This window comes from Camelus dromedarius, chromosome 33, assembly GCF_036321535.1.
Source record: "Camelus dromedarius isolate mCamDro1 chromosome 33, mCamDro1.pat, whole genome shotgun sequence".
In the NCBI taxonomy this organism is placed as follows: Eukaryota; Metazoa; Chordata; class Mammalia; order Artiodactyla; family Camelidae; genus Camelus; species Camelus dromedarius.
Window position 1 is genome coordinate 8,135,840 of NC_087468.1, and position 988,761 is coordinate 9,124,600.

Consider the following 988,761-nt stretch of genomic DNA (forward strand, 5'->3'; position numbering starts at 1 on the left):
AACCTGCAGCACGAGGACAGAAATGGCCAAAACTACTGTGGCATCGAAGGCCCTCCCGCAGCTGCCTCTGAGTACCTTTCCACCTGGTCCCCTCTGCCCTTTAGAAGAACCCTCCGTGCCAACCCAGATGGGCCACCGCTGACCCCAGAAGACCATATCCAACCTGTGCTTGCACGTGCTCTGCAGACAGCCTCCTGCCACGAGCTCCCCTTATCCTCTTAAATGTGATGCCGTCACATGCACAACACTCCCCTCCTCTCTGTCCCCTCCCACACTTCCGGTCTTCACCACGTCCGCCTGAGCATACCCCCTCCTGCATCCTGGGGTGATGCTCCCTGCTCTGAACCCTCATCTTCTCTCGGTAATAATAGAGTGGGCACTTCTGGTGTGTCAGGCCCTTTCCTAGGAAATTTAAATTATTTAAACCCATTTTACAGATGAGGCAATTGAGGCAGGAAAAAGGCAAGTACTTTCCCCCAGATCCCTTAGCCAAGCAGGGTGGAGCCGGGTGGACCCAATGTGGCATTGCTCTGGAGTCTTTCCAGGGACCCATGCTGTTTACTTGGGAACAGGAATTATGCACGCAGGGAGCGAGCAATTTCCTCGCACACCTCGTTATCCTTTCCAGAGAGTGTCCCAGAATGCCTTCCCATTTCAGACAATTACCAAATCGCCGTGATTAACTGACAGATTAATGAGCTTTAATTGAGAGACCAAATGTTCCACTCGAGCCATGGACAGGGATTTCAACATTAGGAATAAGCAGAATGGTTTTGAGGTTAAGGCGACACCATTCCCGTAGAGGCTTCACTGACATTTTTAATATACCTATAACAGGAGTGTTCAGGCCGAGACCATCTGGTGGGTCAGCAGATTGCTAACGACACAACCTCACTGAAGCAGCTGGGGGAACTTTCCACCCCTCCTCCAATGTGGAGCAGCCATGAGGCTCGGGGGGACCAACTCCACCCTCAGATCCAGGGGCAGCCTCACTGGTCTGAGCCAACCAGGGTCACCCCACCCCTCCTTCCAAAGAGATTGAGGACGGGGGCACCCCCGGGCAGCACACAGCATCCTCTGGACTCGCAGAGAGCACAGAGGTGGGCCAGTCAGAGAAAGGCTCAGGGCTTCTGCCTGCACTGGCCTCAGGATGGCTGCCACAGGTACTCCTTTTAAGACAAGGAGGCAAACAAGCTTGAGGATGAACCCCACACACAAGGGAGGGGTTTCCAGAGAAAGTGCTAGAAACTGATCCAACCCATATCATCTCTGGATGGTTCAGGCACGAGAGCCAAAGTATCCTTTTTGGTGTTTTTAAGCCATGTCAGTCGAGCTGGGTTTTCTGTTACCTGGGACCAAAAGTGTCCTGAAAAACACAGGCTCCCGCAGCAGAGATCGGGGCGGGTAGCCAGAGGGAGGCACATCTTGGGGAGGAGTCTGCCCTCCTTTTCCTCTGCCCAGGCCGCTCCTCCTGCCCCTTTCCCCACCCCACCCCGACCCTCTTCCCCTCCTCCCTTCTCTCACTTCAGTCTCCATCCCTGATTCTCTCCCTTCTCCTGCTCTTCCTCTTGTCATTCACCCTCATTTGATCTTTCCTGGAAAACCAGCAGAGAGCTCTGAGTGGAGAAGAGGCGGGAAAGGAGACCGGAGAGGCCGCTGTGGGGGGCTGCAGCTCTCAGGCCAAAGCCCTCCCCTGAGCCTTCCTCCTGCCCTTAGACACACACCAGCGCCTCCGGGCTGCCCGCCAGGTGCTAGTCACGTTGCTCGGTGAATGACATGTCGCTGAAGAGATGCTTCTGGCCTCCCATGGGGTGCAAGACTCTCTCTGCGCTCTTTGGAAAAACCAAAAAAGAGTCAGGAAGACCCAGCTTTTGGCCCCAAGAAGGTTACTGCCCAGTAGATGGGGAAGCTGTGCACAAGACCCTAATGGGCTCAACTCACCATCGGTGTTTGCCTCCCAAAACAGGAGTTTGTGACTCCATTGTTTTCTAATCAGTTTAGCTTAATTATTATCATTACTGAGCATCTAGGGGAGAGGAAAGATTTCATTTCCAGGATTTTTCTCTCTTTTCCACTCTAGACGACTTCTTCCTTCCTGCTGCCTGCTTGCAGCAAGGAGAAACACAGACACACAGACACACACACACACACACACACACACACACACACACACACTCTCCTGGCTGCGTTTTGCAAGTTGCTTAGTCCCCCACAGAGTTCAGGAAAAACAAACAGTCAAAGCAGGCAGTGGAATCTCAATACCAGAAGTTAATGGAAAATCTCCAAACTCCAGGGTGCCTGAGGAAGGCTGGAGCACAGAACTCACTGAGCCAAGCCCAGGGCTTTTACTGTCAACACTCTCAGAAGTTGCAATTATGACACGATTTTATCAGCGACATGGGCTTTGCAGAATTACAGAATGTCTGTATTTACACTTCAGAAGTCAGAAATAGCTCAAATATTTTCCCCGGGAATATTTTTATGGAAAAGTTTAGAATGGATCCGCACTGAAGAATATCTTTAATGTGGTTGTAACCTGTGTGTTCCCTGTGTTTCCTTAGTCCACATGGAGTCCGGGGGTTCCCTACACATCACAGCTGATGAGAAGGGAGAATGGGAAGAAGCATGTAAAATACGTGTGTGCACGTGTGTGCCTGTGTGCAAGCGTGTCCAGTCCTGGAATCTGAGCTTGCCTCTCCTTAAGGGTGGTAAACCTCTGTTTTCCTAGGTCCAGCAATTTTGCAATTAATTTTGTAATTAAACAGACACCCCTGGGTCCCAGGAGACCTGGGTGAAAAAGCCTGCTGGCTTTTAGTATGTGGCTTTGGGGAAATCATTTCCCCTCTCTGGAATGCAGCTTCTACATCTGGAAAAAAAAACATACAGTATAGTCTAAATCCTTGCAACACAACGTGTGGCTGTGGGCCAAAGGCATCACCAGGGAACATGCTAGAATTGCAGAATCTCAGGCCCAGAACGACTGAATCAGAATCAGCATTTTAACAAGATTCCCCGCACGACTCCGTGCACTTTGAAGTTTGCGGAGCCCTGGTCTAAATGATCTCCAGCGGCACGTCCTGTTAGTTTCACTCTTGTCCCTTTCGGCTGGAGAGTTAACACGCCGCGCCCAGTGGCTGCCTTATGACCTTGTGGTTGTGCCCTGGGAGAATCCGGCCCGATCCTTGCAGGCTGATTTCACTCCTGTTCCGGGCAATGACACATAAACAAATCAGATCATCTCCATGATTCGCCCAGAACTCGAAGTCACACTGTGTCTTCCAACTTCCTTCCAAGCCTCTCAGGAGAATGCCATCCCTTCATGCTTCATACCTCCAGGCTGCTCCCACAGCCATCACTGGGCTTGAGGCGTTTTGCAAACACAAATTAGTGAACAGGAAAGACTCTGGATGAATTCTTACAGTGACAGTCTTTTGGCGCTTAACGAAGCCACGATTGCTAAGAAAAAGCATGAACTGACTAAGAATGAACCAAGTCTGGTGAAGCTCACTTAATCATCTGCTGGATGGGGTTGGAGGTGGGGAGATTAGGCAGAATCCTGAGAAGTTAATGAGTCAGGAGCTCACGAAAGCATTTTAAACCTCTTTCTTGTGAGAAAGTTGAAGAATGAAGTTCGTAAAGATGGATATGTTCATAGACACCCATCCTCCGTGACAAATGGGTTAATCTGAAGAGCAGTCAGCAGTGGAAAACCTCGGGCACCCCACTTGGTCCCTCCCAGGAAAGTGGCAGCCAGGCTGGGGGTGGACAAGGTCGCGGTCACTCTCCAGGTGTAGCAAGTCAAGAGCAGAGGAGGTGGGGTGGTTGGAAGGGATACACTTTCCCACCAAAAAAAGCAAATTCAAGATTAGAAAGCAAAACTGAAATCTGAAGCCAAAATAATTACCAACTGAGCCTTAGCAAAAAGAACCAGAGAGTGTGAAGGTGGATCCTGGTAACATTCCCCGGGGGCCATGCATGCAGGGAGGACGGGGCCACGAAGCCAAGCGAGAGGCTGGGAAGGGAGCTGGGAGCTGCAGGGAGACTTCCTACAGCAATGAGGGCACAGCTGACCCCAGGATGGGGGCCTGGAGTCAGAATGGACTGTGAATCCACTGAGTGAGCTAATCAGGACCCCAGCAGGTCCCGCTGTGATGGAACCACAGGCCAAGTCTAACAATACGACATTTAACAGAGACAAAGCTAAAACCCGACGCTGACTTCCCAAAACTAATTGGGTAAGCACAGAACAAGGCACACGAAAAGCAAAGCCCACTGGTGGAAGACAAAACCAGACAGAAGCCAGGTTCTTGACTGACTGAGGTGTGCTCTGTGGACCCTAAGTGTCATCAGAGACTGCACGTATAAGCCTGATCTCCACTGCCAGGGAGGGCAGTCACTCCTGAGAGGGTCCTCCCGCACAGGGTTTTCCATAAGTTCCCCCATCATGATGCTCAGAGAAAATGCTGGCAAGGACTGCTCGTGGCCAGAGAAGGCCAGCCAGGCCGGCCCGCCCGCCCATAGGCCGAGGGGATTGGTATCTGCACACCCGGAAGCCATCAGGGGCCAAGGGACCCCGCCCCGAAGATGGAACCAGGACCCTGGGTTAGACAGTTCCGGAGGACTGCTTAAGAAAGATCTTTGTAGCAACAGAGCTGCCAGCAACGGAACACGCCCCATCCACAGAGGGTGTGTTTGCCGCATCCCGGAAGTGCTCCGACCAAGGCCACCTGGGTGGGCGTGTGCATCCACCAGGACTCCCTCCCCCGTCTCTGCTTGTTCCTCTGAGTCGGGGCTCAGCTTGTGGGTTGTCTTGTGTTGTTTTTGTCTTGCTCTCATGGCACATCCGTGTGCTAAGAAGGGCACTTTCTCATTGCTATTCATGTGTTGAAATAGGGGGCTAGGGCCAGCAGGGACAGATCCAAGACCGGAGTTCAGATCTACAAATTTCAGCGCCCTTCCTGGTTTATGCTACCCCAGGGCCTAGCCGTGGGTTTCTGTGAACTTTGGGTGCAGGTTTTAGTTCTTCCAGTGAATGAGGAAGTCATTGTTTTTAATAAGGTAAGATGATATATTTATTAAGTGTCAGGTTCTAAATATGAGTCATGCCCCAATAAATGTGCCCAACTCACTGTGTCGCTAAACTTTAGGTGAAAACATTGTCTTCAGCGGTTCTCTGACCGAGTTAACTATGTCAATAAATTTGTAGGACGGTTCAAAAGTTTCTGATTAGTATAGATTTTTAAAAATATTTTCTTATAAAAAATATAACCATAACACAGAAGATAGGGAAAAAGAGAAGATTTAAACATTCTTCCTGATCTTGGCATTTTGGAATATTTCCATCTACTCTTTTTTTTCTATGCACACACATCTTTGTAATCTCTTTCGATTTGACATTACATCACAAGTGGATTTTTTAAGCTATTACGTGACTTTTGTAGGTACCATGCAGTATGTATCACCTCCTATTCTGACCCATGATGCCTTCTTCACACTTAACTCCTTCTGTGGTTTTTATTTGACATTTAAAAAGAAAAAAAAGGTTTTATCCACACACTACATTTTAAAAGTCTAGATGGATACCACCTCCACGACACTCACAGTGGCTGTTTGGGGAGGAAGGACTTGTTCATAATATAGGCTTGATTTCATCTTTCTGTTCTTCCAAAAATACTATAGACATTTTATCAGAAGTATATGCATTCTTTTGAATAGAAACTTGTAAAAATACCTATAGAATATGACACAGAAGACTCAGAGACTACAAACTGAACACTCGTGTGTTCCTGCCCCTTTTGTAGCTGATACACAAAGGGCCCCCAAGCACCACCACGTCCAGGCCAAGGACATCAACAGGTCATGTTGATTCGCGTAACTTGAACAGCCGTTATCATCAAATGCGTGGGGAGAGGTGTGTGTGTGTGTGGTTGCGTGTGTGTGTGTATGAGGGAACAGTCTGCTACCACTCTGCTAAATAAAATACTTATCCTAGGAAATATGCTTCCGCGTGTCTCCACTGCTGGGCCTTATAGCTGTCTCTTTGGAAATCAATCAAGTATAAAGATTGTGTCACCTCTATCCTTTTTAGTACAAATGCAGCATCTTCTCACACACAGACACAGTGACCTACATTCACAGGGCCAAGTCACATATTCTTACCTCTGATGAACAAACGCAGTCATTTCCGAGATTCAGTATCCAGTAACACGGAACCTCCTCGAATGTTGGTGGTGACCAGTTAATAAATAGCTTTTTTCTGGGTAACCGAAATTGATCAGTCACCCCATCACAGAGCATACATTATCTTGCGCAAGGGTTTAAACGTGTGTTTGTTTTATCCAGTTGTCATTTTGTTTTGTTGCACCAGAGTTTTACAGGGTTTTGCTAGCTTTCTCGAAAAGATGAGCCGGATTGGTGGCATTTTCTTTTCTGTCTCTTAAAATGACGGTTCTTTTATTTTATTTTTTAATTTAACATTTCACTCACTACCCCTCCTTCACCACCTGCAACCATCACCCACCCTAGGAAGTCTGAGCCACAGGAATCTAAATCCAGACAAATGTTCTACAATGAGTTACTTGAATTGCCAACAAGTCCATCACACCAAATATTATTTTCTCATCAACCTCTTAGTGAATGAAAGGTGGGAACCAGTTCATATTCTGCCTCTCACTTCAAAATGCTCTCACTCTAGGCAGCATTTGTATGGAGCTTTGGTTTATGTATAGAGTTGTCTCCCTTTCTGGGCTGACTTTCCTTTTCTAAGTGCATCTTAGCAAGGGGGAGGGTAGAGCTCGGTGGGAAAGCATGTGCCTAGCAGGCAGGATATCCGGGGCTCAATCCCCCGTCCTCTCATTAAAAAAGTAAATAAATAACCTAATTACCTCCCCCTCCAAAAAATAAAAGAATATGTCCAAGCGCATCTCAGCAAAATTTCACTTGATCCTGAATGAATAGCCTATTGACAAGAGACGTTACTCTTTTACTACAAAAGAAAAAAGCATCGTCTTGGGGCTGGGGCATGGAAAACCACCTTGGAAACCCCCTCTCTCCACCCTTTCAGTCTCAGGCATTAGCTGGGACTTCAGCGTCCTCTGGCTTCCCTCTCGTCCACCCTGATGTGCAGAAAAACCCCTCCTCTAATGAGCAAAGGCCCCACTGCTAAGGGGGTTACTAGCACTGCAAACGGGCTTCCTGGTGCTCTGTCCTCTGAGTATGTAGCGAGCAAAGTACAATTCTCAGTGTTATTTTTAGCACAGACCAAAATGTTATGTATCTCACTCATGAGGAAATGAATTAGGAAAACCAAAAAAAAAATTTTTTTTTGGTTTAAAGTACCCTGAGAAACATGGGTTTATAACCAACTGGGAAATGGAGATCAAGATAAGGCTGCTAAGAATGTCTGCTTCTGGGGAGGGTGTCCCAGATAAAAGATATGCCCAGTCTTGCCATAATCACTGGACAAGTATGAATCCATTTAAGAAGCTGTATTTTTAAAAGCATCAGAGAGCTGTGAAAGCAGTAAGGAGTTGGAACATTGTTTTCAGAGAAGAGAGAATAATTAGAATGGGGACTAACGATTGCCAGCTATTTTGTCTAAAGACATTCCTGAATTGTGGCTGCAAGCTGTGACATGAGCTTGGCTCAGACAGAGGACCCTGCTGGGAAGATAGAAACCAGCTAAGTTTTTAGGGGTCGGTGTGGCACAGCTCTGATAGATTAGAAACTTGAGGGAACTCAAAACACGTAACAGGCTGCAAAATAAGACATTAGGGTAGGTAGCTGGGGAAGAAGGCTGAAAGCTTTTCAAATGCAGTGAAATCTCCTAAAGCCTTGAAGTAATTACAAGTCAAAGCCTCCTAGAAGGACAGGGTCAGCCTCAGACACGTGACCTGTTTTCCCCTCAAGACATTTGTGAGATTTTTTTCGTCCTGAGGGACTGAACACTGGAGAGCAGGGCTGTGACTCTCCAGGGAGCACACCTGGATCTTCCACAATTTTTCAGGACTTGGAAGACAGAGACTCGTAAGACTATCTATGAAGAGCCCAGGAAGACCTCACCAGTGGCACGGGGCCGACCAGCATCCAGCGTGCATCTAAAACTGTGAGTCTGACCAAATAGAGCTTCTCAACACCGCATTTCACCTGCTCTCAGAAGAAGAGAGAATGCTCTTGATAAATGATAACATTATCTGAGCCTCTTATGCACACTTTCTGGCAAAATCTAAAACTAAGAAAACATGGCCAACGCCTTATCAACTAAGTTTATTCCAATCCTTTGTTGTCATTTCAGCAATCTTCACAGCATCTTCACCAGGAGTAAGTTCCATCTCAAGAAACCACTTTCTTTGCTCATCCATAAAAAGCAACTTCATGCATTCGAGTTTCATCCTGAGATGCAGCGACTTCATCCCAGCTTTGGGCTCCACTTTTAATTCTAGTTCTCTTGCTATTCTCACCACGTCTGCGGTGACATCCTCCACGAGGCCGTAAACCCTTCAGAGTCATCCATGAGGGCTGGAATCGACTTCTTCCGAACTCTTGTGAATGCTGATCTGTTGACCTCTTCCCATGAATCATAAATATTCTGAATGGTGCCTAGAATGGCGAATCCGTTCCAGAAACTTTTCAATTGACTTTGCGCAGCTACCTCGGGGAAAGCACAGTGGCAGCTCGAGCCGTATGAAACGCAGTTCTTCAATAAGAAGACTTGAAAGTCAAAATTGCTCCTTGATCTGTGGGCCAGAGAATGGGTGTTGTGTTAGCCCGCATGAAAACAATAACAACTCTTTGTACAACTCCATCAGAGCCTCAGGGACCAGATACATTGTCAATAAGCGGTAATATTTTGAAAGAAATCTTTTTTTTTTGGATCAGTAGGTCTCAACAGTGGACTTAAAACATTTAGCAAACCATGTGGGAAACGGATGTGAGGTCATCCAGGCTTTGTTTTTCCATTTACAGAATGCAGGCAGAGAAGCATTAGCATCATTCTTAAGGGCCCGAGGATTTTCGGAATGGTTAATGAGCATTGGCTTCAATTTAAAGTCATCAGCTACAGAGCCTCCTAGCAAGAGGGTCAGCCTTTGAAGCTTTGAAGCCAGGCGTTGACTTCTCTTCCCCAGCTAAGAAAGCCCCAGGTGGCTTCCTCTTCCCATCGAAGGCTGTTTAACTCGCACTGAAAACCTGCTGTTTAGCAGCACGTTCCTTCGTGATCTGAGCTACGTCTGCTGGAGAACTCGCTGCAGCTTCTCCATCAGCACCTGCTGCTTCACCTGCACTTTTACGTGTCGGAGACGGCTTCTCTCCTGAATCTGCATGAACCAACCTCTGCTGGCCTCACAGTTCTCCTGTGCAGCTTCCTCACCTCCCTCCGCCTTCGTAGAATTAAGGAGAGTCAGGGCCTTGCTCTGGATTAGGCTTTGGCTTAAGGGAAGGTCGTGGCTGGCTTGATCTTCTCTCCGGACCACCGCAACTTTCTCCGGATCAGTATTAAGGCCGTGTCGCTTTCTTATCATTTGTGTGTTCGCTGGAGTAACACTTCTCATTTACTTCAATAACTTTTCCTTTACATTCACAACCTGGCTGGCCTTTTGGTGTAAGTAGCCTAGCTTTCGGACATGGTCTTCCTTGTAAAGCTTAATCATTCTTAGCTTTTGATTTTAAGTGAGAGATGTCTAAATAGGTTTGGAAAGAATATGTTAATTCTTTAAGTTCAATGGAATCCTGGTGAAAATCTCTGTAGGGTATTTGTAGGAGTTGACAGGTGATTCTAAACACTTAGAGGCCGCTGCAGGGTTATTAACTGGCCTAATTTCAATATTGTTGTGTCTCAGGGAATGGGGGTGGGGGGCCTGAGTAGAGGCAGAGAGATGGGGGACCAGTCAGTGGGTGGAGCAGTCAGAACACACACAACATTATCAATTAAGTTCATTGTCTAAATCGGGCGCGGTTAGTGGCGCCCGAAAACAATTACAATAGTAACATCAAAGATCCCTGATCACAGATCACCAGAACAAACCTAATAATAAGGAAAACATTTGAAATGTTGTGAGAATTACCAAAATGTGACCCAGAGACACGAAGTGAGCAAATGCTGCTGGGAAAATGGTGCCAATAGACTTGCTCAATGCAGGACTGACACAAAACTTCAATTTGTAAAAAAACATAATATCTGAAAAGCACAATAAAATAAGGTCTGCCTGTGCTGTAAATATGTCCATTCTTTCCAAACTTATTTATAAATACAGTGTAATCCCAGTCAAAATCTCGGTAGGGTTTTTGAACGAGTTGACAGGTGATTCTAAAATTTATATCAAAATATAAAGTGTAAGAGGTAGCCATGATGATCTTAAAGAGGAATAAATCTGGAGGGCTTACCCTCCCAGCTATCAAGTCTTGTTTTCACGCTGTGATGATCAGGGCAGTACTGTGTCAGCACAAGTCTAAACAAGCTGACCAGTGATAACACCAAATAAAAAAATTTAAATTTAAATTAAAAAAAAAAAAAAGAAAGCTGACCAGTGCAACAGAGAGAAGAGCCCAGAAAGAGACTCCTTCACACACAGTTACTAAATTATGCCAAACATGACACTGAAGCCAAGTGGGGAAAAGGGCTTTCTTTTCTGTAAATGAATCACGTCAACCATCAAATGGAAAAATTAAAATCTGACCGCGAACCACCTGGTACTGTAGGCAAACACCAACTGTAGATGGACCACTGACCTAAATGTGAAAGATAAAATGACAAAGGCTTTTAAGGAAAACATAGAACAAAATCTCCATGACTTTGGAGAAGGCAAAGATTTATTAAACAGAACAGAAAATATTCTAACCATAAAAGAAGCAATATTGACAAATCAAGATCTTCTCATTCAAAGACACTATTAAGAAAGTGAAAAGTCAGCCCACAGGGCTGAAGAAGACATTTACAATAGATGTATCTGACAGGGGGTTCTTACCCAGAACTTATCCAGAAGAATCAAAAACTTCCACAAGTCCGTAAGAAACATACAAATGACTCAATAGAAATATGAACAAAGGTTGAACAGATACTTCACAAAAGAGAATATTTAAATGACCAATAAATAGTTTTTAGAATGTTCGACTTCATTAGCCATCAGGGAAATGCAACTAAAACCACAAGGAGATACTAGGACTCACCTAACAGAGTGGCAGAAAAGAGAGAAAATACGAAACATTGTGAAGACCTTGAGCAAATGGAGCGCCGAGACGACACAATGAGCAAAGGCATTTTGAGAACCTGTATGACACTGTCTCCTACTGCCCACACCCAGGAACATATGCGCACCCTCCAACCAGGAATTTTATCTCGCATTTATGACCAACATCAAGACAGGATATTCATAGCAGCTCTGTATGCAAAAGCCAAAAACCAGAAACTACCCAAGTTTCCCTCAGCAGTATGCCAGAAAAATAAATCAGTGCATTCATAAAACTTGATTTTGTGAAAACTCATTGAGTTGTCCGTGATTATGTTCACTTTAATAGTCTGTGTTTAATTTAACTGGGCTTCATTTAAATGGATTTTTCAGATCAGGTTCTTACGAGGCCTTTCTCAATTGAGCCTCATGTTACAGCAGCCAAATCTCAGTTTTTCCAACAAGGAAAAGGCCCCAGAGCTAAGCAGCAAGGCCAAAACCAAGTATTCACTTATATGCATTGATATTATTAATATTATATTAATTTAAGGGATTAATATTTGTCTAAAGTATATATTCATATTTCCATCTTCACAAAACACTAGCCTATATTGTTGTTTTTAAATAACTGGCAACTATAGTTTTAGGTACTTGAGGAAAGGGCTTAAGTGAGTCATCAGCTGTGCTCAGAGCTGATCTGTTCTGGTATTTCCAACAGACACTGGACCAGAGCAGCCTGGGATGGAGGAGCCCAGATCTCCCCGTGTCGAGATTCGTTCAGGGGTTACTCGTGACCACTCAGAACTTCCACCTCTTTTATAAAAAAGGAACTAGTCAGATTACACACAAGAAACGATACCACTCCAGCCAGGTTTATCCCCAGCACTTCGGGAAACAAAGCCTCTCTTTGGGGAAAAAAAGAGGATTCTATTCTGGGCACTGTCGGTCGGTACAAGGCCAGCTGACAGGTAGGAAACTTGAACCCATTTGCAGTTTCTTTCCAAACACCCACTCAAAGAAAGTGTTCTCAAAAGTGTAGAAATGAGTCAGCGCATGAGGCTTCCTCCCCTGATGCAGCAGCAGAACTTCTTGGAGTCCAGAGCAGGACGAGATGTCCTCAGAAACAGTCAGCGATTGTCACTCGGTGCCGTTCCGGGCCAGCCCTGCAGTAGCTCACTGTCCCAGGGGAGGGGCCCCCACTAGGCCTCAGGACGCCTCCGGCATCATTCCTGGCCTCTCACAAAACCGGCCGAGGTCCACACCCTGGCCTAGCTAGAGTTCCTGGAAGGAAGTCACTCGTCACATGCAAAGCCCGCTTTCATCACACGGTTAGTTGTTAGAAAACACTGACAAACTCGAACAATCTCTGAAGGTGCCCAGGCAGCCTTCCAGCCTGGGCTGTCAGCTCTCATGTGCACTGACCAGGTAAGTCTCTTCAGCATCTCCCAGCACCGAATCTCTGTGAAGGCGGCCTCGTTGATGGGACGCTCGCTTGATGCATTTAAAGACCAAAAAGCACGCCCTGCATGAGTCTGCAAGGAAGGCTGGGACTCCCTCCCAGCGGCTCTATTTGTCAGAGCCGTTTGAACAGGAAAAGGCAGGGAAACCAACACCTCTGTTGTCGCCTGCCCCTAGCTGAGTGTGTGGAATAATCACGACACCATTTCCAAGAAGCTGCTTTTGCTTTACTTTGATCCCAAAGTTTTTATATGAAGTCAATAAATGATGTCTGGAAACAAAAAGAACAGACTTTGATTGCAAAGCATCCCGAGATGCACTGTGCATCCTTGGCTTCAGGACACATAGGACAATCATTTTTGAGAAGATATGATTAACATTTTCCTCTCTTGTGGGCAAAAACGGACCCCAGAAAAAGACATTTTCCAGAAGTCGTATTTAAGTGAAAGGAAGGACTACATTTAAAATGTCATGATGGTCACAGGGGTAAAAAAAAAAAAATGTGACAATGAATGTATGTATGTTCATGTATAACTGAAAAATTGTGCTGTACACTGGAATTTGACACAACATTGTAAAATGACTATAACTCAATAATAAATAAATAAATAAAAATAAAATGCCATGAAGGGCAATGCACTGGATGGGAAAATGGAGACAAAGATCATTATACAGCCGAAAAGAAATGGGAGAAAATTTAACGAAGAAAAAGAAGGAGAAGGGAAAGAGGAAAGGATGGAAGAGGCTGGAGGGGTACTGGGGTGTCTGGTCCACATCCACTGATGCTAAAAGCCCAGAGGCGGGACCTAGCAGACTCCAGTGATTCTAAGAAACACTCACTGATGCTTCTGGGACCCATATCTCGGCTTCTTTAAAGGTGGGACTGCATTTTCTCTGTTTGAAAGACTCCCAGGGTCGCAGGCAAATGGACCCATAGTAATGATGAGTGTTTGACAGGGCAGTCGTGTTACAGCCACTGAGATACCAAGAGAGGAGCCCCCAGGCTACCCCAGCCAGTGAGCCCAAATCCACGAGCACCCGAGGCATTAGGACCCCAGGGCAGCACACCCAGCATGCCCACCCGTGAGAACTGAGTTGCCATCCGTGTCTGATAAGCCCTGGGCTTCTAATCAGGGGCGGCAAGATCTCTGACTGTCTTCCTAGACAGGAAGCTGGGTTACTCACTGGCAGCGGAGGTGCTTCCCAAACCCCTGGCCCGAGAATGGGGACAGAGCTGTTACTTCCTGTCTCTGGGTGCAACTGGTCTAACTCCATCCTCATTCTTAGGCTGTTATCCCTGCTTGACCGTCTGTAGGGAAATGGCTGAAATCATAGAGGAGCCAGACTGAGGATGCTCTGGTGGGTTGCAGGTTAGATTTTATCTCCAAGTCTTGGCAGAGTGCCAGATCGGATGTGGTCCCAACTCCTCCAACCTCAGCCAGTTTCAGCTCATTCAGCACATTTCTACAGGATTTTTTTTTTAAACCACTGCATTTCGAAATGGGTACTCTCATACAGTCTAATTTTTGCAAAAGCTTTACTGAGATATAATTCACACATCATAACATTCTTCCTTTTAAAAGTGTACATTGCAGCAACATGGATGGACCTTGAGACTGTCATTCTAAATAAAATAAGCCAGAAAGAGAAAATAAAATACCATGTGGCATCACTTATATGTGGAATCTAAAAAAAGAGAAAAAGACACAAATGAACTTATTTACAAAACAGAGGCTCACAGACATAGAAGACAAACTTATGGTTACCGGGGAGAAGGGGAGAGGGATAAATTTGGAGTTTGGGATTATATACTACTGTATATAAAATAGATAAACAACAAGGTCCTACTGTATAGCACAGGGAACTATATTCAATACCCTGTAATGGCCTGTAATGAAAAGGAATATATATGTAACTGAATCACTATGCTGTACACCAGAAACTAACACAACATTGTAAATCAACTATGCTTCAATTAAAAAAAAAGAAAGTGTACAGTTCAGTGGGTTTTCGTATAGTCACAGAACTGGGCATCCACCAACACTATCTAATTTCAGAATGTCTCATCACCCCAAAAAAGAACCTCATGTGCACTAACCATCACTCTCCATTCCTCTTTCCTCCAGCCCGTCAGCACCTGGCTACCACTAAACTACTTTCTGTTTCTATGGATTTGCTAATTGTAGACATTCCATATAAACTCCATGCATTATATAGCCTTTTGTGACTGACTTCTTTTACTGAGCATAATGATTTCAAAGTTCATCAGTGCCGTAATATGTGTCAGTAGCACTTCATTCCTTTGTGGATGTGAGGTGGTAGCTCATTATATTTTTATTTACATTCCCTAATGACTAATAATGTTGAGCATCTTTTCATGTACTTATTGGCCATTTGTGCACCTTCTTTGGAGAAATGGCTGTTCAAATCCTGTGCCCATTGTTTAACTGGATTATATTTTATGTTTACTTTTGAGTTCTTAAATATATGATGGGTACAAGTTTCTTATCAGAGATATAACTATATTTTCTTCTAGGAGATTTATTTATTATGTCCCAGTACCATTTGTTGAGAAGGTTTATTCCCCTGTTGAATTGTCTTGGCACTCTTGTAGAAATCAACTGACCATGTATTTCAGTGGTTATTTCTGTACTCAATTCTGTTTCATTGATTTTTATGTTTAGACTTTACATTAGCACCACACTGTCTTGAATACAGTAGCTTTGTATTAACTTTTGAAATTGGGAAGTGTAAGTCATTAAAATTTGTGTTTTTGCTCCAAGATTGTGTTGGGTGTTCTGGATGTCTTGAATTTCCATATGGATTTTATGATCAATGTCTCAATTTCTGCAATAAATGCAACTTGGATTTTCATAGGGACTATGATGAATTTGTAGATCGATTGCCATGTTAAAAATATTAGGTCTTCTGATCCATGAATATGGAATGCCTTTCAATTTACTTAGGTCTTCATACATTTCTTTTAACAATGTTTTACATTTTAGTGTACAGATCTTGCTCTTCTTTTAAATGTTAGCATTTCATTCTCTTTGATGCTATTGTCAATGGAATTGTTTCTTAATTTCATATTTACATTTTTCATTGCTAACGTATAAAAGTACAATTAATTTTGTATAATGATCTTGTCTCTTGAAACCTTGCTGAAGTTGCTTATTAATTCTAATAGTTTTTTTTGTGAATTCTTTAAATAATTTTATGTACAAAATCGTGTAATCCGTTAATACATAGTTTTACTTTTTCTTTCCAGTATGGATGCCTTTTATTTCTTTTTCTGATCTAATTGCTCTGGCTAGCACCTCCAGTACAATGTTGAATACAAGTGGTAAGAACAGACATCCTTCTCTTATTGCTGACCTTAGGGAGGAAACTATCTTTTGCCATCAAGTATAAGGTTACTTGTGCACATTATCATGTTAAAGACATTCCCTTCTACTTGTAGTCTGTTGCTTTTCCTTTTATCATGAAAGGATGTTGGATTTTGTCACATGCTTTGTCTTCAACTGCTGAGATGATTGTGTGGTTTTATCCTTCATTCTACTAACATGTTATGTTATATTGATTGATTTTTTGGATATTAAAACAATCTTGCATTCTTTGGATAAATCCTACTTGATCACGGGACATAATCCTTTTATATGTTGTTCTATTTAGTTTTTCCATATTTTGCTGAGGATTTGGGGGTCTATATTTACAAGGGATATTAGTCTTTATTTTACTTTTCTTATCATATCTCTGCCAGGTTTTGGTATCAGGGTAATATTGGCTTCATAGAATGAGCTGTCAAGCATTCCTTACTTTTCTAATTTTTGGAAAATTTTTTTAAAGATTGCTATTAATTCTTTTTTTTTAATATTTGCTAGAAGTGAATATTTGCTAGACGTGGAACACCAGTAAGGCCATCGGGGCCTGGGCTTTTCTTCACAGGATTTTTTTTTCACTAATGCAATTTCTTTACTTGCTCTAGGCCTATTCACATTGTCTATTACTTTTTGAGTCAGTTATGGTAATGTCTTTCTAGGAATTTACCCATTTCATCAAATGGCAATTGTATACCATTGTTGGCATATAATTGTTCATGGTATTTTCTTTAATACTTTTTATGTCTGTGAGGTCACCAGTAAAGTTCCCTTTTTATTTCAGTAATTTAAGTCTTTTCTCTCTCATCTTTTGGTCAACTGAACTAAAGATTTGCCTGTTTTGTTTAGCTTTGCAGGACACTAACTTTTGCTTTTGTTGATTTTTTTTCTATTTTATTTTCTGTTTTCCACTTCACCTATTTCCATGAGAATCTTTATTATGTACCTCCTTCTGCTTGCTTTAGAGCTAGTTTTCTCTTCTTTTTTTTTAGTCTCTTATTCATTAGGGGTCTTTTAAAATATACTCATTTACTGTGCTGTATTTTTAAAAATTATTCAAGGAGTTAAAATTTCTTAAGTTACCTTTGAGAAATCAATTTTCAATAAATAAAAAAATAAAATAAAATATAGTCATTTACATCTCTAACTTTCCCTCCACATATGGCTTTCCTTGCATCCCGTAAGTTTGGTATATTGTGTTTTCATTTTCTTTTAAGGTATCTTCTAACTTCTCCTTTAATTTCTTCTTCAATTCATTTGTTATTTAGGAGTGTGTTGTTTAACTTCCACACATTTATGAGTTTCCTAAATTTCTTTCTTTTATTGATTTTTAATTTTAACGTACTTTGTTAATTTTAACATACTTTGTATAATTTCAGTCCTTTTAAATGAATTGAGGATTGTTTTATAACCTAACATATGATCTATCCTGGAGAATGTTCTATGTGCTGTTGAGAAGAATGTGTATTTTGGTATTTTGGGGTAGAGTATTTTGTATATGTTTATTAGGTCTAACCAGCAATGTAAAATTCCCAATGTCTCACAACTAATCAAAAACTATCAAAGAAGTGGGAGAAGATAGCCCCAAATAAAGAGAAAACTCAATCAGTTAAACTGATCCAGAAATAACAACAGATTATAGAAATGATGAACAAGGACATTTTAAAGTCATTATGACTGTATTGCGCGTGTTCAATATGCAAAAGATCAAACATCTTGAGTAGAGACATGAAAGAGATTCTTTAAGGATCCAAATCATACATAATAAGATTAAAAACTACTATATCTGAGATTATTTTAATGGATGGGATTAATGACACATTCAACACTGCAAAAGAAAAAATTAGTAAACTATAAGATATAGCAGTAGAAACTGTCCAAAATGAAACAGGGAGGAAAAGATGGATTAAAACTGATGAACTGTCAAACCGCTTAAAGCATTGAAGTACACATGTAATTGTAGTCCGCAAAATGGGAAGGCAGGAAGCGGAAGGGAGGTGGGGGGAGGTGATAGAAAAAATATTTGAAGAAATTGTGGCCAAAAATTTCCCAAATATGATGGGAACAATAAACCCACAGATGCAAACTTCAAGCACAAGAAACATGAAAAAGACCACACCAAGGCACATCATAAGAAAACTGTTTAAAATCTGTAATAAAGAGGAAACGTTAAACGCTGCCAGAGAACAGTGGAACAAAGGTAAGGATGTCAACAGATTTCTTATCAGAAATGATTCCAGGTAGAAGGCTGTGGATCTGTATTTGTAAAGCACTAAAAGAAATTACTGTCAACCTAAAATTCTTTATTCATCAAAAATATCTTTCAAAAATGAAGGGGCAATGAAGTGATCTTCAGACATACAGAAGCTGAAAGATTTCATTACCGGCTGACCTACTGACCATGAAATGTTAAAGGAAGTGCTCCAGACAAAAGGAAAATTATACCAAATAAAACCCTGAAACTACTCAAAGGAATGAAAAGGAGCAGAAATGGCAACTCCATAGGCATACTGATACAATTTTTTTAATTATTTAAATCTCTTTAAAAGACCATTGTTTGAAGCCAAAATACTAACAATGTGTTGTGAGGCTTTATAACATGTGAGGAAAAAAACGTGTGACACAAGAGTCAAGCGAGGAGAAATTAAAGTGCTGTTAAGGCCCTTATACTACACAGGAAGTAGGATAAATCACTTTTAGTCACTTGAAATTACATTTGACCCTCACCTCTGCATTTTTGCAACATTTAAGCTTGCATCTCCCTTTGTAGGGGTGCTTTTTAACATCCGTTAAAATTTTGTGCATCACGGCACCCCCTCTACCAGCCCACAGTCTCCTAAGGAGAGGGTCCCTGTACCAAGACCCTCTCAGGGCCAACCACGTCCAGAACAAAGCCGCTGTCATGACCTGCTCATCCCACGGATTTGTTGAATGAATACATACTTTCTTGTGCAAACTGATGAACAGAGAGGATTTTGTAAAGACGCTTCTGTCTGAATCAGATGAGGTCAAAGAGCTGAAGCTATGCCCATTGGGAGGGTGGTTAGAGGTCACATAGCCAAACGCATGCTGCTGCCAGCGTGTTGTACCTGCAAGTCGTGGGGAGGCTGGGGACTTAAGCAAGGTCACGTGCCTGGCCAAGGACATCACAAGGTAACCCAGGCTGACCACCGACTTTGCCAAGGTCCAAATCAAAAAAGAAGTTAAAAAAAAATGTATGAAGGACATATATATCATGTACATATATTCATATAAACACATATATATAATAGCAAATGGCATTTTCTGATTATATGAAATGCAGAAATGTTTAAAAAAGAAGGAAATAAAAATCAACAATTCCACCATCTGGAGCAGGTCGTGTTTGAAAAGACAACAGTCCCTTCCCTTATTGCTCTGAGTGCCACTGCGAAAAACTTCCTCACCTTTTCCCCTGGCAGAATGTCAATGGAAAACTGGGCATCCCTGGTGAGACATTGCAGTGGATTAAACAAGGCTGCAAATTCTTCGTCACTCGCCCCTTTGAGAGGGTGGGCTGTGATCCTGCCCCTTGAATCTGGCCTGACTGTTCACTCCTAGGAGGCAGAGCCAGCTCTGGGCCAGAGCCTCGCAAACACCCAGCAGCTTCCACGGCTGCACTTCTGAGAGTTCTGCCATCAGAGCCCCACTTTCCAGCTGTCCTCACTAAGACGCCAGCCGTGGGGGGGGGGGGCCCTATGGAGCCTTGCCAGCCCAAGTTAAGCCGCTGCATGACTGTAGCCCCAGCTGGCCTCACATGGCCCCTGAGAACTGCCCGCCTGATCCCAGCCAACCCACAGAGCCATAAGAGAAGATAACATGGTTGTGGTTTTACTGGATTTCAGGGCTTGGCAGGGTGAGGTGGGCAGGATCACAAAGCAATAGATAACAAAACTAGCAAAAATCTTAAAACATGAACTTCTTTGAGAAGGACCAAAATTCAGTCCAGAAACTAAATCCCAAGCGAAGTTGCAAAGCTGGAGACCATGTGCTGATCATCACTGCGGAAATGAAAAGAACACGGGGTGTCAGGCGGCACAGGGTTGAGGGCTAACTGAGCTACTTAGGGGATGTTTAACCTCGAATAAGTCCCTGCACCTGTTTGCTCCTCCGTCCTCTCATTGTAAAATAGGGGCACTGCGGGTGTCAGTTTCCAGGGGTTGTGAGAAAGGGCAGATGAAATCTTGTGAAGGAAGATGCTTTTTGCTGGCCAGTAGGCTTGTCTTTTGCCTCTTCTCTTTTCTTTGAGCTTAGAGATTTGTTGATCATGAACAGGGATCTCCTTTCTTAAAAGAGAACACTATTGTCTCCTACCTTGCAAAGACAAGAGGATGCCAGACCCAGGTTATTTAAGAGGAAACATTTTATCCCTCTGGTTCTCACGTGCTCAGTATTTTAAGCCATTTCCCTGAGGTTCCATGCAAGAGGCGGGACCTCCGTGGGGCCTCACTTATATGAGCATTAATCCTATTCAAGAAGACTGCACCTCGTGACCTAATCGTCTCCCTAATTCCCCACCCACTAATATCATCGTCTCTGGGAGTTAGGATGTGGCATATGAATGGGTGGCGGGCGCGGCTGGGGAACCACAGCAAGGAATAAACGCAGAACCTCTATGCTTTGGCCCCAGACCTATTGCACCAGGAATGGGGCCCTCGGAACTTGCGTCTTACTAACTTTTCCAAGTGGTTGACTTTCATGCACTCTTAAGACAGAGAACCATCAGACCTTGCCTGGATCAAACAGGAACATTCAGAAAAAACAATGAGAGGAAAAAGGGATCGTGATATTCCAGACTCAAGGACAAAGGAAATTTTACACCTACAGCCCCAGGAGTTGTTTCCAAACAGACCGATCAGCTCGCTTGTCTCAAGCTCAGGATTGGCCCGGAAGGCAGCTCTGTAGACCCCGTGCTGTGAAAACTTTGCCTCCCAGCGGCTCCTTGGCATTGTTTCTGGGCACATCGGGGGCCTGGATGACAAGCCCTGTCCTGGCATGTAAAGCCCTGGGGTGAGTGTGTGTGTGTCTGTGTGTGTGTGTCTGTGTCTGTGTGTGTGTCTGTGTGTGTGTGTGTGTGTGTGTGTCTGGGGTTCCCCCCTGCTGAGGAGGGAGGGAGGCAGGAGGAATCCATGTCGGAGGAGGCAGGGTCGGGATGGAAGTGTTGCTGGAGGGTCAGACAGACCAGGATTCCAACCCATGTCTTCATCTCACTCTTCACAACAGACGCATTTTATACAGATCAGGGATGGAAATGAAAAGAAGAAGAAACTATAGAAGACATTTTTATAATCTTCGACAGAAGAACTTCCCAGCATGACATAAAACTCAGAGGCTGTAAAGGAAAACAGTTTAAAATATCAGCTACAGGAAACTGAAATCCTTTTGTAGGAAAAAAGACACTGTGGGGTGAGGGGAAGTTTAACAAATGAAAACTTAGGGGAAGTGTCTGCAACATATACTACCAACAAAGGGTTAATGTTCATACTAAATTAACAACTCCTACGAATCCAAGCGAACACTGGGCCAAGGATATGAATAAACAGTCCACAGGAGAAGAAGAAAAAGAGCCAAGAAACATGAAAAATATGTTCAAGATTATGAATAACGAAAAAAAACAAAAAGAGCCTAAGAGGACAATACCATGTTTTGGCAGAAACTAAAAGGTCTCTGACATCCAAGGAAGTGAGGGATAAGGAACCAGGCCCAGCTAATGAGAGTGTGAACTGTCAACATCTTTTTTTGGAGGATAAAGTGTCAATATCAAGCAAAATTTAAAACCTGTACCCCGTTTGTCCCAAGAATTTTATTTCTGGGAGTTTATCCCAAACTGGTCATTTCACGAATAAACGACTCCATGTGTACCATACAAGGCTGTTTTTTTCACAGAGCATTTGCAATTTTGAAGAATGTGGATGGAATGACTCTAGGGGCACATCGCAGAGGACAGACGACCTAGATGCTTCCATGGAAGATGACCCTTGACCAGCCGTTGGTTTGTGGGGGAACACGTGCACCAAGGAGTCCACCAGGGTGAATCACAGGACTCTGTAAGGCCAGCATTTCTCTCTCTTCCTCAGTAGCCCTGATGTGAGATTGTAAAGCCTGATGCGGCTGCAACGGGGAAACAATGTTCCAAAAGAAAAAACCCAACACACAGAGGAAGGCACATCAGATGGGAACAAACACCAAAGGTAACAGAGTAACAACTAGTGGAGCTAGAACCCCTGGATCGAGCCCAACCTGAAGCCGTCCTTTCTATGAACTTCAGTTACACAGGCCAATACATTTCTTTATGATGCCAGTTTGAGTCACTTCCTGATGCCTGCAGCTCAAGGCCTCCTGATCTAGCCATCAGCAGGGAACTGGTTAAACTATGACACAGCCACGTAACAAAATGCTGTGCACAGCTTAAAAAGGGTAGGTCACTGCAGCACCAGTGCTGTGCACAGACCTCCATGAGGTGTTGTGAATCAGGAAAATGCTGGTATCCCCCCATTTAGTTAAAAAAGTAAATTGCGCTGTAGACAGAGATATAAACTAGAATCAGAGGGGAAGAGGAAGCTTTCATTTCTGCCTTTACACAGTCTGATTTGTTTAAGGTTTTAGCAATAAATATGTGTTACTTTTAATATATACATATAAGCATAAACATATATTTTAGTTTTGGAACTCTGAGTGCTCTCGGTAACATTTTTAAAATTACGATATTAAAAACATATTTAAACAGGTACTTAAAGAACAGATATGATGGCATCATTTCCAAATATCTCAGTTTTTTACGTAAGATCAATTTGCCTAAACCTTACGTCCATTTAGCCTTTCATCTCTTCCTCCAGTTCCTTGTCTGTCTTGAAATAGAATGTGCATCTTGATTGCTAAAAGTAATAAAAATAAGTAAAAACCACCAGGCCTGGCACACAATGGCTAGTCAGTGGTTGTTTGTGTTGTAATTCAACTTTCTTAGCATGAAGGGAGCCCTTCCTGAAATTTATTTTTGCTTAGAGGTCAGAGAACCTTCCTGTGACATCACATGCTGCAAATGCCCTGGAAGCAGCAACCACTCCCTTGAGTCCAGCCCAGAGGCCAGGCTGGGCCTCCTGACCCTGGGAATGATGCGGCCACGGATGCAGCCCCGGGGAAACCAGGAAGGCCCTTTCAGGGAAACTTGGTCTCGTTACTCAGCCAGCTGATGGGAGCCTTGGAGAAATCATCTCGCCGCCCGACACTTTCTTCAGATGATTAGTGAAGACAAATCTCTTGGAATTGTCCTTGAACTGGACATCACCTCCCATGTTCAATGTGGAAAAATACAAGCCAAGAGTTTCCAATGAGTGGAGCCTTGGGCAGAGTCCCCGGGATGCTCTGGGCCAGGATCTCTTCTCCGGCTGGGACTGCAGTCTCCGCGGACATCAGCAGCTCGCAGTTCTGCAGGGGTGACTGTTACACACACACATACACACACAGGCACACATGCACACTTTGATTTCTTGAAGCATATTTGATATGCAATATTATATGTTACTGGTGTTCAACATAGTGATTCACAATTTTTAAAGGTTATACTTTATTTATAGTTACTATAGAATATTGACTATGTTTCCTGTGCTGTACAATACATCATTGTAGCTTATTTGATACCTAATAGTTTGGACCTCTTAGTCCCCTACCCCAATATTGCCCCTCCTCTGCTCCCTGGCCCCACTGGTAACCACTAGTCTGTTCTCTGTATCTGTGAGTCTACTTCTGTTTTGTTATATTCACTAGTTGGTTGTATTTTTTAGATTCCACATATAAGTGATGTCATACAGTATTTGTCTTTCTCTGTCTGACTTATTTTACTGAGCATAATGTCCTCCAAGTCCATCCAGGTTGCTGCAAATGGCAAAATTTCGTTCTTTTTTATGGCTGAGTAGTATTCCAGCATGTGTTTGTGTGTATACACACACATATATATACCACAACTTCTTTATCCATTCATCTGTTGATGGACACTTAAGTTGCTTCCATATCTTGGTAGTTGTAAATAATGCTGCTGTGAACATTGGGGTATATTTCTCTTTTCAAATACACTTTCATGTTTTTAAGAGTCTTCAATAAAGTTTGAAATTATTGTCAATTTTGGTTGGCAGTTTTTGGCCTTTAATTCTTCTAGATTAAATGCAAATAAGACTAGGCTTTGAAGCTGCCCCTCCCCAGGTATATGCGTATCTGGGTACATATGAGCAGTTTGAGAAATATTCCTCTGCGTGTTGTGCGTGACTTAGGACAGATCTCAAACTCCTTAGAGATTTTCAGTGGAGCAGGCAATTTTCTTGGTGTTATTTGAAAATTTCATCAAGTACCAAAGAAACAGGAATTTGTGGCGCTCCTATCTTCTGCACAGAGCCCACACACACTTGCGGGCTGACCAGGGGACTTTGCCCTGGGGCCTGACGCCAATGACTTGCCTTTGTTGGGCCCCAGTTTCCTCTCTGCAAATGGAGATAATCACACCTACTCCACAGGATGGTGTGAAGGCGGAGATGAAATGTTTTGTTAAGGAAAGGCGCACTGTGAATATCAGACACCCGGAGGGGAGGGGGTTCCCACCTTGGCACCCAGCTGGGCCCATCAGAAACCCTGACCCGAAGCCAACTTTCCAAGGAACTGCACAACCGCCCTTCACTCTTATCTCCCCTGGAACCCACACCCTCCCCTGCCGGCAGGCTGCCTGATCAGCCTTCCCACACCCCAGGCCCAGCCAGCTTCTCCCTTTGCTTGATGCCAGAATCCCCTGGAATGCGTGTCCAGGCCCTCCACACCCTTACCCTGTCTTTAAAGTCCAATCTCCAGTCTCATCTTTCCAAGAAGCCCTCACACCACCCTCCAGAGCTGCCCCTCCCCGTCCCCACTATGCCCACCGTCCTCCCTCTAAGACAGTAGGCGGCTTCCCCAGGGCGCCCCCTAACAGAGCTGGCAGGGACGGGGTTGAACCAGAAGCCAGTGTATCCACCAGGTTGATTTTCAAAACACTCCTCTTAAAAGCCTTGACTTTCACGTCTGACCCTTGAGCTAGAAGAGGGCTTTTGTCTTTACATTTGCTTTTATTTGTTAGAATTCGAGAAACATACCCTTAAGTATTAAGAGCACAAAGCTTAAAAGCCTGGGGCATAGAGTTCATGCCATAAACCAAAGAGCAACTGCTCAGTGATGCACCCGTTTGAAACAGCACACAGTACGAGAAGTTTTGAGGGACTGTGCCTGGGTTTGGGGCTGCAGGGGATGTGAGGATAGGAGGGACCCAAAGCCAGGAGGCATCTGTGTCTGGATTCCCAGGCCAACCTCATGTTGAAATCTCGCCTCCAACATGGCGCCTGTAAGTGGGCGGCAAGGGGCTGTGGTGAAGGGGAGGGGTGCCAGGGAGGATGGCCGGAGGGTTCCAGTGGCCCCAGTGAGTTCCAGATGTGCCCCAGAAAGTTCCCGGGCTACCTCCACAAAACACAGGCATCATGAGACCAGGGGCAGAGCAGCAACCCGGTGCCCAGTGAGCAGGTCAACAGACATCGCAAGGCAGCTCCGATCCCCGAGAAAAGGGGAGAAGGGCAGGAGGAGAGTCTTCAACTAGTTTAAATCCTTGAATAAATGTAGGTAAGACCGAAAGGACCTGAGTTACCTTGAACTGGAAAGACTGAATTTTTCCACCATCAACAGAAGTAGGGGTTCACGAACCAAGCTAAGGTCGCTTATACAGAAAGGTCCGTTTTGGTGTAATTGTGACTAAATGTCACACCTGCTGTCAGCTACCTATACCCCTTGGACAACCATCCAAACCTGTTTGCCCAGAATGGTCCTCCAGGTAACTCTGAAAGTCCCTTGACCCAAGAACTTCCTAAGTCCCAGGCAAACCAGGACAGGTGGTGACCCTAGCTGGTACTAATGCCGCATCTTCCTAGGATGACCCAGCTTGATTTAAAGCGAACGAGGGCAGGGGCTGGGGTGGTATTCAAACTGTGTTCATTCAGCCAGCAAAGGTGAACAGAGCTAAAAGTCTGATGGAGGAGAACTACTCTTAAATGAATAATTAAAATACAGTGTGAGAAGGGGAAATGTAAGTTAATGCAACGAGATAGAACAGAATGGCTAAAATCTGAAAGACTGACAAAGACAATGTTGACCAAGACACGGAGCCTCCGGAACCCTCATCCACAGCTGACGGGAATGGAAAATGGTGCAGCCACTTTGGGGGAAATGCTGTTCCTTTCCTATAAAACTAAATACACACCTACCCTTTGACCCAGCAATTCCAATCCTAAATATTTTCTCAAGAGACATAAAGACATACCTCCACATAAGACCTGTACTTCATAGCAGCCTTAGTCATCACAGCCAAAAATTGGGAAAAGCTCAGATGCAAGAAAACTGGTAAACCAATCATGGCACATTTGTACATTGGAAAAAGGAATGGCTTGTGCACACACTTGGATAAATCCCCAAAACCTCAAGCGGAGTGAGAAGAACGAGACACAAGAGCACAGACTCTGAGCGCCGTTTATATGAAACTCCAGGAAAGACAGAGCTGATCTATTACAATTGCAATCACAGTGAAGGTTTCCTAGACCGGGGTGAGGGGGTTTGGCCAGGCAGGGGCACAGGGGGACTTTTTGAGATGCAGGAAATATCCTGTATCTTGACTGCAGGGGTGGTTACGTGGGTTGATAAATTTGTCAGATCCTATCAAACTGCACCCTTATAATGAGTGCATTTTCTCATTTGTAAATTATACCTAAAGAAGTTGATTTTTAAAAATCAGAACAGACTCACAGACATAGATGACAAACTTACGGTTACCAAAGGGGAATGGTTGGGGAGGGACAAATTAGGAGTTTGGGATTCACAGATACACACTACTGTATTTAAAATAGATAAACAACAAGGTCTTACTGTACAGCACAGGGAACTATATTCAATATCTTGTACTGAGCTGTAATGGAAAAGAATCTGAAAATTTTTATATGTAGATATATGTATAACTGAATTGCTTTGCTGTACACCTGAAATTAACATTGTAAATTGACTACACTTCAATAAAAAAAAAATAAGAATTTTAAAATAAAAAAGAAATCCAACTAAAAGTACCCTCTCAGTGACGGGCAAGAAGCAAACAGCTCTGCAGGGCACTGAACCATATGGCTCTTTGCTCCGGAGTGTGTTTAGATAAAACCTGGCAGACTGGGGTGTATGTAACCAGATTCTCCCAGCGCTGAGATTCCTGGAAGTGAGTTCAGAGTCCCGACAGTTGCAAGGCTGTTTCTCCGTCATGATAAGCCAGCCTTCCTCTCAGGGATGTTAAGAACTGATACAGAACTCTGGGACATGGAGGATTTTAGTGGTGTATTTACAATGGAACTGAGTTCTTTTCTCCAAGAGGTCAGCAGTGGCAGATGCACACGGTTCCCAGTCACAGTCCCGAGAGTTCTGGGGTTAGCACGTTGCTTTCGTTTGGGGAACGAACGTGCAACCTGTGCCTGTGGTAAGTGATTCCTGAAGAAGGGGTGGGATTGGGAGCAGGAGCCCCTGAGTGCGGCTGGCATCCTGAGCCCCAGAGCCCAGGGCTGGTGGAGCGTGTCAGCTGGGGTGGGATGTGCGGTGACTCAGTCCACCCAGGCTTCTCAGAAAGACATGTTTCTTTCCCCCTTGACTCAACATCTTCCTCCCTGCACGCTCCTGGCCTCGCTGTCCTCAGACGCCCTCCTCCACGGCCGGCGGGGAGGCCCCCACTCCCTGAGAGCCTGTCTGCAGCTTGTCAGGGCCCCGCCCTGGACAGATTCCTGCCAGGAGCGAGGGCAGCCGCCCCTCTCTGGGGGCCTAACTCTGCCCCTGGGGTGTTTCTATGTCCTTCCATCTTTCCCTGGGGCCAAATAAGATGGAGCCAGGGGCAACCAGACTCCCAAGGGCAGATGTCTCTGCTGTGGATGTCTGGACAGCAACAGGGCTGGGGATGGGGCTGGGAAACAAGAAAAGAGGAAACTTCCAACTTACTGAGCTAGCAATTTCATCTGTTGAAAAATAATCACTGGGCTTCCACTGTCAGGAAGAGGAGAGGAAATAGCACTTCTTAGGAATTCAAGGCTGATTTACTTAACACAAAATTCTTATTCAAAAGTGATTAGTGGCTTCCTGGACAGAACCGCCCATGTGGAGCCAGAAAGTCTCTGGGCAGCGGGAGTGATGAAGCCAGGAGGCTGCAAGTGCCTTGACCTGGGACCCAGGCCGGAGCTGCCGCTTCCTGGGGACCTTAGGCCAGTTATGTAGCCTTTCTGTGCCTCAGTTTCCTCGTCTATAAAAGAGGAAGATGCATAATGATGGATTCTGAGGCTCGGGGCTCCTGTGGGGGCTGTTGGCTCATGCATCTGTGAGTACCTGCTGTATGCGGGCCCAGTTCAAGGTGATGGTGCCACAGCAGTGAACAAAACAGATACAGATTCCAGACCTTGTGAAGGAAGATGAAGGAAAAAATAGAAGGGTGGTCAGTGGGGTGGGACCAACAGGTGCCCGGGGTCCAAAACTGAAGGTGGTAGGCACACCTCGGGCACCTGCAGGGCCCTGAGAGCCAGTGCCTCCCCAAGGGTGCTCCCCGGGAGGCCCAGGGCCAGGTGGGGAGCAGGTGGAAGGGTGGGTCCAGGCAGGTGTCATGCCAGGAAAGCTCTTAATAAATACTACTTGCTCTTAGGAGCAACAGGAAGAAGAAGCAAAAAACCCTAAAATGAAAATATAAGTTCCCAAAAGTTTCAGCAGAAAGGGGCCCCTAGTCTTGGAGCAAATAGCAGGACACACCTAGAAGCGTTGGTTCTCGGCTCCAGCTGCATCTGGGAAAGATCAGCAGGAGAGGGGCAGATGTAGATCAAAACAAATCAAAACAAAAGCCAGAGAGAGAAAGAAAAATACCATGTGATATCACTCATACACTGAATCAAAAAAAAAAAAAAAAAGAAAAGAAAAAAAGAGGACACTAATGAACTCATCTACAAAACAGGAACAGACTCAGACATAGTAAACAATCTTATGGTTACTGGGGAAAAGGGGTGGGAAGGGATCAATTTGGGAGTTTTAGATTTGTAAATGTCAGCCACTATATATAGAAATAGATTTTTAAAAAACAGATTTCTTCTGTACAGCACAGGGAACTATATTCAATAACTTGTAACAACCTTTAATGAAAAAGAATATGAAAATGAATATATGTATGTATATGCATGACTAGGGCATTGTGCTGTGCACCAGAAATGGACACTTTGTAACTAACTGTACTTCAAATTTTTTTTTAAAAATTAATAATTAAAAATAAAATTTCAATGCTAGAGCAGGAGCAGCCCAGAGATTTTGATGTCATCCCAGAGATTTTGATGCCATCAATCTTGCGTGGGGTCCCGGCATCAGAATTTCAAAGCTCCTCCAGGGGCCTCTGAGGCACAGTCAGGGTTGAGAACTGCTCCTGGAAGATGGGAGGAGGCTTGACTCACAACATCCATCACCTAGGGAGAGCACAGCATGTGCCGATCACTGTGCCAAAGCCTTTAGGAGAATTCTCTCATTTCCCTGCCGAACCTGAGTCCATAAATACTATCATCCTCATTTCACAGATGAGGAAAGGGAAACTTCAAGATTTTTTTTTTTTAATTTTTATTTTTTTAATTGAAGTACAGTCAGTTACAATGTGTCTATTTCTGGTGTACAGCATAATGTCCCAGTTATGCATATGCATACATACACTGGTTTTCATATTGTCTTTCATTAAAGGTTATTATAAGATATTGAATATAGTTCCCTGTGCTATACAGAAGAAATTTTTATATCTATTTTTATATATAGTGGCTAACATTGCAAATCTCAAACTCCCAAATTTGTCCCTTCCCACCCGCTCCCCTCTGCCGTAACCATAAGATTGTTTACTATGTCTGCAAGTCTAGGAAACTTCAAGATTTTATGTAAATTTCTCAAAGTCTTACAGTTCACCACCACCTTATGCTGCCTTTCTTCCACAGCCCAGGCAATAACTAATGTTTTTAATGGATTTACTAAGTTATCAGGGTTAGATGTGGGCACTGGGGTCTGCTTAAGAACACAAGGCATGGTGTAATTTATTTTATGAAGATTAAAGTGCAGAATAGTTACAAATTTCCAAAGCTGGGTGTTCAGAGCAGTGAGCTTTGATTCCTGGAAAATCCACTTCACAGCACATTCCTGAGTGATGCCCAGTAAGTGAGATGAGTCTGCACCCTAAGAATGAGTCAGGGACGAGCAAGAAGCAGGGGGCTTGCTAACTCTGACTCTGACGCACCAGAAATTAAACTCGGCAGCCTTAAAAACAGTGGTTGTCTCCCTGAACCACAAGGTGAAGTTTAAGAGGAAACCTAAGTTTCCGGAGGGAAATTAGCCAAGTCACAAAGGAACCACCAAATCAGGGAGGCCACACAGGAAAGAAAATGCCGGAAAGATAGAAATTTCTGGCCACGGTGTCCTGATGTGGGACCATGATAATTTAAACTGAACCTTGGCAGCTGCCCCAGAGCGAGCTCATGAGAAGCAATGGGGCATAGAGCAGCCAGCAGTTCTGGGATGAGGAGATGCCCTGGAGAAGCTGAAGTGGGGGGCCACATGTGGTCAGCATGGCAGGAAACCACATCTATTCTTCACTCTCTTCTCCTGCCAAACTGTTACTGCAAAATTCCACTCTGCCACTTACTAGCTGTGTGACCTTAGGCAAGTTACTTAACCTCTCTGAGCCTCAATAAGTGTTAGTTAATAATATTGTTTATTGTTATTAAAAGTGGTGAGTCTTTATAGGATTATGTAATTCACAGTCCATTTATCATATAGCACCAGGGTAGGCAAACTTTTCCTGTAAAATATCAGATAGTAAATATTTTAGGCATCATGGGCCAAGAAGCAAACATATATTTGGCCTGGGTGGTGGGCACACTTTTGGCCCAGATACATCAGCTGAAGACAGACTCAAGGGGAAGAGCAGCCTCCTGGAGGGAGGGGCCTGGCGGGCCAGACCCGCAGGGTCGGGGAACTGACAGGGACTCGGCCCCCACAGTCAATTTCTCTTTGCCAGTGACACCCAGACCTGCTCCTCCTGGAGAGGGCAGCTGACTCCCCTTGGCAACTGATTGGAAGTGAGTTTCCCGCTCCAGACTGGGAGCTAGAAACACAGAGCTCAGCAGGTGCTGGAGCAGAGTAGGGTGCAGGCGTGGAGGGGACACCCCAGCTTGGGCTCACCGTGTTTGCCTGGTGCCCCCTGGCCACACAGAAACAGGGGAGAGGTGGTACTCGGCCTGTGGACCGCAGCTGGCTGATTTTGGATGTAGCAGGAGAAACCCAGTGAGAGTCCAGGGCTGGGGACGGGGGTGGGAAGGGGGTACGGTGGGCTGGGGCGGGGTGCCCAGTGGGCACCTCCACCAGCCTTCTCTGGTGCATAACCTACCAATGGGCTATGAAAACACTCAGTGGGTCACTACCAGAATTTTTTAAAAAATGAAACAGAATGGAATCAATCCAGGTTTGCAACTGTGTCCACAGATACATGAACCTATGCTCTGGGTACCACGTCAGATGTCTCTCTCACTGTGCACCGGGCTCCAGGCACGCTTTTTGGCTTCTGCAAATCTCAGAAGAGATTTTTTTTCATCTATTCAAGTACTCCTGGAGCACTTTCTATGAAGGTTTAGGGATAAATTCTTGGAGGAAAACGGTCAGGTCATCACCTTCTGTTTATCCCAAAACCTGTCACCTTAGGTGGGAGATGAAGGGAGAAGGGAGTATGCTGGCCTGCAGCCAATGTGTGTTCCCAGGAAGACCCTGGGGAGGGTGGGTCTTTGCAACCACATCCCTTCCTCCAGTGTGTCACACACCCACTCAGCCAGGACATCTTACAGGGCCTCCATTCTGGTGGTTCTCAGACTGGGCCCCGAGGAACCCTAGGGTTCCTTAATGTGCCTGGGGTAGGGGGCTGGGGGTGGAGAGGTTCTCGGCTCCCCTCCCTGAGGAAATCAGAATAGCTTTCCATCTTCTTTTCTATATGTTGAGACGACCAAAGGGCTCCAATTCTAAGACATCAAGCAACAAAAAGGCATGAAACTGATTTTGTCCAACTCATGTTGTACCTGGGAAAACCTGAAGGAACCAGGAAAAGGTAACAACAGAGAAGAAAGACCGTCCCTCAGACCTCTGCCCCCACCCCATTCAGAGGTCCTTTTGTCCCACCGGGATGCAGCCCCGGAGGGTCCCAGCCTGCTCTGGGAGTGACTCCCAGTGGCCATGCCACAGTCCAACCAGACAACATTATCACACTGAGCTCAAACTCAAGGGAAAGCCAGAAGGCACACATAGTTTCAAGCATTCATTGAGTGGTGTCACTGTTTGTCCCCCACTGTTATTTATCACAGCTCAGGCACAGGGTGTTGGACAAGTCACTTCACTTCTCTGGACTTTGGTTCTTAAGCTCTCTCTCCGTTCATAGCGCTGCTGTGAACACTAGGGTGCATGTACTTTTTTTGAGTTAGAGTTCCCTCCAGATACATGCCCAGGAGTGGGTCATAGAGTAAGTCAGTCTATTTTTAGTTTCTTGAGGAATCTCCACACTGTTTTCCATAACAGCTGCTCCAACTGTGTGGACTTTTGACCACTTGGATTTTGTTCTCAAATAATCTGTTTGTGGTTAGTAGAAAGTCCTGAGTCCAAAGCCATCCCTGGGTGTGCGTGAGGAGGTGTGGCTGAACCAGGTCGTGTGACATCTGTCAGCCCAGGGCAGGCAAAGGGCAGCCCAAGAAAGCAGTGTCCTCAAAGATGGGGCTTGAATAGGGCCAGTTCGGGTGTGCAGGTGCTGGGGGACATTGTAACAGCCGCAGCAGCCAGCTTCTAAGATGACCCTCCCATCCTTTGCCAAATTTTACTGGAACACGACTCTGTCCACTTGTCTACATATTGTCTATGGCTGCTTTGGGGCTGTAACAGTGGAATCACGTAATCGTGATACAGATGGTGTAGCCTGGAATAATTCACTATCTGGTCCTCTACAGAAAAGGCTCGCCGCCCTCTGCTCTGAAAGAGGAGGAGGAAGGTAAGGAACACCCCCAGCGCATCCTGTGTACCAAGTCCTGTTCTGCCTGCCGAACGCGGAGCAGCCCCTTCAATCCTCACCCCTAACCTGGACATCATCTGATGAAATTGTATCAGTGCCATAGATAAGGAAGAGAGACAGAGAAAGAAAGGTTTAGGAAACTTCTCCGAAGTCACCGATATAACAAGGGTTGGGTCTCAGTCTGGGGTCAGGGACCACACTCTTCATTGGCCACCCTCCCCATGGCAATCAGCTTCTTGCTCCCCAAGCTGCCCTCAGATCCCAAGTTCAGCCCCCCAGTTACCTCTATAAGTCACTGAGAAGGGACACACCTACTGTAATTAACAAATCCATGTTCTGGAATTCATCCACTTCCTGACGTTGGTGAGAATGAGCCTGCCCCTGGGAGCCTGAACGACTCTGGACACCAACAAAAGGGAGTTTGCAGCCTCCACAGGAGCCTCCCCAAAGACTCCAGTAGCTTCATGCACGCACAGGCAACAGCCCCAAGTGAAGTCCTCCCTGAGCCGCCAGCCAGGGCCTCCAGGGTGCGCCAGCTGCCAGCCGGGCCCTGCAGGGTGTGCTGAGCAGCTCATCCTGGGGCTCTTGAAACCACAATCCTGGGAAAACCAAGCTGTACCTCAATGGGCACAGCCCTTCCCATAATCAACCCCATGTTATCAGCTTGGCTCAAATAGGTGTTAACAAGAACCTCCAGCCTGTTAACTTCCACCCAGGGAAGAAATGACTACTTAGTTAAGCTACCTGACTTTGGAAGAGCATGGATATTTCCATTTTGCAAGTAGGTTTTGAAGAATGAAAGCCAGCAGTAGCTCTCAAAACACTGGTTGTTACCAAAGGCCAGCAAGAGGAGAGCTTCTGAAAATAAGGCCATTTGATGGGAGATCCCAGAAGACTTCATGCCTCTTGATCAAAGAAGCTGCTGGCTTCCTTCAGCTGTTGGCCTGAATCCCAGTGTTTTGCTTGACTTGAAAGGATTTAAATGGTCCCACCACCCACACAGACAGGAAGATTTGTTGCATCTATTGGATCTACTGGAAGTGATTAAGTTGCTTGATCTGCCCTTGAAATTCATCCCCTAAATCACCTACAGGGCTGAGTCAACAGTCTTGTGATCTGAGGACCCGGGGGAATTCTCTCTCTCCTGACCGGGCCATGTTGTCTAAAATGCTACCAACCCATCACTGGAGACACCTGTTTAGAGGTAAATGCTCTCTGCTGTGGCAGCTGGTAGAGCCTCAGCACACCTCAAGAGGGAACTCACAGTAAAATGAGAAGAAACAGCAAGAGCTGGAGATCTCGGCTCCCCCAGACTATTTAAACATCAATTTAACAGGAACAGTAAGAACTGTATGCCGTTCCTGCCGATTGTTACAAGGATGGACTGAGTTCAGTATAAACTATGTAAAAATATGAGCTCACTGCTCTCGTGCCCACAGCCAGACTACAGGAGAGAAGAGAAGGAAGGACCAAGAATAAGGGGGGCTCACCAGCTGGACCAGGGTTCCAAGAGGAAGGGGATGCTCAGAGACCAGGTGAGAGAGCCAGGAGCAGGTCCCTGCACACAGCTGTGAGACACTGTGCTGACTGTTTTCGTGGAGGGCAACCCACAGCTTCAGGGTGTTCCCAATGATCGCTGAGCACACATTGCCCCAGCTTCCAGATCCTTGACAAAACCCCCCTCTTGGGTTTGGGTTACCTCTGGGGACAACGTGTTCCATGAGTTTACTCCCTGCTCTGTGGGTTCCTGTATCCTTTTAAAATCTTCCATGCATCATGGGGTGTGGCCTGCTCCTCTTGCTCCAGAAACAGGTAGGCAAAGTCCATTGGCACTCCAAAAACATCTTTTTTAATAGTTTTACAGATCTGTATTCGCCAGGCTGTATCTGCCCTCAGGCACCCTCTCTGATCTTGAAACACAAAAAAACCACTACTGGTCTGCAAAGTAACTGAGGTTACTGCCAGCAAGGCTCGGGTCTGGGTACCACACATCGCGTCTGCTGGGAGGGGCACTGTGCCTGGCAGGGGGCTTCAGGCCAAGCAGGCTGTGGGGGACTCAAGGGGAATGAAAACTCCCCAGAAGTCTGGGAAATCAACCAGCAAATCGAGACATCATTGGATCCCAAACATTCCCAGAACCTTAGGCTCATAGAGGCCTGGAGTTGGAAACCAACGATGTCGCCTAATAAAAACAATGATTTAAGAAGCATCGTTCCCTGATAGACATGCACCATGTAGCGCATCACCTAATTTAATCCCCAAATCAACCTTACGAAACAGGCACTATTCTCCTAGTATGGAGACTGTAAGGAAGATTTACACTGTCACACAGGCAGCAGGAGGCTGAGCTGGGATTTGAACCCAGGCTAGCGTGGTACTTAAATAGTCCCCACCATCCTGCATCATCTGTCTCCCTGGTCTGGTGCATGCAGGGAAAGTCCAGGAAAGACATGGGACAGCTGGTGGTGAAGGACAATTTTGAGGCTAAAAATCACTGCCCGATTTTTTTAAATATAAAATGAATTGAGGCAGAAGGAAGAGCAGAGAAAACAGATCTCAGAGCAAAGGGCATTGTGGAGAAGTGAAGAAAATCTCACCTCGGTTTCTCTAACATGCCTTCTCACAAACACTCTGGTCAACCGCTCTCGGTAAATGTTTGGTATAGAAACTGCTACCAAGAATAATTTTTGAGTTAACGTTTGAATTGAGATCAATAATCTGCACTCAGGTTCTTCCAGGGTCTGGGGGGCCCCTGGTCAGGTACGAATGTGCTGTTTAGCTGCCTCTTTGTTGCTAAGAACCTAAAAAGTTGGCCCGGAAATGACCTGCCTGCCCAACCCGGACTGCCCTGGGCAGGCAAGGCTCACAGACCCCCAGGCAGCATCCACTCAGAGCCTGCTCCCAGGCCCCCCTCAGCCAAGTGGAACCCAGTCCTAAACTTGCAGACTGAGGATTCCCCGGGGCTTGGCAGCACCCAGAGGCATCACAGCCACAGGCATTAAACAGCTGGTCCCAAACGCTGGATACATTCCATTCATATATTCAATGTGAGAAAGCAAACACCAGAAACTGGGAAGAAATTAGGATGTTATCCCCTTCTTGGCCAGGATGTGCATTCTGAAAAGCACTTACTGAGTGAATTCCACTTCCCGGGCTTAGTGGCTCATTGACCTTGAATTTCTCTAGAAGAAAACTGTCTCCTTAGCAACGTGATGAATATGGAGAGCTGGGCACCTGCATCATGGCTGGTGGAAATGTAAATATGGAGGACCCTTGAGGGATTTTATTTAAAAGGCACATCTCTTGGACTCAGCATGTTCATTCCTGGGCATTTGCCGTAAGGAAATAATTAGATAGGTGTCAGAAGACACAAGAATACTTGTTGTGGTGGTGTTTATAATAATAAAAAGCTAGAAGCAACTTAATGCCTTATGCTACAGACTGGTTAAATAATTTTTAGTATAGTGACATGGAGGAATATCATTCACACCATTGAAAGTTATCTTGTAGGTATGTATTTACTGACATGGAAAGATTATTTCAGATCCTGCCTGAAACGTCGGTATTTCAGTAGGTGCCACCTCTTCATGGATGACTCCCAGACATTTCCTTCATGATATTTAAATACCCATTTCTTTGTCTTTGTCCCTCGTCAAACATCAAGTGGCACTCTGTTCTGGTATGTTCTGGTATGTTCCGGTATGTTCTGGTATGTTCTGATATGTTGAGTAAATCTGACTTAAATTACCTCGTGATTGCATATGCTTCTTCTGCCCATTCTTGACTTGCCTGAGTGGAAATCCCAGGTTTGATAAACTACCTGGTCTGGAAGTCATCTCCCCCACCCTCGGCTTCTGGTCCTACTTGAGACCTGCCCCAGATCTCACCAGGTGACTTCAAAATACAGTCAGTAAAAGAGTAGGCTGTTAGCAAGTCTAGACAGGAAACCTGGGGGCCAACACCAGCTTTCAAGATAAATGGTCCCTTCTACCTGGTCTCAAAGGAAGGGAGTGCACAGAGAAATCTCCAGCTTCGCAGATGACTCTGAATTCTTCCCGATCATCAAATGGCAAGCAGATAAACTTCAAGAAGAGCCAGCAGAGTAATGAGGAGTAGGCAGGAAATGATAGCTGTCCTCCTCTGGGAGCATTTCATGATTATACTTCTCCCTAAAATGACTTCCAGAAAAGTCACCTATGCTATTTTTATAAGATACACATGCCCAACCGATCCATTATAACCACGAGAAGAAAAGCGATCATTCAGTGTCACCATGTCTTGGCAACATCCAGCCATCATCCCGCTGAGTCAAAGGACAACAGAGCCACTCTGTCAAGAGGCACTATCACCCTGTGTTTACACAGAACTGAGTTTCAGCCGTATTTGTCAGTTTGGGTTACCACACCTTTAAAAAGAGTCCCAGAATGAGACTCAAGGGCATTCTCAGAAGCACAAATGATTGATTGTGGAGACGTGTGCATGGTGTGGCAAATAAACACCCCAGACGGAGGACCAGGGTGCAGTCCCAGTGAAGACGCAGACCGTGGGTGTGGTCAGGGCAGATTTTTCCCTTCTCAGCCTCTGTTCCGTCCAGAGTCAAGAGGATCTGATTAGGTAAGTTCATGAAGGGGCAGGACCTGCAAGCATTCAATACTCAAGACGGCTGGAACTTAGCAAGGGCTCAGGGGGAGCCGTGCTTTCCTTTCAGTGGGAGGCGTGCCCTGGGAAGGTAGTCGCAGCCGTCACAGAGCGTCTTCAACCAGGAAAGGTCAAGGCATTGGGATATTAAATCAGGGCAGTGTGCAGACTGAGGCTGCCGCCCCAGGGCCCGTGAGAAATCAGCCAGCATCCCTCCTCCCCCACCTCCGGAGCCGGCACTTGGTGGAGATCACCCAAAGGACCCTAGGCCAGTGCAGGGCAAGATGGAACAGTGGCAAAGACCAGAAGAAAGGGACAGCCCCCTGGCCAGAGGCAGCCCACCCAGAGCCCTGCAGGGCCTCCCTTCCCTCCTGTCAGCCCCAGGCAGCCCAGAGGACCGAGTCCTGGGGAAAGGAACAGGGTGTGAGATGACAGATTCGGCCATCTACACAAGCACACAATATACACACACAACACACACATATACACACACACATACAAACATGCATACACACATACATGCACACACAACACACAAACACAGAACACATATACATACACACAACACATACACAACATACAAATAACACATACAACACACAACGCATATACAACACATACAAACATGCATACACACAACACACATACACACAAACATGCACACACAACACACACATACATACAAACAACACACTCACAACACATACACACACTCATACTCACAACAGTGGGTAGAAAGAAGAAATAGGTCGTGAGATTAAAATTTTTAAGAACAAGACGAGGTCTTAGATGTCAGAACCAGACTGGTCCAATAACCCAGCGTCACTGGGAAGTCGTAGGAATGGACGGCAAAGCCATCGGGGGACCCCCACCCGGTGGGGAAGGAGCAGTCAGGGTGCTGCTGGTGGTGGCACTGAAAAAACAAATGAGACCATGTTATGCCTTGGCCCCCAGAGGTGAGAGCCTCGCTAAACTAGTTACACAATTAGTGAAAGAAGTTGTCTTTTTTGCAACAATACATACATGACTGAGGTCACCGCGAGCTGTGAGGAGGGTATCTGAGGGCCAGGAGGCTGGCAGCCTTATCTGCACCCCAGCCTCCTGGACCTCTCTGTGGCATGGGACCCAGTGCTTCCTGCTGGCATCCCCCTCTGGCTGTGACATGAACTCTGCGAGTCATCTCCCAGCTGGGGCTCCTCTGACTCCTGGCCTCTCCCTGTGGGCATCCCCCCCACCCGAGTTTTTGTTCTACTTTCTGCATGCTTTCTCCCAGAAAATGCACCCATACCCATTGCCCAGAGAAGCCTCCTCACAACGTGCAGTTTCTGCCGCCTGCCTGCTCATGTTTACAGACTGACTCTCAAGGCTTACATCCGCGTCTACCGCTCAGTGCTGAGAACAGAACGTGAACGTGTTTCACCTCCTTGGGGCAAGTTCTCCAGGTGTCAAAAGTCCACACATTGGTGGGGAGGGTGTAGCTCAGTGGTAGAGCCCGTGCTTAGCATGCACAAGGTCCTGGGTTCAGTCCCCAGTACCTCCATTAAAATAAATAAATAAACCTAATTACCTCCACCCCCAAAAACCAAACAAACAAAAAATTCCACACCTGGATCACAGAAGGAAAGAGATGTACAAATTCCCCATCGACTTCTGCATGTGTGTAGATTAGAACTAAGTCCAAAAAGCTGAATTTTAACCCTCTGGGCATAAATTTAAAGACGGTACATGTCCTTCTAAGAAGATGAAGACTGCAGTGAGTACAGGAAATAGAAATAGAGGTCATGTTCCAGTTATCTCCTGCTGAGTAACGAAAACTTAAAATACCGAGTATGTTGCTTTATCTTAGTTTTGCAGGTTAGGAGAATGAGCCCCTGGGTGACTCTTCTGTTCCATGTGGTGTCAGCAGAGGTGACCTGGTGGTACCAGCTGGAAGATGGGCTGGTCTGGTGGGTCTCTACCACGTTGGGCACCTTGGCAGAGACATTGGAAGGCTGGACTGAGCCTCTCCATCTTACCGGGACTGCTCACCTGGGGCCCCTCCATCTCACCTGGACCGCTCACCCAGGGCCCCTCTATCTCACCAGGACCGCTCACCTGGGGCCCCTCTATCTCACCAGGACCACTCACCTGGGGCCTCCCAGCATGGCAGCCTCAGGGTAGTTAGACGGCTCATAGGCAGCCCAGGGCTCCAAGCCCAAGTGCCCCATTCAAACAGCCCAGCTGCATGTGGCAGGGATCCCCACAAGCAAATCTTGGGGCTCCTAGAAAGTCACTTCTGCCTCATTCTATTGGTCAAGCCAGTCACTGAGGTCATACCAGGTTTAGGAGAGATGATTTAAATGCCTCCTCTTGATGGGAGAATAGCAAAGAATTTTCGACCATCTTTATTTGACCACAGACCCTATTGAAACCCCTTTCATGATTTTTTGCTGGGGTTAAATCTTCACGGGCCAGTTAGCTTGCTCTGCGGATTCCGCACCGCCACCCCCACTACCACCAGGGAGGGGGTGCCCCTTCTGCAGGTGCAAAAGCAGCACCAGAGAGTCAGCGTCACTTCCGGGCCTGGAGGGATGGGTGACTGTCAGGAAAACACCGCAGCAGCCCTGACCTGAACACCTACTTCAATCCACCACATTCTTGATAATTATGTGCTTTAGTGTATAGTGAAAAGGACAGCTGGTGGTGACGGTAAGACAGCGAGCTTTGCAGGCACAACCCACCTCGGTTCAAAGCCTGCTCTGTCATTTACCAGCAGTGAAAATTCGGGCCAGAGGCTAACACTTTCTGATCTGCATCTTTAAAATGCATAGAACACCTGGAGCAGGAGTCTCAGGGTTCCTCCCTCCTGATCTGTGTCCGTTCCTTCAAGCAAAAAATTGTGGGAGACCCTCTATACCCCTCTCTGGAGGTCCTGGTGGACAGGAGCCCCTCTGGCCCCAGGAGGTGATGTCCGTAAATTCCCTGGTTCTGTCTTCATTCCTGCCTCGCTCTCTGGGCTCCCTCACTCCTGCTTCCTGGAATCACCTCCCCCCAAAACTACCTGCATCCAAGGCTTTGTCTCAGAATCTACTTTCAGGGGAACCAAGACTAAGGGGCTTCTCACCTTATGGGGTGGTTCAAAGCATAAACTGAAGTTCAGAACACGAAGAATGTCTGGCAAAGAGCCTGGAATAAAGTGTCCCAATCCCAGCTCATCCTCTAGATCGTGGTCCAGACCACTCACCCTCCCCCGGCCCGTCCTTTCCAATTGCCCACCGGTTTCTCTAACGGGATGCCTGCCCCTCTGCCCTTGTTGAAATCTCACTCACTTTGAACATCCTTCTCCGACCCCCCCGATTATATCCCCTCAGCTCCCTCTTCCTTACACGCCCCACAGCATCACATTTTATCTGACTCACTGTGTGACCTTCATCTTCTTCAGGAGGGAGGCTTAAGCTCCTGCAGGGCAAGGAATGTATTACGGAAGGAAAAGTTCACCTCTGTTGAATGAATGAATAAATGGACGAATGAACTAAATGTTCTTTCTTCTATGATGCAGGAACCATCCTCACTGACCTTGAAGGCTTTCACCAACCAACACACACAGCACCCGGAGGTCATTTCGCCCCTTCTGTTCCCACAGCCTGCAGTCCTGAAGAGCATCCACCATGCTCCTCTGCAGTGCAGGGTAGTTTTGCTTGATTCCTTCTTTCTTTCCTTCTTTCCTTCCTTCCTTTTTCTTTCTTTCTTTTCTTCCTCTCTCTCTTTCTTTCTTTCCTACTTTCCTTCCTTCTTCCCTCCTTCCTTCCATGAGAGCCCCAGCATAAATGCCTAGACCTCATGTTCACACTCACTGGAACCTCAGGCCTGTCTCGTCGGTCCAGCCTGGGACTTGCCTGGATGGGCTCCCTGGATTCTGGCACTGCATGTAGATGCTAACATCTACCCCAGATCCACACCTTCCCAAATCAGGGACAACTAGCTGCCCCTCCAAAATAACAGTCCCACTGGGGAAAGGAATTGCCCCAGTGCAAGGGAGGCTGGGCACAGGATCCAGGTCTGGGGACACCTGCAGAGGGCTGGGAGCAGAGGGACGAGAAGGCACACACTGCTTTGCCACTCCAGCCTCCTTCCAGTCCAGCCCCCAGAGACACTGTGTCAGCTTCTTAGGACCCTGGGCTGCAGTCAGTGAAAGAAGAAAGCCTGCTGGCAGGGCTGAACTACCACACAGTAGTAAACTGAGTGCATAAGGCCAGGGCTCAGCGTTCCCAGCCTCCCTCGGGGCCAGAGAAACCCATGGGGCCGTTTGATCAATGAGACACAGCACAAGTCTGCAGGGAGCTCCGGAGAGGGCTTCCAGATAAAGGTAAAAGGTAAAAAGACAGGACTGAGATCTCCCTTCCCTTCTTCCTTCCTTGAATGTAGGCATTATGTCTGGCACTCCAGCAGTCATCTTGTGACCATGAGGAAAGATCAAAAACTCAAGAGTCACTGATCCTGACATTGAGCTGCCAAATCTCTATACTTCTCATAATGTGGAAGAAAGTAAACACCAATTTTTGTTTAAACCACTAGCTATTGGTTTTTCTGTTACTTGCAGCCAAATGCATCCCTACCTGAGACAATGTAGAGCTAAAGAAGACTTTTAGTTGCTGTTCACATGGCCCCATGCACCAGTGGCACGCAGGGCTGGCGTGACTGGCAGGAACAGGCACAAACTATGAAAATGTCGTCCTCTCTCTTGTTCCAGAAGCTCCTAGAGGGCAAGGAAATGCTGTCTCACCCCTGGGTGTGTCTCCCCCCAAACCCTCACTGGACACAGAATCTCACACATGGTGGGTGTTTAATAGATCTTTCTTTCAATAAATTGCTTCTAAGCAGGGAGAAATAGAGAATCTGCTCTGGGCTACTGGAGAAAATTTGTAAGTTAAGAAATATTGGAGTCAATGTTGACAGTGAGTATGGGGAGGTCAAGGGGCTCATGGTCCCCCGATACACCCCCATTCACCCCCTCTCTGCCACCAGAGGCTCTGTGTGCAGGGGATGGGGGGACAGAGACAGGGAGGCTGAGGGCAACCTCCTGATAAATGTTCTCCCCTGAAGGGTTGTAATTCCAAGTGCATTAGAGGAAATTGTTATTTAAAGAGAGGAGAAAGAATGAACAAAAACAAAAAGCACTGCCCATGAGATATCTCACCAGGCTCCCTTATCTTCAGGAGGTGTCTGAAATCAACCCAGGCTTTGACTCTGAAGATAAGTCTCCTGAATTTCCTCAGGATGGGCACTGCGGAGCCCAGGCTGACTCAGAAAGACACGGCCCATTCAGCTGTTTACCAAGAACTGTGCACTCAGCACTTCACAGAACTCCCAAAGGACATCCTACTAAAAATATTTTTATTAGCGTCTGAAATCATTTACTCACAGGATTCTATTAGTCAGAGGCCAGCAAGTACCCCCAGGCCCGACAGCAATGGCCTCTCAGACCTTAAAACAGGAAGCTCTGAGTCCACAGAACAGAAAACACCCAGAACCGTGCCAGGGGCTCGGAAAGTCACCTTCCCCGCTCACACAGAGCTCCCGGCGTCCCCGCTGTGTCACTGGAAGATACGTGACATCTACAACTAAAGTAGGGATCTGAGGGTTCTTTCCACAGTGAAACAAAGGAGCTCGGGCTGAAGGTGCAGCTGACCGAGGCTGGAAGCTTTAGCTTTTCCCGAAAGAGCAGCTCTGACCTGAGTGCGGGAGGGCATGACTCCTGGAATAGGGTTTTCTCTTGTGATCAGAGACAAACCTCCTTGTTAGCCCTCAGAACGTGCCACCCCCCGCCCCATACCAATACCAAGCATCCAGCATAGTTCGTTCAGTCAATATTTGATGTCCTGGACGTTAGGAAATCTGTAGACCTCTGCTTTCCAAGGAGTATTTATGAGAATGGATCTGTTTGAGGCATCCGGCTACACACAGGGATAGACAGACGGGCCCCGGGGGGAGAGCGGATTCCTGGACACTCCAGGAGGAGGCAGTGAGCTTCCTGGATGGACGTGGAGGTGGAGGATGAGGACTTCACGCGCCCGGAACTCCGGCGCTGTCCACTCATTCACTCACCAGGTATCTGGTAGGTGCTTAACGTATGCTCTCAGTTAATGCGTGCTAAGCATGAGTCAGCAGGACAAAGCCAAGGTGAACGAGGTAAATTCCCTACCCCAGAGGAGCTTAGACTCCATTGGAGAACACAGACAAGGACACAGGCAACTCCGGTGCCCTCAGAACGAGCCGCAGGGCCCAGGATGTGGTATCTGGAGCTGGACCGTGGCTCAAATCCTGCCTCTGCCCCTATGACCTTTGGAACGGAGGCAAGTTCCATAAGCTGGCCAAGCCTCAGTTTCCCCAGATGTAAAGGAGGGGGATTCGTAGCAGTTTTGGGGACAGTGAAAGAAAAATTCCTGAGAAAGGGCCGGGCCTGTTGTCTCAATTAATAACAACTGTTGCACATGACAGCAGCCTGGTGCTTGGGGCACATGGGGAGGCATGTGGCCAGGTTCAGGGGTCAGAAAAGGCTTCCCGGGGAGATCTGAACAGGATGGGATGGGGTTTCCAGACCCAGGAAGCAGCACAGTCCAAGGCCCTGACCCAAGAGAGAACAGGGACCTGAGCAGAAAGGTGGGTGGTTCAGCCTAGCCGGCACGAGGCAGAGGGTGGTGGAGAGGGATGATGGTGACGAGGCCAGAGGGCTAAACATCCATCCGTCCACTCAATAAATACTTGCTAGGAATCTGCTGTGTGGTGTGTCTGGCTCTCTCCTCGAAGCTGCATACACAGCAGCAAACAAAACTGACACAACACTGTAAACTGACTGTACTTAAATAAAAATATATTAAAAATAATAATAAAATTATATTAAATTTAAAAAGTAGACACAAACCGCTGCCCTCAGGGAGCTTACATTCCAGGGAAAGGAGACAGAAGGAAACAAAACGAACGTGATACGAGAGCAGGTTGGAAAAGGTCACTCCTCTTGGACCCTAGCATGTGGGCAAATGGCCATCCTGCAAAAGCATGAAGCAGAGGGTGACCCGGTCAGGCTGCCCAGTGGGAGGTGAGCTGGTGGGGAGGGCAGCCCGGGGTCAGGGGATCACGTCCTTGCTAGGAAACAGTCAAGCTGGCGAAATACAAACTTGGGTGGAACCACGGCCTAAGGAAGCCGTGAGGCTGCGGCACGTGTGACAGTGGTAGAGGAGGGTACCGCACAGGTGTGACATCGCATAGGGGACCATGGGGACAATGTATTGAGGGGGGCCCAGACTGAGAGCACAAGTGGGATTGTTTAGTTTGACAGAGAAGGTGAGCAGGGGGCTTCTGGCAAGACCTTGCTTACTGATTTAATAGCTCTCACTGTGAACCACCCAAATGGGCCAAAATCTAAAGGAGTTTGCTAAGATGATGAGTGAGTGAGTGAATGAATGAATGAATGAATGAATGCCAGGTCTGGAAAGCAAAGGAAAGTTAAATGAAGGAAGGCGTTCAGGGCCTTTTTATTTTCTGTTTCTTGTTCTAGAAAAAAAAAAAAAAAAAAAAAAAAACTTCATCTAGGGAAAAAAAAGGCACTAGAAACAAAGAGCTTAAACCAGCGCCCAGCCAGACCCTCCTTCAAATCACCTGCGGGGCCTTGGCAGCTCCCTGCGCCCAGACCACCGGCTGCAGAAGCTTGAGGTGCGGCCCGAGGGCACCGTCTGCCCCCATCCTCCAGGCGACCCGTGCGCAGCCAAGGCTGGAGCCGCCCGCTTACCTGGCACACACCTGCTCCAAGGGCTTCAGAATCACAGTCACGTGCGAGAAATGCCGCCCGGGTCCTGACGGCGGCGCAAACGCTGAGGGGAAGCAGAGCACTGGGGAGGGCGTGGTCAGGGGCGGTCCTCACGGCCCCGGAGGCACAGGCAGGGCCCGGGATTGGCTGAGGGTGATTCAGCCGCCGAGGTGGGGCCGGGAGAGAGACCTTCCATTGGGCGAGGTGTCGAGGCCTAGAAAGCTCCGCCCAGGTGGCCGTGGTCTCCGCGCTCTGGCCCAGGAGCCTCCGCGCTCTGGCCCAGGAGCCCCCGCGCCTGCTGACAGCACATTGGGGCCCTCTGTCACGAGACAGAGGGCCCAAAACACACAACTCGGGAGAAAAGACTCTGTAAGAAGTTCCCAACGTTCTAGGTGGGGAAGAAAAGCACCAAAAAATGGCCCGGGGCCTGGGAGACCTTGTTCCCACTAGAGATGACTACATTGCTCAGGAAAATAGGAAAATAGGGCTCAAGCGCTGAGCTAAGATGGCGGGGAGGGGGCGCACGGCTTCCCGGACACGGTCACCGCGGTGCCGTCACTCACCCCTGTGGGAGTCATCGGCCCAACAGAGTTTACCTTCCCAGGCCGCGGATGCTAGACAAACCTCCGTGGGGCTCAAACTTGGAGCAAGCCTCGGGACCACCTGGACGGCTTGTTAAGCCAGGGGCCCTGGGCCCACCCTGTCTCCTTCAGCAGCTGTCATTTCCGGTTAGTCTGCCGGGACGCTGATGCTACTGGTCTGGGGTCCACGCTCGGAGACCCAGATGCCTGTGCCGGCATCCACCTTCCCTCCCTCCCCCAGGTACCCCTGAGGCTCTGCTGTGGTCCCTGCTGACACTCAGTGCTGGTTCTGGGAGCCACATTGGCCTGGGAATCTGTTTTTTTTTAATTCGGAGCAAGAAGGATCAGGGCTATGATGATTTTATGCTAACACCTGGGGCTTTTAAAAGGGGACGTGTGAGAGGCCAAGATCCAGTTAAGTTTCTGGTGTACATCACAATGTTTCAGTCACCCATATACATACATATATTCCTTTTCATATTCTTTTTCATTATAGGTTACTATAAGATACTGAATATAGTTCCCTGTGCTGTACAGTATGAACTTGTTTATCTATTTTATATGTAGTAGTTAGTATCTGCAAATCCCAAACTCTCAATTTATCCCTTCCCACCCCTCTTCCCCCCTGGTAACCATATGTTTGTTTTCTATGTCTGTGAGTCTCTTTCTATTTTGCAAATAAATTCATTTGTGTCTTTTCTTTTTTCAGATTCCACATATAAGTGATATCATATGGTATTTGTCTTTCTCTGTCTGACTTACTTCATTTAGTATGATGATCTCCAGGTCCATATGTGTTGCAGCAAGTGGCATTACTTTATTCTTTTTTATGGCTGAGTAGTATTCCATTGTGTGTGTGTGTGTGTGTGTGTGTGTGTGTGTAACACAACTTCTTTATCCAGTCCTCTGCTGTTGGACATTTAGGTTGCTTCCATGTCTTGGCTATTGTACATAGTGCTGCTATGAACATTGGGGAGTCTTTTCAAATTATAGTTTCCTCCAGATATATACCCAGAAGTGGGGTTGCTGGATCATATGGTAAGTCTATTTTCAATTTTTTAAGGAATTTCCATACTGTTCTCCATAGTGGCTGCACGAAACTACATTCCCACCAGCAGTGTAGGAGGGTTCCCTTTTCTCCACACCCTACTTCTGCTGCCCCCCTGTTCCTTCCAAAGAAACTGCAGTAAAGGCCCGTGTTTGCCCCCTCCCTCTGCCTCTGCCCCACCCTGGTACTTCTCCAGCATTTATCATTTGTGGACTTTTTAATGATGGCCATTCTGACTGGTGTGAGGTGACACCTCATTGTGGTTTCGACTGGTATTTCTCTGATAATTAGCAATACTGAGCATCTTTTCATGTGCCTGTTGGCCATCTGTGTATCTTCATTGGAGAAATGTGTTTAGGTCTTCTGCCCATTTTTTGATTGGGTTGTTTCTTTGTAATTGAGTTGTATGAGCTGTTTATATATTCTGGAAGTTAAGCCCTTGTCAGTGACATCATTTGCCAATACTTTCTCCCAGTCCATAGGTTGTCTTTCCATTTTGTTTATGGTTTCCTTTACTGTGCTAAAGCTTTTGAGTTTAATTAGGTCCCATTTGTTCATTTTTGCTTATATTTCTATTGTCTTGGTGGACTGCCCTAGGAGAACATTGCTACAATTTATGTCAGAGAACGTTTTGCCTGTGTTCTCTTCTAGGAGATATATGGTGTCATGTCTTATGGTTAAGTCTTTAAGCCATTTTGAGTCTTTTTGTATATGGTGTGAGGGAGTGTTCTAACTTCATTGATTTACAGGTGGCTGTCCAGCTTTCCCAACATCACATGCTGAAGAGATTGTCTTTTCTCCATTGTCTATTCTTGCCTCCTTTGTTGAAGATTAATTGACCGTAGGTGTATGGGTTTATTTCTGGGCTCTCTGTTCTGTTCCATCCAGCCATATGTCTGTTTTTGTCAGTGCCACACTGATTACCGTAACTCTGTAGTATTGTCTGAAGTCGGAGAGGGTTATGCCTCCAGCTTCATTCCTTTTCCTTCAGTATCGCTTTGGCCAGTTCTGGGTCTTTTGTGATTCCATATGAATTTTAGGATTATTTGTTCTACTTATGTGAAAAATGCCCTGGGTGATTTGGTAGGGATCACATCAAGTCTGTGGATTGCTCTGGGCGGTACAGCCATTGTAACAATATTGATTCTTCCAGTCCGAGAGCACGGGATGTCTTTCCATTTCTTTGTGTCAGCTTTAATTTCCTTAATCCATGCTTTATAGTTCTCCGTGTCTAAGTCTTCCACCTCTTTGGTCAGGTTTATTCCTAAGGGTTTTTTTGTTTTGTTTGGGAGGGGAGGTTTGATGCAGTTCTGATGCTTTGACATTCAGGCCTTGCTGGCCTTGAAGGGGCTTCCTCTCCCAGGCTAGCCAGTTCAGGGAGCCCACTTTTCAAATGCAAACGAACCAATCTGAAGTCCACACCCAGACCACCTCCTTTTCACATTCCAGGCCACTATGAACCTACCCAAATCCAGGCACCCATCAACCAGGGACAGCCCCATGCCCTGTAGCCCAGTGAAATTATTCAAATTAGCCAGTGGTAAACCTACTTCCGCTGCCCTCCCATTCCTTCCAAAGAAACCGCAGTAAAGGCCCGTGTTTGCCCCCTCCCTCTGCCCCTACCCCACCCTGGTACTTCCCCATGCGACCCTGCATAGCATGGCCTGTCCCTTCTCTTGGGAGCTCTGAGTAACAAACCATCTTTCCAATGACAGTCATCTCCTGATCGGTTGGCCTCACCATACCTGAATCATAATAAAACCTACATTTTAAAATGGTAATTTGGGGCAGGAAATACAATAGAGTGAATTTCCAGCCTTGAGTAGAGCATGGTTTTGCAGCTAATTTAATTCACGTATTGTTCTTAATCATTTCTGAGCCTTCAGGAGGCTAAATCTCTGTTGCCCAACACCAGGCTCAGAAAGATCTGGAAAGTGCACCTGTATTTCCTAGGCAAGCAGCCTCAGAAAGGTTGAATGGGACTGTGCTGATGGGCCACTCAGCCCCATCCCTGTGGGACACAGCAGTGCCCTGGCCGGGGTCCCAGCGGCCGAGAGAACAAACCGTGGGAAGTACTGCAGGGATCGGGGTCACTTGGGTTCCCTCTCTGGTACTTCCTTCCATGGGGTGGGACCCCCATTAGTCACTCTGGTCCCCTCACGGATTCCAGATGCATCTTTGGTCAGTCTGGAGAGGAACTCGACAGGGCAGCTCACCTCTTCTTGGTAGCCAGGCTGCCCCCCAGAAAGCAAATATTTGCTCTGTTCCTCCTTCCTGTGTCCTTGGGGCCAGCTGTTCCCCAGCTGTGTTGAGTTCTGGGATCCAGTATTAGGAAACCCTCTGTGGCTGAACGTCTAAGCCACCGTCTCTGTGAGGTAATATTTAAACTCAGAGAGCCCCGGTCTTGTCAGCTCTCAAATGTGACTTACAACACTCACCTTGTGGATTTCTTTTTTTTTTTTTTTTTTTTTTTTTTTTGGAGGATTAAATTGGGTAAGACACAGAAAATCTTGCACATTGTAGAGACTAAATGCTAATTTCCTCTTCTTCATTCTTGCTTTTTTTTCTCTCTCTCCCCCACATCTAAAGTTTCTCTCCTCTGGTCCCTACCCCAACTCCCAGGCCCCCCCTCCCGGGTCCTGGAATTTGTAAACTGTGCTGGTTTCTGAAGAACCAGCTGCTTCTGGGAGTTTCTTTGCAGGAGGGTTTGTTTGGCTTTGCTTTGTCTGCAGAGGAATGAGTAAGTGGTTTCCACGGACACAGGGAGGAGGTGGAGGGCAGGTCGGTGGCCAGCCTGGAGGAGAGGGCCCGCAGGTCCACCACCAGCACTGTGCGGGCCAGCTGCCCATGTGAGCCACACAGGGGGGGATTTCTGCGAGGGACAAGGAGGCTCCTGGCACCCTAGCTGACCGAGGCCACAGCCTAGGGGGGCAGCTGGATTCCTTGTCCTCCAGACACCCCAGAACACTCTATGGGGTGACAGGGCTCCCTCAGAGGCCAGTGGCTGTAATGAGGTGGCAGACAGGTGGGGACGAGGTGCCAAGGGGTGGGGACGACAACAGAAAAACAGTGACAGAAGCACAAGGCCCGTTTACATGGCTGACTGAGCCACGGGCAGGAGTCATGGAAATGACCAGTGTGAGTTTGGGGACGGGCAGGAGCGGGGAAGTTCAGTCCCGCGGAGGGCATCCATTTGTTCACAGAGGCCGGAGAGTCGCCGGAAAACCCAGGTCAAAAATGTATCCATCCCCTCGGCAGATACTTCCTCAGTGCCTACGAGGTGGCAGGGCACCTGGATGCATCAATGAACAAGAATGCTCCTGCCCTGAAGGGCCTCACAGTAGGTTTACGACCCCGCTTTCTCCAAAAAGCCCCGTCTGTTCCCATAGCGCATAGAGGACTCGAGACATCAAATTTAGTTTTTCATGCAAAAGTGGTTGCTGGTGGCTGTCGCTGGTGTGCACTGTCGTCCTCACCAGTTCCGGGGGAGGCGGCAGGTGATGGCATCTGGCTTGCTTTTCCTATATCCGCATAGACAGGTGCAGCTGTCCCATGCTACTGACTGCCTGTCGCCCCCAGTTTTGTAGGGGGAGGTGAAAACGTGCCCCTCCCGGAAGTTAAGCCAACAGAATCAACATAAAATGGATGAGATCAGTCACCTTAAGCAAAGAAACCATCTAGTTTCTTTTTTGTTGTTCAATTTGGACTCAGGTGCACAGAATAAGATGGGTCAGAATCCTCGGTTCAAGACACACATGCTTCACTGGTTCATGAGTGGCCTGTTCCTTAATCTGTTTGATAAAAATAGTAATAATTCACCCCTCAAACTGAGGTCTAGAACTTGAGGCAACTTACATCTTCCTCCCTGGTCTCAACCTTGGTCCCACCTGTCACTATCCTGAAACCTGGCTTTTTCATTGTCTTGCTTTCTTAAAATATAGACCATTTTAAACCCATAAAATCACCTAGGTGCTCTTTAAATAGAGATATGTTGCCAGTCATTAGGTTCTTGGCTCGTCGCAGAAAGAATTCAGAGACAAGACGCGGAGGTCAAGAAAGCAAAGTGGGGGTTTATTAAGAGGTGGACAGGACGCTCTCAAGGGGAGAGCGGGCAGGCTCAGGTGGGCAGCTGCCCTGAGTTTCTTTGGCAATTCGGTTACACAGGGTGTAAAAGTAAACGGGTGGAATATTCATTGGGGAGGGAAGGGTTTGGGGGCCTATTCCCTGAGTTCCATCCCAGCTCCACCTTTCCGAGGAGAGGAGGGATTTCTGTCCTTATTTAGTCTGGATCTGAAGTGTCCTGGCCTTGGTGCATGATGGGTACTTCTCATCTGCAAGGCTAATTTTATTGAAATGAGGGCACAACGAGCAAACGATTACATTCAGACACTGGAGATTCCTGCCTATCCTTACCTTTCTTTGTCAGCCTCCAGGGCACTTGTCACCCCCAAGTGTGTGATTTCTTACCAACCTAGAGGTTCCTGCTTTTCTCTGCCCAAGGACCTCCGTCGTTCACATAATGTGTGGTTTCCTGACATTTGGCCTGTGCCCCGCTTTCTCTGCTCCTATCTAGCTGTCTGCCTATCTAATGGGTACATACCTCCGTGTACATTTAAAATATAGTTTTATACGTGTTCTTAAGTATAAATATATGTTAATATATGTAAGTATGTGTATGTGTTTAGAGAGTTAAGTGTTAGTCATTTTTCACTTTATTTAAAAGGATATCAGGCTATAAATATATGTTTCTGGGACTTACGATTTACTCAATAATGTATTTCTAAGACTCATCCACATTATTGCATGTCGCAGTAGTTTATTCATTTCCACCGCTGTAGAAGATTCCACTGTGCTGTGACATCTCAATGTGTGTACTCCTTGTTTTATCTGGCGGGTATTTTGGGGTTGTTTCTGTGTTGGTTTTTTCCCTCTGTATTATGGAAATTTTTAAACACACATAAAAACAGAGAGAAAGGTGTAAGGAACGACCCATGTGCCATGACCAAGCGTTAACAGTTATCAGCAGGCGGCCAAACATACGTCAGCCATCCTCCCACCCGGCACTGGATTACTGTGATGCAGATCTAACTACATCCATAAATATTTCAGTATGTCTCCTAAAAAGATAACGACTCTACTTTCAAAATGTAACCATGCCAATAGCACACTTCTTCCCTGATATTATCATCAATCAGTGCCCTCAATTCCCCTATCGTCCCCTACTTTTTCTGACAGCGTGACCCACACTCCAAATAGCGAATAGCCGGGGAGGAAGTGCGTAACGGAAAAGTCAAGGTGGAGTCTGAAGCCTCTTCTGGCTGAGGTCAGCTTCTTTTCTGGGTCATAGCTGAAGCTGCCCAAATCTGAAGGGGGGGGGGGTGTCCCCAGGAAGGGGACAGGGAGCACTGCATGGCACCCAAGCCTGAAGGCCCGGGAAAGACAGGGAAATTTTCAGTTATGCTTCAATAAATGGAAGAAAGTGATACTTTTATTGTAACGGTGTGTGACCTCAGTGCTCTCTGAGATCCAGAGAACAGTGGCCCCCTAATGGCTCTGCTGTTGCATCCCAGCGGGCCTTTTACAGTTGCTCTGGCTTTTACCTCGGGCGTGTGAGTGTGAATGTCCCGCGACCTTTGTCCAAATCTTGCTCTCTCTCCCTGTTTTGCTGAAAGCGAGGCAAGTGAATGTAAGCGAATGACAGATACAGTATTTTGTCTATTACTGTTATTTCTTTAGACTGAAGTGAATATTTGGGACCTGGAAAAAAAAAAATCCCTGAAAATAGCCAAGATGCTTGGGTTTTGTATAAGCAGTTAGAAGAGAAATTTACATTTCTCTTCCTGTGCCTTTGAGATGTAAATGATCTACCTGGGCTATTAAGGTAAAAAAATAAATAAAAATTACTTTAGCTCACTAGGAAAAACAGATCTCTGGTTATGTCTTAATGTAAAAATTTACTTGTAAAAGGGCTCCATTTAATTGACTTAAAAGTAAGCACTTACAAATTAAATACTTCTGTAAGTGTAAAAGAAGCTAGACAGAACAAGTTTCAGGTTCATGTGATCTAGGAAATAATCAACATGAAATTAATATCTGATATTAAGCTAACTTAAGGTTGTTGGTATAATCAATAAGACCTGTCTTTTATTGGACCTAGGTTTACTGAAAGTCAATAAGTTTATGTTATCTCTGTTGCAGAGGTTGTCAACAGAAAGAAATAAAATTAATTGGTATGATGAAATTCTTTTTTTCCTAACACCTTTATTATGGTATGATTCTTGTACAGTAAACTGCACATATTTGAGATAAACAAACTGATGAGTTTTGATAGATGTAGACTCCAATGAAACCACCACCACTATCAAGATAGCTAACATTTCTGTCACTCCCCAAGAGGTGCCAGTTTCAGATTCCCAATTTATCCCTTCCCATCCCCTTTCCTGCCTGATAGCCATAAGTTTGTTTTCTATATCTGCAAGTCTGTTTCTGTTTTGTAAATAAGTTCATGGTGTCTTTTGTTTTTTTAGATTCCACATATAAGTGATATCATATGGTATATTTATTTCTCTTTCTGGCTTACTTCACCTAGCATAACAATCTCCAAGTCCATCCATGTTGCTGCAAATGGGATTATTTTATTCTTTTTTATGGCTGAGTAGTATTCCATTGTATAAATATACCATAACTTCTTTATCCAGTCATCTGTCAATGGACATTTGGGTTGTTTCCATGCCTTGACTATTGTAAATAGTGCTGCTGTGAACATTGGGGCGCAGGTGTCTTTTTGAATTGTATTTTCCTCTGGTTATATGCCCAGGAGTGGGATTGCTAGGTCATATGGTAAGTCTACTTTTAGTTTTTTGAGGAATTTCCATTCTGTCCTCCATAGTGGCTGCACCAATTTACATTCCCACCAATGGTGTAGGAGGGTTCCTTTTTCTCCACACCCTCTCCCGTATTTATTACTTGTGGACTTCTTAATGATGGCCATTCTGACTGGTGTGGATTTGCATTTCTCTAACAGTTAGTGATATTGAGCATCTTTTCATGTCCTTGTTGGCCATCTGGATGTCTTCTTCAGAGAAATGTCATACTTAGGTCTTCTGCCTATTTTTTGATTGGTTGCTTGCTTTTTTGATATTAAGGTGTATGAGCTGTTTGTATATTTTGGAAGTTAGTCCCTTGTTAGTTGCATCATTTGCAAATATTTTCTCCCAGTCCATAGGTTGTCTTTTCATTTTGTTTATGGTTTCCTTTGCTGTGCAAAAGCATCTAAGTTACTAGTTCCCAGTTGTTGATTTTTGCTTATATTTCTTTTGCCTTGGTAGACTGCCTTAGGAGAACATTGCTACGATTTATGTCAGAGAATGTTTTGCCTTTGTTCTCTTCTAGAAGGTTTATGGTTTCTTGTCTTATGTTTAAGTCTTTTAGCCATTCTGAGTTTATTTTTGTGTATGGCTTGAGAGAGTGTCCTAATTTCATTGATTTACATGTGGCTGTCCAGATTTCCCAACCAGAAATCCATCCAGATTTGTCCAGACCACTTGTCGAAGAGACTGTTTTCTCCATTGTATATTTTGCCTCCTTGGTTGAAGATTAATTGACTGTAGGTGTGTGGCTTTATTTCTGGGCTCTCTATTCTGTTCCATTGATCCATATGTCTGGTTTCTTGCCAATACCATGCTGTTTTGATTACTGTAGCTCTGTAGTATTGTCTGAAGTCTGGGAGGGCTATGCCTCCAGCTTCATTCTTTTTCTTCAGTATTGCTTTGGCAATTCTGGATCTTTTGTGATTCCAAATGATTTCAGGATGTCTCTTGTAGGCAGCATATTGAAGGCTCTTGTTTCATTACCCAACTTGCCACTCTGTCTTTTGAATGAGCATTTAGTCCATTGATATTTATAGTAATTATTGATGTGTATTTATTGCCATTTTAAACCTGTTTTCCAGTTGATTTTGTATTTCTTCTTTGTTCTTTTTTCTTTTTCCTTTTGTGATTTAATGATTTTCTCTTATATTATGCTGATTTCTTTTCTTTTTGGTTTCTGTGACTGTATGTTTTTGATTTGTGGTTATCCTGTTTTTCAAGTATATTAACCCATTACTATATATCTACTTGCTTTAGACTGGCAATATAAGCTCAAATATATTCTAAAAAACTCAAAGACATTCTAAAAAGAAAGAAAAAAATATACATTTTCCCGCCCTCCTGTCCCCATTTTGATTTTGTTGTCCTCTTTTACATCTTCCCGTTTATTCTCTTGCTGTTGATTGTAATCACGTTTCTGCTTCTGAGTTTCTCTTTTGTATAGATTTTTGCTTTTCTATTTAGAGATGACTTTGCAATATTTCTCTTGGGATAGGTTTAGTATTGCTGTGTTCTTTTAGTTTTTGCTTGAGAAATTCTTTTTCTTTCTATCCTAGATGATAATCTTGCTGGGTAGGGCATTCTGGGTTGCAGCTTTTTCTCTTTCAAGCAGTGTTTCTGTAGAGAAGTCACCAGGTAGCCTTATGGCTGGTTCCTTTGTTCTTTGATTTTTTAATTCAACTCATTAATTCAGCTAGAATTTATTTTTAGCATATTACATAAGAGGCTCTGATTATTTTTCCCCAACATGGATGCAATTATCTTGACACTCTCCCTTTCTCTTCATTCTCAGAAGTTTTGTTATGAAGTCAAATCTATTTCTCAGTTCACTAATATGTTCTAACATGTATTTTTCTGACTAACTTAACATGTATTTTTCTGACTTGTCTATTGAATTGTTATTTTTTGGATCATCCTTTTGGGAAAAAAAAACTTAAAAATGCTTGCTGATTCTTCTTCCGTATTTCTAAATCATCCTTTCCAGTTCCAAAATGAAATTCAATCTTCCCAAAAGGCAAATTATGACTTAACTATCTTTGTAACTCTAAGACCTGCCATAGAGCATAACCCAAATAGACTTTTGACACATTTTTGTGAAATGAATGAATGAGTGAATGAAATTTAAAACTCATTCAGGTGCTTTCAGCTCTCATCCAGGCTGAAGGGCGCCTCATGCCCACGCACATGCACACTGGCTCCAGTAACTTGGTTTCAGAATAAACTTTGCACGAACCCTTCAGTCTTTTACTACAAACCCACTATAAACACAGCAGTTCTGTTAAACAACCAAAGAAAAGAACAGAGTCCCTCAAAAAGCAGAACCACTTCTGTACGAAATGATATTGTTTATTGTTACTGTTTGATTTGAACTATTTTATTTCCTTTAATTTACATGGAGCGGATTCTTGATGGCCAGTCTTTAACTCCAACAAACCACAGGCTTTTCTTGTTCTGTGCTTACACCGTCTGTGCATCCATATTCCCCCCAAAACCAAGATTATGAGGGACAGGGGGGCCAGCGCAATTCCCCAGGAGAACGTGGCAGCTGCTGGAAGAACAGAGACACATGATGGGTGAACACTCTCCCACCACCAAGTCACTGCAGCTCAATTTACAGAGAAGAAAGAATTGGAGAGGTTTTGGGTTTTGTTTTTTTTTTTCCTAATATGTATTGATTTTTCAGAAAGTATGGCCCACACACCAAGATCAAGGATGCTTGAGAATGGTATCTGTGGCGTTGGGGAAAAAGCAACGTAGAACAGAAGTCCATCTGACAGAAGCCACACAGAGCAGAGAGCAGGGATCGAGGGTCCAGCTTTGCTCCACCCACTGGGTCACGTCTGTCGGGGCCCCCGCCAGCAGCTGTGGCGTGACCACGTGCCCTTTCCCGGTAAGCGTGGGTGTCATCAGGATCCAATCAAGTAACAAAGGAGAAGAAAAACATTGACTAAAGGAGCTTTCGTTTTCAAGATTGTTTCTACTCTTTGTCACGTCTGTGTTCTGAAAATATAAGAAGCGACTGTGGATAAAAAGCTAACAAGTAAACACAAGAACACGGGTGTTACCAGAACACGGACGACAAGGAGGCCAGAATTCTACCTTTTTAAGCTACTATTTACCCTAGTCTGTGCAGGCATCCAGGAATCAACACAACCTCAGACCGTTTCTCCAGATGATTTTTACACCTTAAAATCCCACACGGCTTCAAAGCGAGTGAAGCTTTAATATTTTCTGAGCAGCCCTTTGGAGGCCCCTCTCAGTCCTGGCAAAAGACTTTCCAGCTGTGCCCGCTCATAAGTCACAGCCAAGCCGGGGAAGGACACGCAGGGACAGAGCCCTGGTCCTAGAAATGCTTGAAGGTTCCCAGCATCAGGACCAGACCAGCCACAGCTTCCTTTGGGTCACTCATCTGAAGCCCAGCGGTGCACTCAGCTTTCCGTGGAATCCTCCACTTCCAAGCCTGTGGCACCACCGACTCACTCAGGGAACTGACCTGGGACATCAGCCTTTGCCCGAGTGTCCTAGGACAACAGCTCTCCAACTTTAATATGAAAGGAGCTTGCTAAATTGCAGTCTTTGGCCTCACCCCAGAGAATCTAGGTAGATCTGGGCTGAGCCCAGGGATCTGCTCAGCTGGGGGATGCTGGTGACGCACAGACCACAGGCGGAGAGAGGTGGTGCTGTGCTGTCCTCCCTGCCCCGAGGCTTACCCAAACCCTCAGCTTCCCAGTTAAAAGCTTGTCTGCAGCTGCCTTCCCTGCAAATACGGAGAATGCGGAGCAATTTGTGTTTACAGGGGGTGCAGACTGCCCAGAAGTCCTGCCGGGCAATTTGTGTTTACAGGGGGTGCAGACTGCCCAGAAGTCCTGCCAGGCAATTTGTGTTTACAGGGGGTGCAGACTGCCCAGAAGTCCTGCCGGGCAATTTGTGTTTACAGGGGGTGCAGACTGCCCAGAAGGCAGGGTGAGCTTCCCACCGGGCATGGCTTTGGCTCTTCCCTTCTTATCCTTCCTTTGGGCTCAGCAGACTGCATTCCCCTGAGTCGGTGTTTCAACACTGAGAAGAGACGACTTTGCCGGGGAGGGGGTGTAGCTTAGTGGTAGGGTGCCTGCTTAGCATGCACGAGGTCCTGAGTTCAAGCCCCACTACCTCCAACAATGTACATAAGTAGACTTAATTACCTGCCCTCTGACCCCGCAAAAAAAGACAAAGCTAAATAGCATTCATTTTTTAAAAATCAATGTGTCAAAATGATAAATCAGGTTTTTCTCCTCTTTTTCAAACGTCCTTCAACGAGCACTGGATTGATGTGGCTCCAGCGTTGCTCCTCACTCCCTGATGACAATGGCTTTACCCCTAAAGCTGCCTGGGCCCCGGGCACCTCCCAGTCCCCAGCTCTTGAAGGATGAGGGTTTTCAACCTCGGGATGGGAAATACCCCACCGTCCTCGAGGCATCAGGGAAGCACAGCTGGTCCTGCTGGTCCAGGCAAAACCACATTTTTTTTTTCAAGTCTGTCACTGAACCGCTTTCTTTTTTCCAAAAAAAAAATCAGCTTCCTCCATAAAATTCTTGAGTATAATCTCCCAAAGCCAGCCTCCGCCCTACCAAAGAAATCATTTAAAAAAGGAGGGGGGGTTGCTCTCTAACAGGAAACGCAGGGCCCTCCTAAGTCATCATCTGGAGAACCAGTGGCTCTGTTCAGCATCCTAGAACACCTTACATCTTCTTTTCCCCTTCAGTGTCCCCAAAACACGTACCTTCTTTGACTGTGGTGCGTAGCGTCTGGAAATGCGCCGTATTAGAGACAACACATTTATAATTGGTGTGCAAATCCTCTCTGATGACTGGGTCAAAAATCAGTGGCACTTCAATGTAGTTCTCATTATTCTGTGAGTACTCCCTGAGTGAGAAAACATTTAAAGCGTCAAAGGCCAGCTTGTGTTTGCAGCGCAGACACCCGCACGTTCTCAATAAGGCAGCGCCTCTGTTTCTTGCACTGATTTCGAGATTCACCAGGTTAGCAGCTCCTGCCATTACAGCTGTTACTCATCTGGGAGAATGTCTAACCAGTTCCTGAAGCCTGGAGTGACACTGACGGTGTCAGTCACTGTGACCGGACACTTGTTACAAGGAGGACGCCAGCTGACATTGGATTATGGGGAAAAAAAAAATCACTTGCTAAGGCCTTTGATGAACAAAGAACCAGTAGTGGGAATCAAAATGTCTAGTTTTGGGAAACTGGACAGTATCACCAAGAAATCATTTGCATGTTGGAGGGTAGGGAGTTTCCAGGAATCCTGTACTTCACCGTGTCTCCTCGCCTCCCCGCTCGCTGCCAGTCCTCACTCCCAAGTTCAGGGCGGGCGGCTGCAGACGGGCCGGGGGGAGGGGGGGCGGGGGGGTGTCTTACAGCACGACTGCCGTGTGTAATGTCACAGGAATCTGAGGTTGCTTCATGGCTATCTATTAGTATGACTAAAAATATCATTGATGTGAAGCCACCAGGACTATTTCTTTTTTTAAATTTATGGGGGAGAAATAGGGTCCTTGACGCCAACAGAAGGTACAAGCGAGCCGACACGGGGCATGCGCGTTCTGCCCAGGCTTCTCACAACGAGGATTTGCGAGCACACATTCATGCGCACCACACATCATTTCTATCCACTCACTTGCATCCAGAAAGGCCTTTTGTGATAGGTCTTTCAAAAAAAAAAAAAAAAAGACCAAAATTTGGCAAGCAAAAAGTTCAGGCAAATTCAGAATACTGAAGCTATCATTTTAAAAATACTTTATAATTGGGAACATTGGATGGTCGGCCTTCCTCGCACACAAGTGGTTCCCATTTACAAAGTCTGCATGTTCTGCTTTCACAGTGAGAAAACATTTTCCAGAGATGAATGCTTCTGAGGACAGAATTCTCTCTTTCACAGGAAACTTCCTTAAAGACTGCGGACAGCCCACAGCTACCCGAGAAACGGGGGGCGGGGGGGGGCTCTCAGCAGCTGTGGCTGTTTCAGAGTCCTTCTAAGGGCTGCGAAAATGTTTGACACTCAGGTTGCAGAGCTGGGAATGAAAATATCTTAAGGTTTTTTTTTTTTAATACTGCAAAAATTTAAGAAAGAAATGTTCAAACAGCTAGAAAAAGCAACCCCAATGCCAAGCATTGGATGCAACACGTACAGTTACGTAGGAAGTCTGGCTCTCAAGTACAGTTGGCACTTCTTGGCAAAATTCGTTGTTTAAGATTCAAAAACATTCAACAGTTTGGAATCAGAAATACTATTTGCAATGTGGTATGTGCATCGTGGATCGGTGGGTTAGGACACTGTCTCTACGAGGAAGGGTGAAGCCGACAGGTGTCTCACAGCAGCTCTGTCCAGAAGAAGGGAGATCTCCGCCCACTTACTTGCGCGGCCCCTCGGTCACACGGCCCCCCTGGTAGGCATCCTTGACTTGGGTGCTGTTGGCCATCCACCACAGCATGGTGGTCACAGGCATGCCAGCCCCCAGAAACACCACGCACGGGATTGTCAGTCTCGACCCTGTGGCAGCAAGACGCAGTGCATCAAACGTCAGAACCCAGGCCCAGAGAGAGAGTGAAGTCTGCAGCCAGAGTGTCCTCACCCAGCACGACTCCTGCAGAGCCATTCGACAGAAATACACAAGCAAACGCGTCCAGCCTCACAGACACACAGGCCTGAGTCTGAACCCCAGCCCAACCTGCCGGTGACTTTTACACAGACACAGAGCCATGGTGATGCCCTGGGCAGCTTTTCCTTCTGGAAAACGGGAGAAGACCTCCCCACAGGGTCCATGTCAGGGTTGAATGGCATCTTATTCAACTTAGCAATGTTCAATAAGAAAGCGCGTGCTGGCCGGGACGGCGGAAGAAAACAGTGAAAAATGGAAAACCCCATTGACCATTTCATGCTGTCCCTTGACCCGCTGACCAGCTGCTGTGACAAGAACTGTCTTCCGGGGTGGGGGCCAGCGGGGGCTGTTTGGCTCACTTTACGATCGGGGTCTTAGAGAGGTGCTGAGTGTTGGTAGATTATTTTAAACACACTGCAGGAGCTGACTTCGTAGGGGACTCCACACTGTTTAGTCCTTTCATACCACTAATCACTGCTACCAGAACGTTCTGATTTTACACTGAGACTTTTGAAGGTAGGGCATCCATGGAGCAAATTGTACTTGTTTTCAATCAGTGCCATGTCTAACAGTATCTGGTAAAGGGAAACGTTCCCTCACGTTTGTCATTTCAGCCTCTCACCCTGGGGTGGGGTCTTCACCCAGGATCCGCACGCCACAGGGCAGGCACAGTGACACAGGGGTCCCGGGGATGGCGGGCCCCCCCTCAGGTGACACAGTCCTTACCCAGCGAAGCTGATATGGTCTCTTGGGGGGAGATGATCACAGGAATTGCCTCTTCTCTTTCTGAGAAAGATATGAGGGAAAGAGATTCAATTAGGAAACGCCTTCATGTCCAGTTGAGGGTCAAGTTCTATTGTTGAGCTAATTAACGAAAGTACCCCTTACAGGAGGGCCAGCCTTTGTGAGCCTCGGCCTTTGCCTGGCAGAGGAAACCGGCTCTCCACAAAACTGAGCCCCTTTGGCCAGTGCTTTTCCCAGAAGAGAGATTACTGGAAGACGCCAGAGTTAAACACACATCCCACTAACAGATGCTCTTTGCTCTGTGATAACAATTAACCATTCCCCTCCCTGGCTTCCTGAGTGCATTCTTCATAGGAACATTCACAACGTCCACAGGAGAGGGTTTAGCCCCCTGTCTCCTTGCCCCGAAACCTTGCTCTCCACACCATCCCACTGCCCCGCGTGCCTGCCACAGAACACTGGGGTCACTTCCCAAAACATAAAAAATGAAAAAAACAAGGGGCTCGGGAAGCTCCTGCTGGCAATGCTAACCCCACACTGAGTGGTAAACGGAGTGCCCCCCCCCCCCCCGGGCGGCTAGGTCTGGTTCCCTGAAGAGATGGACTCCTTCCGGAGGAATCAGAACCCAGCTTCCCAGAGAGGCGGGTCTCCCAGCAGCTTGAAGAAACTGGGCACCTGAACTGGACCGAAAAGGACAGCTTGGGGGTGGATGAAGGGCCTCTGTCTCCACCCCTGCTCCATCCTCACCTCTTCCCCTAAAGAGCATTTGAAGCCCTAACAGGAGTGGGCATGAGGCTGCATCACAAGAGAGCCCAAGGAGTAGCTGGCTTCTCCACTGTGACCGGGAGCCTTTCCGTCCCCTCATAGCCACCAGGCTGCCACCCCGGAGGCTGGAGAACCAAGAGGGGAGGAGCCCTCAAGGGCGAGATAAGCCCCTGGGTCGCAGACTCTAGGATCCAGCGGCATCACCTGGGGTGGGGGGGAAGGGGGCGCTGCCAAACCCAGATCACTGATTGTTTTTGATTCAGTAGGTCTGGGATGAAGGTCTGGGATGAGGGTCTGAGATCTTGCGCGCTTAATGACACCCAGGTGACGCCTCTGCGGCGGGGGCGGGGGACCACCCTTGGGACTCGCTGAGACAGAGCACGGGCATCACACAAGATAACGCGGAGGTTGGCGCCCCCTCGTGTTCCCAGGCGGTATCAGAGGAACAGGATAATTCGAGGCCCCTTCCAAGTCATGCAAGTGTCCGCGATCCCCACTAATGGGGAACAAGGAGTTGATACGAATGAATCCTGACAAGACAGTCCCAGAAAATAATCTAAAGGTTTCCATTCATGGGAGACAAGATTTTCCCTGTGATCAGACTGACTCTCTGGGAGAAAAAAAAAGTCTTTTCCCCTCATAGACCAATTATTTAACTTTGAGAGGGTTCCCAAGGGCTCTGAAATGCCCTTAAAAGACTCCAGTTGTGTAGTTATTCAGTGTATAAAATAAAGGGGGGGGGGAGGGTGTAGCTCAGGGGTAGAGCACATGTTTAGCATGCACAAGGTCCTGGGTTTGATCCCCAGCACCTCCCCCCAAAATAAATAAACCTAATTACCTCCCCCAAACCCCACCAAAATAAAATAATTAAATAAGACAATAACAAGTAAATATTTTTCAAAAAGAAAGAAAAATAAAAGCGGTGTCCTCTCCAGGGTGGGGGCCGGGACTTCGGCCCCTGTGGGGCCCTTTCCCCAAACCTGACGTCTAGCATGCAGGCAGCATGGAAGAATCGAGAGCACCTTTGACGGCTCAGCAGGGCTGCTCACAGCATTGTTCTCAGGTAGAACTCACTTAAACCAACGAGAGCCCTCACTAGCGAAAATCCTGCTTTCAAGGGCAACTTGACATGCTTGGGGAAGACCCAAAAAAGGGGCAGTTTTCACCAGATATGCCAAGGCATAGCCTTCTAACTAAAGAATCCAATAAAAATCCTAGAATAACACACCATCATGGCAGCCGTGTTCTGATGCCTGGTCCTGCCTTCCAAAGGGACTTTCCAAAGGGACCTGACCAGTGAACCACTGTCTGGCCCCCTCTAGGGGTGTGTGTCTTAGCCTCAGACTCAGAACCCTGCCAGCTACCCAGGGACTCACCCGTCCTCATGATAACCCCCTGCTGCCCACCTGTCCATGTGCCACACACGTCTCACAAGCCTGATGCTCTGAGAGAAGCTGTATCTGTTTTCCTCTCACACCAAGGAACTCCGCGTGAACCCCAGCTCCTCCCTCGCATGCTTGTCACTGATCCAGGCTGGACAGGTACCCTGAGGAAGAGTACTCACTGTTGACGCGGACTTTGATGTTCCTGGTGATGCTGTATTGCTTGCCTCCATGGGCGAACGTCATGACGCAGCTGTAATAGCCCGCATCCTCCTCAGACACACTGTTCATGAGTAACGAAGTTACCTTCACACTTAGAAACTTCTTGTTGTCTTGTTCCAACGGGACGGAATCCTTAAGGGAAAACAGTTTCCAAAATTACACTGTGTCCTAATTTACAACTCCAAAGCTGCCTGCAGCATCAGTATTATCAGTCACTCTTGAATTTGCAGCCCAAGAACTGCCCTGGTATTTACTTTGCAAATACTGTCCTTTTGCATATACTTTTAACTGCATTTTTAGGAGTGGGAATTTGTTAGCATATAAGACAAAATGGCCCGGTTTGGTTAACCACGATGTTTAAGATACATTTGCTTGGGCACGATGGGAAAAAAAAAAAGCTATCTTCTTTGACAAAGTAGCCTGTTTAAAATACAGATATATTATACATCTCATCAAAATTCATCAAATTGGACCTCTGAAGTATGTGTAGTTCACTGTACAGGAATCATACTACAATAAAGATGTTAAAAATTAAAAAAAAAATTTATATAGCAAATATATGTATAGCCTTAGCAGCTGCCTATAGACCTTGGGAGATACCCAGGAAAGGGTGCAACCACGCAGTCACAGTGACCTGGAGAGCAGGGTTCAGAAGCCTTTGTGATGCAGAGATCACTCTAAAAGCATTTCAGTTCTCTCAGTCAGGAGAGACGGAGAAAAAAAAATTGTAAGACAAAACCAAGTGTGAGAAATGAGGCCACACTTCTCATCTGGACCAAAGGTACTGCGGGTTCTACAGAATAGAACACTCTGGAGCCCGACCTCCAAGAACAGGAGAAGCTGAGCGGATCTGAGAAGACATCCCCGCCGAGCACAAAGTGTTCTCAGGAACATCTCTTTCAAAACAGTGATGATTGCAAGAGTCAAATAGAACCTTGAGTCATGTCAGAGCCTCCCTCTGAATGGGAACAGGCATAACTGAAATAATTTGTCAGCCACGTGGCTCGGAGCATACAATCGTACAGTGTATTTAATTAAAAGGAGAGAATTCGTTGTTCCTAACGTGAGTGGTCAAACATGAAAAAATCAATGAGGGCCCAGCCCCGCAGCCCTTCCGGCACGCGGCCTGGCACAGGTATGTGGGTCTGGCCTCCTGGGTTAGAGGTTTGGCTTCACCGTCTCCCAGCTGCGTAACCTTGGGCAAGTTCCTTGTGTTTCTATGTCTGTTTCCTAATCTGAAAGACGGAGATGTGAGCAGCCCCTGGTACACTGGGTTCCAAACCAGGGAGTTTAGAGCAGACTTGGGCACAGCACGTCCTCAGTAATAATTAGCCTTATCAGGGAGGGAACAAATATTCTCACACACCGCCATGATTTCCTTGTGCACCTGTTGTACTGAGGACCACTTACACTTCAGGTCCTGCACAGGGGGCTTCACTCACGCCCTGTGCTCCGTTTCATCTCCAGACCATCCCAGGAGCGGGAGTGACTGACTAACTGCCATCTTGCAGAGGGAACAGGTGTAAGAGGTAAAATAATTGACCGAGGCTTCACCACAGGTCAGTGAGGAAACAGGGTTTCAAACCCAGCCTAGTCAGTTCCAGAACCTGTCCTTCCTCTAAGGTGAAACCCCTCGCTTGCCCTTTTCTTGCTCTAGAACCGAGAGCACCTGTTCCGTAACCGGGTAGGAGCTGGCTACTTACGTTGCTCGGAAAATCATTTAGAAGTTTCCAATATTACATTGATATATCCTATATATGATAGTCAATATATATATATCTTGTAGTTACAATGCCAGTCAACTGGTTAACCTATTTTTTGATGACAGGGTAAACTTCTACCCATTTTTAAACAAATAACTGTACTTTTCAGTTCTCGTTCTATGGTCTGTATCAGGGGTCAGCAAACTTTTTCTGGGAAAGTCCAGATTGTGAATATTTGAGGCCTGCGGTCTACGTGGCCTCTGTCCAACTGCTCAACTCTGCCGTTGCAGCATGAAAACACAGAAACCAGTGAGTAAAACGTGACTTATGGACACCAAGATTTGAGTTTTATATCATTTTTACGTGTCATGAATATTAGTCTTTTAATTTTTTTTTTTTTACCATTTAAAAAAGTGAAAGCCATCCTTAGCTGGCATGCGTCCAAAAACAGGTGGCAGCTCCGTTTGGGCTCTGCCCCCGCCCCTGTTGTTTCCCACACCTGGTCTACGCCAGGGAGCTGGAGCTGAGGATGGTCCTTATTCAGCCAGGCAAGAGGGGAAAATGTGTTTATATTTACTCTCTTAACCCAAGGGTTAATTATCATGCACTTTTAAAAAAAAAGTCTATGAATATGTGTATAAAGTTGTTTAGCATTTGTCTCTAAATGTCTATAGACAAATGACAGAATAAAAAGTTATTTTCTTCAGCTGTTATCCTGCATTCATTTCACACTATCTTCTCAAACCATGATCTAAAGACCCTTACCCAAGCCACATAAAGACTAACAGAATGTATTAATCATGGCCCTTTTTAAAATTAGTGGTTAAAAAAATAGCAATATTAAACCAATCGGATTGTCTCCAGGATGGTTCTCTTCCATCTTTCCTATGACTAGTCTAACGCAATTTCATTAAACGGTAGTTTGTAAAGATGTACCTTGTACCATTGAATCTTCACGTCAGTTTTGTTTCGGATGAATTCACTCAGATCAGGGCAAACCAGCATCCCAGAGGATGACAGGGGCAGGATCTGCGGGTAGGAGATGAGGGGCCGGGAAACCTCCGTCTTCTCAAGAACCCTGAGCTCCACAGACATTTCATCACAGTAAGAGGCATTTCTGATTTAAAAGGGGGGGAAAGATAATAAATGTCAAGGTAAAAGGAAACTAAAACTAAATGCAGTTAAGAGTAATTTCCCCGATCCCACTGAATTCTGCGTTTTCCTAGTGTAATACTTCCATCCCTGGTGCTTTTGAATCCTTGGGGCACAAAAAAATAAGTGTACTGCATCATAATGGTCATATAGAAATGGTGACATAGTCTGCGTTTTTCCCAAAGGACCCTCCACAAGCCTGATTTCAACGCCAGTGAGAACCAGTGAGAAACTCCCCAGGCCCCTTCAAAGGGGCCCAAACCCTTCCAGCTTCTGGTGGGTCCTCGAGCACAGACCCAACATGGGCCGACTTCCTGGTCCGGGAAACCTTATCCAGGTGGAGAGCTGGTTTCCTAAGAGCCGCTGTTTCCATATAAAGAAAACCCTCTTTACTTCTCTTGGAAATCATTTATCAGCTGAAGTCAGATTCCAGAAAACTCCTGAGAACTTCATATAAGATCTAGAGAAGATTTTTGCACTAGACATGAACTCAGTAAAATTTTTTTTGGTGGTTTTTTTGTTTTGTTTTTGGTTGGTCTAACTATAATCTCAATATCATAATTTTATTAAGACACTATGAACTCATCTACAAAGCAGAAACAGACTCACAGACATAGTAAATAATCTTATAGTTACTAGGGAAAGGGGGTGGGAAGGGATAAATTTGGGAGTTTGAGATTTACAAATGTTAAGCACTATATATATAGTTTTTTTTAAAGTTTCTTTTGTATAGCACAGGGAACTTTGTTCAATATCTTGTAATCACCTTTAATGAAAAATAATATGAAAATGAATATATGTATGGATATGCGTGACTGGGACATTGTGCTGTGCACCAGAAATGGACACGTTGTAACTGACTATACTTCAATAAAAAATGAGAGACAACCAGAAAAAAAAAAAAGTACATATAATGAAATAATATTCAGCCTTAAAAAGGAAGGAAATTCTAAACATAAAAAATAATAATAAATAATTTTTAAAAAAAATTTTTTTTACTTTTAAAAAAAGGAAGGAAATTGTGACACCTGCTACAACATGGACGAAACTTGAAGACATTATGCTGAGTGGAATCAGCCAGTCACAGAAGAAGAAATACGTATAACTCCACTCATATGAGGTATTGCAGAGACAGAGGCAGAATAGGGGCTGCCAGGAGCTGGGGGCAGGGGAGCAGGGGGTTATTGTTTAACCGGGACAGAGTTTCAGTCTGGGAAGATGGAAAGGGTTCTGGGGCTGGATGGCGGTGACGGTAATACAACACTGTGAAGGTAGTTAACACAACTGAATTGTACGCTTAAAAGGGGTTAAAATTACATTTTATGTTATGCTTTTGTTACTGCAATTAAAGGGGAAAAAAGTAATAGGACAAAGAGGAGGGGGACTAGACCCCAGATCAGGAGCTGTGGGTTCCAGCCTCAGTGCCACACCCACCACCTGGGAGAACTTTGTACATGAGCTTGGGTCCCCCACATGTGCAATAAATGGGATTAACTTCTTCCTAAAGCCTCCCCCAGGGCTGATTCCACTCCATGCTGCACATCTATTTCTTGGGTCCTGGTGGATTCAGCAGTGAACAAAACAGACCAAGTCCCTGTGCCCTGGAGTTGCTGTTCTAACCAGGTAGACAAACCTTCAGTACATAAAGGCATTATGTGTGTCGGATGCAGAAAACGAACAGGGTAGGGAGAGAGAGTGATGGGAGTCCTGCTTTAGACAGTGGCCAGGGACGTCTTCTCTAAAGAGGTGACACTGAACAAAGACTTCAGTGAGAGGAGAGAGGGTGCCCTGAAGACATCTGGGGACAAGCTCTCGGGCAGGAGGTAGTTCGGGACCAGGGAAGAGGACGTAAGGTGGATTCCCACCTCTGCACTGGATTTTGTAACCCAGGTCGTCATGGAAACGCCATGCAAGCATCCGTTCTGCAAGGGCCCCCCTTCCCCACGCTGGTCCCAGGGGGCTGACCTGAGAGTGCAGGTGTAGGTGCCGGAGTCCCCCCGCGAGGCCGGCACGATCCAGAGGACACCGTCCTGGACCCACACTCGCGCCTCTTCTTCCCCCGGGACTGTCACAGCGGACTCGTTTTTCCTCCACGTCATGTTGATGTGGGCGCTGGCATCGTCCCAGTACAGCAGCTGGGGACACCTTATGGCCACAGGCTCCCCTTCCAACATGACTCTGGTTTTGACATGCTTGCCACGAAATTGGCAGTTTCCCGCAGCCACTGCAGGACAGAGAACCCACCGTCAGGCTTTGGGTCCCTCTGAGGAAGCCACGTGGCCCTGATAAAGCGGCCTGCCACCGGGGGGCCCCGTTAACCCCTCCTTTCATGATGATCTGAAAACTCCCAGATTACAACGTTAGGTAGGGCTGCTATCAATTCTGATCTACATTTTGTGGGAAAAGTTAAATCAGGTTCACACGGTGACCAAAAAACAAAACAAAAAATAGTTTGGTCTTTATTTTTGACTTTTTGATGCCTTATCATTAAAAGTCTATCTTGACTGGGTTCAGATAGAAAAAGAGCTTAGTTCCGACAGGATGTGTGGTTAAAATCCAAAGCCACCTCTGATCAGGGGTAAAAGCTACGACCTCACTGGTTTGCTCCTTTGGCAGGAATAACCAGTGCCCAGAGCAGGCTCGCGAATCCGAGGAGGCAGGCAGGGGAAGACTCCATCCCTTACCAAAGCGCGGATGTCCACACCACGCTTTAGGAGAACAACGAAACCTCCCAGATAAGGACGCCTTCCCCAGAGGAGCTGCGGGCGGCCCCTTCCGGCCTATCCCCTTCTTACCTGTGCGTTCCTCCGGCTGAATGATGAAGGCAGAAACACCGGTTACCAACATGCACAAGATGAACACCGCCCCCAAAAACTTCTGGAGGACACAGGAAGTGGAGCCCTCAGGTCCAGCACCCCACACCCTAAAGGAGGAGACGGAGGGGTCACCAGGAGCCACCGACGCCCAGAGAGCCCCTGGAGGGCGCTCCCAGGGGCAGATTCCAGAGGTTTCAACTGATGATGGAAACATTTTTGCCTAGATTTTTTTTAACCAGAAAACTCAAAATCTGGGGGATGGGCGGGTGCAAGTTCAGTGGGAGAGTGCGTGCTTAGCATGCACGAGGTCCCGGGTTCAATCCCCAGGACCTCCATTAAAATAAATTACCTCCATTCCTCCAAAAAAATTACGATCAAAAAAAATTGAAAAACAAAGAAAGAAAATTCAAAATTTTGGAACTTGTTCCTCTACAGCAATGTTCATGTGGCATATGAGTTCCCTGCCCTAGGTGTCTCTCTCTCTCTCCTGAAGTGACTTGCCCCTTGGCCTGAGATGCTCGTTCCTCAGCTAAGCCACTGCAAGCATCTTTGCTCAAACGTTACTCTTGCTGAGGTCTTCCCTGACCTTCCTGTGACATTGCACCACCCTTCCGCCCCAGTCCTCCACCTTTTCCCTTTCTGGGGCTTTGTCATCAACTGTTCACTTCTCCAGAACTGAAGCGCCACGTGCACAGGGTTCTCCTGTATTTTATTCACAGCTTTACCCAATTTGTCGAAGGGATGAGTGAGAGAGTGAATCACCAGGAGTCAAAAGGTCCTCATATTTCACTTGTCAGAGAACTTTTCCTGTAGTCCTTGTGGGTTAACTCTTACTTGACATATAGTTCTGACATAAACACTGAAGGACTCCATGTATCTCTGGTTCAGAGCATCCCAGAGGAAAAAGCAAAATGAGGACCCACAAGTGAATCATTTACACAAGTTCCTGAAGCCTTCCTCCCCCCACACCTCCCCCCGGCTGGATTCTCAGATGCCTCAGCACCTCCCCTCGGTCCCTTTCCTGCCTTGTCCCACCTGCCTGTTGTAACAGCCAGCATCTGCCACCACGGGACCGCTAACACACATGCCCGAAACTGCACGTCAGACAGCAGTGGCTTGTTCGCAGTCACGGGTCTGCGGGTGAGACGGAGGGTGGCTGCCCTAGATTGGGCTGGGTTAGGCTTGGACCTGAGCTTTCAGTGGGGTCCACGTCAGCTCCCTGGGTCTGTCACCCTCCTTGGATCAGTGACTCCCCGGAGGGGATCTTCTCACATGATGGCAAGAGGCGAACGGCGTGGGCAAATGCAGCTGAGCGAGGCCTCGCTCAGAGCCAGCTCGCCCTTGTCTGCCCACATTCCGCTGCCCAAAGCAGACATGTGGCCAAACCTGCTGCCGTGGGGGGCGGGGAAGCACCCACCGGAGTGGGAGGGGCTGCAAAGATCCAGCAGGAGGGGAATGAAGTGGGAGGAAGCGATCCGCCAAACACACCTGAGTCTGGTCTGGCTCCCGTGGGTGGGGACGGCCATGAGGACAGAGGCCCCGTCTTACTCACGGCCCTCGTGGACAACACGTGCCCAGTCCCAGAAAGTACCAGGGAATCCCTACAGTCGAAAGTCTACCAGAGAGCTGGGAGTGATGCGTGAATCCAGGAAAACATCCTACCAGCACCCCTCCTCCACATCCTCAAGGGGGTTTTAACTTGTTCCCTGTTCCTGGAACTGATTTCATGTTGAACAGATAAACCCAGATGGCTCTTAACTGGCCAGGGCAGGGCTGGCAGATGGAGGAAGTGACCTGCTCTCATCGGCGGGGAACCATCAGAATGCAAGGGCTCAGAGCTGCACCCTGAACCCCCCCACTGATGATGAGAAGACGGGGTGACATAAAGGACTTGAGATTTTCCCCGTAGCTAAGTGTCTGCCCCAGGCTGTCTCCCCAGCCCTTCTTACTTCTGCAGGGCTCTCTCCTTCATGCGTTTCTGAAATGCAAGCACTTCCTGTAACTTCACCTGTATGTAACCCCACCCTTGGGTTTGCCAGACCACTTGGTTAGCATCAAACTCCCACTGACGTTGACCACAGTGCTCTGTCCTCTTTGGACAGGCATTAGCTTCTCACGTCTCTAACTGCACTGGTCCCAGCCAAACTCCCTAGTTCCCTAGTAAGGATATGAAAGACTTAGGAGTTAAACACACCACGTGTAATGCCACATATCCAAATAAATGAATGAGGTCAAACATGCTGCTACAGGGGGCTCCTGTAACCATGGCGGCCACTGTGCTAAATACTGAGCATTTGCTCTTGCATTTTACCCCCAGGATGTGAATATCACGCCAAATCTACATATGATATAAAAAAAGAGATAAAAGAAGTTAAGTAGTCTGGCTGATATCTCACAACTGGTTCGCAGGGGATGAAGTTTAAACCCGAGATTAGTGGTCCCAAAGCCCTTACTCTTCAAAAACACAGTTTCTATGTCAGGGAAACTGCTAACGTCCTCCAATGTCTGTCCTCCCCGCTACCCCAGCGACAGAACCCCCGGCTCAACTGGGCACGGCAGCATCCCGCACAAAGACTACATTTCCCGTCCTCCCTTGCGACTAGGGGTGGCCACGTGACAAAAGTTGAGCCAAGGAAATGTAAGTGGAAATGAGGCTCCCGTGAAGCCTACTTAAAAGTCTCCTCAAAAGAATTAAAAGCCTCCACTTCAAAGTCTGCCTCGCTGCTGGCTCCACGTGGACCTGGGGGCCGCACGGGGCCACGTGCAGCCCACGTGCTCAAAGTGGGGGGGCAACAAGGAGCCTGAGCCCCCGGTGGCTGTGTGGAGCTGCCCCCACCCCACCCCACCCCACCCCGACTGCCCTCTTTTGTACGTTCAGGCCTGCTGTCTCCTCATCCTGAATCCCTAATCTCAACTGCACCGTTCCGGAGTTTGGGAACAGGACCCGGGGGAGATGCCCGCCAGGTCCTGTCACGTGCTGTGTGCTCACTGGTCCCTTTCCTGAGACTCGACTCTTGCAAATAAACAGTATCTGCTGATTGACCCTAAGACGTCATCTCAACTGTCCGCGGGTGAAAGCAGCCCAGGCTTAGCCTCGGATTGTGAGGTTTGTAACCACATTTAAAATCACTTTGACACCAAGGAGTCAGGCTGTGTCCACTGAGTGTGGTTGCTGGCTGAAGCGCCCCAGAGCCACGGAGCTGGGAGAGCCTCAGAGAAGCCTCATCCAGCCCTTTCTTTCCAGGTGATGAGAGTGAGATGTAATTAACCCTCTCCTCAACATCACTCACCTGGTCGGGGTGAGGAGAGGGGCTGATTCAACAAGGACCCTATTCCAGTGGAACAAAACCCTAAAGTACCGTTCTCCTCCAGGACCAGACCTCCCCCCATCCATCCCTGACCCCCACCTGGACCCCCAAACCCTGCCCGGACCCCCTGCCCCGCCTGGACCCCCAGCCAAGGCAGTCACCTCCGTTCCTCTCTGTGGACTTTGGCAAAAGAGCTGCTTCACTGTAACCTCTCCAGGAAGTGGCTTCAGACAATTAAACCACAAACACACAGTGGTGATCATTTTCAATAATCAAAACCTCAGAAGGCGGCTGGAGCCAGCACGGCTGGAGTGTGGGAAACGGTCGGTCTTTGGCAGGCCCAGAGGAAAAAAAGAATTCGTTTTGCAGAGGTTTGCAGCAAAACACTACTTTGCTGCCCTACTTTCTTTGAATGTGTCTTTAAATTACAGGCAATTTGACATTTCCGCTGGAATCAGAGGTGACCTTCTTACGGGAAGAAAGACATTTTAAAGGCAGCTCGTTCCAACCATTTGAGTTACAATTCCAGCTTTTTTATTTTTGTCTTTTGTCGAATAACCAAATTTCACTGTACTCAATGTAAGAACACAGAGGAATGGGGGGGGCAAAGCAGGGCTGGCATAGGAAAATGACCAAGAAGATGTGTGAAAAGAGTTGAAGGGAAGAAAAAGAATGGATGAGGCAGAAAGAGCTGACGGCCCAGCCTGGGGGGCCGGGAGGGGGTGGCCCGAGCAGTGTCCCCTGCTGTCCTCGCTAAGGCCCAGGTGCCCATCCCAGCCCGTGACCCCGGCTCTGCCTCCTGCTCGCAGGTGGCACGTGTAGCCTAAGAGGAAGCAGGTGTTTATTCCCCTTTTAGTTTAATTTTGAAAATTTTCCAACAGGCTACAAAGTTGAAGGAATAATGTAACAACAGCTTGTCACCTACAGTCACCAGTTTTGAACATTTGGTTTTATTCTCATTTTGTCTCTGTGTCTCTGTCTCTCTCTGTCTCTGTGTACACACACACAACACACACAACACACACACACAGACACATTTTCCCCTGAACACCTGAAAGTTGCACACATCCTCAAACTTCACCCCTAAGTACTTCAGAACACATTTTTTTAGCAGATTGAGAATAAACAAGTCCATAAGAGCTCCAGAGATCAGTCTCCAGGCACTTAAGTAAAAATTTTATTCTATGGTATATTTGAGTTTATCTCTTCATTCACCTAGAAGATGAAACATTTTCTTTATTTCTACCTTCACATTATTCCAGGAAGGTTTTAGGCAACCGTCCACCTCTGAGTCAGGCGGTACAGTCATCCAAAACACAAAAACAAGGTGACAGATCTTGACTATTAATGAAGATAGATAGCTACCCGGCCCTACACATACCACTGAGTCACGTTTGCAAAATAAGATTCCTAAAAATCCAAACGTGCTGTTTCAGGCATGTGGTAGAAAACCTTCTGAAACCTACGGGGAAATAAGATATTGATATCAAAATGAAGCTTGGAAATTTTTTTAAATCTAAAACTGAAGCAAAATTTAAAGTAATTTGATCAAAGTCTCCAGGAAGCACAGATGTTTAGGCTTTTGAGGGAAGAAACTCTGGCTTCAGATGCAGGGAAGTAGACGGCCAGGTTTGAGGCAGCTTTTGTTAAAAATGTACTGACTCACAGCAGAAACTTTGATGGATGTCCCCAGACTATTTTTGCTCCATGGAAAAGCTAATGTTTTCCCCTCCAGAATGAAGGGAATGCAGAGAACATGGGTGGACTTCTTCTGGTCTACGTGGCCATGCCTTTTTTTTTTTAATTGAAGCATAGTTGGTTACAATGTGTCAATTCCTGTATCAATTCCTCCATGTCCTTGACCCCAGTGGGGTCTGAGGGGACAGATTCACTTCCTGGAACCCATGGCACAGGAAGACCCAGCCTTGGCAGAACCAGGCATCGGGCCATGTTGGGCTGAATCTCAAAGGGGAGAATCTGGTGAGGCCAAGGCCCAGCCCCACCAAGGGCTACACACTCTCCTTATGTTTTACTTCCTGCCAACAAGGATTCCTTTCCTCTAAAACCACCTGCTTCGACTCAGCCAACTTCTGCCCCCAAGAACCATCAACCGAGAGATTCGGCAAATCAGCCCAACTCATCTTCCCACTCATCCACACGTGGCGTTCCCAGGGAGCCCGAGTCGTTCAGAACCCACCGCAGGCTGGACCACCAAGCCAAGACACTCTCTGCACCTTCCTCCTGCATCAGCCCCTCCCGCGGGCTAACCCCCAGCAAGACCACTCCTCGAGCTCAGAATAATTGCCACCCCCTCCAAAGTGAGACATGGAAGCTCTGCCCACGAAGCCCTCAGCCCCCACAGTACGACTCCACCAAGCTTCAAGTTCTCCCAGGCCGATGCTTGTGTAAGAGGGATTCGTGGCTCTGAACAACTCCAGAGGGCAGAACTCGTGAGTCTGGTAGAGCGTGACACCCCCATTATAAACAGGAAGTGATGGAAATAGACTCAGATGCATTAAGAAAGTTACCCAAGGGCACAGAGCTAATGGGAAAATAGAGAAGGATGTAAACCTGAGTCCATACAATCCTCAGTCCCGGTCCTGGTTCTCTGCCCTGTGGAAGCATCAGAACAGGGAGCCAGAGGGCGAGCCAGAGGCCACTGAGCTTAGCAGCTCATTCAAACAGTCTTCCCAAACCCAGTGTCCTCCACAGATGGCCAGGCTTGCCTCTTGTAATTGGACCCTTCCAGCCTTGGAAAGTACTCGTGATCAGAAACTTCTGTCATTTCAGAATGCAAGTCTGCCTCTCCCTAAGCCCTGCTCACTGGCCAGATTCCACCCTGGGGGCAGCTCAGAAGAAGACTTCCTGCATCTTCCAGGAGTCCTGAGGGGCAGGGAGTCGGTACAGGGCTGCGCTGTGGGAAGCACGCAGACTTTGGAGCCTGACAGAGGGAATGTGAATCCAGCTGGATGGTTTGGTGCCAGCAGGCAGGTTATTTGGCTTCTGTGAGACTCAGTCTGCTTGTCTGCCAAGTGGCCACAGCCTGGCAGGCATCACAGGAGGGTAGGTGGCACGTGGGATGTAAAGAGGTCAGCGCCGTGCTGGCACAGAGACAGCCCCCCACAAGTGGTCACTCTCGTCAGCATCTCAGGGAGGTAAGTAAGTTACTCAAGAACACACATCCAGCAAACCTGAGTGAGAAATCAGAGCTTCCACTGTCTGCATTCTGCCTAACTCCTGCTAAAGGTCCAGCACACAGGTGGAGAACATTCTGGTATCACGGTCAACAGCCAGAAAGGTGTTCAGCTTTACCTGAAGGGATCAATAAACCTGTGTGCCTACATCTATATTGTAGAAGTGTGTTGAACATGCAAACACACAATCACAAACACACGCACATGTTCAAGGGCTGTTGTGGAGTTCTAAAGCTTTCATTCAGACTGACGTCTTAGAGGAAGAGTCTGCCGGCACACAGAGCAGCAGACTGAGGCTGGACTCCTGTCTCCACTTCACCAGTAACTTGCTAGGTGATCTGAGGTAAGCCACCAGGCTGTTTACCCAATCTGGGTCACAGTTTCTTCATCTCAAAAATAAAAGGTGGGGTTGCCCAGAGGTCCCAGGTCCCTCCCAGGTGTGAAACCCCAGGGTCTGAGTCAGTCTGGGTTTGAGTTGAGACTTCAGTCCTGGGCATAGGTTCGAGTTCTAAAGCACCAAGTCAGGGGATGAATCAGATAACCACTGCAGCAGGTCAACTCACAAACTGAACGTCCCAGAGCCAGCCAGGGGTAGGGCCAGGACTCAAGACTCCTGAGCCCCCCCCCCCAGGTACTGGAGTTTCAGCCTGTGGGGCTACTCCCCGGGTAATGGTATGTCCCATCCCACACGGTCTTCTGTTACATGACCATGCCACTCTACCATCAAAAGTGAGAGTCCAACTTGTCAAGGAGTCAGGCCAACCTGTGGCTTGAATCTTATCAGCAGAATGATGCTGGGTGAACACTGAGGCCAAGTCAGAGCAGCCACGCAGCTGCCATCTGGCTTCCTTGAGACACTTGCTCTGGGAGAAGCCAGCCACCATGTTAACTGTCCCACTGCCCCAAGATCCCCTTGGAGGGAGGCCACAGGTATGGGGTCAGTTGACTGTCCCAGCTGTGCCCAACTTCACAGGACTCCCCTCAAAGGAACCAGCCGAGTGAGTAAAGCATGTTAGACACCCCAGACCAGTCCACTCGCCAGCTGAGTACCACTGATTGAACCCAGTCCAACCACATGGAGCAGAAGAACCACCTAGCTGAGCCCTTCTCAAATCCACGACTTATGGAACATGTGAGTTACAATGAAGTGTTTGTCTAAAGCCATTCAGTTCTGGGGTGGCTTGCTGTGTAGCGCGACGTGACCAGCATGTTCAGTCAAAAGCAGAGCAGAGCTGGCACATCGGGAGGCAGGAGAGGGCTGATGGAGGAAAACACGGCCACAAAGAAGCGGCAGCCAATTGCCCATAACAGAGGAGACAAGAAAACTACTAAGACAAAATAAATAAATGAAAGCAGACATTGTAAAAAGAGAGGGCGTAACTCAGGGGTAGCGCGCATGCCTACCACACACGAGGTCCTGGGTTTAATCTCCAGTACCTCCATCAAAAAAATGAACAAGCAAGTAAACCTGGAAAATAAATAAATAAAAATTAACTTTAAAAAAGAAAGAAACACTATAAGAAAGATGCAAGGAACCAAAGAGTACAGCAATCAGAGGCCTTTAAGAGCAGACACAGACGGTCCCTTCCGCCTCTCTGTGCCCTGCCGATGGTACCCATGTGTTACAGCACAGAACAGTTGGCGCCCATAATGACTTCCCCGAATCATGACGAACCATTTAAGTTTCGCTCAGGACCCTCTTTCTCAAGGTTGGGACTGTGCCTAACATACCTGATAAGAATGATATGCTAATTGCCTTCCAAAGCATTTACTTCTCCTTCCCTCTGATTCTTCAGCCACCATGGCCCCAAGAAAGGGGAAGAGCCAAATCCTCCTCGGAAAGGAGGGAAGGAAGTGGACATGACGTAGGGGATGTCCACGCAGGGAGAGCAGATTCTGCCCCTGCTTCCAGGTTCAGAACCTGAGTGCAAAGGGACAAAGGGTAGAAGAGAGGGGAAGCTGAAAGCTGAGGGGCCCAGAGGAATCCCACCGTGGTCGAGAAAGGAGCCCCTCCCAAGATGCAGGTGCTCCGGAAGGATGGAGCTGATGGCGTGGCGTGTTTCGGTAGAGGGGTGCGGGGGTAGATAACTCCTTAACCGCTGGTCAACAGCCACTTACTCAGGCCCTGAGCTCTCCACCCTCCGCCTTTCCTGGTGATCCCCTGAGAGCCTCACGGTCCAGCAACGCAGTACAGCGCCTGTTCTGACGGGTGCTCATGACCTGCTGTTTGGTAAATATTTTGAGTATCACCTGCACAGGTGGCCAGTCCCAGTTAGGGGAGGAATGAGGCCATGGCCAAAATGCAGAGGACCGTGGAGCCAGCGAGGGGCACTGACTGCCCTGAAAGACCAGACCCCAGGCTTCCGAGCCACGGGACTTTGTCAGCAATAGATATAGCAGGACCCTCCGGGACCAGCCAGGTCCAGGGACATCTCCATGGAAGCCAGAACAGACCCCACAGGCCAGCAGGTGCGGACCAGCCCCCCCATCACGCTTGGGGCACACAGCTTCCCCTGCTCTCAGACCCTGTCCTGGCTGGCTGGTGAGGTCAGAATCTACTCTAAAACACTGATCATCTACCCAAAAGAGACTGAATAAACCCAAGAGAGACAGAGTTGGCCAGCCTAGACAGGGACATGTCTGAGCAGGTTAAATTTGTCTTTGCTAATAAAAAGGAGTTTCCTTTTTATTAGCCAAATGAGATTCTTATTAGAAAAGCTATTGAAGGCACATTTTTGTGACATTGATTTGCAGCGAGTTTTCACCACAACACGTATGTTTTAGAGATATTTCCTTCCAAAACTGTTCAGTTGTCAGAATTGATGAAACTTCCCTTTTATGCCTTGAAAGATCATCTTCCTCCCTCTGGAAAATGTGCCCACCTAGGATGGCTTGTCCTCTGAGGGTCACAGTGGGCGGCAGCTGTCCCCAGCCCTGGGTCCAGCATGGCCATGACCACAGATAAAAGTCAAGCCCAAAATACTAGCCACGATAGAAAACCCAAGTGATTTTTATCTAGACGGTGTGGGGAAATCCTTTGGCACACGAAACCCCAGTCATCAGCCTGAAGACAGCCCAGACTGACTGGATTTTCCACGGACCCAGAAAGTCCCACCAAGAAACCCTCCACTCTCCTCTAGGACTGGGGGGAGCGTTCCCCGCACACAGGGCTCCCCCTGGCTTCTCCCAGCTGGTTCCCTGGCCTGAGGACAGCTCCCTGAAGCTGGGCAATCTGCAATCCTGCCTCCTCCCCCTCCTGCCGCTCCAACAGCCTCACCAACAACACTGTGTGGCAGACTGACTCGAGCTGCCAGCATCTGGAGCTGGGCTACTTTGGGGCGTACAAAGGATTTCACTTCTCTGCATCCTGGAAATTAGACATGGCCACGTGACTGGTGAAAGCGGGAAGGAAGCAGGAAGGATGTGGGTCACCTCCAGGCATTTCGTTTCTGGTGCCCCACCCCCCAGCCCTCTCTTCTCCTGCCACCATGAACCCTGAGCCCTTGTTGAGGGATGGTGGCCACATGGACAGTCAGGTCCCCCTGATGGGAGGCTGAGGTCTACCAGCATCCATGGGCCCACGCCCTTGTTCCTGAACGTCTGTTTCTCCTTCTGTTAAATCGGAGGAACACCAATTTCCCACCCCAGCACTTGAGTCAAAACAATCTGAGGCCAACAGGTTGTCTCCAAAACTTCCCTTTTGAAAATGGCCCCACGTGGCAGTGAGGGGCCATCACCTGTCAGGGTGACATGGCACCAGCCAGAAACAAATGGGTGCTGGCTTAAGCTATGTTTTAGGTTCTGGACGCAGTGTGGCCTGGACGGAACACACAGCAAAGGGAAGCGTTAGCACACTGTATTCGTTTTCTGTTGCCGTGGAGCCAACAACCTCAAACTCAGGGACATGAAACCACTCCCCGAGGCTAGTTCACATCGCTGTGGGTGGGATGTTGGCCTCAGCTTGGGTGGACTCTGCTGAGGGTCTCACAGGGAGAGAGCAAAGCTTGGGGTCCTGCCCCAAGTGCACGTGGCTGTCGGTAAAATTTGACTCCTAGGGTTGTACAGCTGAGGGCTCCACCTTCTTGCTGGCTGTCAGCCAAGGCCGCTCTAAGCAATCAGAGGCCACCACTGGTTTTGGCCCCATAACTCGCTCCACAATAAGACAATTTGTTTCCTCAGGGCCAATGGAACATCTCAGTGCTACTTCACATGACCTCTTGACTCTGCCTCCAGACCTTCTTTTAAAGAGCCCACCTGTTTAAGCCAGGCACACTCCAGATGGCCTTCCTTTTAACTTTAGGTCAGTTAACCGTGGACCTAAAATACATCTGAAAACTTCCCTCCCCTTTGCCATATAAGGTAACCTAATCGTGGGAATGCCAACCCAGCACGTTCAGGCATCCCGCCCACCCTCATTCAAGGGGAGGGGGTCATATAAGGCATGGTCCGTGGGGGTCATCTGAAAATTCTGCCAACCACAGACAGTTAAGAACATATTCTGATGAATATTAGCTCTAGAAAATTTTGGACACATCCAAAGCTATCCATCAAATTCTTCTTTGCTCCCAAATAAAATAACCTTGTCCCGAATATTGTAAAGACTTCCTACTCAAAGTGTGGTCCATGAACCAGCAGCATGGACATCATCACTTGTGAGAAATGCAAAATCTCAGGCCCCACCCCGGACATAGGGAATCAGAATGATCTGCATTTTACCGGGACCCCCAGTGATTTGAGAATCATTGATCTTTAGGACTGGCTCATCCTTAAGTAAAGTAGGCAGATACTCGGATTGAGAGCAAAGACAAATTAAATCCCTGTGCCTGATCACCCCAGCCCTCTCAGAGTGGTTTCTGAAATTTTGACGTCAGAAACTCGTAATCTGATGATAATGACGACGATGATGATGATGATGATGATATTGAGGATGGTGATGATGGTGATGTTGAAGATGATGATAAGGATACTGAGGATGGTGATGATGGGGATACTGAGGATTGTGATGATGGGATTACTGAAGATGGTGATGAAGAGGATATTGAGGATGGTGATGATGGGGATACTGAGGATGGTGATGATGTTGATACTGAGGATGGGGATATTGAGGATGGTGATGAGGAGGATATTAAGGGTGGTGATGATGGGGATGCTGAGGATGGTGATGATGATGATACTGAGGATGGTGATGACAGCTAACACTGAACACCCACCATGTGCCAGGCACTGGGCAAAGCCTTGACATGCACAATTTCTTTTAATTTTCCCAGTACTGTATAAATGAGATAGTATTATTTTCATTTTAGAGATGGAGACATTGAGGCTTATAGACGTTAAATAACTCCTTTAAGGAAATACAAGTGGGGCCAAGTGGTGGGGCCAAGATTCGGCCCTCATCCTTTTTACTTAGGGGTGACATGATCAGATTGTCACAAGTTGTCAAAGCTAGTCTGGGAATCACAAACTGGGGGTCACAGGCCAGTTCAACTTGTGGGTATGCATTTTTCAGCCAAGGTAGTGGTGTCATTTTTCACTGAATGTCTTTCCTGAGGGACAAACTCATCCCAGTGGGTCCCAGTCCCTGTCACGCACAGCCTCACAGATTTGACTTACTGCCTGGCCCCTGACTACACTGAGGCTAGCAATCCCCAGTTAAGACCAAGTATTCTTAAATTTCTTCTTTACAGTGCCTGGAAATTTTGAGTGTTATGAATAGTTTCCAGAGATTCTTTAAAATAGCAAAGAGCCCTCGATCTCCCATCCATCCCTTTCACCTGATGAATGAAACTAACGTCCAGAAACAAAGTTATGTGTTTAAGCCACAAAGCAAGATAATATCCAGGTTTTCAATTGGGCTCTTCCGGCCCATAATCCAATGCCACAACCACTGACCTCCTTGGGTTTAGAAATCATTTATCCTCAATGTGAAACAGGTTCTTAACTAAAGTATGCTCCAGAAACATTTAGGTGGAATTTAATACAGATTCTCAGATGTCTCTCCTGTTCGTGTTACTGGTGAGTCACATGCTTGTTTACCTGATGAGGATTATCAGATAAGGGACAGGTTCAGAATACAGGCTCAGCAGGGAGAAAGAAGTCCCTGGAGAGCTGATAAAGGTGGGACAGTGAGGCGCACGAGAGACAGAAAGCAGTGGGTGCAGTGGAACTCAGCCTTGCTGTACAACAGAACTGCCTGGGAAGATTTAAAACCTGCTGATGCCTGTTGGAGCAGGCAGACAGCTAGATATGAGCAGAGAAATGGGGGCACGGGCCAAGGGGCAGGAAACCACACATCATGTGAACAATGGAGGTCCTTGGGCAGACAGAGAAAAGCAGGAACCTCTGGACTGATGAGAGATCACACATTTGGGGGTGACAAGCATCCTGGAGGCCGATAAAGAAAGGTGGGAAAAGGCAGGAATCTCTGGCATCCCTGTGTAACCATTTGCTCATTATGCCCTTATTACAATAAAATTAGCCTTGCAGATCAGAGGTACCCATCATGCACCGAGGCCATGACACTTCTGATCCAGAATAAATAAGAACAAAAATCTCTCCTCCTCTAGCGAAGGTGGAGCTGGGATGAAAATCAGGGAACATGACCCCAAACCCTTCCCTCCCCAATGAATATTCCGCCCATCCACTTTTACACCCTGTGTAATCAACTTGCGCAAGAAACTCAGGGCAGCTGCTCACCTGAGCCTACCCGCTCTCCTCTTGAGAGCGTCCTGTCCACCTCTTAATAAACCCCCACTCTACTTTCTTGACCTCCGTGTCTCATCTCTGAATTCTTTCTGTGACGAGAAAAGAACCTACACCTGGACCCCAACCCCCGAAGTTCCTGATATAATTGGTCCCGGGTATGGAGGCTTTTTAAGCTCTCCGGGTGGTTCTCCAGCTCAGCCAGGGCTGAGAATCTCCTGGAGAGGGGATTCTGAGATGCCAGGGGGTCGACACCAGCACTGCTTTCCTCGTGACTCCCCTGGGCTTGGCCCGTCAACTGACTACCGAAGCGCCCACATTCCTTTCGTCTTTTCCCTGCCCTCTTCCTTTCTCCTTTAAGTAAGACGCCTTCGTGGGTGGAGAACAAAAATGATAGGAAACCGAGGTCTCGTTTCAGACACTGATGTGTTCACTTGTTCCCGCTGATCTGCCTCTGGCCGTGAAGCCTTCTCTTATCTCCTAAGGACGTGGTTCTCAGCATCAGCATCACCCGGGGAACTCGCTGGATCACCCGGGCCTACACTGTATATCGTGCTGCTCCGGCCGTGTGGTCACGAGAGGCCGACTCTGCTGTCCTGGGGAAGGGAGGAGGGACGGGGTCTGTGCGTCCTGATCACTCAGGTGTTGGTTGTCAAACAGCTGGGCTTTGAGGGTGCGGTGGGAGTGGGACTGTTGGGAGGAAGGCCTGCTGGCAGGTGTGGAGAGGAGGGGACCCAGGCCAGCTGAGAACAAATAGGGCGGGGACCATCCCCACAGCCCCCGTGAGGCCAACCAAGCTCCCTTCTTGCCTGTTAGGATGATCAAGAGGCTAAAAAGTGGAGCATGCAGTTAGAATGGACAGGACTGAAATGAGATTTGACGGAGGGTACCCCTTCTATCATGCATGTGGGAGCCCCCCCACCCCACCCCAAGCTGGTGCGGAGGGACCCCTGGCCCCTTGGGAGGGCGAAGCTCAGGGAAGGGTGAGCTGGCGGAGCAGGATGGGCGGCCAGGAGGGACCACCCGGCACCCCCGCCACTGACACTGAGCTGCCGGGGGGACTGGGGGGTCAGGTCCCTCAACGGCTCAGTTTACAGGAGAGGAAGCTGCAAGCGGACGAGCCCTGACCAGGATCACAGCGCGTCAGAGGCAGAGCTGGGGCCGGGGCTCCCGAGGGAGCTGGGTGCCCGGAAGAGGAAAGCCACCCGAGGGGAGTGGGGTTCCAGCGAGAGGCTGTCTAACAGAGAGAGCAAACATTTAGGCTGCGCCACCTTTGCCCCCAGGGCGGTGCTAAAGCACTATGTGACATTCTGATTCCCTGACTCCCCCCACCACCTGTGATCCTCGCCATCGATTTCGCAATGTACACATGTGGACACGGAGGTGTCCGGAGGCTGGAAAGAAACTGCGTGATTTATTTCATTATAATCAAGGGTAAAATGATCTTTTTTTAAAGAATCATGCCCAGTTTTAGCATTACTTCCCAGGAATGAAGCAAGGGATAAAGGTAAGTTAACACGTCCTGTTGATTACGGGTGAGCTGCTGGCCGCCGGGTGGGCGATCTCTGTCCAGTGGTACTCCTCCGCTGGAGTACAGAATTTTGAAAAGATGGTTACCATGAGAACACGTGCATGACATCACACAGAAACAGGCACAGTCAGGACATGAACTTGGACCCTTCAGCCTCCAGGACTCACTTAACCTCACTCTGCCTGCCTCTCCTCCAAGACGGCAGCGCGGGTGGAAGCTTCACCAGCACTAACAGCCCGGACGTTAGGAAAGTTACATGTGCCTCAGAAGAGAAAGCATGCCATCTCAGAGTGCCCCATGTCCTTCCAAAGAGAAGCCTCTGATCTCAGTGCACATCCCGGAGGTGGAGACAGACCCTCTGACTCGCTCCTTTCCTCTTACTCGATTCCACATCTGCTCTGCCTGTCACCTCCGATCACAGAAGATTCTTAGACACCCTCTGACTCAGCCCCCTTTTTTGGCAGAGAAACCAAAACCCCAAAATGTCAAAGTCACCTTTACATAGGCAGAGAAGGTCACAGAGATGAGGAAAGTCCCCTGGAGGAGGCACCTAAGGTCCAGAGACATCAGGAAAGCCTCCTGAGGTTCCTTCCAGAAAAGACGGCGCCCAGGTGTCCTGACTCCCAGTCCCCTGCTCCCTCCCCTCTTACCTGCAGCTCCGCATCCTTCACCTGGTGCTTCTCCCCTGGGAGGGCTGCCAGGCCTGTCACCTTCAGTGGAAGCTTAGCAGACGGGCAGGAATTTATATCTTCGTTGTCCAGGGATTTCCCAATCGGTTCTGTGTCACTCCTCCAACTGGCTGGCTGTGAACACACCTTTTCCCTCCTCGCTGGAGTGCCCTCCGGGCTGCCGTGCTGGGTACGTGATCACTCAGATGGGGAAGTGGCCAAGGAAACTCTGTGTAAGTTTCCCTATTTTTTGTGACTCGCTGAAACTTACGTACTTCCAGCTGAGAGGTGGTTTTAAAGTGATGTGGCCTTTGCCCGACGCCGTGAAAGAGAAAAGGAGGTCTTGGGGCTTTACTGGGTGAGAGTTGATGTTTCCCCCACAGAACCCCACTCCCAGTCTTACAGGAATTTTAATTGTCAGTGAAGGAGGGGGCTCCTTCTCCAAATCTGTATTCCAGTTTGTGGAATGTGGCTAACTCAATCATTCGCACCCTGGAGATGGAAACTCAGTCCTAAGCCATGTCTGTATAAAACGAATGTCTCCCAACTGCGCAACAGACCCAAAGGCAACATCGAAATTGCCTCTCCCCCCTCACCAGCAGCCCGGGGAGCCAGAGAGGACAGAGCCCGGAGCGGGTGAGCCTGGCCTGCGGGCGCCGTGGGAGATTGCATGGACTTCTGTTGGGGGATGGAGAACACTTCTCCAAATGTGCTGAAAAAAATCCATGTTACTAACCCTAATGACATGTTCCATCTGATTTATTCAGAGATTGAGGCTCTTACCAGTGAAAAGGCAGATACAGAAGCTCTTAGAGAAATCAGGAATTTCATCCCCAGAGCAAATGACTCATAGTCAAAAGGACCCAATGACCCTGGTTTTATCCCTCTGCTAACAAGGAAGGTAACTCTCAGGGGCCACAACTCAGATGGGTAAAGAAAATCTGAGAAAGATTCAATGTTGGCGCTAGATGGAAACTTAGAGCTGGTCAAATCCATCCTGCAGTTTAAAGGAGAGCAAACTGACGTCCAGGCGCGTCAGGGAGGGGGGCACAGGTGCGTTTGCTGGATTAATTTAGTGCGTGTATAGCTTCGTGATGGGGCATGTTTTTATAAAGGCTGGGAATATCTCCAAAACAGAGCGTGTTGGGCAAAGCGTAAATGTTACATTGTATCCATGTTTATTCTTTTCCCAGGGGCCAACTGAAGTGGAATATTTGTTTCTGTTCCATAATTTTGACACAGTAAGATTAAAGAGTGAGCTGCACATTTGGGGTCAAGCCAAGTAAGTTTCAAGGGTGTGAATTCACCCAAAGCAGGTGGATCTCACCAAATACTATCATCATCCCAGGATGAGGGGCATGCAAATACTGAGTGGCCCTAAATAGCACAGGGCAGCCCACATTAATAGAGCCAAGGAGAGGAAGTGAAACCACGCAATCCGCCTTTGGCCACTCTGCAGGGTAACTGCTCATCTTGTGATCCAGCCAGAGGAATTTACATAACCTCACTTTTTTCGATGGGAAAACTGGATCTGAAAGCTTCAAGCACTGTTTGAATAGTCTTTTCAAAAATGACTCCTCCAAAAGTAAGTCCCCAGACCTGCGGCCACACGGACAGACCTCGTTTTACTCCGATTTGTATTATTACACTTCGCAGCCACTGCATTGATTACGAATTGAAGACGTGGGGCGGTTTTGCTGGGAGCAAGTCTATTGGCGCCATTTTTCCAAGAGCGTTTGCTCTCTTGGTGTCTGTTTCACATTTCGGTAATTCTCACAGTATGTCAAATCTTTTTATTATTACTATATTTGTGATGATGAACTGTGATCTTTGACGTTACCATTGCAAGAAGCTCATGACACACTGAAGACTCAGATGATGGTTAGCGTTTCTTAGCAATAAAGTATTTTTTCAATTAAGGTATGTACATTTTTTTAGACATAATGCTATTATTGCACACTTAACAGTGTAAGCATGACTTTTTGGAAACAAAAATATTAGTGTGACTCACTTCATTGCTCTATCCGCTTTATCGCGCTGGTCCAGAACCGAACCTGCAGTAGCCCCAAGGCAATGTTCCCTGCGTCCCTCCGTCCCCTGCAGGGCCTCCACGGACCTGCTCCCACTATCACCCCAGCATCAGTTCAATTTCTCCACCAACTGATGGGAAATAAACAAGGCACAGAATGTTCTGTGGTATCTCGAAATCCTCTGAGGTTTGAGGTGAAAGTCACCCAGGATGTTTATTGCAAGGGTGGAAGCAATGAGTCTTCGTTTTTCAGACCCAGGAGGCCTTTTTCAAACTCTGGTCTGATTCAGACATGAACAGCATCCTCTGAAAACCCTGTGATGGGTTCCTTCCCTGTGATGTGGAGGAGAGGGTACGGGGAGGTGAGGAAGGCGCTGGAGGTGAGGACAGGGTGCATCAACGCAGGCTACTTGTCCCTGGTTTCACGGGACAGCCTGACAGGTTATCCCCAGAAATTCACCCCTTCTTATCAGATCAGAGTTCTTCCATTTTGATTCAAGAAAATATGGTTATAGAACCTAGAGGATCAATTTAGCAATCAGACCCCATGACACTGAAAATGCTAAGCCTGCTCCAGGCATCGGGACCAGAACAGGAAAAACTCTGCCTGATGCATAGAGTCAGGAAGAAAGCCATTCCCTTCCCAGAAATTACTTACAAACGAACACTCTAGAGAGGGAAACAGCTGTGCAAGTGGGCTCCGGTCTCCTCCTCTGTGACAAGAGGGCACTGAGGTCGGTGAGCTCTGTATCTGTGTTGCCTTTTGCTGCTGTAACAAGTTACCACCAGCAGTGACCTAAAACACCACCACTGCGCTCCTTGTGAAGGCTCCCGGGGAAAATCCTTTTCTCAACTTTTCCACCTCCTACAGGCTGTCCTCATCCCTGGCCCGCGGCCCCCGGCACACTGCCCCTTTCTCCCCTGCTCCCATCAGCACGTGGCTTTTCCCCTTTAACCCTCTTGCCTCCCCGGATGAGGACTCCCGTGACTCTATCTGGGGCCCACCTGAATAATCCATGATAATCTCCCCACCTGAAAATCCACAGCTTAATCACAGCCTGCAAACTCCCTTTCGCCATCTAAGGTACCAGGATCACGGCTTCCAGGGATCAGGACATTGGCATGTTTAGGGGACCATGACTCAGCCTCCCATAAGCTCGAAGTTTCCTTCCAGTTCTCAGAGTCCGCACCTTAATGACGCTGGGGTTACAGGAGAGACTTTATTCAATTCAGAGAAAATCAATCCTCCTTGTGGAAAGGCCTGTTCTTTCCAGCCCCTCCTTGGCTTCCTTCCCCTCCCCTTGGTTTCACTGAGACACCGGAAGGGATGAGAACTCTAAGGTCCACCAGGGGACCCAGAGCATGGACAAGGCTGGCTGAACGCTCATCCCATGTCATGCTTACGCATGGGACCCCCACCTCCCCGACTCCCCGCCCCACTGCCATTGGATGCCCCAGAGCTCCTCGCCCCACATCGTCCTCCCAGACCACCAGGCCCTCCTCTGCCGAGGGCTAAGGGGGCTCCAGCAGGCCCTGCCCACTCTGATCCCAGGCCCACTGTCCCCCCTGCCCCTACCTCCCTCTGCCCTGCCCTCCGCCTCTGGGTGGGGGCCACGCCAGCGCCAGCAACATGGCCTGTCCTAGAAGCCACCTCCCAAGGCACTGCCAGGCCACTCTCTGACGTGGAGCCAAGCTCTCTACTCTGGGGTGGGGAGGGGGGTGCAGAGACATTCCTTTCCCTTAGAGTCAGAAAGAGGAGGTTTTCTTGTCACAGATATTTGATTGCTGTAATAAGCAATGCGATGATTATTCACCGTGCCATTAGCCTGCTGCTGAGAACCAGCCCGCGTGTCCGCTCACCAAGGGTGGTGGGAAGACGCCACTTCCCAAAGCCTCCCAGTCTGTTCCTAATGGAAAGAGACGTTCCCAAATCTGGCCACGCCTCACTAAGCATCTCACCACCTCCCACCCTGGTACCCCTCAACCCGGCTTCCGCAAACCCTCCAGCCTCCAGGCACCTCTTCCCTTGAGTCATGGGACCTCACTCTGCTTTCTAATAACCGCTCAGTGACACACAGAACATTCTGCGCCACTGACATCTGAGCGCCGCGCTTCTGGGAAGCGGTGATGGTGCCTGAATCTTCCTGCAGGGCCCAGACGCACCCGCGGCCTTCTCATCCGCCTGTCAGGTTACATAAGCCGCCCAGAAACCCCGTCTGGCATGGTCACCCGCCAGCTCTCCCGACAGGTGTGCAAACTGAATGCTGGGCCCAACTCTGACTTGTCGTCTTCCAGACACTCAGGGCCCCAGGGCAGGCGGTCACAGGCGGGCTGAGCGGGCTTGGCAGCGGGAAGGAGGGCCTCAGGCAAAGTGAGTCTCAAAGAAGATCGCTGTTCCTCATCGCCCTTTCACAGGAGATGCCGCTCCGTGTGTTCACCCGGTCACCCCACCTCGCCCGGCACTGTCAGCATTAGTATATTTGCCCCTGGGGCTTATGGGGGGTCAGTGACCACAGGCTGCTGCCGCCAGCCCTGGTCCACGATCCGTGAGCAGTGGACCCCCAGAGAGGAAGAGGAAGGGGCCAGTCACCCCTAACCTGGTCTGGGAGACACTAGCTGAGCTTGGAGGACGGAGGCAGTTACACATCAACACGCAGTTTGTGGACTGGATGGTGCTTTTAGGAAAGAGACCTTAATCCACAGCTCAGTGCCAACAACTCCCCATTTCTCTGCAAACCACCCTGGATTAACCAAGTCTTTCATTAACCAGGTCTGTGTTCTAGCTTTGCCATCTGGGGCCCCCTTGGGCCCCTCCAAGGGCTAGCCAGTTCCTAGAGACACCAAAAGACTCGCCTGCAAGCGTGCCTCTCAAAATACAAAGCAGCCCAGAGCCCACACCCCAGCCACCCCCAAATGTGTCCACGTGTCTAGTTCCCCACTTGGGGGGTCCATCCCTCCTCAGACAGAACACCTTTGGAAGCATTCTTACCTCCTTTGGGTTGAGAAAAGAAGATAAAAATCTTTTTTTTTTTTTTATCCCATCCCGACCAGCCTCTCCCAGAGCTGGGCAAGGGGCAGACCAGTACAACAGGAAAACCAATTCCCTGGCTGGAGAAACGGTCCAAGGGCAGCAGGGCAGGGAACAGAGGATGCCGGTTGGGGAGGACTAGGGCCAGCCATGACCCCGCCCCGGGGCCACAGTTCTCAAAGTGGCCTGGACCAGAGCAGCCCATCCTGGGAACTTGTTAGGAACACAGACTCTGAGCCCCCACCTCAGAGCACTGAGTCAGAAACGAGAGTAGGGGCCAAACAACGGGGTTTTGCGAGCCCCCCCAGATGACTCTGATGTGGACAAAATCTGAGAGAAGCTCTTGTGGTGGTCCTCACCCCCGACTGCCCATGACACGGATGCCAGGCCCACTCTTACACATGGAGACCTGAGTGGGTGGGGCTGGACCAGGCAGTGCCCTGAGCTGCCCCGTGGTCTCTGAGCTGCCCGACAGCGCTGAGAGCCGCTGCCTGAGGACTCACATCCTCCACAGCCCCGTCTTTGGCTCCTGCAGGGAGAAACAGCAAACGAGCAAGAAAGTTCCTAGGCTGACTCCCAGAGGACGGCTCCTAGGAGACAGAGGCCAGGCTGAGGCTGCCAGGCTTCAGCAGGAAGGGCCTCACAGGCAGCTGAGCATCCAGATCTAATGCCCAGCATCTAATTAGGTCCATCAGGAAAGCAGACTCCAACCCACAGCCAGCATGCTGAGAAAAGACCGAGGTCAGGTCCGCGCCCCCATTCCCTCGTGTTCATTTCTCTAACACGTTTTTGAGCACCTGCCCCAAGCCCAGCATTGTTCTTGGCCCTGAGATCTCACTGGTGGAGGAAAATGACAAAAATCAAGACAAATAAATGACTGTCAATGTACATAACAGGCGAGATGCTGGCTGACCAGTAATGGATGCTAGGGTCCTCTGCTCAGGTCAGTTCCCTCCACACCACGGAGACGCTCAAACGTCAGTTCTCGCTGGATTTGGTCGGGCAGTCGGCACCCATCTGTTCCCACCCAGGGAGCCTGCGGTCCTCACATTGGGACGTCTCGGGCTTGGGTTGGCTCCACTAACCCAGTAAAAGCAGAGGTATCAAAAGTGTTGACACTTGAAGCAGGACTAGGGTGCGATTTCTTCTGATTCCTTCTGTATCAAAAAGGGTTGCTAAGTGAAAAATGGACAAACAAAATTTTTTTTGGTACACATTCCATACTTAGGAAAAATAGTCACATACCATAACATGAGGATGTGTCGACAGCAAATCATAATTATTTCTCTATTCAGTACATTGTGTTAGCCTGGCTCCGTTTCCAGAGTGTACTTGATAGACTTCCAAAGGCTTTAAGGAGATGCATTTCCCCTCGACTTCAAGCTGATCGGCTTCTCAAAACAATGACTGAGATGCAAACAGGCCGGTAAATGGTCTCCTGCCTGTCTTTCCAGCATCGGGATGCAGAAGCGAGAGCCCCTCCCTAACGCTCCAAGGAAGTGCCCTCCCCACATCACTGGCTCAAGAGGATAATGACTGGCGCTCATCCCGGTCGCTCTCCCAGTGACCAGGAAGACACAGTTCGGGTCACACGTGGGCAGACATGCCCTCCAGTTGTGCACCCAGAGGAGTCAGCCCCAGGAAGGGGTCCTGAGGAATCCACCTCCAGACTTCATCACAGCCCCAGACGAGGGGTGGGGAGGAACCAGCCAGGATCACAGGATCCAGCCAACCAGCTATTAACCCTCTGGGGATCTCAGAATGTGTGAGGCTCCCCAGCCCCAAGCTCTGGCTCCTCCGGATCCTGAAAGACAGAAAGAGCCAGCTAGGCCCCCTCTGACAAGCCCCAAGGAGTCGTCCAAGCTTTTTGGCCATCTTGGGCCAAATTTTAGTGGAACTAAGCAAACGGTTAGCTGGGGCTTGTTTGGTCAGAGCACTGTGGGTTTTGTTTTTGTGCTTGAAGACCGCAGACCCACAGGGTGTCGGAGTAGGAAGAGGCTCGGGACCACCCCAGGGCACCCCGGCTCTTTGTAGAGGAGGGAGCCGTGGGTGGTGGGACTTCACCCGCTTAAAGACTGAGGGCTGAAGCCCTCCCCTGCTCACCGATGAGTTTTCGAGCCTTGCCGGCTTTGGAACACTTCTTTGAAAAAGCAAAAGGAGAAAATCATTTTCCAGACCAGGCTCTGTCCTCTCTGGCTGCGGTGAGCCACACAGGGCGCTGCTGGTCTCAGCCGCAGCCTCTCCCAGAGCCACCTCTGGGTCCAGCCCAACTTGGGTTCCTAATCCAACCTCACACCCTCGGCAGGCATCGAACCCCCCGCATCTCTGCAGCTGGGAAAAGGGGGTCACGGCGGGAGCTGCTCTCACTCCCAGGACACTGACTCTGTTCCAAGCACTTGGTTTCCATCGCCACTTATTTCATCGTCCCAACGGCCCTTCGCAGTGAGCATTACAGTGTAGTCACAGCCCCATTCTGCAGGTAAAGTAACCAAGCTATGCAGACGTCAAGTCACTTGTCGAAAGTAACACGGGTTGAACTGTCCTTTTCCAAAAAGACATGTTGGAGTCCCAACCCTCTGAAACCTCAGAACGTGACCTTTGGTGGAAATCGGGTCTTGACTGAGGCAACCAAGTCAAAGCAAGGTCCTTAGGGTGGGCTCTAAACCAATATGATTGGCATCTTTATGAAAAGGAGAAATTTGGACACAGACAGACACTCAAAGGAGAAGACAGCTGTATGAGGAGAGACAGCCACAAGTCAAAGGACACCGAGGATGGCTGGTGACACCAGGAGAGGCAAAGCAGGGTCCTCCCCTTGAGCCACCGGAGGGAGCCTGGGCCTGCGGACTACTTGAACTGCGATGTCCAGCCCCCAGAATGGTGAGTCAGCTCACTACTGCTGCCCTCAGCCGCCCAGGAGCAGCAGCCCGGGCTGGAGCACAGCGTCCCCCTGGGCCCTCTGGGTCCAGAGCCCATGCTCCTCATCCCCACCGCTGGGGGCGGCTGTGAGGACAGAGGCCCGCTCAGCGCCAGGACACTGCATAACTCTGGAGGGCTGAGGGTGGAGGGGGCAGCTGAGACGTTCACCCAGAGAGGGGACGGACAGCACGGATCAGGTGAGCATCCACCTTCTCAGGAGATTAAAATCCAGCCAGAAGGATGGCAGCCATCTCCGGCAAGACCGAAGCCGTCCCCTAACGCCCGGCATGTAGCAGCAGAGCCGTTCAGTACGGAACGTGTGTGCCCCGCAGACATGGGGTGGGTTTGTTTACCGTGTTATTGTTCCAGCCCATGCATCACTCTGACAGCCCAGCGATCACATTCCACCAAGAAGCCAATTTCTTTGCGGCTCTTGCCAGGTGGAAAGGGGCCAAAGGCAAAACGCCTTCCGAGGTCAGGTAGGCGAGAGGCCCTTCCCAAACAGCCCCCATCTGGCCTGATCGCTGCCCCCCAGGGTCGGTGTCGCATCGGTGTCGGGTCCCAGGCTCCGCGCAGCACGGCCCCCGCTCACCGCGACCCCGGGTGGCGGGCACCAGGCGACGCGCAGCCCGCCGGGCCCTGGGAGTGGCGTCTGCGCACTGACACTGAGCAGCCCCCAGATGCAGGCTCCCGAGGCGAGCCCTGGCGTAGCGGCGGTCATTGGGTCCACCCAGCCTGATGGACGTTCCCGAAGCGCCCCCGGAGGTCAACGCGCTGAAGGCAGAGGTGACCACAAGTCCCCACCAGGCGGTGGCCCCGGGCACGACTCCCGAGCTCTCTGTGCCTGCTTCCTCCCCCGTCCATCGGGACAGTAACAATTCCCAGGGTTGTTTTAGGATTAAACGGGCACCTGGAAGAGCGCTGGGCAAGATGAAAGAACTTGGTAAATGTCGGCAACGACACCAAAACCAACTGCGACTCACAGGCGCACGGGACACGAGGAACCAGCCTGAGGTGGGGCGACGCGAGGTGTCAGGAGACACGGCCGGTGGGAGGTGAGACCCCTGCAAACAGCGCTGCGTCTCCCCGCCGGAGGAGGGGCCTGCCTGCTCCCAGCCTTGGCCGCCAGGGCCCTGGGCCTCGCCCAGGTGCACAGCACCCCACCCCCCAGGGGCTGGGACCAGCCTCCCACGGTTGGAGGGGATTTATGGAGCCCCAGGCGACTGGCTCAGGGTCAAGTCAGCCCTGCCAGGCCTCCGACCCGGTTCCTTCCAGGCCCCTCTCCCTGCTCAGGCTGGGACCTGCGGGAGCTGCTTCCTGGCTGCGCACAGGCATCTGGGGAGGAGAGGCAGAGAGGCCAGGAAACCGGTCCAGGTGTTCCAAAGGCCGTGACCTCGGCGGGAGGCGAGGGGGTGGGAAACAGGCTTGAAGTCAGAGTTGGTGACTTGGGCCCGTTTGCCTTTCCGCAGATATCCCCACGCACCTGCCAGAGTGATCCTGGGGCCTGGCCTGGCCTTGGGGGACGGGGCCTTGCAGAGGCAGGGTGGCCCCACGGACCCCTTTTTCTGATGACTCACATTCAGCCCCATCGTGCACCCCGGTTCCCATGAAAGGAGATAGAGAACTGATGCCTGCGAAGCCCGTCCGGTGGCAGGACTGAGCTGGCGGATGACAGGAGACTCTGAAGACGGTGACGCCGGCTGCTCCACAACCACACTGGCCACCAGGTTCCAGTGAAAGCAAGTCTAAAGCCAGCCTTTGCCTTAGACACATACAGAATAAACTGATTTATTAGCAAGTGAGGACAAAAAATGTTCATCACCCAATACGTAGGTTCCAGAAAGTTCCAGAGGGCTCCGGACCACACCTGGCATGGAACATCCATTCGAGCCAAAGCCAAGCCAGCATCAGGCCACTGGAGTCCACCTGTGACCTGGGCTGGAGGCAGGATGAGCAGGGCACCGTCCCTGAGGGAAGTCCTGACGTCCCAGTTACTCAGGGTAGAGAATGTTTTCCACAACACGGGCCTCTCATCTCAGCCGTGAGGACCCAGGGCTCAGCCACATCACGCACATCAACAGGTCACTGGTATCAGCCCCCAAAAGCCCATCGATTGCGACAGAGATGGCAGGACGTCTCCTCTGCCGTCCGGGCTCTTTACTAGACGGCCCGCTGACCCCTGGCCTGCGGCCCCTGGGGCACAGCTTCATCTCAGAACCACATACAAAGCCCCGTGTAGACGCCCACATGGCTTCAAAGTCAGTTTACCTGAGGCTGAGAGGAGGTCAGCTGGTCCCCGCGGTCTTGCCGAACAGACAAACCTGGGTCTCATCAAAGCGGCACCAGAACCCCCCACCCACACCCTCCTGAAGTGTCAGCATTATAAAACACAGGGAAAGATGGTGACTTGGTCCCGATGGCTGGGGACTGGACTGAGAACAAGCAAATGCCACAATGACCTTCAGCTCCAATGGGCAGCATGGGGACGAACGGGACAATCTGTGTAAGGTCTGTAATTAGATGACAGTGTCCTTGTGAAGGGCTTGGTTTTGATCACCATGCTGTGGTTACGTAAGAGAATTCTTTGCTTCCAGGAGATACACCCCGAAGCATTTAGGAATAAAGAGATGTGCCTTCAACCTAAGTGATTAAATAATACAAACACACACACACACACACACACACACACACACACAGGGGAGACAGTGAAAGACAAAATAAACATAACAAAATGTTAGCATTTGGGGAATCTGGGTGAATGATTTGGAAATTCTTTTTAATATTCTTGCCACCTTTCTCTGAATGGAAAATTATGTCCAATAATTTTTTTAAGTTAAAACTTAACACCTGTCACACCGCCAACACCTGGCTGGTTATCTGACCTGCTCGTGGGCCTGGGTCTCCTTCTCCAGTCCTGGACCTTCTGCACATACCCAGGGCCACCTCACTGCCGGCAGCCACGAAGTTCTGTTTGTGAGGTTCAGGGGACCCCTGACTCAGCAGCTGGCTCTCAGGGGTTCCCAGCTTTCCAAAGTTCCCAGGAGCCTAAAGCAGCAGTCAGGACCCCCACTCTTGCAACACCTCCTCCTGTCTCCCTGGCATCAGGCCCCAGGAAGGAGCCACTAAAACTGTCCCCCAAGCCTCGTGTCCCCCCCACCCCCAATCTGGCTCCAACCCCAGGAGTTTCAGGAATTGGGAGGATCTCTGAGCCAGGAGCCCTCTGAGCGGACCCTGCCCTCTTTGTTTTAGGTTTCATCATAGGTCAGAGCCATGCTTTTGTGGAAATAAACAAAGGCCACTCAAATGAGAACCAGCAAAGGCAATGTATGCAGAGCTGGCTGTGGCAAGGGAGTGAGCCACCATCACTTGGTCTTGGCAGAGACCCAAAGGCAGGTGGAGGAGTGGGAAAGCTGTATCATGGGAAACAGAAGGCCCCAGGGATGCCCTGACGAGCCTGTTGCTGGCTTAACTCGAAGCTGGGCACCTTGTGTGACTGGTCAGGGACGTGTAGTTGGCTTTCTCTGGATGGTCCTAAGTTGGAAGCAAGGACAGAAATTAGGGCGTTCGTCAGTTATTAATCAAGTTCTGGCCATCTGGGACCAATTGTTTCAGGGGTTATCGTTTGTTTGGCCATTGTCCATTTGTATATCCAGTCTCTCAATTTCCAAGACCAAAGACCTCCTTCCAGCACCGAGGGATCTCAGGTCCCAAACCTCAACCCACACCTGGAAGGTCTTCAAGGAGATAGAATGGCCGGTTCTCTGATAGGTGCCCACAGACGCCTTTTGTGTGTTTCCAAGTCCTCGGTCTTTCAGCCAAAGTCACTGGAGCACGTGCACCGGGAGCAACGTCATTCCTTCACCTCCCTGAGCTGCCATGGTCCCAGCGTCTCAGCTGAGCCATCCAGCCAAGGTTCCAGCCCTCCTGCCCAACGGTGGCTCATTGCCTGCCCCTCACCCCCCCCCACCCCAGTTCCTGGTAACTCATCATTTTCATCATCGTCCGCCTGGCGGGTCCCACTCCCTGCCAATCACATTGGCTCAGGTCTCAGGCCCAGGCTTGGGCAGGAAGGATGACCGCATCCTCACTCACGACACTGCCTTGCACACCCTTCTTTCTCCAGAAAGGGTTTCGGGAACACAGAGTTCGATTTGGGGATTATTTGGGGAAGTTTTTATGTTGTGATGTTTATAGCTGCCACTTTTAGTCATTCGGCGTCTGAAACACGATCCTTAAACTCACCTTCTGTGCCCCTCCCTTTCTTAGCACTGCCTTGGGCACCACTTCTCCAGACCCACCAGAGCTGCAGTGTGTCTACAGCGCAGGTGCACGGCTGCACGATTGTTCCCAGCAAGCCCAGACCAACCTCCGAGATCCAGCAGCCAGGATACTGGCCCCAGCATCTTGGATGCAGGGAACTTCACATTTCTGGATTTTTCCACACCAAGTGAAATCTGGCCCTCAGCCCGCCCCTTCCCAATCACAGACGCACACTTAGTCAGAGCTGGTGAGACATTTAATCTTCATCAAGTCCAGGGTCAAACAAGAATCCACAGGAAGGACCTCGCCACCATTTTCTTTGCTCTGCCCAGGAGCCACATGAAAAAGCTTCTCTTGACAGATAAGCTCAACCCCAAAGGCCTTCATTTCTCTCAAGGCCACGCTGCTTTGTATCTGGTGTCCAGGGACGCCTGCCACCATCCATCTACACACACACACACACAGCGTTTAAAGATACCTTTGAGAAAAAGGTAAAATCATGACTGTCGCACAGATACAAAAATAAACACGTATTTTAAAGATAAGAGGGATGCATGCAGGTGTTTTAACCGGATCAAAGGAAAAGGCAAAACAGCACAGATTTGGGTGGAAAAGGGATTGTTGGGGTGAATTACAAACGGTGACAAAAGTGGTTTTTCCAAGAGGGAAGCCAGTCAAAGCACGACCTGACTGGACACAATCCACATGCCTGTCAGTTTCTCGCAAAGAGGTAATGAACCTGGCTGCACTAGTAACCCAGCCCTGAAGCGTGTACTGCAGGGGGTTCATAGTTTTCCACTGAAACACAACTTGCTTCTCATCAGCCAGTGAGGTCCAGCCTTGCCAGGCCCTCCCTCATCCGGGTCCACCCAAGCTAATCCCCTGCAGGGGGCTCGGATCACCTGGAGTGGGGAGGGGGCGAGGGACTGAATGGACACACAGACAATGGCCAGACCATAGTCACAGACAGAATTCTGACCCACTATCTGCAGCAACCAGCCCAGGAGGCCCACTCTCTATCCAGAGTAACCAGGACAGGAAGCCGAACAATAATCCCAGTAACAACCGGCCCCAAAGAGCCGGGCTGTGGTTAGTAACTGACAGCTCCCCTAATGTCTGTCCCCCTCTCCCGTGCTCTTCTGCCTTAGGACCAGCCAGAGGAAGCCAAATACACAGTCTGGCCAGTCACACGGGACGCCCGGCTTCTAGTGAGCCGGCCTGCAGCCTCCCCACATCAACCACCTCTAATCAGGGCCCCCCTGAAACTTCCCCTTTTCTGCTGTCAGGCTCTGCCACTCTGCCTGCCTTTGAGTCTCTGCCATAACCAAGGGATGGTGGCCCCTCCGTCACTACCGCCTGCTCTCTATAGGTAGCCCTTGCTCTTCTCCTGTGGGTGGTTTTCCCTTATTTTCACAAGGGCCTCTTCTGTACAACAGCCTCTAAGGTACTGGGGTAGCCCCTACAAGGGAGGCCAGAATTCAAAACCCAAAGGTGCAGCCTGCCCCCCCCCCCATACTGAAGGGGAGAGAAGACTTCCCTCGCGCAGTCTCTACAGAGGCAAGAATAAGGCAGTCACCCTCCACCACCACCCTGTCCCCTGGGAAGGGCGCAGGTACACAGGGGATCAGCCCTGTGGGTCCCCGCCCCGTCCCGGGCACTGAAGTCTGCAGAAGGGAGAGCTGAAACATGCCTCTTATAAAAAGCACGTGGATACCTCAGTGCCTCCCAAACCGACCCGCACCCTGCACGACACCCCATCGCCTGAGCATTTCCTCCTGATGACTCGGGAGCACAGAACCACCTCCCCAGACCTTGTCGCCTCCCTGCTCTGGTGCTGGTCCCATTACAGAACTTGCCCTTTGGGGGTTGATTCCGAGAGGCCCTTCTTCAGGGTGGTCCAAACTCTCATCTTAGACCCCAGAAGACCCTCATCTCCAACAGGTGGCCCCGAAATGAGTCTCCCTCTGGAGTTTTTCTTACAAACCTGGCGTGGGGGTTGGGGAGCAAGGGCAGAGGTGCACAGGGGTGGAGAATGGGGAAAACAGGAATTACAAGAGGCCCTAAAATCCCCATCCAACACAACCCCACCCCAGGAGGTCTCTGGAGAGTAAATTAATTATCTTCCCACGTGCATAATTTACCATTTACCATGGGTATAGAGATTCTGTTATTAATCTATAAAATAAAAATTCATTGAAAGCATTGGTGACTCCATTGTGGCTTTTTGTATTTGTATATTTTCTCCATTAACAAATATTCCAAACACGACTACTCTTACCAAGTGGGAGACTGAAGCCTTTTTAACAGACTTGAAGCTACTATCCGCCTCCGAGCCCCCAGCCCAAGATCAGGAGACCCCGAGGAACGTAGGCAGTCCCAAGGACCCCGGGCACTGAGACCTCGACGGCGCCCCTAGTGGAGGAAGCGGACGCAGCTCCTCCTACCTGGGCAAGGTGCAGATGACGTCACTGGCTCCCCGTGCGAGCATGCGCAGACGAGGGCGGGTCATGCACTCACCCAGAGAAGGCTGGTCCTGGAATTCCCTTTGGAGTCTCCTGTGAACATCCTTAAAAGGAAGACTGGCAGTGGGCCCAGCCAATGGGGAAAGAGAGCTTGGTGCTGTAGAGGACTCAGTATTTTCCAAACATCAGGATGATTAAGGGCAGATTCCCAGGCAGCACTTGTTCTACACTTTGGCCCTTTGAATACGTTTTCTCACGTCGCCCTCTCCAACTGCCGTGCAGTGCTCCCTCTCTGACACAGGGAGTCCAGGTGGCTTGCCCAAGGTCACCCACCCAGAAAGTGGCAGATTCAGAGGACAGCACCCCTTCCCCAAGCAGGCCATCTCTTTCTCGAGCTCCTGCACAGGGGAGGCTGGTTTCCCTGGGCCACCCCAGCGTGTGCAATGCTGGAAGTGCACAGGGCCCAAGGACCTGCCTTTTTAACCTGCTGACGTGGATCCGAAGTAGATCCTGGACCATCTGTGAGAAAAAAACATAAAACTGTCCTGGATTTCCAGGAAAACCATTGGATGAGTCTATCTCTCTCCTGTTCTGTGTGTGTCAGTCTCTGTTTCTCTCTCATGTCTGAGGAGAAGGAACTAAAAACCCATGTGAGAGGGAACTCTAATTCAAAAAGATACATGCACCCCAGTGTTCATAGCAACGCTATATACAACAGCCAAGACATGGGAGCAACCTAAATGTCCACTGACAGATGACTGGATAAAGAAGTTGTGATATATTTATACAATGGAATACTACTCAGCAATAAAAAAGAATAAAATAATACAATTCGCAGCAACATGGATGGACCTGGAGATTGTCATTCTAAGTGAAGTAAGCCAGAAAGAGAAGAAAAATACCATATGAGATCACTTACATGTGGAATCTAAAAAAAAAAAAAAGACACTATGAACTCATCTACAGAACAGAAACAGACTCATAGACTTAGTAAATTTATGGCTACCAGGGGAAGGGGTGGGAAGGGATAAATTTGGGAGTTTAAGATTTGCAAATGTTAGCCACTATATATAAAAATAGATTTACAAAAAAATGTGAAAGGAGCGGGACCCGGGACAACAGTCTGAACAGTGGGTGTGTTCTTTCTAGAAGGAAGCAGGGATGGGGCCTGAGGGCAGAGGAAGAGGAGGCAGCAGAGGGGATTAGAGAATAAAAGCGAGCAGCCTTCTTCCTGCTGCTCCCAGGTTCCAGCCAGGCCCTGAGCACCTGCCCTGCCCAGCCCAAGGAAACCAGAGGACCTGAGGCCACTGGGCTGGGCCAGGGCCTGCTGGGTCCTTGAATGAAAGACTCGGGCTGGGGGAGCCGGGTTCCCCGGCTGCTCGCTGGGCTGTGAGCTCTGTCTTCCCAGGTGGATCTGAGAGTGAGCCCTGAGCACCCAGTCAGTTTCAGCTTTGCCCAAATCCTTTTTTCTGGGGAGTTTCCACCTGTGACATGTGGGCTTAAACTGGAGAGTAGGGCTGTCTGAGCTTGGCCAGGTGAGCTCTCTGCTTGTAGGACATTAATCCTGAGTTTTCAGAAACCCTCTCCAGCCTCAGCTTCATCAGCACAGACACCCACGTGACACCGGAGCCCACCCTGGCACCCTTCCGCACAGCCCTGCCTGACGCTGGCCATCCACTCTCACTCTAATCTAAACTACACCCTGCATCCCCTCAGTCTGCAAGGGACAGCCCAGCTACCGGGACAGCGGTGACCCTCCCCTCCGAACTTGCTGTTCATTTCCCACGTAGGGGCTGTCAGGGTGATTACAGGTGAAAAACAAGAGGCCGAATTCCTTGTTGAAAATGAGGGAAGAGACTCTTCTCTCCCCCTTAGAACATTTACTTTAGAAAACTTGTCAGTTCTTTCTCAGTCTCTTTGAAGTGTATGTAAATCCGTTTTAGAACCTAAAGAAGCCACCTGCCAGCTTTATGCCCCAGAGGCCTCTTTCTCAAGGACCTGGGAGCCGTCTCTCTGCCCATCTCCCAGTTTCTGTGGAAGGACAGGAACCTAACTTGAGCAGGTGTCAGGCTTCAAGATGCAAAACCCCTTCCTAGCAGGAAGACAAGTTTATCTTTCCTTTGCATAATATCAGTGAAATAACCCAGACGGTGACCCCAGTTACCAGGTAAATTTGAGACGTGGGACAGGAGGTGCTGGCCGGGCCTCCTGAGCACCGTGTGTGAGTTGGGGGCTGCCTCTGCCCGGCTACGCGAGCGGTGGGCTTCCTTCCTGCCTGTGTGGCCTCTCAGTGGACGGCCTGTGACGCACCTCGCACCCTGGTTGATGCTTATTTGAAACTAAAATTCTTTTCTTTCTCTTCTACTTTTGGGGAGAGATTTTTCCTGGGATTTTGGCTGGGAGCTTTTGTTTTTAATTCTGTTTCCGCAGGAGGGCAAGCGAGCTTCACCTCCATCTTTCCCTGCAATCTGGACCCCTGAGTATCAGCCCCACCACTGCCCCCCTCACCGCGTCGCAGGGATGGAAGTCACTGAAGCTGACACCTGCGGGTCCCCTGAGAGCTACTGCCCCCCTCTGACCTGGATCAGCGTGGGGGAGGGGCTTGCTCGTGCTCACCTGTGTGGCCCAGCAGGGTGCGATGGCTGCTCAGAGCGCCCCTTCCTGGGACAGGACCATCAGCCGGGCTTCTAGATTGTGGCTCCTGCTGGGCGGGGCCACTCTTTCTGGAGAAGCCCTAGGTTGGGGGGGACATGGCAGGGGACACAAAACCACAAGCTCAATCTGCTTTATTCCCCCAGAGTCAAAAGGACTCAACTGATCAGTAATTTAAAATACTATCTGTAATGAAAACTAATGGGGTTGAATTATGCAGTTGGAGTCAAATCTGCACACTAATGTCTAAGCGAACGTGGGAGAAAGATAGGTTTCCTGCTTCGCTCTTAGGAGTCTGCACTGCCCTCGGCACCCCTACACCCCCTCAATCCTTCCCGCACCTCAGTCAACCCGTAAGTGTCCCCCGTGGGGACCTGGGGGCTCCCTTGCTTTGGGAGGGGAAGTTGGAAAGGGACGCAGAGTGAGGAGCTCTGAAGACATTATTCATTTCGTTCTCGTATTCAGCAGGCTGTGTGCTTTGAGTCCCATTTTAAAGACGTGGAGACTGAGGCTCAGACAGTGTGAGGAGACCTGACCAAGCCCCCCGGCCTCCTCCGTTCTCTCTCCTCACCATCCCTGGGCCGTCAGTGCCTTCACTGTCTGCGCTGACCAACCGTGAAGGGCTAAAGCTTCGGGACAAAAGCCAAAACCCCCAGGTTTGCTTTAGAAGCTGCACTGTGTTTCAACACAGGGGTTGCCTAACAGTACTGTGCTCACAGAGAAGCGAAGCCAGAACTTCTCTGCCCGGTTGAGAAACAGCGTGCGGTTTACTCTGTGCAGAAGAGAAACGCGTTATGAAACACGCAAGTCACAGCCCAGGTGGCCGAGATTAGCTCCCCGCTCCAGGGAAGGGGCTGTCAGACGGGACCTGGGGCATGTGGCTTTGGGCCAAGCCATTGCATGACCGTTGGTCCAGAAGCCTCTAAATTCCTTAGACTCTGAGGTCAGCTCACAGGCCCCCAGGGCGCTGAGATGAAGGGCAGAGGTCCGGGGTTTCCAAAGCAAACACCAGCTGTCTTTCAGGAAGCCGTGTGCTCCAATGGCAAGTGAGGAGGCACCACAACAGGGAGAGGAGGCCACAGCCCAGAGGCTGTGCACCAACCGGTCCTGCTTTACTCTGTCCTCAGGCGAATCATTCAGCCTCCCTGGATGCTCACCTCCTCGTCTGCACAGCCAGCGACTCCTGCCGCCCCAGCTGTCAAGGGGCCAGTGTCTGGGTGGATCTGTACCACCTTGGGGCACCAAACCCCAAGATCGGGGCGTCTGCTTTTCCAAATTGGCTTTCAAAATAAAAAAAGCCATCGCCCTTGCAACCTCACCAGCTAAAACAAGATGCGCTTAGTCCTTGCTTTGTGGGGGAAGTAGGAAGGATCAGAAGCCTTGGGTTCTAGCTTTTGCTCTGCAGAACTGAACACACAAGTCTGGGCATAAGTCACAGCCTCTCTGTGCCTCGGTTTTTCCTTCTGTCAAGGGAGGGACATGGGACGTATCACCTTGAGATGACCTTGAAGGTGGCTCTCCATTTCTCAAAGTTCCCTGGAGGCCCCCACCACCCTGCTGGCCTGCCTGCCCGAGGGCAGCCAGTCCTCCAGCAAATTCAGGGCTGGGCCAGGTGATCCGTCTCCTGTCCTTTCCCTAGTGGCTGAGCCAACTGGAGACCATCTCAGAAACACCATCCCCCTCGAGGGGAACCCACCGTTACCCCTGATAATGCTGACCTCCCGCCGTTCAAGGTGGGCAAGGGAGGAAAACAGGAAGCGGCTGCTGGATCAGGCAAACCACAGCTCCTGTTTGCTTTGCCAAGGCTCACCTTCCCGATGGGGTGCTTGGTCTTTCCAAGCAAGCTGAGTTTTAAAGAGCAGGGAGTTAGGTACAAATGGAAGGGAGCTGCTGTCCAGGCAGAGGGGGTAGCGTGGGTGTTGGAGAGGCCGTGACTTATGTCCTGACTTGTGCGTGCTCCCAGCCAAGAACGGCAGGTCCTTGCTCCATCCCCAACAGAGAGGTGATCACCCTACCTCCACACTCCCGTCCCCACCCCCAAGCCAGCCCGTAACAGGAAGAGGCACACTCGCTGAGCAAATTGAACCACGGAGGCGCCAGACTCCAGGATGCTAAGAGGATGCTAACAAATTCAGGGCCAAAGACAGGAGAAATAAATTTTAATCTGATCCAGACAAAATTCTGTCTCCAGAATTCCCTAAGCCAGGTCTGTATCATCTCCACCACAAGAAGTCAGAGGGTTGGTGAGAAATTCAGCACATCTCGAATCCCCAGAGAAAACATCTCTAGATCTGGGGACCCTCCCAGGGAAAGTTCCACCAGCCACCTGCTCACCCCTGCAAAGCCCCAGCCCGTGAGAGCCGCACAGGACACGAAGCTTTGAATTGCCATTTCATGCCACCTTCTTAAACATGAATGGATAGTGATGAGTCACCAGACATTTCAGGAAAGTGCCCCACGTGAAAGAGAGGAAACAAGAGAGACAAACACATTCACAGACCAAAAAAGCCAGCCTCCCCAAGCAGGGGAGAACTCCCCAGCTGACTGCTTCAGCCTGCATCTCCACCGCCGGCTCTCCTGGGCCTCCAGCCTGCTGGCCCACACTGCAGATTTGGGCTTGCTGATCTCCACACTCACATGGGCCAATTCTTTAGACTAAATCTCTCTCTCTCTCTTTTTTTTTTTTTTTTTTTTTTTTTTTACTTTTTTAGGAAAAATTTATTGGGATTTTTTTTAATATTGAATTTCTTTTTTTTTTTTAATGAAGTATAGTCAATTTACAATGTTGTTAATTTCTGGTGTTCAGCGTAATGACACACATAGTGTGTGTGTATATATATATCCTTTCATATTCTTTCTCATGATAGGCTGTTACGAGGCATTGAATATAGTTCCCCGTGGTATGCAGTAAGACTTCGTTGTTTATCTGTTTTATATAGAGTGGTCAATATCTTCAAATTCCAAACTCCCAATTTATCCCCCCTCCCACCTCTTTCTCCCCGGTAACCATAGTTTGTTTACTTTGTCTGTGAGTAGGTTAGAATGAATCTCTTTCTCTGTAATATGCACATCCCATTGTTTCTTGTTTCTCGGGAGAACCCTAACACAATGGTTTTCATCATAGAATGACCACATGATCCAGCAATTCTGCTCTTTGGTATGTACCCAAGACAAATGAAAATACATATCTACACAAAAACTTGCATGCATTTTTAGAGCAGCATTATTGATGTGAGCCAAAAAGTGGAAATAACTCGATTTCCATGGATGAGTGGATAATAAGATGGATCGTGATTAAGCAAGACGTGACAGATCCGTGCGATGGAATATTATTCAGAAAGCAAAGGAAGGAGGTATCAACACATGAGACAACGTGGACGGGACAATATTACGCTCGCCAGACACACAAGGGACCACATGTTGTAGGATTTTGTTTACGTGAAACGTCCAGAATAAGCCAATCTGTAGAGACAGAAAGTAGATTCGTGGCTGCCCAGAGATGAAGGCATGGTGATTTGGGGACAGACTAATGAGTACGAGGTTTCTTATTAGGGAACATTTGATGAAAATGTTTTGAAATTAGATAGCAACAATGATTGTACAACTTTGTGGATGTACTTTTAAAACCCACAAAATTAATACATCAGGGCTCTCAGCTCTCGTCCCCAGACTCTCGTCCTGCCCGATGGGGCGGACTCCTGCAGAATCCAGGCCTGGTCCCGCTCCCAGCTGCACCCGCCAGCCCCGCGGCTGCTCCGCGTGGAAGAGGAAGCAGGTGGCTGGTGGGGTTTGTGAGAACGGCTTGGGAGCATCCTCCAAATTCCCCTTTCCTCCTAAAGCTCCTCCGCTCTTTCCTGGTTAAAAGGCCAAATGGCCCGGCAACAAGCAGGCTGAGTAAGTCACCGGAGGCCTTGAACTGGGCGCCTGTCTCCTCTGTGTTCGTGGACAAGGCCGTGTGCGCGTGGACGAGGCGAGTGTGCACGTACACCCAGGCTCCCTCGTGCGCGGTCGACCCCTGAACCGGGCCTTGCCGCGTCCAGCGCAGCTCGGGACTGTATCTGAGGACGGACGACACAAGACTTAAGAAACAAGGAGACAAAGTAAAGAGCAAAGATGGGACCAGGGGACTCAAAGATCTCGTGGATCTAGAGTGCCGAAAGCCAGGTCGACATCGTATTTATTAGTTTACAGCCCAGAAAAAAATGCGATCAAAGAGGTGGGGCTTTAGATATTCCACGGGGTAAGCACGAAGTTCTGCTTGCTGGTTAACTGATTAATGTCAGGCCTCTCCCTTCCAGGAACAATCACCCTCCTCGGGTACGGGTACGCAAAATTTCTAAGTCTATCCTGTTATTGCCTCCGGGAGGTCTCGAGTTAGCAAATATTTCCCTTGGGTCAAACCGCATGCTTTCATGCCAGAACAAAGTTCTGTTAATGGCCGACCTGGCTTTCCAGGACCGCCCATTGTTTTACCCTAAGGAAATACCTGCCTCCTTTGTGTCCTTACGGTCAATCTCAGGATTTCTCCTTACAAACTGTCTTTAGCATAATACATGCTATAGGTCATCTACTGCCTGAAACATTAAAACAAGGCAAGCATGTGCATTTTAAGCAAGTAAGTGTGAATATAGTATTTTAAGCTCATGGAAATGTAGGTGTGGCTTGTCTTCTAGCTGCTTGTCGTCCAGCGGCTTGTTTTCCAGCAGGGCCTGAAGGCTGTCGTAGCTTAAAAAGGATCCGTTTATGGGATTAAAGTTGGAAATGAACTAAATACAGTCCTCGTCAGTATCTGTACATTCATTTAAGTAAAACCGCCCTGCTGGGGTGGGGTCACAGCGACCTCCCGTTTCCAGGTCAAGGACTCCTGCTCCAGAAGTAGACGTGCCACCCACACTCCAGCTCCGCAGAGGAGGAGGTACGTCACTGGGAGGGGGGCACCAGTGGCACACGGCCCTGACGGCGAGCAGGGAATCTGAGAGCTGGTTTGAGCCCTGGAAATCTATGTTCCCACCTTCTCACCCTGGTTGAGCGCCAGAAAGCCATCCTGGGTAATTGGGTCCACTCTGCAGATGCCAACTTCTTCTCAGATAGCTAGAGCCGGAAGCTGAGGTGAGGGAAGGGGGTTACTGTCGTCCATGCAGAGCTGGGGGGCCGGAATGAGCTACAGAAAGGAAGAGGGCCCAGCACACCCGCCTCCTGCCTCCGTCCAGGCTTCCCGCTCACGGTGCCCAACAGGCCAGAAAGATGCTCACGCTCACAAGCTCGGAGGGAGCCTGGCCGTTCTCACCTCTGACTTCGCACAGCAGTTACCCAACAACTGCACTCAACTCAGGCAAGCACGTTGTTTTAAGCCATGTCAGGGCTGGGAAAGCCTGGGCTGGACAAGCTTTCCAAGAGCCTCATGCTCAGACCACCCAGAAAGGGGTTGCCCTCTCCTGGTGAAGGTCCAGAGAAAGAGACGGTTTCTTGCAACCTGCCTCCCGATGCCCTGTGGTGGGTCCTCATCTCTACCGCGGGGCACTCTGCCATCTGGCTGCTGGGACTTGCAGGGAGAGGGTGGCCCTTTGACCCTCTCCCCGTTTGCTTCCTGGCCACTGAGTTGGGCTCCATCCTGAGTGATCCTGGTGAGGGTCCCTGCCATCTCCTGCAGCCCACAGATGCACACGGAATCCTGCCTTCTTGACCGTCCAGGAAAACGGTTCCCTGTGAGTTGCAAATGGTCCCATGGGTGACACCAGCCATGACCCTGCCCTGCCTCCGCTCGTCGACAGCTTCCCCTGCACCTGCAGGTGTGAGGCTGGCGGCTCTGGCTCACCCAGGGGCTCATCCTGCAGAACCAGCTCCAAGGTCATGTCAGGTGCCCACTGAGGACATCCCAGGCTCCCTGGCACTGCCCTTGGACACCTGCTTTGCACGAGCCCTGAGGGTTTTGCCCACAGTGGTCTAGCTAGCTGTTCCTTCCTCCTCTGGCTCCGCTCCCCAGACACCAAAGGCTGGTGCACGCAGGGAATCCCCTTCCCCGCCAGGGGTGGCGGCCGGGGGAGGAGCTCTGGGGCACCGGCTGAAAACAAAGACAAATCTCACATCGTAAAAGTGCATTTGTCAGTAAGCATGACCCAACAGTTCTGAGAAGCCGAGATATTTCAAGACTTGTCTTTCCTTCCTGGAGAGAGAGTGGAAGAAATATTTCACCCCCAAACTCAATTTCCTGGATTCACAGAGTACCTTCCACTCACTGGGGACTCTGTGGGGAGGAGCTCATTTAATCTGAACTCCTCATCTCCCTACAAGGGCCGGGTACCCGGTACTTGTCAATTTTGCTCCCCACGGAGGTCACTTGGAACCTCTCCTTGAAAACTAGACCAAGAAGTGACACAATGACTCATCACCACGTGCTCCTCGAGGCCCAGAGCTAGGACACGGAAAGTGGTCCCCTCAGGAAGGTAATCCAGCATCGCAATTTTCCAAACGGTTTCTCTGGTTCGAATTAAACCATCAAGCACCCGGATGGGCTAGGCCTTCTGCTGATCTCAGGCCCTTTCAGGATTTGGTGGCAAAAGCAAATTCCCTAAGATGCTAGAAAGTTTCCAGAATTGGACTCTATTGCAAACCGCAGTACTTAACTCACCAGCTGCACCCGGGGTGGAAGCTTCCCCCTGCGGACAGCGATGCCAGGAGTGAGAAGTGAGGGCCAGAAGAGGGAAGGGAAACGGAGCGCTGGTGACAGCCAGCAGAGAAGGGCCCACTGAGGCCAGTGGTGGGATTCAGAGGGCCACGATCAGCGTGGATGTGTGCTCTTCTGCACCCATGGTCCCATGCAAGGTGCAGGGGGGGAGAGTTTCGTTATCAGCAGAGTCGTGATTTTGTAAAGCAAATTAAAGAAATAAGAGTGATCAGGGATGCAAGGAGGGTGTGATTCCTCACAGGAGTCATGGAACTTCAAGGAGAGTGAAGACAAGTAAGGCCAAAGGACAGCCAGGGTTGAGGAGGCGGAGGGTGCCAGCTGGAAAGACAGAGAAACAGCCTCGATGTCCATCAACAGGAAAATAAATAAGAAAATTGTATTTTATTCAGACATTGGCATATTCTACAGAGATAAGGAGGAACCAGAACTCTGTACAGCAGCGTGGAGGGAATCACACACAGACGGCAGGGGGCATCACTATAGTGCCTGTGATTCCCCTTGTATAAAGTTGGGGGAAGAAGGCAAAACTAATATGTGGTGCTAGGAAGAGGATAGTGGTTATCTGGGGGAGCAAGGATGGTTCCCAGAAGGGGCACAAAGAGACCTCTGGGGGGCTGGCAAGTTCAGATCTCTTGGCCTAAGTGCCGGTTGCATGGATGTGTTCTGTTTGGGAGATTTTATCAAGCCGTAGCCATAAGATTCGGCACATTTCTCTATGTTATATGTCAATTGAAGTTTACATAAAAAGTGTAGGAGATTTGGCTGGACTTGGAGGGCACGATGCTAAATGAAATTAGTCAGACAGAGAAAGAGAAACACTGTATGATCACACTGTCATGTGTAATCTAAGGAATAAAACAAGCTAGTGAATATAACAAAAGAGAAACAAATACAGAGAACAAACTAGTGTTACAGGGGAAGAGAGAAGGACGGAGGAGCAAAATACGGGTGGGGGATTAAGAGACACAAGCCACTATGGATAAAATAAATAAGCTACAGGGACATATTATGCCGTACAGGGAATGTAGCCAATATTTTATAATAACTGTAAATGTAGGATAACCTTTAAAAATTGTGAATCACTATGTTATACACCTGAAACTTATATAATATTATAAAGCAACTGTACCTTGATTTAAAAAAAATTTTTTTAAGCACTGTGAACTAGCCACCTCTGAGGTCCCCACTGGCTCTGAAATGCTAATGTTCTAATTAAACCCAATAATCAGTGCTGAAGGGATCCAAACTTGGGTGACAGTGTAACAATACGTTGTGTGATTAAATACACAAGCAAGGCTTTAAAAAAATAAAAAAAGGTATAGGGGAACTTAATGAGAGGAGAATTATATTGCATTTGGGGACAAAATGGCACAGACCCCTTTTCCCTGCTCCTTCCATCTAAATACAACTAAAGTCTCCACAGACAAATCAGCAATCACAGAAGAGTTCTGAAACCTGGAAAGAAATGGAGTGAATAGGGGCTTTGGGAACACGACCACCGTGAGAGCCCTGAGTGTCCTTTTTTTATCTTCCATGTACCTTCCACTGGGGCACCGGGGAGGCCGGCCACCCAGCACAGCCGACAGGCATGGACGAAAAATGCATGAAAATAAGAAAGTCTTGTGCTCTCTGCCAGACGACAGGGAAAGGAGCAGCCAGGACGAGGTGTGGTGGGGACACCCACAAGCAGTGGCAGTGGCACTGACATGCTGCGGGGACAACCACGCAGCCCTGGCCGGGGGACCGTCCCCCACCGCAGGTGGCAGACGGAGGCCCCTCTACCTGTACCAGCGGCACCAGAGGGCCCTGTGTCTCCCAGAGTTCCACCTACGGGCTGATTCCATGGCTCTCGCCCTCCACCCAGTGGTAGGAGGCTGCCCAAGAGAGGCGTCCCTGGCCAGCAGCACCGGCAGAGACAGAGTGCAAAGCCCACCAGCTCCAGGCAGCCTGGGCAGAGGCCAAGGGTCACGCTGACCTCGGTCTGGGAGGACCAGCATCCCCCACCCCTGCCTAGCAATGCAAGGAGGCCCCCGGGAAGCGCCGTCCGCCCCGGCGGGCAGCTTGAGTGGAGCCCCAAAATTGAGACAGACCAGAACAGCATTTAGAAGCTCTGCAACAAAGTCGTCACTGGATGACTTTAAAGTCCAAAAAAGTGGACCCGAACCTTCATGTTAAACCAAAACACAGTGACTGCCTGTTAGAATAAAAGCTGAGGAGGTGGGGTATAGCTCAGTGGTGGAGTGTGTGCTTAGCATACACAAGGTACTGGGTTCAATCCCCAGCACCTCCATTAAAAATAAATAAACCTAATTACACATACAAAACCCCAAAAATAATAATAATAAAAATTTGAAGTAGGATCAAGACTCTCCTAACACAGTAGGCAAACGTCCAGAATTGAAAATCACTCATCATACCAAAAAACCAGGTAAGACATCAACTGAGGGGAAAAAGAAAATCAGGCTTGAAGCCAGGGCTGGGGTAGATCAGATGTTGGACCCACCTGGCGAGGATGGAAAGTGGTTGTTGTAAAATCACCTCAATCAGTAATCACGCGTTCATTTGAAACAAAGGGAGACAGATAAAATCTCAGCAAAATAAGAGTTATAAACATAATGAAATGGAAATGTTAGACATGAAAAATAAAAGAACTGAAATTTAAAATGCTCTGGTTGTCTCCACAGTAGAGTAGGGTCACAAAAAATAGAGTCAGTGAACTTGAGGGCAGGTCAACAGAATTCATTCATTCCGAACAACAGAGAGAAAAATAGGCCAAAAAAATGAAATGAACAAAGCCTCAGGGATCAGAGGGATGGTAATGAAAGATCCAATATTTGTGTTATCAGAATCCTAGACAGAGAGGAGCAGGAATGTGGGATTTTAAGTATTTGAAGAAATAACAGCTGAAAAATGCCCAGATTTGGTGAAAGACAAATGTCTTAGAGATCTAGGAAGCTGAGTGAATACAAAATGGGATAAACCTAATGAAATCCATGCCAAGACAAATTATAATGAAACATTCGAAAATTAAAAGAAAAAAAGTTAAAGCAACGAGAGAAAGTCAACACATCAGATTACCTAGAGGGACACAGTGATTTGAATGACAGCAGATTGCTCATCTGAAGCCATGGAGACCAGGAGAAGAAACAGAATGACATTTTACAAGTGTCCAAAGAGAACAACTGTCAACCAAGAACTCTGTGCATCAAAACCACCCTTCCAGGATGCAGGGGGCATAAAGCCATCCTCAGACAAAGGAAAAGTACCAGGGTTTCCCGCTAGGAGAATTACCCTCAGAGAATGGCTAAAGAAAGATAGCACTTTGTGGTTTTAATGGAATTTCCTTAATGACGAATGATGTGGAAAACCACCTTTTCCTGTGCTTTTTTAATGTAACTGTTGTTCAATAGTTTTATATAAGTCAGTTTTGTTACTTTTGTAATATTCCACCGCAATTTATTGAACTAGCATCATATTACCCAATGCATAGTTCCCCGCCCCACTCTGCCCCCATAGCCTGGGGGAAGAGGTTTAATTGTAACTCCGTGTGAGTTCCAGGGAGAGGACTGTCTCCGGTTGTGACTGAAGACCTCAGCGCCCAATCGTCTTCCTCCTCCCTGCTTCCCCTCCCCCACTTTCCAGGACGGGGCGTTGTCCCTTTAAAGCTAACTGCAGATATTTCCTAAGAAACAGCACGATGTGTGTGCTGTGTGTGGTAATACGTTTAAGAGAGACCCAGAGAAACAGTCTCCCCTCCCCCGGGATGAATTTCCACTTTGAAATATAATGAGTCTGAATGATTCACTTAGTTAAATGTCACCCACATTCCCCCATGAAATGGAAATATAAAACTATCGCTTCCCTGGGGTTTTTCTTTTTGGCATCAAATACCTCACCAGGACACAAGAACATGGTAGTTATTTTCTGAAGCCAAATATTTTCTTACAGTTGAGACCCACATAAAAGCTGAAGCCTGAGTGACGTGTCACGATGTGTGATCAAACTATGATCGAAAACTTGGATCTGTATCTGATCACAGATGTTCGTTATCATACATCAACGAAATGTCAGTTTGGTCAGGTGACCTTGACTGTTCCTAAAACGTTTTCTGAGAGGGTTTCCCAAAGGACGTAGTAACAGGGTTAAATAAAATCAAAACAATGAGAATATGGAAAGAGGAAGGAAGTATGCTAATCACAGAGGCGGATCACTTCACGAAGACTAAATACCAAGTTTGACTCAGAGTTTCCTTGAGCAAAAACGGGGAACAAAATTACACAGCTCTGTTCATCAGGAAGAAAAAAGCACCCGCTCCCACCCACCCCTCTCCAAAATTCAGAACTCTGCTTGCTCGGGGAGCGTCTTGGACAGTCAGTGTCATAGATGATTTTTTTCCAGCAGCATGTGTAACAAATGGAGAAGTGATTTCTTACATGTGCTTCTGGTAAAACCCTCCAGGGAAGGACCCAGAGTCAAACACTGCGGGGAAAGGCTGGTTCAAACCAAGTTACACAGGCTGGTTCCCGTGAGACTTTCCTTTGCAGACTGTCCCGTGGGCAGCCGTGCCTTTGGTGGATCGTGGAACTTCTGTCCCCGAAGACCTAACATCTGGCAGAACCAGTGTCCCGCAGAACAGTGTCTGGGAAACACACTGTAGACCATCTTCCTTAAGATTTTCTTCCCCCACCTGCACTTCGATCTGAGGGGCAAAGCTGACAGTCTGAGATTCGATTCTTTGAGGAGAACTGAGGGTTCTGCTTTTCCATGTGGCTGAAGGCAGGACAGACAGACAGAAGTCATGGGTTGCCTAGGTGAGCCGGCGAGCTTTTGTTGACAGTTCTGCAGGCTAACCAGCCTTCTTGCCCAAAAGAGAACTGAGTACCAGCGGACAGAATGCGGGTTCTCCTTGAAGCAGTGTTGGACTCGCTTTACCACCTGGGAAAACACTCAGTGATGAAGAGTTCACACCCTGGAGCCTGTGCACACGAGGACACTTTCACTGTGTTACTGACACACGTAGGACAATCAAAAAGCCCACAGGTCGGGAGGCCATCACAGGAACTTTTATTCTCCTAATCAGATTGATCAGCCTTGCCATGCTCTGCTCACCTCTCTCTATAATACTGTTTCTAAACTCCATGTGGATGTTAGTAAGATACTGTATCCACGTCACTGTGGCAAACACTAGGTTAAGCTCATTAAAGGAAGGGTAAGTTAGGTTCCAGTTTAAGAGGGTAGACTGAAAACATGTTTTCTCCACGTGCCACCATTTAATAACAATAGTAAAAGAGAGAAATGGGGGAAGGGTCTTCAGTGGGTGGGCAATTTTAACATATTTCTGGGAGAAGAAAAGAGGATGGCGGTGTGATGCTGAAAGAAGCTGAGTGGAGGAAGCCAGAGGCAAGGCTACATGGGGGCCAGGAAAGAGATGCTTTCTGCAGAAACTCAGGGGGCTTCAGACCCAGAGATGGTGAGGTTCCCAGAGGCTGGCAGTCCGGTGTTTAGCACCAGGCAAAGAAGCCAGGAAGCTTTTCTTTAGAGAAATGGACCTGGTTGGGTGGGGATGGGCTAGTGGTTTAGAAATCCTAGAGTTTCTGAGATTCTCAGCCAAAGAGCTGTCCATCCAGCCATATGCCCAGACCTCCCCATCACCTTCCCACCCAGACCTAAAGAGGAAGCAGACCTCCTTACACAACAGCAGAGGAAACTTACATCAGTCACCTAAAAGCAATCGAGCCCTAGGAAAAGTTAGAATCATCAGACACACGTGAACACCAGGAATGTGAAAAAGTAAACAAGCAAAAACAGTGAATTTGGAAAATCGAGGTTTTCAAAGATTCTCTTTTATATCACCATGGAGAAGTATGCATCCTTAAAACACGAAGGTGCTGTGAAAAGGGGATAAAGATCCATACAGAGCCCGAGGGAATAACACAGAATACTTTCTGTATCTCGTGGGAGAATCCCCTTGCCCCATGCCCAGAAGTCCCCCACATCACTCTGCAGAAACGTTAGCTTTACCTTCCACAGGAAGAGCGACGGTCTAGAATCGCTCTACAAAACCTAGAGCTGACTTCGTGTGCTGGGTGAGGGCAGCCTGAGTGTCTATTTCCACATGCGGATGTAAAAATGTCCAAGTTCTGTTCACTGAGGTGAACTCTCTTTCCCACCTACTCTGGACTGTCGTAAATGTAAGTGTCCAGTTTATTTCAGAACTTTTACTTCTTCAGTTTATTTGCCGATTCTTCTTGCATCAATACCACAGGGTCAGTCTGTAATAAGTCTAGACATCAGGAGTGGAAAATGCTCCAGCTTTTCTCCTTCCATCATCACCTTGGACATATCTGCCACTTGTATGTCAGTATACGTTTTAGAGTCATTTTGTTACTTCCACACCAAAAAAAGAAAAAACCTGCTGGGACTTTGAGACTGTATTAAATCCACATAGATTAATCTGGGATGAACTGACATCTTTTTCATTCTTTGATTGATATACATAGCTTATTACTTCATTTGTGTAGTTTACTAAAATTCTTTAAAAAGTTCTCTGTGTGGAGGACTTGCATGGTTTTTCATTAGAGTTACTTTTAGGACTTTAATTTTTTTAAGCTATTGTACATAGTATATTAAAGCTTTCTCTTAGTTTGGAATTTTTGCTGAATAGAAATATAATTGATCTTTAAAACCATTTTACTTTGAAATAATTGTAGTACTAAGTGTAGTACTTTCATAAAAAGTTATGAAAATAGTAGAAGAGGTTCCAGGTAACTTCACGTCAGTTTTTTCCAATGGTTAACACCTTGCCTACATAGAATACAAGGTCGAGACTGGGGATTCCACAGAATCTACTTAGATTTCACAGTTTTACATGCATTTATATGTGTTTTTGTAGTTCTAGGAATTTCATCACATGAGCAGATTCATGTAATCACCACCACAATCAAGACACGAGCACTGTGCTGTCACCACAAAGATGTCCCTCGAGCTGTCCCTCTGTAGTCCCGTGTGCCCACCTCCCACCTCCCTCAACAGCGGAAACTACACTTCTCTCCATTTCTACAGTTCTGTCGTGTTAAATAAGTGAAATCAAACAGTATATAATCTTTTGAGATGACCTTCTTTTCACCTGGTGTAACCTGCTCACAAATGTTTATAGAAACTTTATTTGTAATTGACAAAAATTGGAAGCAATTTTGGAACCCAAATGTTGTTCAATAGGTGAATGGATAAAGAGACTGCGGTACGTCCATACAATGGAAAATTTTCAAGCAAAAAAAAAAAAGTCATCAAGCCACAAAAAGACATGGAGGAATCTTACCTTGCTGAGTGAAAGAAGTCAGGCTTAAAAGGGTACTTACTCCGTGATTCCAACTCTGTCTAAGATTCTGCAAAAGGCAGTACTTGTAGTGACAATAAAAAGATCAGTGGTTGCAAGAGATTCACGGAGTGTTGGGGCAACTTGTCTTTTTTCCCTCGCTGTTCTGTGCATGTCTGTGAAAGCACCATGAGGATTCATTTTTAAGGTTACAATGAATTTTAGCAGTAGGCAATCTCAGAGATACGGAAACTGACGATAATGAGAATGGGCTGTAATTTACTTTCTGGCTGCTTTTAAGGTTTCTTTTTTGTCTGGTTTTCAGCAGGTTTATAATCATATACCTAGGTGTGTTTTTCTTCCTGTTTGAGGGTTACAGAGCTTTCAGTTCACCACTGAATGTCTTTTAGCAATTTGAAAATATTGCCTGCAATCTCTTCAAATGCTGCTTATGCCACAATTTTACTTTTCTCTTCTTCTGGGACTCCAGTCTCTATGTTAAGACTTTCACACCACATTTCGTATGTCTGTTACGCTCTTTTCTGTATTTCCATGCTTTTTCTCTCTGATTCATTCTGGACATTTCCTATCGACCTACTTTCCAGATCACTAGTCGTGTACTTGGCTGTACCTAACCTGCTGGTAAACTCATCTGTGGAGGTTTTTAAGTTTATTTAAAGTATTTTATTTAAAAAAATAAAATTTACCACGTTAACCATTTTTAAGTGTTCAGTTCAGTAAAGCACATTCACGTTGTTGTGCGGTCAATCTCCATAACTCTGAGCTTGACTCAGCTAGATACCTCACATCAGTAAAATCATATACTATATGTCGTATTGTGACTGGCTTATTTCACTGAGCACAATGTCCTTAAGGTTCATCGATGTTGTAGCATGTGTCAGAATTTCTCCCTTTTCAAGGCTGTGTAATATTCCACTGAAAGCACATATTTGCTTACTGATTCATTGATCAATGGACACTGGGTTGCTTCCACATCTTGTTGCTATGAACATGGGTATATAAATATCTCTGAAAACTTGCTTTCAATTTTTTTGGGTGTATACTCAGGAGTGGAATTGCTGAATCGTACAGTAATTCAAGTTTTAATTTTGGGGAGGAATTGTCATACTATTTTCCATAGGCACTGCATCATTTTATATTCTCAACAGTGCACAGGGTTCCAGTTTCTTGACATCTCTGCAACACTTGTTATTTTGTTTCTGTTTTTGTTTTTTAATTAATCACCATCTTAATGGGTGTGTAGTGATATCTCATTGTGGTTTGACTTGCATTTCCCTGATGAATAGTGATGTTGACCCCCTTTTCATGTGCTTGTTGGCCATTTGTGTATATTCTTTGGAGAAGTATCTTTATGTTTTAGCCCACTTAAAAAAAATGGGAAGGGGGTAATTAGGTCTAATTAGGAGGTGCTGGGGATTGGACCCAGGACCTTGTGCATGCTAAGCATGCACCCTACGACTTAAGCTATACCCTCCCCAAGCCCACTTTTTAATTGAGGTTTTTTGTTTTAATCAAAAATTGTTAAGTTATATAAGTTCTTTTTATATTCTGGATATTAGTCCCTTATCAGATAGATGATTTGCAAATATTTTCTCACATTCTGTAGGTTGTCTATTCACATCCATGGAGTTTTTAACAGTGGTTTCTGCTATTGAGTTTTTATTTGATTCTATTCTATTGATTCTAGTTCTCTTTAGACATTTTCAATCTTTTCATTTATTTTATTGAACACAATAATTAAATGATCCAAAGTAACCCCAGTATCTGCATCATCTGTTCTTTCTATAATAGATTTTTTCCCTGGTTTGGTTAACTTTTTGCTATTTCTTGGAATGCCTGGTAATTTTTTACTGCACACTGGACATCATGTAAAAACTTGTAGGCAAGCTCTGAGGTTCACTAATAGTACCTTCCTCCACAGAAGATGTATCTTGCTTTCTGGCAGACAGGTGGAGTCGGGACACATCACCTTATCCCATCTGGGATGGAATGATTCCAAGTCAGGTTTCAGTCTTTTGGGAAGGCCGGTCTTCTTCTGGTTTGCTCTTCATCCGAGCGTAGCCTGCCCGTGGTATCAGTAGGAGTGTTTGCCAGGCTCTCTCCTACTCTGTGGGCCATTAACTGAAATTTTTGCCTCTCCAGAGACTGCCAGAAACTCTGCTTAGTGCCTCAGGGTTTTAGCTTCTTGCATCCACACTGCTTGTGAATCAGCAAATGTCTGAAGGGGAAAGTGGAACACAATGTTGACTTCATCTCCATGCAGCTTTTTTCACTGGGATTTTAGATTCTTAAGTCTTGGCTACCCTGACATCTACATTTTGCCTCTCCAGTTACTCTGAGATTGCTGAAAGTTCAACTCAATTTCCCAGCCTCTTAGCTTTTAAATTAGCAAATCCCGAGGGAAGCAGCACTGAAGGACACGGGCTCACCTGTACGCAATCCCTTCTCTATAGCATCGTGGCCCCTTAAGTCCTGTCTGCATTAATAACTCTCCAGTGCTTTCAAACTGATTTGACTCGTAATTTTTATAGCATCTTAGTTGTTGTCAGGGGTCTGGAACATGCTGTTCTATCATTACCTGATGCCCTGACATGCACTTGAAAATAATAATATATGATTGCAAAAATGAAAAAACAAACCAGGCTGAAAGCCATTGTCAAGAAAAATCAGCAAGCAAGCAGAAAGACAATGCCAAAAACTTTAATAAAAAAGAAAAAGAAAAAAATGAGACAGAGTCAATCTACTAGGTAGAACATCCAACTAACAGACATTCCTGTGATGTCAGAGTGAAGTGGGTGAAAATAGAGAAGGAAAAAAAAGTCCCAGAGTCAAATAAAGTCACCAGACTTCAGTTTGAAAGAGACCACTGAAGGGATAATTGGGGGGGGGGGCCTAAAAATGAAAGAAGACTCACGAGTATTCAGAATACCAAAGATAAGGGGAAAAAATCCTAAATGCTTCCAGAAGGGGAACTTAGGGAGGAGCCGGGAGCTGGGAGCCGAGGGCCACGGCCTGCTCCATGGAGGGAGGGCCCTCATAGGAAGGAGACATTCTGAAGGAACGGAATATATTTGAAACTCATGCCACATAATATAGGTGTCATTTTTACTTTATTTAAGGAGAGACATGGGGAGAAGAGGGACAACAGTAATTTTCACAACATACAGAGGACAAGCGAGCGCTGGGGAGAGGAGGCTGTGGGGCTTCTTGCCGCCAGTCTGCCCTGCAGCCCTGGTTAGTAAGCTCAATGCGGCTTGTCATCTGCATGACTGTTCAGCAAATTCGTAACTGGCAAAATTAGGGATTATGAATGACCGTAAGTGGACTACAACTAAGACAAAAACCTAAATGACCCATAAAAAGTCACTTAAAAATAAACCATAAATAGGTAATGCATGTTAGTGTTAACAACCATTTTTTGTAAACATTTTCTTTGACGTAACATGTGCATGAGAAAAAGCAAAAACGCTGCACTCGATACAGAGAGACTCTGACTTAAATACAGAAAGATACCATTTACCAAAGCTCTGACCAAACCCAGGGGTGCCCTGGGGTTCTGCTTTGAAGGGCATTGCTGAAATGGCCTTCAATGCTCCGTATTTAATGATGTCATCATAATACTTTTCTTTTGTAATTTTGCCATCCTGGCACTTCTGTGAAGTCACTACCCTGTTAGAGGGGGAAAAAAAAAAAAAACGACCATCCCTTTCTCTAGAAGAATGAAACCACAACAGCTCACAGCCCTCCGTGGGGAAACCTAATTGCGTGCTGGCTTCCAGCCGGAGCAACGCAATCAGGTTTCCCAGGCTGTGGGGCCGAGGGGGACACTGCGGCCCAGGAAGCCATCCCAGCAGGACGAGCCGTCTGACCTCAGGCAGGGGAGCCGAGTGACGGGTTCCATTACGTTCAACCCCGCCGCCGACAGAGCGCCAGGAAGGGCGGCCACCCCGAGGACCCAGCACCTCCAGCCAAGCACCACTCGCCTGGTCTGTGTCACAGCCTGACGGGCAGACACCGAGCTTCAAATCTATGGACAGTTCAGACCTCACCCTTTCCAGTTCTGCCACGTTGGTATCAGAAGTTGAGTATTTTCACAGAGAGTCTGGCCTATCTCAGAAGTCCCTGCCGAGGGTGCAATGAACTCCCCAACCTTCTCTACGTTAAGTACAAATGAGTAGAAAAGAACTAGCTCTTTCTGCTTGGGACATCAGTGCCACTTCCAAAGTTACACAGACAGGAAAACCATCTCCACCGCCTTCTCCTTCCAAAACGGAGGAGGGCTTTCTCAGCGGGCCCGTCCCCGGGGGTGGGCGCCAGCAACCCACCGCTGCTTCTGCAGCCGTGAGCGGATGTACTTGGCACCAGTTTCTGTGACTGCAAGGAGAGCCTTTGGCAAAAATGCTGACCCAGGAGGATGAGAAAGATGGGTCAAAACGGGCCGAGAGCACTGGGCCAAGCCACGGCCAACAGGTGCAAGGGACTGTTGCGTTTCTGGGGGGGAACCTCCACTTCCGTGTTATAGAAGAAAACCCGCCACGGAGGAGGATTATGCCTAGGAAACCCCACACTCTTGTTCGGCAAACAACATTTCCACCAGAACTCACCGCGAGGAAGGCGGACGGCAGAGCCCGGCTCCACCACCGAGATGGACGCCCTCAGAGGAAACAGATGGACCAGGAGCCGTGAAACCAATTATTTCCCAAGACATTTATTACAAATGTCATGAACATACTCAAAAAGTAAAACTGGTTTAAAAAACAGAGAGAGAACAAGAGAGCAAGGGAGAGAACGAGGAAAGCCAGGGCTCCGATGTCACACCCAAACACAGGGAGATGCTACCTCACGAATGAGCAGTATTAACTACATTCTTAAAATAGTTTTAGTGCATTGCGTTTTTTAGAAAAGGGGAATCTCCCCGCCCCAAGGAAAGGTTCCTGCAACACTGGTGACAGCTTGCGGGGCTGCCCCACATGACTGCCTGTCTGCAAGCCCCGGGCTGGGAACAGTCAGGGCCCCGGGCTGGCAGCCGGGCCGCCCGGCAACCACTGCAGGTGAGCCCGGCGGGAGCTGAGCGCCTGCTCTCAACTCGGAAAGCAGATGCCCGCCGCAGCACGACAAGCCTGAGGGCTGTTTCCCATCTTCAGGGACAATGTCTCTGGTGCCTACTGAGACCTGGGACGAGATTAACAGTCCAACTTCAATTAGATAGTTTTGGTATTAAGATTAAATTAATGTTTTCCTCCCAAAACGTAAAAACAAAACCACCTCTTAATGCATTAAAAACAATGAGGTAGGCAAAAAAAAAAAAAAGTGGTTGAAAAATTTTTTTCCTCCGCAAGTGCAGACTGTGGTGAAACTGCTGCTGCTACACTTCTAGGTTTAAACAGAAATTAAACCTTTGACTGAGGCAGTGCTAATACTGTCACACAACAAGGTTCTGGCCATGACACAAATGCACACCCTTTCTTTTTCCTTTTTTTTTTTTTGTTTTTTTAAAAGAATCATCTGCACGATTTAGGCAAAACTTGGTACACAGAAAAACAACTCAGTTCTTGGCCAAAAAAAAAATTCCCATGAAACAAAATGGGACCCTAACCCGCCCACCCCGCCTCCTAAGCCCCACCCACAAAAAAGTCCTCCTAGTAACTGTGTCTTTCACATTTTATAAATATTAACTTCTTTAACCTGCACCCTCTTCTCTGTCCACATATCATCACATTACAAAAAAGAAATGTCAATTAAATACATTGTTACTGTTACTATATTAGATCTGCTCGCGGCTTCCGCAGACTGCTCCTCAGAGCACCCTGACACCTCCTGTGCCCCCTGCCAACCTCCCACCGGCGTGTTCACGTCTCCACCTGCATCACCCAAGACAGAGTCACCGAGACAAGGAATTCTGGAGCTGAAGGAAAGGCGTTTGCGTTCTGTCTGATGCTCGATCCCAACACTGATAGCACCTAACGGTGAGTCTCAACAGCACCAGCTGCATTGCAGCCTTGATTTATTTTGAAAAGGAAAAGAAGAGAACGGGGAGAAACTGGTAAGAGCAAGTGGGCGGGCGGGAGACCCCCAGGCGGGGTCCGTGCACGCGCCGTCCCGGGCAGCCGGGCAGCTCCGAGCTCCAGTTGCAAGGAATTCCAAGTTCTCCATCTCAAAGACTCCGGTGCAGCCCTCCTCGCCCCGCTGCTACCAGCTCAGAAGAGAGGTCCTGCCCAGCGTCATGAAGTAAACCTGGCTGCTGCCCCCGGACCGGACGGAGGCGAAGAACACCTGCGGGGGGAGAGGAGGCGTCAGCAGCCTGGAAGACCTGCCAGCTCCATGAGCCAGAAACGACCCCCCCCTACCCCCAAGAGCACCCGGGAGGAGGCCCTCTGGTCTGCAAGAAGCCATCGCCGGGGCCAGTCTGCCTCAGCTGGGCCGGCTAGTCAGCCAGACGCCCTCAAATGCTGCGCCTTATGGTGAGAGCGCGAGAGAAAAGGGTCACACTTCTGAAACTGGCTTATCTGGTTCTGCCTCCAATGCTGACACCTTCCGGAAGATGAGCATGTCTGGAAAACTCAGCAGTGGGGAGGGAGGCTTCTCAGCCATCTCACTTTTCTCTTAAAAACTGTAGCTAAGATGTATGAGTTATTTCACATGACTCTATAGTCAAAGTCAGATGATTTACTTCTGTGCCTTTTATTAGTAAAGCTTGATGGACATGACATCGTGGACGATAAAAACATTCAAATGCCTCAAGTTCAAAGAATATTATAGTTATGGCTCCACTGAACATACTTGGGAAAATATAAGCCAAAAAGCTGGCAAAATCCTGGGTTAGGTCTGAGGTGGTATGGATTTTCAAGGTAAGAGGTCTGGGAGAGAGACGTAGGTCAACTGCACTGGCAGACGGGCTACAGGATGGCAGGGGGCTGGGGGCAAAGCGGCTTCTGGGCAGGAGGCCCGGCTGCCAGGGTCCAGGGTTTTACCTTAACCTGACAGGTCAGCCTGAGGTCAGGCTGCTGGATGCTGAATATATCAACGTGAAGCAAAAGGGGGAAATGAGGGACGCTTCCGAGGCTGCAGTGCGCTGCCCCAGGGCGTCAGATACATTTTTACCCAAGTGACAGAAGAGAGAGAAACTGGGCTTAGAAAAGACTGGCTCCACCTTCTCAAAACAGGCCCAGGGTGTCAGCATCCCAGCCAGCTGTCCGCTCCACTCCAGAGCTGGCCGTGGGCGGGAGGGAGCAGGTCCCGGGGAGGACAAGGATATGGTCAGGATGGGAAAACGAAGGTGTTAATTGGGGCTTCGATGCCCTCGGGCCCCACCTGCAGAAGTGCTCTTGCTGCTGCACAGAAATGATTTACACTGTTAGGCGCTGATGCCACGCAGACTAGGGAGTTGTTTCCCTACTCAAAAGGCAGACTAACGCGTGGAGGATTTGAGATACACTGCAGGGGAGAGGAAGCTTTTACCCTGCTACCCAGATCTGCATGAGGGTTCCTTCTGATCACAGAATTACATCCATAAATCGGTAGCTTTAACATTCTCTACCCTAAACCAAATGCAGCCCAGATAGGACACCTAACGGGGAAAAAAAATAAAAATAAAACAAAAAAAAACAGAACAAAACAAACCCCTCCAAAACCCAAACAAAAAAAGAAACCCCACCAAAAAACAAACCAAAAAACCCAAAACAAAAAACTCCCCAAGCAAAAACTCAACATAGGATGGCTTCTGCAGAGTTAAACATCTCCATCCCCTCACAGCAAACACAAAATAAAATATATCCCAACCTCCATAAACAGGTCTAAAAAGTCACTACTAAAAAGTTCCTTGATCAATTTATTCTAATCTTATCAAAACCCCAAAGAAAGTCTTCACCACACTCCACGGGAAATAAACCACCCACCGAAGGCTCGTGTGTAAGGAGGGTGTTACCTTGTCATTGCGCTCACACAAGAACTTCAGCCTCTGAGCCCTTTTATGCATGAACACGCCGTCCAAGTGGCCAGTTTCCACAGACCGGATCTCTATGGCCTTTTCTCCCCAGCCCATTGTCTGGTTGGATCGAATGTATGCTTTTTGAGAGGGGAAAACACATATTGAGAAAGGCAAGGAAACAGCCGTGGACAAGCTGCTTACATCACACACACACTCACACTCACGCACACACATTCTGTCACACATATACACACTCACTCCCCCACCCCCTCCCCCACATGGCTAGCATGTGGGGACTTCTGCTTTTCAGGAGCTCTGCCTGTGCGGCCTGGTGGTCCCCCCTGGGGGTGTGTTCTGAATCGAGTCTGTGAGGCCCCCTGAGGCATTTCATCCTGAGCAGCACCTCCCACCTACAGTTCAGCTCGAGAGTTCTCATCACACCAGTTACGAGGAGGCAGGGATCTCAGGAAAGGCAGGTGGACAGAGCCAGTGACATGACCGCGATAAACCAGACTGGTATGGGGACGTAAACTCGGAGCCAGGAGAGCTCCGGACGTCAGCCTACACTCCCGAGGGGATGGGAAGGTCAGGAGGCTGTGTCCACCGTGGCTCGGCCGCCAGAGCGCAAGACTCACTGGTCTCTCCGCTTCCCTCCCCTCCCACAGCTCAGTCACCCACTGCCTCCGTCCCACCTTCCCCGGATGGCTCTTAAGGGTTCAATGAAGGATTGAGTATGACAGAGTTTTTAAAAATAATCACTTAGGTTGTGTTCTAGCATAAGACCACCACGTGTCTCATGGTCTACCATCTAACCTTCCACCGTCTACTGCCAACTGCTCTGTTAACTGCCCCAAAGGTCTGAACAACACATAAAATCAGCATCAAAAATATATGCATTTTCAGGGAAGGCTCCATTTTTACAATCGCTGCCTTCTCCCCCGAGGGCGACGTACCCACGGACGTGGGCATCTCGCCCCACTGTAGGACCACGTCCTTGGTGATCCTCCCGTAGGTGTTCACGTACACCCCCTCGTCCTCGTAGCACACCAGGAGCTCCATGCCGTCCGTGTTGGGGAGGATGATGATCGCGTGGGGTTTGATGCTGCACTGGATCTGGAGGAGGGGACAGAGCACAGAGGAGCATGTTTGTGGCTGTTTCTGTCCCGGCAGGAGTGCTCAATACGACTGCCCCGGGGAAGGCGCAGGTCACAGTCCTGGGGACAGTACAGCCACTGGGTAACATTTTGGAAAAACCATGCGATGCATATACAGCTTTTACAGGTCATATACTCTGCTCGTCCACATTTTCTGAGGCCCCTGGTACATATCTGGATTGTGGACTCCATTTAAGGAACTATGTTCCTCAAACCACTCCCAACCCCTAGATGTCCTGACCTGCCAGCAGCTGCCCCCAGCCAACCCATGTTAGTCAAGCCGGGCTCAGAGGTCCTCGGGAGGCCCTCAGAGCAGGAGAGCGGCTCTCCACGCGTCTCCGAGCACAGAGCGGGTGGGCGTGGCATGGCACCCACACACTCACCCCCACACCACAAGGTAAGCAAGGGGTCCCTGCTCGTGTTAGTTCACTAAGCAGAGTAAAGGGAGAAGTCAAAACAAAATGAAGCCAGTCAACCAACCATAGAGTGTGGGTTCTTTCTTACGTGTGTTGGTAGATAAATGTCATAGACAGATCCCGAGTCCACATCCACAGCATGGAACCCTGCACAGGACCCGTAGATCACTTTCAGCCTCTGGCCTTCCTCCACAGTGAGATCCACCAGCAATGGCTTATGCACCAGCTCTCCGAACGACTACAGAGGAAGCGAGAGGGCAGCGGTGAGAGGCGCAGGGTGCACGCCGAGGGCTCAAGGCACCCAGTTGCTCACTGTGGACCCAAGCCAGCAAACAGCCATAAGCAGATTTACTCTATGACCTAAGTCTTTTATTCGTTTTTGTCTGTTAGCCAGCATCTGGAAGGTACTTTTTCCCAGTACATGTCCCCAGTCCCCACTGAGCCCAAGAACTCTGCTCTGTCCTTTACTACTCTGCTGTTTGTCCCGGTGAGGAAGACATCTAATATGAAATAATCAGGACTTCCTACCATACGCTACCCAACTAATCTAACGCGGACAATGGAGAGAGAGGTTGATGCAGGAGTCTCACATGGAGAACCGTGTTGGTGTGGCTGTCACAGTCACACTGAGCCCCTCACACCCCCCACTTCAGCTTCCCCACTGGAGTGCAAGTGGTGACGAGACGCTATGATGTGCTGGATGGCTTGCAACACACTGGGCGGCCTCAGCTCTTCATTCATGTCAGCATCTGCAGCTCGTAAGGCAGGTCTGAATAAAGGAGCTATAAAGGCGGCTAGCACAGTGCCTGGTGCATCAGGGCTGTTCAGACCGGGTCTCAGAAGAGAACCGTAACTTTACAATCAATCACTTCTGGTCAATAACACGTGGCTTTACTTTTTAAGCAAATATGATAACCTTGTTTATCCTGCTTAACTGGGGACTCAAGCAATAAGCAATCTAAATACACCGATTTTCCAAACAATTGAAGCCTACTCTTAATAAAATATGTTAAAACTATTTTTGAAAATAAGTAAATAGAATCATTTTGGATAACAAATTCTTAATGTCTTGCCCTGCACTAAAACAGTCCTGGGGGCAGTGCTTAAGATTTTGTGTCTAATACCAGAAATGATGTTATTAAGTGATTTATAATATCTGATATCACAGTCGTATCATTTTTAATCAATTTTATAAGTTTGCATCTAGTGCAAATGCTAGAATTATACAAAAGAAATATTAAAAGCAATCACATAAAATAATACCTAATATTTTTCTACAGTATTTTTCTTCAAACAAAAATGGTAATTTACATATTTTTAATACTTTTCCTATTTGATGTAATGTATACTCTTTGGGCCATGAAGAATTTCTGTCATTTTATTTTTACTTAATACTGCATTGAATAGAGAGAGAGAGAGACACCTTAAAGCTGCCTATTGTTGGATAATTATCAAAAACCTCGGTTAGAAGGTCACGGTCTGCTTTCTAAACGGAGGTGGTGCTACTCTGTCTCCTGTTACCACACTGGCGCACGGAGCAAGGTGTCTGCTCCCCTGCTCACACCCCAAGGACCCCGAAAGCAGACAGGTCGACTTACTCCATTAGAAGTGGTCTCTCTCGTGATGAAGTGATACACTAATAAATGATCAGTTTTAACCGTTCAGGGTTTTTAAACTTATTCCCAGCCCTCGGGCACCGTGTGTGTGGCTGACGCTACTTTTCAGAGCATGTGATGGCGTTACCTTAAAGGCCATAAATTTGTGGTATGGCTTGGGTGCCCATGCATACACTTCCACAGAACTCTTCAGAGCAATTACCAGAAACTTGATTCTTTCGTATTTTACTGAAATAACAAATAAGAGAAGCACGGGTCAGTATCAACGTGGAACCCCAAATTCCTTTTGCTGTCTTCTGCGAACGTTATGAATACACCTTCTGTTGAGTCATCCAAACCGACACGAGAGAAATGGCAGGAGAGACCAAGCCTCAGAGCCCCCCTCTTCCAGTTCGGTAACTAATGCACAGCTCGGGCTGCTCCCACCTTCCTGGACGCTGCACTGGACTCGGCACCAGCGCTCTGTTACTGCCAACGAGCACTTCCACTCCTGCTCCTGGTCTCCTTGGACTGAAAGTATTTAATAACAAGGACGGCGCCGGGCACCCCACCCTGCAGGCTCAAGGGCTCAGTGTTACTTCAAAAGGTGACGATGTGGTCAGTCAGCCAAGAGCTTTGCTCCTCAGTCACAGGAAGGTCGAATCTCCCGTGTGGCTTCTCCTGAGTCCTCCGTGGGGCTTACAGACGGAGAACACAGAAGGCTACAACAAAATACTCATCAGCTGAGTATGGATTCTGCGCACAAGACCAATTACTCTTCAAACCACCTGCTGACCAAGACAGAGAGTAGTGGTCGCTGGGGCTCCACCTAACGCTCTGTACCAGGGAGCAGCAGTGAGGACAACCTCTCTGAACTTTCTGTGTAGATGAAGAGGCCCCCTCCACCCGGCTGTGTCAGCTCTCTGACAGGTGGCGACTCTGCTTAAAACCAAGGCCTCCGCCGGGCCTGGCCACACCTGACTCACTGACTGTCAGACCATCGGCTTCTTCGCACGCTCCCTAAATCACAGTGTGGCTTGATTCTCCCTTTGACCATGAGACATGGCCACTGACTTGGCACCTCTCCTTGTTAAACTCCATATATTGTCACTACTCAAGTAAATCCCATGAATGTTACGACATAAAAGATTATGAGAGGTCGTCTAAACCAGTGCTGACAGAATTTTCTGTGATCATGGGAAGGTTTTGTATCAACCCTACTAATATGACGGCCACTAGTTGCACAGCACTACTGGGCACCTGGAATGTACCAGTGCCACTAAGGAGCTAAATTTTAAAGTTTATCTCCTGTTAATTAATTTTAATATAAATTTAAATAGCAGCCCCCCCCCCATTCTTGATGGCAACCACACTGCACAGCACAGGACTTGATAAACTGAATATAGTTTCCTAAAAGTATGAAGAGAACAAATGAAGGCTTGTGAGTCATTCTATAGGAATGACCGGCCTGAGTGAGGCCGGACGTGCTGTCCCGGGGAAAACCCCGGTTGAGTCTAACACAGCTGCCCCAAACTTCCCGGTAGGATAATCTTCTCACGGACACTTCAGCTGTCATGAGCCACCTCATTACACTGAGCCTTAGGTGATTTTAGTTACATCTTAACAAATAAATAGATAATTCACATAAACACAATACAGAAGCCCCTAATCCCAAATCTAGACCGAGCATGATAGCACCACTCAGAACCGACCCGATGGAGGTGAGGCACCTGCACGCATCACTAACTACACGACAGGAAGACACCGCCGGGGGTGGTCCCAGCCCTGGAGGCGGAGGGGCTGACCACAGCACCCACTCTCACAGACAGAACAAGAAAACGCGCGGCAGAAGCCGACATCCCAGACACCCCTCCTGTCCCGCAGTCTCAGGCGCATAGAGACCACCTGCCCGTCTTCTCAGCCTCCCACGTCAAATTCAACTAGAATACGTCATCTCATCCATAAAACTTTAATTTGGCTAAGCTCCATTGTTTCCCCTTTATTTCCAACGTTAGTATCAGTATTTTTATTTTTCTCCCCAACACAAAAAAATTTATTTTGGTTTTTGTTCTTGTGAGATCTCATTTTATAAGAATGAAACGCCGGCCGGCCAGCGAGGTTCATTACTAGTGGCGAGCACAGCTCCACACGCGCACCTGACTCACAGCAAGGCCTGGCTCCTCGGGCAAATGCTCACTCGTCCATCAGTGACCGCTGGGACCCACAGCCCACTAAGGGAGAACAGGCCTGGGTACAGAGGACTCCAGGCCGGCTGGCTTTCCTTAAAGAGGTCCCCTGGAACCACATCTCACCAGGTGGGCTGAGCAGGGAGCCTGGCCAAGGACGGCAGGTGTGGACTGTGTTACGATCAAAGGTGCATTTTAAGTCTCACTGAGACACGGGATTAGAAGGTGCCTCTGAAATGAGCCACACATATTAGGAACAAGTTTATGACTAAAACACATTTTAAATGGGCAATTAATTAAATCCTGGAAAAACAAAACCCTTATGATCGTCTTGGAACTTACCAACTTTATAGTGCACACATCCTTCCAAATCCCCTACGGTTGTCCAGCCCTGCTTCTTCTCGACTTCCGGGTCGTTGTGAAGTATTTTATTTCTTAACCAGGACAAATAGTAGACACGCAACTTATCCTTTTTGCCTAGCAAAACAAACATAAGTGCTTTACGGCACGTTCAAAAGTAGATGTCATCACTCACAGTAACAGTAACTGAAAGAAATGTCAATGAACAGTAAACACGCCCCAAGGGAACCATTCTGTACCAGTTTCATCACAAGCTCAATCCGAGCTATTCAGGAGGACTTTGGAAAACCTGCAGAACTGTCACTGGTACAGGCCTGAGTTAGAAGAAAAGGTTTCAAAAGAATAAGCAGCTCACACTTGTGCAGACGGACAATAATAAACCACAGGGTAACACAGACACTGCACAGCAAGGCAACCAGCAGAACTTATTAAGATGCTTTTGTATATATTATGTCATCTGATTCTCAAAAAACCCTCTAGAGTAACTTATTTCCCATATGACAGCACAAGAGGGTTACGCAAATCAACCAACGCAGGGACCTAGATCCAGCAAAAAGCAAGCCATGAGCTGGAGACGGGCAGGACTTCCAGAGCTAATGGAAGACCAACATCCAGAACATGAAAGGAGTGCCTACGAGTCAATGAGAAGAGAGATGACCTAACAGAAAAACTGAGCAAGCAACCGGAGCAGGCAAAAGAAGTTACAGCACAGACTCGTAATTACAGAGGTACCTGCTCAATGGTGAATGCATATTAAAACCATACTGAGATACAATTTCATACAATTCATACAATTTCAGATATACATCAAGGTGTTAACATTATCAGTGTCTAGAATTAAACAGAGTGATAATACTGAAAGTAGGGAAGTGTGCAGTAACTAGAAACTTCAGAAACTAATGTAAACTGTCGGGACCACCTTGAAAAGCCTGACATTTTGTCTATTAAAGCAGGATGTACGTACACCCTACTTAAGATCCAGCAATTTCTGCCCCATATATAAACATCTATGAGCAACAACAACAAAATGATTTGAGCAAAAGAAGTGCCCGTCAGCAAGCTGAAGGAGAAAAATCATACGATCATAGCAATAGATGCAAAAAAAGAACCTGACAACGCCCAACACACATTTCATGATAAAAACTCTCAGCAAACAGGAATAGAGGAGAACTGGCTCAATTTGATTAAAAAAAAAAATCTACAAAAGAACTTACAGCCAATATCATACCTAATGGCGAGAAAACAGACACTTTCCCCCTGAGACTGGAAACAAGGGACAAATGTTCCCTGCCCCCACTCCTTCTAAACGTCACACTGGATGTCCCAGCTAATGCAGTAAGAAAAGGAAATAAAAGGTATGCAGATTGCAAAGGAAGAAATAAAACTATCTTTGTTTGCAGAAAACATAATTGTCTAGGTAGAGGATGCCACAAAGAATTGGCAAAAAAAAAAAAAAATTCCTGGAACTAGTAAGGGATTATAGCAAGGCTGCAAGACACAGGTTAATATACAAACGTCCATCGCTTTTCTACATACTTGCAAAAAGCAACTGGGGATTTGAAATTAAAAATGAAGCACCATCCACAGCAGCACTAAAAAAATTAAAATGGTGTAATTATTAACAAAATAGGCCTATACAAAATCTCTATGAGGAAAACTACAAAACTCTGAACAAAGAAATCAAAGGAGATCTAAGTAGACATTCAATGGTCACGGATAAGACTTGACACTGTGAAGAAGGCAGTTCTGGCCAACGTGACAGATTCAATGCAATCTCAACCAAAACCCTAGCAAGTTATTTTGTGCCCACCGAAAAACTCATTCTCAAATTTATGTGGAATGGCAAAAGAGCCAGAAGGGCAACACAATATTAAAAAAGAACAAATTTGGAGGACTGATGCCATCCAACTTCAAGATCTGCTATAAAGTAATCAAGATAGTGTGGTATCAGCAAAAGAACTGACAGATGTGTCAATGTAACAAAACAGAGAATCCAGAAACAGACCCACACAAATGTAACAAACTAGTCTTTGACAAAAAAAAAAAGGTAATTCAAAGGAGAAAGGATAGCCTTTTCAACAAACATTGCTAGAACTGGAGATCCACATGCAAAAGAAAATGAATTTATACAGACTTTGAAACTCACAAAAAAATCAACTCAAAATGCATTAAAGACCTAAAGATGAAATGCAAAGCTATAAAGCCTCTAACAGGAGAAAATCTAGATACAATCTCCTTGGATTTGGCAATGACTTTTTAGACATAACACCAAAAGCATGACCCATGAGAGAAAACTGGTAAGTCTGACGTCATTAAAATTAAACACATCTATTCTGCAAAAGCCACTGCAAATTTATTTTTCGTCTGATTTTAAAACCCATTTTTCATCTAACTACTATATATAAAAATAGATTAAAAAATTTCTACTGTATAGCACAGGGAACTGTATTCAGTATCTTATAATAACCTTCAGTGAAAAAGAATCTAAAAACAAATGTGTGTGTGTGTGTACAACTGGGATGTTATATTGTACACCAGAAACTGACACATTATAACTATATGTCAATTAAAAAAAATTTTTAAATGATCAATTAAAAAAAACTACTTTTCATCAACACTCAAGTTTTAAATGGTTGTCTTCTTATTTAAGTATGAGACAGATGGTGAAATTTTTGCATTTCAACAAACATCTTTACTTAAACCCAAAGCCTATCAGAAGACTAAAATAACTGCAAAAAATGTTACATATAAATAAATATGTAAGTTTGCATTAGCAGATAATTAAATCAAATCACTGCTGGTTATTGTAAGACGAGCCTTACAATTCTGCACACTCTCTGACCCCAGCAGTAATACAGATAGATTATTAGGAAAGTATGGTCTTATGCAACACGGATACATATGCCCAATGGTTAAGTGAGCTACAAAGATACTAGTGAAAAATGTTTCCATGAGAGGGAAAAAAAAAAGAATAAACGCAAAGACTTTCAACATAAGATGAGTACATTTTAGTATATCTATGCAGAGAAACATCCTGCAGCCACGCAGAATGGGTCTCGGGAAGGAATGTTAGTGACACGGGGACAACAGCCTACAAGGCTGGACAAACAAGAATGGACGAGACACACATAACCCCAGGACGGGGTGTCACCAGGGTGAGCAGACCCCAAGTGTATGCACAACAGCGACCCTAATGTCTGTTTCACAATCTCGTCAGTACACGGGGGCCCACTACTATCTCATTATCATTCTCTGCAGGTTCTCTGAAATATTGCATAACCATTTTTGTGCAGATTTCCCCCCTAAGTGTGTACTTTGAGTGTGCATATGCTTCAAAGATTGGAAGTTAAAAGCTGAAGTTAATAGATATTATTTTTGGACGATTTTACTATTTATTTCTCCCATTTGCTTTTCTGCAATAGTTGCTTACTTTCTATAATGAACAAATATTATAGAATTTATACTAAGAAAAATGTTCTTTCTAAAAACAGAGAGTAAGTGTTGAATGACATCAAAAAAAAAAAAAAAAAAAAGAGGTCTAACAGGATCCTTTTACCATCAATGGCAAAGAACACTTCTTTTGCACGAAAGAGTCCTGTGGAAGGGGACGGACATCCAGACGTTGAACCCCACAGGCCGCTGAGGGCGGGAAGTGGGGGGCAGGGGCAACAGGGAGTGGGAAGTGCGGGCTTCTGAGCTAGCTCGGCGGAGCTCCGGTCAAGTGTGGAGATGCGGCCCGTCCCGTTACTGTAAAATCACGCCACAGCTCGGTCTCATTTAGCTCTTACTTCACAAACTGAACTCACTCAAGTTCCGCGTGGGGAAGGACTCTGTTTTTAAGCAGTGCCGCAAGCCTGCTTTCCCAAACACACTCACCAGATATTGTCACCAAGACATTCAAGCCTTCCAGGACGTCCATCTGTTGAAATCGTCTTCTGTTAATCAGAGGATACACCTTCCCTTGGCCACTTCTGTCCAGCAGCATCAGGCCACTCTCTGTACCCACCAACAAATTCACTCCTATTTCAAGGACACAGAAAAGCCACAATTTGATGCTGTGCTTGGCAAACAGGCTGGCTACGTAGAAAGGGTATCATGACCTATCTGGAAATGAGACATCCTTGTGAACCTGCCCCACCTGCTCTTCCACCAAAGCACAGGGGCTATCCACCCAGAGTTACTCTAACAAGACAGTTTTAGATGTGAACATACTATGTCATTCTGTACAGCTTCAGAAAATACGATGGAAGCCTCTGGAATTTGGGGGAAAAGGTAAAAACCTGAGTATTTATTACCCATCTGTAGTGAGCTTTAACATAAAAGTATATATACATAACTCCCAAAACATGATCAGCATCCCAAAACACGTACAGCCTGAGGAAGAAGGTTAATAAACCACGTGGCTTCTTCCATTGCTTGTAGCTGAGATCTTAGAATGCACCATACAGACGAGCCTGCCCAAAGAACATTTCACTGCGATGTCCACTGTTAGGCAATGGCCACAGGTGGCTACTGAGCATGTAAAACGTGGCCAGTGCAGCTAGGCATCTGAAATTTCTATTGTAGTTCACTGAAATGTGAACAGCCCCATGAGGCCAGAGGCAACCATGACAGCCAGTGCGGCTACGGACGACACTGACGTTTTGCTGACTAGGTGACGCCGTGCCTTTGAATCAGCACTCGTGGGACCTTCCACTTTAGGTCTTCCAGCAAGCCATTATATTTTTACAAAAAAAAGAAGCTCTCTTTAACAGAAACATCATGCACATCGGCTATCGACTTCATTCTACGAAAAAAGCTGTCCAACTTAAAAATTGGCTATCATCATCAAAAAAAAAAAAACAAACGCTTAAGCGACGCTCCATTCATTTTCATATAATTTTACTTTTGAAGTTGGCCTGTAACTAACTCCCTATCAATGTAGGATTTATTTGGACATTATTTTAGTGTTTCCCCCCAACATACGTAGGTCGGGTCATTCTAAATAGCTTAGAAAAGAAAGGACAGAACACTGACAGAGGTGTAGCTGAAGGGCCCGCCCAAAGCCGCAGTTCATGTAACACGTCAGTATTTTTCTGGTCACTCTTCAATACTGAGAAACTGAAAAAGTCTGTATCAACTATCCAATGTGTAATAACTACCCAAAATACGAGTCTTGCAAAATCTACTATTTGTCGTTTCCAAAAATAAACAGCATTCAAACATCAATCAAGATTTTACAGTAAGAATGAGTAAAGATTCAGAAGAGCTGGAAAACCCTCTTCGTATACACAGAAATTGCCAGTGTTTTGGCTTACATCTCGCTCACGTCTTACCCTCTAATTCTCATTATATATTTCTAAAAACTGTGTCATTCTGTGAAGGAAAGCAATTCAACAAATCTCCTCATTCTCCCTGTAAATGTGGACCACATCAAAGGCCTTCCTCCTCCTTTCGCACTTCCTCTGCGCATGAAAGGATGGAGACAAGTCATTCTCTCCAACGCCTAACAGCTGAAGCAAGGGCGGGCCCGGGTGCGTGCCTGCCCGATGCCATGGGGGGCGGGGCAGGGGACCTTCCAGCACACCCGCAGCAACGCTTCCCCACCCCCCGACTGTCCAGAACCGTACATCTCTAGAGGCCAGTCCACCCTTTAGAACAACAACGGAAGGGTCAGGGCAGTAGGAAGGTACCTACCCCACAGGGCAGCACAGAGAATCTCGGAGTTAAATCTCTTCTTGTACTTGCGGATCTCCGGGGTGTCGCTCTGTGGCCTAGTGTTGGTGGGGTTCACATTGACCACTGAGCCCTTCCGGGTAGGATCTTGCCTTATGGCCTCTGGTCTCATTCCATCACAGGAAAATCCCACTGAAACACACCACACCTGGAATGACGCTCTGTCCACGCGGGCAGCGGGCAGCTCCCTCCCCTACCACGCCTAAGTAAATATTCACGTCATAACCAACTGCCAAGGAAAAGAGATTTGTAAGAAATGCACATGGAAAAAGGAAAGCGACTGTGTAGCTCACTGCAGAGAAGGCAATGTAAGCGGGGTGGGGGTCTGGTCCTGAGTCTGCACCCGTGGACCACCACCGTGCGCACCTAAGCCGCTGGCAAGTGGTGCGCGGTGCCCCAGCTGCGTGTGGCGACCTTACTTACCCACAGAGGTCACTGTAGTCCCACTCGATGGAGAAATCTGTAGTAATCTGGGGTCTATAAAAGGTGTAAAGGAGGAGGAAGATTTGTGTTTCTGGAGTGTGCTACTAGCGGACTGAGTCTGCAATGTAAATTTCAGTTGTATTAATACAATGACAGCAAAAGGACGAACACAAAACCACCCACTTCTGCACCGCTCTGCTTCCTGGTACAGAGCCCCACCCCGCAACCCCCCGCAACGCTCTGCAGGTGCCCCTGCGTGTGCACATCACACCACCAACACAGGCCATTTAACCGGGACCACAGAGAGCGCCACCCCTTTCAGAAATATACTGCTGCTCTCAGACGGAATGTGCACGCCACCACCCAAATCTCTACTCCACACTCCTCAGCTGTTTAGTAAATACTTATAATGAAAACTGCTAAAGGAGGTTTGAAATGTCTTGACCTCAATTCACCAATTTCTGAGTTTACTCTCCTGCCCCCTAAAAGTCCAATTAATCTATGTTGGAATACTGGCAAATCTGAATTTTATATAGTTTAATTTTAAAGTGAGCCCCCTGACAGAAAGCTACAGAAGCTTTGGCCACTGTCGCTTCGGGTGCGTCACCATTAAATCCATAGCAAACGGGCTCAGTGGTGACAAGGGCAGATACAGAGTAAGGCTAATCCTTTTGCTCTTCTAGGAACAGGAGTATTTTGGTTAATAATGTAACTTAAGACCCACCCCCCCAAAAAAACCCCCACAAAGAAAGTGAAACAAATTGTTAAGTGGAAATGTAATGACAATTAAAAACAAAACAAACAGGAAAATAAACTTGCCAGTTTAGTGAGTTAGAGGTTATTGTAAATACTGTACATCAGAGCAAAACGGAGCCAAGTGTAAACATGAGGAAGGTGAGTGTGGGTGGGACCTGTCACTGGAGGAGAAAGCACACACCTGACCAGGTGCTTCTGTCCTGGACCGTGTCACCCCCCGGGGCAGCCTCCCCACACCCCTCCGAGATCCCTCCTCCTAGCCCACCTGGGAGCGGGCTTCCCACCCGGGGCCCGCAGCCTGAGGCCCCTCCAGCCGACAGAGGCCAACCTGATGCCTGAGCCTGCCCTGGACGCAGGTGATTCGCGCCTGCTCCTCGCAGGAAGAGGAGTATTCTGATTCTTTCTAACGAGGGAGCCAGAACAGGAGCTGGTGGGCAGGCAGCAGCTCAGCGTCTACGCTGACGGGTGGAAGCGGCATGCCCCCGGTAGCCGCCCCCCTCCAACCGTTAGACAAATGCATTTAAACCAAATCTCCCAGGAAATCAGATCACTTGTTTAATTAAGGACAGGGTGCTCACAGTGGACTGTCACTGCACTTGGGGCAAAACCCTGTCCCCCCAACCAGCACCCAGACTGAGACCAGAGCCAAGCCTTCAAACATATACACGGATTTCCCACGCAAAATCTGAAATTAAAAGCATGCCCAGACCTTTGTCCTTCTTGTTTAACAACCTAATTTCCTAGGTTTCCCCAAAAAGCATTTGGCCTCTTAAACTGAGTGATTATCAATTTCAAGGAGAGACGTCCTTTTAACAAGGTTGGCAAAAACAAGTAAGAGTAACCAACCAGGAAGCCCCCCACCCACAGCAAAAACCAAAACCCCCACACAGTCCTTTCTGAAGGAGGTGCCTGTCTGTCCAGATAAGGCCAAGTCTGCTTAAGCACACTTTTCTCTATTTTATATATTGGATAAATAGAATGAAAAAGGCAGATTCTGCAGATGACCACCAGAATTTCATGCCAAATACATATTGGATCTGAGAACACAGCAACCGTTTCATTTAGACTTTTTGAAAAATAAACTGAGTAAGGAAAGCCATGCAACTACATTTATCTAGAGAAAAGTAAACAGTGAACTGGCAAGTTTGTAGGGAATTTGATCCAGGGTTAGGGTCTGTATGCAGATCTGAAACATGTTACTTGGGGGTGGGGGGAGGGGGGTGACAGAAGAAGGCGGGCGGGCAGGGGAGGTGAGGGCGTGGGGAGGTCTCTGCAAACTAGCTACCAGGCCGTGCTGGTCCTACCCTGGGAGAGCAGCCAGCTGTGGTGCAAGACATACCTCATTAGTAGTGAGCTTGTCCTGGGGTGTCTGTGGGGACATGGTGGGTGTCGGCTGGCTGGAGGATGGGGAGGAGGAGGTGGAGGAAGTGGAGGAGGAATGGCTTTGCTGTAAGAGATCTGGCAAGAGGTGAATGCGACCGGCAAAGCCATTGCTCTCATGATGGCTGGCGCGCTTTTGGTCAACTGTACTCTGCAGAGAAAACAGGCACACTGGGCTCGCTCAGGCACTGCCGACCCTGCCTACCGCCCTGCTGACACCTGACCCTTCACGGTGCTGTGCGACTCCTCTACTCTGTTACGTCACCAAAGAAAAGCCTGGAGGAAATCGGCCGGAGTGGCTGCCGCCTCCCCGCCGGGTGCCTAAGCTCAGCCAGCAGCACTGAGTACCTCCCCTGGCAGCCATCGTGCTCAAGGCACTGGCTGTCGGGTCTGGTGCATGTGCCACACTAGCGGCTCCTATCAAAACGCTGGCGGGCTTCCCCCCCCCCCACCGCTTTTCTTCTTAAATCTTTCTGTCTAAAGCTCTAGAAAGTACCCTGTCTCTTCTTTGAATCCTGGTCTTTTCCAGACCAGATCCTTCCCACTCTCTATCCGAAGGCAAGGCCACAGCATGAAAGACACTCAGGGAAAAGTCCAAAGGACTAGACAGGTGCCCTGTTCTACATGAATGAGAAGCGAATCACTTTTCTTCCATCTAAGCTAAGAAATGAACAGACAGTTGTAAAACTTGATAACCCAAACTGAGCACATCTGGGTGGGACACATATAATACTCAACAAGGGGGAGACTGACATTTGAGCACAGAAGGGGGACCTCCCCACCCTTTGGCTCCAGGACGGCCCCTGCCTGACTCAAGAGCCGGGAGCTGCGTGCGGAGCCGCTGGCTGCCCCGCCCAGGCCGGGCTCTCCCTCAGTGCTTCCCTGCACTAGGACACAGCTGCGGGCTCGGCGCCGTGCGGGCCATGCAGAGGAGCAGGATGGGCACACTGCCGGCTGCCTCCGGGACACGCAGCACACCTGCCTCCCTCGCCCCGGACACGCTGCCCTCGGGTCTGGTTAACATGACAACAGATGACGATGTAGGAACAGCGTGAGTGAGTGAATGAGCAGTGGGTTAATGACTACAGGAGCAGCTCAGCCTCTGACAGCGAGGACACGTGGGTACCTGGCGGACGATCAGGGTGCCCTCCTTGGATGGGGTCATGGCTGGTTCGCTTTCCACGTCGTCGTGGACAATCATGGTTTTCACGGACTCCGTTTCCCCGTTGCTCAAATTCAGAGATGACCTATTGAGACAAAGTCCGGAAGTGAAGGCCATAACCCACGAGTTGAAGATACACCGTTTAGATTGTTCACCTTCTCAGAGTCCTAAGATGAGATCAGGCTGCAGATATAAACCTTCCTCGAGGTAACTGAGTTGCAATTTCCCTTTTATAGTGAAGAAATGAAAACAGACACACAGAGGGTGGTGGACAGAGGCACAGACACGCACACCAGGGCAGAGAAGGGGACATAAGGCCATCTCCTGGCTCCAGTGGAACGTTAGGTGTTCACAGGTCCTAGGAGAGGCTTGGAAAACCCCGCTTCCACGTGGAAAGAGGGCTGAGGGGGACACGCATCCTCGCAAACACAGCGGGACTGACGCTGCTCGGGGGTCCTCCGGTCCAGAGCCCGGCTCCTCCGCGCCCTCCTGCTCCACGTCGTCGTCCTCCTCATCCGTCGTCCCCGACTCCTCGCTGGAGGAGGAGTAGTCTGTCACCTTGTGTGGTGGCCGCACGTCTTCCACTGCCCGCAGCTCTTTGGCCAGCGCCGTCAGATCCTAGCGAGGGGGACAGACAGAGCCAGGTGAGGGAGGCAGGAGCAGACGGCACGGGTAAGAGGTGCTCCCACTCAACTGCGGATGGAGCGGCTGCGCTGGGTTTGGGAGACTGTCCTGCACAGTGTTTACTGGGGTCGTGTGAAAGGGAGCTCTTCAAGCTTTGGACAGAAAAAGACCCCCAAAAGTCACAAGATGAACAAAAACTAGAAAACATTTTAAAAAGTTAAAGATGGTGCATGTAGTTCAAACTTACAGCCAATAAAAAAAAAAAACGAAGAAAAACATCCACTTATGAGCTGACAGCATTTTTTTTCCAATTATAAGGTGAGGTTCGAGATCAACGAATGTGTGCAGAGCCTTGTAGTTTGTTATAAAGACACCGGCCCCCATGACAAAGTTTTTTTTAAAGGAGGCTTTCCAGAAATCAAGATTCTAGTTCAACAGGGGTGATTTAAAGTATTTGTTTTTATTTTTAACTGCAACTTTTATTTTTAAGAATCTCCAAGTGAACTTAATTTAAATTCCTTTACAATGTTAAGAGTGAAGTCACGCTGTATTCAGCTCTCAGCAGCTTCACTGACCATCCATATCCTGCCACCCTCATGAGCCAGGCCCTTGGTGTGGAGACTGAGGAAGGTCAGCGCGTGCGGCTGCAGGCAGGCGGCTCCCCCGTGAACACGCACGTCGGCCGGAGGAGCCCCAGAGTGAAACCCATCATCTTCCCTGTTCTTCTGTACTGAGATCTTTTAAGACTCAATTATTCAACTATAACTTCCAAGCGTGATTACTATCTATATTCTACATTTTCATACAGCAACCAAAGTATCTATCTTTCCACTCAAAAATTTTCAAAGTAAAGAGTTGAGAGCAAGCTTTTCTCTGTGCCTGAGCCTCCGAGGTAATGGTGATGGAGGACCAGCCTGGAGGCCTGCCAACAGCCTCACGAGTACAGCAGTGGCTTTTTAAAAAGTGGTTTTAAAAGGCTATATTTCGTAATAAAAAACGCATGCAGCAAATTCTGAGTGTTAAAAAAGATGAAGCGAAAGTCTAGGGTGTTTTACTTCTAGAAAAGAACAAAGCAGCAGCTGAGGAAGCAGGAGGAATGACGTGGGGCAGGTGTCACGTTTATGAAGTGGCAGTGGAAGCAGAGTTCAGAGACGGGCTTACCACTTCGCCCTGCAGTCACAGCGGGTCCATCGGGCCAGAGAGCCACCATCGACGGAGACACAGCACAGGAAGCGCGGCAGAGAGAGGGAGGGGGCACAGAAATCAGTTCAGCGGGAAATCAAACTCCAGCAGGCCTAACCCACAGTGTGCACAGACGGGTCGGCCACGGCAACGAGGGCCAAGAAGCACGGGAACCGGTCACCTCGGCCGCTCCACGTGCCCCAGGGCAGATGTAAATCACAGGGGAGCTTAAGAAGATGATGTTAAAAAACTTATCCTAAAAGCCAGTATTTTAAACGCCCAACTCATCAAGAACACATAAAGACTGATGCTAATAAGCAAAGAGACAGAAAAGATTGTCTTTCTTTTGTATTTTTTACACAAATAGAGGGGCTGTGGGTGTGTGAGAGACAACGGCCTTCCTTGTAACCCCTCAAATCTGCGAGGCCCCGTTACTAACAGCTTTAAAAGAAAGTTCTCACAAGTTTGAAAGAAGTAAAACTGATTTTGTGCAATTCTTACAGCAGGCTTGAGAGGCCTGAAAACTTCTTTTTTGTCTTCAGGCTTTTTTGCTGCATTTTCAAGGCGCTGAGATGGAGAGCCCTCAGATTTGGACGATGCTGTGAAGTTCAGAGACAAGAGGCAGACACGTCAACACCTGAGTGTGTGCTACGAAGCAACCCCGCCCACCTGGCCCTGCCCCCCACTGCCCACTAGTCAGCCCCACTCAGGGCAAGGTCCCCACATGCAAGTCTGAACCCCAGGATTTCTGACGCCTTCCTAAGAATCCTCCAGCGTCACCCTTCACTAACTCGTGCCCACAATGCCTTGTTATGCTACAGTGACACAGCAGAAGAAATATTCACTAATCTATTATTACGATAGGTTAAAATAACCAATGTTGATGACAACACTGGTGGAGTTTATACTGAAAAGAGTGGGTGCAAGTCTCAGCCTGGACATTTAGCTGATCACCTTGGGCAAGTTACCTAATCTCACTGACCTGCAGTTACGTGAATCTACAGAATGGAGACACCACACACACACACACACACACACACACACACACATATCTGCACATGAAGTGCTCTGCATGTCAAGCTCTCTAACCTTAACTCTTTATTATTAAAGTTATGATGACTGTCAGTGTCATCAGAACCTCACTGGGACGCTGTGACACACGGCCCTGACCCCCATGTTGTTCCAGGGTCAACTGTGCTGACCACAGCCCGACACGATGCACAGGGAAGGCAGAAGGAAAGGCCTCCTACATCTCACTCTGAAGCGCTCCCCGGAGCCGCTCTGGGACCCGGGGTGGGAGCCGGGCTGGGATCCTGAGTTGCTGGACCCCGAGGAGCTGCCGCTGCCAGGCCTGGGCACCAGCTTCTCCACTCTCTCCCACAGCAGCCGGGGCTCGATGCTGCTGTTGGACAAAAGGAGAGAACAGCCGACGCGTTATCCCAAGATGCAGCGTCAAGTCACAAGCACGCACGGTGTGCACTGGGGGCTTTGAAATGTAGGAAAAAATGACAAAATCCACCTGCAAACAGCACTGATCGTTAAATGCACCACAAGTTACAGTGATGTTATTCACTCAATCTCAGGTATCTTAACGAACCAGCAACGCTGAAAGATATTCCACCACTAGCTGACCTTCATCAGCTGTGAGAAGAAATGCTACTGTTCGGTCTAGAAGTGCCATTATTTCTCTCATAGCTACAAACTCAGTTTACTATAAAAAAAAACCCACCTATATAATAACGCACAAAATCACACCATTCACGGCACCAATCCATCACTGCTCTCAGCAACTGACACTCATGCAGTCCCCTCCCTTGTCCAAGAGCTGGGCTGGAGACGCGACAGAGAACACGGGCCATGGTGCAGCCCCAACTCGGACACACCACCACACGGGTTTCCTAGGTAAGAATGAAGGCGCAGACGCAGGCACGGGAGAAGCCCGCTGTCCACCCCTGCAGCGTCTGGGCTGTCATCCACCTCACTGCGAATGGTACATGCGGCACCACGGACACAAGGCTGCCTTCGGAGGTTCCACGCTCATCAAGGCGGGAACAAGCCTCACGACCTCGTCCTCCTCTGAGGCCCTGGGCCCTGGAACTCACTGAGATGATGGGAACGTTCCACGCTGAGCCGGGCAACAGGGCTGCCACCAGCTGCACGTGCTTACCAAGCACCCGAAATGGGGCTAGTGCAGCTAAGGAAATTCAGTTTATCTTTACTCAATTTCAATTAAGTTAAATTCAAATTTAAGTAGTCTCGTGTGGCTCATAGCCATTGTATACAACAGAACAGCTCTGGCACCTGAAAATATTACCATTATGTGGTTAAGTCACGAGTCTACTGCAGACTGTAAGTCAGCCCCTGCCTTCTCCATGGCCTGTGCGTGGTTTCTGCGCCACTCCCAAGGCCCGGGACCGCCCTCTAGAGAACAAGCTCTCTCGGGCTACAGCTCTCCAGGACCTCCCTTCCCCGTTGCTCCTTCGACTCACAGAGACAGGTGGCCTTCCCTTTAGAACGGCCACAACGACCGAGCTGAGCCCCTCTTCTCACTGCGGGTCAGCTCGATGTTATTCACGAGAGTGGACTTCACAGCGTTTTCTCTGACAAGCTACTCCTCTCTCTGTCCCAGAACTCCCAGGTCTGTGAGCATCTCTATGAGAGCAGGGGACACGGACTGCAGGAGACTGTCCCCAGGCGCCCCTCCTCTCTCACCTGGTGGAGTTCCTTTGACCTGCTTGGCTGTTCTGCTGTCCACTGCCCTGCAGCGGGGAGTCCCGACGGGACAGGACAGGGGACCGAGACGTTGTTCTCACAGGGACCTTTGGGTACAAAACACAGTGGTTAAATTACCGAAAACATGAGGGGGAGAAGACAACAGATTTCCTACCAAAACATCTCCCTGAGGCAGTCTTCATCACTCTGGCCTGACAGTCACCGGCCTACCCCACCCCACCCTTCTCTGCCCTGCGCTGATTCAACAGAGACAGGAAATGCAGTCAAAGGCGTAAAGGAGCCAGGAACACCTTTCTGTGCTTCTGTGACACTTAAGTGGTGCTGGCACTGAAGCTGCGGCAGGGGACATAGAGTATTTTGCTGAGATAATGTGAGAATTGGGAAAATAAGCTCAGAGAAACCAAATAATGGGCTGCAAATGGATCAGCAGGAAACAAAGACTGCAGGAAGCAAGAAAATATTCAGAGGAAGCAAATTCCAAGTGGAGGAAAATTAAATTGAAATGTGCCTTTTTGTTCAATTTCAGCATTAAGTAATTACAAAACCAAAAATAAAAACAGAAACAAAATTAAAACAAAACCCATCCAAATAAAAACAAAAATCCTCAATTAAAAAAAAAATCATTCTTTGAAACGTATGTTAATTTTTTTCCCTTTTAAGACCTCTTCAGAAAATTTTGACTTCGATAATGGGATGAAGTCTACTTTCGTAGCTTCTGTATAAATTTAAACGAGACAGCTGCTGAAATGTACTTTTGATTCTATTTGCTCTAGCAGCACACTCTTTATAGGGGTGTTCTTAAATTATCTCGTTCCCTTGTGCTGAAATACAGTTAGCAACAACAGTGAAATGCTCATTGGCCCAGCGGGATAAAGCTGCCTCATTACGGAATTTTCTCCCCAGCATAAAAAGTTCCTTTGCAATTTCATTGCCCCTTAATTCTGGTGACATCACCACACCCTTAACGGAAATAAATACTTAAAAAAAAAAAAATAACAAAAAGGAAAAAGAAGCACACGTCTGTCTTTCTGCTTCTTACCCTTGGAGGCACCTCGTCACTGTCTGATCTAGACCAAGCCTTTTGGGTGGGCTCAGGTACCTCCGACTTAGAGTCAGAACTCTGACTGAGCACCTCACTGCGGGAAGGTGGACATGGGTCCTGAGAGCGAAGATGGTGGTGTGCAAATTTGGGAGGAGAAGGGTCACTGAAGGAATGGGATCGCGAGACAGGGGAAACATTGTTCTTGAGAGACGCCAGGTGGGACCACTGTACCTTACAAGAAAACAAAACACACAACATTCAATGCGTTCTGCAGAAAACGCTTTTCTGGTCAATACCAAATCCAAGCAGGAGCCGGGGCAGAGCACAGGGGCGGCTCAGAATTAGGTCGGCCAAGCAGGGAAACAGTTACACTCTAAGCGGAGAGGTCTGGGGAGCACACTATGCGGAAAAGAACAAATGCACGTTTATAAGGAAAACTCTCAATATCCAGACAGATGTTACATACAGGTAGCAGTAAACATAAAGATTTAAAAAAAAAAAAAAAAAAAAAAGAAAAGAAAAGAAAGAAAAAACCTCCTACAGCGCCCTGAGGGGGTCAACCTGCTACGTGCACTTCCATGTCAAAGCGGACTGGATGGACAGAGGAAGGAAACCACAGGACGGACACGGCCAGGCGTGCAGACCTCTCTACCATCCGCACGTTAGCGGGCAGGGCAAGCTTTCAGACCCAGTGACAACAGAGCCACACATTTACTATGCAAAGACACCCCCCCCCTGCATTCTGACAGACTGTACAGTATAACTTAAAAGCCGCCAACTTTTCAAATACAGCAACAATTTTCCTTCTTTCTTCTCCCAAGTCTTAAAACACTCAAACCCTTAATAACTCCATATGTCTTCATACTAGTTAGGAAAAAAAGAACTTTATTTCTTTAGAAATATACAGCACTCTGATGGATGGGGGAGTCCATCTACTTGACAACTGAAGAAATAAGACAATTACTTGTCAATGGAGTTTCTCTGGTTGCTTTTAAATTGAAAAAGCAATCTCTGGAATAACCCGCAATTTCTTTAAATTATAATTTTTGTTTTAAAATAATTGTTCAATATCACAATTTACATAATTCTAGCTATACACCTATTATACCACTGCTATGAAAACCTTAAATACCAAATCACGGATGGCTCTACCCTGCCGAACGTGAGATTCGGAATTAGTTCCAGGCCTGTGGTTTCTAGGTGAGAGTCACATAATCCCAGACTTCTAAAATGCTGAAGATTTTCAGCGGGAAGCCATGTAACTGAAAATATTACCTGTAGCTATAATTTAAAAAATGAGTTTTAAAATGAAGTCCTACACGAGAAAAAGTTTTCTCTAAAGTATGTTTCTGTAAGCATAGATTTCAGCCAAAAGCAATTTTAGATAGAAAAGGGGACAGGGACACTCTTTCTAGGCACTGCGCTAATTAATCATTAGTATGAAAAGCAGTCTTCATAATTCAGGAACTCCTGTTTTCTAAACTGTTACTGGCCACAGAGGTAAGATTTTCTCTCTTTGGTGAGTTTAACCTTCATCAGACCTCTTCCACTGGCCCCTCTCCCCTCCCTTCCCACATCCTGCTTCCCTCTGAGTCCCTGTCTGTTCCCCCTTCACTCCCCGGAGTTGCCCGCCTGCTTGTGGGCAACTCTTCTGTGAATCAGGAGCTGCTGGTTCCACGTAAACACCGCCCTCCCACACCCGCCCCGCCAGGCGTAATCCTGGGTCTTCTTTTTCACTGTAAAACTGTTCCATACCAAGGATGTTTACCGTAAAGTACATTCAAATCCTCATCTGGGTTTTGTTTTTCAGAACTTCTGTCCCACAACACATGCAAACATCAATGACAGGTAAACTCGGGCTCAAGAACTGTTCCCAATATTCTAGACTACATAGCTGCACAGGGCAAAACGCCCAAGAGTCCACTATTTTCAGCAGGAGTGGGAACCAGTGTTTTAAGGACCCCTAAGACCTCTGACATGGGTCACCTCTGCTATCTGCTCTCTCCTCCCCACCCAGACAAGGCAGAACCTGGGACTGACCCAACACCTTCACCCTGACCCCCTTCAGGGAAATCCACCCCGACCCACTGGATCGTAACCTTTTTTTTGATATTGAATCTTTTGAGAATCTAATAAAAGGCCCTTTTCCCAGAAAAATATATACATTTGGACAAATCAAAATTTTCTACATGGAATTTCAGAGCCGCCCACTCGTGGAACTGGCCAGCAGCCAAGGATCTCAGGTTAAAAAAAGGTCCAGGGTCTCCCCCTACGTACTTACGGCACTAACTTTCTTAAAAAATCTCAACCGAAAAGGCTGCGTTCGAATAAGGAGGCACTGGTTTACAAATATGAGTCAGAGAAGGCAAAACGTTAAGACTAAGGGAAGAAATCACTGACTGCAGATACTCTTAATAAGCACAACCACCATCTTGAGAAAGAAAACCCCGCTCTTCCCTTTCAGCTGAGGCTACACCCTCTTCGGCCTTCAGCTCACTCCTGCTAATCGCTTCTCTTTCCAAATGTGCTAACAAACCAAACTGAGTATTTCAGGCAGGCTGGTGGCTCCGTGCACTGTCCCGTGAGCCTCCGCAACCCACAGCCAACTGGCCGTCGCTACCTGTGGCTCGGCTGGTCTCTGCAGGGCAGGGTGCACACACTCGGAGTTGCCATTGGAAAAAGACTCTGATCTGGAAGGCACTGGTGGCTCCAATACTCTGCCTGTCTGCTTAGACTGGGCTTCAGGGGAGCTGTGGTTAGTTTTCCTAAATCTATCTTCCACCTGCATCAGAGAATTAGAAGACATAACAACTCAGGGTTAGTAGGGGAAAAGCAGAGACACCAAAGAAAGCCTGAAAGCACCGGGACCCTAAAGAGACATCTTCTGTTTTCTTCAATTACAAGAATAACACTGGGCTAGGATTTGATTCAGAATAAAAAATACTTATGGAGATAAAAATTAAGAGGCAGCCTTGACAATCTCCCCCTGGCAAGAGTTCTAGGAGTGCACATGACGATACACCAGAGAACAAAAATTAACCTGCCGCAGCCAACGAAACAACTTACTGAAAGAGTATCGTCAGGAACTAAAACGCCTTTCATTCCACCAAAAACAAAGGCATTCCGGACCCAGCAGAACACCGGTTCCAAGAATCTGCTGTCCCACCTCCAGGCCCGGGTTCTGCGCACTGGGGGCACCAACCAGCACATGTTCCTGGCGGCCCCCAAGGCCCTGCTTTGCCGCACCTGCTCCCAGAGGCTCAGGCGGCCCGAGTGCCCCACTCAGGAACAAGCCCTGACAGCCAGGAGCCAGTGAACCGGGCAGGGGCCGCCCCATCTCGTGGGGGCTCTGCAGACACAGGCACCCCCGGCCACCACCCCCTCATTCCAATGAAGACAGACTCCGCCACACACTCCTCTCCCCCCGCCTGGCTCAGTGCTCACCCCCTGGTTCTCTAGGCAGAAACACTGACCAGCGAGGAGCAAGCAACTCGGCCCCCGCACCCCCCAGCTTGGCCGTCGCCCGGCTGTACCTCCCGGGCCCGCTCGGCCGGCTCGTGGTGGGCCTTGGGCTCGGCGGCGTGGAAGCTGGGCTTGGTCCTCTCTTGCGGCGGCGGCGGCTGCGGGGGCTGCGGGTGCGGCCTCCGGTGGTCGTGCTGTAGAGACAGGAGATAGGCTTGTTCTTGCTGCAGCTGCCGCTGGAGCCGCTCGGCCTGCCGGTGCTCCTCCATCTCCCGCCAGCGGCACTCCTTGGGGGGGAGAGGACACACTTAGTGCGTGGCTCCGGGGGTGCGCCCAGCCCGCCCGCAGTGTGGCTTCCTGGAAGACAGGCGCCTCCGCTCCTCTCCTTGGACAGAGCCACGCGGCTGGGCCTACCTGGCACTTCGCCTGCGGGGAACCCTGCCCACGGGCGCTAACCACAGTACCCCTGCACGGGGTGAGAGACCGCAATTACACGCCGCCTTCGGTGGCTTCGAAGGGTACTTCGAGGGTTCTAGGTAAAAGCCCTACGGCAAGGTGCTTTGAACCTTCTGCCCTCAGTGTTCTAGCTTGTTCACCGAGTGCCAGGTTCTGCTCAAAACCCTGTCTGTCGACCCAACAAGAACAGTTCACCAAGTCACAGGAAACAGACAGATGAACAGAGGCCACCTCAAGATGTGCCCAAAGCGGTGAGACCACGGGGACGTCTCCCCGTGAGCCCGCTGCCCACGGTGCTCTGGTGGTGGGCACAGCCACGCCCCGCTCGGGGACCCCCCGCTGCAGCCCGGGACGCGCGCGGGGCGTTACCAGTAGCACGGCCTGCTCCTGGAGCAGCTGCTGCTGAAGGAGTTCCAGATGCCGCTGCTCCTCTTCCAGCTGCCGCCGGATATACTCCTGTCACACAGAAATCACCCGGCAGGCAAGTCACCCGCAGGGAAGCACCAGGGCCGCCCCAACGGAGCGCCCCAAACCGCCGGCCCCGGCGTCTCGGCCCCTCACTGATCCCTTTGGCGGTCAGTAGCTATAAATCCTTCAGCTGAGGGCTTTCCCAAGAACTTCAACTCAGCCTCAGAGATCTAAAGCATGTAATACGTGATGGTATGGACCGCCGAGACACCACACGGGGGTGCAAGGCGCCGCACTCCTCCCCGCCAGGACGGCCAGCCCCACGGCGACCGGAGCTGACTCAGAAGCCAGGCGCTCTCATCCCTCAGTGTCTGCTTGACGGTCACTTGTAAGCAGCGTGAAATGCCAAGTTTTTAAAAACCCAAACCCAAATCCTGCTTAATACTGAACAAAACAAACATGATCTGTGTTTTCTCTGACAACAGAGAAGGTACCTAGAGTGACTACACACTGGGAATGCAGACAGACTCCTCCCAAGTGAACGGGCCCAGACTTAGTGTGTGTGTGTGTGTGTGTGTGTGTGTGTGTGTGTGTGTGTGTGTGTTCATGAGAGGAGAGAGAGGAGGGCTGGGGTGATGTGTATAAATCTCTGTAACAATGCAAACAGATAAACACATTCAACACACATTACGTAAAGAGGAAAGATCCATCCTCCAAGTCTGACAGACTGGGGCATCAGGAGACACTGACCTATGACAGCAGACTAGTCTCCAACAAGCCCTCGACCCCCATGTTCTCAGTCTCCTCATCTGAGAGGTGAGAACCAAGAACATTCTCTCCTAACTCTCCAGACTGTGAGGCTCAAGTGTGAAATACATACAAAAAGTGTGAACACTTTACAAACAAAAGACATTTCATTTCTTTTCAACAAGGGGAGACACACTGCTCTGGAAAGGGAGCAGACTGAAGGGTCTGTTGGGGAAATTTCATTTTGAAGTTCAGATGGTTTCTTCACAGTGTCCACGGCTGATCACCCACTTGGACCACAGTGGACACCTTAAAATAAAGTAGCCAGACACCTGGGCTAGGCAGGAGTTCTAGGCGACCACTTGTTCTGGCTGAGAATGCTGGAGAGCAGACATCACGACATACATGTCCATAGAAACTCTTACTTACAAAGAAAATTTAGCCCAAAAAAGCCAATCGGGGCAGAGGGGAAGTGCATAGCTCATTGACAGAGCATGTGCTTAACATGCATGAGGTCCTGGGTTCAATCCCCAGGCCCTCCACTAAAAAAATAAGTAAGTAAATAAATAAACCTAATTACCCCCCTACCCAAAAAATGAAGAGGAAGAGCTATTTAAAAAAAAAAAAGCCAGTCTGGATAAACTGTTACATGCAAGGCCACTGGCAGGGGCACCGTGATCCCAAGCCAGACTCCAGGCCCACTGTGTAAGCCTAACCCGCCAACACAGCGGCCACGGCAGAGAGGACCTTGACTCCCACCTCGCCCCTTCCCCGCACCAGGCAGGATGCTTCTCTGCCTTCACATCACAGGGACACCTGGACAGCTCACCCCAGCCCAGATCACAGGGTCCGGGCACAGAGACCACAGTGTCACAAGTGCACAGAGGCCCCCACAGCACTGACGCGGGGAGCACCTGGGAATAAAGCGGACTTCTGACGCTATTTTTGTAAAAGAAGGGGTGAGAACACTGGCTGTACACAAAAGCCACCGATTCCACTAGAGCACTGAAGATTAGAACTACATTCACACTCTCTTCTCCCAGACAAATTTCAAGAATTGTCCCTTGGTGACTTAGTTTTTTAAAGTTTTATGTCTTCTCCTCTTTGTAGTCCCTAAGTATAAATCACAGTATGAGAAGCAAAACACACCACAGGCAACTGGCCAGTAATGTCAGTAAAGTTACAGAAAGAGAATCACTTAAATTCCAACAAACAGTGGTATGCAGACCCAACGCTCGGAAAACCTGAGGCAAATGATCAGTATTAAGGACAGTGGCTGAATAACCCAATGTGGACGTTAACACCATCGTTTGTAAGCGCTGTTAAGTATGAATGTCAGGTATTACTTAAATTGGTCCCTATTCATATTTTTTTTCCTTTATTCGAAGCTCTTAAGAGAGTAATCGATTCAAAGACATGAAAGGCAGAGAGCCTGTGACTGGATTCACGAGACGACACAGACGACAAAAAGCACAATTTCTGTTTGCACAGGTGGGTCAGGAAGCACAGCCCTGAAGACAACAGTACCTGACACTGATAACATGCCGTCAGGTGTCACTGAGACCTCATCTTTTGTGGGCCAATGTTATCAGCTGTTGTAACGTTACATACGTACATAATGAATTGTATGCAAACACTTACTACAATATCCAATTAGTCACTGGATACTTCAAACATTTCTCATAGGAAATGTCTCACAGTTGGTTTTAAATTTCACTTTTAAAAAAGGTTAATTATCATCCAGATATTTGAGGTTCAAAGCATTTACGCCAGACCCAAGAAGACACATTCAGAAATCATCATGCTAGTGGAAGACCACGCAGCTGGTTTCCAGAGATTTGAGTGCAGTGAGCTACGGGGCTGTGTGTAAAGACAAGAGTCCACGTGCGGGCCTGCTTCCAACTGCACTCCTGCGTTTTCAAATCTCTGAGTCCTGAACACATGTGTGCGTGTGTGTGCGTTTTCTAGCCCAGACTCCCGCAGTCTGCAAGGACAGACCCCACAGGGTCCCGCCTGGAGCACTGACCTGCTCTCTCTCCACCCTCCGCTTCTCCTCCTCGGCCCGTCTCCGCTCCGCATCCTCCAGACGCCTCTTCTCCTCCTGCTCTCGTCGCCGCTGCTCTCGGTCCTGCTGCCGCCGGGCCTCCCGCTCTCTCCTTTGTTGCTACGTGAGCAAAGGTACCCGGTCAGCAGGCCTCCCACCGCGCTCTCAGGACGCTGCGCTGACGAGGCCGCGTCTGTGGACCCCACTCCACGGGCCAGATCTCCCCACGCTGCCCTCGGCCTAAGTACTGGTCAGAGCCCGGCTCTGTTTTGGTGGCAGTTATTCCCCACGGAACGTGGAGACAGGGGATTTCTTACCCTTGAGCATCACTAACCGTCACCCAGGACCCTTAGGCCAGAAGAAAAAGCAATGACTAGAGGAGAACAGAAGCAGCGCAGGAAGGAGAGGAGCATCTAAAAGGGGGAGAAAGGAAGCACCAACCAGGGAGGGAGGTGCTGCCGTCGATGCGGACAAGGGGCCCGCCATCCTCACCACGGACACAAAGCTGCCACCGAGCACGCACTCCCCGCAGGTCTCGCAGGCCAGGCCAAGCACCCACGATTCCTTCGCCTAATGTGAGTCTCACAGCCACCCCAGGACGCAGGCACGTCACTCCCGCGCCACAAAGGAGCGAATGGACTCAGAAGAGTGGCGTACCCAGTGTCGCCCAGCTACTAAGCCCCAGGTCACGGCCTCTGCCTCCACGCTGACCCAGCACCACCTGCACCCCGTCCCCAGGTGAGCCCCGGGCTCGCTCTCACAGCCTCTCCTCTCCCACAGCGCAGAGTGACGTGTCTCACCTGGCCTCGGACGCCCGTCGGTCAGCAAAGCACGTCCACCGCGCGGGGCGTAAAATCAGCCGAGTCCCCCCGCGACTGAAAAGCACTGGCCTCAGACCCCCGGTACGGGTCCCCCCTCACCCCACGTCGCTCCTGAGCCCCTGAGCCGGGGCGGCTTTTCACATCTGGGGGGGAACTGAGCTCTCGGTTCTATTTCACTGACGTTCACTTAAATTTCAACCGTCCTGCGTGGCCAGCACAGCTCTGGGGAAGCCACGGCACCAGACTTCTCAAGACCCAGGAAGCAATCAGCACCACGGGCCTTTGTGACAGATGTCGGCCAGTAAACCAGCAGTCTGGGGGAAGGCTACGGGGACATCCGACACCAGCACTGACAAGGGGACTACAGTGGAGGTGGTCACTGCACGTGACTGTTCCTCCTGGGTCTCCCCGCTCTCAGCCAGCCTATTCTCTGAGGGCAGACACTTTACAGTGATTTCCTGAGAGACGTAAACAAACGTCTTCCACGTGGAACAGCGGGTTGGAACCCGGCCCCTCGGGTGAGAATTCCAGCACCACTGTTCTCAGTGACATCTGGAGTCAGCTTCTGGCCCCACCTCCTCTCTTATTCCACAAAATTCTCATTGTGCCCCCCGCCATCGTCTGTTCTTAGAATTCAATGCACAGAACTCCCCCATGTTCCATGGGTGGGGTTGGGTTGTAAAAAGAACCGAGTTCCCATCCTGGTGATTAGAAACTACAACCTGAATGGCTAAGACACCTCTAGTAAATTCTACCTCCTCCCACTGCCCTGGCCCAGCGCTGCTGGTCACCTGCCAGCTTAACGCCTTTAGCTTTTCCTATTTCCGCACCCACCCCGTCCTGCCCTGACGCTGCACAGCCTGCACTCGGGGCCTGTGTGCTGCCCCGCACCCCTCAGACGGATGACCTCTGCCCTCTAAACACCAGCTCCCAGAAAGTCAGACCCACAAAACCACCCCGCCCCAGGACACCACGAACAATATGACCCAGAACTTGAGAGTCACATCCAGGAAGTGCTCTGGGGCCTTTCCTCTTCCAGGCAGACAAAGCTACGATCTCTTATTTTACACCTTTTGCTTCTTCAATACAGGAGCAAAAAGAACAGATTGGTTTTCACCACTACACCACTTACAATAAACACACAGTTGCTAAGAACACAACCCCATCGGTACAATATTTAAGTACTAGGTGTATCTATCCAATACACGTGCTCGATTTTTTTTACTGATGGGATGCATGATTAAAACTCTTTTCAGGCCACCGTGTGGTGCTAACCAAGGCCACGTGACCACAGACACCCCCCCCTCCACCACAACGGCCTTAGAGACAAGCCCCGCTGCCCTACATATCATGCAGGCCACCGAAAGTCCTTTCAGTTTTAGGAATGATGCTGGAGTGAAGGTGTTGCTTAGCCCCGTGGCATCACACAACAAAAGGAAATCCATGGTTGCGCATGCGTTTTCCTCTCTTGCGATTTACAAAATCTTGAAAAATTCTTTAGTTAAAAGCAAAGCCAATGCCTTGGCCGTTACCGGCAAGGACTCTCCCAGAGAGAGCCAGACAAGAGAAGAGTCTCCAGCTAGAGTCCTGGTTGCTGCCGTCTGGAAGCCCGGCTGGGTGGCCGCACACCCTGGCAGTCCAGATGCGGGCAAGTATCCCACTCAATCGGCCATTTCCAGAGAAGAAATAGGGAAGTTGCAGAGGAAAAGCAGAGCAGAGGGAACCAGCCCCAGAGCTGGCATCCGTGTGCCGGCCCCACCCATGAACCACGGCCACCCCGGCCACTGCGGGCAGGTCTGCCCTCCTCATCCCTCTCCTGCTTCCCACGCCGGGCTGTCGTCACCCGGAGTCTTGGCGAGCAACAGAATTCCGTGTGCATCCTCTGGTCTCGTGGGCCCGGACCCTGACTGAAAGCCTGCATTCTCCTGCGAGGCAGTCAGCTCCAACGTGGTGGGACGTGCAGAATCCATTTCTGGGGGTTATTTCCAACTGCATGGAAGGCAGGGCTCCCAGCCCAGTGGGAAATCCTGACTCCATCTAGGTAAATGCTACTAAGAACTTTAAATTTAAATTTTAAATGCTTTTATGAGTAGCTTTTTCAATTTAATTTGTTTTAAATGTTTTAATCAAAGTTCTAGATACTTTAAGAAGTCAAAAAGGATACAAGGCTTCTGTCAAACTTCACTCCCAGCTCTTCCTTCCAAGGCAAAACCACTTTCAATGCTTTCAGCTTTTCCCACAGTATTTACATCCCTATTTTTAAATAATGTACTTACAGAGCTATTTAGATTTCTTTCCACTTTAGACACCATCTATTGACTTCTCCCAAAGAACAGTCATTGCACCTCACCACCCTACGCCCCCAGTCTAGCCACGTGATAATATCTGGTTAAACGAAAACCACAATGAAGGCTGAGTCACATACGAGTTAAAACCAAATGTTACTAATTGCCTTACTTTTGTGTGTTTGGCTGGTCTTCTATGGGCCTGTCACTCCATCATCTGTCAAGTCCCTTACACCCCCATCCGTGCAGAGTCCCTCAAGTCCTTCTCTTGTCTTCACACTTGCTCAGGAGACTCCTGGAGGATGTGCTCCAGCAAATAAGGGCGAAGCTGTCAGGAGCACTGGGAAACCAGGATCCCACTTCACACGGAACAAAATTTTTCTCTTGCTTTACTTTGTTTTTAATTTCTTCTATGTCCTCCCACCTCGCTAAAACTGTGGGCCCTTTGGCATCTGCAGGCATGAATGTGACTGTGGGTCCTCTTGGTGGGGGAGGTGCTGACGGGTGACACCCACATGTAACCCCACACTGCACAAGTGGGCCCCACGGCCCAGCAACACGTGCCACTCCAGGGCTGAAAACCTGGGCAGCCCCTCAAGATGAGAGATGATTTTTAAAAAAATACCTACAGAAAAAGTCCTGAAGATCCCATCAGCAAGTCAACAACTAAAAGGGAGAAGCAAGTAGCAGGGAAAGTGACTCAGAGCCATAAGGGAAGTCCTTGGCCGGGTCCACCCGCCAGCGTTAAAAGTCTACAGAGCAGAGTCGTCTTTGCAACGGGTAAGATGGGGACACACAGGGAACTGGAGTTTTCCCTTTTTTCTTTTGAAGAAAAGAACCTCAATGCAAAGTCAGACGTCGTCTCCTATGTATAACTAAAAGGTCATTCACACAGTGATTTTAAATGCGCTGCTGTTGTAACGGCACCAGATGTTTGCTAAAAACAAATCTTCCTTAAGAAATGTTCTTTTTTTTTTTTTAAAAATAAAGTAGCAAGCCAAACCATAGACAAATGTCTCTTGCTTACTTTAACCAATAACCTGACAGTCTCCGTGAGGCCAAAACGAAGTACAGATTGGGAGACAGGAATCTTAGATACGCAGCAGGTTCAAATCCATGTCCGAAGTACAGCAGCCACCGTGGTGATCTTAACTTAGAAACGGATGGGTCTTCCCTCTAGGACGTCTTGTGTCATGTTTCTGTCAAACTTAGACAAAGAATGAGAAGGCGCTGACCACATCAGTGGATGTCACGAGGCATGGGAGGGGCAGTTAGTAGGTGCCAAGGCAAGATCCAATGGAAAAAGAGCACAAAACCATTCAGATAAAACGACAATCTGACTGAACAATCTTCATTTTTGCTTCAAAAAAAGGGAGTAAGAATAGACTGGGAGAAAAAGCTGGCCGGGGTGAGGAATTCCTAGCTAGAGGCGAAGCACTGTGTGAGCCGAAGGACAACTTCTGGCGGAGGGAGGTCACCGCCCCGCGAGGCCCTGAGCCTGGGTGAGAGCAGGCTGAGAAAGCACTGGGCGTGTCCGGCAGAGGAGCGCCGGGAGGCCTGCCGCACACCTGAGGAGCGTGGGAGGGAAGACGAAACCGCTGGGGTGAACCCGGCTGTGGGGCCTCTGCCCTCCCCCCTTTCCTCCCAGGACCGTCCATGGGCGACACGGGAAGCGGGAAACAGAAGCACCATCTTCAGCAAAACCGGGAGACAGACCCAACAGTATCTGCAAGGACTTCCCCCAGTTTACAGGTGTCAAGGAAGAGGAAGCAGAGGAAACAAAGGAGCACCAAGGAAGAGGGGAGGGCACCCGTGCGCAGGTGACCTGTCCCAGGCGAAGGGCCCGCGACGCGCAGGGCACTCACCCTCACCGGCAGAGGCTCTGAATCAGGAGTGGGGCGCAGAGGCGGTCCCGACTGCGCGGCACTTTCCGAGGAAGGAGCGCCTGCCCGGCTTCCCACAGCCTCGGCTCGGCGACCTGTCCTCGCCCACCACTGACAGAGAGCTGTCACAGCCTTTTGGGTGGAAGCACCACTTACCCCGTGAGCGTGGCTGACCACTCTTACCTTTGTGAATAACAAAAGGAATCCCTATTCCCCAAAACTTTAGTGCCAGTAAAGGGCGACAAATCATCCATGGCTCAGATATTCCCAAATTACCTCCTGGGACCTAGAGTGCAGACAATGCTTAGTAACCAGGCCAGTAAAAGGCGCTGGGTCACCACGAATCCAGGCCCATGGACTCTGTTCGTGCAACGCCACAATTTCAGGACCTGGCTCCATCCTCACTGACTAGGAGGTAAAAAGGTGACTTCTGAGTTTGAACTTTTATTGAGAAGCTGGAATTAAAGGGCTGACTGAAGAGAGTCAAGTGCCAAGATCTCACTTAGCTGATGACCCTGATTCTCGCCTGTCCTGAGATGACAGGACAAATGGCTTTAACCTCAGTTCCTTTCCTTGAGCCATCACTGGCCTAACTCTGGAATCCTCACCGCCTCCCACCGCTGCCTGCCTGTGTCCAGAGCCTGGATGATGGACACATGCCCCACGGTCACTTGGCCTGCAAACAGCTTCCAGGACCTACGTTACAAAGCTCCAGCTGACCCGGCCCTTCAAGCTGTAAGTCACCAAACTAACTGCATCAGGAGACTAAGGAAAGTACAGCCCAGGGTTAGACAGGATGGTGGGAAATACCACATAAAGCAGCAACCAAGGAAAAAAGAAAGTGAAAAAAACAAACAAACGGGGGGAAAAGGCAACTAGAAACAGCCGAAGCCTCAAAACTCAAGCAGCCTCATGTACTAAGTCCAAGTGGTCCACGGACAGCCTGACAAACCCTGGAACCATTCAGGGATTCTGCTATGTTGAAGATCACTGAAAACAGCCCTTAAAATATTACAGAAGAGTTTGTAAATAAACTGCAAAGAGGGTTACACACACAGCAGCGCTGCCCTTCCTCGGGGCAGGCTGTGCCCTACGCTCTCCGCCACCAGCACCGCTGGGCACTTCCAGTCTCCTTGCTGGACGGACAGATACGGTTTCCTAAACTAGGGGCAAGGGGTGAAGCTGTCAGAATTCAGTGTAAACACACAAAAACAAAGACTCTCCCCACAAAAGGTGCCCTTAAGTAGCCTGGGGAAAAGCACTGTACCAGTAACACAACTGCCTTTGCTGTTGTTCGGGGTCTTTTTCTGGCATTAAAGACAAAGGTGAAACAGTAAGACGCATGAATTAAATAGAAACAAACTATTACGAGTGAGAAACCTGGAGCTGTGAAACACACAGTAAAAGGCAGTCAGGAAAAGAAAATCAAAAGAAAACTTTTGAGCCCCAAGTGAACTACAGGGAAATAATGCCGCTGTGAATTAAAAACGAAAAAGCTGTGGGTAACCACGCTACCAATGTCTTTAGTGTTACAAACTGTGCTGCCCCCACACAGATAACTAATCCCACATTAATAACCAGACCACAGAGCAGCATCTGTATTACACCCAACGTCGTTCTTTTCTTCAACCCTTCCTCTTGCATGTACCTAAAGTTATCTGCAGAAAAATGGTTTTCCTGTGAAAAAGTCTGAAGTTCCAGAAAAATATGGACACACACACTTGGGCGCAGAGGCCGAGAGCAGAAGGGAAGGAGGCTGGGCCTGGGCCGGCCACCTCCGACCCCTGCGGGCAGGGCCTCCGCCGGGCGGGGGGCCGCAGCCTCCAGGCCCCCACCAGCGATGGGAGCCACTGGGGGGCTGGTCCGGGGCGTTTTCACAAGCAAGGAGGACGCTCCCAAGGCCTCCTGCACTGTGAAGCCCTGTCGGTGCCGGGGCGCAGGCGTCCCTCCGGGAGTGACCCGGACAACTGAGCCTCGGGAGCCCACAGAAGTCGGCCTTTGGGTGTCCGGCCCCCCGTGCGGAGAGAGAGCGAGGACCCACCCGGACGCCCCCGCTACCTCCTCCAGCCGCCGCCTCTGCTCCTTCTGCTGCTCGATGCGCTTCTGCCTCTCGGCCAGCAGCTGCCGCTTGTACTCCTCCTGCTCCCGGAGCTGCTGCTCCTGTAGGAGCTGCTGCCTCCGCAGGGCCTCCGAGCGCTCCTTGTTCTCCTGCTGCAGCCGCAGGAAGTCCCGACGGAGCGTGGACTCACCGGGCACGTTGACGATGGAGCTGCAGGGGGAAGGGGCTGTCAGGGGTGTGGGGCCGGTGCCCCCTTTCCTACTGTCACCCTCCTGACGAGCTCCCCCTATAAATCCACGGGGATGACCGTCTCGACAATTCAACAGCATCACATCTTGTCTTATCTGTTTCATAAATACCTCAACCCTGTCCTGGATGTTTGACAAGACATCGCTAGTGAGGATTCTCACATCAGCTCACACTGTGGACGAGGAAGAGCTGAGATCGCCTCCTTCTGCGTGTCATCGGTCCCTCTCCGACCACCTGACCTCCCATCAGTAAAAGCAGCACCAAGTTCCAGGTCGGCCGGGACCAATATCAGAGGAACCTGTCCCTCATCATCTTCGTCTGGTCCACCAAGTCCTGTCACGTTTTCCCTCCCACTCTCCTTTCCAGGGTCAGCGGCTGAGCCCAACTGGGTCCCAGGTATGAGTTGCCGCACAGATAAATTAATCAGCATCGCCCTGAGCAGAAAGCTGCTTCTGCGCTCCCCAAACACGCAGAACAACACAGCAAATAAGTCTCCCCAAGTTGCCTCTTCCATTACATCACACTCCTAATCCCAAACAACGACACCACTCATGAAGTCAGCTCAAACTACGGTAAAACTTTAGTCCCAGGTGGGTTCAAATCTTGTACATAAGAAGAGAACACAGAGTTTTTTTTCAATAAATTCTCTTCATTCTTGACACACTTTCTCCAAACTCCCTGCACAGGGTCCCCCTCATTCTTCCCCTGTCCAGCAGGTCCGTTGCGTGCAAGATCGTCATTAAGTGTTAGATCTTCTCTTCCCTGATTAATGAGTCACTGTGAGGTTCGTGCTATCCAACTGGGCCTTGGGGAGCCAGAGATGACCAGAACATGGACTATAAAATGGGTCAGGACAGAATGCACCCCAACAGAGGACGTGAGATGCTAGAGCTGCACTGGAGGGGGAGCCAGACAAGCCCAGAGACAAATGTGTTTGGGGAAGGACTGAGGCGGTGTCAGCCGAGGCCCTGCTGGCCTGGGAGCAGGACAGCTGTGCGTGCAGGGCTGTTCACGCGTCACCAGACACTTCCTGGGGCAATGCCAGGGGCAAGCCCCCTTCCCCGGGGCCAGACACAGCCTCAGTGTTTCCAAATGCCTGGGGGAGAGGAGGCAGTGCGGTCTCGGTACAGAGCCACTGGGGCAGAGGCTCAAGAAAGAAAGTGTTTACAGGGATCTTTCAAAGAGTAGAAGAACGGGAGATACTGATACTAAGACACTTTCAAAGTCATTTATGGCTCCTTCATTCTCCACGGGCATCACCGTGCGACAGTCTCTCTGGGAAGCAGGGGGCGGGTGGCGGCGGCGGCCTTACCTGGGCTCCCCCTCCTGCTCCGGCACCTCCTCCTCCTCCTCCTCACTCCCGCTGTACTCGTACTCAGTCTCATCTGTGAACAAGACAACAAGACAACTGGGGCACAAACCAACTCCTGCACAGACAGGAGCATCCCCGAGGGCACAGCCGCCGACAATAAACCAGATATCCTTCGAGAAAATAAAATGCGTGCAGAGGACTTGGGGGGAGGAAAGCGTGACACCAGGTTCCCGCCGTGGCGGCGGGCACGCCCTGGGCCAGCCTCACTCCCCCCGGGAAAGCAGACTCCGCTGTGCTCCGGACGAGCCCTGGTGGGGCGAAGGCGGGGGGGGGGGGGGGGGCCGCAGGGCCCCGGACACACAAGGACAGTGGTCCGGCGTGGCAGCCAACAGTCCACTCTGACGCCCGCACTCGAGAGAGAGATGTAACGGCCCGTGCTAAGGCAATGAAAGAATGTATTTGGTTATTTTCAGCTCTCAGGGCTCGCCTTAGAGGACAGCAGAGACAAAAGCCTCTGGGCTGAGACAGGGTGAAGCCCTGGGTAGGTACTCAGGGCAGGAAAACCTAACTCCACGTTCCCACAAATCATAAAGGAGGAACCAGGGAAAACCTGATTAAACAGCATAGCTAAAGGAGGAGCCAAAAGCCGCTCTTAGACCAGAACTAAGCAAAGTTTCAGCGTGAATAACGTACTTCCACTTCAACAGGTTTTATAACGTCTCCCCAAGAGCAGCAGTCCGTTTCACTGGGCCCTGCCCTCAATGCGAGTACCTGACTCACAGCGAGCCCTTTCACTCCAGACAGCAATCAGAGCCGAACAGGCTGAAGGGACTTACCAATTCATAAACAAAGCACACATCTCTAACTTTTTTCAGAGATATGTAAGTCTTCAGAGATGTATAAGGAAAATCAGTTTTCTGGTAAGAAAAACGGGCCTGAGAACTTAAAAGATGGCTCAGTCTATACTGTATACAGCTGGCAATATCTGTTACGTGTATTTACGTCTCTACGCCCGACATCAGTTCTTTTCTATGCTAGAAAATCAAAACTATGTAATTTTAAAGAACTCAAGAATAGGCTAGTTTCCCAGGGAAATTCCAACCTAAATAATCTCAGGAGTCCTTTAAGTAGGTACTCATATATTTAAACTTCTGTACTATAAACTCAGTGATTGGCAAGACGTACGGGGAAGGTGAACGAAGGCGAAGAGGCTCTTCTGTCACCATGACCTGAAGACAGGGAAGGAAGGTGGAGGGCTCCCCTGCCCGCACCTGCGGCGGTCGTGGGTGATGGGGATACGCGAGGTGCTATGAGCCCGACTGGAGCCAGCGCTCCAGGGCTGTCTGCTATTATTAAAAAAGTAGTGGGAAAATGATCCAATATGAAATAACCTTTTCCCAAAAAAGCTTTCTTTCGTTCTCAAACTTTAGTTCACTTTGTTACAAGTGCATAGCTTAGTGTATGAAGCTTAATTACTTTCATGGTCAAATGTATCAGACAGCAAAGAAGTTCTGATGACCATCAGTGATGAGTTAACTCTGAGTACCGCACTTGTGTCTAGTTGGAAACGACTCTGGGAAAAAGCTCAGCACAGGCCTCCAAAGGTGCCTCTGACCAACTATTTACTCCCTTGAACTTGTTCTTTTTAGTTTCTTCTTTGGCCTTGAAATTTGACTGTCCAATAAAGTTCATTAGTGGGACACCAGTTCTCCAATGTTGTTCTGTAAAGTTACAGTGAGAATTCAAGGGACAAGAAGGTCGATGTGAGCCCGGGGCTCTGAGAAGAGGCTCAGGGAAGATGGTGGTGAAGCTGGGCCGGCACCTCACTGGGCAGAAGGCACCGCCGAACCCACAGAACACGTCAGGACAGAGCACTCGGAGCCTTAAGCAAAGGGCACAAGCACACACTTGTGCTGCAGGGGAAGAAGAGAAAGCCGCCGGGCTGCACGTGGGGCCTGGGCCCCCCACACCACGGGGGCCGTGTGAAGCTGGGCACCCTGGGGCTCTGAGCAGGAGAGGAAGGGGGGTGAACACACCATGGCAATGCTCACGGCTGGCGCGCGAGGCCCTGTGTGACGTGCACAGAACGCGAGGTCCACAGTGAAGTAAAAGGCGCAGCAGAACAGACCACTCCTGATGAGGAGCCAGAGAGCAGCCACCAGCTGCCTGGCCGCGGGGCCGGCGGCACGCCATGCGCTCGGGTCACCTCGGCTGGAGCCCGGCTGGCCCCTCGGCCCACCCCTGCGTGCAGAGCAGAGACTGACGGCTCAGGCCTCGGCCAGGTGAGCACACACTCACAGGTGGGAAAGGAGTAATGCATGCTGGCCAGCAAGAACGTCAAAAAATCTTTCATGTTTTAAGACGTAAATAAAAACCGGTTTAATACCTTTCTCTCCCCTCTTCTTTCTGGTCCGGTCTATGTGGTCCTTAAGCTGGATTCTAACTTGCCTTTCATTCGGCTGGTCCCTTATGAAAGGATGTTTCAAAAGCTGCTCAGTGGAGGGCCGCTGCAGGTAATTCTTCACCAGACACCCTTCTATAAAACTAAAAAACTTCTTTGACCTAGAAGAGGAAGTACAAAAGACCATCAAATTTCTACCACCAAGAGCAAAGCTCCAAAATATCAATGACTTACAAGCTTGAAAACAAAGAAGGGCTTCAGAATCCACTGTGAACGACACTCCGCAAAAGCACAGGAATAAAACACAAACAGAAGCAGGACCATGGCCAGGAGTGTCCCTGAAACACGGCTGAAGAGCTGCACGCACACCGGGGGCCACGGAGGCAGCTGACATCACGGGAGGGGGCGACAAGGGAGCAGAGAGGGGTTTTGCTAATATGAAGCGGACAGAGGATAGACGTCTGGACCTAGACGACGAGGGCACACGTAGATAAGAAAGGGAGCCAAGGCAGCGACCAAACACGGGGCTTGAACCTGCAACATGACGTTTCCATCAGCTTGGAACCAGTTCCCCTATCAGTCTTCTCTGCTGAACGCGGAGGTAGAAACAACAGTGGGGGGGGGGGGGGGGGGGCGATGGCTCTACTGTCACACTGACCCTGCAGCCCCCTGACTCCCGTTTCCCCATCTCTGGCTCATGTTGACCCTTCACTAGCCTTGGCCACGACACCGTTCCTCACCTGATCTCCCGAGACTCAGCTCAGGCATCTTCTCTCTGGGAGCCTCCCCCTGGGGCTGCCTGCCCGAAACACCCTGCACGTTGCACACTCACGTGTCTGTCTCCCCCCGGACTGAACGGTACAGGTCAGGCCTGGTTCCTCCTTTTCAGCTTGTCGGCAATGCCCAGCTCTGAGCAGGCAGACTACAATAGTTAGGTGTGGAATAAATTTTTGTTGAATGAATGACTTATTTGGTCTTTAAAAATGTGATTGAGAAAATTAGCTCAGTTCTTTCCAGTTATCTCACTGCTCTGAGGAATCGCTTCTATTGTCTTCTATTTCATTCAAACTTACTATTTCTGTTCTACTCAACAGACATTTATGCATCAACGACTAACATGTACGCTTGGCTCCGTAAGAGACAGCACGCAGGAGATAAAGGGAGGAAATGCACACACACACAACAGCGGACGTGCAGTCACACTTAGAGAGGAAGAAGGAACCACAGCGACAGTGGAGGGGGCGAGACGTCAAGGAAAAGGAGGGCACGAGACGTTCCAAGACGGGGGAGAGAAGCCATCACCCCGGAGTGACAGGGACATCACGGACGAGGCAGCGGAGCACTAGGGAATAATGAATCGTTTCCTGACGTGAGTGTGAAAAGCAGACAGAATACAAAAAGAGGTTGGGGTCAGCTCAGAAAAGGGCCCACACAGCCACTCACACAGGCTGCTACTTACTCTGTGGTTAAAGAGGAACGTGGAAGATTTCACACAGTTGTGGCAGAATGCTCTAACACAGAGACCCCCACACCCCACTGCCCACAAGGATGATCTGGGAGTTTATTAAAACTATAAATGCCCACGTCACTCCTCAGACCAAACAAACCAGTAACTAAGGTTGGAGCCCTGAGTTTAAAAAACTCCAGACGGCTTCTCGTGTGCCGTGTGCACAGACTGACACCTGAGAATTGGGGATCCACAATATAGTCTTTAAAACCAACAACCATATTCTGCTGGAAGAGAGTTCACTGATCATCTTTCAAAAGCCCCCTCTCCAAAAACAGTGGTAAAAACTACATCGGGTGAACAGGACAGGACTGCCGTCGTAAAGGAAAAAGGACTCTGTGCCTGTAACCCTCGCAACCCTTTAGGATGCTTAGGTAAAATGAGGCAATGACGTAAACTGGTGAGGATGCGCTAATCCAGCAGAGTCAGAGCCAGTTTGGTGGAAGAAGACGGGAAGGGTCTACCGTCATCGTGTCCGTCTCCCTGCTTCATGTACCGTACACACAGCGAATCCAAAACAGTAATGGACAGAATCATCAGAGTGGGCCAACGGACTAGATGTGTAAGTTGCAAAATACCCTGAAGGTGGAGCATAATAAAATCCAACAGAGAGAGAAAGGGGGAAGCGAGTGCTGTTTAATAAAGCGCCCCCCAGCCCTGCACGGACTCCCTGGCAATACCCACTACCCAGCCCACGTCTGGTTTCCAGGGCCGGCCACCCAGGGAAGCCCATCATTTACCACGTTTTAATACAGGAGACCAGCTGGGGCTAAAATCACTGCAACTGTAAAGCCTTAAAGAACCTCTCCAAGGACTGGCAGAACCAGACAACCTCAGCTACCTGAAGCTGAGTGTGGTCAGACAGGATAAAGGAGGGAGAGAATCCTGCCAGCAGACAAAGGCGGGGAAGGATGGAGAGTGGTGCTCAGGAGAGGACAGGGAGGAGCGTGAAGGAAACAGGAGTGACACCACGGTGGGCACGTCCACACCCACAGACAGGAAGGACACCAGAACATCAGAAGGTGAGCCACCAAGTGGAACAGAGCAGATGAACAGCTAGAAGACCGCGTCCAGGAGAGAAGGAGGCCCGAAGTGGAGGTCCTGTGCCAATTTCAGAATTAGAGGCAGGAATCTCAGAGGAGACAACACTAACTGGAAAACTGGTGAGAACAGTGAGAATAGTTTCAGAAAGGGAAAAAGTCCACAGCAGGTAAGACAGACAGACAGCCGAGCGCAGGAAGCAGGGACAGGCAAGGAGGGAGGAGAGCCCGCGTGCACACAGGGACCGACAGGAAGGGACCAGAAAAGCTCACAGGGGGCAGCAAGTGGGTGAAACTCTTAGGCAAAAAACAAAGCACTGCCTCTCCCTCCAAGGTGTTAAAACCAGACCAAAGCAGCACCTCCCCACGCTGCTGCAAGTTTTCCCGCCCTCGCCAGGGGCGGCACCACCATCTCCCTCTGCCGGGATCAGCTCCTGTTTAGCAAACGCACGAGGAAGGGGCAGCCCGGGAAGAGGGCCCCTCCCCCGATGCGGTCTGCTGGGATGAAAACAGGCACCTAGAATTCAGTGTCCTGCAATGATTACAGCGAACGCCTCCGTGAATTTTAAAATGCTATTTCCACCGAGGAACTGCAAGTCGAGACAGCGCTGCTGTTTAAAGGAAACATGTTTAGAAATACACGACACTGAAAGTGTGCTTAAATATTACAACAGAACTTTCTTCTTGAACCACGTTCTGGTGTTTCATACAGTCACTTGTTACCATTTTATAATTCAAGGACAATTTATCAAGAAAAAAATACATTAAAAAAATAAACCAATACTCTTTTTAACTGGCGTCTTGGAGCCGGCTCGTGGTCCTGGGCAATCAGAGTGGCAAGGATTTTGTCTTGAAGTAAAACTAAAAAGGAACATTTTTTTTTTAAAGGAAAAGAACAAGAACGACAAGAAAGCACACACAGCTTACCATTTTTTGGACTTCAGCCGGGGAGGAGGGTTTCTGGGGATGAGAAACAGCGCTCTCATTGGATGCATGTCACAGAGAGCTGGGGAGAGGAGACGCGTGTCAGTGCGGCACTCCCGTGACTTGCCCCGGTTCCCGGCTCACCCGTGACACCACACGCTCTGCCCATCGTGACTGACCCGCTTTACCTCAAGCAGTCCAGACACTTGGTTATGAGGCCTCGACACGGCCCGAACCCCCCGCTTAAACACAGCAAAACGTAAGGTGGACAAGAGCAACAAGAATACCGCTTCAGATGGACACGGGAAGGCCTCATAAATCAGAGCTAAATGCTGATTCAAAGCCCTAAAGGGGTGAACAGCTTAGGTTCCTACTCCATCTATAAGACGACAATGAAAATCATTTTATTTTCATGCGGTTGCTTTGAGCAGTAAATTGGACGCTGCTTAAAGGCCATCGTCACACGATGCCTGGAACACAGTGAGCCCTGAGCCCTCCAGGAATGTTCTCTGTTCGCTGTTACAGCTAGCATTACCGCGGAAAAGCAGAAACGTGGGAGTGAAACGGAACTGTTCAATTCTGCGCAGTTACTGTCTGTACTGTGATCACCTGCCCAGTGAAGGGGTGTCAGGGGCACGTGCGCCCGTGAGTCTGTCACAACGGGCATTTCCGTGTTTATTTACCTTCACGGGAATCTTACAAGGCAGCTGGGGCATGGGGCCAGAGGAAAAGAGAGGACTAGTCCCACCGGGAAATAAAACTGAGACACAGGGTTGGGCAGTGCTGCCCTGTCTCAGGTCCTCGGGGGACACGGTGACCAAGACAGACGGCCGCTTCTGCAAGGCAAACTAGCTCTTAGCTGTGGGCAGTCTTCCTTCATTCACTCAACAAATGCTTATTCAGCAGCAACTACGCACCAGACAGTCAGGCATTCTTCGTGATCTCTGCAATTCTACCTGCCCCTGATTAAGAATCAGTTCTGGGGGAGGTTACAGCTCAGGGGTAGAGCGCGTGCTTAGCATGCACGAGGTCCTGGGTTCAATCCCCAGTCCCTCCCTCTAAAAAAAAGATAAGTAAATAAATTACCTCCCCCCGCCAAAAAAAATTTAATAAAAATGAGTCAATTACAAAAGAAAAATCTAAGCTATTAAAAAAATTAATTTTATGAAGCTGTCACTGATTTAACCCAAAGCAGAAGCAAAATTTCACAGGTAATCCAAAAAAAAAAAAAATTACAGGTGAAAAACTATGCCTCTGTTTGTAAAGTCAAAACATAATACTGACAGTTCCTGTGTTAGAACCAGTTTCACTGAGTATCAGATTTAAACTGGAAAAAGAAGTACTGCTTGTTACCTGCTGTCAGAATAATTTCAGGTCACACGTCTGATTACAAGTTAAATAAAGGATAACGTAGCCTACAGACCTCAGGGAGATGTTCAAAAGGAACAATGCCTGCCAAGAATTGCTTTTACACCTAAACTCCACTGCACTTAGGATTCCTTCATCTAAACGCCCTTCAAGGAAAAGTTCCTCCACAAAGTGTTCTTTCTGAAGCCATGAAACCAGGTTTAAGTCACAGACCACAACCAGGTTCAAAAAGAGGCTACTTACGGGGAGCGCCTTCTGCCATCTCGATGGCGGTGATGCCGCAAGACCACAGGTCACTCTGCAGAACAAAGCAGGACGTGAGGCCATGAACTCTCCACCGCTGGCCAACCACACAGACAACATACATGCACTCGTGGGTGTATAAACTGAGACGAAGCTCGCCAGGAAATGAAAAGCACATACACATCTGGAAGAGTACCTTCCAAATGAATGAGCAGATGATACAATGAAGACAAAGCTGGCTGTTAACCAGAACCACCCCGGCCTACGGGGAACTAGACGCGGTCCACGCGACAGCTTCTCCGACGGCCGCAGCAGGCTCTGCACACCAGTGTCCCTTCGGGTCTTTACAAGCAGTAGGTAGCTTAGACTCCCAGCCCTGACTGCTGTTGGTAATCTTATGTTTTACGACAGTATCTCACACTTAATTAAGATGTCAAAAGTTTTAAGGCTAGAAGTACGCTTTATAAAAGGTCTGCAGCTGAATTAATAAGACCTACCCTAGCTCACTAAACTCCATCAGGCCGCTGCGTCTCTCCCTTCAAACTCAGGAAGGGATGTGTGGTAAGCTAAGTGCTTGCAATCTTCTGATTCCCCTGAAATACCAATTTAAAAATTCGAACTTTATTCTCTACTCAAATGTAAGTTCCACAAGGGCGGGCACTTTCATTGTTTCATTCACCTTTGCGCCTCCAGAACTATGACTACCATGGGGCAGACGCTCAGTATACACTAGATGAAGTTTTATCAGCCAACTTCTTAAAACCCAAATGAGATTTTCTTAAAGCAGGTAACAGATGGTTATCATCATGAGCCTTCTTTTGTTTATATGCTATACTAACAAAGAAACTGCTTAAAGTTGCTCAGCTTAAGGGTTTTCCTAAATAACCTATAACATATATTTTATCACAAGAGGTAAGGACAGGCCTGTGGGTTGCCCCTTTATTGTTATGGGGTTTTCTACACTATCAGGTACGAAGGGTGGTTCACGACCTGAACCCGGTGACTGGCCTCGGCAGCAGCAGTGGTGGGGCAGTGGTCCACGCCCCTGGAGGGATGCGTCACACACCACACCCATCTCCTCTGAGGGCACCCTAAGGCCTTCCTGGATACTAACTGAGCCTTTCAAGTTTACAGGAAAACAAGCTAAATGACATTACAAAGATTGCAGAGCTAACATTCAGAAATGGTAAGATAAATCTAAAAGGTGGAACACTGCCTCTTCAGCAAGTCAGGGACAAGGAGTGGGGTGGGGTGAGGGATATTCTCAATTAGAAGGTATCCAACAGCCAAACAACCAAATCCAGCGTCTCGTCCTGCACTGAACACTGGTCTGGACAGACCAGCTGTAAGCCAGCTGGTCTAACTATGGACTCTATTAAGAAATCATTCTTAAGCAAAACTATGATAATATTTTGGATGTCAGAAAACGTTTTGAGATTCTGGAGACACATAATGAAGTGTCTCCAGAATCTCAAAATGATGATGAAACAAAGAGTGACAAGCTGTAAAGTCTTATCACCTATTTTAAAATGCTTCAACATATAAAAAGATAAAATAAATATTCCTCTCCATAGACTTAAATTGAGTTTCCTTAACTGGGTATTTATCGTAAATACTGAAATACACTGGGGACTGTTAAGATACGAATTCATTTTTGAATATCATTAACAGGTACATCGACAACTCTAACTCATTTAAGGCAAGAGAATTTTTTAAAAACATATTCAACCTGAGTCTGATGATCAAATATGGGTTTTACATCAGGATCAAAAAGTGCATTATCAATCTAAGTCCCTAGAGGTCACTCTAACAGTTTAAATCCACTTGTGCACCAAAGCGAAGCTCTGTAACGATGCTCTCAGGCTTCACGGAGACGAAGCTACTGCTATACAGTCTGACAATACTTTAAAAATAATAAACATCTGATTATAATATACTCTTCAAGGTAAAAAGGATAGCAAACAGGGCAGAAGCATTTACTCACTCAGGGCAAACAACAGTGACCGCCCCCTGCCTGGAAAGCAGCATCCCACTTAGTAACAGAACAGAGGTGACACAGAATGGACCAAAGCAAGCCTCCCAATACTGTCCCAGCAGAGGTGCACCTGCCGCAGGTGCCATGCGGTCCTCACGGGGCAGGCAGGGAGGGAGGGAGGAGGGGGCAGAGCCCACTCTCAGGGCTGTCGGGCCCCACGGAAGCCGGGCAGGAGCCTTACTCTGTAATCGTAGGTGGCATCCGGGTTCTCGTCGCAGGCGATGACCTCGGGAGCCATCCAGTAGGGGGTCCCAATGAACGTGTTTCTCCTCCCGACAGTCCTGTCCAGCTGAGCACTCACCCCAAAATCGACTGCGGCAGGAAGAGGACAATTAACAAACATGTAAAATACAGGCAAAGAAAGGTGAGAGCAGGGGGTCTTCAGAGTAAACCAGACAGAAATCCGGCACGGATGTGCAACCTCTGGGCACCATCTGCAGAGCAAACCCACCAGGGGCAAGATGCTCGACCAGCCCAGAGGCTCCCGGGAGGCCGGGCCTGCCACCGCCCTGAGCTTCCTGACAGCAGCCACCAGACGGACATCCGGGTGGACCAGATCTCCAGTGCTCTCAGGGAGCGAGCCTGCTGCGGACGAGATCATGTCCCAGAAAACCCGAGTCAGGAGAGCTGCCAGAGACCCACGTGACATTCGCAGCACAAACCACAGACAGAGAAGGTTTTCTGGAAAGAACAGCACTTTACATAGGAGATGCTGAATTAAACAACGACAATCAAGCCAAGACACTGAGAAACCGCTCCCCAAGTAGCTGGGCCTCCGACGTCCCACCCAACTGGCTGATGAGGCAATCTACAGGGAAGCTCAAGGACGGAGGCAGACATGGCAGGAAGACCTCAACTCTAATGGAACGTCCGCCAACGCTGACCCCGCGCACACAGCCACTACCCCGCAGGAGCGCATGCCGGAGGGCCGGGGGTACTGTGCACAGGACCACTCAGGAAACTACCTGGCCAGGAGGTGGGCTCACGTGCTGGACGTGCTTCTGAGACAGACACAGAGGCCAGGCGGTGAGTGCAGGTCACAGTCACCAAGGGGGTGTCGAGGGACTGTCCCAGGCCCAGCACCACGGGGACAGCGCAGGGAGCACAGAGCCTGCTGGGCCATTAGCAGGGAGGTCAAACTGAGCGCCTCCTGTCTTCGCTTAGAGGGGCAGACTGTCCCTCCACAGTTGACCAGTAAATGCGGCGTCAGGCAAGAAGGCAGTGAGGGAGATGGTAAGTCTACAACCATGCCTGAGATTTCAAAGGGACTTAACACTCATTCTGTTTAAAAATTTGACAGATGCCTTCGATGAACGCACGATGGGAACGAGCTGAGATCCAGGTAAGGGAAACAGGACACAGAAAAGAACCACTGTAAGAGCATCTCCAGGAAGACACCATGGGCCCCATGTACACATTTACTGAGCACCTACTACATTCAAGGCCCTATGCTGGGTGCTGGGTAAGAATACTCCAGGTCAGACAATCCTAGCCACTGACTGCTGATAAGGCAGAAACATAAGCAAACAAACAGCTATATAATCATAAACTGTGCTCAGCATTATGGACGAAACAAGCAGTAGGACCCAACACAGAACAGAGGGTCAGGGAGGACCTCTGAGAATGAGGAAAATAGACGGAAACGTGGGAGCTGGGGCAAGTGTTCCCCAGGAGTGTTCCCGGGAACATATGTGGGAAAGACTGAGGCAAGTGCCAAGGAAGCTATAAAATGAGTGACTGAGGAAGAGAGGCAAGGAGGCTCACAGGCTGAGGCCGGAGAGCAGCAGGGGCCATGGTAAGATGTGGGGGTTTCATTCCAAGTGAAACAGGAAGTCATTAATGGTCTCCACGCAGGACAGTGATACAAGGCCTGATTCAAATGTCTGTGTACCATTCAGGGGAAGGAGTCTGGAGCAGGCTGAGCAATAAGCCCTGTTCCCAACACTCAGACAGACAGAAGCGGAGAGCGTGGGTGAGGAGAGCGCTGGCAGCTAATGGCACCCAGGCAGAGAGGGCCACCAGTGTGCGCGCATCACGTGACACGCCCGTCACATACCAAGTTTCACCTCTGCGTTCTCCGTCAGCAGCACATTCTGGCCCTTGATGTCCCGGTGAATCACGTGATGGATGTGGAGATGTGCCAGGCCCTGAACAGGAAAGACAGATCTGGATTCAGCACTTTGTCACTGTAAGTAAACAGCCAGGAACACACAACACCTTTTATAGCAAAGCGCACACACAAGCCAAACGTTTCTGGGACCCGCAGTGAAACCTACAGGTCAGTCTCGGGACATTTCCAGCCAGACATCACCAATTACACCAAGGAGACAGACGGAGGCACCCAATCCAGTGGGTCAGGGCCCCGTGGGGGCAGCGCTGCCACCTGCTGGCTGCTCCCTGAAGGCGCCTCAGATTACCATCTGCAGTGTCTCAGCTGTAATTTGTGCTATTTGCAAGCAGGGCGGTTCCTTTCCCACGCTGCTGCAAGCCTGTCCTGCTGTGGGGGAGGCCGGGGGTTTATCTGAACCCACGCAGCCCAGAGGAAAAGTGATGGGCAAGTGGGCTTTAAGGCTTGAACCCTGCCTGGTATACCCACCGAAGAGCAGCAGACCGCTGTTAATCGACCCCCGCACCTCCACCCATGTTAAACAATTCTGCCACAAAAAAGCTTTATGCTCAAATAAAATATCTCCCTTTCCCAAGGAAAGAATCCTACTGGGCACACAGCACTTGTTGATGACCCTGTATCTGGACGAAGCCCGGGGGTGCGCCTCCAATGGGGTGGGGGAGGGGGCAGCATCCAAATATGGTCAGAAAGACACAAAGGCATCATTCTCACAACTCCTTTCCCTGTTCTGTCTGCAGCTAGAGGCCAAACCTACAGCCTGCCTCCTTAAGACCCAAGAAATCTATTAACTCCAAAATGTCTCGGCTCAAAGAAGGGAGATAAGAAGGGTTTATCCGATTTTCCCTTAATTTTTTGTGGGGTTTTATTGTCATCACTCCTTTGTAGGATAAGAATTAAACACAACATCTGCCTTAGAACACTAATTTTTCTAACACAGGGTTTTTTTTAAAATCACTTACTAGTCTGCCTGTGAGACAGCTGTCTGTCTGTTTTCCCGGCACACAGGGTGTGTAGTGTTACCACAAAGCACTGACCGGGGGACAAAGCACTAAAAATACACGGGATCTTCGTGCTGTAGTTAGGAAGGCAGGCCCTCCTCTCAGCATGGTCTAACTTTGAACAGCAAAAGAAGAGATGACAAATCAGAGCTTCCCAAATTCTTTCATAATTCCTACTTGTACTACTTCAGTTCATTTTTCCATCCTGACTTTCACAAACCTCATTCTTATACTTTTACAGGATTATCTTTTAGCAACAAACGTTAAGTATCCGCGTCTTCTCAAACAAACATGGCCTGTGTGTGCTCTGGTTCCCTTCCAGCAATTCCCCTGTCCTCCGGCTTCAGGCCAGCAGCTGCTGGAGTGCTGACCAGCCCTTCAACCACGTGGGCCTGAGCTGTGCCCACCCTGAACGAGGGACACGGCCTTCCTGCATGAAGGGGCTGGGAGGGAGGAGGGTGCGTGCTCTACCCTCCACACCAAAAGCAAAGCCCCAGCTGGCTTCCCAGCAGCGATGGCAAGTCCAGGACACAGCGAACACCCGTCGAGGAGCAAACAGACCAATGCTCAAAACTAGGAAACATCTTCCTGCAATTCATCTCATTCGCAGAACAAAGAAGTGGTCAGCGGTGTCCTTCGGTGCTGGTTGTGAAACTCGAAGCTGCCATGTGGGTGGCCAACGTGGAAATGGGCTGGAAGGAACATGCTGGCTCTGACGGTGAGCCTTGGGGTCTCACGGCTTTCAGGGGGCTGGCTGTTCTACTGATGCCCGAGGCTGACACGCCCAGGACTCTCAGCCTTCTGAGAGCTTGACTTAACAGCACCTGAACCTAATATCACCAAGGAAAGAGGACGCCTGGGCTCTTCAGGAGTCGGCGCCTCCACTGCATCTGTGCGAAGCAGGTGAGCTGCCCTCCTTCCCCGAGGCTTACCTCCTCACCAGACTGCTCTCCCTTCACCAGAACTCTCAGTAACGCCTGCGATAAATGCACGCTAGCACATGACACTGACTCTTCCAGAAGCTTTGCTTGTGTTTGGTTCATCTAACTTTTCATAGGAAAAATTCCCATTCTAGATCAAGGGCAGATGAAGGAAACTCGTTTCATGTGCCCAGAGACGTGGAAAACATCTGCTTCATCTCAAGAAGATGTCTACCACTATATTCAGGTTGCTGGGGCCTCAAACAAGCCGGGCTTCCTGCAGTGTCATCTGAGAGCAACGGTGGTAAATCACACACTGACTCAGCGACGCACCCGCGCGCTACCTTAGATGATTCACGTGCACCAGGCCTCACTTAACAAGCTCATAGTAACGGTCCTTCCTTCACAGGCTGGGATCCCAATTCTACGGATGAAGGAAGTAGTTCCGAAAGCTGACTGCGGGGCACGTGCAGAGGATAAGCAGCAGGTCTCAGACCCCCGCCTGCTTCCTCCAGCGTCCGCGCTCCTCACCGCCGGGTACCCTCCAGCTGCCCTGCTAGGAGACTGAGCCATCAAGACGATAAACCCATCCGCTCAGTGTCTGCTCGTCCTCATGGCCGCGCAGGGCAGGACACTTAGCTTCCCACATTAGGGCTCCTACAGTAACCATTAAGGAGTCCTGGTATTTTAATAATGAAATCTGAATGTGACTGCAAAAGTTGGGTCTCCCACCTCACCCGCTACACCTGGTTTTCTTAAGGGAACTGTCTACTTTCAAGGGGTCTGTAAAATACCTAAATAAAAAGAATTCAAACTGTCTGTAGGAATTCTAGATGGCATTTTTTGTAAACCTGCAGTCCTCCATGAAACTTAAACATAAAACGTGGAATAAAATTTATCTATAAATAAAGTTTATCTATTAATAAAAAATAAATTAATTCTCTTTAATTAGTGAAAGAAACATAAGAATTAGATTCCAGTTCAACTGCAGAGGCTTTATCTTTAAAATGTGGTGGGTAAATGAAAACCCAACCAAGCAACTTTACTGTGTAGTTTAGGGGTAAAGCGGAAAGAAAAACCACGGGAAAGAGGTCCGCTGGCAGCTCACATGTGCTTCTCAAATTCGAAATTTTAAAGCGCTCTCTCTTGCCGTCAGGACGGCTCCACTGCTGAAAGGGCTCATTGAGAAGCTGCTAAAACAGTGGTTCAGACCCTTGCTCTAAGATCGTAAACCAGCTTTCCAATTGGCTGTAAATAACACTAAACATTAGAACTTTCCCTCATAAATACTGCAGCAGATTCTAACAGCTAATGCCAGAGTCCGCAGGCTGATTCTGAAAGCCAGCATTTAGCACCATTAACACTGATTTATAAGCTTACACGCAGGATTCCCATAAACACAAGAGTCAGAGATTACTTCTCCTCCCCTCCACTCTGATTTTCTTTTTATTAACTGCAGGATGAATTCGGGGAAATACAAAAAGCAAACCATTTGAAATCTAGTTTCTTTAGATGCTTGCCAACGTCAAAACCATGATGCAGCTTAAACTATCACAGCCAGCTCGTGACGCCCAGCCGTGGGCTGTCACGAGGAGAAGCACCTGCGTGGTGGCAGCCCGTGCAAAGGAACCCCGGGGGCTGGAAGGTGGAGACGGAGACCCGAGCCCCGCCCCCCAGCGCTGCCGACCCCACTCACCCTCAGGATCTCCCTGGAGATGTAGGCGATCCAGTCCTCCTTGAGCGCATTGCCCTTGGTGTTCTTCACGAGATCAGTGATGGACCCAGCCCCGCAGAACTCCATGACGAGCTGCAGGCAGACGAGGCACGCTTCGGCTCACGCGTCCTGCCCGCAGTCAGGGCAGCGCGGGTCTCAGCACAGCCCAGGTGGGTCCAGGGGTCAGTCTAACCCCCAACACCCCACCCTTCCTAAAGGTCTGGGCGCTCGGCCGGTGTGGAGGCACCACATCACCGGGAGCTCATTTCACCACCCAGCTTACTGGGCACAGACGTGGGGCCCAGGAGATCGGGGTCCCTGACACTGCACAGCACGGCCCCAGGGGGGGCCCTGAACCGCTCCTGGCCGTAAGCACAGCCACGCACGGACCCCCCGCTCTCGGTCAACGCTCAGTCATCAGACACCTCCTCCAAATATTCCCTAACGTACGCCAGAGTCAAAAATGTTCTATTTTTCACACATTGTGATCCTCAACTATTTTATATTACTTGGGTTTAGCACGAAAGGAAATACTATTTTTAAGCAGCACGCAATTTTAAAAACCATTATTTAACAACACCTAAATGTATGAACAATATGAACAAGTGTTATTTTTAAAGTACTTAGAAAATGAACTGAACTATTTATTCTAAAATGTTAGCTATACTTGGATATGGGAAATGGGAATAAAAGTAACTGTTTCCCTTTTACTTTCTTACTTGTACAAATTTACTGTATCTCACTGCTCCTCAAGTCCAGCACCTCTGGCACAGCTCACGCGGTAACCAGAGACCTGACACTATCTCAGTGTCATCATCATGAATGTAAATGTGTTCAATGAGAGATAAGGTGGATGTGCATAGATTCTATTAATTTCCCTGGAATTCAGTGCTCTTAAATGACTATTATCATTAATGTTATTAATACTGTGCTGAACTAAGTTTGTTTTTTGCAATTTGTTTCTCATTCCCACATAAAGACGTATTCAGTTGAGATGCACACTAATTAATTTCTATAAATAAAGTTCTTATATTGATTTTATTTTCAAGTTCCTAATTACCTTGTTACTTCATTACACTTGGCGGGGGGCAGGGGTGGGTTAGGTTTATTTAATTATTTTTTTAACGGAGGGACTGGGGATTTAACCCAGGACCTCAGGCGCGCTATGCATGCGCTCCACTTGAGCTACACCCTCCTCTGGTCTCGTGACACTTTTTTTAATGTGCTGTTTTATTCCTGAAACAAAGTTACCTCTTTTCTATGCAAAATCAACATCAAAATAAACATTCAGAACACCTTCCACCCAGAAGGCCAAGAAGATAGCAGAGCTTACCCCTTTTTCTTTGCTAGTCTCTCCCCTCCCTCCGGAAGGCTCTTCATGCCCTTTGAATACAACCAAAGAGGAAACCCCCCGAAGTGCTCAGGAAATATTTGCCTACCCACAGCTGGTCATCATGTCCTGGGGGGCTCTTTTTAATGAAAGCACCGTAATACGTTGCAATATTTCTATGGTGAGAATATTTCTTCAGCATATTTATCTCCAGTTTGATTTCTTCCTCTTCATCCTTAAGAAAAAATAAAAATAAAATGTGTGGTTTGAATGATAAGCGTGATTTTTACTTTCTCCACCCACAGGTGATCAGAGGCTCCCAGTCCCTCCAGCGAGAGGGAGAGGGAGAGGGAGAGGGAGAGACACTTCACTCTCGAGCCAAGACTCGGGCACTTTAAGGGGACTCGATCTCTGACGTGTGACCACAAGTCGCACAAGGAATACCTGAGCACCACAGGTAAAGAAGCACCAAGAGGCGCAGAGGCTCTTCCACTAGCACATGGCCTCAGGCAATTCTCCCCGCTGCTCTGGGCCTCAAAAACGGGAGGGAAAAGAGACCTGGCTGATACCATTTCAACTAATTACTAGGGAAGGCTGTTTCTTTTCTAGGGAAACTTTGTGACTGTAAATCGGCAGCAGGGCCCTCGGGGGGCCCGCAGTCCTGGATGGAGGTGCGCTTGGTGGAACTGGCTGCTCCCCATGACCCCCGAGATTCGGGCGGGTCCAGGAACCCTGACGCTGAGCCGTGCTTAGTGGCAGCAGGCTGTCCGAGCCTGGGCTCATCCCCTGCCTCTGCCTCTTGCTTCATTAAAATAAGGCAAGTAGACAGAGAAAGGAAGGGTGCAAGTGACATGAGAGGGAGCAGAGGAGACCAGTGACACAGGTCTGGAAAACACAGCAAGCTGCTCTCGTGAGCGTGCAGGGGGCCGGGCTCTGCCCTCTTCCCACACGCCAGCCTGGGCGCGCCGACACGGCGGCGGGGGGGAGGGCAGACCACCTGCACAGAGTCCTCCTAAGGAAGGTTTACAGGGGGCACAAGAGTGAGAGGAAAGCAGAATTAAAGTGAGAAACACAGGAGGAATGTGCAGGAAAAGAGATCATCAGCCTTGGTTAGAAAAGAGGTGTCTGAGGGAACAAAGATCTTTGACAAAAACCTTATCACCGGATCTCTAGGATTCACTCTATTTCATGTATTTTCAACAGGAAATGGGGACTGGTTCCCTACACCCCCGACTTTCCTACGCCGACACACGCACTCCACTGTAACTGATGCCCTGCCCTCCAGTCTCCAGGGGAGACTCTGGGACACTGGCAGTGCACGCTTGTGCAGGTACGAGAAAGACGGTGCATGGCAGAGTGTGTGTGTGCACGTGCACACACACCACACACGTGCACACACACACAGAACTGAGTCCAAACGACTCTGTCCTCTACCCTCCTCTTGAGGAGGCCACAGTCATGTCCGGACCAAAAAAAAAAAAAAAAAAAAAAAAAAAAAAACCCTCAAGGGTCACTGGAGAGCAGGCACTTGGGTAAGAAAGGGAAGTCTCCCTCGGGTCTTCTCCAGGGAGGCAGCCGCCACCCCACCCAGTGATTTAGTGCAGCTGATGCCAGTCAGCGTTTTGCACACCCACCACGGGAGTAATGCCGCAGAAAAGGTCTCGTCTCAGGCTGGGCTATGGCTGGGGAGGGGCTTCAGCTGCATCCCTGGTGCCAGAGGAGGGGGTGCGGGGAGGACTCTGAGTCGTGGTCCTCTCCAAAAGCAGCTCTGGTCTGAGTCACAGGACAAGCCCCGTGCACTCCTCAGGGGGGTTTTATTTTTTAGTGACTCCTGTTACTTGAATTCTCTCCTTCCACTGATGGGGGTAAAACTGTGAAGAGAGACTGGGAGGAGCCCGGAGGGCCAGAAATGTTCCAAGATAACCACCTCTCTCCCAGCAAACCCTTCCCTCCCTACAGAACAAGCCTCCTCTGATAGCTGAACCCAAGGAGGGCAATTCACCCCCCACTCGGTCTAGGCTGGATGGGGAGAAGACTAACAAAATGAGACGCGCAGACGTCTCTGGCAGATCTCACCACGTCGTGCAACTAAATACACACCTAGAATTAACACAGTCACTAAGAAAGACAGTTGACATGCTTACCTGTTTTAGTTAACCACTGCCGAGCCCTTCCTTATGTGACTGAACTGGCAGAAAAATGACAATAGACCCCCTTTGACTTGGCCCATCCTGGTGACATGTGAGAGCATTATTGAGACCACAGCACGATGAACTAACCAAAATTAAATTTCTCTGACTCAAACAGACACATGAGTAGTTACACAACTTAAAATTCACCGACAATTCAACCAAAGAGAGGTGAACACCACTCTGCAGGAAAGATCTTGAGCAAAATGACAGCCACAGGGTCTGGGAAGGAACAGCGTGTTCTCTGAAACCAGTCAGCGCCCATCTCACCAGACCCAACAGAAACCCAACAGAAAAATTATAAAATTAGCGTAACCACAATGGAAATCAGGCACCTGTGACAGCTTACTCAAGGGAAAAAAAACCTGCTCTGAACACATTTCAGACAAAAAGACAAGCTCTCTAGTTTCACCACTGAGTCACTGGACACCTTCTGGGCTTCCAAAGACTAAGAACAATGCCCTGAGACAGGCGCCGCCACACAGGACTTTCACTAGACTCCAAGCCCTCAGAGGGCCCTCTAGCTCCTCCACAAAGTCTTCCACGAAACCCGCTGTTTCAGTGAGGCTGTATCACTCAGCTGGCATCTGAGGGGAACACAGTAAAGAAGAAAACTGACAGCAGCACCACGCACCTGCGTGGACATGAGGTGCGGGGGGTGCAGGGAGGTGAGGAACTCACCCGTCTTCCTCAACATCACTCCGCCCCGGGAGACTCGCGCTTCTGTGACTCGTGCCAAGGAGTGAGGAGGCCAAACACATCTCCGGGATAACCCCCGACCAAAAAGCACAACGCAATCAAGCAAACGAGTGGTGAGCTCACTCGAGCAATGAAGTCAAGTAAGATGGACCACTACCTTCTCTAGGCTCTAAATGAGACTGTCAGAACTTCCCGAAGTTCCAAGCCCCAATACCACGGGTACAAGTGGCCTCAGTGGTCTAACTTGAAATAGTTCACTTTAGTCCTTGATTTTAGAATCCATGCATCTTCCTCCTCCATTAGGGAACCAGTGACACAGACAAGCATCTGGACTGAGGACCCAAAACAGAACCTGAAATCTGGGTCCTGACTGAGTCAGAAGGAGCCACCAGGTAAGGCCAGAGTGACCAAGGTCAAGTTCTCCACCAAAACACTTGGTTGTACCTGAAGGAAACCAGAATACGTGACCCTTCTTTGACATGAGAATTATTTTAAGCTAGGGGCATTTGAAAAATAGCAGGTGTGAGAAGGGTGCCCTGACCTCCCCTTTCTTCCTGAAAGCGAGAGATAAAGCTCCCCCATGAAAGGCGTCCTTCCTACACCGACTGGGAAAAACATTCTTATCACCAGAGCCAGAGAGCTGAGGCCAAGAGAATTCTGTACAAGCAGACCTCTTATCTTCCGTTAGCTGCCCGGTATGTCCTGGCCACTTGTCCACAACCGCCCCTCTCTGCCCAGCCTGGTGCAGACATGGGCCTTCCCCGAGGCTTCATTTTGCTTGTGAAGGCGCCCGTGCACACATGAGACAGACGACTTAACACACTTCTGTTAGTTTTTCTCTTGTGTATCGTTCTTTTACTACATGGTCAAGATTCTAGAAGGGCAGAAGGGAAGATTTTTTTTCCTCCCCTCCATAATCAAACTGGCAATTGTATCCTGAGACCAGAAAGAGCTCCGTAATCCAAAGTGCTCAGAGGATAGCAAAGTACTATGTTCTTGACACCAACATTCTGCCACTCGCAACGCAAGTGTGCAAGTGTATCTAGGAACCTGCACACGTGTTTTAATGAGTACACAGAAAGAAGAAGAAGAAAGGTTACCAAAGGTTATCTCTGGATTACAGACATTTCCTTCTTTAACTTAACTGAATTTTCAACAACTGACACACATTATTTTCCTAATTAGGAGAATAAAAAAAAACCTAACAGTTTAGAAGAGTAATTTAAGAATTTAAAATGAGTTTCTTTCTGGCGACTCACAGTGCAGGTCCTCTGCCTCACCCCTGGACTGAGGTCCTCACGCCCCCGTGCTGTCCCAGAGTCACCGCCCATCCCCCCGTTGTGGCTGCTCGCACCAGCGGTCAGCTGTAAGGGGACGCTGAGGGGAGTCTGAAGAACTGGAACCTTCTACTGGGTCAGCGTTGCCTAGCACTCTGACCTCCCCGGCCACTTCTTCCTGTTGGCTACAGTGACACCAATCTAGACCCATGACTTCTTGAGATCAGAAATGCCTGAGTTTAGGTTTTTCCTGGAGCAAAGGGGAGGTAAAAGGAGCCCAAGATCAGCCATCAGGCCATCTTCACCCTGCTGACCTGCCCGGGGGGTCGGGAAGAGAATCCCGCCTCCGTCCATTCGCAGTCTTCCCTGAGCCCGTGGCAAACTCCACGAAGCCTCCCCAGCGCAAGCAGGGCCAAGAACGCTGCGCATACGAAGAGTCTCACTTAAAACCCTAAAAGCAGGCCCTAGTAAGGGATGGCCAGAAGGGCACAGCTCTGAAGGAGGGACCAGTGTGAGCAGCACTACCCGCCGTGCACTTCCTACCGGACGCACCGTGTGCGCGTGTGTGCACACGAGCCCCAGTGTACACATCTGACGCTGCCAGGCAGACAAAGGCTGGCCTCTGAAAAAGTCTTCAAGTGAAAAAGATGAAGAGAACTTCCACTCCTGGCCAAGAAGGAGCATCAAGGACTAGAATTACTCCCACTTAAACAACTAAAAGTAGACAAAACAGGTAAAAAAGTTTTAGGACACTGGACACCAGGGATGAAGGACAGTGAGCTGTCCTCTGAGAGACGGGAACAGGAGGAAAGCCCTACCACCGCCCAGCGCTGCCCTGAGAGCCCAGGCTGCAGCAAAGGGAGGGGACAGCCCGTCAGAGCCCAAACGGTCCTGAGCTGAGGGCATAGAGCTGAGGCTGGGAGGGCACGGTGGCTGGAGTGCGGGACAGAGGCCAGGGAGGGGGCGCCGAGTCTGGACAGAGCACCGGACCTCGTGACATCGCGGGGGACCCTCAAAGGATCGGGGAGCAGCACCTGCTGCCACTGGCTAGACTGGAAAAACCGTATCATTCACAGGAGTTTGGGTAGAGCTCAGGAGGCTCCTGCCGCAACAGTGGGGTGAACTAGACTAAATGCTGATCTGATCCCAAGGGACCCATCTATAAAGGATCAGACAGATTTTCCTAAAAGGCCAGCCATCTTGCCTTCTGAGACGGCCAGCCTTCTGTCTACGGAGTGAGTGTCTATCTCCTAGGGCCACTCTCCCTTCTGAGACGGACCATGTTCTGCCTATGGAATGTGTATCTTCCTGAATAAATCTGCTTTCACTTAAAAGAAAAACAATATAAAATGTCCACTACCCAATAAGGTAAAAATCACATGTCTGGCATCCATTTAAAAATTACCAGGCAGGCAAAGAAACAGGAACAAATACCCACTGGGTGAGGGGGGAAGGAGGAGGTTGGGAATAGGTGGGGAATCAACCAAAATGAACCCAAGGGATGGAATTACATAAAAACACTGAACCGCCTGCTGCCTACGTCCCTGTGGGTAGTCACCACTGTGCCTTTTGGGCTTGGGCTTCTGCCTGTGAAGCAATCTGAGACTCAGTCTGTCTTATATGGTCCATTAAAGCAGAACCCAGCACCTTTAGAAGGCAACAACTTGGATTTACAGGTGTTGCAATTCCTCAACTGGGCTGGAAGAGTAAAGCCCCCCACACACACACACACACAAAACAGAGACCATCTGTTCCCACCTCCCCATCACTAGGAGCGTATCAGCATAACTTTAAAAACTTTTAAGTCACACACAGGAGAATTGAACAAAATTAATGGGCAAAATCACCCTGCTTTTGACAAGATCATTAAAACAATTTTCGTTTGATCTCAATTGCTATGAGCAAGCTATTTAGTTTATGCCTGAATCAAAAGTATAGAAATTGCCAGAATTAAGCAACTACTCTGTCCCTGGGAAAGGTGGTGACTAGGGGCAGAGGGTGCTGACAGCCAGGGTCAGCACAGTGCAGTGATTTTCCAGTTCTGACTCGGGGGGTGTTAGTCCAAGCAAAGATTTCCAGTATGTTTCAGGATTTTACTTGAATCTTTCCCTACCTCCCCACCTCACGAGCTACCCTAATTCCTGTTTCTATGACCATATGATACACCACAATAGGTGAAAAAGGAAAAAGCAGAAACCAAATTATGATCACCCAGAGAGAAAAGCAATAAAACCTTCCTTTGGTAAATAAGCTATCTTTCAAATGCTGTGGTGTTGGGCAAGAATCAGTGGTAAATACCTCCAGCCTGGCTCTTGGCGCTTCCTGGACAACAGAACCTGCAACCGTGTGCCAGTTACGTGGGTGAAGCATGCAAATGCCCTCGTGGTGCCGGGCACATAGTAGGTACTCAAGTAGGATGATCAGAAGAAAATGAACTATAACTGTCTCTTGCTTTGTGAACTGAGCATTTCCTACAATTCTGAACGCAAAGCATTCCAGTAGCAGCCTGGAAAGGACGCGCTCCGGTGGACTCGGCCAGTGACCGTCGGGTCCCCTCCCTCTGGGCAGCAGGGGCACACCTGGGGTGACAGCTGAGAGGCCAAGCGAGGGCGCCGGCCACCAACGAGACTAACGGCCAGCCACCAAAACGGCTACTGGCTGCAAACTGTTTTCTTCCTGACTGCGTGGTTGGCTCAGGTCTGCTGCTGAAGGATGGTTAGCAACGTGTGTCCCCAAGTCCGGGTGCTGTCACCTCTGCTCACACAAGGACCCAGCGATACATGGCAGCTGCTCCTCCTGGGGAAACGCGAGAAGACGCCACAAATCCAGGTACCAGAAAGACTGGAGGAGACAGGTGGCCCGCCATCCTCTATATGTGATTCAACAAGAAATAAGATGGTTCGTTGCTGAGATTGGTTTAATCAACTGTATTTAAAGCCTTAAGGAACATCACAGGCACCATGCGGACTAACTTACCCCACGACAGCCTTGTTTCCAGTATTTCCATACTGAGACATGTTCTGGTCACAATGCATAGTGCTGCTGACCGTGGGTACTGCTTGTATTGCATCAGCACATAATTTTCCTTTTAAATGTGATTTTAAAAGATACATGGGATGACTGTTTAAAATGTGAATTTTATTGCACACAGGAATAAAAAGTGTTTTCCAGAAAGTAAATCTTTAATTTTCAGAGTGGAAGGCAATAATATAGGATTAAGTTTATCCAATTTAAACAAACAAAAAAAGCTTTCACAAATTGGAATATGTAAGTTCAATATCCCAACTTAACCTCACTCCTTTTACCTCCTAGAGTCCCTCATCACCCCAACCAGCAATACAGCAAGTATTTAAAGCAAAAGAAAGCTGTAGAGTCCACTTTTTAAGTCACCAGAAAGATAAACGATTAACAAACCTTTTGTCGTTCATCACTTTATATAGAACTTCAGGGCAGGGTCTACATTCACAGCTCACAAAACTGTAATAAGTCATTTTGGTCTAAAAATAGCTCCTAACTTGAGATCATGTTCCTTGGTCCATTGTTCCTCCTCCTGTGAGTGCGCGCGCGCGCACACACACACACACACACACACACACACACACACACGAGTGAAGCGCAGGCCGGGGCTGCTGGGAGAGTGCTCCGGAAGGGTGGCGGGGGCCCAGATACAACAAACAGTGCCACTCCCTACAGAACAAGCAGCTCTCCCTCCCTGGGGTCACTGCCTCCCCAGGTTCTGCGTGACTGTGAAGCAAAACACATGGTGAGAGTCTGTGTGGCGCCCAGAGTCAGGCTGGCCAGGGTGGAGCGGGCGCTCTGCAACGGAGCCCTCAGGGAGGAGAGAAGCAAAGGGCTGACCTGGAGCTTGCTGTTCAGAGCTAAGATCCTCACTGGTTAATTTTAACTGAAGACAACGACATTCTTAATTACTTCAGGGAAGAAAAATCGTGCAATCTTAGAGATATACAATAAATCACAAATTCTGGAGACCTGTGTGTTTTTTAAACGGTATTTTGAACTTTTTCAAATATTATAAAAACAAGTGTCAATCCAAAGGAAAGACTTCCCCATAAGTGATTAAATATTATGTATATAAGTGACAGTATGTATAAATTCATAACATGTAATATAAACACAATTAAGGTAACATACACACATTAAACATCTATATAAACAAAAACCCCACTGGTACTATGGGATCTTCCCTAAACATTCCCTCGAAAAACACACAGGAGCTGCTGAGACATGCATCCCAGACAGAGCAGACCTCGTGAGATTTGAATGAAACTAACTTCACTCTGATTGTTTGGCCACACTTTACAATGACGTTTCTGCTACCTGTTTTAGCAAAATGACCATTTCTTAAACTTAAAATGAAGAAAATCAGCTCATATCCATCAGCATTGGAGGACGTGACTTACAGGTAAAAATTCAGTAAGACAATGATACTTTCAGTTCACTGAAACCTTCACGTCTGCACAGAAGATCACCTTGGGCTCCTGAATCACCTGTGTCTTCTGTACCAAGTAAGTCCCCTTGGCATCGCTCCATTATATACCAAATAACGTTCACGTCCTTGCAGGAGAAGACACCGACATTCTCAGACCAGATGTTTTCGGTGTGGGTGCTGCCAACCCCCCAGCGGGTCCAGATTCAACAGTTACTGATGGTGGCCTACCCCTCCCCCCGTCCACCACTGTCTGCGACTGTTTTATCCCAAACTGATGCTGTCTGAAAGTGGCACTAACAAGGTTTCCTAACGGACAAGTAAGACAGCAAGGGAGCAGCCACAGGACTCCAAGGCTTTGTGGCCGGAGCAGAAAGCGGGAGCTTCCAACGACAGAGAGAGGCCAAGGCCGTGGGTGGGACAGGTTCACGGCAAAGACGAGGAACTCAGTGAGCCGTGTGAGCTCCGGCTCCCAGACACCGATTAGATGCTGAACAGACAGGTGACACATGAACACAGAGCTCAGAGCCAAGGCCGGTCCCCAGGCCCGGGACGGCTTCCCCTTTGTAAACACTTGTTTGCAAAGCAGCCCTCAGCTGGCACCTGGGACTGGGACTTGGGAGGGTTTTTGCCATTCCCAGAACTGGTAAGAGTGCCTCACTGTTCCTAGACTGGACAACATGGTTTCTGCTGAACGCCTACTTTCCTGCCATGAGTGTGAAATTTCTGGTACGTGCCAGGCAGAGGTTACTGTGACCATCTCCAAATAAAACCCCTGGCACTGAGTCTCTGATGAGCTTCCCTGGGGAACAGCCCTGCACACATGCTGCGACAGCTCACTGCTGGAGGAATTAAGCACGTCCTATGTGACTCCACTGGGACAGGACTCCTGGAAGATTGAGCCTGGATTCCTCGGGACTTCATCCCACGTGCCCTTCCCTTTTGCAGATTCTGCTTTGTGTCCTTCCCCGGTTAGATCACAGCTGAGGGCGCAGCTGGATGGGTCCTGCCAGTGAATCATCAAGCCTGAGGATGGTCCTGAAGACCTCCAAGATACATCCTTGACAATCATTCCGCTAGGAATGGAAGCAAGAAGGGAGGTGTCAAGATGAAAAACAAAATTTTGCATTTATAAACCCCCCCAAAACAAGCTGGGGGCAGAGGATGGAATTATTAAAGAACAGTGTCCATATTTTTAAAAACAGCAATTTAAGATATATAAAATTTGCTGGGTGTTTTTTTTTTAATTCAACTATTTGTTTTACTTAGAAAAACGGCTTTGATTCATGAAGTGCCAGGATTAAACTAAGAAACTGCGGAAGCCCTTTCTGCCAGAGAGCCCTCATCAGCAGTTACGGGCTCGCGTTCACAGCGAGCTGTATCTTACAGAGCTCAAGAATAGCTCCTTCTGGAGCATAATTAATCTCTCCACTCCACCCTGGGTGTGGGAATAGTATGCATTTAGAACGCTGAGTGTTTAGTAATTGTTTAAATGCATGAATTAGTGCAGCAGCATGAACAGCATTTTAGAAAACAAAAACAAAAGCCTGCAGCCCACGGCTGGCATTTGCCAGGCCCAGTCCCGGTGAACCAAACACACTGCGTTGGATCCACTCGCTCGGTACTCGTTCTTATTTCCAGTAAGAACGGGTCAGACTTTTCTCTATTCCTTTTTTATACTTAAAACTAACCCACAAAACAATATGAAAATGCATACGTATTACAATAAGGTCTGTCTCTAATGCGATAAAAGGGAACCTACGTACGTACTTTTTGCCAATTCTTAAAACACTTGTGGAAGTTCTCCTTTAGACCCGCCATTAGAAGCAGCAGATGGAAGCTGAGCGCCTCCCCTGTGCAGGGCTCTGCCACAGGCCTGGAGAGGCTCCGAGCATCCTAGCCAAGTTTGCTCCCCACCAAGTGTGTCTCACCTGGTACAGAATGGCACGTGGGTATGATGAACAACGAACACGGGAAATGTTCTCTAGGGAGGCACTGAAACCGCACTCCCAGGGCAGGACCAAGCCGGTGGCCAAGGCCCAGGCAGGGGCGACTACACCAGAGAGACAAAGGAGCCATGGGAGGGATGAAGTCTCAGTGGGGGGGGCCACCTGGAGGGGTCAGGAGAACAGCAGCTCAGGGCGCAGGTGCGTGTGGTAATGTCCTCAGCAGAAGTGATGAGTTCTGTTATTTTAGTAACTTTAATGAGAAGGGAATAGGGAACCCTCTTTTACCACATGCTAGACACTTTACATCTATTATGTAATCTTGATTCTGACCAAATCCTGTGAGGTAGGAAGTATTATTCCATTTACAGGTGAGGAAATGGAAGCTTTATTTAAATTTAACTCTAATTTAACTCCAGTCTAACACAGGAGGTTAATACTGTCTTGGAGTAAAAGCCAGGATGAGACTATTAAATAATGAAGCCAACTTTCAATGAGGCTCATAAACCATAAATTCACCTTGAAAAGTATTTACAAGCCTTAAATTTATGTTCATAGGAAAATGGAGAAAAAAAAATAAATCATTTTTATTAGTTCAGTGACAAGTCTAAAAACAAAAGCCAGAAATGTACTCACTCTTTCTAACCACTAGTAAGTTTAAAAGACCCCTTTAGTTTTCCTTTCTTAGAGGAATAAAATTCAAGCGTAAAGTTTAGGTCCTAACACTATTACTTATTCACAATTAATGTATGACATCTATGGTTATTTTTAATACTTTTGATTACAAAGAAGCTGAGAACACTATAAAACATGATCATATCTTACAGCATACCCTCTACTGCAACAACGTATCAGTAGAATTTTCAAGACAATGATACGGATACTGCCTGTCTATTCCATGTGTCTCCAAGTGCCCACCAAGAACAGAACATCCTGCTCAATTCATCCAAGACTTGAGTGCCTACAGCCTCCCGGGCATGTGCACTCCAGGCGGGTCAGTCACCTGTCCACACATCCATACATCTGCTGTCATCCCTGCATGAAGTGAGGGCTTCTCAGCGTGGAAAACAGAAAGCTACACACTTTCCTCTATGCAGTTACTTGCTAAATAGACAAGAATAGGAGGATTTTCGTGTTCTGTCTGATCTAGGTTAAAAGTGACTTAAAAGATAAAATAACCAAATGTAATGCACAACCCTCCACTGGACTATGACTGGGGAAAAATGGTGATAAAAACATCCTTGGCACAAAGGAGGACACTTGGAACAGACAACCTTAGGTGAAAGTCTGGAATTATCAATCCTCTCAGGTGGTATTAGGATTCTGTAGACTGTACCTTAAGAAAAGTGTGTTCCAGTGTTTACAGGGAAGCATGTTGGTATTACAACAACACACACGTGCCACACACACAGATGAAGTGCTTGCAGTTGTTGAATCTAACGGAAGAGTAGTGTTCATTTTCTGAACAGCTCTATAGTTATGAACATTTTCATGACAAAAAGTTTGGGAGAAACTATTACAATGAAAATATAAAATTTAATTCTCAAAGAGAAATCTTACACAAAGACCCCCAGTTGAGAATTACTGATTTAGAGAATTTTTTTTTTTGTTTACCTTCCAGCGTGTTAAAAAAAAATAACAGGATACCCCAACTGCAGGAAACAAGCTATCAGTCCTTCAACCATAATGACTGGGAATCACTGCAAGTTTGGCATTAACACACAAGGATTGAAAGGAAAGGTCTAGCAAGAATTCAAACACCAATTCAAGTATCTCTCATGTCTCTCTCTCTCTCTCTCACACACACACACACACACGTCTCACTGTGGAAATCTGAACGAGCTCCGTGGGCTCCACCGATGCCAGTTTCCCGCGCCCTGCCTTGGGCCTGAGCCCTGTGGGTAGACACGGAAACAGCGCAGCCTCGCCTGCTATAATCAACCCCAGATTCAGGTCAGATCCTTAGCTTGCTCAGCTTTGTGCAGACTTCAGCTACAACACTGTGCCACAGTCGTGCAAGATGTTACCACTGGGGAAACCTGGGTGGGGGGTATGTGGGGCCTCCCTGTACACTTCTCTGCAAATTCTTGTAAATCTGTAATTATCTCAAAAACAAAAACAACACGTTATAGACCTCAAGTCCTGGTCTTGGCCAGTTTGAACATGTCCTTAAACCCTTCCCACAAAAGCAATCAGATAAATGACAAGCTTTCTTTAAAAAGAACCCTTCAAAACCCTAAAGATAATCAATTCTTGAAATAGTCCAAGCCCAAGAAGAAACATAAAGATGTTTGCACACCTTGAGCAAATAAGTGCCTGCCTCCCAGACCCCGTAGGTCCCTGGAGGTCAAACGTGCACCCCAGACTGCCTGTGTCCCAGGGTCACCTAGCCACGTGAAGCAGGCGGAACAGCAGCTTACTGATGGCCGGGGGGGGGGGGGCGGCCTCGCACGTCCCTCCCACACCTGCCACTCTTCTGGCCCCTGAGCCTCAGGAATAACCAGTAGCCTCGATCTCACCTAAGGGATCTCACCTAAGGAATAGGCTCGAGAGGCAGGGCGAGTCCGTGCTTCTTCGTAAGAACAAGCAGCCCTACCCTCCTGCCCCCGAGAGGGCGCTGAGGGAGTCAGAGCGCACGCAGAGCCCTCTCACAGCCCCTTCTGCCAGCGCTGAAGCCAGAAACATCAGATGCAGTTCGGTCCCTGCCAGCCTGCACCCTCCTGCTCCCCGGTCCCGCCCAGGCCGAGGCCTCCAACTTTGTAAGAAGAGCTGAGAGGCCTTGGGGCGGGGGGCAGGGAGTGAGGGGCCTGTTTTGCAGGGTGCCGGCTACACAAGTCCTCCACCCACAATCACACCTGCTTGGGGCGCTGGCTGCGCCCCGAGTTACAGCACTGAGGTCACGGTAGGAAAACAGCACCAGAAACATAGCTGACAGCCCAGTGTGGGAAGTGGCTGGTGTGTTTGTATCTGTTCTGGAGACTCACCATCTCATTCTCATTTTAGCTGAACACAGGTTTTACATAATTATTTTTAATGGAGTCTTGAAAATGCATTTGTCCCACATTGCCTGATTTTTCAGGCAAGGAAACACCTTTTGTATGCAACTCACCGGAAGCGTCTACGACACACACGAGTGTGTGTTTTACAGCCAGGCTCACAGAGACATGACTGGGAGGAAACGCACCAGAGCCCCAGCGACAGTGACTGTATGTGGTGGAGGATGAGGAGTGAACCTGCCTTTAAACTCTCCTCTGTTTTACACGTTTTCCTACACAGACTGTATATTATCGCAGACTTACAGTCAGAGCTGGGCTCAGACAAAGAGGGTGTCCACAGAGTTGAGAGCCTCACTCAGATGCCCCGGCAGCGCCAGCCAGGGCAGCACAGGCTGAAGTGAGGGGGAGACCTCGACTCTCGGGACATGCGGATGCTTCACAGAATTCCCAAAGATCCCGTTTAAAATGGTACCGTAAGTCCGCCCGTAACCCAGTCAGGAAGGGTGCTGATAAAGGCCGCACCACCAGCAACCTGCACAGTGGCGTGCACGGAGGACTGGCGGGAAGGGCCACGGACCAGCCCATTCACAGAGCACTTCAGCACAGTCAGAATTTGCAGCCCCTCCACCACTCTGTAAAGTAATCTTAAAATTCACATTTAACTGGAAAGAATCCAACTTCCCAAGGAGCTGCAGATCAAGGCAGGATCACAAGAACGCAAGAGAATCATACCGGATGTTACAAGGATCTTGGGGCCCGCTCAACAACGGTACCTTCTCGTTGTAAAACATGACAGACAAAAGAGGGCATCAGAGCGGTCGCCTCAAAAAACGTCACGTCTTCAAACACTGGCTGCCCCATGGTCCAGAGACGACGTTTTCTAATTCTTACTTAAAACACACGTATACTGGAGACGGGCGTGTTACTGGAGAGCGAGGGAGAAGAGGGCGGAGAAGGAGCCCGCCCAGATCACTCAAGATCACCCCGAGATCAGTGTGGCCATGTTCTCCCTCGACAGCCCCCAGGCTTGGGGAGACTGTGCTTGATTTAAAGAGACCCCAAATCCCCAAGATTACTGTTAGCTCTCCCTGGAGTCTGTGATACCTGATGTAAATCCTATAATTAGGCACGTTAGAAGCAATCCTAAGAGTGTAAAGTAAAATTTCAGATGACAATAATTTAAAATTAGATGGATTTAGTTCATCATAACCTATGGCTATTTTTTTAAACTGAATGTGGACGCAGGCATAAATGCGTACCTGCACACACACACACAGGCACACACACACTGACTTTTCGTCAGACTTCAAATTTCTCCTTTTTCCCATCTAATGCTGCACAGTGAATCCTCATGTGACCATGTCAAGAACTATTTTTTGCTACTAAATTTTGCCAACAATCTGCTCAGCATTCTAGCAGATGTTTCTGCTCTCAAACCTCTGGGAACTTGGCTGGATCTGTTTTCTTTCCCCATGTTAAAAATAAAAGAAATGGCCCAAATGTGGCCTAATACCCTAGAGAAGCTGTTCCCCGCCCACCCCCTTAACCCCCCTATTCATGTGACCCCCATGATCCCTCCTCAAGTCTCCTCTCCTCCATTAGAGATGTTTCCAATTACGGTCCATTATGTTGCCAAGGATGACATCACTCAGATGTGCTTTAAAAAAAAAAAAAAAGAAAGAAAGAAAGAAAATGCTACTGATTCTTAGTTACTTGGGGACCATCTGCAACAACTTAAGCCAGCTAGTCTGCTGGACCTTGTGAACCCACACTGCCACACGAGGGCAGTTTGTTCAACATCGATTCTCCAAACAGAACAATAACTCTTAAATTGGGGGCTGGAGGGACAGGGGGATCCCTGTCTTTTATCTAACGATTTCTTTAAAAACATTTGTGTTTTTAACCCAGCCTTTCCCAGTGTTTAAACCCAGCCTTACCTCAGTGACATCCATAACTTTGATGGCTGCCAGCTGACCTGTTTTAACATGTCGACCCTGAAAAACAGAAGAAAGGAAGAGGATCAGCACCGCTGTTGTGCACAGTCATCAGAGGGAGGGCGAGGACGCAGCACATCGTCTCTTCTACACTTTCTCCCACAAGGGATGGAACTGTCCCGTGCTCTCCGACGGGACAACATGGTTCTGCTGGTTTGTAAGACCTGTGAACCACACTTAATAAACCAAACAATTAACAGAGCAAGTGAGTTTTGACAAAGAATCAGTTCCCTCTTTCTTTTCTAGGTTTAATTTATGCATCATGACCTCTCAATCTGAACAACTTAGTGTTTCCTTCTGTACATCAGGTTGACTGGTCTTCCCTCCTCAATGCTCCATGTGAAGGAAATGACAAAAAAAAAAAGGGTAGACACTGTCAAGAATGGGTAACAGTCCTGTTTCCCTAGTGTACTCCCAATACCCATTACTTGATTTTACAAGACTTATACTCAGAGTCCTCTTTGATGCTTTCTTGTGGTCCCCATGTAGGGAGGCTGGCATGTACTTACTTGGAATGAAGGGGGTGCACGGAGAGATGGGGTTGGGGGGCACAGAGAGAGCCTGGCCTAGGACCTAAAAGTTATAAAGTTATCCCTTTATTATCACTAGTTATTTCTAACAAATGTGACGTCGTCATCCTCTGGCCCAGATGCGGAGCTCTGGACTTCGTTACTAACAGTCTGTTTCTGTGTCTGCCCCCTGCAGTGCTCGTCTGGCCCCCTGGTCCCTTCTCAGACGGGCACCAGCCACCCAGATAGCATGAGCACGATCTCCTTAAGGCCTCCGTGGAAAACCATCTTTCTGCAACAAATGTCAAACAGAAAGACCAGCCCCACGGTTTCTGACAGCCCGCCTGTTGCGGCCCCATGATGAAAAGCATTAGGAACCTCAAAACCTGAAATCTGAGGAGAACGCTCCATTTATTCAGGAAAGCTGTTACGGAAGGACAACTGGGGCAAAACAACTGCACGAAAATGACCCTGAATCACAACCACGTCTCAACTCTGTGTGGTCATGGCGGGATGGAATCCAGCAACGCCAGCAGCTCGCCCACAGGGCTGTGCAACAGCCTGATACAGGGAAGCAGGACAAATAAAACCCACAGGCCGGGAACTTCGTTCCCACCTCGCCCAACTGCAGACACCTGCGCCCCACAACGCGCCCCTATGAGCCACCCTCCTCGTCTTCGGACGTGCGGCCGCATCACGCACACCTGTGGTCAGTCAACCTGAAGAAGTGATGCTTCCGTGGCAGGGAGGGCGACCCCAGTGGGCCGTGTCCAGGGAAGCTCACCCTCCTTCCCTGTCCCCAGGCTCCACGTGTGCCCTCCCAGCACGCCCCGCATCAACAGACCGGACAGGCGCCTCCACCGCCCCCTCCTGCCCCCTCATCACATGTCCAGCACCCCGCACGGCCCCGGAGAGCAGTGTGCACTGCCCCTGCATTCACTGCTGCATGACCCACAGCCCTGAGAGAGTGCGCTGTCCCGCCTGCCGCCCCCCAGCACCCAGCACGGCTGTCTGACACGTGGAGCAGCCCCAGCTCACAGACATGCAGAAAAGGGACCCAGCTCTGTGTAGGGGCAGCAGCGACGCACCGACATCACACGGCTCCCGTGTTTCCGGCCCTTACTGCCTGTCTTACTACCTGTATATCCGAGACTCGGTATCTTCTGATAGTGTCCGCCTCCGACTTGCTCATTTCAAGTTTCCACCCATGTGTGTTACCGGCCCTGAAACCTCAGCTCCTCCTGAGCTTGGTCCCCACAGGCCACCCAGGGGGCTGACACCCCCCTTGTCTGGGCCCGTGCCGGTCCCTCGACTAGGCTCATCCGCCTGGCGTCTCCCCTACTCAGTGTGGGGGTGACAGCACTGCCCTCGTCACAGGGGCAAGGACCAGTGCAGGGGACAGGGTCCAGTGCAGCCCTGGTAATAAAAAAACAGATGAACCGTGTTTCCCTCCACTGGCGACAGAGGATGAATTTATGAGCGCAGAATCGAGCAACCAGATGACCGAGCCTGGCAAGCAACACAATTGTGAAGCCAAATTATAATTTCCTTAGAATTCAAGAAGGAGGAGCAGAACTTAAGAGGACAGAGGAACCCTCCGGTACTTTCCACGTAAGGGACACCCAGGGCAGCTCCTGGGCACCCAGCCCACCCTCAAGTCTGGACACACACACCTGTTACTCCCCCTGCGGTGGGGTTACCTCCGAATTACGACAGCAGATGTCTCGCCCACAGAACCAAGGGATGAGAGAAAATGTCAGGAGCGCCACCCCGGCTCCCTCCCCTTTCAAGAGGGCAGTAGTGCTGGGAGCAGTCGGTGAGATGGGGGCCCGAGTATCTGATAGGCTAGCCCTTACCATCCTTCCAGATCAAGAGAACCCACAGGCCAGTGGAAAAACCTGCACAGACATTTACGTAACAGAGGAAGCTTCCTTCTGTCCCTCTGTCCACGCCTGAACTCAAGGCCACAGGTGCGCTCTGGAGACCCAGCAGCTGGCTGGCGGCGTGAAGGCGGAGGGCCGTGGACTATCAGTGCACACAGAACACGAGTCTCCCTCACTGAAGGGGGCAGAATGGGAGCCAACAGCCAGTCATGATCTCCGTGCAGGAGGACAGCCATGCCAGGGCACTGTCTCCTTGAATGCCAGCATATCAGGTCTTCCAGAATCCGGTCAGTTTAAGTTTAAATTTAAAACAGGAAGCTGCCTAAGAAGTCACACACAGTCGCCACCAACCGCACTGGGCTCCAGACTCAGGCTACAGGCCCAGGCATTGTCCATGCAAGTCTGGTGACTACACACACCCTGTGCCACCCCGTCCTGACGCCACCCGTCCCCAACGGTGCTTCACGACACAGGGTGGCAGGACCACTCTCGTCCCCGACCCTGAACCCAGCAGCCCGTGTCATCAAGACTCCTGGCTGCACACAGAGAAACCAGAGACTCAGTCTTCACAGGAATGTTCTTTCCACTGTGTCATCCACTTGAAAGTAAATGGCCTGGTCAGTATTAAATATACATACCCGACTTCCACTTGTGAACTCGACCCTCTTGTCCTGCTGTCGGCCTGGTCAGTATTAAATATACATACCCGACTTCCACTTGTGAACTCGACCCTCTTGTCCTGCTGTCTGCGCTTCCCAGGGTTCTGAAATGCCACCAGGCAGAGACTGCAGGCCCACAGCTGGCTTTATTCATGAGGATCCCAGCAAACATCAGTGTACTTAGGAGACATCCAACGACGAAAACCCCCCAAATACCACCCACAGCTATTTCCTCAAGAGGTCCTCAAAGGTCCTACAAGGGCAACGAGGCAGGTCACAGTCCTGCTCCCCACACGGAGAAGCTGCATCGGACTGTGTGAAGCCACCCACCCTAGCTGCCAGGGCCGCGGGATCGCCCCCCACAATTTACAGTCATGTAAAATACAAGAGATGAGCTCCCACTGTTTCCACAAACTGGTCAAATGCCTGCCACTGAAGTTCTGAAGAACCGCCCAAATTACTTCCCCTCGACGATCTCCAAGGGTGAGCAGACAAAGCAAGACCTCATACTGAGACTTGGGGCAGTCAGGTTACTTCTGGTGAAGTCAGACTCGCACCACACTGCCCGGCACCGTCACTTCAGCGGAGCAAACTTCAGGGGAGCAAACTTCGTGGCGCCTGACTCCTTTTTAGTCTTTAAATGAGGAAAATGCATGTTTCCCTTTTTAAAAGGAAAATGCAAACTATCCTTGGCAGACGTCCAGGCTAAGAAAACGCCCTAGTTTTCAACTCTCCCTCATGTTTCTGAGTCAAAATTGCCCACTTGAGTTTGCAAATATGCATTCATTACATTCAGGACACAAGTTCCAAGGAGGGGAAAAAAATCACACCACATGGTTTTTAAATGCAGGGCATTGTGGTTGCCTGTCTGTCTGTCTGCATCTAATGAAGTCTGTCCCTGAGCCACAAAAAGGAGCCTAACAGCAGAAGAAACAGCATCAAAGGCAGCTTTCAAATCCCTAGAGAAAAAGACGGCGAGGGTCCTAACTTTCTACTACCGCCAAGTACTAGGGAGCTGGGTCACGTGGCATTATCTTTACCCAGAGCCCCCACAACTCCATCAAAATGCACCTGATGAATAAGAACACCCAGCGAGAAGCCAATTCTGGGGGTCTCACTCACAAGAGGAAATTTAAGAGGGGGTACAAATAAATCAAAGAAACAAAGGTTAGAGCCCTTAATTTAGGCTCCAGTCCTAAGAGAGGGTCAAATCACCAGCTATTTGATCAAAAACGTCCAGCCCCACCTCTGCCGCCCAGTCTCATTAGGGCTGGGGGCCCTGAGAGCAGGTGCACGCGGTGGGAGAGCGCCGTCCCCATCCAGCCTGAGGAAGAATGGACAGAAGGTCAGGGCAGGGGATCTGGAGTCTGTGACACTCGGTGTGGCAGGTAAACACGACTACGGAGTAACAGGTGTTTTCTTCCCTCCACAAGGCAAGGGGTGCACGCTGACAGCCTGAACACCAGCAAGCATGGCCCTGGTGACACCAGGGAAGCACTCTAGGCCTGAAGACGTGCTGTGAGAACAGGGAACAGGGCACTGTGATGTCCTCACTACTGGGACATTTAGTGAACAAAGCATTCTGTATGCATTATCTTTTACTCCGCACACAACCCAGTATGTGAACGAATGTCCCCATTTTATAGGTGGAGAAACTGACGCTTTGAGCACGTGAAGTCAACCGGCTCAAGATTCACACACAGACCTGTTCCCTGTACCAGGCTATGGCCCTTCAGAGAGGAATGACCACTAATGTCCTAGCTAATCAACTTAAGAGAGACTGCGAAGCATACTGTTCTACAACTTAAGTATTTTAAGTGATTATAATCAAACATGGCAATACAGTAACCAATAATAAAAACTTATTTCCAATCCCTGGCCTTTGCTCTCCCACAAGAAATCAGAAAAGTCAATGACAGAACACCCCGAAGGAGGAGTTCTCCAGGGTAGGCATGTGACAGGAGTCAGCCCCACACCCATGGCTCTTGGAAACTCAAAGTAGCTTTTGTTTGTTCCTTCCTTTATTTCAGATTCCTTCCAATAAATATTGGAAATCAGAATGCTTTTGCTTTCTGCTGAGTTTAACAGTTTTTTTTTAAATGGAGGTACTGGGGATTGAACCCAGGACCTCATGCATGCTAAGCATGTGCGCTACCACTGAGTTACTTCCTTCCCCGCCTGCTGAATTTAATCTGAAACAAAACTTTTAACTGCCTGAAACTGGCTTTCTATCTACTTAAGAGCAAAACTCATCAATGCCCTCAGTAAACTGAAGGCTGACTGCACTTAACCAGTGGCTGGGACCGATCCTACACCGCTGGGGGGAGCCCACACACATACACCTGCCTTCGGGGAGCCTGTGACTTAGAGGGGTGTAAAGCAATTCACAAGAAGCAGCATTACCTGGTGACAGAGAAAAACTGTACTCTGTAGCAAAAACACTTAGGAAACAGGACAGTGTGAAGCCAGCTTCTCTGAGTAACACAAAGTGCTTTTGAAGGTGCAGTTAGAGGGGACATCACTGTGGGGCCAGTGGTAAAGACTCCTGTGAAGGCTGCAGCCGGACCTGCAAGGACTGCCCAAAAGACCCGAGGACATCAAAGGACAGGACGCCGATGCCTTGAGCTGTAAGTCATCCCTACCAAATTCCAAAAGGGACAGGTGTGCAGGCCTCAACAGCCAGGGCAAAAGGGGAGGACTCAATAATTCAGACCCAAATATGTGAATTCTCTAAGTGGGGTGCAAGAATCCATGACTTTTTAACCCAGTCTCTAGTGGTTTTTATGCATTTTGAATGTTGAAAAATCACTCTCCACACTTGTACGAAAAAGCCCAAATTCAAGTCCTCGTGTCCTTTCTGGACTACACAGTCCACAGAGGATTTGGGGGGCAGTGAAAGTACTCTGTACGACACTATACTGACGGATTTATGTCACCAGATATTTGTCCAAACTCATAAAATGTATGACACCAAGAGTGAGCCCTCATGTAAGGTGAGCGACTATGATGTGCCAACGCACGTCCATCAGTTTAAACAACTGAACCACTCTGACTGGGGGTGGGGGGTGGATAAGGGGGGCATTTATGTGGCTTTGTGATGAACAGGGGTACATGGGAAATCTCTGTACTGCTCCCTCTTGATTTTGCTGTGAACCTAAAACTACTCTAAATAAAATTAAGTCTTTAAAAATAATTTTTAATTCCAATTCCCCCTTATATTCCCTTATTTTAAAAAGCAAATATGGAACCGGCATGACCACTGGATGAATGGCATGAGCCCAGCACCGGGCAATGCACCAATGGCTATTCCTCAGGCTCGATGTCCATCCACCCCAAAGATGGAGACCAGGTTAACTAGCTTCGCCCTGCAGACCCCAAACCAGACCCCACTCTTTTTCAGGAGGTGACTGCAAAAACTCCAAAACGCAACCAGACAGAGAGGGCGTGTCACCCAGGCAGCAAACCGTGAGCCACTTACGGCAGAAACCACATCATTAACTTGGGAGAGAGATGCTCAGAGCACTTCAGGAGGGGACTCAGTCTTCTAAGCACCTCCTTCCAAAGGAGTCAGGGAGACACAGCGCCCCTGCCCCACTCCTCCAAGGCCCATACCACTGTGAGGCGGGCAGGCCCGGGTCCTTGCATCTCCAGCCCTGTAACTACTGATTTTCATTATGATAGAGGCCTGCTCATCCACCTGCCCCTCCATTCCATGGCCAGGGCTGCGGATGAGCAAGAAGACAGAGAAAGCACGGGAACACGTCCAAGTGTTATAAGATCCGTCAAGACTCGCCGTTTCGTAAGAAGGCAGAGCTTCTGTTCCCTGAGGAGTTTAAAATTAAGGGCCTCCATACAGAATCAGGCCTTTCTTAGGCTGGAGTTTCCTGATCTAGAACAACTCTCCCTTTCAAGAAATCCATGCCTCAACAGCAGAGAGCACGCAGACTCTAACCCTTACCAGGAATGGAACAGCCCAGGCAGACAGCGCCCGCCCCCACGGGTGAGCCGCTCTGCGAGCCCAGGGAGCAGAGCAGGCAGCAAAAGGTAAATAATTTATGCACCACGTCTTCTTCCTTTAAGAGACCAATCTGGATGGAAATCTCTCTAAAGCCTGAGATCTTGAGGACATTAAAGATGCTTTTCTTAATGGCTCAGGGAAATCATTATGAACATCAATTACCCCGTCCCTGCAGTTAAGTGACAGCCTCAGGGAACATTACATCAGGCAGTAATATTCTGACTCCACAAAGAAAGGGCCCAGTCATCTGGGCTCTGCACGCCAGTTCTGTCATTTTTGTCTGTGTTCTGGAACGGGTTGGGGCGAGGGGGTGGGTTTGGCCAGACAGCAGGCGAAGTTGCCGTCAGGTGAGCTGTGACTGCAGCAAACATCCCCTTTGTGATGACAAGCGGAGACAGTCTGAGCACATGAAGGAAGAAATGGCCACGAGAGCTAGGGAGGGGTTCCTTCAAGGTGTGTGTGTGCGTGCACGCGCGCGCAAGTGGCTGGGCAGTGGTCAGGTGGGAAGAGAGGGCAGCTGCTTTTCAAAGACGCTGGGTGACACTGCACTAAAAAGGACAGTGGCCCCCACCCTCCCACCCCGCACTGAGGAGGCAGCAGCCCTCATGAGAGCCAGTGTCTGGGAGGCAGCGTCAAGCGTGAGGACTTATGCTGTAAGAGGGAGACTGGCCAGTTAAAAAGCACCAATAGTAAAGAGTCTATAAAACATAAGGAAGGACAAAACTCAGCACATTCTTTGTTGTATCAGTGGTGAAAGGAAAGGCACTGGCAAGTATCCCTATCAAAGCACCTAAAGCAGTGCAGAGTTGGACCCTGCGGGCACTTAATACACATTTGCAATTGTCCTTTCCTCTCCTCGCTGGAAAAACCCAACTGACTTCAGATAACCATTTTAGTTTAAAAATAGCAAAAGAAGTTTTAATGATGTGAAAACACTACTCCAAATCTTCACTAGAGGCAACACAGACATGACGTTATTTCTCCCCCTCTGCCGCTAGGAGATAAGGCACCACACTCAACAGCTGGGTAGTCAAGTCCGGTGGCGCTAGACCTGAAGTCCAACACGTGCCTTGGACGGGGGAAGTAACGTGAGTCAGCGGTGGGTGAAAGAAAGCTGGCCAACGGAGACACACGCACGACCCACAAAACACACATCCCCTGTTTACAGGCTCTCCCAGCACGAGCTGCGCATGAAATACGAATTTTCCTACCTCCTGATGGTCCGAGCTGCTAAAAATAATGAGCTCACCTTTCTCTACTTTTCTACAGTATCAGTATTTTTCTGATTAAAATTCATTGATACTCTAAAGGAGAAACATTAAAAAAAACACTATTTTTTCATGAGTTCCTTTAATTCCCCTATTAAGATACTTAAATACTGTGTAACGGTGCCCAGAGAGGGCACTGGAGTCAGGAGTCAGGAGTCAGGAGCCAGGAGGGAAGCCCCACTCCACCACGCAATGAGGGTGCCCTTGGGCCCCTTCCTCAACCTTTTCTGGACACCACATTCCTCCTCTGTAAAACAGGGGTAAAAATGACCCTCTGCAATAGGGCCAGTTAACTATAACAAATAATGAACACCTGGGTAGCAGGCCTGGTCCTGGCAGACAGCATCACGACTGGGTGGAGGGGGTGCAGTGGTACCAGCAGAAGGGACTGGCATCACTTGTCACAGTATCTGAGAGACCATCTTAATTAAAATCAGGACAGAGTCCTCTAAAATACCACAGGTCGCTAGGTGTTTCCCTCCAGCATGAGATACCATGGGGGAGGGAGAAAGACAAACCTAGTTATACACACTCTATCACAAAATACTAAATATTTATTCATTCAGATTTCAAGCAAAATATATAACCAGAATGTTTTTCTTCAGACCCATTCAAGTACCTGCTACTATTGGATACTGGTATCTTTTCTTACTCACTTAAGACCAAGTCATATACCACATTTTGTTATTTTAATTATTGCCAGATTCATGATCCGTGTTTATCTGTAATTCTCAGTCTGAACTCCTCTCTCTTCAGCCTTCCCCTGGCAACGTGTAGGGTGACCACAGTCCCCTATGTCAAAGCAGGGAATCCTGTCTCTACTTTTTTTTTCCACAGAGTTCTAGTTTTTGAATTTCTCAAATGAAGAGGTAAGAAAGAATCGGGGGAAGGGAGCTGGGCCTCAGAGCTAATGGGTTGGGGAACCCAGTGTCACATAGCAACATAACCAACAGGGGCTAAACTCAACAACCACTGCGAGGACAGATGAGACAAAGCACCAGACTCCAGCAGGCATCGCATACAAGACAGTATTTTAATAAAAAGTCTGTTCGTTCTCATGGCTGGCCGTGAACTCAGAGCAAAAGATGAAACACAGAAACCCGCGGGCCCCTTCTTCATCCTCCCATCTCTAATCCCCTCTCCCTTGCAGAGGTTTTCTTACATTTCTCCCCAGTAACTTCACCGCACAGAGTAATTTCAATATTGAAACGTCACTTTAAGCATCATTAAAGCATGCATACTGAGCTCTTCTCGCTGGCGTAGAGCAGGAAGTTAAAAGTTTCAGACCCAAATCAAAAGGCAAGAGACTACGTGACGCAAAGGATCCTGTTCCATTCTGGGTTCCTGATCCACCCGTGGTCCTTCCTACTCACCACAAACCCAACCTTCAGTTGAGGTTTTCAAATTGTTCCTTACGTTTTCTTGGTCCTTCAAGAAGTTGACTCTAAAATAACACTGCCCTTGAATCTGGGTATTTTTCCAGTATTTATATAGAGTCAGACTGTATGCAGCTCTGCATCCGCTGAATGATCTCTAAGTACGAATACAATCTGGTTTTGGAACCTGGACCACTTCTGTGGCTGTGTCCTCGGCACTGGCCCAGTGAGAGGGCTTCTTTCTTCCTCGGCCTCCCAGTGCAGTGTCTGTCTTCATTTTGGTTTTCAAAGTCTGTATGCAACTCTTAATTTGCCTGTGCTAAGTCACTTCATTCATTATTCATAGTTCCACCATTCTTCCTAAAAAGAGGTAAAAGCTTTGTTCTACATACAACTCCTAATTTGTCTATACTGAATATTCATTTGCTATTTCATTCGTTACTCACAATTCCCCTACTCCTCCTTAAAAAAAAAAAAAAAGGAGGTAAAAGAGAAAATTCACTTTTAGAAAGTTTCCTTCTGAGGTTCCATTTGACGGTTATCCCTCACCAGAAATGATGTGTCCATGCCATCAACTCAAGTTTTCAAAGTCAAAGTATCCTCACACAGACTCATACCATGTCCACCTACAGTTCAACTTGGTCAAAATGAAAACAAGCAACTGATGCCTTAGAAGACGCTTCTACGGAAAACAGAGAGAGCTTGTCTCAGCATTTGAAAAAGAAATTCTCCCCTCAATGCATCTTTTGTTAAAAATCATGATTTACTACAAAGAACCATATTATATAAATGGATGAGTTTTCCTTGGTGTTAATAACCGTTTCTTTTTAAGTTGTACACACCCACTGCAGCTTTCTCAGAGTAAGAACCACGATGAAAGACTGTGAATAAGTAAATAAAATAAAAGAGCAGTTTTATAACTTTACTAAGGCTTAAGTAAACCTAGCGGGGTCACTGCAGTGAGCCGCCACCTGCCCTAACCAGTCCGCATGATGCAGCCATGCACTGAGCACATTACAATCCAAATGAACAAAGTCAAACAGGGATGAAATTCCCTGCTTTTCTTTCTGTCTCCTTCTTTCCTGCTCTTCCCTACCAATAAACGAACCTCCTCTGCCACTCTAGGAATAAAAGGATAAAGGGGCGTCCACTGTGCGTTTATTCTTTCAGTGTCTTTTAATATTTATTTTTGTGCCCGGCACATACAAGTGTCCAAAAACTCGAACGTATCATAGTGCAGAATGCTGTGCTCACAACAACCTCGCAAAGAATAAAGTCAGCCCTATTTTACAGAAAGGAAGTGGGGTTCCATGAGATCAGAAACTAGCCCAGGTCCCACAGCTGGAAAGAGGGCAGATGGAACCCACACTCAGGGGACTCTGGCTTCAGAGCAGCACATTTCCTTTCAGGCCATAGTGACTTAAAAGCTAAAGGTTCTTCCACTCCCATCCCACTCAGTAAGTGACAACAGCGGGTGGGCAGGCGGGGTACGGATGTAGAATCTGAGCAAGAAGCATGTGGTCAGTCAGGGGCTGGCACGTCCCTTCACACACATCCATCTGCCCCCCCTGCCTGCCCTCCAGGTACAGGGATCATTCCAGCGGGCTGTCGTAGGGAAGCCCTTCCCTCGGCCTCCTCCTAGCCCTGCCTCCTCTCTTCAGTCAACCCCACTCGTGCCACAGCCTCAGGGGTCACACCTTGAGAAACTGACACTGGTCAAGTCATCACCTCAAAGTGCTGCTGCCACCCCAGTGAGACGCCTCCTACCTGGTGCCCACCCTGCAGAGCTCCTAAGACCACCATCAGGCCTGAGTGATCAGAACATGACACACAAGCGGAGCAGGAAGATTTCGCCACTGTCTGGGGCACCAGCAGCCGTGGCCCCACGCAGTGTGCTGGTCACACAAACTGGGGCAGGCACTCACAAATACACGCAGTGCCTGATGAGCTCTGGCTTCAGGTGGCAGGAGCTGTGCCCAGTGCCAATCTTCTTCCGGGGACACAGAGCTCTGCCACTAGTTCAGCCCAAACCCTCCCTTCATTGACCCCTTGATGAGACAAATCTGTCAACAGACTGGCTGCTGGAGGGAAGTTGCCCTCTCCAACCTGCACCACAAGCATCTAAAATTACCCTACCAACTCTAAGCAGGAAGGGAACACTGAATTGAAACTCTCTGAGCCACAAATACACCACACTTTACCTTCCTAAGATAAAGCCATGACATTAAAAGTAGAAAGAAATTCTGACAAACTGCTCACTCGGCCACCAAACAGATTTATGACCTTGAATGAGTCCCTTAACTTCACAGAAGCATGGCCACCTCGCCATGAAATGTCGACGGCTCTGAGCTACTCCCCAGGCTGGAACCGTGATTCAGCAGGTACTGGTCTACACACCAGAGACGCCCGGCGTACCAAGCAGCTGGGGTCTGCGCTCTCATGCGAAGAGGGGGGCACAAGCCGTACACAATGAATCTGCTCATGGTTTACCAAAAACCTCCAGGGGAAAACCTAGCAGAGGGCAGAGAGGGAGTGCCAGGGACAGGGAGGCTGCTATTCTGCACTGGGTGGTCAGGGAGGCCTCCCAGTACCCTGTCATTTGGGCAGAGCCCGGGGAGGTGATGAGTGACTCGCCCTCAGGACTTGGAGAGCAGAACAAATCCACACAGAAGAATGCGCAGGTGCTCAGCCTGGGCCACTAACCCTCCCTCGGCCGGGGCATCATCCTCCCTGGCTTGTAGGCAACACGGAGGTCCTGATCCAGGTCCACACTGGTGGCATGCTCTGCTCCCGCTTGTCACCAACAGACACAGCCCCAAGGACGTCCCAGTGCAGTGTGTCTGGGAAACAGGCCCACCCAGCACACACGAGGGCAGGTCCCTTCTCTGGGCAGGCCAAGCCAGTCCCAACTGACCACTGCCTCCCACGAAGCTCTGGCTCAGATTAGAGAGAGAGGGCGGCCAGAGGCAGGACCAGAGGCTCTGGCCAAAAGAAGCTTCAAGATTTCTCCACTGACCACCTGCCCACATCACCTCTTGTCAGCAAAACTCACCCTCAAGGTTGAGGTCTGAGGACTCTACTGGCTGAGCCTGGATGTGATTCTCCAACACAGCAGTGAAAGCAAAGACTCCCTTCTTTCTCTAAAGACAGCAGTCAGAGGAGAAATGCTTCTGATTGAAAAATAAATCCCTAAATTTATGGTGCACATCATGGCACATTAACATTTTGTATGTGGCTACCTGGTCGTGAAGTCACAAAACTCCCAACAACAAAAAACTCCAACTGCCCTATTAAAAACAGCCCGTGTGTGTCTTGTTAAGGTTGCATGTCTACCGTTCCCGATTACCCTGGCATCTTACTAAGGCAATTCTTTTGAGCTCTCCAGCCAGAACCACTCTCTAGATGCTAACAGATTCTCCCCGGTAATTCACTGACTAAATTGGACATCATATTTCCTATAGTGAGTTTTTTGGGGGGACAGTTATTGGAGATAATGATTGCTTTTTGTCTTTTTTTTAAGGGAACATTCCAAAAATTAAGACACTGCAAACCTCTAAAACCCAGATTTTTAGTTTCTCTTGAAAAAACAGGTTTGTTAAAGCTGGTTTCCTAGCCCCGGGAAAACAATGTGTTAGAGCTCAGCTGAGCAAAGGTTGCCCCTTGCGCCGGCAGGAGCCCTCCGCGCCCCCCCCAGTCCTCACCACCCAGAACACCCGTGCATGTTGAGACTACATGGAGCCGGTGTCCTCGAGCACATGCTACAGCAGTGCTTCTGCAACCCTCACTGACAACTGGAGAAGAGTTTTGCTGTTGCTGCTGGGTGTTTTTTGTTTATAATTATACATGCTTGGGCCTCATCCAGATCAAAATCCCTAAGCAGGGGGGCTGAGCATCCGTATCTTCCGGTCTCCCCTAAATAACTCAAGAGCAGCTGCACCACAGCCCTGTGAGGAATGACCTCAGGGAGACTCCGGCAGGCAACACCAAAACCCACTTTCTCAATAAAAAATTGAAAGGCCCCCAAAACACCGCCACCCTGGCTCACACGCCACGAGAGGTTCACCCTCATGCTGATAAACACAGCTAATAAATGTGTGGTCGTTCCCTCCCGGCCATGGGAAACCAACAGGTGTGGCCCCGGCGGCGCGGGAGAAGCCAGGCCCAGATGCCCCACACCAGTCAGTCCAACAGAAACACCGCCCGGTGGACGACCCGACAGGCCCGCCTCCCGCCCCTTCCACCAGGTGAGCACGTTAATTCACCACCGGACAGGACACTGGAGGTGGAGCGAGGCCCTGCCAGCACAGCAGGTGGAAACAGGCCTGCCCTGGGCCAACAGAAGGCCCACTCACCCTTCCCTCACCGTGCTTTAAGAATTTTTGTTTTAATGGGGAAATAAAAGCCACCCAGATGGTGAATCACTAATTATTTGGCTCTAAGTTCGAGGCCAGGGAAATAACACCCCAGCACCTCGCCCGGTACCTGCACACTGCAGGCCCAGCAGACGGCTGTGAGTAAGTAATCAGGAGGCCAATGAAGAGCCGTAGATGCTTCTGTGATGAATCATTCAGTGATTTGCAGAGAGAACCTTTACAAACCACGATGGGCGTACATCCTCCAAGTCCCGCAGGTGACAGCCCCTCAAGCTTCCCGGCAAGTCCACCACAGTAGTCCCCAGGTCAACAGACCCTCCAGGGGTGAACCGTGAGATACAAGCCCTTCACAGGAAATGCAGTCGGGGGCGGGGGGCAAGTGTGCTCACAAGCGGACTGGCTCTGGGTAGACAGTCAAGGCTCTCCTCTCTCGGGCAGGGAAACAGCCACATCCCACAGTGGTCCTAAAGGTCAGAAGCCGGCTGCCCCCAGGGACCTCCCCTCCTAACCTGTACCGGCCAGGGCCCCCAGAAGCCGCTCACATGGGGAACGTGCAGGGAGCCGGAGGGGTAAGACCGATGTAGGAGGTTCTGAAAGCCTGAGTGCCAACAACCATGCTCCAGGCACAAAGGGGGAAAGGGAACCTGGGTCCACTAGGAGAACACGCAAAACTGAAGTGTGAGAAAACGAGCGAGGAAGCCTGGGAGGGACACGCCAGCATCAGGGCCCCGAGGGAGGCGCCCATGTTCCGCCACACCTGCACCCCACACCCTCGTCCTGTCCACCAACGGGCCTGCCCGGGAACAGTGCAGCCTCTTCGGCACCAGGCAGCCCTCCAAACTGGGCCCACAGGAGCAGAGAGAGGAGCCTGGTGACGGGGCAGTGTAGTGCTCTGACCACGGTTACACGGATCTACTCAGTGCCGCGCACCTGGGCTGCCAGAAGAGAAAAGTCAATTTTACTTTATGACAATTTTTGAAGTAAAATTTAAATACTAAAGGGAAGCAGGAATGATTCAAAACCTAGGACACCTCTGGGGCCACGGGCCTCTTTCCTGTTTGCTCAAGGGGCGCCGCAGATAGACAGACACATCCGCTGAGGGGGTTCTGCTTTGTTGGCACTGTCTGCACTCCCTCCCCCTCCCAGCCCTCACTTTTCCTGTTCTTATGACCTCGCCATGAAGCCAGGACGGGTCTAACTCCTCCCCCAGTGGCCCTGCAGGACCCAGATACAGTGCAGCATTTACTGAGCACTGCCCGACCCTCATCTGACATGTACTCGCTTGGTGAAAACCCAACGCCAAGAACGTTGCCAACCGGGTGCAGCTGTGCGGTCCCCTCATGGGCACCTATACCTCCAAGGATGTGTGTGGACAGCCCGGCACAGGCCAGGATACAAGAACGTTCATCCGTGACTGCAAGAGTGACCTTCCCCGCGCGTGAAACTGATGAAACACCCTGCGACACGAATGCCGAGGAGGACTTCAGTCACCAAGCTCCGCTTTCTGCACTGCTTTTTCAGTCCAGCGCTACCTCTCCAGACTGGGGGTAACTGAGGAAACTCAGCGGCAGTTTTTCTTTCTCAGCCTTTCTTGGACAAAGTAACCTCATCCAGATCTTTGGAAGGGGAGTCACAACAACCCACCATTTACAAGGAACAAAATTCATACAGAGACAAGTATTTCTACAGTTATGCCTCTTCTCAATTAGTAGGTGTATTCCCTGAAGTGGATACTGAAATCACCAAGTCTGAAGAAACGTTGGGGAGTGTGCTTTTTCACATGTGTGAACTACAACTTCAGATACAGGGTTTACTTGTTTAAGGGTGACACATGACCGTACACCCTGGGGAGGCAATTTGCCGTTTCAAGGGATAAAAAACAAGCAACTTGTTTCTGAGTGATTTTCAGGTGGTTGACGTGCTGAGTACAAACTGCGGGGCTCTTCCCCAGCCCTCTCCATCAGGGGCCACACCCAAGTAGAGGCTAAGGGCAGCAATATTATGAGGACAATGTCCATTCAGCACACACTTAGCCAACAGAATTGTGAACCCTAGCGGAGCGATCACAAAGCCCAGGGATGGCAGGTCAGACCACAGGAGGGAGACCTGAGGGACCCAGAGGGAGCCCTGCGATCCCCCGCCACGGACCACAGTGTCAGGACAGATTCCGAAACCATCAGTTACGAGACATTCAGCTACTGCGCTTCGTGCTTAGGACTCCAGTAAATCATGGAGGGGGTCTGCTTCTTGTTAAGAACGACAGAAGTGGGTCAATCTGACATCTTCTCACTCTAGTGTCCAATCCCTCCAGTGGAGGAATCCGTCCTGGAGCACAGGGCATCAGACTGTCAGGTGAACAAGGACCCAGTCTCGCTGACTGGAGCCCCCGCACAACTCCACTGCTCGCCCGCCACCTGCACAGCCTCCGAGCAGTTACAGGTGTAGCGGTGGCAATGACGTTCAGCTGGGGAGGGCTAGGAACAATGTCAAGTGGGAGGATGTTCCCCTGTCTTCCAGCAGACACCTGGCACTCAGTGGAGACAGGCTGTAGGCTCAGAGGAAGACAGGAAAGAGATGGGCAACACACTGGATAGGCCAGAAAGGGGGGGGGGGGTGCTGAGAGTAAGTGACACAGCACAGGGGAGGGGACTCACTAGTGGCCAGGCCATCCCCCATCTCACTGCGCACCCATGCGGTCTGGGAGATTCTCCCCACCAGGTATCACGCCCGCGGGGAGGTGAAAGAAGGTCTGCTCTGCTCCAGCCCCTGTCCTGCTCACTCCATTTAAGTAGCAGCCCCCTCTCCCCGGGGCGGAGAAGGGGCAAGCTGTGCAATCTCCACATTGGATCCTGCCATGATCTGGCACCACCTGATGGCAGCTGTCTGCCCGGGCCTCAGTGTCCGCTGGGACAGCTGTGGGTCCTGTGGCTGGGCGCCACGCAAGGCGGCAGCTGCAATTCCAAGAAGCGCAGGCCAGGCTTCTTAGTCCGATCCATGGAGACGGGGCAAGGAGAACACCGGGGACGGGAAGGCCCGCCCTGCACTTCAGAAACAAGGCCAGACGGAAGGCGAGCTACTGCTAATCAAATTGAATCTGCATTACCACGCAGTTTAACGGTATAATATTTTTATTCTACAAAAATTAGAACAAAAATATAATGTTTTGCAAAATTTAGACCTAAAACTTATTTTTAAAAGATCTTCTTTGAGGATTCCGACTACACTATGTTAACATCTTTTTACTGAGAAATTAACTACCAGCAACTTTCTAAAGAACAGAACTGATCTATCGAAAGACAACAAGCGATATGTTAAATCCACAGGAACTAAGAGATGTGACTGAAACTGGCCCATCCTCCTAGGAAATTTGTTTATGAAATACAATTTTGCTTATAACAAATTAATAAAAGCCTGAAAACTTCATCTCACAGACATCAATCATCTGTTAGGGTTGTCAGTACCCCCTACTTCCTTCAGATACTCTTTTCAAATATACAACCCCCAACAAATGGCTCAAAATCACAACTCAAAATCTCAGGACATCACTGGATGAGCATCACAAAGCCACAATCTTCTTAAGTTATTAACATGCAAACACGAGAACTCAGTTCATTTCTAATATAATGCAGAAGCACAAAAACCCCACTCCCCTTAACTTATCATTATTTCTTCTCAAAATTCCATCCACCATGACCCCCCTTCCCCTCCATTTAGGAACAAACTCACATGTCTGTAAGCACACTAAGTAGGGCAAGGACCACGGCCTACTGACTTTTCACTGTTACATCACTGGCACCTAGCTGATAGTAAATATTTGCTAAGGAGTTGAAACTCACTCTACTTTTTTGCTTAAATGAGAACACAAGAGCAAATGAGACTACAATAATCAAGCAGCTAATTTTCCCATTAAAAGAAAGCCAAGTCACATAACACCACTTAAGATTCAGTAAATTACAGTTATTTCCAAGAAGCCATGTATCAAACACAGGCACGAGATTTTGGCAAAAGCAAAAAGCAAAGATTTCCTTTTTCATCTAAAATGACAAAACCAGCACATAATAAGTAAGATCCCAGCTGCTTCTCCTTTTAGCTTTATAACCAAACCCCACTACTGTTTTCAACGGTAAGGGTCTGAGCAGGCTTAGTCCGACTATGGCACTGACGCCCTGTGCCTCCTGCAAACTCGCATTTTTCTCCACAAAGCAAACAAAAGGCTTTTGTGTCCTCTGCTGAAGAGGAGCAGCAGCAGCGCTGACAGGCCAGAAGGGGGGGTTTCTCATCAACCGAGCAGCTCCTAAAACCCTCAGTGAGGCTGCCCACGCAGCGCTGGCACCACTGACGCTGGCTGGAGACATCTGCTCCACCCGCCACCTGGCCCTCGCAACGCCTCTGCCCGTTGTGGGGACACCACAAACACATGGTTTCCGGGAGGGGTGGGCGACAGGCGTCACTGCCCTATCTCTAGGAAAAAACACATAGGAAAAGGTGCACTTTTCTGTGATTTACACAGACACTAATGTTAAGGAAAAGCCTAAAATGTGGGAATTTAACCAGAAGTTAAAGCTGAGCCAGAGCCCGCCCAGGGAAGACTGCAGGTCAGAAGAGAATGAAGCACATTTTTTTTTTTTTTTTTTTTTGCTTGAGACACAAACTTTGTCCTTTCCAATCCAACACTTCATTCTTTGGTAAAAGCACTTACAACTACTAAAAGCAAAGCAACATATATTAAATGTAGTAATGTTCTCCATCTCCCAAGCCCACTGGTCAATGACAGAGGAAACAGATGGAAATCCTATGGAAAAGGACAAAGTACACCCCCTAACTGGATGTGGAAATGCAAACAGAAAGTTACTTTAGCGCCCCCAAATCATTATGATATTACAATACTACTATGATTGTGATGCAAGATAATCACATACTTGAGGGGCAGCTTAAGTGACTGCAGGAATAAGTCACATGCAAAGAGGAATCACACAAAAAGTAACAATTCAGGAAAAAAAGAAGAAAAATCTGTTCCAATTAGCTACTCCAAAAATTTGTGAAACCAAATCCCTGACTGGGACAACAGTACCGCTTCATAGTAAGCCACCAAATCCAGAAGCCGGTTTTATTTGAGGGAAAGTAAGAAAAAGGAAAAAAATAACCGGTCTGAGTACAAACAACAGAATATTACAGCTCATTCTAACCCAGTCATTAGTGAGCCACGCTGTCACAGCAATTATTAAAGCACATTTCCTGCCTAACAAGAGGCTAGGACAACAGAGACCCCACCTACAGCCAGTGCCACTTAGAGGGGACATCTCTGTCTGGGAGACCTGTCTAGGAGCCAGCAGCCCGAGAACTCTGCCCGAGAGGATTGGTTTGGATAAAAACAGGCAGAAGCATCTCCAAAGGTGGGACGTTTGCTCACACCAAATGCTCTTTCCTGAGGTCTGAGAGTTCAAGGACAGGGCCATTCTGGAGACAACAGATTTCAGCACAACCAAAGCCAAAGTCACACCAAACAAGGGGCCACGAGGAGAATCCCCCTGAATTCCAAACTGAAGAGCTACTGAAAAGCCATACTTGTGGGGGAAGCGAGATGCTCTTTACAATTTAAAAATTTCTAGTAAAAACCAGGTTAAACTACAGGGCCTCTCCAGCCAACCTTCAGTGAAGGTTCACGTTTATCACGGGATGTGTGGCTGTTGGCTTATTCGTCCTAAAGAAGCATCTCAAAATGTGCCTGAGGTTTTCTAGACGGGATCCTGTACCCACAGGTCCACCTCACCAGCCCCTTCTATCACCAACCAATCTCTCCAGTGGGAACAAGTCGCCTCGACCTATACACCCCGACAGAGCTGGAAAGAATTCCCTCCTAGCACAGGAAACACAAAGGGAAATGAGCCTGGAGATCCTGAGGCCGGAAACAAGTTAGGAAAAAACATGCGATGTTTAAGTTTTAAGAAAACTTTGGAAAAAAAAAAAAAAACACCCAGCTCTTAAGACAATAAAGCTCTAAATCTGATTGCGGCTGGAGATCGGAGGTTTAGGATTAATCCCCTTCAAAGCTACCCAATCAGCTCAAATGCCTGCTTATTTACACTGCTGGAAGCGGCCCCATAGCGACTGAGAGCCGGCGGCCGGGGTGGGGGCCCCTAGAGGTCCCCACAGTCCACCTTCGAGAGACTGATGGTTCTGCCTGCTCACCAGAACACCATCCACCTGACCCCCAAACCGACCACAACTCCACTCCCACTGCACCCGTGTGACCACTGCCAGCTCCCCCAACCCGTTCACTTGGAAAAAGGAACCATCAGTCCAATAAACCTCATTTTTCTGTCATTTCAAAGACTTTTATAGCAGAGAGGCTGGGTCCTCACATTAGTTTATTTATGAGGCAAGGGAGGAAGTTTTCCAGCAGGTGGAGGGTACGCAGGGCCCGTGGCCCCAGGGGAAGGCGGGTCTGAAAGGGGTGGGGGCTACCAAGAGCACCCCCCCACACACACACACACACCCTGGAGCAGAGGGTGTGGTCTTTCATTGTTAAAGATTAAACAAGCAAGCTGAAAAGACACCAAAAGTCGCTATGGCAAAGAAATGCCTTTAAAGGAATTCACGTGAGTCTGCATTTTAAAATACAACCTGCAGAGTAACTGCCTCAAAATGGAAATACCACTTAACTTTTAATTGTGAAATTTCTAAATATAGAGAAAAAGTGGGAAAGAATGATCCTAAATATAATGAATATCTAATTATTCAAATTAGCTACATCTCTTAATAAGATAGATTTCCCTACTGAACCATTTCAAACTAAGTCCTAAGCATGAAGAGACCTCAATGCTAAATACAGGTAAGAGTGTCCCTCGCCAGCTTCACCGCAGCTGAGAAAACAATTATGCCCATATTACCCAACACCGGGTCCACATTCCAGTGGTCCTCATGCCCCCACCCCATTTTTGGCTTGCTTCCATAACAATCCCTCCAGCATCTTTGATTTTTTGAAGAAACCGGGCCAGTGGCCTAGTAGAAGGGCTCACATTTTGGATTTATCTGATTATTCCTTTGTACTACTTGTATTGTTAACTTGTTCCTCCAGCCCTAATTTCACTTTAGTTAGGATTCCTTGTTAACACTTTTGGAACCGTATTTCAAGGATAAACACTTCACATTTCTACAGCGTATCAAGGTACCCAACAATGAGTGATATGAAATTTGGTCACTTAAGCAGTGAAATAAACATTTTAATCTGATATTATTTCACTTAAAAGCATTTAGGATTTCCAGGGATGTTTATAAATAAGGGAGAATGAAGGAGAAAGAAAAGGGAAATGATTAAAATAAGGGAAGAAAACGAGCCACAATATGGAGGAAGTCAGGGTCCTGATTTACTTCAACTAAATTAGCCTGAGCTATAAGCAACAAGTGCGACCGGCAAGTGAGGGGTTCGCAGTACTCAGGAGTAAGCTGCTTTAGAAAAACCACAGGGCTTCAGCACAGACACAACTGCTAAGTGGTTAACAACACCGCAAAACTACCCACGTAACTAACTCCCAGGGAGCATTAGCATCTGTTTAAAATGCAGTATGTCTGGCCCACCCGTCTTCTAAGTCACTGCATACTCTGCAGGCATGCCTTTCCTTCTGCGTCCTCACACAGCGGATCATCTCAACAGTCCTAGGGGTTTGACCAATAGGAATTTGAGCTGGAATGCAGATTCAGCCAAGATCACAGCCTCAAACGAAGGTTAGATTCCAATTCGCCCGACACTCGGTGTAACGACCTTCCTAATAAAATAAGTCGCATTTAACAGAAAGGTTCGACGTGGGTACAATTTCCCCAAAACACCCTTGTGTGTGATACTGTGGTGCAATGCGTCCCAGCCTCACTCGTGAAAGGTGCAGTTTCATGCACACACATCCATACGTGCAGTACGGGGTTCTCTCAATCTCAGTGCTCCTTCATTTCAGTAAACAATACTTACAAGTGTGTTCAATAAATCCTCTAAGGAGTACCAAGCCCACACAGACTTCCCACACAGTGACGCTGCGGGGATAACACCATGACGGCACGGCTGCTCTCAGTTCCCGTGTCCTCGGGGCAGCAGAGCCCCCCAGCCACACTGCACGCGGGCCTCCTGGGCCCGCTCCCCCCCAGCCCTCTCCCAGCCGCCCACGGCCGTGCCCAGGCACCAGTGCCTGGCACTGACCTGCTCACGGCAGGTTACGTTTGAAATACATAGAAGGAGTCTTTTTAAGTTAGAGGGGATTTCAAAATCAGAAAATAACCCTATTTTACAGAAACATCCAAATTCTATTAATTCCCTTCCTTTGCTTCCCAAAGCAATTGCGAGGAGACGGTTTCCCAGTTACTCATCCCACTGAGCTGCTGTGGAGTCGCAAGTCCACAAACTCTGAGGCCTGCTTTACAAGAGGGCTGGAGGATTAAAATCTGAAAGTCACTACTTTATTCAGTTTATTTAGCTAGAAGACACATAGAAGGACTTGTGCCCCTTTTTGCCACTCTCGTAACAACTATGGTCATTCTCCAATCAAGAAGAAATTAATTGAAAATTTTTTATAAGCCCACCAACCTGGCCACCAAAACCGTAGGAGAGTCACAATTATAGACAGCAAGTGCAGAGAAAATGATATAAATGCAGTATCCAACGGCACTCAACCCAGTCGAGGCTGTAAAGAGGTAATACTAATCACCAGGTGGTGCTTCCTACTCTGCAAGGTGGCTCCGCCGGGAGCCGCTCCACAGCAGCCTCAGAGCAGAGCCTTTATGGGCTGGTGGAGGAGGAAGGTAAGAGTGAGGGTAACTGAGGACGCCTTCTCCAGTCCCTGCGCACATGGGCCTCGCCCCGGACCTCTGCCCCCGACACTGCAGGTGGCCCCCGGGATGCAGTAGGCCAGTGATGGAGCAGGGCTCCAACCCCACCTTGGGGCCCTCAGCCCCCACCCTACTCGGGGCCCCAGGAGCCATCCATTAAGTGTCAATCAGACGTCACATTTCCACAAACACACAGCACGAAACTCCAGCCCTCACTGGCCCAAAACAGCTGCTGGTAACTAGCAGAAAGCAGACCACTGCTTTCCCTAATCCTTTCTTCTCCCATCCAATCACTCAATCACTCCACTCGGGAGGGCCAGGCACCGAAAAGGTGGGGGCGGGGGGGCATCAAGCCCCCAGCAGACAACAGAGCAGCTTTGTCGGCACATGCTCGGGGGTTTCTTTGCAGCAATCCGGAATGCGGAAACGCCGTCCACGGCCGAACTTTGGTTAAAGGGCTCCCATTTAGATGGCCGTGCCCCTAATAACCCTCCCCTGCTCCACTTCAGCCCTTTTACCTCCACAAGAGCTGACAACTCAGCAGATGGTATCAAAAGTACTTCTGTATTCGGGCCTGAATGGAGAGAGAGGGCTGGGGCGGACAGAGGCTCTATTCAGAAGGACCTCCTCTGACAGCACCCCGGGCACTCCAAACCCCAGGAACTCCCACCACCCCCAAGGAGAGCCTCCAGTGCCAGAGGGGGCAGGGATACACCCCACTGTGCCATGGACTCCCCGCCACAGCCAAGCCAGGGAGACTCAGCCCAGATGCCACCTTCTCTCCGTGGGGATTTCTTCCAGATTTTTTTTAAACAAAGCACCTCAAAATGTGGAATACACAGTTCCTGATGCCAAAGAGATGACTACTCAATGCTGAAGTCAGTTCACTCTCCATACACCTTCTAATCCTGAAAGCAACCCTGCTCGGCAGGGACCCCTGGCCCTATTTTTTCAGACAGGGACACAGATGGAGAGGGATTCATTAACTCGCCCAAGCTTACAGACCTAACCTACTGAGGGTCAATCCAGGAGTCTGGCCCCTACCTCTGACTGCATGGGTGCAGCCCAGGGAAGTTACGGCTAAGAGGGGGTCAAGGGCCCCTTTCTCCTCCAACCTCCCTTCCTCCCCGTGATTTAACCACCTGCCTACAAAGTAAGAAAATCTCAAGAGATACGAACTGACTATCCTGCTCACTCCTACAGGCTGGCACTGTGCATGACAGCCACACAAAGACATTGAGCAATGCTGGCTGGATGACAGCCCAGGCAAATCTCTGGCAAATCACTGGAAAGGGTCCAGTATCACTGTCTCCATAAGCTACACAACCACACAAAAGTATGGGAAAAAAGTCTAATGATAGCAAGCCCCCAAAACCTCATTTTACATAATCCTAAAGCACTTCATTTACACCAAAACCAAGTAAAAAGAGAACCATATCCCCATAAAAGCACCTTATCTTCTATCTAGCAAGCTCATAAAACTCAAATGCTTTACTTATTTAAAACGCTAGTTACTAGTGCTTAAACATTACTTTCTTCCCAGAGTTCTTACAATTCCTAAGATAAAAAGTTGGTTCTTTGGATTCAATCCAGTCTTTATTTATCTAAGTGCCAACAAGTTAAAAGTCTTGGTTCCGAGCTTTAAAAAACAAAAACAACTCTGTATTACTCTAACAAACAGCATTTGACAGCTGCCTTCCCACTGGTTTTGGGGGTTTTCTGTTTTAGTTTTTTTTTTAAGTAGACCATCTTATCTATATCTAGTTGGTATACAGATGTCTCAGTGTCTGGGAGCCAGCTCTTTAAAGACGCAGACAGCATGAAAAGCCAGAAATATTTTAAAGGCTTAAGCGAAACAGAGTCTAAATTTTTAAAAAAGGAATTCAAGAAAAAGCTCAGTTAGCTTTCTCTGAGTGTTACAGCTCCCCTTCACACACAAACCCCCTTCCTCTCGGCTGGAGAATTCCGGACAGCAATCTAGGAGGAAATGCCGGGGAGATGGTGTCATGCAAGACTCCTTACAGAAAAGGGAAACAGATAAGACCTCTTTCTAGGAGAAAAATGCCCAAGGAAACCCAAGGAAGCAAACTTCACTCAAAAAGAGGAAAGTCTAGCCTAACTTAATGAGCCTTTGCAGTCTAATGAAAACTAAAACAAGAACTCTACAAGAACTCGAGTTAAAATGACAATCCTTTTTCAGTGTCCAACTCCCGAGAGATCAATTTAACTCGCAGAGAACAATGCCGCCTGAGGCGAGTGTGATTATCTCTGACTGCTGCCCAATTTCTCGAGTGTTTCCCTTCCTTCCTTCACAGCACAGGTTTCCTCCTCGAGGATGAGCGTGTGCAGCGAAGCCACGGCGTCGGGCAGGGTGAAGCCTATCAGGGCAGAGTGGCTGGAAAACCTAGTCCTGGGAGAGTTTCAGTACATAATGCCCCTTCTTGCCCTCGACACTAACTTGATCTGAATCGTTAAGTAAATGCAGAACAGGACACGCCTGACGAAGCCCAGTGTGTCCTCAGACCCCTCTGCAGCAGCCCTTTCCAGATAAAGGACGCAAAATCGCCACTGTTGTAACGACTTGCACACACAGGTAGCTCTGATTATCATCTTCCAAGAATAGAGAGTTCCATGACTCTATTCATTACTGTGAAAACTATTTTTAAAGTTCTGCTCTTCTATGGGGTCTGTATTAAATGACCTACCACTACTAAGTCTGTTTACTGAAGAAAGAAATTTGGACTGCGTTCAAGTCTTGATTGCCACCACTTGCAAGCTACAGACTGCTTTTCTATAGATCTGATCTATTCACTTACTAGTAAGTATTCTCTACCAGGAAGGTGTTCTCAAATTTTAAAGAAAGAGAGACAAATAGACAGAAACAGATTATACATAGTACTTTTTAAAGCCTTACAAAGTATTGAGGTTACCAAGAGAGGCTGATCTAAAAAAATAAATATATCATTGTTTCCAAAAGCACTTGTCAAACTGTAATTATTTTGATGTGCTCCTAGTGGCACTGTAACTGTATAAAGCAAAGTCCCAAGGCTCTTTACACGCTAAGCTTTCCACGTGAAAGAAGTTACCCTCATGTTGCCCCTTATCCCAAAGGGACACACAGATAATTTTTTAAAAAGCCCAACAAGCCCACTGCACTCGGCACAGAGTAAACTGCAAGGATAAACACCACCAGCACTAAGGATCTCACCCAAAATCAACCCACCAAGTAAACAGCAAGGTGCACGTTTTCCAGAGCAGAGTAGGAAGGTCTGTCGGTAAGTGAGGAGGCCACGTGACCACCAAACACGCTGCGGTCAAGATGGGCTGGGCCCCGGCAGACACACCAGTGACCCCTTTACCACTGACTGTCAACGGTCCTTGTCGAGGGCTCTGAGGCCGGGGCTATACCCACCCTCAACCCCTGCTGTAAACCAACAAGAGGCTGGACTCTGCAGCACGTACTCAGCACCCAGATTCCCTCTTAGCGTGACGAGATTTTCATTAAGACTTACACTAAAATCTCACAGGAAGCCTAAGCAGCAGCACTTGGGACCCCATGGTTTCATTATGGTCAAGGTGTCTTCATGACTTCCCGAAACACAGCTGAGCCAGAAATAGGTAGAGACGCACATTATTCCGCTTTTAACTTAAACTGAAAGTGAGCAGACCTTTCTACTCGAAATTATTACTGTCAACCTCTCAGCACAACACAATTACCTCTCCTTGCCCCATCCCAACCAAAAACAAAATGACACAAAACCTCCAAGGCAAGCAGAGCCCAGGAAATTACTTTTATGTGCCCAGAAAGCCTGGTCACAAAACCCAGCCCAGCAAATCCCCACCCACCCCTCATCACGTGTAGGTCGAGCACTGAAACCAAGAGAGCACACAGCCGCTCCGTCCACCACCGGGAGGAGGTCGGCCAACCAGGACAGGGGCCCAGAACGGGTACCTCTCTGCATCTGCCTACGGCTCAAAGTGTTCACAAGGGCAAAGATTTTCCCTTCCAACAGAAAAGGCTGAGCTGTATTTTAACACCTCTTTCCTCTTAAAGCAAAGGGGGCTGGGTGAAGAAGGGGCTGCACTCAAATGCTTCGCACAGACCAGTGACAAGGCTCAGAGAGGTACTCTCTGACTGAAGGGACACGGCTCAGTTTTAAGTCCTGTCATAGCATTCTCATGATAAATTTAAACATTCCCCCCTCAGGAAAATACAAACTGATCTACAGCAAGATCTAAATTAGAAATAAACACTTTCTCTCTTATTTAGAAGTAAGCACTTCAAACCTGCTGAGAAGGAAAAGGAGGAGGATGACACAGAGAATCCCGAGGCTGAGATCCCTGGTCCCTGAGCCACAGGCTTTGCTAATCTACAACTTAGACACATTGATCAGAAGGGCCAACAGAAAAAGGAAACCAACTTAGAGAACCTGCAATGTGAGAATTCACGCTATGAATAAAGCTGCCCCACCGAGCACAGAACCAGGAGGAAGGTTATACAGACAGGCGTGCACTGAGGGTCACAGAGAGAGGAGAAGCCAAGGGGAACCACCCTGTCCAGCAACCCCGGGAGCAGGGCCCTCCCTTCCCAGGAAGACCGCCCTGCGGCTCTCTGCCTGAACCCGGGGTGTCCTCCACTCAGCAGGCAACTCTGTTTAATTAAGAAATGTTGAGAGGCAGGTGAGAAGGAGCGTGAGAGCAGGCAGAGAACAACAGGGCTAAATCTTGCCATCTGTGCAGACACAGGGACGACACGCAGAGTGTCATCTTCTGGGGTCCCTGCTCCTTGGACAGCTGTCTCGGGTGCCCAGATTCTGAGTAAGGTTTCTCTTCCAGAAGCGTCTCCCGTGGGGACGGGGATAATGGGAGAGATGTGCGCCCGGCGCAGGCTAGAGCAAACAAGCATGAAAGGCGCAGGGGCAGCCTCTCCCTTCCCCGCCTCTGAGGGCCATTTGTCCCCAGCACCGGTCATGTGGCCCCAGAGTCCGCGTGACACACAGACACACAAAGCGCCTTTACTAACAAGTCCACAAGGGAACCTTTAAGAATGTTAATTGAGTTTTTCACTCTGCTTTAAAAAAAAAAAAGACATCAAAACAACAAATTAAATTTATAAAAAGCATTTGACAAATCTTGTCACTCTCTTACTCACTAGTGATTCCCAAATTGAGCCAATAAGGTTAACGCCTCGTCAGCAATTCTCAGCTAACATAATATTTCAAAGGGAGCAGCTGCGCATACCCACAGACGTTTCACTACCTCAACAGGTTCCCTGGGCAGTGAACAGTCACCTTCAATTCCTTCTGGAGCGAGGCATAAATAAACAAAAACAACACATTCTACCGCACCAGGTTAGCTCACTGAGTCGGCACCCAGTCCCCAGGTCTCTGCAGCCCTTCAGACACCATCCTGGACCCCTGCCCCTCGTCCTCCCTCCCCATCCTTCTCCATCCCTCTGCCTCGTCGAACGTCATTAACCAAGCCATCAGGCTGGCCTGTCCAACAAGGGGCTGCTGAGGACTGAGAGGCTGCTGCCACTTTTAGGACCTGTCACTAGGCCACTACACATTCTAAGGCTTTGCTCATTCCGCTCAGTGAAAACTTAGATCAACAACGCTTTCCCCCAACTCAGCGCCTCCAATGTACTGAAGGATGTCAGAACCCACAGTTGAAAGTGATTTTCCATAGAACTGGGCAGCAACCAGCTCCTGAATCTGAGAGGACCTACAGACAGACGCTCCCTTCCCCTGAAAGCATCTCACACTCCCAAAGCAGACGCAGACAGTGCCGGATGTTAACCCAACACCGGAAAACAAAAGCAATGAACTCTGAGTGAGCCTTTCCAATTCACAGAAAGAAAACAAAGTGCCATACACACCTGGCTGGTCAAACAACCCTCCTGGTCTCAGTGGAAACAGGAACTAACAATAAAGCGCCCCCACCTCGCCCCACCCTGGCTGTCCCCCTTCTGGGGGCAGTGCTTCAGTGGCTCCTGCGAGGCCCACAGAGAACGCCCCGAGCAGCAGGAGCTAAGATCCCCGCAAGACCTTTTGCCTCATCCTTTTGTGGTTTAAAGAGTTAAACCATCTTGGTGTGACTGACCCTTAACTCTGATCCCAAACATTGAGGTAACTGTCTAAAAGGTACATAACTGATCAAATCCAAAGCAATCACCAAAATCCCTTGGTGTGTTGGCAATTTCTACAATGAGTACTGCTTGAAACAAACAGATTGCCTTTTAGACTGGACCTCTGAAATGTTTTCACTGGGTGTCCTACAGTCACGCATTTGGATTGAACAAAACTAGGCGGATCCTAGCAGACGAAACTGTCTGGAAGGCTAACACATTAAAATGCTGAAAGTGGTCCCCTTGTTAAAATCCACATCCCTGCTTCATAAAGCCCCGGAAGCCAATGGCTTACTTCTGAGACTCCAGGACCTCAACCAAAAAAATGGGTATCTACCCTCTTCAGCTAAATCCTCGGGGGACGTCGGGGGGACGTATTTCCAGTCTCCTGAAGCAGCACAATGAGAATGTTTATGTTTAAAATGCCAAAGGCACATTTCAAAAACTTTTATTTCAAAGACTTTCTTTGAAAAGGCACAGGCTGCTGGGGGGAGTGTGCCCTGCAGAAACTGACTTAACTGTTTTAATCGAAGGCCCATTTGGGAAGGTGTTTAACCTTAACAAGGAAGTCCAACCGTAGCTCTGCTACTGACAAGCTCTAGACAATCTCAGGTAAACTGCAAAAACATTTCTAAACCTCAGTTTCACCACTTGAAAAATGGAGATAGTAACAGTGTTCACCTCCTGGCATTAACTGGAAGGATTCAATGAGATGGTGTGTGTGCGAGTACACCCCACTTCTAAGTAACTCCTGGCATGTGTAAAACAAGCCACAAACGCTGGCCACTGGGCTCACCACCATTCACTCTGTGACAGGCACAGAGCTGGCACTGTCCTGTCGTGTGCTGCTGCCCTCGCCTACCAGGACTCTTTGTGAGGCTGCCGGTGAACTCTGCAGCTGGAGCCTGGTGCCCAGAGAGGGCCGGGACTCTCGAGACTGGCACGGTTTCATCACAGTGGGACAGCGATAATGATGTGAACATGGCTGTTAAACTCTTGGTGCGGTTTAGGGGATGAACTTGAATTCCAACTCTGAAACTTCAAGCTACACGACCATACACCAGTAACTTAACCATGCTAACCCAGTCTCCGGTCTTCCCTTTCCCCATTATCTAAGTTACACCTCACCGCTGACAGCACGAGCATGTCACCTTGACATCACGGTCAAGTGCACCTTGAATGTCGTTCCGTCTTTCCCTCCTCCTCCTCCCAGTAACTTCCTAATGCTAAGCACCTCCAGCATAAGGCGGGAGCTTGTCAGCTATGATCATCAGAGAATGGGCTGGGTGTTATAGGAAAAGAACCAGAGAAAATGCAGGTGGATGCAGGGAGTGGCATTCCCTCCTGTGCCAAGAACTTGAATCAACATGCGGTCAGACTAACGAGATAAAGCCACCTTTCAGATAAGAACACAGCCTAAGAACTTTAAACCTGTGTGGCCATGTGGTCCCTATGCTGTTTCATTATCACTGACATTCAAGTAATCTTTCATTCACAGGCCAGGCTTTCAATATCTTGGGGTGACCTCATTCACCTTTGGGCATGTCATGAAATTTTCTGTTCCAATAGAAAATTAATTTTAATCCACTTTACAACCCTGGTAGGAAGTGGGGTTCAGAAGAAAAAGACAACAAAACACAAAAAGGGAGCTGCGCCCTCGCATTTTGGGAAGTGCAGTCCTCAGGGAACACTCACAGGCCAGCTCTCCAGACCCAGAGGCCGCCAGCCCTGGTCAGGAAGCCGGTGTGACAGCTGGCACCTCCTCTGGCTCTGGCGGGACCACAAAGGGAGAGAACCCAGCCTACATGGAAAGTGTGTAAGTGATTCAAACACCTGAGGGGGTGCGAGGTTCAAAGAGTTCAGTGCATGAAAGGCAGTGTACTTAAAGGGTACGTGCTGAATCTGCTACACGCGTGCCCACCCCTCTCCCTCCACTATACCCCCCATTGCCCGAAGTTCACCCGACTCCCTCCTAACCCATTCTGGGGAACCTAGGTAGGTAAGAAGGTTTAAAAAAAAAAAAAAAGAAAAAGACTGGGAAGAAAGAGATGGCTTGCCTAGCCCACTGACCATTTCTCCCCAAGTAGGGACACGAGGCGGAAAGACAGGTGCCTTGAAAGTGCTCACTGTGGAAGCACCAGCGACAGAGCTGGTCTTGGCGGACAGGAGTCAGAGGGACCGCGCTTCTGGTGATGTCCCCACCACAGTCCACTCGAGCCGGACAAACGGTATCCACCCCTCAAGCCCGCCACATGGTGGGTTATTCCTCAGAAATATGCTCTGAGCCTGTGCCAATTAAAGGCTTAGAGTCAGTCACACGTGCACACACCCAGGATGTGTCACTGCTGCCCTCGCAGGACCCATAGCCGGCAGAACACAGCTGTGCTTCTGTGCCCAGCAGAATGACCAGGACATCTGGACACACGGACAGCAAAGACGCTGCTGACACAGTCCTTCCCAGAGGCCACGGGCTGTGGGCCTTTATCTTCACTGTGTCCCATGCAGAAACCTACCAGGTGGTCACGACCAAAGACTCCCCAGACAAGCCCCGGGCCCAGCCCAGTCCCACTGCGGGGCTGCCCACAGGCCACCCGAGCACACACGTCACACAACTATCTGCAGACCTGAGACCAGAAACCCTCTAACCTGTATGGATTGAGAGATGCACCATTTTCACTGCAGAGCAAATTTCAACACAAGCACCTCCACTTTCATGACTCCAGGTAATTCTCTCCAGATACAACTATCCTTGAAGCTGTGAATGTTTCTCCCCAAGCTGTACGTCAAGCTTCAAATTAAAAACAAAACAAAAACAAACACACAAGCAAAAGCCTCCATCAGCTAAAAACTAACAGTCCTGCCACTCAGGAAAGGAGAAGCTGGATAGATGTGCCAGGCTGGCCAGGGCTGACCAACCCTGGGATCCCACCAACACCTCTGCTGTGACAGCAGCTTCCACAGAAACTTCAGATGCCAGCAAACCCTGGGCCCCAACCAGGATCGCACAAGTTCAAAGGGAATCGGTGCTCCTCAAATCCAGACTCTGCTTCTGGTTGGCTCCACCTCCACCTGCAGCCACCTGCGGTCAGGCCCCTCCCTAACCTAGCACCAGCCACCTGTCTCCCAGTGCAGGCCTATATCGGGCAGTTTCAGTGTCTCCCTGCAGCCCCTCAACGACCCGGCCAGCATCACTGCCTCAGGGGCTGTCTGTTTAATGCCCCTTCCCCCACCACCTGCGCCATCTGCCCCCTCAGATTTGAACACCTGGAGACGCACTGCCTTACACTCAGTAGGTACCCAAGAAATTCCTGCCGAGGGATAGAAGGGACCTTAAGGAATCACCCAGGCTGGTCTTTCATCTGAGCCCCATTTTTGGAGCTGAGACATGGTGGACTTGGGATAAGCTATTTGCTTTCATGATCACCAAGCTGGGACTGAGAAGACGGAGAGAATCAGCCTCTAGCCTGAGTATTCTGCCTCTCAGTTTATTTATAAAAACAAAAGAGGGGAGCGTTTCTACAAAGCTGGTGTTCTTTTTAATATATTCTACCCAAAGTTTACCAATTTCTGAAGCCTGTTTTCTCTTTTCCTTTTCCAGCTGACTTCATGCTCCTTCATCTGGTAAGAATGGGATGTGTCCCCCTGAGGTAGACTGAATTCCTTAATAGAAATGCGAATTCACAACTGAAAAGCTGTCATTAAAACCTTGCCATACTTTCCAACACACCAACAGGGAGGCAGACATGGCACAGAGACACAAGACAGGCCGCCCCCCTCCCAGGAGCAGGTACCAAGCTGAGGGCCCTGAGTGAGTGATACGAAAAGGTAAAGGGGGAGGGGGCTCTGGCAGATCCCCCCGCCCTTTGTGAGGTCATCCTGAGGACCCTGGACGGGTCTCTTCAGTCCTTATTTCTAAAAGCAGTCTCCAATGTGGAGTCCAAGTTCAGCATCAAGAAACAGTAAGCATAAATTAAGTGGACACGGGAACGCTCTTCCATCATCTGACAACTCTGACTTCAATCCCGAAGCAGGACAGTGGCGACCATTTTTAGTTGTCACGCGCGCTGGCTTGTGTGCCTTTAAAAGGCAAAGGCCAGGGCCCGTGTCACTCCATGCACACAAACGCACTCCTACGCACACAGGCGTTTTCAGGAGGGTGTGCAAATAGCAATCTACTCCGCGGGCTGCCCTGCTCTGAAGAGCTTCGCTCTGTGGACTCTAGACTCTTCCTCGGAAGCCAAAAGCAAGATGCATGTGTTATTTACATACAGTGCCACCAGCTTTCTCCGGAAAACCCCACAGAACAACAAGATGCTCTGTTATACACCAAAGGCTCGGGCTGTGGCTGCTCCTTTGACCTACACGATCTAGAAGACAGACCACAACACACTCAACCTATCAACGTGCTGAAGAGACATTAAAAGTCCCTTGGTTTCTCCAAAGGAAGTAACCCCACCCCGAGCTTTAACAGAGCTAAATCACACTCCAGCTCCCGGTGCCTCCAAAGCATTTTCCACTAGAACCACAAGATGAGGGGCCACCGTGACTGCACGTCACCCCCTTAGTGTCTCCAGTCATTTCCAAAGACTGCTGCAAAGAGTAACCAAACCCCCGCTTGTACCAGCTCGGGCACAGCTAGTACTGACATGACACTTCGGGGCTTTCTCGTGGTTCATCTGTTCACTTCCTCAGCCAGCTTTTCTAACCCCTTATCGAGGCCTGGAAAGGAAGTAAATGCCGCTGGAGGGAAGAGATGGATCAGGCTGGTGGAAGCCGGCATCCACCCTTCTGTCCCAACTGAGCCGTGTTCACCCGTGGTCCCCGGCAGTGCAGACCTTCTCTAATTAGAAGGTGGGAATATCAGCTCCTTTAAAGAAGCCTTTAATTAGGCCACCCCTGAAATGCCTGCTCTGCTGTGAGCACCCAACTCCTCACTCTCCCTTCTCCAACCCAGCAGCACACACAGTCTCGACCGAGGGTGTGGGCACAGAAGCAGCCCCAGGACGAGCCTTCAGACTTCTCCCTCAGCCTCACCCTAAACTCTCACAGTGACTCTACCTTTAGATGCCAACCTCAAAATGTGTTTGAGGGGAAAGGGTGGGGAGATAAGGACATAATGTTTGGGTACAAAGGTAGTTGTTGCTAACAATCCTCTGAGTAAAACCTGGGGTCTCCAATATTGCCCATATTTTAGCAACAATACATCCCATGCCAGAAATCTCAGACTTGTATGAATAACTGGGGAAAGGAAAAAAATTTAAAACAAGATGGGATGGATCTAAAAATCGAAACTACCTAGGTTAAGGGAAGGGGGGAAATGTCAAGGAAACAGGTCCACATTTGGCCTAACAAAATTTTTCCCAAAGGTCTGTACTGTTCTCAGAAATGAAATGTAGTTTAAATTTCCTTAAATAAACATTTATAATTAAAGGCACAGTCTAAAATGTACAAGATCCCCAAAACAGTATTTTTATAGCAAGTTCTCATCTTGCAATAAGTTATCCCACAGAATTAAATTCCAGGGACAGAATGTAGAAATCAGCCCCTTGCCTGTGATTTAGTTGTGAGAAGCAGTCGATTCTCCTGAATATAACATACATTATCGTGGCAGATCCCAACGAATCAAGCCACAAATAAAGCCACTTCTTAAACCTAGAAAATAGGAACTAAGTTTCTCACAAGTGCTCTGAAACAGTGAAAACCGTATTTATTCATCCTATCAACAATAAAAATACCAGCATACACTTATATTTTTAAAAAAAACCCATTCAAAAGACACATGAAAATGTGACTGAGTGAATGAGTGAGTGAGTGAGTGAGTGAGTGAGTGAGTGTGTGTGTGTGTGTGTGTGTGTCTGGCATTTCAGATTTAGACACAGCAGAGAGCTATATACACAGTGGCCCAAAGGTGGCTACGTAACACAGCAGAAATTCAGGATTCATAGTCAGATGTGGGTTCCATAACTTTTGTTTTCACCCCAGGGGCAAATGTCACTACACTAAGCATCGTATGCAAGAAACAAGAAACCACCACAGGGCAACTACGCTACTTAAGCAGCATTATTTGGGAGAGAAGGGGGGAGGGGTGGTCTTATTGGGGCTAGGGGATCTGTTTTCACTTTTTTCCATCTTCTACTATTTCCCTAATTCAACCTATTTTATAACATGAAATCTTAACAGAAGACCTTACAGGCTGCATATGCTACATTTCCTATTTGAAAAAGATGCCAAGAACTGAAGGAACACACCACCAAAAACTTCTTCCACAAATCAAATCCTGCTATTGAAATCTACTATACTAGCTAGTGGTGAAACAGTAGAACATTTAAAAAGTTGTGTTACACTAGCAATAAAATGAAATTAAAATTTCCTACACCATTATAGATGACAAAAGAACCCAGAATTCTTCCCACCGTGAAAGTTACTAGATAAACTGCTGCTGCTCTCTGGGAAACAGACTACTCAGAATAACTCACTTCCTGCCTTTTTCAAATAACAGAGGTCTCAGGTGTTCGGAACCAGTTGCTAACCGCACTGCAGCTTCCAGCCACCCAACTCTGTCCTTAGAGCAAGAGATCAGCCAAGAGCAGCAGCCAGGGGTCTGCAGGTGAGGCAGAGCCTGCGGGGCCAGGCCGGGCGGCAAGGTGCACCGGGCCCAGGGGAAAGGCCGCTGGCCAGCTCGGGCCTCCTCGCTTCCTCACAGAGAGCTCAGGACGTCAGAACCCCACAGTGCTGGTCAAGGGAGAGGCCCTGCAAAGCTAGCGTCTACAGTCCAGTAAGTAGAGGAAAAGGAGACTAAGTTTCACTAGGCGGTAACTAGACCAAAATCTCTAAATCTGCTCTGTCCAATTTCAGGAGGCACTTCAAGACCTCCACGTTCTCTGCAGACAGATCCCCCTGGTAAGCCTCACACCGTCTTTACAGCCAGACTCCTCACTGCTTTCAGAGCGGCCAAGTGCCAGAAGCTCCCAAAGGAAAACAGGCAGCTAGCCCCTTGCCCCGCATAGTGTTCTCTCTGGGAGTGGTTTACAGCGCAGGGTGCCCCCAATCCCCAGTGAAGACAGTGCTGGGGGGGGGGGGAGCAGAGAGAGATAAAGGGAAACAGCACCCTGTTGGGAGTTCCCTGAGACGACGCATCCTCTGAAAGGATCAGGGTCACTCAGAGCGGGGCCTTAACACTCACTCTATCCAGAAATGACCCAATCAGCGCTCCTCCTCATTACGAGTCACTTCCTGAGACAGTTCATACTTCTACAAAGAACTGATACTTTCACCACATTAGGAACATGGTTGACCAAGAGTAAACCCAAGAGAAGCCTCTCAGATCAGTACCATATACATTTCAGAAGCACCTGATGTTACAGCCAGAAAATCAAGGCCCCCCACCCCCACCCCAGCCTCCCCCAAGACCCCTGAACACCACTCTTGCCCGGCCCGAGGACTCCTCTGACTTCTGAGAGACTGAGTTTCCTTGCTCTAGGCTCACCAGCCTCCTGGAGCAGAAAACCTGAAACCAAGTTAGAACTGAATGTAAACAGATTTCTATTTTTAAGAATCTGTTTAAGCCAGTAAAACCTCTTTTTAAAAAGTGGGGGTGGGTATTGGGCCAGATGAAAGCATCTCATTTCACTTCAGATTTAAAATCTGGAGAGAAACGGGTTTCAGGCTAGTCCTCCCCACCCCGTTCCTGGGGAAAGTAATACTTCACAAGTCTCCTCTCAGCCTGTGCCCCGGGGGCCAGAGCCCCTCTTAGTCGCCAAGCCCCAGCACCCCAGCGTCAGTCAGAGCCCTTCAGGGAGACGCGGGGTGGGGGTGGGGACTGCAGACCACAACTCTCTCCATAAAAACCAGGCCAGGCGGGGAGCGGGGAAGGAGGGCACAGGGGCTGGGCCTCACTCCTTCCATTCAGGCCCAAGTTAGTGCTGAAGTGAAGGAGGCTTCAGTCTCCCTGGTGCACACTTTTCATCATCAACATCCCAGAGCAGGGGGCAGGCATACACAGAGGCAGAGAGAGCAGAGCAGAGGGTAGGGACCAGAGCCCCAAAGGGACCCCCTCAATCACCCGCAGCTCCATGACCTTGGGCTGCAGCCTCCTCCACCGGCCCAGACCAGACAAGGTCAGGACCTGCGGGCGGCGGCCTGGGATGCATGCTGACCACATCTGGGTGCTGTGCCCAGCCCAGCGTGCGGGATCTGGAAGGGTCCTTCACCATCTCCCTCCGGCCACACGGAGGACGCCCTGGACAGCAAGGCTGCGGCCACCATCTCTTCCCAGACAAAAACCAGCACAAACAGCCCACCCTGCCCTGAGAGCCACCACCCTCCCACCGACACACACAGTCACTTTCCCCCCGAACATGGTAAAGCCCCCCAAGACAGACGCCCACCTGCGCCCCACCAGCAGCACCGGAGGAACACCCGAGCATCCAGCCCTGGGACCCACAGGGCAGGCCCTACTTCACAGACCAGCTCACTACTGGTACTGCTAGTGCTACCACAGGCCCATCTTTCCACTGAGGACACTGAGATCAGAAAAACAACTTCCCACCAGCCCACGGCAAGTAAATGCTAGAACAGGGGCAGCTGACCCCAAAGCCTACACCTCACCACGAGGCCAGTGGTTCCCAAACTTTTTAGTCTCAGGATCTCCTTAACTCAAAAAAATGTAAAACTCCAAAGAGCTTTTGTTCAGATAGGTTATATCAATATATACCACATCAGAAATTAAAAACAAGTAATTGGGGGGGGGGCAATGTAAAACTCCCTAAATAAGGAATCCCTACCAACATGAGTCTGTGACATACTCAAGGGCAAAGCTCTATTGCCCTCCACACCCCCCATGTAAAATGAAAGAAGTTTACACTAAGTGTTAGAGTCCTCCAGCATCACACAGTTGCATCTAATTCTCAGACCCTTCTTTTTTTCCTTAAACTCTTTATGGTCTTAGTTGAGAGCAACGATCTCCACAGGCCTCAGTCTCCTCACCTGTACAATGGGAGTAACAGCTAACGGGGCATTTTCAGGGCAGAACCCAGTACAATGTCCGGCTCTCAGACACCGCAATGCTGACTGTAATCACTGTTGTTATTATCGGCCATAGGCAAGGAGAGAGGGACTAGGGAGAGAATTTTCCACTTCCACAAAACAGCAAGGTTTTCTGAACAGACACGTTTCCTTCCCTTACTCTAAAAATAAGGTTATTTTCAAAGCGAGTAAGGGACGGACGGCGCTTTGCTTCTGCTGACAGTGCAAAGTGAGAAAACCAACCTCTATCTGCACTTATTTGTTTTCCCATTTGAATGCCGACACCCCCTCTGTCTTGCAGCAAGCCTGAAAAGAGCCTTTCCTGCAGACATCAAGGTCAAGGAGCAGCACTTCCAGCCCTGACGCTGCTGGAAACAGCAAACGACCTGAATGTGTGGAGCTCTGGTCTGGGGAATGAATCAGAGGCTGAAGACAATCAAGTCGGCTTAGGTGAGAATGGTAGAGGACAATAAATCAAGGTGATACGTACATCCTGAAGCCAAAGACACGGGAGGTGTCCTGCAGAAGGCTCCACAGTCAGGCTACTCCACGCCCTGGGGCCGGCACCCCGGACAGAGCACGGGAAGAGCCAGGCTCAGACAGACGAGGGAGAGACCCTTCCTCACGAAAGCTTTCCAGGGCCCTCTTCACTTACACGGTAAGGGCAGAAGCTGCTCTGTCCCAAGGCTGGTTCCCCAATGCTTCTACAGCTGACTTCTCAAATAAAGCTGGCCAAACCAGGCAGTGACGAGCAGCTCCCGCCTATCTGAGGGAATTCTGGATTCACTTCTGGAGTTTAATTTAGAGATTCACTGGAAATTCTCCTACCTGCCATGCTGTAAAGGAAACAAGTTTCCAGAGACGGGCTTATTTATTTTTTTAACCTCTAGTCAACAAAGTTTATGAAAAGTAAATCTATATAATAAACCCCGATTCAATAAGGCACAGAGTGTTCGGACGGAGAAAGTAGCAGGCATCCTCTGGGAACTTAAAATTACAGCTACTAAGGCCCCAAAGCACAGCGCGCCAAGTGTTACAGAAGTACCCCCTGCTTTCTGTTTCCTCAATTGTACTGAATTATTACAAAAGTAAATAGCAAAACACAAAAAAATCCCTTAGAATCAAATGATATTTCAGGGGGAAAAACTTCAGGACTTCTATCCATGAAGATAAATGTTTTCATTGATATCCCATATAAAATGTCTTCATCAATGTGTTTCTTTTTGGTCATCTGTACTGTAAACTGAAGGCGACAGAAACAACCCCTTCCCTACAGAGCAAGCAGAACTGAGAGCCACGGGGACAGAGTCCTGGGGGCCGGAGCACAAGCAAAGCAGGTCTGCTGCCACCGGAAACCTCCTCCCTCAGAGTCCTGCCGCCCTGGTTCCACGGGTCGGTTTATCTACTATCCACGGGCAAGGAAGGAAATATCCTGCTGATGGTCAGCTTTGCTGCAAGCCCACTGCAGAGACTGGTAGACTCCGTCAGGGGCGACTGTCTCCCCCTAGGCCACAACCCCACCCCCAGCCCTGAGTCTGCCCTCCACACTGACACACGACACACGTGAGCACGACCTCATCTACTCCGACCTGCACTCAGGCTCCCCTGAGCCCTCTTCTCAACGAGGCCTTAAAAGATCTGGACAAACACTAGCATGGTTCCTACCTGCACCCCTAGGATGACCCTCATCCCAAAAAGTGCCTGCCTGAGAAAACTCAAGCTGCCAGAAGAACCGAATGCCTGGAGATCCGGCCCATGTCCATGTCAGGGTGGGAGACAAGCTCAGAAAGAACGCGCTAGTCAGCAAACCCAGGTGGGTTCCCCAGGCCCGCTCAGCCCTCACCCCTCTCCTCCTCCCTGTCACACGCCCCCGCACCTCTGTGCAAATTCAAGTTTTCCTTGTGGTTTCAACAGTCATTACAGATTAGAGTCTGTCCTGACCACCTCAGTGTCCTCTTCGCTCATCTCGGACAATCCTCCCCCGCCCCGTGGAACAGGCCCTGTGGTGCTCAACTCGAATTTACAGATGAAAGACAGGCTCTTAGGTTCAGTCACTTTCCCAGGTCACTGCCTTCCTGGTGGCAGCCCAGGCAGTGGGTGATCTTCGGCCCAAGGACAGGACAACCTGGCAAGCAGGGCACAGCGACAGGGGCCAAGAAAGGAAAGGCAGTCATCGGACACAGAGAAAGACACCAGCCGCTGGGTCTGGGTCCAAGCGCTCCCAGGAGAATGTGGGATAAGACAGATTCAAGACTCTAGAAAAAAATCACTGAACCGGAAAAACCTTCTGCAGATCATTATCCTATTTCTTTCATCCGACAAATCTCAAAGCACTAAATCGCCTCCCAGAGGCAACTACTATCAATGTTGTTCAGTTGAAATGGACTTTAATTGCCCTGCATAAAAAAAGACATAGACATCACACTGCTCTTTTTAAATCTGCATATAAGTTCTGTCTAGTCCCGACTGAAGGCATTTCTTTCTCGTCTACTGTGCCCTGGGTGGCCCTGTGTGCACCAGGAGGAATCCAAGCCAGCTTTTGGTCAGAAGGATGTCCTCATTTCTTTGGTTCAGTGGATTAAGAAAGAATCCAGGTTTACTCAGATATTCCTTGGTGTTTGAAGTATCTCCGCCTTTACCTAGGAATGCACGTCAGTGAAGCAGTAAAGAGGAGCGGGGCAGGCAATGGTCACCGCCCACTCAGGTGGGTCTTCCCTGGTGCTGAGCAGGGAGGAGAGGCAGATGGTCCAGAGCTGAGCCCACCCCAGTCCAGGCGAGCCCCTCTGCCACCTAAGAGCTGTGTGGCACTGGCATGATGGGGAACCTCTCTGAATTTCACCTATTTCCAGAGCCTAACACAGAGCAGGGCATCAACACATACTGATCCACAGCATTCCTTTCCATTTCCATTCATTCCTGGCAGATGTTTTAAACGTGCAGAGAAGGTAACAGGATACTAAATACAGGAGAGAGGAGAGAACAGGCAGGACTTGGGCCTGAATGATTGTGAGTAACCAGAAAATGACAGCTTTTTTCTTTCAAACTTTCTTTCATCTGAGTCACCTGTTCCAGACACCAGGACCTGGCCTTGAGCAACTCCAAGGAGTGGCAGAGGGAGGAGGAGAAACGCCACCACCTCTCACTGCACACGCACTGCCCATCTCACAGAACACTCAGCAGCCCAACCTGCAGACTCCTCCACGCCTGTCCTTTTCCAGCTCTTTCTTCTGCACATTTCCCAATCTTCTACTCAGATCAGAGAGACATTAGTAATAGGAAATACAGAAAATATGAGTAATGGGGGGAAAGCTCACATTAAATAAGTGTAACTAACAAGTAATTTGAAGTGATAACATATATTCATTACTTCTTTGGAACCATGAAACCAACTTAATTTAATCCAAGAATTAAAAAGAGGACACAGTCCTCTTCACCCCAGTAAAGGAAGCAGCGTAACCCCACTGCAGTAAAGCTACCAACCTGGCCCCACTTCATCCCCCAAGACACGAACACTGTTCACAGCCACCAGGCACACACCCTGGCTGAAAGAAAAGGCACTGAATATCTTCCAGGTGACACATACTCTCACACAAGATTAAATTTTATTAGGAGCTTTATCATCTGTGTTTCACAGGTTTGTCATAATGACTAACTTCTCATAATCAAACCTCCAAATTGCCCAATAGCCTCTTCTTCCTGTGTGTGGACAGCTCAAGACAGCTCAGCCAAGCACACGGACTTGTGATAGTAAAAATGAGGTGTCACAAGAGAGGAAGGAAGGAAGTGAGGGAGGGGAAGAGGGGCTGATTAACATTTTTGATGCCAGAGCGCTCCTTACTTTTATCTTAATGGCTATCTTTCCAAAGTGTTCTTCCAATCAACAAATTTTTATTAAGTATCCCCCCGGGACCAACTACTGTAAGTGTCCAGCACCAACTCGGAGGCCCTGGAAGCACTTAGGACACACCCTTGCAGGAGGGCTCAACAGTTCATCTCAGTAAAGCACAAATGTGACCACGTTAGAACAGGTACCAGGGGACACACTGCAAAGGAGTCTCAATCAGAAAAAAATGTACTTAATATAATCTTTTTGAATGACTGAGGGTCTGCAATGAACAGAATGGGTCACTCTAATGCATGCACCAGAGTCTAATTCAGTGTAAGGACCCGTATGTGACCGGCACTCCGATAAGCCGGGGACGCAGGGGTGACCCCGCTCAAACTCTGAGCAATGACTACACGAACAAATAGAAAACCACGACTGGCAGCAAGAGCAGTGCTAAATGTGCCATGTTTGTACCCACGACCCAGCTGGGGACATCGGGGAGCGAACTTCAGCACAAAGATGAAGGGGACCATGGCACCTGGCTGGGCCTGGACCAGCTGGGCCCAGAGGCCTATTAGAGTTTGGCCCTTATCCAATGAGCAGGGCGACACGATCCGACGCTTGTTTCCAACAGGTCTCCATAGCTGAACTGTGGAGAGCTGATCAGATGCGAAGAGGCCAGTCAGGATGAAGGCTACTGCCAGGGACCGTGCCAAAACAAGCAGGAGGAGATCCTGACCTCGTCAGCAGCGGAGGGTCTAGAATTTCTAGCTGTGAAAGTATTTGATACCAACTTGCTTTTGGTGGAATCAAACACCTGCAGACAGTAGACGTCCACTAAGTGTAAGAGGGAGACCAGCATTTAAGTGGGAGGGTGGAGAAGTGGACTTCCCTGCAGAAAAAGCATCACTTAACCCGAAAGCATCTGTCTCCAACCACTGAAAGCCGTTCTGAGCATTCAGTATCACTCTCACAATCTAACCTGTCAGCCAGAACTCACTCATCACCTTCATGCAACTCTCTAATGTACACCCCTCCGTCTGCCTCCACCTCGGTCCCTTTCTGGCTCCTACCCCCAGAGCACCCAGATGGGTCTCCCTGCCTTCAGCCACACTCCGCTCCACGCTGCCCTCCCCACTGCTGATGGAGCACTCCTTCCAAGTACAGAGCTGACTGTCTCTCCGCTTCAAACCCTTCATCCTGTGACTTCAGGACGAAGCCTGAATTCCCTGCCTGATGCGTAAGGCCTCCTACGGGCCAGCCGGGCCCTGCTGCCTTTTGTCTGTGGCCCTGCCCCACCCTCAACAAATGACTAAGGAGAGTGACTTAGGGTATTCTGGGAAGTGTTTGCTCCACAACCTAGATTTTTCATTTGATCTCTGCAGGAAACCCAAGTACAGAAATAAATCAGGTGGTGCCTCGTTGGTACCCTGGCCGGGCTATTCAAGAAACCTCCTTCTCAGACACTGTTCAAAAAAATCCTTTGCCCGCTGACAACTTGCTAGTACAGGGCTAGCACAAAGATGAAGATAAACAGGGCTGGCCTTGGCAGGGAAAGTTAGCCTGGAGGTCTGCCATCGGTGAGCCCACTCTTCCCTGCAAGAACGACCCCCACAACCTCTCCGCTCCCCTTTTCTGCCCTAGAACTGCCCTGCTTCCAGCCCAACCCCTCCATGCCATCTTGACAGGGATCTCACTGATACAGCAACCAAAACTCAGTCACTATGCTGTACATTTGCATGGTAAGCCTTTTACCCGACATAAAGGGAAAACAGAAGACTTTGGTGCTGGACAAGTAAGTTCTGGTTCTGGGCAGGGAGAGGAGAGGTGGTGTTCTAGTCCAGTGCTCTGTCTCTGAACAACACTCTGGCCAGAAACACAAGTCAAAACCTAAGCTGACCGGGCCTGGCCCACTCTGACCCCCGCGTCTTTCCTGTGGGCCCATAGACACTGAACTCTCACCAGCAACACTCTAGAAGTCTGGGATGCTGAGGACCTCTGACCTCCCCAGTTCTCAGGAGCGTTCTCTCCTCTACAGCCTCCCAGGGCTTCACTCAGCTCCAGCCAGATGCAGTGTGCGGACCACACTGCTCTCTGGACAGAATGACCAGTGCACAGACCCAAAAGCCCTCTCTCCCTGAGAGGCACCGCAAGGCAGGCAGGGAAGCAGGGAAGCAGAGTGCAGAGTCCGAGCGGCCGGCCCTCTGCAGAGGAGGCCCCGGGAGTGCAGGAGGGCAGGCCAGTTCTGAGAGCAACACTGGGGCCCCTCAGGTCACCACACCCTGTCCGTCTGGCAAACTTGTGATGGCTAAACTGGTGCATGATTACAGATACAACAGAATGGAAATGGGGTGGGGGGGGAGATACACACACATTTACAAATTCTGCTTTGTTATAAATAGGGCTAACCACAATCTTTTAAGGAAACGACTTGCTAGTCACAGTAAATCACCACTCAGCACAGACATCATACAGACAATCATGTGCCTCAGACTGATCTTGCGAGTTTTCAGTAGTTTTCTCTGTTTTAACACAATAGTAAATTTTGTGAATATCACAATCAGGGGCTACAACAGCAAAGAACAAATAAGGGGTTGGGGTGGGCACAATATTTACCAGTCAGTGTTTTCTTTTTATTTTCATAATACTGATTTTGTACAGATTTTCAGACAAAGGTAACTTCAAAACTTCCATCTTCTCTATTATTAAAGAGACTGCAGTATGAGTCCCTGCGCAACGGATCATGAATCAATTCATTCATGGGATCTCTTCTCTATTAAGAGTCCCAAGAAAAACAGAAGGAAAAAAGATAAAAGAAATTCCTTCCAGACTCTCTTCGGGGCAAGCTCAGTTAAATCTATGAAATGCCACCACGAGCCCCACGCTGGGCTGGATCCATCCTCCTGCCCTGAGGTCACTGTCATGTTCACAGGCAGCAGAGCAGGGAGCAGCGGCTCCAGGAAGTTACGTGATTTCTTCAAGGTCACAGCCAGCAAGTGTGAAAGACTTGAAGTGGCTCAGAAACACCCCTCCAGATCTCTGCTCTTCCTACAAACAGTGCCCAGTGAGGACACCACATGCTGACCACCCACCACGGCTGGCAGTGAGCCAGGCCACTACACTCAGGGCGTGTCATCTGCAGAGCAAAGCTTGACAGGCAGGTGATATTACCGTATTTCTCACGTCTAAGAAAAACTAAAGCTCACAGTGAGTACATGTTAACCTGTCCAAGGTTTGCAAGGTAGTAAGGGCTGGAAAGTGGAAAGGATGTTTATATCTCAGTCTGTCTTGGCTCCAATCTTCCCAATGCCCCGCGCATTCCCCACACATCCCACCCCCCCCCGACTCCGCCTCCTCCCTCAACATCAGAGTCCCTGCTGCTACTCCAGCATCAACCCCACACCTGATGCCCACCGCTCACCTCCCACAGAAGGCCTTCAGAGACCCAAGTTCTAATTTCTAGACTTGACACCAACTGGCTAGGTGACCATGTGAAAGGAGCTGACCCTCTCTGGGCCCTCCGAGGCCAATGGACCAGATAACCAGGAGGATCCTCTACAAGCTCTACGCTCAGTGAGTGGTTCCTGACATCCCTTTCATCCTTCCCCTGAAGAATCGGCCCCTCCGGACCATCCCTGACCATCACTTCCTCAATCATGGAGGGTCAGGTACAACTTCCAGGTCCGCTGTCTCGTGCTCCTGCAGACCCAAGACCCGGCCAGTGCCCAGGGCGTAGGAAAGCCTGGAAGCTGCGGCTGGCTTCTAGACCACGGGGCGGAGTCTCTCGTCAAGTCAGTACCATATAAATTTCAAGTCAGGGTCCCCAAAAGCCGCCCAAAGGCTGGAACTCTGGCTCAGAGGCCAGTGACACAGGGCCCCAGGCTGGAGAGTGGCAGCTCCCTCCACGTCCACCAGCACTTCAGTGGGGTCAGACCTGGAGCCGACCAACTCACTTCCCTTTCTCCCACCCAGCTGAGCAGCAGAGGGACGCGCTTCCCTGAAGCCTGTGACCTCTCATCTCCAAGCAGTTAAACCTCAAACAGGACAATCCTAGGACGGGATTTCTGAGATGCTGCAGCCGCCTCTCTCTTCAGCCACCCCCTGCCCAGGTTATTACACCCCTGAGGGTAACCATTTCTCAGATGAATACAATCAACGTGAAATAAGGAAGTCCTGGAGAGTTTACAAAGGCAGGGTGTGCGGATTACTCCGCCCAGGACCACAGTAAATTACACGGCAGCTACTTCTGTGGGTCTTCTGAGCCCAATTCATCTCCCACTGACTCTAAAATAAGTAATAAATTATACTGAAATCTGCACCTCCTCCTGCAGGGCTGGTCCTCACAGAAGCGTGCAGAACCAGCTTCCCCTCGCAATTCTGGAGAACAGCTCAGAATCCACAGAAGAGTCAGTACACTGGTAAGTCCACGCGACCACGGGACATTTAATAATTATCCTAGTCATTTCTGGAGGATGGGTAGAAAAGGTAAAGCCCACCCACAGGAACCAAAACTTCATTTAAAAGGTCTCTCGAGTGAATGAAAAGCAAAACAGGGTGTGACGTGCGGCTCATCCTCAAAATCCTCTCCTCTCCCAGGTTCCACACACACATCATTTCATCTCATTTCATGAGACCCTTGGAGCGACACCTGCCACTGGAACGTGGGTGAGGAGCAGCTCAACAGGCAGGTGAGAGGGAGCAACTTGGTAGGTGGCCACCCGAGGCCGGGGTGGACAAAGCAAAATGAGGACCGCGGCACAGAGAACAGTGGGCCACGCGGCTGGTTTCATTTCAAAAGAAATGCCTATCAGTTATTAAGCCTGGATTCTTTTGAACCATTCCTCCCATTTGCTGAAAGAAACCTAGCATCCCCAGGTCCACTTGCTTTCAAACTACCTTGATCACAACCTACAATAAAAAGTACATTTCAAACCACCATCCAACACACGTGCGACACACATTTTTCACCAAAGCACACGTTTCTGAAGGTGGTACGAAACACTCGCCCTGGGTACATCTAAACACTCCGGTCTGTACTCAGTTAAAGGAATGGTGATAGTTTTCACCAACCAGCCGGGTGCACTCCCCACTAATGGACTGCACCCCAAACCAGGGAAACATGGTCCTACTTTGTTATTTTATGAAAAGCAAGGCAAACACTGAGGACAAGGGATTATAAGCCTAATATTAAACCCAAAGTGTATTTTCTGATTACAGTGTCTCCCGCAGTGTCAGGCAGACTATTTTCAGGAAATCCTAGAGACAAAAGGAGGGGAGGAGGGCTGCAGCACACAAGCAGCCCATCACTTTCTGAGCCGTAACTCTTGGTTGCTTCTGCCTTCATCTGTTATTTCGTTTTTAGCACCCTCCCAGATTCCTGAAAGCTGAACATTTGTGTAACACTTAGCAGTTTGCTTCATGTCACAGACTGATTTCTTAATTTTGCCAATTTCCAAATATAAATTAATTTATTTCACATACCCCAAGAAATAAAAGAATCCAGAGCAATGGTCTCCAAACACGGCTGCACATTTAAATCAACAGGTAGATTTGTTTGTAAAAATATCCTGGGGCCCAACTCAGATTAATCAGGGGGCCCTAGAGACAGCTAAGTTTTTGAAGGATTCTGGGGTGACAGTCATGCTCTATTTGCTGACAGAGGGGTGCGTTAAACTGCTGTTTGCACCGTCTTCTACAAACTCAAAACTCATTAAGATTTGTTCTTTTCATTACATATAAGTTCTCCCCAAAAGAAAAAAAAATGTAAACAGACACCAAACTCCACATAATACACAAGCTGAAACGTTCGCTTCAGAGTAAAGCTACTGATTTCAGCAACTTATTTCAAAATGCCCTTTTAAAAATAGCTCATACTGTATATGATTCCAACTATATGACATTCTGGAAAAGGCAAAACCTTTTTTAAAAAAGTGAAAAGATCGGTGGCTGTCAGGGGTTGGGGGTGGGGAGAAAAGATGAGGTGGAGGGTGGGAGGCCGCTCAGGGCGGTGAGGCTGCTCTGTGGGACACCACAGTGGTGCGTGCACGTCTTATCCATCTGCCCAAACCCAGAGAGTGCACACCACCAAGAGTGAACCCTAACATAAACCACAGACTCAGGGTGGTGATGATGTCACTGCAGGTCCGCCAGCTGTCACCCATGTACCACCTGGGGGAGGAGCTGACAATATGGGAGGTATGGATGTGTGGGAGCAGGAGCTATATGGGAAATCTCTGCACCTTCTTTTAATTTCGCTGTGAACCTGAAACTGCTCTAAGAAAATAAAGTCTTTAAAAAGAAAAACAGGATAGACTGATGGACAGACAGGTGGATAACTGTGCAAAAGCAAATATAATAGAATATTAATTATAAAACCTAGGAGGTAGATATATACGGGTATTCCTTTTCTAGTTCTTTTAACTCTTCTGTAGGTTTAAATTTTTTTCCTTAATAAAATGTTAAGAGGAAAGCTCCCCAGACGATTATACAGACACCTCCTCTAAGTGTCGTCCCCAGATGGCACCCAGTGACGCGTCAGAAGACTCTCAGTCGCACAACAGGCTGACTGGACCAGAAGCTGGGGGGTGGGGCCAGCACCCGGGGAGGAGGACGCTGGCGGAGCCCTGCCGGGATGCTGCGATACCACAGAGACCGGGCTACAACAACCCAGCGATGTCTAGGCTGGGGAGTCAGAAGACTGTTTCTCAGTTATTTCATGAGACCAAGGGGAACCTGATCATGTCCCAGCTCTCCAGTTCCACACATTTCCTGCGTGGAGTCCTACACGCGCTCCTCACGCGGGCTCCCCACCCCTCTCTGTTCCACAATGTTTAACACAGCACCTAACTGCCAAATCAACAAACAAGTAAGTGCTCCTTACTCCTCTTTCATTTTATACTAATCCATACTTGCAAAAACATTTATCGAGTCTAAAACAGAGGCCATTTATTTGGTAACAAGCTATGTCTGACAAAAACAGTTTTTATTTTGATAAAATAAAATTGGCTTTATCGTAAGGAGTTTCGCAATTACAATCAAAAGCCAATCTCACTGTCTCTACAAGGTTCTTTATACTTCTGGGTATTTTGAGATAACAGTACTTGGTAAAATAACATTATTTTTATTTTTCTAAACTCTCACAGGACCTTTAAAATACACTCCACTGAGTTTTACAGAAATAAATCCTTTCCTTTTTGAAAATGGCAGCTACATGAGTAAATGCTAAGTGTTCTGTTTGTGTTTCTATAGATCTGTAGACTATGAAAACATTTATCATCAGACAGTTATGAGAGGGTGGAACTGAATTCCTCCTCTATCTCGTGTAAGACAATCAGGCCAAACAAATCACAAGAACATCCTTTCCTATTTAGTTTAAGGAGCATGTTTTATAATCCTGTCCACAAAGGCCTTTTAATCCCAGAATAAAGTTATTTATGTTCAAAGTAAAACTGAAGCCTTGAGGATGGCCTGTGGAAGTCTCAGCCAGGCCAGCTGCAAATGAGGGAACTGAGCAGAACACCTTTTACCAACAGCCATTAAAGACCCACAGTTAACTCCAAGATGATTAGCTGGTATTAGCTGATATTTAACTAAAGCTAATGGGTTTTCAGTCAACAATAAAATAAAAACTAAAACACCCAAGGGGAATAGCTCATAAATTAGCTAATCACTGGCAGCTCTCTGTGGCACAGCACCCGGTCTACCTGCCCACCTAACCCGGACCCCATGACCTGTGATGACAAAGCGATGGTGACAGCAGGTTTCAAACCTGCTCCGACTCAAAGGCAACCTTCATGACCATTCCTCCCAAGTCCTTGAATCACCAGAAACACAAGCCCCAAAGGCCCTCTGTAATTCTGAATCCTCACTCGAAGATAATAAAGCTGTTTCAAAACTCTTACGTTTGCAATTCTGTCACTTCTAAGAGGATCTGCTTGGCTTATCTCCACAAAGCGGAAGAGGTGCAGCGGCTCCGTGAGCCCCCTGAGCCAGGGTCCAAGGTAAGTCTGGCAGCAACACCTAAAACTGAGAAAGCTGAGGCTAAAACCCAGCAGGGCGAGGGCTCCCGACACGGGTCACTAGACACGCATGGGCTCAGGGAGACACTGATCTTTTATCCCGATTTCCACCGAGAGAAATATGACATGGTGGCCACAAAGAAACGGGCTGTAAGGAGAAGACAAGCTTTAAAGAGATGACACCCACAGCATAAACTACAGCGTTAAGTCCCACGGAATGCTGAGTGCCCGCACGTGAATGTCACGTGACCACGGGTGTCCCAGCTCCTCCACAAACCATCAACCACAATCGCAATGCACCCGTTTTCCTTTCACATCCAGCAGTGCTGATGCTGGCACAGGAGACCCATATGACAGAATGTCTCTCTTCTTACCTTGGAGACCTGGCGCCAACACTGACAGTGACGAGCTTACCCAGCTTTGCACTGATTAACACGTCCAGTGTGTGCGTGCAGAGGCGGAGGGAAAGGCTTGGGCCCAGATCGAGTCAATCTCAGATGAGATGAGCCCAGTGCCTACCTTACCATTTACCTTTTGTGACTACAGAACAAACACAACAAGCAAGGGGAAATGGTTTCAAAAAGTGGAAAAAGAAAAAAAATTTTTTTTTTGCTTACCTTTTGGTCTGGGAAACTTCAAACACACCACAAAAGTAGAGAGAGTCAGAGAACAAAGCCCGTGCGCACCACCAGCTTTAATGATTATGGCCGCGCAGCCAAGCCCGCTCCCTCTCCACCCCTGCCCACCTTCCTCGCACGGGGCTATTCAGAACTAAATCCCAGACAGGTATCGTTTCATATGCACGCACTTCCCCACTCAGAAGAGGTAAATGCTTCTGAAACTAGTGTTTCCCAAGCCTAGCTGTGCAGTCACTGACAGAGCTTCACAAAAAATACAAATTTTTCTATACCCCAGTACCACACCCCAGTAGGTCTGGGCACAGTGCTGGAGTCTGCTCTGTCATCTCTCACCAAAAACCTCCCCAGCTGGCAGAGAACTGCTCCTTAAGTTCTAGACCCAAAGCTGACTGTCGCTCCATTCCCTCCACAGAAAGAATATTTAAACGCAGAAAACACGGCAAAAATATCAAACAAAAAACCAACTGAGACCCAAAACACTGTCGAGACCCCCTGCAAGAGGAACCAGGCGCCCTACAACTCTCAGTCACCTCCTAATAACCCCTGGACTAGAGGTTTCAAAGGGCTGCCTTCTGAAAGCGCCCCAAATTCTAGGGATAAACGGGCCACACGGGCCCAGCCCTTCCTGTTGAAGAAAACGAGTAAGAGGCCCAACGAGATGACCCAAGCAGCTCAAGGCAGCTGGCCCCGCCCCCACACTGCAGGGAAGCCCCCCGACGGAGGCTCCGTCACGCACTGGCCTCACGGCTCTGCCTGTCAGCCGAGTCCTCCAGGGCTGTTCCAGCATCCGCAGCCCAGCAGGCAGGTTAACCCCGCCCTGCACACTAGAGGGACAGCACCACACGGTCCCTTCCTAAGCCCCACCACGGATACTTAGATCGTTGTCACCTGGAACACATCTGTGGGACTCATCCCAAACACAAGGACATGTCTGACACAAAAAGAACTTCAGAAGGACTGAGGATGCTCGGCCTAAAGCGAAGGAGCCTCGGGGAACAGGAGTGAGGCCTTCAGGACCCACTGGTCATCACTTCTGGCAGAAGACGCCAGAAGAAAACGTCAGCCAACATCCCCAACCACGAGTGATATCAACGATGGGGGCCATGACTCCAGGACAAGGACAAGGGGCTGGCCAGAGGCGCCGTCGGGGGAGGGCTTCCTGACCGCGGCAGGCAGGAGCAAGGCCTGGTGCACCCTAAGCTCCTCCTCCAGCCCCACCACGAAGAGCTCATGGGTCCCCCAGGCCAGCCTGTGGTTCCTTCTCCATCTCTCTCCGCAAAGTTGAGAGAGCGAAACCAAGAATTCAAAACTAAGCAAGCAGGTAATGCTTTGACCCTTCAGAGGATCACGTCTGAGTTCTTCGTGTGAAACCTCCAGCCTCTCCATGCCGGGGGAAAACCAGAAATTCAGCAATACCTGCACTTGCTTTTCAAATCAAAGCCTAAGACAGACAAACCTAGTCATTGTTTTCATATTAAGAAAACAGTAACAAAAGATCACTGAATTAAAACTAGCTTGAATATCTGAATTTTCAGGAAGCAGAATCTAAAAGTCAAAGGAAAATGACAAGAAGAACAACGCCTGTCACAGTGCCTGCACGGACTGGACACGCAGCACTGCTCACTTTTTAAACGAGTGGGATGAGAGAAAGCGAGCGTCAACAAGCCATTTCAGGCAAAAACGTGGAAGTCCTCCTGGCATCTCCTACACGGCTGGTCCGCAGCGCAAGCCGCTGTTCCCTGCACCTCCCTGGGCCCTTCGGGGTTTTTCTAGGCAAACGGGGGAGGGTGAACTGAAGACCCTTCTCAAGTTCCTTACAGAACTATCTTTCTATGATTGTAACACATCAACATAAAAATCACTGACCTCACCCACCAGACCCACAAAAGACACACTTAACGACGACTGTGCCACACATCCCTCCGCCCAGACCAATTTTTCCTTTGTGTCTCTCCACAGCACTTGAAATCATCAGGCTCTGCCTCCCTTCCACCCATCAGATCTCCTGTTAGAACTTCCCTATGCTCACAGCCAGGCTTCAGAATTTCCTGTCCCAGCAATGACACTTTCCCAATTTGCAAGGGGCATGCACTGAAGAACCAAAAAGCACATCTAAAAGTCTTCCCTGAGTTCTCCATTTGATTATATTTACACCTCTGCCCCCTGCCCCTGCCCAACTCAAAACACAGCTGCCCGATGGGCTGGCACGTGGGCTCTGCAGCCTGCCCCAGGACACCACAGCAGCTATTTTCACTGGAAACTTGCTCCCTGGCTCAGATACCGTCCACAGCCCCTGGGCCACTCCATGACCATCTCACCCAGAAACCTGGCTCTCTCCTTCATTCCTTCACTCTCTGAAACACTTACTTTTGTGCCACAAAACGCACCACAAACTGAAATGGAACATGACAATCATAATCAGTTTCCTATCATGTCACCAGATCACCAAACAGGGTGAGCGGGCTGGCACCTCACTGCACTGCCTTCAACTCTGACAGAGAGAAAGCACCCGAGGGTGAGGGTACGGGAGACCCCAGATCTCTGTGACCCTCGTACCAGACCACAAGGTCCCTCACTACACATCTATAACCTCTGGGGCTACATAATCTCTAGCAGCCTTCCCTACACACACCTCCCGTGATGCTCAGAGACTGGGATCCCAACTGCAAGTTACAGTCCGCTCACAAAATCATCGACACGAGACACCTGACACCACTCAGATCAGACATAATCCTAGCCCAGCTAAGCCGCCGTAACAGCTGTGTTCCAACGAAACGTCTGACCAGCTGCTAACCCCCACCCCTTCCTCCTGTCCTTACTCAGTCCTTAGTATTCAAAGTGTGAAACTGCCGCAGCATCACCTGGAAGCCTCCCAGGCCCCATCCCAGCCCCAATGAGTGGGAGTGCACACCGTCCATTTCCATTAATTTACACAATCACTTTACTGTATCAAAGGCTAATGAGTCCTCACTGAGCTTAACACATCCTGACTCTTTTCTAAACCCACCAAAATCACAATCTGCAGAATGCTCTCAACTCTACAAGACTACAGACATTCCCCACGTGCTGGTCCCACTGAAATGAAATGAAAAATCAGTTCACCCAGTAACGGAGCCCAGGCCAACTTTTCCCTCTTATCAGAGAAGGCTATGAATTTTTACAATAACTGATTAATGCAAGCCAAGAGTTTGTCTTTTCCCTACACATAAAGAAATCAAGCACAATCGTAAGAGAGCCTTAACCTCAAGACTTAAGCCTCAAACCCCACCACAGTTTTATTCTTCCTAAGAACTGGAACTCAGATTCAGTCTGGTTAGTTCACCTGCAGAGAGATCTCATTTCCCCTTCATATTAGCATTTTGGGGAAGGAAGTAAACTTCACTTACTCTCCTGAACAGCCAACGAGAAGCCGGCAAACTAAAAGCCGAGGCTGCAAGACTTCCCCTCCAGGCCCGTCTCTCATTTCCTGCTGAGCTAAGACAAGCAGGTCTGGTGTCCCCGACAAGAATCGAGGCGTTGGACCGCCTAAAACCAAAGCAACAAACAGCTTATCACCCTTTTACTATTATCAACCCATCCCAATACAGGGATGAAAAACGCTAACTCCCCGCTGTAAAACAGGACATGTGGTAACACTGTAATTAAAGGCTGATTACACTTTTTTGTAAAATGAAGATAATTAAGAAAGTCAGCATTGTATCTCCACCTCAGTGCCGAAAAATGGAGTCTTCCACAATATCCAAAACCTTCTGAATGTTCCTCGAAGAACAACAAAAGGAAGAGAACGAGAGAACTGACATATGACAGAGAAAACGGGAATGTACTTAAGTCCGCCAGCCCTGGTCTCACACTCCACAGCCCGGCGAGCTGACCACAGCTGCCCGAGGAGCCCAGAGGGGCTGGTGAAGACCCACCCAACAGGGAACAGGGCCTGGCCCGGCCCAGGGTGCTGACCCTGAGGATCAAGAGCACATAAAATGATGGCTTTTTTAGGCCATTAAGTTTCGGGGGTGACTTGTTACCCAGTAAAGGTCAACTGAAAGAGGCATTCTTCACCGCCTGATACATTAATTTTCTGTCTTCTTAAACTCCATGAAAGCACAGGCTGTGTCTTTTTTGCCAATTCTGTATCTCCACGATCTAGAAGAGAGTCTGCAGTAATTTGGGACTGGATAAATATGCTATGTATCTGAACAGAAAGCCACATGTGTTTCTTAGTTTAAAAAAAAAATGAAAACCTTAATTTATTACTTACTAAAGCATTCGTACTTCAGAGCACAAAGTTTCCGTGCCTTTACTGTGAGCACACTTCATGACATTGTTATATACTGACCTGTGTCGTTCCCCCTACCAAACGTGCATGTCGAATCCGTAACCCCCCACATCTCAGAACATGACTGTGCTCGGACACAAGACCTTTAAAGAGGTGAGCAGGTTAAAATGAGGCCATAGAGCTGACTGGTGTCCCTATAAGGAAATCTGGACACAAAAGGGCACCAGGGATGCCCCCGCACAGAGGAAAGTCCATGTGAGGGCAGAGCAAGACAGCAGAAACCAAAGCTACCAACACCATGACCTTGGACTTTCAGCCGCCAGAACCATGAGAAAACGTTGTGTACACCCCCCAGCCGGTGGCACCTTGCACCTCAAGCAAACTAGGACAGGTATGCAGCTCCCTTACATTTGTTCTGGCGGCTTCGTGTTTCTACCACATTCTCTGAAAAGTGAAAAAAATTACTGACGGATTCATAAAAGAAGTACTGGGTGGCAAGTAATTTTTTAAATCGACATTTAACTAGGAGGAGCTCTAGACCCATCTCTGTGACTGAGCCCTGGGACTTTTGGAAGACGTCTGCAGCCTATTTAGAACAAATCTTAGATCTGCTGTTTCACCAAAGCTTGAACTAGATAATCTTCAAGCCTCCTCCCAGCCCTAACATTCAACGAGCGTAAGTGGAAATAATTCTCAGAATGGCCCAATAATTTTAAAAGGGGTCTTCGTGTCCCTTCTTACTCAGGGCTGGTGGGTATCACCAATGAACTTCAAGAAAAGGAAGGCTAGTTCCCCCACAGCTGGTTCTTGCAATTAGCTACAGAAGATAGTTGCACAATGTATTTCTCATACTCTTTTAGGGGGAGAGGGGCTTAACTGATGCTTCCTTCAAAGAAGTTACTTCAAAACATAAGACAATTATGTCCCTTAAGTACAAATATGGTGCACAGAGATGATGTAATTTTCTCAGAGTTAAAGTTCATTTCTCAACGAAGTTTCTTCACAAGTAGAGGAAACGCATTTTGGAAAAAATCTTCCTTCCCTGTAACGTGGTCTGAACAGGTTGCCTGGGTGAAATCTGTGTTCTGAGTGGTTCCTCTTTTGCTAATATTGATAAAGTTTTAAAAAGTTAAATAAAAACTATGTTTTGAGCATATAAGTGTTAAACTAAACCTGACAAAATGATTATGTAGCGTTTATGTAGCATCATCAGATTTCCAAAGTGTCTTTAAGTCACTATTGTTTCTAAAAGCAACATATAAGGTTGGATTTAAGAGTTATCCGTATGGCATGAGGGAAGCGCTGTCACAAGGCCGGCTGAGTGTCAGGATGGCAACTGCAGTGGAAATCTCCCTGGGTGTTTGTTACTTCTGGTGAGGTCAGACGGGAGTCAGGAATTTTCTCACTTATCTCTGTCAAACTGGAATACTGGGTTAGCAAAGCACATTTTTTCCTCTGAGATGAAATATTTTAAGCATAACAAAGATTTTGGTTTCACAGAAATATTTGATTAATCAACCCTTGAAGTTCAAGGTAAACTATTTCTTGGTGGTTCAGGGCCAGAGTCTTTAAGAAGAAACACATTTCTCTATACTTTTCTGATCCTGATAGGTATGTTATCTAGGTATGCAGTTTGTACATATTCTGGAGCAGACTTTTCACTAGGTATGTGAAACTTTCATAAGAAATGATAAAGTAATCTGGGTAGACTTATTTCACATCTGGGTATGTTGGCTTGCGTCCAATTCTTCACATCTCTTATTTTTCCCTCTTCTGTGCTACAGGGTGCTTACTGTATCGGGTCACTAAGATTCTGAAAAAATCAGTGACATTATCCAATTATTTCTTAATTCATCTGCAGGAGGAAGAAGCCTCGAGAATACCTCTAGATAACTCTCTCACAAATACATGGGGGCGGGGGGAGTCTACTGTCTTTGTGACACGGACACATGTATGAAAGGACATTAGTCTGCAAAACAACAATCCTCTCACCACGAGAGGAGCAAGTCCCAACTCACAAAACTTCTGTCAACTACCAAAAAGCTTCTTGAAAGTATGTGCTAGGGTCAGTCATTAGTAAAAAGATTAGCAAAATCAGTAGGTTTTTTTGAGGAGCAAATTTGGAGAATTCACTCTTCCCACTTTCAAAACTTTCCACAAAGCTACAGAAATCAAATCAGAGTGGTACTGGCATAGATAAATATAGAGATCAATGGAACAGAATTGAGAGTCCAGAAATTTAAAAAAAAAAAAAAAAGAGTTCAGAAAACCTCACATTTGAGGTCAACTGGTTGACAAACAGACCAAAACAACTGAATGGGAAAGAACACACTTACAACGAAGAGTGCTGGGCATCCGGACGTCCCCAAGCAGAGAAAGGAGCTGCACACCCACTTAATTCAAAGTGGATCAAAGAACTAAACATAAGAGCTAAAACTATAAAATTTAAAAGAAAAACACAAGAGTAAATACAATCTTGGCTTAGGAGTTTCTTAGATCATGACGCCAAAAGCACACACACAAGAAAGAAATAGATAAATTGAACTTTATCAAAATTAAAAACTTCTGTGCTTCAAAGTATACCACCAAGAAAGTGAAAAGTCAACCCAAAGAATGGGAGGGAAATTTTGCAAGTCATGTATCTGACAAAGGACTTGTATCTAGACAACAGGTAACTCCTACAACTTAAAAACTTAAAAAAAAAAAAAACACAATTTAAAAATGCACAAAGCATCTGAATACCATTTCTCCAAAGATATTCAAATGACCAACAAGCACATGAAAAGATGCTTGAGAAAGAGCCAGAAAGAAATAAAAGAGAACAAAGGCCAAGAAGAAAAAAATCAACACCTTATATAAAATTTAGCATTTTAAATCACTTTTTTCATATAATAAGTAAAAAGGAGAATACATATTTTCAGCTAATTTCATCAGTAGCAAATTAATGAAATGTCTAATTCAATCTTAGGGTTGATGACTGGCAGAAGCCTTGTTTAAACAAAATAAAACAAAAAAAATTCACATTTTGATGTCTAGCATCAGTAATTAAAAAGGCCTTTTTCCCAGTGTGATTAGAGAAAGATTAGAAACATACTCAATATTAAATTTTTTCAAAAAAGTCCACAAGACCATTTCACTCAGAAAACTCAGGAAAGAAAATTATCTTTTGTCTGTATTATCAAAAAGCAAATACATAGTACCCGAACAGAAATGTAAAATTTCATCTTTTAAATCATTTCCTTGTATGACCTGAACTCCAGAAACTTACTGAGAACTATCTGACTATCACAAAGCTATCTGCGCAGCAGCGTTCCCACTTTACAGAGGCCGCTTCCGGCCCTAAGGTGGGAGGACCTGCAGCGGGCCATCCCCTGCCTCGTGTGCAGTGTACACCCAGGGCCCTCCAGCCACAACTAAAAGCACCAAAAGTGGCTCACAGGAAACCCTGAGGTCTGACAAGAGCACCCTCCCACCCCACCTCTCTGCGGCAATGCTGGGGTGAGAGCTGATAACTGCTAACTGATGCAGGAGATTCAGAACAGCCCCAGATGTAGGCTGCAAGGGGGCTCCCAGGAGACATAAACTCAAGGCAAACTGGAAGGCGCTGGCAATTACCATCATCCACGGACCACACCCTCCTGTCTCTATGCAAAGCTCTATTAGCCAAGACGATGGCTAGTTTTAACTACAAGCCGATGGTTCACTGCTCCTCGCCGAGCTCTGCCACACCCGGAGACACTGGATTTAAGGTGTGTACCCCCGACCCCATCTACTTTCTCAGATCCAGCTTAACCGTGTGCTCCCACAGGCCCTGCTCTTCCCATCTGCAGTATCCCCCTCCTGAAACTGCCCACTGTGGGGTCCAAGGGGGCACGTGCAGACCCCACCTCCGTTCACCGCCAGGTGCCCGGCACACGCCACATGTGCAGTGAGTACTGGGGTAACAGAGGACTGAAAGGAATCCTGCTGAGCAGAGCAGACTCAAAACATCTCACAAACAGCGAAACGCAACAGATACTAAGCCCTCAACTCACTAAGCAGTAAAGAGCTGAACATCCACAAGTTTCTTCTGGGAACTAAGGGAAGGAGCAGCAAGAACGGACGAGGAGCGCGCGGACATACGGAGAGAGAACAGACACCCAAGCTCAAGCAGGAAAGGCCCGAGAACGGCAGGCGCACTCGAGCGGCGTGAATTACACCCAGTGAGTCGTGCATCCAGAACACACATCCTCAACCCCAGGCCACACTCGGGGCCCGACCTGGGAGCCCCAGTAACTCGTACAATCCCTGGAGGCACAACCTTGACTCAGGCAGTGCTCGGGCTTGGACTTGAGGTCTCCGAATGGAAGAGCCCTAAGACTACACAGCAACGACACACAGAGGGTCTCAGAAAAACTGAAGCGGGGAGGGCTCTGGTAGTCAACAGTACTCTGTCATTATCGTAAGCAGGTAAGAATGAAGGTTGTAAGAACAAGAAATTTCAAAGTCTATATATTAGTGTTTAATTAATTTGATCTGAATACAGTGAAGCCCTTAATAAAGGATATAAAAATACTTTAGGACGAAAGATGAAAAAATTACTCTAAATGTACATTTGAAGCAAATCAAATGAGTAACTGTATTCCCCCATATAACACAACAAACCATTTATTTAACTTGCTGTACAGCCTTCTGACCAAAGATAACAGATTTTTGTTTTATTTTTTTTTTAACCCTGGTGAGTCAACAGCTTCTGCCTCAGATTAAGGAAAACTCTAGTCTTTAGCCATCACATGGCAAATGGCTGGCTATTTCCAATGGAATCCCCCAACAAAATGTAAGAAGGAAAAACCAGTTTGGTCTAGTTCTCAACATCAGTGACCTCACTGATAAGTGAACAGTTTGTCTTTACAGCGATAAGAAAGAAACTGTTTTCATGAGTAAAGAGATGACCTAAACTCAGTGATGACTAATAAGGAGAGTCGGGAAGGCAGAAGTTTCAGGGAGGCAGGCAGGCCAGCCGCATCCTCAGAACCAGGGGGGCATGGTGCCACTGACAGAGAGGGGGACAGATTCCCACTCTCTCCCCTCCTCGACGTGAGGCTCCAAGGTGCAGTTCCACCAGGAAGCTCTTCTGAAAGAGCCTGGGGTGCCAGGCCCAAACCCCTGCTGAATGCATTCCTCACAACAGCCAAACCTGCAACTGCACCATCCATCAGCTGGCAAACTGCAGACAAAACACAGCACATTCACAGCCTGGGACGCCATTCAACAATAAAAAGGAACAAGCTAGCACACTCCGGAGCGTGGACAAACCTCAGAAACATGATGCACAGCGAAAGGAACCAGACACCGGAGACCACACACTGTGTGATTTTATTTATATAAAATGTTCAAAAAAGGCAAATTTAGAGAGACGGAAAATAGATCAGTGGTCGTCTGGGGCTCTGGGCTGGAACAAGGGCTGTAAAAGGGTAGGAGGCATCGTGCTGGGGTGATCAAAGTGTCCAACACTAATTGGTGGTGACGGTTACACCGCTCAGTAAACTTACTAAAATCACTGAAATGCAAGCTAGAAACAGGTGAATTCCGTGATACGTTAAAGCATACGTCAATAAAGCTATTTTTAAAATAATTTTTAAACCTGCCGAACAGACCTGCCTGTCTCTTGGGGCTTGTGGGGAGCAGCAGCGGGCCTGGTGAGACACCCACCGCACCGCTCTGCATCCTGCCTGCCTGCCCTCCTCATCCTCCCATCCTGGACGTGCATCCCCCAAATGAGGTTATCAGCACAGAGACCGCGCACTAAGGCGCTGCGTGACTCCTGTTTTCGTTTTGGTTGCTGGCGTTGCTGTTTTTGTTGTTACTGCTGTGGATGAAAAGCAGCCAAGACCCAAACAAAACCAGAGGTTTGAAATCAAAGATATAACTTCTGGCTAACTCCTAGTCTGGTGGACTGATCCCACAAGTCACGGGGGTTAGTTCCCATACGAATGATTATAAGGTAAATAGAAGAATAAAGAGAGAAAGAGGCGATGATAGCAGAGATCCTTCTATCAGATTCTGACAGCTAAAAAGTGAGCAGTAATTCACTTAGGAAAGAGGAAAAACTGTTAAGTGCCAAATGAGGAGGACAACAAAAGTGAGGCAATGTGCCCCAGAGAACCCTGAGAAAAACACCATTTGGAATCAAGTGATACCAAGTGAAGTAATAGGCTAAAATCAGAGATGGCACTCAGTGACTGAACGCCCCAGGTCCCTGGCCCCATCCCACACAGTCTAGTGACCACAGCACATCACTCCACCCCCCAGAAACCAGAGGTTTAGTCCCTGAAGAAACCGAAGGAGAAACGTTCCAGACAAGAGGACATGAGAGAAGATGGTGGGACCCAGGCTGCAAGGCTAAGATACTAGACTGTAGATCCCCAGCCTCCTTCCTCCACTCTGATCCCCAGGACCCCCCACAAACAGATGTACTATCAGGAGGCGGGTTCTTCTTAGAGAAACCCCAAAGACAAGCCCTGCAGACACTCAGCAGTGGGGTTCCCCACCCACCAGTGCTCCCATGTTAAAGAGTCAGCAGTCAGCAGCCTCCAAGTCACTCCTAGTGCCTCACTCTTAAATATGAGCCCTCCCACATCTCCAAGCATTTAAGGGAAATCTTCAGCATTAAAGATAAAGACCCAAGTAAACAAAAATGAAAAATGAAATCTGCAGGAAACGGGATGCAGGAGCACAAGAAAACCAATAAAACAAGAATATCTACACTCAATATTCTCAGAGAGATAAGACATCCATGAAAGAAGAGATGTAGTTTTTAAAAAAAGGTAAATGTGAAAGAGGGCTTCTCTTATAAATTAAAAACATGACAAAGTTGAAAATTCAATAGAAGTATTGAAGTGGAAAGTCAATGACATCTCATAATAATAGAACAAAACAAAAAAAACATAACAATAGGGGAAATGATAAGAAAATAAATCAAAGAGGTGACTAATAGGACTCTTGGAAAGAGAAAGCAGGGAATTTGGAGGGGAAGATAAAAAAAATTTCCCAGAACAAAAGGGCAGCTCCTGATAAAAGAAATGACCAAGCACTTAGAACAGTGAGCGACAACACAAGGCGCTCACAAAACGTGGGAACACAGGAATAAAGAGAAGATCCTAAAAGCTTTCCAAAAGAAGTTTTAAATAGGTCCCACTCAAATAAAAGAGCAATGTCTTCAAAATTCCAAGAAAAAAATGGATATCCAACCTAGAAAAGTCTCCACCAGCTAACATAAAAATCCCACGTGAAGGAAGAAATCAAAGCATTTTCGGCCATCCAAAGACTTAAAACCTTTACACCCCAGGCAACCCTGCCTATAAAGCTGTGGCAGGATGTCCTTCAGGAAAGCAAGGCAGTAAACCAGAGGGGGAAAAAGACTGTGGCATCCAGGAAACAGATGTTCCAGGACTAGTGCTACGCACCAGGGCAGGACAAGCCGACCTGGCCAGCTGTGCGGTACCTCCAGGGAGAAAAAAAGTGGCACCTATCGGTTATCTGAAACAATCAATCATCTGACATGCTTCAGTGTTTAGAAAAACCACTGATAGGGGCGTAACTTTCCTAGGCATTCGATGCATCTTTTAGGGCATTTGTAGGGGTAAACTAATGACAGGTACACAGAAAACCAAGCCAACAAAAAAGATGATGTGAGGAAGAAGGAGTTTTTGCAAAAGAAAATGTAACCGTATTAGACTGCTTGGCTCAGAGATAAATGGTGTAACATAAACAACTATCATTTTAACCCCAAATTATGATATCCTCATTTAAGGGAGGGGGCAAACTAATCCTTCAACTACAGAGGACCACACTGGTAGTTCAACAACTGGAACTGCTGCTGCAAGAAGTCAGTAAATGCATAAAACTGATAAATCAAGAAAAAGCCACAGAAGCATCTAAGTCAGAAACACGGCAGTAAGTTTCAGAGGGTGAAACTAACCGCACTGAAAACGGATGCCTCTTGGGAACAGGACGGCTCCCAGCTATGATACGAGAACTTCAGTTTGTCCCACGATTGTAATTATGAGCCTATCTAACCCGGGTAAGTGCTTTAAGGCCCTATTTGTCATAGAATGAAAATAAAGTTTTTAGGTCATAACATGTAAGTGGCGGGGGGTTTCCTTTTCAATAATCGAAACTGAACAGTTCCAACACTCGGCCACATCTGAGATACGAGCACTGCTCCCGGGATGGAGGCCCAATTCAGCAGAAAGCAAGAAGCAGCTCCCCACTCCGGGTGGACAGGGCTCCGCCATTCTCCAGCTCACTAATGCAGGTAATCGACCCAAGGGCTCCCGGGGAGCCCTGCACACAATCCATCCTGCCAGCCCAGTGCTCCTCCAGGCATGTCCTGCTGACTGGGGTACCACAAGGTAACTTCAGAAACTGAGAAGGACGGCATAGCAAGTTGACAGGGTGATATTATGTCCTTTGATTCTGCTAATAACAAGCTTGAGGCTGGCATATTGTATGTTCACTTTCTCACCTCCCTTCTCTAGTCACGTGTCTATAGTCCAGTTTCCGGCACAGAGAAGCCCCTGGAAGCTGAGAGCCCCATGAAGTCAGAGCCAGTGCCTCGTGCTGGCGCATGCGCCGTGTCTACACGCAGCTCTGTGGTAGAGCTGAGGTCATACATCTGGCACCTGGCACCCAGCCCATCTTCCCTGGGCTCCTTGAGAGTAGCCGTACTGCCTGCCTCTGGAAGTGACATGTAACCAGCCCTGAACAGCTCACCTGTCTCCCCACATCAGTTCTATATTCCTCATGATGCTACACAGATGTCAGTTTCTAAGATTCCGGTTTTTAAAACTTGCAAAGTCCTAAAACTTATCATTCCGTCCTTCCTTTTGAAATCCTTACAGAAAAAAAGTGCCTCCCGAGTCATTGCCTGCCAACACATCACTTCTCTTCTGAATAATGCCAGCAGACTTTTATTACTGACCCAGCCTCATAACAGAATACCATAAAAACCTGAGGCCACAAGGCTGCCACGCTGGTCACTGGTAACATAACATCACCCAGGTCTTCTCCATTCTCTTCCTGGCCACCCCTCTACAAATCCAAAAAATGTATCCTGAGTCAATTCTTGCGTTATCATATTATAAGAGCAAAATAACTGTGCACCAAATCTTCCAAAGGTACTTGGGCATCTCTGCCCCTGATAATCATATAATTGCTCCAAATTAAATATTAAATTGCTCCAAATTAAATATTAAGTATATCTTAATATTTTACAACTGGTAATTGAGAGTAGTATTAAAACCAACTTGAATTCATGAAAAATCTGTCTATAGTAAATATTCAAAGCAATCATTTACAAATACTTGACAGGATGATCTGTGATCCACTAGCTACACATTTAGCTACTTGTAGGAGGAACAAAGTCTTTAAAACACTGATTTTTAAAAGGTAAGGTGGTCACCTGAAATTGTTTCAACCCTTAAAATTATCACAAATCCTAACCAGGCAGTGCTTGATTTTGAGAGCTTACTGTGGATTAAGTCTTTGACTCCAATACAGTCAACGTCTACGTGGTCTGCACTTTCTGTGCATTTTACTTTTCACAATGGGAAGTGAAGATTCCAGGTTGTCACATGTCAGTGTTGCCCTCAGGGCAACAGTTCTGCTTCAGTATCTGGACCACCTGAGTCTGAAAGCAGTGACTTGGGCAATCATTTATATTCTACTGCCCTCTGCCAATTTCTTTAAATTATTAGGATACAGAAAAATGAAAGCACTGATACTAAGAAGCACAAGCATTATAAACCGAATGCAACTGAGAGATGAAAAACATCTGATGCTCTGAGGGTAGGCACCTCTTGGCTCAAGCAGCTGTTCACAACCAAGTGAAAGTGTTTATTTACCAAGAAAGCAACGTAACAAAAGACCACGTTTGAAATTCAAGTGTCAAAACACTCATCTCTAGATTAAAATGTATTTAGTTTATATTATTTTTAGTTCCCTGGGAATGAGACTCCTTAGATTATTCCTTGGTTTAGCACATCTATTCTGGGATTTATTATTTCAAAAGTAGGATGTATTTTTTGAAAAATCACCTTTGCTTTTCCAGGCCAGTTCATAAAAATCTATGAACACACATACTACACCAGAAGTGCCCCCAAATAATACTTCTGGATAATGTCAAGATGTAGAAATACACCTATATCCAAAATTGGTTAATAAGAAAAAAGGCAAAAAGTTTGGAGCCATGCAAATAAATACTGTCACTACAAAGTTTCAAGCAACAAGGAATTAAAAAGCCATCCTCAGCAGCGTTTTATCTGGTGGGTGATTTTTCTGCAAAGCTTTTGATGTTCCTCATTTAGTTTATTTCCAAAACAGTTTTTGGAAGTTTGAGGTCGATATTTGTTTAAGAGAGCCACACACCACCACTGTGTACTCAACAGGGCCGGCTTCCCCTCTCCCTTAACCCAAGCCCAGAATCCATCTGGCAGGAAGGAACTCTAGTCTCAGGACAAGTCTGTACATGCCACTAAGTGGCAGACCAACGCTCCTCCTATTGAAAACATCTAGCTCTACCAAATTCATGTTGCCCCAGTGGATGTCTGTATCTCCAGTTAAGAACAAGAGATGCTACCCTTACCAGGTGTCATTTACAGAGCCTCCTCACACAAGAGCTTGTTCCAAAACGTTACACTGATGATTTTTAAAAGCTACACAATTTACAGGGCACTTCACTGCAGAGCAATGGAAAGTAATTTTAGCACTCTTCCAAATCCCAAGGTTTCTCCTAATCCAGTAGGTACACACTGAATCCATTTAAAGGGCCACACCAAAACCTGCAGGAGAGTGAACTCAGCAGATTAAATCAATTTTGCAAAGAGGAGAGCCCAAGAATTTATCACTCCTCTCCCTACCACCACTGCCACTACCCTGCCATGGCCTTCATCTCCTCTCTCTGGACCACTGTCCAGGCCAGCCATCTGACCTGCTCCTTCCCAAAACCTCATCTGACCAAGTAAGTCTCCTACTCCCAGGGACTCCCAATCCCTACGAAGCTTTCTGTGGCTCCTCAAAGTGAAGAATGATGGCACTCCTCAACTCCTGAGCAAATAAGCCCTCCTCGAGATGCCCACTATTCCCCAGCCCTCCTGCCATTCCCAAAGGTCACCCTCTGCCCTTGGGCCACACCGCCCCCTTTCTCCAATAGAAGAGGAGGACAGCACTAGCACAGTGCCTAGTGGGTGGCGACCTCTCAGGCTGGCTCTGCTTACCGTCCCCGGGCCTCAACCTCCAAGGCCTCCAGCTTACCCTTCCTCCAAGGACAGGGTCAGACAGGGTCAAGATGCTCCATCCACCCTTCCTGTAAGTGAGCCCTGACTCCAGGCACTGCACCTGTTGGATTCTAAACCCCCTAACTCACTCCCCCTCTCGCTCCCTACCCGTGCCTTTCCAGATGCAGGGTTTTCCTGCCTCTGGCCAAGACATTTTGGAACACCTGCCACTGAATGCTCACAAAATGCAAAATAACAGTAGCTATCACAAAAGGAAAAAAAAAAAGGTCAACTATATATTAAAAATAATAAAATCCAATAACACAGAAACAAACTTTGATTTGTCATTCCTGGTTTGGATTTTTTTACGCTATCATTGTCCTGCTTCGATGAAAATAATTAAAATTCACTATATTTCCTTGACATGCACAGATCATTTCAGAGACATTTTTATAAAAATACAGTATTCTGAATGAAACCTTGTGAAAAGAAGTTCACCATTTTTTTAACACTTTAATTTAGGGTAGCCTTCCCTCTGATCCCTCAAAAACCTAAAACAAAAAATAGATTTCTCTAAAAAGAATATAGCTTGTGTTTCAACTCCTTTTATAAAGACAAAGTTACATAAATGTTCAACTATACCCAGACTATTTATCATTTTCGTCAGAGAGAGAAAATTATAGACTACCCCCAAGAAAGCCCCATTTTCATAGAACTTATCAAAACTCAGAAAATTCCCTCTTTCTACTCATTCATTTCATGTAAATATAGTTGTCTAAAAATAAGCAACCACCATCACTAAAAAAGTTCATAGGAAAAAACATAAACTATAACAAAATAATTAGGACTATAGGTTTTTCAGCTTACAGGTGTTTTACCTGAAATTATGTTTTTAAAAAAGCTTCTTTATAAATAACAAATCAGACACAAGTACTTTCCAAACTCTCATGCTATTCACACCAGCGGATGTTCAGCAACAGTAAACAAAGCCAGTGTTAATAATCTAATCCCAAAACCACCATATGCAAATCATGCCAACAAAAATCCCAAACAAACTCCTAAGCGTGACATAAACAATTCTAGAAACTGCACATTTAAAGGCAGAAGAAAATGGAAACGTTAACTGTTTCTGCTATTCCCATCATCTCGAAGACTAAATTTCCCAGTATCAGTTCATAAATATGAAAAAACTTCTCTTGATAGTAAGAAAACAACATGTATGAGATAATCAGGGAAATGTTTAACACTGAACATTTGATAGTTAAGGAATTAATTTTTTTAGTGTGAGAATAGCATTGTGACTATCTAAAAAATGAAAAAGATACATACTGAAGTATTTATGGGTGAACTGGTATCTGGGCTTTATGTTAAGATAGTGGAGGAGGGGGAAGAAGACAAAACCAGATTAGTCATGTGCTGGGAACTGTGAAACTGCTATCTACCCTCCCTCCCTGTGTGTTTCAAATTCCCCATAACAATAAAACAACTGCGGGCCAGCAAAATCTCAAGCACTATTTTGCTCAGGACTGTATGCCACCTTTGCAGATTTCTTAATTCCTCAGGTTTGCACAATTTTAGAATTCCTCCTCAACTGTACTGACTTTGTAGTGAGAGCCAAGTCACTGCCAGTATCCCCAATACTTCTCAAAAGTGGTGCTCAGCTAATCTACGGCAAAAGCCTGGGGGAAGAGAGCACAACCCAAAGAGGGAAAGAGGGTAAACACTTGGCAGCGAACCTGTCCCAGCTGCTCCCATAAAGAACTCCCAGCTCCTAAGCCAATAAAGACACTTTCAGGTTTCACTCTTCCTTTACTCTTATGGTTTAAAAGGGGGGGGGGGGCCTTCAAGTTGACTTCATCAGCATTTGCATCCATGCTGACCAAAGAAGACACAAAGAATCCAACTACTGTATAAGCAGGTCAAAAAACAAGCTTTGGCTAACTCACTTGGAAGAGTACACTCACCACTCAGATTTGGCCAGAAAAACTGGGTTAGAAAAAAACTGGTGCTTAAACAAACACCGGAGCTTGGGAGGACGTCTTTAAGGCAGTCAGCAGACCACTCAGGGAGTTGCAACACAATCTTTTCCAAAATTTTCCGAAGGCGTCCAAATTCAGTTGAGCCCAGCAGGCTGCGTTAACAGGGCTCCCTTTCAAATTCAAAAATCTGGCCCCAGCCCCAACAGTTAACCAACAAAACACATGCTAATTCACTTGAAATCACTGAAGAATACTGACTCAAGCTCAGGCCACAGGCCGGTACACAGCCCCAGCCAGGGGAAGTTGGGGCTGGGCAGAGGCGTTCAAGAGATAGATAAACCTTATTCACAAAGCAGAAGAGAGACAATGGGATCCACACTTAATTTGGCCTAACAAAACGTCTACAGTCAGCTTCCAACCCTCCCCCCCATCTTTAATGAGACAATGACAATTCTTCACAGCGAACCACAAAGCCCTGCTTCATGAGATTTTTCTATCCCAATCTTGTACTCAGCTAGAAAACACTGACAGCTACAAAATACCCCCAGTGGCGATAACTTTTAGAAAGCGTTCAGTAATAAGAAACAAATCAGGACAGGGAGAATGTTAACATTCTGTTTCAAACGTTCAAGGTCTGCACCTCCATCACCCACAGCTCGCATGGTCTCCAGCATGTGCCCTGGATAAAAGGAATAGCCCTGCTAGTCACATTGGGTGTCAGCTACTCAGAGCAGAGACAGAGACTCCAGATATGTTCGTTTCATTGGGGGGGGGGGTGCTCGCTTAAAAAAAAAAAAGAGAAAGACCTGGGGTGGGTGTGAGATCTGGGCATCCTCTCCCCTGCTCGGCTCTGCCTCTTTTCTGTTTCAATTACACACCTGTCAAACAGGTTATTCCTGGAATCCAGACTATATAATCCTCACACTGTAATTCTTTCTGCTCCTGCTGCCCAAGCGCACACCCCTCCCTGGTTCCCCAAAATATGCACCCATCCGTAGACTGTACGCTAGTTACAAAGTAGTCCCAGGTAACAGCAAACTCCGCTCCCTGAGCGCCTGGCAAGCATTCAAACGAGGAAACTCGAAGACAGTTCTCCAGGAGGCCAAGGCAGTGGGTTAGGATAATCACAGGCCAGGCCTGCCTATCATGAATTTTAATTAACACGCCAGCTCCGAAGGCCAGATTCGGGAAAGACGGAAAAATCTAGGTTATCGGATGAAAAAGAAAAAATACTTTCCTATTTTATTAAAGAAAAGTGCATGCCGGAGAGTGGAGCTGATCTCCTCATCCGAGAGCCAGGGCGTGAGGTCTTCTAAGGCCAGTCGGAATATAAACTCTGCTTAAAATCAGAGGGACGGCGAGGCGAGACCCCTCGCCCAACTCCGGGCAGCGGCGTGTATCCATCACCCTCCCGGCGCCCCTGGACCCGAAGTTTCAACCCGTACCCGGGAAACAAAGGAGGCGCCCGCACCGACCTTATAGACTTGTCCGTAGGTGCCATTTCCCACCACTTCCACCAGCTCGAAAATCCCAGCCGGGTCCTGGAGAAGGAGGGGAGGGGTGAGCGGTCAAAGCGGCACAACAATGAACCGAAGGAGCGGGGCAGCGGGAGGGAAAGGGCGGGGACGAGAGCCGCGGGTTTAGCCCGGCGCGGTCGCCGGCGCCCGGGGGACGGTGATAGGGGTCGGGGGGCCCGGGGCGCGCAGGGCTCGGGGTCCGGGCGGCAGCCGAGGGTCGCGCCCGGGCCCCGCACACGCCGACGCCGCCAGACAAAGGGGCCGCCGCGCCCGCCGCTCCGCCCGCGGCGGCGCCCGAGCGCCCGGCCCGCCAGGGCGCGGCCCCGGCCCCCCGCGCCCCGCGGCGGCCGCTCACCCGCAGGGAGGAGAGGTCGATGTCCACCAGACTCTTCGCCGGGGAGTCGTTCGCCATCTTCCCTTTCTGCCGCCCCACGACGGGCCGCAGTCGAGAGCGCTCCGCTGTGCTCCTCGGAGTCGGAGGCCCGGCTGGGGCGGCGCGGGCCGGCGGGCGAGGCCGGGGGCGGCGGGCGGGCGGAGCGAGAGCGGGCGGCGGGCGGCGCTCACTCCATGGCCGGGGCGGCCGGCAGGCCCCCGGGCGTCGGCCGCGCCTCAGGCCCCGGCCCCGCGCCCCGCCGCGCGCCTGGACGAGCGGCCCGGAGCAGGGGCCGCGGCGGCGCCGAGAGTGGAGCCCGGAGCGCGAGGCCGCCAGACAAAGATGACCGGGAGGCGGCGGCGAGGAGGCGGGAGCGAGGCGGGGGGCGGGGGGCGGCGGCGGCGCGGGAGGAGGAGAAACGGGACACCGAAAATATATTCTGAGGAGAGCAAACAGCTCCCCCTTTCCTCCTCCGGCAGGAAAAGCGGGCGGAAGCGCGCTCGCGCCCTGAGCCGGGCTGGGGGCGGGGCGGGCCGGGGGGCGCGGGGCGCGGCACCGCCTGAATATTCAGCAGGGGTGGGGCCCGGACAATAGCCGAGGCGGAGCCAGGCCTCCGGGCCAGGTGCGGGGTGGAGGGGAGCACGCCCTCCTCCCCTGGCGACAAAGGGAGACGGGCCGGGAACCCCCGGCAGAGGGGCGCGCCCACCCTGCCCCCCTCGGCCTCGCCCGCGGCGTCCGGCCCACCCCTACTCCGGGTCCCGCAGGAGGAGGATCCTCCCGTCCCCGCGCTCCCCATCCCCTCCCCCACCACCGCATTCGTCCCCTTAAGACCCTCATTTCCGGTTTCCCCACCTGGTTTTCTTGTCCTTTCTTTTCTTTTCCAGGCTAAACTGGTGACCTGGTTATAGTTGGGGATTCGCTGAGCCTCGCTTGGCTGCTCGGTCCCGAGACTTTCGGTGGAAACCGAATCCAGAACAGGTCTCCCAGTGCCTTGGGCTGAGCAGCTCACTCACCAGGTGAGCACTGTGTTGGGAACCAGAAGGACTAACCCAAGTTTTGTGCCCAGAGATCACTGAGCATCAATAAACCGGCTTCTTCGGCAACTCTGGAAGCGACTCAGCAGTTACGCAATTTCATCCTATTAAACAAGATACCCTGTGCACAATAGTCTGTGTCACTCACTATGCTGACCAAAAATTTTCAGCGGCTCCCTATTACTTCCCAGCAGGTTCTCAAATGTGATAGCTTGGGAACCTCCAAGAGGGGTTGTAAAAGCACCGACTGCCGACCCCACCTCCAGAGTTGTGATTCTGCAAGTGTGGGATAGGCCCCGGAACTTGCATTTCTAACAAGTTCTCAGATGATGCTAACTTGCTGTTACAGGGCTCACACTTGGAGAACAGGAGCGTTGGGAAATCCAAGACCCTTGATAACCGGTCTTCACAAACACCATCATCACGATCTGTCAATTCTTGGTTTATACACAGTATCAGTTTAATCCCTCCTATAGCCCTAGAGTGATATTATCCTCATTTTAGGGGTGAGAAAACCAAAGTACTGAAGGAAATTGCCCAAATTCCTTAGAGGCCTAGCCTGGAAGAGGAGCAGGGATTCTCACCAGGCCGGCCTATTCCCAAAATCCAAGTCTGATCCAGCCAAGTGAGTCTTTGACACAGAATCTGTCTAGCCCTCTCCTGCCTCCCAGCAGTTTGGTTTCCAAGATTTTGACTGTGAGAATCCCTCCCAAGGCTAAAATATATTCAGGGATTCATGGAACCTATTGATGAGGAAAATCATAGTAAACAAAGTGTTCCTATGAATTTAGTCATGCTTTTGAGTGATTTTTGGTTTTTAATGTACCAACAACAGTGGCATTATCTCTGAGTGTAAACTGACTCAGAGAGTTAGACTGGTGCACATGTGAACCTTCAGACCACAGTACTAGTAATAATAGTTTAGTAGTTTTTATTATTAATACTAGGTAACACGTATTGGATCCAGACAACATGCTAAATCCTTTACATGTACCATCTTATTATTCTTCACATTAGCCCCAAATGGTAGATACTCTTACTTTTCCCACTTTACACATTAGGAAACCAGCATCTAAAGAAACTGACTTGCTCAGTGTTCACAACTGAACCTGATGCAGAAACGCCAGGGTCCACCAAGCCCAGCCTCCCAACACAAGTTCACAGCCTCAGCTAGAACCGCAGGACGCTGAGGCCCACCTCAGACCCCCCACTTCTTTCCTTAGCCAAATTCTCTGTATCTCAAGCTCCATTCGGAAACAGACTCTTCTTTCTGCAAGATTTCTCAAAATCTCTCTCCTAAGCTGCTGCTTCCCATATCACCTTCATGATAAGTATTTCCCACTCTCAGTTCAGTACCTTTTCTTAAGTGGCTGCCCAGTGCAAGGCACTGGCTTAGCCATCACCTGACATCTAAGGAAGCTCAAGACAGCTTACCCTCAAAGAGCTTACAGTCTGCTGATGGATGGGAGACAGTTCCACAGATAGCTATAGTTAAAGGCATAACATTATAAACCCTAGCACTAAACAGGTCTAGTGGAAAGTATGCCAGATTAGGGGTAAAACTGAACTGTGTTAGAACCTAGCTCTGTTATTTATCAGTTATGCAAGCTGGCACGTGTTTAACTTCTGAGCCTCCATCGTTTCCTCTTCTGTGAACGAGATAAAGACAGAGTAAGAACAGTTAAGAGGCCATCCCAAGAGCACAGGCCAGGGTAATAAGGCCTGGAGAAAGGAGATGTGAACCGTGTTAGGCCAGGAGACTCTCCTAAGACTTGACATCTGGTGAGATGCCCTGAGGCAGTGTAGACAAAGAGGTAAAAGATTTGCTTGTGTTTCAGAGCCCTGCTCACACTTGGGAGGATGCTGTCCCAACAGAGGAAAAGGTGGGAGTTCCTAAATGGTGGTGCCAAAGGAAGGTTTGGTTTGGGACTCTGCACAGTTTGCTAATTTTCCATGCAGAAGCGGTGTATGTCTGCCTACCTCCAAGGCAGGGGAACCATGTTCTCACTCAACAGCTGTGTGTTAGCTCAGGCTGCCAGAACAATCCCACAAACTGAAGTGGGGCTCAAATATCAGAAATCTCTTTTCTCACAGTTCTGGAGGCTGGAAGTCCAAGACCAAGGTTCCAGCTAATTTGGTTCCTGGTGAGAGCTCTTCCCAGCTTGCGGACAGCTGCCCTCTGACTATGTCCTCACGTGGGCTTTGCTCAGGGTTAGTTTCACACAGAGAGCAAGCTCTCTGGTGTCTCTTCTCATAAGGACACCTGTCCTGTCGGATCAGGGCCCCACCCTTACGATCTTATGAATTCAACCTTAATTATTGCCTTAGGGGCCCTATCTCCAAATACAGCCACACTAGGGGTTAGGGTTTCATCATATGAGGGGGGAGACACAAACATTCAGTCCATAACAAGCCACGTGCAGTACCTGTTGCCAGAAAGTAGGGTTAAATTGGGGCCTTGTCCTCAAGCATCTATTTGAGAACACAAATAAACCCACTCAAAAAGATAATAATTCAGAAAATAAATAATAATTGGGCATTTTAGGCTGGAGGAAAAGATAGCTCTCTTGGACAAAGAATGAGAAATTAAAAGGATGAGGAAACTGGCCATACTGGGCAAGAGGATTCAGTTCGGAGAAGCTTGAGAGACAGCCAGGCAGGTTAGGTGGGACCAGAGGACAAAACCAAGGCCTGGGCACTGTGAGGGTTAAAAACAGAACCCAGGGTATAATCATATCAAGGGAGAAACAGCCTAGTCTTGGGTTTCGAGAGCTTGGGTAGCAGGTGATGCTCTGGAGTTCAGCAGGCCATGGGTAAACACGCATCTTCCCAGGGTACCATGGGCTGGACTGGCAATCATCTCCTGTCCAGTCACAGGCATTCCAGGGGGAGCTTAATTATGCCAGAGGTCGACGCTGATGACCCCCTGGACATCACTTTACTTATTTCCTAGATTTTTCTTTGTTGCAAAAATATTGGTAGAAATTGACTTTCAACCTCAGAAGGGGGCAGGGCCAGGGAGGTAGCAGAGCCGTGAAGCTGGACCACATGAATGTAATTCAAGGGGTCGGGGTTGTGGCAGACTTGGATCCACTGGAAATAAACGACGGACATAGTGGTAAGCAAGGGGAATTGGGTAGAACAAGGGAACCGGGGGTGGGATATGTTCACAAGCTCCGAAAGGGAAAAGCATAGGTTGAAAGGTGTGAGATCTGAGTTCTGATTCGCTGGTGGACACGGTGTCACAAATGCTTCTCCTCCCTGCCCCTCAGTTTTCTAACATGTGGGATTGGATGGAAATGATTGAAAGGTCCTCGTGGGGCCTTGGCGACTCTGATTTATATAACCCTGGCCTCAGCCCTGTAACTGTTTACACCTCCTGGCCAAGTGGAAGAGGATTGACTGGAGTAATAGAAGTTCATATGAAGAACACGTGGGAGGCCGTGGGTTCGGCAGTGAAGCTCAGCCCTTTCCAAGCCATCTCTGAGCACCGGGAGAGGAAGCAGCCACTGTAGTGCACAACAGGATGGAAGGCACAGGATGCAGAAGCAGATTAAAGGGCAGCAAAAGAAGAAGCAGACCAGAGGCAAGACAGACATGGTACCTCCGCAACCAGGGCTGAGTAGTTGCCACTTCGGTGATGGAGAAGCTATGTGAGCTCAGATCTCCCCAAAGCAGATTCTGAGACAAGGGTTTGGGTGCCGGTAATTTACTGGGTGATGATCCCGGGAAGCACACGTGAAAGGAAAGGGAAACATGGGAGGGAGACAAGCCAAGGAGAGGTGTGTTCATGACCAGGGCATCACTGGGCAGGTGGGCTGGGGGTACCTCACTGGTTGGGAAATGAGAAGATGCAGGTGTACCTTCCTTTATGTGTACCTGTGATCACTGAGGTTTTGGTAAACTTTTTTTTTTTTAAATTTGGGGGGTGGGAATTAGGTTTGTTTGTTTGTTTAATAGAGGTCCTGGGGATTGAGCCCAGGACCTTGTGCATGCTAAGCACGCGCTCCACCACTGACTTATACCCTCCCCTCCTAAACGTTTTTTTTTCCAATTTTTTTAACATTTTTTATTGATTTATAGTCATTTTACAATGTTGTGTCAAATTCCAGTGTCGACCACAATTTTTCAGTTATACATGAACATACGTGTATTCATTGTCACATTCTCTTTCGCTGTGAGCCACCACAAGATCCTGTATATATTTCCCTGTGCTACACAGTACAATCTTGTTTTTCTAGTCTACATTTTGAAATCCCAGTCTGTCCCTTCCCCCACCCAGCCCCCCTAAACATTTTTTTAATCAACAGTGTTTTAAATGCAGAGGAACTTGCTATTTAGAGAGGACTCACTTGAAGTCTTTAATAAAGAGAATTACTATCCCTTAATTTATCCTTTTTGTAAATTTCTATTTCATGTATCAGGATTGCTTAAATCAAGTTCACCCTTGAAAAGTCTTTGACCTGCAAAAACCCCAAGAGGCCTCAGAAATGAGCTAAGAGGGAGCCCTAGCTTTAGAAATGAAGACGGAAGTTGCAGGACGAGGTTGGGAGGAGCTGGACGGGGCTGTTAAGCTGCTGTCACATGTGTCTGGTTTGGATGGGTGGCTGGGCCGTGGGAACCGGGGGCTCTGCCCAGGGACGGCCAAGCCCGGCCTGCGAGCTTAAGAGCCAACAAGTTAGTTTATACTTGACACATCTCTGTCCTGAGCTTTTTCAGCTAAATCTCAGAAAGTGACCCGACCTGCGGGCCCCTCTTCTGCCCAGCCGTTTAATACATCACAACTGAAAGAGAACCTTGAGTTTGAATATGATGCGTCAGATTCTGGCCGAGGTGCCTCGGAAGAACCGCCATTGAAGAGGAAGGTGTTCAGTCATGATCAAGTTTATCCCTTTAAAAATGAATGAACCACAAGGCTCCATTAGTGACCCTGCAGGCTGGCCTGTCCTATTGATTTGTAGTTCTCAGTGAATTATCGTGACTCTGGTCTCAAAATCTTCTAAAATATGCCCTATGATAAAAGATTAAGTGGTGACATACCAGTGATAAACTATGAGCTATAAATGCCATATATGAATTACAAAATGGGAGGCCTTTTCTGTTCTCTTGAATAAACATTAAGTATCATCTTCATCTTCTTTTCACCATCTTTATTCCATATTTGGTGGCCAACTAGTTTGGAAAATGTAGTCAGGACCAGGTCAAGAGGCCAGCCACAACTAACTGACATGAATCCCCAGGATTTGTCCTAACTCCTGGCTCCAGACAGCTCCATGAGGTTTAGGGGGGCGGGGGTTGGCAGGGAGGGAAAGAGTGGGCCAAGAAAGTGTGTCTGGATCAACATGAAGTCTTTACCTCTCCTGGAAATGCACCTCAGAGTCACAAAAAGGAAAGACCACTTATCTTTCCAGAATTGCGTCTTTTATTGCTTTAGAACTTATTGCTATTAGCCTCCTGTCTTGTAAACAACATATTCAGAGTTAAAATAGTATCTGTGGGGAAGTGCTACCCAAAAATGGCCTTTAGAATCACAGCTTAGCTGTTTAGCTCTGCAGAGGAGGTGGGATGCCAGGCAATGGCAAGAGAGGTTGAGAAGGGAGTCATCCAGAGATGAACACAACATACACCAGCTGGGACCTGTCACCCCCATTTCCCAGGAAGGGGAACAAGACATCACTCAGAAAAAAACGAGCCAGTGGCCTCGGAAGCATTGAAAAGCAACGTTTGGTAACTATTAATTCTTTACACACATTGGACGTTAAGAAAGTCCCATTCCGCACAGCCATTCTACATAGAGTGGATGAAGCCCATGTTCCCAGGGACTTTAGCGTTCCCCAGAGATGGTTCTCCCAAGGGAGACGGAGGGAGTTAGTAATGGGACTGCTAAGCCCGCAGCCTGGCCCTCCTCCTTCCACCACACAAGTTCTGCTTTTATATATTTTATACATGGGGAATATGAGTAATAGTTTATTAAGACAAGATTTCCACTGCTAAGAAAAGTTTGCACATCACAAGCTAAAGTATACTGACAGCCCAGATTTCCAGGATCACCCGATACATACATAGCTATTAGATACATTTCTACTGGGTTCACAACTAAGCATTTAGGCATTTTTTCAATCATTGCCATGACCTGAGTAGAGAAGCAGAAAAGATACCAGAGTAGGAATTGGGAACCTAGGCCCTGGCTTCAGTTCTGCTGGAATCTACACGGTCACCGTGGTTAGATCACCCAGCCTGGTGTCACGGGAACAAGTATTCACTGACTGCTGGTTCGTGAATTAGCAAAAGCTGCACTGTAAGGTACTCCCTCTCATACACAGATCTGAGGGTCAGCTGTGTCCCCGTTCCTATCTGAGTGTGACCATGGCTTGTTGGGGTCTATTTGATGGCCTGTTTTTTTCACAAAATTACCTACCTCCTGTTTCTCACGTAGCACACTTTAGAGAGAATTGACAAGATAATCAAAGACATTTTTAATTCCTTAGCGCCAAAAGACTGACTAAAATAATGAAAATAGAATTATAAAATCGAGTTGCCCAACTGGGCAACGTTGCTTATGTTGAAAAACTTAAAGGATCCTGACAAAAAGTGTGTCATAACAGAGAAATGTATGTTGTCATTTTAATTAGAAATGGTATGAGCTGTAATTAGAACTGGTATGAGATTATTGTCATAGCTACATCAAAACTAATCATAGGAAAAACTGGGAAGAAATATATCAAATTTTAGTAGTCTGTGACTGATGAAAACTGTTTTTTTCCTTCTTTCAGGACATGTGATCCTACAAATGTCCTCTTATGAGCATGTCTTATTTTATGACATAAAGAACATAAAGAAATTTTAAAATAAAATGAAATAAAGTAATGACATTAGTTTCCTAGAACTGACCTAACAAAGCACCACAATCTGGGTGACTTAAAACAGCAGAAATGTCTTGTCTTACAGTTTTGAAGGCCAGAAGTCTGCAGATGAGGTGTTGGCAGGCCACGCTTTTTTCCAAACCAGCAGGGGAGTCCGGCCTTCATCAGTGGTGGCGGCCAGTCTTCGGTGGGCCCTGGCTGACAGCTACATGTCTCCAGTCACACGGCATCCTCCTCGGGTATCAGAGTCTTCACGTAGCCGTCTTCTTGAAAGGACCCCAGTCACACTGGATTAAGGGCCCAGCTACTCCACTATGGCTACCCTTAACTAATGACATCTGCAATGACCTTATTTCCAAATAAAGACACATTCTGAGATACTGAGGGTTAGGAATTTGACATACCTTTTTTTAGGTGGGAGCACAGTTCAATCTATAACAGTAATTTCACAATTTTGATGTATTTACGGAACTTGAAGACCATTATTCTTTCTTATTTTGATGGAGCAGTTTCCACATTTTAGCATGTGGGTAAGTTTAGGAAAGTGGTCCTTAAACTAACACTTCACCCTTTCTCTTGCCACCACTCTCATTTTTTTTTCTTTTTTTTTTCTTTTTTTTGACTGGGGAAAGGTAATTAGGTTTGTTTGTTTGTTTTTTATTTTTTTATTGGAGGTGCTGGGGATTGAACCCAGGAACTAAGCATGTTTTCTGCCACTGAGCTATGCCATACCCACCCCTCCACTTTCTAATGTGTGTTTATTGGGCACATACTGAGTTCATAGCACTGTGTTAATCCACCCAAATTAAAAAAAAAAAATCACACAAAACTCTCTTCTAACCATTAGCTACAAGTTACTTTTATTTACACTGTAATTTTCAAACGGACTGAGTTCTGTAATGAATGGCTTCAGTCTGCAAAACACTATGAAGAATTACCTTAGATTGTAAAAAAATGTCTCAGGCCTTCTTACAAATATGTAAAAAGATGACAGGGAAAAAAGAAGAAAACTAAAGTAGAAATACGTCCAAATAGAAATTAATTTTGCTTGTTGTAAAGACAGAGGAATATTTTTTTCAGCATTGAGTAATCTTGGGTTTGGTTAGGCTATTTACGAATGAGCCAAACATTTTTAAATAGTGTCTTACAGGCTTTGAACTATTCTTTGTGACTTTTATCCCCAGCGTTGCTAGAAATACTATCATTTTTTTAAAAACTGAAACGTAAGAATGTTTAATTTTTCGAAAGAATGCTGTCTTTTGCTAAGTTTGGTAGAATGGCTTGACATAAAAATATAAATAAAGGAACACAGTGTGGCACAGGTAAAGCAAGCATGGCTTTACATTTTCTAAGTACGATTACATTGCTGCTGGGTGCCTTTGGAAGCAAAAATAGGTATTTCACTTGTTACACGCATGCATTTATATAATGAGTACTTATGAGACACTCAGTGACATCTTCAGATCCGCATGTGTATCCCATTGTGTGGTTTTCCCCTTTATTTCCATTTTTTTTGTGGGGAACGCTTTGTGCCTAACAAGCTAAGGAAATGAACTGCAAAGCTGCATCAGGACAATGAAACTTCACGACACACAAGTCAGGAAATGAGGATGTGTTGTTCTCCCAGCAGCTGGCGTTTGGCTACTCTGAACATTACAGGTCAGAAAAGTTGAAGTGGGGCAGTTTTCCTCTCAAGATTTCTGTGGGGACACAAAGAAGGTTATTTCTCCCCACTTTGTGTGCAGGACTGTGGGCCAGGCGGGCCCCCCCACCAGCTCTGCATCTCCTGGGTCCTCAGCCTCCACCATTCCTGACTCCTCTGCTCTGCAAGAAGATGCCACAGTTGCAGGGACAAACTACCTGCATGCTGATGGGACAAGGGTCACTGCGGCAGAATGCGGCGGCTCTCCCATCCCAGCATCACTATCACTACTACTGGCCACCCCCACTTGGGAGTTGACAGGTGACAGACACACTGCTCAGCACCGAACCTGCCTGGTTTCACTTAAGCCTCACACAACCCCGTAGAGCAAACTCCCCTTATCCCAATTTCACAGACCAGAAAACAGAGAGCGAGACACATGAAGTCAATTTAGCCACAACTGCACCTTTAGAAAGTAGCAAGTCCAGGATCAGAAAACAGATTCATGAGGACAACCGCTGCTTCTGACCAGTAAGTTCTAGGTAATTTATGCATTTTAACCAAGTCTTAGAAGATCCAATTCCCTAACACAACAGAGGAACTTTAAAAAAAATATTCTTCTGATTATAAATATAATGCATATTCATTGAAGAAAAGACAGAAGTACAAAAAAAGTATACAGAGTATAAAGAAAATGCATGGAAACAACCTAAACGTCCACTGACGGATGAGTGGATGAAGAATTTGTGAGATACACACACACACACAATGGAATACTACTCAGCCATAAAAAAGAATAAAAATGCCATTTGCAGCAACATGGATGGACCTAGAGATCATCATTCTAAGTAAAGTTAGCCAGAAAAAGAAAGAAAAATACCATGTGATATCACTCATATATGGAATCTAAAAAAAAAGGCAAACTTATTTACAAAATAGAAACGGACTCACAGACATAGAAAACAAACTTATGGTTACCAGTGAGAAAGGGAGGGATAAATTAGGAGTTTGAGATTTGCAGATACTAACTACTGTATATAAAATAGATAAACAACGTTTCTTCTGTATAGCACAGGGAACTACATTCAATAATTTGTAGTAACCTATAGTGAAAAATAATATGAAAATGAATATGTGTATGTATATGGATGACTGAAACATTATGCTGTACACCAGAAATTGACACAACATTGTAAACTGACTATAGTTTAATTAAAAAAAAAAAAAGAAAATACAGAATAGAAAAAATAAAACTCACCTATAATCCTTACCAACAACCATTAATACTTTTTTTTTATTGAGGTATAGTCAGTTTACAATGTTGTGTCAATTTCTGGTGTACGGCACAATACTTCAGTCATATCGGAACATACCTATATTCGTTTTCATAATCTTTTTCACCATAAATTACTACCAGATATTGAATATAGTTCCCTGTGCTACACAACAACAATCATTAATACTTAATCTATCTCCTTTGTGTTTTGTCCTATGCCTCCGTGTGTGTGTTTTAATGTAATTGGAATTGTATTGTTACCTACTTCTTTTCACTTCACATATTATGACAATTTCCACGTCATTAAATACCCTGTTACAAGCTAATTTTTAATGGCTGTATTGACTATAATTGTAATTTATTTAACCAACCTTATGGTGTTGGGTAGTTAGGCTGTTTCTAATCAGTCACTGTTTTAAATACCACGTATGCTCGTAATTTCATTAAGGATAAGTTCCTAGAGGGGGACTTGCGAAGTCAAAGACTAGGAGCACCTGTAAGGTTCTTGGGATATTTTGCCCAGCTCCCTCCAAAAAGGCTCACTTCACATGTATTTAATATGTGACACACACACATACAGACACAATCTAAACTTTATCAAATATCTAGGAGGGGAGAGAGCCTGTCGACCCCTGACTCTTTGACTCTGACTCGGGGATGAGTAATAAAGTATGGCTAACACTGAGGCTGTAATGGTTTGCGTTTTCATGTATAGATAATAAAGCATGTTAAATTAACATTAAAAATATTTTTGTCATGGTGTTCCTGCAGAGGTGGCTCAAGCAAGAGCAGGCAAAGTTAGTAATATTACAGCAACTCTGAGTTTTTCCTGACTTTTCTAATTCTAAGCAGTGGCAGAATTCTGCAACTTTCACCTCATGTGACACTACTGTGGTGTCTTACTCATTCTAAACTTAATAATAGTACAACCATTGGGTGGGCCCATCGTGGCTGCTGTTCCATGACTTGCTGTGGCTGGTGGGTCATAAACAAATGTGAAAATTCATCATGAGGCACACTTTACGATTAGTGCATGTGACTGTGTGTTATACCTCAGTTAAAAACAAACACTGATATTTTTGGCAGGAATCAAAACGGTAAAGTAGGAAGAACCTCGAATGAGGGGAGGAGACGACAGAGTTCTCTCGTTCAGGATCACCGAAGTACTTAAGTGAAAATGAAGGGAGTTGTTCAAAATTCCAAAGTGGCAGGAAAGGCTTAGAATCAGGACGAGATATTAAGGTACTTGCCACCCAATGTGAAGGGAGCCAATAATTGGGGAGAATTATCCAAAGTAATTGACCTGTTTCATGTGCACAGCTCAGCGAGTGATGCTGCCGGGTAGACTGACCACTTCTGCGTGATTGAACCATCCCAGCCCCAGGTGTGCAGAATGGGCTCATCTCCTTCTAGGAGAATTCCTGTGAGGACAGATAACAAAGCAAGGAGTGGGGCTTGTGTGTCATTTCTGGAGAAAAGTCAGAAGAAATTGAAGTAAAAATGAAATCCCTCCTTTGTCCACCCACCCACCATGCCCTCCACCCTCTCAAAGGTGCCCATTTATAACTAACTGCAGGTCACTCCAACAAATATCCAGGGGGCCACACTGACTTTTTTTCTGAAATAGTAATAGTTCAGCATTATTATCTTTGACTACAAAGGAATAAAGAGAGAAAATAAATGAGCGTCAACAGTTCGCATTGCAGACTTGATCAGAGCTGCTGGTGGGGCCCATTTGTAGGAGGCAGGGCTATCTTTATGAACAGGCAAAGCAGCAGTGGTCTGAAAATTGTGCACTGAAAATCTCTTCCTCTAAGTACCTGAAGTGCCACTATTACCTACTGACCCCTGGCCTAGCTTGGCTGCTATAGCCAAACATCATAGACTGGGTAACTTATAACCAACAGAAATGTATTTCTTACAGTGCTGGAGGCTGGAAGTCAAATCAAAGTGTGAGCAGTCAGGTCCTCTTTTTAGATTGCAGGCTGCTGGCTTCTCACTGTGTCCTAAAGGCAGAAAGAGCAGACAGAGGAGAAGCAAGTATTCTCACATCTTCTTTTTTTTTAATTGAACTATAGTCAGTTACAATGTGTCCATTTCTGGTAGACAGCATAATGTCCTGGTCATCCATATACATCCATATATTCCTTTTCATAGTCTTTCTCATTAAAGATTACTACAAGATATGGAATATAGTTTCCTGTGCTATACAGAAGAAATTCAGTTTTTTATCTATGTTTATATATAGTAGTTAATATTTGCAAATCTCAAACTCTCACATCTTTTTATTAGGGCGCTAATCCCATTCATCAGGCACCACCCTTGTGACCTAGGTGCCTTCCAAAGGTGCCTTCTCCTAATACTATCACACTGGCATTAGGATTTCAACATATGAATTTTGCAGGGAGCACAAGCATTCAGTCCACAGCAACCCCTTAGGGTGAGCATGGCTTTCCTTCATTCGTCATTTTCAAAGTATACGTTTTACTGGAAGGGAAGATATATTAAATTCCTAACATTTTAATGCAAATTAGTGTCTTGGATGATTTTCTGTATAGGAGAAAGTAGGCTACTTGAAACTTTGACCATTTAAGTTAACTGAAAGGCAGGTTGAAGGAGAGCAGCAAGTGGAAAGTTCAAACCGAAAGGGAGAGTGTACTCAGAGATCAAAAAGCTGGGTAACTGGTCTGAGCAGGCGTCAGTCTTCACTGGGTGTGGACCATGAGACTGATGATAAAGGCCCCTCAGTTAAGCCTGTTGGGAGTGGCTGTGAGGAGGCAATTTGCCCAAAATGTACCCTCTTTCCTCTTCCCTCCTTGCCATGTTTCAGAAGCAAAGAACGTGTTTCAAAAGTGAAGTAGAGAGTACTGAATCAAGTAAACTGAAGGAGAGAAGACATCTTTTATCCCTCTCTCCATTAAAGAAATAACTAAAACAGAACAACACACATTTAAACACACACATACACAAGAATAATTTTCATGGTCCAAAAATTTTGGGAATTCCTAGAAGACAAAGAGTGAATAGGACTGCATTGGTGGCAAAACAAAAACAGGCAAATCTTGTTTAAAATTCAGGGCCACTATCCCATGCTTTTGGATTGGAAGAATCAATATCACTTAAATGGTCATACTGCCCAAGGCGATCTACAGATTTAATGAGATCCCTATCAAATTACCAGGACATTTTTCACAGAACTAGAACAAACAATCCTAAAATGTATATGGAATCACAAAAGACCCAGAATTGCCGAAGAAATAATGAAGAAAAAGAACGAAGCTGAGGAGAAACCCTCTCAGGCTTCAGACAATACTACAGAGCTATAGTAATCAAAACAGCAGGGTACTGGCATAAAAGCAGACATACAGATCAATGAAACAGAATAGAGAACCCAGAAATAAACCCACAGACCTATGGTCAATTAATCTTTGACAAAGGAGACAAGAATATACAATGGAGAAAAGACAGTCTCTTCAGCAAGTGGTGTTCAGAAAACCAGACAGCTGCATGTAAATCAATGAAGTTAGAACACTCCCCAACTCCATACACAAAAATAAACTCAAAATGGCTTAATGACTTAAAGACAAGACATAATAAATCTAGAAGAAAACATAGGCAAATTATTCTCTGACATAAATCTTTGCTATGTATATATATATATAATATATACACACACACACACACACACACACACACACATACACGTACATATATTATTCACATATATTTCTTTTCAGTTGATCTCAGAACACTCATAAAAGCCACTATGAATTAGTTTACACAGAAAATGTCTACATAGCTCTAAAAATACAAACCATACAATCAGATACATTCTCTGGCCATAAGGGCAGTAAAATTAGAAATAAGCAGCAACAAAAAGGTAGCAAAGAAGAAATCAATTTGTTTGCAGATTTTAAACAATATTTAACCCCCAGGATAAAAAATAATAAATAGCTAAAATTGTGAGTTATTTTGAAAGGACAGTGAGGGGACTGTACAACAACAGGAAGCTAAAAAAGATGAGGAAATAACTCCTAAAAGAAGAAATTTGTAAAGATAATAAGAAGAATTAATTGAAAAGAAAAAAGAACATACTTTAATCAATAAAACCAAAATCTATTTCCTTGGGGGGGAAGGGAGAGTCAATATAATAGACAAGCTTTTGGCAAACCCGAATAGCAAAGAAGGAAAGACATAGAAATAAATAAAATTAAGGAAATGAACAAAACTATAAATTCATACTAATACATATAAACATCTAGAGGAAATGGAAAATATTCTAGGGAAATAAATATAAATTCCCCCAAATAAACTTTTTTAAACAAAAAGCACTTTATGTGGGATTAAGAAAATTTTCATTGTGATAAAATATGTGTGACATAAAATATATCACTTTAACCATTTTCAGTGTACAATTCAGTTGTGTTGATTTCATTCACACTGTTGTGTAACCATCATTAATCTCTATTTCCTCATCTTTTCCATCATCCAAACAGAAACTGTAACCATAAAAGCAATGTCTCCCATACCTTCTTCTTCCAGCCCCTGGGAACCTCTACTTTACTTTTTGTCTCTATTGGATCTGCCTATTCTAAATATTTCATACAATGTTTATCTTTTTGTAACTGGCTTATTTCACATAGCATGTTTTTAAGGCTCATCCATGTTGTAGCATATATCACAAATTTATTCTTTTTTATGGGTGAATAATATCCTATTGTATGTATAGACCACATTTTGTTTATCCATTCATATTCTTTTTTTAAAACAACTTTATTTATTTATTAAATTGTTTTTCCTTCCAGTTTTACTGAGATGTAGTTGACACACAGCACTGTATAATTTGGGGGGGGTAGGGAGGGGGAGGTAGTTAAATTTTATTAACTTATTTATTTTTTAAATGGAGGCACTGAGGATTGAACCTAGGACCTTGGGCTTAGCTAGGCAAGCCCTCTACCACTGAGCTATTCCCTCCCCTGATCCAGTCATTTGTTGATGGACATGAGTTGTTTCCACATTTTGGCCACTGCGTATAATGATGGAAAGAACATCAGAGTTAAAGAGACTTTTAAAGAGGCAGGAAAACAGAATAGACCAATTGCTCTAGAAGAAGTTAAAGTTGTGAACATTTTACCTCTAAAAAGCTATTTATCTCAATTACTGCAAATTTCTCCCAGACCTGTAGGACAGATAAACGTTCTAGAGTCTAGAAAAAGATGGAAGCTTTCCCAGATCATCCTACAAGGCTAACATAAACCCAGCTGGACAAAACTCAAAGAAACTTAGTGTACTTAAAGGCTCGTATCAACGTGACTGACCAAATAGGGTTTATTCCGGAAATAGAAGTCTAGTTCAATATCAAAAAATCTGTTATTACAATTCAATGCTTATAATTTAAAGGAGGAAAAAAACAATATAATCATCTCAAATATAAAACAACATTTTGGTTAGATTTCAACATCTCTTTCTGAGCAAACGAGAACAGGAACGAAATTGTCTTTACTAAACATTACACTTAACGGTGAGATTATAGAAATATTTCAATAGGAAAGCCAGCGGTTACAGAGATACCAGCAGTTACCACTACTGTTCACAGTGTGCGGGACATTCCAGTGAGTTAGGCCAAGAGAAAGAAGTAAGAGATAAACACACCAGCGGTAAAAGAGGAAAAACTGTCTTGGTTTATAGGTAATACGATAGTGTATCTAAAAAATCTCAAAGAATCAGCAGAAAGACTATTAAAACAGAAAGAGAGTTCAGCAAGGGAGCCAAGCACAAAATCAGCAGTCCTACATACTGATACTAAGCAATTTAAAAATCCATGGGGGAATAAAACCTTTTCACATTAGCAACAACTAATGCCTTTTGACTGCTCACGAGTGCATTATAAGTTGACTTACAGTGAAATGAAGACACGTGTAAAACCTTAAAGAAGTGCAAAATTAAACACCTAAATAAACAAACAGCCGATCTTGTTCTTCAGTCAAGAGACTCCGTTTTGGTTTTTGTTTTTTTTTTTTAAGATGTCAATGATCTTATTAATCTAAATCCAAAATAATCCTAACAAAATATTACCTGGATATTTAGGTGACCCTTGGCCAACTGCTTCTGAAGTGCATCAGGAAGAGGAAACAAAAGAACAAATAAAATACTGAAACACAAGGGCAAGCGGACGGGAATCCCCTGTTAGACGGCAAAATAAACTGCAAAGCTGTAACAAGTGAAGGTGGGTCAAAACAGTCGTGCAGAACTAGATAAATAGAAAAACATCTGTTTCTACGTGGGAATTTATTACAAGACCCAAGTGGCATTTCCAATTAGTGGGGGGAAAATGATAAGACATTTGCTATCCATGGAAGAAAATAACTTAGATCACTATCTCACATGATACACAAAAATAAATTTTGGATGTATTAAAGGAAGTTTTAAAGTAAAATGAGCTTATTAGAAGAAAATAGCAAAGAATGTTTTTATCATTTAACTCTGAGGACAGACTTCCGTAGCAATTCGAAAAACCAGATGTGCTCTCTGGAGTCAAAGGGCCGACCTGTGGCCAAGACCCAGGACTGGGGGCTGCCCTGGAGGGACCTCCCTGGCTTTGCTCAAGACCTCCTCTCCCCCGACTCCAACAGTGGGGTTGGGTGAATGGGCTTTGAGCATCCCAGGATGCACACTTACCCAGGTGTGTTCACTTCAGCCACTTTTAAGCCCTGTTTTCCTGGCTTAGAAGGTCCCCCAAGAGACTTACACCATTTACCGCATAGCCCAGTGGGGTAAAGGTAAAACCAGATCGATTAAAGGGTTCAGTAGCTTATAAAAACTACTGGTGCATAGCATACCTCTAAAACCAGCACTGTCCCGTAGAACTTGCCGTGGTGATGGAGTTATTCTGTGTCTTCACTGTCCAGTTCAACAGCCACTAGCACGGGTAGCTCTTAAACACTTAAAAATGTGGCTAGGATAGCAAAGGCACTGAATGTTTTATTTTACATGAGTTAAATATAAATAGCCACATGGGACTCGTGGTTCATGTATTGGACCAGAGCAGGTCTTAACCAACATCAGTCTCAGCATAAGCCTGCCGGGACCTCACAAAGGGCCCTCGGAGAGGTGAGTGCAGGCTAGGACGATTAGGGCTGGACCCAGGACAGCCTGCCGAGGTTGTATCAGGTTCCTGTGGATGCCGAACAGATGACCAAAAGAGTGGCCTAAAACAACACAGCATTATTCTCTTACGGTTCTGGAGGTCCAAGTCCACATCAATCTTCCCAGGCTAAAGTTAAGGTGGAGGCAAGCTTGGTTCCTCCTGGAAGATCTAGGGAACAATCGATTCCTTATCTTTTCCAGCTTCTAGAAGCTGCCTCCATCCCTTGGCTCTTGGTTCCTTCCTTTCATCGTCAAAGCCAACATCTCTCTTTCTCTCCAACCTCTGCCTCCATCATCACATCCTCTTCTCCAACTCCGACCTTCCTGACTCCCTCTTATAAAGACCCGTGTGATTACATTGGGCCCACCTGGGTTAACCCAGGATCCTCTCCGCTTCCTAAGACCCTTAGCTCAGTCACACCTGCAAAGTCTCTTTTGCCGTGTAATGTAACATAGTCACGGGTTCCGGGAATTAGGACATCTCTGGGAGGCCATTACTGAGACTACCAATGAGGCTGACCCACATTTTCCATCACATGAGATCTGGGTTAATGGCATCACCCCTGGAAGTGGGCCTGGAGGTGGGCTCAGCCGCAGAACCTCTGTGTTGGAGGAATCCTTGTCTTCTTGTGGACGTGGCATGTTGGATTCAGTTCACAATAGACAGACTGACATCCAGACTTCCTGGGGAGAAGGCTGTTGGGCCCATCAGAGAAAATCGGGGACCCTGCCAAACGCTCTGAGGTGGGAGACGGAGCTCCATCCGGTTCTTGGGGAGGAGAGCCTGGCTGCAGCCTGGGGAGATGGGGGATCCACAATGAGGGGCAGGGTGGGAAAGTGGGGGTGTCGGTGAGCACGCCTGGACACTGGAGAAGTAGCGACTGCTTTTTGAGCTGGGAAGTTACATAAACAGAGCCATGTTTAAAGAAGATTAAGCCAGCAGTTGTGTGCAAGGGGGGCCCAGGGGTGGGGTTGTGGGGAGGTGGAAACCTGGTGGAAAACACAGGCATGTAATGATTCGTTTCAGAGAGACCAGTGAGAAGGGAAGAGAAGAACGTATATGCAAGAAACATCCTGTTAAACAAACAATGCGCTAAAAATACCGCTGCTGAGCTCCATCAAAAATGGCAGCAACACCTTAAATCATGTTGAAAAAAAAAAATTGTGCCGGTTTTAACTGGTTTCTATCTTCAAATAATTTGTGTAATTGTAGTCTGTTAAATGGTTTTATTAATGTCAACAGCTGTCTCCATGCAGTATATGTTTAGCAGGTAGACACTGAAATCTTATTCTGTTCCCCAAGTGTGTTTTTTTTTTAAACAGAGCTAATCATTCAGTTATTTGAAAGCGCGTGCCGTGACACATACTTAAATTAGCACATGTAGGATGTGCGGCTCAGGGTAGCTTCCTCTAGTAGTAGAAACAGATATATTTCCACCATCAGAAGTTTTGACATTCACTACTTTTCACCTTTAAGAAAAAATGAGCCCTGCTGTAACTTAGCAGATGGCCCCCTCTCTATGGCTTGCCTGCCATCTGGAATTTGTTTTGATAAATCCAGACATTAGGGATATGTTATCTTCCCAGCTAAATATAACATTTAGTTCATTCGCTGGTAACCTACGCATTTCTTTCTCGTGCTAAAAAAGAGAGTCCTATAGCTGGAGCATACATTCTGGTCACTGCATATAAACCTCCAAAGAGAAATCATCTGCCTTTAGTGAAACAGAATCTTGGAAGGAAGCACCAGAGGCAGGTCTGGATAGGCTGGGATGCCCCCCGGGGACTGGTGGGTGGCTGAGTCCTATGTGATCAGGATTTTGAAATATGTCAGATCCTGCATCATTCAACGTGCTCGTGTCTCTAGACACCTAAGGATACCTATCTTTCTCCTTCTCTTTAGAAAATTCTAATTTTTAAAGTTATACACATACGTTCGACAGTGAAATTGTTTTATGAGCTTGTAACAAAAGCAGCAGCCCCCGTGCAGCCTGCGCACCAGTGATTCCTATTTCAAGAGGTTCCCAGTTTCACTAGTTTAATTGTTTATTTTGATTTTTGCCTCCATATTTTTAATAACTTGCTTATGCTGCTATTTCTTTTTTTTTTTTCTGCTTTGATATTATCCTTTGTCTCCCTTCTGTAGGAGAAAACAATGAGGTCACCTACATTATACTTCCCTCCTGATGTAAATAAATATATTCTATGATGCAGAAATCAGTACCCAGTATATGTATTACTATGGTTATGGAAACATTACTCAAAGCTTAGCCATGTGGTGTACTATAAGTACATTTTCTTTCTTGTTCAACGTTTTATTTTTCTTCCCTAAAAGAATAATAGCAGTCTTTATTTTTCTATTTAGATTTTGGTACACCAATCACTAATTTATCTCAATTCTTATAAATCTCCCGATATGTCGATCGCCTCTCAGTCTGATCAAACATAGTAGGCCACATATCAGTTTCATTTTTTTCCCTTGGGGCCAGCCCTTCTGCAACCCTCTGTCCTCCTGTTTCAGCTTGCCCTGGTGGTACGCCAGGCCTGATGCTCTGCGGTCCCCACGGGACCCTGACGGCTGGGGACGCCCTTCCCTCTCACCTGGGTTGGAGAATCTATTCCTGGGTCCTGTGTTTGCTTGGCTCACTCCCTCATTTTGGTAGAGCACAGCATTCCTTAAGAAAACACATGGAAGGTGAAAGGTAAGGTTAAGGTTGAGAGATTTCCCTCTACCCTCACCCTCGACGGATGGTTGGTAGAATTTTGGTTTAGAAATAATTTCCCCTGGAATTTTGAAGGTGCATAATCACCATCTTCTAGTTTTGAATGTCCCTTTGAGTCTGATCTACTCTGATTGCCTCTCTTTTCCTATAGCTTTGACTGTGTCTTTTTTTTTTTTTTTTAATGGAATTCCTGGGTATTGAACCCAGGATCTTGTGCATCTTTTTCTTCTTTTTTTGTTCTGAAATTTCACATGAACTTGAGACCATAACACTGCTCAGGAAGCAGCAGAGTAGTTAAAATGGGGTGGGGAGCAGGCAGCTAAAAACTTCCTTGGGTTGTGAATTGTAAAACATTATTTCCAAAACTTCTTGCAAATAATTTCATCCAAGTTCACCAAAACTCATTATAAATAAGACAAAGTACATCAAATCATTGATTTTTCTTGTCTTATTTGTATGGATGGGTCTGAACATAAAGGCTTCCATGTGTGTAATGACTCCAACAGGAAAGGGGCTTCAACTCCCCACCTTTTGGCATCTATGAAAGGATGTCATCTGAATTCTCAGAAAATAAAAGAGAGGGGAAAAAAAAGAAGAAAATGGATTTTAAAATGCTATTAGGGGAAAACAACCATGTTCATAGCAACACCATTCACCGTAGCCCCAAACTGGAGTCAACCCAAATGTCCATCAACAAAGAAGTAATGAAAAAACAAAATATCCATACAATGGAATACCACTCAGAAATAAAAATAAGTGAACTGCTAATACGTGTAACAGCATGAACTAATCGCAAAAGTGTTATGCAACGCAAAAGAAGTCAGACACAAAATAACGCAGACTATATGACTCTTTTCATTTAAGTTTTAATCTATGGAAATAGAAATCAGAACAATGGTTGCCTGTTCAGGGTTGGAGCGAGTAGCAGGGATTAACTAAGGGTGGGGAGGAAGGAACTTTCTAGGGTAACAAATATTCTATATTTCGATTGGAGTGGAGATTACACAAGTATACATACTTTTATCAAAATCATTGATTTTAAACTTAAAATCTATGCATTTCACTCCACGTAAATTTTACACTGATAGTTTTTGTCACTGAAAAAGAAGAAAAATAAATTAGCAAGACTTTTGAAATATCCTCAGAATGCTCATGCTGTGAGCAAAAACTTCAGAAGTACCAAGATTCTAGTCCTTGCTTTCTCCGAAGGAGGGAAGGTCACTGTGGACATCTTTCCTGTTAGAACGTATATAACCCCGCCTCGGTTCCTATCTAATTTCTTCTCATTCCTCCAAGACCAATTCCGAGACCTGCCCACCTCCCCCTCCCAACCTCCCACAGAGTAACACCCCATCTGTAAGCCGCCAGCCCTTCTTTTCATGCCTTTCATTAGCTTTTTATTGCCTCGTAATAGTGTTGGTTATCTCCTTGTGTGACTCTGCTCTTCCAGGTTTTAAGCTCCCCACTTTCTTGAATTCCTCCACAACAGCGTGTGACTGTTCAGATCGAAGGTTCAGGAAGTGTTGGTTGGCTGAAAGAGAGGAAGGTTCCGTGAGATGGCAGCAAGTGCTTGGGTCCTAGAGCTGGAAAAGCAAGGGGGAGTCCTGGGCATGTACACCTGGGCAAGTGAACCTCGCTGAGCTTGTCTTCCTCATGTCCAAACATCAGATATTAAAACCTATGTCACAAGGCAGCGGGTAGAAAAGAGAAAGAGTGTCTGTAGCCTTTGCTGCAGTAGTTAGCTCTTACTATTTAATACCTGTAATGATTTTTAATGGATATTTTAAAAGAAGGAGTTTCCTGAAATCAGGTTAGGGACCCCCAAGTGTCGGTACTGAGACAGGCTGGGACCTGGGACCCTGGGCTGCAAGGTTTGCACTCGGACAAATGTCTCCTCTAGCAACAAAATACAAGGAAACTATCTGGGACTAAAAATAACCGTGTGCATGTGACATCGGGGCAAATTGTAAACAAGAAGATACAAAAAGACCAAAACCCCAGCTGCCACTTCTGGGGTGTCCGGAGCAAAAGCAGGGCAGTACACATGATCCCTGCACACAGCACCACTAAGGGGGCGGAGGACCACCTAAGCCACCCCTCCAGCCCAAGCCCTGGACCCGCCCCTACCCTCACCCCATTTAAGGGACCAGCTTGCCCCCCCTTAGAGAGCGAGCTAGGGCACCTGTTACTTGTTTTGGCTTCCTCGTGCTGGGCACGGGTCCCAGTAAAGCCTGGCCTGAATTTCTCGTCTGGCCTCTTATCAAGATCTATTGATTACAGAGTCCAGGGACCCAGGTTGGTGTCGGTATCACCTTCACAAGGTTTCCACCTTGGCTTGCTGCCCCCTCTCTTCCCAGGGCCCTGACATTTGTGAAGGGCTAACAGGAGTGGCCGTGGAGACAGCAAGGGATGAGGGGAGCTACCTGCCGTGGCCAGTACCTCTGGCCATCCCCACCAGGGTGACATGGGACACCATTACACCTGTCCTGTCTTGGTTCTGGGTGCCTCCCTTCACCTTGCCTAAGACACGAATTCACACCTCCAAACTTCCCGCTTTGCATTTAATTCTTTCTCTTCTAGACTCCTTAGTCATGTTCTGAAAATGGGGCTTCGGTTCATCATTCCTCTAGCATGGCCCAGCTGGACGGAGTTACTGAGTCAGCCAATAAAGGTCATCTTTTAAAAAGAGTCCCGAGACACTTAATAAACATCAGTCAAATATAATGGTGTTGTCTTCTTACGTGTCGCCTAAAGGTCCCAGGGAGAGACCACTCCTTCCCAGGTAGTGCACACGGGAGTTAGTCATCGTCGATGCGCAAAAACTTCCTGTTGAATTACTCAGCTAATGTTACCTGAGAATAAATAATTTCCCGTCCCACACATGATGCCCCCAAACCTGGGCCCTCCTCTACTCTGAGGCCCTGTGTTAACGGGCTCCATGCTCCCTTGGCACGCTTGCTTCCACCCCAAACTTAGAAAGTAGTGTCCTGGACTAAACAGAAGGGGAGTGAGTTAGATACAGTGTGGATATGATGATTTTAATTGCATGCTTTAGTTTAAACCTTTTGTTTTGGTTTGGTTTTTGGAGGGGAGGCAATTAAGGTTTTTTTCCTTTTTTTAGTGGAGGAACTGGGGATTGAACCCAGGACCTTGTGCACGCTAAGCACGTGCTCTACCACTGAGTTATACCTTCCCCAACTTAAGTTTAAACTTTACGTTGTTTTAATGATTTTGACACAAGGTCTCCAGGTTTTGGCTCTACATTTGCTTCTCTGCCATCACTGCAGCCTAGAGCATCATGTACTGGTGGGAGCAACATTGGCTGGGCTTTGGAACCAGGCATAACTGACTTTAAACCCGGGCTCTGCCATTTCCTGGCTGTGTGACCTTGGGGAAGTTACCTAACTTTTCTGAGCATCAGTTTACTCATGTGCAAACATCTAGGTTACTGAGTCCTGCACATTGGAGGGTCTATAGATAAGAGCACAGCCTGGGACACGTGGGAGGCCTTGAGTAAACAGTAGCTCTTATAAGATAACAGAATCATAATTTCCACCATTTTAATCGAGATGACAACAGACCAGTCGTCAGTGGCTCATCTGCACATCCTATGCCCAGGGAAGCCATGCAGGGTTTAAAGTCACTTCACTGGAACATGAGGGATCTGCTGGCACTCTACAGAGGTAGGTAATGTGTAAACTTACCTTTTTCTTGTGGAACCTTGCTGGATACAGCTTAACATCCATATCTGGGTCCTGTTGGTTCTAGCCTGCTTCTCATACAAGAGGAGGTTGCCTCTTAAGCCTTATCTTTGAGGTCAGAGCCCTTTCCTGGGGGCATCCTTTAGAACGAGGTGAGATCTGCCCTCCGTCTCGCCCCAGACTCCAGTTCCAGTGGGGACGGCCCCTCTTCCTCTTCAAAGTTCTCTTTCCTGGGGCTTTGAGTTTGCTCCCTCTCCCGTGACCTCAGGTCAGTCACCTCCCCTCCCCTGGTCTGTTTCCTCATCCGTAAATGCCATGCTTGAGGCACCCAGATGACCCCGAGGTGAGCAATGTGAGAAGTGCCATGAACTCCAGCAGTCTCTGCCCCCGGGGCTTGCTTTCCCGTAGGAGGAGATAGGTTTACACAGTGACCTTCTATCTTTCCTCTAAAGTTCTCCAATACTGCTCACAATTGCTCTCTCCCTTATCCTCAGGTGGAATCATATCCCCTTTTCTTCAGTTCTCGTTTTGTCAGCAGGCTTTCCCCGATTTTCCTGGGTCCTGGCCCACAATTGCCCACATTCAGCCATAACACTTTTCCTCTTCTCTGCCGGCCAAATTTTGGCCCATCAAGAATTTAACGCTGGAAATGCTATTCCTAACATACACTCATCTAGTTTCTTATCTTTCCAAACACTCTTTTATATCCATCATCTTATTTGATCCTTGCAACCACTCTCCAAGGTAAGATGCTTTCCTATAACTGATGGACCTAGAAACTGGGGTTCAGGCAAAGTGGGTCCAAAGCTCAGTGGCCAGCAGGTGACAGAACCTAGATTAAAACCTGCCTTCTCTGACGCCAGCTACTTTTAAAATCTCCTTCTCGGGCTTAGAACCCCTTTTCCCCCCTAAGTTTAACAATGTGCTTGGGGTTTAGGATACCTCTTTTCATGTGTGAAATTTGATTATTGCAATAAAAATAGCTGACCAAACAGGAGTGAAGAGGTGTGAGAACTCATCTTGCTTCTCAAAATGCTGACGGAGGCTTGTGGATGTTGACGGCAGGGAGGGACCTGGGAAATCACTGAGTCCAACCCTGAACACTGTACAGATGAGTCAACACGATTCTACAGGAAGTATGTCTTGCCTAATGTCACAGATCGAGTTCCACTACTACCAGCAGCGCTTTGGGGAAATGGGGGAAAAGGTAAATAAACTTCCGGGATCCGTGCAAATTCGACCAGCCCACGGGCCCACTCCCCACTGTGGAGACTCTGGTCTGTGGCAGACACACCCTGCGCTCTGCTTGATAAGACGTGACGCAGCCAGGTGACTCCCAGGGGAGCACTGCCCTCCCAGGAAAGTGGGTTAGCGGTGCTCCCCTCCATCTCTCTTGTGTTCGCCCTCCTGAGCCTTCAGGATGGCTGACCGAGGTAAGCGGGCTACCAAGGGGCAGAGGGTTCTTGGATGAAGGAAGACCGAGCTCAAGCCATCTCCACTCTGGGAGCAAAACCCTTGCATGTCTCCTGGTCACAAGCGCTGCCCTTTCTGCCCCGCCGGGCTCATGGATTTGGGCCAGGTATGCCAGCCTTTTCAGATCACCTGTGGGTCGGATCCCCCCCCAGCCTCCACCTGCCGCTCGTGTGCTCTGCTCACCTGTCTGTGCTCCTGAGCCCTCTGCTCCTTCCTCTGCGGAAAGAAGCTGACAAATCCTACCTTGCAGGGCTTTGGAGAAGGACTGAAACCATCCTGGCGCAAAGCCCGACCCAGAGGAGGCCCAGATAACGGCAGCTATTAATACGATTTGCCGTCATGTCTCCCCCACTGGACTGCCGTCGCCTGGAGGTGAAGGACCAGCTCAGTGGTTTCTGTATCCCCGTGCCCGGGACGTCAGGGCTTAATCACTGTCTACGGCACGGGGTGGGAGAGGAGCATCCTGGCTAACTGTGTCTGTGAACATCTGCGCTCACAGTATCAGTGCGTCCCAAACCCTTTGCTAGAATGTTTTACTCAATCAAAGCCTCCCGCCGCGTGACTTGGCTCCTCTTGGTGTCAGGAAAGGAAAGGGTGACCTTCATGCAAGTTTCCATAAACCGCAGTGAGAAGAAAATAAGAAGGAGAAAATGAACATCTTCAGCGAGGGACATTCTAGAATGTTGAAATACGGACTGAGGAGGAAATGGTTCTAGTCGCTGTTTCATGGAGGGCTGTTTGCTCACGGGCTGGGTTCCCTGGCGCACGAGGCAGGCAGTGGGGGCTGCGCCTGCCACTCACACTGCGGGGTGTCAGGGTGCGGGGTGTCAGGGCCCCAGGAGTCGAGCGTGGGCTTCATACACACGTGACTCGACTCAGTTCAGAGATCATGTGGGCTGAGAGGTTTCCAATTACCAGAAAAATCTATATACGAGCTGTTTTTGATTTGTTTGTTTTTGCTTTTAAGTGGAGGTACCGGGGATTGAACCCAGGACTTTGTCCCTGCTAAGCATGTGCTCTACCACTGAGCTATACACTGCACTATCCAAGAGCTGCTTTTATGGGATGAGGGGTGGTAGCCCAAAGCAGCACTGCCAAAACCCAGCCACAGCTGCTCCTGGGAGCCCCACCCCAGGCTCACGCTCCTGCAGGAGGGAGAGTGCAGACCAGCAGAGGCATCAAATCCACGTGCTCCCACTTGGGTTCAATATACAAAGGAGTGAGCACCAGCAGGGAGGCTGGTTCAGACGCTGGAAATAAAAACAGCAGCAGGAAGTTTCAGCTACTATACGTTTCTCAGCTCATCCCCAAATTTGGAGAGTGATGTTTACTTTTGCAAACCCCCGCACTCCTGCACACCACAGTCCAGCATCCCCTTTCACAAAGCCTTGGTCACACTCCTGCCTGTGACAGCCCCGGGGACAGCCTCTCTGAAGCCCTGGAATCCTTGATCTGGCTCATCCCTTTGGTGCTTAGCTCATTCTCTGCCTTGCATTGCTATTCGTTATACAGATCTGTTTCCCGTCAGACTGCAAACTCCCCAAGGGCAGAAGAGGAAACTGTGTGGTTCCCTGTAGCACACGGCGCAGTGCCTTGGCCTGCACTGGGCTGTGGGGTGTAGCATGAATATTTCCTGAATGAACCAAGGGAAGAGTGAGGTAAAACATACCTTGTGACTTAAAAAGCCACAAAAAGCTTTAAAAATGGCGGGAGGAAGGTCTCATGGAATCATCCGAAAATAAAATCTACAAAGTGATTTGGAAAACCGGGATATTATTTTGGAAGGCAAGGAAGCGCTCTTTTCTTTAACCATGTCTGGCTAATTTGTGAACCCCTCAGGGAAATGGACCATAGTTTAAAATCATTTCAAATCCTCCCACGTGGGGCATTTTTGGCATAATTTTTTCTCTTTCATTATTATTTTTTTTTAACAGTGGGAACATCGTCTCTTGATTTGCTTATTCAGAAGAGGCATATACATAATATTTTAGCAATTTTAGAAACAAAAAGTAAAAAATGAAAGGTCCAGCTAGGTCCATCTCCTAAGAGGTTATATGCTGATGTGGTCCATAATTTCAGTGCAATATGAAGAATATATTATTCATTCTATCTCTAATCTGCTTTTATAAACCATCATAATGTTATGGCCTCATTTCACATAACACATGGGTCTCCGTCCTTCCCTAGCAGCTGCATAGTTTTCCTTATTAACTCTTTTACAGTCAGAAATCCAGGCAGGTTTTAATTTGTGCTATTACAAACCACGCTGCAGTAAAATCCTTGTATGTACATCTTGTTCAACACAAGTGAGCATTTCTCTGGTTACTCGTAGACGTGGGATTATGGTTCCAAGGGTATAACATTTTGGTAGATACTGACAAATTTCCCTCCAAAAAGTTGTTTTTCCAATTTATAGCCCCAACAGGTGCCATCAATGACTCCATCTGGGACAGGTGCAGTGTCCACCTCTTTGGATGCTCGGGGCTGGCTTTCACTGTGTTCATGCCTTCTTTCCCCACTTCTTTTATCTGGCGCTGGGGAGTGTGGCAGCGGGGGAGGCAATGGTCTTTGAAGTGATCTCCCTTCTGTTCTCTTCGGCTGGATTTCCAGCAAGGGGTGGGAGAGGGCAGGACTTAAGAAAAGATCACTGTCTAAGCAGAGGTGCCACGAATCAGGGCAGAGCACGGACAGTGAGAAGATCCAGTCAGGCAGCCAGCATTTCTAGAACATGTACTGGCTCCCAGTGGGCAGATGGCAGTGGCCAACAGGTCAGGAGCAGGGCAGCTGGTGGACTTTTGGGGTAGGGGAGCAAGAGGGCCAGAAAGGGGGCATTGGCTGGCAGGGAGGAGGGTTCCCCTCTGAGCCATCCTTCCCTGTCCCTACCTCCCATGATCCCAGCAAGGGAACCACCAGGGAGCCCTGGGCAGACACTGAGCCCCAAGTGTGGCAAAGGGCCACCTCAACAAGCAGAGCGCTGCGGTGGCAACACCAGACGGTGAATCAGGACTGTTCTGCTCAATTCCCTTTTCCTCCGGGCTGGTCACACCCTCACAGGTCAAATCACTTCACCACCTCAGCCCTGGAATTCCCTCAGAAAGGGGAAGTGGTGCACTGCTGACTCAGCCCCTGGCCCCCGAAGGCAATCACATGCCTGCAGACCGCAGGCCCAGGCCGTTTGGTGGCACCTCGTTCCTCCCATTTCTCCCAGCAGCATCAGGGGAGAAACTGTGAGAGGTAAGGGGTCGGACACTGGGGAAGGAGCCTGCGGGTCGAATACAGATTTGCTTGTAAGCTTCCAACTCAATGCAAAACACACATGCCAAAGGAATTCACCTGAACCGTAGGACATTTAAAAAAAAAAAGTTTAAAAAAGAAAGACAATTTCATCCAAAATTTGCTACCCAGATACTGAAAACATTTTGGTGAATCTCTTTGGAAAGTATGTTTTCCTTTTTATAATAAGTATTTTCTCAGATGTCCACGGGTAAAGTATAACACACACATTTACAGAAATATAAAAATATAAGAGTGGGATTCTATTACACACACTGCTTTCTCTGATAGGCCCTTCTTCTTCTATTTTTTTTTTTTTTTTCCAAATGGAGGGACTGGGGATCGAACCCAGGACCTCGTGCATGCTAAGCAAGCACTCTGCCACTGAGCTACACCCTCCCCCTTACACATATGACTTTGTAATCCATTTCCCCCTCAGTCAATATATGATACATTTTCCATGTCGTTAAATATAACTTTACAGTATTTTTAATATTAGCACATCTTCTAGCTTTCTGTCGGCCACATGCCGCTCTGTTGAACCACCCTCAGTTTTCACCTGCATCGCTGGTTTGAGGGCAGGAAAGGGACTAGGAGGGGAGATGAGAACCATTCGCATCTGGGCCCCACAGAAGTTCTGGAAGAAGCTGGCTCTCCCAGTGCCAGTGGGGAGAAAAGAAGTATCGGGGAGATTAAGAAATGTGGCTTCCTCCCTTACCTTTGATAGACTAGCCTGGGGCGAGGGGGACTTGGAGGTGGAGACAATGGTTAACACAAAACCCAACAAAAAGGTCAGTGTGGGGGAGCTGGACCACCTCCCTCCCATCAGCGGTCCCCCCGGAGGGGGCTCAGTCGGAAGGAAGGAAGCACAGAGTTGAATCTACCAATTCATCAGTCAAGTGTGATTGAGAAAGTCACATTCCCTTAATGTTCCCCAAAGGACATTGCTCTTGAAAGGGGCTGTTGTCACACCAAAGAATCCTGAGTTGGTTGAGTTGTTGGAAATGTAAGGTAATCTGTTTGGTCACTGCATCTTCCTGGACTAACCCTATGTTTCAAAACTTCCTGCTCCATCTCATAAACGGTCTGGGCTGAATGCAGAGACAAAGCAAGCGCCTCAAGGAAAACGAAGATGAAAAAGAGCTGTTTTCTTCAAAGGGCTCATTGTCTAGTGTGGGTATAGGAGAAACGCCGGAGGACCAGCCACACGGGCCCAAGACAGGCCCGGACTCTGAGCCAGATGGTTGGGGGTGAGCCCTGCCAACGCCACCCCTCACCAAGGCAAGTAACTTCGTGCAAGGCCCCCAGCTCCGCTAAGCCCCCAGGGGACGGAGAGCAAGTCTGCTTCTGGGAGTTTGGGAGGTTCAGAGGATGAAATCACACAAGCCCTTGCAGGATGCGTGGGGCTGACCGGAAAGAAGCCATCAGACCCAGGTCAGAGGCCAGGAAACACTTGAAGAGGTAGGCCTCGGTCTTTGGAGAGGTTGCACCGGCCCAGATGGAGAGGATCGGGTTTCAGAGAGACAAGGCTTGGAGGGCGAGCTGCTCGGAGGACACTCGGGGAGAGTGACTAGGACGTTGGCCTCAAGCTTTGTGTCCGGTGGAGGCATGAGCAGGAGTCAGGTCAGGAAATCAGGGCCTAAGGTGCTGCCCTGCAGAGGCCGTGCCCAGCTGATAGGAAAGGAGGAAATGCCAAGGGCGTTGAGCCGAGGACACCAGGTGCGGACGGTGATGGTAGGAGTCACCGGGCGGATGGGTGGGAGGGAGACGGCGGAAGGATGTGGAATCACAGGGGGCTGTGGTGGAAACCCAGGGCAAGGATGGGGGCCAGGATATCAGAGAGGGGCTGGGCTGGCTCTAGGCCTGCAACCTTCCCACGTCTGACGGGCCCCAGTCTTGGTTTAACGCTCTGCTGTCACTGCCTTGAAATTCCTAATAGATTTTGAACAAAGAGCCCCACCAATTTTGAACTGGGTCTCACAAAATATGCTTGAGAGCAGGGAGTTGAGGGCCAATGAAATGTTTGGCCAGGGCGTGGGGCAGAGAAGAGAAGTTATGGGAAGAGTCGTGGGGGATTTAGGGGAACAGATGAGGCACAGGGAGAAAGGTGGGGTTTGTAGAGAGAACAGTCTGTGTGCTGGTCCCGCCATGGTGGGCAGGTGCCTGAAAACAGGTGGGGAATTTGCTCTTAGAGCTCGGAAAGGACCTGGGAGATACAGTTACTTACTTGGCAGTCATATCCTCTCGTTCACCTTTTCTTCAAACACTGAAAGATTGTTCCACTTTATTTTCATGAGATTCATTACTTTTGTCATTTAAAAAATTAAACAGACAGAAGCACTAATTCAGTGCTAATACACGAAGCTTTAAAAATGGGTGTAAGAAGTAAAAAAGGTCGCAGGCTGACTCTGCCAGACCACATGGGCTTCCCCCAAATTCATATGTTGAAGGTCTAACTCCCAGAACCTCAGACTGTGACTGTTTTTGGAGATAAGGCCCTTTCAGAGGTAATTAAGTTAAAATGAGGTCATTAGGGTGGGACTGAATCCATTAACAGACGCGCACAGAGGCAAGACAATGTGAAGACATCTCTACAAGCCAAGGAGGGAGGCCTCAGGAGAGATCCCCCTCCTGGCCTTGTGATGACAGATTTCCAGGCACCCAAGACTGAGAAAATAAACCTTGGTTGTTGAAGCCCCCAGTCTGTGTTGCCTTGTTCCAGCCGCCCTGGCAAACACAGCCGTCTTCCTTGAGAAGCACCAGAAGAGGCAGGAGACTCCTCGGAGGCAGGCTAGAGGTGGTCCAGGAGGTGGAGGGGCAAACAGGAGGTCAAGATGCAAAAGCAAAGAGTATCTCCAGGATGGGGGTGGGTCTTGGTTGTCAGTGAGGATGCACGGCTTACAGAAAGCTGCTGGGTTTTCACACCGGGAAGTCACTGGTGACCTTTGAGAATGACGTCACGGGTGCAGCAGGGGAAAACCAGGTGCAGTGAGGTTGGGAGGGGTGACATGTGGTCTAGGAGTGGAGAATCCTTATTTTCAAGAAGTTTCAGTCTGAAGGGCAGAGATCAGATAGGACAACAGCTTGAGGGGAAACCAGACCCGAGGGAAGGATTTTTTTAGGGTGATATTTAGTGAGTCCTGGGTAAGCATGGCTGTGGAAATCCCAGGGAGGGGACCAGGCATCACGGGTTGTACCCAATCTCCATATATATATATATTTTTTTTTAATTGAAGGATAATCAGTTTACAATGTTGTGTCAATTTCTGGTGTACAGCACCATGCTTCAGTCATATAGGAACACACATATATTCATTTTCATATTTTTTCACTGTAAGTTACTATAAGATACTGAATATGATTCCCTGTGCTATAGAGTATAAACTTGTTGTTTTATTTACTTTATATATATTAGTTAGTATCTGCAAATCTCAAACTCCCAATTTCTCCCTTCCCACTCCCTTTCCCCCCCTGGTAACCATAAGTTTGTTTTCTGTCTGTGAGTCTGTTTCTATTTTGTAAATAAGTTTGCTTTTTTTTGTTTGTTTGTTTAGATTCCACATATAAGTGAGATCATATGGTATTTTTCTTTCTCTTTCTGGCTTCACTTAGAATAACAATCATCCATGTTGCTGCAAATGGCATTACTTTATTATTTTTATGGCTGAGTAGTATTCCACTTGTTAACTGAGAAGGACACTCCCCAGGGTGGGGGTGGGGACCCAAGCCTGGGTCTACAGCTAACCCTCAGCACCCACAACGTCCCAGAGGAGGAGGAGGGAGGGATCTTTGTGCTGCCCCCTGATTCTGGCAGCCACCGGACTGCCTCTCCACTGAGCTCCACCACGTTCTGGTAAAGAGTCTGGGGCCTGGATCCCTCTAGCCTCTGTCCCTTGGGAACTCCTCTTGCAGATCTGGAGGGACAAGAACCGTCCACCCCTTGGGTAACAGGTGGGCTGTGAGCACCTATTCCTCCGGCGCTCCTCCCACCAGAGCAGAAGCTGCCTTGAAGCCGGGGATGGAACAACCCACAGACCTCTGAGACTAGGGACGCTGGAGATTAGAGACCCTCGCCCCCAGAGGGGGCACAGAGCTGCTCCCTGCTCTTCCCTAGTCCTTGCAGAACCGGATGCACCCTGCCAGTTCCTGCAGCTCCTGCACGGCCCTCCCCACCCAGCTTCCCGGGCAGTTGCCTCGTTTCCTTGGAAACTGGATGCTGAATCTTGGGGCAGCCTCAGCCTCAGAACCTTGCAGCTCCTTGGCCAGCACTTTTCAAACTTTTTTTTTTAAAGTGACTAAGCCCATCTTTCAAATGATGTTTTAGAGGAATCCCAAAACTACCAAGGGGCTACCTTTCCATTCTAATGTCAAACCAGTGGTGCTCACACATTGTGAAGCCACCCAATGGGAATTACAGGCTGTTTGAATAAATAGAAAAAACAGAAACTGTGGTTATGGGAAACCATCGCAATCTGATGCCAGCCTCAGGGTCTAGTTTATTTCCTCCATTTGCTTTGGTCACATTGTAATAAGAAATTCCTATTTCATTCATGTAAACGGCTGTAAACTGGAACAGTTTTTAAAAAAATAACTAGCCTTAGAACCTTGGGATTTAAGGAACCAGCAAATGATAGATTTATTCAGAGTCTTTACAAAAATAATTTTTCTCTGCAACACACTTAGCTTGCTGATCTGCCATGTGTCAGGTTTGTAAATAACATATTCTAATCTATGACATTACAATATGCAAAATAATTGAACAATCTTTTAAAAATGAAAGTTGAACCAAATATCTGTGGAAACCTGAATGGAGCTTTCTGTGGAATATAGATGGAAGTCCAGTACCCTAAGAATCACCTTGAACCCCAACCCCGTCACAGTGAACAAGCATCAGATCAGGCTGGCAGTTGAGAATCGGCACCATGAACATTAAGTCCAGAGGAAGGATCAGAAGCCAGCCCCAGCCCAAGTGAGAGTCAGTCAGTCTCATGAAAGTTTTGGTAGTTTTCCTTACAATTTCTGGCTGAGGATGAATGAGCAAAGGAATCGGGTTGGGGTGAATTCGTCGATGAGATGAGTCAGTCCAACCAAAGGTCAGATTTCCACAAAGAACACACTTGCAAAATCGAGTTGCTTTCCTTTTAAACAACACAGTCCACACATCATCACATCAATGCAAAGGCAAACGTATTTCCTTCTGGGTTCTGGTCATGGGGCAATAAATAACACATTTTCCAGACAGGTCCTGATTGCAGTGAAATGAATGGTGGAAATACTGAATGGAAGACTTTAAGAGCAGGGGAAAGTAACAATAGGGACTCTGCCTTAGTGGGCCTGCGGTCCTATGCGTCCCATGCATTTCACAGAGCTTGGTAACCTTTGATGTAAAGCCGCAGTGGAAATGGGAAAGAAAGATACAACGTAACCAGATTGCTGAAGCGTTGGAAGGGGAACGGGTGGGGAGTTTATGTGGTTTTGAAAATGGGAAGTTCTACCCAAAATGTGTCATTTCTGAAGTGAGGGACATTCTGATAGGCTATTAGAAGAGCTTGCACAATAGCAATTTGATGTTTTTAACGCATTTGTATTTTATGATAACAAATGCACGGCTTTTCACCAAATCACAGTGTCACTTGGGTACAAGGTGACTAAAATATATCCTAAGGTTGGCTGTTCTGGGATTTGAGGAAGCCAAAGAGAAACTCCTGTTGAGTCTGGTGAAAGGCAAGATTGCTTGCACATCAAGACTTTTTTTCATTTAAAATGCAGGTTTTCCTAATTATGGTTACCAAATGGGAAAGGGGGAGGAGGAGAGGAGGGATAAATTAGAAGTTCAAGATTAACAGATACACACTAGTATGTATAAAATAGGTAAACAAAAAAGGACCTACTGTACAGCACAGGGAACTATATTCAATAGTTTGTAATAACCTATAATGGAAAAGAATCTGAAAAAGAATATGTATGTGTATATAGCGATCCCTTTCCTGTACGCTTGAAACTAACACAACATTGTAAATCAACTACACTTCAATTTAAAAATTAATTTAAAAGTAAAATGCAAATTTTCAAACTTTAAAAGAGACTCTTGAAATTGTGATGAGATCCTGAGCATATATCCAGAGAAAACTCTAACTCAGAAAGATACATGCAACCCAATGTTCATAGCAGCACTATTTACAATAGCTAAGACATGGAAACAACTTAAATGTCCATCAGCAGATGATTGGATAAAGAAGTTGTGGTATATATGTACAACGGGATATTACTCAGCCATAAAAAAGAATAAAATGCCTTTTGCAGCAACATGGATGGACCCAGAGATGATCATACTAAGAGAAGTAAATAAGACAGAGAAAGACAAATATCCTATGATATCACTTATATGTGGAATCTTAAAAAAAAAATGACACAAATGAACTTATCTACAAAATAGAAATAGACTCACAGACATAGAAAACAAACTTATGGTTACCAGAGGAGAAAAGTGGGGAGGGATAAGTTAGGAGTTTGGGATTAGCAGACACAAACTATTATATATAAAATAGATAAACAACAACGTCCTACTATATAGCACAGGGAACTATATTCAATAGCTCGTAAGAGTCTATAATGAAAAAGAATATATATGTATAAATGAATCACTATGCTGTACACCAGAAATTAACACAACATTGTAAATCAACTACATTTCAATTAAAATAAAAAGAAATTGTGAGGAGAGTGGCAGCAAAGAGGTACTGGTCATCAGCAATAGAGGAGAGGAGAGAGGTTTAAAGGCTGCTGAAAGATAGCTTGTTAAGAAAAGGAATCGTCAAGGTTATACAAAACCACTAAGGTGTCCTCTAAGTTAGCCTTCTCACTCAGGTCATAACTGAAACAAGCCCGAAGGAGACTGGTCAGGACGCCCAGCTGCTGTGTGCAGGGACAGCTGCACAGACACCCCAGGGGGTGCAGGCCGCCCGGGAGGCTGATTTCACCGTGAATGGCGCCAGTGGGTGTGGCTCTGGTGTTCCTTCCACCACCTGGGAAGGAGGGGGGCCCTGAGGGGCCTGCCATCGTGATACAGGGATCCTGACCTCAGAAGCATCTCTGAAGCCTCTCAGAGCTTGGGAACCATCCCAGACGGTGACAAAGCAATTAAAAAAAAAAAAAAAGACCCAAGATGGCATCACTGTCTTAACCAAATGCTTAAAAGGAGATTGACTCATACCTTGTGTTTACATTCAGAGTTGCTTTTATTCCCGAAGTCTCAGTTTGGCAGTTGCAAATTGTCTGATACTGTATCAGCCCAGTCAAAACGGGAACTGCAGAAAGCAGGGGGGTTGGTTCGGGTGTGTGGTGATAAAGACTGCAGACCCGTGGCCAACAGCTCTTCCTGCACTGGACAGTCGTCTACTGTTTCTGGGTTTGCCCGAGCTTGTTTGCAAAATGGGTGTGATGATCTGTGCCTGATCTCTCTCAAGCTGGGATAAAATAAGTAGCTTTGAGGACCGGGAAACACTATCCCTGAATCAGTGTGAAGTATTGTTGTGACTGGGGCTGGGATTCCAACCTCAGACTCACGGCCGGCCGGTGGGGAAACCAGCTGAGCTGGAGTGACATTGCCGCCTGATTCCAGAGCACTTGCTGTTTCTCCGCTGCAGCCTCTTACAGGCTGGGGCTGCCCCCCTCACACACCCCCTGGGCTGCAAAGCTCAGTGAGGCATCTCCAGGCCTGGTGGAAATGGGCGCTCAGCTGGAGCCGTGATAGAGACGTTAATTTAGACACCAGGACCTCAAAGCATCATTGCACTGCCTGCCATTTATTTCCAAAGATGATACTGTCTTGTGTGCAAAGTCCAAACTTGTCATCACCACTTACAACGGAAATGAAGGGCTATCTTGGAGCCAGGATATCAGGGCCCATACAGAGAAGCTAAATTCTGAGGCCTTAGGCCTCGTTCTGTTAACATAGCGAGGAGGTCCAGTGGCTAAGAAGGTGGGTTTGTCTGGACAGGCGAGAATATTCCAAGATGCAAATAATTACAGGGGCTTTCCTCGTGGTAACCAGAGTCTGATAGGCACAGAGTGAAGTCAAGCAGCACAGAAAGGCGGATGCTCCAGGCACGGCCCTCTCCCCTCCAATCCTACCATGTGCTCTCTCCAGAGCAGCCTCGTCTCCGCCCCACCGCCTCCTGCTCTGGGCTGGCACCAATGCAGTCTTCTCACATATGTGCTTTTGCATTTTCAAAAGGAGCACGCAGTCCATCTGACTGTCCTCCAGTCCTACCTCGGAGCGCCTGGTTCTGCGTTCTCTGTCCCACCTAAATCATGGCACCTGTGTGCTGCGGGAGCGCAGAGCATTTGATCGGCCTCTGTTCAGTGTTCCCTGTACTTCCTTCCACCTGCCGTGTCTCTCTGACCCTGAGGCCCTGTAAGGGTGTGGTTATCACCTCCTTTTTATAGATGAGAAGCAGAACTTTACGGAAATTTGGGCAGCCTCCCCTGGGCGGCCCTGGGTTGGGGAAGCCATCCCAGCGCCCCCAGGGAAGAGTTAAGCTAGTGATTGGGTTTATGAAGAATCTTGGCTTTTTGCCCTGATTTTAAACTTATAACCCATTGAGAGGAGCTGGTTCAGTTCGGTTCTCGGCAGCATGTCCCCTCCTGGTTTATACTGTCTTGCACTTCCCTGGCGGGCTCCGGTCCTTGTTCAGGAACTGTTAGACTGTATCCCGTTTCAATAAGATAAGTTGCCTTATTATCTCCAATCCCAATTCCCGTGGCCAGCTGCTCAAGTCTGTGATAATGCAAACAATGCTTACTTCAGTTCTCAGTTGCTGGTCTTTTTTTTGTCACTTTTTTCATGAAAACAAGAGGCAGTTCTCACAGGTGGAGAGCCGCGGCCTTTCTCTTCCAAGGTCCGCATCTGCCAGCAGAAAGACCCGACTGCTAATGCCATCCGGGCTCGGGGCCGGTGCTGTTCCGAGCGGCCCCACGAAGCAGCTGGCCCTTTCTAACAGCCCCCAGTTGGAAGCCACCCAAATGCCCATCCACTGTAGAATGGAGAAATAAATTGCGGTGTATTCACACAATGGAATCCCCGCCAACAAAGAGAGGGAACCGTCTCTAACTCCATGCGGCAAAATGCATGCATCTCGCAGACACGACACGTGTGAAAGAAGGCAGGCACAAAAGAGAACAGTCTGTCGGATTCCATTTATAGGAGGCACAATCACAGGCGAAACGAATCCATGGTGCTAGAATCAGGATGCTGGTTACCCCTGGGGGTGGGAGAAGGAGGGGCTTCTGGTTGTGTTCTGTTTCCATAACCCACGTGCTGGCGAAACAGGTGTGTTCAGTTTGTGAAAATTCAATCAGCTGGACACCTACTGTATGGGTATTTTTCTGTATGTATCTTACACTCAATGGAAAAAAAATTTTTTTTTTTCTAAGCCCGAACGGATGGGGCTGGCTTTTTCCAGGTGTGTTACAATGCCTTCGTTTCTTAGCTCTGTTTAACCTGTGAAGAAGCACAGGCATTTCTGCTAAGACAGAGTAATCCCTGGAGAAAGAACCTGTGAATTATTTTATCCTTTTCTTTTTTATTTTTAAAATGTTAGACTCACGTAGGGATCTCACCGTGATCATACCTCAAGCATCCCGTGAATGTTACCTGACAGTTTTAGCCTGTAATTGAACTCACCTTCGGAACTCAAAAGAGCATCCTATCTATTTGCCTGATTGCTGGCACCACCAGCACTATCTCAGGTGCTTTTTTCTTGTGACAAGATTTTGAAATTTAGAAATGCATTTTCCACTCCCTGGGGAAAATGAAGAAAAAAAAAAAAGGTGGAGATCCTGCAGTAAGCTCTCCCTCAAATATTCATAGCACTTCTTTATAAAATGTGTCAGTTTTTTTTTCAAAACAGAAAAGGACCTTTCAGTGTCCTCCAGGAGTAGCTTATTGGCAGCAGCTTCGAGTGAAAAATAAATCAGGTTAAAACCCACACACTCTCCTCACCGGCTCTGACGATACCATCTCGGTCTCTGAGATGCAATTTCATTCTTCTTCAGTAGCATGTACCATTGAGGTGACTGAATGGAAGTCAAATCCTCAAATCTGTGATTTTAAAATAGTTTTCCTGAAATGGAACTCTTATTCAAGATATATAGGATGAGTCATTGCAATTGTTAGTAGCAAGAAGCTTGAACTGCATTTTCACTCTACTATTGATGTTACCGTGTTTAGTTCCTATATGCTAATAATGTGCCTCCACGGTTTTCCTTGACACATTACTGGGAAAATGGCATTTTCCCCTTCAGAAACCACCCTTTAAGGCTACGAGGACCTAGCTCCCATTTACAGAGGAAAGTTTCAAATGACTCTTTTTTTAATTGAAGTATAGTTAATTTATAATGTATTAATTTCTGTTATACAGCATAGTGATTCAGTCATACATATGTATATTCTTTTCCATTATAGGTTGTTACAGGCTATTGAATGTAGTTCCCTGTGCTGTACAGTAGGACCCTGTTATTTATCTATTTTATATATAGTAACTCATATTTGCTAGTCTCAAACTCCTAATTTTTTCCTCCCTCCTCCCTTCCCCTTTGGTAAGCACAAGTTTTTCTGTCTGTGAGTCTGCTTCCATTTTTTAAAAATAAGTTCAGTTGTGTCATTTTATTTTAGATTCCACACATAAGTGATATCATATGATATTTGACTTTCTCTATCTGCCTTACTTCACTTAGGATGAAAATTTCCAGGTGCATCCACATTGCTGCAAATGGCATTATTTAATTCTTTTTTTATGGCTGAGTAGTATTCCGTTGTGTAAATATACCACAACTTCTTTATCCATTCACCTGTCAATGGATATTTAAGTTGCTTCCATGTCTTGGCTATTGTAAATAGTGCTTCTGTGAACATTGGGGTGCATGTATCCTTTTTAATTAGAGTTTTCTCCAGATATATGCCCAGGAGTGGGATTGCTGGATCATATAGTAAGTCTGTTTTCTCTATTTTTAGTTTTTAAAGGAATCTCCATTGTGTTCTCCATAGTAGCTGTACCAATTTACATTCCCACCGACAGTGCAAGAGGACTCCCTTTTCTCCACACCCTCTCCAGCGTCAAATGACTGTTGCTAGAGCCAAAACTCACCTGCCTTTTGTTCCATTCAAGTCCCAAGCCAGTGGGCCTGAGTTAAGACTTGCCCGTCTTTCTCTTTGAAATGCAATGTTAACCTGTCAGAACGTACTCCTGACAAAGCTGTACCGCACTGACTGCAAAAAGCCCTTGCCCTTGGCCTCTGCGAAGCTCTCCTGTCAACGATGGGCTGCCTTTCAGGAGCAAGTCCTTGATGAAGTGGCCGCGAGGTTGTTCTTCGTTAACATCAGAGCTTCCTGATGAAGAAAGGACGAAGACCACCAGCTCAGACCACCACGTTCTGGAGCCGAGACCAACCTGGAAACCTGATTATCAGTTTTAGGCCACGACGGGAAGAGCTGCAGGAGGTGCGGGGAAGACCGACCCCCGGGCCTCTGGGAGCGCAGCCTGGGCGTGGCGGCTACATCCAGAGACGCCGGCCCTTCTCCGTCTTTTCTAACAATACACACTTGGGCCCAAACACCGTGAGGCCTCCCGAATGCCTGTGTCCTATTTCTAGATTTGCCTTCTCTGAGAATGGGCAACGTAAAGTCCTAGGTGGTTTCATAGCAGAGGTTTCCCACCGGTTTGAGAGGACGCGACCAGTGGTAGCTAGAAAAAGGCCTCTGGGAGGAAGGGTAAACGATTCATTGCTGATGGTTAAGCGTCGCTGAGGGCTCAGAGTTGGGAAGATCTGGTTTCTGTTTTCACTATGTCACTCCATTAGGAACTGATACATTGCTAATCCTGTGAAAGACGGACCTGTGGGCAGTGTTGGCTGCGGACACTGGGATGGCTTATTGGGGTTCTGGCAGTGTATGTTTGGGGCCCTCGACTGATGGGACCCAGGCCCAACCTGGGGTGAGGTGGTTCCAACGGTGACCACCACAGACTGGCCCACCAGCTATGGACCCGGACCTGGGTGACCTGGGGCCTCTGTGACCATCCCACAAGGGAGGAATGGCAGAGACCAGATTGGGTGTCCGGAATTGGGGGACCCGGGCAGGAATCTCCAGGAGGGCAGGGTCCCAGGTGGCACTAGTCTGAGGGGATCACGTATAATCATATAGGCAAATGGCCATGGGATGAGAGGCCGGTTCCTCACCCTGGTCACACCTTAGAGTCAACTGGTACCCAGGCTGATACCACCTCATGAGAAATCCACCAAATTTAGTGGGAAACAGCCAGCATTTTGTTACAGCCACGGAGCCTGTGGGTCAGGAGCTGGGCAGGGCTCGGCTGGTGTTCTTTTGGCTCCTGCGGCTACTCCTCAGTGACAGTCAGGGGGGCGTGGGCTGTTCTGGAGGGTCCAAGAAGGCCTCAGCCCCCGTGCGGTGTCTCGGTGGGGATGAGCCGGGCCTGGTGACCTGAGCACCTGCACGTGGCATCTCCAGCAGGGCAGGCAGAGCCCCAGGAAAAGCTGGCGCAAGTGCATGGCCTCGATGACCCAGCCTTAGAAGCCCCTAGGCTTCCCTTGGCCACACTCTCTTGGTTGAAGCCCATGCCCAACCCGGGTGGAAGCAGAGGGGAAGAGACTCTCCCATAAAGGAGATCACTGGCCAGGATGTAGTGTAGAGGAGCGTAGGGCCAGGAGGAGGGCTCCCCCCATCTTTAGAGACACAGTCAGCTGTGCCTGGGGAGCTCTTTAAACAGTGTCCAGGTCATTCTGTTTCAGGGGGTCTCGGGCAGTGGTTCCTGGCCTGGCAGGGTGCTAGATCACCTGGGAGCTTTTAAAAATACCTTCAGGTCACACCCGAACAAGCAAATCAGAGCCTGCGGGAGGGCAGTTTAGCCCCAGTAAGGTAGCCAACCATGTTCCCAAAACACTGGAGAAGAAGACCCAGGAAACTGGTATCACCCATGTGCACACACGCATGCATAAACTCTCCAGGTGCTTCTAACGTGCATTTGGGGTTGAGAACCACTGGGCTAGATAGAGCCCTGACCCTGGTCCATGAGTAGAGCTGCAGTCGGACCAGAAGTGCTTCTCTCCAAGCTCGGATGCTTTATGCTTCGTGTATTTCCTTCGTCTATTTGTCTTCTTAGTCTCTCCTACTAGTTAATGTATGAAGTGATTTTTTTAAAGAATTTAGCTGGAGGGGATAGGAAGGGATAAATTGGGTGTTAGGAGATTTTCAGATACTAACTAATATGTATAAAATAGATAAACAAGTTTCTTCTGAAGAGCGCAGGGAACTATATTCAATCTCTTGCAGTAACCTATAATGAAAAAGACTATGAAAAGGAATACATGTACATATATGGGTGACTGAAAGATGAGGCTGGACATCAGAAACTGACACAGCATTGTAAACTGACTCTACTTCAATAAACAAAACAAAACAAAACAAACAAAAAGGAATCTAAGAGGAACCCGGAGCGTCGTGGGGCTTCAAGGCAGCACAAGACCCGTCTAATCTCTTCTGCAGTTTGAAGAGCCAGCTGTAAAGTCCTCGGTTTCCTGGGAAGGCCCTTTCAAAAAATGGCAGGGCATCCATCACAGCTTTTAATACAAATTCTTGTAGTTAAACTACTGATCGCCACCAGGAATCGTGAAGGTAAATAGTGCAGCTTTCGAGTATGGATTCTTTTATTATTTAGTCCAGAAAACTTGCGTTTTTCAACTGCTAAGTGAAACAATTATTTATCTTTGCTGCAAAACCCAGAATCTGGCACATAAATGGGTGCTAAACACATACTTGCTTGGTAAGCAAAGAGGTATATTCTATATAATATATATCCTATAATATGTTATAATATAACAATATAGCATATATAATCGCATATGATATATAATATAATTATATAACATAATAATATAACAGAATATAATTCTGCTTCCTTCCTGATACTTCTTTTCCCCCCGATATCTCTTTAAGTTTGCACTGAGATCAATTTTTTAAAAAGAAAGAAAAAAGGCAAAAGCTTAGAAAAACTAAGTTACTTGTTCTAAAAACTCAGAAGGAAAATGGGAGCTTCCCCAGGGGCCTGGCTTATCCGATGCACCAACCACAGCAACCAGAGGGGCCGGGGCTGGAAGGGGGTCCGTGACGATGCTGGCTCTGCGGCTGTGTTCATTTTTAATGCGTGGCTGTAACATTTGCACTTGGCATCTCAAGTGGGGAGACGTGAATCTGGGATTGTCTCCCAGCCACTCTTGGCTCCCTGTGAGTAATACCCTTCACATCTCATTAGACCTGCCGGCCGCCATCTGGACCCCGTCGACTTGGATCCCGAGTGGGCAGGAGGGAGCAGGTGCGCAGAGGGCAGGGTGTAATGCTCTGGAAGCAGCGGGCCTGCCTGTGCCCCAAGACCAAAGCAGGTAAGGGCTTGGGTTTAAATGAAATGAAATTAAACGGGCCTGGATTCAGGTCACAGCTTCGCTACTTCCTGTGCCGTTTTTGGCAAGTCACTTAACCTCTCTGTACCCTGGTTTCCTCATTCATTAAATGGGGGGTGTCACTAAAACTTATTTCAAGATTGGCTGTGAGGATGCAAGCACGTAGCCAGTACCTGGCACTCAGTATGGCCTCAGCAAAAGATAACTTTAAAAAAAAAAACCCAAACCTCAATGCTGCCCACTGTGCGCCCCTGGAGGGCGGCTGTGTCACTGCTTCAGTGTTTTCTAATGTGAAAATAAGTTGCTTGAGCATCACCAGAGCTTGACATTGGAAGAGGTTTTGGGATCAGACTGTCCCCCAACACGCCTGACTTCAGACCCCCCTCCTGCCTCACGGGTGGGTGGCCATCATCCCCACTGGACTCTTCTGGGAAAGGGGAGCCTGCCACTTTGTGAGCACCCTTTCTGCCGCCCTCCCTTCGATGAGGGTTTTTCCTGGCCTTGGGCTGAAATCTGCCTCTTTTGTAACTCCCACGTGTAATTTTGACTCTTTCCAGTCCGCTCTCACCCCTGGCGGTCTAGTGGTTACGATTCGGCGCTCTCTTCAGTCCACTCACTCTTTTACCTGACAGTCTTCCAGGTTTTTGAAACAGCACTTTTCCCCTTTTTATTAAGTTGTCACTTAAGCACCTTGTAGAAGCCAGCCTAATGTGGTCCTAGATGAATGTTTTATGTGTTTACTTTTTCTCTTCCTGGCACGTCTCCGAGGAATCAATCCTCTGCATTCTCAGTGGCTTAGATGGGGCCAAGTGCCCCATCCCAGTTTTCAGTCCCAGAGGTGGGCACCTGGCCCAGAGCCCTCTGCCATCCCGGCTACATGACTGATTTGGAAATTAGCAGGCGACCCCAGCTGGACCATTCAGGGCCTCCCTTGGAATTTTACTGTAACTCTGGGAAAAGAGACATGTTCTTTTCTTTGGAATCACTGTCTCTACGGCTAATAAATCCGTGCCATCTTTGCTAACACACTAGGAGAGCTTGCCTAAGAATAGGTCCCAACACAGGGAAGCAGAGTCTCCAGTAAGAGAAAAAGAGGCAGATTCCAAATGGCAGAATTTGAACCCAGGATCAAACTGTACCTGAAACCATCGTGTGTTAGACATCCCAGTTACATAGGCCTAAGTGCACGTGCCGCAACCCCCTGCCACCCTTTGCTGTTTTTTTTTTTTTGTTTACTATTTTTTTTGTTGTTGAAGTATAGTCAGTTTACAATGTTGTGTCAATTTCTGGTGTATAGCATAATGCATCAGTCAAACATGAATATACATATATTCATATTCTTTTTCACTGTAAGCTACTACAAGATACAGAATATAGTTTCCTGTGCTATACAGTATAAACTTGTTAATTTATTTTATATGTACCAGTCAGTATCTGCAAATCTCAAACTCCCAATTTCGCCGTTTTAAGTGGCTTTGTGTTGGTTTTCTGTCACCTGCAATCAAAGATATCCTGACTTATTCAGATAGGAAGTTCCCCCAACAGGACCCGTGGGGCTAACTTTGGGGCTCCCTCCACACTCCAGCTGCCTCTCCTCTTGTGAATCCCAAGCACTTGGTCGGCGTTGGCATATGGAACAACCGCTCATTCTCAGCATCCTTGAACCGCAGGGGCAAAGTCACTCCTCAGGGCCTCCTGAACCTTCTTTCCGAACTGTCTAAGTGGACTGCTCTGCCAGGCTACCTTCAACCAAACGTGAAATGCAAAGGAGGAACAACGACCCAGAGACGCTCTGTCTGCTGAGGTCAAGGGATGGCGCTGCCTTAGGGCTAAAGGGACAGACACCTTTGGTCACAGCAGAGGCCAGAGAACCCCACTGCCTCGGGGAGGGGAGGACCGGGGGGGTCTCTCTCCTCCCTCTGACTCTGGCCCACAAGTTCCTGTTGAACTGAAACCTTCAAGATATGCTCAGAGGAAGGGCCTGGGTTTCTTAATTTTCATTTTATAAAAGAAAAAAATACTTGAAGCAGGGAGTGAAAAATATAACAAAGTGTCCATAAAAATTGCAGCATCTGGCACGTAGTGAGGACTCGATAAATATCCATTGGGTAAATGAATGAATGATTCGTTGGAGAGATGATCTGAGAGGAGATTTTGGAGCTGGACAGTCTGGGCTGAACCCCAACTCTGCCACTTGCCACCTGGTGACCAAGATAGTCACGGTTCCTAAGACTGGATTTCGTCCTGTGGAAAATGGGGTAGACATGGGGCCTGACTTGAGATTGCTGGAAGAGAAAAAGAGGTGTTCCATGTGAAGTGTTCCATAGGTGCTTAATAAACGTCTATGACAGTGATGGTGCTTAGCTAGTCCCCTCCTTCGTTAAGGCAAACAGAGCAAAGGCGGCCCCAGGGCATGAGGGATGGGGGGGGGGGACCTGAAGGGGGAAGAGAGAGAAGTGGGAAGATGGGCAAAGAAAGTTCCCCGGAGGCAAGGAGCCAGGGCGGGCCACGCTCTCGGGAGTCCCAGGACCGACGTGCCGAAGCAGCAGCAGGTTTGGTGAATAAAGACTGGTGAACCTGGAGAGAGAACCAGCTCTCAGAAGGAAGCCTGTAGCTCGGAGGACCAGAAACTGGATCCTGAAGGTGAGAGAGAGGCCTGGAAAGTTCCAACGGGTGCCCTGCCCCAGACGCACGCTCTGTCTTTCACGTGAATGTCTCTCCCGAACGAGCGCTCGGGTCAGCAGTGTCTTCCTGGGATGACCTGCTGTTCAGAGGACAGAGACCCTTGTTCCCCTCCCCTCAGTGCACTTTCTCACTCAGGAAGAGAGGTTTCAGCTCAGGCCTGACTAGATGTAAAGATGCCTTTAAACCTGTTATTATCTATGGTGACTAGGAGAACAGATGAGCAGCGCTCCCCCCAAATCCCCAGGTGTCTCCCTGTCTTTGACTTTGTTTCAATTACTGAAGAGAGGTGGCATGGTACCAGCAACAACCTGCTTCTCTCTCCAAATTCAGAGGCCTGGTGCAAAATGTGTTTAGCAAGTACTGTGGTCCCGAGTTCTAATTTAATACAACTCTGCAGAACATAAAAATGTGGACATCCAAAGACAACATTTAGGGAGGGACTGCTTACACTATTAAAGCTTTTTTTTTTCCCCTAAAAAAATTTGGAGCAGTATGTCTTTAAATAGTTAGGTTTCCCTGGTCTGTGCGTTTAAAATGCATCTTACAAAATCTCAGCTTAGAATTATTGGGAACGTGCTGCTTATAAAGCAAGATCGGTCACGGGAGGTGCAGAGGAAACAGCTTTAATTCCCGGCTCGGTGGGAGGGGCCTGCGTGTCCCCATGGCAACAGAAGAAGGGGCTCCCTTCTGCTCTGCGTTCCTGTCCAATCCCAGCGCTCTCTGGGGTTGGGAGTTTTGGGTGATGAGGTCAGTCTGGACCAGTATCCCTGAATCCCCTGAGGTTTCTTTTAGGGAGAGCTCCACTAATGGATAGAAGAAACTCTTCTTCTGATCATCTTTGAAGTTTTTCTGGATGCTGGTTTAACTCTGTGGATGAATAGCACAGTTAACAGAAGGGCACAGCCGGTTCCTGAAGGCGGGCAGCAGATTGTCCCAGAGCAGATCTGTGGAGAGAGCTGCTGCTTGTAGAAGGCCAGCCTGTGCCTGGAGCCTGTCCTTTCCATGCCAGCCAGCTGGGTCTGTGACAGCCACCTTGCCCGACTTCTGTGCCCCAGGCTCCAAGCCTTTTGCTCACATCACACCCTTGTGCTGGGGCCGGGAGCCCAGAAGAGGGCTCTTTCTGCCATGACTCATTCTTGGCTTGGTGCCCTGTGACCTCTCAAGGACCCACGGCAATATTTCAGAACTGGAAAAAATGTTTTGGCTCCCAAACATGAACATAAAACATTGAAGTGGAAATAAAATATTTAATTAGGAGTCTGTGAAACATAACGCGGTATCGGTGAGTCAGCGGCTATCAACTCAAACCCTAGGTGAGTACCTGAAAAGGTAACCGTTTGAATCACAAGGAAACATTTACAAGTTATAGGAAAACTCCAAATTGGAATTATAAAAATTATACAGGAAAAATTTATACATTCTGGAGGATGTGACTCTGTTGCAATATGTTTACTATCGAGTGGGACAGAGCTGGACCCTGAGGTCCTAGGCTTGGGCCAGACTTCACGGCTTACTAACTTGGCCATCTTAGGCAGCCCAGAAAGCTCACGGAGCAGTGTTTGCTTGTTTGCAAAAATGAGATCAGGGTCATTAAAGGAATTGGCAATTGTAGGCGTGCCAGTGAAATCCTCTATTTGAGGAGACTCTCAAGCAAATATGTAGAAGTAAAAGGAGAGACTTTCTCATGTGATGACAAACCTACTGGCTCTGTTCGGTTCTCCTTTAGTGAGGGGCGGACAGGTAGGGGCAGGGGTCTCTCTAAACAGCTCAGGGAAGTTAAGGTGGGTCTGGGGTCTTCTGTGGAACAGCAGAGACGTCTTCTTTTCTAGACATCTGCTGAAAATAGTATTTGTATTTTCCTTATGTTCCTAACGCTCACCTAGAAGAAAGGTGATCGTGAGAGTGAAGACTAAACAGCACGGGAGACGCGATCCAGCTGGTGGAGGTCAGTTCTCCTCGTCCACTCAGTCTGCTTTGCAGAGACATCCCCTCAGTAACCCAAACCCAGTGACATGTATTTTCCAGGCCCTCCAAAAAGAAGCCACAAGAAGTCCTCCCCAGGTCCCTCTAAGAAGTGCCCCTTTCGTATGGCCAGTGCCCCCTTTCTTGGCTGGAGCCTGCCTACGGCAGGACTGTTGGTACCACAACGACGTGCTCTTGGCTTTGGCTTGAGGGGCGTCACATGGGCACCATGTGGGTCGCACACTGGGCCCTGATTGATGGCAACAGCTCAGAGCCTGGTTGCAGTAAAATCTCCACACCCTGATACTGATTTCTTTAACACAGTGCCTAATTCAGAGCAGTTCCAACCCTGCAGTTAATTGTGCACCATATTTTCCAATAAAAACTAGCAAAAAAAAAAATCTAAAGCTGATTAAACTGGCATCTCAGGTCTCTTGTACGTAGACATATTCCAGTTTTCTGGATTTACTTAAGGAGCAGAGCTTTTTGATGGTTCCCGGGGTAGGCATTTGTGCTGAGAGTTGGATATTCTCACCTCCTGAACCCTGACGGCTTTGCCTGCGGCCTCTGCTCTGGCGGATTTGGTCTGAGAACCAGCCTCCGGAGACACCTGTGCGCTGGAGCCTCCAGGCCCATGCACACGCCTTTCCCGCCTCAGCCACACTCTGTTATGCGTGTTTTGCTCACCCTTTAAGGTTCAGAAGCCTTCTCTGAGCTACCTCACTCTGCAGGGGCCTCTCTTTCTTCTAATTTTCATGATGATCAATATCGACAACACTCTTTGAGGACGTAGATGCCTCTTCAATCCAAATCCACATCTCCAGTGGCCTCAGGGGTGACAGATTCTGGAGAGGACCTATAGACAAACAAGTCAGAGTTTCTGTCCCTCAAGGACATGGTAGGAGTTAGGAGAGGCCCATGAAAGACCAAGGTGGGGCCTGACCCTGAGGAGGCCACGGAAGGCCACACAGGAAGGCAGCCTTCCAGCTGGGCTTAGAGAGATGAATAGATTTCTCTCCATGGAGAGGAAGCCAACAGGGAGCCGTCCAAAGGCACAGCGAGATGAAAGGGTTTGGACCCGTCAGGGAAGAGGAAGACGGCTGCAGTTCAGTCGTGATGGTTAAGAGCTCGTCCACTGGAGCCAGACTCCCAGGTTGGCGTCCCGGCCCCAGCACCTACAGGCTGTGTGAATGTGAACAGCTTACTTAACCTCTCTGGGCCTGTTACGTAACTCAGACAGTGAATTACAACAGTACTTACCTCCCAAGGTGAGATGAATCGAAGTAAAGTGCAGAGAACCGTGCCTGCCAGGTGGTCACAGGACCAGCGAGAATGAAGTGCTCTGGGGAAGGGCGGACGCCCAGGGGGAGATACTGAGAGACCGGGAATGGGACCCAGGACCCTCTACCGGAGGGCTTGAGCCTGGACAAATGAGTCCTCCAGCAACGGAATACAAAGAAACCACAAGGAGCTAAAAATAACTGCAGACATGTGCAGCACCAGCAATGATAAACAATAAGACACAAAAAGACTGCAAACCAGCTGCCCTTTCTGAGATGCTGAGCGCCAGACATGCACTAAGCATGATGCCTGCACACAGCACCACCGCGGGGGCGGGCAGACCACTAAGCCACGCTTCCTGCCTGACCCACCCATCTGCCCCCACCCCACCCCATTTAAGGAACCGGCTGGTCCTCAAGGAGGGAGTAAGGGCAGCTCTTTCTTGTTTTCGCCCCCTCCTGCTGTAGCACGAGCCCCAGTGAAACCTTGCCTGAGTTTCTCGTCTGCCTTCTTGCCCATTTCATTGATTGAAGAGTCCAGGGGCCTAGGTTGGTAACAATACCCTGGCATGGGGTCCAACTGCGGTGGCGTTTGTATACTGTGGGTGGGGGTGAGGTTGGGTTTTATCCTTTGGACAATGGAAACTTGAATTATTGCTAAAATGTTCATGAGGGTATGTTTTATCTTAGTTAAAACAAAAAAGAGTTGTCTTACACTTTTTTGTATTCTGTACAGCACCCAGAACAGTTCCTGAGTGAATCCTAGGACCAGAGATGCTTGTTCCATGTACATGGCATTATCAGTACACAGCGTGCCACTGGCGTGTTTCCTGATGCTCTCCTTGGTGTGTAACACCCCTTACTTCCTCTGGACTCACGTCCATGAGCCCACTCTTCTTGCTCACTGTGGGTTTTGGTCCTTCAGTCTTCTGCCTTCCTAGGGCGTTTGATTAATTGAGTTTATGTCTCCCTGAGTGTCTGGCTCAGGGTCTGCAATTTCAAGTCATGTGATTTCCTCTCCCCCCCTCCCCGCCTGCTGTCCAGGGAGCTCACAGACCCATCCCCATCCGGGTCTTTGCCATCCTCCCCCTCCGCCTGTCGGCTCACACCCAGACTCCTACACATGCAAGAGGAGTCACTAGATTCAGGATTTACTGAAATGTGATACTATCTGTCTTCTGCTGGGTCCTGCAGGCTGCCTGGCAATCATTTGTCCTTTTAACCTTTTTAAAAAATGAAATATTACAGACATCCACAAAAAGCATACAGCTCAGTGAATTCTCACAGAGCTAACGCCCAAGTGATCACCACCTGGGTCAAAAAAGAGAGAGTTCCACACTCCTGCTACCCTCTTCACGCCCCCTCCTGATCACTACTGCTTTGTCTTTTCCTAAAGTAACCACTAACCTGAAGGTTTTATAATAATTTCCTTGTTTTTTTTTTAAATACTTTTACCACTTAAACATGCACCATTAAACACTGTAATTTAGTTCTGCCCATTGTCTGAACCTCACATAGAGGGAACGGTACAGTATATACACATATTGTGTGTGTGTGTCTGCCTTCTTTGACTTACTACATTCATGAAAATCATCTATGTCATCGCACGAAGCTGTAGGACATTCATTCTCAATGTTGTATATTATTCCATTATACAAACACACCATCATTTCTTTTTCAAATTATTTTAAATTATTACTTAATTATCATTATTTTAAATTGAGATATAATTGGCTAATTGATATATAACACTGTATCAGTTTCAGGTGGACAACATAATGATTTGATATTTGTATACATTGCAAAATGATCTCCACAGTAAGTCTAGTTAACATTCATCACCACACAGTCACAACAATTTTTTTTCTTTTTTTTCTTGTGATAAAGACTTTTAAGATGTATTCTCTCAGCAGCTTTCAAATATGCAGTACCTTCTTATTAACCATAGTCACCATGCTCTGCATTACATCCTCATGACATTTTTTTTCATTTTTATTGAAGTATTTACAATATTTCACGTGTACAGCAAAGCGATTCAGTTATACATATACATGTCTATTCTTTTTCAGATTCCTTTCCGTTATAGGTTATTACAAAGTATTGAATATAGTTCCCTGTGCTGTACAGTTGGCCCTTGTTGGTTATCTATTTTATATACATTAAGCTCAGACTCCTAATTTATCCCTCCCCATTTTCCCCATTGGTAACCATAAGTTTGTTTTCTATGTCTATGAGACTATTTCTGTTTTATAAATAAGCTCATTTGTAGCATTTTTTAGATCCCACATATAAGAGATATCATGTGATATTCGTCTTTCTCTGACTTACTTCACTTAGTATGATAATCTCTGGGTCCGTCCATGTTGCTGTGATAGCATTATTTCATTCTTTTTCGTGGCTGAGTAATATTCCATCCTCATGCCATTTACTTCATAACTGGAAGTTTGCACCTTTGGCCCCCTTCACCCACTTCACGCCCTGTACCACAATCATTTCTTTATCCTTTCTGCGACTGTTGGATACTTGGATGTTTCCAGTTTGGAAACTTTGAACAGTGCCTCTGTGAACACTTCTGGGCGTGGCCCTTGGTGCCCACGTGCAGGTATTTTTGTTGGGGATTCTACCAAGGAATGGAATTTCTGAGTCACAGAGCATGAGAGGCAGAACCAACTAGTTTCCAGTTTTGTTACTGGCATTTACACCCACCCCACCGCCAGCAGTGTATGGGGTTCCAGGGCTTCACATCCTGACTTACATTTGGTGTCATCAGCGTTTATCTCATCGCAGTTTTAGTTTGTATTCAGTGGTATCTCACCGTCATTTTAGTTTTCATTTCTCTGATTACTAGTGAGGTGGAGCCCCATTTCATGTTTCTGGGCCACTGGATATTAAGTTCTTGTCTTTGTCTTTTGCTCATTTTCCTGTGGGGTTGTCTAGCTTTTGTTTTTGGATTTCCAGGAGTCTTTGGGGGTACAAGCAGTTGAGTAGCATCTCTTGATAAACAGAAGTCTTTAATTTTGATGTAATCTTTGTATCAGTCTTCTCCTTTGGTTAGTGCTTTATGTAGCTTGTGTGAGAAATATTACCCTACCCTGCAGTCATGAAGATATTTTTTAGTATTTCTTTGAGAAGTGTTCTTATTATGAAATATGAGATCTTTATTTCTTCTTACAGCTTCAAGTAACTGTCTAGTTTCCTTTCATTTCAACCCGAAGGATCCTCCTTGGTCGTGGTGAGAATGGACATGGGAAGAAGAGGGATGTGGTTCTTTCAGGCAAAGTTGCCCTTTCAGTGAAGCAAAAATATGAACATCTGTGGTGGTCGTGCCTTGCAGATTACCAACTACGGGGGGTGTGCTTGATCAAGGACCCCAGCTGCTCCACCGAAGTCCATCATCCATTTGCATCAGGACAGTGTGTCCCACAGCGGGCTGCTCTCCGTCCGTGACTGAGCTGGGCGGGGTCTGTTCCTGGGACTCCTCCGGTTTAGCTGGAGCATCCTCACTGCCTGGCGACCCAGCAGACTCTCCCCCAACCCTCCCCCCACCCTCCTTCTCTCCGAGTCAGGAAAGCATCACGTTCTGATGGCTCTCCCAGCTTTTCTCAGCTTCTTTCCTATTTTCTCTCACTTAGGCACTTCCCCCTGTATATCCTTGCCCATTTAATCCCATCTGTTTCCCCAGTGACCTGGATTAACACAGCATCCTACGGGGTGCAAACTTCTGCGACACACTTGCTAAACCTCTGCCAGTGGGACTGCAAGAACGGCGCGCCTGCTCCCTTGCTTCTCCCTCACGGAGAGCTGAGCTGTGGGTCCGTGGCGGTGGGGCAGTGGGCCCTTTTCCTGATACTCAGCATGAATCCAACAGATACTTGTTGGCATCCCTCATTTATTCAATCAACTATCCCTTCAGCTGGGAAATGGCACACACTTCACTCAGGCATCTTAATAAGCAGGAAGAACATCTGTACGCCATGCCTTGTTTGGATGGCGAGTGCAATTTAACTGCATGGTTTTCAGGAATAACTACGACATACCAAAAACGGGGCTTCCGAACAGGCAGTAAACGTTTCGGCTTCTACTCGGGAAGAATGTGTAACCTAATCAGGAAGACAAGATTTACGATCACAAAACCATACTCAGTAATGTAAGACAGTATACAGTTCAGGGTGTGATATGGAACTGATGGAACTGGCTGCACATAGAGAAAGGGTATGGAGGCCAAAGTGTTTCTACGTTTATGGGGTCAAACCCCAAATTCCCATCGGAAAAAAAATATTGCCTCCAGATTCTGTTTGTCATGTGAAGGAAGTGGCTGGCTCTCTTCAGTCTCTACTCGCAGTTTCTGGAGGAGAGGATCTGCCTGGGCCACTGGGGGGGCCAGTTGTCCAACTGAGTCAAATTAGCTGTTGCTGACGGGCAGGGGCCTCCTACTGTAGAAACGTGGCTGCCTGTGGTGATGGGTGATGCGTTGGGGGAGGGAACAGGACACCAAAAGGGCAGAACTCTGCTGAGCTGTGCGGACACCCCCTGGCATCGGCTGTAAAGGTTGTACGCTGAGAACGTGGCAGACACGGGAACAGGGGGACATTTTCTCATTCCTGAACTTCTATGACTCTCTAGCACCTTGGGCCTAGGGCAGTGCAAAACACACATGCATAACCCACATGTGTGTGCAGAACTGTATAAAAATGCACACGCAGACACGCATGCAAACATATACACACGGCCACGGTGTTTGTCAGGTGGTGGTGAGGGCCGGAGGACAGATAACGTAATCCTTCTGTGTCAGGCTTTGCAGACTGTTCTTCCTTTGATATATATATATTTTTTAATCCTGAAAAATAATTTGCAATTTTATCACTTTCAAGATAAAAAAACTAGAATCATAGATCTATGTTTCATGATCCATCTAGCTGGTTCTCTGATGTTTCAACAGGTCTACTCCGTTTATGAAAGTCTCGAGAAATGTTTCTCTGGGATATTGAGGCACTTTGTCTCTCCTTCAGTTTCTCAGTCTTAGGACTGGCAAATAAGTTAGTTGCACAACTTTGTGAAAATCCTAAATGCCACAAAATTATATACTTTACTGTGGTTAATTATCAGGACAACGGGTATGTAAGATGAACTACTCACCACCCCAGATTTAACTTCTCCTGCGTGGCTATAAAATGATGTTCTAGGTCGATATACTTTTAGGTTAAAATTGATCGTTTATCTAACCAATACCCCATTCTTGAGCATCTGGAGTGATTCCTGTTTTTCACAATTGTAAATAAATGATTTTTATGCACTATAATTCCCAGGGTAGAGTGTTGGATGAGAAGTCATAAAACAAATTTGTAGCTTTGACTACATGTTGCCACAGTGCTGTCCAAAGAGATCAAACTGATTTAGAGTCTGAACAAGCTGGGTAGTTACGTTCTTATTTATTCGTGAGCTTTACAGGTGCCACGTGCTCTCACAGAGTTGTATACTTAAATTTCTAAAATTGCTTCTGTGCATTGATTCATTGTACTTGTGTTACCGAACACGTGTGCATGTGCCCAACGCAGTGAGGCTGAACAAACTGAAACGTCCGAGGTGTGGAGCAGAGAAAGAGTTACCGCTGGGCTGAGCAAGGAGAACGTGTGGCTTGTGCCCAAACCACCCCCCGACCCCTAAGCTCCCCAAAGGGTTTTAAATGCTAGCTGAGGGCGGGGCATCCCAGGGCATGTGATCAGCTGTGCACTATTCTCTGGCTGATGGTGATCAATCCCTAGGCGCCGGAACATCTGGGGGCCACGTGCTCATGATCATCAAGTAGTTAATTTCTTCCCTTCGGTGGTGGTTTTGAGCATTGGAAAAGCTCAGGAAAGATGCATCGGATCTAGGCCCTTCAGAGAGGAGCTGCAGCAGAGGGTGGGGGGAGGGGTCTGTCCAGGGAGGCCTCATAGCGTCCTGCTCAGCTACGTCTGCTTGTGTGTGAGCTGTCTGCTTTGATCCCATAAGATGGAGTCTGTATCGAGCTGCCAGATCTGCATTCGCTCTGACCCCCGGAGGGCATCTTATCAGTGATGTTTGCTCTCTCCTCTGCACACAGATTGTTGGCTCGCCCTTGGTGCGCGGGGGCGAGGGGTCCGGTCATCAAAGGGGAAGCTGCCAGGGCACGGCTGCACCGTCCTTGAGCCTCTTTGAAGTTTAGACAGAAAGCATTTCAGTGCTTACTTAGCGCTAAGTTAGTGCTTTCAGTGCCGTCTGTAAGCAGGTTAACTCCTGCCCTTTGGGTTTTATTAGACCTCCTTCTGGGGACCTATTGAAGCCATGTTCCAAGTCTGAGAGCTTCCTTTTTCACCAGAAAAGAGGACTATTGTACAAATGCTCAGCACCTATGAATTCTCATCACCGGCTCACCTACAGACTTCTGTTTTTGTGGGGTCTTTCCCGTCATCCAATCAGCACTCCTTGTGTGGACTCAAAAGTTAGAAAATGTGCACCCTACACCTCCTCCAGGTCAAAAACCGGCCATCATCCGTTCAACCTGCTCAGGATCAAGCCCCTGGATTTCCTCATTTTTGTCTCATTTATCATTGTATTAGGGTTCTCCAGGGAGGCAGAACCATTGGATATGTGTGGAGAGAGAGACAGAGAGAGATTTACTATTATAAAGAACTGGTTCACCCTGTTATGGAGGCAAGCCCCAAGAGCTGGAGGCCCTGGTGGTGTAGTTCTAGTTCGAGGCCGAAGGCCTGTGAACTCAGAGAACCAACGATGCAAATTCTGGTCCAAAGGCTGGTAGCCTCCAGACACAGAAAGAGCAATTTTTCAGATCAAGTCTGAAGGCAGGAAGAAGCTGATGTCCTAGTTGGAAAGCAGCCAGGCAGGAGAATCCTCTCTGACTTGGGAAGGGGTCAGCCTTTTGTCCTCTTCAGGCCCTCACCTGATGGGACGAGGCCCACCCACCTGCGGAGGACAATCTACTTGACCCTGGCAAACGGACTTAAAAGTTAATATCTAGAAACCCCCTCACAGGTACCTCTAGAATAATGTTTGGCCAAAACTGGGCTCAGGAGGTGCAGGGAACTTGTCAAGGCCTTGGGACCCCTGAGGGGGCAGACACAGGAAGGAGCTCGGCTTCACACAGTTGCGTGGCGGGAAGTGAGCTCTGTGGCTGTGTGTGGTGATGGCATGCCTTTCCCGAGACGGCAGAGGTGATTCTAGCTGGAAGGCAGCAGGGTCTCTAAACCTCACACATCTTGGGGGCGCCCTGTGCTGTGGGCTGGCAGCAGTGTGCTCAGTAGCTCCCCTGTGGCCATGGGGGTCCCCACTCCAGGCCTTGCTAAGGGGAGATGAGGACAAACATGGGTCCCCAGGACTGGGAGTCACTGAGAGGCAGGGACCAGCGTTCCTCTCAAACGAGGCAGGTATTTGGTCTGTTGCCGGAAAGCGTGGAGGCGTTTGCACTTGCCTTGCATTATTTTGATAATCATATCAAGAAACGAATCAGGGGCAGCCTGGCAGCAGCAGCCATCACAGGAGGACGTGGACATCACGGCCCCACGCGGGCAGGAGGTGCGGGCTCTCCTCCTCCGGGTGTTTCCTGGCCCCACAGTTGAGAGCCAGGACTTTGACTTCTGGGTTCTCCTCGTGAGACTGATGTGGCCGTGAAATGTCTTTACAAGCCAGAAAGACACTAAAGAGATGGTAACTGAAAACCCTCAGAGGACAGATGAAATTTTTGTCTTTGAGGAGAATGATTTTACTACGCGGGGAAGTTTTATTTTTCCTTCTTTGCTGGTTAAGAGCTTAAAAGGCCAGTAAAGAGGGTTCTTTCTTTTCTCTGCTCGTTAGCATCCTTTTGTTAATGCATCAGCTTTCTTTCCAGATCTCTTGACACAAGCCACCCCCTCTGGTTGTCCGGAAAAGGGGAAACGGAAATGATTTATCCGAGGTCAGATACCAGCCATTAGGCACCAAGTGATTGCAGAGGACTGTCTCACCAGGGACGGGTGGTTTGGGGTGGAGGGGACACAGCTAGCAAGCACCAGGTTGTCATGTAAATAGAGGAGTCAATTTCCCCTTCCCTTCCAAAGAGGAAATAACCCTTCCGGCCGAAAGGAGTTCTGACATCCCCTCCCAGAATAGTGTTTCAGGTAAAACTGTGGACACAGAACTCTTGCAGGGACGGGGCATCCAGCCGCCCACAGCCACAGCCAGGAGTTGGCAGAGGACTTTGGAGGGAAGCAAATGTCTGTAGAAATAAACCAACAGATTCACTTTGCAGAAAAGACACAGGTTGTGGAGACATGTAGTCCAGGGCTGTAATGAGGGCTCGACACCAGGGTCCAACAGCCCACGGTCCACTGGACAGCAGGGGGCACACAGCCCAAGAGTGTCAGGGCTGGACCAGAGCTAGCCCTGGTCCCAGGGGCTCCAGGTTGGGGGCCAGGTGCCTGAGGAGTGTGCTTTAGATAATTAAGGTTTATGTTAGATGGCCACCACTTAAAAAGTCTACAACCCATAACTGCTGGAGAGGGTGCAGAGAAAAGGAAGCCCTCCTACACTGCTGGTGGGAATGTGGTTTGATGCAGGCACTGTGGAAAACAGTATGGAGATTCCTCAAAAGACTGAAAATAGACTTACCCTCTGATCCATCAATCCCACTCCTGGGCATATATTTGGATGGAACTCTAATTTGAAAAGACACCTGCACCCCAATGTTCACAGCAGCACTATTTACAATATCCAAGACATGGAAATAACCTAAATGTCCATGGCAGATGACTGGATAAAGAAGATGTGGTATATATACAATGGAATACTACTCAGCCATGAAAGGGAATGAAATAATGCCATTTGCAGCAACATGGGTGGACCTAGAGATGATCATACTAAGTGAAGTAAGTCAGACTAAGACAAATATTATGTGATATCACTTATATGTAGAATCTAAAAAAGGACACAAATGAACTTATTTACAAAACGGAAACAGACTCACAGACATAGAGAACAAACTTATGGTTACCAAAGGGGAAAGGGTGGGGAGGGGTAAATTAGGAGTTTGGGATTAGCAGATACAAAGTCTATATACAGAATAGATAAACAACAAGGTCCCACTGTATAGCACAGGGAACTATATTCAATGGCTTATAATAACCTATAATGAACGTCATTCTTAACAAAGCAACTCTCTTGGTTCCCTGGCAACACCAGAAACTTCCAACCATCCCATCCACCAAAGGCCCCCTTCCTAAACTGAGTTCACAGAGGGAGATGGGGCTAGTGGACAGGGACTAGCAAACAGGTGGCCTGCGTGCAGCTCCCTTCTCCTGTGCCCTGGGAGACATCACTGATTGATCACAGCCCTCCCCACCGGCCTAGACGTGACCCTGGACTCCTGGAACCATCAGCGCTACTACAGCCACGTGAACCACCAAGGCTGGCACTCCAGTGGAATCGTGTCTGACTTGCCAGCAATAGACCTGGTGCTGGCTTTCCTTTGAGGACACTGATCAGTTTAGAGTCTTCTCTGCTATGCACAGAACACATCAGCTAATCGAGAACGAAGTAAGAATGTCCATCCTCCTGGGATGATGATAATCCAGAGGGGAAGGTGGAGGCTGACCCCTGGGTTCTAGATAAATGCATGGGTGTGGGTACTGCAATCCGAGGGCACACAGGGAGGGGACGGAGGCGTAACCTGAAATGGGCAGTGGAGATGGTAAATTTTTCAGGTGTTTCATGGAAGTGAAGAGCCGGACTGGGGGAAAGACGGTGTATGGCATGTAGACCGCATGGTGGGAGTGAGCCCCGCGCCATCGTGGGCGGCAAGTCTGGGATGACCTGATTGTAAGAGAACAGGGCAGTGCTCTGAACAGCAGGCAGGGAATCTGCAGGTCTCAGGCGCAGGTTGAGCTACAGGCTCAGTCAGGATGGAGCAAACAGACCCTGGAGGTCCAAACACGCAGGGGTATGGAATTAGGACGTTTAAGGGATTTAAGACATGATCAAGAAGGAAAATATGGAAGTGGCTTGGATCCTAAGGGCGGTGGGGGCGGGGGTTGCATTATCTTCTGTTACATTTATGCCTTTGACTGGTGTGGCACCTGGGGGAGATGCCCAGGGGAGCAGAGACCTAAGCCTTGCGCTGATAGGAAGCATCTTAGCGCAAAGGTGTGTGTGTGGAGGGGGAAGGGAAGGGTGGCTAGGCAGTGGGGCTCGTCTCCAGGTGAGCTGGGCTCAGATGGCAGGCTGAGTGAGAGACGGAGGCCAGTGCTGATGGGCTGCAGGGTCAGGCTCCAAAGTCACGTTTGGCTGTTGCAGTAACACATGTGGCGAAGTCACGGGCAGCCTTCCCATGTTTACATACTTTCTTCTCACATAACTGCTGAAACCTCTCGGAGCTGAGGTGGAGGGTCAGGTTGCTACCATTTGAATGATGACAGTGAGGGCCACACCCAACCCTGCTTTCCAGTGGGGTCGCTGAGAGCAGGTGCTTGAGGCTGTGGAGCCAAGAAGTAGGTTCATTCATTCATTTGCTCATCCAGTCACCTACTGGTCCATTTCTTTATTCACGTGTTCCACAAATATTATCATAAGCTAGGTTCCACCGATTGGGTGGTTTGATACAGCCCATTGGTGCTGATTGATGGCATTGCCATGAGCTCCAAACTTAGACACATTTTTCTTTTTCTCAAGCACAACAGCCAGCAGGAAGGTGGGGGTGAAGGCGGGCAGAGGCAGGCGAGGAAGCAGACGGGGCACGTGGACCGGAAGGCTGCCAGGCTGTGGGGTCTCGCCGACGTCCGTCTTGTTTTATAATGTGGCCCCACCACCACCTCCTCCTGCTCCTGGTGCTCCAGTCAGCCCTGACTCCTCGCTGGGCTTGCCCTCACCTCTCCGTGAACTGGCAATGATGTCACCACCACCGTCTACCGGGAACTTTCAGCATGCAGAGGGCAGATCTTGATGGCTGAAATCATTTCCTTCCTCGATTTGTTCTTTCTCTCTTCCTAAGGAAAATGCCACGTTTTTAGGCACAATAATGGTCTTCAATGGTGTCACCCCACCAGCCCCATGAATATGGTAAAAGGGATTTTGCAGCAGTGGTTAAGGTTAAGGGCTCTGAGGTGCGAAAGATTCTGGATGGACAGAATGGGCCTAATTCCAGCATCTGAGTCCCTGAGGTGGGAGAACATCCCTGGCTGTGAGAATGGAGAGAGGGCCATGAGGGAAGCACTTGGTTCTGAGGATGGAAGAAGGAGCCACAAGCCAAGGAACGCAGGTGCCCCAAGATGCGGGGAAAGGCAAGGACACCTTGTCCCCAAGAGCTTCCAGAAAGAACAGCCCTGCTGATAATTTGATGAACCCAGTGAGTCCCGGGCCGGACTTCTGACAACCAGAACTGCAAGAGAACAAATCTGGGTTGTGTTCAGCCACTAAGTGTGCGGTAACTTGTTGCCGCAGCAGCAGGAACGAATACATTCATCTGTGGTGCCTCTGGAAGCCGAGAGGCAGGCAGGGCAGCCGGGACCTTAGGACGTGCCTGGCTCCAACCCACCCCTCTCTGGCTCCAGTGTGGCCCCCGGGCCCTGAGAGCAGCCGGCTGGGAACCGGGGGTGCGGGCTGGGACGCCGGAGGTCCTGGTGCATCCAGCAGGGCTCTGTCCTCCGCGGCCCTCCTCACATGGGACTGTTTTAGGTGGGAATCAGCCATCAAACAGCAGGTCCACGGTATCAGGTTAAAATGTAGCCCTTTCTAGCTTCCCCGTGGAAATCAGCTCTGTCCATTGCTCCCTCTGTCCTAAAAATAAGAGAACATAAGAGTTTTTTATTTAAAAAAAAAAGAATAAAGATAAGAGAGAGACAAGAGAGCCCCATCCAGACACTGAAAGAAATCCAACAAAAGGACCAGGATGGAGAAGCAGAAGGCATATGGAACGTGGGGCCTGCTGCCTGGTGGCCTTTGGATGCAGGGCACCTAGCGGCTTTCTTTCCCGGGGTCCGTAGACAGCGGGTCAGATAGACTGGCCCCTCGGCAGGGGGCCGACTCCGCTCCACGGCGTGAACCACCTGCGGAAGACTTGAGGGGAGGGGGCCGCCCTACTTTGTCCTTTCCCGCTTCGTAACTGTGCTGTAACCAGATCTAAAGTCACTGCTCCTCTTTAAAAGATGGCTGGATGAGGTGGATAATAAAAAAAAAGAAAAAGAAAAGACCTCGCTTTCACAGCTGCCTCGTTCAAATAGGGAAAGCAATCTTATTTAAAAGAAATGATGTAGGCAACGACTCTGTGTATTTACAAACACGGGACAGCCAGGTTTCCAAGTCTCAGCTGACAATAAGCTTGTGCATCGCTGCCAGCTAACCAGGATGTTTACTGACAGCAATGGAGACAGAGGTGTCTTACTAACAGGGTCCTCGCCGGGGCCAGAAGGCACCAACAGCCTCTCTCTGCCTCTCCCACTTCCCTCCGAACATCCAAACCTCCCCGAGGCTACAGCTCTCTCTTTCTTTCATAGTTGCTTCCTTTTCACTGCTCTCACCAGCGTGTGAGACATTTCACAAGGTCCTGTCATAAAATTTTACAGCAGTGCAGGAATTAGGTCACATACACACCGAATGCACTTCCAAACGAAGCTGATCAGGAGATTTATTGCTTTGGCATTTCAAAAAATCCTGTGTATTCCTCACTCCATTTTGGTTTTTTGTTTTTTGCCAGAGTAGTGAATGGGGAAAAACTAAAAATTTTTTTTCATGAATGGAGAGGAAAAGATGGTGAACATTTTATTTAGTCAAGAGACCAGCTGACATCCTTGGAAGCACAGAATTTTAAAAGCCAGGAATCTAGAAAAAATCTTCCAGAATAAACATCACTTATGAAGTAACCTTTCCAAAATAAATGAACTGGGAATGAATCAAGCCTCTAGAACCAATTACCCGTTTGCAGAAAATACAGAAAACAGAGGAACAGGTCAAATGGTCACCTGGATTTGCCATCCACAAAATCCAGACCAGGGGAAGCTCTGTAGGACAAATGACCTGGTTTCTTCAATAAACAGAGTAGAAGGAAGAGAGAGAAAGAGATAATATTAGAGGGGCCTCTTGGAGGTTAATAGACTTAAGACACATCCACTCCTGGCAATGTGTGGACCTTGGCATGGAGAATTGGAAATCTGAAGATCAACTGGATATTTGATAATTTTGAGGAATTATTGTTAACTTTCAAAGTGGTATAACAGTGTTGTGGTTATACCTTTTCAAAACAACTTCTTATCTTTTAGAAATACATGTGGAAATATTTGCAGAGAGATCCTGGGTTTGCATTCAAAAATGGAGGAGAAAGAAGATGGGGGTGAGGGGCAGAGATGAAACAAGATGGTCAGGAGTTGATCGGCGTGGGAGCAGGGACTTAGGTCCACAGGGACTCGTTAGATTGTCCTGCCTACTTATGTGTTTGCAATTTTCCATAAAATATTTTTACAAGAGTAGCATTGCTTTAAACAAAAAAAATATAGAATCCAGTGATGTCCCTAAAACTTGCCACATTAAAGGAAAAATCAGACGTGACACAGGTGTAAGTTTCTGGGCGTCGTTAAGTCCGCTTTGCCAGACTGTCACCTTGCCCAACGACCTGTCTCACTCTGTCTCTGAAGTCTCCCAGGCCTGGCTGTGTCTGGAAAACCTCCATGGAAGTGTGTGTGGTGTCCGTAGCGTGTGTGTGTGGTGTCCGTAGCGTGTGTGTGTGTGTGTGTGTGTGTGTGTGTGTGTGTGTGTGCCCCTCCCTGTCCTCCCCAGCTCTCTCACCTCCTGGGCACCAATGAAAATTTTAAAACTTTTTTTGGATGTTTTTATTCAAAAGTCTCTTTGCTCATTCCGAGTCAATCCTACCAATTCTCTGAGGACTCCCTTCCTGATTCTATACAAAGCACACAGCTCTTTCCTGGAAGAACACTGCCTGGGTTTTTTAAATCGGGGCAAAGGGTTGCACACGTGGCCGCAGTGTCTGCAGCTCTGTCCATCAGAAGGTGAAGGCTACTTCCTGCCCCTTGAATCTGGGACAATCTCGTGACTTGTGACCAGTCGGCTGGCTGGCTGGATGCCATGAAGAGTCCCATGTGGAGCAGAGATGAGCTGCCCCGTGAGGCCTGAGATCACCCAGCTCCCAGCTGACCACAGATGCACAAGTGACCCCAGGCTGGACCAGCCAGGCCAGCACATCCAGGACCAGCCTGCTTAACCATGGGGTTACAAGCCAGCTAGATGGTGGTTGTTTTTAGGTATTTAACTTGGGGATTTTCTTAAAACCGGCTCATTGATGTAGCCATTTACTCTTTCCTATTGTTACTGAGTGCAAGTTCGTGTGCCCAACGCACAGTGAGGCCGAAAATTACCGAAATGTGCATTTGGAGCAGAGAAAGGTTTATTGCTGGGCTGAGCAAGGAGAACGCGTGGCTCATACCTAAAAAACCCAAACTCTCTGAAGGGTTTCAGCTGAGCCTTTTTAAATGCCAGCTGAGGGCGGGGCAGCCCAGGGCGTGTGATCAGCCGTGCACAATCCTCTGACTGATGGTGATCAAGCCTTAGGCACAGGAATGTCTTGGGGCCGCACGCTCATGATCATCAAGTAGTTAATTTCTTCCCTTTGGTGGTGGTTTTTAGCATCTAAAAAACCCAGGAAAGATGCATGAGATACTATTACCTGGGCACGTCAGGGAGGAGCTGCAGCAGAGGAGACGGGGAAGGGGTCTGGCCCGCGATGGCACATGGACGGTTCCAAGGAGCTCTGGGTGCTTGCTAAGTAAAGCCGAGAGGGTCGTGGAGAAGGGAGCTGGCCAACATTTAGAGGTCGGGGAGGACATCCCAGAATGTGAGGCACCAAAACTGAGGTGTGAAAGTGAATAGGCATTCACCAGGGGAAAGGATGGGAAAAGGTTTCCAGGGACAGAGACGCTCAAAGATGCAACTGAAATGAACCTCTCTTAGTTTCCCTCTGAACTGTCCTTGGGAATTTTGTCTTTTAGAGCCTGAAGTCTCACCCACTCAAGAAGGGAAACTGAGGCCCTAATTATGGGCTGCTGAGAACTGTAGATATTCAAGCCTGTCTTCTATCTCCTGTGAGAGATATGCGCCTCAGGCGACCATGGATTATTTATTTCAGTCTTCCGAGACCTACCAGCTGCCTGGCACCAAGGGGGTGAGTAAATGAACCCTGCGTTACTCAGGAGGCTTTAGGGTCCTTGAAATGTGCAGATCTCCAGGGAAAATGTCACCATTCTTTTATTAATGTCCTAAGCCCTGCTCCACCCGCAGCCTCTGCCAAGACCAGGGTATCTAGGCATTTTTAATCTAACGCCTTTGGTTTTGTCAGCTTTAAACACGTCCCTGCTATGTCCATTTTGATCATCTCTTGCACAGTTTTAAATCAGCACCTCTCTGGCCCCTCCCTGGGAGATGACTGACCCCCATCCCCGGGGGCTTTCCTGTTTTAGAGGATGATTTGAGCCTCCGTTACAGGCGGTCTGGTTTGAAGGAGGGCAGTGCTTCACAAAGGTTCAAAGGGATGTTTGTGATGCAGAAACTTAAATAGAAACATGACAGTTTTCAGCAATGAGCAACCAATTTATAAACCTTTCTGATATGCGGGAGAAAGCAGTCAAGAGCCTCGTATTTTAATTAAAGAGAAAAAACCCTATGAAATATTAAAGAATCCAATTTAACCCAGAGGTTCCATCTGTGGATTTTATATCCAGAGATGAGCTCACGTATATCCATTCCTAACATCTGATAGAACAATGAACCAGGAAAGGACAGCATTTAGAGGCATATGGAATATTAACGATCATCTGACTTCGCACACCTGGTCTTTTCCTGCCCTCATTTTACAGAAAAGAAACTGAGTCCAGGGGAAGTTAAGTGTGTGCCCAAGTTCAGAGTGAAATGTATCTGGGGGTGACAGGTACACTTGTTATCTTGATTGTGGCGATGGTTTCAAAGCACATGCATATGTCAAAACCTACCAAATTCCCTACATAAACGTGTGTGCTTTATTGTACAAATCAGTCTCAATAAAATTTCCTTTTAAAACAGTGAAGGCACAATAAGAACGTTTTCAGGGGGAAAACCACTCCTGGATTGTAATCTTGAAAAGTCCAGAATGTGAGGCACGTGCTTCAGTGAATTAATTATTTTTTCAATCAATGAATTATTAAGAAAAACAAAGAGGGAAGGAGAAGCCCCAAACTGAATGTAAAGGATCTACCTTTCTCAAGCAACTCAACTGTAAAATAATATTTATGAAACCCTCTGGAAAAAGTACATGCCGACTGAATATCTGATGATATTGATGGATCAATGTTTTTTTAAAGTGTGATAACAACATTGTGGTTTTGCTTCGGAAAAAAACACAGTGTTTATTTTTTAGGTGTACAGACAACTAGAGATGAAGTGTTAGGGTGCCTGTTGCTTGCTTCAAAATGATCTAGTGGAGGTGTTTGAAATGTTAAGGAGTGATTAAGATTCGGGGTGTGAAAATGGTATTCTGGGTACTTTTTAAAAGGGTCTTGGTATTTTCAAGAGGCACGATGAAGTATTTACAGATGAGGTGAGGTGGTTTCTGGGATTTGCTTAAACACAAACTGGGCCGTGGGGTGGAGGTAGAGATGCCGTCGTTCTTGAGGCTGGGGATGGACATGTGGACGCTCAGCAGAAGTCCTCCTCTACTGTGATATGAATTTAGCATCCTCCAAAGTGCAAAGCTTGGAAACCAATGTTGTGAAGTTGTTGATGCAAGTCTGGGTTATGAATTGGGGTCAACCCACCACGTGAATGGTTTGTGAGGAACTGGGCATGCCTGCACACAGATTCCCAGCCGAAAGGGGAGGACCCCACCTGTCTTTAGGAGTGCATGAGACTCTGGAGAGTCAGATACACAGACAGCAGTCAAGAAGACAATCAAAAAAGAAACCCAGAGTCTCTGATGACAGACTAAAGCCATGTGACCTCCATTATCATCAGAAACCTTCATGTGCTGATGTTTAAAATGAAATAAATGTGCTGGTATTTAAAAACAAAAAAGACTCCACCAAAATATGCAGCAAAAGTTCTAAGAAACTCATAAATACTTTGTTTCTGTCTTTTCTACCTGAGGGTGATCGTTTTCTCAAAACAGCCCTTGAGTTTGGATTTTCCAGTTTCACCTCACATCCTGCTTTAGGCTGCCCTAAACACAAAACCAGAAACAAACAACAAAAATACCACACCTCCAGCAGGCTCTCCTAGGTCTGCAGAACGAAGGCAGTCATTTTTTCCCTTGGCTAGATTTTTATGTTTGTGTCTCCTTTGTCAATATGTTTCTCTTCCTCACTTTCAAACTGCATTTCCTTCCAGAAACACTGCATCAAGCGTTATATTTAGCTTTTCACATAGAATTCCTCCTGTTGCATCGGGAAACAGAGCCCTGTAAGTGGAGGGTGGGATCACAGGGTCAAGGTGTTTCCTGGATAACAGCTCCATCAGTGCTCGGTCCAAACTTCCAGCTCCCCCGCCATCCTCTGTACTCTCCTCAGTGTCAGAGCGTGTGTGACAGTGAACAGCCACTAGCAAATGAAGTGCTAATTTCCTGGGAGAGTTTCTACCTCCTGGTGTCAGGGGAAATGGATTTTGTTCACCTCTATTCATATTCTTGGAGACCAGGCCTCTAGGCATGTCACCCAAGTACGTGATCCTTCTCTGTACAGCTTCTCAGCCAGTCACTGCTGTTTATCAGTTGTCTAACTTAGGCAGGGTGCCAGAAGTGATGACTTCTTCCCCTCTTGAGTATAGACCCAGAGGGATGGGAGATGCAGCGGTCAGGGAGGTGGTGATCAGAACATCAGCTTGGTTACCAATAAAAGCCAGATTGGAAAAGGAGCCCTCCTACACTGCTGGTGGGAATGTAAATAGGTGCAGCCACTATGGAGGACAGTATGAAAGTTTCTTTAAAAACTGAAAACAGACTTACCATATGATCTAGCAATCCCACTCCTGGGCATCTATTCAGAGGGAACTCTAATTTGAAAAGATACATGCACCCCAATGTTCATAGCAGCACTAATATACAATAGCCAAGACATGGAAACAACCTACATGTCCATGGACAGATGACTGGATAAAGAAGTTGTGAGATACACACACACACACACACACACACACACATACACACACACAATGGAATACTACTCAGCCATAAAAAATGAAATAATGCTGTTTGCAGCAACATGGATGGACCTGTAGATCATCACTCTAAGTGAAGTAAGACAGAAAGAGAAAGAAAAATACCACATCACCTATATGTGGAATCCAAAATTTAAAAAAAAAAGACACAAAAGAACTTATTTACAAAACAGAAACAGACTCACAGACACAGAGAACAAACTCATGTTTACCAGGGAGTAAGGATACTAACTACTATATATAAAATAAATAAACAGTGAGTTTCTACTGTATAGCACAGGGAACTATATTCAATATCTTGTAGTAACCTGTAATGAAAAAGAATATGAAAACGAAAATATATATGTATGTGTATGACTAAAACATTATGCTGTACAGCAGAAAAAAATAATTTTTTTTAAAAAAAGCTAGGTTGGAGGATGTGGTGTGGGGGAAGAGCCCCTCTTGTGTTCCTAACACACTGTCTGTCTCACGTTCACACGTGTCCTCCTGCCTCTCAACCCTGGTCAGGGAAGCCTCACGTGAGGGAAAGCCTGGGTTTGCAAGCACACCCTCTCAGCCAGGACTGTGCCCCTCCCTGGTCTGAGGCAGAGAGGGAAGAAGACAGATTGGTGCCTCGGTGCTTGGAGCCTTGTAATGGATCAGATCCTCCCAGTGGAGAGTGTGGACCAATGGCTGTCACCCATGAACCCAGAAACCCGCAGAGGCGTGAGTAAGGGAGAGGGTAACAGGCCAGGAGGGACACTCACGAGGGAGATGTCACCTCACAGGTACTGGGAGGAATGGGGATGAATGTTACTTTCTAGCAGATGGATGTGAACTTGGCCGGGAGGGGTAGGTGGGAGGCGGCAGTGAGGGTTCAGGTTAAGGTAATGAAAAAGATGAAAACTGAGCATCAGACTCCCTGTCCTGGGGACCACAGGCTTAATGAAGGGAAGAGACCAAGAAATGGCTGGTGTCAAATGAGTTATTATTTGTTCAATTAACTGACTAAAGTAATGGCTTTTCATGTTCTAACTTTGCTGAGTTTATGCCGAAATGGATCCTGAGTGGTGAAATGGAGGCTTAGTGCAATTTTTTTTTTTTACATGGAGCCAGATGAGAGAAAGGAAACCCGGTTTCTTGTTCAGGACTTATGAGCAAAACTGGATAACTGACCCTATGATGGTCTTGGCAGTAAGCCAACCCACAGCGGAAATGACATGGCTTTGAGCAACCTCTAAAGTTAACTTAAATGTTCGTGGTCTCACTCGGACAGAGGGTACCACATAACGGAGGAAGGAAGTGAAGTGCTTATGTACTAAAATCACTGTCATTATACCTAGAATCAGATGAGGCCAAATGTGTAAACTTCAATGTTTATTGATCGTCATGGTCGGAAAATATCTGGAATAAAGCCATGCAAGCAGGGGCAGGGGCAGTTTTTGCTTACAGTTATATTCCTGATACCTGGAGAGCCCCCGGTACACAAGAGGCCCCCTGCAGACACTTGTTGAATGAAAGAAAGGATGAATGAACGAATGTCAAGTTAGTGGGTGTTGATAGAATATATATTGTTGGGTGGGGAGTTGGGAACTGGTTTTATCAGGGGATCTTCTGCTCTCTAGGAGGACAAGGAAGGAGCGAAAGAATTGTGGTTGCCAGAGGTTAGGGCAAAATGCAGACAAAAGCCAAACAAGTTAGTCTGGGGCTGGAGGAACAGGCCACTCACTGCGGTTAGCAGGAAACCAGAGAACAGGCTTCCAGGCTTGGTGATGCCGGATTCCCGGACCCTGCTCAGCAAGGGGCATGGAGGCTCAGAGCCTTCTCTGTTTCTCACCCAAAAGACCCAGCCTGATGGATGGAAAACATTCAGAAACACAGATGGAATCCTGCTTCTGGCCCCGGTGAGGTGACCAGAGCTGGATTTATCCTCCTTCTGGAAGCAACTAAAACACGGAAGAAAAGAAATGTTTTCAGGACATTGGACATCAGGCGCTGAAGGACAGGGGTCCCCGAGAGGAGAAAACAAACAAGCAATATTTGCCCCAGCTACTGCCTGTGGGCAGTGTCCGGGCTGTAGCACGGGAGGGGGAGACTGAGTGGAACACCACAACCTCCGTATGCTGGTTAGATGGAGCAGGGAAGCCACGGTGACTGAGTTCTCAGGCCAGGGAACTGAAGACCTGGGAGCTGTGCAAAGACAGATCTTGAGATATGCAGGGGGTCCCCCTCCAGTCGGCCTCCACACGCATGTGAGCGAACTGTCTGGTCAGGGAAATGGTCACCCAAAAGGATTGCAGAGAACAATCCCCCAGGCTCGCTCAGCGCCAGGAGAGTGCCTGTCCCCACCAGCCAAAGGGGAAAACCTCACAATCCACAGAGCATCAGGTAGAGAATTCAGAAGAGTTTTGCTTCAGTAGCAGAACAAAATTACTACTAGACAACATTACTCACCTCACCTAGCGAAGCTTAAAAGCCAGATCTGAGAGGACCAAACTGTTTCCAAGTAACTTAAGTGCATCCCCAAACAAGGCTGAAGTGTATTTACAGGCGTGCGAACATATCCCACGCTCATAAGTTGAAGCACATGGTCTGGCGTTCAGTTAAAAATGACCAGGTGGACAAGGAAGCAAGAAAGATGATCTTATAATGAAGAGGAGAAAAAGTAATTAATAGAAGCCTCCCCAGAAATAACACAGCTGATAGACTCAGTGGTTGAGGGCATGAAAACAGTTTTAACTATACTCCCTACGTTTGAGACCCTGGAGGAAAGATGGAACATGATAAATAGATCCATGGAAGACGTAAAAATAACCTAACTCCAGCTGTTCGAGGCAGAGAAGACTCCAGACAGTGGCCTGCCTGCTCTCAACAAGTACTGTTAACTTTGAAAAGTAATTCTGGAGAAGATGTTGTGTTACCACACAAGTGAGGGAACGAGGGCACAGGCAGAACGCAGGGAGGATGGTTTCACCCAGGAACTCGGGACGTCCTCCTAAGTGATGCACAGCGCCCACACCCCGCCCATGAGTGACGTCAGGCATGAGGGCCGACCAAGGAGTATGGCACCAATGAGAGATGGAGCCGAGCTCACTTTTTATCCGTGTGCCGGACAGTCTACAATGATGCAAAATGCCAGCTGCAGACTGTACTAGCAGCTGGCCACTGCAGGTCCCCTTGCTGTCCCCTTGGTTCAGAAAACGGTACAAATTGTGAATGAACTATACACATGCACAGATTCATCATTACTGAGTCTGTAGCATCAGACATGACCACTGCAGGACTTCTCCTAGCCTGGCAAGGGGAGTGGAGCATAGAAAACGAAGTTCTTTACTTTCAGAGGCTCTTCTCCATCCCTCCCCATCAGCACATTAGGTTACGAAATATAGAAGAAGCGAGAAAGAAAGGGATGAACTGAGGAGCATTAGCCACCCCACCTAACCATGTATAGCTGGACAGCCTGATCCGGATTCCCTGCTCTTCAGGGAATTTTACTTAACAGATTCCTGTGGTCTCTAGTTCCCAGGATCCCTGACATTTGAGTAGGGCTTCCCATGATGTGTTTGTCTGCCCAGTCTCGATTTGGAGACCCAGTGAGGAGGAGAAGGGCTGGGAAAGGAAAAGTTCCCTCCTTCCAATGCCACAGGGAGAGGAGGCCCCATTAGGGGAAGCCTTTATTTTATCCCACAGTCCTATTTGTTTCTATTTCCCAAGCTGGAGAAAGAGAGAGGGAGAAAGGAGGAACTCTATATGACCGTGGGAGTGGAGGATGAGGCCACTCTTGGGAGGCTCTGTGTTTGAGATTTTCCCCCAGAAATAGGACAGTCTGCCCCACTGTCTTCGCCCCTGTGTGCAGGAGGTAGGGGGGCTGTTCTCTGGGCAAAGGGAACTGCCCAGTTTGGGCTCTAGGCTGTGCCTTGGCTCCCACTTCCCCATGAGAATCAAACCACTCAGCAGCCAGAACAGGGTTCCCTGGATGAAGCATACCGACCACACCAAAGGAATTCAGAGACTGGAGAGCAGTAAGGACTGGTGTCCTTAGAAGGAAGGCTTCAGGGAAGGGGGAGTGCTTGAACTAGGCCCTCTGGGTCTTTGCTTCCTTAAAATGAGGAAACTGGATGGCCCTCAAATTCCTTATTAGCTTGACTCATTGAGAAGAGAAGGGCTTTCCCAGGAAGGGATGTCCAGCCCACCCAGAGGAGAGAGTCCTTTAGAGAGGATGCCCTTCCCCAGCCCCTCCGTCACAGTCGCTGTGGGCCACTTGGGGACTGGGCCTGTTTATCATCTGTCACGAGGGACTACTGTCAAGCACACCTGGGGAAGAATGAGCTACACCAAGACAGCTACGCTCTGCGTGTCCAACCCGGGCATGAAAGTGTCTCCTCGTCCTGTCTTTAGCGTTGAAAGAGGTTACAGCTCACCGCCTTTCCCTTGATTAGTCCCTCTCAGGCCCGTAACTTTCAAGAGCGGTCCCAAAGCTACGGAGGACAGTAAACAAGGACTCAGGCCCCGGTGCTTCGACCGCCTGGCTTCAGAGCCCAGTTATTAGCTGGTGGCTCCCGGTAGGGTACCTTCCCAACTATAAAATGTGGCTTGTGGTAGTTGAGGTAGGTGAAACAGTACAGTGGCAGGTACCCAGGCATTCGCCAAGTGTTACTGTTAGTCACCTTTTAAAGACATAGCCATGCCAGTTATAAAATGGTCATGAAAAATCTTACCTTCTCTCTCCCACTGGGGGTTGCTGTAAAGCTTGAAGTTGTGAGAAGTAAAATACACAAACATCTATCTACTAATACATTGGAGCGCCATCTATCTAGTAATACATCGGAGCGCCATCTACAAGTCTCTGTTGAGGATGGCTACATTGGGAAAAATACCCTCTGGCGAAGGTGTTTTTTTTCACCTTTTCATTAACTAAACTCTCTTAGATTTGGAAGGCCACATAAGCCCGGTGTCAGGCAGCTCTGGTCCCTAATAAGGGAGGGAGGAGCTGGCTTCAGGATCCAAGAGGCAATATGCAAACTGAAACTTCCAGTTGCCCCAAAGGAAATAGGTTTCAGTGCTGCTGCCCTTGTGAGTGGGATTTCTGGCCATGGCCAAATAAGGAAATCAGTAAATCCCCTCCTCAAAAAGCAACCATAAAGCTGGGAAAATTTGACAAAAGTAATGATTTCAGCGCCCTGGAAACTGACCAAAAGCATACAAAAAAATCTAAGAAACATTTATGCATGAGAAACTATTAAGAACAGTGGGAGTCTGGCATACTTGCTTGGGAATGCTCCACACCCCGCTCCCCAGGTCTGTGGAGGAGAATGTCCTGCCAGGGCAGCTGAGGCCGTGAGGACCTACAGCTTCACAGCTGCAGTCAAAAGGCCTTGTTTGATTTGGAGCAGTGGGCAACACCCACATCCAGCTGCATAGTCTGGAAATGACAATCCTGGCAGAGGGTGAGTTGGTGGTTCTATGAGACTGAGGCTGCATTTGTGGTTGGGGCCAGCATATTAATGGCTGAGTCTACATGCATGCACAGCAGACCGAAGAGAGCCCGAGTTAGCCACACACTACTGGCCGACCGTGAGGTTATTTATAAGACACAGAAGGAAAGTGAAAAGGCCAGGTGGGGAGGAAAAGCTTGGGGAAGACTTGAAAATGGCCCAAACCTTACATTTACCCCTCCCCCATCCGCTCACAAACCCATCAGTAGAGGACAGACGCCTAATTGGCTCCAGGTGCTTGAGCAAAACTTGTGTCAGATCTAAACATGCCAGTCAAAAGGCAAAGATGGTCACACTGAATTAAAAACCAAGATCCACCTAGATATTGTCTGCAAGAGATAAAAGACACAAAGATTCAAAGATACAAAGAGATTGAAAGTTAAAAGGATGGAAAAAGATATCCAAAATAGTATCCATAAGAGAGTTCAAGTGGACATATTCGTATCAGACACACTAGACTAGAATACAAGGATAACTGGAGACATAAGGGAATATTCTATAATTAAAGGGTCAATACATCAGGACATAAAACAATTACAAATGTACACGTGCTGAAAAACAGCTCCAAAATGCACAAAACCAAAATTGACAGAATTGAAGTTGAAATAACAAATTCCACCCTAACCGCTGGATATTTCAATACCCCCTTCAATAATTGATAACAAAACTAGATAGAAAATCAACAAGGATATAGAAGAGTTGAACAACACTATCAACCAGTTTGCTCTGACATATACAGAACACTGACTGCAGAATAAACATTCTTTTCAAGTGCATAGGGAACATTCCCTAGGGAAGACCATATGTTAGGCCATAAAACAAGTCCCAGTGTATTTAAGCAGATTAATTCTATAAAATATGTTCTCTGACTACAATGGAATTAAATTAGAAATCAACAAAAGAAAGAAATCTGGGAAATCTCATAATATTTGAAAATTAAATAACATACTTCTAAATAGCCCATGGGTCAAAGAAGAAATCACAAGGGAAATTAGAAAATATATTCAGCTGAATGTAAATGAAAGCACAACATGTAAAAATATGCGAGATGCAAATAAAGCAGCATTTAAATGGAGTTTTATAGCATTAAATGCTTATCCCAGAAAAAAAAGATCTCAAATCAATAGCCTAAGATTCCATATTAAGAAAATAGAAAAAGTAGACCAAACTAAATACAAAGCACATAGAAGAAAGTAATGAAGATTAAAGTGAAGTCAATGAAATAGAAAACAGAAGAACAACAGAGAAAAATCAGTGAAACCCAAATTGGTCCTTTGAGAAGATCAATAAAATGGAAACGTGTTAGCTGGACTGATATAGGGAAAAAGAGAGAACACACAAATTTCCAAAATCAAGAATGAAAGAAAGGATTATTACTGATCCTACCAAGATGAAAAGGATTATAAGGAACTATTATGAACAAATTTATGCCAAAATACTTAGACAAAATGGACAAATCCTTAGAAAGACAAAAATTACTAATACTTACTCATGAAGAAATAAAAAATCTGAATAGCACTCTAAGCAGTAGAGAAATTGACTTAATTTACAACTTCCCACAAAGAGGTCTCAGAATCTGATGGCTTCAAATAATTAAAGAAGATATAATATCAGATAATTAAAGAAGATATTTCAATCCTTCATAAACTCTTTCAGAAAATGGAGAAGGGTATACTTTTCCACTCATTCTGGGAGTCCAGTATTACCCTGATATCAAATCCAAACAAAGCCATCTCCAGGAGAAAAGAAACTATAGACCGATAGCCCTAATGTACATTGATGCAATCATCTTCAACAAGATATTAGCAAACTGAATCCAGCAATTATATGAAAAGGACGATATAGCATGACCAAGTGGAATTTACCCCAGGAATACAAGGTTGGTTTAATATCTGAAAAGCAGTAACTATAATACAGTATATTAACAGAATAAAGGACAAAATCCACACAATCATCTGAAAAGATGCAGAAAAAGCATTCAACAAGTTCCAACACCCATTTGTAATAAAAACTCTCAATGTATTGAGAGTAAGAGGGATCATCCACAACTGATAAAGGGCTTCTGGGAAAAACTTACAGCTAACATCATACTTACTGGTGAAAAAGTGAATATTTTTCCCATAAAATCAAAAACAAGGCAGCAGTGTCCACTCTCATCACTTCTTTTCAACACTGTATTGAAAATTTTAATAAAATAGGCAAAAACAAAGCAACAACAACTAAAAGTAAACCCATCCAGGCTGGAAAGGAATAAATAAAATTGTATTCTCAGAATATAAGATTCTGTATATAGAAAATGCCAGAGAAACCATGTAACATTAATAAGAACAAAAATTAATGAGTTTAGCAAGGTTGCCTGACACAAGATCAATATTAGATTATCAACTGTATTGTCATATGCTAGCAATGAAAAATCCAAAAATGAAATTAAGAAAATGATTCAATTTACATTAGTATCACAGAGAATAAAATACCTAGGAATACATTAACAAAAGAAATATAAGACTTGTACATTGAAGACTACAAAACATGAGAAAAAGTAAAGAAGATCTAAATAAATGGAGAGATACTCCAGGCTTCTGGATTTGAAGTCTTACTGTTGTTAAGAGGGAAATTCTCTCCAAATTGACGTTAAACTCCCAATGAGCTTTTTTGTAAAAATTGATAACTGGAGTAAAACCAAAGAAACAAACAAGCAAAAAAACCTATGTGAAAATGCAAAACACTTAGAGTGGCCAAAACAATATTTTAAAAGAACAAATTAAGGACATACATTACTTAATTTAAAACTTACTATAAAACCACACTAATCAAAGCTGTGTGGTATTAACACAAGGACAGGAACACAGATCAGTTGCACAGAATTAAATGTCCAGAAATAGACTGTCACTTTTATAGCCAATTGATTTTCTATGAAGTTTCCAAACAATTCAATTCAGTGATGAAAGGGTAATTTTTAAAAATGGAATGTTGTTGAAGTACAATATTATTTTAGTTTAGTTTTGGTATAGTACATAGTTATGTGACAATTGTATACATTTTGAAAAGGTCACCACAGTAAGTCTAGTAGCCATCTTTTCCCATACAAAATTGTTACAGTATCATTGATCATATTCAAAAGGATGATACTTTCAACAATGCTGCTGGGACAATTGAATAGCCATATGCCAGGGGGAAAAAAAAAAGGAGAACTTAGACCTTCATCTCACAATATAAACAAAAAATTAGCCCACAATGGATCATAGGCATAAATGTAAAAGCTAAAACTATTGAACTTATAGAAGAAAACATTGGAAGAAAATCTTTGCGACCTTAGACTGGGCTACGCATTTTTATAAATGACACCAAAAGCAAGATCTAAAAAAGAAAAATATTGATAAATTGAACTTTAAAATTTAAAACATTTGGGCTTCAAAAGACACCATTAAGAAAATGAAAAGACAAGCTATAGACTGGGATAAAAGATTTGCAAGTCACACATTTCATAAAGGATTTATATCTAAACTATATAAAGAAATTTCTGAACGTGTTGATTAAAAAACCAAATCACGTAATATAAAAATGGTCAAAAATTTGAACAGACATCTCACCAAAGAAGTTATACAAATAGTTAATAAGCTCATGAAAGATGTTCAACATCATTAGTTATTAGAAAAATGCAAATTAAAATCACAGTGAGATATGGCTGCACACTCAGTAGGATGGCTGCAATGAAAGAGACAAAACTAAGAAAGACAAGGATGTGGAGAAACTCTAGCCCCCCTATACTGCCTGTGGGAATTTAAAATTTCTATGTCTTTGGAAAACAGTCTGGGGCTTTCTTAGAAAGTTAAACTTACCACTTGATCCAGCAGTTCTACTCCTAGGAATCTGCCCAAGAGAAATGAAAACACACGTCCCCACAGAGATGTATATGCAGATGTTTAGAGAAGTATTATAAGAACCAAAAACTAGGAAAAATCCAAATGTCCATTAATAAATGGATAAACACAGTGTGTCCTATGCCTGCAATCGGATATTCAGCAATAAAAGGGGGGAATAAAAGACCTGCTGATACATCCCGTGACATCGATGAACCTCAGAAGCACTGCTAAACCAGAGTGGAAGAAGCCAGAAACAAAAGGCTCATGAGTATATGATTTCATTTCTATTAAATATCCAGAAAAGGCAAATTTATAGAGGCAGCAAGCAGCTGAGTGGTTACCTAATTAACCTGAATTACTGCAAACAGACATGAGGGAACTTTCTGGGCTTATGGAAATGGAAACTGGATGTGGTGATCATCACACAACTCCATACATTTGCTAAAGATCATTAAATTGTACCTTTATGATGAATGAATTTAAAGGTATGTAGATTATGCCTTGACAAAACTGTTTAAACACTTGAAAACGTGAAATGTAGAGATCTAAAAATCCAGCTGCAGTCCAGTTGGCTCTGCTTTGCTATGAATCATTTCTGCTGCTGAAGTTAAGCTGGAATTTGGAATGATTATGCGAATGTAACTGCTGGATCTCCAAGAAGATTGGTTTCGGGTACATAATGATATTTAGAAATAAACACTCGGTCAGTTTGGTTGTCTCTACAGCAATTTACTATTTGCTATGCTTTCTGCAGTGCAGGTTGCTTCTCAGGGGATATTACTGCTCAGTGTAAGTAGTAATTAATTAAGAGCTCAGCTCCTGCCCTAGAAGCAAGCAGAAAGGCAAAGAAAGCCAAACAGATGTCCCCAAAGTGATGTCCGGGTCTTCTAGCAAGCTTCCTAATTACCACTAACACAAACGTGCCCTGGGTTGGAAAATACTCACTTCCTGTCAAGAATAGCAGTGAAATAATTGGCCAGAAAAAGGAAAAACCCCTTAATTCTTACGTACTGGCAGTTGAAATGTATAAGTATAAAATCAGCTCATACAGTGAGTCAACCTTGATCATCATGACCAAGTAGGGAGGTTGCTTGGTTGCTGGGGATTAAAGAAGAATATGAGCTGGGGACAGATCTGCCCTGTCAAATATCAAGACTTATTCTGGAACACTAGTAAATTGGCGCCATGATAGATGGATAGGCAATGAGACCAGAGAACTGAAACAGAGCCACAGAATTAGTCTATCATATTATGATAAACAAGCAATACATTATATGACTATGTTGAAATTAAGTATATAAAAACTAACTTAGAAAACAATTGGAAGTCAGTTCAGGAAACATTTTCTGTAAACATCCAGATAGTAAATATTTTACACTTTGTAGACCATCCATCTCTGTTCGTTCTCCTCCTCTGCTTCCTCCTCCTCCTCTTCCTCCTTCATCTTTTTTTTCTACCAACCTTTAAGAATGTAAAAACCATTCTTAGTTCAGGGGCCTATAAAAACAGACCATGGGCAAGGGCCGTAGGTTGCCAACCCTTGATCTATAGTATCAGAGAAGATAATTTCAATGAACATAAAAAAACAAAGGCTTAGTAATCGCAAAACAGTCTGCATACAAATCAGTAAGAATACACACAGCCCAACAAGAAGGTGAACAAATGATATGAACAGGAAATTGAATAGCTAATAAACATACAAAGACAAACTTGTGCGTGGAGAGCGGGAACTACAAATGAATGCATAATGTTATGAGATAACATTGCACACCCTTCAGTTTGCAATACAAAAAAAGTGAGTCTAAGTCTTTCAAAAGATGCAGGTCAACTGAAATTCTTACACCGCTGATGGAGTGTAAATTGGTTAATCACTTTGGAGAGCAATTTTGCACTTTAAGTAAATTTGAGGACGCACATACCCTGTAACAACGCTGCTAGGAGTACTAAGGGGAAAAATGGGAAACCACTTAATGTCCACTGCTCAGGCAATGAATAATGAAGGTCCTGCCAACAGCCATCCCTGGGCTTCCCCGGCCGGAGCAAATCCCACACGGTGCCCAGAATGAATTTCTTTATGGGCAGCTCTGCAGGTCTGAGCGACATTCTGCTCCCCAGTTACATCTGCTGACCTCTCCTGGGGGGATCTCCTCGCTCAGTCTGGTTAGAATCGGAGGGGCAGCGTCCACTGACCGATTGCGTTAAGGCTGCTACTCAGATTGAGCTCTTAGAACTTGGATCAGGGCCCAGATCTTGGATTATGACCATGCGTCACCCAGGAAAAATGGTCTTAAATGCATCCTGGGCTTCCTTCAGATGGACGGAGCCGGCAGGGGAGAACAGGGAAAGTGCAGGACCTCAGGTCCACGCGCATGTGGATTATCTGGAGTTTCGGAAAGAGTCCTCACCAAGTGCAGGGGGCCAAACTCTCCCTCCGACAGCACCGAGAGAGGCAAAACGAGCTCCACTTTTATTCTACGGGGTCCCAGTTCCTCCAGGCCCCAACGCAGACATCAGCCTGGGGTCGGGGTAAGGCTGTGTCTTTGTGCCCAAGCCCGCTCACTCAGTCTCTGGCATCCAGCCTGGAACCCACATTCCACCTGGGCACCCCATAACCTGCTGCCGTGCCCAACCTGGCCACACTACCTGATCAGAATCCATTCAGAAGAATATGTAAATTAGGGGCTGAGGGCTTAATGAATTCCGTAGCCCGGAACTTCACTGGAGCTTTGCAGTAGTGAGTTTCCTGGCCACTGGAGCGTGAGAGCAGAGGGTGGACGCCCACTGGTCAGGGGTGCGGAGATTTGAGCGCTGTGCGGAGTATGGGGCCGGATGGCCTCGAGGGCCCTTGCTAACTCTGAAATGTGGTGCATCTGTGACACCGGATGTCTTAACCTCCCAGAAAGAGGCTGTGATAGGGAGGAAGGTAGATATTGGGCAGACTGACGGACCAGGGTTCTGCAACCTGCAGGTCACTGCCAGAGCTCTCTCTGCCTCCTGAGTTTACTTAAGTACTTGACCAAGGGCTTCTTGGAAGGAGAGACGAGGGCCCCCATCCCTGTATTAGACAATTAAAGCTTTGTTCTCTGTGTTACTGACCTGCAACAGTTAATGCTCTTCCCAAAGAGGCCCAGCTTAGGCACTGGAAGGATTAGGGGAAAACCCGCTTTCAGAAACCAACAAGAGCTGACATATAAATAGACTTTCTCTATAACATTATGAACATCCGTGGACTGTTTGAAAATCAGAAAAAACAAAACAGAACAAAATCGTGTGTTGTGGGTAGCAGACAGGATTATGGTTCAGTTGCTTTTTCTCTTTTATTTCAGATTTCTGTGACTCTTTTTATAAAGTTTCTTTATAAAGACTTCAGAAAGAGAAATCACTTCTCTGGACTCAAAGGGCATTTCATCAATCACTATGTTGGGGAGATGAGGACATGTTTCTATATTTATCTCATTTTGGCTTTGGTGGCTCGGGGCCATGGGTGGTTCTCAAGGCCTTGGGTCTGTCCAGTTCCAGAACTGAGCTGACCGAGTTTCCTGTCTGTGTGTTTTTGTTTTGCTTAGTTTGGTTTGATGCAGCCAAGTGGGCAGGTCTGAGGTGTCGGTATCCACACAGCAGCAGAGGAACAAGAGCTTCTGGGGCCTTCTCCTTTCTTACAAAAGCATAAGTATTCCTTGACAGCTCTGGGGTGCTGACTTCCGGGGAAAGATGGTGGCATGAACACCTGCCCCCCATCCTGGTCTCTCCTGAAACCCCCCAAACTTTACTAGAGAGAACAGGGGCAGAGACAACTGGGTTTTGGAAGCTGGAAGGCAGAGCAAAGCCAAATCTGGCAGTGCAGAAGCCTGAAAGTCCACACAATTCACACTGCAACACCCTCACGAAGCCCAGGAGAAGGCTGTCCAGATGCACCTGGGACTGGGGGAAAGGGAGGAAGGCTGAAAAATACTGGAGAAGTTATATCTGCAGGTGCCCCCACCTCCCACAACTGCCTCTCCCCAGCCTTGTTAGGAGACTGGAGATTCAGTCTGTGGAGAAAGCCGAGCGGACCATCATACACAACCGAGGATGGGGTCCTGCTCCACAGGGCAGGAAAAGCTGGCACCCTGATTGTGGGCTTCCAGCCTCCTTCACTGTGAGGAATACGTTTCTGTTAAGCCGCCCAGTCGATGGTGTTTTGTTATAGCAGCTCTAGCTGACAGATACACTCAGCTAACCTCTATCCTCAGATCTCTGTTTAAACCATATCTACTTAAAAAAACTGTCTCTGATTCCCCTCTCCTGTGCCACACTCCCATTTGGATGGGACCCCTGGTACTGAACGTCATGGCAGTCGTGGTCCCTTTTTCACGACAGCATTAATTAATTGTGTAGCTATGGGTGTTTCTCCGCCAGCCTGTGCTCAGTAGAGGCGGGGACGGCACCTGTGCTGTTCAGTGACGTAACCTGGTATTCAGCACAGGGCCGGAACATGGTGGGTGCTCTGTCAAGATTTTTAATATGTGATCATGAAAGCTGGCCCTGAATGTGAGGAAATCTTTTGGAGCAGTTTCAAAAATTTGGTTTTCAACTCTGCAATCTTACCGGAGAAAGGCTGCCAACCTTGTAGTTTGTGTCACCCTTCTTAACGTGCAGTGCTTGACATCATCAGTGCTCACACATGCCTTCTACCTTGTGGGAGTCTCTGCTGCTTTATAGTCTGCCACTTTCACTGCATGGAAAGGATGCCAGACAAATCCCCCTTGTGGGACCTGAGCATCCAGTAGATGCTGCCTTATCTCTTGGTTTCTTCCCTGTGGTCACCAGACTGTCCCTTAAAGTAGTTCAAGCCTGTGGGCCCTGTGTAGTATCCAGAATGGTGCAGCATGTGACTGTGCGGTAGTGTGAATGAAGGCCAAATGCGAGGTCTGAGTGACAAGCCTGTGACTGAGCGTCAGTGAAGCAATCCGAGCAGACGGTGGTTCATCTGTGCATGTGCGGGCTCGCCGCTGAGCGCCTGGCCCCTCTCCACCGGAGCTGCGACGACACCCAGCTAATCCCACAGCTCTTGGGTCTTCCCCTGGCCCGGGCTGTTTTTGTGCCCTGCCTAACACCTGTAGGTGGAACTGTCCTCTCTTGTGAGCTAAATGTTTGTGCCACCTCAAAATTCATATGCTGAAGCCCTCAGCACCAGTGCAGTGGTGTTGGGAGGTGGGGCCTCTGGATGGAGGGCATGAGGATGGGGCCCCCAATGGTGGGATTAGTGCCCTTATAAAAAGCACAGACCAGAGCCCCCTCTTTCTGTTCTCGGAGGACATAGCAAGAAAGTGGCTGTCTGCAGGCCAGGAAGAGGGCCCTGATGAGGAAGTGAACCTGCTGGCACCTTGGTCTTGGACATTCCATCTCTAGAACTGAGAGACATAAATTCCTGCTGTTGTAGCTGCTCAACCTGAGGATTTTGTTATCGCAGCTCAAATGGACTAAGACCTTCCCCAGCACCCTCTCCTCGTAGGTCTGCATGGTATCGTCTCCCACCTGGAGGTGGCCCACATGCTCCAGTGTCTCAGTGGAAGACAGCTTTTGAGTTTACTTTTTTCCTTTTCTTTTTACTATTGAAGTAGAGTCAATTTACAATGTTGTGTTAGTCTCTGGTGTACAGCACAGTGATTCAGTTACACACATATATATATTCTTTTCATTATAGGTGACTGCAAGGTATTGAATATAGTTTCCTGTGCTCTACGGTAGGACTTTGTTGTTTATCTATTTTATACATAGTAGTTTGTATCTGCAAATCCCAAACTCTCAATTTATCGCTCCCCCCTTCCCCCACCTCCGCCTGTAACCATGTTTGCTTTCTATGTCTGTGAGTCTATTTCTGTTTTGTTAATAAGTTTGGCCAATTAGAATCAGAATATCGAGTTCACTTTTGTTGAACACCTACCTGGTGACACTTTGCTGTCTGTGTGAGGGCTCATTTTGAGGACAGTAACCTGCTCTTAATCTCACTCTCCAAACTAGAAAATTCGTCTTTACGGAGAGAATACTTCACTTAACAGACTTCCCAGGCACGGATACAGGCAGAGTTCACACCTTCCCACCATTTTTAATGTCCACGTGTTCTGTTGATTCCTCCTGGTTGACGGAGTCATTCCGTATAGTTGATCCAGGTTTTCTGATCTGAACATTTATATACTGGTCGCTTTTTTCTAACTTTGAGATTTTTCCTCAGAGGAAGGTTTCCTGGCGAAAGAGTCTGAGTTTTTTTTACGGCACTGACATAAAGCCACATTGCTTCACAAAAGCCGCGACTGTACGCAGGGCTCCAGCCCTGCACGAGGGAGCCCACGCCATCCCCACCGCCCCACCAGGTCTTACATCTTTGTTTTAACTAGTTTATTAGGTACCTAATGGGCCCTTCGCTTTATTTTACTGTTCATTCCTTCCTATGCAGAATTCTGCTGCAATGAACAAAATGCTAGCGCTCCTAAAGTCTGTTATCTTTCCGCCAACAAGCAGAACTCTCTGCTTGAGTGTCCATAGGTTTGACTCTGACACCGCACTGTCCGCATTCTGTAATCTACAATCTATTCATTTTTAATATTAGTGCTGCTCCTAGAGATGTACGGGGGGAAACGCGGTGAAAGAGAAAGCAAACAAATGCGCAGACGAGCAAGGACGTTTTTCCTTTGCCAACAAGGGCCTCCCCGCAGTCACAGCGTTCGTCGCAGGCCACCTAGTGGGCCCACGTGGGAAAAATGCTGGGGGAGGGGAGGGGGACCTTTCCCGGGAGCACAGAGAGGGGCGCAGGCCCTTCACGAGGGACGCTGGCTCTGAGTCCTGTTTCCTCCCCGGGAAGGGGGGGGGTGGGGAGAATTGTAGGCACCCCCCCCCAACTCCCATCAGCTCCCCTGCACCACCACCATTTCACATTTCCCGGGAGAGGTGATGGGCCGGCCTCTTCCTGGTGTAGGTGTAGGGGAACCAGGAGGGAGCAAAACACAGCTGTTACATCAGCTAAACTGCACCAAGTCGGGGACTCCGTTAGAGGAATGAATTTCTAGCGCACGCACGCGCACACACACACGCACACAAGCCAACCACGATTCCCGGGAACAGAGATGCCAACATTAGGGGGTTTTATTCTCTTACCTAGTGTTACTTGAGTTCCCAGGGCGCGCAATGCCTCGCTCGCTTGCCTTACACCTGGCCCTCGCTGGGACCCGGTGTCTAAAGGAAGGGGACTCAGCGGTGGGCCGGTAGTAACGGAGATGCAGTGAGACTTGAGCCTGAGGTCTCTCTGCAGGAGGGCATCAGAAAAGAAGCTTCCGCGGGGAGGTGGGATTTTTTTCCCTCGTGGCTTTAATTTTTGGTTATATTTAAACAAAATCTGTGGGGAGGGTGTAGCTCAGGGGTAGAGTGTGTGCTTACCATGCATGAGGTCCTGGGTTCAATCCCCAGTACCTCCATTAAGGAAATAACAAAACAGAAAAAAAAAATTTTTTAACGCCCATTTTAAACAATATCATATACATTTATAAAAACTTGGGGGAAAAAAACAAAAGTGAACGTTCCTCTCCCTCCTCCTGCACGTCCGTTCTCAGCAGGGAGCCGCTGTTGGGTTTGCTTTGTGTAATTCCTGGAGACTTTAAACCAGGACTCAAAAGATGAAAAGGTTTGGTCGGGGGAGGGGAGGGGAGAGTGACGAGATGGTGGGACTGTCGGGAACGGGAAGAGTTAACTCTAGGTGGGCACCCAGCCCTGTGACCCTGGTCCTATTTGAATTTTCTGATAGTCTCAGCTCCCTTGGGTTTCTGATAGTACTTATAATTTAAAAAAAAAAAAAAAGAAAAGAAAGAAAAGAAAGAGAGGAAAAAAGAACTAGTTAATTCATTCCAGATATCTTGCTTTCTTCAAATTCCCCAGATTTTTTTTTCCTTCTTTGGTCTGACCACGAAATGAACCCAAGAGTATGAATCATAAGCCTTCACCTCATGAATGTTTTATTCCAAGAACTTTGACTTTCCGAACTTTTTATACTGCATTCAAATCCTCCGGCAACTTGGCATTTTCCTGCTCTCGCTGGCCCTTGGAAGGAGGGCTGGGGGAAGTCTGCTCGGCAGCGGCAGGTACCTAACTCCCAATGTAGTTAGTAGCAGCCTCAGTCTTCGCAGGCCTCCGGGCTAGCTAGTCTACGGGCCTTTCCTCTGGGCAACCTGTGCTTACCTCTGTCAGAGGACTTCACAGTCCACAGTAAGCTGCTGTTAATTATGGGGCTGTATGCAGCCGGTGACATCCGTGAAGCCTGTCTGCTCCCTGGGATAGGCGCAGTGCCCAGGACCTCCAGTATCTGCAGCATGAATGTAAGAGTCATGACCAGTCATAACCACCGTCGAAATTCTCTGTTCAAGAGGTGGTGGCCACAGAGCTCATTGCATCAGCCACAAGCCATGTGTGACAAAAATGCTAGCTCACCCGCAGCCAGGCACAGTCCCCACACCGGAAGTCTGACGGAGCCTCCTTTGTGGATTTCCCAGCACTCTCTCTCATCTTTGAGAGTTAGAACTTTCCAGGCTCCAGCTGCCCAGTGCGTGACACCCACGCTCCCTGACTCAATCCCAGCCACCACTTTTCCAGTCAGTGGTGACCCATGCTCAGCCTGTGCCACAAAATCCTTCTGAGTGGTGTCACCCTACACCCCATGCTCACCTTCCCCATCCAGGACCTTCAGCGGGAGCCAGCCAGCTGCACAGAGCATGTGCCACTCAGCTTCCGTGTCCTCCCAGGCCCCCTTGCCACTTGACCTCTTGGTCCACATTGCCTGTCTCTTTTCCTCAACTCTTCACCTGCCTCCTTTCTGCCTCAGGTTCTGTGTGTTACTTAGGAGAGGCAAGGTGCTGCTCCAGGAACAATCTCCCTAAAAATCTTACAGACCTAATACAATTAGAGCTGATTTCTTGCTCAGGGGCTCACTCTGGGTTGGGGGATGATTTCTGCTCACTACAGTCATTTAGGGACCCAGGTGGATGGAGGTTCCATCTGCAGGTCACGTGGCCACGCCTCATTTCATTGCATGCGGGGGATGGTCCTGCCAGGCACCAGAAGCGGAGATCTGTGCATGGCTTTGGAGACTGACTTCCAGACTCTCCTTTCACTGACAGTGCGGTTGGACTTGTTTGTCAGCCAGACTGACCTTGGCCGTCCTGCCTGACTCCCAGCCTCGCTTGCTCCTGCCATTTTAATCCACCCACAGTTGTGAGGAATAAATCTCTCTGGCTGAGGAACCCGGACCACTACTTCCTGCCAGAGGAAGGAAATGATCATCATTCATGGGAGATCAGTCGTGTTATAAAGCAATATTCCCAGAGAGTTTCCAAACACCTTCTCAGCCAGTAGTTTTCATTCAGTTAGCCAAGGAATTTCCACCAACTGGGTTTCTTAAGCCCATATTCTGTGCCAGGGACCTGCCAACCACACACGGTCCCTGCTGTGAAAGAACTAACATGTAGGCGAGCAGATTCAAAACTCTCCGAAGCAACTCTTGCCTCGTCTACTGTCCCAGAAGCGCAGAGGCTAGTGATGGGCAGGAAAAGGCATCCAAGGGGAGCAAGTTGGGAAACCCAGCACCAGTGGGGTCAGCTGCGCTGGGGGACAAAGCTGCCAATAGTGCGGAGGGCTCCACCCACTCTGTTGTCTCATGGCATGGAGACAGGACAAACAGAACATCAAATTGTTGCCTCCAGCAAAACCAGGCTTTCCTACAAGCTGTCAGTGTTGTGTCTAATGGTCTTAGCATGGGTTTGAGTCTCAGCTTCTCCAATTCCAGGCGTGCCACCCTCTGGGCTGTTTCATCATCTGTAAAGTGGAGTTTTGGGGAAGATTAAATGAGATGCTATATACAAAGCAGTTAACAGTGCCAGAAAAATCTCAGCCTCTGCTGATGTTTTGGAAGCACATCCAAGCACCTGCAGTGGGCACACAGTGCACGGACTAGGTTTTATCTCCCACTTCCTTTACAACAAAATGTTTTTCAGTAATCATTGTGAAATGGAGTAAATAATAATAATGGCCAGAAACATGCAGTAAATTTTCCCTTTTATTGAACTTTCCATATAACGATGATAGCAAAACAGAAAATATAAACACCCTGTGCAACAAAGGAAACAAATTTCCAGTACAACAAGGAAGCAGTGGATTGGTTTTTTAAATTACATTAATGTATTTTTTTTAATAAAGGAGGAAAAGGTATACCTAAAAACTAGTCCGCCATGGTAATGAACAATACTACATACAATTTAATAGCAATTGACTAAAAAGTAAGATAAACAGAAAAAATAATTTTGAATTTTCAATACTAACATTTTCAAATATTACTCAAGTGTAATCACATCTTTCATGGATGGAAAATTTGCACATAGCAAAAATATCGTACCTTGAAGTTTATATGGCTTCACAGTTTTAAATTTTAAAAATAAAAACTCCAAGCAATCATCTAGAATATGCCAGAATAGAAGAAGCAACTCCGTTTCTTCATCTCTAAACTGTTCTGCTGTCATTGTTTATTTCAGATCTGTGGTCTAAATGCAGGAATATGCAAGTTCCGCAGAGGATTAGATGTGAACTCGAAGTGAACTCACTCAAAAGGAGCACAAGGCCAGTCAGCTCTCAGAGGGATGGGTGTAGCCAAGTCCAGGCTAATCCGGGGCCAACTGCATGACTGGAAGTTCTCTGATGAACTTTCCCGCAGCACACAAAGTTTATCCAGCACTGGGGGGAGAAGGGCAGAATTCTGACATGGCCCCGAGATTTCCAGCCCCTGGGAACAGGCACCATCTCCCATCAGTCAGTCAAACACTCATCTAGGCACTGTGGTGAGGGACTTTGCAGATGGAATTCAGGGTTCAAATCAGTTGGCCTCTTGGGGATATTAAGCAGGTAGGCATGACCTAATCACATGAGCCCTCTCAACCTAGGTGTAGAGTCGGAGACCCAGGAAATCAGAGATTCAAAGCAGGAGAAAGATTTGATGCACTGTTGCTGGCTTGAGGATGAAGGGGGCCTCACAGCAAGGAATGTGGTGAGTGGCCTTAGAAGCCAAGAGCAGCCCCTGGCGGACTGTCAGCAAGGACCCGGGAGCCTCAGTCCTGTCACAAAGAGGAACTGAATTCTGCCACAAGAGTGAGCTTGGAAATGGATTATTTACCACCCCCAACCCAGAGCCTCCAAGTGAGGACTGAGGCTGCCCAACACCTTGACTCCAGTCCTGTGGCCGGAGCAGAGGTCAGGCTGAGTATCCCTGTGCTTGACTCCTGACCTGCACAGCTGTGAGCTAACGAGTGGGTGGGCACTGGGGTTGGCTTGATTGCTTGGTTTTGAGCTTTACCGAGATGTAATTGATGATTGAAAATGGTCTATTGAAGATGTACAACTCGATATTTTGATACATGTGTACTTTTGATGTGACCACCACAATCAAGCTAACTAACCTGTCCATCACCTTGTTGAAGCAAAGCATGTTACAGCTCAGTGTTAGAGCTCAGTTGTGACAGCAACCTGGATCCAGGCAAGAGACCAAGCAGCACTCGGAGGGTTGGAGAACTCAGGTTTATTACGCCAGCAGGCCCAGAGGAGTTGACACTCCAAGCTCTGGACCCTGTCTGTAGGTTTACACAGGCTTTTATAGGCTACAAGTCTAGACTTGGCAACATTTTGCAACATCATATGCAAATAAGGTATAACAAAGGTGACTAATTAGGAACAAGCTTTGTAGAAATGGACCAAGCAGGAGTTAGCTCAGGGAACCAATAGAATCTTAGGGGTAAGTTCTGCTTTCCTAGAAGTAAGCCTTTTCAGAGTTTAAAAAGCGAGATAATGCTGCTGGGCCAGGGAACCAAATGGTGCTGGCAGAAGGGTGGTGACCCTGCCTGGGAGTCCTGCTGTCTTTTTTTTCATGGGGCTTCCCACCACAACCTCACAGATTTCCTTTCTGTGTGTGTTCATAGCAGCACTGTATGTAATAGGCAAGACATGGAAACAGCCTAAAAGTCCACGGACAGATGACTGGGTAAAGAAGCTGTGGTATATTTATACAATGGAATACTACTCAGCCATAAAAAAGAATAAGATAATGCCATTTGCAGCAACATGGATGGACCTAGAGATCATCATTCTAAGTGAAGTAAGCCAGAAAGAGAAAGAAAAACACCATATGATGTCACTTGTATGTGGAACCTTAAAAAAAGAGGACATTAATGAATTCATCTACAAAACAGAAACAGACTCACAAACATAGTAAACAATCTTATGTTTACTAGGGAAGGGGGGTGGGAAGGGATAAATTTGGAAGTTTGAGATTTGCAAATGTTAGCCATTGTATGTAAAAATAGGTTTAAAAAAATTCTTCTGTATAGCACAGGGAACTATATTCAACATCTTATAATAACCTTTGATGAAAAAGAATATGAAAACAAATATATGTATGTATATGCATGACTGGGGCAATTGTGCTATACCCCAGTTACACATTGTAACTGACTCTACTTCAATAAAAATGTAAAAAATTTAAAAAAGAGATTTACCCTGTTAGCAAATTTCAAGTGTGTAATACAGTACTGTTCACCAATTTAGACTGAGATTGAAAAGTCACAACTAAACTCATGCTCAGTTCATTAAGTGAATCGTGGGTTTAAATTAAACCATTGCACTGTGGAAAAAAATGGATTTGAGAAACTAATATTAATTTTTTCCATAGATTCTTAAATTTACTTTATAAGAGCTATTTTCACATGAATAATTAACGTATCTATTACAAACGATCCTATCGTAAATGACAGTATGTCCAACAGGACTTCCACTCCATAGCACTTTTCTTAGCTGTTAACACCACGCTGGTTTAAATTGACCTTTGCCTTATTTTAATGTTTGACAGACATTCCCAGCACCCCTCACCTCCAGGTTCCCCAAATTACGTCAAGTGAAGGAGGCCTGACTGCTTCTGTCTATGGAATGTGAATAAAGAATATTCTACTCATTTTTGCAAAACTTCAATCACATACTTTATTTCCCCTTCAATAATAACAGTTTTATTGTTGTGATTTAATAGGCAATATTTTTTGTCATTAAACAAACAGGAAATCTCATCCCTTCCCCTCATTTTAAACAGTTGAGCAAAGAATAAAATTCTACAGAGTTCTCTCTGCAGTGGGGGACTCTTTTCTTAGTATATTTTCCTAGACATGGAATTGTTGGGTTAAGAAGCATGTTTAAATTTTTAACAGATGCCATCAAATTGCTCTTTGGAAAAGTTGTTTCTGCTTTTCCTGCCAAACACAGTGCTTGTGAAAGCTCACCCATTTCTCCACATCCTGGTCAAAGTCTGATGTTTGTGGTTTGTCTTTTAAGCCCATTTTAAAAAAAAATTAGTTCACCTAAGCAGCAATTTTTTTTTTCATTTCCATTTTAATTTTTATTTCTTTGATTATTACTGAAGTTGTTTTCCTTTTTCACAGTTCATGCCTTTTGAATTTCTTTTGTGGAAAGAGTAACCATAATCTTTACCACTTTTCTACTAGGATATTTGTTTTTTTCTTACTGATTATTAAAAATCTCTTCCTATAGTAAGGATGTAATTTGGATGTTAATCATTTCAGGTGGATATTTTGCATTTCCTGTGCCTTTGTTTTGTTACATATAATTTATTTATTTATTGTTTGGGTGAATTTTTGCCAGTAACAAGTCATATTTAATACAGTTAATCTTTAAAAATATAACTTGTGATCCTAGATCAAGATAAAATAATATATACACTTTTACAGCTTAGAAGCTGCAAAACACATTTGTTAGAAATATAATTTCTTAGACAGTTGGGTCTGATGTTACATCCTTATCTATACTCTGGATATTGCGGAAGTCGGGTAATTACAAAGCATCGACAAATTGAGGTATGCAAGGAAAATTTAATTGCATAGTCATAAACAATGGCACTCTAAGAAGAAGATGGCCTGACTAGAAAAACAACAGACTGAACAATTTCCAAGAATGTATTTAAAGGAGAAGTTAAAAGTTCACATTGATGCAGTGAGTAATGGAGCAACAGTTAGTAACATTCTGGAATTTTTTTCAAATGTAATTGATTGTTAAAAAGTTGGAGCCTCTGAAAAACAGAAATGAAAGGCTCTGGGAAGCATGGCCATTTTGTTTAAAAATGCATGAAGCTCTTTGATAACACAGTGTGGCTGGGGAAATGCCAGGAACAGAGATGGTGCCACAAGAACAAAGCTCAAGTATTTTATGTCATGAAATGAAATAAAAATTTTAAAAGAATCATTTCAGCAATGTTACGGCTATTTTCCAGGAGATCACTTACAACTGCAGATCTGCAGCTGTGACCAGAAATTATCTGGGTTCCCCTGGCCTGGGATGAGAAAACAGAGGAGAGCTCCGAGTCCATGCAAATCTAAGTCTATTGCCAAGAATAATTTAAGAACCTCAGCTCAGCCTGCCTTTAGAAGAGTGTGAAATAGAGTGTATTTGTAGTCTTAAAAAAAGATCAAATAGATTGTCCCTGTTGTTGCCTTAATTCCCCAAGAGCCATGTGGAAATCGTTTGGGCACCTCCAGTGTCAGGTTTTCTGATGCCGTCCCCACTCCCTTCCAAGCCTACCCCCCAGGGCGTGGTTAGTTTGTATCCCCTTTCCCAATATCCAAGCTAAAAGCCTCAAGATATTTTGGGTTCCTCCTTTCTCCTTTCCCTGCCTTATATCCAAACAGTGGACAGAAGACATTTCTTCCCAGGAGTCTTCCCAAACCCCTGGTGAAAATTAGTCACTCCCTCCACTGTCCTTCTAGAAGGAAAGTATCTTTTTTTCAGGGATAGAATGTATCTATGTGCTGCTTTGTTTTTAAGGCCCCTGTACCTCCCTGGCACATCCTAAGTGCTCACGATGTTTCCTGAGTCAAAGTTAAATCCAGGATGGCCAGTCACCTCTATGATGTGTTTCCTGCAGCTGAAATCAGTGTTGCTGCTGTTCCATCATTGCTGCTCCTTAATCCTGGCAGGTTCCACTGCTACAATTTTTATGATGATTCTTCTCTGCCCCAGGATTCATGGGGTTTTTTGCAGCTGTTAGTAACTGCCTACAAAATTCTAGACTGTATCGCCAGGCTTGAATTAGTCTCTGTAAGTTAATAGGCTACGGTGATCACTTTTTATTACCAAATCAAAGACTCGCCTATGATGCAAAGCATTTTGTAATCTTTGGGGAAAATATTTCTGAAAGTCATTCTTGGGCATTCTGTGAGTGGCAAATGAGAATATATATTGCTTTCTAGAAAAAAAAAAGAATTCTTTTGAGTCTATTTGCAGAAGTAGCTTTCACATAATTCTACAAAGGGCACTTTATAAACACTTCTGTGCTACACATATCAAAATCATGCTACTTGAGTAAGTTGAAAAGTTACTCGCTGGCGCTGGGAACCTGAACTGTCTGCCACCTCTGAAGAAAGCCTGTCTGACTCAGTCATCAGAACTAAACAGTCAGGCAGGTGGGAAGCTGGCCTGACAGTCATAAAGATGGAAAAGCTGGGTAGACTGTGGTCATGAGAGACACGTGGCCCAGCTCCTGAGGGTCCTGAGCACAGGGACTTGAGCCTAGTCCCTATTTTATTCCAGAATATCACCCACAGAAGGCCCTTGAAGCAATTCACTGTTTCTGGGATATGCACAGACTTCAAACACAGACTGTTCTGTGTACGCTTCCTTGGGGATGTACTTGATCGGTCAGCAGGGGACAGAGGGGTTTCCCAGCTTAAAGCACAGATGAAATATTTAGGAGAAGTAGCAGGGATGAGGGCAGGTTCCACTGCCCGGCAGCTGGAGAAGGTGCTCCAGGTCTGAGAGGCACAGAGCTCGGCGGACGCAGCGGGGATGTGAGGTTGACTCCGCCAGTCCCCTCCCAGCCCTCTGCAATCTGGTAAGTGTTAACCAGTTTAAAACTACAGTAAATGTATTTAATAACTAAAACATTGAAATCTTTCCCCTTGAGATGGGAATAAGACAAGGATACTTGCTAACACCTCTTTTATTCAACACTGCACAGCAGTTAACAGTGGTGTAAGGCAGGAAATAAATATACAAAGGCAGTAAAGAAAGAAACAAAAACTGTCATTAGCCTTCATATAGATTTTATCATAGAAAATACAAAATAATCTATAGAGGAAATCTTACAATTATAAATCAAGTTTAGCCATGTTGCTGAATAGAAAGTCAGCAGGCAGCATGACCTCTGGGTAAATACCCAAGAGAAATAAAAACATGTCCATACAAACACTTGCACATGAATACCCACAGCAGAATCATTCATAACAGCCCAGAGGTAGAAACAACCCAAATGTCCGTCGAGTAGTGAATGAGTAGATAAGATGTGGTATAGCCATGCAATGGAATATTACTCAGCAACAAAAAGGGATGAGGTACTGATACACGTGACAATATGGATGATCCTTGAAAACACTGAGCTAAGTGAAAGAAGCCAGATGCAAAGAAGAATATACTGTATGATTCCATTCATATATGACATATAAAGTCTGGGTAAATTCGTAGAGACAGACAGTAGGTGAGTGGTTGCCTGGGGTCAGGGAGGATGGGGAAGATGCGAGGGGACTACTAAGGTGTGCAAGTTTTCTTTTGCGGGTGATAAAAACGTTCCAAAGTTAATTGTGGTGATGGGTACACAACTCTGTTTATGTTCTGAGAGCCATTGAGTTTTACACTTTACGCTCTCTGCTGGGTTGAATTTCCTGCCCAAGAGAGGGTAAGGGAAGTGTCTACTCAGCCTACAATCATTTCTTTAACAACATGGAGCAGCAGAAACTCTCCTACTGCTGATGGCAGTGACCATGGCCACAACCCCTTTGAAAATAACAGCATGGTGAATAAAAGTGAAGAAATGCATACCTTGTGACCTAGCTAGACATTCCACGTGGAACAGAAGTGCCTGCACATGTGCCTAAAGACACTTCATCATTCAAAATAGTCCCAGGCTGGAAACAACCCAAATATCCATGAATAGTAAAATTGATAGATAAACTGTAAAATTGTTGTACCACCATTTGGAATGCTATACAGCAAAGAAGATGAACTCACTACAGCTAAATGCTGCAACATGGATGAATCCTAAAATAAAGTTAAAAATGTCCTGATGCATGAAAAAGAATATGAAAATGAATATATATGTGTATTCATGTATGACTGAAAAATTGTGCTGTACACCAGAAATTGACACATTGTAAACTGACTATAACTCAATAAAATTAAAAAAATATATATTTGTGCATCAAAATCAAATGTGGCCATTATATGACTATGTTGGAAACACAATTCCTTTCTTGTTTTAAATTTATCAGAGAGAAAGCACACTATATGATGACAATCATAAAATGACCAATTCCAATTCCTAAATAATAATATGTCATCTGAATTTATAATTGAAAGAAGAAATAAACTAGAAATGTTTTTTAAAAATGTCCTGATGCAACAAAATTAAGTGATTTCGTAGATAATATTCAAAACAGGAGAAACTGTGTTGTTCAAGGATGCATACTTAGATGGTAAAACTCTAAAGAAAAGCAAAGATGAGGTGATCATGAAGGTCATATAGTGGTTTTGTTGGTGGGGAGGAATTAGGATTGAGAAAGGCCAAGAAGGCTGTATTCCATTTCTTCACTTGGTTGATGGTTACAGGAATGTTGACCTAGTAGTGTAAATTACTACAGAGTCAGCAAACCAGGACCTGAGGGCTAAACCCCGCCTGGCACCTGCTCTTGTAGATAAAGTGTTGTTGGAACACAGCCGCACTCGTTTGTTTACATCTTGTAAACAGACGGCTGCTTTTGAACTACAGTGGCCGAGTTGAGGAGTTGTGTCTTAGATCATTTAACCACAAAGCCTAAGATATTTACTATCTTACCTTTTACAGAAAACATTTGCCAACTCCTATTGTAGACTAATTTGTTAGCTGTATTTTACAAATAATGTATTTTTTGTAGGTGAGTTGTATCTCACAGTAAAAAAAAAAAGAGGGGGGTAGTTAAAAAAGAATGCAGGGTGATCAGTACAATGATGGCTGTGTCCACACGTGGACAGGCTCTGGGCTCATGTGGGCAGGGCTTGGGGGTCTCATGAGAAGGGCTGGCAGCGTAAGGAAATATTTTCTGGAGTTGATGCCTAGATGTGTCTTAATGGATGAATAAGGATCAGTCTTATGAAAATGACATAGGAACTTCTAATTCCTGGGAATGTGGTGGGCTCGGTTACTCGGAACAATACTCCTGCTATTAATCAGTGAAAAATAATGTATGAAATATTTTAAAATTTATTAAAAGTACCCAAAAGCTGACCAGATAATAAGGAGTTACCAAGGCAAACATCTAAGTAGAATCCTAGACAGTCAAGAGAAGCTCCAATGCTCCTTCCATCCTGGGAGCACCTGCCCATCTGGTCAAAACTGAGCTTCAGTTTTCTTGGCTTCATAGGACAATGCAGAAAAATCCACACAGAGGGCGTGATGAGGCTGGAGCTGGTCTTACGGGAGACCCTCCCTCCATAAAGGTGGGATCAACAAAAGGCTAAAGGATAATCTTTTAGTAGAAGTAAAGTGACCCTGGAGAGTAAGGTGATAAAAGAAGGATGAAAACAAGCAGCAACCGGAAATGGAGAATGTTTGGGTAAACCAGACAAGCATTGCTTGTGTAAAACAGAATGTTAGCACTGGGGAGTGGCAAAAAAGTAGAATTTAAGTAAATGACAACATTTATATATAAGTAGGTAGAAAGGTAAATGGAGTTAAGCCTTTTTAAAGTTTTTTTTTTAATTGTCCAGGATCAGGCTAAATGTACTGATTGGTTTAGACTGTGAGAAGTTAAATGTTCATGTTGTAATTTCCAGAGTAATTATTAAAAAAAAAATAGACAAAGGATATGACTTCCTAAGTACTAAAGAATAAAAAATGGAATGACAGAAATACTAAATTAATCCAAAAAGAAGGCAAGAAAGAAGAGAATTGATTTTTAAACTCATCACGATGTCAGATGGTGCTCAAGAAATAATGAAACTAGTAACAGACAGGATGGTAGGAGGTCACTAATAAGTGATGAAGGCAGGCATTCTTTCTTGGCCAGTCATCAGAGGAGGGCACCAGTTGAGAACAGGAACAAAGTCTCTGTTTTGCTGTCTACACAACCACGTGGGAATCAATGGTTCCTAGCTTCCTCTAAGACATTTGATGATTTCATGGTGTGTTTTAAAATGTGTATCGTCCAAAGATGCTCTAGTCCATTGTTGCTGTCCATTCCCTCCTTAAAACTAAGTGAATCCACCCTCCAGGGGGACCCTGACAGCTCCTCTTCCCTTGACCGGTTGCAGTCATTTGACCAGCAACCTGTATTGTGCATGTTCCTCTCATTCCTGGCAAAGCTGCTTTATCCAGGAAGAAGAGTTGCCGTTCTTGGATTTGAGGCACTCTCTTCCTTGCATAAGACAAATAGTTTTTTTCAGCTGCATGAGAGCTGAGTTTGGGGGCCATTGTTTCAGGTTTCCTGTGCTGGATTTTGTGATAAATTGAGACTTTTGTTTTGTTTTGTTTTGTTTTTCTTCCTTGCAGAGGAAATCAAATGCAGCAGCCTCTTTAGGGTGGGCTGTATCTGATGTGGTAAAGGCAACAAACTCAGGAAATTCAAGGGATGGGTCCAAACAAAACCACCACCCCCACCTAAAAACACAGAAAAGGTTATACTGGAGCAAAAGATGCAAGAAACGGTCCTTTTAAGAAACACAAAACTCAGGTTTGTATCACCTCTTCTTAGAGGTCATGTCTCATTGCATTAGTCATTCAACAAACATTTATTCAGCATTCAACAGTGTCCGTCCAGCACTGTGCTAGGTAGTTCTTATCTTATCTCCTTATAGAGGAAGGACAGCCAAGGATGCAGATTGTTAGCCCAGGGTGAGCAATGCTGGGCTGCAGTGGAGCCCAGGCGGGAATGGGAGGGCCCTGGGAACCCCCACTTAAACGAGCTGAAGAAGAGGGGGTCTGGGAAGGTTTCCAGGACAAGGGGAGATGAAGCAGAAATAGGCTGGACACCAGTTAGCCAGGAGAAGATGAGAAGTCGAGCGATTCCAGGCAGCCAGAGCAGATTGTGCAAAGGCCCTGAGCCATGCAAATCTGCAGCTCCTCGAGGAACTGCAAGTTCTGCTGCTCCAGGGAGGTGAGATGAGGCTAGAGAAGCCGTTCTTCAAATCTAAATAATTTCTGCATGAATATTTGAAACTACAGGCTTCTATCTGTGGAGAAGAAAAGAACTCGGGTGTGTGGTCATGGACTGTCGTTATTTGGGGTAAACCGAGGATCCAGGGAATGACAGAAATGTGGACAATAATAAGCAGGTAGGCAGGGCACAGGGCTCAGACCATCACAATGTGTCCTTACTGAGGTCTCACCACCCTGACCATGCGTATGTCTCATGTAGATGCTTCATAAATATTTGCTGAGTGATGGCTCAGATCTAGCCCTCCATCCGCTCAGCCGCGATGCACCAAGTACACTTCAGAACGGTTGCCTCCATGTTGGTGTGGGAACCTCCTCCCACTTCTCCTCCCAGCATCCTCCCGGAGAAGATACTTGACAAGGATCAGAAAAGCATCCATTTGTTACATGGAAGTTCTGCTCAAATTAGCTCAAGTGAAAAGGCAGTTTGTTGGAGAACACTGTGGGATCCAGGGGAACTGAACTTCGGGACGGACATCAGAGCCACCTGGGGACCAGAAGGTTATCAGGCGTCTGCCCTCTCCAGCTCCCCCCACCTGGGTCCGTGGCCTCTTGCCCCAGCTTCTCTCAGCTCCTCCGCCTCCTGGGTAAGGTTCTAAGAAGTCCTGCTAAGCTAAGCGGTCTGGCCGGGGAACTATCAGAGGCAGGCGGGGGGTGGAGCTCCCTGGACCACTCAGCTGCACGTAGGTGTAGAGTGAGCAGCACTGGATGAGCTTCTAGGTGTCTGGAACAGCGATGGCACATGAAAATTATATTTGCGAATGATAATCTTGACAAACTGCATCTTGGGCGGCCTCTTTGGGGTCTTAATGTTAGCGTCTTTTTTTTTTTTTTAAATGGAGGTACTGAGGATTGAACCTAGGACCTTGTGCATGCTAAGCATGCGCTCTACCACTGAGCTATACCCTCCCCCCAATGTTAGCGGTTTTTAGTCCAGGTGAAGACATGCTTTTTTTCATAAAACAGACTTTAACCATCTTTAGGCATCTGTTGGGATGGGTTTGCTTTTGTTCAGCAGCAAAGCACACAGCAGATGTTCTCTGTAAAGCATCTTCTCGCCTCTCTCTGCTGGGGAATTCCAATTGTTAATTAGCAGAAGGGGGTCGTGCAGCAAATGGAAAGGCGTCGACTGTCCTTCAGCTGCCTTCAGCTGCCTTCAGAAAGATGTGTCAAACATCTACTTTGTTTGGGGATGCTTTAGTGAAATTCCTTTTATGGTGAGGAGATCAAGAGATAATTCCATGCCGAACAGCAGGGAGCAAGCAGCTGTTGGAGTATGTTTTCACCAAAGAATAATATGAACTGTGAGAAAAGATGCTTTGTCACGCCAGAGTCAGCTAACGCTGCCATTTGAAAACTGCTTTTAAAAAATAATTTCTCCACGCTCGTGAAAACCTATAAAATAGTATTTACTGAAGCCCAAAGTAATTGCTTAGTGTGCCTTTGCCCATTCTCTTGGAATATTATTAAATGAATTCGGGGATAATTTATGATTTTGCACACAGACGTGATTTGGACAAATGCCTTTTGAGGTTATATGACAGCTCTAAAAAGATGACTTACTTAATTCCCACCATTCCTTTGCAAACAAGAAAGCCACTTTTCATTTTGTTTTTGCTTGGTTTTCTAGCAGACTTCCAGAAAAAAATCCCACTTTTTAATGTAACCAAAGAGTTCAAATGTGTTACTCTGCAAATTACAAATTATAAGTATTCAGTGATGAACGAAGGCTGCTTCTCATTCCATGCATTTTCTGAGTTCCCTGCCGGTAATTCTGTTGGTTACACCGCATGTGGCACGCCTTTCACGTGACCTCTTCGAAAGAGGAGAAAGGAAAACTGGGAGTCAGTGGAAAACAGTCTGTACAGAAAGGAGATCTCCCCACAATGCTTCAGATCATGGATTTCAGATCAAGAAATGGCAGAGATGTGCTTGATGCGAAGTTGGATTTCCCCCTCACCCACATGCCTGCGAATATGCCGTTCCCACCAATTTCAACTAGAGCGTGGCCCAGACACTCAGAAGGCAGATCTGGACCAAGGAAAATTGTAACATAGGATCATGATTTGGAATCTCTCCAGTGAGACTGTTATGCTCCAGGACCGTCTGAAAGTCTCCATGGCTTGTTAGTTTAGAGCCCAGTGATCTTAAAGAGTCTCTCCCAGGCAAAAATGGGACACACAGTTGTCTGTTCTTGATCATGCTGTCCGTGCAGACACTAACTACATTCTGCATCCCCAGCTGAATGCATTATACTCATTAGCTTTATTTAAAAATACATCTGGTGCCTGGGGACACCTGGTACAGCCATAGAAAGTGAATAATTGTGAGAATTGAGTGAAATTAAGCACCCCGGATCAGAGATGGTTTTGTGCGAGGATAAGGCACAGTGGGTGCCCTTGCAGAAGGTGAAATGAGACTGACTGGATAATCTGGAAACCAGTTAGCCTGGAGTAGGCAAACGAAGTCACTGTTCAGCTAAAAAAGACACATTCTCTGGCAGAGGGAGAAAAAGCTTTGTGCGCACAAAATGTAACATAAGGAATTGGAATTCTTTTGAGACAAACTTCAAGATTTCTTTTCCCTTCTAACGATACAGGACATTGAAGGGAATGTGCCGAGTTGGAGGCTGGGGCTTTCGGGTTCAACAGCGTGCGTGCACGAGTCTGGCTCTCCCATCAGTGAACACCACAGAGTGAAAATTTTTGTTCTGTCAGTTGCAATAAAACATTCTTTGACAAGAAAATAGATTTTATACCTAATTCTACTCAGCAATCTATGTGGCTACATTCCCAACCCAAATGAAAGCCCCAATCACAGTGCTAGTGAGAGAGTCATGGGCAGAGGTAAATGTCCTTTGCACACGTAGCACATTAGGAAGGCATAGCTGTGAATAAATCTGAGTGCTGCTGTGAATGAATCTGAGTGCTACTGTGTTAGCATGAACTTACTCAGAGTCTGCTTTTGTAAGAGGGCTGGTCAGACTAGGGACACCAGCTGTCACCTGCTGTGGATGAAATTAACTGGTCCTTCGCGGGGAGGGTGTGAATTTGACCCCTGGCCTCATGTCTCTGGTCCTCTAACTGCCAGACCTCAACAGCTCTGGAGCAAGGTGAGGTGATATTTGCATTTCATAGCATCTTACATTTGATGCAGTAAACAGCAAGGAGACCACGGATTCACCAGAGGGTTACGATATCTCATTGTATTTTCAGGGTCTGTCCCAGTGCTGGGTGCTGAATGGGGCTCAGGAAATATGCAAATATTATACAATCAGCAGTGATGTAATAGGACCTCAACTTGGCCTTAAATAACAGTCAGCTCTTCTCTTGGTTATTTCCAATCTCTGTGGAAATAGCTGGGCATCTTGGGGAGTTTCTTGGGTGGCAGGCAGCTGCTGCAGGACCAGCTTGAGGATGGAAGGAGCCATGCTCTCAGCTTCCACAGGTCAGAGAAGGATGCCCAATACTGGGGACCCAGGATATGAATACTTAGTCCAAAGCAAAGCCCATGAAGGGACCTCGCAGGGCTCCCGCCCAAGGCACTGAGGGACCTGCCACTTCTTCTAGAAACAGCCAGAGGAGAAGGGCTGACCTCGAGAGAACTGCCTTGGAGGACCTGCTGTATCACTTGCCTTTGTAGCTTCCTCTCTCCTGCTGGTCCTCCATCAACGTTGCCTTTCCACCTTCCCCGTCAGGAGTCTCCTGGCGCTGTCTGAGGCCCGCTGCTGCCAACCTGTTTCTCACTCACAGAGCTGGCCTCTCATCCTTGTCAGGTCATGAGGGAGTCTCTCCAGACCCAGTTCCCCTCAGTTCCCGGCCTGAGAGGGGCTGATGTGGGGTCAACTCTCCCCTCCTGGATGTCTATTTAAAGCAGCCAATCCTAAACAAGGAAATTCGGCTGAGAAGGTAGAGCTAACAGTGGCCCCCATCACTTGTTAAAGGCAAGTCCTTCCCACTTACCTGCCCACCCCATTCCTACATCCTCCTCCCCACCAAAAAAACAAACAAACAAACAAACAAAAAAAAAAACCAAAACTCCCCAAGCTTCAGGACTAGGCTAATCCCAGGCACAGTTCCCCAGAGGAAAGCCAGATGCTATCTGAGGTTGGCTTCAGTGACCTGCTCAAACCTCAGGGCTGAGGCTTGGCAATGAATGTCCTGCGATGTCTCCTCTGGGACTGCCCATTCTTTCCTCTCCCCGAACCCCCATTCTTTCTGTCTCTCTGAGTTTGACAGTCCTGGGTACCACATATAAGTGGAGTCATTCTTTCGTATCTGGCTTGCTTCATTGGGCCTTCTTGGACCTCAGAACCTCTGGGGGTGGCGTTTGGGCGGCGACATTTTTGAAATCTGCCCAAGTAATTCCAAAGTGCAGCCAGGGTTGAGGACCATCGCTGATCAAACACGGTGACCTGACTTGAAATACGTGCGGATATTGGGTTTTGCCGGATGCTTCCTTGTTTGATTGATTGATTGATTGATTGGAAGGTGGGAGGACCCCCACGTGTGCTTCTGTCCTGGGATCTTTTGATCTCAGAAGGGGCGACACCGCCCCCAAACCCTCAAAGCAGGGGCAGGGCTTGGCCTGAGCGCCGTCCTGCGCCCCCAGAGCCCAGCAGGCCCCCGGCCCTAGCTCCCTGTGCCCCCACTTCCCGCGGGCTTCCCGCGAGTCCCCGCCCTCCTCTGCCCCCGCGCGCTTCCCGCGCGCCCCCAGGCCCCGCCCCGTCCCCGGGCTCCCGGCGCCCACCGCGTGCCCCGCGTACCCCGCAGTTCCCTCGTCCCGCGCTCCCCTTGCTCCCCGCGCTCCCCTTGCTCCCCGCGCCCCCCTGCTCCGCGCGCCCCGCTCTAAAGTAAACACCGAGGAGCGGCGGCGGCCGGACAGTGCGTCGCCGCCGCCCGCTAGCTCGCTGCCTCGGTGCTGCGGACCGGTCTGAGCCATGGCCGAGGTTGTGCCGGCCTCCCTGTCGGGGAGCGCGGGCGGCCGGAGCCTGCACAGCGGCATCATTCAGTGGTGAGCGGCCTGGGGTCGGGCTGGGGCCCATGGGTGGGAGAGGGGGGCCAGGGAGGGGACGCGTCGCTCCCTCCGCTGCGCCCCCCGGGACCTGGGGCCAAGTGCCGGGGGGGCGACCGCCTGCGCCCTGGGGCCCTGAGAAAAGGCCTGAGGGACAGCTGTTCTCCCGCAGGACTGGCGCCTTTTCGTGCTGGTTGGGATGGGACTGGACACACACCCTCTCACACGCGATGGGGCAGGGTGGGTTTCCCACCTGGGGGTCGCCTGTGGGCCCCACTTCCCGTGGGAAGCAATCCAGCCTGCCCCGCACCGGGGGGCTTGTTGGGACGGGCGCTTACGACTATGTGTGGAAGCACGCGCGGAGTCCGCCAGGGGAGGAAATGTTTTCTCTGTGCTCCATCCAGAATAGATGTTTCCCCCACTTAAAGCAGAGCCGTTTTTAGCTCCAACAATGCATTCCACATTGTTTGTGAAATTCGCTTCTGGCCATTTAAATAGAGGAAGAAACAACGGGAAAGAAAAATACTCTTAGCCCTTGGGACTGATGAACTCATGGGCTTGTAGCTCTTCGTAAATAGGAAGATAATTGAAACCAGTCCTAAAACCTTTGTTTTATAAGATGAATAACTAGTAGATACCTGATTACCTTTTTTTTTTTTTTAAGTTTTAAGGAATATTTCTCAGGAAAGACTCTCTGACAAAGTTGTATGAGTGAATTAGAAAAATGAAAGGTGTGTTTGTGATTATAACCCAAAAAGTCCTACGTGGTCACGGCTTTCCTCCAAGAGAAAGTAAGAGGGAAAAAAATCAAAAGAATAAACATTGAAGGGCACACATCGCGTGGCGTGTTACACAGCAGGGCCCTCATTCCTTCACACTCACCCGGACCTCTCAGGTATCAGTGCAAGGGCGCACGATGCCGCTGTCAGCTTCTGGGCAACTGTTTAGTAAGTTAGAGCTTCTAGGGCATGAAGAAGTCCAGAGACTTGGAAGAATGATTAGCGATTCAAAAAACCACCTGGACATTCTCCTCGGGTCATTTGTGAACTGACAGGATGCAGGTGCCCTAGGTCTCTTAGGATGGTGTTCAAGTCCTGTGCGTCAAGTTCCTATCCATGCAGTCCTCTGACCCAGGTAGTGGGGGAGTGTCATGCTCTTCAGGTTTGGGGAGGGGAGGGGCAATGACAGAACTAGGGCAGAGTTTCCCCTGGAGGACTCACTCTGTAGGCATCCAGTCTAGGAGGTGCAGTGCTCAACAGATCCTTGTGCTACCTACCCAAAGTTCAATAACAGAAATTGATTAACAGGCCAGATGAGAAATTCAGGCATGGGTTTATCGAGGGGAGTGAAAACAAGTGACAGGTGCCCTTGCTCGCTCCCAGAGGGGGTGAGCTGATTCCTGAAATGGGGTGAGGGTGAGGGCAGATCCATGGGTGGGGATGTGGCTTAGGTGGGCCACCCACTCTCTTGGTGGTGCTGTGTGCAGGGGTCATGACCAGTTCCCTGATTTTACTCTGGGCACCTCAGAAGTGGCAGCTGGGTTTTGGCCTTTTTGTATCTTATGGTTCACAATTTGCCCCAACTGTGCATCCGTGCCGTTATTTTTAGTCCCTTATAGTTTCTCTGTGTTCTGTTGGTCAAAGAGACGTTTGTCCAGGTGCCAGCACTGAAGTAAAGGGTCCCAGGTCCCAGCCTATCTGAATTGCAAGGGGGTTTTGACACTGGCATTAAAAATGCAGCCCAGACCACTTGTCACTCACTGGGGTGGCCATTATCAAACAAGCGAAGTGGAAAATAATAAATATTGGTGAGGATGTGAAGCAGTTAGAACCCACGTGCACTGTTGCTGGGAATGTAAACTGGTGCAGCCACCTTGGAAAATAGTATGGCGATTCCTCAACAGATTGAAAACAGAACATTGCTGTATGATCCAGAGGTTCCCCCTTCTGGGCATGCACCCCAAAGAACTGAGAGCAGGGACTTGAGCAGGTACCGCTACCCCCATGTGCAGAGCGGCATGATGCACAGTAGCCAAAGGTGGCGGTACCCGGAGTGTACAGGACGGACAAACGAGAGCCCCTCCACCTGCCACTCTTCCAGTAGATGTGTGCTGGCCCCTCCCACAGGCCGTCCCTGAGATCTGGCTGCAAACTTTAGGGGAAAGACCAAAGGGACGTGGTCAGAACTAGGGTGAATCCCTTGGAACCGCAGCAGAGTCACCAAGTAGCAGTACAGGGCTCAGAACCAGGAGGCAGCCCCTCCCCTGTGTGTGCAGAGAAAAGACTCGGGCCGTGGACCTTTATTGGTACATTATTAATAGTGTATTTGGCCTTAACCGTCCACCCAGACGGCAATCAGACTCTGCAATGTCATTCTGAAATAGGACAAAAGAGACTCGGAGCAAATGAATTTCAGTGACAAGGAAGAACAACTTGCAAAAGTTTAAACGAGAGTTCTTTTTCAGGAGTGATTGATTACTTTATATGTTTATTTTTTAAGGCGGTGGTTCCGTGACTCTATCAGTCCTAGCTCTGAATAAACCAAAGTGAGTTTGAACTTGATGTCAGTCACACTACCCTGCAGCTCCCCAAGTGAACCAGCATTTTTCTGATTCTTCAGGTATAGGTTTTGCATATATCAGCAAGTGGCATCTTACCAAAAGAAATATAAATGTCACCTAGGTGTGCGAATTTGCCATTTGCCACTGGTGCCCCATGCCACCAGTGACATCACCCCGTATTCAACCTTGAGCCATGTAATTGGCCCCACAGCTGCTATAATTGAGGCATTGTGATGTATCCAGAGTGCCAGGTTCCCACCCTGATGCTGTGGGAGACCTTCAGAAAATCCCCTCCTTGGACCCAGACTGGGTTGAACGGTGCCTGACCCCCCAAAACACATGTCCATCTGGAATCTCAGAATGTGACCTTGTTTGGAAATAGGGTCTTCACAGATGTAACCAGTTAAGAGGAGATCCCCCAGGATTGGGGTGGGCCCTAAATCAAATCATGGGCATCTTTGTAAGAAGAGGCGAGTCCCCTGGGAGAGGAGACGGCAGGTGAAGGCAGAGGCAGACTTGAGTGATGCGTCCAGGAGCCCAGGGTTTCTGACAGTCGCCAGAAGCAAGGAGGAAATCATGGAAGAGATGCTCCCTCAGGACCTCTGGAAGGGATCAACCCAACAGACACCTTGATTTTGGACTTTCAGCCTCCGGAACTGTGACAGAATACATTCCTGTTGTTTTAAGCCACCTGGCCTATGGTCATTTGTTACCTGAGGAAACCAATACAGGGCCCAAGACTTCCCCCGCCCCCCGTATGTTGGCTTTTCCTCCTTCTGGGAAGCAGACGGGGTTAACAGTGTGGCCCTCAACTCTCAAGGAAAGGAACTTTAGGCCTCGGCATGCCTCATCCCAGAAAATACACTCTATGTCCTCAGTAAGAAGGGAGATGTGTTGTTGCTAAATTCCCTGCTAAAAAAATGCTGTGTTTAAAAATTAGGCTGGCTTGCTTTTTTAAAGGATGAGGAGAAACCTGCCAGTCTGTCCCCAGCAAGTTAAGGGAAGGCTGTGATGGGATGCCACTTCAGACACCGGCCACCCTCACTCCTTGCCCCACTCACTCCCATACGTGTTGCTGGAACAGGCACCCGGCTGTGCCCTCCGGGCCCGACTGTGGGCCACAGTAGACCCCCTGTGGCCAGGGGACCCCACCTGCCCTAGGGCCCAGGAGCATTTGGGGCAGTTGAAGCTCCCGCCTTGAGCAGAGGCCTGGTGCTGCGGGTCACATCTGAACGCTACTGGGCTCTGTAAAATCAATCAATCAATCAATCAATCAAATTACCCACCACCAAAGAAAGTCTAAAAAGTTAAAATAAAAAATAAAATAAACTATATAAAAAAAAAGAATCAAAATGTAGTGGCCCACCCTAAATCACTCGGGTTTAAACACATGCAGACGACCGCTTCAGGGGGTGGGAGGGGTTGTGCACACCTGTCCCGGGTCACAGGTGCTCAGACACTGGGAGCCGCGCTGGCCCCAGCAGCCACCTGCGCGGGGATTGGCCCTATGAGTGTGGGGGAGGTAATGTTTTGTGTCTCAGCAGGTAAATCATTCTCTGCTTCACAGATACAGAGATCTTGGCTGCAACCTTTATAAAGTTACGTGAAATAGTGTCCACTGAGTTCAGTATTTTGGGCTTCTTTTCAATATGCCCACACACCAAAAATATTTAAAACAACCACCGCAGACCCACCACGGTGATCCTGTGAAGGCCCACAGTCGGTGCACTTAACTGTGGGCTGCGCACAAAAGGGTGCATTTTGGATGCTGAGGGGTGGGCTTTCGCATTTGGTAAATCAAATATAATTCGTTTCGTTGGCTCCCACACTTGTGTCCGGCCGCTGATCCTTATCCAGGCTGTAGAAAACCCGATGCCAGTCTCCTCTTCCTGGTCTTCCTCGCCCGCAGGTTGGTGGACAATTTCTGCGTCTGCGAAGGGTGCAGTGTGCCTCGCTGCCTCATGTACGAGATGTACGTGGAGACCTACGGGCAGGATGCTCAGAACCAAGTTAACCCCGCCATGTTCGGGAAGGTAGGCCTGTGAATCTCAAAATGCAGTGTTCTCTGAGTCAAAAAAAATATGCAAGTGAAATGATGAGGAAATGCTGGGATTTACTGGGGCCTAGTGGGTTCACTGGGTATAATTGGCTTCCCTCTGGGAACCAACCAGATGGCTAGCATCCATTTTCGTCTCCATTGGAAAGCCGTTCCATCCTTCGTCCACACGTCATAGTGAGGGGCCAGGATGGGTATGGAGTGGGGTTGCTTCTGTCTAAGAGAATGCATCCTTGGCAGCCCCAGGTACTCCAGATGCTCAGCCAGGTTGGGCCATTATTCCTTGTGTAGAAATGCCGCAGCTCAGCACCACGCAAGCTCTGAGAGCAACTTTGCAGTGTCAGCTGGTCCTCCCCACAATCTGGTGGTACCTGCAGAACTCCTGGGCTCTCAGAGGTTTCCTCTGGAGGGTGAGAGCTCCATATGATATACAGCACGCACTAGCACAAGGATGGCCTGAGACCCTCCACATTCAACAGAGATTTATGGAGCAGCTGCTGTGTGCCAGCACTGTTTCAGATGCTGAGGGTACAGCAATGAACGGAACAGAGAAAAGTTCCTCCCTTTACTACACTTATTATATCCACTTACTATATTATAGTTGAGGGAGACAGATATAAGATAACGTATGTAGTATATTAGAGGTATAGAGCAGGAAGAGGAAAGGAGGTGTGTGCATATGTGTGGGTGTGGGTGTGTGTGTGGGTGTGTGTGTGTATTTGGGAAAGACTTGCAATTGGAGGGAAGGCCTTCCTGAGAAGTAACATTTGAGTCTAGACTTCGAACAGGTGAGGCAGTGAGTATGTGGATATGTGAGCAATGAGCAGTGTAGGCAGAGCCAGTGCAAAGGCCCTGAGGCAGGTGAGCACCCAAGCAACAAGGAGGCTGCAATGGCTGCAGTGGGGAGACCAGGGAGAGACAACCAGGGGGTCAACTCAGGGAGGTGGGAGGAGCCCAAGTGTGCAAGGATTAGACGGATTTAGCAGGGGCTGTTGGGAGGAGGGGTCCAATTCTGGGTGAATTTGGAAGCCAGAGCCAATAAGATTTGTTGATGAAAGAATTAATAGAATCAAGGGACCTAATTGTTATTAAATTAACAATAATAACTTTCAACCATATATTGCATCATATTTCTTTTCAGTCGGGTTTTTAGGAATAGACAGGCATCTACTCAAAACAAGTTAAAGGGAGAATTTTTTTTTTAATTGAAGTACAGTCAGTTACAATGTGTCAATTTCTGGTGTACAGCACCATGTCCCAGTCATGCATATACATACATATATTCATTTTCATAATTTTTTCATTAAAGTTTATTACAAGATATTGAACATCATTCCCTGTGCTATAACAGAAGAAACTTTTTTTTAAAATCTATTTTTATATATAGTGGCTAACATTTGTAAATCTCAAACTCCACCTGACTCCTCGCAGGCCTGGTGCAGCTCACAGCCTGCAAGATCGGACCCCTTGGGGCTGCCACCTGGCTTGGGCTGAAATGGTCCAGGGACAAGGAGCCTGCTCACCAGGCTGCAGAGATGCTAATTCAACTTCCCACACCTTCTTTCCTTCTTCTTTTCCTTCCTGCTCCCTCGTTCTCAGTGGTCCTCAGTGGATAGAAGCAAATTGGTTCCTGACACGCTCTCATCATTCCCTGATTCCCTCTGGTTATCTGTTCTTTTTGTCAATGTGACAAACATCTGTGAATCCGCCGCCGTGTGGGAGCCATGTCACCAGTGCCCCATTCCGTCTCCCTGCCCTCCTCACTGTGGGAGTCATCAACGCCTCATCGTGATCTTGCCTTTTTGAAAAGAGCTTTAGTGCATTTATGTCTTTTTTTTTTTAACTTTTGACCACCCTCACCCATCTTGCCTACCCTCACCTGCCGCCACCCCCTGCCTCTGGCAACCACCAATCTGTTCCCTGCGTCGCTGAGTTTGGCGTTTTTGTTTTTGTTTGGTTTTGTTGTTCTTGTTTTTAGATTCCACAAGTGAGATCATAACGTATTTGGCTTTCTCTGACTTTTTTCATATTCATGTATTTCTTTTAAAAAGCGTATTATTAATTTTTGTGGCTTAACTTTTTGAAAAGGAGTATCATGTTATTTGCCATCTTCGGGGATTTTTTCCATATTGGAAGAATCTTCCAATATGGCAGCTGCTGAAATATTTGAAACAATCATTTACACCTCCCTGTCTCCCCTTCTCCACTGAGTACTCCTGGCTCCCCAATTTTTACTTTCCCGCCCACTTGTTTCTTTATGATCTCAATTGATGGGTGTTTCTCTCAGAGGGTAACTGGTTCCCCAGGGAGTACGACCCGCTGTCTCAGGAGTGCTCAGAGGACGGGGCTCTTATTTTTATTTTGTAATTTTGGGGGTTGCTTTCCTCCTTCCATGTCACTCTGCTGATTTCATCTGAAGCTTGCAGTCAACAAAAATAACCCTTACGTTGTGGGGGTAAGGTATAACTCAGTGGTAGAGTATGTGTTTAGTGTGCACAAAGTCCTGGGTTCAATAAATAAATAAATACACATAATTACCCCACCCTACCCAACAAAAATCATTTAAAAATTTAAAAAATAGACAAAAAAATTTTTTAAATAAAAAGTGATGGTTTAAAAAAAACCCTCAAGTGTTTTTTCACACACATTATAGTGAAGCCAGCCCTCCCAAACCTGCTTTGCAAACTGTGACCTGCTCCACGCAAATACCAAATACTGATGTCCTGGTTATCGGATTGTTGTCACCATGCAGGTGACTGCTGGAACCAAGGGTGGCTGTTCCCTGTGGTCAGGCTTCTGCGTATGGACCTGGAGCACCGTCTAGACTCTTCTCAGCCTGCTGACCTCGCACGTTTGATTAGCATGTCTGCTATCCGTCACTCAGTAAATCAAAGGCAGGCTGGACACGTGCGAGGCGTTCGGCACAGGCTGGAGCTGGCTGGGTGTCTCTGGGGAAGGTTTCTGACCAGCCAGGAATTCCCCCGCTGCCTTATCATTCGGCCCATGCTCTGCTGTTGCGTCACCCCGCGTACTGGGACGCTTCCTCAAGGACTTGGCTGGGTCCTGGCTACCCCGGCACCGTGGCGTTTTCCTCATCTGGCCGCCTTATCAGATGGAAGTGGGGTGACTTTGGCTTGGCATGTCTGGGCTCTGTGTGATCCCTATTTCCTTCTTTTAAGAAATCAAAGGCTCTTTTTCAAAGCCTCTTTTTCATTTTCTTACAAGTGGTTTCCCCTCAGGGCAGTCCCATCAAGGGGTATTCCAGAGAGATCAAAAGAGCCTCCAGTGTGTGACAATGGGCACTTGTTTCACATTTTCCGTCTTCAGACTTCCCTTAGAATCCATCCCCGAGACACTGAGGTCCTGACTCTCAGTTCTTATTGGGAATTTGCCCAAAGAATGAGCCCATTGGGTGGCGCTGGTGTTGGGAACGGACCCTGTGCTGCCCACTGTGTGACTAAACGGAGGAGGGAGAGGAAGAGGAAAAGGATGTGACCCCAGAGCATGTTTACAAGAGAAACAACGAAATCCCCAATTCTCATTTCCTCCCCCGTCCCCTGGGAGTGGAGCGGAGTCCAGACTCCACACCGAGTTCCTGTGCAGATGCGGGGTGTTTCTCGCGCTCCCGGGCAGCCCCGGGCACGTGGTGGCTCAGCTCAGTCCCCGCGCACGTGACCTCTTACCTGGATTAGGGGGTTTCCGTAACACTTCCTTTTTAAAAGTCACATTTACTGTTGTTTCTGTGATTGTAAAAGTAACGCACTGCCTTTATAGAAAATGTGGGAGTTGGAGAAAAGGGTGTAAAAGAAGAAAATTAATGCCGGCTACGGCCTCACTGTCCAGGGATGCAACCACACATGCGGCTCGTTTCCAAGCCCGTGCACACAGGCACACAGTGGGGCCAGCAGGGGTGGGGGAGTGACCACCGTGGCCTCTCTGTTCCCCATGTCCCTTGGGGCCTGCTCACTGCGTGGTTCTTCCTTGATTCTGACTGAACATCTGAGCATCTCTCTAGAAATCCCAGGGTGGAACAAAGCCCCGTTTTCATCCCAGTTTATCAGATGCCTAGAGCGTCCAGCCCCATCCAAACTGAGCTGGGTTTAAAGTGGAATCTTTTCCCCAGTCCTCCGCGAGGTTTCTTGCCAGCAGAGAATGAGATGTGGGGCTTCCTCCCTCCCCTTTCCCCTCTCCATCGCTGGGCGTTGGTTGGGCCCCTGTGGGAGGGGGGAGGCGAACGTGGCTGGAAAGTTTCTGCTGCACGGCTTCACGCTTTGGGGAACTAGGCAGATTCTTGTCTCCCGGTCCCTTTGGTGGCTTCTTCAGGGCAGCCTTGGGAAGATTCTAGCATGCACCGCTTGCTTTGGCAAATAACTCTTTCCGGAGCCAGGCCGCCCATCCCAGGGGCCTTGCTGGGCAGAGTCCAGGCTCTCCCCCGTGTCAGCTCTTTATCACGGAAACTACCCTGCCGTATGTGGCCTGGACGGACTGGATGTGCTGGCCACTTTCCTCTGCCTGTCTGCCAAGGACACCGACCAGCCGCCCCTCGTCAGCCTGGAGTCCTGTGCCCTCCCCAGACCTCACTGCAGGGGCCTCATGATAAACCCTTCAAGTGAACCCCTGAGTCCCCTTCCGCTGGGACCGGCGTGACCGGACCACCCGTCCTGCACACCCTTCAAAGGTAACGGGGTGGTCTTGCAACAAGGAATCCCCTTACAGGTCCTCCTCCCTCTACCTCATGGTGGATGATTTGAGTTGAGGGCTTTCTAGGGTTTTAAAGCCAAATTTCAGCTGTATGCCTGAGGGTGTGACTCCCCTGGGGGACGTGGCCCCAGTTCACATTGGTGACAGGTCTCTGTTTTGTCTTCGCCCCATCCTCTTGTGTAAACACTACGTGGATGGATGGGTGGATGGAGAGATGGATGGGCAGCAGGTGGACAGTGTGCAATACGGTAGACGTTTTAACAGCACTAAGCCTGGAATCGGACTGATTAGGTTATGACCCTGGGCAAGCTGTTTAGCCTTTTTGTGCCTCAAGTACGTCATCTGTGAAATGAGAATATTCATAATGTTAATAATAGTACCTCCTCTGTGAGAGGTTTTGAGGGAACTAATGAGAAAACATGTGTGAAGAGAATTGAGCAGTGCTGGCACATAGCATCTGAGAGCCGTTAACTTTTATAATTACATAAATGCCCGTTTTTACTTAGAATATCGTAAATACTTTCACATTAAAATCTTTCTAAATGCATGTTGTACAATGGCTGTAAAATATTTTTTGGGTGTTCCAGGATTCATTTAACCATTTTCCCCATTGGAAATTTAGGACGTTTATAATTTTTCTCGAAGTAACATAGGTGTCCATCTGTATCTGGTAAATTTTTTCTCAGAGACTATTGTTACCTGTCCCGAGAGTTCTTGACATTCTTACCCAAATCCATAATATTCTTAACCTAGGAAATTTGTTGGGTAAGAACTATATTTGACTGTTTCAATTTGCACTTGTTATGTAATTAGGGAAGATGAGTCTTGACATGTGTTTTGGTCATATATGTCATGTGTGTACACGTGTTATCAGCAGATCAGTTTCTATTAGGGCATTAGTGTTTTTCTAATTGATTTTTTTTTAATTTTGTTAAGTCTTTTTTTGGGGGTGGGGGTAATTAGGTTTTTATTGATTTATTTATAATAAAGGCACTGGGACTTGAACCCAGGGCCTGGGGCATGCTAAGCATACGCTCTACCCCTGCGCTCTACCTACCCCCACCCCCTGTGATTTGTATGCGCTGTGTATGCTAAGTAAGTGTGTATGTTTGTTTTCCTTATTATTTCCATCTTTTGGAAAGAATCATCTCAGTTGGTTTTTAAATTTAAACTGTGCGGTTTCCGATCATAAAGTGAAATCACAGGACAGTCTGGGGTTGGAGTGACTCAGTCAAATAAGACGTGCAGATTACTGGGCCGCCAGGCAGCTGGGCAGTTTCTCTCGGCTTCTCCCTCCAAAACGCCAGATGATCTGCCAGGGCGTTGGACCTGAGCCTGCTGCATACTTTGTAATGATTCTTCTAGGTGCCTGTTATTTTACAACTAGACAAAGAGGAAAGGTTTTAAGTGACTTTCTTGAGAGGAGATGAACATGTCAGAAGCTGCTGTTGTGAGTAGGAGCTCCTGGCTCCTCATTCTGCACTTAGACTTCGCTGACTTTTTCTTTCATTTCCTGTCATTTATTTCGTCATCTACATCGATTTTCATTGTAGATTTTGGTTCTCTCTGAAGGAACTTCTTGATTTGGCCTCACAACCTTGATGGCGTTTTTATTTTTAAATGTATGTGTTTCTTCTCCTCCTCCTCCCCCTTCCCTCCCCCTCCTCCCCTCCCTCCTCCTGCTCTCTTCCCCCTCCCCCTCCTCTTCCTCCTTCCCCTCCCCCCCTTCTCCTCCTCCTCCTCCTTCTTTTTTGGTGGGGGGAGGTAATTAAGTTTATTCATTTTAATTTTATTGATTTATTTTTAATGGAGGTACTGGAGATGGAACCCAGGACCTCGTGCATGCTAAGTATGCGCTCTACCACTGAGCTATACACACCCCACATTCGATGTTTAATCGTGCCAGATTGGCACCCCCACCCGCACCCCCTCCCCATCCCTTCCTTGTGCCTCCACACCCCAGCATGACTGGCTTCCCGTGGGAAGAGGTAGGTCCTGGAGCCAGAAGACAGAAATGTCTCAAGACGCTGTCAAATCCTGCTGCTTGGAAGCTAAGAGAAAAAGAGAGAAGGCGGCAGGCGTGGAGGCGGAATGATTACAGAGAGGACTGTAGAAAAATCACAGAAATCAGTGCATGGCTGCTGGGAGCACCCTGCCTTCCTGCTCCATATTTTTGTGACTTTACCATGGTCCAGGATTTCCTCTCTCAACAGACATGCACTTGGATGCCATCCTTGTCATGGACCTTTGCTAATTAGGAAAATGGAACAGACTTCTTTTTTTTTTTTTTTAGGGCTTTTTGTTTTTATTTCATATACTTTTTATGCTTTTTATTTTTTTATGTTTTTAACTTTTTTATTGAGTTATAGTCATTTTACAATGTTGTGTCAAATTCCAGTGTAGAGCACAATTTTTCAGTTATACATGAACATACATATATTCATTGTCACATTTTTTTCGCTGTGAGCTACCACAAGATCTTGTATATATTTCCCTGTGCTATACAGTATAATCTTGTTTATCTATTCTTCATGCACCTCTCAGTGCCTACAAATTTTGAAATCCCAGGCTGTCCCTTCCCACCCCTTGCCCCCTTGGCAACCATAAATTTGTATTCTATATCTATGAGTCTGTTTCTGTTTTGTATTTATGTTCTTTTTTTTTTAATTCCACATATGAGCAATCTCATATGGTATTTTTCTTTCTCTTTCTGGCTTACTTCACTTAGAATGACATTCTCCAGGGACATCCATGTTGCTGCAAATGGTGTTACATTGTCATTTTTATGGCTGAATAGTATTCCATTGTATAAATATACCACAGCTTCTTTATCCAGTCATCTGTTGATGGACATTTAGGCTGTTTCCATGTCTTGGCTATTGTAAATAGTGCTGCTATGAACATTGGGGTGCAGGTGACAGACTTCGTTCTTTTTAATGTAACTGATCATAAACGTAGTCCCTATCAGTGCCCTCTAACAAAACGTACATCAGAAAGATCACTGGCGGATGAGAAGTGGAGTCAGAAGTAGCCCTGTTAATCAGTATTTAATAGCGTTTGCCAACAAAGCCTTTAAACATAGAAAACAAACTATGGTTACCAAGGAGAAAAGGAGTGGGAGGAGGGATAAATTAGGAGTTTGGAATTGGCAGATACACACTGCTATATATAAAATAGATAAACAACGAGGACTTACTGTACAGCGCAGGAAACTATATTCATGTAGTTGGAATAAACTATAATGGAAAAGAAACTGAAAAAGAACGTGTATATATGTATGTATATGTATAACTAAATCACGTTGCTGTACACCCGAAACTAATGCAATGTCATAAACGAGCTATACTTCAGTTTTAAAAAAAATTAGGGGAACAAATGCACAGTAAAAAACTGAGGTGACAATCCCACTGGAAAAGGGAAAACAGCAAAATGGTGAGGCACTCACATGATGGGCTTCTACCCAGTATTAGGGGTCCCCTGTTTTCAGAGGATTTTTAATGACGGGGGGTGGGGAATGTTTCCGGTACACGGCGTTGGGAAGAAAGTGGAAATCAGAGCTGCAAACGTGCTAACTGCGAGGCCAGCTGTTTGCTGTGTAGACCCACAGAATCCACACAGCGCGAGGCTTTGGCAAAAAGACGGGAAGGAACTGTGTGGAGGTTTACGTGGCGGATTCCCCCGAGGAGTATGTTTCCTTCTTTATACTTGTCTGATTTTTCCAAATTTCATTTACATACGTTTTCTTAATTGTCAGAAAAGAGGAAACGCAGTCGAAACATTGTAAGGGAGGAAGTTGGAAGTTCTACTTGTAAATTTTCAAACTGCAGCTTTAAATCTGGCTGCTTCTTCTTCTAGCTTGTGCACTTGGTTTTTCCTGAGCTTGGTACCCGAAGGCTGGGCACGAGAGGAAGTGCCAGGTAGGTTTATCATTTTTGTTTTATTTTCATTTTTTTTTAATGGAGGCGCTGGGGATCGAACCCAGGACCTCGTGCATGCCAAGCACACACTCTACCACTGAACTATACCCCCAACCCCTTATTGTTTATTTTCAATCAAGAAAAGTCTGTACCCACCTCCTCCCATTTATTTTCAATGTTAAAAACAAACATTTTGAAAAATAGCAAGATGGGTGACCAAAACCACACAGAACTAAAGAAATGATAAATATCAACTCTTACAAAAGAGTTCCCATACAACAAAGGGAATTCCTAGTGCCTGCTGTGAATCAGGTGATGCCAGAGCCCAATGTTAGCTTCTGTTTTCTTGAGAGATTTTGTTAAAACACAAGAGTCATAATGTGTTTTTCTCTTTCATCACTTCAGTCGTCTAGACATGTCAGTGTCTAATTGTTGAACTAGTTAAGTAATTACACATATAGAAGAATAAAACTGTCTTAATTATTCTTTGAAGTAAAATTTCTAAAGCATTCATCTAATTCGTGTACTGAATTATATTCAGGAGACTAGGTACCTGGCTATATTTTTCATGTAAAGGGGAAGTCCAGTGTTAGCAGGTGCATCCAGTTACTCAATTATTAACTAATTAATATATATAATGTATAATGTGTAATTAACTAAATAATTAACTGCCACTCAATTGTTATTTGTTGCTTATGTCTTAATTTTTCCCCCTTCATGGGGGGCACTGGGGATTGAACCCAGGATCTCGTGCACACCAAGCACACGCTCTATCACTGAGCTATACCCCCACCCCCTTGTTTATTTTCAATCAAGAAAAGTCAGGAGAAATCAGTGAGATTAGGCAATCGGTAAGAGGGATGGAAGCCAAGTTAGGGAAGGAGCCTGCCACCCAGGAAGGAGTTGAAGGCATGGAAGAGTTTGCCAAGCTAAACACGGGGCAAGAGTTAATTGGAAAAAATTTTGCTCTGCTGCTGTGAGTCTATATGAACCACTGCGGTTCCCGGGCTCAGCAGAGGAGGAGCCGCCTTCCTACTGGGGGACCGAGAACCCAAGTCCAGTTCAGCAGCGGGAGCACTGGCATCGTCCCACGTCACTCTGAGAAGGTCAGCGGCAGAAGCAGCAGGAGGCTTCCCTGTGGCCTCTCTGAGATTAGAGGGAAGTTGTAAGTCAGGAAAGCAGAAACATCCAAGTAGACTGATTGGCTTTTCCTAATAAATGGCCACTGATGGAACCCAGAGAACTCCAGGTCTCCATGGGCTGACCTGTCCTGTGTCTTCTCTGAAGCATGGCAGTGGTTGGACATCATCTTTCAGACAACCTGTATTTTCCAGGTATCACTATGATGGAATCTGTATCAAGAAAAGCTCGTTCTTCTATGCCCAGTATTGCTACCTTCTGGGTGAAAAACGGTATCACAGGTTAGTACCTGTCATTATGTATTGGGGTCATAAGTCACAGGTTGGTTAATGTTAGGACCGTTTGTATTTCAGGTGAACCTAACTGGTTTTCTGGCTGGTCTGCCATTTATCCCTTTTAAAGATGGAGACACACACGTCATGTCAACACTCTTGACATGGGCGCTTGGACGTGGGGAGCGTCAGTCTCGGGCAACATCATTGGCCAGAGAAATGCGTATCCCGTTTGTTTCCTTGGATGTTTGTTCATCATCATCTCAGTTGCCAAAGCTGTTTTTCCGTTGAGAAAGTTTATTCTTCTCAACCGCTCTGTAAAATTTGACAGAATTGGCCCCTTCTCTCTTGAGCCCGCAGAACTCTGCCTCATCCGGTTGCTTCCCCAGAAGGCCCCCTTCTGCTTCTCTCTCCCTCCCCATCAGGTGCAGGCATTTCCCTGAGAGCCAGCCTGTTCTAATCAGTGGTGTTCTTCCCACCCTCTGGCCCCAAGACATCGTGTCCTTTTTTATCCTTCACCTCTGGCTCCCTCGGGGGTGACTCTCCTTCTAGATTGTTCTCACTGGTCCTCACATCTCCCACGTCTTCGGCCCTTGTCTCTGGCTTTCTACCAGACATTTCTGTCTAGATGACCCACGGGTGCCTGGCTCCAAGGAGGTGGAAATTTATCATCTCCCTCCAGCTCCTCTATGACCCTCGACTTCCTTGTTTCCATCTATAACCCCAAGAGATAAACTCTGCAGGGTCACCTCAAAGCTACCCTGGACACCCTGGGTCACAAGTCCTGTTAACTTCCTTTTCAGGTTCCGCTGGCCCCCTTTTTGGTTACTGATGTTTCCTTTAAGCCCTGGTTATATCAGGACTGTTTCCATGGGTCTCGGGTGGCCTCCCTCTCCTCCACCTCACCTCTCTCTAAACACAGCCACGAGACTCATCTCCCCCAGATTCTGCCTTTTCTTTGTCTCTTTCTTGCTCAGAAACACTCAGGTGCTAACTCTTACCTCCTGCATAAGAACTGCGCACCCCCTTCCCAGACTGGTGTCGGTGCCCCAGTTCCTCCCTTCTCCGCTCTCCGACCGTGTGGCTCACTCCTTCCCAGTATAAACCACCAGTCTCAGCCATATTCACCGTCCTCTGAGTATGTCAAGTATGGCTCTGTCTCTGCTCCCATCATCCTGTCCTTCCGTGAAGTCATTCTGTCTTCTCTCTGTCTAACTGAACCTCCCTGAATCCTGTCCCTTTCCTCGGACATGCCTCAGGGACCACCTGCTTCGTGGACCCACCCCCAGCAGCTCCAGCTCCAGTGAATGCCCCTCCTCCGCTCTCCCACGCCATTCCCTGGCTGTCTACACATCAGTGTTTCCTCTTCATTCGTAAACTCTCCATTGAGCCTTCATTTGGCATAAATAGAGGACCGTGTATCCCAAGGAGCCAAAGCCAATCTTGGCCTCACTTCTGTAATTATGAGGAGCGCGCCTGTCACCCTCAGAGGTGTTCTGGTTTGGACAATAAGTTATAACAAACGGTACGGTCACCTTTTATGTAAGGTTCCCTGGGTTGTAAGGCACCTGCCCAGCGGAGCCATGAGAAGCCACCCACATAGCCAAGATGTGGACCCTTCTCTCCGATAGTGTCATAGGGGAGGTGGATGTACATTATGTTGATGCCAGGTGTACTGGGATGGATGTCAGAAGTGTGGAAAAGGTCCCATGAGGACTTGGAGACAGAGAGCACCATCCTGGGCAGGCGATCATGGGGCACCCGGGAGAGGGGCGTGCCTTGAGCTAAGCGGTGCAGGACAGATTGGAATGTGGACAGACGGAGAGGGTGGCGAGAGGGGACGTCCAGGCTCAGGGAGGACCGTGAGCAAGGACAGAGGCTTGCAGCTGTGAGGAAGCATGGTGATGGAGGGGAGGACAGCCTTGAATTGGATGCTGGGGCGGGGGGTGTCCGTGAGCCTTCGGAGACCTCCTCCGGGAAGCAGGGTGGTCCCATCACAGGAACTTCTGCAAGACCAGGAACCGCGGAGCTGGCTTTGTCCCCAGCGCTGCCTGGAGGCACAGTGTCGGTCCTGAAATAGCTGCTCAGGGATGGAAAACTTGGCGTTAGGGCTCAAGGGGACCAGACCGGGAGGAGCGAGTGGCGCCGGGCGGGAGGCGGTCCCGAGGCTGCGCAGTCCGTCCGCTGAGCGCCTGAGCCAGAAAGGAGGCGGGGCGGCAAGCGCGGTGGAAGCAGGGTCTTCAGATGGTTGAGTTGTGTCAACAGGAGCCGCAGAGCCAACGCAGCCTGTCCCGCCGACACCTCTCAGGCGTCACTGTTGTCTGCTGCCAGCCAGCTCTTCCTCTTATGTCTCCTATTCATGCCTTAGTCACGAAGATGGAAAAATCAGAGCAGCAAAAATGGGGAAGTTGGGGAACGGGGAGTAGAAGGGGGAGAGACTGGATTCAGCTGGAGCTGGAACTTTCCGGGTGCACCTGCGTCCTCTAACTTGCTCAAAGTCTGGACCCAGAACATATCTGTTTGCCCAGAGTACCCAGCAGGCGGTGTGGAGAGCCCTGCACACACACACACACACACATATGTGCGCGCGCGCACACACACACATAAGCTCAGCTTTTCCGACTTAGCATGTCACAGGCCTTTAAAGAACCTCTAAACCCTGGCCTTCCCCAGTCGGCGTCTTTGTTCCTTCTGCCTCTGACCCTGTGCCAGCTGTTAGCTCAGGGGCTGCCTGGGCGGCCTCGGCCCACCACGTCCTGGGCAGTGGGTCCACAGCCCTAAGAGCAAAGCAGAAAAGGCCCGGGTTTGTCTTTCAGACATAGCACCCCTAGGGGGGCGAGTGGGTGGTTGTGGACACCGCAGACCTGAGATGTCAGAGCCCCCGGGGGTCCCTTGGAGCCTCCCTCCTCCAGCCTGAGCTTCTCCTCCCGTCTGTACCCCTGTCCCCCGGAGGCCAGGCCCCCTGCCCACAGGGCTTGCTGAGCCCCCGCCTCAGTTTCAGGTAATCAGGTCTCCAAGCTGCAACCCGCTTTTTGGTCTTGTCCACTCTGCTCTGCAAGGCTGGTCAGAGCTTGTCAGGGTGAAAAAAACAGGCATTGCCTAGTTGTTGATAAACAGCTCAAAAAACAGGCATGGAGGATTCCGCCCTAGGCTGTGCCCTCTCTTGGGAAGGTTTTAAAAGCAAGTGATGCTCCCCACCTCGGGAACGTGGGTGCTTTCTCGTCTGCCCAGAGCATCCCTCACATGCCCGCCTCCAGCTGAGACGCCCATACGATGCCACATGCTGTTCGCTGAGAAAGCCCGGCTCCCAGGGGCTGTCACCTCAGGACGGTGAGTGGGAACCAGCTAGACCCTCGAGGCATCCCGCCAGGTCACTGTGTTGCAATCAAGTCGTTCGTAGGATCTAATGGGTCAGGACAGAGTTAAGGCGTATGAAACCATCAGCCCCCAAGGTGGAAAAGGATGAATCCACGCCGCTCAGCTAAGCTGTTTTAAAAATGGTTGTTCTTTCCCACTATAAGTTTCAAAGCCCCCGCGGCTCCCTGTGTCCTTGTCTGCATCCATTGTTGTCACACGTGTCTCTTACAGGGCGGAGTAGCAGACACGGTGATGGCTTTAGCTCTCTGAACTTTTCTTGTTTCCCACATGTAAAATGGGGGTGATAATGAATTCTCAGCCACTCCCTCACGGATCGCTGTGAGAACTAAGGTGGTACAGGTGAGGCACGTCGCAGCGGGTAAATGCTCGGTACATGTTAGTGATTCGTAGCATTGGGATAATCAAAATTACATTAAAGCTTTTTGCAACCATTATGACACCTGTCCTGATGTGAATACACGTATTTACTATTTAACTTTAGAAGCAAAAATATTCATCAAGTTGAGGGTATGTTCTCATCAAAACCCAAATAATTAATTCATACGCTTTGAAGGTAAAAAAAATTGAAGTCAGATCCTTCCTTGACCGGAAGATGAAGCACCTTCCCGCTGCAGTCGGACCCTAAACAAGTCCGGGACAAGAATTAGGTTTTATTGCATTTTTATCCTCTTACCTTTGTAATTGCTTCAAGTCGTTTTACTGCTGTTAGAATCATTTGCGAGGGCAAGTTAGGATGCCAAGATGATGTAAACAAAAGTCTGGATCAATGACAAATGATGTCAGAACCTGAGAGTGTGAACGCAAAGGGGGCTTGGATGAAAGGAAGTTAAAGGCCAAAAAGCAGATTCAGTGAACACGACGTTTGAAAGACTTTATGGGAAAAAAATAATGGATGTGTTGTGTGCCTTGTAACTGTGTCTCAGTTCTCTTTACGGTGGACCCGCTCTCAGCCAAATTGATCGTAAAAACTAACTGAAGTGAAATGTGGTTTCTGTGCTGTGTCTGCGCTACACTGAGTGAAGGGGGCAGCTTGCAGGGCCCGGAAGAGACCTCCCTCCGTCTCCTGGCGCGAGGCCCAGGGAGAGTCCTCTACCCTTCATGCACGCCCTGGGGGCTTTGCAGCCACTGTTAGGGAAGGTTATAGGCCCTGGGAGCTGGAAAAGGTCTTGGGGGGTTATCAGACCCCATCGTCCTCGTTTGTAGGGTGGAAATGAAGGCTTTCAAGCTCAAGAAGCCCACAGAGCGAGACAAGAATGCCCGTTCTCCTGTGGGGCCCTGCACGGCCTTCTTCCCCAGCTGGCCCTGCCCTTTCCCCCCGGGTTAAATCCTGACCTCCAGGGCCCGGCCTGGCTGGAGCCCCTAGAGCTGGAGCTGAGGGGGCAGCGCACAGGGAACCCAGGTGGCCTCCCCGGGCCAGCTCACCTCAGGGTCCTTCCCGCGCCCGGGGCTCCAGACTTTTTCTGTGTCGTCATGACTGGGCACCTGAGCACCTCAGGCCTCGGAGGACGGAGGAGGGAGGCCCCCTCCACAGCCAGGACGGCCCTGGGTGTTTGATGTGGTTTTCTTGGAGCCCTGTTTGCACAGTGATTGTGCTCTTGGTCACAGTCTGATAAACGTCCCAGAGGACTGACTCAGAACTGCACGTGACACGGGGCAGAGACCCCCAGAACACAAGGCCGTCCTGGCTGGACCCTGAGGGCTGAAACTGTCACCTCCGGTGCTGGCGTGGCCTCCCCACCCTGACTGCCCCTCCCCTCGGCGGGGAGACCCCGTGGGCGAGCCCCAGCCTACCGCAGTCTCCCCTTCCCGCCTGGCCGAGGCCTGCAGAGCTCATCCCGCCCAGCCGGCCTGGTCCTCGGGCGCCGACGCCCTGGACCGGGACCTCCGCGGCCCTCCCCCCGCCGCCGGCCCGTCTCCAGCAGCGATGCTCTGCTGAACTGCCCTGCAGCCCCACTCCGACAGGCCACCCTCTTCTCCCGTCCATATTTTCACACATCTTTGCTTGCAAGGGGCCCTGAGACTAGGTGGTTTTTACAATAAATAATTAGACTCTTCTTCACCCCACATGTTGACCGTGTTGCGAGCCGCTGACTGGAACTCGGGCAGTCCCGAGCTGGGGAGAGCCAGCCTCTCCGGTCCTGGGAGCGAGCCAGCGGTCGTCTAACAGATGACCGAATCTCTGCAAAGTTGACACATTTTCTGTCTCCCGTGATTGTTGTTTCAATGGGTAAAATCCCCCAATCAAAGGCCACAAAATCGCGGTCTCCCCAGTGAGGATGGCGCCTTGTGTCCCCTCGTCTGCCACACACAGGCCTCCGAAGGTCAGGAAGGCCTTTGTCGGTCTTCCTTGTAACAGCGGGGAGGGTGACACCACCTCCTTTCAACGGCTGTTCAACTAAACTCATACCGTGCGTTGGACACATGGCAGAAACTTGGGAGTTTCCCTTACGAATCCCAAATAATCATCACTCTCAGTGGGTTGACCTCCGAAGCTACAGAGTCAGGGTTAGTGGGGGGAGGGCACGTGATACGTCGAGGGATTCCGTTGTCCTTTAAGTCAGAAGCCAGACCTTCCAGCTTCCAGATTCCTGTTTCTGAGTGTCCAAAGGAATGTCCCCGAAGACTGCCATCCTCATCCAAAGAGTTTAGTAAGTCCTGTCCAAGTACGAGGTTGTGACAAGTGCCACCCAAAGCAGGCTGGCTCTTCAAAGGGCAGCTCTTGTGAGCTGCTCAAGCTGCCAGCGTATAAGGCCTGACAACTGTTGAGCTAACACGAGAGTAGGGTGGGCCCCCGACATAGTTCCCCCAACACCCACACCCCCTCCTTCAGCCAGAGCAATGTCTTTGCAGTTATCTATGTAACAGCTTCTGTCCTCTGTGACAGACAGACGTCGGCTGTCACGATCACAGCTCCATCCACCAGGACCTAGCGCCGTGCCTGACACACGAGTAGACACATGATGAATATTTGACGCATGAATGAGGAATGGGTGGCCGGGAGGATGGATGGATGAAGCAGAAGAGATTCATGGTCTTGCATCCATTTTCCAAAGGAGACGTGTCAGGAGCAACAGGTGAACAGGACACGAGGTCGTAGAGAAACTGGTCTCCCTCCAGTTTAGTTGCAGAAAGCCTCACTGGTGACTTTTCAAACATCTCTTACAGGCTGGGGAGCACATTTTTCTACTTAAGTTCCATTTCTATTAGCCTTTGATTCCAGGAACTTTCGTTTCTGTCATCTTCTTGTCTTCTTTCATTTTTTTTATGATTTGTTATTTTTGTTGATATAATGCCTCGGAATCTTTGTGGCAATGGGCTGTTCATGAATTTCACCTGGAGAAACTCCATCATTGTCCACACCCACCCAAGATGTCACTGAGACGGGACAAGCAGATCTCCTAAGACATTTCAGTTCTGCCTTTAGCTTTCCTTGTATCATCCATCCATCCATCCATCCATCCATCATCTTCTGTCTCCTCCAGGTTGAACAGATCGCACGTCCTGAAACCCTTTTGCCATCAAGCAGCCCAAAGTACCATTCCCGTTGTGAGAACAACTCTTCCTGAAAGATGAAGAGGGTGGCTTTTTTGTGGGTGTGTAGCCAGATCCTGTTTTGAAATAGAATATTATGCAGAAACATTGATCAGATGGGTATCAAGTATTCTGCCCACATTTCCATGACTTGGGTTGGAGAATGGACTGACCCAAACCTTCAGAAGAGAGCTCCTGGGGCTTTCGGGAGGCTGGGAGTAGATGGAGGCTCTTCCTGTGTGAGATGAAAACTGTTTGCCTCCAATCCCACCCCATCCTTGGCCATCCCTGCCTTGCTTCCAGAAGCAGAGCGTTAGTCCGCTACCTTCCTCTCTGTGTGTTTGCATGGGGTTGAAACAGTCAGCTGTGAGGACACGTTTTGGAGTGGATGGAGCTCTGGGGATGGTGGGGAAACTAGGCAGCAGACGGCACCACCTCTGGCATCTGGAAGATGCACGTTTCCTGTGCACGGTGGGGGTCCCTGAGCTCTCAGTGTCCCAAGTGTCCACAGTTAAAGGGGAAATGCACCACACCGCACGGATAGCACTGAATCTGTTCTCCAGAACACAGATGTCTCCAGTACGCTCTGTGAATCCAGGAGGCGTGGTGAGATGAACGTACATCTTAACCGTGGACTCTCAGGCTCCTTGTTCCGCGAAGGTGCCATGCTACCGCCGTCCACTCAGAGGATGTCACCATTTCTGAGTTGATTGTTTTAAAAGCCCCCAAATCGGAAAACATAAGACTTCATTTCCATGATTATTCTTTTCTCACCGGAGCAAGTTCTACCCAGAATGACATCGTATTCTTATTTCTGAAGGGAATAAACCTTAAAAATAAATACATGGTTGTCCCAGTTATAGATTTTTTTAAACTCTAAGCAGGTGATAATCACCAGTTGTGGAGAGAAACTTGGGGAGGGGGGCTCTCAAATAAAAATTGTCCCCCCCACCAATAAACCTCCCTGGAAAAGAAACTCTATTCTTGTGCTCAGAAACAGGTGTCTTACTAAAATTATTTCTCTGTTGTCTGTTATGTCACAGTGGAGACATCGCTGCCTTTGAAAAATCTACTAATTATAACAGCATCCTCCAAGAAGAAGGAGCAGTGAGTGTTGAAAAAAATAGATTTACTATAATAGACCCTGGAATATTCAGTAATTGCTTAGTTAGATGCAACAGTTTTCCTGTGTGTGACATTCTTTTTTTCTTTTAATTACAGTATAGTCAGTTTATAAATGAACTTATTTACAAAGCAGTAATATTTTTGGTGGGGGGAGATCATTAGGTTTACTTATTTATTTTTAGAGGAGATACTGGGCACTGAACCCTCAGATGTTCTTATTAAGTGCAGCGCTTAGCCACTCGCCCTCCCACCAGGACTGTTGCGTGCCCACTGTGCCTACGCACTCTGCTGGGACAGAGGAGGTCCCTGTCCTCGGGAGCCCACTGCTTAGCTGCACATCAGCTGTGAAACTGTGTTTCTTTTGCTCTGATTAAAAAAGGATGCGTAGATTATTAGCAAGAAATCGGAGAAAGTGTCTCTAATGACATTTATAGCTCTTTGATGGGGACAGCAGAGCTGTGAACGGCTAATCTGTGACATCACGGGGTGAACTGTACTTTGGTGGCCAAGACAACATGATAGCACTTGGAAGCAGTCTTGGTGACCAGTGTCACTGAGGGGCCCACCTTTTAAAGGCCCACCTCTTGAGGGCTGAGTGGGATGTGAAAGAAAACAAACAGAAAACATCCCCTCGGTACTTGAAAACAAGACAGGTTCATAGCTGGGAAGCTCAGACAGACATGAAGGCTACCCGCGTGCTGTTGGGCGAGCCGTGCCCGCGGGAGGTGGTCTGGGAACTCCGAGGTGGGGGAGAGAGAGAGGTTGTGGGCCAGAGTAATCAGGGAAGACTTCATGGAAGAGGTGGCCTGTGTTTTGTCTCCTGTTGCTGCTGTAACAAACCAACACAAATTTTATGACTTAAAACAACACAGACTCATGATCTGACACTTCTGGAGGCCACAAGTCTGACTAGTTCTCACCAGGCTAAGACCAAAGGGTCAACAGAGCTCTCTTCCTTCTGGAGGACCTGGGGGAGAATCTCCTTGCCTTTCCTGAGGCTGCCGTCATCCTTGGCTGGGGCCCCTTCCTCAGCCAGCAAAGGCAGCCAAGGCAGGCTGGGTCTGTCTCATGCCACCCTCGCTCAGGTTTTCTGCAGCTGGGAAAGGCTCTCTGCTTTTAACAACCCTTGTGATTACCCTGGGGCCAGCGGGAGCATCCAGGATAAAGTCTCCCCGGCTCCAAATCCTTAACCTTCATCACATCTGCAGAGTCACTTTTGCTATGTAAGGTTCCAAGGATTCCAGGATGTGGGCATTTTTTCCTGCACATATATTTTTATTTTAACTTAAAAAATTTTTTTCATTGACGTATAGTTGATTTACAATGTTGTGTGTGTTTCAGGCATACAGAGAAGTGATTCAGGATTTTTTGTTTGTTTGTTTTTACTTGTTTAATAAATATTCATTAGGCATCTATTTGATGCCAGGGACAGGGCTAAGTACTCATGATACCACCGCAATGCACAGGTCACAGATACGGTGCAGACATGTGCAGGCGGAGCAGGCATGAGTCTCCCACAAACTTAAGTAGCATGAAATGTGTTCTCTGTAGGTTTAAGCCTGACTCTGAGCCTCTGTACTGCAAAGGGGGTGGGAAATTCAATTCTTGTCATCACTGTGGCTTAATCTTCAAATGCAAAAATGTCCACTCATTTTTGCATCAGTCTGCACTAGTTACCAATGAGATGGTCCCCTTAGCTCAGGAGACTGCAGGTTCCATCTGCACCTGAAGCTGTGCAGTCTTCTGCAAGACAAGGAATCCTTGTGTCCAAGTCTTTTTTATGATTATAGGACTGTGTAGAAACTCATGCCTTTTCTGAGATAATTTTTTTAGACATTTAAGATAATTGGTAGTTTGACTAGAAATATATATTAATAACAAATACTAAAATATGGCATAATGTGGTCATGTGATTCACTTATTGAAATTACCTTTATCATCTCAGTAAAAGATACCTCTATTTTTTTCAAGTAACAATTCTTTCTTGGTTGGTAAAAAAAATTTATATTCTATCAGTATATATATATATATATATACACACACACACACACATATATGTATAAATATACTTTTTCAGATTATTTCTCATCATAGGTTACTATAAGATATTGAATATAGCTCCCTGTGCTGTACAGTGGGTCCTTGTCATTTATCTATTTAATATATAGTAGTGTGTATCTGTTAATCCCAAACTCCTAATTTATTTCTCCCCCCAGCTTTCCCCTTTGGTAACCATAGTTACCAAAACTATGTGAGTCTATTTCTGGTTTGTAAATAAGTTTATTTGTATCATTTTTTTTTTTTAGATTCTACATGTAAGTGATACAATATGATACTTGTCTTTCTTTGACTGACTTAATATGATAATCTCTAGGTCCATCCATGTTGCTGCAAATGGCATTATTTCATTCTCTCTTTTTTTTTTTTTTTTTTTGGCTGAGTCACATTCCATTGTGTGTACACACACACACACACACACACACACACACTCACACACACACAGCTTCTTAATCCAGGCATCTGTCAGTGGACATTTAGATTGTTTCCATGCCTTGGCTTTTGTAAATTGTGCCACTATGAACATTGGGGTGCATGGATCTTTTCAAATTAGAGTTCTCTCCAGATACATGCCCAAGAGTGGGACTGCTGAATCATATGGTAACTCTATTTTCAGTCTTTTTGAGGACTCTCCATACTGTTCTCCGTAGTGGCTGCACCAGTTTACATCCCCACCAGTGGTGTAGGAGGGGTTCCCTTTTCAGGATGTGGACATATTTGAGGGGCTGTTATTCTGCCTGTCACACTGCCCTTGAGCTGGTCCTGGAGGGGTCACTGAGATCTTGAAGGTGCAGCATGCATTCATGCTGGGAGGTGTGTGGCCAGTGAGGACCAGAAGTGAGGATGTCGGGGAGCAGTAGGCTATGTGTGAGGTCCAGATGGTGGACAGCTTGTCAGTGCCTGGCTGAAGAATTTGGATGTCACCCAAGAGGCTGTAGGAAACCACTGAGGCATATTCATAAGGAGAATGGCAGGATATGTTTGCTTTGGGGGTGATAATTCTGGGAACGGCGTCTTCAAGAATGCAGGAAGGAGAATTGATGGAGTAACTCAAGGGAGGCAGATGGTGCCTGGAAGGGCAGGTGAAGACAGGAAGGGTCCTCCATCATTTCTCCAGGGGCTGACACTCAGTATGTGCTCACTGAAGGTTGCTGGAATAAATGAATGATAGTAACTCCAGTGATATTTCTTGGATCTGCTGAAAATCCCCAGCTGCATTTAATACACTCCAAAAATCTAAGTAGGATTTCTCACTTTTTTCTTCCTCACTTTGCTGAATTTTCTCTCTAGAATGATGGGAATGCCCCTAATTCTTTCCTAAAGGCCTCCTCCTGCAGGGACGCAAGCTTTAGCAGTTCTGTCCCACGTGCTCGCTTACTTTAGATTTCTGGTGGGTTTTATTATAAAGAAAAGATTTCAGTTTGTGATTTTCTTTTTTTTTTTTTTTTTTAGATGAATCTACCCTTTATTTTGGTGGGGAGGGGTGGGTAATTAGGTTTGTTTGTTTATTTATTTATTTATTTCTAAATTTATTTATTTTTAAATGGAGTACTGGGGACTGAACCCAGGACCTCATGCATGCTAAGCACACACTCTATCACTGAGCTATACCCTTCCCCAATTCACAATTTTCAGTTTTTTGGGTTTTCTTTTTTTCTGAAAGATTAGTGTTTTTCACAGGAAGGCGTGGACTTCAGGAGCACATGAATTTGCTTATCGTCATTTGTCATAATAGCTTACTTTTACGTTCTTACAATGCTACGTTTTCAGATGACTTCTGAACAGGTGAAACTGTGATGTATCTGAAATCAGAATTCTGAAAGTTGCCAGATTGGAATGGTGGGATTTCGGCAGAGTTAGGCCGGATCAGTCTGCCCGGAGCTGCAGTTTCAACTCGAGGTGGCTAAGCCTCACTTGGGAAGCTGGTTGAAATGATAGATTTCTGGCCTCCTGTGACGTGGGAGGGCCCTGGCGATGTGAACATCGAGTGCCCCCAGAAACGCTGACGTGGTTGGTTTCAGGACCACACTTGAGAAACACTGGCTGCGGTAACGGCAGCATCCACATCACGAGAACGCTGATGATCGCGGGAGGTCAGGCCGTGCTGCGGGGAGGATGGGCGGAGGTGGACCGGGCTGTGTAAGAGGGCAGCCCAGGGCTGGAAATGGGGATGCCTCGGTTCTGCTCCAGTAGACGCCTTGGTGGTGCGGCCAGGGAACTCCATGAAACAGCCCCATCCTTCCTGACCACCAGCCTGAGCATCACTCCCCTCACCCCACTCATACTGGACGTGTCCCCATCAGACGACCTCAAATGAAGCCAGCGTTCTAAAGTCGTAGGAATGAGGGTGGAAGCCCCCAGTGGAAACCAAACAGCCCCCAGTGGAAGGACCCCCTTTGAGCTGTCACCTTTCTGTGCCACTGTTTGTGTGTTTATTTAGACATCTGCACTCTGCTTCCTTCTAAAGATACTAGGTATTATTGACTTGGCATCTTCACAGTATTTGGTGTGTAACGTGCATCTTTCCAGGGAGAGGGCCAGCTGCTTTCCTCAAACGCTCAAAGGGGTTCAGTACCACAAAAGAGTTAAGAAGTACAGATTTTAGGTCACTAAGAAGACTTTTGACTGTGACCCTAAATTCCTCTGACCCTCAGCTGATCAGAGAAGGTGGAAGCCGCCGGGGGCTGTTCTCGAGTGCGTGCAGTGCTCTGAGGATGGCAGCCGAGTGCACCCCTGGCCCAGGGTGGGCGCAGGCGGGTCAGAAGGCAGCGCAGCGTGGCAGCCTGCACAGTTCAACCTCCAACTCTGAGGGGTGGTTTTTACCTACTCTATTAAAATGGAAATTATTCAAAAGAAGTCCAGGGAAATCCTGAAGAAATCATTTAAAATAAAATCGATGGCCATCATTCAAGCCAGGAGTGGCCATGTCTTCCCTTGTCCGGAGGGGACAGCAGCACAGATGACACGTGGCAGGAATGTTGAGTTTACTTTCTGCCACACTGCCTTTTTCTGTCCTTGGTGGACACGTTTTGCCATTCTATTATCTGTTCTTCTAGAGGAAGGTCTGTGCCGCACATCTTCCTTGTTAGTTAGACCCTGAGATTTTTTATATGACAAACCATTTCTACAACACAGGTATGGTGATCCATGTAGGATATGGTTTTAGTTCAAGGAGGGACAACTACACAGACAAGAGCTGTAGAATGTATTTATGGCGTTAAATTTTCTGTAGGTAAGATTTTTATTGTACGGTACTATGCAACAATTTTCATACACGACCCCAAGAGTGTAATGTATGGAATCCTACCTCCTCCCTGCTGACTGCAGTACAGAGACAGAGAGGAAGGTTAGTGTCATTTACAATGAAATAAGAGGGAGAAGTTGCTGGGGTCAGTAATGCGTCCAGAGGCTTAGATAAAAGGTTAACCTAGAGTAGTAACATAATGATTACACGGTTTAAAGAAATAATCCCCGTGTTTTTAGTGTGACAGTCGTTCACCGATAAAGACAGACCCCGCTGGACCACCTCTGTCTGAGTTCAGGAGATGCCCATTCTGGGAGCAGGAGCTGGCCAAGAAGTACTCCTGCACAACGGTGGGTCCGCACGCCCCGGGGAGACGCAGCTGTGGTGCCGTGGGTGGCGGGGGCAGGGAGTGTCCTCTTGTTTTGCCTGTGATCGTGCTTGTAGCAGGTGGAGTGATAATGGCTTCTCCCAGACCCGTGAGGACCAACAGTCCCTCCCGGGCTGGGTGGCGGTCAGGAAATTCAGGTCCTCCCCTCCCATCCCCGGGACCACGGACCCTTCTAGGGTGAGGGCCTCCCCGTGACGGAGCAGGGGCAGATTCGTGGATTTCCTCAAAACTGAGACTTGGGGGATTTGGAGCAGGGAAATCGGGGTTTGGAGAGAAAGAGGTCAGCGATCGCTGGCCTTTAGAGTGGTCGGTGCAGACCCTGGCCACACATGAGTTATGACACTAAAAATGAAGCTGCATCAGTCTTAGGCCTGTGACTAACGCCACGCGGCCCTGGGAAAGCGCTCGGCCGCTATCACGTCCGAGTTGCACCACAGACCACGGCACGGGGCTCAGAAAGGCCTTTGAGGAGCAGGTCATTCTGGAAGGGGGCTGCAAACCGAAAGACTCTCCGTGTCCTTCCCAGCTGGCCTTTCTTGCTGACAAATACTGCGGCTACTGCCAAGACGTTTTACAAAATGTGAGGAACCAAGACCTCGAGAAGGTAGGCTTGTGTCTCCAAGCTCCGAGCAGGTATGACTCATTACTAACCTTTCTACTTGAAAAGACCCCTCAGGGGGCGTCTGGTGGGAATTCACTGCCCCGCAGTGCTCACAATGCAGCTACTTTACAGCCGGTGAACTCTGGAAGGTGGTATTTTTATTCCGTTTAGCCATTTGGAAATTTTCCAAGGTGCTCATGTGGATAACTTTATGCTTTAAATATAAACTCAGCTTTTTTTTAGACCCTAATTCCAGCTGATCGTGAATAAAGGAGTGGTAACACGATTTACCCTGGAATTTTCAGGGGTGCTGTGGACACGTGCTAACTGAAAGGGAAGTAGGACTCGGCAGCCGGGGCCTCTGACGTGGGTATCACAGTGATTGGATTTTATTCTAGAATCAGGTGTGGAAAACAGGAATAAATTTTTTTAGTGTCCTGAATTCTGTCTTCTGCCATATAAAATGAAAATCCACGGAAATAAGCATGCATTTTGGGGTTGTTTTTTTTTCGGTTGTGGGGAGGTAATTAGGTTTATTGATTGATTTGCTCTTAGAGGAGATACTGGAGATTGAGCCCAGGATCTCATGCATGCTAAACACACGCTCTACCACTGGAGCTACACCCTCCCCGCTAAGTGTGCATTTGAACGAAAGGTTTTCTGAGGCTTCAGAGTTCTAAGCACTTCAGCTTTGTGAGATAACTCATCAGCGCGAGAACACCCTGAACCTAGCATCAAGCACTGGCGTGAGGGAGGGACCGTGCTGTCTTCGGGGTGGCCCCTGGCCGATGGATGCAGTGTTATGAATGTCCGCTGTGTCCTTCTCCCTTCATTTCCTCGTCCAGTCCTGACTCCATCCCCCCCTGTGACCAGCTCTGTTTCTGGAACTAGGAAGCTGTTCCCCAGGAGGCTTGAGCAGCATATAGTCTGGGGCTGAAAGGCACAGGATGAGCCAGTGAACATGATACAGTGTGGCACGTCCTCGAGCAGCAGTGTGATTGACTGGACTGTCCTGGGTGCCAGGGGAAGAGTACTGGGGATGGCTGGAGGGCGCTCCCCAGACGAGGCCGTGTCCCCCCGACCCTCACAGAAAAGCAGAAGTTCAGTGGCCTCAAGATGGGGTGGGAAAGGGGTTCCAGGTAGAAACAATGGTGCAGACAGAGGCGGCAGGAAGTTCCCGGGCGTGACATGACAGGCGGGTCGCCAGGACCAGATTTTATTCTCTCCAAAGGAGAGAAGCCAGAGGGGAGGTGGCAAGGTAGGCTGGCACTGGAAAGGGCCTCCCCTGCCCTGGGAAGCACTCTGATTCATTGAGAAGACGTGGGTTTGCCTTGACATGAGGTCACTGGGAGGGTGGTGGGAAGGGGGGAGGAGGTGGGGAGGAGGGAGGGCTGGCTCTGGAGCAGTGACAGTGACTTCAGAGAGAAAGCGGGATAAATTAGAGAAATATTTCTGAAGCAGACGCCTCGGAATAAGATGATGGTGAGGGAGTGAGCAGAGGAAATTCATTCTGAACAGTGGCCTGTGCCCCTGTGGCCCAGTCCTCATCCTGGTACAGACAACAGGAGCCCCTTGTGGTCAGAGATAGCCTTCCTTCCCGAAAACTGCCTCAAAAGACGTTCCACGTCATCCCACCCACCTGGCAGGCGCTCTGTGATGGTTGCAGAACTGCTTCTAAAACACTAGACACAGCTTCACGTGGACTGGAACAGAGTCATCCCGTTGCCACTGGGGGCTGATCAGGTGTGCATGCAGGGCTGCTCTCCGCAGGCACACGCGTTCTCAGAGACACGCTCTTCTCCATCAGGTGGAGGACTCACTCACTTCCTTCTGGAAGTCCCTGCAGCAGGACACGGTCATGCTTCTGTCACTGCCCGACGTGTGCCAGCTCTTCAAGTGCTATGATGTGCAGCTGTACAAGGTGAGAGGACGTTGCTTTGGGTTGCTGGTCTGTATCCTTCCCAGAAATCAGTACCTGAGGCTGGGGTCCCAGCGGCCACCCGCTCTCCCTGCGGTGTCCCTGGACCCAGGCCTTCTGAGGAGTAAAGGATGGGGCCGGTGGACTGTGAGCCTCAGATGTTTCCCTGAAAGTTCACTTTCCTCTCTGAATTCAGTGAGAGCGTGGGTTTCCTCATGCAGAGAAAAAGCCAGGACACATGGTGACCTGTGGCTCCAGTGACCTGTGGACCCTGAGTGGAGCCAGAGTTCTTCCACTGGTATTTCAACAAAAGGGGACTTTTTAAAACGAGTAATTGAAACAGTCGCTTTGGATTATACTTCACTGCCCAGTTTGGTAGGTTTTTTAAGCTCTGTCTCTAGAGTGACTGTTGCAGTTTAGGGGTCAATTATACATAATTTCTGTGGTGGAAACATGCTCTCCCTTAGCTAGTCATGAACCTTTACCTTTTTTTTTATTGTTTGTTTTGGAGGAAGATAATTAGGTTTATTTATTTATTTTTAACAGAGGGCTTGGGGATTGAACCCAGGACCTCGTGTGTGCTAAGCACATGCTCCACCACTGAGCTGTACCCTCCCCGCTACCTTTTTATTTGATTATTTTTTAGGAAAAAAAAAAATCTGGTGCTTCCAGATTTTTAACGTAAAGATTGAAAACCGGAGGCTGGATTCCACCTTTAAATATTTTGATTTTACACCTATTGCCCCCTGACCCCCAGTACTGGCCGTCATTAGCATTTTTTAAACTTTTAAATCAGTTATCAGTATTTTAAAATCTTTGAAAGAAGACCAGTTCCGGCCACTCCAGCCTGTGTCCGGCACAGTGGGCCGTGGCCGGGGCTGCGTGGTGGCCGTGCCCTCAGCGAGTGGGGTCCTTTCTGTCTCCGCTGTGGCTCCTGTGACCTTTAGCCCCTTGTGAGCAGGGCCACCTGCTCTGGCCGCCGTTACGCGTGTGGGCACTTCTGTTGTAGGGGATTGAGGACGTGCTCCTGCGTGACTTTCTGGAAGATGTGTCCCTTCAGTACCTAAAATCTGTCCGGTTATTTAGCAAGAAGTTTAAGCTGTGGCTTCTCACGGCTCTGGAAGGTTTCCCAGCCCTCTTACAGATCTCCAAACTCAAAGGTAGGTTTCCATGAAAAACCTAAAATCTGTGAGAGCAGGTGGCATGAGTGTCCTCTCCCGTCTGCCTTCCCTGACGCCTGGCCTCTTCACGTCTCCCGGCTCTCCCTGTGGTGCCGGCAAGAATGCTGGTCCATCCACACCCCTTACCCTTCCCCGTGCGAGTCACAGCAGGGCCCAGGGGATGGAAGGTGGGGATAGGCGAGGGGAGGCTGGTGGGGATGGGAGGGGCAGTCGGAGTCCTGGGGTCCCCGCCCGCTCATGCAGGGTCGACGGGGCCCCGCCATCCTCCCGCCTCTCCGTGCTCCATGTGGGCTCCCGTGAGGCTCAGAGAGTATCACTCCCTCCGTAGAAATTCCTCCGTAACCTGACTTGCTCACGCCGGGGGTCCACACCCACGTGGTCCCAGTGTCCCCGCTGACTTTCCAGATCACTTTCCCCCTCCACCTGGATGCCGGGGCGGCATCCTTGAACACACCTGCTGTAGGCGTTGGCTGTTCGTCTGCTCGAAGCCTGCAGCGGCCTCTTGGTGGGAACCTGAGCCCTTCTGTGGGCTGTCCCAGTGTCTCCCTGAATCTGACCCCTTCATGTCGCCCCACGTCCGTGGCCCTTGTAAACTCCAGCCCACACCTGTTATGTGGACAGCATGTTCCATGGTCCTGGAAGTGCCCATTTCCTCCCTCCTGCCTTTGTGAGGTTTTCCCTCTTTGCCTGTAGTGCTCCCCACCTGGCCCTCCACTTCTTGGGCAGCTCAGGGCCCCTCCCGTCCCCAAGCCCTCCCAGGGACCCCCCTTCACCTCTGCAGGTAAGTCTTCCCTCCTGGACCACTGCCCATCGTCTCCCCAGCATGCCCACAGCCCAAGACCACGTCTGACCCTTGCCCCCCACCCTCGGCACCCCCAGCACCCCCTGCCATGTTCAGCACTCCCCCCAGGAGCCTCCATCCCTCTGTGACCCACTTGGAAACTTCCACCTGCCCAGGCCAGGCCTGCAGGCCCGTGTGATTGCCAGCCAAGAAGGCAGCAGGGAGGGTCCTGCAGAGAGAAAGTGAGGTCCTGTGCTTGCTGGGCAAGGGGGTCCGTGAAAGGGGGAGAGAAGCCCCGCTCCAGTTTTCCCGTGCTTCTGCTCCTTGACCGCCTGCCCTGATCCCAGCCCTCGGCCCTCGGTCACACGCCCAGGCTCCTTCACCGCTTCCTGGTTGATGGTCCTGCCTCCAGCCTCACCCCGCTCAGTCACACTCCCCTCGGTACCCGGCAGTTCTAAGACAGTCATTCGATCAGTTCACAACCATCTCCGGCCCCCGTTGCCTGGATGGTCCACTCTCCTTCACTGCTTGGCCTCTGTCCCCAGCCCTGTCCCCCTGCCCCAAGGGACCCCCGTGACCCACTGGGGATCCTCAACAACACAAGACTGATTGACCCCCCAAAGGTCCTGTCTGTGCCTAGTCTGCCTCCCCCACCCCCAGCCCCCTGCAAACTCCTACCTGTGCGTTAAGACCCAGGCTGAATCTCACCTTCCAAGTGAAGCCATCCTTGATACCTTCTTCCAAACAGGCCTCTCCCCTCCCTGAACCCCTCAGTCTCTTCTCCCTGCACCTCACAAGGCTGGGAGCACTCCTCCTGCTGTTGGAATGCGGTGTGTGTCTCTGAGGTCTCCCTCCCCCATCCAACCACGTAGCAAACACCCAGCAGACACAGCACGAGTGTCCCTGATGCTTGAGTCAGGAGAGCTCCTCCTCTCTTACATTCTCTCATTTCTGATCGTCTTTCTCAGGAGAGCACATAGAAGTGAGAAAGTTAGGGGAGCTCAGCGTTCCTGGGCAAAAATTCTAAACTCCCTTGAGCACGCGTGGCCGAGGCTGGATTGCATCATTTTTCTGGCACATTTGGGTATTGTCGTCAGAGCACCCCTACCGGGGTCTCAGAGCCATTTGGGGAGAAGGGGCGAGTGGGTGAGGGGGGCGAGGGTGCTGGGGCCCGGCCGTGCAGGCGGGTGGGTGTGCAGCAGTGCCCTCCTGCGTGACTGCCTCATCCCTGCTGTCATGCGTGTGGATTTGACGTTTTTGTATCAGTAACGTCCACGTGTATTGTTCTTAACAGATGTTACCGTGTTTGTCAAAAGACTGGGAAGAAAGATCTATCTTTCCAACATGGCTAAGGTAGGTTTCAGGCAACCACGCAGGAGGCAGCAAATCCGTTTCCCCAAGTGCAAAGTGAAGACTGCGAGTGCAAGGGGACTGAGGGCAGAGGGCAGAGGGCAAAGGGCAGGCTGTGGGCTGGGAGGGCCTGCTGGGCCCCAGGTGCTCTGCTGGAAGCTGCCCCTCCCTTCCCTCCTTGGAAAGGCCCCCCCACCATTCAGGAGAGGGGGTGGGACCAGCAGGTCAAGGTTCTGAAGTTCCAGAGGGAGGCCCCGCGAGGTGGCAGCCAGGGCCAGCCAGGATCACAGGTGATGGGGCATCATAGCAGAGCCTAGGACAGATGGACGGATAGAACTGTGTGTGGCCCCATGGACTGAAATTTTGTGGCCCCAGATCAGGATGGGGCCTGGGACCATCCCTCTGCTCCAAACCAGTCCTAGACAGGGGTTGGTGCCCAGCCAGGCCTGCCCTCCACCATCTCCATCCTCCCAGCACGGGGGTCTCCCCAGACACTGGCCCTCTGGTTCGTTTCCCCCTCACGCACTTGTGACCTGTCCTGTGCTGCGCCCTGTCACAGCCCTGACCGGGCTGGCTGGCCACGGGCCTCAGCACGGCCTTCATCGTGAGCCACCTGCAGCGGCCAGCCCAGGGAGCCAAAGCCGGCCCAGCCCTCAGGCGGGTTTAGGAACAGCCAGGGGCCGTTCTCTCGGCTGTAGTGCCTGCTGCCAGGGCCGGTGTGAGGAGGCCCATAGCTTGCCTGCAGACTCCAAATGGTCAGGGGCTGGACTGTCCAGTGGTGCAGCTGAGGCTCAGTGCAGCGCCCGAGGCTCCGCAGGGGCGAGGACAGACAGCTCCCAATCCCCCCAGCCACCCTGTAGTGCCACCCACACTGTCACTTCTCCAGAGCCACGTTCCCAGCCGGCCCCTCGTCGCCCACTGTTGCCCTCTCTGTGGAATTCAGGCTGGTTGAGGGGGCGCCGAGACTCAGGAGCAGGGAGAGGAGGAGCCACGGGCCCTGAGCCCCTGCAGCACCTGGCCGTGAGCAGAGCGGTTCCGGATGCTGACTTTCAGAAGGGTGGTTCTAGGATGTGTGAAATCCAGACACTGTCATTATCATTTAGGATTTGGCTTTAGTGGGCCACAGCCAAACCCACTTCTCTTTCTCTTCCACAGCCATGAGAGCTTGGGAATTTGGGGGGCGGAGATGAGGCCGGAGCGACGAGAGTCCACGAAGTGCTGTGCTCCCCTCTTGTCTTTTTTTTTAAATTGAAGTCTAATCAGTTTACAGTGTGTCAATTTCTGGTGCCCAGCATCATGTTTCAGTCATACATACACATACATATATTCGTTTTCATATTTTTTCATTATAGATTACTACAGGATATTAAATATAGTTCCCTGTGCTAGACAGAAGAAACATGTTGTTTATCTATTTTAGAAGTAGTATTTGGTATCTTCTAATACCAAACTCCCAATTTATCCCTTCCCACCCCCTACCCCCCCAGTAACCATAAGATTGTTTACTAAGTCTGCTAGTCTGTTTCTGTTTTATAGTTCATTAGTGTCTTTTTTTTCCACATATGAGTGATATCATATGGTATTTTTCTTTCTCTTTCTGTTTTACTTCACTTAGAATGACCATCTCCAGGTTCACCCTTGTTGCTGCAAATGGCATTATTTCGTTCTTTTTTTATGGCTGAGTAGTATTCCATTGTATAAATATACCACAACTTCTTTATCCAGTCATCTGTCAATGGACATTTAGGTTGTTTCTATGTCTTGGCTACTGTAAACAGTGCTGCTGTGTACATTGGGGTGCATGTGTCTTTTCAAATTAGAGTCCCCTCCAGATATGTGCTCAGGAGTGGGATTGCTGGATCATAGGGTAAGTCTATTGTCAGTCTTTTAAGGAATCTCCATACAGTTTTCCCCTCCCCATTGTCTTTAGACCATGAGAATAGTGCTGAAAAGCAGCTGGCGGGCCAGCACCCTGAAGTCGGACCTCCATGCCATCATCTGTCAGGGCACTTGGGATGTTCTCGAGACGGCCCCGCAGGGGAGCTGGAGCAGCGCGGATGATCCGGAGGAGAACACGGAGATGAAATGTAATCCTTCTTCCGCAGCCGCTTGGCTACAGTGTTTGGTGTATTTTCGGGGCTGGTGTGGCCACTGCTAATTTACAAATTTATTGAAAGAACTAGAACTTCCCTCTTTGGTATAATGTATCTGCTCAGTCTTCTTGCGGGCAGTGAGGAGTGCCCCAGGGAACGCTCTTCCAGGGCCTGGCCTGGGGTTCATGGTGCCGGGACGTGGTTGCTGGGAGATCAGACAGATGACTGCGGTTGCTGCTTGACAGGATTTCTTGTCTCCTTTGGGAAGCCCTTCTGCGTCCCTCTTGTCCGTGCACAGGTTGCCTCTTCGGGCCTTGCCTGGATGGGCTTCACGCTCAGCCTTGCGGTCAGCACTGGGAGCATCCTCGAGGGCCGTTTGTAACAGCGTGAAGCGTAACCCCGGCGCTTTTACCCACGACAGGTGCTGTTAGGCACGTGAACATCTGCGACTGTCGGGGGAGGAGGAGGAATTTCCCTCTACTCATCATGAGTGGTCGTGCTGGACTTAGAATAAAATTGACATAATTAACAGGAAAAAGAGAAACGAATTTTAAATCATGCACGCAGAGATCTCGTAGGAAATAGAACCTAAGAAGTGGCCAAAGCAGGCAGCCGTTACACTTTTTAGACAAAGAAACAATACACTTGTGACTTAACTGACAGAACAAAGGAACTTCGGTTTGGATGCCCAGTTAGTGAAGAATCTCAGAATCTGCCTTGAGGTAGTAAATTAAAGAAGTAAGAGGTGCGTGTACGCGGACTTCTCCGCCTCAATTCCCGTCTCTGGCAACAAGGGTGTCTCTTTAGGTCCCGGTGCAGGGAGGGCGCCTTTCACCTGGGAGATTTATTTCCTGTTTCCAGGGAGACCGAGGAGGGAGTCGGAGTGTCCCTCCTCTGTCGGCCGTTTCTTAAGTAACTTTAATTCAAATTAACCAGTATGCCATCAAGGCACTTTTTGGGGCCTCCTTCTCTGGGCCCCAACACTATCTGACAATTGTAGTTCCTCTTAAGGGGAAAAGTCTCCCTTCCACAGGCAGCTGGCTGACAGCGCTGTTACATCTCTGGGGAGCATCAGCAGTGAGAGCCGTTGTGTCCCCACGGGGGGAACTGGAGCCCTTCAGGAGGGGCTGCAGCCTCCCTCCCACGCCCTCCCCAGCCCAAGGGCCAGTCTCTAGGCCTTGATCTGAGCTGCTGGGAGGGGTCAGCTGTGCATAAAGCTGCCCTCCAGGGCCTGGAGCTCCTGCAGGTGTGGGCTGGGGGCTTTGTCTTGCCCCCCCCCAGCGTGGGGCTGGCACCCGGCAGCACCTCAGGACCGGATGGATACGTGGGTTCAGCACAGGAGTATCGCAGATAATCCGGTTTCCTTGACCTTCAAGTGGGACGGACTTGGTAGGATTGTACCAGTTATTAAGGTAGTGAAATCAGTCCTTGTTGATAAATAGCTTCTCCCCTTTTCCCCCTGCTCTCTGTCCTTCGATGGTGTCCCAGGCCCCTACTGCCTGGCTGTTTCAAATCCCAGATGCACCACCCTTACCCCCACCCCCAGGAAACTCCCCTCCAGCCCAACCTGCAACTGGAAGGTGAACACCTAACCCAGCAGGCCTCAGGGCGATGGAAACCCCCTCTCCCAGCTACTGGCTCCCCTAGAAATCCCAGGTGGCCACCCAAGCCTTGTTCTCACCCCCAGCCCGAGCCCACGGAGCCCAGGAGGACATGAGGCCTCTCCTCCCGGGTGCTACCCGCCTGCCCAGGGTCCCTGGGCTCCTGCTGGCATCCTCATGTGTCCTTCTGAGAACGCTCAGAGCTGGCAGGGAGGTTGCATGCCGTCAGCCACCACCGACACCTGGCAGGATGCTTGAGATAGACCTGGACTGTCTTCCAGATGAAGGCTGACCAAACCGCAGCCGGGGCCACGGCCACCCCCTGGGTGTTCTAAACTCTGTCTGGCACGTGGCAGCACCCAGACGGGTGGGGAGGCCAAAGGCTGTCCTTCCGCTGTTGGTGCTGCCTGTGCAGGTGGGGACTCGGCGTCACGCGCGCCGGGGCTCCACCCTCAGGTCTGTACTGACTGAGTGTAACCCCAGGCAAGGCACCAAGCCTCCGTCAGCAGCTTTGATGTCCACCATCAGTCAAAGGATCTTAACAAACTACCCCTTTTATAAAACTGGCAGGGAGGGGTGAGGTCACGTCTGTATCAAGCGATGAGCTCACCTGAAGGCGGGTCCTGTCTAATTACAAAGGTGTAGTTATTATTTCAAAACATTTCTTCCCATTTCAACAAGGGGCAGAGGTGGTTGCTAAAAGGCAAAAGCATATGGCGCTGAACAAGACAGCCTGGGGGTGACGAATCCGGCCTTAGAAGGCAGCCTTTGTGTTGAAAATGAGTGTGAGGCCGCGGAGAATTCATCTGAACTGTTGCTCGGATCTGGTCCCCCAGGTTACCAGGTATACAAATACCTGCAGAGAAATTCCGTTACACTGCTCCCAGTGTTTCTGTTTGTTTTATCTCTTTATAGGTTTGAGCAGTTTAATTTCTTTGCTGGGGACGTCAACAGACCTCAGCGTGTTCCTGAATTGTCTGTCTGCAAATCTCCAAGCACGGGTCTTCCAGGTAGAAAACCATGGTTTTTTTCTAAAGGCAAGAAGTGGCTGTTGGTTATTCTAGCTATGTTTTAGCCCTGAGTGCCCATGACCTGGTAGAAAGGTTTTTTTCTAGAGCTTTGGACAGGAACTGTGTCAAGGCTGGCATGGGGGTTAAGGATGGGGAAATGGTATCTCAGGGACTGAGCCGTCATGTAGGGGGTTGTGTGTGTGTGTGTGTGCAGGTGAGCATTGTGTATGTGTGTGTAGGTGAGCATATGTATATGGTATGTGTGTATGTGTGTGCAGGTGAGCATAAATGTGTGGTGTGTGTGTGTGCAGGTGAGCATTGTGTGTGTGTGTGCAGGTGAGCATGTGTGCGTGGTGTGTGTGTACAGGTGAGCATATGTGTGCCTGGGTGAGCATGTGTTGAGTGTGTCCAGGTGAGCGTGAGTGTACAGGTGAGTATGTGTACAAGGGAGCAGGAGTGAGTGTGTTTGCACCCAGCAGGTGTGTTTACAAGGAAGACGGGTTTGTCTGTCTGAGGAGGACAGTGCTTGTCTGGGTGTTTTTTTTTTCAGAAAGTCCCTGTAAAGCCTCAGGCTTGATTTCACAAAAGCAAAGATGAGTTGGCTTTGGATGTGGGTGGATTGGGTCCTTCTGGGCGACGTGTCACTGGGACTGACCTCAGTAGGCCTGTTGGCTCCGTTGTCATCACCTGCGTCAGCAGTTGCCCTGCAGGAGCTGAGAATGCTGTCCGGGAAGACACAGCATCCTTGCCTTGAACACCAGGCCTCCCGCCCTCGAGGCGTCATCCTCTGAAGGCTGAGGCCGGTGGGAAAGGCCTTGGTGAGGGGGGCGGGCTACACTGGGTGGTGAAGAGTGGACAGGATTCAGGTAAGTTGAAGGGAGACACCGTTCATGAGAGAGGCAGCAGGGGTGGCGGGGACGGCGGGAAAGTGGAGGACCTGTTTAGGAAGAGGAAGGACATCTCTGCGGCAGAGAGCGAGCGAGGAGGACCTGGGGGCTGGTTCCGGAACGTGACCCTCTTACACCGGGGCCACATTCCTTTCCCGCCCCCTTCCCATCCCCGAAAACTCAGGAAGGAGCTGGAAAGCTGGTTCCAATCCTCAGCAGGTGTCTGTTTCCATTCTCGGCTCCTCGGACATACCATTCCAGGTCCTGTGTGGTTCGGATTCCTCCCCCTGGGTCCTGGGCATGGCGCGCTCGTCCAGTGGTGACGTGGGCAGCTGTGTGACTGCAGAGGCGCAGAGCCATTCGATAGGAGGAAGCTTCCCATCCTGTTCCTTTCTTTGGACACTCACGCAGCCTCAGCCTGACCCAAGATCAGCCCACTGTGACCATTGGTACCTGTCCTGCCTTGAAGAGCACAGGCGGGCCCTGCATCCGAGACCACGTAACACAGTGTTTCCATCCTCGCCCCTGTAGCCTTCACGAATGAGGCATCTCAGAAAAACGGTGCTTTTGTAACTGCCTGCCTTTTTTTAAGAAAATCCTCATTTTTTATTGAAGTATAGCTGATGTATGACATTAGTTTCAGGGATATAGCACAGAAATTCAGTTATATATTCAGGTTCTTTTCCATTACAACTCATTACAAAACATTAAGTACAGTTCCCTGTGCTATACAGTAGGACCTTGTTGTTTATCTAGTTTATATAGGGTAGTGTATGTAGGAGTCTGGGATTAACTGTAACTACCTGCCTTTGAAGGGCTTGTTTTTGTGCAACAGCTTGGCTGATAAAAAGCAGACTGTTGTCAGTGAAATGCTCAGGCTGTTCAAATGTGAAGCCCTGGGCTTGTCCGAGGTGCCTGGTGGCCTCTGTCATTAGCATCCGGCGGCATCAGCAGCGGGAGGCACTCAGCTGTGTCGTTTCATTTTCCCTTGGTCCTCGTGCAGTTTGGGCCCAAGAATCATTTCCAAGCATAGGAACTAGTGGTACCACCCTGATGGCAGGCGGAGGAGGGCTTGATAACGTTTATGGTGTAAACGTCTGTGCAGAGACCGCTCACTGCTGCTTCTCTGGATGGTTTTAGGAGGCGTCTGTGTCTGTGTGTGTGTGTGTGTTGACCGCCAGGAGAGTTCCTCCCGGGAGCCCCGCTCCAGGTGGTCTGAAGTCGTGGAGGAGGATGCTTCTACCGAGGGGGGTTCATAGCCACCTGGAGCCCAGGGTGTCCTTTGGGGGCTGAGGAGAAACAAAGAGAGAAAGGACATTTCCTCGTTTCTAGCCAGTCTGCAGCTCTTCCTGGGAGACTTGAGGTTGACCCCGTAGGTGGTCTTCATGCAAGAGACCCCAGAGAGGCCAATGTGTGCTGGGAAATTCGTGTGACTCCGTTGGTTTGTGACGCATGTGACGCGTGGTCCAAGGCTGCTGTCAATCTGCTGGGGAGTTTCTTAGTCTGCACGCGGAGGCATCTCCCTGGTCCCCAGTTTAGTGCCACTCAGGCCGTCCGATGACCTTGGCCCCGCTGGACACCCAGGTGGACCTTCCGGGCCTCAGCTAACTCACAGTGGCCAGCTTTGTGCTCTCCCGTGGCTGGGGGTGCTGCACCCCTGTATCGCAGTGTCAGATGTGGCAACAGTAAATTAGCCACTGACACCAACGGCAACCACCACTGGGGCTTCAACGAGGCCGCCCCGCAGGGCTCCTCTGTCTCTCTTCAAAAGTGACCTCTTTTTAAAAATCGTGTGCTATTGAAAAAGGAATTAGGTCGCTTTCCCACCTCCTGCCTTCTCTCCGCCAACTTCAAGGGGTTCTGCCTGGAATCCTGTCCACGAATGACAGGGACCAGAAGCAGGCTCCAGCCTCCTCTCCCGCATCTCTCTTGCATTCCTCTCCCCACCCGGCCCCTGGAGAGTGTCTGGGCCCCACCCAGGTGTGCACTTGAGAGCCTGCTCTTCTGGGTTTTTATCATAAACCTTGACATTTAAAAAATTTCTTCCAAAAAATGTAATAGCCAAGCAGAAGCAGAGAGGAGTTTATGAGACTGGCTGCCACTTTCCAGCTGAGATGGAATTTCCTCCTCACGGCCGTGAGCAAAGCCATGACCCTCTGCCACAGGGACAGCTTCGGTGAGTCTGGGGATGCACAGCATTTTGGATTCTACCTTTTACAGGTGTTTTCCACCAGAAGTGTTTTCCATGTTGCTGTGGGGAACCCAGTCCTCATCTTTTTGCCTTTTTATTAAAACACAACACAGACAAAACCACGATGATCTTTTCGTAACGGCAGCGTGACAGTCCCTTAAACAGCGGGACCGCGCCCCACTCCCCCTCCCATTGTCCAACTCACAGGAAGCCTCCCGGGCTTACAGTCAATTTACCATGTGGTGTCAGTTTCTGGTGTGCAGCACAATTCTTCCATCATACATGAATATACATATATTCATTTTCTCTGGGGTTTTGAATTGTTTGCTTCAGGACATTTTGAGAAAAGCACCAAGCGCTTTCTTTTTCTCCATCTCCTGAGTGAGATGGAGGGGAAAAAAATGAGTTCTTTGGGGCACCTGGATTTAACTTCCCCGCGTAACAACGGGTAGAGGCCCCAGGGTGGGCAGATGTTGGAGTCAAGCAGCGGCTGTTTTGCAAACTTTCTGGTCCAGTGGATGGTCTTTCTCTGCAGGGGCTGTTACCGGGGAGTGGGTTCTTCTCTCACACAGGAAAGAATTCAAGAGCAAGCCGTGGTGAAGGGAAAGCCAGCTCAGAGAGACACATTCCATAGACAGAGCGCCGTCTGTCTCGGGAGGGGGAGCGGCCCGAGGTGCGGGGGAGGTTAATTTTTATGGGCTGGGTGATTTCGTAGCCTGAGAGGTGGGAGGATTATTTCAGCTATTCCAACTGTTTTGGGGAAGGGGCGGGGATTTACAGGAATCGGGCCCGCACCTACTTTTTGGCCTTTTATGCTCAGCCTGGGAACTGTCACCGAGCCCGCGGGAGTGTCACTAAGCCCCTAATACAACACAGTGAGCATGCAAAGAGGCTCAGGGTCTGCCTAAAGCCTAATCTGCCATCTTGGGCCTCGTTGGTTCTAGCCAGTGTATGTCGTGTGCCCAGTGGCTGTGTCATTCTTTTCATGGTTGTGCCCTGCCCCCTCCCTCCTGTCTCAGGGCAGGTCACATCTGTCACATCTGTGATGCAGACGTAGGAGAGCTGTGGGAGGGGGAGTTCACCACGGAACCCTCCAGCCCCATGGAAGGGATCCCTCATTTCAGCAGATATTAGCATGACCCTTCAAAGTCCCAGGCACCTTCCTGGGCACTGGGCACCGGGCACTCGGCTGACAGCCTTGGAAAGAGAGACAGAGCCTCCACCCCATGAGCTCACACGCCAGTCAGGGTGCGGAATCCCTGCCAGACACCCTCCCAGTGGGGACGTGGAAGAGGAGGGGAAGACAAGCCCTCCTCTAGACCATTTTGCAAACACTGGAGCTCCTTGGGGTTGCTGCTGTAAGCAGCCTTGCAGCCCACCCCCGTTAGTAATGAGGCTCCCCCTTAACTGAAGATCAAAGTGATTGCTTTATGCTCACGCTCTTCCAGAGCAGAGTTCCCGGGCAGCCACAGACCGACACCCAGCCCTGTGGCTGGTGCTTCCCCCTCTTCCTTCTTGGCCCTCCGTGTGAAGTCAGAGTGTTCACACCACGCGTCTTCCCTCTTCATGTGGACCATGGTGTCACAGAGTTAAACAAGCCAGGTGTTGTGTTTTGGTTAGGCTTATTCCAGACCAGGTCATGCCGTCTCCCAGAGACAGCATCTCTCACCGAAGATCTGTCAGTAATGAACGTGGTGTAAATCTTTGAAATGGACAGAAAGGTTCAACACCCTTCGGAGGCTGTTGCCACCTCTCCTTGTCTTTGCCCTGTTGTACGGCTCTGTAAATTGTGCCAAACGGGTAACAGTGCAAATGATTCTCCCCCAGAAATGCAGACTCGTGTGTCAGGTGGGTACAGTTGATGACTGCCCTGGGGGCAGATCTGTTTGGCATCTGCTTGTAAATTAATGTCAGCAGCATGCTTTACTGTACATTTAGCACTTTGAGTCCTCTTTTGAATCAGTTGCAATGGCTTACTAGTACCCAAGTTGAGTTCCACGAAATCTCTCATACACGTTCATTTCATATCTGTATGAGTCGTGGTTTTACCTTCATTAAATTATCTTTTAACAGTTGTAATATGCCGGAGCCCCTCTCTACTCCCACCCCCATTTCTCAGCTGAACATTTATTACCCTTTTCTTTCCTGGAACCAAAGTCCTTGGGATTCGGAGCACTCAGCTGAGCCACACATCCTCTTGTACTCCCGCCCCCAAACTCCCTGATGACAGCCCATGCAGGCCTAGGTCAGAGGATGCTTCCCTTCCCCACCTCCCACCAGGAGATGCAGCCATGCCAGCTGCAACACGTCCCTCCCGCCTCCTCCCTTCCTCTCCCTCGTGTCAGCTGCAGGAGGCGGAGGGACAGGTCCTCCAGCTCTGGGAAGGGCACCCATTTTTTCTGCCGGGTTGCTCTCCTCCCATCCCACACTAGCTGGGTTTTATGTTCCCTTTCATGGCTCAGGCCATGCAATAGGCTCCCTGTGCTTTCTGTCCAGTAGCCGCCTTGCTGGGGTCCTCTGTGTGTGGGATGCTGGCAGGTGATGGACCCTGTCCAGGACTCTCAGGATCAGCCGTGGGCGTGAAGCTCCAGCACACAGGACTTAAAAGCCCCAGGAAAGATGTTGGTTTCACGGGGGTCTGCTCACCTGTCCATCTATTGAATTATTCATTTCTGGTTGTTTTTTAAAATGTAGGCTCCTGGCACCTGTTTCATTTGCTGCTTTTGGAATACATGATTCACATAATTCAGTCGTGCCTAGAAAAGGAAGAGGAGGACAAGGACATGGGAAATCTGAAGGACATGCTACCGGATGACCAGCCTCCTGTCCCACCAGACCAGGAGCCCTTCCACCGTCCAGATGGCTCACCTGCTCAGGAGCCTGAAGTCCTGGGTGCGGACCTCCCCCGGGTGACGCTGAGACACAGGAGCCAGGACGGATGTGACCCGGCTGGGAACAGTGTGGTGGTCAGGGTCCCGGGCTTCCTGGTGGACACCACCACCAGCAATAAGGTACAGACGCCAGGGCCCCAGCTTGCGCACAGTGTTTGCGGGGAGCTAAGAACTATCAGGTGGTTAAGAAACTCAGGGAGGTCACATCGTCCAAACAAGGATACAGGATTCTAGATCCGCCTTTGCTTTAGCTGGTTTTGCCCGGGGGGTGATGACAAAGCGTATCTGTCGCTCACTGGCAGCTCAGGTCCCTGGGGCACTGGCTCGTTGTAGGTGTGGAATGTGTGGATGGCCTGTGCTTTGCCTTCCCAGGGCCTGCCTGGCACGGTTAGACTCACGGGGCGACAGGTCACCACTCCCGCCAAGCTGAGTGACAAGCACTGAAATTCTTCCAGTCTGATTACTTGGGGAAGCAAGTGGGCAGTTCTGGTACCTAACTTCCTGGGTTCGAGTTCTCCATCTTTCACTTATGAGCTGAGAACCTTGGGCAAGTTGCTTAATTTATCTGTTCCTCGGTTCCTTCATCTACAAAATGGGAATCAATAGATCTAATTCCATAGGGCTCCCATGAGGTCTAAATAAGTTAATTATTATAAAATTCTTAGACCATAGTAAGTAACCTTAACCCTAGTCATCATTACTGTTTCTCCAAAAAACCTCCTGGTCTGAACACCTTTCCAGAACACTCTCTACCCCATCCCCCAGCAATTCCGAAGTTCATTACAGTGAGGTTTGACCTATATTTAATTGGCGGAAACAAGAGAGAAGACATTACATATTTAATTAAACTACATAATAAAGCAGTACAAGCAGATGAATGTCAGATAATCCAAGGGAATATGCATCCGAGATTAATTAAACCTGCTTCTGCTCATGTGCGTCTGCTGAATTGGCTATAATGACTTAAACCATCTAACACCAAAAAGTTACGCTCGCCTCATTTTCGTGGCATTCATTATTCAGCGTTTGCACCCATCATCAGCAAAGAAGCCCGTCCTCTGTGTCCTGTCTGCATTCACCTGCCAGGCATCAACGTCCATTCTGCTGCACACCTGGGGCAGCCTCCTCCTCTGAACAGTGTAGCACTGCCCTACACCTACCATGACCACCGGGGTCATCGCATCCAGTTGTCACATCCATCTGTCCCTCTTCTCTGTCTTAGCAAAGCTCAAAATAGTAAGATGCCAAATGTGTTTATGAATAAAGGGGGAAATTTTACTGATATTAAATAAACGGTATTCTTCTTAAAAACCTACTACACAGTTTTCAATTTAGGTCGTGTGCTCAGGGATTAAAGCCTGGCAAAAATGTTTTAAAACAGGTGACTTCAGCTATAGGGTAAAGTTGAAGACAGTGTTGTTTCATTTTGCTATGAGAGGGGAAGAAAAACATCTTTCCATTGGTTGGTGATGGTTATTATTGAATTTAGAGAGATTAGGCGGTAACTGTACTTCCATTATTAACCTTGTGTTCGAAGTTATCTTGGGCACATCTTTGTCAAAATATGTTAGCTTATGGGGAAGGGGTGGGTAATTTAAAAAGTCAGATAGAAAAATACATATCTATCCATTTGAAAGTACTCACGTCCAGTGATCTGCCCCTCTTCCGAGTACCCTCGGAGCTAAGGGCAGGGAGGCATGTTTTCCTGCAAGACTTGCTCAGGCAACTGGGTGCCTGAGAGCTTGCTCGTAAGGCAGCATCAGCGAATCTCCCAAGTCTGTTGCTACCCAGTCGAGCATTAATTTAACCAATGACAGGTTTCATTGGCCTTCCCCCTAAGCTATGGGTACATTTGACGGGTGGTGGAGGAAGGGTCTGTGTGGGAATTTGAGCCAACTCTGTCAGCTCAGAGCTGCTGAGAGCACGGGGCTCGGTGTCTGTCTGGAAGACAGCCGAAGTGATGAGCGTTGTAGCCCGAGGACCTGGGGGTGTTTCATGGGTTCCCTCCTGACTTTCAGAACCGACCCTTCTGTGTCTTTAATGGCAGTGCTGTTTAGCTCTGAGCCCTCACAAACAACTACAGGCCCACATTCCTTTTCCTAAAAGAGCCCCCCTGCTCCCACTACCTGGGCCCCCTCTTTCTCCCATCATCCTGGGTCTGAGATTCCTTCCACGAAGTCCTCACCAGCTGCTGGGCATTCCCCTGAGAACTCAGAGTCTCCTGGAGTAGGTCCCAGGGTGGGGGCGAGGTGTGGGAGGAGAATTCAATCAGTGGGTCCTGAAATGGGGAATAGTATAACTTCCTCTTTTTGTCTTTTCCTTATAACTATTTCCCCCCCGGCAGCTCATCCAGATATTGTTGGAAGATAAGGCCACGGAAAGCACCATCAAACTCAGCCTTCCTCTGGGACAGGAAACCCTCATCACCCTGAATGATGGACAGAAATTTGTGATCCACATATCAGATGTGTCCTAGTATGTGAAAATATTTATTTTAGGGAAAGTGATGCTAATGTGTAAGATTAGTTATTTCACTAGGACACAAGGAAACAGATTTTCTATTCTTAAAAATGTATTAAGTGCTGAAGCTTTTGTATTGATGAGAAAGAAGATTTTAGGTGCGTAATAGATGTAGCACTATTTTATGCTTATATGTGTTTCAAGGAGTTGGTTTTGATGAATCATACATAAACTGATTCAGAGAATAATTTTTCCCTCTGTTGTTTTTCTTCGGGTCGTTCCCAGTACTTCTATGAGAAATTTGAGAAATTGTGTTGGTGGTAAACTCATGGATCATTCTCCAGAGAAAGATAAAGTTTGCAGAATGCAGACTGGTACAAGCAAAGGCTGATGGTGACATGTTGCCTTCCTCTTGGCAGTGCCCCAATCAGAATGCAATTTGTAGAAAGATCCACTCAGGCAGTGAGGCAGAGAAAAACAACTCAATCACTTTTTTTGTTTTGTTTTTTACTGAAGTATACTCAGTTACAATGTGTCGATTTCTGGTGTACAGCATAATGTCTCTGTCATATGAATACATAAATATATTCGTTTTCATATTCTTTTCATTATAGGTTACTGCAAGATACTGAATAGAGTTCCCTGTGCTCTACAGGAGAAACTTGTTTATCTATTTTATATATAGTAGTTAGTATTTGCAAATCTCAAACTCCCAATTTATCCCTTCCCCATTCCCACCCCTTTCCGCCTTGGTAACCATATGTTTGTTTACTACATCTGTGAGTCTGTTTCTGTTTTTGTAGATAAGTTCACTAGTGTCTTCTTTTATTCTTTTTTTAGATTACATGTATGAGTGATATCATATGGTATTTTTCTTTCTCTTTCTGGTTTACTTCACTTAGAAAGACGATCTCCAGATCTATCCATGTTGCTGCAAATGGCATTATTTTATTCTTTTTTATAGCTGAGTAGTATTCCATTGTATAAATATACCACAGCTTCTTTTTCCAGACCTCTGTTGATGGGCATTTAGGTTGCTTCCATGTCTTGGCTATTGTGAATAGTGCTGCTATGAACATTGGGGTTCATGTGTCTTTTCGAGTTAGAGTTCCCTCCAGATATATGCCCAGGATTGGGGTTGCTGAATCATGTGGTAAGTCTAATTTTAATTTTTTGAGGAGTGTCCATACTGTTTTCCATAATGGCTGCACCAAACCAAATTCCCACCAGCAGTGTAGGAGGGCTCCTTTTTCCCCACACCCTCTCCAGCATGTATTATTTATAGACTTTTTGATGATGGTCATTCTGACCCATGTGAGGTAATACATCATTGTAGATTGCTTTGGGTAATCTGGCCATTTTAACAATATTAATTCTTCCAATCCAAGAGCATAGGATATCTTTCCATTCTTTAAGTCATCTTTAATTTCCTTAATCAGTGTTTGGTAGTTCTCTGCCTGTAAGTCTTTAACCTCCTCAGTCAGATTTATTCCTAAGTGTTTTATTTTGTTATATGCAATTTTATTTTTATTTATTTATTTATTTATTTATTTATTTATTTATTTATTTATTTATTTATTTAGTGGAGGGAGGTAATTAGGTTTACTTATTTATTTTTAAAGGAGGTATTAGGGATTGAACCCAGGACCTAGCGCATGCTAAGCATGGGCTCTGCCACTGAGCTATACACTCCCCCCGGATGTAATTTTAAAAGAGATTGTTTCTTTGCTTTCTTTTTCTGATATTTCATTGTTAGTGTAAAGAAATACTACTGATTTCTGTGTGTTAATCTTGTAACCTGCTTCCTTGTCAAATTCTTTTATCATACGGAGTTTTCATAGGGAGCTTTTAGGGTTTTCTGTATATAGTATCATGTCATCCACCTATAGTGACAGTTTTCCTCTTCTCTTACGATTTGGAACCCTTTTATTTCTTTTTCTTGCCTCATTGCTGCGGCTAGGACTTCCAATACTATGTTAAATAGAAGTGGTAAGAGTGGGCATCCTTGTCTTGTTCCAGATTTCAGCGGGAAGGCTTTAAGCTTTTCACCATTGAGTACTGTGCTGGCTGTGGGTTTGTCATAAATAGCTTTTATTATATTGAGATATGTTACTTTTATACCCACTTTGGTAAGAATTTTTATCATAAATGGATGTTGAATTATATCAAATGCTTTTTCTGCATCTGTTGAGATGATCATATGGTTTTTGTCCTTTCTTTTGTGGATGTGGTGTATCACATTGACTGATTTGCATGTAGAACCATCCTTCTGTCCTTGGGATGAACCCAACTTGATCATGGTGTATGATCTTTTTTATGTGCTTTTGGATTCTGTTTACTAATACTTTGTTGAGTACTTTTGCATCTGTGTTCATCAGTGATATTGGCCTATAAATTTGTTTTTTTGTAGAGTCTTTGTCTGGTTTTGGTATCAGGGTGATGGTGGCTTCATAGAATGAGTTTGTGAGTACCCCCTCCTCTTCAGTCTTCTGGAAGAGTTTGAGAAAGATTGGTGTATGTTCTTCTTTGTATGTTTGATAGAATTCCCCAGTGAAGCCATCTGGTCCTGGGCTTTTGTATGCAGGGAGGTAAAAAACTCAATAATTTGATAGCACTGTTAGACCTACTCATTGGCCCTTTAAAGCATCCCAACTTCTTTTGGTTATATTACATTTTTCTTTTCTTTTTCTTTTTTTTTTTTTTTTGGAGGGGGAGGTAATTAGGTTTACTTATGTATTCATTTTTTTAATGGAGGCACTGGGGATTGAACCCAGAACCTCATGCATGCTAGGGATGCACTCTGCTGCTGAGCTATACCCTCCCCTGCACTTTTCTTAAAGTGGGGTAGAATTATGACTCCAACAATGGCTGCTACAAATGAGGATATCCCGCTGATGCAGTGTTCCCCTCTTTGTAGCAAAATCCTAAAAAATGTTGAAATGAAGCATAGATCATTGGTAAAGCAATCCATTTTTATGTAACTGATTATGGTATTTAAAAGGAATGGAACAATTCACGTTTAACATGATATCAGGTATCAGTGGAAATGAGAAAATATTTTACTGATCTCATGTTACGTAAGAAATGAATTAAATGTGGATTTGTGTAACCGTCACCATAGTCAAGATGAACAGAACTGTTTATCACCACAAAGATCTCCCTCCTGCCGCTGCTTGATAGCCACTCACACCAAAACACACACACATACACCATCACTAACCCTTAGCAACCACTGATCTGTTTTCCATCTTTGTAATTTTGTCACTTTGATAATGTTATACAAATGAAATCATACCATATGTGACCTATGAGACTAGCTGTATTTCACTCAGCATGGTGCTCTGAAGATCCACCCGAATTGCTGCATTTATTAATAGTTTTTTTTTAGTGCTGAGGAGTATTTGATGCTATGGCTGCACCACCATTGATTTAACCATTCACATATTGAGGGACATTTGGGTTGTTTCCAGGTTGAGGCTATTACAGATAAAGCTGCTATGAGCAATGGTGCATATATAGGTTTTTGTGCAGGACATGTGTTTTTATTTCTCTGGGATAAATGCCCAAGAGTGCAGTTGCCGAAAAGTACCGTAAATGTATGTTTAGATTTTTTTTAACTACCATCATTTTTATGCTTTTTGATGCTTAAATTCTATCTTTTCCCAGTGGAAGATCTTTCAAGTTGGCTCTTTTGACATGATCCATTGGTCTTGTCTACTTTTTTTTTTTTTTTTGACTCAAGGAGACATCTCAGGCTCCTTTTGGACATTTCCAGGCCCCCAATTTTAAATAGTGCTTTGTTACCTTTGACTATGTGCCTCTCGTTGTCCTTGACAAAGTATTTGTTAATGAGAAGTAATGCTTAAGCAGCGGATCTGAAATCTGTTTTCCCCCGTCCCTAGTCAGATCTGCTTATAAATATATCAGTGATCAATTTCCTGCAGCCAAACCTGATAGTATTTGCTAGTTGGGGTAGGGGAGGGGTCCTTTTCTGGAACTGCATATACATGACAGCTCAGGACTGCTTACAATAAACCAATCTGAAATCTATGGAAAATGTTACTAAGCCAAGTAACTGAGCTCCAATTTGAAATAGCTCGTGTGTAAGAGGAGCCATTTGGAGACCCCTTGTAGTTCTCATATATTGCTAGTAGCACTATAAAGAGGTTAAAAAAATGATTTTGGAAAACAGTTTGACAATGTTTCTGTCGGCTTGAGTTGTCGTAACAAGCTGTCGTAGACTGGGTGGCTGAAACAACATACATGTATACAATCTGAAGGTACAGTCATTTTGGAAATCAGTGTGACATGATGTAACTAAATGAAACATTCTTCCCCCCAGAACCCACAACTCCACTACAAGGTATGTACTCTAGAGAGCCCTTGTGTGTGCACCTGTCCTTGAGCTCAGCTTCTTCCCAGGAACTGAGCCTAAGAGGACTTGCACGTAGGTAGTCCCTTCGGGACATGGTCCTACAGAACAAAGGTAGGGGGACTAGAATGACTGGCTCACGGAGGAAGGTAAGCCACTCTCAGGGAGCGTCACTGAGTTGGTTACCACTGTGAGCAGTGTGGCTCAGTTCTGTTGGGTACCCTCTGAGGAAATGTGTAGCATGGCTTTCAAAAGTATCCACTGGTGATTTGGAAGTGGGAGTATTTATCCCACTGGCTCCTGTACCCATGGGTCAAAAGTTGTCCTGATGGGTGTTAATGTTCCATGTGCCTGGGTGGTCACGTTGCTCAGTGGAACCCTACCAGTGTCCCACACCACAGGTGGCACAGAGGCCCTGAGGCAGAAAGGACATAGGACAGCTGTGGTGAGCTGCTGCGGTTGCACCGCCAGTAGTCACTTATCCCAGCAACAGCTGGAGAAAACAGAGACGCTGAGAGGAAGTGAGACTGAGCGGATGAGAGGCCAACACACCAGAACATAAGACTGTTCATAGCAGTGATGTTCGTAAGGCAATAACCTTGACCCACCTTGTGATGGACAACCCAACCTGATGCCGTGGTGAGCCGTGGCCTCTGCCTCCCTCCTCATCCCGCTCCTCAGGTGGGCTCGGCCCAGGGATGCAGTTTTGAAACACAAGCCAACCTATCCAGCGCCCACACCCTGTCACCTTCTCCATCAGGCTCCCACACTCTGGGCCACCATCCACCTGTCCGAATCACCCCAGGGCCAGGTGTCAGATAGCCAGAGACAACCCCTGTGCCCCAGAGCCCTGCAGTTCGTCAAACCAACCAATCCTAAGCCTGCTTGCCTTGCCTCTCCAGTTCCTTCCCACAGACACCACAATAAATGCTCTTGCTCACAGATCCCCCCTGCCAACCCCCACCTCGTGTTAGAAACAGGTCATCCGGGAAAGGGGACGGGGTGTCGGAGGGCACTGAGGAGATTCATGGACTTTCTTAAGAAAAATGGCTTTGAACAGAAGAGGACAGGAAAAGGAAAATGGAGTGGGGGACAAGGTTAACAATGGATCGTCTAGTTACACAGTGTAACATTTACCAAAATCATTTTAAAATATTCGAGTGCTAGTCCAAGTTATTTTTAACTTTTTATTGAAGTGTGGTTGCTATGCAATATTATATAAGTTACAGGTATACAATATAGTGGTTCACAATTTTAAAGGTTATACTCCATTTAGAGCTATTATAAAATGTTGGCTATATTTTCCATGCTGTACAATGTATCCTTGTAGCTTATCTCAAGTTGTTTTCATCCTTAACAAATTTGAATCAGGACTATCAGATGCTATATAGAAAACATGTGAGTATGTCTCCTAGTGGGCCAGGTTATGGCTACTGTAAGCAGAGGTTTAAATGTGCTGTCATTTAAAATTATCTTGCTGTCCATAAAACTTTATTATTGGGAACAAGCAAGATTTCCATCCTTAAGAGAATGTTTTAAAATGATGGTCCATTCATCAGTCCTCTGCTATACCATCCCGGCTACATTCTCTCTGGATGTGGGCACCCCTTGATTTTTTAAAAACAATTTTTCATTCTTTTATTTATTTATTTATTTGTATTGAAGTATAGTCGGTTTACAACGTTGTGTTAATTTCTGGTGTGCAGCATAGTGATTCAGTTATACATAGATATTATTTTTCATAATAGGCTGTTACAAGTTATTGAATACAGTTCCCTGTGCTATCAGTAGGAACCTGCTGTTTGTTTTATATATAGTAGTTAGTATCTGCAAATCCAGAACTCCTAAATTACCCCCCCCCTTTTCCCCCCCGGTAACCATAAGTTTGTTTTCTATGTCTGTGACTCTCTCTCTGTTTTGTAAATAAGTTGATTTGTGTCCCCTTTATTTTAGTTTACATGTAGTGAATGACATGATTCTGCTTTAGATGAACTGGCGACAATGCCCTGTCTCGGCAAAGTTTAAGACGATCTCGATTCTTGAGGAGCGAGAGGTTGGAGCTTTGGCCCCAGACGGACTTGGTGCTAATTTAACCTTCATTGTTTGCTCAGCTTCCTTGTCTATAAAATGATAACCAGCCCCACCTTGTAGCTATCTAACAGCACATAACGCTTGCTCCACGCCACGCACTGTTCCAAGCCTCTCCAAATATCAACCCGTTTCATCTTCCTATCCCTCACCCCCATGATGTAAATACTGCTTTCTTTGTTTCCTAATGAAGGAACTGGGCACAGAGAGGTTATGTGACTTGGCAGAGCCACCCAGCTGGGGAGTGGAGGAGTGCACTGAGCCGGGACTTGAACGCCCCCCACCCCCAGTCTGGCTGCAGAACCCACGCCATCCTGCAGGAAAGAAGCGCATCCCCGAACCGGGCGCGCGGTGAGGACTGCGCACGGGGCTGCAGTGCGCGCGGCGTTCGAGCGCAGCCTGGTCCTGCGGGAGCCCCACCTCTCCACGCGGGCGCGGCGGGGAGGGCGCCCCGGGGCCAGGCCGCACCCGCGCACCTGCGGCGGGGGAAGCGGCTCCTCTCCGGGTCCGCCGCCGGGGGGCGCTGCCGGGGGTTGGGTCTCCGGGCCGAGCGCGCTCCGCAAGATGTCCGGGCCCGGCGGCCGGCGGCCCGGGCCCCGCCTCTCCTGGCTGCTGTGCTGCGGCGCCCTGCTATCTCCGGCCGCGGGCTACGTGATCGTGAGCTCGGTGTCCTGGGCTGTCACCAACGAGGTGGACGAGGAGCTGGACAGCGCCTCCACCGAGGACGCGCTGCCCGCGCTGCTGGAGGACTCGGGCAGCATCTGGCAACGGAGCTTCCCGGCCTCCGCGCACAAGGAGGACCCGCACCTGCCGCCCCCGGCGGGCGCCGCCCGCGCCAGGCCGCCCCCCGCGCCGCCTGGGATGTTCTCCTACCCGCGCGAGAGCGGAGCGAGGCTGCGCCCAGGCACCGCCCGTTTCCTGGCCCACGCCAGCGCCTGGGGCTGTCTGGCCACCCTGTCCGCCCACGAGAAGGTAAGCCACCCGGCCTGGAACGGCGTGCAGGTGCGTGCCCTGTAGTGGCCTGGCACAGCCAGGGGACAAGGAGTGGCTCGGGCCACTCCAGCACTCGGATCCAGGTCTGGCAGACATGCTCCAGGGGCTGGATCCGCCGTGGACACCCAGTGCATAATGGAACCATATTGTGCTTCGGTTAGCCTGGCAAAGGTGGCGGTCGGGGGTGGGGAGTGGCAACAACCAGGCTTCCTGCCCGGAGGATGGGGACCGAAGTGCAGTCTTGAGAAGCGCAATCTTGAGATGGCCAAAGAGGCGTGCAGATAACCAGCGCCTGACCAGAGACCTGGACTGGAGAAGGCAGAGCCGCCTTTGGCCTCACTAAGCAGCGCGTACAGCCCCTCCCCGCCCACAGACCCGAATTGCCCCGTCACCTACTGACCCTGAACCCCAGCCGGGACTGGGCCAAAGACATTACCGGGGCTTTGGTGGAAATTTACATTTTAAAAAATGGAATTCGAGAATTGTTCTGGAAAGGAGGCCGCGGTGTGTAAATGTTGGAGTGACAGCGCTGTCATCATTGCACCTTTCATCTTTCAGTTCACAGATGTCTCACTCACCCGTTAGACATGATTCCAGCTTAAGCCGAAATGACATGGGTACAGGATGAGGCTGTAACATCCATAAGTGTACACCCTCCAGAAAGCTTTTAGGGCTGTCAAGATAGATGCGAAGTTTCTGTTACAGGGCAGTAATTTGAACTCCTATTTACTTCATGTCAAAAAAGAAATTACTGTTTTATGGAATGTGTAGGTCGTTGGTGCAGCGGTGGGGGGTGGGCTGGGGTTGGGGTCAGTTTCTGGGCCCAGCTCTTGGGTTTCACCAGCTCTGAGACCATGGCCAAGTCACTGAGTTCTCCACTTTGCTTTCTTCATTTATGAAATTAAGTGGTAGACTAGGTAGTTTTGAAGGTCCTTTTTGGCTTTAAAAAAATTATTTAAATGACAACTTTAATCAGATAATGGCAATGATTTTAACCTCTTACACAGCTTCCAAATGGCTTTTCACAGTTGTGCTCCAAAGTCACACCCGTAGAAGGTACGAGCTTAAATATGATGCTGATCTTGGTTTAAAACACAGATCGCGTCAAGCAATTAAGTCTAGTGCCAATTTATCCAAGTCATTTTGGCTTTCAACATCCCTTTTCTTGGCTTTGCTAGTAGTTCCCTTTTCCAATATTGACACTTAATCCAAGTTCAATAAATCCAGAGGACATTTACTACGTGCCTGGCATGTGTGCAAAGCGTGACTCTCCCCAGTTTACGACCAACTGAAGAACAGGATCCAAGAGTGAACTTCTGTTACCATTTTGGAGGACTTCTTAACACCGGGTTTTCTTTAAAGATTAAAGCCATCCCTCGTCACAGTTGTCCACACACAGTTGTCATGCAGCACTTCAAAGGCAAAGGCAGCCCCGTGAGTTCTGAGCTAAGTAATGATGAGGAACACTCCTGTAAAGGGCAACGGTCGTGAAGACAGGATGCTTGACCCAGTAGGGCTTGGAAAAAAACAAAGAAATTTTTGTGTATGTGCTGAGAATTTCACCCACTCTGTTGGATAATCATGAGCAAAAAATTGGTTTAGCATGTTTCTGGGTCTCCCTTGAGTCTAAAAGGGTAAGAAACCAATTTCCCATAAGTTGCTGAATTATATGATGAAGTATTATTGATTATAACTTTTAAAATGTGACTAATAAATAAGAAAATGGTGTGGCCCTAAAGGAAATAATAACAGAAAGTTCCTGGAGTCCAGAGACCAGGTAAGATATTGGGTTAAGACTTAAATTCTATCTCCAAAGATGCCAAAAATTACGGGGAGGTGGTGAAGGCAGTGGGGCTTCCAGGGGCAGCTTGTGGGAAAGGATTTAGTGCCCCTCCACCCCTCTGTAAGTATCACTGGCTCTCCCCCAAGTAACTTTCAATTTAATAAAGTATTATGTACCTGCAGCTTTAAGAATAATCCGCTAACCATCCTTCCTCTACAGAAAGCCACTGCTGAGCTCTTCTATAGAAGATCTGGAGCATCACTGGGTGAAGTGGGTATATTAGAAATCACTTTGCCTTAATTTATGACCTGTCAAAACCACAGTGATTGCACACTGCCTTTGCATTCCCAATATTCTGTTTCCTGGTCAGAGACACAGACTAATAAGCTCCCAGCTCAAGTCAATCCACAACCCTGCACTGAAAGGCCTTTCTGGTGTTTGTTAGATCCCAGGACTGCCGTTTGGGAGCTGTCTGCCCATCAGTGATGGCCCCTTGGACAACAGCACTGGAATCCCCTTCTTCTATGTGACACCCAAGGACCCCGTGGTGGCCGATCTGATGAAGAACCCCATGGCCTCGCTCCTGCTGCCGGAATCAGAAGGAGAGTTCTGCAGGTAGACGAGGGTTTGGCCTCCCCCATACGGGTCCTCTGCACCAAGCAGAGAGGCGATGGCTTTAACTGAGCCCTGGGGTGCAGTGATGTCTTCACCACGTGGCTGGGGGCAGGTTCTGGGCCCAGCTCTGGGTCTCACCAGCTCTGAGACTGTGGCCAAGTCACTGGGTTCTCCACTTTGCTTTCCTCATCTATGAAATTAAGTGGTGGACTAGGTAGTTCTGAAGGTCCTTTTGGGCTTTAAGAAAAATTATTTAAACGACAGATGTACTCAGATGATGGCATTGATCTCACACAGCTTCCAAACAGGTTTTCACAGTTATACCTTATGCTCCTAAGACACACCTGTAAAAGGTATGTAGCTTAAGTATGAAGCTGATCTCAGTTTAAAACACAGATCGTCTCAAGCAGCTAAAAATCTAGTATAAGTATATTCAAGATGCACTGGCAGTCTGTGCTGTGGAAATGTATCATCAAGTGGAAAGAGTGTAGCCATGGAATCAGACAGATAGAATTCTACCACTGTCCCAGCTGTGTGATTTGGGGCAAGCCATGGAACCTTTGGGAGCCTCAGTTTCCTCTTCTTAAAATGGAAATAGCAATTTCTACCTCATAGAGTTAGGGGAAGGGTTGGACATACTTGCAGAGTGTCTTGCACAGCAGCAGTGGGCAGGTGGAAGCTCTTGTTACAGCAAAGGTGGGACTGGGGGAGGGGAGGTCATTTGTCCCCAAGTCACATTCGGCATTGAGTCTATTTATTATTTTTCAAATTAATTTCTATCCGCTCCAGTGAGGTGTGTGCCATAAAGACCAGGAATCCTTTAATACACTTTCTCAAAAACTCTCTACAAGAAATGACAGCTCAGCAAAAATGGAACACCGACCCATCACCTTTGTCTGAATTCAAAATGTAGAGCTTGAGATCCGGTCCTGCTGGGGTGATGTCTGCATCGAGCTTCTGGGCTGCGATGATCGCTCATGAGGGGCCCCCACCCCCACCCTCGCCCCAGGAGCAGCAAATACAGCGGGTGACCTCGAGTGAGTTCCTTCACCCTCGGGGCCTCAGTTGCCTCACTTGTAATGTAGTGACACTTTAGGAACTCAGATAAGATTCATCCCAGCTCCGAAGTGTTATTATTCTTTATGCAAAGCCCAGAAAACTTATTAAGCAAACAAATGCATAGTTCTTGGAGGCAAGGAGGTGGTAATAATCAAAGCAACAATACGCCATAAAATGCAGCCTGGAGGAGACCCCGTCGCTCTCCCTGGCTTGGGAGCTGACAGTGAGAGAACCATCGGGCTAGAGGCAGAGAAGCTGGGAAAGGAATGCCTCGTTTTTCATGGAATGTTCTCCCTGCTCTTGGCCACTCAAGCTTGCTGTTACTAGAAATATATTCCCAGGGACCTTTCTAAACATCTGAGCTGTTCCTAATTCAGGCATCCTAAAAGCAACCATTGTGCAGAGCAGGATGACCTCAGACCCCAGGGCACACCTGCTCCTGGAGGCAGGCACAGAGTACAAAGCAGAGAACGAAGCCACCAGAGCATGCGGATGTGGAGGGAATTGTCCACTGGAAGGTCCAAGGCAGACGTCAGCAGGTGCGGAAAGCTGAGGGTCCTGAGAATCTGGCTCAAAGAGGTCCTCCCCCGGGGAACCTCAGCTCCGTTAGAGGTAGGCATGCTTGTCTGCACAGCCTGGGAACACGTGTGTGGATCCTCTTCACTGCAGGCTAAGCAGAGAAAGGCCAGACTCTGGAGCACGATGGGGTACCGGGATGAGGCAGCCTGTGGCTGGACGTAGCCACCCAGACCCCGCCCAATCCCCCCCAGGGTCGAGGGCATCAGTATGTCAGACGCTTGTGGCTTGGGCCCGGAGGACGGGGGCAAGCCGCCACCCACTGGTACCCCTAAGTCTAGACCCTCGTGGTAAACTCCACCCCCTCGCACTGTCAGCTTCTGAAACATTAAAATGTAACGTAGGTAAATATCTACAAAATTAATTTAGCCTTAGTAAGCATCACACCTCAAAGCAAAGGTTACCAGGCAGTGAGGCTTGTTATCACCCCACGGTCCACGTCCCAGGACCTGCATCCATCTGGGTGGGGCTCACATTCCAAGTTCAGCCTGACCTTATAGGTTTTGCCTCCAGAATCTTGGGATGGTTGACCCCAGAGACTTAAATCAGAGACGGGCAAACCACTGAGTCCTGCATGAACAATGCTCCTCTGGCCACCGGAGCATAATGAGGCATCAGGTGGAAATGTCCGCGGCAGAGAGCTTCTCGGACAAGCCCCTGCCTGAAGCTCAAGGGGCAGCCTGGCCAGGCAGCAGCAAGCCGTCCCTCCCGCCCGATCCCGGCCCGGAGAGACGGTCCGTGAGCCCAGGGCTCATTGTCACTGTATTGCAAGCGCTCAAGACCTGGCCGGTGCACCCAGATTCGGGCAGACTGAAGGACGAACACTCGCAGAGCCGTGGGGGTCTCTGACACGCCTTTATGGCGGGAAGGACTACACGGGCTTCAGTGGCAGCCGCGGGGGAAAGTCCCCTCCGCCTCATATACCAAGGCTAGCAAAGCCGGCACCTCTCCGGCTCGGACCTCCGGGCTGCCCTCTGCGCTTGCGCAGCGCGCCTCACGCGTATATAACGACACGTGGGGACTGCGCATGCGGGATAACGCAGCTGGGTCCCTGGGCAGCGGAGGTCCGCGAGGGAGGCTGACTCCGCTGTCCCTACGGTCAGGCGCTCCGGAGCATTTCCCCCAGAGCTGGGGGATTGAGGAAGATGCCCATTTCTTCAGAAAGCGTGAGCCTTGCCTCCACTCCGTGAAGCAGGTGTCTGCCTGTTGCACACTGGCCGCCGCGTTTCTACCACGGTTTGCTGCGTTGTGCGCGCTCGCGTCCCCCTGCCGGTCCGGGCAGCTGGGGAGGAGGTGGATTTTCCGTAAGCGGGAAGACAGGGGCAGGAGCAGGCCTTTTTGGGTGTGCGTCCAGGGCCCCTGGGGGACTGGAGGGCCGTGCTGGGGCTGAGGAGCCCGCAGAGCATGAACCATAAACCAGGGTCGGACAGAGAGGAAGCCACATGGCCGCTGACGCTCTGAGAGGAGGAGAGGGGGCCTTCCCCTCCGTTTCCTGTACCGCCCTCCCGCCGGGCGTCTCAGCCGAGGCCTGCCTCTGCATTCATCTGGGTCAGCCCTGGTTCCTGCCGAGTCTAGACCGGAGCAGGCTGGGGAGCTCTGCCTCCGTCCACGGGGCACAGCTTGGGAAGGACACCGGCCCACAAACAGGAGCGAGAGAAATGTAAGTCTGATTCCAGTGCGAGGGGAGGCTGGACTGGCCCTCTGCACTTTGGTGGACAACACAATTGGCTATATAATGTGTACGTGTTTAATAAGCAGATGGGTACATTAGATAGGGGTGTGTGTGTGTGTGTGTTTACATATGCAACTGTTATCTATTCTAAGAACGCATGCTACAGTTGCCCCCAACTGGTCTCCCCACTTCAAGCCCTGTCTCCTTGAATTCACCCCCAATCCAACAGCTGAAGTAATCTTTCAAAACCCAGGTAAAATCCTGGGATTGCCCTGCTTAACCGCCCTCTTTAGGAAAAGTAACAAAACCCTGAATATGACCTAGGAGGCCCATGTGGAGGGCACCTGCTTCTCCTGCAGAATAGATAACAGCGCCTGATCCTTTCCTGATTGACTTACTATTTTATTTACACCCTAGTTTTATTAAGTTGAGGGCTTTAACCTGAAAGCTTGTTGTGATCAAAGCTGATGTGTGTGTTCAGCTAAAGCTTTTTTTTTTTAGATTGAGGTATGATTGGCGTTCGCATTGTGCCTTGTGTTGCTGTGCTGCGTGTGTGTACTGCAGTCTGGTTACCTCTGCCGTCTTAGCTAACATCTCTATCGCATCCCATAATTATCATTTCTTTTTGGTGGTGAGAACATGTAAGGTCTAGTCTCTTAGCAGCTTTGAAGTTTATAACACAGTGTTGTTGACTGTAATCACTATGGGGAGCTTTCGCTCTCCAGGACTTACTCACCTTCTAACTGCAATTCCTCAACCTCCAGGCCCTGGTAACCACTGTGTAATCTCTGTGTCTGTGAGTCAGGCTCTTTTAGATTCCACATGTAAGTGAGATCATACACTGTTTGTCTTTCTCTGTCCATCCATGTTGTCACAAATGGCAGGATTTCCTGCTTTCTCGTGGCTGAATAGTATTCCATTCCATAGATAAGTGCTTTCAGTCACCCCCACATGTATGTCTACACATATCATGCCTCCCCAAAAATGATACTAAGGTCCACTAACTGGCCTGTGTAAGAAAGATAAAGTTATATCTAGACTGAAAAGGGTGGAGGACGTTGAGTATCCAAAAGCTCAGGAAGTTTAATGATGGAGAAAATACCCAGCAGATGTCATTGCTTTTAACTGAAGCTGGGAGAGGCCAGTATCTTAAGAGTAATGAAAGGAACAAATATTTCTTCATATTTTATGGGTATGTGGGGAGCTTACAGAGCTTTTTTAATGCATCTATGAAATTCAGCCCGGGATAGTGCATCTCATCTAGTTATGGAATTTTCTCAGAGCATTTCATCACTCTGATCATCTGGTCCCTGAACTTCCCCGAGAATGTCACAATAAAGTTACTACATTTAATTGGGCACATTCTGTTTTGTTTTGTTTTGTTTACTATACTTTTATTTTTTTTAATCGATGTGGTCGATTTACAATAATGTGTCAGGTGTACAGCAAAGTGATTCAGTTATACATATTTTTTTCAGATTCTTTTCCATTCTAGGTTATTGTAAGATACTGAATATAGTTCCCTGTGTTGTATAGTCAATCCTCGTTGTTTATCTGTTTTATATATAGTAGCGTGTATCTGTTAATCCCAAACTCCTAATTTATCCTTCCCCACCCCCTTTCCCCTTTGGTAACCCTAAGTTTTCTATGTCTGTGGGTCTGTTTCTGTTTTATAAATAAATCCATTTGTATAACTTTTTAGATTTCACATAAAAGTGATATCATATCATATTTGTCTGACTTACTTCACTTAGTATGATCATCTCTAGGTCCATCCATGTTGCTGCAAACAGCAATTATGTCATTCTCTTTTACGGCTGAGTAATATTCTGTTGTGTATACACCACCTCTTCTGTATCCAGTCGTCTGTTGATGGACACTTAGGTTGCTTCCACGTTTTGACTATTGTAAATAGTGCTGCTAGAACTTGGGGTAGATGTGTCTTTTCGAATTAGAGTTCTCATTTTTCCGAATATAGGCCTAGGAGTGGGATTGCTAGATCACATGGTAACTATTTTTAGTTTTGTAAGGAGCGTCCATACTGTTTTCCATGATGGTTGCACCAACTTACAGCCCCCTCAACAGTGTAGGAGGGCTCTTTTTTCCTCACACCCTCTCCAGCATCTATTATTTATAGACTTTTTGATGATGCCATTCTAACCCGTGTGAGGTGATACCTCATCGTAATTTTGATTTGCATCTCTCTAGTAGTTAGCAGTGTTAAGAATCTTTTCATGTGCCTATTGGCCATCTGTATGTTATCTTTGGAAAAATGACTATTCAGGTCTTTTGCCCATTTTTTGATTGAGTTGTTTGTTTTTTTGATACTGAGTTGTATGAGCTGTTTGTATATTTTGGATATCAACCCCTTGTAAGCTGCATCATCATTCACACATATTTTCTCCTCATCCATAGGTTGTCTTTTTGTTTTGTTAATGGTTTCCTTTGCTGTGAAAAAGCTTTTAAGTTTGATTAGGTCCCATTTGTTTATTTTTGCTTTTATTTCTTTTGCCTTGGGAGAGACTGATCTAAGAAAATACTGCTGTGATTTATGTCCAGGAATGTTTTGCCTGTGTTCTCTTCTAGGAGTTTTAAGGTGTCATGTCTTATATTTAGGTCTTCAAACCCTTTTGAGTTTATTTTTGTGTGTGGTGTGAGGGAGTGTTCCAGCTTCACTGATCTACATGCAGCTGTCCAGCTTTCCTAACACCACTTGTTGAAGAGACTGTCTTTTCTCCATTGTATATTCTTGCCTTCTTTGTCACAGATTAATTGATCGTAGGTCTGTGGGTTTATTTCTGGGCTCTCTCTTCCATTTCCATTGATCTGTGTCTGTTTTGGGGGCACAATTGTCTTGACTCCCAACTCCGGGCATACTGAATCGCTTGCTGTTACCCTGCCCTTCTTCCCGGAGGAGAAAATTTGGAAAATGAATCAGACAGGATAGTAAGTAGAAAGTGACTTTCAGGACTGAAAAAAAGGACTAGATTGGAGGTTTCCATGGGACAAAGTAACCAAGAAGAGTTTCTGGAATAGGAGGAAGTGTCTTCCCTAGTCAGCACCTGGCTTTGTGCTGGAGAGGGAAGGGGAAGACACCTGAGGGCCTTTGTCTCCATGGCTTGTTGGAGGCAGGATGCTCCGAGAGTGATGAAGACAGAACAGGTGGGAACAGCGTCTTGATTGCTACAGAAATGTGACGTCCAAAATCCCGCAAGTTAAGGGTTGTAGAGTGACTTCCGGTTGCACGGAGACAGGGTGAGGGGGACGTAATCATAATGGCCCGGACAGCCTTGCCCCTCCTCCAGCACTTAGGGGACATAGGTTCACAGTTCAAAGGAGTTCCAGGGTGGTTCTGACCCTGCTTTAGGATAACAAGACACGCAGTGGGTCTGATGTGCGTTTCCTGGGTTTCCAGGGAAGACCTGCCGAGAACTGTGGTTTAGCCCCTAGGAGGACTCATGGCCTTTGTGAAATGAAGTCAGGATTACAGTCTGAGAAACCTAGGAAGGGAAGTGGCTTTTCCACCTCGTCAAACATTGCATCCATCCAAACCAGAACGTACCAACTTGTCTTGCCTAAAGATTGTTAGCTTGTTTAAAGTTTGTTTTATTCAATTATTCTGTTTAGTCCTTGGCGCGGTGATCTCTTCATTTAATTAATTACATGGGTTAGGGCTGTGAATCTGTTTCCTAGCTCAGGTTAAGACGACAAGTTGAGAATAAGACTCCAGTCTGCAAGATTCACCCGCAATCGGCAGCCCCTCCTTTCTTCATTCCTCTCCCTTGGACACATCCCCTGGTACAGTTGCTTCTGGGACTCAGCGAATTTCTGCTCAGACCAGAGACCCAGTTGGATGAAAAGTCAATACAAATTGTTTGGCAAAGAAAGCCCACCTGAGACATTTCTCTTCCATTAAAACGTCTTTCCTTACAGAGCACGCAGGCCCGAAGGCTGTGGGGCTAGGTTTTGCATCTTCTTAGCAAGCCAAGACAGAGCAAGCCCTTGGGACCAGAGCAAACCACATTCTGCTAGTAAAGGATCATCTTTCATTTTGAAGATCCGGAAATAAATGGAACCCAGAAGTTTCTCCTGAAATGAAGAAAAACATTTCAGGGGGAGGGTATAGCTCAGTGGTAGAGCATATGCTTAGCATGCATGAGGTCCTGGGTTCAATCCCCAGAACCTCCATTTAAATAAATAAATAAATAAATAAATAAACAAACAAACCTAATTACCTCCTCCCCCCCAAAAAAAACCCCCCAAAATTAAAAAAAATTTTTCATTTGATAGTTTGGAAAAATGCTAGGTTTCTAGATAAAGCTGATTATCAAGGAAGGAGTGTCTGAAACACTTTTTTCCTTCTCCCCAAAAGGCTTTTAATGAAAGGTGGTTGTGGACGTGGCCATGGGACCCAGCCCCTTTCATTGTCCCAGGCCAAAGGCGTCCCTGCCCACACAATGGATAGCGCTCTGGTTCAGAGCTGTAATTGACCAGGCCGTGGTGGTTTGGCACCAGAGGAGATGCTAAGATTCTAGTTTGCAAAGGTATCTAGTTTCTGAAGGAGGGGTGGTGCCAGACCATGGATGAATTGAAGCCCCGTGGGGCATGTAAGATAGATGATGGAAGCCTTGCAGAATGATGACCTATCAGGGGTGCCTATTACAAAGGCAATTCAGCGCTGGAAAACCACACATCAAAAGGTGTTGCTCACGTAGAGTTTGGGGCAATGTGCTTGAACTTAGATTCCTGCCCTGTCCTATGGGCAGCCCCCCACATTTTACAGGCAGGTTGACAGGAGGAGAAATTGCTTTGGGGAAACAGGATAAGTAAGAGGAGGGTGTTGGTGGTGGGGGTTGGTTTGCCTTTATGTACCGTGAGTACCGGCTAAACACTTAGCACAAACAAGCAAATTAGTATTCACTGAGTTAAAACATTTCTTCTGTGTGGAAAATAAAAAGAGATTCCAGAAATCTAAAGGCCCCTTATCCATTCGCCTCCCCATCTCCATCTCTTTAACTGTTCTTGTCAGAAGAAAAGATGCTGTTGAATGGTAGATAAAAACCTCAGCCAGCGTTACTCTGGAATTTGCTCCCCTAGGACTGCGTACAGAGGACGCTCTTGTCATCGTTCCCTAGATGGACTCCATCAAGTGCACACCAGAATAAGCCTGTGCTTGCAGCAGCTTGCTTGCTAATAGCCAAGATGTATCTCTGTCTGCAGTCTGCCCACCAGGGATGTGACGTGCATTGCAAAGTACAGGGTCCAGCCCTAATCAGATAAAGAAGCTGAATTCAATTTCTCTTCACTGAATTTTGTTCATTCCCCTTGAAGGCAACATATAAATCTTCTAAATGAATTGCCCTTTGTCCAGACTCATGTTACCTCTTCTCCTTTGCCCACACATTCCTGTAATCCGAAAGCTAACATTAACCCAAGTAGCTTTTAAAAGAGCTGTCTGGGAAGAGTCAGAGAACTCTGCAGAGAGAAAGCTTAGCGAGCAGGTGTTCGAGTACTCACTCACATCTTCTACTCATTTTTCTGGCCAGCTCGCCAAGTAACCTGCAGCCCCTTCTCTCGCCCTCATTTTGTTTTCTGCTCCGTGAAGTTTTGTCCTTGTGATTCCCAGGGGATCCATGTCATGACTCCACTGATGATTCCAGCTCCTCTTTCTGCATCTCCTGTCTGCTTCTCCCCAGCCAGTTCACAAATGTTCTACTCATCTGTTAGACACGATTCTAGTCTGAACTGAAACGACATGAATTAATGATGATTTTGTAACTTCCATAAACATATACCCACCAGAAAGCTTTTAGAGTTGTTAAGAGAGAGGTAAGGGTTGTGTTACAACACCCCTAGCCCTTGGCAATCTCCAGTTTATCTTCTGTCTCTATGGATTTGCCTGTTCTGGACATTTCGTATAAATGGAATCGTACAACATATGCCTTTTGTGACTGGTTTCTTTTACTTAGCACAATGTTTCTTAGGGTCCATCATGTTGTAACATGTTTTAATACTTTATTCCTTTTTCTATAGCGAAATACTATCCTGTTGTATGAATATACTGTGTTTTATTTATCCACTCATCAGTTGATGGAAATTTCTTTCTGTGTTTTGGCTATTATAATGCTGCTGTGAATATTTATGTGTAAGTTTTTCCTTGGATTCGTGCTTTCAGTTCTCTTTGGTATATACATAGGAATGGAATTGCTGGATCATATGGCAATTATATGTTTAACTTTTTGAGGAACTGTTTTCTTCAGTGGCTGCACCATTTTATATTCCCATTAGTAATGCGGGAGGGGTCCAGTTCCTCCAGATCCTCACCAACACTTGCTATTGTCTGCCTTTTTTGTGATAGCCATCCTAACGGGTGCGAAGTGGTGTCTCATCCTGGTTTTGATATGCATTTCCCTGATGATGAATGATGTTGAGCCTCCTTTCAGGTGTTCATCTGCTATTTGTGTATCTTCTTTTGAGAGCTGTCTATTCAAAGCCTTTACCTATTTTTAAATTGGGTTATTTGTCTCTTTATATTAAGTTGTAAGAGTTCTTTATATATTCTGGATAGGAATCTTTATGTGTTCTCGATATGAACCCTGGCATATAATTTGCAAATATTTTCCTAATGCATTTTAATCTAATTTTCTCTTCTCTTGTCGCTGGGAGAAACAGAAAAACTAAGAATTCAGTATGGCATTCCTATTGCTCATATACTTGGTTAATGTTCTTTTGCTTCTGTAAGCTGGGCCTTCCCCATGAGTAAAACACCCAGTTGGAGTAACTTCCCTGAGATAATACAGAAGTGTACCTAAATTACCTAGTGTGTAGAAATGGTAAGAAAATGTCTGACCAAGGACAAAGATTTTAATTAATTGGCTTACAAAGGGATTCGAGAGGGAAATCTGATACTTTAATAGTGTAAAGTCAAGGTGGGAGCTGAATAAATTCGATTTAACATTGATTGAATTAAGCACACTGTGAACAAAGGGACACACTAAATGTTGCGTTAAGGATAAGAAATTTTTTTCTTTCAAGTGTTATTTATTGAGCACTTACTAATGCCAGGTAAGATTTAAAGACACAGGCTCCTCCCTGCTTACTGTCTCCAGCCATTCGGATCTAGACAGTGAGATCTAACATATGACCATGTGTATAACGACCCCCCACTCTTTGTTAAAACCATATCCCTCCATAACAGGGGGGAGGAGTCAAATTCCACATTATAGCTGTGATTTCCACCTCTCAGCATCTTTACTTCCCATCTTTCTATCCATCCACCCTTCCATCATGTCAGTCTCCTCCAACGCAACCTGACTTGGCCTTAAAATGTAAGATAGTAACCTCCTGAAAGTTCCTTCCTTTCTCTACCGCTCTCTTCCCACCTGAAGGCTGTGTTCAAATCTTCCACTCCCAGTCATTACCTGTTTGCTTCCCAGGATGCGTCTCATTTTCTGTCTGACTTTCTTTCTTTCTTTTTTAACTTTTTTTTTTTTTTGAAGTACAGTCAGTTACAATGTGTCAATTTCTGGTGTATAGCACAATGTCCCAGTCATGCATATACATACATATATTCATTTTCACAATTCTTTCTTTCTTTTTACTCATGAAGAGTGGCTGGCTCTCAGCCGCTGGGACCGTCCAGTCCCAGACCCCTCCCTCTGAGGAGCCCGCTCGGCCCCCCAGGCTGCCAGGACAGCGGGCGTTTGCTCGCAAGGGGGGTCTTGCTGATCCTGGTTCACTCACTTCCTTTCTGCCTTTTTCCCCTTGAGGCCAACTGGGCTGCAGGCAGATGTGATTTGTGAAGCAGCAAAGCTTGCCCTATAAAATGGGACAAGACCCCAGTGTGCTTAGAAGAACTTATGGCCTCGCAGGGCCCTTACCATCACTCTCACCTTCCATTTTCCAGATTAGGAAACCGAGGGCCTGAGAACTATAAGGCAGAAAAATGGCTAATACCGTATTGAGTCTCATAACATCCACTCCCTCCACCGCGTGGTCCCTGCAGGCGACTCTTCCCGGGTGCAGCCCCACCCCTCTGGCTTCTGTGGGCCTTGCGTGCCTCTGCCGGGAGTTGCTGTCCTGTTTCTGACACACACCATCCAGGTGGAGGCGGGTAGTGGCAGGCCGGAGGGCATGGCGGATCTAAGATGCTCAGGTGGCTGGAACTTGTACCCTGCTGCCCAGGTCAGGGTCTCGGGCAGCCGGCAGATGGCAGAGGGAGCTTGGAGGGGATGTGGAAGTGGTTTCAGGGCAGCATCTGGTCAAGAGGCCAGCACTGCTGGGGGAGGTGGGGTAGGGGAGCTGCCAGGGCACCCCAGCCCCTGCCCCAGAAGATCATCAGATGGTGGGATGAGGAGCCCAGGGGCCCCCAGAGCAACCCTGTGGTCCCACAGCATCAGTGTACCTACTAAGTCTGGGCCAGGGAACACAGCCAGGTTCAAGTCTGGAGCCCTCTGGTCCAGGAACACAACTGGGGTTTGATTCTGGAACCTCTGATCTGGGCACATGGTCAGGTTTGATTCGGGAATGCTCTGGTGGGCCACTGTGTAAACAAGCCATGCTTGGGGAGCAGCTTGAGACCAGGAGAGACACCAGGTTTGCTTGTACGATGCAGACCCCTGGGCCCTCTGAAGATGGGGGCTCAGAACCTGCATTTCAAGGAACAACCCTGGAATTCTTAACGCACTTTAAACTTGGAAACTGCGACATTAGAGGAAAGACCTTCTGACCTGATGTTCATCAGTTTGACTCCTACGCCCACCGGTTCATATCCGCCTGGCCCGAGCGGCTTGTTTGTCTAAGCCTCAGTTTTCTTGACCCACGAATGGGAGTAACAGCCCTCCCCCGTGCTGCGGGGGTGAGACGTCTCGGTGTGTGAAGCTCCCGGCCACGGTCTGTGCTGGTGAATGGTGGCCGTTGTCGCTAACAGCCGTCTCCCCTGTGCAGGAGGCGGGGAAAGGAGGCGGAAACTGACAGTGGCCAGTCCGCACTGCCGCCCTCAGAAGCATCGTAGTAATCGTATTTTAATGGGTTCTCATTTTTTTAACTTTTTTTTTGAAGTGTAGTTGATTTACAGTGTTGTGTTATTTTCTGGTGTATAGCATAGCGATTCAGTTATACATATAGTCCTTTTCATATTCTTTCTCTTTATAAGTTACTACAAGTTATTGAATATCGTTCCCTGTGCTACACAGTAGAACCTTGTTGTTTATTTCTTTTATATATGGTAGTAGTCTGTGTCTGTTCATCCCAATCTAATTTATCCCTCCCCCTCCTTTCCCCTTTGCTCACCGTAAGTTTGTCTCAATGCATTTGCAAGTATAGATAGAAATATCATAATTTATTCTAATGTATGCTAAGGCTCTCTATGGTATTTTAGAAGAGTCATGATTGTACTTATTTATAATATATATTTTTAAAAAATTTTAATGGAGGTGCTGGGGATTGAACCCAGGACCTCGTGCATGCTAAGCATGCACTCTACCTCTGAGCTATACCCACCCCTCCATGTTTTTTAAAGTAGATACTAGATGAGGGGAAATCCATTCTCTGTCCTTTTCTACCTTCTAGAGGCTGTCTGCACCCCTGGGCTCAGACCCCCCTCCCATACTCAAAGCCACATAGGTCCTGGTGAGCCTTTCTCCCATCACATTGGTCCAACACTCTCTTTTACCTCCCTTTTCCACCTTTAAGGACCCTTGCGATTGAACTGGGCCCAGCTGGATAATCCAGGACAGCTGATCAGCAACCTTAATTCCCCTTGGCCATGAAAGGTACCATAGTCACAGATTCCAGAGATTAGCACATGGACATCTTTGGAGGGGGCCGTTGTCCTGCCTACCACCGGTGGGAGGGAAGTTACGCTGTGTTTGGCTGGGTTGCCCACTGTGTAAATGGAAAGTTTTCTATTTACCTATTTAAATATGTAATCCCCTTTCTAGTCTATGTAGTCATCACCAGTGGAGAAGCAAAATGCTCCCTACTTAAATGCAATGTGTTCTTCTATCATGACTTACTTATGAATCCTAATTTGATTGCTTTCATGATGAAGCAATTTTGTGGGAAAAAAAGTTTTATCATGAACAAGTAAATTGGGTACAGCTAATGACAGTCTCATCCAGTAGATATAAATTTAGTTCCTATTTAATATTTTTACTTATTTTCTCCTATCCATCTCAGGTTTTTTAAAAATAAAATTCAATGTAGATTTAGTTTTAATAGTTACTACGGAGATTGCTTCCCGTCATTCTTTCATCTTAGAAAAATTCACAATTCAGCAGCTACATTTTTGCAGTGTCAAAACCACGGCAGATTATAACACTTTCAAGTGGTACACGGTGTTCTCACATGAGACAGTTTGCCTGAATATGTGGGCATGTCCACTCTTTCTCTTGTTATGACTCAACAGGATGTGTAAGAAAGAAAATTCTAAGCAGGTGAAAACAAGTTCCTTAACAAACATACCTTTCTCAAGAGTTTAATGTTATGATGGGTGAGAAAGAGTTCCAGTGAGTCATGCCTCAGAGCAGCAATTTGCGATACACAGCATCTGTGAAAAGAGCATTCTCAGAGTCTGCTTGGCCAGCTGTGCCAGGGGTCCCAAGACCACCCTCAGGCTCAGTGATTCTCTGGAAGGACTCCCTGGACTCAAGAACTTGTGGTTTATTCCAGTGAGAGGACAGAGACGGAGGCCATCGAGGGCAAAAGGCACGTGGGGCGAAGTCCAAGAAAAACCAGACCCAAGCTTCCAGGAGTTCCCTCCTCCCAGTGGACTCAAAGTGGGGCACACTTAATTCTCCCAGCAACAACGTGTGATGATGACAGGTGCAAAGTACTGGCAAGCAGAGAAGCTCACCCGAGCCTTGGTATCCAGGTTTCTACTGGAGTCGCATGGAACTGCAATGTCCGCATGACCAATCTTAGCTACTCAGGCTCAGGTCCGAAGAGAGCAAACTGATCCAGCGTGGCCCAGGGCCTCAGGCATACAAAAACACTCTAATAAAGCAGGAAGTTTCCATGGCTTAGAGATAAATTCCAGGGGCCAGTCACGGGCCAGTCCTCCTGAAGACACACCTTTCTTTGAAACATGTGGGGTTTGGACAACTCAGGTCTGCAGAGTTACCCCCTTCACCGCCCAGTAGGAGGTAGTGGCATGTGACCTACATCACATGGGTGTTATGAGAATTAAATAGTCAAGTGCCTTAAAACATGAGAAGATATGTAAATGTTCCACAATGACACCTGATTTCAAAAAGAAAAAAGAAATTACATCATTCTCTCAAGCAGTAACCAAATTATGAAACTAAACAATTGAATAGGTAGCTGGGTAGGTAGATGGGTGGCGATTTGCACAGCCCACCCAGAAGCCGTCAAGGTCTGCTGACAACGGGGCCAGCTTTGCCGTGATGCTGGTGGGCATCATATTATTAGGACAGTAAAACTGACACTTCCAGGAACCAGATGGAGCATGTCTTTCCCATATTCTTCTGGGCTCCTTAGATGCTGGGGCTTCTGATACAGGCAGAGAATTTGCCGCAAGCATGGCCAGTCTCCATTTAAGCCTGAAAAAGGATATTTTCAAGATGTTGTAAGTTAACCCCCACCCAGGTTATACATTACACACTACCCTCCTGATCTGATCCCTTCCACCCAGCTCTGCAACAAGTTCAGCAAGAGAGGAAGAGGAAGAGGCTTTTGATGCTGACCATCTGATGCTCAAAGAATCACCGTTCAGTCCTTACCATCTTTGTGTTAGCTCAGGCGCTGTAAAATACCCCAGACTGGGTGGCCAAAACAACAGAATTTGTTTTCTCACAGCTTTGGAGGCTGGACATCCAAGACTGAGGTGTTGGCACAGCTGGTTTCTCAGGAGGCCTCCCTCCTTGGTCCCAGATGGATGCTTTCTCGCTGGGTCCTCACGTGGCCTTCCTGTGTGCCCCTCTCTGGTGTCTCTCTCCTCCTGAGGACCCCAGTCCTACTGGACTAGGATACCACTCTTATGACCTCATTAACCTTAATTAATAAATGAACGTTAATCACTTCTTTAAGGTCCTTATCTCCAAATACACTCACATTGGGGGTAAGTGCTTCAGTGTTTCAATTTGAGGGGCACACACTTCCGTGCAGAACAGTCTTCTTGATATTTCATGATCAACACCACCACCAGTTAAACCACAGAATCCCAGAACTCTCCAATCACTCCACCCTTTCAGGCCCCTGATGACAACTCAGTAGCAAAAGCATCACTGTGTGGGCGAGGGCTTACTGCATGCCAGGCGCTACCCTAATCACGTTATGTTACTTCATGCATTTAACCCTCACAGAAGGATGCCAGAGGGCCAGAGGAACCGCACCCCTCTTCCAGCCCCATGGTCTAAACCAGAAGTTGGCATATTTTTACTGTAAAGGACAGATAGTAAAATTTCAGGATGTTACAGGCCATCTAGTTTCTCTTTTTTTAATTGGGATATAATTGACATGTGTAACGTCATATTCGTTTCAGGTGCACAACATATTGATTCAATATTTGTGTACATTGTGAATGATCACTGCAGTAAGTCTGATTAACATCCAGCACCACACGTAGTTGCAGAACTTTTTTTTCTTGTGATGAGAACTTTCAAGGTCTACTCTCTTAGCAACTTTCAAATATGCAACACAGTATTATTAACTGTAGTCACCATGGTGTTCATGACATGCCCAGGACTTGTTTGTTTTATAACTGGAAGTTAGTTCCTTTTGACCCCCTTCACACATTTCGCCCACTCCACCCTCACCTCTGGCAACCTGATCTGTTCTCTGTATCTGTGAGTTCATTTTTTGTTGTTGTTGCTTTGGGGTTTTCTAGATTATCACAGATAAGTGAGATCGTGCAGTATTTGTCTTTCTCCATCTGGCTTATTTCACTTAGCATGATGCCCTACAAATCCATCCACATTGCCACAAATGGCAAATTTTCATTAATTTTTATGGCTGAGTAATATTCCATTGTGTATATATGTATATCGTATCTTCTTTACCCGTTCATCTGTTGATGGGCACTTAGCTCACCTTGTTCTGATGGTGATGTCTGAACGCCTTTACCTTGGCCACCTCTGGATCTAGGCAGATGCACTGCATTACTCCAGGGGCAGCATTCATCATATCTTAAGTGAGTGACGCCCCTTGGAGTTGTGCAGAGTAGCAACACGACTGTGGACAGTGGCTCCTGGTGGCAGTCTTGCAGAGCCTAGCCCTGGCCTGGGCATTCTTCACTGGGGTACCTCCGATGTTATCTACCACCCCAGGGATGCAGACTGGACGTCCAGCCTACACAGACACACCTGTCACACTGCCTGTGCCAAGGCATTTTAAAGTAATGACAGAAAATGTAGAAGTCTGAAGGATAGAACCAGCAATGTGAACTCTATTTTCTATTTTTAATAAAATCCTTAGTATTTCCAGCCAATGTCCTACCATTGTTTTAATATCTAAAAAAATGTTCTTCAAATGCAGAAAAAATATCGTTGACCCGGAAGACCCCCGCTGTGCCCGGTTGACGCTCACTGGCCAGATGATCGCAGTGTCTCCAGAAGAAGTAGAGTTTGCCAAGCAAGCCATGTTTTCAAGGTTGGTGTGTGCTTTAAGATTGGTTATGGTTACCAGAGGGTAAACGGGGTGGGAAGGGATACACTGAGAATTCAAAACCAGCACATCTGGGGGAGTGATGGAAATGTTAGCTGTCCTGACTGTGGTGGTGGTGGTTTCCCGGGTGTCTACATCTATCAAAATTCATCACATTGTACATCTGAAGTATGTGTCGTTTACTGTACAGGAACCAGGCCACAATAAAGGTGTTTTTAAAAAAAAAAAGAAGATTGTTTTGCCCAGAAACATGCAATAATAAAAAGCAGGGGTCAGAGCTGTGCCACTGACACGTCAAAGGTGATGACAGTAGTGGCCTGAGCTGTAGGTCCTGGTTGCCCAAGGTGGCAGTAGATGCCAGGCAAGTGGCCTTGCGGTGGCTGTCCCCGTCTTCGGAGAGTGCCTCGCGCTGAGGGGTTCCAGACACGATTCCCTGCATACTTCCAGCATTTTACAATGTCCCACCTAGAAATGAAAGTAACAGGTTTTGGAGTCTGGTCATCACACCAGATCTTTCCAAATGTCCACCCTAAGCAAAACTCGCTGCCAGAAGTGACAACAGTGTTTCTCTGTGCGGGCCCCTCGCCCCTTACATCCAAGTCACTTAGGGTGCAGCTTTCCACCCCAACCCACTTCCCGAATCAGGTTCTCTAGGGGTTAGACACATCGCAGGAAATAGCATGCAGGCTAAAGTTTAAGGAGCACTGCTGTTGGGGTCAAAACGAGTGCGGGGGCAGCCCAGTGTGGGTGAGCGGGAGGAGAGCAGAGTTTGCAAAAGGTGAGAAGGGTGGCCCCTCAGGGGTGCTGGCGTCTGTCTCCGTGGGTGAGGAGGGGGCCCGTGCAGGGGGAGACCTGGGGGGAAGGTCAGAGCTGGGGCAGGGTGTGGCGGGCATGCACACAGGGGTGCGGGCAACGGAAACGGTAGATGAGCCCTTATTCAAGTTGGTGGAAGCGCAACAGGAAAGCAGGTGGTGACTCAGACAGGCCATCGGCAGCCCCACGGAGAGGGGCGTTGTACCCACGGGGGACCATCAAACAAGTAAGCAGTGCTAAATCCACATAGGGAGAGGAAGCCTGGTGTCTCACCGCTGTGGAAGAGAGTTTCCAACGCACACGGGAGGACTCAGTGACTCTGGAGTTGGACTGAGGCTGGATTCATCAGCAGAGATGCGTGGTTTCCAGTAACAGAGAGAGAGACAGACACAGACGGCTGTGTCTGTGCGCGTGTGGGCTGCGTTTTCCATCTCAGCTTCACTCTCTAGTTCCGGTCTCTCCTCTCACATGTTAGGATGGGTAGTGAGACGAGGCCAAAATCTCAGGAGGCGCTTGGGTTCCTTAAATTCATTGCCTATTTCCCAAGTCACTGCAGGCAACAGTGTTGCCAAAGTTTCCACCACTAGGTAGCCTGGGGTCGCCTTACCACCTACGTCCACCCACCTTATCTTGACCTTTTATTTATTTATTTTACTTTTTCGTGGGGAGTGATTAGATTGATTTATTATTTTTGGTGGAGGTACCGGGGTTTGAACCCAGGACCTTGTGCATGCTAAGCACGCGCTCTACCACTGAGCTGAACCTTCCTCCCCACCGTCTTGACCTTCTTTTAAACCCTCATGGTCAGTCTTCTCAAGGTCCTTCCAGCTTCCACTCACCACCCTGGACCCCAAGGCAGGGCCTCAGAGATTAAGGTTTGCTGCACCTCCCACCCCTTTTGCAGGTGCCAAAAATTTGTTGCAGTTATAAATACAAAACTTACCTGCTTACAGTAACCACAGTCAGGTTACTCTCTCGGCTGCATGAGTATTTGGACTGCTGAGGCCTCCGATCAGCAACTTACTTTCAGATGGTTTAGGAAAAAAATAATCATTCTTTACCCTGTACTTTCAACTTCTCTGTAAATTTACAATTAAACCAAAAAAATTTTTTTGAAGGTCATCAACCTGTCATTGCGTCTGCATTATTGCACATGTCTTTCCCAGATTGCACTTGGCCTTTCAATTTTGTTAGATGTAAATCAGATTTTTATTTTTTTGAGGTTTAAAAAAAAGTCAGCCACAGCCCCTGCCCTCAAGGATAACGCACGTGTTTAAGGCCAAGTCCGAAACAGAAGGTGGAATGTTCGTGACGTGCCCTGTCCACTCGGGCTGGCTCTCAGCTTGGCCCAGCCGTTCTCAGCCTCTGCAAGGATGGAAATCGTCCCGTGAACACGCGTGTTTCCTGGGCTCACACTTCTTTCAACATTCCCTACAGAGATGCTGAAAGCCCTTTTGTTTTTGGCTTCGTGGTAACAATGACCTGCTTTCTGTGCCTAATGTTTGCTCCCCACGCAGCCCTAGGATCTGAGCCGCAGCCCTCTCATCCCACACAACCTGTAAGGAGACCAGGCTCGGGGAGCAATCAGCCCAACTAGGGCTCAAACCAAGTTGCCGGGTTCAAGACTTGAACTGTTTGCCACTCTGTGGAGGCGACAGTTTCCCGCCCTCCTGAGGCTGTCCCAGATCCCGACCCTGGCTCCCAGGCTTCTGCCTCTGGCTGGTCTGAGCAGGTCTCAGCCCAGCCAAGGCCTGGAGTCTGGAGGGCGCTCTGACCCGGCCAAGGATACACAGAGTCTGGCCCTGTGTTCTGGAGGGTGCACCCTCTGATAAGAACAGCTTTACTGTGATCTCTTTATTTCTGCAGACACCCAGTTATGAGGAAGTGGCCTCGTCAGTACGAATGGTTCTTTATGAAGATGAAGATAGAACACATCTGGCTTCAGAAATGGTACGGAGGAGCAACCGACATTTCCAGGGAGGAATATTTCAAAGCGGTTCCAAGAAAGGCCTGATGGAGCGCGAAGGCAGTCCTTGATGCTTGCATCAAACGAGAGCCTTTTAAGTGATGCTGCCAGACAGGAATTGACTGCTGTCTCTTTGTCAAAGGGTTCACAGCAGAGCGAGAGCAAGTCACCAGTGTCCCCTGTGCTAGACTGGAGATCGAAGTGGTCATTTGCAAATGCCCAGTTCACATGGGTATTTCACATAGTCTGTCTACAGGTGTTCAGTCCAGACTCACCTGGAATCATTGTCAAAGTGACCCACTGAGACAGTTGCTGTTCCATTCTTTAAAAAAAAAAAAAACAGTATGCCTGTACGTACGATGTGACTGCTTTGTATTGTGAGAGTATCTTTGTTGCTTCTTGTGCCAAATGCCGCGTCCTGGTTCTAAGCTCATTGCAACCACTGAGGAACCGAGGATTGGCCACTGCTGTTTACAAAAAAAAAAAAAAATTCTCTGAAATTTCATTCTTACTACAGATTTTAAATTCTCTACAAATTATATGCAGGAGCTCCAGGTGTTTGCAAGAAACTACATTGTACCATGTACGCATCTGAGGCCTACAAGGACCTACGTGTACACATCCCAGACCTCTTATATTGAAACAAAGGATCTAGCATTACTCAGTTTTCTGCCTCTTTACAATGGCTCTAAACCCTCTTCAGTGGGTCAGGTATGTTGCATAACATAAAAACACAACACTATATATAGGAAATGTACATTTAAAAAATAACTAATCATGTTATTAATGATTATACTTTTGTTTAAAAAATTAAGATATGAAGAGACTTTGAGTTGTCAAAATATTTTTAAGGGTCTGGTCCTAAAAGCATAGTAAGATGCACAGAATTCTTTATTTATCAAAAGTCAAATCTCAGAAGAGTTCCTAACACTAGCAATTTCTAATATGTGAGAACAAGGTAACTTTGAAGATCTTTCATATTTTCAGAGTTTAAAATGATTGCTACCCCCATTTAGAGGTAAGAGGGGAAAACTGGAAGGAAGCCACATGCTCCATTAGCCAACCTCAGATCTTGATTCTTTGAGCGTCTCTGTCTTCAGGTCCCATCTGAAGGATAATGTCCCTAATGCTAGCTTTGCTTTTGCAATCAGGTTCCACTTAGCTCATTAGAGCTCACTCTGCTGCTTCAAGGAGTTTTGCAGTGTGGGTAAATTTGTGTGTGCCATTTGTAACCCCAGATGAATGTTATCAATAATTTCTCCAAATTACAGGGAATGCAATCTGAACAGGTTGGATGATATGAGTGATACAGAGTATTGAAAAGGCATCTGTTTGAGAATGATGGGTCCCACTCAGGCCAGTTAGTTTCAGCAAATCTCTAGAAATTTACATTGATTAAAATGTAAAAGGCTGTACTGGAAATCCTGGACAAGGCAATAAGGCAAGAAAAAAAATAAAATGCATATGATTGGAAAGAAAGTAATAAAATATCCTTGGTAACAGGTGACGTGATTGCCTACATAGAAAATTCCAAATAATCTATTAAAAAAAAAAAACTCCTAGAACTAGTGAGTTCAGCAAGGTCTGAGGATACAAGATCAGCACACACAGTTTAATCACATTTCTATATATTAACAATGAACAAAATGGAAACCAAAATTAAAAACAAAAACAATACCATTTATAATCACTGCAAAGGAAAAAAATACTTAGGTACAATTTTAACAAAATATGTAAAGTATATATATGCTGAAAATTAAAAGATGTTAATGAAAGAGATCAAAGCCCTAAATAAATGGAGAGACATACCATGTTCATGAATGAGAGGACGCAAAATAGTAAAAATGGCAGTTCTTCCCAGATTGAGCTATAGGTTTAATGCAGTTTCTATCAGAAATCCCAGCAAGTTTTTTGTAGACATAGTCAAGCTTATTCTAAAAGTTCCAAGGCACAAGCCTTGAAATAGCTAAAACAATCTTGTAAAAGAAGACTAAGTAAGAGAAATCACTCTACTCAGTATAAAGATTTATTATGTGGCTACAGTAATCTAGACAGCGTGATGTCAGTGGAGGCACAGACACATAGACCAATGGAACAGAATGGAAAATCTAGAAACAGACCCATATAAATTTGCTCAATTGATTTTTTTAAAGGGACAAAAGTCCCTTTAAAAATTCAGTGGAGGGAGGATAGTCTTTTCAATGAAAATGCTGGAGCAATCAGGTATCAAATAAAAAGAGCCTCAACTTAAATCTCATGTCTTATACAAAAATTAACTCAAAGCAGATCAAACCCTAAACATAAACTGTCAAACCACAAGACTTCAAAAAAAGAAAAGAAAGAAAATCTTTGGGACCAAGGGCTAAGCAAAGAGTTCTTAGACTTGATGGCAAAAGCATAAAATCCGTAAAAGGAAAGTTTGATAAATCGGACTTGATCAAAATTGTAAACTTCTGTTCTGCAAAAGACCATGTGAAGAGAATGAAAAGACAGGGTATATAGTGTGAGAAGTACCTGCAAACAGCATGTTCAACAAAGCACCTCTGTCTATACTACTATATACGGAGAACTCTTAAAACAAAACAGTTAAAAAAAATCCAATTAGAATGTGGAGAACGTGAGCAAAAGTTTCTCAGAAGAGTCTGCACCAATGGCGGATTAGCACACGAACAGACCCTCAACATCATTAGTCACTAGGGAGCCGCAAATTAAAACCCCGATGAGGCACCGACTAAAATTGCTAAAATATAGTAACAACACCAAGTGTCATCAAGGAGGCAGAGCAGCAGGACCCACTGTCGCTGGTGAGAAAGTAAAATGGTGCAACCACTCTGGAGACCCATCTGGCAGTTTCTCATAAAACTAGACAAGCAGCTGCCAGGCCACTCAGCACTTGTTCTCCTGGGCACTTATCCCAGAGAGAGAAAAACTCATGTTCCCACAAAAACTAATGCCTGAATGTTCACAGCAGCTTTATTCATGATATTCAAAATCTGTCCACAAGCAGATGTCCTCTGACAGGTGGGTGGTGAGACAGATTGTGAAACAGCCACGCCGTGGAATACTACTCAGCAAGAAAAACAGTTTCTGATACAAGCAACAACTTGGATGAATCTTCAGATAATTAAGCTGAGTGGAAAAGCCCACCCCCGAAGGTTCCGTACTGTACAATTCCATTTATATAACACCTTGAAATGCAAAATTCTAGAAATGGAGGGACAGATGAGGGGTCTCCAGAGAGGAGGGGAGAGAAGGGGAGAGGTGGGTGTGTCTATAAAAGGGATGGTTACTGGGATGGAAATGTTCCCTGTCTTGGCCGGATCAGTGTCAAAATCCTGGCTATGACATTACATAGTTTTGTAAGATGTCCCCACTGGAGAAAAATGGGTAAATGATCTCTGTATTATTTCTTACAACTGCATGTGAATCTACAATTACCAGTAGCGATCTCAGAATCTACAATTCTCTCAGAGTAAAAAGTTTACTATCAACAAAATTGAAGGCTTAGTTTAAATAAGGCACTTATGCTCTCTCTTGTGGGTTCCTAATGAAATGAAAACTGATCTGTGTGCTGAAACCGAGCAGAAAAGACCACATTTGTTTTCTTTAACCAGTAATGTGTGCATTGGTAGAAGAGAAAGAAGATTTCTTTAAAAGACTTCAAAATATATTCAATTTAATCTTGAATACAAATTAAGAAGAATTCGACAAACCTGCTGTAGAGGTGTTATGTGGGACCCTTAGGGGAGGGTAGCTCCCAGTTTCTGACATAAACAGTTCGAGTAAGCTAGCGGTGTACACGGCTATCCATATCTGTATGTAGTGATTCTCCACTGATGTTTATAACAGAAAACAAAATAAAACAAAAAAAAAAAACCCCTATATTTCTAGTAATCTTTCTCTAAATATTCTGGGAGAGAATTCTTTTGTTTCTGTGAATAAGCTGTCTCCTGACCCCCACTTTTTTATTTACCGTGATTGCACGTGTCCGTGATGTTGACAGAGTGTAATTTGGCGTCACCTGTTGCAGTTTGCCTTGTATATATATTGACTTGTTATAAAAGAGTTGTTTTTCGGTTGAAATGTATTTCTACAATCTTTCCAAAAAGTCTGTATTTCACTGTTAATCATTTAACCAGCAAACACCGTTCTGAAAATAAAACTTCTCTAGAATAATTATTGATGCTTATTTGATTGCTTGTAACAAGTCAGTTGTTATAAAATTTGAATTGTAACGAAGCCGTGGTTTGCGCTTTGTAATGCATGCAGAGTGTAAAATCTATTTTCAAAACTAGGTGTGTCTGTTCAACCAAAGACTGTTTCACTCCTGATACGATTTCCATGCTCGATTAAAGAAATTTATAAGATTTCTACATAGTCCTTTCATGTAATATTACAAGTTGACATTATTAGATTTGTAAAAAAAAAAAAAAAAAGAGAGAGAGAGATGCTATTACAGTAAATCAGCAGTTAAATTTCCAATAGAAAGAAAAGAACTCGCTGGGTGACTTTTGTGGATATGATTTGTTAAGGCCCTGAGTGCAAGGCACTTAATTTGCAGTCTTTGAAAATGCTGATTGTGGCCACACTTTGGTGCTCCCACTCCTGGGAGTGTTTGCCATTATTAGCATAGTTGTGATTCGTGGAGTTCAGGGCTACACAAGTTTTCTCTTGCTGATGTGGAGATGTGCCAAGGGGGCCACACAGAGACTGTGACAAAAAATGGCAGATGCCCACCACCCACGGGAGTGACCAGTCCTGCCACTTCCACAGACCACCCACCAACACTTCAGCTTCTCAGAGATCTTGTCTTAGGGACAAGCCAGACAGTGACAGTCAGCCCAAATTACTCAGGACTGAGGGTTCCTGGGACACAGGATTTTCAGTGGTAAAATCAGAAAGTCCAGGGCAAGCGGAGATGGATTGGTCACCCGACCTCCACTCCACCCTGGCCCCAGGTCCTGAGCGGGTTCTCTTCAGAACCGGCCGCCTTGGAAACTGGGCGTTCAGACATTCCAGCCCCTCCTCCAACCTCACCCACCCTCCTCTCTGCCCTGCCTCCTGCTCCAGAGCGCCCAACTTCTCCTCTATCATCATCTGACTCACTCCCCCAAGAAGGTGACTGACAACGTGGTGGGACTCCAGTGGAGAATAAGGCCCAGCCCTTAGGAAGCTTATGTCTTGTAAATAAGTAAACGAGCAGATTTGGAAGCCAGGTGAGCTAGCGATGCCTGTAGATTCTGCTCCATCTTGTCAGCCAGTATCCGCAGCATCCCCACTGTTTTCTGTCAGAACCACAGGGCCAGCCCCGCCCTGGAGAAATTCAGTGATCATCTCTGCAGCTGAATTTTTACAGAGAAGGGCCACGACCACAAGAATTGGTCCCACCTTAAGTCAGGGGTCCTCATCCTCAACTGGGCCCTCCAGCTGCGCGGGGACCCCAGCATGGTTCTCCCTCTAACTCTCTTGTAAGCGGCTGTTTCCAGACTCTCCAGCCCCTGGAGCTCACACCTTCCATCCTCTCACTCTCAGCCAAAAAACAAAAAACAAAAAACAGCTTCCTTGAGAACCTTAAAGACTTCAAATGAGCACTCCCTCAATTACAGAATTTTCTATGCCTCTGTTCCTCCTGCTCTCCTAACACTCTCCTGTTGGGTGGCTTTCTGGCACTGCTGCCCAGTTGCAGATGTGAGCAAGACTAGGCTTATAGGAGGTAGAAGCCAGTGCTGTGGGGGAGGGGAAGGCAAGGGGGAGTTTAGGGTGTTTTTAAGAGTTGCTAATGTTCACTATTTAAAACAGCCAAGACAAGGAAGCAACCTAAATATCCATTGACAGATGACTGGATGAAGGAGATGTGGAATATTTACACAATGGAATACTACTCAGCCATAAAAAAGAATAAAATAATGTCATCTGCAGCAACATGGATTGACCTGGAGATCATCATTCTAAGTGAAGTAAACCAGAAAGAGAAAGAAAAATACTGTATGGTATCACTCATATGTGGTATCTTAAGAAAAAAGACACAGATGAACTTATTTACAAAACAGAAACAGATTCACAGACATAGAAAACAAACTTCCGGTTACCAAGAGGGAAAGGTGGAGGGAGGGATAAATTAGGAGTTTGGGATTAGCAGCACATTACTATATATAAAACAAATAAACAACAAGGTCCTACTGTATAGCATGGAACTATAGTTAATAGCTTGTAATAACCTATAATGGAAAAGAATCTGAAAAAGAATATATATGCATGTATATATGTATAAAACTGAGTCACTATGCTGTACACCAGAGACTAACACAATATTGTAAGTCAACTATACTTCAATTAAAAAAAGTATGTGTGTGTGTGTGTGTGTGTATATATATATATATATATATATGTATATATATACAGTGAAAAATTTAAAACCTTCCCAGCTTCCAAAACTGGGTATTTGTCACAACCACTGCGGCAAAGACCCGCTGCGCCACCTGTTGGCTACACCTGGGAACTTCACCTTGTTCAGACCTGAATCCCGGGGAGAAAGAACCCCGGGGTCCAGAAGGCGGACTCCAGGCCAGGATGTAACTGCGGGCCAGAGCCACGGTCAGCGAAGTATCCGTGGTGGACACACATGCACACCTAGCGCTGTCCTTTGAAAACACAGCGTTTTCCCACCCATGATGATTGTTTCTAAGCCAAACATAAATCCTTTATGACATTTTGCTAGTGATATTTTCATTGCATATTTACTTATTTCCATTATCTTAAATTATTTATTTATTTTCATTATTTATCCTTTAGTTATGTATAAGTAATTGTTTAATTACAGTAGGCACTGGAGTAGAACTCGTCCTATGAGCTAGGTATTTTACATACTTAAAAAAAGAATCTCATGCTGTTTTTACATCCACTCTGCAAGGAAGAAAAAGCTTCCATTCTCAACGTGGGAGCCCTGCAGCCCAGCACACTCTTGAGACCAGTGTTCCAGGGCCCAGGATCAGGTAGAAGCCCAAGTGGTTCTAAGCCCAGGACTGACTCCAGCCTCCTCGCCCTCTTCTCAATGCCTGGGGGGATTGGAGGCGGACCTCTGTGGTGTTTCTTCTCTGCCTTCTGTCCTTGGCCCTGGGTGAGTGGCTGTCCCTGGCGTGGCCTCAGGCTGGGGCAGGAGCAGCTGGGACCGTATATCAGTGGAGAATTCACTGAGTGCCCTGGGTTAGCGCTTCACAAGCTGTACCTTATTAGCCCTCACACCACCCGTGGGAGGTGGAGAATTCGCTCTAATTGTCAAGTGAGAACACCTGACCAGAGTCCCCTCCCCAACCCCAGCTAGTAAACAGGTGGTGTAAAACTTACCAAGCAGAAACCTCCACTACATGGAGTCAGGAGACCAGAAGGGGGCGCTCTCACGCTGCACGAGGAATGCAGGGCCCAACGGGAGGACGATTCTTCCGTTGTGGCCACAATCCAGCCAATGAAAAGCCATGGGCCCTTTGCTTCCGACTGCCCTCCCAAATTCCTCTCCCCCTGTAGGAAAGAGTTCTCCTTCCTTTGACCGGGGCACTTGCACTTGGCTCACCTGGCTGCAGACCAAGTTGCAATTCTCTGCTGATTCCTAATAAACCCGGGTTTTTTGGGGTGGGGGGGGTTGTTAGGTTTTTGTTCTGTTTTGTTTTGCAGGAGAAGTAACTGGCAGTCCCTTTGATTTAGGTCAGCAGTGGCACCCATGCTCTGACCCACCACCCCACAGACCTACCAGGTTTCTTTGTGTCTTTTTCACTATCAAGTTGTGACTCAAATTTTGATTTTGATTCAGTCATACCTCCAAGAACAGTTAAGTCAAGCGCGGGCTCACAGCCTCCAGCTGGGCAGTAGGAGCTTTTGCCACCCTCCCCGCCCCCAGCCCTCCTCTTGGGTCCCCCTCCACGGCCCCCCACCTCCTCTTGGGTCTTTGGCTCTTACAGCCCTCCCAGCGTCTTCGTAGCTAAGTCCCCGCAGTAAACCCTTCTTTACTGGGACTGTTTGGAGTGATTCTGCTTTCCCAACTGAACGCTGACCAATGTGCCTTTCAACACAAATCTCTTAGTTCCTCGTGGAAGGAAAAGGCATTTGTTCTCTCTTTTTCCAAGTGTCGACCAAAAAAAAACAAAAACAAACAAAACCACAGCATAAAAGTTGAGAACTATGTTTTATTCGGTGGATTTTCTGAGCACTTCAAGCCCAGGAGACAGTTCCTCCAACAGCTCTACGCACCTGCTCTGATGAGGTAAGGGGAGGAGCCAGGATATACAGGAGTTTTGGCAACAAAGACCAGGTAGTCAGAACATCAAAAGGTCACTACTGTTAATTAAGGAAAACCAGACATCTCAGGTTAAGGAATTTAGCGCTTTTCTGTGTGTGGGAAGATGCAAGAATCTGGGCTCATGGAAATCATTCCTTTGATGTGCACCTTAGCTCTCTAGGGCTGCTGTCCTGTGTCCAGCCTGAGTCCCCTGAGGGTACACCATCCCGGGTGGCTGCAGTGGCCGAGGACTGCAGCATTCTTGTTCACTAATATGGCAGGCAACATTTTTCATTCACACAAGTCATCGTGCAATATTTTAATAAGACCATGCTCTGGATCTATCTTATAAAAATGCCATTTTTTTATAGATAGTTTTGAAAGGATTGTGTGGTTGACCTAAAATTGTCTGTAAACAGTAAAACAAGGGTTTTTATTTGCTTTTTAACATGTATTTGTGTTATATTCATCCATGGTGTGCTACATTCTACAAAGTAGCTAGTGATTTTTTTAAAATAATGACTCAAGTAATTCTCTCTCCAGATACTGATACAGGAAAAAATGGGCCCAAGACAATGGCCGTGTCCCAGATCTCAGTCGAGTCCCTGGGATGCACCCCATCAAGTCAGGGTCCTTGGCTTTGTGCAGGGAAGAATTCAAGAGTGAGCCATGGTAGAGTGAAGGTAGATGTATTCAGAGAGATACGTACTCTGTAGACAGAGCGCAGGCCATCTCAGAGGACAGAGAGGCCATGAGGCGCGGGGGTGGTCAAAGCAAAAGTAGATTTACACACTCAGTAGACAGCGCGGGCCATCTCAAAAGGCAAGAGAAAGGCCTCGAGGTGCAGGGTTGTTAGTTTTTATGGGCTCGACAACTTCTTATGATGACTAGTGGGATTATTCCAACTACTTTGGAGAAGGGGCTGGGATTCCCAGGAACTGGGCCATCACCCGCTTTTTGACCTTCTGTGGTCAGCCTTGAAACTGTCCTGGCACCTGTGGGAGTGCCATTTAGCAGTTACTAAATTTCAATGAGTGTATCTTGAAGTTCAAGGTCTACTGGGGGATGAATCCTCCACCGTCTTGGTGCTAATTGCCGTCTCCTCCTTTTAATGGTTGTGCCCTGCCCCCTGCCCTCCTATCTCAATACTGTATTGAGGAAGGAAAACTCTGCCCTGCCACGAATCTGGCTGGCACAGTACTCACAGACAGAGCCAGCTGCAAGGTTAACTGGAAACAGCATTTCTCCCAAGGTCATGCTACAGCTGTAAAATGTCCTAACAGCCCTCACCGGCCCCCACCCCCGCCTTTGAGTGACTTCTGCTTCCTTAATGAGAAACCATGTTCTGAAACCCGCAGCTGTCAAAAACGTGGCTATTTGAAATCTAATCAGTGATGTTACCCCAGAACTGGGTTTTCCTCTTGGTGGGTGTTCAGCCAAAAGGCGCAACCAAGCCAGAGACCCAGAGAAGGAAGGGTTTATTACTTGCAGGAAGTAAGGGAAACACTGGGATCTTTCCCAAAGCAGTGTCTCCCCGAACAGCAAAATTGAGAAAAGTTTTAAATGAAGGGTCTACATGTGTTCATGAAGGGGCTTGGACAGAGGAGAATTCAGCACAAAATTGGGACAAAAGAGCCCTCGCTTTAGCTGACTGAAGTCACAAGGATCAGAGAAGGCCACCGTCATCCGCCCTTAGGTTCCAGTTGATCTGGTGGTTGAGCAGCTCAAATGGGGCTCAAATTCTGTACAACAGCTCAGGAAAGAGCTTCAGGCTTATCTTTACCATTGAGACAGAACTGGGAGTGTTTACAATTGATTTATTTTTTTTTAACTTTTTTTTAATTGAGTTATAGTCATTTTACAATGTTGTGTCAAATTCCAGTGTAGAGCACAATTTTTCAGTTACACATAAACATACATACAATTGATTTCTTACCTTTCCTATTGTTGCCTCATTGCCTGATAACTGTTCTTTGTTCTTCTGTTTCCTTAATATTATTGTTACTGAGCCTTTTAACTTGTTGCATCCGAGAAAGCGAGGGGGGTCACTGACAGCTCTACTGGAGAAATCTGAGAAAATTCAGCCAAGGTTTCCTGTATCAAAGGTTCTCACTTCTGATACAGGAAAAAATGGGGGGCGCGAGAGGATGGCTGCGTCCCAGGGATTCCCTTGGGACACGCCCCGCCAACTGAGGGTCTTTGTCTTCATGCAGGAAAGAATTCAAGAGCGAGCCACAGCTGAGCAAAAGTGCATTTATTTAGAGAGAGGCACACCACACATTTATTTAGAGAGAGGCACACCACACATAGACAGGGTGCAGGCCATCTCAGAAGTTTCCACAAAGAACGTTGGCTTCATTAATTTGGACTTAGTGAACTTCCTTGACCGGGTCATCGAGGACATCTGCCCTATGTAGAAACAATGCTAGCTCTCTGTATATAAAACTAAAATTTAAAAACTTCCATAAACTCGACAATGGTTTAAGCAACATTTATTGCTCGGCTACTTGACCAAAGTCACATGGCTGATCTGCAGCGCACCTGCTGCACTGCAGGTACGGTCTTCCTGCAGGGCAGCTTGGAAACATACCAACAGCTAAAAGATGTTCATCCTCTTTCACCTAGTAATTCTACATGTAGGAATCCATCCTGAGAAAACCACCAGAGCTGAGACGTTTTGTTTTCTGCAGCACTCGTGACATGCCAGCACATCCGTTATGACGTTGGCTACGGTGGCGTCATACGTTTAGTACATGGACTGACCGTGGACGCTAGCTTATAACGCTAAGAGGCACAAAAATGTGTACATCGTGTATACACACATCCTAATAGACCGTGATTTCCGTGGGTGGCTGCATTGTGATTTTTAATATCATCATTGTCCTTTCTTCTGTTGTTGACGGTCAGCACTTACTAATTTTATAATCAGAAACAAAAGCTAAGTCTCTTTCAGTGTTGGGTGTGTGCGATGCTGAGTTCCCAGTATGAGTAGGCCTGGGGGTGGGGGGGTGGGCACCGAGGCACGTGGGCTCCGCTCCCCGAGGGAGGCCAACTGCCGGCCCCCTCGCCTGGGAGCGACCGTTGGGCCCCAAGGCCAGGTCCGCAGCGCCAGCAGGAACTCCATGTGGGCCGTGAAGAAAGTCCCCCGGAAGGCCACCCACAGCGACTTGTTGGCCCAGGGGCCCAGATGCACAGGAAGCAGCTCGCTGAGTCAAGTGGATGAATGCGACCGGAGGATGATCGGGAGCTCCTCCGGGCTGTTCGCACCTCCCTGGGCAACCTGGAATGGCTGCGGACGTGTCTAAATCAGGACCGCAGAGAAATCCGGGCGGATGACAAGGGTTTCACTGCCATCCACTTTGCAGCCCAGAGCGGCAGGCTTGCATGCCTGCAGGTCTTGGTAGAGGAGTACAAGTTTCCCGTGGACCTGCCCACCAACAGTGGCCAGACACCCCTGCACCCTGTCATCCACCGTAACAACGAGGCCATGGCCCTCCCCTGCATTCACTATCTGATCACGCAAGGGGCGGCCCTCAATACTCAGACATGTGACGGCTCCACACCCCTACGCCTGGCAGCCCACCAGGGCCTGCTGAGCTGTGTGAAGCAGCTGGTACAGGATGGCACCAGTGTCCACACCCCAGACGCCATGGGCTGCAAGCCCATTGACTACTGCAAAATATGGAACCACCGCACCTGTATCCGGTTCTTGAAGGATGCCATGTGGAAAAAGGACAAGAAAGACTGCCCGTGAGATGGGGAAACTGAAGAGGCTCAAGGACCAGCTGACCCTCACGAAGCAGGACTTCCTGGCTGAGAATCAAAAAAAGAAGCAAATTTTGAGAGAAGCTAATTTCGAGAAGTGGCTCTATCGCAAGCAGCAGCCCCAAGGCCAACCCCTGGTCCACAACACTCAGCAAGAGCCCCATACCCCACCCCGGGCCACCGCCCTCTCCAAGACCCCCACGGGTGGGGACCCCCAAGGGCTTCCACCTCTCCCCGAAGGAACGCCTGATACAGATGGGGCCCAAGCAGCCCTCAGTGACGCCTGCTGCCATCAGCAAGCAGCTCACCGGCAGGCGGCCTAAGATGTGGAATCCCAGCAACAAACTTTCAAGGCCCCCCACCACCCAGATCGGCTACCCACAGGGCGTCCGCCTGGGCGTGCATCCAGACCCCAGCCCTGAGCATGACTTCAGCAACTTCCTAAAGGTGAGGGCCGATGGACCCGGACCAGGCGGCGCCCGTGCCTCGGCTGCCTTCAGAGGTGATCATCCGTGAGCTGTTCCCTTCCGTGCAGCCACACAGGATGAAGGTGCCCCAGGACTTTTCCTCTGTCACCTTGAGAGACATCCCCCAGAAGCGGCGCTCGGGTCCAGAAGGTGGCGATGGCACCTTCTGGACCGACACTGTGACCATGTGCCTGCGAGAGACATGAGGAAGCCTTCCTGGCAGCTGTGCGAGCCCATCAAGGGCTCCCCACTCTGCCCTCCCCCAGACCACCTCCCACTTACACTTATTTCGGTACCCTCTGGACCCCAGTGAAAAAAAATAAATATAAAAACTCCCCCCCCACCAAAAGATGATGATGATTGCTGAGACCTGTTCACGGGCAAGTGTTGTGGCCAGGCTTAGTGCACAAAATGGCTTAGGCCAAGATGGCTTCTCTTGTGCCAGAAAGCTACGCCTGGTTGTTTTCCTCCGGGACCCCTACCCTGTCCGCTTATGGTAAGAATGAAGCATTGCACTTTGCCTGGAGGATCTATATCTTTGACATAGAGAAGCAGCCTTGATTTCCAACCCAGATGCAGGCTCCAAAGGGCTTTCTAGAAAAGACACTGTATTTTAAACTTGAACTTGTCAGGGCCCTGAGTCCGCTTTGCAGTTTAGACCCAAAGCTGACCCTTGTCTGCCTTGAGGCTATCCAAACATTGCTTCATTTATATCTTACTTAAGCTCCCTTCCCCCAAATCCTGTAATAGCCTTATCTCTTTCTTTGGTGAAATGCCCACAGCTCTGCTGGAATGCAGCCTCCCTTTCCTGGAGCCAGTAAACCTGACTTTGTTGGACTTGGGGTTTGTGCTCATGGCCTTTGGCTGAGTGAGCTAGGACGGTATCCGAAGCCCCAAATGTTTCCACTGCACGACCAGGGGGCTCCCCAGCCTCCCCCCAGCCACCAGGGAAGCCGAATTATTATTCAGAGTTGTTTCATGGGCATTCAGATAGACCAAAAGAGTAGAATGGATTGGAAGGAGTTACCTGAATTCAGAGACAGGCAAACAAGATCAAATTTATTCTCCAGCAGAGAATGCAGCTAACTCCCTACACCCAGATTTAGCGGCTCCCTCCCTAGGGGGCAGTGATGAGTAAATGCTTCATATCACTGACGAAGCTGTATTTCAAGGCACTGTTCTATAAGCCATGAGACCTTCTGTCTCTGGCCATTTATTATCTGTTGACTTAATCAGAACTACTTGGTAAGTTTCGGGCTGCCCTGGCATGGCGATCAACCATTTCCATACAGTCTGCTTAGTTGATTAAGATTGTATCTGTGATTAAGATTGTGACTGTGTAACAAATTTCCCCCAAACTTGGCAGCTTAGCATAATGCTTATTACCCCACACAGTTGCTAAGGCCTGACATTCTCATTATATGCATTGCTAGAATTTTTAGGGAATTAAATCCAGATAAAAATAAAGTCGATACTATTCCTATGTGAATGGAGATATTACCTATTTAAATTAATATGATTACAAGCTTGTCAACGCTCGTTGCTGTGTATGTTTTAGCATCAGCTTATTCATAACCCTCAGGTCTAGGATACAAATGCGATTTATCCTGGGAGCCATCACCCATGAAAATTGTACGGTTCAGAAGTAGAGCCAGTTTATAACAACATCAAATTGTTTTAGGGAAACATATCAACTACCTGCTCATTATGTGCCCAAAGAAAAACTAGATGGGAGATATACAGAGAGAGAAATATAGATATGTACATATAAAGTAGTGGTCTCATTAGTTTAGGGTCCTAAAGTAACTGTTTGCTTTATATAATAACCTCTGTTGCAATGGTTGGTTAATGTAAATCAGCCTCTTTCTTCTGATAGGTTGTCTTTAGTAACAATAGAAAAGGTAAAGAGGAAAGACCTTTTGAAGTCTTTTCTAAGGTGAATGGTATTTTATTTGTTCCAATTGGTATATTTCTGTATTTGACATAAAACTTAATGTGCATTCTGTCAGTATTTTTCAGACATCTCATCAGGACCTAATAAAAAAATAAGGCAGCGTGGAGTATGTACTGGCTGAGTCCAGGGCAATGGACTCAGACAGACTTGAGCTTAAAGACTGGCTACACCACTTACTAGCGTGTGACCTTGGATGACCTAGGCTCTCCAACCCTTCATTTTATCAAGAGTAAAGTGGGAATAATAATACATATGTGCCATAGGGTTGTTTTGAAGACTAAATGAGATGTGTAAGTAAAACCCTCTTAGCACTGTGCCTGGCATATCAGAACCATTCTTTGAGTAGTAGCTCTAATTATTATACTCAGTCAACCCATGAAAAAGGCAGTGTGGCCATACACAAATCTAAAGCAGCTTTATACGCCCATTGGTTGACTTGAAAAGCTCAAAATACCGTTAATACAAAATAAGTAACTGTAAGAATAGCACTCAGTCTTGATCCTTTGCACATCTTTTTTTCTTTTATTTTTCCGTTCGTGTGATACACCTTTGTCTATCTTTCATTTTTAGAAAAACTTAAAATATGTATGAGTAGGTTTCTTGTTTGTATGAGGGAAGCTGAATTATTACTTTGGGCCTAGTTTTGTTACCCAAAGTCAAAGTCTTGTTCTTTTAGCTAGTGAGTTAAGCTCATTCGTGTTTATTGATGTAGCTGATATGTATAATCTTAACTCATTATAATGTTTTATAATGATGTGTATTTTATTTGCTGTGCTTTTTTTTTCCTACAAGATGTGCATTCTTTACTCTTGTTTAAATATTTTGGGGATTTAGAAAGGTTCATATTTTTGTGCCAGTGGTCACCTTTGTACTTAACGCCTTTTTTCTTCTGCAATGCCTAATCTGCTGTTAATTCCACCCAGTGTACTGTTCATCTCTAGAATTCCCGCTTGTCTCTTTTTTATATCTCCCTTGTCTCTGTGTAACAGATTCAATCTTTTCCTTCTCGGACATTTTAAACAGTTATATGAACTGTTTGCTTCATCAACTAATTCTATCATCTTGTCATTTCTGGGTCTGTTTCTGTTGATTGATTTATATCCTCACTACACGTCGTGTTTTCATCCTCCTTGGCATGCTTGGCAGTTTTTGGTTGAATAAGAGAATACCAGCATTTTGAATTGAATGTTGGATTGAATATTGTATCTTGTTGGATGCTAGATGTTTTTGTATTCCTGTAAATATCTGTGAGCTTTGTTTGGGGATGAAGTTCAGTTATTTAGAAACAGTTTGATTCTTCCATATCTTTTTTTTTTTTTTTTGAGATTGGTTAGATGGAACCAGGGCAGCCTTTAGTCTAAAGTTAATATTGCCCCATGACTGAGGCAATAACCTCCTGAGTACTCTGTTCAATGTGCCATGAATTATGAAGCTCTGCCCTCTGGCTAGTGCACACAGGGACAGTTACTAGCCCTGTGTGAGTTCCCAGGTTGAGTCCCTTTAATTCTTTCAAGTGATTCTTTTCACAGCCTTGAGCAGTTTCTTCATATAGACACATTCATCAATACTTGGCTGAAAATTGCAAACACACCCTTTGCAGATCTCCAGAGCTGTGTGTGTGTATGCACGCATGCACATGCATGTGTGTCTGCACAGCTCTCTCCTCTCTGGTACTTTGCCCTGCAAACTCTAGCCATCTTGGCCTCTCAGTACTTCCAGTCCCATCTCTTCAATTCAGGAAGATCACTGGGCTCCACCTGGGTTCCCCTTCCTTGCACCATGACCTGGAAACTCTCTCCAGACAATAAGCTGTGTTTTCACTCTGTCAGGAATCATTTCATTATCTGATGGGCAACATCTGAAAACCATTGTTTCACATATTTCATCTTTTAGTCATTTCAAGCTGGAGAATAAACCCAGTCTTTGCCACTCAGTCACGCTAGTCACCATTGGATCCCTATTTTCTTACTTATATTTTATTATCTGGTTTATTTTTAAAAATTGGTCTTTAAAGCCCACCTATTGTCTACACCAATCAATGAGCTTATTCTGTTTTCCTCTTTTTCATTCCCTTCTCCAGTATTTTAGTTGCCTAACTTCTATTTTGTCACAGCGTGTGACATTTGTACATTTGTCTTCCACTTTTGTTCCCATTTTTGTTTTAATTTTAATGTACATTTTATGTTTCAAAATACTCACCATCAGTCTGTTTGCTGACGTTTTTCCCATCCATCATTCAGTTAGATAATACTCATTTTCCAGTAGATCCTCAAGAAAGGTTGACGGACACAGATTTCCCTGCATTATTATATGCTGAAAACTATATACATATATTTAGCCTTGATATTTGAAGGACAGTTTGGCTGGGTATAAAATTTTTGGATCATGTTCTCTTTCATTAGTTGTTTTTGTTTTTGTTTTTGAAATGATGTCCATTATTGCTTTCTCAGTATATAGGCTTTGAAAATGTTGATGCCACATTAATTCTTTTGTTTTTGTAATTTGACATTTTTGCCTGAGGATGCAAGTGTTCTTTGTCGGTCCAAGTCCTCCAAGAAGACAATTCTAGGATGAGATGAATGGTGCAAGGATTTTATTATGCCTGTGAGGTAACAAGGAGGGAGCTGGTAAATGCTGGGAGCAACATTAGACCCCATGCAAGTTTCACCCTGAGTAAAGGAGACAGGGAAGAAAGACCGGCTGGAGATTTTCTAGGCTTCCATATGGTGTAAGGTTCCTTGAGCCAAGCCATCCATTAGAAGAGGTCCGTGTCTTCTGGGAATTGCCTTAGCATCCCTCACCAAAACACCCAGTCTTGGCTGTGAACAGGCCAACAGTGGTGGCCAATTATACCCCCATAGTCTGAGATCTCTGAGAGGCATTCTATGGCCACAGCAAGTCCACAGTCATCTCTGCCTAAAGGAGTGTACTGCCCAGAAATAAGAAATTCTGAGAATTTAGGTCTGTACACTACAAAGTTCATACAATGTCTAAATGATTATTTATTTTGTCTAGTACCTTCCTTTTGGGAGTCCTGATTCTTTTAATTGAAAAAAACCCCACATCCTTAGCTAAAATATTAGACACTTTTAATCAAAGAGAGCTCTAAATTCTATATTTCTCTTTTTCCCCCCCTGTGCTGTACATTGCATCTTGGTAACTCATCTATTTTCTAATTGAAGTCTAGTTGCTGTACAATATTATAAAAGTTACAGGCATACAATATAGTGATTCACAATTTTTAAGTATTATACTCCACTTATAGTTATTATAAAATATTGGCTATTTTCAATGTATTGTACAATATATCCTTGTAGGTTGTTTTACACCTGTTAGTTTGTACCTCTTAATCCCTACCCCTACCCCTTAAGACCCTCCCCACTTCCCTCTCCCCACAGGAAACCACTAGTTTGTTCTCTCTATCTGTAAGTCTGCTTCTTTTTTGTTGTAATCAATGGTTTGTTGTATCTTGTAAATTCCATGTATAGGTGATTTCATAGTGTTTGTCTTTCTCTGCCTGACTTATTTCACTTAACATAATGCCCTCCAAGTCCATCCATGTTGCTGCAAAATGGCAAAATTTCATTCTTTTTTATGGCTGAGTAATATTCTGTTGTATACGTATACCACATCTTCTTTATCCAGTCATCTGTTGATGGACATTTAGGTTGTTTCCATGTCTTGGCTATTGTAAATGCTGCTGCTGTGAACATGGGGGTGCAGGTGTCTTTTTGAATTACAGTTTTCTCTGGATATATACCCAGGAGTGGGATTGCTGGCTCATAGGGTAAGTCTATTTTTAGTTTTTAATGAACCTCTATACTGACCTCCATAGTGGCTGCACCATTTTACGTCCCCACCAACAGTGTAGGAGGGTTCCTTTTTCTCCACACCCTCTCCAGCACAAAAAAATGCCCTTGGTATTTTGATAGGGACTACACTGAATCTATGGATTGCCTTGGTTAGTACGGTCATTTTAACAATACTGATTCTTCCAAACCAAGAACACAATATTTCTTTCCATCTATTTGTGTCATCTTCAATTTCTTTCATCAATATTTAATAGTTTTCTGAGTACAGATCTTTTGCTTCCTTGGGTATTTTATTCTTTTTGATGTGATGGTAAATGGGATTGTTTCCTTAATTCTTCTTTCTGATATTTTTGTTTTTAGTGTATAGAAATGCAACAGATCTCTGTATATTAATTCTGTATCCTGCAACTTGACTGAATTCATTAATGAGGGTCCAGTCTCTTTCATCAGTGGTTGTTCTGCAGATAGTTCTGGTTTTGTTGTGCTTGTGAGAGAAGGTGAGTTCAGGGTCTTTCTACTCCACCATCCTGGCCAATCTTCACTTAAATTCTACATTTCTTGACTTCAGCCTCAGCAGTGTAAAATGTTGTTTCTAGAAGTATAATTACAGTAAATTGCCTCTGGTACGGATACTGATGCCCAGCTTTGCAGCTTTAGAACTTGTTTTATTAACTCATTCATGAATTAACATGTTCCCCATCACTTGAACTCTCACAAGTCTGGTTTATTAGCCATCATGCCAATTTATTAATATTAAAAGAAGATAAAATATGTGTAGTAAACTATGATTGTGGCTGTGTTATTAGAACTGTTAGATCTGAGGAAGCCAAATTCTAGAGCCACACTGCAAGGCAAGCCTGATAACAAAGGAAAGGAGGGCGGGGACTCTTTTGGATCCCTGCCATGCCGCAGGCAGACATGGGGAGCTTCTGCAGGGGAGAGGGAGCCGAGCTTCTGTCATCAGATAGGGCAACTGCTGACAGAGCACTGACTCAGCCTTCGTCACAACACTGCTTCTCTCCTGAAAATGGTAGCCAGTTAATGAGAATTTTGATCTTGTCACGCACTTCATTTATTTGTTCAATAAACATTTATTAGCTATGAGCGTGGTAATTGTCCTGGGTATTGTGATTACAGTGCTGAGTAGGGGATGAACCTGCTCTTCACTCGCAGTGAGAATGTAAAATACATAGAGAACTGGCCAGGTTACATCTCTTCTGCTTTCTTCACTTTGCCCTGCAGGGGCCCCTCACGGATGGTCATGCTAACTGGTTCTACCACACATTCTTGGACTTAGATGCAGTTGGGCTCCCAGTGGTCCTCAGAATCTACTTGCCCATCTACTCTGTGTCTCATTCCCCAGCAACTGCTTCAGTCTTGTCCCTTATTGTCAAAACCCACTACCTGTCCCATTCCAGTCTCTTGGGACCTCACTTTCTATTCTCTTGAGAAATGTGATGGCCCGCTGAGAATGCTGTCCTGGCTCTCTGCATCAAAATGTCTCTGTATCCACGCTTGCCATTTCATCCTTCTTCCCTGTGTCAAAGAAAGGCATACACCTCCTTCCTTCTAATGTGGCCTCCTCTACCTAAATCCAACCCTTTTAGCGACTTTTTGCAGACATGATCCATCAACCACTCCCTCTAACCTCCATCCACAATCTCTCCTTATCCCTGGTTCCTTCTCCTCAACCTACAAACATTCGCGTCTCCCTCACCCCAAGGAAGAAAGCACGTCCCTCAACCCTATGCCTTGGAATTATCAAACTTCCTTCTCCTCCGATGACTTAAAGTGCTGTGTACGTAGAGCCCCCAGTATTACAGTCAGTATAATCCTGGGAGTCTTCTTCCTTCAGAAAATTTACCTGCCATTTGCAATGTCTCTTCTTCATTCTCCTGCCCTTCCCGACTGCTACTCTTCTTCTCCCAAGGGTCTCGACCTTCTCATTCAAATAGTTTCCCTTGCTGAGCATCTCAGTCCTCATGACTCCCTAATCATCTTTGTGCTGTCACGTCTCAGATTAGGATCGCTAGACCTCACCTCTCTCTCTAGCTGCTGACCTGCGTTGTCAGTGCACCTTTTTACTTGGCTGGCTTGCCAAGCACCTCGAACTCAATCCAAGCCAATTCATCAACTTCTCACCAAACCAGTTTCTCCGGCTGCCTTCTCTCCCTTGATTTGGCACCGTCACCCTTCTAAGCACTCTTTCTTTCCCTTGCAATTTACAACTGAGCAGTTTTTAAGACTTGTAAATGCTGCCTCAATCATAGCCCTTTATACACTATCATTCCTCTCAGATCCCACCGCCACCGCCCTGGCTCAGTCCCTCATTATTCGTCTCTTCCTATTTAAATAGCATCCTAATTAGTCTCCCTCACTCCTGTCTCTTCCTCTGTAGATGCCTGCTCCTCAAAGACACGAGGTTAATTTTTTAAATCAAAGAATCATGTCATTTCCTGGTCCAAGAAATGTCAAGGGGTCCCTATTGTCCACCAAGTGAAAGATAAACTCCATGGTATGAAATCCAACTATTCCTCTCTACTATGGCCTCACATACTTTCTGACCTTACTTCACTCTAACTTCAATACCCTATTTTCCATTCAAATTGACTACTTAGTGGTCCTACCTCAGATGCATTATCTTTTCACCCTACCTCCCCATCAAAATCTTAGCCATTATTCACAACCCAATTAAAGGGTAGAGAACCCAAAAAGGCATTTTTTCCAAAAAGACATACAAGTGATCAGCAAGTATAGGAAAAGGTTAATCAGCAGGGAAATGTAAATCAAAAACACAGTGAGACATCACCTCACACGTGTTAGAATGACTGTTTTCAAAAAGACGAGATAACAAGTGTTGGTGAAGGTGTGAAAAAAGAGAGCACCGAAAGACAAACACTGTATAGCATCACTTAGATGTGAAATCTAAAAAAGTTGAACTCATACAAACAGAGTAGAATGGTGGTTGCCAGGGGCTCAGGGATGGCGGATGTAGAGAGATGCTGGTTAAGAGTTCGAGCTCTCAGTTATAAGATGAATCCGTTCTGGGCATCTAATGTATTACACGGTGAAAATAGCTAACAATACTGTATGGTATACTTGAAATTTGCTTTTAAGACGGTAATTACGTTAGGTGTTGATGTGTGAAACTGATTGTGGTAATCATTTTACAGGGTATATCACATCATTGTATGTCGATTTTGATTTGTCAATTATGCCTCCAAAATGCTAGAAAAATTATTTTTCTTCCTGAAAAAAAGCTTCACATCATTCAAATTTTAGTTTATAGTCACTGCTTCCTTGAAGCATTGCCAGATTTTTCGACTTGGAAGCTCTCTTCATATTGTCTGGATCTTCTCAGGGTACCTACTACAATTTAACTAGTAAGGAGACATTCTCTTTGCATCCAACTCATACAGGCACCTCATGCAAAATATGGTCCACATCACTAAGCACACTGCTCAGTTCAGCTGAATTGTTTTCTTTTTATATCAAGACAATTTTCTTTGATAAAAGAAACAGATTGATTTACCCTCTGGCACAAACTCCTTGTCCCAGGGCAGACCATTAACAAACAGTTCACTGACTGGCACCAGACCACAGACCACACTTTGGTAGCACTGCCCTAGGACACAGTAACTTCCAGTACATAGTTTTAAGAATAAGTCCTCTGGTCATTGGGCAGGCTTACTCTTCTCTATTAAAGGTTATTACCAATAATCTTATTGACCAGCTAATTTTCACTTAGTGTCACCTGCTAGTCCCTATCAGTAATTCCCTACCTGTCTGTGTTAGTTTCCTGTAATTTTTTTCATTGCTTCTTGATATAGACTTTTCATCTTGGCAAGTTAACATGAAGATAAGTATATCAAACATACTACACAGAGAAAAAAACACTTCTAGAATAGCAGATTAAGGACCTCTGAAAACCTACATCTCCACAAAAGCAACAAAAACACCACCAGAGAATGGTCAAAATCAATTTTTTACATCCCTAGAAGTTAGCCAAATGCTTACAACAATCCAAGGAGCATTAATTCAAGAAAAATGGCTGACTCTCGGTGAGAACAGCAAGTTTTGTGGTACTTTAACATGCCCTACCTCCATCCATCTCTCCCCAGCCCCCCAGTCGCCTTTAAAACCCACAGCCTTGCAGCTATGATAGCCATGAAAAACAGTAGTCTAGCAGCCAACCCAGCCTAGCATAATGGGCTCAGAGCTCCCAGTAATACCCCATTCCCAGAGAACTGCATTATTTGACCTGCCTGGAAGTTCCCTGGAAACACTCACAATAGAGTTTATCTTTATTTGACCTCATTCAGAGCTTGTTCAGTGGGAACAGCCTTTTCCCAGGAGCGTTTATTGAAAATAACTGGCAGCAAGGTTTTAATTTCTCAGCTGCCTGGAGTGGTGCTAACAGTTGAGGCAAATGAAAAGCCGACCAAAAAACTTGAAGAGCTGAGGAATGAAATGTCCACAGAGACTTTGAAAACCTCCAACAAATCCTTAGGATTCTAAAGACACATGCTTGTGCAGAATTTTGCGCATGCTCAGGAAAGAGGAGGCCCTAATCTCTCACCTTCACATGACCTTGAGGCTCTGCATAATCCAGAAGGGAACACTAAGGCAGAATTGTAAATGTTTCTGGAACATTGAAAACATGCCCCCACATGCACACAGAGCCCTTAAGCAAAGACAAGGAAACTTAATGGCTCAAGGCACTTAAGAAAATCTCAGATCAGTCATTAATAGATCATGAAGCTAACGGAACAAAGAATGCAATGGACACAAATAGCAAATACAGACTTTACAGAATCAGTTCAGTAAAGTTGCTAAAGAAACACATGTCAATAATAGCAGACTCTGGGGAGGGAGGATCTGATTTCCAGAGTTGTCACATTATATTATTTTTAAGTCCAGTTTTTGACCAAAAATATATGAGACAAAGAAACAGGAGAGTATGGCCCATATACAGGAGAAAAAAAGCAGTCACTAGAAACTGTCCCCAAGGAAACCCACACATTGGGCTTACTAGACAAGGTTTAAAATAAGCTATGATAAATATGTTCGAAGAGCTCAAGGAAACTATGTCTAAAGAACTAAAGAAAAGTGTGAGAATGATGTCTCACCGAATAGACAATACCAATTCAGAGATATAAGTTATTTTTGAAGGGAAGAAAAGAAAAAAAGGAACCAAATAGAAATTCTGAAGTTGAAACTACAAGAACTGAAATGAAAAATTCAGTAGAGGGCCTCACCAACAGATATGAGCTGGTGGAAGAAATAATGACGACACTTGAAGGCAGTTTATCTTAGATCACCCAGTCTGAGAAACAGAAAAAAAGACTCAAGCAAAATGCAGAAGGCCTCAAACACCTGTGGGGCACCACAGGTTTCAGTATATGCATTATGGGAGTCCCAGAGGAGATGAGAAAGGGAAAGAAAGAATGCTTGAAGAAGTAATGGCTGAAAACTTCTCACATTTGAAGAAAAACATTTCTGTACACATCCAAGAAGCTCAATAAATTCCAACTAGGGTAAACTCAAAGAGATTAACGTCTAGATACATCACAATCAGACTGTTGAAAGACAGAATCTTGCAAGCAGCAAGAAAGCAATGACTCATCATATATGAACAATCCTCAGTAAGATTAACATCTGATTTCTCGTCAGAAGCCATAGAGGCCAGAAGGCAGTGGGATGACATATTCAAAATGCTGAAATTAAAAGACTGTCAACCAAGGATTCTATATTCAGAAAAACTATACTTCAAAAAATGTAGGAGCAATTAAGACAGTCTGAGATAAACAAACAAACAAAAAATTAGGAGTATGCCTTTGCCAGCAAATCTGCCCTGCAAGAAATTTCAAAAGGATCCTTTAGACTGAAATGAAAGAACACTGGACAATAACTTGAATCCACACAAATAAATAATGAAACTAGTAAAGGTAATTACATGAGTAAATATAGACAGTTTAATTGTGGAGTTTTTTTTTTTGTAACTCTTTTATTTTCCTATCTGATTTAAAACACAACTTCATAAAGCAGTGATTATTAAACTGGGTTGATAGCTTATAATGTATGAAGATATAATTTGTATGAGAATAATTACAAAAAGGGAGGAAGAGAGAACAAGGCCATATAGAAGCAAAGTTTATCTATATTTTTGAAATTTAGTTGATATTCATCACAACTAGATTATTATAAGTTAAGTGGTTATTTATCATCCCTAGGGCCGCCAGTAAGAAAATAACTTTTAAAAATTAAAAAATAAGTCACAAATTAATTAAAGTGATAAAGTAGAAAATATCTACTTAACACGAAGGCAGAACCAAAGAAAATGAAAAACAAAAAAGACAAAATATATAAAGAAAAATAGCAATTTGGCAAATGTAAATCCTATTTCATCAGAAATTACAATACTATAAATGGAATAAATAGTCCAGTAAGAAGGCAGAGATTGACAGGATTAAAAAAACAGTCAGGATCCAACCATGTACTTCTACAAGAGATACATTTCTGAATCAAAGACACAAATAAAGTGAAATTAAAAGAATGGCAAGAGGTAGCTCACAGAGAAAAAGATGTGACAATGAATATATGTCTGTTCATGTATAACTGAAAAATTGTGCTCTACGCTGGAATTTGACACAACATTTTAAAATGATTATAAATCAATAAAAAATGTTAAAAAAAAAAAAAAAGAATGGCAAAAGATATCATATGCAAACTGAAAAAAGTAACCAAAAGAAAGCTGCAGTGGCTATATTCATATCAGACATAGTATACTTTAATACAAAAATTATTACAAGAAAAAGACATTTTATAATGATAAAAGGATCAATCCATCAGAAAGATATGAGTTATAAACATCTGTGCACCTCAAACAGAGCCCCGGAATACGTGAAGCAAAATCTGACAGAGCTAATGAGAGAAACAAACAGCTCAAGTATAATAATTGCAGACCTCAGTACCCTACATTAAATAACACAAAGAAAACCTAAACAGAAGATTAATGAGAAAATAGAAAACTTGAATAACACTATAAACCAGCTAGCCCTAAGGGCCATCTGTAGAAGACTCTAACCAGTGATAGCAGAACACACATTCCTCTGAAGAGCACCTGTAACATCCCCTAAAATAGACCATATCTTAGCCTACAAAACAATTCTCAATGAATTTAAAATAATTGAAATCATATAAAGTATATTCTCTAACTACAATGGAATTAAATTAGGAATTGTAACAGAAGGAAATTTGGGAAATTGACAAAATATGTGGAAATTAGACAACTCACTCCTGAATAACCTATGGGTCAAAGAATTTAAAAGGGCAAAAATTAGGAAATACTTTGAAATGAATCAAAATGAAAAACAAAACACACCAAAACTTATGGTATGCAGCTAAAGCAGTGCCTACAGGGAAGTTTATAGCTGTAAATGCCTTTAGTTCAAAAAGAAGAAAGATCTCAAATTAATAACCTAAACTTTCACCTTAAGATAGTAGAAAAAATGAGCAAGCTAAACCCGAAGCAAGCAGAAAGAAGTATGTAATAGAGCCTAGAGCAGAAATAAATGAGATAGAGAAGAGAAAAAGCAATAGAGAAAATCAGTGCAACCAAAAATTGGCTCTTTGAAAAGACAAACCAAATTGACAAACCTTTAGTTAGACTGACAAAGAAAAAGAGCTCAAATTACTAGCTCGGGAATGAAAGAGGGGACATTATGCTGACCTTGCAGAAACAATTATAAGAGACTGTTGTGAACACCTATATGCCAACATAGGTAGCTAGACAAAACAGAAAAAATTCTTAGAAAGATAAATACAATGCAGTTATCCACAAAAGGGAGCTATATTTATTTGCCTGTCCATAAACACATATTTCCAAAGACTAATTGAAAAAAAATTTTTAAATGGAGAAAAAAATAAAGACTAACTGAAAATTAAAGAAGGAGAGAGACCATTTTGAGTATTGGCAGATGAGTCTGTCATATACCTTCTTTTATTTCTTTATTCTGTTCTTAGGTCCCCCTTTAAAGGTACAGCTGATTATCTAAATAGGATCAATGAGGGTGGTGCGGTTTGCTGTTGAAGTTGCCTTTCGCGAGCCATGGAGAGTGACTTCTATCTACGTTACTACGTGGGTCACAAGGGCAAGTTCGGCCACGAATTCCTGGAGTTTGAGTTCCGACCCAACGGGAAATTGAGATATGCCAAAAACAGCAATTATAAAAATGATGTCATGATCAGAAAAGAGGCTTATGTACATAAAAGCGTGATGGAGGAACTGAAGAGAATAATTGATGACAGTGAAATTACCAAAGAGGATGATGCTCTGTGGCCTCCTCCTGACCGAGTGGGCCGGCAGGAGCTTGAAATCGTCATTGGAGATGAACACATTTCTTTCACAACATCAAAAATTGGTTCCCTTATTGATGTCAATCAATCCAAGGATCCAGAAGGCTTACGAGTTTTTTATTATCTTGTCCAGGACCTGAAGTGTTTGGTCTTCAGTCTTATTGGATTACACTTCAAGATTAAGCCAATCTAAATTGAATATTGGTGTGTGGACACAAGGAGGGGTGGGAGTAGCTGCTTTTAATTACCATTATGAGGACATTTTTGTGTATATCAGGGCAATTTTTTAATGAACTATAAGTGAATATCTTTAATAAAAACATAACAAAAGCAGTTTTTATTGTATTTAAAGACCTGAACATGTAAACTCTTCTCAATTACTTTTTAACACTAACATCCTATGTGAGGTATTGCCAAAAATTGAATCAACTCCGTACACATAACCAGTTTATAGGAAATAAGAAAATAGAGAAACATGCTAAAAAATACAGTGAAAATTCAATCAGTATCCAGAGGAAACTCCAGAACAACGAATCTGATTTCTTCAATAAATAAGCTGCAAACATAAAATAAATGGAGGTGGAGTGGGAACCTGTACATTAGAGGAGATTTGAGAGACATAATCAGTACAATGTTTGGACCCTATTTGGATCATGATTTAGGAAATGTAAAATGACATCATTAAGGAAATTTGAACACTGGATGTTTGGTATTAATGAAGTATTGTTAATTTTTTAGATGTGAAATGGTATTGTGGTTAGTCTTTCTTTTTCATCCAGTTTTATAGAGATATAATTGAGGTTGGGTTTTTTAATCACCTTTATAGCTACATCTGTAGCTACTTCTGTATGGGGGAAAATACTTTGGTTTATTACGCTGTAAGCAATAAAACGCCTGGTCTCAGAAAAATAAATAAATAAATAAATAAATAAATAGGATCAATGAAGCACAGTTGAAGAACCTGGCCTCTTCTTTTAAATGTCCTCAGAAGAGTCCCTGGCTACATGAGTATAAGTGAATCAATGTATTACTTGTTTCCCAAAGAGCAGTGCAATCCTCAAGCTTGAGGAAATGGAAGACTCTCTCCCCTTGGTGAACTGTGACATTGTTTAACAGGCTTTGCTAACACAAGCTGTAATCTCTGGATGACCCAGTGCTAGGAATGCACTTAAGAACTAAAAAATTACAGCCTGGTACACACCCCTGTTTATGGGCCTTTAGCAATCATTTACACATGTGTGTGTTTATGGGGTTTGTAGGATGTCATAGCCTGCTTATTTCACCAAGATAAAGAAGCTTTTATACAGTTGTTTTGGTAAATATCCGACTTCATAATTTTTCATCATCTGTTAAGTTAATTGTTTCATATACTGGAGCTCAATTTTCAGATGACAGTAAGGCAGTTTCCATGGATCCATTTAGCAATATTCATTAGAGAATCATATTTTGAAAACAGGAGCTACTAGGTACATAAAAATCCTGAGAACTAAGGTCTTTGGTACTTGAGAAATAGCTTGATTGAGCAAATGTCAGGAAAGCTCCTTTAAGACCCTGTGAGAATACTAAGTGATAAAAAAGAATAAAATAATGCCATTTGCAGCAACATGGATGGACCTGGAGATAATCATTCTAAGTGAAGTAAGCCAGAGGAGAAAGAAAAACACCATATGATATCACTCATCTGTGGAATCTAAAACAAAAAAAGAAAAAAGAGGACACTGATGAACTCATCTACAAAACAGCAACAGACTCACAGACATAGTAAACAATCTTATGGTTACCGGTGGGAAAGTGGGTGGGAAGGGATAAATTTTGGAGTTTGAGATTTGCAAATGTTTACCACTATATATAAAAATAGATTTAAAAAACAGATTTCTTCTGTATAGCACAGGGAACTATATTCAGTATCTTGTAATAACCTTTAATGAAAAAGAATATGAAAGCGATTATATGTGTATATATATATATGCATGACTGGGACATTGTGCTATACACCAGAAATTGACACATTGGAACTGATTATACTTCAATTAAAAAAAAAAAAACAGACCCTGTGGGTGACATTAAGACAGTTGTATTTGAAATCCATTACCAAATACCAGGTTCTTGCTAGACAAACAGCAGTGTCAGGAGACCTACTTCTGTTCACCTGGTCCTACACTGACCAATAAAATAGCCACTAGCCACATTTGGCTACTGAGCACTTGAAATGTGGCTAGTCCTAATTAAGATGTGATGGAAGTATACAACACCCACTGTATTCCAAAATAAATGTAAACAATCTCAGTTATTTTAATATTGATTGTATGTTGAAATATTTGGAGTGTATTCAGCTGAGTAAAATGTATTATTAAAATTAATTTCACCTGTTTCCTTTTTACTTTGCTAATGTGGCTACAGACAAAAATTTAAATTTGAACGTGTGGTTCACATGACGTTTCTCTTGGACAGCGGCGACCTAGCATATTACAGACAGCTTGACGCAGGGCATCACAGGCAGGGGAGCACCGGGAATGCCTGCAGGAATCTTCTTCCTGAAAATTCATCCCGGAAAATTTTTGGAGAATGGAGTCAGGTTTTATCCACCTTGTGGATAAATACTGGCAGTGTTCAGAAAATTGAAGAGGGAGTTAATAAGTTAAAAAATAAACACACAGCAAACAGACCAACCAGGCTACTGTGTAAAGGATGCTGAGGGCTGGATCTAATTATAGTTTGAGTCACCCCCCTCTCTCTGGAAGGGATGTTTGATAATGTTCCAACTTACAGCCTAATGACCAGCTTTGCCAAATGACCCCCCTCAATGCTCTGGTGCCATATTTATAGGCTCCTTCATTAACATTTATTTCAAATAGTGATTGAAAAGTAGAGAAAGGCCCCAAGGCACCTCTGAGCTATATAAGGTCTGTTCCAGAGCAACTGTGGCCTAGATTCAGACTCAGACGAGGCAGGAGAGATTTCTTCTCAGGAGCCGCCATGGATTTTCTGTTTTGAATCGAGTCCAGCCGAAGTTCACCCTGAGGCAGGCCAGTCAAGCACCTGTGAGGCCGGTCAGGCAAAGCCTTTGACACCCGCCCCAGGGAGCCTACAGTTGTCCTGTGCCCTGTGCTCCTCATTGTGTTCCTACACACCCTAGACTGAAGCCGGAGGACTCTGTAGACCTGGCAAACCCAGGTTTTATTTAAGCTTATAATATTTATTTCACTGTCAATAAAGTCATACAAGTGCATTCAAGAAAATGTCTAAAATAGGGGATGGAGTTCTTTGAATTCATGGGGAAATAAAGCTAAATTCAGAAAATGCTTATTCAGAGTATACCAACAACAAAAACAACCACTGTCAGCAAGTCCGTGATTTCCATTCAAGTCCTTTTTTAGACAGCCTTGCGTTGCGTGTAGGTGAATATGTATTTTGAAATAATTCTTCTTCTTCTCCTCCTCCTCCTCCTTCTCCCCCTCCCCTCCTCCTCCCCCTCCCCCTCCCTCCCCTCTTCCTCCTCCCCCTCCTGCCCCTCCTCCTCCCCTCCCCCCTCCTCCTCCTGCCCCTCCTCCTTCCCCTCCTGCTCCCCTCCTTCTCCTTCCCCTCCCCCTCCTCCCCCTCCTCCGCCCCCTCCCTCTCTCCGTCCTCCTCCTCCTCCTCCTACTTCTCCTCCTTCTTCTTCTTCTTTTCTGATATATTATTCATTCATTCATTCATTCATCGTGCTTCTCTGGGTACACAAATCTGAAAGCCACAGCGCCTGCCATCAGGAAGGTCCTTTGTCTAGGAAAAGGGGTTTTTAGCTTCTTTAGAAACTTTTTTTTTCCAGTCTCAACAGAATCCCAATATCCATGTAGTCCACATATAAATCAGATAAAGTGATGTTTTAGTAGCAGATCTAATTTCATAACTTCATATTGGTAATATTTATTGATTTATTTTTAATGGCCTTTTTAAATTTGAAGTACAGTTGATTTACAATGTTGTGTCAGTTTCTGGTGTACAGCAAAGTGATTCATTTATATATATGTATATATAAAAAAATATATATTTCTTTTCATATTCTTTTTCATTATAGGCCATTACAAGGTATTGAATATAGTTCCCTGTGTTATGCTGTAGGACCTTGTTTATTTTGTAAATAGTATCTGCAAATCTCAAACTCCCAACTTATCCGTCCCCACACCCTTCCCGCTCTAGTAACCATAAATTTGTCTTCTGTGTCTGTGAGTCTGTCTATGCTTTGTAAATAAGTTCATTTGTGTCTTTTTTTTTTTTTTAGATTCCACACGTAAGTGATATCATATGGTATTTTTCTTTCTCTTTCTGGCTTACTTAGTATGACAATCTCCAGGTCCATCCATATTGCTGCAAGTGGCATTATTTTATTTATTTCTTATTTTATTTTATTATTTTTTATGGCTGAGTAGTAGTCCAGTGTGTGTGTGTGTGTGTGTGTGTGTGTGTGTGTGAGAGTGAGTACCACAATTTCATTATCCAGTCATCTGTCAGTGGACATTTAGGTTGTTTCTATGTCTTGGCTATTGTAAACAGTGCTGCCCTGAACACTGGGGTGCGTGTCTCTTTTTGAATTAGAGTTCCCTCCAGATGTATGCCCAGGAGTGGGATTACCGGATCACATGGTAAGTCTGCTTTCAGTTTTGTAAGAACTCTCCATACTGTTTTCCATAACGGCTGCCCCAAGTTACACAAGTTGGTAATATTTATTTTGAAATCCTAATTTGCTTGTTCTCCTCTCTACACCCCCGTCATCCCACACCCCTCCCCAACTCCAGCGGGTCCAGGGCTTGGTTTCCCTTTGCGTCAGGAAGCTTTGCAGAGTGGACAACAGAAGCTGTTCTAAGGCTCTTCCCCCAATGACGGGGTCCTAGCCAGTGTTACAGAAAAAGTGGGCCCTAGGTTGGGGGCTGCAAAAGAAAAAAAGAGAAACACTGGTCCTCTGAGGAGCAGTGGGCTTTTTAAAAATGTGAATTCACGGGTCCCACCAGATCTCTGGAGACAGAATCTCTGAGAGTGAGGCTCAGGAAACTCTTTCCTCAGGCTCTTCAGGTGATGAGCACACACATTGAGGTGAGAGAACCACGCGGTTAGAGGCAGGGGCGGGGGGCCGAGGGGAGCCAGGCTCCAGGGAAGTGCTGAGGCCTCCGGCTTCTGTTTCTTTTAAATTGGTATCAGATTTCAACAGTTCACCAAGAGTCATATAAAGGAGTTACCGCTTATGTTTTCTTCTAGGAGTTCTATAGTTTCAGGTCTCATATTCAAGTCTTCAAACCATTTTGAATTAATTTTTGTGTGTGGTATAAGACAGTGGTCCAGTTTCACTTTATTGTATGTGTCTGTCCAGTTTTCCGAGCACCACTTATATTGAAGAGACTGTCCTTTCTCCATCGTATATTCTTGCCTTCTTTGTTGTAGATTAATTGACCATAAGTGTGTAGGTTTATTCCTGGACACTCTGTTCTGTTCCATTGATCTGTGTGTTTCCAACCCAGTGCCTTACCATTACTGCAGCTTTGTAATACAGGCTGAAGTCAGGGAGCGTGGTACTTCCAGCTTTGTTCTTCCTTCTCGAGATCTCTTTGGCTGTGTGAGGTCTTTTGTGGTTCCATGCAAATTTTAGAATTATTTGTTCTATTTCTATGAAAAATGCCATTGGTATTTTGATAGAGATTGCGTTGAGCCTGTAGATTGCTTTGGATATTTTAGCAATATTAATTTTTCCAGGTCATGAGCATGGAATATTTTTTCCATTTATTTATATCCTCTTCAATTTCTTTCCTTAATGTCTTATAGTTTTCAGTATACAAGTGTTTCATCTCCTTGGTTAAATTTATTCCTAGGTACGTTATTCTTTTTGATGCAATTGTAAATGAAATTACTTTCTTAATTCCTCTTTCTGATAGTTTCTTATTAATGTATAGAAATGCACTGATTTTTGTGCATTGATTTTTGTATCCCATATTACTGAATTTATTTATTAGTTGTAACAGTTTTTTGATGGCGTCTTTAGGGTTTTCTATGAAAGAAAAAGTATTACAGCTGCTACCACAGAAATACAAAGGGTCATAAAGACCACTGTAAACAGTAAAACACCCACAAATTGGACAGCCTAGAATAAATGGATACATTCCTAAAAACATACAACCTACCAAGACTGAATCACGAAGAAATAAAAAATCTGAACAGATCAATTATTACTAATGTTACCAAACAAAAGTTACTGTGCCCAGTGCACAGTGAGGCCAAACAAACCCAAAGGTTGGAGTTTGGAGTAGAGAAAGGTTTACTGCAGGGCTGAGCAAGGAGGCCGGGGGAGTTGGCGGGGGGGGGGGGGGGGGGGGGGCGCTCACACTCAAAAACCCGGAACTCCTCAATGGTTTGGGTGGAAAAGTTTTTATAGGCAAAATTTGGGGTGAGGACAGCAGGACGTGTGACCTTCTTCTGATTGGTTGGTGATGAGGTAACAGGGTGGTGCTCAGGAACCCTGTGCTTGGCCTGAAGTCACCATCCTCCACCTGGGTGGGGCCTTAGCTCCTGCAGAAGGACTCAAAGGTATTGTTATTTATATTCCTCAAGGAGGAACCAGGACCCTGCAGCAAGGCTTAACGGCTCCTCCTTGTCTCTGCACTCCCTCCCTTCCCTGATAAGCAAATGTTTGAGTCTGCCCTTTGGAATTCAGGGAAGGTCAAGGAGGCTGAATGAAGCCTATTTCTTACAAACAAGAAACGGGGGACACAGAAAGGATTTGTACCAGGGAGGACCCCACAGGTTCCTGGTCTATTTCACTAAGGAGATTGAATCAGTAATCAAAACTCTCCCAGCAAATGAAAGTCCAGGACCAGACAGCTTCACTGGTGAATTCATCCCAACACTTAAAGAAGAATTAATACCAACACTTCTCAACCTCTTCCAAGAAACAGAAGAGGAGGGAAGTCTTCCAAACTCATTTTACAAGGCCAGCATTACCCTGAAATCCCTGGGGCCTTCTCAGGACAGACTCCTCCCCCCATTCTCTGCTGTAGCTCCTCTCTGAAGTACCCAGATAATAGTATCTGATGCACGTCCTGAGTTGTTTAATAGATGCTAAAACCACCACCAAATGGAAGAAATTAACTACTTGATGATCATGAGCATGTAGCCCCCAGATCTACTGATGCCTAAGGGTTGATAACATTAACTCTGGTGACACCACCTTGTTACCTCACCATCAACCAATTAGAATTGTGCATGAGCTGATCATGTACTCTGGGACTCCCCTCCCTCAGTTTGCCTTTAAAAAGGCTTTCCTGAAACCCCTCAAGGAGTTCGGGCTTTTTGAGCACTAGCTGTCCCAGACTCCTTGCTTGGTCCCCTACAATAAAGCCAACACTTTGTTTCAGCACAACTCCATGTCCATAGATTGGCTTTACTAGGTGTAGGCAAGCAGACCCAAGTTTGGTTTGGTAACAAACCCACACAAGGACTCCACAAGAGAAGAAAACTACAAGCCAATATCCCTGATGAACATAGATGTAAAACTCCTCAACAACTATTATCAAACCAAAGCAACACAGTAAAAGGATCGTACACCATGACCAAGTGGGATTTATTCCAGGAATGCAAGCCTGGTTCAACATCCACAAATCCGTCAGCGTGACGCACCACATTAACAAGATGAAGTGTAACAACCAGGTAATCGTCTTAATAGATGAAAAGAAAGCGCGTGACAGAATCCAACATTCATTGATGATAACAGCTCTCAACAAAGCAAGACAGAGACAGAAAATACTCAACATATTAAAGGCCGTATATGACAAGCCCACGGCTAACATCACACTCAAAATGAAAAGCTGAAAGCTCTTCCTCTGATATCAGGAACAAGATAAGGATGCCCACTCTTATCACTTCTATTCCACTTTTTATTTCACGTATTTAAAGTCCTTGCTAGAGCAATTAGGCAAGCAATGACTTGGTCTAATTGTTTAAAGAACAAAGAACTGAAGAATTCTTGCATACCTGAGATTGTAAACTTGTAAACTGAGATTCCTCACTGCTACATATATTATAAAGTCAAGAAATGAGACAAAGAACCATTTCAATGAATACAATGTTCTTTAATGGGTGTAAATGAATGACACTTTGTATTATCAACCTCACCCTCTAAGGTATTTCTTTATTAGAGACTTTTTAATGAAGAAGAAAGCCTTCAATCACACGGGTAGGTTGTGCTTCGTTCATTTATGCAGTGTTCTTTGAGTGAGCCTTTGCAGAATTACAATTTTCCTGATTAATACCATTTTGAAAAAGTTAAAGTATCTGTAGAAGTGAAAAAATCTTTATCCAGACATGGGGAAAAGAGAGATAGAAAAAAAAAATGCTGTCTTGGAGGCACAATGAAAATCTCTGTTATGAATAAAATTAAGTTTGGTATATTACACATTTAAGTAAGTGTTTCCTAATTACAGCTTTGAAGTTGGAACTCTATTAAGAACAATAATATATTACAGCTAACATGGGGACTCTTGCAAAGGAAGTCCTATAGTACAAGCATAATGCTACGGTTTATCGTGTCTCAAGGGGCAAGGTACAAATCCAGATACCAGAAAGAACTGTTTTATGAGTTTAGAGCAGGGGTTCTCCAGTGTGGGTGTGGATCAAAGTCACCTGGAGGGCTTGTGAAGACACAGACAGCTGGCCCCTCCCCAGTTTAGGATTCAGTAGGTGGGCCTCAAGAATGCATTTCTAACAGACTCTCAGGTGATGCCAACAATACTGGTGCAGGGACCACCTTTGAGAACCATGAGAACCAACTGTGGCTGTCCTCCTTTGCTTGCCTTGACCGGATGTATTTGCAAGGAGGAAGCACAGGCCCGGCTCAAAGGTCTTCTGGGCTCAGACCAGGGTTGAACCATTGTCCACCTGCTTTCAGACTAGGACTGACTGCACATTACAAATCACACAGGACCTCTGTGTAAACCGAGGATGCCTCGGTCCCATTTCTGGAGAATCTGATTTAACTGTCTGGGCTGGGACCCGGATAAAAGCCTATTGGAGATTCAATTACCATTTTAAGGCAGTGGCTCAGTGCTGGGAACACATTTGCAACACCTGAGCTTTTTTTTGAACGATTACCTAGGCCTGGCTCCACTCCAGACCAATGATTAGCATCTCTAAGGGAGGTGCGCCTGGGGTTGTTTTGGTTTTGGTTTTAATTAGTAGCACTTTTATGTTTACAGAAAAATTGAACAGAAAGTACAAAGAGTTTCCATATACTCCCCCCCTCCATCCCCCAGCTTTCCCCTAAAGTATTAATATATTGCATTGGTGTGGTGTGTTTGTAACAACTGATAAACTCTGATGAATTGATAAATACTGGCATGTCATTTTTTAAAAAGTTTTTAATAGACTTTATTCTTTTAGAGCAGTTTCAGGTTCACAACAGAATTGAGCAGAAAATACAGAGTTCCCACATAGCCCTCCCTATCCACACATATATACTCCCCGACCCTCAACATCCCTCATCAGTGTGGCATATTTGGTACAATTGATGAACCAACATGGGCACATTATTATCAACCAAAGTCCATAGTTTACATTAGGGTTCACTCTTGATGTTGTACATTCTATGGGTTTTGACAAATGCATAATAACATGTAGCCACTATAGTATGCAGAATAATTTCATTGCCCTAAAAATCCTGTGGCACGTCACTATTAACTAAAGCCATAGTGTACATGGGTTCACTCTTCATGTTGTACATTCTGTGGTTTTGCCCATTGTATCATGTCACGTCCCTGCCATCACACACAATGGTTTCAGCCTTGGCATTTTTTAAAAAGACCCCAGGAGATTCTTAGGTATAATTAAGTTGAGAACCACTGATTTAACAGCTTTCACGAATCAGGAACAAAATAACTGAGAAGTTTCCCATGATTGTATTTTCTTTAATTCCTCATCTGTTTCCCAGTAATGATCCACAGCAAAATAAAAAAGGACCAGGGGGTTAATTTGAATAAAAAGCAGTAAAAAGACCCATACCCAAATACAACCATTCTGTCATTATTTACCAGTCATACTGGCAAAGTTCAAAACGTGTGCTAACACACTACATCCGAAGGATGCTCTTGGACACTGCTGGTGGAATGGAGTTTGGTACAACTTCTGTGGGGAAGCATATACCAAAATCGCAAATGTATTAACCTCTGCACCCACTGATTCTACTTCTAGAAATTGATCCTACAGATAAATGTGTAAACAGGCATATGTGCAAGATTGTTTGTAATGGCAAAAATTGGATGATCACCTAAATGTCTATTATTTGGGGACCGGTTAAATAGATAATGGAACCTTCATACAACAAAACATTATATAGCCCCAGAAAGGATGAGGATGCTATTTTTTTCCTCTTTTTTGGGGGGCGGAGAGGGTAGTAATTAGGTTTATTTGTGTTACTTATTTTATTGGAGGTACTGGGGATTGAACCCAGGACCTTGTGCGTGCCAAGCGCGCACTCTACCACTGAGCCCCCGAGGATACTCTTTATGAACTAGTATGGAAAGCTCTTCAACAAATAGACAGAGAAAAATACAAGGTGCAAAACAGTTTATAACCTACCATTTGTGGGAAAAAGGACGGATGGAAAGTAAATACCATTTAAATTAATTTGTTGTATAAGAATCGAGTTTCCTAATTTCCTGATAGGGAAAGGAGACCCAACTTCAAGGAAAACTTATGGGTTGTGGGCTACATTTGGAGCAGTTTAATTTTTTTTTTTAATTTTATTTATTTTTAACGGAGGTACTGGAGATTGAACCTAGGGCCTCATGCATGCTAAGCAAGCACGCAAGCACTCTACCACTGAGCTATACCCTCCCTCCAGAGTTTTAAAATGCAGTCCAAGAAACACTGATAACAAGAAGCAAACAGAGGGTGTAAGGCTCAACAAAACGCCCAGTGTGAATGGCAGCAACCTACTTCCTGCAATTACAGGTCCTTGGGCAAGAAGGAAGATGAGTCAATCAGAAATCAGAGTTCTGAACTGCTGCAGCAGTAAGGGCAGTTTCATACTCAGTTTTATTTCCAAAACGCAAATAATTTATTTACCTATTGCTGTACAATTTAAGTGCTCATCGAAACAGGTAGTTTGATGCAGTTACTTCAAAACCACCGGTTACACATAAAAGACCAAAATCAATTGGCATCACAAAATCGCTAAGAAAAGGTATCTGGAAAATATGTGACGGTTTGGACTTCTTAAACTATTTTAAAATGTTTCAGGCAAGCAAGGCCTCTGCCATGTGCTTTGCAGTAAATTCTTCATAAACATCCGTTCAGTGATCTTACAAACCGCGCTCCCACGCCTCTCGGCCGGTTTGCCGAGAAGCTTCCCGTTTCTCCAGCGTTCACTTCCCCTGGCTTTGGGGCGCTGGAGGTCCTGTTGCACAAGACTGGTCCATGGTCACGGGGACCCAGAGTGGCGCAAGCCGTCGCGTGACCTGCCCACACTCACGCCTGGGTCAGCGGGCTTCTGGGTCCTCGACCGCCGAACGGAGAGTAAGCCGCGATCCCGGGAACCCGAGGGTCTGGAGCCCTCACGCTCCGCGCGGGAGTCTGCGTGGGGGAGGGGCCAGGGTAGGCCCCGCCCCCCGACGCCCCCAGCACCCCGACGCCCCGCCCCGCCCGCCGTTCCGCCAGGTGCGCGTGCGCCGCGGCCCCGCCCGCCGCCCAGACTCGCTCTTCCCGGGTCCCGCAGCGGCTGCCGGCTTCTCCGCGCGCCCTCTGGCCCCGTCCTGGCGAGGACGGCGGCGGCGGGGTCATGGTGTGGCGACGGCGGCGGCCTGAGGCCTGCGGCGGGGCCGGCGGCGCGCTGGCGCTGCTGGCGCTGGCCCTGTGCGCGCCCGGGGCCCGGGGCCTGGCTCTCGAGTGGTACTCGGCCGTGGTGAGCACCGAGTACGTGGACCCGCAGACGAACCGGACCGTGCGGAGCGTCTCGGAGAGCGGCCGCTTCGGCGACAGCTCGCCCAGGGAGGGCGCGCACGGCCTGGTGGGCATCCCGCGCTCGGAGGACCGCGACCCCGAGGGCTGCGCGCCCGACACGCGCTTCCTCGTTCCCGGCGGCCGGGGAGCCGCACCCTGGGTCGCGCTGGTGGCGCGCGGAGGCTGCACCTTCAGGGACAAGGTGTTGGCGGCGGCGCGGAGGAACGCCTCGGCCGTGGTCCTGTACAACGAGGAGCGCCACGGGAACCTCACCGCCCCCATGTCGCACGCGGGTGAGCCAGCCGGGCGCCGGGACGCGGGGACAGCTGTGCGCCGCCGTCATGGCTCACCGCCCGGTCCTCCGACGAAACCCCGGGGGCGCGGCGGTGCTGGGCTCTGGCGGTCCGGAACTAGGAGGGAAGCGCTAGGTTTGCTAAGTGTGACCCCCCCCCCAACACAGGTGCTATTTAGGAGGGAGGCAGGCGTGCGAACAAGATTAGATCTTCGCCTTGGGTCGTTCAGGTGAAGGGAGGTGCCCTCTGCAGGAGGGCAGTGGTGGGGGAATGGCAGAAATTAAAACCCGCAGGAGGAGGGTTATGGTTCTCACCGGTGGAAAGTCTCATTATTCCTAATCATGGGTCCCTGGCCATTCGGCGTTTCCCAAAGTCAGGTGGAGCAGAAGTGGAAGCTCTTTCCCAGGGCGTCCCAGGGTCTGACTTAGTGGCACTCTGGTTTCTTCACTTTCATAAAACTCTTTTTTTTTTTTTTTCACTTTCTGAGTATTCTAAACTTTGAGTCAGAAAGCTTGGACTTAAGTTCGGGTATGTTTTTTCACTTGCTAAATATAATGCTGGCTCTACTGACAGATTCCTGGAGTCTTGCGTTTAGATGAGAGTTTTAAAGTTGTGATTGTCTAGGTGACCTTCCCCACACGATTACCCAGGGCAACAGGTTGCATCTTAAAGCAGTTATGATAGCTTAAAAGGCGTAATTTGCAAGGTGTCATCCTCAGAACTGAATTCCAAGTGATATCCGACCCGCACAGGACAGAGTGAATGTATTTCTGTTAGGCCTTCTAAGATCGTGACTCATTCTGACCTTCCTGTGAGTGAATTCTTTTTTTTTTTTTTTTTTTAAGTTTCTGCTGCTACGTCCTTTTTTCTGTGCTTTTGTGTCGTTCTGTTTTGGCTTCTTGAATGCAGGTTCAGAATCCACCTGTAAAATGAAGACAGAAAAGTGACTTTGGATTTGGCCTATTTTAGTAGAATGATAGGAGCAGAACTCGGTTGAGAGGTGAGGATGTGGAGGCTGTTAGAACAACTCTTTCACGATGGTCGACTGCGAGGGTTTGGGTGATGCTGAGAAATAGGCAGAAACCGAAGGGCAGGGGTGGGTAGGATGGACGGCTGGGAGGCACATTGAAACTGGATAGAGTGATCTGATAGCCGTCCAAGCTGGGAAGAGGTAACTAAAAGAGGGAGGTCTTTGAGAAGAAAGGATGCTTGTGGTGGGAATCTACCTCAGAAAGCAGAGGGGAAATTACTCCATTGCAAGAGAGAGGAAGTAGGTTTGGAGAGGAAACAGGAGCAGATGTCCATGTGGTGGCCTTGGGTGAGGCACCACCACCTTTGGTGCAGTTATTTCAGTTGTCACCACCCAAGTCATGTTTCCACCAGACTCTAACGAGAGGTCCTGTCAGATTTCACACAGCATTCCAGATGCATCCTGTCGACAGTTCTGTCGAAGACAAGAGGGCAGCGTGTGAGGAGGATTCTCTGATGCTGGCTCCTCGCCTTCATTTCTGAGTCTCCCGCGTCTTCACGTGGACTTTTTCTTTTGCGTGGCATGCTCGCTGGCCCACAGTTTTCTAAATCTGTTTGCTACATTTTTTGGTAACGACATGAACATTCTTCCAGGCTAATCGCACCTGTTTTAAGCATGGTTCAGCAATCTTGCTTGCTTATATTATTGACAGATAATTTATCCTGGCCCAGAAAACACCTTGTAGATGTCAGTTTTAAATCCTCTTCTTGTGAGCTTCTGTTGGTGTCATCAGTGTCCGTTGGAGCCTTTCCACTGTGAGAATAATTTTGAGAAAAGACAAAAGTAACAGTGTTAGCTTTTTTTTTAATGTGAAATTTCACAGTGCAGAGTCAGTGTTCCCCACACAGCAGCTCATTTAGTCCTCCTGACAGCCCTTTGAAGTAGGCACTTTAACCCCATTTTACAGATGAGGAAACCAAGGCCCAAAGAATTTAAATGACTGGCCCACAGTAACAAGGCAGTCTATGGCCAGATCAGTTGAGACAACCAGAACAGTCTCCAGACATTGTCAGTCGTCCTGGGGCAGAAGGGATGGCAATAGCATTCAGCATTTTGAACCACTGACTTAACAGGAGACTGTTTGGTAGCAGTGTGACCAATGGGTTAAACAAATGAAAAGCTGGAAACAGGGAAGCCACTTAGATGGTTGTCTAGTCCAAGCAGAAAGACCAGGGCCAGTCCTGTAGGGATGACTGTGGAAATGGAAAAGAATGACCCTCTCAGAATGGCCCAACTGGGACAAGTTCATGACTTTTTGAAAATGGACTAGAATTAAGAAGGGAGTGAGTGAATTAAGTCAGAATAGGAATGAGCTTCGGTGGACTTGAATTTGAAATGTTATACGGAACCTCAGGCTTAGGGTCCTTGTGTTTCTTGAGATCAGAATGTGGCCAGAGCCAGTAAGAAGCACTGACGAGTGGCTCTCAGTGTTCTGTGTGACACGGGGCCTCTACAAAATAGGTGGAGGCGGCTGCTGGTAAACGCCAATCATGATCGTCAACTTCCCAGGTTTCAGAGAGTTGCAACAGTTTTTCTTAAACCTCTTGCTTGACTGCTAGAATCCAGTCCAAGATGTTTTTGGATTTGTCAGCATTTTTGGTGTGTGTTTCTAAAATAAATCATGACTTTAAGCTAATATTCCAACAGGATAACTGTAAGGACTGTTCCTCTAATGCCCCAGGTCCGTGCCCTTTGGTAGACGGATGTGGAGCGGCTGCTCTGGGTGGGCCGAGTGTGGTGCCCACTTGGGGGCAGAAATGCCTAAGACACAAGCTGGCCTTGGAGGAGCTCATGGCCTAGTGGGAGCAGTAAACAGACCTTTCCAGGCAGTAGTTTGGACCTGGACAGAATTACATGCACATGTGCTTGGAAAGCGTCAAGGAGCTGCTGTGGGTCGTGCAAAGATAAGTTAGCCTGAGCAAGAAGAGTAAAACTTGATAAAAGTCAAACGATTGAAATGAAAGCTTTTTTAGAGGATTGGCCTTGACGTGGTGACTGGCAGTTAATACACAAGATGCTCCTTTAGCTGGCATTACCATAAGAGAGATCTGGGTTTTGTGTTTGCAGAGCACAGTAAATAGCCTTTGATGAGGGAATAATAACTTGATGGTCTTTAATGCTGTGCTGTCACAAATGATCCTAACATTCAGGTTTGAGTTTAGAATGTATTTCGGTGCCCCAGGAAGGGGTGGTACCTCACGGCCTCATAGAAGGTGGGAGTAACCAGGACAGTCCCCAGACAGTGTTGAACATCAGCAGAAGTTGCTGGAGAAGGTATCTGGGTGAGTGGTGTGCAGGAGGGGTAGGGGGGCCCACAGGATATTCTTTGGGGGGCTGGAGCAGCGTTGCAAAGGCCTGAAGGCCTGAGACGAAGTAATGTGCTTAGGAAAACTGTAAAGAGTTCTCCGTAAGATTGTTGAGCACTGTACTCAGTAGATTCAAACTGTTCTTGAGCAAGCCACATTATCCCCAGAACAAAATTTAAAATTCTGAGAAGAGAATTGCATATATTTTTTGAGTCCTCCTAACTCATCCTAGCCAACCATAGAGACATTTCTGTTTCACATAATAGCTTCAGATTTTGGAGACGTTGACGTTCATATTTGATGTCGTGTTTCCCCTGCAAATGAGTCTGATATTCTTTTTATTGGGTCCCTACAAGGGTAATACTGGAAGATAAACCAGTTTTTCAGGTTGATTCGTTCATACAGAAACCATCCTGTGGGCAATCACTGGGGTGCGGGGGCTCCAAGAACTAGTAAGAACAGGAATGCTTGTCTAGTGGCGGGGGGACCCCACAAAGACATTATAGCAGATGGATAAAACTAGGTGTACTTATGAGGCGGTGCTGCATCGTATACACAAAGGCGTGGGAGGTGCTACAAAGCAGAGTTGAGCCTGTGCTGAATTTTGAAAGATTTGGCCAGAATTCTCTAGGTTGGGATGGGGGGTGGTGGTGAGAGAATATGGAAGCTAAGTTATTGAAAAAAAAAAAAAAAAAAAAGAAAAAACCTGAAAGATCATAGGATTCTCTTGCTGGTTCTTTGAAGTGTAAGTTCTTGCTGCCGGAATCAGTTTTCTGGAACAGAAATCTAATCCACCCCTCTAAATATTGTAATAGTTCCCATCTCCTTCAAGAGAATGTTGGCATCTACTTGAAATAGTTTCCTTGGGAAGAGAAGTGGCCCATAGACTCAAATGGGCCCCTCCAGGATTTTGGAGTTTATTGACCAAGACAGTTTCTTTTTTTTGGTACATTTTTGTTTGATTTTGACCAGGTGGTGAGGGGAACTATTATTTGACAGGTAGGTTAATGATCACGTGCAGAGTGCAATTCCTTGTGCTGAGTGTAAGGTGTAAGTGATAATAGACTGCCTTCAGGGAGTTGTCTGGTTCGTTAGTGGTGAGGTCTGTAGGTTCTTCTGGGTAGGGTGGGAATTGCACAGAATGACCTTTTTTTGGTCCAGCGTGATTGGTAGCCATGTGAGGCCGAGGGAAGTAAAACATTCAAAGGACTTTTTCTCCCCCTGTCCCAGGACTTGGAGCGTCTGTGCCTTCTGTGAAGAAATATGGTAGTTTAGTTTGGAAATCAGCTGTGATTTGCTCTGGTGTCTCCACGGCTCTGTGGGACCGGTAGTGGGAGTGATGAGCCAGGAGGGAAGGGCAGGGCCAGACGGGGGGCCTGTGCTTGGCAGCCCTTGGGGTGGTGCACCCAGTAACCCTGAGCTAGTATGTTTTTGCTGAACTGCCCTGCCTCCGGTTCATCCCCAGAAAGCCAGTCACGTGGTAGACGTCTTCATTCTGAGTTTTATTAATTTAAAGTAGTTCCCTAGAAGCAATCTTGCTGTTGTAATTAGAGTATAACAAATGATTTAGCCCTCAGCCTAGGCACAGTTGTTTTTTATTTTTAAATTTCTCATACTTAGTGAGCTAAGAATTTCCTAGGTGAAAAAATTCAGATTGATATTGAAAGTGTTTTCAGGTCAGGGTATCCTTCTGATAATCATGGTGTGTCTGCAGCCCCTCCCGGGAGGTTTCCGGGGTTCTCAGCTCACCTCCCATCTCTTACTCATTCAGTCAACAAAGATTTATTGAACACTGCCGGGTTCTGTGTGAGGCACTGGGAATAATGAGATAAACAGGATGCTTTTGTGTATATTTAGTCACTAACCAAACTGGACCAGTCATCCTCCCTAATAGGCTTAATTTTTTCTTTTTCTGTATTTTAAATTTTATTTTTAGATTCCCCTTATAAGTGAGATCATGCAGATCATCGTGTCTTTCTCTGACTTCTTTCACTTGGCATAATGTCCTCGAGGTCCATCCATGTTGTTGCACATGGCAGGATTTCATCCTTTTTATGGCTGAATAATATTTCACTGTGTGTGTGTGTATCTCACTACTTTTTTTAATACATATTTTTACTGAAGTATAGTCAGTTTACAGTATTGTGTCACTTTCTGGTGTACAGTCATACACGAACATACATATATTCATTTTCATATTCTTTTTCACCATAAGTTACTACAAGATATTGGCTATAGTTCCCTGTACTATACAGTATGAACTTGTTTATCTATTTTATATATATTAGTATCTGCAGTTCTCAAACTCCTGATTTATCCCTCCCCTTGTAACCATAAGTTTGTTTTCTATGTCTGTGCGTCTGTTTCTGTTTGGTAAATAAGTTTGTTTGCTTTTTTTTTTTTTAGATTTCACATATAAATGATATCATATGGTATTTTTCTTTCTCCTTCTGGCTTACTTCACTTAGAATGACAATCTCCAGCTCCATCCATGTTGCTGCAGGTGGCATTATTTTATTATTTTTTATGGCTGAGTAGTATTTATCACTACTTCTCTATCCAGTCATCTGTTGACAGACCCTCAGGTTGCTTCCGTGTCTGGGCTGTTGGAAATAGTGCTGTTGTGGATGTGGGGGTGCAGCTCTCTCTTCAACACAGTCCAGGTATGCTTTTGGGATGATGGTCTCACAGCCAGGAAGACCTCCCTTCTTTTGCTGGGTGAGCTCTGCCTGTCTGTCCAGATGCACTTCCTGGGGAGAGACTTCCCTCCTACCCTAGACAAAACGGTCTCTTCATTTCTGTGGCTCTTTGTTAGACCCCGTTCTTGTTAAGTCCAACTCAGAGAAATGCTCATCCCGAAGAAGTCTTCCCCAAGGACCCAGACAGTGGTGGTCAGAGGGATACTGAGCCCCTCCAGTGTGGTCCTGACACCTGCATTCCCCTCCCCCCAGCGAGGGGGCAGGGCAGAGATCGGTGGTAGGAGCTGGGGCCTTACACCCCTGCACTGGCTTTCCCAGGTGGGGCGTGACATTGGGCAACTCTCAAGATTTCTCAGCCCTCATCTGTAAAATGACAGTCCGCCCCCAAGTGAGACACAGCTGCGAAAGTGCTTCAGAGCTGGTTTTCCCCATTAGCACGAAAGATCATTCTGTGGGTACCGGAAATTGTCACTGCTAGCGGAGCATGGAGACCGTTGTGTTTTCTGTGCAGAAGTGAGTCAGGTAAGAGGGGTTCCTTCTGCTGTTCTCTCTGGTCTTGTAGGTGCTTGAGATTTTCCACAAGAGGAAATGTTTTTAATCTATAAACAGGGCTTTCAGCTTCTAAAGTACCATCCCATCTGACGTGGTGTAACTGTCCTAATTGCTGCTGTATTTGCCTTTCTCCGTTACGAGATGTTGATTTTCCTGAAGGCAGGAAATGCCTCCTTCCTTACTGGGTCTCCCCAGAGATGGCATAGTCCACTGTGCGAGTGCCTGGACAGCGACACTGCCTGCTCGGTGACCCTCCTGGGGCTGGCTAACACCATCGGCCTCCATGCAGAAGCCACCTTAGAAGGGTGCCCTTCTGGTGTTGCAGTAACTAAATCCCGATGGCTGAGGGCCATGGAGGATTTGTTGCAGATTAAATTCCTCTCTGCAATAAAACAGTGTTAAAGTGAGGTTTCAGTGTCAAGCCAGAGAACAGTCTTTATTTTTAAGTTGGTTTTTGGCTAGGAAGCACATACACATGGTAGAGAATTTTTAGCTATGTCCAGGTCTCCCCTCAGAGAGGTGGTCAGGGTCCCCGATCTGAGGTCGCCTTCAGAGGTCATCTGTACTGACAAGACCGTGTGGCTCTCTTTTTCCTCTCTGTCTTGAGTACCATCTGTACTTGAGTACCATTCAGAGTCTGTGTTCCCGCACTGTAGCTGATATAACCATTTTCTTATAGAAGGACATTTAGATCGTGATAGCCAAAGCTTCAGAACAACATTGGCAGTAAATATCTTTATAGATTCCCTGTGTGTACCTACGTAAGTGTATCTGTGGAACTAAGTTCTTGGACGCAGAATTGCTGGGTCACTGAGACGGGCATTTAAAAACTCCTGAGAGCCGTGGCGCTCCGTACCAGGTTGTGATAACTCACTCTCCCAGCGAGACTGTAGATTTGTGCTTTCTCTTGCCAGCATGGGGTATCAGACTTTCTGATGTTGGCTGGTCTTTTGGGTATAATGTTTTCATTTGTGCCATGACCTTTTATATGTTTAAAATCCATTTGTTTGGGAGTGACCACTAATGTGTACGAGATTTCTTTCTTTAGCTGGTAAAAGTGTTATGGAATTAGATAGTGGCGATGGTTGCGCAGTCTTTGTGAATACGCTAAAAACGATTCAGTTGTACACTTTAAAAGGGAGAATTTTATGGCATGTGAATTGTACCTCACTAAAGCTGCTGTTTTTAAAAAAAAAGCCCATTTGTGTTTTCTTTTCTGCAAACGGACTTCATTTCCTTTGTTTTTCTGTTGCCCTTTTTCTTATAGGGAAATCAAGTTTTTGTCTTAGTTGCGTTACGTTTATTTTTCCCGTTGGCCATTTGCTCTTCTGATCTTGATTCTTTGATTTTGCTCTCATTTAGCCAATGCAGAAAAAAAAAATTTTTTTATAGTTGGTTAGTTAATTAGATCTTTTTTTTTTTAAGAGACCCTGAGGTGATTTTTCACACTTGGAAAGGTTTTTCTTCAGTATTACTTATTTTTTTAACTTCCTTGTTTCTTCTGACTCTTTTATGTTTTATCTTTTTTTATGTATTTAAATCCGTGATTTGGTTGGAATGTAGTTTGGCATAAGTTGCGAGAAAGGCATGCAGCTTTTTTACTCTCTGGTGATACTTAGCTGCACCCACACTATTTAAAAAAAAAAAATCTATTTTACCCCATTGGTTTTACCCCACTTTTATCATTTGCTGAGTTCTCTTATGTATTTGGATTTAGTTCCCTTTTTTTTTTTAGGCTTTCTTTAACTTTTTAAAATACTTTTTGTGGTCTAAGCGTATGGTCTTTTGTTTTTTTAATTGAAGTATAGTCTGTTTACAATGTTGTGTCAGTTTCTGGTGTACAGCACCATGTCTCATACATGTGCATACATATATTCCTTTTCATATTCTTTTTCATGAAAAGTTACTACAAGATATTGAATATAGTTCCCTGTGTATATATACAGGATATTGAATATATATCACTGTGCTATATATAGAAACTTATTTATTTTATATATAGTAGTTAGTATCTGCAAATCCAGAACTGATTTATCCCTCCACGCCCCCTCCCCCACCCCAGTCTAGTTTCTGGGCTTACTCTGCCCCATTCTGGCTGTCTTCATACGCTACTACCACGCTGTTTTAATTACTTTGACAGTAAAGGCTAGTCCAAGTTCTACTGTTTACAGAGTTTTCCTGATTGCTCTTGATTATTTTTTCCCTAATTGAACTTGAGAAGAATTTTTAAGGGTTTTAAGATTCTATTGATACTTAAAAAAATTAATTTATAGATAGATTCCTATAAAATTGGCCATTGTATTCCTTCTTTTTCATTTCTCTCTTTTTTTTTTTTTTTTTTTTTTTTTGTCTCATGTCCCTCATGCCCTCAGAGCAACATGAAACAATGGAGATCATGGTGGAAACTCTCAGACTGCCTCCCTGAGTTCACGGGCAGGCTTTAGGCATGCGTATTGATAGTCACAGGTGAAATTGGTCTGTGTGGTTCTTGGGGTTTTTTTGTTACCATGTTTGGTTTTATTATCTCAGAGATAATATTTCAAAAAATATTTTTATTGAAGTATAGTCAGTTTACAGTGTTGTGTCAATTTCTGGTGTGCAGCATAATGCTTGTCATATAGGAACATAGATGTATTTGTTTTCATATGCTTTTTAACCGTAAGTTACTAAAAGATATTGAATATAGTTCCCTGTGCTATACAATATAAACTTGTTATTTATCTATTTTATTTTATTTTTGTTTGTTTGTTTTTCTTTGGGGTGGGGGGAGGTAATTAGGTTTATTTCTTTCTTTATTTTTAGAGGAGGCACTGGGGACTGAACCCAGGACCTCATGCATGCTAAACATGCACTCTACCACTTGAGCTACACCCTCCCCCCTGTTTATCTATTTTATATGTAGTAGTATCTGCAGATCTTAAACTCCTAATTTATCGCTTTCCCCCTTGGTAACCGTAAGTTTGTTTTCTGTGTCTGTGAGTCTGTTTCTGTTTTGTAAATAAATTTGTTTACCTTTTTTTTTTAATATATATATATCTTAGGGATACTTTTAAAACTTCCTTTTAATTTTTAAAATATCTGCTCTGGAACACTTCAGATGTTATTGGTGTTACTTGCTCTTTAAAGGTTTGAGGGTAGAACTCACCTGTGAAACGGAGCGGGGGCTCTTGCTTTCTGAGGGGCAGTTCTCAGTGATTTACTCTCCTTCTTACGCAATCAGCCTGCTTCCTCTTTGGAGACCAGTGTCGGTGACCTGGGTTTTCCCCGGAAAGCCTCCGTTTCATCAGGGTTGTCAGCCGTGTGTGTACGGGGCTGTCTTTCCCTGGGTTGCATCTCGTGTCCTTCACGCTGAGTGCTCTGTTCTCTCCTACAGGCACAGGGAATGTCGTGGTCATTATGATTAGCTACCTGAAAGGAAGAGAGATTCTGGATCTGGTGCGTGAAGGCATCCCCGTTAGAGTGGGCGTGGCGGTGGGCACCCGCCACGTGCAGGAGTTAATCAGTGGCCAGTCCGTGGTGTTCGTGGCCATCGCCTTCATCAGCATGATGATCATCTCACTGGCCTGGCTCATATTTTACTACGTACAGCGCTTCCTGTACACCGGCTCCCGCCTGGGCAGTCAGGTGAGTGCAGCCGACTCCTGCTTTTCAAAAGACAGTTCGTAAGTATTTCCCATCGATGCCACTTGACGTTATATTGGACAGTATTCTTCATTTCATGGTCACTCATCATTTTTAAGTATGAATGGGATTTTCTTTGAAATAAATTTTGTTTATTTATTGTTATTGTCCCATGGGAAATCAGATCCCTCTAAATCCGGGTCACTTTTTGCTCCTGTGGGGACCCTCTGTCTTCTCCAGAAATAAAGGAGTGACAAAAAGGCATGAGCTGGAGGGGCCCCGGCTCTGTGAAAGAGAAACCGGGCATCGCCATCTCCAATGCGGAGCAGAAACCCTGTCCCAGTAACAGCAGAGAGGAGGGCAGGTGAGGGGCCGGGGCTTCCAGAGGCGGGCCCTTTGGGTTCCACGCTCACCTGGTCGTCCTGAGAATCGCCCCTCCTGGCTCTGCAGGCAGGTACATGATCATTGCTGGGTCACCGCCTACCTCCGACTAGGAAGCCTCTTTCCTTTCCAGGGACATTAGCAGGTGAGGGTGCGATGCCCCCTCCTCAGCTGACTTTTTGACTTAAACGTAAGATGGTTAAATACTTAAACATAAAATTGGTTTCTTGCCAACATTGAGACATAAGATGAAGTTTTTCTTCAGACCTGGAATTGAAAATAAGTATTCTTGATCAAACAGCTCTTTAAGTTATATGTGTCTGTTCTGTACATTAGGGCTTAAGTGGTAATTTTTTTCAAGGTATTTTTACTGTAGTCATGTAACTTTGCTTTTTAAATGAAATCTTCTTCGATAAGCTTGCTTATATTATGTGAATTTTTAAAAACAGTGACTTACATTGTTTAATAATAACAATAATAATATTTTTCCTACCTAAGAGCCAGAGAAAAGAAACAAAGAAAGTTATTGGCCAGCTCCCTGTTCATACTGTAAAGCAAGGAGAAAAGGTAATGTTTTCATGGTTTTCTTTTCATTTGTTTGTTTAAACTAAAATATAAATCTATTTATATGTCTAAACTCACACTATCAATCATGTGGAGTTCTGGCTGGTTTCAGTTAGTGGTAACTTTCCCAGATGTGTATTTTAAAGAAGAGTTGGCAGAAGCACTCTTGGATACGTGAAGAAACTTCTAGACTCGTGCTGTCCGGGAGGGTGGCCACTGGCTTACACATGGCTTCCTGAATTTGTGTGAATTAAATTGAACTTAAAATTCAGTTCCTCCATCACACTAGCTACCTGTCAGATGCTCGGGTGGCCACATTAGCTGCTTGCTGCTGGACTGGACGGTGCCACATGTCCATCTGCCACCCGTCAGTTGGACCCAGGGACTCTGAGGAAGTTACGGTCTCCCCTAGAGACCCTGAGGCTTAAATTCATCTCCATTAAATCTCACACCCTCTGTGCATTCTGTCTAACTCCCTTAATTATAGGGAGAAAATACCAGGGTTTGTGGAGAAAGGAAGAAAAGATGTTTTTAAAACAGAAACATTTTGCATGGCCAGCGTGAGACTTAAAAGGCCAAAATCATACCAGAGTTTGGAAGCATTTTTGGAGTAGGACAGATCCTAAATCTCAGAGCCTTAGGTTCTTAGAGGGTAGATTCCTTAAAAGGAGAGCAGTTGCTAATACAGAAATAGTTATTCTTTCAGTGGCCTGCCTTCTGTGCTGTGAGGGGTTGATGGCTGTGTTGCCGCAGTTATGAACGGGTTCAGTTGTTTGGGTTTTCACTTTGTGTTGCTGAGTTGTTGAGATGTGATCTGTGCCTCCCTCTAGTCTCCACTCCCCCTGAAGTGCACGTAGGTGCGCAGCCCCTCCTCTGACCCACTTAAAGGATCAAAGCAAACTAGCTGTCATTAAATTTATAGACCTTTGATGTCAAAACTCTGGAATCTGGTGTTAACAGTTTATGTGATGTGTTCAATATTCAGAGACTCAGGTTTGTTGCAGTCCTTCCCGGATGCCTTTGCACTGTAATAGCGTGAATTTTAACAGTTGGTACAGGGTCCTGGTTTCTTTCCACGTGGGTGTACTGAACAGGAAAAGTTAAAAAAAAAAAATTCCATCTCACGGGAAGATGAACATCTGATGTACAAATCCCGAGGGTCCCAGGGGAGAGAGTCTCTGGCAGACGCCTGGGGCAAGTGTGCGCTCGGCACAGCGGTCCCTGAACAAGCGTGGAGTTTCACGTCCTCCCGGGAACGTGTCTCCTGCTGTCCGTGGTGGGGAAATCTCAGTCCTTAAACGTGAGAAGACGTGGATTCCTGTGCGCAGTGTGCCGAGTGGGGTCTTTGGATGTCATCCTCTTCATGTACAGAACATTTTTTGAAAATTTGCTTCTATGAAGTGCTCTTTAAAAGTTGTCACACTAACAGTTAAAAAACAAGGATCCATAAATGCTCCGTGAGGGACATACGGGAGTTTTCTGGCAATTTTACATTTTAAACTTGTACAGAAAAATACTGTGTTTTGTTTTTTTCTGTAAATCTACATCTTGTCCACTTCTGGAAACTGTTTCCTGATTTTTCTTCTCTCATGGACTGGATCACAGTAGTGTATAAGGTTGCAAACCATTAGGGAGGTAAAAATCATTTCATCGTTCTCACATGGCTCATGGGAAAAAGGTGACAATGTTGACTTTAGTTGCCACATACCTTTTTAAGTGCTCTTATAAAGTTAATTTCAGTACAGTTTTTGGTAGCTGTATCTACGTATAAAATCAGTTTTTACTGCTTGTTAACAAGTGACGCAGATGGCTAAATGTATTTTGAGATAGTTACGGAGACGATTGTGTAGCTGTGTTCTGTAAAGTTAATTTGCTGAAGTTGCAGACACTGGTGGGTAGTTCCTGAACCCCCACCCCGGAATCCTGGGGGAGAGTCTCATTGGCCTGCCTGGGGTCACTGGCTGCCCATGCCTACTTTGGTTGATGGGATGAAGCCAGGTGGGCAGATCCCTGGGGGTACCCGGGGAAGTGGGGGAGGCTGACACCCCCAAAAAGGTCTGTGATCCACAGATTGTTAGAAGTTGAAATTTTGTCACAAAGATTGCTTCTTCCCCAGCAATTTTTGTTTATTTTTACATTTGTTAATTTGATACATGAAATGAAGTAACTTGTTTAATTTGTAATTCTTTTATCCCTAGTGAGGTGAGTATTTTCAGTTATTTAATGCTTTGCACTTTCTCATTTGCAAGTTATAACTGTTCTCTTAGCAAATTCTAATGAAAGTACTTTGGTTTTTTTGTTTTTTTGATGATTCCAGAAAACAAGTAGCTAATTAGATATTTATTCTCTTTATAAGCTTTATATTTGAAAAATAATTTATTTTATTATAATAAAGCAGGCACTGACATTTCTATAGCCTTTAAAATATGACCACTTTAAAAAAAAAGGAATACTAGCCTAGTATTTAAATATTATTTATGTCTGATTAGGTAGATAATGAAATTTTTTCCTTTTCAGCCACATTCTTTAAAAAAAAAATCTCTTGATAGTGGTAAAAGTAAACACTAGGTAGAAATTATATGTATTTAATTTCAGTATGTAGCAATGTGGTAGAATAGAACTGTGTTACCCAGGTGGTAGTGAGTTTTACCAAAACTACACTGTGTACTTAGGATGTAGTGAACTCTTTCCTCTTCTTTTTTCAGGGAATTGATGTTGATGCTGAAAATTGTGCAGTCTGTATTGAAAACTTTAAAGTCAAGGATGTTATCAGAATTCTGCCATGCAAGTATGTACTTCTACTTCCTGACACGTTAAAAGTTACTAGACAAGTTTCAGGTTTCTGACAAGAGAGTCAACATGTCTTTTATGATATGAAGAACTTGTCACCAGGTGGTATCTCGTGATCATCTCACCTTTTAGAAAAGAAGCTCGAAGTCTTCAAGGCTCCTCTTGTGTCGTTTTACTTAAAAACTGCCTTACTTGGAGCCTTTAGGTGACCACGAAGACCTAGTATATAATTTTATCATAGATTGGCTTTTAGTCTGACAAGCAGGCCTTCCTTAGGAACCTGGAAGCTCATTATGTGCAGAAAGTGTGCTGCGTGGGGAGAGAGGAGACCAAGCACGGCAGGTGCAGGCCCGGGGTGGGGGGCCGGAGCAGCAGCAGACACGGCTCGGGCTGTGCTGTTATTTGCACCCCAGGTTTGGTTTCTCTTTGGGGTTGTGTGAAATAAATATTCCTCCCTTTTTTTTTGTTTTTTTTTTTAGTATCAGGAAGTTACATTTCCTTTTTAACAATGGATACTTTAACTTTTTTTAAAAAACTGCTTTGTTAGCAGAAAGGTGTACAAAAATTGTTTTAAAACCCATCAGTTTTAATCGTACTTCCCCGCCTGTTAGAAGCAGGTCACACGGTTGTATATGGCTGAGTTTTGCCTTGCGCTGGCAGAATGTTTTTGTACATATGCCAGTACTTTATAGCAGGTGACGTTCTCAGTAGGTCCGTAGAGGAAATGAAGGAGTGAGGGTCAGAGTAAACAAAGTACATTCTCCTGAGTGGAGAGAGCTGGCTGGAACCTACACAGGTGTGGGTCGGTGTGGTGGGTGCTTAGTGAATTGGGGTCAGCGTCAGTTGATTGTGTCCTGTAGAAAATTATTAAAATAGAAAAGCATTTTTACTCTAGGCCAGTTTAGGGCAAGTCCTCCCGACTTGGGTGCTGTGCAGTGAGCCGCCTGAGGCCGATTTCCTTTTGTAGGGAATCCAGTACTGAGGCCGCGCTGGGGTTTGCACAGGAGCCTCCTGAGCAGACAAGTTACCTGCACACATTTCCCCGTCTCCTTAGTGGGGTGTTTTTTACCCCGCCCCCACCGCCCCATTTCCTCCTGTGCTTTATTTAAACAAATTTCCCAGTAAAGCCACCATGTTTCTTCTGTTCTGTTTCTCTTCAAAATGATTCCTGTGGGCCAGTCAGTCAGTTGCAGTTTGGGGATGGCAAGGTCACAAGACAGCCTGGACCAGACTGTGCTGTGTAACAACCTGCTGTTATTTTTAACTGCAAAGGTCTTCAGACAACAAGGGCAGTAATAATAATGAGAAACTACTGAGTACTGGTGGCGCCCACACTCTAGTAAGCACGAGACTCGTCCACTCCTCAGGACGGCGTGCGGGGCAGGTGCAGAGAGGCCCGGGGACACAGACATGGCGTCACGTCACACAGCTGGAACCCGAGCTGATCTGTGTGGCTCTGGTGCCCTCACCCTTAACTCCTTATCTGCGGCACCTGGAGAAAACATAGATTCACCCCCAGGAGGGAATTTCAGCCAGCTAAGATCAGTAAAAGGACAAAATCCATATGTGATTTTTCTTTCTTTGATTCTGAAAGTGATAGGTGTTCATTCTAGAAAAATGTAGACTGTACAAAAATACGTAAGACAAAAAAATGTGGTTTTTTTAGCTGCCACCCAGAGATGATTTGTTAATACTTCGCTGTATTTCCATTTGAGTCATTTTATAAACTTAAATAAGGTGGTACCAGGTTAGTATCAGTTTTCCTGTTTGTTTCCTGTTGGGTTACTTGGGCCACATTTATTACAGGGATGCATAAAAACACATCCTAGCGTGATGTGCAGAGAAACTGTGCTATTTCTGTGGCGTGAATGGGAAGTTTCCCCGTAGATGCCAGATTCTGTATAACATGGAAAATAGGGTAGATGGTTACCGAGGGTGAGCAGAGAGACGGGAGCGTTGATGGCATTTAACCTGTGATGAGAAGATGAGTGGGTACAATGTATTGTTTCCTTGATAAGATATAAACATTTATTTTAAAACATTAACACATACTTAATTTTTTTAGGCATATTTTTCATAGAATATGCATTGACCCATGGCTTTTGGATCACCGCACGTGTCCAATGTGTAAACTTGATGTCATCAAAGCCCTGGGATATTGGGTTTGTTGCATTTTTGTTTATATTCAACCTCTGCCCCGGTTCCCCCCCGAGTGATTCGATTCTGTTTCTGACCCCCGGCAGGAGGAGTGAGCTGAATGCCCCTTCTTGCGTCCTGTTTGTTTCTGAAGAAATTTTTCTCTTTATTAAAAATTTCCCAAAAATCAGTGAACTAAACTTGTGATGACAGAACCCTCCGCTAGGTGTTTCCTCAGAGCCTGTCATTGCTTAGAACGCTGTCTTCGATAGATTTCGTGCGGTGACACACCGCACGGTGTATAGAAGCTAGTCCATTTCATATAGACAAGAATTACTATAAAATGTCTGAGGAGGGCGGAGCTGCGCACGTTTCCCGGCTCCAGGTGCGCAGCTCTCACGCGAGGAAACTCAAGCCAACACTCCTTGACACCAGCTCTCCCAGTACCTGGGCTGCAGAATCAGATACCGCGGGCAAGTTCATCCTGCACTGTGTCCGGCACTTTGTGATGCTGAAATGGTCAAAGGCCCTTCCTGAGAAAACAGACACAGGAGGCCAGTGAGGGGACACATAATCGTAGTGGGCGCTGGGGGCCTGACACGCATGATGACGTGTGCCCCTCCGGCCGCCCTGGGAGGGCAGTGCTGACTGTGACTGTCCCTGTTTTACTAAGTAGGAACCTGAGCTTAGGTCGCACAGCTCAGTAATAGGGAATCAGCTTCCAGACGCAAGTGTGCTTCACTCCAGGGTCCGCGCACCTAACCAAATATGGGGAGGGGCGTAGAGGGAGAGAAACATTGTTCTAGATTGTTACACTTTTTATTGTTTTTAGAGCCTTCGTATAATCTGTGAATGTCTCAAGGTATTCTTAATTACATGTAAATAGTTTTGAAATGAAGATCTTTGGAAGAAGTAATTTAAACAGCTAATAATATTCTTCTGGTTGCTAAACATAGAGGTGTTGGTAGCGTTTACTATAGACCTGGAAACTACAGAGAGGTTTTTTATGGTAATGATTTTACGTGACTTGAATCCTTCACGGCCCTCAAGGCTGCAGGCTGCTTTGGAGTGTATTTTTACCTTTAAGCTCAGCATGTCTTCAAAAGATAGATGAGGGACCCCTCACTGCCTTCATAACCAGTGTCATTTTCTGTGAATTATGTCTTTCTGGTGTGAGTTTCCAAGGCCTCACCATGGGTACCAGGGAGGGGTTGGGGGCAGCAGACCTGTCTTCCTGGAAACACATTTGCCTGGATATCTGGAAAAGGTGTCTTTGCTCTAGAATTTCTAACACTCGTTTAATCTTGCTTTTGAATAACGAGGAGGATGGAGCTTTCTCAGTGTCCGGGGCTCATCGCTGCCCCGCGCCTTCCTGGGGCTGCATTTTAAACAGCAGAGTCCAGGGAGCGCAGCAGGTGTGTTCTTGGCAAAGTCCTCCATCCTTTCCTCCTTAGATCAGCTCTGAAGTTGTTTTAAGTCTTTTTAAGTTGTTTCCTTTATTCATCAATAATTTTAAACACTGCTTTTCGTTTCTGAACATTTGTGTAAGGTGCTTTTCACTGACCTCTGCGTTGAGACTCCAGTCCTCCTGAGTTTTGGTTTTGGAAGTGTATCTACGTGTCTCTTTCACGTGTTAAAAACCAAGACTCTTTGTTTGACGTCAGGTGGGTTTGCTTTCAGAGCGTTAATTTCAGAAAGCTACAATATGGGTCCCCAGAAAGCTTACATTCTTTTTTGAAGAAACCTATAGTAACTTTAAATCAAACTAAGAGATGAACTTGTCTTGCCTTTTGTTTTGTTGTAATCCTTCGACAAAAATGACATCTTCGTCAGACTTGTTGGCCCCTCCTGCATTGGGTTGGACTATGATAGTCGTGACCCTGTCGTATGGTGACTAGTTCTCATTTCTAAGAAAATGGCCGTGGTGAGAGCGGCCCACGGGCCTCCGCAGGCAGCCCTTTGCTTTGCAGCTGTGACCGCTTTGATGTGGCCTCTGTCCCTGTTCTGCTGACTCAGTGGGCATTAGTGAGAGGGGTGCTGGGTCAGTGCTGGGTCTGAACTTGGCTCTGGGGAGACGAAGATGGGTCAGACTCCGCCCCTCTGCTCATGGGCTCTCGGGGACCCCACCGTCTGGGCTGGTGGGCCAGGCAGGCGCCGCACACCGCGGAGCCGAGGAGGTCGGCGTGCAGCGTCTGGGGCCCGGAGGAAGGAGGGTTTACCCTGCCTGGTGCACATGGGACGGTAAAGGGAGTGGTTTCTAGGGGAGCGTCTGAGCCGCGTGTCCACAGGTTGATGCCATGGCACAGGGCACGAGACTGGCAGGTGGTGAAGTTCGGCGGGTATTCAGGCAAAGACATGGATGAACAGAGCAGGGAGGGCTGAGCAGGAGCTCGGGCGCTGCTTAGTGTGAAGACTTGTTCTAAGGCTGTTTGGTTGCCTGTGAGAAGGCAGTGAACCCCACGGCATCCCGGAGTGGGGAGAGGGTTCTAGAGCGCAGGAGGAGCTGCAGAGGGAGCGGCAGTGCCCTCGGCCCTGGGAGCCCCGGGGAGCAGGTGGCTTGGCTGTGCAGGGTTCTGAGTCTCAGCTGAGGTCCGTTAGTTGGTCATTTATCAGGAGTCTCATCCCAGCACAGCTTTGACTCCAGCATTAATCAAAACCCGTTTCCAGATGGCTCCCCCACTTTGAGACTTGATGTGGTAATGCTTACAGAGTCTCCTGCCCTCGCTTTCATGATCTTACTTTCTTCTTTAGAGCAGCCAGTGGGGACACGGAGGCAAATGGGCAGCTGGTAGACACCCTTTCCATGAGGAAGGAGCCGGAACCAGCTGTCTCAGTGAACCCAGATGCATCCTGCAGCTCTCCGCTGTGCAGGAGCCTGGTTCGTCCCTGAGGCGCTGGTGCCTGGCTGTGAACCAGCACAGCAGCTCCAGGCAGTCTTTGGAGCTCAGGGCTCAGCCATCAGTGATGAGCAGACAGCCAGGCTGTCCAGGAAGGCAGGAAGGACTTTCTGTCAATAAATAGTTTAAAAGGTGGCATTGCTTGTATCGATGGGGGAAAACGGTTTTTAGAGGAAAAAGCATTTAGGCCTTGAAAAGCTGCTTATTAAGAAGTAACTCATTTTCTGCTGATGCTAAAGAAAGAAGACTTTGATGTGCTTTTTGCCACATTTGTGTATAAAAGTAAATATTTTGTATGAATTCTGAGCAAAAGAGGATAGATAAGCTTGATCGTGTTACTGAGAAAAGGTGTTTTCTCTGCTCTGACTCTCAAGGGAGAGCTTGAGGATGCACAGGAGATGCCCACTCCAGAATCTCCTCCCGGGGTTGTCCTGGCTCCAGAACTGAGTCTTACTTTACCAGATGGGGACAGAAGTGTCGGGGACAACTCAGCATCGTCCCCCACCAGCCACGCTGTGCTGCAGGGTGATGCCACTTTTAAAGAAGATGCCAGTGAAAACACAGTCTTACTGGGTGAGTAGCTTGCAGATTATAAAACAAAGTGATGTTATCGGTGGTTGAAAGGAGATGAAGAAATGCATCAAGTGCAGAAAAACATGAAGGAAATATGAGAACCATAATCCCATACCTGGAAATACCATTGTAACATTTGGTAAATACATTTTCAGATGTTCGGCGTTTAAGGCGAATATCATGTATGCACTGTTAGGTTACCTTCTCTTAACGTACGAAGTTCTTTCTGTATCAGCAGACAAGGCGTGCGACTCTGTACAGCTGCGTGGTATCACATTTTGGATTTACTGTAATTTCTTTAAACCGCACTCTGCTGATGGACTTTTACCATCAGCGACACTTTGAAATTACTGTGTGTGTGTATCTCCCACTGTCTGCCCTCTTCCGTTCTGATAGATAAAGGGGACTGAACTGCATTTTTGGGGTTACCTACTTTTCATTTTGTTGGTTATTTGTATTTCTTCTCTTTGAGTTGCCTGTTTCATCCTTAGCTTATTTTTCTATGGAGAAGCTGATTTTTTTCATATTGATTCTAGGAGCTCTTTGGTCTTTGTCACATGTGTTGTATGTTTCCCCCCAGGTTCTGTATCCTTTGACTTTTTTTTTTCTAGTTTATTCACTTTTATTGTTCTGCTTCACATATTAGTTACAATACTAGTATCCTTCGACTTTTTGATGTGTTTTGCTGTATAGAAATTTTTGATATTTATCTTGTCCAGCTTCCCCGTTTTTCATGATTCTGCCTTTGAGAACATGCTAACTTAGGAGAGTCTTTCTCATCTCAGGATTATTGACTTATACTTTGCTAATACCTGTGGTTTTATACTTTGTATTTTAATCTTTAATCCACACAGTTTAAAGGAAGATTTAACTAACCTATTTTTTCCAAATGTTTAACCATTTGTCCATTGTTTAGTGAATAGTTACTTGTGAATAATATGTACTTGGAAGGCGAGGCCAATTCCTTCATCTTTATTTAAAAAAAATTCTGAACCATTTTTCATGTTTTAAGATTAACCTTAAAATCATCTTGCCATGTACAAGAAAATCTGATGAGATTTTAAAATTATAATTGAATTAATTTATAGATTATTTTAACTGGGAAGAACTGACACTTCGGAGTTTGAATTTTGCCATCCTGGAAGAGGAAGCATATTTTTCCCAAGTCAGTAATATTCAAACTGAGTCATTTAGTCATTTTTCACACTGTTTAGAATCTGGGAGGCAACAATAGAAATATTAGAACTTAAAGTTTTAAACCAGTACCAGAGGGAGAAAGAGTCTGCTGTGTAAGAAAAAGCGAGAATAGAGTTCAGAGAATGAGGAAGTAGGACAATCCTGTGTGTGTCCTGACCAGCTGCCCGGCCTCCTGCTGGGGCTAAACCACCTTTCAGGGTGGGGTTCCCTCCACAAACTCTTATTTTTAGGAATTCCATCGCTTTGAGTCTGAGTGCTTACCGTTGTATTTTCTGCCATTGCCTTTGGTCTCCAGAAAAAAACCAAAATTTGTTCTCTGTAGTCTTCCACGACCCTTGAGATATTTCAAGATAGATAAAACTCTTACTCTTAACTAACTGTCCTTCAGAAGCGGTCTCCAGATTTTCCTGCGTTCTGGTTGCCTGTCGGGCACTGGTTTGTCCCCGTCTCTCCTCCCCTCTTAGAAGTAAGATAATATGTAACTGGAAGTAGTGGGTGGAAGTAAAAGTGGAAGAAGGACCTGTGTCATGAAACAACAGGACGCTGGGCGCGGTCTGCAGAAGCGGGGCCCCTTCTCCCCCCTGCCTTTTTGGCTCGTTTTCTGTTTTCTCTGTCTCTTTTTAAAATTTGCAAGTAAATGTGACCAGTAACTTTTATGTTAATATTCTTCTGTCTTTTAACTGTAACAGTATAATTTAAGAAATATTAAGTTGGAAAAATCAGTTCTTGGGGGTGGAGGATACAGCTCAGTGGTAGAGCGCGTGCTTAGCATGCATGAGGTCCAGGACCTTTTTGTTAATGGAGTCCCCGGCACCTCCATTAACAAAACACACATGCACACACACAAAAAAAAGTGAAAAAAAGAGAAAGATCAGTTCTTTTAGGCTGACACTAGTGCTTCAGAATATAATGTCACTTCACTTAGAGTTGAGAAGACAGACTCTCAGAAGCATCTAGGAAATAAATGTGGGCTTTGCTAGTGGCTGTCCGCTCCCGGAGAATGTGTCTCCCTGGGGACGCACCTCCTCCTGTCCGGTTATCTCCGCTCTGCTTGTCCGTGCGTTCACAGTATTTGGCTCTCCTGACTGTGAGGAAGTGTCCTACCACTGTAAGACACCTTTCATGCTGACAGTTTTTGCAGTCCTCTTCCTAGTAACATCAGACTGGGTTCAAATGCCAGGTTGAACCTCCCTGGGCCTCAGTTTCCTCATCTCTAAGTTGGGGACAATAACATACTAGGAAATACAGGCTCCTGTTTTCCTGCGTGGCAACACCACTGCTGCTTGCTTTCCTCCTGGGAACACACTCTGACTGCGCTGATCACACTCCTGCTGGTTAGGCTGATGCTGGCAGACCTCTCACGCAGTGTGTGAGGAAGGTGTTGATGTATTTTTCTTGACTGTCTCTGGAATTCGGGTTGCCTTTTTCACGTGTAAGTTTTATTTAAAATTGTCTGTAATTTTGTTTGAATTATGATCTCCAAATGAGTAACGATGTTTATATAATTGAAGTTCAGAAGATGCCAGCCGACTAACGTTGGCTTTTGTTACTTTGTTCTAGAAACAGGCAGGAGCGACCTGGAGCGCGGAGGACCCGTCTGCTAGCGCACATCTGTCGACGGTGTCGCGGACAGAGCATGGCGGAGATTAAAGGACACTATTTTTTTTAACTTTAGCACATAGTTTGTATATGTGAAAATAATGTACATTCTTTTACCTTTCAGGTTCTGATTTGATACACAAAGGGCTGTGATATTTTATTCTTAAAGAGACTTTTTGATTAGTCTTCATATATTTATCTGCTAAAATATGGCATTTACAATGAACAACGCATCGTTTCAGGCTATTACCTAGGAGATGGCTGGGGAGGGCCTTGTACTGTGAAGGACGAGGGTGTGTTTCTAAGTACTAGGCTGCCTACCATGTTACGTTACTGTTAAAAAAAAGTAAGATTAATTCTGTTTCCTCAAGGGTGGTTCTAGGCTAAGCACATTGAGTTTAGACTAGTTGACATGGAGTTGTGAGATTATGTTCAGTAACTAGTCACGTGAGTTTCCCCGGAGGAAGAAAGACTTTGAGAACGTTAAATTGTAAATGTGACGAGAGAAACCTGTCACTTTGTTGCACCTCTGTACTGCAGAGATTTCTAAACCTGAGAGCACTTTCATTGTTGTTTTTTATTTGAAATTATGAGAAAAGCATTAAGCTGACGTTAGGATTTGCGATTTCTCTCTTTTGTGACTAATTTCTAACAACCTTTGTTGGGGAGGGAAGTCTGTCCGTTTTTTCTGTAAATAAAAAAGCTAAAATTCTGTGTTGCACACAAGCATGAAGTTCTTCATTGCTTGTTAAGGAAATGGAGTGGATAGAATGTGATTTGGGGATTTGGGGGTATATGATGAATATACTAGTTCCAACTGTAGTTTAATCTTTGCAGTTAAAAGGCAAGCAGTTAAGTCAGGGTTCGGGGGGCTGCTCTTTAAGTTTATACAGTAATTAAATAAACCCAGGTCTGTTCTCACTTCTTAGAGGTGTAAGTGGAGGATGAGGAAAAGTTCTTTTTTTAGAACTTGAAACCATAGTCCTTTGTTGGTTTCAAACTGGTTAATGTATATGTCTTTATCTTGTGGGTAAAAATAAATGTTTATTGAGAAAAATGTAATTTTAAAAATTTAAAGAATTTATTGTTTTAGCTGTATCTAAGTCACAAAATTTAGATAGTTTATTTTTTCAAACTACTTACGCACTTTGATTCTAGTCACTCAGTGAGTCAGCAGTGTTACTGAAGTAAACTGAGGCCAGGATCCACTCGAGGAGTTACTGGAATAGAAATTGTCTAACTCGGAGCTCTCGTGGTGGCAGGGAGCCTCAGTAGGTGTCCACAATAGCTATTATCTTTGAAATCTGCTTTCTGTGGCTCATCGCGGATAGGAAAACACGTCCTTGATTCTCTCCCAGGTGGACTGTTTGCTCTCTGTATTTTAAGACACACGTGAGGGAAAAATGCTGTAACCCCTCCTGGGATCCAGTGAGGCTGACTTTTATAAAGAATACTTTGGCAGATAAGGTAAATTGTTTTGATAATTATGGAATTGTGATTTCTTAATCACCGACTGTCAGCTAGATCTTTCCTTAATTCAGAAGTTTGAACCCTAAGTTATAAATAGAAGAGATTGAAAAATTATGGTAGTCTCACCTCTAGAAACACATCTTTAACAGCAGAGAAAGAAATTAGCAAAACAGAAAACTCTTCAGTACTTCGAAAGGAGAAAGTTTACTTTGATAGGCTTTTCTTAGAGGGAAGTATATGTGATGAAGGGTCAAAAATATTAGAATTTTTAAGTATAAAGTGGATAAAATGCTGGGAGTGTAGGGAATGTAAGTGAAGAAAGACGAGTGAACCAGATTTCATTAAGGTTGTATTATTTATGGCAATGATCACTTTCCGTCTCACGATTGTTGCAAAAACCATTTGTTCACAAATAATGTAGGAACAGCACTTTTTTGTGTGACTTTGGAAGCCCCAGGCAGCGTGTGCAGGAGGGGAGGGGACCGTGACCATGGGCACCGTGCAGCCCGCCGCCTGCCTGCTGCCGGGTTCCCGTCGGGAGGCCGTGAAGTCCGGGCAGAGGTGTGCACACGGCCCCCGCGGCAGGTAATCACCCCTTGCGTGTTCTCTCTCCCTTTAGGGGTGTTGAACGTACAGAGCTTGTCCTGAAGGACTGCTCCCTGGGGTTACTGAGGAGTGATGACACGAAAAGGCCGAATTGCAGTGTGTCCCGCAGCAGTTGACTCTCTTTGTGGGCGCACGATGACAGGACCTCCTGAAGCGAACCTCTGGTCTGACCTCAGTGCTGTCCGGGCAGGACTTCCAAGACAGGCCTTCCCAGCGAGCTCTGAGACTTTTCAGAAAAAGTCATCAGTGGACGCTGGACAGCCTTGGGGCTTAAGCATGTCATAAGTAACTCCATACCTTGTGGTATACTAGCCGAGTCAAAGCCGGCTACAACCATGGAAACAAATCATAGTAACAGGCCTCCAGGAACCAGGTGTGTTTCCGTTTGGAGGAATTGCCCCGTGTGACCAGATTCCCCAGTAAGCTTGGCAATACCCTCTTCTGAGCACATTGAAGTTTATTTGATCAGTGACGGCTGAGGTTAAATCAGCACGTGTATATCCCTGACTAGAACTTGAGGCGAGGATACGCTATAGTCACAGGCATTTCTTTGGGCTCAGTGTAAATCCTGCTTTGCAGTTTTCAAAGCACAGGATGTTTGGCCTGAACCAGAGCTCGTCCCGCGATGAAGCACATGCCGTGCTCCTGTGACGCAGCAACCACTTAGAAAAGCCACCCACACTTTTCCCAGTTAGATTAGTTTTTGAAGTTAAAAACACAAACATTTCATTTTCAAAGACACTATTAAACACATATCACTGGTTGTAAAAGTGAAGGTCTGCGGTGTCCCATCAGCCCTGCAGCTGGAGACCTGCCCTCATTCCAACAGCCAAGTGTAAAACAAGCTGTAAAGTGAAAAAAGCATTTGCATTACATTGGTTTTAAATGAAGGAAAGTCAGTCCATTCTTTTTTGAGGAGTTGGGTATTAAGGGTTACGGAGTAAGGCTTGTGTATTCAGGACTGGAGAGGGACCTGGGACACCACTGCTTTCTGTGGGCCGATTAGTTATCGAATCCCAGGACTATGGAAGTCCTTTTCATAAGGATTTTCCTGATAAAAACAGTCGTGATTGCACAAAAAGGAAAGATAGACCAGGTATAAAATAGCAAAATTAGCAAAATGTCTCAGTAGACGGGGCAAGAATTCTAATGAATACACAGGAAGTTATTCCCATGCATTGTTTCCATTTTAACCCTTAAAACATTAAAGGGATTATTGCTCAAAAGATCACTGAAAATAGACCCATTATTCACCATGGGGATACGAATCATTACAGAATGTGCAACACAGTGGTCTATGCTACTTAAAATTTATGAAAGTCTGTGTATTCTGTAAGAATAAAAGTCGAGAGAGAACTGTTTCCAAAAGTTATTTAATAAGAAGTACTGTTAAAGAGAATTACTTGAAATAGTTATGTTATAGGGTCACAAATATTTTCTTTCTGAAGTAACTTCTTTCTACCCTGAGAGGTGACTTAGTGCTGTTTCTTTCTAACAGGTGATCTGATGAAGATATTAAAGCCAGAAACTGGAGCTGAAAGTCCAGAACTCAAGATGTGGTTTTTTAAAAACATGAATTAAAATTGAACTCACCTGATTACACTTAAAAATTGATTTCAGTTACTGAATCCCAGGATTATAGTTTCTTTTATTTCAGGTAAACTTTCTTCCACTTTTAAACGTGTTTAATGAAGAACCTTTCTGCTGGTGGTGTAAATGTGTATCTTGACTCAGTGTTTTCTGTTTGTTTGACAAAATGTTCTCTGAATATAACTGCTGTTCTTTATAAGCTGCTTATTTAAAATAAATTTGGAAGTCTTTTGTCTTTCAAGAAAACACCTGTACTGTAATACTGAAACGAGTAGCGGTCATCAGTCTTAATTCGCAGGCCGTGATTGCCCACGAAAATGCACCTGTAGCCGCAGGCCGGTGTGTGCGGTGCATCTGCAGACGTGCACAGACGCCCACGTCGCAGAGAGGATGCTGTGGCTGACCTAGAGGCCCCATCTTCTAGTTTCAGCTCAGACTATCAACAGGTGTCCTTTTTCAGTGGCCTTTTAGTGCCACATTTCCGTACTTTTTGTTGATTTCCTAGTTTAGCACAGCCCAAGCAGAGTGCTGAAGTGCTGACGACGGTCCTGAGCCCGAGGGGCCTGTGAGGTGCCCCCCCCCCCCCCCCAGAGGAGGGCAAGCTCTGTTCACGCCACCAGCCAGGTCAGTGTCACAGGGAGTCAGCAGGTTCTGGAGCCTCGGGGTGGGAGGCTTCCAGCAGTGGCAGGAACTTCGCCATTCCAGAAAGTATTTGAATAATGAACTGTTCCCTTCCCTGGTGCTGACATGCAGGGCAGCACCCACAGCTGGGTGTGCAGAGAAATCAAGTTGCCATCACTTGGATGTTGGAAGGCACTCCTGTTACGTCAGCTAGGGTCCTTTGTTTCCTTTAAGCAATTATATGTATAAATCCCTTACCTTCCTAAGCATACGTAAGGTAGTTTCTCATCCATCTAGGAGTACTGTTCTGTTATTTCAAGGCTGGAACTTGCACCCATCTTAAAACACCTGTGGGCGTGGTATCCTGTAACTTTTGCTAAGGGCTGGACTGGAAGGTGATTCCTGTTCTTATAAAGAATATGCTTTGAACGTACCTCAGGAAAGGAGGAATTTCTTCAAATAAAACATACATCAGATAATAGAGGTCATAAAAAACTTTAATGTAAGGCACTGTTGTCCAAAGTGAAATGAGGGGGTGACAGCATACACGATGCGGGCAGGGCCACAGACCCCACTCGGTGACCAGCCTACGTGACAGTCCCCAGGGACGACACTTCCTCCACGGCACTGACAACCTAGACTAGTAACAGAAGAACGAACGAACATCTCAAGAGATAAAGCCCAGAAAACGATACCAGCTAGCCTAGTCTCAAAAAACGATTCTGAAGAGTTCCAGTGTTTACAGAAAGCCCAAGAAATGACGGATGCGGTTGTTTAAGTCCCTGCAACAAGAAAGGACAAATTACGGGTGTGTCTGTGGTTCACAAAGTGAAGAGCCACGCGCCTGAATGGGCTCAAGGGCCAGAAGCCCCTGACTCATGTTTTAAGCAAAAACAGGCACCCTGGTCTCTGCTGCTAAAGACCTCGTCTGCTTTTTGCAGTAACTTCTGGATGACGTTCCTCCCGTGGTTTATCATCATCAGCAAGACGCCAAGACACATTTTTCCCAAGTTCTTACCAAAAATACATCTAAAGGAAAAGTCATCCAGGAAAGCAAAACTTTGCTTTAAGTAGATAAAGTGGTGTTTATGTGCAGTAACCAAGCAATCCATTCAGGGCTTTAACAGGTTTGAAACTTAAATCAGTACAGCTGAGCAATGAATGGGGCGGCTGCAGTGAGGTGTCACTTTGACATCTTGGTCTCAGAAGGCGCCTCCCCGGTATCCAGGGTCTTCAACAGCCGGAAGAGGCCGGCGGCCTCGCGTATCCTGCTGAACTCAATGCAGAAGGCCTGCACTTCTATAAACAAGTCCTGCACGTTGATGATTTTGTTACGGATCAGGGACTGGAGAAAGACGCACACGAGCCGCACCAGACGATTCTGGAAAAGAATCAAGTTTTAGTGTGTCTGTTTTCTTGGCGGGTATTTATAAAGTTTACAAAAATTTCTATTACTTACCTGCATGTATTTATCCTTAATTTGTTCACAGGTAGAAATGCAATTTGATATATAAAGGTGGATAAATTCAGGAGGTAGATCAACAGCTGTAGTCAGTCTGTTTCATAAAGTTAGAAAAGTTAGGGCTGTTAATGTTACTTGCTAATAACATCTAAAAACACTGTTAACCATAAAATAGTTTCTTTTGGTCATTTAGTGAAAATTTCTGCTATGTGATCCAATTAACTTTAAATAAGCATATGCAAGTAAACCTGAGAGCCACATCCCTTAATAAGTGTCCATTTTTTAGGTCTACGCTTAGCATCACACGTGTACACACTCACTGAGCACCATGTCCGTGTGTGTTCTTGGCTGGCCAAGTCATAACTCAGTTACCATCCAGGCTCTAATAACCCTGGCAGTTCTTCTGTTCATTTAAGTAACATTTATTGAACCCTGGTTACGACATGGAACTAAATGCTAACATGAGGCGTTTGCACAAAGAACAGGGTCGGGAAAAGTCCTAACAGGGCAAGCGACTTAAACTGAAACTCAAGAAGAGAAGTGTTCCTTCTGACTCAGGAAATATCTGAGTCAAGTCTGGAATCGGGGACCCATGTGGCGCAGGGAGAGACCCGGCCGGGATGTAGCAGAAGGCACGGTGGCCTCTCCGGGAGTTTTGAGTCTTGGAAGGTATTTTCCAAAGGATCCTGTGGAATGTTTTAAGGGGGGGAATTCTATGTTCAGCTAAAGATAGGCTACGCAAACTACACAGTATGAACTTCCAAAAGAAATTGTGAACTGTTTGACAACAGGACTTTGCCCCGTAAGGCCCGGAGGAACCAGGGCTCCAAGGAAACATGACCACACGCTGCCGCGGGAGCTTGATTTCGTGCTGGCAACACACGCGGGGTCGATGCGCTGTGAAGGGGGTGGGAGGGCAGGCAAAGCAGACCTCGTCCTTGACGTCACTCCTGTTCTGCCGAGAACAAGATGCAGTCGCTTAGTCCAGGAATAACGACACTAAGTGTGGACTTGGAGCCTGGTCACCCCAGAGCATCTGAACAGAGGGCAGCCCCCTAAAAAGTGAGTCTTGACGACAGGAAAGGTGTGAATGAGGCGGCAGCAGAAATGAAGCAGCATGTTTTCAGCAAGCAGCTAACAAGTTGTATCCGAGACAGAAAACCTCCTGCCCGCTCTCCAGCCCCACAAGAAAGAGCTCCTGCGCACACTCACCGTCACTGGGCCTCCAGCCAGGCTTTCCCCACCAGCTGATCAACTTAAAAGGACGTGTTCTTTAGAACAGCTTTAAAAAAAGAATCCTCCCCAACTCGCAAACAAGTGTTCAAAGGATGCGCTCTGCCTGGAGCAGTTCAGCTATGTGGCACTCCCCTCGGAGCAGAATGGCCACACCCGTGTGGGGGGCCGTGGACGAGGAGCCCGAACTGGGACCACATCAGGCAGACCTGCACGCGTGGCTGCCCTCTACATTAACAGCTCGGTGACACAGCGGGCTCCCAAGCTAACCCCCACACCTGTGACGTCTGTCATTCACCTACAACATCCATCAGGAAAATGACGAAGTGGGAAGTCACTGTACGGAGCAGATCAAGAAGGGAACGTGTGTTGTATTTCTCTAATGGTCAATCCCAGCAGAGAGAGGTTCGGAGGACAGTGTGAGGAATTCTAGGAAGGCATTTCCAGAATTTTCTCAGCTCACAGGCCCATACTTTCCCGTGATATAGCTGTTCATCACTAACAAGAAATAATGTAGTATCTGTAATTTGTGTGAATATACAGCTATATATAGGGAATTAAGTTTCAGCAATGAAGTTTGATTGATGCTTTTAATGCTAAATACCTGAAACCCTCCCCCCCCGAGTTCTCACTCATGGATGCTGTTGTTCACGTGCAGTGAACACTAAGGCTCAGGTTTATTTAATAACGGGTTTTCTCAGGCTAACAAAGTCAGAAGGAAAAAAAAACAACTGTTGCTCGTTTCTCCCTCCTAGCTACTTAATCAGGACCTGTATCCCCCCACATCTGACTGAATACAGAAACTTACCGATTTACAACTTCCATTGAATGTAATGACATGTCCATGTTGACCAGAACTGAAAAGTACTCCGTGATCTGGCTTGACTGCATTAGCTTCAGCAACATTTCTATAGCCACTAGAGGGTTGTTCTCCACCAGGTCAGGGAGTTTGGCCGGCGTGAGGCCAATATGATAAACAAGTTTGGGGTCTTTTTCCAACTCTCCAAGGAGCTAAATACAATCCAGTTTTTAAAAACAGAAAGAGGTCCGTGAGACAAATTAGAGATTATCTTTCCTACATACAAAAAGTAGGTACTTTATACAAAAGGCTCTAAAATGATCTGCACTGAACCAGCTTCATAAACGTCTCCCCTCAATCCCGTGGTCACGCTTTGACATTTTAAAGTTTACATCTGAATTGCCAGATATTAAAATCAGGCACCTTCACAACAGTTTATAAATAAGCTTCCTGGGCATTAAACCAGAATTGTCTGACTGGACAGGATACCGTCTAGATGGGAAAAACATAGTCCTTAAGTTCTCTCAGGGTCTTTCCATCATTTGTTAAACAATCAAAAATAACCCTTTTCCAGTAGTACTGCAGGAATGCCCGGGCCCGGAGAGCAGGGAACGGGAGAAACGAGCCCCACCCGGCGCTGGGGCGGACAGCCACCTGAGGAGGGGCCGGGCTCGGGGGAGGGAGGTCTGCCTGCCGGACTTCACCGTGCAAGTCACACACGCTGTCATTCAAAAGGTATCCTTAAAAACAAATTTTTCTGCCAAATTAGTACTTTCTTTTAAAATTTCTATCCCCTTCCCTGTCTACTGGTATGTACCACGGTGTACTGTTTCAGGATGTCTAGTAAGCAAAGTGAACTGCAAACGTAGCTCTTACTGACTTTGAAAGGGGTATTTTTGGTGCTGAACTGGGCTGGAGATGTATCTCCTGACAGGTTCTAATGTGAAAATGCACAAACTGAATAAAATCCACCAAGCGGAACCACCCAGTGTCCCGCTGTTCCCGAGGGAAGGCATGTAGTTGGGCACCGGGCTATTCTGAATCTCAGCTCCCCCCCAACCAGCTGTGTGATGGGGGCTGGCTGACCTTCCTGGTAAAACGTTCACGATTCCACTTCCCTCCACAGAGTCCTGCACCCTCAGTAACCACGTACATCAAGTGCCCAGCAGCACAGAGCGAGGGGCCCAAAGTGATCACCATCCTCCACTCCTCCCAGCGTCAAACAGACCCCAAACAAAAGTCAGGAGGCATCTGGTCACCAGACTTCTTGCCCCAGCAGAGACTGAGGGCAGAAGAAAGCTTCAGGGGCCCAAAACACTTCCTACCGCTGCCTCATGCTAGCAACATCATATTATTGGTCATTTAGCACTTAAGGAAAAACAAAAAACGCTTGGTGAATTAAAGAGAGGAAGATGTTTACAATAAATGCTCACCTGTGTTTGCTGAGGAGAAGACAGGGGGCTTTTGAAGGCTTTGGCCATTATCCGCTTGATCTCTACACCAGTGCTGTTCTTCACGCACATGGACTTGTCCCACTGGACGGCGTGGTCAGGCTCGGTGGGATTGAGCCACGCCAGCTCGTCCTCGCAGACGTGCAGTGGAGGCGGTGGGCGGATGAACTCCGGCCGAAAGTGGCCTGTAACATCCAAGCAGTGTGTATGACTGATCTGTCAGCGGACACCGTGAACGTGTGTGCACACCCCAGACCCCCCACCCCGTAAAGCAGGACACAATGCCTCCCTCAGTGAGGACAACGCACACAACTCAGACTTCAAAGTCAGAAGCAGAAACGACATAAAGTCAGGGTCTTACTCAGAATCCAAATGAGAAAATGAAACACTGACATAACATTATTACGCCCGAGACCAAGTCTGTATTTCGGAGGGGCAGCAGAGCGTTACCGGGCCCGACAACTTCTCGTTCGAGCACGACCACCACTCGGCAGCAGGACACAACTGACACTACTGGTCAGCCTTGACGGGAAAAATGAGAAACTTCATCCCGCCTCACTCATCCTGTTCTCAGCACTGTTCTATTCAGGGACCACATGCTGTGTACGTTTCACTTCTGCCTCCTACACCCCTGAAGTAGCAGATTCTGCACAGATGAAATGGCAGGAAAAGCACGGCTGACCTGGGACGTTCTCAGGTGAACCTGGAGGTGTGCATAATTCCCTACACTCTCAGAGGCCGCATCGTCTTCATAAGACAATGAAAATACAACAGACAGTGAAGTGACTCAATTTAATACCTCAATTATTTTGTAAAACAAGATTGATCCCTAAGTTATAAACCCACTAAAATAAACGCTGGCTGGGACCTCGGAACCAATTTCACCCCTCGCTTTGGTTCCCACGTGGGGCCCAAGACGCTTAGTCCTGTCCCAGGCCCAGCCCCTGCCGAATTTGGGACTATATATACACTCTCACTTACTGAAAATGTCTGTTTCTGGCTAAGAGTCACCCCTTTATCTTAAACCACACTGTCCCTTCACTTACATCACCAGAACTAGCACCGCATCCCTGCAGACCAATCACAGAAAGAAACATGAGAAGCACCACTTACACGATAAGAGCAAGTCCCAGAGAGGTCAGGATGCCTGGTGCTCAGCTAGGCTCACTGAATACCTCACTGACTGGCTGCTTCCGTACCTTCCTGGTGGCCCATCCAAGTCAAGGCTGTGCCCGAGCAAATATTAAATAAAACCCATCTGGGCCGTGGACCCCCCGCAGGCTGCGACCAGCTGAGACCTCAGTACAGTCCCATTTATTCCAAAGAGCTACCGTAAATGGCAGTAAGAGTCACAGTCTAAGTTTTAAACTTGAGGTGACAGGACGATCTGGAGAACGTTCTTATCTCTAAGCAGAAAGCACGCCTTCATCATCAAAACCACAAAGAAACCAAAAAACAGGAAAAGCCTGCGTAGAAGCCTATAAAGCCCAAAACGCAGCTGTTGTTTCAAGTTCAATAGATGTTTTCTTTGAATTAAAGTAAATTAAAAGCCATAAGATCAGTAAAACAGGGCAGGTCCCGATAAGATTAGTAAAAATACATAAAATGTAATAAGTGAGAAAAATAAACTTATTTCAATAAAAATCAGAGAATGCATATTTGCATTTACAAGTCTTTAGGTATACTAACGACAGGTATATAATAAAAAACCTTGGTATTTTTATTGAAGAAGAAACTAACCTTTGCTGAGCATCTCCAGACACTCCACTAGCAAGTTTCTCATTAAATTCACATTTTAAGCATCAACGAAAAAAGCACGGTGTTTCACAAAAGCAGAAAGTCTCAGGAGGGCACAGGTGAGATAAAACCAAGAAAACAAAACGAGATATACCTACTTTCAATGGGTGGCTTGGGTCCACTGACCAAAGCTTCCGTGATCTGAGAGGCAACCGAGCTGTCAAATCCAGAATTGGAAGAGTCCGGGTCTGGGTCGCTGAGAATGCTGGGGAAGCTGGCCTTACTCTGCGTGGGCAATTCTGACTGGCGTTCTGGAAAAGGTTAAAAGAGGAGACGTTTTAAAATCAAGGGCACCACAAGGAGAAGGAAAAGATGAGCTACTAATTGGAGAAAGTTATCTACAACACGTAAAGGGACAGATTCAGAGTGTATTTTTTTTTTCAAAAGTCCTACAGATCAATGTTTAAAAATAGGGGGGGAAAATGAGCTAATGACATCAACAAGCATTTTATTTTGAAAAAGCTTGAACGGCCAATAAACATCTGAAAAGATGTTCAATCCCATTTGGAACCAGGGGAAAAAATCAACAAGTAAAACACGATATTCTTACACCTCCATCAGACTGGCCCACAGGAACAAGCGTGGGTTACCAAGTGCAGAGGAGGCGGCGGTTCACACAGCACAACAGCTCTGAAGACAGTCTGCCAGTACTGAGAAAAGTTTTACACGTGCTTATCTTTCCACCTAGAAGAAACTCTTTCACATGTACTCCAGGAGAATGTCCAAAAGAACGTTCACAGCAACATTCTGTCCACCAGGGGCAGCAGGCACAAGGACCTGGTACTCCACTGTACCAATACAGCACGGCAGTGACGTAACAGCCACCACAGCTACGTGTCGTCAACACGGATTTATCTCCCCAGTAACACCCGACAGAAGAAAAGTACAAAAAAATAAACATGGCATGATTCCACTTATATAAAGTTCAGGAACGTGCATGGTTAAACTACAGGCATGCACAGGAGGGAAGGCTGTGTAGTAAACAGTGAATGATTATCACGAAAATCAGGTTTGTGATGGGGGGTGGGGACCAGTAATTGGGAGAAATAACACAGAGAGCCTCCAGGTCCTGAAACTATCCCACTTCTTCACCTGGATGGTGGTTGCTCCAGGTCCACTTTATTATAATTCCTTTAAATGCATATGCATATTTTATGGAGTAAGTTCCATATTTTGGATTTTGTATTTTAAAAACAGAGGGCTAATTCCTGATGACTTAAAGGGCTACCGAAGTCAATAAAAAACCATCAATCCAATGAAAAAATGGCTAGACATACGACAAGATGTTCAACCTCACTGTCTGAAGAGGAAAAATGCTAACTAAAATTACTCAAAAAGGGGTGCCAAGACGGTGGAGCAGAAGGACGCTCTTAGCTCCCCCTCTCCCAGGAATCCACTGAGACGTCTATCTATGGACCCACGCATTCACTCAGAACACCTGCTGAGCGTTGACAGAACATCGCCCACTTCAAAAGACAAAATTCCCCCCAAAATCTGGTAGGAGAAAAAAAAATGAAAAAGGAAGTTAGTGTGGGACCTGTCCCGTGGGGAGGGAGCAGCAAAGGAGAAAAAGCGCTGACGCTGGGACGTCCCCTCTTCAGTGGAGGTCGGTGGGGACGGAGGGGGATCCTCGAGGCTCGGATCTGTGCACAGCAGCCCCTTGGCCGGCAGAACTGAGAAACCAGCACGAAGGGTCCCAGCACAGTGCTCAGCGGTGCAAAGCTGAGAGCCTTCCCACCAACATTCGGAGCAAGACAAGGCTGCCCACCCTCACCACTTCTGTCCAACAGTCTTGGCAGTCCCAGCCATGTCAGTCAGGCAAGACAAAGAAATAAAAGGGATCCACATTGAAAGAGAAGAGGTAAAATTGTCACTGTATGCAGATGACACGATATTATATGTAGAAAACCCTAAAAGCTCCACACAAAAACTACTACAGCTGATAAAAGAATTCCACAAGGTAGCAGGATACAAGATTAGAGTAGAAATGACATCAGAAGAATCTTCAACAGACCAACTGTTATCCAGCATTCTTTTTTTTTTTTTTAATTTTTTTCAATGGGCGTACTGGGGATTGAACCCAGGACCTCGTGCATGCTAAGCACGCGCTCTACCACTGAGCTCCACCCTTCCCCCCAACCCAGCATTCTTCTTAAGTTGGAAAAGCAACCAATTCAAGTGAAAACTCAAACTTGAGTTCATCTGCCGTAAAAGCAAGGCTCCAGTGCTGATGCCATGTTTCTCGTGGAAAATACTCCCCTTTCAACACAAAGACCTTCATGCCAGGTGGAGGGCCTCGAGAGAAAAGGCTTAATGCCACGAGCCGAGGAAGCCTGAGGCAGCGCCCCCCCCCCCTTACCTGCCAGGGCCAGCTGAAGCCCACTGATGTCCACGGACTGGCCCGTGTTCCCCGCATCCATTAGCGCGATCTGTCGAGGCGTCTTTTTGAAGAGTTCCCTTGGGGGTGCCAGCATCAGCTGGGACAGGAAAAACCTTTCCGGTGGAGTTATAGGAGGTAAAAACCCTGTAAACAAAAACGTGGAACAGTTTCTCTAATGGTTATTTGTAAACATTACCTTGAGTCTCGTAAAACTAGCAACTGCTAATTACCACCTCAACTCACGCATCTTTAAAGACAAAATTATAATTAAAGATTCATTTAGCCAAATAGATACATTTATGGATGTATAATTAAATAGTTGTCATCTGAGGGGGACTGGTTTCAGGGACCCCTGCAAGGACTAAAATCCAAGGGTCCCTTATATAAAAGGCTGCAGTATTTGTATATAACCTACATACATCGTCCCTTATACCTTAAAGAATCTCTAGATTCCTTACAATACCTAATACAATGTAAATGCTATGCAAATGTCACCAGAATTCAAGTTTCGCCTTTTGGAAATTTCTGGAATTTTTTTCCCCAAATATTTTCTATCAGTGGCTGGTTGAACCCTTGGAGGCACAACCCGAGGAGGATACAGAAGACCAACCGTATGTCAATGGAAATTCTATGATTTGTGGCAACAGCACTGAAACTTATTAAGAACTTTGTTTTTTAACATGCCTCAATTCCTGCAAAGGCTAAAGCTTCCATATGCAGGCAGAAACAAATGAAAAAAACCTGCAGTGGTCAGAAATGCTTTTCTTCTCTGCTTCTCTTACCAGTGACCGTGTAAAAGTTGAAGAGACCAAGAAGCAACCACTAGCTCGGCACACACACCTCACATATACCTGTTTCAACACACAGGGCAGCTAAGATTCCCAGAGCACGGAACGCTGCCTCCTTTCGCCCCATGGTCACCTGCTCGCCCTGCTGCGTCCATCTGACTGCAGCACTGTGGCCGGACTCTCTCGCACTCACCACCCACAGTCCACACTACCACTTACCATTTAGTTATACTTCCAAGGACAAATTTGCTCACATCATTTAACCTGTTTATACAGAATTAACCCCAAACTTCTGCACCAGACAAGACCTTCCTAATCTGGTCCTGACCCACTTTCCTAATCTCATCTCCTGAACTCCCCTCCAGTCCAGGTGTTGGACACTCCAGCTGCACGAAAGCTCTCAGCTTCTCTGACTCCTGATTTCAAAACATCCAGTGCACTCAGCTCTTTAAGAATCCCTGACAGGGCCAGCCCCCTCTGTCCCCACCATCTCTAATCAATATCCCGCAAAAACATCGCTCCCTCTGAAAGTCTCTCCAGCTACACAGGGAGGAGTTTCTGTGCTACTAGGCATCTTGTCTGACATCTGGTACAGCCCTTAACCACCTGGGTTACAATTACGTTTATGTCTCCACAGCCAAACCACAAGCTTCTTGAGTGCAAGGAAGCCATCCTACCTACCTCCAGATACACCCTCACCCTTGGCTCTGCATCAGAATCATGTGAAAACCCTGCAATAATAAGACCCACTAGGTACTCCCCCGACCTACAATGTAAGACTTGGTACTGATATTTCCTCTGTTGTGTATTTAAGCACCATACCTAACTAGTAATAACAATAATGCTAGTACTTTTCGTAGATACCTTTATAATAACTCACAATAACTCTACCAGCTAGGAATTATTATCTGTAATTTACAGACGGGGAAACAGGCACAGAAAGGCAAAATAAGCAATCTACGTATTCCTTCCCTGGTAAATTTGTGTTTACAATGCAGTCTACAGCCTAGATCTAGGTTTAAACTAATCGCATTGGACAATGACCTACGTCATGGTTCCTTTGCCTGCCCTGTCCTTCACAATGCAAAGGGGCCTCCGACCCAAATCCCGCACTGTCCCCGTCCATCTCGGATGGTGGGTTTGACCCCCCTCCAACACACACACTGCGTTCACTTTCTGGGCATTCTCAAACTTCCTGAAAACCAGGTTCGGTTCCTGGCTCCGGGAGGGAGGCCCCCCTCGGCGTACCTGAGAGCGGCGGCCGGTCGGGCTCCTGGCCGCCGCGGGCGGGCGGCGCGGGGTTGAGCAGGTGCGCGAAGCTGGCGGCGAAGGGGTTGGCGGCAAGCGGCTCGGTGCGGTACATCTCCCAGAGCAGGTAGAGCGCCGTGAGGCGCTGCGCCGCGCTGGGCAGCAGGTCTGGCTGCTGCAGCAGCATGACGAGCACGGAGCCCAGGCGGAAGTGGTCAGCCTTGCTGAAGTAGTGGTGGAAGGCGGTGGACAGGCCCTCGAAGGTGCTGCCGCCGCCCGCCTCCTCCGAGATGATGCTCAGCAGGCTCGAGAGCTCCTTCGGGGTCAGGCTCATCCTGCCCGCGGGGCCCCCCGGGCCTCCACTCCCCGGCCCGGGGCCGCCCGCTCCGCCTCTGCCGCCGCCGCTGCTGGAACTGGAGACCCCTGGGCCACTCCTGGACGCCGACCCCACCGCTTCCCGGGTTCCCCTCTGCTCCGCGGCGGTGAGAAGCCGGCCAGACGCCGCGCTCGCCCCACCGCCGGGCATCAACCTCGCTCGCCCGTCCTGCTTCCCGGCCGGAGCGGCCCTGGCGCCGGCTCGCCCCGTCCCTGCGGCCGTAAAGCGCGCTGGTGCACGACAGCGTCGCAAACAAAACACGCTGGGAAGCTAGTCCGCCGCGGCGGCGAAGGCAGCGCGGAGCGAGAACGAGGCTGCTGGCGCGAAGCCAACAAGAGAATCCCGGGACGCTGGGTGGGCGGAGCGACACGCCGGAAGTGGGGGCGGGGCGACATGGGTGGCGGGGTCGAGCCGGCGGGCGGGGCACTGGCTTACCGCTGCTGCGATTTGCGTGTCCGCGAGCGAATTCCGAGTTCCGAGGAGCCCCCCGGACAGTGCCCGGCACCAGACGTTCCCAGTGAACATGGGCTACGGTATTGTCCGGAATGCATCTTATATTCTAATAAGCTTTCTTAATGTGGCATTCATGGCTGTTCGTGGTAAAACATTTTTAAGTGCAAATAACTAAAGACCATGCGTTTCTCATAACCGAAGTTAACTTCCAATCTTACACCTTTTTGAAGAAATGGAATAATACTACATATGAGCTTTTTTGTACACGGTTATTTTAACAAGATTTCCGTAAATGTCACCAATAAACATTTTTGCAACTTTTTATTTAGCTTGCCGTAGGGCGCTGATTCTGGGCCTTGGCTGAGCTTCGCAAGTCCCCGGGGAGCCTTTAAAAGTCGAGCTCCTGACCCCAGCGCCCAGGTATTAAAAAACGAAAATCAAAAGCACCTGCCCAGGTGACTCTAGTGTGCATTCCGGGCTGGGAACCACTGAGTGGCATGTCCCTGACTTGCCTGGTTCCTGCCTACACCTACAAAAACTTACAGGAATTTCACCGGTGCTTCCCACCAGGCAAGTTTGGGAAATCCAGTCTAAATAAAGCTAGCGGCGAGAATTACCTAGTTGAGCGTCGCCTTACTTCTAAAGTAAGACTGAAGGAAGAGAAATTGCTTGGTCTTCGGGGATTCTTATTCTGAAACCTTCTTCAATTTACGGACTGATTTCCCTCTAGAAACGTCCTGCCAATTAACTAACAGCAGCAAATACAATTTGCTAACGCTTGGACTCTTGGCAAACTGATTACAATTATCTTGAAAGTGCTCTTTCTTTTAATATAGAAAATACATTTTATTGTGCCTGAGCCGTTTAAAATTGTGAGGTCTACTTGTTACAGCAATTAGCAATGCTATTTCAAAATATTTGAACAACATTATGTGCTCCCCCTCCCCCCAAAAAAAACCTAAATATTTTTCTTTCTGTAAAAGTATTTCCAAAATGTAGGATGGTGTTAAAAAGAAAACCGCAGACCCCAGATGGAGACAATCAAGTCAGAATCTCTGGGGGTGGGGCCCAGGTATCTATTTTTTCTAAAGCTCTTGGGGTTGTTTCCAAGGCTGTGTGAGCGCTTTTCCCAAAGGTTGTACATGTCATTTACACTAGATGGCATCAGAAACCATTCACATGTCACCAACCAAGCCCTAAAGCCCATCTCCTTAGCGAGATGAACCCATTATTTCACTTCCTTTTATTTTAAAATGAAGCAACACAGAAGATCAGCTATAATTCAGAGTTATGTAACTACTTCCAATATGAACACCAACCTCCACCTGATAAAACAGATATAGATCTATGGTATGTGAAATTATTTTTCTGAATGAATTTTAACTATTTTTAATCACTTTCCCTTAAAAAAAAAAAACATTCTAGGCATACACAAGTTTACACACATTGCCATAAGTATCTATATGCCAGTCACCCAAGAGATCAAAAATAAACATGGTTGTAATATAGTTGTAATCCCCTAAGCATGCTTCTTTTTTCCCTACTCTGTCTCTCCTATTCGAAAAAGGCTGAATTGATGGGTATGCTCATAAACATAGAATCTCTCTGTGCCAGGCACACCGAAAAAATGTAAGCCTATATCTGGATTTTAAAAGAATCTCTCTTCTCTTTTTATTAACCTGACTTGATTTTTTAAAAAAAACTTTTTATTGAAGTATAGTTGATGTACAATATTATATGTTACAGGTGTACAATATAGTGATTCACAATTTTTAAAAGTTATGCTCCATTTATAGTTATTATACAATATTGGCTATATTCCCTGTGTTGTACCATAAATCCTTGTAGCTTATTTCATATCTAATAGTTTGTGCCTCTTACTCCCTCTCCCCATATTGCCCCTCCCCTTTCCCTCTCTCCGCTGACAACCACTAGTTTATTCTCTGTATCTGTGAGTCTGCTTCTTTTTCGTCATTTTCACTAGTTTGTTGTATTTTTTTAGATTCCACATGTGATATCATACAGTATTTGTCCTTCTCTGACTTATTTCACTTAGCATAATACCCTCCAAGTCCATCCATGTTGCTGCAAATGGCAAAATTTCATTCTTTTTTATGGCTGAGTAGTATTTCATTGTATATATATACCACAACTTCTTTATTCATTCGTCTGTTGAGGGACTCTTAGGCTGCTTTCATATCTTGGCAATTGTAAATAATGCTGCTATGAACATTGGGGTGCCTGTATCTTTTTGAATTAGCATTTCTGTACTTTTCAGGTATACGCCCAGGAATAGGATTACTGGATCATATGGTATTCTTAGTTTCTGGAGAAACCTCCATACTGTTTTCCACAGTGACTGCACCAATTTACATTCCCACCAGCGATGTACAAGTGACCTGATTTGATTTGACCCCAACGCCCCAGCTCAGCTCCCAGGGCAACACAGAGATGGCCAGGTCACCCCTAGACCACAGTGCAGGAGAAGGCCCCAGGGCTCGTGGAAGCCACATCTTTTGTGACAGACAACAGAGCACATCTGACCTTTGTTACAGAGAGGGACAGCTTCGTCCCACCTGCCCTTTCCCCAGGCTGTTCATTTTACTCAGATTCTTGCAAAGATGACCAAAGACAAAGGTAGTCAGTGCCTTGCTCTATAGGATTCAGGGAGAACTGTCATACTTCAGCTGGTGAAAGACTGTTCTCCATTATTAGTTCTGAATGATGTGCATTTTAAATTAAATGGGGTCCTTAGGAAAACGTATCTGACATAAAATTCAACTCCTCTGTATTTCCTTACTAGGCTATTTAGCCTCGAAGCCAAGTAAAATCAAAATTTCACTTTAGACAGTCTGAGATTATTTTCTTCAGGTGGGGGACTTATGGGAGAGAAGTAGTAAGTGAATTACAATTCCTTAACCAGACAGGAGACTTTCATTTCTTTTATCTTGGCTACTAGAAAGGAGGAAAATGAATCTTAGCAAATATGCTTAATATAAAAGTGATTAAAGATGAATTATAATTTCCTTGTAACTAGGAAAACATAACCCCTTGATTAATTTCTTTCCTGCCTTCCTCTGGGTGGAGCCTAAGGTAGAAGCTTTGTTTTTCTGAGCAGGATTGTGGATGGGACTAAAAGGAGCAGAGGGTAGAGAGAGCCTGGGGGTGAAGGGGTACAAGGAGTGTGCAGAAAGGAAGAGGGAGGCTGAAGAGGCTGGGAGAGCGGAGGAGGCAGGGCTGGACAAAAAGAGATACAAGACCACCTTAGGAAGTGCAACTTTGGGTGAGAGATGTTATAGCGGATTTTTCTGATGTTTTCTAGTATAGTGTAAGTGGAACTTTTTCCTTATCCTCTGCTCGAAACTTTATCCACATTATTTGGGGATGCTTTTCAGTGGGTTTGGGATTTTTAAAAAATACGGCAGTAAAACCTTGGCCTCAGGGTGTAGAGTGACAGCTGAGTCACTGAGATTGGACCACAATATTTTTTTGAGTTGAAGTACAGTCAATTACAATGTGTCAATCTCTGGTGTACCGCACAATGTCTTAGGCATATGTATACATACATATATTCATTTTCAGATTTTTTCCATTAAGATTTATTAAAAGATATTGAACATAGTTCCCTGTGCTATACAAAAGGAACTTAAAAAAATCTATATATAGTGGCTAACATTTGTAAATCTCAAACTCCCAAATTTATCCTCTCCCACCCCCTTTCCCTGGTAACCATAAGATTGTTTACTAAGTCTACAAGTCTGTTTCTATTTTGTAGATGAGTTCATAGTATCCTTTTTTTTTTTTTGATTCCCCTATGAGTGATATCATATGGTATTTTTCTTTCTCTTTCTGGCTTAATTCACTTAAAATGACAATCTCGAGGTCCATCCATGTTGCTGCAAATGGCATTATTTTATTCTTTTTATGGCAGAGTAGTATTCCATTGTATACATATACCACAACTTCTTTATCCAGTCATCTGTCGATGGATTTTGTTTTGTTTTATGGTGTGGAGGTAATTAGGTTTGTTTATTTATTTGTTTATTTTGAGGGGGAGGTAATTAGGTTTATTTATTTACTTAATGGAGGTACTGGAGATTGAACCCAAGACCTCGTGCATGCTAAGGAATAACCAACTGAGCTGTACCCTCCTCCCTACAGTATTAATTTTTGAACCTCTAAAGTATCATACTGGTTTACCTACACAGTGCTAGGGAAATAGCAGGTCACTGAGCAGACACTCTGGAAAAGACCGCGCAGCCTCTGGCAGAGAAACATGATCTTTGGCAAAATACAAGGGGCTATTGGGGAAATAGTTGTAGGAGAAAGAAGCATCTGGAAGGCCCGCCTTCTGTCCGCAAGCTGCCCTCTGCTGTGGAAAGAATGCCTCCCGCACTAACCAGCGCTGTGGGGTACGTGCTTTCCCGCCTTTCTCATAACCCTGAACACGCTCGGTACAGATCACCAGCTCTTGAAGCTCCCTCTTCTATTAGCTCTGGGACCACCGGCCACATGAGTAGTGAACAACAGTCACTGTTTTGTGTGTGCGCTTGTGGCCTGCAGTGTATTCACACATACGTGCATTCCAGTACTTCATCCTCGGAACCGCTCCCCTGGAGGCAGGAGATGCTTCTCATTCCGGGTGAGCGGGCTGAGCCTCGGGGACGGGAGCGGCTGCTCAGGAGCTCCGAGGTGGAGCCAGGAGAGAAACCGCGCGGCCTCTGATGCCGGGCTGGAGCGCCGGGTGACAAGGGCCGCGGGGCAGGTTGTGGATGCTCGGAGGACGGGCAGACAGACAGCAACGCGGTGGCGACCACGCGGAAGCCCCCACTGTGCCCGGGGCTCAGCAGCGCTATGTCAGGCTGCACCACAGTCCAGGGCGGGGCGGGGGTGGATGACCGGCACAGGGCCACAGGGTGGCAAAGCCAGGTGTTGGGCCTCCAAGTAGGTGCCCTTTACGGGGTACCACACTGCATCCAAAACAAGCTTTGCCTCCCATCTGGATGCTGAGGGCCGGCCCTGCCTTGGTCCTCCCTCCACAGCCCCCTCTGTTGGGCAGAACCTAGGATGGTCTTGGCCGCCGCTCGGGCCACCCGGAGGCCCACCCGCCTCGGATTGGCTGCGCCAGGCCTGCTCCCCACCCGGGAGGCTGTCTCCAGCACCGGACGCACCTTTCTAAACCATTTTATCACCTCTTCCTGGCTTGCTTTTTCATCGCCTCACACCAAGCTCCTTTTTTCACTCTGCTTTGCAATAATGCTCAATGTTGAAAAGGCTTTAAATACACTTAAATAAAGCATAATAGCATCATATGTGCTCACGAGGGAGTTACTGATTTTTTGGTGTAAAGTATTAATGTGTCTTCCAGGCTATTTATGTCCTTAGAACCGCAGAGCTTAGGATGTCTCCTGACGGGGCATCCACACCAAGACCTACTTCTCTTTCTGGGAAAACATCAAATATTTACCACTAGCATTACCTTTCCCCCTCCCCTCTTCCTCATTTTTATCGCATGTCCAGACTCTGAATGCTAACCGGCTATAGGTGGGCCGTGTCATCGCACAGCCTGTGTCTGTTTTTCCGGACCGGTCTGGTCTGTTCATAAACCAGGTGCTCGTCTGTATCCCGCTGACCTGATTCTCCGTGGAGCAATCTAAAAGCATTGACTCGACGGCTCCTGTCAAATCTTGTCTCTGATGAAATGAAAATATAAAATGTTTATGGTGTGTGAGCTTCCCAGTGTTCCTCTGTGTTTTGTAAAAGTGCACATGGTGGATGGCAATGCAGGGGCAGGGTGGGAAGAGGGGCTGTTCTTCCTGGTTCTGCAGAGAGGGCGGGTCTCGGAGGCAGGATGGAGCTGGTCCAGGAGTGAAGGTCGAAGTGCCTTCAGGGCTTCTGCATCTCTGTGCCCTCAACTGACAGAGAAGTCTATTCTGAGGCTACATAAGCCAGTCAAGAAGTGTTTCCAAAAGCACGTGTGACTAGTACCACATGATATGTCCCCAAACCTTTCCTTTTAGGTGTGCAGAGAGACCCCGCTGCATCTTGAGAAACAATGCTATTCTGGCCAAGGGAGTGTGGGTGACATCGAGGTGCAGCCCATAAAAATCTCCCACCCACATTCCTACATTCTCTCTCTCTCTCTGCCCCACTATTTTGGAGGCCATGTGTTCCAGGCAGCATGGTCAGAGGAGGGAGGGGGCCCTGGGACCCACACTGCCCTCTGATATGAGTGCTAATAGACTTCCATTGTGTTAGGTCCCTAGAACTTCCCTCCGACAGCCGACAGCCGTTCAAATGTGTATGCATTCAAAAACATGTTAAGGTCCTTGGCTGTAATCGTTTGCTCAAATGATTTGAGAACTGTTGGTTTAGAATTGTTTATTCATTGCAGACCTTCTCAGAGACTTTATTCTCCTAACATGTATTGTGAATCTTCTAGAGAGGCTTGGCAGGCCCTCTTGGACCTTGGGGCCCTTTCTTTCTGCAAGTGTCTCATGGGAAGAACATTCCAAAAAATTTGCTTGGGGGAAATACTGCATCAGAGACTTGAAAATGGTAAAGTTCTTTTGAAACTTCAAACAGGAAGCAGTGGTGTCTGTTGGCCCCCACGGAGCATGTCTTTGGAGGTGTCTGAGCTAGGGTTTGGGGACTTGGATGCTGTGGTGATTGCCATCTTTGAAGATAAAGACTGTAACTACACCAATATACACTGCCTAATGCTGTTTTCCAAAGTTTTCAAGCCGTAGCTTGGAGCCAATCAAGGCAGCCAGCTGCCTGGGGCAAGAAACTCTTAAGTGGCAGTAAAATATCACTTGAAGCACAGGCAACAAAAGCAAAAAAGAGATACACTGAAATTCATCAAAATGGAAAATTATCATGCTTCAAAGAACACTGTCAAGAAGGTGAAAAAACAAGCCACAGCAGGAGAGAACATACTGGCAATACATGGATAGGTATCCAGAATACATAAAGAACTCTTACCTCTCAGTAATCAAAAGGCGAATAACCCAATGAGGAAGTGAGAATTGTCTTTCTTTCTCCATAGAACATATACAAATGGCCACGAGGCACCGGAAAAGATGCTCAAGTCATTAGTCATTAGGGAAATGCAAATCAAAACCACAGTGAGAGGCTACTTCACACCCACCAGGAAGGCTGTCCTAAAGAGGACGGACAGTAACAAGTGTCAGCAAGGAGGTGGAGAAATCAGAACCCTCACACATTGCTGGTGGAAATGCAAAACAGTACAGCTGCTTTGGCAAACAGATTGGCAGTTCCTCAAAAGGCTAAACATAGAATTCAGAAGTTTTAATATGACTCAGAAGTTTTAATCCTAGGTACATACCCAAGAGAAATGAAAACATATGTCTATGCAAACATTTGTACAGAAATGGTCATAATAGTATATTCATAATAGCCCAAAATTGGAAACAATCCAAATGTCCATCAACCAATGAATGGATAAATAAGCTGTGGTATATCCATACAATGGAATATTATTTGGCAATAAAAAGGAATGAAGTACTGATGTGCTATAACACAGATGACACTTGAAATGCTATGCTAAGTGAAAGAAGCCAAACACACACAAAAATAAGTTATATATTATGTGCTTCTGTTTCTATAAAATGTCCAAAACAGGCAAATCTATAGAGACAGAAAATAGATTTTAAAAAATATTTTTTAATTTGTGTTTTAAAAAAAATTTATTAAAGTGTAATTGATTTACCATGTTAGTTTCAGGTGTACAGCAAAGTGATTCAGTTATACATATACATAAGTATATATTTTATTTTCAGATTCTTTTCCATTATAGGTTATTACAAGAAACTGAATATAGTTCCCTGTGCCATACAGTAGGTCCTTGTTGTTTATCTATTTTATATCCCTAATTATTCCTCCCTGCCCTTTCCCCTTTGGTAACCATAGTTTGTTTTCTACGCCTATGTCTGTTTTTGGTTTGTAAATAGAATTTGTACCATTTTTTTTTAGATTCCACATATAAATGATATCGTATGATATTTGTTTTTCTTGAGAAATATTTCAAAATATGTGTGCCAGGAGCTGGGGAGAGGGGGCAGTGGCAAATGACTGTAAATGGGCAGGGGTTTCTTCCTGAGGTGATTGAGAATGTTCTGCAATTAGATGGTAGTGGTGGTTGCACAACCTTGTGGGTATATGAAAAATCATTGAGTTACCCACTTCAAAAGGCTGAATTTTATGATTGGTGAATTATATCTCAATAATAATTTAAGGATTAATTAGAATAAATGGGAAGTAGAGTATCCATCCATGCCAGCTTATACACAATACTCTTCATACACCTGGCAAAGTGTAAAATGCCCTCATTGGGGGAAAAAGTGAAAAAACCCTAATCAACCAGCTGCCTTTCCCCAGCAAAGCCTACACATTTCTATAGAGCACTGTTGCACTGCACATCCGGACAACCGTCCTGAACGGACCCACACAGACCCAGCCCTGAACCTCAGACCACCCAGCTGATGGTCACCCAAGACAATGCCTGGATCAGTGCTGATAACTTGACAGTGAGGGATTCCTTTCATTACCTACATTGTAAACAGTTTAATAGTTTTGCCACACAACTGTCAGATTCAGAAAATAGCAAAAGAAAACTGGGGAACAAGAAGTACAGAAGAGATGGGGGAAGGGTATAGCTCAGTGGTAGAGTGTGTGCTCAGCATGCACGAGGTCCTGGGTTCAATCCTTCGGACCTCCATTAAAAAAAATTAAGCAAATAAACCTAATTACCCCCCCCCCGATACAGAAAAGTAGGGCAGGGTTGGCCACATACAAGCCCGAAAATAGAACATAGGAAGATGATTTGAGCAGGTCTTTGTGAGTGTGAGTGACTTATGCTGTCCAGTAATAAACGTCACTGGAAAATGGTGGCATGAAAGACGATTCTATAAAAATTCAAATGTCGTTTAGGGTATGGCAGTGTTGAGCTTGACCTGAGCCCTGTGCTCCTGGGAAAAAAGCCATGGTTAAGAAGTACCCCCACCTCTTTGCATCCCCAGGTCCCCCCACTTTTTGTGCTCTGAGAAACAGCTGACCCTAATTGCAAAGAACCTCTCTTCTGCATTAGACTTAGATAAGACTCGCCGTCCACTCTGTACGGCTTGGTGGATGACTTGCCTCTGTAAAACCAAGCCCCCTTCCTTTACATCAATGCATTCCTCATCAATAATGTTCTTTTCTCTTACAATAGTCCAGATAAAATCCTCTCCTTAATTATATGATACATTTTTGTCTTTCACGGGCATATAATAAATCTTTTATTCTGAACATAAAGAGGTACACAGTTTTTACTAGCAGACAATCTGTTCTTTCTACTCCTACTAAGAAAATGTTGAAAAAATATTTAAAGCATGTCAGTTTGAAGCAATGCCAAATTACTCTCCAGGCGAGGGTACCCACAGCTAGCGTGTCTTGACCAACTATCTCAGATAACAGGGTCAGTGGAACAGACTTCAGTGAAAGAAAATTCACCCTCTTGTCTGGACAATTTAAGGAAGTTTTTGTTTTTTAAAGCAAAACCACTCCAAGGGTACCACAGGTATATACTTCTAGAGTAACCACGCATCTCCCAGCGTCTGGGGGTGGTTCTTCTCCATTCTCAGAGGTCTAGTGCCAAGCAGCTAGCTTCTCCCAGGTTTTGCCTATTAAGAAAAAAAAAAAAAGCTGGTGTGGAACTAATTTTATGCCAGATTATCAGATTTTTTCATCTTATTGTGACCTCTTATTGCTAACTTGTTTTTATACCTTGACCACCATATGTACATTGCTATGCTCAGAGCTATTATAAATCATGGGTGAGAAATAAAATGGAAATACTCTGAAAAGATCACAATTCAGCAGGACAATGAACGTTCTCGCTGGAGCCTTGGTGAATAGCGTAACTCTTGGGTCTGTTAATGAGACACGTTGCTGAATTGTCCTGATACATTCACCCAGCTGCTCCCTTCCTGGATTCTTCCCAGTGCTCAGTGATCTGCTAAGCAGCTTCAGAAGGTAGACACACACCACCAGCGTTCCCTGGATTGGTTTTTATTTTCCCTGATAGATAAACCACAGGGGTTTCAGGAAATCCCTGAATTTCAGGACTCCCCGAATGCTACTGAATATTTATGCTCATTTCTTCTGCTCTCTGTCAAAAAAGGAGTCTGATTTTGTCCTGGGCATTATCTTGCTGGCCAGGGCAAAGCAGTTTGGAGGTTGATTGCTTCATCAGAGAAGCTGTTGCATCTGGAAAAATCACAGCTCAGGAAAACGGCACGAATCATCTTGGAAACCGCCTGGGCTGCCCTTTGTCTTGGATTCGGGATACAACTTCAGGCTGGTCCAGTAACACCTGGTCTAACCATCAGAGGGGAAAGGAAACGATTGCCACAGTGCCTGGGGCTGCAGGTGCTGTTTCGCTGTGCTTTGGGGGCAGGAAAGCTGAACCCTCCGCCATCCAGTTTCCTGTGCCTGCCGTGGCTCGTTTGTGTCCTTGGGAAGCGGAGGGAAAAGCAGTGTCTCGCCCACAAGGACTAAAAATGAGAGGTAATCTGCTGCGGCAGAGAGATACCCAAGCTGGAGACCCCAGCTCTAATCCCGGCTGTCACCCTGTGCTGGTGAGACTTGGAACAAGTCATGTTTCTTCTTTGGGCCTGTTTTCCTTCATCTATAAAATGAAGAGACTGGACCAAATGACCTGTGAAGCCGCTTCTAAGTCTGCTTTTTTTCCTCAGTCACTTCGGAGGTAAGGTAAGAAGTTGAATTGATGGTGATCTGGTAGGATTCTTTCTTTCCCTCCCTTCCTCCCTCCCTCCCTTCTGTCCTTCCTTCCTTCTGTCCTTCCTTGAAGCATAGTTGATTTACAATGTTATGTTAATTTCTGGTGTACAGCATAGTGATTCAGTTGTACGCACACGTATATATACTTTTTCATATTCTTTCTCATGATAGGTTATTACAAGATATTGACTATAGTTTTCTGTGCTATACGGTAGGACCTTGTTGTTTATCTATTTTATATATACTAGTTAGTATCTGCAAATTCCAAACTCCTAATTTATTTTTCCCTCCACCCCTTTCCCCGTTGGTAACCATGAGTTTATTTGCTATGTCTATGAGTCTATTTCTGTTTTGTAGATAAGATCATTTGTGTCATTTTTTAGATTCCACATATAAGTGATATCACATGTTTGTCTTTGTCTGACTTATTTCACTTAGTATGATAATCTCTGGGTCCATCCATGTTGCTGCAAATGGTATTATTTTATCCTTTTTTATGGCTGAGTAGTATTTCACTATATAAATATATATATATTTATTCCACAACTTCTTTATCCAGTCATCTGTCCATGGATATTTAGGTTGCTTCCATGTCTTGTCTGTTGTAAACAGTGCTGCTGTGAACATTGGGGTGTATGTGTCTTTGAGAAATAGTGTTGTCTACAGATATATGCCAGGGAGTGGGATTGCTGGATCATATAGTAACTTTATTTTTAATTTTTTAAGGAATCTCCATACTGTCCTCCATAGTGGCTGCACTAAACTACATTCCCACCAACAGTGTAGGAGGGTTCCCTTTTCTCCACACCTTCTCTGGCATTTATGGTTTGTGGACTTTTGAATGATGGCCATTCTGACTAGTGTGAGGTGAGATCTCGCTGTGGTCTTGGTTTGCATTTCTCTGATGATTAGCAATACTGAGCATCTTCTCACCTGCCTATTCTGCCTTAAGAATTTTGTTTACAAGTAACAAAACCAATTCAAGCTGGATTAAGCAAAAGGGGAGACTTTATGCCAAGGATCCGGGGGTGTGTCACAGAGCCCCAGGCTGACCCAAGACTGAGATTAGGGTGCCTAGAGTGCACACGTGCAGGAGGCACCCAGGTTCACCCGAGGGCAGGGCCACGCCCAAGAGGAGGACCTTGGTCAAGTGTGAGGGTGCTGGGTGTCTCGCCTGTAACTCCCTAGTCCAGCCTGGCTGGGCCACCTCCAGGGGCCAAAGACCCCAGGACACACCCCAGGCCCAGGCCCCCTCAGCCACACCACATCAGGAATATTCATCCAAGTAGCCAATATTCCACATTTAATGCGCGTTCCTATAAAGCATGTTAAAGATTTTATAATTTGGTGTTAGAAATAAATATTCATTTGATTCTGCCATTTTCTCTTCCTATTTTGGAGCTTTCTTTCCAGGACTCAAACATTTTCAAGGGCCCTGGGGATGCATTCTGGGCCCAGGGCGGCTGCCCTCCCAGCTCACCTTAAACCCTCAGCCAACCGTTCTGATTGCTTCCGCAGCCCAAGGGCCCCAGGTGAAACCAATCCAATGGTATCGGATGGCCAGATTGGATACAGGGGCCAGGGAAGAACCCAAGCCGCCCTGGGGACAGGCGGGGAACCTCAAGGCAGACACAGTCTCCATTAGCTGCCTCCTCTGAGGAGGCCAATTTCAGCAGAATCATTAAAATTTGATGATTCTGCAAATAAATGTCTTTTACCTGCTATGTGGTGTGTGGTGGGGGAAGCAGAGAAGGGTACTTTTCCTCCGAAACCGGATTAAGCACCAGCCAGAGAAAGGCGGTAAAATAATCCTGCAGGTAACCTTCAACTGACCATGAAATTCAACATCTAAGACTTTTCAGAAAGAGGTGGGAGGGAGGGAGAGCTGAGGAAACCACTGAAATACTTAGTCAGGAGGTGGGCAAAGGAGGTGAGGAAACACTTTCATAATAAATCAGAGAGAGCGCAAAGACCAGGTCTTAGCACTATTTCCCCCCAAAGAGTTTAACCCTGTTGGGTTTTGACGGTAATTAAAGACACCGGACAGCATGAATGGGCGTGTCCTTCTGCACCCAGCCCCTAACTGGGTTGGGGTCTTACATCTCCTGCAAGGCTGCAGAACTCAAAGGGCCCTAGATAAATAGAGAAGCAAACAGCGTGACCCAGGACATACGGTCCCTGTAATCAGAACTGGTGGCAGAGCTGAGCTGAGCTTGAACCAATGATGTTTCTGGATTCCCAGCCCCGAGCTGACCCTTCTCACCCTTCACATAAACATAAGCTGACTCACTAGGGGAAACTATAGGTCATCTCTACAACCTGGATAATATTTGTAAGTGACTCGCTAACACTGAGAGTGTAGAAAGTTAGTCCTTAAATGTTGCTGTTACTCCTTTTCCATAAAGGAAGAGTTTATGTTCAGGGAGTTTTATTTGTTGAACTGCTTCTTTCTGGTCATTTGTCGCAAACCCACAAGTGATCAGCATAACCACGGGATCTGGGAAAAACAGCCTATGGGCAGTTTCACATCATAAAAACTTCTTGTTATTATAGAACAGGAGGAAAAAAACACACATGAGCTTAAAGAAGGAGAGGGAACGCCCCTCTCGATGTCACTGGAGGGGCGTTTCTGAGAAGTAGGTCGTAGCCATGTGGAACGTCTCCCTTCCCTGCTTCTCTCCACTGTTTTCCTGGGCAGTTCAGATCATGTGACTGCCTCTTCCAGATGAACCACGGCTGAGCATCCTCCCCTGAGCGCAGACTTGGGGTCAGGAGTTTCTCAGTTCAGCCTGGGGGATGCTGTCAGAATCGGGTGGTTCTTGTCCTTGCTCAGCCCCAGCTGCCTGTCACTGTAGCCTCCCTTATGGATGCTGAGGGGGGGACCCCTGTACTCATCCCAGACACTGAGTCCCCTTGGCTGCCCCTCAGCCCACACTCCTGTGACCTCCACAGAGGCTGGAGGCAGAGCTGGGGAGCTGCCTGCTTCATGTGCGCCTGCTGGCCAGAGGGGCTGGGCAGAGGGACAGTCTGATGGTTGATGGCTTCCCATGGAGGGAGACCACCACCCCAACAGCCTGGAAAGTCCCCCATGTTTCAGACCTTCTGTGCGGCCAGGCTGCCTTCCCTCCCCTTCTGTTTCTCCAAGCGTCGGAGAAGCCAAGGGAACTGAGACCAGAGGGGGGAAGTGAGGAGGACCCTGAGGAGGAACTTCAGTGTTTTGATAGCTCTGCCCACAAAGCTCTCCTAACTTGTCTCTTGTCCGTGCCTCAGTGTCTGGGCACTGGAAGTGACAGAAGAAACTTCTCGTATTGGAGCAAAAACAGAGGGGCAGGGGCCAAAGCCAGTGGGGTAGGCTTGGAGGGAAAGACCCCTAGGTTTTCAAATGACAGCATCAAGTAAGGGGGGAGAGAGGGCCCGAGGGTGCTTAGCAACGGTCACTCATTCATTGGTTCACTCGTCAGACACCTGCAGTGGGTGGCCACCGGGAGAGAAGTGACCAGCACACAGACCTGCCTCCTGGAGCCACACAGGAGAGTTACAGGACACCTGGGGAGGCGTCCCAGAAACAGCCCCACACGGGGTCAGCGGGGGCTCTGCTCCGCACAGTCACTCCAAGGCTGCTGGTGGTCACTGGCCACTTCTGCCTGGCTTCCAAAAAGACCTTGGTTGGTACCATCCAGCTAGAGGTCAGGGGGCAGAGGGCACGGAGAAACGCTCACGGCGGCTTTGCAGACCTGGCCCGGGCAGCCCCCAGCAGTTCTCACTTCTGTGGGTGAGCACCTGCCTCACCGCCACGCCAGGCCACACGGGAGGCTGAGAAAGGTCCCCTGGTCTTGAGTCCAGGAGGAAGGGAGGACTGGATTTTGGCCAGCAGTCTCTGCCCCTGCAGATAATGATGGCTTTCATCAAAACGGGCATGGGGGAGGGAGGGTATAGCACAGTGGTAGAGCGCGTGCTCAGCACGCAGGAGGACCTGGGTTCAATCCCCAGTACCTCCTCCAAAAATAAATAAATAAATACATCTAATCCACCCCCCCCCAAAAAAACCCCAAAAAACAAAAACGGGGCATGTGAAAGGAAAACCAGGTCCCAGAGTTCCGCTCTGATGACCTTACCCTCTGAGGACGTCCCTCCCTCATCCCCCAGGGGCGGGGGAGCAGTTAATCAGCAGCCCTGGGGCCAGGTTTGAAGTTCAATTCTTTGGATCAAGCGGGAGGTTCCTGCAGCTTTGCTTTTATAACCACTTCTGTGAGAGGGTTGTGATCAGTCCTGCGAGAGGTCTAGTTAGAGAAAGTACGCCCAAGAAATGTTAGCTGTCTTAACTGTGGTGGTGGTTTCACGGGTGTCTACATCTATCAGAATTCATCACATCGTACATCTGAAATATGTGTCGTTTACTGTACGGGAACCAGGCCACAGTAAAGGTGTCAAAAATAAAGATATGTGCATTATGTAAAATAATTGTTCTTATTTTCAAGTAATAAGACTAATTTATCATAAAAATTAAGCTAAGAAAAATTAAGAAAGAAAGAAAAGAAATGGCTTTCTCATTAGCAATAGGAAAAATGTTCGTTTGCAAGAGTCAGTGAAAAGGACGCCCAACCTCGTGGGAATGACAATGACAAATATGCTCGCTCAAGGAGAGTTCTCAGGACCGTCCTGGCCAGGACACTCCTTAGATGGACGGTCAGTGGACAAGACCCTCATGTATATCTCATCTGAGGTAGCGCTGAAAAAAACTGACAATTCAAGACTAGGATATTCTTTTAGGGAGTTTCTGCTTTTTCCTTACCTATAAGCTTTTTCCTGAAGTTGTATTAGAGTCAGGGATAAATTTTGAGTGTAGGAATTTTGGTGAATGTAGGGGAAGAATGACACCTTGTACACGTGGGGGGGGTACATCTAAGATGTTATTTCCAAATTGCACATTATTTAGGGGGCCTGTGACCTTTTGGTTTATAATGTGGGTAGGAGATGGCGCCATTTATAGGACACCACACCTGGGTTCCAGCATAGAACTCCAGTAAATCCAGTCTGGGCTCTTGATAATTAGTCAGCCCTCACTCGTCAGGAGACAGCTAGCCCAGGTTGTGGACTGTCTTGACTTTGCTTCTCTTCTCCTTGTGAGGCCGTTTTGTGATTTCTTTGTAGTGAACCCGCACGGGTTTGGGGTGGCGGCCAAGGGAGGCCAGGCTGCAGACACACAGTTCTGGCTGGAAGTGTTGCTTGTCAGCAGTGAAACAGGAGGACGAGGAGGCTGGGTGCAGGGATTAAATCGAGTCCTTGCACTGCCCTCTGTACCGTGAGCGTGATCTGACACGTGAATTCCAGCCAAGATCAGACCAGGTGTTTCAGAGAAATCGAGGGCATTGGCTCAGTCGTGGTGCTCTTTGTGCCCAGCTCACTATCCGGCACCTCCCATCCATCTCCCCATCCGATCACACCCTGGAGACCTGAGCTGAGGGGTAAGTGCAGAAAGCACTTCCAGGACATATGACCTGACCCATCCCAGAGCTAACTGCTGCTTTTGAACCCTAATGTCTCAGGCCAAAGGAATCAGCCTCTAATTCCAGAAGTTGGGGTGTGTCTGGAGCAGGTTCTGTGGGGCAAAGGGTATATAAATTACTGAGCAGGAAGTTCCTTAAATCCAGGAAAATGGGTACACGGATGGACGACAGCCCTCTCTCCTATGCCCCAGGTCCTCCTCAGCCATTAATGCAGGACAAGCCAGCATTAATGCAAATCCCAGAAGGTCCTTGACTTCTGCAAGCATGTTTCTCAGTCTAGTCGATATTTTTCCATGATTTTTTCTTTCAAGGAAGAAGCCCGGGATGTAATGTCATAGATGGTGCAGTTTGTGTGCACTGGTCACAGTTAGGCAACCAGACAGCTGGTCTCCTGCTTCTTTATTCCACTTTCCTTGTCTTTTGTTCACCTTCGAGAGGCTGGTCTGAGCTTGTTCATACGTGTCTTAAGAGAGTGTATTCAGGCAAAGGTGTGGGCAGAAAAGAAGATGAGAGCCAAATGAGGACATACTAATGAGGAGGTTTTTAGGGAAGTTTTCATGGTCATTACTAGAAAGGAACTATTTTTTTTTCCTTGGAAAACTGTAATTCTGTTTCCTGTAAACATTCAGCAATATGCCTCCATTAAAACTATTTATGCAAATTCCATTTAGGATAGCATCTAAAACAATGAAATACCTAGGAGTAAGTTTCACAGAAGAATTGCAAGATTTGTATACTGAAAACTACAAACATTGATTTTTCTTTTTTTTTAATTGAAGTGTAGTTGATTTATAGTGTTCCAGGTGTATAACCAAGTGATTCTGTTCTATACACACACACACATATATATATATAGTTTCTTCTTTTTCAGATTCTTTTCTATTGTGGGTTATTGCAAGATATTGAATATAGTTCCCTGTTTTATATAGTAGTTCCTTGCTGTTTATTTTATATATAGTAATGTATATCTTTTAATCACAAACTCTTAATTTATCCCTACCTCCACTTTTCCCCTTTGGTAACCATAAGTTTGTTTTCCATGTTGTGAGTCTATTACTGATTTGTAAATAAGTTCATTTGTATCTTTCTTTTTTTAGATTCCACATATAAGGGATATCATATGATATTTGTCTTTCTCTATCTGATTTACTTCACTTAGTATGACCATCTCTAGGTCCGTCCATGTTGCTGCAAATGTCATTATTTTATCTTTTTTATGGCTGAGTAGTATTCCATTGTATATATATGCCACAACTTTTTTATCCAGTCATCTGTCAATGGACATTTAGGTTGCTTCCATGTCTTTGCTATTGTAAATAGTGCTGCTATGAACACTGGGGTGTCTTTTCAAATTATAGTTTCCTCCAGATGTATGCCCAGGAGTGGGGTTGCTGGATCATATGGTAACTCTATTTTTAGTTTTTTAAGGAACCTCCTAGTGACTTATAAAACAATGAAATGCCAAGCCTAGTGCGCTGAAATAAAGGAACACCTGGTAATCCCTTGCTCATTTCCAAGCATCTAAAACAACACCCAGTCCCTTAGGATGGGGTCTACGGGTATAATGAACTAAGAAGTGGGAGTCAGTGCTGCCAGAAGCACTTCTTGTAGGTATTAGGTGATGGGGAGGAATCTGTGGATTTGGGTTATTTACTTTCCCATGTGCTCAGCAACAGAATTAGATAATTTAAGTTTGGCTATGTGTCTTCTTATGAGTAAATTAAGGAAATAATTGGCCTCAGCCATCAGGAATTAATCATTCCCATCCTTTTTAAATTTTTTTCATTAACTGAAGTTTAGTCTGTTTACACTGTTGTGTTAATTTCTGGTGTAAAGCATAGTGATTCAGTTATACACACACATATATTCCTTTTCATACTCTTTTTCATTATAGGCTATTACAAGGTATTGAATATAGTTCCCTGTGTATACGGTAGGATCTTGTTGTTTATCTATTTTATATAGAGTAGTTAGTATCTTCAAATCCTGAACTCCCAGTTTCTCTCTCTCTACCTCCCCCCTTCCCCACCCCCTGATAACCATGGGTTTGTTCGCAATGTCTGTGAGTCTGTTTCTGTTTTATCAATGTTCATTTGTGTCATTTTTTTAGATTCCACATGTAAGTGATATCATATGGTAATCATTCCCATCTCGAAATGTGATTTTCCTAAATGCATTCTACCTGATTCTCCAATTCCTGTTTACTCTTTAACATTAAACAAAAAATTATACTTATAAAAGTACATACTTTTACAAGACGTTATCTTTCTTTAAACTTGTAATCACAACAGCCCCTGGTTCCATCCTCTCCTCTCCTCACCTCTCATGCCTGCTCTCCACAGACAACCTCTTTCAACAATTTTTGCACTTTCTTCTGCTATTTGCCTCCCTGTTTCTAAATAATAGTATTATACTACAAATTCTTGATTTTTAATATATAACATTATCAATTAACTTCCTGTTATGCAAGATGAGAAGTTTTTTCTAACTTCCCTTTGCACAAAACTATACACGGGCTCCACATTCTCCCATGACAATCATATTATAATATTTAGTTAAAACTGATATCCAGGGATTATGTTATTTTGATTAAATTAATACTGTCCACAGCCAAGCCATGTTTATGTATGACTACATCTCTCTCCTTGTAAAACTTAATCCTGCACTTGTTAAACATTTCCTCATTTAAACAACTGGCTTAGTTGTTTTTGTATTCAATGTGAATTCTTTCTCAAATTCTCTGCCAGCGCAATCAACTTCTTCTCAACCCAGTTCCTCTCAATCAGGTCATCTCTTGGGTTCACTGGTCTCCTGTGCCTCGGACTAGCCGCACCAGGCAGGACCACTGTGCTGGGACCGCCTTGACTCTTGTTGGGAGAGTCCCTTTGACTCTCCTCTGTTGAGTCCTCTACTTCCTGGCTCTCATTTCCTCTCCCTTTTTCTTAATTTCCTCCCTCTATTCACAATCCTCAGTATTTCCTGAGAAAGTGTATTTGGCAAGCAAAGTTTCTGAAGTATCTGAGAATGTCTTTACTGGATTAACAGATCACACTTGATGAATAGTTTGGCTTCGTGTGGAATTCCTAGTCTCTTTCCAAACACGTTAACATGCTTTATGTGAGTACAGACGTAGGGGAAAAATGCACCCAGAGGTTAGGTGAACTGCTCCAGGGTACAGAAGGGTCTGTGCACTGTGTACACAGGGGATGCCAGGACCTTCCTGCTGCACCAGTCCCTGAAGAAGTTCTTTTAATGACTGTATTTTAAGCCACAGATCCGTGGAGTCTTGTGACTTCTGGAGGGCAGACAGTGGTTGTGGTGTTGGCAGTAATTTACCTTGAAAAATATATACATATAAGTTTTAATCCTTACCCTAGATACAGTATCAGACACCCTAATCCTAGTCATGAATAGACACTCCAGGGGTGGTCAGGGAGCATATGATCAAATGCCCACACTCCAGCTGTCTTTCTCTCTAATCCACGACAGAGAATTTGTTAATTGGCCCAAAGCGTGTTAGAGAAGTGATTTTATTGGTGAAATTTGTTCTGAGAGGTGGGTTGGCTAAAATTTAGTGAGCCCTTTACCTCTCACCCCCTGGAATGGTGTCTAAGCGTGAACTGAATGGTCCAGTGTCCAACTTCCAACTCAGAGGACTCTGATTGCCTGATGCCAACCACAAGATTAATTCTAGGATATGGTTGTAGTTTTATCTTGATATTAACACATAATATCAGGTGTGGTGAGACCCGAGACGTCAGGAGCTTAGAGAGCGGGGTGTGGGGCTATATTGAGCTTTCTTTCTAATACATGTTCAATACATGTTGAATTTTTTCTGTGACTTGTTTCCATTTAAACAAATTACCTTTTTTAAGTGTATGGGGTTGGTGGGTGGGGGAACCCACAGTCCTCATTTATCTCAAACCACTGGAGGCTACTCACATTTGCCAAAAAGAACCGACTCGTTATGTGTGACTGAGGTCTGTTTTCAATGGTGGTTCATGTGACTTGGCCATCACCTGTGACTTACTAACCTCCTTTCCTGGGTTTAAAAGTGAAAACTTAGTCCAGCAGCCCCTGCTCTTGTGTGCTTTCAAGGATGCTGGGGCAGGTCCCCGAGTCTTCTCCATCTGGAAGCAACTTCAGAACTGCAGGTAGAGGAAAGAGATGTCGCAGGTGTGCCCAGGGCCAGGGCTGGATGAACTCAGAGGTAACTGTAACAGTTGGCATTTGGAAGATGTCCACGGGGCAAGCCCCATGGTAGGTGCAAGTCACAGCTCACCTCATTTACACTTTGTAACATCCCAGTGAGACGCCCACATTACAGCAAAGAAACAGAAATTGTAAGAGGTTAAGGAAGTGGCCTATGGTCTCACGACTGCGAAAGCAGAATTTGGAATCCAAGTCTGACTTCTTTGAAGCCCATGGAATTTGGTAGATGGGTCTAATCTTCATTAAAAGTAACATCAAGGGAAAAAAGCGATGTCACTCTGCTTCCGTGAATCAGACTGAAACCCACTTAAAGTGTGCATTAATGGAAACAGTATAGACTTGTGAGGCAGAAAAGTCCAGGAACAAACTCTGGATTCTGCCACCACCTATCAGATGTGTGATGCTGGCAAATCCTCAGCTTTTCTGTGGGCCTGAGTTTTCTCATCTGTAAAATGGGACTAATTTTACTTTCCTTTTAAATGTATTGTGAGAAATGAGGGATATTCCTTTTGGAAACACAGCGAACCCTGTGCTTAAGGCAGAGTGGTCCTCTCTCAGTGTTCTTTTTCCCTTGGGGGAAGGTTCCCTTGGTAAGACATGAAGGCAGATAGAAAATGTATTCATCTTTGCATCCCAGGAATTTCACACAGTGCTTGCTTGTTGATCATTCTCAATAAATGTGTTTTTTTTTTAATTGAAGTAGAGTCAGTTACAATGTGTCAGTTTCTGGTGTACAGCATAATGTCCCAATCATGCATATATATACATATATTCATTTTCATATTCTTTTTCATTAAAGGTTATTACAAGATATTGAATATAGTTCCCTGTGCTATACAGAATAAATTTGTTTTTTTAATCTATTTTTATATATAGTGGCTAACATTTATAAATCTCAAACTGCCAAATTTATCCGCTCCCACCCCCTGCCCCCGATAACTAGAAGATTGTTTACTATGTCTGCGAGTCTGTCTCTGTTTTGTAGACGAGTTCATTAGTGTCCTCTTTTTTCTTTTTCTTTTCCTTTTTTTTAAGATTCTACATATGACTGATCTCATATGGTATTTTTCATTCTCTTTCTGGCTTACTTCACTTAGAATGATGATCTCCAGGTCCATCCATGTTGCTGCAAATGGCATTATTTTATTGTTTTTTATCGCTGAGTGTCAGTGAATGTTTTCTGACTTAAGTGATTTCCCAGAACTTGTTGGGTGACTGACTTTGAGTAGGGTTTTGAGCCCACAGGGTGCAGGCAGGGCTGCAGGGATGTCTGAATAAGCACAGACGGGACTCGCGCTGCACGTCAAGTTCAAGTGAACAGCCAGGAGCGGGGCTTGCACTCACGCCCTGTGGGACGGGTGCGCCTGTCACAGCATTTGTGTTGTAAGAGGAAACAAAGATACAGTTTGGAGAAGTCCTGAAGCCAGAAAGGTGAGCCGGCAATGAAGCCAACTAGGAGGACTTGAAAGTTGCATTCAAGAGAAAATCAGTCATTTGACAATTGTATATTGTTTTAGGATTCAGAAAAGCAAATCAATGAAAAATTGAAAACTGTTACATTTAATAACTAACTGGTAATGAATGGAGGTTGACTGATAACACAGAGATTCTATTAAGAATAGAAGCGCACCAGTTGTGAACAGAAACCAAAACTGTTCTCTTAGCATTTCTTTATTGCTTCAGGTCTAAGTCTTAAAACATTCAGTTCTGTGTTTGCATTTCCTCTCTCATTTTCATTTGGTGTCTGTTGCGTGTGTGAAGGGGAGGTCAGGGGCAGGCGAGGCGGTCATGAGAGGCTGACGTGGCAGGGCTGGGGTGCTTGGAGGGACATAGGAGTCAGGGCAGTGGCTCTAGGAGTGAAAGTCATGTCCAGTGACAACCCCAAGTGGAAGCAGTGGTGACCTGGACCGACCTGTACACCCAGCTTCCCTCCATGCCCGCAGAGGAGACTTTTCGTGTTTTTTTACCAAACCCATGGCTAGTTTGGCAGGCATCACCCCATTTTCCAAAACATTTTCATCATGCCAAAGGAAACCCTGTACCCATTAAGCAGTTACTTTTCATGTCTCCCATTCATCCTTCCCCTCAGCCCATGGCAGCCACTAATCTACCTTTCATCTCAATGGATTTGCCCATTTTGGACATTTCCTATAAACAGAGTCATATGACATGTGGCTCTTTGGGTCTGGTTTCTTTCATTCTGCATGGTGGTTGTCAAGGTTCATCCACGTTGCATTGTGGCATATGCCAGGGCTTCACTGCTTTTAATGGCTGAGTAATATTCTGCTGTATGGATATAATGTGTTTTGTTTACCCATCCATTAGTCGTTGGACATTTGGGTTGCTTCTACTCCTTATTACAAATAATGCTGCTATGAACAGTCATATAAAGTTTTTGTGTGAACAGAGGTTTTCAGTGGCTTCATGCTCTTGGGTGTATACCTAGGAGTAGAATTGCTGGGTCAGAGAGTAAATTTATGTTTCACTTTTTGAGGAACTTTCAAAAAACTTACTTTTTTTAAATTATTGAGATATAATTAACATAAAACACCGTATAAGTTTAAGGTATACAACATACTGATTTGATACATTTATACTGCAATGTGCTTGCCACTGTAGCTAATACCTCTCTGTCATCACATAATTATTCCTTTGTCTGTGTCCACCCAAATATCCCCACCACAGTCTACCGTACGGCTCCTTCCCTGACAGTGTCCTGATCTCAGCAAGGGAACTCGTGAGCTGGCGCACTTAACCTTCGCAACAATTCTGTAACCCGAACAACTACATTTAGGATCTGAAGATGACCCCTGCCTGTCCTGCAGCTATACCAGATAAAGGATTCTTCGATGAGAATTTAAAACTTCATGCTTATTAAAAAAACAAAAACAAAAACAACAGAAACCAAACCCTTCTGGGCAGTCAGAAATAGTCATCTCACTTGACACTCTTTGTAATTATCATCGTTGCCATAACAACCAATTGCAACAGCAGCAAGAAACCCCCCCCCCCCCAAGCCTTGTCCCTTCAAATTACTGCCAGTGCTAATTTGAGTCATCCTGTGGCCGCTGTATGCCGGAGGTGAACACATCCCTTTTGCTCCCTGCTTGCACACAGATAGATGAGTAACCCAGCCAGAATGCCATATTGAGGAACTGTGTTTGCCGGGGCCATTCCTGACACTAGTTAAGATCCTGGCAGGAAGGGAAGGGACATAGCTCAGTGGTAGAGCGCGTGCTTAGCATGTACGAGGTCCTGGGTTCAATCCCCATTATCTCCCTTTAAAAAAAAAAGATCCTGGCAGGAAACAGAACCCAACCCAGAATGGTTCAAGAGACTTGCTATGGAACAGGAGTGGGCAAGATTAGGGAGTCAGCTGTCTTCGTTTGCTAGGATGGCGTAAGGAAGTACCAGAAACTATGTGACTGCACAACAGAAATTGTCTCACTTCCAGAAATCTGAGATCAAGGTGTTCATAGGGTTGGTTCCTTCTGAGGGTGGCTGGGAAGGACTGGTTGCAGGCCTCTCTCGTAGCTTCTGGTCGTTCTTTGGCTTGTGACAATCCAACTCCAGTCCTCACATGGTGTTCTCCATGCCTGCCTGCCTGTGTCCAAACTTCCTGTTTTATAAGGGACACCAGTCATACTGGATTAGGGACCACTGTAATGACCTCACTGTGACTTAATTACATCTGCAGTGACCCTGTGTCCAAATAAGGTCACCTTCTGAGGTACTGGGGATTAGCACTTCAACACATGAATTCCGGGGTACACAATTCAACCTGAAACACCAGCCACGAGCACCCAGATGTGAGTGACCATGGGAAGCTGTGACCACCTGTGCTGGGTGGTCTCTCCTGGCCCCTCCAGATCCCTCTCCAGCCTTCTCCGTGCGCAGCAGCCTGATCTGTGCAGACATCCCGTGGGCTCCATTGCCTTCCGGCTCCTACCCGACTTGGCTAATGGGAGGCAGAGGCAGGGGCCCCAGGGGTGGGAGGAGAGAGAGGTCAGGGCACAGATCCCCATGGGACCCTCCCCACCCCCTCCCAGTTGCTTTCATATGTGGCTTTCCAAGATTTCATATTCTATAGTTTATCTTTACTATTTGGCACATAGTAAAAGCTTAATAATGTTCAAAATACAGGTGAGTGTGTATGAATATGGATCGTTTCATTTCCAGGACCTTCTGTACATTTAGTAATAATAACTGACATTTATTGAGGGTTTACGTGTGTTCTAAGCACTTGAATATATTATACACTGGACAATAGCTATAAAAGAGGTGCTGTGATTATCCCAGCTTTATGGCTGAGTAGGCTGTCTCCCTGAGACGCTTGCCTTGCCCAAGGTCGCGGTTGCACGGTGAACTAGGATGAGGAATGGGATTTGATCTAGGGCATTCTGCCCCTAGAGGCGTGCCCCAAACCACAAGGACATACGTGCTGATCCACTTGCCAGACCAGCCCTCCCTACTTGACCTCGTGGCAGACACATTCACTTTCCAAGCCCGGGTCAAACCACAGCTGTTCTGTGGGGCTTTCTCAGTCCCCTCCCTGAGGAACTGATCCTTCAGTCTGTGCACCCCCACTGTCCTCTGCCTGACCCTCATGACACTTGGGGTTTGCTCTTCTGCCTGTGAGTCCTTTGGGGCATGGCTCATGTTCCACTCATCTCTGCAATTTCATGGCCTGGCCCCGTGTCTGAGAGTGGGGGGTGCCAGTGAGTATTTCTGGAAGATTCTTCAGCCATCCATGCCCACTCTGTGTGCTCCCAGGCACCCCAATCCCCCCGAGTACAGCTGACTTCCTTCCTCAGCTGTGCTCAGAGGGTTTTTGACCAGGGCCTGCAGTCTGGACCACAGATGCCCCTGCCCCTGGGTGGGCGGTCCTGTTTGGGGCACAGGGCTCCTACCTGGCTTCTTACCTGCCGCACCAGGTCCAGGTTTTTAGGCTTCCAGTAAAGAGGCTCACTGACTTGACTTGTACTTCTCAGTTTTGTCCTAATTAACAGTCACATTTTGTCCGGGATCCCTTTGACAAAACCCAAGGGTCATGCTCTAGGGTCATGTTGATGGAGTTTCCTTTCCTGTCTCTCTGCCCCCAGGTGGAGACTGCTCAGAGGGCCCCCAGCCTGTTCAAGGCCAACTACCAGCTACCAGGTGTCTATTTCTTTCTTGGGGGGCGGGGGTGGGGGAGGTAATTAGGATTACTTATTTTTAGAGGAAGTACTGGGGATTGAACCCAGGACCTGGTGTATGCTAAGCATGCGCTCTACCACTTGAGCTATACCCTCCCCCCACCACGTGTCTACTTCTGCCACGCTTTGGGGAAATACTAATTTTTAAAACCCTACCTCGGCATTCCCTGTAGTTTTTCTTTACTATCACCTACTCCACATTCCCCAGCTTTTCAATTTTCTGAGAACCAACGTGACTGGTTTCATCCCTGGGTAGGCTACCCACAGTGGGGGGCCCTAATGTCCTTATCTTCTGTGCCCACAAGGGGCGTCCCGCGTTGAGTTTGGTCGGAAACTTGCCTCAGGGTCCTACAACGTCGCTGCCCCTTCTGCTGTTCCGTGGGGGAACACTCGTCAGAGCATCGAAACGTACGCTCAGCATTTAAAAAATCGAAAAATAATCGGTTTTAATTTTTAATGCTTTTTTTTGTTACTTGTAAAAATGTTTCTTGTTATTTTAAATGCTGTGTGATTCCACACACCCCGGTTTCCTGGCGTGCGTTCTGTCCCCCGAAAGATAAATGCTCTAGGTCGGCAACCTGCAGCTGTGACAAGAGGTCCTCTCCCCATCTCCTCCTCCTCCTGCTCCCCGGGCGGCCTCCTCGTCGGGGCGGAGGAGGGGAGAGGGGCCGCGGCGCCCCCCGCGGGCGCAGGGGGAGAGGCAGGGAGCCTGGCGGCCGGGATCGGACTTCCTCCCTCCACTCCGGAACTGCGCTGGAGCCGCCGGGACTCGGAAACCGGGCGGTGTCCCGGGAGCCGGCGGGGCGGCCGGGGGGCGGGGCCCGGGACCCGGGGGCGGGGCGAGGGGCGGGCCTCGGCGGCTGGGGGCGGGGCGGGAGCGCGGGCTGCGCGGGCCGCAAGGGGCGAGCTGCGCCCGCCGCGCTCTACGGACTCCCGAGCGCAGGGCGCCGGCTGGCTGGGCTCTCGCTGCCGCCGCCGCCGCCTCCTCCCGAGCGGGCTCGGCCCGGCGGCCGGGGCGATGTGAGCCGGGGCCCGCGGGCGCGGCCGGACCGCTGCAATGTGGCTCAAGCCCGAGGAGGTGCTGCTGAAGAACGCCCTGAAGCTCTGGGTGACTCAGAAGAGCAGCTGCTACTTCATCCTGCAGCGGCGCCGCGGGCACGGCGAGGGGGGCGGCCGGCTCACGGGTAAGAGCGCGCCGGGGCGGGCTCCGCGGCCGGGCCCGGACCGCGCTTCCCTCCGGGCCCGCGGCCCCGACCCCGGGTTGCCGCGCAGGTGGTGGTTTCTGGGAGACGCCGGGCCGGGTCGGCCCTTCCTCGGGCTTGTTTTCCTTTCTCCTGCATTTCTCTGGCCAGCCCCATCGAGGATGGTGGCACCAGGGACTTGCGAGCTCGTGCGTTTTCCCGGGAGACGCAGGTGCCTTCGCCGCCTGGCCCAGCGACCGCCTGGAAGCCGGACTTGGCTCGGGAGTCCAAGGAGAAACAGCGGCTGGAGCGAGGGCCGCCGCGGGAGGAGCGGGGCCGCGGTGCGGGGCCAGGTGACATGGCCCGACCTGGCCATCTGGACGCACCCGAGGCTCCAGGTGGTGTCGCGGCCGGGGACACGGCCAGCCCACGGCGGGGCGCAGCTCGGGAGGCCCAGGCAATCCGGGACTGTGGGGCGGGAGGGCCGGGCGGGCTGGGCCGGCCGGGCTCGGTCTCCACGCCTTGAGGAGAAACCCAGGTGGTGCGAATCCCGAGCTCTTAATCTTGGCAGCAAAACTAAGCCCCCATCCCTTCACTTTCTTCCAAGAAGTGATAGGAAGGAGGAAAAAACTCAGGCTTGTAAAATTCATAAAACAAACAAAGCTTTTTTCCCCCTTAAAGTTATAGTTCAAAACTCTTTGTCCAAATGCTCGATTTTCAGCTTGCATTAGCGGGAACACCTGTTCAAACAGGCCAGTGCAGGAGCAATATTAGCCTTTTCCTGTTGTATCTAGGGAACCCATAAGGACTTTTCAAATTTTGAAATCTGAAACAAGACCTTCCCATTACGTCCCTTCTTTTACCGTGGAGGAAACCAAGGCCAACAGAGCAGGGTCAAGGGCCAGAGGTTGGGTCCCCGGGCTTACTGTTGGTGACTTGTCTGCATATTCTGGGGGAGGCCCTCCTGGAGTAAAGTCTACAGGGAAATGTGATGAATAAATCCTGGAAGGTCAGAAGCTAGGGGAATTACCCTTCCCAGACGTTAGACTGGGAAGGTCAGAAAGCTGACAGTTGGATTCCTCGTGAAGCGAAGACTTCACTGAGCCAGCCCCAGGGAGTCAATAGGAGTTGGCAGGATTTCTGGATGGAAGGGGTGGTGGGGTGACCTGTGGTCTTGGCAAGCAGTGGGGACAGGTGGGTAGCAGGTGGGCCTGCTCTGGGAGCTGTTTTAAGTGGGGGAGTTAGTAAGGGAATAGCACAGTGAGACTTAGTGCCGCCCAGGCTCTTGGGACATGGAGGTTGATGGCATCCTGTGGGTCCCATCACAGGCAGAGAAGCCAGAGGAGGGATTTGCCCCCCACCCCAATACTTTGAGGGCAACGAATCTTAATTTTTGGTGTGTTAAGCACAGTATCTGGCCTGTAAATGGTCTCCTTTAACGGAAGGTGAGGAAAGGGCTTGAAGATTTGTGAAACAGGAAACACAAGGAGCGTTGGTCCCGCAAACGTTTATTGACTGAATTCACCACACACTGCATATGGGATGCACCTGCGGCTGCTTTGGGAAAGACTTCAGGTTGTTCAGCGTCCTGCAGGAGAGACGGGTCCAGACACGGAGGGGAAAAGCTTCAGAGGCGATGCCCGGTGGAGGCTCAGGCTGGCTTCCTTTCCGGAGAGCCTGCTTTGCTGTCCAGTCTGTCTGAGATGAACTGAGTGATGCGCCCCTCCTACTGCGTCCCAGCATCAAGCTGTCATCGCTCCTGTGCCTTTGACCTTACTCGGGCTTTACTTTGGTTTGGGGTACTGTGAATAGGCACAATTTTCTTTTCCTTAAAGGTAGTATAATCAGCCAGAAAAGGGAGGAAAATACCCCACAAAAAGACCCCAGACACTTTGCTTTATTTCCTGGAGACTTAGAACTTTCTGATGATTGTGAAAGGATGACATCCCCTCGGCAGCTGGCTACTTGGGGCGTTTAGCCGGGGGCCCAGTTACATGCTGTGTGGATTAAGCAACCCTGTTACCACATCCACCAATGGGCTGGTCTTACTGGGGGCCCCTAACGAATGTTGTAAAATCAAGACTGATGTGATACAGAGGCCGGCTCCTGGGTGGCGATTTCCAGAAAACAGAGAATTCTAATCTGGCAGACTTTTTAGTAATTTATTTCAAAGACTTAAAGCTTAGGCTGAGTTTATCTGTGAAATGAATGGGTGTGAATTGTGACTGGTTTTAGGCTTTTCTTAGGAGAAAAGCGAGTGGAGGTGGTTAAGAGGGGTTGGGGATAAAATGTAAAGGAGCAGTAAAAGGAAGCGCCTCTTCTTTTGTTGTGATGCTGAATTTGCTGTTAGGTAGTAGGCGCTTGAACACATGAGGGCTCCTTTGGTGTTTAAAGTAATCTGACATGTTTAAAACTTGCCCACCCTCAGAAAGATAAGGTTTGGTTTTATTGAAGATGGTAATTCATCCTCTTACACACACACACACACACACACACACACACACACACACACACACACTCTCTCTCTCTCTCTCTCTCTCTCTCTCTCTCTCTCTCTCTTCTCTCTCTCTCTCTCTGTCTCCATCTCCAGTTTTATTTTCTCCATCACTTTCTCACTTTCTAATATAGACAATGTTTATTTTGTTCATTGTTGCCCCTGTGAAGTTGTCTGTTCTGCGAGGGCAGGTTATTTGACCCATGGTGGTGCCCAGCACATAGCATGTGCTCAGTAAACATTTGTAGGATGAAAGGATGGACTAGTATGTGCGTTCCTGGATCCGTTTTTCTTCAAGGTTGAGTGGGCGCGGAGGTCCAGCTTACAGACAGGCTGAGCTGCTCACCTGGGACAGGAACATCCCCTCTGTCCTTGGCCTCCTGTGGAGCTGCTGGCTGACCCCTGTGGAAAGCTGGAGAGGGTGGATGGGAATCAGAGACCTCCTCATCCCCCTCTTCCCCACTCCACCTCCCCCCCCATCTTTTTTTGTAGCTCCCTCCTTTGATGGAAACTGAGCACAGGGCACCAGCCTCTCAGGTGGCTCCCATGACCAGCTCCCGGGACCCGCCTAGGGGAGGAGATCCTGGGCTGGGGAGGGGTCAGAGGGGGCCGTAGGGGAAGGCAATGACCTTTCCCTCCACTTAGAACATGGTATGGCTGAACACAGTATTGGAAGATGTTCCTGAAACTCCCCAGTAGAGTGATTTTGTTGCCCTGGAAGGGAGGAAGTCAAGTTATACAGTGTTGCATTGGGTGGAGTCTCCAGCCTGTGGGCATATTTCGTCTAAAAGGTCAGTCAGCTCTGGGAGAACAGAGTGGGAGAAGTTAGGCTTTGGAGGGCGGTGGACAGAACACTGAGCATCACTGCCCTCTCCCCCGCGTTCTCTGACGCACTTAAAATGAGCAGCAGACACACACCACTGTATATTAAATAGATAAACAAGGACCTACTGTAGAGCACAGGGACCTGTATTCAATATCTTGTAGTAACCTATAATGAAAAAGAATCTGAAAAATAATATATATGTGAATGTGTAACTGAATCACTTTGCTGTGCACCTGAAACTAACAACATTGTAAATCACCTCTATATTAGTAGGATTTGGCAGGGAAAGAAAAAATAAGCAGCATAAACGTAACTTTAAAGACCAAATATCACCACCCAGATGTGCCCCTCTGAAGGATTTTATTTATGTTTCAGTGTTTTGTTATGTACATTCCTGTATAATCTTAGCCAGTTCTTTTCCCAAAGAGGCTGGCAGTTTAAAAGTTGTGATTTGAATCAAATACTGATATTTTCTGCTTTTCAGAGTGTCTCCCTTTGGCCCGTGTTCCTGCCCCAGCGTTTGTAGCCATTATGGGCTGACTGATTTCCTAACAGTTAGGGTCAAGGGAGGAAGTGTGGTGTTGAAGTGGACAATGCAGGCTTCGGAGTCAAGATAAGTCTGTTGGTGACGGATCGGGGCTGGTTTATTCAGTTTCTCTGAGTCCTTGCTACAACGCTGCCTCCAGCCAGGGGCAGGAACTTACTTTAGAGGGTGAGAGACTGTTTTGCACTATGGCTTTCCCCATCTTGCATTCCCATCAGCAGTGCGCAAGTCTTCCAATTATAATAAAGGTTAGAACGAAAACAAAGAGTATACATCAAGGGCTTAGCTGTGTTTGTCACCTAGTAGGTTTGAAAAAAGGAGAAGCAAAGTAACAGTTTAAAAACTGAGTAACAAGAGGGCTTCTTAGAACGTAAGTGTTGGAGAGAAGTTTGCGTTGCAGTGAAGAATGTAAGGAACATTCATTTATGTACTAGTGCTGGATTTAATGCATGTAATTAGAAGGTCAAATATTTAAATAGAGATCTATGCCAGCAGGATTTGGGTACAGGGGGGTCTTTGACCACATTGAATCCTAGTAAATAAAGGGCACTGGGTGCTAGTGGCCAGCCCTGCCCAGGATGAATTGTCTCCTGCCTTTGGAACAGTGTCCCAGCGACTGGGGGAGCTTCATCCAGGGATTCACATGGGGGCCCCAGGCTTGCTCAGAATGGCTGTGTTGAATGGTTGGAATGTGGCGAAGCCCAGCCCCGGCGTTGACTTTCTTGGCCAGTCCGTCTCACCTTGGCTGGAGCCCTGCTCAGGTGGCTGAAGCTGGTGGTGGACTTCACCTCCGCCATGACCACCACCAAACCCCCTTTGGCTCAGCAGGGCGGCGGTTGCCCTGGGCAGACTTCCCCCATATTGGTCTTGTTTTCCAAACGCACAATAAGGAAGAAATCACAAATAAAGGAAGTACTTTGATTTCAGGAGCAGAAATCGGAAGATTTCCATAAGCAGAATAACCAGTACATCTCTAAGGGCTGATAAGCCATTAACAGAAGCTTTGGGGTTTGCAACAGCTGCATTTAACGAGGACATAAGGGCCGTGTATTTGTAATTAGATAATCAAACAAGGCAGGGCTGTGCCTCTGCAGGAAATAATAGGAGGTATGAGTGTGTGGGTGGCCGGGTAGCCGAGGCCGTTGCAGCCTAATTGGGGCTCTTTAGGAAGCACTGGAAATGAGAGGCATGTAGGGCTTAAAAAATTCATTGACTAGCTGTGAAGGGATAAGATTTTATGATCTTGACGCCACATTCTGGCAGCATTGGATAGAAGGGGGATTTATTTAAAATGAAAATGGGGGTAAGTAGAGCTCAGTGTTAGAGCACGTGCTTAGCGTGCACGAGATCCTGGGTTCCACCTCCTGACCCTCCATTAGAATAAAAATAAATAAATAAAATGAAAGTAGCAAATCTGATCATATTTCTGGCATAGATGTTCCCCCCTCTATTTTGTCAAACTGTAATCAACTGTACTGAAAAGCAGCCCTGGGCGTATTTTGACGGCTTGTTGGGTGTGGCATGAGCTGCCCCTGCTCCTCCTCTTAGGTTCTTTCTCCTCCTCCTTCTGTTCTTGAGCACAGGGCCTCCCAGGGCCTTGGCGGGCTGTCCCCTGTGCCTGGGGTGCTCTCCCCTCCCCCGCTGCCCAGCTAGTTCTTCTCACCCTTCAGTCTCAGCCGGAGCGCCACTGCCTGGAGATGTACCTCCCCCGACCCCGCCAGTCCTCTGTACTTTCCCTTTACAGCGCTGACCCCGGTTTGTCATGTGGTGGCTCTCTGTGGCTTTATCTGTTCCTAGCAGACCAGACCTAGGGCTCCAGAAGGGAGGTCCCAGGTCTGGATACATATTCAGTGGACATGTGGATGCCCAAGTGGAATCGATCGATGTGAGCCTTTGAGGTTGAGACATGTTTTGCATCACCCTGAAAATGGAAATGATGCAGAAAAAGGAATAAGTAATAATGGAGGGTTGTGATGGTGATTCCTCACGCCGGCCCTGCATGCTTGGAAGGGTTAGTGGAAGTTTGGCAGCTGCTGCACCAGGCTAGCCGTTAGAGCCACCCGTTGGTAACCTTTATAGCATGCACGAGATCCTGGGTTCCACCCCCTGTCCCTCCATTAAAATATGGTACTGTACAGACCCAGCATGATTTCCCCTGCACATCACCAGTCGGCTGACACGGCTCTCCGAATCTGAGTCATTAATATTCTTGAACTTTTGGTGGGTGTGTTGTAACCACCAGATTTTATTATTTTTCTGCTTCCTCTTTTGTTAACTTAAAAAAAAAGAGAAAGAGAAATCAGCAAAAACAAGAAAAACAGCCCCCAATAAGATCTCCTTAGGAAAAGGTACTGTATTTTGTGATTAGTTTTATTCTGAATAAATAAATACTCAGAGAGAATGGACATTCAAAAAGAATAGGATGATAGTTTGCTTGAAGTTTTGAAATATGAAGTCTTCTGTGTGCAAAGGCGTATATAATGTAAACATCAAATTTAAGTTATGTGATACCCACCAGCTATTACTAAAAACAGAATATTTCCAATGCTTGAGAGTTCTTGTGTGTTTCCCTGATTGTATTCCCCTCCCATGTGGGCACTACCAGCCTGAGTTATGTGTTAGAGTTATGTCCCTTGCTTTTTAGTTTTGATACATTTATGTGTATCTCTGATCAATACATTGTTAAGTTTTGTGTGTATGTTTTTAAACTCTTTACCAGGGGAGTCATACTCTATGTATTTTTCTGAAGCTTGTGTTTCCACTCCCAGTTACATAGTTTTGTATGTATGTTATATTTCCCTAGCATTGAACCATGGTGATACATGCAGCCAAGTTCATTCATTTTCGTTGATGGGGAGTAATCCATTAAATAAATATACCATTATTTATTTATTCATTCTCCTATCAGTTGATATTTGGGTTTCTAGTTATTGTTGTTCTGCTGTTACAGATAATGCTGCTACAAACATTCTTGTATAATGTTCACACATGGGAAAGCTCTAGAGGGTAAACCTATAACTGACCTTGTTGGGTGTATCAGCCAGGATGGGCTAGGGTATGCTGTGGTAACAAACACCCCCTAAATCTCTGTGGACTCATGTTGATTTCTCCCTCATGCTGAATGTCCAGTGTGGGTCTGCAGGGGTCTCTTCTCATTGTAGGCCCTCAAAGAGGGCTGATGGAAGCTCATCTCTTCTGTTTCCATGATCACCACGGCAGTCGAGAAAGCAACTTGGTCAGTCTCACACTGGCTCTTAAGAGTTTCCACGCGTATGTGACACCTGTCCCTTTCACTCATTTTACATTGACGGAAGCAAGTCACATGGCTGTGTGTGACCTCAGAGCCATGGGAGATGCCGTCCTACTATGTGCCTGCAAGGAGAGGAGAGCTGGAATGTCTGTGAACAGCCCTAATATGGGGGCCCAGGGTTGTGCATTTTCAACTTTTCTGGATAATTCCAAGTTGCTTTCCAAAGTGATTGTGCTAATTTATAGTTCTGGCCTCAGTGTGCAAAAGTTCCCATGGTGATAATCCTTGCCAACACTTGGTGTTGCCAGAGATGTTACTTTTTGCCAATCTGGTAGGTATTAAAATCGTACCCGAGGACCGCTGAGGTGATGTTTCCTTTTATCACTCTGAGTGTTAAGAATCTTTTTATGTGTTTATTAAGTATTTGTTTTGCCTTTTGAGAAGTGTTTGTGACTTTTTCCTATTTCAGAGCTCATTGTGTGTGTGCATGGACATGTGTCTGTGTTCTGTGTTCTTTTTCAACTGTAATGTATTGAAAAATCTCTCGCTGTATGCCTGGCCTTTTTGTTTTTGTTATGGTTCTTTTGAAGAACCAACATTCTTAATTTTCATGCAGTCAGATGCACCATTCTTTTCCCCTAGTAGTTTGTGCTTTTTGTTTCTTGTTTAAGAAGAAATCCTTAGAAGGGAATCTCCAGGATGATGGTGATAGGAGACCCTGAGATGAGGGTCTCATCCGCAGCCCGGCCTGGAGCATGGAAGAGGCCCCAGGACAGCTCCTGGGAGAAGAGGAGCGGAGTATTGATACTGAAGGAAGATGCACACACCAGAGGAGAGCTTGTGGGCAGATTACTGGTACCCAAAAAGCTAGATCAGCCAAGAATTCCAGGGCAGGTGTCAACTCCAGGGAAAATAAAAAGCTGGGTAGGTTAGGAAGAAGGCTTCCACCTTTTACTAAAAGCTCAGCTCTCAGCAATGTTTGTGTAATTATAATAACGTAATTATGGACCAGTGATCTAACCCAAACAGTTGCCTAAGTGAGGTGTGAGTGGCCGGTGGTGGTGGTGAGTGAACTGGGAGCTACGTTCTCTGCTTCTGAAAGTTGCCAGCCAGTGTCTACATGGAAAATTGAAGTAGTTGGCCCAGCGCGTTCGTTGGAGAAGCGGAGGTAAATGGGAAGAGAACCAGTTGAGAACTGGGGGTGGTTGCCCTCGGAGAGCTGAGGAGTGGGAGCAGGGAGGGGTGAGAGGGTTTCCCATGAGCCTTGTGGAATCACACGCTTCTTTCTCGGCACATGTAAACTTGATAAAATATATACAGAATCTGCAGGTTGGGAGAGCTTGGTATATTTTCTGGGTGATGAGGATCGTGTGGGTAGCGGCGAGCAGGAGAGGCACTGCAGCGGGGTCGCGTTATTGCCTTGTGCACCATGGTTCCTGGACCTCCCGTGCTTCAGATATTTCTCCTTTCAGGAGGCTATATTTAGCCTTCAAAGTGTCTTGCCTGTGTGGGGGTGTGTTAGTTTCGCAGAGGCTTAGAAACTGTTTTCAGAAATGAATCTAATCCAGTCAGGTGCTTCTACTTGAAATCAGAATATATGTATTCTGGATTTTTTTTTTCCCCTCCAGAGAAGAAATCAGTGTAGAGTTACACGTTTATGATTTTTGTCCCTTCCCTAGCCTCAGAGATAACGTTCCTGCAAAACAGTGATAGCAATTATAATAACTAAAACAGTTTTTGCTTTGTGGAAGTGTTTATACTTCAGACTGTTACATTTTGCAGATGTGTTGGCAAAATCCGTTTAATTATTTGTCTTTAAAAAAGAGGAGAAAGCCAAGAGAGCATCGCATCCAGCAGCGTCAGGCTGTGTTCTCGTGAAGCATGTAGTTGAGGGGTGGAGGGGCAAAACCACGAAATGCAGAATTATCGATGGTGGTAAGTACAGAGGGAGTGAGAGGGAGTAACGGGAATTAACTGAGGTTGGGGTGTCAGGCAGCATTTCTCCGAGTACCCGTGATCTCAGCTGAGACCTGCAGGGCATGGAGGGTGGTTTGCCTGCTGCAGAGCGGGAGAAAGATCCTTCTGAGCAGGGGGAAGTGAATGTGCAAAAGCCCTGTGGCCTCTGAGGGCCTGTTCTGGACAAGTCCAGCTTGCCTGCCTATGAGCTGTCCAGTAAAGCCTATGGAGGAGGAGACCACCGAGGGGATGAAGGGGTGGGGGTGGGGGAAGGGAGGAAATCAGCAGGGTGGATTTTTCCAGAATTCAAGAGAAGAGTGTGTGTAAGGAGGAGGGAGGGAAGAGGGATCAGCTCTGCAGCAGCGTGTGGGACAAGCTTATAAGATGTTGGGGACTTAAGAGCAGTTTGGGTGCAGGTAGGGGTGGGGTAGAGTGGGGTGGGGTAGAGTGGGCTGGGGGCTGTGGTTGGGGGGTGAGGAGGCTGGGTGGCAGGTGAGGGCGGCTTTGCCCAGGGGAAATTTGGTGGGGTTTTTTTTGTTGTTGCTGTTGTTACAAATTTATGATTTGCTAACAAGCAGAGCATCTGTTGAATGGTGGATCTGTCGGGATTGTGGGCTTGGGGCAGGGCTGTGGGACCTTGAGATGGAAACTGGGTAGGATTTGAATAGATCAAAGAACTAGGTACGGCATCCAGGGCATGGAGGCCTTGGGAGCGTTTCCCAAGGAATTTTGTTTTGAAAGTGGGGTTAAGTACTCAGGCCTGAAAAAACAAAATTGCCTCAAAGAATCTGTAACTGATCACCCGAGGAGTTAACTCACGTAAATGGAAGCCAGGGATATTGGCTTAGCACTGGACAGTGACCGCGTCACCTGGCAAAAGAAATTCCTTGAGGAGACCGAGGCAGCTTAAACATTGGATACTGTTACTTGTGTGGCGCTGGGTGTCACACCCCTTTGTACCGCCTTGTCTGGGGTGAGTGCCACTGGGAATCCGATCTGGCCTCACTAAGTGTTTTGATTAGATTTCGTTTCTCAGCTTTGTAAATGTAAACCATCTTTTGTTATGGATAATGTTCTCAGGATTCAAAAAATTACAGTTTATTTCTAGAAGGAAAATAACAGATGGGATATTTCAGTGAATTACCAAGGTAGACCAGGAAGTTTGGCTGCTCTGAATGAGTGAGTCCATTTAATAGGGTTTTAAATCGTGGCCCAGTGTTGGGAATGTAGGGATGTGCTGATGCGGAAACGGGGCAACATTATTAAAATGGGATTGGCCTAGCGAGGAAAGGTTTGGAAGGAGCTTCTGGAGTTTCTTGAGAAGCAGTACGTGCATGACAGAAACATTTTTAAAAAAAGAAGCAGAAGATTAGGTATTTCATTTACCACAGGCACAGAGAGAGCCAAAGTGGGTTCTGAGTTTCTATTACGCTGGTGTTTTGTGGTTATAATTAAAAATAAGGGGAGAGGGTATAGCTCAGTGGTAGAGCGCATGCCTAGCATGCACGAGGTCCTGGGTTCAATCCCCAGTACCTCCATTAAATAACTAAATAACCTAATTACCCACCCCCTCAACAACAACAAAAAATTTAAAAAGATAAAATAACAAAGAAAAAAAGATAAAATTAAAAAAATTTTTTAATGTAAAATTTGAGCAAGTCATTAAGACTGCTTGCAGGATGTAAAGCTCATGGTCTTGCGTCTGCCACTGATTCAGTCACAGCAAAGGATTTGGCTGGAGAGACTAGATGTCAGCAAACCCAGTGTTCCAAAACCATTTTTGTGTGTGTGTGTGTGTGTTTAATGGCATGCTCTTCCATTCCAGACAGTGGAGCTGTCTCTCAATGTGGGAATTAGGTTCCAAAATCAACAAGAAGGACAAAACTTCCTTGAGGTAAAAATTACCCTTGAAATCTGCAGGGTCACCTGACTCGGTCATCTCATGGGATGAAGGGTTCCTGCCAAGGGGGAGCCTCGGTGGAGCTGGGAGATTCCAGCCAGGCCGTGAGCTCCCTCCAGGGCATGCGCCTCTGGAGTCGTGGGCTGTCTGTGTGAACTGCTGTCCCCTTGCCATTCTGGCCAGTGCACGTGGTTGAATTTGCTAAGTTGCACATGAGGTGCGCTGCCACTGTCCCACCACCTGCCAGTTGAAGTAAAGTGCCCGAGGTGGCTTCCCAACCGGGTGCGGCCAACAGAGACCCTCCTGCACCTTGGGAATTGCCGTTGGGTGAGGTTGACGGTGGCCTGTTCCAGACCTGCAGTCTGGGATCCGCTGCCCAGGTGGCTTGCCATAAAAAGATCGGCACTAAGTGGCTGTTATTTTGTCTTTCAACCTCCTGCTTGGCTTCATTTATCCAAATACGACATTTAGATTTGAGAAGAGGAGGTGGGTGGCCTCTCGTGGAACTGGAAGGTTCTCTTTGGTAGGATATGTGTCCCCACTATAAGAGCTGCTTTCCTTGTTTGATTTTAACTTCCTGTACCTGGAAGGCTGGATTCGAGCATTGTCTACTAAGAGCCAAAAGTTAAGTCAGAGTCTTGCAATAGTTAACGTATTAACTTTCTTAAATGAAAATCGACAGAAACCCAAACTCTAGGCAAAGCCAGAGATTTGATTGTGTTGATGGTGCCTGAAATCTTAGTAAGAGTCAATCAAGACCAGAGTCTCTGTAGGTGAACATTTCCTTTATAGCAGAAAGATCTTGAGAAAATCTGTGTGTGGAGGGGAGGAAGGGAAGAAGGGAGAGGAGGAGAGGGAGAGAGAGACTCAGAGACTCGAGTGGCTGATGGCAGAGGCTTTGGGAAGATGTGCTCTGATATTGTACATGTATAATGCTGCAGTTTGCATTGCTGAAAAGTTTTATTTAGAATCAGAACTATAGAAATCAGATAGTTTTCCCATTACTTCCAACCTCAGAGAGATCTACATTTTAAGTACAGAGCAAATGATTAAATATGCATAGAAAAATCTACCCATCTAAATAAGATCATAGCATTTCAGGTGTACGGATATTTTTATTCAACTGAAGTCAACTTTTTGGATCAAAACTGGCAAAAATAAAAAAAAAAAAAGGGAGATGGGGACTACTGTCTTTAAAATGTCAGTCATACAAGAAAGGCTGTGGATTAAAGGAAACTGAGCAGACATGATAACTAAACGTGATACCCAACCCTAGGGTGGGTTCCCTGCTGGAGGGGAAACTGCTGTAATGGGTGTTTGTTATTGGATCATAACACAACCAGACTATACATGGTAGCTAAAAGCACAGCATGTGTTAAATTGAGTGACTTTGATAACTAGGCTATTGTGTTAAGAGAATATCCCTATTCAATGTCACATCACATCACATATCACGTCACATATCACATCACATATCACATCACATATCACGTCACATATCACATCACATATCACATCACATATCACGTCACATATCACATCACGTCACATATCACATCACATATCACATCACGTCACATATCACATCACATATCACGTCACATCACATCACATATCACGTCACATATCACATCACATCACATCCTGAGAAGGGATGAAAGAGCAGTGTTGGAGCAGACAGGGTGAGCTGTTTCTAGGCAAAGGGTCTATCAGTGTTCTTGATTCTGTTTTAATTCTTGAAGCTTTTCTTGAGCGTAAAATGACTTCCAAATAAAAATTCCAATAAATAAATTTTGAAGCCCTTGTCCACTTTGACGGGGTATTTTTAGCCTGTAATCACAAAATATAAAATATAACTTAATGTAACCCCTTTATTTAGGAAAGTTTTGCAGGAAAAATAACTTGATTGTGAGTCTGCACTAACCACCCTCTGCCTTTCTTCTTGAAACAACCGTTTTTTGTAACCTGGTTGTTAAAGCGTTGCGGGTTCTTGGGGTCCGGGTTGCCACACGCAGCAGGACAGGTGGTGGACTTAGCAAGGATTGCCCACCCCTCTAAGCTAGATGCGGCTTCGGCATAGGACCTTTGACGCCGTGTGTGCCCTTTGCAGTGCTAGGTTAGGCCCTGCCTGTGGTCAGTAAATGGCTGAATTTTGGGAGAATGAAACTCTTGGTAAAGAAGTTCACTTGGTAGGTACTTCCTGTGTGTCTGTGTGCCTAGTTCTCTTCCAGGCAGTGAACACAAGGCCCTGCCCCCTTTACTCTAGTAGTGAACCTAGAGTAACGCTATTCCAGTGATTGTTTACTGACTCCAGCAGTTACTCCGGTAACTGATCTAGAACAGCTCTCCGGGAGTTATTCCTTATTCCAGCAATGAATCCAGAGCAACTCAACTCCAGCACTTACTGCGGTGATCAGTCCAGGGTAGCTCTGTCCCAGTGCTGACTGACTCGCTCGAGTAGTTAACCTGGGACTGGAATTCTCGAGTGAGCTCGCTCATCTCCTTAACCATGTCGCCTTGGGCAGAGTTTTAAACTCACTTCATTAAAACACTGCGTGATGTTTTTACTGCGCCGTGAGAAGTTGGCTTTTGTAGCCCTTAAGGACTGAACGATTTTGTCGTGGACGCTGGGGCCTTGGAGCCACACCTTTGAGGTTCTCCCTGCTTTAGGTATGTTGTCTGGAAGCTCTGTGGTGGGGCCACCTGCCCCTGGGGGTCTCTCCGCCTCCTGTTCCTCACCAGGGACCAGGCATGGGGACACGATGCTCCAAGCACAGCGTGGCCCTGGGCCTCAGCTGTGGATGTGCCCGGGGCCCAGCGTCCTCTGCTCTGTAAAGTGTGGGCACGGCCAGCCGCTCTGGTTCTTCCGGGCACCCCCTAATCCCTCTCCCTTTTGTGAAACAGCTCCGGAGGTGACCGGCATGGAGTGGACTCATTTTCCTATCTAAAAATAACCACAACATGGAACAGAACAGAGAGCCCAGAAATAAACCCACACACTTACGGTCAGTTAATCCTCGACAAAGGAAGCTGGAATATACAATGGAGAAAAGACAGTCTCTTCGGCAAGTGGTGCTGGGATGTAAGTCAGTGAAGTTAGAACACTCCCTCACACCATACACAAAAATAGATGCAAAATGGCTTAAAGACTTAAACATAAGACAGGACATCATAAATCTCCTAGAAGAGAACACAGGCAAATGTTCTCTGACATGAATCCTAGCACTGTTCTCCTAGGGCAGTCTCCCAAGGCAACAGAAATAAAAGCAAAAATAAACGAACGGGACCTAATTACACTTAGAAGCTTTTGCATAGCAAAGGAAACCATAAACAAAACAAAAAGAAAAACTATGGATGGGAGAAAATGTTTGCAAATGATACGACTGACAAGGGCTTAATTTCCAGAATGTACAAACAACTCGTACAACTCAATAACAAAATAAATCCCAATCCAAAAATGGGCAGAAGACCTAAACAATTAATTCTCTAGTGAAGACATAGAAATGGCCAAGAGGCACATGAAAAAATGCTCAATATTGCTAATTATCAGAGAAATGCAAGTCAAAACTACAATGAGGGATCACCTCACACCAGTCAGAATGGCCATCATTCAAAAGTCCACAAAGGATAAGTGCTGGAGAGGGTGTTGAGAAAAGGGAACCCTCCTACACTGCGGGTGGGAATATAGTTTGGTGCAGCCATTATGGAAAACAATATGGAGATTCCTCAAAAAACTAAAAACAGACTTACCAAATGATCCAGCAATCCTACTCCTGGGCATATATCCGGAGGGGACTCTAATTCAAAAAGATACATACATGCCAATGTTAACAGCAGTACTATTTACAATAGCCAAGACATGGAAACAACCTAAATGTCCATCGACAGATGACTGGATAAAGAAGTTGTCATATATTTACACAATGGAGTACTACTTAGCCATAAAAATTAATGCCATTTGCTGCAACATGGATGGACCTGGAGATCGTCATTTTAAGTGAAGTAAGCCAGAAAGAGAAATGATATCACCCATGTGGAATCTAAAAAAAAAAAAAAAAAAAAAAAAAAAGACAAATGAACTCATTTACAAAACAGAAAGACTCACAGACATAGAAAACAAACTTATAGTTACCAGGGGGAAAGAGGGTAGGAAGGGATAAACTGGGGGTTTGGGATTTGTAGATACTAACTACTATGTATAAAATAGGTTTCTACTCTGTAGCACAGGAAACGACATTCAATAGCTTGTGGTAACCTGTAATGAAAAAGAGTATGAAAAGGAAGGTATGTATGTACATGGATGACTGAAACATTATGCTGTAGACCAGAAATTGACACATTGTAAACTAACTACACTTGAACTAAACAATAAGTAAATAAATACAAATAAGAAAAACCACCTCAGCAGCTGTGGGATCAGGTGTTCTGACCATAAGGATGACCTCGTCCCTCTGCTGGGACTCCTGCTTTAGTCTGGCCTTGGAGGGTCACAACACAGTGAGGTTCGGGCTTGGGTTTTGGAGACCACCAGCCCATGTTCCTTCGTCACAGGTCAGGAGCTGTCTGATCAGGGGCAGAGATGCTCTCGCTCTGTGGTCACTGAGTTTAGCCCTTTCTAGAACGACAAAGGGGCTCCTGAACCATGAGTTCCCACGCTGCTTCCCCTAGCCCAGCTCTTGCAGACCTGCTCCCCTCCTCTTGGGCTGGGCTGGCGCCTGTTGAAGACTCCTCTTGCTTTATTTCTTTAAAAATGGTTGAAGTAACAGATTAAAAAAAAAAGATTAAAATATACATAAGTAACAGATTAAAAAATATATGGTTAAAATATACATAAATAAAACTTATCATTTCATGACTAAGTGTACAGTTAAGTGGCCTTAAGTATGTTCACATCGTGCAGCCGTCACCTCTGTCCTTCTCTAGAACTTTCTCCATCTTCCCAGACTGCAGCTGTGTCCCCATTAAACACCAGCTCCCCATTCCTCCCTTCCCAACCCCTTGGCACCCACCACTCTACTTTCTGCCTCTGGGAATGTGACTCCCCTAGGTCCCTTGTGGAAATGAAATCAGTGTTTGCCTTTTCATGACTGGCTTATTTCACTGAGCATAATGTCCTCAAGTTTCATCCACATTCTAGTCTGTGTCAGAATATCCTTCCCTTTTAAGGCTGCATAATATTCCGCTGTGTGTATAGACCATGTTTTGTTTACCTCTTCATCCATCCAAGGACACTGAGCTGCTTTGTTCGTATCTTTTGGCTGTTGTGAGTAATGCTGCTATGAACATAGGTGTGCAAATATTCGTTTAAGTTGCCATTTCAGTTTTTCTGGGTCTGTACCCAGAAGTGGCATTACTAGATCTTATGGTAATTCTATATTTAATATTTTGAGGAGGCACTTGATTTTTGCATCTGACTCTCAGACTCCCCTGGCCTCTGCAGACTTGACTGTACGGCTGGGACCATACTCAATTTGCTGGGGTCCCCAGCTTCCGAGGCTCGTCAGCCTGACTCCTGAGACCCTCGCTTGTCTTCCTATTAAGGATGAGGGGAGAATTGAGGAGACCTGCCTCTTCTAGTCTAGGGGAGCCCGACAGCTCATTGCAGATGAAGAGGAAGAGTTCGGATTTGACTTGGGGGCATTTTCAGGTTTATTGTTACATTGTTTATTTTGGATTTCGTCTAGTTTTGTTTTTTATAACTAAGCTGTGGAGTGGAATCCTTAAAGTTAATTCGGTTTTGGTGGATTGTTCTGCCATGTCCTCAATGACATCTACTTCTGATTTCCTTAATCATTGTTGGGGGTAAAAATAGGACTGCTAGGAGGGAGAAAAGAAAAGGAATCCTGTTCGTATTACTTTTATGACTTTGGGCCTTAGTTTCTTCTTCTGTAAAATGGGCTGATCCTACCTACCTAACACAAATTGTTGTCATTATAATGGAGACTGGAAAAAAATGGATCAGAAGGACTAGGACAGAGCTTGACAGTCACAGTGCTTAGTTAATATTAGTCCTCCCCTGCTTGTCATGGAATAATTAGAAGTTGTACATAGGGGTGTGTGGTGGCCCTCAACTTTTGAAAGGTGGGAGAAGCCTGGAGGAGAACTCAGAACCTGGGTTCCCCTCTCACACATATAATGAAGTCCTGGTGCCCTGTGACCCCGAGTCACCCCCCAGCTTCCCCCAGACTCAGACTCCTCACCTGCCAAGTGAGGTTGCTGGACCCTTTACTCTGCGGTTCCCTGTGCCTCTAAAAGTTCAGTGATTCCCAAGGGTTCTGTTTATGCCTGGTCTTCTGTTTAAAACGAGATGAAATTGACATGTCACGTGTTACTAGTTTCAGGCTTACACAGTAACGATTTGATATTTGTACCTACTGTGGAACAATCACCGCGGTAAGTCTAGTTGATATCCATCACTCACAGAGTTAACTTTTTTTTTCCTTGTGATGAGAACTTTTCAGATCTACTCTCTTGGCAACTTTCAAATATGCAACACAGTATTATTAACTATAGGTGCCATGCTGTGGGTGACACCCCCAATACTTGGTTATTTTGTAACTGGAAGCTTGTATCTTTTGACCCCCTTCACTCATGCTACCCCCTCCTCCCACCCCACTGTATTGCACTCCACTGCCTGATCTTCCCCTGACCACAGGGTTGTTTCTTTTCTTCAAACACAAGTCTGTTCCCTGTAGGTGGTGGATATATCCCCTTAGGGCTGTGTGGAGTGAGCTGAGAACTTCTGGCATTTCAAGATCTGCTGCTTCAGGGCCAGGTGGGATCCAGAATTTTCTGTTACCTGCTTGAATGCTAAGTTGCTGGCTCTAGCCCAGAATTCCAAATACCTGTGAAGAATAAACCTCTGGGCCTCTGTGTCCCTGGGGATGGCCGTGTCTAGCAAGGGAATGGGAGGGTCCTTCCCAGCAGGGAGGGGAGAGAAAGAGGGGAGAAATGGGGAGGAGGAGGAAGGGGCGGTGGTGTAATTTCACGTCTCAGAAATAGAGTGAAGCTGTCTTCAAGGGACTGGACAGGGACGCTCTCTTGCTTCGCCCGTGTCAAGACTTGGCCACTGTCTGCGTTTGTGTCTTTATTACTTCCAGTTATCAGTTTTCGTTTTCTCCAAGAAAGAACAGCCAGCTTGTGCCTTTTTCTTCCCGTCTTCCTGTGTAAAAATGTGCTGATGAACTCTGTAACAATGCTACGGTATTTTTGCATACTGTATTGCACTTTTCATGGCACCTGTCACCCACTTTACCTCGTCTAACGTTTACATGAAAATCTGCCCAGGCCACTTGGTATCCTCATTTTGCAGACTGAGGTGGGCATGGCCGTCCGATTTGCCAGGCTGTTGGTAGCAGAGCCCTGATACTTCTTGTTACTTTGTCTCTTCTTTTTACAAAGCTTGAGCAGTCGGAAACACTCCAGAAGTATTTATGGAAAGTCTGTCTGTGTCCAGCAGAGAGGCTTCTGGTAGGGAATGCTTACCTTCAAGGCATTAGAACCTGACAGGGCCTTAAGGGGAAGAGGATGGAGTTCCAGTGTGCTACCTGTAATTAATGTAGTTATTCAATTAATGTAATTAAGGCCAGTAATTAAAACGGCTGATGGATGAAGGAAGACCTATGAGTTCATGAGGCTTGGGGATGTCTCTGAATTAAACGTATGCATACTGGTTCTTGCATTCAGGTACCGTTAAACGTCTGGGCTCTGTGTTGTGTTCCTACATCATAAAAGCTACAGCTCATCCCTGGAGCCATTTCACACTATTATTAGGTGTGAAGATGGGAAACATGGCCTAATGTAGCTTATTTGTAATCTTTTTTTTCTTCATTTTTTTCTATTGAAATCTAGTTGATTTACAATGTTTCAGGTGTACAGCAACGTGATTCAGTTATGCAGATACATATATATATATATACTTTTTCAGATTCTTTTCCATTATAGGTTATTACAAGATATTGAATATAGTTTCCTGTGCTCTAGAGTAGGTCCTTGTTGTTTATCTAGAAACTTATTTCTAATCTTGAGGGCTTGTGGTTTGGGGGTTGATCCCTGGAAGTAAAGGCATAGGCTGACCCAGGACTTTCCTTGGAACAGAAGTGAGGATTTTTAAAATAATGGAATTCTCACAGATTAGAATCTGCTATGACATAGGACATATGGAAAGAAAACTTCTGGCAGGAAGCTTTTGTTTTTCTTCTTCTTTGCATGCCTGTGTGTATATTTTCTCACGTTCCTGACTTAGCTAGTGTTTAATCAGTCTGTAAAAATGGTGGCGTTCAGGTCTGGCTGCACAGAGCACGGGAAAGGGGATGTTTTCTACAGTTTTCTCCAACGGCTTCTCTTGTCTGTTCCTCGAAGGGCGTGGCTGTGAATAGCAGGTTCAGGAATGTGGGACTGTGTTTTCAGAATCTGAACTCTGGCCCCAGGCGCTCGGGGGCTCGGAGGCACTGCGCTGCCAGCTGCACTCGTTGGCTGGGAGAGATGCTGGTGGAGGAGTGGCCGGAAGGCTACTGGGTTGTTTGGATGATGAATGCATCTGTCTTGGGAGATGGCTTGTTTTTTCAACAGGCATAAAAATATCATTTGCTCAGGGGAAATCAATTTGCACACAAATGTCACGAACCTACCCCTGGGTGATCTTGTATTTCTTTGTCCGTGAGATGGTTTGTGTATTGAAGAGCTTGGTTCTCAGGTGCTGGAGGTGAGGGCTCTGAGCCTCTGCTCGCAAGCCCATTTGGGGGAGGACTTGTCCTGTCTCGCCTTGGTTGGGGAGCCCTACCACGCCTCCAAGTGCTTTGAAGAGGATTCTTGCCCACCCGGCCCTTCATGACGCTCTGATTGTAGAATTTTTTCCGACAGCTTCCTGAGTAATCATCTGTACTTCTGGCAGCTGGTAGATCTGGGCTGGGTACCAAAAAAGAGACCATGTCCTCAGGAAGGCTGGGGAAAAAAGTTGTGTTAAGGCTGGGCTTCAGATTCAGGCTTGCCTTTGGTGAGTTCTCTTGGGGACTAACCCTAGCTCACCTTATATCAACCGGTTACATAAAACCCTCGCCAAATCTATTTACTCACTTCTGCCAACTGAATGTGTATAAAATTAACGTGATGTTTTTCCTTACCTTTAGAGAGTTGTTTCTTAGTGTGAGTATTTTTAGATTTGGGGAATAGAAATGTGGTCGTTCTCACCTTGGTTAGGCTGCAGACAACCCTTCCAGGACTCTCTAGAAATAATTTTTAGGAAATTTGAAAGCATTTCTCATGGAGTCTGGAACTATCAAATGAACTTTTCTTAGACACATAGCACTTAAAATGCTGCATTTTTGTAATGATGAAACTACCTTCTTAAAAAGGTCAAGGGGGAGAAATGATATAGCTCAGTGGTACAGCATGTGCTTAGCATGCACAAGGTCCTGGGTTCAGTCCCCAGTCCCTCCGTTAAACAAGCAGACAAAAAAAATTAAAAATAAATTAGTTAATTTGAAAAAAAAAAAGGAAGAATGTCTGAATTGTTCTTCTCTGGCTGGAGATTACAGTGCATCCTCCCCTTCCTCGCTCCTGCTGTTTCTGGCAGCCTCTGAAGGTGCATTTGGAAGGTCCTGGAAAGAGATGGGGGAGGTCCCTGGGCTGTGGGAGGAAGGGGTTCTCTGACTTACTCCTCGAGCACCTTGCTGAATCTAAACAGCCCACTGTCAGTTAAGCTAACGAATCCTCCTCTCTCGTGTAAGGTCGAGCGGCCGCGGGGACGGTGTCATACCTCCCAAGAGGGGCAGACTGTCCTCTCTTAGGAATAGTGGTTAGGATCACAGCATGAAACACAGCTCCAGCCCGCAGAGCGCTCACAGGCTGTAGCAGGGCAAGCTGAGGACGAGGTTGGTGACGTACCAGGCTTGGTTGCTGGTTTGGGGCACACTCGAGATACCGCATCCAGACCGGTGGCTCCCCGGCATCTCTGGGGGCATGCCGACTTCGAACATTGCCAGAAAGTAGCTTGGCACGTTCGCAGCAGGTACAGCTGGGTCCCCGCTGCGGGGTCACAGAGCATCACACGGTGTCTGACTCTCCTGCTCTGCTGTACGGATCCCCAAAGCCTTGCCCTCGTGTGCTAGTGGGCACAGGTGCGACCTTGACCCTCTGCGGAGCCCCTGACCTTTCACCTCTGGCAGTCACCCCCCAGGTCACAGCGCCGCGTGATCTGCTCGGCCTGATGATTTGCCACCACGTGTGGATGTGTATGACATATTCCTGGTTGTGGCAAAACCCATGACACGTCGACCAGCTTTTGGCGCCACTGTGGAGGGCTTGTGACAGGCCAGTGTGAATGGCACATGGGCAGAAAACACAGGTGGACCCAGCTTCAAAAATTTGGGGGGGTCCTATTTTATTTTAAAGCCTTTCACCATGAGAATCTTGACTGGTCTGGAAGTTCATCTTGGTTCTTCTTGATTCTACAAGTGGGCTTGTGTGATACGCTGTCAGAAGAGCTGGCTGTCCTTGGAAGGAGAGCTGCACAAACCAGTCAGTATAGTAGCATTACAAAGATCATTTCCAGGCAGAGCTCAGTTCTTTAAGGTAAAACAGAGCATGAGAAACATCCTTTTGTAGTGAAGCTTTCTCCCGTGATCTGACAAATAAATGCTAATGGTAGAGAATTGGGAAAATAGAGGAGAAGGAAGAAAAAGCCCTTGATTCCACAGCTCACCCTTTCGTATTGATTTTCCAGCTTTCTCTGTGAGCTTTATTTATGTTAGCAAGTTCGTGCTGCATATGCAGTTTTGTGTCTGGTTTCCTACTTAACGGAACAGTGGCATCGGGAAGCGTGCCGCACGCGTGTTGTGTGTGTTTGTGCCGTGGGTTAGAGCCTCTCGCCTGACTTCTGCATCGGCACGGCTTCCGGTGTGTGCCCTGAGCCCCGGGGACCCCGACGCAGTGGTGGTTTGAGAAACATGCTCGTTCTAGAGCCTGAGCTAAGGCCTGGCTGTGCGCGGGGGAGACCTCGTGTTTTGGATGAGAAGCTCAAGACAGGGAAGTGGTCTCTGTAACTCGGCTTTTCTCGCCCCGGAGCATCAGAATGTGCCAACCTATGAAAACCTTGCTCGCGCTTGTCCGGTTAGTGAGCAGACCCCAGTCTGTGCTTCCACCAGGCTGTCAGCCCTTAGCAGGGGCTGCTGGGGAGAGGCCTGTTTGGAGTCTTACGAAGGGCCAGTGCTTTAAAGTGCGGATATCTTGATGAATTTGGGCCCCTGTTCCTGTTGAATGGTCCTGGGCATACATACCACCTGTCTACTGGGATGGTTTTCTCCATCTTCTGGGACCTGAGTGATGTCGAGTGTAGCTTTGTTAAGTGCACGTGATCATCTGCTTGGCGGTGACAGTCCCAGGCGATGCCGAGAACTTTTCCAGGCTGCAGGTGGCTTGATGTCATCATGAGTAGCCCTGTAGGCAACGGTACGCCTGGTCAGGACAGTAGTCATGTCTTCTATGATTTCTCGTGAGGTATGGAGTGAACTCCTGCAGAGACATCCTGAACTCGGCAGGTCTGCTTGGTTGAATAAGAGAGGGGTGAGTTCATGGGTCAGACGCAGAGATTCAGCCTCAGTCCTCCTGGCCCAGTGGACCAGTGGATGCTCAGTACCGGGTGTGGGCTCCCCTCAGACCCGGGAGTGCAGGCCATGGCTCCCCAGGGGCTCTCCCTGGGTCCTAGAAGCCCAGGGATCGCCTGGCCTTTGCGGGTGGACCTTTTCTGAGGACGCCTTCCCTCCTCTGGGGAAGTGACTGCCCCAGGGCTGTGCCGGAGTGGATTCTTCAGGGCCCGCCTCATTCTTACCAGGACACCTGCCGGGGCTGAGCTACAGCTCTGCTCTCCCTGCTGGGAACACGAGTCTGTCCACGTAGCACCCCAGGCTGCCAGTCTAAGTGTGGTGGGTAAGGGAGGCTGGTTTGGGGATGGCTTCCCTGGCTGTGAGTCCCAGCTCCTTCCCTAGTCATTTGCTGTGTGACCTTGTATTGGCGACATAACCTCTCTGAGCCTTGGGGATAAAACTATGCCCACTTCCAGGAGAGTGAGCCTTAAATAGAGGTAATGAGAGGGTTGAGCTTGTGATCTGTGCCGCCTGATGACAACAGTAACTGTGTCCACAGCTGCGGGGGAGACAGGGTCTTGAAGTGGCTTGTGTTCAGATACGCACAGCTGATAACAGTGTTATACAGGCCAGAATACTATTGAACGCTTCTGGACTGCTGCATTTCAAAAGGTCCAAGAAGTTAAAAAAAAAAAAAAAACCACCTGTCAATGGATTGCTGACATTTAGCTGTAATGGTAGGGTTTAGCTTCTAAGCTTTAAGGCCTAACTGTCCCACGTGGAAGTTCTCCAGGCGTGTGTAAGTGTGTGCACACACCCTCTGAACGCCTTCTTCCTAAGGCTGTGTGCCCTCAGCCCGTGCCCTGGCGGGTGGCTGTGAGCTCACTCTTGTTAGGGTCACATTTAAATCAGCCATGCTTGTGTCCTTGGCTCCATCCAGAGCTTCCCCGGGGCTTTGCTTCTTACCCAGGCTGACCCTGAGACTGGCGTCTTGCATGGGCCTCCTGTGCTCTGTGTTGAGTTATTTTACCAAGCAGACTGGCAGGTGATCTCCTAAATGTGGCTTGGTTTATTCTTTTTTTTATTAAGATATAATTGACACAGGACATTGTGTAAGTTGAAGGTTACAACGTGCGCTGATTTGATACATTTATGTATTGCAGTGTGATTGCCACCGTGGTCTTAGCTGACACCTCTGTCACGTCGCATAATTACCCTTTCTTTTTTGTGGTGAGAACAATGAAGGTCTATTCTCTTAGCAACTTCCAAGTTTGTAATACAGTATTGTTGACTGTAGTCACCGTGCTGCGCGTTAGATCTCCAGAGCTTCTTTATCTGCTGGATGCAGATTTGTACCCTTAAACAGCTTCTCCCTGATTCCTCCACCTCCAGCCCCTGGTCACCACCATTCTGCTCTGTTTTTATGAGTTTGGCTTTTTTAGATCCCACTTATAAGTGACACCCTATAGCACGTATCTTTCTCTGACTTATCACAGCATCATGCCCAAGGTCCATGCATGTCCCAAGTGACAGACTTTCCTTCTTTCCTGAATAATATTCTGCTGTGTGTGTATGTACCCCTCCCATCTTCTTTACCCACTCGTCTGTGGATGGACACTCAGGCTGCTTCTGTGTCCTGGCTCTTGTGGGTGGGTTTACCTCCACCTGACCTCTTGTCCTCTTAGGCAGGTTTTAGTGGGCAGCTCTATAACGAAGGTCTCTGCTTAATTATCCTGCAAATAACAGGATAGGACCAGTGATTCGAGATCCCTGGGGGCCCCCAGGGACCCCCTGTCCCAGGCCATGCCACGGATTCCTTGTGTTTCTGGCTTAGGATTTTGAAAGCTCCCCAGGTGATTCCTGTGCTCAGGCAGGATGGAGAACCGGTGGAGTGACCCACGGCTCTTCTGAGACGTGCAGGGCAGAGGGACAGATGCGGATCAGAGACCAGGAAGTCCTGTCCCTGGGGATGCATGAGAGATGGTTTGAGTTGAGCGCAGAGGCTGCTAAGCGTCAGGGTGACCCTCAGGTGTGTGGGTGAGACCGTGAACATGGGTTTCTGTGTCACTGGTCGGACGAGCGGGCTGTCGGATGATAGCATCCTTGCTGCTGCCCCCACCCTTGGCCTCTGACCTCGGTGTTGGCTGTGGCAGGAGTCAGGGACCCTCCCTGAACAGTGGGGACGGACCCCTGAATGAAGGCGCAGGGAGGCCCAGAACAGCCAGGAGGACCGGAGGCTGGGATTCCACAGCCGTCCTTAGCTCTTGTGGGTTATCTGGCCTGTTCCATGGGGAGGGACGTCTTCAGTGTGTCACTTTGTTTTATCGGGTCCTTACCAGGACCAGAGAGAGGAGGATTATCCTCATTTTACAGGTAAGAAAACGAAGGCTCCAGTGGAATGAGTGCTGTGTCCAGAGAAACAGTCCGTGTCCTTCAGGGCCCCGCTGTAGAGGAGCCGTCCGGATGGAGGCCGGGCGGGGTGGGTGGAGAAGAAAGGGGCGGCAGGAGTGTCCTGCTTTTCTGTAATTGTCCATGTGAGCATAACCACAGGCATGAAATAGCAGCTCCAGGCAAATGGGCAGGAGCCTCAGGGAGGAGGGAGCCAGGGAAGGTCCTAGAGAGATGGGTCGCAGCCTCGCCTGCACAGTGGACTCGCCAGGGGGCTTGCAACCGTGTGGGGGCCCAGGCAGCACCCTGGACCAGTCCCCCCAGACTCGGGGGCGGGGGTGCAGGCTTCGGCATTTTGGAAGCTCCCCGGGCGACTCTGCACTGTAGCGAGATGAGGAAGGAACTCCTGTCTTACAGGGAGATTAAAGGAGTCATTAGTGTGACCAGGTGCAGGAGGAAAGGGGTCAGGACCATGAATGGAGGGGCTCACATGTCTTCTGAGGCTGGCAGGCAGGGAGGAGGTGGGGACGGGACGTGGGGTGGAGCAGACACCTGAGCCCCTCAGTCATCAGGGAGGCGGGCACCGGGGGATGGGTGTGAAGTGACCTGAGGCTGGAGTAGTTTGCACCCCCTCTTCCGGGCTCCTCTGTCCCTTCGGGCTGTGCGGAGAGCCAGGGGGATCCGCAGGTTTGTGCCGAGTGGCAGGCTGTTTCCATGGTGAGTGATGGATGGCCTTAGAGACGGGGCAGGCCACCATGTCTCCTGCTCTCCCTCTCTTCCTGTTTCTGCTGTGGACCCGCTCATGCCCTGCACGTGGCTGAGCCCTGGTCCACGCCTTTCTTAGGATGTGAAGACGGCAGTAGGTTCCTGGAGACACGCTGACAGCCTGTTACAGGCCAGGTCTGCAGAAATGTCACCCTTTGGGGGAGGCTGACTGGTGGCTGGGGACAGACCCACTTGTGTATTTCCGTGGGGTGGAACAGCTGTTCTTCGGGAGGAAGTGTGTTCTCCGTACCCTCCAGCTCGCCCTGCTCTCTCCTCCTTTTCCTGAGTTAATGGTGAATTGATCGGAGCCTGACCCGATAGAGTGGAAGGCTTGGCGTTTAAGTACATGCTTCTACGTGCTGTGCTGTGTGCTGTCCTCCAACAACAAAACCAAACAGAAAACAAGAAAACCTACTCAATCCCCGTGATAAATGTAGTTACTCAAACACTTCTCTTCTGCCGAGCCCAAGATAAGATTAGTGGAGTTCTGTAACAGAACGCCGCAACTGTTGAGTCACTGAAAGCGAGGGACAGATGGCTGGCTTTGAGTAATCGGATTTCAAGATCAGAATCCACAGTGAACAAAACTCTGGCTACCTGTGCTATGTAGGGAAAGACCGTTTCCTTCAAGGGAACTTAAAGAACTGTATGCTTTGATGTTATTTTATTCAGAGGATTCATTAAGTAAATGTTTATTAAGGGCACACGAGGTGCCAGGTACGCCAGGTGCTGGGGACTGATGAAGGGTCCCTGCCCTGCCCCTCGCTCCCCTTAGATATGCACTTGTAGTAAGAGGGCTTCTGTCAGTTGTAAACATCTAAGGTTCAGTTGGAGCAAATTATATATAATTTAATGCCGGAAAAGACTCTGTTATTATCAAAGACGGAAGTGTTAAAAGTGAGAAATAAGCATGGGCTTTATTGTGAAGGTAGTGAGGGGTTTTGTAAAACAGTCGTGCCGAACACTGATGCGCTAATAAGCCTGACCTCTTCTGGGACACCTGCCCCCTTCCCTTCCAAGCGAATGGAGTCCACTGCGGCCTCCCTGGCTGCCATTTAGAAATGAAGACAACACTTTCTGGGGAAGGACTGATCAAACTACGGTGCCTGGCACATGCCAGGTGTTCAGTGAAAGTGTGTTTTTTAAAAATTGCACACCAAGGGGGAGGGTACAGCTCAGTCGTAGAGCGCGTTGCTTAGGATGCACGAGGTCCTGGATTCAATTCCCAGTCCCTCTATTACAGAATAAATAAATAAGTAAACCTATTTACCCCCCCTCCCCAACGCAAAAACAAAGGAAAAAACTCTCACAGCCCTGCTCTGGGGCACAAACATCCCCCCCCAAAAATAAGGAAAATTGCACGGGAGCTGCTGTGTTTGTCAGCCTCATGAAACAGGCGGCCTCATCCCTTTCGAAGACTTGTTTGCATGTCTTACAGGCTCCATGGGGCTCTTTCCACGTGAGGAGCTGGAATCCACCGGTACTGTCCTTCACTTTGAACGTGAGGAGCTGGAATCCACCGGTACTGTCCTTCACTTTGAACTTGAGCTGATGGAACCGCCCGGCTTCACTGACCCTCTGACCCTCCTCTTGATTTCCATTTTGCAAAGGAGGCACATGGTTGCTTTATCTTATTTATTTTTCTGCGCACTCCCTGAATGCCTCCAAGCCCCATTTCCTGCCTTTAATTATGCACAAGGCCATTAAGCAGAAGTGCAGTTTGCAAGGTGGAGGTGGGATTGTGGCGGTCACTGCCCGGGACACTAGCCAGCAGGCTGTGGGCTGCGTGCACCTAGGATGAGGTTTGGCTGGTAAACTGGTTTGTGTCCTGCTGAACAAGTTTACCAGCCTTCCTGCCACGGTCTCCAAGCATGAAAGGAGAATTCATTGTGTTTCATGTTCAGTCTTGTGTCTTATCTTGTTTCTTTCTTTTAACTTCCAAACCTCAATATCCCCAGTGTGGGAACTTCATAGTCTAAATCTGTGACTAGTTAGAAACGAGGCAGTGACGACAAGCACCAGGGGTTATTATCATGTGGCAACATGTGAGCTAAGTTTAATATTCTTCTTTGTGCTTTTATGTATTTCCCCAGATTTCTACAACAAAAGTGTCTTCATTTTGTAGTCAAGAAAACAAAACCCCCAAAACAGATTGCTTTAGGAGGACAATTTGAGACTGGATCGTATTTTTTTTAGGGAAGATTTTTGGAAAAAATGTTCTTTGTAACCAGTTCTCGTCATGTGATTTTGGGGGTACAGGTAACACCTGTTGGGCTTGTTTAACATGGGACATCAAAAGAGATAAATTATTCCATCTCAGTGGAAAGCCTGCAGTTCCAGGCTACAGGTACCAGCTGCGTCAGGCTATAGAAATATGCTAGACCCAGGGCAGATAGTTTCTCAGCGGAATTGAGGGATCAGAAATGTTTTGCCAGAGGATTTTGGTGGTTTTGAGGTTGCAGAGACTGGCAAGGGAACAGGCCTCTGCTGTTACATTGGACCGCAGCAGATCAGTATGATGTCATTTTGCGCCTTGTTTTTCCAGGCTTCATGGACTAGGGGTGCTCTAGTCTTCACGGGTTAGAGGATCTCCATGGGCTAGGGAATATAAGGAGGGACCTTTCGGGATTAAAATGGGCGACGGCGCCTTAAAAAAGAAGGCAGTCCTGTGATTTGTGACAACATGGATTAAACCTTGGGGACGATGTGCTCAGTGAAGTGAGCCAGTCACAGAAGGACAAATGCTATTACATGATACCACTTATGTGATGAATCTAAAGTAGTCAGACTCATAGAAGCAGAGAGTGAACTGGTGGTTGCCAGGGGCTGGGGGAGGGAAATTGGGGCGGTATTCGTCAAAGAGCAGGAAGTTTCTGTTACACGAGGTGGGTGCGTCCTAGAGGTCTTCTGTACGGCCTGGTGCCTGCAGTGAGCCACACTGTGCACTTCAGCGTTTGTTAAGTTCTTATCATGTTATATATATACTCTTTTTATCACATATATATATACATGAATCTCACATTACATATATCACCTATATATTAATAAAAGGCAGGGATGGAGAGTGTAGCTCAGTGGTAGAGTGCATGCTTAGCATGCATGAGGCCCTGGGTTCAATTCCCAGGACCTCCATTTAAAAAATAAATAAATAAATAAATAAATAAACAAACCTAATTACCTCCCCCACTCAAAAAACTTTTTTAACAAAGGCTAAGAAGAAACTTTAGGAGGCGATGGACATGTTGTGGCACAGATTATGGTGATTGCCTCATGGTGATGGCCAAAATGTATACTTATTTTCAAAATCATTTAGTTTTATACGTTAATGATGTGCAGCTCTTTGTATGTTTTTTTTTAAAAAAAAAAGGTGACAGTGAGGTTTCTGGAAAGACCCAAGTAGAACAGGAGAGGCCGATTAGCATGGGGGTGGAACCACACGGCTGGTGAGCGAGCAGCCTTGGAGCTGCCGGGCGCCGTCTCCTAGAGCTGCATCTCATAGTCAGGGTCCAGGGAAGAGCCATGGGTGCCCCCGGGTTGTGCTGGGCTGGGCAGTGGAGGTGGGGCAGGTATCCATGCCCCCATCCCAGGTGCCCCGGCGGCTGGCATATCAGTGGACGATTGTATCAGATCTCAGAGCCACGCTCTTTGTTGAGTCTTGACTTTCCCTCTTTCACACTATCCTGGGCCCTCTCGTTCTATATCCTTGAATCATCCCTGTCCTACCAGAATTTACATCTAGCTGCTGTGCATAGGATGATATCGTCCTGGAAGACCAGGTAAACGGACGGCCGAGTGGATGGGAATGCCGGGGATTGCGAGAATCGCCTTCCATCATTGTCACATCCACAGCACCACGTGTCTGTAAGGCAGGGCAGTCCCCGTGTTGGAACTGGCTATCACGATGACATTTCAGCACAGGATTCTTGCTGTCACTGAGTATTTTGAGCATTACGTCACCCTACTTGGATGTTCAAGATGGCAGGGTCTGTACGTTAGATCTGAGCCAAAGCAGACGACTTGGTCCCCATCCAAGGATTATTTATGGAGCAGCTAGAAGAACGTGTTGGAGTTCAGCTGTGTGGACGTCTGTGTTCAGATGCATTTGTGATTCATCACTTGGGGAATGGGCTTAGGAAAAGTTGGTTTTGCATTAACTTGAGGAACCCAACTGCAGAAATTTCTGACCATTAGAATTTTCATAATTTAAAAAATTATGGTAAAAAACACATGCCATAAAAGTGACCATCCTAACTGTTTTTAAGTGTACAGTTCAGTGGTATTAAGTACATTCATATTGTTTTGCAACCATCACCACTGCCCCATCTCCAGAGTTCTTTTCATCTTGGAAAACTGAAACTTTGTACCCAGGAAAGAATTTTCAGTTTTTGAGGGAAGACAGGGGGGATAAAATTCTCTCCATTAATTCCATTGTGAACAGGACAGCCAGTCTGGCAGGGTAACTCCCCTGGCTGATCAGAGCTAACAGTGGTACTGTACCATCCTCCCTTGTCTCGGTTTCCTGAGAAAGCCAAGGGTCACTGTGTGACTGTCCTTGTGCCCATGTATCTGGGACGCAGCGTGCAGGTGAAGGCTTGGGGGCTACGTGTCCTGTTCTCGAGAACCAGGGCTGGACTCCTTTCTTGCGATGCCCTTGAAGTCCTCTCTTGACCAGCCCTTGCTCACAGACTCATGTGGCTGAGGCAGGCTCGTCCTGTCCTGTGATGGGCAGGCGGCTACCCGTGTTGTCACAAAGATGAGCTTCTCCGTGATTGGTTACCTGGTGGCTTCACTCCCTGAAACTAGCAACATCAGCCCTGGGTGTGGTGCAGATTTGTGGGACTCAAACGGAATTCACGAGAAGGTATACCGAATTATATAAAATGCTTTCTTAAAAAAAAAAAACTCGAGATGTAGTAATATGGATTATGGGTTATGAATAGATAAATTCTCACTGTGCTCGTGTCGCAGATGCAAGTATCCCCAACATTTGTCTTCTCTTTTTGATAGTCAGGAACGATGTCACGTGATCCTTTTGGATAGTTGTTACTTTTCACAAAGAAAAGTTTTCCCCTTCATTCAGGCTCTTTATTTGCCTTTTCCCCTAAGCCTCCAGAACAAGGACAACAGCCAAACCGAACAGCCCCTAATGTGAAGTGAGAGATGGAGCCCAAACCAGTTTCCCGATGCGGGTTGCGGTGCTGGGCTGCGGTGCTCTGTGGGTGTGCTGTCTCTGATGCCTCGTGTACAAGGATGAGGAGCTCTTTACTGGAGTAATGGAATTTTTTGACATGAGGCTACTTAGGTAATTGTTTCTAAGCCCAAAGCCATTGGAAGGATCTGCTTTCTTTAATGCAGAGGGAGAAAAAGACTTTAGGTTTTCTGACATACATTAAAATGCTTTTCGTGGGGGATGGGTGTTGCTGGTTTTTTTGTTTTTAAAAAATAGGTTTTTTCATGCTATGGTGCTGTTACTGGTAAGAACAGCCAGGAGGCAGCGGGAAGGCGGCTCCAAGCATCCTTACTCACCTTCAACTCGATCCCATCCACGTGCATGAAATCCAGCCAGAATGAAAGGACTGCAGCGTTATCACTTAGAAGCAGACTGTTTGTAGCCCCCTATTTGGGGCCTGATGATAACACTTGTCGCTTGACCTCTGTCTCAGCCGGAGTTGTTCCTCTAATCGTCTAAAAATAGGAGTATCCCGTGCACCGCGACACCAGGAGGGTTTTTCCCGGAGCGCCGGGGAGGGAAACCAGAAAACTCCATGCCTGCTGCCCTGCCTTTGGGGGCGTCTGTTCCTGGAGGTGCAGGGACGTCTTCGCCCACGAGGGCCCGTGGGACAAAGGCAGAAGGTCAGTCTGAGTGTGGATGGAGGTGCAGCTTTGTGGCTGTCGGGGCATTTCCACGAGGATTTTGTGATGATTAATGAGAAAACAGGCACAGTCTGTGTATCTTCAGTGTGTGTGTTTTTTGATGAGCCTAAGCCTGGCTGATGAGTATTGCCTGAAAGACGTCCACGTGAGTTATCTTCAGCTTCCTCAGAAAAGGGCAGGATGAGTGGGGCTGTTACCGGGCTGTTGGAAGCCATGCCTTAACATTTCCCCCAGATATTTGTATATATATATTTTTTTTTGTCTTTGACCCATTTAAAATTTGCCAGCATTTTACCATGTTTTCTAATAACTTTGAAGGATTTTTTTTTTTTTTACCATGCTAGCCTTTAAAAAAAAAGTGAGGGGGCAGGAAATTCAGTTTATTTATTTAGTGGAGGTGCTGTGGATTGAACCGGAGGGGGGAATTCAATCCTAAACACAGATTTAGGGGATTGCATCCTAAGCACAGGCTCTACCGCTGAGCTCCACCTTCCCCTGCAGGTGCAGGCCTCTTTAATTCACTTCTTCAGCAGCAGAAATTTAGGCATAGGTTTTTTTTCTGCCTGAATTTTGATTTCTCACTTTGGTTTTCAGGCTGAGAACTCTCGATGCCCTGCCTCTCAGGTTTGCTTCTCCTCTGGCCCCTAGTTCTTTTGTCTTTTGTCTTTGGTTGGCTCCACCCTGCCTGCTCCGGATCACGCCCCCCCCCCATTCGGTGCCCGCCCCCTCGTGGGGCTCCTGCAGGAGAGTTTGCGTTTGCACTTGTCTGCAGGTGGGCACTGACTGGCCTGACTCTCCTGGTCATTTTCTTTTTACTAAACTTTGCTTTTAGTACAGTTTTACTTTTACAGAAAAGTCGTGACAGTAATAGAGTTCTCTCGTACCCCCACCTAGTGTCTCGCATTACTGATGTATTAGTAGAGTGTATTTGTTGCAGTTAACAAGCTGATGTGGATAAATTGTGATAGGATAATGCCTCGATCCTGAGACATGTCAGGTTCCCATGGCAAAGGGCGTTAAGAGTGCAGGTGCAATTAAGCTTGCTCATCGGGGACCTTTAACCAGGAGGATTATCCAGGTGGGCCCAGTGGAATCACAAGCATTCTGAAAGTGGGGGTGGGGAGGGGGACAGGATGGGGTGGGGAGGGGGACAGGATGGTGGGGGAGACGGAAGGTAGGGGACGGGGTGATGGGGGAGACGGGGAGGAGGTCTCCAAAGAGAGAACCTGAGGGATGGCAGCGTGGGAAAGCTTGTCCTGGGGTTTCTGGCTTCTAAGACAGAGGAAGGGGTCAGGATCCAAGTGGAGTGAGCGGCTTCTTGAAGCTGCACCAGGCAGGCAGCCGGATTGTCGCCCAGAGCCTCCAGGTTGACATCGTGATTTCCACTCAGTCAGACTGTATCAGATTTCTGGTCTACAGAACTGTAAGGTAATACGTTAGTTTTGTAAACTGCTGTGTTTGTGGTAACTTGTCACAGAAGCAGGAGAAAACTACTTCATTGAATATTAACCAAAGTCCATCTTTTTTTTTTTTAACCATAACTCTTTCTTTTTTGGGGGGTGGTTGGGTGGAATTAGGTTTGCTTATTTATTTATTTTAATAGAGGGACTGGGGGTTGAACCCAGGACCTCGTACTTGCTAAGCACACACTCTACCACTGAGTTATCCCCTTCCCCACCAAAGTCCATCTTTTGTTTGGATTTCCTTGGTCTTTTTCTGCCCCAGGACCCCGTTCAGGATACGACATCACATTTAGTTGTCATTTTGGCTGCGACGGTTTCTCAGACTTTCCTTATTTTTAAAGACCTTGGCAGTTTTGAGATGTACTGGTCAGGTATTTTGTAGAATGTCCCTCCATTGGAATTTGAAGTTTTTCTCATGATTAGCGTGGGGTTAAGGGTGTTTGGGAGGAAGGACGGGGGTGAAGTGCTATTCTAATCGCATCCCATCCAGAGTGCATGCTGTTAACCTGATTTATGGGCTGGTGTAGCCCTTGATCACCTGGCCCAGGCAGTGCCTGTCAGGTTTCTCCATTGAAAAGTTACTCCCCCCTCTTCCCAGACTGTGGGATTTTTTTGGTTGGTTTCTTGGAGCACGCTCTTACTTTTCAGCCTCTATAAGATGCTCCTGGCTCGTCTTGTATATTTCCTGCTCCAGCTCTGCAATCAACCATTTTTTTCCAAAGAGCCCTGGTTCCTTTTATTGGAGTTGCTATTAGAAACCAAAATCTGGGCTCTGGCTGTGCTCCTGGCTTCTGGGCGCTCTCAGCTGACAGGGCAAGGAAATAAATGTATGCATACTACCCTTGTGTGTACACGCATCCGTGAGTATTTCTCTGTGCAGCCGTTTGTATCTGTAGTGGACTAAACACGAGTTCATGCCTGTGCCTGATGCTAGCTCATTACTGTGTAGATCATTCTTGCCTCTCTGCCTTGCCTACCTGGAAACTCCCACTCCAGTTAGGAACCTGGCTCTCGCCTTCCACCACCTTTTTTCTTAGTTGTCCATTTCTGCTACACCAGCAATGTATCAGAGCTGTTAACCTAGACCCCATGGAGTACAAATACTTAGGTGCATTTCTTTGGCCTTTCTCCTAAAGACTCTACTCATTTCCAAAGTTACTTAAGCCACACCCTCTCCTCTCCCCTCTTCACTCTCTTGTTTCATACATTTGTAATACAGTTAGTTTTTTTTTTTTTTTTTTTTTGGTCATACTTAATTTCGCTTGAGAATCCCTGGACCTTCTAAATGCTAATTTTTTTTTTTTTAAATTTGCAAACATTCGAGTTCACTCTTTATGATGGAAGCGTCTGTGGATCTCGACAAAGGCACAGACAGTGTCGTGTATCCACAATTACAGTGTCATACAGAATAGTTTCACCACCCTGACATTCCCCTGTGTTTGACTAATTCAGCCCCTTCCTCTTGGCGTTCTCTGATCTTTCCACCCTAGCTGTGGCTTTCGCTTTTCATTTGTCCAGAATAATTGGAGTCATACAGAGTGTAGCCTTTTCAGGAGGGCGTCTTTCACTTAGCAATATGCATTTACAGCCTCTCTGTGTCTTTTCACGGCTTGATAGTTCGCGTCTTTTTAATCACCATACTCCATTCAGTGGATGTACCGCAGTCTGATAATCTGTTCACCTGTTGAAGGACATCTTGGTTGCTTCCAGTTCTGGGCTGTTATGAGTGCAGCTTCTATAAATGTTCATGTACAGGGTTTTGCGTGGTCATGAGTTTTCAAACCAGTTAGGTGAATACTTAAGAGTGATTGCTGGATGGTGTCAGACTGTGTTTAGCTCAGCAGGAACTACTCAGCTGTCTTCCAAAGTGACCCGTGTCCTCAGCAGTCCCATCAGTAGTGAATGAGTCTGTGTTGCTATCATCCTTGTCAGCAATTGGTAGTCGTTTTTTTTTTGATGCTGGCTCTTCTAATAGGTGTATAATAGTATCTTAATTTGCAATTCCCAGTGACAAATGATGCTGAGCATCATTTCATATGCTTATTTGTCATCTGTCTATCTTCTGTGGTGAGGTTTCTGTTCAATCTTTTGCCCCTTTTCAGTAGGGTTTTTTGTTCTCTTATTGTTGAGTTTTAGGAATTCTTTGTATATTTTGGATACACGTCCTTTATCAGATATATGTTTGCAGATAGGTTCTTCTAGTCAGTGGCTTATCTTTTCATTCTCTTAAATGTCTTTTGCAGCGCAAAAGGTTTTAATTTTAATAAAGTCCAACTTAATTTTTTTTTTCTTGGGTCTTTCTTTTGGTGGTGACCCTAAAGCATCATCACCAAACCCAACATCATCTAGATTTCCTCTAGCATTTTCTTCTACAAGTTTTACAGTTTTGCATTTTACATTTAGGTCTGTGATCCATTTTGAGTGAATATTTGTGAAAGGTGTAAGGTTTATTTCTTAGGTTTACTTTTTTTCCATGTGGATGTCCAGTGATTCCAGACTCATTTGTTTGAAAAGAATATCCTTCATTGAATTACCTTTGCTCCTTTGTCAGAGATTGGTTGGCTGTATTTGTAGGCTGCATTTCTGAGCTCTCTATTCTGTTCCATTGACCTTTGTGTCTTATTGCCAATCCCACATTGTCTTAATGACTGTAGCTTTGTAGTTAAGTCTTGAAATTGAATAGCATGAGTCCTCCAACTTTATTCTTCTTCAGTATTGTTTTTGTCTCTTTTGGGTTCTTGCCTTTTAAATAAACTTTATAATTGATTTGTTAATATCTACAAAATAGGTTGCTGGGCTTTTTATTGTATTGTATTGAATCTACAAATCAAACTGGGATGAACTGACATCTTAACAATATTGAATATTACAGACCATAAACATGGAATATCTCTCCGTTTGTTTAGATCTTTGAGTTCTTTCATCAGAGTTTTGTAGTTTTCTGCATAGAGATCCTGTGCATATTTTGTTAGGATTTCTGCCTGATAAAAACACCATTTGCTATTGTCAATGGTATTTAAATTTTTCAAATTCCGATTGTTTATTTCTGGTATTTAGGAAAGCACTTGCCGTATTAACCTTGTGTCGTGTGTCCTGCAAGCTTTCTATATTGGCTTACTAGTTCCATAAGTATATTTTTTGGGGGGTTGTTACTGATTCTTTAGCATTTTTCTACAAAGACAAGCATGTTGTTTGTGAACAGAGACCGTTTCATTTCTTCCTCCCCTGTCTGTGTACCTTTTATTTCGTCTTCCTGTCTTATCACACTGGCTAGAACTTCCAGTGTGAGGTTAGAGTGGGAGGGGTAAGAGGAGACATCGTTGCCTCGTTCCTCGTCTTTGCAGGAAAGGGTCCAGCTTCTCACCGTTAAGTATGATGCTCACTGTGCATTTTTTGGTAGATGTTCTCAATCAAACTAAGGAAGTTCTTGATTCTCAGTTTGCCCAGAGATGGGTTGGTTGGTCGGTTTTTCATTAGGGATGGTTGTTGGATTTAGTCACATCCTTTTCTGCGTCGGTTGATACGATCACATGATTTTTCTTCTTGAGCCGGTTGACGTGGTGTGTTACACGGATTGACCTGCAGGTGTTGAGCCAGCCTCGTGTTCCTGGTGTACATCCCACTTGTTAGTGGTGTCTGATTCTTTCCATACCTTGTTGGATTTGATTCGCTAATATTTTGCTGAGGATTTCTGCATGGGAGATACTGGTTTGTAGTTTTCCTGTTTTGTAAAACCTTTCTCTGGTTTTGGAATTAGGATAATGCTGGCCTCAGAGAATGAGGTAGCATGCTAACACTAATGAAAAGAAAGCTGGAATAGCTATATTAATTAATTACTCTATTATGCATTTAATATCCAAGAAATCAGTAGTGATAACCTCTCTTTCATTTCTGATATTGGCAATTTGTATCTTCCCTCCTTTTTCCTTCCTTAGCCTAGCTGGAGGCCTGGCACTTTTATTGATCTTTCAAAGAACCAGCTTTTGGTTTTATTGATTTTTTTTCACTGTTTTTCTACTTTCAATTTAGTTGATATAATTTTTATTATTTTCTCCTTTTTTTTTTCCTTCTGTCTTTAGGATTAAGTTGCCCTTTTTTCTGTAGCTTTTAAAAGGAGAAGCTTAGATTCCTGATACTCAGTTTTTTAATCTTTTCTAATTTACACCCTTATTGCTATAAATTTCCCTCTTGACACTGCTTTTGTTGCATCACACAGTTTTTTCTAAGTTGTGTGTTCATTTTCATTTAGTTCAAATACTTAATAATTTCTCTTAAGACTTCTTTTTTGACCCACGTGTTATGTGGAAGTGTGTTTAATCTCCGTGTATTTGGGGATTTTCCAGCTCTCTTCCTGTTACTGATTTCTAGTTTAGTTCCATCGTAATCTGAGAATGTCCTGTATGTGATTTATATTTGATTTAAATTTGTTAAGGTACGTTTTATGGGCCAGAGCATGTTCCGTCTTGGTGAATAGTCCATGCAAGCTTGAGCAGAATGAGTCTTCTGCTGTAGTTGGATGCAGTGTTCCGTCCATGTCATTTAGATCCAGGTGATGGATCGTGCTCTCAGGCCATCTGTATTCCTTTTGATTTTCTACCTGCTTGATCTGTCAATTACTGAAATATGGGTACTGAGCTCCCCAGCTATAGTAGTATATTAGTCTTTTTCTCCTTGTAGTTCTCTCAGTTTTTGCTACCTGTCTTTTCCTGCTCTGTTAGATGCACCCCAGGATTGCTGTGTCTTCTTGCAGAATTTACCCCTTTATCACTCTGTAATGCCCCTCTTTTTCCCTGATCATTTTTCTTGTCCTGAAGTCTACTTTGTCTGAAATTTATATAGCTAGTCGAGCTTTCTTTTCATATGTGTTAGCATGGTATATCTTTCTCCATTCCTTTACTGCCCCCTCCATTGCCCATCTCTTTTCTTTTAACCTGAATCTTAATAAAATGGATTTCTTGTGAATAGCAACTGAGCTTTTTTTTTTTTAAACATTTTAATCCACTTGGAGATCTCTTTTCATTAGCGTATTTAGACCATTCACATTTAAAGTGATTATTAATAAACAGTTGACCCTTGTGCAATAAAAATTCTGTGTATAAGTTACAGTTAGCCCTCCATATAGACGCTTCCTCCACGTCTGTGGTTCCCCTGTATCCGTGGATTCAGATAACCAGGGATTCATGTAGTGGTATAGTGTTTACTATTGGAAAAAAACCCTGCGTATTACATGGAGCCGTGCAGTTCAAGCCTGTATTGATCGAGGGTGAATTGTAGTTGTGTTAATATCTACCATATTTTCTATTCATTGCATTAAAAAAAAAAACAAAAACCTCTCTGCCTTGTGTGGTTTCAGTGGGATATTTTATGATTTCATTTTCTCTTCTCTTTTGGGATATCAGTTACACTTTAAAAAATTTTTGTGGGAGTTGCCCTAGAGTTTGAACTATACGTTTTAAACTATGCATTTTAAACCAGTCTACCTTCAAATAACGCTACATGAAGGGAGGTATCTTAGAGTGTTTTCAAGGCTCCCCTGTCATCCTGTGGTGTTTCTGCCGTTCACCTCCTCCGTGTGCTGTGGTCATTTTCACTATTACTACTTTAACATTTATCTTTCAGATCAGTTAAGAATAGGAAAAATAAAAAAAAAATTTTATTTTGTTTCTGTTTATTTTTTCCCCAGCACACCGCTTGCTTTCTTTATGTAGGTCTTAGTTCTAAACTATATCATTTTTCTTCCTCTCTGAAGAACTTCTTTGAACATTTATTACTGGTTAGGGAATAACCTGGAAATGTATTTTGTCAGTTTTTGTTTGTCTAATAAAGTCTTTATTTCTCCTTTATTTTTGAAGAATAATTTCACTAGATATAGAATTCTAGGATGGTATTTTTTTTCTTTCAATACTTTAAATGTCTTATTCCATATTCTTGCTTTTTGGTTTCTAACAAGCAGTCTGCTCTAATTCTTTATTCTTCTAGAGGGAAGCTGTTTTATCCCTTTTTGATTTTCCCTTTGCCTGTGGTTTCTGTAGTTTGAACACGATATGCCTGCATTCATAATCTTTGGTATTTAACTGGCGTGATGTTGTCTGAGCTTCCTGTATCTGTAGGTTGGTGTCGGTAATTACTTCTAGAAAATTCTCAGCCATTATAACTTCAAATAATTTTTTCTTTCTTCTTCTGGTATTCCAATTATTAACGTCTTAGAGCTTTTGGAATTGTTCCACAGTTCTTGGATGTGCTTTTTTGTTTGTTCATCCTTTTTCCAGTTTGGGAGATTGCTCTTGACTTACCTTCAAGCTCCTCTTGGCTGGGTCCAGTCTACTGAGGAGCCCACCAGAGGCAGTCTTCATTTCTGTTACTGTGTTTTTGATTTCTAGCATTTCTTTTTGACCTGTTCTTGGAGTTTCCATTTCTCTGATACATTACCTATCTGTTCTTGCATATTGTCTACCTTTTCGTTAGAGCCCTTAACCTATTCATCACAGTTACTTTAAATTCCCTGTCTGATCATTCCAAGATCAGCACCGTGTATGAGGCTTTTACTGATGCTTGCTTTGCTCTTCAGATTGTGTTTTTTCTTGCCTTTCAGCATTCTTTGTAATTTCTTTGTGGAAAGCCAGACATGATGTATCAGCTAATAAGAACTGAAGAAGTAGTTCTTTAGTGTGAATTTTACATTATTCTGACTGTGACTTGGGCTGTGTTTAACGTTTGTTGTAGCCGTAGGTGCCAGAGGGCTCAGGTTCCTCAGGTGTCCTGGTTTTGATTTCTCCTTTTTGTCTTTGCGCTTCTGGAGGAAGCTTTCTCAGAGTCTCTTTCTGCTGTCATCCACTGTCACACTGGAGCTGTTGATGCGGTGGTGAAGTCCGGGGAGGGGAAGTATCCTGAAATCTCATCAGTGAATCTGAGTCTTTCAGGAGCCTCTGCCTCTGCGCTGTGCCCTTTACAGTGTTTCTTAGCTCCCCGCTTCCCTCCCCTTAAGTGAGACAGCGAGGCTGGGGGGATGGAGTCTGAGAGAGTAGGCCTTTGTTACACACACAGAGAATGCTCTGAGCTTTATGCCCCCAGCAGTTTGTCAAAACCACCGTCTAAAGGTTCCTACCAGTTTCTGGCTCTCGTGGACAGAGCTGGAGACCGTGTGTCTGTAAGTGTATGTGTGTATCTGTGCATGTACATATGTGTGTTCACATATTTATATACATATATTCACCGACAGTTTTATACACATCTACATACATGAAAACTGAGTTCATGCCAAAATTTCCAGTTATGATCTGTGAATTGCCAGCCCTGTCAGTAAACAGAGGATGCTGCGGCCATCAAGTCAGCTACTACCACCGCCCCCAGGGAACTCATGATGCTGGCAAGCAGGCAGCCCGGCCTCTGCAGCCGCCCCCAAAGGTGCCCTCTGAGGGGATTCAGGATGGGAAAGGACAGCATTACCACTTAAAAAAAAAAAAGAAAAGAATTATTTGTGAAGTAAGGTGAGAGGCTTAATCCTCTCAACCACTTTGAGTCCTGGCCACAGAAGACCCGGAGAAAGTAGCTACTGCCGCTTTCCCTCTGCTGTTGATTCACAGTGCTTTTTTGCAGCAGGGAGGGAGACCTTCCTGTTGGGCGCTGTACGGTCCGTGAAGCACTTGGGTACGTTTTCCTGATTGCTTCTCACGATTCCCTTCTGGGTCATTCTTCCATCTTTGAGATGATGATACAATAATTATAATAACGGGCGAGACTGCGGTGGTCCTTCTCCCAGCCAGCTGATAGTCCATGCCGCGGTATTAACTCATTTAATTCTCGTGGTTACCCGATGAGGAAGGTACACTGTGATTATTCCCTTTGACAAATGGTGAAACCGGGGCACAGAGAAGTTAAGTAACTTGCCCAAGGTCACACAGCTGGAAAATGGTGGAGCCCAAATTCAAGTCAGGCATTCGGATTCTGGATCCCCAGCCTTTATTTACTGTGTTGTGTGGCCTCCTGTACTGAGATGCCAGGGGATGCAGACCCTCAGCCAGGGCAGGGGGCTTGTTTGGTCCCCTTGTTCGCTTTCTCATTGACTCTGCCAATCAGTGCCGAGTGGCTGCAAACATCAGGCCCTGTTCCCGATGCCAGGAGACGGGATAAGGCAGTCGGAGCCCTGGGCCTCGTGAGATGGAGACCCCAGGCCTGCTGCCCGGGGGGGTCAAGATCAGACGCAGGGCCCGAGCGCGGGGTGCGGCCGGTTAGCCCCTGTGCTCACGCATGTGCTTTGTCCTCCTTTTTTTTTTTGAAGGTCGCCTGGTGGGTGCCTTGGATGCGGTGCTGGATTCCAACGCCCGGGTCGCCCCGTTTCGGATCCTGCTGCAGGTGCCCGGCTCCCAGGTGTATTCCCCCATAGCATGTGGTGAGTTACTGAGTGGATCGGACGTTTACTGGGCCGTAGCCGCTGGTGAGTTTTGTTCCAGGTGGAATATTCCAAACCTTAAGGTCTGAGCATGCTGAGTATCTGCATGTTGGTGACGCTTGAAGGTAACTCTTTTAGAACCGCATCTGCTGTTATGAGCTCTTTTTTCCTCCTTCCTTCCGTCCTCCCCCGAATCAAAAGCACAGGGAGGCTCAAAGCTTGGGCAGCCAGGCTTTGGAGTGGCGTGTTGTTCCGGGGTCGGTGCACCATTGTGTATGCGTTGAGCCGTTTTCTTCTTAATCCTGTGTCTTACTTAAGACCCGTGTCCTGGGTGCGCACACATCCTGAAGCGGTGCCGGGGAGCCGTCTGAGGCTGGCTCTCACTCTGGCCAGTCTTCACCCCTTGCTCCACATCTGCACTGAACCTCTGGGCGGCTGTCCCTGCGGGAATTCAGAAATCATCTTCCCACCCTCTCCATCTGAGTTTCGGTTCCTCCTGTGCACACCGTCCAACACTCTGCCTTGCTGCTCACACGCCTCTAGGGCTGGGAATCGTTGCATCCTGCAAAGCCCATTCTAGTGAAAAAGCAAACCAAGATGTATCTTTTCAATTACACAAGTAATCAATGTTCACCTTCCAGAAATTAATAAAAATAGGTAAGAAAGAAGGAAAAAGAAACCCTCTGTAACTTTTTATCCAGTGCTGATCACTCTTCTGTCTACGTATGTGCTTCTATGCAGAGGTTTTCAGTTGTGGGGTTTTTTTCCTCTTAGTAGTTTACCAGCTGCCGTGAGCTTTCCATGTCACCTCTCATTCCATAACAACGTTAGGTTACTTTGTTTTTTTTTTTCCTGGAAAACAATAAAGGAAAGTATAAAGAAGAAAATTGTCGTCTGTATCCACCATCCATTCCTAACCACTGTTAACATCTTGGCATGTTTTTTTTTTTCCAGTTTGTTTTGTTTTTTTTGGACAGATTGTTCTGTATTTGCATAAAATGATAAAATGATGCGTGCTCAGTATAATCAATTAACACTGAAAAGTACGAAGAAGAAATAAATCTCACTCCACATCCTAGCCACCCCAGGTGACCTCCGGCGACGCTGGGCTCCCATCATTCAGACAACTTCCTAGTGCATTTCGACAAGCCCAGGGATAGCTCTGAAGGATGGATGCATCTTACAAAAGTGCAGCTGGTCTGACGGTGCTATTTTATAACAAGCATATGGTTTTTCATTGATTTCAATAAAAGGAGAGGAGTTGAAGTGAAACCAAAGAGCTGTTAAACTTCAAAGGAATGTCTCTTTTAACACGGAGTGCTTCCCGTCTAAAAGGTTCATTGAAGGTCAAGGGGAGCGATGTTTGAAAGCATGACAAGGTCAGAATGGTGGCTTTTTAAATCAGTATTTCTGTTGCGACAGCGTTCACTGACTCCCTCCCGGAGGACGAGGATGCCAGTTTTCCTCCCTCCCCTGCTTCCCTGGGCTTTCGTTTTAAAAAGTCCTATTATTTCATTTACACGGTGGTTCCCGTTCTGTTCTGTAATCATGCTTGCCACCACGATTCGGCGCAGTTCCCTGTTTAAGCTGATTGAAAGCTTCTCACTCAGGTATATCTTTCCCAACACAGAATCTTTAATTTTGGCTCATCTCTTAATTGGCTGTATTCCCTGTTTCTTCCCCTAATAATGTCTCCCATTTGTAAATGTCTGTCCCTTCCTTGCCCTTGGACTTGAACGACCCGTTGGCTGGGGGTGTGATGGTCTCTGGCTGTGTTCCTGAGCTCGGGGGCCGTCGCTCCAGGGTCTTTCAGTACTTAAGTGACGGGGGAAGAAATCTAACGCTGGTTTGATTTTTTTACCCCCTTTTGTGGGTGATGTGCTTTTTTATCGCTGAATTCTAGTAATGTTATAATCTGGTAGTGCCTTGAGCACATGGCGTTACACTTTCCTGGAACTCCAGTGCTCTTCCAGGACACAGATTGATTTCTTTAATCATTTCGGGAAGTTTTCTTGTATCATTCTGTGTATATACTACATTTTTTAAAAACGCATATTACGTTTCATTGATTGGCTTCCCCACTTCAAGGACACTGAATGTTGCATAGCTGTTGTCTGGTTTCCATTTCCATCTGTTTTCTTTTTTTTTTTTTTTTGTAAAAATGGACTGATCCTTAATAGAAGAATTGACTAAACAAGTGTATTGTTCCTTCACAGTTTTCGTTTTTACTTCGTATCCGTGTTACTGGTTATGCTGTAGGATTTAACTGTGAAATCACTCAAAGGCAACTATTTAGGGAAGAGGCAGAAAAAGGAATGTGTGTAAGTCAGTATCTCTTTTCATGATAGTGGTTTAGGAAGACTATCTGTTTTGTTTTATGTCTTGTCTTTTTCGACTGCCTTCTCCCCGCTGGTTACATAGCCCTCTTCTTCCAAGTTAATTCTGTTTTCAGCAGCGTGTTCCACACTTTGCTGCCTTTAACTGATCTACTAATTTTGTTGTCGTGTGGTTTTGAGCCCCAGTTCATTTTCTCAGGCCTCCAGCCTCCCATTCCATCCCTGTGATTTCACCGGCTCCTCTTCGAGCTCTTGTTTCATCGAACACATGCTTCTCTGACATCATTTTGGAGCGTGAAGCCTTGTGGGCATTCCTGTTTCCTAAAGGACAGCGTCTCTGTCCCGTGAGCACCTCCTTCCCGTCTCTGCATCCTCTCACTGCTGACTCCTTTGCTTGGTTGCTTTGCTGTCTCTCCCCATCTTGCTCGTGGGGGGACACCATGACCAGACCAACAGTCTGTTATTTGTGTTAACACAGTGAGTGTGACTTTTTGACTTGTATTTTGGGGACAGAGCAGAGGGGGCTGGTGTGCTGCTGGCCGGGACGCCGGGTGGGAGGGAGCAGGACCCCGTCCCCTCTCCGGTTTCTCCCTGTTCCTCTCCTGTCCTCTGCCCCAGGCAAGGGAGGTGCTCTTGCTCTGGATTTGAGGCTTTTGATGGGAATATTTGTCTCCTCACTGGAGCGGCTTCTGGGGAGTTGGCAGCAGGGGACTTGGTGCCCAAGCCTACTCAGTTCCTGAGTCCGGGTAGCCTGGCAGGTCCACGGTAGCCAGTCCGGCTCCACAGCGACACCGTGTCATGCTGAAGGGCTACACAGTGTTCAGCCTTGTGGCTGTCACCTGATGTATGCATCCAGCCCTTGCTCAGGCACTTAATTGGTTCTGATTTTCAAGTATGTTATAAACCTGAATGAAGCTCTGTATACTTAAATATTTCAGGGCACTCAACAATCCTCTAAAACCTTTCATTTGAAATGTCTGATGCCTGCCTCATCCCAGACGCACACCTGGTGTCAGGGATTCCTGGGTGTGTGTGTAGGTGGCAGCCTCCCTCTCCCTGGCCTCCCAGGGCCGTGGGGAATGCAGACAGCAGTCTGGAAACGGCAGGTCCAGGTGGAGCAAAGATCAGGACAGCGAGAGAGGCTGGGACCCTGGAAGGACACGTGCAAATACACCTGGTTTTCTTGTACCTGACTGTGCCTCGCAGATGTTAGGTTTTTCACAAATTGAAGTTTTGTGGCCAGCCCTACATGAGCAGATCTCTCAGCGCCATGTTTCCAATAGCATTTGTTTACTTTGTGTCTCTGTGTTACATTTTGGTAATTCTCTCGATATTTCACCCTTTTCCATATTGTATCTGATACTGTGGTCTGTCACCAGTGTTGTTTGACGTGACTGTTGCAAAAAGATTACCGACTTGTGAAGGCTCAGATGATGGTTAGCTTTTTTTTCTTTTTTAGCTGTAAAGTCTTTTTAAAATTAAGGTAGGTTCCTTGTGTATTTAGACATACGCTGTTGCACACTTAATAGACTGTAGTGTAAACGTAACTTTTATAGGCCCTGGAAAAGCGAAAACTGGTGTGACTGGCTTCGTGGAGATGTTGGCTTTATTGCAGTGCTCTGGAACCAAACCCACAACATCTCTGGGGTGTGCCTACGATAAGGAATTGCTGCCTTAAGTGGATGTGCGTTTATAAGGCCACTGATGTATTTATTGCCAGATTGCCTTCCATCAAGGCTGCCCAGCCCCCGGCCACGTAGCTGTCCTGAGCAGCTGTAATTCCTAGACTGTTCTTTCTGTTGAACCAAGACATGCTTCCTCGAGTTTCCACCTGACCGGGCACTCGCCTTGGACCTGACCCCGGGCGGGTCTGCGGATGCTTCGCTCTCTTTCTTGGGTCATCTTGCCCACAGAAGGGCCCTGAGTAAGCAGTTGTGTTGCTGTTCTTGGGTCAGGGAAGAGAAAACGGGGAGGGCATTTGTGTCTTGGGCGTGTGGTATCGATCGAGGTACTTAAGCCTCTTCTGGGAGTTACTTGGGCATCTTGCGCTGTGATATTGACTCACCGTGTTTAATATTTTATCATGTCCTGAGCACTGAGGAAGGCTCCCTGCCCAGGGTCTCAGATAAAAGCACAAACAAGAGCCATAGGAAGGGCCTGGGCGGCAGCAGGCCGTGGCAGGGACAGGAAGGGTGGCCTGCAGGAGTGATTTATATCTCACGTGGCAGCCTGGGGGCACGGAGAGCTTTGGAGGAGAACTTCTGTTTCTTTTTAGCAGAGGTGGGAGAGCTGGGTGGAAGGTCATTTCCTGGGTGACAGTCATCATTATTATTGCAGAAGGCTGCGGTGGGAGGGAGAGAGGAGTTGTATGACTGTGATTTTGTTGACTTACGGGGACCAAAAGAATACCCTGCTTTATAAATGTGACTGGTTTCAGTGGATAGGAGAGAAGATAGATTGTCAGAGTGTAGTTATGAGTTCTTTTTATTTTATTAGAAACATTTTTTTAAACGTTTTACATTTTGGGGGGGGCAGGTTATTTTATTTCTTTTAACAGAGGCACTGGGGGTTGAACCCAGGACCTCGTGCCCGCTAAGCACATGCTGCACCCCTGAGCTACACCCACCCCGCTGGCTGTGAGCTCTTTAGAGGGCGGTGGGCAGGGGACCTGTCCTGTCATTGGGATCAGAGCCTAGATGTCCCCCCAGAGAGGCCTTCCTGGACCCCATTCTGGCCCTGGAATCCCTCCAGCGCTTAGCACTGCTGTTGTTTCATTTTCCTTTTTTAATGCCTGCCTCCCTGATGAAAAGTTTGCTCAGTTGTGCCCACCGCTGACCCTCCAGTGCCCAGGATGGAGGCCGGCATGAGTCTGCTCAGTGCAGAGTGACGGCGAGTGAGGGCAGGAGCCTGGAGGGTCCGGGCTCGGCAGGAGGGGAGGGAGGTGGCGTGTGTGATCACAGATAAGGCTTCCCGGACCCTTTCTGGGAAGCCAGGGCAGGGACCTTCCAGGGCTGTGTGGGGCCCCAGTCTGAGCTCTTTAACCAGCTGTCCGGACCCCTGAGCAGTAGAATTGTAAAACAGAAGTCTTGATTGCTTTCTTTAAAAAAATTTTTTTTTATTGTGGTAAAATGCATATAACAGAAAATTGACATCTTTACCATTTTTAAGTTTTTTAAAATTGAATTATAGTTGATTTGCAGTGTTTCAGATGGACAGCAGAGTGGTGCAGTCATGCACAGACGTGAATTTATTCTTCATCATACTCTTCTCCATTCTAGGTTATTACACGCTATTGAATGTCGTTCCCTGGGGGATACAGTAGGACCTTGTTGTTTATCTTTTATGTACAGTAGTGTGTATCTTCTAATCCCAAACTCCTAATTTATCCCTCCCCTCCCTTTCTCCTTTGGTAACCATACATTTGTCTTCCATGCTGGTGAGTCTGTTTCTGTTTCGTAAATAAGTTCATTTGTGTCATTTTTTTTAGATTCCACATATAAGCGATACCATATATTTGTCTTTCTCTGTCTGACTTCACTTAGTATGGTCATCTCTAGGTTCCTCCGTGTTGCTGCAAATGGCATTATGTCAAACATTGTTTCATTCTTTTTTATGGCTGAGTAACAGAACCACTTGTAAGTGTGCAGCTCAGGGGCACCCTCACACTGTTGTGCCGTGACCACTGCGCATCTCTAGAAATTTCACCTTCACAAACTGAAACTCTGTACCCATGAAACACTAACTCCCGCCCCTCCATCCCCCGGCCCCTGGAAGCCACCGTGCTGCTTCCTGCCTCTCTGAGTCTGACGTCAGGAACCTCACGTCAGTGGAATCCTGCCGTATTTGTCCTTTGGCGACTGGCTTATTTCGGTATAGTGTCCTTACGGTTCATCCAGATTGTAGCAGGTGCCAGAATTTCCTTCCTTTGAAGGCTGAATAATGTGTATCTGTTCTCTTTTTTAAAATCAGATGCATCGTGATTGGCAAATGAGTAGAAACCAAGGACGTGGTGGGTAGAAGCAGGTTCTCTGTGTCTGTGCGTCTCCTTCCCTCCGCTCTGTCTGTCTTTCATCACGAAGTACCCGAGTTTATCCAGCCTGTCTTCTATGATGGACATTCGTGTTGTTTTCCACCTTTACCAGGACAGATGCCACACAGATAACTGGGTAGAGTCCTGGAAGAGCAGTTGTTGCGTCAAAGGGTAAAGGTTAGGTATTGCTAAATTCCCTTCTCCCCTCTGGGGCTGTGTTACTCTTTTTTAAAATTCCAATCAGCAGTGGATGAAAGTGCCTGTTTTCCCAGACTTGTCATCAGATCTCGTGTCAGACCTTTGGATTTTTGCCAACCTGATGGGTAAGACGTGGTGTTTTCCCACAGTTTTAATTTGCATTCCTTAGTTATGTCATGTTCAAGGGCCATTGTCAGCAACATTGTTACTATCATTTGCCTGATTTTTTATTGGGTGGTTCTTCCCCCACCCCGAATTTTAGGCACTATCTGTGTTTTAGGAATTTTAGCCTTTTATTTGAGACGGGAAATTACAAAATCTTTTTCCAGTTTGCCTTGTTAGTGGGATTTAGAACTCATTTCTTTTATACTTTCTGATTTTTGAGTTGTGGTTAGGAAGGTTTTCTCATTCCCAAGTTATTCAGGAATCCACTCATGTTTTTCTTCAGTGGCTTGTAAATTGATGTTTTCTTTTTCTTTCTTTAATTGTAAATTAACTTTAAAGCTGTCGCTCCATGTCTTCTGGTTTGCATGTTTCTGATAGGAAGTCTACTACCATTCTTATCTTTGTTCCTCTGTAAATATTGTGATATCCCCCCCTTATCACTGGTTTTCACAGTTCAATTATGATGTGCATTTCTGTAATTTTTCTTGAATGATTTTTCTGCTTGGGGTTTGTTGAGAATCTTGAATCTGTGTGTTCATCAAACGTGAAAAAAATTTCAACCATTATTTCTGCAAAAATTTTTTTTCTGTTCTCTGGTTCTCCCTCCCCATCCCCACCCCCTTTTCCCGAGACCCCAGTTAGGATTTCAGGCTGCTGGTGGTGGTTCTGCAGCTCAGATGCTCTGTCCTTTCTGTTTTGTTCATCCTTGTCCCTCTGTTTTTCATCTTAGATAATTTTTATCACTATCTTCAAGTGTCCTGTTTACTTTTAACCTCACCTGGTGTTTTCCTGACTTCAGGTAGTGTTTTTCATCCCTAAAAGTTCGATGTGGGCCTTTTTTTATGCCTTGCACTTAGTTTCTCCCCATCTTCCTGCTTTCCTCTACTTTTTAAACACGTGGAGTATGTTTATAGCAGCTATTTTATGTCTCTGCTGATTCTTGTATCTGTCATTTCTGCTTCTGTTTTTATTGATTGATTTTTCTTTTGTGTATGTAGGTCAAAATTTCCTACCTCTTTCCTACTATCTCTGCTTCTGTTTCTGAGAACTGTTACTAGTAAAACTTGTACTAGGACATTTTCACGACCATTTTGATTATAAATTTAAACTGTATTTTAATTTCAGGGTCAAAGTAGTTGAGTTTGTTTTTCACCTAACATGAATAATTTTAGGGGCTCATTCTAATTTGAAGGCAAAAAAGGGTAAGGAAATTGTGTAAACTGAAAGGTTTAAAACTTACTTTCTTAAACTTCTTAAAATTTAAAAATTTTTTTCTTAAATTAAAAATAGAAAAGAACACAAGTTTATAAAAAAGTCATGAGGATGTAATGTTCCTGTAAAGAGAGATACTGCTTCAGACGATATAGATTAGATGTTCAAGTATCCACTTGAAGAATGTGAGGTTTCTGAAAATTAAACTTTCTCTCTTGTCGTTTGTGACTTTTACTAGATTCTTTGCCCGTGAGTTTCTCTGTGTAGGAGTGGAATTTAGGAATGACACTGCTTTGACTGTTACCCTCTTAATTAGTCCTTTCGTGGTCTGTGTGGCTTTCAGCCCAGGCATTTAGATAGAAGACTTTTAGTGTTTGGGTCGTAGAGAAATATTTTACTTTTGCAGAGGGACAGATGTGAACAATGCATATTCAGTGCCCGTTTCATTGTAAATTAGGATCTAGGTAGTTGGAGAGGATGCTTATTTCAACTGAATATTTACTCTGCAGAGAGAAACAGTAGCTTTTTAAAACTGAAGCTGGAATCCAGTTATTTATGGCTGTGTTTGTGCAGAAGCTGTAGGTATAGACAATGAGATGCTTGTTTTATTTCCTGAAAATACCTCTGGGGAAAACCTACAAGGATAAGCACTGTGTGTGAGTTTCAAAGTGACGCAGCTGTTGGGAACTGCCCCCCGCCCCCTGCCCTCTCTCCTGTCTCCACTTCCTTACAGAAAGAGCCAGAAGAATAGGCCTCGAGGCTGGCTCTTGTCTGCCCTTCACACTTCTCACCTAGAAACCAGAAATGACATTATCTACCTTGTGACGTTTTTATGAAGATAAACCAGGCTGAGTGTACGACTTACCTAACAAAAACGCCTGGCTCTCGCTGGGCGTTCAGAACGTGTCCTGTGTCTGCACCGCCGGCTGCTCCTTCTTAGAGCATCAAGGTAGTTGCTTATAAATCCATCAGTGTGGTTTGTTTGTGGTCATAATCAAATTGTCTAATACCATATTTTAGTTTCACATAGCTATTTATAAATCTGATTTTTTTGACTTCTTGTGTGGGTTATATTTAAGATCCAGGGACCCTGAATTTTCTTAAAAATTAGAATACTCTTTTTCTGCAAAATTAAGGGGCTTAATGAAACAAGGTATAATTTTGCTAATTGGACTTGTGTGTGACAAGCCACAATACTCCTATACATTTTTGGTCTCGGAAAGCTCTATTAACCTGCTAGGGCTGCCATAATAAAATACCACAGATGGGGTGGCTCTGTTGCAGGAAAATGGGGCATGAGAGGACGGTCAGATCACAGGTCTCAGGTGAGTCCCTGGGACATGCCCTGCCAAGTGAGGGTCCGTGGCCTCACGCAGGAAAGAATTCAAGAGTGAGCCATAGCTGAGTAAAAGTAGATTGATTCAGGGAGATGCACACTGCAGAGACAGAGTATAGGCTGTCTCAGAAGGTGAGGGGCCGCAGGACATGGGGTTGTTAGTTCTTACGGGCTGGGTGATTCCATATGCTCACAAGTGGGAGGATTACCCAGCTACTTTGGGGGAAGGGTGGGGATTTCCTGGAATTGGGCCACCGCCCACTTTTTGACCTTTTATGGTCAGCTTTGGAGCTGCCATGGTGCCTGTGGGTGTGTCATTTAGCAGCTGATGTGTTACGATGAGCTTTTAATGAGACTCGGGGGCTTCTGGACGTGGAATCTTCTGCCATCTTGGACTAATCAGTTTTTGTCGTGTCCTCGATGGCAGCACCATTCTTTTAATGGTTGTGCCCTGCCCCTTTAAGCTGGTCTCAGCTTAAACAAACAGAAATTTATTTTCTCGCTGTTCCAGAGGCTGGAAGTCCAAGGTCAAGGTGTTGGCAGGGTTGCTTCCTGCTGAGGCCTCTCTCCTTGGCATGGACAGCTGCCTTCTTGCTGTGTGTTCATGTGGTGCATTCCTGGTGTCTTCTTCTCTTCTTATGGGGACACCAGTCCTGTGCATCAGGGCCCCACCCTTACAACCTCATTTAACCTTAATTATCTCCTTTAAAGGCTCTAATCTTCAAATATGGTCACCTTAGGAGTTAAGGCTTCATGATGTAAATTTGGGGGGACACAATTCAGGCCGTAACAACAGCTCTCCTCCATCTTGGCTTTGTAAGGTCCAGAGCAGGAGCAGTGGGTGTCTTGCTATAGTGTTGAGTCAATTTGTAGCCTTTTAATCATTCTGTCTCATCAATGGACAACAAATTCTCACTTTCTTATTTTTTCTTCTTAACATTTCCCATCACTTATATGTCTGTAATGTGCTGGCTTTCAAACTTTTTGAACCATGACCTACATACAGATAGAAATATATTTGTGTGTGGGCATAACGCCAACAAATATTTCACAAGTCACTAGTTGCCTTTTCTAGAGTGGCATGTGTCCTGTTTTCTATTTCAAAAAACAGCTATTTTAATAGCTTGTTTGAAAAAACAAGCTATTTTCTGATGGGCTACTTCAGGTCGCTGAAAAACACAGCTACTGTGTGGGTTCAGGCTTTGACGTGCGATATATGTGAAGTGGCTTTCCTTTCTGGTCCGCTGAGATCAGGGCGGTGCCATCGGCTGGCCCTGATGTGCAGGAGTTTTGAAGCCACCATAAGACTTCCCTGCGGAGGAAATAATAGTTGGGAGGATTTCCCTGCCGTTTGGCAGCTTCCATCAGGTCTGACGTCAAGACTGTCAAGAAGACAGTCGAGTCGGAAAGTCCCACGGTGGTGATTGTCTTTGCTGGGAGAGGCGCGCGCACAGCTGTCGTCAGACTGAGCACAGGGTGACGGCTGTCACTGCGCCCGCCACCAACTGTGGCTCAGTGATGGATGTTACATGTGTGGTTATTTTCTCTCTCAAGGCCTGAGCTTAGTTTTGTTCTAGAATGATTTTCCCCTATTATAAGGCTCCTCCCCAGTAGGCAGAAGAATTTTCTTTTCTTCTTTTTATTGAAGTATAGTTGCTGTGCAATATTATATAAGCTACTGGTGTACAATATAGTGATTCAGTTTTTAAAGGTTATACTCCATTTATAGTTATTATAAAATGTTGGCTCTATTCCCCGTGTTGTACAGTATATCCTTGTAGCTTATTTTATACCTAATAGTTTATTCTCTTAATCCTCCACCTCCACCTCCATCCTCACCAGGTAGAAGAATTTTTTTAAGGAATAAAAGTTTAAAATTTTTTTAATAAAAGTTTCTTTTTTTAAAATAGCTTTATGTTTTTTTAAAAATTTATTATTTAATTATTTTATTTTGGTGGGGGGGAGGTAACTAGGTTTATTTATTTTTTGAGGAGGTACTGGGGATTGAACCCAGGACCTCATGCATGCTAAGCAAGTACTCTACCCCTTGAGCTATACTCTCTCCCCTAGTTTAATTGTTTTGATGATGTGGTCTCAAATCTTAATTCCACCCAAGAGGTTCAGTTGTAAGTTTATTCACGGCGTCTGTGGTTACCAGGTGAGGAAGACATGCGTGGCTTGATGGCTAACTTGTGAGCTCAGGAACAGGGTATGTGAAGGTCTGTTTCGTGTCATCCAGGCAGGTACACTCAGGAAAATGGGATTCGGGGTTAGAGAGCTCACTCCATGTGAAGCTGAGTAGATGTTTTAAGGTCAGGTCATAGGAAGTCCTGGACCTAAGGAGTATGTGATTGTTACTGAAAAAGAAATGCAGCTTCTTATGGGAGGACCCCAGGGCACTTCAAGGATGTGGAGAATGACCTCACACCCTGGTTTGCCTTTCCTTGGAGACACATGACCTTGGAGAAGTATCTGAGCCTCCGTTCCCCACCCAGCCCTCATTCCACATCAGGGAGGCTGAGCTTGGCACAGAAAGGCCTCCGAGTCATCCCCTCCCTCTCTCTTCCTCCTCAGTCCTCTGAGTCTCTCTTTGCTTGTTTGCTTGCTTGTTTTTGGCAAACTAGGAAGTTCATGAAAACGTACGGTGAAAAATTGAAGGCTGATATGGATACCCACGTTTCCATGTATTCCTTGCCTTTTTTTTTTTAAATAGTCTGACCAGTTGGTTTTATTATGATGGATAATAAAAGATAAAGATCTAGAAAGAGAGAACCTTAAAGTGCCAGAGAAGAGCAGAGGGCTGGCAGCCCCATAGGGTTCATTGGCTTGAGGGGCCTAGAGACTCTCTCCTGAGATGAACTGTGTGATGTGCTGTCCCCCCGCCACCCAGACACCGGCGCTGAGCCACCAGATTTCAGGGGTGTTCTGGTGACTGACGCCTACGTAGCTGCCACTCGAAGATACGGACCAGGCAGGGAGATTTAACTCAGAGGCAGGTGACTTAGACGTCGTCCACCGAAGCCATGTCAGCACTGGACGTGAGGAGCCAGGCAGGCCACATGGGTCCTGAGTTCAGGTGGATGGTGCTCGGAGGCTTCAGGAGTCCTGCTGTGGAGCCTGGACATGGTTGGTTTGAGGCTTTTGCTTCCAAATAATCTTGTCTCATAAGAGGGAGCCTGAAGGGCCAGGGGTTTCCTGAGACTGCAGGGGCCTTCCAGATGGGAGGTAGGGGTCACGAGCACTCAGCTCGGAGCTGGCTCTGCTAAACCCCAAGTGGGCTGCTGCTTGGGTTTATGATCCTGGAAGGGAAAGACGGGGGAGGTGGGGAGGGAGGTGAGACTGATGGACAGCTGGGCAGGGTCACTGGTTGTGATGGACTGACTGGTGTCCTCCCAAACGTCTGTAGACGAAAAATTAATCTGTTGATCTAAGAAAGAAATGGAATTTTATTCGAGCGAAATTTGAGGATGATAACCTTGGAAGAGCATCTCAGAAAGCTCTGAGAACTGTTCTGCTGGTTAGAAACCAAAGCACAGGTTTATAAGTTGTCTGAGATAGAGGGCTAGATGCCAAATGACATATTATTGACAGTTTACATCATCCAGAGCTCAGTCTCATCCTGGTGGGTATTAGGACCCTTCATAAAATGAAGAAGGAATGTTACCTTTTAAGGAGTTGCTGTGCTGGAACCAGAAGAATGCTGCTCCTTGATGGAGCAGGTGTTCCTGCCGATGGGCGGGGTGCTTGGTGGATGCCCTAGTGCAGGTACAGGATGCATGGTGGAGGGAGATGAGGTCAGAGGGCAGAGAACTTTTTACATTTTAAATTTTTCTTGTCTTGCCACAGAAGATGAATTTTATTTTATACCCCTGATTCAAATGTTGCAGCTCTAACCCCCAATGGTATTTGGAGGTGGGACCTTTGGGAGGTGGTGCAGTTTAGATGAAGTCATGAGGGTGGGGCCCCCTTGATGAGATTAGTGTCTTTATAGGAAGGGGAGACAGACCAGGGCTCACTCTCTCTGCCTTGTGGGGACACAGGGAGAAGGTGGCCACCTCTAAGCCAGGAAGGGTCCTTCCTCGCCAGGAACTGAATTTGACAGCCCCTTGATGTGGGCCTCCCAGCCTCCAGAACTATGAGAAGTCAAGTCTGTTGTCTAAGCCACAGAGCCCTCCCGAGACAAGGAGGCTGCATTAGTGATGACCAAAGGACGTCGTGTTGGCAGTGACATGCCTAAAGATTGGAGAACACAGGGAAATAAACACCATTATTTTAAATTCTCATTTTTCCTTATGAAGTGGACTCTCAGAGTCTTCCATTGCTCCTTCCAGACTGCCCCTTAGAACAACGGCCCTTGTACAGACGGCCTCCGTTCTCAGTGACCCCAGGCCCGTGGGTCCGGGGTAAGTTCTCTGGCGTTTTTATGCAGAGGGTACAGATTCTCACATGCGTTCCCACTCTGGAGCGAGGAAGGCCGAGATGACAGAGAAAAAGGCCAGGGTTCGCACGATGCGTATCTGGCTCCTGTGCGTGTGGGGTGTGGCTCTGTTGATCATTATGCCTCTTACATCAGCTCAATGATTCTGCACGGCTGTTTATCAGGAGCCCTTCCTTCCTTTGAGGTTGGAGTATCTCCTGCTTCCCTGTTGGAAACCTAGTCCTCCCGGCCAGGCTCGCAGACCTGATGCACACGTGCCCCTTCTTGTCTAGAAGTCGTGGGCTTGATCGGACCTCTGGCCCAGCCCCCATCCAAGGTGCTGGCTGTCCGCTGAGGAGGATGGAGAGGTTCCTTGAGAGGAAATAAAGACTTGGAGACACCTAAGCTTTCTGGTAACAGTGTTGCTTAATGCTTCAGTAATAGACTGATTGCTTTTTCAGTTGCCTCTGCAAGAAATTAATTTACTAGACAGCATTTGGATGTTTTTGTGGTTTTAACATGTGCAATAAAATCTCTTTTAATGTATGTTTATAAGGGATTTTGTTTTAAGGGATTTTGCTGTAAAGGACATGAAGTACAGTTTGTAAACCTGGAAATTTCCTAGTGGCAGTGCCTCCGGGCCACCAGCAGAGCTGTCCCAAGAGGCTCTTCTCTCTGTGAACCTGGGCTGAGGGCCCTCTCGAGGGACTGTGTTCTCAGGGAAATTCTGCGAGATTGAGAGTCGGTCACCTCGGGGCTTGTTTCCCCTGGGATAGCCGTGTAATTCTAGATGTTTCTGTCACTTGGGTGGAGGTGGTGGGGATTCCGCGCATGAGCGAGGCTGGCAGGATGCCCACGGAGCAGCCCCAGGGATGACTTGACTGGCCAGCTGGCCCATCCGTGTGGCAGTGGGACCCGGTGCTGTGGTGAGGGGACCGCACCCCAGTGGAGGGTGCCTTCCTCGTCCGCCGGCAACCTGGGTCCCAGGACATAAGACACTGGAATGTCTTAATAATGTGAACACAGGATTCGTGCTTGGAAAGTGAGTTCATATTCTAGGAATTGCTTTTGTCTCTTAATCTCTGCATCCTTTTCTCTTCTGATCCAGGTGCCACGTTGGAGGAAATAAACCAGCATTGGGACTGGCTGGAGCAAAATCTCCTCCACACCTTGTCCGTCTTTGATAACAAAGACGACATTGCCAGCTTTGTCAAAGGGAAGGTGAAGGTAGGTGTCATGATTGTGATGTTTCTCCCCCTTCCCCATCTTTCTTATAACTTGCATATAATATTTTGAACACTGTAGCATTTTTTAAAAAAAATTCTAGTATAACTATATTCTATAACTTCTAGTCAGTTATAGTGTGTCAATTTCCGGTATATAGCACAGTGTCCCAGCCACGCATATACATACATATATTCATTTTCATGTTCTTTTTCATTAAAGGCTATTATAAGATATTGAACATAGTTCCCTGTGCTATACGGAAGAAACTTTTAAAAAATTTATTTTTATATGTAGTGGTTAACATTCACAGCAGCATTTTTATCATATTCCTTTTTCTTGAACATTGGCTGAAGTTCTTGCCTTAATGTCGAAAGCCAAATGAGTTCAACTCGCCACCCGTCAAATTTTGCAGAGTCGGTCTGACAAAATTCACCTGAAATTAAAACCAACCAACCAACCTTCATTCTCAGGCCTAAGGTTTTGTTACCCTTTACAGAAGTGAAGGTCCTTTTTTATCTCAGGAAAAGGAAAATAGAATGTTAAGATTCATGTTCTGCACAGCAGCAATGTTACTTGACTCTTGAAATTAGTTTTTCCCCAACTTTTTTGCAGCTGTGACGTCTCATCGCTCTTTATTTCTTGCACCTAGCACGTTCCACTTTCAGGAGGAGGAAAGAATAGAAAAAAATTCGTCTTTCCTAATGATAACTTTGGTAATGTCTTGTTAAATACAGGTTGGAAAACAAAGAAAAACATCAGAAGGAAAATGAAAATCACTTGAAATTTCACCAGCCTTCAGATTTGTTTTCTAACTGATTTTGAATTCCATTTTGTGTTAATGGTAAAGCCCAGGATATTTCCAAAAATCGCTTGTGCAGCCATGCAGGCTCGGGTAGCAATCTCCCGCGAGCGGCCTTGTTTTAGCCTTTCACAGCCTTTCATGAAACATCCTTACAAGAATAGAAAGGAAGGGAAAGGCTAATAAAAATACAGATTTACAAGTATATTTTAAAAATCCAGTAGCATATGTGATGCCCGGGGACTTGGAGTTCTCCAACAGAGCAAATTCTCAGTGAAAATGCGTGCAGTGAGCTGTCAGGAGTGGGGAGTCGGAGTTCTGATATTGTCAGTGCCTTGTCACCCTTAGGGACAGGCCACAAGCTGACATCCTGGGCCCTTTGACCACCTCACCCCAGCTTTAGAAAGCATCCTTACTATTGTTTGTTGTCAGCAAAACGATTGTAGATTCAGATTCTTGTTTCCCGCCTTGCTGCCCTGTGTACCCCAGTGCTTTGGAGGAATTTACACCCTCAGAGTCCTCAGCCAGACTGTGCCTTTTCCACCTTCGAGGACCAGAGGGTATATTGTGGTGAAATGGACCAGGGGTCACAGAATCGGGCAGTTGTTGGCTTCACACCCAAAGTTTTGAACCCAATGAGGAAGACGTTAATGGTTTTTCTTTAAAAAGACCAGCTTTAACTCCAGCGTGGGTGGTTCTTCAGGGTTGATGCATTGAGTTCACACTCCTGAGACCATCATTTTGTCTTCATATCTCTGGAGGGAAGAGCGGGAGGGATTTAGAACAGTGATTTGTTGGAGAACCGGGGCTTAAGATTCACACAGAGCCTCCTGGTTGGTGAGTGGCCAAGAGACAGGTTCTAAGAGTCCCCCAGCTCCCATCTGCCCCGGGGCCTGCTTCTGGGTGGTGGACCATGGGATGAGCAGGCCCCACCCATCCCGCGTGCTCTCCCGACCGGGGACCATTCTCTGTGCACCAGGCTCTCATTGCCGAGGAGACGAGCAGCAGGCTGGCCGAGCAGGAGGAGGAGCCCGAGAAGTTCCGCGAGGCCCTGGTGAAGTTCGAGGCCAGGTTCAACTTCCCGGAGGCCGAGAAGCTGGTCACCTACTATTCCTGCTGCTGCTGGAAGGGCCGGGTGCCCCGCCAGGGCTGGCTGTACCTCAGCACCAACCACCTCTGCTTCTACTCCTTCTTCCTGGGCAAGGAGCGTAAGTGAGGGGTGGGGCGGGCCTTCCCAGGTGGAGCCGGCCCCGGGATGCTTAGCGCTGGTCCTGAGACAAAGCATCACATGAACAGTTAGACAACAAAAGATTTAACAAGTGGTTGAGATGAGAACAGGTAATACATGATTAATTTCCAAATGGCTTGTGCACAGAGTCATGTCATATTGCATGTGCCACTGCCGTGAGGTTTGACTTTCTGAGAATTCACTCTTCCCTCCTGCCTTAAGGGACATTTCTTTGTAGCTCCCTTCACACAGCTGTTGAAAGGTTTTTGCTACTCTGTATCGCTTTGAAAAGTGTCGGACCAATGGCCCAGTAGTTCTAAAGGAATAGGACAGGTTGCTGCCTTGGAACCCAGCGGGGGCTGTTTAAAGAATTCCCAGGCCTGAAGGTCACGCCTGCTCCTGGAAGGAGATTCCTCACCTGGGTCCACCTGAGATCCACCTCTCCCACATTTATGTACCTACAGTCATTGTACTAGGAATAGGAGTCCAAAGTGAAACAGGAAAGCTCAGTTGTATTTGATTTTTTTTTAAGATCTAATATGTTTTTTTATTGTCCCCCCCCCCACCTTTTTTTTTTTAATGGAGGTACTGGGGATAGAACCCAGGACCTAGTGCTTGCTAAGCATGCGCTCTACCACTGAGCTATACCTTCCCCTCTGAAATTCTAAAAGTCATTCCCATTGAAACTTCTTCTGGAACAAACATTGTTTGAAGTGCCCACCCAGGGCGGTGTATATGCTGTATTTGTGTATATATACATACATAGTTTTTTTCCTTCCTGGATGTATGTTTATATTTCAAGTTGAACCAGTGGGTGGGGATCCTTGAACTCTGCTGTGCCCAGCGTCCCGCAGGTGGTCATCCCTTGTTGTTCCCTGCGCCACCAGCCTGGTCCTCACGCTCCAGGACACACGTCCTGTTTGCACAGCCTTCCCCACCCTTGGGATGTGCTCTCACCTAACGGCCGTCCTCGCTTCTCCGCTTTCTGAAATGCTTCTCAAAATTTACATCCTGTTTTTCCTTCCCTTCCCCATTCATAAGGCATCTGGAAACTCTTGTTCCTCTTTGAAAATTCAGTTCAGATTTTCTTACCTCCGGGAAGCCTCCCCTGGTCCCAGGGTACTTTGTGGTGTGTTTGCATCTCTGTTTTGGGTCAAGCTTGTGGCTGTTTATTTGTTTACATGTCTGTTTTTCCTGTTTGAATGGGTTTCTTAAGTGCAGGGCTGGTAGTGTAGGGGGAGTGTATGTGTGTGTATGTGTGTAAAAGATTATATAGAAGCAGCTGAAGAAGCTTATTCTCATGCCTGGTGTAGAAACGTGGCCTTGAAAACATTACTGCAAAACAAATGGAGAGGAATGATGGACATAGCACGTCATCACCCCCTCCTCCATTTGAAAAGGAAAAATGAGTTATTTTCCGAAAGTGAACAAAAACTAGGGGTAGTGAGAATGATTGATAAGTTAATAAAATCTGGAAGAAAGTGATTCCTAATATTTGATAACATATTTATCATTTGAAGTTGTTGTCTGTGTCCCTCCCCTCTGGCTGTGTGTCAGCACGACCCTAACTACCCCTGGTTGGAAACGTTCCTGGGAACAGAATGCTCATTTATGAAACGTGCTGTTAGTCCTGTGTTACTTTAAAATGAGTTCCATAAAAACTACTTGTATGCTGTCTTGTAAGACTTGAACAACTGTCATTTGACATCATCTAAATGTTAAGCCCCTTCCTCTAAACCAGATCACAAACCCTCTTTCACTCTGGTTTTTCATGGCTTATGCTATGAATGCTGCTTTTGGAACCAGAATTTATGTGGATCGAGAACCTTCTGCATACTTTGCAAGTACTTAAGGTTAAATATTTGGGGGATAGTTTTCCTGTTGTCAGCTTGGTGTTTTGGAATGATGTCCCTTGTACGACTTGCGAAGTTTTGCTTATGCCTTTAAGAAAATTACTGGCGCATGAGTTGGGTTCTGCCACGTGGCTGCCAGGAAGCCCTGTGCTCCCTCCTTCCTGCTCCGGTAGAAAAGGTATTCGCATTTCAGGGAAGGAAAAGGTTTGCACGGTCAGTGTTGCTGAAGCATTCGAGTTTGGGTTCAACTGGTTTTAGGGTAAAATCTGTATTTACCTTTCCTCCTCTTCCAGTGAAACTCGTAGTCCCTTGGGTTGACATCCAGAAGTTGGAGAGGACGTCCAACGTCTTTCTGACGGACACCATCCGCATCACTACGCAGAATAAAGAGCGGGACTTCTCCATGTTTCTGAACCTGGACGAGGTGTTCAAGATCATGGAGCAGCTGGCCGACGTGGCGCTCCGCAGGCTGCTGGATAATGAGGGCTTTGACCTCGACCCGGGGCTGCAGGAGCCCAGCCAGATCACCAAGAGGTAGGAGCTCCTGTCCCCAGCACCCCTCACCTCCCAGGGGACCGCGGTCGGTGCGCCACCTTCCCAGACACGGGCTTTGTTAGCCTTGTTGTGCGCGATGTACATTTCCCTTGTGGCACAATCTGATTTTCCTACGTCATTAATCATGACAGAGACATGGCCACTGGCGATGATTGTTACTCATTTCCTTTATGCAGGAGGCTTTGATTTCGGGATTCAATTTCTCCTTTTTTTTCAGATATTATTTCAAAATTGCCTTCCATAAAAAGTACTTCTCGCAAATGTAATATGAATAGCCTCATGATAGAATTCTTTCCAGCATTGGGCTATTACTGCACATTAAGAAACGTTTTTTCCTATTAAACTGCTTTGTAGAAGAAGTTTTCGGGGCAGCTGGATTTATTTTCGGTACCAGTTTGTCGTCAGAAATGTGCTTACTAGTAGTGTAAGTCAACGTTCTTTGTTACTTGTTTGCCCCCAATCGATACTAGTCATGAGGACTCGGGAGGTAATTGCTTGAATTATTGCTTGAATTACCTGAGTTGTTTGTCTCTTTCAAGAAATTCGACTTTATTACCTAAAATTCAGACTGTGGTGTTTGAGTTTGACTGTGATTTCTGGCTTCGTAGTTCAAACTGGGTCACTGCAGAGTTGATGCCTTTATAAAAGGTCACCTTTGTATCCTTTGAAGAACAAGTTACCCATAAAGTGCTGTCCTCGCTGGATGTTTCTGATGTAGTCACAGAGTCACCACTGCTATCTGAGTACTACTAGTCATTAAAATTTTTTTATTGTGGTAAAATACACACGCGTAAAATTTGCCACCTGCACCATTTTTAAGTGCGTGGGCCCGTGGTATTAAGTACGTTCGTGTTTAACCATTACCACGATCCATCTCTACGACTTTTATCTTTCAAAACTGAAAGTCTGTCCACATTAAACACGGACTCCCCATTCCTCCCCCCGCCCCTGGCAACTGCCATTCATTCTGCTTCCTGCCTGATTCTTACTAGTCTAGGTCCCTCGTATGAGGGAACTCATGAAGTGTTTGTCCTTGTGTGACTGGCTCATTTTGCTTCGCCTGACGTCCTCAAGGTTCATCCATGTTGCAGCCTGTGTCAGAATTTCCTTTTAAGACTGAATGATAATTCCACTGTCTGTATCGACCTCATGTTGCCCACCTGCTATCTGTCGGTGGGCACGGAGCTCCTTCTGCCTTTTGGCCATTGTGAATAATGCTGCTCTGAACAGGAGTCTGCAAATATCTCTTTAAGACTCTGCTTTTGGGGAATATGCCCAGAAGTGGGATTGCTGGGTCACATGGTGATTCTAGTTTAATTTAGGGGGAACCACTAGTCATTAAATTTTTTTTTAATCCAAGATGATTAAATCTTGACCAAAGTTTTGTTTATTATTCATCCCTTTTAACATTCCTATTATTCCTTAAACATGTGTACTGTCTTCTCTGAACATTTGGGGGGATGTGTCCTTCTAATTAGTGGTCCCCAAAGGGAAGTGTCCAGAATTTTCGTGTATTCGGAAAGAATTCAGTGACCCTTCCTGCTGTGTGCATACATTTAAAATTGATCGTGGATGGTCCCAAGTAAGGCAGAAATCCAAAGGAAACGCTCTGATTTGGGGGTAAAACTCCAGTGAAGTTCCCTTGGTCTTGTGTCCTCTCTGATCATCGGCTAGTTCTGTGTGGGCTGGGAGGATGCTCCCCACCCTTAGGAAAGGGCACCCTGGGGCCAGCGCTGTCCCGTGCTCTTCTGACTCCCAGGCCCGAGCTCCTCTGCCTCCCTCCCGGCCCCAGGCTCCTGCAAGTGTCTCGGGCTCCGCTTTAGGACCAGAGGAGACAAGCTGGTTCAGTGGCGGCCGCTTTCTGCTATATTTCCTGCAGTATCTCTGTACAGTTTGTTGTCTGAGTGCATTTAGTCCAGCTTATCGGGCTCTGTTACAAGAGGAGAAACACATCTCAGCTGTGCGCATTGTTCAAGGGCTCGTATAAACCACCAGCGAAGGCTGTTACCTCCTTCAGCGTGTTTGCGCGCAGATAGGTACGCGTGGGAACCGCTTGGTTTTCGGGTCGGGAGGCCGGCTGGTAGCGCATGTGTGCTGGTCAGTCCCGTGGGCGCTGGGATTTGAGGTGATCCTCCCCAAATCTCCTGATGTTCTGTCACGGCTCTACTTGCAGTTGGGGCATTTGTAATTTGGGGGCAGAGATGAGGAAAGAAGGGGAAGACGGAAGGTTGGGAAAGTCATCTGTCGGGGGCGGGAACTCATCAGCATTGAGTCTTCCAGAAAGAGGCGAATTCCACAAGGGAGTCTGCCCCCTCGCCCCCAAACCCTGGGAACTTTTAGAAACAGGAGGAGAGAAAGGGCAGAAAGGACCCCAGTGTTGGCCGGTGGTGGAGCTGCCTGGCCCGCGGGTGCCTGGGGCCCTGGATGCACGGCCGGGCCCGGTCCCCAGCATGTTTCACTCGTCACTGCCCTTTGAGTGAATTCCTCCAAGAGTGAAAGGCATGTCATTCCTGCTGGTTCCTGGCGGGTCCTCCCTGCAGCTTTCTGTCATGGCGACGGAGGCCTGTGGACATAAACAGGTAATGACTCAGTCAGCTTGACATCCTGCCAAGACAGCCCAGGTTTAGAGTTTAGGAAAACAGCTCTTCAGGCCGAGGGCACAGTCACAAGTGCTGGACTGCTCCCCCGGACCCCTTTTGTTGATAGATTTTTACTTCCCTTCCCAGACAAGGGCTTCAGAAAGGTGCCCTTGGGGTCTGATTACAGATGAGTCATGACTCCTGCTCTCGTGGGACTTAGGGACACGGAGCAGAGTGGGGCTGTCACCTCCAAGGGCAGCAGGGAGGAGGGGACGGGGTGCTGTCACTGGATCCGTCAGACAAATCAGGGCTGGTGGGACTTCACAGAGGACGCCTGGACCAGGAATTCTTCAGGGGGGGCAGCTCCAGAATCCAGGACGGCACAGGGGCCGAGGCCGGGGATGGGGCTTCTGGAGAGAATGGAGGGAGGGGACGAGGGACGAGATTGATTGGCTCTGACACTTCACACAGAAAACACCGATTGTGAGTCGTGAAGGATGGGGTGAGAAAAGTGTACGCAGCTATTTTAGGGGGGAGAGGGCGGAGAGGGATGGGCTTCACTGAGTCAAAATGAAATAATAGCTTCATTTTTTGGCTGGCTGAAAACGCAGGAGGAGACCAGCGCATGCAGTGCAGTGAGTGGACTGTTTCCCACGCTGTCAGTGACTTCTGTCAGTGTCTGGTCAGTGTCTAGAGGGGAGCGTGGTGGCCCCGGGGGCTGACATCCTCAGGGATGACCCCTGCTCCCCGTCGCCCGGCTGATCCCTAACTCTCCGGGCAGGCCTTTCCTGTTCTCTTTGTGCCCCCGCTGGGATGGCCAGGCTGGCGTATATGGTGTTTTCGGACTTCGCCTGCTGGTTCCAGCGCAGAGCCCTCTCCTGGGGCACAGGCAGCCCCAAAGAGCCCAGCCCGCCTTCCAAGGGAAGGCCACGCCTCCCACCCTGCAGGCCCCCATGCTCCATGGTTGTGAGGGCTGCTGGCTCTCTCGGTGGGGGGGATGGAGAGCAGAGGACAGAGGCGGGGGCCTCTTCTCGGGTGGAAAAGCCTCATGCATGCGCACGGTGGTTGAGTCCTGGTCTGTCACGGTCCTGTGGTTGGATTTGCAAAGGAAATGGGAGGGCTGCCGAGTCCCCCTCGCACCCGGCTGCCTGTTGCCTGCAGACCGGGCTGGCCTCACGTTCCCCTGAGGTCCTGGGCTGCCGAGTGTTCTGTGCAGGGTGCCACGTGGTCGTGTCATCCTTCATTTCCTTCGTGCTCTTAGGGGATCACAGGGGAAGATGTTTTGCATAAACGCACATTGAGAAATGAATGCAGTGTTGTCTGTGCAGACTTGAGTGTGGGGGAACGGCATGTGTCTGTCCTGTTTCTAGAGCGCTGGCTCCTGGAAGTCCCCTGGGTTGGGAACGTGTGGGCGGGCACAGGACTGAGAGCCTCTGGAATCCCTGTGAATTTCTTCACGAGGCAGCCTGGCTGTGGAGACCCGAGGTCTTCTAGTAGGGCAGGAGAGGGGGCTCCAGGATGGGAAGTCTGCGCAGGCCGCCCCAGCCATCACTCAGCCTGAATCCGGGGAAGCACGTGGCCTCAGATCACTTTAAGTCTCCTGACTCACAGTAGGTTTGTCTTTGTGGGACGAATGACACAGGGAGGGAGAGTTGGCGTGTGAGGCCCGACGTGGTTCTTCCCCAGAAGGTCTATGGGGGGGAAGAGAAAGCACGACCCCTGTTTTGGATCCGTCTTTACCTAATCCAGGAGAGAGAAATCTCATTCTAGGTTTGCCGAGAAACAAAAGAACAACCTACCGCTTAATTTCTTGGGTCTGAGGTCTTAGGACCTAAATCTGAATTTTTAAAAGGTGTGCAGATGGCCTCGAATTTCCTGCGTGGTTGTCATGTGTGTTTGCACATGTTAATTTCAGCTTCAGTAACAACCTTGATGTCTGCTGCTCCGCAGGCTGGTCAGCCTGCATGGTTCCAGGTTCCTAAAATGGCACGTGTCCCAGTATGATGCTTGGTGGCCCCTCCCCCGCTGCTCTGAGACATCACTGCCCCTGGGGCCCGGGCTCCGGCCCGTGCACCCCGGCAGTGTGTGCGCTGCGGGTGGGAAGTGTTGATGGGGCTCCCGGATTTGTCTCCATCCTCGTGGGCTTCTTCCGCTGTGGCCTCAGGCCTGGGATTAGCTGCCGCTTTCTGGATGTCGGGTTATGACCTGCGTCTGGCGTTATCAGGATGGAGGAAAAGCGGAGGTATTTACTGAGTGTTGGAAGGTCTGAAAGGCCAGTGGTGATCTGCGGGCTTTGTTTCTGATGCAGTTTAGAAAAAGGAGTTGGTATATTCACCATCAAAGCCACCACCTGCTGGGAAACAGACCTCAAGGCTGGGGGTGGGGGGTTATGCGCCCCATTTCTCAAGTCCTATATTCATCTCTTTTACATTAGAAAGTTAAACATCGTCTTCGACTCACATTTAAAGGTGGAGCTGGAAGAGGGCTTTCTAGTAGGGAGGAAGGAAGATAATTTGGAAAGTCCCGCCCGAAGCTTGCCTTTTGGTAACTAGAGGTCACTGGTCTCTGGCTACTGAATGTAGACAGACTCTCAGGGAAGGGACAGCAGCCCAGAAAGGAGAATGGACACTTTGTGCGGGGCTCACCCCGGCTGTGCCGAAGTCATGGAGAAGGGGGTTGAACTGGGCTGATGGCCAAGGCAGCCTGTGCACTCAATAGAGAAACATCTGCCTCAGACAACCAGACACCTTATCCTTAGTTTGCAGGGTCAGGCGGTGTAAATAGAAATGTAAATCCTCCCACCCTCCCTGCAGCCCTACACAAGCTGTTGCCGTTCGTGTGACGTGCCCCGTGCCCCCCCTGGAATGGCTTCAGCCGTCTCCCCAGGACGCAGGGCTGGGCTTCCCAGAGGGAAAAGACACCGGTTGAATTCAGTGACAGCTGGAACCACGTCTGTTAGATGCATACGGCGAGGAAACTGGCCTTCTTACTTCCACCAAAGGCAGAGTGACTGCATTCTTGGGGACAAGGGGTCCGGTTTTGCAGTGTAAATGGATGTAGGTCAGTCCTTGGGACTGGGGTGACCTTGAGGGACTTTGCCCTCCGTTCTCGTGGTGCACAAACTTCTAGGGTATTCAACGGCCCTTCCCCGTGTCCTCCCCGCTCCTCTCTGGAAGCAGCTCAGGCCCCTTTGGAAACAGCCGTCTATGTTTTGTATCAGGTATTTGAGGACCTGCAGCTTTTGGCCACAGTCACTGGCCACACCTCGACCTATAGAAGTTGTCTAATTTCTGTGCCCAGAGAGCTTTCTGGACAGGTATGTGCCTTCTCTTCGTGAAGGTTTGATAGTAAATTCCAGGGACTACCGTGTCGCTGAATGATGTTGTTTGTGTGATGGCAGAACGTGTGAACCAGGGCGAACGGGCCTCGGGGTGGAAAGGACGCTTGGACCTGGTGCCAGGCTCCCATCACAGGGGCTCCACGGCCAGATCACATCTGAAGGGTCAGTTGGGCTGCGGGGCAGAGACCTGAGTGCAGAGTTTAATATCTTGCATGAATCAACATTTGAAAAGTTGTCCTTTACCTCAAAGAAAATAGCTTAATGTTTTCTTAAATCTAATATATGGTCAGGCAGAAAATTTAAGCAGAATACAAGTGCAGAGCAGAAACCCCACTGTGCAGAAATAACTGCCGTGAACATTCAGGGAAAGTCTTGCTCTGTATCAGCTTTCTGCAAGTTTTATAGAATTTATATAAATGGGATCATACCATAGATACTATTTCTAACCTGCATTTTCTCTTTTACAATCTTGTGGACATCATCTTACATTCACCAGGATTCCCTGAAGCAGAAAGCTGAGTTCTTGTTTCCATTTTACAGAGGTCAGCATGAGACGCCAAGTCTGGTCCAGGGTCACTTCCTGTGACCCTGGAAGCCGTGAGTTCGTATTTTTTCTGACTTTGAGCAAAGTCTAATTCTATCGGATAAACCTAGAATTCTTATTTAGTATGACAAAGACAAGTGTTTACTTTTGTTCATTGGAGTTTTCCCTCTGCCAGAATTGTGGGGTGTGACATAAATCCATCAATATTTTTTAATGTGATTTGGCTGCCTTGTTGCTGTATTGGGTTTTAGAGCCAAGAATCAGGGTACGGAGGGAGGGTCCCCTGGGGATGGTCTCCCCCCGCTCACCACCGTGCTCAGTTGTCAGTGCTGATGTGACCAATGGGGCTTCTCTCCAGGAATTCTTTACTCGGATTCTTTTTTAAGATAACACAACTGGTGTTCACTGAGCACTCATAAATTTCTTAACCGCTTTTTTGAGATATAATTCACATACCATACAGCTCATCCTGAGGATACCAGTCAGTGGTTTTATGCTGACAGAGTTGTGCAGTCACCATGCAATCTCTTTTAGAACATTTTCATCACCCTGAGAAGAAACGTGGTTCTCGTGAGCGGTCACTCCTCATTTCCCCCCTTCCCCCGGCACTAAGCCATCACTAATCTGTTTTCTGTCTTCACAGATTTGCCTGTTCTGGGAAGTGCATATAAATGGAATTAGGCAATAGGTAGTCTTCTGTATCTGGGTTCTTTGATTTAGTGTAACGTTTCAAGGTTCATCCACATTGTAATGTGAATTAGGACTTCATTCCTTTTTCTGGCTGAATGATGTCCCACTGGATGGGCACATCACATTTTGTTTATCCATTTATCAGGTGATGGACGTCTGAGTTGTCTCTGATTTTTGACAATTACGAGTAACACTGCCATGAACACGCACATGCAGGTTTTTGAGTGGACGTATGTTTTCTGTTCTCGTGGGTAAATACCTGGGGGTGGACTCGCTGGGTCCTGTGTAGCTTCGTGGTTCACCTTTTGAGGACCCTCCAGCCTGGCTTCTTAAGTGGCCCCACACATTCTGTATCACCACCGGCTGTGTGAAGGTTCCAGTTCTTCCGCATCCTCACCACCACTTGCTATTAGTTGACTTTTGGATACTAGATTCTTCTGCAGTTGTTTTGTGGTAATTCGCAGTGTTAAACCAGGAAGGAGGGCTAACACTGGTCCGTGAGGCCGCTGCATCACCTCTGTGCAGAGGCAGCCCATGCCGCTCTGAGTTCTCGCCCCAAAGTTGGCCATGGAGTGGGGAGGGAGCCGCAGGGGTGCAGGCATGGGAAGTGGGGGTCAGCACTTTCCCGTGTCCCCTTCAATATCAGGTTGTACCAGGGCGCTGAAAGCGTCTTCCTCTGTGATCTAGTGTGCTCAGTCACGTACCTGCATCTCTCTGTCTCCGCTCTGCACCAGGGACCTGGAAGCCAGGGCACAGAACGAGTTCTTCCGGGCCTTCTTCAGGCTGCCGAGGCGGGAGAAGCTGCATGCCGTCCTGGACTGCTCCCTCTGGACGCCCTTCAGTCGCTGTCACACCGCCGGGCGGATGTTCACCTCTGACAGTTACATCTGCTTTGCCAGCAAGGAGGATGGCTGCTGCAAAGTCATCCTCCCGCTCAGAGAGGTATTTGAGCTGAGGTTGCTAAGCGACGGGACGCTGGAGGGGCTGCTCACACAGCGTCCGGCTGAGGATGGGCGGGCATCCAGAGGGAGGCACGGCCTGAATCGGCCCATTGGGCCACGGCTTTTTCTCCTGTTGCTATGGCAACCAGGGATTTGCATAGAAGTGAATGGTGAGAGCAGTGCACTCTGGCCTCCGCATTATTGATAAAGCTGTTATTAAGAAGCAACATGCCTAGTGGTGAAAGCTTTGCCAGCAGCTCTTGGGAAGGAATCTTCCTTTTTCACCCACAAAAAGGGAAAAGGAAAAGGGCCCCCTACAAAAAGCATCATTTTTTGGAAAGAAGTGTCAACTTGCTTGGTTTTTATACCCCCTGGAACTTGAGGTAAAAATTTAAAAAATACTCTTTATTGTATGGATCAGGTCCCTTCCAACTATAAAATTCCATAATGTTCTTCTTGGAAATGGAGTCTGCTTCCAGACCTGCCAAGGTCATCCTGTGGTTTTGGGCATGCCCGCTGTGACAGGACCCCAGCTCTGTTACACATCAGGACTTCCAGCTTCTTGCTAAGCACGATTCAGAGAAACTCAGAGTTGTTGCATTTATGTGATCTCCTTACCTCTGTCTTCCTGCAGTAGGTGTCTTCATTTTACAAGTATCCTTCTTATGAATGGAGCAAGAAAGCCTGTAGTTGTCTTATATAATTATTATTATTTAAAGTTGTGGTAACATATACATAATAGAACATTTACCGTTTTAACCATTTTTAAGTGTATAGTTCCAGTGGCATGAAGTACATTCATATTCTTGTGCAGCCATCACCAGAATTTTTCATCATCCCAAACTGAAACTGTCCCTGTTAAACAGCAGCTTCCCATCCCCCCAGCCCGACAACCATCATGTACTTTCCGTCTTTTTGAATCTGACTCCTCTACGTCTCTCGTGTATGTGAAATCTTACAGTATTTGCGCTTTTGTGACTGGCTTATTTCACTGAGCATAACATCCCCAAGGTGAATCCATACTGTAGCATCTGTCCAAATATCCATCCCTCTTAAGGCTGAATCATATTCCATTGTACGCGTAGACCAGGTTTTGTTTATCCCGTCATCCATCAAGGATGAATAGATAAAGCACTTGAGTTACTCCCACTTCGGGCTGTTGTGAGTATGCTGCATTACATACTTTTTAACTTTGCACCAGCTCCTTATGCAGTTCTTTGGTTTTGCCCTCTCTCGGGATATTTCCTGAATGTGCAGTTAAATGCCTGCCTCTCTGCTCTCTCACTGTACCTCTGCATGTGTGATTTTTTTTTTGCAACAGGTAGTGAGCATCGAGAAGATGGAGGACACGAGTCTGCTGCCCAACCCCATCATCGTCAGCATCCGGAGCAAGATGGCCTTCCAGTTCATCGAGCTCAGGGACCGAGACAGCCTGGTGGAGAACCTGCTCACGAGGCTGAAGCAGGTGCACGCCGACCACCCCGTGCGCTATGACACCTCGCGGGATGAAGACATGGTATGGTCCTTGGGAACAGTGGGAGTCTGTTCCCTGAAAATCCCTTTTATTTAGCACCTCTAGGGCAGGGGTCTCCAAACGGGAGTGCACTTAACAATGAGCCACTTGGCTATGAGAAAAATATGTCAGCAATGATTGGACCTGTGTGGCAGACAGTCTGGTATCATCTCTGATACACTGGGTGTCCTGAGTGCATGTAGCAGGGCTGGAGGGGTGAATTGAGCACACCCCTGTGTCAGAGGGACTGACCGGCCACCCCCGATAGGTTGGAGGGTTTGATGGGGAATCAACCCACAGGTGAGCAGACAGACGTGCTCTTTACTAGTTAGAGAGGTCAGACCCCCCGCCCCACGCCCCTCCCCAGGGGTGGAGTGGATGATGTCATTTGGGGCAGATGCATATTGCAGAAAGAGTTTTCACTGTCTTTAAGGTTGGACAGCTGTGAAATTAGACCTGCATCTGCTGGGCTAGTCCCTGTTATTTCACACCAGTCCCCTCCTTCTATCCCCTCCTTCTAGACCTGTTTCCACTGAAGTAGTGATGGGGACGAAAGGAGATGGTCTCTCAGTACTGGAGACCTATTGTCTTGTGATGGTCAGTCCTCAGTTCTGGAAGCTGAGGGGGTGATAGGCCCATCCCCGCCTCCACTTAGGGCCCTGCTCTGCCCTGTGAGCAGCCTGGGATGGGGGGGCGGGGGGTGGACCATCTTCCTTCCTGAGGATCAAATCTGTTGGGTCTGACGTTAGTCTGATTTTTCCATGAGTCACAAACAGGCATCTTTAAGTTACACTCATGCATCCAGAGGCAAAGCCAAGACTGTCCTGTAACGACAGAAGTGATCTCTCTCTCTCGCTCACTTTCTGGGTTTTTTTTTCCTCCCCATGCAGACTTCGCCTGTGTTTCATTCAACAAGCATGTGCAGCGACCACAGGTTTGGGGGCCTTGAAATGGTGTCTTCTCAGAATAGCGAGGAAAGGGAGAAAGAGACGAGCCCGCGGCTGCACCCCGAAGCCCTGGTCACTGCCCCGCGGCAGTCGGGCAGCCAGAGCCCGGACTCCAGAATGGTGGGTGGCTGGGCTCTGCCCTGGGGGCGTGGGCGTGGCTTCCCGCAGTCCTGGGGGAGGGGGTGGGCGGGCGGGTGGGCGTGGCGCAGGTTACCAGGCAACCCTGGGCGGGAGTGATGCGCCCTCTTTTCCTCCCTCTTTTTCTCATTGGCAAAAAGCGGAAGAGGTCGGCGGGGCCAGTTTGCTGAGCGCATCGGGGTGGGTGGAACGTCTCAGGGCGATGGCTCTCCCCACCTGCCACTGAGTGGCAGCCGTCAGTGCTGTCCCTTGTGGAGTTTCGGGGTGTAGAACAAGTCTTCCTCCTTTTATCCAGTGGTGTCTGTGTGGCTTCCTGGTACAGAATTTCTCTTTTGGCCCCTGGCTGCCGTCTAGTCTGACCAAACTCAAGATACTTCTGTTGCATCTACTGATAGTTTTCCCCTTGGTAGCGAGAGTCTGAGGGCAATGCATGCACGTAAATAGACTGGAAATTGTGCTTTGAAACGGTGCCCTCGCAGGAGAAGCTGTGTGGCGACCACGAGTACCAGGGTGGCCGTGAATGGTATTACTGCCCCTTGGCTGCTTAATGGCTTATGTATCACGGATCATTAGCTTTATTCATTCAGAACCGAGCCTTCTCACATGCTTTACAGAGATGCCCAATTAACGCTTGTTGACTGAGCACGTAAGAATACTGAACTTATGTGTAAATGTCTCCCATTCCTGGAGGTACAGATAATTAAAAGCATATATTCCTAGTACCTCCATTAAAAAGTAATAAAAGAAAATAGAACCAAAATACTTTTTAAAAGCATATATAAACATGATTTAAAAGGCACGAAAAAATTCCTGCCATCTTAAGAATTTTAAAAATCCATAATTTTCAAGGATTTTCAGTTGCCTAGAGAAGTTGTATCTTTTTCAACTCTGCAGATGAGGACAATGTAATATTTTCGGGTTTCAGTTTTTCCCTGGCTGTCAGGAAGTTCAAGGGAAGTCATGAGAGCCCCTGCTCCCCTCTGCCCTCTGAGCTGACCTGTGTTTCAGCAGTTAACTCGGTGTCAGCATCCTGAGACGCTTCCCCCAGTGTTCCCACTCCCACCCCGCCTGCCCACCTGCTTTGGGCTACGTTAGTGTTTGGACGAACTTATCCTCACTGTCATCTTTGCCAAGGAAATAGCATTTTATTTGTGTAAACGCTCCCACTGGTCTCTGAACTCCTGAAGGGCTGGCACTCTTTACATCCTCTGTGCCTGGCAGATATTCAGAAAGACTTGTGAGTGAATTGCCCATCACAGCAGGCTCCTCTGTCTGCGGAGGGGACATCCCCCCATTATGGGCTATGGGTGGGTGTTGGTGGAAGGTGCGGACAAGCTTCTTTGTACATAAACGTGTTTCTATTTCCAGTCCAGGGAACAGATCAAAATCAGCCTGTGGAACGATCACTTTGTGGAATACGGCAGGACCGTCTGCATGTTTCGCACGGAGAAGATCCGGAAGTTGGTGGCCATGGGGATCCCCGAATCTCTACGGGGCAAACTCTGGCTCCTTTTCTCAGGTGAGTGTTATTCCAGTGTCTTCAGGCTAACTCTTACTTCTGGAGCAGACACAGGACAGGGGCCCCTGTCCAGGCAGGGTGTGTGTGTGTGTGTGTGTGCACGCAGACAAGTCATCTCTGCCTGTGACTACCCAGCTGAGGACCTCAGGCCCTTCATGTGTTCGCTTTGGGGCCCTGGGCAGGTTGCCTGAGGCCTCTGGGCTGCAGTGTCCTTGGTTGGTGTCAGGTCTGGCTGAAGCGATCGCCTCTCCTTGAGTAGTGACTCGAGGCATCTCTACGTGGTTCTCAGAATGCTGTTCGGGATGCCCTGGACATGAAGGGTCTTTCTAGGACATGAATTCTGAAAAAGACCAAACAAAAAATGTTTTAAAAAGTTGTTTCCTTGCAGTTTGTTGAAATTAAGTCCCACCAGAGCACACCATCGAAACACTTCCTTTGTCAAAGATGCCCTCGGTGTTTTTGTATTTAATAAAAACAGTCCGAAGTCATATGGAGGAGGAAGCAGAGAAGGTGACACGACTCATAATCCCACCACCTGACGGTGACACCTGTTAGCGCCACTGGTGTGTGGTCCTCCAGGTCTCTTTAATGAACATGTATACACGTACACACACACACTCACACACTTTCTATTAAAAAAAAAACCTGCTGAGTCAGTTCACATAGGGCCATGGTTTCACTCAAGTGGCAGAACGTTTCCTTTGCTGACTGGAAGATTGCTGTGGTGTTTAAGGTGCTGCTGCGTGAGTGACAGCCATCGGTGTGGGTGCTGCCTATGACACATGGATGCCACCGTGATGCGTATCGGAGATGATGGGAATCACAGTCACAGGAGAGTGGGGGTGGGTGTTACACGGAACCCGATCAGATTGAAACACCCGGACTAGTGGGCAGAGACGCAGCTGGGCCTCTCCCTCTCCCCTCTGCTCTCCTGGGATCTCCCTGCGTGGGGCCCGCATCGATCTGGAGCCCCACCTGCCCAGCCCCAGGAGGGGACAGTGGCTGGACCACAGGTGCCCCATGGCTGGCCGGCGGGTGAATAGACTGCCACGTGGACTCACTCATCCCTCGCCCGGCAGAGGCCGGGGCAGTGGCTTGGCGGTGGGTGGGCTGAACTCGGCTTCCCGCACATGAGGAACCCAGCCTTCAGGGTTTCCTGTTGGCAGCTTGTTGGCTCCTTGGTAACTGCCAGCATCACTTAATCATGACTGTGCCTTCTCTTGCGCTCCACACATAGTGCTCCAGTTTCTTGTTTAAGAAATGCATGAAAATTGTGTGTGTAAGTATGCATGTCAGAATACAGACGGAAACGTGTGTACGTGTGTGTATATGTACACACACGCGGGTACTTCTGTCACTAGGGAATACGACTTATTAACAGCATATTAATAAAGCTATTTCCAGTATGAAACCCTTTCCCCTCCCTGTAGAAGGTTAGTCTTAGAAAAGCCATGTTCTGTAGCTTTTTGGTTTGTTTTTAGCAGAAATGAAGTTCCTTTTGGCTGTGTGTGGTCTCAGTATTTTATGTCCCTCAAGTAACAAGACCTCACTGGGGTCCTGTGACAGGACAGGCCCCGCCCCACGTCGTCACTCTCCGGGTGATCAGTCCCCCTTGAAGCGTTACTTTTAATCATCAGATGCCGTCACCGACCTGGCTGCGCATCCCGGTTACTATGGTAACCTGGTGGAGGAGTCCATGGGAAGGTGCTGCCTGGTGACAGAGGAGATCGAGCGGGACCTGCACCGCTCCTTGCCGGAGCACCCCGCCTTCCAGAACGAGACAGGAATCGCTGCTTTGAGGAGAGTCCTGACGGCCTACGCCCACCGGAACCCCAAGATCGGGTACTGCCAGGTGAGCTGGGCACTGCAGGGTGGAGGCCACGGCCCCTGTCCCGGCCGCTGTCCCAGGCCGACCACGCCGACTTTGGGGGCTGAGTTCCCGGCTGTCGGTACCAGGGACGGTCGGTGAGGGAGATGAGCCTCGTGTAGTCAGACAGGCTGATGGGGTGGGAGGAGCCGCGGTGCCGGCACCCGGAGCCCAGGTCGGGCCTCTGTCCGCAGGAGGCCGTTCAGCCTTCACAGCCTCTGGCCTCCACTGCAGTGCATCTTTAGATAAAGCTGCCATGGCGCTTTCTCCCTCCAGACTGCACCCAAGTCATAGGGGTCATTTTAAAAATGGCAGTGCTGTTGGGGGAGGAGAAGGATGCCCGGGGCAGATCACTGCCCTTCAGGAAACACGAGTGGAGGAAAGGCCTCCCCCCAGGGTCCCTGAGTCACTGAGGAGGGCTGCTCGGGCTGCTCAGGGACCAGGCACAGAATCAGTCCTCAACACGAAACTGGGCCAGAGAAGCTCCTGACATTTAAAGCCGTAAGATATTAAGCTTTGTTTCCTGTGAATGAGCAAAGTCAATGGGTGCATGAAGCTGTGTGTGTGTCTGTCTGAACATGGAAACAGAGATCACTGGGTCGGATCCGAGCCTACGTTTGCCCTGCAGCTCAGCCCAGCGTTGCTCCATGGGGACAGGGACAGATTGGTGGCAGATGGCTCAGCCAGGGGTGTCTGGCGAGGACCATGTGGGTACCGTGGTCACTGCAGCTAAGGGTGGGTGTGGTCGGATCGCTCCTCTGCACAGTTGGGACTTCTGGGGATCACTCGGGCTTGCGTGTTCTTTAGTGTCTCTGTGGCACTGCACACGCGGTCTGGTCAGTGGCCATCCCCGCCCTGTGACCCCTCGCAGTCCATGAACATCCTGACCTCCGTGCTGCTGCTGTACGCCAAGGAGGAGGAGGCCTTCTGGTTGCTGGTTGCCGTGTGTGAGCGGATGCTGCCCGACTACTTCAACCACCGGGTCATCGGTAACTGCCTCCTTCCGCCTGCTCGGGCCCCGGGGGTGGTGACGGGCCGAGGCAAAGACATTTATCTCCAGTCCTGGTTGCGAAGTCCCCTGTGCCCTCTCAGCTAGTCTCTGCATGAACACCTCTGGCTTTGAATTTGTAAAACTAGCTGGTGTGATTCTTTGCGCAGTTTCGGCAGGAGGTGGAATGTGGTAACCTGACTGCTCTCTTGCCGCAAACACTTAGAGATTTTGGCTAAAGAACAAATGATTTTACGTGGAGAGCTGAACTTAAAGGAGGGAAGGAAAATTCCTAGGCTCACAAAGCAAGTCGAAAAGGGAAAACCAAACAGGTTTCTCACTGATGCTGAGGCCTGGAAAGGGAGGGGCTCTTGCTTGTGGCACCCAGGGATTCGGGCAGACAGGAGAGGCTGCGCAAGAGCCGTGCTGGAGGCTCCCGAGGCCCCATGTAAGGGGCAGGCGTGGAAAACCGCTCACTCACTCGGGTTGGTGGGGGCGGCCCGGGCTCTGGGCAGACCTGTGTGTGACCCTCAGTGCTCCAGCGCTCAGGGCCGCTGTCCTTCGTGGGGTTGAGATTTGAATTTGCACCATCTCTGTGGTTCAGCAACCTCCTCGTGGAGAAAATGACACAAAAATTGCTTTGACCTGGTGATACTCTTAGGGACACTGTTTAGCAATCCAGAATGACAGATGGAGGCGGCTGAAAATTAGGCTGGAAGTAGTGGGAAAAGAAACAAAAGAGCCTATTTGAGACCGAATTTGGCAGAGGACTGGATGTAGGGGCAAGGCGGGAGGAGCTGCTTGAGGGCTGAGATGTAAGAAGCGAGGGGGTGTGATGCCCACTGGGAGTGAGGGGGTGGGGAGGGCACTGGCTGGGAAGGAGGTGGCCTTTTGGTGGCCTGTATCTTCCCTGGCCCCTTTCATGTGCCTAGGGGCTTACTTGGTTTGCTTCCTTTTTCACTTCATACTGTGGGAGGCATTTAACGTTGTACAGAGCAGCACGGAAGAACCAGAACCTCGTGGCCACCGGGAGGTATGCTGTCCAGGCCATCGTTGGGTGATGAGTGTCACTGTGGGACAGCTGGTACTCAGCAGTGACCAGCAGACCCTCCATGATAATGTGACCACCACCCCCATACAGGGTGAACATTTGGACCATATCCATAAATGACAAAGTTCCCTTCTGCCTCTTCCCTGCCACACACAACACTTAGTACTGACTTCTGTCACCACAGATGAATTTGGCCTGGCTTCCTTAGCTCCACACCATGTTGTTGGTGCATCACTCATTTGTCCCTTTTTAATGGCTGAGTAGTATTTCACTGTTCATACCGTGATTCATTCATCTAGTCCCCTGTTGATAGACATTTGAGTTGTTTCCAGTTTCTTATTCTTCTAAGTGAAGTTGCAGTGAACATTCATGTGTAAGTCTTCTTGGAATATACGTTGTCAGTTTTTGTAGTATTTACCCAGGAGTAGAATTGCTGCATCAAAGTTAGATGTGTGTTTAACTTTATAAGAAACGGTCAGTTTTCCAAAGTGGATGGGAATGTAATCACGAAATCTCACACGAGCAGTGAACGGGAGTTCCAGTTGCTCCACATCCCTGGACACACTTGGAATTGTCTGTCTGTTTAATTTTAGCCATTCTAGTGGGGAAGAGATGGTATGTCATGATGGTTTTAATTTGTATTTCTCTGATGGTTGTTAAGGATGTTGAATGTATTTTTCCATGTTTACTGGCCACTTGTTTATCATTACTTGTGAAGTGTCTATTCAGATCTTCTGCCTATTTTTTAAAAAAATTTGGTTATTGACCTCTTATTACTAATTTGCATCAGTTCTTTGTTTTGATTACAAAACCTTTGTCAGGTGAACGTACGGCAAATATTTTCTCTTGAGTTTGTGTTTTCATTTTGTTAATGGGGTCTTTTGAATGACACGTCTTTAACTTCGGTTTAGTCCAATTAGTCTTTTCAATGGCTAGTGCTTTTTGTGCCCTAAGAAATTTTGCTTTTTTTCCTATATTGTCTTTTAGATGTTTTATAGCATTAGCTTTTATTTATTTTTTATTTCAGTGGAGGTACTGGGGATTGAACCCAGGATGTCCTGCATGCTAAACACGTGTTCTGCCACTGAGCTATACCCTCCCTCCGTGTTAGCTTTTGTAGTTAAGTCCATGGCACATGCAAATGTATTTTTCTGTACAGTGTGAGGTAGGAGTCAAGGTTCTTTTTCTTTCCGCCACATAGATATCCACTCGATTCAGCACCATTTTTTGCAAATGTTATTCTTTCCCCACCAAAGTACCTTGGTCAGAACCTCAGATATCAATGAACTGAGTGTGAGTCAAATTCCGTTGCGGTGTCCCACTTATCTCAGACTTGAGAGAGCGTGAGCCGCCCCCCCCAGCACGTCTCCGTGGCCTCCCTTCCCCAGGGGCCCAGGTGGACCAGTCTGTCTTCGAGGAGCTGATCAGGGAGCAGCTCCCCGAGCTGGCGGAGCACATGAAGGACCTCTCGGCCCTGGCGTCCATCTCCCTGTCCTGGTTCCTGACCCTGTTCCTCAGCATCATGCCCCTGGAGAGTGCGGTGAACGTGGTCGACTGCTTCTTCTACGACGGCATTAAGGCCATCTTCCAGCTGGGGCTGGCCGTGCTGGAGGCCAACGCCCAGGGCCTGTGCGGCAGCAGGGACGACGGCCAGGCCTTGATGGTCCTCAGCAGGTGGGTGAAGGGGCCGCAGCCAGGCTCGGGCAGACAGATGGCAGGACGAGGCAGCAAGGCTGTCCTGGTGGGAGTTTCATTCTGCTCTGCTACTGTCACCCCTTGGTCCCCCTGTTGCTCGTGTGTGGTGAGGGGTGCTGTCTTCCCTGGCTCTTCTCGGCCAGGGGAGAGGGGGACAGAAAGGCATGGGCATCAGTGCCTCCCTCTGAGCAGATTCAAGTGTCTTGAATCACTATGGACTCATCATGGCCTTGAATGGGGACGGGCAGGTGGGTGCCAGGCAGTGGTGGCCTCAGGAAGCCAGCTGGAAGTTTCAGATGTTCTGTGTGTAGGGCTGGTGTGTTGCAGTGAAAGCAGGTCCCCCTAGGCTGAGGACTGGAGCCTGAGTCTCTTGGAGCTGAGGGCAAGTTGGATGACAGATGACAAGTTCCTTTTCAGAATATGGTGGAAGCTTAAAAGTGCAGTGTGCTCAGAACTTTGTATTTATGTCCCTGGAGAGTCACAGAGCCTTGGACACCTCTCCATGGTGCCCAGATCGCCAAGTCTGGCTGGACAGATGTCTCTCCTTTTCTCTAAAATGAGCATCGTGGTTGCAGCCTGGCCCTCTGCCCAGTGTTTGGGGCCAGATGGGCTGGTTTGAAGGGGGTGCCACGTGTCCAGGGGCCCCCGAGCAGGTGGCATTGCTGTGTTGGGCCCGAGGAGGGTAACCCTGTGCTCTTCTGGCGGGTGTGCCCAGGTTTCTGGATCACATTAAGAACGAGGACAGCCCTGGACCCCCAGTCAGCAGCCACCATGCCTTTTTCTCCGATGACCAGGAGCCCTGTCCTGTGACTGACATCGCTGACCTGATCCGGGACTCCTACGAGGTACTTGGGCCCCATCCCTGCTCCTTGCCCTGCTCCTGAAGCATCTTGGGAGATGGACTTCCAGGGAGGGGTCCCCAGGCTCCTCCGTGTTTCCTGTGTCTGGATGCAAAAAGGGGCTCTGTGAGTGACAGATCCCTTCCGTCCCTGCAGAAGTTCGGAGACCAGTCTGTGGCTCAGATCGAGCACATGCGCTGCAGACATCGGATCAGGGTTCTCCAGGGCCACGAAGAGACCACGAAGCAGAATGTGGTGAGTAGAGGCCGCCTCCGAACCACTGCCCATGGCAGTGAGGTGCTGACCTGGGCTGGGCCCCCTGCTGGTCTCCTGACAGGGGAGTGCCAGCTTTTTTTTTTTTTTTTTTTTTTTTTTTTTGCATCGCATTAACAACTTGACAGGGGTGACCTGCTGTAGAAAGAGCATGGGTTTAGTTTCAGTCAGATGATGAGCCTCTGGACCTGGGTCTCCCCAGTTGTACAGTGAGGATCGCCATCCCCACCGGATGGGGGATGGTTCTCCGGGAGAAACTCCCTGCCCGAGCTCTCGCTGTGCCTGCGTCTGCTTCCATTAGGAGTCAGACGTTAGTCCTGAGTCAGGATGTGTGCATCAGAAAGGCTGAGGATGCACACCTGAGAAAGCTGCCAGAAGGCGATCTTTGTGCCAGGAACAGACTCTGCTCTGGGCGGTAGGAGCCCCTCACCCCAGGAGGGAAGCTGGAGGCCAGGCCCCACACCAGCAGGAAGCGTTCCGGGCCCTCTGATCCTGGCACGGGGGGGGGCGGAGAATTCACCCCCTGCTGCTTGTTCTCTCCTCCAGCTCCGTGTTGTCATCCCAGAGGTCTCAGTTCTTCCAGAAGACCTAGAGGAACTCTACGATTTATTCAAGGTAGGAAGGCTGGGGGGCTGGGGAGCTGGGGGAGTGCCGGGCCCCAGGCCTGGCCTGCCGGGGCGCTCGGTGCTGGCCACCCGCCCTTCGCTGCTCTGCGCCGAGTCCCCAGTCGACAGTGGACGGATCAGTGACCCTGACTGAAACCCACCTAATTACTCATAACCCCACCCCGTATCACGTGTATATGTAGTCTTGCACTTGTGTGGCTGGTGTGCGTGCTGGTTTATGTTCTCTTTTCCCTTGATGCTGTTACTGACATTTTTTCATGTTGCCATATGATCTTACTCATTTTTAAATAACTTTAAAACCTGTCCTGTTGGTAATAGCTAATGTGCTCAGCTGTGTTTCTAATATTCAGATATTCAGGTGGATAACCAGGCCTTGCTACTTATAAATCACCCTGGCAAGAACATTTCACAAGTGCCTTCCTAGAAACTGTCTTGCTTGAAACAGTAAACAAACCTGGGGAAGAGAGGCAGCCAGTTAACCCTCTCCTGACAGCCCGGCAGGGGAGGGGGAGGACGCCCAGTTGCAGAGCAAAGTCCCACGCGCCACGGAGGAGTCCGGCCTCCAGGGCTCTTCTGAGCTCAGATTGCCACCAACTTGGAACAGTCCTGAGCAGCACTTAGGTTCTGCGCGGAGCCTCAGATGTTGTCCGAACCCTTCGTGCGGCGGCGTGGTCCCTCCCCCTGCGGTCACTGACATGGGTCCCTGGCTTAGTCGATCCCAGGCACACTCCTCACTCCTAACAAGCAGGATGCGAGGGGAGGGTTCCTCAGGCCGTGCCTGCTGTAAACGTCACCTGTTTTCAAGTTTTATAGTTTCCTCTGCCGCATGGAGAGAAAATACAAAGTCAAAGGTGACTTGGGGTCCCACGCCGCTACCTCTCTGACTTTCCATGAGGAAAAACAGGGAGAGCTAGAAACACGGAAGCAGGTTAAACAGATGTGCTGCTCAGCACAGAAAGGCTGTCACCTCCTGAGGGCTGGCTGTTCTCAATTTGAGAGGATGAGATACGTCACAGATCTGAATTTATATAACTTAAGTTAATAATAAAAATAAACTTCATTAAGCACTGACCCTCTCGTTAATCTTTCACGCAGAGAGCATTTAAAGAAGACCGCCAGAGCTATTTCCTGTTTCCTGTTTCTATCCAGTGAATGATGTGAGCGAAAGTGATTCTCACATTTGTAGTTAGCCTTTCCTTTGTGTAGGGGTAACTACAAACACAAACTTAAACTATAAATACAAGGCAGCTTTTGAAGTATACTTCCAAAGAAAATTCCAGTAAGAGAGCACCGCAATCATGGTGTCTAATTCCATCGTACAACCCGGGGCGCCTCCTCTACGCCCCGAGTCACCCTCACATCCCACAGGATGGCCCCTCGGACTGCCCTCCCTCCCCCGCGCTCCAGACCTTCTCTGAGTTTGCTTGGCTCTCACAGCCTGACGTCATATGTTGGAAAGCTTGTGTACTGTGGGCTGCCGTCTTCCTGCATTGGGTTCTGCACGCACCTCTTGTCTTTTGAAGCCGAAGTTCATTTTCTCAAGGGAAAGGGCCACAGAGAGATGCCTTTACGCTGTTTTATAACTCTGTGATAGGTTCTTAATAAGGAGTCCGTTCCTTAGCTTCACTGCATCCTTCCCTAAGCGGGGACTGCACCAGCATGACCCTCCTCTATGAGAACAAGAGAAGTCGGCTCTGCCTGTCCTCTTTACATACTTCTTCCTATGAAAGGTGAACAGTGTGTACTTAGTGAAGTTGACATGATTGTTAATTTAAAGCAATCTTCCATCAGCTTTATTGAGATATAACTGATCTTCAGCACTAAGTTGAAGGTGTACAGCGTAATGACTTCACTTACATTTACTGCAAAACCATCCACAGCAAGTTTAGTTAACATCCCTTATGTCACAGAGATACCAAAAAAAAGCGGGGGCGGGGGATGGTTTTTTTCCTTGTGATGAGCACTTAATTTAGGATCTGCTTTCTTAGCAGCTTTCAAATAGACCACACAGCAGTGTTCACTAACTCTGGTCGTGTTGTACCTGACACCCCAGTACTTCTTTATTTTGTAACTGGGAGTTTGTACCTTCTGAGCACCTTCATCCAATTCTACAAAACACCCCCACCTCCAGCCTCTGGTAACCCCTCTCTCCCCCCACCTCCAGCCTCTGGTAACCACAAATCTGATCTCTTTTTCTATGGCCTTAGGTTGGTTGGTTTGCTGTTATTTTTTTAGGTTCCACATGTAAGTGAGATCATATTAGATTTTTCTTTTTCTGACCGACTTCTTTCACTTAGCACAGTGCCCTCAAGGTCCATCCTGGTTATAAAGCAGTCTTTTAAATTACGTAAATCAGATTTGTGACGTCTGTCCCTTATTCTCCCAAATTGGAAACAGCTTCATTGATGCCACCTCTCCAAATAAGATAGGAACAATATGATACATCCTTGGTGCCAGAGGCTACTGCTAGAGACACCTGAAAAACCCAGGATGTGAAACAGGGTCTTACAGATCCCGTAAGTGCGTTCTTGTTAATGATCAGCTAAACGCATTCACCATTGTTGGATTATCAGGCCCTAGAAAGCATTTGGTTTCTTTTAATATTACTTTGCTTGCTTCCATGCTCTGGTTAAGACTTTTATTTTCAAAATTTAATTAAAAAACACAAAACAAAACAAATATAAAATTATACCTATTTGCACCCTTAAAAAATAACTTAGAAGCAAAATTGAAAGGGCCTTATCTTGTCTGCACCTACAGTCCCACCTTGTGCAGTAGTTGCTGTTAACAATATGGGGAGTCTCTCTCCTGATTTTTTCCTCTTACACGATGTCTCTCTGTGCACACACACGTGCAACATGCTCTTACTCTTTTTTTCCACAGTAAGAGTGAGGCTGTGCTATGCGTAATGGCCTGAAATTGTTGTCATGGACATTTTTCTAGACTGAATGTCTACAGACTTTTCTCACTCTTTTTTAGTGGCTGCACAGTTTGATTGTAGGGCTGAACCATAATTTTTAAATTATTTACCTGTTGAGGGACATTTATCTTGTTTCCGATTTTTTTTGCTGCTTTATAAATGGTGCTGTCCTGAGCATCCTTGGGCCTTTATCTGGACACCTGGGCTGCTGTGTAGGAACCAGATTTCAGTCACTATTGCTAACGTGTTTTAGACTTTTCAGATTTCATTTCCACTGGTGATGTCTAAGAGTGTTTGTGTCCTGTATTGCACACTCACCCAGCATTTCATATTATGGATCTTTAAAATTTTTGCTAGTCTTGTAGAAAATTGTATTTCATTTTAACTTAAATTCGTTTCCTCATTAGAGAGGTTGAGTACCCTGTTGTGAGTTTACTGGCTAATTGTGTATTTCCTTGTATCACCTCTTCATGTCCTTTGCCTCTTTTTTACACTGGTTTGTTTTTCTGTCGGATTCTGTGTAAACTGGGTGTATTAGTTCTCGGACTTTATAACTGTTTTCTTCTGGGCAGGATCCTAAGGGCCTCTCGCTTCCCAGGATGTACAAATATACATGGAAATTCACAGGGTGTCTCAGGTTTTGAGGAATGGGAATTTATTAGACCTTTGTTTCACCCTTAGAAGTTTTTGTGGTACTTTTCATGATTCTGCAAAGGCTATTTAAAGAACGTGGCCGCATATAATATGCAGTAAAATTATAAATGGCATTTTGGTTTCCATCCAAGGATAGGCACTTGCATTTTGCAGCATCTGCACTGTGTCTGTGCCATTCTTATGGGCAGAGGGCACTGAAATTGTGAAGAGCCTGCAGTCACTGGGAGCCATTGCAGTGAGCTGAGATGTGCCAAGAGGTGATCTAGTACAAGCCTGAAAGATCCAGCCTAAGGAGGCTAGCCTGGTCCTCAGTGACAGGGCCGGTTTTGATTGCTTTAGTTTTCAGTCTGTTCCCAAGACTTCAAATTGCCTTTGTTTGTTTACTTTTAATTTTTTGAATTGTTATTAATATATCCAAAACATATAAAAAAAAGCACGCAATAAATAAGGCCTGCTTCCTCATCTGGGTCCCGGCCCCCATTTTCCATCCTCTCAGGTGGCCAGGGTTAACTGGTTCCTTCTGTATCCTGTAGATTTACCCAGTACTTTTTGACTTTCAAACAGTATGAATTTAAGAGAAACTCTCAGAATAAAAACTGTATGACTTCTATAAACCTATGGCAGCTGAGCTGTACCTTTAAAAATTGTTAAAATGGTAAATTTTTAATGTGTATTTTGCTACAACAACAAAAAGAATCCTTGATTTTAAAAACATCGAAATTATATATTCATGTGGGCAAGGACTACAGGGAAACAAAGAAAAACTTTCAGTATGTCTGGTTGGAGTGGTGAGATGAGTTAATTTTTTCATTTTTGTGTAGTAATGTTGCTGCTTTAATACGTAACGATTTTATGAGGGCAGAGCAAGCAAGAAGGCCGCGTTGGCTTCGGCCGTGCCCGTGGCCTCCCCCGGGTGCCGCCGGCCCTCACGGCCCCTCTCCCTCCCGCGTTAGAGAGAACACATGATGAGCTGCTACTGGGAGCAGCCCAGGCCGGTGGCCCCGCGCCACGACCCCAGCCGGCCCTACGCGGAGCAGTACCGCATAGACGCCCGGCAGTTCGCGCGCCTGTTCCAGCTCGTCTCGCCATGGACCTGTGGGGCCCACACGGACATCCTCGCCGAGAGGACTTTCAGGCTCCTGGACGACAACATGGACCATCTTATCGAGTTCAAAGCCTTTGTGAGCTGTCTCGGTATGACTCTGCGGGCCTTGGCTGCCGTGAGTTCACTGGGGATGGGGGTCTGTGAACACAAGACAAGTGGGTCGTGACGCAGGCAGATCCACTCAGTGAAATGTATCCGCGACTGGCCTGGTGCGATTTTGTGATTTTAAAGTCACTCTGCAGACTCCTCGTGAGCTAAACGTTTATGCTTCCCAAGGGGGCTCTCGGCATACAGGGTCATCAGCCTTGTTCTCCCGGCATCCAGGGTGTGGCGGTGGCTTGTCGGAGACACGTTCCTAACTCTTGCACCTAAAATTATAATCTTGCAGAAGGTGTGAGGCCAGGTTATCCCGTAGCTCAGCCGTCGGCAGTCACCACCGCTCACGTTTTCCTTTCAAGCGCCGTGTGTCTGGGGCGGCGGCAGGTGAACAAGCACTGGCCTCGTTACTTCCTTCTCTCCGTGGTGACTGTGTCGTGACGCGTGTACCTCAACCATGTGCGTCTACTCAGTCCTGCTTTTTTTTTTTTTCATTTTGCAGATATTATGTACAATGGAGAAATGAATGAGAAAATCAAACTGTTATATAGGCTTCACATCCCTCCAGGTAAGAAATTCCAACAGAAAAGCGAGGCTCTGCTCTGCCTTGACGTAAATCAGCTTTGTGCACGACACTGAAGTTCTTCTCTTTTTATATTTATTTAGACTTGAGGCAATAGATGTTTCCAGTTTGGGGTGGCTGATGACAGATTTTAAGTAGCACGTTGTGTGGCCTGTGGCAGGGGTTCCCAGCCTTCAGTGTGCGTCAGAATCATCCAGACGGCTTGTTGAAACACAGGTTACCGGGCCCACCCCACCGTTTCTGATTCATTAGGTCTGAGGACTACACTTTGAGAACCACTGGCCTCTGGAATGTGGGGGGGGGGTAGACAAACCCTTAATAATTAAGATGGTTATCTTAGCTTACTGTTGTGTTTTTTAAATTGAAGTAAAACTAGTATATAATATATTAGTTTCAGGTGTAAAACATAGTTCAGTCTTTGTATACACTACAAAGTGATGACCATGGTAAACTGAGTTACCATTTGTCACCATAAAATTGACCCCCTTCACCTATTTTTGCCAATGCCCCCAACCCATTTCCTCTCTAGAAACCAACAGTCTGTTCTCTGTCTCGATGAGTTTTGGGGGTTTGTGTTTTAGAGGCTGCAGGAGAGACGGCTGAGGGCAGGGCACACCTGCAGCTGTAGTGATGCAGGGGGGAGCCCTGGGGGCGGGGCGCACCTGTGACTTGAGCGAGACGTGTGCCTGTGTGCCCACCTGCACTAGCGAGGTATCGGAGACTGGGAAATGGTGCTTCGTCCCCGGAAGGAAGTCTCAGCTGCCCCTGCCCTTCCAGCAGATGCTTTAATTAACATTAGTAGATGTCTCCTCCACACACAGTCCAGGCACTTCTCCAACTGCTGCCTTTGGGCTGGGTCCTGGGACCAGTGAGACCCTCAAAGGAGCATCTCTGGTTCCCCCAGCCCCCGGGTCGCCTGTACATGAGCCCCTTTGGTTTCCGAAGCCAGACATTTTGGGGTCTCGTCTCTCCAATGCTGATTCCAAGGGTGGGGCACCTGAAGTGAGGCCAGACCTCTCGCTCCTCAGGGAGAAGCTCTGGACCTGTGAGACCCTCCCTGCTTTGGGTCCCCAGGCAGGGGGTGGGGACTGGGAGAGACTCTGTCCCTGCCTCTCCTACCAACTCGATGTGGTTCTTGTCTCTTGTTGCAGAGGAGCTGCTCAGCTAGTTGTCCATTCTTTTTCAGCTTAAATTGTTCCGTATGTAGCTGTAGATGTGTGTGTCGGTGGGAGGAGGTGGGTTCACGAACGCTGCCGTCCTGGACCGCCCTCTGTATCCGAGGAAGTCTGAGCTCCGGCCCTGGCTTTGTGCTGCCGTGGTCCAGTTTCTGGCTCCTTGGCACCCCCTGCTACTGTTTTTGAAGGAACAGTTCACTTTCCCAGCATGCAAGACCATGCTTCCTTCAAATGTGAGCAGCGGTAACCAGGAACAAAGAAAGCAGTTGTGAAACCTGTGAGATCAGACTTGGTGTTTACCTTAAGACATGTCTTGGATCTTTGAAACTGGTAGAGGCGCACCGAGGAGTCCCAGAGGGTCTCTGGACCCCAGTGCCATGGTCCTGGTGTGGCATGGGTTCTGCGACACAACTTTCTAACGGGGGAGCCTGGGGAGGCTGGCGGGCTGTGAGGTTTCCAGGGCTATGAGATCCTGGTGGCTTTTACAATGAATACCTATACAGAAGTTGAAAATGCACATGGGCGTTATCTGTGGGCTTCTGCGTGCACTTCCTGAGTTCAGCCGTGACTGAACTGGCATGTGTTCTGCCCGTGATGCATACGGGAGCATCTCTCGCAGCTGCACACAAGATGTGTGCTTTCTTGTGGACTCGTTACTTGAGTACAAATCGTTCAGCATCAGTGAAGTTCCTTGCCTTTTACTGAGTTTTGTTTTTCATTTACTTTGCCCTTATTTTTCAGATATTCTGTTAACATGAAACATGCATAATTACTCCTTTATCATCGTCGTCGTCCTTACTGCCTTTTCATGGTCATCACTGTCTAGGTCTGGTACTGTGCTATTTTGCTCACTTGTTTTATATTGATTTTAAATAAACTTTTTATTGTGGGATAATTTTAGATTTATAAACAGTTGCAAAGATAGTACAGGTAGGTAGAGTGCTCATTCTTGATGTGTCTTTACATTGATTGGTTTTTGATATCATTTGAGATTGATAGGTGGTTCTTGATCTAACCTCATGTTGAATTATTTGTTTCCAAATTACAACTTTATTTCTAAAAGACATTTTAATTAGTTCATTAAAGGTATTTGAAATCTTCATGGCTTCAGAAAATCAAATTTTAAAAAAACTTCTGAACATATGTGATTGTAATGTTTATCTTGTGTGACTGAATTTGAATGGTTAAACTTAAGTAGAAATTAAGATTTGATAAATTAATTTGCTTCCCTATATTTAATATTTGAATTTTTGATGCAGTTAAAAAAAATCTTAAGAATGAAGACCACCTAAAACCTTTCTTTCAATGCAGCAGTTTGCCAGGGCCATGAGGATCCACACTATATGTAGGTATTTTTCATTTAAATAGATTGAATTTTAATAGATACTTACTTTCTACACCAGTCGGCAAAGAAGTTAAACTCACTAATTGAAGATGACAAGTTTGAATTTGTGTGCCCGAAGAGTGATGTCTCACTTGCCTGATGGGAGATGGAGAGCCAAACAAAGCCCATCAGCGACTGGCCTCAAACACCCGCCTTGTGCGGGAGCCTCGGAACTCTCCGAGCGTCAGACGGGAGGCCGAGGATGCAACTAGGGAAGCAAGGAAGCCCTGAGCCCCACCTCACAGTTCTGGCAGAGCTCCCTTCACTGGCTGGCTCCATGGTGACTGCAACACTGTTTCGCAGAGGAAACAGATGAGAGAGATTCCAGATGATCTGATACCGTTATCAGGTGATGCAGGGAGACACAGTATTCCAGAAGATTACTGAATCAGGACTTTACATTGCAAATCGATAAATCTATAGATATTGGTCATTTTACTCAGTTGATTGCACTAATTGGACTGCCAGAAGACAATTTCCTGGAAGAACATCAGATTCATTAGAAGGAAGGATCAAAGCAAGCTACTGAGAGTGACATATCGGAGTTGGTAAATGAACGCAAACAACTGGGATGTAGGCAGCTTCCTGTAAGAGGGTACAGAAGAGTGGAGCTGACAGCCTGGGTTCTGCTCCTCTTGGAAGCCCTGGAGTCCAGGGAATACACAGTTGTAGGTGCAGAGTAGCTCCCCAAAAGGTGTCCCTGCTGGTATCCACATTAAATGATGGTCTTAAAATGCTGAAACCAATTAAATTCGAGCTGCTGCCTTCTTTGTGGTCAGCTCTCCATAAAGAAGAGATTTCTTTCTGAGGTCATATACGTGCCACAGTGCATTTGCTGTCCAAAGGAAGAGTGAATTAAAAGGAAAAATCTAATGAATAATTCCAACTTGTAGTTTGGTTAAAGATAGTTATTTTTAAAAGGACTTAAAATGTTGAAAACCTGAATGAACTTAATGGAAAATTGAAGGAGCACATGAAAACATTAACATGTACTGGAGAAGTACAGATTCAAAGCAAGCATTCAACTTAGAAGAAAATGAGGTTATGAAAACTTCATTAGTGATGTTTAGCCAGTGTTATAATTTGAATCCTGAAACATGATTATAGTCTAATACAGCCATGTCTGTGTATAAATGAGAAGTGTTATTTTGAAATACTTGATATGAAAAAATGTTGATTGGATTCAGAATTCAGTCATATTTGCCAAAACGATGTCAACATTCCATTTTGGGAGAAGCTGTTTGATATGCAGAATCATCGTACACTTGAAACAAAAATATCTGAACGATTCAAATTCTCGGTAATGAGAAGAAATGAGTCCTCCAGCAAGGAGAGAAAAATGCTATTTGCTTCCACCTTCTTGGTTTCTCACTGATGGTGATAGTCTGTTTTGAAGAGGTTATTATTTAAAAGTCCCAATCAGGAATTGCATGTAGCCATTTCAATATTAATATTAGTATAAAAACTAATATTAAAAAGTCTGGAGTGTGCTAAGAGTTCAGTACCATTTGATCTGTTATTTGACAAAAATCTATTTTGTTCCATTCCCATGATGAAAGACTGTATCCTGGAAGTTTAAGTCCATTTACTTAGAATGGCTCCACTTTCTAAACCTCTGCAGTACAATTGGAAATATACCAGAACTTTGCATGATGTTGTCTGCTTTGTCAAGAGTAGCTGCAGATAAGATGATAAGTACTGACAGATAAAATCATAGATTTCCCGTAGTCGTCACTGCGGATGAAAACCTTAGCAGTATTACGGAATGGGATATCGTGTATTTGAAATTAGTACCAACAGGACCAGGGATAACGGGGTATGTGACAGCTAGTTTGCCTAAGAGAAATGTGGGCATTCAGGTTCTATCCATCATCAGGTTCTTCACTTTTGAGTTGGCCTTTTCTTACACTAAGAAACAATACTGAAGATAAACTACCATCTTCTGCTTTTGAGAATATGCCAATATGTCAGAATGCCTACTGGAATCCAGGAAACTGATGGATCGCTACACTGCTCTGAGGACCAGGTTATTAGTGGGCAAGGCCCAAATGGTGCACGTGAAGAAGTCTCGTCCAGTGAAGTGAAAAGAGAGGAGCGAAATGACGACTCCAGCCAGGACTGAGAATGGGGCCAGCCAGTCTGGAGGCTCAGCTGGAGGAGACAGTGATCCTGAAAACGGATGCTGTACCGAGGAAACCTGCAAAGGCCGACTTCTCCCAGGACACAGAAAGTGAGAGCTCACGTTCTAAGAACTTAGGCAGTACTGATGCCCGCTGCTTCAGAAATGATACCAGGCACATTTGATTTGGTCACAAAAGGTCTGTTCTTTGCATTGGGATTCTGAGTTGAAAATGCCACTTGAGGGTTTTGAAAAATAAGAGAAGTGTAGAATATAAACTTCCTAAAAAACTTTTGTGAAATTAAAAGATTGCAGTGAACTTTTTAAAAGAGAAAAGCTAGGTACTTAAGACCCTTAGTATCATCGATTGTCAGGAAGTCATGATTGGATTTAGGGTCCTGGTGTCCAGTATTTGTCACATCTTAAGTTATCTTCTCATAGTAGATGTCAGACACAAGTTGAATACTTTACTTGATTTTCCTCTCAGTGACTTGGATATATTGGAATTCCTAATTAATCCGATTCCAGGCCCTTGCTGTTATAATTTGCTGTTTTTAGTTAGCATGGACAGGGTAGAAGAGGGGCACCGTATTGCTTTTTCCAAGAAGAAACTATGATGAAAAATGGTATTATTTTGATGACTGTTGTGTTAACTGCACCTGAAGGCCAAATTTTGTTGAAAGTAGTAAATGTACTGTTTTGCCAGAGATAAGCAACTTTTCTAGTGGAACTGGCTTTCTTCCTTTGCAAGCATCCCATTTAGTAAGTGATGAAGGTAGCAGTGGTGGTGACAGGGATACAGAGTGAAAAGTATGCACACCAACTAATGAAAGTCCTTGAAGCCACAGAGAGACTTTCGTGCCGGTGGTGTCTGTGAAGCAGTGCACTTAACCACCCGTCACACAAAAATCTGAAATAGGGACCTTCAGATAACCAGATGCAAATCCTTCATCAGATACAACTTGTGCAGTACTTGAACTGAGAGACAGTGAAAGCTTTAACAGAAACGTCTCTTGTATTATGAGTTACACATATATCAGAACGTAAAAAATAAGGTAACATTTATGAAAGCTCAAATATCTCATTTTAAAAGGCTGAAAGTACATTTAAGGATGATGTACTGGGTGTTTACTGATTTTCCTAATGCACTGTGTCCGACGTCGGATAGGAATAGGTAACAGGATGAGTTGTTCTCAGGGAGCTCCAAGGCTCCCCCAGGGTCCCCTCGTGTCCAGTCAGGGTGCTGGTGTTTTCTCTGTGCCAGGACTGGAGGGGGTGGGAAGCACTGCTCTGAGACGGACTGGCCTTTCCGGCTAGTCACTGTTGACTCTTCACGTGCCTGCTTTCTGGACACTCGCCTACCCCCTGAATGAATTGTTCCTCTGCGCTCCTGTGACATTTGTGCGTATTGGTTCTTCTGTTAGGTCACTTTCTTTGTGACTTGTGCACGTCTTTCCTGTCTGATACACTGAGCTCTTGGAGGGCAGGAAGCCATTTCCATAACTGCCTCAAGTGTCATCGGTTTGTAATTTTCCTTCTATTGAGTGGATTCTCACGTGTACCACTGCATAGAACTTGTTTTGGGCAAAGTAGGGGGGAAAAATGACTCAATACTTTTATTACAGGAAAAAAACCCCAGAAAAACAAGAACAACCGTAAACAACCCCTCCACCCCCTAAACCCCAGAAACCTGCCTCCCAATTAGGGAGGAGGGTGGTTCACCAAGGCTTTGGTGCCATCTCGTGGACATTTGCTGGATCACAACTGAACTTTTAGTCTGTGAGTGGCTTACTATTGTTTAAACCTTTTTAAAACTGTGAGGATCCTTTGTAATAGCCCCCACCCCTTTTTTGGTAACAGCTTTATGGGTCTGTAACTTACATAGCGTACAGTGCATTCACTTGAAATACACAGGCCAGTGGGTTTTAGTATTTCAGTTACGCAACCACCAGTCACAGCGGTAGAGCATTGTCATCGCACCAAAAAGCAAGCCGGTGCTCCTTAGCTGTTGTCCCCAAACCACGCATTTCCCGCTTTCTCTTTGTAGGTTTTGCCTCTTCTGGACTTTTCACATAAATGTGTCGTGCAGTATGTGTGCCCTTTTGTGTCTGGCTGCTGTCACTAGGATGTTTTCTGGGTCCACCCGTGCTGTGGCATCTGTCAGCGCTCACTTTTCCTGCTGAACTTGATACTCCGATTATTCATCAGTTGATGAACATTTGGGTTTATTTGCACCTTTTGGGAACAAATGGTGCTACGAACACTTGTGCACAAGTTTTCGAGTGGATACGTGTTTTCATTTCCTTTTGGTATACACCTAGGAGTGAATTTCTGGGTAAAAATGGCAAATTTATTATTTAACTTTTCGAGGAACGACCAGGAACCATCTCCAAGATGGCTGTGCCACTTTATATTCCCATTAGCAGTGTTTGAGGGTTCCAATATAATTTCATTTTTGTGTATTTCTAGAACTCATTATAGCACCCTGCCTTGAATTCAGTAAAGCTTTTTTCAATTTTTGTTAGAAAGTACCTAAACATTGCAGTATGAGCTAATAATAGAAAAAATACGAGAAACTCAAAGCATTTACCTATTATAACATTACCCAGCGACCTAAGTGTATTTACTTCTAGAATTGATGTATGTATATACACGCATATATTTGTTTTGACAAAATGGGATTTTACTGTATGTGTTTTTCTAGGTCAGTATCAGCAATGAACTTGTTGTATCCTATGTATCTTGTTGATCCAGTGTATCCTATGAACTTGCTGATCACTGATTACAACGGCACCTACAGATGTTCAGAAAAACATTACTGGTGTTAGATGCTTTGACTTTGTGTAGCCGGTGCTTGGTGTACATGGAGTTTGTTGACCCTGGGAAGGCCCTGCAGGCTGGGAGCTGCTGGCTTAACCTTTCATTCTTACCTAGAAAGCTGAATTACTGTCAGTTTTGGTTAAGAGACAACACTTTGTTCAACGTTAACTTTTTTTTTTTTTAAAGCACTCACTGAAAATGACCGAGACAGCCAGTCACCACTGAAGAATCCTCTGTTGTCGACGTCAAGACCCCTGGTTCTCGGGAAGTCCAATGGCACGTACCTCTTTGCGTTCTCTTCCGTCAGGCACACCACCGCAGTGGACCCCACGCCTCTTCTTACAAGCAGACTAATTGTCCCCTCCCTCCTGTGAGTTAACACAGAGGCCAGAAACCGTCCAGGCTGCAGTGTGCTGGATGACTGCCCCTCACCCCTGCCACCACGTGTACCCCTTTTCATGTTTCAGGGGTCCTCTTGTGTCAAGGTCACTCAGCTACCATAACCTGTGGCCACTTTTTTTTTTTGTAAAACAGACCATCTCTCCAATTAACCTCTGCCTCTCAAGTTTATAGGAACTCATCCCCTCACCACCCCTCTCCCTTTTTGCTTTCATGGAATTTATTCAGACTAAAGTATGTTGTTTCCTTTGTCTCAAGGTGATACAATTGATTATCAGAAACAGCTAAAGCAGATGATTAAAGATTTAGCCAAAGAAAAAGACAAAACTGAGAAGGAGTTGCCTAAAATGAGCCAGGTATGGACTTTATTCTTCACAGAAAATTAACTGTTTTGCCACATTAAGAGGTAATCTTTTTAATTAAGCTGTGGTCCCCTTTATTTCAAAGCTATAATCAAAGGATCTTCTAACTTCTAGGAACTAAACATTGTGACAAATAAGAACTATTTAAATTGTGACCAGTTCAGATATTCCAAATATTCAAAGCTCTACAGAACAGGCGGCTGCCGCACATTTCCTGTCTTTGAAAAGTTTTTACATCAAATTCACCACCCACGTTGTGATGCAGATTCATTCCTTAGAGCAACAGAAGCTCTTTCCTGGCACTGTGGTTACAGCGTTCTTCACATAAAAAAATATTAATGTGCTTTCTCCAGTTTCCTGAAAATCAGACTACATAATGCACTGTACTGGTAAGGCTTCAAGTTGAAAACTTCCCTTTATTACAGAACTGAACCCCTGTGGTGCTCAGGTGTGCTGTGAGCCTTCAGGAGCGGGGTTTAGCACTCTTTTTTGGCCACAGAGCATCTGTGGGATTCTTATTTCTTGGCCTATTTGAGGAGTGTTGCTCCACTGTTACGGAGATGCTTTCAAATATTCTTTTTGCCTATAAAGTCAGTTAAATCTCAACGTTGTATGGTAATCACACCTCATTTAACAACCAGTGGGAATGCCTCCAGCCAACCGTCTCATCTTCCTAGAGGAACTGTGTGGCTACGTCCCACCTGAAGCGTCTCTGTCACATGACAATTCTCAGGTGGGGCAGGAGCATGTTTGTAGTTTGAAAAGCATCAGGCATCACCATTTTACTTCCTTTTATGGCCTTTAGGTGCTGCATGGCATTCCCAATGGATGATCAAATCATAATTTTTATTCAGCCCTAATATTTTAAGCTGTTTCCAACCTTCTATAATAAACCCCAGCCTATAAACAAATCTCTGCAGAGCTTTTGAATGCATTTTGGCAAGCTGTCTTGCTGGGTTAAAGGGTGTAACATTTCTTAGTGGCTGCTGTGTAGACAAAGAGCACTCTTCTCCACGTGTGCTGAAATCCCCTGGAGCCACTGTGAACAGTGTCTTCAGAGTGGAAGGGTAGAGAATACCTCGTGTTCTGCTCCCACTATGTTTTTTCCCAAGAACTAAGTACAAAGTTAAAAAAAAATTATGCTTCTGTTCTTATGCTGCTATAATATGTACTTTTTTTTCTCAATTTCCAGAGAGAATTTATCCAATTCTGTAAAACTTTGTACAGTATGTTCCATGAAGACCCAGAAGAAAATGACCTGTATCAAGCCATCGCCACAGTGACTACTTTGCTGCTGCAGATCGGGGAGGTGGGGCAGCGGGGCAGCAGCTCTGGAAGCTGCTCCCAGGAAGGCGGGGAGGAGCTGCAGGCTTCGGCTCCTTCTCCCGAGCAGGACTCGGTTTTCGCCGACGCTGACACAGGGAAGGGTCCCCAGGAGCCCCCGGCATTTCCTGAAGAGGCCCAAGGGGGCTGGACTGTCTCCCTTGAACATATTTTAGCTTCACTTCTGACTGAACAGTCGTTAGTGAACTTTTTTGAAAAGCCACTGGACATTAAATCCAAACTTGAAAATGCCAAGATCAATCAGTACAGCCTCAAAACCACTGAAATGAGCCGCCAATCACAGCCCGAACTCAAGCTGAGCGATCTGTAGCCGGACAGCAGTGTGCCGAGCCCAGCCCACCATACCAAAGCACAGACCAGGTTCGTGGGTCGTCAGCCCATAAATCCAGATTTGTCTAATTCATTGAGTACACTTTACAAGCTGGGTGTCTGGGTAAGCAACCCGCCAGCACAACTGTGGCCAGGTAAGTGATGCAACCCTCCAGCGCTCGAGTGCAGCTGGATACTGTCAGCGCTAGAGGGCGCCCAACATCGTTTCCCTCGATGCCGTGACTTGCAGTCAGATTTGCTGAAATGGGTACTTCTGCTGTGACGCTGGCATGAATTTTGTTCTCGGATGGAATACAAGAAAGTCAGATGTATGATACTGACCCAGAGACCAGCCCAAGCTCTCAGTTTTCACTTGAATGGGAGGGATCAAGAATCAAGTTCACTTTCAAGATTTAAGAGCCACTATCTGTGCAATTGTATTTGGCTTTTTTTGCACTAATTTCGTTTCAATGCTGGTAATTGAAACCATTTTAATATATTTGGTTGTATTCACTTTGTGTCCTTCCAAAAATGTGTACACAAACCATGCTTTCAATGTTGGCCTGAGTTTTTTAATAAGAAATTTTTGTATTGACTTGGTCTGTTTATATCTTACTTCCGTGTCTAAGGTCTGGACTGTGCCAGTGACCAGATAAGCTGGAGCCGTACCCCCCACCCCATGTTCTGGGCGAAGAGCACACTACCGCCATCAACGGGGCTTCAAAAAGGGACCGCTTTATGTCTCTTCATTCACGCCAGGGGTGTGAACGCTGATGAAACCTGTGCGTTCAGGCGGGAACTGAATTTAGCAGATTTTGTTAGCGACCTTTAAGAAGGGTTACCCCTGAGCTTTAGCTCCATGTAAACCAGGACTAAAACTACCTCACTGGGCCACGACAAGTAAGTGAGCTGAACAGTACAGTACAGAAGTTACAAGCATAACCTGGTTACCCCGGCAAAAGCCAGTTAATTTACATGACTGTCCTATACCCTCTGACAAGTACACTCCACACAGAGGCAGAATCGTCAGGACACACTACCAACTAGGTTTGTTAACTAAATATCAAAAATGGCAATTAAACTATTTTCCATAAACTTACATATAGAACTTACCTTAGGACTAACAAAACACGCACATAAAACTTCAGGGGCTGCAGAAAAGGGGCACGGTATTTAGGATTTGGGAACTACTTTAAGACATACTAACTAGAAAAGGACAATCAAGGTGCAAAGGTGGTTCTAGAGCTTTATTTATGACACTCAGCAGTTAGTTCTCATCCACATTAACTGTCTGTAGATCTGCAAGAGAAGTGACACCCAGTCAACTTCCATGTCCAAGTCCACCCTTTCACACCCAGGGGGGACCCGGTGTGCCCCCCTCCCCCGGGCCGCGGCACAACCTACAGAGGGCTTACTGATTACACCTGTTACGCCCCCGCTGGAAAGATGCCAGGTGTATGGGTGCACAGTATTTGTTGAACAGATGGATTCAGGTTATAAAAGGGCTAAAGATGTTTTTCTAATCTAAACAGCTTTGTGGGATGAAGTAAAACTTACTTTTGAACGTGGTGACAGGTACATAGGTAACCAATGTATAGAGCTTGTTTGGTGAATCTTCGTCTTCATTCCGTTTTCTGGACAATCGCACACGGATACGGTATGGGACGTTCCTGAAAGACAGAAAAGCGTCACCAGCTGTGCCCACACACCCTGCCCCTACGCCTGGAACCCACTTCCTACTCTTCCCTTTGTTCTAATCCGACCAACCAGCCACTTCAAGTGCGTATCAGTCCCTGGAAAATAAGCACACGCCCAGGTGGACAGTCAGTGCTGCCGTCTCAGGATGCACCTGTCTCAACAGGCAGCCCCACAGACAGGCAACCTCTGCAGAAACGTAGGCACAGCACGCGCAATCTCCTCCTGCCATCACCAACCTGCAAGTCTTGCTTATGGCATTTGTTAAATTTAAATTTGGAGCAACACCAGAAACTGCAGGCTACGTGGAACGTGTTAAAACGTTCCAGTTACCCACCTGGTGCACACAGGCCTCCTCCTAGCTCCCCCCGACCCCTCAGCAGCACTACAGCTGGCTGCTTCTTGCATGATCCGAGGACAGGGATGCCCCGAAACTTCTCCCAACTCATGCGACACCACTCCTCCCCTATCTCACCTGCAGCTCTGTTAGACACGTCTCCCCTACATGCCCGCCCACTGCAGGGTCGAATCTCAGGTTCCTGTCACCCCATCTAACTCCAATATTAAAATCCCACCCAGATGCAGACAGCCTCCTACCCCTCACATCATCGAGTCCCCACCAGTGCCACCCTCTTTAATTGGTCCCCACTTCCACACTGGCTGCTCACAAGTTGGGTTTCTCAACCTTGGCGCTACTGGACAATTCTGCGTGAGGGCGCCTTGTGCACTGCACAGTGTTTTTAGCAGAATCTTTGGCCTGTACCCACCCCCAACTAGTGACGACCAAAAATGCCCCCTACAACTCTGCACGTAAAATTGCCTACGGTTGAAAACCACTGCTACAATGGCTTCCCTGCAAGTCTACAGATCAACCCAACTTTCCTGCCATTACCTACAGGACCCTGCACAGCTCTCCCTCCCCACTCACACTCTACTCCACCACCACCAGCAGCCTGTTCCCAGGTCACCCCGAGTTTGTTCTGTGTGACACTCTTACTAGACCCTCACACTGTGGCATCTTCATCTTGGGTCTCAGTTCAAACACCAGGTCACAGGGCGCCCTGCAGCTGCTAGCCCACCCTGAGTCACTGTCACAGTTAATACTTCCACGGGCATTAGCCAACTACTGAGCTTATACAGACTGTGCCGAGTGAGCTGGCTGAGTGAATGACACTGTAACACGGATAACCCGAGTACCTTATTCCTTTGGCCCAGACAGCTTTGTTGAGCCTGGTGTCAATGCGCACATCTGGAGTTCCCATCTCCTTCATGGCAAATTTCCGGATTTCTTTGAGCGCCCGAGGCGCACGCTTCTTGAAACCCCTGAGATTCAAGCATAAATAGATGAATACAAAATTAAATGAAATACACAACACAGTATGTCCTATCTTCATAAAACAAATCTAAACTAAACCTTGACCAAGGCAGTAACAATCTCTTTTCCCACCAATATATAATGCACAGCAACTGATACAATATGGGGCACCGAAGATGCACAATCTGCTTTCAGTAACAGAACAAGGACTCTGTGTATGATCCTTAAGAACTGCTAATATACACACTGGCCAGCCCTTTCATAAAACAAAAACATGCCCAAGCTATAATATCATTGGCCTAGGACAGTATAATCAAAAGATCAATGTTAGAATAAGCTTGACAATAAAGTACACAATACCAAAGTAAATACTCTGTCCTCAGATCAAAATAGAATTAGATTATTTGCTACATCTTAAGACACAGGCATGTTTTTGGCAATCATTCAATATTAAAGCTTCATCATTAACTTGGTCTATGCTTAATGAGCAGGAGCCTGAAATGTACCAATTTCCTCTCAAGAAACAGGATGAGAACTGTTAATTCTACGGCCCTTTTGGCCTGTGTCAGGCAATATCACTAATTTCAAGTCTGTTCCAAATCTGAGTCAGGTAATATTAACCTGCTGTTTAGATGAGGATACGTAAATCCTTTGAATTTCATGCTTTCTATTAAATACTAAATGTGGAAAAAAAAACCCCACCTTACTACAGGCTGAAATGGTCAAACATTTGGATAAGTGAAAATCGTTCCAAGTGGAGCAGAGACCAAAGTTTAAAAAGGTGTCCCACCACCCCAAGACTCTGTGGGTGAAGGGGCCACACCGATAATCCACCGGTGGACCCAGCCCACAGTGCCTGGCACACAACAGGTGCTCCATGCTTTTTGTTAGAAGCAAACCTCGTGAAATCCAATAAAAGTAACACCCAGAGCCCGCCAGTTGGTCCTGCTCTAAAACCCTCAGTGGCCTCCACACCCTCTACCCCACCCCGCAGCCCAGCTCATTTTGCCCCTTCTGTTACCATGTCTCCTTCTGCTCTACCCTCACCAGCCTCCTGGAACCCATCAAGCAAGCGTGCCTGGTTCACCTATTTAACCATCTAGAAAGAAAAGGCTGTAAACTGCAGTTGGCATAACGGAGAAAATCCCATTTCCCACATAGTTCACATGGGTCACACAGGAACACATGGATGGTATCGAGAGCTACAGAGAAAAAGGAACCAGGGAAGAGACAGCATCAGGGAAGGGGCCGCAGGGTTAACTGAGATGCTCAGAGCCAAAGGTGACAAGGAAGTGCTGAGCTACCTACAAGAACAGCACTAATGCGGGGGAATTAAAAAAAAAACAAACCGCTACCTGAATCAGGTACACACCCTGTATGATTAAAAAGTTAAGTGGTCGAGCCACCTTTAAGCACAGCAGGAACTAGGGCTTCTAAATTGAGTAAGATGAGAGACCCATGGAGGAGGTGAGAAAAGACCAGGTGTTCGGGGGTGGAGGAGGGAACCAGGAGCAGGAGCTGCTACCTGGAAGCATTCAGGAGAACCGGGCAGGACCAGGGCAGTAAGACGCTGAAGGCAGAGTCCAGAAGACACGCTCATTTGCCATATTTTCCAAAACTGGCTCCCCCAGAAGCCTCATTATTCCATCTCACGTTTCTAGGCACTAATCTCTGAGCATTACATTTTAAACCCTTGTGAATGAAAAATACTGCAAACCATGTAAGTAAACAAAAAATGCTGAAACCATCAAGCCGTCAGCAGCTGCCGCCAACCCCCAGTGAAGACAAGCCTGCAGCCCAGCCTTTGCAGGCAGACACAATGGTGCACCCCGAGTAAGAAAGGACAGGACACTGGCCCTAGATAGTTAGGTGCTTGTCAAAGGAATGAATTCAATGAGCCCAAATGCTTGTCTCCTCCCATACATAGAAAAAGTGCTAAATTCTTTTACTTGAGATGCCTGGGTTTTCTTGGTTAACAAGTAATCTTTTAATGTTCCAACTACCTGGTCTTTGTTGTAAAGCTCCTATGTATCCTAGCCCCTCCCCTACCTCTTCGGAGCAGTCCCTCAGAGCGATCTGAGAGGCTGTCATCCCGGCTCGAGTCCTCCCACCAAATAAAACGTAACTCAACTTTTAGGCTGTGCATTTCAGTCGACACTCTGTAAACCTTTCTATAGGGCCCTTGGAATACAGACTCGAGCTCTTAAGGAAAAAATGCCTAATTTCTAGATAGCTAGCCTCTAGACGACCAGAAAGACATCAGAGTGACAACCAGACCCACGGTTTCGGGAGCGCCACCAGGGAGGCAAAGGCCGACCGCAGGGATACTCACACTCCGTGGATGCGCTTGTGAATGTTGATAGTGTATTCTCTGGTCACCACCTCGTTGATGGCGGACCGGCCCTTCTTCTTCTCACCACCCTTCTTTGCGGGAGCCATCTACACCGAACGACACGGACGCTCAGAGCGCAGCGGGCAAACCCAAGGTAAGTCCTCCCTCCTGGGCCTCACACAGCCGCTCTCGGGATGCTTCCGGGGGCAGAGGATCCGGCCAGGCCGCTGAAGCTCTAGGTGTTGGCAAAGCCAAGACGGCCACTCCGCGGCCCAAGCGTCCGCGCCCCTTGGCCGCCCCCACCCCGGAACCCCCGCAGCCCCGGCTCCCCTCAGCCTGGCCACTCTCCCTCCCCGGCTCCCGGAGCCCTTAAACGCAGCGCAGATTCGCGTGCTCCCGGAACGTGGAGCCCCGGGCCGGCTCAGGAGAGAGCCCCCTACCCCGGTTAGCACAACCCGCAGCTAGGATGGAGCCAGATTCCTCTAGCCGGGAGCCAGCACCCATACTTACTCTGCCGGGCCCAAGTTGGAAAGGAAGGGTGCAAAGGATTGTGGGAGGAGGAAAGCAGCGTCGCAACTACAAATTCCGGGTCGCCTGTAGGCGGGCGGAAGGGGCGGGGCAGAGGAAAAGAGGCGAGGCTGTGACGTAACTGGCGCGCGCCGGGGGAAAAGGGAGCGGCCTCGGGGGCGGGGCCTGGGCGGTCAGCGGCCGCGCGCTTCGTCGGCGCTGTTGGCGCTCTCGGCGCCCGGCGTCCCGCGCGCGAACGAGGTGCGGAGGGACTTGCGGTCTGAGGAAATCCGAACCCAGGTGGATGGAAGCAGGAGCGGGGAGAGAAGATGCTCTTGCTTTTCCCATCCGCTCCTTGATTCGGTCAACGCTGACATCACCTGTGCGCCCGGCTGCGGTCCCGAGATGACGGACAGCTTCGCTGGAGACGCTCACGTCGGGCAGGGCGTTGTCACTGCCCCAACCGTGGAGCCTCCCGAGGGGGCTGTGATCCAGCCCCGGGGCTGGGGTGGCGGGTTAGGGGTCTGCGGGTGCTGGGCTCGGGGCGAAGACGGGGGCAGAGGAGAGGTCTGGCATGAGGATTTTGAACTTAAAATCGACAGTTGATAACTAACTGCATTAGATAATTTAGGAGACAGTCGACAAAATCACATTAGGAAAGTACTGTATACAATGTATTCTATTGAAGAAATCAGTGTAATTTAATGATCTTAAAGAAATACATGTTTTCTGTGCTATATAGTAGCACAGGGAACTATATTCAATGGCTTGTACTAACTTGTAATGAAAAAGAATATGTATATATGTGTAACAATCACTATGCTCTACACCAGAAACTAATACAACATTGTAAATCAAAAAGTTTTTTTTTAAAGGAATGCATGTTTTTAGCTTTATCAACAAAGTGGCCCAATTGTAGCAATAGAAGCAGCACTTTTACCCAATACGTGGTTGTAACATAACTTGTAAATGAACAGGGAGGAATCTGATGCCAGCAGGTCGGGTGTGAGTAGACAGACCATGTGGCCAAGTCCCGGATCCCTGTGCCAAATCCACGGGTTAACAACTCTGGACCTTTAGTCTACCAGTCAGAAACCGCGTTCTATTTTGGAGGCAGCATAGGTCTGGTAAGATCCTTAAACCTAGGGTGGTGTGAAGTGTTTATTTGGTGAATTATTGAAACCCTAGGATGGTATGTTAAAACTGGAACACGGAGGTGTGAGAATGAGCTGGAGTAAAATACAAAACAAAGTGAAATCTGTGATGTTCACATCTTACAGCCAGTTTTGATGTAAAGATAATCCAGTTTTCTAATTATATTTTGTGGGTCCTTTTAGAACTTTTAAGAAAGCTTCTGTATTGAGACTTTAAATTCTTACAAATATTATTTGTAATCTCTTCGTTGGGGAAATTTTTTTGTCAATTCCTAAATAGTGACTCATTTGTTGTTTAAGTAGTAGATGATTAATAAGGGAAATGCAGACTAATGGTTAAAAGAATGCTAATTGATACATTTATAAGATTAATAAATTGGATATTAAATGACTTACAGTTAGTGGTGACTGTGTCTTTCCATGTACAAAATCCCCTCTGACAGAAGTGAATTTACCAGCATGGAGGATAAAGATTTTCAGTTTGTGTTGATGGTCACGACTCCACTGAAATAAATTGGGAAGTACAGATGGTTTTAAAGGAAACTGAGTTACATACTGAATTAAATAGAGGACCTTTTAAGTGTGCATAACTGGATACTGGCTATTTAGGCAAAAATCCTAAAAGGAGATTTTCTTTTTTTCTTTCTAATGAGCTTCCCCCCCACCCCCGCCCCAGAAAACTAAAGCTTTTTCATAGATACCATAAAGCTGTATATTTCAGCTCCTTAATCTTATGCTTACAGAAATACGCTAAAGTTTATACTGGTGCATATACACAATGTATGAAGTTCATATGTGTGTGTCCAAAAAAGCCACATATGGCATTTATCTGGAGGATCCAAATTAGTTATTTCTCTAGGTTATTAATGACTGATTTTAAAACCTTCAGGCGTCACATAAAGAGAGAAAATTTTGTACCGAACACCCACATCAGATTATCTAGGCAAGAATACAACATGTCATGGCTTAGAATAACCTCATAGTTGACCAGTTCACCATGTTGCCTGTGTAAAACAAAAATTTTAAATTAATTTAGTGGCTATTAGTTGCCATTAGAGACAGAAGATTCTACATTTTAGCCGAATTAAAATATTCCAAAAACTTGGTGTATTCCAGAGTTCACCTTTCAGTCACTTCTTGTGAGCCAAGACTTTATAGTTTTCCAAGTAGAAAGGTCATGTTTTTCCTGGAAACAGAACAGGGTTGCAAAACAGTCTTTTAATGAGCAAAATTAAATGAATCAAAAGCTTAGGGATTAAACTTCCCCTGATGTTATGTGGGTTTAAAGAAATATTACCAATAAGTTTTCTGAGTTTATTCAGACTCTGAGTGTGTGTCAGATTTAAGCAATACTAAAATTAGCAGCATGACACATTCCACCCTCTTCTAATGGCTTTCAGCTAGAAAATTCTACAACTATGCTGTTTCCATTAAAAAAATCGTTCTACTTAGAAGTGCAGGTTCTGACAGCTGATTAAAGTACAATTTCTTTTACAGAAAAGTCAGATCTGTAAGCCTTTGAATTTTCAAACGAGTTAAGTTACAAAATAGTTAATCCAGCTTTATGCAGACTTTTTATTTTGAAAAGAGGGTTCATTTCTGTTTCCTTTAAAGAGTAAATGATTGTAACACATGTCAAATAGTTAGACTTACCTTTTTTTTCCCCAGGAATATAGCAATTGTGTGAAAAAGAAAACTCCTTTGATGTATTTAGGACAGCCTCTTAGGCCATCCAAAACGGATGCTGGCCAGAGTATGGAGAGGAGAGGAGCCTTCCCTGTTTTACAAGGAGGCAGGTAGAAGCGCGGAGCTACAGCGATGGAGCAAGGAAAGGAACTTCATTCTCTCGAGCCAACGCTTGCAGAAAGGAATTTGCTGAGCATGGCCATCTCAGTGATGCTCAATCCATGTGCTGGGGCACCCTCACAGCAGCGTGCCGAAGCCTCATGGGGAGGGGGCATGTCTGCAGGTGGCAGATGCTGCTGCCTTATCTCACCCTTCACGGACTCTGAATGCTTCGGTGGACAATGCCTTAGTCACCTCCACAGATTACCTTTGTCTCTAAGGTGGCACTGTTTCCAGGAACCTTGTAAGTTTGTCTTCCTGTCATTTCTACAGTGAACCATTGGTTTTTTTCTGGCAGGAAACCCAGTAGGCTGATGTACATGGTGCAGTTCAAACCACCAAAAGGTTGCTTGCTCCACCTTTTCCATGTCTTTGATTATCCTTAGAAGCGTCTTGGAATTTAAACAAAAAAGTTTACTGATGAAAAGCTGTGTGCATGTGTATATAACAAGGGACAGAAATTACCTCCAGAAGAAATCGTACAAATTTGTTAATTTATTACAAAATGTCCACTCACAGAAATACACAAGAAAACTTTTGTACTTTTATATTTGGGAAAGGAATGGGTGTCTCAGATACAAAATAATTTACACATAATCCATACAATTTTTATTTTATATAGAAATAGGTCATTATTACAACAGCTGTACAGGTCACTACACTTCATCTTATAATTACATAAAATCTTTTCTTTAGAAACATCTCAACATAACAAAACATACAAAAGAAGCAAAGTGCATTTTGAAAAGGAAAATCCAATCCTCGGTCTTATCAGGAAAGATATGTAGAAAGATGCAGCATTCTCACTCAAAGGGCCAGCACGTGGTGGGTGCTCTCGGGGGACCTGCCGAATCCACAGACCTGTCTGGCTCTAAAAATCTCCCCCCTTTACTGTCCTTGAGTCCTCAACAGAATTCGGGAACGTCGGCTGCGTGATTGTGCTTTGCTCTGAGTCCGCCTTTGTAGTTGCAATCACCGAAGTAAACAGGAAACAGTCCAGTGTCATATTCAGAGGGCAAAAATCACCAGAACAGTGTGGGGTGAAGAGCCTCATTCCACTGGGGTTTAGTCGGAGGGGGTGGGGCTGCAGCCTAGTTAACAGACCAGCTTTGCTATCTGGTGAGCTGTTTTCGTTACTGGGGTCTCCAAATGAAGTCCTGAGACCTTCTTAGTTTTAAAAATGGAAAGTGCCTAAGTTATCTCTTTGTGCAGCTGTGCAAATTAAAACAAAAACAATCATTTAAAAATAATGGAAAATCCTCTCTACTCTCTCCCTTCAACTGATCTCTGACCCAGTGCTTCTCGAACGCAAAGGAAAGAGGATGAAGAGAGTGAAGGCCGACGAGCACGCGCGGACGGGCCACAGAGGCTGGACCAGCGCGCTCGCGGCGGACGCAGGAGACGCGCCACCGCTAAGGGGAACCGGGTCACGCGCTCCCACGGGGCACTCGGGTCCCGTCCAGCTATGGCTGTAGTGTGGCCGCGAAGCCAGGGCCAAGGGAGACACGGCCAGTGCTCCTGATCACTCCCCACTTGCCGGCCGCTGTGCCTGGAGACGGTCACCGTCCCGGAGCTCTGAAATGCACGCGGTTTGCACAAAAGCCCAGGCTGTCCTTTCAACTCCTCTCCCAACTCCGTGGCCACCTCCCCCTCGTCCGTCCATTGGTTAAAGCTGATGTGACCCGACTGACACTACCGGGGTGGCTGCTGGAGGCCTGAGGACTCAGACAGGCTGCTGACCCTTCGGGGAGGGCGCGCGGGCGGGGGCGGCTGGTAGCCCAGGGTCCCCGGCTGTTGCGAGTAGGTGGAGAGGAGGAGCGAGTCCTGCTGTTCGCTGTGCAGAGAGGTTGGCGCCTGCACCTGGAGGGAAAGGAGAGGGCTCCCGTGGAGGTTCTGCGCTTCAGCCACTCCTCACCTGAACGGCTGGGGCGCTGATGCAGGTGTGCGCAGATTAAAGGACCATCCTCCACCAGGGACGGGGGTCTGGGGAGGGCCTTGTGGAGGGGCAGGGGGAGGCAGCTGAGGCTCTGTCAGGTGGGTGTGATTCTGAAGCCCATCTCTCGGCCTGCACTAGGGGTTCCTCCTCGCCAAGCGGGTGGGGACTAGGCTGCGGGAAGCGGTTTTCCGAACACATGCACGCGATCTCCAGGCAGCCTGCATGTTTTTGGATGTTGGAACCTGAGGCCACAGGTTCCATAGCACACACCATATGAGACATTACTCACACTATATATACATAGACTTTATAAACTTGGAGCATTCGAAACTTTAGAAACTAGAAAGATTCAAATGCGAGTCTGTCTGGGGCTTATTTCGATCCCAAAGGCTGGAACCCGGTTGCGGGCCGGGGAGCATGCGCAGTCAGGCCGGGGCCGGGGGCCGGCCCTGCCTCCCCCTCCCCGCCCGCGGGCCCGCGCCCACCTGCAGGAAGTGCGGCGGCTGCTGCTGGGCCTGGGCGGGCTTCAGGGGCGACGGCTGGGAGGTGGGGAAGGTGGGGTGAAGCACGGCCTGCCTCATCAGCAGGACGGGGGTCGAGGCGCTGCTGCTGGTGGTGTGCACGTCGGGGTTCTGAAACACAGCCTGGCTCTGTGCATATCTGGTTCCAAGTGGAAGAAGAAAGCAGACCCTTATCAATGAGCTATTGACATGACACCAACAGCACGGGCAACAGAAGGAAAAACTGTCTAGACTTCACCACAATGAAACACTGCTGTGCATCAGAGGACACTGTTCGTGCCGTGAAAAGGCTGCCTGCAAAGTATTTGCAAATCATGTCTCCACTAAGGGACTGCTATCCAGAATATAATTACAATTCCTACAACTCAGCAACCACAACTAATTCAAACAACCTGAGTCAGACATGGGCAAAGGGCTCGAACTGACATTTCTGTAAAGAAAAGATACAAATGGCCAAGAAGCACAGCAAGCGATGCTCAGCATCACTAGATGAGGGAAACGGAAATCAAGCAAAAGGAGGAACACTTTACACCCATGACAACGCTCTTACGGAAACCCCAGAATGTAACAAGTGCTGGTGAGGATGTGGAGAAACTGTAACTCTTGTGCACCGTTGGTGGGAATGTAAAATGGTACAGCCGCTGTGCAAAACAGGATGGGGGCTCCTCAAAAGAATTAAACTCAGCATTACCATACGATCCAGCAATTCCAATTCTGGGTACATGCCCCAAAGAGGTAAAAGAAGAGACTAAAACAGGTATTTATACATCCATGATAATGGGCGAATTATTTACAACAGCCAAAAAGTGTAAGCAACCCAAGTGTCTGTCGATGGATGATGGATAAACAAAATGCAATCTATACACACAGTGGAATATTATGCAGCCTTAGAAAGGAAGGAAATTCTGACACAGGCTACATTGTGGGTGAACCTTATACTGGGTGAAATAAGCCAGTCACAACATACAGATACTGTATGATTCCACTTAGATGAGATTCCCTAGAGGAGTCAAATTCAGAGAGACAGAAAGTAGAAGCGTGGTTGCCAGGGGCTGGGGGCAGAGGGAACAGGGAATTAGTGTTTAACGGGGACAGTCTGAGATGAAAAAGTTCTGGAGATGGACAGTGGTGATGGTTGCACAACGATGTGAATGTATCTAGTGCCACCGAACCATACACTTCAAAGTAGTTAAAATGGCAAATTTTATGTCACGTATAGTCTACCACAATAATTTTTTTTTTAAAAGAAAGAGTAGTTGGTGGTAACGGTCCAATAACAAGGGGCAGAGAAAGGCCATTTGGGGAAGCTCTAGAGGAACACAGACCAGAAACAGATATTTAAAGACACTACAGAGAAGTCCATACTTTTTAGAAATGTTTTATCTCTATTTGGGTCATTTGTAACAGGCACTGGGGGATTCCAGAATTCCCCTGACGGGGCCTCTGTGTATGTGGGAGGCAGGGTCTGACACACCCTGGAAGATGGAGGGTTAGGTCATGTCTGGAAGAGATGGTGGGGAGACAGATTGACCGAAAATAGCAATTTAGAGTTCGCAGAGGAAAGAATTTCCATTTGTGCCTAGTTCACTGCATTTTAAGCATCTCTGGAAAGTGATGTAACAAGATTCTTTGTTTCCACTTATTTGGATCACTTAGAACAGTCTAAAACCCAGACCAACACCCCTCCCACTCCCCCACCCACCCCTCGCTTGATTGAGTAGCCTCAGAATTTAACGGTGGTTTCCCACAATGCACAGCACCCCCCTCAAAATCATAGGGTTTTCACCGATGTAGGTACAGACCCTGACTCTCAGAGATGCTCAGGAACCATGCCCGGTTACTATTATTACTGGCTGAAGGAGGAAGGGGACAGCCCCGGGGTGGGAGGGCTGTGAGCCCTCTGCACGAGGCACCCAGGCCTCATTAGCTACACTGTCCGTGAACTTCTGACACAATGTGAACCAGTGAAAACGGGAAAACGATGTCTGCTTCATCACAGAGGGCTAGAAAGTATTTTCCAGTAGCTTTTCATGTATTCACTCCCATGTCTCCAGTAACCTTTGTCACTAGTAATTAAACAGCTAAGCCAAGCTGCTTCTTCACCTGCGGGTTGAAGGTGAAGAGTCGGGAGAGGAGAGAAGGGGGTGTGTCTGGGAGGCGGGAAGGCCCCACATCCCAGAGTGTCAGAGCCACAGGCAAAGCACCAGAACCACAGAGCAGGTGGGGAGGGTGTAGCTCAGTGGTAAAGCATGTGCTTCACACGCACGGGGTCCTGGGTTCAGTCCCTCGTACCTCCATTAAAAAAAAAGAAAAAGAAAAGAAAAAAAAAGAAAAAGAAAAGAAAAGAAAAAAAAAAAAGAAAGAAAGAAAAAAAGGAAAACAAAAAAGAAAGTAAAAGAAAAAAAAAGAAAATACTAGAATTGAGAACCGCAGAGCAGGCGAGTTCAGTGTGTCTGTGGAATCTGCCAGCATCTGCTGGTCACCTGGACTGTGGGAGGGTCCTCAGGGAGAGGGACAAGACTCCACTGACCTGGGATATCCCCAGTGACATCAGAAGATGGTGACAAACTTGGGATGTAATGAATTGCTTCCCTCGGGTCCTGTCCTAAGCATGGGATGCTGACACAGAGCTTTCTCTTCTTCCATGAGAAATGGAGAAAGAAAAGCTAAGAGGAGTCCTTTCAAAGGGTGTGGGCACACTCGGACCCTGCCTACAGTGCCAGGCTCACAGGTGCGCCATTGGTCCAAGCAGGTCCTGCTGCCTGAGACCACTCAGTGTGGCACTCTGCCTCCCCTCTGCCCCCCGGGCCACCTACTTGACTGGCCGTCCAGTCCTGCCGGCCTCTGAGGGCTGCCTCGCGTCACAGGACCCCGGCATCATGGGCTGGATGGGCTGACTCAGCAGTAGCCTTTGAGCGGAGGAAGAGAACATGGGAAACTTGGATCAGTACCACGGCTGCAGACCTGCCGGCTGACGGCAGCCTCTGCCCAGCTGGCTGAGCCCTTTCTGGCTGACCCTAATCCCCACGGGACCTGCCCTGTTCTCAGAGGGCCCTGAATGCACCAGGCCACGTCCTCCGGCCACCAGGACCCCGGCCCTCTCCTGCTGCTGCGTTAGGTGAGATCAGCTGCAGACACTTTGGAGTCTAAGGGTCTGAACTCTGCCTCCACCTACAGCAGAGCGGAGAGCCAAGCTGAATGGTGTTAAGACGACGGCTCGGTTATCTGTTCAACGAGGACAGTCTCCAGACCTGAGCTGCCGGTCGTGGCTGAAGTCCGGGCTAGGCTGGCACTGGCTGGCGTCCTGGGAGGCGGAAGCAGGCGTGGTCAGGCTCAGAGCTGGCGGGAGTGCGGCGGTGGCGCTGCTGAAGGGGGGCGTCAGGCTGGTCCCTGCGGGGCCGCTTCCCTGCACCATCTGCGAGCTCCTCATTGGCTTCGGACCCTGCGGCAACCATTGGAACAAGAAAGGTAAACCTTTGACTCAACTCGGCTGTCCCCTCTTCGGAACCTCTTTCTTTTACCCGTCTTGGCCTTCTCACTAACTTCGGACCCACTGGCTGTTGACTGAGTTATTTTGATCTTGTGACTGTCTTTCCCTTTGGATTGTAAGCATCTCAAGGCTTCTGTAAATCCCCTGGGGGTAGGGCAGTGCCAGGCAAATGTGCATTGAACAGAACTTCTTTCGTCTTCACAAATTCCACTCCTGACAGGTGGATCTCCCTGCTGTCTCTCTAACTCACCAGGCCTACTCCTGCCTCAGGGCCTTTGCACTTACTCTAAGTGGAATGCTTTTCCCCCTGGTACTATTCTCTCATCTGCTCAGTTCTTTGCTCAGATACTGCCTTGGCCCACTGGAAACTCCAGCCCTCCCCCAGCGTCAGAAATCATAAGTGAATAGGCTTATATTTGCTTCTTTTTTAAAAGTCCTTATTTCATCTTTGTTTTTTTGGGGGGGGACGAATATTTATTTTTATTTATTTTATGTATTATTATTTTCAATGGAGGTACTGGGGATTGAACCCAGGACCTCATGCTAGGCATGCACTCTACCACTGAGCTATACCCTCCCCCTGTATTTGCTTTTGCTTTTTGGGTTTTCCACTCTGTTTCACTGACTCCATTCACTCGATGGCACCACCTCGTTTTAATTCTCAGAGCTTTTACAAACTCTTTCAACACAGAGAGTGTAAATCCTTCCTCAGCTTTTTCTTTTCCAAAATGTTCTTGGCTAGTCTCCTCCAATAATTTTCCTATTGACCTTGAGACCCAAAAGGCTTGCATTTTAAAGTCAAACCCTTAAATCTGGGTGATGACGGGTAAATTCTCTTACATACGGACTTCTCCACATTTTATTGCATGTTATCTGTTACAGCCCCTGCTAGACTAGAAGCTTCTTGGGGCCAAGGACAGTGCTTATCCATCTGTGCTCCCCTGGGGGCTGGGGAGTAACAGGAGACCAGTGGATATGACTGAATCTATGATTATGCGTGTGAATATAAGGGGCTTCAGAAGAGGCTGCATCTAGACTTCCAGTCTGTGATTGTCCAGAAGTGGGGTCTCAGGACTTCTCAACTGCATTGGATTCAAGTGCCATTGACGGGCAGATGACCCTGTCAGACCATAGGGTCACTGCTGGCTTGGAGTAAGTGGTAACGGCTATGAGGGAAGGGCTGGACAGGGAATCTGGGGGACCAGGAGGAGCTTGGTGACCCTGGGGAAAGGGACAATGAACAGAAGTGGGTAAGCATGTTCTTATGCTGATAATTGTTAAAACCAGGAGTCAGTGATGGGGACTGAGGACTCAAATGTGGGGACATAATGCTGTGAGCGTGAGTGTCTGGGATGGCCAAGTCCACCTCCAGCTCAGTTCAGGATCAAAGCTGAAGGTTTCAGCTGCATGATGCCTTTCAGGTATTTTCACATATGGACAAAAGAAGAAAAGCAATAGAACTTGGGGCTTTGAAGTGACATAAAGAAAGGATCCCCTCCCCTCATCACATCATCTGGCCCTGAGGGGTCTCCAATTCATGAAGACAGGTCTGCTGGAGGCGAGAACTGAGTCTGGCGATAAGCACCTTTACCTGGGTTGATATCACACTGGATTCTCTGAGCAAGTGCTGGCTTGTGACCTGGGCAGAGGCCATCTGCCCTGGAAGCTGAGGGCTGGCCGCGAGCTGGGGCTGGGGGCCTGGGCCCGGCCTCTGCTGGAGCTGCCGCTGAGCCTCTGGCCGCTGGGCGCCGCTGAAGCTCAGGGACACAGCTGGCTGCTGCAGAAACATCTGGGAACAGAAGAGGAATGCCTCTAAGGCTAGGATCACGGTGCCTTCCCAGGTCTGTACCTTCTCTTGTACGCCCCGTCCATCCATAGCAAGAGGTCGGCTTTCTCACTCTAACCTGCCTAGGAAGGTTCATGCACATGACATGGGGACTCTGAGCCCCAGAGATGCTGCCAGCACAGGGCCAGGCCCTGAGAGGGGCAGGAGGTCGGAGAGACACCGACCCCACCCTCAAGAAGCTTCTGGTCTGGCGCCTGAGGTCTCATGGTGTGGAAGGTGCTGAGACCCGGACCGTCTATATGTGCCTTGATGTGCTGGTTCAGCCTGGGCTGACCTGTTTATGGCTCCTAGCGTAATTTGCACTTTTGCAAAAAAATCATTACTCAAACTAAATAACATTTATTTTTCTGGTAGGATACAATTTACCTTCTGATGAGAGTTCAAATAAATGCAACCTTTGTTTATGACAGTCAGTAAAACCTAGCTGAAATCAGACACACTTTAGTTCAGATTCCAGCCCCACCACATCCTAGTGGTATGACCTCGGGCAATCATCATAACTTCTCAAAGCCGTAGTTTCCTCACTAATAAAACAGTGACATTAGCAGCCATACCTTATCAAGGATTAAATGGGGCTTATGCTGAGATATAACACTAAGTGCTCAACACGTGTTAGGTAGTAACAATAATGCTTAAAATGAAAAAAAGGGAGATTTTTGCTCTCTGGCCTCTCTGGGCATATAAAAACTATCTGAGAAATGAATGAATGAATGGATAAATACATGAGTGAATAAACACATAAATGAAGCTTTTGCTCAATGAAGGGAAACTTTCCCCTCGTGGTATGTCAGACACTGCTTGGTCTGCTACTCTGTCCCATGGATGTATGCTCTCTGAGGGTAGAAACACGCCCTGTTTATCTCTGCATCTTCACAGTGCCTAACCAAGTGCCTTGTACATAACGGGTGTCTGCCAGATGGGTGGATGGATGGAAGGATGGGTGGATGGGATGGATGGGTGGGTGGACAGATGGGTGGATAGATGGATGGAGGGAAGGGTGGAAGGATGGGTGAGTAGGTGGGTGGGTGAATGGATGGAGAGAAAGATGGATGAAAGAACCAATCAATAGCGTTTGCCATTGCCGCAGGTGTTCTTCTAGGTATTTCTCTGAGTTACCAGCAGAGGGCGTGGATGCTTGCAAAAATAAATGAAGAGGCAGCCTCCCATGGACTGCAGGGTGTGACAGCTTTATGACTGCATCTGGGTGCAAACACAACACCCTGAGAACCTCTTTCTTATAACCCAATATTTTTTGGGAAAAAAAAATATACATAGCAAGCATCTCAGGCACACATAGTCTCAGTGAAAGCTCCCAGTCAGTCGGTCAATGGAGCAGGTAGGAAAGGCTATACTGAAGTGGGGATAAAGGACTTTGGGGGCAGGGGATGTGCTGTCCTGCACATCCACGTCTCTGCTTTGGCAACAGTAACGTAAAATTGTAGGGCTTAAGAAGATGACTTAACAGGGCTCTGGGATCAGTTTTCTAGAAAGCATGAGAAAAACAGTTCATTAATTCAAGTGGAAAAAGTGCACGTGAGGGGGGAGGGTGTAGCTCAGTGGTAGAGTGCATGCTTAGCATGCACAAGGTCCTGGGTTCAATCCCCAGCACCTCCTCTAAAAATAAATAAGCCTAATTACCCCCCCTCCGCCAAAATTAAATAATTTTAAAAAAGGTTTTTTAAGAGTTTAAAAAAAAAAAGAAAGAAAAAGTCATCAGAGAAAACAACACTTCTTAATTTTCCAGAACCAACAACTCTATACTCATGCGTGGTTTTTCATGATTCTTATACGCTCAGCTTCACACATGCTTGTTATTACAGAGCATTTCAGAAGCACACAAAACAGACATTGTATAATCTGTGAAACCTGCGTAGGCTTCAGCAATTACCCACATTTCAGTCTTCTCATTTAATCCATCTCCCCCACTTTTTGTGGGGGGGCTGAGTGGAGTAACTTTTACTTGCTTATTCTTCATGCTTGAATCACAAATGTTTTTTCAAACATCACATTTGGCCTAATCATTTTACACTTGATCTTAGCCAAAAGGCCGAGAAGTGATGGCCTAATCATTTTAGAATGTATTTCTTTCAATCTTTAAACTTGCAAAAACGCACGAAGAAAGACTCCTTGAGGGATCATTCTCCAATGTGACTATCTGTGGATCTCCACGTTCTTTGGAAAATTCCACTGCAAAGATAAGGTCACAGGGATGAAAACAGGGGAGGACCGCACTGGAGGCCTCGTTCCCGTGCCGTCCCTTACAAAACTCAGGCACTAAACTTGGGGGTTAACAAAATGCACTGTCACGAGAGAGAGAATTAATAACCCTTCACGCCAAAGAGTGAAAGAGATAGCCTCATGTCCCTGTTGTTTTAATTCTGCTTTAATGTTGAAAATAGAGAAGACCGGGCTCTGAGGAGGATGTTCAGCCGCCTACCTTGCTTTTAGCAGTTTCTGGCTCAATTCCCCCTTCCTGTTAGTATAAAAATTCCATTCAAGTAATTGGAGTCAGGAGTTCCCCCGACCGGACACTGGATCAGTGAGAAAATATTACCACTGGGAAAGAATAAGTAACAAGGGACTGCCACCTTGATGACTCCAAGTCTTTTCACATAAACGCTGCCCTCTTCTTCCTCGGCAATTTGGGGGTGTCGCTAAGGCTAAGGGGGAGCGCAGGCTGTGGGCATGGCCGGGACGGTCCCAGCGGCACCGCGCAGGTGCACCTGTGATGCTGGCGGGAGGTGTGGTGGCCTGGCTGGGCTCGTCCACCTTAAGGGAGGGGAGGGACCCCACTGAGAGGGCTCTGCAGGGCGTGAGCGCCTGGAAAGCCCACCAGGAGCACCTGTGGGGGCCTAGGGAGGCTGGATGGCCGGCTCCAGGGCACCCAACACCCCCACACCATCTTTGTTCAGGGCTCAGGGCTGCGTGTCTCCCCTGCAGGGGATTGGAATGTTAACCACTCTCAGGGTGAACTCCAAGGTTGGCTACATTTACCATCAAAGACTGGGTCAAAAAAACACCCTTTGGAAGAAAAATTGTCCTGGACTGATTTAAGCAAAACTTGGTAAAAATAATTTATCCTTGAAAGATAGATATATAAATATTTTATATAATATATAAAGTCCTCCAAAAAGAATCTCTCTAAAGGATTCAAAGAAGTGACATCTGGGGGTGGGGGTCATGTTAAAACCTGCTGCTGTCCGCACGCAGAGTGCTGAAATGGGTATGTTGCGGTGGGGGGTGGCCTGGAGTTGCCAGGGTGCTGACCTCCAGCCCCAGCTCCTCCACCACCCCCGTGAGGTTCAGGGTGCACATATCATTTCCCACATCTCCCTCCTCCCTCCACGCATGCTTTGGAGGAGAGGAAAGAGCAGAGCTGCTTCCCTCTCGCTGTCAGCATCCTGGGCTAGGTGTTCAGGTGCCGGGGAGCTTATAACCCCATAGGAGGGAGGCTGGGGTCAGTGCAGGGCGACCAGACACATGAATGAAGGAGCAGGTGATACAGGAAACACGTGCCCAACAAAGTGAGGGGTGAGGGAAGAGGATGTCATGCGAATTTCACATTTGGCCTGGAGCTGCGGATGGGGGAGGTGGGATTCACTCCTCACACTTCATTGGTGGAGGTTTCGACATGTTTAGTAGGCAGGGCTCAGTAAGGCAGCACAGAGAGACTCTGGAGGAAGTCCTGCCTGCCCTGAAAGGATGGATGAGGACACATCAGAGAGACAGAGAGTGACGGGGAGGACAGAGCCTGGGGGCCACTGGCCCGGGAGGGGGCATCACCTGGACGTTGGAGTCCTGGACCAGGCAGAGCTGCTCCTGGATCTTGTGGAGTTCTTCCTGCTGCCACCGGATGTTGGCTTGCAGGATCCGGGTCCGCTGCTCCAGCTGGTCTTTGATGGTCTGGAACATGCTGAGCTGTGCTGAAAACTTGAAGGGGGGGTGGTCAAAAAACATAAGCAGGTGAGAGAGTTATTTCAGCCTTGCAGACAGATGTTGCTGCTGTTCTGAGCCGCCCTGCCCGCTTTCATTTCCGGTCCCTTACCCACCATTTTCAGCTTCCCTAATGAGTGACCCACTGCTGGGAGCTTGCCAGGGAGCAGGGGCTCTGGATGAGAGCTGGGTGTCCCTGGGGTCCCCCTGTGAGCTTTACTCAGGCCCACGGGAATCTGCAGGTCTAATTAATTGCACTGTAGTCTGGGAAGGCCACAGAATCGGGACATGATTTTGTAAGCAGTGCAGTGCTTACCAACTGATATTCCAAATTTGGTTAGACGTAGATGGACACATGGCTTTGGAGAGGAATATCAAAAGCAGGGTATCAGAGAGCCCCCCCTCCCTATTTTTCCCTCTCATCTAGGGCATGACAATTTGCATGTGACAGCTTCACATGGGATTTTGGATGCTATCATTATCCTAAATCTGCTCCTGGCAAGCAGGGTTCTTCTGGAACAATTCACAAACAAGCTTAAATTAAATGTATTCTAAACCCTCCTGGGACTGCAGAACCCTTATCAACTATCCTACACTCTCCCCCAGGCGCATTTGCGGCTATGGACTTGGAAATCTGTACAAAAAAGAACTAAGAAGACCAGTACTCAGCTAACACTTGCCCCAAGGGTAATGCTGGCAGAGGTGACCTGCATGAGGGGCACCGATATCTGTTGTGCACTGGAGCACACGAGTCCCTTCCTTCCACCACGTAACGCCTTCCTTGGACGCAGGGTGGAGGCTGGCTTTAGGACAGTCTCCCAGGTGATCTCTGCCCTGGGTCACCTGTCTAACTCGCCAAGGGACTTTTCTGGCAGGAAACGTGTGGCGAGTGGGGAGCATGAGAGGGGAGGTAAGGCTGGCACTCTTGCTCTGGGCAATTTGGGGGACTGTTGATGACTCCCGTTTATTGAGGAAAGGAAGTTGGCTGGACTGGGATTTTTGCTCTTTTCTCCTCCCCCTCATCCTCCTCCCTCTCTCTCTCTCTTTTTTTTTAAAACAGTGACTTAACCTGCACTCCCTCCCTCTCTATTCCAACAATCTCCCTAGACTGGTTCTTGCCCCTTGTCTTTTGCAAACACTTCCAGAGATGGTCTCTTTCCCTCTGCCCTGTGACCTCCCATCCATGGAAATGCAGGGAGACTGGGAGAGTTTAGAAAACAGACAGGATAAACTGGAGGATGGAATAGCTGATGGCATTTTTGGAGCAGCAAAAGCAGCAGCAGCACCAGTGAGAACCACAGGGGCAGATGCAGCCGCCTGTGGGGACCCATCCACACTCGGCAGTCACCGCCCCAGGCCCGCAGAGGCGGGACGCGCGACTCAGAGAGGCTGTGACTCGCTCCCGGGCCGTGGCTGGGTGGCGGTGGGGCCACAACACGAACCAAGTATCTCAGGAGGTGGGTGACGCCAAGAGGTTTGTGAGCAGCACCTCCCTGCCCCTCCAAATTCCACCCCGATCAGAGCGGCTTTGACATCAGACTTCATTTAAAATTTCTGCTGCTAAACATGAGCTTAGAAATACCTGCGCTATACCAGTTTGCATCACAGAGGTCTCAGTCAGGATCTCCCGAATCAAAGCACTCAGCTGGGATTTTGAGAGAGAATTTGATTGAGAGAAAATAGCTCTATCAGGTATTAAATTATAATAACAGAACCCAGAAGTTTCTGTGGCGGGTTCTACAAAGTCAGGAAATGTTCAAGCTACGACGTCCACGTCCAGGACAGGATGCGCTGGGCTGCCCACTGGCTCCCAAGGGGAACAGCGATGGGGCTGGGCGGTCAGCAAGGGGCCAGCGTCGCGCTTCGTAAGTGTTGGTGACTTCTAGTATTATTCTGGTTTTCTCAAAGCATTCCAGGTCCCCCACATTTGGTCTCTGTATTCTTAATCAAGGCCTTTTTGATGAAGAGTTTTACCTCAACACACCAGGAAGCAGAGCCACCAGGTATACCCCAGATGTCAGATTTTATTTTTCCCCCCTTTCTTTGGCAGGATGCTACAGGAATAACCTTGGTGAGAAGAAAGAGAGAAAACTGTAGATTCTCATCATTTCACAGGAGTAGGTATGAAACAAACTGTCTGATTTGAAAGGCCAGCGTTACACAAGAAGGTCTTAAAGAATATGGTTATCAGTAAGTATAGTATGCCTAATGGGCCAAGAACTGTTACTGCTAATTAAAATGAGGTTCAATAAATGAAAAATCCAAAAGGGCCATAATCACAGCATGACTTAGTATAAAGCAAAGAAATTCTTTGCTAGGCAAGACCCGAAAGTTGAAGGAATTCTTAATTCACGTGCCTTGGATTGAAGAAGTTATTCATTTCATGCCAAAACTGCCCTGGAAATTTGGAGAGAAAAAAAAATTCTTCTTCTTCTTTTTTTTTTTCTAATGAGGGTAAATATAGATTATTTTAATTAATCGACTCTGGATGGATAGCTTTTGTATCCTTACTCAATCCTAACTCTATCAAGAAGCACGTGCTAGCCTGTGTCTTTCTTATTAATGCGAGGTCGTTGTTAATGGGATGTGTTTTCCAAGAGTTTTCATCAGAGGTGACAGAATTTGTACCAAGACAGAAGTCCACACTTTGGCAAGAGTGGCACCTGTTGGTGAACTGCCCCTGGTGGCCAGAGAGGGGGCAAAGTTCAATATCCCATAAAGGAACTGATATCAGAGCTCTGGCCAGTCAGCTCAACTGCTCTATGTGACCACAGACTGGCCACTATTTCATTCAGCCACTGGCCAGGCCTCGACTTGTCAGAAGTTTTCAAAACTCCCTGCTGAAGCACATACCCAGATCCCTCTTCCCTGCTGCTCCCCACCTCTCCATCTGGCAACCTCCTACCCATTCCTCCAGGCCCAGCTCAGCTGTCACCTCCTCCAGGAAGTCATTCTGGATTTCCATAGGCAGAATATTTTCTTACTGGTTCTATAAAAACACGCACCCTGCCAGGGTGGTTTCTCTGTTTATATACCCATCTCTTCCTTGAAACCTGAGTCCAAAAGTGAGGCCACTCTCTCTGCAGTCCTCACACTCACTCACTGGCTGACCCAGACAGTAACTGGCTGAATGTTGTTGAAACAAGGAAAGAATTACTCACCAAAGCCCTGATCCTTAAAAAAAAACCATGATATTTACAGTACTGGATTCCCAGCTTTTAGACCCTTGCAGGGTCTTTCCGAGACATTAGGCCTAAACCAGACCTTTTCTAAAATATCACAGCCTATTAGGACTCGTGAGAAATGAGATGAACACAGGAGAATGGCAGAGAGAGGAACAAAGACTGTCAAAAGGACTGAGAAACAGACACCGAGAAGGGAAGTGGGAGGATGTATTCAGGTGGGGACGGCAGAGAGGACAGGTGTAGGGGTGACATCCACAGCTTGATACCCCCTGCCCCTGCACGTGGGGAGAAGCAGTCCCCGTCTGGGGGCCTCGGTCTGGAACCTGCATATTGGCACCAGTGCCCTCCAGGGGACGCCAACATCCTGTCTTGGGGAAGCGCTGCCCCAGGTTTCCCTTCCCCCGAGTCCCAGACTCACGTGTGTCATGGGGGCAGGTGGGCTCTGCAAAATGGTCTGAGGCAGGAGCTGCTGTGCCAGGTCACAGGACGAAGGGGCCGGCAGGGGAGCCTGGGGAAGAGACAGGGGCTTTGAGAACAGATGCAGCTTCTGGGCTGGGACAGAGGTCCAGGGCGCTGTCTCTCAGCCGGCTGGTTCTCTGGCTCCCAGAAGGCCCTCTGCCCAGGAGTGGATTGCTCACTCCTGGAAGGTATGGTTCCCTGGAAAAGGTAGCTGGCGCGCTGCTGCCCTGGCCAGGTACAGAGTCAGAGCCAACCGGTGGAGGGTGCAGGGTCCTGGTGCCACTCAGGGTGCAGTGCGCTCTGCGGAGTGGGACAGCTCTGCCCACCCTCCCCTACTTCCTGTCCTCGGCTCCATTCCTGGCAGATTTGGTGCCTCTTCTCCCAAATCGATAAATTCTTAGGGGTGTTGTCGAGCAGTGAGAATGGGAACCAATAACCAGTGGTGGCTTTGCGAGGTCTTCCTGCTCAGCTCTAACACAGATGGACAGAGGTGCCATGCACGTCTCTGTCCCTGACTCACTCAACCAGTGACCATCGCTGTGGTTTCCCCAGACTCTGCCTGGGATCTGGCAGAGAGTGTCCTGGAGGCTCAGCTGAGTCCCAGACCTTGTTCCCTGATCATGCAGGTGGGCAGGGGGGCCGGGGATTGGTGGCGGGGGGACCATGTGTAGAAAGAAGAAATGCAACCCTCGGCTTCACGAGGCTCTTTAGAAGAAAAGCAAAAAGATTCTTCTGAAGTTCTCCCCGAACTGCCCCAGGCCTGAGGGACTACGAAAAGCAGCCTGGATGAGAAGCTGTCCCCAGGATGACGTCGGGAGCCGAAGCCCCGGGAGACCTTGTTTTGAGGGAGAAATTCCGGGGACGGGGTTTGGTTCCCCCAATTTTGTTTCCCTCCACAGCCAGGTCAGAAGACCTGTGCCACCAACAGGCGGAAGGAGTTGGACCGGACAGTCAGCATTGGGAGAACGGCCGTCCGAGCTTACAAGCACGTCTAAAGGTGGCTGGAGTCAGAGAAAGTGGCCTCTGTCAGGTTCTATCGGAAAATAAGACGTGTTGCCCAAGCTTTTCAGCAGGGTGTGAGTAACTTCTGAGGTGACAGCAAGAAGGATGGGGACACTTTCCCTCCCATCTCCCAGATACCAGTGAGGGATGGAGAGGAGGTACTTGGCAACTACCTGGATGTGGCCCCTAAAATTTTTGGACACGTCTCCCACAGAGAACGAGGTCTGTGTCCCTCTCTCCGGGTGAGCTTGTGACTGCTTTGACCGAGAGGTGTGGCGGAGGTGACCCTGTGGGACTTCCAAGGCAAGGTCATCAAAAGCCATGCAGCTTCTGCCTGCCTCTCCTAGAAAGCTTCCTCTCCAGACGTTTCCTCTTGGAACCCAGTCGTTGTGCAGGAGAAACGAACGGCATGGCGCGGCCACGCCAGTCAACAGAGGGTGTTCTCAGCCGGCCCAGCCCAGGTGCTGGATGAGGAAATGCCGACACACCTGGGACATGGACCTCGCAGCCCTCACCTTCCAGGCAGGAGCCACCCCCAACACAGCCTGCTGTGCCCTTTCTGAATGTCTGACCTGGAGTCCGTGAACATGAAAAACGGTTGTTGCTTTGTACGACTGAGTTTGGCGTGGCTTGTTACATGGAGTGGGTAACAGGAGTGCTGTGATCAGGGATTCTGCGGACAGCCGGCGTGTTTCTAAGAGGGCTGGCATGTAACAGGGACATTGCCTGATATTCGCAGAGGGACATTTTTGTTGACATCAAGCCTCTCAAACACTTCGACTGGAATGAAAGGGGGTCCAAAACATAAGAATTCTAATCACGTACACCCACAGTCTCGAGGGAGTTGGGGGTGACCCCAGGGCTGCAGTTTTGAGCTTTATATTTAAAACTCCTTTGGATCTTGCATTCTGTGGATACACATCCATGTTAATTTTGGAATACAAATTTTCAGATTGGTTGCCAATTAAACTACCTAGCTTCCACCCCAGCCGCCACCCACACCAAGTGCAGTGGGTTCTCTGGGAAGATGCCACATGCTGTCCCTGGGGCCTCACACATACCGGCATCGTGGCTGCCTGGCTGAGTCCCGGCACGGGGAGTTCTTGGGCTGATCTTGGCAAAGCCGTGGTGCTGGCCTCTGCCCGCAGCTTGCTTGGATTGGCTGTAAGAGAGGAACCCGTCACCTTCCGGACCCGCACATCCTTAGATTTCTTATCCAAAGTGAGGAATAGTAACAACAGTGTGCATGAAACAAGGGCTTGGCTGGAATCTGATAAAGGAAGCCCAGCAGGGATGGAGGTGGATTCGAGAGCCCCAGACATCCTGCCAGCCTCCAACCTCATCTGGGAACAGGTGAATGACCACAGAGCATCCCCAAGACCCATCACTTGGTTCAACCACCTGCCTGATCGCGCACCTCACCAGAGCCACTAAAGTGCGGCCAAGAGATCTGATGGGGCATCAAGTGTGTCGTCTGCTTGATGTGGACTTCGTGTGGCAGCGGAGGAACTGGAGGGTGGAGAGGTGGGCAGCAGGGAGCAGTGGGAGAAAAGGCAGACGTGGGGACAGGATGGCAACCTCTGCTTCACAGCCCAGACTGCCCTGCTCATCCTCAGGCACGGCCCCCCACCGTGGGACTTTATATACACCCACCACTGCCTCGCCTGCCAGGTGCCCATCCTCTCCCTCCCGCGGAGTCATACTCACAGGCAGGCTCGGACATGGCTGTGTGGGAGGATTTGTGGGAACTTCTTGAGGACGCGGATGGTGAGTGACTGGTGTTAAGGCCCGAGGTGCCCATGTCGAGTGCACTGAAGTTCTGCTGAGGGTCCAGGCTGGAGCTCTTGTCCTGAAACACACACACACACGCACACAGAGTCCATGTTTCATCATGAAAAGCGTGGCAACACTGAGTTGTCCTCTAAATACGTAGAAAGCTTTGGAGGGTATGGAGAGAAATCCTGCAACTTCAGAGAGAATTCTAAACACGTTCGGGCAGAACATTTACACAAATATGTAACCTAGCATCTTTGAGAGGCTTGTAGCCTCTGAGTGGAATTGATTACACTTTCTCACCTTGTAGTTTAAATTTTTTAGATTTTCATAATTGACTTGGCATTTTATTGTTTCCTTAAAACAGGGGTTTAAGACCCCCAGGGGACAGAGACCAGCCTGCCCTAGCAGCCCAGTGGATGCCAGGAACCTCGCCATCCTTCTGAGCTAGGTAGGAGCATGGCTCAGGGGAGTAATCCTTCAGTTCTTTCTTCTGTAGATTAAAAAACTGTCAACTTAGACCCCCAGACACAGAAATGGAAAGTACACCCTGCCACTGACACCACAGAGGGTGTGCGAGGAGCAGTGTGCCTGTGGGATGCTCGTCCAGAGGCAGAGCAACAGGGCTTAGGCAAAGAAGACAGGGCACTCAGACAATCCCCACCTCAACGAGATGATGGAATAGCCCCCAGCTTTGCATCTGTGGGGAGACGCCACGTGGACTTACTACAGGCAGACCTCATGTTTCACCTTACCACACTTCTTGGAGAGTGTGATTTATTTATTTTTTTTTACAAACAAGGTTTGCATCAACCCTGCATTGTCAGATGATGGTTAGCATCTTTTGGCAATAAAGTACTTGTAAATTAAGGCACATGCATTTTTAAAAAACGTAATGCTCTTGCACACTTAACAGACTAAAGTATAATATGAACATAACTTTAATATGCACCGGGAAACCAAAAAATTTGTGTGACTCGATTTATTGCGATAGTCACTTCGTTGTGATACTTGCTTTGCTGTGATGATCTGGAACCGAACTCACAGCATCTCCGAGGTCTGCCTGTACAGCCACGCTCATGAGGCTGGAAAGTCGCCAACCAGGGCTTTGAATCCAGATGCTGTTTCTTGCCCAGCTCTGGGTGTCCCCAGCCTCGGTGGCCCAGGGTACGTTAGCTACATCCTCTGTGCCCTGTGTCTCATCTGAAGAAGGACCATGATACTATACTGCCTGCCTCACATGGACGTCCCGAGGGGTAATTAAGCGGGTGCCCAAAAATCACATTGAATGGTTCAGGGAACAGAGAGAGCGCTCAGTACATAGGATCTGCCGTTTTTTTTGTATTATTATCTTTACGATCACCACTCATGGAAGAGTCTTCTTGGCCAAACTTTGCCCTTATCCTCTGGTGGGGATCAGAATACCTTGAGGGCTGAAGGGTGGACGGCCTCCAGCGGTGGGTCCTCCAGGGCCAGCTCCTGTCTCCTCTCCACCCGGACCTCCGCGTAACTGATCAGGAAACCAAGAGAGCACCGCTGGAGGTGGCGTTCCTGGACCACAACAGCCAAGGGGGCTTGTGTGATATGTCGAGGGTCCCTTCATAAGACCCCCTCCCAGAACAGCCACCGCCAAGAAAATCAGCCCTGTTACTTGTTTAAAAATGGAGTTTCTCTCTGTGCCTGAATTCCACTGGAATGACACCGAATGGGATATTCAGAATATTTTCCCTGCCAGGATGTTTGGACTCCCTTTTCCTTTACTTATGTCTACCCACTCCCCACCCTGAAACCTCCAAACATAACTGTCTTTATTTATTTACTTATTTAGGGGGCGGGTAATTAGGTTTATTTATTTATTTCTTAGTGGAGGGACTGGGGATTGAACCCAGGGCCTCATGCGTGCTAAGCATGTGCTCTACCACTGAGCTGTACCCTCCCCCGCAAACATAACTGTCTTTAAAAACATATTTTCGTCTATCAGATGAGCCTCAGCCTTCAAGTAACTTGAAACTTTTCTTAAAATGGACTCAGTGGACTGAGCGCATGGGGAAGTGACACAAAACGGTCTTAGTAATTCCAGACTACGATTACAGACAACAAAACTTAAGGAAGTTTTCTCCCGACCACACCTAGAACTAGCCAGACCCAGACTGCCGATGAGTCTGTGGATGCACTTTTCGAAGAGCATGTGTAAGTCATTCCACGTGGTCACAGCTGAGGGACCCAGCCCTGGCTGTGGCTCATGCGTGGAGATGCAGGATGCGTGAGGGCCCTTGGGCATGGGTGGTGGCTCTTGGGTCCAGAATGCCTGTTACTTCATTTACTCACTAGGTCACGCCCCACTTCCTCTGAGAATCTCCGTCCTGGGTTTGGGAGGTGGGGGTGGAGTGCCCAGGAGCGGGCTGGCCAGGCTCAGGTCCCTGTGGGTGGGCATGCAGCTCCGCGGTCAGTCCCTGGCCAGAAAAGACTAGCATTTCGAATGTCTCCTCTTTCCCCGCTAACTAGAGAAGAGGGCTTGGCTTGTTGACTAAATACATGCATGTGTGAATGGCTCGTACCTGTCCATCTGTCTCCCCACCCACCCACCTGCCTGCCCATTATCCACCTGTCAGTCATGTATGTCTTATGCACACGCATACAATGCAGCACGACATGTCTGTGTCTCTCCATCTATCTGTTGTGGACACATAGAAAACGCAGTCATTCTAACTTTCTTTTCTGGCTTTCCTCAAATGTTCTGCTCTCAACCAGTTCAAAAATGTTTTATTACAACAGCCAAGATGTGGAAGCAACCTAAATATCCATCAACAGATGACTGGATAAAGAAGATGTGGGGTGTGTGTGTGTGTGTGTGCGTGTATATATATATGTGTGTGTGTATGTATATATACACACACATATATATGAATACTACTCAGCCATAAAAAAGAATGAAATCATGCCATTTGCAGCAACATGGCTGGACCTGGAGATTATCATACTAAGTGAAATAAGACAGACAAAGAAAGATAACATATGGTGTCACTCATATGTGGAATCTAAAAAAATGACACAAATGAACTTATTTACAAAACAGAAAGACTCACAGACATAGAAAACAAACTTACGGTTACCAGAGGGGAAAGTGTCAGGCAGAGGGATAAATTAGGAGTTGGGGATTAGCAGATACACACTACTGTATATAAAACAGATAAACAACAAAGCCCTGATGTATATAGCACAAGGAACTATATTCAATACCCTGTAATAATCTATAATGAAAAAGAACATGAAAAGTATACATATACTACATATAACTGAATCATGATGCTGTATACCAGAAACGAACACAACATTGTAAATCAACAATTAGTTAATAAACTCCCCCAAAAAACTGATTTATGTTCTTAAAAATTTTTGTAGTTGGGGAAAAAAAACAAACGAATGACAATTCTCCTTTACTTTGGGAACGGTGACCCTACACTTGCAGCATCTCTGAAATGCGCAGCGTGCTGCCTCCCTCGGAAGCCCTGCTCACCCACACTGGGCTGGGGGCGCCCCGGGGCCACAGGAACTGCCAGGAACCCTCTCCCACAGGCAGCCTGGCTCTTGGACCAACCCGGTTTCAGTTGCCAGTGGGGGTTTTTAAAGTGTTTGAAAGAAAGGGAACTATGTCTTAGAGTTATTTAGAGGCAACTTTTTAATTTTTTTCTCAAAATAGCAACAAGGGAAGACTGGGGGATGGATGGAGATGGGGGGAGAACATGTAAGTAGGTCACTGAAGCTGTAACTTACTAAGTAACATCCGGGCGGCCTGGAAGTGCTCAATGAGGCTTTCAGAAGGGAGGACGGGACACAGGGAGGAAGTCTCAGCCCTGGGAGAACAGGGCTGGGTGTGGACCTGGGAGGCAGCTGACCTCTGCGGATCATCCTGTTTACTCCACAGCACAGAATTCAAGCCCGGGGTTCGGTCCTCAGAAACGGGACCCCTGAGGCTGCTGGGCGCTGACCCAGCTGCCAGGGGCCTGGCCCGCCCGCCCAGTCCCCGGCCCGCACCTGACCACCGAGTGTGTGCACACGATAAACTCGGGCTTGGAGTTCCACTGGTGGTAGGTGATGTAGTAATGGGTCTGCAGCCAAATCCACTGCTGGCCTTTGGTCAGAAACCGGTAGCAACACGACTTCCCTTTGCCAAACTGCATCACTGTTAACAGAAGATGGAGTCTGCATATAACAAAGGTTAAGACAAAAATGATATTTTTCCCCCAAAGTCACTGTTAAAAACACAAGCTTTCAAAGAGACAATGCCACACATGGGTTATGTCCCCCGTGGTGATGGATTTTAAGGGACTCTCAAGATCACGGTCAACGGTGATGAATTCTGAAACCACAGAGGAGGGACCTGCCTGCTTTCCCAAGTGATCAGAAGCTTAAGAGACCCTTAAACAGGGCAGAGTCTTCAACTGGAGTTTAATTAAAAAGAGGCCCCAGCTTTCCTGGTGCCGTCTTCCTGCTGCAGGTGGAGCTGTCTTTGGAGCTGCGGGAGCCCAGCGCAGGAGACACTGCCAGGCGTCAAGGGGAGAACTGGACCCAAAATAGAGCTGCCAGCCAGCAGCCTCTGGATGGATCGTGTGGCCACCAGTTGGCCATCCATCCTCTAAATAGAGGTTCTAAATAGAGAGTCAGCTACAGGTGCCTTCTATCCTGGACCCCACTGTGCAGGGCTGCATGGACCCCTGACAGTTACGTCTGTTGTGGGCTTCTCTGGGGGTGCCCGGCACACGTGGATGCTGCTGGTTTAAGCGGCAGGGCAGAAAGCTGGACCACACGTCCAAGGAAGAACAGTTGGGTTTCAGTGCCTCCATGCCTGGTATTTAGCTCCTCTTTATGGAAACGATCAAGAGGAATCCTAACTAGGAAACCCAAGCGACAAAAGGAGGCACTGACTTGGAGAGTGTGATACTCGAGTGGGGCGTGGCCCGTGAGTCAGGGGGCGTGGCCCGTGAGTCAGGGCGGGGCTCGCAGAGGGAGAATGTCCTGCCCAGGTACAGGCGTGAGTCTTGCAGACCATGAAGGTAGCTTTACAACCACGGTGGCTTTTCTCCGTCAGAAGAGTCAGAAACAGCCAGAGGCTTGAAGCAGCCATGCTTCTCACATCTCCTGGGCCCCCGGAGCACTAGGGGGCCCTGTTAAAATGGATGCTCTGATTCTGTAGGCTTGGGGTGGGGGGCGGGGGCGGAGGGTCTACACGTCTAGCCTACTCCTCATGACCCTCGTGCTGCTGCTCAAAGATAGCCTTTGAGGAGCAAGGGGTTAACGTTTTAAAGATCAGCCTTTAAACCTAAAGGCGGACCCTGATGGAACTCAAGCTGTTCCTGTGTCTACAGGGAGGAGACAAGGTTATAGTGGGTTCTACCACGGGGTATCCATCAAAGCACAGTGCTGGTGGTCAAACCACACGTCAGGATCCACAGGTCAATGTTACCACAGATGTTCCTCAGGTAGAACCTGGCACCAAAAATACGGCTTTCAGTGGATAATTCTTGACTCCTCTTGCAAAGTGAGAACCCGGACGTGCTTGTGGTTCTCTCCCTGCCAGGACCACGAGTCCCACCTGCCACACCTTTGCCGGCGTGTCCCCTCTTCTGTGGCTGAGAGCCTTCCCCGGCCCCCCCACCCCAGTTGGGTGAAGGACCCTTCTCTGAGCCCCTCAATACCCCGTGCACATCCCTGCAAGGCATCAACATCTGATAAAGTCCCCGTTTGTGTCTTTCCATCAAACCTTGCTCCTGCAGGGCAGCAAGGAGATGCAGGTCATGTTTATGTCTCAGCCTAGCTCGGTATCTGTGCCCTGTGACCGCTACACGTCTGCTGACTAGAGGACAGTTAGGTGAATTCGGTGTGTTGTCTCTGAAATGTACTGCATAACTCAGAAGACAAAAACAAAAACAAAAGACACAAAGTGACAATGAATATATGTATGTTCATGTATAACTGAAAAATTATGCTCTACACTGGAATTTGACACAACATTGTAAAATGACTATAACTCAATAAAAAAAGTTAAAAAAAACCCCCAAAACCACCAAAAACAAAACAAAAAACCTAGCAGTGTCACCTTTGTTTCATAAACGAGAGCAAATAGCTTGCCCATCTGAGGGCGGCTGGGGAGATGCTGGGGTGGAGGAGGCAGAGCAAAGTCAGCTCCGGGTAAAAGCAAAACATGGGGGAATTGGCACCAGAAACACTGTAAATCACTATACTTCAATTTGAAAAATGAAAAAAAAAAAAGTGGGAGAATCCAGTCAAGGACCTCCACCGACTCCTAGATCATCTCAGAGAAGACGAAGTCCTCTGCCTCAGAAGAAACCAAGTGATACGCTGACTTCTGGAACCTACGATCCCTGACGTCAGGCCCCATGGAGAGGGCCGGGGCCCTTCCGCTGGGGCGGTCGTGGTACTCACAGTGCTGGTGGCACCTGGCCAGGAGCTCCAGGTCATCGACGTGGTAGTAGTCATAGCCGGAGGTTCCCAGAACTTCAAAAGGCAGGTATCCTATGATTGGAGGGGCTCTGCCAAGACCAACAGGGGTCATTCAGAGAAGCAGCACCCAGGGCTCGCCGTGGCGGCCGAAGGTGTGGTCTGCAAGTTTCCCGATCCACCTGGACCTCATTTCTCAAGAATAAGGGCAGGAAAACAATTTTGCAATGGTCATAACAGGAGAGGCTGTGTTTTCCAAAGTGCTCAAATTTGGGGGCATTTAGATACTGGTTCCCTTGCCATAACCTGGCCCTGATCATTGTAAGCGTTATCACTCCCGAGTGATGCGGAACAGCTAGAGATTGGGTCAGCCTAGCTGCAAAGTGTAATAAAAATGTTAAAGGGTGGGGAGGGGAGAGCTCTATTCTTAAACTGTGAATAATGTTACAAAACAAAGAAGACTGGGCTAAAGGGACAAAAGTGTGTTGAAAGAAATAAGATGAGAGTTTCCTCTCACATCTGCTCCTGCCTGATGGGAGCTGGAGATGGTCCCAAGTCAGGGAGAGGGTGGGGGTGTCCCAAGGAGGTCCGGGGCTGTGGAGCCTGGCTCTCCTGAGATGCTCTGACCCACACCCAAAACACATCCACGGATGGGGCAAATGCAGTCAAGGGAACCCTCCTGCCCCTTGGCTGGGTACCACTTTTCCCACTGCCAGAGCACCCTTCTCCTCAAAGGGACCAGGCTCTGACTTTCTTCCCTCAAGAAGAACCTGGCTCACACAAACAAGCACTCGAGAAGGGCCCAACGCAAATGTTTTTCGTTTCACAAACCTGTGATCCAGAAATAAAAATTTCCATTCCAAGCTGTGCCTTGAAGTGAATTCCTCTAAAGGTTCGTCAACTATGCACATTTCCTGTATCAGAAGGAGAAAAAAGATGGCTTGGGATGCCAGATGCTCACCCCCGGTTTGCTGAAGGATGCATGGTCGGTGACAGAAGTGAAAATCATTTAGAGCAAGTCTCCAAATTGTGCTGGACTGAAACTCACCATCTGCGGCTAATTTCAGTATTAGCTGAGGCTAAATTTATTTCACGAGCTGGGGAAAAATAACTAAGAGCCAAAATGTCACACCACTCCCTTCCCAGTATCTAGACGTGTGGTAAACATGTGGAAAATGGCTTTTCATCTGAGTCTGAATGACGAATTTAAGTCAACACTCCTGCCATCAATGTTAAAGCAATCACAGATGAGAGACTCCAGACCAGCCCTCTCACGTCTGCCTGCCGAGTGGTACCCACGTTGGCATGCAGGGTAGGGAGGTTTACAGAGTTCTCAAAGAGCATCTCTGTGGGCTGAACGGCAATTGATGCTGCCTGCAAACAAACCAGCTCGCGGGAAGCCGAAGTCAGAGGTAAGAGCCCGTGGGCTGTCATGGTCCAGGCACCAGGCGTTTAGCATATTCAAAGTCGGTGACTACCTCCTTGTAATCTTGCGCTTTCCCATAAAGGAGATGAATTGAATATAACTAAATGTGACTCAGCCGTGATCATTCCGCATGATAAATTCTCTCCAGGTACTTGCCTTTAAGAACTGTGGTGTAGCCAGACGAACAGTAGCGATGAAGCAGACCTCTTTTCCCAGAGACACTCGGCAAGGCCTGGAAAGGGCGCTGTCGAAGCCATTACAGGAGGGGCTGGGCACTGGGCGGAGAGGAGGAGACACAGGTTAGCGCCAAGCCCTCCGGGCCCTCCTGAGCCAGTCTGTGTGCAGGCACTATGTCATTCTCACGGCAACCTGGGGAGGAAGGTGCTACCTCATCCCATCACAGAGCAAACTGAGCCTCAGGCTGTGAAGCAACTCGCCCAAAGCCAAACAGAGCTGGAATTCGAGTAAGAACTCCTCTGTCTCTCACTTCCCCTAGTCCTGCAGCCACCTGGATGACGGTGCTGGGAAAAATCTGCTGCAAAACAAGCAGACAGCCCTGTTCTGCAGAAGGGCCTGGAAACACACTTCAGCCAGCATTTTAAGGGTGAGTTCCACAGTCAGATGGTGTTACTGATGCTCATGAGCTCAGGGAAAGCAGTGGTGTCTCGAAATACGGTGACCACCCCCTGCTCCCGCCCTGGAGCGGCACACCTGGGATTTGATGGCTCCTGCCCCGAAACTCCCCCTCCGAGCCCAGGCTGATGCAGGGGCCTGGCTGGGGCTACTGAGGCCGTGGCCTCAGGATTCAGGGTGATCCCCACAGGTACACAGTGTCCAGAGCTAAACTCGCTAGCTCTGTGGCGCTGCACAGGTGACAAAGCCTGCTCATGGTGTCCCGTGCAGTCTCAGAAATCTTGGTGACTTTCCTGGTGCTCTGGGCTCCCGCCCTCTGGGATGCTGAGACCAGGCCCCCAGAGGCTGGCTGCGGAGGTACCACCTGGGATCAGCAGCAGTTTCCCTGGGAGCCATACACCTATCTTCAGGGTGACTGTGAAAAACTGCTTTACCTTCTGGGTCAGAGAAACATCCTGCCATGTTAAGTGGAGTTTGCTGAGGGTGGGAGACAGAAGGGGGTGAAGAGCCCTGGTAAATATGAGAAAAGTCAACTTACTGTGTGCATGGAATTCTCACCAGATTCCCCAGGACCTTCCACAGGGTCGCTCAGGGCCCATCCCAGATCCGCTCATTCAGAAACTCGGGGTGAAGCCCAGGCACCAGCACTTTGAAAAGCTGCCCAGAATTACTAACATGCGGCGGGGGCTGAGGTTCACTATTCTAGATGATCTGCACAACTGCTTGCTCTGTTTAAAATGTAGTTGATTATATCCCCGGTGCAGTTCTGAACGTGTAGACCAAAACGCAGTTATGTTTTCCAGTCTGAGAACACACCAAGCACCGGAAAACTAACTGCATTCTGAAAGGAAGTCTGCACGATTTTTCCTTGGATTTGGGCTTTCCAGTCGTTTTTTATTTTATGTGTTTGTAAGTTTCTAAGTGATTCTTTCTGGACTGAGTCTTCTCTCTATGGTGGCCTTCCACCCACTACCATGAATAAATTCATTTCTACCAAACGCACTCTCCAAAAGCATTCACAGAAATACCAATAAACATTTCCAAACAAGAATATAATGTGGGTTAAGAGAAAAAAAACAAACAAACAGTGGGCCCAGGAGAGTTTACATCTGTCAGTCACTGGCTTAGATCATTGTGGATTCATCTGCAGGGTGAGCCAAGGAACTTATCAAGGGAGAGGAAACAACTCCACATCAGGGGAGGGTCTGCAGCTGTGAACATCTGTGTAATTAAAAAAAAGACATTAAAAAATTCCCCAGATGTGAAATATCCTCTTTGCTTGAACCTAAGAGACATCACCCGCCCGATAACAACCTAACAAAATCCTCCCTTCTCCTTCCGGGTATCGAGAGCCACCAAGTGAACTTCCGAGGGCTTCCTAGAAATTTAAGAGAAAGTCTCTTTAAACTGTCTCTAAGCCATGAGCCTCGTTTTGAGTGGTCCTTTGGCCGCTAAATTCACATGATCTGTCAGTGAGTGCCCTTCCTGGGTGATTTACCGTGAGGAGGTGGGACAGAAAGAGCTCCGAGTGGGAAACACCAGCCCACGACAACTTCTCCAAGGGGCAGAGGCTCGGATCATGGAAATTTAAGTGGGTGTTTTGCAGACCTTACTGTTGGCCTGGCTGCCTCCCAAGGTGGTTTTATCAGCCCTTTTATAACGTGGAAGATGAACCTTTTACAACTTAAAGATGAATGTGCACCCCAGGAGGGAGATTTCGTTATTGCTTACAGTCTGCACTTGATAAGCGAGGTAGTTTACAGGGGGGCCCGACACGGAGCAAACTCCTCTTCTAAACCAGCTTGCCCCCCAGCCGGAAGCAGCTGAGGGCTTGATCAGAGGTGGAAGTCAATCAGGGATGAAAGCTGTGACAGAGGGCAAGGGGGAAGCCAAGAGGGAGACACTTCACGCGTTTCGCCGGTTGTGTCTGAAATGACTCGTACTCACAGCGTGAGCCTTCGCGCACATTCTAGAGTCGACGTGCCTGCTGCGCCCTGGGACCCCCGAGTAATATGGAGCACTTAGAGGAATTTCTCTGGCACGTCTCTCCCAAGGTAGTTTAAAAACATTAATTAAGGATTTAATTAGTTGTTTTGATTTAAGTTAATAGAAAAAAAATAGATCTAATTACAGCTGGCTTCCCAAGCCTCTCAGAAGGATTAACCACTCAGTGTCTTGGTTTTATCAGATCTCTGCTTCCAGGCTTCTCCTCCCCCCAGCCCCGTCCTCTACACACACACACACACAGCATGCGTGACAGGGAGAAAGTGATTACCGCTCATGACAGACCCCCCAACCCCAAAGTCATCATACTCAACAGTGATCTTACTCTGGCCCAAAGCTAAAGATAGGCTTCCCCACAATGGGAGCCAGGCGGAATTTTCTCCGTCTGCAGCTCCGAGCAGGCGTCTTGGCCCCAGCATCAGGTGCTCAACATGGATTTACTGAACAACTTTCTCATGAGATGACCTTTCATCTCACATCCATATCACAGCTTACAGCCCAGGTCAGGAAGAGACCTTCTGATCCTCGCCAGTAACCAATGCACAGACCTTGAGACCCCAAGGTGGCTTCCCTTCCATAGCCCAGCCTGGTGCCGCTGGGGGCGGGCTCGCTGTGGGAGTGTGGCCCACGGACTGTGGACATGGTTTTGGTGCCAATGGTGCCCAGGCTAGCTCTCTGCCATCTGATGCATTCACACTGGTCAGGAGGACACCGGGGCAAGCTTTGCTGCAAACCAGTACACAGCCATCACCACTCCGTGAAAAACAGTGCAAGTGCCCGATGTGAGCCTCATGCTCGGAGAGATGCAGGATGGGGCTCTAGGTCTTCCTAGTCAAAGGGTCTACGGGGTTATCAAGTCCCTTCTTTGTTCCTGCACCTTTCAACACTGAAGACTGACTTCAGAAAACCTGAAAGAATTTTGCCTTGGGCTGGAGTTCTTAGGATTCCAAAAAACAAAACAAAACAAAACAGAGCCCCAAGGTTCTCCCCGAGGATAAGAATGATAATGTCTGTCTCACTTGGCACCTGGGGTTGGCTTCCAAGGCTGCCTGGTGACAAAAGGGAGCTCCCAAATCAGCCACGACAAGGGCACAAGGAGATTGAGGGGCAGGGAGACCGAACAGGGCATGGGGACATGTTTCCCAAGGGCTTAGGAAAGATGGAGGAGGAGGAGGCAGGGATGGCGACAGAAGAAATGGAGAAAGATGGACTGACACCCTTCCTCAGCACCGGCTCAGCCATCAGGCCCACATGATGAACTGTTCCGATCAGAGCCGGCTCGGGATAAGTGAGTAGGAACAGCTGTAGAAAAACACACGAAGGGTCCACAAGGAGTGTGACAAACAGCTTTCTCAGCACTTTTGGGAACAAACCAGAAACAAAACCGGTAGGCGCCTGGGAAGACGGGAAACAGTCAATGAGGATACTCACTAAAGGAAGAAGAAATTCCTAAATCTCGTTTGTGATAAACATCCAAAATGTTTGGGCTGGAGAGCTGGACTGTCGAGGGAAAATTAATGTCCTACACCTTCATGAGAAATCATCTCCCACTAATTCTGCACTCTTTTCAGACTCTTTTTTTTTTTTCCTTTTTTTACAGCATGTTTTCCCGATGTCTTGCGAAGAACCAGCCAGGTGACAGGGCTCTTGGGAGAGCGGTAACAGAGGGCTGCTTTGTGGTTCCTGGCCCGGGCCCCCACCCGGCTTGCTGGGGTCATATGGGTTCTTCACTCCTTGCTGCCAGTTCGTTTTGGTATTTGGAAAAAAGATCGACATCGGAGGGAGGCTGAGAGCCACACGAGGGAGCTGGGGGTTTGCAATGTGCTGGATTGAAAAAAAAAAAAATTACCCTAATGGGAAAATACATGTCTGTCTTAGATTTCTTCTTTCCCCTGGCACTCATCAATTCAAATGAGGTTTTTTTTTCAGGGCCAGAAGCTTGTAATGGCATATGGATAAGATCTCCACCAGATGGCTGATGTGGACCGGGCCAGATTATGGGAGGCTCAGGAAGTGAACTTCCTCCAGGCCCTCGGACCCTGTCCTCCAAGGGGATATCTTGTGCACATTTTTAGCACAATTATTGGACAACCTGTACAAAAGTTCCCACTCCCGGGCTGACACAAGCAGAAAGATGTGGCTGATAAAGGTCTGACCATCCCTCACTGTTCCGTTTTATTTTTTTTTTATTTTAATTTTTTTGGGGGGTGCAGAGGAGGGAGGTAATTAGATTTATGTATTTATTTTAGAAGAGATACTGGGGATTGTACCCAGGACCTCATGCACGCTAAGCATGCGCTCTACCACTTGAGCTGTACCCTCCCCCTCTGCTGCTCCGTTTTAATAATGAAGATGCTCACGCAGGGCAATGCCCTTGGGTAACAATTTGTTCTTGATCATGATTCCTCTGCAATCTAATCTGGCAGCAATGACCCCGCTGCAGAAGGACGCGGTGCCTCCTTGTCCGGGTACAGGGGACGCTCTGCTTCTTATTCTTGGGAGCCTGGGATGGGATAGATCAGACTTTTCTCCACGAAGCTGTCCCTCCGTGCAGAACTCATGATCCCATCCCCAGTGAGGTCTGGGGGGTACTCGGTTAGTTCCTTTAAGTGAGAGCTCTCAATTCAGCTCAGGGGAAAAAACAAAACCCAACACCCACCCCGTCTCCACCTCCTCAAAGCCGCAAAGTGAGGCAGCCTCCAGAAATCCCATGGAACGCACGGAATCAAGTGCTGAAAGCTGGAAAGCATCCACTTCTGCCAGCTTCTCAAATCTGCTCGTGTGGTTTGAGGCGAGTAGGTAAAATGAGGGCAGGGAAACTTTTATCCTCTGGTGTGTGGTTTCTGGAAAGCCCAGAGTGGAGTGTTTGCTGAGGGTGACCTATTTGGAACCACACCAACCACTTTTGAAATACTGCTTTCTGGATTTCAGTCAGAGGCACACTGAAATCCAAGTCTGGGGGAGGAGGTCAGACTCCCAGAGAGGACGGCCTTCCCGGCACAAGGTTCTTTCAGGACTTGGGGTCTGCTTATCAGGACCCCTTCAAGCCAAGACTATTCATCACGCCTTTGAAAACCACCTGCTCGGGTCCCTCCCCATAACAGTAGTGTGGCTGGATCTGCAGGACTTGGGTGGAGGTCGGGAAAGCCCCATGGGCTCCTCTATTCAATCGGAGAAGTAAAAAGATGGAAGGGCGAAAGCATTTTAAAAAATCTGCTACTGGACAAACAGCCCCGAAATGGTAATTTTGTTTCAACTCTATCCTGGAAACAATGTGCAGATAGGAGGCGGCCCAGGGGCTGTTCTGACGGGTGGTCCATCCACCCCAGGGCTCCGGCCACACAGCCAGGGTCAGAGAGTTGGCTTTTCATGGGGAGAGGATGAGACCCGTGGTTCCAGGTCCCAGTTCAGACTCCTTCAGGGAGCTTTTTTTTGCAATTCGAAGAAAACGACTTTCTTGTCCAGTTTCTGATACACATGTCTTCACATTGATTAAAAATCTAGCATAAAGCTGTGATGTCCTGTCTGAGCTCCCCTAGAACGTCCTCAGCAAGGGATGGCATCCTGAGGGCAGACCAAGAGGTGCAGACATAGGGGGAGGGAGGTTCCAGTTTGCTCAAGTACTGGGGCCATGGTTGCTGTGTTGGCAAAGGGACCGGGGCTGGGGGACAGGGGGTGGCACAACTGAAGAATGAATCAGGAAACGTCCATTTAGAGAGTTTAATCTCTTCAACAAGGGCGAAGGCGCTTTGTCCCCGCCCCCGCTTCCCCCGGTCACAGAGCCACATGGACCCTGAGCACGCAAGCAGATGGCATTGTCATCTACATGACTTAAGGGTCTCCTCTCTGGCTTGGCCTCACTCTCTCTTCCCTGCCCCGAAGCCTCCACATTTCACTCTGGGCCTTTTAGCTTAAGGCCCAAGGGTTCCTACAGATGTGAGTCTGGGTAGCAGCTAGCACCTGTCGGCCTTGGTTCCATCTACCTGAGACAGGAGGGAAGGGGCAGGGCACAGCCATTCAAGGAATGTCGCAGCAGTTAACACTGAGGCGGCAGAAAATTCAACTCCCAACAGGCCTTGAGGCCCAAGACAGCGGAAGATTTGGCTTCCAGTCGACCTTGAGCTTCACTGTACGCTCACTGAAATATATTAGCATGGTGACTGGCACTCCCACAGGTGACAGGACGGTTCTGAGGCTGTCAAAAGAGTGGGTGGTGGCCCAGATCCTGGGAATCCCCATCCCTTCCTCAAAGTACTTGGACTAATCCTCCCACTTGTTAGCATATGAAGCCGATAAAAACTCACAACCCCACACCTTGTGGCCGCTCTCCCTTCTGAGTGAGATGGACCCCCCTCACTCTTGAATTCCTTCCTGCGCGAAGCCAAGGACCCACACTTGCATCCCAGGGACTCGGTGGAGACCTGGGACACAGCCATCCTCTTGTGCCCTGTTTTCCTGTAACAGATTTGTAAAATGGGCTGGTAAGACGTCGGGAAGGGGCTGCTGGCCTCTGAATGCCCAGAGAGCCCAGGTGGGAGGGGATCTTGACGGAGGCTGAGTTGGAGGCCAGAGACCAACTTCCCTGACCACTCAGTGCTGCTAAGGAGGCCTGCCAGCGTCGACCACTCACAGGGCACCAGAAGGGACACACACTCCAGTTTACCCAGCATGACAGACGTGGATTTAATCCTCACTTTGGATTTAAGGCCAAAGAAGTCGGGGGGGGGCCCCTCCAGGGAGTTGCTGCTCCATCCTGGCATGTCCTTCCGGCTCCGTCCAGGAGAGCTGGTCCTCAGCTCCCAGGGAAGAGTGTTACTTTCCCATGAGTCAGAAGTCTTTGACCTGAATCCTGACTCAGCCCACCACCTGTGCGTCCGGGGCCAAGGACGCGGAGCCTCGGTCTAGGTCAACCTACTTCTGTCAGGCCCTCATTTACATGCCAGGCATGGACTGTGTGGGCCCAGCAAGGGGTGTGGTGAGTCCACAGATGAATAAAGGTCCCTGTCCTTTCCAATTCATTATTTCCTCTCGACAGCCAACAAATAAGAATGCACCAGCCATAGGGGGAGGGTACAGCTCAGTGACAGAGTGTGTGCTTAGCATGCACGTAAGGTCCTGGGTTCAATCCCCAATACCTCCATTAAACAAACAAACAAACAAACAAAAGCCTAATTACCTGCCTCCCCCAATAATACATAAATATTAAAAAAAAATGTACTATACAATTCTCCTCAAAGTAATCAGCCCAACAGAAATGTTAGGACTTTTCATGGTACTGGACCAAAGCAGGGTCTCCTGCCTCGTTCTGTGAAGTCGGAGCAGGTATTCTATTAAAACAAAACCATGGGGGAGGGTGTAGCTCAGTGGTAGAGCGCGTGCTTAGCATACACAAGGTCCTGGGTTCAATCCCCAGCACCTCCTCAAAAAAAAAAAAAAATTAACAAATAAGTAAACCTAATTACCTTCCCCCACAAAATAAAAAAAGAAAAACAAAAACAAAACCGATGTTCATGGTCATATTCCTTCCATTCTTAACCTGTGCCTGCCCGGGACCTCAGGGAAGGTGCGAGAGGTGGCTTGTGTAATAATCTTGTTTCTAGTTTCTGTGTCGGATGCTTTGACATTTGGGGCCTTGCTGACCCAGAGGAACTGCGCCTCCCAGGGCCAGCCAGCTCCTAGAGATAGCAGACAACTCACTTCTGGTGTTCCTTTCACATGTAAACCAACCCATCCAGCACTCACGCCCCCAACCATCTCCTCCACCAACCATCTCCTCCACAATCTGGGCCACCATCCACCTACCATAATCACCCCAGGGCCAGACAACTCAGGGCAGCTCCTACACCCAAGACCCTGCTCTAAATAGTCAAACCAGCTGACCCCAAGCCTGCTGACCATGCCTCTTCTGCTCTTTTCCACAGAAACCTTGATAGAGGCCCTTGCCCATGTCTCCTCCTGCTGCCTCTGTTCCTGGCCTGCCCTGGTGCTTCCCCAGTGGCCTTCCGCGGCAAGCTGTGCCTGTTTCCAGGGAATCTGTGAGCGTCCACCTCTTCCTTCATCTCAGTCATTTCCACATCTGTGTGTCTTACCATGCTTGGTTTAAAACAGATCTCGGGTACCCTTAAAAACAGCCTGGTCCATGGATGCAGGATACCTGATCAGCACAGTACAGGCATCGCGTACCAGCAGAACGCCAGGCAGCAGGGAGAGGCCTGCGTTCGCATCTGCCTGTGTCATTTCAACCTAGATTTGCAGGAGGCAGCAAAGCACTGAAGTTAAGGGTATGGCTCAGGTTTAGAATGGCTACGAAGGTGGGCCCCCACTTCCCACCTGCGCACGTTAGACTTAACTCTTTAATGCAACAGTTTCCTCCTCTGTTGAGATTGTTATCCCACTGTTCAATGTTTACGGAGGAGTCAACCTACAGAACCAAATCTGAATGATTTCTTACGTCAAACCACACTTAGAGGTCAAAACGGGTTGACTGCTGCTGACGTCACAGCGTTCCGTCTTAGAATTCATTTGTCTGACTTTTTATTTTGCTGTTTGAATCCAAGTGAGAATGATATCTCAGTTTCTCCACGATTATATTTGGAGACTCTTATCTCAAGAAAGCACCCCTGACTGGTTTGTTTAATAGGCTCTGGGGAGACACTCTGGTTTTAAACTCTCGGTTTTAAATTTTCCACTTTCAAGGCGGTGTGTTTATAGCAGTAACAGTTTCAAAAAAAAAAATCACACATAATTTCCACACATTCTTTCAGGCAAACAAACATTGTCTCAACCTGATGTGAAAATAAAGCCTTGCTAGTTAAAAAACAAAACAAAACAAAAAAACCTCAGGTATTCACAAAGAAGCCTGGTTGGTTCCTTGAAATCCGCTAAAATGGGACAAAGGGCAGGAAACTTCTAAGTGATGCTCAGCAGCAATTTTTTTTTTTTTTAAGAACTCAGGTGTTCCTGCAGCAGCCTCTTCATGAACGCCGTGGAGGTGTGAATTCACAAAGGATAACGCCGCTCACCAGCCAATCACAGGTGGGTTCCCTTCACCAAATGCAGGCGCTGCTGCCACAGGGACACAGCATCCCATGACTCCCGCAGCCCTGGCCCTCTGGGGGCCTTCCTTGCATGCAACCAACAGGGATAAGCTGCCCTCCTGACCGCTGGCATTATGGTCACAGCACACATTTTAAGCAAATTCCAAACCCCGGCTTATGTTTAAGTCAAGGGTATGGTCGTCTGGAAGAGCTCCGTCAGCGAGCCTATGGGGTGGCATTTAGTATTACAAGGAGGCAGTGTTTCTCGACATCCACGACCCTTTGCATCTGAACCCCAAGGTTTTCCAACCACATGGTCCCAGCCCCACCCTCAGAGCCCCCGAGCTGGAATCTTTTAGTGACGCCTGGAGAACATGCATTGTAATGAGCTGCCTCCCCCGCCCCCAGGAACCATGACACCGGGGCTGGCACCATGTTGGGTTTCCCATGAAGCACCTCTTACGTCAGTTTATTTACCGGTGTGGTTCGTTAGACATCTGTCTCACAAGGGTCAGGAAAGTCTTTCAGATGAGTGGGATTAGACACGGGCAGGCCTTGGCTTCACCTGCTTTGCCCAGCTTTAGGGGCCCCCTTGGGTGGGCTGACCTGCCCCCACTTCCAGCCACTCGGGCACACTGAGCCGTTGGTGGGGAGCTTTCCAGGAGGGCCCCCAGTTGGCCATGGAGCCCATCAACCAGGCATGAGTCCTGAACACTGGGCCCAAAGGACCATGCTGTTTAGCAGAGAGTTGGAGCCTTTTAGGCAAAGCATGTCTATTCACGTAGATCACATACAACAGGGATCAGCTAAAGGCTGGAGGAAAACTCCCGGGTAGCCTGAGCATCAGGACTCGGTGCTGTCACATTGGCTGCTTCTAATGGAAACTCCAAACTCGACGTAGGTCCAGGGTTAAATCACAGCAACCAAAGCAGCGCAAGTCACCTGCCACCGTCAGCTCCCTGGTGTCGCCTCCCTGCCCACCCGCCATCTCCGGAGCTCATCTTTGTCACCTTTGCTATTTCTCTCCTTTCGTCTTGTCCTCTTCCACCAATCCCTGTCTATTCCTTCTGTTTTTACCCCATCTCTGCTACTTTATGAAATGTTAGCGCCTTCAAAGTTCCATGTTTTGCATTGCATTTTGAAGAGTGGAGCAAACAGAATGCAGGCTGCCCTGGGCTAGGCTCCACCAGGGAGCTGTGAGCCGGGACCCACCCGTGTTTCTGAAGTTCTGGCATCGGGCCTGTATTCCCATTTGGCCTGGGTCAAAAGTGTAACAGAGCATTTTTAAGTCTAGTTTAGAGTTGCAGCCAGAGCTGGGACCATGAGTTATCTGGGGGAGATTTTACTGCTCATCTACTGGACATGGTCAGTGTCTCATGAAATGACCATGCACTGTGCATTAGGGCCAGACTGAGCAGAAGGCTGATATGCTGGGTCTGTTAAAACCTGCTCCAGCAGTTCTGTAAGAAGGGGGAGAAAAATGCAGAAGCCAAGATGATAGCTCTTCAAATCACAGTGAAGCCCTGTCTGGCTGAGCCTGCCTGGTCTTTATTAACTGTAAGTGGTTTCTCACAGCACAGAACTCTTCCATTAGCCTGAAACTAAATCAACAACTAATGCGCATTTCGGGGGGACTTTGTGCCCCCACATAAACAGGTGTGGGATGCTTCCCAAACGGGAGATAACGTTTCCAGGCACAAAAACATCTCGGGAACACAAGAATCTGAATGCAAACATGGAAAGCACAGTCTCCCTCCTCCTCCCTCCCTCCGTGATTCCCAGGCCCCCGGGGTACATTTGCATGACAAAAGACACTCGCCACAATTAGGGGACAATTAAAGCTTACCATTGTTGTAAGAGCGAAAATTTCCTACAAATTTTATGTATTCATAAGTTGGAAATTCCTTGGGGTTCAAGCTGCCTCTGAGAAGATGGCAATAAAACTCTAAATCGTTGTCAGCTGGGCCGTTCAAGAAAAAAGGAGAGAAAGAGAAGATGAGCATCGTACTGACTCAAGACTCAACCAACCGCATCCGGGTGAGACTCCCAGGGCCGGGGCAACATGCAGAGCAGCTAGTTCTCACGTGAGGACTGGCTTTCGGACACGGTTTTTCAACCTTTGCCGCATAGGTGTTTCCCCTCCGTAGTTTGTAGCTATTCTGCATTCCAGACTTGGACCCAATTAGCCCTAATTTGCTCACAGATGTCTGTGGTTGGTTCTGTCGGCACTGATTAGTTCCGGCTGTTTTCTCACCGTATAGTAAAATGAAGCTGCTGACATAGAGCGGCTGTCTTTAATCTTTTCACTTTGCTTTGAAGTAAAATCAGGTGTACAGCAGGACACATTATTCCTGGAAAATGGTCTAGGGGCTTGAACAAGCACAAGGCACCTTGGTCTCGCCAGCCACATACATGCTTCACTCAGTGACATGTGGCTCAGCTTTATCAAGGGACCAAGGCCAGCCTTCTATCCAGCTTGCCAATTTTGAGACTTTAAAATTCCATAAATTCTGCAAATGTAGATAAATAACCAGATGACAGCCTCAGAAGAGAATTTGGATTTTTGATCTAATTACTCAGTTTTCAGTTGGTCACTTACTGTCACACACGTCTAGCATTATAGTGTCCTCCAAAAGAAGCCGACTGTTCACGGATCTTTCTTTGTACCATTTGACCATTTGTGACTTAAAGACTCTCATGTTAAAAAAAAAAAAGGGATCTCTTGTATTACAAGCGAAGCAAGTTATTATGCTTAAGCTCTGTGCTCTCAAATTTTCCACATAAAAGTTAAATGGCTTACATATTCCAAATGCCAGTTTTAGCTTTAAACTTAAAATATACCTCTAAGGATCTTGGAAATGCTCTGAGTCACAAGGAAAATTATTCTTAAAATTAGTCCTGCCTTCTTAATTCATTCTAACCTTCTTTCAAAAGTAGAATTCTTATCTTTCTAGCTTGTCAAACGAGTGAAGTCAAACTCACATTTTAAGTATTCTGGGGAGGGGGAATCCGTCAGGAGCATATGGGAAGAAAGCATTTTATAAACTTCTGAATGTTCTTGCTCTGGAAGGAAATTTAACAAATTCTGATCCATGACATCCGACTGAAAAAGAAAAGAAAGAACAAAGGTCCACACTTAACGAAGATGAAAAACAGAAGCAAAAGCAAAAACTGAACCTTTGTGACAATTTAGAATTGGTTTCTGAAATGAGAAGTTCAGGATATGATTTTCTGTGAAGACTCTGAATCTGTCACTCTGTAATTCTGAGTTGTAAATCTAAAAGGCTTTTTTTTTTTAAATTAAAACATTGTTTTAAAATTTTTATTGACGTCTAGTTGATTCACAATGTTGTGTTAGTTTCAGGTGTTCCGCAAAGTGATTCTAAAAGGGTTGACGTTTTCAAATGCATCTATTCTATTGCCCGCGGGCCCAAGAAAGAAGCAAGACTGAAGTTAAGCTGGATAATCACGCAGGGTCCTCTCTCGCTGGAGAGCCCATGCGCGGACACTCCTGCGTTCTGGCCGGGGCATGTGGGGATGGTGGTGTGGGCAGCATGGGGCCCTAGCGTGGGGCCAATGACTCATCCAAAGGCCCCTAAAGAATGGATGGGTTCCTTTTCTGATCTTTAGGCCAGCAAATGGCTGCCTGTTTACTTCCTAAAGGTGTCTCATTGAAGGAATTCCACCTTTTTTTTTCTGAGGGCCTGGGCACCATGGATACAAAATAAATACAACCCTTAGTCTAGATCCAATGGTGTCCAGCAGACTGGTCTGTGATCATGGAAATGGTCTGTAATCTGCATGGTCCATTAGGGAAGACACCAGCCACGTGGTTTCTGAGCACTTGAAATGGGGCTGGTAGGACTGAAGGCAGAATTTTTCATTGTATTTCATATTAATCATTTTCATTAAAATTTAAATAGCCACATGTGGCCAGGTGGCCAGTGGCTCCCAGACGGGACAGTGCAGGTGGGTGACCACACTGCAGAGAGAGAGGAGACAGGCAGGTCTTCATCAGTTTCTCTGTCTCCTTCAGTAAACTCATCCCCTCTGACAGCTTCAAACACAGTCTGTGTATGACCTTAAATTTGTATATCCAGGCAACTCGCTCTGGGTGCCCTGGCTGAACCTTCTGACTGCCACTCAGATGGTCCTAGGGACCCCAGATCCGCACACACCCCCGATGTCATCACTGTTTTTCTCCTTCCCTTGTGTTCTTGGTGCCACGTCATGTTGCCTAGCAGCCCCTTGCCCACGCTAGCCACCCGCGTGGCAACCTGTCCTCCCCCACCCACCCCGATCTTCACATCCAAACTGTCCAAGCGCTGGGACATTTCCCTCCCTTGAATTCTCTTAGATCCACTCACTTCTCTTTTTCTCTACCCTCATCCAGATCATCATCTCTTCTGGGGAATGAATTGGCCAAACAAGTCTTCCCATGTCAACTTTTGTCTCCATCTTATTTGCTCTCCACCAACGGCCAGGAGCCTCGTATCAGATCGTCACCACCTGACGCTGGCTTCCGACAGCTCCAGGAACAAAGCCTCAACCTCTCCATCCACACGTCGGGCTCTGTGCCCCCACCCGGCCCTTCTCCAGCACCCAAACTCCCTTTTCTCCGGTTTGCCAGGTTTGCTCCTTCCTCTGGGGCCTTGTCCCAGACTGCACCCTCAGCTGGGACACTCTGCATCCTCTCCTGTTCAGTGACTCTTGAGCATCGTCCAGGTCTCGGCTTTGAAGTCACTTTATCTGAGAAAGCACCTTGCCCAGAATGGTGCCCTTCCCCCTGCTGCTCCGGCCCCTGTGCCCCTCCACTGCACTTGTCCTGCTGTCTGTACCCGCTGGGGGAGGGCGCATCTTTGCCTGGTGGTCCAGCCCGGGAGGGACTGGCCAGGCAGGTGAGAGCCCCGGAGGCTGGGTGTGACAGCCGCCTCTGCCCTCCAAGCCACATTTTTCTCGACCTTAAGATGAGGGGCTATGAGGGCGACACGAGCAGATACAAGGTCACACAGCGAGCGCTCAGTAAATGCCCGGCATGGCGAGTGTTTCATAACCAAGTACGGAACGACTTGAAGTTGTCTTGTTCCTTCATGTGATGACGTGGGCCCTTGCCCGCCTCACCCTGTACCCCTGACATCGGATGGTGTTTGGCCATCAAGAAAAATGTGCTGACGATCTGAATGAACGACTTGGCATGTGCTGTGATGGAAGTAAAAACAAGGCACCCGAGGACACTGAGCAGGGGCTGCCGAATCCAAGACTGAGGGGCAGGAGAGCCTCCCAGAGACAGCTCCCAGAGGGAGGGGCCCTCAAGGGGGCTCTGGGGACCAGACAATGTCCGCCAGGTGGGCTGGGTGCTCCAGGCAGGGGCACAGCCTGCACAAAAGTAGGTATGGGGTGGGCGTGGGAGCCTTGACAGCGCTGTGGGGGAGGGGCGAGCGGCGTGGGAGGGGCAGGGAAGGGCAGTGGGGCCAGGGCTTAGCAGACTGCAAAGGAATCAGGGATAAGCCTGTGAGCCAAGTGGATCCCCTGGGTCATGGAGGAAGGTGAGGGCAGGACTGTGATTGTATTTCAGACCCTCTAGTGGCCTGAGCAGCGAGGGACCACGAGGAGCCAGGTTAGAGGTGGTCCAAGTCCAAACAGGCCCAGGGAAGGGGAGACGCAGAGGAAGTTGGCCCAGATGACTCGACCAGCATCATCATCCAACCAAAGATGCTGTGGGCCAGCCACTGCTTCCCACACCCACAAGAAGCCCGACAAAGCAGGCCCAGCCCCTCGCCTCCTGCAGTCAGCATCCAGGGGTGTGAGGAAGGTGGACGCTGTGTGGCCGCTGGTGAAGGGAGGGGGGAGGCCGGCAGCTCCCCGGCTCCCGGCATGGATGCCCCGTTTGGATCTCTGTGGACAAAGACCCTGCCACCCCCACCCACCCCCAAACAGCCGTGCTATCGTTTTCTCATTCTGGCTTTCTCCAAGTTCCTTCTGATGTTCTCAATTTTATTTTAAGCCCAATCCCTTGGGTTTTTTAGAACATGACTAATGCTCACAGATGACAGCAGTCTTTCTTCTTGAAGACATTTCAGATACTTGAAAATGACAACGAAGTCACCCCCTGGTCTTTTCTTGGAGGGCTCGTCCAAGCCCACTTCCCTGATGGCAGGGGTGGGGGAGGTCATGGTGGGGGGCCGCCTGGCCTCGCTGCTCCCGTGGAAGGCGGTTGGCAGGCCAGAGGGCGGAGGGGCAGGGAACCTTGGCTACAGGTTCTGCACAGAATAAAGACAAAAGTTGGAGGGAGGTGGGGGAGGTGCGCTCTGGGAGGAGGGGCTTGTGAGGATCATGAGTCAACACACAGAGAGGGCTCAGAACCACCCCTGGCGCAGAGAAAGCTCTGTATACGTATTGGCCATCACATTACTATTATGCCACTTCCATGTGCTGGAAACCAACGCAAACAATGGTAATTTGAAAATTTCAACCCTAGCACTTACAGGAGAGGAAATCATTGTACCTGCAGCTGAACGGTCCCTTGAATGCGCTGAGCTCTGTTTATTAAAATAACAGCAGTTATGGAGAATGGCGGGGGGCATGGCACCTTCCCCACAGCCGAATCACATTTTCAGGAACACTGTTTACCTGCCGGAGATGGACGGTTCTCGATCCCAACTGACTGCTGTGCCCTTGGCTGCTTTATCAAGACTTTGGCCCTTTTCTGAGTTTCACTCTACTATTTATCCATCTATTTCCTTTTATTCCTTTTATGGAAGCACAGTTGGTTTACCGTGTTGTGTAAATTTCTGCTGTACAGCACAGTGATTCAGTTATATATATATATTATCTTTCACATTCTTTTCCATTATAGGCTATTACAAGGTATTGAATATAGTTCCCGTGCTGAACAGTAGGACTCCATTGTCTATTTTAGGTATAGTGGTTAGTATCTGCAAATCCAGACTCCCAATTTCTTTTTTGAGTTTCAGTCTAAACGCCTGTCCTAAATTCCCAATTGCACTTCTCCCTTGTTTTCTCTGAAGGCCCCATGAGAGACTGGGGCTGCTCGGAAAGGGCTCCAGGAGACAGGAAGCGTATTCCTCCCGCTGTCTTTGAACTAGCAGCACCCAAAGCTGAGCGAGCCTGCACAGGAGCAGATCCGCTGGCCGGTGGTGCTGGATGGGGCTGTGTGGACATTTAGTGCACGATATCCCCAGGGGCCCTGGTGGTTCCAGCTGGAGATCTGTGTCGGGCGTGGTTAAACACGGGGTTGGTAGAAAGCCTCATGTTGAGAAGAGGCAGGAGTGGGCTGGGGAAGCTGTCAGGGCTGGGTGCCCCGGCGGACCGGGGAGTGGGAGGCCTATGTGACATGCTTTGATTCAGTTTAGATTCAGAATCAAACTGATGGCCAAACAGAAGCACTTTCCGAAGATAGTACAGAGAGGAGCTTCGACCCTGGAGGAGTGATGAATTAATTCAGATATAAAAAGTACCAACTCAAAAGATGCTCTCTGTTCATCAAAAGACCCTACAGAGAGGGAAAGGCAGGTCACAAAGCGAGATTGGATATTGTGGTGTCAGACCAGGAAGCAAGGTGCTCAGTAACTATTAGCTACCATTAGTCTCTAATGGTTTAATGTTGTTGAAATCTCTCGACAAAACTGCAAACCCTTAAGGTTTAAAGAATCTCACGTGGGCCGTCTGAATCACCGCCTCATCTGTGAACAGGTCTTAGACTTGTCCTGAGTGATGAGCAAGCCCGACTTGAAGTGGACTAAACTGAAAGCAGGATTCCTCAGTCGCACCCAGAATTCTCGGCCTCAGGAGAACACCAGAGCAGAGGGGTGACAAGCCTGGGCCCCACGGTCAGTGGCGCGTGGCCTGAGCCCTGCTCTGCCCCTCACTGGCCGGGCCCCCTAAAGTCTCAACCTCTGTCAGGTGGAGGTGATGGCGCAACCATATGCTGATCGGCACCAGGGAAGTCTCTTGTCTACCCGCTAGCAAGGATGCTAAGTAAAAAGGGGAAAGAAGGTGCCAATTTTGGTAAAAACTGGGCAGTGTAAGCTAAAAGTAAATAGAAGTTAAATGTGGGTATTGGCCATTCTGGGCTCAGCTCCGCTGGGGAGCTTAAGGGCTGCTATGGCGTGTGTCTGGGCTTGGGTCCATAGACAGGCACTTAACAAGCATTCACATGGGCCCGGTGTTGATGAATTAGAGTCGGGGTCATTTCTACCCCTTCCAGAGTGAGAAAATAATTGAAAAGGTGACCCTAAATTGCTCCATAATTTTCAATCAGAACAATTCTCAATTTACTTTCTATGTCCCCTCTGCTACGTGTGGCAACTGGGTTATCAGATCACCCCAAGAGCAGAAAGCAGAACAGGGCAAATCCTGTTTCCCCAGACAGCTCTGGGCTCCCACGTCTTACTCCCGGTCACTCAGGAAGCTACAGGTCTCTGCAGTCCACCCGTGCCTCACACCGCCCAGCCCTGTCCATTCAATACAAAACCCAAACCTCCAAAGAAGCACCCCATCTCCCCAGGTCAGAAGTTGGGCTGATTTGATGGGGTCACCTGTGTATCCCTCACATCGGCCTCATCGCTGCTTTAGCCCAAGATGGGAATCAGGATAGAACTGTGTTCCCAACTCCTGAGGGCCAAGTGAGGACCCACCTCCTCCGATGGCTCTGGGAGGAGAGAACCCCCGACCTCCCGCACCCTGGAAATGGGCTGAACCACAAAAGTCAGACGGGTTCGGAGCAGTGTAAAGGAATCTGCCTCGCAGAGTTACAAAATGCTCTTCTGGGCTGCAACACATGGTGATTGGTGAAGGAAAACCATGGACAGTGACCTGATCTCCGCACAGCATCCTTTGCAGAAGTGACGGGAGCAGGGAGTGGCTTCTGAGGAAAAGTAAGGCCTGGGATGATGTGGAATCCTGGGCCATTAGCAAAGCTGGGCTTGTTGCCAGAAGAGGAGTAAGCTGCCCACAGAGCAAGGCCACGCTGCTCCTGGGCAGGTGCGGCTAAGGAGAGGCCACCAGAATCCTCCTGGCCCAAGATCTCCTATGGACAGGAGGCTAGGGCAGGCTGGGACCCTCCTCTTCACTGACTGCTCATCCAGTGATGTGTGTGGGGTGGAGTGGTGAGGGTTTAGCAGTTGGGCAGGGCTTGTTGGGAGGAAAGAGAAGAGAGGACATTTTATTCCAGTCGGTCCACAGGGATGCTCCTGGCAGAGGTGGAGTTCAAGGTCAGGCTCTGTGGGAATGAACAGTGGTGTGGTGGGAAATGGAAGGCTGGCCAAATGCCTTGGAGGGGCCTGCAAAGGCGGACCCTCCACCAGCCAGGGGCTGCTCTGTGAGTCAGTGCCTCCTGATGTAGGGTACCAGAGAGCCAGCAAGGCTCACGCTGATAGGAGGAAGTGTTAGGGAAGACGGGAGGGAGAGGGAGTGAGAGAAGGAGGGAGGGAGGGAAGAGGAGTAGGGAGGAGGGCTGGTGACCACCCTCCTCCACGCCCCGCCTGACTCCCCGGGGACAGCAGAGCTTGCCCTCCTGCCCAAAACTTCCTCCCTCCCCAAGGTCTTCCTGGTCCAGCAACATCTTCCCAGAGTAGTTCAGCCTCCCAGGATCATCCGTGTCACTGAACCCTTCCCACCAGCAAGTGTCACAAAGTCCTGTCCCCCGTGATGCCCAGACCCTGTGCCGTCTCCAGCCTCTGCTGCACCAGCTGGCAGGGGGCCGTTCTTTCTTTGCAGGTGGCTATCAGCCTCCACGCAGGCTCTGACTTCCGCTAGCTGTGCCGTGGGCCCACGGCTCCTTGGCGGCATCTGGGGCACTGAAAGGGCACGATCTGCGCCACGGCTCCCACGCCAGGCCCTGCCTTGCTGAGGTCACGGCTCCTTGCTCGTTCCAGGATGACACAGGCCTTCCCCTGCCCTCCCTCGGGACCCTGGCCTTGGCCTGGTAGAGGGCACTCCCTAAACCTCCTCACACACAGACCCCCTGGGCACACCTGCAGGACCTCCACCCTGAGATCTGAATGGTTCTTGAGGAGAGATGGTGCCGCGGACTGGCAAAGGCTGTCGGAGCAGATACTCACCGGCAAATGCCCCAGGAGGGGCGTGATGCTGTCAGAAACATAGAGGATGCTGCCGCCCGTCGCCACCGCGATGATGAAGCCGTCCAGAGCCTGCAAAAGATGCCACAGTTGAAGGCCCCTGAGTCATGCTTCCACGGAGGAGGAGGCCACTAAGGCCAGGGACCCCGCGTCATGACACCGACTCTGTCGGAACCTTTCGCAAATTTCCACGATTAATCTCACAGCACTTTTCTGTCTCACACACAGGGTGGTTTCTTACACAGACTTTGTCCAGCCCAGGCAAGGTGCTTGCAAAACACAAAAAGATGGGGTGAAAAATCTGACCTACAGTTACCGTGAAACAAAATTCAGCCACGGAAATTACCCAAGCAGTCTTAATGATAAGCGTACATTTGGGCTAAATCAGAAATACTACAATTACCATTAAAAGATGTCAGTGGTATTTTACGTTCCCTGTCTCCCTACCCCCAAGACCACTTTGAGTTCAGAAGTAAACATTTACTAAAGAATAGCAGACCTCACAGAGGCATTAGAAATAGAAAGCTTGCCTACAGGTCAGGATGGGCCTCTGCCTACATTCACTGGCACAGAAATAAATATCTCCTGGAGGAGCTGTTTATAAGGAACGTTCACATTAATCCACCAAAGTAAAAAGTACAGTCGTTCCTCGTCTTCATGGGGCGTTGGTTCCAGGACCCCTGCAGGTACCCAAATCCAAGGATGCTCATGTCTCTGAGAGTCGCCCCTGGCTCTGCGCAAGCTGGATTCAGCCAACAGTGGACGTGAAACCCGCAGACACACAGGGCTGACTGCATTTCAGACATTTCAGAATGTCTGAAAAATCCATTCGTTTAGAGGTTTTTCCTGAGCGCCTGCTGGATGCGAAACACACTGCTCTAGGTGCCCGTGGTATAAATGAAAAGATACAGACCATCAGTGATTTCTCACAGACATGCTGGCTGTTTTGTTTCCAGATTCCTTATCAGATGCTTGAAACACTTTCCTGTTGATGGGTGGCGGAGCTGCCTGTACCTTCCCTGTGATGGTCCCCACGGAGTGATGATGTCATGTTCCACTATGCAACTTCTCCATAGTGTATCCCAGGCCAGCCATGCATCCCCCTCCTTTGCTCAGAGCCAATTCAGGGAATATGAGGATGCCAGGTCTTCATAACCAGGAGTTTCCCTTTTTAAATGAGGACAGAGCCCAGGACAGAAGCCGTCAGGCCCCAGGGAACTGCCCTGCTGGTCCCTTCTGGATGCGAAGCCCTCCTTCTTCCCTGTTCTCTGACCAAGATGGTGGCTACAAGCACTGGAACCACTGGAACCACTTTTAAGACACATGTGAAGGTTGATGTCTAAAATTCAGACTATTCAGCAGAGAGTGGGGTCATACTGGCAACTGGCTATCCAGGTGCACAGATGAGATGGGAGAGATAAAACACAGAGCCCATCTCACAAGATCAAATCTTTGAGGGCAGAATATGCTCAGGCTGACCGTCACTGTTAACTACCACTGTTGTTTCACTGACTGTGTCATTGAAATACCATCTTCACCAAGAGTGGGAAGTTTTCCACTTTAGGGAAGAGAAATCCTCAAACTGAAATATGTGCTTAGAAAGTTCTGGAGACATTTTACATGCACTCAGTTAGATCCCCCCAGGCATGACTGAGCATCTGTGCAGCCAAAAGGGCACGGATTCTTCCAGGTGAGGATGGTGTGGCTAAGCGGACAGCAGCAGGAGCCACAGTGCCCCACGTGGGCCAGAGCAGCACCGTTACCCCTGTGCCAAAGTGGGAGAGAGTTCATTTCACCAGGAAACTAACACAGGTCACCTATTACTTAACACTTATGTATTGCAGGATGAAGACTGAAAAAAATCTATTAAAGCACATTTCTTAAGCAGACCTCATCTTCTTGGATTATACCCATGTTTTTCAACTGGGGGCAATTTTGCCCCACCTGGCGACACCTGGCAATGTCTGGAGACACTTTTGGTTGTCACTTCTGGGTGGATGCTGCTGGCATCTAGTGGCCAGAGGCCGAGGATGCTTTGAAACATCCCACCTCTAGAACAAAGGATACCCCTAAAACAAAGAATTATCAGGTCCAAAACGCCAGGAGTGCCGAGATGGAGAAATTCTGGATGAGATTCATGGCTCATGGTGAGCACAGAGGTACATCCTAGTGACTTTTGTTTCTTTACCCCTCGAGTATTTTTCTAAAATTAAAAAAAAAATCGTATTTGCAGTGCTCCTGAAGGTGAATTTTTTTGAAGAGGTGGGAGCACTCTTGATGATGCTAGCTGGGCCATTTTGGGAAAAGCAGATTAGAATATCGGGAAAAGGAGAAGCAATACAAACGATCTTCTTGCACAGTGAGCCCATGCCCCTGTCGAATGTGTAAGGCAAGTGGGTGTTAAAAAGCTGAAGGTTATTTATAGATGGAAGATAACGCGCACCAGCTCACTGGCATTTTCCATCAAATGCACGAGAACTGCACTGAGTCACTGCTTTAAGAACGCTCGCTGCAGTTTCAGAAGTCCCATTGGCAGCAATTGAGAATGACTCAATAGAACATGATGGAAAAGTGATGTGCGCCTCTCAGTGCAACCGGGACTTCGGCAGGAGCTTCAGGGACACCAGAGACACCATAACAGGCTGAATTTCACATCTGCCATGCCCCAGAGGGCAATGAAACCACCCCTTCCTGCCAATTCCTGGTTCTTATGGAATGTTTTCTTGTCTTCTCTGGGACAACTTCTGGGCTAAGAGAAAGGACAGCTGCAGCTTTTCTAAATGAAATTCAGAAATACCACACACTCCCCAACTGCCCGTCGACAAGAGCTTCCCCCCGTTGAGCTGACTGGTTCCAGTGCTTGTAGCCACCATCTTCGTCAGAGAACAGGGAAGGAGGAGGGCTTCCCATCCAGACGGCACCAGCAGGGCAGTTCCCTGGGGCCTGGCGGCTTCTGTCCTGGGCTCTGTCCTCATTCAAAAAGGGAAGCTCCTAGTTACAAAGACCTGGCATCCTCATGTTCCCTGAACTGGCTCTGAGCAAAGGAAGGGCTCGCGCGGCTGGCCTGGGATACACTATGGAGAAGTTGCATGGTGGAACACGACAGCATCACTCCGTGGGGACCATCACAGGGAAGCTACAGGTGGCTCCAGCCGCCCATCACCAGGTCTGTGTCTACTGAAGACCAACAGGTTGGAACAAAAGCCTAAAAGAGTCCGAGATAAATCAAAAGTACTAGTTGGTGGGTTTCCCAGATGCCTCAAAGCTGCAATTCACCCAGAAGGCCTGCTTGTTACACAGGCTTAATGTGGGGTCCAATTCACTCATCTAGCATGATTTCCTCTAGATTCGAGTTAAGAAGTCCACACCAGGAGCAGGAAACAGTGCATAAAGCATCTCTGTACAAATCTAAAATCTTTTTCTAGAAATTCTAGTCTCCTAAGACTCAGTTTTGTCTGTCTGCCCAAACTTTTATACATTTTTTTAACTTTATAAAAGTCTTGTTTCCTCAAATACTTTGTATACCCTGAAACTCATTGGGGGGAAGAAAAAGGTTGGGCTCCAGGCTCTTACAAAGAGGCTGGGTGCTACAGAATCCTGCATTTTAACTACTTTTCCCTAAGAATTAAGAGATAAAACAATTTATGTGAAGTAGCATAATGATGCATGAATTCAACATTACATTTCACAAGCTGCTCTAAATTTAACATACTTAAAATGCATTGCTTCTGGAGAATGTTCTGTATTTCCTTTAAATATAGTTCACGTGCAGATTTAAGTATCTTTCATTTCATGCAAATGTTCATTAATGCGTTTATATTTCATAATATTTGGACATCTTCATTCTGGCATTTTCTTACTCCAGGACTTTCTGTTTTCTGCATAGTTAATCTATGTAAATTAAAGTTTACATCAGTCTTATATAGGCACATAAGATGAGATACAGAAAGACAGGTCCCAAGGAGCCTCTCTCTAAAGCCCTGCCAGGAACCACTGACATAGCCAGTGCCTAATTTCCCTTCGCTGAACTCATCTGTCCCAGTTTTCTTCTTCTAATTCCAGGGCTCAGACACGACATGTCTGGAGATTTCTCTCCGTCCACCGACATGTCTGTTCACTCCTGGCCTCATCCCCGGTTTGGACTTCAGCACCAGCCCAATGTTTTTTTTTTTGCAGAAACTTAGCCTCATCTATACCGAGAGGTTTCACTCATATAGAAACATGACGTCGGGGAAGGCCATGCACCCAGATCAGCCAGATTTCCTCAAATACAGGCCAGCAGATGGGCGCGGGCACCTAACTTTCTGGAGGAAGACATGTGAGCATCCTTCTCGGCACAGAGAGAGCACGTGCTGGGTGGTGGGGCACGGGCACTTATGGCTGATACCCACATGTCATGTCGATGGAATACGAGCTCAAGTTGAAAGCATAATTTTAAAAGAAGACTTTTGCTTTCAAAATGTGTCCTACTAAGGGAAAAAATAGAATCATGGCATTATAGCCTCCACAATGCAGGGCAGAGATGGAATCTTCCTCCCTCCTCCCTTCTCTCTCCCCACCTGCAACTCTGCCCCTGCCTGGCTCTCTGACTCCACTTGGTGTCCTGCGGTTGGGCCCGCCTCTGCGGTCGCCATGGCAACAGTACACCCTCCCATTAAGTCCAGGGATTCTCGCTTCTACCGCCCAATTCTGTAGCCAAAAACATAAGCAACTGCAGGCAGAGTTTCAACAGCCTATCTCTTCCCACCCCCCTCTTTCCAGGATCAAGAAGCACTGTTTACTCTGGGCACAGGGCCTTACCCGGAACAAGCAACTATTTTTTAATTTGCAACCCATTAAGCTAATTTGAAGAGTGCATTTCACCTCCAACATCAGCTGGGTGAATTCTTCATTACTGAGGAAGGAAGGCTTCCAGTCCTGCTGAATGTCACAGATTTCCGTTTGCGCTGAGACTTCTAGAAAAAAAAAAAAAACCATAAATAAGCTTTTAGATTCAAAGGTACCTAGAAATTGGAATTAATAAACAAAGTGCATGTTATTTCTATGTAATTTTGTGTAAATGGGTAATTTACTTAAAAGAAGCCCAGAGAAGGAAATCTGCTACTCCGATTTCCAAGGACTGGGAATTTTGGATATAATGGGCCTAAAAACATCTCGTGATGTTTTCACACCCGTTTAATGAGGCTTCTGGGAGGAGAGTGCCCCACCCTGTGCACTGGGTGCCTGCTATTAGCAGTCACTCCATGCCCTTGAACTCCTACATGACACAGCCCATCAGCGGTGGCTGGAGTCAGGTAGAAGCCACCCATCAAAGCAACAGGAGCAAGCACAGGGGCGGAGGGGCCACGCTTAAGCTGCTTCTTTGTGGTCGAGGTGAAACAAAACGCTTTAAAGATCTGGGATTTTCAAAATTTCAGAATCATCTTAGGCGTGTGGTACCTAACCTACCGTATCCATGCAGATTGTCATGTATCTTTCAGCATCTCTAGTTACGGAAGGAAACCATACAAATACATGTTACTTAGTTGCTTTTAAGGCCAGCATATACTCTACCCAAAACTTTTTGGGGTTCATCTATACTTTGCCTGTTTCATTAACTACCTTGTTCCAAAAACATTATTCCTTTTGTAAATTCAATCGTCATGGATCTACACAGGGCTCCTTAAATACCCCAGTGCTTCTGCCTTTCTGAAAGAGTGTTTTATTACTAAAATATCTCTGATGGGATCATTACAGGTAGCACAAGTGCTCTATTTGAACATATTTGTTTTTTCTCCAGTTTATCCTCCATCTAACTACCTAACCGTTTTGCTCCACTTTATGGAGTAAGAGGTTTTTTAGGGAATATTTTCTTGGTGCTAGGAAGAACCTAAGTACTTATGATTTCTCTCTTGTCTCAGAGTGAATCATATTCTGTTCAACAACTTCTTAGAAGAGGTGAATTGTTCAGGCAGATCATCTATAAACTCTAAACCGGAGAGATATTTAAAGCCTTTCTCCTTTGACCGTGTTGTAGTTTCTCGGCATGGAGATTGGAGAACGTGTCCTGACATTGGAGTGGAGGAATCGGAATGACTTCAGTGGTTACTCGTGAATGAGGATGCTGTGAAGGGCTAAGTACCACGTGTGACTCTGTAAACCTGCCTGAGGTCAGTCACCCGATGTTCCCTGCAATGCTCAGCTCTGCGGGGAAGGGTTCCTCCTTCTCGATTTCAGAAAGAACAATTGTTGCTGCCATACAGAACTGGATTTTTGTCTTTGGTAATTTTAAAGGAGCACACAAGAGCTGCTGACAGCTCTTGGTCACGGAACACAGGAAGAAACTCAGGAAAGAAACTGTGTCCGGCAGGCGGTCAGCCAACAGCACTGATGAGGGCCACCAGCCAGGCCCAGTGTGGGGACCCCTCGCAGCTGGGGCCACTGTGGCCAGAGGCTGCACACAGTGAAAGGCATCCTGGGAAGCAGAGGCAGGGCGCTGCACACAAATCTGACCAGTGTTCCTTGCGGGTATGGGGTAGGGGGGCGAGGCAAGGAGGAGAGGGTGAAATTCCCAGATCCTCAGACAAATGGGTGCCACCATGTGACCACTTAGGAAGGAGATGAACCGAAGCCATGCTCATCAGTTAAGCCCATAAATGCCCTCTCCCTTTTCCCAATACAGATGCTCATGGTAAAATTGTTTTGACTATGAGGATCAAACTAGGTTGTCCAGGAGAAGAATCTTTCTGGCAGCCCAAATCTGATTTAGACAAGGTTCATCCAACTCCATGGTGAAGGAAAATGAAAGATCTATTTCTTTTACAGAAGTAACTTTTGGGTCTTTTGATGTGACTGGATCCTTTTCTAAACAGCAGCATAACAATCCTGCAAGCTGCCATTTCATTCACTTTGATTTTCTTTCTTTTTTTCTTTTTTATTTTTTTGTGAGTTTTCCGTTCACTTTGGCTTTCAACGATTTGATTATGGCCCTTGCAAGTTAAGGCTCCATTCACAGCATATTTTTAAAAAATTACGTTAGATATAATGTCTCAAAGCAAGTTAAACTGGAGAATAGATTTCAGTGTTATAATCACATCTCCCCTGGCACCTGATGGGACCAAGACCATAAGCTGCAGGTGACAGGGCAGGACTAGCAAAGAAATGTGGTCCAAGTGGTTTCTCAACAGAAAGGGAAACACAGCAACCTGGGAGCAATCTTTCAGGGAAATAGGGCAATTAACAGCTGAACCCCAAAGTCTACTATCCTATAGTGTAAGTCGTAGTTGTGCCTTAGATGCTCACCTCCCAACAGCTCCTGCGATGCATGAGTAAGCAGTCTGACTCTGGGCTATACGTGGTCAAGGAAGAGTCTGGAAAATGAGGCAGAAACTCTGCTGGGCGGGGTAACTATAACTCTGTCCCACAGGGACACTTCTCCTGGTTCTGCAGCTGTCTCCACCCCACCCTAACCCACAGAGGCAGACATACTGAAGGGGCTTGGATGAGGAATGGGATGTGACATTGGGAGAAGATGACATTAAATCAGCTTGAGACTCGCACGGGAGGAAGAGAGCACACAGGTCAGCCTGGTCCTAGAGAAGTGACATTTAGAAGGATGTGGATACAGCTGTCCAATATGCCTGCTATTCACATCATTGAGGGGTTCCTCCTCATCACAGAAACTGACAACACAACGCTTCTCTACAGAGAAACATGGTCAGAGTCTCCTTTAGCTTTGGATTACTTCAAAGAGAAAAAGCATGCATTGCAGGGTCAAGGTTGATCTCCCAAGCTGAGAAAATAAGGATGCTTGAAAGATTATTGAGAAAAGAGCTAAATAATTAAAGCGATCCCCCTGGACCTAATCACTGTGCCTGACGTACCATGTGGTCTTCCTGCAGCGTTAAGGCACAAAGCCTGTCTAAATCCACAGTTCCTCACCCTGGGTGCACACTGCAATCACCTGGGCAGCTTGAAGAATACTGATGCCTAGGTCTGACCCAGGGGTGTGCTGGTCAGGGCTCTCCACCCCTGCAACAAGCAGTGTTTGCCCGTCTCTATGGTGTAAAACACTCAGACCATGGCTGATTTTCAAGCTGCCAACTTGATGTCAACTGGCTTGCAAAAACTCCTGGAAATTTAATAATCATCTTTTGCAAGCTGGTATCAGCCGGTTCCAGCTCACAAGCTGGGTTCCACCCCTGGAAAGTCTCATGTGTGGATCTGTGAGGTGTCATCCAGTAATGTGCATTTTTAAATGTATTTATTTAATTTATTTATTTTATGGAAGTATAGTTGGTTTACAATGTTGTGTTAGTTTCTGGTGTACAGCATAGTGATTCAGTTATATATTGTATATATTCCTTTTCATATTCTTTTCCATTATAGATTATTACAAGCTATTGAATGTAGTTCCCTGTGCTATAGAGTAGGATCTTGTTGTTTATCTATTTTATATACAGTATTTTGTATCTGCTAATCCCAAACTCCTAATTTATCCCTCCTCTCCCTTTCCCCTTTGGTAACCATAAGTTTGTTTTCTATGTCTGTGAGTCTTTCTGTTTTGTAAATGAGTTCATGTGTCTCATTTTTTTAGATTCCACATATAAGTGATATCATGTGATATTTGCCTTTCTCTGCCTGACTTGCTTCATTTACTATGATCATCTCTAGGTCCATCCATGTTGCTGCAAATGGCATTATTTTATTCTTTTTCATGGCTGAGTAGTATTCCATTGTGTGTGTGTGTGTGTGTGTGTGTGTACACACACCCCCACACACAACTTCTTTATCCAAATATCTGTCGATGGACATTTAGGTTGCTTCCACGTCTTGGCTATTGTAAATAGTGCTGCTATAGTTATATGCATTTTAAAAAGCTCCTCAGACAATTCTAAGGGGCCACCAAAGGTGAGAACCCATAGCCTATAGACTAAAGGACAGCTGCAGTGTAGCTGTGACATCAGGATCTGGAAGACCCCCATGAATCACCTCTTGTGGAGAAGCAGTATGGTGTCATGTTAACTTGGGCTCTGGAGACAGAAGGTCTGGTTAGGTTCTGCACCATCCTGGCTGTCTGATGCTAGAGGTCCTACACCTCTGTGCCTCAGTTGCCTCATTTGAGAAGTGGTACTAACTCAAAGGGCTGCTGTGAGGCTCAGATGAGTTACGCTCTGAGGAGTTACTCTCTAGGGCCCTTAGAACAACGCCTTCCTGGCTCAAGGGAAGCCTGGAATGAACACTGACTGAGCTACCCTCCACCCCATGGCAGGTGCCTATGGACTTCATGTCCATTTGGATTATAAGAAAAGTTATTGTTTGTTTTTGTTTTTTGCTTTAATCCAAATGTTGGTCCAATCACTATCTTTCTCCATAAAATCTGTCATGGGTTTTCTATTTTCTTTTGCATATAGAATCTTCTCAGTGTGGGATAAGGATGGGTGCGATCTGGATGCCTTTAAGTGGACTCTGTGCAGTAGGCCTTAGTCTTACAGCAAAGACGAGATGGATACAGGGGCTCCCGGTGTTAGGAGGAGGCTGCATTTCTGCTGACTGATCCTTCCCAGGTCTCAGATTTGACAGTTCAGTAATTCCACAGTGGACAGAACCCAGCATAAATGTCACACTGATGAACTTGATCCCAGCTGCCCTATTTAACAGCTGCCCTGCTTCTCAGTGGCACTGACCTAATTTGAGTCATTTGCGCACAATATCTTGGTAATCAAACCAACCTGCTATTTCATTTGGCTAAATCATTATTTAGGAAATATAACCATTCTGATTGAATTATTGGGGCAATCAAATACTGCTGCAATACTTTATTTCAATTCTGCTTGATTGTTCTTCCCTGACTTTTAACAAAAGCAATTAACATATTCTTTACTCTCCCCTGGGCAGCTTCAGGGAAAAAAAAGACGATATATCATTACTGTCATATATTAATAGGTATATACAATTATTAAATAGTAAAAGAATAACAAGTATAATGAAACTTTAGAAAGTGTCCCAGCTGTGCCCTCTTCCATGAAATCATCTTGTCTAGGAAAATGTTCAGTGACAGAGAAGCATCACTGTAAGCACAGAAGAACTGTAATTATCTCCTCAATAACTGACATTTCTGACTTTAATATGTTTGGTGTCATGGTTAAGGCAAAAAATAATTTCAGTTCCTCTTGCTTGTTAATAGTTCCTAAACCCTTTTAAATATTTTTCATTTTTTTTGTACCATCCACAGGGTAGTACAGGATGGGCAGTGCTAAAATGTAAAAAGGTTTGAAGGACAGTAAAATGGAGACAGGATGATTTGAGAAAGACACAAATTCAAGGATAGTTTCAAGTGGTAAATTCATAGAATGGAATATTAGATACCAATGAAAAGGAGCTAGCCAGAGCACTGGAAGGACACGGATTAGTCACACAAACATCATGTTCACAATGTATGATTTCATCTGAATAAGGTCTCAACAGACAAAACCGGTTTCCGGTATTAGAAGCCAGAACAGAGATTACCTTGGGGGAAAAGCCGAGGTAAGTTAGAAGGGGCAAGCTTCTATTAAGTTGGGGAAACTTCTATTTCTTGATCTGGGTGTTGGTTTCCTGGCTCTATTCACTTTGAGATAACTAATTCAACCACACTGTTATGATTTGTGTATTTTCTGTTTGTGTGTTACATCTTTATAAAGTACTGAAAAATTAAAAAAAAAAAAGAGTAGCTGGGATAACTGAATGTTCACATATAAAAGGGATGAATTTTGACTCCCTACCTCACTCCATATACAAAAAAATTAAAACAAAATGGATCAAATCTCCAAATGTTCAACCTATAGCTTGTATCTAAATGCTTAATTTATAGCTTAAAATGATCAAACTCTTAGAAGACACAGAAGTACATCTTCATGACCTTCATAGACAGTGGTTTCTTGATATGATACCTAAAGCATAAGAAACCACCACCAACAACAAAATGGTACGTTGGATTTCATCAAACTTAAAACTTCTGTGTTTAAGAACCATTAAGAATGGGGAATATATTTGCAAATTATGTATCTGATAAAGGTTTAGTATCCAGAATGTCTGAAGAACTCTCATAATTCAACAGCAAAAAGATAAATAATCCAATTAGAAATAGGCAAAGGATTTGAGTAGACATTCTCTAAAGAAGATACACAAATGGCCAATAAGCCCAGGAAAGGTCACCACCATCACACATTAGGGGAAAGCACATCAAAACCACAATGAGATATCGTTTCTTGCCAACTAGGAAGGCTATAATAAACACACACACACACAATTAGACACACAATGAATACTACTCAGCCATTAAAAAGAATAAAATAATGCCATTTGCAGCAACATAGTTGGAACTGGAGATCGTCATTCTAAGTGAAGTAAGTCAGAAAAAGAAAGAAAAATATCATATGACATCATTCACATGTGGAATCTAAAAAAAGAGACACAAATGAACTTATTTACAAAACAGAAATAGACTCACAGACATACAAAACACACTTATGGTTACCAAGGAGTAAAGGGGGTTGAAAGGGATAAATTGGGAGTTTGAGATTTGCAGATACACACTACTATATATAAAATGGATAAACAACAAGTTTCTTTTGTATAGCACAGGGAACTATATTCAATATCTTGTAGTAACCTATAATGAAAAAGACTATGAAAAGGAATATATATACATATATGGATGACTGAAACATTATGCTGTACACCTGAAATTGACACAAGATTGTAAACTGACTCTACTTTAATTTTAAAAAAAGACATTCCCATTGTTAGTGCCAGTTACTTGGGCTGGGTGCCCCCTGTGAGCCTGCTCTGGATCCCCTCCTCTGGCTAATAAGGCAATTTGGGAGGTGAGTGTCCTGTCCCAAACCTACAGGAGATGGGGTTTTATAGAGGACGGAGTGCCTTGGAAAGAGGAAAACTATGACCAAGGAGATAGGGTTTGCTGTGGAGACAGAACCAATTAGGAAGACCAATGTGATGAAGTTGTCACCAAGTGGAAAGGGCAGGAATGGGAGAAAAATGGAGAGAAGTGTAATCTTTACCATTGTGTTTCTGCAGAAATCCGATGACCTTTTCCAGCACGGTGGTTTTGTCCATTTTCCGCGTGTTGCCAGGGAGCATGGAGCTGAGCTCTTTGATGAGAACATTGAACTGGTCCCGACGCTTCTTCTCAGACTTGTTTCTAGACGCTCTGGAAACACCAAATGCACAGGTTACTGGAACAGTCCACCGGGAAAAGGCTTTAGGACAGAATGGAGGTACTTTCTATCAGAGTGTGTTCAGCTGAGGTCATCTTAGCAAAACTTTTTCAGGGAAAGTCACGTTTGCACATTTCTGAGCTGAGTAACTGGGACAGAAAAATGTTATGCTGGATTCTTGGCCACAACAAGAGACAGCATTGGTAAATCCTGACTCAGATGCAAAAGCGTACAGTTCAGCTCTGGACCTAGATTCTGCTCCCTCTGACTCCAAAGAGCTGGAACGTTCGGAGAAAAATGGACATGCTGTTTATCAAGATAAACAGCCCAGAGGGGTTTGCTCTTACCCGTCCTCAGATCCAAGCCATGTCCCTTCAACCTGGAGCACCCAGTCTCTGGTGCCAAGTCACAATGGACAGCCAGGTGTCCTGAGTGTTCGGTAGAAAGCCAGTGCCACCCAGGACATATGTCCTCGCTGCTGGCCCAGAGCTCATCATTCTGTTGGCGAGTCCAGGCACACCCCACAAAACCATATACAAGCCCTACATGGTCTAGGACCAACATGACAGGGACTGCAAGCTGCTAAATGCAGCTGAACCCTTCACAAAATGACATGGAGGAAACTTCAATGCATGTTACGAAGTGACAGAGCCAATGTGAAAACCCTTAGACTGTAGGATTCCAACTCTATGATGTTCTGGAAAAGACGAAGCTACAGGAACAGTAGAGTGATCAGCGGCGGCCAGGGGCTGAGGCGGGGAGGGGTGAAGGCGGAGCACAGAGGACTTTTAGGATCAGGAAACCACTCTGTGTGATACTGCCACGGTCGGTGCACGCCACACGTTCGCCCAAACCCACAGCATGTGCAACACCAAGAGGGAACCCTAATGTAGACCCTGGACTTTGCAGGAACCGGGATGTGTCAATGCACTTCATCAGCTGCACGATGGACCACTCTGTGATAACAGGGGAGGCTGTGTGTGTGCAGGGATACACAGAAAATCTTTGTACGTTCCACTCAATTTTGCAGTGAACTTAAAACTGCTCTAAAAAGAGTTTTTTGGTTTTTGTTTTAAAAAGGCATACTATACCGCACACCTACAGAATAGAAGAAAGTGGAGCTGCTGGGTTCGAGGGGAGGAGATCTCTTCCTGAGCCACTGAGGCTCTGAGGAACCCCAGGATCCTGGGAACTCGGATAGGAAATAGTAGCTATTAGGGCTGCTCTACGAGACAAGGAGCCCCCCAGGCTCCTGCACCCCCCGCCCGGGAAGTCTGGAACGCAGCACCGCCCAGAGGCCTTGGTCCTTAATGACGCAGCACAGGCCAGCCCCTCCCCCACAGCCAGAGAATCCAAAGGTGACCCAGGGCTGGGAAAGCTGACCCCCAGCCTCCCAAATTCACCCCAGATGGACTTGTTCCAGAAAGTCAGCTCACTGAGAGAGAACAGGGGCCACAGCTGCAGGGCCCCTCAAACATGGTCTGCCTGCTGGCCCAGGCACCCGGGGGCCCGGAAGTCGGGGGCCCGGAAGTCAGTTGCTCAGGGCTGCTAACCACCCACTGGGAGGCCACCGGCCAGTGTGTGATGGGAACAGGATGGGATGCTGGTGGCTGGTGACAACTCAACAGGTTCTCCGCAGAGGGTCTCACCTCCCTTGGGGATGGTACCAATACCCACAGGGGTCAGTACCAACACAGACTCTGCTTCCCCAAACAGTCCCTGGAGACATCAGCACATGTCCCAGATGCCCTTTCCCTGGACACCATGGCGGCCATGACCGTCCTGTTTGTGCTGCCTAATTTCACACAACCTGTCTTTATCTCAGCACACCCGTTTACAAGCCCTCTTTTGCTGACTGCATCCCAGTTTGGGCTGTTTCCTGATAATATCTGAGGCGCTTCTTCAAAGCTCACCCACAGTGCGTGGCTATCCCCCTTACCTAAGGGTCTCTTCCTTTCCCTGACTTTTCCCTCCTTCCTACCTCTCCTTGGATTTTCGGGAGGATCTGAAGTCCTTTGGGGCTTCTACAAAGGCCTCACGCCTCGCCCAGTCACCATCCTCACACACGCTCCCTCAGTCCCCGACTGACTGCTGGTGGAGCAGGAAGATGCTGAGATGACTTTTTGCAAGTCCAAGGTAAAAAGCATGGTGTTCAAACACAGGGGAGAGAAGAAAGGAACCTTTTAACTTTCTCAGTGACTGTCTATGCATTATAAATAATTTTTTGGCCTAGATTTGAAGAGTGACATGCAACCTCCTTAGCCAAAAAAAGCTCTGTTCCTGTCCTAGTTTGCCCATTATGAATTATTTGTGAGCCCGTAACAACCGGCTCGTTATGACTCTGTTCTCCTCTTCAATGGGTGTGATGACAGCGAACACGGCCTGGCAGAGACAACGATGATGAAGGCTTATATCATTAGTGACAGGAACACAAGCTGGTTTCCGTCAGCCTCCGCCTGGGACACACTATGGTGCCCACTGGAAATCGGTCAGTGTCAGCTGGGGCCGCAGCTCTGAGGCAAGAGAGAAAAAAAGAGCCTTGAATGACCTTATTTCCAAGAAGGAGGGCTGCTTGGCAGGTCCCAGATACCACCACATAAGGCATGGGGAAAACAGGTTGAGAGACACTTAAACAAACAGCCTATGGGTTTGTTTTTTCCTTTAAGGCATTGTTTATGTTCAATAAAATCCATCTATTTTAAGTAGGCGGTTTGATGAATTTTGGTAATTGTGTAACCACCACCAAAACTCAGATGTAAAACAGTTCTTTCATCCTCAAAGGTTTTCCCCTGTGTCTTTGGTGTTGACCTCCCCTGGACCACGGCCACAGGTGACCACCGGTCTGCTGTCCCCATAGTTTCGCCTTTTCTAGAATGTGACTTGAATGGAATCAGATAGCACAGAGTCTTTGACTTTTATTTAGCACAAGGTTTTTGTGATTCATTCATGTTGTTGCATTTATTAATATTTCATTCCTTTTGACTGCTGACTAGTATTCCATTGGGTTGTTTTCAGTTTGAGGGTATTAAGAATAATGCTGCTCTGATGACTATATAAAGAAGTTGTGGTGTACACACAGACAAAATGGAATACTACTCAGCCATAAAAAAGAATGAACTCATGCTATTTGCAGCAACATGGATGGGCCTAGAGATGATAATACTAAGTGAAATAAGTTAGAGAAAGACAAATATCACATGATATCACTTATATGTGGACTCTAAAAAAATGGCACAAATGAACTTATTTATCCCAAGTTATTTTTCCTGATGTCCTTCATGGGACACTGGTTACACACATAACACTTGCTGAACATTAAATTTGTAATAGTACGTTTTAAGTCCTTATATGTATTCATTCCTTTGATCCTTGCAACCGTCCTCTAAGGTAGGTACTGTTATCATTCCCATTTCACAGGTGAAGCTGAGGTACTGAGAGGTTGTATAACCAGCTGATGTCACATGATTAGGAAGTGGTGGAGCAGGCTGGCTCCCATGCTGGGAAGCAGTGTGCTCTCCCACCTCCTTCTACAGCTCCTTCCAAAACCCCTGTGACAGGATCCACAGGGAGCTAGGCACAGTGTTCTGGGAGCACAGAACCGAGCGTGATGAATTCTAGCTGCTTGAGTTTATAGCACAGAAACTAAACACACTGCAGAAAAATGGCATTGCATGCTACCAGGGTGACAGTCTTGGCATTCAGGGAGGGATGCTATGGAAAATCAAGGGAAGACTGAGACCTCAGCTCCAGCTCCTGGGAGGAGCAGCCCTTCCCACTGCCAGGGTCATCTGTGGTTGTCGGTTTCCTTCTAGACAGGGTAGGATCGCACTTCCTTGCCCCCCTGGAGCTGAAGCCAGGCCTTATGACTTGCTTTGGGCAAGGAAGTGTAGGTTAAAAGGCATTGCATTTTCCAGGGAGAAGCATGAAGAGCCAGAGTAAAAGCTGTCACATTCTTCCCTCTACGCTGGCAATGTCAGAGAGGAAGTCTCTCAGCCCGGGTCCCTGAGGGAGGACACCTTCCAGCTCAGGCCCAGCCAACCTGTGATGAACATGTAGGTTTGCTGAGACTTGGGGGTTGACTGCTACCACAGCACAACGCAGCCTACCCGGATGGACATCGTGGGGACTGAGGCAGAAAGTCACCCACAGGGGAGAATTCAAGGATCCTTTTGTTGAGTGTAATATGGACAGACCTCCAGGGAAGAGGGCAGGTCAGCTTCTAGGCCCCACACTCGGCAATGCAGGGGCTTCTAACAGTGCCAACTTGAAGGTTCCCCGGATTGTGGCAATTACAAAAAGGAAAGAATGGCCTTTGATATTCTTTCTACACCCTTCCATTAGCATTTTCTTGTGCACAAGGCATTCCATCAAGTAACAGGGAGGAGGCAAAAATGACCAGGTCTCGGCACAATTCAAAGAAGCTAGAGTCGAGAGGAAGAGATGGAATGTCTACAGCTAGAGCTGTGACACAAGGTACAATGTGACATGTGTGAGGTGGGGGGGGCATTTAGACAAATGGCCAAGGGAGTTCACAGAGGAAGGGGATCAGCTCCACAAGGTGGTCAGGGAAACCCTCCAGGAGGGGCTGCACCCAAGATGGACTGGGGGTGCATGGGCAGGGTGGGGAGGACAGTCCACAGAAGAGTTGAGTGGGCGAGTTTGACAGGAGAGTCCGGGACACATGGGGAAGTAAAGTGAGAGGAGAGTGGACAACGTGAGTGAGGCCATCCTCCGTGTCTGACATGCCAGACCGGGCAACCTGGTCCCAGCTTTTGGGTGAGTCTGGGACATCAGGAGATGGGGGAGCGGGATCCAACCTAGGGGGAAGTGAGCCGAGACAGGAAGGAGGAGGTAGGATGTTCAGCAACAGTAACACAGCACCCTGCCCAGTAGGGGCTCTGCTCCCCAAGTCAGCACTAACCACACCTGCTACAAGGAATCACCAGGGAGATGATGGGGTTCAGAGGCAAGAGTCTCACCCTAATTCCATTTGCCTAGAAAAATTAATGCTGATGATACATAAAACTTAATTTTTTTTTTTTTACTCTTAAAATGAGCATACAGTAAACTTCATGTTTTCTTTTGGGCACAGTTCTAGAAATTTCAGCACGTATATAAATTCACCTAACCATCATCACAGTCAAGAGACAGAACAGTTCCCTCTAAAAACAGCCTCATTCTCTCCACATCCGTAACCCCGGGAAGCCCCTGTTCTGTTCTCCAGCACCATGTTCTCTTCCCAAGAATGCCACATAAATCCAATCACACAGCAGGAAACCTTCTGAGCTGCCTTTCACCCAGCAAGATGTCTCTGAGGTTTGTCCAAGTTGCCACCCCTATCAATACCTCCCCTTCTTTCTCACTGCTGAGGAGTTTTCTATTGCTTGGATGTAACACAGCTGGTTTATCCATTTATCTCCTGAGGGAGATTCAGATTGTATCATCAGTGATCATAAATAGAGCTGCTGTAATGTAAGTGTACTGGTTTTGGGGTGAACATAAGTTTTCAGTCTCCGAAGTAAGTAACCTGGGAATAGGATGGCTGGATCCTATGGCAAGTGTATGTTTAACTTTCTAAGTAACTGCCAAACTGTTTTCCAGGGTGGCCGTACCATATTACCTCTTTCTAGCAACGTAGGAGTGATCCAGATGTCCCATACCTTCAAGGGGAGCTGGTATTGTCGGCACTTTTTTTGGCTCTTGTAAGAGATGTGCAGTGCTATCTCACTGGGTTTTCATTTGCATGTTTCTAATGGCTAATGATGTTAAACATCTTTTCATGTATTTTTCTGCCATCTGGATATCCTCTTTGGTGAAGCATTCGTTCATCTCTTGTGCCATTTTTAAATTGGGTTGTTTGTTTCCTTCTTGTTGAGTTTTGAGAGTTCGTCATATATTCTGATACAAGTCCTCTGTCAGACATGCGATTTGTCGATATTTTGCCTTTTAATTCTCCTGATAGTGTCTTTCACAGACTAAAAGTTTTTGATTTTGATGAAGCCCAAGTTAACCATTATTTTTCTTTCTTCTATGGATTGTGCTTTTGGAGTCAGATTGAAGAACCCTTTGCCTAACTTCAAGCCATGAAGATTTTCTCCTGTGCTTTCTTCTAAGAGTTTTACACATTTTATTTTTAGACTTATGATCCATTTTGAGTTATTTTAGTAACATGTAAGGTTTAGGCTCAAGTTTATTTGTTTGCATATGGTTGTCCAATTGTTCCAACTCTACTTTTTAAATTAATTTATTTATTTATTTAACATTTTTTATTGATTTATAATCATTTTAGTGTTGTGTCAAATTCCAGTGTAGAGCACAATTTTTCAATTATACATGAACATATATATATATATTCACTGTCACATTCCTTTCTCTGAGCTACCATAAGATCTTGTATATATTTCCCTGTGCTATATAGTATAATCTTGTGACATTTCTACATTGAGTTACCTTTGCACCTTTGTACAACATCAACTGGCCAAATTTATGTGATTTTATTTCTGTGTTCTCTATTCTCTATTCTGTTCCATTGATTTCTGGACAAGACTGTAAAATTGATATTTCTTCTTGTAACAACTGGCAGAATTCATCAGTGGAACTACTTGGTTCTGAAGATTTCTTTTTCAGAAGATTTTTAAAAATTCAATTTACTTATTAGTTATAAACTCTTTAGGGTTTCTATTTTATCTTGTATGAGTTTTGGTAGCTTATAGTTTTTGAGTAATTGGTTCATACCACCTAGGTTGTTGAATTTATATAGGTGCCCTTGTTCATAGAATTCCCTTATGGTCCTTTTGATGTCTAAAAGGTGTGTAGTGGTATCTAATTTTTAAAATTCCCTTTTCTGGTAATTTATGACCTCTTTTTTTGTCATTCTTGCACTAGGCATACCAATTTTATTGATTTTTTAAAAAATCATATTTTAGTTTCATTGATTTTTTTCTATTATTTTTGTTTTCAATCTTATTGATTTCTGCTCTTATATCTATAATTTTCATTCTTCTTGGTTTCAGTTTATTTTGTTCTTTTATTTTTAGTTTCTTAAGATGGAAGCTTAAGGTGTTGATTTAAGACCTCTTCTCTTTTCTACTATGAGCATTTAATGCTATAGCTTTCCCTCTAGGCACTACTTTAGTGGCAACCCATACATTTTGATATGTTATAATTTTACTTTTGTTCAGTTCAAAATATTTTCTAATATTTCTTGAGACTTCCTCATCAACTCTTGGAATACTTAGAAATGTATTGTGAAAAAAATGCTATCTCCCCCCCCCCCCCCCCGCCACTATCTGTTTCTAATTTAAGTTCATTTGGACTTTTTTGCATTTTTTTGTGAAGCAGGATTTGATTTATCTTAGTGAATGTTCAATGTGTACTTGAAAATAATGTGTATTCTGCTACTGTTGGGTGGAGTTCTCTACAAATGCCAAGCAGATCCTGTTGGTTGAGTGTGTTTCTCAGTTCTACATCCTTGCTGAATTTCTACCTACTAGTTCTATTACTGAGATAAGCATATTAAATATTTGTCATGGTTCCTTAGGTTGTGTTTTATGTATTTTGAAGCTCTGTTGCTAGGTGTATACACATTTAGAATTGTTAACGCGTTCTTGGTAAGTTGATTCTTTACGATTATGTAATGTCACTCTTTATTCCTGGTAATTTTCTTTGCCAGAAGTATACTTTATTTTATAGTAATATAGCCACTCTGGCTTTTTACAATTATTTTATGTAGTATACCATTTACCATAGTCTTACTTTTAACCTATATATATCATCATATATGAAGTGAATGTCTTGTGGACAGCATAATAGTAATATCATTAAAAAAATCCATTCTGAAGATCTCTGTCTTTTAATTGGCATGTTTAGGTCATTATATTTAATATAATTATATGTTTGGATTTAGGTACACCATTTTACCACTCGTTTTCTTTTTTTTTTTGAATTTTTGTTTGTTCATTTCTTTTATTGTTCTTTTTTTGTTTCTATTTCTGCTTTCCTGCCTTCTTTTGGGTTTATTTCCTGCCTTCTTTATTGTGTTTTTATTTGCTGTATTTCTTATATAGTTTTTAGCAATTAACTTAGGGATTATAGTATAAAAACATCCTTTCAGAGACTACTTGGAATATTTTACCATCTCAAGTGGAAAGTGGAAACTTTACTCCCCATAGTTCCCTTTACCTTTCCTCCCTTTTTGTTGTAGGTATTTTACAAACACTGAACCAGGTCTACATACACTGAATCAAGTTAAATTATGTTTTTTTCCCCCAAGTGTCAGATATCTATTGTATTTAGGCAAATATTTACCTTTTCTGTTACTATTTCTTTATATCTCATATCCCAAGTTTCCATCTGGTATCATTTCCTTTCTGTTGAAAAAACTCCCTTTAGTAATTCTTTCAGAACAGGTCTTTCGAGAAGAAGCTTTCTAAGTTTTCCTTCATTTGAGAATATCTTCATTTACCTTCATTTCTGAGTGATGTTTTCACTGGATATAGAATTCTGGGCTAACAGTTCTTCTCTTTTGACATTTAAAACATATCCTGCCCTTACCAGAATGCTTCCATGGTTTCTGACGAGAAATCCATGGTGCTATTTAAATTTGTCCCATGTAGCCAGTCTTGGACCTTGGGTGGCGGTCTACCCTGAAGCTCAGATCTGAAAGTCTATGGGACACTTTAAGGTCAGATCCACGCGTGATCAGCTTAGTGTCAAGCTCAGGAACTCACAACCTTCCTTACAGGGTCACTTTCCTGACTCCTCCTCACCCTACCCCCCGGGGAGAGCTCCCCCAGGAAGGAATGGGGAGTCTGTGAGCCAGATCAGGAATGAGGTTAAAATCCATGAAAAGAGGGAAAATGAACTATTATCACGAGGGGGTTCTCCCTTTTACTCTACTTGGCATGCAGACCAGTCAGGCTGGCAATGCTTTGGCTCAAGCCTCTCCAGCATCCCATGGGAAACCGTCCATGATCCCTTACAGATGTCCACACTGGCATATTTTCCTGATGTTTAATCCCAAGGCTGCCATCTTTTAATTGGCCCCCAGAACTCTAGTTTGGTTAAGGAGTAAATAGAACATGCTGATGGGGAAAACAGAAGATGCTCTCTGAATCCAATGCACTTAGTTAAATGGAGTAGAAGCTGATAAAATCAAATAATTCCCAATAAAGCTGGAAAGCAATGGCCAGAGCGGGTTATGGATGCACCAGCAGGCTCTCCTGGCTGCTAAGAGCAGCTGGGGTTTTGGATAATTGGTGTCATAATGAGTCTGTAAGTATGCAATTCCACAAAAAGTGGCTGTTTATCCACAGAGGGTCTCTGTGGGGAGGAGCTAAGGGCATCTTATGAGGCATATTCTTTTCACATTTACAGTCGCCACTGGAAGCTGAAGACTGGTTGGGGTAGCAGGAGAATCGGGACAGCACAGCTTAGCTGAAGGAGCATCAGACATGTTACCAGAAGATGCAGGTTCTCATCCCGGTCCTGCCACCTATGCCAGAGTGGGCAAGCAGTCCTGCCTCCACAGGCCTCGGTTTCCTCTTATGAAATAGCGAGGACATTGATATGGTCATTTTAAACCAGAGAATTCAAAATTCTCTGAAACGCCCCCCATCAAAAGATGAGCTCAGGATTTGCAGATACATAGTATTGTATATAAAACAGATAAACAACATGGCCCTACTGTACAGCACAGGGAATTAGATTGAATACCTGAAAATAGCCCATACTGAAAGAGAGTATGAAAAGGAATATATATATATCTATAACTGAATCACTATGCTACATACCAGAAATTAACACGACACAAAAAACAATTTTTTTTAAAGGATGAATTCTAATTCCCCTCCCTTTGAGAATGGCTGGTTGGCCTTAGCAACATGCTTCTGGTGAGTACAGGTGACCTGGCCTGACACTCAAGACCAGGCACTAACTGGACACACAGCTCCCTCCCCCCAGGTCTCTCTCATAATGCTCACCCTCTAGCCCCGTCCCATATTACGAGCAGGCCACACCTCCACGTGTCAGCCACAGTCCCAGCTGATGGCTAACATCCACTGCCAGCTACAGGATTGAGTATGTCTTCAGATGACTTCGCATATCATCTTTGAGCCGCTCTAGCTGAGACCACACGGAACAGGCATTCCCTGCCAAGCCCCACCCAACCTGAAGACCTATGAGCAACATAAATGCCTTTGCATCAATCCCATAAATCTTGGAGTGGTTTGTTACACAGCAACAGATACCCAGGAGGGTTAATGCCTAAAATAAGTTCTCAATGGGGCCCAAGTTCCTTCCAGATTGGGAATTCCAGCATGTCTTAATCGGGTTCACGGGTTCCACATTATAGAATGCAATGGGAACTGACCAGGGTGCAGACCAGGCCTCTCCAATCTGAGTATTTATTATAAACCGAGCAGAATGAACCTGTCTGAGAAGGTTGTCGGGTTAGGTCTTAACACTTCTTTTATAGCTGCCACAAAAGTCTTTTTTAGTACCTGAAGCAGAGGTTGGGGTTGTAGAAGGAATTCTAATTATATGTGGAACTGAAATATGCCCAGTAGGGTCTCACTGCCAACGTCCAGAGAGGTAGCTGTGAGGTGCAACGCTCAAACATAACATCAGTTTTAAGCATCCTCTACATTAAGACAGTCCTGTCCGTGAAAGTGAACTTCCATGAAGAATAAATTAGAGTCACTATGTATAAAAGAGATAAATGACAAGGACCTTCTGTATAGCACAGGGAACTATATTCAATATCTTGTAATAACCTATAACGGAATAAAATCTGAAAAAGAATATATATATCTATATACATATATCTTAATCACTTTGCTGTACACCTGAAACTAACACAACATGTAGATATAGTTGTAAATCAACCATATTTCAATGAAAAAATATAAAAAATAAATTAGAGTCTGATCAGTTACATTAACAAAGAGCTTATAAGAGTATTCCTATTAAAATGTGATGGAAATATAGAAAAATGTGATGGAAAATATGTCAAAATATTAACAGTGTCTATCTCTAGGTGGTATGATTATAAGTCATCTGTTTACTTGTTTAAACGTTTCAGTATTTTCAAACGTTCTTTCGCTATTTTTTTTACGTATAAGAAGATGTACCAAAAATGATGAGAATAAAGTTGACACACCTACTGCCTAAGACAGTATTGGGCTGAGGGTCTTCCATGGAAAAACAGGAAGAATTATTTGGAAAAAATCAGAAGGACCGTAGCCAGAGGTTATTTCGTTGCCACTTTTGTTTGTATTTTTTCAATGAAGGGTGACATAAAATGGAACAGATTCTTGTCTGTTTACGTGCTAATTGCAGCCGTAGCACCTTTAATGTGCTAAGAAGCCCTGAAACCCTCCAAAAGGGAGAAAGAATGAACAGCACGGCTCCAATGTGTTAGTGTTTCCCAGCATACGTTTTGGGAAACGCTGGCTGCTGGCTTGTAAAGCAAGGTCCGTTTAAGGTCAGTGCAGTGCCCTCCCGCACCCAGGCCTGGGCCCCTCCTCCTCACTTCCACACCCCGCAGCATCCCTGCACACCAGGGCAGTGGAGTTGGGGGCCATCGCCCAGCAACTCAGTTCAAGAAGAGAATGTCAGCTGTATGTGTTTGGGGGAGGGGGAAAGTCACTCAGCATGGAACAAGACGCATCCGGCTGGTATCACCCTCATCTCCTGGAGAACTTTGGAAACTCACACAGAAACTTTAGAAACCACAAGGACCTGGAGAAGCATTTGGGACATGACTGGGAGCTCCTGAGATGTAATACGGACATCTTCACTCTTAATCAAAGTTATCAGGAGTGCTGAGACTTAAACGGAAAGGTGGCCTAATTTCCTAGTGATTCTTACTTAACGGTTATGTGGGGAGGATTTTCCCGGAGCACAATCCTTAGGAACTTGTCACTGAAATTCTAAAAGGAGAGGCTGCATTTTCAAGATGGTAGACTTCTGAGCATACTTCTGCAATTTAAAATATATTGAAATGATGGAAAGGGATTTTAGAAACGTGCCCTTTGCCTCAGATGCCCCTGGAAAGGTGCTGGGTCTCCCTGAGCTGAGATGTTCCCAAGTTTCTAGGCCTACCAGGAACACATTTCTCCTTCTGACGAATCTTCCTAACCAACCAAGGGACCCCACCAGGGTGAAAGCCAAAAGACCCCCACAGAGGGAGGCGCCTCTCCAGTGTGTGTTTACTGGGCCACGGTAAGAATTAGCATTCTGCCTGCAAGCACACTTCTACTCTCCCCTTTGTTTTGAGCACAGAGTCACTCATCTGGAAATTCCAGGGTAACAGAAAGGAATCGCGTGTCCTGATACCTCTATGGTCTAGCAAAGCCTGGTGCTGTCTTAATCACCTAATAAAACAGAAAGGCAGCCTCAACATCTTTTTACTGCCATTTTTGCCCTGTGTCGGGACTCAGGACGCTGCACCTAACACCCAGCGAAGAGCCTATGAAAGAAAAGTGCCACAGAATTAGCACGAAAGGTGGGCTCCCGCTGGGACAGCAGTCTACACTGCCCTGGGGCCGGGCTTTTTCATCCTGCATGGAGACCGTGCCCAGGGCCATCGGCAAGTGTGCGTGGGGCAGACGTCCTCCGACCTGGGTACCACCTTCATGAGCAGGCCGGCCTTTCCTTTTAGATGGACAGGATTTACATCCAGAGAAATGGAACAAGGAAGTCAGTCTCTCCTCTTCACCATGTTCCTCTCCACGAACGGGCACCCGGCTGAGAAAGCACAGCCCACACGTTCTGATCATCACCCCGGCTCTGCCTCACATAAGGGTTTCAAGGATGCCCCCGAGTTGCCTGCAAGCTCGTGGAGGGCGGGGTAATGCTATGCATCCTCTTCTATGCCTCCCACTTGCTCACTACTTAGTTCACAAATTGTGCCAGGAGGGCAGTGGGATGACTGCGGTCATTGGCCCGCGTCAACAGACGCCCCCAGGAGGGACCAGAAAAAACTACCAGCCTCCCAGAGCTGAAGCTTTTCCTTCTGCAAAAGTGCAGGTATAAGCTTCTTCTTTGTTGTGTTTTCACTTCTCCCTCTTGTCTGAATCACTTCCCTGGTGGGGAGACTAAGGATAAGGGTCAAAGAATAATAAAACCGTTTCACTTGTGTTTCAGAACCAGCATTCACGCTGTCGAGAACCCCGAGAATCAGCGACTCTTGCCTGACACACTTCACCCTTATCAACAAAAGGCCATAAAACAGAATGAAATCATGCCATTTGCAGCAAAAGGGATGGACCTAGAGATGATCATACTAAGTGAAATAAGGCAGAGACAAATATCGTATATCATTTATATGTGGAATTTTAAAAAATGAGACAAATGAACTTATTTACAAAACAGAAATAGACTCATAGACATATGGAAAAAAAAACTTATAGTTACCAAAGGGGAAAGGGTGGGGGAGGGATAAATTAGGAGCATGGGACTAATAGATACACACAACTATATATAAAATAGATAAACAACAAGGTCCTTCCTGCTGTAGAGCACAGGGAAGCATATTCAATATCTTGTAATAACATATAATGGAAAATAATCTGAAAAAGAACATACATATATATAAAACACACACATACAACTGAGTCACTATGCTGTACACCTGAAGCTAACACAACATTGTAAATCATCTATACTTAAAAAAAAATGGCAACGTGGTCAGCAGACATTTGGTTCCATCCAAAATGTCCGTAAAATATTTGGTCTATAGGACATTTGCTCCATAAGACGTTTGGTCCACACCAAAAGGCCTTTGATATATGGTTGGATTTGATCCTGTCCAAAATGCCCAGAGACATTTGGCCCATAAGATATTTGGTCCACAACAAAAGGTCCTTGAAATTCGGTCCTATCCAAAACATCCATGGGGACGTTTGGTCCATGCCACCTGATTTTGGACAGGACCGAAATATCAAAGACCTTTTGGCACGGACCGAAGGTTTTGTGGCCCAAGTGTCTCATGGACAGTTTGGACAGGGCCAGGTGTCCCACCAGGGGCAGCACAATTCTACACTCGCCACCCCCCACTCAGTGAAAACGCACAAGGTTATGGAGATGGCCCTTCACTGCTGATAGGAGACAGTGTAACTTTAATTCATGCTGATGAACGGACCATTTAATATTGGAAGAAAGGAGGCGGCTCCATGAAAGTTTCTTCTTAGTGTTCACTTCCATCAAGAAATGGAGTAAGCCTTTCCACAATACTGCCAAGTTACAGAAACTTGCTTTCTTTGGGAGGTGATGATTTCTCCCAGCGCTTTCTGTCCCTCCTCCTCGGAACCATGACTCAAAAGGAAGAGCTTCCATTTACCAGGTGTCCGAGAAGTTGTTAGGAGCCCAGATGTTAGAAATTGATGCCTGAGTTAAAATCCCCACCTGCCCCTGCATGTGTGATCCTCAGCCTTGGGTTTCTCCACTGTAAAATGGAGCTAAAAATTACGTATGTCAAGGGGCGCTGTGAGGATGAGAGTTAAGGCGTGCAAAATGCTGTAGGCACATGGTGCCCTGTAGCTTTTCTTATCAGCACTGTGCACCCTGCACCGTGCTGGGGCTAACCCAGAGCTCCATTTACTTCCTGCAATAACTCTAGGAAGGGAGTGCTACTATTAACGCCCCCATTTTACAGAAGAGGAGACTGAGGCCAAAAGGGGGTTAGTAGGTCATCTGAGGACAGAAAGTAAAAGTGGCAGGAATCAAAGCTGTGCCTGTCTGATTCTAAGCCTGGGAACTTCCTGCCACACATCAGCACTTTCTGGATGAAACACACACACACACCACAAAATGCCGTGTCACACACCAGAAATTAGCACAACACTGCAAACTGACTCTACTTCAATAAAAAAAGAATGCCAAAAAAAAGAAAAACCAAAAAACTGTGTCACAGAATTAAAAACATATGCTTATGACTGGAACACAACATGGTAAACTGTGCCTCATTATCTAGGGATCCAAATGTCTCTCCATCAAACCCTTTCTTTTTTGAGTCCAAGGACCACATTTTTACACTTCCCCTGAAGAAAACAGCACCAAGTTCCGAACACACAAAAGGCACCCAATGAATACTCAGTGGGCTTACATGGAAATTCACAGAAGACATGTGCATCCATGTCCTGGTTTAGAACACATGATCAAACAATCCAGATAAACCGTGAATTCCCTAAAGCTTTGAAAACCTTGCCAAATAGAGCTCCTGTCTTCTGGAGACAATGAGAGTTTTGATCGGAAGTTAAACATTTCTAATCTCATCAAAAATACCCCGAGTGAAAACAATTCTCATGAGACCTCCAGGTGGGATTGGGGAAGGGCCTCCCGTGTTGCTGCTATAAAACCCGCTCAGCTAGAGGCGTTGGAAGTGATTCCGGTTTTGGACTGTGTTTGTTCTGTCCTTGTTTTTTCATCCCAAGTGCTGTGAAGAGCACCGCACTATTGCTGCTAGTCTGGCCAAGAGATCTGGGTATTCCCAGACGTTCTGAAACCCGTTTCCCCAACTGAGAATAAGAAGGGAGGGACAGCCAGCATCCTCCCTGCCCGGCACCTGTGATGGAGGTTTTCAAATAGGCCATTTGGGGGTGTGGGTGCCCACGGCTCAAAGCCAATGGGGATGGGAATAAGTGGGAAAAAACTGCATACAACTGGATTTATTTCTAAGACTTTTTAGCCAAGATTTTACTGGAATGTCTCTACTTGATGATCTCTGAGTATGGCAGAGCCTCCTTAAGCTCGCATTTTATCTCTTCTTGATTTCGAGGTAAGCCGGGTGTTAGAGAGACAGGGCTGAGATGGGAGGTGGGAGGTGCTAGGGTGACATTAGAGATGATGATGGCCAAGGCAAACTGCATGTGGACTCCAACTCCAAAGTCACTTCAGGACACACCTCTCAGTCCGGGCCTGCCGGAGAGGCTGGACTAGCTCTCACGGGAAGAGAACTGCATGCGGTCTGGGGAATGAGAACAGAGTCTGAGGTTTAGGAAGCCAGGATTTAACTTCCCCTTCTGCCACTTATTAGAGCTGTGTGATGTTTGACAAGTTACTTAACTTTGCTGAGCCTTCGTTTCCTCATCTGTAAAATGGGAGTAACACTGGTACGCACCTCAGGGACGTGGAGGAGAGGATATGAGATGAGACACACAGAAGTAAATGCAGGTGGAAGTACTTAGCCTGGCCATGTGCTGCCTACACTTCCTAGGGCAACAGGTGAATGCGGGCCTCTTCATTACTGCTGATGGAGACACCTTGTACGTGTATGATGCAAAGTGTCCCACACCTTCACATACCTGTTGCGATGAACACTTTTTTAAAAAAGGGTTTCTTGGCATATTTTGTGGCTGATCCCTAAATAGCCCGAGAGGAGGGCAGGGCAGGGATGACGACGCCTGTGCTGCAGCTGAGAAAGTGGAGGCTTAGAGACGTGAAGGGGCTCATTGGGACTGCTGACAGGGGACAGGCCAGCCCGGGTCTCCTCCTCCAGCCAGCCCTCCATCCACAGTGGCCTGCGAGGCAACCCAATGGAAGACGCCCCCAGAGCAAAGAGCGGGCAGCCTGCCCTGAGGGAGGGCATGAGGACTCTGTTTCAGTCAGGCCAGGTCTGGTCTATTCATTTACGCGCTGCGTGGGACCACGTGGACTTGACTAGCCTTCGGATTGGTGGCCTCAGGGAGTCAGGGTCCCCAGTGCCAAGTGAAGGGCCTGTTAGATCAGAATAAGCTGGGGAGTTTTCTGTACTGTTGCTCCTTTAAATTTTTCTATACAACATTTGCAAACGCGCGGAAAAGGAGAAATAACAGTATGACGAATCCCCAGGGCGGACCCTCCAAGTCCGACAATCCTCACTCCACACCAACCCAGGCTGGTCTCCACCTCTGGCCATGCTCCTGCTCCCTGGTTTTTTGGAAGGAAATGCTTGGGAAATTAACAAGCAACACAGCCCCACCCTGTGCCCTGCAGATTCGGGTCCAGCAGGTCTGAGCGGCTGGGGATGCACTGAAGGATGCTGGAAGTGACAACTGGGCAGTGACTCCAGTCACCATGCAGCCTAATGATCCGTGGTCACCTACCAATCTCCTCCCTTCACCTGGGCCCTCCTCATGGGCAGGAAGCCTTTTATTCATCCTCATTTCCCCAGAGCCTAGCGCAGTAACTGCCAGGTCGGGCTGATCGTGTGAGATTGATAACATCCAACTGGTTTTTACCTTCAAAATGCCTACTTTATGACTCCATCGCATATACAGGAGGTATCCAACACATGTCCAGTGAAGAAACAAGCCTGGACAAAGTTATTACAGCCCTGACATGGCCAGCTACAGAGCTAGGATTTCTGGTCAACCTGACAACAGTGCAGAGTGGCTGGGTATCTCCACCTGCTGAGGAGGAAGATGGGATCACGTGTACAGAAGTGTTCAGCCCAGTGAGGATGACTATTGGGTGCTCGATGTGTGGTAATGATTCGTAGGGTTATTGTCCAGAGCCAGGCAGCTCCCCTGACTGCAGAGCCAGGATCTGAACCCCAGCCAGCATGGCTCCTAGCAGGCTCCCTTGCTAAGCAGTATCTATCCTGGAAATGCAGAGATCAGAAGCCTCTGAAAGGAGACCCGGGTCAACAGGGTCCCCAATTGCCCATATGAAAAATATGAACCCCTTGGCAAGTCCCAGAGAATGAGTAATTCACACTGAGGGAGTGGGTGTGAATTTCCTTAGCGGAGTTCTGCAGTATCCCAAGGAGGGCACGTGCCCGGCTGCCTGTCTTGCTGTGTTTTCATCTGCAGGGCAAGGACAAGTGAGATTCGGAGGGCGGACCACGCGACACCAAGGGGGCAGGGAAGACGCCCCTTCTTACCTCTTGGCCCTGTCTTTCTCATCTTCATCCATTAGATTTTCTCTGCAGTTTTTCCTGCAAAAAAGAACAGAAGATTATTATCTGATTCTCGACCTTTCTTACAGGACTTTCTGGTTGTATCTGAATCACAGAGGTTCTCCGACTTTGCAGCGAACCTTATCACTCTCAAAAATTACTGATGACTCTGAAGAGCTTGAGTGTGTGGGTGAAGACTGAGAAATCTTAAATACACAAACACTCCTTCATAAGGCATCAGCGAGATGCAATCCACAGATGTCAAGGAGCTTCTGGGAAAGTCTGCTGTATACTCATGAGAATAAACAGGCAAATGATGTGTTAATATTAGTAAAATTGTTTTGATCTCTCGGACCTCCTGGAGGTCCCCAGATCACACTCGAAGAATTTACTTTCCAGACCCAGCTCAACGAAGTATCTGTTTATCTCACGTCTTAAACCTGCAAACTGCCCACAACATTCTAAAGGAGAGCTTTTATCTGTTTCTCTGTTCATTCAAATACACAAACTCATATACTCCCCTGAAGGGATCAGGGCCCCAAAGGAGTATAATACACTGTCCTTCCTTTAAGGCACATACACCCCCGCAGAAGGTCCAGGCACACAGATGTGAAAAATGAAGTAACAATCCGGGAATGTTCCTCTGGCCCCAGATCACCAGCAACGACCTTACCACCTTGGCCTCTCCTCTCCCGGGCTGCTAGCTCGAAGCCTCTCAGGGCCACTCACATACCTGAGGTCCTTCACCCCTCACAGCCACATCCCTGACTTCTTCTTTACACATTTCCCAGAATCCCACTTGTCTGGGGTGCTCCTCCTCCAGGCAGCCCTCCAGGCAGAAAGACCTTCAGGGTGTCCCTGAGGCCGGAGTTGGGGGCAGAGGCCACCCCCTCCTGCAAGGAATTCTCAGCACATTCCCGCACACCCTGCAACTTGGAAAAGGCACGGTCAACAACGGGTCCACCATTCCCTGAAGCCACTCCTGCACATCCTCCAGCTGCAGCGCCTCCCAGGCTGGCCAGGGCCCCAGGGAGCGGGACTCCCAGGAGAAACCAAGAGAAGACTCCCTTCCCCCAATTCAGCAAGCTTCCGCAACCCTATGAGAATTATCCTTCCAGCTTCTCTAAGGTCAGCGCTGAGGCTTGATCTGCCTGCTTTGATCAGGATTCCCCCTTCATGCTTTCCTTTTTCCAAGGGTCTGATGATTCATTATTCAGGAAAACAGTGACATCAACCAGGAAGAAATGGAAGCAGAAAGTTAGAAAATTCGTTATGAAGTAAATTTGCAATGGCATTGTACAGTCAACAAAGAATTTCCAAAAGAGAAATCATCGCGCTATCTCGATGGATCGAAAGGTCACCCTAACATGACGTATAATTCTTGCAGCCTGTAAAACTTATATTCCAATCACTTAAGATTCCTTTTAGGGGCCCCTTTCTAAAGAGTTTGGACTGCACAGTGCAAACCCAGGTCAACTAGAGACTCCGATGGGTGATGGTGTATGGTCAGGGTGTGGACGATAAACGCCTATAAAAATCAGCAAGAGGGGACAAGGAGATTTATGAGTCATGCTCGGAGCTGAGTCAGTGAACGGCTTTGTTGGGAGCCACTGTTCAGCAGCCACAGACAAACCGAAATCAATCCATAAAACGCGGCTGTCGCCCAGCTCCTCGTCTACCTAACTGCTTGTCCTCCCGCTCCTTTGGGCCCAGGAGCGTTCATCGTAATTGCGCTTAAGTTTGCAAGGAGCACACAAGACCAAGATGTCCTGGAAACAAGAAGCCAGGTTTGTTTCGGACACACCCAGGCTGTGGAATTGACGGTTTCATATCAGAGCTTCAAATAACGTTGAATAAAACAGTGGGATGTTTCTGTAACTAGCTGCTCACCGTGGGAGGCAGCCACGTTCGTTTGGGAGCTCACAAGAGCTAGGTTTCTGTGTCCTCCAGCCTGGTTCCTCTGCTCAGTGCGGTGGCCCAGACAGAGCCTGGGGAATGACGACCCCATCTGTAAGTGTAAACTCCCACTTTCCACCATCCTCCTGAGACCCCATCAGGACAGCTCATCTGTGTAAAGCACTTGGCAGAGGATGGGTGAGGGAGAAAGGTGAACCATCTCCTTTCCAAGGTGCAGCGGGCAGAGACTGTGACTCTGGAACGAGAGCCGGCCCGCATCTGCAGAGCCCCAGGTAACTTACACCTCGTTGGTACCAAACAGCCTTACTTTGCATTGTTTTCCAGAGGCCCAGCCCACCTGGCGGGAAGCAGCCCCTGATGAGGGAGGGAGTGCCATCCCCGGGTCATGGCCACATTCATGAGAGGTAAAGACCGGCCACAGGAAGGCCCTGTGGCAAGGGTCACATTTCGGGATGCCCCATCGGCTTTTGTTAGAGAATGATTTCCAAAAAAGACAGTGTTGTCTGCCTTCCCACTGGACACCTGCCCTCAAAGCATCCCCAAAGTGAGGACATTGATGGCTTGAGTCTCTCTGGGGCTTCCCAGCAGCATTCTCTACGTTTTGTCTCCATTCTCTGCCACCAGTATGAAATTCACGCTGAGCTCTGCGGGATGGGGGGGGGGGTTGTGGGCAGGGCCCCAAACATCCTGGAAGCTGGAGTTTCTCCTCAAGAAACACTCTCAGGCCCTTCGCACACAAAGTCTGAAGAAAACCCTGCCCTCTAGACATGATAGGACCAGCGGGAGGACAAGACACAGAACTGACACCAACAGCATGTCGGGCAGGAAGCCCCAGCACACTGGGCAGAGGGGACGTGACGCATCTCCCCCAGGAAGACCTGGCCGCAGCCAAGACCTGGTCGTGTTCATCTAGCAAGCAGAGCGACAGTAAGTCCAGAAATGTCTGGTTTTTACACTTTAAAGGTCAACCCGGCAGGACTAGAAATGTCCAGTTTCCCCACTTTGTTCCTTCAGATGTTCATGGTGTAAATGAAAAATGTCTTAGAAGATCTGCCTCCCTGCAACCCCCCCTGGACAACACAGCAGAAACTGCCAGGGAAGCCAGAAGGATAGTTTTTTCCTTTTAAAAAAGAGCCTGAGCTCTGTCCTTTCAAAAATGTCTCACGATGTGACCCCAATCAACGCATAACTCACCCACTGGCTGATGCCCCAGCCCTGAAGCCCGGGGTGGAGGCGTCAGTGTGTCAGAGAGAGTGCAAGACACGGCCCCCTTGTCTGGATGTTCAGCCTGAGCTTTGGGATGACGAAGTGCAGAACCAGAATGCCTCCCGGGAGGCGGCGGGCGTGCTGGGCACACGGTGCACGGGTTAGTGAAACACACTACAGGTCAAGCTCAGCTTCTGGCTTTCTCTTGCCAGCTATTCGATCGTGACTATCTGATCCTCTGTTTCTTCCCTAGGCGGCTCTGACACCATCCTGTGGCCGCAACACTGTGACATTCCAGCAAAGAATAGAAGTGTGTGTAATGTGTACACCTATTGGTGTCACACCCAAATCCCTAAGCACAGTGTCCACAGCCTTTGATGACAGGTTGCCAGTTTGTGACTTCAGCTCCAAGACACGTTGTCCCATCCCTGACCCCTGACATCTGCACTGTGGTAACATCCTCCTCTCTTATCACCACCACCACCACTCTTCATTCCTCCAGCCCTCCCCACGCCATCTGAGGTCAGGGAAGCACTGTACCCCCGCCCCACCTCCTGCATCCTCGCCTCCTTACGACACCGATCTGTGTCTGCCGCCCTGGCCTAAGCTGTCCACACACACCCCTGACTCAGTGGCGACCCTCTCGAAGGCAAGCCCAGCTTCCATCCTCTGCATCTCAGCGGGCAGCAGATGCTCCAGGCTCAGGACGGTGTCCCAGCAGAGGAGGCGCATGAGATTCTGTTTAGGAATCTGTTTTCCAAGTTTGGAGAGAAGGCTAGTTCCTGGCAGTAATTCGCCCTAACGCAGGATCCGCAGGATCTCCGGCGGCGAGGCTGAGCTGGGACGTGAGAAGCCCCTGTGCTTGGACGCTGTCCCTGGGTCACCTCGGGTGCCGGGTCCTAACTATTTAGACTAATGGAAAACGGGGCAACCAGATTAAATCCTGTTCACCCAGAAGACTGCCATCTGCATGACTCGGAAAGCTCCTTGCTCTGCCCGGCCCCTCTGGACAATGCTAAACAGGCTTAGCCTGCTGTGGGCAAAGAGGGAAAAGTAGGTCAGCTTAGCAACACGCTCTTCCACGGCCATGAACTAACGATGTGAACGAGGGGCCGGCACTGAGAGGGGCAGGGCTGCTCCTGGAGGGGCCCCAGGCTGCTCTGGGTCCAGCCAGGGTGGCTCGGGCAGCCTTCCGGGGGCAGACTGGGGACCCAAGGAATGAGGAAAAACTCAAAGAAAGAGAAGCTGCAGGAAGAGAACAGTGTAGACGCCCAGTGTCGTTCAGTTAGTGTCTTCACGGCGGTGAAATAACCTGCTTCTCTCGCACAGTCGTGCTGCCAGTTGGCATGAACACAGCCGGCCACCCTGTGCTGCCCCCCGGCTGCCGGCTCCCTCCACCTGACTCATCGCACCTCTCTCCTCGACTCCTGGTAATAACGGGGCGCTTGCCCGGGGCAAGGATGGGCTTGAGCCGGTGGTGTGGGGACCAGCGGGCCCAGGCTGGAGAGTGGGACACTGTGCTGTCCCCACAGTGCCTGTGTTCAGTGTCGCTGCAGCTGTCCGGACGGAAAGGCCACCCCCTCAGGCCTCCTGGGTTCGCAAGTTGGACAAAGCACCAGATGCTCTGAGGGAAACTCCCCCAAGGCCCAGGTGATCTAACCTACTTCCAGGAGCTGAAGTCTGAAACCAGGTCGTCTCAGGAGGGACCGGCACAAACCTGGAAGCTGATGCTGGGGGCCCCAGGGGCCAGGTCCTGCTTCCCAGGGTCCCCAGGAGGGACAGGGCCCCTTGCTCAATCCCTCCAGTAGCTCACTGGTGCCCCAGCAGCAGGAGCAGACCCAAGTTTTCACCCGGCGGCCCCCCGAAGCTTCCCGACAGACCAGTGGCTACGTGGCCCAGGCCAGGTCGGGGTGACCGAATCTGTCAATGTAGATACGCACAGTGCCAGACGTCATTTCCTCTTTCTTTCATTTCTGTAACAAAGGTACCCAAAGGTTTTGTCAATAAACCATTTTAGGTACATTCAGATCTAGAAACTCATGACTTTGGGAATACTCACCCAATCTCTTTCAACGACAACCTTCTCTTAAAAGCTTTCTCTTTGGCATTTTGAAGAAAAGGCAGAGGCCAGAGCATCCTGAGGCCTTTTCAATGGTCTGTCTGTCCGTCCATCCTTCCCTTCCTTCCTTCCTTCCAGCCCTCGGGCCTTTGTTCACAGGCTTCTTTGGCATGTATGTCGTGCCCTGGGGGCATCTGACAGAAGATCAGAGAGACCTCAGGCAAGCTACTAAAACTCTCTCTGCCCGGTTTCTCACCTTCACAGGGCAGCTCTGAGATGTGAGGACGTTTAATACCCACAGAGCGCCTAGACTGAGCCACAGGGGGCAAAAAACTCAAGGAGTGTTAGCTCAGGTGCTTGGGATTATGATCCCAACCGAGGAACCACTCAAAAGGTGCTAGTCCACATTTAAATAACAGATGCTAATGATGGACGTCAGTTAGCCTCACTTGTAAATTCCAGAGATAACTTACCCGCTCCCAGGGACCGTGCAAGGCCAGCCTTTTAAAATGTCCCTTGCAACCTAAAAAGTTCCTGTACGGGGATATTAGCTTGCATAACAGTAGTTTCCCGAAGAGCTGGGGATAAACATTTCTGTGAACTGAATCATACTTTAAGTGTGCGGGTGGCTCACAGCCCACTCGTGGGAGGACAGAACCCCACCCTCACTCTCCATCCTTCTGTCAGGCAAGCTCATCACCACCACCGAGTCTGCTTGACAGAGCATCACACACCTGGTTTCCATGAGGCCACAACTAACTGCCACTTTTTTTTTTTTTTTAACATCGAAGCTCTGGGTAAAATGGGAGGCAGTTTAGATTTTTTTTCTTGATTTTAAATAATTAGTTTTACATGTTTAGCCAAATCTAGCAAAGTTGAAAGTCAGCTGCTGTTAAAATAAAGTAACTGTGTTGTCCAATCTACTCTTCAACGCATTTATTAATTAACGCAGCATTGTCTCAAAGCATGGTCCACTTAGTTCCTGGATGACTTCACTAAGCAATTCAGTATATTTAATGGTGTTATATCCTTATCTTTACCTAAATAAAGTCATGAAGTTTTCAATCTTCAGGATATGCTAAATCCTTGAGTCTATGAAAAACGATCAGATTCTTTAGAACAGAACGAAATCATCATTCCAAGGCCACGCTCACATTTTTTGGATGTTATGAACATAAACAGAAGTAAATTTCATTTTTGCAAACTTGTTTGAAAGAAAAGGAAACCAACCAACAAACGGAACAAAAGGAGATGTCTGGCTTAAATGGAAACATTAAAAAGTTATCTCATTTTCAGAGGGAGAAGCAATACGTATTTATTGTGATTCTTTCCTTCTCTCATTAAGAATGAAAAAGTCAAGAGGCTTGGGTCATTTTTCATTAGACTAAGTCAATTTCTCCATTATATATATGTATATATAATATGATTATGAATATGTATATTATTGTAAAAAATAAAAAGGCAGTACCTTCCTGTTTCTCCTGGAAATATTTTCTCTTTTCTCTCATTGAATTGCTCAATTGTGAGTCCTTCCTCCTTCATGTGGTTTAAACTGTTTGTTCTGCCTTGCTCCCTCCCAGGTAGAAGCCAAGTTCATGTCTATGTCGTAATGACCCCAGGCCAGCTCCCTCTGAGGACTGGTCCTTCTCTGGCCCTATGCTTGCAAACATTTTGAGGTCATGAAAAATTAAATTAACCACCGCTACAACAAAGCCTTTCTTAGCTATGATCACAAGTGAGGTTTTAGCATGAATGGTTGTGCGTGTACGTGTGTGTCCACGCTCATATGTGTCACATGGCGACACGGTGGGATGTGTACCACCGTGAGGCCAAGAATCCCAGGGGCAGGAAGAAGGTGTCACATCAGAGTGGGGTTGTGGTGAGCCGCACAAAGCATATGCTTTCCTCTTTCTGTTGCCTCTTATCTTGGTTGAAAAACAGATGCAATGAATTTTCTATCTTCCAAAGGTACTGTTTGCGTTCTGATAAGCTCCTAAGTGCCCTCCTATGGCCAGAAGGAGAAGCCGAGAGCGTGACTCGGATTTCGACAAAGAGGAAGGAACTGAATTCAGGAAGAATAACCTCACAGAAAACTTGAAAATCCTGGAAAATGCTGTGGTTTTACTCAAAAGCAGGCATCCTGAAAGATGCCCCACGGAGCTGCAGCCAGAGCTGGGCCTGGAAGCCAGAAGCCAGAACCAGCATCAAGCTCCCTCAAGCACCTGCCAGCCCCTGGGGGACGTGGGAGGGGCAGGGAGAGGAGAGGGGTCCAGAGCTGGGCTCCCAAAGAACCCGGGACGCTTCTCTTCCTCCCACAAACTCCCAACATGCTCTAGGGCTGCGTGCCGGCCTCCGGGGCAAATGGGAAGCCTGCTCCATGTGTGACGGGCCTCAATCAGTGGGAACGTGTGATCAGAGGGTCCCCTGGACTGTGGTGTCGGCTCCATCACTGACTGGCTGAATGACCTCGGGGAGTCGCCTATTTTTGGGGGGCTATGATTTCTTCCTTTGGTATAATGAGAAATAACTTTGTAAACTATTAAATGTCGAATAAAAATGAGGTCTTCTAATTATTTGAAGGTGGTCACCTAGCCCATAGACTATGCTGGGTGAGAATGACCTGTCCAAGTGTCCACACAGGTGACAAGGAGGCAGGATGAGGAATGCCTGGCTATGACAGAGCTCCATCCCTGACTGCACTGTGGGGACAAATCACGGCCACTCGTGCTTGTCTGCTCCCCTCTTAACAGTGGGCACGGAAATCCTTAGTATCCTGGAGCACGGGGTACCTGAAGTTCAGGTTTACGCTCTGCCACTTGTGGCTCTGCTGTGCTTCTCTGCAAATGAGCCCGATGTAGGTCAGGACCTGCCTTGCAGTCTCCTGTCAGGTGGTGTGTCAGTGGGAATGATTAGGCCACGAGCCCATTCTGACCCTGGGACCTCGTCCTTACCACCCGCGACCGAGTTTGCCGGTGGTCTGGCACAGACTCGGTCACTGAGGCCAAAGCACCTGGCCCCAGGGGGTCCCACCCAGCAAGGCCGTCGTGTTTTGAACACAGGTTAAAAAAAAAAATTAACCCTTCTAGCCAAAGTGTAATGTTACAGAAGTAAAATGGCAGTATTCGTGGGCGATCTGCACTGTGGTTTTTGGATGCAAATTCTGCCCCCAGTTTAGATCCCAATTCATTGTAGACCCCTTCAGGGGCACAACTGTGTTTGCAAGTGTAGGACACAAATGGTTCCAAGTAATCTCACACTGCTGGGTCACTTTCCGCTCCTTACACACATAAAGCAACTTGCGCGTCTCAGGCTATCTGACCTCATGCTGACGTCTCCTCTAAAAAGGAACACAGGTAAACAGAGAGGGCTCCCCCCTTCCCCAGCCAAGGAGGGGAAAGGCCTTAGGAACAGTCTACCAAACACACCCACATCTTCCACAGAGAAAGCACACATCTGTGTGTGTGTGTGTGTGTGTGTGTGTGTGTGCGCGCGCGCGCGCGCACGAGGGACTGCACGTAGGCGAGCCAGGGGGCCCTAAGCCACAGCACTAGAATACAACGTGAACCATGTCTCCTTTGTCTGAGATGCATGTAGCTCCTTCCCGCCACCAGGAAAGTACCAGGAAATCAGTCTTTATGGTGTTTGTGAGAGTCCCACTACTATTCTTTAAAAAAAAAAAATCAAGGGCACAGGGCGGTGATCACACAAAGCTACACACGCGGTAAAATGAGAACTGTACACACATGGTGTTGATGCGTAGTGATGCAGGATGTAACCACCGAGGGAAACCGCATGACGGGCACGTGGAACATGGACTTCCCTGCGACATCCTTTGAACCTGTCATCATTTTCAAATTAAAAAGTTTAGGGGGGAAAAAAGCCAAAGAAAGAAACAGCAAAGGAGAGTAGAAGCCCTGAGCAGTGAGGACCTGCACAGCTTCGAGCCCCAAGGCTGGGATGGGCTCCCCCTCTTCCTGCAGGTTTGGCCCCCGGAAGAATCCTGCAGCATCTAGAGGCACCAACATCTCTGTACATGGTGGACGGGGACGCCCGATCCAGCCCTCTGCTCATTTATGCCGGACGCCAGGAACGCCAGGAACGCCAGGACGAGGAAGCCTGTATTCCGAGATCTGGGACTCTGCCTGTTCTTTACTTCCTGTTCCACTGACCGATCTTCCAGCTCCTGGTTCATTTACTTTTTTAAACTGAAGTATAGTTGATTGACAATGTTGTGTTAGTTTCTGGTGCACAGCAAAGTGATTCAATGACACACATATATGTACCTATATACATATGTATATATTCCTTTTCATATTATTTTCCATTATATTCAAACTCCTGGGTTCACTGAGCATGGCAAGACTCCCAGAGCCCTGCTGCAAATTCACATGCTTAGGGCAAAGCACTTAAACTGTAAGAAGTTCACACAAGAACCTGGTGACCACCAGGGCCTCCTCCCTGGCCTCCCCTCTTCCCATTACACTTTGTTTCCCACTGCCCTGAAGCCTGGCCTGCAGGGCTGCCGTGATTCTTCAGTGAGTCTGCAGGAAAAGGAACTGATCTGATGTTGGGGCACCGGGCTGGCCCTACCCAGGCCTCCTCCTCTTGCATTTTGGGCCCCAGGGGCCTGAAGTGGAATTCTCGCCGTTTTACCAATGGAGGAGCCAAAATAGAGAGAGGGTGAGAAGTCACACACCGTGAAGATGTTTTGCAGGCGTTAGCTAGCCGTGCTGGTAACAATACTTCCCAAACCAGGAGTGTTAGAACCTGGACGAGGGCCTTCCCTCTTCATTCCAGAACAGACGTAAGAGCTCCTCGGGCCCTGACCAAGGGTTTCTTCCCTTGGGCAGCCCTCCCCACCTCTGGGGGAGCCCCTGTGTGTGTCCACCCCCTCACCCTCACCAGGACCCTCGGCTTGGCCCTCACGTCGCAGCCCAGAACCTGGAGCACAAAATAATTGAGACCAGGAAACAAGCAGCTCAGCTCTGGGTAAGCTCAGGTGCGTGTGGCCTGAGAACTTGAGACAGAAGGGCCTCCTGGAGGGAGGAGATAGCTCAGTGGTAGATGTTTAGCAAGCACAGGGTCCTGGGTTCAGTTCCCAGTACCTCCATTAAAAAATTGAAAATAAATACATAGATAAAAACCTAATTATCCCCTCCCCCCCAAAAAAACCCTCCAAAAGACAAACCAAAAAAAAAGGAAAAAAAAGGGGGGCCTCTGCATTTCCTCCACCCTTTGTCTGTCCCTCCTCAGCACATCAAATATTTGCTCAGCCTGGGCTGTGGGCAGGGCATCCTGGGGTTGGGCCCGGATTAGGCATCACCAGACTGGTACCTCTCAGCATGCAGAGGGAGGGAAGCCCTCTGGGCCTCGACTTCCTCACCCGGCCAACCGATCTGGTACCGTGACAGTGTCCCCTGTCCAGGCGGCTACTCGGCGATTGCTCAGGAGAGAATTCGAGAAATAGCAGTTCACCGTGTTTTGGACATAAAGGTCTACAGCAGCGTTTCTCAAGCTCAAGTGGAGACATGCATCACCTCGGGCTCTTGTTAAGGAGCACTTCCGGTCTGGCGGGGCGGGGGCGGGGCTGAGATGCTGCATTTCTAACCCCCGGGCTGGTGACCGAAGCTGCAGGTGCGTGCGTGGCTCAAGCTGCGAGCACGCAGACCTACCTGAGCGCTAGGCGTGGGAGGCCTCGCTGCCGTGAAAACAGGAGTACTGGTGGGGGGGAGGGGTGCGGGGGAGACGCGAAGGGTCACCGACTGCCACCTAAAGCAGATGGACACTGGGGTGCCTTTGTCTGGAAGCCGGGGCTGCGCCCTAGACCAATGGCATTAGCAGCTCCAGGGGTGGGGCCCAAGACTGATTCTTTACGCCCCCACCCCCGCACCATGATTCCCGTGCACCCAGAGCCATGCGGGTGGAGACCCTGCTCTGGAGCCTGAGTGCCACCCGGTCTGCACAGGGGGGCACGCACCCATCTCTCTGGCAGCCCCTTCTGGTTCCTGTTACTGAACTGACTAGAAAATTCTTCCTATCAAGCCAAAATACCACTGTCCCCCATCCCTCCCCTCGGGGCTCCTCTTCATTCCTTTCTGTGTCCAAGGGCTGCATAGAATGACAGCCCTCAGATTTGATGATTATTTTTAAAACTGAGGTGAAATGCATTTCACTTCCCTTAAAAGAAAATGTGATCCATCACATTTCAAACATTTAAATGTCGTCAATGAAGCAGATTATTCCTGTCTACCAACATGTGCCCCAGAGATTTTTTTTCTACTGACTTTCATGCAAAGGTTTAGAAGGCATTTTCTTCTAAATAATTTACAGTACCTTTCTTAAAAAAAAAATCAGTGGTGAACATTTAAAATCCAGGTTATGTTATTTGAACTCGGATAAATGCCAAACACGTAAGCATCACTCCCTTCCAGCTGGGTACCAATGAGAACCTACATAATTAACACCAACAAAATTAGCAAACATCTCTCACAAATAAAACAAGGAAGCTACCTGGATATTGGCAGGTAACTGAAGGTGTCTCTTCTTACAGAGCCTAACAGACCACACGGGAACGTTTCTGATGATGGCTAAAGCCAGGTGTTCATCTTCAAGAACAAACGAAGCAGCCATTGTCTCTGTGCCTTTCTCCTTTCTTCGGTTTTAGAGGTAGCTGTTTTCCTCAAGCTATGGCTATGGATCCTTGTGTTTTCTCCCAATGTTGGAAAGATGAGCTGCCGGTTTTCTGGGTTCTCAGCTGTTTCCAAAGCATGCCCTCCGGGAGGGGGCTCCACAGCCCCCAGGCCTTCACCCAGACTCTCATTTGGGAGCATCCGTGGGTGCCGTCCCATCATTTCACGTGGCCCTGCACCATACTTTTCTTGAGCTTTTGCCCTCTGTGGTCATTGGTCCAGCCTTCCGCGGTGACTTCCGTATGACGTCAGTCTTGTCCACCACTCTTCCCAGCACTCTTCTCAGGGGGTGCCATCATTTTACTAAAATGCAGTTTTATCTCCCATTGGCAAAATCTCCTGACTTTATTCCTTGAGCCACCTTATAAGAACCGTACAATACCAGGGACCAAGGAGAACGGAATTACCCAACGTGGCTGAAACACGGTGGAATGGTTAAAAACCTCTCGCAGCCGGGGGACTTCAGAATTTGTAAATCGCTACATAGGTGCCGTGGCAGCGCCAAGCCCAGCATGCTGTGTGTCCGTCAGCCCCAGGGCTCCTACTTCGATTGCAAAAAGTGGTGACAAGTCAGAGTTACCCAACATCCACGGAAGATTCTTTGGCAGCGGCTGAGGTGGGCTGCCGGCAGCAGAAGACGGCCCCCGGGAACCAGGCCAGAGCAAGTGGCATTGCGGCGTTCAGTGGCTACCCAGTCCCGGATGCTGAGGAAGGCTGGGCAGGAGGAAGAAGAATCTGGGGGGCTGTCCCAGGAGCTCAGCAAGGATACAGGAGCAGCAGGGGCGGTATTCACTGATGTTTATGCCTCATCAAGGTTCTATGGGCTGAGAGGAGATGGGGGTCCCACGGGGAGGGAGGTTGATGGACTTCTCAGATGTGCTGCGGGCCAGTCTTCACGAGGCTCAGCTGTGTCGGAGAACAAAGCCTTCTCTCAGAGCCAAACTGGTCTAGAAAGCTCTCTTACTTTATCCATTTTGGACACAGCAAGTCCCCGAGAGGTCTTGCCTCTCCCCGTCTGCCTCCATGGAGTGAAGCTGTCACCTCTGCCCGGTAGCTCAGGGTCATCAAGATGGAGATGATCGTGGTGAGTGACATTGGGGGAGGGGCTCCTGACGGGTGACTGTGTACAAAGTCAAATGCGCCTGGAGCGCCAGCCTCTTATTCCTCCATCAGCTTTAAAGGTCACTGGGGCCACCTGCCCCCACTTCACAGCCCTTCCTCCCTGAGCACCTGAGAGCAGGTGACCACCTCCTCCTCCAGTGCCTGAGGTTTCTTCCTTAGGAGCTCACCCCGGGTGGCCCTGTGACCTGTTCTGCTGTGTTTCCCAGACAGGTGAGATGGCTGAGGAGATGGACGTCAGCCCCGTGAAACTCTCCTACAAGACCTGAGCTGTGCCACCAGCACGCACACCCCCTCCGCCCACGGAAACCACGTCCCGCCCCCAACTGCTCTCCTCCCCACCCACCACGCACCAGCTTCCCAATTAAGCTCCTTATTTGTTACCACTGATGTAAAGGACTGATTAAGACTGTTTCCCAAAGCTGGCTGGGTAGCAGAACCACCTGGAGACCCACTAAAATAGAGTCCTGGGTCCCTGAGAGATTCGGATGCACAGCCTCCTGGGGAAGCCAGGTCCAGAAGGAAGAGGTTGATGCTTGATTTCGTGTGCCCTGAGGGCCAAGCGGAGGTGAAGGCAGCAGGACACTCACTGACCGAGTGTCCAGAGCAGTGGAGGCACCTGGAGAGGCCAGCCTGGGACCGCGCATTTCTCCATGCAGGGCATTCTGGTCCTGCAGGATGGTACCAGCCATGTGCTTTGGTCCAAGAATTTCAATCGTTCTGCCCACCCTAAAGAAATGCTGAAAACTGCATTTGTGGCTCCAGAGTGTCACAACAAGGGCCAGATGATACTTGGATGATATAAATGGAACCAGTGATGCCCAGGTGACCCCAAAGGAGTCCTTCCCTTCTGAGGTCAGCACCTCTCAGGCAGGCCTGCTCTGACTTCATCAAACACAACAATGAGTGGGGTAAACGCAGAGAAAGGCAAATCATTCGATTCACTGGGGTGTAAGGGAAACACGGGATCTATAGCATTGTGGATACTAAAAATAGATTAAGAGCCCTCACTCCCAAACAATCTGCACTTCACACAGTTTTAACCTTTCTCTGTCTCCCTTCTGCACTAACATCATGTGGTTTGAAATCTGCTTTCTACCGTACTGGATTCCACAGGGGTGTTTTTTCCTCATTTGTCTTCCTTTTTGTTGCTTCAAGGGAAAAACAGCCCTGGGAAAGCTTTTTATGCCGTCTGCTATTGTTCTGCATTTAAGTAAAAAAGTACATGCTGCTTAATCAGGGCCTTAGGACCAGGCCGACTTGGCAGATTCTGTTAGCTTTAAGTCTTTGTTAAAAATGCCAGAGTAAATGATCTCTGGCCCCCAAAACCAAAAGAGCGCAGCCCTGCCCACAGCCTCAGGTTTCAACAAGTGTACACCCCAGGGTCCACACAGGCCTGAGTCTCTTCCGCCTCAGGAAAGGAGCTGTCCTTTCCCTCCCTTCTGAGAGCCCAGGTAATGAGGCTCTGTAACCGCATTGATCCCCAGCGTCCTGTGTGCGTGCACACGCCTCTTTTTTTTCAGTTGTGAAATATACATAATGTGAAACTTACCATCTTAACCTTTTTCAAGTGTACGCTTCAGTGCTATTAAGCACATCCACGATGTTGTGTGACCATCACCACTGATAATTCATCTCCAGAATTTTTTCAACATCCCAACCTGAAACCGTCCCAGTTTAAACACTAACTCTCTACCCTTCCCCACCACCAGCCACTGGCAACCCCCACTGTACTTTCTGTCTCTATGACTCTGACGACTGTAGGAATCTCCTATAAGTAATCAAGGAGTACTGTCTGTGTGTGGCTACTTTCACTCAGCACAATGTCTTTATGGTTTATCCATGCTGCAGCTTGCACCAGAATTTCCTTCCTTTTCATGGCTGAATAATATTCCTGTGGATGTATAGGTCACATGTGCTTAAGCTTTTGATTCTATAAATGATGAAAACAATTCTTTTCAACCTGCTAACATGTCCAGGATTCCATACTCAGTTTCAATAAATGCAAACTTGTGGAAAGACATCCCATGCTTTTGGATTGGAAGAATTAATATTGTTAAAATGGCCATATTACCCAAAGCAATCTATAGATTTAATGTGACCCCTATCACATTACCCAGGACATTTTTCACAGACCGAGAACAAATAATCCTAAAATTTATATGGAATCACAAAAGACCTAGAATAACCAAAGCAATACTGAAGAAAAACAATGAAGCTGGAGGAATAACCCTCCCAGACTTCAGAAGATACTACAGAGCTACCGTAATCAAAACAGTGTGGTATTGGCACAAAAACAGACATACAGATCAGTGGAACAGAATAGAGAGCCTAGAAATAAACCCACACACCTACGGCCAATTACTCTTTGACAAAGAAGCAAGAATATACAATGGGGGAAAGACAGCATCTTTGGCAAGTGGTGTTGGGAAAACAGGACAGCAGCATGTAAATCAATGAAGTTAGAACACTCCCTCACACCATACACAAAAATAAACTCACAATGGCCTAAAGACTTAAACATAAGACAAGATACCATAAACCTAGAAGAAAACACAGGCAAAAAATTTTCTGACATAAATCTTAACAACATTCTCCTGGTGAGGCTGTAAGTGCAGGTAATGTGATGGGTGGGTTGGGGGGGGCACCGGGATACAGGATGCTCTGGGAGGAGCTGAAGTGGAGGTGAGCAGCTCAGTGAAGGCCTCAAAGCTGGCCAGCAAACACTTTTTATAAAGGGACAGAAGGCAAATATTTTCCATTTTGTTGGGGGACAATATGGTGTGAAACAAATGGCCATGGATGTGTCCCAATAAAACTTTATTTACAGGGACAGGTTCTGGGTGAGATGCAGGCTGCATGCCAGCTCCTGCCTTAGCGCCTGGGGCTGAGAGGAGGGAGCAGGATGCCGGGGCGGTGTGGCAGGACACAAGCCTCGCCTGGGATAAGGCTGCCACAGCAGCAGTGACAGAGCCAAAGGTCACTGACCCTGGGCCTGAATGATACAGGACCTGACTCTTCCAAAGTCCAAGGTGCACTAAGGGTCCTACAGCTCAGTCCAGAGGCAAAAAGGGAAGAATCTTACAGGAATCGTCACCTGGAGGGTCTGCAGTATCAGCCTTTGTCACAACGACATCACGGTGTCTGCATAGCTCCTCACACTACAGCACTGATGGTGGTGGTGGTGGGGGGGTGTTGGACGACAAAGGATGTGGAAGAAGATGGGGCCCACCCACGCCATCCTTGGGCTGAGAAACTGGACAGAGGTGGCATCTGCTGGAGGCTAACTGTATAGGGTTCTACTTCTAGATACCTTGGTCCACCCTCTGCTGAAGTCATCTAAAAATGAAGGATGACAGTCTCCAAATCACTGCAGGAGTCTGTACAGGCCAAACATAGAGTGGAGGTAGGGGTCCCGGGAGTAAATGAGGCTGGAGCTACGTTCTCCCGGGACGCGAACCCTGGTGAACTTGAGCTTTGATACGATGCTGTGAAGGATGAGGCAGAAGGAAAGAGACAAACCCTGTCCAGGTTGGGGAATCCACTAGGAGACCCTTGTATAAAGTCTGATCTCAACAGAGGGCTATGTGCTGTGTGGATGGGAGTGAGGGGCAAACCTGCTCACACAGGAGGGACAGGAAGGAATTTGACTTTTTCAACCCAAAGGAGAAAATAATCTCCTCCAAACAATCATAACCTCAAGATGGTCTTCACACAAGTTTCACGCCCAAATTTCATCCATGTGGTTTGAAAATCTGTAAGAGAGGATTTAAAGTGGTTTCAGGTTGACAGTACTCAGGTGCAGAGCAGAGCAAACACAGATCCTCTTTAAAGGAACGTAATTTTAACTCAAGCTTCAAAAAATTTTCACAGATCAGGTTCCAGGGAATATGATCCCAGTCGAAATTCACAGAATGTGCAAGGAAAAAGGACACCATGAACAAGATCCTGCAGAAACAATAAAGAGCAAAATCAGGTTCACAATGATTCCAGATATTGGAAGAATGACACCTAAACTATAAAATGTTTGTTTAATATGTTTAGAGGTATAAACATGAGGCTTAAAAAGTAAAGCAAGGAATAAGGAATTATTTTCAAAAGAGACCAAACAACTGAAATTTTGACAAAGGAAAAAAGAATAGGAATATAATTATTCAAATGAAAAAAAAAAAAACAATAGACTGGTTAAAATTAGGCTGAGGCACAGATTGAGCAAGAATTGGCAAAGTTTAAGACATATCTGAAGAAATTATCCAGATTGCAGAACAGAGAGACGAAAAGATGGAAAATATAAAAAGGAGTTTAAGAGACAGAGGACAATGAGGTCGAATGGACAGAGATCTAATACATGTCAAACTGGAGTTCTAGAAAGAGATATTGGAGAGAATGGGGAACAGGAAATAGTCAAAAGAAAAATTTCCAAAATGTATGAAAAACATGAATCTTTAGATTCAGGAAGCCCAAAATTCCTAAGTGGAATGAATAAAAATGTGACTACTCCTAGAAAATCACCATGGAAATGGAGATTACCAAAGACAAAGAGATGACCTTACATGCAGCCAGACGGAGAAACACTGATCACCTAAAAAAGGAACAGCAGCTGGATTGGTGCCAGGCTTTGCAAGTACAACACTGGACGTCAGATGACAGGAAAATATTAACTTCAATGAGCTGAGAGAACACAGCCATCATCCTAGAACTGTTTACCTCACAAAAATGTCTTTCAAGAATGGTGATAAAATTGAGATATTTCAGATGCAGGAAGAAAAGGAATTTCCACTAACAAACTTCCACTAAACTAAATTCTAAATGATATCCTTCAGACAAAGGGACATTATCCCAGGTGGGAATTCCAAGGGGCAAGAAGAAAGAGATATTGTGCTTTACAAAACAGTTATAATAATGACCAGTTTAGGGTGCAAAAAGATGGAACTAAAATGCTGGATAACCATAGCATGTAAGTAATAAATCATTCTAAGGTCCTTGTGTTTGGGGGAAAAAGAAAAACATTATTAATTATTAATATTGAATATTAATATTGAACTCTGTTAAGTATTCATGTGAAAATACTAGGGTAATCATTAAAGTCAGAGGCATAGACATTATAAATTCAAATTATAGGAAAAAATGTAATGAAGAGAAAAACAAAAATCCAAAAGGAGGCAGAAAAAGAGGAAAAAAAAGAAGTAGAAAAAGTGGGCTAAATATCAAGTATACTATAAAATGGTTAAAAATAAATTAGATATCTCAGTAATCATAATAAAGTTACAGACTAATCTCTCCAGTTTAAAAAAGTTATCATCAGTCACACTTTAAAAAAAAACAGCAATGTTGTTTATAAGAAACACTCTGAAATGTAAGGACAGAGAACTAAAGAGTGAAAGGGAAAAAAAAATACCAGGTAAATACTAACAAAGGAAATATAGTTCACCTCTATTAATACCAGACAGATAGACTTTAAGGCAATAAGCCTAACTAGAAATAAAAGAGGTTCACAAAATATAATAAAAGTTTCAATTCACCTGGAAGAGAAAATAACCCTAAACTTTATGCACCTAACAATGTAGCATCAAAATATATAAAGTAAAAAGTACTGCACCATGAAGAGAAACTGACAACTCCTCCATCACAGTCACAGATTTCTGACATATTTCATAAATGATATATCAGGCAATACAACAATTAGTTAGGGTATATAAAATTGAACAGCACAGATCTAATGGACATATATGAAAAACTGCATCCAAAAATGAGAGAATAAACACTCTTTTCAAGCAAACAGAAAACAAATATTGACCATCTAGAAAGTTGCTTTTTTTAGGTCAGAGTACACTATTTTCACTGCTCCTAACAGAGGATTTGGAGCATTTCAAATTCAACTAGTTGTGACCATTGGTTATAAAGTAAGTAATCTATAAATGATTTTCTTTAGAATGATGTGCCTTATGTCACCAAAGAGGACAAGCACTGTTTTCCTCACTCAGCCTCAGCTCCCTGGACACCTCTTCCACAGCAAACAAGGAACAGCATAGAAGCTACAACAACCAAAAGGACCACTAAGACTCTGGAGAAAAGATTTATTTCATCCAGCATCTAGGACAGATGATGACTCGTTACTGTCTAGAATGTAAGTACAATGAAAGCAAGAATCTTTGTTCTGTTTACAGATGTATTAATGTCTGGCACTTTACAGCAAAATCAATATTTTTGAATAATGGGATGCATACATGGACAAAAATGATACACTAAGTGCCCTCTTGCGTTCCCTTGTGGCCCTGTAATAATTCTGGACATTTTGTGGTGTATGTGCCATTTGGCAAGTGAGTAGCCTAATCATTCTGCATTCAGGCTCAGCCATATTTCAAAAAGAAAGCAAACAGCATGTGCTAACTTTAATGTGCCAGGTTAATTCTGAGACCGTTGGACCAAGAGATGTCTCGATGGAAATATCTGGGCTTGCTGACAGGGGTAAAGCCTGCTGGGAAAAGCGGAAAGGGTGCTGGATAAAAGGGAAATGAACTCAGCTTGACTTCCCTAGTATTTTTCTTACAGGGAGGGGAATGACATCGCGCTGTAAACAAGTGACTCATGAGTGGCCTGCTCTTGACAAACTGTGTCAGGAGCATCCAAGGAGAGAAGCAGAAGATGGACAGGAATCCTTTGCATGGATCAATTGTTCTCTTTTATCCTTTCTGGCCTCAACTCCTTTGTCACACTGCTCACTTTAATTCCAACCTGCCAGCCCTAATGGACGGCACAGCCAGGTTCCAGCTGAGCGTGTGGTTAGGGAGCAGGGAGTAGACACGCCAGGCAGTGAGGAGAGAAACTGTCCATTCATAAGGGGAAGAGTTAAATGTGAACACTGGTGAGGGCGTGGAGGGGACACCGGGGAGTCAGGCTGGGGGTTGGGGCACTGGTGGGAGTCAAAGACAGGGAAGAGGCAGGAGTAAGCAGTTCTCAGGGCCAGAGTCTAGGTAAGCACGTAGGAATTCTAGCTGGAGGCAGCTCGAGGTCTCCCTCTGCAGCACTGCTCCAGGTCTGTCCTTCTAAAACTTGCATAGCCTTGGTCCAACCAGGAGAACCCTTGTGGCCAAAGTGCCAGTTGTCCTTCCTGGACAGAGCGCCCTTGGTTGCTAAGTCAAGTGGAAGCAAGGCCTCATGCAGACCGGTTGAAGATTCAGTCAACAACACCAAGCTCCTGGAACTGACCCTTTTCTAAAGTCTTCTTTGAGACAGGGTCAAAGGGTTGGGTTTTTGACTAGGGTTCTGTTGGTTCAAGAGCTCATCTTTTTTTTTCTTTTTTTTTTTTTATTGAGTTATAGTCATTTTACAATGTTGTATCAAATTCCAATGTAGAGCACAATTTTTCAGTTATACATGTACATACATTCATTCACTGTCACATTCTCTTTCGCAGTGAGCCACCACAAGATCCCTGTGCTACACAGTACAATCTTGTCTTTCTATACTACATTTTGAAATCCCAGTCTGTCCCTTCCCACCCCCCGTCCCTCTGGCAACCACAAGTTTATATTCTATGTCTATGATTCTGTTTCTGTTTTGTATTTATTTATTTATTTTTTTAGATTCCGCATATGAGCAATCTCATATAGTATTTTTCTTTCTCTTTCTGGCTTACTTCACTTAGAATGACATTCTCCAGGAACATCCATGTTGCTGCAAATGGCATTATGTTGTCAGTTTTTATGGCTGAATAGTATTCCATTGTATAAATATACCACATCTTCTTTATCCACTCATCTGTTGATGGACATTTAGGCTGTTTCCATGTCTTGGCTATTGTAAATAGTGCTGCTATGAACATTGGGATGCAGGTGTCATTTTGAAGTAGGGTTCCTTCTGGATATATGCCCAGGAGTGGGATTCCTAGGTCATATGGTAAGTCTATTCCTAGTCTTTTGAGGAATCTCCATACTGTTTTCCACAGCGGCTGCACCAAACTGCATTCCCACCAGCAGTGTAGGAGGGTTCCCCTTTCTCCACAGCCTCTCCAGCATTTGTCATTCGTGGACTTTTGAATGATGGCCATTCTGACTGGTGTGAGGTGATACCTCATTGTAGTTTTGATTTGCATTTCTCTGATAATTAGTGATATTGAGCATTTTTTAATGTGCCTATTGATCATTTGTATTTCTTCCTTGGAGAATTGCTTGTTTAGGTCTTCTGCCAATTTTTGGATTGGGTTGTTTGTTTTTTTCTTATTAAGTCGTATGAGCTGCTTATATATTCTGGAGATCAAGCCTTTGTTGGTTTCATTTGCAAAAATTTTCCCCAAGAGCTCACCTTCTTACTTGAATTAGTGTCGTGGTGGCCATCTGTGTGGCCAGATGTCTGAGCTGAACAGAGGTGTCATACACAGTAGACCATGGTAGTGGCCACTGGTCAGGGAACCAGGTAAGTCATTGTGTGAGCTGCTCAGAGGACCAGAGCAGGTAAGTAGAGCCTTCACATCACCCTAAGCAGACAGGAACCCAGGCTGTGTCCCCAGGACAGAGGGAAGGGTGGACATGCCCAGAGGATCACACTGGCTTGGACAGGCACAACAGCACACTTCCTCACAGGGACTGCCAACATCTTGGCATGGAGAACAGATTTTTGGTTGAGTTCAGGGTTCTTATGTCCAAGAATATCCTGGTTCAACTAACTACTCTATATTAGCAGTTTTCAAAGAGTGGACCAGTGACCCCTGGGGTGCTCATGACCTTTTCAGGGGGTCCACAGAGTCAAAACTATCTTCATCATAATACCAAGACATTGTCTTTTTCAATCTCATTTTCTCAAGAGTGTGTGGTGGACCAATGTTCACAGCAGCAGTTTACAATAGCCAAGACGTAGAAACAACATAAATGTTCATTGACAGATGACTGGTAAAGAAGATGTGGCAAACACACACACACACACAACAGACTATTACTCAGCCATAAAAAAGAATGAAATAATGCCATTTGCAGCAACATAGGTGGACCCAGAGATGATCATACAAAGTGAAGTAAGTCAGACAAAGGCAAATATCATATATCACTTGTATGCGGAATCTAAAAAAAATACAAATTTTATTTACAAACCAGAAATAGACTCATAGACATAGAAAACAAACTATGGTCATTGAGGGGAATGGAGCGGAGGGATAGATTAGGAGTTTGGGATTAATAGATACACATCACAATATATAAAACAGATAAACAAGGACCTATGATATAGCACAGGGAACTACATTCAATTTCTAGTAATGAATTGTAATGGAAAAGAATCTGTAAAGAAATATATATGTATACATATAACTTAATTGCTTTACTGTACACCTGAAACATATTGTAAAATGACTACACTTCAATAAAAAATGAGTTTAAGAAAGTGTGGTGGAGGCCCCCAGAGGATATTAATGTGTGATACCTCCCTTGTAGTAAGCTGGACAATAAAAGATTTGCAAAAATTCAAACAATGCCACTCTTCACTAAAGCATATTGTTTGGGGAAACATAATTATTATTTTTCTGTTAGAATGCAATGCGATTACTACTGCTACTTTAAAATGAATAATTAGTTTAAAATTTTCTGGGTTTTCATTTCTGAGATGGTAACTATCCACAGATACAAGGCACAAAAACAAAAACTGAGATGCGCAACCATTTTTAAGAATGTAAAGGAGTCTGAAGATCAATAAATCTGAGAACGGCTGCTCTGTCCCCTGACCGTCAGTCCTGGTCACCAGCCCTGCAGTTACCTGAGACACCTAGCAGTCTGTTTACAGAATAACTTAGCACTGTGCTGCATTTTTTGGTTACATAGATGAACGAACAATATAAATGACTCGGCAATCATTTTTCAATGTCATTTTCCTTCTGCCTCAGAAATGGCTCTGTAATTTTAAAGCGAGACACTTCATATCTACGTTCTAAAGCAGGGTTCCCGTGGAATTATTTATTCCAGGGAGCTGCTGGCTGCTCCTATGGGAACTTAATTCTCAGCTCATCACCACTATATGCTGTAGAGGCTTTATTTATATCTTCTTAGGAAGCAGAGAATCTTACTAGCTCACAATATTTTGGAAAATATCAAGGAAATTTATGAGCAACTCAGATATCCTCCAAATATTTTATCTTGATGGGCTCCTGGCTCTAGGATTTAAGGTACCTTGATAATGACTAAAACAATAACCACAAAAATGTTAAGCTGACATTCAGATGAGCCATCATTCCTCTTTTCGTATTTTATTAAGCATCGTAACTACCCACAAATCAACAAGCCCGAAGAGGTAAAAGGTATCCCAGTGTGCTCTGAATTATTTATAACTTCCAAAGAAATATGATGCTAAAATCATAATAATCGAAGTCGACCAAATTCCCACTAAGCATCTAGCGTCTGATGTTTCAAGTGCAATGCACATCCCATCTTGACAACACGCCAGCACAGCGTTTTCACAACTGGACCAGCCTTAACGTAGTAGAAATGCTTTCATTCATTCATTTCAGGCAGCTCCTCAGGGCTGAGTTGTGTTCAGCTCCGATTAGAGCGTGTAACAAATTAAGATGTGCTTTAGGCACAAAGCTTGCCCTCAGGGAGGGTAGACTCTATGAGAGAGAGCTGAACGGCAACGATCACACTGCGAAGTGGGATCTGGGCAGCTCTGTGTGAATTCTATACTCAACAGGAGCTATCAGAGCTCTTGGACAGAAGAGACTAAAATAAGAACCGTCAAAATGGCAAAGATATAAAAAGATATAAAATATTTGCCCAAAAGCGTTTCTTCACCGTTGAATGAAAGTGGTCCAGTTGTATTTAAATATTCAACAGACTAGTAGGAGGAAGGTAGAAAAGTTATGTAGAGTCCTTCCCACGCCACTTTGAGCCATTAGATGCGCTTCCCCTTTGAGAAGCTGAAGCTGGGCTCCCCATCCCTTTGAGGATGTTGGAAAAAAGCAAACAACCCGCTGAACCCGGGGTACGGGTGTGCACACCAGGTCAGCCTTGATGTAAGCTCTTTCTACCCGCCAGTCTCTCCCCCTGAGACAGTCAGTAACCAGGAAGGGACTGGTGGGTAACCACGTGGGGCTGTCACCAAACCAACCCACCCATCCACCAACCCACCCACCCACCGACCAGCTGTGCTCCCCTCCTGCATGAATAAGACTAGGACGGCTGACCAGCAAAGCCGCACTACCTGTATTCTTTGTGCTAAGTGTCTGCAAGCTGCAAACGAGTTCCTTCGGCTCTCCCTCCCGTTTTGAGGGTGTGTGTGCTATTTCAAAGCAGGCTTTCAGAGGCATCAGAACAACCAGACAGTTAGTTATCACACTGCTCTGTGTGAGCCATGGTCCCTGATGGAGAAGTGAGTGCCCCCTTTCTCCCTGGAGAAGATGCCACCCCGTAACAGGCCGGGCTCACTCCCTCGTGACCCAGCAACACCATTTCACTAATAACTCGACAAGCAGCTGTTACTCATGCTGTAAAAAGGTGGTGTAAGGAGAGAGTCATGTGGGTCCCAGACAGCTGCCTTTTCTCAGATGGTGAGGGCACAAAATGGGATCTGTACACGGTGACGCCCAGAAAGTGGGGGGGTCTCGTTAAACGTAAGCTGAGCACTGCCTGAACCTTTCTCTGTAGATCTTCCAGCCAAACTGGCCAGATGCAGGAACCAGACCCTATGGACGGTTCAGGTGTTCTGTGCTGACTTGCTGGAAAAAAGTATGCCTGGGGAGAATGTAAAAAAGCTAAGCAAAATCTGAAAACCTCCCTTCTAGTCTACCGAGGAGTCAAGAGGGTGACATCAGGAAGCGCTGGGACAGTGACTGTTGGGCCATGGACTCAATCACCAGACCCGCTCCACCACCAGAAATTCTACACAGACCACCGTCTGGCCACAGCACCAGCCCCGGTGTGGCGTGAGCTTTCCAGTCGGCCTCCCAGGTTGCCAGCCTACAGTGAATGCCCCTTCTTGATTTAAAATTTATTTAAAATCAAGAGGCACTGAAGGTGGGTGAGGGTAGAGCTCAGAGCGCACGCTTAGCATGCACGAGGTCCTCAGTTCATTTAAAAAATAAAATAAACCTAATTACCCCCGGAAAAAACCACCAACAAAAAAAGAGGCACTGAAAGTTCTCAATCTTGCTCTTCAGACAAAAGCAAAAGTTAAAAGCGGCCCCATGAACGCCAGTAAAACCAGCTGTTTCTGATTGAGAGGCAAAAATAACTCCGTAACCGACAGCAAAAAAAGCCAACACAAACAACACCCACATCAACCGGGGTGCCTGACCTCCCTGCAGGAAAGCCGGGACCCCCCTCACGGGCTGTCGGAGGAGCGAGTCTTGGGTGACAAAGTGACTGCGTGTTTGTGAACTAAGCATCCACGTGCCAACAGCTCTGACGCTGGCCTTCCTTGATTGGCATGCGTCCTGCTCCCAAATTTTTCCTTTTACCATCTGATGGGTTGCGGGAAAGCCATGATTATAGTCTCCCTATTACAGATTCTTTATCTATGTTCTGTTTTTAGTCATCCCTTGTCAGTCTTAATTTTGAGATAAGGTATTTTTGGACAGCAATCATTTTAAGTAGGACATGTATACACATATATGTGCATGTATGTATACACACACATATTCTTTTTTTTTTTTTTCCTTAACACACAGTTTCCTACAGAACTCTTAACGCACGAAAATGTGACAATTACTGTCGATGTCTTCCCTGGTCTCTTGGGGTCGGGGAGTCACGAGTCGCGCAGGGAGGAAATCTGTTAACATTCTTCCTTCGTGACAAATGAAACAGGAAAAAGGAAAAGAAAATGGGTCCCCAACTATGTTGTGAAAATGCCAAGCATTTGCCAAGCAGGTTGCAAGTGTGAGGGACCAGCTACTCCAGCGGGAAGGCCTGATGCACAGCCTGTCGACGAGGCTCTCACAGGTGGGGCCCAAACCTCACCCGAGGCTCAGATCTGCGACTCCAGCTCCGGCCTCTCCTCTGAGTTCCAGGCTCCCGCGTCCATGTCCACCTGTCCCTCCCCACGCTGCCTGGCCGCCCAGAGCTCTTAAGGTTCACAGACCCAAACAGGAGCTGTGATTTTCCCTGCCCAAGGCAGCTCCTCTCCTCCCCCAACTTTATCTCAGGAAAGGACACATCCATTCTCCTCATCGTGTCCCACACCCCACCATCACCTGTCAGTTCTAGCTTCCAAGTCTTCCTTAAAACTGTCCCCATTTTCCACCTGCACTGTCACCATCTCGCCCAAGTCTCCAGATTGAGCAACAACCGAGAGTTTCCAAGTGGCCTCCCCGATTCAGCTCTTGCCTGTCCCTTCCCTGCGCTCCTCAAAGGCAGCCACAGTAATATTTTAAAGGTGCTCATCTGATCAGGCCACTCTCCAGCTCAGAGCCCATCAGTGTATACTCTTCACGAAAAGGAAGCAGGCTGATTCCAGGGCTGGAGCAGGAAAAGGACTGGGTGGGCCTGAAGCATCTTATTGTGCCAGAAAGTAGGACGCACTCACAGGTTGATGGGGACCCGTCAGAAACCAGCTCAGTGTAATATGATACAACTTATCTGTGGAATCTAAGGAAATGACACAAATGAACTTATTTACAAAACAGAAACAGACTCACAGACATAGAAACCAAATTTATGGTTACCCAAGGGGAAAGTAGGGGAGGGATATATTAAGAGTTTAGGATTTGCAGATACACACTACTATACATAAAATAGATAAACAACAAGATCCTACTGTATAGCACAGGAACTATATTCAATAACTTAAAAATAGCTATTATGAAAAAGAATTTATACATATGCATAACTGAATCACTATGCTGTACGCCAGAAACTAACACAATGTTGTAAATCAAATGTACTTCAATAAACAAGCAAACAAAAACAGCTCAAAAGGGTTCTCACTGACCAAACTGGGGTAATCCGAGCATCCAAATTGTAATTTATTGAACAAAGCAGGAATCCATGAAACCATACTGATACAAGGGAGTGAATGAATGAACAGGGGAGGAGGAATGCTCCTCCTTCAAGCAGACTGGCAACTAACACATGCAGGAGGGATGAAGGAATTTTTGAAACTTACCATTTGGCAACCACCATGATAATGACTGTTTCAAGCAAGAGGCATTGATGGCTACTAAAACGAGTGAGTAAATGCTTGATGAGAAAAAGTATATTTATCTCATCTCAAGATACCTTTTAATACTTATTAATTCAAAGGGAAAAAAAATAGTGCAGTGGAGAAACCTGGCAACGCCGCCTTAACTGAGCGATCAAAGTTAATGTCACTGGGAACAGGACTGATCGCCGGCCCAGCCTTTTGATAGGTTGCATCACTCTGTGTGTTCCTGCCAAAAATACATAATCTGCCTCAGATCATTAGGACACATCAGACAAACCCAAATTGAGGGTCATTTTATAAAGTCAATGACCTGTAATCTTCCCAAATGCCTGGGCCATAAAAAAACAAGCGAAGACTTAGGAACTGGCCCAGATGGAAGAGACAAGTAAATGCAGATGAGACTTTGGATTGGCCACTAGACCATCGGGGATGTGGGTGGGACAGTCTGCAAAATTTCAGTGGGGTCTGAGGATCAGAAGGAAATATGGTATCAGTGTGAACTGCCTAAATTTGATGACCATGCGATGAATATATAGGAATGCATCATTCAGCATCGGATCAGCAGCTCACCTTCAAATGGTTTAGTAAAAAATAGCCGTACGTGTATACACAAATAGCGTGGAAGGCAAGTGAGATAAACCTTAGCAGGAATTCTTGACGATGGCTATGAGGAAGCTACCTGCGTTCCTGCAACTTTTCTCTGAGTTTGAAATGATTCACAATAAAAAGGTAAATCAAAGTTGCGTTAGTTTCTGGTGTACAGCATAGTGATTCAGCCATACGTATATATATATATACATATTCTTTTACATTATAAATCAACTGTATAACTTTATATACTTAAAAAATAAATAAAAGAACTTGTACTAGCAAAACTTTTCCCTAAAAACCAACCAACCAATCAACCTTCGTTTCCCGATAACACTTAGGACAAAATGCTAAAAAATAAACACAAGGCTGTTGGTGACCTCGCACCTAACCACCCCATAAATCACTTCCAGTCTCCCTCAGCTCCAGGCCTTCATATATGCTGTTCTTTCTGCTTTGAAATGCTGCCCTCTCTGCGTCACTGCCCTGTTCAGGTCTCGGTTTAAATGTCATTTCCTCAGAAGGGCCATCCCTGTCCTTAGACTGGATCAAATTCTCCATCATGACATGATATCCTATGTTTTTTTTTTAAATTTATTGAAGTGTAGTTGATTTACAGTGTTAGTTTCAGGTGTGCAGCAAAGTGATTCAGTCACACACATACATATTCTATGTATTTTCTTTTCAGGTTCTTTTCCATTATCTGTTATTACAAGAAACTGAATATAGTTCCCTGGGCCATACAGTAGGTCCTTGCCCTTTATCTGTTTTATATATAGTAGTGTGCATCTGTTAATCCCAAACTCCTAATTTATCCCTCTCCACCCTTTCCCCTTTGGTAACCATATTCTGTTTCCCTGGGAGAGTGTAGCTCAGTAGGGGAGCACGTGCTCAGCATGCATGAGGCCCTGGGTTCAATCCCCAGCACCTCAATTAAAAAAAACAAAAACAATATCCTATGTTGATTTAGGTAACGGCCCATTTGATAGCCATCTCCTACCCCTCAACCCCCCCACAACTAGGCGGTAAGTTCCGGGTTCTACTCTTTTCCTCACCTTCAGTGCCCAGGGCTGTAGCGGAGTCTCTGGAGAAAAGGAGCTATTCAGTAACAAATGAATGGATTTTTATTATTTTACTCCAATACCTTATTTTCTTGAGACCTCAATCGTGCCGACCTTACTTTGTTTTACCAAACAGGGTACTGCCCAGGAAGACCAGCCCATGGAGGCAAAGGGGCTGCTGCATTTATAGGACTGAATGAGGACACTGACATGTAAAATGATGCCCCTTAATGACTTAAAACAACTGATGTCAGTAATTAGGACTCTCTTCATAGTATGGAGAAGGTGATAGAAAAAAAGTTAAGTAAGGACTAATTAATTTCACATAAGAGTCACCCTGGGACCCGCTGCGCGAGCTGATGTTAATGATGTGTTTTTCTATAATTAATTTTTATGTGCCGTCCTGGGGGCTCCCACCGCCTTCTCCGGAATTGCTCCTTGATCCTCGCACCTAATCCTTCCACCCCACCTACACCGTCAGGCCAGGCTTCCCCGTCAACAAAGGCAGACCAGAGAGAACTGGAAATTGATACCCACGCAGCAAAAGCTTAATGTGACAACGCGTTCTTTGCTCAGAGAGGAAATTAAGTCATTAACACACGCAAGGGTGTATTTTGGAAATAGCATGTTTTTCTCTGCATTTTTAAAAAGTCTAAAGTGGAGGACAAAAGGGAGAAAGACAGTATTCAATAAATAGAAGGGCAAGAGATCCAAGTTCAAGTTTAACTCCTACCACCACCTGGTTGCCTGGAAAATCATGTACTTTCTCTAGGTCTCGGTGCTCAAAGGTGACAGCACCCTGGGCCCTTGAAGGCAGAGGCCGAGTCAGATGACCCTTGGATTTGACAGTGAGAAGTACTGTCAGCTACAGCAAAAGCTTTGACAGACAGCAGAGGAGAATAAACCAGCCCCTGGTCCCCATGACTTAACCCCCGCTTGCCCATTGGGTAAACGCCGATTAACACCAAGCAAATCACGTGCTCTTAAAAATGACATCAGCTTGTGCTTGGATGCCCTGCTCTTTCTACCGCGTGCCATGCCATCTTAATTCCAGCGACCACACTCCCCACCCCTCACCAGCACCTGCCTGCTTATTTACCAAGGTGTCTTCTTACTTGCAGCACTGAAATTTTTAAATGACTCATAAGTAAACCAAAAAGATCAGGGTGCCGTGGTCCAGCTGCCAGGCAGAGTGGACCCGTCTGCCTCTCCTTGGTCCACCCCTGATGGCTCAGAGGTTTCCTCCTGATTCAAAGTAATTGTGATTCTGAACACCCCTCCCCACGTGCATACACACGTTCTTTCTACGTTGCTTCCGAGTTTCTAGTGTTTAAACAGCACAATACACTCGGTCGCACTCAGAGCATGCTAAATGGGCTTGGTTCTGCTGAGCATTATTACTGTCTATTTTTTTTTTCTTTAAAAGCATCACATTTGAAAAATCAACTTCAGAGAGTTCTAAAGGGGAAGAAAGGGGAAAATGTTTTCTTTCCTTTTTTTATCATCACCCCCAAGTCACCACGAATTTAGTTTCATTCAGGTCTAAATGGGGTATCTTTAAATGCTCATCAAAGGATGTCCCTTCCACCAGCAGGTGGAAAGGGTGTCCTGGGAACGGATCTGCCCAGCTGATCCGGGCTCGTGAGAAAGGCAGGAAGAACACGCAGCACTGGGAGCTTTGGCTCAGGAACTGGGCAACAGCTTATTGAAGCAGTTTTCATCACCCAAGCAAATTAGCTATGTGTTTAATACAGGAAAGAAAGATTAGTCATTAGCCAGCCAAAAAAACGTGTGTCACTTAAAAGGAATCCTAACTTACAGTCTTGCCTGATTTTTATTGGGTGTTTACATGCCATAGGGAGAATTACACGAAACCTACTGCCTGTCCTAGATAAAACATTCTTGAGAACCCAGACTGCCCTAGATTCATTTTTGGGGTTTTGTTTTGTTTGGGGATGTGTTTCCCTCAATATGTCAATTTCAGGAAAGCTCTTTAATTTTGTTTGATTAAGTAGGGATCTTAGCTTTAATCCATCTAATCAAAATGTATTATGGGAAGACATCATAACTAAAACATGCCTGGAGAGAGAAGCTCAATATAGAACAGGGGTTTTCAGAGGAGCCCTTTCGGAGAGGAGCAGCCCGGACCCCTGCCCCCATCTTCACCTTCTCCATTCAAGCTGAGCTTCCCAGGACCCTCCATAAGAGGTATGGTACATTCTACTACCAGCAGCCAGACCCATCAGTGCGGGGAACGGCCCGGTGGCAAGCTCACTGCTGTATTCCCAGCACCTCGCCCAGCACCTGGGACACACCAGGGGTGTAGCCACTTGTGAATGAAGACATGGATGGAGGAAGGATGGGAGGATGGATGGAGGGAGGGAGGCAAGAATGAGACCTACAAGCGGGCAAACAGCTCCCACCGTGATCAAGCTCAGAAACATTTTCTCACATCTGGATTGCAGACGGCATGCACGATGACTCAACAAAGGAGGTTAAGGAAACAGAATCCGTAGGAGTGAAAACAAAGCAACTGAGAATGCTGGTGGTTTTCAAGGAGACGCAATCCTTCGCTGATGGGATCCCAGAAGGAGATTCAGCACAGAGGTTATGACATCTGTCCGTCACTGTGATCCTCTCGAATCAGACACGGTTCCAGCTCCTCCCAACCCAGTCTGGGCCTTGGTGAGACAGACTAAACAATTTGGGAGACGTCTGTCTATAACTTGTGAAGGGCAAACGATGACTTACTCACTAAAATCGCCAAACATTCAAACAGGGAGCACACACTGCAGTTTCAAGAGATAATCTCAAGGAAAACAAAAGGACATGACCCAGTGGGTAGTGAACTTGAGGATGAACTCCACTTTCCTGCATGAATCCCCCCCAAGATAGAAATATGAACACAATCTGGAACAATGCTGTCAAGAGAAATACACCGTGAGCCACCTTGGTGATTCAGAATGTCTAGAAGCCACATTAAAAAAGTAAAAGGAATACAACAACTTAGTGAATATAACAAAAAAGCAGCAGACTGTGGGGACCAGCAGAGGGTATGGCTCAGTGGTAGAGTGTGTGTTCAGTATGCATGAGGTCGTGGGTTCAATTCCCAGTACCTCCATAAAAAAAAAAAAAAAGAATCAAACGAAGCAAACAAAAAACAAAATAGAAGCAGACTCACAGATACAGAGAACAAACTAGTGGTTACCAGTGGGGAGAGGGAGGGGAGTAAGAGATATAAACTATTTATGTATAAAATAAGCTACAAGAACATACTGTACAACACAGGAACATAGCCAGTATTTTATTATAACTATAAATGGAGTATAACCTTTAAAAGTCATGAGACACTATATTGTCCACCTGTAACTTACATACCATTGTACAACTATACATCAATTTAAGAAAAAAGTAAAATGAGAGAGGTGATTTTGAGAATATACATTGTTTAACCCAACATATACAAAATATTATCATTTCAACCTGTAACAAACTTTAAAAGTTATTCATAGGATAGTTTAAATTCTCTTTTTCCTATGAAATCTTTGGCATCCAGGATGTAGTTCACAGTTACCGCATGCCCCAGGCTGGATTCATCATATTCCACGGTCTCAGCAGCCACCTGTGGCCAGTGGCGGTGCACCGTCAGCACTGGTCTAGCAGGACAGATGGATGAACGAACGTACCTCCAGCGAGCGTCACCCGAGGAAGCAGCTGTGGAGTGCACCCCTTCATGGGTCTCAGTCATTCTGGCCTGCTCTTACTTCCTGTGGGTTCCTGCCATCTGGTTTTGATGAGGGTCACTCACAGGACCTGTCACCTGACTCCCAGAGTGAGCCCACGACCCTGACCTTCCAATCATAATTCATGCCTCTGCAGTCGTCCAAGAGGAGGGTGTGGGACCAAGCGAGGCCATTCAGAGTCCCTGTCTGGGACTGGTCTGCAGGAGCCAGGGGAAAAGTCCCCTGGGGCTGCTCGGGTGGGATGTGGGGGCTCCCCATCACAGGGGAAGGCTGACTCAGGATGGGACCATGAAAGCCAGCCCGAGGCAACGTTCGGGTCCCTCTTCCGAAGACTCTGCCTCTGCTCCATAGCCCTCTGTACTTGCTCTCATCAATTTAAGCTAATTTGAGTTGTGCTGCAGCCGCAGGGTCGTGATCCAGGCCAGCCACGGCTCATGTTCTCCCACTACACGCCATGGGCTGCCTGGGGTGGCGTGCCAGGCCACAGAGGGGCCCCCAGTCAGGCTCAGGACTTGCATCTTTTAAACGTCATCAGGGCGTTGTTGCTCCTGTTCCCTCCCCGGTCACCACCTGCCAGAAACCAAAGCTGCTGCACCGTGCAGCAGAAGCCTGTGCCCCTCTGTTCTCCTCCACATGTCTGCTCTCTGACCTCATGTCCCCCTCCCTGTGTCCTGGGTTGAGAAGCGGAGTGGTACCATGCGTTTGTCTTTCCACTAGGATCTCACTGGCCTCCTTGTGAACTGCATGAAAGGCCTATTCTGAAGCCCTGACCTTTCAGAATCAACCGAGCACAAAAGGAGACTGTTCCTGGCCCGAGGTTATAAATGCAAAGATGACAGCCCTGTCCTCCGCGTGTGCATGGGGCATGCACAAATACTCCCAGCGTGATGGCAAGTATGATCACCAGGAAGCAGCCACTCGGGGTCCTAGTGAGCAGCCCCTTGTGGGGCTGTGGGAATAAGGCCCAGCCTGGCCTCGACCCCACCATGGAGGATGACTTACTGAGGGAATTCTAATAAATGTAAATTTCAGCTTACCTACTAGGCGATTTTGGAAGCAACGGATTGAAGATTTAACATTAGGCCAAGTACTATCCACTGTCCCTCCAGACTGGGTCTTGTTCTTTCCCAAGCAAGTTTCGGAGACAGCTGAGGGTCTTCCCTCGTGTGCTGGGTCATTCTATTCCCATGATGATGGTCACTCACTGCGGTTAACACCATTGTCTTAGGAGATCTGAACCAGCCCCATTCAAAGTCCACGGAGAAGCAGGTGGGGTCTCTTCCCTCCACCCGGCACAACAGAAAGCGTTCACAGGACAGGTGATTACAATTCCAGGCTCAAAATTTTCTTGCTCCTCTCTGAAGTTCGGCACACTTCTTACTGCTTCGTTAGTGTGCTCAATGTTTTAAGTGATATGGAAAAATAAATGAGTGAAATTCATATCAAGCCGTGAGTGTTTTTTTTTTTTCCATCACTGAACCCCCCCGCCGAGGAGCTAGCGCTAACCCGCGGGTCTGAGGTTTCTGGAAAGTGCAGACCACAAAGGTTCACTCTTTCTCTTTTGCTCATTATCCTCCTTTGGACATGAACAGTCGGGGAGACCCGGGCGGGGAACAGCCCTCCCACCTCTGCAATTTGGGAGCATGAACGTCCTCCTCGCCTGGTCCCGTCACAGGCTCCCTTCTGCCTGACTTGAGCGAGAGGACAGGTTTGTAGAGCTGATGGGTGACCCTGCGCTGCCCCAAGATCTCAGAAGAGGCAAACTTCTGTCCAATTAGGGTCTGTTCTCACACTGGTGGGGAGAGACCCATGGGGAGAATTCTCGCCTCCAAACGGCCAGGACACCCATTTCTGGGGGTTCCCAAAGCTCTTTCTTGCTGAGGAACCGAAGGTCTACCCTGCCTGAACCTGTTTCTCGTCTTCAAAGTGGGAGCACATCACACCTCCCTGGTTCAGCAGCCACAAGGACCACCCGAGACAACACGAGACCCCCTGGACCATCAGCTCCACTGGTCTGCGGGCTGCTTCACTGTTCCTCACTGAAGGTCATTCCTGAGGGTGTTCCCACCTCCTCCCATACAAACAAGAACTCTCATTCCAAAACCCAGAGGACCCAGAGAAGAGAAGCAGAGAAATAAAAACTTCAGCTCTTCCATGGACTCATGACCCACGATAACCTGTATTAACAAGTCTCATTTCCTTTCCTAAGTCAGCACGGGTCCATTTTATGTAGTTGAAATCATGCTGCGGATATAACTTTACACAGTCCTTTTTTCATTTAACATGAGACGTGTTTTCCCATGCGACGCTGTCATCCCCAGAAATACTTGTAATAGCTGCATTTTATTCCACCCACTGGTTGCTCAGTGGTGATTTAACCACACCAAGCTTCCCAGACGTCTCGGTTGCCAACTTCTTGCTAACACAACATCACAGTGCGGGGCACGGCCTCTTCTTCAGTTGGGCTGATTCCCTGAGGAGAGGTCCTGGGAGAGCTGTGGGGCTCAAGGTGTGATGATGTCAGGGGCTCCTCACAGCTCCTGCAGGTGGCTTTCCTTGCATTCACTGCCATAAGTGATGCTGCGAAAAGCCTTTTCACATCCCCAGGAATCACCTTTTAGTACCTTTTTTATAACTTGTTTGATGAAAAATCATCGTTATTATTTGTACTTCCTCGAGTGTCAGGAGACTGACCATTTTCCTGTTAACCATCTGTCACTCCTCATTTTGCCTCTTTTTGTGTAGGGCGATGGACCCCTTCAGTGTGCTGGGAATTGGCGGAAGACTTTGGCAGACAATGGAAATCTACATTTCTAACGCATGCTGATGCAAGCGCTTTTTGGGCCAGAACTGGAAAATTTCTGAATTAGAGCGGGAGTTTTAAAACCTGTTCCTAGGGTTTTCCTCATACTGAAGATTGCATTCTTTTCTACAAATGTCCTCTCTAGGTTAACCGTCTTTACATTTTGATTACTTTTTTTTTTTAATGAAGTATAGGCATTTAAGTCAAATCTGTCAATATTTTCTTGTGCAATTTGTTTTTGTTCTTCTAATCTAAGGAATTCTTCACTTTTGGAATTTTACAAATGTTCCTTTTTCTAGTCTCTACTGCTTTTTAAAAAAGTTTCACTGTTTATCTGGAATTTAAGTCGGCTATGTAGGGCAAAGGGAGGATGTAAACTTTTAGATTTTGTTTTTCAAAACGTCTGACCACTTTCTCCACCCCTCAGCCCCATGGAATGATCTCTTCCTCCCTCAAAGTCTCTTTTAGCCTCCATCAAATTCTTAGAGACACTTGGGTCTCTGATGGGGGCAGAACTGTGCCAGGCTTTACCCCTTCTCCTTTTTGTCGACCCCTTGCCAGGTTTTCAAAACCTCTTTTGCCCCAAACTTTAGCCTTGAGAAAACTCCTGGTACCTGAAGCATTCTGCAACCTTTCTCCAGAGCAAACTTAAGAATTTAACAACTTTAATTTCTTCCTAGAGATGATTAGGGAATGCACTAATATACGTAATTGTGCTTTATATATATATTAGGTCAGCTACTACAAAGTCACGTTTATCACTTTATAAGAATCTCATGGTTTGAATTACTGTGGAGGCAGAGGTTTTAGAGCTGAAGAGACCCCAGATCATCGCCTGTCGTTCAGTCACTATGGGGAAACTGATGCCCAGAGACAGAAAATCAGCTGCTCAAATTCCTGCTGCTAAGGGGACCCAGGGCTGGAGTGCACAGCTGGTCTCTGCTTATAACTGTGTTTCTCCCACTGACTTGCGGCCACCAGCCTCTCCTTTCCAGGACTTACTGGTGGTCACAATTAAGCAGGGAGGTTAACAGTTTATTTAAAGACACTATTTATGGTCTCTTAATTGTTTTTATTCACATTCTCAGCTACACGAAACCAAAACACTGGGAAATCCCTATTCCTGAGACAAATGCCCAGGGAAGGGTGTAAGATGACCCAGCACTGCTGGCCCCGTGTGTTGACCATCTGCCCGGCCCATGGACTTGTGGCAAAGTGACTCAAGGCAGAGAACTGGTGTCAGGGCAATTGAGGACAAACAACAACAAGCTTTTCCCGAAACAGAGTTAGTTTTGCCAGTATCCAGCCTACAGTTCAGCAGAGACAGTCTTATTGGACATGTGGGCAAGTTTCTTGACTGTGTGAATATCAAACTAAACGAATTTCCAGCTCCAGGCCTGTGTGTTCACGGAGTAGAAAGAACTGTCCTCTCCAGGTGTCTCTAGCACTACAGTCTCTGATTATGTGAGTAACGCTCTCAAGTACCCACATATTTAAGCAAAAGATCACTTCTTCAACACATGATGGCATGAGTGTATTTCTGTCATTCAACAGGATGCTTTCGAGAGACAGCATATGCTCTAGATGGAAGTGACCTGCTAAGGTGACCTGGCTTAGCTCTTTGCCAAATTGTGTGGGGCATTTAAGGCTCTGTAAATTCTCTTTTCACTGACCATTGAATTCCCCCAGAGCCCAGAATGGTTAACAACACAAACTCCGATTCAGATCTTGATTTTCCCTGTTACTACAAGAACTTTTCATGACCATACGCTCCCCACGATGCAGATGTTTCTTCTAGAACATGACTGATGTGATCCTGAAACACTGCACCCTAAGAAAAACCAGGGCTGATGAAAAACATAAGGTTGGGGCAGACCACTGAGGACTCATGATACTTTGTAACCAGAATCTTGCAAAATCGACAAAAATCCTCCCCAACTACACCAGGAACTGAACTGGCCCTTGAAGCCAGTAGATCAGCCAGTAGATTTTGCTCCAAAAGAAGTTACTTACACACTATTCTTGGCTTTTTTCTAAAGGCATTCATAGCCTACTAAGGTTTTCTCTTCCTTGTGACATCGAAGCAGAACACGAACCTGGAAAACTTGAGGAAAAAAAATCTCACTTTGGCCAACCCAACCTGCAAGACCTACAGACGTCATGCCTGCTGGGGAGTCACCCACGAGTTCACTGGATTAAAAAAATTTTAAACCTACTTATTTATTTATTGTGATAAAAATATATATAACATAAACCTGACCATTTTTAAGTGCACAGTTCGGTGGCATTAACTATTTTGCCACAATAAAAAAGAAAGCAAGCCTGCTAAAAACCTATTTTAAAAAAAGAATTCCAAGATAAGAAGATGATCATACATTATGCTCTCCCACCATCATCCTCCCTGGTGTTTCACTTGTCTGTTCTCCGACTGAGCTCCACAAACAGCAGATCAGCAGCAGCAACCAGACCTGCAACGGCCCAATTCCAGGAGGGGCTCTAACAATGATTATTTCTTACACTCCAAAGGCTTGAAGGGTTCTGAGCTAAACACATGAATAGTCAATGCTGCTTTCTTTTCCAAGTTTATGTTTTGGGAGGAAACAAGAGAAACTATGTGCCTTGATAGAATGTGGTTGGAAGCTTCTAGGGCCAACATAGGTTTAAGGTGGATGTCTGATGGCCCAGGTCCAAGTTGTGGCTGTGTGACCTCAGGCAAGTGGCTGAACCTTTCTGGGCCTCAGTGTGCAAGCTATAAAGTGAGGGTAATATGAGAAGTAGAGGAGTTAATATGTTCAAAGCATTTCCGACCGTGTACGTCACGTACTGGTCCTCCCTAAAGAGCTATTATTATTAAGAGACTCACCAACCTAAATGTTTCAGGTGAAGGCCCTGAATATTTAAAGCATTTTTATTTTGTATGGCTGAACGTCAAGATGAAGTTCAGAATTCTCATTCTCAGCATTTACAAAAATACTTTAAATAACTAAAGGACATGAATAATCGCTGTTCTTTCAGGGACAAAAATACATACTCTTTTTCAACTTAAGAAAAGGCTTATTGTTATTCTTGGGCGTCAATGGCACAAGAGTTGTTCTCAGAAGGGAAGCAAATCTTGACAGCTTTGACTTAACTTCCACACCCAGAGGACGTCAGGTAATTTGAAAGCGCAAACACACACACAGGCAGGAGACAAGATGCCTTTTTAATTGTCCCCTCTTCAGAACTTTGTGGGTGTCTTTCAAAACCCTATATAACCTTCTTAGGGTTTCTCTACAAACTTAAATACTTTAGGCACATCTGATGTAAAACTTAACGCTATAAACTCTGAACACTTTTTTTTCTTAAATTCTAGAGAAGTCAAATATTCCAGGATCGTCTTTGGCTATCCATGATGTTGGCATCCAGGAATTTTCTGTAAATGCCAGAGCAAAACGCACAACAAACATAGAAACAAAAAAACTAGGAGGTGGGTGGGGAGCCACCTCAGAAGTCCCCACGTGGCCTGCCAGGACAGGAGCGGTGGCACTGAAGGCTGGCACGGCCCCATCCATTTTCCTCCAGCCAGACACGGTGCCCAGAGCAGGGAGGCTTCAGCACCAAACTTCCAGGAGTGGCAAGAAAATGACTGAAGAAGGAGGAGATTATGACAGAAATTCCAGAACTGTCTGGAAAATTCCAGAACTGTCTGCAATACTCCATTCCTGGCCAGAAACCCCTCTGCAGGTCGGGGCTGAGAGCAGGGGTGAAATGACATATAAGAGAAGCTTTCATTGTCAGGGGAGTCCTTGGATGATTCAAGACAGCCAGTCACTAACAAAAGTGGACTAAAAACCAGGATGGGGCAGTCCCTGCCCGAGGGACAGTGTGCCCCTCAGAGAAGCAACTGGCCAGAGTCAATCTCAAGTTTAAGGAAGGCGGGAAGGAGCTCATGGCGTGTGAACACTGCAGTGTCGGCAGCCTCATGATCAAGTCCAGAGCTGTCGACAGGCTGCCGTTGGATGGTCACGGCGTGGTCCTGCCCAGCGAAGACCGCAGAGGCCTGGATGCTGTTATCTGATTGGTGCTGGCCAGCCTGAGACCACCCCCCCAGGCCAATAGGCGTGCTGAGTCTCTTGTTTATTCTTAGCCAGTGCTAGGTTGGTGCTGAGATACTAAATATACAAACGAACAATGGCCAGGCAACATGTAGAAACAGAACCCTCACCCACAACCTGCAGCAATCTGCCCAGGAAACCAACCCACGATCGACAGTAACCAGCCAGGAAGCCAGCCTGCGGTCTCTAAGTCAGACTTGTAGGCGGTCAGACCACTACCTTCAGCAACAATCCCAAAAGTCAAATAACCCCTGTGATAACCAGCCCCGAGTGGCTAGGACTTGATTTGTAACTGACAGTGCCCCAAATTTCCAAACCCTCACTTCCAATTTAGGAACGACCAGAGAAAGCTGAATACTCACCTCAAACAATCATACAGGACGCCCGGCTTCTCGTGGGTCCAACCTCCCCACGCGGACAGCCTCCCATCAGGGCACCCAGGAGCCCTGCCTTTTTTCCACCATAAATCTTTCCCACTCCTCTGCTGGCCCTTGAGTCGCTGCCAAGACACAGGTGATGGTGGCTGACTCTCTTGCTTTACTGGCTCTGAGTGAATAGCCTTTGTTGATTCTCACCTGGTTGGTCTTCATTTACTTCCGCAATCCAGTGTCTCTCGTTCCTTCCTCATCCTTGTCTCCCTGTCCCCTTCCCTAACCAAAGTGGCACACGGTGAATTAATCAATTTCAACAGCAGGGCCAACCATTGCTCTGGCAGAGGGGCACCTACTCAGAACCAGGGCACACGCTCACAAGGCAGCCTCTTCTGACCGTCAGGCCGCACGGGTGACGTGCCCAGACGCAATGCACGACGCTGGTGCTCATGGATCTGGAACTGGAATAACTGACAGGTCTTCTAACTCATCAAGTAGAAGAGCTAAATGAAAAGGAACTATATTAAGGATCTGTTTCAAAATGCACCTTCGGGCCTATGTGTATCCGCACCGCACCCCACATCTTCTGCCTGTAGAGCTAATGGGGAACCGTGTGGAACATGGTTCATAACCACTGGCCCCTCAGCCCTGCTGGGGACTGGCTGAGCAAAGGAAGGTGAACTTTTCAGCAGAGTTTATGTATACCTGTCGCTTCTAATTCTCTGAAAACTGGTGCTCGGAGTATGAAGTATGTGGTTGAAGAGAATTATCAAAATACTTGCTGATCTGAGCCCCCGAGTCTCCAAACATCCTGGGTGAAAGGGCCTGCGGGCTCCTCCGAGCGCCAAGACCCCCATCCCAGCCCCCGGCGCCCACCCTCAGGGACATCCCAGCCCCAGCCCTGCGCCTGGCACAGTTTGGGACCCGGTAACGCCGGGCGAGTTGGGCAGTTAAACTACTTTACTGATCCGGACCTCGCAACACAAGCCACACATCAGGGCAGCACTGAAGAAAACACGAGTTGGCAAGTCTCCAGATGCCAGCAGACGGGGAGGCTGACCCGACCTTCTGTGTGAGTCTCCCGGGCCGGATCAGGCCGGACTGGACCAGGCAGGTTGCCGCAGTTTCTCTTTTCTTTTCTGGGGTCTCAAACCTCCTGAATCACCCACTTCCGTTCCTCCCTGGGGAAGACGTCGGGGCAGGACCCGCTCAGTCCTGGTGCGGGTTATCGGGGACCCCTCTTCCCATTTTGCCACCTGTCTGAGCAACTCACTGATGGGTGAGATAAAGGAAGACGTCCCTTCACACAGGAGTCCTTGATAAACTCATCTACTTTCCAGATCCTTCAGACATCTTTATAGGTCATCTACTTTCTTAAACAAACATTGTTTTTTTCTTAAATAGAGATTCAAGTTAATATTGGAATTTGAAGAGCATTTGAATTTAAATTATTTTCCTTCTTCTTCTTGACATAAGCATCAAAAAAATAACAGAAAACATGACTTAGGGCCATTTCAACAATTAACAGAATTCAGTATGTAGAATAAAATCTCTCAAATATACCAAAAACGTACATTGAAGAAACTATTACCATTTACCTGAACTGTCCAAGCACCTTCCCCTAAGGAAGGCACTGAACACCTCTTTATCTAGATACGTGTTCCTGACCCACCCTCTCCATCCCCCAAAATAAAATCGCTGTTTGGCTGTAACCTGATTTGAATGTATGTCTGCAAGAAAAGGGAGGCTTTATAGCCAAAGATTAAAGCCGGAGCAAAGCAGAGACTTTGGACTTTGATCAGAAAATGTATTAAATTCCCAGATGAGGCTGATCAAAAATGGAAACACCAGGAGACGCCAGCCTTTTTCCACTCCTTTCAGGAACAGCTGGGGACAGAGTCATTTCATTAGAACTGTACTTTACTGTAAAAGAATCCAGCTACAACTCATAAAAAATGGCTGTTTTCTGATGTACGGGGGGTGTCTTTGGTTAAAGGAGGAATGCCGGTGAGGCCACCTGGAGCCACCTGGTCCTGCGGACATACCTTGGATGCTGTGCTGGCCTAACTTCCTTGGTCCCCAGACACGTCCGCAGACAGGGACCCGGGTTTCTTTGGACCAGCAAAGTGCCCAGGCATATGGATTATGAAACCACACAGGGTCCAAGATGCCGCCCACCTATAGTTAAGTATTTTCTACAGGCAAAGCAGCCGGGTCAGGGAAGGGGCTCCACCGATGCTCACACCCAGAGTGACCCTGCAGTGTCGGCCCCCAGACCCAGGCCCAGACCCACAGGCACGGTGACAAGAGCCGATGGAGGCTTCCTCCATGTGCAGGTTACACCCCAGAGATGAGGGATGGAAAACAAAAGGATCCTCTCTGCTCATGTGCAGCAGAGAGCAGCTACCTCCCTCCATGTCTAGAAAGGAGAGAGAGAGAAACCTTTGCTCCTTTGAGATGGGAGGGAAAGGACTCTGGGTTTTTAACCTTGACCTTTAGGAATGTAAATAAAATATCTGCAGGAGTCAGAAAGTCTCATGTGTCTGGGCTTTTATGACCTTGAGATGCTTCCAAGGCTCCTTGACTTTGGACACATAAATACCTAGGGAGACAGTACTCCAGTCTTCCTGGCACCCGGGGGCTTAACTCTGTGTGTGTATGCGTGCGTGTGCGTGTGCATGTGTGCGTGTGCAGGTGAAGTCTACAGGGTCAGTCTGGCTACTGACTGTTTCATCCCTTAGTCACTGGACACAAGAACTGGTCACTGGTCCAGCCCATCCCTACACAACCCTACAGCAAATCCAGCCGCACAGATAGGGAGTATGCTTGCTTGCTCTCTCCAAACTTTCCCCAAAATGTTCATAGGTATAATCGGGCTGAGCATACATGTTCACTGCAGAGAATTTAATAGTGGCACCTCCTGGTGGCTGTGTGCCAGCACATCTTAGGGGCTTTGCATATATTAGCTCAGTTAATCCTCAGAACGATGGCAAGGAGCAGGCACCACCACATCCCTATTTGATGGAGGAAGAAAGGCAGGTACTGGGTTTAAGCAGCCTCCCTAAGTTGCCCAGCTGGTCAGGAGAGGAGCTGGGTTTGAACCCAGGCAGCCTAAACGCCAACCCCCTGACTTGTAAGCACTGCGTTCCCCCCACCTCCCCACGCTTCTGTTTGACAGACAGATCATACCTGTCATTTTTCTTTTAAGGAAAACGGAATCAGACCATCATCTGTCATGTGCTCTTTTCATTTAGCCTGTGTGACCTTCTCTGATGGATGTGGCTGGCGGTGTCCCTTGCCCCAGCGCTAAGGGACATGTGATTTCTCAGCACCTGATGATCTCTGAGATATCGGATCTGGGATTCCAGGTTCTGAACCTAAAGCCTCAGGAATGTTGGGCTGTAAAGGATTCAGACGAGAAGAAAGGCTGTAGAGGCATGATTGTCTGGGGTGTGAGGTGGCCACCAGATGGTAGCTCACTTCGTTTTGAGGGAGAAGGGCCTGTGAACACAAGGGGATTTGCCCTTGGCTAAGAAGAACATCACAGTAGCTCAAGGACCTAAAATGACTGACTGATGTAACTTTATAAGAGTAAGTCCCAGTTCCAATGAACAGAGGCTTCCTGTCCTTTGGTTCAGTTCCATAAACACTGATGGAGCATGTCTACTATACAGCAGGTGCTGAAAGACAAAGGGGAAAATCTGATCTCTGTTCCAGGGACCTACAGTCTAGTGGGTCAACAGCCACAGCAGTCGGTAACTTCAAAACTATAAAATCCAGATACTTCCATGAAAAAGATCTGCAAGAGGTTCTGTAGGATCCCAGAGGACAGACATTAGAACCTCTCAGGGGAGGGAGGCCAGAGCTGAGTCTAAAAGGGTGAACAGGAGGGAGCAGAAATGGAAGGCAGGAAGGGTGTTCCAGGCAGGGGGAACAGCATGAGCAAAAGCCCAGGGGTCCGGAGAGCTGAACAAAATAATGCCACTAACATTTGTTTTCCATGTAAAATATCAAAATATAGACTCCCCAGATATAGATGAGAACAGTCTGCCTTAACATACTTTGTATCTACTAACAGTTTGCTGTTTTTAATATATCCTAAATTCCGTCAAAGAGAAAAAGTATGGTTTAAACATTCAACAGCTGTTTTAAATCTGTTCAAAGATTGTCTTCCGGTCGGAAGGTGGGCCTCGTATACTCAATGTCTCAGAGGCTGGGGAGAAAGAACGTCCTTCCCACGGCTAAATGGGGCTGGACCCAGGGTTGGGGGTATCTACTGGCCCTGGTGATGTCTCATTTCAACTCATTGACTATGCAAATTCAGCATCAAGGAAGAGAAATGAAATCCGTGCATGCAATCATGAAAAGCAAATTTTAAATTGTTATTGTTATCCATCCCACTTCTGGGAAATTCTAAAAATGAGCTAAACCGATGGTGGCAATCTGGGGACGTAAAACAGGCAGGATTCGTCTTTTCGTTCACAGCTGTAATCCTGTTCCGCTGTGTTTGTAAAACGAGCCGCAAGTATATTGGACAGCCAGTGGGTGAGAATAGGGGGAGGTGAAGGGAAGCTGAGACTGGCTTCCAAGCTGGATTAGGCCATCGCCGAGCCTCAGTTTCCCCTTCTGTGAGGTGACGGTTCTGGCGGCCTGACCTCTGAGGTCCCCTCCACTCAATGGTCCCCTGACTCTCCTTTTCAGAGGACAAACTCCTGGGGGGACTCTGCAACAAGAATCAAAGTCGAGGATAAGGGTGTCTCTACCAGAGTCTTCTCCACATGGCCAATTTCCCCTCACTTCGGCTCAAAGAGGAGGAAAAAAACCAGTCTCAAGAAAATTCAGTTTATCTCCACTCAGATTGGAGGCAAACCCCAAATATTTCCCAGAAGTTTCTTGATAACTCCCAAAAGAGGAAATTGCAAAAGTGAACTGTCAACTGTTTGTCTTAAAAGATGGAAATCTGTGGTTAGGTGTGACAAAGAGATTAGGACAATAAGATAAATGTGGCATTTTACAACCTAACTTTGACACAGAATATAAAACAGACCCTACTATAAATAAAACAGATAAAAAACAAATTTCTTCTGTCTAGCACAGGGGACTATATTCAACATCTTGTAGTAACCTATATTGAAAAAGCATATGAAAATGAATACATGTACACTGTGCTGTACACCAGAAATTGATACATTGTAACTGACTGTATTTCAATTTTAAAAGAAACAGCATCTGGTAATTGTCTAAAAAATAAAATAAATAAAATAAAATAAATCCACTGTGAGTCTCAAGTTATCTGAATGAACTCTCTATTCTGTCTGACTTCAGGTGAATTCAGGCTTCTTTGGCTGGAAAAAAAAAATCTCCTTGGGACACTAGGTTTGCCCTAGAACGTTAATTAGTTCTGGAAGGATGGGGACTCAGTGTTGAATGACTCAGGTGTCTGGCAGTGTCATAATTCACTGGAAATAGCAAGGCAAGGGCTCCTGCCAGGTAAGATACATCAGCACGCTCGAAGTTATTCTTGCTTTTAATTCTGGATCCTGAAAAGTCTGCCCCAGAACTAAGAGAAGCACCACATTCCACAATTTACAGAACTTATCTTATGCTCTTTCCAAAGTTCTTTCATATTTTGGATTAAACTTATCCCCTCTGGGAAAGCTGGGGTGAATCATTCCTTCCAAACCCTGTAAACCTCTTTCCCCTGACGCCATGCGTGTGGTGGGGCTCCCCTTCACGAGAGGAACAAAATGCAGCACCAGAGAAGCAGGGAGGCATCAAAACCAAGATGTCAAAAATTCTGTGGGAACTGATGAAAGAGGGAATGTACTGGTAGAGCCTACCCTTAGCATACTTGGAACTCAGTCCCCCTTGAATCATAATTAGCTCCTGGCCAGATCGGTTCACGGTTGGTCCCGACAGCAAGTGATCCCAACCCCCGCACCCCATCCCATATCATCATCGTCCAAGGCTCAAGTCTGGCTTGCCATCAGAAAAACACCTTCCTAAATCAGCTTGTTCTCAGAGCCCTCTAAAATGATGCACAGCCCAGGATAATTCAGATGGACGTTATTAAAGGATCATGGAGAAAAAAATGTTTGTTTTGGGGTTTGCTTCTGTTTCCATCAAGGCTGGGGACAGGAGGACAGGAAAGGACAGAACTGACCCAACAGGGCCCCTAGTGCCACCCCCACAAGGTGAGCCCAGCCCTCTCCACAGCCGCCCCCAAAGTTGGTGAAGGGAGGCGGGCTTGGGGTGCTCCGAACCGCCCTTCATAAGTTAAGTGAGCAGCTTTATAGACACTTCCCTTGGAGTCAAACCGAGAAGCACCAACTCAGAGAAGCCTGTTACTCAAAAATCTTTAACACCTTGCCTACACCGATTTTCCTTCACATCTGCTGAGCGCTGAGATTCGTGCTTGTGTGTGGAGGGGAGGGGACGGAGGGACGCCCTTCTGGTTAACCCAGGTGACTTCCAGGAGGCTCCTGCATAACAAAGTTCAGCTCCTGGTTTTCTAGGCCTGAGCTGACGAGACTCAGGCGAAACAGTGTTTGCGCAAACGTGGTACCAGGTAGCCCAGCCTTTCTGCGGTAGTGCCTCTGCAGGGCTCAGCCAAAGAAAGATGTACCTGACTCCAGACAAAACGCAGAGAGATGTAAGGGGTGTCCTGATTTAGCAATCCTTGTTACAGCAAAAGAAACAATTTTGAAAAGCAGGTTAGCTACTAAAAGATGGCAAGGAACAGAATAATGATTTTGCCCTAAAAATGATTTTTCTGCCAGCCTTCTCTTCCGAGCCCTTTTCCCTGTAGCCTCCTCCTAGAGCTGCATTGAAAACGGGCCCCAAATTAGAGTTTTCTACCCCAGCAGCCGCACAATAACCTCGTATTCAAGAAAACCTGCTTAAGCTAAAAAAAAAAGTCCTGTTTAAGATGCTTAATTCATTTTATACACGTCCTATCTTCTCGGAAGTGGCGTTTCAGAAAAAGTAAATAAAAACCGGCTGTTCTATTTTCGGTCTTTCTTTAAAGGGCTCCATTCAAGTTCCTGCTCTGAACATCCTTACACAAGTCTCTTAACTTCTCTGAGCCTTGGCATCTTGTCTGTAAAATAAGGATAAAATAGTGCTTCCCTGCAGAGACTGAATCCAAGGAGTGTGTGATAGTGACAGCGGAGCACAGCCCGACCTCAGACCTAGGTATCTTTTCCTTTGCCTGATTTATCAAGGGTACATGGTAAAGAGAGGCCCGAGCAGAGGAGGCAACACAGGGATAAAAGATGTCAGTGGGGAAGTCCTACCGTTGATCCTGCCCCCCATACGTGCGAACCACTAGAAGTTGTTAAAATAAAGAGAGATTTCAGCCTTCATCAGGGACGTGAGCGAGTTCTGTGCTTTGATTCTGTTTATCTGGAAGGAATTCGGAGGTCAGCGCCTCCAAGAGCAAGCGGCTTCCAGAAGTGAAAGTGGACGGTCTGTGTCCTGCCTGTGATCGTCCCTCCCTGTTCCTGCAGCCCCGGGACTCTGATTCCCTTATCTCCCTGTAGTCACGTCCGAGAGCAGACTGCGCGCGCACAGAGAGATAAGATGATCTGGGGTGAAGCTGGCTGTTCAGGCTGCAGCCTTCCCCCCCAGTACATCCGGGTGGTGAGTGTGCTGAGGCCGGGGAAAGCCTTGTTCTTGCAGGCTGGCTGGATTTCAGCTGAGCAGCAGCATCCTCAGGTCTCAGCACGAAAGGGAAGCACAGAACCTCCTGGAAGGGTCAGCAGGACTGCCTGGCTGCAGGGAAAGGCCCCTTTGCTTCCTGAACCTCTCATTTTCATCTGGAAAAGGTGAGCCCCCTTGTGCCAGATGAGCATTGGGTCCTGGCCTGTCCATGCCCATTCAGGCAGCTGTAACAAATGACCAGAGACTGAGTGGCTTAAACAACAGAACTGACTTCTCACGGTTCTGGAGACTGAAAGTCTGAGATGAGGGTGCCAGCCTGGTCACTTCTGGTGAGGATCTGCTTCCTGCTTGCTGGTGGGGGCCATCTCGTGTTCTCACATGGCTAGCTCTCTGGCATCTTCTTATAGGGCACTAACCCCATCCATGAAGACCCCACCCTTATGACCTAATCACCTCCCAAAGTCTCACCTCCAAATACCATCACATTGGGGTTAGAGTTTCAACATGTGAATTCTGGGGAGAGGGGGCACAAACATTCAGTCCTTTCCTTCCATCTCAAAACCAGCTTATTCACCAGTGTATGCATGTGTGTCCAATCCAAAGACTAAACTCCTGGTCCCACTAAAAATCAGATGATCCTTTCTCTGGAGGGAACTGTGACACAAGAGGAAAGTCACAGGGGTCTTCCAGGGTGATCGGAGCTGAGCCCCAATTCCGCAGGCCAACCCTCTTTAGAAAAAAACAAAAAGTCCCAAGGAACAGCACCTGTCACCTTTGTCATGGGGAAATGCCTCATACAGCCCATCAAATCATAGGATGGGAATATGCTGAGTCTACTGATTTAGACTGAATTTTCAGACACCAGAGGTGGTCAGGCTACTTTGCTCTTATAAATGGCAGAAGCTTTCGAAAGCAAACTGCAGTCCCCAGTGACTGCCAAGAACTTCTAAGCCTTTGTCTTCTTCGGATGAAGGATTTTACTTTTTTCCATGACGTTAGCTTTCAAGAGAACAGTGGCATATATTGTGGTTTTAATTGTTAGCATGTATCTTGACCGAAAAAAGCAAGCACTCCATTCAAAAAGTAATCACCTCAAGGCTGGAATTTACCCAGCTGGATGCGGGGGAGTTTGAGTGACAAGCTGGTCACCGCAGCAAGGAATAAGAAGGGCATTGCCACATTGCATGTTTATGGAACTCTTTCACAAACACTCTCACCTCTTGGTAGTCACCCTTCGGTATCAATACCTCCCTCTTACAGATGAAGAGACTGAGTTTTGGGGTGTCTGTGACTCGTTGAGGTCACTTGGCCACAGTGACCGTGTCGGGGTGCCAAGGCTTTCTGCCACAGGTCACAGCCGTGGAAAAATGCTGTTGGTGGGGAAGGGTGTAGCTCAAGTGGTAGAGCGCGTGCCCAGCACGCACAGGTCTGGGTTCAATCCCCGGTTCCGCCTCTAAAATAAAATAAACAAGTAAACCTAATTACCTGCCGCCACCCACCCCCACCCCACAAAGGATGCCTGGAATCCCAGACTCTTAAAAAACAAACAACAACAATAAAAGCAAACACTATTGGCCCACACGACAATGGCCACTCAGATGCTGTGGTTTACAATCAGGTCACAAGAGGGGAGCTCAAGGGTAGAGCGTGTGCTTAGCATGCATGAGGTCCTGGGTTCAACAACCCCAGTCCCTCCATTAAAAATAAATAAACCTAATTAGCTCCCCCTAAAAAGAACAAACAAAAAACCCTGCTGCTCCCCAAGACCAAATGTGGAAATAAAACATTCAGATAAAAACAAACGAACAATCAAAAAAAAAAAAAATCGGGTCATAGGCCAACGCTGCCCAGGGGTAAAAGCTGAGGGCTCGTGTAGGTACCTCGCACAAACAGGCTGTAATATGTGCCAGAGCTGCCAACCTGAGCTGTTGGAAAACACAAAACACAGCCTCAAGTGAGCTCATGCTAGCGGTACCTCCCCACAACCTGGGGATGAGATTGTGCTGCTCGGTAACTGGTCAGACAGGGAAGGGGGAGCCCCAAGGTTTTGTCTGTAAAGCAGAGGCCACTCTGAACAGCTAACTCGTGTAAACACAGCACAGCTCCATAGACACTGGGCACATGACAGGAACTACTCTCTTAAAAAATTTAGACATCCTCACAATTTCCCAGGCCTTTGTCAGAAGGGGCCAATCCAAGCCTCTGAGGCTGGTCAGCTGCAACGTCTCCCGTGTGCTGGGAGGGTGCCACGAGTCGGGCCCGGGGAGATGAGAGAGAGGAGAAATGGGCTGCTTCCACCGTGCAACTCCATGCACCAGCAGACAGGTCCGGCTAAGTGGGCACAAACTGGGCTGGCCACCTCGCAGCCCAGACGTGCCTGTTTTTGCAGAGGACAGGGGGACAGCAGCCCTGGCTGAGAAGGAGGAGCACCTGCCAGGGCAGATCTATTGGGAAAACCTCCCAGGTAGGTGCTTGGAGCGGGTTTCTAAGGACATGTGGGAGGAGGATGAGTGAGGAGCTGCCCGCAGGTGGGAAGGTGACCTGAGGGGCAGGAGGCCCTGGTGCGGGAAGCTGGGGGATGCTGCACTTCCCTGGACACGACCGAGTGGAGCCCATCTGCTGTGTGGCAGCCAGCAACCATGCCCAGAAGGTCTGCTCTCGTTCCTTCCACAGAGCGCTCTGTCTGCCTACCTGCTGGCCCTGTGTGAGGCGTGGGGTGCAGGGGGCTCGCAGACCAGCCAGAGCCCAGGCCTGGTCATGAAAATGAAACGCGCACACATTGACAGGGCATTAATTCGGGCAGCCGTGTCCAAACCCAAGTGTTAGAGCATGGCGCCTGCGGCCCTGCCAGGAAGCATCCTGACACTTACTCGAGAGCAGGCGAAGGACTCGGGCTCGGGAAGCCGAGAGGCAGCCTGCTGCGGGGCGGGTGATGGCAAAGAAGGCGAGAGTAAGCATCGCACTAGCGGAGAGGTCAGGACCGCGAAGGGCGACACAGGAGAGGGATCTGTTTTCACCAAGGCCGCCTTTATTTAACTCCCAAAATTGAGGGGTCCTGTGCCTCCCTGGACACAACCTCTTCAGTGGAGCCTTTCCAGATCCAACAGAAGTAAAGGAGACAGTCAAAGGGTGGAGGTTTTTTTCTGAGCTGCCACCCGCTGTTGGCAGCCCTGCTGGGTGGGAGTGAGTTACAGATTCCCAAGGAGGGAGTGTGGCAGGTGACGGGCTTCCAGGACCCCAGGACCAGGAGGAACGAGGCCGCCTCACCCTCTCTGGGCAGGGAGCTGAGACAGAGACCAGGAGTGGAAACACTGCGGGCAGGTCCCAAAGCAACTCAAAAATAAGCAGCTCTCTTCCCTCAAATGAAATCAGTTTGTCTTGAGCCATAAATTCAAGAGATTATTATCAGCCAAGGGCTACATAAGATTGGAAATAGAAGAAAGTTCTCTAACTGGAGAGATCATAAAACCGCTACAAAGTACCATGCAAATTTGCTGTGAATGAATTTCTCTCTCCCACATTCGTTGTAAAGGCGAAGGGAGGGAAGACTATAAAAATAAAATCCTCCCTGACCATTAAGAAAGCCTTGGGGAGAAGGAGAAGGAAAAAGAAAAAAGAAAGCCTTGGTGAGGCGAGGAGTCATCTGTGCTTTGGGTCTTCAGGGGAACGGATATTCCAGAGCTCCAGGGCAATCATTCTTGGCAACATCCCACCCTGACCACAAGCACACACCAGCACCAGGGGTTTACAGTTTTCTTCATAGTTTTACTAGAACACGATCGCCAGGGAAACAGGCATCTTATGTAGTAACAGATGACGTCACCGTGGGCCATGTCTTTCGTGGACCACGTAAATGGAAGTGCTGATGTGGCCAATCCACGATCTGTTAGATCAACACAGCAGTCTGGTGGGCTCTTCCCTTCCTCACTCCAACCCACCTCCTCCCCAAAACTTCTCAGGCCACAAGCAATGTCTCTCCCCTCCTGCACTCCGACAACATGCAGGTGGACCGTTTGCACTGCAACACGTACCCGTCATTCTATTCCTAAACCAGCCTTAACCTTGCAAAACATAACAATGGAAAGTCAAAGCCACCTACTTCTGAAATGGAAAAAATACCGGAATTTTCCATAAAGGACAAAAGATAAATCTGAATTTCACTGATACGGACTATTGGTGAAACTGCCTCAAAAGGCCCACAGGAGGCCCGATGATTAGGCACCAGACTCGAAATGGAATTATCCTGTCCCTGGGAACCTCCTCGAAACATTAGATTTTCTTCTTTGAATTAAGTAGGAAGAATGCGATTAACATATTTTATGAGTTTCATCCATCCCATTTGCCTTCCTGTCTTCTCTAGCAGAATTGGAAAATTTCAAAGACTAGAACAAACTCACATTTCAGCCATGCTTCACGCCAGGCACAAAGTATTTGTTTTAAGGGACTCTTGCCTATTCAGAGAAAGAACGTCTATCAGAGTTAAAACTCTGCAGATGCTGGAAACAACAAAGCTTCTTAGAGATGCTTGGGCGGCCCAATGTCTAGCTGGATTGAGAAGGGTCTGGAAGGCTATCTCCTTAGAGTTTTCTTGGAAACAGATCACTGGAGGGCTATGTCTCCTGACACCGGTTCACGACTCTTCTGAGATTACTGCAAGGTTGATGATGTCTAGTTAGTTTTCATGGAGAGCCTCCATTTCAAATATTCTCTTGTGTGTCTTCACAAACCACCAAAACACTCCAAAAACAATGATTATGGACTATTATGTGCCTGCCTGAGAAAAATCTGAAATGTACCCAAAGACACATAGATAAGGAAGTTAATACAAACACTGTTTAAAATAGTCAAGAAGTGAAAACGAACAAACAAACAAAAGAAGTGGTAACAAAGCACAGTAAATGTTTAACAACAGAGAACGAGTTAAATAAATTATGTGTCAGCAGTACTTCTGAATATTACTACGTAACCTTTTTTATATGTATTTATATCCCTTTATATTTCAGTGTATATAGAATATTTACACAAACGGGAACATATGACACATTATTTGGCATCTTGCTTTTTTTCATATAATTATATCTAGATCATTTTTGTATTAATATCTTGTGTCTGGTATCTTGTAGTTTTTTTTAAAGAGTTGTTTCTTTTCTTAGTATTTTTTAAATTTATTATTGTATTATGTAATTATTTTATTTGGGGGGAGGTAATTAGATTTCTTTACTTTTAGAGGATGTACTGGGGATTGAACCCAGGAGCTCATGCATGCTAAGAATGCACTACCGCTTGAGCTATACCCTCCTCACTGATATTGTATAGTTTTAATTTGCATTTCTGTTGTTTAGTGACTTCGGACATCTTAAAGCTATTCCTTTTTTTTTCTTTTGTAGTGTCACTTTTTTTTAATTGAAGTATAGTCAGTTTACAATGTTGTGTCAATTTCTGGTACACAGCATAATGCTTCAGTCACAATGTACATACATATATTCCTTTTCATACTCTTTTTCATTATAGGTTACTGTAAGATACTGAATATACTTCTCTGTGCTATACAGTACAAACTTATTGTCCATCTATTTTATACATAGTGAATATTACTATGTAACCTCTAAAAAGAATAAAGTAGACATAAGAAATGACCCCCCAAAATCTCATGCCACACCAACCAAAAAAAATCCTGCTAAATAAAATGCATAGAATGAATTCTGTCTGCTTAAAAAGAAAACGTGCACATAAATGCAGGGAAAATGACTAGCAGAATACACGCATGGTTAACAGCAATCACCTTCTGAAAAGGGTGGGGTGCGGTGGGCTGCATCAGTTAGGATGCTTTTGGCCACGATTAACAAACAAACCCAACTTGCCCTGCTTTAAGTGATCAGGAAGGTTTCAGGATCTCCCAAACATCCTAACTCAGAGACTCCTCTTTGGTGATTCAGAAGGTCAAGGGTACTGTGGAGGCCACATTCTTCACCTTTGCGTTCCTTGGCAGGTCAGCTGGGACCTGGCCTAGCCTGCTCTGGTGGCTGACGGCTGCCCCACTTACAGGCATCATGTCCAGGAGAAAAAAAGCGCTCCTTCCTCCCTTGCCTCTTTCCAAGGGCCAGGGAAGCCTCTCAGGAACGCACGCAGCCAATCACATTCAGTTGGCCAGGACAAAGTCCACATGCTCACCGGAGCCAATCACTGGCAAGGACAGCAGGTCCACCAGGGCTGCTTGGCCAATCAGGATTTACCCCTGAGACATGTGGAGGAAGGAAGGCTCCCAAGCAAAATCAGGTTTCCACCAGGTAGAAAAAAGGGGGTGACTCTTAAGTAGGATCAGGGGATAAAGGGGATCTTCCCCCTAGAAGTAGTTCTGGATTATTTGAAAATTTTACAAGATTATATTAATTTTTAAAAATCTAACATAAAAAAAATTTTAATGCATAGAAAAAAGACTGAAGGGAAATACCTTCGAGATTGTGGGTAATCTCCATTTTCTTCAATCTTTTCTATATTTGCCAAGAAATAAGTATACTGTCATAACAGAAAGATAATAACTTTTAAAATGTTCTCCAGTTCTCAATATTTTGACTTTCAAGGGGGGCAGATATCCCCTGGAAAATTACGCAGTGCCTGTTTTGGTTCAGAAGAGTCTGGAAGGGTCACGCTGCTCGGCTCTGTCACCTGCCTTCCTTGGGGAGGGCTTGTGTCCACTGGAAGCCCGGGCGATTTTCAGTGACCCGGGACATAATCCTCCATGGATTCAGCAAAGCAGCAGGTCCCTGGGTCCCACCTCCTACTGTCTGGCCCTGCCTCTGCTATGATCTCCATCTTGGGTGCTCGGATGCTCCCTGCACCCACTTCCCTTCCTTGTTAACCAGTCCCCCGTCCCCTGCCCAGATCTGCCTTGGCTCCTACCCCTGCTCTACTGCGTCCTTCCCTCACACATGTCCCAGGCTGTTGCTATTCTCCTACACCTGGTTTTCAAGGTTTATTTTGGCGGAGCATGGAGTGGGAGTGGTAGCGGAGAAATCGCTTTTGCAAATAATCAGTGGCGCTCTAAAACATACACACTAGAGCAACAGGGGTTGAAGTATTTTGAGAGCCACCCAGACCACCCTTCCTAAAACCAGGGCGAAAGTGACCGCTCCCTTGTATATTCATCTTCCCCAGACGTCAAGAGGAAGCAATCATCTCAGAGCATGAAGTATAAAACATCAGGTGGTGAATTCCAACCCATCCTGCACTGCCTTCAGGTAATTCATACTCAACTGAAGAGGACTGATTGTTGGCTCTGACCCTTAAAAGTGCCCGGCCAGGGATGCACCAATGCCCTTCCCTCTGGAACATATTTTTAAGCAGTGCCTCACTGCCACAAACACCAGTTGGTCCTCATCAACAGAACCTACAGGGTTAAGTACCAGGAACAGCCTCAGGTAAATGTCTTGCTAGCAGGGTACCACCAAGGCTCACCAGAAGCCAGGGCACTGCAGGTGAAGAGTGGAAATGTGTGTGTTCCCCATCATTCCATTTTGCATCCGATTATCTTCCATGGTTGCCCACCTTCCAGCCCCAGGCACAGTTCTCTATTGTCAGCCTGGGGTTTGTTGATTAACCAACCTGAATCTCTAATTGGTGACCTACACGGAAAAATATTTTAGGAACCTCTCCTTCCTCCTTGCCTACCAGCCCCTCTCTCCCATCAATGGTAATAAAAGGGTCACTTTTGTGACACCTAACATGTGTCCTTCACCAATCATCCTACCTACTTGATGGTAAGCGTTATTTCCACTCTTTTCTGACCAGGACACTAAGGCTCAGTGAGGTTAAGAAAGTTGCTTCAAGTCACACAGTAGCTGAGCAGGGAGGTGACCCCAGATCTGTCTGATTTCAATATCTGCATTTTATTTCCTGCCAAGTCACAAGGCTTTCCATTCAAAGAAGACCAGAGGTCAAGATCGGTAGCATGGGAAAATTCCATTTCCTGGGGCCCTCTCTGGCCCCTACACTGGACAGTGGTGTCCTGCAGCCTCATTTCAGTCTAGAAAGAAGCTCCCTCAACTTGTAAGCTCCTTGAGGGCAGAGAGGACCCATGTTCTTTCTTTTTCTATCTCCTGGGCCTACTGCACAGTAGATGCTTGGTATCACAGGCTGAATTGAACTAAGAAAATTCCCGAAACTTCCTAGTGAGTGTCACAGCATCCAGAGCACCTGGGAGCTGGTAAGAAATGCAGATTCCCAGGTCCCAGTCCTGAGTCAGTGCCTGCATCTCACAGGTCCCCAGGAACTCGGCGCCACTTGTTGTAAAGTTTGAGACATGATGTTCTAAACCCTCCACCTTCTTAATACAATGTTTTTTTCCCCTCACACCATGGTAGAAGATAAGCTCTCCCATTTCTGTTCTGAATCATCAGATGGAAACCACACAGTCTTATGACCCACAGAAGCTCAAGTGATCTCTGGGGGAACTTTACCTAAGAGATTACTTTGCTTCAAATGCCAAGTGGTCCCCAGTCTCAAGGCATTCAGTGAGAAACAGTAGTGCCTTAGATAAAGGCTGCATTCAAAAACATTCCCCTTTTAAACATATGTTCACATTTAATAAGTGTTTATTTAGTGCTCAAAGGCGCTATTAATCATCTTCAGATTTAAATGAGAATTACTCAGAGTTAAGTACCCCATTAGCATTCAGAAACTTGTAACCTTTGGATAACTATCACCGACAAGTCAGCTCATTTCCTAACCTACTTAGTGAGCATCTAAGATGAACAAGGCCTCACAGGGATGAGCTGCTGTGGGGAATATGAATGTGGCAGTCCCTGACCTCCTATCTTTGCTACAGATAGAATGGAGACCGGGAACGTGCTAATCACACATTTCTGTAAGCAAATAAGGCATCAAGTACCATTTCCACTATTTAAATGCAAAACTCAATTAGATGCTTCTTTGATGATGCGGCCAAGGCCAATTAGACCTTGGTGTAAAAAGCCAACAATACTGAGTCACTGGGCTATTTTCAACACCTCACAATCCGACCTCCCTTGGGGAAGAGATGCCGCCTCCTGCCTGGGATCAGCATGGGTCAATCAGTGTCTGGATCACAATGGAAAAACTGACTTTTCATGTAAAGAACAAAATACATACTTGTTTTAAACATTAAGAAAAAGGCCTTAGCCTTTTGGATGTTTAAGGTTCCAAAGCCAGACTTATGAAAAACCATATAAAAGTGGTGACATAAAAAGCATATGTATGCATTATTATCTCAATCTGATAAGAATCATTAATTTTGAATCTGTAACCTAAAAATTAGTGGCAGTGTTTAGAGCCAGCTTTAAAGACTATCAAGGGTTAAGAAAGATCGTTAAAAAAAATAAGATGAATTCAACTTAATAACGATACCCATCAAGTGATGTGGGTCATTTTTAACTACTTTTTTTTTTTATCATTTTCATTATTAAATACCTAGAAATAGTAAAAAGGGCCCAAACTCTTAAAAAAAACCAAATGAGCTTAAAAATCATTGTCATTTTCTACAGAAAGAAATTTAGTCACCATCTGAGCGCTCTCTCCTCCTATCAGGGAATTTTTTTTCCATCATACTAATTAGTGAAGCCTCACTTGGTTCTTTTCTTGGCACGTTTAACTCTTTGGGGGGTAGCGTTTTATTAATAACATATTTCCTCTAGAATATATTCCCTTCTCTGGCCTCCACGGGAGTCACTCTGGGGAGCAGTGAGAATAAAATCAACCCTACATCTGCCGCAGTGGGACAGATCAGCAAATAAACAGAGGCATCGATTCCTAAGAAGAAAATGGCTAAAAGCAGCACATTTACAATTCTTCTAAGCCACACTCCACATCTCTCTGTGAGATGGAAGACAATTACTGAGAGTCTCTATGTTGCATACTTTATTTTTAACTAAATCTTTCAGTAGACTGCTGAGAAATGCCCACACGTCTACCCGACCTGGTTTAGCTGTTCAATGAGACAGATTTTTGTTTTTGAAAAATAGTGGCCCAAGTCTGAAGAGCTCTTTTAAACACTATATTTGGGAGTCATTTAAAATACGTTTGGGGGTTATTTTTGGCAAACGCTTCCTTTAAGAAATCTTAGGGGCAGAAAGATAGAGCTACTACTTGAATTTTGAACTGGCACCTCCCAAGGAAAAGCAATTAAAACTTGCTGTGTTTTAAATGCAAGCCATAATGAGTTGGTCAATTCACTGATCAGGGACCAAGTCAGTTTGAGACAGACACCTCGCCAGGAACTGCTTTAGAGCTAATTATCTAGAAAGTCCAAACCAGGAAAACCCTCCTACCAAAGAAAAGAAGGTCTGGGCTCTAAATGATCAAGAATGACCAGTTCATCTCTGCTGATTAAGTTAATTTAATAACTATTCAATATTTTACCGTAAAGAAACAGGCCAATTTAATGACTCAAAGGAACAGGGACTAAAGACAAAAACTCACCGAGCTCTCCCCTTTCCGACCCCTTCTGAACACCTGTTGAACTCCCCCCGCTTTCAACTTTCTGAGCTAAAGCCTACCGGATACAACCATGGGAGCTTTTAGACTTTCTGGAAGTGCGTGTGTATTTTGAAGGTTTCCATCTTGCTTAATCAACAAAACTGGTTACTAATTATTTATGAATCGCAGGGCTGAAAACAAACTTTCTTACCTTGAGCACTTAAGGAGTGGCAGGCAGAGGAGCGGGGTTGGGTTTTCATTTGGCCCCTCGGTCCCTGTCCCTAGCCTCTGGTTACCGACCCTGCGCGGCTCTACAGAAAGGTCAAAGGTAAGCCTCCCGCCTCGGCTCGGGGAGGGGGCACACCTCCCAACAAAACACCACGCTGGCATCCAACCTGGGGAGCTCCCGGTGGCGAGGCGACGCGAAGGGCCGGGCTACGCGCTCTCTAGGCGTCCAGGGGTCAGGCTCCGCACCCATTCCGGCCCGGAACCAATTCCTATCCCGATCCAGGGACCCGGAGAGACCTCGGGCCCGGGGCGCGCACGCTGCCCTCTCCAGGGGTCCCTGGCGGCCCACTCTCCGGAGGGCGCGCGATGGGACTCTGAGAGGCCAATGGGCGACCCTCAAGGCTGCTAACCGGGCACGGCGTCCACCCACCCCGACGGTACTCTCTGAGCACCCCAAATCCGGAGGTTCGGGGTGTCTTGTTCTCTGCCTCCTTCGGCAAGACGCACACTGAGCCTACCACCCGGGCCGCCGCTGTGGCCCCGCAGGACTTGACGTCCGGGCCGCGGGACCGGGGGCTGACGGTGGGGATCCAGCGCCCCGCGCCCCCGACCCCCACGCCGCGCAGTCCCGGGCCCGAGCGCCGCTCCGGGCCCCGCGCGTCCACCGCGCCGGCGAGCAGGTGACCGAGTCCCGCGACCCCGCGCGCACGTCCTCCCACCGGGCCCCCTGCGTCCCTGGGCGCGGCCCTTACCTCGGAGCGGGCCGGGGCGGCCCCGCGGGGCCGGGCGCGGACTGGGCCGGGGAGACGCGCCTCCCGCCGCCGCCGCCGCCGCCGCCGCCGCTGGGAGCCGAAGCGGCGAGCGGGCGCGGCGAGCTCCTCCCGGGCGGCGGCGGGAGGCGCTGCTCTCGCTGTTGCCGCCGCCGCCGCCGCCGCGGCTGCAGGTCTCGGAGCTACGCGGCCGCCGCTCCCGGGCCGCTGCCGCCGGTTCTTTGGCTCCTGCGGGAGGCCGGCTGCTCGGGCGGCAAACTCTTCCGCACGCAGAGCCGGCGGGGAGAGCCGCCGCCGCCGCCTCTTCCTCCTCCCCCTCCCTCCTCCCGCCTCCTCTGAGTCCTCCTCCTCCTCCACCTCCTCCTCCTTCCCTCCGCTCCCGCTGCCGCCGCCGGCCGGGTCCCTCCTGGCCGCACGCCGGGCCCTGGCCGCGACCCAGCCTGGGACACGCACCCTGCGCGCTGCACGGGCAGAAGGACCCCCGGATCCCCGGCTTCCCTGGGCGGCGCAGACACCCGCGCCCTAGGCCGCCACCGCCTCTGCTGGGCTGCCAGGGACGGTCGGCGGGGTCCGGCCAGGGGCGCGGGGTCGCGGCTAGGCGCGGGGCGGGGGCAGGGGTGTGCTTAGAGGGGAACTGGCCGGAGGGGAGGCCAGAGGAGGCGGGGCTGCCCGCTGAGGTCCCGTTCAAGTTGTCAATGGGGATGGTAGAGAATCTTCCTCCCCTGCCTGGTGCCGACCCTCGCCCTGCCCGCTGCCACCCCGCCGTCCCGTCCGTTGAGGGGCGAGCACACCACCGTGGTCCCCTGCACGCGGTCCTCGCGGGGTAGGCCTGCACGCGGAGCCCGAGCCAGCGCATCGGGCGCGTCTCTGCGCGCGGACCACTGCGCTTTCTCAATGAACGGCGGCGGCGGGGGTCGGGGAGACGCCGGCGAGCGCTGTTCCCGGGGGACCGCAGCGCCTGCTGGGGAGGAGCGATCAGGGGTTTCTTCCAAGGCGAATGTAGCCGGTCCGGAAAATGGGTCAAGGATGGAAAGGAGCCGGCTCATTGCCCGCCTCCTAGGCAGAGGCACTTGGGGAGGGGGGATGTGGCCAGGAGCGCGCACCCAGAGCTCCACGCTGCTGCTCCCTCCCCTCCCCCGCTGCCCTCCTCTCCTTTTGCACCAGTGCAGGAAATGTTCCACTGACCTACATATTTTTCCAAACATACGTGACCTTTTTTTTTTCCCTCTGTGGGAGGAGACAGGCGAGAATCCAAGAAAAGGAGAAGCTGGAGTGGCGCGCGCAAAACAGGGAGGCTTTCAGCAAGGCTCCCGCAAACGCCCAGCAGAGACAAATGCACGTCAATAGCCCCTAGGAGCTAGGAGCTGCTGTCCGATCTCTGCGCGGCTCCGAGACGGAGTCGTGTGGGAAAGGGAGACCAGGCGCCCCGCCGAGGCCCGGAGCGCTGACCAGGTTCCCTAGACCCGCAGCCCGGACTCCATCCCGGGCGGCGGCATTCCCCACGTGGAGGCGCCTCGGGAGAAGCCCAAAGGAGGGGAGAGGTCTGCAGCCCCCGGGAGGTCACCCTTCCCAGACATCACAGAGGTACAGTGCCTGGCGCAGCGTTCTGGCTCCAGCAGCCCTTTTTCGAATGTCCCTGGGTCCTTCTCACATTCCGACAAGTAGCCCAGGGGAGGAAGGCGCCCCCACCAGCCCTTTTCTATCAGACTCAGTTTTGTGGCCAGAAAGAATCTCTTAGGGCCTTTCCTCTGTCCTCCAGTCGGGGAGGTGGACTGGAGTCACCCCCCCCCCCCCAACTCGGTTCCAGGGCCCTTACTTTATCCTCTCCCCCTTCAAGTTCAAGACAAACCCTCTCCCGCGCAGACCCGACCCACAGCGCCTTATTTGGGCATAACCTCAGCACCGTCAATTAGATCAAAACGCTCACACAGAGCTCCTTTTTCCCCCCTGTAAAGTAGGTCATTCTCTTTATTTCCCACTTGTATTATTTTTGTCTAATTCTCCTCCTGAAAAATAATCAGCTGCAGGAGGTTTGCTCATCCTAAGAGGAGCTGTTATTCTCAGGCTTGCTTCTGACTTGGAGGGCTTTTCAAGGAGGAGGAGGAGGCATTTGGCACATGGTGGTTTTGAAGTCGCTCCCTTTACAAAAGCAGAACATTTAAAAATTTTATATTATTTTGCTTTGTTTTTCTACCCCCTCCCTTTCCTTCAGGCCAGGAGGTTTTGCCCTGCCCTGAAAGCGTGGCCATGACTAATATCTGCTAAAGGATAAAGTTGTGTGCTTTTAACCGGATTTAATGCAGAATTGAAAGCCACCTCCCTTCCTTTCTTGCTTTGAAAGAGATTCCAGCTCCCTCCTCCTCCTCCCTTTTGGGAACTAGTTGAACGATCATTAAGGGATCTCTTAGGAAACAAATGGCCTACAGAAATAATACATCAAGTTATTCTATAGTGCAACAAGTATTTTTGCTCTGGTCTGTTTGTACCTGTTGCCTGGTAAAAGGATAGCCTATTAAATGTGTGGTTTCTTCCTTTTGATCATGGAGATGTATGTGTGGTTGTACTAATTCCAGACTGCATTGAAACTCCTAGTGTTAATCCCACTGGGGCAGGACACCTGTCTGACCATAAGGGGAGAATGGAGTCTGCAGCACAGAACCCATTTGGGACCAGATCACAACATGCCCTGTCCCCAAAAATGTCAAGGACCTTTGAAGAGGAAAGTTTACCTCCTGTTGATTCTATGCATTTGGCACTTTAGTTCCTTTTATTGGCATTTGTTGAAGGCTTGTCTTGAATCAGGTTGGGCTTGGCCTGTGAGGGATGGAGGGAAACTTTCTAGCAGTTTATGTCTGTACCAGGAGGGTTTACAATGTAGAGGCCAGGATACAAATGAGGCCAAAGAGGGCACATGCCGGAAGACAAAGTACCACATGGGTTCAAAGGAAAGAATCAGGGTGGGCTTCATGGAGGAGATGACATTGGTGCTTGGATTTTTCATCAACCGGATAATAAAGTCAAGGTGGATCATAATCTAGCCACTATTGAAAATGTGCAGCACAGAGCAAAGGAACCATCTCAAAACCACATTGCCAATTGGAGGAATTTCTCAAATCTTATGTGGTTCATCCTTTTAAAAAACATGGCTTTATTAATTGAATGCTGCAGTGGTATATCCAGGAACCCCAGCTAGTTTTCAAAGAATCTGAATTTACGAAGGGGAGGATCAAAATGTTTCACTGTTGTCAGTTACATCAGTCTTTGAGGAAAGCAGAGAAACCATTCAAAGTTTTTGCAGTCTAATCAGATGTTCTTTTCTTTCATAGAAGTTGGGGCAGATTCTAATTTAAAATATTTATGCAATTAAATTCTCAAAATATGTACACTAGAGGTGTCCATCTATCCAGCTATAGACAGGAAAAAATGTCTGGGTGATTATAAGGACTACAGCAGTAGCTCAGGCCTGGGGACCCCATTAGGCATGTATGGTTGGTCAAGGAAACCCAGGAACGACATGCCGATGTCCTGTGTTCTATGCATCGTGGCTTTAATGACAAGATAGAAGGGCCTTCATATATATACATCCCTATCTATCTATCTATCTATCTATCTACACACACACACACACACACACACACACACATATATGAATGTCCAGAAGCTCTTTTATGGATTCTTACCTCTGAGTATCAGTTTTCACTTAAAGTTGAAAAAAGATAAAACACACTACCATGCATCATTAAGTAAAATAACATCACGCGAGGGAGGAAAATTGTTGCAACCAAGGCAAGAGGGAGAGTATCCGGATGAAGAAGAGGCCTCAGTAGCCAGAGACTGAATACTCAGAGGGCAAGGCTTAAGAGCAGCGACAGAAGAAAGATTCAACGATGTCCACCTGCATGTGAAATATCAAGGTGAGAATTTGGAGGCCTTGGTTGTGCAGAAGCATCATAGGGACAGAAAAGTGCAGGGCAGGGATGTGTTCCCGGCAGCAGGCTCTCTCGTGGGCCTGAGGATGCTACCAGGGGAAAATCGAGGCCTTGTGCAGCTTGCCTGGGAGAGTGAGGACTTGACTTGGCACTGGTTCCTGTTAGATCAGGTGGTTGGCAAGCTAAAGAATGAAGTAAGATTTTCTTACCAAGCTGGCATGGAGAGCTCAGAGAGAAATCTGGGTTGGCAGAGTCTGGAGGTGACAAAGCCTCAAAGCTTCAGCTAATCCCCACCTGTTAAATGCAGTGCTTCCGAGGACCACAGGAGGAAATGGTACACACGTGTGAGTGTGTGCAAACACCACTCACACACAGACATACGTGCGCTGGAAAAAGAGGTGGTAAAACTATTGAAAATACAAGACCACTTGAGAGTAATCTTTTCTTACACTTAAGCTCCTTGAGGAAGTCCCTTCAAGCATGTTGTCTCTAGTAAAGTTTGATTTTAGATCCCATTGTTTTCTCTTCTAAGATGATCTTTAAAAAAAAAGAAAATTCTTTAATTTTAGAGCAGTTTTAGGTGAACAACAGAATTGATGAGAAAGTAGAGTTCCCATTTACTCCCTGACTCCCCTCCCCCCAACCTCCCTGCCATCGACAACCCCCACCAGAGAGGTCCATCCTTACAATCAGTGGACCTCCATTGACATGTCATTGTCACCCAAATTTTACAGTTTACATGAGGGTTGACTCTTGGTGTTGTACTGTGATGGGTTTGGATAAATGTATAATGACTCGCATCTGCCGTTAGAGGGTCACACAGAGTATTTGCACTGCCCCTCAAATCCTCTGTGCTCTATTTCCCTCCCCACAAAACCCTGGCAATCACTGATCGTTTTACTGTTTCCATAGTTTTGCTTTTTCCAGAATGTCAGATAATTGGAATCACACAGTATCTAGCCTTTCAGATTGGCTTCTTTCACTTCCTAAAATGCATTTAAGCTTTCTCCGTGTCTTTTCATGGCGTGAGAGCTCATTTCTTTTTAGCACTGAATAATACTCCGGTGTCTGGATAAGAGGGTTTTTTAACTGATATTTTAGCAAATGATGTTTTCAGTAAGAAGAGGTAACATGCCAGGTATTCATTACCTCATTTCATCTTCAGAAGGCCCTGTAAAAAAGGGGCTTATGATTTCCAGGTGACAGATAAGGAATCCGACTCAGGCTCAGGGTGCCCGCAGACCCTTGGCAAACACACGGCAGGGCAGGGTTTGATCTGGGCTGTAAGACGTCAGCTCCCGGTCCTCCCTCCTTCCCTCCCACCCGATCCAGCACTCAGCTGTGTCGGATGCCAACACAGAGATATTCGTGGCATCGTTCACTTCCCATGAGATCTTGCTGGATAATGAACTGGTGCCAAAGCAGGCATGTGCTGCTCCGCGGATCCACATTCCTCATCTCCGTCTTCTCTTGTTCTCCTCTCAATACATCGGTTATTAATATCTTTACTCTGTTCTGGAAGCAGCTATCTTCCAAGCGCCTGAAATAGAATTGCAGCATGCAGGCTTGGGGTGGGCAAAAGAGCAATGCTGGGTCCTGATAAACTGTAGAAGGAAATAAGGTCCCTGGGTCAATACATGTGTTATTGGCATAGTGGCATCTCGCCAAGTTGTGGACTGTGGTGATGGCCTGGATGGGAGTGTCCTTTTGTAAACAGATGTATCTTCAAACCAGCTCTAGGTCACAGGCTGGAAAAGAAAGGTCTCCTGTGAAAGAGAAAATTGGGGGGACAGTCAAGCTCCTCATGGCCCGTGAGAGCGAGACCAGTGCAGGCCGGCCCAAGGGGGGCGTCTTGCGCAGCTGTTAGGTCTGGTTGTCCTTCCATGTGGTGGCCAGGGATATGGCCCTTCTTCCAAGAAATAGTTTGTCTCCTTGGGGAAGTGCTCAGCTCAGACTGTGAGTAGCTCCAAGGAAGTATACAAACCACCCTGCCTTTCACAGCCTGTAGAACATGGTGAGCTCGTGGCCTAGGGAAGGAACACTGGCTTCAAAGCAGGCAGAAAACTGAATGGGAGAGGTCTTTTGCATGCAGGGTGCCTGCAGCTGGGGGAAGGAAGGGCCTAGGATCACAAGGAGGGGTGAGCTGTGGTTGTGCCAGAAGGAGGAGGGGTGTTTCTTGGCTCCTGCAATTAGCTGAGGGGGTTTCAGAGTCCAAGCTACGGCGCAACTCTGGCAGAAGGCATCACTTTGACTCTATAAGGCCTTTGCGCCTGGCCTGCCTTCTGTAGGCTTGTGTTCCAAAATACTTTCTCTCAATTGCATTGCAAACAGCCTAAGTGAAAATAAGGAATTAGTCTAAAGCCAACTGATTATTATTTGTGATATTTGATATATAAAATAAAACATTTAAGTACGAAAAAGAAAAAAGGCCCGGATAAGTTGCTGAGACATGCGCTTTTCCAACCAGTGCAAGAAACACCCTTTAAACACAGGGCAGAGAGACAGCTGTGTTGACACACAAGTCCCCGTTGTCTTTTGCTTTTCTCAGTTCATGTCCCATTTAACTCATCTAAGAGGTAATTTAATGCATTTTCGTGTGTCTATCTGGAAGAGCCCCTAGACCTTAAGTGGGCATTTTCAATTCATTTCCTAGAGTGGTTTCTGTCTCATTTAAAAATTCTCTGACTTCTGGGCAACGCTGTTCAAATAGTTAAATTTCTATACTAACCGATGCATAATCTACCATTTACTTGCCCAGGAAGAATGTTTAGTGATACAAAATTCATCACACACAGTTCACTTGAAATGAAAAGCTAATTATAGAAAAATGTTCTCCCAGGAGCTATTTATAGCCCCTCCAAAGTAGGCAGAAGAGACGCTTCTCCCGTGTGGACGAGCATTATTTCATCCGTCTGCTCTGTGACAAGGTTTTGGTGAGAAAGAAGCTTTTCTCAATGGCTTCAGTCTAACACTTGCACTGATGGTGAGCATGATCCTATGGTAAAGGCAGCCTCATTGGATGTCTTGAGCGCACACGTGCTGTAGCATGTCTCTCTGGATTTCTTCTTTTCAAGGCAAATGAGGGTTTGCCCCGCAATAAAAGATGCTTTTTATTATGGCAACAGGACTAGGCTCTGTTTTTGCATTCCAGAAATTTCTCATGAAAGTCACTTTTCCTTTTTATGATATTAGCGAGGTTCAATCCCAGTGTCTACGTCTGGGATTGACTGAGTTCTAGGGCTTTTATTTAAGGACTTTTCACTTAAGAATTTAGGATGCCAGTGGGTGGCATTCTGGTTTTTGACCCTTATGATTCAGGCCGGTGTTTCTCAAAGTGTGTTCCTCCAGCCAACAGCAACAGCATCACCTGTGAACTTGTCAGAAGGATAAATTCTGAAGCCCCACCCTGACCTGCTGAATCAGAAACCCCAGGGATGGGTCCCAGCAAACTGCATTAAGAAGCCATCTGGGAGATTCTGATGTATATAAAATTGGAGAACTACTGATTTAGGCAGTTGGTGATGATTCAGGGAGGGGACAGTTCAGTTCTCATACAGTTTGAGCTAATTTGATTGTGTGTCCTGGGCCAGACCGTGGGCCAAGGACAAACAGGCATTAATTTATTTAATCTTCACAACCATACATTACTTGCAGAGGTGACATGCTAGCGGGGAGTAGCATCAGGTTGGGGACAGGGGTCTGTCTGCTGCCCAGGCTGATGCTAGGACCTCCTTGCACTGTTGCTGGCTGTGGGCACACTCGGCCAGGTGATTGTTAAGAATTTTAATCAGCTCCTTTTCTCAGTTTTTCTCCCCGTTTTCCTATTTCTTTTTTCTTTCCCTTTCTCCTCTAGTCATTTCTTCTCCTGCTCTCCCTCACTCCCTCCTCCCTCTTCAGGGAAATGAACTGCCTTAAACTGTTACATCCTGTCTCTTACCTTGTGCTGTTCGACTCTTCATCAGAGTCCAGTTTGGCCAAGTCTAAGGCATAGAGCTGAGCCAATGCCTGGTGACCTCAGGCTGTGTTGAGAGCCTACTGGCTTGACTGTGGGCTTCAGAGAAAGTGAAGCCAGCAGGGAGGGACACTGAGTTAAAAGGCACATTACCCGGGGGCAAGCTGTGCCTGAACTGTACGAGGTGGGTTCTGTGGGCATTGTTTGCTCTCACGGGGAGCTAGAGGTCTAAGGGGACTGACACTGACTTGGGCCAGCAAATCAAGAAATAGACATTTGTACTCTAAACTCACATAAAAATACAAATATTAGAATAGTACATGGATGGCAAGTATAAAACATTAAGGAAATAGAATTGAGAGCTTAGAGAGAAACCCTCACAATTATGGTCAACTGATTTTGACAAGGATGCCAAGGCCAGCCAGTCAATGGGAATAGAATAGTCTTTTACAACAAATCATGCTGGGACAATGGGATAGCAATACCCAAAAGAATGAAGTTGGACCCCTACCTCACACCATATAAAAAATTGACCTGAAATGGATCAAATGCATAAATGTGAGAGTTAAACTATGCAACTCTTAGAAGAAAACACAGGGGTAAATCTTCATGACCTTGGATTTGTCAAAGGATCCTCAGATATGACACCAAAAGTACAAGCAACCAAAGGGAGGGAAATAGACAAGTTGGACTTCATCAAAAGTAAACACTTATGGTGATACTATCACGAAAGTAAAAGGGCAACCCACAGAATGGGAGAAAATATATGCAAATCATAGATCTGGTAAGGGACTTGTATCGGAATTTATTTTTTAAAAAGCTTTTACAATTCAATAATAAAAGACAAATACCCAGTTTTTTAAGTGGGCAAAGGATCAGAATAGATTTTTCTTCAAAGAAGATAAATGCATGGCCAATAATCACATGAAAAGGCATTCAACATCCAGAGTCATTGAGGAAATGCAAATTAAAGCCACGAGGAGATACCACTTCACACACGCTAGGTTGGCTGTTATTTTTAAGACAAAACAAAAAATGAAAACAAACAAGTGTCGGTGAGAATGAGGAAAAACTGGAACCCTCACATGCTCACTGCTGGTGGGAATGTAAAATGATGCAGCCACTTGGAAAACAGACCAAACATAGAGTTACCATGTAATCCAGCAACTCTACTCCTAAAGGTATATCCAAGAGAAATGAACACAAATGTGCACACAAAACCTTGTACACGAATGTCTATAGCAGGATTATTCATAATAGCCCCAGACAGGAAACAACCCAAATGTGCATCCACTGATGAATGACTTCACAAAATGTGGTCTATCCGTACAATGGAATATATATGGCCGTAACAAGGAATGAAGTGCTAATACATACCACATGGTTGAACTTTGAAAAGATTATGCTTAATGAAAGAAGGCAGTCACCAAAGACTAATCACTGAGGATTCCATTTATACGAAACCCCAGATGAGGCAAATTTTAGAGATGGAAAGTAGATAATAGTTGCCTATTGCTGGGGGTATGTGGGTTTGGGATGTGTTGGCTAAAGGCTATAGGTTTTGGGGGGCAATGAAGTGTTCTAAAATGGATTGTGGTGATGACTGTGTAACTGTGAATACACTAAAAAGCACTGAACTGTACACTATAAATGGGTAAATTGTATTATATGTGAGTTGCAGCTGAATAAAATTGTTACCAAAATTGAAAAAGTTCATTAAGAGTATTAAATCTGTCGGGTTCTTTGTTCTCGAAGCCTCATCCATTCATTCAGCATCATGTCTCCTTCACACCAAGGCCCTGACCTACCTCCTCCTCCCCACCACACCCCTCCCTCTTCCTTCTTCCTTTGTTCTTCCTGCTGTCCCAGCAATGAGGGGGTCCCCAAGGTTCTATCTTGGCCATTTTGCTCTTTCCTTCCCAGGAGAATCCATTCCCGTGGTTCTTACTCCAAAGTCTGTCAAGTCTTTATCTCTGGTCCTGACAGTTTCTCCCAGCTCTTCCCCCCCAGGGCCAACGGCCCGCCGATACTTCCATTTGGATGCCTCCCACTTAAGCCAGTTAGATTTCTCTTTTCCCCTGTTTCCCTACCGCAGCTCATTCCCCCAACTTCCCTAGTCCTATTAATGGAGCTTTTCTGCCGGTTACCTATGCTGAGAGCTGAAATCTGTCTTTCAGTGCTTTCTCTCTTGTCTTCCCGTGTCATTCAATAACCAACCACGAGGAGATGCTTGTCTCCTGGGGTTTTGTTCACTCCTGTCTTCCTGCTCGTGCCCCTTGTCTCTCTCTTCTGCAGTCCAGCCCTAATCAGAAACGTACGCTAGCATTCTAACTGGCTGGAAGCAACTACAGAACATGACTTGTGAGGCAAAGAGTTGTAACCCAAGGAAGGGCTTCAAAACTCCATGCCCTGAACTCCATGCAGGAGATTTCGCAAGAGGGCTATACAAAAGAAGATGAAACCCAAAGTTCTGCAAAGACACCCAATAATCAGTGAAGCAGGTCATCTTGGGGAAATTGACACATATGCCCCAGGGTGTGGGTTTAGAGAGCCTGTGACAGGCCTGATATCCAGCCAGTGCTCATGGGTACAGCCACTTCCCTGAGCCCTCCACTGCCCCCCATCTCCCGGCTGCTCCCCCAAGACTGCCTGCAACTCCCCGCCACCCAGCGAGGATTAGACAGCCCGTTGGTGGCTATGCCGTCACACTATAACCACCTGGTCTCCACGTCAGCACTTTTCCGGGGGCCGCCAAACCAAGTCCATGCTCCTTGGCCTTCTCAGGACCCATCTTAACCCAACTGCAACCTAGCTCTTTGGTCTGTTTTCCATATTCCCTCCATGGCATTCCATGGACGTGACCTGCGCTATCCTCACACCACATTCTGCTTTTGCCTTTCCCTCCCCGCTTCCCTGAAACCCTCCCTGTCCCCTGAGGTCTTGCTTGTTATGCTACCAAGAGGTTGTCCCAGGGTCCTCTGGCCAGAAGGGACTTTTCCTTCCTCATTGATACTAGCATGTATGTAAAAAAAATTTACAAGTATGCATGTATATTTCATACATGTGTTGTTATATATGTATTTTATTTTTATTTTATATGCATATATATTTTATGTATAGATATATACATATATTTGTACATTTTATATACATATATTTAATATATGAATACATATTTATATATTTTTAATATATATAATTGAGTATATGATACTCAATTTTTATAGCCCAGTGCCTTAGAGTTGTATCAATTAAGGTTATTTTGGATGTAGGACCAGAAACCAACTATGTCTCCCCAGCCTGGGCCCCACGTCTCCCCTCTATCTACCTCCCAGCCTTGTGGCTGGGGTCCTGTCCATTCCATGGGCCAATGGCTCCCAGGTGGGTGGCTCCCAGGTGGGTAAGTCCAGCCTTCTACATCCCCTTCACCTACTTGGCAAAGGAAACTTCCTGAGTCCTAACTGAGGCAGTGGGAGGGTGACATCCAACATGTGCAGAATTCACAGCCTTTCTCTGCTGCACCTCATACTTAAATGTCTCGTCTTAAATTAAACCTCATGTGCTTTGGGCTGTAAGCTGTACTGTGTCTGAGAGAAAACATTTTATTTTAACAGCTTGCTTGCTTGCTTTTCTTCCTTTTTTTTTTTTTTTTTTTTTTTTAAGGTAAGGACTGTTCTAGCTTTCCTGAACTGGTTAGCAGAAAGGACGTTTCAGGGAGAAGTTAATACCCTATTGGAAGAAGAGGGAAAAAAAAAAAATCCCACACTCTCTCAAGGGTTTCTGAGTGAACTAGAGCTCACATTTTGCATCCCAGACACTGAACCGAGGATTCTGGTTTGCTCAGTGCCCTGTTTCAGCATCTCAGGGTCAGGGTGTCATGGGCTGACTTCCTCTCCTCCCAGCCCACAGGCAGTACAGGGCCGTAAGCAACACACACCTGGCTGCTGGTTGTGGGAGAGGGACAGCGTTTTAAGAACTCGAGTTCTTCCCACGTGCTGGGTGTTCTGTCCACGCTCACTGAACACTCGCAACAGCCTCCTGAGGTAGGTGTTTCGCCTTTTGTTGATGCGGAAACGGAGGCCCGGAGAGGTGGAGTGATTTCCCAATCTCACCTCCCACGTCCGCAGCAGACGAGGATGGGTCAGGAGTTGTACGTGACTAATGCACTCAGCCTCCCCGAGTTCTGGTCCCCGATTCCCTTGGGGACGGCTGCCCCCGCCCACCCAGGCTACTTACCCATCACCTACCTCCCTCCCCGTTGAGCCCCTGGGACTAGGGGGGACTTGGCGGCATCAGCCCATCTGACCTTCCCAGCCCATGAATCTCCAGAGTGTCTATCTCCTTATTGATAGACAGGGAGGTTTGTTCCCCTTTTAAGAGGAGCTGTGGTCCAGCCATGGCCCCTTCCCATCTGGTTCCACCCATGTCACCATCAGAATCATCTGGGGTCATCAGGGCAGCCCAGGTTCAGATTTGCTAATGCTCAGATTTTGGCAGATCGTGAACTTTTGGAAATTGTGTTGAAAGCAAATGAATGAATTGAGAAATCCCTGAAGCAGCACATCCATCCAGCTTTTGTTATTATTGAGTCAAACAAAAGCAAGTGGGGGTGGGAGGAGAGCCAAGGGGCACCAGGGGCCCCTTGGGGTGTTTCGTGTGGGATCTAAAAGCAGGCACTGATGTCTCTGAGCCTCCCATTTAAGGCGAGCCCTGTTTTCTACCAGAGGAGAGATCTCTGCAGTAAAAGAATCCTGTTAACATGTTGGGTAGCTATTGCGTTACTTTTTTTAAGTAACACAGAGTTGAGGAGGGCTCTGGCATTCAGCTGAGCAGGTTGTGGACTGCAGAACTTGGGGCCTATAGTCACACAGACTAGTGATTCAGTCACAAGGCACTTGAGCTCAGGAAGCCCTTAAGGAGATGATGCCAATGGTGGGAAGTGGGTCCCTCTGCAAGAGGATTCCGGGGTGGGGGGGGGGGCAGTGATATATTTTGCAGGAGGGGACAAATACAGCCCATGGCAAGATCAAGAGCTTCTGAAGCAGACCAACCTGGCTTCACTTAATACCTAGGTCACTGGGCAGGTTCCTTAACTTCTCTGAGTCTGTAAAAAGGATGGTGGGAGGTTATGCCTTTCTGTTCTGTGCTGGATGGGCCCCTTGGCTCACCGTCAGGCCTGTGACATCCTGCACCCTTCTGCTCCTCCTTAGCCGGGAAAGGGAATGAACCGGGGGTCAGTGACCCAGCTAAAGGATTCCTTCCAAATCCAGATGCAAAGGGTTTTCAGGCCATTGCATATACATACATACATACATACATACATACATACATACATACATATATATATAAAATTTAAAATATACCATTTTAACCATTTTAAAGTGTGCAGTTCAGTGGCACTAGGTACATTCACATTGTTGTACAACCATCACCACAGTCTACCTCCAGAACTTTCCTCATCTTCTCAAACTGAAACTGTATCCTCACTAAACAAGAGCTATTGGGTTGCCCCCAACTTGGCCACTGGTAACCACCATTCTGTATTCTGCTCTATGAGTCTGAGGGTTCTAGGTGTCTCATATTTGTCTTTTTATGACAGGCTTATTTCACTTAGCATAATGTCTTTAAGGTTCATCCAAGTTGCAGCATGTGTCAGAATTTCCTTCCTTTTTAAGGCTGAAAAATATTCCATGGCATGAATATTCATTAAAAGGTCTACAAATAATAAATGCTGGAGAGGGTGTGGAGAAAAAAGAACCCTCCTACACTGTTGGTGGGAATATAAATTGGTACAGCCACTATGGAAAACAGCATAGACTTTCGCCATATGATCCAGCAATCCCATTCATGGGCATAGATCCAGAAAAGATGAAAACTGTAATTCTAAAAGATACGTGCACCCCAATGTGCACAGCAGTGCTGTATACAATAGCCAAGACACAGAAGCAACCTAAATGTCCATCGACAGATGAATGGATAAAGAAGATGTGGTATATTTATACAATGGAATATTACTCAGCCATAAAAAAGAATGAAATAATGCCATTTGCAGCAACATGGATGGACCTAGAGATGATTACACTAAGTGAAGTAAGTCAGACAGAGAAAGACAATATCATATGATGTCACTATATGTGGTATCTAAAAAAAAGATACAAATTTTATTTACAAACCAGAAATAGACTCTTGGACATAGAAAACAAACTGTGGTTACTGGGGGTGGGGGGAATGGATTAGGAGTTTGGGATTAACAGATACACATTACTATATATAAAATAGATAAACAACAAGGACTTACTGTATAGCACAGGGAACTATATTCAATTTCTTGTAATAAGCCATAATGGAAAAGAAACTGAAAAAATATATATGTATGTACATATATATGTATAACTGAATCACTTTGCTGAACACCTGAAACTAACATTGTAAAATAACTACACTTCAATAAAAAAATGAAAAAAAAATTTCCATTGCATGGATAGACCTGTTCCTCATCAGTGGACAGTTGGGTTGCTTCCACATTTGGCTATTGTGAAGAGTGTTGCTGGAAACGTGGGTGTACAGATATCTCTTGGAGACCTTTTTTTACTCCTTTTGCATCCATACCCAGAAGTGGAATTGCTGGATCATGTGTTCATTCTACAGTTAAGTTTTTGAGGAACCACCAGCAACAGTACCACCTCACACTCCCACCAGCAACGCACAAGGGTTCTAGTTTCTCCACATTCTCATCAATGCTACTCATTATTATTATTATTTTAATAACAGCCATCCTAATGGGTGTTGCACATATATTTTTAAAAATCAATGCCGAACGCCTTAGTTTCCTTCATTTCTTTGTGGCAGCTTCCTGAGATTGCGGTGGGCAGAGATGGAAATTCCTGCATCTGCTCAGAAGTGTCAGGACCAGAGGAGTCCCCGCTGGTCTATCATCAAGGTGACTTAACTTGTCCTGAAGGCAGGGGACAGGTGCTGGTGGCAAAAGGAAGCAATATTGGTCCTTTCTCTTCCTTCCTGTCCCCTTCCCTCCCCACACTTCTCTTCTTTTTTTTTTTTTTAAATATATTTTTATTGAAGTATAGTCAGTTTACAATGCTGTGTCAATTTCTGGTGTACAGCACAATACTTCAGTCATATCAGAACATACATATATTCATTTTCATATTCTTTTTCACCATAAGTTACTACAAGTTATTGAATATAGTTCCCTATGTACCCTTCTCTTCTTAAAATTTTATTTTTTCATAAAATGCTTGCTGAATTCTCAACAAAGAAATAAAGGGACTGAGAGCAGCCTGTATTCAGCTCGGAAGATCTTTCTGCATGGCGATTACGGAATCACTGACATAGGATGTCAGGTTTGTTTGGGAAGCCTGGAAGCCTGCGGTGCCTGGCCCCAGGAAGAGGCATTTGGGACTGAATTGTGGCCCAGGCTCTGTTCTTGGTTCCAAGCACAGCATCCCCAGCTGGTACCTGGGGTTGGGACGCTGGCTTTCGGGGCAGGACTTGGCCATCAGACATCAATTACCTGCTGTCTGTTCTGAGCTACAGCTGGGGGACGTTTCCACTTGGAACCCCGCTATGGGTCCTCTCCTGTTTCTGCTCCCCAGATTTCTCCCAGCTGCATTTGGAGCCTCATGGGGGAAAGAACAGGGAAATTTCACACACATTCTAATTCAGTTCATTTGACTAGAACTGAGGAGCAGAGCGCACCATTCCCCCAGCAACCCCGCCCCGCCCTTGTGCTCCTCTGGCGGGGATGGAGCAGGCTCGGGTGTGTGCCTTCATCCCCCGCTTCTCACCCCCAGGAGCCTCTCTCCTTTGACTGATGCCCCATTAAGCAATTACTAAGTATCGCACCTTGACCCTTCACCTACGATTGTTGAAAAGATACATCAAAGCCATCCACTGCACACTGTAGCCAGAGAAAGAAAATAAGAAAAGGTCCATTTTGAAAAATGAAGTTGGACTTCAGTCCTGACACGACACCCCCCCCCCCCCATAACTGCCTGCATCTCCCACTCCTGAACAGTCGGACCTAGGAGAAGGTTACACTAACTGCTGGGAAATTATACGTGTGGGGCCTGGCTACCCACTGAGGCTTCTGGAATAAAGAAGTAATGCTTCCATCTGAGTGCCTGAACCAATAGGAACAGGCTGGCGCAGGCGTGGGAGCTGGGCCTGGGTTCTTGAGCCGAATTTACATCCTTCATCTGCAATTAGCCCTCTGCCCCTTCTGAGAACATGTATAGTTTACCCTGTTGCTCATGGGGATGCTGTCTCACCCCAACGGGAGGAAAAATGCCCAGAAACATGTTTAATGGATTTTTTTTTTAATGCTTAAAAATATTGCTGTGATTTCCTGCTTCCAAAAAAGGACACGTTGATAACTTTTCCATATGGTAATTTTCTGTTAGGATTGTTAGTGGCGAGGCCGTTTTTAATATTAAATTCCTAACCGTAAGCAGAATTTCGTCCAGTTTTCAATCGGTCGGACCAGTTAAGTTTGCAGAGAGGAAGTCATTATTTCTTCTCTCTTGATTCATTCTGAATAGACAGCTCTCTGTCCCCAATCCCACAGTTGCCTCCTCTTTTCTTTTTTCAGTTTTATTTTTTATTGAAGTGTAGTTGATTTATAATGTTAGTTTCAGGTGTACAGCAAAGTGTTCAGTTATACATATACATACATACGTATTTTTTTCAGATTTTTCCATTATAGCTTATTACAAAAAACTGAATATAGTTTCCTGTGCCATACAGTAGGTCCTTGTTGTTTATCTATTTTATATAGAGTAGTGTGTATCTGTTAGTCCCAAACTCCTAATTTATCCTTTCTCCCCAACTCCTTTCCCTTTTGGTAACCATAGTTTGTTTCCTATGTCTGTGAGTCTATCTCTGGTTTGTAAATAAAATTTGTATCATTTTCTTTTTTTTAGATTCCACATAATGAGTGATATCATATGGTATTTGTCTTTCGCTGCCTGACTGACTTCACTTAGTGTGATCATCTCTAGGTCCATCCATGTTGCTGCGAATGGCATTATTTCATTCTTTTTTATTTGCCTCATCTTCTCATCTGTGACATCACGTTCATCAAAGACAGAGGGTTACAGACGGAAAGGCTCTCCAGGGCGCATGTCATCCTTGTGGTTCAGAGACCCAAGTGCTGAGTTTACTCAGGTTACCTTTTCCAACAACACTCTGTGCGTCAGCGTTGCCAGGGCTGATGCAGGCAGCCTGAGGATAGAACCCTTTTTTCCACGCCGAGATGGCTCTCAGGTGAGCAGGCTCCCTTCCCTGCCCGACAGCAGACTGTCTTACACAACTTCAAAATTCAAATGCCTTTTCCTAAAAATATCAAGGAAGAATCTTACAAAACTGATTTCAGATCACTTGTTTTACTCCTGTGGGTAGTGTTGCCAGCAGAAGAAACTGTGTGCACATTCTTAATAGAAATAATAACAGATGATGGTAAACGTGGTATTAGCTCTGGAGATAACACAAATGTGGATGTCTGATGTGAGAGCCTAAATAATTTGCAGCTCTCTCCCATTAGAATAGTGAATTTTCATCTGTGAAAGGCGATGGATATCTACGTGTCCAGCCTGAATGCCCACGTCACACAAAAGGTAAATGAAAACCAGCCTTTTCAGATGCCGTTTTGCGCAACCTTTCACTTCTGTGACTTTTTTTCTTTCCTACTCGCCTCTGTAAACTAAATTATTTTCAACTTGAGGGCTGAGGCAAATGATGCTTTTTTGAAGTCTTGGTTATATTTATTCACACTGGGTGCTAGACATGTCATAATGTATCAACCTGCTGATGCCACATTATGTTTTTTAAAGAAAATCATGACCAAGATCTTCCCTGGCACACTGAAGGGGGTGTTTTGTCTCAGGGGTCTGCAGAATGTAACTGACAGTATTGGTCCACGCTGTTTGTTGCAGGTAACAGAATTTGCTCTGTCTAAGCAGGGGGAGATTTATGTCTAGATAGAGCTAGCCTTCAGAATCGTTGGGGTGGAGGGAAAAAAGGCTGTGCAATAAATGAACAGGAAGAACATATAAAATACACAGAGAGGCTGATGCTTCTCTCCTGAGCAGCTGCTGTCCAGGGACCATGTCTCTTTTGCCTCAACTGGTACTTGCAAGCAGCTGAGCCCTCTCTCCATGTAACTCTGTTCAGAATCCGAGTTGCCTGTGCCTCTGTCTGATCCGTAGGTCCCCAGTTTCCGCTGAAGCTGCACCCCTGTGTGAGCCACGTCAGGGTCCGAACTTCAACGAACAAGATCAGACTTGCTTGTTTCCATGTGTGGCCTGAGAAAGCCACGTCGTGATAGTACAGTCCTCCCTTTTATATTTTCTTTGCCACTTCTTCTTTGGCTTTCATAAAAATCCCCAGGTTTTAAGAGAATTATGGATCTGTTTGAAAGAGGCAGGCACTAGCAATGGTATCATCATGTTTTTACTCTGCTGGTGTATCCGTCATATGTCCATTACCACCCTGTGGGCTAGGTTAATTATCCTCAGTTTAGAGATGGGGAAACTGACGTTCAGAGAGGTTAAGTGACTTGCTTAAAGTAACACAGCAGCTCCAGAGTCCAAGTCTGGTCTGGTGACTCTTGAGGAAGAGATTCTTTTTCCCACATATCTTATTCTCTGGGCATAAAGATATGAACAAGAGTAGATGAAGGTGGGAGGTTTGGTATTGGGAGGGGTGTGTGTGTGTGTGTGTGTGGAGGGCTCATGCAGATTTTTATGAATTTTCACATAAATGTATATGTGTCAATGACAGTGCATAGCAGAGAAGATGTTGCATTTTTCAACTGAGGTCTTACAGCTTGGCAACCGATACCATCATTATCCTGTGTTCTGCCTTAACAAAGCCAGGGTAGCAGGAGGAATCAGGCCAGGATGGTACACGCGCTTTTTATTTGCCACATGGGGCTGATTGGCAAGATGCCTGTAGAGAGTTGACGCCCCAGGGAGCCAGAAAACACTGATCAGCCCCCGATGAAGTTGGCCGCCATGAAGCATCTGTCTGCAAGAATGAATATTCCCTGGCTTTTGGCTTTCCCCTGGGTTGGCGTTTCTGTTTGTCACCGCATGGAATGGGTGAATGAAACAAAGAAGGGGGCAGCGGGGTTTGCCCAAGGCCCTTCAGTGAGTGGGTGGTCCCGTGGGTCCAGCTGGTCGTGCCTGGACCCAGCCTGTGTTGCGGTCCTTGGAGGGGCGGACTTCAGTCAGGTCCTGAGAAGGGCTGGTCCCTTACAAAAGGGGCAGGTTGGCGGGCAAGGCTCAGCAGGCGTGATGAGAGGCGGTGGGGTGGGCAATGGAGAGGCTGACTCTTGAGCAAAATTCACTCACTCTCTCAGCATCCTCTGTACAAGTTCCAACGACACGTGGGACCCCTCACCGGCCCCTGCATCACACGCACAGCCAGCCAGGCTTACTTTGGAGGAGCCTCGACTGATTAACTGATGGATAACCACAATGATAATAAGTAACCTGCCCGCGTGTACAACATTCTCCGCCTGCAAAGCATTTTTCACCTGCAGTGCCCGGTTTCATCTGCACAATTTCCCAGGGCAGAAGGAGCCAGTGGTGCTCGTTTCCTCAGGAGAATCTCTAGCGCTCAGAGAAGTTCGACCCAAACATATCTTTTATGCTCCACACCCCACACTCTTTATGCCATAATGATCCTTGCAAGCCGGAAGTCGATTATGTTTGTGGGAGGGAGAGAGGAACGGTGAAAATCGCAGCGGTGAGATGTCAGGGTTTATTTCCCCAACGGTTGCCAAGAGCTCCCCCTCCATCATACCACCGGACGCGGCACACAGCCCACCTCCCTGGCCCGCTTCAGGGGAGGCCTGCTTTGTCTTGAGTCTCCAAGCCAGCAGCTCGGGGCTTCCCTGTGTTGTGTACCTCCCGCCCGCCCCCAGTCTCCTGCAAGTATTCTCCACTGCTGCTCCGCTCCCCTCTGGTTCCCCGGTGCCCCAGGGCGGGAGGGAAGACACATCACAGACTCTGAAGGCACCTGGGAGGGTGGGTCAGAGGAAAGCCACGTTCCAGCCCCCTGCTCATGTGAAACACTGTTTCCAGCACCTGGGGCCTGGTTCCGACCCCCTGCTGATAGTCAGTGATAAGGGTGAATCTCCCCCCTCCCCCCAACCAAGAAAAGGTGTCCCGATAGATTCTCATCTCTGTCTTAGGCCTCCAGGGAATGATGGAGGTTCACAAGTCCCTGATGCCCCTGGATACAGGGCAAAATTTCCCCCACAACGATCCCAAAATGGTAGGCGTTGGGCGGAGCCTGCAAAGTCAGGTGGGATTTGGAGAGTAGGGTGCAGTTTGCTGAAGTATTAAGAAACCAATCATGTTGTGTTTCAGGTTTAGAGATTCAGAAAACAACAGCAACTGTATCCGTTTCTTCAAGCTACAGTAATAAATAGATGACCACAAATTGAGTGGCTTAAAACAACAGAAATCTATTCTCTCGTTGTTCTGGGGGCCAGAAGTCCAGGACCAAGATGTCAGCAAGGCCCTGCTACCCTGAAGGCTCTAGCAAAGATCCTCCCTGCCCTCTGCCTAATGTCCGCTGGTTGCCAGCAATCCTTGGGGTTTTTTCGTTTGTAGGAGCATCACTACAATCTCTGCCTCTGTTGTCACCTGGCAACTTCCCTGGGTGTCTCTGTGCCCAAATCTCTCTCTCTTTCCTCTTAGGAGCACACTGCTCACAGGATTAGGCCCATTCTAGTCTAGAATGACCTCATTTTAACTTGATGACATCTGCAAAGACCCTCTTTCCAAATAAGGTCATGTTCACAGGCGCTGGGGGTTAGGACATCAACATCTCTTTCTAGGGGATACAGTTCAAGCCACAGCAACCGCGGAAAGCTTTTGTGAGTGTTTGCCCCCAGAGATGAGAGCAAAGGGGCAGTTCCAAGTGTGGGAAATCATCCTGGAGATTTCAGTGCAAAGAAGGATGGTGAGTGGTATCAGCCTCAGGCAGGAAAAAGAGAACAAACACGCTGTGAGTTCATTTTGAGTGCAGGGATGGACGAAGAGCTGATTAACCAAAACATTAATACGTTATGTTTTAAGACTTTCTAGGGTTATCTGAAGCATGTCTCAGGAATCATGACACCTACAGCCATATGATTATTAAGGAAGGCAGGTAAATGTTGTTTTGTAAAAAAATAGTTTGCTAGCAAGACGGTCCTAATCACTCAACACTGAATAGAAGAAACACCTTGGTGAAAACCTATCACTCCTGATGGTGAAAAGAGTGTTTAATCTGATTTAAAGCCCTGGGTTCCTTAGGTATCACCTCACACCGGTCAGAATGGCCATCATCAAGAAGTCTACAAATAACAAATGCCAGAGAGGGTGTGGCGAAAAGGGAACCGTCCCACACTGTTGGTGGGAATGTAAATTGGTGCAGCCACTGTGGAAAGCAGTATGGAGTTTCCTTCAAAAACTAAAAATAGAGTTACCACATGATCCAACAATCCCACTCCTGGGCACAGATCCAGAAAAGATGAAAACTGTAATTTGAAAAGATACACGCACCCCAATGTGCATAGCAACACTGTTTACAATAGCCAAGACACAGAAGCAACGTAAATGTCCATCGACAGATGAATGGATAAAGAAGATGTAGTATTTTTGTACAATGGAACATTACTCAGCCATAAAAAAGAATGAAATAATGCCATTTATAGCAACATGGATGGTCCCAGAGATCATCATACTAAGTGAAGTAAGTCAAACAGAGGAAGACAAATATCATATGATGTCACTTATATGTGGAATCTAAAAAAATGACACAAATGAATTTATTTACAAACAGAAACAGACTCACAGACATTGCCAACAAACATCTGGTTACCAAAGGGGAAAGGGGAGGGGATAAACTAGGAGTTTGGGATTAACAGACACACACTACTATATAAAATAAACAACAAAGTCCTACTGTAATAGCACAGGAAACCATATTCAACATCTTGTAATAGCCTATAATGGAAAAGAATCTGAAGAAGAATATATTATTTATATTATATATTTTATATAATTTACATACATTTATTATATAGTTTTATATTATATATAATATAATTTTATATTATATATTATATTGTACATATATATAACTGAATCACTGTGGTGTATACCAGGAACTAACACAACATTGTAAATCAACTATACTTCAATTTTTTTAAAAAACTGTAGACTTTGAGTAACTGAGAGCCACACAAGGGTGGAAAAAGAGAATTCATTGCACTCAGTGGATGTCTCAGGATCTTGGGGCTTACTTTTCTCCCGGAACTAGGGTTGAGAAAGACTGGTCTATAGAGAGGTCTCTAAAAAGTAAAAGTGATGCACGGACTCTCAGCCTTTTCATTCCTACCAAGGACATTTCTCCCAGACCTACAAAAACACCACTGGCACCTGAATGGAGTAAGAGCCTGTGGTATGTCCAAGGCCTGGCCTGATGAATCTCTGGCATTTTTTTTAAGCCTTTATTTCATCATCCAAGGAAGCAGTTCTAGCCAGCCTCAGCCATGACCAACCTGCTTTCTTTACCAAACTCCTCCTCATTGCTCTCTCCCCATCACTGCCTCCAGACACTAGAAAGGACCCGGTTTCCTGGCCCATCACGCTAAGCACCACATACAAGGGCAAGACTGAATGTAAGCTTTTCAGAGCTTACAAGTACAGACAGATACACAGAATGTAGGTTATGCTTGGCATCTAAAATCTACTCCTGAGAACCTGTATGTAAACCAACTCACATTGTTAAGACAATACAGAGCTTACATAGAATAAAGAAAAGCATAAGGAAGAAAAGAAGTGTGTATACACACGAGATTCAGTCAATATAGAAAAAGAAAGTCAATAAAATACAAAAGAAAAGTCAAAGTCTATTTCCCTCCTTTTTCAGCTCTCTCTTCAAAATGGTAACTATTGTGAACTTGTCTTGCTTCCTTCCAGAAATTAAAGAAATACACCTATACATACCAGTGTGAATGTCATTGCACATACTGGCCCTAACAGAGAGATCCACACAAACAGACATAAAGACTGGCTTGTCCACATTGTGTGTGGTCTCAGCACATGCAGATGAATCTCCCTCTTTTGCCTGACTGCATAGTATCCCACCATGAGGGGTTACGGGTTGAATTGTATCTCCCTCGAAAAGATAAGCTGGAGTCCTAATTGCTAGTAACTTAGAGACAGGGTCTTCACAGAGATAATCAAGCTAAAGGGATGAGGGTGGACCCTAATCCAAAATGACTCATGTGTCCTTAGAAAAAGGGGACATTTGAACAGAGACAGACACACATAGAAGGAAGCCGCTACCAAGAGGCCCGGGGAGGCAACCACCACTCACGAGAGGCCTGGACAAAACCCTTCTCTCACGGCCCTCAGAAAGAACCAGCTCTGCCAACACCTTCTTCTTGGATTTCCAGCCTCCGGAACTGTGAGTGGATACATTCCTATCGTTTAAGAATACCTAATCTATGGGACTTTGTAATAGCAACCTTAGGAAACTAATACAGATGCATCAAAATGGATTTTACTAGTTCCTTTAAAGGACATTTTGGTTCCAAAAGAGTATTTTAAGTGCAGTAGGCAAAGTGTAATAGAAACAGTCCTTTCCGGTAAGTTCCTTTTCAGAGAACAAACAATTCTTTTGAGGGTAGGAATACTTAGTCATGGGATTTTTGGGGTTTGATCATTTGTATTTTAACACATCGAGTTTTCCTAAAGTGAGCCCACCCAGCAAGTTTCCTTATCCGGGTAGACCAGGAGCAGCTACAGATACTTCGCACCTGAATGAAGTCATGAGTGCAAGAGAGTCAGGTGGCATTGTTAGGACTCTTTTGGTTGGAAGCGACAGGGTGCCACTTGGACAAGCCTAAGGGAAAAGGAGATTAACTTGAAGGACGTTCTGCTGCTTTGTGGGATTTCAGGAGAGCTGAGCTTCAGGGTAAACCGGGACTGGGGACTCAGACACCGTCCCAGTCCTCTTCCTCTGCTTTATCCCTGCTCCTCTCTGCACATTTGATCAATACTCCCTCTCTCCCTGAGATCAGCTTTCCCCACTTTTGTGATCCTCAGGATGGAGCCTGGTTTGGAAAGGACCCCGATGGGCTCATCTCGGGTCAGGCTGCTGTGCCAACACCTACGACAGCAGCGTCACCCTCTACTGCCTGGAGCAACTCCAGGGCTGTTTGGGCGACGGGAGTGGTGGGGTGGGGGCTGTTGCTGTTTCAGGGGGTTCTGAGAATACAGTTGCTGGGTGGGGGGTCCTAACTGTTTTGATGGAAACCTTGAACCTGGAAGAGGAATTTCAGCAGTGCCATCATTTGGAGAAGAACTGAGACTGCCCCGGACCCCAGGGAGGACCTCGTAGTGTCCAAGCAGAGGTGCCTTGGCCAGTACGAAGCCCACCATGCACGCCCCTCCCTGGGCTGGGCACCCTTCCTGGCAGAGGTGGAGAGCGGTAGAAACAACCATCAAAACAAGGCCGGGTTCTGCCTGCAGGAAAATCCGGGCCGTGGTGGGGCTGAGCGCCTGCCAAGTGAAATACCAGTGAGGAGATGTCGCTGGTGTGCAATTTACAGAATGACTCGGCTAGCACTTGAGGTTATTTAGAAAAATACCTTTGGTCACGTGCTTTCCAGAATGTTATGTGCTTGAAGTGAATCATCCGTACCCAGCCCAGAGCGGATTTCATTACAGTCCCCTCCCATGTTGTTTCTTTAAAAACTTGACCTTCTTTTCTGGTTGCTAGACAGATTCGGCAAAATATCAACTTGATTTCTTTCTTCTTCTTCTTCTTCTTTTTTTTTTTTTCTGAAGCCAAGAAGGAATCTTTCTAGAGCCGAACAGAATCAGGCAGGAAGAAGGGACCCAGCACACAGGGAGAAGCCTCGCAGTCCAGCTGTGACAGCAGATTCCCTGTAATTTCTGGGAAAATGGCATCTAATTACTGGGAAAATACAAAAGAATTTGTCCCAACAACGGTACCCAGCTTGTAAGCAAAACCAAATATCTAAGATGACATACAGAATAGTTTCTGAGGAGCCTGGCAAGACTGGCCCAGCCAAGTTTGATGTCTGTGTTTCTGTTTGTGTCCAACCCTGGGGCTTGGAGGAGGGGGGGTCTGCATGAAGTGAGCTTTGCTTTTCTAAATCCGGGTGTCCTTGCTTGTCTGTGGTATTTGGAGAACCACCCCTGCCACATCGGTTTCCTCTCAAGCAAGCGCCCACGGCAAGGGGCCTCAGGCGTGCCCGAGCGCCGATGTGTTCAGTGGGTTAAAAATGACCACCTGTTCTCAGTCCTAAGGCAGCTGGATCCTGGAGGCTCAGCGTGGGCCTGGAGAGACTGACCCACAGCCACATGGCAGCACATGGACCCGCAGCACGTTACATAAACCCGCTGCGGCTGAGCCTCCTCCCTGGCTGAACGGGCACCATCACAGGAGCTGCCTCACCACAGCACCACTGTGCCGATGACGAAATGAGGTGGTCTAGGTGCCTGGCGCAAACCAGGAGTTCAGGACGTGGGAGTCTGGGGAGTCTGTTCTGTAATGACCCTGATACTCAGCTCAGACCAGAACAAGCAGGACTGGCCGTTAAGCAGAAGGTGAAGACTTCCGGTTGTGACTCTCAGGATCATTTTAGGCTTAGAGGATGCTTTCTGCTCTGCAGGGCTGTCACGTCTGATGCCTCGTTTTATCTTTCAGTGGCCCCTCGAGACAGGCGGGGCAGAGATCATCGGCCTAGTCTGCAGGGAGGCTCAGGCGAAGTTCACAGCACATCCGAGCGGAGGGCAGACCCCGCCTGGGCTGGTACCTGGGTGTGACTGACAGCGCTGGGCATGACAGGCCACAGGACAGGGTGGCCACTGGGTGCACAGGGCGAGGGCAGCCTCGGGAACACCAGGATCTTAGGGCCCAACTGGAAACTCCCGAGGACAGGCGCGGTGGCCAGTGTTTCTGCACAGGTGTCCCGGTTCCCGGCAGGGGCCCCGCCCAGGGCCGACATCCAGCTAGCATCCTCCCTGCTGACACACCTGTTCCTGAGGCCTGGCCTAGGCTGCTCAGCTGAGTCGCCCTCAAAAAGTTATAAAGCAACACCTTAGTGAGTTACTTTGGTTGTTTCTATCTCGAGTACCAGAATGAGCTGTGTGTGTGGTTCCACAGGGCGGCTGTGAGACCAGGAGACGGGCCAGAGCGAGGAGGAGGCCCTGGAGGAAGAACTCGGGCAAATCCTTGAAACCTCCACCCCTCAGTTTCCTGATCTGTCAAGCAGCACCAATGGTCCTTGCATTGTAAGGCTTTCACGCGATTTAGAAAAAAATGGAGGTTCGGTGAGGTTCCGGCTGGATGCTTGGCAACAGTGGTTACTACAGTTCTTTCTCAGTCTTTCTGGTTTCTGGAAGTCAAATGGTTTCCGTCTCTGTTAAGGAAACACTGCCCCTGCTTGATACAAAGCTGGGCGAGGTTTCCCCCTCATTTTCTTTATGTTCCTAGTTAGTCATTCAATCCATGTTAACAGAGTGCAGTTGGGAGGTGATCAAGACCTATGATCTTGGGGCGAGCAGCGCCAGGGACTGACCTTCAGCCCGAGGGTGAATGGTCTCAGAGCATCGCCCCAGCAAGAGAGAGAGTGACAGTGAGTGAATGTTCAACCTTGCCAGAAACCTTGCCTCCCCGAGGGCTGCCCTGGGCTCCGGCCCTTCCATCCTTTCTGGGACCTGCATTCCTGACTGTTTCTCACCAGGTGCCGTCCTCCCCCGCCTCCTTCCAGGAAGGGGGCCACCAGGGAACATGTGCTCACCTGGAAGGTTACTTTGGGCTCTAGGACTGAAAACTCATTAGGTATTTGAGATAGACTGTGTGGGAAAACTAGATCTTGGACAAAATCAAACAATGGTTCTGCTGTGTTCTGAGTAATATTTATAGTCACACCTGAGGCAGGTTAGTGACCATGGGCCCCAAGACCACTCAGCCACTTCCCCTGGCCTCTCAGTTCCTTCTCTTTCCCATCAGTCCCTCATGGGATCCATCCTTTCTCCCCTCCATCCCCAAGATGGCTTTGGTATCCTGAACCACCTCCGCTGAAACTCCATTAACACAGGTAATTATTTCACACAATTCAGATAGAAACAACAAGGCTAGAAATAAAAGAGGGGATGGTCCCGGACGGCCCCTCTCAGGAGGCTGTGTCTCCCAGAGGCTGAGGACCCTGCAGTGAGGGGGTTGGGGTGCCCTTGGAGAGGCAGACTAATACAGGCCCTTCAGGCCTTGGTTTTATTCATGGATTTTACTCCAATTTTGATGAAAAGCCTTTGGAGAGTTTTTGAAAAAACTGCGGTAAATTATAAATAGCACAGAATGTACCATTACAATTACCTTCAAATATACAATTCAGCGGCAGTAACTACATTCACGTTGCATAACCATCACCGCCATCCACCTCCAGAACTCTCCTCATCCTGGAAAACTGAAACTCTGTCCCCACAGAACACTGACTCTCCACGCCCCTCCCTCAACCCGTGGCGACCACCGTCCTGCTTTGTCTCTGAATCTGACCACCTTATGCACCCAAGTGGAACCACATAGTATTTGCCTTCTGGTGGCTGGCGTATTTCACTAAGAATGATGTCCTCAAGGTTCATCCATGTTACAATGTGTGTCAGAATTTCCTTCCTTTCTAAGGCTGAAGAATATTCCATTGTGTGTATAGACCCCATTCTGCTTATCTACCCATCTGCTGAAGGACACTTGGGTTGCATCCATCTCTTGGGTATTGTGAATAATTCTGCCATGAACATGGGTGTGCAGATATCTCTTTAAGATCCTGCCTTCAATTCTTTTGGGTCTATATCTAGAAGAAGGATTGCTGGATCATAGGGCAATTCTATTTTTAACTTTCTGTGGAACCGCCATACTGTTTTGCACAGTGGCTGCACCATTTTATATTCCTGTTGACAGTGCACAAGGGTTCCAACCAACAGCTCCACATCCTCGCCAACACTTGTTGTTTCCTGTTTTCATTTTTTAAGATAGCCAACCTAGTGAGTACCTTTGAGTTGGGGGTGTCATGACCTGCTCTGTGTTTTTAATGGATCCCTCTGGCTGCTGTGTGGGAAACAAGGTGCACATAACTTACCATCCCCACCAGGATAACTGAGGCTTCCATGAACACGTAAGTAAGCAGGGACAACACACAAAGCATCACTGTGTCCGTCGATGCAGACACGTGGTACCGATGCTGGGAGCATGAAATAATTCTGGAGGCCAAGAGGAGGCCATTACAGAAAGAGATGGGGAAGCGGGTGGACTGGATCCACTACAACAGAGGGGATTGAATGCCAAGGGGAGAGGGGAGCTCAGAAGGCAAACAGAGGGTGGGGAGGTAGGAGGCCAGGACCACTCGCAGAGAAGGAGGGAAGGAGAAGGTGGTGTCACTGAGGTCAGGGCGCTCTCAGGGCGCTGGAGCCACGGAGGGGCCTGGGCTACAGCCGCTGTCCCCTGACTGTGCCCAAGGCTCCCCATCCCCGCCACCTCCCACCACCTCCGACGGCTGAGCCCGGGTGGGAGCCCCACGTGCAGCCTGCAGGGCTCAGCCTCCCACAACGGTGGGGGAGCAGGGGAGGGCCGGGGTGGCCCAGCCTAGGCTCAGATAGGGGTGGAATCAGGCTGAGCTGGCTGTGAGGTCTGAAGGGAAGAGCAGAATGAAGAAAGACGTTTCTAGAGAGCTGTTGTGCTGGGGGGGCGGGGTGGTGGCACAGGAAGGGAGCAGTGGGAGAATGCAGCAGAGACTGAGGCAAAGAAAAAGCTAGAAGAGTCCCATCCAACTGGGTCTGGGGCGAGGTAACCACTGGACCCGCGGCCGCGGGGTGGTCCAGCTCGTGGGGACCGCTGACGAGCTGGTCCTCATTCGGGGAAGCTTTGTTTATTTTTTTAGCAAACAATTTTCTCGGCTTTATATTTGAACTTATCCCAAAGTCCTCACGGAAAGGCTGCTGAGTGTTAACAGAGGACATCTCCAGCACCGGTTCTGCAGAATTTAAGAATATTCACTTTCACACGGTTTACTGCTGCTCTCTTGTCCCCACAACTGCAGGTAAGCCCGTGTTCTGCCACCCATGACCCTGTGCCCTGTACACTGCTGCCTTGTCACTGGATCGATGATTTTTCACCTATTTATTCTGTACTTTTTTTACTTAGGACAGTGACATTGGCACTTGAGAAAATGGAAGCTCCCCAGCAGGGGGTGGGGGAGCAGGTCCTCGTACGTGGGAGGCTCTTTTCTCATCCCCTGAAAGCAATCTATTTATACCTTGAAATCTGAGTTTTTCAGGAAACGTATCATTATGATAGCTTGCATAACTACAATGATGTCAGAGAACTATTTCCACTGCCCTAGAATCATCTATCTGAACCGTGTTCTGAGAGCTCGGGGACAGGTGGGCTGGGTCAAATGCAATCTCTCTCCATCAGCAGTGCGATGATGTCCTGTCAGTGGCCTCTTGGACCAGGGCAGCGCTGAGGAAGGGGTGTGGTTACTGCTTACCTGACTACTGCTTTGCGAGCCTTGAACCCATTTCCTCCCTTGGCAAACTGAGGGCAGGACAACCACAGTCGGGGCAGCATCAGGCGGAGCTGATGAGGAGGGGTCCAACCCCGACCTGGGCCACCAGCCCCGCCCCGCGCTCAGACAGAGGGCAGAGGGCTCTGAGAGTGGGCAGCTCCCGCCTCGAGGAGGGAGGGTTTGGAGCACAGGGAGAGATGCAGGAGGGGTTCGCTTGGCCCAGTGGGAGGAGCAGACCCTCCAGGTCGAGAGGAAGGAGCAGACCAAGGAGCAGGTGAGAGACGGGAGGACTGAGGCAACCTGGGAAGGAGGGGCTGGCGGAGGAGGACTTGGGGTGAAAAACCAGGAGCCGAAGGGAGGAGGCGTCGGGGGAGAGGATGCTGGAAGCTAAAGGGAGGTGCAGGCAAGGTTACAGAGAGCCCCGAACAGGCTGAGGACTCAGGACTTAGCCCCACTTAAGTGGTCATCAGACCTCTGGGTTCCACAGACCACTGCTTTTTTTTAAGTAGGACTAAGGTGGGAAGGAATGAAAATGGGCCACCAACATTATTTTGTCATGTACAGACGCGCACACAACTAATCCCATCAACTATTGTAGTGTCTTTGTTAATGAAAAGGCCTTTTAATCCCCTTGAGAAAAAAAAATGGGAAGAATTAGGTGTCAAAATTAAAGGACAGTGTTTTTGAGAAGCACAGCCGGCAACCTCGAGCACACGCTTGCCAAAGCCAGAGAACATCATTGTGGACCAGCAGGTTTTGCAGACCAGCTCTGCCGCTGCCGCAGCCCGCAGCCACAGCAGGGAGCCCTAGTGGGTGTCTGGGGACCCGCCTGGCCTGAGTCGGATGAGCAGGGTGTCGAGCAGACACTAGGAGGCGCTGTCAGAACTCATTCTCCTAAAACGCCCCTCAAGCTGCACCTTCATCCAGGGCCACCCCCGCCGTCAGGTCTCACCTGGACCATGAACGGCCTCCCAGCTGCTCTCCCTGCTTCTGTCCATTCTGCACACAGCAGCCAGAATGATCTTTGAAAAAGTGACTCGATCACGTTTCTCCCCTGCTTGCCTAGCGTGAAGCCCAAGAGTTGGACCCACCTTAAAGAGCCTCCATCTGCGGTTCTGACCTCACCGGGTCTCCTGGCTTCCGGGGCTACAGCCACATGGTTCGGTCCCCCCAGGGAGCCAAGCACTCACTGTCCCGTCCTGGGCCTGGCTCTTCCTCTGCCTGGAATGCGCTCCTTCTGCCCTTTGCCTCCTGAATGCCGCCAGATCTCAGCTGAGCTAGAACATCCACGGGAGGGTCTTTCTGGAGCCCCCATGTTGACTGGGCTCCTGTTTCTCTCACGTCATCTGTGTTCTTTCTTTATAGCATCACTGTAGCTTGTGTGCTGAGGGTCCCCAAGACCACCCCCACACTGGAGATTCACTAGAACTCGCAGGCCCCAGCGTTTAGTTGGACTCACAGCTCAGAGTGACAAAGGAAGGATGCACAGCTGGACCAAAAGGGGAACGACACAGGCGGAGCCTGGAGGAGTCGCTGCAAGCCTCCTCATGCTCTCCCCCCTTCCCAGGAGGGGTCACAGGGCACATCCCCCAAGCAACAAAGACGCAGCAACATCTGCGTGATGTTTCTGCCCAGGGAAGCTCATTAGAGACTCAGCACCCGAGATTTCTACTGAAGGCTGGTCACATAGGCACCCTTGGTCTGGCACCAAAATCCCAGACCCCCGGCAGAAAAGCAAGTCCTCACATAAACTGCATTGCTTGCAGACAGACAAGGCTCGGGGAGTTAATGACCAGGGACACTCTGGGGCCAGGTTCCCAGACACCAGCCAAGGGCCCCTGCAAGCAGGCCTTTCTTCGTGCATCAGTCTCAGGCCTGCTTGGTTAACTCTTTCTCTGCACAGTTTGTGACACTGTGCCTGCCAGGTGTGCCCCGGGGCTCTGACCTCTGTCTGCCCTGCTGCCCTCTCCCAACTCCTTCCAGGGGCATCACCCCCCGCCCACCACCTGCTGCTTGGCTGGGACCCCGCCTCGGCCTTGCCGACTGGACCAGTTGACACAAGGGTGGATTAGTGCTGGGGAGATTAGCCGGGGACCTGTGAGACTGGCTGGAAAGGAGGAGCTGGATCTAGAAGGTTCTCTTCACGGGAATTTGGCAATGGACCCTGGGAGACAGGGCTGGTTGGCAGCAGGGCTCCAATGACAAAGGTGCTGTGAGATTGATTCCGGGCAGGACAAGCCAGACCCCCTGAGAGTCAAAGTTGTGAGGGAGCAGATGTGCTAGTGTAGAGGGAGAGGAAGTGTGGACAGAAGTGTGCAGGCCAACAGAGAGATGACCCTTGACCCTGCCTGGGGCTTGGGTGGCTTTCCTGCTTCAGGTCCAGGGCACTTGCTCTTAAAATTTGAAGCAATTACCAAGTCATTTAGAGTTTGGGCTCAGGGTCTCCAATACGTTGACTTGAATGTCGACTTTGCCTCCTATGAGCTGTGTGACCTTGAGAAAGCCCCTTAACCTCTCTGAACTTCAATTTCTCCAGCTATGCCAGAGGGAGAGTAATATTGTTAACTTCATGGGGTTATTGTGAGGCCTCAGTGATTCATAAGGGGCTTAGCTCAGATTCTGGAACCTGGTGAGTGCTTTCAAATGTTAAATAGTATTAGCATTTTTTTTATAACTCCTCTATTTCTTGAGGTCTTTCAGATGGGTCTCTGTTTCTGACCGTAGAAAATCAAAACATGGGTACGATGGATGACCCCTTCGCCTTGGAGGGCGTCTTACAGAGAAATCATAGTCCCTAAAGCTTTGGCCTCCAAGGTCTGCCACTTCTCCTGGAAGGAATGAGTATAGTTATGTAGCAGTATTTTTCTGACAGTTGATTTCCTCTCTTACCAAGCATTCAGAATTCTGTTTCTGTGTTGAACCGCACTTAGAATGCTTCCATTTATTTCCACGTGGGCCCTTCCGTGGATTTACAGTTTCTCTGAGAGGCAGACGTTCCTAAAGGATGATCGTGTCTGCTGAGATCTTTTATGTATTGGCCCCAACACTCTTTTTGACCAATGGAAGTGTGTTAATTCTCATAATCTACTTCATCTATGCGATAAGAGTCCACAATCTATTTAGCACCTAGAAAAATAGAGGCCTTAAGAAATGAAGCAGTTCAACAGGAACAGCCCACACCCTAGTCTTCTAGAGTCATTGGACCTGCAAAATTTCATACCTGCCTCTCCCAATTAGAGACACCAAGCCTCCTTCATCCATTATCTAAGTATCTCCCTGCCTCTAAGGTGAGCCTTTCCATTAACGCGGTGATGAAAATGACATCTCTTTCCATCACAGAATTGAAGCTTATTTTAATGATAGAGTTTTAAATGTGCCCAATGAAATAAGACTCAGGGGATTAGAAGTGCATTCTCTTTCAGCTTGTTATGTTCTCATTACAGCTTCCGCTCTCAAATCTTTTTATCAGAGGAGTGATGTTCTCTTTGAGTAATAGAATTGAACACCACCCTTTGACAGCCCAAACTCTCATCTTTCAGGTTACAGATGGATGCCTGATAAGAAGAATGAATTTTTCTAATGCTGCCTTCTGATTAGGTTGGAACAGTTGCTTTCTCTCTCCTGGGCTGCTGCGTCTGGCTCCTAGCCAGTCACTTATTTCTGTCTCTCCACCCCTCCACCCTTCCAATTTATCATCTACTCCATAGTTGAGGTGAGCTTTCAAAAAAACAGTTCGGATGCTCTTGTTAAGAGCTGTCGCTGGCTTCCTTCAAACCAGGATAAAATCTGGCCTCCTTGGCACATCTTCGGGGCCCCCAGGATCCCCTCCCTCTCCAGCTCTTCTCTCCCTGCTTCTGGCCACATCTCCCACCCATCTTTCTGTGTACTCTCAGACTCATTCCACCCCTGGCCTCGTCCATTCCTCAGTGTGGCTCCTTTCTTGACCTGGAACATCCTTCCTGCTGTTCTCTACCTCTTAGGTCAAGGCACCCCTTACATCAGTCCCTTCTTTCCATAGGTTTGCTTATTCTAGACATTTCATGTGACTGGAATCATTCAATGTGTGGTCTTTTGTGTCTGCCTTCTTTCACTCAGCACAATGTTTTCAGGGGTCATAGGTGTTGTAGCCTGTGTCAGAATTTCATTCCTTTTTATTGCTGAATAACATTCTGTTGCATGGATAAATCACATTTTATATATCTATTCATCAGTTGTATCAGTTGATGAACATTTTAAGTTCTTTCCACCCTTTGGCTATTATAAATAATATGACTATGAATGTTCATGTCTAATTTTTTGGGTGGACTTTTTTTTTTTTTTACATTTCTCTTTGGTATATATGCAGAAGTGGGTTGTTTATTTTCCACACCATTTGTGAGTTTCTCAAATGTCCTTCTATTATTCATTTATAATTTAATTCCACTGTAGTGTGTATTAGTCAGGGTTCTCCGGAGAAACAGAACCACGAGGATAAATACGGATATGCAAGAGCTGTAACAGAGGTGTAGAGAAACAAAGACATAAGAAACAGAGAAAACAAGTAGCAAATGGCAGATGTAAATTCTACTTATTGTCAATTACATTCAATTTAAATAAATGCTTTTTTTAAAAAGGCAGATTGGCAGAACGGATACAACAAGAGGATTTAACTACCCACTGTCTACAAGAGACACACTTAGATTCAAGGATACAGTTAAGATTGAAGTAAAAGGATGGAAAGCAGGCAAATAGTAACCAAAGGGAACTGAGAAAACTTGAGCAGCAATGCTCATACCAGATAAAAGAGACCTTAAGACAAAAAATGTTATTTACAGCAAGGAGGGACATATATAATGATTTTTTAAAAAAGGTCAACTCATCAGGAGGATCATAAACATTTGCACCTAACAACAAAGGCTTCTTTTGAGTTAAACAGATTTTTAGATATTTTCTAATGTGCCATTTTAATTGACTTATTGTTTCATCTTATTACTATTATGGGGGTTATTTTCTTAGTGGTTGTCCAGGAGATTATAATTAGCATCTTAAAACAGTCTAGTTCATATTAACACTAACTCAGTTTCAATAGTGTTCAGAAGCTTTGCTCCCATATAGCTCCATTTTATTCTTCCCCTGTCGTGGTATTATTGTCATATATATCTTTATGCATTATAAGCTCATCAGTTATTGCTTTATGGGTTGTCTTTTAGAGCATATAAGAGAAGACAAGATGTACAAAAATACTTTATACTCTTTTATGTTTACCTTGGAGTTACCTTACCAGTGCTCTTAATTTCTTTGTGTGGATTCAAATGACCAGTTAGCATCTTTTATTTCAGCCTGAAGGACTTCCTTTACTCTGTTGTCGGGTAGGTCTGCTAGCAACACATTTCTGTTTCTGTTCGTCTGAGCATGTCTTCATTTCTTTTTCATTTTTGAAGGATAGTTTCTCTGGTTATGGAATTCTTGACTCACAGTTTCTCTTTCTTCCTCTCTCCTCCTCTCCCAGCATTTTGAATGTATCATCTGACTGCTTCAGGCTTCCCGAGTCTCTAATGAGAAGTCAGCTGTTAATCTTATTGAGGATTGTTTATCCTCATAATTAGTCACTTCTCTCATGCTGTTTTCAAGATTCTCTCTGTCTTCATCTTTCAACAATACGACTATAATGCATCTAGGTCTATTTCTTTAAGTTTGTTCTATTTGGAGTTTGTTAACTGTCTTGGATGTATAGATTCATGTCTTTCATTATGTTTGGGAAGTTTGAGGCCATTATTTCTTCAAATATTTTTTCTGTCCCCATTTTTCTCCCTCTCCAGAGTCCTCCTATTATGCATATGTTGGGAATTTGATAATAACCCGTATGTTTCTGAGGCTCTGCTCATTTTATTTATTTGTTTGTTTGTTTATTCTTAAATACCTTTGTTGTGGTGTGGTTCCTGTACAGTAAACGACACATATTTCAGATGTAGAATTTGATGAATTTTAATAGATGTGCACACTAATGAAACCACCACCACAGTCAAGATCTGCTCACTTTTATTCATTCTTTTTTCTATCTTTCAGGTTGGATAATTTCCATTGATCTTTGCTCAGTTCACTGATTCTCCCTTGCATCAGTTCAAATGTGCTATTGAGCCTCACTTAGTGAATTTATGGCTTTTCAGTCACCGTACTTTTCAGCTCCGGAACTGGATAGAATAATTTCTATCTCTTTATTGATATTTATTTGGTGCAACATCATTGTCTTACTTTCCTTTAATTCTTCTACACATGGTTTCATGTAACTCTTTGGACATATTTAAAATAGCTGATCTAAAGTCTCTGACTAGCAAGTGCAACATCTGGACGCCCCTCAGGGTCAGAATCTATTGACTGCTTTTTTTTTTCCCTGTGTATGGTCCATATTTTTCTATTTCCTTTTGTGTTTCATAATCTTTTATTGAAAGCTGGAGATTTTTTACAATCTAATGTGGCAACTCTGAGAATCAGATCTCTCCCCTCCCTAGGTTTTTTTAAAAAAAAAATTATTGTTGCTGTTACTTTTTGTATTTTTTAGTGACTTTCCTGGACTAATTATTTAAAGTCTATAATGGTCTGGTCACTGAAGTCTCTGCTTAGCTTTACGAGCAGCTAATGACTGATCAGAGAGTTTCTTAAATGCTTTGAACCGTTATGTCTTCCACCCTTTGCCAACGGGCTCTGTGTACAACCTTCAATATTCAAATTGTTCAAAACCTGCCTTACCCTTTACTTCCTGCTTGCGCAAGGCCTCTGGGTCATCCCACGGGGAAATACCGGGGCCCTCACAGGTCCCTCCCTGGCATGTACAAAGACTCAAGAATATGCACAACCTTCTAGATCCCCAGGAAAGAATGCCTCGTACCCCTCAGAACTTTCCAATACCCCTACAGACATCCTGCTCCAGATCTTCTTCTCAACTTCTTCATCAAGCTCTTGTTTACCCCAAGCGGCTTAGAAGCCTCAGGCAGCTGCAATGTTAAGTAGCTGCTGCTGATTATTTTTTAAAAGTGCTTTAAGGATAGGGCTTTTGCCACAACCCGGTGCAAGTCAGGAAGCACTGTCACTGCGCCTCTTCAGGGAATGCTGAAATAGATCAAACAGTGACAGTGCTCTGTCTGAAGAAACTTTTTGAGGCCCCCAAACATGATCTGCTCCATCTGGTAGCTTCAAGGCTGCCGCTTTCACACCCACTGTGGTTGTGAGGCTGCTGGTTTTCAAAGCTACCATGGAGTTAGGGAGAGAAGGATGGGAGTAGATCAAGGGAAAAATGCGAGTAGGTCAACAATGGGCAGTGCTGTTCTTACAGAGGCTCAGTTTTTTCCTCAATAAATGCTTCTCAGATTGTCACAAGCCTTTGGTTAATAGCCATGGTTCTAAAATAGTCGATTTTGACCATTTCAGACAGTGTTTTAGTTGCTTTGTTGGATGGGCATATTTACAATTCCTCAACTGGCCATCCTAGAAGTCTAACTTCTCCGTTACATGTCTGTTTCCTTAGTAAGCGGTGGGAATTTTGAAGGTTAGCTCATGTTTTTAATCTGCTCTACCTGGACCAGTATGGGCATGTAGCAGACACTCAATAAATGCTTATTAAATTAACAGTGGAAAAAATTCCAAGAATGTATAGGTTCATGTACAGCCCACGCAGAGTTCCTTCACAAAGGCCCGGGAGAATGGAGGTTCTGTTATTGCATGCAGAGAATCCTAGCAAACACACAGATGGTTTATGCCAATATTCCAACAGCTTTATATACATTAATCAAAGAGTCCTCACAATTATCCTATCAGGGATGCTATTATTCTTCTCATCTTTTCCGTGGAGGAAACTGAAGCATAAAGAGGTGAGTAACTTGCCCAGGGCCACCCAGTGAGTGGTGGAGCTGGGATTTGAACCCCGTCAGTCTGGTTCCCAAGCTCCTGCTCTTAACCACTTCCCACCATGGAGGGGACTTGAGCTAATGACTGATACAGAAAAATGGGGTGGGTGGGGGCACACAAGGATGGCTTTGTCCCAGGTCTCAGTGGAGTCCCTGGAACATACCCTGCCAAGTGAGGTTCCTTGGCTTCACACAGGAAAGAATTCAAGAGTGAGCCATAGTTGAGTAAAAGTAGATTTAGAGAGATGTACTCTGGAGGGTGGAGGGGGAGTTGGTTAAAGTAAAGGTAGATACAGACTACATACTCCATAGACGGAGTGTGGGCGTCTCAGAAGATGAGAGAGAGAGTACGTGTGACCACGAGGTGCAGTGTTGCTAGTTTTTATATGCTAACAAGTGAGGAGATTATTCCAACTACTTTGGGGAAGGGGCAGGGATTCCCAGGAACTGGGCCACCGCCCTCTCCCTGACCTCTCATGGTCAGCCTCAGGTCATTCACCAGGCTAATACACTACAATGTGTACAATGAAGCGCAAGGCCCACTGGAGGTTGAATCTCTCACCGCCTTGGGCCTCCAGGTCTACCGGGAGTTGACTTTTCCACCATCTTGGTGCTAATTGCTGTGTCGTTCCTGTGTCCTGCCCCCTGCCCTCCTGTCTCAGCTCTGCTCTTCTTCTCAACCACTGACAGTGTGGTTGGCATTGATTCAGCCAGAACCTCGCCTTCGCCTCCTTTTCTCCCTACATGTGAGTTAGTGAACTTGATTTTCTTTCTGCCTGGTGGGGTGTAGTTAGGCGGAATGAGCTTGCTGACTGCACGTCTGTTGCAAGCAGTCTTATCTCATGCTCCATCTCCACTGCTTGTTCACTGTGATTTCTAAAATTCTGGGGGAGCTTTGTTAAACGTTTCAACCAATTTGGGTGAACTCTGTTCACAGAGTATGATCACGTGACCTCTCTCTTCTTTCATTTCCTAACACCCTTCCCGGGCTACAGATGCCCAGTTTAACAGAGGACAAATCAGTAGCCCTGTAATAACTCTCAGGAAAGTGCAGGGAAAAGACAATGCTCCCTTGGCGAAACAAATAAGCCAGCAAGCTCATGTTCTTAGAAGAAACTCAATTCTTAGAAACTCTCCCCGTCACACGGCTGCGAGGACAATTGCAGGTTAATTAAAGTGAATTGAAAGAGATAAATACTAGAGAACATTTTGCAAAGATGGCTTTGTTGGTGTTTTAAATTGAAACTCCACAGATGGAAAAGCCTATTTAAGTGATCAGTTCATTGAGCAGGCTTCTTATTTGTATGCATGGAGAATCCGAGAGCCAGGTCCACGGGTCTGGCCAAGGGGCTGCCCATGGGAGGCAGTCATCACTGTTTACTCGCTTTCCTCCAGCAGGGGCTGCGATGCAGAGACCAAGTTCCTTGTTATTTATCTTTGATGAAGTTGTTTTCCACTGTTAGGAAAGTTCTCAGTTCATGTGAGAGTCAGTCACCTTTAGCCAAGAAGGCCAGCTGGGCAGCTGACTCAAGGATCTCCAGCCTTGGGAGGTTATGGCTGAGTTAGGTGGGCGGGGCTTCAGGGTCCTCGCTGAGCTGTGTGGGGAAGGGGCCTCTGATTATTCTGTGCAAGGAAGCCAGACAGAGATGGGATTCTGGGACAGTACAGTAAGTTGGGGTAAGGTAACAAGCCCAAGAATGGGCTGCCTCTGAGGAGCGAGGAAACGGGATGCGGGTGAGAGATTGATGGCCTGCCTGGCCTGTGGCTGGTTTGCTGGGGGGAACTGGTGTATTGTTCGCAGAGTCTGTGGCCTGAGGTACAAGCTGACAGGCCCCTGCCCCTTGCTCTGCAGCTGCGCATGCTGGGACCCAAACCTGAGCACCTTCTCTCTTCTACAGGAACCCAGTGTTGGAGCCTTGGTTGCTACTTCCTGTTCTATTATTTCCTTTTCATTCTTACTGACGAGCCATGAAGAAGGGATGTACTGTGGGGTCACAAGGTCTCATGTTCAAACTTGACTTTCAAACTTTAAAAGCAAGAGAGAAAGGGCCAACTCCAATCTGGTGAGTAGCTGGGGCCCGAGATGAAGGTGGCAACTCCCCGCCAACTCGTGAGCTCTGTGGCTCTTTGGAGAGTTTGGGTGACAAGGTTTACAGACACTGAGACAGGGGGTTAAGGCTCCAGGTTCTAACCCACCACTCCCTAGCTGGACGTAGGCAATTCATTTAATTTTCTGATGCTTTGTTTCTTTACCTACAAAATGTGGATGAAAGTACATATCTCACAGCTTTATAGGGTGGAATAAGGATATGGCATATTTTAAAGTGCTTTGGAACCACAATCAGTCATTCAAATATAAACAAGAACTCACAGGAGCTGAAGACTGCTGCACTGCATGACAGGATGATGTGGTCCCTGGGTGCGGAAATCTGATTATCACGGCCCATCTCTTGACTTGCCATCATTCCCTGACAAGGCTCAGAATTTTACCCAGCCTCTAGTGCAGACTGAGGAAGTAATACACACTTGTCATGTCATAGGCACTTAAATGGTCACCTCCTTCCCTCAGTTATTGATGGGAAGTCGTATCCAGGGAATGCCATTCCTACATTCACTCATTCTGTAAATATTGCGCATCACTTGCTCTGCGGCCTCATGGATTTGATTTGACAATGTGAGTAGGGCTCACTGAGTCCTTGTACGTCTTTTAGGGAGGCTCTGTGGTTCATTCATTTGGCAACTCCAGCGCCCAGCACGGCTGTCTGACAAAAAGCAGATGCCCGGGGATCTGACAGATGAAAGGACAAACCAAGGGCCAGCAACGGTGGCTCTTTGTCTTTGCTAATGCTTTTAAGGTCTTCTGAATACTTTTTTGCTAAAAAGCCAGCCAAGCTCAAAGAGCTTTTCCCGGGGACTCCCAACACTGCCAGAGATCTTGGTATGTTCACTTGATACTTTTGCAGAATTTAATAGGCCAAATAATTTATATTTCATTCCAATAACTTGAGAAGTAATACATCAAGAAGGTTATTCACCGGGGGAAGTAGAAAAAGTAAATTATATGCTGAACTTGACTGTGGTATTGTGTATGTGTTGGTCCTTAGGTTTTCTTCAGTAATATGTAATGCAGTCTTGCAGCTAATCAAATAATTAGAAGTCAGGAAGGAAGCACTTAAATGTTGACTGATTGCTCTTTGTCTCAAAGGAGAGAAATCACGTTTATGGAATTTCGTCTCCTCTGTTGTCATGAAGATAGGGAACTTCATTAAAGTGAATATGCCAGCACTGTGATTTAGAGAGAGATTTTAAGGAAAAAACAACTGAATTCAAGTGTCATATTTTGGTTTTGTTTTTTTTTGCTAACGTCGTACTGATTTTTAAATGCAAAACCAGTTCAATGTCCATGATGGATACCCTTGAAAGTCTGAACAGGGGGCCCTTCATAACTCCGTGGTCCTGATGCCATAAATTGGCTGCAAAGGTTCAGGTAGGTCATGGATGATGTAACTGATGGAAACTGATGGCGAACAAGTGTAGAAACAGTTCTGAGGAGGAAGATAATTCAGAACTTGGATTAGAGATGCTGGAGGAGATCCTGTCGAATTGTCCAGCAGGTAATCGAAATATGAGTCTGTAGTGCATGAGGGAGGACTAGGGAGCAGAGTGAGTTTGGACACTGTTTAGAGTCTAGAGCATACATTGGCAAGGTTCTTTCATAAAGGGCGACAATAAACACTTTAGGCTTATAGGCCATAGGGTCACTGTAGCAACTCTGCCATTGCTGTGCAGAGGCATTCATAGACAATATGTAAATGAGTTGGGTGTGTCTGTGTTCCAATATTTATTTAAAAAACGGGTTGGAGTGTGACTTCCGGGGTGGAGACGGGACGGGTGAAATTTGCCCAACAGGCTTTGGTTTGCTGACCTTGGCTCTAGACTCTGGGAATGAATGAAATTATGAAATGAGTGTGAAGGGTGAACAGTATCCAGAAAAGACCTTGGCAAATGCCCACCTCCAAGAAAAAGGCAGAGGAAGAGCTGGGGGAAGGAAAGAGAAGCCTTTCCAGAGGGAGGAGGGGGGAACCAGAGAGCAGAGTGCTTCAGAGATGAGGCTGGTGTTTTAAGGAGGATGTGTGTGCAGTGATGTTAGAACACTGCGAGGAGGTCCCGTGGGACGGGCATTGAACAGAGGCAGTTGGAATTCGTTGGTAGGAAGAGATTTCTGATTTTTGAGAACGGCAGTTTTAGGGAAGGGATAGGCATTTAAGCCCATTCAATGCAGATGGTTGTCAAGGTGACGGGTGGGGAGGTGTGTGAGATGGCGGGGAGCAGGAAGGGAAACCAGGAAGAAAGGGTGGTTTCTTAGACTAGGAGAGACAGGTAAGCCGGCAGGCTGAAGGGGAAAAGCCAACAGATTTTCAAGACACCAGAGAGAAGCAGTCCTACCCGCAGGGATTCCTGGAGGGAGTGCAATCAGGACCAGAGGAGAGGAAGGAAGGAAACCCACGTGTGTTGAGTTTTACTCTGTGGCAGGTGCTAGGCTGCACCTCATTAAGCCTCACCAACCCCATTACAACATCGCAAAACACATACTGGCACCCCACTCTGCTCGAGGCTACCGTGTCCTCTCCTCCTTGCTTCCTTACTCCCCGATTCTGCTCAGGGCAGCAGCGTGCCCAGCCAAAAGACATCTTGTCACACTCCCAAGCTGCCAGGAGTGTCCCTTGACCCAGACCTGACCAGTGTGTTGTCAGGATGGGGCTCTGGGTAAGCTGCTACTTACTCTGATTTTTTTAAAAAATACGGTCAGCTGGCACGTGGCTTTTGCCCTTTGCCCACCATCTCGTGACCTTGAGGATTAAACTTCATGTGCTGGTGAAGCAGGAAGAGTGAAGGAGCCTGGTTCCGTGAGCAGGGGCACCGGCCCTGGCCTCTCCATCCTTAGACTGCTTTTTAAGTGAGAAAAACAAACCCCAGAATTGTTTCCGCTGTTTGCTTCCTATGACATGGAGTCAATGCAACCATGACCAATAGAACCTCCTGTTTTTCCCCCACGGAGGGCGTGGGCTCAGAGAGTTTAAAGTGCTTGAGCAAGCTTGCTTGCAGCCTTGAGACCTCAAGATGCGCTCCCAGAACGTGGCCCACAGACTAACAGCTTCAGCATCACCTGGGAGCCTGTTAGACACATGCAGCCCAGGCCCTGCCCGCCCCTGGTCTACTGAGTCAGAATCTGTTCTCACGAGCTCGTCCTTTGGTTGGTGGGTGCAATGGTTTGAGAAATGTTGGCCTGGATAATCAGTAACAGAGCTAAGATTTGATCCCAGGCCCATGTGGTTCCAATGTCCACACTCACCTGAAATAAGAGGTAATGAGAAGATATGGGTCTTCTGCAAAGTTAGGATGCCTTTTGAAGTAGCAGGAAAGGAAGCTGAGAGAACCTTGGCAGAGGGCCTCCATCTTCCCAGGATGAAGGGGATGGATGCTGGGATATTCATTGCCAAGCAGAATGCTCTGTGCACCACACGCTAAAATACAAGACCACCTGGGCCTTCAAGGAGTTCAAAGGTTGTGAGGAGGTAGTGGGCTCCAGACCGCCTATCTCAGAATCCTATTGGCATTTGTTAAAAGTCACATGTTCCTGTCCTCCCCGGACATACTGAGAATGGAATCCAGATGCCAACATTTAACGCTGCGTTCAGGTTGATTCTGACGCACGTTGCACTGGACGCCTACGAAGAGATGGACGCAACAGAGGAGCACAAAGGAGGACATGAACTTCCAGGGCTCTTTGAATTGTGAGTCTGTCTTCCAACCATGACTCATCTCTCCTGGCCTAAGGTCTCTGCAAAAAGGATAAACCAACTCCCACACCTCTCAAGTCCTTGAGGAGTATTTTGGCTAGAACAAACCGGCAGCAACCCCCTCCAGGACTTCACAGAGCCATAAATCAACACTCTCCGGTCCAACCAGCCATGAATCCACCTTACTCAGACTACAGTTCACTGTCTTATTGCAAAGGGAGCCATGGGAAACAGTGCCAGATATCCGAAGCCAAGAGTGATGACACCCACGATGATCCACTGCCCTTTGAGCACTGCTTTTGATTCCGTGAAAAAGAACCTTCTGTTGGATTCTCCCTGGCCCTCCTTGACACTTCTTGGTTAAGTTGAGACTTTGCCTAATATCAGAAATCAAACTTCTGTGGCCTGCACATTGGAGGTTGGGCTGGAAAGATGAAAAGTGATTATTTGAGCTCATAAAATATCTACCATCTGAACTAAAGAGAAGCAATAGCACTACTACCCTGGTCCATCGGTCATCTGGCGCCTGGACAACCACATCAGCTCCTAGCATGACCACATCTGTCTCTCTGCATCCACTCTCGCCCCTACGGTCAGTTCTCCACCCGCAGTCAGGGAGCGCCTGTGGGAAGCTCTCCAATAACTCTCTACTGCAAGCATGATAAAAGCCAAACCTCTTGAGATGGCCTTCAGGGTTCATCTGGCCCCTGGTCAATCTCTGACCTCGTTTCTGGCCACTGTCCCCTCAGTCACTGTGCTCTGGCCACACTGACCTCTCCGGACTTTAATCTCAGGGCCTTTGTACTCACCGCTCCCCCCACCCAGGATGTCCCTCCCTCACGTCTTTGTGTGGCTGCCTCTCCTCCTCCTTCTCCTCACTCAAGGCTGAACTCAGGTCTCACCTCCTCCGGTGGTCTTCCCAAATACCCCATGTGCCAAATGTCTGGCACACAGTAGATACTCAAAGTGTATGCTGAATGAATGAATGAATGAATGATGAGTGAATGAACGAACTGCTGTACAAGCACTGACGTGTGTGTTTGAGAGACGTGTGACAACTCCTCGAGTTTGTTAATCAGATGGCATGTTGATAACGTGTGGGTGGGGACCACATGCTTTGCACATACTTTTCACACCTAGATATTCACGAGTGAAGGGGAGATCTCTTCATAATTAGACCAGGTCACAGGAGTAAACCAGGACTGTCCCAAGCAGGCTGAGATCTTGGCCACCCTAACTGCAGGTAATTATGAGTATGACGACTTTCTTTCCTACCAGATGACACGAGGGCCAGGGTCAAGCACAATGACAGGTACACAAGATGTACATTGAATGAATGAACAATATGTCGTATTAGCCGCCCTGACTTAATGGAAAAGCTGGCTTTAGCGGCTTGAGCCACATGCCAGCACAGGAACACTGCACTGAATTGTTGGTCCAGTGAAACCACAGTGTTTGTGCTTCCATGGCAGGTGCAGCGGGACCATCGGTAGTTTCCCTGAAGTCACCAGCAGCCTCAGAAATTTATCAACCCCCACAGAAGGCCTCCTAGGAAGTGCATCATTTCCCATGTGGAGAGAATTTTCCAGTTTACAAGGCTCCCACATGTATTTTTGTAACCATCCTAGGATATGAACGTGGTGATTTCACCCCTGGGCTACGGATGAGGAAGCCGAGTCAAACGAAGCTGAGGCTTCAGGAAGCATGGTCTGTCCATGTCCTCTCATATTTCCAGCACCACGCAGCCTTCTCCTGCAGGCACCCACAGTTCTCCACCCGAGGACCATCGCAGGTGGCCCTCAACCAACAGGACAGGAGTCGGTAGGCGAATACCCCAGCTTCCTTGTCCCTCTGATGGAACAATTCCAAGGTGCCTCCCAGAGGCCCCAGGAGGACTGAGTACACATAGTGGTAACAGCTCCTTAAAATACCTTTTATGTAATAATTAGTGTCAGCAAGGGTGTAGAGAAACTGGATCACTTGTGCTGTGTTTGTGGGGATGTCAGATGGTGCAGCCACTGCAGAAAACACTACAGTGGTTCCTCAAAAAGTTACACCCAGAATGAACCACAGGATCCAGCAATGCCACTTTGGGGGAATGTTGCCAAAAGGGGTGGAAGCAGACACTCAGATACTGCACATCCAGTATTCACAGCAGCGTTATTCCAGCTGAAACACAGAAGCAACCCAAATGTCCTTTGATGGATGGATGGACAGATGGATGAAATGTGGACTATACATACAATCAAATATTATTCAGCCTTTAAAAGGAAGGAAATCCTGACCCACACTACAACTTCGGTGAGCCTGGCATTTATGCTAAGATGAAATAACCAAACACAAAAGGACAAATACTGTATGATTCCACAGTAAACTTACAGAGACAAAAAGTCGTACAGTGGTTACTCAGGGGTCAGGGGAGGAGGGAGTGGGAGATGATCGTTTCTAGGTGCAGAGTTTCAGCGTGGGACAGAAAAAGCTGTGGAAACAGGTAGGGGTAATGGCTGCACAACAGCGTGAATGCACTTACTACCGCTGAATCGTACACTCAGAAAGGGTAAATTTTATGTTATGAACATTTTACTACAATTAAAAAAAAAAAGAAAAAAAATCCCACCTTCCTTTGGTTTCCTTCCCTAACCTGTCCCACATTCCCATCAGTTGTTGCGCTCAAACCCAGGTCTCAGTGTCTTCTTTCCAGGAACCAGCCGATCACAAGGCTAATAAACAGTAGAGCAGGGATGTGAGCTCCAGCCTGAAAACCAGTCTTGAGGCATCAAGCTCTTTGGGGTACACGAACACGTCCCCATGAGGTGGCAATAAAATAAGACTTACCGGTTCGAGGCCAACATTTTGAGATTCTGCCCTGGCAGCCCTTCCTCTATGCAGCCTCCTTGGCTAATTGGAGAATAAAGCCTCTGACTGTGCAGGAGAAAATAAAGCTGCAACATTGCCTTTTATTCCTGGAACCTCGTTCTAGTTCCCTAGTTACCACGTAACTGCCTCTGACCCTTTGTCTGCCACTCTTCCTGAACCACACAAGGAAGAAAAGAGTTTTAAAAAAGGTTTTGGAGAGAAGAGTTTTATCCAAGCTGTATATGGATTTTGAACTTTGTTTCTTAAATTTATTTCAGAAATCTTTAAATCCTAAGCATGGGAAATCTAACTCCAGTCTCCTTCAGAGAAATATAATAGTATAAATATAATATAATAGTTTCTCCTTCCAAGTGAGGCCGTCCCTAGGTGACCATTTCTACCTTATGCCTTCCGAGGAACACAGGTACAGGCGAAAGCCTGCAGAAAAAGTGTCACTTATTCAATCTCATGGGTTCTGACCTAGAACAGCAACATGCCGGCAACTGTCTCTACAACCCCTGGAACACTCCACGGTATCCAAGAACACCGATTCGGAGATCTAAAATCTGCATTCTTCCAATCACGAGTACCAACCCTTGAGTGAGCCATTGCATCATTTCTCTGAGTGAAATGTAAGTAAACAGAATGAAAATCGTCAGGGCTCCCAGGGAAGTCAGTGTCATTTTATGAAACTTGCCTTATTTATCTGTGCATGTATAATTGGATTATATAAAAAAAATACATTATCTAAATGCATTTCTTGTAAGTTCTAGGAAAAAAAGGAACTGAAAGTCACCGTTTAAAAAATAAATCTTTTTATCACTTATATGCAGAATCTAAAAAATAGTACAAATGAACCTATTTACAGAGCAGAAACAGACTCACAGACGTAGAAAATAAACTTACGGATACCAAAGGGGAAGGTGGGGGGAGGGGTATATTGGGAAAGGGGGTTGCCAGATGCACATTGCAATGTACAAAATAGGTGAACAACAAGGATTTACTGTACAGCACAGGGAACTATAAACAATATCTTGTAATAAACTGTAGCAAAAAAGAATAGAAAAAAGAGTATATATACGCACACATACATATGCATAACCAAACCACTTTGCGATCACACCTGAAACCAACACAATACTATAAATCAAATATCCTTCAATGAAAATAAATAAACCTCTTAGCTATATCAAGGGGATTCTTTGTCCCATTTACTCTGAGCATCACGTATTTTCACCTCTCTCCTGACTTCTTCACTCTCGTTAACCTGCTGGCTGTACACTGCCATCACGCAGTCCTAAAAACGAGACAGGAACCCCACTCCAGCCGCCCTCTGGAGCCTTCCTGGGTTGAGTCCATCGCCAAGACGATGAGTCAGTTACTCAGAAAGCAGCCAGGTATTTCAGTCACGCGTATAAACAAACACCACCACCAACAAAACCTGGCTCACAGTTTCCGTGTATTCATTTTTCAGGCCCTTGTTTGACAAGACGCTGACCCAGCCGCATGCCCCTCCCGCTGAAGAGGCGAACCGAACGGTCAGACAGTGAAACGTGCCATCCACGACACTCTGAATGCTGTGCAGCAGTGAGTCTCCTCATCGCTTGGAAGCCTTACAGGTTTGGACCACATAAATGTTCGCTCACTGAGAGCACCAAAGCCCAGAGAGTTGGGATAAATTTTGATGTCCACCACTTGAAACACCATTTCTTTGAAAAACAAGCTTTTGAAAACCACTCTTACTCCCAAGGTCCCCTGGCCCTTTAGTGGCCCTTGTCCGGCCATCCCTTATCTTACCCCCCTCTCAGCCCCTCCACAAACCACCTCTTTCTTCTGCAGGTAGAAATCATCACTCGTGCTGAGTGGCGTCTGCTCCACACAGAATAAAATGAAAATTAAGTTGCTCAGTGTAATTTCATCAGTTTGTGCCTGATTCTCACCCAGCCGGTGTCTCAAGCCTGATCAAATCAACCACTGACAGTTATGTCTGCTTTAACGGGGTACCCTGCGCTCACAGTCACCGATGTGATACAATTCCAAAGGGAATTTAAGGGCTGGGATGTGGGATCGGGGAGGTGGGATGCTGTTCCATTACTCTCAAGACAACCACAGCATTCTTCATAATCTTATAATTAGTCAATTATTGGTCATTGTCACAATCACTATCACACTTTGCATAACCTACTTCATGTATAGTCACACTAGGTTTATAATTCCTTGTCCGTGTGTCCACTTCCCCACAAGGCTGTGAGCTTCTTATCTGTCTATCCCTAGTGCCTCCAAAAATCCCTGGAGGCAATGGGGAGTTAGTCAATGGTGGATGAAAGATCAGGCTGGAACATTGTACTAGAACCAACAAAGCTACATTTTATGATAATAAAAGTAAAGACCATTTAAGATGAAAAAAAACTGCTCCCAGTGTATTGCCTCATACAGAGTGGATGCTCAAAACCACCTGTAAAATTCTGTAGGTTTTGTGCCACCGGCTTTTATCTATCGAGTGCCTAACTTTGCCTTAATTATCAAGAACAGAGAATCACTGTAACCTCTAAGCTGGAATCTTAAATGGTTCCAGCTGAGTTTGAATTCACTGGGAAGACAATTCTTGAGTTCTGGCTCTATTACATTCTACGTGTGGATAATCAGGTAAATGATTTGAAATTTCTAGGCTTTCGTTTCCCATCTCTAAAGTAAGGATAACAACAGCTACCTCGTGAAACTGTTTAGGGGACTAAATGAAATCAGTTATGTGTAGCGCTACCTTCTGAGTGTTCACGCACATCCTTTCTTCTTCCTCTCGGTTTAGCTCAGATAATCTTTCAACTTTAGGAGGTCAGGATCATCCCTAAGATAACTGGCTAGTCCCACTCCCCTTTCTGGTGGTGGGTTTAGGCTTGGAGGTAGACTTTGGTTGAAGTGATGTCAGGGAATATCTACTGGGGATATTCAGGGAGGGGTTTCCTCATTCGTAGGAAGAGATGTGGAGGAAGAGTCTATCTCTTCTTCTGTTGGGCGTTGTCATCTTGAGAACCAGTCAGTCCCACAGTGATGGCGACGGGGAGCCTGAGGATGGCAAAGAGGGAGGGCGGCTTTGATGTCACTGAGTTGCTGAGTTCGCCAACTTGGAATTATCCTACCTTGGGACTTCTGTGACGTGAGACAGTAAACCTTTATTGTTTATGCCATTTAGAGTTGAGTTTATTATTGCAGTTGAAAGCATTTTTATTGCTGGAATGCCTAGCACACACATGTATTCTACAAATATAAAACTCTACTCCATTTAGTCCTTTCTTATAATTCCCAGATAAGAATGTCTGAGAAAGCTGGAAAGGATGATACTCAACTAAATTAAAATAGACTCGAGTGAAATGACTCTTATAACTTGACAATTCCTCCTTCTTCTCTTCTCTTTCAGAGCTTGCTTATTATGAATCAGAAAATCAGAGACAAAAGACAGACTAGGTGATAAACGTAGCCCATATGGCTCTGTGAGAAATATTAGAAAAATAAAGTGAAAATACAAACAAACATGCGGTTTAACTTCACACCAATATTATTCACTTGAAACTGGTGTCTTGTTAAAACTCCAGCCCGTTTTATATTCACAGGACGTAGTAAAAATAGAAAAATCATAAAACCAAACAAGTAAAATAAACGGAGGCTACTCTTGGATTGGTGGTTGGGGATTACTGAGTGTTACCAAACTAGGTTTTGTTTTTCGTCTGTTTATTTTGCTTTGTTTTAAAATCAACAGACAACCTTTGAATAAAAGAGGCTGCCAACTATCTCAGGAGAAATCTCTAGGAAAAGAAAAGCAAACACGATTGCATCGCTAAGCAAATCTACCTGCATTGGAATCATGCTGCAAGAATCATGGAAGTATCTGAAAGACTGACTTTTTATTGCAAAGGACCCTGAAATTTGCTTGCAAGCTAGGTGTAAGTAGGTTTTTCCACAATGGACATTCCCTCTTTGGTCTTCAATGAGTCTTAGAGTCTGAGTCTTGTAAAACTGGGCATTACAACTCACTAATTGATCCCAAGGACTTGAATAATGGGCAGTATGGGTCTGGTGGCACTCTCACTGGGGAAATGGATGCTCATTTCTGATTCTTAACCTAAATGTTAGTGGATGACCCAGGAGAGCCCAGAAGCCCAGTGCAGGACCCTCCATCTTTGTCTGAACCATCATGGAAAACCTGCTTTGAAGCTCAAGTCCCTGGTTCGAGCCTGAGGGGCCATCTCTGGGGTCAGAGGCAAGAGCACTGCCTTAGACTAGGGCAGGCCACTTAACTGGTCTAGGTGACCTTTCCTCGGTTGCACAATGAGGATGATAACCTGCCCGGACTGCCCCGGACACTAGGAGGCATGATGCTGATAAGGTGTCCCTTGGGCTTTCTCAGAAGTGTGGACTGCGGGACACACCTGGTGTCACAGGCTCCCTGATCCTACCTCCCAGCAGCCAGAGGTTCCTCCCTCTGCTCTCAGCCTCCGGGCTCTCCTTCTGGCCAGCAGTCAGCTTACATATATGCAACACGCCCTATGGGCTCAGGACTCATCAGAGATGTGGCCTCCAGTTCTCTTTTTGCTTCTGGAAGCTTCCTAGGGTCTTGTTGTGGGGTGACTGAGGGACTTGCATGCTTCCTTCCTTGGGTGCTAGAAGGGCACTTTCATTTGGAATTTCTGTGAACTGAAGGCAGACCTGTGCTGCCAGAGCGAGTCTGGTGGAGAAGTAACTCTCAGGTAGTGCCCACTCACCACAGCCTCCCTCCCCGCTGGATTCACTCTGACCCACTGGAAGAGCTGGTGTCCCAGGTACCCATCACTGAAGGGCGGGGGACCTCTGGGAATCCTAAGGAGAACAGCTTTTCTCTTGTACTAAGGCTTTTTGTAGCTGGTCTGAGGACAGAGTGTTTGGATCTGTTCATCCCCAAACCACAGGAGAACTGCGGTGAGCCCAGCCTCAGTTCCCTCGGCTCCAGGGTCCTGGCTCTGTGCTAACGCTTACCATGCCCCGAGCGTTGAAAAGAGCTTCGGCTTGGGAGAGATGCTAATCTGTGCTTGAATCCTGGCTCTGCCACTCACCAGCTAGGCAATCTTAGATGAGTTACTTATCCTCTCTGAGCCCTGATTCCCTCAAGTCCAATGCTGGGATCATAACCCCCAATTAGAGGGCCTGGGGTGAGGATTAAATGCACACAGAGCTGGTGCACGGCAGATGCGGGAGAAATGGTGAGTACTATTCCTTCCCCATGTATCACGTGTGGTTCACTCGGCGGCAGACCATCTGCAGAGCTGGATGACAAGCTCTTGGAGAACAGAAGTTGTATCGTATTTGTCTTTCTACTCTTCACGTCCACCCCTGACTTGACCCTTAGGTGTTGCTCCAGAAATACTTTTGGAAAGAAGGGAGAAAAAAGATTCACAAATCTGAAACTTCCAGCCTTCCAAATGTAGACAGTTGAGGACCTGTGCTGTTTTTGTTTTGGCGGCTCTTGTGTTTAGCAGATGTATGGACTCCGTTTCAGTTTTCTCATTCAGGTCGTAGTTGGAAATTATACCCCACCTTCAAACTGTGTAATCCATATGGTGAAGTGAAATGTTTGCTCAACTCCATGTTTATTGTTTCTGTATCAGTCAGGATAGGCAAGGTTATGCTGCTGTAACAAACTCACGCCCATGTACTTCTCACTCGTGTCCAGTGACAGTCAGCAGTGGAGGTCTGATGACTGGGCCTCCACTAGAGTGTAGAGGGAAGGGAACATAGTTAACGGTGCACTGGCTCTTCGAGCCTCTTCCTAGTAGGGTCATGTGTCACTTGCCCTTGCATTTGAGTGGTCAACCCACTCAACTAGATACACAGCCGTCTAGTCTTTCTTCGAGCCCAGAAGGAAGAAAAACAGAAACATGTGGTGAGGGGAACCAGTGGCTCCACAGTTCAGGAAAGCAGAGGCCACAGCTTCAAAAAGAAGAGTTTTAACACAGAACTGGGTCTTCTGCAGCCACTGGAAGAGCTGCAGGAGCACAGAGCAGAGGATCTCAGCCTGCAGCTGAGTAGCCAGAGCTTCTGGGAGCTCGCCTGGAAGCTGTAAGAGTCCCGAGAAACCCCAGGAAGCTCCTGCCAACCATCTCGGCCAGCAGCATCTTAAGAAGCTGCCACCTACTCAGTTTGCTGCGTATACTTTTAAATGAGTGCTGTGAACCTCATACCTGCTGGCTGCCCGCAGGGCGGCCTGCAGCATCCTCCTGAGAATCTCTCCTTCTTCACTGCCTGTTCCCCTCCTCCACCAGGCCCCGGGACTCTGCTTGCCCACGGAGAGATGGGGGGCCCTGGGGGACATTGGCAAGGTGGCCCCACCACCACCCAGGAAGCCTCTTTGTCCCCACAGGCCTCAGACTCCATCCTTCACCCAGAGACACTCCGCCCCTTAGGGACCCAGCAGGGACCATGGGATCCCCAGCAGTACCTGTGAAATCAAGCACCAAAATAATACCCCAAGTGCTCAGAAAAATCTGTCATTGGAAACACAGCCCTTATAAGCAGGCCAGGACCCCATTCTAAATGCACAGAGGTATAGAAAATTTAACGAGGAACCAGAGTCTCCAGACATAGCAGGCAACATGCCCAGAATACACTCGGACACCACTCATCATGACATCACCCAAGAAGCAGAAGAACCTCCACTTGAGCGAAAAGAGGCACTGCCCTCATGCCAACCTCGAGATGAGTCAGGCGTTGGAACCATCCGACAAGCTCTTGAAAGCAGCCTTCACGGAAGGCTTCAGCAATCAATTATGAACTCTCTCAGGGGAGGGTGGGTGGCTCCTCATGGCCTCATGAGGAGACTGGTTTCATGCCGTTTAATTAAAGATAACTTTTTTTCCCCAGCTTGCTGTCTATACTGCCTCTTGAGCAAGCAGCTGACATGTCTCTGCGTAGGAACCGTGCCCTTCAGAGGAGCTCAGGGCTGGAGGGGCCTCAGGAAGCCAGCCTCTGCCCCCCACCCCGCCTTCATTCCACGAGTGAAAGGGGGGCCCCCTGGACCCACAGCTACCAGGGGAGCAGGGACTGGCACCCGGGCACCCTTCCCAGCTCAAGGTTCCCTGCGGTCACCATGCCACCCACCTTATCATTTTAGTATGAATGTGGCCAGAAACTGTTCATTGCAGAAAATGGAAAACACAGAAAAGCACGCAAAGAAAAGCCCCTTGTACCTCTGCTGCCTGGAGAGAACCTTTGTTGGTTACCACGCATATTCCTCTAGTTCTAAAAGCTACATTTTAGAATTCAAATTAGGCTTGTGCTAAACATTCACTTTTGTATCTTGTTTTAGAAAAATGAATAACATGTTTGTGAAAAAATTTCTCATGCCATTAACCTCCTACAATAGGATTTTCCGTGGGAGGGAAACAACTGAAGTAGCTACCCTGCATTAAAGGCCTAGCACGTTCCACTTCACAGGGAGGATACAGAGGCACAGAAACATCAAGCACTTGTCCAGGGTCGCACAGCGGGTCGGTGGCAGGACCAGGAGGGAGCCCGGGCGGTCTGGCTGCAGGACCCGGGTCCCGGGTCACTCTGCAGCGGCGTCTCTTCACCGCCACGTTTAATGGATTTAAATAGCAAACACTGTGGCTAGTTATGGTCCTTACAATCCTCGCTCTGATTAACAGCCGTGTTTTTAGCAACCTGTATAGACATGTTGGCATAAATCTCTGATGATTCTCTTGGCAAAAATTCCTAGAAGTGTAATTGCCGAATTGACTCTTTTGAAAGCTTCTGTTCAGCATGTGCCAAATTGCTTTCCATTCTTCAGGGTGGGGAGCATGAACACACCCTTGTCACCCACCCTCTGAGCTGAGAAGGCAAAACCTGTCCCTTCTACAGTTTCCTAAGATCACTAACCAATTCTAGAAGAAGCCCGCCCTCATCTTTTCAGCCCACTTCATTCATTCAACAAACACCTCAGTGCCAGGCACTCAGGATGTAAGGACCAAGGGCTAAAAGCTTGTAAACAAATGTGTGTACTAGACCGAAGTGTGGATGCCAGCGGAGGGCTGACCTACACCAATGCATCCTCTTAGGCCAGTTACAGATTAAAGGGCCTTTGCAAACCACTTAATATTCTAAATTCATGGCTTCTCCCTTCATAAAATGGTTATAGCATTTGTCTCATAGGGTGCCAAAATATTAAATAACAGAACATATGCAATGATTCTTTATAAGCTGTAAAATCTAGTTACTACTGAGGGGGCTAAACTGCAAAGGGGCTGCTGTTGCCAGAGAGGAGGTGTGGAAGGCAGAGCCTGCAGTTTGGATGGACCTTGGAGGTGAAGAGAGAGCATCCCGGGCCACGAGGAGAGCGTGACTGATGAGCTCTGCCCCAGTGGGAGGCTGCCCGCTTCTCCCTTGGGAATGTTCCCACTTCCTTCTCCATCGTGGTCGCCCTTCTCTGAACGGCTGGGGAGAAAAGTAACGAGATGGCCCTACAGAGACACAGCATCTGGACCATTCCTGCCTGGAGGGGTCTGTGATTTGGTTTAAGCATGAAATTTGGATCTAGGGCCAGTGTCTCCCAACATGGAGGCCACCTCTACATCACTCTGGAACATTGCAAGAGCGCCTGGTCTCCACCCCTGAGCTGCACTGAAGCAGGCTGTCTGGGAATGCGAGGGCTTGAGTATTGTTGCTTTTTAAAGCTCTAGAAGTGATTCTGATGAAAAGCAGGGTTGAGAACTGCTGTTTAGTTCTTGATCCATGGACAGAGCAATTCATCTCAGTAAAAACAGCCTGCCATCCATTAGGTCAGGCAAAGTTAACTCTGTTTGCTGCTGGTCCCCAAAGGAGGCCACCTGTGCTCCCAAGATGGGGCCAGAGGATCTGAAATCTTGTTGGTGGACCAGAGATTTTGGTCTCCTGCCCATGTCCTTAGAATTCCAGGCTGGTCCTCCTGCCCTGTAGTCACGGGCTCTGGAGGTGAAGGCTGCAGCCACACACTGCCCAGAGCAGAGCACCTGCCAAAGCTCACACGGCTGTGCACTGCCTGGGTTCTCCTGCACAACTCTTTGAACGTCCTCACTGCTCACACACACCCTGCCCAGCTTTCCACACCACCTGCAGAACTGAAGGAGGAAACTGTATCCAAACAGCCCCACGCACATCAGAGCTACTATTATTACTAACAACGTCCCTCTCCATCCATCTTGATTTCGTCCGTGCTATTATTATTTTAACATTGTGTTATTGTCTGTGTCCCCAGCTGGAGGCTAACCTCCAGGAGAGCAAGGATCTTTTTTTGTGTCACTAGGCACCCCAGTGCCTAGAAAAGTGCTTGGCATACAACAGGCACTTAATTGACATGCAGTGTATAAATGAATGAATGAACAAGCCACATTGACTGAAAACTTGTTATGTGCCAGTTCCTTTACATCCATCATAACATTTAATTCTCGCAACAACTCCAGGAGGAAGGTGCTATTATTTAGTCTCATTTTAGGGCAGAGGAAATGGAAATTTTGAGGAGTTCAGACAGCTGCCAAGGTTACACAGGTGGTAAGAAGTAGAGCTAGGACTTGAACCCACTGCTTCCCAGCTCCAAAGACCAAGCCCTTAACAATTATATTGTACTCATTCCTTTTGTAACCGAGCAGGACGTATGGGGACTTCTTAGAACAGACCCTTCCCCAAGTCCTCCATCTGCCTCTTGTCTTTAGAAAAACTTTAGTCTCCTAGGCTTCCCCGAGTTCCAAAGACGATATTTAATCAGAGAAATGAGAAAATGCAGAAAGAAAGGAAAACAGTCATGCAGGACAAAATAATAATAATTTAGCCATTAAACAAAGTCAAGGACCTTTAGTTCCTCCTCAGTGGCCGTAGATAATATTCTGAGCCGTGTCTTTGAGCCGTTCTGCAGACACTGAAACCCCCACCAGATGGAAGAAGTTAACTGTCTGCTGCCCACAAGCACGGAACCCGCAGACCAGCTGGAACCAGGAGGTTGATGGTGTTGACACCTGATGACCTCACCACCGACCAGAAAGAAGAATGTCCACGAGCTGATCATGAACCCCACCACCCCCTGCCCCACCCTGTCTTTAAAAACCTTTCCCTGAAAGCCTTCAGGGAGTTCGGGTCTTTTAAGCACTAGCTACCTGGACCCCTTGCTTGACGCCCCGCAATAAACACTGCACTTCCTTCACCACAGCTCTGTGTCCGTGCACGGGCGAGCGGACCCGAGTTTGGTTGGGTAACACTTTTACCAGGGATGGTACACAACCGTATCCTCAGCAGGCACTGGCTGCAAATCTGGGTTTACTCTGGCTCTGAATAGTGCGTCTGTGGCGCAGTCTCCAGATAGTGGTGTTTCCTGCACGGGTTATTGCAATCTAAGGGCCGAAAAGGAGTCAGGGATGAAGCTGATCGGACAAAGAAATCGTGAAAACGCCTTTGCCTACTCAAGTTCAAAGTGTCTTTTTATCTCACCTCAACAGTCCAGCGCAGAAGGTCGGGCTCCACTCCGTGAGGTCATCCAGGTTCCCAGCTGGCCCTGCTCCTCTGCTTCAGTAACAGGTGGCTGTCCTCTGGCCTGAGGCTTGTGGCTGAGAGCAGCTCATGAGCACCACCTCCAGGAGGAGATAAGGAAGGACAGGGACTCAGCTTCTTTTTCAAGGGGGGACTCATATCACACGAGCCAAAACCTAGTTAACAGGGCTGCCTCTAGCTGCAAGGGAGGCTGAAACCAGGCTCCAGCTGGGCAGCTGTGTGCCCTTCCAACACTCACACAGAGAAAACTCGTTATTCTAAAGAAGAGAGTAGGGGACAATAACAATTTCTGCCATAATGTGTATTTTTTCCTGATTAAAAAAACTACCCCATCAAGAAATACGACCTTTAGCTATGTATGAGTACATGCTCTATCATGCAAAACTGGCTGATTCTGGGAAAGGGAAGAGGTGATTAAAAAGACTGACCTTTGGAACATTTTTCCATAAAATATACCCTCTGTATCTTTCTAGGTGTGCTATTGGTTTGTCATATACTGAAATGTCTTGGTACTTTTTAGTAGACCATTTAAAATTACCATAAAATACTCAAATATAAAATGCCAAGCAGTATAGTAAAAATACTGATCTTACGTGAAAAAAAAAGAAATATGATTTTAAAAATATGTTTTAAAATTAAGATACATGACAATAGACTTTTCGGTATGAACAGTTCCATGAATTTAAACACACCTTTGGATTTGTATAACCTCCTCCACAATCAGGACATAGAACAATCCCATCCAAAAAACCCCTGTGCTGCCTCACCCTAGTCACACTCTCTTCCTGACTCAGCCCCTGGCAAACACCTGTTTGTTCTCCATCACGATAATTTTATCTTTTCAAGAATCTCATATAAATGGAATCATATGTATGGAATCCTTCCAGACTGGCTCCTCTTGCCTTTGAGATTCATCCCCCTGGATATATGTGCTTGTATCCAATAGTTTCTTCCTTTTTAATGAATTATGTGCTGTTTTGTGTCTTTACCCATTGGAGGATGGTTAGATTGTTTCCAGTTTCGGGTAACTATAAATAGAACAGCTCTGAACATTTGTGTACAAATTTTTGAGTGAACATAAGTTTTCATTTCTCTAGGGTAAATACCTAGAAATGGGATTTCTGGGCTAAATGGTATCTGTGTATTTATTTTTATAAGAAACGGCCAAGTCCCTCTGGAGTGGCTGCAAAAATTCACACTTCAATTAGCAATGTGTAAGAGTTCCATATTGCTAAATCCTCGCCAGGACCTGGCGTTTTTAGCGTTTTTAATTTTAGACATTCCAATAGGTGTATAGTGGTATTTTGTTGTAGTTTTAATTAGCATTCCTCTCCTGGCTAATGATGTTGGACCTCTTTTCACACGTTTATTTGCCATCCATAGGCTGTCTCCCATTCAAGTCTTTTGCCACTTTCTTTCCACTGGATTGTTTGTTGAGTAAGACAGTTTTTACAATTTTGGATTCATGTTCTTTGTCAGATATGTGATTTGCAAGTGTTTCCTCTCAGTCTATAGCCTGTATTTTTATTCTTTAACAGTGTGTTTCACAGAACGAAGCTCTCAGTTTTGATAAAGTCCAAATTATCACTTTCTTCTTTTACAAATCATGCCTTTGCTGTGATGTCTAAGAACACTTTGCCTAACCCCAAGTAGCAAAATTCTTCTCGTATCTTTTCCTTGAAAAGTTTTAGAGTTTTATGCTTCACATTAGGATCTATGATCCCTCTTGATTCAATTGTGGAAGGTGGAAGGTTTAGACTGAGGTTTACTTTTCTGTGTGTATGAATGCCAACACCATTTGTTGAAAATACTATCACTTCTCTATTGAACTGCCTTTGCACATTTGGCAAAAATCAATTGTGCATATTTGTGTTTATGTCTGTACTCTCTGTTGTGTTAATCTTTGAGCCTCTCCCTCTGCCAATACCACACTATCTTAATTATTGTCATTTTAAAGTAAGTCTTACATTTGGATAGTGGATTCTTCCAAGGTCAATATTCTTTTGGCTATTCTAGTTTCTGTGCCTTTTACGTGGATTTAGAGTCAGCTTCTCAAATATAAAAAATTCTGCTAGAATTTTAATTGAAATTTCATCTAATCCATACATCAGTTTGAGAATTGATATCTTTCCTATGTTGAATATTCCAATCCATGAACATGGTATGTCTCTCCATATATTTAGGTCTTCTTTGATTTCCTTCATCAGCATTTTAGAGTTTTCAGCACATATATTCCACATATATTTTGTTATAATCATACTTACTTATTTCCTTTTAGGGTGAGCTCTCATATACAGTACTTTTTTGCTTTCAATTGTTCACTTCTAGTATTTAGAAATATGATAGAGTTTTGTGTTTTGAACTTGTATCCCAGAATGTGACTAAACTCACTGTTACAGACCTAACTGTATCCCTTCAAAATTCATATGTTGAAGGTCTAATCCCATCATCTTGGTTGAATTTAAATAGTTTGTGGTTTTCAAGAAATTGGTCCATTTCACCCAAGGTGCTGAATTTATATATGTGGAGTTGTTCATAGTATTTATTTACCATCCTTTCAATGCTGTGGGGTCTGCGGTTGATTCTCTTTTAAACACATCCCACAAAGAGGCACATTAAGTTGATTCTTGTGACTTCTCCACTTGCTAATAACATTCTCTTATGGTCTTTGGATTTTACATGTCTTTAAAGATTATAAATGGATTTGCAACAGGAGTGGCATCTTTAGATACCAAATATAGGGTGACGGTTGATTTCTCTGGTATGTGAGTCTTCTGCTGCTGTCAGGACCCCATCCCCAGCCTGGGAGAGCTCCCGCCAGCTAGCTCCCAGGAAAAGACTAATACAAGCTCAACCACTTGTTTTCAGTTCTTCCTCCCATGTCTTGAACCTCCCCCTCCTATCAGAGGAAAGAGATGAAAGCACAGTACTTCTCTCTTAGAAAACCTTCAACCCTGCCTTAACATTGTTTCCAAGTCCTTATTTAGTATTTTGGAGAGAAGTTTGGAAGAAATTAATAATTTGGTTATCTGTTATCATTTCTTCTTGGGAATCACTTCTCAGAATAGCTAAACCTGTTTCCTACAGTGAGGAAGGGGCACAGGGATTGCCTTCCTGTCACAGATCAAGAAGCTCTGTTCCTTTAAAGTAGATGTCATTTATAGAAAGCCTGCAATATAGCTGGCTGTTATAGATTTTATCTTTATTGCTAATAATATCAGGGTGGGGATTCTTATTTTCATTTCACGGACAAGAACAATGAGGCTAAGAGATGTTCAGTTCAAGAGTTTTTCATGCTTCTGGCTGTCTGTCTGACCCTGAGAAAACGACTTAATGAGTAACTAAGTCTCAGTTTCTTCACTTGTAAAATAAAGATAATAATATAACTTACAGGGTGTTTGAGAATTAAATATGTCTGGCACATAGTAAGCATTCAATAAATGTTGCCATCATCCTTGCTGTTATACTTATACCATATATTATTTATTTGAAACTTGTTTATAAGAAAGCATGTTCTGAATTTGTACTAAATCATTTTTAAAATTCACAATTATTGAATACGAAAAAATAAAGCCATTTGCTTTCAATCAGGAAAATCTTGACTAACCAAAACTGCAGAGATTAATCCCAAAGTTAATTTTTTTTTTTTTGGTGCCTTCAGATCAGGTTAATAAGAAATGAGCAGAGCATATTTAAAATGACAGCCTCAGCATTCTACAGAGAAAGCAGACTTCTCTCTTCCTGCCAACATTCTTGGTCCTAAGCCAAACCTGGCTGGTCAGAGCCTTCAGCATCCCAGACAGCCTTGCCTGGGTGCATTAGGTTTACCAAGGCAGGAAATGGGCTGATGTATTGTGCAAGATAGGATTTTGGTTCCCATTTCTCTCTTCTCTTCTTTTGTCATGTGACCTCGCATTGCTTCTCAATAGGGTAGGCGAGGCAGACGTCCTCACTCACCTGGGTGTGGCCATCTGACTTGATTCGGCCAATGAAATCTGAGCAAGTGATGCTAGCAGCTGCTTTATGGTTTGGCTTGGATGCTTTGCTTCTGTCACCTGCCATCTGCAATGAGAAGAATATGCTTTGGGTGGCTGTTGCTGTTGGTTCTGCCAAGTGGTGACATGTGGAGTGGACATGAACTCCACTGTGGCTCAGAGTCAAGCCCAGCTGATCCCAGCAGAGCCATGGGGCCTGAGACCCCTGAGCAAGGAAAGGAACATTTGTTATAAGTCACTAAGCTCTTGAGATTGTTATGCAGCAAAAACTGACTAATTACATGTATTTTGGTGACTTTTCAACAAAAATAATTAAAATCTATTGTGTGTGTTGATAGGAGGGACTAGGTATTTCACACACACCTTGTCAGGAAATCCATTTAACCAGGTCAAGGGTATAAACTAACTCCACAGCACTCGGGTGGAAGACACATCAGGTGTCTTTATATTTTGTAAATTCACTAACCCACTTTTTGAGTTGGTGGGAAATTCCATCTCAGGCATGTTTTTGAGGTCCCTGCCCTCCTTGGGTGGTAAGGAGATACTAGTGGCTCATGACTGCTGCTGTGAAGTATCTTGTCTGAGCCAGTGGGGAGCCTTCCCATCATGTGGCCCCACTTTCCTCTTTTGTGCTGAGTTTGTCCAGGCACCACTGCCAAGGCCCCAAGAGTGTAACCTAGGGAAGTTCTTCTCATACTCGAATGTGAACACTAGGCACTTGCTGTTTTGTTAAATACAGATTATATTCAATGTTTCTGGAAGGAGCCCTAGATTCTGCATTTCAGATATGTTCCCAGACGATGGTCATTGTTGCTCATGTACCACACTTTGATAAAAAGACCCAAGAGTCCCCTAGAGTTCTGCCTCCCCCAGCCCTCTGAGAAGCCATTCTTCCTTATGGACACTTGAAAACTGGAGCTCAGGTCTCCAGCACATGTGGGCTGCCCCCCTCACCAAACTGCATACCTAATCCCAGCCCTCAAGGTCGAGCCATACCTTCTGCCCTGTGTCACTTATTCGCTGGAAATTTTCTCTTTTCAGATAAAGAGCCCCACAGCCCTCTGAGCCTCAGACTTAGAAACCAAAGGCTGGATCCTTCTCTTCTTTGCCAAGGGCATCACAGATCTCCAGGACTCCTGGCAAAGGAAAAAATTAACTCTATTGGCACTAATAGTAATAGGAACAAGAGTGAATTAACATCTCAATAAACCATCCAGCTACAATGGGAACGGCCCGTTCCCTGCACTGTCAGTGAGAGGATACTGTTTTGGAGACAGGTCCTTTTCTCACCCTGATAACCACACGTGTCTTCTGTCACCTCAAAATCCTTGGGGCCCTGGAAATCCCATTTTTTCCACTTTCAGTTAACAGGCTTGGAGGGGAGGGCAGAACCAGCGGTCAAGATAACCAGCATGTGAATCACACCTAAGGGCCCTAAGCAGCGCTGATAGAAACCCAGCCTCCAGGGTGGCCTTCCCAGTACCCCAAAATTATGGCCATTCTGATTGGTTGGTTTATTTGTTAAATGTTTTGAATTTAGCAGGTTCCTTGGGAGATAACTTTGCAAGCATGCGTTTGGGGTGCCCATTCTTCAATGTCTCATTTTTTTGTCCTGTGACTTTCCAATAAATTATGCTATTAATTCAACAAGAGTACAAGAACAGTTTTCAAATATTGGTTTAAGAACCTAACTTGTGTGTAAGGTAAAGTATCCTTCTGTCAAATTAATCTGTGACTCATTTGCATGGGAAACCCAAGAGGCCAGCATTAGAGGGAAATTATCCTGGTGGGACGAGTGATGCTGGGTCCCAGCCCCGGGAGGAGACCCAGTGACGATCTGTCGAAGGGGTAGGAGGTGTGGGGAGATGTCAGGTACAGGATCAGACTGAAGGAAATTTCCTCAGACAGCTAAGGGTGTCTTTGTCTCTTTTCTGGCTCTATTTTTCTCCTCCCCTCCCCTTCTTCTTCTCCTCCTCCCGGTCCCTCTTTAAAAGCAGCTAAGACCCAGGACGACTCAGCTTACTGGGGCTCCAGGTGAGGGTCAGAGAGCCGAGTATTGCAAGTCACCTGAGGCACAAGAGGACTGTCGGGGAAGATGGCCTCATCAATCTGGAAAGGGGTGGGAGGTGAGGGGTGCGAAGGGTGAGTCGGAGACGACAGGCCTCCAGGGGCATTGTGGGAACTCCTGTGGTACCACCAGCCTAGGTTCACTGGCAGCGATGGGCAATAAACCCAAATAACCCCAGGGTGCTCGTGTGCCTGAGGGAATGGGCACCGGGAAGACAGCCTCACACTCCACATCTGGGCTGCGGCAGAGGAAGGAAGCAGCCAGGGTGCCCAGGGTGTCGGGGAGACACCGAGGGAAGGTGTGGGGTCTGGAGCAAGAAGGAGAGGGTCACAGGAGGCTGGGGTGGTCCTGACCAAGGTCTCTGGGACTGAGCAGTAGAAAGGCCGGTGACCCCGACCCACAGCTTCCTGGCCCAGAGTCTGCCCTCCCAAACAGAGCTCAAGGGGGCTGCGAGGGGGGACGCTTCCGCTTCCTGCTGGCTCCCCGCCAACCCGCTCGCCTCACGTTAGCTCAACCGAGACACGAGTCAGCATGTTACAGACTCACGGATGTGGGGGCTGGAAGTCACTCTTTGGTATACCTTCAACTGGGGCTGGGGAAACAGGCCCACAGGTCAGTCTTTCCCTTTGCATTTTTTTTAAATGGCGGTACTGAGGATTGAACCCAGGACCTTGAGCACGCTAAGCACCCACTCTGCCACTGAGCTATACACCCCCTTTCCTTTGCATTTATAGCCTCCTACATATTCTAGGTACCAGGGGTGCAGAGGTGAATTAGACACAGAATTTGGACAGTGTTCAATCTAAAGGCTCAGTTTATGTGACTTACTCCAGGTCACACAGCTAATTAGTGACAAAGGTGAAGCAAGAGGGGTTGGCTTCAGTCTCCAGACCTTTCTACTCCCTGCTCTGCCACTTCTACAGTATATTTGTGCCATCGCTCTGAGAATATTCTCTGGGTTTTAGCAGGGGAGGAAAGTTAACCCAGTGCTTCTCAAGACTCGTGGTGTATGTGGGTCGCCTAGAAGCTTGTCAAAAGGCAGATTCTGATCTGGTAGGTCTGGCACATGATCGAGGTTCTGCCTTGCCAACCAGCTCCAGGGTGACGCCCTGGGTGCTGGTCTTCAGATTCCAGTTTGATTACAGGGCCTTAAACCACTGCCATTAATTAGTAGAGCTCTTGGGTGAAAGGATTTAGAACCTGCCCCTCATCCGCAGTGATGGGAGTGGAAGAGGAACAGACGATCGGGGGGGGGGGGACACCGTCCACAGGCGGAGAGGGACATGCGTGGAAGAGCGCCACATTCACCGTCCCATGGCGAGACGGTCTCTGAGCTCCCTGCCACGTCCAAACCTGTGAGAGCTGGTCAGTCATTCCAGCCAGCCCCTAAGGTCGATGGCGGGTAAATTATTGTGCAGCCTAAGTAAGCAGAAGAGCTGACTGCCCACGTGGTATGATCTGAGAAGGACCATACTGTTTTTCCTTTACTCCTAACTTTCACCTCCTTCCACAGCCACAGAGATGAGGTGCCAGCTTCCGCTTGTGCCTCAGGCCGGCCCTGCTCCCAGAGCTCCCTCCCCAGGTCTTTACATTTCTCTCTTTTTCCAATCAAACCTGACCTCAGGTTAGAGCTGTTCAAGTAACTTACTCAGATAAGCGAGGCTAAAAATATCCGACTTTCACCAGCAATAGCCAGATAGTGACGTCCAGCATTGCTGTCAGCCCCAGTTAAGCCCGGACCCCCGGGGCTCCAGATGACGCGTCTCCAGTTCATTCTATCCTGTTTGTCCGGAGACCAGAGCCGGAGTCCACTGTTGCGGAGGGTCCTCACCCTTCTCTGCCCTCCTCCTCTCCAGCTCGTCCTCCCTCCCCCTCCCCCCATCTCCCCTGACTGGCCGGCAGCTCCACCCACCCCCACCTCCTCCACGGTTTCTCCACCCCCTCCAAAAGAGGTCGCTTCCCTATTTCCCTCGATGCTCCAACATTTCCCTCGGGTTCACGCTGCTTGAAAGCACCCCTGCTGGACTTGCCCCGGCTCTTCCGTCACACTCCTAGCACCAGGGCTCCAGCGGCTCCGGTCGGCTGAATGCACACTGCCAAGGGGGAACAATCCAGAACAATCCAGAGCCCTGGTCACTCTGAGGCCCCTGGGGGTCTCTCTGGGGTGTGTTGCTGGGTGTGTCTTTGGGAGGACAGGGTGTGCGGCCCACACAAGGAGGGGGCTGGGTGGGGGAATAACACAGCTGTCAGCAGAGCCGCGCCGTCTCCTACCTGCAGTGAGAGCCAGCTGCTCAAGCACAGTTGGAAGGACTCGGCTTGCTCTCCGGGAGGCCACACCAGCTCCCGGCCTCGACTCTGCTGAGTTTCAGAGGCAGGAGTTGCTGGGGTGGCACCTGTGTCCTGTTTTCCTCCCATCAAGTCCAGCTCAGCAATAAGCCTGTTTCTAAACACAGATCCCCACCCTCATCGCTGGATACTCTGTTCAGCTGTGAGAGTTAATTTCATCTGTCAGCCTCCCTAGACTGTGGTACCCAGTTCCGGACAAACCCCAGTCTAGATGTTGCTGTGAAGGTATTTTTAGATGAGATTAACATTCACATCAGGAGACTCTGAGTAAAGCAGATTACCCTCCAGAATGAGCATGGACCTCGTCCAGTCAGCTGAGGGTCTTAATAGAAAAAAGAATAAGGTCTTCCCAGGGTGAAGAAAGAACTCTGCCAGCTGATAGCCTTCAGACTTAAACTGCAACACCAGCTCTTCCCTCCGGCTCCAGCCAGCCTGCCCTGCAGATTTTGGACTAGCCAGTCCCACAATGGCGTGAGCCAATTTCTTAAGATAAATCTCTCTATAGATGATAGATTAGATGATAGATCGACAGATCACTAGACAGATAGGTGGAAATAACCTATTTATCTCTTTATCTATTGAGAGATAATAATGTAGCATACACACACATCCTCTTTGAGAACCTAACACACCATCGGAGGTGGTGACAGAGCCCCAAGGGGACAACCCGGCCAATGATGAGAGCCAATGGCAAGCTGACGAGGATTATTTTCTTACTCACTGTGAGGAGCAGTTAGACACTGTACAACTCTGAGCAGACTGGGCACAGAAGCACATTTTTGTTGTCCTGACAACACTGTGCGTGTCTAAGGGCAGTCAGGGTGGAACTGTGTGATCACAAATTCCCATCTGGGTGTTTGTCCTGGGTGTCATTTGCCACAGCAAGCTGAAAGACTTAATTTATCTTAAAAGTGAGCTGATTCCTCACTTCTCTTCCAGAGGAAACCATCCATGCCTGTTATTTCTATTTGTCAAGCATCATTTTCCAGGAGGAGGGCAGAAGAGGCAGGATCCAGTCTCCACTGGGAAATGTGCCTGAGCCTCTGTGCGTCCTGCTTCTCCACGTGTAAAATGGGCACGATGACAGCCCCATGGTCGTGGCGGTACGAGGATCCACCCGTGCAGAGAGAGGACGGACCGCAGAGGTGTTCCCCTTCCTCCTCCTCCTCTCTCCCTCCTGCTCTCTTTTCACCGCTTGCTCCTCCAGGACCACGCTGAGGTGTGAGGCTTTCAGGCCAGCAGGTTTTACATGTTCGCCTTCCCTGTGCCCCTACCTTGCCAGTGCCTGTAGGTCTAGACCTCTTGCAAGGTTTGGAAGGGGGTGATAATCTTGCTCACATAGAAGAGGAGACCAAGGATGGCTGATGGGAGACTCTCGGGCATTGTGGCAAGACCTCGATGGAAATGTTTTTAAGGGGAATGGGGGCTCTCTGCACCCCTCAAACCACACCTCACAGGTCAGAAGCTAAGAGACTTGGGTGCTAATCCTAGCTCTGAAGTTAATCGTCCAAGTGAACTTGAACAGGTCACCAAACAGGTCTAAGCCTTAGACCGTTAGTTTCCTTTTTGTAAAAGGGAGATGCTATCACACACACACACACACTTTTCGACACCAGCATTTTTCAAAGGTTTTTAGGATCACCTGCATTGAGTTCCCTGAGGTGCTCATTAACATGAAGACTCCTGGACCTGAATTAGATGTTCTGGGGCCAGGAACCTGCATTTTAATGATGATCCCAAGGGATTCCCAGTCTGAGGGCCATATTTTGTCCCCATCATTTATGTTGATGGGATTCCTCCCACTGAAGTGATGAAATGAAATGCCATCTCATTCTAGTTCTGTGGGAACCGTGAAGAATTTTTCACACACAAGCCACCTTTTCCTTTTTTCCTTTTGTAATTTAAAATGTAAATGCCCTTATTTGAGTCCATGGGGGGAAACTGTGTTTTAGGTAATTTTCTCTTTTGAGCAAAACATTTTGAGCAAAACAGTGGAACGAATGTCTCCATTTCTCCACCGTTCCTTGCACCCACACCACTTTCCGTGTGACTCTGCAGCCCCTTCGTCAAAAGGCCGAGTCTGTTTCTTCCCCTCCCTGCTGAATCTAGGCTGCTTTGTGACTTGCTTCGGCCAACAGGATGCAGGGAAAGTGGTGTGTGCCCATTCTAAGCTGGGGTCTGAAGAGGTCCCGCCCACTCCTACTCCCTTGGCTCCCTGCCACTGCCCTGTGACCATGCCCAGGCTGGCCTGCTGGAAGGAGAGAGACCACAGGACGGGGAGCCCAGCTGGCCCAGCCGTGAACATTCCAGAAGTTTACAGCCACAAAGCAGCGAATCCCCACACAAACAAGGCAGCGCAGCGAAGATCAGCGGAGCTGCCTGCTGGACCCACGGCTGCCTGCAGACACCCCACTGAATCCTGCAGAGCTGCCTCGTTGACCTGCAAACTGTAGCTTTTAAAATACAGGTTTTACTATGATTCAGGTATTGTGAGGCCAACAGATTGGGGCATGGCTGCCACTGAAAAGAGTGTGTTATACGCACAGATCCCAAGAGAAAGGGCATGCCAGTCCATGGTGGGGCCACATGAGGAAGCACCAGGGTCAGTCAGGGTGCAGGGGGTTGGGGGGAACGTGGGCAACAGCCTTTACCATGGTTTCCATGGGAAGAATGGGTGAGGCAGGGTAAAAGGCTTAGGATTTGCTAGTCTGGATGATTTCGGTGGGCTCTGGGGCATGAGGGCTGTCCCCAGCTGTCTGGCACCTGGCCCTGGAATGATTAGGACAGAGGACAGTGGTCCAGAGGGTGGGAGCCTCCCCATAAAGGAGGCAGTGAGGACGTGAGCTCTGGGTTGGTTGGTCTGCATCTGAAAGGCCCCCATGCAGGTGGGTCACTTGCTGTTTCTAGGAGTTAGCCCTCTTGGACATCAAAGAGTCAGAAAACCAAAGGCAGGGGTAATTCAGCTGTAACAGTAAGTCGATATTGCTTTAAGCCACTGAGTGGTGCGGTAGTGAGCAGTGCAGCTACAGCTGATTCCTACAAACGTCCGTGAGAACACTGACCAGGAAAAGGCTGCTGATGACACGGTAATATCTAAGCATGATTCTCAATTTTTTTCTGAAATTAAAACCCGGGCGGCAGGGAGAAGTGGGGCAGGCAGGCGGGAGTGGTCCAGTGGCCGTGGGTAACTTGAACCCTTTCTAAACGATCCAGATTTGCTGATGATTTTCCCAACTCATTTGTTCCAGGAAATTCTGGCTGGTGCTGTCATGGCTGCTTCCCCACCAACCCCTCACCCTCTTCTCTCCCTGCAGGAAGTGGAGCCGGTCCAGGTAAAATGCCTGCAAAAGCAACACTCAAAACCCTGACTCTTCGTTTTGCTAACGGGAAGTTGTTTCTTAGAACAAGGATTGTCTAGGAGGTGAGGGTCCGATTTCAGCCCCAGTCAGAGTCACAGAAGGAGGCATGAGTGATGCAAAAAAAGCATATCAGTATGGTAGAAACATTTAGTACTAAAAAGCAGATTAAAAAGCTGTTAGCCCTTGCTCAGTTTCTTATAATAACACACAATGGAAAAGAATTTTATATATATATATATATGTATATGTATATATATCTAAACCACTTTGCTGTACCTCAAACTAACATTGTACATCAACTACACTTCAATAAAAAAATTAAAAAATTTTAAAAAAGCTATTAGTGCTTGCAGTGTAAACTACCCAAAGTAAAGTTAAACAGAAGTTTTTTGGGAGGAAATGTGCAAATAAATGGATAGTGGTTTCCAGCTGGGAATCTTTCAGGATCTGAGGTCGGGGTGGGAACAGTGTGAGATTTGGACATTCTCAAGGAGAGGCCTGGATTAGGAAAGTTTAGAAGCTAGATGGTACTCTGTATCCCCTTTATAGCGAGGTTTGAGGACACTGAGTGGGGTTTTAACAATGGAAATAAAAACTGCGTCATAAATAGCTTGTGGTTTCTGTGAGTCATAGCTCTTGCCTTAATGACATCCTTGAAACACACTAAAATCCATTAAAAATCCCCTCGGATTTTTAAGAAAATTATACTGCAAGGTGGTAAACTTCATGGAATGTAAAGCCAAATACCAAATGTGGCCAAAATGAATCACGTCCCCTGAACGTTCCTGGCAGACCTCTCTGAAATGGACGTGTCTGGCAAACACTGATGCACCTATAAAGGAAAAAGTCAGTCTCCTTTGTAGGGAAAAGCCCAGTTTTCTCCATCTTTCTCTTCCTGTGTCTCCTTTCCTGCTCACACAGAACACTCTCAACACTTCTGACAGCAGATGCCAGGGGGAGGGCCCCACACCAAACAATTCTCTGTGACACCAGCGGGGGGTCCTAGAACTGTTACTGGGAAGTTCTGACACTGCCTGGAGAGAGAATCAGATCCCCCAGGTGGGGGCTCCCGTCCCATGAGACTGTTCCCACCCACTTCAGACGCCAGTTGCAGGTGGGAGGTCTCAGATTCCCCACAACTTCGGTCCAATTTGGCTGCAAATCAGAAATTCCCAAGACCCCTGCCTAATTTGCTGGAGCAGCTCACAGAACTCAGGGAAACACCTACTTAGATGTTTACGAGTCTACTCAAAGAAATGACAGAGGATACAGATGAGAGCCAGAGGAAGAGATGCACAGGGCGAGGCTTCGGGGGCAGTCGGGGTGCGTCACCCTTCCAGCGTGCACGTGTCAGTCACCCTGGAAGCTCTCTGAACCGCCTACTATTGGGGTTTTATGGTGGCTTTTTCATGGAGGCATGATCAATTTTAACTCCATTTCCAGCCCCTCTCCCCCTTCTGGAGGATGGGGTGGGGCTGAAAACTCCAAGCTTCTAATCACGGTTTAATCTTGCCAGTGACCAGCCCCCTTCCAGGAACCCACGGAGAGTCGCCCCCTTAGGAAAAGAGATGTTCCTAGTGTTCTTATCACGTAGGGAATTACAAGGGCTTTAGGAGCTAGTGCCAGGAACCGGGGGCAGAGACAAATATTTATTTTCTATTACCTCCCAGCATCTCGCCCAGCTCCCACGCAGCACTCCAGGAACAAGAGCTAACACTGCTTCCCGAGGAGCTGCACTGATGATTGGAAAGGCCTGACAGGGAAAAAGGGCCTCCGGTTTTCCCACAACTAAGGGGAAGCGACTCCCGGTGCCTGCAGACTTCCACGTTACTCACCAAAGGTTTTAGTTGAAACGCATCCCATGGGCCACTTCCACGCAAGCGGCAAGGAGGTGATAAGGTTGGTGTCGGGGAGGGCGGAGTACTTGCCAGGTGCACACAAGGCAAAGTGTAAATGAGCCAAATGGTGCTTCTGGGAGGCGGGAGCAGGGAGGGCAGATATCCAGTGCCCGGGAGTCCTGGTGGGCCTTCCTGCTGGCAAAAAAGCCAGGTGCCCAAAGGGCGGAGCTGCCAGCCTGGGGGCAAGGGTGCGGACAGGCTCGGGGCTGCCGAAGGACAGAAGGCACACATAATGGAACTGGGGGGTCCATGCGTCAAGCAGATGGTCTTAGAGCAGCAGGCTTCTTTGGGGGCCTGACTTGTGTTGCTGTTCTGGGGGAAAATCCAGCGCCGTGGCAATGCTGAGGGACAAAGAAGCTGTGCTCTGCACCAGTGGCCCTGGGGCCCTTGGCTTCTTCCTCCCCTCCGTGTGTGACGGTGCCAGGCACCTCCCTTCCCTGGGCCAAGTCAGTCCAGACCCTACAGTGAAGTTCAAGTGGTCTGTCTACTTAGAGAAGCAATGAATAAGAATGTAGGGATCATGAAACAGGTGTGCGTGTGAAAAAAAAAACACCTGTGGTTGTCCACCCCTCCGTGACTTGTCCTGGGATTGAGTGCAGACAGCCTCCCTCTGATACAGGAAAATGTGGGGGGCGCAAGAGGACGGCTGTGTCCTGGGTCTCAGTTGAGTCCCTGGGACATGCCCCGCCAAGTGAGGGTCCCCGGCCTCACGCAGTAAAGAATTCAGGAGTGAGACATAGTTGAGTAAAAGGAGATTTGTTTAGAGAGATACACACTCCACAGACAGAGTGTGAGTCTCAGAAGGCCGGAGAGCGAGTGGCCCGTGAGGCGCTGTGTTGCGAGTTTTTATATGCTAACAGGTGGATTGGTTATTCCAGCTACCTTGGGGAAGGGGCCGGGATTCCTAGGAACTGGGCCACCACCCTCTCCCTGACCTCTCACGTCAGCCTTGGAACTGTCACGGTGCCTGTGGGTATGTCATTCACCAGGCTAGTACGTTAACGACGTGTATGATGAAGCTCAAGCTCCCGCCATCTTGGGCCTCCAGGTCTACTGGGAGTTGGCATTTCTGCCACCTTGGTGCTAACTGCTGTGTTGTTCCTTTAATGGCTGAGCCCTGCCCCTCCCCAGCCCCACCACCATACTTCTAGACAGCTTGCCCTTGGTGATGAGTTCGTTCTAAAAGCGACTTGTCTTCCTAAGCCTTTGTTGGTCAGGCTGTTTGTAACATCTGCCAGTGTCTCCAGAGTCAGCCTGACATGGCGCTTGCTTCTGTGGGGCGAAAAGCTGGGTGTCAGGCAAGCCTTCACATCGGCCCTCCCTACAGTCCCTGATGGCCTTCCGCTGGGCGGTGCCTGTGACCATACCGAAGAAAACTGACCTCCCTGGAATCAGGTTTTCAATGACTCAGTTATGGTTGGAAGCAGGCGCGGGAAGGAAGCTAGAAGACAGGACGCAGTGGCAAGGCGCGCAATTCATCCGCGCACCAGATGTCTGCTGAGCATCAACCATGAGCCAGCACTGCTCTCAGTCTTGAGAATACAGAGTCTAGATTGGAATTTGAAACTGGATTCAAATTTACATCAAAATGGGCCAACAAAGAAAATTGATATAAAGACTAAAGATGTTTCTGCAGACTCGGAAGATTCCGGGGAGGGGTCGAACGTGGGGTGGGTGTGGCAGTCCTAGACACTTGATTTTGTCCCCAGGAGCACGCTAAGTGCCTTTGCTCAGAAGCACCTGGAGAAAGGCCTGTGCCGTCTGCTTTCAGATCAGGAGGACATGTGGTGGGCCGCGCTGAGAAACTTCCTCTGCTGTGGAAGGAGAGCGCTGTTTCTGGATTTCTGGAGGAGGGACTGTTTGATTCTCTTTGCTTGCCCTACTCAGGAAAATGTTCAGATTTCTTTTTAAGGCGTTGCCTGCAGGATCAACCTATTGCAAGCGATGCATATGTATCTGTTTAATTTTAACTCAAGCTCTTTACCAAAAGGCAAGTTCATTTACTGGGAGCCTAGACAGAAGGCTTTCCCAGTCCTGACACCTTGCTTATTTGCTACTTAAATACTTTTGGAAGAAAAGAACAGATTTTTGCATTTTGTTCCCTTTCTTCCTTCAAGAAAAAAAAAAATTTTTTTTAAACCCACACAACTGTCCTAATTGGAAGGGATTCTTGATCTATTTCATGGCAGTCTGTTTATTGCTGGTACGTGTCCAGAACACTTGGCCCCTTGTCCTGCCGAGGCTGCTGTCCAACAACATTCCAACTTTGTTCCAGGGCTGTTGGAGCCACACAGCAGCCCGGAAACCCCCGTGCAGAGCCCCAGGTGGCATGCAGGGGCACAGGCCGCCCCTCCTGGGCCTGTCCTCAGTTCCCCTCTGGGCCCACCCAGGCTGCTCTGTTAAGTTAGCATCCCCCGTCTCCTTCTGTCCATCACTCAGTCTTCTCTCTCCACACAGGGCTGGCCCACGCTGCTGTCTCCACTCTGCGTGGAAGCATGGAGACTGGGAGGTAGGGGAGGGCACAGTCTAACTTTGAAATCAACTAGAGCCTCCGAGGTGGTGTGTGTGCCCAGGACAACTCCAGCCTGCACAGAGCTGCCTGGGTTAAGGATGTCCACAATAGAAAAGTACCTGTTAAAGGCAAAGAGATGGGACTGGAACTGGGCCAAAATGAGGGGGCGGGGGTGGTAGGGTAGGTGCAAAAAACAAGGTCTCTCCACAAACTCATTGTGACCAGATGAAGTCAGCATCAAGGATGGCCTTGGGGTGAGAGGAGGGTAGAGAAACCACCAAGACAGTATACAGTCCTGGTGGGCTCCTGATGCAAGAGAACAGAGAAGGACCCTAGAAACTGTTTAGACCAGATGGTACACCAAAGGTCTGCCAATGTGTCCTATTCAGTCCACATGTGTGCATGTGTGTGTGTGTGTGTGTGTGTGTGTGTGTGTGTGTGTGTGTGTTTCCCCTTAGTTGATATCGAAGGCTTTTAGATAACACATGTGTTCTTTGCTACAACTCCTGCCACTCCTGGGTGTCCTCATTGACCATCCTCTTCACTAATGTACGTCACCTGCCTTAACAGTGGTGCTGGAGCCAGAGAGAAGGGGAAGGAAAGTGAAGAAGGAAGAAAGAACGTCCATCACGCCTCCAGTTGCACCTTGCTAAATGCCTTGGGGAAAGAGCATGGAAGGTCAGCGTCAAGTCCCCCAAATGATCAGATTTGGAAATGAGCAGGGTGCTGTGTTCCCTCTCCTTGTGGAAAGCACACACAGCTTCATTTGCACTGCAACGTAGAGGCAGATATCATCTGTAGACTCCAAAACATGTGTAAGGGCTGCTGAGAGCAGAAACCCCACAGGAAGAGGTGCAGGAGTGTCTGGGGTCCAGTGGCAGCAGGGCTTAGAAAGTGCAAGCAAGACTATACTCCCTGAAGGTGAGATGCTCACCTGCACCTTGTCTGCACTGGCTAGTGAAGGAACTGGAGGTCCTAGGATGGGCAGCAGAAGCCTTCAGAGACCAAGTTTGACTTGGAGGAGCTGAGAAGGGAGAACCCTACAAAGAGTCACACAATATTTCAGGGAGCAGTCCATCTCTGAGAAACAGAGAAAGAAAGATCCTTTGGGATTAAGACTTGTAGAAGGCTGTTCTTGCCCCACTCCTAGTCAGAACTTTTTGCAAAAAAAAAAGCTTTATCTATGAAAGTTAGACCGATATGCTCTGTAAGCAATCTAAAAGGAAACAGAACACCTTTGATACAAACATAAGACACAAAGAGCAGCAAATCATGTCAACAGAAGGACATGCATCAGAAGAATGCAGCCTGGAAGGCATAAAGGCATGATCAAACACTTTACCATGAATTAAAAGCGAAACAGAACCAAAAAATCTTAACAAAACAACTTTTTCTCTAAAGGGAAACCACAAAGCACAAAAGCAGGAACTCAAATAAAAGATGACAAGGCAGTGAGAGGTGATAAGACAGGGCCAGAAGACCCAGGAAAGAAGTAGAAAAAAATAAAGCCAGGGCATGAATGAAGACAAAACTGGAAGGAGTAAAAGCGGGCAAAGTCAATGTGGAAAATACCGTCAGGGAAGCAAATGGCAGAAACACAAAATGCAAAGTAAATGAACTAGAGATAAGGAATTTAAAAGAATTAGAGAGAAAATGACACTGATGGCAAGAAGTCAAAGGAAAGCCAACACACTCAAAATTGGAGTCCCTGAGAGACCAAAGCAATCCAATGTAGCAAATATTTTAAAGTATAATTCAAAAGAATTGCCTAAAATCAAACAAAACTTGACTCTATTTATTGAATGTTCACACCATGTACCAGGGAAACCTGATTCAGGACAGTCTCCAGATGAGAGACAGAGTCTACTCAAGTTACTGGACTTACAGAAAGTATCCTTAGGGCATAAAGCATAAAAAAGTAAGACACTTACAAAGAACAAAGAAGTCAGGTTGAACTCAGACTTAGCCAAAACAGCATTTCACCTTAGAAGAGAATAGACATCTAGAAGATATTTAAGGAAAAGCGTAAACCAAAAATTATATATCATCCAAGCTGTTCGATGATTATAAAGACTCTAGCAAACTGTTTGAACATGTGAGAACTCGGAAAGTATTGTTCCCATGAACTTTCTTGAGGAAAAGACCAGAAAATGGACTTTGGCCAACTGAGAGTCAGCTACGGAAACTTTAGCCAAATGTCTTACCGTAAGTATTGACTACATTTAGTTTAGATCTAAGAGTAAATGAAATGTGGGGATTATGATACAGGAAAAACTGTGGGGCATGAGAGGATGGCTGTGTCCCAGGTCTCGGTCGAGTCCCTGGGACATGCCCCGCCAAGTGAGGGCCCTTGACTTTGCGCAGGAAAGAATTCAAGAGTGAGCCATAGTTGAGCAAAAGTAGATATACTTGGAGAGGCGCACACTCCATAGACAGAGTGCAGGCCATCTCAGAAGGCAAGGGAAAGGCTTAGGAGACACACATTCCATAAACAGAATGGGGGCCATCTGACATGGAAGGGAGAACAGCGGACTCAGAGCATGGGGTCGGCTAGGAAAAAGGAGACTAGCCACGAGGTGTGGGGTTGTTGGTTTTATGGGCTCAGTAATTTCATATGCTGACAAGTGGGAGAATTATCCCAACTACTTTGGGGAAGGGGCTGGGAGTCCCAGGAACCAGGCCATCCACCGCTTTTTGGCCTTTTACAGTCAGACTTGAAACGGTCATGGCCCTGTGGGACAACCATTTAGCATCCTATTGTATTTTAATGGGAGTATCTTGAAATTCAAGGTCGACTGGGAGTCGAATCTTCCACCATCTTGGTGCTCATTGCTGTGTCATTCTTTTAATGGCTGTGCCCTGCCCCCTTCCCTCCTGTCTCAATGAGAGTAACAAAATAGACCGCAAATGTATGTGCTCTGATGACGTGGAAATGGTACAGCTAACAAAAAATGCGATGGCAGGAAGTTCATCATTGCCACAGCTATGAAACCAGGGAGACAAAGGAAAAATTTAAAGCTAAAGATCAATCAAATGTACACACAGAAACATTTTTAAGATTCCAAAGTAAAAACTAACAAATAATGTTATTGAGCAAGGTCAGGGGGTGGAAAAGAGGTGGGAGAAAGGGGAGCACATACTCAGTTATTATGTCTCAAAACTGTTTAAAAAGCAGACAGCCAAGGGGGTTGTATGATGATATCACAATAAAGATAATCATTACAACAATATTACAAATCCTCCTAAATATGAGAACTTCTCTTGAGGCTTTTTCTCCTCCCCTCCCCTCTGCCCTCCTTCTCTCTTTTTCCTCACCCCTGACCCCCACCCCTCCAGGAAACAAACAGACCTTATACAGAAAGATTTTTAAATAAAAATATATTCAAAGAACAAAATAATATGACAGATATAAAATCAAACTCATCTATCACATCAACAAATATAAATGGGATTAACTCATATAAACGGGATCAAATGATGTTCACACTGTATCATAAAGCATCACCCAATTTTTCACTGTTTAAAAGCAACATATCTGAAACAGTGAACCATGAAGGTGGAAAATGAAGAGGACGAACAAGATGTACCAGGCAAGCACAAACCAAAGGAAAGCAAATGTCAGTTTGCCTTCAAAGAAGGGGAGGCTCAGGATAAACACCACTGTGTGGGGCAGAGACGGGGATATTATGATGCTAAAGGGTACAACACACAATAGAGACAGAAATGTTCATGAATACCTAAGTGTAAAATCACATAGCAGCAATTCTCATGAGACAGAAATTACAGAAGAGATGGGAAAAAAACACACTGGTAGTAGGAAACTTTTCAACCCTGTTAATTCACGTCAGAATTAATATCAAACAGCAAAAATTAGTAAAAATTAAGAAACTTGATCTCATTGATATGTGTCAAAATCTAGCTCCTACAAATGAAGAATTTACCTTCTTTTCAAGGGTCAATGAAACACCCAAGAAAACTGATTACAGAATAGATCATAGTGAAAATCTCAACAAATTCCCCAAAGTAGAAATATTACTGGGCAAGATCCTCTGATCCTATTGTCAACCCAGACATTGATCACAAAACAGAGCAACAGAAAATATTCTTCTATATTCAGTCTTTAAAAAGATAAACACACATGTAGTGGGAAACTTTTTAATTCTCTCCTAAACATCTATTAGATCAAAAAAGAAACGCGTACCAAAATCACAGAAATTTTAGAAAACAACAGTCAAAAAGACTACACAACAGAACCTGTGAGTTACAGCTGAAGCAGAGGTCAAAGGAAAACGCAGATCCTTAAATAACTACATCAGTAAAAGTAGAAAGAAAAAAACAAAAGGCTCTAAACATCTAACTCAGGTTTTAAAACTCTGATTATTTTTAAACCCAGTCTTCAGTCTTAATGTGTTAAGATAGATTTGTGACAATATAATCGATGCACAATAAATGGCACGTATTTAAAATGTGCAACATGACGAGGCGTGACCTAAGTAGCCAGCTGTGAAACCATCGCCGCAGTCAAGGTAGTGAGCGTATCCATCACCCCTGAAGTTTCTGATGTTCTTGTATAATCAGCCCCTCTCCACCCCCCCACCCCTGTCCCCAGTCACAGATCTAATTTCTATCAGTATAGATTTGCTTGCGCATTCTAGAATCTTAAGTAAACAGACTCATAAAGTATATATTCTTTTTGTCTGGCTCGTTTCACTCGGCATAATTATTTTAAGATTCACTGACGTATTTACAGATGCAGTGACGTGCTGCCTGGGGTGTGGTGGGGTGTGGAGGGCAGCAGGTGGAGGTGAAGGTGCCCCAAGATTTGCTGATGGTGTTTAACGTGTCGGACGCTGTCAACCTGGAGTGGGTGGCATCAGCGGAATGACTGGAGAGATGGAGAGATGGACGGTTACATTTGTGGCTCCAAAGGATGCTTGCCCCCCAGAACTGTCCATGGTGTCTCTGGACTTGGCCATGTGACTTGCTTTGAGTGAAGGGCCAGCAGCAAGAGGGATGAAAGCAGAGGTTTGCAAAGTAGGGCTTATTCTCTTGGAAGTCTTGTTCTTTTTTTTCTTTTGGCTTTTTTATTTTTATTCTTCGGGGGGGTGGGTAATTAGGTTTATGTATTTATTTGTTAATGGAGGTACTGGGGCTTGAACCCAGGACCTTGTGCATGCTAAGCACACGCTCTACCACTGAGCTATACCCTCCCCCTGGGAAGGCTTGCTCTTGGAACCCGCTACCATGCTGTAAAACGCTTAAGGCAGCCAGATGGAGAGACTCTGTGACCATTCAATGAGCAGGCCCAGCCTTCTGGTCAGCCCCAGCAAAGCACCAGAGCAGAGCCACGCTGGACGGCTCTGCCATCTGACTGCAGGCCCACCGGAGACCCCACGCAGGACGAGCAAAAGAAACTTGCAGCAGAGGCCCAGTCAACCCACTGGATCATGAGAAACAATAAAATGGTTATTTTCTGCCCACAGACCTGAGTGGTTTCTCACACAGTAGCAGGGGACCGACAGAATCTGGGACTGAGTGACTGTGCGGGTCTCGGGGAAGTCACTGCAGAGTCCCAGCTGAGCCACAGGTGAAGAGATGAAGTCAAAAGTTCACCTACTGAGTCAATTATCTGCTTTGAGCACCAGGTCAGCTTTAGAAGATTCATCTCCCACCTCTTTTCTGGAACCCAGCCCTGTTGCCCAGGAGACAGCACACCCAGGGGTGCCCAGGGAAGGTGGTGAGGATGACGGGCACTAACCCGGGCTAACATGACTGACCTGGGCTTCTTGGGAGACTAAGACACCACAGTGGAGTCGGCCCGGCCTGCTCAGCCCATTTCACAGAGCGAGGCGCTCAGGGCAGTGCTGCAGAGGGAAGCAAACCAGGTCCAGACCCAGGGGAGGCCCCAGAAGTGTTGGGGCCCCTGGCCCTGGAGCGGGATGGGACAAGTCGGCTTCTAGAGGCCAGGTGGGGGAGCTGGATGCTGGTGGGGTCAGGGCTTCGCATTGGTGGAGGCCGGAGAGCCCCCCGTGGGCCTGTGACCGAAGGCACACGTGGCAGCCACGGCAGGGCCCCAGCACAGATGGGAAAGGCGAAGAGAACGAACCGGCTCAGTGAAAGCCCCGCCTCCGGCGGCACCGCCTTCTTGTCCCGCGTATACGCTCTCCCCGAGGGAGTGAAGTGGGGCTAGCTCACTGCAGGGGGTCCAAGCAGCCCCCCCCCCATTTCCTGGGTGTGGGGGCTGTGGGCAGATGCCAGGAGGAATTCAAAAGAAGTCGTGCTATTTCGGGTGTTAGAATTTCCCAGAACGGCGAGACCGCGATGTGTCTGCCTGAGCAAAACTCTGGCTCTCCAGACCTGGAGCTCATCTGGGGGCTCCCAGTTAGTAATCCGCCTCTCCTGGAGTTCCCTGGGGTCCCCGTGTTGCCTCCTCCCTAATGTCCCCCTCTCAGCGCCTGGCCAGCTCTCCGACCCCTGCAGCCGCCAGCCAGGCCCAGGTTCAAGTTGGTCTCCAAGTGCCCTCACCTCGCTGGCTGGTGTGAGGGTGGGCGGACGGGATGGTGTTGGTGCAGCTGCCGGCAAGGCTGACATTTGCCAAGAAAGTTCCAGATGGATGGGCTCTGTCCCCAGCTAACTGGAATCAAGTGAGAAAACCCAGGAAGAGTGGCCGAGGAGCCCAGGCCAGGCCCCCGCTGCCCACTGACCAGCGCACGTCAGGAAAAGGAGGTCGTTCGGAAAAGAAGCAGTGGCTATTTGGGGGGAATAAAAGGCAAGACGGATGTCAGGAGACGGACACAGGACAGACCTCCAGTAATGTGCGCGCGTATATATTTCATTGGGAGAATTCCGCGGAGCCGGGAGGCAGGGCCCTATTTTTAGCGTCTATTGTGTGAGGCTGTGGCAGGGGTATGCAGAGCTGCAGCTTCCTTCTGACAATGATTACATTTTAAATAGGGAAGGAAGGTAACAAGGGCGAAAATAATAACTGTTTTCAGGCCTCAAAATTCAGGGTGCTGAGGCAGGGTTTTCTACAATGCCACGCCTCGGAGAAGAACCATTCCTTCTTCCGGCCTTTCAGCCCAGGCCTCCCAACACCCGATGCTCGCTGGGGAGACAAGGAAGCATTTCTGTTCTCCTCTGGGTGTCCGGCTCGGGGCCCAGCTGTCTGATTTCTGCTACTTAACAAGGGAGGGGAGAAAAGAAACATCAGGGGTCCACCCACCACGGAGATTCTGAAACTCTGAATGCCTGGGGGCTGCTTGGAATGAAGATTCTGGGCCCCAGCTCCACTGAGGGTCTGTCTCTGTCTTTCGTTTTTTTCAAACCAAGTATCTCCAGGGATTGGGTGTGGGTAGTCCCAGGATCCCATTTTGAGAAACCTCCCCTTAAAGCCAGTGCCCTAGAAATGCGATTTGGGGGTTCATGAAGGTGGGGGGGGGTCTGGGTTGCTGGGAGGGGGAAGGTGCTGAGCGTTGGACTGGATAAGGCTCAGAGGCGGGAACAAGACCGCTGTGACCTGTCATTTATAGTAAATGTAGATTTGGTCTTTGTCCCCTTCCTGGTACAGAGCCCCTAAAACCCTGGGAATTTCCCAAGTGCTGAAGGTGAGAAAAGTGTCTTCGGTAATGTTAATCAGGCGACTTTGGGAAGCACAGAGGGAGAGAAGGTGGTTGCCAGTGGAACCAACCATGTGATCAAAGGGTTGGTGCTTTCAGTCCCAACCCCCTGCCCCTGGAGAGGGGAGAGAGGGCTGAAGTCTGGCCACCACTGGCCTATGATTTAATCAATCAAGCCTACATAAGGAAGCCTCCATAAAAACCCGAAAGGATGGGGTGCAGAGAGCTTCCAAGTTGGTGAACACATGGAGATTTGGGAGAGGGGCACGGAATCTCCAGCCTCATCCCTTTCCCCTGTCCTATGCATACACTCTTCCCTCTGGCTCTTCCAGACGGAGGTCACATCCTTTGTAACACACCAGTAACCTCATAAGTAAATTGTTTCTCTGAGTTCTGGGAGCAGTCTAGCAAATTAACCGAACCCGAGGACAGGGTTGTCGGAACCTCCAATCTATAGTCGGAAGCCCAGGTGATAACCTGGATTTGCAGCTGGCCTCTGAAGGGGTGGGAGGTGGTCTTGTAGGATCGAGCTCTCAACCAGTAGGATCTGACACTGTTTCTAGGTAAGTATCAGAACTGAGTGGAACTGTAGGATACCCAGCTGGTGTCAGAGAATTACTTGGTGTAACGTGGAAAAACCACATACGTTGGAATTGGGTGCCAAATTATAACCGTGGACCCCAGAGTTCAGCTTGAAGGCTGAATCCCACATGCTGTTAGCTGTGGCCGTGTTCAGAGCAGCGGTTTATCCAAACAGACCTGAACTGAAACAGAATCCTTTCCCCTTCCTCATCTTATGCTGGATCACAGCAAAGAGGACTTCTCTTTTTTCTCTCCTTCAGACATGGCAAGGGTTTGGGCTAAACAAAGATGCTCTTGGGAACGTCCTTTGGAGAGGAGGGAGTGTATGGAGAAAGGCAAGACACGCTGGTTCAGCGAAGGTTGGCCAGTCTCTTCCAGGGGCTAGGGGAGGGGTGCTGGGGGAGCGCGAACTGCGTGCAACTTATAAAGGCTATTTGTGTGCAGTGACACCAGTGGGAGAAAGTACCTACTGTCAAGGCTCAGCACGCACCTGAATTAAGGGTTGGTGGAAACGGTTTCTTAGCATTAAGATGCTATACTTGGATCTCTGTTTACATCAAATGGAAGGTCACAATTAGTATCAAAAAGAGCCTGCGTCATACCTAGTAAAACACAGGAAATAGTAGGATGGCCCTCGTCTGACTTCTCCACAGGACTGAATGACCCCTCTTATTCTGATTTCATTCTGACAGCATGAGCCTCCCCTCCCCTTTGAATGAAGGTGGTGGAGGCACCTCTGCATCCACTCAGATGAACCACCTATGCAAAGGTGGTACAGAGGATTTCAAAATTTTTTTTTCAACTGAAAATAGACTTACCCTATGACCCAGCAATCCCACTCCTGGGCATGTATCTGGAGAAAATTCTAATTTGAAAAGATACACACTCCAATGTTTGTAGCAGCACTATTTACAACAGCCAAGACATGGAAACAACCTAAATGTCCATGAACAGATGACTGGATATAGACGTTGTGGTATATTTATATGATGGAATACTACTCAGCCATAAAAAAGAATAAATAATGCCATTTGTAGTAACATGGGTGGTCCTGGAGACCAACATACTAAGTGAAGTAAGTCAGATAAAGAAAGACAAATACCATATGATATCACTTATACATGGAATCTAAAAAAAAAAAAGACACAACTGAATTATTTACAAAACAGGCAGACATAGGAAACAAACTTATGGTTACCAGAGGGGAAAGGGGTTAGGGAAGAATAAATTGGGAGTTTGAGATTTACAGATACTGACTACTGTATATAAAGTAGATAAACAACAAGGTCCTACTGTACAGCACAGGAAACTATATTCAGCATCCTGTAATAACATATGAAGAAAAAGAATATATATACAAACATAACTGAATCACTATGCTGTACACCAGAAATTAACACAACATTGTAAACTGACTAATTAACTTCAATTAAAATTTTTTCTTCATCACAAACTGTATTTCACAGAAAAGGAAAGAGAGTCACTAGGAAATCCAGTGAGAACCTTGAGGCGGCTGCAGATTTAGAGAATCCCTCTCTGCCCCAATTCTCAGTTCTCTCCTCAGAGTCATTAGGTTTACTTTCTGAAAGAAAAGGTAAGGCTTTCAGGAACTGGCTCACACAGAGGGGTTAGGCTTGGCTTGGTGACCGTAGGTCTCGCCGTCTCTCCGCTAACCTATCCCCCCAACACACACACCAGCATCTTTCTCTCCCCTCCCTTTGCTCCCTCCGGGTCCATCCTCCTTTCATCCCACGGCAGCGCTATTATTTCTAAACTACATCATTTAATTCTGTGATTCTGCCTTCCTGCTGTGACATCCAGACTGAACTTTAATAGGAATGCAATCACCATTTTAAAATCCTTTTGCAGACTCACAGGCATTCACTTTTTATATTCTACTGTGTGCTTGTCTCTCCACGAATAAACAAATCCTGCGCCCACAAGTAGGGTGAGAAAATGAATTGCCTTTGGTGTTACAGTGGTTCTTGCCGGAGGCACTGTGACTGGTAACACGGATATACTTCTATCCTCTTTTCCGCCCTGGCATCAGCAAGAAAACTACAGCAAAATTCACATTATGCCTTTTGTCATGAGGATACAGAACAGAAATGTCACCCGTGCTGAAGGCTCACCTGTAACCTGTCTGTAACTGACACCCTGGATGGTAAACTCAAAATGGAATAAGTGGGTGACCCCCGGGGTGCCAGCCAGAAACAGAAGCAACAATGCCAGAAGGGTTCAGATGGCCAAGCTGCTGATGTACGTGGAGGAAGGGAAGAGGGCAATGTGACGGGGCTGGCAGGAAACAGAGATGACATATCACCCATCAGTGCATCAGCTTTATGATCGGGACAATAGTTAGTAGTAATATAACAGATAATTACCTAGAGAACAGAAGAGTTTGAAAGCTTTTAACTAAGGTAAAATTTTTTCCCATTAAAGTTACAGTCAGAATTTTGGTCACACGTTGGCTGATCTGTGTTGTGGCTCATCTGTGGTTAGAAAGCAGTATCGGTGACACTGTCACGAAATGCACCTGCCTCTGCCAGGCTTCCGGTGCCCTGCGTGGGAACAGCAGCACCAGGGATGACAATAATGCTCCCAGATGCTCCCAGAGACTCCTGTCACCGGGCTCCAGGAGGACTTGGGGTCTCCACACAAGGAAAGAGAATGGCCCTCTCCCCAGACCCGTACCTCACTTGACCTGAAAACAATGTTGAAGCCTGTAGTGAGCAGGGCTAACAGAGGAACCCACGCACATTTTCCCCAAGGAGCCAAAAGCAGGAGTCCATCTGTCACATCCTGAGAAATCGTGGTCCGTGAGATGCCACGTTGCTGGCCGCTGAGCCTACTTCTCACCTGCTCACCAGGTTCCATCGTCTCTATTCTTCTCATGAGGGTTTCAAGGTCTCAGGCTGAGTTTGAGCACCAGGCTCCTGTGTTCCTGCTCCTGCAGCAGGACTGGGGAAGCCGGCCTGGGAATGGAGGCTCCTGCCGGAAATGAGCATCGCAGGGCTGCTTCTTCCTTCCACATCAGTGCTTCCACCTGCTCAGAGGTCTCTGCCACCCGGACACACACGCAGTCCCACTCTCACGAATGTGTATTATGAGGTCGCTACATGCTTCCCCCGAGTTAAGTAAGAAGGGAGGATACTCCCGTGAGGGAGGGAAATGTCAGAGACTGGAGCAGTAGCTGGAAGGAATGGGAAAACAAGACAAGGAAAGATGATGTGGGGGGTGACGAGAACCCACTGAGGGAGCTGATTAGATTGGGGGGTGAGGGATTGGGATCTATGGGACACAGAAGAGTAGATTTTGCCTGATCCCACCCTGCAGAGAGGCCAGCTGTGCAGACTGACAGGGCTGAACTGGGGCCAAGCAGGAGGGCTGGTTAATGCGTGGGATGCAGGGAAGGACAGAGCCTGAGGGTATATGCAAAAACTCTACAGAGAGAACCACCATGGCCATGCCAAAAAGGTGGGATCTGCGGTCTTATTCAAGGGTGAGCAGTGGCCAAGACTGAGGTCGGGGGCCAAGTGGGCATTAGGCTAGAGCGGTGGATGAGAAGTAATGCCTGCTCAGGGAAGGAGGACCCAGATGTGTGCAGTAGATCTCAGCCTCTCAGAGTTTCCTCTCCTAAGATGGTGGTTTAACAGTGTTGAAGAGGGATGAAGGTGGTGAGATGGACAGGTTTGGTGGGGCTGGGAGGAAGAACGCTAAGCAAGAGAGGGAATGCAACAAGAGCAGTGGCTCCCTGAGGGGAGAAGGTCTAGGTGACCATACTTGTGGGAGTGGTGATGCAGGATCTGACCCTGGGGATTGAAGGTCCCAAGGCATAAGGCTGGATGTTGGAGGAACCACTGGTGTGGATATTCCTGGATTTCTTGAACTAATATCTTTTCATTTTCTATATACCTTTATGGCAGTTTTCAGAGGGTTTTGGATAATTGTTGTTTTCCAGTTTTCTCCAGTTAAATGCAGTTTTGTTGGGAAGAAGTCCCACTGAGCTCCTCACTCTGCCATTTTGGAAGTTCCCAGCTCACGCCTTTTGCATTATTTTCCTATTCAGACAGTTTCTTGCCAGTTGGAACATAACCCTGTTCCCATGTAAGGGGTCCTTGCTAATGTCAAGGATGAGAGAAACCAAGTAACTCCTCTACAAGGGTCATGTTTAGTGGCATTCTGGAGCTGGCGCCTCTGCTGTCCTGTTTCCTTGGACTTGCTTTGCTGATAAGGCAAGAGAAGGGCCCATGTGGCTCAGATTTTACAGACAGGTTTCTTACTAGCTTATAAATGCTCAGTGTAGTCACGTGGTCAGGAGCTGGGACTGAACAGCTCAACAGGGTCCAGCCTTGGCTCTACCATAGGATCTCTGGGCCCCCATGTCTCTGCTAGAACCATGTGAGAAGGATGTGAAGAGGGCAGAGTTGAATCTGAACTCGTGTCTGGTTAATTCCAAAGCCCCTGGTGTTCACAGACCTCCCTCAAAGAAGGATCCTTCACAGCTTCTTTCTACACTTTCTTTTGGTGACTGACTACAGTTATCTCTTTCTAAGAACTGGGAGTAATTAAGAGAGAAGTCATCTTGTTGGTCAAAGAAAACAAATGCACTAGGTTTCCTTTTTTTTCCAGAAATTACGTTTTTTCCTAACAACACTTTTCATGTTGTAAGGTCTTTGAAAATCCATGGGATTAGAGACGGAGTAGTTTTACAAGATTTCCTGTCCTTGGTCTTAAGAAGTTGGATTGCTGTAAAGGATCAAATTGTGCTGAAGCTATTCCTTCTCCAACTTAAAATAAAGAAACTGGGGTACAACTGAAATGTTGGCTGGCGGATTCTGGTAGGCCTGGGTAAGCGAAAAGAGAGGCTGATGAAACGCTAAGGCCTAAAACAAAGTGCTTGCCGGGCTGGGAAACAGGCAAGACTAACACCCAACAAGGAGAATCTTCACGGACTGAGATTGGTTATTCCGTCAGCCTTTGCGTACCCAGCTCTGCTCCTCTGGGTCCAGCTGCTTCCATGACTCTCCAGGAGGCACCTGGGTGGCGGGCAGGCTCCTGCCTTCACACTGCCTGCTGCACTAACCCACCCCTCCTTCCTCAGCGAGGGCTCTTACCTAGCACTTCCTTAATTACGGAGCAGAGAATAAGGGAGCTGGTCATTCATAACTTCCTTGCTGACTTACATTTCAGCGAGATAAGGGGAAAAAATAACAGCTAGGAAAGGTATTTATAGAACTACAGAGTGATTCAAAGATATTAATAACACTTGGGACTCGCCAAGTGCTATTGCCTCAAAAACGCTTGAATAAACAAAACAACTCGGGCTTGCCACGTGCATGGGAACTGAGGGAGCAGCGTTTGTTAGTGACCAACCCCCAGGTCACAGAGTTTGAGAGGGGTTGGCTCATTTTTCTGGAGCATGTCTCTCTGCCAGGCACAGTGCTGAGCAATGAATATCTGATTATCATATCTCCCTTGCAAGGTGAGTGTTTTATCTGCTTTTTACAGATAAGGAAATGAAGGTAGGTGAAGAAACTTGCTTAAAGTGAATTACTCAGTAAGTGAAGGTTCTGACTTCAACCCAGGCCTGCCAGACCCAAACCCCACCTGGTACACTTTGCCACCCAAAGTCTCCAAAAGCTTGAAGCACAAGTACAGGACACACCAGGGACAAGGACCGGAGGCTCCCCCTGCCTGATCTGCCAAGTTCTGACCTCGGGTGATATGTGGTACAGAGAGATTTGAAAGCAGATGTAGAAATCAGGGCTCTGGTCAGGACTCTGACATTTGTAGCCTGAGTGACCTCACTAAGCAAAAACATATGGAGTTCATAAGCCTCTGCACTTCCATCTGTAAAATGGGGACCAGCAGAGGCTTCAAGTTCAGGCCATGATGCACTACTGGGTATGGAATGTACCTTCTCACTATAAGCAACTGCAAAATTGGAAAACATTTTGAAATGACTGTTTTCAGCCACAGCAGACAGTGCAGGGCAGTGTCCCTGTGAGAAGACACATGGAATGACTTCACAGCTATGTGGCTTTCTGCCCAAGGACACTTCCTAAATCATGGTGTGGAAGTGGCACTGAAATAGAGATTAGTGTTCTCATTGTTGCTGATAAGGCAGCTGGAATTTGAGAGACAGAATACCAAAGAAGGGGAAGCTATGCAGGAAGAAACAGTCCCAGAAAGCTGCATAATGGACCTCTTGAGTTGATGGACAAACACCAACCTACACAGGCACAGGGGAGACTCCACAAGGCCTGGCAGAGACAATTACTGGGAGCTGGGAACTGAATGGAGATTCTGGAGATGGCACAGTGCCGGGAAGTGTTGGAGGTCCTCATTTCCAAAGGGGAGAAACTTCACTCAGCACCCTAAGCATTCAGTTAAGACCCTAGAAAAGCTATGTCTTAAATTAAGGACTACTCTTTCTTGTCCTACCTACTCTTAGCCAGTCATACCAAAGCCTAAAACCAAGCTGTGCTGTCAGTAAATTAACTGCCTGCCAAAAATACTCACCCTTCTTTAAAGGAAGAAAATGTAATTCAGGCCTTCAATAGTATTTCATTCACAGTGTACAACATACACTCAAAAATCACTAGACAAATAAAGAAGCAAGAAATATGACCTACTACTAGGAGAAAAACAGTCAATAGAAACAGACACAGAGATGGATTAGGTAGTGGGATTAGCAGACAAGCAATTTAAAATAATTATAACATATCTGTTCAAAGATATATATAAGAAAAATGTGGATATGATAAAGCAAATAAATGGGAGGTTTAGAAGAGAAACTGACACACATCTCTAACATGTGTGTAACTGTAGTCTTGGAAAGAGAGGCAAGAGATATCAGAGCAAAAAAATACTGAAAATAAAATGGTGGAAAATTTTCTAAATTTGATGAAATATATCAACCCAACAAGTTCAAGTCCAACAAGCTCAACAAACCCTGAGTAACAAAAAGAAGGCTGCATCTTGGGGTAAGTAAAATTTCTAAACACCAATGATAGAAAAATTTTTAACTAGACAGATATAAAAGACACATTGATACAGAGCAGTAAGGGTAATTGCAAATGGAATGTCATTTTTGAAATGCTGATGAGAAAACCCATCAACTTAGAATTCTAAAGTAAAATAGAATTTTATTTTAAAGAATCAAATATATCCCGGTACAAGACTAGATTTGGTTTTCTCTCTGTTAAGAAGACAAAGTTTTCTTAAAATGTTAATCTGCCTTCAGTAACAGATTGTAAAGCTCCTTATGCTCCTTAAGTGATCTGTTGTGCCTTTACCTTTGAAATATTTTCTTGTTAATGAATAAGTTCTATTTCACAGTGATCTATACTTTTAACTGGCCGAGTGTTTTGAAACATTTTAACAAGTTTCCCAAATACCAATTTCTGATTAAAGTTCTTTTGATCTCCAAAAAAAAAAAACAAAAACAAAAACAAAAACCAAATATATCCTTTTAAAAAATTAAAACTATAACATTTTCAAATTAAATAGAGGCTGAAAGAATTCATCAATATTAAAGGAGATTCATCTGGCTGAAGGTAAATGAAATCAGGTGGGATCACAAAATTTACATGAAGCAACAAAGACAGAAGGAATGGTAAAATAATTGTTTTTTGTTTCTTAATTTCTGTAAAGATAACTGTCTCTTTAAAACAAAAATAAGAATACATTATGGGGTCTATACTATACCTGGAATTAAAATGTAGTAAAAAAAAAAAAAAAGCACAAGGATGGAATGGAAATAAATGGAATATTACTGTAGGATTTTTACCTTTTACATGAAGTGGTATAATATTAACTGAAGATAATAAATAAAGAATATATATTTTAATCTCAAGAGCAATCACTACAAAGCCCAAAGTCAATAGCGCAGTTGTACTGGAGCACTAAAAAGTTTTCAATTAATTTAATAGAAGGGGATAAAAGAAAGCAAATGACCAAAGAACAGACGGGACAAATACAAAGCAAATAGCAAAGCTGGTTAAACACTTCAATTAAAATGTAGAGTCTGTCAGGCTGGATAAAAATGCAAGATTCAACTCTATGCTGTTTACAAGATGCACACTTTAAAAATAAAGACACAGAGAAGTTAAAAACAAAAGGGAAAGATATATCATGCAAACACAAACGATAAGCTTGAGTAGCTATATTAATATGTCGAGACAGGCTTTAAGGCATATTACCAGAGATGATGAGGACAGATTTAAACAGAACTTCACAATAATAAAAGGGTCAGTTCATCATGAAGACAGGACAATGTATGTGCTCTGAATAAGAGAGCTTCGAAATACGTTCTGAAGAAAAGAGAGACAAATCCATGATCATAGCCATGTTAACACTCTCTGAGCAATTAATAGAAAGAACAGGCAAAAGGGTATCAACAACTTAGTTGGCATTTATAGAACACAATATCCAACACTGTACGCATTCACTTCAGGCACACATGGAACATTTGCCAAGATAGATGATAAAGTAATAAAATCATAAGGAGCATCTTCTCTGACCAAAACAGAATTAAATTAGTAATCAGTAACAATAAATATCTAGAAATCTTCAAATATTTAGAAATGAAGCTACACACTTCTAAGTATACTATGAGCCAAAGAAGGAATCACAGGGAAATTAGAAATATTTTAAACGAATGACAATAAAAACACCACATATTAAAATCTGTGGATGGCAGCCAAAGGAGGTCTTAGAGAGAAATACATAGCATTAAGTGATTATATGTGAAAAGAAGAAAGACTTAAGACCAATAATATAAAATACTACCTCAAGGAGTTAGGACAGAAAAGAGCAAATTAAACAGAAAGAAAGTAGAGAGAAAAAGATAAGAAACATGAGAAAATAAAATAATTAGAGAAAAAAGAGAGGAAATAAATAAAATCACAAATTGATTTTCCAAAAATTATTAATAAAATTGATAACTCCATTGTCATACTAAGCAGAGAAACAGAGGGAAATTGTTAATATCATAAATATAAGAAGAGTCATCACTACAAACCTTACAGAGAGTGAAATAATAATAAAGGAATATTATGGAAATTTTATACCTATAAATTTAACTTCTTATATGAAATGAATAAATTCCTTGAAAGATACAAATTTTAAACAGAACTTTAAGAAGAAACAGAGTATCTGAATTTTCCCTTATTTGCTAAAAAACTTGAACTTGTAACTAAAAACTTTCCCTCAGAGAGAATTCCATGCCCATTTGACTTCACTGATGGATGCAATAATACCAATATTACACAAAATTTTTCAGAAAATAAAGGCATAAACACTTCCTGACTCAACTTATGTGAATACTGAAGCCTGACAATTATGGGACATATAAGAAAAATATCAGACAAATATTACTTGTGAACATAGAAATAAAAATCCTTAAGGAAATATTAGCAAATAGAATTTAGCAACATACGAAATGATAATCCATCAGGAACAAGTGGGGTTTATCATAGAAATTCAATGTTAATTAAGCAACAATCAAGAATGTAATTCACCACATTAGCAGAATAAAAGAAAAACCCTATACTTATTAAATAAACTCAGAAAAAGCACTTGAAAATATTCAACATCAATTCAAAAAAGAAAACTTTTCAGCAGACCAGGAATAAAAGGGTATTTCCTTAGCCTGATACAAGGCATTTGTGGAAAACCTCTGCTTAACATCAGACTTTATGGTAAAAGATTGAATGCTTCCCCTAAGACTGGAAACAAGGTTAGAAAATACAAAACTTGCTCTCTGAATTTCTATTCAGCCTTGTAGTAAATGAGATCCCTGAGCTAACAGAATAAAGCCAGAAGAAAAAAAAAATACAAATTGAAAAGGAGGAACTTAAGTTTAAACTGTCTCTATTTGACAGACAGCATGACTATGTGCATAGAAAATACAAAGGAATCTTCAGAAAAGCTACCAGGATAAGTGAATTTAGTGAGGTCGCAGGATAAAAGGACAATATATACAACTCTATTTTTATATATTAACATTAAAAAATTAAAAAATGAAATTTAAGAAAAACAATTTCATTAACAATAGTAAACAAAATAAAAATACTTCAATGTAAATTTAACAAAAGGTGCACAAGACCCACACACTAAAATCTTCGAACATTACTGAGACTGAGTAGACCTAAATAAATGGAGAGAAACAGGATGCTCATGGGTGGCAAGACTCAAAATGATTGAGACATTGAGTCTCCCTAATCCTGCAGATGTTTTAGTGTAGAAATCAAGGAACCATTCTTCCAGAAAATATAAGATAAAATTAGTCTATAATTTATACGGAAATAAAAAGGACCTAGAATAGCCAAAACGATTGTTGGAAAGAAAAGTTGGAAGACGCATATTGCCTGATTTGAAAACTACAAAGCTAGCATCATAGTGGTATATCTACATACAAATCGACAAAGAGATCAATGGAACAGAATGCAGTCCAGATGTAGACAGATATATACATGGTCAACTGGTTTTTAACAAAAGAAGCAAGCAACTCAATGGGGAAAGACTTTTTTTCAATGAAGCGAGCTAAAAATTGGATATTCATCCAGGAAAAACAAGTGAAACTTGGTCCTTATCCCATAACATATACAAAATTTCAAAGCGGATTGCAGATCTAAATGTAAATGCTATGAAACTTCTAGAATAAAACATGGAAGATCACCATCATGACCAGGGGAGTAAGCAAAGACATTTTTTAATTGAATTTCATCTAAATCAAAAACGTCTCCTAACAGAGCACCACAAATTGGACAAAATATTCCCAACACATATATCTGATGATGCACTGTATGTAGTATCTATTAAAAATATTTTATGACTTAAGATTTTTTTCTTGGTGGGGGAAGGTAATTAGGTTTATTTATTTTTATTTTATTTATTTATTTTTTGCATGGAGAGACTGGAGATTGAACCCAGCACTCATGCATGCTAAGCCCATGCTCTACCACTGAGCTCTAGCCAGCCCCACTATGACTCAAGATTTTTAAAAAATGAAGTTTTTTTTAAGAAAAAGCAAAAGATTTGAACAGATACTTTACAAAGATATACAAATGGTCAATAAGCAGATGAAAAACTGTTCAGAGTAGTAATCAGAGAAATGCAAATTATATCATGGTGGTTTAATTGAACCATAAATGGCTATAATTTTAAAAGTCTGATGACACAAAGTAATGAAAGATTATGGTGAGTTACGTGGAGGCACCAGAACTTTCATTTGTCAGTAGTGGAAGTGTAAAATGGTGAAGCCACTTTGGAAAGCTCTTTAGCAGTTTCTTGTAAAAATTAAACCTATATCTCTCTTACCACCCAGCATTCCATTCTTAGGTATTATACCAAGAGAAATTTTTTTAAAGTATGTCCACAAAAAAAGACCTGCACAGCGTGTTTATAACAGCTTATTCATCATAGCCCCAAACTAGGAACAACTGGGATATTCGTCTAAGGGGTAAACAAATTATAGACTATCCGTACGAAAGACTACAACTTGGCAATAAAAAGAACTTCTAATACACGTAACAACAAGCATGAATCTCAAAAACACGATCCTGAACAAAAGAAGGCAGGCACAAAAGAGTACAGCCTGTACGATTCCATTTATACTAAGTTCCGGAACAGACAGAACCAATCTATGGTGACAAATGTTGCTTCTCATGGCAGGAGATGAGCACGTGACTGCAGAGAGAAACGCAAGGTGACTTGGCCGGGGGGGTACGAGTGTTCCCTAACGTGACAGAAGTGTGATCACACTGTTGTGTGCATTTGTCCAAAATCATCTAATTGTGCACTTAAGATCTGCACATTACACAGGGGTTGAAACTAATTAAAGTAATACAAATTAACTGAATACATAAGAGGAAGAAAATGCACTTTATAGTTATTAAGCTGGGGGCTGGGAGGCGGCAGGAGGAAGGAAGGTCTGCTTTGAGTATATTTGCCAGGTGGGACTCCCTTGAGCTCTTAGGTGTAAAAGCAAGAGAAAGACTACAATCAGATGGTGTTGTCCCAATCTGAGCTCAGCCTGAGCTGGGGTCGCTGACCTGCCAGTCCTACCCGAGGACCCCAAAGTGCCCTGACCCTTAGACACAGGGGCCTCATCTTGAGACCCTGGATGAATAACTCAACGAAGGGCTGAGTCCTGGGGGAGGGCAGGGCGGGGGCAGAAGCTACCGGCTGCCAGAAGTGCTTTTCCTGACGCACCTCTCTGAAGATGCTGCCTGTTCCCATGGTAATTTGAATCGAACGGTGTGGGGAGGAGCTCGTCACTGCATGGTCAGTTAGCCATAAAATGTGATTTGAAATAATTTTCTTTGACTGCATCTGTTATCAAAAATCACATCCATCTCTGGAATTAGCACTAGTATTTTTTCAAGGGAAAATTTTGGAAAAGTGCATCCTTATCCAAATAGCCCTCTCTCTTCTCCTCTCTCTCTCCCTCCTCTCCCTGCTTTGAAGCCATCAAATTGGTTCAGCTCAAGGCTAAATACAGGGAGACTAACAATGATTTCCACAAGAGCCTTAGAAATCGCTGGTGAGTGAGCAAACGGAAAACGGATTATCCAACAACTATAGCAACAGCGTTTGAGATACCAGCCCAAATCCAGCTGCTGAACTGACGTGAAAAGTAACATTCTGTCCTCCGACGGGCCATCCATGGAGTCACCCGAGCAGGAATAAGGGAACGCAGGAAGGCACCCATGCCATCCAGGCCAGGTCTGGCTGCAGTGCTGGTTCTGCACGGTGTCAGAGATGTCCCTGGGGAGGGCGAGGGGGTGGGGTGAGAGTCCGATTCCACTGTGGGCCAAAGAACGTGTTTTCGAGAAATCAGGGAGTTTATGACGAGCAGCTCTGTTCATCAGAGAGAGTGAGACCTCCCCCTCAACATTTCACATCCTGAGGAGGCCTGGGATATTGGAAGTAGTGGGTCAGAGAGGGAAGGAGGGGGTGAGTGATGGTGTGACAGCTCTCGGGGATGCTACCAAGGAGGCCTGGCCCACGTCACCAACTTGCTGGCAGAACAACGGCTCTGAAACCAACTCCCCTCAGTAACCTGAGCAAATCAGCACGACTGCTCCTGCCTGGCCGGCAGCTTCAGTGCCAGCCTGAGGCCCGGGCAAGGCGTGCTCCCACCCTCAGCCCTGTGCTCTGGGGTCCCTACTTCGCACCCTGCAAGGCAAGAGGCCCAGGGCTCAATGGGACGTGTCTGCCCAGAGCTCCAGCCTCACCTACTAGATCAGCTTCCAATTTATCATTCCCAAGAGCAGACCTACAAGAAGGCTAGACTGACAAACTGAAGTCCACCAGGGCCTTGAGTCCATGAGTCATCTGAGGACTGCTGTGGAGTGAAGGAGGCTCTGGAAGCACAGGGTTTTAGTACCTGAGGAGCTGGCCTGAGGAAGAAGGACCAGGGTTGTTCCAAAGGATGTCAGTGGGGAGCAGAGGAGAACAGAAGTACATCTTGACATGCAGAGGTGTTCCTAACAGGTGACCAAAACTAGATCGGGGCTGCCTTGAGGGGAAGTGAGATTCTGGGACAGGAGGTCCCACCATGCAGGGCAATAAGCTCAGAAATCCTGTGACTGAACCTTTTAAGACTGAAGCCTGGGGGAGAGGCTGGGCTCCATCAGTTCTCCTCGACCTCCGCTGCCCATGGATTCGCCGGGGGAGCTTCTCAGACACACAGACGCCCAGGCTCCAACTGCGGTCGTTTAAAATCAGAATCTTCGGAAGTGTTGGGGAGCAGGCACTAATGTTTTTCACACATTCCCCCGGATGAGCCTCATCTCATCTAGACTAGATGGTCTTTAAAGCAACTTCCAAATCTGAGATTCTATGACTCTAAGAAATTCCCTTAAGACAGGAAGAAACATCCCCACCTCGCCCCCATAAATGTGTCATTTTTTTAGTGGTTTTGAGCTGGTCCTAAGATTTTTTTTTTTTTCAGGAAACCAAAAAGGTAGCTCATGCTCAGAAAACTGAGCTAGAGAAGATGGATTTCACCTCCTAGCATGATGGTGATCAGTCTATTCCTAAAATAGACTAATTATGGAAGCCCAGGGTCTTAACCCAGGGTAAGTGTTTTCAGCTTAAACCTAAGTCTAGTTTCTCTGGAAATGCTGTATGTGAGGGTTCACAGGGATTTCCCAGGGGCACATTTCTGCAGACACTCTCTCATCACACTTAATCCACGTGGCCATCCAGAGCGCCTGTTAAGAGGGGTCTCAGCACAGCCAGCCTAGGCCTTGGCCCCCCACGCTGACCCCCGCTGCCACGTTGAGCCTAGAGACATCAAGGCCCACTTCTCACTCCAAGTAAACTCCCCCTCACTCTGTGGCATTGAAGCAGCACGTTCTTCTGAAGTGTTTCCTACGCTCTTTGCTCTTTCTGCTCTTCTAAACTTAGAAGTTTCCAGAGTTTTTTCTTTTTAATTGATATATAGTCAGTTTATAATGTTGTGTCAATTTCTGGTGTACAGCATAATGTTTCAGTCACCCATATACATACATATATTCCTTTTCATTATAGGTTACTATAAGATATTGAATATAGTTCCCTGTGCTATATGTTGTTTATCTATTTTACATATAGTAGTGTGTATCTGCAAATCTCGAACTCCCAGTTTATCCCTTCCCACCCCCTTTCCTCCCTGGTAACCAACCATAGGTTGGTTACCTATGTCTGTGAATCTGTCTGTGAATCTGTTTCTGTTTTGTAAATAAGTTCAAAGGAGATCTAAATTTATGGGAAGCCGTACTGTGGTCATGGATTGGAACAGTCAACATAGTAAAGATGTCAATTCTCTCTAACTTGATTTATAGGTTTAATGCAATTGCTCTCAGAATCAAAGCAAGGTTTCCCCAGAAAGGTAGATGAGACCATTAAGACAATCTTATTCTAAGTTTCATATGGTAAAGCACAGGCCCTAGAATAGCTAAAACATCCTGACAAAGAAGAATAAAGTGGAAGGAATCCCTCTACCCGTTATTAAGGCTTGTATCTAAGTACAGTGATCAAGAAAGCGTGGCAGTGGCAGAGGGAGAGACACGGAACAACAGTGAACTCAGAAATAGACCCACACAAATATGCCAACGAATTTTTGACAAGATGCAAAGGCAATTCAATAGAAGACAGACTTTTCGACAAATCATGCTGGAGCAACTGGACATTTGTAGGTCAAAAAAATGAAAAGTGACCCAAACCTCACACTTTATACAAAATTAACTCAAAATGGATCATGGATTTTTGAAGCAATATGCAAAACTCTGAACTTTTAGAAAACAGGAGAAAATCTTCAGGAGCTAGAACTATGCAAAGAGGTCTTAACTTGACACCAAAAGCATGATGCACAAAAGGGAAAACTGGCAAATTGGACCTCATCAAAATGGAAACCTTTGCTCTGTGACAGCTCATGTTTAAAGGATGAGAAAACAAGCTACAGACTGGGAGGAAAGATTTGCAAATCACAAACTTGACTAAGGATGAATATCTGACTATATAACAACTCTTAAAACTCAAGAATCTAATTAGAAGACGGACAAAAATGGTAAAAGACATGCACAGATATTTCACTGAAGAGAATATACAGATGGCAAATAAGCACATGAAAAAATGTTCAGCATCATTAGCCACTAGAAAAAAATGTCAATTAAAGCTACAGTGGGGGTGGGTATAGCTCAGTGTAGACACTTAGCATGCATGAGGTCCTGGTTTTCATTCCCAGGACCTCTATTTAAAAAAAATACAATGAGGTATCATCACACACCTGCCAGAATGGCTAAAATAAAATATAGCAGCAGTAACATCAAATGCTGGTAAGAATGCAGAGAAATTGGATCTTATACCTTGCTAGCAGAATGTAAAGTGATTCAGCCATTTTGGAAAATAATTTGGCAATTTCTTTTAAAACTGAAAATGGACTTAACATACTATCCAGCAGTCATACTCTTGGGCATTTATCCCCGAGAAATGAAAGCTTATGCTCAGAAAAAACTTGCACACAAAATATTCATAGCAGCTTTATTTGTTAAGGGCACAAAACTGGGAAAAATCCAGATGTCCTTCAATATGTGAACGATTAAGTAAACCATGGCACACCCATACCATGGAGTACTACTCAGCAATAAAAAGGAAGAAATACTGATAAACAAGTTGGATGGATCTTAGCAGAGTTATATTGGGTAAAAGGAGCTGATCTCAAAAGGTTACATATTATATTTATCCTATTTATAGAATATTCTTGAAATTATCAAATTAGATGGAACAGATCAGTGGCTGCTAGGAGTCTGGTGGGAGGAGGGGTGACTATGGATTAAAAAGGTCCTTGTGATGCACTGTTCTATATTCTGACTGTGGTGTTAGTCATGCAAATCTACACACTGCGTAGCACTAAGTACACACAAACACACACAACTGTGCATGTCAAAGCAGTGAAATTTGAGTAAGTTCAGTGTATTGCATCAATGCCAATTTTCTCACTTACCACTGGGAGAACCTGGGAGAAGGATATGGTGTCTCTCTGTATTGCTTCCTATCAGTGCATGTGAATCTACCATCATCTCAGATTTTAAAGTTTCTTAAAAGTGCAGTTACCCTTGGGGAAAAATATTCCCATAGAAGTGTACAGATTCCTTTGCATATCCATTATCTAAATTCCTCCCATTCCCAGGAGGTTGAACAGTCTTGTTGGCTTCAAAAGAGGAAACTAGGGCAAAAATGGTTAATGTGGCCAAGGAAATATTATACCTTTGGTCATATATCTGGGTCTCTTCATTAACTACAGGTGGGGCATTATTATTCCCGTTTTACCTGTGAGGAAATTGAATCTCCAAAATACAACGTGTCCATGATTATATACGTAGATTATTGAAAAGAAGTTTTTTGGTTGTAAGTTATAGAAATCGAACCCAAGCTTATTAAGGAAAAATGTAGCATTGGCTCAGGTAACTGAAACCCAAGGGTTTCAGGCATAGCTTGACCCAGGAACTAAAACCATGTTGTCAGGAGTTCATCTCTCTTCATTTTAGCCCTGCCTTCTTTTGCATTGGTTTTATTCCCAGACTCTTCTCAAATGATGGCAAAGTAACTTATATTCCAACAGCTTAGCAACCCCATGAAAAGCATCTCTTTTCCAAGACCTCTAGAAAAGTCCTAGATGGGTTCTGATTGGTTCAGCTTGGGTCACATGCCCAGGAGCATGGACTGTTCTGATTGGTCTGGTCTGGGTCACATGCCCACTCCTGACTGAATCGTCTGGACTGAGAGTGGGGAAGACTGGAGGTCTTCCTCCGAAGGGGCTGGAGAAGAGGCTGGAATCTACAGTCCCAGCTTTCCTCTGACCTTGGCCCCTCTCCTGCTGATATGCCCTCCTCGCACCTTTCTTGCCCCTTTCGCAGGGACTGAGGGCCACCCTCTAAGCCACACAGCACTCTGAGGATGCCACCAGGGGCTGGACTTCTAAGCTGCCCTGAGGAACCAAGCGGCATCCGCTTCCTGAACACACCACAGACCTGCCAGCTTTACAGAGTACCGAGAAGATAAATGAGTTAACACAGGCCAGCAGCTCTGCAACCTGCCCTGGGACGGCTGGATGTGATCACTAAGTGGCTCAGGTTCCCTTACTGACACCTACGCCTCCCAAGGCCACTTAGGCGTATGCCAAGATCCTGCAGTATGTCGTCTCTCGTTCCTATTTCACCGGAGCCAAGTCCTAATCACCGTGTAGTAATCGCCCGCTGACCAGGCAGCACTGGACCCTGCCGCGTGAGGGAGAACCCCTGGTACCCCTGCCCCGTGGCCCTCCAGAGCCCACCTTCCTTGCAGAGCTGGTGAGGGCAGCTCTGTTTATGCCAAGGGCCTACAGGGGACCCATCCCGTTTCCTGTGTGTGCCTTGCTGTGTTTCCAGGAACGGCCGTCATTAGCCGTTCTCACTTTAATCATCTTCTCCATTTGACATACTTAAAATTAATGAGGAATTTGTTCTCATCTAACTAGCTAGTTAGGGCAACAGGCCTATTTCCCTCACTTCAAATGAATCTTATAGGTAAAATAATGAAAAAACATGTTTTCCTTTCCCACCTGGCCCCACTCTGAATGTTCTTGGCGGCTGCGAGCAGAATCAGTATGTCAAAATCAGACCCTTTACTGCCCAGCCATTAGTCCTCACCAGCCCAGGCAGACGAGTCTGCTGGTGAAGAGAGGGAGCGACACGCACAGGAAGGCAGCCGGGGACGGGGTGGGTGCTTGGGTGTAATGAGCACTTGAACAAGCAGCTTCCTGTGCTGGGTTTCCACAGGCAAAAGGTGCCCCTGGGGAGACTGGCCTAAGTTATTTCCTGAAAATTCAGGCTTTCAAAAAAAGTATTTCCCCTCCATCTCATGGTTTGAAATGACAGGTATTGACTCCTTCCTGGGGTCGGTGGTGGGGAGATGTCACTCCCTGAGGCAGGCAGGACAGCCCAGGTGTGTGTCCGAGGCTCCTGGGATGCTCCGGGCATGTCACTCTTGAAGCATCCACCTCATGGGGCTGAAATGTCCCCATGGAAGTGATTCAGCCATTTTGGAAAATAATTTGGCAATTTCTTTTAAAACTGAAAATGGACTTAACATACTATCCAGCAGTCATACTCTTGGGCATTTATCCCCGAGAAATGAAGGCAGGGACTGCATCTTTCTCATCTTTATAACATGAGCCTGGTAGGGTACTCGGCACATAGTAGGTGGTCAATAAAGATGTGCTGAACTTAATGGATGTAGTGGGTATTCAGGTGACACAGCTCGTACACGATGCCAGGTGGCTTAAGGAGGGCTCTGGGCCCTTCTGTACTTCTGGGGAACCGTGATAGGCTACCAAATGGGCCTCGCTGTCCTCTCTCCGCCCTCCCTCTCCGCCCTCCCTCATTTATGCTGACACCTCCATTCTTCAAGGCCAGCTGTTCCACTGATTCCAGAATAACTGCCCCGGCCTGGCTCTGACCTTCACCAGCACGGGCTGTGACTCTCAAGTTGAGGTGCCACCAGTTGGAGCCTCAGGGGCAGAGGGTTAATGCATTTCTCCTCGTCCACCTCGCTCTGACCCGGGAGGCAGGTGGGCCTGGAAGAAGTCAATAAACAACCCCTGATGGAAGCAAACACAGGCTCCCAACTCCGAGGGATAGAAAGCCACCCATCTGGGCCCAGAGCCAGGACCAGGGGTGAGGTGAGGAAACAGTAGCAAATCTGAGGCCGAGGAAGATCAGAGTGGAAAAGGTGTGAGCAATGAATCCTTTTGATTCTTGAGATGCCCCAGCTCCCCACTGCTCCTCTTGGAGCAGAGGGAAAGCCAGTCATATCCTGTTTGCCACAAGAATGAAATCAAGTGCTCAGCTGGTTAAAACTGCAGGAGGAAGAAAGTCCTCTGAAAGAGAATTGTTGGATTGAGCAAATAAAAACACAGGGTGCCCAAGTTAAATGTGAATTTCACATACATGAGGGAAATTTTGAGTGTAAGTATATCCTGTGTAATATTTGGGATATACTTATACTAAAAATCACTGCTTGTTTATCAGAAAACCACATTTAACCAGGCGGCCTGTACTCTGGCTGGTAACCATCACCTAGAGGTAAAGCCTGCTGCTGAATCTCCACAGGGCATTCTGCTAGCAGGTAGCGGTCACGGGGAGGCGGTGGGCCACACCCACGGGTGACGCAGAGAGGCTGCAGGAAGTCTGGAGGGAAAGTCACCCCCCTCATGGGATGGACCCGGGGTCACCCACCTCAAAGGAGTGAGAGGGATCGGCAGACCAGGATGGAAGCACAAAGGTGATCCTGTCTGAAATGTGGAAAATTTGGGAACAACATAAAGGTTTCACCTTAGGAAAATGGTTTTAAAGTGATGGAATACCAGCCATTAGATAATGTTTGGGAACAGATTTTTTTCGACTTTGAGCAAAGGGCTCACCCTTTCTCTTCCCTCTGAGGAGACATGAACTCTCTGGTGCTGGTTTCCAACGTGCCTGGGGACCACACGGATGGATGCAGAGGGCTCTGCCCCTGCAGATGAAAGTCAGTCTCTTCATGTTCAAGTCTCAGCTCTGTGCCCTCCCAGCTGTGCAATCTGGGGAAAGTTACTTCACCTTTCTGTGCCTCAAGGTCCCTCATCTCTACATGGGGAAGCTGAAGCACAAAATGGGAGAAAGTGATTTATGGAACAACACAACTTTGAAATTTGGGGAAAGAAAAGGCTAAAATCATCAAGCAAGACTGCTCGATCACCTCTCTGCAGGGTCAGGGCTAGGCTTGAAGGGGGCAGAAGAGACAGTTTCTAATGCAGTGATGGAAGGTTACTGGGCTTGAAAGATGGGGTCCCTTCTTGAATCTCAAGTGACCACAGACTGGGAGTGGTTGACAGCTGGCCTGTGCAGGGCACTTAGGTACAGGCCACAGGCTAAGGGCAGAAGTGCCCACAAGGAGAGACAACAGGTGTGTTAGTCTTAGGTGGGTGTCAAGAAACTGAGCTACACTCAGGTCTCTCAGTAAGCCCAGGTGTTTATTATAAGGATCGTTCTGGAATAAAGGAAGCCAGAACGCAGACTGCATATGCAAGCTTCAATGGGACCCCAGAAATATTTTTAGAACTGTGCCTCCCAAAGACAGGAAAGCAGTGCAGGAACTGGAGGGCCTTTTAGGGTGGTCACTGTCTCACAGAAGGGGTCCTGAGAAGCCCTTTGCCTTTACAGTCATTCAGCTCCCAACAGGTCTCTCCTCTGGTGCCCACCAATCAGCTATCAGCTATCAGCTACAGCTATGCCTTTGTCCAATTGGTTGTGGCCTCGAGGTCATGTGATCATGGTTCCAACATGGCGGCTCCCATGGGAGGAACTCGCAGAAGAGGACTATAGATGGGGCAGACACCCTAAAGCTCGTCCTGCCCAGGTCAGGGGGGTGTGTGGACATGAATGCACCAAGGACAAACTTTCTCTGCTTTACAGATTGGGCTCTGGAGGAGAGTTTGGTGGTGATAAAATGAGACACCTGAGCCCTGCCCGTCACAATCAGGCTTCATTTTCAAGAACCCCTAAAGTTCATCACATGAATTCCATAGATCCAAGGGGCACAGTTTGAAAAAAAAAAATAGCACTAGACCAAATCTGTCCCACTAAACTCTGATCTGGGCGGCTTTTGTCCTTTTTTCACAGTCAGATGCATGTCTTTGGGACAGGCAGTGAGTGGGGAAGAGCACATGGAGATGACCACAGTGGCACCGAGGCATTGCTGCAGGGTCTGGCGGTGGGTAAGGGCGATATGTGCTGCTCTATCCCTCTAGGCATTACATTAAAATTTACAGGAAGTGCCATGTGACTCCAGCATGCAGCTGGAAGGCTGTCCAATCTCAGAAATACTGTGATCTTGTTCCGGGAAAGGTCACTGGGTTTTATGACTTAACAGTCTGAGTCATTTCAGCAGGTAAACAGCACTGGATATTTTGGTGGGGGGGAGAGGGGAGACTGTATACCAAATAGATACCTAAGACATCAAAATCTGAAAGAGATAAGGGAATATTCTTCCATCTAAAATTTACATTAAAGAAACGTTGTTCATTTTAAAACTTAACTACAAAGAGGGAAAATGTGCTCCACATTAAGGAGTCAGTGACCCTATGAGCGAAGTACAATTCTGATCCCACTTTACAGATGAGGAGACTAAGGCACAGAGTGGTCAATTCAATTGCCCAGAGTCACACAGCTAACAAGTGGCAGAGCTGGGATTCAAATCCTGACAGTCTAGCTTCAGAGGCTAGGCTCTGAATCTCAATGATTTCAAAGGAAATATAAAAATACACAGAATTGAATAAAAATAACATAACATATCAAAATATATGGGATGCAGTTAGTATTTAACCAGCATGTATTATGTCCTCATGGCTTTAAGTCCATTATCTCTAAGATGCAGCTTTGACTTATCCCCAGTGTGCACAGGAGCACACCCACACTCAGAGAGGTTAGGTATTATGTGCCAGGTCACACAGCAGGAGATGGAAGAGCCAGGACGAGACCAAGTCTCATTCTAAATCCTGGCTGCCTAGCCACTAGTTCTCTCTGTGCACAAGCAATACGATTCTAAAGTACATTTGCACTTTGATGGGAGATAATCCATCAATCCGGGAAATAAACTTGGATGGTGGAAATTCTGGAACTGCTTTAGCTTGGGGAGGGCATCGTCCAAGCCTCGCTGAAATGATAGCTTATAATTCGCTGTTTCCTGAGTCTGGCTCTTCTGGGAGGGGACAGAACCTGCTCCATGGTGGCAGTTTTCTTTCTCCCCATGATACCTGAGAGAGGAAGGAGGGGCGGAGGGTCTGGAGGCAGCATGTAACAGCATGGACTCCAGCCTAATTCGTTTGTGTGGGAGGCCTCGTCAGCTATCCAGGAAGGCTCTGTTCCCGCAGGGCTCTGAATATGAAATTCACCCTCTTTGGATTCAGGGATAAAAAGCCATTTTGCTTTGTTTTTTAACCTGACCATCTGGTTTGAAAACCCAATAAGGAGTGGGAATCATAAGCACTGAAGTTCAAGAATGCTGGCTTTGGGACTTGTTTTTCCTGACCAAGTTGTGAGAGGAAATCAAAGCTTCCAGTCTTCTCCCTGGAGACAGAACCTGGTAAAATAAGTTTTATTATATGTTGTTGATTAAAAAAAAAAAACATGTGGGAAACACTCAGAAATGTGAACAGGTAGAAAGTAACAGTACGGGAATTCTACAGCATGAAGTCAATGGGTTACATCCTTTTTGAGATTGAAGAAGATCCTCTTTGCCCACTGAGGTGGGGCTGGGGGTGGCGCGGCAGAGACACCAGGAAGTAATGAGTTTTGTGTGCAAAGCATGGCACAGCCGGGGGCAAGAGCCGGGGGCACATGCAGAGCAGGGCAATGGTCCTGCTCACCTCTGATGACTTTAGAAAGCTGATGGGCCAGGGGAAAGTCAAATTCTGAGCAGTGCCTCTGTTTTCTATTTGGCCAAAATAGGAAAAAATAAACAGACTCACACAAGCATCAATGGGGTGTCAACTATATACCAGATTGCATCAGACAAACCTGAATTTAATCTGTGGGTCTGTCTCTGATGAGCTGCGACTCAATCACTCGGAGCCCCAGTTTCCTCTTTTATGAAATGATGCTCACAAGAACTATCCCTAAACGTGACAAGCCCAGTCCCAGCTCTCTGACACCTCCTGAGACATCATGAAAGCCTTTTATGGCACAGCAAGGAGGGAAGGACGCCAGCAGTACACAGCACAACTTTCTAAAACGCCCCAGAGTTGTACCTGCTCTCGCCCCTCCCCACTTCCCCACGCTAGGTCCCCTCTCCCCGCCTTCAAGACTATTTTCCTCCTCCTGAGATCTCTGCGCCGTTTGCTCTGTAGCTCAGTGTAACCTGACATTCAGGCCTCTCTGGTCTCCACCCCACCCTCTCGGTGCAGCACATCAGTGGGGCAAGGCCAGGGTTGGCGGGTTTCCACGTCATAATAACATCTTTTTTCCTGATGCACAGCCATGCCATAGGTTGATGTGATGAGTAAAGAAACCACAGATGTAAAACCACTAACAATAAGCCTGAAATGTGCAGCAAGATCAATAAATGTGCTTCCTTCCCCCGCCCTAGACGCGAACATCAAATGGGTCTGAGAGCGTTTTCAAAGTAGAGCGCTGCTCTGATGCTGAGATAAAAGGCTGGGAAGAACGAGTATAAGCCAGCTGGGGATGAAGGGCATTTGTCCTTACGTGGGCCAGCTCCCATGGTGGGATGGGGTCTCCCTTTTGGAAGGGGATTTCCCAAAGGGGTGGAGATGGTAGGGGAACAGGGGTGATTTAATGCTAAGAGGTGGTCTTGGGGGGGTAAGGGGTTGAGACATTGACCTGTAGACCAAAGAAATCCCTCCAGGAGAGTCAGTGAGCAGGAACCATCCTCATCTGTGGCTGGAAAACAGCATGGTTGGGGCTATTTGGTGTCTTCTAAGTCCACTAAATACATGTACATATGGGATTCACTCCCTCTTTTTCTAGCGTTTGTCCTAATAATACAACAGACCAAACTCAGAAGGAATGAAAAAGGCAGAGCCTTCTAGAAGGCATGGATTCTTTCTCTATGAAGCAAATGAAACTGTGGAGCCCCTGGGGGTTTAAAGCGGTGCTGCTGTTACTGGATGAATTGCGCCTCCCACCCAAATGCATATGTTCAAGCCCTAATCCCCGCCTCCGACCAGCACCTCAGAATGTGACCTTACTTGGCCTTTACAGAGATAATCAAGTTAAAGTGGGGTCATGGGGGTGGGCCCTAATCCAGTAAGACTGGAAATTTGGACACAAACGCACAGAAGGGAGAGCGTCATGTGAACAGGTAGACGGCCATCTAGAAGCCAAGGAGAGAGGCCTCGAAAGAAACTAACCCTGCGGACACCTTGGTCTTGGACCTCCAGCCTCCAGAACTGTGAGAAGACTGATTTCTGTTATTGAAGCCCCCAGTCTATGGTGCCTTGTTTTGGCAGCCCGAGCAAACTAAACAGCTCCCATTTCTTGGCAAGGAGATCACTGGTTCCGGGCACATGCCTGTCGATCTTTTTCAGCGTGTGCTTTGCTGTTCTCTGCCAGTCAGTCCCTCCTGTGTATTAGCCTCTCAGTGACACACACACACAAAAAAAAACCCAAAGGACGAGCAGAGATGTGCTCTTGGTCTCCCGACCCCAGGGACCTGCAGTCAGGCCAGGAGGTCAGGCACAGGCACAGCTGTGGGGAGGGACACAGTTCTAGTCTGTGCTGTCCTGTACCCACCGCACAGAGCACCCGCAGGATGGGGACCACGGCAGGTGATGTCTTGCTCTGTTTGGATGAGACCTGCTGTGCCCAGTGGACCAGGAAAGAGGCACCAAATTCCCTGGGTTTTCAGACAGTTGAAGGCTAGCTAGGGGTCATTTTTCTTGAACTGGTTGTGACAGCCGAGGGCCACATAAGCCTCCCTATTGTGGAGGAGGCAGGAGTCTTGGGTCAGGAAGAGACTCCCAGAGGCCCACACCCACGGGGCAGGTGCAGAGATGCCAGGAAGCCTACCTCATGCTCTGAAAGCAAGTGAAATCTGAGTCTGGGGCTCCATTCTGCTGAGCCTCAAATTCACCTTCAGCCACTATCCAAGCCCCTCAGCCCCAACCCCAGGAGTCCCCAGGAACCAGGAAGCCTGTGGAGAGCCAGGAAGTAGGGGGGAGCCCACATCCCTTCAGGCCCAGGACTGCCCCATCCTGCTCGCTGTCTCGAGCTCAGGTACACTGAAGGGGGCTCTGCTGCTTCCAAGCCACACAGAATGAGCCCGTGCTGGGAGCTGTGGGGTCTGTGGGCAAGCCCCTGAGGGTCACCAAAGTCTTTCTCCATGGAGGTCCTGCCCGCTTGCCAGAGCGTTTCCAGGGAGCGGGCCACCACTTATGAGAGTCTTGAGCTCTGCTGCTTCCCAGACCTGGGAGCTACCTCTCTCTCTCTCCCTGTCGCTTCTCTATCATGTCTTTTCCTCTCTGTCCTCCACCTCTCTCTCCCCACACCACCTCTCTGAGAAGGAGCTCAGAAAAGACAGAAGCCTGTGCGTTGACACCTCTTTCCACTCCGGTTCACAGGGGCCAGCACGTGCTGGGGCCGAGGCAGCAGTGGTTTCCGCGGGACACGGGCTGGAGAGCACTGGGTGAGCTGAGTGACCTGTCCGACTGCTCCCCCACTGCCCGCACCTTCCAGGGTTCGGGCTTACTGCTCCGGAGACAGAGAAGCGGCCCTGTGCCCCCCAGCACAGATCACATTATAAACGGAATCTGTTTTAGAAGAACATCTTTAGACAGGAGCTGCTGTTCCAGACCCTGAAGCCTGCTTCTTACAGCACCAGACAGCTTGGGTGGGTTTCTGAATGTGTGTGTGTGTGTGTAAGTGTGTGCGTGTGAGTATGTGTGTCTGCATGTGTAGCTCAGCCTCTCTGCCTGCTGCACATGAGCTCCTGCTAGGCAACACTCCACCTATTGACAGGGGCACAGCGCAGCCATAGGGATGTGGACAAACCTGGACTCAGATGGACACCCCGATTCTGCCCTGACAGCAACGCTGGCTGGGCTCCAGGGCCCCGGAGCCACGCTCTGAAGGCATCCCTTCACCCTGGCCTCCTCTGGCGCTTCCCCCTCTGAAGTCGTTATTACGCATCAGGTATATTGAGCAGAGGGAAGAAGTAGGTCAAGGATTAGGGGAAAAAAAGAAGAAAAAATTCATCTCCGGGAGAAGCACTAGCATTGTGTAAAGCTATTTTGAACTTGCCTGAGATGTTTAAAAGGGGAAATGTTTTGTGTAGGGATGGCTACTGTCACAGCTGACTTAGGGACGAATGTCGATCTCTGAGCCTTCCATACATTAAACACATGATCTCAGAATTCTGTTTTTAAAAGATAACTCGGCCCAGTGGGATGAGCAGCCTCTAAATTCAGGTCCTGTACAATACAGGCCACCTTGAGGACCCCCAGCTGAACAGGAACAAGGGAACCCTGAGAATGCCTCGTACGTGGACAGAAAGAATGAGAGCAAAAAACTGACACGTGTCACCCAGGGTGGGAGGGTGGCCGCCGGGCCGACCATGCAAAGGGGCCTCATCCAATCAGTGGCGGGTCTGAAAAGAACAAAAACCCAATCTCCCCTGAGGAAGAGGGAATTCCGCAGACAGATGGCCTTTGGACCTGAACCACAGATGCCCTGGGCTCCAGCCTGCAGGCCCATCCTGCAGATTTTGGACTTGCCAGCCTCTATCATCATTTAGATGACATAACCGATATAAATAATCTCCCTTTCTAGACTCCGTGTTGTGTCACATTCAATACCACATCCCTCCTTCCATCAGACCCTAGTTCAAGGCCGTCCTTCTCCAGCTATTAGCCAGGATTCTCCAGGAAGTCAGAACAATAGGCTGTCTCTCTCCATGCATACACATATAGGGAGAAAGGGAGAGTGGAGATGACAGAGGATAACAATTAGTGAATTTGTGGACATATTATAGAATGCACCCAATCTGAAAAACAGAGAAAACAGACAAAAAAAAAAAAAAAACAGAGACACAGTGAATGGTGAGAAAAGACACAACATTCACATCATTGGAGTCTCAGAAGGAGAGAAGAAAGAGGGCACAGCTCGGAGGATATCTGAAGAAACAATGGCTGAAGACGTGTTGAACTGGCAGAAGACACAAACCTGCAGATCCAGGAAGCTGCGTGAACCCCAAACAGTATAAATCCAAAGTGTCCACACCAAAACACATGGTAACTGAACTTCTAAAACTGAAGTAGAAGAAAACAAATCTTGAAATCAGCCAAAGAGAAACAACACATGCCCTACAGGGGATGGTAATTTTAATGACACTGGATCTCTAGTATGAAATCACGGAAGCCAGAAGGAAGCGGCACATTTTTCATGTTCTGGGAAAGAAGAACTGCCAACTGTGAATTCTGTATCTGGCAAAATTATCCTTCAGGAATGAAGAGGAAATAAAAATATTCTTAAACAAAGAAAAACTAAAAGAATTTATTGTCACCAGACCTACACCAAAAAAACTGGCTAAAGGAAGTTCTTCAAACAGAAGGGAAATGAAAAAAGGAATCCTAGAGTATCGGGGAGGAAAAAAGAACAATGAAAGGAACAGAAATATGAATACACACTATAGACTCTCCTTTTCTTCACGAGCTTTGGAAATCATATTTGAGAACTGAAACAAAAATTATGGCACCCCCTGATACTCAAGACAATGATATTTAAAAATGGGGAAGGTAAAGGGACTTAAATGAAACTGAGATTTCGTTTCCACACCTCAGCTGAAGATAAAATATTGATATAAGTAGACTGTGACAAGTCACAGATGTGTATTATGATATCCAGAGTAAACACTGCAAAAACTATACTAAGAAATAGACTCAAAAACACTATAAATCAATCACAATGGAATCCTAAAATTGCTCAAGTAGCCTGCAGGAAGTCAAGAAATGTGAAACAGAGGAATGAAAAGAAAAAGAAACAAACAGAAACCTAGTAATAATATGTCAGACTTAAATACTAACATATCAATAGTTACCTTAAATGTAAACAGTATAAATGCTCCAATTGACAGGCTTGATTTTAAAATAAGATCCAGTTTTATGCCTTTTACAGAAAACTCATCTCAAATTCAATAATATAGGTAAGCTGGAAGTAAAAGATTGGGAAAAGATACGCCATGCAAACATTAATTTAAAAAAAATCAGGACTGGTTATATTAATATCTGATGAAGTAGATTTCAGAGCAAAGAAAATTACTAGAGATGAAGATGGATATTACATGATGCCAAAATGGAGCCATGATGGAGCCATCAAAACGATGTAACAACCCTAACCCTAAATGTGAACACACCAAACAGTCGAGTCTCAAAAAACATGAAGCAAAGACTGATAGAACTGACAGAAGAAACAGAAATCCACAATCACACCTGAGGTTTACATTGGTCCCCTCTCGGCAACTGACAGAACCCTGGATGGAAAATAAGCAAGGATGTAGAAGATCTGGACAGCACAGCCAAACAGTAGGATCTACATGTACAGAGCACTCCACCAAATAGGAGCAGAATACATATTTTTTCCAGTGTCCATGGGACACTCACCACAATAAATCATACCATGGGACATAAAAATAAATCTCAATACATTTTAAAGAATTAAAAGCATAGACTGTGATCTCCAGCCATAATAGAATCAAATGAGAAATCAGTAACAGAAAAACAATATAAAAATAACTAAACATGTGGAAATTTAACACCACATTTATAAACAATCCATGGGTCAGGGAGTAAGACTAAAGGGAAATTTTTAAAAATTTCATAGTACTGAATGAAAAGAAAATTACAACAAAGGAACATTTGTTGGATGCAGCTAAAGGAATACTGTGAGAAAATTTATGGCACTAAAGGCTTAAATTAGAGAAGTTCTCCAATCAATAATCCATGTTCCTACTTCAATAAACTAGAAAGAGAAGAGCAAAATAAGCCCAAAGCAAGCAAAAGGAAAGAAGTATAAATTAATAAAACTGAAACTAGGAAAGGAATAAAAAAATTGATTTAAAAAATGAAAGCTGGTTTTTCAAAAACAGTAAAAACAAAAATTGATAACCTCTATCTAGCAAGACTGATGAAAATAAAATGAAAGTAGACACCAATCATCCATATCAGGAATGAAATGGAGTTTATCACTGTGGATCCTCCAACCATTAAAAAGATAACCAAAGAATATTATGAATAACATTAAACTCACATTATTTGAAGCTAGAAGAAATAGACTAATTCTTTGAAAACACAAACTACCACATCAACATCAACCAAGGTGAAGTTTATAATTAGAATAACCCTATAGCCATAAAAGAAATCATATTAGTAATTGAAAAACTCCCCGAAAAGAAATCTCCAAGTGCACAAGTTTTCACTGGAAAATTCTACCAAACATTCAAATAAGAATTAACATCAATTTTACTCAATCTCTACTAGTAAGTCCACTAGTGAGCAGAACAGGTGGGAACATTTCTCAAGTCATTTTATAAGGGCCAATATTACTTTAATACTAAAACCAGAAAAAGAATACTACAAAGAAGACTACAGACTAAAATCTCTCATGAACTTAGGTGTCAAAGTCCTCAATAAACCTCATCCAATAATGGGTAAAAAAGTAGAATGCCTTCCAGGTATGCAAGGATGGTTCAACATTCAAAAAAATCCTTCAATGTTGGGCTCCACTTCAATAAGCTAACATAGAAATACCATATAATCATCCCAGTTGACATACGAAAAAGCATTTGACAAAATCTACCACCATTCATAATAAAAATCTCAGTAAGTCAGGGATCGAGGGGAATCACCTCAACATGATAAAGTTTCTACCAAAAAATTATGACTAATATCATACTTAATAAGGAAATGCTTTCCCTCTAAAATCAGGAACAAGATGATGATACCTATTCTTACCACTCTTTCTCAACATGTACTGGAAGTTCCGCCCGCTTTGAAATAAGGCAAAAACAAGAAATAATCAGCAAACATTTTGGAAAGGAAGAAATAAAACTACATTTATAGATGATATGATTGCCTCTATAAAAACTCCCCAGGAATCCATGAAAAACCTTCTAGAACTTATAAGTGAATTCAGTAAGGTCACAAGGCACAAAATCAACAAACAAAAATGATTGCGTTTCTATAGACTGACCATGAACAAGTGGAAACAGAAATAAAAAATACAAGACCACTTAAAATCACTCCAAAGAAAATGAAATACTTAGGTGTACACTTAACCAAACACGTACAGGTTCTCTGTGCTGGAAATTATCTATGGACGACCACTGACACATGTTCTCGTATGAGTTCTGCATCTGCCACACGTCCACGACCTGTGCACAATGCAAAGACGGCATTGCTGCTGTGGTACCACAGGTTCCCGAGTGCTGTTCTCATGGAAACCATCAAAGAGGCACTTCACATGTGGGTTTGTAAAATCACGGGACGCAACTCGTATGTGCAATCCACCTTCTGCCAGGAGTATTTCTTTCTTGTGTTCATCTTTCAGCTTATTATCCAGCATATCATGCTTACAGTTCGATAAATAATCAATGTTATTTGGTTTCAAAGGACTCTATGTTGAGCCCATCTATAATCCTAGATGAGAAACGATTACATTTGATTCAGTTAATGTGTTGGCATTTTCTAAGTACAAGGCACTAACCGGGGGTCTCTAAGGCAACAAAAGTGAATAAAGAGTGGTTCCTCCTCTCAGGCAGCTCGCATCGTCACACGGAGGGGCTCTGTGGCAATGATGAAATAAAACACTGGCTTTGGATGAGCTGTGCGTGAGGACAGATATGACGTCTGGGGGCCCTGGGAGACATGACTTCCTGCTGGGCAGGTAGGGTGGGGAGAAGCACAGGTTTACTAAAGGAGCCGTGGTCTACGATAGCTAAGAGCCTGATCACTAGATCAGCCTATCTAATCCCAGTTCTGACTTCACCACTTACCAGCAGGTAATCTTGGGCCAGTTGCCCATCTTTAAAATCAGGAAAATTCTACCAACCACTCAGGGTTCGTGTGGGGAACAAAAGGTAATGCACATGACCCCCTTAGCACAGAGCCAGGCATACAGTAAGTGCTTCATTAATGACGGCTCTTTTTATTTAGCTGGTTGGAAAAAAAGATGAATAAAACATAAGTGCTCTTCTTGAGCTGCTCTCCATCCACTAGCGGTGATAGACGCGTGTGCAGATAGAGCACAGGGCGGCTGCGTTCCTACGGCTGGAAGAGACCAGGGTGGGTCTCACCCCGGAGGCCGTACGGATGCCTCGTGGTCATCACGGTCCTTGTACAGCTGCCTAAAGCAGGCTTTATGCACAGACCCATCAGCCTTTGGACCAGCCCTTTCCCAAGGACAAAAGCCACATGGGCTAAGCCTGCTGGTGGCCTCTGCCCCCATCACCACATTCATCTCCTTGTCACTGGTTCATCTCTGCCATTGGCTGTTTGCAAGGCTGCAGAAGGAGGAGTGTTTTATGCAGACTCTCTGCCAGTTCCCACGACAAGTGTGGACCCAGAGAGAGACCGGCAAGGGCCTGTCATACCACAACCCCCTTCAGGCACAGATGTGTCCTGCTCGCTCCCAGCTCACCACTTGTGCTGTGGGAACAGTGTCAGTGCAGTTACTGTCTCTGATCTCCAGGAAGGGGCCTCGTTTCCTGGGGGACGGGGAGTCAGGGAGGCAGAGAAATTGCTTCTTGAGGCTAAAAGCATCTTTTTCCTCCTTGTTTTGAGCCAGCTTTGTAGGGGTGCTGGGACACAGAGCGGGCCTTCCGTGGACTCACTGTCCTGTGGCCCAGACCACATCAAAGTATGAATCGTCTCTGTGTCCAGTGGCCCCACCTCGGACCCTGGAACTCAGCAAAGCCGATGGGTTCAGTTCTGATGTCCATCCAATACTAAGTCGTCCTCTGTGCAGAGAACCAGCCATCGCTTAGAATCTGAGATGAAAACTTTAAGCATCGTCAGTTTGAAGTCCTAGTAAGTTGTCTAAACATAGTAATAAAGAGATGTTTTTTCAGAAGGAATATTAACAGTGGAAAGGTGTGCCATTTACTTGCTCTCCAGACTGATACCAGTGTGCAGGAAGCCTGGGGAGGGGTCTGAGGCCTCCACGAAGCCACCTCTCCCTGGGGACTGGAAGCAGTAACTGCAGGTAAGGCAGTTGTGATAAAATTGCAGCTTAAGTTTTGCCACCCGAAGTCCAGAAAAGGGCAGAAGCTGTGGAAGTGAGCACAAGAAAAAAGGAGGATTCTCCAGGGGAAGGTTTGAGATCACCTCCCAGTGAAGCACGTGAAGGTAGGTCAGACATGAGGAGTAACTGCCCAGAGCCCAGCAGCCTGTGGGTGGAGTAGAAGCCGCGTGATGGTGGGGACAGGCGGGCTCAGAGCAGGAACACTGGGGCCCTTTTCTCCCAGTGAGGGACACACAGGGAACGAACCTGGGGTCCCATCCTGCCCCACAGTCCACATGGGAGGCACATTCTCCTGAGGCCCAGGACTTGAGACCTGGAGTATTTTCTCCAGGTGTGAAGGAAGATTCCTGGTTAGAGAGAGCAGCTCCCAGGCATAGAAGGCTCTGCAGCTGATCACAAAGTAGCCCTGAGAAGCATCACGGTGGAGGTCAAGGGCTACGGCCCGGACAAGGTAAGGCAGGCCTCTCTGCCCCTAAGCAGCCTCCGTGGCCCAGGGCGGTTCTAGCCGCCTGTTCCTCTCTTGGTGTCCACACCCGGGAGGTGGTCCTTCTCCTCTGAGTCACAACTCTCCAGCTCCTGGGATTCTGCCAATCTTTCTCAACCTGTTCTGGAAAATCTCCAAAAACTGCTTACATTGTTTCAGTCCAATCCACGCTTCTGGAGTCAGACACAGTACTGACTGGATAAAGGCTTCCTGGCTTTCTCCCTCCATTCATGCGCAGGTCACAACTCGGAATTGAAAGGAGGCACAGCCAGATCTGAAGGTGACCAGCACATTGAAGGTGCCAGAAACTACATTACAGGAGAACCCACCGCACCATGCGCAGCTGAGTAACAGGAGGACTGAGGGCGTGCTGTCTGTGGACTCAGGGTCCGAGAGGAAGGGAAAGGATGTGGCCCCTGCGGCTCCAAGGACAGAAGCAGGACCAAAAGGTGGCCACTTGGGGATTGGGGAACCAATGTTGGTGTCACCAGTCCTGGGTTTCCCCAGGGGAGCGCAGTCACTCGCACATACTTGTCCCAAGGAGGGCGTCTGTAGGGGGAGGCCATGCATGGAGCTGCAGGCGGGGAAGGCTCACGCACAGGACATGAGAGAGGAAGGGGGACCGCTTGATCCAGTGGATTAGCCCACCCACTCTGGACCAGGAACCTTCATCATGAAGGAACCCATGTACCCCTGAACGCCCACCACTCCTTGAGTTTGGGAGGAGCTGGACATTCGGGCCCGCTGTCCAGGGTCCTGGAGAGGGAATTCTTGCTCAGTGTGGGAGGTTGAGCCTAATAGCACCTAAGCTCCCTCACAGCGCTGAAAGTTCATATTAGACCTTCGTTCAACTACTTGCTCTTGGATTCAGCTCCAAGCAACGTCCATGGTGTCCACAGCCGTAAGGGGCGAGTCCTCCAGATTTCTGGGCTCCACCCACGTGTGCACTCTTCTCTTCTGGGCCACAGATGTCCACAGCTTTGAGCTCCAGAGGAATGCTTCTAGGCCCATCTCTCACTCTTCCTGCATCTCCACGTAAACCCTGGGTTTCCCCCAAGTTTTCTTGTTCCCTGGGATGCAGCTGCCTCACATCCGGCCTCCTCCATCCAGGGTCTCCATCAGCCACTCTTTGGGCTCTGGGAGCACTGCGCTCACAGGGGTCAAACTTCATTTCTGTTCAGGTTTGCATGAGTGACCCACTGACCTACTTTTCTGTATGGCTTGGCATAACTCAGCATCCTTGCAGTCAAAGCACCCCTCCTCCACGGACCTGTGATGTTTAGAGTCTATGACAGGAAACATGAGGCTAACGGCCCTGAAGATAAAAATATAATGCATTGAGGTGTTCACAGCCGCCGGGCTGGTTCTGTTTAATTGCACAAACATCATTTATCACAAGAGATGTGACAAATTCATCTTTGTTTCTTTTTTTCCCTAGCTTAGAGCTCTGTGTTCTCTCATGCATGTCCATTAGGTTTACTTCTCCTACTTTCATATTTAAATTAAAACAAATTGGCTCATTTACCCTGAGACTCTCAGCCTGACAAGAGACTGAAAAAGCGTGTGTGTGTTTGTATGTGCGCATGCGCATGAGCTGTATTTGTTTTGCCTCAGAGGTTTAGGATATCTGGATGAAATGCACCGTTCAAAAAGAAAGAAATTTCCAGAATGTCTTCAATCATCTGCACAAAAAAGAGTCCGAAACAGCTCAGGGAAAAAAAGCTTATTGATAAAAGAACTGCCACAGACAAAAACCAAATCAACGTGGCAGTCTGTTGCAAATGTCACAGTGTCACATATAATTTATACCTTCACAGAGAACTGCAACCAATCGTGGAATTACTTTTTCCTGCCTGTGTTAACTGGTTTGGAAGGAGACAGCTGCTGGGGCAGGGAGGCAGACAGGGGTCAGAACGGGGCTGTGCCGAGAGGTCTTGAGCACAGTCAGCCCCAGGTCATGGAGAAGGAAGGGTGGGTGCCTGTGATGACTGAAGGGAGAAGTCTGGGCTGGGGCACCCTGAGCCCCCTTGCAGGAAGGTCCTGCAGGGAGAGGCCCTCTCCACTGGAGATCTCCCTACCTTTTACATTTATTTTTCCCATTTTTTAATTACATGAGGACCACACAGACGCCTGACACAGGAGGACAAGAGGAAGTTCCCTTTCCTCCTCATGCAAACTCAATCCCTAACAGTTTGGTTTGTATGCTTCCAGAACTCTCCATGCATTTACATGTCTGGTGTCGAGTGTGTATATAATATATATACACACGCAGGCATACTTCAATTTATTGTGCTTCACAGATGCTGTGTTTTTCACAAACCGGAGCTTTGTGGCAACCCTGTGCCAAGCAAGCCTTTCAGTTCCATTTTTCCAACAGTGTTTGCTCGCTTTGTGTCTTGGTGTCAGATTTTGATAATTCACACGGTATTTCAAATTTTTTCATTATTATTACTACGTGTGTATGTTGATCTGTGATTGCTATTGCAAAAGATTATGACTGGGAGAAGGCTCAGAGGATGGCTAGCATTTTTTAGCAAAAAAGTCTTTTCCATTGTTTTTTAGAAACAATGAGATTGTACCCTTAACAGACTACCATGCAGCATAAACGTAACATTTATATGCACCAGGAAACCAAAACATTTGTGTGACCTGCTTTATTGCAATGTTCGCTTTATTCTGGGGTCTGGACTGAACCCACAGTATCTCCAAGGTGGGCCTGTGTATCCATGCCTACATCTCTCTCTCTCGCTAACCCTGCATGAGTTGTACTTGGAGCATCTGTGAGAGCTGGCCTCTCCCTCCCTCTTGAAGCTCCTCTGCCCTGGTCTCCGGGGCTCTTCCTCTCCAGGCTCTCCTCTTACCTCACTGCTCGCTGTCTGGTCCTTCCCCGCCCTATATATTGCTGTATAGAGTATCTATCTTGTACTTTGGAATTGCTGCAGAATATTTCATCCCAGGGATTGGTCCTAATACCCTCTTACAGATAAAAAAATTTGAATGGATCCACTTTCATAGGTGGGATTAACAAATAAACGAAGGGGAGAAATTCAGGAGACATGCTTTAGTCCTTGCATAGGGAACCCAGGGATGGGTTTCCAAGCCTCTGCCAGGCTCTCCCCTCCTCCTGGCCAGGACCTTGGAGACCTGCCCGCCTGCCGGCTGCACGTGGGAGATGCCCCACAACTGGAAAGAGACACCCCGTAACTGGAAATTGCCACCAAATGGCATCTGCTGCTTTGTTCTTCTGACTTCCCAACTTCTCCACCTCCTAGTCCCGAACTAACGATGCTGTCCAAGGGGAGAGAAGAGATCTGTGCAATGGTCCATGACAAGAAGGAGCTGCTGAGAGTAGCAATGAGCTCTTTAAGATGCAACGAGTGTGAAAATTCCTCCGAGGAGAGGGTGCCTGGCTGAAGGAAGTGTTAACTGCAGCTGCGGGCTGCCGCCGGCCCCGTAGTTCTCCTGATTCGCAGTTCTGGCTGAAGCATCCCCACAGCCCAGAGTTGACAGAGGACAAAGTCATGTCCTCCTGGCCCTTGGGAAACTGGTCCTGCCCACCGGCCAGTCTCTTGTCCGAGCAGTCCCTGCCGGCTCCTCAGGGCTCTGCAGAGTCTCGGCTCTCACTTTAGACTCAAGAGTCTGGGTAACACCCATTCTCCAGCCCAATGTCAGATGTCTCAGGGTAATTTCAGGACGAAAGAGTGGCTTTGACACTTTGGGGCAGAAGGACACAGTAGGTGTGAAGATCGGTGTCATCTGTCACAATTAATATTTAATTATAAATCCAATGAAGCATGATGACTGAAAGCATGGATCTGAGGCTGGACAACCCGAGCACCAACCCGGCTCCACACTCACTGTCTGGGCTCTTGGAGGGGCTCCTCACTCCACCTGTGCCTCAGTCTCCTCATCAGGAAAAGGCCGCTCCCAATGCTGGAAGCCCCTGGCTCTTTCCCTTCTCCACACCCTCCGACTGCTGCGGGGCAGGGCTGGTGCTGGACCACGTTCCCCGCCTCCCTCACCTCATGGTCCCGTGACTCCACCCTCTCCCTTGGGAGGAGTGGAGCTGCTGCGTGCTATTTCCAGGTGTCTTCCTCCGCCCTCTTGTTCTCTGCTTCTGATGGCTGAGCAGCAGGGACCGAGCCACTCTGGAAGGCACACATAGACAAGACCAGAGCCACCGTCCGCCCCCACGATGCTGCCTTCCAACTTGGAACTCAGACTGTCACGTGAGGGAGAAGTCACCTTCAATCTGGTTAGAGCCATTGCATTTTTGCATCTCTTTCTCTATTTTAAAATATCTTTTGGGGGGGACGAGGTAATTAGGTTTATTTAAAAAAATTTTTTTTAATGGAGGGACTGAGGAGTGAACCAGGACCTTGTGAGGAGGTAATTCAGTTTATTTTTAATTTTTTTAAATGGAGGTGCTGGGGATTGAACCTAGGACCTTGTGCATGTTAAGCACACACTCTACCACTGAGCTATACCCTCCCCTCTTTGCATCTCTTTCTTAAAGTAGCTCTTGTTATCCTCACTAAAACTCCACCGCAAAGCTGTTGGCAGCATTCAATATGATCATAAATACAGAGGAATCAGGACAGAACCTGGGACATTCAGGGCTGGATATATGTTAGCAAAAAGACAGGTGATGAAAGTAATAATATCACACTGTCGTGTAATTAGGAAGGAGAAGTGTCTATAAAAATCATGTGGTAGATCTGGACGCTGTGCACGCATGAGGCATGCATGGGGCGGAAGTCCTATTGTCCAGTCCCTAGCACCACTGCCCGGACAACCTACAATCGTCCAGTAATACAGAGTAGAGAAGCATGTGGTATTTTGGATTGTGTCTTTGGTCACAACAGCTCTTTATGAGGAGTAAAATAGTGTTAGAACACACTCAGGAAATGCCCAAGAAGAGGGATTAGAAACATGCGCCAGGAGCACAGGAATGGAGAGACAATTACCACGCGGGGTGACTTTTCAATTACTTAGAAGTAGAAATGTAAAGAAGAAAATCGATGCACCTTCCCTTTTTCTAAATTTGATTGTGGTATTTCTCTGTGTCTTCTTTCCTGGTTGTCCATTCTGACACTGGCACTTTGGGTAAGTGCATTTCAAGACAACCCTGGGTGCTCATGACCACCGTACAGCACGCTGTGGCCGTGGCCCTGGAGTGCGGGCTCTCTGGCTGCCTGGTTCCTGGAGGAGAGCAGGGTTGCAGAGACTGGAGGGGAGCCGGGAGGAGGCTGCCGGAGGAGCAGCAGGTGGGCTACGCAATTGCGGACTCCCAGGGGCCTTCTGTCCTGGTGAGCACATGGAGATGCTGCAGCATGATGGCCCATGTGGAGATAGCTGCCCCGCTGTCAATTATTGTCAACGGACACGCGGAGCCCACGTGGGGCCACTGGGGTCACCTGGGTTAATCCCTGTTTTGAACAAGAATGAGAAATGCCTGAACTATTTCCAGCTCCCTCGGTGGGAACAGGGCCTCCCACTCCCCAGCCATGCAACTGAGCCAGAGACGACGGCTCCTGGACTAACCCGAGGGGACCACCAACACTTGCAGAAGCCCAAATCCAGAGCGCTCCTCACATCACCCCGGGATCTGGGAGTTACCCCAAGAGGTCTGGGCAGAGCTGGATAAACAAAGGGCCCTGAGAGCTGTCAGACTCCCAGCCTGGCCAGAGGTCCCAGAATTCCATGTTATGCTCCTGGTCTCTGTGCCTCGCCAACTGTCTGTGTAACGTGGCTACTCCACAGGCATTTGCTGTGTCCAGTGAGTGAGCAGAAGGCAGGTCAGCAGGTGGTCACAGGCCCAGCTCCGGGCACAGGCAGCCTGGTTCTGCCCCTCAAAGGTGAGACAGCCTTGGTCTGGGTCCTTTCCTCTCTTGGGCCTCAGAACTCTGATCTATACAGTGAGAAGAGACAGTTACACCTAACAGAGCGTTTCACAGATTAGGGATAAGGTAAGCAAAATGCTCAGCATGGAGTCTTCCACGGTGTTTGTTCAATAAATGGGGTGACAGTCGTAGTTGGTCCCACCTGCTGTCCTGGAGGAATTATCACCAGCCCTGCTTTCACATTCAGAACTGTGCCCGTCTGAGTGACCAATGATACGGCTGCCCTACTGACAGGTGAGGAGGATGGTCATGACGACTAACAGGGGCCGGGGGCTGGTCGGGGACCTGGAGGGGTCCCTGCGTGCGAGTCTGAACACATGGCTTTGTATCAGTAATCAAGGCACCTTCGCTCTCAGCTTCACTCAGCCACCCCACACACAGTGGAGAAGTGATGCGGTCATCACACGCAGAGCAGATCAAATCACAGAGATTACGGGATGTTCTATTTGAAGGGGATTCTGTCCCCAAGGAGCCTCCAGTCCTGCAGGATGAGGACAGGAGGGAATAAACAAGGCAGCTGAGAGCAGACGTGAGCGGGACAGCGAACAGCACAGCCCCGTGGTGCGGAAGCCGGTGTGCTTGCTCCTGCACACTCAGGAAGGCTCGTGCAAGGGACGGGTGCAGCTGGGCCACTGGAAACCCTCTGAAGATAACTCCATGACTCTCTTCTTGATACGGGTTCCTCTCAAGAACCTCCCGTGGTTTCCTCCTCAGCAAGGAGTGTCACAGAGATGTCACAGGTGACAACGATGACAGGCATGTGTAGGGCAGTCACTGAATAACCCAGAAGCAGCAGCTGTCCTTGGCTGAGCTGGAATTAAGTGCTGCCCATATCCGGATGGTTCCTTTCCTCAGCGAGCCCATAAGGCTGGTGCTGTTCTCATCATTTCAAAGATGGGGAGACGGGCCTTGGAAGACAAAGGTGTTTCCAGGGCCTCTCAGCTGGCCCGGGTGGGGCTGGAGTTTGAACTGGGTCTCCAACTCCAAGGCAGCTCTCCAGACCTGGGGAGAGTCCTGTCCGAATGGAAGGTCCCCACCACCTGGAATGAGCCCGAGAGTCAGGTAGGAAAAGACCAAGAAAGCCCCACCCAGGGCAGCCGGGTGGCAGAATGCAGTTCACAGAGAGACGCGGGACCCAGGCAGAGGAGGCTTTGTGGAAGCCTCAGAGCGAGTCCCGCCAGCGGGCGCCCCCTTGGGGGCACTACCAGGCACACCTGGCATCCCTGAGCACACGCTGGGAGCCGGGCTCTAGGCTCGGCCCTCACTCCAGTTTTCTTCTAATCCTCACAGGAACCCCACGAAGCAAGGGCACCTGCGAGCATGTCCACCTTCCACGCCACAGTCCTGGCCAGCTCCATCTCATAAGCAGAAACCCGGTGCCCAGAAGTTTGGGGAAGGCAGAATGTGCTCTAACTCAGAGTGGCAATCTAACCCCCTCTGAGCACGAAGTGGGGCAAACGCCCACCCACAGGTCACTGGGCCATGAGGGGTGGGCAGGGCGGCTTTCAGAGCTGCAAGTCCTGAGCCAGCATGAGCCTTTCTGTGCAGTTTGTTTCCGGGCTCCGTCTCAAACTGTGAGAGAGAGAGAGAGAGAGAGAGAGTGTGTGTGTGTGTGTGTGTGTGTGTGTGTGTGTGTGTGTGTGAGATGAACAGTCAAATCTATCAAAGGAAATCACCAAATATGGAAATTAATTTTCCTCTCCAGGAAAGAAGCATCAGGATTACAAAGTCCATTCATGGTATCATATGCAAGACGGTGGTCAGGTCACTGGCTGTGGCCTTGGAATGTAGGAGGGAGTGGTGAGAGTAAGGATGTGCCCCGACAGGCATCCAGGAACAGGCCACGTCAGAGCTTCCGTGTGTCACCAGGGTTCAGGGTGAGGCCCCAGATGCAAAGGCGCAGAAGCCACCTCCAGTCACTGGGGCCGGCGCAGGGCCAGGGGAGTCCGCGGGAACAGAGATTGTCCAGACCAGGGTTTGCGCACAAAGGCCCAGCTACCTGGTTGGCAGCAAGGTAACCAGTTGCGGGGACTGAGCTCCAAGATGAGTGGGACACTGAGTCCTGGTTTCCATTCAGGTCGCCTGGCTCCAGCCGGGGAGAGCCCAGGGCTGTGCTGGAGGTCATGGAGAGGTGGAGGGGGGGCAGAGAGGAGAGAGGCCTGGCAGGTCCCACCCGTGCCCTCAGTGTTGGTCTGGACACTGAGGCAGAACCCAGCCGAGCGTGGCGCTGGACGTGACTGCTCGTGCGCTGACTCCCGGAGGGGCCCCCAGGTGCCCAGCCTCAGGGACGCTTGTGCCAGCATCTGTGTGAAACCTTTGGCAACAGTTCCCTGTGTGTACTTCCCACAAGAACTGGTTTCCCCAGAAGTAGGTCAGGAGCTCCCGGGAAACTTCTGGATTCTGACTTTGATTTTTCCATCTTGAAGTTCAAAGAGCATGAGTAAGTTCATTGGAAGGAAAAAAAAACGACGACTTTTAAAAAATCAAACATGCTCAGTATGCAGGGAACTAAAAACTGAAGGAGTCGGGGCAAACGCTGCTGTGGCCCAGCAAACACTCACTCAGGGCTGGTCCTTTGCTTGGGTCGGGACGAGGGACCGTCCTGGATACAGAGATCATGACATGGGTTGAACCAGTGTGTTCTCAGTGCCCTCTGCCTGGCCCCACTTACAAGGACCACAGTGCGCACTTCATTGAAACTGCCTTTCTCCATGCGTAAAGAGGACAATTCATGACCTCGGTGAGCATCTGATGCCTTCTCGATAATGGACAGGTTTCTTCACCCGTCTTTGCTAGAAAGAGGAAATAAGGTGATTCCAGCAAGAGGGAAAGTATCACTTCACCCCTGGCTCCTGGCTCACGATAGGTCTATGAGTATGAACCATGAAAACACTCAGATCTTTGAGAACCAGGACCACACACAGCCTGCTCACTTGGCGTCTTTGGCAGTATCAGGTCCTGGTCCATGACTGGACAGCTAAATGAACGAGCAAGGGCACGCAGCTTGTGTCCTTAGCATCTGGCCTAAAAGCATCCGCCCAGGAGGTGCTGGAGGACAGGGTTGGGGGTAAGGCACCCTCCTCTGCCTCTTGCCAACTACAGTGGGCACCAGCTGGTCCTGCCTGCCCAGTGTCCCCCCCACCTTTCTTAGTAATCGGCAACCTGATTTTTCAGGGATGCTCCATCTCTTTCCCATTCTGGATTCAGTTAATCCGATTTGGGTCGACCTGACTATCGCAGGCTCTGGTGGGCATGTGACCCAACCTGGAAAATCAGCAACTCAAGTGAATGACTCATCGTTGATTTAAATTTCTGGAGGCAGACAGCTCCTATGTTAGAAAATGATTTTATCCAAGTAAGTCCAGATGGCATTATTCATAATAAACTGCCTTTGATGGCCTTGGCCTCGGCCTCTCTCCTTGAAAATGTTAGCAGATGATTACGGCAGTGGATCCAGTTACCTTATCCTCAGACATCACAGCACATTTACGCAGATCAGTAAGTGGGAACAAATTCGATTCCATCTCATGTGCATAAAAATTCAACAGGAAGGAACACCCCTTGACCTGATGGCTGGACCCAGCAAAGCTAACGAGGTGTGTTTCAAAGTCTCTGCAGGAGTCAGGGTGGAATGTATAATGCATCTTGAAATCTCATTCTTCAAACACATCAATTAATGCAAAACAAAGAAGAGCAGCCTCGCCCACAGCTTGGTCAACTTGCTGAGTTCGGAATTAGGTTCTCGGAAAGTCTGTGATTTCCTCGCCTGCGAATCTCTTCATTTCTGGCAGGTCTTAAGCTTTTGGTTGGGGCAGTGCAGACAGCTCAGTTCAATTCCCTCCCAACAGACGTGGGCTCTGCTGGTTCTGCGGCCTGGAAGATGCTGATCAGCGACCACGAGGGGGTATCCTCACGTGTGATCGTCTAGAGAACTCACTCAGGTCGGCCACCCCCGGGTGCCTAGCCAGGCACCCAGCCCCAGAATGCCAGTTCTTTGGATCTGCCAAACTTCATTTTTAGGTAAAAAGGTTGCCAGTTTGAGACACACTTATTCACTGAAACCGAAAGATGACGCAACTGGGGATTTGCCCAGGAATTTTTTTTCTTCCATTATCACTCCAGTAGTGTTTTTTGTTTTTTTGGCGGGGGGGGGGGGGGGGGTTGTAGTAATGTTAGTCACCTCTGAATCGGAAATGGGGGATGAGGGTGCCAGAGTCACAGAGCTTCATTGCCGACTGGAACTCACTGGTATTCTAACTTCCGGGCTGTCCAGATACACCAGGGACACAGCGCTCCCCCTTCTCCGCACCCCCTTCTACGTGTGCTCAGTAGATTGAGTGGATGGATGATGACAGGGGTGTCCCCTTTCTGGAGAGAAAAATCCAAACACTGTGTGATTGTACAGCTGATGTGTACAGCTCTAGGGTACACGGAGTTTACGTCCTCTCTCCTTTCATACAAAACATTCATTTACAAAGGAAATTACTTCCCTACGAAGCCCTGTTACAAGTCCGATGCCCAGCTCAGGAGGCCCTACCAGAATTACTGCACCTGAAACAGCTGCCCAGGGGATAGGGGTCCCACCACCCTCCTGGCTGCTGCTCTGTCGGGAGGATGCTGAGGGAGAGACACTGACCCCACACCAAGTAGCAGGGAGGCCTGGGGGACCCCGCGGAAGCCCCCTAGCTTCATGCACTGCCCCCACCCTCAGGACCAGGCCTGGACCCCCGACAGCTGGACTCGCTCCTGCGCCTACACTGGCTCCATCACACCTCTGGCTGATACTGTTGAATAAGTACCCTGCACCAGGCACAGGATTGGACAGACCCACCCCTGCCCTCCAGGTCCTCCCCACAGGGAGGGACGGAGAAGTAAACAGGCAACGACAAAGCAGCGATACTCGGTGAGGGTGAGTGATGCCTTCACCAGGTGAGCGGGAGACAGAGGTAGGACCGGTTTCCAGGGAGGAGCCCCTGGGGCCCCTTGTGAAAGATGTGAAGGGCTGGAGTGTATTTTGGTGTATTTTAGGACTCACTCTGTGGCCTGTGGGGAGTCCACAGCAAGGGGACAAAAGTGGATGCAGGAAAGCAGTTAGAGAGAAATGGCAATAAACCAGGAAAGAAGGACACAGTCTGAGTGGATCTGGAGTGCGGGGATGCAGAGGGGCCCAGCAAACATCAGAGATGCTGAAGAGGTGAGAGCTCTTGCCAGAGCGGTGGGGAGGCTCAGACTCTGGGTCGCTGGGGGAGTTTGCACAGAAGGCGTTCCTGGGCCCCTTCACAGGGCAGCTCTGATTCTAAGCACCACTGGGAGACAGCCACAGGCTGCTGCCCAGGGGATAAGGGTCCCACCACCTGCCTGGCTGCCGCCTGGCTCCAGATCCTCAGGCCCCAGCCCCACGTCCACCGCCTGCTCTCAGGCAGCCATCTGTTCCCAGGCTGAAAAGTGCTGAGCCTTGGTGCTCACAGAGGGAGCGGTACATGAGGGCGGGGAGGAGGCAGGTGAGGTGAGTGGGCAGTGAGCTGTGGGAGAAAGGGGAGTGGATGGGAGCCCAAGGAGACCTGATTTCTAGCTAAGCCTGTGTGACTGCGGGCAAGTCACTGCACCTCTTTGAGCCTCTGTCCTCAGCCAACAGAGGGAAGGTTGTTGCACTGACTTCCTAATTACACTGCGAGTCCAGGAGCTCATGGGATCCAGAAAGCGGGGCGGTGGGTGCTCACTGGCTCTCACACCTATGTCTGCGTACCTTACGCCAGGCTCCCCAGCATGGTGCGACCCCAGCTTCCAGCTGTGGGGTGAGTTTCTCCAATGCCCTTAGCACTTTCCTGAGCAGCTAGTCCCAAGCAGAAAGCGGCCTCAACTGGTCCTGGCTTCAGCCAGACCCTCCCTGGGCAAGTGGGACAGCCCGGTTCCTACCCCATCACTCCTTCCCTGTAGAGCCCCTGCAGAGGCTGAGCCCGGGGCCTCCAGATGCCAGGGTTGAGGACAGGAAGCAGAACCCTCCCCTCTGTCACCTTCCCTTGCCCATCAAGTGTTGTTTGTCTTCCAGGAGCCTCTGAGGACCTGAGACAAGCATCCCCCAGACCCTCCGTCCAGAGCTCAAGGGCTGGCAGTACTTTCTAAGCAAGACCCAAGCCTTAGTGGTGTGAGCCCCAGCCTGGGTCCTCCTCTGGGCACAGGGGTGCTACAAGCAGGGGTGGATGCTTGCCTCCCTCCACTTGCCAGGGTAACAAGGCTCAGAGCCACCGGGGCAATCAGGAGAAACGAAGTCCTCCCATGCCAGAGACGGCCGCAGAGACGTTGCCATGGTAAAGGCGGACCAGCAGAGCAGCCTGCACTGGAAGAATCGTCAGCATTCAGACAGAAGTTGAACTTCCAAGGCTGGCAGGGGCACTGGACACACCCAGCTGCATTCTGCTCCAACAGCACATGGGAGGGAAGAAAGGCTCTTTGACTCCCAAACAGGCTTTATTGTGGCCTCGGTTCCAAGTTCAGCCATAAGGACTCAGAGAGAAAAGGGGAAGCTGGGAGAGGTTAGAACACACACAGTAAAGGCGCAGAACTCAGACTCACAAGCAGCTCACCAGATTTCTAACCCCAAGAGGGATGGGAGATGAGATACTGCCCTAAGGGTGTGTGTGGGGAGGCGGTCTGAACAGGCAGAACTGAGGGCCCAGACGGGAGGCGAGTACCCCAAGCAAAGGGAACAGAGCAAAGAAAAGGTTTAAAGAATGAAATTCAACACGAGAAACATTTGGCCAGTTGTCTGAGTCGTCAGGTAGTTTATGTTCCAGACGCTTCGGCTGCTAAGACTGCATTGGAGGCTCCATCTCTGAAACGTAATTCCCTTCCTTGCAAGATGGGGTTTAGGGACAGGGCCATGGGGACCTTGTGATAAATGTGGCACAGCCCCGAGGGCACCGCGTGAGGTCGGGACATCATGGTTCAGGTAGGTTCACGGGTCAGTAACAGTTCTGGGCAATCTGCGTGAGACACGGCCAGTACAGCAACTAGTGCGAGAGAGGACGCCCGGAACGGGCTCCCGCGGCGACGCTCCGGCTCCCGGCGCCTCGCAAGCTTCCCCGCGATCCCCACCGCCCTTCTTCAATCCGGCGGGCCAGCGGCTGCGGATGAAACGTGGCGCCGAGGACCAGGCGCGGTTTCCGGGTGGATCGCGCCCTCGCGCGGCCGCCTCCCGCATGACAGCTCCGCCCGCGGGGCCGGCGGTCAGCGCAAGGGCCGCGGTTCCGCGCTGGTCCAGGGGTACAGAGGCGGCCCGCCCGCTGCCTGCCGCGTCCATCTCGGGCCCGCCAGGAGACTCCCCATCCCTCTCCTCCCACTGACCCCGGGCCCCACTGTCCTCCAAACTCTGCTGCCCCAGCCAGTTTGACCTCCATGAGGAAAATGCCTTTTTATTTCTAGTTCTGTTTACAGAATTTAACGTTATTTCTGTAAAACTATTCAAAAAATGGAAAAACACAAAATAGAAAAGTTAAAATTACCCCATAGCCCACCACCTAGAAACAACAAAACATTTTTGTGACTGTCAATAGCACATAGCGAGCCTTCTTTCTTCCCTCCTTCCTTTCCCTTTTTTCAATGAAAATTTTCATGTAAAAGGAATTCACAAATAGAGGTACACCTGTAGGCAGAATTTCACAACTGGTCAAATTTTGTCCCTTGATGCTGGACACTGGGCCCCCACACCGGCCCCCAGAATCAAGCTGGTGCTGAGTCAGGCCCAGACTCCCCAAGTCCTTGACCCTCTCCAAGGTCTCGTGTGCTCAGTCACCCAGAAGGCTCATCCCACTGCCATCCCTGCTCTGGGGAGATGGATGCTCAGAGACTAACATGACCTCTTCAGGTATAAACGCCAGGTTCGGTGCAAATTCAGGCCTGTCAGACAGCAGGGCCTGGGTGCTACAGATTACTTCTAAAAGGATGCTGGGCTACATGTAAGATGTCCAGGTGCTTGCACTGACAAGGAAAAAAACTCTGGATGAAAGAGGATTTCAAACTCCTCCACTATTCCAAGCAAAACAAGGAGGGGGGATTTCTGCTCAGAAGAGCATCTCCCTGGCTTTCCTGAGAGAGGAGTTTTTTAGAAATCCTGTCCCCACCCACCATGGCTGAGAGTGGGAAGGAGTAAGACATCTTTCAGAGGATGCTGGAAGCTGGGCGTGGTCGCATTACCCCTGCTGATGTTTCCAGAATTCAGCCTCGAGTTATCAATGGATCTAAACCCAGTGAATTGTGAATCGCAGTTACTAGCTACAAGTGAAGGTATTTTTTAAAAACTGGAAACTCAAAACCGATCACAGGAATGATTAAGTTTTTGCAGTATCGATCGAGGTTAAAGTGCAACAGTAAATAAGTAGGTCTAGAGAGTGAGGAGCTCAGAGCCAGCCTGAGGGTGTCGGCCTGAGGGTGCTGGCCGCCAGGGCCTGGGAGAGGAGCCAGCCCGACACCCCGTGCACCGAGGCCACTGCACCCGCCACCTCGCTCAGCCCTGCCTGGTCCACAGGGCTCCAGAGGACCTGGGTGTGGATTACATCGGCTGGCGTGCAGACTGGAGACAAAAGCCAGACAAGTAAATGGAACAAGGAAAATGTAATATAAAGGTGTGCTGCCTAGTGACAAGGCCTCACACTGGGAAGGAATAAGAGCTCTGAAGAACACCGAGGACTCAGGGGAGCGGTCCAGGGAAGGAGAGGACTTGGCTGGGACTCCGACCTCATGGAAAGGGTGTTCACTGGGTTTGGGGGCCCACCTCTGGTCCACAGGCAGGGCCCAGGCTGGAGAGCAGGACACCTCCCTCTAGGTGTCAGTGGAGCCCCTGGTGTCAGACACCACTTGCAGCCACGCCGCAGAACCAGAAGGGACAGCGCTCTGAACCAGGAAGAGAAGCTCCTTCCTTCTGCAATGTCTGTCTAGAAACTTTTTGTGACAAATCTGGTGAAAGAAGCATGTTTAAAGGCCCAGCTCCAGCATCTCAAAGCAGGGCAGGAAAGCGCGGATCCAGAGTCGAGGAGCAACAGCTGGTTCTCTGGCTGCAGCAGTGTTTGCAACGGCCCCCAAATTGGAAGTAGCCCAAATGCTCATCTATTAAAAGGGAGAATCAGACACCACATGGTAGAGGTGCACAGAGGAATAGCATGCTGCTGGGAAAAGGGAGGGAATTCCAGCCATGCGCAAACACATGGCTGAGTCTTGGAAACCTAAGCTGAGTGGGAAAAGAAGTCGCAGAAGGCAACATACTTACCAAACTTGACATCAAGCAAAAAGACATGGTCTATTGTTTACCCATACATACTTATATGGTGATGCTACTTGTAAATGAGCAAGATAATGAAAAATCAATATATCAGAGAGTGGTTACCTCCAGGGGAGAGACGGGGGAGGGATGGGAGGGGCAGGGTGGTTTCAGACATACTGGTAACATTCCAGTTGTGGTACTGACAGCAAGTTCACAAGCATCCATTTGGTTACTGAACCTCATAATTTACACAAATGTAACGTCTCTTACATTGGTACCTGTGTCTGTGTCAAATATCACAATACAGTAAAAGGAATCAAATTGTGTAAGTGAGTCGGGGAGTTACCTGTCCCAGCCAACACCAGCTCCTGCTTAAAAGGTCTGAAAATCTGAATGGATACAGCGCAGTAGGAACCAGACCACACCAGGATGCTTGCCAAATGAACATAAATTTTGCAGAAACACGAGACAAATGTCCAGGACAGAGGAAGCTGTGGTTCCCCATCACCCTGTGGGGACCAGACCACCAGGATTCTGCCCAGCCCAGCCCAGCGCCAGCGTCCAGGCCCCAGCCTGAGCAGGCCGACTGCGCGGTTCCCTCCAGCCGAGCCGGCTGCCACTGTGTCCTAATTGTGCTCAGGGCCCGCGAGGTCCATGTCAGTGTAGTCTGATGCACAGTATGCAGACACAGATATCTAGACTTTGAACTGCGACAGACGTCCGGATGATAAAGAAACTTGAAACAAACCTCTGCCCAAGCTTCCTGGCAGGTTTAAGGGCTCACCCTTAACAAGAACAAAACCTGGGCCTTCTTGCAGGCTGCCCTTTTGCCCTGGATTTCCTGGGAGAAAGTGTTTTTAATGAACAGAATGTCTTACCTGTCCGTATCCTTCAGGACTCATCCCAGAAGCCACCGCCCTCAGACGCCGCTCCCACCTCACTGGGCACAGCAGAGCCCAGGCTGTGGGCATTCTCGGGTGTCACCTCTTCTCTCCGCACCCACGGTGCTTTCTCCCCACTGCATCTGGGAGCATGGCAAGGGTAGGCTCCCAGCACCCAGCACTTTCCTGGCATGCAGCAGACACTCAACAACGCCTACTGCAAAAGTGAACATGAAAAATGAAATGAATACAACAAATGCATAATTTTTAGCTATAAGCCCAAATTTTGCTTGACTCATCATGACACCTGGTAGAGACTGATCCCCACTGTGGACCCTGCAAGATCAGGGGAACTACCCTAGTGCCTTTCCTCTCATGTCGGAAAGGCCCTCCAAGTGCCAGCTGTGCGCCAGGGGCCACGTGACTGCAGGGGACATGTGGGTGAGTTGTCAGCACCTACCCTCAAGGGGTTTTCAACCAGAAGCACTGATGGCTGGTCACCAGAGAGCCAGCACTGGTGTTAGCATCACACCACTGTGAGGAGAGGTGAAGGACACCAAGTCTCTAATAGTCGTGGGCTCAGCGTGGAGAAGGTAGCCTCCGGGAGAAGTGGAAACCCTTTCTATTACATGAGCTACCTCTTAACGTCGTCCTGTTTGTCATTCCCTTTAAAGCTAACTTGCATGCCAAGTTTCAGGGAACTGTCCCAATTTTATTCCTGGCTTCAGCCAACATTCCTGGAAAGTCAACACCGAAAGCTACCCTGACTTCCCTTAGTCCTCCGCCTATGGGGGAAAGGATGCTGAGGACAGAGGTCAGAAAAAGAACCCAGTCCTGCTTTTCAGCCTCTATTTTCTCTGGTCTCTTTGGCCTCTACCTCTCCAACAAAGCTTTAAAAAAAAAAATCCTAATTGGATAACCATCTGGGAAGCAAAAATAGAGGTGGGTTTCTTATACTAAAATTATATCAAACAAAACAAAATGAAAACATTAAAATACCAGAAACAAACATAGTGCCGCTTTTATCTGGACCCAGGCAAGTTTTGTGCTCTCAAAAGTCATAAAGGAAAACAAGAAAGTGCTTAACACTGTAACACTTCTATATGGCAAAAATGAACTAAAACAAAACAAAAATAAACAGGTTCAAAACAAAGATAAACTGAGAAAAAATGAGAGCAAACACATGACAAAGTGCTAGTGTCTTTAATATGCAAAGAGCAGTTGCAAATCAATAAAAAAGAATACCTCAATAAAAATGGGTAAAGAACAGGTAATTTTTCAAAGACATACAAATGGCCAATTATATACAAATTTTTAAAAACTGTTTTCTTGATTGGTAGGATTTATAATACCTAACACTGACAAAGGTGTTTGTGGGAGTGTAAACTGGCACATATCCAGAGGCAAATTTGGTAAAAGAGATATCAAAATAGTAAATGTGTATATCTTTTATCTAGCAATCCCACTTCTAGGAATACATAAGAAAATAATTGGCCAACTGTTTAAAGATGTCTATGCAACATGTTCATCAAAGCATAGTATACATATATTTTTTAACTTGAAGTCATTTGTCTTTCAATAATGGAAAAGAATGATTTTTAACTCTGAATCAAAATTTTATTTGGCTCATTATGACATTGAGTGTCATTATTAAGTAAGTAAATGATGGTACACTGATCCCATAGCACCCTGTCCTATTAGCCACTAGACATGATGACGTCCTTCTAGATTATCATAAAAATAGGACCAGAATATATTACTGAGCTTTAACAACAGCAACAGAAACGTCAGGACCGTCTCTAAATCCACAAAGAGATTCTGATTTGGAAGGATGTTCATCAAAATGTTAACAGTGCTTTAACTGTGTGTGGCTGGATTTAGGATAGTCTATTTTCTTCATTTTTTTTTTTCAAATCTTTATATGGCAAGAAGGCATTGTTTTAAAATCAGAAAAACACAAGCTATTTTCATGAAAAAACAATTTAGCCCTGCCTTTCAAGTATGTCCAATCCAGCTACTACACTTGACTGCTGAGGTAGGAGATCCAGAGATATGCACACAGATTTATGGACATACAGAAGACAGATGTATGGAAACACTGCCTTCTGAGAACAGAAAAGTCACATTCTGAGGTGCAAGGGGAACTGCATGGTCCTTCCTTCCCATTGGAGTGATGGCTCTTTCGAGCATCCCTAATGAGGCTAATGGACACGAGGAACGATGCACGGTAACATGCACTATAATGATTCAGAACATAAAAGCAGCCATCAGCCGAGGCTCTGGGTTTTCCGTGTCACAGGCTCTGCTAGAGCGTCTCTGCTTAGAATAGACGCTTCCCCAGGCTCACATTTACAGTAAATGTAATTACACTTTAATGGCATTCATCTCATTCTGTCACTTTTTCCAGGGCTCCTATTTTTAACCAGCACAATGGGGAACATTTGTCCTCTGATTCACTGATGAGTTTTTAGGCCATGAGTCTGGCTTTTAAAATGACAGCACCTTTACTTAATCCCAGTGCTGATTTTTTAAATGGAATAACAGCCTGTAATTAAAACAACGGCGCAGAGGCAACCTCACAGGATAAGAATAGCGACTCGGCGCTGACTTCAGGTAGCGTGACCGTCAGCCGCGGTGCTGGAAGGCAGGAGATGGGAGACAAGCCTCTGATCCCGGCTCTGAGGCCTTGCGAGCCACTCCAAGGTCCTGCACTCAGTCCCTATGAAAAAGGGCAGTGATTCTGAGGTTCCTTTTGGTCAGGCCCACCCAGGGGGTGGACCAAAGTCAACCAGGGGCTTTGGCTCCTCTAAGGAATCTGGGGTGCCAGTTCTGCCCACTCAAGCAATGCCCAGGGGACTTCCAGAGCGGCTGGGGCTGGTGAGGCTCTCCTGTCCAATCAAATACCCATCCCTTGAATCTCAGCCTGCAGATGACAGCTTCCACCAGTAGAATGTGGTGGAAGTGACCTCCTGTGACGTCTGGGGTTCAGTCACAACAGGCTATCAGCTTCCTTCTGGCTCTCGAGCATCCAAGATGGGCAAAGCCAAGGCCATGACCCAGGCACAAGTAGGTTCTGGCTGATGGTCCCAGTGATCCCAGTCTTCAAGCCAGCCCGACCTGGCCCCACACACGTGCATGAAGGAGCCTTGGTATGTCATGGCCCTGGCCACCCGACTTACTCCCAGCACTCATCTTCCTGGTTGAGGGCCCCAACATAGTGGAGTAAAGGAAAGCCACGCCTACTAGGTCCTGATCCACAGAATTTGTGAACATAGCAAAAGGGTGGTTGTTTATGCCACTACGTTTGTGGTGGGCTGTGGGCAGTAATAGTGGCTGGTACTCTAGGTCTGATGAATGAATTCATATAATAAATACTTACCTAGTACCTAGTAGAGCGAGGCCCAGTACTGAGCAAGACACAAACAGGAGTTTCTGTCATAATTATAATATTAATCTTTACAACAGCCCTGTGAGGTCCATGCTATTACCATATATATTTTTTACAGTGGAGGAAACTGAAGACCAGAAAGGTTAAGTAACTTGCCCAACATCACACAGCCACCAAACAGCAAAGTTAGCTTTCAAACTGGGGTGATCCTGCTCTGGAACACACACCCTTAAACCACTTGGTAGGTCCTCCGGTTCTGCCCAGATCTTTGCAGTCTGAACTTTATGTATCAGCTCTACCTACAGACCCCGGAATCCATTCAGTCTCCTTTGTTTCTTCCTGCCTTGCTTCGCTAAGCTGTGATCAGATGCTCTAGGGAAACCGACCTATTCTGCACACCTCGAGGAAAATCTACCAAGAAGACACTTTCTCCCTAGGAGAGGGCACGGTCATTATGCACCGTTCAGACCAGCCTCTCAGTGGCTCCTGGTCCTGACCTGATTTTTTTTTGCATGCCCCAGGCAGGAGCTAATTTACTTTGCTGCAGCCACACATGCAACCAGAGATTGCTTCTTGAGCTGTAAGCCCCTGCTCAGCAGCCGTTTTATTTGGGTGCCTGTTGAGTTCCCGAGTTCTTGTGCATTTACTCAGCAGGCCTGCTGTCTCTGAAAGAGGACACCGTGTGGCGGTGGCCTTGGAGAGCCTTCACGAGCTCTTACGTGTTGCATTTCTCTGCTTCTGCAAACACTGACACGCACCCATGAGCAAATCCTGACAAATAAAGGATAATCTTTGTGGACTTTCAGCAGCAACTTCCTTTCTTAAACTCTACTTCTGCCATTTAAAAGTTTTTCCTAAATCTACATGGACACAAACCCTGATCGTGGTGCCATTAGATCATGCAAAAATCCCATGCAGAAGTCTCCTGTATGCTAGGCACCAACCGAAAATTATCAAAACCTTCCCTGTCCAAACAAGTAAAAGCACCGAACAAAACGGGCAAAGCTTCTTACCCACCTACTGTCCTATTTGCAAAAGAACAAACTTATTAACTTAAAAATAGTCACCAACACAGGGCCTCCAAACAACACTGATTCTTCCCTCCCTCTGCCTTTCCATCCTTCTTTCCCTCTCTTCCTTCCTTCCTTTTTTCTTTCTTTAAACGGATGTGCTTATTGGGATTAGGGTAAGAACTATGGAAGGTCACAAACACAAGCGGGTGCTGGGAGAGTGCTGGGTGGAATGGCATCTACCGTAAATCATACTGTGTGGCAAAATCGCTAGAACGGCAGATCATATGTGACTCAGACTTCATTTTGAAGAAATTCGCCACCCCCCACCCAATCCATTATTTACTGATGGAAGCATAAAATGTGTCCACTAACACTGAAAGTTCATTCTCCCAAGACCTCCCACTGCCAAAAATATGTCTGGCTGAAGAGAGGCGGGAGGGTCTGCTGAGGGAAGTGAGGGGAGAGTGCACAAGAAGCCCTGGAGGGAGTTCCCCAGTTCAGGGGACTTCCATCTGCTTAGCGACCTGCCAGCTGTTGCTGCTTCTCTCTCTGACTCGCTCTAACCCAATGGAAAATGGAAAACGTGCCTTCGAGCCCAGCGATCCTTCTCCTCCTGTGTCTGCACGTGGTCACAGGCTTCTGTGAGCTGGACGTCATTCTGGAAGAATCGCCAGCTTGGGTCCCGGAAGAGAAGAACAACAGCCCAGATGCCTCACAGCCCTGCACCTGGGCCTCCTTCCTCGTTGAGGCCGGTCCTGCAACTGAGAGGGTGCATCCGTTAAGATAACACTGAGATAACATGATCAACTGTTACGCAGTAGAGACTTCAAAGAGAGAAAAATCAATGCAGAAATATCCCAGCATTTAATCCAAGTGGAGGAGACCTGTCCTGGAAAGTGATAAACGAAATTCTGTGAGAACGTAAAAGTCTCATATGCTTTTGGCAGAGAAATTTTACTCACTAGGACATCAAGAGAGTAAAGGATAATTTAGAGAGGGACGGGTATTTCCTAACATCCTAAGCAAAATGTAAAAGAGCAGAGAAAAAATAGAATACAGAGAAGAATTACGTTATGGTGGAAATATAAAAGGGAAGAAAACTACATGAAGTTCCCCAAATAAGAACGTTAAGAGATGTAATTTAAGATTCTTCCTAAATTGTATGGACAAACTTACTGTAAGAGTTTCTGGGTCATGTGAGGCCCAATTTATAATCACAAGTACCAGGACCAAGCAATTAACCTCAAATGAGCAAATCTACCTCAATGCCAAAGCCTCTAGGCTTTCAAAACATAGGCTGCTGCTGCTGTCGATGGTGATTACTGTTATTACAACATCAAAGACACTAAGGCATCAGCAGACTGTTCTTAGCACGTCACAAATCTTAGCTCATCACAAATCTTAGCTCATTTAATCCTCACGATAACCGTCTGGGTTGGATCCTTTTTACAGATGAGAAAACTGAGGCACGGGGAGGTTAAACACACTATAATGGCACCATGAGAAGCGACCAGTTCTGCTGTGGGTGGTGATAAAGATGAAGCTGTGTGCTCCACTCACGAAGGTTGGTCCTTGGTGTAATCTGGAGTCACTCCAGGTTTCAGGGTGTAGTCCTCAGCCTGAGATATTCAAGGTTATCCTTTAATTTAGAGATTATCAAGTCTCAGGGATGGATCTGTACTAACCACTATAATTCAGATTTAATTATAAACCAGGACACAAATTTACGAGAGGTTCCTAAACTTCCATTGGTTCACAGCTCAGAAACTTTTTCACTGTGCCCCTAAGCCGAAAGAAATATGTAAATTTCTTTTATTCAGTAGTTAAGGCCAAACAACTTAATAAGCACTTATGCCCTAAAAACTTTTAGCTGTTTGAATATACATATATAAACTGAAAGAAAAATACATTTATGGCTTATTAACGTGATGTGAGTGCCTGCTGGCCACGGCACACTTCCTCCACCTTGGAATTTGACGCTGCCACCCTCATTTCCTGCTCCATGTTGATTTTTTGGCTGTACCTGCTTTTAGCTCAGCAACCGCCGAAAACCCAGCTTTGGAAAAATGACATCATCAAACGAGAGGCAGCACAAGCTGATGAGGAAGCTGTGAACCCCTTGGAGCTAGTAGCTCCTGCAGTGTTGGATAAATGTGCAGTATTGCTGTTTCCCTTGACAACGCAGACTATCCTGTTTCCATTAACTTGTTGGAATCTGGGGTAATTTAGCACAGAGTTTGGGAACTGCGTTAATTTACTGTAAGAAACATAACTGCCAAGTGTACAGGAAATTCTCACATTTTCTTTTCGGTAGCATTGGGAAACCAAAACAGAATCAGAAAATCTTTGGGACTCAAAGTCAGTAGGGAGTGGTAACAAGGAGCTAACAGATCTACCCCCAACTCTGAATTAGGTACTGCACTTAGAATGTAGTCCAGTCCAGTTCAACTTGCTTGTGGGTGTGTGTGTACGTGTGTGTGTTTGTGTTTATGACTCTACTTCATTTGTATCTCAAATCGAAGGGACAGAACAAACAGTTGCAAGTTGTTTCTTCTTTTCTATAACATTTGCAAAAAGGCAAAGGACTGATTTGTTAATTATTCAACTTTTTACTAACTACAACTTTTTATAGATATATTTTGAAATGTTTCTTTAAAATTTTTAAAATCACCAGCTCAGAGAAAGTTACCTACAAAAAAGAAGTATTGGTTTTTAATTTTTAAAAAACACTGTATTTGCTTTAATAGGTATACAAAGAATAGTAGCAGCATTTTTTTCCTAGTAGGAAGCTGGTATTTTCAACATTTTAAATGTCAATGAATGGGTTCAGAGTTAATGATCTGCTTTTAAAATTAAAAGCTAGAATGGTTAAGTTAAAATAGCCTAATGCATCTCCCACATCTACTGTGGGATGAAACCTACTCATTTCATCAACTCCAAGCACCTTTCCCCACACTTCTGAGGTCAGGGTGCGTCTGCAGTGACTGCTGCCCAGGCAGCTGTGGGGATCAAGTTGTTTCGCCTGCCACCTTCTGGTAGGATCAAGGAAGTGCCAGCATCCAAACTAGCAGGACAGGGCGTCAGAGCTGGACTCTGAATGAAACAACATTTTAGGACTGCCTTAATCAGTTTATTTTGCTTCTGTTTTCCTTTGTATGTCTGCACACGAGTGATATATGACAAAAATCGATGTCTGAATATGTGTAAGCAAGCTCTTTAAACGTATAAAATAGAATGAGCTTCCAGGCAAGCTCATCCTGGCATTACACCACCAGCATTCCACCTAAAGGCTCACACTGGGTCTGTCTGTCCAGGTCCTTCCCTCGGACACCAACACTTGCTCAGCCTTCGTGCAGGTGCAGCCCAGAAGTGAACGGGCGTCCGCTCCCCTGGGAGCACTGTCAACAGAGTGGGTCAGGATTGGGAGGTAAGTGACCCAGCCTCCTCCCTGCGGGTGGACAACTCTGCGTGCTTCTTGGAAGGCCCTGAGGGATGGACTTCCCACTGCTGACAGCACTGACTGCAGATTCTCACCCTCATGCTGGCCTGTCCCCTCCCCTGCCTCCTGGGTCTCCTCTGACTCTGCACCCCAAATCTTGGCTCAGGCTCCACATGTGGGCAGACTTGAGCCCTTTAATTTAATTCTGGCACTTGACCACAGACAGATGACAATCAAGAACTGAGCACCACCTTTCTTACGTTAGTTACAACTTCTGGTTTGATGTGATTGATGAACCACCATATTGTTTAAAGTCAACTTTATTTTTTAGTATAGTGTTAGCTTTACAGAAAAATTAACCAGATAGTAGAGAGACTTCCCATACACCCTGCGCCCAAATCCTCTATTATTACATCTTACATTAATATGGGACATTTGTTACAGTTAATGAATCAATATTGATAATTATTCATTCAAGTCCATACTTAGAATTCTTTCATTCTTCTGTTCTAGAATCTCATCAGGACACCACATTAAGTAGTCACATCTCCTTCAGCGCCTCTTGAGAGGTCACAGTTTCTCAGATTTCCCTTGTTTTTGATGACCTTGACCATTTTGAATTTTGTCAGCTGTTTTACAGAACATTCCTCAATTGGGATTTGTCAGATGTTTGTGCACAGTTATGAGTTTTAGAGGGAGAAAGACCGAAGCGTTTACCTTGTATTATCTTCATCTTGTCATATCCAGGGTCCATACTAACAACATGCCTTATCGCCAGTGACCTTGACCTTGGCCACCTGGCTGAGATAGAACTTGCCAACTTTCTGCACTGCCAAGCCATTCTCCCCAACCCTTTCCAAACTGAACACTTCAGAAGGAAGTCACCTTGTGCAGCTCATGCTTGAAGAATGGAACAGCTTACGTGCAGAGTATCTGCATAAATTATTCAGAATTCTGCATGGGGGGGTGATCTCTTCTCCCCAACATGTTTATCTATTCAATCAGTTGGATATTTACTTTATACTCTGGGTTATAATCTGATATTTTGTTGCTCAAAATGTTTAGCCATGAGATCCTTCAGCCACCTCCTGCATCCCTTTGACACAGTTCTATCATTGTGGTTTTTCGTTTTGTTTTGAGCACTTCTCTACTTTCTGGCACTACCAGGTGATCCAGGCTAATCTATTTCCTGCTCTGTTTTTTTTTTTTTAACATTTTTTATTGAGTTATAGTCATTTTACAAAGTTGTGTCAAATTCCAGTGTAGAGCACAATTTTTCAGTTACACATGAACACACATATATTCATTGTCACATTTTTTTCACTGTGAGCTACCACAAGATCTTGTATATATTTCCCTGTGCTATACAGTATAATCTTATCTATTCTATGTATGCCTGTCAGTATCTACAAATTTTGAAATCCCAGTCTATCCCTTCCCACAAGTTTGTATTCTATGTCTATGAGTCTGTTTCTGTTTTGTATTTTTTTCTTTTTTTTAGATTCCACATATATGAGCGATCTCATATGGAATTTTTCTTTCTCTTTCTGGCTTACTTCACTTAGAATGACATTCTCCAGGGACATCCATGTTGCTGCAAATGGCGTTATGTTGTCGGTTTTTATGGCTGAATAGTATTCCATTGTAAAAATATACCACATCTTCTTTATCCAGTCATCTGTTGATGGACATCTAGGCTGTTTCCATGTCTTGGCTATTGTAAATAGTGCCGCTATGAACATTGGGGTGCCGGTGTCTTTTTGAAGTAGGGTTCCTTCTGGATATATGCCCAGGAGCGGGATTCCTGGGTCATATGGTAAGTCTAGTCCTAGTCTTTTGAGGAATCTCCATACTGTTTTCCACAGTGGCTGCTCTGGTTTTAGATTCAGCCACTTCTGTAAAGAGCTCTGGTTCCTTTTTTTGGCAATATTAGAAATTAATATCTGAGTGATAGGTGTGATCTTTATTACTGGGGTGTCATTGCTTTTCAGTCCCTGCAACTGAGAGCAAGGAAATGTGTTTACTAATCTGCGTATACACACTATCTACACATGCTACCACTTGTGCCTGTATTAAGTTAGACAGGAGTTCACACTGATGGCTCCAACTCTAATCCATTACACTTGGATCGCTCCAGCCTCCTCCTCCAGCTTATCTGTAACTTCATGCTCCAAAAGTGAGAAACCTGGCTCCCATCAGCTGCTGTCCACTTGTTTAAACCTGGTATATGACAGCAGTATCAGAACTATTAACATGTGCCAATGTGAGAAATAACTTTATCAGCTGGAGTACCGTATTTAAGTACACATTTCTTTTGTCTTTCATCTTACAGACTCCACTCATTTCCAAGGTTACCTGGGTCAGCACCTTTCCCCTAACCCCTTCCATGAGGTTGTTTCAAACACTTCTAAGAGAGTTAATTGTTTTACTACATTCTGTATTCCATCCATGTAGCCCCTGACTCCCTTAGAGATTTTTTTAATTTGCATACATTAAGAGTCACTGTGCTGTAAAGTTCTATGGGTTTTGACAAATGCAAAATGTCGTACCTCCACCATCGTTTCATTCAGAATAGTTTCACTGTCCTAAAAATCCTTCATGCTTCACCTATTCAACCCTCCCACCCGCCCCCGAACCCCTGATCTTTTTAACATCTCCACAGCTTTGCCTTCTCCAGAACATCAAATAATTAGAATCACACCACAGACAGTCTTTTCAGACTCTTATTTCACTCAGCATTGATGCTTTTTGTGGCTTGGTAGCTCATTTCTTTTTACCACTGAATTACCTTCCATTGTATCAAATTATAATTTGTTTAGATATTTATCTACTGATAGACATTCTGGTTGTTTGGGTTTTGGTCATTATAAACAAAGCTGCTATAAACATTTGTGTGCAGATTTTTGTGTGGACGTAAGTTTCATATAAGTTGGGTAAACACGTAGGGGCATGACTCCTGGATCATATGGTAAGACTATGAAGAGTATTTATTATCCATTCATACTTACTGTGCTTACTGTTTTAGGTTTATTTCTAGCATCCTCTTTTGGGCTTTCTATGATTCTGCCTTTTCTGTTTCTTTTTATTCTTCAATCTAGTCTTTTTTTTTTAATTGACTGAGCCCCCCTCACACACATACATATACTACTTTAAGTTACATACTTTTTTCTTTCACTGCTACTTGAATATTTTAACATGCATAACCTCTTGACTATTTATAAGTGTCTAAGAACATTTAAGCCCCAATTAAGCCCCCTTCAATTTGTGTTATTTTGTCCTGTTTTTCAGTTCTATTTTGTCTTAATATCATATTATTCATATTGTTTTGTGAAGTCAATGCTCATTCAGATTTACCCATCTTTTGGTCACTATGCTTTCTCGAGTCTCAGAGCTTTCATTAGTTCATTGTCCTTCTGCAAAAGTAAATCCTCTACATTTCCTTTAGTGAGAGTCTACTGATGATAAATGTACTCACCCTATGTCTGAAATATCCATTTCAACCTCATTCCTAAGATACAGCTTCACTGGGTATTAATGATTTTTTTAATTGAAGCATAGTTGATTTACAATGTTGTGTAAATTTCTGGTGTTCAGCATAGTGATTCAGTTATACATATATATTCTTTTTCATATTCTTTATCATTATAGGTTATTACAAGATACTGAATACAGTTCCCTGTGCTAAACAGTGGGTGTTCACTTTTTATCTATTTTATATATAGTAGTATGTATCTGCAAATCCCAAACTCCTAATTTATCCCTCTTTCCCTGCCCCCAGGTAACCATGTTTGTTTTCTGTGTCTGTCTGTTTCTGTTTTGTAAATAAGTTCATTTGTGCCATTTTTTTAGAGTCCACATATAAGTGATATCCTGATATTTGTCTTTGTCTGGCTTACTTCACTTAGTATGATCATCTCTAGGTCCATCCATGTTGCTGCAAATGGCATTATTTGATTACTTTTTATGGCTGAGTAGTATTCCACTGTATAAATATACCACAACTTCTTTATCCAGTCATCTAACAATGGATATTTAGGTTGTTCCCATGTCTTGGCTGTTGTAAATAGTGCTGCTATGAACATTGGGGTGCATATATCTTTTCAGATTAGTTTTCCCGAGATACATGCCCAGGAGTGGGATTGCTGGATCTTATGGTAAGTCTATTTTTAGTTTTTTAAGAAATCTCCATACTGTTTTCCATAGTGGCTGCACCAATTTACATTCCCACCAACAGTATAGGAGGGTTTCTTTTTCTCCACACCCGCTCCAGCATTTATCATTTGTGGACTTCTTAATGATGACCATTCTGACTGGTATGAGGTGATACCTCATTGTGGTTTTGACTTGCATTTCTCTGATAACTGGCAATACTGAGTATCTTTTCATGTTCCTATTGGCCATCTGTGTGTCTTCACTGGATAAATCTGTTTAGGTTTTCTGCCCATTTTTTGATTTGTTTGTTTGTGTTTTTGTTATTGAGTTGTATGAGCTGTTTGCACATTCTGGAGATAAAACCTTTGTCTGTTGCATTGTTCACAAATATTTTCTCCCATTCCATAGGTTGTATTTTTGTTTTGTTTATGGTTTCCTTTGCTGTGTAAATACTGTAAGTTTAATTAGGTCCCATTTATTTTTTTCCATATCCTTGGTAGACTGACCTAGGAGAACACTGCGACGATTTACGTCAGAGAAAACAATTCCTGATTAGTAGTTTTTGTCTTGTCTCTTCTTGGCCCATAGATCACTGTTCCAGTGTTCTGGCTTTCACTGCTGCTGCTGAGAAGGCAGTGGGCCTGTTATGTGTTTGTAGGTAATCCGACTTTTCCTACTGCGTTTGACATTCTGCAGTTTCACTATATATATGCTGTGGATTCCTCACTTACTTGACATTTATACAGCTTTCTGAGTTTGAGGGTTGATGTCCTTCATCAATTCTGGAAAAATCAACCTTCATCTTCCCAAATATTGCCTATATCCAATATTCTCCTTTTAAAATTCTAAGAGAGATGTTAGACCTTCTCAGCGTCTCCTCCACATCTCTTAGCCTCTTACGTTTCCTCCTGTTTGTCTCTGTGTGTTACCCACAGGGTGATCATTTGGCTCTGCTTTCCAGTTTATTAGTTCTTTCTTCCACTGGATATTTTTATAAGGCATTTATATGAGCAACTCTTCTTTACTCCTTTCTTTAAACATATTAAATGTACTCACTTTTTTTTTTTTGTCTTGAAAACTCTACTTCTCTAAATCTTTGCAGTCTGATTGCACTGTTTTCTGCTGGCTTTCATTCAGGATGCCTTATATGAGGCATAGTGTGATTTGTGGGTTTCTGATTTATGACTCTGAGTTCATGTCCTATGGAGAGTGTCTGAGCCTAAATTAAAGTTGCTCTTCTCGTGTGGGTATGCAGCTGCTTTGGCCCTGAGCCCGAGGGTGTTACCAACTTAGGACCTCTTTAAGAACTTGGCATGAGAAATGTTTAGACCACGTGTACCCTGGGAATTCAAACCACATGGGAGAAGGCGTGTAAGTGACTTCTTAGGGATCCCTACTTGTGTTCCTCTCCTTTCCAACTACTGCCAGTTCCCCCCAAGACTGAAGGCAGTCCTCTGGGATTCCAGCTGTTTGCAAGAGGATCCTCCTGCAGGGTTCCCCAGGCTTACCTCCTGCCACCTGTCCCCCACAAGTCCATTCTCACAGAAGCTCAGTGTCACCAAGATCCGGCACATGCCCCTGGGAGTAAACGAGCTGAAGGCTCACTGACCTTTCTGCAGTTTAGCTTTCACTTTGTTTTTGGCCTCAGAGGATGAATTCTTTTCTTGATGACTCAGTGGCACATTTAAGAACATTAAAAAAAAAGTTTCATCCAACATGTTGAGTTATCATCAGGTGGGCCGTTCAGAGTACCTAGTCTTTTCACAGAGTCTGATCCATGAAGTTACTGAAAGGCAATGAGGATGAAGTGGAGGAAGGGACTCTGCACTGCTCTGTTCTGTGGAGCGATTTGAAAGCAAAGAGTGGAAAGCGAGCACGGCTGTAGTTCTGACTGATGATGGGCGGGGGCTTTAACGGGAGATGCATCAGCTACTTCTAAGAGAAACCAAGATGGAAGTTCTTTCTTTCCCAGTAACAGAGGTCCAGAGAGGGCAGTCAAGAGCTGGCCTACAGGGGCTCCAGTGTCATCAGGAATATCATCCCCCCACTCTGGCTCTGTAAGCACACCTGTGGCCCAGGTGGGCTGCAATCACATCTACACCTCAGTTAGAGGGCAGAGGGGGTTAAGCCCAAAAAGGGCACATGCCACGTGTCTGTCCCTCTTAAGAAGCTTGTCCAGAACTCCCAGCCAACTTCTGGCCACCGCCCTCTGGCAGTCCGAGCCTGCAGGGAGGCTGGGGGTTTACTCTTAGCTGGTCCCACTGCTGCTCGAGCAGAGCTGGAGAATCTCAGTCTGTGGCAGGGAACAGTCTCCGCCACCCAATCAGAACACTTACTGCCTGAGGCCTCACATCAAGGGAGAGACGGAGACAAGATGATGATTTACTGGAACAAAGTCCTAAAGAGTGTGGGAGAGAACGGGGTCAAACATGCAGAGGGATGGCTTAGACACGTCCTCACTGGAGACTGAATGCAGAGAAGAGAAGACAAGGCTGCAGCAGCGGGAGGTGGGGGCTGGACCCAGGGAACTCCTCACAGCACACAAGGGACAGGTCCCCGTGGAGTCACTGAGTGGGGGCAGTGTGCAGAGGGCAGAAAGCCTGCACCCTGGCGGTGTGAACACAAACACCAAGAATGCGTGTCGAAAGCCACCTGTCAAAAAGGCTGTATTTATTTATAACAACTGATTCCCGTAAGCAGGACAAAATCACTGTCATAGGAACATGTTTCTAAAGTAGGCAACACAACTCACAACACATTTGGCCTGTCACACCTGAAAACTGTCAAAATTTGAGATTGTTACAGAAGAAAACTGAACTGAAAGCTGGAGGTGATAAATGACAAAAGGTTGAGGCATCAGAGACAGAGGACCCCCTCCTAAGCACCCCTTTCACATCTCTCATAAAGGGCCTTTGCATCCAGGACTACTTCTCTGAGGTACCTGGGGAAGGAGACCCCCTGGGGAGCCACTGTCTGCAACCGCAGCACGTGAGAGTGTGGATTCAGGTGTGCGTGAGGCAGGTCTGTGCGACCTAACTATACCCTTCTTCTCCTCCACAAAATAAGGAAAATCAGGAAGAATCAATTGTTATTTGATTACACAGTTAGCCCTCCACATCTGCGGATTCAACCAACCATGGGGTAAAGCCACTCTGCGGACCTGAAGAGCCAGCCACAAGTGACCTGAGCACCCACGGATGCCCCACGGGGCTCCTGGAATTAATCCCCACGGATACCGAGGGACAATTCTATAGTCTTACCCACTTAACTTCTCCCAGTCACGTTCTATCCCTACTTCCTGGAACCATTTCTCACCAATCACTAAAGAAAGGGTTACCTAGTACTTGCTTAACGCCCTTCCCTGTAACCCCGTCCTCTGAACACCGGAAGACGAACTCAGCACCTCGCTTGCCTGTCTTCCCGGTCACTATGTGTTTCTGTTCTGGACTGAGATGGACTCAATGCTTAAGAGCCAAGTTGTATCACCTCTATCACATCACAAATGCTCTAAATGAAACAGAAGGAGATTAATGGTAAGTGCTGTAGGGAAGTCTCCCAGAATTAACCAACCTGTAGAGATTTGCAGATGAAGTTCAAAATCACAATACTGATCTCAGGACGGAGATGCCACCCTCTCCCTCCTTAAATCAAGCCCAGTCAGCATGAGCACAGAGCGTCCCGCGGCCTGGGAGCCGTGTGGCCAGACAGGACTTACCCAGTCCACGGACACGTGAGCTTCTGAGCTCAAACTGAGTGCCTTAGCCTGACAACGGGGACAAGATTCCACAGGAACAAAGATCAAAGTGTACAAAGAGAATAGGCGTATATAGGCGCACCCAAGCCTTCACCACAGCACTTCACTCTGACGACAGCTGACAACAGAAAACCAACGAAGGCAGCTCTCCCACAAAACCCATGGGACCCGCAGACGAGTGACAGAACCGACCAAACTTAAGCCTGCAATAAGAATTCCATGAAAAACCCTTCAAGGAAGATTGTGACACAGAGTCTGTTTTTATCATCAGTGTTAGCCCTCGTGTGTAGAAAAACACATGTCACTGACACGGACACTTCTGACAGATAAAATGGGTCACAGCCACCTGTTGTTCTTTGAATTACAGCAAAAATAAATCACAATAATCAGAAGGAACTCAGTGCCCTCTCTGACTCATATTTTTAAGATGCAAACCAGCACTGAGGACGACATCACTCAACAAAATGCTAGGGAATGACAGTTTTCCTAATTTTTCTGCTCTGGCCAATTTGACAAGAAGTGATAAATGTTCAGAGGATTCTAGTTCATAAAACATCTTGCTATGTTTTTTACTGACTGACTGAGACACAGCTGATCTATTTGTATGCTTACATCTATTTATTTCCAAAAAAGAATTTAACGTGGCCTTTTACAGTAATTGAAATTAGCTGACATCTCAACAGTCTGAGACAAAAAATTTTAACCAGAAGAAATATTTTACCCAAAATGGGATTAATCTTTTTGTTATTGCTAAGACAATGTTTGTTTCACAAAAATTATTGCCTATTTCTTCCAAATAGGATATTAAGATTTTTTTCTTTCAATCATTCTTTGATTTTATTTAATAATCCTGTTGCTACCTTTATAAAAGAATAAAAATATATTATAATATAAATGCAAAACTTAGTTTGCTATTTTTCCACTGTATAATTTATTCACATTATTTTTTAAAAACCCTCCATATATTTTTTTTTATATTTTTATGTGAATAAAGAGTCAATAATTTTACGGCTTACTTAAAATACAAGTGAGGAAAACACAGACATTTGCCATACCAATGGCTGGCTTTTATTTTTTTAAGAAAATGTTATTAATTTAAAAAGAGAGTTCAAAGACATTTAATAGGATTCCCAGCAATGATTATTTCTGAGATCTACGAGATTTAAAATTTAAAACATAATTAAAAGGCTAAAACCCCAAATATATTCCTACTTTTTCCTTCTTAAAAAAATTCAGAGGATTTGTCCCATCAAGAAAGTTCAGCAGGTTACCCGAGCGGCAGCCTCAGTCATCCTCCGAATCACTGTCCCTCCTGGCGGGGACGGAGCGCCGCACCGAGGAAAGCAGCACGTCTTCAATGGGCTTCTTGGGGTTTTCCTCCAGGTTTGTCTTGATCGCTCCAGACTCTGACAATTTCCACTCCAACTCTGTGCGATAAAGAAAAAGCAAATTGCCTAAGACACAGTCTGCATGGGGCCCTCCTCCTCAGGTTTGTCAGGCCAGTGTTTTTCTAAGCAGAAACTACAATCATCATTTGATGACAATTTAATTTTAGAGACATAATTATAAGGCGCCTGGAAGAAAGGGAAAAATCAGGCCCTTAAGCAGGAAAACAAAAATATCTTCACTTTTTCAGAAGATGAGATCAAATGAGACATTACATACATCTGAACCTGTATGATAACTAAAAAAACAAACAAAAGAAACCACACAAAACAAAGACTAAACCTAGCCTCTAATGACCACTTTCTCAGCTTGTACAATTTCCCAGGGAAGAACTCAGTGTGAAACGTGTAAAGGAAATACTTTTCACAGACCTGCTGGCAATCTAATCGTTAAATCTAATTTTAGTTAACAAAAGGAAATTCTTAAACCTCATGTCCAATATCTCAATCTATTAGAGTCAAAGGCTCAGTGCATGATGACATCCTAGCACTGATACATTTGTTCCAAGTAATAATCATTTTGAAAAGTGCCAGAAAATAAAGAATCAGTGACTAAAGGCTCAGTTCCTACATTCGACACTCTTACAATCAAACTCTACATGGATGGGAGACCTTGAGAAGCAAAATCAAGGGCTGTATTTTTCCACTGCAGAGAAGACCCTAGGCAGAACTAAGGAACTGTACGAGAGCCCTTACAACAAAGAGCCTGTTTTAAAAGCGATGCTCTCCTAATAAGGAAACTTCTGTTAAAACCTGAAAACTAACTTTACTGAAGTCATATTAAGTCTTCATCCATGGAGATGAGTAACATCAGTATTTTCAGCTTTAGGGGTCCCAGCTCAATTATTATAAAATTTTAACAAATTCCTTAAAAAAATTTTTTCTTAACATTTCTGATTCTTAAGAATATATTTAGATTTACACATATATACATAAGTGTATGTATTTAATGTCATTATTTATATGCAGTAGTCATTATTTTAGAAGTTCACTAATCTTCAAATGAGATTTCTAGAAATAAAGACTATAGTTGTTACTGTACACCGATCTCTCTCCCCTCATGGTATTGTTCAAAAAGACTAAGAGGCAAACATATATTTAGTTTGAAATGCCATATGCCTTTGAACACTGGATTAATGCACACTAATGTAACTTATGTGTGTGTGTATGTGTATGTTTATACTTTTCCCAGCTGAGTATCTTACATAAAGAGTTATATAAAGTCATATTTTAAGATATGTTTTTAAAGACTACTAACAAAGCATAGTTGGACATATTATTGCGCTAAAGAGACAAAGGACTGGACTCAGCAGGAAGCCCTCGGGCCTCAGGGGCTCTCTTTCACGTTACGTGTGCCTATGCATTTTGACACCTCCTTGTGTAACAGGTAGAAAAAAATAAAAACATATCTTTCAGGAGTTAAGAGGCAGAATTAGATAAACTTTTAATTTAAAAGCTATTATTCAATGGAGAAAACATTTCTATAGAGATTCACATATGTACATAGATACATATAAGCATCTAATATATTCACGTGAACTAAGTAAGAAATGAAAGATGCGAACTTGAGCTACAGCTGAAAACATATTCAACTGCAGGGAAAAGTAAAACACATCAGACATTAATATTAATATATACATTTTAAAGTCCATTGTCCCCTGTTTTAACTGAGAATTACTACAGCCCAGTTGTAAACAACCCCAATGACTCGTCCAAGATGAGACTAAATGCGCTTTTTCCTTTTCACAATCTCACACGGGGGCAAAGGTGAATGTGACGAACCACCCTACCCCGTGTCTGGGAAACAAGCACCCCTGTCAGCAGAAGCGTCCCCGCACTATCTCTCACGTGATCTCACAGAGACCCTTACCATCCATGGTCAGGTTCATGCCACCAAACACCAGAGGTCCAATAAACTGAGCCTTGATATCACCTTCAAGGTAAACAAATACTGTGGGCAGATTCCTATCAGGATAATTAGGTATGCAGGTTGTTGAAATGGCTTTGATAAATTTGACGTCAGGAAACTTCCTAGCAAGTCCACTGAGGTGCTGATTTATCAGGGCACAGAGGGGAATCCTATAAAATAGAAACAGAAGCAACAATGATTCTGAATTTGTATAGAATAAAGCTCAACCATCTGCCCCATGTAAAACCTTATAACGACTTCAAAAGCAATTCTGCTGCTCCAGCCAAGATGCACTAACATTTAAAAAAAACCTTTCTAATATGTTCAGGCAAAATCCAAAGTCCAATTTAATCTGACCAAACAGTAAGTCAGAAAAACAGCTCCAAGGTAAAAGATAATTGTCTTGCTCTTCTGTCTGACAGAACATTCAAGATTTAGAACGTGTGACTCAGAAAGTATTTTCTGCTTGAAGCAACTCCCACACAAGCACTAGACTCCACAGTATCAGAATAAAAGTGGAGGTGAGAAACACTGGGGGTCCACTGCATCACTCACAATGGACAATTATCCTAAAGGTCACCCTCGCCTCCTACAAGACTGATTCATTATGTGGAATTTTGAAATGCCAGAGTTTCTCTACAGGGATAAATGACTGAGGAACACACTTACAATTAAAAAAAAAAGTCTTCCCTGCTACATGTACTGTAACAAAGGCATTCGTATTAGTCACAAATGTTAATTTAAGTCATAAGGCAAAAATTAGGCAATAAGGTTTGCGCAAATCAGCAACAAAATAAAACACTAGTTAAAAACACACAAACACTTCGATGTGGATTAAGCCTGAGATGTTCAGATGTAAATTCAAATTAACATTTAAAGACAGTCATAAGATCGGCTCACCCTTGTTTGTAAAGGTGCAAGATTACCCACAAGCCTTCACCCGCTTTGGTAACTTCCTGAACATAGTCCTTTCCAGAGATCTCCAAAACTTCTCCAAATTTATTCTTCAATTGGGTTGCTTTCCACTCAGCCAGTCTTTGCTGCCTGCACAACAGAAGGAGAGTCATCTTATACATACATATACACACACATACACATACCCTCCCTTTCACAGAGATATCTTTATAAAGCTCTAGGTTTATTTATTTACCAGGTTTATTAATCTTTCAAAGGACATCTTTTTTCAACTGAAGTATAATTGATTAACAATGTTGTGCTAGTTCCAAATGTACAGCAAAGTGACTGTTATACATATACACATTCTTTTCTATATTATTTTCCATTATAGGTTATTACAAGATATTGAATGTAGTTCCCCGTGCTATACAGTAGGACGCTACTGTTTATCTATTTTATATATGGTAGTGTGTAGCTGTTAATCCCAAACTCCTAACTTATCCCCCTCCCCCTTTCCCCTCTGGTAACCATAAGTTTGTTTTCTGAGAGTCTGTTTCTGTTTTAAAAATAAGTTCATTTGTACAATTTTTTTAGATTCCACATATAAGTGATATCATACAGTACTTGTCTTTCTGTCTGACTTACTTCACTTCGTATATGATCTCTAGATCCATTCATGTTGTTGCAAATGGCATTATTTCATTCTTTTTTATGGCTGAGTAGTCTTTCTTCCTTTCTTCATTTATTTATTTATGTGTATGTATATATATAAATAAAACATCTTCTTTATCCAGTCATCAGTTGATGGACATTTAGGTTGCTTCCATGTCTTGGCTATTGTAAATAGTGCTGCTATGAACATTGGGGTGCATGTGTCTTTCTGAATTAGAGTTTTCCTCTTTTCTGGATATCCATCCAAGAGTGGGATTGCTGAATTATGTGGTAAGTCTACTTTTAGTGTTTTGTTTTGTTTGTTTTTTGTTTTTTTGGGGGGAGCAGTATTTTTAGCTTTTTAAGGAACTTCCATACTGTTCTCCATAGTGGCTGCACCAATTTACATTCCCACCTACAGTGTAGGAGGGTTCAAAGGACACACATTTCAGTGCCACATAAAAAAGTAAGCACTCCCTCTGGGTGGCACTAACCTGTACATTTCAATAACACGTTCATCTTCCTCATTAAATTCATCTTCATTATCCTCCAGTTCTTCCAAAGTCATATCTTCATACGTTTTCACTGAATGTAGTTGAGTTGGCAAAAAACCAAAAGTGTAAAGGATGAACAACCATGTATTTTGTTTTTCTTCTCTTCACTTTTCTCCTAAAGTGCACACAACACCAAAAGACTCCCCCAGCCTACCAAAACCAAAACCAAAAGTACTTAAGGTGTTATACTAGGTAATAAGAAGTTGAAGGTGCTTCAAAAAGATAGAATGTGTTGACACCTGCAGGCTCAGCTCCCTTATGTACGTCCACAATAATAAGCATATGAACAGGAAGTTTCCCAATTTAAAAAGAGAGCTGTTATTTGCCTGAGCTCACCTGGCCTGATTTCCAAGCACACTCATGGACAGGTGCTTAACAGGTCTCAGACCTCCAAGGGGACAAAAGGATACCCAATGGTGTCTTCCTCAGCACACCCTTCCTAGAGTTAAAGAGATTATCATCCATTTCTGGGTCTTTTCTTGTGAGTGGTAGGCAGCTTTTTTTTTTTCTAAATCAACTGCTATAAAGCCTGTATTTTGTTGTTATTGCCATAAATACTCCTGCTTCTTGACATCAAATTAGGTTTTGGTCCTCTGACCCCTACCCCGTCACTACCAAAAGTGCTCTTATCAAGGGCAATAATGACCTCTATGTTCTCAACTCAGGAGCACATCTGACCCAACTCATCACTGCCTCCTCTCTAAAAGCCCAGCTTCCTCTGGCCTCCTTCCCTCCTTCTATGCCTACCCCTCCTTTGTGCTGTGTGGTGCCTGGCACACAGCAATCATTCAATAAACACTTGCTGGATAAATGCTTCGTAATAAATCCTCCCCTAAATTAGCTCTAATATGTCAACAGGGGACAACAGTTCCAGCCCCTGTAATCAATGGTTCTCAGACTTTGGTGAGAATCAGAAACCCTTTGAAGCACTGGTTTAAAATGCAGATTCCTGGGCCTTATCCCCCAAGAGATCCTGATTTGGTAGGGAATTTTATTTTTTTAAACAAATACCCCAGGGGCTTCTGAGTCAGGTGACACAGCTATGTGTAAGAAAATCCCTCCCTCAGACCCCATACACCGCACAAACCGTACGCTTCCCCCAATTAAACTATTTTAATATTCTCAATCCAACCACAAAGATAATGCAGCATAAGCTCAGGAGAACACTAAACTAAACACTAAAAGCTCTGAGCAGATGTCCATGACGTTATCCAAAGGGAATCACAGGCCTGGAAGTCAACACTCAGAATTACATTCTTTAGGATCATCATGTGCTCATCTGACACAGACAAGGAACTGTGGGAACAGAGGGAGCCTCTGAGGTCCCCCTAATTCTATGGCCCTGGAAGGTGAAGCCAGAGACACCCTGTGACTCGCCTGAGGTCCCAGAGACAGTCCACTCCTGCACTTCAAGCCCCGGCTCCCGACTCTTGCTCAGAGGATCCTTCTACCAAAGCGATTAGAGGCTGAGCAAGTGGTTTCCTCAGCAGATGGCCACGGGATAAAGAAGGCAAGCGAGCTCACCCACGGACTGCTGAAGGACCCGCTGCTCCTCCTCTTCCGCCTCCTTCTCCAGCTCTTTCAGACTTTCCTTTGAGGGCAAGATGCCCTTTTTGCGTAAGATGTCATTCCACTCGGTGTCTGCATTGGGGTCCTAGGGTAGGTGGACCAAGTACACCATTAGTGCCAAGCCCACTGTGGAGGGCGCCTTGTTGGGCAAAGGGCCAAATGGGAAAGGCAATGGGGAGAGGAATTCAAACCAAAGTATTCTGTGGCCTATTTCTGAGAATTTTAAAAGACCCACAGCCCCTATTTCCATCTTCCTGTCCTCCACTCAGCCACCCCATACCTAGGGGCTCGTCTTGGGGTAAAACTCAGGACATGACGTGCAGGTTGGCATCAATGCTGATACCAAGGCTCTGACTTGGCTTCTGTTCAGTATTTTCACTAATGACTTGGAGTGATTCATTCAACAGATCTTTATTAAGCACCTACTATATGCAAATGATTGTACTAGATGGTAGGGAAGCACAGTGAATGCTACCGTCGTCTATTTTACAGTTGAGAGGAAGAGACAGGCAGTGAACAACTGAAAGTACAGACATGTATTACAAATTGTTGCAAGTGACCAATGGGCTGCCAAGCTAGAGTGTTACCGGGGGCCTGCATTCCACAGGATGGGCAGGAACGTTCTCTCAGAAGAGAAGATGTTTAATCATCACGGGAGGGTGAGAAGGAGCCAGACAGAGGAGGGAGAACTTAGGAAATTACGTTCCAGACAGAGGGGCCAGCATGTGCAAAGGGTCCAACCAAGTGCTGACATGTCGAGCATCCCAAAGTTCTGAGTGGCCACAGAAGAATCAGAGGGAAGAGAGCCTGGCTGACTCTCTCATGGCCAAACCTTAGAGGAAGCACTGAGACCCCGTGGAAGAGCTCACAACAGCTAACGCGTTTTGAGTACCAGGTGCTGGGCACTCTTCTAAGCCCTTTACCTGGATCTACTTAGTTAATCCTCACAAGCCTCAGAGAGCCATGAAGTTTAGAAGACACTGCCAGGCTGGAACAAGTCAAACACATTAGGATTGAAAATGTCAGGATAAATGTCAAAGTGGGCTCTTGGCTCCAGAATCCAGCTGCCCAAACACTGGCTTTGCCTGGCTTGGGTGGAACACTGCTAATGGACCTGGTCTGGAACATGAAAGGACACTGGGATAACCAGGCTCCTGCCCCAGCTCCTCATCCTGGGTCTTTCTGAGATACTGCAAAAGAAAACCAACAGAATCCTTTCCACAGGGTGGGCAGGGAAGGCCTCTGAAGAGGTGACAATTTAAGCAGGCACCTGAAGAACAGAGAATGCAAAGGAGGCCAGGGCAGCCCTGGAGTTTCCTCTCACCATTTCAGAGTGTCCGGCTGGTGGCAGATAGGCTGTATTTGGAGATGCTCATGCTCTCCAGCCCCCAACCAACCCACAGTAACTCCGTTTCCTTTCTGCCACTGAGCCAGAGACCACTTACCAGAATTCTTGGCCACAGTGAGATCTGGGAGGCAGCAAAATTACCCTGGAGGAGGGTCCCTCAACAGTGACAAAATTTAGTTGTCACAGATTTTCTCATAAAAGCATCTACTTCCAGGGTCTTCATTCATTTTTTCTTTTCCTTGGGTTTTAGTCAAACTCCACTAGTAAATTCCTGATATAACCGGGGGATTTGGGTTTTTTCCACTTTAAGACGTAACGTAACTGGGCAGCGAAACCTTCAGGCTGAGCTCTGGAAGCCAAGAGTCCAAAGGGAGCGCACCTCAACCTAACACCAAAGTTGAGGGGAGGGTGTGGTAACCCCTCACCTAGCTCCAGGTGGAGTCGGGGACACAGGTTCCACTACTGTGTTAGGTCTGGGACCCCCAGGCGGGACCCTCCCTCGTCCGAGCCTCTGCTTCCACCACCGTACAAGGGGCCCCTAACACACCTGCGCAGGTGCTCTCTAAGGGAGTTAACAAGCAGGAAGCAAATGCGTCAGGTGAGGTCCGGCGAGTCCTTCACAGGCCCCAGGGCAGCCGACCTCAGGGAAAGGCAGCCCCAGCGACGAGATTCGGGGGGTGGGACACACGAGGCGGGGACGCCCAGCCCCGGGGACCCGCAGGACCACGCCCGCCCTCCCGCACTGCGCCTGCGCCGGCCTCGCCTCGTGCGGCCTCCGGCGTCCCCGTGGCGCGGGGCGCTTGCCGGGACAGGCCGACGTCGGCGTGGACCCAGCGGCGCAGACAAGCGGCCGCCGCCTCCAGGCGTCGCGCCCCCTACACCGCCCTGAACTCGCTCACCTGCATTTTCTTTTTCTCTTAGCTCTCTCAAGCAGGGCCGGCCCCCGTGCCCGCACCCCTCAGCTGTCTTCCGCGCACGCGCGCAGCCACCGCCCCACCTCTTCCCCGTCCCGGCCCTGACCCCGCCCCCAAGAAGCGAGCTGGGCGGAGCCAGGGGGCGGTGCGTTCTCCTCTGAGTCTGCGCCCGCTTCTCTGGAAGCCGGCGCCGAAGCTCTGCGCGTGCGCGAAGCAGGGCACGCCCACGCTGCGTTCGTGTGCCGCTCAGCCAAGCCCCGGCGCTACCTTATTAGGTAGGTGTTCGGCCTCCGAGCCGTGGTGTGGGTGGAGGAGGTACCTCGTGGTGAGTCGCTTCCAGCCGCAGACCCGATCCTGTCCAAGAGGTTTCGGCCCAAAAAGTCAGAAATAGAAAAGCGTTTCAGTGATCCAGTGTTACCATAAAAAATGATACAGGGTTACCTGGAATTCACTTATCCTTTCAGTGTCGTATAAGGCAGTTCATTCCTAAGACTTACGTTTCTTGAGAGCCTATTACGTATCAGGTACTATTCTAAGCTCTGCGGTTATAGCAGTGATCACAACAGACAGAAGCAAGGGGAAAAGACCTTTTCACCTGGTTGAACCTCAGGGATCCATACTTGAAAAAGTGTACACAGGAGGCACTGAGTAGAAATCAGCAATCTGAATTGTAAAATATAAATACAGGTGTTGGGCCCCAGTCTTCTGCCTACGCAGCACTCTGAATTTGAGTTAAGAAAGCAGTCTCGGTCAGTCTGGGAAAACAGTAGCCAAGACATGGAACCTAAATGTCCATAGACAGGTGACTGGATAAAGAAGCTGTGGTATATTTATATAATGGAATACTACTCAGAGATAATAAAGAATAAAATAATGCCATTTGCAGCAACATGGATGGACCTGGAGATATTCTAAGTAAGCCAGAAAGAGAAAGAAATATACCATATGATATCACTCATGTGGAATGAAAAAGAAAAAGAACAAGAGGACACTAATGAACTCATCTACAAAACAGAAACAGACTCGCAGACATAGTAAACAATCTTGGTTAGGGGGGAAAGCGGGTGAAAAGGGATAAATTTGGTAGTTTGAGATTTGCAACTGTTAACCACTATATATAAAAATAGGTAAACAAATTTCTTCTGTATAACCCAGGGAACTATATTCAATATCTTGTAATAATCTTTAATGGAAAAGAATATGAAAATGAATATATTACCTATATGCATGGCTGGGACATTATGCTGTGCACCAGAAATCGACACATTGTAACAGACTATAAGCCAATAGAAGAGAAAAGAAAAGAAAGCAGTCTTCCTCCCTGGACACCTGAGCTAGGTTGCCACCTTCTGGCAACCAAGCAGACACAGATAATACAGACCTACACATCTCTAAGATATGTGAAGGACTCCCAACTTCGACTATGCATTAGAACCACCTGGGAGCCTTCAAAAACTGCAGCTACCTTGGGGCTCCATCCCCAAATTAAATCTCGGGAGATGGGAGCTGGGATTGATATTTTCTTAAAGAGCCTCAGGTATTGCTAATATACACAACCATTGCTATAAAGTGAATCAAAGGATTCCTTGAAGGCGAGGAGCTTTGATTTAATTATTTACAAGGATTCCTAAGATTAACTCCTTCCCACAGTTATAGGTCTCTTAAAACATTTGTTTATTTACTTATCCGGCAGCAAACTAAATGAATTTTCCCTGGACTACCGCAGAAATCAGGACCCAGACTAGTCTGAAGTGTGTTTGACACAATGCTAAGCTTTCCATTCTCCACTGACTAGAGTGGTTGCTGTTAAAATCCTTTCCTCATTCCCAGCTTTAGCTGGGTCATTCACCTCAACACACAACGTGCTGAAATATTTCCAGTGTCAAAGGCAAAAAAGCCCTTCCATGACCCCACATTCCCCTCCAACCACAGGCATTCTCCACAGCTGCTTTCCAGCACAGCTCCCAGAGGACTGTGTTCAGTGTCTCCACCCACACCCGCCCCACCCTCTTCAGCCCACTTCAGTCAGGCTTTGGTTCACCCATTCAATAGGCTCTTGTGGAGGTCTCCCTGGACCCCCACATCGGGGGAAATCCAATAGCTCATTCCCTGTGCACTTCATCCTCTGCCCTTGGCAGACTGGACTCAGTTGCTCACTTCCTCCTTCATGAAGCCCGTCCTTTGCTTGGCTCCCCTGCCCTGCTGCTGAACCAATTCTCTGACCTCACTGCCAGCTCCTGGGTTGAGAGCCCCTGTCTCAGAGTACCAACCTTTTCTAGTAAAACAAGACTCTCTGCCCTAATCATACTGCTTGGAAAGACTCACAGCAGAGGGTGTGGGAACCTGTTTCTGGAATCCAAGCCTCCTCTCAGGTAGATCAGCAACAGAGGAACCCAGCACAAAGGAACATATATTAGTGTCATGCAAAATAAAAACAAACAAAGTGCTCCTGTTTTGGTGCGACTGACTGAACACGTGCTTGTTCATACCTGGGTGTGCTGCGGGACGGAAAGGAGGCTGGGCCACAAGTCACAGACTTGCACTACTTACTGGGTTCCAGCTGCTTCATGGTAAAACGTCCGTGATAAGTTAAGCACTTTGTAAGCCCGGAAAGGCCATGCCTGTCTAAGGTGGTGCTGCTTCCCGGGCAAGCCCTCGGCAGGGCGGTGAAAGGAGTTTGCCGCCACCACCGCCCCCAACAAGTTGTCCCACGTGTCCTTTCCTTACCGGGAGCAGTGCTTCTCAAAACTAGCAGCAGCAGCAGCCCTTGAGAGCTCGCTGGAAATGCACGTTCTTGGGTCCCACACCAGACCTGCTGAATTCAAAGTTCTGGGGGTGCTCGGTGATCTGAATTTCCACACGGTCCCCAGGTGTTTGTGGCGTGTGGTCAACTTGGAGAAGCTCTGATCTGTGGGGTTTGTGCTATTTGCTGTACGTCTCCCCATATTTGTACAACTGGCCTGGTGGGTCCCTGAGCCAAAGACAGCAAGTTCTCCAGCAGCAGCTGGCCCCAGGCAGCTCACTTGCGAAATAGTAACAGCGAGAGGCAGCTCCCTGTGGCTCTCAGGGAAACCCAAAATTGAATGTTCAGCCTCTGAGGAGATTGTTCAAGGTCATGTGGAGAGACTAGTCCTTTCCAGAAGAGACCAGTCCTTTCCAGAAGTGGTCTAGAGGGGCTGCAGGGCCAGGCCCCAAGCACTTCTGTGTCATTCCCTTCTAGATCTTTCTTTGCAGGTTGTGTTTGTCGTGGGACTTAGATTCCTTCCCAGCAAAGTCCACGCAGCTCCCACCCGTCTACCCCTCATCCTGTGAGGAAACGAGCCTGGTCCTGACCAGCAGCATCGGAGCCATCTGGGAATTCGTTAGACATGCAGATTCTCAGGCTCCGCCCCAGGCCCACAGAATCAGAAACTGCACTTTAACAAGCCCTCCTCCCAGGGGTTTCTGATGGACACCAGGGTGAGAACCACTGCTTCAGAGACATCGTATGCCCCGGGTCCTAACTTTCACTCCCTTCAAACCTACATTCAGGAAAAGATCTCAAAGAACTTTCTCTAAATTGGAAACAGATCAATCACCCCTTCCCCAGAAGCATCAGCCTTTGATGACAACAGCTGATGCTTACTGAGTTTAAGGCACTGTGCGTGCTTTCCATGTGCTGATTTATTTATTCCTTACGATAATCTATAAAGGTTCCATTAGCCCATTCTACAGACAAGAAAACTGAGGCTCAGAGCTATTCAGTAGCTTGCTGAAGGTCGCACAGCTAGCAAGTAGCCCAGCTGGGATTTAAACCCCACCAGTCTGGCTCCACAGCCCATGTGCTTAACCTCTACCCTGCCCTGCGACTATTTTTTCTTTCTTAATTTGTAGGTTTGAGTTAGAAATTCTCCACAACACATACACATCCTTGACATAATAAAATTGGTTTCATCATGCTTTCAAATTTGCCCACATCCTTACCGAATATTTTGACCTTATATTTTATTACCTGCCAGTTTAAGGGTATTGAACATGGTTTTGATGTCTGAGCACATTTCAGAAGCACAGATTTAAATACATCTCTGATTTGAAGGCAGAACCATGACTGAAGTCACTAGAACAAATTTCTGGCCAAGCCATTCCATATGTTAATCAGTGGTGGGGAGGTGACTGGGGAGGGTCACTTATTTGCCTGATAAAATCTCTCTACATGTACGGCTGTCTTTTCCAGGGCTCAGCCTGGCTATGTGATGATACTTAGAAAAAACAAAACTAGCATTTGAGTGGTTACTATATGGCAGACATTTTTACTTCATTTCTTATTTGATCTTTAAAGCAACCCAGTAGAACAGATATTAGCTCCAGTTTTCCAAGTGAAAAACTGGGGTTCCCAGAGTTTAAGTAACTTAATCCAGCTACACAGTTAGCAACTGACTGAAGCCAAGGGCCCTGGTGCATAGCCTTTTTGATCTTTGAAAAAAAGATTGAATTTGGATTCAAACCTTGTTAACATTCTCCATCTTGTTAGGAAGGCTGCTACACCCTTTTGTGGTGTTGCCATCATTGGTTATGTTCTGGGAAGGATTCCTCCCCGCTATCTTACCTAAGTCTCATTTATGGCCAAGGTTCCAGGACCCTGGCATCATCCACATAGATGCTGATTGAATGTGGTGTATGTATGTGTCAAGAGGATGCTAACTCACACCCAGGTATGTCATCTTAACTTCCTGCGGCATCCTAGAGGCTGTAAGAAGGAAGGCAATGTGCCCAGGGTTTAGAAATGAAAATCTTTGCCTGCAGCAGCCCTACTGGGTTTCAGTGAACACAAGTTGCTTTTCACTCTGTCAACTCAAGCAGGAGTCTCCGGGTGATGAAACTGTGTCCTGATTGCGATGTTTTCCGCTGGGAGACAAGTCGGTGGGTTCTTTAGTTCTGGTAACAGATATGCTTATTGTTGGCACAAACATTAGTCTGAAAATTAAAAATAGTGAAAAGATTTTGAAGCAATGCATGAAAATATTAACAGTTTTCTTTGGGTGGTAGGAAACAGGAGACTTCTGTTTACGTTTCTGCACTGTGTGAGTTTCATGTCATGAACAAGTACCATTCTGACAGTGAGAAGTGGCTCATGACAAGTTAAAGATGCCAGTAGGAGGGATGTTAGTGGTGGCGCATCAGGGACCCCCAAGCGCAAGAAAGGTCTCTGCTCTGTGAACTCAGTGCCTGGAGGTTGCCTTCCCTATAATATCCTCTCATGCTCGCCCAGATTTCTTCTAGAAGCATCAGGACAACATGCTTGAGAACCCCCTAGCTAAGTCAACTCCCAAAGCTATGAGTGGTGACTGGGTTTTGCCAAGAACTGGAATCAAAGTGGCCAAATACTGCTGCTCTGGCACCTTCTGCTGCACTTCCTTTAGAATAGTGTTTGATAAAACCCATGTCCTTGCTTCTCCCTGCAGGTACACCCATCCCACCTGCCAACCCCCAATGCCCTGTCCCCGCAGCTGACAGGGTGGGCTCATCAGTGGGCACCTGCTCTATGCTCTGAAGCCCCTCAGCTCCCATGAATGTGAAAAGACTCCTGACCAAAGAGACTAAAGTCTGCTCGGTGTCTTCTAATAATGCTGCATGCTTGTCACTTACCCTGGAGTAAGGGGACCAGAGATCCTGAAGTCTGTTGAGATTCTGATGGAGGGGAAGTGATGAAGCAAAATACTGTGTCCAGTAGCATCTAAGAGGCGACAGAGACTCTCAATGGCCCCAGGAGCCTCTCGCGTTTGCTCCGTTGGTAGGGGCAGCAGATGGGAGGGAATTCGGAAGTGCCTGTTTGCTGGGGAGGGCTACCAACATTTGCTCTACGTCCCTCGACAGACGGAGGAATAGAATCAGCTGAGCAGGAGACCTGGTTGCCACAAACTGCTGGCAGTGCAGGTACTTCTGAAAGCCCTGCAGTTGGCTGTGACCTGAATCACTCAGCTCAGGGAGAAGCAGTGAAGCCCATGACTAAGGACACGGAGGGGAAGGCTGTGGGGCACAGGAACCACCTCCACCTGTGTCTTGCGGGGACCTGGTTCAGGTCCAGTAGATACATTTGCACACCTCCGTCTGGCACCTGCAGCATCACGTGATGGGACCTCTCCGGGCTGGACTCCCTGGGATCCCTGATGACGAGACTGTTTATCATTGTGTCCTCAGGTGGCTTGAATGTTTTTGAAGGACTCTTGCCTGACCTCATTGACTCCTTACCTCTAGTCACTTTTCTACGAGTCATGTCCCCTTGTGTCTAGAAAGAGCCAGAAGCCAAGAGAAGCAGACCCTCCCAAGCAGAGCAGTATACCCCCACGGCCACATCCACAGCTACCTGGAAGGGGGCAGGATACGCAGAGTGAACATGGAGGTGCCCGGCTATGTGGCCACCAAACTACCCTGCCCCTTGGTCCTGGTGCTGGAGTTAGCTGGAAACAAGGCTCTGCAAACCAAGAGCAGGGTGACTATGGCCAAGATCAAGTCCAGTCCCATCCAGCTGGCTGTACACAGCAATGAGGAGATCATGGGATGAGTTCCTTCATGTCCATCACCATGACGGTGTCCTCCCTACCTCCTTCCAGAGCACATTCTCGACAAACTGGTGGAAAAACTGAAGGTCTGGACCTAGGAGTTCTGATTTGGGGGTGATCACACTCTTGGCCGTCAGTGTCACACAGCCCCTGTCTCAGCTTAGAGTGTGTAAAGTATTATAGGTCAGCATCACTACCTTTGAGAATGGATTATCCTTACAAATGTGTTTGGATTTAACCTAAGTGGTTACTTGTTAGGCACATCCTATGAGATAATAAACAGGAAGTTCTCTTGCTTGAATTTTGCGTTCCTTTCAGAACAGAAAGATCACTGTATACATGCAAGACCAAGAGTATAAGGACGTCTTGCCCTAACAAGCCATGACTTCTGGTGCTGGTTATTCAAACTGGGGTAACGTTGGCCGTTAACCATGTGTTCCTCTAGAGGAGGCTGCTGGGAGGGAGTTGTACATCAAAGGCCATCCAGACTTGGCCTCTGAAACCTCAGGAGATGATAATATCCTGCTTGCTGTCAATGCGTCGATCATCACCACTACCACCATCTGTTACAGGATGTGCCGCCATTTTTAAATTATGTATGGAATGTGGTTTTTAAAACTTTTTCAAACACATAATAAATATAACATGATGTATGGTCACAGCAACCAGGTGAAACAGCAGATATGTTCCTTTTATTGGGTTACTGCTCAACGTCTCCCAGTTGCGGACAGAAGATGGGGGGTTGGGAGGAACACAACGACAAAGTCTTCTGAAACCAAGTCCAGGGCTGTTCCTACCATGTGGTTCTATCACCAAAGTTCTCCCTGAAATCTGTTATTGGCTCAAATTTACATCAGAAAAGAAACAGAGCTTGTGTGTTTCCTTCCTTCCTTCCTTCCTTCCTTCCTTCCTTCCTTCCTTCCTTCCTTCCTTCCTTTCTTTCTTTCTTTCTTTCTTTCTTTCTTTCTTTCTTTCTTTCTTTCTTTCTTTCTTTCTTTCTTTCTTGAAACTAGAGTCCATTTTATAATAGTGAACACAGGCTCCTTTGTCATGTCTCATGACTTTTGAAGCCCCACTAGTGCTTACAAGTCCATTACGGAGCCCCGAAAAATGAGTGACTTCAGATATCAAGATGAGTCATGGAAGGATGTAGGGAGAGAAGGTGGAGATTCAGAAATTGTTATTGTAGCCAGTCTTCAAATATGGTTCAGATTTTCCCATATTCAGCTCCTCATCCCTGGCATTGATCTCTTATTAGCTGGCTTCTCTAGACTCCCCAGGATCATAGTCCTTATGGGATGAACAAGCAATGCTGGACCCTGACTGCTCCCTGGCAGTGAGCATTTTGGTGGGAAGAGAGTGGGACTTTTCCTGCTGTCTAGTAACTGGTGTTTGAAGCCCAGACAGAGGCCAGAGGGAACTAAACCCCTCTGGTTCTGAACAGCTGGTCAGTTGGGATCATACACCACCCCTGGACTGTCAAAGATGCGGGCTACCTGCCTCTGCATTTTATTGACTAGTTAGATGTCTGCTGACACAGTAGATGAGCAAGTTTGCCCCTGTGCCCCCCGAGCAGGAATTGGAGCAGCCTGCCTAGCCATCAGTTGGTTGCCAAGGAAACACAAGTTCTCCGGGAGCCTAGAAATAGCCAGGCTCGAATCTCTGTGCCTGATACACTCAAAGAGGGCTAGGTGTATGCTGAGGGGTCTTGGCACTTAAGAGACACTGAGGCTTCTGCTGAGGTGGAGAGACCAGCTCGCAGGTAGCTGTGCAGGAAGGCTGCTCAGGACAGACGTCTGAGTTGCTCATGGGGGGGCCCTTTCCTGAAGAGCCCCAGACCAGGAAATCCTGGCAGGAAAAGCAGCAGAGGACACCAGCTGCTGGTCCTTAGGCAAACGGATGTTTACCACCTCTCCTCCACTGTCATTCCCGGACCCAGTGCCCAAGGAGTGAGGTGCTGTTAAAGAGGAAGAGGTGATATTCCAGAAGTAGGCCACCTTCCCCCCTTCCCCAGGGGCCCTCCTCAGCCCTGTGCTGAATAAAGGAAGGTATTCAGTTCATATGTTGGAGTCCTAATCCTTAGTGCTTCGGAATGTGGCTGTATTTGGACATGGGGTCTTTTTTTTCAAAATTTAGTCAGTTTATAACATTTTGTCAATTTCTGGCATACAGCATAGTGATTCAATCCCACCCACACACACTTATATGTGTGTGTGTGTCTATATATATATTTTTTTCATATTCCTCCTCATTATAGGCTATTACATGGTATTGAATACCCCCATTGCCCCCACCCCATCTTCAGGAATCTTGTGCTGAGGTGGGGGGACAATGGATGTTGATGAGAAGGTCAAGAACTCTTTGAGGCTGATCTGGAGGACAGGACAAGAGGTGGAGGGGAGGACCATGAACAAACTGCCCCATCCCTCGAGGGATGTGAGGGAAGCAGGGGCGTGGGGGAGTGGCAGCAGGGAGGTCTATGGATGACAGGACTGAGGCGGGGCAGGATGGATTAGCCAGAAGAAATGAGCCGCCAAGAAGTGTGGCATTTCGGGGAAGGATGGAGGACAGTCAGCCTGGACACTTACTGGAGTGAAGTGGAGGGGGATGCCCGGTGTGCTGGGCACTGAGCAGCCCCTACCCCTACCCTTTCCCTGGTCCTCAGGGAAGAGAAAGCAGATGGAGGTTCAGCGTTCAGGGAGAGACTGGATAAAGAGGGATCTTTATCCTGATGCAAAGGTCTGCAGAGCCCAGAGAGAGGGGTGGTGTTGGAGGAGGGAGAAGAAGGCAGAGGAGGCGATGCAGAGGAAGGCAAGAAGGGGAGGCTTCCAGGACAGCAGGTTCTTGTCTTCTCTTCAGTGGAGGCTGTATCAGCTGGTGGCATGTGCAGGGACCACGCATGCGGGGCCTGCACAGGCCCATGGGGTTGGGCTGTTTTGAGGAATCTGAATGTCCAAGGTGCTGGGCTGGGTGGTGAGACTAAGCAGCGAGTAGTGATTAGCTGGGGGCGGTGGGGTGCTCACGGCCTCAGTAGATCAGGTGCCCGGTGTAAAGTCCTGAGGGTGATGCAGGCAGAGGCCAGAGAAGGCTCTGAACCCCATGGAATGTTCTGGATGACCTGGGCAGGATCTCAACTGCATTAGATCTCAGTCTCTCCATTAGCATCTTCACAAGTCAGCGGGCCTCCCAGAAATTCAATTTACAGAATTAATTGAGTATCTACTCTACATTGGGCATGTGTTAAGAACCGTATGCGTAGCATTGACCAGGACGGTTGGGATCCTGCCTTGAGCCCTCATGTCCTGACGGTGCTTTAATGTCTGCGAGAGAAGACAGACATCAAATCGGGAATGATAAGAGAATGGAGATACAGGGTAGAGTACAGGATGCCAGAGGGGAATGTCAGGGGAAATTTGTGTGGTCAACAGAGTCCCTGATGAAAATCTGCTCACCGACCTGGATTAGAGAAGTGTAGCCCCACAGAATCCTGAGCCCCAGGGAGGAGGAAGCAGACCAGCCCATCCTTAAATAAGTCACTCGCACACTCATGAGCCAGAAGGATCTCAAAGCAGCTCTTTGTTTCATGTTCCAGTCACTCCTTCTCATCCTTTCAGAGAATATTCACAGGAATGTTCAGGAATGGCGTCTCCACCACTTACCTTGTCTTCTCACCCAGTGTCTCTTCAGCAGGTGTGGGTCTTCACTTCCGCTGTCCGGGGCGGCCCCACATATCCTCCCTTCCTGCAGGCCCTGGGTCCCTCCCCTTGAGACCCTCCCTCTTTCCTCTTCTGGGCAGTCCGGTCCACAGGATCCCACCTCTTTTCCTTAACCTCCAGTTTCAGGTGTTCCACCACCCGGCTGCCCAGCACCCTGGCATCCTGGCAGCTGCCATGTAGTGAAGGCCTCTTCCCCGGCGCTCTGCTTTATTACACCAATTCTTTAAGTTCCGTTTCACCAATGTCTGGAAGACAAAGGCTGAGGATATAAATTCAGTAGGTCCTACTGCCTCGCCTTCGGGGTTTCTATTGATTGTGACTTAATCTCTCAAAACAAATTGATGGTTTTAATATGAAACTGAAATACCAGGAGTCAGCAAAGAGATCATAGAATTGAGCGAAAAATAAATTTTTCCAGAAGTGGAATTTTTCTAAGTCTCTGAATGGGGTTTGTTTGGGCCAGGGAAATGTTTTTCTTTCTGGTATTGTGATACACAAGATACATACATTCATAAAGACTGAGAAAGCCAGAGAGTCTAAGCATGGTGAATTGGAAAAGAATCTGAAACTCCAATAAAGGTGGGATTGGGTCCCTGCTTAGCCTCCCCCAATTCATCCAGATCCCTGCTTGGCCCCAAATCATATATGTCCCCGCATTCCTTGGCCATGGTGAGCTCCCGCTTCACTCTGCTCACCGCAACCTAACGAGGCAAGGCCTGAAGTGGCAGGATTTGTAGCTCTGTAACTTCGTGTACAACTCAACCTTGTACCCTCTTCCCATCTCACTCTTGACCCCGGCCAAGGTTCTAATCCCGTGTCCCGGGAGAGAGCCTGTGAGGGTGGGCAGCCATGTAAACCTGGGTTTGAATTCTGACTCTGCCACTTAGTGAAAGACTTTAAGCAAGTATTTTATTTCTATGAGTGTCAGTTTTCTCATGTTCCGGAGATAATACTTCTGTTACAGCAGAGGCTCACCAAATCTGCTTCTTCCAGTCCACATAGCTAGGTCATTTTCCAGCCTCCTATCCAATCAGGTATGGTCATATAACTGAGTTCTAATAAGACGAATGGCCTGGCCCATAAAACTCCTGCCTCCCAATAGCCCTGAATCTCTCCCCATCCATTCACTTAACAGAGAGGGCGGGGAGACATCTAGCCATCAGTGACAGAGCTCTTGGCTGTTGTTATTTTTAAAATTCAGAGAGGAGAAATCTATCAAGTCACAAACTCTAATCACTAATTTGATGCAGGAGAGAGAGGTTTCAGAGCCCAGTCAGGGACACTTTGCTCACAGTAGGTTAGGTGTCAGACTGTCCCTGAGGTAGGAGACCCTTGGTTCACGCTGTAGTAACAACAATGAAGATAAACAACGAATTCTGATAAAGTACTTACGAGATATAGGCACTATTTAGCAAAGAGTATTCTGGGGGCACGGTTTGGGGTGGAAATAGCCATCCTCCTTGGTCACCCCCGAATCTTGAGATTGTTTCTGAAGCCTGGTATTGGCAGCCACTCACACTAACGCTGAGCTCTGCCTGCCACTTACAGAGGCCTGAGGCGGAGTCAGTGCTACCTGAGCTCCTGGACCAGGGACGCACCTGCAGGTCAAGACCGCCCTGTCCCCACTGCCTGCCGCCTGCCGCCTGCCCGGCCAGCGCCTCCAGCCCTCCGACTGCACCTGTGTGCGCCCAAACGCCACGTGACCATCTCATCTCACGGGCAGGGTCTACGAAGGGATCTTAAAATAGTCTGTTTGAGAAAATAGGCTTGAGACTTACTACAAAGGCTTCTAAAGGTGAAAATAAAAACCTAATCCTAGGGCTGTGACGTCTAAATGACATTTTAAAAGGAAGGCTCTCAAATTTGATGAGAAGCTGGAAAGCTTTCAAAGGAAGAAGGTTCAGTGCGGTTTAGGTTAATTGCATGTATCATCGGGGCTCCTCCGTGCATCCCACACCCTTCAAATGCCACTTACAGAGGAGGCACCTGAGCAGGTAAAGGCCTGAGCCTCAGTGTTTCTCGGGGAGCCTGGAGATGTTATGTAACTTCGAGCCCCAGGTCAACAATATAGAAGCAGCTCTCATTAGAACAAGTCCCTTTGGTACCACTTGTGGAACAAAACTCATCTTTGAAGTGTAATTAGAGCCAACACTCAGTGAGTGCTCACTGAGTACCACCATGCTAAACCCCTCACGCGGACCAAGCCTCAGGACTTGGACGTGAAGGTACTATTATTACCAGCCTCACTCTACCAGGGAAGTGACCGACCCAAGGACCCCAGCTAAAAAGCAGAGTCAGGATCTGAAGCCAGCCAGTCTATCCTGAGCCGCTGCTGTCTTCACTCAGTACTAACAAGACAGTGGGGACATGCTAAAACGATACCAAAACCAGCACATTTTAAAAATATATCTCCCATTACTTTATAAATATACTCAATCCCTCCCCCAAGACTTTCCAGCAAGAAATGAAAACATTGTGTCAATGCCACTTTATTTTTCACACAATGGACTAGTCTAGTAAATAGAGAGCAGGAGAATTCTCTTTAAATATTGTTCATGGAAAGAAATTTGACATTTGTTCAAAATAATTGATCAATCGCCTCATCTGATCCAGACGCCCTTTGCCACTGAATTCTGCAAACAAAAAGGAGAAATGTACAGGGGCATGTTATTATATAATGTATTTTAAATTGTACCTCAATTTGACATGTCATAAACGCCCATAGTCGGTACTTATAAGATTTGTTGTTGCCGTATCGGACCAGGCCATCCGGTCAGTGTGAGACCTGTGGTCACGGAGAACATCTTCCCTGGCTTGGCCTGGACAGCTGCGCTTCTGTGGACAGTTTCTCAGGTACCTTGACCTGCCAGGGCCCTGGTTGGGGACAGCAGCCTCATGTCCCTGGGACTACATCACCATGAGAGACAGGAGTCCCAGAGCTGCCCATGTGCAGAGACGTCCACCGCCAATGGCCAGAAGGCCAACAATCTCCCCAGATTTAACCTCTGGGTCTCAGAGCATCATTGAATGGAGAGAAGGGCCTTGCCTGGCTGTACTGGGAAGTGTTTCTACCACAGAGAACCCCTCGCCCCAAGCATGCCAGTGTGGAGTTTCCTCCTCAAAAGAGCCAGGTGAGAAGTCACACAAGCTGTGGAGCCTTTGTCCCCTCACAGCTGCCGCTGGGGACAGCACACCTGAAAAGGAGCCAGCGCGAAAGGGAAGGCTGATTGTTTGGGGCAATGCCAGGCTGTGGGTGGGGGTTCTTGGTGGTGCTGAGGGCAGGAAAGGGAGGGGCAGAGGTCCCCAGGGGTTCCACATGGTCCCCATTTCTTGAAATTATCACCCTTCTCACTCCCCCACATCAGACACATAACATTCTCTTGGAGGAAACTTGCCGCAGTGAGGCTGACCTTGGACTGTCCTACCAGATGTTAACATCAAGGTTTCTTCCATTCCTCGGCTTGGGAAAAAAAAAAAAGATGGAGCAGTTTACAGAAACTGAGACAAAACTGCCTGGAACCTGTTTCTTGGTTTCAGATCCTTCCTCTACTGGGCCCTGAGGCCCTGTTCTCCTAACTGGGATGTGAGCAGCCTCCTTGGAGGCTCACCTGGGAAGCCCCAGGCTCTACTAGACTGTGGGTCCTTTGGGACAGTTCTCCAGGACCCTTGCTGCTCCTACGGCCCTGGTACTGTCCCCCACCCCACCACTCCACCCCTTAGCCTCCGTTTATGTGATGGAACGATCCCCGGACCACTTACACAGGACTTCCCACCCCAAAGATGTCATGGAGACCTGCAGTTTCTCCACGTACTCTCTAGAGAACAACCACTCTCAGGTCACGCAGATTTAAAAGGTGTACATGGGGCTTTGTGGGGGGGGGCATTTCTGGGGTCCAGCAGGTTTGGGAAAGGCATGATTGAGCCAAGTTAAACAGGTTGTTTCCTGCAGGACATGGTGATGTGCACTGCCAGCCTCTGAGAGTGTCAGGTGCAGTGTTTCCCATCGTATTTGAACTTTGAGAGCATCTGTTAGCACCAGTGACCCACAGAATGCAGTTTGAGGGCCACACGTCTAGTCTGATTCACACATTTTTCTGAGGCAAACACAGAAGATCTAGGGAGTGAAACACATCTGGTGAGAGGTACACCAGGAACTAAGAGACAGCCTGTGACTGTGTGATCTCTGCAAGAAGCTCCGAGTCTCCTGGGGAAAAAATGATGCTTAGATTCCTCTTTACAGGGTATTTTGGGCCAGGTGTCCTGGACCTTCAGGCTTAGGAACACAGACTGGCTCTGGCTGGCCCCTGTGTCTGTCCCTCAGCAGGACTCCTGCCTCCCGCTCCTGAGCTCCTCCCAGAGCTCTGGTGCCCTCAGCCTGTGACCTGCTGGACCCTTTCCTTTCCAAGCATCGAGTCACTCCCTAAATAAAGCGTGACAAAGTTCCCACAATTATTCACTAGTTCGCCATGGGGCCCTGGATGTGCTCATCCTGCAGTGACTCCATGATGGGGATGGCAGGAGGGAATCAGGTTAAAAACAGAGAAGAGGAAACATACTATACCCTGAAAAGGAAAAACGGTCTTCCCAACATGGCAGTGTGATCCTGCAACATAAAAACACAAAGCCGTTATGAAACCACACTGTGCCAGAGGTCTTTCAAAGATGTCTATGACAGTGGTTTTCAAAGTGGGGTTCCCAGACCCAAAACATCAACACCTGAGAACTTGTTAGAAATGCAAATTCTCAGGCCCCTACTGAATCTTTGGAGTTGGGGCCCAGCCATCTGAATTTTAACAAGGCTCCCAGGTGTCTGTGGTGCACAGCTGCTTGGAGAAGCACTGGTCTGTGGGGTTCACGCCACCTGCAGCGCCTCCCCTCAAGCTCGTTCAACTGGCCTGTGGGCCCCTGAGCCAGAAAACAAGATGCCCCAGGTGACTCGTCCGCAACAAAGGAGACGAAATAGTAACACCCACAGGCATCGCCCCATGATCGCTTTCTGCCTCAGGGCAAGCCCAGGGAAACCTGAAATCAAATGCTCAGCCTCAGAGATTTTCTGGGAGCTACTGTGAGGCTAGTTCTTTCCAGAAATGGTCTAAAGGGGCTGCAAGGCGGCCGGGCTGCAGCGCTTCCCTGACCTGCTTCTAGATCTTTCTTGGGCAGTGGGGCTAGCTAACGAGCTTACATACCTTTTTGGTAAAATCTGCTGCAGCAGCCCCCGAATCCTGCAAAGGAGTGAAGTACAGGTTAATTTAACAGGAACCACCACATCCCCGAGGCTTGCAGGGGTTGTACTGTGACCCTGCTTGCTTTCCAAGGTAGCCAGAAGTCAGGTGCAAAAAAGCCCTTCAAGGAAACAGCTAACCATCGAGTCAATTACAATTTCCTGTTCCGGAAGGAAGCTTGTTTTCTTGTTGGAGTTACCTTCTGGGTCCAGGACGATGTTAAATTTGCTTGCTATTCCCAACAGTCTTGACTTGAATTTGACCCCTAGCTTAGCAAATTTTCAAGGATAAGCCATTTCAGCTTCTTTGGCTCCTCTTTCCCTGTGGATCTGGCCCGACAATGGAGGCAGATTCAACCTGGAAGCCTGTGGTCAACATCAGAGCAGACAACCTGATGCCTGTGCTTCGGACCACCAACCGATTTCTCAGGAAGTGAGCAGTTCTCTGGGGTCTTGGCGTTTTCAGAGCTGAAACCAGGAATGTCCTGGGCAAACTCAGATGAGTTGGTCACCCTGCTAGGGCTCACAGGGTCCAAAAATTTTTGTTTCTTTGTTTTGCTACCATGCAACAAAACCTTGATGAACGTTTTGAACAAGTTTAGCTATTAATGCAATTAGTCATTCTAAACTTAACTTTTTTTAATTAAAAAGAATCTTTTATTTAAAAAAAAAAAAAGCTCTGAGATAGGAATGAACGGGCAGATGGGACAATGGCAAGCAGAGTAAAGGACCAAGCCAAGTGTCTATGTCACGAGGAGGAAGCAGAAGACACGAGGAAAATGAAAAAAAAAAAACAAAAAAAACCCACGAACACGAAACCGGAAATAGATGAAGGGCGCAGACGAAGAGAGGACATCACGGAAGACATCACGCAGACAACTTGCGGGGCTGCCGTGGAGAGACTGAGGCTGGGGAGGTTAAGACACTTGTGCAGGGAGAAAGTGCAAGTGAGCCCCAAGGCAGCGACACGCATTTACCACGGTGATGTGCACTTTCAGTGGCAGAAAAATATGGTGGAAGGAAAACGCACATACGCGCTGGCGAAATCTTTTCATCCTGCGGTTCGCGAGCTTCGCAGCCAGACGCATTAGAGGGTGCACAGGACGAAACTGCAGCAAAGAGGCATGAGAGTCAGGCTGCACAGCGCTGCGCCGGGGCCCGGGCTATGCACTTTCCTGTCTGCTCCCTCCCTTACAAATGGGTGTAATTTTCAGAGGAAAGTCCCATTTCCCAGCCCAAGCTTGAAATTTTATGATTTCAATAAAGAACCACTTGCCTTGCTAGCAGGTTTCATTCCAACACATCCCTTAAGACTATTCCCTTAGGGTAAGTCAGCCTTGTATCTGCATTAACCCCAAGCATTCCGTCCTCCTAGTGTTGCATGCATCTCCGTGAAGATCCTCTCTGGCCCCCCAGGTGTGCTCTCCCAATCTAAGGGATTAGGGAAGGGCAGCATCCATGACCCCCTCACTGATGCATTTATTTCCCTGTACATCTCCTCTGTGACTGCCCGCAAACACTCAGACTTCCATGCCCTGTCTTATCTAGTCCTGTGAAGCCTCCCTGAGTATTTCAGCTCAGAGTAAAAGTTAATTCGTGTCACGGACCCAGAGTTTATCTTTTCCTTTCCATTTTTGCCCTTTCTCCATTTGCAGGGCCCAGAGCCCTCCTTGATGATATCGCCATCCTTACCAGATCCCCATCACTAACCCAGTACTACTCTTGGCCTCATAGGGAAAAACCAGTATGCTTGTATTTGCTTTTTTTTTTTTTTTAAGTATAGTCAGTTTACAATGTTGCATCAATTTCTGGTGTACAGCAGAGTGTTTCAGTCATACAAATACTTGTTTTACATCCTTTTTCATTATAGGTTACTACAAGGTATTGAGTATAGTTCCCTGCACTATACAGTAGAAACTTGTTGTTTATCTATTTCATATATAGTAGTTAGTACCTGCAAATCTCAAACTCCCAATTTATCCCTCACCCCCTGTAAACATAAGTTTGTTTTCTATGTCTGTGAGTCTGGTTCTGATTTTTTAAGGATCTTCCTGAAGACTTGGAAAGCCATGATTATATAAATAAGTGACTTTATAATAGTAGAATTTTAATTGCTGTGACTAAGTAACTTGAATTAAAAAATTATATTCTATGACCTTCCCAAAGTCTCCAAATCATACCCTGCAGAAATTCATCTAAACCACCTGTTCCTGAGGGTAACTCAAATTTGTAATAAGAAACTCAAGGGTGATGCTTTTTATTCCCAGAGCATACACTCACCAAGACACAAAACTTCCATGCATCGCTACAGGGGTGTGGATACTTACACTTCACAAATTTTTCAAAATTTTAAAAAACAGAATATGGAACAATGAAAATTAGAGCTCAGTGTTTACCAGGCTCTTCTTGTACATCTAAGTGAGTAATAAAAAAAAAGTTATTTCTTGCTAAGTTTTTCCTTTTTGGTAATTTATTCTCTAGCTTTTCAGGTCTGTCGGCCTCCCCCAACCCCTTCCACGGAGAAGGAGAGAGAGAATCCTTGCAGCTCCAGGAACAAGCATGTAGGAAGCTATTACACAGTGTCCAGAAGAGTATTTCGACCTCTCTGCGGATATGAACTGAGAAAGGACAAAGGCACACAGAGGATTATGACTTTTACAGAAAGATGATTAGGATAAAATACTGACCCCAGTTTTAACTGGATGTGTCGGCTCCTGGTTTCTGGAGTAGTGAAATAGAAACTAAATAAGAGAAAAAGAAGGTTGATTTTAGAATTAAGCGTCACTCACTGTAAAGGTGAAAGGAGCATGTGTTTGTGGCGGGACTGGGCGGGACTCACCCTTTTGCAGATGTCTTGGTCATCCTGGAAAGAGAATTGTGAGGCTGAATCACAGGGTATTTTACTGGGGCAGGAGACTGATGAGGTTTCCAGTAGAAGTTACATAAGGGACCTTACTGATTTACCTGAATATTATGAGGTAAATTGGCAATCTAAAAAGAAATCTGTTATAGAAACTTAATAAGACTACAGTTAATGCAGGATCTTGAAAAAAAGAAACTTGCCAGCAATGTCATTATTTTAAAAGTTAATCTTATTTTACCTTTTCAATCTTCAAGGGAATAACATACTCTATGATGAATTGAAACTATACCCTAATCAAGTCCCAGAGAGCCTTCTGACTCAGAGATGGAATAAAATAATGACTGCAACTTTTAACTAGCTGCTGGGTGTCACCTAGAATTTAGCTTTTTCAGGGTTGGTTCCTATTGGTCAAATTTTCACCCCAAATGCTTTCTACATGAATCTTCGTTTTTCTTGCAGAAAGCCAAGCTTTTAATGTCCAAATCCTTGTTAGAACACCACCCTGCCCTGTCTGCACGGAAGATAGCCGGGAAAAAGCCGTGTCAGCAGCGTATCCTACTCAAGGATGTGCTGTGCGTGATCTTTCAAATAGGCTGATCTGGTTACGATTGATCTCATTTCATTCACATTTAAACATTCTTGAATCAGCCCAAACTTCAATCAAGACAAATGAAAGCTGTTAGTAACTCTTCTAATTTTTGTTGCTGTGAGTATGTCTTCCTACAAACTTCGTGGAGAATTTTTGTGGTAACCAGTAAACATATTCTCTCTTTCTCTCTCTGTTACGCACGTGCACGTACAGACGTGCGTAAGGGCGCACACACACACACACACACAATAATTAACCAAAATTACTCATAGCAGACGCTCAGTGGAAATTGACTATTTCCTAATCATCACTATTTCTAAATCATCAGAAAATATTTACTATTTTTACAGCTCCCGGTCTCTTTGTCAGCTTCTGTGTGTGTGTGTTCTGGAAACTACTGGGCAAACTATATATATATATATATATATATATATATATATATATATATATATTTTTTTTTTTTTTTACCGTGTTCATCAACTTTATACCATTACTTTTCAAACCAAAAAAAAAAAAAAAAAAAAAAACCAAGAAATTTGAAGATGCTTTTCCAGGTGCTGAACATCACTCTCAAGATTTCATATGCACCTTCCTTATTTTTTAAGAGAAAAATATTTAAAATGTTTATTTATCTATCTTGTATACTGTTTATTTCCCCAACTAGAATGTAAGTTCCACAAAAGCAGGTAGTTTTGTCTGTTTTGATCACGACTCTATCCTCAGAACTGGAGACATGACATGCTCTCAGTAAATACCTTTTTGAATGATTGAAAAGTAGGGCTGTGTTCACAAGAATCTGTTGCCTCTTTTCTCATCTAGACTTCTGATTCCACGTGGTGACCAGAAACACAAAACATGAAGAGTGTTTGCAGGTGTCATTATTTGCAGGGTAAAACTGTTTTCTGAATTGTCTCAAAATAAAAGTCCCCTGGAGACATAGACCTGGAGACCAGAACTGGATGTGGATTAGAGCCCAGGTAACTCATCCAGACACTGGACGGCAGAGGGAACCAAAGCCCCAGGGGAGACATGGACAAGCCAAAGATGACATGTCAAGGCAGTAACAAGACCAGGAAGAGCCACAGTCTATTAATAACTTTAAAATATGGATAGCTTTGTTCAATGAGCATCCCTTGCTTTACTGCAATTGGAAACAATGAACAAGATCCACTTTGGGAAAATACAGAAGATGGAAGGAAATTCATTCCAAGAGGCCCTTTGCACTGGGGAACCATGCAACCTAATACTGCAGGTGGCACATAGGGCAGCCACACTTCCACTTTCTCTGCTCATGTAGACACCCTCACAACCTGCACATGGTGGGCAGGGCAGTCCCCTCCATGTGAGGCCAGGAGGCAAGGAGATGGAGACCACTGAGGTCTCATCTTGAATTTTTGCCCTCAGTGCTAAGACTGTAAAAATTAGTTCTAAAGATGAGGGATGACAATTGTCTTCAAAGATATGCATAATAGTAAACTGAAAATAAGAAGCAATAGGCATGATCTATTTATGAGGTTTAGGAGAGAAAGTGATGTTTGAATCTTGAAGAATGAAAATTGGTTACATCAAGAGACAATGGTAACAGTTGGCATTTAAGTGATGTCCTTTGTGATGCTCTGGACACTGTAGATATAACACCTCACAACTACTGAAATAATCAATCCTCACAATAACATTATGAGGCTAGTATGACGATTATTCCCATATTACAGATGGGGAAACTGAGACACAGAGCAATTAAGAAACTTGCCAAGGTTAAGCAGATCTGGGTTATTGAAGCCAGGTACTTTGGTTTTTGAGTCTGGGTTGTTAACTACAGCCTGAGAAGGAGTCAGAGGCATTTTTGGCTAAGGAGAAGTGTTTGCAAAGACATAAGGTCTTATGCATGTAGAGAATAGTGAGTGAAAACATACCATCTCAAGGTGAAAAGAAATCTCTGCTAAGAATCATGGACTACCCTGATACCAGCCTCCTGCACTTTCCACTGAATCAACATTTACTTTGCATTCATTGAAATATTTTTGTTGTGGTTACTGTAGTTACTGTTAGTTCCTCTACATGAGATCTATTGTTTTGGAGAACATAGCATATCAATTTATAATGTATGTCTTGATATATCATATTATACATAGTTAATGTAACTGTATATGTATATGTCATTAGGTATATGATATGTATATGTGATTATGATAATTGTAAGCATTCAGATGAACTAACAATATTTTATGGTCGTTTATATTTAAGGGATTCTCCTGTTATCTCCTAAAACTATATTCTTACACACACACTTACACATACACACAGAATTCTCTTATAGGCAGCAAAAGAGAGTGCTTATTACAGATACCAATTATGGTGTAAACACATTCACAATTATAAATAAAAATTACCATATGTATATTTTTTTTTACCTTGGGTTGTCTAGAAAGAGTTGCCCAATATGCCAGCCGCTAAAAAAAATGAGGAAAATGAATCAAAGATAAGTACAAATTCCTTAATCAATAGAATTTTATTACCACACACATAAAATTCTAAAATTGTCCCATTTATGAACCTTGCATTATCTTCTCATACAGCAGCAGTGAATTTCAACACAAGCCCCAGGATGCCTTAAATGAGGCCATGAAAATGACAACAGTGAGTTCCTGCTGCAGCCAAGAATCTGATCTTAAAATAGTTTAAGTGAACATTATCCACATGATATTTTCAAGGCTGAGACTAAAATAAAAAATCTCACATTATATATTGAACAATGGTGTACCTCAAGCTGCACAATATCCAAGCCACCTGGAGGATCAGCTAAATGTCGAGGAAATCCTATTATGAAAAATCATAAAAATCTCGATTAGGAGAAAAGAGGTTGTAGCCTTAACTTTTAAATCTTTACCACCAAAAAAATACAGCAATTCTATTAATACGAAATTGCTACAAGGATCGACAAAGAAAACACATCTGCCTACCACTAGCAAACCTGAGATTTGTACCAAAATTAATTCAAAATTGCATTTTTAAAAATTTACCAAAAGCTAGCAGCACAAGAGTTAGCAAGCCAGGAAAGAGGGGAGAAAAAACCTAAGTGACAATTTATTTGTATTTTGATGGAATGTATAAGGACAGGATATCAGGAAATGGTGTCAGTAAGAATGTGCCTCAGAATCACTTTTTGGAACTTTTAAGAAATATAGATACCTGTCTCTCTGTTTTATCAGACTCTTTAGGAGTAGGGTTATGGGGAAAGTTGCTACCAGCATGCAGCTGAACCTTATACCAGTCGACTTTTATCTGATCTAAATAAAGTCTTCATCTTACTGCATGTGATACAACACTTGGAGGAATAGCTAATACTGCAGTTGAAACAATCAACTGGATAGGTCAAAACTAACAAGATAAAATTAAGTGAGAGAAATATAAGATCCTGAATTTAGATTTTAAAAATCTGGGACAGGAAATATGTATATATATTTAAATACTGAGTGATATATTGCTCTCTGCAGGCTCTCTATGAGCCAAGGAAAAGCTAAGGCAATCTTGTGCTATATTCAAATATTAGTGTCCCAACCTTGAAAGGTAATAGCCCTACTTGAAATGATAAGATATGTGATGAATTAAAGGAACTGAATGTAGTTTTCTTTGGCAAAGAGAAAAATTAGAAAGTGTGTGTTAACTGCCTTCAACTATTTTGAGAACTGTCATAAAAGATATTATTATCTGTGTATCCCCAAACATATACAGATATATAAATATATACAAATATATATAGATACAGTATTCTGTATATCCCCAAAGGGCAGATCTAGAGCTAATGGTTAGAAATTACATGTGATCAGAATTCAGTTTAGTGTTAAAAAAAAAAAGGTTTTGATGATTGGAGCTATTCAAAAATGCAAAGTAATTCAAACCAATCCTGTAAGGATTTATTAAGAGGCTCTGTGTTAACAATACAATGATAAAGATCAGAGGGATCTTATCCTTGGGAACATAAAATTAAATAGGAAAAGAGGGAGGTGGATATAAATATGTAGACAGATAAATAGAAGATAGTAAGAAACTTTCAAAAGTGTAACGTAAACAAGATTCTATTGGAAACCTGGAGAGGCAGCTACTGGCTGACTTAGGTTGGTAGTGAGTTGCTTGTCGCTGAAAGTAATTAAATAGGAAAATCATAGAGACGATCCTTGCTCTCTCGAAAAGTTAATCTAGATGACTTCCACGGTCCCTTGCAATGCCTAGGTTTTGTGATTTTACTACGCAGCAAAACAAACATGCTATTTGAAATATGTTTTCTGTTTGAATATATTTTCAAAGATTTTTCCACTCCCTTAAATAAAAATTCTAATGAAAAAATGTAAAATTTTGAAATAGTTAGTGTTTCCAACCAGAACTTCCACCACATCCTGCATCATATGGTGAATTACGCAGAGATGGGTAACGAATTCCTACTGCAGACCCCATACCCCACCCCATGGTTCCTTACAAACGCACTGGTTCTCCGAAGTTAATGAAGCGACACTGCGCCCGGTCAGCACCTCGGACAGCACCCAAGCCCAGGAAGTCTCGGGGCTTTAGCAGCGATCCCTGGGACCCTGCCTCCCAGGGCCCGCAGGAAAGGCTATGAGAAGATGCCCTTCTGTGCGCGCTCCTGCGCCACCCGCTTCCAACCGTCCCTCAATCCTCAGTCTTTACCCTCTCTGTTTTCTCCTCTCTTCAGAATTTTTGAAAGCACAAAATAGCTAAGACGTTGGAGTTGTCCCCCAGCTCATATCCTTCACAATTTCAGCAGCACGTCCTGCGGACAGTCCTGCACCAGGAGCTGTTTAGAGGAGAAAGTAGCCCCCTTTGTTAACAGGCTGCAGCATCCAGCTCTGTCCAACCTCTCTGAAGGTTAGAAGCAAATGGAAGCTATTTCGAGAGGGTGGAAATGAGGATAGGTGAGGGGAACAAGATAAGACTCCCTTTAGAACCACCCTAAAGGATCAAAGTCTGTTGCAGTCTTCCTTAGAGCTCAGGCCAGCTGGGATCTAAAGAAGGGGTCCCCTTACCTGAGGAGGGAATCTGTAGCATGCAGAAACAATAGATGGCCAAGATGGTTGGGAAATGGGCAAGAAGATGTTTCATCTTCAAAGTCTGGTTTCTCCCTGCTGGCCACAGATGTGTTCTGCTAGGACGGGAACTGAGCATTTCCCGAAGTTCTGCAGGCGGAGGCAACCCTCGGCCCTGCGTCTGACCCAGTGGAGAAGGTGACTTTATTCTCAACACCCTGGAGCCCATTGGCTGAGCACCAATCAGCTTTGCACAGGAGGACTCAGCTTTCTCATAAATGTCACGCTGGGCCCTTATTTGTAGAATAATATCCTCCTGGTGTAGGCATTGTAGAGTCATCTTTTTCAACTCAGCAATAAAAATATAAAGTGGAGAGTCATAATTGTTATTCTGTAGTGGTTCGAGAAACATTTCTGACTCAGAAAAGGCTTTTTCTCTTTTTTTAATCAAAGCACTGGACATAAATCTATAAACTCTTGGATGATGAAGTCTTGTTTTATAAGAACTGTTTATTTTCCACCATTAACAAAGGATGCTTTGTAGTCTTTGGTGCATCTGAGAACAAAATTTGGGGTCCTGGACATAATACTGCAAGAACCTCAAAAGTTCAATTAGAGTTGCTTTTTTTAAAAAAATTATGATGGGAAGTTAGAGTTCTTAAGGTTTCTCCAGATTCATTTCTAGGAACAAGTTAAATATTTCAGATTAAATCAGTCTTCAATCCAATCTGATTTAATTAAATCAAATTAAATGGCAGTGTTTAATAATAATAATAATAACAACAAAATGACTCCATCTATTGAGCTCCTGTTTAGGATTTCACACAGATTATTTCATGTAATCTCACAGAACACCCACAAGGAATGTATTATAACCCTAATTTTATGAATGGGGAAATTGAAGCAGGCAGAAATTAAGGAACTTGCCATCAAGGATACAGAGCAGGGATTTGGATCCAAGGGTCATGTCAGTAACAGTGTAGAATTTTAGTTGATATGTCATTTTTTCCCCCTGAAAAGAGCCTCCTTGAAGGTTGGATATGAGATAGAAAGAAGGAAAAAGAATGAAATCTGCTCCCTTGCAAAAAGGGTAACATATGGCACATACAAAACATCTTCAGGTTTTTTCATCATGCATATCTTTACTTCTTGCTTTTTTAAGGATTAGGAAAATAACTTTGGGTGGAAGTTGCTCAGAATGGACTGTTTATTTATGATTTAAAATACAGTATTTTGCTAAAAAAAAGTCTAATTCATAACAAAGTAAGAATTATAAACTACTTTCTAGCCATTGTATTTTGTCTATTTCCTTGAGCTGGCAAGAAATAAAGATTTCTATTTATTACAGTGTTTACCCCTTTGGTTCAAGAAGAATAACCAAGGTCTTTAAACACCAGTTGGAGATGTGTTAAAATCTTTTGTGTTAAAATCCACCCAATGCCTAATGGCGAGTCTACTGAATGAATGAACAATTGAGTGATTTCTGTTTGAATATTTTTGAAATCTATCTATGCGGTATTAAATGCAACTAATTATGGACATTTTAGACACAAAACACACATGTGAAAGCAAAGATCTGTGGCAATTCTACAAAGTGTCAATCAACAAGTGCTTTTTGAACATCTGGTCTGTGTCTACCAGTGAACTAGGTGCTCTATACACAAACATGCATTTTTCAAATAAACCTATAGGATAACTGATTTGTATCAAATTAATTTTGTTTCCTTTGCATATTTTGCACACATTACTTTTCATATATTCAGGATAAAAATTAAAATCTTGTTTTTAATGATAATTCAGAAATAGGGAAAAAGACAAAACAAGGAAAAAATCTGCATTGACACTATTCAACAGCATTGGTATGGACTGAATTATGCCCCCGCCCACACCCCGCCAATTCATGCGTTGAAGTTCTGACCCCAGTGTGACTGTATTTGGAGATAGAGCTTTTAAGGAGGTCATTAAGGTTAAATGAGGCATAAAGATGGGGCCCTAATGCAATAGGACTGCTGTCTTTATAAGAAGAGGAAGAGACACCAGCACCCTCTTTCTCTACGCATACACAGAGGAAAGGCCAGGAGAGGACACAGCAAAAAGGCACTGTCTGCAGGCCTAGGGGAGAGGTCTCACCGGAAACAATCTTACTGGAGCCTTGATCTCAGACTTCCAGACTCCAAACTGGGAGAAAATTAATTTCTCTTGTTTAAGCCACTCATTCTGTAGAGTTTTGTTATGGCAGCCCAAGCAGACTAACACAAACACAGGGATTTTCTAGCCAATTCAACACAAAAAAAATAAAAATAAAATAATGAACAGCAAAGGTGGAAACTCTCATGGTCTAAAATGATACGATTATCTACCCAAAGGAGTCCAAAGGAATCAACTGGCAAATTATCAGAATGAGCAAGAGTTCACCTAAATTGTCAGATTTAAAGAAAACTATTTTCAGGAATAATTTTCTTAGACATAAGCAAAGATAAATTGGAAGATGTTTATTAGAAAATGTAAACAGCTTAAAACACTATGAAATACTGAAGGCTAAACTAAAGAATAAATGTGCAATATATTAAGAAACAAAAATACAAAAGTTTACTAAAGGACATAAATGAATATGTGAATAAATGAAAATTTGTATCATGATCTTTGACAACAGTCAATGTTGTTAAAGTTTCAACTGATGGCAAATTAATCTACAAAGTCAATGTAATCCTTATTAAAATTCTAAAATGACTTTTCATGGAGTTTTAAGACTGATTCTGAAATTAATTTGGGGGAGCAAATATTCAAGAATACTCAAGAAATTTCTAAAAAAAAAAAGAATGACACTTTGTCAATGTCAAAATGTACTGTACAGCAATAGTAATTGTTAAGTTGTAGTAGTCATCGTGTTATCGATCCACTAACAGGCAAATGTATCAATGGAAAGGAATAGAGTCTCGGAGCAGATAGGTTTATCATAGAGAAAAGGTGGTATTTCAAATTAGTGCAAAAATGATGAACTATTGAGTAAATGGTGGTTAGGGCAGTTGGCTCTCCATCTGGAAAAGAATACCCTATTTCACACTATAAATTGAAATAAATCTCAGAGGATTATTGAATTAAACCTAACACACACATACAGTTATATAAAATGCTGTAGTTGAAAAAAATAGAGTGAATAATTGATTGGAAATTGCTCTTGAGTAAAACTCAACATAAGGACACCACTAAGGAAAAGATAGATGAATCTGATTATGTTTTTAAAATATCCACATGAAAAGATACCTTAACCAATATTAGCAGGGAAAAGGCAGAGTCAGGTAAATATCTCAGTAACTATAGAGATACAAAAAAGAGAGAGAGAAAAAGAGAGGGAGACAGGGAAGGAGGGAAGCAGAAGGAAAGAAAGCAGACAACCTATATGTCCATCATAGAGGAAATATTACATAAACTGCAGAATATCCATAATATGGACATTTATGCAACTATTAAATAAAATAAGATTTATATGTATTGATAAGTTACTCTTTATAGCATAATGAGGAGAGAAAACAAGTTGTAAAAGTACATACTGTATGGTCCAATGTCAGTTTGCTTCTGTTCATACTTAGCAAACCACTCAGTTGCTTAAAACAAAACCATCTATCTAGCTCAAAATTTTGCAGGTCAGTAATTTGGGCTGGGCTTAACTGGGCAGTTGTTATGGTTTGGGCTGGGCTCAGTTCATCAGGTGAGCTCATTTAGGTATTTGCATTCATCTAGTAAACAGAGTGAGGTGTCTGGGAAATTTTTCCCTGTAGTCTCTAATTCTCTGGGAGACTAGTCCAGGCTGGTTTCAGAGCTCTAAGACATTGAGAATAGAAGCTACCAGACCTCTTGGCCCTGGATTTGAAACTGATACAACATCACTTCTGCATTATTGGTCACAGCAAGTCACATGGCTAGCCAGATTCAAGGGATGGGGAAATTAACTCCATCTGTTATGAGAGGTGCTGAAAAGCTGTATGGCCAATTTTGAAATCCACCAATCTCAACTTAAGTTCAAGTTTATTCAAAAGTGTGCACGTAATTCCAAAAGTACTTACTTAGATAAGTGCAAAGAAAAAAGGTGGGATTCTACACACACTTGCAAATAACAATGATTCTAGAGAAATGGGATTGTGAGGGGCTCATAAAAGCCTTTTTAAACTATCTGCATTTTTGCATTGACTCTATGAGTTACTTCTATTGAGTAAAACTAAGCTTAAAAAATTTAATAAATGCCACACACTTTTATTAGTATATGGGTTAATATATTTAAAGATCTGGATTTACATATGTGAAAGATCAACTCTCTTCATTTCATTACATTTATTTTTCCAAAGTGCTTTATTGGCCAAGCATTATTGTAAAGGTTGTGACCAGTGGATTTGTCAGTGCCAAGCCAATTTAGTGAGATATAATTTTTTTTAACTAAATGAACTCACCATGTGGAGATCCCCCACCTCTTGAAACAGAAGAAAATGCAAGGGAATTACATGAAACATTTCTCCTCCTTCCCACGTTAAATCAGGTTCTGCTTCATAAATTGTTATTACGATGAAACTCAGCAGGCTTTCAGGGAACTGAACTTTAATCTGTAGGATATAAAACTGGAATTTCAAAATCGATCATAAATTTCTGTGTTCAAAGTTTCTGAGTTCTTCAGTGGCACCCAGTGTCCTTCCAGAATGCTATGAGTCTACAGTAAATCGAGGTGCAAGTATGAGAATTACTGTTTGATGGCATCTACCGATAAAGCAGGGTTTCATAGAAGATAGGCATAGGTTTATTTTAGATGCGGCCTGTCAAATTTCCAAAATGCTGTTTGGAGGCAAAAAAGGCCAGCCTCCCCCATCTGCTCGCACCGTCCTGGCTCACCTGAAGACACTTTCTCTTCCTCCCACCTTCTATGTCTGTATCCTGTTCTCTCTTGACCTTTTCATCTGCTTTTAAACTGGGCTATTTAGTAGTGGCAGGGGATGGGAGAGCCACACAACTTCGGGAGAACCAGGATGTCCTAACAGACAAGATCCACGAAAGTCAGAACCAGGCTTTTATCTATTTTAGATTTTCCTTTGTCAAGAGTAGTATTTCAGACAGTGCGCCAGCTACTTGCTCATTGGCCTTCAGCTGTATAAACACATTTCTTTATTCCTCTCTGATCGTGGAGAGCTAAGCCTGCAGAATAAGCTTTCTTCCCTGCTGGATTCCAGCTAGTTTCTGTCCTTAGGAGAGGAGGTGGGGAAGAGTTTGAAAGAGGAAGGGAGGGCCATTTTTTTCCTGCTTTGGGGCTGCAGCACCAGTACATGATTTCACAGTCCCCAGTTCCTGCCACAACGAGAGCCACAGGTGCTAATCTCCAGGTAATGTCACCTTTTACCATTTTACAATCCCACTCTCCTCCCAAGATGATCTATTTACAGTTTTGGTGAGATATGCTACATGTATTTAAACTACATATATTTTAAGAATTCCAGTTGTTCCACGTCCTTGTCAACCCTTGGTATGGTTTATGTTTTTAATTTTCAGCCATTCTATTCCTTGCAACACTTTTGTAACCAATTCCCTAAATTAAAGTACAAACAAGAGATCTTTAGAAATTCTCACTGCTATCTCATGTTCATGGATAACCTAGTCTCTGAGTGATAGAAGTTCGAAAGTTCAATTATTTTTAAATCTTCCTGTAGTTTAATAACAAATGGGACTATGCTAGGCATACACTGTTTTGTAATATGTGTGTGTATTTTCTACATAAACAAGAGATGTTCACAATCCGTTTTTTTTAGACAGATAAACACTGTTCAGTATCTTGCATTTTTCACAACAAAACATCTAGATTCGCTGCATTTTTTTTAAAATTTTTTATTGTAAAAGAAAAACAGATATAGAAAAACCACACAAATCAAATGTGTAGCTTAATAAATTATTATTAAGCAAACACCATGCAAGTCAAAAAGTAGAATTTTGACAGGCATCCCAGAAATCCCGTCTGTGCACCATCCTAATTGCAATCTCCTAACTCCTCTTAATTTAGTACTATCCTGACTTTTTAGGCACTCACATCTCTGTTTCTTCAGAGTTGTCTCACCCAAATTCGTGTTCCTAGCTCAAGGTGACAACCAGGATTCTCAGTATGGAAGATAAGAAATTCAGATACAGCAGATACAAGATTAAGTAAAAGTTCTTGTCTCAAATTAAAATTTGAGGTATCCATGCGAACTTATGAACTATATATACATATATATTTTAAGTATTCTTAGATGTTACATATTTTTTTCTTATCTTAGCTGAAATGACCAAAAGACAATGAACAACCCAATGGCAATGAGCTTCTCTAGATCCCAAACAGTGATCTTCCATACTAAAAGAAACCAGAGCTACTTAGAGAAAGAATTCTAGATCTGGGACAAGAAATATGTATGATGAGAAATACGTAAGGAACTATCTTACAATACCAGATAGAAAGGAAGCCTTCAAGACTGCCAATGTCACATCTAAAGAATGCAGGAGTCAGCTGGAGGAGGCACCAAATGGCCGAAGGTGAGAAAGTGTAAGCTTCAGTGTGGTGAACTGCAGTGCGCTGAACTCAATCCAGTGTGAATTCCCTTCTTTTTCACTTTCGATTTATCTTTCTGTTTATTGTTTATTTACACTTGTGTTTATTTACTCTTCATTTCTGAAATGACATTTTTATTTTTAATTCTTTCCTCAACTCTGTCACCTTCTTTCCCAGTTTATCTAATTCTGATGTGTTCTTCTTTTATTTCTTGTATTGTTGTCTTAATGCCTTCAGCTCATTTTCAGATAATGGAACGCACCTACTGCGTGGCATATGCTTTCATTGTCTGCAATAATGTCATTGCTCTTTATACCCTTTTTTTCCCATAATAAGTTTGTATGGGATTTGCCCTTGATCCTTCCCTGTGCCTCCTTTTTATTGGGAACTAGTTTTTCTGAACTTTAGGAATGAGAAAAGGATTCAGAAGCGCCTTCCTAGCTCCGTGATTCGCCCTCTTTCTGTGGTTTTTGTGTCTGTTCGAAACAGGGCATCTTGCCTGCTGCTGTTTCCTGGCTCTGTTCTCTCCCTCACCTGGGTCTGGATTTCTCTTTCTTTCTTCTTGTCACAAGTGTGAAGCCCCGTCTTAGAAGGGAGCCCCAGAGGGTCAGTTTTGGAGGTACCTAAGGATAGCCTTCAATTCTTACTTTGGGACCCCTCTCACCTGCTATTGGACTGGGCAAGGATTTCTTTTTTGACCTAAAATTTTCTTTTCTTGTAATAGAAAATACATATGGGTTTGAGAAGTTTTAAATGTGAAAAAAAATGCATATTAGTCCTTCTTGTAATAATGTTCTAGATCGGTGTTTTTAAAATTGTTTCGACCAAAACAATAGGAAATCCATTTTATATTATGAGCCAGTGCACACAGATGTGTAAGTGTGTAGGTGTAAAGTAAAAGTTTCATGAGACAGTTCTTACTTTTAATAGGAAAGAAGCACTCTGCTATTTCAATTCTATTCTTTTAAATGATGGCTGATGAAGGACTAAATTGATTTTGTGACTTTTCACTTTTATGTTTAAGAATGTGGGTTTCTTTAAGAACAGCAGTTCTCAAACATTTTGGTCTGAGGAGCCATTTATACTCTTTAAAATGATCAATGAATGTAAAGAACTTTTGTTAATCTGAATTATGTCTATACCAACAATATTCATAACAGAAACTAAGAAATTTAAAACATTTATTTATTAATTCATTTAAAAGTAACAATATTCCCATTATACGTTACCATCTATATTTTAAGGAAAAATAGCTGTTTTCCAAAACAAAAATTTAGCATTGTTTACCTTTTTGCAAATCTCTTTTATGTCTTGCTTAATAGAAGACAGCTGGATTCATGTACTTTTTCTGCATTCAATCTGTTGCAATGTTATTTTTGTCAAAGAAAACAAAGAAAATCCTTCTTTGTGCAAGTAAGTGGAAAAGGAAGAAGTATTTCAATAATCTTTCCAGATAATTTTTGATGTTCTTCTTTCATACTGCACCCAAATTCAGCATTTCTCAAAGTCTAGTTCAACATAGGATCCAAAACCTTATTAATATCTCTTCATACTCTGTGACATTAAAATTCATTGGTCTGGGGTGTTTTCCAACAACCAACTCTCTGAGTCTCCAGACACCAACTGAATCCTACAATTCTATTCGGACACCACCTGGAGTTACCGTCAGACTCCACAGGTTTGAGGAGGCTGCTTCCACTTCAGATGCCAGTCACAAATATTGGGCTCTCAGATTACCCACTCTTCCAGCTGATTGGCTACAAGCCAGGGGTTCCCACAACCGCCCTGTTCTCAGTTTTGCTAGAACAGCTTACAGAATTCAGGAGACAGTTTACTTGCTATGACTGATTTATCACAGAGGATACAGCTGGGGAACAGCCACGTGGAAGAGACGCACAGGGAGAGGTATGGGTGTGGTGTGTCTAGAGCCTCCATGCCCCCCAGGTGCACCACCCTCCCAGCAACTCAACGTGCTTGTTCAGTTGGGGGTTTCATCACACAGGCATGATTGACTATTAACTCAATCTCCAGCGCTCTTTCTCTCCCCAGAGGTTGGGGGAGGTAAGGCTGAAAGTTTCATGCTTTTAATCAAGGTTTGGTCTTTGTAGTGACTCAGTCCCCATCTGAAGCTACCTAGGGGCCCACCCAGAGTTGCCTCATTCAACAAAAGACACTCCAGTCAAGCAGGAAATTCCAGCAGATTTAGGATCTTTGTGTCAAGAACTGTGTCAAATACATGTTTCTTGTCAGGCCACAATCAACCAGTCTGTCAATAAACAATCCAAAATGTAATCATAATGGCTGTTAGCATTACCACTGATTTCATTAGAAAAATCTTTCAATATTGGGATGCTGTCAGACTTATAGTAGAAGATACAGTTTTTCCAAAAGTTTGAATTTTCACTTGAAATCCTGAATTTTATCATTGGCCACAAATACTCTCAGTTTCTTTGAAGCAAAGGGCTCCCTTAATTCATTTTGGAGAAAATGTCTGCCAACTCCTCAAGACTGTGTAGCAGTAGTTTATCTGTCAGTTCTTCCTTTAAGAAAAAAATGGCATTCCATGAAAAAATGCAGCTTGATATTCTCCATTGCAAACCATGGTCCCAGAGCTTTGGCTCCAGGTGGTCCCATACTCCATACCCACCAACCAGAGGGCTTCTGGGCACTTCCCATCCCATTCCAAAGGGTACGGCTGCTTCAACCTTCAGTGGCACTTTTTGTTTGTGTGTTTGTTTTTACTGCACATGCATGGTGGTTGGTGGTGATGATTGATGAATGCAGTTCAATTTTGTGCCACTGCCTGGATTCATGCCATCAGCTTTCATTACTTTTGCACCATCAGAGCAAATATCTAAATAGAGAAGACAACTAATGTCCTCAGATTATCATGGAAACACTTTCGACATCACAGACCCCCTAAAAGGATCTTGGTGATGATCAAGGCCCACAGATGACACTTGGAGAAATGCTACATTAGAGATTAGGCTGTTGTTGTAAAGACTGAACACTAATACTTCCTTAAGTTCATTTATAGAAACAAAAAGGAGAACTAGAATGATTTGTAAAAACCCCAATGAAACTATTCAATTACCTTAGTCACCAAAGCAGGAGCCTCTAGAAAGAACTGTATCTTTTAATATTTGAACAGCATCTTAGGAATGCAGTAAACAATAAATTATAATAAAAATTAAAGTAGTTTATGTTTATTGTGTTGAATGAAAAAAAAATGCACAACCTAAAAGTTGAGAATTATGTTTTATTTGGTGGAGTTCCTGAGGGCTTCAAGCCCAGAGACAGCCCCTCAGACAGCTCTAAGCGACTGCTCTGAAGAGGTAAGGGGAGGAGCTGGGATACATGGGCGTTTTGGCAACAAAAACATCAAAGGATTACTGTTATTAAAAAAAAAAAACCAGACATCTCAAGTTAAGGAATTTAGCACTTTTCTATGTATGGGAAGATGCAAGAGCCTGGGCTCACTGAAATCACTCCTTTGATGTGCACCTTAGCTCTCTAGGGCCAGTGGCCTGTTTTTTCCCATCTTGAGTCCCCTCTGAGTGTGCCGTTGAAGGTGGCTGCAGGGGCTGAGGGCTGGGCAGTGGGCAGCCTGTTTGTCTCCATCCTAAGTGGCTTGTAGTGACTTGATGGCTGTAACATCCTTGTTTACTGATAAGGCAAGCAACATTTTTCATTCACAATTGTAATGTTTCCTGCTGGGGGAGAACAGTGCTAGGTACTTTTAAAGCATTGCCTCCATTACTCTTTAGTATCAAACTCTGGGGTAAATACTGTATAATATCCCCATTTTAGAGATGAGGAAACTGGAGCACAGAGAGATAAAAGCGCTTGACAGGGTTACAAGCTATACGTGGTGGAATAAAAATTTGAACCCACAAGGTCTAATTCCCAGAGCTTGGACCTTTAAACCCTATAGATTATTCAAGGTCACATCTAAGCCCCAAATTTACTCCATGTATGTGTGTCCACTCAGTCCTCAAAGAGAAAGCAAATGTCTCTTGTCAATCATAGTGCCCCAAGAAAGGACTTAATAAACGTCTGAATGTGTGACCAAAAGACCGAGTAAACTGCCTTTCTATCTTTAAGTCATGGTGGTTAGTAATCACGTTAAAAGTGAAATTCTGAAATGCTAAGCCCAATCAATATTTCATTTAAGTCATCCAGGAGGGAACCAGCTGTATAGAAAAAAAAAAAAAGAAAACTAGTTCCTTGAAAGCTGACAAAAAATTTTATATGTACACACACATGTATATGACCCTGTTTGCCAAATAGATAAATAGTTAAGTAGTTAATAAACGTATAGGTGCGATCAGAACAAAATGTAGTTCACGTTTTCTAGAGCAATAAAACCCCTAACACCATTGGGATTGACCTCTCCACCAGATTCTAAACTCCTAAACCTTATCCACTTCTGCAGGTTAAAAGTTACAACTCTACAGGGCTATGAACTGCCCTGACCTCTACCACTATCCCTTGACAACGAAGTTACATCCCCCAGTCTGTCAGCCAAGGAGTGGGGAGGGTGAGCGGTTTCTGTAAAAGGCCCTGGCGAAGGAAGGCCCTCTTTCACAAGGTAGGCTAATTTAAGAAATGCTGGGAGGTACCCTACGCTCAAGCAATTTGGCCTTTTTCCAAGTTTGCATTTTTTAAAAAATTTTATCAAGCGTGGGATTTCCCCCTCATTGTCACACACTCACCCTGTTTTCTGGGTGGAGACCTGGCGGGACTAGGTTTGGCCGCATGTCTCTCTGTCATTTCCTGGGACATAATCTCGGTTGGGATTTTTTCGGGGTGGGGCGAGGCGCAAGGACTAGGTGGGGATACGCAGCCAGAGGTCCCTTGGCCGCGTCTCCCTGCGCCTCCCCTTGGTCCCGGCGGCGCGGGGGCGGGGCGGGGAAAGGAGGGGGCGGCGGGGGCGCGCGCGGCGGGGGCGCGCACAGCTGGGCAGGCGGCGCGCACGGGCGGGCGGCGGGGGCCGCGTGGGGCGGCGGCGGAGGCCTCTCCCCCACGAGAGAGCCTCGCGCTCCCGCCTTCCTTCTTCCGCCGCCGCCGCCGCCGCCGCCACATCCCCGGCCGGGAGCGCGGGCCGCGGCGCGGAGGCCGCCGGTGGCGGCGCCGAGGCCTCCGGGCGGGCAGGCGGGCAGGCCTCCCGCTCTCCCCGGACTCCGAGACCCCGCGCGCCTGCCTCGCCCCCAGGCCCGCGAGGCCCGCGAGGCCCGCGCCGAGCTTCGTCCCCGGGCGCAGAAGGGCCCGAGGACCCCAGCGAGCTTCGGCTCCACGCAGGGTGAGCTCGGGGACGGGCGGGGTGGGGGGGCTTCCCAGAATCCCGGACCCCGACCCCGACCCCACCCCGGGTGGACGGGGAAACGGGGGGAACCGGCTTGTCTTTGCCAGCAACACCCCGGTGCTCTTTGGCGACTGGGGGACCTCCCTAATTCGGGGGGTTCAAGGGTAGAGCCTTCATCATGTTAATTATGCAACGAAGCGGTGTCCTTGCTGGGGATGCTGTGATCCGTAGTTGATTCCCTTCATCTTTGGCTGAGTGTTTGCATTAGTAATTGGGGGCGGAAAGAAGAAGAAAATGTTCCACTCCGGTGCACGGAGCGTGCAGAGAGAGAGAGAGAGAGACGGCAGGGACGAAATACCAAGTGCAGCCTTTCCTAAGGGCACAATTAAGCCCGTCTTTGGCGGGTGGGAGGGGAAGGGATGGTTGGAAATGCGAGTTTCCTGCCAGGTAGACTCCAGGGTGCCCTCAGCTCTGATTTTGACAAGAGAGGCCTGTCAGAAATTGGAGGTTGAAGCATAAATTTCTGCACTTCTGGCTGGGAAGACGAAGCAGGTCTTCCAAAAGCTGCGTTGTTTTTTCCCGAGTCCACTCGAAGCAGGAAAGGGCCCGGCACCGAGCAGAAAGCTGCGCAGCCAGGTTCTGGTTAGCTGAGCAGGAGAACTGTCATAAGGGCTTTTTTGTCTGAAACACCCAAAGTCTAGGGCTTTGGGCCATGAAGAGCTGGCTGTTGGTCATTTTTAACAGCCAGAGTGAGAAATGTCTCAGACATTCTTAAAAACCAGGCAGCCCTGTTTAGCTCTGGCCTTATTCACTCTTTTCATTGACTGGGCTGAAAAGAGGAGACACAAAGAAAAACAGTTTTCTCCCTTTCCCCCAATTATAACTAGGGCTTAGTCAATCTTGGGTCAAAACGGAAATTTCAAGATGGAAAGAAAGGTCTTTCCATCCTTGCTCTTGACCTTAAGAATAGAATCTCGAAGAAATACTTGAGAGAAAAATTCTTTCCTTCCCTGGAATGAAAACTGGAGTTCTTGCAAAACTGGACAAGGAGAGGGAAGAATTAGTTAATATCTGGAGCAGTTTGCAGTTATAGTCAGATCATTTTTCAAATGCTTGAGCTTATGCAGTAGACTAGAGACGGGAGAGAGAGGTGAGTGCAGGACCTTAGAAATCACAGAAGCCAAAAGAGCGTTTTCTCCTGATACAAGTCTGGAGGAACCTGCATGTGAGTACATAAAGCTTCATCTTTTCATCTTCGTGACATGAAATGGCTTTTAATTTTAATATTGAATTCATAAGAGTAAAGGGAAACATAACTAGACTGTGCGCTCTGCCTCCCAGGCAGTTTGGACTGTATTGTGTTTTAAATGAACTGAATGTTTAGTTTACCTGCTATCTCTGTTAAATCTGTAATCTCTCTAATTCCATGAGTTTGGTTTGTTTCCAGTTATTCATTCATGGTAATGTGGTTAAAATTTTGTCGGGGAGTTATGGCTTGAAGAAATACAAAACCCAGCGAACATCTTGCGTTGAAAGATTTGATCATCTCCTACAGGAATCCTTTACCCAAATCAAACATATAAAACAGGTATAATAGGATTTGATTATTTTGTCTAGAAAAAAGAAGTCATTTTTCATACTAAGTTGCAGGAAAGAATCTTTTAAACAGTTAGCTCTTTTGGTACATTTAGAATATTTATTCATTTACTAAGCCATCTAAAGATGACCCCCTGTATAAGAGACCTGTTGTGCAAAACATACTTGAATAATCAAAGTGGTTAACTGTTTCCTGAGTATAAAGCAAGTTGTAGTCAGTAAATAGATCTTATAACCTTTAATGGTGTTTATTTTTTTTTAAATTGAAGTAAAGTTGATTTACAGTGTTTTGTTTCTGGTGTACAGCATAGTGATTCAGCTATACATGTATGTATATTCTTTTTTGGGTTCTTTTTCATTGTAGGTTATTAGAGCTTACATAGGAAGGTAGTTCCCTGTGTTATACAGTAGGACCTTGTCGTTTACCTATTTTATATATAGTAGTGTGTATCTGTTAATCCCAAACTCCTAATTTATTCCTCCCCCTTCTTCCCCTTCGGTAACCAGAAAACCATGTTTTCTGTGTCTGTGGGTCTCTTTACTTACTTGTTGTTGTTGTTTTTCAATTGTCCCAAACAGTGACAGGAGGAGCCAAGAACCTCAGATGAAGCAGATACCGCAAGGAAATGTGGATCAGGCCTCAGAAGGTACGGGGAGGAGATGGTGAGCTTTATCTGAGATCTGTGTCCCCAGTGTTCTCACTGCCTCCTGTCTTGTTCCTATGGAGATTTTAGGAAGCTTATTCATATTCTTGGAAATGTTTCCTTAGCCATAATACACATACTCTTGGAAATGTTTTCTTAGCCATAATAACAGTAGGAGCTCCCCTTCAGGCAGGGGATTAGGTGACTTCAGTACCTGCCAGGAGCAGTACCTGACCTGCCAGGACCCCTGCAGGGGTGTTTGCCCTTGGTTATTATCACTTGTGAGCCTCTGTCTTCACCTCGCTGTCCCTCTCCAGCTGCCCACGGTGAGGAGTGCGTTTTCATGCTGGTAACTGAGGAGCCCTTGTTCTCAGTACGTTGTAATGACAATGGCCAAGGAGACAAAGGGAATTTCTGAACTTGGATGGGGAGAAACCCTTCCTTTGAATTTAAAATTCACAGTGATTGTTGTAGAACTTTATATATATCATAAATTCATGCCCAGTATTTTATTTTCTTGCATTGTGGTTTAATGCCTTTGTTGATTAGGTAACACAGTGTAGTTCAGAATGGGAAGGTGTGAAAGCGCTGGTTGTAGAGGGTCCCTGGTGCTCCAGCCCTCTGCAGGCCAGTTTCCCTTTTCCATGTTAGTCCTCCCAGGGTTCCCAGGTCCTGGTGCATGGCCATATTTTTTTTCCTGAAGCTTCCTTTAGTATCTGGGTACGCTTTGAGTAAATGTGTTACAACACTGGTTACATGTGTGATGGGGGTGAGGACCCAGGAGTTTCAATGTCAGTCAAGGGCCTTTGTCAGGGCCCTTCATCCAGGCCACCCCCTTGCCCTCCTGCTCACTCTGCACCGGGGGCACCGGCCTCCTTGCTGCTTCTGGGATTCTGGGCCCCGGACCCAGCTCTTTGCTGGGTGGCTGAGTTCTATCCATTGAGCTTGTTCTCAGCATTGTCTCCTCCGAGAGGTCCCCCTTCCTCCCTCACCCTTCTTCATTATTATCCGTGTCAGTTAACATCGTGTGTTTGTTTATGGCCTTTCTGCCTCTATCAAAATCAAGCACCATGGTGGGAGGGGGGTGTTGCTATGTCCCCAGGTCCGGGAGCAGCTCCTGGCTCAGAGTAAGCCCTTAGTAAACACTGCTGAATGTGTGCATGACATTTGGGAAGAAGCTGGGTTTTGGTCTTTGGTTTTTTTAATCTCATCTCACGTCTCTGTCTAGTTTCTTGTCCCTCTGTCTCCTTCACATTCAAGTTGTTGGATGGACATTAGTCCTGGCTACCATCACTGACATCTGCAGGACCCCTGTCTTGTTTTATTCACTTGCAGAGTCCTTTCGAATGCCCTGTCTTCAATCTCATTCCTCTTCCTGCCCCCGCAAGAAATCCCTGGAAAAGTCATCCTTTCCTTTCTCTGTGCTTTTGTAGAATGTGTATTTTTGGTTTCTGTGCCTGTGTTTTTAATTTACATGAATGGCACTGTCATATATCTTATTCTCTTTTTATTGTATTCCCTTTGCACCACGGTTTTGAGATTTATCTGTGTTGTGTGCACCCTAGACCATGTCTAGACCAATTGCTTTTTAAAATTTGTTTAACTCTGTCTTAAACAGGGTTAAATGGGCTTATTTACCACAGGATGAGTGGATGTGCACAGTAAAAGTAGGACTAGAACTGGGCAGGTGGGAGTCAAACTTCAGCACAAATTCAGAAGGACAATGCTTTTGGATGACAACTCAAACACGGGGGGGAAGAGCCACCGGCAGCCGAGCCAAATGGATGAGTTCAAAAAGCATCTTTTTGAAAATGCAAGTGACGGAGAATTTGCACCCAGAGGTGGTAACAGCACGAAAGTCATTGTTGGTCGTTACCAACGTGTAAAATACATGCTATCCTCCATTTAGTTTAGAGACAGGGTAACAGGTTAGGATTTCTTGTGTGTTTAATGATCTCCCTGCTTCCCTGCCCCTGCCCCTACATCTTAAGTTCTTCAACTGTGCTGCCTTATGGGTTTTCAAAGCGCCGGCCTCCTGGCTTGGTTTCAGGGCTGGACATCTTGACACGTGCAGATCCCACCTACTGACTGGAAGTGGGAAGGCTCTGCACACTCCTGTGCTCCCTGCCAGCACCTGGTACACTTTTGGGTTTGCCCCCATTAGCTGCAAGAGGCACTTGGGGAGTTGTCTTGGCTCCTTGGACAAAGGAGAGCTAATTACGGAAAATGTCAGGCTTTTAAAAGGCCATTTGTCACCTGGCTGGAGGGAGAGCAGTGGCCCTCACAGAGCCAGGAAGGGAGGACTGTTGGTGTCAGGCCTCAGACTCTGCAGACAGAAACTGAGCCAGGGCGTTGCCCTTGGACCCGAGGCAAACCCATGGAGAATTTGTGTATTCAAGGAAACAGTGCAGACGGTGGGCAGGCCGGGAGGAGCTGGGGCTCTGCGAATTTAGAATGACTTTCTTTTTGTTTAAAAAAAAGATGGGGCAAATTATCCTGATTTTCCAAGGTCAGCCCAAATCCTGATTTTACAGGATCTAGTTACCTTTGGATGGGAGGGGCTGGAAAAGAGAGTAAGTGGGACCAGTGACGGAGGTCTTTATTCCAGTTTAACCTCTTTAAGCTATGTATTCAGAGCACAGGAAACTCAGGTCACCCGTAGACTAGTTGACAGATAAGCCTTGCTGCCTGTTTTCCTTCTTACCCTGGTGGGCGAACAGCTGTCGTGTTAAAGTGCTTAGAACCTGCATTTTCACCAGACCCCTGGGGCATCGTGTGGCCAGTGAGGAGGGCTGGGGGCCGGACAGCAGCTCTCACCCTGGCCACTCTTGGAATCCTGAGCCGAGGTGTTCAAACACGCCCAGACCCATCCTCACAGGTTCACCCAGACCCTTCTCCACGGGTCGTGTTGTGTTGACTCAGGTGTCCTTGGGCCCAGGGCGTTGCTGTAGTCGTTGAAAGCTCCCTGGGTGGTTCCCGGACGCAGCCAGGGTGGGGAGCTCTGCCCTTGACATACGGTCAGACACCACAGGCAGATGCGTGTGATTGCAGAGCACAGGCCTTGGCCACCTGGACACCCCGCTCTTCAGGATCCGTAGAAGCCCAACCTGTCAGATGCTGTGGCTCTTCCTGGTTCATTCGCAGGTTTTCAGAGGCCTCGAGGGCGATGTGATGTTGAGCATTTAGTCCTTCTGCTTGTGCCCGATCAGAATAGTGCCTGTTCCCTGTGGAGATGACCTTGAGACCAGGACGTGGCCAAGTGGACGGGACGGGGGTGCTGGACATCTCTGACTTTGCTGCCAGAGTAGTAGTTTCATGGCTTCGATCAGCTCACCGCACCCCCACCCCCACCCCTCTTCTCATGGAAAACTCTCTTCAGTGGCTTCCTGGTTGTGTGGTGATGGCTCTCTGGAGCCCAGCCTTGTGTGACCATCTCTGCTGGGGCGGGGGGCCTCACAGCCTTCTGTCGGTGACTCGGGGGTCCAGGCTTGCTCCTGCCTGCGCCTGGGCCTCTGGCCATGCTCTTCTGCTGCCTGGGTGCCCGGAGCTCCACCCCTTCACCCCCAGAGGTGACTGTGCTGTCCTGGCCCTAGTCCTGTCCTCTCGCCATGTCCGCTGCCTCGTCCGCATCTTGGATAGAGTCCTTGATGCAGGTGGATCTCTTGTTAGCCTGCCATCTCCACCAGCACACAACACGCGTGTGTGTGTGTGTGTGTGTGTGTGTGTGTGTGTGTGCGTGCGCGCGCGCGCATGGTGTTGTAAGTGTGAGATACTGGCCCTGAGGGGCGGGGTGTTTGGAGAGGGCCCAGTCTCACTGGTTCTGGTTAACATGTGACTTGGAGAACAAGTCCTGGTTTGGTTGCATTTTTAACCAGCTTTTACCTCGATGGCTTTTTCACTTGAGTCTGTGTGGAATTTGTGAATTTTCTTATTATAGACCATAAGAAAAAAAAGTTAAGTGCTTAACAACGGGGCACCTCTCACCAGGGTGGGCCCCACCCCCCAAAAAGCAGAGGAAGTGGTGTGGTTTCCCCGCGGCCCCTCCCCAGTCTGTCCGGCCTTCACCGGGGCAGGGACACCCACCTCCCCAGACCCTCTCAGGAGCCGTGCTTGATGTGGGGGAAGCGTCACCCGATGGAGGGGGCCCGCGGGGGCGGGGGGGGGGGCAGGCAGGCAGGCGCCAGCCCATCTGTAGCACTTACTCCCTTTAAAAGCTCAGATGCTCAGAGCCGTGTGTCTGTAACGTGTGTTTGTCATGTTATTCTCTCTGCTTGATATTTTAAATACAATACTAAATCCTTTTTAAAAACTAAAAACTGGAGAAATATTTTGAGATTCAAGGGGGCCTCTAAAGAGTTTGGATCCTGGGGGAGGGGGCCGGGCGAGGCGTTCTCTCGGGTACCTCGCAGCTCTCCTGGGTCTTCCTGATACGCTTCTCGGTTGACACGGTCATTCAGCAAATGACGAAGGTGGCCTTGCTGGTCTAGCCTGGGGCGCACCAGCACCACCAGAGCCCACATGCGTCCAGGGGAACTGGGAGATTTGGGCTGTGATGGGTGCAGGGCGGGAGGTGAGGCTAAGTGAGGTGTTGGAGGGCGACTCGGGGTGGCCAGCAGGGTGAGGTCAGAGAACCTGCCTGTGATGTGCGTAGGGAGGGGTGCAGGCCCTGCCTGCCTGGCGTTTATGGGGGCCCAGTGGCTGGGAGAGCGCCCCACCTGAGTACCGGCCTTCCACTGTGACCACCCTCAGGCTCTGTAACCTGCGCGGTGACTGCAGCAGGGCACTGGGCCGTTGGCAGGGCCCATTCTGGTCTGGGTGGCCATCCTTCTGACACCGGCGAGGGCCTCTGGCCATATCTTCTTCTTCCCAAGAGGTTTTGACAGGGGCTAGGGTTTATCCAAATCTGCAGCCCAGCCAGCCCCCACGTGTCCTGGGCGCCCTCCCTGCCCGGTCCAGGCAGGCCGTGGAGAGGGTGAGCTGAAGGTGGGGGCCTTGCAGACCTCCCTTCTCCCAATCCAACGCAGTGGCCGGGCTTGGACGGGGAACGGGCTCTCTGGATATTTTAGTTCAGTAGGAGTTTAGCAGAAGTCTCTTTAGAAGCAGAACTTCCTGAAATAAAGTTGCCATCTGGAAGGAGTTGTTGGATCCTATATTGTAAGTTGTGGAAGACGTGCTTTGGCACCTTCTGTCTCACTGGGGCCTCCCAGCGCGCCAGTGGCTCGTCTGTCCTCACAGACGAGACCACTGGGGCCCAGAGAGCTGTCCAGTGACTTCAGGATTAGGAAGGCAGGCATGGCTTGGAGACTCACTTTTCAACTGACTGGGAGGTAGAAGGCCTGCCTCTCGGCCACTGGGCCCCCCCAGAGGGCAGATGCTGGGAGCCTCGTTTTCACGTGAGGCCATTTATTCAGTATCTTCCTACTTTTATCTGGAGGTGAGCTAGCTCGTGTGTGGACTCAAATGATCCCTTCAGAAGACTGGTTCCCATTGGCAAAGTAGATCCTTAAACCCTAAAACCTCCCGCGTGATGTTGAGGAGATGCGGGTGTGAGCAGATCCAGGACCTGAGGGTGGTGGGGCGGGGGGCTCCCCTCGTCTGTGCTCGCATGTCCACAGCAGTTCCCGTGGCAAAGTGAGACTTGCAAGCCTCGGGCCACTCGGCACCCGGGCCCCTTCCTCAGCCTCAGTCTGCCTGAGAGTTAGTGCAAGACACAGGTGCCTCTGTGCAGCCCCCTCGGTACTTGTCTCCTCTCTCTTTACTCGCCCCCCAGCCCACACTGGCCCCTCTGCCCCTCTGTTAGAAAAGGCCTAACGCCGGGCTTCCTCAGTGGGGCACCACTGTGACTGGTGGAGAGGGGCCCCGCCGAGTGTCACTGTCTCGGAGGGACCAGTTCAGCGGACTCAGCACCGAGGGGCCCTGTGCCCTGTGGTCACCGTTTGTGCCTTGCTTATCTCTAGAAGGGAGAGCTCAGTAGCTCAGGTCGCCTGGATGAGAGTCTAGCCTTTCCTCTCTTCCTGGGGCAGACCACACTGTCGCGCTAATTTCTGGGTATGTGTAAATAAAATAGAAAAATCACAAAGGGTGCTGAGGCACTGGCCAATTTATGTTTATGGAGGGTCTGCTGCAGGCCAAGTGGGTCCTTTTGGTGCATCCTCTCATTTAAGCCTCGTGACCATCCTGGAGGAGGAGGGCCTTGTCTCAGAGATGGGAAGCCAGAGCTCAGAGAAGGGAAGTGATAGAGCTAGTGAGTGGTGACACGGTCCAGGGCTCTGCTCTGTGCCGCACTGCCCCAAGGAGGAGTGGCAGAGGAGGAGAGGAGACTCAGGGACAGGCCTGCTGTTTCAGGCACTTAGAGAGGAGGCGGCGGTCCCCTTGTTGGGTAATGTTGCCAGATAAAATGCAGGACACCCAGTTAAATCCGAAATTCAGAGAAACAACAAAACACTTTTTAAAATATAAATGTGTCCATACAATATTTGGGACATATTTGCACTAAATACTATGAAGTCATTAATTGTTTATCTGAAACTCAACCTTGACAGGGCATCCTGGGGTTTTATTTGTCTAATCTGGCAGGGACCCCAGGAAGAACACTGGGGTTCTTCCTGCTGTGTGGGGACCTGCCAAGGAAAGTCCAGGTGCTGGTTGCCCGACGGGTGAGCTCCCCATAGCAGGGTGTATTTAAGTGGAGGCCAGAAAACCCCTTGCTGGAGGGAATTCGGGTTGCAGTGAGATCCCAGCAAACAAACACTGTTGAGACAGGAGGAGTGTTGACTCCCTGGGCCCCCACTGAGCTCCGTCCCCCCAGCGTGCACTCTCTGAAGTCACCTGCCATCTGCACCTGTGGAACAGACCAGCTCTCTCCCTGCTGCCTGGGGGTGGTGGACGCCCCACCCACCCACCCACTGGTGGAAACCAGCCCAGCCCAGCATGGTCTTTTCAAATGGTGTGGTTTGGCTTCAAGAAGCCACTGTGTTGAAGGTGACATGAAATACTTTCTGTCTCTCTTGCCTAGAATTGAGTGCAACTTCTTGATTCTTCTGTGTCCCCTGCAGCAGAGTGCGACTTCTGTGACCCCCTGAGGACCCAGGTGCCCTTCGTCCCCCCTGGGCTGTGAGAGCATGAGAAACGCCCACCCCCAGGGTTCCACGCAGGCCCCGGCAGGCAAGTGCACTTAGACGGAAGCTCGGCGGGGGCGGGGGTGTGTGTGTGTGTGTGTGTGTGGTTCTACCATTTCAGAGTCTCTGCATCTCTGTAGGTGTGGCTACATCTTGTCAGCAAGTCAGAATTTTAAACACAGCCTGCTTGTAATGGCCTCCGGATGGCCTCTGCCCTCTGAGAATTACCTGCAGCCAAGGCCCAGCCCGCACCCAGCCCCTTCCTGCCCTGGTTTCCAGGCCCTGGCAGGTGCTGAGTACTGGGGACACGCTAGCCTGAGTCAGAAAGGAGTCAACAGGCCAGCCTGCAAAAGCAAAATCTTATCACGTGACCCCAAACCAAATAGAGATGGGTCTCTCCCCCGCTGTGCCAAGGCTGCCCGAAGTCCCTGCTTCCTGCTCCTTTCCATTAAGGTGTTTTAAATCGGATTTAATTATCAAACTGGCAGGTTGTTGCTAATTTAAAATGTAACATTAAGTGAAGTACTAAGTCAAAACACTCATTGTATTGATAGCAAATTAAACAATGTTTGTATCGATGCTATTAACTGAAATTCCCTGTTTTGTTTTTTTTAATTACCTTTTGTTTCATTGATTTATTTGTAAGCAGCTGGGCCGTTTTGCTTGTGTTTTCCAGGAAGAATCGCTGAATGGCTGATACTTGACAACATGCACCACCAGTGGCTTCTGTTGGCCGCATGCTTTTGGGTGATTTTCATGTTCATGGTGGCCAGCAAGTTCATCACACTGACCTTTAAAGACCCCGACGGTAGGTTTGCCTCCTCCTGGAGTGGATTTTGGTGAATTCAGACCTCGCTGCGCTGTGGTTCCTGGTCCATCTCAGATGAACTCTGGCACAGGATCAAAGGACTCTGATGCCAGGAGGGACCCGCAGGTCGGGGTGTCCAAATACTTGGTGTTGCAGAGGTTTGAGAGGGAAGGTGGACAGGGTGGAGGGGTCCCCCATCACCTTCCCTGGGGGCCAGCAGAACAGGCTTTCCTTGGGGGCTTCTTTGGTGTCCTCCTCGCAGGCTCTGGGTTTGGGGACCGGCCCTGCTTTGTGTTGTTGTGAGATGTGTGTGCACCAGTGCTGCCTGCTGGCCGCCACGTGTGTTTGAAGGTCACCTTCAGCGCCCAGGAAGGAAGGTGGTCTAAATGTCCTCAAGGATGCCTTAACTCCCCATGACCTGACGTAGGCATTCAGATGAGGACGTAGAAACAGCACCCAGCCCAGCCTTGGAAGAGCTGTGCCTGCTTCATGCACTTATACTTCGCTTCCTGGGGCCTTAGTGTTTTGTTTATGAAATGGACGTGCTCCCTGCTCTGACGGCTCCGAGCCTGCATGAGGCCCCGTGAGTAACCTGTGAGGGGCCCTGGGGCGACCCCTTCAGTGGCAGAGTGAGGAGGGTGCCAGGAGGGTGTTGAAAGGACTGGAGAGCGGCCCTGGATGGCCCGGGGATGCCTGCCTGGTAGAGAGGGAGCACCCAGCATCTTTATTCTGCAGAGGCTTTGCGTCTCCACCTGCAGTGGGGCCCGTGGGGCAGGGGAGTGAGAAGGCTCACACCAGGGTTTCCGGACCTACTCCTGGGTGCTGCACACCTGCACCATCTGTGTGCCCTGCTCGCTCTGCAGAGCCCCAGGTGGGTCCCCGGCTGCACCAAGGCTGCCCAGTAACCGCCCCCACCCCCCCATCCTCTCTGTGGAGGAGCAATGCGGTTGGAGAGCAAGTCTGCAGGCAGAAGAGGGAGGTGCTGAGATTGGGCCCCAGGGAGGTTCTCAGCTCCCGGTTTCCACTCAGTAACAGTTAATAGGCCCTTACTGCTCAGGGCCCCGACATCTCGTCTTTCCAGAGCCCTCGGGAGAACCTGAGAGGTTCACAGCCTCGGGAAGGTGGAATTACACCTGCAGGCATCTGGGTGGCCAGGAGCATCACAGAGCATCAGGGATAATCGCGGTCACACTGGGGACCAGGGCCTCTGTCAGGACAGCACAGGCCCAGCTTGGAAGGCTGCTAGAATTTGAGACGATGCTCTCAGCCTGGCTGTTTGGTCCTCCAGCTGCTTCAGCACCGTGAATGTCACCAACAGAGGAGCTCCTTGTTAAGAGTCAGAGCAGTGGGTCTCATTCCCAAGGCACTTAAAATCAAGTGGGAACTTTGTAAACCTCCTGTTGCTGGGTCCCAGCCAGAGACCAGGTGACGGGACTTCTAGGAGGGGGACCCAGGTGAGGAGCACAGATGAGATCGTGGTTGAGAAATTGCCAGAGAAACAGCTGCTGAGAACGTGAGGTGGTGTCACTGAGAGGCCACACGTTTTATTCGTGGTTCCCTTAACTGTCACCTTCTGGGAGGGGATTCAAAAGCCAGGTCATGAGGTTAAATTGTTTGTGGTTTATTTTATTTAAAAGCTAGGGGCACATGTAATACACTTTACATTCCACTAAAACAAGTAAATACGATGCATGCCTCTGAGTCATAATATGTGGCAGGACAGCCTCTAAAGAGCACCTCACTTCTTGGTGGCATCTGATGAACGAAGTGTCATTCTGCTTGGATGTGGTAAATTTTATGCTGGATGTTTTCAGAAAAGTGTAGACGCTTTGGGGGCGGGGGGGTGGGTGGGCTGCAGCAGAGGGTGCAGAGTGTTGGTAGTAAGGACCCAAGACGACTAGGTTTTGATTTCTTTAACAAAGTGAAATATGCCTTTGTCTCTGCTTTGTTATGCTGATTTTATGCTTTTATTCAATGACTACTTTTTCTTTCTAATTGTGTATTTAAGCTTTGCAAAATTTTGAAAGTAAATGTTTCTTTGATTGTAGAGATCTGAAAATTATCTTCAAATTCTACCCAGAGCTTTGCCCCAAATCTGTTTGTTACAAATTATGACTCTGGTCTAGCATTTTGTGAGGGTCCTCCAGTCTGATCTCACTTCCTGTGAAGTTTGAAAATAATGTGCAGTTGCTGACTTGACGGCTGACTTGGCTTTTCTTCCAATTAAGCCTTTAATTTTGAGATCGTTGTACATGGAGATCACTGCAGCTGTAAGAAAGAACAAAGAGATTTCTCTGTACCCTTTACTCTTTTACCCCAGTGTAATGTGTTGCAAAA

At 46.9% G+C, this 988,761-nt stretch overlaps 13 protein-coding genes, 5 non-coding genes and 1 pseudogene across 83 annotated transcripts in view; 9 read left to right on the forward strand and 10 right to left on the reverse strand.

The window, feature by feature from the left end:
* Positions 1-56,381: 56,381 nt before the first annotated feature.
* On the reverse strand, positions 56,382-85,132 carry IL1R2 (interleukin 1 receptor type 2). Of its 2 annotated transcripts, none has more exons than XM_031441056.2 (9): positions 84,876-85,132; positions 69,473-69,600; positions 68,643-68,901; positions 66,462-66,642; positions 63,783-63,954; positions 61,436-61,495; positions 60,465-60,600; positions 58,816-58,958; positions 56,382-56,601 (listed from the first exon to the last, which is right to left on the reverse strand). In XM_031441056.2, the coding sequence occupies exons 1-9, from the start codon at positions 84,887-84,889 to the stop codon at positions 56,426-56,428; spliced, it is 1,269 nt and encodes a 422-aa protein (XP_031296916.1). In that variant the 5' UTR covers positions 84,890-85,132; the 3' UTR covers positions 56,382-56,425. The 2 variants fall into 2 exon arrangements, with proteins under 2 accessions (XP_031296916.1, XP_010990202.2); XM_010991900.3 differs by having other exon boundaries at positions 56,382-56,604; positions 84,876-85,129.
* Positions 85,133-120,956: 35,824 nt separating this feature from the next.
* MAP4K4 (mitogen-activated protein kinase kinase kinase kinase 4) lies at positions 120,957-262,878 on the reverse strand. 50 transcript variants are annotated; one of them, XM_064481795.1, is made up of 32 exons: positions 262,714-262,878; positions 262,317-262,382; positions 192,745-192,801; positions 177,363-177,488; positions 175,906-176,016; positions 172,220-172,310; positions 170,345-170,475; positions 168,129-168,183; positions 166,521-166,599; positions 163,032-163,207; positions 160,646-160,718; positions 159,084-159,294; positions 152,019-152,156; positions 149,207-149,293; positions 148,453-148,575; positions 147,540-147,701; positions 144,917-145,150; positions 143,857-143,963; positions 142,395-142,543; positions 141,646-141,743; positions 139,781-139,956; positions 139,303-139,423; positions 138,136-138,327; positions 136,041-136,158; positions 135,579-135,749; positions 133,779-133,922; positions 129,885-130,019; positions 127,505-127,605; positions 125,826-125,999; positions 125,145-125,304; positions 124,189-124,328; positions 120,957-122,537 (listed from the first exon to the last, which is right to left on the reverse strand). In XM_064481795.1, exons 1-32 carry the CDS (start codon positions 262,768-262,770, stop codon positions 122,454-122,456), a joined length of 4,047 nt encoding a protein of 1,348 aa, XP_064337865.1. In that variant the 5' UTR covers positions 262,771-262,878; the 3' UTR covers positions 120,957-122,453. The 50 variants fall into 50 exon arrangements, with proteins under 50 accessions (XP_064337865.1, XP_064337864.1, XP_064337862.1 ...); XM_064481794.1 differs by having other exon boundaries at positions 142,395-142,546; XM_064481792.1 differs by having other exon boundaries at positions 142,395-142,546; positions 148,453-148,668.
* An 84,290-nt stretch (positions 262,879-347,168) lies between these two features.
* On the forward strand, positions 347,169-347,241 carry TRNAG-ACC (transfer RNA glycine (anticodon ACC)). The gene has a single exon. It is a non-coding gene; the product is annotated as a tRNA-Gly (tRNA).
* Positions 347,242-364,974: 17,733 nt separating this feature from the next.
* RFX8 (regulatory factor X8) lies at positions 364,975-412,644 on the forward strand. The gene is given in 16 exon segments (XM_031441077.2): positions 364,975-365,105; positions 369,575-369,698; positions 378,278-378,339; positions 379,674-379,760; positions 387,704-387,767; positions 393,327-393,437; positions 394,002-394,079; positions 395,884-395,997; positions 397,004-397,154; positions 399,251-399,309; positions 401,237-401,393; positions 403,916-404,010; positions 406,959-407,073; positions 409,783-410,099; positions 412,324-412,450; positions 412,453-412,644. Coding segments are annotated over 16 exon segments (1,782 nt in total). The 5' UTR covers positions 364,975-365,031; the 3' UTR covers positions 412,500-412,644.
* On the reverse strand, positions 378,380-378,451 carry TRNAA-GGC (transfer RNA alanine (anticodon GGC)). The gene has a single exon. It is a non-coding gene; the product is annotated as a tRNA-Ala (tRNA).
* TRNAT-GGU (transfer RNA threonine (anticodon GGU)) lies at positions 379,059-379,130 on the reverse strand. The gene has a single exon. It is a non-coding gene; the product is annotated as a tRNA-Thr (tRNA).
* A 6,401-nt stretch (positions 412,645-419,045) lies between the features above and the next one.
* On the forward strand, positions 419,046-446,341 carry CREG2 (cellular repressor of E1A stimulated genes 2). The gene is made up of 4 exons (XM_031441078.2): positions 419,046-419,871; positions 422,121-422,290; positions 439,092-439,205; positions 441,900-446,341. The coding sequence occupies exons 1-4, from the start codon at positions 419,464-419,466 to the stop codon at positions 442,045-442,047; spliced, it is 840 nt and encodes a 279-aa protein (XP_031296938.1). The 5' UTR covers positions 419,046-419,463; the 3' UTR covers positions 442,048-446,341.
* A 6,911-nt stretch (positions 446,342-453,252) lies between these two features.
* On the forward strand, positions 453,253-455,368 carry LOC105099145 (ankyrin repeat domain-containing protein 53-like; annotated as a pseudogene).
* A 12,955-nt stretch (positions 455,369-468,323) lies between these two features.
* Positions 468,324-468,971, forward strand: LOC116149525 (protein mago nashi homolog). Its single transcript, XM_064481987.1, has one exon. The coding sequence runs from the start codon at positions 468,377-468,379 to the stop codon at positions 468,815-468,817; it is 441 nt and encodes a 146-aa protein (XP_064338057.1). The 5' UTR covers positions 468,324-468,376; the 3' UTR covers positions 468,818-468,971.
* An 11,359-nt stretch (positions 468,972-480,330) lies between these two features.
* Positions 480,331-503,943, forward strand: RNF149 (ring finger protein 149). 2 transcript variants are annotated; one of them, XM_064481847.1, is made up of 7 exons: positions 480,345-480,872; positions 490,833-491,083; positions 491,960-492,028; positions 494,731-494,813; positions 496,881-496,977; positions 500,223-500,421; positions 503,179-503,943. In XM_064481847.1, exons 1-7 carry the CDS (start codon positions 480,419-480,421, stop codon positions 503,220-503,222), a joined length of 1,197 nt encoding a protein of 398 aa, XP_064337917.1. In that variant the 5' UTR covers positions 480,345-480,418; the 3' UTR covers positions 503,223-503,943. The 2 variants fall into 2 exon arrangements, 1 of the variants encoding a protein (XP_064337917.1); XR_010378786.1 differs by lacking the exon at positions 496,881-496,977 and having other exon boundaries at positions 480,331-480,872.
* A 1,411-nt stretch (positions 503,944-505,354) lies between these two features.
* On the forward strand, positions 505,355-505,470 carry LOC116149575 (small nucleolar RNA SNORD89). Its single transcript, XR_004133195.2, has one exon. It is a non-coding gene; the product is annotated as a small nucleolar RNA SNORD89 (small nucleolar RNA).
* A 2,513-nt stretch (positions 505,471-507,983) lies between these two features.
* CNOT11 (CCR4-NOT transcription complex subunit 11) lies at positions 507,984-519,274 on the reverse strand. Its single transcript, XM_010991904.3, has 7 exons — positions 518,663-519,274; positions 516,606-516,770; positions 514,345-514,497; positions 512,432-512,634; positions 511,008-511,210; positions 508,964-509,060; positions 507,984-508,885 (listed from the first exon to the last, which is right to left on the reverse strand). The coding sequence occupies exons 1-7, from the start codon at positions 519,186-519,188 to the stop codon at positions 508,688-508,690; spliced, it is 1,545 nt and encodes a 514-aa protein (XP_010990206.2). The 5' UTR covers positions 519,189-519,274; the 3' UTR covers positions 507,984-508,687.
* A 189-nt stretch (positions 519,275-519,463) lies between these two features.
* On the forward strand, positions 519,464-642,591 carry TBC1D8 (TBC1 domain family member 8). 4 transcript variants are annotated; one of them, XM_031441085.2, is made up of 20 exons: positions 519,464-519,571; positions 587,710-587,820; positions 602,623-602,741; positions 604,520-604,748; positions 606,915-607,155; positions 615,064-615,271; positions 616,592-616,786; positions 617,674-617,850; positions 619,237-619,387; positions 621,025-621,239; positions 622,126-622,243; positions 624,682-624,967; positions 625,704-625,833; positions 625,984-626,082; positions 626,647-626,715; positions 631,254-631,494; positions 632,004-632,069; positions 639,769-639,858; positions 640,240-640,337; positions 641,536-642,591. In XM_031441085.2, the coding sequence occupies exons 1-20, from the start codon at positions 519,562-519,564 to the stop codon at positions 641,995-641,997; spliced, it is 3,315 nt and encodes a 1,104-aa protein (XP_031296945.1). In that variant the 5' UTR covers positions 519,464-519,561; the 3' UTR covers positions 641,998-642,591. The 4 variants fall into 4 exon arrangements, with proteins under 4 accessions (XP_031296945.1, XP_031296941.2, XP_031296942.2 ...); XM_031441081.2 differs by lacking the exon at positions 519,464-519,571 and adding an exon at positions 546,197-546,392 and having other exon boundaries at positions 587,710-587,865; XM_031441082.2 differs by lacking the exon at positions 519,464-519,571 and adding an exon at positions 546,198-546,392.
* A 637-nt stretch (positions 642,592-643,228) lies between these two features.
* Positions 643,229-954,236, reverse strand: RPL31 (ribosomal protein L31). Of its 2 annotated transcripts, none has more exons than XM_064481848.1 (5): positions 954,231-954,236; positions 647,339-647,445; positions 644,889-645,014; positions 643,554-643,666; positions 643,229-643,295 (listed from the first exon to the last, which is right to left on the reverse strand). In XM_064481848.1, exons 2-5 carry the CDS (start codon positions 647,443-647,445, stop codon positions 643,264-643,266), a joined length of 378 nt encoding a protein of 125 aa, XP_064337918.1. In that variant the 5' UTR covers positions 954,231-954,236; the 3' UTR covers positions 643,229-643,263. The 2 variants fall into 2 exon arrangements, with proteins under 2 accessions (XP_064337918.1, XP_010990208.1); XM_010991906.3 differs by lacking the exon at positions 954,231-954,236 and adding an exon at positions 647,849-647,954.
* NPAS2 (neuronal PAS domain protein 2) lies at positions 651,325-846,221 on the reverse strand. Of its 7 annotated transcripts, XM_031441087.2 has the most exons (23): positions 846,131-846,221; positions 842,114-842,253; positions 726,709-726,762; positions 708,690-708,838; positions 701,512-701,603; positions 696,631-696,720; positions 689,531-689,651; positions 688,395-688,508; positions 677,031-677,149; positions 676,280-676,362; positions 675,434-675,540; positions 673,025-673,172; positions 670,415-670,499; positions 668,924-669,065; positions 668,278-668,378; positions 666,174-666,263; positions 664,545-664,637; positions 662,421-662,567; positions 658,377-658,580; positions 656,553-656,743; positions 656,118-656,210; positions 653,266-653,440; positions 651,325-652,704 (listed from the first exon to the last, which is right to left on the reverse strand). In XM_031441087.2, the coding sequence occupies exons 3-23, from the start codon at positions 726,738-726,740 to the stop codon at positions 652,537-652,539; spliced, it is 2,544 nt and encodes an 847-aa protein (XP_031296947.1). In that variant the 5' UTR covers positions 726,741-726,762; positions 842,114-842,253; positions 846,131-846,221; the 3' UTR covers positions 651,325-652,536. The 7 variants fall into 7 exon arrangements, with proteins under 7 accessions (XP_031296947.1, XP_064337915.1, XP_064337916.1 ...); XM_064481845.1 differs by lacking the exons at positions 842,114-842,253; positions 846,131-846,221 and adding an exon at positions 786,786-786,854; XM_064481846.1 differs by lacking the exons at positions 842,114-842,253; positions 846,131-846,221 and adding an exon at positions 785,583-785,635.
* Positions 863,490-863,562, reverse strand: TRNAA-AGC (transfer RNA alanine (anticodon AGC)). The gene has a single exon. It is a non-coding gene; the product is annotated as a tRNA-Ala (tRNA).
* Positions 930,045-940,538, reverse strand: PDCL3 (phosducin like 3). Its single transcript, XM_031441095.2, has 6 exons — positions 940,416-940,538; positions 938,124-938,253; positions 936,540-936,630; positions 935,398-935,541; positions 934,459-934,667; positions 930,045-932,570 (listed from the first exon to the last, which is right to left on the reverse strand). The coding sequence occupies exons 1-6, from the start codon at positions 940,419-940,421 to the stop codon at positions 932,428-932,430; spliced, it is 723 nt and encodes a 240-aa protein (XP_031296955.1). The 5' UTR covers positions 940,422-940,538; the 3' UTR covers positions 930,045-932,427.
* NMS (neuromedin S) lies at positions 954,107-964,473 on the reverse strand. The gene is made up of 9 exons (XM_010991936.3): positions 964,398-964,473; positions 962,120-962,175; positions 961,770-961,808; positions 958,746-958,769; positions 958,594-958,647; positions 956,941-957,015; positions 955,872-955,907; positions 955,247-955,288; positions 954,107-954,145 (listed from the first exon to the last, which is right to left on the reverse strand). The coding sequence occupies exons 1-9, from the start codon at positions 964,471-964,473 to the stop codon at positions 954,107-954,109; spliced, it is 441 nt and encodes a 146-aa protein (XP_010990238.1).
* An 11,625-nt stretch (positions 964,474-976,098) lies between these two features.
* CHST10 (carbohydrate sulfotransferase 10) overlaps positions 976,099-988,761 on the forward strand; it is a 21,790-nt gene continuing 9,127 nt past the window's right edge. The window contains exons 1-4 of one of the 5 annotated variants that reach the window (XM_064481849.1): positions 976,104-976,255; positions 978,434-978,501; positions 985,554-985,666; positions 986,297-986,424. In XM_064481849.1, the coding sequence (XP_064337919.1) occupies positions 985,620-985,666; positions 986,297-986,424 (175 nt within the window). In that variant the 5' untranslated portion in view covers positions 976,104-976,255; positions 978,434-978,501; positions 985,554-985,619. Of the gene's footprint in view, positions 976,256-976,661; positions 977,484-977,655; positions 977,847-978,433; positions 978,502-985,553; positions 985,667-986,292; positions 986,425-988,761 lie in introns of those variants that run through there. The other 4 variants (XM_064481850.1, XM_064481851.1, XM_010991908.3 and 1 more) reach the window with 4 other exon arrangements.

Excerpts from the sequence above, each read along its gene's own strand:
- NMS (XM_010991936.3), bottom strand. The coding sequence starts at position 964,473 with ATGAAACATCTTCTTGCCCATTTCCCAACCATCTTGGCCATCTATTGT. Across the intron at positions 957,016-958,593 it reads CACATCCAGTTAAAACTGGG|TTTCGTCCTGTGCACCCTCT; the intron begins GTCAGTATTTTA and ends TCTTTGCTGCAG. Across the intron at positions 955,289-955,871 it reads CAGCAGATTTTACCAAAAAG|GATCACACTGCCATGTTGGG; the intron begins GTATGTAAGCTC and ends TTTATGTTGCAG.
- CREG2 (XM_031441078.2), top strand. The coding sequence starts at position 419,464 with ATGTCCGGGCCCGGCGGCCGGCGGCCCGGGCCCCGCCTCTCCTGGCTG. Across the intron at positions 419,872-422,120 it reads CCCTGTCCGCCCACGAGAAG|ATCCCAGGACTGCCGTTTGG; the intron begins GTAAGCCACCCG and ends GGTGTTTGTTAG. Across the intron at positions 422,291-439,091 it reads TCAGAAGGAGAGTTCTGCAG|AAAAAATATCGTTGACCCGG; the intron begins GTAGACGAGGGT and ends CTTCAAATGCAG.
- IL1R2 (XM_010991900.3), bottom strand. Across the intron at positions 61,496-63,782 it reads CATCAAAGTCCGCGTCAACA|AAAGAGAAGAGGCAATTCCT; the intron begins GTGAGTACTCTT and ends TATCTTTCTCAG. Across the intron at positions 60,601-61,435 it reads GACCATATCAGCTTCGCTGG|GGTCGAGACTGACAATCCCG; the intron begins GTAAGGACTGTG and ends TTGCTGCCACAG.
- NPAS2 (XM_064481841.1), bottom strand. The coding sequence starts at position 784,992 with ATGCCAGCGTGGTGTTTTGTTGGGAGGTGTGCCCCCTCCCCGAGCCGA. Across the intron at positions 696,721-701,511 it reads TCACCCAGCTGATGTTGGAG|GCTCTGGACGGCTTCATCAT; the intron begins GTGAAATGCACT and ends CATCTTTTGCAG. Across the intron at positions 670,500-673,024 it reads TGCACACACTCGGTGGTCAG|TTACGCGGAGGTCCGGGTGG; the intron begins GTGCGGGCCGGG and ends TTTCCTGATCAG.
- TBC1D8 (XM_031441081.2), top strand. The coding sequence starts at position 546,266 with ATGTGGCTCAAGCCCGAGGAGGTGCTGCTGAAGAACGCCCTGAAGCTC. Across the intron at positions 604,749-606,914 it reads CTTCTTCCTGGGCAAGGAGC|TGAAACTCGTAGTCCCTTGG; the intron begins GTAAGTGAGGGG and ends CTCCTCTTCCAG. Across the intron at positions 616,787-617,673 it reads CCTCGCGGGATGAAGACATG|ACTTCGCCTGTGTTTCATTC; the intron begins GTATGGTCCTTG and ends CTCCCCATGCAG.
- LOC116149525 (XM_064481987.1), top strand. The coding sequence starts at position 468,377 with ATGGAGAGTGACTTCTATCTACGTTACTACGTGGGTCACAAGGGCAAG.
- RPL31 (XM_064481848.1), bottom strand. The coding sequence starts at position 647,445 with ATGGCTCCCGCAAAGAAGGGTGGTGAGAAGAAGAAGGGCCGGTCCGCC. Across the intron at positions 645,015-647,338 it reads CACAAGCGCATCCACGGAGT|GGGTTTCAAGAAGCGTGCGC; the intron begins GTGAGTATCCCT and ends CTTGAATCTCAG. Across the intron at positions 643,296-643,553 it reads ACCTGTCACCACGTTCAAAA|ATCTACAGACAGTTAATGTG; the intron begins GTAAGTTTTACT and ends CTTCTCTTGCAG.
- MAP4K4 (XM_064481789.1), bottom strand. The coding sequence starts at position 220,673 with ATGACCGGTGCTGGGGACAAATGGCCCTCAGAGGCGGGGAAGGGAGAG. Across the intron at positions 141,744-142,394 it reads GGAGCGCTTCAGAGTGAGAT|CATCGTCCAAATCTGAGGGC; the intron begins GTAGGAGGCCTT and ends TGAACTTCACAG. Across the intron at positions 133,923-135,578 it reads TCTCTGTGCTGCCCTGTGGG|GAGTGAATTTGTTGGTGGGT; the intron begins GTAGGTACCTTC and ends TCCTTGAAATAG.
- RNF149 (XM_064481847.1), top strand. The coding sequence starts at position 480,419 with ATGGTGTGGCGACGGCGGCGGCCTGAGGCCTGCGGCGGGGCCGGCGGC. Across the intron at positions 480,873-490,832 it reads CGCCCCCATGTCGCACGCGG|GCACAGGGAATGTCGTGGTC; the intron begins GTGAGCCAGCCG and ends TCTCTCCTACAG. Across the intron at positions 491,084-491,959 it reads GCTCCCGCCTGGGCAGTCAG|AGCCAGAGAAAAGAAACAAA; the intron begins GTGAGTGCAGCC and ends TTCCTACCTAAG.
- PDCL3 (XM_031441095.2), bottom strand. Across the intron at positions 935,542-936,539 it reads CGTGTTATTGAAATGTACAG|GCAGCAAAGACTGGCTGAGT; the intron begins GTTAGTGCCACC and ends TCTGTTGTGCAG. Across the intron at positions 932,571-934,458 it reads CATGAACCTGACCATGGATG|AGTTGGAGTGGAAATTGTCA; the intron begins GTAAGGGTCTCT and ends TTTATCGCACAG.
- CNOT11 (XM_010991904.3), bottom strand. The coding sequence starts at position 519,188 with ATGCCCGGCGGTGGGGCGAGCGCGGCGTCTGGCCGGCTTCTCACCGCC. Across the intron at positions 511,211-512,431 it reads CTTCTCCTCAGCAAACACAG|CTCCTTGGAGAGTTGGAAAA; the intron begins GTGAGCATTTAT and ends GATTGTATTTAG. Across the intron at positions 509,061-511,007 it reads TCAATGGAAGTTGTAAATCG|ACTGACTACAGCTGTTGATC; the intron begins GTAAGTTTCTGT and ends TTTATGAAACAG.